The 1,153,433-nt window shown below is 37.8% G+C and overlaps 6 protein-coding genes, 1 long non-coding RNA gene and 4 other non-coding genes across 31 annotated transcripts; 4 read left to right on the plus strand and 7 right to left on the minus strand.

Annotated features, from left to right (window-relative positions):
- Positions 1-3,607: 3,607 nt before the first annotated feature.
- LOC110675897 (serine/arginine repetitive matrix protein 1-like) lies at positions 3,608-28,678 on the minus strand. Of its 11 annotated transcripts, none has more exons than XM_021841884.1 (3): positions 28,520-28,678; positions 25,786-26,001; positions 3,608-5,550 (listed from the first exon to the last, which is right to left on the minus strand). In XM_021841884.1, the coding sequence occupies exons 2-3, from the start codon at positions 25,933-25,935 to the stop codon at positions 4,285-4,287; spliced, it is 1,416 nt and encodes a 471-aa protein (XP_021697576.1). In that variant the 5' UTR covers positions 25,936-26,001; positions 28,520-28,678; the 3' UTR covers positions 3,608-4,284. The 11 variants fall into 11 exon arrangements, with proteins under 11 accessions (XP_021697576.1, XP_021697573.1, XP_021697574.1 ...); XM_021841881.1 differs by having other exon boundaries at positions 28,416-28,678; XM_021841882.1 differs by having other exon boundaries at positions 25,786-26,056; positions 28,520-28,677.
- A 14,402-nt stretch (positions 28,679-43,080) lies between these two features.
- LOC5565996 lies at positions 43,081-44,336 on the plus strand. Its single transcript, XM_001650314.2, has 6 exons — positions 43,081-43,310; positions 43,368-43,432; positions 43,494-43,616; positions 43,684-43,944; positions 44,012-44,044; positions 44,104-44,336. The coding sequence occupies exons 1-6, from the start codon at positions 43,190-43,192 to the stop codon at positions 44,224-44,226; spliced, it is 726 nt and encodes a 241-aa protein (XP_001650364.1). The 5' UTR covers positions 43,081-43,189; the 3' UTR covers positions 44,227-44,336.
- Positions 44,337-81,674: 37,338 nt separating this feature from the next.
- LOC5569422 (serine/threonine-protein phosphatase 4 regulatory subunit 1) lies at positions 81,675-756,300 on the minus strand. Of its 3 annotated transcripts, XM_021841889.1 has the most exons (13): positions 755,972-756,300; positions 755,626-755,746; positions 730,636-730,720; positions 245,346-245,455; positions 137,226-137,380; positions 124,073-124,228; positions 110,416-110,586; positions 110,170-110,349; positions 108,675-110,104; positions 90,949-91,396; positions 90,756-90,878; positions 90,556-90,691; positions 81,675-83,491 (listed from the first exon to the last, which is right to left on the minus strand). In XM_021841889.1, the coding sequence occupies exons 2-13, from the start codon at positions 755,633-755,635 to the stop codon at positions 83,103-83,105; spliced, it is 3,393 nt and encodes a 1,130-aa protein (XP_021697581.1). In that variant the 5' UTR covers positions 755,636-755,746; positions 755,972-756,300; the 3' UTR covers positions 81,675-83,102. The 3 variants fall into 3 exon arrangements, with proteins under 3 accessions (XP_021697581.1, XP_021697580.1, XP_021697579.1); XM_021841888.1 differs by having other exon boundaries at positions 755,626-756,300; XM_021841887.1 differs by lacking the exons at positions 730,636-730,720; positions 755,626-755,746; positions 755,972-756,300 and adding exons at positions 375,404-376,397; positions 390,489-390,801.
- On the minus strand, positions 732,208-732,281 carry Trnas-aga. The gene has a single exon. It is a non-coding gene; the product is annotated as a tRNA-Ser (tRNA).
- Positions 732,711-732,784, minus strand: Trnas-aga. Its single transcript has one exon. It is a non-coding gene; the product is annotated as a tRNA-Ser (tRNA).
- On the minus strand, positions 733,214-733,287 carry Trnas-aga. The gene has a single exon. It is a non-coding gene; the product is annotated as a tRNA-Ser (tRNA).
- An 8,579-nt stretch (positions 756,301-764,879) lies between the features above and the next one.
- Positions 764,880-765,510, plus strand: LOC110675264. The gene is made up of 2 exons (XR_002499315.1): positions 764,880-765,145; positions 765,222-765,510. It is a non-coding gene; the product is annotated as an uncharacterized LOC110675264 (long non-coding RNA).
- Positions 765,511-767,728: 2,218 nt separating this feature from the next.
- Positions 767,729-768,651, minus strand: LOC110675265. Its single transcript, XM_021839744.1, has 2 exons — positions 768,257-768,651; positions 767,729-768,192 (listed from the first exon to the last, which is right to left on the minus strand). The coding sequence occupies exons 1-2, from the start codon at positions 768,466-768,468 to the stop codon at positions 768,066-768,068; spliced, it is 339 nt and encodes a 112-aa protein (XP_021695436.1). The 5' UTR covers positions 768,469-768,651; the 3' UTR covers positions 767,729-768,065.
- Positions 768,652-792,381: 23,730 nt separating this feature from the next.
- Positions 792,382-912,955, plus strand: LOC5574062 (zinc transporter foi). 9 transcript variants are annotated; one of them, XM_021841892.1, is made up of 6 exons: positions 792,382-792,735; positions 792,872-792,985; positions 811,826-812,135; positions 880,312-881,024; positions 893,849-895,438; positions 911,595-912,955. In XM_021841892.1, the coding sequence occupies exons 4-6, from the start codon at positions 880,560-880,562 to the stop codon at positions 911,742-911,744; spliced, it is 2,205 nt and encodes a 734-aa protein (XP_021697584.1). In that variant the 5' UTR covers positions 792,382-792,735; positions 792,872-792,985; positions 811,826-812,135; positions 880,312-880,559; the 3' UTR covers positions 911,745-912,955. The 9 variants fall into 9 exon arrangements, with proteins under 9 accessions (XP_021697584.1, XP_021697590.1, XP_021697585.1 ...); XM_021841896.1 differs by lacking the exons at positions 792,382-792,735; positions 792,872-792,985 and adding exons at positions 793,192-793,211; positions 811,512-811,743; XM_021841894.1 differs by lacking the exons at positions 792,382-792,735; positions 792,872-792,985 and adding exons at positions 802,276-802,386; positions 811,509-811,743.
- Positions 912,956-939,482: 26,527 nt separating this feature from the next.
- On the plus strand, positions 939,483-982,869 carry LOC5574066 (protein ERGIC-53). Its single transcript, XM_021841900.1, has 5 exons — positions 939,483-939,759; positions 965,765-966,092; positions 966,359-967,243; positions 967,303-967,425; positions 982,006-982,869. The coding sequence occupies exons 1-5, from the start codon at positions 939,570-939,572 to the stop codon at positions 982,040-982,042; spliced, it is 1,563 nt and encodes a 520-aa protein (XP_021697592.1). The 5' UTR covers positions 939,483-939,569; the 3' UTR covers positions 982,043-982,869.
- Trnaa-ggc lies at positions 963,801-963,872 on the minus strand. The gene has a single exon. It is a non-coding gene; the product is annotated as a tRNA-Ala (tRNA).
- Positions 982,870-1,153,433: the final 170,564 nt, after the last annotated feature.

Consider the following 1,153,433-nt stretch of genomic DNA (forward strand, 5'->3'; position numbering starts at 1 on the left):
AAGCCATGATGTCAAAATCGTTATCGGAGATCTCAACGCTCAGGTTGGCCAGGAGGAGGAATTTAGACCGATTATAGGGAAGTTCAGCGCTCACCAGCTTACGAACGAAAACGGCCTTAGACTGATTGATTTCGCCGCCTCCAAAAACATGGCCATACGTAGTACCTACTTCCAGCACAGCCTCCCGTATCGGTACACCTGGAGATCACCCCAACAGACTGAATCACAAATCGACCACGTTTTGATTGATGGAAGGCACTTCTCGGACATTATCGACGTCAGAACCTATCGCGGCGCAAACATCGATTCGGACCACTACCTTGTGACGGTTAAAGTACGCCAACGACTCTCCGTTGTGAAACAACATTCGGTACCGACGCCCGCCCCGGTACAATCTGGAGCGACTCAAGCAACCCGAAGTCGCAACTGAATACGCGCAAAGCCTTGAGGCAGCGTTGCCGGAAGAGGGAGAGCTCACCGAAGCCCCTCTTGAGGACTGCTGGAGTAGTCTCAAAGCAGCCATAAACAACGCAGCGGAAGGTGCCATTGGGTTCGTGGAAGCAAATCGACGGAACGGTTGGTTCGACGAGGATTGTCAGACGGTTTTGGACGAGAAAAATGCAGCGCGGGCGATGATGCTGCAGCAAGGCTCCCGTCAAAACGTGGAACGATACAAACAGAAGCGAAGACAGCAAACCCATCTATTCCGGGATAAAAAGCGCCGCCTGGAAGAGTTGGAGTGCGAAGAGATGGAGCAGTTGTATCGTTCTCAAGAAACACGTAAGTTCTACTAGAAACTAAATGCATCCCGCAAAGGCTTTGTGCCGCGAGCCGAAATGTGCCGGAATAAGGATGGAGGTATCTTGACGGACGAACGTGAGGTGATTGAAAGGTGGAAGCAGCACTACGATGAACACCTAAACGGCGCAGAGGAGGAAGATCAAGACAGCAGGAGGAATGGCTTCATCAGTACGGCGGATGAGGGAGACGTGCCAACTCCCACAATAGATGAAGTTAAGGATGCTATCAAACAGCTCAAGAACAACAAAGCAGCTGAAAAGGATGGTATTGGAGCGGAACTTATTAAAATGGGCCCGGACAGGTTGGCCACTTGTCTGCACCGATTGATAGCCAGGATCTGGGATACAGAACAGCTACCGGAGGAGTGGAAGGAGGGAATAATATACCCAATATACAAAAAGGGTGACAAGTTAGAATGTGAGAACTATCGAGCGATCACCATTCTTAATGCAGCCTATAAAGTGCTTTCCCAGATCATCTTCCGCCGTCTATCGCCACTGGCAAGCAGATTTGTTGGAAGTTATCAAGCCGGATTTGTGGACGGGCGATCGACGACAGACCAAACCGTTATGTTGCGGCAGATCCTCCAAAAGTGTCGCGAATATCAAGTCCCTACGCACCACCTATTCATCGATTTCAAAGTGGCCTATGATACCATCGACCGCGAAGAGCTATGGAAGATTATGGACGAGAACGGTTTTCCCGGGAAACTAGACTGATCAAAGCAACGATGGATAGTGTACAGTGCTGTGTGAAGATATCGGGTGCTTTATCGGACCCGTTTGAAACACGCAAAGGACTTCGACAAGGCGATGGTCTTTCCTGCCTCCTGTTCAATATTGCGCTAGAAGGTGTTATGAAACGGGCGGGCTTCAACATGCGGGGCACGATCTTCAATGAATCCAGCCAGTTCATTTGTTTCGCTGACGACGTGGACATTGTCGGAAGAACGTTCCAGGTGGTTGCTGAACAGTATACCAGGCTGAAACGTGAAGCAGATCGGGTTGGATTGAAGGTAAATACGTCGAAGACGAAATATTTGCTGGCTGGAGGAACCGAGCGCGATAGAGCTCGCATAGGCAGACGCGTGACGATCGTGCTTACTATGGACTTCACAAGACCTTGCGGTCTGGTAAACTTCGTTTCCGTACTAAGTGTACCATGTACAAGACGCTAATAAGACCGGTAGTCCTCTACGGGCATGAGACGTGGACAATGCTCGAAGAGGACCTGCAAGCGCTAGTAGTTTTTGAACGACGTGTGCTTCGGACGATCTTCGGCGGAGTATGTGAAAACGGCGTATGGAGGAGAAGAATGAACCACGAGCTTGCGCAACTCTACGGTGAACCCAGTATCACGAAAGTCGCCAAAGCTGGAAGGGTACGATGGGCGGGACACGTTGTGAAAATGCCGGACAACAATCCCGCAAAAATGGTGTTCAACTCAAATCCGGCCGGTACAAGACGAAGGGGAGCGCAACGAGCTAGGTGGTTTGACCAAGTGGAGCAGGATCTTGGAAGTGTGGGGCGATCGAGTAATTGGAGGTTAGCAGCCATGGACCTAGTTAGTTGGCGTAACATTGTGACGCAGGTCATGTCTTGAAGGACGTAGAGCCAGCAAAAGTAAGTAAGTGAGGATTCTAATTTCTGTAACGACAAATAACAATTAAGATGTACATAATCTGACAAATATTGTTGTAATATGGGATTATCATATAAATGACATGACAGAGTACAACAACGACATTTAACAAAACTTAAATACACTTAGTTTCGATGAATAGTTACGCAATGATTGATTGACTGTTTTACTACTTGTTTCGCTACATAAGTTGATGTTTTTAATTTAACATCTCTCATGTTGCTGTTCTAAGTTTATTTTTCAAATTTATTAAATTTGATCAGTAGTTTTTTTATATTTTTATTCCAAATATTGTTTTTTCCTTACACATATATTTTTATATGTTAAAAAAAACTATTTCAATATTGAATCACTTTGCTCGTAGGCTCTAAAATAATCAATAGAATTGTTTTACCTACGGATTCATTACCGGGTACCCCCGTTGGTTTGACCACATTTAATCTGAACACTTTTTAATCTGTACCCCGCTAATTTGCACATCGTTCAGATTAAAAATGGTTCAAACGTCATTTAGCTAATGGTGCATTTTCGCACAAATTATTAGGTGGTACAGTCCTAGACCATTGTATGAGGGTTGCCTCCTTCCCGTCCGCCACCAAAGTCAGATATTTGGGACTAGCCTCTAACTCTTAGACAAGATTGATGCAATAATCGAGAGCTGTCCTGGCGACGTCCTTGTAAAAGCTAGGGAATGGGAAAGGATGATTGATTGAACACCTGGTGCAGAGAACTCTACGACCTCTCATAGGTGTTACGGGATGTTGTGGAATGTTGATGGAAAGGGTAGTTCCATAGGATACGTTCGGTAGACGTTAGTTGAAGCTAAATACATTTAGAATTAATTAAAATTGAAACAGGCATGTTTAAAATTACCAAGAGGAATACTTCAATTTGTACAAGAATCAAAATAAATATTTGATTTCTAGAATCAATAAGAATATCGTTAACCATAATAACTATTTTTAACTAACCAAATCTTTCAAAATCTATAATATTGTAATCATTTCAAACAGAAATCAAAAAAAATAAAGACAACAAGCATTATTGTTGTTTCAATGCGAACAGTTTTTCATCCGTGTAGAACCGTGTTAAAATGTTCATCTCAATTCTTGATAGCCCGGTTTAAGCATGGAATGTGTGATACCGAAGAAAAACAGTAGAACTATTTTATTTTTGATCGCACCTTTATTAACTCCAATAATTCAGGTATAATGGTGTACAAAACGGTACATAGCGTTGTTGCAGTATAAAATATACAGTAACAGTTCAAAAATATATAAACCGAGGAATAGAGTGACAATTCGACCTATCGAATAAATTAAATATCATTAGCTTGGGCATCGCTCTATCGGGCGACAGGTTGGTGGGTGGTATAATCTCTTCTTCAAGGGTGAAGCAAATAATCTGCATCTATGTATTGTTAACAGTGAGTGTTATTAAAACTTTCTGGTGCAAACAACATCTGTGTGTAAATTGTTGAGATGTTCTACATCTATACGCTTAATCGCTACGCTAAAATATCAACTCTGCTCCAAGGCACTAATTGAACTATCAAATCTGTGTTCGCCAGTTGCTTTCAGCAGCCTAAACTGCACGAATAAATAGATAGAGAACAGTACAGCCTAACTTTAAAATGATGTTGCACACCGACTTGTCAACATGCTACAAGAATTCTTTGACATAAAGAACTCGGGGAATCTACTTTACAATCCAATTGATATTTCCTTAATTCTATATCTTATATGTAACGTAACAGCATCTCCAAAATCGAAGTATTGAAATTTGTTCTGCATATCGGAGAATCTCGCCATCTTAACAGCAGGGTTCCCGTTTGATCCGCAATCAGGAAGCAATTTTGTCCTTGTCATGCGTCTTGGCCGTTGGCATCGCTGCGTCCTTGGTACCATTTTGCCGTTCCCGTTCCTCTCGCATTTTGTCCCTCAGGGAACGCAACTTGTTGGGACTGATGACAGCGGGTTTACGAGGGCTTTTCTTGTCGGGACTTTTCTGCTTGCGAGCGGTTTGCTCTCTTTTGACTCGCGTCCCGTTCAGCAACTGGGCAAAATCCAACGAGTGTCGTCGGACAATTTTCGGCATCGGGGGAGCTGGGGGAGTTTTGGGTTTGGGGGTCGATTTGGGAGTGGATTTGGGAGCTGGTTTGGGAGTTGGCTTGGAAATCGGCTTAGATGTCGGTTTTGGCGACGGGTTAGATTTAGTTTGCTGTTTGAGCTTGATCTGCTGGAGCTTCTTCCGAGGCTTGGTTCGCAGTTTTGACTGTGGAAATCTGGATTTGACCATGTTGATTCTCAGACTGGAAAGCAACTGCTTGAGACGTCTCTCTTGTGGAGACTCCGTATGATCATCTGTGTGTTTGTCCTTTTTCGGCTCGCTGGGTTTCGACTTTTCAGTATCGGTGTCGACCTTTTCTACAGATTTGCTCGCATTGGTAGACAAACTGCTGTTGGATCCCAAGATATTTTGCACATAATCCTCGTCGCCTTGTAGGCTAATGTTTCGACTGTCGACGACCACCATTGCACTGTCGCGGCCATCGGATGAACGGCTGTTTTTGCTTGAACTAGGTGACGATTCGACCACTATGTTCTCAGTGCTGCTGTTGGTTTTATCTGCCTCTGAAACCGGAACGGGGCCATTGTTGGTCGCAGTTATTGAACTTAATGGCGAAATTGTCGAGTTTGAAAGGAGATCCCCTGGCTCCGAGGACTGCTCTACCGTTTCCGGGGTTTCCACTTTGATTCGAATGGGGACCAATCGGGGCTCGAATGACCCTCCGTTACGGTTTAAGCCTGTGTGAGCTGTCGTCGTTTGTGGGACTTCGAATACCGACGAAGAAGAGGTCGAATTGATGCGTTGGTTTGTTCGAGTGGGTGCCGGAAGAAGCCGTCCCGGAACTGCGGTTTGAACTGCTGGTGCCCGAATCGCAGGCAACGCTCGGATGTCTTTCATTATGTCGATGCCGTTTTCGATCAGGTACTGTCGTAGCTTTGTGTCGGATTCCGTGGCCTGGCGCTTGAAGTTGTACGCTACGTTCAGCTGCACGATGCACAGATCGCAAATCATCGCTGGCAGATTTTCCATTTCGTCAATCTGGAAGGAGGGAAAATGAAAAATAATTAGTCAAAAATCTAGCACTCTATCGGATCAGTAGCTCACAGAAGTACAATGGTATTGGCGCGAATTTGAAGGGTAATAATGATTGAGTAGAATTTGAACTTAATATTCAACATGATATTATTTTGAATATGTCCGTGGAATGTCATCGGAAAATACATTTTCTTGTGATCATCTCTTAATTAATATCGGTTCGTCAAACAACCTTATACTGTAGAAACCATTGATAAGTGCTGTTCACTTTCCAATTTTTCCAAAATTCTGTTATTTGGCAGCACTGGTTTATAGTTTCATTATTTCACAATAAATTATCGTTGTTTCATTGATCATAGTTTGAACGATTGAAGATTGCATAATTCATAATTTCAGCGTTTGGATCTTTCATTGTCTCATTTCATCGTTTTTTCGTTGCATTAATTCATCGTTTCTGTTTCGTTGTTTTATTGTTTCATAATTTTATCTTTCAGTTTATCTTTTTTTTCGATTTATTGCTTCCGTTTTTTCGTTTCATTGTTTCGACGTTCATAGTTTCTTTGTTCATTCATTCATTTATTTAGTTAACATCTAAACAGATAACACTGAATCACAAATTAACTGGATCTATTGAAAAACGTACCCCGGCTCTTCGCATAACACCTTCTAGCGCAATATTAAACAACAGGCACCAAAGTCCATCACCTTGTCGTAGTCCCCGGTGGGATCCAAACGAACTGGAGTGTTCGCCTGAAACCTTCATACAATTTTGCACACCCTCCATCGTCGCTCTTATCAGTCTCGTGAGCTTCCAGGGGAAACTGTTCTCGTCCATGACTTTCCATAACTATACGCGGTCGATATCGTAGTATGCTGCCTTGAAATCGATGAGAAGGTGATGCGTTGAGACCTGGTATTCACGACATTTTTGGAGGATTTGCCGTACAGTAAAGATCTGGTCCGTTGTCGATCGGCCTTTAACGAAGCCTGCTTCCCACAAACTCGTTTATTACAGGTGACAGACGACTAAAGTTGATCTGGGATAATACTTTGTAGGCCGCATTTAGAATGATGATCGCTCGAAAGTTCTCACAATCTAACTTGTCGCCTTTCTTGTAAATGGAGCATGTTACCCCTTTCTTCCACTCCTCCGGTAGCTGTTCTGTTTCCCAGATTCCGCCTATTAGCCTGTGCAGACAAATGACCAACCTTTCCGGGCTTTATGACTTCAGCTTCGATACCATCCTTACCAGCAGCTTTATTGTTCATGACCTTAACCTCCCTCAAAGTGGAGGCTGGTTGGTTTTCCATCGTCCGCAGTACTGACATAGGCATTTCCTCCGTTGTCTCGACCTCATTGCCTGTGCTCTCAGCACCATTCAGGTGTTCGTCAAAATGCTGCTTCCACCTTTAGATCACCTCTAGCTCGCCCGTCAAGTTACTCCCATCCTTACACAACTCGACCCGCGGCACAAAGCCATTGCGGAATGCGTTGAGCTTCTGATAGAACTTACGTGTTTCTTGAGACCGGCACCACTGTTCCATCTCTTTGCACTCTGTCTCCTCCATTCGGCGTTTTTCTCTTGAAACCATCACCAGATAGTGGTCAGAGTCGATATTAGCGATCGGTCCTGACGTCGATAATGTTGAAGAAGTGTCGTACACCAATCAGAACGTGGTCGATTTGTGATCTGTCTGCTGTGGTGATCTCCAGGTGTATTGGTATGGAAGGCTGTGCTGGAAATAGGTTCTACGAATGGTTATCGTTCGTCAGCCGGTGAGCGCTGAACTTCCCAATAGTCAGTCTGAATTCATCCTCCTGGCCAACCTGAGCGTTTTGATCTCCTATGACGATTTTGACGTCGTGGCTTAGGCAGCTGTCGTACTCGCGTTCGAGCTGCGCGTAAAAACCGTCCATATCATCATCAGTGCTTCCGGAGTGAGGGCTGTGTACGTTTAGTATGCTCGGACGATGATCAGCCGCCCCCTGACATGGGGAACAAACACTGTTGTGTAATCGCGAGCTGAAAAAGGTTGCAACAATGTTGCGTCCTATGATTGTCATGACAATTTTGCTTTTGAATGTATCACAATGTTTTTCGTCTCCTTTGATGAAAATTTGATTCACTGAACCAGCGTAGTCTATATGGACACGTTGCCAAGTTTGGGTACACATTGGCCAGGATTCCAACGTGGTTGTCATTGGCACTTTCGCTGCTTGAGCACAGGATCTGCATTCACGAACAAATTGCTGAACATCCTCGTAAATTTTTGGCCAGTAAACGTAACTTCTGGCCAATGACTTCATTCTGTCCATTCCCGGGTGTCCCTCGTGGAGCTGACCAAGTACTTGCTTGTGATTTTTTCAGGAACTACTAAACGATCACCAAACATCAGGCAGCCGTCGAGTCTCTGCAATCCATCGGCGCGAGCATTGAATTTTTCAACATCGAGATCAGTAATCTTCTTACTATTCACGGACCAGCCTTCTTTCAGGAACTGCTTGACTTACTGAAGAACTTGATCTTTGTGAATCTCAGCAACGATCACCTTGAACGTCACAGGAAGTTTGCTTACTGTATCTGCGACAAGAGCATTGACTTCGTTTTTCACATGCAGGGTGGCCACCAAATTTGGATTTTGAAATTCCCGCTTTTTTCCCGGTTTTCCCGGTATATTTTACACAATTTTCCCGATTTTTAATCCATTCTTCCCAACGACTTTAATTAACTTTTTCTACACCAAAATCGTTTTTTTATGAAGAGTTCTGTTTGATCTTTCGACCTTGACACTTGCTTTTGCCGGGGCGAGCGACGAGGGCAGGATCAAACATGTCGCGCGTCGGTCTCGTAAGTGAAAAAGTGGCGTGATCGGTGAGTTCGGTTGGAGTAACTGAAAAAGTGCCGCGATCGGTTAGTTCTGTTTGATCCTTCGACCTTGACGCTTGCTCCTGGGCAGTGCGTCAAGAAAGCCCGAACAGTTTTTTTTTTTATTCTTTTGGGTCGCGCGCTTATTTTTTTTTTTCCTGAGTGCTTTTTTATAGCCGAGCAAACGAGTGAAGCCGAAAGTGGATTGTGGCTGCTCAGTCAAGGATAACGGATCAATTGGTGAGCTCGTTTCATGCTACTATTTCTAATCTATAAAATATGTATGACTGCACATTCAATCGTTACAATGGTGGGATGTAAATATGATTTTTCAACAAACTATGGATGGTTCGTCACTGTGAGTGTCGACACAAACTCTGATTCATGATTTATTTATGTTTAACATTTTTTTTTCAGAACACCTCTTATATACCTTTATTTTTGTAATTAAAAAAACTTTGAATGGTTCGACACTACAAGTGTAGACTTGCGAAAGGTTCACTTTATTCAACAAACTTTGGATGGTTCGCCACTGTAAGTGTCGGCATAAGAATAAGAGTGTTCTATGATGTCCCAACCAATCGAGTTTTTTGTTTCTTTTCAAATGAGTAAAATATAATAACACATGCTTTCGTCCTGACAGCTGTAGGAATGTTACATTTAGGTATTTGTTCAACAAACTTTGAATGGTTCGTCACCTCAAGTGTCGGCATAATTTCCTCTACATAGAAATTGTTCATAAGGTACCGTGGGGCAAGTGGGTAATGGAATTCGCATAGTTAAGATTCTTCAAATTCTAGAGACATTAAATTGAAACAAATGAGGTCGTGTATATTTTTTAGCTTGACTCCCACTAAATATAAGCAGCATGCTGAAATTAATTTTTATGAAAAATTAAAGAAAAAAATACAGAAGTTTTTGAAAAATGTCTCCTTACTTTTCACTTGCCCCAAAAGTGGGGCAAGTGAAAAGTTTACCGTTTTGAACAATAATTTCAAAAACAAACAGTTATATTCACGATTTCTATTAGCTTTAACATTTGTTAAGGCTTCCCAATGAACAATAACATAAGTAACATGTAAACAAAGAAAATGTTATTCTTTTCACTTGAATTTTCTTCTGTTCAGTTTTTTTAGTTGAAACGATTCGACAATATTATAACTGCAACATTTCCAATGTTAGTTCTTCCCTTTCCTTGGTTATGCGACCTTGCCGCGATGGGAGGGCATAATCCATTAGCCCATATGATGGAAACCAAAGGCGTAACCTGTAGTGGTGGTATCACATTTTGGCACTTTTTGCTTAAAGCCGCGTCATAATTCATATGGCATAGACGCAATAATATCTCGGATGTGATCCAACGGACATTCTGCGTCATTGATAGAATTGATGCCCATTTCAAATAATTAATCTATTCGAAGTGGACATTAATACTATTGGTGACGTTCAGTTTGCCTTTTGCTAACCAGAATGATCCGTAGCCACTCTTACTATTAGCTAGCTAGATACATCGTTATCATTTACGACGTAGGGAATACATAGGAACTCTTAGGAAAATGACTAGTAGATTCACTGAGTAGAAATAAGTGGCGACAATCTTATTTTAATATGGTTTTTACATTGCCATAATAAGAAATACCTCTTTTGTAACAGCGGTATAAATAATCTAATTCCAGCTTCATTTTCGCAAAATTTACAAGTAGAAAGTAGGCGTTGTGAAGCATTGCATTTGCCACCGAAAAGTGAATCATGTAGGAGACTGTAATAGAAGCCTAAGGTAACTTTACTTTTCAATATTCACTATAAAATGACTGTGGAAAGTAAGACTCTGAGATCGATCATTAGGGTACACTTGCTAGTTTCGAAAAATTGTTGAACAGACAAGGAAAGCGACTTTTTTCTTCAAGGATATATGAATGTAATGACCAATAAATACTTTTAACAACAACAAATTAAATTAACTAGAACTACTACTAAACAGCCTAATTTTGTTAAAACTTGACGACAATTGACTTTTAAGACTCTAATCTAACGTAAAAGACAGGAGTAATCAGAATAGCACTTGAATGACAAATTATTCAAAAACCATTTCGACTAAACAGTATTAGTAATGACACTACTACACTACTATTTCAAACAAATTCTGCTGGAGCTGCTGATTTTCACAATGCTTCCTTTTCTCAGAAGCAAGGGAATATGGGTACTTTTCAAAAACTACCACGTCACAATACTAATAAAAAACAGTGTTCATGTGGGCGCCATTGCCTAGTCAGTCTGAGTATTGGTCCTGGTAGAGGGGAAACTTGGCAAAAGCCAGACCGAGGGTTCAGCCTTGACAAGTTAAGCTGTCAGGCAGCTCCAACTGAATACCATACAAAAAAAAAAAAAAAAAAAAAAAAACATTTCCAATGTTAGTTCTTACATTATAGGACAGCTGCTCTGTAGAATTTCCACCGCTTGTTATTTGTTTTTGAGAAAGTCGAATATGACGTCGTTATCTTCGGGAGAAATCAAACGGAATCCTTCAATAACGTATTTAGAATCTTTTTTATGTGGATAGACCTATACCCCATTTTTATGTTTTGAACTAGCTTACATAGACGTTCCACGAGGTTTCCGTGTGTTCTCTAATATTGCAACTTTTCAGTCAACGTCTTCCTTTTAATTGGCTGCCCAAAGTAGACATATTAATATTGTAATGATTGACAACATCTTTTAGAGAAGTTCCATGATTTCCAATAGCTTTTAACGCTTGAGTATAGTGTTTCTTGAATTATCAGCACGTTATGTTTTTCTATGATAATTGCGAACCATTTTTACTTATGGCTACTTAAGTACGAAAACTCAAATTTAATCTCTAATGATAAACTTTTCACTTGCCCCACCTGATAAGAAAATTGACGGTGTTTAAATTTAGTTATTTTTAGGTCTGCGTCGAATTAATTCTAATACTTTTTTTATTGCAGTTTGAAACTGTCACAGAGGACAACTAAGAAGTGGTACAGGAAATTATTTTCCGCAACTTTTTTCCACTGAAAATATTAAAATAAGATTGTACGCCGCCAACTTGTTACGGAGTAACAGTTGACAGGTTAACAAATTTTTGGCTCTATTATGCAATAATTGCTGAACAATCTCAGAAATCTCTTACCTATCGTAATGTTCTGAATGTCCTCAAAGGTTTACGCATGAGTTTAAAACGTTAATTCACATATTCAGTAAAATATATCAATTGTTTTCACTTACCCCATTTACCCACTTACCCCGCGGGTACCTTATCAAATGAAAATATTATATTTACGTATAAGCATGTATATATCTCACAAATCATTGTTTATCATGGTCTAATCGCTTATCAAAGTGAATCCTATGACCCAACGATCCTCCCCATTAACAAACATCCCTCCCAGTAACCTTTGTGGAGATGCAGAGGCAAAACACGGTCTCCAAAAAGCAAAGGTTACACACTAACATTCCTTCCCCCAATCCCACCTGACTGCAAGGACGTGGCCGGCGCCGTTATTGACCCTGTATAAATAGAGGCACTGAATTATGCACACTGAAGAAGATTATGGCCAATCCCAGCCGAACTTCTAGTTGATTCTTTGTGCATTTTCACTGACTTCGGTCAATCACGGAATAGCAACCATTGATATGTGTAGTCAGTCTAAGCTAAGCTAAGCTAAGCCAAAAATCGTTTTTTTTATGAAAGCACTGCATCATTTTTTTTTTTTTTGAGTCGGTTTAAATGTTTTTAGTTGTTTTTCTATGGTAATTTGATTGATTATCAATAGTTTCACTATTGGAACAATAAGTTGACTATTATTGTCTGTTTCATTGACAACAAAACGCGCCGCCAACTTTCAAACAAACCGACTAAATCGTCGCCAGCAAACGAATCAAAGGAAGTGATTTGCCGTTGTGTTGGTAAGACTGGGTGAAACGTCAAATTCGCACCGACTGGTTGGCTGGCGACGATTTTGGCGACGGTTTCACTGGCGACGATTACAAATCGTCGCGTCCGATAAGGTGCAAAATTTACAATAGATTGTATCTAGATCTATAAAGAATCTTATTCGCGTTCGTCGAAAATCAATGAAGCTCTGGAGAGGGAGAGAGATGGTTAATTGTGCTAATGAAACAGATCCTACTCTTGACACGACAGGGGTTTAATTTGAATGCTATTTGAACCATATTTACCAACAATATGCCCTTTGAGCCAAACTTCGAATTTTCGAGTTCAAGTTTCAAGATCTAGAGAAGCTGACAACCGTTCGCATTGAAATTTGATGGATTGATTGCATTCTGATGATGATAACGATCAAAATTTCAGCTCAGATCTCTGTTTGGTTCTCTAGACTCGTGCTCTTGAAATTTTGAGGTATAGCTTTGGTTTATAATCATCTTTAGTGCATCTTAATGCTGAATTTCAGATAATTTGGCCGACAAAAGCCCCAGGTGCCTAAGTAAATTATCAAGCTGCCCAAGTAGTACTATTACAGAAGAGTGCTGAACCAATCTGCAATACGTAATTGAACATTGACTCGAAATGTCGAGTAAAACAAGTTAGAGAATCGTTCAAAAAATATTAGCCCTAACAGTGCGAGAACAAAAATTCAAAAAAATATTTCGAAACATTGCTAAGAAAAGAGTGAAACATTTTTAAGAAATATGGTGTAGCATAGTGTAGAAATTAAATCATTAACGTTCAACGCTCCGTCATCGTAATCATCGTCATCATCGAAACTTCAAAAGCAGTTTTTCTGTTCAAAACTAATAATTATTCGATGAAAATGTGTTCACTGTGTTTCGGTTGGAGAATAGAATACAGTGAACACATTTTTATGCAAATTTGCTTGACTCTGAACGAAAAATCTGCTTTTGAAAATTCAGAAATCAATGACGGATCCTGCCCCCTTAATTTTTGAAAGATATTTGTTCAAAATTGCGGATGCCTCATGGCAACATCATTACACATACACTACCCGTCATAAATACGGACTCACTAAAATAAGTATTGCAACACTCAGCTGAATATTGAATCACCCTGAAAAGTTTAGCATCACCTCAAAACAGGTAATTTCACATTGCTATATCTCGAGATCCTTACGACATGCAAAGAAGCGATCTTCAGCAAAGTTGTTCAGGGGATCCAATTTTTGTTATGTTTCATCCCTACACATCTAGAACATTTTCTCAGGGCAATTATTTCTGATAGAAAATAAAGAATATGTTCTTGGCTTTATTGACTAACTTGGGATTCGAATTCAAAAACTTTAGTAAAAATCCACTAAAGTATAGATCAGTAATTCCCAAAGTGGGCGAATCCACCCCACTGGGGCTATTTTCAGGCTCAATTGGGCGGAAAATTTGTAAAACAGAATTTGGGGGGCAATAAATCTAGAAAGGGGGCTAAAAAGCTAACACGGGAGCATTTGAAAATAATTACTCATAACCTTTGGAGAACACATATCTGATGGTTAATCAATTCCAAACTTAACTATTTCCAGGACTATTTTATCTTAAACCGTTATATCTCTAATCATGATCATTTTCAAATTATGATAGACAACACTTGATGATTGATGCATTCAGGTTTTTTAATATCATGAGTTTTTAAAACGGACAAAAAAATCTAATGTGCCCATGGTTCGGTTGCACTCTTTTTCATTAGTTATTATGGTACAAATAATTTTAGAAACAAATTTTGAAAAATTTAGCAAACAAAAATCGGGTTCTAACGATTTTAAAGACGTAATTTCTTCAAATGTATTTTTAAAAAGTGTTTTAAAAATACATTTGAAGAATTTTCAGAGATGCGTCAGATTTGAACTTTCAGAACTTCCGAAAAAAATCGAGTTTTCTTGGTGTTAGAAAAATTGCAGTGCAGTTGAAAAACATTCTGGATTTTCATATATGTTTCAGGGTATTTGGATTGGATAAAAATGCGTTCCCACATTTATTATTTACAATTTCTGAAAATTATTGCAGTAATTTTAGAAACGGCAGATGATGGAATGACTGATTCAGTAGCCTGTAATGCACGCAAGATATTGTTAAAATCGATATTATAAATTACAGTCCAATAAATCATTCATAGTAACTGTGGGTTATCGTTATTTAAGAAAATATTTTTAAATGTACATAAAAGTTATTGTATTATGATTCTATGGATATGCGAGTCAAGGAAATTTTCTGGCGTACAGCGCTTTAGGGGGCCTCAAGGGGGCGAAAGTTGAAAAAGTTTGGGAAGCACTGGTATAGATCGTGCTGGTTAAAACATTACTTGGTATGCAAAATTTTCCCGGTACTAATTGAAATTCCCGTATATTTCCCGGTTTTCTCCCGGTGATTCGAAATTCCCGGCTTTTTCCCGGTTTTCCCGATTTCCCGGTGCGCTGGTCACCCTGCCAACGTAGACCTTGCTGCAGTGAGGACAACTAACTCTGTAAACGCCAGCCTTGCCCAATGTGTTAACCGGATCCTTGTAGAGCCCAACAAAATCTTAAGTTGGTTGTCTCTGCTGGAAAGCACTAAAACGATTCCGAAATTCATTAGCTTTGGGTGGAGCTGATTGCTGATGTGTCGTCGTATGGGATGGAGACTCTCTTCATGGGTTCAGTGATAGGGATGAGTGTCATCAAAACATTCCGAATCTGCTGACTTTCCTTTTTGTCGATAATAGCTTTTATTGTCCTTTCCTTGTATCCGTTGATCCTTGCCGTTTTTTTTTATATATTCTAGTTCCTTAGTCTTTCCGTCTTTGCTAAGGGTAGTCTGCATCCTGTGGACCATGTGGTGTGTTGCGAAGCAGATCGAAGTAACCCATTGTTATGCGTAGCTTAATTTGACAAATAAATTTTGATCATTCTTGTTCCAACCTTAGTACGAGCTAGTCGACTATTTATTGCGTACTCAATAGGTTATGGGCCTATTGCGGAACAATTTTTTTTCCAATACAGCTAGATCCTCAAGCGCTGCGGGCAGTAGCATAGTCACTTCAAGCCTTCCTGGAATTGAACGACTGACCGGAAGAGACAACTGGGCCACCTGGAAGTTCGCCGTGCAAACTTTTCTGCAGCTCGAAGATCTCTGGTGCGTCGTGAAGCCGAAGATGAACCCAGACGGAACCTACGAAGCCGTAAACGCGGACAAGGATCGCAAGGCAAGAACGAAGATCATCCTGCTTCTTGACCCCATCAATAACGTTCATGTCAAGGAAGCGACGTCGGCGAGAGAAGTCTGGTCGAAGCTGAAGAAAGCCTTCAAAGACTCGGGTCTGACCAGGCGGGTCGGACTCCTCCACAAATTGATCAAGACGGACTTGGCGTCGTGCGAATCCATGGGCGATTACGTGAGCCAGATTGTCTCGACTGCTCATCAACTCAACGGGATCGGATTCGCGATAACCGAAGAGTGGGTCGGAACGCTGCTGCTGGCTGGCCTGCCCGACGATTACCGTCCAATGATTATGGCGTTGGAGAACTCGGGCATACCCATCAGTGGAGACATCATCAAAACAAAACTTCTTCAAGAGGCCCAGGCGATGTCCAACGATTCCGCGTTTGCAGCGAAGAAGCGAAGCGGAAATGCCGGTAAGCAAGTGAAGAAATCGGATCCCCAAGGGGCCGAAGTACCGGAAATGTACGAAGTACGGCCACATAGCGAAGGACTGCCGAAGCTCGAGGAAGGACAACGCATTCTGTACCGTGCTTTCTACTTTCGGATCGATGCCGGACTCGGAATGGTATTTCGACTCCGGAGCGAGCGTGCATATGACACGTGTTGCGTGTTGCAGCTTTCTGGAGAACATCAAACCGTCAAGTGGTACCGTGGTAGCAGCAAACGGAGGTAACATGAAGATTACTGCGACGGGTTCATCTGTACTGCAACCATCCTGCAACAACGATGACGTTAAGTTATTACCGGATCTGTCTGCGAACCTACTGTCGGTCAACCAGATCGTGAAGAGGGGCCATACCGTCGTCTTCAACAACGATGGGTGCAAGGTGATCGACCGGGACGGCGATGTAATCGCTACTGGAAGCCACCGCAACGATCTATTTAAACTTGAACAACAGAAACAAGGTAAGCAAACCGCTTTATCATGTTCATCAGCAGGAAGCTTGGAGATGTGGCACCAACGGATGAGGCACCTGAATGTCAACGGCGTGCGCAGCCTGGCCAACGGACTGGTGACTGGCGTCAATATCGTTGGAGGAAAAGGAAGCATGGCTGACTGTAAGGTGTGTCCGATGGGCAAGCATAGTAGACATCCGTTTCCTGAGCAAGGTTCTCGCGCGGAAGGAGTACTGGACGTGGTCCATTCCGATATCTGCGGGCCAATGGAGGTCAAGTCGCTTGGGAGAAGCCGTTATTTCATCGTTTTCGTGGACGACAAGTTGCGCAGAATGTGGACGTATTTCTTGAAAACGAAGTCGGAAGCTGAGGTCGTTAAAACTTTCCAGGATTTCCACGCTATGGCGGAACGGCAATCTGGACGAAAGCTGAAAGTACTCAGAACAGACAACGGAAGAGAATACGTCAACGCGTGCTTCAAGAAGTACTTGGAGCGACACGGAATCGTCCACCAAACAACGAATGCGTATATCCCGGAGCAAAATGGCATGGCGGCATGGCGAAGCTATCGAAAGGATTCTGGGCGGAGGCAGTGGCTGCTTCCGTGTACCTGCTGAATCGGTCGCCAACCAAAGGTCACGACGTCACCCCGGAAGAAGCGTGGTCTGGCAAGAAGCCGGATTTGTCCCATATACGGATTTTTGGAACTCGTGCCATGGTCTTCGTTCCGAAACAGAAGCGCAAGAAGTGGGACGCAAAATCCGAGGAATGCGTTCTTACGGGATTCGACGAGCAAACCAAGGGATACAGGCTATACAACCTGCAGTCGAAGATGATTGTCATCAGTCGGGAGGTCAACTTTATCAACGAAGGTGAGTCTGTTCCGGTTCAACCAACAAGTCCGGTCAAGAAGGTTATTCTCCTGGAGCATGAAGAGGTGGTGTCCCTATCACCGAACGATGTTGTCCAGGACAAGGTACCAAGCGAGGACGAGGAAGAGGATGAGGAATTCTACACCGATGTTAACGATGAAACCTCCGACGACAATGAAGCGACCTTGAGTGAATCTGACCGCGACAAAACTCATATCCACCTAGGTCAGAGGTGTCAAGGCGCAGCGGTCGGGAGCAAGCCCTTCCAGGCAAGTATAAAAATTTTGTAGTTCCAACACGAGGTCTTCCCAGTTCCATTCCTTCCCAGAAACAAAATGTAATGCCCCCGGGACCGAGGAACCAGAGTCAATCCGACGATGGTACAACATCCCAAAGCGAAGTCCGTAGTTCACGTGATGCCACCAGACCCGTCAATTCAGCGAGATCGTAACGTCCGAATTCGAGGCCAGGATTTCAACAACTGTTAAAGATCCGTACACCCATCAGGATGCACTGGCGACTCCGAGCGGTGGAAGGCGGCAATGTGTGAAGAATACCAGGCACTAATGGACAACAACACGTGGACGCTGACAGCCCTCCCGGAAGGAAGAAAGGCTATCAAGTGCAAGTGGATATTCAAGACCAAGCACGACGCAGCCGGGAACATCAATCGCTACAAGGCGCGGCTAGTCATCAAGGGGTACTCTCAGCGAAAGCGGGTGGACTACGACGAAACCTACTCGTCAGTGGTTCGTCACAGTTCGCTTCGGTTTCTGTTTGCGCTAGTTGCCAAGCATAATCTTCTCGTCGACCAGATGGACGCCATTACCGCTTTTCTCCAAGGCGATTTGGAGGAGGAGATATATATGGAACAACCCCCGTGTTTCGAGCAACCCGGAAAACGATCAATGGTGTGCCGTTTAAATAAAGCCCTATATGGACTGAAACAGTCAAGCCGCGTGTGGAACGCGAAACTGGATGCGGCGCTCAAGAAGCTTGGACTGAAGCCTTCGAGATACGATCCGTGTCTTTACTACATTGTTAGCGGCGGGAAAGTTCTGTTTGTCGCAATCTACGTAGACGACCTGATGCTATTCTCTAACGACGAAGATTTGAAGAACGAAATCAAGGCCAAGCTAAATAGCTTGTTCCGTATGAAGGATCTCGGACCCGCAAAGAGTTGCCTAGGGATCCGGATCACGCGCACGGAGGAGGGCATAGGACTTGATCAAAAAGCCTACATCGAATCGGTTTTGACCCGCTTCATGATGCAAGATTCAAAACCCACAGCGACACCGATGAACACCGCGGTCAAGCTGACGAAAGAAATGTCTCCGCAAACCGAAGAAGAAGCCAAACAAATGGCGGCGGTACCTTACCAAGAAGCGGTAGGGTGCCTAATGTACCTCGCTCAGTGCACCAGACCCGATATCCTGTTCGCCGTCAACCAACTGAGTAGGTACAACACCAACCCCGGACCAAGTCATTGGCAAGCCGTGAAGCACCTGATGCGATACCTGAGAGGAACATCGACGTTGAAGCTGCAGTACTCAAGAACTGGCAACGAGGACATCTGTGGTTTCTCCGACGCTGATTGGGCCGCTGATATGGACGACCGGAAGTCAACCAGCGGATACATGTTCCTGTTGCAAGGCGGAGCGGTATCCTGGAGCTGCAAGAGACAACCGATCGTTGCATTGTCCACCTGCGAGGCGGAGTACATGGCGTTGTCTGCAACGGTACAGGAGGCTTCCTGGTGGCATGGACTCGTGTTGCAGTTTGGCGGTAAACACCCAATAGATCTTTACTGTGACAACCAAAGCACCATTTGTATAGCAAAGAATGGCGGATACACCCCAAGGCCAAAGCATATAGATATTCGTCATCACTACATCCGAGACGCACTGGATCGGAAAATTGTGAAGATCAACTACATTAATACCGACGATCAAGTAGCTGACGGATTAACGAAACCACTCCAACGGATGAAGCTGGAGCGGAATCGACAAGCCATGGGAATCGCATAACTGGCTTAAGCAGGAGTGTTGCGAAGCAGATCGAAGTAACCCATTGTTATGCGTAGCTTAATATGACAAATAAATTTTGATCATTCTTGTTCCAACCTTAGTACGAGCTAGTCGACTATTTATTGCGTACTCAATATGGTGAAATTCTACCATCTTATGCTGGAACGAATGATTCGATGTGTATGGGATGACTCGCTGGGTATTTGTTCGCTTCCTATAGATTTCAAGTTGAACTATGAACTTTCTTGCCTGATGACAAGTAGATCCAAAAACGATCGTTTTCTCTCCTTCTCGTCCTCGTGGGTGAACTTGATATCCTTGTGTACGCTGTTGATTGTGTGTAGATCCTTCTGCTTGATAACGCTGATAATATCGTCGACGTAGCTCCGCCATTTATCCGGTAATACGGTAGTACAGAGGGTTTCTCGTTGGGGCTCCTTTCGTTTGATTGTAGAAGTTTCTTCGAAATATTGTAAACCTCATGTAAGACCTGACCTTGAGAGGGAGACACAGCTACTACACACGAAGTTGGATACAATTTTTTTCCAAATTGCAAGATAACTCAAGCTTGCCAACGACAATCAAAGCAGGCTTAGTGAAAATCGCTAGTTTTCATTTGTTGTGTCCATTCGATCTTTCTGGACAAACATTGAAAAAGGCCCAAGTTTTCTATGCGTTTAATTTTCAGTTTTAATGAAAACAGTAAAAAGAGCCTCATTCAAATACGTTCTATTCAATTAGAATAGACGGTGCTCTCGTGACGTTACTTTTAAATGTGCATGAATTGATTCTAATTCGATTTTTGCTACTTTTGATGAAGTGCAAAAATATGCTTTGGTTATTACGCGCTTTTTTAATGTTTGTCCATAGTTTAAGCCCGGGCTCACAGTGACAGTTCATGGCTGCTTGGGCACGTCAGGAGTTAATCATCAATATTAACCTCCTTTTCCCGAGCAGCCTAGATAGCCGCCGTAGTGTCGGTAGCGGTTGTTTCAACTGGCTAAGAATTAACACTACGGACTGCCTGTTCCGGTGGTAAAAGTCCACCTCACAGGTGACCCCTAATTTATGGTGTGATGCGTACCGTGCCTAAGAATGAATGGTTAGGGGGGTCTAAATAAAACCTAACCGCAAACGGAGCCTGTGGGGTACCAGGGCGCCCTCCACAGTATTGAGTCCTTCCTGTGCTACCCGGAGCAATGGTGCAGGTGACCTTGTGTTTCTCCGAGATAATCGGCTGCTCTTCTTCAGTCTCTATCCTGAGGCTTAATAAGGGTGGGATTATGAATATGTTGACATTTAATTTAAATTATCACCTATATGGATTCGCATTATGCGTTTTACACAGTGTATTCTGTGCTCTTTCGCCTTTGGCGACTTTAAATAGATACCGATCTGGTTTTTTCGTTGCTGGTCTTTTTCGTGCTGAGATTGCAAAAAGCTTAATCCTGCCTAGTTTGGGTAGTGGCTACGGTTAGGTTAGCTCAGATCAATCTTCAGCATAAAAGAACAGCAACGATCAATCTTTGCAGACTCATGCAAAATGGTGCAGCCCAAGTGGCGCTAGTTCAAGAACCCTACTTTCGTAGAGGGAACTTCTATCTAGGTAACCTTGTGGACCCAGTTTTTGCTACTTTTAGCAAACTTGAAATGGCAAACTCGCGCTCCATGCCCCGCGCATGCGTGCTCGTTAATAAAGCAATCGTTGCTACACTCATTTCTGAGTTAACTACCAGAGATGTATGTGCTGTCACAATCGATGTTTCTGTTGGTGACCTCAACAGGAAATACGTCTATTGTTCGGTATATTTACCACATGATGAACCATCCCCAACGGATGACTTCAAACGAGTTGTCGTACACTGCGTAACAAAAGGCCTTCCGCTGATTGTGGGCAGTGATGCCAATGCTCATCACATCATCTGGGGCAGCTCGGATATCAATTTGAGAGGCTCCAGTCTGATGGAATACTTAAGTAGTACAGACCTTGGATTACTTAACATAGGCAATCGCCCAACCTTCATGGTTTCTAATAGAGAAGAAGTGTTAGACATAACGCTCTGCTCGAATAGAATCAGTCACGAGTTGACGAATTGGCATGTATCAGATGAGGAATCATTATCTGATCATCGCTACATCTTCTTTGAACATTCAAATGTAACTGCGCAGACTTTGCGTTTTAGGAATCCCCGGTCAACAAACTGGGAACTCTACATTGAATTGGTTGCGACCAAATTTCATGGATATTCTCCGTCCATTGAAAATCCAAGTGATCTGGATGATGCCGTTGATACTACAACATCCTACATTATGGAAGCTTTTGAAGAAGCATGTCCTCTGCGGTCTGTAAAGACTACAAGAGGGACCCCATGGTGGAATTCCGATCTGACTAGACTCAGGAAACAATGTAGAAGGAGTTGGAACAGACGCCGTTCAGCTGGATCAGAGTCGTTCAAGTCAGCTCGCAAGGCTTACAAGAAGGCTCTTCGTTCTGCTGAACGATCCGGCTGGAAAAACCTTTGTACAAATGTTTCCAGTTTGAGTGAAGTCAGTCGGTTGAACAAAATTCTTGCAAAATCTAAGGATTTCCAAGTGAACGAAATTCGCTTACCTAATGGTGACTTTACTTCTTCCGATGAAGAAGTTTTAGAATGTTTATTCAATACACACTTCCCCGGATGTGTGGACATAGCATCTACGGATGAACCAAATGTCTTTTCATGTAGTTACGAGTCTCTGGCCTCGGCTCGCAGTATCGTAACTACTGAATCGATTCAATGGGCACTTAATAGTTTTGCTCCTTTCAAATCTCCAGGAGCGGATGGGATTTATCCTGTTCTGCTCCAAAAGGGATTTGAGTCTATCAAACATGTTTTGAAAAAGCTACTTGTAAGCAGTTTTGCTACCGGGTACATTCCCAAATCCTGGCGTGATATTACTGTAAAGTTTATCCCAAAAGGAGGACGTGCGTCGTATGAGGAAGCGAAGAGTTTTAGACCAATCAGTCTGACCTCTTTTCTTCTGAAATGTCTGGAACGCATTATCGATCATCATATCCGTGATGTTTATTTGGCAAACATGCCTCTTTATGTGAATCAACATGCTTACCAATCTGGAAAGTCCACTGTGACTCTTTTACACAAAGTTGTATACGATATCGAGAAAGCATTCGCTCAGAAGCAATCGTGCTTGGGTGTTTTCTTGGATATTGAGGGTGCCTTTGATAACGTGTCTTTCGATGCCATATTGGAAGCCGCACGAAACCATGGGCTACCTACAATGATTACCAATTGGATTCATCAAATGCTCAAAAACCGACATCTCTTCTCGACATTGCGTCAAGCAGCGATTCGAAAATTGAGTGTTTGCGGATGCCCCCAAGGGGGAGTCTTGTCACCACTTTTGTGGAATCTCGCAGCAGATACGCTATTGAGGCAACTCAATAATTGCGGTTTTCCAACTTATGGATTTGCCGACGACTATCTAGCTCTGATAGTTGGTATGTGCATAAGCACCCTATTCGACCTGATGCAAAGTGCTCTTCAGGTAGTCGAGAGTTGGTGTCGCCAATATGGCCTTTCGGTTAACCCGAATAAAACATCTATTGTTCTTTTTACGGAAAGACGAAACCGCGATGGAATTCGACCTTTACGTCTTTTTGGCACTGAGATTAATGTGACTGATCAAGTAAAGTATGTTGGAGTCATTCTAGATTCCAAACTTTCATGGACACCTCACATTGATTTCAGAGTCAAAAAAGCTTGCATGGCCTTCGGTCAATGCCGGCGAACCTTTGGTAAAACTTGGGGCCTCAAACCCAAATATATCAAATGGATTTACACAACAGTTGTTCGGCCAATATTGGCATATGGATGTCTTGTGTGGTGGCAAAAGGGCGAAGTGAGAACAATCCAATCAAAATTGGGCCATCTCCAAAGGATGTGCTTGATGGCGATGTCTGGTGCGTTCTCTACAACTCCCACAGCAGCGCTCGAGGCCCTTTTCGACGTTGCGCCACTACACATATATCTTAAACAAGAAGCACTTTCTTGCTCTTACCGTTTATGGGTACTGGATCTACTGGAGAAAAATCCAGTGAATCGTAGATCTACACACACTTCGTTGTTTCCACTTTTGGTGAATTGGGACAAAATTGTCCTTGCTCCAAGTGATCTCACAATTGCTTGTAACTTTCCTTACAGGACATTTACCACACAATTCCCTTCACGGGAAGAGTGGACGTCTGGCTATTTGGAAAGAAGTATATCAAGCAATATAGTATGTTACACTGATGGCTCCCTTCTTGAAGGTAGAGCTGGTGCAGGAGTATATTCTCGTGAGCTAAGGCTGAATCAGTTTTACTCACTTGGTAGAAACTGCACCGTTTTTCAGGCGGAAATATTTGCTCTTATGTGTGGAGTGCAATCAGCACTCCAACAGCGCGTAATGGGTAAAGTCATATACTTCTGTTCAGATAGTCAGGCTGCTATAAAAGATCTCGCTTCGGCCAACTCAAGGTCGAAGCTTGTTATCGCATGTCGAACTCAAATTGAGGAACTGAATTCAGTCAACTCTGTAAACCTTGTATGGGTACCTGGCCATTCTTCCATCGCTGGAAATGAATTGGCTGATGAGCTAGCTCGCGATGGAGCATCGCATGACTTCATTGGCCCTGAACCGGCTATTCCAATTTCGAAGTGCTGGGTGAAGCTTCAGATAAACTCTTGGGCGGCAACTCAGCACAAGCAATATTGGAATAGTTTGGAGTCGTGTCGTCAAACAAAATTGTATATTACTGAGCCATCTCCAAAGGTGGCGAAGTATTTAACAAATCTGTCAAAGCAGAATTGCAGTCTCTTGGTCAGAGCGTTGACAGGCCACTGCCGACTCAACTATCACATGGCAAATATTCAGCGTGCTGACTCATTTGTGTGTGATAGTTGTGACTCCGATTATGGAACTTCGTATCACCTGATATGTAACTGTCCAGTTTTTGCGCAAATGCGATTCCAATTACTTGGTAAACACTTATTAAGTGAAACTGAATTCAGAAGCCTGAATCTTCAGGACATTCTGTTATTCTTAACCCGCTGTGGTAATGAGCTATAGGCTCTCTTTACGCTCATGCGTTTTGCAGTGCCCTTTTTAGGGCGCTGTTCGAACCCATTGTGGTATGGAGCTACATGCTCTCATTTCGCTTATGCGATCTTCCCTCTTCAAGGTACCCCACTCCTATTTCCTCCCATCTTTCCCTTCCCTTTCCTCTCCCATCGGGTAGATGATGAAATAGGCTCAAATATGGCGATGGCACAAATCTCCCAACTGGTGGGGAACGTGCCTTTGGAGCCGGCCTTCTGATACCTGATACCTGATGCTTTGGTTATTACGCGCTTTTTTAATGTTTGTCCATAGTTTAAGCCCGGGCTCACAGTGACAGTTCGTGACAGCAAAATCTCGGCTCACTGTGACGTAGAGAAATTTTGTATTGGTTTCTCCCTCCCCGACCTGGCCTATTCTTTCCATGCTACACTGATAAAAATCCACACGCTCGATCTGTGTGTTTAAAATTATGGATCGATTCATGAACGTCCATATCGATTTGCTATGATTTTCTTGCAAACTTCGTGTGTGTTACACATTAAATTCCTGTGTTTTGCTTCATGGATTGATTCATCAACCGACAACAGGGATTCCATATTTTTTCCACATAAGTTCCCGAAGCTTTCTCTTCAGATTCGTATGTGTCAACCTATGGACGCATAGATCATCACTCCAACACGGATTCAGTGTGTTTTGCTTATGGTTATCTTGTGTCATAATCATCATGTTCAAGTTGGTCGATTCATTGATTTGCGGAATCCGTGTTGGAGTGATGATCTATGCGTCCATAGGTTGACACATACGAATCTGAAGAGAAAGCTTCGGGAACTTATGTGGAAAAAATATGGAATCCCTGTTGTCGGTTGATGAATCAATCCATGATGCAAAACACAGGAATTTAATGTGTAACACACACGAAGTTTGCAAGAAAATCATAGCAAATCGATATGGACGTTCATAAATCGATCCATAATTTTAAACACACAGATCGAGCGTGTGGGTTTTTATCAGTGAATGATACAGTACAAAATTCGGTTATTCATTGTGTAGATGCTTCGCAATATGGAACATCTCAATTTGATGTAAAATTTATGAACATGAAACATACATCAATACAAAATCTATTTTTCAGCATTTGTGAAAATTACTCACAATATTTTGGTCAAGAGCAAGATTTTGTATAACTTTTCAAAGAGAGCATGAGAACGAAAAAAAAAACAAACACTTCCGGCAGCACTGGCCGACCAACATTTTCTCCGCGTATTAAATTTTCCCGCAACTCTGGGTACTCACCTTGAGCAGCGTTACGTAGCGTAGCTTTTCCGAGATTCGATTCAACGACGAAACATTGTACAGCGCGTCGTTAGTGACGGTTTTCTGGAAGATGTGCCTCGAGCCCTCCGTCAAACATATTCGGCAGATCTTCGCTAGGTTTTCATTCATTTTCTGTCATTCACTCGTGTTCACTAAACAAATCGAAATTCAACTTCCACTGATTGATTCTGACCACTGCAAAAACTCTTCTTGGAAAACCGCTTCGGCAGGCTACTGCGACCGAAGTGCGCTTTCGATGCGAAGGAATGTGTAGATGTAACGAACGAAGCGAACAGAAACAAGAGCCTTGAAGAAGAATCGCGAGTTAATCCAGGGCTGGTAGCGGTCAAGCAGCAAAATGGTAGTGACTGACTAAGATTATCGAAATAATAGTTTTTTGTTGAAATTAGACCAGTGTCCGGGATTCATAGCACCGGAGTTTTCGGATCAACACGGTAAATTTTGAATATTAGTTGTAATTTATACTTTGTATCTCTCTATTAAGTCTCGCTTAACTTTTTTTCATTAAATGAGCTACACTCAAGGTTACCAATGGCTTTTGGGCGAGATCATAAGTTCAGCAAGACTATTATTTCGTCATTTTTCTATTTAAGAATGTAGAATATATTATAATTACGGATTCCAAGCGAATAAAAACTGGAAAGTAGTCCAAAAATATCGTGAAATAGTAAATGTCTGGCTTTTGAAGCACCCGGCAATTCGATGCAGTACGATATGCAAAAGCTTTGGAGTCAACGTAACATGTGATGCCTGTTAGAAATGGTCAACTTTACAAAAAGTGCATCGGAATATATAAATGCGGTCTAACTATTCATTAAAGAAAAAGTTCTACAATAAACAATAGCTGAGAATCATTAGAGTAGCATTCTTGAATTTACAATTGGACTCTCAAATTGTCTACCGTTGCTGTAATTTTAATCAGATAGTAGTATTCAACATTACGCAGTTCAGAAAGTTTCAACGATAAATCTGGGATTGCAGGGATTCTCCAAAGAGTCACATCACGTATAATTTTGTATGAAATTCATTTACAAATCAATAGAAGATAGTTTACGGTGAAAGGCAGTAATCTACAATCTAGAGACTCTGAAAGAATTGAACCAAATCGAACCACTTCAAACTTTCAGAGGATGCTATTTATCATAATAAAAGTCGTTCAAGCATAGGGGAGCCAGCCAAAATTTCCATCACTCCAATGGACAAATATAGATTTGTAATTTATTCATTCATTTAACGGAAGCCAGTAAGTCACAAAACTTTTGATCAGGTAGAATATAAAAAGGAAAATTTAAAAGGGAATCAGTACATTTACAAGTAAGATTATCATTTCATTGTAAGCCTGATTTGCTGCTGAACAGGAATCGCTAAAGAAATTTCTCGCCGATACCTTGCAGAAATTTTCTACAGCAACTCCCATTTGATCTAACATTTCTTTTCAACTGCGAACTGCGATCAAAAAAAAGCGCATTCTTGATCGATTCCTTGCAGAAATTTCCCATGCATCAAGATAGGCCGAGAAATTACTTGTCAGCAGCGAATCAGGCTTTAAGCTCCAAGTATGCTGTTCAAGTAAAAAATTCTGCTCAAGAAATGGTCTAGAAATTTTCTACAGTGAGCTCCATTTGAATTGACATTTCTTCTCAACTGCGTACTGCGGTCAAAGAAAAAATCTTTTTCGAGCATTTCTTTCAAGAAATTTTCCATGCATCGAGATAGTCGATTACTTTTCTGTTGAAGTGAATACTTCCCATTATTGCAAAATAAGTGACTTAATTGGCCAATTCTCGGAAAAAAATGACTTGTGACCTTTCAATGACCAGGCCGAGAATAATCTAAGATAAGATCGGACAACTGGCTTCTTTTAGTTGTTCTTTTTTTCATCCATGAGCCCAATTGTAAATTTTCCACCTTTGTGTGTTACGCTAAAACAGTGTTGCCATTTGTATGGAAGACGGTACACTATTTCATTCGCACTTTTGGCTCTTTCAATAAAAATGGTACGCTTCCGATGGTATTATGTATCCGGTAGAAATCAAGACCAACATTTATTTATAATTATTGTTTTCTCGGGCCCCATGCGTCGCAGCTAATATGTGAATAGTGCGCTGTATTCATAAAAATCGTAAGAATGCAGCGCCACACTAAAAAACTGATTTTAAAATCGCGCGAGTTGAGGCGCGTCGCGAGTCTCACTGGCGCGATCCGGTTTGGTGGCGGTGCGACAATATTTTTTCACACGCAGCCACACACTCGGAGGTATCAAAATCAACCAATCAGCGACTGGATCACAAACTGGATCAAATTTTATACCCAGTTTGTCCGATCTTTATCTTAGAGAATAATGACCTACACTACAAAGTGACTCGCTACCAGCCCTGTAAATCGAATCGAAGCTCGTTCAAAACTCAACACGATTTTCTCCCTGTTGAGTTTCTTCTTCACTCTTCGCCGCGGCGCGTCTCCCGTTATTTTTCACTCGATGTCGCGCTATTGCCTTCTCGCTCACTCTCCTCTGCCACGGGGTGTCTCTTTCTTTGCTTACGGAGGCAACACGAGAAAAATAAAGCAACCGAAAAAAAAAATCTCACTTCTCAGACTAGAAAATAGCGCGCTATTTCCACTGCCCACTTGCTGACGATTCTTCACGCAGCTTTTCCAATCACTTTCCGAAGCTAAAATCACCAAAACGTACCGTTTTGTTCTCGGGAAACAGGTTTTCCACAATTTTCCTTACACAATCGCGAACGCGTTGACCTTTTTCAGGCTTTTCAACCGAATAGAACTTGAGCACGTAAAAAGGCTGCTTTTGCACAAAACCACCTCCAAAGAACGTAATAAACTCACTGCCAAAAGAAGACAAAGCTGCGAAAAGGAAACAGCGCAAAAACGTGGATGTGTTGGTGAGAGCGCATGCTCGTGGACACTTGCTGTCTTGCTCCGACGTTGAAAATAAGCGAGCAGAGAGAAAGAGCACACGGTAGTTTCGGTCGGCCATCTGTTTCGATGTCACCAGCTGATGCGATGAGAAATGCCCAACGAGCTTTGACGCTGTCGATTAAATTAAATTGTCGAGAAATTTTCTCGCGGAACATTACTAAAGGACCTATGTACAAATGAGAGATTCTCTCCTCTCTCGTTCTCTTTCGATTATAACAGTGGAATACTAAAGATTTTGGGGAGTTCTTCACTATAGATCGAAAGTCAATTTCCTTGACTAGCGTTTCATACAAAAAACGCAACAGAAGAGGTTAATGTGACTCAGTTATTAATGAAAGAGAAAGTAAACAAAGAGAGCCTCTCAATGTTAGATAGGTCCTTTAGTAATGTTCCGCGAGATTTGATCTAGAACACAGAAACACTGTTAATGGCTGGTACGCTGATCATACACGGAGACGGAATTCAACTCAATTTTGGGTTGTTTCAACGCAATTCCGTAGTTGAGCCCAATAACTCAATTTTGGCTAAATTTCCAAGGTCCCCACTGGGTAGTTTGGCTTTAATTCCTATTAACATAGTAGCAATCGCCCTAACTCTAGGTGTTACTATCATAGCAACCGCCCTCTGTTATTTTTCCTAACAAGCTATTCCATCCCAATACTCCAACCAGTTAAGACGTGTTATCAATAAAGCTAGTTTGTTCGTTACGTTACGTGTTCGTGTCTTCACTACAAACGAGCCAAGACCCTCAATAGGTTATGGGCACCACGCAGAAGGATCTCGCTCATGGAATCCCGCAATTTCGCGGAAATATTGGAGGATACGAAAATTGGAGCTACCGTGTCAGGCTTTTCCTGGAAGCGGCCGGAGTCTCGGAGGTGCTAACGGAAGATGTGCCGGAACAAGCAGCCGAGAGGACGAAATTCGTTGAAAAGGATCGTAAGGGAAAAGCGCTGTTGGTTAGCTGCCTGGCGGACGACTGTCTGGAGGTAGTTCGCGAAAAGACGACAACTAAGCTGATGTGGGAAAGTTTGGAGGTAACATACGCTAAGAAGTCCGTTGCCAGCCAGACTCTCATCCGGAAGCAACTAGCGCGCCTCCGTATGAAGAACGGAATCGACATGAGAAGCCATTTTCTGGAGTTCGATGGATTGGTAAGAAAGCTGAAGACGGCCGGCGCGACTTTGGTGGAGACAGATCTGGTGTCGCAGCTTTTCTTAACGTTACCTGATACCTACGACCCACTTGTAACGGCTTTGGAGAACGTGGCTGAGAAAGAGTTAACGCTGGATTTCGTCAAGCAACGGTTATTAGCAGAAGAATCAAAACGGACTGATCGCCAGGAAGAATTCGAAGAGGTGAAACCGGCAGCGTTTACTGGCCATGGGCACAAGCAAAAGAAACAGCAAAAGTTCAACGGAAAGTGCCACGGATGCGGTAGGCGGGGTCATTACAAGAAAGATTGCCGTCTACAAAGCAAAAGTGAAGCAAATTCAGTTGTGAAGAATGCGGTGAGTTTCATGGCGGATGTGGACCCATGTAGACGCAAGAGAGCCGGAAGGATCGTTTTCAAATTAGATTCCGGATGCAGTGATCACTTGGTAAGTGAAAGCTCCGTATTTGCAAACCTGCGCAAGTTGGACGATCCGGTAGAAATTAAAGTTGCAAAGGAAGGCCAAGCAATGATAGCCAAGACGATCGGAGAAATCAACGCTGTTAGTAACCGAGGAGTGCCGTTTAACGTCAAGAATGTTCTACTCGTGCCAGACTTAAGGGAGAACTTAATGTTGGTCAAGAAAATGACGAAAGCTGGTATCGATGTGCTGTTCTCCGGAGATACGGCAGTTTTGAAGAAGAACGGAAGCGTGCTGGCAACTGGATACCTTAAAGGCAACTTGTTCGAGATAGAGCTGTTTCTACAGGATCGTTGTGCAAATATGTGTGACGTCGATACCGGAAAACTGTGGCATCGCAGATTAGGCCATATCAGCCAACAAGGACTTGAAACGATGGCCCGAAATGGTGAATTAAAAGGAATGAGGAAAGCACCCAAGATCGGCATCTGCGAAGCATGTATCCAAGGTAAGCAATGTAGGGAACCTTTTAATGGAACCAGAATCCGAGCAACTCGCCCCCTTGAGAGAATCCATTCGGATGTGTGTGGGCCTATCGACCCTGCAGCATGGGACGGGTCCCGATATTTTGTTAGCTTCATTGATGACTACAGCCACTTTGGAATGATCTATCCGATAAAAAGAAAATCCGAAGTTTTTGTGAAGTTCAAAGAATATGAAGCAGCAGTGACAGCGATGATTGGCAAGCCGATTTCGCGGATGACGGTGGATCAAGGACGGGAGTATTTTTCAACTGATCAGAAAAACTACTACAAGCAGAAAGGTATCCAAGTAGAACCCACGGTGGCGTACACGCCACAACAAAATGGTGTTGCGGAGCGGTTCAAACCGAACACTTGTAGAGAGAATCCGTTCAGTCCTCATCGATTCACTGGTACCGAAAAACTTATGGTCCGAAGCAGCCCTGGCGTGCGTCTATCTTTTGAATCGAAGCCCTACGTCAGCCTTGCCAAGTGGTGTATCTCCGGCGGAGCTGTGGTTCAACTCCAAACCAAATTTAGATAAATTACGGATCTTCGGATGCAAAAGTTTTGCATGGATACCGGCGCAGAATAGGAAGAAGCTGGATCCGAAAAGCCGCGAAATGGTGATGATTGGTTATGCCCCTAATGGCTACCGGCTATGGGACAAGAAATCGAGGAAGATAATCATTGCGAGGGACGTTAAGTTTGATGAGAATTCGTTTCCATACGCTGACATTGAGAACATGAAGCCTGAAATAGATGTGCCATTGCTAGTTCGGTTCCCTTCCGAGCAAGAGGGGGAAGGTGAAGTTGAAGTCGAGGCGGAAACGGAAAGCGAAGCCCAGAACGAAGATGTTGCTGTCCCTGATAATCATGAGCAAGTCGATGCTCGTGAAAGTGAACCGGAAGAAGAGTTCAGCGACGCGCTCCCTCTGCAAACAGAACGACCGCTACAAGAGTCGAGGCACAGCGGACGGGAGCGCAGGTTACCCGGTAAGTTGTTAGATTACTTAACTGGGTATAGAGCAACTTCTGCCAGTTTACTTCTACCAGATGCCCCCGAGACATTCGCTGAAATCAATGGCCGCCCCGATCGAAAAGTCTGGCTGAAAGCGGTGGAAGACGAGCTTCGTTCGATGGATGAGAATCACGTGTGGTACTTCACGAGCTGTCCGGCAGGTGTTAAACCGCTGAAGTCAAAATGGATTTTCCGAGTGAAGGAGGACGTGAACGGTCAGCCAGTACGATATAAAGCCCGACTGGTTGTTAAAGGTTTTCTTCAAAAACAAGGACTGGACTATGACGAAATATTTGCGCCCGTTGCAAAGTTAACCACAATTCGGATCATACTGTCAGCCGGCATCCATCAAGGTTTTCATTTCCATCAAATGGACGTGAAAACGGCTTTCCTGCATGGAGAATTGAAGGAAACGATTTTCATGGAAATTCCAGATGGCGTCGATGCACCACCAAACACTGTATGTCGATTAGTCAAGTCACTATACGGGTTGAAAACAATCCCCGCGTTGTTGGAACGAGAAGTTCAACCAGAAGCTGTTAGAACTAGGATTCAAACGATCAATGCACGACTATTGTTTATATAGAATACGTTTATCGCAAGTGTCAAATATTGAAAAGATGTTGAATCGTTTCCAAATGTCGGATTGCAATCCAGTTAAAACACCACTTGAAAAAGGATTTTTGCTGCACGAAGATGGAGAATCTACAAATGAACCGTATCGTGAACTGCTGGGTACCATAATGTATATAATGCTGTGTACCAGACCAGACCTGTGTTTTCCCGTTAGTTATCTGGGGCGTTTTCAACAGAAACCTTCATCATCTCACTGGAAAGGTTTGAAAAGAGTGGTACGCTACCTGAAGGGAAGGAAGTCAAGGCATTTGGAGTTTAAGCGAAACAATGATGCGGAAATTTTGATCGGTTATGCAGACGCTGACTGGGCATCGGATACTTTGGACAGGAAGTCGGTGAGCGGCTATGTGTTTGAGGTGTTTGGCAATCTGGTGTCTTGGTCAAGCAAGAAGCAGACTACAGTTGCTACTTCGTCCAGCGAAGCTGAATATGTAGCTTTGAGTTCCGCAGCGTCAGAAGGAATATGGATAGCAGGGGTACTTGAAGATCTACAACTGAAGCAAAAGGACGAAGCCTTCGTTATTTACGAAGATAATCAAGGATGTATCGGAATGGCCCGGAACTTTGAATCGAAACGATCGAAACACATCGACATAAAGCATCATTTCTTGCGTGATCATATTGCGAATGGACGTCTGAAGGTTGAACATGTTGCAACTCAGCATCAGCTAGCAGATATGTTTACGAAGCCAATGGATCAGAAACGACTAGATGAGCTATGCTGCCAAATTGAAATGGCCGATTGAGAGGGGGTATTAACATAGTAGCAATCGCCCTAACTCTAGGTGTTACTATCATAGCAACCGCCCTCTGTTATTTTTCCTAACAAGCTATTCCATCCCAATACTCCAACCAGTTAAGACGTGTTATCAATAAAGCTAGTTTGTTCGTTACGTTACGTGTTCGTGTCTTCACTACAAACGAGCCAAGACCCTCAATAATTCCATTAGAAAAATATACTCAATTTTGGGTTGATTTAACGCAAAATTGAGTTCTTTCGACCCAAACATAAGAAAAGTTGCATTTACCCAAATTTGGCTTATTGGGCCAAAGTACCCTCATTGGGTAGATGCAGCTCTCTCTATTTTTGACAACATTCGTGTGGGAGAAAGAGAAAACCGAGAGATTTTGGGTTGAAAATATAATCGATATACTTAATTTTGGGTAAAGTAAACTCAAAAATTAGGTAAAAATATTTCTCCGTGTAAGTACTGTGCGAAAGGATAGGGTAAATTATGTACTTTGGACAGGCTAAGGATATGTCTGGAAACAGCGATCGAATAACTGCCTTAGATACTAAAACTTTATTACGTTATGATACTTATATGCTTAATGTCTCATTGTATTTTGAGTTTCTGGGGAGAAAAAACTTACAAACTGTAGCATTAACTGTCAAAATAGTGTGTTTAGCAGCTCGTCTGTTATACATTTCGAACATCAAATATACATTTTGGACACCCTCATGTGAATATAATTTGAACAGGGGCGTTATCTCAATATCTATTCAATGGTTTCTTAAATAGGCAAGATATCATAATGTTTTAAGAGTTTACATGTGACTTATGCATTTTTTCACTTATCGGATGTGTATATTAGTGGTGATCATTAATTTAATTTAATGCAAGCAAACATCATCAGATCCACGAAATACGACTGCAAGTATGCATGCATGCGACATTCCAGTGCGTTTCATCAGATGGCCAAATTATATCAACTGAACGAAAACCGTAATCTATTTTGGACACCACCTGATTTATGCCTTCCCAAGTAACCAATAAGCCGTAAAAATTGGCACGATGTCCGTTCTATAGTCGAATAAAAGACTAGATTAACAGGGCTTATAGGAACTATATAGTGATTAAGGGCTGTTTAAAAGCCACTTTTGGCGAATTATTTGGCTGATATACTGCCTACTCGTACTGAGTCACTGAGCGAGAGATGTCAAAATTTTATAGCACGTTGGTCGAAGGAAAAAGAAAAGAAAAAAATTGTTTATCTTTTGTATTTTTTCTTTCTTTGATCTCATCCAAGTTGATTTTATTTGTGAGATGCTTTAAAGTTGAACTAATATTATCCAGGCTCATATTGGATGATTCGGTCACATTTCCCATCTGCTTCATCGACGCTCTTATGGTTTTGTATTGCTGAGTATCGTATAAAAAGCAGAAAATTATTGGAGGCTGCAAATGCCAATTATATGTATCTCAACACGACGGCAGCCAAAAAAAGTGAAAAGCAATAAGAGAGGAATGATAACTTAGAAGATCACCCAGAGGATCACCTAAATAATCAAGAATCGATTTCAATTTTTGTATGATCCGTAACATGACGAGGATACCCACCCACCCCTTTTAGCGTTATGAAATTTGTGAATGGGCCCAAACTTTCGCAAATCATGGCAAGATGATGCAGAAGACGACATGTTTTCTTCCCGTGACAATCTCACCTTTAAAAACTATTAGAACACAAGTGAAGAATATGTGCATTGACATTTTATTTTAGTATCTAGTAAGATTTATATGCGACACATAAAATCAAATTCGAAGCAAAAAATCAGCATCTATCTGGTTTCTGCACATAAAATATAATGGAGATTTGATTTCAGTGTATGCGGCTTATTTCAGTGCTCAAGGTCACAGTGCCTGAAAGCACTTGAAAATGTTATATGAAGCCTGTTGGCACTGAGAATCCGTTAAGCGGCTTATATAACGCTTATAACAGTGCTTAATGGTTACCTGGGTTATATACTCATGTTAAGATTTTAAATGAACTTAGCTTCAATTTTAGATATGTTTTATCATATTGCCACCTTTAAACTTTTTATGAATGACAATTCTATGCGTTTAATTTGTGTTCTTGAAATGTACATCCTCTTGCATTCGTAGGTTTCACAGATGTTCTGTTGATACAATTTACAATTTTGATATTTTTGAAGCAAATTTGTAATTGTTATGAAAATGGCCATCATTACTAAGTAGCATGGTGTATAAATAATGCAATACATGATTTTCCGTACATAAATTCCTCATCATCTCATTGTAAATTAGCATAGAACGTCCTGCCTGTCCAAATTATATGCATGTCCAATTTATATACGTTACCCTATATACTGCTTCGCGACTAAAAATGAGTGAACCAACGTGCGAAGTTTGATTTTTGACCAACTTCGCCGCGTGGCAACTCGATTCTCAATAGTGCGCATAATGCATATGGTGAAGGGCATAGATGCGCACTAAAGCGAAGTGACTCGCGACGCAGCGAAGTTGGTCAAAAATCAAACTTTGCACCTTGGTTCACACATTTTAAGTCGCAAAGCAGTTGATATGAGCTGTACTGCCGTTATACGCATAATTGTTCCATATTACTTTTTGTCATTTTTTAGTTTTTGTGCCAGCCCGGTGCTAGGCAGTCATGTTTTCGAGGTCAGCATCAAACTCAAGAACAACAACGTACATTGGCGTAATCATAATGGGAAAATTTTTCTCCGATACGCTAACCATGTCAACTCTAATTAACTTGCTGTACTGCAAACGAATAGTTTGCAACCGTTTGTTTGTGCTAATACAACTGTTCTTGTGGGAAAGGAATTTTTTCGGCAAAAAAGATTTCGCCTTCCTCAATTGTTAGTCCTTAAACGACTATTTTTTACAAACATTGAGTTGTCAGTGGGAACCAGAGATGTTTGCTCGTTATTTTCCAATGGCGTTGTATGGGTGGTGTCAAGAAGCTTGTTTTGTACTGTTTTTTTGGGAAAAAAATCAAAATAATAGGGTAAGCAATATATTTTGGACCCCTATATATTTTGGACCCCCTGGGACATTTTCCTGCAAATTTCCCAGTTTAAATTGAAAGACCAACTTAATTCGCATGCTATTTGGAAAGATAGGATTATTCCGCACTTGCTTCAACCGTTTGTACATAGTTTTTCGTATCCTACATGACTGTATGAACATTTTTATCTCGTACATTTTGGCATGTTCTTTGACTTGGTTACGCTGTGCAATTAATTAGAACAAAAAACTAAAATCACTTCCTTAGGGGGTCCAAAATACGATCGTTACCCTATACTTTGTTAAAAAGCTTACCAAGTCAATATGTCTCGCTACTGAATTTCTACGCATTATCTGTCCCACTATGTGTTTGCCAGTTTCAAATGAGTTGCTAAATGTATTGGATGCATTGAGTTGTTTTAAATCGTTTCATACCATTTTCTTACTTTGGCTTTACATCCCATGAGGAATATTGCCTTTTTCACACAATAGTGTTTAAGGACTACTATACAGAGGATAGACAAAATGTTTGAGTCAGCGAGGGGAATGACAGTGTCGGTTTTTTTACGAAATGCTCATCTAACCCATGCGGAACTTCTATTCTCGCTCGATATCCTTGCTAACTTTTTCTAACTTCAGCTAACCGTTTCTATCCGCTTCTAATCGTTTCTAAACACTCAGACTTTTTATGGTGTTCACAGATTTTTTCAACGTGAATGGACTAATGGAGATTAATCATTTCACACTGATTTTACTTTGTGTAAATAAACATTATTTTTGACCATCACAAAGATTTTTGCAAAACATCATCGTTCAAAGATTTTTGCAAACTGGCGAGTGGCATTCCCCTCGGATTTTTTTCAGATATGACTCATTTTGTGTGATTTTGTTTTCTATTTATTATTTTGTCGAAATCATAGATATATTTTTGAATATTTTGTGCGTTTTGGCTCGATTATGGCCTGAAATGAGGATAACGTGGAAATGTAGTCCCCCCAGATTTGGCCACAATATGCGTCGTACTAAACTGTCGTGAATCGCAAGTCAATCCCATTTGAATTTTCGTCAAAATTGAGTTGAGTTCAGTTTCCAACATCTCTTCCAATGCTCTTTCAGCTGCACTTATGAAATAATATGATTTGTTCGGAAAAATTAGGAAAAACAGCAAGTCAAATTGTCCCGTAATGAAAAGTAACCGCATATCAGTCCCGCTACAGACTTTCGCACCATGGAACACAAAAATGTAACTTGCTTTGATGAAGTTGTAAAAGTTTCATAAGGATTGGAACATGTTCCAATCTTCTAGAAATTTTTGAATATTCGTATGGAAAACATTTTTTTAATGCCTACTTTTTACAGATGGGACTCACTTGTGATTCACGGCAGTAAAACGCTTCTTATGGGAAGTATGCACTTCATCAGAAAAGTAATCGGCTATCTCGATGCGTGGGAAATTTCTTGCAAGAAATGGTCAAGAAAAACATTTTTCTTGGATCGCAGTACGTAGTTGAAAAGAAATGTCACTTCAAAAAGAGCTAACTGTGGAAAATTTATTGACCATTTCTTCTGCAGAAATTTTTACTTTTCTTGAGCAGAACAGCATACTTCTGGACAAACATTTGAAAAGGGCCCAAGAGGTCTTGAGCCTTTTTTTTAGAAACGTTGCTGTTGAGCACATCTTAGCCCGCCCACGCAAACTAACACCACTATCAGAAAGATTGGCGTTAGCTCTTCCTGATAGTGGTATTGGTGAGCGTGATCGAGTTGAATTGGGCTCAACAGCGTCTTGCAAAGCCAATGTTTACCAATGTCGATGTGCCCTTTTGAAATGTTTGTCCAGACTTAGCTTTAATATTGCAAACAATTCGGCCGAAAAAAAAAATTCCTCACGCCCAAGGCCTCATGGGTTGTTTAGTGAAGAAAATATCGCAGTTTTTTGTAGCTTCATCGAAAGAGCACATTTTTTATGTATAGCACGATTTTATTGGACTTAAATTTTTTAATGTTGATATAATAAATGATTAAAAAAGATTTGAAACCGTCGACTCAATGCTCCTAAACAAGCCAATAATGGAAGTGCCCAAGTAGCTATGCACCCCAGTGTTGGGAAACTCGTGCTCGCGAGTAAAAAAATACTCACTCCCGTACTCGTTTGCGTGTAATACTCACGCTGTGAGTCACTCATTCCTTACTCTAACTCACGCGAGAGTATGACGTCATAACTCACTGCGAGTATTACTCACGTAAAGAGTAATACTCGCAGTGAGTATGACGTCATTACTCTCGGTGAGTGAGCAAGTTACTCTTTGTGAGTATGGTGAGTAACCAATTTCCATAGCAAAATAAAATTGTACATTAGTATGTTCTATACTAGGTGGATGACTTTAAATGTAAATAATTCAAAGTGTTTACAGTAGACCTATTCATATTTTCAAAAATGTCGGAAAATCAACCAGTCAACCAATATTTAGATTTTTCATGTTAAAATGAACTTCTGGTCAAAATTTCAATCAATTTGGAGAAAAATTAGGTGTGCTTCAAATCAATGATGTATTTTTAGGATAATTTCAAGCTATAAAAAATCATAACTACCGAACGGAACACCAAAAATTATTGAAAATACCTCTACACAGTAGTTGATTTAATTCTATGAACTTTTGTCGAACATGGTTTTACGATTGGAGCAAGTTTTAACATAGTTTGGTTGAGGTTTGTGCTTCGAGGTTCTTGAAAACCACTATTTTTAGGAAGTGTACTCTCTAAAAAACATACCTGTATGAAAATTTAGGATTTTTATCTTCCAGAACATGATGACTACACATATCTATAACTCAATACCGTTGAAAGTTACAAGTTATCTTACGAAAATAAATTGTAAAAAATAGTAACTTAGGAAGCACATAGGTGAATCCGCTGTGGAGGAGCAAAGAGCACCATCGTGAGCTTTGTGGAATGTAAAAAATGAACACGTTAGCACTGCTTTTTCTCAGTCGATGATGATGATTGTTTTCAAATCGTTCTGAATCGTCAATGAAATGCGATCAAAACAATCATCAATCGGAAAGAAAAAGCAATACTAACTTGTTCAATTCATTCAATCGTCGGTACATGTGTCATGCGTGATTTAAGGCGAAGTAGGCCGTCATTGAAATTTGTACGCGTCGTTGATGATTGTTGCTAATTCATCTCACGATTTCGAATCAAAGATAGTCAGTTGGTTTTGCACTGGCACTGCTGAAAAAGTATCAGCATACTTTATGCATGTTAGCGCGTACAGTGATACTTTTTCAAGTCAATATAAACTATCACGACGGAAATGCAAGCTGAAAAGTCATCATTGTTACCAAAACGAATGACGGGCTACTTAGCCTTAACTATCATCAGGTTGTGATGCAGTGCTCGATCTTTGGGCATTTTTTGTAATATATTGCCTTAGGTAACATGTAAGCTGTTAATGGTTAATGAATTCATAGCTTTACAATGTTCTATTCCCATTGACTATGGTCTGAAAAAAAATGTCAATGTGTGGTTTTTGTACCATATATATTCAAAAAACTGTGATTTCAGGGTACTGCGGAAAACAAATCTCGATCAAACAATTTTAAAACTCAATTTGATCTTATTAGCGTGTTCGACAAACTTTAACAGAGTAGAATTAGCTATCAAGTAGTGGTAATAGCAAGTTGTTTTGATTTTCCAAATGCTAGTTATGATTTTTCAAACCTTGATATAAGCTCAAAAACACATTTTCAACTTGAAGCATATTGAAATCTTTATCAAATGAGCTGAAATTTTGACAACACATTGTTCTTGGCATGATAATTCGGAATACTGCTTGACCGGTAGATTTACAGACATTTTTTTCAAATATGAACAGGTCTAGTTTACAGCTGCTGTCGACTTCAGTGTGTATTGTGATATGCACTTTTAAAGTATGGTTGTTTAAACTTTACCGAATTCAGAGCCAGTTTTTCAAAATGGATAAACAAGTTATAATGGCGAAAGTCCAGTTGTGTTCAAATACTTTCCAGACCAATTTATTTCGTTTAGTGGCATAAAATAAATACTGTAACTTTTTATGAACGCGTTTATGTTATTGATATTCAAAGTTGAATTGAAATACAGTCATCTCTCCCTTACTCGATATTGAAGGGACCATAGAGCTAGGGAGGTATTGAGTTACAGAACACAAAACCAGTGCAACTGAGATCTAAGGGACCATCGAGTTAGCCATGAAAACCAACTTTTACTATGGTTCTCTAACTCGATATCGAGATACGGAATATCGAGTAAGGGAGAGTTAACTGTATTAGTAAAAATGGAATAAGGTACCGTGGGGCAAGTGGGTAATGGAAACCGTATAGTTGAGATTCTTCAAATTCTAAAGACCTAAAATTGAAATAAACGAGGTCGTCTTTATTTTATAACTTGACTCCCACCAAATATAAACAGTATGCTAAAATTGATCTTTATGTAAAAATGAAAAAAAATACAGAAAAAGTTTTTGCAAAATGTCACTTTTCACTTGCTCCACAAGTTTTTGAACAATAAATTGAAATTTAGTTATATTCACGATTTCTATTAACTTCAACATTAGTTAAGGCGTCCTGTTCCATAGGTAAGTAACATGTAAACAAAGAAAATTTTATTCTTGTCAATTCAATTTTCTTGTGTTCAGTTTCGGCTCTGTAAAATTTTCACCGGTCGTTATTTGTTTCTAAGAAAGTCGGATATGACATAAGATAACTCTTCAGGAGAAATTATTTTTTGGAACGGAATCCTTCAATAGTATTCGGATTCTTTTTTATGTGGATATACCCATACCCCATTTCTAAGTTTTGGACTAGCTTTACATTTACATTCCATGAGATTCCTGTGCGTGCTCTTATATTGCAACTTTTCAATCAACGTTTTCCTTTCCAACGTTCTTCTCTTTTAGAGAAGTTCCATGATTAGTAATAGCTTTTATCGCTTTGAGTATTGTGTTTCTTGAATTTGAAGCACGTTCCGATAATTGCGAACCTTGTTTACTAATAGCTACCTAAAAAAAAAACACAAATTCAATCTCTAATGAGATACTTTTTACTTGCCCCACGTGATTAGAAAATTGATGGTGTTCTAATTTATTTATTTTTATGTCTAGGTCGAATTAATCCCAAAACTTTTATTGTCAGTTTAAAACTGTCAGAGAGTACAACTTAGATGTGGTACAGAGAATTATTTTCTGCAACATTTTTCTGCTGAACATATCAATACAAGATTGCACGCCGCCAACTTGTAACGGAGTAATAGTTGACAGGTAGACAATCTTTCACTCTATCATGCAATAATGGTTGAAAAATCGCAGGACTCTCTTATCTTACGATAGATACGATGCTCTGAATGGCCTCAAAGGTTTACGCATGAGTTTGAAACGTGAATACATATATTCAGTAAAATATACAAATAATTTTCACTTACCCCATTTACCCACTTGCCCCGCGGTACCTCACATAAATTTGGTTTGCGATTGGCATCTTGCCCATTTCATACGTAATTTAGCTTTTAAATATTTTCAGCAAACCTTATGTAATTTGCAAGTTTGTTCTAGAAAACTTGTATGCAACGTTGCCGAATAAAGATTTCTGATCAGAAAATTGTTCGGAATTTATTATATTTTGCTTGGTTTCTATATAGATGCTGAATGATAAGTTTATCCTCATTAAACCATTATACGGGCCTCTGATTATTGTTTGGTCATTACTGTTATGTGGTAAAAGCATGTTTGCATAATTTTTCAATATAGAATTTTCAATAGCGCTGTTTAAGGAATAGACATTTGAAAATGTATCATTTTCAACGTTTAATCTAGTCCCAAAATGAATAAAAAATAAATTAAAAATAATTTTCTGAAATATTTTTTAACATCTTCTTCGATTTTATCTAAGACATGTGGCACCTGACTTATTGTTAGATTTTTGCTCCTCTTTTATGATCTATGTGTTGTCAGAAAACCGAAAAAAAATGAAAATTGAAAAGCTGGTGCTGAAGTTGTCGCACAAAATATTGCTGGCAATACTGTTTGGCAGACCAATCAGCGGCTTATTAGTTTTGGCACGAAACTCAGATACGTTTTGTCGAGTCTGTGTCTCAGGTTTTTATTATTGCAGTAGTGCTGCATATCGTAAAGTAGAGAATAAAAAACATAGTCAATTGGCAAATAAATAAAGCTCATAGTTGATTAATGTGTAAATGCTCATATCATAAGTACATTAAGCTAAAAAGCAGAATCTGGCCCAGTAGAGGTGTAACGTCAGAAGAAAAGAGCATTTACGATGCAACATGCGCAGCGAAACACCAAACATAAATTACAGCTTGTGTTAAGAATTCATATTATACTAACGTTTTGCGTGGATCAAATAGTTTTTAGAATAAAATTTCCATGTTATCATTTGAATAAGGTCACCCCAAGAATAGCCTTACTTATTACTTATTATTTATTTGAGCCATTCGCAAGCTTTTAGAATATTTACAATATTTAAAGTGAGTAAAATTACTCACGAGTGAGTAAATGTTAGTCGAAAACTCACTCACGAGTATGAGCTGTACAACTGAAACTCACGACTGAGTATACTCACGCGAGAGTTCAAGCTGTACAACTCATACTCGTGAGTGAGTTTGCAGTTTTCAGTGAGTACTCACGAGTTTCTCAACACTGATGCACCCTACCAAGCTTGAAACTTCATTCAATCGATCATTGCCCAACCGGTGGGCTCTCACGCGAAAACATCGCGCGATGCATAAACATCGTATGTTTCTACGACGTCACCGACTGAACTCACATGTCACTGTCCGTTATGATTTTAAATGGCTAGCAGTAGTTTATAAACATAATAAAAACATATGAATTTTTAAAGGCGTAGAATGTCCGCACATAAGTGGATCCACTGCAATATTTGTTACAATCTACTATCGAAGAAGGAACGTCGCTTCTTTTTGATGAGCTGCCAGCATACACTCTGCAAGGACTGCATGGCGAACTCGAGTGAGTATTGCCGGTTCCAAGTTGAATCCAAATCCAACTAACATAACAATTTTGCAGATCGAGGAACTTGCTGTCCAGTTTGTAAAAGGCAAGGCCTACAGTTTGTGGAAATCTGCAACACGGTAAGAAACTCAGCCATGACTCACGCTCTGAACATAACAAATCTCAACCGATTAATTTCAGATGGACAAGAAATTTAAGGCGCTGTTCGACCCGGATGTACCGAAAACCATCGAGCAGTCTTGTAAGATTATCAACTTTCAAACGAAACAGAAGCAGCATCTGATTGATTATATCATCTATATGGTACCAGACGGATAACCAACCCAATCGATAACAATGGAGATAACTAAACTTGATCCCAACTTTTCAGGACGAAAAAATACTTAAAGCCGAACAGATAGAACACCATCTGAAGAAGAAGGTCTACGAACTCCAACAGTGCTACCAGAAGACGCGCAACTATCGGCGGAACAAGCAGCAAGCTCTTCGGAAGCAGATGGGTCTGGCAGAAGCAGATGAAGGTGAAAGTCCTCCTACGGGTGCGAATCCCCCCACACGGAACGAGGGCGACTTCTTCGATGACCACACGAAAAGCTCCGGAAGTAATGGCAGCCGATTGTCCACCGATAGCGTAAGATTTCTTTGTTGCGTGATAGATACCTAAATGATGTTCTAATGTTTAATATCACACATTTCAGAGAGGCCGCAAGGATTCCTTCCTAAATTTGAAGGTTAGTGATAAGATGAGAGGATGAAGATCTTGGTCTCTTACTAAACATTTGCTTTGCAGGGTTCTTCGACATCCAGTGATTCCGTTCGTTCGGTGGACTTTGGGACCACTCCGTCCAGTGGCGATCGGTCGACCGGTAGGATCAATGAATCCTTCCACAGTATGCGGATTGATAGTGAGTGATGGCTATCAACAATAGGCAAAATAATGTAGGACTCTTAATTCATTGTAATTTCGAAGATGAATTGCATTTCTAGCACTTATAGGGACTAGTTTCTCAGCTTGAATTCTAACGAGCTGTTCATAAATGGTTACTTACTTGATGGCATTGGCGTAAATACGGGGGGCTAGGGAGGGGGTCTTAGCTCTCCCATAGAAAATCTCTGGAAAATTAGAACTCACAGGCAAGGTATACATCAAGCTTGAGGAATTTATTGATGGTCAGGGTTCCAAGCCCTCACTAGCATTAAGCTCAAGTTACGCTAATACTTTATGGGCCTCAATCTTCCGTCATAAGAGCAACGTGACCAGCCCAAAGCAGCCTTACGCTTGGTACCACGTGCTTTCAGACATGACCTGCGCCACAATGTTACGCTAAGAAACTCGATCTATTGCTACACTTGATCCAACCACAACGTGCCCCGCCCATCGTACCCTTCCAGTTTTTACGGCATTCTGAATATATACTGGGTTCACCGCAGTTTTGTCCCAAAGCTCGTTGTTCATTCTTGTCGTCCATACGCTGTAGGGAGCAGCAGGGACGAACATCCAGGGGCTTAACGGTTCCCCTTCCAGGACCGAGTTGGGTGTTCCCAGGATGTTGTGGGGTTCACACGAACCTTCATAAAAACCACAAAAAATCTGAGCAACTTTGTCAAAGCGACCGGTACCACTTAATGTACCAAAGGACTTTAGCGTTAGACTAAACTAACAGGATTAATGCTAGTAAGATATTGATTATGGCATACTTGTCGCGACACTAACGAACAAGGCATGGAACTACGAGTAGGAGTGCTTCGAACACACCGTCCCGTAAAACCGTGACAGGCCTTAGAGTACTTTCCAAATCCATCGCCTGGTTGTTCCAACTCGGCGGAAGTTGGCTCCAGGCTTGACAGAAACTCCTCGGCGATGCAGGCGATTTTGCCGTTTTTCTGAGGAGTAAAAATTGAACTCAAAATTTTCAACACAGATCCTCATGCGATTCGAGTGAGAGTGCAAAAAAAAAAAATGCTAGGAATTTTTCAGGTTCTCTCTCTCTCTCTCTTGTTGCGATGCTCACCTGTTAACGAATTAGTCCGTGAGTTTTTGAAACGACCGTCATGTCAAATATTTTAAGTAGTATTTAACAACCACTTGTAGCGACCAGTCGTATTTAGAACAATAAATCAGTTTCCTTAACCCACCGTCGGTCGCCCTAGTGTACTGAGTACACGCACTTTGCGAAAAGCCGAAAAACACGTTGAAAATCTCTTCATATTGATCCGGGTGTTGGTCCTATTCCAAGATCTACTCTTCTTTTTGCTTGTACAGAAGAAGTTTTCCAAAAAAATCAACGAAAAGTATTCGAAAACATCGTGTTTTTAACCTAAGTTTTTACGCGTGTACTCAGTACACCAGTGCGACCGCTCGTGTAACTTTTTTTTACCGGGCCCGTCACACGAGTGGTCGCATCGTGTACTGAGTACACGCGGAGCATTTTGATTATAAATCTAAAACTAGGCAAGATAGAGTATTGATGTCTTCGGCAAACTTCTTCAGTTCAACGGTACCAATTGGTCAGTGGACAAATGAAACTTTGGAAACATCCTCAACTTCCAGTGGCCATCGGATTGTTCCCCGGGGGAACCGATGAAGGGGACATTTTGCAATGCAACTTCTCGAACACAAATATCTCAGGATCTAGATTGTTTAGCACGATGGTGTCTTCGGCAAAGTTGTTCAGTAGGTCAAGGACTAACATGTGATAGGCCGCTTGTTTCGGAATTCTGCCACCAGTCAGCGCTAGTGAGCATGTAATTTTTCAAACACAGATATCTCAGGATCCCGACTACCTAGAAATATGCGGTCTTCGACAAAGTTGTTTAGTAGGTCATGCACTAACATATTATAAGCCATCTAACTTGAAATTCTGCTGTCAGATGGCGTTAGTGAGTACACAATATTTCAATCACGAATATCTCAGGATCCTGATTTTTTAGAAAGATGGTGTTTTCGGCAAAGTTGTTCAGTAGTTCAAGGACTAATATGTGATGATTTATTCATTCTGAATTCTTTCACCAGATGGCGCTAGTGTGCATGACATTTTTCGAACACATATATCTCAGGATCCCGATTATCTAGAAAATTGACGTCTTCAACAAAAGTATTTTTTTTTTGTTTATTAAAGACACTTTACACTCAAAGAGTGCATTCGTGTCGTAAATTGTATTTGTTCATTTCACATATCAACAGCGTCTTACAAATTAAGTACATCTTTTTTTCGATCGTGTATAGTGCACCTTCCATTAAGAATCGGGTTTCTGGTCGTCCTAATTACACGATCTCTTGGCAGTGTTGAGTGGGTGATAGGTCATGTGATAGGCCACCTAACTTGAAATTCTACTACCAGATGGCGCTAGTGAGCATGCTGTATTTTGATCGCGGCAATCTCAGGATAGCGATATTATAGCATGATGGTGTCTTCAGCAAAGCTGTTTAGTAGATTAAGGACTAAACATGTGCTGTGTCGTTTGATTAGAAATTCTTACAGAACACGGTTTATGTATTTTTTCGAAAGCATATATTTCAGGATCCTAATTAGGAAAATAAAAGATAAGAAAGATGATGTCTTTGATGAAGTTGTTGATCACGGGCCAACTTGTGAGGGGTAAAATATTCTTGAAATTCTTCCACATTCAATTTAAAATGCAGTGGGCGGCTAGATTTTAAATACTAACTCAGGCTACACTAGAGGTTCTGATTCAAAGTTTTCTAATACAGAATCTCGAGTTCCCGATTATTTTAAAACTTGACGTCTTCGTCAAAGTTATTAAGTAAGCAAAGTGCTGACATGTTATGGGCAATTATATTTGGAATTATGTAATTCGGCGCCAGTGAGCATTTTATTTTTTAAACATCTTATTATGCTGATATTTGGGCTATCAGTGCACGTTTTGTCAAACGCTATCAATGAATCAATAGGCAAGCACAACATAAAATGAGAGATATAAGGTTCATTCTCGAATTCTAGATTAAAATTCAACTTCTTTTTTACATTGAACGAACTTCTGATGAATATCTACGCGGTTTACAGGTAGAATCATCTCGGAAATTCTCATGATACGGTGAACCGAATATATGGAGATCCGTACACACTTACATTATGTCTCCGACCTCAGCGAAACATTTCGCCAAGAACCCAAGAGCTGAGAATTCGGTATTTTTTAAAATCGAATCTCGGAATATATTCTACCGAAATATCGGCAAACCGAATTTTTCACAACATAATTACTGTTCGGTTTTGGTAACATTGTTTTCGACCCCAATGCAATGGGTTTCCTAAATATGTTATAATATAGCATTAATTATGAACAATGTATATAACAAAATCAATGTTATAGGATGATTTACTATTTCAATATCTAAATAATTTGACTACAAAACTGAGTCACAAAAAGATCGTTTAATTTCGGCATGCTTCGGCGAGTTTTGCTGCACTGGTATATTTGCGTTAATTCTACGACTGGCGTGAGGTGACAATTGTCGATGTCGTATAGCGAGTTGACAATTCTCGACTCGAGTGAAGTGACTCTTCATTTGATTTGCACGGCGAGTCACGTCACTCGAGTCGAGAATTGTCACCTCGCTATACACGCTCGTTCAGATCTACTCAAAAGTGAGTAGATTTCGACTCACTTCGGAACAAAGTGGAACTGCTCAAAAGTGAGTAACACCATCGTTACTCACTTTAGAGTAACATTGTCAAATGTCAATATGGGAGTAACACTTACTCACTTCTTTCAATCTGAAATTTGCGAAAGTGAGTAGATGTCACTCACTTCAGGAAATAATATTATGAAATAAATGTATTATGTTATTCATAAAATCAGAAGGAATATACAAAGAGAATAACATTTATTCATTATCTCTTACATAACTACATGAATAATACATGATAACAAGTAAAAAAAAATGATATTTATGTAGAAATTTTCGCTGCTCTGGAACGGATCCCCGGATGCTATAAATCTCTGGGGGATTGATGAAAGTCATGGAGGATGTAGTTTGGCAGAGCCAGTAGCCTTCCCAGTTAGACTGTAAATAATTGATAATTAGTCCAATAGAAAAGTACGACGGTAAAACTTACTGTTTATATTTTTTTCTTGCGGTTGTGCGAACACAACCAGGACTTGGTCATTTTCACTCCGATCTCGCTTCACTTGATATCAGGATTATTGACTTCACAGCACTAATCTGGAATTTGCCGGTTGGACTTCCGAAGCGAAGTTTCAAGCAAACTAACTGTCATTGCTTTGCCGGCTCGGCTTTTGTCTCGACTGTTTTTGAAAACAGTCCGACATCACGTCGACAGAAGAAATTTCACCACAACGGAGGATTTGTCAGTTCGAGCGCGCGAAATTTTCACAAGTCTTTGACGCTTACAAAATGAGTCAAATATGTTTGTGTTTACTCAAAAGTGAGTAAGGTCGTTTTCTTTCATGGTTGAGTAAAAAGTTACTCACTTTGAAAAAATAAAGTTACTCACTTTTGACAGCTAACTTGAAACTTCAAAAGTGAGTCAAAGTTACTCTCTTTTGAGTAGATTTGAACGAGCGTGTACGACATCGACAATTGTCACCTCACGCCAGTCGTAGAATAGGCCTTTTCATGTGACAGATCCGTCTATGCATTTATTTACATCGGTGGAGGACCGGTGCTAGCACGGGCCTGTCATTTTCATAGAAGAACTGTCAAAGTGCTTCCCAATCAGCTGATTTGAGACGTCATGTGAATAGGCCCATAAACCCAATTGTGAAACCTCCATGAGTAAATTTTTCGCTACTCGATATCTACTCATGGAATCATACTAAAATTCAAATTTCATGTTTACTGTTATTATCCCCAACAACAGCTTTCCAAGTTACTGTACATAACGCGATATTACAATGAGTCGATGATCCCTTCAATGCACTGATAATCGTGGAGCGTTGACTATAATGATAAACCCAGAAAATATGATTATACTAGAGACACGGAGAAAAAAGAATTGTCCAGTCAATCATATTTGCTGGTAGATCAATCATATTTGAAATTGGATTTCAGTCAACCATACATTAACATTGATTCAACAATATCTATGCTAGGTTTAACTATTTGGTATGATTGGTTCAACTACACAAAATAATTGAATCAACCATAGATATGATTGACTCAATATTAATATACAATCATGACAATGGTATTATTGTTGATGTTGTGTTGTCAAATCCGGCACGAATCTTCTTTATCGACATTGCAAAAATGCGACAAAATGTAAATAAAAATGGGAACAAGAATTCCAACCACTATCTTGAGAGTGAGAGTGCATTAACTTACATCTACTCCAACATCGCTTGTTGGTAAACAGCGGTTTTTCGCGGTACAGCTCATAACGTTTCAAGGTAAAAATGTGCGGAAAGCTAATTCAACAATAATATAATTGAAATAATCATGTGATGGAAGACAGAAACAAACGCAAAATCGATTGGGCAAACCGTACTGTCAGTTTAGAAAAACCGAAAATATGCTTGTAACAATTGTATCTTGGCATGTTAAAGCAACTATCGGAAAAGTTATGTCAATCATGCAAGAATTCGATGCACTGAGAGCATTTTGAATTTATTTATAAACAACACAGGCAGTGACTATAGATCGTTGCACGCCTGACGTTACCTCGAAACTCCAAATAAAAAAATGTAAACAATTCCAGCAGTGGATGACAGAGATGGGGAATTTTTTGTGACCTCACCATGCACTCTTCTATCACATTCGAAGTGATTCGAAAAATGTTGTAGTGTGCGTGTCATCCCGTGAGTCGCCATAATAGACCGAGATAACCGGAGACGTCACTTTCATATCGCTTTGCACTAACAAACACCCATCTTCATTTTTGTGTAACAGCTTTCTGCCGCCCATTGGACAGGCCTTTTCATGAGACAGGTCCGTGTTTCCATTCGTTTACAGCGGTGTAGGACAGGTGCATTCAAGGGACTGTCATTTCTATTCAAGACTTCAAAGACCTTCCGAATCAGTTGATTTGAAACATCTCGTGAAAAGGCCTATTGCTCGATTGGAACAACGTTTGAAAGTTCTTTGATTCCTGTATTCACGCATCTCTATATAAACAAATTCTGTGGATAACCCTACTTTCTGGATAATCTTGAACTTCAAGTAGTATAGTAAAATACCTTAAGATGAATGAAAGATGACAGATTTGACAGATACGCGTATTTTAATCTCAATTGTAAGACCGTCTTCAGTGTCGTGTACTCGGAAAGCAATTCTATTAAAAAAACGATGTCAAAAATGAATATGAGAACGAATTTTATAAAAATTGCTGGTGCAGCTGATATAGGAAGGAAAATTCATATAATTCCCAACCAAAAACAGTTCAGCGAATATTTCTTAGGGTTTTTTGTAATAGGAGCCAGGAAGCTGTTAGTTTCGAGAAAAATCCAACACAGTTTGTAAAGAGAACAGAAGACGCCATATTTACAGTCAAACTTCCATGAGTCGATGTTCCATAGCTCGATATCGACTCATGAAACCATACTTAAAACAAAAACAAAAATCATGGTTACTATGATGCTCCCTTCAATCAGCTTTCCAAAGAATATCTGTTCCATGAGTCGATGATTCCATAAATATCGACTGGAAGTTTGACTGTAGTTAAGATTTTGAAGTATTTACTTATGGAATTTTCATGCTATATAGCGCCGTTTGGTGGGATAATTTCGAAACAAGCGGATTATTACAACATACTTTAGCCTTGAATAGAATAAACCTGATAGAGACTCGCGAAGAGGAAAAATATCAACGTCATATGCAGCCCAGATTTTTGCCCAACGGCACCTGAGCCTTTGAAATAAACGAGTTAAGTAAAAAATAAATAAATATGCAGCCCAGATTCCGCTGTCACGAAACGTCAAATGCAGCCCGTTGTTTATTGGGACCTTCCTTAGCCGAGGGGTTAGAGTCCGCGGCTACAAAGCAAAGCCATGCGGAAGGTGTCTGGGTTCAATTCCCGGTCGGTCCAGGATCTTTTCGTAATGGAAATATCCTTGACTTCCCTGGGCATAGAGTATCATCGTACCTGCCACACGATTTACGAATGCGAAAATGGCAACTTAGGCAAAGAAAGCTCTCAGTTAATAACTGTGGAAGTGCTCATAAGAACACTAAGCTGAGTAGCCGGCTCTGTCCCAGTGGGGACGGTAATGCCAAGAAGAAGAAAAAGAAGTTTTCATGACTGAAAAAGTGAAAAGTATTCAAAATAAACTATTATGAAAAATCTCAGTCAACGGAGCAATTTTTCCAAAGATGCTGATAATTCTAAACACAAGACTAATGTCTGCTACGTTTGCTGGCATGAAATTTCACTCAAAATCCCGTTTGTGCTTCGGTGTGATGCAAATGCAATAGTTTATGGCTGAGTTGGTCATGTGAGAGCTTGAACGGCTTGCGCAAGATTGAAACACTACACTGAAACAAGCGTTGAAGTAATGAGAACCATAATCATGTTTTTAAATTTACTATTCCAAACAAGATTGAGCTGCGACGAACGCTTTTTATCCAACCGCATCGATAGCCATGCGGTAAGCGTTCGCGCTTGGCAATCGAGAGATCGTCGGTTCGATTCTAGCTTGCTGCAAGTTTTTAACCATGATATAGTAATTTTTACTGTCGAAATGGTGCCATGGTAAAATTGAAAACACAAACTGTTTGAAATATATGCGAATTTAGTCTGCACAAATCAAGTTGCGTTGTGTATTTAATTTAACCCTCTGATATAGTATTTTCAACCCCAACGCTGTTCTCAGTGTAAGTGGAATAAGAAAAAACTCAGCAATCGCAGAAAAAGAAGACCGTCTCCGTGAGTTTCGTCTCAGAAATAAATAACTGAAGATATCATTTTCATGATTATGTAATCACGATCCTAGACATTTGGGTTGTAAATATAGCATACTCAGTAGCACCATCTAGTGGTAGAATTCCGAACCAAATGTAACCCATCACAAGTTTTTACTAGATTTACTGATCCATTTAGCTGAAAACTTCATCTTTCGATGTAATCGGGTTCCTCAGATATTAGCAATCATAAATCTGCATGCTCACTAGCGCCACCTATTGGATGAGTTTTAAAACTTGAGATCCTTCGCATTTAGGGCCTAAATTTTAGGCTTTCATCTTATGAACAACTTTGCTGCAGATGTTATATTTCTTAGTAATGAGGATATCTCAGGACATTTATTTAGGAATCAGGATCCAAAGATATCTGCGTTTTAAAAATTCCATGATCACTAGCACCGTTTTGTGGAAGAATTCCTAATCAAACGGCACATCATATGTTTAGTCCTTGATCTACTAAACAGCTTTGCCGAAGACACCATCTTGCTATAATATCGCTATTGAGATAGCCGCGATCAATATACAGCATGCTCCCTAGCGCCATCTGGTGGTAGAATTTCTAGTTGGGTGGCCTATCACATGCTAGACCTTGACCTACTCAACACTTTTGTCGAAGACGTCAACTTTCTAGCTAATCGGGATGCTGAGATATATGTGTTCAAAAAATGTCATGCTCACTAGCACCATCTGGTGAAAGAATTCCGAATTGAATAGATCATCACATATTAGTCCTTGAACTACTGAACAACTTTACCGAAAACACCATCTTTCTAAAAAATCAGGATCCTGAGATATTCGTGATTGAAATATTGTGTACTCACTAACGCCATCTGATAGCAGAATTTCAAGTTAGATGGCTTATAATATGTTAGTGCATGACCTACTAAACAACTTTGTCGAAGACCGCATATTTCTAGGTAGTCGGGATCCTGAGATATCTGTGTTTGAAAAATTACATGCTCACTAGCGCTGACTGGTGGCAGAATTCCGAAACAAGCGGCCTATCACATGTTAGTCCTTGACCTACTGAACAACTTTGCCGAAGACACCATCGTGCTAAACAATCTAGATCCTGAGATATTTGTGTTCGAGAAGTTGCATTGCAAAATGTCCCCTTCATCGGTTCCCCCGGGGAACAATCCGATGGCCACTGGAAGTTGGGGATGTTTCCAAAGTTTCATTTGTCCATTGACCAATTGGTACCGTTGAACTGAAGAAGTTTGCCGAAGACATCAATACTCTATCTTGCCTAGCATTAGATTGACAAGCAAAATTGCTCCGCGTGTACTCAGTACACGATGTGACCGCTGGTGTAACTTTTTTTTGAGCGACTGACGGAAGGTTAAGTATTGTTCATTCGGCGTTTTACTGCTTTTCCGTTTGCCGGTCGACCTATTTCTTTAGGTTATGGGCTCCACAGTAAAGGAAGACGCTGGAATTCCCCAGCTGGATGGAACTAATTTTGAAAATTGAAAGTTCAGAGTGAAGCTGTTTTTTGAAACTGCTGACGTTGCGGAAGTACTCGAAGCGGATGTTCCTGCCGAAGGCATTGCTGGAAGAGCAAGTTTCCTGAAGATGGACCGTAGAGCAAAATCCATACTGGTAGGATTCGTTGGTGACGAATGCCTAGGAGTCGTTCGGTACAAGAAAACCGCTAAGGGTATGTAGAACGCTTTGGAAATTTGTGGCAAGCCAGACTCTCTTGCGTAAACAACTAGCAAGGCTCCGTATGAAAGATGGAACGTCGATGAGATGTCATTTCACCGTTTTCGATGACCTGACGGCGGGAGCAAAGCTGGAGGAGAGTGACCTGATTCCGCAGCTGCTCCTTACACTTCCGCTCGTCCCGAACTCAACTTGGAAACAGTCAAACAACGGTTGCTAAGTAAAGAATCGAAGCGTGCTGATCGACCCGATGACTACTAAAATGACTGCACACGGCGTGTATATGGGAAAGGTTTATCACAAAAAAATAGGCATGGCTAAATCTTTCACCATTCGAATATATAGGTTTTTAGCTTCCATTTGACGTGTTCCCCAAAAAAATCCACCGAGGGATCCCGAACATTTTTTTTTATTGAAATTTTTTGTTCTTTAGAGCACATCATTTTTAAATGTAATCAATGTGAAAGACAGTTTCGTTGGTCTTAAGCTCGATGAAAGTTTAATTTCCATATACAAGTTTATAAAATAAAAAAACATACATGTATATCAGGTTTGATTTAGTAAAAAACAAAACTGTCCTATGTGAGTTTGAGGATTTAATGAGCTATAGGACACTTATTCAATTAGATATGTTGGAAGTTTGACTGTTCACTAATTCGTACTGTAGAAGTATGTCGAATCGAGCACTGTTGCCTTTCATGGTTAGAAAACCTTAATTTTTTCTTTTCTTCTTTCTGGAATTACACCTCTGCTGGGACATAGGCTGCTTCCCAGCTTAGAGTTCGTTGAGTACTTATTTATGTTATTTATGAATTGAGAATTTTATTTGCCAATCAACCGTAATCATTCTTCTTCTTCTTCTTCTTTCTGACGTTACGTCCCCACTGGGACAAAGCCTGCTTCGCAGCTTAGTGTTCTTATGAGCATTTCCACAGTTATTAACTAAGAGCTTACTATACCAATGAACATTTTTGCATGCGTATATCGTGTGGCAGGTACGAAGACACTCTATGCCCTGGGAAGTCGATAAAATTACCAACCCGAAAAGATCCTCGACCGGTGGGATTCGAACCCACGACCCTCAGCTTTGTCTTGCTGAATAGCTGCGCGTTTACGGCTACGGCTATCTGGGCCCCTAATCATTATGATTCATAAAAAGTAGAATGGATCAACATTACAACAGCCTACGAGAGTAAATGTAATATCCTTAAACGCCCTATACTCCAAGCCTTAGCAAAAAACTTTAAAATCCTCATTAAGCATATTATTGAGGCATCTGGTGTAAATGACAATCCAAAAACTTTTTGAATAGTATAGAAATAATTTGATGTTTTTAACATAGAATTCCAAAATTTAACAAAAATATAGTGGAAGATATTTCCTGTTAGATCAAGCCATAAAAATAATTCCACAGCAAAAGTGGTTTTATGACAAGCATAACAACAATAAAACAATTTTCACAATTACTGAAATAAAACACGTAAGCAGCTTTCAAACAAGAAAGTTTTACCATTTTATACTCCTTTTAGATTGATACCATATTCAAATAATCTTATATGTTTTCAACATGAAATATGTTTAATTATGTGATTAAAGCCTGTCCACGATAAATTTCGGACACGGATGGCGGGTGTACCACAGAAAGTTCGAGAATTTTACAGAAAGAAGGATTAACATCCTTGTCAACTGTTTATTTTGTAGATATAACTCTTTTATTCTGAAATAAACAATTGTTTTTGTTGAATTATGAGTAACTTTTTTTTGCTGCCATTATTTGGGTGTCCGAAATTTAACGTGGACAGGCTTTATTGGCAACGGTAAGTATTATGAGGTAGATTAACAAGTTAAATTTCATGTGCCCACTTGTTCCGCAGAGTTGAGTAACTGCAATTTACAGTAGATTTTTGAGACTTTCTTCTAAGGGTTTCAATATCTCGAAAAGATACCTTCCCATTCGTGCGCACATCAGCAAATACAGGGTGCGCCATCTTTTACGTCGGTCAATTTCTATATATGAGGTATTTTTATTTAATTTAAACTTTTGCAATTTATTTAGGCTAATACATGAAAACAACATCAATCAAGTGGCTGCATTTATTGGTCGTAGCAAATTGAGCTGCGTACAATGCATTTTACATTACCTTTTGGAGCTTTTGGGGGGATTTTGCGATGATATCAGCATAAGAATCTGCCTTGCGCTCGTCAATAGTTCAAGATTTTCTAGCATACACTTTGCTTATCAAGTAGCTTCATGAACTTAAGTCAGAAGGAGTCAAATTAGGTTCTCCAAAATCAAATCACATGTCCCTTTTTTATATCAGATGTCCATCCATTGCAGAGACATAATGAACAAACTTCCAAAGATATCGAATTCCATCGACTGTTTCGAACTGCTTGAAAAAAAAAATGACTCAATGATTCTTTTGGCGCGAATGCTGGTCCAACCTATTAGTACTTGGTCATGGAATGGCGTTTCTTGAATCTCGCATAGATTTTTTGTTCCTCAAATGTGGCATTTTTGCTTATTTATGAAGTCAGATGGTGCCTGTTCACCACGATATTTTCAAGGATATAACAGTGGACTTAACACAACTGCAAGACTATTTTCAATTATAAGAGTCACTATTTTGGCATGTTGTTTCTGTGTAGTTATTCATGGTTGAAAGTGTACCAAATTGACTTTTCCAAAACATGTCTAGCCAAATCAATCGATTAATAAATGTCAAAGTTATTCAATATTCACACAACAACATAGAAGATGGCGCATCCTGTATGCTATCACAAGGTTTCTGATCCACTAGATATTAAAAATATTTGGAATTGAAAATTGTATTGGAAAATGTACTGATATAAGCATGTTCCACTTGTCCCGTCCATCTACTAGCTCATCAACTGTCCTTCTACGCTTACTCGTACCATGTTCTATGTAAACCTAATAGACCGTGGGACAAATATGCGTAGAACGGCAGTCAACCATTATACTAAATAAAAACCACAGTTTTCAACTGACTGAAGGATTTATCTCCTCTCCCTTATTATCTCACTACCAAACTAGTAAATCAAGCATCTTTGCATTTCATATTAATTTTGAAAAAAGATGAGATATTAACACAGCAGCAAGTGTTATTGATTTGTGAAAATGGTTAAAGGGCCCATTCACAAATTTCATAACGCTGAAGGGGGTGGGTGGGTGTCCTCGTGCTGTTACGGCTCATACAAAACTTGTAAAATATTCATACAAAAAGCGTTACGAGGGGGTGGGTGGGTGTCGAAATTTGCCATTTTTGGCGTTATGAAATTTGTGAATAAACCCAAAACAGCTCTATTTCGTATCAATCGTTTTCCGAAGACCTCAGTTGAACTCAACTGAGTGTGTCCTTCACTGTACGAATATGTGTCCTATACATATTAAATCCACAAGATCACATAGGACAGTTATGTCCATTACAATATGTAATCTTATATATCTTTGTTATACCAACTTTCATTTAAAATTTGGGCTACCATCGAGCTTGTGAGAAAAAAAAAACTGCCTTTTATCATGATTATATTTGAAAATAATGTACTTCATGGAACAAAATTTTAAAATAAAAAAAATGTTCGGGATCCCTCGGTGGATTTTTTTTGGGAACAAGTCAAATGAAAGCTAAAAACCTATATATTCGAATGGTGAAAGATTTAGCGATGCCTATTTTTTGTGATAATATTGTTCTACCAGACACGCCGTGTGCAGCGTTCTTTGGAGGGTGGAAAAAATCAAGCAAATTTTCCGGCAAGCGTCACCAATATGGACAATCTGGACACATGAAAAAAGATTGCGATGTGAGCGATTCAATTGGGTTTATTCTACGACTGGCGTGAGGTGACAATTGTCGCTCTTGTATAGCGAGGTGACAATTCTCGACTCGAGTGAAGTGACTCGCCGTGTAAATCAAATGGAGGGTCACTTCACTCGAGTCGAGAATTGTCACCTCGCTATACGAGACCGACAATTGTCACCTCACGCCAGTCGTAGAATAAACCCAAGTGGACAGGAGCTGACTAAAAGTAGAAAAGCCTTTAAGGAAAACACATGTGTTTATTCCACGACTGGCGTGAGGGGAGAATAGTCGTCTCACTTAGAGTGAGCGATTCCGACAGTCGAATGCAGTGAGAATGGTCACTAGGAATGAACTCGAGTGAACTCTCGCTGTATTCCGAGAGTCGGTGTTTATCGACTGTGGTCGTTGTCTCGTGAGTTTTCCATCCCGACGAGAGTCGTAACCTCCTGGCCTATCGACTGACTAAGAAATGGATGTGAAAACGTAAGTTTTATTAAAACTATTTTAATTCAGGCATGTGCATTGCCAAGTAGGTAAATCTATTGGGATATTTGCCCAAAATTTCATGCGGCCTCCCACTGAGGGGACGACGCTTCGCACTTTTCTTCATCTTTATGGTGCTATGTCCCAACTGGGGCAGAGCCTGATTCTCAACTTGGTGTTCTTATGAACACTTCGACAGTTACTAACTGAGACCTTTCTTTTCCAATTGACAACTTTTTGCATGTGTATATCATATGGAAATGATGAAGATATGCTATGCCCTGGGAAGCTATCTGGGCCCCACATTTTTCTCACCCCGTTTGCTTGATTCGTATGCTGCCGTTATTTGTCCCGCGGTCCATAAGGTTTACATAGAACATGGGACAAGTAGGCGTATAAGGGCAGTATGAGAGAATAACATTGGGGATCATACGAAAATGCCGTCCAACATTTGGGTGGTGGTGGGGACGGTGGGTTGGGTGTTGGCGGATTTGATGGGGCGATTAGTTTACGAAAGTGTGACATGTGCGTGGATTCGGTATTGGAACAAAATGTGAAAGAGGGGGGAGGGGATTTTTAAATCCCTAAAAATGATGGACGTCATATTTGATTCATTCCTTGCTCAAGTGTGGCGCGTCATTCCCTCAGAGGAAAGCCTCGTAAAATTTTGTAAACGTGCCCTATGAGGAACAAATGAATCGCCGCGCGGCGCTTACTATTCAACACGTGTGACAATCGATACTTGCTATGAATGGTTTTTATTTGGATCTTCGTGAATGCAACTCAAGTTATTCGTTTGATTCTAGTTGTTTTACAATGTGCCATATCGTTTTATTTGTATCTTATGTTTTAAATACCGTAGTGTTCCTAAGGCGTTATTCTAGGATTACCTTTAACTAGTTGGACCAGGAATTTCCGGAACACGTCTTGAGACTTCCTCAAATTTTCATCAAGGAATGCGTTGAAATCATTCCTTTTCATAAAGGAATCCCAGATCATTCCGTGTGTTTCATCAGGAACTATTAAAAGTATGCTTACAATAACTCAACAAGAGTTATACGAGTGTTATTCAATGAATCAATTAATTTCTGGGGACGGGGTTGGTGGTCTAATGACTACCGCTTCTGCTTCATATGCAGAAGGTCATACATTCAATCACAGGCCCGTCCCTTTCCTCGTACTTTGTAATTGTATCTTTCACTCTTACAACACTCTTAATATATCTTTCACCACTCTTAATATATCACAGTTGATGTATCTATCACAGTTCATAGCATTTGCTAGAACCCGAGGCGAACAGAAATAAACCGTTCCCCTACGCTTCCATTCCACAGTGGTCCAGGAATCAGTTTTACGCGGAAAGATGCATTTTGAGCTTTAGAATGAAACATTAGACAAAAACGGTCTTCTACAAAGTTGTTTGTATTAGTTAAGCCCTTTGTTTGGTGTTATTGAAAATTAGGGTGGACCACATTTTCATAGAAATTGTGTAGCTAACTTTCTTATTTGTAGAAATTATATTATACATGCTTCAGCAAAGTTATAGACCATTCAATTTCAAGCAACTTTGCCAAAAAAAGTTTTTTTGTATCTCTTAAATTGACCGATTTAGAGCTTTTTTCCTGCAGTGACATAGGGTGGTCCGAACAAAACTGGTTTTCTGGCTCTAGAGTTTTCAATTCAAATTTCTCATCAAAGTAGTCTATGAAACACTTTTAGAGCTTTAAAAAATGCGTAATTTGGTGAGTGAAGAAGCTCGCTATCTCCTTCCGTTTAGTAGTTATTGTTGTTTTTCTCTCAAAAACATGCCTACTTTGATTGTGAATATCTCCGATTGGGGCAAACATAAAAAATATCTTTTGACGGCATTCAAAAGACAAAATAAAATTGTATATTATGTCAAAAAATTACAGATGTGTTATTTTTGTAACACTAATAAAATCTTTTGAAAAACAAAGGATTTTAATCAGAAAAACTTTAATAACTTTTGAACTAAAATAGATATCATCAATATTTTTGCATAAAAATTTGCGTTTTGTTAAGTTCTTAAAGTCGTTCATAGACCGCTTTGACGAGAAATCTGAAATAAGAAAGATAGGGCTCTAAAACTATTTTGAAGATTTTCATGGTATGTATTTCTTTATTATTTTGCATTTTGAGCATGAAAATGAAATTTTAGACAAAAATGATCTTCTACAAAATTGTTTTTAAAAATGTAAGCTTTCATACTGTGTCATTTGAAACTAGGGTGGTCCACAATAACACACATATCATAGAATAAACTTTTTTGTTTGCAAAAATACTGGTATATTCTCTTAGGCAAAGTGGTAGAACTTGAAATTTTGATCAACTTTGCCAAAAAAAGTTTTTCTGTAGCTCTAAATTTGACCAATCTAGAGCATTTTTTCCTAATCGTCGCAGGGTGGTCCAACAAAAATAAGTTTTTTAACTCTAGTTTTTTTAATATTATTTTCTCGTCAAAGTCGTCTATGAACGACTTTTAGAACTTAACAAAACGCAAAGTTTCATGCAAAAAGATTGATAATATCTATTTTAGTTCAAAAGTTATTAAAGTTTTTGTAAAAAAAAATGTTTGACTTTCAAGACGTTTTATTAGAGTTACAAAAATAACACATCTGTAATTTTTTGATATAATATACAATTTTGATTTGTCTTTTGAACGCCGTCAAAAGATATTTTTTATGTTTGCCCCAATCAGAGAAATTCACAATCAAAGTAGGCATGTTTTTGAGAGAAAAACAACAATAACTCCTAAACGGAAAGAGATAGCGAGTTTCTTCACTCACCAAATTACGCATTTTTTAAAGCTCTAAAAGTGTTTCATAGACTACTTTTATGAGAAATTTGAATTGAAAACTCTAGAGCCAGAAAACCAGTTTTGTTCGGACCACCCTATGTCACCGTAGGAAAAATGCTCTAAATCGGTCAATTTAAGAGATACAAAACATTTTTTTTTTGGCAATGTTGCTTGAAATTGAATGGTCTACAACTTCGCTGAAGCATGTATAATATAATTTCTACAAATAAGAAAGTTAGTTTTATCATTTCTATGAAAATGTGGTCCACCCTAATTTTCAATGAAACCAATCAAAGGGCTCAACTAATACAAACAACTTTGTAGAAGACCGTTTTTGTCTAATGTTTCATTCTAAAGCTCAAAATGCATCTTTCCGCATAAAACTGATTCCTGGACCATAGTGCATTCGTTCATCATTATAGAATGCCAGCAAGCTTCTCTGCCATAAAAAATACCCCACCCTTCCCGCATGAACTGGCGTTGACTCAATGGTATATACGGTCAACCGTGGGAGCCAGTTGAATGCATCATCAAGTCCTTCCCCTTGCCCTCATTGGTCTGCATTCTGACGTGGCAGGCACCATTGTTGCCTAAACATAGAAGATCACCAGCACTTATACACTGAGGGCGTCTGTTAATCCCAAGCGGTTGCTATGTTGCTCTTTTGTTGGCTTTTAGGATTAAGAAGGTCTATAATAGTCTTTGGTTTGAATGAGAAAACTTTTTCCGTCAAACAAGTATTTCTATAATTGAAAAGAAACAAACTAATTTGATCTTCCAAATCAAGTTCCATAACTTCTGGGTCAATCAAAAACTTTTTGAGGACTTCTTTAACAGTCCTAACTAACCTTTCCGCTTGTCCATTGCTGGCCGGATTATATGGAGGACTTTTAAGCACATTAATGCCTTGCTTTTCTAGAAATTTTACAAAAGCAAAGGAAAGGAGGACCTCCGTCCGACACTAAACAGTCTGGCAGCCCGAAACGTGCAAAAAAGCTTACTAATACCTTAACTACTTTTGGACAATCCGTCCCTCTCTTCATCCACTCTATCTCGATCCATTTAGAGAAGCTATCAACAATTAATAAAAAGGTATGATTTGAAAAGAAAAAAAAATCAATGTGTATCCTACTAAATGGTTTCGTAGTAGGTGTCCATTTAGACGTAATTTTTTGCTTTGGAACTATCGCCATAGAACTGCATGTTTCACACTGGGCTACAAATTTTTCTATGTCAGTATTTACGCCAAACCAATACACTGTACGTCGCGCTAACTGTTTCATTTTAACTACTCCGTTATGGTTTGAATGCAGCAACTTGAGAACGTATTTTTGCATATTTCTAGGTATAACTACTCGCTCTTGATACAATAGACAATTATCGAATACTTCTAAATCATGTTGATTAGCAAATACATTAACAAACTGCCTTTCAACGTGTTGTGGCCAACCATGTTGCATAAAAAGCATAATTTTTTGTAGAAAATCATCCATTCTTGTTTCAGCCGCAACTTTGCTATGATCCAAGGGTAATTCATTTGACAAGTTTGTATTTTTAATATATTCAACATCATATCCATTTGGTAGGTATATTCGGTAAAGAGGGAAAGAATTCTATAATTGCTACTCGTCTTCAGCGTTTTATTATGGAATGTTCAATCTACGATTTTGATATAGCATACAGACCTTGCTTGTGTAAGTGCAGCTGATCTGGCTATACTGGAGTAGCAACCACGGCGGCCAATCAAGCTCAAGCTCAAGCTCAAGCTCGATGAATCAATTAATTTCTGGATTTTTGCAGTTAATGACTACTGTAGCAATTTCTTTATGGTTTTCTCAGGTGATTCTACCAGGAAAGAAATAAATAATACGAATACATTTCAGAGATTCCTTGGGGGCTGCCCACCATGTCTTTATTCTATTGTCCACAAACAAAAAAAAACATTTTTTTCGACCATTTATTAAAAGAAGCTACTTGTCCCAAATTTTGTTGATAACATTTGAAATCTGAGATCGTACATCGGTTTTTCCTATATTTGGTGAGATACGTTTGACTTATTCAAACCCCCATCGACGAAATATCACATCTTCAGATATTCTCAAAGGATTGCACAAAGAAATACTCCAAAGGTTTTTTCTTGTATTTTTGTAGTTTTATGAAGAATTCCTCCAGATTTTTTTTAAGGAAAAGAATCTCCAGTAGATAATTTTTTTAAAGTTTCTGAGAGATATCCTGAACATATGCTAATGGATAAAAATTTTTTTTGAGTTATTCGTATTTCATGTAAATATATATATATATATATTATACCAGTAAATTTGTATGGTAACTTCTTTTTTTGTGAGTTTGTTTTTCTACAAAAAATCTGTTGGCTTCGTTTTAATCGTCAGGCTTCAAATGAAATTCAAATCATATTTACCAACATCGAAGCAATCTTTTCAAGCACTAGAATAAATACCAACTAGAGTCTTATGTTGAAAATTGTGACTGTTACATCCATGAAAACTTTATAAGCCCACTTAATTCATGAAAATGAATCCTTCAAAAAATCTTTTGTTTACTATAGCTTATAATCATTGTTAGAAAAAACATATCGTCAAAGTATATACTTTTTATCAACAACTATTTGATTTCGGAAAACAAACCAGCATTGAATTATAACTAGTTATCTAGTGAAGTTATTGCTTATAATGATCTTCTTCTTCTTGGCATTACATCCTCATTGGGACAGAGCCTGCTTTTTGGCTTAGTGTTCAATGAGCATTTCCACAGTTATTAAATGATAGCTTTCTTTTCCAAAGTTGCAATTTTCGCATTCGTATATCGTGTGGCAGGTACGATGAGTACGATGATATTTTCCATTACCAAAAGATCCTGGACCGATCGGGAATCGAACCCAGACACCTTCAGTATGGCTTTATTTTGTAACCGCGGGCTCTAACTCGGCTAACGAAGGTCCCTGGTTAGAATGATATGACAAGTAAATTGTTTGAAAATAGATGGTCAATCCTTTTTTTATGAAACTACCCGGGAAATACGGAAATCCCGGGAAACAGAATAACAATTCCCGGGAAATGTTCCCGGGATTGCAAACTCTAGTCCAGATATTAATTCAGAGTTTCTCCAGCAATTCATCTGGATTGTATCGAGCGATTCCTTTGGAGCTCTACTGAGTATTCCTTTATGAATTCATTCAGAGTTCCTCCGGGAATTTCTCCGGAGCCCCCCTTCGAATTTCCGTCGGCTTTTTCTACCGCTTTTCCGGGATTTTTCTCGGAGTTTTCCCAGGAGTTCGCTTGAAGCTCCACCAGATATTCATCAGGAGTTCTTGCTGGAATTCAATCGCAAATGACTCCGCAGTTCCTCCAGAAATTTAACGGAGTTCATCCGGAAGTTCCAAAAGAGTTAATACATAAATCTTTCCCAAAAGTATGTGTAGGCATTCTCCGGGAATTCCTACAGAAATTACTTCAGGAGCTCCTTCAAAAATTTCTCCAAGAATTACTGAGGACTCCCATTCCGAGAGTTCCTCCAAGAATTGCTTAAGTTTTCCTCCAAGTCCACTAATAATTTCTCCGGAGACCCATATAAGTTTCAGGAGTTCTGCGAGGCATTATTTCGGCAATCACTCCGGAAATTCCGCCAGGGGTTATTACAGAAGTTCTTTAAGTGATTTCTGCAAGAATTCTACCTGGGGTTCCTCTGGTGTGCCACCAGAAATTCCTTCAAAGATTTCTTCGCTGTTCCTCCAGAAATTTCTCCGATGTTGCTTAAATAATTCCTCCTGAGTTCCTGCAGCAATTGCATCGCATTTCCTTCAAGGGTTCCTTTAGATTTTACTACAGGATTTTCTTTAAGAGTTTCTCAAAGAATTACTCCGGGAGTTCCTCTAAGAATCCCCCGACAGTTCCTCCAAAAATTCCTTCATAAATTGCTCCATAACTTTTCCGGTTATTTCTTCGGAGCTGTGGTGGAAATACCTTCAGAGCTACTCGGGAAATTCCTTAGGATGTCCTTCATTTTTCGTCCAGAAGGGGTTGTGATAGTTTTCGTTTTCAGGTTGGCCAGTACACTGCAGAATCGAAACTCATTTTGTGGTGTACTTAGATGATTCCGTCTTGTCTAGCGTGCTTCGTGCAATTATCTTCTGGAATTCAATTCATTCAAGGATTACTTGATACCTAAATAAACTATGGAAAATTTTTTGTCTTGAACATGGAAGCCGAATCTGGTAAAACTTTGAAGATAACAAAAAAAATCTTTCAAACTTTAAATATCTCAAAAAAATTTCATTGTACTCCTGGAAATATTTTTGACAAATCGCTGGCTTCTCAACAACCTTACTTTAGTTAGATTTTGTAATAACCTTTTTAAAAGTTGGGGTGATGTTTGGTAGACTGCTAAGATACTTAGTGGATCCAGATTATCTTGGTAGGATTCTAGCATTATCTGTGGGTACAGACATTGGGTGTATGCCAAGAATATCTTTCCATTCATAATAAGATCATTGTAATTTTGCAAAACCCTTGATTTCATTCATTCATTTTTCGGGGGTCCGCGGAATGTTTGTAGAATTTTAAAGGAGGTCGCAGCTTCAAAAAGGTTGGGAACCACTGCTCTAGAATACGGTGGAAAATGTTCCCGGCGGAACGTTCATTCGTGGCGGCATTTAAGCAGAGCGCGTCCAGTGTTCAGACCGCAATTTTCTGGAATAATCAAATTATCACGTATGGCGAAATAGGGAACTTTTATGTCCATAACTGGTACACCTACCCTAGCTAAAACAAAAAAATAGCGTGTATACTCTGCTAATAATGGTCCGATGTATTTTCAGGGTGTCTACTCGTTTACCAAAATTAAATTCCCTGATATTTCCAGGTTTTACAAAAAAAATCCAGGTTCAAGAAATACTATATATTTATATATCCAAGGGCCGATTTCTTCACCCCTCACTTAGGTTAAAATTTAGTATAATCATATGGGTAAACGTGGTTTACGGCTTAAGCGAAGGTGAAGAAACGGCCCTAAAACAAACTAATGACAAATTTAGAAATGTTTTAAATTTAATGACTATTTATAAACTTCTGAACATTATTTAAAGCATGCTGAAGCTATTCCAATATCCAATATTACGCTATGAAGATGCTAAGTTTTATTCAAAAAAAGTGTATTTGTCAATGATGATGTCTTCTATTTCGTTTGCTCTGTGAACTGAACGGAACTCTCAAGTATATCAGTATGCTTCTTCTTGAAAGTATTTCCAGTACAGATTATGTACCATTCATTTCCATTGGTCATTTGAATAACTAAGACAGCTTCATGGGCGCAAAAGTAAAACTTTATTTAGATTTGTGGCAATATTTTACATTAAATACTAAGTTTATCGATGTATTAGCAAGTAAGCAAGTAATATTTAAGTAGACATATACCCATCTAAATTAATACAAATAATCCGTAAAACTTTTGGATCTCGATCCATTTTTTTTTTTCGGATAAGAGAAACACGAATTATCAAGCCCCTGGGTAATCGCGTTCGACTGTATAACATTTAACTGTGGCAATTTAAAAAAAAATGATGATTTGCATTTCCTTCGAAAAAGTTCTAAATTAAACATAAGTGTTACGAAGTTTTGAATTTAAAGTTGTTCAAATTCTAGGAAACTTACCGAAAATCGATTGTTTTGAAATTAAATATTTTCCAATAATTTAAAAAAATGTGCATGAAGCTGGTGGTGACTAAGTTTCTTGAAAATAGGAAATTTAGAAACTTCTTTCCAGAAAAAGAGACTAAAAAGTAATCAAAACGAGACGAAACAGTAATCAAAAAACAAAACGAAGCCTAACAGGAATCAGGATGAAATAGTTTGATCAGACCAGACATTTTTCTGAGAATTACTTAAACTTGTTTTTAAATTTCTCGTGACATTACGACGACATACCAACAAATCTGATATATGCCAGTAAAGGGCAAACATTCTTTGATGTATTATGACGACATTACGATAGGGATTGATGAATATCGTTATTTGAGATTTTCACTCTCCAAGAATTTCCTAAGGAATTCCTCCAAAAAAATTGTTTTGGATATCTCAAAATAGAATCAGGATTTTTTTCAAAAAATATCACCAACAATACTTCCATCAGAAATACCCATATATTATTTCAGATTTTTTTTTAAAAAGCCCTTACTCTTCTAAGATTTTATCCGGTGATTCTCCAATCAGTTTTTCTAGACCATCCTTCAAGACTCCCGTTTAAAACATGTTATAATATTCAACCTAAAACTTCTCCAGATGTCTCCAAGGATTTCTCAGGATTTTCTACAAAATTGTTCTTCAGATTTTTTTTTAGATTTTAACTGCACATTTCTATGAGGATACATTTAGAAACTACTCCAGAGATTGCTCCTAAGATTTCTTCGGAAATTACTCGATTAATTTTAAGAGATTTCTCAAGGAAATTTTCAAAACTTTTTTCTCGAGCATTCTTACAGTAGTTTGTTCAGAAAAATTCGTGAAATATTCCTAAAGCAAATTTAAGGGTACATTATGTTACAGTTACTTTTGTAATTTCTAAGGTCACCATTGATGAAAGAGGATTTTAAGCAAGACTCACTCTAGAAAAACTTTAAGAACTCTTGCTAAATTCTTGCTAAGATAATTGAAAAATATAAAAAAAAATCATATCTCGCAGGATATTGTGGAGGAACTCCTGGAAAAACAGGAAGAAATTAAAAAAAATGTGTAGGAATAAGTATTACTTCAATCGTAGGATCTCATAAAAAAATGCTGGTGTGCAACCTTATTGAACTTCACATTATTCCATGGGGATTTTTTGAGAAATTGATCGAAAAACGTATGCATGAACTTCAAAATTCCTTGGATGAAATTCCTAGAAAAAAATCTAAAGAAACTTAATAATGAAACACAGGTCGAATTTAAGAAATTATTTGTAATGTTCTTAATAGATTCACTCGAATAACCCCTCGAGGAACTTTTGGAGCTATTCTTTGGAATAACCGTAAATGAAATCGCGTTGAAATTCTTGTCGGGTTTTATTGATAGAAATCTGTGGGAAACTTTGGATATCTCTTAGATTAACGTCTGGGAAATTCGGGTGAAAAGTCAAATATCTGGAGGAAGTCCTAGGATAGACTTTGTTCAAAGTAATTCTGGAGGAATTCCGGTAAGCATCCTATGAAAAATTGCTGAAGGAATTGGTAGAGGAATTTCTTGAAGAATTCTTGATAAAATCTCTGGAGCAACCACAAGGGTAATTCCTGAAACTTTTCTCGAAGAATATGAGAAGAAATTTTTCATCTTAATTATCTGCAAGCAAGATAAGGGAAAAAAGACTTCAGAACTATTTTGATTAAAATAGAGACTTCAGAAACCTTTTATCAAAAAAAAAGGCTTTTCAGAGACTTGCATAAAAATTGTATCTAAAAAGAAACCTGCTACCAGCCCTCGATATGTTAATCCTTTACTAAATAAATATAAAGACATTAAAACATCAATCATGTTTTGGTAATCTGATGAATTTTGATACTTGAAAGGATCCTCACTGAACAGCTCATAAAGTGTTTTGAGAGCGATTTTTTTTAATGAAAAAAGTTTTCTGGCAAATTATGTTAGCTCTGGGTTATGACGCAAAAATCCCTTGTCGTAAACATATTCTATCATAAATTACTTCCTCAAAATAATTTCCCTGATTGTGATCGAAATTCCCTGAGAATTCCAGGTTTTTTTCAGATTGAATAAAATTCCATGATAATTCCAGGTTTTCCAGGTTTTTCCAGGTAGTAGACACCCTGATTTTAATCCTCCAATACCCAAATTTTTATTTTCAATTTAAATATAATTTTTAGTCATCTATGAATTTTGGTTTTTGATTTTTATAATTTTTAGTTTTGAACATCCCTTTCCTTTTTCATTTTTCTTGAAGGCTCATCTAGTTACTGATTTTTGGCAATAATATAAATTCAAGTTTTTACGGTACTTTTGAAAATATTAAATTATTAACATTTTTCTGCAAATAATTACATTTTCCATGTAATCAACGGAAAAACAGGTTTGAAATTATTTTAATACCACCAAGCTCTTCTTCAGTGATAGGTTGATAGTAGAAAAATATAAAAAGTACAATTTTTTATATTACACGTTAAATGAACCCCAGGCATTTGTAGGTTATATAAGAATACAATTTTTCAAACAATTTTCAAAAATACAAAAAAGTTTTGAAAGTCATAAAAAACTTTTCTTAAACGCGTGTTATGAGTCAAGGTTTAAGCCAAACATAAAATCATTTTGATTTCCGAGCTACGAAAAAATACACAAAATTCCAAAGTGTACTCCGTCTAAAGCCGGGGTTGGGTATTAGAGGGTTAAATGATAATTCTATAAATTGCTTAAAACTATTATTTTTTTGTTTTTTTTTGTGTCGTGCTTTAAAAGTTGTTTATACTAGCAGAGCATATTTCATGAAAATTCATGACAAGGAGTGAATAGACCAAATATGGTTTTAGTATGACTTTTATGCTATTTACCATATCATTTTTTAACCATGTACTTTGAGAATGCCTTTTTATAATTTATAAGAATTTTTCGAGAAATCATTTTTTCCCTTTCATCCTTGCAGCGAACCCTGGTTTTACATTTGAGAGATACTAGAGATACCATACTAATTTCAAACGTGTTTTAAAAATATTTCCAGGTCCCGAAAAATTGAGATACTTTAGATTCTTGTTTAATTTTTACCGTAAATCCAGAATATGTTAGAATCTAGATGGGGAAGAATGGAGGCTCTTCCATAAATTACCGAGAGCTCAACAATATTTATTTGAAGCTGAAATTTTGTACAGTTCATATCCCATATAGAGTGACTAGACAGAAAATAAATCTGATAGAATTTTCATTACTACACCATTATGTGGTCCATGTATAATTTTAATGTGACTGGTATGCGATTATATTTAGCAATGTGACAAAACAACTTGGTATATGTTTCAAATTTTCTAGAACAATCTCACAGATTTTTTGAAGTTGGTCGAAAGTACAGGTCGAACTCGATTATCCGGAATTTGGTTTTTGATATTCATGTTTTTCAGTTTTTATGCATAAATTTGAGATAATCTGGTATTGCAATACAATATGCATGGTTTTGCAGTTTTGGACGTAGAAAGGGGGCTTAATTTTTTTGTGTGTAGCTTTCTCTACCCCCTAATGTTCCTAGAAATAATTTCTGGCTACGCCACTGCATCATATAAATAAAACGATAAAAAATAATATTCAAGTTCTTTTATCGTAGATTTTTATATTTCTTCTAGTGCTCCGGATAATCGGGCCCGACCTGTGTTAACTCGAATTCGTCAAAAATTAGCCAAGTGGTTAGAATCTGCTACTACAAAGCAAAGCCATGCTGAAGGGTTCGATTCCCGGTCGGTCCAGGATCTTTTCGTAATGGAAAATTTCTTAATTTCCCTGGGCATAGGGTATCAATGCGAAAATGGCAACTTTGGCAAACAAACCACTTAGTTAATAACTGTGGAAGTGCTCAATGAACACTAAGCTGAGAGGCAGGCTTTGTCCCTGTGAGGACGTAATGCCAAATAGAAGAAGAAGAATCTAGATACCCCTAAACAAGCCAATTCCTCCAAGAGTTTTTGGAGATGTTTTTGGGGAAAACGTTGAAGAAATTGTAACATGTCTAAATTGAATTCCATCGTCTAATGTTCTTCCCAGAAATCCAACGCATTTCCTCCAAGGATTCCTATTATTCCTCCAGGAATTTCTTTGGGAGTTCGTCATGGAATTCCTCCAGGAGTTTATACGGAGGTTTCACCAAAAATGTATTCAATGGTACTGCCGGCAGTTCCCCAAAGAATTGATGGGATGTTCATCCAACAATTTTTCGGGAGTTCCTGAAAAAAATTCAATTCGTTAGAATTTTGTCGGAAATTGCAGGAATTTCTTAAAATGTTTTACCGAAAATTTCTCTTGTTCTATTAGAAACATACCGAAAAAAATCCGGAGGAGTTCCTGGAAAAAATACTTAGATGTTCTTGGAATTTCTGCTTTACTCCGGAATTTTTGGAGGTAATTTTTCGAAATTTTTGAAGGAAGGAGATATTCTTAAATGGACAGGAACTCCACAGATATTTTAAGAAATCCGTGTAACTCCCGATGAAATTCCTGGCGGAACTGCAATGAAGCTCCTGGAAGAACTCCGGTGGAATCACTAAATGAATTTTGGTGGACTTACCAGAAGTACTTCGGAGGAATGCCTGAAATTTTCTGGATTCCTGGAGCAACTCCGCAGGTTTACCTGTAGTAAACTATCGGAGGGAATACACGGAACATATGAAGCACCATCCGGCTGATTTCTTTCTTTTCCTCCGCAACTGCAGATAGTTAGATCTCATGGCCGTCGTCAGCACCGGATACTTTCCCAGGGGAATCGTCTCCGAAGCACAAGGAGAACCGCCAAGTCCGAAAAAACAGCTGATCAAACACCGGGGTCCAATCAGAACCGCGCTGGACTGCCGGATGTTGTCGTAGGCCGCTCCGGAAAACTGTTTAAACACATAGACGTGCTTTTTGGTGAGCTGATCCAGTAGAAGCATATATTTAGCATTATTTATACTGTGATCCTATGCCAAAGAATAAGTCACTTGCATTACTTCCGAGGCATCTTTGACCTGTTTGCCGTCTTTCAGAAAGAAACACAATTTCACCAGTTTTTAGCACAATTTCCGTATAAAACTTCGAACACCAAACGGTTTGTCTCCCGACCAGGTTTTTTTTCGATTTCAGTACGACTGCAAACTTGAAATATAAACATGCATAACATGCGATTAGGGCGAATTAGTTTTCATCTTCACCTACAACAAAACAACAATTCGGGTTTATACGGAACTGTTTTCGAAAAATATGTTGTGATTAGATTTGATTTGATAGGTATCAAATTACACAGTGATTAATCTCTGTAAAATATGAATGGTGTACAAGGCACCAAATTTTTAAGTTCAATGTTTACGAACTGGGCTTCGCCCTAATCGCAAATTATGGTAGCTTATCATGATTGACGTTTCTGTTAATGAACACATCTGAATGTGAGGTTCACTGTGTCGCTCGCATAGAAATGAACTTCTCACCTCATTCGAATCGACTCTCGGAATCGCAACAGAAAGTTCATTCGAGAGCGAAGTGATATTCTCGACTCCTCTCACCCCAGTCGTGGAATAAGCACAACAAGTAAAGATAATACGAGGCGGTACATTTGTGCTTATTCTGCGCGGCGTTTGAGTCGAGACGACTCGCTCTCACTGCGAGTGACGTGAGACGACTAATGTTAATCAAATGGGAGCGAGTCGACAATTGTCACCTCATTCGACTCGTGTCACCTCACACGCCGCGCAGAATAGGCACGATTGTTTTCTATGTCGATTCGGAATGCTGTGATCATTTTATGGGTTGCATGCATGACCTGATTCGCTACTCACCACATAGTAACGCACATGCGCTAGTGTCTATTGCGTAGTATGCATCTGAAACGTAATGCGCTCAAGTAAAATTTCTCTTTTTACCAAAGTTATTTTGACAGCCGATCCAGTGTGAGCAAAGTGTGACTTTTATTACTTGCGGAATAATTGAGCGGTACATTTTTCTGTACGGAAAAGTGACAGCTCTATTTGATTTGTACACCGACGTTATGAAATCAGCTCTACTTCTCAGCAGCGTAGGGTGATCAAAGTATTTTGGACAGACCGTTACGCGTATATAATTTGGCCATTTACGGAAAAATCAAATGGAAGTGGCCAAATTATATAAGCGTAACGCTCTGTCCAAAATACATAAAACACCCTACAGCTCAAGTAATTTCGGTAGCGGAATCATTCCTTGACCGTTTCTTGTCCTATCCTTTTGCACAGTACCGTAAAATGGGGCGAATAGAAACAAGTTTTGACATATGGGGATTTTTTTTTATTATCGTACAAATTGGGCCGAAGGGTCTCAGATTTTCATGAAACTTTTTCCACAGGCAGGGCTCATAGATATATGAATAAAAAAAAATTGAGAAAAATCCAGGGTCGCCTATTTTTCCGGAAAACTCAGGTGGAAAATTTTTATTTTTGACACTACTTACTTTGAAAAATCATAACTCAAGAACGAAGCATCGTAGAAACAAAGTTTTTATATGAAAATTTAAGCAAATTTTCTCAAAAATCCAAAAAAAAATATGAACTGGAAAAAGTTTTCCACAAAATTTTCCACCGTTGGGAAAATTCGTAAAGAAAAGCCGGAAAAACTATGCCCGAACTCGTGGAAAATTTAAAAAAAAATATTTTCGAGAAGGTAATTTTATAAGCTTTAATCACTGAAATTTTTGGAATGCACTTTTTTTTCGTTTTTGAGTTATGGCCAATTTTGTGAAAAATGTCCAGATGTGCCATATAAGACTTTTCTTTGAAAAATCATAACTCAAGAACGAAACATTGTAGAAACAAAGTTTTTATATGAAAATTTAAGCAAATTTTCTCAGAAATCCAAAAAAAAATATGAACTGGAAAAAGTTTTCCACAAAATTTTCCACCGTTAGAGAAATTCATAAAGAAAAGCTGGAAAATCTATGCCCGAACTCGCGGAAAATTTTTATTAAAATATTTTTGAGAAGGAAACTTTATAAACTTCAATTCTAGTAACTTTTAGGATGTACTTTTTTTTTGTTTCTGAGTTATGATCAATTTTGTGAAAAATGACCATATTAGCCTTTTCTTTGAAAACCCATATTTCAATCGAAGCATCAGAAAAACAAGGTTTTTTTTTATCAAAGCAATTGCAAATTTTCTAAAAGATCTGAAAGAAACGACATGGGATTGGTTTTAATGAAGTGTAAGTCGGATTGGATTATATTTTTCATGAAACATTACTCGCGTAACATTACTAAAGGACCTATGTACAAATGAGAGATTCTCTCCTCTCTCGTTCTCTTTTGATTATAACAGTGGAATACTAAAGATTTTGGGAAGTTTTTCATTATAGATCGAAAGTCAATTTCCTTGACTAGCGTTTCATACAAAAAAAGCAACAGAAGAGATTAATGTCACTCAGTTATTCATGAAAGAGAAAGTAAACAAAGAGAGCCTCTCAATGTTAGATAGATCCTTTACTGCCCATACTCGCAATACAGTCCCATTAGGAAAATCATGATGTCGAGAAAAACGCTTCTAAACATAAAACCCTCCATTTTCGTTTTTCCGCTGCTGTAAGTAGTAAATGCCGGTGGCATTGCTCAATATACTATCATTGCAATGTGCAAAAACCGTAAATAATTTAAATTTAGTAAAACTGGTTGTTTTTTCTCTCCAAATTAGGGTTATTGCAGATGGGACTCGTTATCCGAGTATTTTTCTCACTAAACGCTTGAATACCCGCATACCAGTCCCATTACTGAGGATTCGCTTACTTTGATATCGTGCACCTTGACACATTGTTGTTCAAGTTTACGATCGATTGCAATGCACTTTTCTTTTTGTAGCTTTCAGTCATCAACTATCTTTCAATAGTTGTAATGTCCCTTGAAGTTCTTAAGCTGTACAGTGGTGATAGTAAATGAGAAAATGGTGAAGATTTCCTGAATTCAAATTAACCGTTGCGATCGGCCATATGGAAGGCTTGCTGAAATCGCAGCACGTGACGGGTGAAGGATTTGAAAACTATCAAAGAAAGGTGAATAGAACATGTTTTGGTTCACTTGATGAAAGCGAATGGCGGTTCCCATGATATAGATAATCCTGATGAGAGTCAGGAACATTTCTGTTTCTCGGCATTTGGTGCTGCAAACACTTAGTTTGACTATGTAGATACTGGCGACGATGTGCGTAATCTTGCGGCGGCCAAAGAAGCATTTCACTTCTCGCTGTTGGACTTCAGCCTGCCAGAGATTCTGATAATGATTGGCCGCAGGAAGCAGTAGAATGAATGGAGCAGTAGAATATTCTCAGGAAAACTATTTTGCTTTATTTTAATTTACAGGCAACTAGCCTGATGTGGTGTTAGTATAAATCGAAGAACAGAAGAAGTCGTTATGGTAAAACCTTTTTTAAACAAAAATAAGTGTTTTTCTTGATAATAGTTGATTTGTACTTTCCTGATTTGTTTGATTGTTTCTATAACGATATGAGAATCGCAATGCAAGCTTACAGAAATGATCACAGGAATAGGTTTAGTTGAATTTCTTCATAATCTTCGAATGGGACTGTTTTGCGGGTACTTTTAATATGGGACGCACATGGTTTGGTATTTTTTTCACATTTTGTCCATACAAAGACACAATTTGGAGTTTTATTTTAGAAAGTACACTAAAAATGAATACTATTTATGGAGCTAACTGAAAAGTGGTAAAAAATCAAATGGGACTGTTATGCGAGTATGGGCAGTTTAGTAATGTTACGCGAGATTACACCTTTAAGCAAAGCTGAAAAAACTGTTTCTTTTCCATTCCAAGGGATTCTTTCTTTTCTATGGAACAAATAAGATTCTTTTTATATTTTTCTTTAATTTTATTTATTTAATTATTCAGTACATAACTTACATTTTATCTTAAAACTATCTATTTTTTCAACCGGGAAGATTGCCTTTGGTTGCTACCACCAGAAGATTTTCGTTTCTTTGTAGTATTAAGAACAAAGCATGCTGTATTTTCTTGGTTTTCATGTGCATCTGAGAATTCACTCGCAGAAATGCTTCGTTCGTCTTTTGGAATAAATGAATGATATTTTTTTGTTGCTCATCCTAGCAATATTTGATCATGTTTTAGGAACGAAAAATGAGCGTATTGTAAAATATTGTAGGATTGAATCTTATTGATCGCTCTTTTCAAATATACTTTGTTTGAAAGCTGGAATAGCTAATCGGGTTTTCATTATTTGTTTTCATAAACAGTAAAAAATGTCCTGGGAAACTGATTCCATTTCAAAAATTTCATATTTTTTAGATAATTTGAATCCGGTTCGACAAGTCATGATGAGTCTTGAGTCATGATTTTTAAACGAAAAGGCATGTATGGCAAATCTTTGCATTTTTTACAAAATTGACCATAGATCAGGAACTAAAGAAAAGTACATCCTAGAAGTTACCAGAATTGAAGTTTGTAAAGTTTCTTTCTTAAAAATATTTTATTAAAAAATTTCCGCGAGTTCGGGCATAGATTTTCCAGCTTTTCTTTATGAATTTCCCCTACGGTGGAAAATTTTGTGGAAAACTTTTTCCAGTTCATATTTTTTTTTTTTTTGATTTCTGAGAAAATTTACTTAAATTTTCATATAAAAACTTTGTTTCTACAATGTTTCGTTCTTGAGTTATGATTTTTCAAAGAAAAGTCTTATATGGAACATCTGGACATTTTTCACAAAATTGGCCATAACTCAAAAACGAAAAAAAAGTGCATTCCAAAAATTTCAGTGTTTAAAGCTTATAAAATTACCTTCTCGAAAATATTTTTTTGAAAATTTTCCACGAGTTCGGGCATAGTTTTTCCGGCTTTTCTTTACAAATTTTCCCAACGGTGGAAAATTTTGTGGAAAACTTTTTCCAGTTCATATTTTTTTTGGATTTTTGAGAAAATTTGCTTAAATTTTCTTATAAAAACTTTGTTTCTACGATGCTTCGTTCTTGAGTTATGATTTTTCAAAGTAAGTAGTGTCAAGGAAAAACAAAAAAAATCCACCTGAGTTTTCCGGAAAAATAGGCGACCCTGAATTTTTCTCAATTTTTTTTTATTCATATATCCATGAGCCCTGCCTGTGGAAAAAGTTTCATGAAAATCTGAGACCCTTCGGCCCAAACCCGTACGGTAATAAAAAAAAATCCCCATATATGTGAAAATACCAAGAGTATTATTGAATCGAAAAATAATGTGATTAGTCACAAGTATGGGTGGCAACGTCCTGCAACGTTGTTATAAAAGTTATTCAAAAACTTTGGCTAAATCCTCCATTTTTTAGTTAAAATATCAATGTTTCTATTCGCCCCACGATGGAGCGAATAGAAACATGGATCATTTTAATTAATTATTTTTCAAATTTTGATAAAAAATACCAATATTTATAAGCAAAACAAAACACTTCAATCAACTTTATTTATCGCAAAGATAACGAAGATTAAAAAACGTACAAATGTCCCATTGGGTCAATTTTTGTCATAGGAAAACTCCAAAACCGGGTATGTCCTTTCATCCTTCTCATCATTTGGTTGCATCGGTGTAACGTCGATGGTTTCTGACGGTTCAAAATCCTCCGAAACAACATTCGAAACCCCGGAAACACTTTGTCCAGGCAGAACTTGGATTTTTGAACGTTTTTCTTTGGTGGCAGACGTTTTTGTGGTGCCATATCGAGCATCACGTAGCAGAGAAATTCAACTTTCATCTAATTTCTCAGCGTCTCCCGGACTTGGCACTGCAGGTAACATACGTAGCACAGGTACTCTGTTTACAGGGATAATTCCACATTTCTTGACTCCTGCTCGAACATTTTTCGGTCCTTGAACTTTAATATCATCCATCAGTTGTTTCAACAGTTTGGGAAATCTATCCTTCGGCAGGGATGGCTCGTGTTAACCTTGAGTATACTTCCATTTTTCAGGTATATTACGCCAAGCTGTCTTGAGGGGGCGGAAAAATGCCACCTCCAGTGGTTGTGTCAGGTGAGTTGAATTGGCCGGAAGAAAGATCAAACTGACATCGTTGTCAGAGCACAACTCGATAACCTTCAGCGTTAAAAAGGGAAGCAATATTATCGCCAATCAAAACCCTTTTCCCGGTTTGCTTTTTCAGATAAGGAATCGCAATCGTACACAACCAGTCTTCGAAAGAGGAACTTTCAAACCATCCCGATTTCGATCGATTGTATCTAGCATGTTGTGGTCCACCTTCAGTCCAAGAACCATACAAATGAAGAGCTTTGTATACGACGTAAGGTGGTAGTATGGTTCCATCTCCGGCAGCGCTAAACATTACCGATACAGATGCCTTTGTGCTATTCATCACCCGCAACCACGTCGAGTAATAACCTTCTTTTTCCCCGGATCGTCGCACAAGTTGGTTTCATCGTAGTTTACGATGTTGGAAGCAGGAACATCTTGAAGCTCTTCGTACAACCTATCAAAGTAGTCGTTAATAATTTTGGGTGTCACTGCCGAGCGATTTCTTTTAATGTTCTGGCACATCCTGTACGACAAATCTTGCTTGTGTCTTTTCAGGAATGAATACACATAATCCGGTCCCGGTAGATTGTCCTTAAAGGTTAACATTTTCTTTCCTGTTCTATCCAAAAACTCTTTGACGATGCGGCGTAACATCCAAGTGTCGACTGGATAACCCCACTCAGAGCAAACTTTAAGCCTTTGCACCAACAAGTTTTCGTCATAATCGGATAAATATGTTTGCCCACCTTGGGATCTGATCAGGTTGCCTTTTTTGGCATGGCGATAAATCACGGAACAGCTGATGCCATATTGCTCAGCCGCTTGGCGCAGTGTTAATTTTTTAGCGGAAAAATCCTCGATAGCTTTTTTAAATTTTGCGGATCTGCTTTTTTCTGCCATTCCTATAAATAACAGAGTTAATTTTAAGAATTAAGCAAGTTTACTTATAAACTCAAAGATAAGATCAATGTTTCTATTCGTCCCATAAAAGTGCGAATGGGAACCAATTATTGATATTTTGACGATAACATCATAATTACCTCGAATTGATCCAAAATTTCACTGTGCAAATTAGGGAAACTTGATAAACTAACGAACACACTAGGTAGATAAGCTGAAAATCAAAACTAATGTATCTTTACTGACAAAGTTTTGGATGGTCACAAAAACCGCGTGTTTGCAATGTTTACTTACAGAAATTTTCAGAAAAATGACAGCTGTGTTGCCAGCTTAACAAACGCACGAAAGAGCTTGATCAGTATCAAGGTAATAAGGAAAAATATTTCCGTATGCTTATTTGAAACACTTCTAGCATAAAAGAAGTATTTTGATGAACAAGAAGTTTTGTTTCTATTCGCCCCATTGTTTCTATTCGCCCCATTTTACGGTACCGGCCATATGCACGAATAATCGCTAAAGGGTAACGCCAAAAATATTCGTATGGCGAAATTCATCTAACGAAATATTCCTTAAAATTGGAAACTTATTTCGAAAAATATTTGGTACCGGTTGTACATAATGATAATGACTATCACGCCTACCAAATATTTGTTTTCGATTCATGCTTTCATTTACGAGAAATTTAAAGTTAGACGTCTTTTCCCATACAACATAAAACGAGAAAACTTCTGCTGATGAACTGTGGACAAGTGCAAAGCAGGTAATCCATTAATGACTCGGCAGTTAGAAGATCCGTTCATAGTAGATATAGCCAAGGACGGGGTGTCACTAGAAGGAAAAATAGATAAGGTACCGCGGGACAAATGGGTAAATGGGGTAAGTGAAAATAATTGGTATATTTTACTGAATAAGTAAATTAACGTTTTGAACTCATGCGTAAACCTTTGAGGCCATTCAGAACATTACGATAGGTAAGAGATTTCTGAGATTTTTCAGCTATTATTGCATAATAGAGCGAAATATTGTTAACCTGTTAACTATAACTCCGTAACAAGTTGACGGCGTGCAATCTTATTTTAACATTTTCAGTGGAAAAGTTGCGGAAAATAATTTTCTGTACCACTACTAAGTTGTCCCCTCTGACAGTTTTAAACTGCAATAAAAAAGTTTTAGAATTAATTCGACGTAGACCAAAAAAATTACTAAATAAAGACACCGTCAATTTTCTAATCACGTGGGGCAAGTGAAAAGTTTCTTATTAGAGATTGAATTTGTGTTTTCTTTTTAGGTAGCTATTAGTATACAAGGTTCGCAATTATCATGAAATAACAGAACGTGCTGATAAGTCAAGAAACACTATATTAAAAGTGTTAAAAGCTATTATCATGGCCAAATCATGGAACTTCTCTAAAAAAATGGTTGCCAAATATTACGATATTAATATGTTTACTTCGGGCAGCCGATTAAAAGGAAGACGTTAATTTTGAAGTTCCAATATAAGAGAACGCACGGAAATCTCGTAAAATGTCTATGTAAAGCTAGTTCAAAACATAAAAATGGGGTATAGGTGTATCCACATAAAAAAGTTTCTAAATACTTTATTGAAGGATTCCGTTTGATTTCTCTTGAAGAGTTATCCGACGTCTTATCCGATTTTCTTAAAAACAAATAACGAGCGGTGGAAATTCTACAGAGAACAAATGCAATTGCTGTCCCATGATGTAGGAACTATCATTGGAAATGTTGCAGTTATAATGTCGATGAATCATTTCAACAAATATAACTGAACAGAAGAAAATTCAGGCAACAAGAAAAAAATTGTTGTTTGTTTTTGTTTACATGTTACTTATGTTATTGTTCATTGGGACGCCTTAACAAATGTTAAAGGTAATAGAAATCGTGAATGTAACTTTTAGTTTTTGAATTTATTATTCAAAACGATATACTTTTCACTTGCCCCACCTGTGGGCAAGTGAAAAGTAAGGAGACGTTTTTCAAAGACTTTTTCTGTACTTTTTTCTTCAATCTTCTATATTACCCACTTGCCCCACGGTACCTTAGTCAAATAACAGGACTGACGAAGCAAGGTACTCAATTTGAAAAGAAAGAACGTGATGTGAACGTTTAGAGGTAATCATACCATCTACTACTCACATGATGTTAGAATTGCAGCGGCTATGGCGCGCCGACCAAGAGTTGGCTGCAGAGGATTAGCCCTGCCTAGGCTGGTCCCTTGCAGTGATGCCACATACACAGATTTATCTTTAATTACACAGGTTGTTTCCTGATCTTGCCTACAGATATCTGTGATCACAGATCACAGATTTTATTTTTGATAAAAAAGATTTTTATGATTTTAGGATATTTTATAAGTTGAGGACAGTTTTGGAAGGTATAACGCAGAAATACCATTACTCAGATAAGTTTTTCAGAAAAACTTAAGTTTTTTTGTAAATTTTGAGAAACAATTATGAATTTTTAACTTACTTTTGGTAGAATTAATTCAAATTAATGACGGTTGACATGCCAAATACATCCATAATACGTTTACGAAGGCTCTTTCTGGCCTTAAAAAATCAATTTTGGATTTTTCAACAACACAGATTTTTACCAAGATTTTTGTAGGTTGACTTAAGATAAAAAAGATTTTTTCGGCCAAAAACACAGATGAGATTCGGAAAAAATGTGGCAACACTGGTCCCTTGTAACATTGTGTAAGTCGACTAGGAGAAGCAGTTACCTAGGCTACTTCTGCTACACGTGTTGTGCTATATGCACTGGTCCCTCCCCGAAGAAATACCGTAAGGTGGTTCCGGGGAGATAAGGATCTGAGGCCAAGGGTAATGTCGATGCACTGTACACTATTTGAGCAATTCAACAAGAATTGCTCAAGTACAGTGCATTGGGCTGGTTTTAGTGGGTCGTCGTTGGTGCGACATCAACGCACTCTCTGGTTACCTTCTCAGGGGAGCTTTTTGCAGATTTCCCCCATGTAAAAAACAAAAAAAAAAGAGGCAGAGACTTGCATTCCTATTCGCGATCCAAGGACATCTGTGATAACCACTATCGTGTAAGCTACAATTCACCGCCATATCTATTCTTCTATACTCGCATTTATTGTTCTACGATCTCTCCCGCTCTTTGTTTGGCGCGGGGTCTATTACTGAAGCACTGCGCGCGCGCCCACGTCTGCCTATAAAATGTACAAAAAGTTTTCACTTCCGACGACGGTAGCGCCTCTTCCTACTCGAGTGCTCGCATCGCTCCTTTTCAAACTCCTGAAGTTTGTCGAACTCTAGGATATCTCTTTTTGAACAATGTTCTCTCTTCTTTTCGCTAGTTTTTTTTTGTTATGTTAAGGGGTGGTAGAGTCTTGTCAATTGCGTCGCTTACATAGTCGCTCTACTGCCTATTTATATTATATAGCAATTGGATACTGTTTTTGTTGAATATAATTGAAGTCGAGTAACTGAACTTTTCTTGTAAATTAATTAACTATACTGTCTTTGTATTATTTGTGTAATTACTACTCTAACGGGCCGGCTTGATGGGATTTGCCCCTCTATCGGCAACATATTTTGTTTTTGCCTCAAGAAAATATTGAAATTGCTATAAGTTTTTTGTTTTTCGATATTTTTGCACAAGTTCTCAGAAACTCTTCTACTTTTTGAATGTGAGTCGATTTTGAACATTGGTCAACTTGAAGATTTTTGGAAGATATTCCTATGTTCCCCATTCAATGTTGCTGCTGATAGAGAGGTTGACTTTACTTCGTCAGCTAAAGAAGTTTATCACTAAAGCGATTCATGAACAACCTCATCAAACCAGCCGGCGATACTCATGTACGTACGACGTATGTGTGCTGTGTGTCTTTTGTATGAATGTTTGAATGTAATGAGTGGAAAAAGAAAGTCATTTCTATAGAGCAGTCTATTAAAATATGAAGCCTTGGTCGTAATGGGAGTGTAATTGGCCTATAGAACTTTATTCGTTGATGCTTCTATTGAACACCCCCTCTTCCTCCTCCTCCACCAACTCTTACGCCTTAGCTAATCTTCAAAGTTGTACTTTTGCTTATGGACATAAAGGGAAAACGAGTAAGCTTTATTTCTTTGAAACTTCGTGCCGGACAGTACCGTAATTATAAAATAGGATTTGTTACTTAATTTGCCCTCTTTACGAGCTAATAATAAAGGTGTCTCTCGTCTAATGGTCAATTATAAACTTTTCCAGGTTGTTGGCTCTATACAAAAATCTCTAAGTAGAAAGATACGATCGAGTTGATATATTGTTCTCGAACTCGACGTATCAAATCTCGGCCATCGGCCGGTCCAACGATCATGCCTTTGATCGTTACAAAATAAAAGAGGAAAACACTACAATTGCAACTAGGATAAAATAGCAAACGAATTTAGGTGGATGATGATAGCTGTTGTGTCCCTTTGCTAGCAAGTGCCGCAACAGCGGATAGCCGGCGACGCTTCGGCCACTTCCGCTACTGACACCCAGTGGAAGCCAAGCTCAAAACTCGTACTCTTTCAATTTCATTTCTTCCATGGTCAAGATGTGCTTGATCGCTACGCCCATGGCATCAAGATCGGATTGACTCGGAATAACGAATTCCTCTATTGAGTAGTTGTCGGAACCGTCGTGGGCCATAGGCGTCGTCGTCGCCGCCGTTGATGAAGGGGGTGGCGACAGGGAGGAGGTCGACGTAGTGGACGATGTCGAAGCGGTATCGATCGTGGAGGCATTGGCGGTCGTCTCTGGGGCACCGGCCGCTACGGAATCCTCCTCTGGATTGAGGTAGCCATCGGTATGGCCCCGGACGTCACGATCCGGATCGGCGCGTAACTTGGTCAGCGTCTGCTCGATGGCATCCGCGTCCGGGCTGGTCGGCGAGAAGCTCTCTGAAAATAGAAGAGATGATACAGGGGATCAGTACAAAACATGGATCTCGCATTACCGCGTAGTCTTGTATCGTGGACGTACCATATTTGACGCGGTTAAGAAAATTCTAAATTCAAACATTTGTCAAATCGTCAAAATCTGTCCGATTTTGTTGAAATTTGAACCTATGCTAGCTCAACTATTATGGAATTAGGGAAAATCAGTAAAAAAAATATTAAACGTGTTTTTCTTCATGTTTGATTGACTTTTTGTGGAACACATTAGGTTCCTTAACCCGTAGGCTACGGGGCTGACAACCAAAATTCAAATTGCTCGTATTTGAGCATAATTCCATATTTTTCAGTGAAATTTTAAGGATTGCTTCACTAATAGTTGTAGTTTCATGAGTGAGGGGAAAGTATAGATTCAGAGTATTGTGGACAAAGTTATTCCAGAACATCTCTGGGTCAGGTAGGGTAAAAATCACATAAACTTCCTTTTAGAACTCATTTATCATTTGGAAACGAAATGTTTTTATACAAAAAGTGAATAGACCCGTTATTTGTAATAAGTTACGATGCAGTAGGATATTAAGAAAAAATAAAATTAACCTAGAACAATGCTAAGGCCTCCAAAACATTTTGAAGTTTTGACCATAATCTACACAGGTTCATAAATTATTTTGAGCGAGTGATGTCCTCGTTTAGTGGTTTACAGCACTCATTTAGCCTTAACAGACGTGTTCACAAATTTTGACAAGATATTGGATATTGGAAGTCATCCAAATCAACCTGGAGTTCAGGTCATTTTGATCTATCAAATCTACTACAGTTTATACTCACCCAATTCCCGTGAAACTTTCTCGTTCCTATCCATAAAGCTTCATATGACTCGGACAGTGTACTGCTATGAATATTGATAATCTGAAGGTCTTCAGAACATACTGAAGTTATGGGCATCAATTTCTATATGCAGCTTGAATTATTATTCAAACAAAATGTTTTCAATACATCATACTTGATCGCAAATCTCCGTTAGAGTTAAAAAAATTGTTTCAGACGTGTTTGCAAATTTTGACAAGATATTGGATATTGGAAGTCATCCAAATCAACCTGGAGTTCAAGTCCTTTTGTTCTATCAAATCTACCACAGTTTATACTCACTCAATTCCCGTGAAACTTTCTCGTTCCTATCCATAAAGCTTCATATGACTCGGACAGTGTACTGCTATGAATATTGATAATCTGAAGGTCTTCAGAACATACTGAAGTTATGGGCATCAATTTCTATATGCAGCTTGACTTATTATTCAAACAAAATGTTTTCAATACATCCATACTTGATCGCAAATCTCCGTTAGAGTTAAAAAAAATTGTTTCAGACGTGTTTACAAATTTTGACAAGATATTGGACGCTTTATGTATCGTTCGTATACATCATTAACTGTAAATTATGTGGTTGAAGCAAGACGACTGTGTCAATTACGTATTTAATCAACGTATATTCAAGAAAGAATTTTTATTTTTTCTTCCGACGTATTTTTTACGAGACGTTTCGGAAAAGATGATCGCTCAGTTACCATAAGATGTTCAATATTCATAGCAGTACACTATCCGAGTCATATAAAGCTTTATGGATAGGAACGAGAAGGTTTCACGGGAATTCGGTGAGTATAAACTGTAGTAGATTTGATAGATCAAAAGGACTTGAACTCCAGGTTGATTTGGATGACTTCCAAAATCCAATATCTTGTCAAAATTTGTGAACACGTCTGAAACAATTGTTTTAACTCTAACGGAGATTTGCGATCAAGTATGGATGTATTGAAAACATTTTGTTTGAATAATAAGTCAAGCTGCATATAGAAATTGATGCTCATAACTACAGTATGTTCTGAAGGCCTTCAGATTATCAATATTCATAGCAGTACACTTTCCGAGTCATATGAAGCTTTATGGATAGGAACGAGAAAGTTTCACGGGAATTGGGTGAGTATAAACTGTAGTTGATTTGATAGATCAAAATGACCTGAACTCCAGGTTGATTTGGATGACTTCCAATATCCAATATCTTGTCAAAATTTGTGAACATGTCTGTTAAGGCTAAATGAGTGCTGTAAACCACTAAACGAGGACATCACTCGCTTAAAATAATTTATGAACTTGTGTAGATTATGGTCAAAACTTCAGAATGTTTTGGAGGCCTTAGCATTGTTCTAGGTTAATTTTATTTTTTCTTAATATCCTACTGCATCGTAACTTATTACAAATAACGGGTCTATTCACTTTTTGTATGAAAACATTTCGTTTCCAAATGATAAATGAGTTCTAAAAGGAAGTTTATGTGATTTTTACCCTACCTGACCCAGAGATGTTCTGGAATAACTTTGTCCACAATACTCTGAATCTATACGTTCCCTTCACTCATGAAACTACAACTATTAGTGAAGCAATCCTCAAAATTTCACTGAAAAATATGGAGTTATGCTCAAATACGAGCAATTTTAATTTTGGTTGTCAGCCCCGTAGCCTACGGGTTAATTGACGCATCAATTTTTCAATGTACCTAATTTGACGCACTATGTTCCTTATTTGACGCACTAAAAAATAATTGCTAAAGATTAAAATATACAAGTAAAGTATACAATAGTTCAATTAATTGAAAGAAAAAACGCTTTAGAGTGAATATAAAAGTTAGAACCTTTGGAAAAAATTTTGAATGACGTCATCCGGTAGTTCTTTTGGTATGCGTAGGGTACAGTATGGCCAATAAAAAAATGCGAAAATCGTCATATCATGTTTTATGGTAATTTTTACATAGAAAATGTGAATGAAACATATATATTATCATTACTTGTATTGTATAATCTATTTAGACTCTGTTTTTCGCTTTGAACATGATTTTTATCTGTTACTTTCACCTTACCAGAGAGGAATTGGAAGCATACCTTCAAATTTTATCATGCGGACGTCGAGTTCAATATCTGTGTGATGAAAGCTTCTATAACATCAACGATGACGTCAGCTTCTTCACAGGCCTTGTCTCCAGCATTCGCCCATATAAAATGATAGAATTGTTTCATACCTGGGTCATTGGAGACTTAAACATATTTTCGAAAAAACGGCTCATTTTGGAGAGCTTTGATAAGTTTTAGCCATTTTTAGACATTATGTAACGGATCAAGGCAAGAATACACTATTTGGTTTAGTTTCTTGCATGGGACGAAAGCCGGAACCTGATTCCGGAAGTACTTTCCGGGTAGGAGCCGAGGCCAAGTAACACTTGTAAATTTGACCCGAAGCAACATATGCGGCTACTTGAACGTAATGATATCAACTCAGAAAGCCAATATAAGACATCAACTCTCAATTTTGCCAATTTTACCTTATGGCCAAGGCTGGGTTGTTGGGTCACTTCCGGTGAACCAGGAGGCAAACATAAATAACAGGAAAAACTAGGCATGCGACTGCTCAAACTTCACGAAATAGCCTCAGCGTTGCTGTAAGAACATGCTTCTTTCCTATATGGACACTTCGACCAGATTTTCAAACGTTGTCGGGATTCTGAGGTCACTTCCAGTGAATCTGGAGACAAACATAAATAACAGGTAAAACTAGACATTGGACCGCTCAGACTTCATGAAATAACCCCAGCTTGACTGTCACTTCCGGTGAATCAGAAACAAACATGTAGGGTAAGTGTACCAGTTTTGGCCACCCTAAGGAAAAATATTGTTTATTTATAAATCAAAAGACATTTGGTTACTGTCTGGACATTAAACGAAAGCTTTCAATCCATGCTCAGCAGGGAAAATATAAAAACTAATCAGAAACTTTGTTTTTGTATTAAAAATGGTGGTGGCGAATACTGGACCACTTGCACCAGTATTCGCCACGATTTTAATTTCGGTTCCTGAATTCGCCACTTACGTTGATTTCTTATGGAGGGTGGCGAATTCAGGAACAGGTGGCGAAAAATAGGTGCAAAGGAGCAAAAAGTTTAAGGAAAATGATTTTTTTCTACTATTTTCTGAGAAAATTTTGCGGTTTCCAAGAATGTTTCCGTATCATCTCAAAGCAATTTAGCAAACACTAAACAATTGGCAACCATATATGAAGTAAAACGGTATAAAATCTGGGGTGGCGAATAACTGGTACATGGCGAATACCGGTACACCTTCCCTATAATTGGCAAAACTAGGCATGTGACCGCTCAAATTTCATGGAGTAAGCTCAGCGTTGCTATAAGAACGTGCTTTTGTTTGTATTGATACTTCGGCCTGATGAACAGACAATGTCCGGTTTCTTAGGTCCCTTCCGGTGATTCAGGGAACAAACATGAATGCTCGTACAGCAACGCTGAGGTTGTTTCATGAAGTCGCATTCCTAGTTTTACCTTTTATTCTATTCATGTTTGTTCCCTGAATCACTGGAAGTGACCTCAGAAACCGGCCATTGTCTGTTCATCTGACCGAAGCACTGAGGTTATTTCATGATGTTTGAGCGGTTTGTTCATGATTCACCGGAAGTGACCTTGAAATCCGGTCATTGTCTGGTCATCTGGCCGAAGTGTCTATACAGTCAAGCAGCATGGTCTTACAGCAATGCTGAGGTTTTTTTTCGTGAAGTTTGAGCAGTTGCATGCCTAGTCTTTCCTGTTATTTATGTTTGCCTCCTGGTTCACCGGAAGTGACCCTACAACCCAGCCTTGGCCATAAGGTAAAATTGGCAAAATTGAGAGTTGATGTCTTGTATTGGCTTTCTGAGTTGATTTCATTACGTTCAAGTAGTCGCATATGTTGCTTCGGATCAAATTTATATGTTTTCTTTGGCCTCGGCTCCTACCCGGAAAGTACTTCCGGAATCAGGAATCAGGCTCCTACCATATATTATTTAACCCTATGGATTCCCATCCTCTAAGAATCCCCTAAGGAACTCAAACGCAAAAAGTGCCACAAGACTAAGAAAGTTTTCCGTCTTTACAGGCTTATAGCGACTACGTACCTTAAAAATAAAATATTAACGACCTGATGCCTGAAAAAAGAGGCCTAAATGAATCAAAAAGAGATCAAACAAGAAGCTAGAAAACAAAATGAAACCCATTAGGAATCAGGAAATAAGAGTTTGATTCTTCATACCATCAGAGCAGATATTTCTCTAAGATCAAAGACCTTTTTGAGAATTCCTCGTGAAATTACCGCTCGTATTATCGTATGTGTCATTTTTTCATCAGAAATCATTGCAAGTATGTTCAGATATTACTTCGAATTGTTCTAAAATTGTACATCTATCAATTATTCCCCTAAGGTATTTCTCCAAAAATTTTGCTTAGGGTACTTTTAAAAATCAGCCTTGATTTTCTCAAATAGTACCATAGAAATGGAATTTCTCCAAAGATTATTTCGAAAAGCGTAAAAATTTCTCCAAAAATTCATTGAGATATTTTTCGGGAAAGTCATAATTTCTCCAAGATTTTATCCATAGATTTCTCTGGGGGATCCTTCAAGATTCATGGTCAGAACATCTTTTAGAATTCAATTTACAATTTCTTTGGAAATGCCTCCAAGAAGTTCTAGTAGGGATTTTATATGAAATTATATATCAGGATATAAATAAGATTCCAACTAGAAATTTATCTGAAGTTACCTTCAGCAATTGCTCAAGATATTTCTTCTAAGAATCCTACAGAAATTTCTCCACTATGAGATTTTCTAAAGTAAGCCTTGGAAGTTTTATTTTTAGAATTGCTTCCAGGAATTTCTCCTGAGAAATGCTAAGAATTTGTTTCTAAAAAGTTTAAAGCAATTAAGGATGAACTATCAAAGAACTCCTGGGCTTTCAAAGAAGTTTAGATTTCATAGATAATTTGCTGAGATAATCGAAAAAACAATCAATCGAATCTCGAGATAGTATTTCGCAGGGTTTTCTGAAGGAACTTCTCGAAAATATTGGACAGAATCTCGAAAGAAAATGTGCAGGAATGATTGGAAGAATTAATGGGAAAACTGCTGCAGTATTAACTGGTGTGAAAACTTAAATAGACTTTTCAAGGTTGCATGGGAATGTTTTGAAAAACATTTTATGAAATATTTGGAAAACTGCAGGGGTAATATTTGGATTGAATGCTGGTTTTTTAAAATGCTTTGTGACAAAAACTACATCATTTCATCAGTTTTATCTTATTTTGCTGACAAAAAAATAATTTGTGAAAATTGTATGAATATTCTGTAGGAATTTGTATATGTGCACGGTGAATGGAGGCCGCACGGTGACTGGTGACTTAACGGTACAGCAGATGGCTTCGCAGGCGATTGGAACTCCTGAACTCGAATGCATTAATGTTACTAAGGTAGTATCTAAATGGAAATCCCGCAATCTAGATTTCGTTTCATTTAAGATTGTGTTTGATTCAAAATTCAAAACTCGTGCATTGAATCCAATGATATGGCCACGAAGTATTAAATTTAGAGAATTTGTTCACAGAAATACTCAAACATGAAAGCCGAATGTGATAGAATAGTTTTCATTGCTATGTGTTTCTATGTTAGTATGATACTTATATGCAAATTGATGATGTTATTTAAACGATGCTGAGTTGTAATTATTAGTTTGATGTTTGTGTGTATCGATTGATTATGTTATTTGTATAATGTTGAGGTACGATGAAAGTGCTATGCGTTCTTCGAATTTGTTGTGGAATTTATAGTTTAAGATATTCAATAAGACTTGACAAAGTCAGTGTTGGATTACATTAATAAATCAATAAATCAATAATAAATCAATTATTAATATTTAGCACATTCACTAAGGAATGAAAAAAATGACGCACTTGTCGGATGCATTTTCAAAAAGTTTTTATTTTTTGTCTATTACTAATCAAAAATAAACTTTTTTTTTATTGAAATCTTTCAATAACATGTAAATAAGAATTAAGGAATAAATTTTCGAATGCTAGTCTGAACTAGAATTAATTAATAATAAAATTAATTAGAAAATGCGTCAAGTTTGGACCTGCGTCAAATATGGTACGTTCACGGTATGCTTGGGAAGTGTATGTAAATAAAGGTTTCCGGATAGGTACTTACCATGCAGCAGAATGACGTCCTTGAGGCACTTGGCTACTTGTATTCTCACGTTCGGCACCACGTCGTTGACCAGCATGAGGACGTTCTTGAGCACGTGTTTGCGGAATATTTCCACCTCGATGGTTTCCATTTCGAGCTGTTGAACAGAAAATTAATCAATGTCCGTTGGAGTACTGTCTCGTTAATCGAGTTGAGCTTACGATCTGTCCCGCCGCTAGAATGTACGTCTGGCGACGTCGCCAGTTTGAACTATGAGCAAAGTTTTCCGTAAAGAATTTGAACACAGAGTCGTTCTTTTGGAACTCCCGGGAGCACGCCACAAACTGAAATTAGTAAAAAAAACGCAGAATTTTAACAAGCCCACCCTCTTCTTCAATCTTATTCCAAACTAACCGCATGAACGCCGGCCTTCCGCACAAAGTCGTACTTGTCGATCATCAGTCGCATCGCGAGCCCGGTCAGGTACAGGAGGCAGTTCTCTTTCCGAATCTTGGTGTGCATCGGCACCAGGTGGATGATTTGGCGGGCAACGGCCTCGCGGAAGCGCCAGTTCATCATGTTCAGCGGCGGCTGCAGGCACAGACTCAGCTGATCCATGAGCGTCTCGTGTTCGCAGCCGTCGATGACCTTGAGAAACTCGGCCAACGTGTTCACCACCTCGATCTTGATCTCGTCCGAGTCCATCAGGAACTCGGTGTACGGGGCCACCAGATCGCGGGTTGCCTGTTCCCGGCCAATGATCAGCGCGATTTGGCTAATGGAGGCGGCCATTGTCCGGCGCACCGAGTTCTGGATGTCGTTGCACAGCGCGAAGAAGTGACTGCTCAGGATGGGCCAGAATCTGAGGGGAGAAAAAAATGGGAAAATGTTAGCTGGCTGCCACGGTGTATTTAAAACCGTTATCACGAATAAATGACCATCATTTCTACACCCAGCACTTGGAGGTTGTAACTGAAGCGTTTTAATAATGAATAGCTTGAGCTTGAGCTTGATTGGCCGCCCGTGGATGCACTCCAGTATTGCCAGATCAGCTGCACTTACACAAGGAACCAACCGAATGACTGCTTGGGACTAACAGGCATCCTCAGTGTATACACTCCCGTGCAAAAGTTTGGGTTCACCCCTTCAAAAACATTCAAAAGTGTTCTGTCCATATCTCTGTGATTACACGTCCAATTCAAACTCTTTAAGCCACATTCGAAAGGAAAAGAGTTATTCTTACTTCGTATGTATTTTTCCGAAAACATTTTTTTTAATTTTGTATACTAAATTTATACTTGAAGTTGTGACATTTTTCAAAAAACACGCTGGAAAATCATATCTAATTTCCTCAGCATTGGGTCGACCAAAATTTTAAATCAAAGTTTCATTAGAATCGTAATCTTATATTCTTTGATGAGACACCACGAAATTTTGGCGGAAAAATCTGGAAAGTATCCAAAATCAATGAAACAGTCAGTCAAGTCATCGTGCAAAAGTTTGGGTTCACCCCTCAGTATGATGCAAATCGTGCAAAAGTTTGGGTTCATCTGAGCCACACGCACATCATTTTTGTCAATATCTCTGCCATTTTTCAATCGATTTTAATAGTTTAAAGCTTTTTTGAGCGCAAATAATGGTGCGTACATGATTGGTTTGAGATTTCACAGATTTAAGTAAGTTCAGGTGAACCCAAACTTGTGCACGATACACCATACTGAAGGGTGAACCCAAACTTTTGCACGATGACTTGACTGACTGTTTCATTGATTTTGAATACTTTTCAGATTTTTCCGCCAAAATTTCATGATTGCTTTTCAAAGAATATAATATTGCGATTCTAAAGACACCTTGTTTTAAAATTTTGGTCGATCCAATGCTGAGGAAATTAGTAATGTTTTTTTCAGTGTGTTTTTTGAAAAATGTCACAATTTTGAGTACATATTTAGTACACAAAGGTCAAAGAATGTTTTTGGAAAAATACATACGAAGTAAGAATAACTCTTTGCCTTTGGAATGCGGCTTAAAGAGTTTGAATTGGACGTGTAATCACAGAGATATGGACTGAACACTTTTGCATGTTTTTCAGGGGGTGAACCCAAACTTATGCACGGGAGTGTAAGTGCTGGTGATCTTCTATTTTTAGGCAACAATGGCACCTGCCACGTCAGAATGCAGACCAATGAGGGGAAGGGGGAGGAATTGATGATGCATTGAACTGACTCCCACGTAGACCGTATATTCCACTGCATCCACGTCAGTTCATGCGGGAGTGTATGGATTGGGGGAAAGGCATGGCAGAGAGGTTTGCTTTTGTGGTTAGCAGACTGCCTATGTATCAGGCGTAAGAAAGGCGTGCGCGTGGAAGTAGGAAGCGTTAGGGAAACGGTTTCTTGTCCGTCTCTGGTTCTAGCGTTTGCTATGAACGAATAGTTTGAGTGTGATATATTTAGAATGGAAGATAGAAGCAAGTGAGAGATATACAACTACAAAGTACGAGGAAAGGGACGGGCCTGGGATTGAACCCATGACCTTCTGCATATGAAGCAGAAGCGGTAGCCATCAGACCACCAACCCCGTCATGAAGCGTTTTAATAAGCGTTTTAATAATGAATATTTTATTAACTGGCTGAATACCGGAGTTTACAATAAAGGCGACCAATCGATGTACGGCTCAAATCAACACTGATTGCATACTTCATCAAATCATAAACTTCAACTTTTGAAATTATTCGAGTTTAAGGGGACACGGGAGACCGTGTTATTTTCCCTATCTTTTTTTTCACTCTAACAATAATCATCAAAACTTTGTGGAAGCAAATCTCGAGTTTTAGTGAACCGATGAAGCTGAAAATTTATCGGGTTGTGCACTACATATATAGAATCATAGTGATACATTTTTGCATCGATATATGGAGTGGTTCTTGGGATTTGCTTCTTGAAATGGATAGGGTGATTATGATGACGTCCCGTGCGGCCTTAAGGCGAAGCTCCCATTTGATTAACATTAGTCGTCTCACGTCACTCGCGGTGAGAGCGACTCGTTTCGACTCACACGCCGCGCAGAATAAGCACAGCTGCCTTGAGGAACACCAGCTCTTACAGGAAGTCTTTCAGATCTGGAGTTCTGATAATTAACCTGAAGTGTACGATTTGACAGATAACTTTGAATTATTCTAACAATGTATGTTGGAAAATTAAAGTTTTTCAATTTTACAATCAAACCTTCATGCCAAACACTGTCGAATGCTTTTTCTATGTCTAAAAGAGCAAGACCAGTAGAGTAGCCTTCAAATTTGTTGGAACGGATCAAATTTGTTACACTTAAAAGTTGATGAGTGGTCGAATGTCCATGGCGGAATCCGAACTGTTCATTGGAAAAAAATGAATTTTGGTTGATGTGGGCCATCATTCTGTTCAAAATAACCTTTTCAAAAAGTTTACTGATGGAGGAAAGCAAACTGATTGGACGATAGCTAAAAGCATCTGCAGGATTTTTGTCTGGTTTTAAAATTGGAACAACCTTAGCATTTTTCCATTTGTCAGGAAAATATGCTAATTGAAAACATTTGTTAAATATATCAACTAAAAATGGTCGGCGTTAAGTCAGAGGGGACCAAGTGCAAAACTTAGGAAAATTGGATTATCCTCTCATTAGATGCGAAATTACCTTACCTCCCATTCACTTTGATCAGATTTCATGGATGCTGTAAACTGCGAGAGATATGCAATAAATTTACTTTAGATGATTAATAAAAACCGATAAAATTGTGCAGTCAGAGTGGACCAAGTGCTTATTACCATAACATCGAAAATGATCGGCGTGCGGAGGAATGCGAGGAAATGAAAAACATTTCAAGAGATTTGTCAGATTTTTCGACATCGAACGATTCTTCTACTTATCCATCAATAGAAATTTATAAATATTACCTGATTCGATGCATTTGATTTTGATTTTTGACTATTTACCATATTTGGAGGGGTGGTCAGAAATTGCAACAATTTCTGTGCAGACAGAGCGAACCAAGTGTTAAAAAGCAATAAACTGATTGATTATTGCATTTTTTGAGTCATTTTCAGAGTCCGGTAGAAGGTTATGATAGTTCTATGGTGTATGCATGGAATGTCCTAGGACCCGCTTATTGGACCAGTATATTTTGGTCGGTACTCACGATTTTCACTTGGTCCACTCTGACTGAACACATATTTGAATATTTATGGTCTTCAATGCCCTGACCCTGCAAAACCTTAATTTTCAAGCTATGATTTCGGTATTCACTATATGGATTATTGAAGAATTTACTATACTGGTGTCGAAGGGTCTTGATAATCTGTTTTTCTTAGAGATATGCACTCAGTATGACCATGCAAGCATTCAATGATTGTTATTTTCCTAGAAATGGTTCAGTCAGAGTGAACCAACTCACTGAACGGTGGTCTATAGTTCAGTCCGAATGGACTAAGTATACATAGTTCATCCAAAAATCGTTCTACCAGAGGTTTGAATTATGATTTTTCATGATAATCACTTCACATTATATTGTTTGAAAGTAACACAAAGAGGTGTAGAAATATTGAACCAAAATTTAAACGAGTTCAAAAATTACAGCGCGTAAGACTTTAACCCATTTTTCTCAAAATATGAAAAATGTCACTTAGTCCACTCTGACTTAACGCCGACCAAATGATAAGCTACATTCTGGAAGTTTCTTGATGAGGATGTAGAAAATTCCATCATCGCCAGGAGCTTTCATGTTTTTGAATTTTTTAATAATAGTTCTCACTTCTTCCAAATCAGTCTCCCAGGCATTTTCGAAAACGTTCTCTTGATTGAGAATATTTTCGAAGTCTTGAGTAACTTGATTTTCAAATGGACTAGTAAGAAAAAGAGTCGGTTAAGACCAAATCAATCGTAGATGGATTTCTAAAAGAGGAAAAACATGTATGGCTATCAGGGAATTGAAATGAGAAATATCCTGAAGAGCACTCATCAAATAAAATTCTGCCGTTGGAATTACTTTGAGAATTATTCCATGACCGATGTTTGGTTGAAGCATTGAAAAGGCAAATAGGCAGCTATGAAAGTATAACTACCAAAATGTGTTTCAACAGAAACACCTAAAGTTTCAAAAACTTTAATTTCAAATGATGAAAACAGTTGATGTTTTATACGCCTATGAATGATGATTGCAACTCCCCCACATGTCCCATCAAGTCGATAATTACGATAAACAAAAAAGTTAGGATCTCTTATGAGTTTAGATCCAGGTTTTAAATACGTTTCGGTAATAACTGCTATATGCACGTTATTAGCTGTAAGAAAATTAAACAGCTCGTCCTCTTTACCATTCAGAGAACGAGCATTCCAATTTAAAATATTTAAATTATTATTTGGATCCATTAGAAAAACGTAATCCAATAACAATTTGATTTGAAATTTTACACCTACTTGGACTGCTTCAGTCATAGTGGTGGCTTTGAACATGCATCAATCATTAGATTCAATTGTTCAGTTAGAAAATTAAAATCAGAGGCAGACATGTCATGTGATTTCCCATTGAAATTTCCGGTGGACGAAGAAGCGGAGTTACCTGTGGCGGTAGGGTTTTTTCCATTTGATTTGAAACAAGTAGAATGGGTACCCATTAGGGTGCGGCTTATTTTTCAAAAGTTCTCAAAACCAGAAATTCGTGTGCTCTATTGAATTCAAATCACATTAAAAGAGAAACCTCAAAATCTGTGCCAAAAATATTAACATTTAGAGGTGGCCCAGATAGCCGTAGCGGTAAACGCGCAGCTATTCAGCAAGACCAAGCTGAGGGTCGTGGGTTCGAATCCCACCAGTCGAGGATCTTTTCGGGTTGGAAATTTTCTCGACTTCCCAGGGCATAGAGTATCTTCGTACCTGCCACACGATATACGCACGCAAAAATGGTCATAGGCATAGTAAGCTCTCAGTTAATAACTGTGGAAGTGCTCATAAGAACACTAAGCTGAGAAGCAGGCTTTGTCCCAGTGGGGACGTAACGCCAGAAAGAAGAAGAAGGTGGCGCAAGCGTCTTGAAGTTGAATTTTCAGGTTATAAAAAATGACCTTCAGTGAAGTAGGGTCGATGTACCATGACCCCACAGTTATGGATCAAATAGTGTGGAGTCCAACCTATAAAATTCAATAAAACGACATAGAAAACGTAAAATTGTAATATAAAAGCACGAATCGAATCGTTTCAAATTGGAACTTCAATTAGTAAACTGTTTTGATTGTAATATTTACATAGGATTGCATAAAAATTAAAAATTGTATCGGTTCCTGAAAACCATTTTTTTTTTTTTTTTTTTTTTAAGGCACTCCGTGCTCGTGGCCACTACTGTGCCGGAATCAGGTGATCTGTAGCTTCTTTACCGATACAGATCTATTTTTAACTTATTTATATTTACATCAACTTTCACTCTCTCCTACTCTTTTACTCTCACACCGAGCAGGTAGGAGAGAGCTCTGTTCTTAGTGAGGCTAGCTGCCTGCGAAGAGGGTCAGTTTGTCTCAGTCACCTTCTGATACTGACGGAGGATGGATGTGCTCTCCAAAGTGCGGTCCTCCGTGAGGCGTCTTCTGGTAGCTGGACGGGTTTTTTTGTGGAGGGGCTGGGAATCTACCCATGACCTTCCGCTTATGAAGCGAAAGCGTAACCTCAAGGCTACAGACCCCCCTTCCTGAAAACCATATTATGGATCAATTTTCCTATTATGGATCAAAATGTGACATATTACGGATCAGTGCGCAAAAGCAAGAGATTTTCAACTCAATGCATCTGTATTGCACGGGATAGCGAAAGTTAACAATGTGTCATATATTACTGCAAAAAATAGCAGTGTTAGAGCTGGAAACAAGGGTAAAATGGCCTTTTTTTGTGATACTTCATTGTAGTAACTGAGACATGAACTGTTTTCGCTATACAGCAAGTTTACCACCCATTTTTGTCTGCTAAAAAATGAAATTTACAAACCTTGATGTTTTATTAGTTTTATCCTTAGTGCTATTGTCAGAAAATATCGAATCCAATGCACAAAATAGCAGAAATCTACATTCTTTGGAAGTGATCCATAACCGTGGTAAACGATCATTTCCTGGTCCATATTATGGATCAATAGTTAGAAGTGCTAATATTCGATATTTAGAATCAACAATCAAGAAAAATGTTTTCCAAAGATGAATTCATACTAAATCGAAGCGAACGAGCATAAAATATGTTATAACATTTGAATTTTACCACCTGTGGAAGCTTATGAATGCTGACGGCACTTCTTACAGAAAACGACCATATAATGATAGCTGTGTGGTACCAACTAAACATTTGTCAAATACACCGTTATTTAGCGGTCGAATGTTGTGCTTAACATTACAAATGGTAGAAGACAAATAGTATAACATGGGAAAAATATGTTTTACTTCAACGTTTATGTTTTGAGCGAGTTATCCGATGTTGAACGCCAAAGTGATCCGTCACTGTGGGTGATCCGTAACTGTGTGGGTATGGTACCAATAGCCGCATAGCTAAGAACAAATATTCGTATAAAATCTACACGCCCGCCAGACAGTTGAGGAATCGGAATTTGTTCACATCAAACAATCATCGAACTAATTATGCCAAATTCGGCCCAATAAATCAAATGATGTCTCTTTATAACCAGCATTACACAGAAATTGATTTGACCATGTCGCGAACGAAGCTTAGGCAATATTTTAATTCCCTGAGATATAATACAACATAGTATTAAGCAAACATATAGTCTACAATTGATTGACGAAATAAATAAATAAATCGAAAAATAACGCTAGCGTCATTATTTTTACATCATCTGAAAGCTTTTTATCTTGGTTTTGTGGGAAAAATATGAAAACTGCGAAAACTCATATGTTTGCATTTATTATCGCTTGTGGAATACATGTGCCTATAGTAGCACTATTTCTAATTTCTGTTCCTATAGTAGCACTAGCATCACGGCGTTGGCAAAATACTAATCAAAACCGTATTTTTACAAAGCTTTTATATTTTACCTTGAAAGTGTGGATCAAAAGCTTTCGTTTGATGTAAAAAAGTACTTAATTCATTAATTATTTCGTATAATAAAAAATAGTTTCTCTCAGTAGTGCTACTATAGGAACAATAGGTTAACTATAGGCGCAAGGGAGCTCAAATTTTAAGCAAAACTAATTACTTCGACCATTTTTTGAACAAAATCAAGCTGTGTATCAATGGTACTTAGATAAATAGCTCCTGACCTTCATGTCAAAAAATATTTTGAAAAGATTGTAATTGTAATTGTAATTGCTCAATCCACACCCTGGCAGACAATTATCCGCCCATCTAGACACGGGCTGGGTGAGGACCTACCAAGCCTCCCCCGTTAACATGTCCTATACCGTTTAGCACACCGGGATCTTCCACAAGCAGGCGCCGGAATTAAAGCGGTCCCACAAGCTTCAGATACATTAAATAGATATAGTCCCTCTGGCACTAAACCGAATGGCGCCCTCCGCTTCACCACTAGTACTGCTTCCCCACACGCCAAGCACAATATCGAAAGTAGTGCGTTGTATAGCAAATACAGTACACCACCTCCGACACTATGCCAAATGTACAGGAAAAACAGCACCAGTAAGAAAGCAGAAGGCGCACCACTCGGTTCAGTGCCAGAAGGACTATAAGTATAACGAAGAAGAAACGAAAAGATAGTAGAGTTGGTTCGGTTATTTGATTGCTGAAACGAAAAAAACAGAAAAAACAGAAACAAAGTGTTAACATTAAAACGGGGTTTTATAATTGATAAATGTATCGATAGTTTCTCATCTGTTACGTTTCCTTATCGTAGCGCTGTCGATTTTTTCCATCTCCAGGGTGTTCGTCTCCGCTCGAGCAATGAGGACCATGATGAAATGAGAATATAAAAATGTGAGCATTAGTGTTGATCTAGTAATAGATTAATTTAAACTGCTTTTCATGTGCTAAGTAACTTGTAAACTCCTACTCAATTATGTTTTGTTGGCCTACACGTTTTATTTAGATACAATTTTTATTTAGAAAACTATTTGGATCCGAGATTTTAGGTGCAGATTGAGCATGTTTGATAAAACAAGCATCCTGTTTTCAGTTGAAGAATGTTCAAGAAGTTGATGATTCTGTTATTTATACTGGCTACATACAAGAATTCACTATTGATGTAATATATGGATATTGAAAGTTCCAACGCGCGATTATAATACTTCAGTTTTCGTGCTGTTGTATTGGTGTAAGTAGTGGGAAACCAATCAGTTTGGTGATTCTAACGGTAACAAATAGCAAGACGAAAGGAAAGTTGATAATCTATCATCATTATGATTTCAGTCCTAATTTCATGATCCGTTTAATAAATTCCGCGTATGATTCGGCAATTTTAACAATTTATACATGTGTATTCGAATAAAACAGACTACGGGCATTTATTACCGGTTGCAAGGTTCCTAAGTGATCAGATATTTATCATTTCCTACAGCCTAATTTAATAATACCTACATTGGGTTGTAACAAAAATTTGATCTTGGGATGTTGATTTGCCTCCTAATCATAGTTTCGACAATAGTCACATGCTTACTATCCCTTATGGCAGTGTTGTTGATTCTATTGTCTATCGCTCATCAGTTTCGCGCCACCCGGCAGGGACTTGGTCCTATGTACCCAATACTCTGCTGTGTCTTAACTTCACGCAATACATTCTGTAGATGTGTGATACAGTTTGCGGAATATTATGATTTATCACTTCGTTCAGATGGAAAATTCTGTTATGGTACCATATTCACATATCAGATAACTCCCACCTGGAACGATGTAATACATCGGAGACATGTAGATTCAGATGTATGTAGACGATCTATGCCTAGTTCGGCTCTGATCGACAGGCAATCAGTGTATTCAGTTTTTCAACTAGCTTGAAGCGATGAACGTATCAAGACAAGCTCTCCACTATATCTGCTAGCAATCACCGGTCGTCGATAGACATTTCGGTTCTTTTCTGCTAAAGAAAGACCCGATTGTATGCCAAAGACTATGGCTCATGCTTTTCAATACAGCTGGAAAAACAAGAACTACACCCAGCACCAAATAGTACGTAACTATGAGGCGGACCGGGTAGCCGTAGCGGTAAACGCGCAGCTATTCAGCAAGACCAAGCTGAGGGTCGTGGGTTCGAATCCCACCGGTCGAGGAACTTTTCGGGTTGGAAATTTTCTCGACTCCCCAGGGCATAGAGTATCTTCGTACCTGCCACACGATATACACATGCAAAAATGGTCAATTGGCATAGAAAGCTCTTAGTTAATAACTGTGGAAGTGCTTATAAGAACACTAAGCTGAGAAGCATGCTTTGTCCCAGTTGGGACGTAACGCCAGAAAGAAGAAGAAGAATGAGGCGGACCGGAAGGTTTGATAAGCAATCCCCACCTCAAAAAATATTTTGAAAAGATTCATAACAAAACGGCCGAAATAAGCCACTAGTGCAACTATAGGGGACTGTCCACTAAGGGAACATTGACCCTACACATAACTTTGTTATTTTTCAACCGATTTTAAAACTTTTCACATCAATACCTTCAAAATTAAATTTATAAAAACTTTGTTGAACATCAAATTTGTCTAAAATCAAAACAAGTTTTAGTTAAAAGTAATTTATTCCAAATTTTTCCTCATTTTACTTAAAATTTCAACTTTGTTTGACCATAACTTCATGATTACTCAACCGATTCCAAATCTTTTTACATGCTTTTGAAGCTAATTTATTTGTTTTCAAACCTTCCATATATCACATTTCACTAAAAGAATGTCTTGTCCAAGTTATTCAACAAAAACTGCACAAAAACATTATTTTTAAACGAATGCCAGTTTTGTCAAATCTTTGGCAGTTAAATATTGTCTCTTAAGCTGAAACTGATTTTTCCAATTTGTTAAACCTTTGGGAAGGACTTTGCAACAATTTTTAAATAATTTTGAAACAAAATTATGTTTGCATACGTTAAAAAATATAGGCACTATTCAACTCGTAATTAAGGCAAGATGCTTTACATATTTAAGTTTTATAGAAAAAATGCTATTTTCGGCAAAAAACTTAAATAATCTGAAAAAAAATGATTTTTTCATTGAAAAATCATGTTTTGGGTAGTTTTTGTTAAATACCTAAGTCAAAAATATTTTTTAGAAAAAAATGTTGTATGTACAGTCTGAAAACAAATAAATTCGCTTCAAAAGTACAGTGAGAGGCAAAATAAAGTGCCCACCTTACCAGTTTTCGAATTTCTCTCATTGATTTGGTTCAAATTAAAGTTAACACACCTAAATCTTTTGTGATATTTTATTTTTGATGTTCTTTTAAAGTTGCACTTACGAAATTTTGATTAAAAAAAGAATTTTACTTAAAGAAAAAGAAAATCAATTTGTATTGAAAAAAAAGTAGTGACAAAAATAAGTGCCCACTTCCTTCTTGGCCCCAGAAAAGATGATTTAAGAAAAATAAAAAGCAATTTAATAGTTAATGTGTCCTCCTTTGGCCTTAAGGACTTGCTGGAGGCTCTTCGGCATGCTTTTCACCAGGTTTTGTAGGTGTTGTGGATCTAGTTCTTCCCAGGCGCGCTCCAAGGCTTCAAAATAATTATTTTTGTTGGTAACACCAGTTTTTTCAACCCTAGCATCGAGAATCGCCCACAAATTCTCGATGGGGTTGAGGTCTGGGCTTTGTGGAGGCCATTCCAGCGGTTTAATCCGACAAGACCGGAAGAAAGACTTGGTCTTCTTTCCAGTATGCTTCGGGTCGTTGTTCTAGAGAAATATGAATTTCTCTTCAAGGCCCGTCTGGATCAGCGAAACCTCCAGATTTTCCAGCAAGATGTTAATGTAGGAATCTGCCGTCATTATTCCGTCGATTTTCACGACGCTTCCTACTCCACTCCATGAAAAACACCCCCAGACCATCACATTTCATCACATCACACTTCCATGCGTCACCGTTCCTTGGATGTGGCGCTCCTGAAGCTCGAGCTGTCTAACCGAGAGCGGCGGGCTCGTGTGTGATGCAGAGCACCACATCCAAGGAACGGTGAAGCATGGAGGAGGAAATGTGATGGTCTGGGGGTGTTTTTCATGGAGTGGAGTAGAAAACCTCGTGAAAATCGACGGAATAATGATGGCAGATTCCTACATTAACATCTTGCTGGAAAATCTGGAGGTTTCGCTGATCCAGACGGGCCTTGAAGAGAAATTCATATTTCTCTAGAACAACGACCCGAAGCATACTGGAAAGAAGACCAAGTCTTTTTTCCGGTCTTGTCGGATTAAACCGCTGGAATGGCCTCCACAAAGCCCAGACCTCAACCCCATCGAGAATTTGTGGGCGATTCTCGATGCCAGGGTTGAAAAAACTGGTGTTACCAACAAAAATAATTATTTTGAAGCCTTGGAGCGCGCCTGGGAAGAACTAGATCCACAACACCTACAAAACCTGGTGAAAAGCATGCCGAAGAGCCTCCAGCAAGTCCTTAAGGCCAAAGGAGGACACATTAACTATTAAATTGCTTTTTATTTTTCTTAAATCATCTTTTCTGGGGCCAAGAAGGAAGTGGGCACTTATTTTTGTCACTACTTTTTTTTCAATACAAATTGATTTTCTTTTTCTTTAAGTAAAATTCTTTTTTTTATCAAAATTTCGTAAGTGCAACTTTAAAAGAACATCAAAAATAAAATATCACAAAAGATTTAGGTGTGTTAACTTTAATTTGAACCAAATCAATGAGAGAAATTCGAAAACTGGTAAGGTGGGCACTTTATTTTGCCTCTCACTGTATGTGAAAAGATTTGGAATCGATTGAGTTTTAATGAAGTTATGGTCGAACAAAAATGATTTTTTTTAGCAAAATGAGGAAAAATTTGGATAAAAGTATTTTTAACTAAGACAAGTTTTGATTTTAGACAAATTCGATGTTCTACAAAATTTTTATAAATTTATTTTGAAAGAAAATGGTGCTAAAAGTTTTGAAATCGGTTGAAAAATAACAAAGCTATGTTTACTTAACTGCAGGTCATTTTTAATAACTTGAAAATTCACCTTCAACACGCTTGCGCCACCTCTAAATGTTAATATTATTGGCTCAGATTTTGATGTTTCTCTTTTAATGTGATTTGAATTCAGTAGAGCACACGAATTTTTGGTTTTGAGAACTTTTGAAAAATAAGCCGCACCCTAGTACCCATGGATCGAACAGGGGACGACTTCGAACTTCCTGCTACGATATCGGCAAAGGATTTACCGTGGGTAGATACATTCGAAATTGAAAGATTCGAACGGCTACATCATTTTCCTTTCCTTTCCTCGTAACGGAGAAGATGGGCGTGGCCGGCAATGGAAATTATCATGTCTTTGCATCTCTGACTTCCGATTGGATAACTATTTGATCCAAAACAGTTTTCCATGAGCAATTGGAATAAGTGTTGTAAAGTTTCTAACATGACAGTTTTCAGTGTGCAATCTACGAAATACTCCGTTACCTCGCAACGCAAATATTGTAATATTTGTCCATACTGTCAACGTGAATTCTTTCTGGAAGGGATGCTAGTCCTTCAATGTCTACTTTTTTATCCACTTATTGATTTCAGAATATGTTTCCGGGTTGGACTAAAAAAAAAATCTTTGAAAAGTTCAAAGTTTTCCCACGCAATTCCAATAAAAACTCATCAATTCCGTTAAATCTTATACTGAGATATTTCTCTATGAATTCCTTCAAATAGTGTTCCCAAAAAAAATATTACTAATTCTTTCGCCAAGTTAATCAAAAGTCCTATAGAAATATTTCCAAAACACATCATTAATTGCGTCAGAAATTATTCTAAGTTTTTTTCTGGAAATTCTGCTTCCAATTCTCGAATTGTACATACAGAATCTGGAAATATTCCTTCGAATTTTCAGTGGAATTTCGGTCAAAAATCAGAGGAATGCTTTTGCTCCCGAAATAAGCATACCGGTATAGAAATCTGTTGAGGCATGTTTGGCAAAATTTCTGGGAAGGGGGAAGCGCTTTATTAGTATATTCAAAAAGAACTTAGCCTACTTATCGAGTGCTCAACACTGAAGAAGTCTGTAAGTCGCAGACGAAATAGGCCTATCTGTCCAGATAAGCAACATATTAGAGTTTGAAGGTATTTGCTCGGCCTTACTAGTAATTATTAGTGTTTTATTTTTTTCTTTTTGCAAAAGTGAAGTAAAGTGTTAAAGTTCAATTACAGGTATGTTCCGTTTTAATCACGTTCCGTTTTTGTCACGCTCCGATTTTGTCACGTTCCGATTTCGTCAACAAATTATTCCGTTTTTATCAACACACAACAATTTTTTTTTAATACTAAAAATTAAACTTAAAACTTGTTTTTAAGCAATTCAAATGTTTTTCAATAGTCTCAAGGTTGAATTTTCAACATTAGGATAAAGTTAAGCACCTACAATACGTGGTAGGAGGCAAGTCAAAAACGATTCAATTGAGTTTGACTTCATCCTGTCCGCTAATCAATATAGTTTTCAAACCTAGTATGGGCTGATAAGATTGACGCATCTCTCAACAGTCGAGAGTTGCTCTGGCCACGTCCTAGCAACAACTGGAATTTTTGATTAGTCGGATACGAACTTGAGAGGATTTCAGAGATCTCTCCTTTTGTGAGCTTCGTGGCCGAGCGGTTAGCAGCATTAGTCGTTTAGTCGTATTGTATCACGAACCGTGGGTTCAATTCCCGTTCCAGTCGGAGGAAACTTTTCATCAAACGTCAATTTCGTCAATTCTTCACTGGGCTACTGGGTGTTCCGTGTTGTCCGTTGCCTAAGGGATCATGCACAAATTACGTCACGCTCCAAGGGGGGAGGGGGTCGAGCCAAGCGTGACATGCCTTACAAAATTTTCGCAGGACTCATACAAAAAGTGTGACAAAGGGGGAGGGAGAGGGTCGAAAAAGTTGAAATTTAGCGTGACATAATTTGTGTACCATCCCTAATGTTAGTGATCGTTCAGTCTGTGAAGCCTTTCACTGAATACGATGTGAATCGTTGTGAATGGCACCATAGAACTTTCGATGTGAAAGTGATAGACATATATGTTCAGTTCTTTGTTACAAGGGATGTACCTGCGAATGAGTTCAAAAATGTTTGGGCAACGGCAAAGGACATGATCGAGTTTATTTTATTTTTTATAAGATTTTTAACCCCGTCATATTTTGTACATCATCTTTTATCTACTAAACTCAAATGCATTGCACAGATTCTAGCAATCAGTCATTGGTTAGGTCCTGTTCTAAGGATAGAGGAGGTGATCCAGTATAACTTAATAATCCATTAAAAATTTTGAAATCTCTATACAATAAGTTTGCATCGAGGAAAAGAGAAAAGGGCTGAAATGACTGACAATTTGATAAACTGTTGATACTGAACGTCACGCACGTTCCCATCCTAAATTTGCTCCTTCTCCACACAGATGGAAAGTTTAATTAAAAGTCTTATACCAACTGTCCTAAGCTTATTCATAAAACTTAACAAAAGAGTTTTCAACCAAAAAGTTCTAATTTATTTATGCTTGTTTTGGAGTTTATACAGTTTTGTATTTTTGATGAATTTATTAAATATTGTTCTACTAAACAAAAAACAAGAACACAAAGCTAAAAGGTGAAGGTGGCGCTTTTCCAGAATGGCGATTAATGCACCCTAGTCAAAGTTGGTTTGCAAAACTTTACATAACTCCACATTTAATCGTCAAAAATTCAAACTTTGGCAAAAAAAAGTTCTCAGATGATATCTGCGGAAATGTTTATTCTTATGTATACACTAAGCTGAAAAGAAGGCTTTTTCTCAGTTGGGATGTAATGCCATAAAGAAAAAGGAGCAAAAGGATAAGGATAAAGAGAAGAAAACGAATGTGTTGCTTGTTGAATGTTTCTTTGAAAAAACAATGATCAGCTTGACCCAATTCCTTGTTGTTATAGTTACAAATATGACTCATCTCATGAGGCAAAGCACATTTATGTGATTATCTTTTTAATATTCCATATTATATTTATTGAAATCAGTGTCGTAAAAATTCAGCCAAATGATACCCGAGATCAATGCGAGAACGAACAAAAACAAACTCCACTAGCGCGAAGCCAATCTGACGTCGAGAGCGAATGCGACGAGAAAGAGAGTGGGTACAACACACGCACACATTCAGTTTCACCCACTGTTGGTGTCATTTCAGTATTCAATTTCACCAAGAGGCTCTGAAATTGAAAATTGAATATAAAAAATTACAAATGAATTTTATATTACTGGTGTAAGAAAATGGCAATGTGATGCCTCCAGTAGATAAACCATGATTATCTTTTAATAAAAAATACAACTTTTGCAATTTGCGGATGTTTTTGTGGGTATTCTGGTGGAAATGAATTTCTTCACTTGCGAAATTGAATTTGCTGCCACCGAGTTTCAGTAGGTGGATGAGAATCAGTTTAGAAAAAGTAATTGAAAAACTGAATGCACGTTCTACTAGATTCGTGCAAAAAAAAAACATTCACACAAAGAAGAAATCAACGATGACGGATTCTACTGAGGGTCGGCGATTGAAATTCTAATCAAGAAAACCAAAACTATTAATTAGTTGTCGCAGTTATCATATTGATTGATTGGAGTTTTCAATCATATTTTTTCACGAACTTATAGAAATGAACAATCTAAATGCTCCTCACAGCTCCTAAACATCAATACTGTACATTTATGTGGTGAAAATGTGTTTTAGACTAACAAAATAGCAATTTTCTTTTAAAATTTGTAAAATGTTTTGTCTACGAAAATTATTCCGTTTTTATCACGGTTCCGTTTTTGTCAACTGAAAATTGCCGATCGTGTTGATATAAACGGAACATACCTGTAGTACTTTTTTCTTAAACGTACTCAAATAAACCTTCCATAAATTATAAAAAAGGGTAAATTTTTTTCCACAAAATATTTGAAAAAACTCATGAAGAACTGTAGGGGTAATCCTTGAATGAAATACTAGAGAAATTCCTGGAGACTTTTTGAGGAACTTTAAGAGGAATCCCTGAATAAAAATATTTAGAAATTCTTGGAAGAGTGGGATGCAGATGAATTCTTGTAAGAATTCATATGAAAATGCCTGGAAGGATCAATGGAAAAATTGGCGTAGGAATTCTAGAAAGAACTCCTGCATGAATCTTTGAAAGAAATTCTTTAATGAATATACTGTAAGAATGGATGAGAAAACTATTAAAAAAAAACATCTGGAGGTAATCCATTGATAGTCTCTGGAAAATTACTGTGGGTAGATTTTTTTAGTACCTTGAATCAAATTCTGAAGAAATTCCTCTAAGCATCCTATAAAACACCACTGGAAGAGTTTCTGGGAGAATCACTTGAGGAACCATTAGAGTAATTTCTGGAGTGATCTCTGGAGGATCCCCTGAAAGTAGGTATGCCAGAAATCTCTAAAGAAATCACTAGCAGAATTCTTGAAGCATTTCCTCGAAGAATCTGAGTAAAAATTTCTGAATAACCTCTGAAATAGTGAAGCAGCAGCCCCCGTAGGTTTCTCTGGAAACTACAATATTTGGAAGCAGTATGAACTGCAAGCAGAATCAGGAAAAATACTTTAGAGACCCTTTTAGTTCAAATAGAGACTACTTTCCGTTGAAAATAGACACATTTTGGAAATTTGCATAAACTAGAGACCTGCTATCTTCCCTGAAATAATGTTAAATACGCTCATCTTGTGATTAGCTCAACGAAATTTCTGCAATTTCTCATGGAAGATGCTTTAGATATCACATCTTTTGTATGTTGAAAGTGAAATTGATAGATATTTGATTCATTGGATTGGATATTCAAGCATTGGAATATCCCTTGAAATAGCTCAAAATCTTAATGTTAATATAACTTTCATTTCCCTCGATGAAACATTTACAAATTTACGAAAAGGATCCTAGGTATGATAAGGTATTCTTTCGAGTGGTGGGTACAGAATTGAAAAATAATTTTTAGTCAATAACGGTCCCAGACACACCGTGATTGCAAATGGTGCGCATTTCACGCCTTACTTACTTTTCCCCAAATGTTAAAACGATCGCCGGAAAACTGTACGCACACTCGAAGCACAGCTCCTTGTTGATGTTCTTCATGTGCACGAAGTCCTCCAGCAGGTTCCATTCCACTTCCTCGTTTTGCCACTTGATGATGTCCTTTAGCCGTTCGCCCTCCTTGCCAATGGCGTGAGCAGCCACCCCGGACGGTACATTGTCCAACTTGGGCTGCTGCTTGGATCGATTCAGCTCCGGACAGTACCGATCAATGTCCGTGTCGAGACGTTCCCGTTCCGGTTCCGAGTTGTTGTTGATGCTTCCGTAGGATGAATCGCTGTCGTTCTCCTGGGCGACAACGGCGGTAGTCGAGGTTTTCTGCGTCACCGAAAGACTGAGCTTGGAATTGTTGTTTTTGTTGTCTTCCAGTTCGGTCGTGGCGATAGGAGCGGCAGTGGTCGCAGCGGAGTTATTATTGCTTATGTCCGAACGTTTGGCACTGCTATCGGTGCCCTGGGGGGTGGTGCTGGCGGTGTCCTCGTCGATGAAGTCCAGCTCCAGTGGAAGCTCTGGGCTAATGTACCAGAATTGGTGTGAGTTGAAGCTCTGATCTACGGACTCGTCATCGGAAGTGGTCTCTTCGAAGTGACCCTGCTCAGAGGAAGACTTTTTCATATCATCATTTTCCGGTGCTGGAAGGTTACTGATGTCCTCGGCATTCTCGCCAGTGGCGATACCACTCCCTCCCCCTCCATCACCACCGGCATCTAATCCCTCGAGATCATTATTGAAGACCTTCATCTTCAAGGTCAGCGAAGAATAGTCGTCATCATCCGGACCCCAGCCTCCGTGGTAGTCGTCGGAATCGCTTCCTCTTCCGGCTCCACCACTTCCCTGCTTGGCGAACGCATCCGCAAAGTTGTTCTTCATGGGCGAACAGTATCGCAAAAAGCGGTTCAGCGGATTCTTCTCGTCGTAGTTTCGCGTTCCTCGGTGCAAGGGCACTGGCGGCGGTGAACACAGCGTAGTCGAAGAAAGCGACTTCCGCATGTAGTATTTGTAGGAAAAGTCCGCAATTTTAGAAATACCACCATCGTCCGAGTTTGAACCCGTCGACAGCCGCTGCGAACGACGATCGGTGTAGACGATCGAGTACAGGTACACCTCGACGTTGATCATGTCGTCACCTCGGGCCTTCCACGGTTCCTCGTTGGATTTGACCAGCGACAGCAGAGCGTACCGTTGGATCGAGTCCTTGAAGCGTTTCTCGTAGCACTCGAAGTTTTTCCGCAGCACATCGGCCGACGGTTGATTCCCGTACGTCACCCGCCGAGTGTCCAGCATTTGGAGCGACATACAATCGGCTGCATTGGTTAGCGTGAGGTCCAGGTTACTATTGTAGGCGAGCCCGAGGACGCGCAGCTGGGTGAAGGTGGTCAGGAACTGACCGAGGTTCTAGAAAACAGAGAGATCACCTTGAAGAACTTTCCTAGAGACGGCGACCTCAGTGACGGACTTACCTTTAACGCAGCTATGATCACCCACTGACTGGGATCGAACATGAACTTCTTCATCGCCGGGACCAACACCTTACGACGCTTTTCCAAGGTGCACAGCAGCGCCATGATGGGCATCACTTCGGCACAAGCTCTCCTCACCGTCCAGATCTCATCGTCGCACAGTCTCATGAACACGGGCAGCTGGAATTGTGAATGAGTAACATCAGCGGATCGCTCTTGATCTTCTAGCTACCACGATCTACTTACCATGGTCTTCTCAAACAGTTCGTTTCCGAGCACCTCGCACATAACCGGAAACGCGGAGGCACACTCCCGCCGAACGAAGTGCTCCTTACAGCGGCACATCTCCAGGAAGCGATCGTACACCAGCTCGTAGGTTTTGGCATATCCAACGATCGGCACGATCTTGACCATGAGCTGCGGGGAAATTGGAAACGGATCGGTTGGTGAGATGTAGGCAAAAATCTGTATCACGCGTTACAAAAAAGTTTTAAATTTAAACAAAATTTTTGATCGTTGAAAGGTTACCGTATCAGGATCACGCCAATTCTCGATCATATGTTCTCCTCCATCGACGTGCAGAGTTGATCACTTCGTTGAACGTGGTGCGCAGTCCAGCTCATCAAAGCTGGCTGTGATATGAGCAAAATCAAACCATTTCACAGCCACTTTGAGAGTCTAGAATACGCCCTTTTATGGCGAGCATCGATGTTTTTTCTTCTTTTTATCATATTCTTCACGTTTTTTCGTACTTTCATACTACGTTGTATCCATTTCTATTGCCAAGTTTGACTCAACTCTTCTTAGCTTAAATATAAAAACAAACTCTTAATAATTATTTGAAAGCCAAATTGTGTCAAATTTTTGGGTCGGAAAAATAACAAAAAGGGCTTCCAATTAAACAGGCCTTTGCGAAACAGCCTTTAGAATTCTGACTGAAATATATGAGCTTCCCAAACCTGAACCGATTTCAATTCGATTCCGATTTGATTTCAATTCGATTTCGATTCGATTTCGATTCGATTCGATTTCGATTCGATTTCGATTCGATTTCGATTCGATTTCGATTCGATTTCGATTCGATTTCGATTCGATTTCGATTCGATTTCGATTCGATTTCGATTCGATTTCGATTCGATTTCGATTCGATTTCGATTCGATTTCGATTCGATTTCGATTCGATTTCGATTCGATTTCGATTCGATTTCGATTCGATTTCGATTCGATTTCGATTCGATTTCGATTCGATTTCGATTCGATTTCGATTCGATTTCGATTCGATTTCGATTCGATTTCGATTCGATTTCGATTCGATTTCGATTCGATTTCGATTCGATTTCGATTCGATTTCGATTCGATTTCGATTCGATTTCGATTCGATTTCGATTCGATTTCGATTCGATTTCGATTCGATTTCGATTCGATTCGATTCGATTCGATTTCGATTCGATTTCGATTCGATTTCGATTCGATTTCGATTCGATTTCGATTCGATTTCGATTCGATTTCGATTCGATTTCGATTCGATTTCGATTCGATTTCGATTCGATTTCGATTCGATTTCGATTCGATTTCGATTCGATTTCGATTCGATTTCGATTCGATTTCGATTCGATTTCGATTCGATTTCGATTCGATTTCGATTCGATTTCGATTCGATTTCGATTCGATTTCGATTCGATTTCGATTCGATTTCGATTCGATTTCGATTCGATTTCGATTCGATTTCGATTCGATTTCGATTCGATTTCGATTCGATTTCGATTCGATTTCGATTCGATTTCGATTCGATTTCGATTCGATTTCGATTCGATTTCGATTCGATTTCGATTCGATTTCGATTCGATTTCGATTCGATTTCGATTCGATTTCGATTCGATTTCGATTCGATTTCGATTCGATTCGATTTCGATTCGATTTCGATTCGATTTCGATTCGATTTCGATTCGATTTCGATTCGATTTCGATTCGATTTCGATTCGATTTCGATTCGATTTGCTTCTGAACCACTCATAGATTCTTCATTTTACGAACAAGAAAAATTGATCGATTACAGTGTTGGAAGCGGTAAAACTTGAAACCGACGCATTTCCCCAGCACTCTAATGAGTGATCCATACCAATGAGTTACGGATATTCTAATTATCATGAAGAGCGATTTTTAAGGATATACTAAATACGGCGTCCTATGAATCACTGTTCAACTCCCTACTCGTAGCTGCGAGAAACCGTTTCGCTCTTCAAAGCTGGCTGTGATATGAGATCGTTCAAGAGTAACTCATTTCACAACCACTTTGAGAGTGGAAACAGTTCCCATATTTCATCGGGTGTTGATTGGTGAAGTAGCTGGACGACGAAGGCGACTATAACGATCCAGGATCGAACTCGTCAAAATGGCTGTGATATGAATTTCGAGCGTAACAACACAGCACAACCATTTTTACGATCCGATCACGACTGGACACAGGTTCTGCTTTACGATGGCGGTTCTCGAACACTGATGGGAATTCCTGCTGGTATTGACCACCCGACTGAGCTCATTAAAATGGCTGTGATATGATGGGGGACACGCTTCGAAACGGTGCGAAACGCTACGCAAGACACATAGCCACAACCAATTGATGAGCTCAGTCAAGCACCGAATTTCGATGCGGAGTGGCTTTCGATTTCCGATTTCCGGGGGTGGGTAACACTCATTTCGAAGCATTCGTGAGTATGAGTGGTGCGTTGCTCATCAAAGCTGGCTGTGATAGGGGTTTCAAAGAGGTCGTACTAAAACAACCAAATTTGATGCCAACGCATGCCACTCAGCAGCGTGAGTTCCCGGATGGGAACCGGGCGATGTCGACGCCTACTACTTCGCGTGTTCTACACTACTTCACTGCACACTGCAACCAACAACCAAAGGACCAAAGCCAAAACCGGATGCTGTCGTTTCTACTTCCGGTACGTGTGTCACTACTAAGTGGCAGCCTCTCTCGTGTCCGCTCCGCTTTCGCGCAAAATTGTGTATTCATCAGCATGAAAGACAAGGTAGTGAGATCCCAGTGCAATAGGGTGAAACTATCTCACTACCCATGTCTTTCTTGCCGCCAAATACCGAGCCGTGGGTGGGGTGGGTAGGAGCGGAACATCGGCGGGAGAAAGCTACCCATCACAAAACTATCCAACATCACACCAAAGTGCTAAAACTGCAACGGGAACACACATACACACACTGTCTCTCTCTATCTGTTACACTATTGGAAGGATGGGGAGGCGTTTCACTCATCTAAGGTACACTATGAGGCAAAAATTTACTTTGGTTGAATTTGATCTAGATCCATAAAAAAATACAGTCAGCTGTACATAACTCGATATTGAAGGGACCATCGAATTAGGGAGGTATCGAGTTTTAGAACACCAAAACCGTCAAAATAAAGCTCGATTCACCTAAAATAATTTGCCAAAGACATCAAAGCTCTAGCATTCCCAAAGCGCTAGAGTTTTTGGCCAAACAAAGAAGATATCTGCCCCATAGTGCGGTACGGCACACTGTCTACCTTGAACTACACCTACAATACCACCAACAGCCTGGGTGGTCGTCAGTCGGTCATCATATCATCCCGTGTCTTGTCACAAATTTTGAAATCCAGCCAGCAGCCCTTCAACACTCTTTTCTTCATTTACTTCCGTGGGCCTCTCTTCATCATCAGTTGAGTTTGCTTGCAGTGGATCGTATGTCATTCATCATTATCATACGTCTCCGTGCGCGCGTCATACAAGCCAGCCGGCCGGCCTTTCGTCGCATCATCGCAAGGCCGAGGCTGTGCAACAAACGCGGAGGCTTCAGGAAGCCCGGTATCGTTTAATGACGGTGACAGCTAGTAGCAGTGGTTCTCAATCTTGGTGTGGAGTGTGGAGTGATCGGAGATCAAACTCTGCTCTGCAGAGAGTTTCTTTAGGAGCTCTAATCGACAATTTCTTATGAATTAATGAAAAGCTTACGTAACCGTATACATCACTTAGCTCTAGAATTTCAAATATTTTCCCTCGATGAATAAATTGAATTGCGTCAAAAACAAAGAAATTAAGAATTTTGCAATTAGGTGGCGCCAGGGAGCAAACTTTATGCATTCTTCTGTTTCATGATGATAAAATTCTTGAAAAATAATGCTAACAGAAAGTAATTGTATGATTTTCGGTCAATTAGAGTATGTTACCATATACTTTATCATCGTCCAAGGCAGGGCTGTCCAATATACGGCACACGGACCGCATCCAGACCTCATCCATCCATCCTTATTTTCAAAAACTTATATTAAAAATTTGAGCTCGATAATTGGTTAACATTTTTTATTTTAACTTAGTTTATTGATTATTCAAAATTTTAAATTTGAAAAATTCAATAAAAATTTAGATTATTTCGAGAGTTAATAAAGTGTCAAATAATTCTACACATAAATCTAATTTGAGAAAATCAATTAGTGGTTCATTATAAAAAAAAAGAATATCAGATTACCTTTGTTAGGATAAAAACAATATGTTAACCATGTCCAAGTAACCGAATAGCACTTTAGTTCGCCTTGCGTGCTAATATAGGGATTTAATTGAGTTGAGTACTCCTAAATGGCTTGGTTGACTTCCTTCAATATTCGATCAATGATGCCTGAAGAAAAGTAATTCATGAAAAGACTAAATTTGATACACACTTAGATTTTTTTCACGAGCTCGGCTGTGCGAATCTCGGTTTTGCAAATTTAACTGAGACTCAGCTAACAAATTGTCCGGTTGCTTAGCAATGAAACACGGTTTACTGATACTCGGCTTTTATTTCCTGAGATCCCAGAAAATTTGTTTGCCGACTACTCGGCTGTGCGGATCTCGGTTAAAATTAGCTGAGATTCGGCATTCTAAATTAAGTGTGTAACATTATTTCACTGAATCTAATCTTCTCACAAATTCCTAGAAATGAAGTTTACCAATTTCTGGCAGTGATTAATGCAGATTTTTTGGCAGGTTTCCAAAAAATAGACTACTTATCACAAAATCTTGGAAAGGGGTTCTCAAAGAATTGTTTGCACGACTTTCACGAATAACATGGTCAGGATTCTTACAGAATCTTCAAAAGGATTCCATAGACTTATAGCCAGGATTTTCATCGAATTCAATGAGAACATCTCAAACACTCTGCACAAGGTTACAATATAATCTTAGGTAAGTTTTCTATAGAATATTGGGTGAGATTTTGAAGGAATTCTAGGCACAATTCTTGTAAAATCGTGGACATGATTCTCACTCAATTCTGATCATTTTTTTTTTTGCATATGCTTGATCAGGATTTTCACACATTGATAGGATTTCAAATAATACTAGGTGGAGTATAATTGTTATAGAATCCTGGACATTATTCTAACTAGATCTAAGAAAAGGGTAGATTGTTCGAAATATCTTTGGCATTCTATGTTTTTCGATTTCTCCAAAAGAAGTTTGCATCATTTACTAACTTTTATCAGATGTCATGAAAATTCATTTAATAACATTGCCCCTCCGCATGCCAACGCAGGCCAAGTTTCAGAAATAACATTGAGCCGACGGGCCAATTTTTTATGCGAAAATTGAATTTTTAAAATGTTGCTGTTATAAGGTTTTTGACGTTTTGATGTTTACATATACACGACGAAACACGTGTCAAATCTACAAATTGAAATTGAAACTGCGAAAAGAAACCACGTGAGAGTTGTGGGTTCGATTCTTAGGCGGGAATTGCCTATAACTTGACCATTAGTTAACTGTGCAATTTAAATATTTGCTAAATCTGATGAAAGTCAGTCAGCGACAAAAGTTTCTTCTGATGATAACTGCAGGAAATGCTTGATTTGAAAAACATCCTTTCCCTGTCCTGGATTTTGTTTAGAGTCGTTCTCAGGATTACGTGACCGTCTTGTCAGAAAAGGTACTGACCGAAAGGCCGAATGAGTTGAAAACTAAGGCTTCTGCCTTCTTCCTTCAATAATGTGATGTGGATCGATTTGAGACGTTTTTTGAATTGTCCGTTAGATCAAAATTGCAGGGAGGGTTCTAGTTTAAGACTTGTTAAAATAAGAATCTGATGTCAGTGTTTGGATACGAGAAAAAAATATATCTGCCAAAAGTCACCGTAACAATAAAAATTGAAAAAAAAATAGTATATGTTTGAAAAAAAAAGATAGATTTTTAATCAATATGAGCAATTTTGATGCGAAACATTATTTTTGAAAACAACAGTACTAGAAAGAACAGCCATATTTATATAATAATCATCAATTGGAATGTAAGTAAATGCTACACCTTTGACTATAAACGTATAGCCACAGATATTATCTGTGGCATAGCTCTAACGAATAGCCATCTTCTTTTACTGTGATTTTAGGTATTATTTCAAAACCGCTATTGCAGCAACTCCTGAAAGAAAAGTCTTAAAACAAGGTCTGGAGATAATTTCAGTCTGGGGACGGGCCTTATGGAGTAGTTAGAACTCACGCCACTCACGTCGAAAACTTTGGATTGAATCTCATCCCCGAGACAGTCACTTATAATCTAAAAGTTGTACTAATGACCCATTCGGCCTAACGTAGTTCGGCCTGATAGCCAATTCGTCCAAAAAAACTTCGGATTAACGTAATTCGGTCCAATGTACTTCGACCTAATGACTAATGACGGCCTAGATTTTAATCCTGCTGAAAATGATGTGCTAATCTTGAAAGTTTTCTGTTTAAATCTGGCCTAAATGTTGACCCAAAATTTTGTAAAAAATTCGTTCATTTTTCGTAAGAACACTGTCCAGGATTCTGCGTTAACTTTTGCCAGGATTGTGATTATTCTCAGAATTCTGTGAGAACTGTGAGAACCATGTCAAGCGTAGAGCAATTTCAACAATTATTCAAATTCAAATAGGATTCTCAAAATACCAGGGAATCAAGTATTTTTGTACTTTGAAATTCAATGATTTTGAACTATTGATGAAATTCAATCTTCGTTAATAAATTGCTCAATTATCGAAAAACACAGTGTTCAATCTGCACCCGGATTATGATAAGATACTACAAATAGTTTTTCTGATTGATTTTGCATTCTCAAGAAATTCGATTGTTTAATCACTGTAATTATTTTCAAAATTTAGATGCTGTTAGATGTTGTTTTGTTTAAGTTTTTACTGGTTACCTAGGGTATTATCAAAGTCTTCCCAAAACTGGAAAATGATTTGACGAGCAAAGCCATAAGCTATCTTAAAAATAAGCATTTGCTTGGATGCACTCAAATATTGCTTAAAATATGTCTAATTTATTGAAATTTAGCTTCAAATTTGCCCCCATTTTTTTAAATCTTGTTTTAATTGTTGAAATTTATTGTCTCCTCATTTTTAAGATACTTCTTCTTCTTCTTCTTCTTGGCATTAACGTCCCCACTGGAAGAGAGCCGGCTACTCAGCGTAGTGTTCTAAGAGCACTATCACAGTTATTAACTGAGAGCTTTCTTTGCCAACGTTGCCATTTTCGCATACGTATATCGTGTGGTAGGTACGATGATACTCTATGCCCAGGGAAGTCAACCTGGTCAACGATGATACTCTATGCGACCGGGAATCGAACCCAGACACCTTCAGCATGGTTTTGCTTTGTAGCTGCGGACTCTAACCACTCGACTAAGGAAGGCCCCCTAAGATACTGATTTACACTTCAGTCGTCGCGCTGTTGTATTTTGTACAACACTGATGAAAAACCTCGCTTTTCGTTCACAACAGCAGCGTGGTGGTTTTGACGGTGGCAAACCGCGCGACGACTGGAAGGTTAAAGTTTAATTGAGTTTCAATACGAAATAGGTTTAATTTTTTTTTTTATTAAAAATACATAACAGGAATAAAATATAGCTCGGACTAAATTCCAATATTGCTTCTAAGAATACCTGTTAATATTTTATCGAAATAATCTACAAATTCCTAAAACTTATTCAGCGCCTTAAATTTATTTTCAAATTGCATGAATCTAATGTCAAACTGCATTATAATTACAAAATTTATTATAGAATTGCAGTATATTTACTTGTGGCAACATCTGGCTTAAATTTAATGAATTTAAAACCTAAATCATGCAAGTTTTGTAAATATTATACCAACATTATGTCAACTTGCAAATTGAACACATTAAAAAACTGTAAACTATAGTGCGAATCATTTTTTTTATCTTAAGCACTAAAATACTGCTATTTATGTAATCTAGGAATGCTAGATTCATTGCCGTTTAAAAAAAACACAGTTTCACTGAATTATAGACTGAAATTTCTCTGAATCTCTCAGAATCCTGTAAAAAAATCCCAGCAACTCGCACGCTGAATCCTTGGCAGGATTATAAAACAAAGTTTTCACAAAATCTTGAATAAGACTTTTTAAGAATTCTGGACACGACTTTCATGGATAACAATGGCAAGATTCTAACAGAATTACTCATGTAAGATTTGGCAGAACCTTAAGCGAATTTATAAAAAAATTAGAGCAGGTTTCTTTTGAAAAAAAATTTAGCATTCTCAAAGATTTTAAGTTTATATTTCGAGATGATTATTGAGTGAGATTTGGAAGAATCGTGCCTAGGACTCCTTGGCACGATTCTTGCAAAATTTTAGATTCTTCAAAATATTATGGACAAGATTATTATATATTTTTGAAAGGGATTCTCACAATATCCAATAGGTTACTTAGCAATTATCTGTTTTTTTTTGATTCTTCAAATGAAATTTACTTCACTTTCATTGATTTTTGTCATAATATATGAACTTTGTTTACTGACTTTTGTCAAATTTCATGCGAATATTTGTGCGTTTAAAAATGTGGCCCGCGACACAAAATTGTTTCTGCGATTTGGTACGCGGTTCAAAAAGGTCGGGCAGGCCTGGCTTAACCCTTTCTTACCCACGACTTTGATCTACTATTTCTATACGAAAAAAGGGTTCTTATAAAAAGTGCTTGCACAAACAATTTTGTTAATGCTCTATTTTTTTTTGAAATCAGTTTTCTTTCTTTTCAATAGTGATTTTATTGTTTATCAATAGTTTTACTTTTGAAACAGTTACTTGACTGATGAGTATGGAATCATAGCTCAGTTAGTATTGCATACCTATTCACGAAAAAAGGAAGCATTACACGAATAACCAATAAACTCAGATTGCTTAAAATTGGTAGCATTGGTGAGTAAACATATTAAATAATTCTGCATCTTAGTGACAATATTCTCCAATTACCGTGAACCTGAGTAGCTTTGATAAGGAACATACAAATCTCGATGTAATTCTCATTGATCACAACTTTGATAAAATTTGATAAACTTTAATAAAATCTCCCCTAACAATAATTACGAAATCATGTATTGTTTGACAAATGCTAACTAGAACATTAAGAGTCCTGTTTTAAAATTTAACAGAAATGCGTATAAATTTCGGTCAGAATCCTACCTAGAATTAAATTCGAATCATGTGAAGGATTTAGGTAAATTACGTCCCGAATTAAACGTGGGAAGGCGTTAGTGGGATCATGCTGTAGAATCTCTAAGAATCATATTCCATGATAATCATGTCTGGACTTCCTCGACAATCCTGCCCAAGATTTTGTGAGAAGTCTGTCAATTTTTAACGTTAATTCTACCAAGATTTCTTCAAAAATCACTTCCAGAACTGTGTAATATTTATGGCTAAAATTCTGCAAGAATGTGTTGGAAAATTTAGCCTTTTCAGTTTGTATGTCAGTTCGTATAGCAAATGTTGGAAAAAATCATAAGAGAGAAATTTCATTTTCATTTTGCAGCGTTTGGTGGGGCAATGAGAGCGCAAGTCAGTCCAAAGCCGGGGGAAGGGATAGGTAATGGCCGTAATAGTCTATGCGGACCACTTGAACACCATCGGAAAGGATAAGAAGGGTTGGGGTAGGGTATAGGGAATGGAGAAGACTTGACACAGTAATGCGATTAATGCTGCAAAATGTAAATGTGCTGAGAGCAATTAAATTTGAGTTTTGAAGTTAGATTTGACTTATTAAAATTCCAAATAGATCGGCCATTGTACAAGTAAGAAAGAATATGCTGATCGCTTTCCAGAAATTGTATAAACAACAAAATAATAACAATATGAGGGCTGCTGATGGCACAATGCGACGCTTTAGGAGATTTTGATACTGATTGAACATTACTATACAGAGCGCAATTCAATCGATGGTGATAACTTTACAAACTTTATCTGTTTTTGCACTGATTGACGATACTGATTCAAATAAAAATATTTTAAAAATATTTGATATTATTAGTTCATTTGTTTGTGTGATCTAAGTGTTAATAATGGAAAAACATACATACCCTTAATAATAATACTTCCCTGATCAGAAATATTATATTTTGAGCGCCCTTTTCGAAGCTATTCTATCCAGGTATCCATGTACTGCTTTCAATCCTGAAATTATTCTTATTGTGCATGCTCATGCGTTATATTAGTGATGCTCATAATCATGCAACAGATAAGAAGGAGAGAAAAAGAGAATATAGAAACAGTGATTAGTAATGAGTTAATTATGTAGTTTTGTTAGAATTATAAACAATTAAACAGTAGTAATGAATAGCTTTTAAAATGACTTTGCAGCATAGCTGAGCCTTTCGGATCGTAAGACCGATGTATAAAAATAATTTGTTTCGAAATTGTCCGCGTGGTCTTCTAGTGCCCCTATTAGATAAGAATCAATCATAGACGTACATACCGAATGCTCGCCATGACCCTATGACCAACATTTGTATATGTATAGCCTTAGCTGATGTGGCTTTTCTAATAGGTAGTTCTTTCACTCATTGATTGTCTTCAAAACCTTGTCAAGTATAGAAAATTGATTTTATTTCATTTATTACTATATTGAAGCTACATTGTACTTATCAAGTATTAGGTATTATTTTATGTTTTTATCACTATTGTTATTATCAAGGCCAAAATTCCCAGTGAGTGAAGAATTTTATAGTACTAGAACACCATAGAAGATCGCTAAACATTACCTAATCATCGAACGGCTTTTTGTTCTATTATTTTAGGTAGATGCTATTGATCTCCCTTTGCTCCTATCCGCAACCCGGTGCACGCGCCCTGTTGGTTTTCGAAAACCTCGTAGAAGATTACAAACCGTCAATGGCATTCCCAATTACTACCCCACATTGCACATTCAAGGGTCTAATTGTGCTCCTAACCCACCCTCAGTTCGTAATCTTCTCGCCAGTTTGAAATTATATTTTCCCGAAGTGAAAGTAATTTTGATGAGTGATAGCCTAGTGCAGCCCAACTGCATAGTACAGTAGTTTAACCAGAATTTTAGGTCAGAAGATAAAATCTAAATTTTGTAATAAAAAGGTTGCCATTGCTTTGAAATTCACCCAACATCTAATCAAAACTACTAACAACAGCGATCAATTATCAAAATTCATCGCTCCCTGGAAAATATAATCCCAAGCCCAGGGAAAAAAAAAATCATAAGAGAGAAATTGTTATTATAATACTAATAAGAAAAATCTTATTAATTAAAAACCTGAACCTCAAAAAAATCTCATGTTGAATCCCTTATTCTTACTCTAAAGGAAAGTGCTTGAAATATAGCTGCAATATATTAAAAAATAGGAGTCCAGATGTTGAATAATTTATAGTATCAAGTGTTCAAACTTCAATTTAGAAGTAGAATCTTCACCGAGCCAGACATGAGAAGTATAAGCATAAACAAAGACATGATTGACCACCCGCAGTTCATAGTTGCATCCTCAGTGTCGCAAGTATTGAAGTTCCCGTTCTTTGTACTGAGCAATACCGGCGCCGGCTGCGTCCGAATGCAGGTCAATTTGTGATGGGGAGGAAATATTCAAGGAAGCCGTTGTGTCCTCTGTACTTCCACGAGAAAGCACTGGGAGTTTGGAAAATGGGAAAGGGTAGAATTATAGGATTCGTGTTGGTAAGCGACAGGCTTGTTTATAAGGGCTCTATAGATCATCCAGTAATAATGCATAATTTTCACGGGTTACACAAACCCCAAATATAATAAAGTCAATGACGATGCCTCAATTGTCAAAGTAATGAATCTATCGTACAATATATCGACACCTTTGATGCCGAATCTTTCAAACATATTGCATTATGCTAATCATACAATATCAATCCAAAATGTCATCTATAAGTATTTAAAGAAAAAGAGCCAGCACTTGTATTGTCGGGCCATTCAAGCGTCGTGAATTATTTTGAGAAAAATAAATAAAAAATATTACGTGTTACATTCAATACTATGCAAAACTATATCTATATCCACTTTTTTATGAACAAATACATGAGCGTAGTATCCTATTTGCTGTCTCGATATGTGTCGATGTGAATATTTGACTCATTCGAACCAAAAACATGGAACGAGCTCACCAGTTGATATTTCATCCTCGACTGTCCAACAAGAAGCTCCAAACCAAACGCGAAAATGAAACGAAACATTTAATCCGGTAAGGGTTCATTCACATATTTCATAACGCTGAAAATGAACATTTTTGACACCCACTCACCCCCTCGTAATGCATTTTATACGAAAGCTCTACAAATTTTGTATGAGCCGTAACATCATGAGAACGTTACCTCCTAGAGCGTAATGAAATTTATGAATAAGCCCTAATATGAAAATCCAAACCGCTTGCTTGGACTCTCAATGGTCGTGTCTTCGAACCGCAAAGAGTTCGCACAAAATGAAGTCAAACGTTGACCAATCTTGTTTTGAAGCCAGGTAAATTAATTTCTACATGTTGACATTGATTTCTGGTTCATTCAATCGTTTTCGGATGTGTAATTTCAACAATATCATTAGGATAACACAAACAATGAGAACATTGCATACATTTAAGCGTTAGGATGATGTATGAATGTATGAATATCTAATTTGAAACACTAAATTGGACAGAAAACGCAAATATCATTTTCGCTGTTTGGAGGCGTTTTTAAAGCGTTGAAATATTAGCATTTTCATTGGATTGAATGAAAAGCTCCAAATATCATTTATTCAAACGAAAATAGTTGGGTTGAGGTATGTCATACTACATTCAACTCTCTATAAAACAATATTACAAATCTTGATATTGAGTTACAGCAATGATCCTTTAAACCGCAATTGAACTGATTTTGTTTTTATGACTCGATATCTACCTATCTCGATGGAGATAGGAGTTGATTATAGTAGTGTTTACACATGAATTCCTTTAGCTTTTGGCTCTGATAAAAATTGATAAATTTTGATAAAATCTTGTATAATTTTTAAATTTTATTACGTTTTCTGTAAATTTCGTAATTTTCGAAATTTTGAATGTTGTATATGTTTAAATCGATTCAGTTCTTCATCACACTTAGATTGAGAAACACTGCTCTGAATCCTACAGACATCCCACACTACGCGAATATTTTTTCTCACCACTGTACTGGCACCGTCCATGGAAAGGCAATTTACTTCGTAAGTTGTCCGCAGAACCGGAAGGGAATTTCTTCCCTTCTTCTTCGTTTTCACTTCCCTTTTCCTCGCACACACAAAATGCACACTGCAACTCTCACCGGTACGGATATTAATGACATTTTAATTTCATCACATCTCGTGGATTGACGACGCCGATCATTTTTTCCCTTCAGTGACATCCAAGAATCTTGAGTGAAAACTTAATTCTTAATTATTGAAAAAAAAACACCGATAATTAGGCTTATTTTTCGGAGCCTGCACCACGAACGGGACGACGCCGGAGAAAAATTGATAATTAACTACCAAACTACCACACTCCGATCTAACCTACCGTAATCGTCGAAGACGACGACCGCAAAAAAAGACAATCTTCGTATGATCATTTTTTTCTGGATACGATACTCACATGGATGAAGATGGCGTACAGCTCCTCGTCGAACGTTTCCAACGGTTTGCGGCTGAGCTTTTCCACCACCGGGCAAACCACTTCCTCCGTGGTGGCTTTGTCCAGGAAGCCCCTCTCGATCAGGAAACTCAGCGTCTCGAACGCTCCACAGCGGACCTGTGTGGGAAAAAGTAAGTGATTTTTTATTAGTAAATGTAAAATTCAACAGAGAAATTGTTCGATTTCTTGTTCGAATTTTTTTTACGACGATTAAGGTTTTATTACGGTTTTGATGAATATGATGATGATTTTGCATAGTAGCAACTTTTTTTTATTTTAATGGAACGAATGCTTACAGTACCTTAGAGAATAGAAAGCAAAAGTTTCAAACAAGCTTTTAAATAGTCTCGAAAAGAATCAAGAGTATGTTAAGTAAAGGAAGTAAAGGTAAAAGACATTTTTTTAGGTTTATGACAGCTTTATGCTAGTTTTTGTACCTATTGATTAGAAGAACAATGTTAAAATATTTTTCTATGAAGCAGTATAATAAATTTTCACTATCGAGTTCATAATTCTACTAGTTCTTTGTGATATTTTTTGGCTTTAGGCAATTGGCGGCTTAAATAGCTTTTCGAAGCTAAATGCTCCTTATAATTGATTTTGACTGAAAACGACTAGTACCAATCCTTTTTTTAAATTCTACAGGTGCCAGTGGAACAAGTTCAGTGACATACAACGGCGCCTGCTGACTGTACCGTTCTACAAAACCTACATATACACAGCGGACCACGTTTGTCCACTAGTTTTCACTTGTTGAATTGTTTGCATTCTATTCGGCTCGTGTCACGTCCGTGCGTTCGTATGTCTCTGTGTGTCGGTGACCCGATATAGCATAGCATAGCATAGCATAGCATAGACTGACTGTACATGTCAATGGTTGCTACTCCGTGATTGATCGGAACTGGTAAGAATTGCACTACGATCCAAATGAATAAGGGATGGGAGTTTCCGCTTACTCTCGAAGTGCAATTTTAGCAGATCTAATATTATTGATCAATAACGGCGCCGGCCAAGTCCTTACAGTCAGTTGGGATGGGGAAGGAATGTTAGGGTGTAATGATTGTTGCTTCTAGAGACCGAGAATACCTCTGCATCTCCACAATCACCACGGGAAGGGTGTTTATTAGTGAGGGAGGAAAAGATCTGGGAGTCACCTCTGGTCGGTGATGCGATCCATGGACAAGGGGGAAGAATACGACTTGTATTTAAAGCTAGTTTTGTATTTTTGTCTCGAGAAGTTTTTGGAAAAATACGTCAACATCTATAATGTCGAACAATTCAAAAGACGTTTTTATTAATGACGAAAACTGAAAATTACATGTTTATATTTGAACTTATATGAAACAGGAATAATGCCGACACTTGTAGTGACGAACCATACATAGTTTGTTTGAAAATTACATATGAGTATTACTGTGCATTTTGTCTCGATATGGTAGAAGTTTTAGAAAATACGTCAACATTCACAATGTCGAACAATTCAAAAGATTTTTTTAATAAATAATTTTTAATAATGTCAAAAAGAGAAAAATATATGTATATTTAAATTGTATAAGAAAAAAGCATAATGCCGACACATATAGTGACGAACCATACAAAGTTTGTTTCAATATTACATAAAAGTTACGCTTTCAAGAAAATATGTGTTATCATAAGCATGAAACGAACTCACCAGTTGGTAATCCATTCTCGACTGAACACAAAACTGACACTGACAGCAAAACTTCTTGGCGTCCCGAAAATAAACCGTCTTGCTTGGGCCTTCCCAAATACGTACCCAGCAAGACGCTCCAAAACAGGTGAAAAAAAAAAAATCTCCGGCGACGAAAACACGCGCGAATCCGTCAGCAAAATCAATCGGACGACGCAAAACCGAACTGTCCTGCTTGGGCTTCACGAAGCACTACCCAGCAAGACGCTCCAAAACAGGGGGAAAAAACTCTCCGGCAACGAAAACGCGCGAATCCGTCAGCAAAATCAATCGGACGACGCAAAACCGAACTGTCCTGCTTGGGCTTCACGAAGCACTACCCAGCAAGACGCTCCAAAACAGGGGAAAAAAAATTCTCCGGCAACAAAAACGCGCGAATCCGTCACCAAAATCAATCGGACGACGCAAAACCGAACTGTCCCGCTTGGGCTTCACGAAGCACTACCCAGCAAGACGCTCCAAAACAGGGGGAAAAAAATTCTCCGGCAACAAAAACGCGCGAATCCGTCACCAAAATCAATCGGACGACGCAAAACCGAACTGTCCTGCTTGGGCTTCACGAAGCACTACCCAGCAAGACGCTCCAAAACAGGGGGAAAAAAAAAATTCTCCGGCAACAAAAACGCGCGAATCCGTCAGCAAAATCAATCGGACGACGCAAAACCGAACTGTCCCGCTTGGGCTTCACGAAGCACTACCCAGCAAGACGCTCCAAAACAGGGGAAAAAAAAAATTCTCCGGCAACAAAAACGCGCGAATCCGTCACCAAAATCAATCGGACGACGCAAAACCGAACTGTCCCGCTTGGGATTCACGAAGCACTACCCAGCAAGACGCTCCAAAACAGGGGGAAAAAAATTCTCCGGCAACAAAAACGCGCGAATCCGTCACCAAAATCAATCGGACGACGCAAAACCGAACTGTCCTGCTTGGGCTTCACGAAGCACTACCCAGCAAGGCGCTCCAAAACAGGGGGAAAAAAAATTCTCCGGCAACAAAAACGCGCGAATCCGTCACCAAAATCAATCGGACGACGCAAAACCGAACTGTCCTGCTTGGGCTTCACGAAGCACTACCCAGCAAGACGCTCCAAAACAGGGGGAAAAAACTCTCCGGCAACGAAAACGCGCGAATCCGTCAGCAAAATCAATCGGACGACGCAAAACCGAACTGTCCTGCTTGGGCTTCACGAAGCACTACCCAGCAAGACGCTCCAAAACAGGGGGAAAAAAACTCTCCGGCAACGAAAACGCGCGAATCCGTCAGCAAAATCAATCGGACGACGCAAAACCGAACTGTCCTGCTTGGGCTTCACGAAGCACTACCCAGCAAGACGCTCCAAAACAGGGGGAAAAAAACTCTCCGGCAACGAAAACGCGCGAATCCGTCAGCAAAATCAATCGGACGACGCAAAACCGAACTGTCCCGCTTGGGCTTCACGAAGCACTACCCAGCAAGACGCTCCAAAACAGGGGAAAAAAAAATTCTCCGGCAACAAAAACGCGCGAATCCGTCACCAAAATCAATCGGACGACGCAAAACCGAACTGTCCTGCTTGGGCTTCACGAAGCACTACCCAGCAAGACGCTCCAAAACAGGGGGAAAAAACTCTCCGGCAACGAAAACGCGCGAATCCGTCAGCAAAATCAATCGGACGACGCAAAACCGAACTGTCCTGCTTGGGCTTCACGAAGCACTACCCAGCAAGACGCTCCAAAACAGGGGGAAAAAAACTCTCCGGCAACGAAAACGCGCGAATCCGTCAGCAAAATCAATCGGACGACGCAAAACCGAACTGTCCCGCTTGGGCTTCACGAAGCACTACCCAGCAAGACGCTCCAAAACAGGGGAAAAAAAAATTCTCCGGCAACAAAAACGCGCGAATCCGTCACCAAAATCAATCGGACGACGCAAAACCGAACTGTCCCGCTTGGGATTCAGGAAGCACTACCCAGCAAGACGCTCCAAAACAGGGAGAAAAAAATTCTCCGGCAACAAAAACGCGCGAATCCGTCACCAAAATCAATCGGACGACGCAAAACCGAACTGTCCTGCTTGGGCTTCACGAAGCACTACCCAGCAAGACGCTCCAAAACAGGGGGAAAAAAAAATTCCCAAAAATTGTTTCCAAGCATTTATGCAAAAACTAATACACGTCAAAGCATCCTTATGATTCTCTGTGTGTCGGTGACCCGATATAAAGCCTAAAGCTCATCGTCATTTCGCATGCATGAGCTTCATCGGATTGGAACGACAAATGAGGAGCAGAACGAAGGGTGGCGTCATGTGCCAAATTTAAGGGATACTAGTAGGGATTTGTTCAATGTTTGACCATGACGAAGCAAGGGACATATGTTGAAATTTTGTGCAGTTGAGATTTTTCAGAGGTTCTCATCGGAAACCTTAAACAACTTCTAGCTCTCTTATCATTCAATGTACAAACAAGAAAGTGACATGAGACTTTCTCTTGAATATAAAAGATGATGAAACCTAAAAATAAACTCTCATCTAAGTATTGTCAAACTTTCATTATCGATTTCAATATTTTTGAAGAGATTTCCGAGACTGAACAAACAATTTCGCGTGTTTTTGCTGAACATCTCACCTCTCTATCTCTTAAAGTAAAAGAATTATCAGTCGAATTCGTTTCAATAAAGCTTATTTGTTTGATAGTAAAAACCCATGCAAAGACGCTTATAGACAAAAGTTTTTATCAAATGCCGAAAGGGGAGATATGGTACTTTCATGATTTGTAAGAGTTGTCTGCGCCATTTTGCGCCGAAGCCAGTTATAGAGGCCTAAACTACCCCTTGAAAAAAGAGTAATTCATGAATAACTTTGTTACTTCAAAAGAGAGAGTGATGATATGTTCAGTAAAAACGCGGGTTTTTTCATGACAAACAACTTTGTAGAGAACAAAAAATGTTAAAAATCTTGAAAAAATGTTATGATAAAGTATGACGTACGTACAACGGCGTATATCTCAAAAAGTATAAGAGATAGAAAAATCGTGTCTTCGACAAAGTTGTTTCAAATTGCCAATTCTACTACTTTGCCGAAGACACCATATGTCTATCTAAATGTTCTGGAAAAATAGTATTTCTTTCTCACTGCTAGGTGGATTGATCACAAAACTTTTTCGTCAAAAGTTGCGCTTCAATATACCAAGAAACTTCTCCGAACAAACTATATCGCTAAAATCAACGATTTGGGCGCTATTCAAAAAGCGTATGAAATCGAGAAAATAATACGCAGTGCACTGTTTGCAGACCTGTTCGAAGCGTTATAAAAATGTTTCCAATGAGTTTTTCACAATTCTGTCGGTGGAAACCTATAACGGAACGAAACTTCTGTAATTTTGCACGTGTTCAACTACATAGGGTGACTTGTTGTATTTTCGGCAGCTCTGTTCGCTTCGTCTTAGGGGGTTTCCTAAAACCTATTGGGGTCAAAGTTTGTTCCATGCATAAACATTTCGAATTCGGTGATGGTTCCAGATTTCAGGGCTGGTAGCGGCCACACAACAAAATAAAAGTAACATTAGTTACCAAAATAATTAAAATAGTTACTGAAAAGTGACTTCGAAACTACAAATATTAGTCATGAAAATGACAAGAAATTAAAGTATGTTCTATGTGTATATAAACAAATCTACATATTGGCTGGATTTAGAATGTAGAGAACTGCACCAATTTCAAAATTAAAATGTCTTATCAGTTGACTGCCTGGTTTAAGCCAGATTGCTATATTTATTTTTTCGATAAGAAACCTTGTAATCTTCTTCTTCTTTCTGGCGTTACGTCCCCACTAGGACAGAGCCTGCTTCTCAGCTTAGTGTTCTTATGAGTACTTCCACAGTTATTGACGAGAGCTTACTATGCCATGACCATTTTTGCATGCGTTTATCGTGTGGCAGGTACGAAGATACTCTATGCCCAGGAAAGTCGAGAAAATTTCCAACCCGAAAAGATCCTCGACCGGTGGGATTCGAACCCACGACCCTCAGCTTGCTCTTGCTGAATAGCTGCGCGTTTACCGCTACGGCTATCTGGGCCCCAACCTTGTAATCTACCAAATTCATAAATTTCAAAATACAAATTCGTTATTGAATTTAAAGCGAAATTCCTGTTCATGTGGAAATTACTGGTCAAAGTCATGGAAGATTTTGAAGTACAGGTACAAAACGAATTATTCGAACCATTTTTTTTTTCTTTAAATTTGGAATAATTCATGTGAAAATGCTTGGTTGTAAACAACATTGTGACGGATTTCTTGAAAAACTCGGGGATGAATTTCAGAAAACATCCTCTCAGTATCCAAAATTTTAGAAAAGCAAAATAAGGAAACAGGCTAAATTGGCGGTAGGATTTTTGCAAAATTAAACCCTTTCACATAAACAGTAACCCCAGAACACAATTGCTTTTTGGCCAACTCGAGACAAACCGAATGAGACGAATGTTGGGCATAATTAATATGAATATGAATGCAGAAATTCCTTAGGAAATTGCCTATCCTTAGGCGTATTCTGCAGTTCAAGGTGTTTTGCCGTTTTTCATACAAAATGGCTAAGTAGGGAAACTTGGACCTTCACTCCTAGGGCTCCGATTGATCAGAAATTTCTACCGCCACTCAGTGCCGTAGCGTGCGGTTGGCCAGGTTGGCACCCGCCAAGGGCGCCAGCCATTGGGGGGCGCCAAAATGCGTAAAATATATTGTTAATTTTGAAAGGCATTTATTAAATAAGGTCCTAAAACAAATTTCAACAACAAAATTTTTTTAACATAATAATGGAAAATTAGAACAATTCCTGAATCGTTTTCAAATACTTTTCAGTATTTTGGATGATTCCCATACATTTATTTCAAATTTTAACATGATGGTTACTTGCTTAATCTCTAATGGTTTTTAATAGCCATTAAAACTGGTTTGAGCAAAAATCAAGTTTGTGGTATTTATTTGGAGGTTCTATTGGAAATAAAAAAAATATTCAAATAAACTTGATAAGAATTAAACAGTTTTTTTGAAAGCCTAAAAGCATCTTGAACACGGTTCTCAGAGTACGGTAGATCATTATGACAGATAATCTTGAACAGGCCTTTCATTACAGCTCACAGTGATTTATCTCCATACAAATGGTATAGAAAGTCTTGAAATGGATTGTTCATGCCCAAATGAAGATCCCTTACTATGAATGACCAGATAATTGCCGTCTGAAACTATTTATCTTCATCGCATGATAGACTCTTCTTCGATCATATCATCATGATCATCATATCTGTCAAGTTATATGACGCATCAGCCAAGCAACAACAAAACATGATAAAAAGACGTTCAACTTATTTGCATTAGAATTTTTCAAATGATTTGTAAATGTTGTTTCAACATTTAAACAAGAATGTTCATTGGATCCATTTGAACATTTTGGCCATACAGATTTGTAGCACCTAAATTCTTCAACCAACCGAAAACCGAAAATTATAGTGTATAGTTTAAGCGGAGCATGTATTCGAGTGTGCGCTCACATTTGAAAATTTAGTCGAAGTTGATTATAATTCCCCATACATTTCACAAGGGAGCACAAACACAATAATTTTGATAACGTTCTTTGAGGAAATGTAAAAAAATCAGTTTTTATTTAAACTTCGAAAAATTGTGGGTTTGAATTTAGAAGAGAAATACAAAAATGCTTTCAGAATTGTTAGTGAAAGTTATTTTTAACTTTTCCCCGCCTTGACATCACTGTGCAGCTGGGCAGAATATTCAAAAATTTCTACACGTGGGAGGAACTCTTACAGAATTCTGAACAACATTTTCAGAGAATTTCGTGTCAGTGATAAGCAAACATGAGTTAAAAAGATTGAATTTATTTTTTCCCTAGTATGAACATATTCCACGCTAATTTTTTTTTTTTTAATTTTTGATTCGCTGGAGATGATTTAGCATTAATAAATTTTAAATCACATTAAATACCATTTCTGAAATTCAACCAAGAAAGGGAAATGTTGGAGATTCTAGAACAGTTGTAATTTTCTTTAAGTAAATTACTAACACGAGTATCGCAGAAACAAGGCTATTAAGTAAGGGATGCTTATAAATTCGTTGCAAATTCCATTAACTTTTAATTAACTAATAAAACAAATTCATATTTTTCCATTTTACTATTTAGGAATTAAATTTCTAAATGGTATAACGAAACACATATTATCTTATTATTTACTCTGATTCCACTAAAAAATTGATAAAAAGTTTTTTATTGCATTTTATTCTAAGAATTTGACGAATTTGCTTCCACTCATTGGAAGACTCTTGCGAAAACAACAAAAAAAATGTTTTCTTAAGGAGTTGTTAGGCAAAATCATTACAAAATATTCAGAAGCCTTTGCATTTTTTAACAAATGAAAATATAATTAACAATGTCAAGAAATAAAAAAAATGTATTTAAGAAATTAAAAATAAAAACTATTGATTTTAAGAATTGTTTCAATTGTTTCCGCAAAAGTGCCTCATGAACAGTAGATTTATTAAAAATTTCTTCAAAACATATTTTATAAAATCTTACACAGTTTTCAAGAAGAACTGTGTTGTACACGTTTCTTTGATATTTACTAATTATATTAATGGACTCTAAATTAGTGAATGCTTGAGTCGCAATTTAATATATGCATTCATTTAAGAGTTGTCCTAGTATTTTAAAAAGATCTTTATGGTAATTGTCTAGTATCCCAAGCAAAAACTGCAATATATGCATATAAACGGTATACGTTAAGCTAGTAATACTGTATAACTACAATTAAAGTTTATTTAAAGTGGAAAAGGGCCTCCTACAGGCATTTTTGTGTTATATTTTATAAAATTTACTCGACCTTTGTGAAGCCTTTTGTCACCTTAAAGTAGCTATACAGTAGCTACTAGTAAAGTATACCTGTTCAACGAAAACTTCAATCACATACAAAATTGCATCATAGGGGCGCCCAACGGGAGGTTTGCCAAGGGCGCTGTGAGGCCACGCTACGGCTCTGCCGCCACTAGGAAATAATTTGAAATTTGTGCAGTAAAAAAATCACATCATTTTGATCACACACTTTGAAGCCATCGCAATTGTCCCATATTAAAAGAAATGTCAAAATTTTGGTTTTGATATATTTTGAAAAGTGTGAATTTTACAGAAAAAAATTGTTCTACATACATGTTTCTCTTGCTAAATCAAACATTTTTGCCAAAGGGTGTATTGCTCTAAATCCTTTCGTTTCAAAAAGAGTTAAAAACAAAAATATAGCATTTTTTTTTTCAAAATGGGGCGTTTGCAATAACTTTAAAGCGGGTGATTAAAATGCTGTGAATTTTCCAATTTCATGTTATTTCTTAGCTGCGGTAAAAATTTCAGCCCAATCGGAGCTCTATGAGCCAAGATCCAAGTCAACAAACTTGGTTATTTTGTATGGAAAACGGTAAAGTGATCTGCTTTTCGCCGGGCACTGTACGTATGGATTAGTATTTTAATAAGTAACGATATTTTACCAAAAAACTTGTTGTCCCGGATTACGATAGCTAGCTTGTTTTAATTTCAAATGTAATTTCTGAAATGATTACTTGCAAAATTAGTTATACCTAAATAACCATTCCTGGCTTACCTTCCGGAAGAGTTTTGATGAGGTTCTTTCAGAACGCAAATTTAAGATTCCTTCATCAGCTGCAGAAATTTTACTAGTAATTTGTTCAGCAGGTCTGTCAGATATTCGACCTGGTTTTCGCCAAAACTCTCATTAGCATCAGATCACGAAAATGGTGACTTAAGTGACTATTTTTATTAAAAAAGTGACTTTAGTGACTTATTGTTGCAAAGTCACTGTTGCGAGTCACTTTTAGTGACCAAGTCAAAAAACAGGATTGCGTGAGTCGCTATTAGCCCTGAGATTTTGGTCTAAGCTTGTTGGGGACCGTAATATGCGGTGAATCAACTTTTGAACGGTTCTGTTCCATAAGTTCTGGTGGTTTTGCACATATTATCAACTAAACTTTTTCGATACATGAACTTCTATTAATGTGTACGATTTTTTTTATAAAAGGTTATAACAATACCAAAAACCAATTTATGATTGTGCTACTTTTCCCTGACTGTCGTTTTCCCGAATGTCATTTCCTCGAATGCCAGTTTCCCGAATGACCCATTTCCCCGAATGAACCGTTTCCCCGAAACAGTGACAGCATGTTGAACTAGAAAGCAATCAAAAGAAGGAGATATTTGACAATTTTCGACTAAATACATATTGTCAAAAATGCTGAGGACGGTGAAACTCGAAAGAACCGCCGATCAAACAAAGAAGGGCGCATATCCGATGATAGGTTCGCTCACCAGCTTGAAATGCAAAAGGTTATGAAAATTATGAGTACCAAAAGCTTTTCGGGGAACTGGGCTATTCGGAGAAACGGATTACTCGGGGAACTGACGTTCGGGGAAACGACATTCGGGGAACCGACATTCGAGGAAAAGTAGCAGAACCGATAAAACTATATGCTACTCACTCAGTTTCGGATCGTTGAATCTGAATTAGGTCTTAAAAAATCTTACAACCAGACTTACCAACCAGTGTCTTTAAATTTGAGAATTGAATTTTATGAATTACAGAGTAAACTATATTAAACGCCTAAAGGTAGACAATTTTATTTGTAAGTAGCAACATGTTTACGAAAACTAATTTTTTTTCTATGCAAAAGAATTTCCTATCCTTAATGCAAATTCAAAACTTTAGGAAACATAACTGGAATGTTTAAAATAGTTTATTGAAATCGTGTCTTCACATGGGTTCGGCAATAATGGATTGTGTGGAGAAGAAGAGTTCAACAGTTCATCAAACATTTCCAAAACTATTTATTTTTCCATGGTATGATTATCCTGAATGTCGAACCAAGTATAGGAATATTGATATTATAATCAAAATGTGTAGTTTCCCTCGACAGTTTGCACACGTGTCTAGCTAAAAAAAAAACAATGTAACCTTGATCTATTTGATAGAATGTATCACATGGTAGAGAGACATTTCCAGAATATCATGCACTTATACCTTTAGATGGCTCCAAATTTATGATTTTCCCAAAAATGAATAAAAAACCCAATGCCTTTCGGGTTATGGGCCAGTGCCAGAAGGGGCTACTAAGGGAACAAGTTTTTGCATAGTAAAAATTATTGGATATTTTTTTATATATTATTGATTGAGAATTTTCCCGCTAGGTGGCGCTAGCGACAAATTTTCTTCAATCGCCTTCAATCGTAATTATCATATAGGAGGTTGGTGTCTTCGGTGAAGCTGTTCAGCAGACCAAGGGCTATCTGGCGGTGAAGAGTCTGATTAGGAATTTATCCACTAGAGGGCCCTATTAAAAAGAAATCTCTAATCTTCTTAACCTCAAGATCCTTATCAGCTTGACAAGATCCTTATTCGTGGCTTAGGCAAAGATAATCAACAGATTGAGGGCTATCTGGATGTGAAAAATATTGGCACTAATGTATGGTCCATAAGGTATTTTTAACAATACGTTACTCAAACAGTTATGAAGTGTGCCACATATATAATAAAACACAAAATCAAGCATCTGCGCTTTAAAAGACTACAAGGGAAGTCATGAAAACCAACTTAATATGGTTCTGTAACTCAAAATAAAGATTATAAATACAAAGTTATAAAGAGACGACTGTACCGCCATCTATCAAAATATTTCTCAATTAAGTTCCACCGTTAGATACGATACCTTATTTTTACAGTTTAAGAAAAGTTGTTACTAGCGTTACCTAGCTGTTGAATGCTAAATCAGATTTTTCATGGCCAAATAGGCCTTGATCAGCTGATAAGGATCTTGAAATATAAAAGATTGAAGGAAATTTGTTGCTAGCACCACCTTATGGATGTGTTTCTAATCAGATTTTCCCTCACAAGAGCCCTTAATCTGTTGAACGGCTTGGCCGAAGACACCAACCTTCTAGCTGACAAGGATCTTGAGATAGAGAAGATTGAAAAGTTATTTTTACCAGCGCCACCTTTTTACTAGCCTGAATTTACAATCAAACTCCTTATTGCCAGAAAGCTGAAAATCTATTCCGAAGACTTTAAACTTCTAGCTGATAAGGATCTTGAGCAACAATACTGTTGCATACTGTTGCTGATTTGCTAATCAAACCCTTTACCGGCAGATAGCCGAAGACACCAACTTTCTAGCTGATAAGGGTCTTAAGATACAGATAATTGAAGAAAATTTGTTACTAGCGCCACCTAGCGGATAAGTTTTCAATTATAGGGTACCCCAGAAAGTATGGGCACGACTTCACCATACTGCCATTTCAAGACTAGTGAAGGTAAAAATGATTAGAGTAGATTGCGATTTTTTAATAAATAATTTAATTATTAAAGTGTTGATTACGTAACATTTCTTTGAAGCATCTGTTATCAGTCTTGCACAAATCGCGTTATTTTTGAACGACTTTGTCTCACAAAATTTGTTCTATGTCAGAAAGTGCATATAATAAAAATCTGAAAACATAGATTTTTCAGCGACGATATGATAATTGATCGGACTTATGCAAATTGAAATTTTGAACTTAAACATGTAAAATTTATATTAGAACTAAAAATCTTATTCCAGCCGTGGTCGATTTGAAAATGGTCAAAAAACAAATTCTTATATTGACGTAAAAAACATGAATAAATCAAAAATTTAAGTTGCCTGTCCAAGAGAAAAGGGATAAACCTTCGGTAGAACTGAAATGTATTATTTTTATTACTATTTAAAATACCTGAAGAGTTATAACTTCGTGATGCTGTCTTATGTGGAGAGAAAAATATATTTTTCGAATTTTACAATTTTTTCAAGTATTCTCCAACAAAGCCAAATAAAATTTCAAACAAAAATTTATGTGAACCATTTTTGATACAATGTACTTGAATTCACCACGGCGAAAAATTTCGATAAAAACATATTTTACTAGTTATTTTCCAACAAAAACAAAATGTAGGGTCTGTGCTGACCAGATAAAAATTGATTTCCTAAAATTAAAATTTTAATTTTTTTTAACAATTTTGAAAGTTTTAATTATTTTGAAAATTTTAATAATATTATAAATTTTAACAACTTTAAAAATTATGAAAATTTTCATAATTTCATAATTTTTAGAAAAAAATTAAATATTTAAACCATTTTGAAATTGAAATAATTTTCAAAATTTTATTATTTTGAAAATTTTAATAATTTTGAAATTTTCAAAGATTTATAAATAATCAAAAACAGAAAATTTTAAGTTTTTTTTTATAATAACTCAATTTTTGAAAATTCGATAATTTTGTTAAAATGAACAATTTTAATAAATTTGATAATTTTAAATTAAAAAAAAATGAGAAATGGTTTCCAACTTACCCCCGGTTCATCGGTCAGGTACCGCACGGTGATGCTCAGCACTTTTTCCACCACGCAGCGGCCGTAGTCGCTGTCGACGATGTTCTGTTCCTGGTCCAGGCATCGGGCGCATATCCGCTTCAACGATGACGAAAGGCTTGACCGGACCGATACCTCTGTAAGTAGATAAGGAGAGAGAAAAAAAATGAGGAAATGGTCACTAAACAGGAAATATCAAAGTCCATTGAAGATTGACTACTAAAGCGTTAGCGTTAGCGTAGTTACGGTATACTTCGTAGATTGGATACTAGCAATATTCATGTTTCTTTTTAATAATCTAATCTATAATAATAAATCATACACAAGAATACTAAAAGCATGAATATCGCTATTCCCGGCCACGCCCATCTTTACCGTAACTTGGGATAGGGGAAGGAAATGTTGATGTAGCACTTACTTAATGAGAGGTCACCGACTCAGCGACACCCTCATAAGTGCTACGGAGTTGGAGGTTGGGGAAGGTATATTGTCAGGATTCGCCTAGAAAGCTGTTGTTTAAGCGTTTTCAAATTAATCTTTTGAATGCCGGCAATCAAAAGAGAAAACAATAGCTTATTTATAGTATAAATAGTATTTCGCGAAATGCTTGTCGATTGTGCAGTAATATTTTTGCTCAATAACCAGTAAAAAGCAAAACCGATCCCTCCAGGGTCATCGGATTGTATAAAATAACGATACGCGTAAAAAAAAAAAAAATCACGCCTATTGAAAAACTGTACTGTGCCCATTGAAAAACTGTACTGGGTGGTACTGTATTTTTAGATAATCGAAAAACGAAAGGAAGCGCGATCCCTCCAGGGTCATCGAACGGTTAAAAAGCATCCACAATCGATTGTTAGTTGCGTAACACCCGCCCGGATAGAATGCGCAATCTGAACATAATTATCAAACTCCGAAAATAACATTTTCCGTTCAAGAAACGATCAGAAGTTCCACGACGCGGACAAAAACGATCCGGAAGGCTCACAAAAGAAAAAGTATCATACTGGAACAAACTCACCGGATTGATTCTCTAAATTTATGTGCTGCCTGTCACTTCCGGATGGTTCGGTGAACTTAGGGCAGCCAAAAACCAACAGTACTAAGGACACAAATCAAACAAATCACTTTTTCATTTTTCACTTTTCACTGTCCTGCTTGGGCTTCACGAAGCACTACCCAGCAAGACGCTCCAAAACAGAAAAAAAAATCTCCGGCGACGAAAACATGCGCGAAAGCGGGAGCCAAATCTATCGGACGACGCAAAACCGAACTGTCCTGCTTGGGCTTCACGAAGCACTACCCATTGAAGATTGACTACTAAACACTACCAAAAAAACTGATATTATACAATGAGACTTAAAGCAATATAACACATGATGTTAATTTCAGGTGAAGCAAAATACCAGATATAAATACTGAAATGACGAAAACTTGATAGTACATGCACTTAAAAATATGCCATTCTTGTAAAATTACGTCGCATGTGATTGAAAATTTGTGTGATCCGAACAATATTAAGGTCAATGTAATGGAAAATTACTTCTTAGATTTACGTCATTTTACATGCGTCAGATGTCGAACACACATGACGTAAATTTACATTATTTTTTCTAAGTGAGTACACATGACATAGTTATATGAAACTTTGAGAAAAATACTTAATGTCAAATAGGAAATGACACGAGTTTAATAAAATTCGAACTTAAAAATACATTATTCTTATAAAATTGCGTTCAATGTGACGGAAAAGTGTTCGAGGCCATATGACGTAAATTTACACGATTTTTCCTAAGTGTGTACGTAAAAATGGAGACGGTCGCAAGGATCGCAGGACCTGCGGCCTGACAAGACCCCCGAATGGGGTAATTTGTCAAGAGTAGATGCAACAGTAGTATGTAGTTTTTTCCCTGTCGCGATAGTTTCCGCTTTTATGTTGGTGTTATCATCGTCGTCGTCGTTTTCTCGGTCGTATTCAAAGCATCCGAACAACGTTGTTAACAATCCGATACGGCGCGAGTTGCGAAGCGTGCAAACGGTCGTTGTCGTTTGTGTCGGATCATAAAGCTTGGCTTAACATCTGATACGGCTGGAATACGCTGGATTACCTCTTCACAATCGGAAGAGAAGATTCAGAGGGAAGATGGGAAGTTTTTTTTACGTGGGAATCATGAGCAGTTTAAGGAGACAGCTGCATCTGCACTTTGGCACGGCCTTTGACAATTGTTTCCAAAAAACAATTTGGACTGTTTGGATATTTGAATAAATTTCATATCACTTTCTACTATTCTTCAAAGAAGCTTAAGCCAACCGAAAAGTACGATTTTTATGTAAATCTTTTCAAACAGTAGATTTTTCAGATTTTATCATGGTTTTATAACCTACTTGGTTGGTGAGATGTGTTTGAAATGCGTTGACAATGTGAGGAAGTTTGGTGAGACCGTTCCATGTTCAAATTTTTACGTGATAAATAAATTTATCTTTATACTAAGGCATTTCGCCTTTCAACTATGTCATAAAAACTTGTCAAATTCGATTCCAAACGTAAAACGTTTCCCTCCGTTTAAACACCGAAAGATCGCATTACTGCAAACAATAAACCTCCCACACAGCTCTTCACAATTGGAGGAAACACATGTAACCAATCCATACCAGCATCTTCCAACAAACTCCCACGTGATACTCAATCAATCAAGTTTGAAGCACTCATTAAACCACCACTAAACAAATTAATTTTCCCGAAAACGATTTGATCAAACAACTTTCCCAACAATCAGTCCTTCCCTTCTCCACCAACAAACCTCCGGGAGAGGTGGAAAGAGTCCATTCCCTTGGATATATTCCTCCGGCCAAAGCCATTATCGATTTTCCACCACATCATCAGAAACCGGTGAATACACACAATCGTCGTCATGATTTAACGAGCTTCAACCCCTTCCAGTCGGTGGAAAACAATCTCCCCACTCCCCTAGGGTAAGCAATTCCCCCACTGTGGAAGGTCCTCCTCAGTCAGTAGGTCAATTTCCATCGAAAGTGAATTAATTTCCTTTTTTTGGTGAAAACTCATTACATCGCTTTCGAAAGTGCACTTACGCACATTTGGGTGTGATCGATGCAGGTGTTCTTGGTAGAAACGAATTCTAGACAATACAACCAAAATTCCTGCTAGGGTCCACTATAGCCACACAGATACATACAAACAGATAGTTTATTAATTTAGCTTAGCTTAGCTTAGCTTAGCTTAGCTTAGCTTAGCTTAGACTGACTACACATATCAATGGTTGCTATTCCGTGATTGACCGAAGTCAGTGAAAATGCACAAAGAATCAACTAGAAGTTCGGCTGGGATTGGCCATAATCTTCTTCAGTGTGCATAATTCAGTGCCTCTATTTATACATGGTCAATAACGGCGCCGGCCACGTCCTTGCAGTCAGGTGGGATTGGGGGAAGGAATGTTAGTGTGTAACCTTTGCTATTTGGAGACCGTGTTTGCCTCTGCATCTCCACAAAGGTTACTGGGAGGGATGTTTTTTAATGGGAAGGATCATTGGGTCACAGGATTCACTTTGATAAGCGATTAGACCATAATAAATAATTATTTGTGAGATATAAACATGCTTATATGTAAATATAATATTTTCATTTGATATGAACAATATCTATGTAGAGAAAAATTATGCCGACACTTGAGGTGACGAACCTTTCAAAGTTTGTTGAATAAAGTGAACCTTTCCATAATAAATAATTATTTGTGAGATATAAACATGCTTATATGTAAATATAATATTTTCATTTGATATGAGCAATATCTATGTAGAGAAAAATTATGCCGACACTTGAAGGGTCGAACCATTCAAAGTTTTATTTTTGATTACAAAAATAAAGGTAAAAAGAAGAAGGTGTATTGAATAAAAAAAAATTAGACATAAACAATTAATGAATCAGAGTTTATGTCGACACTCACAGTGACGAACCATTCATATTTTTTTGAAACATCATATTTACATCTCACCGTTGTAACGATTAACGGTACAGTCATACATATTTTATAGAATAGGAACAGTAGCATAAAACGAGCTCACCAATTGATCCGTCATCATTGAGCAGCAACAATCCTCTTTCAGCTTCAGTCGTTTGCTGGGCTATATAAAAGCACTCAGAGAAAATAGGCGCGCGACCCGTGATGGAAAACAACTGACGACTACTCGGGCTTTCTTGAAGCACTGCCCAGGAGCAAGCGTCAATGTTGGAAGATCATAAAGAACTAATCGAAAGCGGCACTTTTTTACTTTACTCGATCGACGCGCGACATGTTTGATCCTGCCCTCATCGTCGGCCCCCGCAGGAGCAAGCGTCAAGGTCGGAAGATCAAACACAATTAAGCAATAGCGGTTTTTTTCACTTTTACTTGACCGACGCGCGACATGTTTGATCCTGCCTCCATCGCCGGCCCCCGCAGAAGCGAGCGTCAAGGTTGAAGGATCAAACACAACTAACGGATCACGCCACTTTTTCACTTTTACTTGACCGACGCGCGACATGTTTGATCCTGCCTTCATTGTCGGCCCCCGCAGGAGCAAGCGTCAAGGTCCACAAACAGATAGTTTATTAATTTGTTGAAAAAGTATGACAAAAATCGAAAGGACAAAAAGTCGAAACTTAGTTTTTGATTTGAAAGATTGTTGATTTTTAGTCGTTCAACATTTTGTCCCTAAACCTACATAAACCTAGATTCATATTGCAATAATTTAACAAAACAGAATCTTGATTCAGGCAGGCTATCAATCGAGCACGTACCTACTTGTAGGCATCTATACATGTCACATACATACGTACAACCAGACTTCCCCCTCTCCCCTCACATGTGTAAAACAACTCGAAAAGTACAATTCTAACGAAATTAATTTCACTAACTGGTGCCGAGGAAATTAAAAGCAAATAAAAGTTTTCCCCTTTTCCCTTCCTACTGGTTTCTGGGTCTGCAGGGCTTCTCCACAGGGGAGCTAGCCCGACCAATCATCATGGCATTGCCTCTCTGGTGATTCGATTCCTGAGCAGGAGGAGGAGGAGAAGGTGGGACAAGAATTGAGTTGATCATCAAATTTTGCCGGTGACACTTTGTTGTAACAGTTATTATTTCGAGGGAAGGACCTGATTGGAGTGCATTCGTGGTAATTTGGATCAAACTTTGAGATGATTCAGTTTTGAGCAAGACAGAATTTCATAAGTACTAGCCATGACAAGGGGTTTCATCGTAAAACATGTCAAATAAAGGTATCCTGATGGGATTCCCAACGGAAATCCTGACGGGATTCCCAAACAGAATCCTGACAGGATTTCCAAGCAGAACCTTCATGAGGTTCTCAATCAAATCCTGATGGGATTCTCAAATAAAATCCTGACGGGATTCCTAAGTGTAATCCTGACGAGATTCCCACACTTACGGGGTTCTCAATAAAATCCTGGAGGGATCTCTAACACGAATCCTGACTGTATTGTCAACTGTCCTGACTGGGTTCCCAATAGAAATCCTGACGGAATTCCCAAGTGAAATCCTGACGAGATTCCCAAATGAAATCCTGTCGGGTTTTCAACAGGAATCCTAACAGGATTCCCAACGGAAGTCCTGACGGAATTCCCAACGGAACTCCTGACGAAATCCCCAATAAAAATAGTGACGGGATTCCCAAGTGGAATCTTGACGACATCCTAAGTGGAATTCTAATGGGATTCCCAAGTGGAATCCTGACAGGATTCTCTAGTAGACTCCTAACGGGATTCCCGAGTGAAATCCTGACGGAATTCCCAATAGAGATCCTGACGGGAATCCCAAGTGGAATCCTGACGGGATTCCCAAATGGAGTCCTGAAGGGATTCTCAAGTAATATCTTGACGGGATTCCTAAGTGGAATTCTAATGGGATTTCCAAGTGGAATCCTGACAGGATTCTCTAGTAGACTCCTGACGGGATTCCCAAGTGAAATCTTGACGGAATTCCCAATAGAGATCCTGACGAGTATCCCAAGTGGAATTCTGACGGGATTCTCAAGTAATATCCTGACGGGATTCCTAAGTGGAATCCTGACGGGATTCCTAAGTAGAATCCTGACGGGATTCCCAAGTACAATCCTGACGGGATTTCCAAGTGAAATCCTGGCGTGATTTCCAACAGTAATCCCACCGGAAGTCCTGATGGAAATCCCAACGGAACTCCTGACGGAATTCTCAATAGAAATCCTGACAGGAATTCCAAGTGGAATCCTGACGGGATTTCCAAGTGGAATCCTGATTCGGTTCCCAAGTGAAATCCTGACGTGATTCCCAAAGGAAATCCTGATGGGATTCACAAGTGGAATCCTGACGGGATTCCCAAGCACAATCCTGGAGGGATTCTCAAGTGGGGTCCTGACGGGGTTCGCAAGTGGAATCTTGACGGCATCCTAAGTGGAATTCTAATGGGATTCCCAAGTGGAATCCTGACACACGCTATGACTGAACCAGACCATTATAAAAATCGAATGTACATCGGATTTTTTCTCGCTAGAGATCAGAATTAGGTCTATATTTTCATAATCGGAAAGCTTTAAAATATTCCATCGGTGAAATTTTGATTTTTTTCACTTTTTAGCCATTTCTCATACATAATCCCATGAAAATCACGTTTTCGACGCATTTCAGCCCATACAAAATGTATGGAAAAAAATTCACCGATAGAATATTTTAAAACTTTCAGATTATGAAAATATAGACCAAACACTGATCTCTAGCGAGAAAAAATCCGATGTACATTCGATTTTTATAATAGTCTGGTTCAGACATAGCGTGTGACAGGATTCTCTAGTAGACTCCTGACGGGATTCCCAAGTGAAATCTTGACGGAATTCCCAATAGAGATCCTGACGGGAATCCCAAGTGGAATCCTGACGGGATTCTCAAGTAATATCCTGACGGGATTCCTAAGTGGAATCCTGACGGGATTCCTAAGTAGAATCCTGACGGGATTCCCAAGTGGAATCCTGGCGGGATTTCCAAGTTAAATCCTGACGTGATTTCCAACAGGAATCCCACCGGAAGTCCTGATGGAAATCCCAACTCCTGACGGAATTCTCAATAGAAATCCTGACAGGAATTCCAAGTGGAATCCTGACGGGATTTCCAAGTGTAATCCTGACGGGGTTCCCAAGTGAAATCCTGACGTGATTCCCAACGGAAATCCTCATGGGATTCACAAGTGGAGTCCTGACGGGGTTCGCAAGTGGAATCCTGACGTGATTCCCAACGGAAATCCTGATGGGATTCACAAGTGGAGTCCTGACGGGGTTCGCAAGTGAAATCCTGACGTGATTCCCAACGGAAATCCTGATGGGATTCACAAGTGGAGTCCTGATGGGGTTCCCAAGTGGAATTCTGACGGGATTCTCAAGTGGAATCCTGATGAAATTCTCATGTGAAATCCTGACGGGATTCTCAAGTGGAATCCTGACTGGATTACCAAACAGAGTCCTGGCACGATTTCCAAACGGACTCCTAAAGAGGTTCTCAATAAAATCCTTACAGGTTTCCCAACAGAATCCTGATGGGATTCACAACGTAATCCTGAAGGGATACCCATCGTAATCCTCATGCAATTCTGACGGGATTCCCATCAGCATCCTGACGTGATTTTCAATTCTCAAGAAGTGTGGTTAGTGCTTGAAAGGTGGAAACAACACTACAAAGAACACTTGAATAGAACGGAATATGCAAGTTTAGATGGTCTGGAAAGCACGGGAAGTTACAGCGACATCAATCCAACGGATACTGAAAACCAATCTTCTGACGAGAAGATGCTAGAGAATTTCTGGATAAAACCCCGAATAAATTGAACGTTGTATTCGTTAAGAAATTCTTGAAGAAATAGCCAATATATTCTTTGAAGACATGGATAAAAGACACTACACGTTAATGCTTCCAGTGGGCTATTTGCCCTTTGAGGGAAGCACCACACTAGACAACGGACTAGCATGCAACGCCCGGTGGCACAGTCGGAAGACATTCCTGTCGAAAAGTTTTCCGGCCTGAGGCGGGAATCGAACCCACACTCCTTAGCACGATGCGGCTAAATGCCTCGGTGACACTAACCGCACGGCTACGAAGTCCACAAAGGACCTTTTTTATTGGTTACTGTAAAAATTGTTTAACGAATCCTCAAAAGAAAACATGGAAGAGATTTTAGAGAAAACCCTGTAGAAATTATGAATGAAATTTTAGACGATTTCTTGGAGCAAATTCGGTAGGAATCAATTAAAATACCCCAGAGATTAAAAGAACAGATCACTCAAACATTTGTAATAAAAAATCTCTGAAGAAATCTCTAGCAGAACTGAGTTGAGGAAACTCAACGCGATTTCAATAGAAGATAGTGTTGGAATTCCTGAAGGAATACATATTATCCAATATCGCACTCCAAATTTATCCGCAATCTCGAGAAAATTGAGATTAACTACGGGTGGGATTTCCGGAGGATAAACTGAGAAAAGAAGATTGAGAAGATTATTTGGGAGATTTTTGATAGAAAGCTAATGAAAAATTCCCAAAGGTGTGTTACGACTATTTTTGTTACAATAAATGTGAATTGTTGAATGTTTGTCCATTTGCGTTAAATCACTGAATAATGTGAGAAAGTCTCCAAGCCAATTAACTGGAACTTTACAAAGGTATAACAATTGAATGCTCCAAGAAACACATGGTCTGTGACGTGTTCAAATAGCCCGAAAAAGAGGCAAATTTAGGACTTGATTGAATTGTGCCAATACATGTTTATGCATTTTATTGCTTTCCGACCCCAGGCATCAACTTGTTAATGTCAAAGGGGTCGATTTAGTATAGGGGTGCTCTGTAGGAGTTGGAATCCTAGACAATAATTAAGCTGTGAAGACAGAATTTGTGCCTCTGTCGACTGAAAGTAATCAAGCTTAAGAAAATACAACCATTTGCGGGATTGACTAAAGGACCCTAACACTTCAATCGAAACCTCATCATCCCGTGCGGCTCGAAGAGTAACGTTCCCTACTCAAGGGGTACAGGGCACGTTACAAATGTAAAAATGTGTTATGTGAATTGTAACTCGTGTAATTGTCATTATTTATTTACTTATTGTAACAGGTGTTTGTATAAAAAACAATCTCCGAGAGTAATACTTAGAAGATTATTTAGAAGATTTTTTATAGAAATCCGAAGATGTTTGAATAAGAACCAGAAGAGAAATGTCTGAAATGATCTTTAGATAAATGTCTGGGGTAATTCATCGAAGTACTCTTGGGACCATTCCTGGAGTAATTTATATTGGAGTTTGTAGAAGTACCCTTGAAGATGTTGCTGGTGGAGTGCTTTGAATGTTTACAGGCAGTATCTTAAGAAGAATTTCAAGGATAAACGCTTGGGTAATTCTCTGAAAAATACTGGATGATTTTTCGAAGAAATTTTGGAAGACTACATAAGAAATATCGTAAAGAACGCCTTAATGAATCTGTAGAGGAATTTGAGAAACAGTTCCTGTAGCAGATACTATTCCAATCTCGTACTCCAATCTTATCGACAATCTTTCGAAAAATGAGAAAATCTTTGGTTAAGGTAAAACAGTTTGAAATCCAAATTCAAGAATGTACCAACCTTCAAAGGCACAAATCTCGCGAAAGAAGTTACGAACGACAGTGCCTAGCAGTGAGTTTAAAATAAGAAGATCAACTTCGTACGTTCATTATTTCTGCAGATTAGTGCCTTTTAATCGTGAGTAGAGGCGCAAGCCGACCATTGTGACAGCCATGTTTGGATTTCGACATGTTTCACCTTAAAAGACCGGAGAAATTCTGAAGAGTAATGTGAGGAAATGATTAAAAACGGTAATGAAGATATTTCTGAAAATATGACTAGGTTAGTATATGAAGGAGTCTTTGTGGACACGATGATAACCCCGTATGGCATATGGACGTTAGACAGAAAGCAGGTCTAGCACACTTATATTTCAGTATTAGGTTATGGTAATCGTGCTGAAGAAAACAACGTATTGCCTAGTTCACAGATAACCCCAAAGTTCAGCCCCTGAAAATCGTTCAATATTGGAAAACATTGTCAGAATCTCAGAACAATTGTTGAAACATGGAATGAAAATCTGTCAGGATTCCTACTATTCATGAAGTCTCATTTTAAAAGTTTTATTACGGTTTCAAAACCGATAGGGATCCAAAATTTAGCCTTCAAAACCGTAATAAAACCAACATTGCTAAACACTGGACTTCAATTATAAACTGTTAACGCTTGACCGCCGGATCTTAGAATCTTAGAAACAATATTTTAGTTTAGGTCAAACTTTTTTTAGTGCATAAGCAATTCCAAAATATTTGAAAATCGACAAAAAGTCATACAGTAAACTTTGTTTATTTTGAACAAACTGCTGAATGCTTGCTCACTATTGAAAATCTCCTTGAGAATATGATTGGATGATGTTCTTGTCCGAGATTTCGTGAGAATTTAGCTCATGATTGTTATACAATTTAGCTCAAAATTAGTTTAAAAGTACTGTCCTGTTCGCTGTGAGAATGGCATCCAACATTTTATAGGAATCCTACTCATAAAAAATGAAACAGGTCAGAAACTCATCCTTTATAGTTTGAAAATCTTGCCCAGGGTTCTGTAAGATTATACTTGGTATTTCGGATGGATTGCCGGTGAATTTTTGGAGAATAACCTAATGAAATTCTTTCAAAATGTAAATGAAGAATTTTTTAACATAATTTCTAGGTAAATATTTGAAGACAGCCTTGCAAAAACTATTATGCTCCGCTCAACATACAGACGATAGGCAGGGAGCAGGATTATGACACCTATCTCTCAGTTTACAGACAACTCTATAGCTCAGGCCCTGGAAGTCTGTCAATATTGGATAGTAATACCAGAATCTCAGTATAATTGTTGATGTATGGAATGGAATAAGATATTTTTTGCCACGATTACTGTTTCTGGATTCTCGTTTCAAAGATTTTATCATGGTTTCGAAACCGACTTGAACCCGAAATTTACGACATGCTGGACTTCAAAAAACTGTAAAGGCTTGCCTAACCCGACCGAATCTTGTAAACAATATTTTAGTTTGGGTGAAATTTGGTTTTAGCGCACAAGCAAATTAAACAATTAAAATTGAGGGAAATAAAAATAACTTTTAGTCAGTAAGTGCGTTTTGGACAAATTTCTAGAATGTTGCTCAAAACTCTTTCTCAGGCAACCATAATGTACGTGTAACCAAATTACCTTTTGCGTTATGCGATGCTTATATGTGCAAATTTTCTCGTATAAGATGTCGCGAGAAGGCCTTACACGTACAAAAATGGAGGCGCATGTATGTATGTTTTAAACGATGAAAATTAGCATGCAAGCGAGTGAGTAAATTTTATAGTGAGCTAATCTGTACTCTAGTGCGACTAAAATTATGATAAAAAATTGATTTGACAGCTGCTTTGATTTGATCCGATTTTCTCTGTAAGAGTATATTGGAGGAGGATACGTACATATGAACTCATAAAATAGAGTTTTACGCGAGAAAACTCATCGACCAAACGATTTCATCCACCTTTTAGTGCGAATGCAATGCAATTTGTATAAACAAACGACTTTGTTCGTAAACTGTTATGCTTCTGGTTGTCTGGGTTCAGAATCCCTTGACAATATGATGCTGTGATAGTTATGCCCAAGATTTTATGAGAATTTTGATCGTGATTGAGACAAAATCTAATCCAGAATGTGTTTAAAAAGAAGCTACAAAAGGTCGAAATAACAGAAGGTCGAAAGGGCAAAAGGTTGAAGAACAAAAAAGAAAGGACAAAAGGTCGAAAATCTTTTTTTAAAGAAGGAAAAAATTCCCACCAACAAATCACTTTCGACCTTTTGTTCATAAACCGTTTGAAAATCCCGTTTTGGTCTCTGTGAGATACCATTCAGAAATAAGAATAAGAATTCCATCTAGAATAAGAATGTCAGAATCCCATCTATACAAATTGAAAAAATAATTGAAATCTACGCTAGAGATGGGCGACTCACTCACGAATCATTCAAAAGAGACGACTCTCAAAATTAAGTGAACGAACCTCGGTTCTTTTGAAAAAAAAAGTCACGATTCACTCGCACCTCATTTTTTAAAAGATGATCCTAAAAATTTACCCTGGATTTTTTTTTCGATTTGAACTTTATATAGTCAAGTACTCCAGACATGTTAAAATAAGTTTTGTCAAAAATTATCTCGTTCAAAAATGGTTGTATATTGCATTTCTTATAAGAAAATCAAGATTTAGTTATGTTTTTAAATGAGTAATTGAATCGATTAGAAGAGGCGATTTACTTTTGTGAGTGACTCACCTACGAATCGCTCCCAAAATTTGACCATTTTTCCCATCTCTAATCTACGCCATATGTGGTGTTGGACATATTGAAGCAAGTAAAATGACGAAAATTTTAGTGGTGAAATACCATCATACTTACGTCATTGCGTTTTTAATATAGAGAATTTTGCCAACCATGGAATTTACGTCATATGTGATATTAGTTTTTTCTTAGTGTGTCAGGATTGTTTGAAAAATCCGTTCAGAGTTTTGTGAGACTCCGTCAGAATCTCGCACAAGATTCATTTTGATAACCTGCTCTGTAACTTGTGAGTCCAGGATTTTATAAGATAAATAATTCTGTAAGGAATTCATCTAGGATTACAAGAAAGCATCTTCCAGGAGTTAGTCCGATTGATATTTTGGATTTTATGGTAATCCTAGTTGGAATTCTGTGGAAACTGCTGAAGGATTTAGTGAACATCCTACCAAATATTCTGAGAGAATCTTGCCCAAGTGTTTCACTAGAAACGAGTCCAGAATTGTGTAAGAATCACACCCCCAAGAATTTGCGGTAATTTTCCCATTCACGTTCGTTTTTTCAACTTTCCCGGTGAATATCCTGGGTTTTTTATACACACAAACACGACGGAACCCTTGACGAACAAAACTGAGAAAGAATCATTCAAATCCGTTGACCCGTTCGTAAGCCATTTCGTGACATACAAACACCATTCAATTTTTATTTATATAGATAGATAGATAGATAGATGATTCAAATTTTGAACAAAATTGAGTAAATTCGAATGAACATGTTTTTCTAAATCATTAAACTATTTGAAATTGGAATCATTCCGTGCTATGTCTATGGTTTGGTCCTGCGAAGCATCCGTAGTACAAACACACACACACAAACTGACAGAAGGTTGAAGCGAATCCGGAAAATGCCAGGTATTTCCGTGGAAATCGTCTGCGAGTGATTGTTTGTTACTTTCAGATCCGAGACACGTTGGAATGTTGAGGCAAAGCTTCACTTCCTGACTGTCAAGCGTTTCTCGTGTTTTCCCCTTTCCGTCTTGACGAATCACCTTCCCCAACTATATTATTATAGCTAAGTGGGATTAGGGCGCATCAGGCGAAAACGGACCAAAGAATCGCGTAGTAGCGCTAACAATGCGAACCAGGTATACCGGGAAGCCACGTTCCCAAACTTGTTGATTATAATCCGGATCCCACGGGTAGATTGGTGGATGGGGGTTTGTTCTTCGTCGGGAGCATATTTGCGGAAGGACCTTCTCGGATCAAAACTTCAAATGGTCTGAAACCCATTGGAAATCTAAAAAAATGAAAGTTTCATAGAATTTGAACATCTAATAAAAAAAACAATAATTTTGAAAATTATTGAATTTTAAAATTGTTTTTTTTTTTCAAACTAAGTAAGTTTTCAAAAATTTATTAAAATTTAATGATTTTCGAAAACTTTTATTAACTAGGATGAACATTTCATGAAATTTAAAAAAAATCAACATATTGAATCACATTTTGAAAATTAGATAGATAGAAAGTTCTATAAATTTTATAAAATTAGCATTTCTTTGCATTTTTTTTAATTTGGTTACTTATGAGATATTCATCTATAGTTTCGTAAATTATTATATAGGTCCTAACTGTCTTCTTCTTCTTTTTCTTCTTTTCTGGCGTTACGTCCCCACTGGGACAGAGCCTGCTTCTCAGCTTAGTGTTCTTATGAGCACTTCCACAGTTATTAACTGAGAGCTTACTATGCCAATGACCATTTTTGCATGCGTATATCGTGTGGCAGGTACGAAGATACTCTATGCCCTGGGAAGTCGAGAAAATTTCCAACCCGAAAAGATCCTCGACCGGTGGGATTCGAACCCACGACCCTCAGCTTGGTCTTGCTGAATAGCTGCGCGTTTACCGCTACGGCTATCTGGGCCCCTATGTCCTAACTGTCTATTGTTCGCTAATTGTCTGGAAAATAAAAAAAAAATCTTTTTGTTTGTCTGATGTGTTGTCCCTTAGTATCTGTTATTTTTGAAACAGTTTTTATAACTTTTGAGATTTTTATCTAAACACTGTTCATGTTTTTAAATAAATAATTAAATATTTAGTATTTTAAAAGAAATTTAGATTCTCCGAAAAGTTCGAAGGACTCCCATCAATTCTGATCCATTGTCACCCGTTTCCCTCGAATTCCACCAAACTGGGGGTTTCACTTTCAAGCAACGGGGACGCCTGTCTCTCACCGACCGCACACGCATCGAAAAAAGTATTGATTTATTTGTGCGTCCGTCCGTCCGAGAATGGGTGGTGCTGCTGCTGGGTGGACGGACATTCAGTCAGTGTTTGCGTGAGTCGTCACTCACTCTGCAGCTTGTTTAGTGTGAGTGCGTACGTGCGTGCGTGCGTGCCTCCCCGCCCGCATGTGCCGTCGGAACCCCACCGAAACATTGTTGTTTTGTTTATCTTTTCGTTCGAATAACGACGCCGAATGACCTCCCTTCGCGTGACCTTCACCGCACTCGTGTCCTCTTGTTGTGGGGCACGAGTCGCGAAATGGGATTCATTTCACTGGGGAGCTCATTCCTAGTCGGGGACATGATGTATGAGAAATTTTATTACACTATTTAAGCTGAAATCTTACCTCAGGTTTTCCCGGAATTTCACATTTTTTTCATCGGTAAACCTTGGTAGCACACTCCGGTGGAGCTAAGCTCCATCACAGCCAATATTCTCCCATAGCAGAAGATGAGTTCTCACTCTCCTTCTCCCAATTGGGCGAGAGCGAAATCGTCGCTATCAGTAAATCCTCTTGGACTCTCCGCTCGCGCCTCGCGCCGTTGGTGGTTTGCAAAAATTGAGATGTTGTTGCGCATTTTCATCACGCCTTTCGCTTTTGCACACTACACCCTACTTTGAGGTTATGTCACAAATCAACTCGATTTGTATCCATATTTTTCCCAGCATCCACTACTTGAGATGTTTCGTGTTCTTTGGTGGCATTAATGGCAGCGGGTGGCACGATTGTCGATCAATGACACTAGGCACTTCTGATTGGTTCTTGATTAGTTTTGTGAACATTTTTAATTTTGATTCGAAAAATTTCTGTACAGTCTGCAATATCACAGCCTCGATCCTAACTGCGAGCAAATTAAAGCAAAATTTAATGATATTCCTCGAATAGAATATTGTCGAAAATCTCAATCACTGTAAATCCGACACTCATCTTTGGATTTCTTATCACTTCGTTATCCAATCCGACACAAATTCCTCGAAAACTTACAAAATTTCTCACCACTTTTCGAATAGCAATGGATAGTGGATTGCAGCCTGCAAACACTTTTTGATAGTAGCCAAACCAAACCAATCCAATCTCAAAAAGGCTCTTCTCGTGTTCTGCCTGCTATCTTCTCGCATACCAACCACACCAACCGATATCTACCTAGGGAGGATGCTCAACCGGAGAGTCGAATCGCCGACCGTCACAGCATCCATCATTACCAGCGCCTCGAAGTATGCCAGAAGAGAGCAGCCTTCGCGCTCACCGCGAGTAGCCCGAAACGCGGACGGTGGGAAACTCTCGCGAGAGGCCCAACCACCGCCCGGAATGCGCTCTCAGGATAGGAAAACTGCCTGCGGTTCCCATGGCGGATGGTTCACGGAGCAAGTTTTAAAAGAGTGTTGAAATAGAAACAAAATACTTCTTCTTGGCATTAACGTCCTCACTGGGACAGAACCTGCTTCCCAGCTTAGTGTTCTTATGAGCACTTCCACAGTTATTAACTAAAAGCTTTCTTTGCCAAAGTTGCCATTTTCGCATTCGTATATCGTAAGGCAGGTACGATGATACTCTATGCCAAGGGAGGTCAAGGAAATTTCCTTTACGAAAAGATCCTGGACCGACCGGGAATCGAATCCAGACACCTTCAGCATGGCTTTGCTTTGTAGCCGCGAACTCTAACCACTCGGCTAAGGAAGGCCCCAAACCAAATACCTACAATATCAAAAATTGATTCCTAAATCATGATATACAAGTCATGAAACCAAAAAATGGTTTAGGTCATGACAACAAATCATGATTGCATGTATCATAATCAAGATTATTCATAAGCGTAACATACAGATTAACAACACTAAGCGGCGAGCTTTGCATCAACTCATTCCCATCGATAACCCATCATTAGAGTGTCCATCCCGGCACTTCCCGAGACGAAAAATCATGGGATTTGAGACTCAAGCTTAATTCGATAAAATAGAAAAACATCATAAAAGAGAGTTAGTTATTACCAAACAAGTAAAACATATTTTCAATTGGCTAGTTGGAAAGGTTATTTATTACGCTTCTCTTAGGAAACCTAATCTGAGAGTACATCTATAAACCAGTCGATAATTTTTAAGTAATTAACTTTTAGCATGATCACTAAAATAACTTTGTTCATCAATGTTTAAAAGTCATTAATATTCAAATTGAAGCAAATTGTTTAAATATTCCAAATTCCTTATTGATTTTGATTTGGAAAGTTATTTTCTTTTTAAATTATATTGTAAAAATATTGTATAGTTGAAATTTTACTACTATTTCAACAAAATACTAGTTTTATTGAAAAGCACCCTGAAAAAATAGCTTTCTGATAGAATCTCGCTAGACTTATATTTATATCCTCCAAGACCACTATAAAAGAGAAGATCTTTTTTATAAGATTGCAAGATTTTTAAGAGATCATTATCTCAGCCAAGAGTACTATGAGTGAGATGTACGCTACTCTAGCGTAAGAAGTTCATAAAATAGACGGGTAAATTTAGAAAAGCATAGGCCACTTAGTGTAAACAGAAGAGTATAGTAAAAAACAATCAAATTAACTTATTGTTATAGCATCACGTTTGATTTTCAACTAAAGATGCTTGAATGTTACATGATCGTGTTAATTTAAAGTGCATTCGATTGTAAAATAAGCGATTTGTCGTTGACATTTCAGTTCATTTTGATACTCCAAATATGTGCATGAAAATAAACCTATTTTTAGCTGTGTAGACTTTTTCGCGAATGTGAAGCAAAGTCACATTCCAATACCTTTAAGAAGATTGGGAGAATAATTATTATCGCATGTCTTAATCTTTAGCTTTGGCAGTAGAATTGCTTTGATAGCCAAAAAAAAACTTAAGATGAAATACACTAAAACACAAGAAATACTTGTATTCACGAAAAGCGCAAAGAAGTCTCTATCTTTGGCCAAAGTTTTCACGGCTGAATTAATCCTTAAAATCCCGGGACAGTTCTTTTTTATCTTCAATCAACTGGTGCTCAGAAGCAAATAAGTTTAATGAAATGCGGTTTTCACTATAATCGATGGAATGAATTAGACTTCCTGCAACTGAGGTTTTCAAGCCAGAAGTTCAGGTCTGGACATGTTTTTCGACCAGAAATAAGTGTTCCCTTGTCATATTTTTTACAACTTTAGAACGAAACCAACATTTAACGATACTTTACCTTCACCCAGTGATACATTTTGAACTGAACGCGAGCTAAAAGTGAACGGATCCCGAGCCAAATTTGCACTTGAACGCAGTAGTCAATGAACTTACGAGCAAGAGCCTGCCGTTGCTCAAGAACGGCCCGTTCAGTTCGCAATTATGATTGGAGCTCCCACTTGTGCAATTAATGTATTAACTTTGACATAGGTGTTTGTCGTAAAGCAGCCAAAATTGATTAGGCTTCACCTTTACTTTAACTTCACCAGTAGAACTTTGTTAGAAGTTGACAGAACTTCCACAAAATACCTTTATCAATTTAATAAGAACATTTGTTGAACTTTTTGGTAATACCAATCAGGTCCCTAAGACATCATTAGATACATTTTCCGAAGAAGTCTAGAAAGCTTTGAAACTTCGATCGAAATCTGAAAAAAGGTGTGCATGAGTTCTATGTCAGAGAAGTTCACATATTTTTGACAACATTCTAGAGACAGGCTTGTGGAAAAGATGATTTATAACTGCGAGTATGTCTAACGGAAAATGCAAGGTACACAAAGTTGTAGAAAATCCATAGATCATTTGATAAAATAAGTTTTATGAGTGTTTTAGAGGGACCTATGACTATTGGGCCTTTTAATTTACAAAAACATAAGATAATCGAAAGCAATTTAAACGGTTTTTAGTTTTCTGGACTCAAGAATGCTCCAAAAACTCTGGACCAAGGCTGATTCTAAATCAGCTGATATAACGAATGAACCTAGCTACAATTTGCATCAGGTATTCGAGCTTCTGGCATAAGTACTGTGGATCTATCTGGACTATCACAAGATATTGGAATATATTTCTCGTGAACTTACGTTTTCGTCAAGTATTTATTCTACCGGTTCAAATTTTTCAAAGTTCCTGAAACAGTACAACCTGACCTGGATATCTAAAAAAAAATTTAGTAGTCAAGGCTTCCAAAGAAGCTTCGAGAACATTTGGGTGGAGGAAATCTTACAACTTTCGATATAAGTAAGAGTCTCCTAGGAAAATTTCTCAGGACCAAGGAGAATGAGAACATCTGTAACTTATCGGGAGAAATCGTAAATTCTTGGTTGTCGGCTATCTCAGTCTTAATCAGCGAACGTTTTAATTTATTTTGCCCGACGTTTCGGCCATTTGTTGTGGCCTTGCGAATATCTGTTATATATCGCTCCCTGTAACAATCAGAGGCACGTTCTTGTTGGAAACCATAGGTAGGACGAACGTTGGAAAAGTTAATCCTGTAGGTGAATTCCGGCGCGTATTTCTTGTTTGTAAGTGATGGAAGAAAATTTCTTCTCTTCGAAGAAACTGTTCACCGGAATTCACCTACTGGACTGAAGTTGAAAGTTACTATATTTGACGGGCTCAAACGCAAAGGGGTGCAAGTGACATTTTGGTCGGTTTTGAATTGAGTTGAAGAAATTCTACTGTTTTCAAGCGTTCTAACGATATTTTCAGTTGAACTCTCCGCTCGACGTAAAAAATGACTCCCATACAATTAGTATAGAATGAAAAATTACTGAAAAAACTAAAGTTTTCTTAAAACTAAGTTTTTGTCATTGACACCCAATTGTTTTTACCTCCCACAATTTCATGCCAACCAGTTAAGAGTAGCAACTGAAATAAGAAATAAGAGATCTCTTGCCAGAAAAAAAATACCACAAAGAGACCAAAGAGTTCAGCCTGAGTTTTCCCAAGGAAAACCACAGAAATAAAAAAAAAGCGTTGAGAAAATTTTCAAGAAAATCTTTACTCCTCCAAGATTTTATACAATTGATTCATCCATCGATTTCCCTGTGACATTCCTCAATAATTCTGGTCAAAACGTCTACTAAAATGCAATCAATAACTTCTCCAAAAATTTCTAGGGACTTCCTTTAAAATTGTTTTCAAGGATTTATATAAGATTACAACTAAGGATTTCTCTCAAGACACCTTCACCAATTGCTTCAGAGGTTCCTTAATAGATTTCTACAGATATTCATCCAGTAATTCTTTGAGCTTTTCTCATCTAATTCTTGTAAGTTTTCTTTTAAGGATTTTTTCAGGAATGTCTCAAGGGAAATGTCAAGGAAATTTTTCTGAAAAATGAATTCATGAGATATTTTTTAAGCAAATAGAGTAATCTCTGATAAAACGTATGTAAGTTTTAAGGTCATGTATGTAAGTTTTAATGACCAAAAAAAAAACTCTGAAATAACTTCTGGACAATGAGGAAGTTTTAATAGATTTCCTAGATAATTTGCTAAATAATCAAAAAAAAAATCAATCAAATCTAGGGATAGTATTCCGCAGGATTTTCTAGAGAAATTTCTCAAGAAACATTGGATAGCATCCCTATTGAAATTTGTGTAGGAATGACCGAAGGAATAATTGGAAAAATAGCTGTACTAGGATCTGGTGTGAAAGCTTAAATGAAATTTCAAAGATTGCATAGGAATTTTTTGAGAAACTTTTTAAGAAATGTTTAGTGATAGTGCAGAAGTAAATGGTGAAAAAAAAAATTAGAAATATTCCTAGAAAACAATAGATGTTTGGAAAAATGGAAATATTCCCACAAAAAAAATGTTCGAATTGTTCAAGGAATTTCAGATTTCTGGGAGGAAACATTGATAATTTTTGGAAGAAATCTACATGAGCATGCGGAGGAATTCTTGCAGTTTCTCATAAAAAACCCTTAAGCTTTTTTTTTCAAAAATTCTGAAATAAGCCTTTGTGGATTTCCTGGGGAGAAATTCTGTAGTAATCTATGGAAAATCTCCTAGAACAACAACTGGAGAATCCGAATGAAAGATCTGGAGGAAATTCTAGGTTAGTTTGGAAAAAAATCGAAGTAATACCTGAGAACATTACCGGAGGTAGTAGCTTTGGAATACCCAAGGATTTCCTGCAGCAAATTTTTGAGAAATTCTTCTAAGCAACCTTTGAAAAATCGATAGAAGGATTTCTGAAAGAATTGGTAGCAAAATCTCCAAAACAATTTCTGGAGAGATCCCTGTAGGAGTATTCTAAATAAAATCACTAAGGTAATTCTTGAAGCTTTTGCTTGGGGAATATGAGACGAAATTTTTGAATAGCCTGTTCAACCCGTTAAAGTCTCTGAAAGTTTCATCGGAACCTGTAAAATTTTTCATCAGGTTTCAATGCAAGCAGAATAAGGAACAAAGAAATTTTAAAGACCATTTTGGTTAAAATAGATATTTTAGAGATCTTCCATTTTAAATACTGACTTTTTAGAGGCTTGCATTAAAACTGAGACTAAGCCTCTAAAAAACATATTACTCTTGTTTTAGGGATCATTTAATGACTCAACTTTGTTATATTTCATATTAAAAAATATGAACATCCTTTGCATATATTTATATCTCTTTGAAAGAAAAAACTGAAAAAATGTGAATCTTGGCACCGAAGTGACCCGGCTAATCGCAAAAATTTTCAGAAGAAACTGGAGATGCTTTGACTGTCCACCCCAGGTGTTGGATCCCCGCGCCACAATCATGATCCACCGAACATTATGCGAATCTGTTTATTATCTTCTGCTACAGATCCGATTAAATTGAGAGGCTAACACTGCATGATAAAATCCTTCTAAACAAACAAAGGAGGAGGTCAGTTAAGCTAGAAGATATTCGGGGATTATTTAATAGTCAGTGACATAAGACATCAACCCAAAGACAGTAAATTAACGAGAAAAGTGGTTGTTATTATGGACCGATACAGATGTTATACTCAAATGTTAACGAATATTGCAATGCCTGCTCGTAGCAGCTCGAATCCCTACTGTCAAGGATCTCTTTGGGTTGGTAATTTTCTCAATTTTCCAGAAAATCTTCTTTCCACACGACAGGCAATGCAAAAAAATGATCAATTTTCAAACAAAGCTATAATTTTGTAACTGTGGAAGGGCTCAAAAGAACACTTAGCTAAGAAACAGTCTCTTTTCCAGTAGTGACGTAACGCCACAAATAAAAAGAGGATTTAGTTATTTATGGAATTCTAGCTCAATTGATATTACATTAAATTTCAATAATAAGAATTCGACAGCTTAGCCAAGAATGCTCTACATCACCCGTTCTGAAAACCCCTGATCCTCCCATTTCGATTCGCTCCGCTTCGCTCTCATTCTCTCATCTTTCTCTCTTTCCATTTTTTTATCATCATGCGAGTTATCAGCATCTCATCTCCCATCTCCCATCCATATCGGTTGTTGGACACTACCGCCCCAGCAGAGCTGATAGCGTTTTGCTCGTGGTTCGTTATCAGCTCCGACACAGCAAAAATGAGAGAAGCCGACACGAAAGTCGTCAACAATAACAACAATTAAAATAATCGACAACTCCCTTGCCGAACCCGATCCGACGACGACGCCCGCTTCGCGTTCTTCCTCTTATCCTGCGGTAGTAGGGTAATTTTGGGGCTATTCCTGGAGCACTCATCTTGCGTCCGGATTTATGTAGATTTGGGGGTGCCTTTTAGGCGTACGAGGGAGGTCAGTGAAGTGTTAATGGCTTTTCGATAGGTTCCTTGCCTATTTTTAGCCGATGGATCTAAATTTGGCTCACAGGGAGGTTAATCTAATCCTTCGAGTGAATGAGCAAAAAAGCCTGAACCAGATAAGGGCTCTCGAAAGGCGTGGAGAAACCAGGAGGATGGTGAGAGGCGAAAACGATTCGTAAATTATTAGATCCTTATGGCATGGGGCGTTAAATGGGCGCAACAGGTTTGTGTGCTCGTCGGTTCCGGGCTTTGATGTGTTTGATTAGCACAGGGGGAAGGAGTTTGGAGGAGGATTTGCTCTGATGTAATCTTTGCGGAGAATGCCGCCTGGTGAAAGCCACTAGGTATGCTTTCAATTAGCCTGCCGCTTGGAGCGTTATGAAATCTAGGGAGAGCAGAATGCTGTCGGAATGATTCCATAATTATTGTAGGAATCCTTTTTGGGAGCAATTTCTTGAAGGATGCTTGTTCGTTGGATGAATGTTTGTATGCAAATTTGAATAATCTTTCAACTATCATTACACGATTATGTCATATGAGTTATTTATCTGAATATACTGTGTGTAGAGGTCGAATATGTCCATGGGGGCCTTCCTTAGTCGAGAGGTTACAGTCCGCGGCTACAAAGCAAAGCCATGCTGAAGGTGTCTGAGTTCGAATCCCGGTCGGTCCAGGATATGTAAGATGTATGTTGAGTAATTTCTTACGATATAGATATTACAAGTACTCTGGGACGTTCTGGACTCGATTCCGGGACCCTGGAGAAGGACATCAATCCGATTATTGCAATCCATATCATGCGACACATCAATCTTCAATATTTTTCACTGTGAGTATAATATGATGCAAATTGAGTGATTTCTTCCAAATAGGGTTTGAAATCATCGCTTTGATCTCGATTGTATTGGTCCCGGAATCGGCTCCAGGATATCCCGGAGTACTTTTAAATGACCTATGAAATTACTTATAGTCCTGGCGAAAAATCTTATGTTATACTCCTGGCGAAATTACTCATATTATACTCCTTGCAAAAATCTTTAAGTTTGATATGTTTCAAGATAGCATTTGCAATAATCATATTAATGTCCTTCTCCAGGGTCCCGGAATCGGCTCCAGAACATCCCGGAGTACTTGCAAATGATTTTATGTTGCAAGAATTTACTCAATTTGCGTCTTATAATAATCCTGGCGAAAAATCTTGAATACTTGTGTGTCGCATGTTTGCATTCATTGGAGTGATGTCCTCTTCCAGGGTTCCGAAATCGGCTCAAGAATATTCCAGAAAAACTTGTAGATGACTTTATGTTGCATACAATTTCTCAACATGTATTGTATTATACAGTCAACTCTCCCTTACTCGATATTGAAGGGACCATCGAGATAGACATGCAAACCAAGTTTTACTATGGTTCTCTAACTCGATATCGAGATACGGAATATCGAGTAAGGGAGAGTTAACTGTACTTCTATTGCAAAATCTTGAAAATTGATGTGTCGCATGATATGGCTTGTGCTGACCAAATTTCGGTTCCCAACTGATGCCCCAGGTATCGGTTTCAAGGAATCCGGAACTGGTCAGAATGGTTCCTCTAAAGACCATCGGAACATCCTATAAATCCGTGACTGACCGTCCGACCGAGGTTCTAGTATACGAAACATGAAAAGTGTTTTGGTATTGTGCCAAAGTTTTATTGAAATCGTTTTAAAATCATGAAAATTAGAGTCAAAAGATCACGCAAATTTGATTGAAAGAATAGGTCAGGGACGCAATTGTTAAAAAATAGTTATTCAATAACTATTTAATATATCTTTCAAATATTGTTTGATTAATATTATTTTGTATTTTGTAGTGCGTGGGAACTTCAACAACAATTTCCGCAGAAGGAAAAGAATTTCATAGTGGTTGAGTGTTTGCATGCATGCAGACATGCATTTACGTTTCTAGTATCGCTAATTCAAAGAGTGGCTTCAGGAAAAGCGCAACATTACAACACGTACATTTCTGTAATCATAATTCTAACAGAGATTTCTGGTATAGCAAAACTTTGAATATCGATATAATTGTAGACTGTATCTTCCAACGATAACAGAAACAATACATAAACTGCTAGTAAAGGAATCCGTGCTTTAACGTTTCTAGTATCGCTTATTCGAAGAGATATTCTGGAGAAGCGCAATATAACAATATTTACATGTTGTGTAACCATAGATGAAATCTTCCAACGATTATGTAAACAATACAACAACTGTTTATTAAAAACATCGTGATGAATCTGGCCAATAATATATTGTGTATCGAAATTTTGATTATCGTCAATGGAAGTTTTCATCCACTGCTAGAAGCATCTATCATCTATCAACTACTTTTAAATAACTTCTGTTATTATAGACTGTATCTTCCAACGATTGCTGCAAAAATACATCACTAAATAATTAGTAAAGAAAGTTGTGCATTTACGTTTCTGATATCGCTGATTCTAACAGAGATTTCTGGTCAAACAAAACACTGAATGTCGATAAAATCCTTTGTTTATTGTTAATGAAATCTTTTTGGCTTTTTCGATTCACTTCGGCAGTGGTTTTTTTTTTGGAAACTACTGAGCACATATTTGGCCACAATGCAAAGTTTCAGACAATTCTACTGACAAAAACCCCTCATGCCAAAGTGAATCATGGAAGTGCCAAAGTAGCTCTGCACCCGTTTAGAAGCAACTATTACCTATTCAGAAAAATCCGTCTGTAATTTCATATGGTATCTTCCAACGATTTCGAAAAATCTTAACTTCATTGTAGACGGTATCTTCCAACGATTACTAGAATAATACATCACTTGTTCGTGAAGAAAGTAGTTGATTTCATTTACTAAAGTTGCTGACTCTAGCAATGATTTCTGATTAAAACAGACATTTTGAATGTCGACAACACCGTTCGATTACTTTTGAGAAAAATACTGCTGCAATTTTAGACGGTCTGTTCCAACGATTACTGCAATGAAATCTTTCAACAACTGACGAAAAATCCTTCTGTTTTTGTTGATCGCACCTTCCAAGTTTCGTACTTGGCAAAGAAAGTCGATCGTTTCCTTTTCTGAGACAGTTCACATTCCTAGAGTAATTATACGACAAAACAATAAATATCGACTGCACAATGTTCCGAATCGCCTATTTAGCAGGAAATAAGTGTTTTCTCAGTTGTCGTTGATTTTAGATGAATGACGTCTTCAGAAAAGTTGTTCGTAATTGAGTTTTGCATCTTATTAGGAAAAGTTAAATAGGTTGGTCGTTATTTAAATTTTGATACGGAACCGATTTTTTTTTTTTCATTTGAGGCAATTTGTGATTGCTTTCTTCGGCAAACTTTTGGAAAATATTATTATGAACAACTTTTCCGAAGACTCTGTTGCTCTTCAATTGAGCGTAGTAAATTGATTTTGGACGCTTTAACTTATGGTGGACCCAAAAAAATCAGTTTTTTTGTTCTAACTTTTTTGTTTTCAGTTTTAGGTAAATGTGCTTTTCAGAAGAGTTGTAGAGGAAGTAATGATACGCATTTGTTATGAACATAGTAAGTTTGTGATTCTTAGCATTTTGAAGTTATAAACAATGTTATGTGAAAAACTAAGGAATCTTCAGATGCCCACAACTCAGGGAGTTGGTTTAAAAAAAAAATTTTTTTGCTGCATTCGGGTTGGAAGGGTACTTTTAGAGTGAATTCTCTCAATTGTAAAAAAATATTTGAGATGTTCAGCAAACATATGTATCATTGCTTCCTTTACAACTCTTCTGAAGACCATATTCACAAAAAAAAAAACTTAAAACAAAAAATATTAGAACGAAATATCTGATTTTTTGGGTCCACCCTAAGTCCAAACCTTCAGAATAAATTAACCGTAGTAGATTGAAGAGAAGGATAAAAGTTGTCTTCGGCAAAAAATTGTTTATAATAAAATTTTCTAAAAGTTTGCTGAAGACCGCAATTGCAAATTTCCTCGAACAAAAAAGTTTGGCTCAAAATTAAAACCTAAATAAGGTCCACCCTTTTCAACTTTTTTTTCTAATAAGATGCAGAACTCAATTACGAATAACTTTTCTGGAGACATCATACGTCTAAAAATACGAGAACAAAAAAAAAACACTTTTTTCCTGCTAAATTGTCGATTCGGACTGTTTGCAGAATCAAGCGGTATCTTCCAATGAATAGTGGATCAATACATCGACGGTTAGTGAGCAAAGTCGGGTATTTCTTTTTCTAAGAGTACTGATTCTCATAGTGCTACTGGTGATGATATTTTCCAATCACTATAAGACTCATCTATCGATGTTTTCGAAAAAAGTCATCCGTAATTGTAGATTGTATTTTGCAACGATTATTGAAATGAAATATTTCAACTGCTGTTGGAATCATCTATCAACGATTCCGAAAAATTAATCTATTATTGTACACCCGATTCTGTTTTTGCACGGATTTTTTTTACACGGCTGTGCAAAAAAAAGTTTTCATACATTTTTTTTGCCAAAACCTTATTTTTGCATGTAACGTCGAGAAATGGTGTTACTTTTTTGCACGGTTTTTGAAATTTTGAACTGAAAACTTTTTCTGCACGGTACGCATTTCCCGTGCAAAAACAGAGTCGGTGTATACAGTATCGTCCAACGGTTACTGAAAAATCCAAAATTGTTGTCAAAAAAGGTGTGACCCGGATAAAAGTGTACCATTCAATGAATAGAATAAACCATTTATATACAGTATAAAGTATTGGATACAATACAGCTTACGGTAAATGAGTGTCGAAGCAACAGTTTTATTGTTTCTAGAAACAATTCAAAAACTATTTCATATTATGCAACAGAACACCGTATTGTTTTTATATGGTTTGAACCTTATAATTTTGGTCAAATTCGAATTTTCGTGTAAAACAACTGTGGTTTTTTGCTGTGTAGCTTTGCTGGCATTAGAAAGGAGAACCAGATCAGAAAGCGAGAAATATTGGGTGAAAAATATTTCAAATGTAAAAATAAGTAGTTTTGTAAAAACAAATTACGTTAACTGTGACTTAAAAAAGACGAATGGAACAATGCAATGTTACAGATCTTTACTTCTATAGGAGTTGAAGCTCTTTTGCTACTGTCGGCACGAATATCCGTTATGTTGGGGGACAATCCATACGAAATTTATACATATTCTGTTCTGTTTACCACCAATAGATATGCATTTCATACAATTGTTTGTGTATTGTACAACAACACACAAATTGCAATTCAAATCAATACGAAAACAATACATTGTATATTGTTTCTGTTTTTCAAAAACGATGTGTGACAAAATATCAATATTTGTATTGTTACGGTGCTTGACAACCCATCCCATACAGTGAATTGTTCAAAACAATATATTATACTGTAATTGTATTGTTATTTCACAATATACCGTATGGTTTTTTTAATGAAACTTTAACGATACGTTATATTGTTTTTTTTTGTATTGTATTTTTATACGGGGATCTCAGGTAAAACATCTTTTTTAATATCGATTAAATCATCTCAACTGTACATGGAATCTTCCAAACACTGTTAATTGAAAATAGAAGCCATAACTAGGAAAGCAAATATGTTTGCGCATAAACCGTCAATTTTAGATATATGGTGTCTTCGGGAAAGTTTCTTCATATTTATAAGACATTTTTTTCAGTGATAATAAATCTTCGAGCTGTTTAGTAGAATACCTATAATGAGATGAAAAAACCGAATTTAGTACTATACCATTTAATTCCACTAGAGTTTGTATCCTTTGACATATACGCGTATTTCGACCTCAACTGTAAGGCCGTCTTCAGTGTCGTGTACTAGACCAAGTTGAGGTCGAAATACGCGTATCTGTCAAAGGATACAAACTCTAGTGGAATTAAATGGTATAGTACTAAATTCGGTTTTTTCATCTCATTTTTTTCAGTGTTGAGTTTGAGCTTGAGCTTGATTGCACTTTTACTGGCCCACTGTAGACCGTGCAGTCCGACTGCATCTACGCCAGTTTATGCAGAAGTGTACGGATTTGGGGAAGGTTTGCTTTTGTGGTTAGCAGACTGCCTATGTATCAGGCGTAAGGAAAGGCATGCGCGTGGACGAATGGAAGCGTTAGGGAAACGGTTTCTCGTCCGTCTCTGGTTCTAGCGTTTGCTATGAACGAATAGTTTGAGTGTGATAGATTAAGAATGGACGATAGAAGCAAGTGAGAGATATACAATAAAGAAAAGGACGGGCCTGGGATTGAACCCATGACCTTCTGCTTATGGAGCAGAAGCGGCAGCCATTAGACTACCAACCCCGTTCCTTTTCCAACATTTTTTTCAGTGTTGTGCAATTGGGGTGGCTTGCATGGTTCAGGAGTTGATTTGAAGCAACTTTGCCGAAGGACCCAAATTTTTATAATTTCTCGCAAAAACTTTCTTCTGAGCACTTTTGGAACTTTTGATTTCGCATTTTTTTGTCGAAGGAACTACTGTTCTATCTATTATGGTTGCAGAAATATCAGAGATTTTCTTCGAAAAAAAAAAATATTTTCAAATGTCGATATCTCTGTAAGGCGTAAACAGATTTCTAATCATTTCACCCCATTAAAAAGATTATCTTTTTTTCTATTGATGATGAGAAAACTGTGAGAACGTTTTTTGTTTGAAGAGATTCATCGAATATTGATTCGAATATTCTTTGAACGAAAAACGTCCACAACATGACAAATAATCGAGACAGCTCTTTGGTGGCTTCAGCGCAAATATGCACAATTGAAAGTTCTAGGCGCAAACATTTTTGTCTATGGCTTTAGGATAAATGTGCACTCTATCACCGATTTCAAAAAATCATGCTGTGATTGTAATTTTTATCTTCCAACGATTCCTGGACTGAAATCGTTTAACTACTGATGGAAGCATCTTCAACGATTCCAAAGTATCCTTCTTTGATTGGACGCTTCCAAACAATGCCTGCAACAATAGAAAATTAGTGGGCAAAGAAAGTCGTTCATTTCTTTTTTTTTCTAGGGATTCTGATTCTAATTGTAAACACTGAATATCGATAAAATCGTTTGGTTCTGATAACAGTGGTGGGAAAGTTTCATCATCCCACCACTGTTATCAGATATTCTGAAAAAAAAACATCATGTAATTGTAGATCCCTAGTTGGTGAAAAAAAGTCGTTCATTTCCTTTACCGATATTGGTGATTCTCAGTGATGATATCAAAATTTGCTTATCCGATGAAACCGTTAAATTACTGTTCATCAAATCTTCCAATCATTGATGGAAACATCCATCAAAGGTTTTATTTTATTGAAGGAAATTGTTGAAATTTGTAACAGATGTTTTTTACTCAATATTTGATTATCCAATACAACCATTTATTTACTGTTGATCAAATCGTCCAATAAATGCTGGAAACATCTATCAAAGAAATTGTTAAAATTAATGACACAACTTTTTCTTCAATGTTTGCCTATCCAATAAAACTGTTTAATTAGTGTGATCATATCGTAAAATCAATGTTAAAAACATCCATCAAAGTAATGGTAATGGCTTAATTTAGTTTCAGAATTTCAGTTAGGGAAGGAAATTGTTAAAATTATGGAAAGAATTTTTGCTTCCATAGCTTAGGAGAAAGTATTCGCTGATAAAACCGTTCAATTGCTGTTTATCAAGTCTTCCAATCATTGTTGGAAACATCTATCAACGGTTTTATGTAATTGAAGGAAATTGTTAAAATTTATGACAGATTTTTTGACTCAATATTTGATTATCCGATACAACCGTTTATTTACTGTTGATCAAATCGTCCAATCAATGTTAAAAACCTCTGTCAAAGGTTGGTAATGACGAAAAAAATTGAACAAAATTGTAAAAATTATTGACAGAATTTTTGCTTCCATAGCTTAGTGGAGATATTCACAAATAAAACTGTTGATATTTTGTTGTTTATCAAATCTTCCAATCATCAATGGAAACATATGTCAAAGGTTGGGGATGGTTCAATTTAGTTTCAGAATTTCTGTCATTGAAGGAAATTGTAAAAAATATTGACAGATTTTCTGCTTCATTATCTTAGTAGGTATTCGCACTCATTTGTTCATTTGTTCCAAATTAGCAAAGCATTTTAAGCACTTACTTACAGTACAGCATTCGCAGAATTTAGGTTTATTTGACGAAAATTACCTGTAAAGAGAGAAAAATATAAAAGAATTTATTAAAACTGACAATAATGGTAGATTGACAAAAATAATAGAAACTATCAATCTGAGCAACATGTAATAAATGACGTCCTACACTGCCAAATTGACAATCATTCGCAAATGAAACACAACTTTTCAATCCCTGTCTTGGCCTCCGCCCAACGCTAAGTTCTCCAATGGCAACATAGCCGACGAAATATCCGCTCTACCAGCAAACTGATGTCGTCCAACAACGGTGCCATCAGAGAACCTTAAATCAGGGAAATGAAAATAGGAAGGAAATTCGTTCCTCTTCTTCCCTTCCACTATCTGGTACCCTGGGAGACACCGCCTCAAGGCTTGTTCGGAGGAACTGATTCCCACTTTCTCCCGGTTCCGGAATGGTGTTGGATTGCAATGTTGAGACAACATGTCATTCTCGGTATCTGAGAAAGACGGTGAATGGGAAGACATTCACCACACGGCAAAAATCTGGGCCGAAATGTGAGAATGGATTGGTGGATAAGTCGGGTGAAATTCTTGTTTTCAAGCAAGTATGAAGACGAGTCATTGATTTTTGAAAGAACGAGAAATACTTGTAGGCATTCAAATGTGGTTAATATGGTTATTACGTCATTTGTCAGTAAATTGTTGTAAATTTCACAAGAATTATAAATTTTTAACTAACATTTTCCTTTCAATAGAAACTCTATAATTTCAAAAATATGATTATTATTGAAAATTCTGTAAATTTTTCAAGTTTAAAAAACATAAAAAAATTAAGAATTTTTGAAATTTTGAGGTTTACAAAAAATATTGGAGGGATTTGGTATACTTTGGAATTGGGTGTGTGCATTTTGAGCATATACTTGCCATATATGGGTAGCTTTTAAAAAACCCTTGTGCCAAAGTGAGTGAAGAGAATCAATAATTAGATGCGTCTCCCTAAGGAAATTTCGCAATTTAAACAAAAAATATATTGTTTAGTCAGTGAATTATGTTTTTTTTTTCGATTTTTTTTATTTAAAAACAGTTGCAATTTTATAAACATTTTACAGAATAAGAATCAAATATTTTGAAAAGTCTAATAATTATAATAATTTAAATATTTTTAAAAACCAAAAATTTTGAAATTTCCAAAAAATTTTGTTTCTTCTCCTTGGAAACTGGATGTGGCGGAGAGTCTGGAAATTTGCAAACCTACGACGCTACTCAACAGAGACAACGGCAACGGCAATACATGGCTATTCAACTTGGTACCTACTAATCGTTCCCGTGATGTACCTTTCAGCATTTAAAGTTTCAACAAAAGAGGGATGGAATGTACCTAAAGCTCATAAATTTTAAGTTAAAAAATAATAATGGGTAGGGAAATACGTTTATACCTAGTGTTAATATATAATGTGTGCATACGATGGTTTTCTTCAAGTCGAGTCTAGTACACGACACTGAAGACGGCCTTACAGTTGAGGTCGAAATACGCGTATCTGTCAAAGGATACAAACTCTAGTGGAATTAAATGGTATAGTACTAAATTCGGTTTTTTCATCTACTCAAAAAATTTTGTTTTTAAACTGGCTTTAACAGATTTCGAACCATCTCTCACAGAATCCAATCCACCGTGTCCCGGAACGTGCACCCAAGAACGACTCCGAAAGGCGTTGTTGGGCCTCTGATAAGACATCCACCAGCAGTCCTCCAACGCAGCCGGCTCTCTCCCAGCGGTGGTCGAGAGCGACCCATTGTTTGAGTGTATTCGAGCGTCAACATGGGACTGCGTGTCGCGTTGCTTCGGCTGATAACATTCAAATATCGCAAACACTGCTGGCTGGAGGTGGGGGGTGGGGGTGGTTAAAAACAACAGAGCGAAGGACTTTGGGGCGGCTGGAGAGTGAAAAGGAGTTAGAGAGAGAGGCTTCTGTGTGGGTTTCGCCTTTTTGGACGGTCTTCTCCGAAAGGACATTATTTGATATTTGATACAGTGTTTGGTTAGGAGCACGGGTACCTACGGTAGGTGGAATCTCAGTGAAAAGGTTGAAGGAATGTCGGCGGCGGGCGAAAATTGCGAGCAAAATCGTGAATTATTGAACAACGTTGTAATTTTGGCGGTGGCCAAAGGGAATGAAAAGGTCACATTAATAAGGCTGATGCTGTACTAGCAAACGTGGGAAGAAGGTTTGACAAACAAAGCAATCACCATAACCATGAGAGAGACAACGATGAGGTCACAAGAGTGCAGTTGAAGTACAATTTGTTCAAACCAGAATGAATTTTACTTAGAAATTTTAAAGTAATTTGTAAACTCCAATTTTTTTGTAAGTCACCTGAGATATATCTTCCAGGCACCTCAAATATGTCCTCAAGCCATCTCTAAGATGTTTCAGGACAACTCAAAGATGGATGTCTTTTGGACATCTCTAAGATGGATGTCTTCTGGACATCTCAAAGATGTCTTCTGGACATCTCAGAGATGTCTTCTGGACATCTCAGAAAGATGTTTTCTGGACATCTCAGAGATGTCTTTTGGACATCTCAGAAATGTCTTTTGGACATCTCAGAAATGTCTTCTGGACATCTCAGAAATGTATTTTGGACATCTCAGAGATGTCTTTTCGACATCTCAGAGATGACCAGAAGACATCTCAGAGATGTCTTTTGGACATCTGAAAAATTTTCTCCGGACAACTGAGAGATATCTTCTGGACATCTGAGATTTCTTCTGGACATCTCAGAGATGTCTTCTGGACATCTCAGAGATGTATTCTGGACATCTCAGAAAGATGTTTTCTGGACATCTCAGAAATGTCTTTTGGACATCTCAGAAATGTCTTTTGGACATCTCAGAAATGTCTTTTGGACATCTCAGAGATGTCTTTTCGACATCTCAGAGATGACCAGAAGACATCTCAGAGATGTCTTTTGGACATCTGAAAAAATTTCTCCGGACAACTGAGAGATATCTTCTGGACATCTGAGATTTCTTCTGGACATCTCAGAGATGTCTTCTGGACATCTCAGAGATGTATTCTGGACATCTCAGAAAGATGTTTTCTGGACATCTCAGAGATGTCTTCTGGTCATCTCAAAAATGTCTTTTGGACATCTCAGAAATGTCTTTTGGACATCTCAGAGATGTCTTTTCGACATCTCAGAGATGTCTTTTCGACATCTCAGAGATGTCTTTTCGACATCTCAGAGATGTCTTTTGGACATCTGAAAAAATTTCTCCGGACAACTGAGAGATATCTTCTGGACATCTGAGATTTCTTCTGCACATCTCAGAGATGTCTTCTGGACATCTCAGAGATGTCTTCTGGACATCTCAGAGATGTCTTCTGGACATTTCAGAGATGTCTTCTGGACATATCAGAGATGTCTTCTGGACATCTGAAAAAAATCTCCGGACAACTGAGAGATATCTTCTGGACATCTGAGATTTCTTCTGCACATCTCAGAGATGTCTTCTGGACATCTCAGAGAAGTCTTCTGCACATCTCAGAGATGTCTTCTGGACATCTCAGAGATGTCTTCTGGACATCTCAGAGATGTATTCTGGACATCTCAGAAAGATGTTTTCTGGACATCTCAGAGATGTCTTCTGTTCATCTCAGAAATGTCTTTTGGACATCTCAGAGATGTCTTTTCTCTGGACAACTGAGAGATGCATTCTGGACATCTCAGAAAGATGTTTTCTGCACATCTCAGAGATGTCTTCTGGACATCTTAGAGATTTTTTCTGGACATATCAGAGATGTCTTCTGGTCATCTCAGACATGTCTTCTGGACATCTCAGAGATATCTTCTGGGCATCTCAGAGATGTCTTCTGGACATCTCAAAGATGTCTTCTGGACATCTCAGAGATGTCTTCTGGACATCTCAAAGATGTCTTCTGGACATCTCAAAGATGTCTTCTGGACATCTCAAAGATGTCTTCTGGACATCTCAAAGATGTCTTCTGGACATCTGAAAAAATTTCTCCGGACAACTGAGAGATACCTTCTGGACATCTGAGATTTCTTCTGCACATCTCAGAGATGTCTTCTGGACATATCAGAGATGTCTTCTGGACATCTCAGAGAAGTCTTCTGGACATCTCAGAGATGTATTCTGGACATCTCAGAGATGAATTCTGGACATCTCAGAAAGATGTTTTCTGGACATCTCAGACATGTCTTCTGGACATCTCAGAGATATCTTCTGGGCATCTCAGAGATGTCTTCTGGACATCTCAAAGATGTCTTCTGGACATCTCAAAGATGTCTTCTGGACATCTCAAAGATGTCTTCTGGACATCTGAAAAAATTTCTCCGGACAACTGAGAGATACCTTCTGGACATCTGAGATTTCTTCTGCACATCTCAGAGATGTCTTCTGGACATATCAGAGATGTCTTCTGGACATCTCAGAGAAGTCTTCTGGACATCTCAGAGATGTATTCTGGACATCTCAGAGAGATGTTTTCTGGACATCTCAGAGATGTCTTTTGGACATCTGAAAAATTTTCTCCGGACAACTGAGAGATGCATTCTGGACATCTCAGAAAGATGTTTTCTGCACATCTCAGAGATGTCTTCTGGACATTTTAGAGATTTCTTCTGGACATATCAGAAATGTCTTCTGGTCATCTCAGACATGTCTTCTGGACATCTCAGAGATGTCTTCTGGGCATCTCAGAGATGTCTTCTGGACATCTCAGAGATGTCTTCTGGACATATCAGAGATGTCTTCTGGACATCTCAAAGATGTCTTCTGGACATCTCAAAGATTTCTTCTGGACATCTGAAAAAATTTCTCCGGACAACTGAGAGATACTTTCTGGACATCTGATATTTCTTCTGCACATCTCAGATATGTCTTCTGGACATATCAGAGATGTCTTCTGGACATCTCAGAGAAGTCTTCTGGACATCTCAGAGATGTATTCTGGACATCTCAGAGAGATGTTTTCTGGACATCTCAGAGATGTCTTTTGGACATCTGAAAAAAAAATTTCGGACAACTGAGAGATATCTTCTGGACATCTGAGATTTCTTCTGCACATCTCAGAGATTTCTTCTGCACATCGCAGAGATGTCTTCTGGACATCTCAGAGATGTCTTCTGGACATCTCAGAGATGTTTTCTGGACATCTCTGAGAAGTCTTCTGGACATCTCAGAGATGTGTTCTGGACATCTCAGAGCGATGTTTTCTGGACATCTCAGAGATGTCTTTTGGACATCCGAAAAAAAAAATTCGAAAAACTGAGAGATATCTTCTGGACATCTGAGATTTCTTCTGCACATCTCAGGGATTTCTTCTGCACATCTCAGAGATGTTTTCTGGACATCTCTGAGAAGTCTTCTGGACATCTCAGAGATGTATTCTGGACATCTCAGAGCGATGTTTTCTGGACATCTCAGAGATGTCTTCTGTTCATCTCAAAAATGCCTTCTGGACATCTCAGAGATGTCTTCTGGACATCTCAGATATGTCTTCTGGACATATCAGAGATGTCTTCTGGACATCTCAGAGAAGTCTTCTGGACATCTCAGAGATGTCTTCTGGACATCTCAGAGATGTCTTCTGGACATCTCAGAGATGTCTTTTGGACATCCGAAAAAAAAAATTCGGACAACTGAGAGATATCTTCTGGACATCTGAGATTTCTTCTGCACATCTCAGAGATGTTTTCTGGACATCTCTGAGAAGTCTTCTGGACATCTCAGAGATGTATTCTGGACATCTCAGAGCGATGTTTTCTGGACATCTCAGAGATGTCTTCTGGACACCTCAGAAATGTCTTCTGGAAATCTCAGAGATGTCTTTTGGACATCTCAGAGATGTCTTCTGGACATTTAAAAGTTGTCTTCTGGACATTTTAAAGTTGTCTTTTGGACTCTCAAAGGTATCTTTTGGACTCTCAAAGGTATTTTCTGGGCATCTCAAAGAAGTCTTCTAGACATCTCAGAGATGTCTTTTGGACATCTGAAAGATGTTTTCCGGACAACTGAGAGATGTCTCCTGGACATCTGAGAGATGTCTTCTGGACAACTGAGAGATGTCTCCTGGACAACTGAGAGATGTCTCCTGGACATCTGAGTGATATCTTCTGGACATCTCAGAGATGTCTCTTGAACATCTCAGAGATGTCTTTTGGACATTTCAGATATGTCTTCTGGACATTTCAGAGATGTCTTCTGGACTCTCAAAGGTATCACCTGAACATCTCAAATGTATCTTCTGGACATCTCAAAGATGTCTTCTGGACATCTAAAAAATGTCTGCTGGACATCTCAAAGATGTCTTCTGGAGTCTTCTCAAAGATGTTTTCTGGACATCTCAAAGATGTCTTTTGGACATCTAATCAATGTTTCTGGACATCTTTTAGATGTCTTCTGGACATCTTGAATATGTCTTCTGTACATTTGGGATTTGTGTTCTGAGAAATCTATATCAATTTTTAAAGGTGCCCCTTTTTTGACTTTTCAGTCAAATGATTCAAAGCTGTCTTTAGTTCAAAAGCAAACGAAAGAAAGAAGCAGCATCCTTCCACGAAAGTCGCTCCATTCAATTCCGATCCTCGGTTAACACCTACGACATCAAGGCAAACTTCTTGTTTCTGAATGGCCAATTGCGTAAGGCTCCTTGTGTGTGTGTTTTGGGCTCCGCAGGAGCAAACCGAACCTCCCAAATTAGATTTCCTCGACACGTACTTGCGCAGCATTGCTGCGAGAATTGCTTGTTGACCAAACACCCCTCAACTGTCACAGTTCCGTAAAATGAAGATGGAATGAAGATGAATGCTCCGGGTGTTACGGCCAATTCCGGGTGGAGGCAAGCGAGTCAATTTGCTTCTGCTGCTCTGGCGAGCAGTTCGCGGGAACAGGATTTATGACACAATTACGAAGAAAAATGAGGCCTTTCCCAGTAAACCCGGAGCTGTCTTCTATGCGAGAGGGGGCGGGGACCGATGGAAGTGAGGTAAATAATAATTATTTGCGCCATCATTGTGTGCACTTGCTGTTCGTTATTATCACACATAATGTCTCGGAACCTGAGGGAAGGGCGGCGCGGCGGTTCAGGAAGTTAGCTCCATATCGCGCACATGAAGGACAAACTATCGGAGGAGTCGTTCCAGAAGCGAGAACGCGCGCCCGCCAAGGATATTGTTATTGATCGTAAAAATCTTCTTACATTATCTGGAATGGCAAAACAGGAAGACGGAGAAGAAGCAGCAGTAAAATTGGACGAGGACGACTACGGTGATGATGATGATGATGTTGATGGTGTTGGTGGTGATGGTAATGGTTACGAGAAGACATTACAATCCTTTTTGCTGGTAGGTGCCGTTTCTCTGCTCCTCCTGAACACTCCAGAGCAATACACAACACCACTATCATGTAACAGGACGAGGACGAGGGCGAAGACGACGGAAATGCCGGCAGCCACTTTTTGGGATGCTTTACCACTACTACACATGGAAAATGCGGGCTGCGCAGCAGCAGCACCATCAGCACGAGAAGAGCTTCAGGGCAAGGACTTTTTCCGTTTCCATAAGCGCACACACAAATATGATTTATGGTGTTGGTAAACTTGAACTGATAACAGACATAAACAGAACGCTTCCATCCGGACGACGACGGTGGTTGTTCCATGGCAAATGGGGACACTTTTTGAACTGGGTGTGACGGATCAGAAGACAAGAAGAAGGTCTAGAATCACAAAATTAAAAAAAAAATAAACAAATGCTTAAAATGATGGCCCATTTCATCATTGCAGAAACGGCTGATGTGACCAAAGATCCTTTTCAAGTTTTTAGAAGTCTTTTTATAAAAATATCACGAAGAAAAAGCTATCGCACGACATGTTTTAATGAGAAAATGCAACCGTCCCTCGATACAGTTTCTTGAGAGCATCTCGGTGCTCCCAAAAACTGCCAACGTAGCCAATAATACTTTTCAACTAATTTTAAAGTATTTTCATGAAAAAATATGAAAATAGCTGTAACCTGACTTGGTTTGGTGTAGTCTAGTCTAGTCTAGTCTACTAATACACCGCTAGTGAAATATGGTAGAATCGACAACTTCTACCACAGTCACAAGACCTGTTTTGGTGTAGAAACAAAAATGTCATCTGTCACAGGTTCCACATTGATAGTATCGCAATGAAAAATCATGCAAAAAACGATGTCGCACGACCTGTATTGGTGTGAAAATGCAATTGTTTGCTCGAAGCAGCTCCCTGAGGGCATCCCGGTGACCCACTCCAAAAAATTTTAAAACATTTTCATGGACAATAATGGAGAAAAAGCGGTCGCATTACATGTTTGAGGGTGGACCCAAAAATTTCCCTGTCACAGGTTCCCCGAGGGCACCCTAATGGTTCCAGTAACGGACAATGTTACAATGAACCATTTCAAATACATTGATAGTTCAGTATTCTAATGATAAATCATGCAGAAAAAGCTGTCGCACAACATTTTTTGGTGTGGAAATTCAATTGTTCCCTCGGAGCAGTCACCTGAAGGCATTCTGGTGGTTCCAGAAAAGACAAATATGGCACAATGATGACACTTTTCAAATAAATTTAAAACATTCTCATGGAAAAATATAAAAAAAAACTATCGCTTGACCTGACCTTACAGATATTGACGAAAATGACACATAAACAGGTCATAAATTAACAAAAAAATGACTAAAATGACCCGAAAGGCAAAATATGGCAAGTAATATGATAGAAATTATACAAAAAATGTTATGATTAATTGAAAAAATATAACACAAAAAGACCACTAAAATTATTGAAAACTAATAACAACATTGACAAATATTAGACAAAAATGTTTTGAACACTAAATGACAAACCAACTGATAGAAAACGGACAAACACTTCCCAACATATAATGGACATAATCTATCAAAAACGGTAAAGTAAGGACAAACAGTAAACTTGAGAAATAGTGGCTGTCGAATTTCGATGATACCCATAATTTCGGTAACATAGTGTTCGAAACGAACCGTGTCAAAATCGGACGGACACTGCAGATATTACATATTCAGATAACTTTTATGACAATTATGATTTTTTAAATATAATTTTGGTAGTTTTGTAAATTTTAAGCATAATATGAGTAAAATGCGCATTTTTCTGTAAATTTTGTGTTGATTTTGTGTTTTATCTGAGACCAAATTCGTGTAAAACATGTGTTTAATTTATTTCATATTTTTTGCAAAATTGGTGTAGAATCATTTTGTAAAATTCATGAAATTTTTGTGCAGAATGTGTATGGAAAGTATGTGAAATTTGTGAAAAATTTCTGTATAATTTATATGAAATTTGTAAAACATTGTGAAATACCTCCTTGTTTCAACAAAAAAATATATATATATGAAACAATGACATATTTTTAAATTGACTTTGTCTTGAAAATGAAATTTTCCAGTGTATGCCACAAATAAGGCAATTTTTATATAGAATTCTCGATAATTTAGGGTAAACTTATTGAACAAATTGTTTCGCTTATTGAGTTTCATTAAGTTCTGAGAAAATTATGACTTTTACTTCTCTTTTTTTTCTCAACTTTCACTTGTATAGTTTTGTTTGAAAATGAAACGCATAGAAATTTTTCTTAAGACAAGAAAATGTTTTGTTTAGAAAATATTGTTTTTTTTTACAATATTTCCCATCTCGCAATGTATGGACGGTTAACGGATGTTAACATAATTACCTATCACCTATCTGAGACATAATTTCATCAAATTAAAATATGAACATTTTTTTTAAATCGACTTTAAGTTTTGAAATATTTTTTTTTTCAGTGTAGGTCACAAATAGGCATTTTTTATATAAAATTCTCGATAATTTAAAGTAAACTAATTAAACCAAATTGCCTCGCTTATTCAGTTTCATCAAAATATGACTTTCACTTGTTTAGTTTTGTTTGAAAATGACACGCTAAGAAATTTTATTTGGAACAAGAAATTTTTTTGTTAGAAATACAGTTTCTTCCATCTCGCAATGTATGTACAGTCAACGGATGTTAACATAATTACCTATCACCTACCTGAGACAAAATTTCATCAAATTAAAAAAAAATCCTTTTTTAAATCGACTTTAAACTTTGAATATTATTTTTTTCAGCGTTGGTCACAAACCAAGTAATTTTTATATGAAGTTTTCGATAATTTCAATTGAACTGATTATACCAAATCGACTCGTTTATTAAGTTTTATTGAATTATGAGAAAAATTTCACGTGTTTAATTTTGGTTGAAAATCACACTAAAATTTTACTTAAGACAAGAAAAAGTTTTTGTTACAAAAACAGTTTCTTCCAGAAAAGTGCCCATCTCGCGATGTATGACCGGTTCACGGATATTAACATTATTACCTCTCTTGAAACAAAATTTCAACAAATTAAAATATTACCATTTTTTTTTCATTCGGCTTTAAATTTTGGAAATCAACGACCCACACTGAGGCCTCAAATGAGACTTTTTTCGGTGTTATTATTATTCAAAAACTAAGACAATAGTCTACTAGTCATCTAAACAAACCTTTTTTTGGGGTAGTTTCCATTTTTCGATTACATTATTTTGGAAAAAAAATCAGGTAAAAAAATTTGGCCTTTTACAAAAGATTGTCCAGATAAATTTCGGGAAAAACTAAGTAAGTATGCAAAAAGTGGCTTAGTTAGTCATGGTTTACACATCCAGAAAGTTTCATTAAAATCTGAGAGGTTGGTGCTGCTAGCTCGGACTACGATTTAGCTCGAAATGGATCTATGGGCAGGGTATATAATATAATAAATTCTGATAATTTTTATGACATATGTAAACTTTAAGAATTTTGGATTTTTTTGTAAAATTTGTACAAAATGTGAGTAAAAAGCGTTGTTTGTAGTGTGTCGAAATTAGTGTGTCAAATTATTTCGTAAAATTTGTTTAGAATTTGGGAAAACATATGTTCAGAATTCGTATAACATGAATAGGTTTGTGAGATTTGTGTAATAATTATGAAATTTTCATGTGAAAGTTGTAACTTGTTTCAACGCTGAGTAATGGATGCTGAAAAAAAATTGGTTTCGTTTTTACTCTTCCACATTTTTATGAAGTGAAAATTTTTTGCAAAGTTGCTTTTTAAGCTTGAACTTGGCTGCTTACAATCTTTTCCTTGCAATCCCGTCATGAGAGAGATTTGTTTAAATTTTAAGAATATTCGTGTTAAATTTGTGTAAAATTCAAAATTTTTATGTGTAAAATGCATGAAAACAACTGATGTTATTTGTAGGTAGAAATTGTGTCAAATATTCGTAGACATATTTTTTTAAATTTATGTTGAATATATCAAAAGATTTTGTGTTATGCCCAAATGTAATTTTTATTAATGTTTGAAATTTTTAAGGCAACCATAAATTTCGATAGTTTTTATTGTTTTGTAAAATTTGTGCAAAATATGAATATTTTTTTAATGTAAGTTTGTGTTAATTCTGTCTAATACTTGTGTCAAAATTAATGTTCAATTTGTATAATATTTCTGAAAAATATGTGTATTTTTTGTAAAATTTGTGAAACATATGTGCAAAATTTATATAAAAAATATGTGTAAAATTCGTTAACAATTTATATATGATACTTGATGAAACACATTTTTTGTGTTTGTTGAAACACAAAAAAAAAAATGTGAAAAACTTGTGTGGACTTTATGTGAAATACGTGTGAAATTTGTGTAAGAGTTATGAAAATTGGATGTGGATTTATGTAGAATTTTCGCATTATATGTAAGGTCCCAAATTCAAAAGGGTAAAACTACGCTTTGTTTAATACTAAGCTAAGTACGCCGAACAATTCTTCAAGTTTCAAGCTTCGTAACAGTATTTTTTGGTGTTTTTTTTCTGCAAATTGGAAAATGACAAAACTCGTAGTAAATAGGCAAACTTTTTGCTCTTTACACATTTTTATGAAATGAAAAAATGCTGCATAGTCATTTTGTGTAAATTGCTTGTAATTTGTTCAAAATTTGTGAAGAATGTGTATTAAAATTGTATGATGTTTGGGCATAATTTGATTTTTTTTTGTGGAAAATTTCTGTTAAATTTGTGTAATTTATAGATTGTTCAAATTCATATGAAATGTATATAAAATTCGTGTAATTTGAGTAAAACGGTTTAAAATTTGTGTAGAATGTGACAAAAAATGCAATTTTTTGTGATTTTTGGGCATAATTTTATTAATGTCTGTGAAAAATGCATGTGAAATATGTGGAATTTACAATTTGTTCAAAATCATGTGGAATTAATATAAAATTCGTCTATAATTTGTGTGAAGTTTGAGTAAAAAATGTAGAAAATTTGTGTAGAATGTGTTAAAAATATTTGCAATATTTTTGTGATATTTGGACAATGTTTGTGTAATTAACGTTTGCGTAAAATTCATGTGAAATATGTGTAATTTATAATTTGTTCAAATTCACGTGGAATTTATTTAAAAATCGAGTACAATTTGTGAGAAAATTGCTTACAACTCATGTAGGATGTGTCAAAAAAATTGTAATATTTTTGTGATATAGGTGCAAACTTTGAACAACGTTTATGGAAAATGCATAAAAAGGAATGATATACAATTTGTTAAAATTTATATATAATTCGTGTACAATTTGTGTGAAGTTTGTGTAACATAAGTGTAAAAAATGTGTAGAATGTGTTTTTTTGTTTATATTTTTGTGACATTTGGGCATAATTTTATTAATGATTGTGCAAAATGTCTGCAAAATATGTGTAATTTATAATTTGTTCAAATTCATGTGTAATTTATACAAAATTCGTATTCAATTTGTGAAAAGTTTGTGTTAAAGTTATTTAAAATCTACACAAATTTATTGTTAAGAAAAATTAGTAATATTTTTGCGATATTTGGGAATAATTTGATTAATGTTCGTGTAATTAACGTTTTTATTTAACTCATGTGAAATTTATATGCAATTCATGTATAATTCGTATAAAGTTTGTGTGCTGTGTAAACAAGATGTACATATGTTATGAAACCCAGGTAACCAATGAGCACTTGAAGCAGCATCCGTTCAGCATTATATATGCCTATACGGCAGTACATTTAATGCTCATTAACCGTATAGCTGCATGGCGTGCTATCTCAAAGCAGGTTTTGGCGAAATAACGGGCTGCTTCAGTGCTATACCTTCAGGAACGTTTCAAAACGTTCTGTCAAAAAAGCGTAACGCCTCCAAGAAGGCAAATCAAAACAAAAATATTTTCTACCTCCTCCCTCTCTCGCTTCCAGCAGTTGCCATTGATTTTTTTTATACTCTTCGATGGTGTGTTGCATGTTTTTTTGCTTATTTTATTGCTGATTGGGGCTCGAACTGATGATCCGGTGATTGCTGATGCTGAGTGAAGTGCCTTACGCTGCAGTGTACGCTACAGATGATGTAGTGATGATCATTGATTTTATGCATTAATTAAGATACTGTGTTCTGTTCAAAGGTTCATTCGTTGAGCTACAAGCAGATTACGAAAACCTTTGATGTTCGATATGCGAAGTAGGGATCATTGAATGTCCATGAGGGAGCAAGTTTCAAATATTTAAATCAAAGAAAATTTGTTGTATTGAAATCATATTCATTTACTAAGGCCAATCCAGCTAGCGACATAATTCATAGTGACACCAGCCAGCATACAGCTCCCAATGAAATAGGAAATGGCGTTCACGCTGGCTAATTTATGCCGCAATACTCCATCAAATGCCTACCATTAGGTACGGGTGCAAGCGAGATAGAATACAATGTCAAGCATGTAACATACAACCTGTGCTACTCTATCGTTGCATTTGGATAGCAACAAAATAGCATTTCCATTGCTGAATGCCAAAAATATCATTTGCAGTTGTAATGCCTATTAACAACTAAGAGATTGTAATTAGCAAAGCTTATGCTGATTCAAGGCAGCTAAGCAACCAAAGTGCTTGAATAGAACAGCAAGCAGATTAAATGCTGTTAGCAGTCTATTACGCGGCTAATTGCAATGCTTATTGGTTACCTGGGAATTTATGGTAAATCCGTGAACCTTGAAATTTTCCTGAATTATGTATAAAGTTTGGATTCTTCCATAAATTTTATATGAATGTTGTGTATGTGGAATTTGTTTGCAGTTTTATCACGCATATCTGGTTTATAGGGGCAAACAATTTATAGTTCTTCATGTTGTGAAGATATGTCAAATCAAAAATTGACAATTAGTAAACTGCACAGATCTGTAAACCTAGAATATTTTTTGAGCTCTTTCAAATTGAAAAATGCACTCGAATCTTTTAAAACTTCCTGAAATCTACTTAGCGAAACAATTTATGACGACATACTCGACGGTTTACTTTCAAGATCTCTAGCGAATCTCTCGAATTTTTGAGCGTTTTGGTGAATCACTGGCACGGTTTTTGTCGAACCTTGCCAGTCTTCTCATGAACACCTCGTTCCTGACTAATTTCCGATGCGAATCTTAGGCACATTTTTGGTGGATCCAGGAATCATTTGCGATTTTCTGATACGATATTTGATTGATTGCTTCTGTGGCACTTGGTAGATTTTTTCTTAAACTTTGGACAGTAACGAACTTAGGCACCTTAACGCCAAAGCACGAATTTTCGTGCTGAAAAGAACACTGAGTCTTCAAACAAAGCAGAATGATTGAGATCCCGGTGTTGTGTCCGTGCGTTTCAGCACTCTGAATTAGAAAACAAGCATAGCAATTTAAGGCCATAGATCATTTCAACGTACAGACACGAATATTCTTACTGCACTTGCTCGAAGGAATGGGGCATCGGAGCTGGTCCGTACGAACATTCGTGCGTTCTTGGACTCTTCAGGAGCAAATTTCCATATTTTTTTGTACATATGTGTTAGTTAATAAGCGAAGTAGCCTAAGGCACCCTGCCGTGCAAGCATGAATAATCGTGCTGAACTAGCACAGAAGTACTGATCAACCAAGAAGCTGTGGATCAATCAAGTTAGCTTAGATCCCAGATGTGTCCGGTGTTTCAAGATGTCTGTGTTAGGAAATAAGTATGAATGTGCTGACAGTTGCACAAAGGTATAGGTCAATCGAGCAGTAGTAACTTAAGGCCGTCCATCGCCCTAATGTGCAAGCACGAATATTCGTGCTGTATGTGCACGAAGCTATGGGTCAACCGAATAGGTCTCAATATGCAAGCACGAATGCTTGTGTTGTATGTCCACGGAGGTATGGAACTCAACAGGACTGATTTTTTTGTGCAAATTGACACGATTTTGGTAAAAAGTTGGGAGTAGAAGCACTAGATCATATGTCTTGCAAGCAAGTAAGGTCAAAAATAAAATATGAACTTCAATCAAGATGGTTTACGACTCAGTGAGTTATCAAAATTCTCAGAAGAATATCAAGAGAAATCAACTACAATGTTAGATGTGGTTTATAGAAAGACTGTAAATATTTTCGGTGAAGATACTAATAAGCAAAATATTTAAATTCATTCGAAGTTCTAATTACCAACAATCATAGCTACAGATTGTTCCGAAGCCTATTGTGATCCAGCAATTGACCTACAAAGCGATCTCTACAAAAGCTCAAAGCTGACCAACGTAGTAGCTTCTTGGAAGCATTTAAATCAGAGAGCAGCATCTAAGCCGAACAATCAATCATCGTGGTCCTGGCTCATTACGGTACTTTCTCCGTTCCGGGAATCCGACAATCTACCATGAGCCTAGGATTTCACTACTATTATGCCAACCAATGGGCAGAACGTACCGGCTAAACGATTGCGCCTCATGCACCAAGAGAGCTGCATTTATTGGATTCTCGGAATATGACGGAGATTTGCCCCAGTAAGCCATTTAAGAAGTGGCCGGAACGAATGGAAGAGTAGCAGTTTCTTCCCTGGAAGCTCTCTCGGTGGGTAACCGCGGTTACTTGCATCGAATTACACCGCGTGGAGCAATGTTGACTTCTCGAAAAAAAGAACTGGACCACCATTGACATTTATCGAGAATTTAGTTTGAAATCCGAGTCTTAAGACGCAATGGTCTGGTTTAGACAAAGTTTCGAACGATTTTTACTCTGATGATAATAAGCAAAATATGAAAAGAGCTCACCAAATTGATTTTTTTGAAATTTCAAGCATTTTACTTGACGATTTTTTCCCTACTGGAGGTTGTACTTACAAGATAAGTCGCATTATCACAACGCGGAGAGTGTATTACCTGTAAAGAAATAGAAATCAAGATGAGTATGAGTATCAACGGATGTTGAAAATGTGTAATGGCGAGACAGACTGATATAATAAGTAGAGCAAAGGGTTGAGAGTAGCAGCATATCAGGTAAGCCATATGTGCAATTACAATACAACTTCTTGTCAGAAATACACGATAAAAAGTATCTAAAACATATTTGATAAATTTTATGAAATTTATCATAATTTATCAAAATTTATCAACATTAATAGAAAAATTTTTTTTATCAAAATTGACCAAAAGTTGATCAAAATTTATCAAAATTGATCGAATTTCATTAAAAATTCATCAAAATTTATCAAAAATCATTCTAAATTTGTCAGATTATATCAAAATTTATCAAATTTTACAAAGGTATAAAATTTTTTTCGCGGAAATCTTACGCAAACTTTCTCCCACCAGCCTTCTTCATATTATCGAACAATAAACGCTGATTGACGAGAGCTTAAAGTGCGTTCGCAGTTCGACTTTCATCACATTTTTCTCGCATATTTTTTTTGTTGTTGTCTACAATTCCAATCCCTACTAGACGAAAAAAGGGGTCTACATTTGCAGCTTTGCAACATTGTAACAGCCCCTTTAAAGAAGATATTCGCACCGATCTCGCTCGGAATGTGGTGGAAACAACAACAGTGAAAACAGGTTCGTTCAGCGCTGCGACTGGCAGTGTTGCCAGTAATGTTCGAATATTTTGTACCGAAAAGTACACACATCTATTCTGGAAACTATTTTGGAAAAAAGTTTGCCGAGTGCTCAACAGTGGATATCTAAGTAATTATTTGTTGATAACCGGTAAAATTTTACCGAGCTCTCGGTAAATGTCTAGTGAATGTCGGTAACATTCTATGCGATCTCAATTCAAATCTGAATAGCTGGAAAACGCACACATGACAGAAAATTTCTGTTATTAAATAAGTCTGAATCTGAATCTTGCATTTCCGAGCATTTGTAGTGTTTTGAAAAAATCTCAGTAAAATAAGTGCAGATATTCAGTGAGGAAAATCAACGTGTTATCAATCAATTCTCGGTCATCTGTTTTGTAAGTGTCTGCGAAAAGACCCTTCAATTCAAATTAGACTAGTTTTTCAGTAAATAACCAAACAACTGGCAACCCTGTCACAAGTTCGCCTAGGTTCGTTGTAACGGCGCGGCGGAACAGACAGCGAGAGATGGCTAGTTTGAAAAATGCAGCTGCAAAAAATCGCAACAAAAGAAGAAGCCACTGCTGCCCCGGGAAGGGGGCTTTAAAGTTGGTCCAACCGGAATACACTTGATGGTTAGCACGGGAAGGAGGGAAGGGGTGCCGATTCCTCTCAATCCCTGCTCCGAAGACGGCACAGAGAGATAGAGTCTCTCTCCCTGTACGTAGGTACCTTCCCGTCTATTATGTGGCCTGCTGGTGAGCTGCACATCATTGTTGGCGGACCACACACCAGGGCACGTACGGTACGGATATCTAGGTAGCCCGAATAAAAATTTACTATTAATGTGATGGTTGAAAACTTTTCCAAACACTATACAATTTATGATGTATAAAAGAGTTTATAATTTATTTATTCGTCATCAAACGTTAACATCCCACCGCAAAATCGCTAGTGTTTGGAGGGGATTTTAACCTCCAAATTGCCAAATAACCTCCAAATCATCACCTCCAATTTAGTTCTAATACCCTCCGTTATATGAAATATGGTGGCGCGTCGATCGTCGCAAGTTTATCGTTAAACAGTCAATTGTTAAAATGTTTCAGCGAGCTTGAAACATTTATTGTTTTAACTAAAAATTCACAATTGTCTAAATATATTTTATTATTTATCTATTGTTTTCCAGAACATTGTATTGTTAAGTGGAGCTACAATCAAATTTCAATTTTATCTTGGTGGGAATGGTATCTTCAAAGGTTGTCTCATCTTTGACGGTCTTCTGAATTCCAAAACAAAATATCCAACTACTGAAAACAATAGTATAACTCTCTGAAAAATGCTAATAAAACTATTTGGTGAGCTCTTTCTATTTTTTGGTTACTATCATCAGTGTAAAAATCGTTCGAATTTTTGTCCAAATCAGACCGTTACATTTATGAAGGGCCAATGATCAAATTGAAAACAAATCTGGTTTTGATACCATTCGATAATATCTTCCAAACTTACCGTTGTGAACCCGATTTTCAAAACGTCCATTAAGCGCTTTTTTCCAAATTATTCGTAGGCCTCCTGCTCAAAACGGCCAATCTGTCTCCATCAAGAAAGCCCGCAATCGACCAAATTCGCAAATTGTCATTGGCCTTAGCATAGTGAGAGGCCAACGACACTCTCTTGCTAATTCAAAGTAAACATAAAGGTCCGAACCTTGGGCCAATGCACGCTAATAAAAATCAAGTTGGTCTATAAAACAGGCCATGGTCCAAGCAAAACTAATATTTTTTTCTGAATGTTTGGCAGTTTTTAGAGTGAAATCGATTATTAACTTAGACTTATAGTAAATCATCACTCAACGAGAAAGAAATCCCATTAATTAATTTGAATTCTGAGATACAAGAGCTGAAAATGCAGTGAACAATATTCACATCGAATTTTCGCAAAACTAACGATCTGAGGATCCTTTAGAATTGTTACGCGAGAACTGTTATAATTTCTACTAGTGACTACATGTGTTCAGAAAAGTAACAAGAAACCTCTTGCCTGAAAAAGGGATTGAAAAGAGAGAAGACAGAAATTAAAAAAAAACTAAAGGTAACTAGGAGATAAGAGTTTTATTCCTTAGAACATCTTTCCAGATATTTCTTTCAAGAATATTTTAAAGATATTTTTTGAGGATCCCTCATGACATTACCCAAGTACCCACTAGTCCGCTAATTCACCCTTTTGGCCTTATAGGGCTATTATACGGCTAATATAGGGCATATCAGCTGTTTTATAGCACTATATTGGCACGCAGGGCGAATTAAAAATCTATATGATTACTTGGGTACGACAAGCATCATTGCTCGCATTACTGTATGTATTTTTTATTATTTTACCAGAAATTGGTTAATCACAGTTTCTTGGAAATATTGCCGATTTCCGGATTAAATGTTTGATTTCTACTCCTGTGATACTTTGTTGATTTCTTCTCAATTTTCGCGGTTTCCCAGAGAATCAGTGATATATTCACGACAAGATCCCATGCAAATTTCTACTTGTTCGATTGGCGGTATTTTTAAACATCGATCACGAACTCTTATATACATACTTGATGATTGTCTTTGTGAGATCTTTTGAAGTATTTTGCAGATATCCATAACGCATTTTTAGTGATCTCCTATATCCTTCCAGGTAAAACTAAAACTTTTCTTCAAGCGCAAGTGTTATTATCTTCGTGCTAATTATCAACATTTCAGAATTTTCGAAATTTTGATCACGAAAATGATCGCGCTGACGAATATTCGTGCTGAATGTGCACGAATGAATGGGTCATTGGAGTAAATTCTCATGTTATAGCATCTACATCCCTACTAAGGCCACCTTTCGTGGAAGCACGAATATTCGTGCTGACTGAGGGCTGATGTATGGATCAACCAAGAAGGTTAGCTTAGATCCCGCTGTTTTGTCCGTCGTTTCAGGAATTCCACGCTACGAAAAGAGCACAGTAGATTAGGACCACTCATTTACCTTAACGTACAAGCACGTACGTGCTAATTGTTGCAGGAATATCGCCTTAATGTGCAAGCACGAATATTCGTGCTGTATGCACACGAAGGTATGGGTCAAGCATGGGGTCAACCGAGCAAGTTAGTATAGTTGCTTAAGGTCGCTCATTGTCTCAATAAGCAAGCACGAAAATTCGTGCTGTATGTGCACGGAGGTATGGGAGTCAACGTAATAATATTTTAAAGATTTTTTTGGGAATCTCTCATGACATGTCGACAAGTATTATTAATAGTATTACTGTATGTATTGTTTCATTGTTTTATCTAGAAATCAATTCCGGTATTTGCCCAAAGTTTGCTTCAAATAATACACCAAAGATTTCATCAGGAGCTGCGGTTTAGATACTTTCAAGAATTCAACCTGGATTTATTTCAAGGATAACCATAGAAGTTACCGCAGAGATTCTTTCGCAAATTACTGGAATAATTACTGTAGTATTCATCAATGAAAAACCTCAAATGAAGTTTTGAAGACGCCAAGGAGATTTCACTTGAGAAATTATCCGAGAAATTGTTTAGATGAACTGCTAAAGTAATCTTGGATTGAGATGATGGAGAAATTCTTAGAGAAATTTTTGAGCGAATTTCATGAGGGTACTTAGGTCGAGTTTTTTGTGGAGTTCCTGGACGAGATATTTTTACTCCAATAATTCCTTGACAAATTTTTGAAACAATTCTTGGAGCAATCCATATGAAAACTCCTGGAAGGATAACAGAAAAAAGGGCGTATGAATTCTTGCACCTAGACATGTCTAGACTTTGAGAAGGTGTTTGGGCAAATATTCACAGTAATCTTTGTGGAAATTACGTTAGATGGAAGCGTTAGAGTGCTTAGAGGAATTCCTTCAGGATTTTCTGAAGCAAATCCTTAACAAATTTTTCTAAGAATCCCTTGAAACACCGCTTCACAATGGTCCGAATCATACATACGGACTCATAAAAATAAGTATTGCAGCACTCAGCTGAATATTTTAATCACTCCCCAAAAGTTTAGCATCACCTCAAAACAGGTAAATTCACATTGCTGTATCTCGAGATCCTTACGACTTGCAAAGAAGCGATCTTCAGCAAAGTTGTTCAGGGGATCAAGGACATCCGGAAAGCAAATACCGGGTACCCCCGTTGGTTTGACCACATTTAATCTGAACACTTTTTAATCTGTACCCCGCTAATTTGCACATCGTTCAGATTAAAAATGGTTCAAACGTCATTTAGCTCATGGAACGGAGTAAAGTGAGAAGGAACGCTGTGGAACGGAACGCAGAATCAAAACAAAACAGTGAAAGAGGTAACCAGAAACACGTTTCCAGGGTGACTAGATGTTCAAATTAAAAATGAGCCCCGATGGTTTGCATGAGGTACCGTTGAAATTAGCGGGGGTGCACGGTAGTTTAGTTCGCGGTTTTGCCGCTGAGTGGCGCTAGTGAGCATGTAAAACTGAGCATTTTAAACAAGTTCTAGCTTGTGATCCACAAGAGATAGAAAGTTCTGATCTGCGGCAAAATTGTTCAGAATGTCAAGGACATCGGGAAAGCAAATAGTTTGGTTCGCGATTTTGCCGCTAGGTGGCGCTAGTGAGCATGAAAAACTGAGCCTTTCAAACTAGTTCTAGCTTGTGATCCATAAGAGATAGAAAGTTCGAGTCTTCGGCAAAGTTGTTCAAAAAGTCAAGGACATCCGAAAGACAAACAGTTTGGTTCGCAATTTTGCCACTAGGTGGTGCTAGTGAGCATGAAAAACTGAGCCTTTCAAACTAGTTCTAGCTTGTGATCCATAAGAGATAGAAAGTTCGAGTCTTCGGCAAAGTTGTTCAAAAAGTCAAGGACATCCGAAAGACAAACAGTTTGGTTCGCAATTTTGCCACTAGGTGGTGCTAGTGAGCATGAAAAACTGAGCCTTTCAAACTAGTTCTAGCTTGTGATCCATAAGAGATAGAAAGTTCGGGTCTTCGGCAAAGTTGTTCAGAAAGTGAAAGACATCTGAAAAGCAAACCGTTTGGATTCTAACTAGGTGGCACTAGCAAGCATATTTAATTAAATATATGAAACAAATTCTATCTTTTGAGCCAGATGAGATAGAAAGTTTGAGTCTTCGGCAAAATTGTTCGGAAAGTCAAGGACAACCGGGAAACAGTTTGAATTTTAATATTATACTAGCTATATCTCTTGGTTTTAATACGGTCCTAATAAGCCATGAAAACCAACTTTTACACTGGTTCTGGAGGGATGACTGTACCCCTAAACTTTATGATTTTGATAAGATAGAATCTCCAGAATGCTGTTCAGGAAGCCTTTTGCATTTGGAAGTTGAAGTGATTAGGGACGGAATCATATTGAATTAAAGTGATTCAGGTCTGATCAATTGTATTCGGATCTGATTCATATTTTAGTGATTCTGGTATAACTTACTCCATGTGCGAGTGATTCAGTCAGGACTCATATTCATCATATTCAAATTATTCAAGTCAGAATCTCTTCATATACAAATGGTTCAAATTTGATTGACTTCATATCCAAGTGATTGATGTCTGATTCTCTTTATATTTAAGTCTTTCGGGTTTTATTCACTCTAATTTTAAGTAATTCAGGTTTGACTTGAATATGAAGTCAAAAAAAATTATGTCAAATTCACGTCAGATTCACTTTATTATTAAGTGATTCAGAATTGATTCACTTCATATTCAAGAGATTCAGTTCGCTCCATATCCTAGTGATTCTTATCTGATACACTCATATTCGACTGTTTCAGGGTTGATTCACTTAATGTTTAAGGAATTCATGACGAATTCACTGCAAAGATAAGCTCGGAATAACTTCATATCCAAGTGACTCAGGCCTGTTTTTCCTTTAATTCATGGAATTCAGGACTGTTTTATTTTATATTCCAGTTAAGATTTGATTCACTTTATGGTCAAGTATCATCAAATGCTGGAACATAAACGAGTATTTACTATTTGGCCCAATGCGAAATCGGATGTGGAATTCAAAGTATGAACCTATGATGTTCTATATTTATTGATGCAAATGCGCATATTCAGAACACTCCTGGAATGCTGAATAGATAAAAAAAGGAAAGGAAGAGAGAGATTAAGAAGAACAATAGCACTATAGAAAGAGATAAAAGTGATAAATGGAAAACAACAGTGATGGTAAGAGTGAAGTGTGTGAGGAAAGGCCGGAAGTAAGAAAGCGCCATGAACTCGTTGTCCTTTGACGTTTGTTTTGTTCGAAAAAAAACCGTCGTTTTTCAATGGTTACATAACTTAACCGCCTATTTCATTGTAAACTGCCAATTTCCCATTTGACAAACTGTGAAAACCGTTTGAGTAATGGTTGATTTATTGTTTTTAATCAAGTTATACTGAATTATTCAGACACTATCGCAAATGGTTGTGAACGCGATGGGAAACAGTACTAGTATGGTACACGATTATGCGGATAATGATCCCCGTTTTTGTTGTAAAAAATCCATTTGAAATAAATTCAATAGTACAAAACAATAGAATAGATGATAAGTTAATTGAAAATAATACATATCGTTTCATGATAAACCTGTTGAAAGATATAATATTGTGTTACAATAAAACTTATTGTATTTCAGTAATATTTTCTATCGGGGATGCCACCCAACGAATGTGTGACCACTTCTTGTGGGTCGGAAATCGGACCAAACCTGCGGCGGAGCAGTAATAGGGGCGGCAGTGTACAGGGTAACTGCAGCAGCAAAGGCGGCGAATGTGTCTAGGGATTGTGTCTAGTGATCATCATCACAATCAACGCACAGTGGGTCAGATCGCAACATTAGGCGGGAAAAAATGGCTTTGGAAATGAACATGATGTTTTAGAACAGAAATGTCTTCAGTCATAGGTATTGTTATATGGACAACATTTTGGACATTAATCAATGTAGGGTGGTCCCAAACATTAAGGACATATTTTTTCGGAGGGGAAATAGCTTGTTTCCCAAGAGTGCAATTGACTCTGAACAGCTCCGAAAACGCTCACGAATCACTTAAGCTTCGTTCACTCACGAGCGCGACAGATGCGAGTATATCAGCACTCTAATGCTCACGAGCATTTTGTTTTGTTTTTGTTCCAGACATGTTCGCCACTTTCCATCACTACTCTAAATCAATGAAAATGCCGTAGCAAAGGCTACGATAGACTTACAAAGTTGGTGTTTTTGGCAAAGTTGTTCATAATGGAACAAAGAAAAACTTTCTAGAAAATTTCAAATCCCTAACTTAAAAAAGGTGGCAAAAATATCATAAAACTGTCTTTATTATATGTAACAATATTGCCGAGAACAGTTTTGTTAAAATAGTAGTAGTTTAATTATTTCTTTCCTCCTCATTTTGCGATCTCGCCCGATGTGAACATCCGAACTGGCCCACAACGCAGACATGCATACACCTTCGTGCACCACATGGGCATCGGTCTGGATGGCTGCACCACAGTTGCATTTGCCATGTGTGGATGTGGATGAGAGCGAAGAATGAGACTTGGCTTGGTCCGCTCGGAGGGATTGTACTGCGAGCTGCCGGGATGCAGGCAGTAGTCTCGTCAGGAGAATGACTAATGAATTTTCTTCTGTGATGGGGAAACGCGACTGTTGGTGGGGAAGTCCGGCGCACAAAGAAAGATTAATTGAAATTATTTCGAAAGTTTCTTGATAATTGAAACATTCTCAAATATGTGCAAATTGCGGGGATAACCATAAGTTCTACTGTAAATTTAAATCATGCTCATTATTGAGCTAGTTTTAATTTTTTGATTGAATAATTGCAACAAATGATTGATGCAATGTTCAAAACCGCAACTATGGCTGAAAAGGCCAAGTTTCCATGAAATTTACCTATGAAATTGTAATTGGGATACGTTTAATGAATATTGTAGTTATAACTATTAGAAACCTAGTCCCAAAATCAAAACTTTTTCAAACATCGCTGTGACCCACCCGGATGGAGCATGTGGTGGAGCTGTTAAACGTTAAAAAACAACGACGAAAAACATTCAAAACCAAATTTTTGAAACTCATCAACTTTTGCATGTAACGGATTTGATTCGTTCCAACAAATCTGAAGGCTTTTCAACTTGTCTGGCTCTTCTAGACATGGAAAAAGCATTCGACAGTGTTTGGCATAAAGATTTTATTGTAATTTAATAAAAAAAAAAAACCAAAAGCTTTAATTTGTCAGAAAATTAAACTCTTTTAATATTGAACATTGTAAAAATAATTTAAAGTAATCTTCAGGTTAACTATCAGAACTCCACGTCTGACAGACTTCCTCTAAGAGCTGATGTTTCTCAAGGCACAATTCTGGACAAATATTGTAAAATAATTCCACATCTGACTTACCTGAGTTAACTCAAGAATGTCGAAAATCTTTGCGGATGACACAGACCTTTCTGCCGTGTCATTTCATATAATGTTTCCAAGCTCAACTAACAATATTCCACATAAACCAAAAGCATTCGGAATCCTTCATACAAGGATCCGCATCGACACCCGGACGATCCGACCCCATTACTCACCATAATGCAATGGTTGTTCGTCCCGATTAGGAAATGGATCCGCTAATCTGGTGCTCTTAATCTTCATTTTCCCCCCGAAAGCAGAAAAAAACGACCCGGAGTCCCGAAAAATGCGAACTCTAATTGCTGCAGCAGTCGTCGTCATCATCGTGTTGTCGCCCGGAAATGGACGGTAATTATACATCCACCAGAGCACCGGAGGCCTGGCACGGGTTGCCGTTTTCGGTGCAGTCCTAAATTTCACGCCCGGTGAATAATGAAGATATCTCCTATATAGGCCACAGTGGTCCGGATTTGAAAACTATTGGCCAAAAATTTCGCATATCAGTATTTTACTGGTATTGTTCATTAAAAGTCATTATAGCACGCCTTTCCTTACGCCTGAAACATAGGCAATCTGTAAACCAAAAAACAATCCTTCCTGCTAAAAAGATGCCCATGAACTAATGTAGATGCAGAGGACTCCTCGGTCTACAGTGGACCAGTTACAAATGCAACATCAATTCCTCTTCATTTCTGACAGCTTTTTCCAAAAATTGGACCACTGTGCGCCCGGTGGCGCGATGGCCATCATGACTAACATATAGAACCTATATCTCTCCCGCGTTTCGGGTCTTTAGTTTTCAATTAGCGCCACAAGAAGAATCGGGCGAAACCCCGGACCACGGATGCATTATTATTACAGTCGATGGGCGGCGTGGCGCGATCGGGATGCACACGTGGATTAACTGGACCGAAGTGGCGTAATTGGCTTCCCGCTAATGGCATTCTTCTCGTATCAGCGCACGTAATGTAGGTACCTAGCTACTCTGTGTTGAGGTTTATGATTCTGATCTGATGGTGGTGAGAGAGGGGATGTTTTCATCGTAAAGAAGGGTCAGGGTTAGTTCAAGTCGCGGCGGGGATTTTTCCCGGTTGAGAAGCGCTGAAGATGCATTTGGATTGAATTCGAAGTAGGTTAAAACTTAGCAGCATGTTTTTGTTCAGAATTCAGAATAGGGTTTTATCAAAAGTTCAAGCTGTAGAATTGAAGTAATTAACTTTTCAATAAAGAATGATTCAAATAAAGTCTTGAGTATTACGTTTTACGTTACGAATATTAAGGACTGTTCATTTTATAAAGTGGACACTTTGGACATGCAATAACTTTTTAATTTATCAATGAAATCGAAATCGGTTTTCTGTACATCATTCGACTAATATTGTACAATGCTGTGGTAATAAAAAAGTTACCAAAATAATATGATTTCACACTAATAAGGCACAACGTTTAGAACGGTCGATTTTTGGAGGTTATCAAAATCAAGGATTATTAAAAATCGGCAGGAAAATTCGACAATTTATATTTTTTATTTTCAAAAAATGGTTGTACTTAGAAAGCATCATCAATTAGAAGCTTGCTAAAAAATATCAAGTTATTTTTGGAGAAGCAATTTTGCAGATATCATAAAATCATTTTTTATCATTTTTTTTAAAGAAAAATATCTTAAATTTAAATGGAACTGATATGAGTAGAATTTTAAGGTTTAAGTACGTCCAGACGGAAGTAATAATATAGTATTTATAATAAAAATAACTTACGCCTTCATAGAGTTGCTGATTTAGTCCCCACGTCATATTTTAAGCACAATAGAAAAACAAATAATTTATTTTCAGAAGACCACTCAAAGCACAATGACAATCATCAAGATTGGGAACACTGCTTGAATTAAATCAAATTTATTTTGCATGTATTATTTTCAGAATGTGTTATTCTGAGACTACCTATTAAAATATTTTGAGAAAAACGCTTACAGTTTGCTCTAGATCGATAAACATGCGTATATAATTTTAAAAGTATGGGATTTTTCAATAAAACGACCATAAAGAGTAAATTTGGTACCCAAGAATGCGGTTAAAACTCAAGATTTTGCTTTTTTTATACATATATAGTTTCTTTAGTAATCTAAACCAGTTTTGAACACGCTTATTACTTTACTTTTTTGCTGGTAGTAAAAAGATGGTGTATCAGCAAATTTGACCATAAGGAATAGATCACTAAAGTGACTCAGCGTCAGGAACTGATGGAATATTATTGATGTTTTACCTTAAGTTGAATAGTAAAGGATATCAACATACAATTTGTTCATTAAATTTAGGATTTTTTTCATGCGAAAAATAATGCTTAAACTTGACGAACAGTTTTTCTTAGGAGTTTTTGCAAATACTATTTAGTTCTTCAACCGAAAGCATTTTGTAAGTTTCTGTATTTTCATAACATTGTAGAATAATAGTTGAACGATACACAGAAAACCGTTTACGATTTCATCAATAAATAAAAAAGATATAGCATAAACAAGGTGTCCACTTTATAAAATGAACAGTCCTTAGTATTCAATCTAGTATTCATCAAAAAAATGTTCTTTGTCTCGATCTCTCCCTATCTCGATGGTCCCTTCGATATCGAGATGTGGAGAGGCGACTGTAGATTAAATTGCAGAAAGTTGTGAGGTTTACTAATTGCGAGCTAGATATTGTCCGTTGAATGTGTAATATGTTAAATATACAACACAAATATACTCCTCATCAATCAAAAATGGAAAAAAAAAACCTTTCCATTTCGTTAAAATCCGGATCGTTTTTTGCGGGTCTTCTCAGCCAAGAGGCTAATGCGGGAAAAATTCCGTCATCCATTAACCATCACCTATCCACAATCTGTGCTTTGCGTGCCCCCAAAGGAAAGGGTGGATGCTTTGGCGCGTGAAGGCATTCGTCTCCGCGGCTGCGTTTGCCCCTCTAATTGCCACGTGAGTCGAATCCCATTCCGCGGGCCATTATTTTCCTATTACTGTAACGGATTCTTGTCCCTTTCCCCCGGTGTGTGTGGTTTTTTTTTCGGGCGTTAATGTGGAGTTATGATGCAGATGAGCAGCAGCAGCGCGGAGGGATGCCTCATCATCGTCGTCGGTTCAACTCTTGAATGCGTAATCGAGTATCTCTGCCTAATGCGTGTCTCTTACCCCATCTCGGTGGAGGGAATGAGTGCGTGTGGTTTCGTACAAACACCCAAGCGTAATCCGAATCCCAGTTCCGTCCGGCACAACATTACACTCACTCACTTGCTACCGCAACAGAAACTGCGAATAAATTACCTCAACTCCGACCGTTCCACAACTGTGGGCCAGGAATTAAAATTTCACGAAAAAACCGAATTTAGTACTAAACCATTTACCAGCAGAGTTTGTATCCTTTTATAGATACGCATATGTCGGTCTCAATTGTAAGGCCGTCTTTAGTGTCGTGTACTAGAGTCTAAATGGTATAGTACTAAATTCGGTTTTTTCGTTTATTTATATAGATTAACTGTACATTTTTGAGAACATGTTTGATTGTATACCGACGATTTAATTCAATTATATAATAATTTCAAGGGACTTTATGGAGTTCAAACAAGTTACAACGGAAAAAACTTCATTGTCAGCATATTTTAGAAAATATGTCTGGAAAAGAAAATATGGTTTGCGGTCAAAAATGGCTACAATAAATGTCGTGTGTACAATTTTAGGTAGTGCTTAATGTATGTAACATATTCGAAAAAGAGTATAAACTGAATTTTAGATTAATTTTACAAGGTGTCATAATTAATTCAGATCACCAATTTTTGAACCAATACTGGTTGAACAATACATACGAATTTGGACTATTTTGTATTAAAATCCGAAAATTGGCAAAAAATACTTGTAGGTCGAAAACTAGAGCCTTTCCCCTAGTTCACCTTAAAAGTTCAAGTATTCTGACGTATTCGGCTTGCAACCTGTTTAAGGTCGCAGTCAGGGATTGAAACCTGAGAAAATTGAGAAAATCCCTCACTTATTGCTCTCTGTAATAATTAAGTTTATGATATACTCTACAGCTCAGATTAGATCGGAAGGAAAGAAGTGAATGATAAAACCCCTCTAAACAAGCTCCAAACTTGGGGACACTATTGCTATCGAATGTTCGAGGATTGTTAATCGTGCCAGTAAAATAAAACACCTACCCCCAATGGTAAACAAGCATGGGGCTCTTGTTCGTTGCTCATATTTATCAAACTTGTTACTACTTGCGATACATTACCAATCATGGATCGCTACAGATAGAATGTTTTTTTTTCGCTTGCTTTGACCGTGCTTCAAAATCATTTGAGAACGAATTCTGCAATGCCTGGTTGCAGCTTTTATTATGCTATTGGTTTTGAGCTAAATATTTGTTTTATAATTGTGCTGTTTAATTGTGCTAAATATTGATTTTAAAACAACGAAAACCATCCGTCTTCTACTACCTTTTAAGCAGAGGTCCGTCCATGAGCTAAGTGACATTTAGTAGTTCTAGGTTGGGTAAGTTTAAAAGTTACATAAAACTTTACTTTTCAAATTTAATGCGGGGCCAAGTTTCGTATTTGATGATAAGGCTATAACAAAAGAATCAGTTTGAGTTTATCATTTATTTATGGGCTCCGAGGCCGTGTGACTAGTGTCGTCAGGCAGTAAGCGCATCGTGTCATCTGTTGTGGATTCAATTCCCGCTTCAGCCATTGAAACTGTCCGTCAGAAATGTTTCTCGGCTGTGCCAGTGTGCATTGGAGCATGTTTGTCCATTGTTTAGTACTAGACACTACAGTTACAGTATGTGCAGCTAAATGGCTAAAGACGGTGTCCGTGTTAAAAAAAAACAACGATTAATGCGCAGTTTCTGGACAACTTTCTCGTAAAGATCACAGGTTTCTGAAGAAATATGATACGATTGGAACTTTTGTATACAAAACTTAATGGCGTCAATTTCGAAAAGGCATTCAGTAGTAATTTTCTAAGAAAAATGATATCAACCCTGCAGGTCGTTCTTTACAAGGTATAATTTATTACAAAAGTTTGAAAATCATTTAGAAAAATAGAAAACCTGCTCTTAGCAACTTTCTTAGGGTAAGTGGTTATGAAATGAACAGGTATGGTTAAATAAACATCTGGTTGAATACAGAGAAAAAATAAATTTTAGTTAATTTTTATCAAGTGAGGACGAAGAACAAACATATAGTGTATGTTGATGCGGAGCTTCAGTTGTACTGAAAAAATCAACGAAAAACAAAAAAATGGAGACTGCAAGCATATTGAAAAAGCCGGTTTAAACTAATTTTAATCGTGCAATTTCAATCAAAATACATCTAAAATGAAAGTTTAAGTCCTCTTTTGCATGCATGCATAAGATCACAAAAAAGTTTGAAAAAAATACTTCAAATTTGAGATAAACATCAATAAAATCAATGTTTTATACAAACTTGGCGACCTGTAGCTAAAAATTGTGACGTGCTGGGAAATTTCTTAGAACGGCATCAGATTCAGCAACCCCAAATCTACTAGAGACACATAATTTGATCCTTGAGACAAACAAAAATGTAATTTTTGTTGCGCTGTGTTATTACTGATGATCTAATTGTATGACGAAGTAGAGATAAAATCTTGTATACAATATTTAATAAACTAGTATATAAAAAATATTTTGAATGCCCTTTATACTGAAACTTTTTGAAATGTATATTTAGGTGAAAGGTTATTTAAGACGTAAACATAATGCTACCACCCACTCGAGCCACCATTTCGAAATGGGATCATAAGTTTCATAAGTGAGAGCTTTGAATTATTTAAGAGCCATCACTTGAAATATTTTTTCTAGCGATCGGTAGAAGAACTGCCCGGCTCTCGATGTTGGGTACAAGTTAATTGAAAGTAGGTCACATATTATAAAAACATGTAAATTTTTGAGCACGCCTCAATTAAAGGCAAACATTATTATGGATATTTTGGAAATATTTTCATTGATTGACTTATGAAATATAGTAATGAATTTGTTCACCAAAATCATAAGTAAAACTAAAAAATTTCAATAATTATCGTTGTGGCGCCAGATCATAATTATTCCTTAAGAAATTATTAAGTTTTTTTGCCTCAGTGTACATTCAAAATAGGTACAGTGAGATTCCGTTTTTGGCATGCTCCGACACTCCCGATTTTGGCAACAAAAGGGATCCGTTTTTGGCAATATCTTCAATTCATTAAAATTTGATTTTTTTGTAAATATTATTGTGTCGTTTGTTTTAGTCATTTGAAAAGCAAGCCAGCTTCACGCTTACCGCATTCCAAAGTTTATTTTTCGCCAAGTTCTAGGAGTACCGTATGCGCTTATTTAATTATAGATGGCCGTGTGGTCGCAACGTTTCATGAAGTCATTAATCTCTATGAGTATTTCAACAAGAGTCCCAACATCTTTTCTTAGGCATTCACGCTTTATAACCAGCCCACTTGAGTATGCCAGTAGACGATACAGTTATTTAAAGTAAGTTTTCTTCAGATTTAGAACAGCTCTTTTTAACAAAGCAGCATTGACACAAGAAGAACAAAAAGTCTAAAAATCTCACAGAGTTTCTATCTGCACGTTCATCTAGCCTCTTCAGTTCACTAGGCCTTTTATTGTAGAATTACTTGCATTGCATATGTAGAAACATACCATAGCAATAGAAGCGAACCAAACCAAAAGTCGTATCGTATCTTTTTATGGAATTTCATAGAGTTAGTTTCAGACGTGTCAAAATATAATCCATAACTTTGACAATACCTACAGAAATGAACGACGCACCAGCTTTTACTATGCCCCATTTATAGCGCCACAATGACAAATATGAACACAATCTAAATTCCACTGTATTCTCAATAAGTGGATTATAATTCTTTCTATATGACGATTGATTTTTTAGGCAGCGTCCATTTATTACGTAACGCTAAAATTGTAAATTGTTGACCCCCTCCCCCCACCGTAACGCTTTTTGTATGGAAAATTTCAAATTTTTGTATGAGCCGTAACGCTTGAGCCTACTCCCCCCTCCCCCTGGAGCGTTACGTAATTTGTGGATGCCACCTTAAGAAACGACCCTACATGATATTCTAGTATTGCTCATGCTAGAGTATACGGCGTTCCATACAAAGATTTTATTCATGTATGCCTGCCTCATGAAATTATCAAAATGTTCCTTGGTCTAGGAGCTCTCTAAATAGACTAGGAACAGGAACAACGTCTAAATAATATTTTTGAAATTAAATATATGGGTTCCCACGGTTCCGTTTTTGGCAACTGGAAATTTCGACTTTGTTGCCAAAAACGGAATCCCACTGTAATAGTAGCAAATTATTCCTTTTTCAACATAAAATGTATTTTTGTCCAAAATTACAAACGTTTGACACACGGTTAGCCATTTTATTTACAGTTTTCTTCTCTCTTCTCTCGTTTCTCACCAACGGAAAGAGTTGCCATCCGTAGGCATTTGAATTGTACGGACAATTTTTTTCTATATTAACGTATATATAAATTAGCAGTTAAATTGCATCTTATGGGGTTTTTCCTAAGCATCAAAACCTTTTGAAATATTAAGAAACATTGTACACTCCTCAAGAGTCTTTAAATTATAAATAAACAAGCGTATCAATATGAAAGCAATTAAAATTTCATATTTTAAACCTGATATCACTTCCAATCAGTGAGTGTTGCCTATTCCATTCATAAACAACATTATCTCAGTGAATTGGTGGTCCTACACTTCTAGAACGGGCACCGAAATGCCAACAAACAACAACACGGTACATGAAAAAGAAATAATTCGTTAGTGAGTAGTATTTTTGCGCACAAATCACAGAATTAACAACATGTTTGCATACAAAAACGAATGGATTGTGAAAAAATACATTATGAATTGCTTCCAGTTAAAACACCACCTTCTACGATAAATAAATACAATGGAAATTCACTATTTCGCTGAAGCCGCGATTTACGCAAAATTTGGCCTTTGACGCGAAATTCAGAAAATCCTGCGAAATATCGCGAAACTCGTTAAAGCTGGCCAATAAAATTTGGCAAAAAAAATGGGACCGCGACAAGACCTCTAAATTTGAAGAAATTCAAGAATTTTGCCGCGAATTTCAATTGTCCCTAACGATAAGGTTAGTTACTTCAAATAAACATTTTTTTGGAATCGCTCTTAAACACACTGTGAAATGTGGGGGAGAGGTGAACGGGAAGTGCAGAAAGAAGTGAGAGAGATTATTTTGGTACTCAAACAAATATCAAACTATTTTCAAAAGCTAAACCATTTATTGTATAAATAACAATCATTACAGATATATATTCAGAAATGCGGGAAAAATTTTCAAAATCTCTATTTTGGACGTGTGTTTTATTATCCTTAAGGTGCCCATTTTACAACCACTTCTTCTAATTCATATTAATTTATTACAATTTCGACAACGATTCCACGGCTTAGTAATAGTTTATGTACAGCATTTTCAATGCATTATAATGTTTTAATAGTGGCTTTGATGAATGAAATGCATCAAGTGGCCAATTTATTCCAAACAATTATGACTTTTCGGTTAAATATACAGTAAAACCTCCATGAGTCGATATCTGGAGAGACCATCGAGTCATAGAAATATCGAGTCATGGAACAGGAATGCTATAGAAAGCTGTTCGAGGGTACCATCAGAACAATCATAAGATTTTGGTTTTAGTATTGTTCCATGAGTCAATATCGAGTCATGGAACAACGACTCATGGAGGTTTCACTGTACCACAATTAAATTTTCTTTTTTTTTTGTTTTGCAGATATCTCAGGATCCTGACCATTTAGAAAGATGGCGTCTTCAGCAAAGTTGTTTAGTTAGCTTAGGACTATCATTATTTGAGCTAGCTGATTCGAAACTTTACCATCAGACGGCGATAGTGAGCAATTTTTGAATTGCAGATATCTCAGGTGCCTAAGTACATAGAAAGATGGCGTCGTCGGCAAAGTTTTTAGTAGCTCATGGGATATAATTATTCTAGTCAATCTCGAATTTAAAGGGTCAAATAAAGAAAGACTAGCTACTGAACAACTTTGCCGAAGACGCCATCATTCTATGTACTCAGGCTCCTGAGATATTTGCCAAACAAAAAAATCATTCACACTAGCGCCGCCTGCAGGACCACCACACGATCATTGATCTCCTAAACAACTTTTTTGGAGATGGTTTTGCTATATTTAATCTAGATCATAAGATATTTCATGTTAAACATGACAAACCAAGGGTGCTGTACAAAGTACAGCGCGCGAAAACCGGAAGGTCACTCCGAACACGACTTCTACTTTTCGATTTATTTATGTTCTTTTTGAAAGAACATGGCATTTCGATTTCACAGCGTAACAAAAAAGACAGTTTTGCGTGTCTCAAGAATCAAATTATGAGTCTCTAGTAGCTTCGAAGTTGCTGAATGTGATACCGTTCTCAGAAATGTTTCCAGCACGTCACAATTTTCAGCTACAGGTTACCAAAGTTGTACAAAACATGATATATACATGAAATTTAAGGTATGAATTATCGAAATTTTAAGTGATCTGATCCACGAAGCATGCAAAATAGAACTTCAATTTTCATTTAAGATATCCTAATTTGGTTGAAATTGAACGATTCAATTTGAGATTAAATCGATTTTTTCATGCTTGCGGTTTCCATACAAAATTCTTCGTTTCTCTTAAAAAATACAATACTTTTCTAAGGCATCACAAATAACGTTTGAAAATCGAAAATATGATGAACTTTGTTCATAACACACACATGGGGGCCTTCCTTAGTCGAGTGGTTAGAGTCTGCAGCTACCAAGCAAAGCCATGCTGAAGGTGTCTGGGTTCGATTCCCGGTTGGTCCAGGATCTCTTCGAAATGGAAATTTCCTTGACTTCCCTGGGCATAGAGTACCATCGTACCTGACACACGATGTACGAATGCAAAAATGGCAACTTTGGCAAAGAAAGCTCTCAGTTAATAACTGTGGAAGTGCTCGTTGAACACTAAGCTGAGAAGCGAAGAAATACCGTAAGGTGGTTCCGGGGAGATAAGGGTCTGAGGCCAAGGGTAATATCGATGCACTGTACACCACTTGAGCAATTTCAAAAGAAATGCTCAAGTACAGTGCATAGGCTGGTTTTAGCGGGTCGTCGTTGGTGCGTCATTCCCAAATTCCCTGTGTTACCTTCTCAGGGGATCTGTTTGCAGATTTTCCCTTTGTAAAAAAAAGCAATCTGAGAAGCAGGCTATGTCCCAGTGAGGTCTTTATACTAAGATGAAGAAGATACACGTATAAAATATGAATTCTGTAGCATAGCATAGCATAGCATAGACTGACTGTACATGTCAATGGTTGCTACTCCGTGATTGATCGGAACTGGTAAGAATTGCACTACGATCCAAATGAATAAGGGATGGGAGTTTCCGCTTACTCTCGAAGTGCAATTTTAGCAGATCTAATATTATTGATCAATAACGGCGCCGGCCAAGTCCTTACAGTCAGTTGGGATGGGGAAGGAATGTTAGGGTGTAATGATTGTTGCTTCTAGAGACCGAGAATACCTCTGCATCTCCACAATCACCACGGGAAGGGTGTTTATTAGTGAGGGAGGAAAAGATCTGGGAGTCACCTCTGGTCGGTGATGCGATCCATGGACAAGGGGGAAATATACGACTTGTATTTAAAGCTAGTTTTGTATTTTTGTCTCGAGAAGTTTTTGGAAAAAATACGTCAACATCAATAATGTCGAACAATTCAAAAGACGTTTTTATTAATGACGAAAACTGAAAATTGCATGTATATATTTTAACTTATATGAAACAGGAATAATGCCACCTATAGTGACAAACCATACAAAGCTTGTTTTTATATTACATAAAAGTTACGCTTTCAAGTAAGTATGTGTTATCATAAGCATGAAACGAACTCACCAGTTGGTAATCCATTCTCGACTGAACACAAAACTGACACTGACAGCAAAACTTCTTGGCGTCCCGAAAATAAACCGTCTTGCTTGGGCCTTCCCAAATACGTACCCAGCAAGACGCTCCAAAACAGGGGGAAAAAAATTCTCCGGCAACGAAAACGCGCGAATCCGTCAGCAAAATCAATCGGACGACGCAAAACCACAGGACTGACCGTATAAAATATGAATTCTGTAGGTGAAAAAAACGAATTTAGTACTATATTATTTAATTCCACTATAGTTCAAATTAGTTCTAGTGGAATTAAATGGTATAATGCTAAATTCGGTTTTTCATCTACTTATAGGTATTCCACTAAACAGCTCGAAGATTTATTATGAATTCTGTGGCAAATTAAGCCAATAAATTGTGCCATACAAGCTAGAAAATTTGCATGCAAGTTGGCTGAAATAGTTAAATTTTTCATTTTCAACAGCAAATATCTCAAAAACTAGACGTGCTATGATATTATTGAAAACAGCAATGGATTAAGCAACCCTTAATTGAGTAAATAGCGGTAAACTTGGTGCTTGAGACAAAAACGTATTTCGCAGTGTTTCTGGCCCATAGTGCATCCACGCGGTTCGGTGACCGATCTCAGCCGGGGAGGGGTGTGTCATCGGACGACGACTGGAGCTGGAGAGCTCTGCACCAGAAGCAGGATGTTCGGCGTCCGGGCGTGCTGCGGCAGATTCACCGATTCTACACTGGTGGGGGGCACGCAGCAGCATGGAAGCGCCCCGAAGAAGGAAGTATTAATTTACGACCTGTGCGCTCTCCCGCTTTGGCTCTGGGCAGTAGGTACCACCGATAGATACCATATAGGAGTTTCTTGCTCCAGTTCCGATCGCCGGATGGGAGAGATTGGAACGGTGGTGGATGGAATCCCGTGCCGTGCCGCATCACATTTCACGCGTGCTAATATTGGGATATGTATGCTTGCTAATGCAGGCCGGGGCTTGTGAACATTTTTTTTTTTCGCGAATTCAGTTTCACGCAGTGTCGTCATCGGTCTATGAGTGAAGTTGATGGGCAGTATTATCTTTTCCAGCCAACAAACATTTCACGTGAGGAAACACACTTAATTTGCGCATAATTGTTTTAATAAATCAAAATTAAATTGGTATAATTTTTAAGATGTTTTTAGAACTCACAGAAAAACTTTTCTGATTTATGATCTGAAGAATTTGGGAATATAGTCCCAGTGATTCCGAAGATTGACCCATTTTCACCCTTTCGACCATGACTTTGGGTCGCACTCCCCATCGATGGTATTTGATAAATTGAAAAATATGGTTTGGAAGATTCGAATAACTTTGTGAGGAAGTTGCAACGAAAAAAATGGTTCAAACACCCACTAGTGACCGCGTTTCTAACACCTTGGCGCACAAACAATTGAAAACAAGTCCGTCCATCCGTCCATTCGCCGACTGGACCGACCTCAAAAAAGTGAATGACATCGTCGCCTTCTTGGGCCGTGTCTCGACAAATTTCTTCCGCTGATGCCAAAATTTAACGACCGGCCGGCCTGCCGGTTCATCCGGAGATGCGTCCGGACGGGACGCCAGCATGGCAGAGAGCGGTTAACCGGCTAGACTAGTGGCGACGGTGGCAGAAGCAGCAGTCCATCGCTCGCCACAATCGCAACAATTTGATGTGACTTTTCTAAAAATATCGCGTGAATGCGAATGTTACTCACCCATTCGGGGACTCTAGGGTTACCAGGTGTTCCCCATTTTGAGGAGATTTTTGCAAACTACTACAGATGACACGCAGGCTTCGTGCTTTGACGGAAAGGCTTGTGTCATCCGCAAACAAAGATTTTTGGCATATTTGAGGTAGCTCAGGCAAGTCAGATGTGAAAATATTGTATTATATTGGTCCCAAAATGCTGCCTTGAGGAACACCAGCTTTTCCAGGAAGACTTTCAGATTGGAGTTCTAATAATCATCCTGAAGTGTACGATTTGAAAGATAACTTTGGATTATTCTAAAAATGTATGTTGATTTTTTTAATGCCAAACACTGTCGAATGCTTTTTCTATGTCTAGAATAGCAAGACCAGTAGAATAGCATTCATTTTTTTTTTTGACGAATTAAATTGGTAATTGGTTGAAATATCTTTCTGGTAAGAGCGAACATGGTAACCCTATCGGAGATGAAGATTGTAGCGGTTAAGAAGGGAAGCGCGCAACAGGACAGTTAACGCGCGAGGACATTTCCTCCACCGCCGGAGTAGACGCCCCCACTCGATGTCTCCCGTCCCCCTCCGCCCCAATCCTGTTGACCGAGTAATTAGAGGCGGTCGACCGGCAGAAGTGGCAACGTCTCGCCGTCGTAGTCTCCGTCTTCATCGACGGCTGCGGCCGGTGGTACTTCGAGTTTATGCTTTTTTCCCTTTTTATTTACGAATGGACAGAGAGACGGGACGTCTCTCCGTCCATGTGCCCCCAAGAAGTCAAGAAGTCGACGACTAGCAGCCCCGGATAAATTGGACAATAAAAAAGCGATAAACTCTTGGCTTGGGCGGAAAGCTTCGAAATTGTGTCACCAGAATGCAAACACGGAACGCATCCGTTGTTTTAGACTAGGGTTAGACTTGGTGCGAAAACGACGGAGTGGATGAATGAGGATTAACATTTTTGAAGCTATAAAGTTAGGCGTTGTGCCCTCTCATCTTTGCAAATCATTGTGAGGTGCTCAGAGAGCTGAGCAAAGCAATAAAGAGGGTTTTACTCAATGTTGTTCTACAACTCATTTAGATTTTCTTTATTGGATGTTTTATAATATCCAACGAATATGTTTAGTACATTCCGCAGTAGTTCTCAACTGGACTACACTGGATGCATACGGCAACCACAGTCTACACAAAATCTTCTGTTGAGTCTGTAGATCTTGAAGGTCCTATCTCAAGGATGCCTTGGACATATGATAATGTTGAAAAACAGATCCGGGAAATACATTGAGCAAAGTTTAACTACTCTTTGGACCTCCGCTACTGCAAACCATTTCAAAAAAATCTTTAAAAAGTCACTATTGAGTCTCCAGATCTTGACGATCCGATCTACTGACCAGTCTGAACATCCTACAATATCTCACTCCACATGACAACTGACTCCACAATTTATGCCTTAATTCTTCTACAGCTCAGTGAATGTCTTTCTGGATCACGAGTCTCGTAAGCTACCAATACTTGTCTAAGATATTGACGACCTAAGATTCCGTAATATCTGGAGCATATTTGAAATTTACCGTGACTCCAATATATTTTACGTGCAAGCCACGTACGAGTTTGTACTTTTTGGGCGTGGTGATCAAATCTCTATGATAATTTGGAATGTATTAAATATCTTCATAGAATACTTCATAGCATCGTAAGCAATGACGTCCTAGCATGAGTTTATCTAATACCTAAGCTTTTTATTTGAGCTGGATGATCTTTCATCAATGCCTTGGCATAAATACAACTCTATCCTAAGCAATTTGAGTTGGCATCTATAGTCCATAATAATTTGGAAAACGTCGTGAAAAATTCTCCAATAGTATAAGTTGAAATCTACCCAAACCCACTTGTTTCAGTTGGTAGTTCTTGGCATGGTGGTCGAATTTCTATAACAATTTAGGAACCCTTCAATATCCCAAGGGACTGCCCTAGGACATCGTAGAAAATGAGGCCCTAGCACAAGTAGAAGGCAATACTAAGCCACTTGTGCTGGTTGACCAATTTTGGCATGATGATTGAAATTCCTTAACAATTTGGAAAACCTTCAATATTCTAATAGAATGCTGAGGGACATCGTGATTAATAAAGTCTTAGCACTAGTTGACCTCTTTCCTAAGCCACTTGTTTCGTCAAATTTGGAAAATTTTCAGTATCGTAATAGAATGATTGACGGCATCGCAGGCAGAGTTGAACTACTTATAACAAGTTGAACTTTTTGGGTTAGAAGTTCCTAGCGTAGAGATATAATAATTCCATGATAATTAGGTATTCCTTCAATATCCCAATGGAATTGTAATAATAGCTAATGATGTCCTAGCACAAATTTAACTTTATCTACTGGTCTCAGTTGTCAGATTCTGACGTTTTCGATCAGTACGCCCATAATACTTTGATGAACCTTCAATGTCCTGATAGAACTCTCATGGACATCGTAGGCCAGTGATTCCCAAAGAGGGCGATTTTCAGGTCCAAGGGGGCGAAAATTTGTGAAATGGAATTTTGGGGGCGGAAGTGTGAGAAACTGAGAGTAACGATACTTAACAGAGTAGAAGACACCCAAGTCAATAGAGAATTATACTATATTAATAATGAAGATTAGTTCATTACCCATTTAACTTTTTTTTTTATTATTTATTTGTATCTCTTTTCATGCTCATTTTATAATCACGAGAAAAAAAAACTTCGACAAAAATTTTCTAAAACGAAATATGTTTATAAGAATTCTTTTTTTGTTGTTCACTTTGAATTATGAATAGGCTTCTCAATAATGTTCTCAAAAGATAACGTATTAAGATTTACGTTTTCCATTTGTAGACACAGATAATAATGAAATTGTTTTTGAAGTGATTATTAGAAACTTTTTAAATTGGTTCCAAAATGTAAAAGAAATTTTTTGATGTTCTATTCATAAAACAACTTTAGATTTGAACAGCTTATCTTACGATATTTGATATCCGGGCCCACAAAGGCAAAGTTTTCAATACAACTTGTTTTGATATTTTGTTACGATCAAAGATTAAAATCATTACTTATAAAAAACACTATTTTATGAACTAATTTCAGAAAAAAAGTGCCAACATTAAAGCCATCAATCAAAAGAGACGTAAATCATGTAACTAAAAAAAGGTTTGAAGAAATATCGGATTGAAACCTTGAAAGCTACAGTATGAAATCTGGATTATTTCAACAACAAAAAAACAACTTTCATGATTTTTCAATGTTTTTCCAAAGGTTTGGACATTTTGAAGTCATCAACAATTAATTACTCGATATTCGTTATCTCGATATCGAGTTGAAGAATCATAGTAAAAGTTGGTTGGCTTACTCGATGGTCTCTTGGATTGCAGTTACTCTGATTTTATGTCCTGTACGTCGATACCTCCCTAGGTCGATGGTCCCTTTAACCTTTCGCTCGTCGCGCGAATTTTTGTAACGCGAGTAGCCGCGCGTTGTACTTTGTACAACACCCTTGGTTTTGCAAATATCCCAGGAGTATGAACACTTAGAAAGATGACGTCTTCGGCAAAATTGTTCAGTATCTCAAGGGCTATCATTATTTGAGCCATGAAATTCGGGATTTTGCCGCTAGGCGGCGCTAGTGAGCATGAAACTTTTGTTTCGCAGATCTCAGGATCCTGACCACTTAGAAAGATGGCGTCATCGGCAAAGTTGTTCGGTAACTCAAGGACTATCATTTTTTGAGCTAATTGATTCAAAATTTCGCCACCAGGCAGCGCTAGTAGCATAGCATAGCATAGCATAGACTGACTGTACATGTCAATGGTTGCTACTCCGTGATTGATCGGAACTGGTAAGAATTGCACTACGATCCAAATGAATAAGGGATGGGAGTTTCCGCTTACTCTCGAAGTGAAATTTCAGCAGATCTAATATTATTTATCAATAACGGAGCCAGCCAAGTTCTTACAGTCAGTTGGGATGGGGAAGGAATGTTAGGGTGTAATGATTGTTGCTTCTAGGGACCGAGAATACCTCTGCATCTCCACAATCACCACGGGCAGGGTGTTTATTAGTGAGGGAGGAAAAGATCTGGGAGTCACCTCTGGTCGGTGATGCGATCCATGGACAAGGGGGAAATATACGACTTATATTTAAAGCTAGTTTTGTATTTTTGTCTCGAGAAGTTTTTGGTAGAAGCTTTAAAAAATACGCCAACATTTATAATGTCGAACAATTCAAAAGATGTTTTTATTAATGACGAAAACTGAAAATTACATGTACATATTTTAAATTATATGAAACAGGAATAATGCCCACACTTGTAGTGACGAACTATACATAGTTTGTTTGAAAATTACATATGAGTATTACTGTGCATTTTGTCTCGATATGATAAAATTTTAAAAAAATACGTCAACATTCACAATGTCGAACAATTCAAAAGATAATTTTTAATAATGGCAAAAAGAGAAAAATATATGTATATTGAAATTGTATAAGAAAAAAACATAATGCCGACACTTGTAGTGACGAACCATATAAAGTTTGTTTCAATATTACTTAAAAGTTACGCTTTCAAGAAAAAATGTGTTATCACAAGCATGAAACGAACTCACCAGTTGGTAATCCATCCTCGACTGAACACAAAACTGACACTGACAGCAAAACTTCTTGGCGTCCCGAAAACAAACCGTCTTGCTTGGGTCTTCCCAAATACCTACCCAGCAAGACGCTCCAAAACAGAAAAAAAAAATCTCCGGCGACGAAACCCCGCGCGAAACCGTGAGCAAAACCTATCTGACGATGCAAAATCTAACCGTCCTGCTTGGGCTTCACGAAGAACTATCTAGCAAGACGCTCCAAAACAGGAAAAGAAAAATTCTCCGACAACGAAAACACGCGCGAAACCGTGAGCAAAATCTATCGGACGACGCAAAAAAGAGCTGTCCTGCTTGGGCTTCACGAAGCACTCAATTTCGCCACAAGGCAGCGCTAGTGAGCATAAACTATTTGTTTCGCAAATATCTCAGGAGCCTGATCACTTAGAAAGATGGCGTCTTCGGCAGAGTTGTTCAGTAGTTCAAATTCTTTCTTTGTTTAATCCTTAACGTTCGAGATTTTGTAAAATAATGATAATCCCTGAGCTTCTGAACAACTTTGCCGAAGGTGCCTGTCTAAAAAGTCATAATCCTGCAGTATCCGTAAAACAAAAATTTCATGCTCACTAGCGCCGCCTGGTGGCAAAATATCCTATTTTTTGGTTCAAATAATGATAGCTCTTGAGTCACTGAACTACCTTGCCGAAGACACTATCTTTCTAAGTGGTCAGGTTCCTGAGATATCTGCAAACAAAAGTTTCATGCTCACAAGTGCCGCCTAGTGGTAACATTTTGAATTAACTAGTTTGAACAATGATAGTCCTTAACATACTAAACAACTTTGCCGAAGACACCATCTTTCTAAATGGACTGGCTCCTGAGATATCTGCAAAACAAAAGTAATACTTCCATGCCCTCTAGTGCCACCTAGCGGTCAAATTTCGAATTAAATGAGGTACCATCAGATAGCGATTAAACTTCAGAACAACTTTACTAAAGACCCCATGTTTCTATATTATCTGGATTATGAGATATAACGATTTGAAACCATGGTTTCCTTGAACCGTATATAGTGCGTTCATTATTATGCGACTTCCATGTACTTTTGTTGATTTTACCGTATTATAAAGGGCCATACTGTAAATAAAAACTGTCGAGTATTGTTTTTAAAAAGATTCTTGAGGAATACATTTTGGTTTGGTGTCGATAGATTTCTTTGTTGCAAAATGATAGCATATAAATCACAACTGTTGTACAAAGTACAACAGCGCGACAGCTCGAAGGTTAATATCGAGATATGGAGAGTTGACTTTAATTCAACATGTTGGCCTCAAGGGGGCAAAAGTCAAAAAAGTTTGGGAAACAGTGTCGTAGGCAATGATGCCCCACCAGAAGTTGAACTCTATCGCTAGTCATCCAGAATCTACGGTCATTTCGTCATCCTTCGACGTTAGATATTCGAACATCGAACGAAGTCATGTTTCTATTTTCAAACTGTTTCGAAATTTGAGTCCGAAAGCTGCCGGATAATCATGCATTTTCACCCTGATGCTCAACGTTATACTGTAAATGGCCTAGAATAAGTAGCACAAGTCCCAGTCATTCGTTTGAGTTGGAAGATCTTGCTGTAGTGATCGAAATTCTATAATAATTTGGAAAATCTTCAATATCCTAATAGGATGCTTAAGAACTTCGTGGGTAATAAAGGCTTAGCACAAGTTGATCTCTATACTTAACCACTTATTTTTTTATGTATCTCTTAAATTGATCGATGTAGAGCTTTTTTCCTGCAGTGACATAGGGTGGTCCGAACAAAACTGGTTTTCTGGCTCTAGAGTTTTCAATTCAAATTTCTCATCAAAGTAGTCTATGAAACACTTTTAGAGCTTTAAAAAATGCGTAATTTGGTGAGTGAAGAAACTCGCTATCTCTTTCCGTTTAGGAGTTATTGTTGTTTTTCTCTCAAAAACATGCCTACTTCGATTGTGAATAACTCTGATTGGGGCAAACATAAAAAATATCTTTTGACGGCATTCAAAAGACAAAATGAAATTGTATATTATATCAAAAAATTACAGATGTGTTATTTTCGTAACTCTAATAAAATGCCTTGAAAAACAAAGGATTTTAAGCAGAAAAACTTTAATAACTTTTGAGCTAAAATAGATATCATCAATATTTTTTCATGAAAATTTGCGTTTTGTTAAGTTCTCAAAGTCGTTCGTAGACTGCATTGACGAGAAATCTGAAATAAGAAATTTATTTTGAAATTGTTTATCGGCATATCGGTTGCTCGAAGTAAGAGGGAGCATGGAGAAGAAAGCAATGAATACTAGATGGATAGGTACCGTAAGGGAACGGCGAGAGAAATTGGATTAGATGTTGAAGAGATGTTCAAAATAAAATCATCACGGTCGATACCTTTGTATGTGAAATAAGAAAGATAGGGCTCTAAAACTATTTTGAAGATTTTCATAGTATGTATTTCTTTATTATTTTGCATTTTGAGCATGAAAATGAAATTTTAGACAAAAATGATCTTCTACAAAATTGTTTCTAAAAATGTAAGCTTTCATACTGTGTCATTTAAAACTAGGGTGGTCCACAGTATCACACATATCATATAATCAACTTTTTTATTTACAAAAATGCTGGTATATGCTCTTAGGCAAAGCGGTAGAACTTGAAATTTTGATCAACTTTGCCAAAAAAGTTTTTCTGTAGCTCAAAATTTGACCAATCTAGAGCATTTTTTCCTAATCATCGCAGGGTGGTCCAACTAAAATAAGTTTTTCAACTCTAGTTTTTTTAATATTATTTTCTCGTCAAAGCCGTCTATGAACGACTTTTAGAACTTAACAAAACGCAAATTTTCATGCAAAAAGATTGTTGATATCTATTTTAGTTCAAAAGTTATTAAAGTATTTGTGATAAAAAATATTTGACTTTCAAGACGTTTTATTAGAGTTACAAAAATAACACATCTGTAATTTTTTGACATAATATACAATTTTATTTTGTCTTTTGAACGCCGTCAAAAGATATTTTTTATGTTTGCCCCAATCAGAGATATTCACAATCAAAGTAGGCATGTTTTTGAGAGAAAAACAACAATAACTCCTAAACGGAAAGAGATAGCGAGTTTCTTCACTCACTAAATTACGCATTTTTTAAAACTCTAAAAGTGTTTCATAGACTACTTTGATGAGAAATTTGAATTAAAAACTCTAGAGCCAGAAAACCAGTTTTGTTCGGACCACCCTATGTCACTGCAGGAAAAAAGCTCTTAATGGGTCAATTTAAGAGATACAAAAAAACTTTTTTTAGCAAAGTTGCTTGAAATTGAATGATCTATAACTTTGCTGAAGCATGTATATTATAATTTCTACAAATAAGAAAGTTAGTTACACAATTTCAATGAAAATGTGGTCCACCCTAATTTTCAATAACACCAAACAAAGGGCTCAACTAATACAAACAACTTTGTAGAAGACCGTTTTTGTCTAATGTTTCATTCTAAAGCTCAAAATGCATCTTTCCGCGTAAAACTGATTCCTGGACCATAGTGCAATCTGTGGTCTACGGCAAAATCTTGATGACTTTAACGGAGACTTGAGTTTTCTGTCAAATCCGATGACTTTTCAACTATCTTCTATCATAGAGAAAATGTTTATTATGAATTTTCCAGAATTCTATAAATTACTGCTGAAATTTTGGACAAAATTTCGTAAGGATAAAAGGTCGAAAGATCGAAAGGACAAAACGTCGAAAATGATTTATTTGGTGGGAAATCTTTTCTCCTTTGAAAAAAGATTTTCGATCTTTTGACCCTTCTGTTATGTTCTTCGACCTGTTGTCTCTCGACGTTTTGACTTTCGACCTTTTGTCGTTTCGACTTTCAGTCGTTCTGAGCTTTTGCCATAGATTCACCGTTGGTACTTGACAACTTTGTCACACTTGGAGATCAAAGCAAGCGAAGAAAGATATCGCATCTGTATCGGTCCATGATCGGCAAGTTGTAACAAGCTTGATAAATAACGGCAGCGAACAAGAGAGTCCCAAAGAGAGGGCGATGACAAACTCCATTTTTCTCGCTTATTTCCAGCTGATAGCAACAGTTGTCCCCCAGGTTTGGAGCATGTTTAGATGGGTTTTATTATGCAATGTTATCCCCCCGACATAATCGGAGCTGTAGCAGTAGACGACGAACAGACTCTCATGATGCGTTGCGGATCGTGATTGTCACAGAGAGCGATAAGTGAGAGATACTGTCAATTTTTTCAGAAATCAACTCCTGGTTTCACCAATAATCCAGTTTTCGTGAAAATTCAGTGCTATCAGCATATTTTCCATCAAAAGCTTTTAATTTTCTACGGAAATTTTACAACCAAAATATTCATATAATCTTTTTTTTTCGAACGGAATCTTGATTTTATTGTAAAAATCGTGTAACTTTTCGGAACTGAACATTTCCATTCCGGGACGGAACAGTGACATTCTCGGACTTGATATTGGAATTTCGGGAGTAAAGCTACTTTGCAGTCAGAAACCTTCGTTTTTTTTTTGACAAATCTAGTAGTATTTGTCGAAACATTTAAATTGTCAACGAAGTATTTGAAAAATTACAGAAATATCGTAGCAGTTTAAAGAAATATTTATCAGAATCCTTTCCATATTTCTATGAGGCTCGAAGCTAAATGTCTTACCGGAATCATTTTTTTTCGGAACACAATGTTTTTTACGAAAAAAAATGCGTTTAAATTATCCGTAGCCTTGCAAATTTTGGTTAACTTAGATAGAATTTGATAACATTTGATAAATTTAGATGAATTGCGACAAAGTTCATCATGGATGCTTTAACAAGAATTAGACAAAGATCTTAAAACTTTGACAAATTTTAATAAACTTTCCTGAATGACATTTGGATGCTGAAATAGCATTTGGATGCTCAACGTCTTACACTAGTCCAACAATTTTCGTAAAAATCTGCATTTTTGTCTCGGTGAAATCCTCTCAGGATTCCTAGTAGAATCCTTTCAGGATTCTCAGTAGAATCCTCTCAGGATCAATGATAGAATCCTCTCTGTATTCTCGATAGAATTCTCTCAGGATGCTCGATAGAATCCTCTCAGGATTCGCGATTGCATCCACTTAAGATACGCTAGAGAATCCTCTTTGGATTGTGAGGATATGAGAGGAGTTCTTTCCAGTATTCTGAGTGGAATCATTCAACGGATCAGAATATAATCTTTTCTGAATTAAGAGCAGGATTTTTTCAAGATTCTGAGCGCAATTCCTTTCCGTAATCTGAGTGGAATCTTTAGGATTCAGAGTGGATTTTTTTTTCAGTAGTAAGAGTAGAGTCCTTTCAAGATGCAATGGACACCTTCCAATATTCAGAGTAGAATTCCTTCACTATTTAGAGTGGTATCCTTCCAGGATTCATATTGGAATCCGGCCAAGGTTAAAAGTGGAATCCTTCGAGGATTCAAAGTGGGAATTCAATACTGTCAGCACATTTTCCATGTAAAGCTTCAAATTTTCTAATGGAATTTTACAACAACTGCCGAAATATTCATTAACATCATTTTTATCCAGCGATATCATGAGATTTGTATCAAAATCTTATAACCTTTCTCTAACCTAAGATTGGCATTTCAGGACTATAGATACCTCCCAATCAGAAACCTTGGGTTTTATGGACAAACTAACTAACATTTGAATTCTCAACGAACGATTTGGGATATAACAAAATTGTCATAGCAGTCCAAATAAATGTCCATCAGAAACTCGAAAGTACATATTCAGTGGGCACGATGAAGTGGCATAATAGCAGCATTATATGAAGCATTAGGGTGACTTGTTGTATTTTCGGCAGCTTTGTTCTCTTCGTCTTGGGTGGTTTTCTAAAACATATTGGGCTCAAATTATGCACCAATACTTTCACCATATAAGTGCATCTTACTGCCGAATTTCAGAAGTTTTGGTCGATAAAAACCCCCTATGACGAAGAGAACAAATCGGTCGATAATACGTAAGTTCCCCTATATGAAGTTCAGAAAATTTAACGTTTATTGTCAAATTTTCAGCGATGTATGTTTCTTAGTTTTTGAGGTATAATTTTTTGAAAACAAAAAAAAAAACAATTATTTTTTATCGGTGGACACTGCGCATTAGATTTTTTATTTTAAAAAAATCATAACTTTTGAGCAGCTCAACTTCCCAAAAAAAAAAATATATATAACTCCGAAAAAACATTTTTTTACATGAATATATATAAACATTTCAAAAACTAGATATATAAACTAATATATAAACATTTCAAAAACTAGAAATCCTAGTAGAATGCCTAACGACATCGTGGGTAATGATGACCTAACAAAAGTTGAAATCTATCCTAAGACACTTGTTTGAGTTGGCAGATTAAGGTGTAGTTATAGAAAGGCCATGGTAATTTGGAATGCTTGAGAACATCGTGAAAATTGGTGGTAGGTCATTTGGCATAAAGTCGTTTGGCATAAAGCCGTTTGGCATATTGGTCATTTGGCATAAAGTCGTTTGATGATGATAATGAGTCTGAAATCAAGAATTTCTCAATTTTTCGTTTTTATGCTTCTATTGAATCTTTCTGATGACATCATGCTTGTTTTGGAGTCAATTGATACAAAATGACCTTTTATTCAACTCTTGAATAAATTTAAGCATATTAGGAAAGTTATTACCAATAGTATTTTATTATTTATCCAGAAATTACCCTTCTTTCAAATATTAATTCTTCTTTTGAGTTTCGCTTTTGGAACAAATTTTTGCACTGAAGATTTTCATATATTTTGCACAAATTTACCCTTATATATTTAGCACAAATTTACCCTACAATTAAAAGTTCTATTTTTTCTTAATATGGTGTAACCATAATTATAGGTATGAAAACCGTTGATTTAAAATTTCAATCAATTTCTCCTTCTTTTATGCATAGGCTGTTCTTTGGAGCTATATTTGTTAACTATTTTTTTGTTTCCAACTGACAAAAGTGCGGCAATCGATAACATTGGTTTGCTCAAATTATCAGTGAAAAAAGAAATCGAATACTGCAGTTACTTCAATGGGTTCTACTATCTTTCCCCGAATGATTCCAAGAACGCCAGTTCCCCGAATATCCCGTTTCTCCGACTAGCCTACTTTCCCAAAAGTTTTTAGCACTTATAATTGTCGTAACTGTATACATTTCAGGGTGGTGAACGAACTGATCATCTAATATGCACCCTTCTTAAATAATTGGCAGTTCTTTCGAGTATTACCGTCCTCATCATTTGTGCCAACATGTGTATAGCCGAATATTACATAATACTTCTTTCTTTGACTGTTTATCATTCTTTCTCGTCACCACTTCTCGGGGAAACCAGTAATTCGAGAAAATGGCATTCGGGGAAAAATAGCACAATCACTTCGTAGATTCTGAACGCACTTTTTATGTTTTTTCGTTTTATTATGCCGCAATAATTTTTGGCGTCCATTCTTTTATTGATTTAATTATAAATTTTGCCTTCTTTTAAAATTAGGCTGTTCTTTATATTTATACTGTTTTAAATTTTATTATTTAGTAAAGCTAAATGTTAACCATTTTTATATTTTGCTGTTTTATCAATTCTTGACAGATCTGTTGTTATAATGATAATTACTTTAGAACCTGCCAATATTCAACATATACTTTTTTCGGGGCAAATCTTCTTCTGAGATATGCTGGAAAAATATTATTTCAATCACAAATTTTCCCTTCTCTCGATTATAGACAATGTTTTTAATGTACACTTCCAAAATTAGAATTTATATTGAACCGTTGAAAAGTTTTGCCACAAATATGCTCTTTTAAAGGTGTGTTGTTCATTTGAGCTATGCTGTGAACAGATTTTTTTTGCGTTCGAGCCTTAAACATTTTAAACGAAAAATAATCTGCTATTCTTGCATTAATTCGAATTGATAGATCTTTGGATTAGAGCTTTTGATATTTTGCAAAAAAAAAATCCATTCTTTTATCAAGTAATTTTCATCGAGTTTTACGTCCAAACTGGGACAGAACTTGATCTGCAGTGAAATATTCTATGAGCGTTCTTTTGATGAATAACTACGAACTTTCTTTGCCAATTTACTGTTTTCAAATATGTAAATCGCAACAAGCTCAAAGGTACCCTATGTTCTGAGATGTAGAGACCCATCACGAGTTTTATTTGATAATGCTCTCTATTGTCACAACAATGTTTGAAATTCTTGGCACACCACGCTTGTTTAAAACAAACCATTTTTTTTTTGCTATGGGCTCGGTGGTGTTGATCTCGGTAAAAAATGCCGATATTTATTTGAAGTCAATCATTATGCCAAACGGCCATTATGCAAATGACCATTATGCCAAACGGTCATTATGCCAAACGACCATTATGCCAAATGACTTCATGGCAAACGGCTTTATGCCAAACGACCTTATGCCAAACGACTTTATGCTAAACGGGGTACAATCGTGAAAATTGATGCCCTACCACAAGTTGGACTTTAACCTGAATCACCATAGGGCAGAAATGGGTCGCGAGTTATCCAGAAACTGCGTTCATTTTGTTATATTTCGACGTAAAATATTTGAATAGCGAACGAAGCCATGGTTCAAGTTTCATACTGTTTCGATGTTTGAGTCGATAATCTGCCGGATAATCTTGGATTTTGAGCAAAAATTCCTGAGATTTTATCTTGATTTCTCATTCACTTACATTTATACATTGAATTTCTTATTGTTCTATTCTATTATTCTTCTATTTGTTCCGCTTACATCTTCGCGGAAAAGTTGGATTGTTGGCAAAAACTCATAAATTTCTTAAGAAAAGAAATCGTGGATGGATTTTTAATAAAATTTGAATCTTAATGTTTTAGAATCACGTTTGAGTACAGATATTGATAATCTAAACATAAGTGGCTACACCTCTGTTCCACTGCATAATTGCAGATTTTTCAACAATGACTGAACTTAAGCTAGTCCTCAATCCGGTATCCGCTCAAGCATTTTGCGTAGGGGTCCTACTGATCTTTACCGGAGGCGTTCACCCCATAACACAGCATAGTATCGATTCACAAAAGAAACCGCTACTCGAACGTATGTAGTTTTGCGGGCGTTGGACCATTCAACAGTTCTGAGGATGAAAGGTGTCAACATAAGTTCCACCACTGCCTCGATATGTTGTGCGTCACAATTGTCACACTCGTCAGCATAATTGATTACGGCGCGGAGTCTCGTCCCCCGAGAGATATGCCAGAAGAGCTGAAGGGGTTGAGGCTGTTGCTTATTCGCTCGCATTTGCCTGTTGCATCCGGCAAAGGTAGAGCTGCACAGTCGTCCCGATTTGAAGAATTGCGGCAGAAATTACGCGCATTGTTACTTTTACATTTTTTTTAAACAATATAATTATTTTTCGGTTTCTTATGAAACAGAATTTTAACACAATTGCTCTTCAAAAAATTAATGTTTGAACAAACTTAGACTAGACTTCTTCTCCAATTGTAGTTTTAGACTTAAAAAAACATTTGAACAAGATATATCCACGGGGAGCGGATTTAACCCTCTAATACCCAAATTTTTATTTTCGATTTAAGTATTATTTTTCGTTATCTAAAATCGTTCTAAACACGTTTTGGGCATTTATTTATTTTTATTCGCAAATTTTTAAATTTTGGTTTATGATTTTTATATTTTTTATTTTTGAACATCCCTAGCTTTTTTCATTTTTTATTGAAGCCTTTTCTAGTTGTTGGTTTTTCGGCAATAATAAAAATTTAAATTGTTAAGGTATTTTTAAAAATATTAAATTTTTATTTTTTTTTCGGAGCGTATTTTATTTTTCGTGTAATTAACGGAAAAACAGGTTTGAAATGATTTTAATACCACCAGGCTCTTCGTTTGTGATAGGTTAATCGTGGAAAAATATAAAAGGTACGATTTTTTATATTACACGTTAAATGAAGTCCAGGCATTTGTAGGTTATATAAGAATGCAATTTTTCAAACAATCTCTAAAAATACAAAAAAGTTTCATAAAAAACTTTTCTTATATGCGTGTTATGAGTCAAGGTATAAGCCATCAATAAAATCATTTTGATTTCCGAGCTACGAAAAAAATGCACAAAATTCCAAAGTGTACCCCGTCTAAAGGCGAGGTTGGGTATTAGAGGTTTAACGACATATGAAAATTAATTTGCATCCGGAAATGCTAATTCTAGGTAAAAATCAGCTACTCGCCAAAAAAAATTGTACTAAATACGAGTTCGAGAGAAGATAAAATAGTTGACGTTTAAAGGTATCTTTTTGGGAAAGAATTATTGAAGACTTTCTAGAAAACTGGACCACTGTGCGCTATTTCGCGGGAGTGCGTGTGTAGGTGTCGTTGTCGTCGTCGCTCTTTAATCGTTTACAGTCACAGTCGGTGCAGTTTTGCACGAAGCCGCAATGCGCGGCCGGAAATTGCGGTCGTCTAGCCAAATGAATGGCAACGACGACGACGACGGCGACGATGATGGCGGTAGAGCGTAGTAAAAAAGTTATGAATGAATGCCCCCTTTTTTGGAGCGAGCGTAAAACGGGTAGGGTGGAGGCACCATAGTTCGACCCATGAAATTGATGAATGAATAAAATATCCCAAAAATTGTACAAACAAAGCGGAATTGATATTTAAAATTTACTTTTTTTATTTGAAATAGAAGCATGAAACGAGCTCACCAATTGATAATCCTTCGGTGATAGGGCAGTTGCCAATCAGTTCCAATTTACAGTACAGCCCAAAAAAATGGACAGAGATGTTCCGAAATAAAAATTAGAACAATAAACAACCAAAATTTAATAAAAAAGACGACTAAACATTATATTTAAATCTAAAAGAAAAAAATGGATATTGAAAAGTATTTTAATAAAAAAACGCAAACAATATAAACAAAATCTAGTTCATTCCATGAATTTTATCATGTTGGTAAATCATAACTGTTTCAATGAATCCGTTCACAGTCTAAATTTAAATTTTTCCACCAATGGGTTGGAAATAGGATCCCTTACCCTACGTGGTTAGGAAGTGATGGGCGCGTCAAGCGCAGAGCTCCCACCAAACTAGAAACCGAGTGGCGGATCAAGCTTTTAATCGACACCAACGACGCGACGCCGGCCCATTGACAGATTAATTTTTGCTTCGAACCAAAACGACGGCCAATAAATGCTTAGAACGGATTTGCATCCGCCTTCGGTCTCCGCCGGAGGCCACCGCTAATGCAAGGCAATATGTCACTTGTCAAGAAACTCGCGGCAACAGCAAGATTCACACTTCCGCATCTTGGCGTTGGCGACTTTGTCTTTCTGGAGGAGTTGTGACACCGGCACTTCCGATTTCGCATTGTCTGGCCGGGTTTGATTGCCGATTTCGGAGCCGAGCGAGCGACCCGGCACCGGATGCAGACCCGGAAATTAACGAAAGGAATTTATTATTACTTCCTCCGACTGGCGGGACACACAGTTAGCACGGTAGGTTGCAGTCGTGTTCTTGTTGCAGTTCTAACGGTTCGGATATGAACCGGATCGTTCTCTTGATTATGGTCCATTTTGATAGATTTGAATCTAAATACACAGAAAGAAAAATCCATGTAAATTTAAGCGTAAAATCATGTACATGAAGGGAATGCCAGATATGTGTGTGTGTGTGTGTGTGTGTTTGTACAATCCATCGCCCACTGAACCGGCAGTGCTTTTATGGAAGAAACTTATTTCCAACTATTTATTGAATTTTATTCATAGTTGCAAATAAATTTAGCCCTGGAAATGGAAGGTTGATAGCTCTATTGTTCAAACAGCGACCCATTTCAAGGATGCCTGCTCATACACGTACATCCCGAGGTCGTTGTCGAATACAATAAGCCCCGCATTAAGGCATTCCAGATATCAAACGGATATCTGAAATGCGTTAATACTTCCTCAATCAAAGTTTGAAGCTTTGATCTTGGCACGTATTTAGTTTTATAGTCAACCATATTAAAATGGAAATCTCTCACCAATATTCTGCGGTCTTCAATTTTGAACCATGTACTCGTTCCGTCCATTGGGCCTTTGCCGTTTCTTGTTTGTTACAGTTTAAATTCATCCAAGGAGGCTACTGCGCTACTTTCACCATGGAAACAGCTCCCGGCTGCTTGTTGAAATTTTCTTATTCTCATTTTTCTTGTTTAATAATCGTCATCGAAAGACCACACATTAGATGCGTACACATTTTAACTGAATGTTTGATTCAATCACATTTTAAACAGAATAGTCTCCATTACATAGATTTACTTTTTCAATACACTTTCACAAGATTGGCGCATCATCCGCCAAATTGCTGCCGCTATCGCGAAAACTCAACCTTGGAAAAGGGGACACGCAACACAAAAACTGACTATCGGGTGTAATCGCAATTCCAACACTCAAATAATAAAATTTATACTAGAACATCCTCCCTCCACTATTATTTTTCACAGTAACTTTACTTAAAACACTTGCCGGGTGGCATAGCACCATCAGACTTTTCGTAGCTTCATCGGCTGAATCACATGAAGGGAATGCCAGATATGTCGCAATTTTACACGTCACTTCGTGTAAAATTACAATAACATCTTGTAAGTTTCCGCTATACATCGTGTAATCTAGCATGGACTCTAACCGATTACGCGACAATTGGCATAAATTTACATGATGTTGATGTAATTTTACACGATGTGTCATGTAAATTTTCGACAAATCTGGCATTCCCTTTATGTGCACGATTTTACGCTGAAATTTACATGGATATTTCTTTCTGTGTATTTATACGTGAAATATCTACAAAATTAATATTTTTTTAAATTAATTTTTTATCAATTTTAATTATAAAAAACGCAAAATTTTCAATACTTTGAAATCAAACATTTTTTTGGAAAAAAAAATACAACATTTAGATTTACTACTGCATGGCAGGGCTCATGAATCGCTATGCATAATGATTTACATGCAAAGAGGATGAAAAACTGAAGTGTTGATAGTTCTGAGTAAAACAAAATTGAGCGTAATTCTATTTATTGATCTTGAATAATACTAGGCTCCATTGCTGGAAGAATATTCGCAATCGCTTCAAAAACAACAGATACGCTTTTTTAAAGTAGAATTTCCAACTTTATTCGGGGGTTGGATGTGCATTAGGGTGCGACTTATTTTTAAAAAGTTCTCCAAACCAGAAATTCGTGTGCTTTTCTGAACTCAAATCACATAAAAAGGAAAACCTCAAATTTGGAACCAAAAACATTAAGATTCAGAGGTGGCGCATGCGACTTGAACGTGAATTTTCAAGTGATATAATATGAGCTTCAGTGAAGTCTTAATAACTTTGTTGTTTTCTAAAAAAATTGCAAGCTTAGCATAACTCTCTTCAAAATTTAATTTATGAAAAGTTTGTAGAATATTATTGTCTTAAATCCAAACTAGGCTTAGCTAAAAGTAGTTTTCCTCCTGTTTTCTTTTTACTAAAAAAATATCTTTTTATGTCCATAACTTCATAAACACTCATCCGATTCCAGAACTTCTTCCATGCCTTTGATGCTAATTTATTTCAAACTGTGTAAACAAAAAAAAATCAAAACTACTAAAAAACATGACTTTTTCATAAAAAAAAAACAATTATTGTTTTTTTTCGCCAGGAATTACATTTTTACTGTTTAACTGAAGTTTACAGTAAGGCCCATAAAAATGCGAAAATTGTTTGAACATGAATTATGCATTAACAAGCGTTATTTTGATTGTTTTTGTGAATGTATGTAATTTTTGATTAATGTAGTATATTCTGACAACTTCGCTATCTAGGACAATTTTTGTCATATTTTCTTACCATCCTAAATAATGTAATACAACAAAGAGGTTCAAAGGTTTTGTTCGCTCAAAGTTAGAAACAGCCTCTGAATGTCGTATGCTTGGGTGATAAATTTTCCAACTTCGAAAATCACACTTTATTGTTGAAGATATTGGATTGTTTGATATCACAGGATGGAGGAGTTTTTAGGGATAGGGATACCAGGTTCATAGTTTTGAGGGCATATGCGTCTTATGGGTTTGATATGCCTTTATTGTTTGTTTAAGTTTAATAAAAAATAAATATGGAAGTCTATAATTGTTTTTTAGGAAGAAATTTATACCTTCGGTTAGAGACAACTTATAGCAATAGTAACTCATAGATTTCGAGCAAAACAGAGCCGGTTATTACAGTTTTAATGAAGGTTAAACCACGGCTCTCCAAAATGACCCGTTTTTTTTCGAAAATATGTTCAATTCTACCATGATCCAGGTATAAATACATTCTATCATTTTATATGGGCGAATGTTGGAGACCAGCCATGTGAAGAATCTCACCCCATCGTTGATGTTTTAAAAGCTTTCATCACAAAGATATTGAACTCGATGACCGCATGATAAAATTTAAAGGTATGCTTTGAATTCATCTCTAGTGAGGTGAAAGTAACAGATAAAAATTATTTTCAAAACGAAAAACTGGGTCTGAACAGACTGAACAATACAACTAATGAATAACAATTTTGTTTTGTTCACATTTTCCTTATAAAAACTACTATAAAACATGATTTGACGATTTTCGCATTTTTTTATGGGCCATACTGTATAAAGCATTTTGTTATAACTACGAGTTATTATTTATTTTTATTTATTTGGTTTTACATTAATTAGCTTGATAAAACACTTAAAAACATTATAAAAATTTGCTTTTTGAAGGTTTAACAAATGAGAAAAACCAGTTTCAACTTAAGTAATAACGTTCAACTGACAAAAAATGGAAATATCATATTTTCCGTTAAAAAATCATGTTTTTGGGCAGTTTTTATTAAATAACTAAGCCAAAACTATTTTCAAAATTATCTGTTGCAACCACAGTTTAGAAACTACTAAATTTTCTTCAAAAGTATGTAACAATATTTGGAATCGGATGAGTTCATTAAGTTATGGTCAAACAAAAGTGATTTTTTTAGTAAAAAGAAGGAAAAAATCTGAGAAAACTACTATTAGCTCAGCCATTCCATGAAAAACCGATCTAGTGAGTCACCGAATTCCGTGAAAATTTGCTATTTTGTTCCGTATCCGAAATAAGGATACACTTGTTTTTGGATTTTTCGATTAGGGTGACCATTTCCGAAATAAGGTGCCCAGAAAAATCGCGATTTTGCTTAATGTTTATTTAAAAAAAAATCATAACTTTTGAACCGTTGGACCGATTTCCAATCTTTTTGAATGAAATGAAAGCCAATGATTTTAACTTTTCAGGAAAAATACAAAATTTCACAAAAAATGTTTTTTTACATGAAAAAAAAATCAATAAATTCCGTTTTTTTCGTGTTTTGAAGGCCTCGGGACCAAAGGGGCTATTGCTGTTCTCATTTTTTCTTGAAAGTTCAGCTAATTTTACGTTTACTGTCAAATTTTCAGCGATGTAGGTTTTGTATTTTTTTGAAAATAAAAAATCAGTCATTTTTCATCGGCACACACTTTAGCTCTCAGCGCATTAGATTTTTTATTTTTTTAAATATCATAACTTTTGATCAGCTCAACCGATTTCAAAACTTTTTTATGGAATAAAAGGTTAAGATTTAAACTTTTCAAGAAATACTGAAAACTCTAAAAAAAAAATTTTACTTGAAAATTTTTAAAATTTCTAGTTTTTTTAAAATCTTCATTTATTTTAATTCATATTTTTTCCTGAAAAGTTGAAATCTTAAGCTTTCATTCCATAGAAAAAGATTGGAACTCGGTTGAGCTGTTTAAAAGTTATGATTTTTTTAAAAATAAAAAATCTAATGCGCTGAAACCTACAGTGTCTGCCGATGAAAAATGACTGATTTATTATTTTCAAAAAAATGTATCAAAAAAACTAAAAAAACATACATCGCTGAAAATTTGACAGTAAACGTAGAATTTTTTTGAACTTTCAAGAAAAAATGAGAACAGTAATAGCCCCTTTGGTCCCGAGGCCTTCAAAACACAAAAAAACGGAAATTATTGATCGTTTTTTCATGTTAAAAACAATTTTTGTGGAATTTAATATTTTTCCTGAAAAATCAAAATGTTTAGCTCTCATTTCGTCCAAAAAGATTTAAAATCGGTCGAACTGTTCAAAAATTATATATTTTTTTTAAATAAAAATTTTGCAAAATCGCGATTTTTCTGGTTACCCTAATTCGGAAATGGTCACCCTAATCAAAAAATCCAAAAACAAGTGTATCCTTATTTCGGATAAGGAACGAAATAGCAAATTTTCACGGAATTCGGTGACCCACTAGATCGGTTTTTCATGGAATGGCTGAGCTAAGACTAGTTTTGATTTTAGACAACTTTGATGTTCCACAAACTTTTTATAAACTTAATTTTGAAGAAAATTATGTTAAAAGCTTAAAAACTGGTTAGGAAATAACAAAGTTATGAAGACTTCACTGTTCGTACCTCATAAATCAAATATTTTAGGCTCAAAATTTGAGGTTTCCCTTTTCGTGTGATTTGAATTCAGAAGAGCACACGAATTATTGGTCTTGAGAACAATCGAAAAATAAGCCGCACTCTAATGTGCATGTGTTAAGGTACATTTAATCATGATGTAGCACCACCTGGTGAGCGAATTTTGAAATATAATCCCCACTGAGTGGAAGATATCAGGTCTATGAACAAGTTCTCCAAACATAATATCAATATTTTGTGTTGTTTTCAAGTTATTCACGCAAAAAGCTAAGGACTGTTCATTTTATAAAGTGGACACTTTGTTTATACTATATCTTTTTTATTTATTGATAAAATTGAAATCGGTTTTCTGTGCATCGTTAATCTATTATTCTACAATGCTATGAAAATATAAGATCTTAGAAAATGCTCATGGTTGAAGAGCTAAAAAGTTTTTCCAAAAACTCCTAAGAAAAGCTGTTTGTCAAAGTTTAACATTATTTTTCGCAAAACAAAAATCCTAATTTTTATGAACAAATTGTATGTTTGTATTCTTTACTATTCTAGTGAAGGTATAGCTTTAAAAAAATCAATTATATTTCACCATTCTCTGACTTCAGGAAACTTTAGTGATTTACCCATTTATGGCTTAATTTGCTGATACACCATCCTTTCACTCCCAGCAAAAGAGAAAAGTATAAAACGTGTTCGAAACTGGTTTGGTTTACTAAAGAAACTATATTTGTACAAACGAGAGCTAAATCGTGCGTTTAAACCATAGTTTTAAGTACAAATTTTACTGTTTATGGTAGTTTTACTAAAAAGTCTCATACTTTTAAAATCGAGTACGCATATTTATCGATCTACAACAAATTGTAAATAAATTTCTCCGAATACTTCAATTGGTAATCTCAGAATAACATATTATGAAAATAATATGTGGAAAATAAAATCGATTTTATTACAGCACTGTTGCCAATTTTGATGATTGTCAATGTACTATAAAAGGTCTTTTAAAAATAAAGCAATTGTGTTTCTGTTGCGCTTTAAATGTGACGTGGGGATTTAATAAGTAACTCTATGAAGGCGTAAGTTATTTTTCCTATTAATACTATATTAGGACTTCCGTCCGGACGTACTTTTAACCAAAAAATTCTACTCATATCAGTTCCCTTCAAATTTAAAATAGTTTTCTCTAAAAAATATAGGAGAAAATGATTTTATTATATCTGTAAAACTGTTGTTCCAAAAATAACTGGATTTTTTTCATCAGGCTTCTGATTGATGATGCTTTTGAATAACAAGCCTTTTTTGAAAATAAAAAATATAAATTGTCGAATGTTCCAGCTAATTTCTAACAATCATTGACTTTGATTATCTCCAAAAATCGACCGTTCTAATCGTTGTTCCATATTCGTGTGAAATTTATTTAATTATTTTGGAGAATTTTTATCATCACAACAATATACAATACTAGTCGAACGATGTGTAGAAAATCGATTGAAATATCATTGATAAATTAATAAGATACAGCATGCACAAGGTGTCCACTTTATAAAATGAACAGTCCTTATCCTCAAATGAGGACGCTGGCCGTTAATATTTTAAGATAATGTTTAACAATGTTGTCATAGTTCCATCGCCATCAGTTACTATTGAGACGGATAGAATTCTTATACATAAAATACCTTAGATATATGAACACCACCATTGAAAACAGCCCATATTGGAAAACATACCTGGAAATAGAAAGAGAAAATAAAGATATTAGCAAATGATCCGAATCCATCCCAACAATTGTTGATAACAGTTTACAGTCTTAGGAATGAGAAACATTCAAGTACGGACATTCTTGTCAATCAGATAAGTAGATAGAAAGGCTGGATATCAAAGCCGTTCGAAATGCTCTTCAGGAACGTTCCAAAGTTACTAAATGACGGACACACAGTTTTTTTTCTTCAATAAAACCGTTCAAAAGTATTAAAGCACTGATGAAACCTTCTGGAAAAATTATACTATACATGATAGTGGATGATCCTTCCGCAAGAAGTTCTCACTATAACTTTCAAGTAAAACCGGCGAAAAAAAATCATTTGACCGTTTTCCATACAAAATGACCAAGTTTGGTGACTAGAATCTTAGCTCCTAGAGCTCCGATTGAAATTTTTACCGCAACTAGGAAATCACTTGAAATTTGTGCAGTGAAAAATTCACAGCATTTTGATCACCCACTTCAAAGTTATCCCAAATGCCCTATTTTGTAAAAATGCTAAATTTTTCATATTGAACTATTTTTGACAGGAAGAGTTTAGAGCAATATACCTTTTTGGTAAAAAGGTTTGATTTAACAGGAGAAACAAGTATGTAGAGCAAACCTTGAATTTTCTTTCAATATGGGACATTTGCGATAACTTCAAAGTATTTGATCAAAATGGTGTGAGTTTTTTACTACACAAATTTTAAGTTATTTCATAGTGGCGTTCAAACTTCCAAACTTTGCTATTTTGTATGAAAAACGGCAAAATGATCTTTTTTTTTTTCGCCGGTCACTGTAAGTGACAATCTCGGAGATGGGATTCGATCCAAGGTCCTCTGCGACAGAGGCGTGGGTTTTAACCACTACACTAGGCCCGTCCCCTCCCTTAAGAGCAAATCCCTAAAACCCAAAAAATAGCCGGCCTTGCTTAGGCACTTCCCATGCCTTTCCTAAGGGTAAATTACTATAAATTGCTAGAGTAACATAGTAGAAATCTCCAGGAACTATTCTCCTAGACTTGTCAGAAGCAACTGTTCAAGATACTTTTGGACCTTTTCTTAGGAAATCTTTATCCAGAATTCTGCTGAAGCTACTCTAGGAATCATTTGTAGCTACTAGCAAGGACTCTTCTGGCCTATTCTGGCGCTGCCATCAAGAACTTTGCTGCAGTTAGTCTAAAGGAATCTCTTGAACCAAATTTCTGAGGCTCTACGTCGCCTATCACGAGTTTGGTGGCCTAACAACTGGATCTCGAGTGTTATCTATCGTCGATGTCATCAGAAGCCAACATTAATAGAAATACCATAACGTAAGGGTAGGTGGGTCAACCCCACATCATAATATAAAGGAGACGAAATCAGTAAACAAGTGCTGGATTGGAATCCAGCAGGGCGTTGTTTTAGAAGTAAGTCCAGTGATTCGTAGCTATGGAGTTGTTTCTGAACAATCAAGCTGCTTTAAAACCCAGTAGATTGCTTAACGCACAAAACTATCGCAAGAATCCCATTATGAACTAATGATACAATGGTATTAAACATTTCATCGATGTTCACGGTTGACGTTTCGGCATCCGCGTGTAGGCTTCTTAAGGATCTTCAAAATCCCATTTTACGAAAATTCATTCCACAACAAGAAATCAATCCCAATTCCTCTCCATATGGTGCATTTCCTTGAAAATCCGCACTCTCCCCAAGACAACAAAGTTGCACCCAGGAAAACGACGCAAACAACCATTAATCGACGATGACACAGCCCACCGGGCGGGTTCAAAAAATCCGATGCACCAGAGAGTGAGAGAGATGCGACAATCCGGACTACTGGCACCGGATATTCCGTGTGGGGTTCCTCTCTTCCGTTGTGCGCCCAAGCGATCGAGGGTGAAGAGGAGCCAGCTATCGTGACAGCGAAAAACCGATGCAATTAGAAGGAAAAAAAATCGGATCGCAAACTCGGAGGGCGTCGTCGTCGTCGTCGTGTTGAGGCTGACTGTCAGCCAGCAGCAGCAGCTGTTATAATAAAATAAATCCGGTTTGATTGTTTTGTTTTTGGAGTTGTCTGCCTGTTGTGTGTGCTTCGCGGCTCCCAGCCAAGTAGGTACTGATTGGGCCGGCTTCCACATGGTGCTCCGAGAGGGTGTTGCACTGATGCAGCAGAGTGGCGCTTGGCAGGACAAAATCTCAAAAATTTAAGGTTTAAAATTGGATGTTAGCCTTCTTTTCAGATTTCCAAACTATTAAATGATGTTTTCTTAAAATTTTAGGATTGTTTTGATTCGGATTTTTGGTACCATCTTATATGAGAACAAGTCTTAGTATTATTTGAAACATCACATTCATTTTTTTATCTAGGTATTCAGTGTTAGGCAACACTATGATTCCAATTTGGTTAAATTCAATTAAGGTATAATTAACATTTCGTTAACAACATCATTTGGCGTAGCAGTTCAGAGATTTTACAGGTGAATTGAAATAACCTACTTATAAGAGACAAAAATCGCTTTTTAAATCCAATCAAAATAAGTGGAGCACTACTGTGGTAATAAATTATTGTCAAATAACTCGAGCTAAGTTACTAACAATGTTAAAATTTGTTTAAAATAGTCATCTGGACAAAATACACATAGGAATCGAAATTTCATGTTTTTTTAGTGTCCATAGGTTTTGTCCGACTTGTGTATGAAGCTGCGCCACTGTGCATCGCGGTTGCCGGTCGGTCGGTCGGAGTCGTCGTCGGTGAACGTGTGAGAACTGGAGGAATGCTACTTCCGATGGGAAATTGTTGAGCCGCTGCTGCTGGTTGGCCCGGCGTTCGCTGTTGCAACAGTTGTGGCGATATGCATTTGGCGCGTACGAATTAGGGTGCAATGGGGGTGAGGTAAGCAGCATGGGAAGACTTCCGACTTTTTTTTTTCGCTTCCATTTGTGTGAGACATTCTGAGTCATATGGCAGCTCCCCCTCCCCACCCACACTCTCCAGAGGGGAGGTGGGAATGGAGAAACGCGCGTGAAAGTAATGTCTTTATTCGCGCACAGGCTTTACGTCTCCCGGATGCAATTAATTTGGCGCTGTAATGACTATGTGGCGCTCTTCTAGCTACTGGCTCGACGACGACGACGACTGCGACGCATCAACGAATGGATAATAAGCAAAGGAGGACCAATTAATGAGATTAGAAATTTAACGAAGTCGTTACGTGCATGCACTGGAGAGCAGATGAATATTTACTGGAATCAGTTCGGGATACGAATTGGAGTCAAGTTTGGGAGCACAGGGGTTAACACCACGAATTGGGGTGATGGAAAATCTATCGTTCATAAGAAGTCTCAGAATTAGTTTTTTGTCTCACTCACTCTTGTAACCTGAACATCACGGCCAACGTGAAAGATGTCCATACAGGTCATCTACACACTTTAGAAGATCTGTCGACCTCCTGTTTTTCCTCATGAAGTTCTTTGACTCATGAAATTCTTTGATCTGTTTCGGGATGATTGAGAGCATTACAATATGACTTGCACAAGATTTTCTGGCTTAGAAGCCTTCTTCATGTCTTCGAACAGTTGTATACTTATTCGGTTTAGGATAACTATATAGTTGTCGCAAACAGTCGGATTCTCCTTCTTGGAGACCTTCACTAGGTGCACGCTGCATCCAATTAGTCCCGTAAAGGTCACAACAAAACAGTTGATGCAACATTAAAGTGTATAATATAAGGTCAACTTGGAGCATGAAGAAAATCTCCGGACAAATCTTGTGAAACTTCAGGAAAGTCCAGTAGAATTAGCCCCTGGAGAATGTTTTGAACAGTAGCTTCCATACTGTAATGGAGAGTTGCACATAAATCCTAAAGAATATGTAATGGGAAACACCTCCAGTAGGGATTTTCATAGTAACTCCTACAAATCCCTAGGTATAAAGTCAACACATTACTGTAGAATAACTATCGGCAGAGTTCTTTATATCATCTCTAGAATAGTGCTATTAGAGTCCTAGACAGAAGATGCGAGAGAGTCCAAGAGTTGCTTGCTGTCATTATCAACGTTTGAAATTTGCTGATTTGTACAGGCCAACTGCGATACAATTCGGTTCATTCTCTATCACATCAACATCATGCTGTCCACGGTGTGTATTCGGAAAAGGTTTATCACAAAAAAAATAGGCATCGCTAAATCTTTCACCATTCGAAAATATAGGGTTTTAGCCTTCAACACGTCAATTCCCTAAAAAAAATCCACCGAGGGATCCTGAACACGTTTTTTTTATTTCAAATTTTTGTTCCTTATAATACATTATTTTTAAATGTAATCAAAGTAAAAGACATTATTTTGTAATCAAATAAAAGCTTCAATTCCCAATAATATATAAGAAATAAAGCTATATTAGGTCTAATTTTGTAGAAGATAAAATTGTCCTATGTGATTTTCAGGGTTTAATGAGCCTTATTAGGACACTTATTCGATTTAATATGCTGGAAGTTCAACAGTTGGACACTTATTCGTAGATATACTTCTTGGTCCAAGTAACTAACTGTTTCTTTATATAGTTAGAATACCTTTTTTTTATTCTTCTGTGTGGCATTACAGCTCTGCTGGAATAGAGCTTGTTTCTCAGCTTAGAGTTTGTTGAGCACTTATGAATGCGATCGTCAGGTTCTTTTTTTTGCGTTGGAATCGATATCTGGATATCCGGCGATCGCACACATAACAATAATAAAAAATAGTCTTAGCAAAAAGGTTATGCATCAAATTATAGTGCCCTATACTAAGAAAAAACTCAATAAACATACTAAACATTGAGATACCCGGAGCACGTAACCATCTGGGGATTTGAACGCATAGCACATTTGTGGTCAAATTTTCAAGTGTCCTTCTAGAAAGTTGAAGTCATAAATACAAGGTTTATATGAGGCACATTGTTGTGTTCGTGTGTAACTTGTGAACATTGTAACAGTTGTCACTTCAATGTTATTTTCAACTTGCATTGCAAGTTGCGGCACGTTCAATATATTGTGTTGTTCAAAATGAAAAAGTTGTGTAAATAAACTGATTATAAACAGGAAGTTATGAGTATAATTAAAAACTGCTTACTATTATATAATCCATTGAAACAATCAATATTATCAAAGATTATTCACTCATCACTAAATTCGAACAAAAACATCAAAAGAAGCAATATATTTCATTTTTAATCAAACTTTAAAACCGTGAATGTGGTTTTCTGCCAAGCATGAAAAAAATGACGGGACATTCCCACAATTGCTGCAAGATTTTAAAGTTTTCAACTTTAAAAAAGATAGTTTGACCATTTTACACTCCACTTAACGGTTTCCATCAAGTATTTTCGAGTGATCTTGACTATGTTGAGACATTGCATACATTGTTAGATGTTGAAAATATTTGTAATTTGTTTGGATTGCCTATTTTTAGGGTCGACTTGTCCTGGCATATCTTGCACAAAATAGAGAACACAGTTTTCAGCAGACTGCAAAATTCAACTTCCTTTCTTATTTTCTAACAATCAAATTACCAAATCAAGCAGTTTTAATTGAGAAAAAGTTTATAAAGAAATGCAGTAGCAATGTTTTATTAATATTTTGGATTGGGCTGTAAGAGTTCTTTACGTTTCAATCGTTTTCAATTCTGAATTTATACGGAATTGAATACTGAAATATGTAGCTGAAGGAAAAGCTACATAGAAAATGTTATGGATTACTTCATTCATTCATATTGATTATTGTTTGATTTCACCAATCGAGAATATTTTAATGTTAATGAAGTTAATGAATAAGTGTCCAAATAACTGTGCAGAGAAGCAGGCTTTGTCCCAATAGGTGTGTAATGCCAGACAAAAAATGAAGAAAATTAATGTATTCTAAACATGAAAAGAAACAGTTATATGCTAAAACTGATATATTCCCACCAGGGATTGAATCCTGAGAAAATTGAGAGAATCTCTCACGTATCGCTCTCTGTAACTAACATAACATGCTGCACATTATGAGAGACTGTTTATCGTATCCTGCTACAACTTTGATCAGATTGGGGGGATAGTAGTGCATGATAAAACCCCTCTAAACATGCTCCAAGTCTGGGGGACACTATTGCTATTGGAAGTTCGTGGATTGTTTATCGTGCCAGTGAAGAAAAACACCTATCCCAACGGTAAACAAGCGAGAAAAATGGATGTTATCATCGCTCTCTCTTTGGGGGTCTCGCTCGCTGCTTCCATTTATCAGACTTGTTGCACCTTGCGATACAATGACGATCGTGGACCGCAACAGATGGAATGTTTTTCTTTGCTTGCTTTGATCGTGCTTCATACTCAAATGAGAGCGTATTCTGCAATGCCTGATTCCCACTGTACGAATAAGTGTCCTATGACTCATTGAATCCTGTAAATCACATAGGACAGTTTTGTCTATTACGCATGCAACCTAATATATTTTTGCTCTACCAACCTTCAGTTGAAATTTAAGCTGTCATCGATCTTGAATGAAATAAAAATGCCTTTTACCATGATTACATTTAAAAATAATGTAGGAACAAAAATTTAAAATAAGAAAAAATGTTCGGGATCCCTATGAAAGCTTAAACCATGTATTTTCGAATGATGAAAGATTTGGCGATATTTTTGACAGTGCTGCAATTTGAAATATAAAATAATGTAGGTTATTTTTTTTTAATACATCTTAGTAGATTTTTTATGTTTACAGATTAAATTCAATGTATTTTGGGGCTTATTCGTCGACAACAAATTTCGGTGGATGATTCTCTTCAGGTACCATAATTTAAATTATGCGTATTCTTTCAATGTTGTTGAACAGATTTATTTAACAGTTTTGAGTTGAAGAATTTGCTAAAGTGCTAGTAGCAGGTATTTTTCTAGAGACTCCCAACAAACATTTTCACGGAATAAGAGTTGAACCATCTACTCCCACATATTTCAGCTGAATAAACTGTTATTCAGCTACTAATGTTTGTTGGGTAGGTTTCTATTTTAATGAAAGTCTCTTAATAGTTTCTATTGTTAATGGAAGATCTCTAAGGTCTCTATTGTAATCAAAATGCTCTCTAGAGTCCCTCTTTCCCTCATTAGGATTGCAGTGAAAAATTCTACGGGCTCCAGATTAAACAATCAAAGACTTTAATGCGGCTTTTCAGCAAGTTCTTTAAGAATTTCCTCTCACATGTCTCGTGGAAAAACTTCAAGAAATATTCTTGTAATTTTCCCAGTGATTTCATCTGAAATACTTTCAGGGACTCATACCGGGATTCTTCTAGATTTTTTCCTACAGATTCCTCTACCAATACTCCCAGAAATTCTTCCAGCGAATTTGCACAGGATGCTTGGAGGACTTACTCCAATAAAACCTTGAGCACTTCAACAATTCACCTCCAGTCATTTCCTCAGGGATTACCCCGAGTTTTTTTTTTCCAAAGACTATACTAGGAGTTCCTCCAGATATTTTTCTCACTAATCCTTTAACCGAATACTACAGTTGTTACTAAAGAATTCGATGAAAGAATCACCTTATACAATTATGAAGGACTTAAGTTTTCCTTGAAAAATATCTAAAAGAATCTTTGGAGAAATTTCTGGGTAATTTCCGTAGTTCTTCTTCTCCTTCTTCTTCTTGGCATTAGCGTCCCCACTGGGACAGAGCCTGCTTCTCAGCTTAGTGTTCTTGTGAGCACTTCCACAGTTTTTAACTGAGAGCTTTCTTTGCCGATTGACCATTTTTGCATGTGTATATCGTGTGGCAGGTACGATGATACTCTATGCCCTGGGAATCGAGAAAATTTCCTTTACGAAAAGATCCTCGACCAGCGGGATTCGAACCCACGACCCTCAGCATGGCCATGCTGAATAGCTGCGCGTTTACCGCTACGGCTATCTGGGCCCTGTAATCTAAACTATCTGTAGTTATCTTTGTTTAAATGTTCTTGAGATATCCAAAAAAAAATTCTTGGAGAAATTCCATAGAAAAATTCTTTGAGGAATTCCACTGTATATAATAACTTAATCTTCGGAATTATCTCTGAATCTTTGTAAAACACCTGAATTCACAGGAAATTCCTAGAAAAAAAATATGAAAAAATACATACAGTAATACGAGCAGTAACATTGTCGTAATGTCGAAATGAAGAATTACAAAAAAAAATGAAATGTCTGGATTCGCTTTCCTTCTGGTTCATTTAAGGTTACATTTTGTTTTTCTTGTTCCCGTTTGACCCATTTTCGGTTTCTTTTTTATTCCTGTCTGGTCTATTTTTTCAAGTTAGCGTTCTCTAAAGTTCCTATATCCTGAGCATCCTATAAATAACTAAGTAATTAAGTCCTATTACTTGATCTGCACATATATAAATTGCATTCGAACCTAGTCTTAAACTTCGTTCAGAAAGCTTGCGTTGGAAAAGTCATGTTAGGAAATCGTTAAGAATTTAAACAAAAGGATGGTACTCCACTTGTTTATCCCAACTTTCTTGATATTCTTGTTTCTCTTAAAGTTATAAAAAAAAACATTCTAAATGTGTGAATATTTCGTTCTTGTAATTTTACATATTAGAGTTTATTTCCAAAAATCCCATTATTCTGGATAAAAAAAATGCATCTTACAAATCATATAATCCGATCCGGTTCCGAAAAGTATGTACTATTGCATTGATTCTAATCATTCGTGAAAGTTTAACTTCAAATATTTTCGTCGAGATTTGTGCGGGCCCCTAAAGTGTGGGGGTCCGGGGGCCATGGCTCCTCGACCCCCCCGTAAATGCGGCCCTGCTCTCAGATACCTTGAGTTTCCTAGCTACAGGAGTCGTAGAGGTAGATCTTGCAGATCACTTGACATCAGACTAGCTACCGGAGGATCCTTCCACTACAGGAGGTTCCTAGAAAGCAGCTCCAGAAGAGACCTGGAGAGTCGTGTCGAGTTATTAGAGTGGTTCTTCATTTAATTTGTGTAAGTTTATCTGCGAAAGAGTCCATGAGGAAAGTTTCACATTAGTTGTGGAGAGTATCTCCTGGCATGTTTCGTAGCGTGACTACAAAAAAGAATCGTACCTGTTTCAGAAGTTTGGAAGACCAAATTTCAGAGAGAAGGGACCAGAATGTCCCAAATAGTATTTCCGTGAGTAATCTAGAGCGATCAAGATAGTCATGGCAAGTAATTCCAAATGAATTCTAAAAGAGTGAATTTAGAAGAGACCTGCGATATCTTCAGCAGACTTTTTAATAAAAGCTTCAGGAGAGTCTTTGGGGGCAGCTCCAAATGAGTCTTGGAAGTTGAGTCTAGTACACGACACTAGAGACGGCCTTACAGTTGAGGTCGAAATACGGATATCTATCAAAGGATACAAACTCTAGTGGAATTAGATGACATAGCACTAACTTTCGGTTTTCATTTACTTCGTGGAAAGTAGTACGTCAAATTTTCAAGACTAGCTGTAAGAAAGCCCCGTTTCAGCAGTCTTGGAGAGTAGCTCCATAAATATGCAGGAGAGGCTTGCCTTCCGGAGAATGCTGGGCAGCAGCACAAATAGCCTTATGTCTTCTCAACAGAATTACTAACAAGTAATTTGAATTGTTCGATGGGAGGAGTTAGACTTCCTGCTAGTGGGTTTTTCGAACCGGAAGTTCAGGTCTGGACATGTTTTTCAACCGGAAGTAAGTGTTTCCTAGTGTCATTTTTTGCATATTCAACAACCAAGACTGGGTTGTAGGGTCACATCCGATGAACCAGAACATAAACATAGATCTAGCTCAAAACTTGACATGCGACTGCTGGAACATCATGAAAAATCTCAGTCAATACATGCAAAGAGCAAGTCCTTACTGCAACACTGAAGTTATTTCATGAAGTTTAAGCGGCCGCATGTCTAGTTTTGAAATTCATCCGTGTTTGGCTCTTGATTCACCGGAAGTGACCCTACAATCCAGCCTTGGTTACACATGGTAAAATTGATAATATTGAGAGTTGATGTCTTGCATTGGTTTTCTGAGATGATTCCATGGCGATCAAGTAGGATCGGGTAAAATTTACATTTGTTCCTTGATCTCGGCTCCTACCCGAAAAGTACTTCCGGTACCAGGTTCCGGCTTACGCCTTATTCAAGAAAATAATCCAAATAATGTATTCTTGTATTGGTCCGTTACTGAAAGTCTAAAAATGGCTAAAACCTATCGTTCGATATTGGTTTCCTTGCTTAAGCATTAAAAAAGTGACTAGGGAACACTTATTTCCTTTTGAAAAACATGATCAGACCTGAACTTCGGGATAGAAAACCACACTCGCAGGAAGTCTAACTCATCACATCGATCGTAATGAAAACCGCATCTGATTAAACTTATTTGTTTCTGAGCATCAATAGGTTGAAAATAAAAAGTTTGTCACAGGGCTTAGAAAGTTAAGTTCATACTCCAATTGTATTAGCAATAATTTAAAGAGCAAGGATTATTGAAACATTTCCCATTCATTCTAGTATACATGTTAAAACCAATTCCAACAAGATTTTCAGTACTCGACAAACTGATTTTTATCATTCTCCTAGTTCGAGATAAATCACCACGCTGGAACACGAAATTCACTCTTCATCATCATCACGAACCCATCTCACACTGATGAAGGTAGCTGTTGCTAGATTGGCGGTGCTGTAAGGCGGCTTGGGGCAACCACATCATCCTCACGCCGATTCCGGCCATTAAACCAACGACGACGACGACCCCCTGCAGAACAAACTCGGTGGCACATCGTCGCGGACCGAGTGTTCTATTTTTTCCCAACAGCAATGCAACAACTCCGGATCGGGTGATCGGGAAGTTACGGTGAGGAACTGACGGGGGAAGGTCTACAGCACGCGCGTGCAAATGCATCTCCCAAGCCGTCTCATCGCCTCAACCAACCTTCAACATCCGCCGAGGGACGAGAAGACGCCGACATATGCCGACGTGGCTTGGAATGTTAGAATCGGTCGGTTGGTTTGGATCTGTCTGGCTAGCTCGGTAGTAGTGCGCCAAGAGATGCGCTTTCGTTTTCAACGTCCGCCCGGTATCCATCACCAGAGAGTGCAGTCCCTGAGGGTGACGAGTGACGACGGCAAGGGAGATGACAGGGATGGTAGAGATTGAGTGTCTTAAGTGTAGGAAAATTTAGAGACTTCGAGCTTGCAAAACAAAAAAACCCTCCCCGTGGTGCTTGTGGAGATGCAGAGGTATACTTGGTCTCTAGAAGCAACAATTACTGCCCACTAACATTCCTTCCCATCCCAACTTACTGTAAGAAATTCACCGGCGCCGTTATTGATCAATAATATGAGATCTGCTAAAATGTGCACTTTGAGAGTATGCGGAAAGACCCATCCCTAATTCATTTGGATCGAAATGCAATTCTTACCAGTTCCGATCAATCATGGAGTAGCAACCATTGGCATGTACAGTCAGTCTATTCTATGCTATGCGAAATAGAGACCATGTCGCCAAAAAGAGACCTGCTACCAGCCCTGGAGATGGCGTACCTAACCTCTAAGGAGACAGGGGCTAAGAAGGGGGCACAGAATGTGAGCGCGAGCGAGCACTTCCTGCCCACTGCTGGATAATGGTTAGCTGGAGCGTGCTCTTTGGCAGTTACCGTACAGCATCTGACTCTCCTCCGAAGGAAAGTCACAAGGGATCATGAAGCGGGGCACGACGAACCCTCCTGCGATCTAAAGATAGACTTTTAATACCAAAAATGTAGAAGAAAAACAAATATGCGCGCCCTCACTGCTAGCCGGCTCAGACCGATTGGATGGTTGGCCGTGGTTTAACCATGACGCGAGGGCACGCACCGCTGCTTGCCGGCGGAAGAGGGTCTCAACGCCATCTCTCAGGGGTCCTCTCCACTCGGCCGCTGCCGACCGAGGTGAAGGTTTGTTTTCGGAAAATAAATCTTCGGGTGAATAATGTCAAACCGAAAACGAGTCACTTCTCGGCGATGATGATTGCTGCTACGAGGGTCGCGTCAAACTATAGGGGGACTTAAAAATAGAAGCCCCCTTTGGAAATAGCAGTTTGCGACCGTGGTGTCACTAGCTAGGAACACTTCGATATGATTGCGATTCAACTCTGATTCGATTTCGATTCGATTTCGATTCGATTTCGATTCGATTTCGATTCGATTTCAATTCGATTTCGATTCGATTTCTATTCGCATTTCATTGAATTTCATTGAATTTCATTGAATTGGTCCGATTGCATTTACCCATTGTCCAACGGTTCTCCGGATTCGAGCTCTGCAGTTAATCTCTGCAGTCTCGAACCAATCTTCCAGGAATAGCAGTACCAAATCACATCACCATCATACACTCGTTTGTTGAACCGGAAAATCTAAATGGAAACCCCACCGTCATCCCGCTAGCGAGAGAGAGAAGAAGGGTGACTATTTTTAGGCACACCTTTTCCCCTGATCTTTTTCCGTCCGGCCAGGCCATTGGAGTGTCAGAAGAATGTTTAAAGAAATCTGTAGGTGGGTTGAGACATAACTATGGAGGCACGCGCGTGGCAGCAAGTCACCACCAGCAGAGAGAACTCATGACGCTTAATTCTAGGGTAGAGTGCTTCATTCAGGGCAAATAGTCTTAAATTTATGCTAATGAGTTTTACAAAACATTCTGTGAGACAAGAAACGTAAATTTGTATGAAACTCCTCGAGAAGCTCAAGAATAGAGATAATGATTTACCATGCCAAAACATCGCCCTGCCTTATTTACAACAAATAAATTTTGAGCCGACTTGAGTTTAGTTTTGGAAAAGCCAGCCACGAAGACAACAGCGGTCAATGACGAGATTTAAAAATAGTTTCGCTTTTCCGCTATTTTCTTTTTCTGTAAAGGGGAACTTCTATGTGGTCTGAAACGGTAACAAAGTGTCGGTAAAAAACTATGGAAGTAGTACAGAAGAATGACAAAAACAGACAACTGACTGACAATTCAGGTCAAACGGTAGCCGAAAGTCTGTGCCTAGAGGAAGGTAGGGTGAAACTCGATAGCTATTTTCCGAGAAGTTGTTTGCCTATGAGGTTCAAAGTGAACTTTAATCGGAATCGATTAAATCGAATCGAAATCAAATCGAAATCAAATCGAAATCAAATCGAAATCGAATCGAAATCAAATCGAAATCGAATCGAAATCGAATCGAAATCGAATCGAAATCGAATCGAAATCGAATCGAAATCGATCGAAATCGAATCGAAATCGAATCGAAATCGAATCGAAATCGAATCGAAATCGAATCGAAATCGAATCGAAATCGAATCGAAATCGAATCGAAATCGAATCGAAATCGAATCGAAATCGAATCGAAATCGAATCGAAATCGAATCGAAATCGAATCGAAATCGAATCGAAATCGAATCGAAATCGAATCGAAATCGAATCGAATCGAATCGAATCGAATCGAATCGAATCGAAATCGAATCGAAATCGAATCGAAATCGAATCGAAATCGAATCGAAATCGAATCGAAATCGAATCGAAATCGAATCGAAATCGAATCGAAATCGAATCGAAATCGAATCGAAATCGAATCGAAATCGAATCGAAATCGAATCGAAATCGAATCGAAATCGAATCGAAATCGAATCGAAATCGAATCGAAATCGAATCGAAATCGAATCGAAATCGAATCGAAATCGAATCGAAATCGAATCGAAATCGAATCGAAATCGAATCGAAATCGAATCGAAATCGAATCGAAATCGAATCGAAATCGAATCGAAATCGAATCGAAATCGAATCGAAATCGAATCGAAATCGAATCGAAATCGAATCGAAATCGAATCGAAATCGAATCGAAATCGAATCGAAATCGAATCGAAATCGAATCGAAATCGAATCGAAATCGAATCGAAATCGAATCGAAATCGAATCGAAATCGAATCGAAATCGAATCGAAATCGAATCGAAATCGAATCGAAATCGAATCGAAATCGAATCGAAATCGAATCGAAATCGAATCGAAATCGAATCGAATCGAAATCGAATCGAAATCGAATCGAAATCGAATCGAAATCGAATCGAAATCGAATCGAAATCGAATCGAAATCGAATCGAAATCGAATCGAAATCGAATCGAAATCGAATCGAAATCGAATCGAAATCGAATCGAAATCGAATCGAAATCGAATCGAAATCGAATCGAAATCGAATCGAAATCGAATCGAAATCGAATCGAAATCGAATCGAAATCGAATCGAAATCGAATCGAAATCGAATCGAAATCGAATCGAAATCGAATCGAAATCGAATCGAAATCGAATCGAAATCGAATCGAAATCGAATCGAAATCGAATCGAAATCGAATCGAAATCGAATCGAAATCGAATCGAAATCGAATCGAAATCGAATCGAAATCGAATCGAAATCGAATCGAAATCGAATCGAAATCGAATCGAAATCGAATCGAAATCGAATCGAAATCGAATCGAAATCGAATCGAAATCGAATCGAAATCGAATCAAAATCGAATCGAAAGCGAATCAAAATCGAATCGAAATCGAATCAGAGCTCCTCACACTTTGGACAAAGAATGATCGAAACACACATCATCGGAACTTCGTCCAAGTTTCGTTACGAGGGGAACACCATAATGGGTCGAATTTCACTGCAGACCGTCCGGCAAACTTCTCCTCTGACTTCTCTACAAAACATGCATCCTGTTTGTATGGCCGCCGCGCATGGCACCGGAAATCGCTATAGCCAAAATATAAACTGATACCCCACCATAAATCAAAGCGCCACCATCGTCCAGCAATGTCTTCCACTCACAGGGCTGACTAAAGTGCCAGTGGTTCGCATTCAAAAGTCGGCGATATAATGAATGACGTCAACAGCACAAGTAATTTCTTTTCTGACTCCGTCAGAGACTTTCCGACGAAAGTCTCAGATCAAACATAGGAATCTCACGCGATTCGATTTTCGACTTTGCTTTTTTTGGTTTTCGATCTTTTATCCTATCGACCTTTTGTCATCAATTCGTCCCTCGATAAAAATTATTAGAAACGTCCTCATGCATAGGGCTGCCATATTTTGTCAAATTGATCGACTTTCTAACTGTATTGAAGTATATGAACATCCCCAGGGATTCCGAGCATCGATCATTAGTCTTCCACAAAATGTCCAATTTCCTTCGAATTGTTTCGCCGGAAAACCGAAAATTTACCCAACAAATCGAGCTCTTACGTAATCCTCTTCAAATCCCACCTTCCAATAGTGCTGCAAATCACATCGGGCGCATACAATGTTGTTAACTTGAATTTCATCGACCCGAATAAAAAAATGTAAACAAAAATGTGCGATCGCCTCTTCGCACAAGAGAAGAAAAAAAAACTTCGACGGCGGCGGCGGCTGTGACGATCAACACAAAACGGTCAAAACAGCACCGACCGCTTCGAGAAAGCAAAGTAGAAAGAGGGAGAGAGAGAGAGAGAAAGCAAAAAACAAAGAGGACAAAAAAATCAAGAAGACATAGAAAATTTGCGCGACTACGACGACGTCGATCGACACGCAGGGCGGCCGAGTTCAACGACCAGCAGCAGCAGTTTGGCAAATTCGGCCGTGGATCCTCTCTGGTTTTTTTTTCGGCGGCTGCCAAATTGCGAATTTACTTTCCTTGTGAGGTGATGAGGAAATGAGTTGGATTTTGAAACAATGTTTCATGTTTTGTTGAGTAAGAATCGTATTTTTACTCGCATCACCGATCAAAGGTGACTCCCAGACCTTTTTCCTCACTCACTAATAAACAGCCTTTCCGTGGTGACTGTGGAGATGCAGAGGTATTCTATGTCTCTAGATACAAATGTATCGCGCCCAAGCAGAATGTCGGAATCAATCGTGATAATTTTGAAAGCTGCTCCGAAATAAGCAAAAGCATAAACTTTTGAACACAGATTTGTAAAAATGTCATGAACAACTGCAAAAAATGTCATTAAGAAAGATACAATCACGCCGTAGATGAATCGATCACCCGTCGGATTCTCTTTTGCAAATTTCACCGTGCGACGTCCTCGCCGGCCCGAAAAAACCACCGCACCACCAATCAGCAGCAGCAGCAGCAGCCCGAGGGACGACCGGTCCGTTGTTTGTTATTGTTTGAATCGCGCCCGCCTTGGGATCTTCTTGGACTTCGTCTTCTTCGCGATCGCTGCGCCCCACGACGGCACCGTTTGACCTGTTTGCTACGCTTGTGGCCAAGTCGTGAACAAACTGCGTAGCGAATTTCGACTCGAGCCATCAATGAACGCGCGGTTGTTCGTCTCGAAAGTGGCGCAATACGTTCCCGTCTTTGGGCTTCTTCGCTTAGAAGTTGTCGTCGTACTCGTCGTCGTCATCTGAGTTCGAGGTTTCGAAATTGAAAAGCTGTACGAAAAAAAAAAACATCAGCCCAACGAAATGTCAATCCGACACCGTTAGTTCTTCTGCCGTCTTGGCAGCTTTGGCGCTAATCAGAACGTCGCCGCCCCCGGGCCTAAAACGGAGTCTAGATATGTCTATCGCCGTGACGACTATTACACTTTGTATTTGAACCCCAGAAAAGATTGGAGGTCGAAGGAATCTACGGCGAGCGGCTCAGATCAATGGCCGGGATGGGATTGATTGGTTTGGGATGACAACGACGACAAAGGGGTGTGAAAATGTCAAACTACTACTAACCTCTATCTTCGGCGACGACGTCTAGGGTGCTCAAGATCTCCTTGTAGTCCTGGCTCAGTACGTACGGCTGCGTATGGATGATGTGCTCCAGAACGCGCGGGTAGGTTTCTCTGTAGAAGGTGGAAAACAGGAAAATTGGAGGTTAATTAAGGATTCATAGGGTGGACATTGAATCTGTATAATGATGATGTATGAAATGATTCACGAAGTCTTCATAGACCCATTCTGTTAACTCCTCTAAAAAATCGAAAGAAGTACAGCTGCCCATAACTGCATAACAGTCACATTCGACATTTTTGACAATTTTGAGTTAATACCGGGGAGTGTCATCAAATGACAAATACTTTCGATCCACTTACTAAAATCTGTGAGATTGTTATAGAAAATTCGAAAAAAATACCAAGTTGTTTTGTCACATCGGCAATTGTAACCGCATAACAGTCACATTGAGATTATACATGAGCCTCATAATGCAGTGGCAACGAAATTTCTATCAGAATTTATTTCTGACTATTCACCCAATAAGCGATATGAGTTGTACAAAATTTCAGCCTCAAATAAGCACTTTTGAATTCTTAGTGATTTTTTGAAATATCAGTTCCCTCCCATACTGCAATAAAATGCAAACTTGGTACCCCATTTACTCAATGCCTACTTTTGTCGAATGTTACAAATATGCAGTTATGGGCAGTACAGTCCTTATAAATCTTTAGAGATATTTTTTCCAGGAATTTCTTCTCAAAACTAATTAAGATAATTGCTCAAAGTTTACATCAGGTAATACCGAAGATTTCTCCAGGTATTCGTTTATTGATTGTTTAACGGCCTTCATGAACTTCGTTCCAGATACTAAGGTACCGTCGTTGGGGGTGACAATGGGTTAAAAATGGATATGTGCGATTTATTTTTTGAATAACTATCGCAATTTAACTCCAATAAACTTCAAATTTGGTGTGTATGTACTTTGATGGTACATTAACAACTGTTCAAAAAATTAAAGACAAATTTTTATTCACAGCGGCACCACAAATGAATGAAAAATGACCCAATCTCACCCCATAGAGGGGGTGACATTGGGTCACTGTAATTGAAATAACTTGTTTTTGAGAATATGATTTCAAAACCATTCACAACTGAAAAATATTGATGAAAAAACGATGCAAACAAGACAAAAAGATATCTAAGATGTTTCACAAGTATGATAAACCCACTTAAAAGAAAGATTATACTGAAAATTGGAGAGCTATGAGAAAAAATATGTAAACCCAACATTTATCGTCAAGTTTACATAAATTTTCTTGGATTTTCCCTCAAATTGTCTTCAAAGTCTCATCCCATTGCTATAAAGCCCATTCAGTTTCCCCAAAGGTGTACTGAAATTGTGATTATTTTAAACCTTCGCAAATAGTTAAATTTCGGTGCGACATTCCACGATCAGTGAATTTCAGGCAGAAGTTGACGTCATAATCCCAGTATTTCAGCGATCCAACTCATTTGTACTTCCGTGAGATGTTTCTATAATATGAAAATACTGTTAAATAATCAAGTTCAGAAAAAAAAACACACTTTGGATAAAAATTTACGATATTGCTGCCCACGAAACACAGTTGCTGGTTTGAGAAGTTGTCAAAATGCGTTGTATTGTTATTCAATGCACGGAATACTCAAGTAGACTTGTTTGATGTTTCAGAGATGCTGTATTTAGAAAAAATAAACACATCTTAATGAAAAAAGAGAACACCTGGCACCGTAAAATGTCAAAAAAGTGGACTTGGAATTTCATTTACTATCGTTCTTGCTTGACCCAATCTCACCCCCATTTTCAATGTTTTAGACATCGTACCGAAAAAAATGATTTTTTTGTGGGAAAATCAAACAGATTCCGGAAAATACCTGTGATGTGTAATGAAAAGACTTTCAACATTCTACTAATACAACGATAGAGGCTAGAGTACATGCGTGATACTTTGTACAGGAGAAATTTAATGTTGTAAATTTTATCTAGTTTCAACATGCAAGTTTATTGATGTAGTAAACAAAAACTACTATTTCTAAAAATGCATATTGTTATGAATTATGTGTAATAATATGTTCCCTAACATATGAATTTTTAATTTTAGTAATATCAGCGTTATTAGCTGAAATATTTCACAAAACATATTTTTCCGTTTTGACCCAATCTCACCCCCTAGACCCATTGTCACCCCCATCGACGGTAGTAAGGATTTAATCTGGATTTTTTTTAAGTTCGACTCCAGAAATTACTTCAGAGTTTCCACCATAAACTATTTTCAGAAATTCATCTGAAGGCTCTTTAACAAATTTCTCAAGAAAATAATTAGTGTACCAGTAGCTCAATTTCGCCAGTATTTTGTCCAAGAATTCCGCTCATGACATCTTCATTAATTCAACTAGCAAATTCTGCAGTGATGCCTCCACTGATTTTTCAAGATTTCCTTCTATCATGATTTTTTTTTAAGATTTAGCCCAGATATTTCTCTCAGGATACTTCCAGAAATACCTCCGTAAACTCCTCTCAAAATACCTTCAGGAAGTCCTCCAGAAAATCTCTCAAAGCAGTTCTGAAAGAATTTATCCAGGATTATTTTTCAAAATTGTTGAGGAAATTGCCCTAAAAAATTCGGCATTTCAAAAACAAATCTAAACAAACTGAAAGCATTTCTTGAAAAAAAAAACTAATCCCATAAGAAACTTGTATAGGAATGATCGGAATAAATAAGTACTGATTGCTGGTGTGAAACTATCAATTAAATTTGGGAGAATTCCTAGAGATTTTATTTTTGAAAAATAACTCGAGAAATGATTGGACAAATTCCCAGAAAAAATCTGGAGGAAATTAATATAGAACCCCTTGTTGAATTTATTGAGGAATTCTAAGAAGGGCTCTTAACAATCCCTGGAATAATTTTGGATTAATTCTTGTGATACACCGTTGATTGATTCGTGAAGGAGTTATAGAAAGAATATTAAAAAAGCGGCGTATGAACTGCCGTGAATCGCAAGTCAGTCCCATCTGCATTTTCGTCAAAATTGAGTAGAGCTCAGTTTTTGACATATCGTCCAATGCTTTTTCAGCTGCACTAATGAGATTATATTATTTGTTCGAAAAAATTAGGAAAAAACAGCAAGTCAAATTGTCCCATAATGAAAAGTAACCGCATGTCAGTCCTTCTACAGATTTCCGCACCGTGTAACACAAAAACTGAACCGTATTGCGATCATCTTTAATTTTTTCTCGGAAAGATATCGTAGTAAAAAGCAAGTTGTGAAAGTTTCATTGAGATTGGAACATCTTCCAATCCTCTGGATTTTTTTGGATATTTGTATGGAAAACAAGTTTGGAAACTTCACAGCCCATTTTCTCAATGCCTACTTTTTATAGATGGGACTGACTTGCGATTCACGGCAGTGAACTCCTTGAGGAATACTTATTGATCTTCCTGAAAATATCTTCAAACGTTTTTTTTTTCAAAAACTCTAGAATGAATTTTCGAGGATATTCTTGTAGGAACTGTGAAAATCTTTGGTATATCTGCTAGAGTAACTACTGAACAAATCGGTGGAAGAATTGTTGGAAAACGCTGGAGGAAATCCTCGAAGAGTTTCTGGGAAAATTACCAAAGGAATGGAAATTACTGCAGGTAGTTGCGTTGGATTTCCTGAAGCAAATCCTGAAAAAATAATCCTTTAATAGCACCATTCGGGAATGCCTAGAAGACTTTGTGGATAATCTCAGAAGGAATTTCTGCCTTTCCGGAAGAAATCACTAAAAGGATTTATGAAGCATTGTCTTAAGGAATCAGAAAAGAAATCACGTAAGGATTTCTGAAGCTTCATCTTGAATTGTGCACCTGGATTTACTGCAAGGATAGAGAGGAAGAAAGTAACTTTAGATACCATTTTGGTTAAAAAAGAAGAGACTATAAAAACCTTCTATTAAAAATAAAGGCTTTACAGAGACTTGCATTGAAATAGAGGTTTCTAAAAATAGGTCTATTACCAGCCCAGATCATGCCTCTTCAACACTAACTTTTGCTTGGATAGCTGCTTATTTCTCAATAGTGTGCCATAAGTAATTAAAATAAGAATAATAGAGCACGAACACGTAACCAAGGTTATCCAAAATTTTATAAGGTTCAATAGACCATATGATATACATTTGCCATAATATTATTTATGCTAACAATAGTACCCTTTGTCATTCCGTTTAAGTTAATGTATGCATTACAGCTAAGCTAAGAACAGCTCCATAAATACTCTAGGAAATGATCAGAAAATTAATCAAGAAAACTCCTAAAGATAAATTGACGCTTATATTGAGCTGTCCGGTAATCCAATCCGCATGGTTGTTAAATTAATTAACTCATTACGCGTGGTACAGATGGACAAATTATGGGTGAAATTATGAAAAAAAAATCCACGTGCTCGGCTGGGATTTGAACCCAGGACTCTTGTATGCTAGACGAGCGCTTTACCAACTAAGCTACCGAACCACTTGGTGACCCAATAACTGAGTTGGTTACAAGTTTAGAATCTATCTGGAAGGTAGAATTCCTCTAAGGACATCATCAGAACTCTTTCGAAGCTTCGACCTGAATTTTTTCCATATTTTTTTTAAAACTTTTCAAACATATTTCGTTATTATTCCATGAAATTCTTTCAGAGGTTTCTTATGAATTCCTATTATAAATTTCCCAAGGGAATTCTCCAATTTCTCCTAGAGTATAGAATTCCCCAGATATTCAAAGGATTTTGATCGATGCGCAAAAAAAAAATTTTCCTAGGATACCTCTAAATATTCATTCTGGTCTTCTCTTCTTCATCTTGGCATTACGTCCTCACTGGGACAAAGCCAGCTTCTCAGCTTAGTGTTCTAATGAGCGCTTCCACAGTTATTAACTTGGAGCTTTCTTTACCAAAGTTGCCATTTTCGCATTCGTATATCGTATGACAGATACGAATACTATACCCAGGAAGGTCAAGGAAGCATTGTCTTAAGGAATCAGAAAAGAAATCACGTAAGGATTTCTGAAGGTTCATCTTGAATTGTGCTTCTGGATTTACTGCAAGGATAGAGAGGAAGAAAGTGACTTTAGATACCATTTTTTTCTAGCATCCATTATGAGAAGATCCTGGATCGACTGGGAATCGAACCCAGACACTTCAGCTAGGCTTTGCTTTGCAGCCGCGGACTCTAACCAATCGGCTCAGGAAGGCCTAACAATCGATTGATGCAATGCTCAAATTTCAAACTATGACTAAAGCAGCACAATTTGAGAGGAAACTTTTAAATATTAAAGAGATTTCTCACAAAATCTTGGGCATGATTATCACAAAATCATTGACATAAATTTCATGGAAACCTTGGGCAGGTTGCAGTGTTGAGCAAGATTCTTACAGAATCTTTAGCAGTATCCTTGATAGAACAAACATTGAATGTGGAAGATAATTCTAACAAAATCATGGGCTAAGCATTCACATAATCGTAGCTAAGATTCTGATAAAATTCGGACCATTTATTTATATCAAATACCAAACAGCAACTTCACAGACTCCTGGACAGGTTTGCAAAATAAGATTTGGGCAAAATTCTGACATAATTTCACAAAATTTTGATTCTCATTTAACTATAGGCAAAACTCTTACAAAACCTTGGACAATATTTTCACAAAATCAAGAACATGCTTTATTTTTGAATACTGGGCAGAATTATTAGGGGCAGGTGGGATTCTGACAAATTTCTTAGTAATTTTCTTATAACAGTTTGGATTCACATAAAATTGGAGGTAAGATTCTTAAAAAAAACTGGATTGGATGACATAATCCTGAGGACAGTTCTCACATAGTTCTCGGTTAGGTGCTCAGCAATAAGTATCGTGTTTCAATTACTAAAAAAAAATAGTTTTTTTATTTTTCCGCTACCAAATATTGTTGCTGAGATTTGGCCCGCGGTTCAAAAATGTTGGGCAGGCCTACTCTATAGCGTCAGCATCTTATATCTGCATGTTTTAAACTTCCGGATACTTTGGATGCTCGGTGTTTTGACTTCTCAAATCTTCAACACTGTTTCAACACTGAAATAAATTATATTACGCTTCGTTATTTCGTTGTTGTCGTTGTTCGGGTTGTTTTCAACAGTTCCGATTGAAACACTAATTTACGAAACCTCGCAAACAAATCTTTGTCTAGAAGACTTTCGGGACTTCGTAGTGTCATTGTAAACCCTTTCTTCGATCCATTAGGTATTATTTGCTAAATTATCAGAAGTTTGTCCACATAAAATTTGAATCCGAAGACGTCATTGAGTGGGTGGCCTCTCTTCAAGATGGTTCCACACCATCGTTATCCTTTTCTTATTTCTTAACTTAGTCGGCTAAGGAAGTCGTCATGTCTTTTCAACGCTAACACCCTAACCTTTGAAAAATTTCTGAAGAAATTGCTTTAGTTCTTTATTGATGAATTCTTGGAACAGCAGAATAAAACATCTTCTGTGACTTAAGAGCAACACTTTTGAATGAATAATTCATTGAATTGCTAGAATTTCTGGAAGAGATACTTAAATACCAGAACACAAGAAAAGTTTTTGTTAGATTCCTTGAGAATCTGTCTCTTGTTGAAACGCTGGAAAAGTTTCTTCTGGGGGTAATGCTAATTATTGGAGGAACCTTAAACATATAATTCATTACTAAAGAACTTAGGTCTTAACCTGTCCGGGAAGAAACCTTCAATCACGGCAAAAATTCATCGATTCTTCAAACTTTTCTTCAGGGAATATTCCCTAACATTGATTGGATTCATTGTCTAGCTGACAAATTGAGCTATGTTTCAAACTCCATTTTGCCCATTGTGAAAGAGGGTGAATGGTGAATGTCCTTCGATGTTTCGTAGAGAACGGAGGGTGTTGAAAAATTGCCTTTTTCGCATAAATTTGTGGATGAAATTTTTTGGGTCGATTCAAGTTGATTTAAAATAAAAGCAATGTGATAAAAAAATATCCAACATTGCAGCATTTTAAATGTTTGTCTTTTTGCAAGACAAAAACTGGTTAATTGTAAACCAGTTTAAAAGTTCAAGAATGGTTAGTTACATGTCGTAACATTGATATTGTAAAACAAATACAACCGTAGTTCTAATTTCCTGCGTTCCAGGACAGCATAATTGGCGTGGAATATCTCAAAAATTTTCAATTCCATCCGAGCTTCCAGATTAAGTGATTATGTTTGGTTGTTCTGGAAATTGTAGTGTATGAGGTTGTTGTACTAGTTACAGGTGATAGGCAAAATGATTGGGATAGCCAAAATTTTGCCTAATTTCAAATGCTTATAACTTTATGAAAAATTGATGGAACTAGATGCATCTGGAAGCAGTAGATGGAAAATTTGGTATAGTTTCATGAACTTGCTTGGCCATGCAAATTACCCGCCGGACACCGGAGATGTTCCTGATTTTCCGAGGTCATGTCCAAATAACATTTTTTCTGTCGCTTGTATTTTTGTTCGGTGTGAACTCGTATAGATGTTTAAAATTTTCCTAGCAACTATAACTAATAGAAAGTTGAATGCCGGCGGACACATTCGTAGAAAAACTTCAGAATTGTGACCATTTCCGTAAAACTGGTTACGGGAAACATGGTCAGTCATGTTTGTATTTCCAATCATGTAAATATAATCCGCATCATACTTCAAGATGATGCTTTTTGCAGTAATTTCTGAACCATTAAATGTATTGACCACTCTATACTGGGTTCCAGGTGTCCTTGGGGAATTGGAAAACTAGGAATACCTTACCAATATGGGTATCAAACTTCAAGATTCCGGAAGCATTTCCAGAACCAACGATTGCCATGACCACTGCATAGTGGCCAGGTACCCCGATGGAAGTTGCAAATATCACACATGTATGGAATCATATCAATATGGGTAACAAACTTCAATAATTTTAAAATTCATGCTTCCGGAAGCAGTTTTAGAATGAAAACTGAACAGAAGGTTTCATGTGCCTTGGAGGATGTGGAGCGTTTTTAGAACCACAGGATGTAGTAAGCACTCTATAGTAGATTGCAGGGGCCCCTAGATAAGTGGCCAATTCGGAACATTACCACATCCTACGGGGCACTTTAAACCTGCTATACAGTGGACTGGCAAACGGTGGTTCTGAAAATGCTCCCGGGAGAACCACTTTCGAAAATCTTGATATTTGATACTCTTACTGATATGGTTCCAGACATGCTCCCAATTGGCCACTTCTCCCGGAGCATCTGGAACCTACTATAGAGTTGTCATGGTAGCCAGTGGTTCTGCAAATGCTTCGTGAAGTATCATTTTTAAAAAATCTTGAAGTTTGATGCCTAAAAGAATATGTCAATTAATGAAGAATGGACTCGGTATCAACTAATAAAGTCACTCCTGAGACCGTGATACTGGTTCCGCCAAGGCCTCTTAGGGCACATTCCAGCTATATGTCCGAAACCTACCGTGCAACGTCACAATCTTCGTGAATTCGACCAACCATGTCAATAAATGAGTAATAAACTCTGAGGAACTTTGCGACATTTCCATTATATTGAGGAAAGAGTATGTCAATAAAAGAAGAATCAACTTGTTACCAACAGATCTGGACACTCCAGAGCACAAGGGACAGGTTGAGAATTCTAAAAAATATTCATGCAAATCGATGCACCTTTCTCAGGTACAGTCTCGGACAGGATTTCTTGGAACATATGTTTTCTACGATCTTCTTCAATACGTAAATAATCTTGCCAGGAATGCCAGTGCGACTAGATAAAACTTAGCAGAGAACTGAAAAGAAATCCAACTAAAAATACGCCTGAACTTTGTTAGGACCATCATCAGAAATCAAACAAGAATCTTGAAGAAAGTATAGCTAGAATGTTACCATGAATCCGTTGTGAGCTTTACAGAATTTATCAAGATCATCAAAATAAATTTGTTAAAAAACTTTAAAGGAATCCGCCATAAGCGGATGGAATACGAAAGATTCTCTGAAGATGAACAAGCTGCTAAGATTTGTAAAGTTTTCATTTTTAAATAAAAAAAATATTCAAAGAACATTCACCACATTCGAACACTTTAGCTGGCTAAAATAATCTACAAAAGAAGTATTCATCACACCAAATAATATTTGACAAAATGTAACAAATTTCTAACATTTTTAATTGGGCTGATAAAAATTCATCGATCAATCGAATAATATTAATCAAATTTTAAAGATTTAGTTGGCTAGAATAGTCTTTAAAAACCTATTCGGCTTGTTTCTAACAAATTTAAAACTTTATGTTTGAGGTTATGGCTTTCAGTCTTAAATAAAACTCAAAAACGGATTTTTGCTTACATCCGACGTTTCGGACACATGTATTGTGCCTTTTTCAAGGATTAGCTGTGTTCCGTTTTATCGTTTGCCCTCAGCAAAGGCAACATTTGTCCAACAGCATAAAACGAATTCCCCGTTCGGGTACTATACGGGAGTAGAAATCCGAAAACGATCCGGGTCGCAGAACTGAAAACGCAGTTGCCTGTTTTGGCGCCACTTTTACTCTTGAACTCTTTACTTTTAAAACTTTAACTTAACCTTTACGTTACCAGCCTCCGACAAGGCATTTTCAAACAGCTGCCATTTCGTCAATTTCCATTCGAGTTTTTTGAAACTACCCTCAGTTTACTTTAAAAAGGTTTCAGTTATTTGTCATAAATGAACAATTCTGTATTCGGAACCATGCCGGAGATATTCCGGATTGTACTGGGGCACAAGTGTGCCAAATTCAGGAAATGTGATTATTTTTTTGTTTATATCAGCTACAACACTGAAGTTTTTATGTAAAACTAGAGATTATGGTTGACTGTCATCATTTCAACATAATTTGAATAAGTGGACCGTTCCGGAACATCGTAGCCGGTTTCGCCAGGGCCAGTTTGGGGTCATTTCCGGTTCATGTCAAAATCATACCGTGCGACATCTCAATCTTCATGAATTCGGGAGAACATGACAATAAAGGAAGAATAAACTAAATTTCAATAGATGTGGCCACTCCAGAGCACGTGACACAAGTTCCGCCAGGGCCTCTTTGAGGACATTTCCGTTTTATTTCGGAAACATACCGTCCGACGTATGAATCTTCGTGAATTCGAGAGAACATGTCAATAAAAGAAGAAAACCCCTGGTACACACAGATGTGGCCACTCCAGATCCTGGCACAGGTTCCACGAGAGCCTCTTTGGGGACATTTCCGTTATATTTCCAAAACATACCGTGCGACGCCTCAATCTTCTTGAATTCAGAAGAACATGTCAATAAAGGAAGAATAAACTAAATATCCATAGATGTGGCCACTCCACAGCACCTGGCACAGGTTCCGCCAGGGCCTCTTTGAGAACATTTCCCTTTATTGTCGGAAACATACCGTGTGACGTATCAATCTTCGTGAATTCAAGAGAACTTGTCAATAAAAGAAGAAATAGCTTGGTACGAACAGATGTGGCCACTCCAGCTCTCCAGGCACAGGTTCCACGAGGGCTTCTTGGGGAACATTTCCATTTTATGTCCAAAAACATACCGTGCGACATCTCAATCTTAATGAATTTTAAATAACTTATCAATAAATGAAAAATTACACGGTTATAAAGGATTTGGCCACTCCAGAGCTTGTGGCACAGCTTCTTTGGGGATATTTCTGCTTTTGTCTCAATCTTTGAGAATTGTAAAAAAACATGTCAATAAAAGAAGAATCAACTTCTTAACATCTGATGTGGCCACTCTATCGCTCCAAGCACAGGTTCCACCAGGGCCTCCTTGGAGATATTTCTGTTTTATATCCATAACAAACCGAGTGACGTGTCAATCTTCGTGAATTCGAAAGAACATGTCAATTAATGAAATATGAACTAGGTATCAACAAATTAAGTCATTCCTAAGCACCTGGTACTGGTTCCGCCAAGGCCTCTTGTTTCCACTCCTGAGCATCACGTACAGGTTCCAGAAAGGCCTTTTTTATGACATTACCGTTACTTGAAGGAAAAACTATGTCAATAAATGAAGAATGACCTCGCTACCAACAGATCTGGCTACTCCAGAGCACAAGGAATAGGTTTCGCCGAAAACCTTTTTGAAAATTTTCCGTTATTTGAACAAAACATGATGTGCCACGTGTAAAGCATTATAAAAAAAATGAAAAGTTTTCAAATAAATCTACGATAAAATACATACAAATTAATTAATTAATTGACTCTTCATTATGGGGAAATTCAGCCCGAGGTTAGTTCATCCCCGGATACATACAAACTGATGTGGCTTCTCTTCACTGATGCAGTCTTAGACAGGATCTTTCTGAAGAGATGTTTTCCAAGATTTTTGAAAAATCTGTTATGCAGATCTTCATGAATACGTCAGGTGCAAATAGTTAAAACTGAGAAGAAAACAAACAAGGAATCCACCAGATCTTTGTTTCGAACATCATCAGAAATCCAACGAGAATCCTAAAAAGGTTTTGGCTAGAATGTTACCAAGAATCTATTGCAAACTTCGAAGAAAATTTTCTATTAATTACTCAGGGTTCTCAATAAATTTGTAGATAAAAACTTCAAAGGAATTCGCTTTGGAACTCCTCATGAATACACCATAAAAACCAGTCTTATGATTTATGAAATCCCTTTGGCTTACTGACCTTCGGCATATTTACTGCCAATAATTGTTTTAACAGTATAAAAAAACAACCTATTGCCCGTTTAGAGAAGAGTAAATTCGACCAAACTTCGGTTTCGTCAATTGTACCGCTTATTCATGAATGGAGGAATTTCACATGCAACAGAATAAAAATTTTGCTCAGAATATGTTAAGGATTTCATCATAAATTACACAATAATCTAGCTAGCAATTATTTAATTTGGAACCCATTCGAGATTTCATCTTTTACCCGCAAAGGGTTTTCCAACAGATTAGTGTTCGGTCCATCGATTGTAAATGTTTGGTCCATCGATTGTATTGCTTGCTCCAGCTGGAGCGAACGATGGGACCGGAAACATCCACTAACCCAATGTACTTTCCAAGACAATTGTGGAGATGCAGAGGTATATTCAGTCTTTGAACTCTCGATTGGTTCTCTTTGAGAATGGTTCGCTAATCCCAAGCCCGATTCATTAAATCTCTGTGCATCTTCGACTGCTCCGACTTCTTCATGATTTTTTTTTTATTATTTAAGTTTGAAACTTAATAAGCCAGTTCATTCGCTCCAATTCAAATTGTAATGCTCTGGAGTGGCAAAATCTTCGTTTTTGACAAGTTCCCTCGAATTCATGAAGATTGATACGTCGCACGGTATGTTTTCGACAATAAACGGATATGTCCTCAAAGCGGCCCTGGCAGAACCTGTGTCAGGTGCTCTGGAGTGGCCACAACTATGGATATTTAGCTTATTTTTCCTTTATTGACATGTTCTCTCGAATTGAAAAAGATTGAGACGTCGCACGGTACGTTTTGTACATAAAACGAAAATGTCCCCAAAGAGGCCCTCGTGGAACCTGTGCCAGGAGTTCTGGAGTGGCCACATCTGTTTGTACCGGGGTTTTTCTTCTTTTATTGACATGTTCTCCCGAATTCATGAAGATTGAGACGTCGCACGGTATGTTTTGGACATGAACCGGAGATGTCCCCAAACTGACCCTGGCGGAACCGGCTACCATGTTCCGGAACGGTTTACTTATTCGAATTATGTTGAAATGATGACAATAGACCATTATCTTATATTTTACCTAAAAACTTCAGTGTTGTGACTGCAATAAATAAATTTGGCACCCTCGTGACCCCAGTACAATACGGAATATCTCCGGCATGTTTCCGAATTCAGCATTCTCCATTTATGACAAATAACTGAAACCTTTTTAAAGTAAACTGACGGTGGTTTCAAAAAAATCGAATGGAAATTGACGAAATGGCAGCTATTTGAAAATGCCTTGTCTGAGGCCGGTAACGTAAAGGTTAATTGTATTTTTTTCAAAAATCGCTTTAAAAACTTTTTTTTTATAACTGATTTTGAATAATTTACTGGATGACCGGACTACTCTCCAGGAAATCCTTAAGATTCATATGGACATCAACAATACTCGAAGAATTTACAGCATATATCAAACGGTTAGTTTAATTAAGTTTGCAGAAATATTCTCCAATTACACCTGAGTTTTCATCGATTAACCAAATTTGAAAAATTTGACTGTCAATAATTAAAACTTTCGAAAAATTGAAAACTTTAGCCTGGTTTTAGACGCAACTTTTATCATATTTTTTTTCCATTAATGGGTCGCTTAAAAAATACTTGACGAGTAGGTGGGTCGTGCCTCGAATAAGTTTGAAAATCTATGATCTAGACTAGACTATCGAATATATAGAACGAACAACTTCAGTAGTATACCAAGCATTTCAAAAGAAAACTATTAATATTTATAGTTGAAAATACGAAAAGTGTATTGAAAACTCATTTTCAATTGTTCGACAATCCAGTAATTATTTTTTTGTTTTGATTGGGTAATATACTAATAAAATCAGTCGGATTTCATGTACGAACAACAGAATAACTCGCAAACATAGTTTACTTTTTAATACATAAATTGTGAATCTCAACTCTGCCTCAGATAATCGCAATTTATCATCACTGACTACAGTTAGCAGAGGTCTATTGAAACGCAGTGTATTTTGAAGAGACGTGTTATTCTACTAATCATCATTCAATTTTTTTTATTTTTTCAGAATATTTGTGACCTGACTAAATTTAACTATAATTATTTTGCTCAATGATTATCGTTATCTGTCATGTGACACAAAATTGACCTAAATAGAAGATTCAACAGTTGCAAGCATTGAAAAGGTATTCAATCCCAATCGAAAGCAATCGATCAAAATTCTCCACCAAATTCCTCAGCAGCACTAAACCACTCGGTGCATTCCTTTTCCCACATGGGTTTATCGCATGCTTCAAACAACTCCCGAAAGAAAGCCCCCATCTTCAAAGGCATAACGACGACTTCGAAAACTACCTACGAAGACCACGGCAGCATTCGGGATGGTGACTCGTCGATAAACACTTGTTACATTCCACGCGAGCGCGCTCACACAAATGCACAGACCAACTCGACTCGCATTCAATTCGGTTCGGTTTACAGTTAGCTTTTATGCATATTTCCAACTTACACTCGCGCAAACCGGTCCCCCGCCTTCGTGTAAGCAAGTGCAATGCTGGTTCCCCAGCTTGAGGAATTCCATTTCCATCCTCGTCGTGTCTCTTCGATCGTCGTCATCCAAGAAGCAGTGGTCAAGTGGTCAGTCGGCCAACAAAACACGGAAATCATCGGCGACTGCGACGACGACGACGATGAAGACCAAGGCAAGGACAACCGTTCAAGCTGAAGCTGCGTTTCCACCGATGTGAAATTCCTGTCCTAAACACTCGGCTTAACGGCGGACTTAAGGCTTTTGCGAGTTGACCTGCATTCCATTCACATACGGCGCAACACAGTGGTGCTGCCATAGGCCAAAAATCGAACAATAAATTGTTTTGCCGATATCTTCACACGACTTCACACAACTCCTTGTAGTAAAACCCTGAATGATAGAGCTGAGTTTCCTGTGGCCCTTCAATTTCTATGCATGCTCCTGTGGAGTGAGCGACGAAATCGAGATCAATCGTGTTCGGTTCGCGTTGTTCGAGTGCGAAGAGATAATCGTGTTCAGCCGAGGATGGGTTGCCAACTGGTGAGCTCGTTTTATGCTTATGATAACACATTTTTATCGTGGTGTGTGTCGACATAAATCCTTCTTCCTGTTTCATATAATTCTTATTAACACACATACAATTCTTTTTCGTCATTGCCGCTATGAAACAGCGTGGAATAGTAGCACTTATTTTTAAATATTTGGCCAGCATTTGCCCACTGTGCGACGAAGGCGCCTTCTTGCGTTTAAATGTCCCCCTTAAAACAAACGATCCCGCACACACACGTGGCAAAGTCAGGGATTTAAAAAGCCTCTCGGGCCTGATTGGAGGCAGAGGAAAGCAAATGGAATAGTGACCGGTGGTCCAATACGCACAATGTGCGTGCATTCTCGCGAGGAGAGCAGGAGCATGTTTACATCGTCGGCCGGACGCGACGCAATATCGGGGGGCATGGTTGTGTTGTGATTTGGATCAAGAGAAGCCACGCATCGATGAAGATATAGCTGGGCTACACACTTTTGAGGGAGAGGAACAGCAACAGAGCCTCCGACGGGTCTAGAGCTGGCGGCTTTTTGTTATGTACGCACATTTCCGTTATCTTTCCGGTTGTTGGTTTTCTGTGATTTTTCACTGTTCGGGGTTCGATTTCTGCGGCTAGTAGATGATGCGAGGAACATGTTTCTAATTGGGCAACGTGGCCAAGGTTTTTGATTTACGATGTGGGTCTTTAAAATTGATTTCCGTAGGAATAAATAATTTGAACGACTCCAATTCAATCGAAAACTGTTGAATTTAGCGTAGTTGCGGTATACTGCGTAGATTGGATACTAGTAACTGCTTTCAGGAACAATGCTGGGGAGTACACCATGTTATAATCATGAACAGGAATACTAAAAGCATGAATTACGCTATTCCCGGTCACATCCATTTTTGCCGTGATTTAGGATAGGGGAAGGATATATCAATCGAAAACAATTGAATTTCAACGAAAAGTACCACAATTCCTACTACGCGTATTTCACTGACAGGTCAGGTATCAATTAATCTACTGGTCTTCAGTGAAAATCGATCCAGCTTTTGGAATAATCAGTAACCTTCCACGGTTTATATTACTGATTTAAGCTGGCGGCACTCAACTTCGCTTTGGGGATGATCTCCACCCTAAACTTCTCTACGGATTCCATCAGGAGTTCTTCTAGCAATTCCATCAGAAATTTCTCGAGGGTTCCTTCAGAGATTCCACCTGGAATTCCTTCAGAAGATTCCATCAGGAATTCTTCTAGGAATTTCATCAGGAGATCTTCTAGGGACTACATAAGGAGTTCCTCCTATGGTTCCGTCTGGAGTCCCATCAAGAATATATTTAGAAATCCCTTCAAGGTTTCCATCAGGAGTCCCTCCAGGGATTCCATCAGGTATTCCAGGTAAGGCTGCAGGAATTTATTTAAAATTTCTACCAAACAAATACCTTCTTGAATTTCATTGGTAATTCTTTCATGATTTTACCAGGTGTTCTCTAGTAATTTAATCAAGATTTTGTCCAGTGAATTTCTGTAAGAATTCCTTTCGAAGGTTTTCCTGGAATTCCTCACGGGATTCCACCAGGAGAACTCAAAAGTTTCCATACGAATTAATAGTGAGGATTTCACCAGGAATTCCTTCAGAGATTCTACCACGAACTCCTTAAAAATCTGCTTCATCAAAATCGGACTTCCTGTAGGGATTCCATCGAAAGTTCATCTAGGGATTCCATCGACAGAAGTTCTTCTAGGGATTCCATGAGAAGTTCCGCTACGGATTCCATCAAGAGTTATCCTGGGGATTTTACCAGAAGTTCTTCTAGGGATTCCATCAGGAGTGTCTCTAGGGGTTTCATAAGAAGTTCCTTCGCGGATTCCACCTAGAACTTTTCTAGGGATCCCATCAGGAGTTCCTCTAGCAATTCCATCAGAAGTTTCTCAAGGATTCCATCAGAAGATCCTTCAGAGATTCCCCCTGGAATTTCTTCAGAGAATTCCGTCAAGAATTCCTCTAGGGATTTCATCAGGAGATCTTCTAAGGACTACATAAGGAGTTCCTCCAATGGTTCCATCAGGAGTTCCATCAAGAATTTAGGAATTCCTCCAAGGTTTCTATCAGGAGTTCCTCCAGGGATTCCATCAGGAGTTCCTATAAAAATTAGAGTTTTTTTTGTGGATTTCATTGGGAATTCCTACAGAGATTTCACCAGGAATTTGTTCAGGGGTTTTTTCAGGAGCTCCTCCAGGGATTCCATCAGGAGTTCCTGTAGGAGTTTTATCAGCAGCGTTTTTCCACAATATTAATTCTATTTTTTTAGTAAATCCACCAGTATTACCTGTGATTACTTCAAAAGTTCAACAAGGAATTCCTCCAGAGATTATGCCAGGAATTCCATCAGGAATTTGCTTTAGGATTTGTACCAAAATTCCTTCATGAATTCCATTGGTTGTTCTTTCATGATTCTTTCATGATTCGGGTGTTCTCTATGAATTTAATCAAGATTTTTTCCGGTGATTCAACTAGGAATTTCTGTAAGAATTCGTATCAAAAGTTCACCTGGAATTCCTCAGGGGATTCCATCAGGAGTTCCTCTTGGGATTCCATCAAGAGTTCCTTCAGAGATTGCACCTGGAATTCCTTCAGAATTATATCAGGAGTTGCTCCAGAGATCACATCAGGAATTCCTCAAGAATTCCATCAGGATTTCTTCAAGGCATACCATAAGGTGTTCCTCCAGGAATTCTATCACGAGTTCCATCAGGAATATTATTAGGAATTCCACTAGGGATTTCATCAGGAGTTCCTATAGAGATTACATAATGACATTCTCTATAGATTCCACCAGAAGTTCCTTCAGAAATTTAACCTGGAGCTCCTCCAGGGATTACATCTGAAGTTCTTCTAGGGATTCCATCAGAAGTTCCTTCAGAGATTCTACCTGGAATTCCTTCTGGGATTCTATAAGAAGTTCCTCTAGGAATTCCATCAGGAGGTTTTCTAGGGAGTACATAAGAAGTTCCTCCAATGATTCCATCAGAATATATTCAGGAACTCCTCAAAGGATTCCATCAGCAGTTTCTCCAGGGATTCCATAAGGGGTTGCTATAGGAATTTGGTCAGGAATACCTGTACGGCTTCCATCCAGTTCTTCTGGGGATTTCATTAGGAAATCCTTCAGGGAATCCATCAAGAGTTCCTTCAAAGATTCTACCTGGTATTCCTCCAGAGATTATACCAGGAGTTGCTCCAGAGATCACATCAGGAATACCACAAGGAATTCCATCATAATTTCTTCAAGGGATATCATAGAGATTCTATCAAGAATCGGGAATTTCTCCAGGAATTTCATCGGCAGTTCCTATAGAGATAACATCAGAAGATTCTTTGGAGATTCCATCAGAAGCTCCTTCTGAGATTAAACCTGAAACTTTTCCAACACCAAAAGTTCTTCGGGGGATTTCATCAGGAGTTCCTTCAGAGATTCCACCTGGAATTCCTCCGTGGATTTTGTCAGGAGTTCCTCTAGGGATTCCAGAAGGAGGTTTTTAGGGGTCCTTCAATGAATTCCTTCAAGGTTTGTACTTGGGATTTTATAAAGAGTTCCTTCAGGCATATTGCCAGGAATTCAGGGATTTCATCAGGAGTTCATATAGAGATTCTATCAGGAGTACCTGTAGGGCTTCCATCAGTTTTTCTGGGGATTTCATCAGGAATTCCTCCAGAGATTCCAGCAGAATTCTTCCAGGAATTTTATCAGGAGTTCCTTTAGGAATTCCATCAGGAGATTTTCTAGGCATTACATAAGGAGTTCCTCCAAGGATTCCACTAACAGTTCCATCAAGAATACATTTAGGATTTTTTCCAAAGATTCCATTAGAAGTTCCAGTAGGAATTCTATCAGGAGTACCTGTAGGGCTTCCATTAGAGTTCTTCTGGGGATTTCATCAGAAGTTCCTCCAGGAATTCCACCTGGAATTCCTCCAGGGATTTTATCAGGAATTGCTGTAGGGATTCCATAAGGAGATTTTGAGAAATCCCTGAAGGAATTCCATCAGAATTTCTTCTTAGGGATTTTATAAGGAGTATCGCCAGGTATATTATCAGGAATCCAGGGACTCGATCAGGAATTCCCATAGGGATCAGGAGAAAAAAAAATTTCTCCAGGGATTCGTGTGGGTTATCGGAAAATCCTCCAAGGATTTTACCAGAAATTTCTCCTAACGATTTTACCAGTAATTAGGAAATCTACCAGTACATCCTCCAGTGACTCTATCAAGAGTTCCTCCTGGAATTTAAATAAAGAATTCCTTTATGATTCCTCTAAAAATTCTTTCAGTAATCAGAAGTTTTTCCATTAGGAATACTTATAAGATTTCATTATGAAATGCTCCTGTGATTCAATCATGAACACCTTCTGGGATTCTATCAGAAGTTCTTCTCTAAAGAACTCTTCGAGAGATTCCTCCAGCAAATCTTCAAGGGAGTCCTCCCGGAGTTCCTCATCGGATTTCTCTCGGAATTAATCAAGGGATGCCTCCCGAAATTCCTCAAGGAATTAATCTCGAAATTCTTTAAGGGATTCATCTTGGGATTCCTCCCATAATATCTCCAATGGTTATTGAATATTCCTCCTGGAATTTTACCAAACATTTCATCTTTTGTGTCTTTTTAATGTATTCGAATCCTCTGAGCAGAATCTCAATAGACTAAGAAGTAAATTAAAGTACGTTTTATCTTTTAAATCCGCTCTAAAAATATCATATAAGGATTCCACAACTGGAAATTTTAAGGGATCCCTCGCGGGATTATTCAAGGAACTTTACCAGAAATTCATCATAACAATTTTACCAGTAATTAGGGGACTTTTACCAGTAATTATGGAATCCTTCAGTGACTCTATCAAGAGGAATCAAAAAATGAATTCCTTTAGGGATTTCTCTAAGAATTCCTTCAGTAATTTCACCAGAAATTCCTTCAAAACTTCCGCAAGTATTTTCTCTAAAATCCTTAGAAATCCAACTAAAAATCTCCTACATAAGTCCTCCAAGGATTATTCTAAGGATTCCATCAGAAGTTCCCCCATGGATTTCATCTGGAACTCGCCCAGGTACTTAATTCTCCTGGATTTCCATAAGGATAACCTCCAAGAATTTCAGCTGAAATTCTTATAGGGATTCCACTAGAAATTTAACAACATTCTGGAAAACCCAGATGTTCTCCAAGAATCCCATTACGAATTTCTCACGGGATTTGACCAAAATTCCCCATAAAGATTTCACCAGTAGTTCCTTCAGATACTTCACCAGTTTCTATAATTACGGCACCAGTAATTTTTCGAAAGAGAAGAGTTAGAGAATTTTCTCAGGAGTTCTTCCAGGTTGAAATTGGGAATTTCCATCAGAAAAATCTTCCGGAGTTTCGCCGGAGGTTCTACCAGAAAAAGGTTCAAAGGTTTTACTAGGATTTCTCTTCCTAGAGTTTATTCAGGGTTATCAGAAATTCCTCCAAGGAATTAACCAAAAAATTTCCAAAGAGCCCACCAGATTTTTTTTTTCTGAAAAACCACTAATATTTCTGCGAGAGAATTTCCAGGATTTTCATTAGGATAACCTCCAAAGATTTCAGTTGAAATTCTGATAGGGATACCACAAGAAATTCTTTTAGAACCTCCGCCGAAATTTTTCAGTGGTTTTACCGGGGATTCGAAAAAAAACTTCACCTGAGGTTCTTCCAAAACTTTCTGAAAAAAAATCCTCCACAGATTCCTCCAAAATAGTCACCAAGGATCCCATTACGAATTTCTCAAGGGATTCGACAAAAATTCCCCATAAATATTTCACCAGTAGTTCCCTCAGAGACTGCACCAGTTTCTCTAATTATTTCACCAGTATTTTTTCGAGAGAAGAGTTTTTTAAGGAACTTCCTCAGGAGCTCGTCCAGGTTTAACATTGAGAAACTAGAGTTTCGCCGGAATTTTTACCAGGAAAATCTTTCAGAGTTTCGTCAGAGGTTCTACCATAAAATACATCGAAGATTTCACTAGGATTTCTCTTCTTAGAGCTTATGTAAGGTTATCAGAAATTCTCCCAGATTTCGATTCGATTTCGATTCGATTTCGATTTCGATTCGATTTCGATTCCATTTCGATTCCATTTTGATTCTATTTCGATTCCATTTGGATTCCATTTCGATTCGATTTCGATTCGATTTCGATTTCGATTCGATTTCGATTCGATTTCGATTCGATTTCGATTCGATTTCGATTCGATTTCGATTCGATTTCGATTCGATTTCGATTCGATTTCGATTCGATTTCGATTCGATTTCGATTTCGATTCGATTTCGATTCGATTTCGATTCGATTTCGATTCGATTTCGATTCGATTTCGATTCGATTTCGATTCGATTTCGATTCGATTTCGATTCGATTTCGATTCGATTTCGATTCGATTTCGATTCGATTTCGATTCGATTTCGATTCGATTTCGATTCGATTTCGATTCGATTTCGATTCGATTCGATTTCGATTCGATTTCGATTTCGATTCGATTTCGATTCGATTTCGATTCGATTTCGATTCGATTTCGATTCGATTTCGATTCGATTTCGATTCGATTTCGATTCGATTTCGATTCGATTTCGATTCGATTTCGATTCGATTTCGATTCGATTTCGATTCGATTTCGATTCGATTTCGATTCGATTTCGATTCGATTTCGATTCGATTTCGATTTCGATTCGATTTCGATTCGATTTCGATTCGATTTCGATTCGATTTCGATTCGATTTCGATTCGATTTCGATTCGATTTCGATTCGATTTCGATTCGATTTCGATTCGATTTCGATTCGATTTCGATTCGATTTCGATTCGATTTCGATTCGATTTCGATTCGATTCGATTCGATTTCGATTCGATTTCGATTCGATTTCGATTCGATTTCGATTCGATTTCGATTCGATTTCGATTCGATTTCGATTCGATTTCGATTCGATTTCGATTCGATTTCGATTCGATTTCGATTCGATTTCGATTCGATTTCGATTCGATTTCGATTCGATTTCGATTCGATTTCGATTCGATTTCGATTCGATTTCGATTCGATTTCGATTCGATTTCGATTCGATTTCGATTCGATTTCGATTCGATTTCGATTCGATTCGATTCGATTTCGATTCGATTTCGATTCGATTTCGATTCGATTTCGATTCGATTTCGATTCGATTTCGATTCGATTTCGATTCGATTTCGATTCGATTTCGATTCGATTTCGATTCGATTTCGATTCGATTTCGATTCGATTTCGATTCGATTTCGATTCGATTTCGATTCGATTTCGATTCGATTTCGATTCGATTTCGATTCGATTTCGATTCGATTTCGATTCGATTTCGATTCGATTTCGATTCGATTTCGATTCGATTTCGATTCGATTTCGATTCGATTTCGATTCGATTTCGATTCGATTTCGATTCGATTTCGATTCGATTTCGATTCGATTTCGATTCGATTTCGATTCGATTTCGATTCGATTTCGATTCGATTTCGATTCGATTTCGATTCGATTTCGATTCGATTTCGATTCGATTTCGATTCGATTTCGATTCGATTTCGATTCGATTTCGATTCGATTTCGATTCGATTTCGATTCGATTTCGATTCGATTTCGATTCGATTTCGATTCGATTTCGATTCGATTTCGATTCGATTTCGATTCGATTTCGATTCGATTTCGATTCGATTTCGATTCGATTTCGATTCGATTTCGATTCGATTTCGATTCGATTTCGATTCGATTTCGATTCGATTTCGATTCGATTTCGATTCGATTTCGATTCGATTTCGATTCGATTCCGAGGGTTATCAGAAATTCCTCCAGGGAATTAACCAAAAAATATCTATCGAGTCCCCAAGATTTTTTTTCTGAAAAAACACCAAAATTTTCGCGAGAGAATCTACCAGGAATTCCGCGAAAAATAGAAATTATTTATTTACATACTACGGCTTCTACAAAATTCTAAAAATATATATTCATCCAGGGATCACAATGATATTTACTCAGAGGATTGCACAAAGCATTTCTCTGAATGCCTCCAGGTTGAATCCCTGAAGTAACCTGAAAGATTTTTTTGGAAAATTTCTGGAACAATCTTTGGAGGAATCACTAAAGAAATCACTTGAGAATTTCCCAGAGAATTCTCTGGTGAAATTCGTGAATATATCTCTCGAAGAACTTTTGAAGCAATCCCCGAAAGAGTTCCCGAAGGATTCTCTATGGTGATTCTCGGTGGATTCTTTGGAAAAAGTCCTGCAAGAAATACTAGAAGGAATTGATGGCTAAATATCTTTAGAAATCCTCGGCAGAATTGTCGGTAATTGTTGAAGTAATTCCGGAATAATTCCTGGGACGAATGCCTTGTAGGGTCCCTTCAGGGGAACACTGGAGAAATTTATAAAACAATTTATTGAAGATTCCCTAGAAGAATCCCCGGCTTGAAGAACTTGGGCAAAAGTTTCAAAAAATTACGAGCGAAATCTCTAAAGAAACTCCTGATGAAATCCCGTGGAGGAAGTTTTGGTGAATTATTTTGCAGTATTTTTTGTGGAATCCCTGAAGGCTTTCTGGTGGAATCTTTGAAGAAATTCCTGGTAGAATCCTTGGAGGAATTCCTTGACAAGTTGTTGGAGAGGATTTAGGTAGCATCACTGTAAGAATTCCTCGAGTAAATCTCTACATGTTTTTCAGTAGGAAATTTTGAAGGAATTTTCAGAGAAAATTGTGTAGGAATACCTGAAGTAATTCCTGAAAGAATGTTTGGATTAATCGCTGAAGGATTTTCTGAAGGAAACTATGAACGAATCCATAGGGAAAACACTAGAAGAATCACTGGAAAATGTTTGATGGAAGGCATTAGTGGTAGAATTTTTGATGGAATCCTTGTAGTAATTTCTTGGGAGATTCCTTGAGCAATCACTTTGAAAATTTCTAGAGGAATCCTTGGTGGAATAGCAGGAAAATAATCCTGAAAGAATCTGTTTAGGGATTCCTGAAGCTTCGCTGGAGAAATTCTCAAATGAATCTATGGAGGATATTTTGGTGGAATTCTACAAGGAAGCAGTGGTATTTTTTAGAGAAATTATTGATAAAGTTCCTGGTAAATACCAAGCAGAATTTCTGGTGAAATCCCTAGTACAACCATGGTTTCCTAAAAAAAACTATAACTAGAGAAAACTAATAATAGATTCTGTATCTGAATATCGAGTAAGGGAGAGTTGACTGAAGCTTCTTTTGATCATACAAAGCCTGTTAAAGGGTTGAATTGCAGCTTTCCAACACAGGAAACGGCAAACAACTGCAAGTGGTCAATGAACAACGATCACTCGGAACAAGTTGAGCTCTTCTCCGTATCCCGCGAGAAATTCCGTTGAACACACCACACCTATCCATCTAGCAATAGCTGCGCCCTTTCTCTGGATTAAAATCCCGTTTCATTCATAGCCGATTCGGAACACTGCGATGGTCTCAGAAGATCTTGATCAGTTCAGATCAACGTTTCACATCGAACAATGTCGAACCGCCGAAATGAATCAATCGGCTCCCGACTTTCGATCGGATATTCGTTTTTGGAGTGATCGTATTCCCTTTCGGTCCATCATGCCATACTCGCGTATGGAGACTCAAACAGATGCCGATCACGATCACGAAGATGATGATCATGATGAGGCAGCAGCAGCAGGGAACCGAACGCGCACACTGCATTGAACTGTACTTTCTTTTGTTTTGTACACGAACTTCTCTCTTTGGCAGCGCCGATCGGGTGCTTCTTTTGTGCGGTTCAAATTGCTGCCGAACAGCAACCTGCTTTAAAGGTGATGGCGATTTAAAACGATTCCCGATGGACGGGTGGCGATCATCAAGGAAGGAAGAGGGGGGTGAACTGACCGAAATTGCCTGGAAAGCCGCGAATGGGAAGAAATTTGCGCACTTTTACGCCGGTCAATGGGAATGGTGGCGTCCAACAGCAGGTTGAAGACGATCAATAACTGCGCGATCCCGGAGTATTCGGGAGTTTGTTTCGCCTTCTTCGGCAAATTGTTTTTCGCGCATTTTTTGTGCTTTGAATTGAAAATGATCATTGACCTCGCGGAGATCGCCCCAGAAGCGGTACAATTTTGGTAGGCATCGATCGCCACATGGCGTGATCGAGACTTTTGGGGTAAACCGAGATCAAGACTTGAACCGCTTGAACTGGAGCTGAACCGAACAATTATCACGTTCTGTTGACGCCAGCATGACCTAGATGCGTGGAGTTTTTCAGGCCCGGTAGAATACCAGCGTCAACTACAACCATATGGTCCCGTTGTGTAAAGTTCAAATTCCACAGCCAGACGATCGTTCAACCAACCAATCCTTGGCACTAGCTTCATTCATCGTACACATAACCACTGGCCTAACGTTTCGTGCCATAAAAAGCAGGACCGCTTATATCAACAGCAACAACAACAGCAAATACGTGCATTCCAGACCACCCGGTTTATTAATGACCGCGATCTTCGTCGACTCCAAAACAACCTCAACTCGCCGGCCGCACTTTCCCTGCCGAGAAACGCGAGCTTTCGCGCACACATACTCTCTCACGGACACGAATCGATCGCGGTGTTTTCGTGGCGCAGCAAAAAAAAAGCTTCAACACGAGTGAACGGTACATTCTCTCCATCGCGCCGCCCGTGTGCTTTCCCCCGATCCATCTCCCGTAAGACCGCGAAGTCGGACCGAGGAACCGGTTCCACGATCGTACTCTTCCCAGGAGGATTCGTGTGAATTCCAAACAACCGTAGACCTCTTTGCCCCTCCGAACCGAAACGGTCCCCGCGAGCTTTCCGGGGGGAGTCGGAATTCTTCACACGACCACAGACGATCGCGATAGTCTTTCGTCGTCCATTTCTGCGCCCCGCTCGCAAAGGAATTCGGTTCCCCATTCACCGTTTCGTGCGATCCAACGAACTCTCTTCACGACACCGGAGAAATGGAAAACGGACCTCAGCGAATACAAAAAAACAACATCGATTCGGAGGAGATCGCAGAGCCGACAGGTTTTCGAGAGGTCCAAAATCATCGTTTGCGCCGCAGCGATCGCCTTCGTTCGTGGTCGTGTTCGTTATCAGCGAACGAAGCGACGTGCAATCTGTCATTTGGCCCGATCGGGGGACGATCGACAAGAGATGAAAAGACGACATGAAGAAAGCGATGGCAAATAATTGCGAAACGATTGTCGCGATCGTGAGCTTTCTTTCGCCCTTCTCTCTCACTCGACGCTGGAATGTTGGTGTTTTTTGTCTCTCTACAAACCATCAGATTAACAAAAATATATGTAATGTTTGCGACTAGTAATGTCACAACTTTTCAATTAGTTGATAAGATCGATTGATCGATCATTTTTGTTTCAATGAATATTTCGAATCGATATAGAATCAAAATCGAATCGAAATCGAATTTAAATCGAATCAGAATCGAATTGAAATCGAATCAAAATTGAATCGCATCGAAATCGAATAGAATCAAAATCGAATCGAGATTGAATCGTATCGGAATCGAATCGAATCGAATTAGAGGCGAAATCGAATCGAAATCGAAACGAAATCGAATCGAACTCAGAATCAAAATCGAATCGAAATCGAATCAAAATCGAATCGAAATCGAATCGAAATCGAATCGAAGTCGAATCGAAATCAAATTAAAATCGAAATCGAATCGAAATCAAATCGAAATCGAATTGAAATCGAGACGAAATAGAATTGAAATCAAATCGAAATTGAATCGAACTCAGAATCGAAATCAAATCGAAGTCGAATAATTTCGAATCGAAATCGAATCAAAATCCAATCATAATCAAATCTAAATCGAATCAAAATCCAATCGAATCGAAATCGAATCGAGCTAGGGCTGAAAATCTCCTTAATAAAGCTATAATAATAATCGAATCGAAATCGAATCTAAATCAAATCGAAATCGAAATCGAATTGAAATTGAATCGAATTAGATCAAAATTGGATCGAAATAGGATCGAAATCGAATCGAAATCGAATCGAAATTGAATCGATATCAGATCGAAATAGAATCGAATCGAAATCGAATAGAAATCAAATCGAAATCGAATCGAAATCTAATCGAAATCGAATCGAAATTGAATCGAAATCGAATCGAAATCGAATTGAAATCCAATCGAAATCGAATCAAGATCGAATCGAAATCGATTCGAAATCGAATCGAAATCGATTCGAAATCGATTCGAAATCGAATCGAAATCGAATCGAAATCGAATCGAAATCGAATCGAAATCGAATCGAAATCGATTCGAAATCGAATCGAAATCGATTCGAAATCGAATCGAAATCGAATCGAAATTGAGTCGAAATCGAATCGAAATCGAATCGAATCGAAATCGAAATCGAATCGAATCGAATCGAAAAGAATCGAAATCGAATCGAATTTCAATCAAAATTGAATCGAAATTGAGTCGAAATCGAGTCGAAATCGAATCGAAATCGAATCGAAATCGAAATCGAATCGAAATCGAAATCGAATCGAAATCGAATCGAAATCGAATCGAAATCGAATCGAAATCGAATCGAATTCGAATCGAAATCGAATCGAAATCAAATCGAAATCAAATCGAAATCGAATCGAAATCGAATCGAAATCGAATCGAAATCGAATCGAAATCGAATCGAAATCGAATCGAAATCGAATCGAAATCGAATCGAAATCGAATCGAAATCGAATCGAAATCGAATCGAAATCGAATCGAAATCGAATCGAAATCGAATCGAAATCGAATCGAAATCGAATCGAAATCGAATCGAAATCGAATCGAAATCGAATCGAAATCGAATCGAAATCGAATCGAAATCGAATCGAAATCGAATCGAAATCGAATCGAAATCGAATCGAAATCGAATCGAAATCGAATCGAAATCGAATCGAAATCGAATCGAAATCGAATCGAAATCGAATCGAAATCGAATCGAAATCGAATCGAAATCGAATCGAAATCGAATCGAAATCGAATCGAAATCGAATCGAAATCGAATCGAAATCGAATCGAAATCGAATCGAAATCGAATCGAAATCGAATCGAAATCGAATCGAAATCGAATCGAAATCGAATCGAAATCGAATCGAAATCGAATCGAAATCGAATCGAAATCGAATCGAAATCGAATCGAAATCGAATCGAAATCGAATCGAAATCGAATCGAAATCGAATCGAAATCGAATCGAAATCGAATCGAAATCGAATCGAAATCGAATCGAAATCGAATCGAAATCGAATCGAAATCGAATCGAAATCGAATCGAAATCGAATCGAAATCGAATCGAAATCGAATCGAAATCGAATCGAAATCGAATCGAAATCGAATCGAAATCGAATCGAAATCGAATCGAAATCGAATCGAATCGAATCGAATCGAAATCGAATCGAAATCGAATCGAAATCGAATCGAAATCGAATCGAAATCGAATCGAAATCGAATCGAAATCGAATCGAAATCGAATCGAAATCGAATCGAAATCGAATCGAAATCGAATCGAAATCGAATCGAAATCGAATCGAAATCGAATCGAAATCGAATCGAAATCGAATCGAAATCGAATCGAAATCGAATCGAAATCGAATCGAAATCGAATCGAAATCGAATCGAAATCGAATCGAAATCGAATCGAAATCGAATCGAAATCGAATCGAAATCGAATCGAAATCGAATCGAAATCGAATCGAAATCGAATCGAAATCGAATCGAATCGAAATCGAATCGAAATCGAATCGAAATCGAATCGAAATCGAATCGAAATCGAATCGAAATCGAATCGAAATCGAATCGAAATCGAATCGAAATCGAATCGAAATCGAATCGAAATCGAATCGAAATCGAATCGAAATCGAATCGAAATCGAATCGAAATCGAATCGAAATGAAATCGAATCGAAATCGAATCGAAATCGAATCGAAATCGAATCGAAATCGAATCGAAATCGAATCGAAATCGAATCGAAATCGAATCGAAATCGAATCGAAATCGAATCGAAATCGAATCGAAATCGAATCGAAATCGAATCGAAATCGAATCGAAATCGAATCGAAATCGAATCGAAATCGAATCGAAATCGAATCGAAATCGAATCGAAATCGAATCGAAATCGAATCGAAATCGAAATCGAATCGAAATCGAATCGAAATCGAATCGAAATCGAATCGAAATCGAATCGAAATCGAATCGAAATCGAATCGAAATCGAATCGAAATCGAATCGAAATCGAATCGAAATCGAATCGAAATCGAATCGAAATCGAATCGAAATCGAATCGAAATCGAATCGAAATCGAATCGAAATCGAATCGAAATCGAATCGAAATCGAATCGAAATCGAAATCGAATCGAAATCGAATCGAATCGAAATCGAATCGAAATCGAATCGAAATCGAATCGAAATCGAATCGAAATCGAATCGAAATCGAATCGAAATCAATCGAATCAATCGAAATCGAATCGAAATCGAATCGAAATCGAATCGAAATCGAATCGAAATCGAATCGAAATCGAATCGAAATCGAATCGAAATCGAATCGAAATCGAATCGAAATCGAATCGAAATCGAAATCGAATCGAAATCGAATCGAAATCGAATCGAAATCGAATCGAAATCGAATCGAAATCGAATCGAAATCGAATCGAAATCGAATCGAAATCGAATCGAAATCGAATCGAAATCGAATCAAATGTTCAAAAGGTCGCATCAGAGCAAAATTGTTTGCTTATTTATCCATTTGAAGGCTCAAGCGCCAACAGGCATAACGGAGCCGAACCAGAGATCTGGATTTATTTGACGAATCTCTCTTATGTAGGTGACAATGATAGTTCATACCAACCATTAGGGTTCTAAGATGAATTGGAACACATACCTGCAAAAAAAGAGAAAAAAGTTGAAGTTAGAATTCGTGTTTATCAATTTCGTACAATATTGAAACAGCCCCGAAATGGCGCCAAAATTTCCAACTTCGAGACCCCAAACTATCACCAAAACCGGTGTATAAAAAGCAAACATAACACCACCCAGGAACGAATCAACAACTTGGAATGAAAAAACCAACACAACAACAAGAGTTTATTGCAGTCAGCTAAAAATTGAGCCCAGCCAGTCCCTGAAGAAGGGTCGGCCATAACAAAAAGGCAGAAGCGCATTGGAATGTGCAGTACAAACATCATCGCCATCATCGTCATCGCCATCATTGACGGCCGTTATTATGGTGTTGCTGCTGTCGAGAAGTTCGAAACATTCCCGCGTCCGAGACCGAAGCGAGCTGCATGCAGCAGCACTCCAAGCAGCGAAAAACGCTATAGTCTATGTTTTCGAATCGATCATTGCCCTTCTGCTGGTTGCTTTTCTGGCTTTTGGCTGTTGTGGCTTCTTCGTCCGTCCGTTCCGTCAGTCGGCCACACCACATACTCTACAAACAACTCTCCACACACGCATTAGGACCGAGTCGAGCTCGTCGCGTGTATGTTTTCTCGTATACGTGTGTGATGAAGGTGAACCCTACACTGAATATCCATAGTTGTTTTTGAATGTCGTCGCCTAGCCCTACGCGTGAAACCCTAATCACGACCAATTCTTGCTCCAAATCGTTATTTTATTCATCCAAATCGAGCACGCGTGCTGTGAATGGGAAATCAATCGAAGTAACCCCATTTGGTTTTACCGGAAGATTTGAAACGCAGTAGCCGTAGAAGTTTGAAGATTTGACTCATCCATGCGGGCGAAAATTTTAACCATCGGATATTTTTGCCACAAGGTGGCGTCGATAACATCCAATCATGACTAAACTTTGGAATTTTGAAGATAATTTCATATTCAACAAGTTTGTCTGATATTGAAAATTGATCTGTTTGGATTTGACAAAGTTATAAGGATTTTACTGAAATACGCCCGATCTTTGTAAGTGTCATTTCGACTGGTGACTCACCAGTACAAATGACACCGTTGAACAGACATCACTTCCGTAAGAACGATCCAGCACTTTGGGATCAACTCGGATCGTCTTCCGATTTTCGACAAAGTTGTTGAGCACACTACAGTTTACAATAATCTCGTAATTTGCATTGCCATTTAGTAGAAAAAGGTACTGTGTACGCCACAATCTGATCTTTTTGGCCCACCCTACCCCATTTGCCGAACGCCGACCGTTTGGCGCAAAATTCCTAGGATTGCAAATTGATTCGAATCGGCAAAATTCCACGGGGTGCTACCAACAATCGGCTGACTGATTGCAAAAGTCGCCGAAGGTATCGGCTCTGCAGCTGGAACTGACCTTGTTCTCGGAAGCACAACCCTTTCAGCCGCGCTGGTGAAATTTGAGATCCTGGAATTGGCAATTCGTTCGCTAAAGTCCAAGCTTGTTACTACCCGGAATTCCATCGCGGGCTTTAGGTACGTGTTTGGTTGGCGAACGATGGCTAACAGGCGGATTTTGCACTCCGGTCACGTCCATCCGGGTCTCGGCGGTTGTTTGGTTGGTTTGGTGTCTCCGTCTCGTCAAGTCCCTCGGGAGAAATTTTTGCCGGGTGCGTGAATGTGGTGTCACCGTTGCTCTTTTGGGGACGATGACATTGTTGTCATTGTCTTTGACGGGAATGTTTGGATTGCAGGAGGGGGCAGGTCAACGACCTATCGGAGTTTAGTGGGGAATATAGGCAATAAATTTGCCATTTTGGACTACATTGCTGGATTTGACAATCCAACGAAGGGGAATGTGAAATATGAAACATTGTCTATACATTTGAACTGATTTATATGGAATGAAGCAAGTACTACTCAAAATAGCCATAGCAGAAAACGCGCAGCCAGATCATACTGAGGATGGCGAGTTCAAATTCCATACAGTTTACAGTACTTGTCGCACAATATACATATGCAAAAATGTTCTATTGGCAAAAAAAAACTCTCAGTTAATAACTGTGGAAGTGCTTATAAACTTAGCTGAGAAGCAGTCTTTGTCCATGTTGAGACGTTAAAAGGGAAAAATTTAAATAAAGTAATTCCTGACTAATGTTCATGTCACTTCGACTGTTGGTGAACCAGTCGAAATGACACACATCGAGATAAGGTATTATTTCAATTATATGATGTAAACTCACTTCGATTGCCTCAGAACATACCATCCCTTAATGCTACGACTAGATGACTCGAACTTTCGATTTTTAGAGTTCAATTTGTCGAAAAATAACTCTTAGATATTCACAGATCATAGGCGTGTGATTCAAAGTAAACAAGTCAAAGATAACGTTTCAATCATATTATCTGTGATTATCTCTCACCTTGTGAAACGTCAAACTTTCAATGTTGAATAGTTCGAAGTTTGGATTCTCGAGTTATCTAGTTGTAGCATCTAGAGGACGATATTATGATTTGATTGAATACTGGAGGTTCAGAGGAATATTGCAGGAGCAATGACCGCCTCATTTTGATGTTATTTCGACTGGGTCCTAATGAGACGTACCCAAAAAGACATCGCATCAACGAACTAAAACAGATCGTCTTCAGCTTTTCAAAAAAATCTGTAAGATAAGAATTCAAATAATATAGTCCTTGTCGATACGAGGTTTGCCTCGTTCTCTAAAACAGAGATTTTCGTTTAATCTCTGACAATTGGATAATATTAAAGCATTCCTCAAAAATCGTGAGCTGCCCTGGTTGTATCGCTGCGACTACATGGGTTGTAACTCGATGACAAGTTGAACACCTACTGAGTGTCTACATAATATCAAAGACAATCGTAGTAAATTCTGAGCCACAGTTAAAGTTGATGTTTGCAGATCTTACGAATAACTCACAGGTATTGGCTAGATCTTACAAAAGCTAAATATGATATGCTAATAGTATTCTAGAAGCAAAATTTCGATATAATTATCAGGTCTTTTATCTCTTATATCTGTCAAGTTAATATCACTTCTAGATTACCATTGAACTTTGCTATTACTAAGCTTTGTTTCGTCGGGAGAAAACAAAAAAAAACCTTCAAAGAAGTTTTCGTAAGTTTTTTGAGGATTTTGTCAGGAAATCATATAAAAGTTCCACCTAAAATTCTAAGAGATTTCCTCGAGAATTTGGCTAGGATTTCCAAAAAAATAGAATTGTCCAGAAAATACCTTTTTATCCAGAAAATATTGAAAACTCTAAAAAAATAAGGTTTTTTATTCAAAAATACTTTCAGGATCTACTTTGGAAATCTTCTAACATTTTATACAGAAATTCTTTCGGTATTTTACACATTTTTTCAGATCTTTCGTAAAATCTTTTAAAAAGTTTTACCGAAATTTTTCGATATTTTTTTTTTTTCGAAAACCTGAAAATATTATTTTTAGCATTTTTCCTACAAATGTTTTGCGATTTTCTGCCGAAAAAGTTTCAAAAGCATTTGAAAAAATAAGGCTTTTTCGAAGATCGTTTGAATTTGATTCATTGGAGTTTTTTTTTTGCAAATCTCAAAATTATTACTTTTTCTTTGAAGATTGCATAAGAAAATCTTTGAGGATTGTCGCAAATTTCATATAAATTTTGAATCCTATGAGGATTTTCCGAAAATCTTCTGGGAATTTCTCAAAATATACTTAAGGGTTTAAGTTAGAATCGAGCTTTTTTCAAAACTGAAAAACTAGATTTCCCGAAATTCCTTTGAGAATATTCAAGAAAATTTTGAGTACTTTCGCAAAAATCCCCAAGAAGGGCTTTCTCCAATATCTTTTGAAAATTTTCTCGAAAAAGATTTTTCCGTGATGGATTCTTCTCGAATGTCCTTTGAGAATTTCACAGGATTTTAAGAAAAATCCTCACCGGATTTTTGGAAATATCCTTACAGGATTTTCAGAAAAAATCGACTAAAATTTTCAGGAAAATCAACACAGTATTTTCTGGAAAATCGTCCTGGGATTTTCTGGAAAATCGTCACAAGATTTTCAGAAAAATCTTCACAGAATTTTCGGAAAAATCTTCACATGAGATACTGAAAAATTTTCACAGGATTTACAAGAAAATCCTCGCAGGATTCTCGGAAATTTCGTTACAGAATTTTCAGAAAAATTCCAACAAAATTTTCTGGAAAATCCTCACAGAATTTTCAGAAACATCCTCACAGAAGTTCTGTAAAATCCTCACCGGATTTTCAGGAAAATCCTTACAAGATCTTCAGGAAAATCTTCACTGATTTTACAGGAAAATCCTCACAAGATTTATAGAAAATCCGAACAGAATTATCGGAAAAATCCTCACAGGTTTTCAGGAAATTCTTCACATTATTTTCAGGAAAATCCTCAAAAGATTCTCAGGAAAATCTTCAAAGAATTTTTGAAAAATCTTCAAAGAATTTTCAGAAAGATCCTCACAGGAAATACACTTAACTTAAACCCTTCACAGGTTTTTCGGAAATATCCTAACAGGATTTTCAGAAAAAAATCCAACAAAATTTTCAGAAAAATCCTCACGAAATTTTCAGGAAATTCCTCACCAGATTTTCAGGAAAATCATATGAGGATTTTCAGGAAAATCCTTACAGGATTTCCAGGAAAATCCTTACAGGATTTTCAGGAAAATCCTTACAGGATTTTCAGGAAAATCCTTACAGGATTTTCAGGAAAATCCTTACAGGATTTTCAGGCAAATCCTTACAGGATTTTCAGGAAAATCCTCACAGGATTTTCAGGAAAATCCTCACAGGATTTTCAGGAAAATCCTCACAGGATTTTCAGGAAAATCCTCACAGGATTTTCAGGAAAATCCTCACAGGATTATCAGGAAAATCCTCACAGGATTTTCAGGAAAATCCTCACAGGATTTTCAGGAAAATCCTCACAGGATTTTCAGGAAAACCCTCAAAAGATTTTCAGGAAAATCCTCACAGGATTTTCAGGAAAATCTTCACAGGATTTTCAGGAAAATCCTCACAGGATTTTCAGGAAACCGTCACAAGATTTTCGGGAAAATCTACTCAGAATTTTCTGGGAAATCCTCGCAAGATTTTCAGGAAAATCCTCATAGAATTGACAGTAAATCCAAACAGGATTCTCATAGGATTTTTAGTAAAAATCCTCATAGAATTTTCAAGAAAATCTTCATTGGAAAACGTTACAGGATTTTCAGGAACATCCTCAAAGGATTTTCAGGAAAATCCTAATAGGATTTTCAGGCAAAACCAAACAGGATTTTCAAGATTATCCCAACAGGATTTTCAAGAGAATCCCAACTGGATGTTCAAGAAAATCCCACAGAATGTTCAAGAAAATCCCACAGGATTTTCAGGAAAATAATAAGATTTTCAGGAAACTCCTCATAAAATTTTCAGAAAACTCCTCACAGGATTTTCAGGAAAATCCTCACAGGATTTCGAAAAAAAACCCTCATAGGATTTCGAGGAAATTCCCCAAAGGATTTTGAGGCAAATCCTCATAGAATTTCGAGGAAAATCCTCACAGGATTACGAGAAAAATCCTCAAAGGATTTCGAGGAAAATCCTTCAAGGATTTTCAGGAAAATCCTCGAAGGATTTCAGGAAAATCCTCAAAGGATTTACAGCAAAATCCTCGCAGGATTTACAGGAAATTTCTCGCAGAATTTTCAGGAAAATCCTCACAGAATTTCCAGGAAAATCCTCACTGGATTTCCAGGAAAATTATCACAGGATTTTCAGGAAAATCCTCAAAGAATTTTCACTTAAATCCTCACAGGATTTTCTGGAAAATCCTCACAGGATTTTCAGGAAAATCCGCACGAAATTCACAGGAAAATCCTAACAGGGCTTTCGGAAAAATCTTCACAGGATTTTCAGGAAAATCTTCACAGAATTTACTGGAAAAGTCATACAGAATATTCAGGAAATTCCTCATAGAATTTTCAGGAAAATCTTCATAGGATTTTCAAGAAAATCCTCATAGAATTTTCAGGAAGCCCTCACAGGAAGCTTACAACCCTTACAAGATTTACAGGTGGGTTTCACAGGATTTACGGGAAATCTTCACAGCATTGACGGGAAAATCATCACAGGATTTCTGCTAGAATCTTGGGACTTGTAGGTAAATCTTACAAATTGTTCAGGAAAATCGTCATAGGATTTCAAGAAAATCCTCATAACATTTTCAGAAAAATCCTCATAACATTTTCAGGAAAATTCTCATAGGATTTTCAGCAAACCCAAGTTTAAAAAAAAACTTAGGAAAATCCTTATATGATTTTCAGGAAAATCCTAACAGGATTTGAAATTCAATTTTCACTTGTTCAAAAGTTTCTATAAAAAAGAGAGGGATATTTCTTCAAATTACTCCCAGTTAACTAGTAATATTTTCATAGTGTCCACTTTCCATTTTTTTCATAAAATTCTTAACGAAAAATCCTCCAATCACCCTAAATACCCTTTTTGCACAATCAAATTCATACACAGTCAAATTTTTCTCCAAACCAACCTAACAGATCCACATGGAAGCAAAAGCATCTTCATCTAGTGGCTCAACTTAAGCTCTCTTATTTTTCCTACTCCTATTGTATTTGTTTGTCCCCAAAAAAACGGGGTATTACGCAATTTCCTGTGCTCAAATTCTTCGTCGCTTCGCCCCACAAGTCATTCACAAAAAAGAGTCATTCATATTTTTCAGACCACTTCGTCGCTCCTCTTCCACCACCCTTCTGTTCGGAGGCACAACTGAACTAACTAATCACAGACTTTGCGCGTTTTTTTTTTCGCTTCTGCTTCAGTCTGTATGAGTATACTTAAAAAAAACGCAATGTGGAGGGCTGCCATAACGTTCCTTCGTCGACACCATTCAAATACCTTTCCACGGGTACTCTCTACTCGCGAGACAGTGCAATGTAGACACTTTTTAGTATTTATAAAGTGCAGACTCCCTTGCCCTTCTGGACCAAATCCTAGCCTTGCCTTCTCGCAAGCATCGCGCACCACAATCAGTCAAACTTTCTTGCTTTCTACTCCATCCAGGGGGGATTGTAAGGTAGTGGACCTAATCGATTCAATCGTCTTAAATTCCATTTTGTTCATAAATGATAGTTCATAATTCTTCCAAATCAGTCGCCCGGATTTTTCGTAAACGAACATTTTTGTTTCTCAATTGAGTGAAGCGTTTTTCAATTTCTTTCTACAGATCCTGCCATAGAGTTTTTATAGCAGGATCGCGAGTGCGTTGAAATAACCTTCTTCTCTTTCTTCAACTTGCGAATTATTCCAAGAGTGATGTTAATGTCACCAATGACAATTTTTTTTTTTTTGACTTGTTGCGTGTCAATTTCCGCAAGTCAGTTTGAAGTAAATTAATGTGCTGTCCAGTGCATTGAAAAGACAAATAGGCAACTATGAAAGTTAATTTACCAAGCTGTGTTTCATCAGGAACATTCAAAGTTTCATACAGTGGTTCATACGCCCATTGATCAAACAAAAAAGTTTGGATTCAAGTTTCAAATAAGCTTCAATAATATCTGCTATATGTATGTTATTAGCTGTTCCTCTTAATTATTCAAAAAACATCCTCTTATTTTTCAAAATATTTGAAAAATATTGGGATCCATTAGAAAAAGTAATTTAAAAACAATTTTAATAGTTGAGTCCCGTAAATCGATTTAATCCCTATGTCGACATTCGGGTGAACACCTTAACCCTTTTAAGTGTGCACACGATTAGTACCAGTAGCAGCACACTACGGTAGTTGAGGAGACCCCATTGATGCCGATTTTTTTTTTTCGACGACTTACTCATGCCTACCATACAGTTATTCAGTGCTAGTAGCAGTTATTACTTGTGCTGTTGTTGCTGATATTGCTGCTGCTGCTGCTGCTGCTGCTGCTGCTACTGCTTCGAAATTCATTCATATTTTTCTCCCGAAGCGATACCCAGGCATCGGTACATGGTGTTGTGGTGTTTACTGATACAGCTGCAGCGCCTGGTTTGAGTACACACTCAATGGCACAACACATGTGCTCCGACTGTGTTTTTTTTTTTGTCGGAATCGGAACTGATGTACCAAAGCAGCAGCAATATGGGGAACTGAACTGAACCGAAAAACGAAAGTCACATCATCACACGGCCAGGCGAGAAGCATAATCTGAATGGCACATTTTTGGCTGTTTACTCGTGTCTTCGGCTCGAAACTGCGCTGATTGCGCGCTTATGTTGAGGACGTGAGTTGCCCCGTTTCGTGGAAGAAAGTGATAATGGAGCCAAATGTGTTGTTACGGCTTTGCAAATTCTTCCCACGGGATCTATTTGGGGCGATTTTCGGGAAAAGTTCCTGCAAACGATTATGGCTCCGTAATGCTCGATGACACATGAGCCTTACAAAAAAAAAACGATTCAAACAAATTGCTTTTGTTTTTGTTTCAACCTACAGAACGATGAAAAAATTGAAATTGATAAATTCACATCGATATAGCAATTCTAGGTGAATTCTTCTGTAAAACTTTCGAAGATTTTCCTGTTAATTCTCCGAAGATTTTCGTTTGAGAATGTTCCTTTCAAGAAGATTCGCAGAAGTTTCACTGAAAATGTCTGGAAGTTTCACTGAAAACTCGTTGAAAATTTCTCTGAAAATACTGAATACTGAATTTCATTTAAAATCTTTTGAAAATTTCATCGAAAATCCTTCGAGGATGCTTCTGAAATTCCTTTGAGGATCAGTACTGTAAGGATTTTCCTGTAAATCCTGTGAGGATGTTCCTGAAAATCCTGTGAGGATTTTCCTGAAAATCATGTGAGAGTATTTTCATGAAAATTATGTGAGGATATGCTTGGAAAAACTGTGAGGATGATCCTAAAAATCCTATGAGAATTTTCCTGAAAATCCTATGAGGATTTTTCTGAAAATCCTATGGAGATTTTCCAGAAAATCCTATGAAGATTTTCGTGAAAATCCTGTGAGAATTTTCCTGCAAATCCTGTAAAGATTTTCCTGTAAATCCTATGAGGATTTTCCTGAAAATCATATGAGGATTATCCTGAAAATTCTATGAGGATTTTCATGAAAATCCTATGAGGATTTTACCTGTAAATCCTTTGAGAATTTTGAGGAATGTCCTGTGAATCCTGTGAGGATGTTCCTGAAAATCCTGTGCGGACTTTCCTGAAAATCATGTGAGAGTATTTTCATGAAAATTATGTGAGGATATGCTTGGAAAAACTGTGAGGATGATCCTAAAAATCCTATGAGAATTTTCCTGAGAATCCTATGAGGATTTTCATTAAAATTTTGTAAGGATGTTCCTGAAAATCCTATGAGGATTATCCTAAGAATCCTATGAAGATTTTCCTGTAAATCCTTTGAGGATTTACCTGGAAATGCTATAAGGATTTTCCTGAAAATCCTGTGAGGATATTCTTGGAAATCCTGTGAGGATTTTCCTGTAAATCCTGTAAATCCTGTAAATATTTTCCTGTAAATCCTGTAAAGATTTTCCTGTAAATCCTATAAGGATTTTCCTGAAAATCCTATGAGGATTCCTGGAAAGATTTTTTTTGGAATTTCTGTGAGTATTTTCTTGTAAATCCTGTGAGGAATGTCCTGTAAATCATATAAAGATATCCTGTAAATCCTATGAGGATTTTCCTGAAAATCCTGTGAGAATTTTCCTGCAATTCCAGAGAGGATTTTCCTGAAAATCCTGAGAGGATTTTCTTGAAAATCCTACGAGGTTTTTCCTGAAAAATCCTGTGAGGATTTTCCTGAAAATCCTGTGAGGATTTTCCTGTAAATCCTGTAAAGATTTTCCTGTAAATCCTATGAGGATTTTCCTGAAAATCCTACGAGGATTCCTGGAAAGATTTTTTTGTAATTCCTGTGAGGATTTTCTTGTAAATCCTGTGAGGAATGTCCTGTAAATCATATAAAGATTTTCCTGTAAATCCTGTGAGGATTTTCCTGAAAATCCTGTGAGAATTTTCCTGTAATTCCAGAGAGGATTTTCCTGAAAATCCTGAGAGGATTTTGCTGAAAATTGTACGAGGATTTTCCTGAAAATATTATAAGAATTTTCCAGAAAACCATGTGAGGATTTTCCTGAAAATCCTAAGAGGACTTTCCTGAAAATCCTACGAGGACTTTCTGAAAATCCTGAGAGGATTTTCATGAAAATCCTACGAGGACTTTCCTGAAAATCCTGAGAGGATTTTCTTGAAAATCCTACGAGGTTTTTCCTGAAAAATCCTGTGAGGATTTTCCTGAAAATCCTATGAGGATTTTCCTGAAAATCCTACGAGGATTCCTGGAAAGATTTTTTTGTAATTCCTGTGAGGATTTTCTTGTAAATCCTGTGAGGAATGTCCTGTAAATCATATAAAGATTTTCCTGTAAATCCTGTGAGGATTTTCCTGAAAATCCTGTGAGAATTTTCCTGCAATTCCAGAGAGGATTTTCCTGAAAATCCTATAAGGATTTTGCTGAAAATTGTACGAGGATTTTCCTGAAAATATTATAAGGATTTTCCAGAGAACCATGTTAGGATTTTCCTGAAAATCCTGTGAGGACTTTCCTGAAAATCCTACGAGGACTTTCTGAAAATCCTGAGAGGATTTTCATGAAAATCCTACGAGGACTTTCCTGAAAATTCTGAGAGGATTTTCTTGAAAATCCTACGAGGTTTTTCCTGAAAAATCCTGTGAGGATTTTCCTGAAAATCCTGAGAGGATGTTCCTGTAAATCCTGTAAATCCTATGAGGATTTTCCTGAAAATCCTATGAGGATTCCTGGAAAGATTTTTTTGTAATTCCTGTGAGGATTTTCTTGTAAATCCTGTGAGGAATGTCCTGTAAATCATATAAAGATTTTCCTGTAAATCCTGTGAGGATTTTCCTGAAAATCCTGTGAGAATTTTCCTGCAATTCCAGAGAGGATTTTCCTGAAAATCCTGAGAGGATTTTGCTGAAAATTGTACGAGGATTTTCCTGAAAATATTATAAGGATTTTCCAGAGAACCATGTTAGGATTTTCCTGAAAATCCTGTGAGGACTTTCCTGAAAATCCTACGAGGACTTTCTGAAAATCCTGAGAGGATTTTCATGAAAATCCTACGAGGACTTTCCTGAAAATCCTGAGAAGATTTTCCTGAAAATCCTACGAGGTTTTTCCTGAAAAATCCTGTGAGGATTTTCCTGAAAATCCTGTGAGGATTTTCCTGAAAATCATGTGAGGATTTTCCTTAAAATCCTGTTTGGATTTTCTCGAAATGTGAAGATGTTTGTGTGAGGATGATCTTGAAAATCATGTGATTTTCCTGAAAACCTGGTAGGATTTTCTCGAAAATTCTGGTAGAACTTTCTTGCAAATTTAGAGAGGTTTGAAAATCCAGCGACGGTTTTCCGAAAATATCGTGAGGATTTTCTCAAAAATCTCATGAGATTTTCCTGATTTGCTGGAACTCTCGTGAGGATTTTCCTGAACTCTCGTAAGGATTTTCCTGAATATTCCAAAAGGATTTTACAGAGAACCATATGATAATTTTTCTAGAAATAACGTTAGGATTTTCCTGAAAATTCCATGTTGATTTTACTGAGAATCCTTGGAAAATATTCAAGAAATTTATTGATGAGAATTTTGATGAAAATGTTGGAATTTGTAATCTGAAATCTCGTGAGGATTTTCCTGAAATTCCTTGAGGATTTTACGGAAAATTCCGAAGATATTTTCCCGAAAAAATTCAAAAGGATTATCCAGAGAATCTCGTGAAATTTTTTCCTAAAAATAACGTGAGTATTTGCCTGAATCCCATGATGATTTTCCTGAAAATTCTAGGAAATTACTCCAGAAAGTCCTAGGAGGATTCTGCTAAAAATGCTAGATATGTTTTTCTGAACACTCTAAATAGGTTTTTCTGAACATCGTAGATAGTTTTTATCATTGAAAATCCTTTGAGGGTTTGTTATTAAAATCTTGAGATTATTTTCCTGAAAATGCTTTGAGAATTTTCCTCAATATCCATTGAGGATTTTCCTGAATATCTACTAAAGATTTTTTTTTTTTTTGGAAATCTTGTGCGAATTTTCCTGAAAATCCTTAACAGAATATTCAAAATCCTGGGATGATTTTCTTGAATATCTATTGATTCTACCCCTTGACGATTGTGAGGATTTTTCTGCAAATCTCATGACGACTTTTCTGAAAACCCTGTGAGATTGTTTCAAAAAATTCAAAAATTTCTCTTGAATTAGAATTGTTCTTGGCATTCAAGAGTTAAAAGAATTTAATTGTAAAATCCTGTCTGAAGGATTTGGTGAGATCTTTCTATTTTTCTCTTATTCATTTTCATAATAATTAATTTTACCAATGCTCATTAGTTATCCTCGGCTGATGCATTAAATTCAAATTAATTTGGGGTCAGAACCCATGGTTTATCGTCATGTTTTGCTACCAAAGTTCATTATTATTTATCTCTCCAGCTCGACCGCAAAGAGTCTAGGACTTCACTTCTAAAAGCACCGGCCACAGGTCATCGACCCCCATCGGCTCGAAATTCTTGCCCAACATCTCATATCTCATGCTGTGTGGCGTCAAAATTCCTGGAAATCTTCATCCCAGACCCCAGAAGCGCTCCTTCCTATGAATATTAATTTCTCCACGCTAGGAAATTTGAATAATTCACCTCACTTTTTGTTTGGCCGCCGCGGAGAGATCTCCCGAAGCATCATCAACAAAAAACGACAACCGTTAACGAAACGCTCATAGCCGTCTTCTTCGTCAGGGGAAGAGATCACTTTTGGTTCGAGGTCGAAGCGGTTTCTTCCCCCCGAATCTTGACGACGCACGACGATCACGCTCATCTACGCCGCAACACTCTAATAGAGACGCTTCCCAGCATCTTAGCACCAGCGCTGGTAGCCCTTAATGCGAGACGGCTTCGATCGCACCACGTTGGCTAGATGGTTGGTTGGCTGGTTATCAATGGATTTAAAAATTTCATTCATTAATGATTTTCACAAGCCCCACTGCCCAGCCCTCTCGTTAGCGATCGTTGCGCCTCTTGCTCATTGGCTTTGATAGTATTGGTTGAAGACGTCGTACACAGCAAAAATAAATCATATCGGTTGACGTAATTATTGGCTATTTGTCAATTTATCGTACGTAAGTGAATTCAATCAAATTCCACAAAAATATTCCGTTCAAAATCTAATCAGATTCGATCGACGAAAATGTCAAGAATTCCATTTCGAGTAGTAATACTTGCAGTATACTATACTAACTTCGCAATACTTGCAGTAAACTACACTCACTTCACTAAGCGTGGTGAGATGGCCCGAAAAGTATCGGACGCGACTCTCACTCCCTAGACCAGTGTTCAAATCCTGGTTAGAATTTTACATCTTTTCAGGTAACTTTTCAAACCGGTTCTTTCGATTTCTATATCCTGACTTTGAGCAGTCGCCGGCAGGTTTTGTACGTTGAAAAGATGTATTGTACAGCATATTTGCGACACGGATAGAAATCAGAATAACATGATTCCAGCGTGTTTTCATCTTATGAAAACACGCCATAATTTGGACTCATGATTCAGACTCCCGTAACGCAACACATGCGTTATGGTTTTGAAGCTGATTGTTCGGAATCATGAATCAAATGCATAAAATCATGATCACATGATCATGGTCGACGACACGCATCCGGTCATGATCGACAAATCGAAAAAAAAAATACCAGGGCAGGATTCGAACCAAGAGCCTTTCAATTAAGAGCCACGTACTTTACCACACAACCACCTCGTCGCAATGGATCGTGGGTGATCGATACGAATTAGTTGTTACATAACGTACCGCTTAGTATTGTCACTCAGGACGCTTATGAACAATCATGATTATAACTCCAGAAATCATGATTGACCGTCGTGATATCATGACCTAAGCAATTTATGAAAACTTCACGACCTGGAAATCATGATTTTAGAATTAGATTTTTATCCGTATTAATAGTTATTTTTTGCTGTGTTGTCGTAGCTCTGTCGCTCCGAATGGATGATAGTTACGTCTGTACATTGGACTCCCCAAACGTTTCGTGACTGGAGCAGAGCGAACGCCTCGAGTGTTCGTTCCAGTTTAATCACGAATCGTTTACTCTCAGATGGGGCGGTCGATCCGGGACCCGGTCGTTAATTATGAGGTACTGGGTATAGAGCGTTTCCGTTCGTCCCGTTGAAAGCTGCAATGTCTCTAGCAAAGATTAGCTTATTAGAGAATGTCCTCAAGTTACGACTTGTTAAAGCCAATTACTTCAACCGTCTTTATATCTACTTGGTATTTTGTTTTCATATTTTCAAAACTTGGCGGTTTACTTTTGATATTTTGGTTTTGGAACGGTCTCCTTTGGTCTTAAAAACGGATTGTGGGTAACATCAGGAAATAATGAAAATCCACAACGGATTTAAGGAGAAGTCTAGCAAGAATTTTCCCACATAATGTTTGAAAAATCCTCCTTGATTTTTGATAACACCCTCAGAGGATTTTCGAGACATTTTCGTAAATGCTTTACGTGAAAACCTTATGGAGGTTTTGAGGGAATTCTAAACAAAATCGGAAAAACTCTCATAAGAACTTTTTTTCTGGGATTTCTCCATCAATAGTTGTATTCATATTTCACGGATTTACTAAAAATGTTCTTCAACATTTTGATCCTTCTATAGCAGGAATGTTCCTTGAGATACCAAAAATTATTTCAAAGATTCCTCCAGGGCTGCTTTCAGAGATCCGTATAGAAATTGTTCCAGAAACTTCTCAAGAAATTCCTCTAGTGTGATGCATCTGGGGTCTCTATAGTCTTTGAGACTTCAGTAAGAGGAAACTCTTCAGAAATTATTGAATTATTATTATTCAAAGAGTTTGATTTGTAAACATTCCTTGACATTATTGAAGCATGCAAGCATTCGACCAAGCATTCCTCTAGAGATACCTTCTGCAATTACTTCAGAGACTCTCCCAGATCCAAAATCACTTTCATAGATTTCTCCAGATTTTCCAAAGAAGTCCTCAATAATTTTTTTACGGTGATTCTGCTTTCGGTTTTCGTAGGATTTGCTTCAAAATTATTGTTCTTCTTCAAGTATTCAACACGTATTTTGCAAGACTTGCTCTTTTTGCCATTCGCTTTAGAGTGCCACCAATAGCGTCACAGGGGCCTTTGCCGTGGGATGTGGCAAAAAAGTGCCACTCTGCTTCCAATCCATGTATTTTCTTGAAATTACATAAGCTATTTTTTTTCTCATAATGAGCTGCAGCTCACTTTTGATTTGTTTAACAAAATTTATCAATTTTGAAATAAATAGCTGAACTGCTACTGTGTCATGGGTCTGAGATTATAATAAAACTAACTTTTTCCAATTTATTATCTTTTTATGGTAAATCTAGAATTGGTGTATCGTTGCTTGGGAATTATTCCAGTGATATCCTCGAGCAGCGTTATAATTTTCAGAAAAGTCGCTAATTACCAGTTATGAGTTATGAGCTTATCAACTTTATTTAGGTAGATAACAATACAAACATATTCATTATTTCTTATTCATCTGGCGTTTAACGCAGGTACGTTTAGTAAGTTTTTTTTTCACAAAACTTTTTCTAGAAGAGAATTTAATGGGGTATGGATAAGGTTGCTACTTTTCAATGTTTGAAATACTGTTGTGATACCTTTCAAAATAAAAATCCGTCGGATTGTTAGACGGAGTTGATTTTCTCATAGGCAGAGGCAAAGTCCATTGATTGCCTGCATTTAAAAAACATAATCACTGTATAGTTCCGTTTTTTTAACTATTCTCAATAAAAACTACAGTCTATTTTCTGATTCAAACTCATTTATCACTTGAAAACACAATCATATTTGACGGTTTAAAACAAAATCTTTGAAATAATAAATTTCAGTTTGGGACTTAAAAAAATTGAAGTTAGAAAAACTGTTTTCCCTAAAATATGCCCAATTTGCAATGTATGGACGACTTTTAGTAAATTTAATTACGAAACTTTTTGCTTAAAGATGATCAAAATTTAAAATGGCCGTTTTTTTTAAATCGACTTCAAAGTTTTGAGTATTTTTTTTTCAGTGTAGAAAATGTGTTTTTATTTTTTCAATATTTTTTCTAAAATTTCAGAAAATTTCACGACAGTCCCCCATACATCACTTTTTTGTAGGTCATACCGTTTTCGAGTTATACGGGTTTATAAAAAAAGTAAAAAAAATAACTTTGAGACTTAAAAAATTCGATGTTAGAAAAACCTTTTTCCCTAAAATATGCCCAATTTGCAGTGTATGGACGACTTTCAGTAAATTTAATTACGAAACTTTTTGCTTAAGGATGATCAAAATCTGAAATGGCCGTTTTTTTAAATCGACTTTAAAGTTTTGATTTTTTTTTTCAGTGTAGAAAATGTGTTTTTATTTTTTCATTTTTTTTTCTCTAAAACGTCAGGAAATTTCACGACAGTCCCCCATACAACACTTTTTGTAGGTCTTGTACTTTTTGAGTTATACGGGTTTATAAAAAAAGTAAAAAAAAACTTCGACCCTTTCCGAATGTTAGTCTAGATTGATTTTGAAAAAACAAAGTATGTAAAGTATCTTAGTTTCACATAATCTTCACACGCAGAAAGTTTCATTGAATTCTGAAGAGGTACTGCCAAACCCTTTGTCGAGTTGGCGTGAAATCCGTCATTTTTAATACAAAGTTTCTGAATGGTTTTTGTATTTTCCCTGCTGAGCATAAATTAAAAGCTTTCTTTTAATGTATTGACAGTAACCAAAGGTCTTTTAATTTATGTATAAATGTAGGAAAAATATTTTTCTTAGGGTGGCCAAAACTGGTACGCCTCCCCTATATGTCCAGGTTCAAACAATTTATCCTTCGCGGGCTTTCTTAGGATGGGGAAATGTTCGTTCAACATTACTTCAGTGGGGGTCGTGACGAACTTTGGTTTCAGGTTGGCCGATTGCGCTGCAGAATCGTTACCCGTTCTGTGGCGTAGTTGGTTAACGCGCCCAGTCTAGCGTATTGGGAGTCGTGGGATCGAAGCCCACCAGAACGATTCTATTATTTTTCACAATCTTACATCTCAATTTGTCCAAATTGACTTTTGTGTGTACGACCTTCAGGTATTTTCAAAACACCGTCGACTGGTTAAGCCGTAATTGACATAACAACCCTAGTTGAGTATTACTTCAGTATTTCAACCAGAAATTTCTGTAAGGATACCTCCTGGAGTTACTCCAGAAACAGGGTGTCCATTCAAAATCAGTTTTCCTATTCCCGTATTTTTCCCAGATACCCAAGAAATAAAAATAAAAGGATGACAAAATTAACCTACGAATGGAAATTTATGATTTTTTCTCATACTATATGGACAAATTTGGAGGACTTTATCTAAATTATTTATGATTTATTTTTAATTAAATTTATCAAACACTGTGAGCTCAAAACGTTTGAAAAAACTCTTTTTAAAGTTTTGGACAAAAAGGTAATACATTTTTGTTCAAATATCCAGAAGATCGTCCACCCATTAGAATTCTGAGGAAGTTCATAAATTTTGGGATTATACAGACAAATTTCTGCCTGTGTATCTGAACTTCTAAGAACGCCTCTGGAGTTATGTGTTAGACTCAACCCATGGCTTGTTCCTGGAAAAAGTTTTTATCTGTTGAAACTTATGTTGTATTTAAGCAAAAAACTTTTTAACAGAAACGGTATTTCCAAATAAATTTTGTTGTTCTTCTATGAAACTAACTATGATTTTTGATATAAATCCAATATAACATCTTCCAAGTATTCTTCCAAAGGTTCGATCAAGAAATTCGTCAGGCCAGAAATATCTGTAGGATCTTGCTATTTATTCATAATAGAACTAGTCATGAAATTTGTTGAGGATTGGAAGACTTCGCTGTGATTCTGTAAAAATCCATACAAAATCTTGTCAGGGAACCTCATAATAACGTTGTCATAGAACAAAGACTAGTCAAAATAGTAATCCAGACCAGGCTTCATCAAGAATCAGTATCATCAACAACTCCAGAAATCCGCCGAATGGAACTCTTATGGTGGTAAGCTCCATCGAAGTTAATACGCGATTGGCGTATTAACTTCGATGGAGCTTACCACCATTAATGGACCTGTCCAGGATTTCAGTAGATCTCCCAAGACTTATGCCAAACCAATTTTAAATATTTATTTTTTGGCTTAGCTTGCTGCCAACCTCTACGAATCTACTAAGAAGTTTAAGCAATTCTAGAATTCGCTAAAAATCTTGTTGGCAATCTACTAATGACCATTTCAGTAGTCTCTCAGAAAAAGCTTTCAAGAAAGTGTCAACTATTGATTCGATTCCCGTTAGGATTCCAGCTCATTAAAAATTTAGCTTAAATCTAACAAGCATCTCACCAAAACCCTTGCCGGAAATCTCTAAATACCTTTCGAGGAATTTTACAAAGATCTGAATTGTTAACTATCTCTATACCAACTCACCAAAAGTTAGTCATGATGCGAAATACGAGTGATAGGCATTCGGGAACCTCCTGGGATATTTTTTTTTAGTTTCACCTTTCGTGCTTCGAAATTTAAACGATCCGATTGTTTTATGTTTGAAATGCATATTTTTCCGGGGTGTTTTACAAATTCCCTGACATTTCCCGTATTTTCCCCGATCATTTGTAATTCCCGGGTTCTTACAGCTTTTCCAGGATTTCCCGGATGAATGGACACCCTGCAAAGACTAATCCAGGGCTTCTTTCGGGGATTCTTCCTTAAATTTCCGTAGGAATTCGTTGGGAAATTTATCCTAGAATTCTTCCAGTTATTTATCCTAAGAAGTATCAAGGAAATTGTCTTGGAATTATCATAAGAATTTCTGGCAGAAAATCTGACATTAAAATTAAAATCAACACAAACATCTTGAGTAAAGTAATTCGTAAGGTAATTTACCCTAGAATTCATACAATAATTTCTCGCAGAAAGCTTCAGGAATTATTACACAGATTGAATTGCTTCAGAGATCAAGGATTCCTCCAAATACTATTAGAAGGAAGACCTCAATGAACTTCTCCAAGAACTTATTCAGTGATCCTTCCATGGGTTTTATTGAATTTTCTTCAAACGAGACTTAAAAGCCATATGAACATCAACGAGAATCTACAATCAAAGCATCAAAGACAAATGTAACTTGAATAATCGGAGAAAGTACTCCTTTTTGTATGACTTACTGGAAAAAAAACAAATATGTTGTCCCAAAACGAATTTGTTCAAAATCCTATGGTTTTGATAAAAACACTATTTATCGATTAGGAAGCTGTCAAATTGTTTTTTTTTTTTTTTTGTGAAATTTGAAGATAACATTTTTGCCAACTTTAGCAAACATCAGCAGACAATACTCTATCAAGGAAAATATCAAAAATGACACCATGACTTTATAGTTCTTTTGCTTAAAAACAGACTTAAATGATCTTTCATTAAAATATACACTTTTTAAAGAATTGCATTGAAATTTCTCGGTAAACCTCTTAGAAACACGTCAAACGTGATCTATAGCCGGAGATAGCAATTCCTACAGAACAGTAGATTAGTTGGCTCAATTACCATGAGAAATCTTGGACAATTTTCTTAATAAACTTCTCGAATATTTGTGAAGGAAAACCAGCAGACCTGAGAAGAATCCGGAAATAGAAAAGGGAGTAATCCATCAAAGCGTAAAGAGGGATTTCTGGAAGTTTTTGTCGAACAAATCCTACAGAGCTTCAAAACTTCTTTTGAATTTCTTGGCTGCATTACCATTAAAATGGTGGAAGTATTCTTGCATTACTCCAGATATTTAACTGATTTAAACAAACGCCCGTCGATATTTTGTGGCGTGGTTCATAGAGATGATTTTTGATTAGTTGAACGTCAAAAAATGTTTGAAAGTTGTTGATGAATTTCCAGCAATTCCAAAGAAACACTACATAATTTTACATAATTTTTAAGGTTATTTCTTGGCTTGTTATTCTCACATTATCTAATCGATCTCCAGAATTAAATTGTTTCTTTTGAAAACGCATGTGATTCTTGGAAACAACCATCATTGGAAGAAGTAACTTTAGTGGAGCATTTTACAGAGAAAGGTTCAAATATTCATAAAAACACCAAAATTTTCGATTCAATTCTTCCAGGATTTGCAAGCATCGTCAATTTTTCAATAGAATCTTTTTTATTTGATTTATAAGAGAAACTATTTTAAGTATTCAATGGAATCCTTGTTAGATTTTCAACGGATTAAATAATGAATCATTCTTTTAGGAACCCATTGGTTGTTCCATCAAATATTAGAAAAAAAAAACTTGACGAGCAAACCAAAAAAGGTCGTTAAAAATTCTCAAAGCAATCACAATAGAACTTTCTTATGTTCCCAATATAATAATCCTTGGAATTATTTCTAGACTTGTAAATTAATCCTCCTCAGATTCTAAATCGTGATATTGAAGGATTCGAACAGCTCTACATAATTTTTAAGTGGGATCCTTCCCCTCCCCCCTTAGTAAGATTTTTGTATGAAAATTAAAATAATTTGTATGGCGCGTAAAAAATCTGAAACCCTCCTCCCTCCATGAACCCTTAAGTGATTAATTAACAACTTTTTTTGGCATCAAATATTAGCAACTTTGACAATTTGATCAAAATTGATATTGTATGATGACTTTCTTAATTTAATTACGATGAATTAAGTTGGAAAAATGCTATTGGATTTTGGGAAGGTTCGGTTTTGGCAACTTTTTTGGTTACTGAAACATTCTACGGATTCCCAATAGATTTCTAATTCAATAAATCTTGGAAGCTCTGTAGCAATCCAACTGGTATCACCACAAATACCCAATATTCTTAAGAGGTGATTCAAGGCAAAGCGACTTCCAATTCCCTCAAAGTGACAAAATCGAACGCATCTCAATAAAAAAAAAATCTGTGACACCGTCGTGAACCACACCGAGGCAGAACTTTCCTGAACCACATGTGTTTGTTCGTTCGTTCATACAGTTTTTTTTTTCTTCCTAAACACAAAACACTCGCTTCCGGTCTGGGTCTCTGCGCGCACTTTTTGCCTTTCTCGTTTTTTCTTCTTTTTTCCTTTCGTTCGCGCCGACTTTCTTCGGGTTTAGGTTTGGAGGCTTCTTTACAGTTGTTGCCTTCGGTGCTCTGAGTTCTTCTTCAACGTGTCTGATGTGATTGCGTTTCTTTTTGGGTCTTTTATTCGGAGTTCTTTTTCGTTGGAAGAGAGGCAGATTATCCAAATTTGGGTTTGTTTTGAAAGGTTTTCCCTCCAAAAATATTTGTTCCCATGTTTGATTCTGATATCAATATAGACAATAATATTGGTACATCTTCCCAAAATCGAGACATGAATTTATGCCTCGCAACGTTTAGCATAATGTTTTTCTGATTTCAGCTAGCAATTTAACGCTTTTCAATTAATTACCCTGATAAGAATCGTAAAAAACTAATAAAATATTACCATGCCATGCAAACGCACGTAGCGGAGCGGAGCGAGAGAGAGAGAGCACTCAATGGCTTCCCAGAGAACGCCATCCTCGAAAAGAGTAAGAGAAAGACAAAAAAAAAATCTACAAACGAACCTCGTCGTAACCAGCCATCATTGAAAACGCTGGTCCAAGAAGGCACCGCATCGGAGAGCACTCAACACTCAACGACAACGAGACGGGCGCCATCAAAATATATCAGCTCTGTGCAAGTGAGTGACTGCAGCTGCTCGGGCACTGACGGACGCGACATGGCTGCAGTCAGTGTTGTTTACACTCAGCACTCTAGCAGCGGTACAGCGAACCGGGCGCTGATTGGCTCGCGATTTCGAACGGGACTGTGTTGCTCTCGCTCTCGCGCCCATCGGCGCGGGTGCTCGCTCTATCTCCCGTTCTCTCCGATGGACGACATCGCGGCGCAAGAGCGTCGCGCGGTAGTTGTGTGCGAGGAACTCACCGGAGAATTGTGAGTGGATTTGGGTATGAAGATACTGGCACACGAAGCAATGTGTGAATGGGCAGCGATTTAGAGTAGCAGTACAGTTGTAAAGCGATGACACCCAGAAAAAAAGTACGGAGATAAAGGAGAGATGTGGCCAGAGCCAAATCCAGGGTGGTGATTTTGGTAATGGTAATAAAGTTTGCAATATGAAAAGCTTTGAGAATAGTTGCTTCACGATAATTTCTTCTTCTTCTTCTTCTTCTTCTTCATGGCATTACGTGCCCACTAAGACAGAACACGCTATGTCTGAACCAGAGGATTATAAAAATTGAATGTACATCGGGTTTTTTCTCGCTGGAGTTCAATATTTGGGCTTTATTTTCATGATCGGAAGGTTTTAAAATATTCCACCGGTGAAATTTTTGTTTTCCACTTTTTAGATATTTTCCATACAAACCTTCCGATTATGAAAATATAGACCAAATACTGATCTCTGACAAGAAAAAAATCCGATGTATATTCGATTTTTATAATCGTCTGGTTCAGACATACCGTGCAGAACCTCCTGAACATCCAAAAAATCTTAACCGCTTAACATCTATGAAAATCACATTCTCAAGTTTAATGCAAAAAAAAATCTTTACAGATTTCATTCCAACTCCTTGTGACCACCAAAAAGGATTACGGAATAGTTGTTTTGAATAGCTATATTCATTAATGCCATAAACTATGACATCTAATGTTAATTCGAAAGATATTCTTATTAATGTCTCGAAGATCTTCAAAAAAGTAATCACCATGATTAATTACAATCAAACTCCTGAACATGAAAAAAACAGAAATTTTCTCTGTATGTGAAATGTGTTTGTCAATGTAATGATCAAATCAAGAAATTTATAAGCCCTCTAGCAATGATTTCAAGTCAAAAATTGAAAGATTCGCAAGAAAAATTTTAAAATTGAACACATTCTCAAAATTACCTAATTTGAAGGCGTATACGCTAATATCTCTTCAGAGCATCAATATTCTGGAGGAAACATCCAAAGTATTCTATATTTCGAATTCTGACCAACTATTAAGAGTTCTTTGCGGCAGAAAATTCTTAGGTTCGCAAAATGGATTTTGTTGAGATGACGAAATTCAAGATATCCTTCGTCACCTTTAAGGTTCTACAAGACACTCCACACTTTCAGAGTGTCGGAAATTCTTCTGTGCTTCGGTAAAATTTTAGAAGAGTTTCATAGATATTCTCGACCTTCCGCCGTAAAACATCGGCAGAATCTCAATCTTAATCATCGAAACCGAAGTTTTTACGCAGAATTTAGCGAGATTAAAGTACTATTATATTCCGACACAACTTCATTATAATTGAAGCCAAAATCCCAAAAAGAACTTTTTAAGATTACAAAACATCGTTTTAAGATTCTAATGGCTTCAACACTTCAACAGTTCATCAGGATGTCTATTGTATTTGATCGGTTCTGGCAAATGCTTTAGGTAGTAGGAAGTATTTTAACAAAATTCCATAAGAATTTTGAACACATGTTGTTAGAAATGCTCTGTGAGAGTTCTACTCAGAATTACGTAAACGTTTTGCCAAAAATGCTGTGAAATTCCTACTCAAAAGATGTATTGTGAATCATGCCTAGAATTCACAGACCTCTTGTTCAGAATTCTGTGAACTTTCTTCGAGTATCATTGAAAAACGTAACACATTTCTGTTGGATCAAAATTTGGTCAGAATCCTGCCCTAGAATTTGTTGAATCTTTTTAAAGATACTGTATCATGCTCAAGATTTTTAAGAATTCTGTTGAATATTTTGAGATTATAGTTGCCAATATTGCACGAGAATTCTATTTTTTTTCTGTTAGAATCATACGCAAGATTTGGCGAAAATTTAGCAAAGGATTCCTTGAGAATTATGTCTTATTGTCAATGAGATTCCTTGCCAGGTTTATGTGAGAATATTGCTAACTTTTTCGGTGGGAAACAGCACAAATCCGGCGTTTAGTATCCTACAGGAGTATCTGCAGTGATCGTTTTCTCTTCATCGATTTTATTTTTGGATTAGTACACAAAATTCCATCAATTTTCATAAAATTTTACGATGCTGCATTATAAAGGATGATGAGTAATTTCTAATGAATCAAAAATGGCAGTCACAAACAATCGCCCGGCCAAGTTACTACTTAAAGAGAAAATCGATCATTTCAGTTACGCCCTTATGATATGAGTTGTATAGATATTTTGTACCATTGGCCGTAATACATCGACAGAATCTTAATTTTTGGTACGAAACCACAATTTTTACGCAGAATTTACTGAGATTAAAGTAAAACTTTTGTATTCCTACCCAACTTCAGTGTAAGGTACTTCTGAAGATCCACTAAAGTCAAAACCCCCAAAAAGAACTTTTAAAGATTTCTAGATATCGCTCTGAGAATCTAATGGAAACTCAAGCTTCGACATTTCAACAGTTTTGGAACTACAGTCGACTCTCCACATCTCGATGTTCTACATCTCGATATCTCTCCCTGTGTCGATGATTTCTTCGGTCCCTTTGTTCTGCATACATTTTCACTCTCTATATCTCGATATCCTCCTTATCTCGATATCTCCCTATCTCGATGTGATTCTCGTTCCCAATTTTCTCTCCATATGTCGATATGCCTATTATCAAAGGTAACTAGACTAGATTCTAGAGATTCAAAACAATTTGCGAAGACGAAATGACATCTGTTTGTTTTTAATTTACCTGATAGCGGAGTGATTTTCAATCTAGTATTCATTAAACATATGTTCTATGTCTCGATCTCTCCATATCTCGGTGGTCCCTTCGCTATCGAGATGTGGAGAGGCGACTGTATTATCAGGATGTCTATGGTGTTTGATCGATTCTGGCGAATACTTCAGGTTTAAGGAAATTCCAACAAATTATTAGAGAATCTTGAACAAATTTTGTTAGAATGGTGCATAATATTCTGTGAGTTCTACTCAGAATTATGTGGAAGTCTTGCTAAAGATGTTGTGAAATCCCTACTCATGAATTATTGAGAATCATGCCTAGAATTCAAGGATATCTTGTTTAGGATTCTGTGAGCTTTCTTCAAGTAAAAAATTTCTCTTGAACCAAAATTCGGTAAGAATCATGCCCTGGACTTCGTTGGATCTTCTTGAAGATACTGTGAGTCATCATGCTCAAGATTTTTTGAGAATCCTGCTAACTATTTTGAGATTATTTTTGCCAAGAGTGTATGAGAATTCTATATTTCTTCGTTATAATCATGAGCAAAAATTTGTGAGAATTTAAATAAAGATTTCATGAGAATTATATCTCATTTTCAATGAGATTCCTTCCCAGGTTTATGTGAGAATGTTGCTAAGCCTTTCGGTACAAAGCAGCACAAAATGTGCAGGACATAATATTTTGTAACGGTTAATTCAGGACCGAACTCACGTGTAATTTCTATCCGTCTTTAATTCTCCATAATCAAGGAGTTACATTAATACGTCATGAAGAGTACAATTCTTTTTGGAGCGTTATCGCTTAGCAAGTGAAATTTGGTCATAAAGGCGAAAAATTGTCCTTCTTGAAAGGGCTAAAGATACTGAACTAACAGATTGCTGTCCATGACTCGGCGAACATCTTGTCCAGGATTCTACGAGAACCCTAACAAGTTTTCCATGAGAATCCAGACAAAATGTGAAATTTTTACCGAAGTTTTTGTATGATTCATGCTTTATTGTACGAGATTCCTACGCAAGATTATGTAAGAATCTTGCTAAGAATGTCGTAAGCTAAATGCCTAGAGAAATTTGTAGAAATCCTGCTTTGTGTAATCTTGTTAGGGAATACACCGCGAAAGATTTGTTTCGTGAATCTGGCTCATAATGCGTGACAATCTTGCCCAGAATTCTATGAGAATTAAAATAAAAATCTAGTAAGAAATTTGAACAAAATTTTGTTAGTAAATTGACTAAAATATTGTAAAATTGTATCCTAAGATTCTAGCTAGGAGTGCTTTTTATGTTTTTTGTGAGAGTCCGACTCATACATTATGAGAATCCTTTAATGATTTTAAAGATTCTATGAAAATCCTAACAAATTTTTCATGAAAATTCTCAGAAAAAGTTTTGAGAGTATCTATCGAAGATTATGTTATAATATTACTGAAGGTGCTTTGAGAATAAATTTATAGTATATTGAGCGATGACTTTTGAAGGATAATGCAAAGTATAAAGAATACTCAAGATTTTATAAGAATTTTGTTAAAGATACTGCGAGAATGCTGTTTTGTGAGAATCATGTCGACGATTCTATGAGAATCTTACCCAATTTTCTTTGTAAATCCTATCCAGGATAGTAGAAGAATTTTGCGTTTATATCGTCAATATCTTCAGGTTTTCGGTTTAATAACCTCAACAAACGGATGAAAACTTTCGCAGTAAGCCAAAAGCACTCGGGTATAGAAAAAGCATCATAATCGCGGTGGGGAATTTCAAGTTTCATTACATGCTATAGCATCCCTTCAGAATTTGGAAAAAAAACATCTCGATTCCAATATAGTTTAATCCATTCGCAGAGGTACTTTAGCTAACTGGGGTGAAATCCTGCAAATCTACGTGATTTTTGAAGTTCATGAAGGGTTTTTATTTATTCTGAAACTTAAGGATTCGGATTTCAAATTTCAGAAGGAAATTCCAGTCGCATAGAAGAAAAACTGGAATTCTGACCGAATGTTTTAACTTTCATGATTCTACAAGAGATGTGTTGATCGCATTCATTCAGAACTTCAATGTTTAAAAAAAAATATTGAAATACAAACTTTACAGTTCTGAACTGGACAAAATCGTTTAATGCGTTTGCAATTCCAGAAGTTATGAATAAAACTTGCTAGAATTCTGCCTAACTGTAAGCACGGTGCTCCCCTGACCGTTATTATCAGAAAAAAATCTCCATAAAAACTGTGCTCACCAGTCGATTTCTATAGCTAAGCTGCATGTCTGGGCAAAATTTCAAAAAAATCGTAGGGCCCGTTTTGCGGTTACGCCCTTTTTATTGTATAAGTCTACTAATTCAAAGGAAATCTGAGATATTCGAATGGATTTTCATTGGCCGTGATTACCAGAAGAAATATACCATCAAAATTTGGTTCAAAGATGGTTTGTTTAGTTATTTGTCAACTATTGGTGGAGTATTGAATGAGAAAATAGGTGAAATTGGAAGTTACGCCCTTTTTGAGGTGTAACCATTGAAAACACCAATTTTTAAAAGAATAATTAGGCATTCTAATACTGTTGAGCATGTTCAAATGTTTTCAATGGCATATTGCAACTAAATGTCGCCAAAGTATTTCACAATTGATCAATCAATAGATTTTGCACGAATCTACAATATTTCCTTTGGGTTTCCCGGTCTTTTCGATTACACAAACCGATAAGAGCCCAGGATAAATACAATAGTGAAAGAGATGTATACATCAATTTACTCGCGAAGAGAAAGCATCAATACTTGAAATACGCTTAAGAGAAGTAAGAAACATGCGTTATTATTTGGTTTCATTGATTTCAAAATCATAACACTTGCAGAGCTTAATGTTACATATCTTCCTTACGTATCAAAACTCTCTTTAGAATATTCTAAACATTAACCCCGAGTTTCATTTCTCGGAATTTATTTATCCTTGAACTATATTATCCCGTGATAATGAAATTCGAAGTAATGATATTCTTGGAACTGGAACTCACGGTGAAGGTCTTCAGGTATTTGATATGATTTAATATGATAAACATATAGTTGTTCATGGATTCTACGTAAATTCCAGTTTTGGTTACCGGGAAATTGTAAATTGTTCTGTGGCCCTGTTGATTACCTGCGGGTCTACCTACCATAATATGGTTTGAATCCTACACAAACTGAAGATTTATATGTAAACTTTATTTTTTTGATTGCTAGCTGGGCTTGTGAAGTAAATACACACCAGCTGCTATGACCCTTTACAAACGAAAAAAATCATATTTTGGAAACTACACAAAGTTTTTCAAACTGACAAAGACAAACAGTCAATCTGTAAATGCTACGATTTTGAAATCAATCAAACAAAATAATAACGGGTGTTCTAAACTTTGCATTACATTCTTCCATTTTAAATCACTGCTTTCTGCAAAGTTGATTTTAGTCCATACACTGCTACCCATTACGAAAAACTTAACTCTTTAAGTACTTCTTGACGTATGCTTCGAATTTGATATACAACAGGTAGCAATCAGTAGAATTTAAAATAATCTGAATCGTGAGTACATTGGTTCACCAACCAATCCAGAATATTGTGCTACAAGAACTAATTTGGTTACATGATGAAATCAGCTCCGTAATGCCTTAAAGCACTTGAGCCTATGGAAAATCAGTTGATAGTGAAAGACTTTTGTGGCATGTGAGTGCAATGTGTCATTGAAAACATTTGAACATGCTCAACAGTATTAGAATGCCAAATTATTATTTTTAAAATTAGTGTTTTCAATGGTTACACCTTAAAAAGGGCGTAACTTCCAATTTCGCCTATTTTCTCATTCAATACTCCACCAAGAGGTTACAAATAACTAAACAAACCAAATTTTGATGGTACATATATTTCTTCTGGTAATCACGGCCAATGAAAATCCATTCAAATATCTCAGATTTCCTTTAAATTAGTAGACTTATACAATAAAAAGGGCGTAACTGCAAAACGGGCCCTACAATTTTTTTGGAATTTTGCTCAGACATGCAGCTTAGCTATAGAAATCGACTGGTGAGCACAGATTTGATGGAGATTTTTTTCTGGTAATAACGGTCAGGGGAGCACCGTGGTAAGGGTTTCTGGGTAACTGTAAGTTTTTAAACGAGAGACTTTGTGAGAAATCGGATTGTGAGTATCGTGCACAACAGTAAGACTTTGGTCGAGGATTTTGTGAGGATCATGTCCATGCGAGCTATTTACTCAGAATACTGTGAAAATCCTGCCCATAACTCGTGGGGGGAGGTATTACGGTTTTATTCAGGGTTCCTCGTCCAGGGGTCTGAGTGTAACAAATTTAATGAGAATCCTGCCGATGTTTTTGCGAAAAGCATAAGCTTTTATAATCATACTCAGGATTATTGAAAAATCTAGCTGAACCTACTATGGGATTCTGCGATTATTTTGCCCAGTGTTCGATGAGAATCCTTACAAATATTTGATGAGATTCATTGCCAAAATTTTGATGAGGATTTGACTGATGATTTTGGAAGATTTTGCTAAATTTTGTGTAGGAATCTTGCAAAGGATGTTATGAGATTTTGCCCCAAAATTTTGAAATCATATGAGAAAAATATTTTATGAGACTTCTGCCAAGGGATTTGTAAGTCATTTCTATTTTTTTAGGTATCCTACTCAGGATAATTCTAGCAAAGAAGAGATTCGTGCCCAAGATTCTATGGGAACTTAATAAACTTTTCGCGAGAATCCTTAACAAAATTGAGAGTCCTACACAGAATTATTTATGAACTACTAAGCAAGCTGTGAGAATCTTCCCAAGATTCTAAGAGAAAGCTGGCATGGATTCTGCGAAAATCATGACCGATTTTCAGTGAGAATCGCACTCCAAATCATGTCAAAATTCTGCTGGTTTCTGTGAGAATCATTGCAAGAATTTGAGAGAATCTTTTCCAGGATTCTGTAAGTATCTTGCCCAGGACTCTATAAAATCCCTATCAAAATTCTCGTAAGAATCCTGATAGAAGTTTTGTATGAATCTTGCCTATTATTTCGTAAAATCTAGAACCCTGCGCAAGATTTTTTGAAAATCTGGCACAGGGTACTATGAATGTTCTCCGATGGACGACATCCCGGCAACAGCATTTGTGAGAAGTCGGATTGTGAGTATGGTGCCTTAAAACATGTAAGAATCTTGCACAAATTTTTTAAGAATCTTGTCCAGTATTCTGCGAGTATATTTCCTATACTTAAGAGAGTCCAAACGAATCTCGTCCAAAATTTTTGGTGGGACATCGGCCGAGGATTTTTTAAGGATCATGTACAATTTTCTGCGAGCTCTTCACTCAGAATTGTGAAACAGTCTTGCTAAGGATGTTGTGAGAATCCAGCCCATAATTCGTGAGGGGTACCAGGGTTTTGCCCAAGGTTTCTCGTCCAGGGTTCTGGGTGTAATAAATTTAATGTGGGTTGTGCCGATGTTTCTGCGAAAAGCATGACTGTTTTTCTGTCATAATCATACTGAGGATTGTGGACAAATCTAGCTAAAGATACTGAAGAATCATGTCCCGAATTTGTGTGAATCTTGTTTAGGATTCAGGGCTTATAGTACTATGAAAATCCTTATAAATGTTCAATGAGATTCGTGAACAAAATTTGGTAAGAATATGACTGACGTTTTAATAAAAATTGTGCTCAATTTCCTGTGGGAATCTTACTAAGAATGCTATTACATTTTCATTCAATATTTTGAGTGAATCATATGATTATAGTATTTTATGAGAACTCTGGCACGGGCTTCGTGAGTCATGACTATTTTTCTGTGAATCCTACTAAGGATTGAAGGAGAATCTAGCTAGTAATACTACAAAAATCCTGCCTGAGAGTCCTTATTAAAATTCGGAGTACTCAATCGAGCATTAGATGAGAATCATGCCTAAATATCTATAAGAATCCTTCTCAGAGTTATGTTAAATTTATTACACATACTGTGAGAATCTTACCCAAGACTTCGAGAAAAAGTTTCCAAGAATTCTGTGAACATCATGATCGAGTTTCAGTGAGAATCGTATTCCGAATTATGTAAAAATTCTGCTAAAGATGCTGCGAGATTCATTCCTAGAGTTTGTGGGAATATTTTCCAGGATTCTGTGAGTATCTTGCCCAGGATTCCGGATTCCATGAAATCCTTAAAAAAAATCTCATAAGAATTATGTACGAATCCTGCCAGATATTTTGTGAAATCTAGTTAGGGATAATATAAGTATGCTAAGCAACCTTTTTCAATCAAGTGCAGAATTTTCGGGAATCTTGTTCAGCATTCTTTGAGAATACAAAAGTTCTGTGAATATTCTGCCCAAGATTTTGTAAGAGTCTTGTTATTTTGTGTGAATTCTGCCGACGATTCAATATGGATCATACTTTTTCTATTCGAGAACCCTACCCAGGATGTTATGAGAATCCTTCTGCAGTTTTTGAGCGAGTGCTGAAGAGAATTATGTGAAAATTTTTCCTAAGTTTTGTGAGAATTTTGCTCAGCATTATGTGTTAATTCTTAAACACGGCTATGATCAAGCCTACGAGTTTGTATCATTATTAGTTATTTATCAGTTATTAGTCTAAAACCGAAGTTAGGCAATATCTTTAAACCGTAGTATACATTGAAGGGTTTATCCAGAATCCAGAGAATTTTTATCCAAAAGTGAATGATTTTTGCAAGCATTTGAAATTGTCGATAGTACTAAGCCACTAAACTATTTTCACCAAGAGCTATGGGCCCCATATTACATCAATTCCACCGGGCACAGAAACCCCCGCCTGGTCCAAGTTCAAGTTTGCTCCAAGCTCCACCTTTGAGAAGCCAGCTCACATTCCACAGACAAACCAGCAGAAGCAGCTTGAGGAACAGCATTCCCCCGAAAAAAAAAACAAGCTTCATCGCACTTTCCCGCTATTTTCCATCAACCCATCACAAACAAGTTCCATCCCCGGGCAACGACAGCAACTCAAACGACACAAGACGAAGCTTCTGCTGTTGGCTGCTGAAATGTTTTCTGAATGGCTAGAGACCAGCCAGCACCATTTCAGTCCACTACTGGTCGGACGACGACGACGGATTGCGCTTTCCTCTCAGCACACAGTGTCGAGCTCTCCTCGGCGGCAGCTATCTTATCCGCAACGCACTCCCAGGTTCACCGGAGATCCATCGTCTTCGTTGTCGTCCGACCAGGGCTGGGAGCGACTCGCTTTTTAGGGACTACTTTAGATCAGGTCACAAAAAATTGACTCTTTGCAACAAAAAGTCACTAATGCTAAGTTTTTGTTACATGGATCATTTAAAAAAGTTACGCTAGATTTTGACATTTTTTGTCCCTAATGTCACTATTATTTAGCTTTCTGGCCTCTACCAGCCCTGTCGTCCAAAGGCTCTCATCCGCCTGTGTGTCCCTTGCGGTACGGGTTGTTTGCCTGCTTGCATGTGTGGCCACCTCAACACCATCTTGCAAGAGTTCAGCATTCTGCAGCCAGCAGCCAGAAGCGCGGGAGGAGCACTCTGTACCTCTCTCTCTCTCTCGCTCTGCCAAACTCCATAGCCTGCTGATGGTCCTGGTGGACTCACGCGGGAGAACCTGTGCGCGGCTCTTCCTCTTCTGTGTGCGTGTTGGTCGCTGGCTGGAACCGAGGACAACCAAGACGACGACCAGCGAGATTCCATTCGAGGCTTGGAGCGCTCCCCAGCCTCTCCCAACCGGAGTGTGTCAACCGATGCCGCTGCCGGGCCCAGAAGGGAACAACCGAAGCCTTGAGACGTCTCAAACTCGACAAACCCAAATCGGGCGAGCTTTCAGGCCAAAAACGATGCGATGTCTAGGCACAGTGGTCCGAAACTGGGCGAAGGTGAAAAAAGTTAAATTTGTAAATCCATTTACGAAAATTTGTCACTTGTTTTTAAGGCCCAAGTAAAAATGGTACACATGTCAATCCTGAAAAAGCAGTTTTCTCCTTTTAAATCAAAAATCGAAGAAAATAAAAACACACAGCTTTTTTTTGGGAAATAAACGAGCTGTATGTTTTTAGTTTCTTTGATTAATCTGAAACTGATTTTTCAGTTTTGACTTTTGCATCATTTTTACTTGGGCCTTAATTTCCAAAGCTTTAGATTGATAGGAGAGCATTTCGATTTTTGGCATAATGTGAGTTGTAGAGATGTCAATTAAAATTCATTCTCTAAATTTCAAAATTTTTTCAAAACTTTTGTTTCTGTACAAAATATTAATCAAATCTAGCTCAACCGGTCTTATTAAAAAAATAGACCATTTATTTTTGTTTTGATAATGTTTCGAAACATTTTTAAATGTATTTCTGGCAAAAGTAAGCAATAAAATTGCAAAAATACCGCTAAAAAACGCCTAAATGAACAATTTTGAAAGGAATATAGGTAAAAGGGGAACGTAGGTTAAGAGGACCCCTCAGAATCATCCAGCCTTCCCCCAAAATTCTAGATAACAAATAGGGAGACTTACGGCTTCGGAACCATGCGACTATTATCGGCAACCAAATTTCAAACGCCAAATGCCCAGTATTTTTCTATCAAAACACACCAATGAAAACATTCAGATGCTTCTTTGTTCTGTCAGCTTTCCGCTGACGAGATTTTCGAGACGACACAAACAATTTCGCCAGAGATGTCATCAAATCAAATAAACACGCCTCAAAATGCAACTGATTTGGAGCTGCCGAACAGATTCGCCAGCAGCGCTTATGGAAAAGTTGCCGAAGAGAATGAGGCTGCCGACAATAGTCACACTGACAAGAGATGTTCGCAGCGTTGCAGAAACGTTTCCAGAAAGATTTTAACAAGTCTGTCGGTGTGAATCGATAGAGGATTGAGAAGCGCATAAATGTAAACAAACAAATACGTAATTTGTATGCTGATGTACGAGAAAATTACAAAAGAAGTGCGGCATCGGCTTAGACTGCCGAGAATACGTAAGTTCACCTATAAGAGTGAAGAGTGGCTTCAGAACTTTTGTTTCAAATCTCTTAAAAATTAGTCAAATAATTTTGTGAGATTTGGCCATACATTTAATGTGAATTCCTAACAACGACTCCTAACATGATTGCTTTTTATCCGCAAATTCATAACTCCGCGGAAAATTCAACTAAAAAAAAATAACCCTTCAAAATTTCAAATTTTTTCCTCGTAATGGAGGAATTACGAACTAAAAACTGTTGATTTTGTCAAATCTTATACTGAAGTATTTTGCTGAAAGTTCTACTGGAAATTCCTTCAAATAGTTTCCCAAAACAAATTATTTCGCAAAGTTCATCAAAACGTCTTCAGAAATATTTTCAAAATGCATCACAAATTGCGTCAGGTATATTTTTTCCTGTAAATACTGCTTCAAATGGCCGAATTATACAAGAATTATCTACGAAAGTGTTTTTGGAATGTTTTTTGCTTTCGAATCTTCAGAGGAAATTTGTTGAAAAAAAGCCTGGAATACTTTTGCTTCCAAAATTAGCACAGCAGTGAAGAAATCTGTGGAGAACAAATTAGCAATAAGCAATTAGCAATCTGGGAAGCATAGCATAGCATAGCATAGCATAGCATAGACTGACTGTACATGTCAATGGTTGCTACTCCGTGATTGATCGGAACTGGTAAGAATTGCACTACGATCCAAATGAATAAGGGATGGGAGTTTCCGCTTACTCTCGAAGTGCAATTTTAGCAGATCTAATATTATTGATCAATAACGGCGCCGGCCAAGTCCTTACAGTCAGTTGGGATGGGGAAGGAATGTTAGGGTGTAATGATTGTTGCTTCTAGAGACCGAGAATACCTCTGCATCTCCACAATCACCACGGGAAGGGTGTTTATTAGTGAGGGAGGAAAAGATCTGGGAGTCACCTCTGGTCGGTGATGCGATCCATGGACAAGGGGGAAATATACGACTTATATTTAAAGCTAGTTTTGTATTTTTGTCTCGAGAAGTTTTTGGTTTTTGGAAACTTTAAAAAATACGTCAACATCTATAATGTCGAACAATTCAAAAGACGTTTTTATTAATGACGAAAACTGAAAATTACATGTATATATTTTAAATTATATGAAACAGGAATAATGCCGACACTTGTAGTGACGAACCATACATAGTTTGTTTGAAAATGACATATGAGTATTACTGTGCATTTTGTCTCGATATGGTAGAAGTTTTAAAAAATACGTCAACATTCACAATGTCGAACAATTCAAAAGATAATTTTCAATAATGTCAAAAAGAGAAAAATATACGTATATTGAAATTGTATAAGAAAATAGCATAATGCCGACACTTATAGTGACGAACCATACAAAGTTTGTTTTAATATTACATAAAAGTTACGCTTTCAAGAAAAAATGTGTTATCATAAGCATGAAACGAACTCACCAGTTGGTAATCCATTCTCGACTGAACGCAAAACTGACACTGTTAGCAAAACTTCTTGGCGTTCCGAAAACAAACCGTCTTGCTTGGGCCTTCCCAAATACCTAGCCAGCAAGACGCTCCAAAACAGGGAAAGAAAAAAAAAAAATCCGGCGACGAAAACGCGCGAAATTGTGAGCAAAATCGATCGGACGACGCAAAACCGAACTGTCCTGCTTGGGCCTCACGAAGCACTACCCAGCAAGACGCTCCAAACAGGGAAAAAAAAAAATTCTCTGGCGACGAAAACGCGCGAAATCGTGAGCAAAATATATCGGACGACGCAAAACCGAACTGTCCTGCTTGGGCCTCACGAAGCACTACCCAGCAAGACGCTCCAAAACAGGGAAAAAAAAATCCGGCGACGAAAACGCGCGAAATTGTGAGCAAAATCGATCGGACGACGCAAAACCGAACTGTCCTGCTTGGGCCTCACGAAGCACTACCCAGCAAGACGCTCCAAACAGGGGAAAAAAAAAAATCTCCGGCGACGAAAACACGCGAAATCGTGAGCAAAATCGAACTGTCCTGCTTGGGCCTCACGAAGCACTACCCAGCAAGACGCTCCAAACAGGAAAAAAAAATCCGGCGACGAAAACGCGCGAAATTGTGAGCAAAATCGATCGGACGACGCAAAACCGAACTGTCCTGCTTGGGCCTCACGAAGCACTACCCAGCAAGACGCTCCAAACAGGGAAAAAAAATTCTCTGGCGACGAAAACGCGCGAAATCGTGAGCAAAATATATCGGACGATGCAAAACCGAACTGTCCTGCTTGGGCCTCACGAAGCACTACCCAGCAAGACGCTCCAAACAGGGAAAAAAAAAAAAATCCGGCGACGAAAACGCGCGAAATTGTGAGCAAAATCGATCGGACGACGCAAAACCGAACTGTCCTGCTTGGGCCTCACGAAGCACTACCCAGCAAGACGCTCCAAAACAGGGAAAAAAAAAAATCCGGCGACGAAAACGCGCGAAATTGTGAGCAAAATCGATCGGACGACGCAAAACCGAACTGTCCTGCTTGGGCCTCACGAAGCACTACCCAGCAAGACGCTCCAAACAGGGAAAAAAAAAAATCCGGCGACGAAAACGCGCGAAATTGTGAGCAAAATCGATCGGACGACGCAAAACCGAACTGTCCTGCTTGGGCCTCACGAAGCACTACCCAGCAAGACGCTCCAAAACAGGGAAAAAAAAAAATTCTCTGGCGACGAAAACGCGCGAAATCGTGAGCAAAATATATCGGACGACGCAAAACCGAACTGTCCTGCTTGGGCCTCACGAAGCACTACCCAGCAAGACGCTCCAAAACAGGGAAAAAAAAATTCTCCGGTGACGAAAACGCGCGAAATCGTGAGCAAAATCTAACGGACGACGCAAAACCGAACTGTCTTGCTTGGGCCTCACGAAGCACTACCCAGCAAGACGCTCCAAACAGGGAAAAAAAAAAATCTCTGGCGACGAAAACGCGCGAAATCGTGAGCAAAATATATCGGACGACGCAAAACCGAACTGTCCTGCTTGGGCCTCACGAAGCACTACCCAGCAAGACGCTCCAAATAGGGAAAAAAAAAAATCTCCGGCGACGAAAACGCGCGAAATCGTGAGCAAAATCGAACTGTCCTGCTTGGGCCTCACGAAGCACTACCCAGCAAGACGCTCCAAACAGGAAAAAAAAAATCCGGCGACGAAAACGCGCGAAATTGTGAGCAAAATCGATCGGACGACGCAAAACCGAACTGTCCTGCTTGGGCCTCACGAAGCACTACCCAGCAAGACGCTCCAAACAGGGAAAAAAAAATTCTCTGGCGACGAAAACGCGCGAAATCGTGAGCAAAATATATCGGACGACGCAAAACCGAACTGTCCTGCTTGGGCCTCACGAAGCACTACCCAGCAAGACGCTCCAAATAGGGAAAAAAAAAATCTCCGGTGACGAAAACGCGCGAAATCGTGAGCAAAATCGAACTGTCCTGCTTGGGCCTCACGAAGCACTACCCAGCAAGACGCTCCAAACAGGAAAAAAAAAATCCGGCGACGAAAACGCGCGAAATTGTGAGCAAAATCGATCGGACGACGCAAAACCGAACTGTCCTGCTTGGGCCTCACGAAGCACTCAATAAGCAATTAGCAATCTGGGAAGAGGAGATTTAATAAAATATTCATTGAAAGAAATATTTTATTAAAAATAGACAGAATCCTGGGATTGAATTCTTGTGCAATTCCAAGTCGAATTAGGGTCCTAAAACTTTTGATAATACCTCGTTTTTATTGAATAACACAATAGAGGTGTTATTGAACAACAAAATACACCCCAAATTTGAGTTTAAACAGGGCTGTGACAAATTCTCAAAAACCGGAAACAAGTGTTGTTTGGACTTAAACCAAAGAACAACGTTTAAAAATTGAATATATGTGTGTTTCTCACCCAAACTAAGCGTTGGGTACTGAAATTTAGACAGAGCTTTAGCACTCAATTCAGAGGAATCTAAAAGTCAAGGAAGCAATTCTAATAGTTTTCAAGGCTAATTTCTAAAGCTGGGACTTCTTGAGATGTTTGCTATTTTTAATTCATTAGAGAGGTTTTATTATCCTGTAACCATTCACATATAAATAACCACCTATTTTTCGTCATTCCGTTGTTCAACTCTAGAACAAGCCTGTCCAACCACAAATCACACAAACAATTTCGTATCGCGGGCCACATTTATGCGAATACGCAAAAAATCTGACAAGACTAAATAAATGAAGTTTATAAATTTCATTTGAATAAATCGAAAAACAAATAATTCATGAAAATCATTTTGCAGGATATTGTGAGAATTTCTTTCAAATCTATATAATAATCTCTTGCAGAATATTTTGAAGAATCTACCCCAAAAATTTGATTCTGTGCGAATTATGCCCAGGATTTTATAAAAATCATACTACGGATTCTGTCAGGATCCGACCCGAAATGTGCTAAAGCTCTGATCAAGCTTTTACGAAAATCTTGGTCAGAATGTCCAGGGTTTTACAAGAATCGTACCTAGTATTCTTTTATCTTTGAGAGTGCTAAAAAGTATTTCAAAAGAAAGCTGTTCAAAATTGTATTAAAAATTCGCTTTAGGTTCTAGCATAATGTTATATAGTGGTATATTGTAATCTTGCTTAGGGTTTCAGACAATTATGTATTTAATTCGTTGAAAAGCCAGGCTAGAAGTCTATGTAACTCTTGTAAAAATTTTGTAAGAATCTTGCCAATGTTATCCGTGAAAGTCGTGTCCAGAATTTTGAAATAAATCCTGTTCAAGATTTTTTTTTTAAATCCTGCCTTTTTATAAGGGGCTGTCCATTAACCACGTGGTTATTTTTTTTTTTTGAATTTTCAGAACCCCCTCCCCATCGTGGTAATTCGTCCGTACAAAAAAAAAATTGTATGGATCATGGTCATTGTCTACACCCCCCTTCCCCCCATAAATGTCCACGTGGTTTAGGAACGACCCCTAATCCTATCAAGAAATCTGAGTGAATAACGCCCAGGTGTTGGTAGAATTTATTTTCAGGATTCTGTTAGAACAACCTATTGTCCATAAGTTTTGTTCAGGCTGCATTTTTTGTAGTCATGGTAGAAACATCAACAGAATTTGAGATTAAGAATTTGAATCATTCGTAAAATTAAGTAGCTAAGAAGATTTAAAGGAAACAAAACAATTTAAATAAAAATTAGGTTGAAATTTAATTGGGAATTTAATAGTTTCTATCTTTGGGTTGGTAGGATAGTGAACGGGCCGAATACGAGAAGAATCTTTGAACCTTCCCCAGTTTTAGCACAACAATTGAAACATGTAGATACCTCCAAAAGCGTTTGTTTGGATTTTTTGCAGGTAGGAAAAAATGGTTTCTACGTCAGTCTTTTCGCCATTGTATCATGACAGGTTCGGAGTTCATGGAAAACATTTTCTAAGATGTTAGATACAAATACCTTCTGTAAAAATTTCACCCGTTTTAACGCCAATCAATTGATAATGGACAAGTGGAAGAAAAAGGAACAAGAATAATCACTTAAGGTGAAACATCTTGGAATCCAAAGATGGCCGTCACACTGGCCGACTTGTGTCACGTTTTCAAAGGCACTAAACTGGAGAAATAGTTGGCAAAAGATCTTCTTATTTTAAGCTTTCTGCTGGTGCACAAAGCCAAAATAAAAAGTGCACTGTTGTTTGGTGGTTTCTTCGCGAGATTAGTAAGTACCATTTAAATTTTAGTGCAATCTTAGAAGTTTGATTCCAGATGGTTTCACCTTAAGTTTTTTTTTTGTGAAATATAACGTCAAAAATTTCGTCCAAAAGTTTAATAAATTAATTGAATACTTGAAGTTTCCGATAAAAATTGAGTACATTTACCGAGTTCTTTTTAAGCTGAAATTATCCACCAAATTGATTTAAAAGCTCATGTTGAGGTTTTCCTGGAGTAGTTTTGTACTGACAATGGAGAATGGACATAGTTCTAGTAGTTTTTTTTTTTTTGTAAGAATTTCTAGATCAACGTTAGGAAGAATTCAATTTTCAGTAGGTACTGGAACCTGAAAATACCTCATGGTATTTCTGATTTTTTTTTATTTTAATGCAAGAATGAATTGCAAATTCTATAGTAAAATTTCTTTAACAGTTCCCCAGAAGAATCGCTAGTGCTCCGAAAAATAATTGGATGTTTTTTTTTTTTTTTTTTTTTTTTTTTTTTTTTTTTTTTTTTTTTTTTTTTTTTTTTTTTTTTTTTTTTTTTTTTTGAAAGAATTCTAGAAGGACATTCCAGGGGATATAATAATACAAATTTTCTTAGAAGAGATTTTGAGATAACAGTTCAGCCAGAAACTTTGTTTTGATGATTTTTTTTAAATTTTCTTTTGCATTTTTGAAGAAATTGTAACATATTATTTCTGAAACAGTTTTGCAGGAATGCGAGGAGCAACATCAAATTGATTATTGGAGAATCAAAGAATTTTCTTTGAAAAAAAAAAAGAAGATGAATCTGCGAAGTACATATCTCTCTGAGAAATCATCAAAAACATTTTCCCAATCGAGTCCTGTTTAATTGCTTGTGAAAATGTTGTGGAATATTAGGAGGAATCCTCAAAGTAACACCCGGAATACTTAGAGTCGCTGGAAAACTGCAAATTTATAATAGACTACAAATTCGAAGTGGCCTATACAGTGATTACACTATTATGGGTCACCTTGTCACGATTATTAGTCACTTTGTTCTGCATGCAATGGAAATGACCCATAATAGTGGATGACCCATGATAGTGTGACCACTGCACATTCCAAAGAGAAAAAGACTTACAGTCGACTCTCCACATCTCGATGTTCTACATCTCGATATCTCTCCCTATGTCGATGATTTCATAAGTCCCTTCAGTCTGCATACATTTTCACTCTCCATATATCGATATCCTCCGTATCTCGATATCTCCATATCTCGATGCGTTTCTGTTGATTTTTTTTTCTCGATTTTCTCTCCATATGTCGATATGACCAATATCAAAGATTACTAGACCAAAGTTTTGGGATTCAAAACAAATTAGAAGCGCGAGATGACGTCTGTGTGTGTATTACTTTCTTGGCAACGGAGTGTTTTTCAATCTGGTATTCATCACAAATTTGTTCTTTGTCTCGATCTCTCCCTATCTCGATGGTCCCTTCGATATCGAGATGTGGAGAGGCGACTTTATTAAAGCAATATGTTCTACTAAGAAGCCTACTAAGAAAAAGAACAACAATTTTGAATACCGCCCAATAGAATCCCAAAACAAACACTTAAAAAAGATGCGGATAAACTGCCTAATAACTCACGCAAAATGACCAAAAGAAGCATAAAATTCATACAAGAAAACCCCCATCGCTTCTGCAATTTTGAGTAAAACTTTTATCAAAGGCAAGCCCTCGGAAAACAAACTGGGAATTATTTTGATCTCGGCTAAAAGATCAAAAGGAATCCATTTGTCACGTTAAATTCACGTTTGGAGCTAGAAAAGGCAGCTGACTGCTTAACTGTCTCCATCATTAATGCTTACAATAAAAGCTGTACACCTAAGGAGCAATCTACTTGCAGAGATGTCCCTTGGTGGAACCACAGGTTAGGGAAGCTTTGCAAAAATGCTCGAAAGCAATTCAATCGGGCGAAATTAACACGCAATTGGTCTCTGCACCAAAAAAGGCTTTAACCAATTGCAATAGAGAAATAAGAAGATCAAGCTTTCTTCTGGGATATCTTCCAACTAAATAGAAGCAAGTCCGGGTAGTGTTTATACCGAAGTATAATAAAGAAATAAAGCTGCGCCAAAATCCTTTAGGCCAATAAGTCTTACATCAATCTTTTTAAAAATGATGGAAAAGCTTTTATACGAGTATATTAAATCAAATATACTTAAACATAAGCCATTCCGTAGAGCTCAATTCACCACTTTCTGCTCTTCATTCGCTGGTTTCAAAAATCGAAAAAAACTTTTGACACTAAGGAGATACTACTAGCTGCTTTTCTCGATGTCGAAGGCGCGTATGACAACGCTAATTTCACATCGATGAAAAACGCCATGGGAAATCGAAGCTTCACTGAAAAAAAAAAATTGAGTGGATAGAAGAGATGGTATCTAAGTAGAAGGGAAATATCAGCATATCTAGGAGATTCAGTTGTAAAGGTAACAGCTGTTTAAGGCTGTCCTCAAGGGAGAGCTCTCTCTCCTCTTCTCTGGTACTTATAAACAGAGTTGCTTGCTGTCACTATCAACGCTTGAAATTTGCTGATTTGTACAGGCCGACTGCGATACAATTCGGATCATTCCATATCACATCAACATCATGCTCTCTACTCCATCACCAGTGCATTGATGGCGATAGACTATGGATATCACTGATGGGTCAAGTTTAGCCTTAAATTAAGCAAATAAAATGGAACTTTATCAGCACGATATTCTTGATAGTGCTGCAGACGGATTAAAACTGTGTGTTGGTCACTGAAAAACATTAATAGCGTGGGTAATTACCACGTGATCACTCATTCTGCAGTGATTGTGATCTAGAGTGCGATGTCGCATCACCGCTGTTGGTTTTCAGATCCAAGTGTTATTGATAGTTCACAACTGATATTGATAGTTTTAGTCCATCAGCCATCAGCTGATATGATCGATATTGTGCAACCCTGCTTATAAAGTCAAAGCATCAAGGATTGTAATAATTGTAATATTCCTTGTTCATGTAGCAAGATATAGTAATTTTTCATCCTATAGTACGAAAACGTGCGACGAAAAGTGAATTAGTTTTCTGCAATAATTCTTTGCATTATTATGCAGCGTTGAATACAGATAATCTCTTTAGAAAAATCAATGTTGTATTGTTCTATGAACTAAGTGTACGAATGATGCTTGTTCTAAACCCAATCTGCCAAATTAACCAGAAATGTCAAATTTTTGTTTAAGCATTGACTTCAATTAAATTACTCCCGAGAATCAAGTTTTAACGGTGAACTAAGGTTTTAAACGATTTGAGCAAGAATTGCACTTTTCGGCAAACTTTTGCATGGAGCGCGACCACTGTGCGACGAGACGAGAGTCGCTGGTGATGGTGAAGGCGCTGCTGCAAGGCAAAGTGTTCCCGTCTTCTCTCGGTGTTGTTCGGGGACTTGGCCCGACCAGGGAGGGATTGCGGCGGGGGTGGTGGCGGAGGCGGGCAGTATGTTATAAGAAAAATATCTTTGTTAGGGCGTTTCTTTCCCACGCTACTTTCTCCGTCGTCATCATCGTCTTGGTCTTTGCGAGCGGAGACGACGGCGGCGGCGGCGGTGAGGTCTCTTGGCTGACCTGGGTCGAGTGTACTGGCTGCGACGAGGTGCTCCCGGTTTTGTCAACTCCTGTGGAGTGTTTGGACCAAAGAGGGCAAAGAGTCGAAGAGGGGGGCTCGAAAGAGGAGCTTGGATTTTAATGGAATTTTTCCGCCATCCTCGCATTTATATTAATGATCGATTTTTAAAGAGATTGGGTGACTGGTTTGCGAGGTCGGAAAGTGTCGGTGGGTTTGCCGATATGTAGGACTTGGACTTGGATTATTTGCACTTGGTTCTAGAAGTGATCCGTTAAATTCTTGACTGAAAGGTGATAAGTTCCTTCAAAATCAGGATATTTTACAGATAAATTTCGATTTGATTTCGATTCAATTTCAATTCGATTTCAATTTCGATTCGATTTCGATTCGATTTCAATTCGATTTCAATTCGATTTCGATTCGATTTCAATTCGATTTCGATTCCATTTCGATTCCATTTCGATTCGATTTCAATTCGATTTCGATTCGATTTCGATTCGATTTCGATTCGATTTCGATTCGATTTCGATTCGATTTCGATTCGATTTCGATTCGATTTCGATTCGATTTCGATTCGATTTCGATTCGATTTCGATTCGATTTCGATTCGATTTCGATTCGATTTCGATTCGATTTCGATTCGATTTCGATTCGATTTCGATTCGATTTCGATTCGATTTCGATTCGATTTCGATTCGATTTTGATTCGATTTTGATTCGATTTTGATTCGATTTTGATTCGATTTTGATTCGATTTCGATTCGATTTCGATTTCGATTCGATTTCGATTCGATTTCGATTCGATTTCGATTCGATTTCGATTCGATTTCGATTCGATTTCGATTCGATTTCGATTCGATTTCGATTCGATCGATTCGATTCGATTTCGATTCGATTTCGATTCGATTTCGATTCGATTTCGATTCGATTTCGATTCGATTTCGATTCGATTTCGATTCGATTTCGATTCGATTTCGATTCGATTTCGATTCGATTTCGATTCGATTTCGATTCGATTTCGATTCGATTTCGATTCGATTTCGATTCGATTTCGATTCGATTTCGATTCGATTTCGATTCGATTTCGATTCGATTTCGATTCGATTTCGATTCGATTTCGATTCGATTTCGATTCGATTTCGATTCGATTTTGATTCGATTTTGATTCGATTTTGATTCGATTTTGATTCGATTTTGATTCGATTTCGATTCGATTTCGATTCGATTTCGATTCGATTTCGATTCGATTTCGATTCGATTTCGATTCGATTTCGATTCGATTTCGATTCGATTTCGATTCGATTTCGATTCGATTTCGATTCGATTTCGATTCGATTTCGATTCGATTTCGATTCGATTTCGATTTCGATTCGATTTCGATTCGATTTCGATTCGATTTCGATTCGATTTCGATTCGATTTCGATTCGATTTCGATTCGATTTCGATTCGATTTCGATTCGATTTCGATTCGATTTCGATTCGATTTCGATTCGATTTCGATTCGATTTCGATTCGATTTCGATTCGATTTCGATTCGATTTCGATTCGATTTCGATTCGATTTCGATTTAATTTCGATTCGATTTCGATTCGATTCCGATTCGAATTTCCTAGATAACTTTAAATAGGAAGTTGTCTAATATCAAATCACATCAACTTTTTCTGCAAGAATGTTTGAGCATGACTCCCAAAATCATGCAAAATCACTAACCGAAGGTATTTATTCAAGCCCTGAAGTTTCCCACTTAACTGTAGAGTCAAAAACAGCTGATATGTTTCTTCAGGTCCATATTAAGGATAATAACAATTCTACCCAAGTAACCACATACTTAGATTTTTTCACGTGCTCGGTTGTGCGAATCTCGGCTTTTAACCGAGATTCAGCTAACAAATTAATCGGAGTTTAATTTACTGATACTCGACTTTTATTTCCTGAGATTCCAGTAATTTAGTATGTCAACAGACGGGTAGTGCGATTCTCGGTTAAAATTTACCGAGATTCGGCATTCTAAATGAAGTGTGCACCAATAACTTAACGCACCCATGCTAGTGCGGGGCTTATAAGCCATTCAATAGTTTTAGGTTAGCACTATATGCTCGATATGGCGAAATATAGGATTCCACATGTTTATTGATTACCCGAGTAGTTTGCAAAATTTTCTACAATTCTGAAATAATATTCAGATATGCGGAATTTTCTTTGTAATTCATACATTGATGATCTTTGCCTCGGAAATACTCCCAAGTTTATCTGAGATCATGAGTTGTTCAGATCAACGGAGCTTCTTAAGAAAAAAAAAAGAACTTCAAAAAGCTTGCACTTCGTTTCGAAAATCGTCGTTTTTGCCTTTCACGATTTGATTATGAGAGTATATTGCGACAATTAAAGTTTCACAAATTGTATGAACTAGGTAGGCTTGAAAAATCAGACCAATGACAGTTAAATGGCTAGATGAGTATTATTCTTTTTTGTACATGTATTGGATCATCCACAAGCTTAAGTTTCTGTTATTCATGGTTGATGTTTTCAATTTGTTCCTCACAAGCTCTTTCGCCTCCTTACTTGGTTTTCTCTCCCTAAAATATCATCTTCGCACATTGGGGAATGAAAAAAAATTAGAATTTTAGAAGCAAACGGGTGAAAGTGACGAAATTGTGTGTTTTGTGAAAAACAACCTTGAATTTTTTGGGGGATTTTTCCAAACAAACTTCTTTTTCGAATTTTTGTTATTTTGTATATTTGAAGAATAGCTTTTCAGTATACAATTTTCAAATGTAATGAATAAATATAAACAAAGGCTCAACATTACTACACGAACATCTCAAGAAAAGATGCACTCTCTAACTTGGGAACCGACCTCATTGGATAGATTCGGGACATCAAACAGTATAACTTGAAACGGTCTTCCTTCTGACTAACGAACGTCCTCTGAGAACGATTTGGCGAATATTTCGAATAACACTACCAATAAGGCCTTTATACTGTTTGGCGAGTAAGCAAGTTCTCTCGATCGGTGGCTTATATTTGGGAAATCCTTACACAGTCGTGGATGGTTTGTCCAACTATATCTCATTAAACTTTAAAAGATTAAACTCGTTCAGATCTCAGTAGAATTTTTAGATAGTGGACCTCTCGGTGAGCCGGACTTTCGTGCCATTTGTAGGTTCTTTACACCTTACTAGTAATATTGGAGCTATTTTATGACGATTATCAAGAGTTATCATGAGAAGAATTTTGCACGATCTTAAAGAAGGCCATTCGAACACATCTGATTTGCTCCATTTTTTTTTCTCAATATGAGACATTCTATCTTGCAGTTTTTTGTCCTAAGTTTCGCTCTGATCTTAGGTTATGAATCCAGCAAGAATGTAAATATGTATTTCGCTTTCTTCTCTTCGTAGTTGTGGGCTGACACTTCAAAACAGTGCTATCGATCGATTTTCATGGCACAACACGAATTCGTATTTCCTGTTTTTGCTCTTCGTTATCAGACTGCTCATCACCTTGTCGGACCATCAGAAAGTCCGCTGATCTCCGCAAGGTGGATAGATCCGGAGTTCTGGGTGGCCTTTCCTTCGCAGGATGCGTTGTGTGTGCGTGTAAACAATCATTGAAATTAGTGTCTGTCATTGGCACCGTAGCGCCACCGTCGTCTTCGTCGCACCAAGGTTGAACTTCGTGCGTAACGCAATGTGTACACACAACATCTAGCCGAATCGGTGGTGCCGAATTTTGTTTTTTCCTTCTTTCGGTGCGTAAGTATGCGTCGACCTAAATAATCGTCCGAGGAATGAAAGACGAAAAGAAGTATGGGAAAAAATATGCTGAAGCGCAGGAGAACTTCTGGGCCGGTCGGTCTCTGTTTATGATCTGTTATCAGTGTGCGTGTACATGCGACACAAATTCGTTCCTATTCCCGGAAGTGAAAGACACACAGAACGCGGCCAGAATGCGAACAGGCATTATTGTCCTTTTTCTCTATTTCTATCGGAGCTGGGCTCCGCACCTCCTGTCTGTCCCCGCAGTCGTCCTAGAAGTGTTTTTTTTTTCCTTTTTGATCCAATTTGGGCGTGTAGACATTCCCGCGTTTTTTCGGTCGATCCGTCCCGAGGCATTATTACGCACTAAATTTATTACTGTTTTCGTATCGATTTATTTGCTCGGCTTCTCCTCCGTGTGGGAACGATATTCGAATTTCACTCTGGCAAGCATCGAGTCTTTGGTGCTTTATTTTCGCCTCGCAGGCGGTCGACAACGATTCGAATCGTGAATCGTTCGAGGACAGATGCCATCTTCGGAGGAATTTGATTCACAGCAACTCAAATGGGAAACCGTAATTGATTTAACACATGGCGTTCATCTCCAGAAGCTCCCGATACGATCCTCTTCAGCACTCCTTCATGTCCAATGTAATTCGATCTCACCCCTTCCACCTTTCAATGGTGGAGGTTGCATTGATAAGAACTCCCACTCAAAGGCGCGAAAAGGAGTGACTCTCCATCATCCCTCAAGCTCATCTCTCCACACCTTGGCTCCCTCGAGCAGAGGCAGAAGCCTGAAGCGAAGATTTCCCATTGGTGGAGCAATCTCCCACCTCCACCATCGCCATCCGCACTGTGTCGCCTAGAGCATTATTTGTCCCTCTAGTCTTCTTTTGGGGGATGAAATCGAGAAGAAAACGACATTAGCTCTCGCACAGCCAAGCAGCCGTCGCCGTCGTTGTCGACGACGAAGAGCAGCAGCAGCAGCACCAGTCTCGGACTCTCTGATTTGAACAAAATGGCGGCTCGCCGTGTAAACAACTACTATCTCACACCCAAAAAATATCAATTTTTCTCGACATACACTTGACTCGAGTTCTCCGTTCCGATCCAAGAACGGCCAACCTAGGAGCGGACCTTGCGGTTCAGCGAACAACCCTTCGACGGACCGGGGCCATTCCATGAGGGTCGGTACGAGAACTAATCCCTTCATCATCTTGCAATGCTCTCTGGTCCACTCGACAGGACAACAGCCAAAGCACCCGTAGAAATATTTTTAAATCACCATCCGAGCGCGCTTTCTTCCGAGGTCATCATTCCAGAGCACACGCGTTCAATTCAACGCACACCGCACGCAGCCCCCTTTCTCGTTCTGCGGAGCCAAGAACGTATCCCCCTTGCAGTATATTCACCACAGTTTTTGGAACACCGATGAATGCGAGCGCGCGCACACACAGGCCCCAACCATCCCCAAGCAGCAGAAGTCCCAGAAATATAGATTCTCTCCAATCACTGCCTGCACACAGAGTGCTGTTCAGAGTATGGTAAAATAAATCAATCTACTAACCGAAGAGCTCGGCGGACCACCGTCACTATCAATTCATCTTCTCAGCCAGTCGGCCAATCAGCCAAAGTGCACATCATCTCAATCTCCAGGATCACTATTGCGCGCGAACTTCTCCATCTCCATCTCCAACCATCGTCTTACATCTTCCTTCATTTCTGTTCACTTGTCTAATCCTTAGCTATATGCTTGCGTTTCACAGGACTTCCTCCTCAGCGAACTCACTTTCCCGGAGGGAGACAAAAATCACAGAACTTCTAGCACTAATTCGGCCACCGCCAGGCCACACTCTCACAATTTGTTAGGTTCCTTTCCAGGAACTGGGACTATCCCCGGGGTTGGTTCAGCTTCGCGGCACTTTACGGCACCACTTCCGGTCTCGGTCACTTGTCCGCCACTCGGCCGAACTTCTCCGAGCCTCACGGTCACTCACGGCTCTTGATCGATCGGTTCACCGCATCCGGGTCGGGTTGACAACCCAGTTTCCGTAATCCGAAACCGCCGAAAAAAGGCAATTGTTATTGATTCGACACCATTTTCGCGCAATTATCAATTACAACATATCCGAAACAGTACCTCCGTTACTAACGCATCTAGACAAACTGCGAAGCGTGTGTCTGTGCAAAGCTGGCCACACATCGGCGGGCCCTCCCTTGGCTGTGTTGGTGCCCTTCCCGGAGCGCACTCATTCATGGCTGCGCACGGTCCCACCAACACGGCCGTCCGCGTTCCGCCTATACCAACGGTGGCCACTCGGACCGCGCTGGTGTGCGTTCCGAGCCGTTCCGAGAATACCGCACCACGAAGGGTGGAAGACAAAACCGAAATTCCTTGCATTTCCAGACGGACCGGCAGGTCCGCCTCCATTCATCAACCCCCCAAAAATTCCCCATTACGAGTTTTTCTCAACCGAGCAAGCACATCTTAATACCCCTCATAAAAAATCATTCAATCCCTAAAAACCTCCCAACCCTTCATTCCCCCAATCGCCCTGAATGCGGCCCTGACCGTCACTGAAGCGCGCACTCGTCGTCGGTCTCTCGTTCGGGCTTTCGCCATTCGGGCGCACTTCGGTCGAACTCGTTCAAACTTCGTGTCACATCCCGAGCGGAGGCGATTCATCACCGTTTCAAAGGCGAGCGCGTGTGTGTGAATCGCGCGTACGCGCTCACTCAGCGCACCGTTACGTCGAGACGTCGTCGTCGTCGTCATCTTCGTTTTCGTCGTCGTACGTAGTAGTAGTAGATTTTACTACAAACACCGCGTCGTCGTCGTCGTCGTTGTCGAAGAAGCAAGACGACGGCAGGGACGCGCAAGTTTGATTCATATATTCCAGGTTGGGCAGCAGCAGTGCTCAGCACAGCCAGAGCACAGAACCACATTATTGATGATGGCTGCTTGTTCGCTCGGTTCGGATGGGTTTGCTCACTGCATGCAGAGAGAGGGTAGCAGGATGACAGTGTTGCCACCTGTGTTGAATCATTGCGGATTATCTTGAATGTGAATTTGGTATCCAAACACACTTAAATTTGGAAATCGATCTAGATACAGTGACTCAATTGCATTTTCGTACGGGGCACTGTTTCCATATCAAGTTGGTAAAAAACTATTAAATGGTGCATGGACTTCGGTATACTCTATCAATAACGAAGGTCATAGGTGTCATCTATTGTTTGGCAATTACAAACTGTATTCATTTGCTTAAATCTTTGAAATAATGGAAAAGTATTGAGTTGTGTCTATAATTGACCCAATTCCATATTCGTACACCTAACAAAAAAGATATGTACAACATTCAAAACAAAATTTTCATGGAATAGATGATTGATTAAGTTCTTCGTTGTGTTGTTTAGATGTTGTTGAGTACATTTGGAAAATTTATAAGCGGACATATTTGTAAAGTAAATTTATGAAAAAATCCACTTTTCTCATGTTTTTTGCTAAAATATTAGGTAAGTCTATTGTTCGACTTACATTTTTTTCAACATCACGTCCTTAAGAATAATTACTGCGAATTTTACACAAGTTTCAAAAACTTGTAATTAGTTTTAGAGTAGATAGGAGTGGATATCGACAACTTATACCTTTGAATCTCAGGTAATATAAAATTTATAACAAATCCAAAACCATAAATTTAAGTCAATTTCTCTCATTTTGGCTCGTAAATGGATATACATAATCCACAGTTAATGTTCCTATCAAAACATTTGCGTATTTATTATTTGTAATATTCATTTTACTACCAAACATGATTACTGAGATTTATAGAATAAATATTATTGCCGTAACCGCAACATAAACGCTTTTTAAAATGATGAAAACAGCTGAATATATTCTAATAAAAAGTATATCAATGCTCTCTGCTCATTCAAGTTATTTTTCTTACAAAACCAATAAATAGCAAAATAGGATGCTATTTTGAATATAATTTGAATATTGATTCTAAGATAATTGAATATTACGATAACATCAATTATGTGGAGGTTTGTACAGCGTTGTTTAGGGTACTTTATTGTAAAATGAAGTTCGTAGTTTAAATTCTTTTTACGGACAATTTCGAAATTAACCTTTTCCTGTATGAGTGAGTGCTGAGAGTAAGGCAGCTTATAGTTGGCTATAGAAGCTCTTAGTTTTCTAAAAAAATATATTTCTAAAAGTGATCCCTTTATGGGCAAAGTTATCGGGAAAGTTAGATGAAGTGCCATAGAGCGTTGTGGAGCAAGTGGAAGACAGCAAGATAGTGCAGTGTATCGTTTGAAAATCAACGCGAAAAAGTGCAATTCTTGCTGGCATTATCCTGCACTGGGGGAAGTGAAGTGAAGGGTTACAAGTAGTGTAGAAGGGGGATACAACCCAACAGCAACGGGCGGCATTGTTCGTTGAGTGCCAGTAGTGACAGTAGTGCACATATAGAAAGGTCGTGTAGGTGCTATCGAGTCACCAGAATCTCTCAAAACAGTGCGCGGTGGTCAGAAGGATTATGGAGTCGAAGGAAGAATCCATGGATACTGTACCTACCGAAATCATGGAAGTGGACGAAGGAAAGAAAGAAGATGATCTTCTACAAAGTGTCTCAGCGGATGAACTTGAGGGAGCGGGATCCGTCTCGTCCTCCATTCTGAACTCCGATGATGAGGACGACGGGGTGAATGTTACCATCATAGCTACACGCACTGATATGCAGGAATATCAGCAAAATGAGCAAAGAGAAATTCTAAAGCCAAAATTGAGTGGGGCAAAAAAGAAGCAATTTAAAAAACTGTTGATAAGTGGTCATGGGCGGGATGAAGCACTTTCGATAGTCCTTGCACCATCAAAAGTGTCGACACCAAAAAAACCACGAAACATCAACAGTGATGGAAAACCTATTCCCAAAAAACAGAAGGGACTGCTCATTCATCACTCCGTCAATAAACGGATGGAGAATATTAGGCAGGATCAGCCGACAACAATGAGTGGAGTTCAACAACCAACATACAGTGATGTGGCTAAATAGGTACGGGTAGGAATACTTCCAACGGACTACCCACAAACCCAACTGACGACGGAATAGATGGATATCGTACAGGGGGCCATTCTACAAAAAGTTACACAGCAAAGAAAAGAGTCCTTCAAGCTGAAGTTTTCCAACTGTTGGCAAAGAACTGGGCATTTGGTAATTAACTGTCAAGACAAAGATACGGCAGATTGGTTATATTCGGTGGTTCCTGCGCTACTCGCTACTAAACGACGACAATGACACTATCCGAATTTTCATTGAAAGTCCAAACGATGGCTTAAATACCGAAAAATGGAGAATCATTCAACGCAACGTTCTCTACGAGAAACATGTTGAATGGTTCTTCACTGTTGACGAGGCATCCATGCAGCATTTCAAAGCATGTTATTTTCTCATCAACTACAATTTCGGGCAAACAACTCTTCGAAAAAAAGGTATGTACAAATCCGGTTCAGATGGAATGGCTAAATCGAGTGACGATCCCAAAGGGCAAGAGCAGGTAAGTAGCGTATGTTCTGGGAATCTTCATGTCCCGGCGACATGCGCGACAGATGGCAAGTTGTCGGAGTTAAAGTCCTCTAAATACCATCAACAGACCAATAAAAATTCTGGACTTCCTAAGGACCAAATTCCTCAAGGGATCCCAAAAGCCCAGAACCATCCAGGGACCTCGAAATCCTCGAGTTATTTGGGGCATCCAGTGACTGGGAAGTGCTCTGGGCAATCAAAAGACCAGCAGTACTCCAGAACACATACGCACCCAAATTCCTCAGAGGGTTCAAAGGACCGGAATACTCCTGAGCTAGCGACGGACAAAAATGAAACTAAAGAACCAGAACTGTCCTGGGACTTCAAAGTACCATAACGTCTCTGAGCCTTCAAGGGATCGGAACTTCTCTGGGTCAAAAAAGGACCGGAATATAGCTGGCCTTTCGATGGATCGGACTATTTCTGAGCCGCCAAAGGACCGGAATGTGTCTGAGCTTTCGAAGGAATTGTTCTGGGCAATCAAAGGACCGGAATTCAGCAAAATCTAAAAAGAATCAGAACCATCTGGATCATTAAAAGACCAGATTCATAGACGTTTTTAAAATTGAATATATCTAATAAAAGTAAAAACAAAATGAATAGTAACATCAAATTTATTCAAATAAACCTTCACCATGCCAAAGGAGCAACCGGAGTCCTTTGTCAAAGATTCAAGAAAGAAAACTTTAGCGTGGCATTGATACAAGAGCCCTGGGCTCATAAAAGCCGAGTTCTTGGAATCAATAGTCTGATAGGAAAACTAATTTATGACGAAAATAGTTCAAAACCGCGAACAGCAATTTTAATAAAAGGGGGAATCAAATTAGTACCTATAACACAATTCATTACCAAAGATATAGTTGTGATTCGGTTGGAGATTCCTACATCCCGGGGGAAAACAGAAGTCTATATAGCTTCTGCTTATTTCCTTGGAGATGGGGATACAGTACCTCCACCCGAACTGGCAGATTTCGTAAATTATTGTAAAATGCACAATAAATACTTCATAACTGGATGCGATGCGAATTCCCATCACCAGGGATTGAATCCTGAGAAAATTGAGAGAATTGCTCACGTATCGCTCTCTGTAACTATCATAACATGCTTCACATTATGAGAGACTATTTATCGTATATTGCTACAACTTTGATCAGATTGGGGGGATAGTAGTGTATGATAAAACCCCTCTAAACATGATCCAAGCCTGGGGGACACTATTGCTATTGGAAATTCGTGGATTGTTTATCGTGCCAGTAAAGAAAAACACATATCCCCAACGGTAAACAAGCGAGTAAAATGGGTTTTATCATCGCTCTCTCTTTGGGGCTCTCGCTCGCTGCTTCCATTTATCAGACTTGTTACACCTTGCGATACAATGACGATCGTGGACCGCAACAGATGGGATGTTTTTCTTTGCTTGCTTTGATCGTGCTTCATACTCAAATGAGAGCGAATTCTGCAAAGCCTGCCCATCACACAATATGGGGAAGCACCAACATTAACAAAAGAGGTGAAGACCTTTTTGACTACATATCTTCAAATAATATGGATTTATGTATTTTTTTTGCTTTATTTAACAACGCAGCTATAGAAGTTACATAATTAACTGTGTCCAGCCACTCGAAAAGTAAAATATTTCGAGGGAGCAAGCTTATAATCTAACAATGTTTCTTATTTACTTTTTTTTTAGTTTCTTTATTAGTATCATTCCAAACATTACATTCATTTCTTATATCTAGGTGTTCTGTGTTATTAGACAACACTATCATCCTAATTTGGTAAAACAAATTTAAGATTTAATTAACATTTTGTTAACAACATACAGTCGCCTCTCCACATCTCGATATCGAAGGGACCATCGAGATAGGGAGAGATCGAGACATAGAACACATTTTTAATGAATACTAGATTGAAAATCACTCCGTTACCAGGTAAATTAAAAACAAACTGATGTCATTTCGTCTTTGCAAATTGTTTTGAATCTCTGAAATCAAGTCTAGTAACCTTTGATAATGGACATATCGACATATGGAGAGAAAATTGGGAACGAAAATCACATCGAGATAGGGAGGTATCGAGATAAGGAGGATATCGAGATATGGAGAGTGAAAATGTATGCAGAATGAAGGGACCGGGAAAATCATCGACATAGGGAGAGATATCGATATGTAGAACATCGAGATGTAGAGAGTCGACTGTATTACATTTCAGTTGCCGTAGCAGTTCAGTTTTTTTACAGGTGAGTTGATTTCACCTGCTTATAAGAGAAAAAAAACGTTTTTAATATACTTAACCTAAGTTAACCTAAACATATAACGCATTAATCGTGGCAATAGAAGATTGTAACGATTTTTGCCTGAAATTATTTATTATTTTATTTGACATTTGTTCCAATGTTTCAACATTGGATATTCTATGTAACTCATTGGTACTATACCAGGGAGGAAGCCTCAGAATCATTTTCAAAATTTTATTTTGAATTCTCTGCAGAGCTTTCTTCCTGGTATTACAACAGCTAGTCCATATTGGTACAGCATACAACATGGCTGGCCTGAAAATTTGTTTGAATATCAACAGCTTGTTCTTAAGACAAAGTTTTGATTTTCTATTAATAAGGGGATAGAGACATTTTACATATTTATTACATTTGGCTTGAATGCCCTCAATGTGATTTTTGAAAGTTAAATTCTTATCTAGCATGAGCCCTAGATACTTAACTTCATCTGACCAATTTATTGGAACCCCTCTCATCGTGACAACATGTCTACTTGAAGGTTTCAAATAAAGAGCTTTTGGTTTATGTGGGAATATTATTAGTTGAGTTTTGGAAGCATTAGGAGAAATCTTCCATTTTTGCAAGTATGAAGAAAAAATATCCAAACTTTTTTGCAATCGACTACAGATGACACGCAGGCTTCGTCCTTTGGCGGAGAGGCCTGTGTCATCCGCAAATAAAGATTTTTGACATCCCTGAGGTAACTCAGGTAAGTCAGATGTGAAAATATTGTATAATATTGGTCCCAAAATGCTGCCTTGAGGAACACCAGCTCTTACAGGAAGTCTTTCAGATCTGGAGTTCTGATAATTAACCTGAAGTGTACGATTTGACAGATAACTTTGAATTATTCTAACAATGTATGTTGGAAAATTAAAGTTTTTCAATTTTACAATCAAACCTTCATGCCAAACACTGTCGAATGCTTTTTCTATGTCTAGAAGAGCAAGACCAGTAGAATAGCCTTCAGATTTGTTGGAACGGATCAAATTTGTTACACGTGAAAGTTGATGAGTGGTCGAATGTCCATGGCGGAATCCGAACTGTTCATTGGCAAAAATTGAATTTTCGTTGATGTGGGCCATCATTCTGTTCAAAATAACCTTTTCAAAAAGTTTACTGATGGAGGAAAGCAAACTGATTGGACGATAGCTAGAAGCTTCTGCAGGATTTTTGTCTGGTTTTAAAATTGGAACAACCTTAGCATTTTTCCATTTGTCAGGAAAATATGCTAATTGAAAACATTTGTTAAATATATCAACTAAAAATGATAAGCTACTTTCTGGAAGTTTCTTGATGAGGATGTAGAAAATTCCATCATCGTCAAGAGCTTTCATGTTTTTGAATTTTTTAATAATAGTTCTCACTTCTTCCAAATCAGTCTCCCAGGCATTTTCGAAAACGTTCTCTTGATTGAGAATATTTTCGAACTCCTGAGTAACTTCATTTTCAATTGGACTAGTAAGTCCTAAATTAAAATTGTGCGCACTTTCAAACTGCATAGCTAGTTTTTGAGCTTTTTCGCAATTAGTTAGTAATAATTTGTTTTCCTCTTTCAATGCCGGTATTGGCTTCTGAGGTTTTTTCAAGATTTTAGATAATTTCCAAAAGGGCTTAGAGCCAGGGTCCAATTGAGAAATTTTATTTTCAAAATTTTTGTTTCTTAATTGAGCAAAACGTTTCTTGATTTCTTTCTGCAAATCCTGCCATATAATTTTCATAGCAGGATCGCGAGTGCGTTGAAATTGCCTTCTTCTCACGTTTTTAAGACGGATCAAGAGTTTAAGATCATCGTCTATAATCACGGATTCAAATTTTACTTCACATTTTGGAATTGCAATGCTCCGGGCTTCAACAATGGATTTTGTTAAAGTTTCAAGAGCAATGTCAATATCAAATTTAGTTTCTAAAGAAATGTTAACATCAAGATTAGAGTCAACATACGTTTCATATATATTCCAGTCGGCTCGTAAATAATTGAAAGTGGAGCTGATAGGATTGAGAATCGCTTCTTGGGATATTTGAAATGTAGCAGGGACATGATCAGAATCAAAATCAGCATGAGTAATCAGTTGGCTACAAAGGTGACTAGAGTCGGTTAAGACCAAATCAATCGTAGATGGATTTCTAGAAGAGGAAAAACATGTGGGGCTATCAGGGTGTTGAATTGAGAAATATCCTGAAGAGCACTCATCAAATAAAATTCTGCCGTTGGAATTACTTTGAGAATTATTCCATGACCGATGTTTGGCATTAAAGTCACCAATGACAAAAAATTTTGACTTATTGCGAGTCAATTTACGCAAGTCAGTTTGGAGCAAATTAACTTGCTGTCCAGAGCATTGAAAAGGCAAATAGGCAGCTATGAAAGTATATTTACCAAACTGTGTTTCAACAGAAACACCTAAAGTTTCAAAAACTTTAGTTTCGAATGATGAAAACAGTTGATGTTTTATACGCCTATGAATGATGATTGCAACTCCCCCACATGCCCCATCAAGTCGATCGTTACGATAAACAAAAAAGTTAGGATCTCTTTTGAGTTTAGATCCAGGTTTTAAATACGTTTCGATAATAACTGCTTATTAACCGTAAGAAAATTAAACAGCCATTACATTACCATTCAGAGAACGAGCATTCCAATTTAAAATATTTAAATTATTATTTGGATACATTAGAAAAACGTAATCCAATAACAATTTGGTTTGTAAATTTTACACCTACTTGGACTGCTTCAGTCATAGTGGTGGCTTTGAACATTGCATCAATCATTAGATTCAATTGTTCAGTTAGAAAATTAAAATCAGAGGCAGACATGTCATGTGATTTCCCATTAGAATTTCCGGTAGACGAAGAAGCGGAGTTACCTGTGGCGGTAGGGTTTTTTCCATTTGATTTGAAACAAGTAGAATGGGTACCCATTGATCGAACAGGGGAGGAGTTCAAATTTCCTGCTACGATATCGGCAAAGGATTTACCGTGGGTAGATACATTCGAAATTGAAAGATTCGAACGGCTACCCGACGGATTAAAATTAGTTTGTGAATGAGCATGATTATGATCTTCCTGATGGGTATGATTCATGATCAAGCGATCGTTAACTGAAAAATGAGCATTGTTCGATATTCTACCAGGCAAATTCCGGAAACGACCGTTATCGTAACGGATATTATCTTTCATCTGCCTGGCACGAGCCTCAATGACCCTTTTGCGTGAAGGACAATTCCAAAAATTGGACTTATGGTTAGCCCCGCAATTACAGCATATGAATTTGGTGGTATCTTCCTTCACTGGACAGACGTCCTTAGCGTGAGAAGAACCTCCGCAAATCATGCATTTAGCATCCATGCGACAATTTTTTGTACCATGACCCCACTTTTGGCACCGACGGCACTGAGTGGGGTTCTGGTAATTTCCTCTAGGTTTCTGGAAATGTTCCCATGTCACACGGACATCAAACAAAAGTTTTGCTTTTTCTAAAGCTTTAATATTATTTAGTTCTTTTTTGTTAAAGTGAACTAAATAAAATTCTTGAGAAAGCCCTTTCCGAACAATGCCAGATTGGGTTCTCTTTTTCATAATGATTACTTGGACTGGGGAAAATCCAAGTATATCATTTATTCCATTTTTGATCTCTTCAGGTGATTTATAGTCACTTGAGAGACCTTTCAAGACAACTTTGAACAAACGTTCAGTTTTGTCGTCATAAGTAAAAAAATTGTGCTTCTTCTCTTCAAGATGTTTGAGAAGAAGTTCACGATCTTTAAGAGTTTCCGGCAATACGCGACAGTCTCCTTTCTTTGCGATTTGGAAGGAAACCTTGATTCCCCTAATGGAGTTCAAGATCTCCTGCCTAAATCCCGCAAATTCGGAACAACTGACCACGATAGGCGGCACTCTTTGCTTCCTCACTTGAATCAAAGAGCCTGGGCTAGAGGCTGCTTCGATTTGGTGTTCGGAAAATTTGTCTAGAGCATCGAACTGATTGCTCATTTCGATACAATTATTCATTTCACCCTTGGAAGAAAGTTCGCATTCCGGGGAAACGTCCTTTCTTCCATTCTTGCCACGTGTAGTGACAGTTTTAAAACCCACTTTTTTGGAAGGAAGTAGTGAATTCAGAGATTCACCCTTCCTTTTGTTTGTTGTTGATACCATGTTTAGTTAATAAACGAAAGAAGACGTGACCTTCGAGAGGTTTTTTCCCTAGACGGTGTCCAAGAAGGATTACCACCGCTAGCTTTCGCCAACGGGTCCAACGAAAAATCGAAGGCACGGGTCCAAACAAGGATCGTAAAGGGATCAATAGTAGAAAAAATAGTACTGAAAAGTACTGTTATAGTAGCACTGAAAACTACTGTTGTATTGCTTTAGGTAGTTTTTAAGAAAACTTCCAAGAGCAGAGAGAATTCGTGTACGCACAGCACGAAGGTACGATGCGCACTGATTTCTTATTTACTACTTAATACTAACATTAATTCATTACATTTCAAAAATTCAATATGGATATCTCAATTATTCTCAAATAGATACTTTTTCAATTTCTTTTTATAAGATGATAAATTTAATTCTAATTTTAAATGATTAGGAAGCGCATTAAACTGAGTTATTCCGGAGTAGAAAAAATGTTTAAGAGCTAATTCTGTACGTGGCCTTGAAACATAAAAGTTTTATCTTGCTCTTGTGCTATGAGAACACAAATCATGAAATTCAATAAGACGAATTTTCGATTCTACCAATTTATATTTGATTTTAAACACCAGAATTAAACAATTGTATTTGTGCAGCAAATTTAAAGGCAAAACTTCTGGTGAGTATAAACTTGCACTTGGAAAGAGAAGTGGAAGCTTTCGAATTGTTTTAATAACCCTGTTTTGTAGAACTTTCAAAACGTTTAAGTGACTTGCTGCAGCTGATCCCCAAACTGTATTCATATAAGACAAGTGAGGTAATATGAATGCATTATACAATTGCCAGCAACTCTTTGTGCTTAGACAACCTCTAACCCTTCTTAGAGCAAATATAAAAGGAGTTATTTTATTCTTTACTAATGTTATGTGACTTTTCCAGTTCAAATTCTTGTCAATTGCCAAACCTAAATAGTCTACCTGAGACAGACGCTCATTATTAATATACAAGGTCAATTCGTTTTTTTATTGTTAATTTGCATTTTATTTGCCGAGAACCAGCTGGGAAGTAACTGAAGATCGTGTTGCATCATACTTTGTAACGTTTCTAAATCTTTTAGAGTATAGAGTTAAGAACAGCGTCGTCCGCATAACACTGTAATTTTCCTTTTAATGGTATATTGAATAAATCGTTAATGAAAATGTTAAATAGTATGGGTCCTATGAAAGGAGATCAACCGACATTTGTAACAAAAGTAAGACAAGAAGTATTGGACTTAACAATGTGTAGTCCTGTACTTTCAACAAACATAAAAAACTGGCATGTTTCAGATGACGAATCATTATCTGACCATAAACACATTGTTTTTGAGTACATTGCTGGTGCATTAATCAAAATAGCTTTTAAGAATCCTAGGAATACCAACTGGGAGCGATATGCGTCAAAAGTGCAATTTGAAAATATAACCTCGGATAACGTAATATTATTACAGGCATATGATGCAAGCTGTCCAGTGAAAGAAGAACTAACAAGCAGGGATGTTCCTTGGTGGAATAAAACCTTAAACAATCTCGGCAACTTTTTAACCATGCGAAAGTTTCTGGGCAATGGGATCAATACAAGAAGGTCCTTACGATGTACAATACGAAAATCAAAAAGGCGAACCTGGAGGTCTTACTGTGAAAACATGGAGAAAACTCCAGATGTAGCGAAACTGCAAAAAGTGCTTTCTAAAGACCATTCAAATGGTTTGGGAACTGTACGGAAAACAAACGGTAAATTCACTGTTGATACACAGGAAACTCTTGAAATAATGATGGAGACGCATTTCCCAGGATCATATTTAGCGTCAAGTGTAGATGCTCATATTGATGAGAGTTGTAGGCCAACCGGGACTATAAGCAATTCATCCATACCCAATACCATCTTCACGCGATCTAATGTTGAATGGGCAATAAACTCCTTTGAACCGTTCAAATCGCCTGGGAAGGACGGCATTTTTCCTGCACTTCGACAGAAGGGTGGAGAAGCACTGATTGATTATCTAACAAATATTTTCAAAGCTAGTTTAACGTTTGGTCATATACCAAAGATATGGACTCAAGTTCGTGTTGTCTTTATTCCTAAGGCCGGAAAAAAAGGACAAAACAAATCCAAAATCTTTTAGACCGATAAGTCTTACATCTACCATGCTTAAAATCATGGAAAAGATTATAGATGAATATATTAAATCAGAATATTTGCGCACAATTCCTCTTAATAGGTTTCAATTTGCTTATCAACCATATAAATCTACTGTCACAGCTTTACACAATCTAGTTACAAAAATAGAAAGTACTCTTGACAAAAAAGAAATTGCTCTCGTTGCATTTCTTGATGTGGAAGGTGCTTTTGATAATACGACTTACAAATCTATAAAAAAATCAATGGGAAAAAGAAATTTTGACCCCAGCGTTAGAGTTTGGATAATGAAAATGCTGAAAAGTTGAGAAGTGTCTTCCGAATTGGGGGAATCATCGATAACAATAAGGACTACTAAGGGTTGTCCTCAAGGAGGTGTATTGTCGCCTTTATTATGGTCCCTTGTTGTTGATGATATTCTCAATAAACTAGTAGAAAGAGGCTTCGAAGTTATAGGATTTGCTGATGATATATTCATAATAGTACGTGGAAAGTTTGATAATATCATCACAGATAGAATGCAATCTGCACTAAACTGCACTGTTGAGTGGTGCCAAAACGAAGGGCTAAATATAAACCCATCAAAAACAGTTTTAGTTCCATTTACTCGTAAAAGGAAAATTACACTCAACAGCTTGATAATTAATGGATTCATTTTACAATATTCATCCAGTGTAAAGTATCTAGGGGTCATTCTAGATGATAAACTTAACTGGAGCTTACACTTAGAGCAGGTCATAAGTAAAGCCACGAATGCTCTCTGGGTGAGTAAGAAAACATTTGGTAAAAAATGGGGACTCAAACCTAAAATGATTCATTGGATTTACACAGTTATTGTAAGACCCAGAATTGTTTATGCCTCATTTGTTTGGTGGCCTAAAATAAATCAAATTACATCCCAACAAAAGTTAGCGAAATTTCAACGTTTGGTCTGTATGGCTATAACAGGAGCAATGCACAGTACACCATCAAAAGCCTTAGAGGCAGTTCTTTATAAGCTTCCATTACATCAATACGTGCAAATGGAAGCTGAAAGGAGTGCGCTAAGGCTGCGAAGAACTACCATTTTTCTAGAAGGCAATTTTTCTGGGCATCTTAGAATACTGAAAGATTTTCGTATTGATAAATCATACCATATGAAGTGATTAATACGAATCGCCAAATATGGAAATCAGGAGGGCCTATTATTTCACCAGGATCGATTATTTTTTACACAGATGGTTCCAAAATGAATGATTGTGCCGGAGCTGGTATTATAGGCCCGGGGATTCATGTTTCAACACCTATGGGAAGATGGACAACCGTCTTCTTTGCAGAAGTATACGCCATCTTAGAATGTGCATATATATGTTTGAAAAGAAACTACAGACATGCAAGGATTTGCATATTTTCAGATAGTCAGGCGGCTCTGAACGCATTAAAATGTTTCACATGCCAATCAAAATTGGTTTGGGAATGTATAGCAATTCTGAAGCAATTGGCTATGAAAAACCAGGTCCATCTGTACTGGGTTCCAGGCCATTGTGGGATTGAAGGAAACGAGAAACATCTGTGGAACATCTAAATGTGTAACACAATTGGAATTAAAGCAATGGAAAGACAATATGATTCAGTTGAATTGGAAAGCTATATAAAATTTAAGGCAATCGAAACTCTTCATAACTCCAAACAAACAAATAACGGAAAAATTCTTGAATTTAAATAAAAAATCACTAAGAATATTTATTGGGCTGCTTACGGGACACTGTCCGGCAAGATATCATTTGAAAAAGATAAGTCGAAGTCAAATTGATGTCTGTCGGGTTTGTGGCTGTGAAAAAGAGACCTCTCAACATCTGCTTTGTGACTGTCCAGCATTATTTGCAAGTAGGAAAAAATATTTCAACAAGGGCATTCTAAATCCTTCTGAAATTTGGTTACAGAACCCTAACCTAGTAGTTAAATTTATTTTAAAGGTCATTCCGGATTGGGATACCTCGCATCATCAGATAACGGCAGTTATCCTGAATGGTAACTCTCCGTACTGAGCACGTTGCGATAGTAAACAGGGGTATACCACAATAGATCAATTAATGGTCGCAAATGGTCGTAGTTCAAATCCCAATAAAAAAAAACCTTTACCTGTTGTTTAGAATGAAAATTTGGTTTACATTGATTAAAAATATCATTTTAGAAGAGTTTTGAAGTTATGACACAACAATTTTCTGAACTTAAAAGGGATAGAAACTGTTTATGATTACTATTAAACTGTATATATTTCAACTAAATTTCTATCAGAGCTCACGAATATAATTAATAGTTTCGATCCACTTCATTATTGTCGAACGTTATTGTTCGAATTATTGATTTTTTTTTTTTGCAAAATTTATTGGAAAACTGGAATTTCTCATAATTTTACCTAAAGTCCGCTAATCAATTGTCCAAATGTACTTCACTAAATCTAAACATCATAATAAAGCACTTCAGCAATCAAATAGAGCTTTTAAATTTAGTTTTGAATGTTGTACGTTTGAATTTTGGTAGGTGTACGAATATGGAATTGGGTGAATTTTAGACATGAATTCAATACTTTTCCATTAATCTAAAGATAAATTGCCAAATAATAGATAACACCTATTACCTTCAATGTGCATAAAGTATTTTAAATTCAATACATCATTTTATAGTTTTTTACTAACTCGATGTGAGAACAGTATCCTGTACGAATATGAAATTGGGCCACTGTAAACGGATGGTTGAGATTTCGGTAAACTTTTACCGAATCTCGATCACAAAAATATTAATTGCCGACATCGCAGTCAAAGATGTATCAAGGTTCGGTATTGAAAATTATATATTAATATATTATTATTAAGTGTTATCTGGGAGATTGTAGTAGAATTGGGAAATAAATAGATATTAAAAGTTGCCAACAAACAAGCCTGGACCTTTATGGGCAGCGACTAATTATAGCATAGCATAGACTGACTGTTTGGAAGATATTTCGAACCATACTTGACATGCTTACCATTTGAGAATGTCAAGAAGTGTATAACATTCTTCTTCTTTCTGGCGTTATGTCCCCACTGGGACAGAGCCTGCTTCTCAGCTTAGTGGCGTATATCGTGTGGCAGGTACGAAGATACTCTATGCCCTGGGAAGTCGAGAAAATTTCCAGCCCGAAAAGACCCTCGACCGGTGGGATTCGAACCCACGACCCTCAGCTTGGTCTTGCTGAATAGCTGCGCGTTTACCGCTACGGCTATCTGGGGCCCCTAAGTGTATAACATAAAGCTCCCTAAAAAATAAAGCGTTTTTTTCAAAGGTAGTGCGAGATATCTGAGAAACGCTCTTAAATGATCATTTACCCCTTAATGTGTGGCAAATATTCCATAGTATTCGATGTACTATGGCTTCACTTGCGCTTTTTAATTTTATGGTCATAATTCACGGGCAAATTTTGAGAGATGAGTATCTTGGATTAAACTTACGCTTCAAATAATTTTACAAAATTTTGCATGACCAAAAGTCAACTTTGTTTATCAACACACACTTTGTACAAATGTTATGGAAAAGATGTGTGATAATATATTTTGTTATCAACCTGTTATCAATAATGTCTGTCACGGATACATTGATAACCAATTTTGTTATCATTCGGTTATCATTGATAACAGAATATCAAATTGATAACAGTGATCATGAAAGTTGTTATCATTTTGATATCATCCAGTTATCCGCCTCTGCTCGGGTAGTGTAATTCTCAATTTATCAAAAGACGGGAAATTGTAAGTGAAAAAATGTGAAACTTTTGGCATTTTTCTGCAATATTACCAAAAGTGATCAAATTTCAAATATATGTTCCCATAAAGCAAAGGACATTCGGTGGTGCATTAACATTTACTTCTAATTGTTGTTAAGGCTAAGTTTATAATTTGGTGTACAGTTTAAAGTTGTTCAGAAGGTATTTAGGCCCTATTTATTGTTTTTAAAATTTTATTTCAGACTAAGGGAATAACTTGAAACTCTTTCATTAAAAAAAAATCTTCAAATGTCTTTACTATTGACGAATTAATAGTACTTACAGAATTTACCAGATCTACCGTTTGACTTAAACAGAGTTGGTTGATTATCAAGAAGTTTTTGTTTTGCGTTTCTTACGAAACGATTCCATTTTAGTACCGCCTAAATGGAGCTGAATCGAAAAGCATGAATTAAGTTGCAAATTTACCTTTAAGTCTTAACAGTACGTTTGATTGATGGTTCCGAAACTTACCTGAAAAAGGAGAAGGAAAATATCAATTAGCATTAGATAGAGTTAAACAATTTCGTAAAAATCCATGTTAAAAAAGTGGACTCGATAAATTTAACTTTTGAATGACAAAGAAATGGATTCTTTTTGATTCCCTTAAAGGGTTGCTTCTGGTTTTCTTAGAAGGAATCTCTCTAAATTCTTTGCAAGAAATCATTCTGGATCTCTCGGAAATAATTCTTCAGAATTTCCTGGAAAGATTTCTTCTGGATTTCATGGAAAGAATCCATCTGAACTACTTGAAAGGAATCCTTATAGATTTCCTGAAGAAGATTTCTTTTGGATTCCCTAGAAGAATAATTTTGGATTCCCTGGAAAGAATTCTACTGAATTCCTGGAAGAAATCCCTCCCTGAATTCCCGAAAGGAAACATCCTGGGTTTCTCGGAAGGATTCCTTCTGGTTTCCATGCAAAAAATCCTTCTGGATTCCCTCAAAGGAATATTTCCAGGGCTCTCTTAAGGGGGTAGGATCCGTCATCAATTTAAGAATTTTCAAAAGCAGTTTTTACGTTCAAATTCATGAAAGTTCACATGAAAACGTGTTTACTAAATTTTATTCTCCAACCGAAACACAGTGAACACATTTTCGTTTAAAAAATTTCAGTTTTGAACAGAAAAACTACTGTTGAAGTTTCGATGATGATGATGATTGCGATGACGGAGCGTTGAACGTTAAAGGATCCATTTGGATTTCCTGATAGCAGGGCTGGTAGCGGCTCAATATATTGAAAATAGTTACCTTAGAGACCTCTGACCTGAAAAAAGAGACTAAAACGAGACCAAACGAGGAAATGAGGAAAAAATCATGGAAAACTTGTGAAATTGTCGCGTAATAGTTTTCTATGTTTTCTCTAGAGCCTAAAGCATTTTACATCAGAATTCTCTGCAAGCAATGTAAGGAAAAAAGCCACGTTAAAAGCCGTTAAAGTTAAAATATAGGCTTTATAGAGCTTCCAGTAAAGCAATACTGTTTAGAGACTTGCATTAAAATAGTGACCAAATCTATTAAAAGAGACTTAATATCACCCCTGTGGAATGGAATCCTTCTGGATTCGCGGAAAGCAATTCTTTAGGATTTCCTTATGGAAATTCTTGCTGATTTCATGAACGGAACTCTTACGGATGACCTGTTTTTTAATCACTTTACCGAAATGTAGGCTAAATTTATTCGAAGATCTGATGTTCTGCGTTTGTTGACGATCGATAGGTCGAAAGAACAGTTGTACCTGCAAGCTTGCTAGCTTATCAAGTCGGAAAAAGTTTCATCTCTGAAGGGCTTGAACCGCCACTTCGGAATCAACTATCAACTCCAACAAACTGTCCACAGGTCACGTTTTGGGAAACTTCCATTACAAAGAGACCGAGACCAGAGACCAAAACTACCGCCGCCCGGTCGGTGGGGGCTAAGTGATGATCACTAACCTCTTGCAATTAACACCCATCGCGCAAGGCGCGCATCGACAGATCTCTTCATCGTCGTCGTGACCAACAATCCGCCTGACCGAGAAATCGATAGACCGACCGACTCACTGTGCTATTCCACCACAGCACGGTAGTGAGCGGCCCGCACAATCCGATGACCCAGTCCAGTGTCGTCAGCAGGGCTGGTTGCAGGTCTCTTGGCAGGAGACTTGGTCAGTATTTTAATGAAAGTTTCTTAAAAGGCTCTATTTTTATTGAAGGTCTCTAAAGGGGATTTTTTCTATTTCCGTACGGGTTTGGGCCGAAAGGTCTCAGATTTTCATGAAACTTTTTCCACAGGCAGGGCTCATCAATATATGAATAAAAAAAAATTGAGAAAAATTTAGGGTCGCCTATTTTCCCGGAAAACTCAGTTGGATTTTTTTTTTCCCCTGACACTACTTACTTTGAAAAATCATAACTCAAGAACGAATCATCATAGAAACAAAGTTTTTTTTTATGAAATTTGAAGCCTAATTTTCTCAGGAATAAAAAAAATAACTGGAAAAAGTTTTCCACAAAATTTTTCACCGTTGAGAAAATTCGTAAAGAAAAGCCGGAAAAACTATGCTCATACTCGTGGAAAATTTTCAAAAAAATATTTTTGAGAAGGTAATTTTATAAGCTTTAATCGCTGAAATTTTTGAAATGGTATTTTTTTTCGTTTTAGAGTTATGACCAATTTTGTAAAAAATGTGCAAATGTGCCATTTTGAGCCTTTTCTTTGAAAAATCATAGCTCAAGAAAGAAGCATCGTAGAAACAAAGTTTTTTTTTTATGAAAATGAAAGCAAATTTTCTAAGGAATAGAAAAAAATGTTGACTGGAAAAAGTTTTCCACAAAATTTTCCACCGTTGAGAAAATTCGTAAAGAAAAGCCGGGAAAACTATATTCCAACTCGTGTATGATTTTCAAAGAAATAGTTTTGAGAACAGAATTTTATAAATTTCAATCACTGAATTTTTTAAAGATGTATGTATGGTCATAGTTTTGTAAAAAATGCCCAAATTACTCGTACAAGTCTTTTCGTTCGAAAATCATAACTGAAGATAAAAGCGTCACAGAAACATTTTTTTTTGTCAAATCGGAATCAGTAGTATTAAGATGAAAATGTAAGTTATATACTGAATAATTGAATAAATAAAATTAAAATAATAATAATAATAATCTTATTTGTTCCATAGAAAAGAAAGAATCCCTTTTCAGTGTAATGAAAAATTGAGGCAATGTAATGTAATTTTTCATGAAAAATATCATCCAATCCGACTTATAATTCATTAAAACCAATCCCATATCTTATATTAAGATGTTTTAGAAAATTTGCAATTGCTTTGATAAAAAATCTTTGTTTTTCCGATGCTTCGATTGAAATATGGGTTTTCAAAGAAAAGGCTTATATGGTCATTTTCCACAAAATTGGCCATAACTCAAAAACGAAAAAAAAGTACATTTCAAAAATTTCAGCGATTAAAGCTTATGAAATTACCTTCTCAAAAATATATTTTTGAAAGTTTTCCACTAATTGGAACATAGTTTTTCCGGCTTTTCTTTACGAATTTTCCCAACAATGGAAAATTTTGTGAAAAACTGTTTCCAGTAATTTTTTTTTCATTCCTGAGAAAATTTGCTTTCATTTTCATAAAAAAAACTTCGTTTCTACGATGCTTCTTTCTTGAGTTATGATTTTTCAAAGAAAAGGCTCAAAATGGCACATTTGCACATTTTTTACAAAATTGGCCATAACTCAAAAACGAAAAAAATACCATTTTAAAAATTTCAGCGATTAAAACTTATGAAGCTTATAGAGACTGGTTCTAATTTTGAAGAAAATCCTAAGACATCGCTATGGAGGTAACTTCTGGAAAATTAGTGCTTGAATTCTTGAAGACTAATCGAAAATCTTGGACCAAATCCTAGCGAAATCTAAGAAGGAATCAATGAATGAACTTTTGAAAGGAGTTAAAACGTATTGTGAAATATTTGAAAGATTTTCTGGATGAATTACTAAACAAATTCATGGTGAAATGTCAGCAGTTATTTCTGGGTTTAGCTTAAAAAAAAACAACTTGAATTCTGAAATCTTGAGGGAAATTAGTGGAGGAAATCTCTTAGCAGGCCGTTGAAGAAACAATAAATGAACACCTGGAGAAGTATGCAAAGTAATACCTGACAGAAACATTGGTCATTGTAGTATTTCAATTAGTTTCTGGTAAAACTCTTGGAAAAATCTTGCAAACAAATGGATACGGTAATATGAGTCGTAATGTCACGAGTAATACTTCTCACTATTCTAAAAATAAATGCTTGGAATGGATTCCTTAAAAAACCCTTAAGAAGAATTTTTCCTAATAATCCTTGTATGGTCTCGTTTTGTTCTGTTTTTGGGTCCTGTTCGGTTTCTTTCCGGTCTCGTTTTTCAAGCATAAGGTCCCTAAAGTTTCTATTCTTGACACACTCAGTCCCTACCAGCCCTGAATGTGTGGTGTACTGGAATGGCTCTCGGCTCGGCTTGGCGGCGAAAAGTGCCGTTAATAGCCGTTCTTCTTCACCAGTCCCGTCAGAGTCAACGGTTCCGGTCGTGTCAGAGCAATTTGATTTAAGATGTAGTTTAGCAAAAGATGCGAAAGATATCAACGACGTCTGAATCGGCGGGTGAATCCGAATCACTTCTGGAGGGGGGGGACTAGTGGGGAAGAGGTTGTGTAAAGACAAACAGACAAAGATCTTAAGAAATTGCGCACAGAGGACCTGACTGGGAAGACGTCAGACGTAAGTGAGCGATGTGATGAGATGAAATCGATAATTAGTGGCCACCACAAGAGACAGAGTCAGAGAAAGGGAGAGAGTAGTGGGACGTGATGAAGCGGGAATGAAACCTGCTAATAATCGCCAATCTTTTTATCTTGGCTGCGTTTCGCCGCGCATATCTCAAGCAAACTGGAATGGAGGACAGCGGCTGTGATTTGAGCTGAGCTGACCGACTCAGGGCTACCCGTTGTAGACCACTCGGTGCCATTTGTCCGTTGTTTTACACGGCAGCGATTTAGCATTGTCGTCCACGCCGGATAGTGGGTACCGCTCATAGGACAAACATCGGAAAAAAATTGTCTTGTTTTTCACTTTCTTGCCTTTCCATGATCTCCAGAATGTAGAAACATATTTTTTACAAGTAGCCGCTGGTAATTTCATTTTCTCCTCTTTATCAACGGAAATCCTCAACAGAAAATGTACAATTCCGTGCATAAGTTTGGGTTCACCCCCTCAAAAACATACAAAAGTGTTCTGTCCATATCTATCTGATAACAAGCCCAATTGAAACTCTCTAAGACGCATTCGAAAGGCAAAGAGTTATTCTTACTTCGTATGTATTTTAACAAAAACATTGTTTGAATTTTGTATACTTAATATTTACTTATTTGAAACCAGGATTCAAATTCAAAAGAGATACAAACTTTTTTGTTTATCGTAATGATCGACTAGATGGAGTGAGTTCTGTTTGATCCTTCGACCTTGACGCTTGCTCCTGGGCAGTGCGTCAAGAAAGCCCGAACAGTTTTTTTTTTATTCTTTTTGGGTCGCGCGCTTATTTTTTTTTTCCTGAGTGCTTTTTTATAGCCGAGCAAACGAGTGAAGCCGAAAGTGGATTGTGGCTGCTCAGTCAAGGATAACGGATCAATTGGTGAGCTCGTTTCATGCTACTATTTCTAATCTATATAATATGTATGATTGCACATTCAATCGTTACAATGGTGGGATGTAAATATGATTTTTCAACAAACTATGGATGGTTCGTCACTGTGAGTGTCGACACAAACTCTGATTCATGATTTATTTATGTTTAACATTTTTTTTTCAGAACACTTCTTATATACCTTTATTTTTGTAATTAAAAAAACTTTGAATGGTTCGACACTACAAGTGTAGACTTGCGAAAGGTTCACTTTATTCAACAAACTTTGGATGGTTCGCCACTGTAAGTGTCGGCATAAGAATAAGAGTGTTCTATGATGTCCCAACCAATCGAGTTTTTTGTTTCTTTTCAAATGAGTAAAATATAATAACCCATGCTTTCGTCCTGACAGCTGTAGGAATGTTACATTTAGGTATTTGTTCAACAAACTTTGAATGGTTCGTCACCTCAAGTGTCGGCATAATTTTCCTCTACATAGAAATTGTTCATATCAAATGAAAATATTATATTTACGTATAAGCATGTAAAATCATTGTTTATCATGGTCTAATCGCTTATCAAAGTGAATCCTATGACCCAACGATCCTCCCCATTAACAAACATCCCTCCCAATAACCTTTGTGGAGATGCAGAGGCAAACACGGTCTCCAAAAAGCAAAGGATACACACTAACATTCCTTCCCCCAATCCCACCTGACTGCAAGGACGTGGCCGGCGCCGTTATTGACCCTGTATAAATAGAGGCACTGAATTATGCACACTGAAGAAGATTATGGCCAATCCCAGCCGAACTTCTAGTTGATTCTTTGTGCATTTTCACTGACTTCGGTCAATCACGGAATAGCAACCATTGATATGTGTAGTCAGTCTAAGCTAAGCTAAGCTATCGTAATGATCGACTAGATGGAGCATGTGGTGAAATTGCTATCATTATTCATAGACGAATAAAACATCCATTTTTTTCGTCGTTTGAAACTTTGGTTGTTTCTGTTGAAACACAGCTTGCTAAATATACTTTCATAGCTGCCTAATTCCCTTTTCAATGCACTGGGCAGCAAGTTAATTTGCTCCAAACTGACTTGCGAAATTGACTCACATTCAGTCTATTTCCTTGTCATTGATGACTTTAATGCAAAACATCGCTCATGGAATAATTCGTAATGCAATTCCAACGGCAGAGTTTTGTTTGATGAGTGTTCTTCAGAATATTTCTCAATTCAATCTTTTATTTCGTTTGTAGAGGCTCTGTTCAACATCCCGAACTGAACTGTACTTTTGAGTGCATCAATATGCTTCTTCTTGAATGTTTTTTTTTTGTACTGCGTTCTCGTGCAATAAAAAAAATATGCACCATTCATTTCCATGGGTCATTTAAATACCTAAGACAGCTTCATGGACGTAAGAGTTTATTTTTTTCTGAATTTGTGACAATATGTTAAAATAAAAACTAAGTTTACCGATGTTTTTGTAAGTAATTATACATTTCTGACCTACAAAAACAAAAAGAGCCAAATTCTTTGAAATATCTTAAATTGATTAAATCGTGTTAATGGTTGTTACAAAAGTCATCTGCTACATATTTGAAAAAGTATATTCCAATCTGAATTAATACAAATAATCCGTTAAACGTTTGGATCCCCGGATCCATTTTTTCGGTTCATCTCGTCCGATTTGTATAACATTTGAATGTGGTAATTAAGATAAATGATGAATTGTTACATTTTATTCGAAAATGTTCAAGAGTTCTGAATTAACCTTCTCTTTCCCATGGTAGCTTCAGAGCTCCATTGATATACGACAAACATAAAACAAACTGCCTTCCTTAGCCGAGTGGTTAGAGTCCGCGGCTACAAAGCAAAGCCATGCTGAAGGTCTTTCATAATGGAAATTTTCTTGCCTTCCCTGGTTATAGAGTATCATCGTACCTCCCACACGATATACGAATGCGAGAATGACAACTTTGGCAAAGAAAGCTCTCAGTTAATAACTGTCTTAAAAATAGGAAATTAAAAAAAAACCCTTCCCTGAAAAAAGTAACCAGGAACCAAAAAGAGACCGAACAGAGATCAAACGGTAATAATAATAAACAAAAAAAAACCTAATAGTAACCAGGAGGAAAGAGTATCAAACGTCCAGTCCAGAGATTTCTAAAACTTGTTTTGAGCCAAGGTGAATTTTCAAGTTATGAAATATACCCTTCAGTGAAGTCTTCATAACTTTGTTGTTTTATAACCAATTTTGAATCTCTAACAATAAGCATTATTCTCGTCAAAATTAAATTTATGAAAAGTTTGTATAACATCAAATTTGTTTTAAATCTAAACTAGTCTTAGTTAAAAGTAGTTTTCTTCAAATTTTTTTTCTCTTTATTCAAAACGTTATATTTGTTTGACCATAATTTCATGAACACTTAACCGATTTCAGATCTTTTTACATGCTTTTGACGCGTTTTCAGTAGTCTTCAAACTGTGGGTACAACAAATTAATTTAATAGCATAGCATAGCATAGCATAGACTGACTGTACATGTCAATGGTTGCTACTCCGTGATTGATCGGAACTGGTAAGAATTGCACTACGATCCAAATGAATAAGGGATGGGAGTTTCCGCTTACTCTCGAAGTGCAATTTTAGCAGATCTAATATTATTGATCAATAACGGCGCCGGTCAAGTCCTTACAGTCAGTTGGGATGGGGAAGGAATGTTAGGGTGTAATGATTCTTGCTTCTAGAGACCGAGAATACCTCTGCATCTCCACAATCACCACGGGAAAGGTGTTTATTAGTGAGGGAGGAAAAGATCTGGGAGTCACCTCTGGTCGGTGATGCGATCCATGGACAAGGGGGAAATATACGACTTATATTTAAAGCTAGTTTTGTATTTTTGTCTAGAGAAGTTTTTGGTAGATGATTTCATCTCAGATTTTCATGAAACTTTTTCCACAGGCAGGGCTCATCAATATATGAATAAAAAAAAATGAGAAAAATTCAGGGTCGCCTATTTTCCCGGAAAACTCAGTTGGAAATTTTTTGTTTTCCCCTGACACTACTTACTTTGAAAAACAAAGAAATAAAGTTTTTTTTATGAAAATGGAAGCGAATTTTCTCAGGAATAAAAAATAATATTAACTGGAAAAAGTTTTCCACAAAATTTTCCACCGTTGAGAAAATTCGTAAAGAAAAGCCGGAAAAACTCGTGGAAAATTTACAAAAAAAAATTTTTTTGGGAAGATAATTTCATAAGCTTTAATCGCTGAAATTTTTGAAATGTACTTTTTTTTCGTTTTTGAGTTATGGCCAATTTTGTAAAAAATGTGCAAATGTGCCATTTTGAGCATTTTCTTTGAAAAATCATATCTCAAGAAAGAAGCATCGTAGATACAAAGTTTTTTAATGAAAATAAAAGCAAATTTTCTCAAGAATAAAAAAAATATTAACTGGAAACAGTTTTAAACAAAATTTACCACCGTTGAGAAAATTCGTAAAGAAAAGCCGGAAAAATGTTGCCACCGATACCATCACAAGGACCTTTTCCATGTGAGGTTGGGAAAAGGTGCCATTCTGCTTTACTTTTAAAATCATTTTCATGGTTGCATACATTTTTGAAATTTGACATTAAGCGAATGGCTGGAGATGCTAGTATTAGAAAGTCAGCAGAAATTAATAACGCCAAACAATATTTCGACTGGGCTGTGTCTCAAAAGGTGAAAGACCAATTTAAAAAAGATTGGGAATTTATCTATGCAACTGAAAATGATTATTCAGAGGTTGAAAAATTTCTTCAGGAAAGATTTTCTAACCTTGTTCCGATTCCTGGAACAAAAAAAAATATCATTCATTTTTACCAAAAGACGAACGAAGCATTTTTGCTAGTGAATTCTCAGATGCACATGAAAACCAAGAAAATACAGCATGCTTTGTTCCTAATAATACAAAGAAACGAAAATCTTCTGGTGTTAGCAACCAAAGACAATCTTCCCGGTTGAAAAAATAGATAGTATTAGGATGAAAATATAAGTTATATACTGAATAATTGAATAAAAAAAAAATAATAATAATCTTATTTGTTCCATAGAAAAGAAAGAATCCCTTTCCAGTGTAATGAAAAATTGAGGCAGAAACAGTTATTTTCAGTTTTTCTTAGCGGTGTAATTTTTCATGAAAAATATCATCCATTCCGACTTATTCTTCATTAAAACCAATCCCATATCTTATTTTCAGATGTTTTAGAAAATTTGCAATTGCTTTGATAAAAAATCTTTGTTTTTCCGATGCTTCGATTGAAATATGGGTTTTTAAAGAAAAGGCTTATATGGTCATTTTCCACAAAATTTGCCATAACTCAAAAACGAAAAAAAGTACATTTTCAAAATTTCAGCGAATAAAGCTTATGAAATAACCTTCTCAAAAATATATTTTTGAAAGTTTTCCACTAATTGGAACATAGTTTTTCCGGCATTTTTTTTCCGAATTTTCTCAACGGTGGAAAATTTTGTTTAAAACTGTTTCTAGTTAATATTCGAAAATTCGCTTTCATTTGCATAAAAAAAAATTTTGTTTCTACGGTTTTCGTTCTTGAGTTATGATTTTTCAAAGTAAGTAGTGTCAGAGGAAAACAAAAAAATTCCAACTGAGTTTTCCGGGAAAATAAGCGACCTTTTTTTTTAATTTTTTTTTATTCATTTATTGATGAGCCCTGCCTGTGGAAAAAGTTTCATGAAAATCTGAGACCCTTCGGCCCACTTTGTACGGAAATAAAAAAATCCCCTTCTGTATAAAATTGTGTATGTTCTTAAGTCAACCTTGAATAATGATTTCTAGAATAACTCCCTCTTGAGGAAATTCTACAAGATTCTCTAAATTATTGCTAAGATAATTGAAAAAAAAAGAAAAAATAATCATTGCATCTCTGGATTTTGTGGAGGAACTCTTCGAACAACATAGGACGAAACCCCTAAAATAATAGGAATGATCGGAGGAATTCTTGAAAAACGGTAGTGTGAACTGGTGTGGAACCTAAAATGTATATTTCATGGGGATTTTTGTAGTATTTCATTGAAAAATGTTTGGATGAATTCCAGTAACCCTTGGTTGAGATGCTGGAGAAAATTCTAGATTTTTTTTAGGAAAACTCAATAATGAAACCCAGGTCGAATCAAAGGAATTGTTTAAAATGTTCTTAAGAGATTCACTCTAAAAAACATTCGAAGAATTTTTGGAGCAATGCTTTAGAATAACCGTAGATGAAATGGCATATAAATTCTTATCGGGATATTCTTGAAAAAAAAAATTGTAACAAATTTTAACAAAAACTCTGGAATTTACCTTTGCGGGTTTTCTTGGCAAATTCAGTAGAAATCTTTGGAAGATCTCTTAGAATAACGACTGGAGGACTCGTTAATTAGTCCTAGGATAGTCTTTTGAAAATTGTTAAAAGTAAAAGCGAAATCATTATAGATAGTAACGTTGAGTGCTCCTGGATTTCCTGCAGTAAATTCTGGAGTAATACCTTCAAGCATCTTTTGAAAAATTACTCAAAGAGTTGGTAGAGGAAATTTTTGAACAATTCCTGGAGAGAACCCTGTTTCAGTTCCTGATAGTATTTTAGATGAAATCCCTGGAGAGACCACTAGGATAAATCCTGAACCTGTTTTTGAGAAATAGAAGAAGAAATTTCGCATCATAATTATCGGTAAGCAAGACAAGGAAAAAAGATACTTCAGAGACCATTTTGGTGAAAATGGAGTTCAGAGACCATTCATCAAAAATGGAAACTATGCAGAGACTTGCATTAAAATAAAGACTAATAATCTGAAAAAAAAAAAAATATTGAAAACATCAAACATGTTTTGGTAAGTTGATAAAATTCCAAACTCGAATGAAAATTGGCATTTTTTTTCGATTGAAGAGAATTTTCTTGCAAATAATGATTGCTTTGCGTTCGGACGCAAAAATCCTTTGTTCTGAACATATTATATTATAAATTACTGTCTCAAAACTATTTCTCTGTTTGTAATCGAAATTCCCTTAGAATTCTAGATTTTTTTCAGGTTGAATGAAATTCCCTGATAATTCCAGGTTTTCCAGGGTTTTTTTTTTCAGGTAGTAGACACCCTGACAAAGCTCTATTGAAATGCATTGTGGAAACAAGGGGCATTGCAAAACCAAAATGTGAAGTAAAAGAGAATACAATTTCAACGCGCTCGCGATCCTGCTATAAAATCTATATGTCATGATGAGCTTGAGCTTGAGCTTAATTGGCCGCCCGTGGTTGCTACTCCAGTATCGCTAAATCAGCTGCACTTACACAAGGAACCAACCAGATGACTGCTTGGGATTAACAGACACCCTCAGTGTATAAGTGCTGGTGATCTTCTATTTTTAGGCGATAATGGTGCCTGCCACGTCAGAATGCAGACCAATGAGGGGAAGGGGAAGGAGTTGACAACTGGCTTCCACGGTAGACCGTATATACCACTGCGTCTACGCCAGTTCACGTGGGAAGGATGAAGGGGTGGCCTATTTATCAGTCGTAAGGAAAGGCGTGCTATAATAATGAAAGAATGGAAGCGTACCCGAGGAGGAAAGAACAACTCGCAATAACTTATGCATACCATGTTTTGGTATCATACCATAATTAGATATTGTTCAGTTGTCAATACCTCAACTTAGTATTATAAAAATATTTGAAAAAAAAAAATGTTTAAAACAATTAAAAATACTTCATTTTGGTATTCGATAGCTACTGAGTACTATTGAAAATTTTCTCTTTTATATGAAAATCCATCACGTATTATTTAGGTATTACAACACCTGATGTAATTATTCAGTAGTTATTTTCTTCTGCTCGGGTAGGGAAACGGTTTATTTGTGTCCGTTTTGGGTTCTAGCAAATGCTATGAACTGTGATAGATCAATTGATATATATTAAGAGTGGTATACAGAAGCAAGTGATACACTACAAAGTACAAGGAAAGGGACGGGCCAGGGATTGAACCCATGACCTTCTGCTTACGATAATTTAATATTTAATTTTCAAAAATCGCTTTTAAATTAATCCTAATTGAGTTATTTAGTCAATTAGGAGTAGAACTGGACATAAGAAACCCATTAAGGGCCGAAAATAATTTTGGTCATTATTGATCCAAAATAAACCACTGTGCATCGGTAGCCATCTCGTAGTGGCGGCGGCACAGTTGAGAAACTCGTTTGGTCGGGAAATACCTAGCTAGCTGGCCAACGGAGCCAATTCCAATCCGCGCCGATGTCGATCGGCTTCAGGTTGTGGGAACAGGAATATGCAGATATTTAGTTTTGGAACGGTTTTTGGTGTTTGTTACGAAAAAGGTTCATTTGAATCGCGCGAAAAGGTCAGCGGCAATATTTTTTCCCCTCTCAGTAGGTTTTGTTTGGCTGGAAATCGTCACATAAAAATATGGAACTAAAAATAGTGCAGATTACGTTTGAATTTATAGCCGAATCGGAATCGCAGACGAAATTAAGAATCAACTTTCGAATTTAGGACTGATATTAAAGTTTTTTTCACATATTTAGACTGGTCGCTTTTAGGTCAAAGCCGAACTATTTTGAACTTTTGTTTTGGGCAATAGAATTTTATGACAAAAACCAGCCATGCATAATGATGGCACGCTCGAGAGATCGAAAAGTCGGTCAAGTCAATACCGCCGATAGTTCATAGTTACCAACATTCCACAGCAAATCTTCCGAAGCCACTTAGCTGCTAAGCCAGCCCATCGAAACAGGGGCCGCCCTTTCTCGTACTTATATGCATTCCTGTACGTCGACAGTACCAACGAAAATGAACGTGACCGGCACGTAATTAGATCGCAATGGGGTTGTGGCTGGGATGGATAATCACTGCCGCGAGATGGAGCAACGAACTTCAAGGTATTTACCAATCGGTGAACTAGAGTCGAGTGGAATACAGTGCTTGATCGGGTTTCTTGCTGCAAATGGTAATCACAATGGAATACGTTTTTAGCAGCGAATTAAAAAACTAAGCAATTGTAATACTGTCGCAATAATGAGCTGAGATGCGTTGAAACTACAATACTAAGTAAATCAAGCCAGATACTAAAAACAAAAACAAATAGATGTATCTTTTTTAGTTTCGAAACTATTATATTTTACTGATTTCACAGATTAGCAATATATACCTATTCTTTATATTCCATTTATGTTTTTACCTCAAAGTTATCCTAAGGCTTGCGATACTTGTAAGTTTGTATCTCAAAACCTGAGAAGACGACAAACAATTTATTAAGGGGGAATTTTGATAAAAGATTTCGTGCTGTTGAAAGACCCTCAAAAATAACTAGACTGAAATATATTTTGGATATTCTAGCCATCGAAACCCCGCTGAAGATGTGGCCTTCACGATCTACATGCTCTTCCGTAACTTCTATTCACTCTACGCACGGGGTAGACATTCGTTCATACCCATTAGACCTGTTGATGTGCAAGGTACCCTTGCAACATCAAATTTCGAACTTATTTATCATAACAAATTATCTGTCCAAAAATGAGCCAATTTGGTACAGTTTTAGAGGTTATCAAATCGATTTTGTGTTTTTTTGATTCTATGACACTACCCCGAACGCCACTACCCCGAATGCCACTACCCCGAACGCCATTACCCCGAAAGCCATTACCCCGAATGGGTCATTACCCCGAACGCCATTACCCCGAATGGATAACATTTTGAGACATATTCTAGTTAGAGAGTGGGGAGATAATTGTACGATTCCTTTTGAGTATTTCACGAGTTTGGCTCAAAAATGTATTTTTCAAATATTAGAAGATAAAAAAGCAGCTAGTTGTTCAGCAAATACTTTTTACACACTAAGTTTTGTCCTCTAATTTTGGGAAGATTCACACAGCCACATTGCAATGCTCTGAAGAACAGCCTATTTCGAAAAGAAGGGTGAATTTATTATGAGAAGGATAGCTATAATATGTACAAAATTAGGATGTAGTAAAGTCTCTTATTGGACGTCGGTAGCCACTTCTTTTACTCATTTTTAAAGGTGTCGGGCATTAAGATTAAGATCTTCTTAAAGATTTTGTTTCGTAAACGATGGTAATGGAAGCTCACCCTGAGATAGTCGCTGCAAAAGTTGTTCTATGGAACCCGCCTAAAAACCAACCTAATATACGACCGTTCCGCTATCGCACTTGTACACTTGTACATCGGCGGCCTCTGATTGACGCTACAGTAAGAACTTTTGTTGATTTGTGGGATCATTAATTTGAATTTCTGTGAGATAACCACAAAAGAAAATATTTTTTTGATTCAAGATAATGAAGAAATGATGATGGCAGAAAAGTGGTGAGTAAATCCATAAGAGACCTGTCTGTTATAATACAAGAAGATAAAAGAAAGGGAAAATTTCCGATTAGAATTATAGCAGGAATCACTTTAGTGAATGCCTTCAAGATATATTCCTTTATAAAAAGCTGTTCTATATGGAAATATTAGTGACTAGATTATCCAACAAAAAGAAAGAACAGCCTATTTAAAAAAGAAGGGCAAATTTCTGATGAAATTTTTGCAGCTATGATGTGAATGATCACTGTAACAACGTGATGCTATGACACAACCTATATTCATAAGAAAGAAAAATATTTGTTCAAAAACAAAATTGAAATATGAACACCAGCAACAAGTCCAAATACCGGTGATTACGCATCTGTTAAGCAACACCATATTGAGGGTTATGGATTCGAATTCCTTTCAGTCAATAAAAGGCTTATTTTATTAAAGCCCATTCACAAATTTCGTAACGCTGAAGGGAGCAAAAAGTTTGTGGGTGGTTGTCCTCAAAATGTTACAGCCCATTCACAATATGTAGAATTTCCATACAAAAAAAAGTACGAGGGGGTGGGTAGGTGTTAAAAATGGCAATTGTTGGCGAAATGAAATTCGTGAATGAACCCTTGAATTGCGAAGGTACCCACTGAGCTGATAAACAGGCACTGTCTCAGAAAGAATGAGAAGAATATAGTTGCCATCAAGATATTTCGAAAAAAATAGCTGGCATATAAAAGAAGGGAATATATATGATGAATATTTTACCGACGAATTTTACGTCCCATTAATTACCTGCCTTCATTAGAGACGCATTTTTGCACGCAAAACAAGATACTGTACTGTATCTCATACTATTCGGGGTAATGGCTCATTCGGGGTAGTGGCGTTCGGGTAATGACCCATTCGGGGTAATGGCTTTCGGGGTAGTGACCCATTCGGGGTAGTGGCGTTCGGGGTAGTGGCGTTCGGGGTAATGGCGTTCGGGGTAATGGGATGGAGCCGTTTTTTTTAGACCTTTCCATCGAAATTCATTGAAAACCTTACCATAAACTCTATTTTGAGCCGATGATGGCGAACTGCATGGTTCAAAGATATGACGTCTAAGTCATAGGTAACTGTGGTTTTCATAGAGTGCATTCGTGTTGGCAAATCTATGAGATTTTAGGATATAGTGTGATACACTTTCAATTTTTTCGCAGTGAAAATTAATTCCCACATTACCCCCGTTGTAATCCACAGTGTCTCGTAATATCACGAGAAACTATTTACTGTATTAGTAGAACATATAAAAGTGCTCGAAGAACTTTTAGAGTAAAATGGGACAGAAGCTTATTTTTTTTAAGATTTCATGCCAAATTTAAAGCAAACATTATATAAGTCATGGTGGTTTCAAGTAAGAGACTATTACTCCAAATATTATAGATATCGATAAAGGTTTAGAAAAGTTATAACTATTTGTTTTTAGACGTGAACATTATAATTATCAATCGAACTTCCGTTACTTGGAACAAAATAAAAATAAAATCTCATTCGATTTTTTTATGTAAGGGTATTTCTAGACCTATTATAAGGATGCTTTGAGGTGTATTAGTTTTTGCATGAGTGCTTGGAAAATATTGTTGGTCCATAGGGGGCCGATATGAATGCTGTACCACTTAGAATTTGGTAGCACAAAATGAGCGATTCCTCCTAGAGGAAAAAACAACAAAAATCTTAGCACATCATTTTGTAGCATTTTATTTGAAGCTTAAAAGCAATAAAAAATATCTCAGCTTTTCAAACTTTTTGCCGAATTCTACCCAAAAATTCTTGCACAGTGCCGTTGACTACCTTATCTGCATTTTTCTCAAGAAAATGTCAAACCCAGACACACGGTGCCTAATTTGCTGTTATTATCAAACGAAAATAGCAATCAAAAACAGTTTAAAAAAATCCTTGAACGAAATTTCGAGTTACGCCCTTTTAAAGACGTAACTGTCAAAACTGTTCATTTTCAAATCATTAACAATTTATTTCAATACTGGGAGCCGGTTTGAAATGTTTTCAACTAAATAAAACCATTTAACTTAGAGGAACTTTTCAACATTAACTGATCATGTGCAGGCTCAAGTATTATAAGGCATTACGGAGCCGATTTAATTTTGCAATACCCTACAGACTCCATTTTTCAACATAACAATCTTAATAAATTGAAGATACATTAGAAAACGTATGTCATTTTCAAAGAATTCCTACAGGGCTACATTTAACGTAGGGGTGAACGACTTCTTGGAAACCATCATGGGGGTTAGAATAGGTATAGGAACCATCTGCCGTTTAAAGTTTTGATGGCTTTTTTTGTTTATTAAAAACGGTAAATGAAGCACCGTGAGACGGTGGTTATATTATTTTGACTTATTGCTTAGTTTTATGCTTGAATATTACCCACAATTTTCAGATTTGTTGGATACATAGACAAATTGCTGGACTGATACATTTTCACTAAAATCGAAATTATTGTGCTAATACGCTTATACCATACCATAGGCATACCGTACTATATCATTCTATAAAGTCAGATCTGTAATGTCAGCGGGCTAAGTCGGGTTAGAACTTTTCAGTTATGTTTTTTTATTCATATAACCGTAGTTAGCTTGCCAATTCATCAACTTGCAAAAGAATTTATTCGCAAAACTTATATGAACTGAACCGGTACTTACTGCACTGTAAAATTATTGATACGGAATTTCAAAATTTGAGAATTTTTTCGATCATATCTCCTGACTAGGTTGGGTTTCCAACGTATTTTTGCAAAATTGTCTCTCGTCTTTCGCTTTCCAAATTCGATATCTTTTACAAATATGTATGAATCTTCATGAAATTTTTATCTCTGGATAAACACTCATTTCGGATCAAGAGGATGTGATAAGTTTCTGGCTATGCTCTTGATGTCATAGTGATTAAAGAGAAGTGGCCAAATACTAAGCGGAGCAGGCTTAATCGTTTCGCAGAAAAAATGTAAATTGCCTAAAATTCAAATAATATCTTTAAATTTAGTAAAATTTGACTAATCGTATAAACAAATTCACGTTTTTACTTTGTTTTACGAAAAACTTCTTTGGGGTGTATTATTGACCCTGTTTTGAGAAATATTTTGATAAAAGTTTAGTCTGTATTTTTCTGCTAACATAAGTTTTTGGCTGGCATAAAAGTATCGATATTTTGTGTTTCGGCCACAAAACTTTTGCTCCATACTAACAATGGGTAAATCATGTTAAACATTCACTGTGTGGCATTGATTTATATTCAACTGTTGTAATTTTTCTGAAAGTGTTGATTATTCTACTAAGGTCAAACTTTTGCCTCATCTCATTCTAGTAAGTAAATCAACCTAGAGACATGCGTTTTAGGAAATCATGAGAGCTCCCTGTCAATCAAGAAACCCATAAGGATTCCTTCCATCTGTGAGAATTATTTTCAGGAAATCCATAAAAATTCCATTCAGTAAATCCGTAAGTATTTCTTTCAGGGAATCCAATAAAATTTCTTACAGGAAATCTAGAAGGATTTCTTTCAGGAATCTGTGAGTGTAAGTGAATCCAAAGAAATAGCTGGAATTTTGAATCTAGTTTATTATCTCGTTAGTAAATGCAGGAAAAAAGGTTTAATTTCATACAAATATCCCAAATTGTCAATAATATTTTTTATATTTGATCTTTATACATGATCTTTATGATTATATTTGATGATTCAAGATTTGTAGCGTTAGCGGTTCTGCCGTTTCATGTAAGGTATCTGGGGCAAATGAGAACTGAAATAATGGAAGTTCAGACAAATTGTTCAGTATAATTTTCAAATGTTTCAAACATTTTTTAATACAACGGTTTAATTATCTTACGGCAGCATATTTACTAATGTTTGTCCCAACTGGAATGATGCTTATGAAATATTCAAAACTTTAGAAAAAGCTCTAAAAAATTAGTTACCCCGTTCCGTGGGGCAAGTGTGATCCACAATTATTTAAATTATCTGCAAAATATTGATGAAAATTTTTATAAATATTTCTTCAATATCTCTCTTAAAATAAAAAATTTTACACCAAAATTTAAAGGGGGAGGAAACAAAAAATCAAGGTTAACTTTTTATCGGCCTAATTAGGTATTTTTCAGTATTGCAGCTATTGAAGACTGCTTGAGGTATTAAACTGCTGTTGAAAAAAAAAAATCATTCTATATGCAAAAAATAATCATATGCTATTTTGGTATTGAAATACCCGATCCAACTATCAGTTAAATGATTGTATAATATGTATGAGATATTTTTGGAGTTACATCTCATGCAAGGCTCTTTTATTAATACCTTATTAAGACGGTAGGTATTGAGAATTATCTGGACAATTATCGAGCTGAAGAAAATTGCTGCAGAATACCAAACTAAGGTACAGGTCGGACTCGATTATCCGGAGACTCGATTATCCGGGGACTCGATTATCCGGGATTCGATTATCCGGAATTTTAGACTCGATTATCCGGAATTTGTTTTTTGATGTTCTTGTTTTTCAATTTTTATGCATAGATCTAAGATAATTTAGTATTGCAATATACAATATGAATGTTTTTGCAGTTTTGAACGTATTTAAGAAAAGGGGGATTTGAAAAAGTATTTTTTTGTGTATGCTGATTAAATTTTTGTTTTTCTTGTAAAGACCCCTACTGTTCCTAGAAATAATTTCTGGCAACGCCACCGCATCATGTAGTCAAAACAACGAAAACAGATAATATTTAAGTTGGTTTTTCAAAGATTTCAATATTTTTCTTAGTGATTCGATTATCCGGAGGATTCGATTATCCGGAGAGAAAAAAAAATCGATACTCCGGATAATCGAGTCCGACCTGTATTACATAAACTGATAATTTTCAACGCTTACCACCTGAATACCTCAGCTAACATCTCATGCATTTTCTACAAACAACGTCAACAATGGAGGCGATACGTTTATATTGATGAACAGTGTCAGAGAGTGACATAAGTGGAGAAGTAAGCTAGTGACCGGCAGCCGACTATTTTATACACTGGATATTGGTGAAATACATAATTAACTTGAAAAGTATGGCGTTTGGGGGTCTTCTAAACATTTGCTTGTATGATCAAGGTACGTTATATGCAAGAGTGTCCCAACCGCCAAACTGAAAAATTTGCGAAATTCGATCTGAAACTTTTTTATTTCAAAAGAACGTGTTTTCAGTATAAAACATTCTCATGTAATATTAGTAGCTGAGTAACAGCTTAGTCAGCTGAAATGAGGGCACTTTACCTGAATAAACTGTTATACAACTGACAATGTTACTTGAGTTGAAATGTTCTACAATGTTTAGGGTTACCATCCGTCCTGATTTAGCAGGACATGTCCTTATTTTGAGATTCTTTTGAGGTGTCCTGATTTATTTTTTATATTCCATGCTTTGATCGAAGAATCCTGTCGTTTTATAAATTAAGTTCTTTTTGTGGAAAAATTGCTTTGCCAGATGTCACTCAAAAACTTTTGGTTAATTTTTAAAAGGGTAAGTGATCCATTAGTTGTGGGTGTTCCTATAGTTGCGGTAGTGCCATTTACACTGATTTGTTGATTTATTGACACACGAAATAGCTGAAAACAGCATTCAAATTGCTTCAAAATTGCTGAAATACCATCAAAACTGCTTAGACTTTAATAACTTGTACCAATAGTTGCGGTAAAGTATTCCTACAATGGAGGATCCCATAAGAAAACGACGAATACCGAATAGGCACACAAGTTAAAAACTTACCTCAACTAAAGGAACAGTGTACTAATAGTAGAGGTATTATTTTTCACTGACATTTCGATGGTTCCTGCGATGAAATTAATTTTAAATGTGACCATTTACTCCGAGTGGCCACGAGTACCCTGGCTTCATGCCATACTTATTTTGGTACAGAAAAGTGAATGTATTGTAAAAAATACAAAAATTGACTTTCGGCTCCGTAAAGCGTCAAACGCTTTTGAGCTTCATATAAATCAGTATTTCCCAAACTTTTTTGACTTTCGCCCCCTTGAGACCAATATTTTTTGGAATCGACCCCCCCCCCCCCCCCTGGTATGAAATTTAAACATTTCAGCATAGTTTTTTCATAAGGGCATATCTGTGGGGGACGGACCTGGTGTAGTGGTTATAACACACGCCTCTCACGCCGAGAACCTGGGATCGAATCTAATCCCCGAGATAGTCACTAAAAATTTCAGTGACGACTTCCTTCGAAGGGAAGTAAAGCCGTTGGTCCCGAGATGAACTAGCCCAGGGCTAAAAATCTCGTTGATAAAGATAGAAAAAAAAGGGCTTATCTGCAATCGTAGATTTCTGTTCATCGTTGCTCTCTTGGCATTTTTGCAGAAAACAGATGCTTTATTCGTAACATATTTTTGTGCTGAAGAATTAAGAATCACTATATTTTACTTCATTAACAATGAATATTACAGATTTATCAAATTTTGCGCAATTATCAGTGAAAGAGAGGATCGATGAAGAGAAATCGCTCATGTCAGTTAGGCCCTTCTAAAGTAACTGTGTAAATTTGTATTACGCGTTAAATTTACGTTGCAGTATGGATCAATATCAGAAGTTTTCGGTATACTTCTACCGATTGGTCAAATTGAAACGGTGTAGCACTCAATCATAATGCTTCAATAAAAATACCCCAAAACAAGTGTATTTTATTTGTATATCCATAAATGGGGCCCAGATAGCCGTAGCGGAAAACGCGCAGCTATTCAGCAAGACCAAGCTGAAGGTCGTGGGTTCGAATCCCACCGGTCGAGGATGTTTTCGGGTTGGAAATGTTCTCGACTTCCCAGGGCATAGAGTATCATCGTACCTGCCGCACGATATACACATGCAAAAATGGTTATTGGCAAAGTAAGCTCTCAGTTAATAACTGTGGAAGTGCTCATAAGAACACTGAGAAGCAGGCTCTGTCCCAGTGTGGACGTAACGCCAGAAAGAAGAAGATCCATAAAAGAGTCATACAATATCTATCATATGCATCAATTGTGTTTGTTTCAACAAATCTTTTATCCTAGCTAATCTGCTATCACCGAAAAAGCTCACATTCTGCGTTTTTGTCTTCTTTTTTAATATTTTTTAAGTTGTTGAAATAAAATTTACGAAATTTTAGGTAATACATATTCGACTGTTCTGGAAATAGCCCAATCTACATACAAAATATAAAAAATATCAGTAAACACACATTTTTCAACTCTACATTCACTGAAATACAACGTTCAATTTAAATTTTTCTGAAGCTTTGATCCAAAACATCAAAATGAGTAGTATAACAAATGCGTGAGAAATAATAGAAACTTAAGCTGCCTTATTCTTAAGATTCCATAAGAAAAAGCCACCAAACTTTACTTTGGACTTAGAAATAAATTTCAAGCATCGCCAAATGTTCCATTGTCAGTCTTATGCTATTCCTTAGTACAGAGGCGCGTCCACGTTCGAAACCATGGGTAGGACAAACGCAAGCATTTTTTTGTGCACAGTCAAGCTAAGAAAAATCTTAAACCTGGGATGGAAATTGAAAGTTACTATATTTTGGGCGCTCAAATGCAAAGCAGTGTAAGTGACATTTTGGTCGTTTTGAGTTGAGTTGAGGAAATTCTACTGTTTTCAAGCATTATAACGATATTTTCAAATGACTTTTCCGCTCAACCAATTAAAATAACAAAGTTCTTGGAAGACTGGTTTGTTTTTTGGCTCCCATACAACTTTTATGGAATGAAAAATAGCTGAAAAACTTCAAAGTAGGTTATCTAAAAAGAAGGTTTTTGTCTCCAACACCTCTATACTTTTAACCCGTCATTTTCGTCGTTGTCCGCAGGGTTTTCTGAAAGAATTTCTGGAACAACATTGGACAGAAACTCTATAGACATTTGTGGAATCATCGGAGGAATTATTGTAGAAATTGCTGTAGTATAAACTTGTGTGAAAACCTAAATAAACTTTTGAAGATTGCATGCGATTTTTTTGAGAAACATTTAAAGAAATATTTAGTATAACTGTAGGAGTAATACTGGGATAAAAAGCTGGAATAAATCCTAGAAGAACAAACAAAATATATTTGTTCGAAGAACATTTCAAGTTATTTTGGATTTTAGGGAAGATATGTGGATGAATCCTTGAAGTAGGTGGAAAAATTCTTGCAGGATTTTTTAAAAAAAGAACCCTTAGGCTATACCAGATACTCTGAAATGATCCTTTTTGGATTTCCTCGGAGGAAATTCTGTAGAAATCTTTGGAATATCTTATAGAGTAACAAGTGGAGAATTTGGTAGAAGGATTAGTGACAAAATATCTGGAGGAATTTCTAGGATAGTTTTGGAAAAAAAATCAAAGTTATACCTGAGGAAATTACTGAAGGAACCGGGTTGCTTTGACGTTCTCAAGAATTTCCATGAGAAAATTTTGGAGGAGTTCTTCTAATCTTTTGAAAATCGTTAATAGTAGAGACATCTCTAGAAAAAAAATATTAAAAGAACCCTGCGGAAGACGCTGAAAGAATTCTAAATAATATTACTATGTTCATTCCTGGAGCTTGAATAGCATATTGATTCCTTTGTAGTCTATGAAAGTTTCTTTGGAACTTATACAATTTTGCATCAGAATTCAATGCAAGCAAAAAAAAGGGAGACTTCGGAGACAATTTTGGTTAAAATAATTACTCTAAAGATCTTACATTAAGAGTAGAGACTTTTTAGAGACTTGAATAAAAATAGAGATCAATTGTATAAAAACAAATTTAAAACCAGTCCTGCCTTTAGGATCATTCAGTAGAACCACTTTTTTATTATTCATATTAAAAAATATGAATATCTTTTACATTTGTATCCCTTTCAAATCAATTTGATTGAACAAATTTGATAAACATAGACCAAGCTGCTTGCCTTAAGTGAGGTTGTTCTGATTTTCTCATTTAATTCTAGATAACAACTGGATGAACAGCAAACATTCGGTGGATTTGTGTCGTTTTTTTCATTTGCACCGTAGTGATCCAGCCAATCGTGAAAGTTTTAAGGAGAAACTGAAGATGTTTGAAAATATTTTGCTGCAATTTCTTGAACAATTCAGAAAAACAAATCTTTCGAAAAAAAACATTTTATTCTGCTCTAAATATTTTTATTGATGATGCCACAAAATATCAGTGGGAATTTGATCAAATAATGTTTGAAGAAAAAACTAAGAGTTACTTCCAGAAATTTCTATGGTAATTCTGAATCAATCAAGAACTTATTTTTCTAATGGTTGAAGAAGTTTCTTGAAGCAATTATTACAGTTAGTTTCACACGATTTTCATTATGGATATTCTCAATCGTTCTTCTCACGAGCCGGAACTTTTGCGTCATGTACAAACATACCATACTTTACTAGGCATGAGAATACAATAAAAACCTTTTCATGTTTCTATCCTCCATAAGAATAAGTACGACGTTGATCCAGTTTCTGCTGATCTAGTGTTTTTGTTTTATTGAATCGTGGGTAGGCAATCCTTTGACTGTCCTACCCAGGTGTTTTCGTGTGTAGTACATGTCCTACCTGTCCTACCCACTTCCCGCGCCTTAGTAAGTCTAAAAGATGGTGGTAACCTGAGACGAGACTCGCGAAGTCGGTCTTCTTTTTCTGTGATTGCTGAGTTTTTTCCTTATTCCATTTTGTGTTTATACCAATTATGCGCATGCTGTTCAAATCCTCACATGAACCTCTCAGCAAAAAATGTTTGAGTTTGCATCACATCGAATCGTTTGAGTGAAATTTCATGCCAGCAAACGTAGCAGACATTAGAAATAATTAATCTTCTGCTTAAATTTATCAGCAACTCATGAAAAAACTGCTCCGCCGACTGAGGTTTTTAAAATCAGTTTACTTTGAACACAATACTTTTCACTTTTTCAGCCATAAGAACGGTGGGCTGCATTTGACGTTTCGTGAGAGGGGAATCTGGGCTGCATATGATGTTGATATTTTTCCTCTTCGCGAGTCTCTCTCAGGTGGTAACATACTCTTTCAATCAGGTCAACTTTTCAGCGGAGTTTAGTTAAAAATACATATCTGTGGAAAACGTGCGTGCCAGGTGTTGGAAATTGCCAACCGGGGGAATGGTTTCCAAAATAATAATCTCAGAATTAAACGACCGTTGAACGGAATTTACAGATGAAAGGATTATTATTTTCCTGCAAAGCATATCAATTCATTTTGTACATAATATGTGATTAAACTATTTATATAATTAAGGTGCAATGATTGCTTGGGTTATCATATAGTCATAGGTCATTGTCAGTTTTAACTTACGTTTAGTCCCTTTTCTGTCCTGAGTCTAGTCAATGTCTAGTTTGTGGGTCAGTCTGATGTAGATCACTGAGATTCGCTAGTAATCGTGGTTCACCTGTACTTCTAAGCCGTACTGTAACGTTTAAGTTAGATTTAAGCATTTGTTTACGTTTTAGTTATTGCGTTTTACCACTTTAGATCGTAAGTTCAGTAAACAATTCAGGTTAGGGAACTGCAGTTATTCAGTCGACAATTTTCTAAGAATTCACATTATATATTAGGATGATAATTCACTTCTTTAACGTGTATACTACCCATACTACCTTAGAATATTTCAAATTGTATTTATAAAAAGGCTATAAGCAAGCAAGGCTATAAGCAGATGTAAGCAATGATCCACTTTAATTTCAACTTTCACTTCAAGGAATCTACTCAATTTTGCATGATCATGATTTTATGCTTCTCTCTATTCTCATGAGATGACTCACCGCTATGACAGTGCGAATCTGTCATTCCTGTGCTTACCGTCCGTACCTTACCTAACGAGGAGTAGTCTATCGGTCGTCTGTAGACACCGATACAATAGAGGCGCGCTGGCGTAGATTCGCCAACACCAGGTGTAATGCCTTTAAAACAACACATATGACTACAAACTAAGGTAAATTAAAAAAGACATAACCTTTTCTTTGTTTAAACAAACGTTATAGATGTACAAAAGTGGATGTACACTGGAAATGAAAATCTACGATCATTTACTTTACTGACAGGAAATAGTAATCACCCTGTATGTGTTATCACTAAAATTGGTTTGTCTCTTACAAACTTTGAATCTATTCTATATTCCAACTTTCGCCCCCTTTTCAGTATTTTCAGTATTCTCTGTCCCAGTGGGGACGTAACGCCAGAAAAGAAGAAGAAATTTTCGCCCCCCTGGACCTGAAAATCGTCCCCAGGGGGGCGAATTCGCCCACTTTAAGAATCACTGATATAAATGAACAAGTAAAACAAATTATACTAAAAATATTGAAACTTTCTAGTAGATCTTTTCATCTAATCTAAATCAAAACGAAATTGAATCTGAATCGAATCGTTATTGAATCGAAACTGAATTGAAGAGAGAACCTTCCATGATGTTCTAGTATTTTAAACATGCTTTTGTCACAAATGAAAAGCATCAAAATCCTTACCCAGATCCGATCAAGCTTAACTACTGCACCAAGATTCTTACACATATCTCTAGGTAGCTTGGTCGATGGCCAATCACCATATATGGTATAGGTGATTCAACAGCGCCCTCACCGATGATGGTCCGTCTCCAAATCCGCCTCTATTGTTACGAGATTCATTCAAGAAAAATACATCAACATTGTTGCATGGTAATCATCAGAAAAGTCATGGCACACGGCCTACCTCCTCTCTCTGCATTCCACGAAACTCCCTTCCTTCACGCAAATTAGCGGACCAACCGAAAATCAAATCGCCCAAACGGCTGTCGGTTCCCGACTAGCTGAATGTAACAGATTTTTAACTTGATGAGTTATTTAGTTACAATATTTTTTTTCTATCATCTTCTTCTTAGCATTACGTCCTTACTGGGACAAAGCAAGCTTCTCAGCTTAGTATTCAATGAGCACTTCCACGGTTATTAACTGAGAGCTTTCTTTGCCAAAGTTGCCATTTTCGCATTCGTGTATATCGTTTGGCAGGTACGATGATACTTTATGCCCAGGGAAGTCAAGGAAATTTCCATTACGAAAAGATCCTGGACCAACCGGGAATCGAACCCAGACACCTGCAGCATGGCTTTGCTTTGTAGCCGCAGATTCTATCCACTGGACTAAGGAAGGCGATCGTTAGAAATCTAATTATTGCAGGATAATTAAAAAAACTAAAAAAAATGCACTACAGCATATCAAAATTGTAACATGATATTTTATAAAATTAATTGTAACATATTCTTATAAATAAACTTTGCCATATCTCAATTATAACAACAATTGATAATTGTTTCTCATACGTTTCTTGTTTCTGATACGTTTATGATAAAATACTGATATAATTTGCTAGTCGGGTTGGTGGCGGCTTCGAAAACAACCGATCAACGCAGGGAAAGGTATTCAAATTGGGCTATTTAGCATATCATAACACGGCGTCTCTCCACTGTTGGGGCTCTATGATGGACCAAAGGAATTATGAGGGGAGGATCGGGAGTATGGCTGAGAGGTGAACAACAACAAACCACACCGCAAACACCAAATCATATTCCGAACCATGCTCGAGAAAAGAAAGTTTTGCGCCGTTTCCAAGAAATGCCCCCGGTCCGGGGCAAATAGTTGGAATTTTTGGAATATTTCGGAGCCAAAACTGGTGGCCAACATCGATCGGGGAGCACCAGCTCTTGCCCGGCTCATTGTTATGTGATTGAAGGAATGCCTGATTTTTGTTTTATGAGCTTTCGGTTATGCTGCCTCCAAACCGGAGATCGTTTGATTGGTTGATGACGGGTATCGGCGAGGAATACAAATGTTTCGGTAGGTTAGCACTGATTTTAGAGTAAGGAACTGTTAGAGATAACAATTTAAGCTTCGAAACAAAATTAAATTAACTTCTTTAAATCGATTCAATTTTAATTTCGGTTCTATTTCGATTTAATTTCGATTCAATTTCGATTAGATTTTGATTCGATTTCGATTTGGAAAAGTTACAAATTAACGATTATAGATTCACATGTAAATAAAATACAGCTATTTTATTTTTGGTTGAAACTAATCTCTGAATTACTGCCCAATAATTTTAACTTTCTTTGTACTCAAACTTTTCTGTAGCGGTGATCAGTCTATTAATGACCAACAAGAGCTGTTGGTCAATAATTTTCAGCCGTCGCGATAGCAGAGAAGCTCCGTATATTGGTAGAGGCAAGGTGCCGGGAAAGAATTTTCCCACGAATATAAAGTTGGTAATATATTAACATTTGCAGCGCCTTCTTCTCGGAGCCACTTTTTATACGTGGTCATATGAATAATTTTGGGCTCTTGCCGACTCGAAACCGTGGCAGCGCCGCCGCCTTTTGCTTCTCGCTGTTGGATGCCTTATGGGTTTTTACGGCTTTGTCGCCTTTTTATCGCATTTTATCGTCGTGTTTCTTCGGGGTTTGGGCTTGTAAATTTCTCTGATTCAGACCGGAGAACGCGTTTGATCATTTAAAGATTAATTATGACTTCAAAACACCGGTAGGGAAATCCGTGCTTAATTTAATAAAATTATTTTCATCCGCTGGTATATCAAAAGTTCTTCTGAACGCATAATCGAGTCAGTCAGTAATCTCCACAGCTGTTCATTGGGACTCTTAGGTTATCCAAAAGATTTCTAAAAGATTGGAATCCAAGAAAGATCTCAAAAATTAGGGTTTCCTAATCAAATTTAGGTTTTATAACGCCCATAATAGGTTTAACGATAGTTTTGGGCCTATCCCATATTTAATATTACATGAACTTTGAATTTAAACTATCTGTCAATTTATCAACTGACCTTTACTATCATAGTGCAATGGAATCCTTATTTGCTTATCCAGCTAAGAAAAAACTGCACCCTTTCCTGTTTCAATCCGGTCTCAATCTAGAGCCTATTGCTCGCCCCCAATGCCTCGAGTAACTCGTCCAGGTCGGCCTCGGCTTCCAAAACGGATGTAATCATCCGTTGGGAAAATTGGCTGTTAATGGAAAACAACGCCCCCGAGGCACTATTTTCATTTATGCGCAATTTCTGCGAATCCTTGCATTTTCATTTTTCCACGCCGGGGCCTTAGGTTTTACCTTCAGCGTAACGCTGAAAAGGATGCGAAGGTTGCAAACATTGAAAACAAGGAGTGGATGGAGGCTCGGAACTACTCTAGTGGGTAAATTAGCGCAACAACTTGTTGCTTCTCTCAACGTCGACGATAGAGACGGCGACAACGATTGGAAGTTCAACCACCTTCGTCTGTTCGAAGGAACTGATGCAACGATGAAAGTGGGAGACATGAAGGCGGCGACAACGAGAAGCATCTCATTATCCTGTCAAGGATTATCAAAACTTCACTGAAATCGAATCGAAATCGAATCGAAATCGAATCGGAATCGAATCGAAATCGAATCGAAATCGAATCGAAATCGAATCGAAATCGAATCGAAATCGAATCGAAATCGAATCGAAATCGAATCGAAATCGAATCGAAATCGAATCGAAATCGAATCGAATCGAAATCGAATCGAAATCGAATCGAAATCGAATCGAATCGAATCGAATCGAAATCGAATCGAAATCGAATCGAAATCGAATCGAAATCGAATCGAAATCGAATCGAAATTGAATCGAAATCGAATCGAAATCGAATCGAAATCGAATCGAAATCGAATCGAAATCGAATCGAAATCGAATCGAAATCGAATCGAAATCGAATCGAAATCGAATCGAAATCGAATCGAAATCGAATCGAAATCGAATCGAAATTGAATCGAAATCGAATCGAAATCGAATCGAAATCGAATCGAAATCGAATCGAAATCGAATCGAAATCGAATCGAAATCGAATCGAAATCGAATCGAATCGAATCGAATCGAAATCGAATCGAAATCGAATCGAAATCGAATCGAAATCGAATCGAAATCGAATCGAAATCGAATCGAAATCGAATCGAAATCGAATCGAATCGAAATCGAATCGAAATCGAATCGAAATCGAATCGAAATCGAATCGAAATCGAATCGAAATCGAATCGAAATCGAATCGAAATCGAATCGAAATCGAAATCGAATCGAATCGAATCGAAATCGAATCGAAATCGAATCGAAATCGAATCGAAATCGAATCGAAATCGAATCGAAATCGAATCGAAATCGAATCGAAATCGAATCGAAATCGAATCGAAATCGAATCGAAATCGAATCGAAATCGAATCGAAATCGAATCGAAATCGAATCGAAATCGAATCGAAATCGAATCGAAATCGAATCGAAATCGAATCGAAATCGAATCGAAATCGAATCGAAATCGAATCGAAATCGAATCGAAATCGAATCGAAATCGAATCGAAATCGAATCGAAATCGAATCGAAATCGAATCGAAATCGAATCGAAATCGAATCGAAATCGAATCGAAATCGAATCGAAATCGAATCGAAATCGAATCGAAATCGAATCGAAATCGAATCGAAATCGAATCGAAATCGAATCGAAATCGAATCGAAATCGAATCGAAATCGAATCGAAATCGAATCGAAATCGAATCGAAATCGAATCGAAATCGAATCGAAATCGAATCGAAATCGAATCGAAATCGAATCGAAATCGAATCGAAATCGAATCGAAATCGAATCGAAATCGAATCGAATCGAATCGAAATCGAATCGAAATCGAATCGAAATCGAATCGAAATCGAATCGAAATCGAATCGAAATCGAATCGAATCGAAATCGAATCGAAATCGAATCGAAATCGAATCGAAATCGAATCGAAATCGAATCGAAATCGAATCGAAATCGAATCGAAATCGAATCGAAATCGAATCGAAATCGAATCGAAATCGAATCGAAATCGAATCGAAATCGAATCGAAATCGAATCGAAATCGAATCGAAATCGAATCGAAATCGAATCGAAATCGAATCGAAATCGAATCGAAATCGAATCGAAATCGAATCGAAATCGAATCGAAATCGAATCGAAATCGAATCGAAATCGAATCGAAATCGAATCGAAATCGAATCGAAATCGAATCGAAATCGAATCGAAATCGAATCGAATCGAATCGAAATCGAATCGAAATCGAATCGAAATCGAATCGAAATCGAATCGAAATTGAATCGAAATCGAATCGAAATCGAATCGAAATCGAATCGAAATCGAATCGAAATCGAAATCGAATCGAAATCGAAATCGAATCGAAATCGAATCGAAATCGAATCGAAATCGAATCGAAATCGAATCGAAATCGAATCGAAATCGAATCGAAATCGAATCGAAATCGAATCGAAATCGAATCGAAATCGAATCGAATCGAATCGAATCGAAATCGAATCGAAATCGAATCGAAATCGAATCGAAATCGAATCGAAATCGAATCGAAATCGAATCGAAATCGAATCGAAATCGAATCGAAATCGAATCGAATCGAATCGAAATCGAATCGAAATCGAATCGAAATCGAATCGAAATGAATCGAAATCGAATCGAAATCGAATCGAAATTGAATCGAAATTGAATCGAAATCGAATCGAAATCGAATCGAAATCGAATCGAAATCGAATCGAAATCGAATCGAAATTGAATCGAAATTGAATCGAAATTGAATCGAAATCGAATCGAAATCGAATCGAAATCGAATCGAAATCGAATCGAAATCGAATCGAAATCGAATCGAAATCGAATCGAAATCGAATCGAAATCGAATCGAAATCGAATCGAAATCGAATCGAAATCGAATCGAAATCGAATCGAAATCGAATCGAAATCGAATCGAAATTGAATCGAAATTGAATCGAAATTGAATCGAAATCGAATCGAAATCGAATCGAAATTGAATCGAAATCGAATCGAAATCGAATCGAAATCGAATCGAAATCGAATCGAAATCGAATCGAAATCGAATCGAAATCGAATCGAAATCGAATCGAAATCGAATCGAAATCGAATCGAAATCGAATCGAAATCGAATCGAAATCGAATCGAAATCGAAATCGAATCGAAATCGAATCGAAATCGAATCGAAATCGAATCGAAATCGAATCGAAATCGAATCGAAATCGAATCGAAATCGAATCGAAATCGAATCGAAATCGAATCGAAATCGAATCGAATCGAATCGAAATCGAAATCGAATCGAAATCGAATCGAAATCGAATCGAAATCGAATCGAAATCGAATCGAAATCGAATCGAAATCGAATCGAAATCGAATCGAAATCGAATCGAAATCGAATCGAAATCGAATCGAAATCGAATCGAAATCGAATCGAAATCGAATCGAATCGAATCGAAATCGAATCGAAATCGAATCGAAATCGAATCGAAATCGAATCGAAATCGAATCGAAATCGAATCGAAATCGAATCGAAATCGAATCGAAATCGAATCGAAATCGAATCGAAATCGAATCGAAATCGAATCGAAATCGAATCGAAATCGAATCGAAATCGAAATCGAATCGAAATCGAATCGAAATCGAATCGAAATCGAATCGAAATCGAATCGAAATCGAATCGAATCGAAATCGAATCGATATCGAATCGAAATTGAATCGAAATCGAAATCGAATCGAAATCGAATCGAAATCGAATCGAAATCGAATCGAAATCGAATCGAAATCGAATCGAAATCGAATCGAAATCGAATCGAAATCGAATCGAAATCGAATCGAATCGAATCGAATCGAAATCGAATCGAAATCGAATCGAAATCGAATCGAAATCGAATCGAAATCGAATCGAAATCGAATCGAAATCGAATCGAAATCGAATCGAAATCGAATCGAAATCGAATCGAAATCGAATCGAAATCGAATCGAAATCGAATCGAAATCGAATCGAAATCGAATCGAAATCGAATCGAAATCGAATCGAAATCGAATCGAAATCGAATCGAATCGAAATCGAATCGAAATCGAATCGAAATCGAATCGAAATCGAATCGAAATCGAATCGAAATCGAATCGAAATCGAATCGAAATCGAATCGAAATCGAATCGAAATCGAATCGAAATCGAATCGAAATCGAATCGAAATCGAATCGAAATCGAATCGAAATCGAAATCGAATCGAAATCGAATCGAAATCGAATCGAAATCGAATCGAAATCGAATCGAAATCGAATCGAAATCGAATCGAAATCGAATCGAAATCGAATCGAATCGAAATCGAATCGAATCGAATCGAAATCGAATCGAAATCGAATCGAAATCGAATCGAAATCGAATCGAAATCGAATCGAAATCGAATCGAAATCGAATCGAAATCGAATCGAAATCGAATCGAAATCGAATCGAAATCGAATCGAAATCGAATCGAAATCGAATCGAAATCGAATCGAAATCGAATCGAAATCGAATCGAAATCGAATCGAAATCGAATCGAAATCGAATCGAAATCGAATCGAAATCGAATCGAAATCGAATCGAAATCGAATCGAAATCGAATCGAAATCGAATCGAAATCGAATCGAAATCGAATCGAAATCGAATCGAAATCGAATCGAAATCGAATCGAATCGAATCGAAATCGAATCGAAATCGAATCGAAATCGAATCGAAATCGAATCGAAATCGAATCGAAATCGAATCGAAATCGAATCGAAATCGAATCGAAATCGAATCGAAATCGAATCGAAATTGAATCGAAATTGAATCGAATCGAATCGAATCGAATCGAATCGAAATCGAATCGAAATCGAATCGAAATTGAATCGAAATTGAATCGAAATTGAATCGAAATCGAATCGAAATCGAATCGAAATCGAATCGAAATCGAATCGAAATCGAATCGAAATCGAATCGAAATCGAATCGAAATCGAATCGAAATCGAATCGAAATCGAATCGAAATCGAATCGAAATCGAATCGAAATCGAATCGAAATCGAATCGAAATTGAATCGAAATTGAATCGAAATTGAATCGAAATCGAATCGAAATCGAATCGAATATCGAAATCGAATCGAAATCGAATCGAAATCGAATCGAAATCGAATCGAAATCGAATCGAAATCGAATCGAAATCGAATCGAAATCGAATCGAAATCGAATCGAAATCGAATCGAAATCGAATCGAAATCGAATCGAAATCGAATCGAAATCGAATCGAAATCGAATCGAAATCGAATCGAAATCGAATCGAAATCGAATCGAAATCGAATCGAAATCGAATCGAAATCGAATCGAAATCGAAATCGAATCGAAATCGAATCGAAATCGAATCGAAATCGAATCGAAATCGAATCGAAATCGAATCGAAATCGAATCGAAATCGAATCGAAATCGAATCGAAATCGAATCGAATCGAAATCGAATCGAAATCGAATCGAAATCGAATCGAAATCGAATCGAAATCGAATCGAAATCGAATCGAAATCGAATCGAAATCGAATCGAAATCGAATCGAAATCGAATCGAAATCGAATCGAAATCGAATCGAAATCGAATCGAAATCGAATCGAAATCGAATCGAAATCGAATCGAAATCGAATCGAATCGAATCGAAATCGAATCGAAATCGAATCGAAATCGAATCGAAATCGAATCGAAATCGAATCGAAATCGAATCGAAATCGAATCGAAATCGAATCGAAATCGAATCGAAATCGAATCGAAATCGAATCGAAATCGAATCGAATCGAAATCGAATCGAAATCGAATCGAAATCGAATCGAAATCGAATCGAAATCGAATCGAAATCGAATCGAAATCGAATCGAAATCGAATCGAAATCGAATCGAAATCGAATCGAAATCGAATCGAAATCGAATCGAAATCGAATCGAAATCGAATCGAAATCGAATCGAAATCGAATCGAAATCGAATCGAAATCGAATCGAAATCGAATCGAAATCGAATCGAAATCGAATCGAAATCGAATCGAAATCGAATCGAAATCGAATCGAAATCGAATCGAAATCGAATCGAAATTGAATCGAAATCGAATCGAAATTGAATCGAAATCGAATCGAAATCGAATCGAAATCGAATCGAAATCGAATCGAAATTGAATCGAAATCGAATCGAAATCGAATCGAAATCGAAATCGAATCGAAATCGAATCGAAATCGAATCGAAATCGAATCGAAATCGAATCGAAATCGAATCGAAATCGAATCGAAATCGAATCGAAATCGAATCGAAATCGAATCGAAATCGAATCGAAATCGAATCGAAATCGAATCGAAATCGAATCGAAATCGAATCGAAATCGAATCGAAATCGAATCGAAATCGAATCGAAATCGAATCGAAATCGAATCGAAATCGAATCGAAATCGAATCGAAATCGAATCGAAATTGAATCGAAATTGAATCGAATCGAAATTGAATCGAAATTGAATCGAAATCGAATCGAAATCGAATCGAAATCGAATCGAAATCGAATCGAATCGAAATCGAATCGAAATCGAATCGAAATCGAAATTGAAGACATGTTAAGAATTATATCAAAATTCAATCACTATTCAACAACAAGAAAACAATTTTATATGAAAGGTCATACTTATTGCTTTTCATTTTCCCGTCGTCCATCAGCAGCAAGTCCACGGTGCTGGTCACCAGCTCCGGTCGATGGTCGTTCGACCTTTTCACGTAGATCTGTCCATTGACAGTAAAAACATTTTTCAGCTTCCCGTTCCGCTTCATCTTCATCGCTTCCTGCTTCAGCCCTAAATTCGAGCGAGTCAGGTTTTCATTCACAAAAATCCTCGATCCACTCTCCATCCCGATGTCCCTCAAACACAGCGCCTTATGGTCCAGATACCGTCGGTAGAACTCGTACCGGGCATTCCTGAACACGAACTGTACCATGATGATCGACTCGTTGGGAGTTTTCTGCGCCGGGTGGATCGGAGGTTTGGATCGTACCTTCAAATTGTCCAGAATGGCTTGGCTGTAGTGAGGCACTCGAAGTTTCGCTCCACCGCTGGAACCCGTTGGGTTGTTCAGAATCCGCCGGATGTAGACCAGGGGGATCTCGTGATCGCCGAAGCCTAGCGTTCGACTGATCTTCACGAAGTAATCTCGGAGATTCTCTCCTCGACGATAGGGAATCCCCATGAAAACCAATTCGCAGGTTTTAGCCGTTCGCTTTTCGTAGTCCTGACTGATCTGGAACAGGCGGTTCGTCTGCTTCATCTTCCGGTTGATGACGTCGATCTTCTCCTCGATGGCGCTCCTCAGATCACTGACTTCGGAGATCAGGCGATCGAACTTGCAGTCCAGGGTTTTGTTGGTATTGACGCGATTCAGCTTCTGGCAGCGATCGATTTCCGAAGCTCGCCGAGTCGAAGCCAGGATTGCGGACATGATCTGCGCGTAGGCATTGTCGTTCAGGTCCGGTCCCAAAGGTTCGTCGTCTTCGTTTCGGGTGTTGTCTTCCAGCAATAGCTGGAGTTGTCTGTCTGCCGTTGCTTGCTGACTGTGAGTGCTGGACATTCTTATTGGGTAAGGTATCACACTTGTTACACTTATAATCAGTCTCTTTTGAGATTGTGCTAAAGAAAATTTGAGATTCAACGTTTTGATTTTGTTGCTTGCCACGACGCAAGCTCGCTGACCGCTGAACTGATCAGCGAGCTTGCGTCCCAATGGTCGTACAGAAATAATCAAACAGAATAAAGTTAAAGGAAATCATGTCGAAAACGAAATTAAAATTGCCCAAATTCACAACATTCCCCGAGCCAAATCGTCAAAAAGCATCCTGAAACCTGCATCCCAACATCGAAAGACATCTGCCAGCAAGGGAAGTCAAACCCAATTTGAAATTGTGTCAGAATCGCTCGGCTGTTCAGCTCAACAGTAAAGCATCAGACTCTCAGGAAAGTTTTGGATGGGAAACTTTCCACCCGTTACTGATGAACTGAAGTGCGCTTGTCCCCTCTGGGTAGCAAATGAAAAATACTCTCCTTCGCAGAAAAAAACTGAGAAAATTCTTGCACACAAAAATTGCCGTCGAGTCCGACGACCATAAAAGGGTTTGTAGCTCTCCGCTCCAGTCAGTGAGAGCGAAAGCAAGAGAGAACCTCTATCATTCCAGTAGTGGCTGGTAGGGGTTAACAAACGGAAAATTATCGATCCTGGATCCGATTTCGGTGGGTTTTGCGATGGTGTGCAGCAATAGCGATGTGACAGAATGTAGTACAGCCACGCGCGATAGTACAAACTGTACTGTAGAAGCATTTGCGAAATGGATTTGCCAAAGAGACGGTCGAAGGGTATGCGTTCATTTGAGTTTGGATGACAAGAGGTCCTTCTCGTGGAAGGGATGCCAAATACGTATATAAGTGTAACATTCATTTCCAATAATTCTAGGCTATAGCAGTGCTAAGATCTAACATAAAAAAAAAAAATTCAATAGATAGGGTCGATGTACCAATAGCCGCATAGCTAAGAACAAAAAATCGTATAAAATCGAAAAATAACGCTAGCGTCATTATTTTTACATCATCTGAAAGCTTTTTATCTTGGTTTTGCGGGAAAAATATGAAAACTACGAAAACTCAAATGTATGTATTTATTATCGCGTGTGCCACTATAGGAATACATGTGCCTATAGTAGCACTATTTCTAATTCCTGTTCCTATAGTAGCACTAGCATCACGGCGTTGGCAAAATACTTATCAAAATCGTATTTTTACAAAACTTTTATATTTTTCCTACACAGTGTGGATCAAAAGCTTTCGTTTGATGTAAAAAAAGTTGTTATTTCATCAAGTATTTTGTATAATAAAAAATAGTTTCTCTCAGTAGTGCTACTATAGGAACAATAGGTTAACTATAGGCGCAAGGGAGCTCAAATTTTAAGCAAAACTAAATATTTCGATCATTTTTTGAACAAAATTAAGCTGTGTATCAATGGTACTTAGATTAATAGCTCCTGCCCTTCATGTCAAAAAATATTTTGAAAAGATTTATAGCTAAACGGCCGTAAAAAGCCACTAGAGCGACTATAGGGGACTGTCCACTAAGGGAACACCGACCCTATCACAACATATAAAATTAAATCAAAATTTACCTTTTTTTAATTGATGCTGGGAGAATCCGTTCAAAATTCTCGATATAATGTTCTCAGGATTCTCAATGGAATCCTTTTAGGGTTTTCAGCAGAATCCTCTCAAAATTTTTTGGCAGAATCCTCTCAGGATTCTCAGAAGAATCCTCCCAGGATTCTCAGAAGAAACTTCTCAGGATTCCAGAAGAACTCTCTCAGGGTTGTCAGAAGAATCATCTCAGGATTCTCAGAAGAATTCTCTCAGGATTCTCAGAAGAAGCCTCTCAGGATTCTCGGAAGAATCGTCTCAGGATTCTCGGAAGAATCCTCTCAGGATTCACGGAAGAATCCTCTCAGGATTCGCAGAAGAAACCTCTCAGGATTCTCAGAAGAATCCTCTCAGATTTCTCAGAAGAATCCTATCGGGATTCTCGGAAGAGTCCGCTCAGGATTATCAGAAGAATCCTTTCAGAATTCTCAGAAGAATTCTCTCAGGTATCTTGGAATAATCCTCTCAACATTCTCGGAACAATCCTCTCAGGATTCTCGGAAGAATCCTCTCCGGATTTTTGTAAGTATCCTTTCCGGATTCTTGGAAGAATCCTCTCAGGAATCCTATCAGGATTCTCGGTAGAATCCGCACAGGATTATCAGAAAAAACCTCTCAGAATTCTCAGAAGAATTCTTTCAGGATTCTCGGAATAATCCTCTCATCATACTCGGAAGAATCCTGTCAGGATTCTCAGAAGAATCCTCTCCGGATTCTCGGAAGAATCTTTTCCGGATTCTCGGAAGAATCCTCTCAGGATTTTCAAAATAATCCTTTCAGGATTCTCAGAAGAATCCTCTAAGAATTCTCAGAAGAGTCCTCTCAGGATTCTCGGAAGAATCTTGTCAGGATTCTCGGAAGAATTCTCTCAGGATTCTTCCGAGATTCTCAGGATTCTCGGAAGAATCCTCTCAGGATTTTCAAAAGAATCCTTTCAGGATTCTCAGAAGAATCCTCTAAGAATTCTCAGAAGAGTCCTCTCAGGATTCTCAGTAGAATCCTCTCAAAATTCACAAAAAAATCCTCTCAGGATTCTTGGAAGAATCCTCTCAGGATTCTCGAAAAAAATCCTCTCAGCATTCTCAGGATTCTCGGAAGAATCGTCTCAGGATTCTCGGAAGAAGAAGAAAAGAGGACTCAGGATCCTCTCAGGATTCTCCGGAAGAATCCTCTCAGGATTCACGGAAGAATCCTCTCAGGATTCACAGAAGAATCCTCTCAGGATTCACGGAAGAATCCTCTCAGGATTCACGGAAGAATTCTTTCAGGATTCTTGGAAGAATCCTCTCAGGATTCTCGGAAGAATCCTCTCAGGATGCCCGGAAGAATCCTCTCAGGATTGTTCTCAGAAGAATCCTCTCAGGATTCTCGGAAAAATCCTCTCAGAACTTTCGGAAGAATCCTCTCAGGATTCTCGGAAGAATCCTCTCAGGATTTTTGTAAGTATCCTTTCCGGATTCTTGGAAGAATCCTCTCAGGAATCCTATCAGGATTCTCGGTAGAATCCGCACAGGATTATCAGAAAAAACCTCTCAGAATTCTCAGAAGAATTCTTTCAGGATTCTCGGAATAATCCTCTTATCATACTCGGAAGAATCCTCTCAGGATTTTCAAAATAATCCTTTCAGGATTCTCAGAAGAATCCTCTAAGAATTCTCAGAAGAGTCCTCTCAGGATTCTCGGAAGAATCTTGTCAGGATTCTCGGAAGAATTCTCTCAGGATTCTTCCGAGATTCTCAGGATTCTCGGAAGAATCCTCTCAGGATTTTCAAAAGAATCCTTTCAGGATTCTCAGAAGAATCCTCTAAGAATTCTCAGAAGAGTCCTCTCAGGATTCTCAGTAGAATCCTCTCAAAATTCACAAAAAAATCCTCTCAGGATTCTTGGAAGAATCCTCTCAGGATTCTCGAAAAAAATCCTCTCAGCATTCTCAGGATTCTCGGAAGAATCGTCTCAGGATTCTCGGAAGAAGAAGAAAAGAGGACTCAGGATCCTCTCAGGATTCTCCGGAAGAATCCTCTCAGGATTCACGGAAGAATCCTCTCAGGATTCACAGAAGAATCCTCTCAGGATTCACGGAAGAATCCTCTCAGGATTCACGGAAGAATTCTTTCAGGATTCTTGGAAGAATCCTCTCAGGATTCTCGGAAGAATCCTCTCAGGATGCCCGGAAGAATCCTCTCAGGATTGTTCTCAGAAGAATCCTCTCAGGATTCTCGGAAAAATCCTCTCAGAACTTTCGGAAGAATCCTCTCAGGATTCTCGGAAGAATCCTCTCAGGATTTTTGTAAGTATCCTTTCCGGATTCTTGGAAGAATCCTCTCAGGAATCCTATCAGGATTCTCGGTAGAATCCGCACAGGATTATCAGAAAAAACCTCTCAGAATTCTCAGAAGAATTCTTTCAGGATTCTCGGAATAATCCTCTTATCATACTCGGAAGAATCCTCTCAGGATTCTCAGAATAATCCTCTCAGGATTCTCGGAAGAATCTTTTCAGGATTCTCGGAAGAATCCTCTCAGGATTTTCAAAAGAATCCTTTCAGGATTCTCACAAGAATCCTCTAAGAATTCTCAGAAGAGTCCTCTCAGGATTCTCGGAAGAATCTTGTCAGGATTCTCGGAAGAATTCTCTCAGGATTCTTCCGAGATTCTCAGGATTCTCGGAAGAATCCTCTCAGGATTTTCAAAAGAATCCTTTCAGGATTCTCAGAAGAATCCTCTAAGAATTCTCAGAAGAGTCCTCTCAGGATTCTCAGTAGAATCCTCTCAAAATTCACAAAAAAATCCTCTCAGGATTCTTGGAAGAATCCTCTCAGGATTCTCGAAAAAAATCCTCTCAGCATTCTCAGGATTCTCGGAAGAATCGTCTCAGGATTCTCGGAAGAAGAAGAAAAGAGGACTCAGGATCCTCTCAGGATTCTCCGGAAGAATCCTCTCAGGATTCACGGAAGAATCCTCTCAGGATTCACAGAAGAATCCTCTCAGGATTCACGGAAGAATCCTCTCAGGATTCACGGAAGAATTCTTTCAGGATTCTTGGAAGAATCCTCTCAGGATTCTCGGAAGAATCCTCTCAGGATGCCCGGAAGAATCCTCTCAGGATTGTTCTCAGAAGAATCCTCTCAGGATTCTCGGAAAAATCCTCTCAGAACTTTCGGAAGAATCCTCTCAGGATTCTCGGAAGAATCCTCTCAGGATTTTTGTAAGTATCCTTTCCGGATTCTTGGAAGAATCCTCTCAGGAATCCTATCAGGATTCTCGGTAGAATCCGCACAGGATTATCAGAAAAAACCTCTCAGAATTCTCAGAAGAATTCTTTCAGGATTCTCGGAATAATCCTCTTATCATACTCGGAAGAATCCTCTCAGGATTCTCAGAATAATCCTCTCAGGATTCTCGGAAGAATCTTTTCAGGATTCTCGGAAGAATCCTCTCAGGATTTTCAAAAGAATCCTTTCAGGATTCTCACAAGAATCCTCTAAGAATTCTCAGAAGAGTCCTCTCAGGATTCTCGGAAGAATCTTGTCAGGATTCTCGGAAGAATTCTCTCAGGATTCTTCCGAGATTCTCAGGATTCTCGGAAGAATCCTCTCAGGATTTTCAAAAGAATCCTTTCAGGATTCTCAGAAGAATCCTCTAAGAATTCTCAGAAGAGTCCTCTCAGGATTCTCAGAAGAATCCTCTCAAAATTCACAAAAAAATCCTCTCAGGATTCTTGGAAGAATCCTCTCAGGATTCTCGAAAAAATCCTCTCAGCATTCTCAGGATTCTCGGAAGAATCGTCTCAGGATTCTCGGAAGAAGAAGAAAAGAGGACTCAGGATCCTCTCAGGATTCTCCGGAAGAATCCTCTCAGGATTCACGGAAGAATCCTCTCAGGATTCACAGAAGAATCCTCTCAGGATTCACGGAAGAATCCTCTCAGGATTCACGGAAGAATTCTTTCAGGATTCTTGGAAGAATCCTCTCAGGATTCTCGGAAGAATCCTCTCAGGATGCCCGGAAGAATCCTCTCAGGATTGTTCTCAGAAGAATCCTCTCAGGATTCTCGGAAAAATCCTCTCAGAACTTTCGGAAGAATCCTCTCAGGATTCTCGGAAGAATCCTCTCAGGATTTTTGTAAGTATCCTTTCCGGATTCTTGGAAGAATCCTCTCAGGAATCCTATCAGGATTCTCGGTAGAATCCGCACAGGATTATCAGAAAAAACCTCTCAGAATTCTCAGAAGAATTCTTTCAGGATTCTCGGAATAATCCTCTTATCATACTCGGAAGAATCCTCTCAGGATTCTCAGAATAATCCTCTCAGGATTCTCGGAAGAATCTTTTCAGGATTCTCGGAAGAATCCTCTCAGGATTTTCAAAAGAATCCTTTCAGGATTCTCACAAGAATCCTCTAAGAATTCTCAGAAGAGTCCTCTCAGGATTCTCGGAAGAATCTTCTCAGGATTCTCGGAAGAATTCTCTCAGGATTTTCAAAAGAATCCTTTCAGGATTCTCAGAAAAATCCTCTAAGAATTCTCAGAAGAGTCCTCTCAGGATTCTCGGAAGAATCTTCTCAGGATTCTCGGAAGAATCCTCTCAGGATTTTCAAAAGAATCCTTTCAGGATTCTCAGAAAAATCCTCTAAGAATTCTCAGAAGAGTCCTCTCAGGATTCTTAGTAGAATCCTCTCAAAATTCACAAAAAAATCCTCTCAGGATTCTTGGAAGAATCCTCTCAGGATTCTCGGAAGAATCCTCTCAGGATGCCCGGAAGAATCCTCTCAGGATTGTTCTCAGAAGAATCCTCTCAGGATTCTCGGAAAAATCCTCTCAGAACTTTCGGAAGAATCCTCTCAGGATTCTCGGAAGAATCCTCTCAGGATTTTTGTAAGTATCCTTTCCGGATTCTTGGAAGAATCCTCTCAGGAATCCTATCAGGATTCTCGGTAGAATCCGCACAGGATTATCAGAAAAAACCTCTCAGAATTCTCAGAAGAATTCTTTCAGGATTCTCGGAATAATCCTCTTATCATACTCGGAAGAATCCTCTCAGGATTCTCAGAATAATCCTCTCAGGATTCTCGGAAGAATCTTTTCAGGATTCTCGGAAGAATCCTCTCAGGATTTTCAAAAGAATCCTTTCAGGATTCTCACAAGAATCCTCTAAGAATTCTCAGAAGAGTCCTCTCAGGATTCTCGGAAGAATCTTGTCAGGATTCTCGGAAGAATTCTCTCAGGATTCTTCCGAGATTCTCAGGATTCTCGGAAGAATCCTCTCAGGATTTTCAAAAGAATCCTTTCAGGATTCTCAGAAGAATCCTCTAAGAATTCTCAGAAGAGTCCTCTCAGGATTCTCAGTAGAATCCTCTCAAAATTCACAAAAAAATCCTCTCAGGATTCTTGGAAGAATCCTCTCAGGATTCTCGAAAAAAATCCTCTCAGCATTCTCAGGATTCTCGGAAGAATCGTCTCAGGATTCTCGGAAGAAGAAGAAAAGAGGACTCAGGATCCTCTCAGGATTCTCCGGAAGAATCCTCTCAGGATTCACGGAAGAATCCTCTCAGGATTCACAGAAGAATCCTCTCAGGATTCACGGAAGAATCCTCTCAGGATTCACGGAAGAATTCTTTCAGGATTCTTGGAAGAATCCTCTCAGGATTCTCGGAAGAATCCTCTCAGGATGCCCGGAAGAATCCTCTCAGGATTGTTCTCAGAAGAATCCTCTCAGGATTCTCGGAAAAATCCTCTCAGAACTTTCGGAAGAATCCTCTCAGGATTCTCGGAAGAATCCTCTCAGGATTTTTGTAAGTATCCTTTCCGGATTCTTGGAAGAATCCTCTCAGGAATCCTATCAGGATTCTCGGTAGAATCCGCACAGGATTATCAGAAAAAACCTCTCAGAATTCTCAGAAGAATTCTTTCAGGATTCTCGGAATAATCCTCTTATCATACTCGGAAGAATCCTCTCAGGATTCTCAGAATAATCCTCTCAGGATTCTCGGAAGAATCTTTTCAGGATTCTCGGAAGAATCCTCTCAGGATTTTCAAAAGAATCCTTTCAGGATTCTCACAAGAATCCTCTAAGAATTCTCAGAAGAGTCCTCTCAGGATTCTCGGAAGAATCTTGTCAGGATTCTCGGAAGAATTCTCTCAGGATTCTTCCGAGATTCTCAGGATTCTCGGAAGAATCCTCTCAGGATTTTCAAAAGAATCCTTTCAGGATTCTCAGAAGAATCCTCTAAGAATTCTCAGAAGAGTCCTCTCAGGATTCTCAGAAGAATCCTCTCAAAATTCACAAAAAAATCCTCTCAGGATTCTTGGAAGAATCCTCTCAGGATTCTCGAAAAAAATCCTCTCAGCATTCTCAGGATTCTCGGAAGAATCGTCTCAGGATTCTCGGAAGAAGAAGAAAAGAGGACTCAGGATCCTCTCAGGATTCTCCGGAAGAATCCTCTCAGGATTCACGGAAGAATCCTCTCAGGATTCACAGAAGAATCCTCTCAGGATTCACGGAAGAATCCTCTCAGGATTCACGGAAGAATTCTTTCAGGATTCTTGGAAGAATCCTCTCAGGATTCTCGGAAGAATCCTCTCAGGATGCCCGGAAGAATCCTCTCAGGATTGTTCTCAGAAGAATCCTCTCAGGATTCTCGGAAAAATCCTCTCAGAACTTTCGGAAGAATCCTCTCAGGATTCTCGGAAGAATCCTCTCAGGATTTTTGTAAGTATCCTTTCCGGATTCTTGGAAGAATCCTCTCAGGAATCCTATCAGGATTCTCGGTAGAATCCGCACAGGATTATCAGAAAAAACCTCTCAGAATTCTCAGAAGAATTCTTTCAGGATTCTCGGAATAATCCTCTTATCATACTCGGAAGAATCCTCTCAGGATTCTCAGAATAATCCTCTCAGGATTCTCGGAAGAATCTTTTCAGGATTCTCGGAAGAATCCTCTCAGGATTTTCAAAAGAATCCTTTCAGGATTCTCACAAGAATCCTCTAAGAATTCTCAGAAGAGTCCTCTCAGGATTCTCGGAAGAATCTTCTCAGGATTCTCGGAAGAATTCTCTCAGGATTTTCAAAAGAATCCTTTCAGGATTCTCAGAAAAATCCTCTAAGAATTCTCAGAAGAGTCCTCTCAGGATTCTCGGAAGAATCTTCTCAGGATTCTCGGAAGAATCCTCTCAGGATTTTCAAAAGAATCCTTTCAGGATTCTCAGAAAAATCCTCTAAGAATTCTCAGAAGAGTCCTCTCAGGATTCTTAGTAGAATCCTCTCAAAATTCACAAAAAAATCCTCTCAGGATTCTTGGAAGAATCCTCTCAGGATTCTTGGAAGAAACCTCTCAGGATTCTCGAAAAAAATCCTCTCAGCATTCTCGGAAGAATCCTCTCAGGATTCTCGGAAGAATCCTCTCAGGATTCTTGGAAGAATCCTCTCAGGATTCACGGAAGAATCCTATCAGGATTTTCGGAAGAATCCTCTCAGGATTCTCGGAAGAATCCTGTCAGGATTCTCGGATGAATCCTGTCAGGATTCTCGGAAGAATCCTGTCAGGATTCTCGGAAGAATCCTGTCAGGATTCTCGGAAGAATCGTCTCAGGATTCTCGGAAGAATCGTCTCAGGATTCTCGGAAGAATCCTCCCAGAATTCTCGGAAGAATCCTCTCAGGATTCTCGGAAAAATCCTCTCAGAACTTTTGGAAGAATTCTCTCAGGATTCATGGAAGAATGCTCTCAGAATTCTTGGAAGAATCCTCTCAGGATTCTCAGAAAAATCCTCTCAGGTTTCTCAGAAAAATCCTCTCAGGATTCTCGGAAGAATCCTCTCTGGATTCTCGGAAGAATCCTCTCAGGTTTTCGGAAGAATCCTCTCAGGATTCTCGAAAGAATCCTCTCAGGATTCTCGGAAGAATCCTCTCAGGATTCTCGGAAGAATCTTCTCAGGATTCTCAAAAGAATCCTCTCAGGATTCTCAGAAGAACCCTCTCAGGATTCTCAGTAGAATACTCTAAGGATTCTCAGAAAAAGCTTCCCAGGGTTCTCGGAAGAATCCTCTCAGGATTCTCGGAAGAATCCTCTCAGGATTCTCGGAAGAATCCTCTCAGGATTCTCAGAAAAATCCTTTCAGAATTCTCAGAAGAATCCTCTCAGATTTCTCAGAAGAATCCTATCAGGATTCTCGGTAGAATCCGTAAAGGATTATCAAAAAAACCTCTCAGAATTGTTAAAAGAATTCTCTCAGGATTCTCGGAATAATCCTCTCATCATACTCGGAAGAATCCTCTCAGGATTCTCAGAAGAATCCTCTCAGGATTCTCAGAAGAATCCTCTCAGGATCCTTGGAAGAATCCTCTCAGGATTCTCGGAGGAATCCTCACAGGATTTTCAAAAGAATCCTTTCAGGATTCTCAGAAGAATCCTCTAAGAATTCTCAGAAGAGTCCTCTCAGGATTCTCAGAAGAATCCTCTCAAAATTCACAGAAAAATCCTCTCAGGATTCTTGGAAGAATCCTCTCAGGATACTCGAAAAAAATCCTCTCAGGATTCTCGGAAGAATCGTCTCAGGATTCTCGGAAGAATCCTCTCAGGATCCTCTCAGGATTCTCCGGAAGAATGCTCTCAGAATTCTTGGAAGAATCCTCTCAGGATTCTCAGAAAAATCCTCTCAGGTTTCTTAGAAAAATCCTTTCAGAATTCTCAGAAGAATCCTCTCAGATTTCTCGGAAGAATCCTCTCAGGATTTTCGGAAGAATCCTCTCAGGATTCTCGGAAGAATCGTCTCAGGATTCTCGGAAGAATCCTCCCAGAATTCTGGGAAGAATCCTCTCAGGATTCTCGGAAAAATCCTCTCAGAACTTTTGGAAGAATCCTCTCAGGATTCTCGGAAGAATGCTCTCAGAATTCTTGGAAGAATCCTCTCAGGATTCTCAGAAAAATCCTCTCAGGTTTCTTAGAAAAATCCTCTCAGGATTCTCAGAAGAATCCTCTCAGGACTCTCAGAAGAATCCTCTCAGGATTCTCGGAAGAATCCTCTCAGGATTCACGGAAGAATCCTCTCTGGATTCACGGAAGAATCCTATCAGGATTTTCGGAAGAATCCTATCAGGATTTTCGGAAGAATCCTCTCAGGATTCTCGGAAGAATCGTCTCAGGATTCTCGGAAGAATCGTCTCAGGATTCTCGGAAGAATCCTCCCAGAATTCTCGGAAGAATCCTCTCAGGATTCTCGGAAAAATCCTCTCAGAACTTTTGGAAGAATCTTCTCAGGATTCTCGGAAGAATGCTCTCAGAATTCTTGGAAGAATCCTCTCAGGTTTCTCAGAAAAATCCTCTCAGGATTCTCAAAAGAATCCTCTCAGGATTCTCAGAAGAACCCTCTCAGGATTCTCAGTAGAGTACTCTAAGGATTCTCAGAAAAAGCTTCCCAGGGTTCTCGGAAGAATCCTCTCAGGATTCTCGGAAGAATCCTCTCAGGATTCTCAGAAAAATCCTTTCAGAATTCTCAGAAGAATCCTCTCAGATTTCTCAGAAGAATCCTCTCAGGATTCTCAGAAGAATCCTCTCAGGATTCTCAGAAGAATCCTCTCAGGATCCTTGGAAGAATCCTCTCAGGATTCTCGGAGGAATCCTCTCAGGATTTTCAAAAGAATCCTTTCAGGATTCTCAGAAGAATCCTCTAAGAATTCTCAGAAGAGTCCTCTCAGGATTCTCAGAAGAATCCTCTCAAAATTCACAGAAAAATCCTCTCAGGATTCTTGGAAGAATCCTCTCAGGATACTCGAAAAAAATCCTCTCAGGATTCTCGGAAGAATCGTCTCAGGATTCTCGGAAGAATCCTCTCAGGATCCTCTCAGGATTCTCCGGAAGAATGCTCTCAGAATTCTTGGAAGAATCCTCTCAGGATTCTCAGAAAAATCCTCTCAGGTTTCTTAGAAAAATCCTTTCAGAATTCTCAGAAGAATCCTCTCAGATTTCTCGGAAGAATCCTCTCAGGATTTTCGGAAGAATCCTCTCAGGATTCTCGGAAGAATCGTCTCAGGATTCTCGGAAGAATCCTCCCAGAATTCTGGGAAGAATCCTCTCAGGATTCTCGGAAAAATCCTCTCAGAACTTTTGGAAGAATCCTCTCAGGATTCTCGGAAGAATGCTCTCAGAATTCTTGGAAGAATCCTCTCAGGATTCTCAGAAAAATCCTCTCAGGTTTCTTAGAAAAATCCTCTCAGGATTCTCAGAAGAATCCTCTCAGGACTCTCAGAAGAATCCTCTCAGGATTCTCGGAAGAATCCTCTCAGGATTCACGGAAGAATCCTCTCTGGATTCACGGAAGAATCCTATCAGGATTTTCGGAAGAATCCTATCAGGATTTTCGGAAGAATCCTCTCAGGATTCTCGGAAGAATCGTCTCAGGATTCTCGGAAGAATCGTCTCAGGATTCTCGGAAGAATCCTCCCAGAATTCTCGGAAGAATCCTCTCAGGATTCTCGGAAAAATCCTCTCAGAACTTTTGGAAGAATCTTCTCAGGATTCTCGGAAGAATGCTCTCAGAATTCTTGGAAGAATCCTCTCAGGTTTCTCAGAAAAATCCTCTCAGGATTCTCAAAAGAATCCTCTCAGGATTCTCAGAAGAACCCTCTCAGGATTCTCAGTAGAGTACTCTAAGGATTCTCAGAAAAAGCTTCCCAGGGTTCTCGGAAGAATCCTCTCAGGATTCTCGGAAGAATCCTCTCAGGATTCTCAGAAAAATCCTTTCAGAATTCTCAGAAGAATCCTCTCAGATTTCTCAGAAGAATCCTATCAGGATTCTCGGTAGAATCCGTAAAGGATTATCAAAAAAACCTCTCAGAATTGTTAAAAGAATTCTCTCAGGATTCTCGGAATAATCCTCTCATCATACTCGGAAGAATCCTCTCAGGATTCTCAGAAGAATCCTCTCAGGATTCTCGGAGGAATCCTCTCAGGATTTTCAAAAGAATCCTTTCAGGATTCTCAGAAGTATCCTCTAAGAATTCTCAGAAGAGTCCTCTCAGGATTCTCAGAAGAATCCTCTCAAAATTCACAGAAAAATCCTCTCAGGATTCTTGGAAGAATCCTCTCAGGATTCTCGAAAAAAATCCTCTCAATATTCTCGGAAGAATCGTCTCAGGTTACTCGGATGTATCCTCTCAGGATTCCCGGAAGAATTCTCTCAGGATTCTCGGAAGAATCCTCTCAGGATTCTCGGAAGAATCGTCTCAGGATTCTCGGAAGAATCCTCTCAGAATTCTCGGAAGAATTCTGAAGATTCTCAGTAAAATCTTCCCAGGATCTAGATGGAATCCTCTCAGGATTCACGATATATTTCCTTGAAGATTTTTGATAGAATCCTCTCAGAATTCAGATCTGAATGTCATCTTACCAGAATTCAAACTGCAACTCTTTCAAGATTCAGAGTAGAGTCCTTCCAAAATGCAATGGAAACTTTCCAGGATTCAGAGTGGAATCCTACAAGGATTCAGAGTTGAATCATCCCAGAATTTAGAAATTGGAATCTATCCAGGATTTAGAGCGAAATCCTTTCAGGATTCAGAGTAGATACTTCCAGGAATCAGAGAGAAATCCTTTTAGGATTCAGAGTGGAATCCTTTCCAGAATTCGGATAGAACCCTTCCAGAATTTAGATTGGAATCTTTCCTGGATTCAGAATGGAATACTTCAAGGATTCAACGAGGAATTCAGAGCAGAATCCTTCCAGGATTTAGAGTGGGAATTCATCAGGATTTAGAGTGGAATCCTTCTGGGATTCAGAGTGGGCATGCTTCCAGTATTCAGAGTGGAATCTTCCAGGATCGAAAATAGAATCCTTTCAGTATTCAGGGTGGAATCCTTCCAGAATTCAGAGAGGAATCGTTTAGGATTCAGAGTAGAGTCCTTTCTTTAAGGGTTTAAAAGAAGTTCTGCCGGGATTCAGCGTACAATAAAAAAACAGGGTTCAGAGTGGAATCCTTCCAGGATTCAGAACGGAATTCTTCCAGGGTTTAAAATGAAATTCTTCTAAGATTCAGAGTGGAATCCTTTCAGCGTTATGGATGGTATTCTGTGAAAACAATTAATACAATTCTTCATGGATTTTAAGTAGAACTCTGAGGTTTGAACAAAATCCTCTTCTTAGTAGAATTCTTCCAAGATTTATTTTAGGACTCTTAGGGAAATCCTTCCTAGACCCAATGAAGTTCTTTTATAATGCAATCCTCGATTAACATCGATGTTAACAAACATCCACGTAAAACTGGCAACACTGCCAAGTGCACTCCCATTACTGGGTGCAGCCATCGCAGCAAAAACGCACACCAACTCTCCCCCACACAGGATGTACACTGTTTCGGAATGGAACCATCCAAAATGTACCCACCCAAACACAGCCAGACTCGCAGAATGCAAAGGAAAAGCTAGGAAGGAGCTTTTCTGGAAATGCTTCGAATGAGCGACCGAGACTGGGAACAATCGGAAATGTTGGGCCAACCAAAAACAAATCAAAATCGGCAAATCAAGTGGGAAAGGCGAAACTCAGGTAGAGAAACTTACTCCAGTGATTAAGAAATGATTCGAATGATATGAATTCCTAGTGGCACAGATCTCGACGAAGTTTCTTCGTCAAAATATCACACATTTTCAACACACAAATGGAACCCAGGAAAGTTGGCAGTGGCTTCTATCACACATATTGCTTCTTCACGCGCAGGATATTCACAATCTTCGGTGCAACCCAGTCAACACTAAACTTTCACATTTCAAAACCGCACCGAAAAACCACAAACTATTATTACCATTCAGAATTTGGCGATTTTCTTTTCCCGAAAAAAAGAGCTGGGAATCGCACCGAACCGAACGCCCGGAAAATGGTCGGTATAGACAACAGAATCCTGACAGTTTTACGACCGTCTTCGACGAGCAGAGGAAAACGCCGCCACCGCCGTCGCCGTCGCAAATTTGTAATGGTGTGTGTGTGGAAACGCACACGCAGAGAAACGAGCTTTTCCAACCATCGAACGACTGGGACGACGCTCCCCATTGAGGTGGGCTGCTTTCAGGGGGTGGTTTGAGGATAATTTTTGTTATGTTTGGCGAAATGGCGAGTGGAGAACAGAATAGACTGACTATGTTTAGAGAGAAGGATGAAGTGAGAATATCTCTGAGAAAATATTTGTGTGAGCTTTATATAGAGCGAGAAGTATGCTGAGACAAGAGCTTTCAAATGAAACTACTCCTTAAGTTCGAACGAAAAAAAAAAAATATTGAAAATTTGTTGAAAATGGAATCCTAATATATCTAACTTTTTAGGATGGAAGACTCATTTTGAAGATCAGCTCCTTACCAGAGGTCCATTGGAAGTCCTTGTCAACATTTTTGTAGGGCATCCTTTTAAGGATTTCTCTTTTCAGGATTTCGGTTGGGGTTCTTTTTCAGGGTTTATCGTTAAAAATCCTTATCAGAATTTTTCGTTGGGAACCCTTGTCAGGATTTCCGATTTGAATTCATATCAGGATAGCCACTGGAACTCCTTGTCTGGATTTCTGGTGAGTATCCTTGTCAAGATTTCCGTTGGAAATCCTTGCCCGGTTTTCCGTAGGGAATCCTAGTTAGAATTTCCGTTCGAAATCCTTGACAGATTTTTTTTCAGAATCCTGATAACAGGATTTCTTTCAGGACTCTGAGGATTCTGAGAAAAATCCCTTCAGGATTCTGAGAGCAATCCTTGTCAGGATTCTAAGAAAAATCCTTATCAGGATTTTGAGAAAAATCCTTATCAGGATTTTAAGAGGAATCCTTGTCAGGATTCTGAGAGTAATCCTGGTCAGGATTCTGAGAGGAATCTTTGTCAGGATTTTGAGAGGAATCCTTTTAGGATTCTTAGAGTAATCCTTGTCAGATTTCTGAGAGGAATCTTTCCAGGATTCTGCGAGGAATCCTTTCAGGATTATAGGAGCAATCAGGATTCTGAGAGGAATCCTTGTCAGGATTCTGAGAGGAATCCTTGTCAGGATTCTGAGAAAAATCCTTATCAGGATTTTGAGAAAAATCCTTATCAGGATTTTAAGAGGAATCCTTGTCAGGATTCTGAGAGTAATCCTGGTCAGGATTCTGAGAGGAATCTTTGTCAGGATTTTGAGAGGAATCCTTTTAGGATTCTTAGAGTAATCCTTGTAAGATTTCTGAGAGGAATCTTTCCAGGATTCTGCGAGGAATCCTTTCAGGATTATAGGAGCAATCAGGATTCTGAGAGGAATCCTTGTCAGGATTCTAAGAAGAATCTTTGTCAGGATTTTGAGAGGAATCCTTTTAGGATTCTTAGAGTAATCCTTGTCAGGTTTCTTAGAGGAATCTTTTCAGGATTCTGAGAGGAATCCTTCCAGGATTCTGAGATGAATCTTTCCAGGATTCTGAGAGGAATCCTTTCAGGATTATAGGAGCAATCAGGATTCTGAGAGGAATCCTTGTCAGGATTCTTAGATGAATCCTTGTCAGGATTCTGAGATGAATCTTTTCAGGATTCTGAGAGGAATTCGTCCAGGATTCTAGGAGGAATCTTTTCAGGATTCTGGGAGGAATCCATCCAGGATTCTGGGAGGAATCCTTTCAGGATTCTATGAGAAATCCTTCCAGGATTCTGAGAGGAATCCTTCCAGGATTCTGAGATGAATCTTTCCAGGATTCTGCGAGGAATCCTTTCAGGATTATAGGAGCAATCAGGATTCTGAGAGGAATCCCTGTCAGGATTCTTAGATGAATCCTTGTCAGGATTCTGAGATGAATCTTTTCAGGATTCTGAGAGGAATTCGTCCAGGATTCTAGGAGGAATCTTTTCAGGATTCTGAGAGGAATCCATCCAGGATTCTGGGAGGAATCCTTTCAGGATTCTATGAGAAATCCTTCCAGGATTCTGAGAGGAATCCTTCCAGGATTCTGAGAGAAATCCTTGTCAGGATTCTGAGAGTAATCCTGGTCAGGATTATAAGAAGAATCTTTGTCAGGATTTTTAAGAGGAATCCTTTTAGGATTCTTAGAGTAATCCTTGTCAGGTTTCTTAGAGGAATCTTTTCAGGATTCTGAGAGGAATCTTTTCAGGATTCTGAGAGGAATCCTTCCAGGATTCTGAGAGGAATCTTTCCAGGATTCTGAGAGGAATCCTTGTCAGGATTCTGAAAGCAATCCTGTCAGGATTTTGAGAGGAATCCTGTCAGGATTTTGAGAGGAATCCTGTCAGGATTTTGAGAGGAATCCTTGTCAGGATTTTGAGAGGAATCCTTGTCAGGAATTTGAGAGGAATCCTTTTAGGATTCTTAGAGTAATCCTTGTCAGGTTTCTTAGAGGAATCTTTTCAGGATTCTGAGAGCAATCCTTTCAGGATTCTGAGAGCAAACCTTCCAGGATTCTGAGAGCAATCCTTCCAGGATTCTGAGAGGAATCCTTCCAGGATTCTGAGAGGAATCCTTCCAGGATTCTGAGAGGAATCTTTCCAGGATTCTGAGAGGAATCCTTCCAGGATTCTGAGAGGTATACTTAACGAATTATGAGAGGAATCCTTCCAGGATTCTGAGAGGAATCCTTGTCAGGATTCTGAAAGCAATCCTGTCAGGATTTTGAGAGGAATCCTGTCAGGATTTTGAGAGGAATCCTTGTCAGGATTTTGAGAGGAATCCTTGTCAGGATTTTGAGAGGAATCCTTGTCAGGAATTTGAGAGGAATCCTTTTAGGATTCTTAGAGTAATCCTTGTCAGGTTTCTTAGAGGAATCTTTTCAGGATTCTGAGAGCAATCCTTTCAGGATTCTGAGAGCAAACCTTCCAGGATTCTGAGAGCAATCCTTCCAGGATTCTGAGAGGAATCCTTCCAGGATTCTGAGAGGAATCCTTCCAGGATTCTGAGAGGAATCTTTCCAGGATTCTGAGAGGAATCCTTCCAGGATTCTGAGAGGTATACTTAACGAATTATGAGAGGAATCCTTCCAGGATTCTGAGAGGAATCCTTGTCAGGATTCTGAAAGCAATCCTGTCAGGATTTTGAGAGGAATCCTGTCAGGATTTTGAGAGGAATCCTTGTCAGGATTTTGAGAGGAATCCTTGTCAGGATTTTGAGAGGAATCCTTGTCAGGAATTTGAGAGGAATCCTTTTAGGATTCTTAGAGTAATCCTTGTCAGGTTTCTTAGAGGAATCTTTTCAGGATTCTGAGAGCAATCCTTTCAGGATTCTGAGAGCAAACCTTCCAGGATTCTGAGAGGAATCCTTGCAGGATTCTGAGAGGGATCCTTGCAGGATTCTGAGAGGAATCCTTGCAGGATTCTGAGAGGAATCCTTCCAGGATTCTGAGAGGAATCCTTCCAGGATTCTGAGAAGAATCCTTGTCAGGATTCTGAGAGTAATCCTGGTCAGGATTCAAAGAAGAATCTTTGTCAGGATTTTGAGAGGAATCCTTTTAGGATTGTTAGAGTAATCCTTGTCAGGTTTCTTAGAGGAATCTTTTCAGGATTCTGAGAGGAATCCTTCCAGGATTCTGAGAGGAATCTTTCCAGGATTCTGAGAGGAATCCTTCCAGGATTCTGAGAGGTATACTTAACGAATTATGAGAGGAATCCTTCCAGGATTCTGAGAGGAATCCTTGTCAGGATTCTGAAAGCAATCCTGTCAGGATTTTGAGAGGAATCCTGTCAGGATTTTGAGAGGAATCCTTGTCAGGATTTTGAGAGGAATCCTTGTCAGGATTTTGAGAGGAATCCTTGTCAGGAATTTGAGAGGAATCCTTTTAGGATTCTTAGAGTAATCCTTGTCAGGTTTCTTAGAGGAATCTTTTCAGGATTCTGAGAGCAATCCTTTCAGGATTCTGAGAGCAAACCTTCCAGGATTCTGAGAGCAATCCTTCCAGGATTCTGAGAGGAATCCTTCCAGGATTCTGAGAGGAATCCTTCCAGGATTCTGAGAGGAATCTTTCCAGGATTCTGAGAGGAATCCTTCCAGGATTCTGAGAGGTATACTTAACGAATTATGAGAGGAATCCTTCCAGGATTCTGAGAGGAATCCTTGTCAGGATTCTGAAAGCAATCCTGTCAGGATTTTGAGAGGAATCCTGTCAGGATTTTGAGAGGAATCCTTGTCAGGATTTTGAGAGGAATCCTTGTCAGGATTTTGAGAGGAATCCTTGTCAGGAATTTGAGAGGAATCCTTTTAGGATTCTTAGAGTAATCCTTGTCAGGTTTCTTAGAGGAATCTTTTCAGGATTCTGAGAGCAATCCTTTCAGGATTCTGAGAGCAAACCTTCCAGGATTCTGAGAGGAATCCTTGCAGGATTCTGAGAGGAATCCTTCCAGGATTCTGAGAGGAATCCTTCCAGGATTCTGAGAAGAATCCTTGTCAGGATTCTGAGAGTAATCCTGGTCAGGATTCAAAGAAGAATCTTTGTCAGGATTTTGAGAGGAATCCTTTTAGGATTGTTAGAGTAATCCTTGTCAGGTTTCTTAGAGGAATCTTTTCAGGATTCTGAGAGGAATCCTTCCAGGATTCTGAGAGGAATCTTTCCAGGATTCTGAGAGGAATCCTTCCAGGATTCTGAGAGGAATACTTAACGAATTATGAGAGGAATCCTTCCAGGATTCTGAGAGGAATCCTTGTCAGGATTCTGAAAGCAATCCTGTCAGGATTTTGAGAGGAATCCTTGTCAGGATTTTGAAAGGAATCCTTGTCAGGATTTTGAGAGGAATCCTGGTCAGGATTTTGAGAGGAATCCTTTTAGGATTCTTAGAGTTATCCTTGTCAGGTTTCTTAGAGGAATCTTTTCAGGATTCTGAGAGCAATCCTTTCAGGATTCTTAGAGCAAACCTTCCAGGATTCTGAGAGGAACCCTTGCAGGATTCTGAGAGGAATCCTTGCAGGATTCTGAGAGGAATCCTTGCAGGATTCTGAGAGGAATCCTTGCAGGATTCTGAGAGGAATCCTTGCAGGATTCTGAGAGGAATCCTTGCAGGATTCTGAGAGGAATCCTTGCAGGATTCTGAGAGGAATCCTTGCAGGATTCTGAGAGGAATCCTTGCAGGATTCTGAGAGGAATCCTTGCAGGATTCTGAGAGGAATCCTTGCAGGATTCTGAGAGGAATCCTTGCAGGATTCTGAGAGGAATCCTTGCAGGATTCTGAGAGGAATCCTTGCAGGATTCTGAGAGGAATCCTTGCAGGATTCTGAGGGAATCCTTGCAGGATTCTGAGAGGAATCCTTGCAGGATTCTGAGAGGAATCCTTGCAGGATTCTGAGAGGAATCCTTCCAGGATTCTGAGAGAATTCCTTCCAGGATTCTGAGAAGAATCCTTCCAGGATTCTGAGAGGAATCTTTCCAGGATTCTGAGAGGAATCTTTCCAGGATTCTGTGAGGAATCCTTGTCAGGATTCTGAGAGGAATCCTTGTCAGGATTCTGAGAGGAATCCTTGTCAGCATTCTGAGAGGAATCCTTGTCAAGATTCTGAGAAAAATCCTTGTCAGGATTTTGAGAGGAATCCTTGTCAGGATTATGAGAGGTATCCTTGTCAGGATTCTGAGAAGTATCCTTGTCATAATTCTGAGAGCAATCCTGGTCAGGATTCTTAGAGGAATCTTTGTCAGGATTCTGAAATGAATCTTTGACAGGATTCTGAGAGAAATCCTTGTCAGGATTCTGAGAGGAATCCTTGTCAGGATTCTGAGAGGAATCCTTGTCAGGATTCTGAGAGGAATCCTTGTCAGGATTCTGAGAGGAATCCTTGTCAGGATTCTGAGAGGAATCCTTGTAAGGATTCTGAGAGGAATCCTTGTCAGGATTCTGAGAGGAATCCTTGTCAGGATTCTGAGAGGAATCCTTGTCAGGATTCTGAGAGGAATCCTTGTCAGGATTATGAGAGGAATCCTTGTCAGGATTCTGAGAGCAATCCTGTCAGGATTCTGAGAGGAATCCTTGTCAGGATTCTGAAAGCTGGAAGGAATCCTTTCAGGATTCTGAGGGGAATCCTTTCAGGATTCTGAGAGAAATCCTTGTCAATATTCTGAGAGAAATCCTTGTCAATATTCTGAGAGGAACCTTTTCAGGATTCTGAGAGGAATCCTTGTCAGGATTCTGAGAGGAATCCTTCCCATATTCTGAGAGGAATCCTTTCCGAATTCTGAGAGGAATCCTTCCGGGATTTTGAGAGGAACCTTGTCAGGATTCTGAGAGGAATCCTACCACGATTCTGAGAGGAGTCCTTCCAGGATTCTGAAAGGAATGCTTCCAGGATTCTGAGAGGAATCTTTCCAGGAAAAATCTTTCCAAGGTTCCGAGAGAATTGTTTCCAGGAATTTAAGAGGAATGCTTCCAGGATTCCGAGAGAAATCTTTGCAGGTTTCTGAGAAGAATCCTACCGGGATTCTGAGAGGAGTCCACTCAGGATTCTGAAAGGAATGCTTCCAGGATTCTGAGAGGAATACTTAACGAATTTTGAGAGGAATCCTTCCAGGAGAAATCTTTCCAAGGTTCCAGGTTCCAGGAGAATTGTTTCCAGGAATTGAAGAGGTATCCTTCCAGGATTCCGAGAGAAATCTTTCCAGGATTCCGAGAGAAAACCTTTCCGGATTCTGAAAGGAATTCTTTCCGAAGTCTGAGAGGAGCTCTAAGAGTAACTCTTTCCAGGATTCTCAGAGGAATCCTTTCAGGATTCTGATAGGAATCCTTCCAGGATTCTGAGTTGCATTTTTCAGGATTATGAGAGGAATCCTCCCAGCATTTTGAGGCGAATCCTTTCCGGATTCTGTGAGGAATCCTTCCCGGATTCTGAGAGGAATCCTTCCAGGATTCTGAGTGGAATTCTTCCAGGATCCTGAGAGGAATCCTGGTCAGGAGAAATATTTCCAGGATTCCGAGAGAATTCCTTCCAGGAATATGAGAGGAATGTTTCCTGGATTTCACGAGAAATCTTTCCAGGATTCCGAGAGAAATCCTTCCCGGATTCTGAGAGGAATCCTTTTCGAATTCTTAGAGGAACTCTGAGAGGAATCGTTTCAGGATTCTGAGAAGAATCCTTCGAGGATGCTTCGAGGAATCCTCCGAGGATTCTAAGAGGAATTTTTCGAGGATTCTGAGAGGAATCTTTCGAGGATTCTGAGAGAAATCCTTTCAAGATTTCGAGAGGAATCCTTCCAGGACTGTGAGAGTAATTCTTCCAGGATTCTGAAAATCTACCAGGAGTCTGGGAGGAACCCTCTCCTGATTTTGAGAGGAATACTTCCAAAAGTTTTAGAGAAATCCTTCCAGGACTTTGAGAGGAAACCTTCCACGATTCTGAGAAAAATCTTTCCAGATTTCTGAGAGGAATCCTTTCAGGATTCTAGGAAGAATCCTTTCAGGATTCTAGGAAGAATCCTTCCAGAATTCTGAGAGGATTTTTTTTATGATTCTGAGAGAAATCCTTGCCGGATTCTGAGAAGAACTCTTTCCAGAATTCGGAGAGTAATCCTTCCCGGATTCTGAGGAGAATTCTTCCTGGATTCTGAGAGGAATCCTTTCAGGATTTCTGATTCCCGGATTTTAAGAAGAATCCTTCCTGTATTCTGAGACGAATCCTTCCTTAATTTTCAGAGGAATCCTTTTTGGATTCTGAGAGGAATTCCTCCTGGATTCTGCACGGAATCCTTTTCGGATTCTGAGCGGAATCCTTCCAGGATTCTGGGTAGAATCCTTCTCAGATTCTGAAAAAAATCCGTTTAAAATTTTGCTCTTGTCAGGAAAATCTTCTTCAGGCTGCTCAGTGGAATACAAAATATCCAGTCTATTTCGATCCTATCAAAATGTTTTAAATTAGCTGTACCAAAACCGAATCAAACCCATCACCAACCATTATCACTGAGAAAAAAGGACCGCCACCGTTTCAAGTTGTGATCTCCATCCAGAACGGAAAACTTTTCCCCGTAATCACCCCATATTACCTTCCACAAGTGGCATTTATTAAATGGGCAACTAGGCCACAACCGAAACGAACCGAAGTAATATCGAACCCATTCGACGAACCATCGGAGGCAAAATTGGCAAAACCCTTTTGGTAGCACAAGAAAAAAAAATACCCCCCATCCAGTTCAATGAAGCTTGACTCGAAACTTTTCAAATTAAAGTACTCGAGACTCTATTAAAACAATCTTCAGCTCGTAGTAGTGGAGCGTAGTGCTAGTGGTGCACACACAGTTGGAGGGTTCCATCGAGAGGTGCGGGTACCTCGTCGACTCCTCTCGAAATCACTTTCAAGATTCATATTCCCAGAGTTTGTCTCTCGTGTACCAGGGTACACTAGACTGGAAACGCGCGGGTAGACGGGCAGACGACGAAGGCTGCCTGACAGGAGAGAAAAAGTCATAAATGCGCATGTTCCGGAAAAATTATCATCTCTGTCGGGGTTGGAGCCTGTGCCAGGGGGAAACCCCCCTCGTACGTGTGTGCGAAAAACCTAAAGTAGAACGCAGACAAGTGGACCTTTAACTTTTCGTGGAAATTCCGAAGCAAATCTAGCCCAGGGTCCTCGATTCAAGTGAGGAAACAAAGAGTGCCGCCTATCGTGGTCAGTTGTTCCGAATTTGGAGGATTTAGGCAGGAGATCTTGAACTCCATCAGGGGAATCAACGTTTTGGAAACTCTTACGTTGTCGGAAACTCTTATAGATCGTGAACTTCTTCTCAAACATCTTGAAGAAAAGAAGCACACTTTTTTACTTATGACGACAAAACTGAACGTTTGTTCAAAGTCGTCTTGAAAGGTCTCTCAAGTGACTGTAAGTCACCTGAAGAGATCAAAAATGGAATAAATGATTTACTTCGTTTTGCCCCAGTCCAAGTAATCATAATGAAAAAGAGAACCCAATCTGGCATTTGTCGGAAGGGCTTTCTCAAGAATATTATTTAGTTCACTTTAACAAAAAATGATCTAAATAATATTTAAGCTTTAGAAAAAGCAAAACATATGGTCGATATCCGTGCGACATGGGAACATTTTCAGAAACCTGGAGAAAATTTTCAGAATCCCACTCAATACCGTTGGTGTCAAAAAGGGAGTCATGGTACCAAACATTACCACATGGATGTCTAATGCATGATTTGCGGAGGTTCTTCTCACGCTAAGGACGTTTGTTCTGTGAAGAAAGATACCAAAAAATGTGTATGCGCAAATTGCGGGGGCAACGATAAGTCTAACTTTTTGGATTGCCCTTGGCGCAAACGAATCGTTGAGGCTCGTACCAGGCAGATGAACGGTGACGCTTTTCGTAGCCGGAATTCACAAAGAAGATTCTTCAACGGTTCTAATTTTCCAGTTAACGATCGCTTGCTTAATAATCATACCCATCAGGTACATTATAATCATGCTCCACAATATTCTAATTTTCTTCCGACGGGTAATCATTTGAATCTTTTCAATTCGAATGAAAATACCCAAGGAAGTTTCTATGCAAATTTTGGTAAATTTAGCGATTTTTTTCATCATTTGCAACCAAAGCTTTTGAAACATCTATACTTATCTGTGATGCCACCCTCCAGCTCACCTTGCCAACCAGGGACAAGTGGGTAAGGGTGGCCCCACGTGTGTACACGTACCTTCGCACTCTATGTATCGAGGACACCCGACAAAAAAAAAGCGAAGCATTCGGAGCTTCTTTTTCCCCATCATTACCTTCGCAAACCTACACGGCGGCAGCAGGCGGCAATACGAGATGTTGAAAGTTCACGTGCAGCTACTCACGGTGCTCTTTTGCCGCCTTTCGATTGAGGGGAGCTGGGAAAGTTTTTAATTGTCCTTAAGGCGACCTCTTCATTTGGCTCGTATTCCCGACGAGAGTCATATAACACGTTAATATCATTAGCAGTTGAAAATAACAAAAGTTGAAATAGTTTTGTTCTCAAGATGGGTTTGTTCCAACTAATTTTTTATATCTAATTTATCACAACATTTGTTACAGAAGCACATTCTGTAACAATTTTGTTGTTTCATAACAACTAGTGATATCGAAAAAAACCCATCAAAGAACCACATTCCGTTATAATTTTGTTCCATCCCATCTGGTCGGGTACCGATTGCGACAAGGACGAAGACGTCGACGAAAACGGTGACGAGACTGGTACCGCTCGCTCGCGCTCGCTTTTCACGACCTAATGGGGCGCTATTCAGTTGTTTTAATTATGTCATAGAAAAGCGCGTAGAAAGGAGTCTTAACTTTTTGCTGAACGAAGGCGGTTTGTTCTTAATAATACACAGAGGGAATGACACTGCTGCTGCTGCTGAATGGAAGTCGGTGCCATGCTTCGGTTATTATAACTTTCTTGAAGGGAACATTATGGCGCGGAATTGGTTCATTGTATTGCGATTGTTGAATAAATCAGGTGATGGGAAGGTTCGTATTCGTAGGTGACGAGTATCCCTTTATGTTTTTTGACGAATATTGATTATATTGGGAAATTTCAATGGAATCATTTGGGTAATTTTTTTGGACATCTTGACAAGTTTTCCGTTAGAAGAACTAGAGGGAAACCTAACAAAAACTCCACTTAAAACCCAATAAGTATGTCATTGAGAATCCTGTCTAGAATTCATTTGGGAATCCTGAATAAAATTCTAATGAGAATCTTGCGCATTATGACGAGGATTCCGATGAGAGTTCTGTAGAGGATTCCAATGGGAATACCGTCGAAGAATACTCACATTTAGAATCTTAATGAGCATAGTGCTGTACAAACTGATAAGGAGCTCATTAGAATATCAGGCGTGGATTATATTGGGAATCCAAACCAGCATGTTATTATTGAGACCCTAAAGAGGTTTCTGGTGATAATTTGTCCATTGGGGATCCTGACGAGGATTCTATTGGAAATCGTGATGAGATTTACGCTAGGAATCCTGACGAGGATTCCATTTAGAATCGAGCGTTCTACTGGAAACCCTAAAGAGCCTTCCATTGGGAATCCTAACGCGTATTACATTGAGAATCCGGACGAGGTTTCTGTTAGGAATCCTGACGAGATTTTTTTGAGGATCCTTTCGAAAGTTCTATAGTAAATTCTAATGAGCAATCCATTGAGAACACTGGTAAGGCAGTAATTTAGAATCGTGACGACAATTCTGTGGGATAACCTGTTGTACATTTTACTGAGAATCCTGACGAGGATTCCGCTTGTAATCCTGACCAAGAATTCGATTTTAATCCTGACACGGATTCAACTGCGAATGCTTATGAAGTTCTGATGAGGATTCCGTTGAAAATCTTGCGTCTGCTTAGAATCCTTACGTACGTTGAGAGTTCTGTCCAGAATTTCATTGAAGATCCTGTCGAGAATTACTTTAAGAATCCCAACGAGCATTCTATTGTAAACCCCGAAATCTTGACGAGGATTCCATTAAAGGTCCTAACGATTGTATTGGGAGCCCTGACGAGAATTCTTTTGAGAATTCTGGAAAAGTATTCCATTAATAATCCTGTGTAGTAATCCAATGGAAATATTGACGTGTATTCTATCGTTAGGTGTTCTGAATTCCATTGCAGGAATCATGACAAAAATTCCACTGGGAACCCCAATGTGCACTCCATTGCGAATTCCAACAAGAATTCAATTGGGAATCCTAACGAGTATTCTATTGGGAATCTTAACGAGATTTCTATTGGGAATCCTGATGAGAATTTTATTTGGAATATTGTCCAAGATTACATTGAGAATCCCAACAAACATTTCACTAGGAATCTTGACCTGAATTGGATTGGAAACCCTAACCAGCAATCTATTTAGAATTCTGACGAGGATTCTTCTGATAATCCGGCTATCGAGGATCCTTATTACATTGGGAATCCTGACAAGAATTACATTAATTATCCTGATAATGTTTACGTTGAGGATCCTAACAAGGAATGTATTCAAAATCCTAACGAAGTTTCTATAGAATTGTTGACGAACATTCCATTGGAGATCCTGACGTGTATTCTCCATTCATAATCCTGATGATTATTCTATTTAAAATCTTGACAAGTGCTTTATTGAGGGTCCTATCAAAAAATCCATCGGGAATCTTGTCCATATCATTTGGTTACATTGATATTCCTAATTAGCAGACTACTGTTAACCTTGACGAGCCTTCTATTAAGAATTCTGACGAGGAATTGTGCTAGGATTCCTGACAAGAATTCCATCGGGAACGTAATACTCGTCTACGTTGGGAATCTTTACGAGGATTCCATTGAAAATCCTGACAAGGGTTTTTCAGGGAGGTCTGTCCAGGATTGCATTGGAAATCCAGACGATGATTACATTGAGAATCCTCCCGAGCATTCAAATCCGATGAGGATATTTTGAATCATGACAAGGATTGCATCGATAATCCTGACGAGGAATAAATTAATCGTGATAAGGATTATGCGGGATATCCTCAAAAACATTCAATTGAGAATTCTGACAAGGATCCTTAACGAGCATTCCATTGGGAATCATGAAGATCGTTCATTAGGAAACAATTGGGAATCCTAACGAGTATTCTATAGAGAATCTTGACGAGATTTATATTAGGAATCCCAATGAGGATTATATTACTGTCGAGGATTACACTGGGAATCTTAACGAGCATTTCACTAGTAATCTTGACAATCGTTCCATTGGGAATCCTGACGTGAATTGGATTGGAAACCCTGATCAGCTTTCCATTGAGAATCCTGACGAAGATTTTTCTGATAATCCGACTATTGAGGATCATGATAAGAATTACGTCTGACGAGAATAACATTTAATATTCTGACAATATTTACGTTAAGAATCGTAGCAAGGACTTTATTCAAAATCCTAACGAAGATCTTTTCGAATTGATGACGAACATTCCATTGGGGATCCTGACGTTTATCCCATTAATAGTCCTAATAGTATTGTATTGAAAATCTTGGTAAGTATTTTATCGAGAGAACTATCGAAAAATAAATTGAGAACCTTGTCGAGATCATTTGGTATTACATTGGTATTCTTAATGAGCATACTACTTTCTACCTTGACGAGCATTCCTATGGGAATCCTGAGGGGAATCTTGACGGGAAATCCATTAGGATTTAGGAATTCTATTGGAATTCCTTACGAGTATTGCGTTGGGAATCTTTACGGGGATCCATTGAGAATCCTGTCGAAGAAGTGAATTGAATCCTGACAAGGATTCCACCGTGAGTTCTTTCGAGGATTACATTGAGAAAAATCTATGACAAAAGGACGGAAGACAAAAGGTCGATAGGACAAAAGGGCGAACAACAAAAAAGAAGGGACAAAAGGTCGATTTTTTTTTTTCAAAAGAAGGAAAACTTTCCCTAGCAAATCATGTTCGACCTTTTGTCCTTTCGACCTTTTGGCTTTTCGACCTTTTGTCCATATACCCATTGAGAACCCTCACGAGAAATCAAATCCGACAAGGTTAATATGAATCATCAATCGTGATAAGGATTATGTGGGGAATCCTGACAAGCATTAAGTTGAGAATTCTGACGACAATTCGGTTTGGAATCCTAAACGAGCATTCCATATGGAATTTTGACGATTATTGATTTTAAATCGTGACAAGTATTTCATTGGGAGTCTTACTGAGAATTTCATTGAGATCCCTGTCGAAGCTTACATAGCATGATATGTCTAAACTAGCAGATTATAAAAACAAAATGCACATCTGATTTTTCTCGCTAGAGATCAGTATTTGGAATATGTTTTCATTATCGAAAGGTTGTTTAGTTTGTTTATGGACAGTTCTGAGGCACTATCATTGATGAAGCGTATACTTCCTTCTTCCTGGCGCTACGTCCTGGCAGGGACAGAGCTTTCTGTGTCAATGATTATTTTCCTTTTATTTGAGCACTGCTGATCAGAGGATAAGAGATTGAAGATATCTCTCGCACTATTTTCGGTGCTTTTTTTGGCAAAATCTCGCAAAAATTTCTTTCAGGGTCCTTTACCTTAGAAAATGTTCCATTTATTACGTCACGCAAATCGGGAGAATGTTCATACTTTCTTTTCCTCCTCACACTTTTCCTATGTTAAAAGCCGTGCTAGTCAAGAGACGGGGTTGGTGGTCCAATGGCTATCGCTTCTGCTTCATATGCAGAAGGTCATGGGTTCAATACCAGGCCCGTCCCTTTCCTCGTACTTTGTAGTTGTATCTTTCACTTGCTTCTATCTACCACTCTTAATATATCACAGTTGATCTATCACAGTTCATAGCATTTGCTAGAACCCGAGACGGACAAAAAAACCGTTTCCCTACGCTTCCATTCTTCCATCACTATAGCGCCTTTAGCGCCTTTCCTTACGCCTGATACAGAGGCAATCTGCTAACCAAACCAGCAAGCCTCTCTGCTATAAAAAATACCTCACACCTTCACCCTTCCCGCATGAACTGGCATAGATGCAGTGGTATATACGGTCTACCGTGGGAGCCAGTGAATGCATCATCAACTCCTTCCCCTTACCCTCATTGGTCTGCATTCTGACGTGGCAGGCACCATTGTTGCCTAAAAAATAGAAGATCACCAGCACTTATACACTGAGGATGCCTGTTAGTCCCTAGCAGTCATTCGGTTGGTTCCTTGTGTAAGTGCAGCTGATCTGGCGATACTGGAGTAGCAACCACGGGCGGCCAATCAAGCTTAAGCTCAAGCTCAAGTTAAAAGCCGTGCTAGTCAAGTTTTTGAAAACTACCCTTACCCTAGAACCAACCTTTTTCAACCCCGGGCCAAATCGCAGAAATAATTTTGTATGGCGGGCCATATTATTGAATGTACAGATATGACTGTGGCCCACATTTTTGAATGCATGACGTCTGACAGAAGTTAGTAAATGAAGTTTATGGAATCTGACAAAAAAACAGTGAATGAAACAATTTTCATTTGTGGAAATCGAAAAACAGATAATAGCTGATAAGGATTCTGGAGAATAGTGTGAGAGTCCTTTTCAAAATTATGTAATATTCTAGTCCAGAGACCAGAATATTTTGAAGAATCTATCCAAGAAATTTTGCACTCTGTGGGAAAAAGGCCAGAGATTTTATAAAAATCATGCTCCAAATGCTGTCAGAGTATTATTAGAATGAGTTGGTATATGTCAAAACCCTTATCTTGTCTATAATCATTTCAAAATACTACTTTAGAATCTTTGAGAATGCTAACCAGTATTTAAAAAGAAACTAGCTCAGAATTCTATTATAAATTTGCTCAAGATTTTGTAAAAATTTAACATAACTTTGATAACTTTTAGAAAATTAGTGTTAGGAATTTTTCAAAAATCTGGTTCATGGTTTTATGAAAAGCCTGTCGTTTCCATAATCCTGCCTAGGATTCTGTGTGAATCACGCTCAGGTGTTGGTAAAATTGTTTCCAGGATTCTGTGAGAGTATTCGCCCAGTGCAATTATGATTGAAAACTTAGTTTTTTGGCAATGGGCTTTGTTCAGGGTTAATTTATTGAATGTTGAGACTAAAACCGTTAGTCTGGGTAAGTTCTAACTGGGTTGGTATGATAGTCAACGGGCCAAATATGAGAAGAATCTTCGAACCTTCCGCGGGCCGCACAAAATGAGGTGAAGGGCCGGATGCGGCCCTAGAAGTACGAAATGCTTCCGAGCTTTTAAGCACATGTCTTACAAGGTTTTCCGCGTATTTCTAAATCAAGATCTTGGGGAGATTCTTGGCGAGACATTGATGGATTCCCAAGTGCAGTTCTGGAGAAAAAGTTGTCAAAAACCTTGATCTGAAGGTGTAAATGGAATCTCTGGTAGATTCATATTTGTAGAAATTAAAGAGCTTGTTGGCAACTTCGTGGGAAGCTACTTGTAATTCTCTTTAGAGTCTGAGGATTCTTATCAAGATCTTTAATAGATTGTTAAAGCAGACCTGTTTCAAGGTCTACACATACAACTTTTATTGATGATTTTTAGTCCAAATTTTGATTTCGCTTCGATGATAGATTTCCTTCGAGATAATTTCTGATCAAATGAAAAAAGAATGTCAACAACAATCAAATACCACAATAAGCTATAATTTCTAGGCTTGCATTCACTTGCTTTTATATAGATAGGTATGGAGACCTTCACGCAATGAGTTTAGAGGTACTTGCAGGAGTACAACCCATAACAACTCGTTTCACGGAGTTAACACTCAGGTTCCTTATCCGTTGTGAGGTTTTCAATCCATTGGTTATTGAAAACTTCGAAAAGCTGCTTGAACATAATCCTCAAACTCGTTTCATGAGTGTGTATATGACGTTGGAGGTCAGCCCAGCTTTGGTTAACACCAATAGTGACAACATCTTAGACTTCGACTGTTCCTCTGTAGTATTTGTTTTGTCCATGAAGCGAGATATCCATCGTAGGTTTATGGACAAAAGGTCGAAAGACGAAACGTCGTAAGGACAAAAGGTCGAAAGACAAAAGGTCGAAAATGGTTTGTATGGTGGAAAATTTTTCCTTCTTTGAAAATAGATTTTCGACCTTTTGTCCCTTCTTTTTTGTTCTTCGACCTTCTGTCCTTTCGACCTTTTGTCAAAGATTCTTCTTCACTTAAGGGGCAAAAAATGATGATATCACTGGTTTCGGTGTTTACAACGTTTTTCAAAGCGCCTCATTCATGCTTCATAAGCCATGTTCTGTATAAGTTGCTAAGCTAGCAGCTATACATTACACCTTAGAGTTTTCTTCCACCCGAGTACTTCTTCATTTCTTCCGTCAGTCTAAGTTCTCTAGAGGCTGTTCGGTCAACGAAACCGATGAAGCACTCAGTGTACTTCCTGAATGGTCAAGCATTGAGTGCTTAGTCAAATCGCTCTTACACTTGGGTCCCCTCTCATTGCTTCATTCCGGGCAATGAGAAAGCGGACTCTCTGGCTAAGGTAGGCGCTAAAGAAGGCGATGTTTACGAGCGTCAAATGATTTTTTCGCATTGGCCCGACGGGAGACCTTGATCAGCTGGCAACAGAAATGGAGAGACGGAGCAATGGGTAGATGAGTGCACTCCATATTTCCACAGGTGTCGAAAAAACCATGGTTTAAGGGGTTGGGCATGAGCCGTGGTTTCATTCGTGTCATGTGTCGGCTTATGTCCAATCACTATTCGTTAAACGCGCATACCCACCGTAGTGGGCTCTCAGAAAGCAATCTCTGTGTTTTCAACGGGGCTTACCAGGATATCAAACATGTCGTATGGGGATGCGGTGAGCATCGTGGCATCAGATCTGAACTGACTGAAATTCTCCGGATCCGAGGAAAACAGCAGAAACCTATTAGGGAAGTGTTGGCGGGCCTTGATTTGGAATATATGAATTTGATCTACCTGTGTTTGAAGCGTATCAATATTCGAGTTTGATTGTCGTTCGTTCCCTGTCTTTAACATAGTTTTTAAAATAAATACAAATTATAAAATGTAAATAATGTGAAGAAAGAAAAGATTACGGTCATCCAAATATGACGTCCATCATTTTGGGGAGGGGGGAGGTTGTCTATGAAAGTGTGACAGTGCATGTATTAGGTATTGGGAAAAGCGTGACACAGGGGGGAAGGGGGTGTCTAGAAATCCCGAAAAACGATGGACGACATATTTGAATCTTCCCTAAGTATAGAAACCTGATGAAGACCATATTATGCTATCATAAATAAATCAGCTGCATATAAGCAATTCTTTTGGATTTTTTGGGATATAATATTTGAATATTTGCCAAGCTGGTTTGTTAATCAATACTACTTCAATGACATGGTTTGCTATTCACCTGTTATTCAATACTTACTAATTGACTTATCGAGCTCTTAAAAGCGTATTATAACTTTTTGCTATGCATTCAGTATTGAAATACTTTTTTTTTAATTTGTCAGCACTTGGCCACTACTATGCCGATTATCATACACTCCAACCTCTTTTTACTACCGTTATCGGGGGTCGTAAAAAAATCAGGGTTTAAATTATGTTTTTGAAAAATGCAGAAATACTGATTCGAGATATTCGGCAAAGTTGAAGCATGGGTTTAGAACTTTCCAAAATGGTCGTTCAAGTTTTCATATTTTGGTAATAGATGGCAACACTGCTCGATTGTTATCAAAATAGCCAATTTTATGAGGGTGTGATGTGTAAATACCAAAAAAAATAAGGATAACGATACCGAATGTTCACCAAACTTGAAGGAAGTGTTGCGTGCCATACAGTCGGCCGAATCACAAATGTGTATGTGGCTGGCAACACTGTTTACGAAGAATAAAGAAAAGATCAAAACCATAAAACTTTAGCGGAACAGAAAAATAGAATGCTTAGCAATATAGCAATACTCTTCAACTGTAATCCAGTTTTTCATTAAGGGTTCAAAAAAGTTTTGTCTTGCGGATATCTCAGGATCTTGACTACATAGACATGGCGTCTTGGTCAAAGTTAAGCTACTCAACAAATTTACCGAAGACGCCATCTTTCTTAGTGATCAAGATCCTGAGATAACCGCAAAATAAAAGTTCCATGCTCACTAGTGCCACCTGGTGGCAAAGTTTAAAATCTCATGGCTTTTATAATGATAGTCCTTGAGCTAATGAGAAACTTTGCCGAAGACGTCATCTTTCTATGTGGCCAGGATCCTAAGATAACCGCAAAACAAAATTTCGAAGCTCACTAGCGCCACCTGGTGGAAAATTTTTGAATATCATAGCTTTTATATTGATAGCGCTTGAGCTACTGAACAACTTTGCCGAAGACGCCATCTTTCTAAGTGGTCAGCATCCTGAGATATCCGCAACCTGGTGACATAATTTTGAATCTCATATCTTTTATTATGATAGCGCTTGAGCTTCCGAATAACTTTGCCGAAGGCGCCATCTTTAAAAGTAGTTAGGATGCCGAGCTATCCGCAAAAAAATTAACCCCTATACCGGCAGTTTAATTTTATACCGTCAAGAATATATTCGCGATAACTTTTTTGTTTCTCGATATTTTTGCACCATTTTTTCACAAGTCCTCAAAAAACTCTTCTAGTTTTAGAATCTTTGTCGATATAAATATTGTTTATCTAGATCCAGAGATGTTCAGAAATTCCTTGGGGGACCGACGCGTAGCCATAACCCACGTAAATATCTCAGGCTACAGATTTTTTATCGTATTCGGATATTCATTCTTCGAAACAGTAAATTAATGAGAGTATGCTGTGAGAAACTGAAACACTGGCCAAATAAAGATCTTGAAAACTTCAAAAAACATCGTATCGTAATATTAAGATAACTTCAATAATACTTTACCGATTTGAATGATTTTTTCAGAGTAGCTCCTTAATAACTAGTATTATATAACCCATATTTTATTTTTTGTGATAAATTGACGTAAAACAAAATGGCCGCCAAAGACATTTTATATGGAGAATGTCGGTCCCCAAAGGCACATCTGAAAATCTTCAAAACCAGATCACTAATGATCAATATCGACACGGATTCTTAAACTCGAAGAGTTTTTTGAGAACTTGTAAAAAATGGAGGAAAAATATCGAGAAACAAAATAGTTATCGCGATTTGAATTTTTTTTTACGGTAAAAAATGAAGCTGCCGAGAGAGGGTTTAATGCAAGATGTTTTATTTGTTAATTAGTTTAGCATTATTAGGTTTGAAGAGTAATTTACCTTCCTTTGAATTTTTCAACTACTTTGGGCAAACAAAATCTTATTGAATTAAAGGTTTTATTCTCTCAAAACCATAGACATTAGATTCACAGAACTTCGGAAAAGATTTATACAAAAATAAGAGCGTGATTATCTAAAAATAGAAATATTTCTTACAAAATTATGTACAGCAATTTCTTCGAATCATTGACATGAAATTTTTGTAATGTTTGGGCATAAATCTAGCAGTTCTTTTTAGCACAGTCCTAGACAAGACGTCGATTAAATCTGTAATAAAATTCTTTGCAAGGCATCCGCATAACCATAGGTACGATTCTGACATATCTGTGAGCAAGATTCATGTAAAATCCTGGACAACAATTCAACAGATTCTATCTGTTCAAAATAAATCATTGGCAAAATCCTAACAGAATCCTCATCAAAATTTTCACCGAATCCTGCACATGATCCTCTTTTGTTCCTAGGCAGGTTTCTCATAGCCTCTTTTAGGGACTCTCAAGGGCAAGTGGGAATCTGACAGAATCCTATGCGAATTTCTCAGCAGGTTTCTTATAAAATCATGAAATCCATTCTCGTATGTTCAAGTTAAAAAAATGCTGGACTATACATACAACGCATTCTTAATCGCAATTTCTGCAAAATCTCAGATGGTTTGCTCAGCGACAAGTGTCTTTTTTCAATTTCCTACGCCAAATACTGTTTCTGGCATTTGGGTCGCGTTTCAAAAAGGTTGGATAGGCCTGGTTTGTCACCACTCTTTAAGAACAAGAATCTGTGAAAAAACTTCTGGACTTTGAACTTTTGGAAGACTTCTTAGATAAATTGCTGAAATAATTGGACACAAAAATCAATCGAGTCTCTGTAAAATATCCTGCAGGATTTTCTAGAGGAACTCCTTGAAGAACATTGGACGGATTCTCTACACACTCAATCTGTTCGGAAAAAATTACTGGGTTTTTGCACTACCGAAAAAGTCAGTGAACTAAGAAAATTTGTTAAAAATCGAAGAACAGGAATTTTTATTTGAAATTTTGCGGTGGGCTATATTTTAATACCAATTACCAATGAAAAATAAAACCTGGCGATATTTGCCATTCAATCATACATGACGACAATTTACATTTTACTGACTTTTTCGGTAGTTCAAAAACCCAGTAAAATATTACCGACCCCAGTAATCTAATCTGAGTGTGTAAGGAAATATGTGTGGGAATGATCGGAGTAATTACTAGAAAAAATGTTTGTACTGCTGTGAAATATTAAATAAATAAAAACGGAATGGTGTTTGTATGTCACAAAATGGCTTGCGAACGGGTTAACGGATTTGAATGATTATACCTCCGTTTTGTTCGTCAAGGGTTCCGACGTGTTTGTGTGTATAAAATCCCAGGATATTCGCCGGGAAAGCCGGAAAAATGATATTGGACGGAACTGCCATTTTGTATGGGACGATCCATAGCGTATTCAACAGCCTACTTTATGGCAAGACGAAGTTTGCCGGGACCACTAGTATTAAATAAACTTTTGAAGATTCCATGGAGATTTATTGAGAAATTCCTTGAGATATATTTGGAAGAATTTCCAATTTTTTTCAAAAGTTCTGGAATAAACCTTTGCGATTTTTCTAGGATGAAATTTTATGAAAATCTTCCTGCAGAATTTTGCGTAAAGATTCACTGTAAGCAGGAAAATAAAAGTCTCTTATATTGGTTGAAACAGAAACTTTAGAGACTTTTTATTAAAAATAGAGATTTGCATTAAAATAGAGACCAAAAATAGGGACCTGCTATTAGCTCTGTAATAGAAAAGTAAAGTATCATTTGGATTATTATTTAAGTGGACTTTTTGTTTTGAGTAAAATGGGAGTTCAAGTGTAGATGAAAAAATATAATCAAGTGCAAAATTTGGATGGATTTTATTGATTTATTCAGATTAATCGATTTCTCTTCAGGATTTAAAGTTGAAATTGTTGCGTTTTGACTTTAAGAAAGAATTTATTTGTTAACAAAAGGAACAAATGATATTTTTACTTTCCTCCTTAGTTTCAGTAAATACTTTTGGTAATAATCTTTTGTTGGTTCTGTAAAAATACATCAATTTCTTTCGAAGTTCTTTCGGATGTCTCATTGAGTTATATTCTTAGTATTGCCCCAAAAAAGACGGAGAACTCAACCATCTCGCAAAATACTTCCAAATAACTGTGATTGTCTGCTGCTGCTTCTGCAGTGCAGCAACAGCAGCAGTGTCGCGCCATCATCGTCTGAATTAGATCAGTGTGGTTTGAGCACGATTTCCTAACCTCATTTCCTAAGCTCAAGGGCGAACGTTTGCCTTTCCTCCCGAATCAAAGAAAAAAAAGTCCACACAGAAGAACGAAAAGCGCGACACCGAACCCCACAGTCAAAGCAAAGCAGACGCCACCACGACTTAGTGTGTGGACCGGGTCCGAGTTTCTGTGTTTGATTGTCGTCGCCGACGATTATTAGACGTCGTCGCTGTGTAGTATTTCTCTTTTTCGCGGTACCGACTACAAAAAAGAAGGACTACTAACACACTCAGTCAGTCAGTAATAGTCATGTGTGAATTCGGGGGGTTTGGTATTATTTGTGTTTCGTCTTTGGATTCACTTTTTTTTCTGTATATTCTACTTCGGACGGAGCCAGACAAGGCTATTCAGCCGAAAATGCGCATTAGCTGCAAAAGTTGCGTTTGTTTGTTCTCTGTGCTGCACGACGATCTTTCTGTGGCGATGGGAAAGTACAGAAAGGTATTCGTTTGAAGACATTAGGAACACTTTGTTCGAAGATTGGAAGATTTTGAAAAGGATAACAATAATTGATGGGAATCTTCAAAGCTCGAATAATTAAATGAACTGGATGACAGTTTTTAGCTTCCACGAAAACAGTCTTTTGGAATCATTCAAGCTGTATATTAACCTTAATTAAATTGTGTACTATCAATACTATCAATAATTAATTATCAGAACTCCAAGTCTGAAAAACTTCATGTAAGAGCTGGTGTTGCTCAAAGCAGCACCTTGGGGTCAATATAATAAAATTTGTTTGTACATTGTTTGCGGATGACACAGGACTCTCCGCCAAAGGACGAAGCCTGCGTGTCATCTGTAGTAGATCACAAAAAAGTTTGGATATTTTTCTTCATACTTGCAAAAATAGAAGATTTATCCTGTTGCTTCTAAAACTCAACTTATAATATTCCCACATAAACCAAAACCTTCAAGCAGACATGTTGTCACGATGAGAAGGGTTCCAATAAATAGGTCAGATGAACACTCTTAAAAATAATGGAAATTACTGTGGATGTAATTCATAGCATGACTGAATGTAAATGATGTAAATGATAAAATAATGAATGTAAATGATGTAAATGATAAAACGACACAAAAATGTGCCCTTGAAGATGTATTGAACAAAATATGTAATTTTACACGTTAAAGGACACGAAAACGATGTTACTATGATCGGCATTTTCCGAATCAGACACTATGGTATTTTAAATGTGACATAAATTCACGTTATATGGCTCGCTTCTTTTATGTGCATCCAAAAGACGTAAAATCACATGATTTTTTCGGGGTGTGAAGTTAAGTATCTAGGGCTGATGCTAGATAAAAAATAACTTTAAAAAATCCAAATGTAACAAATTTATAAAATGTTTGTATTCAATTATGAGCAGAAAATCTGGACTTTGTCTTAAAAACAAGCTTTTGATCTTTAAACAAATTTGCTGGCCTGAAAATGTTGTATGCTGTACCAATATGCACTAGCTGTTACCAGGAAGAAAGCTCTGCAGAGGATTCAAAATAAAATTTTGAAAATGATTCCGAAGCTCCCTCCATGGTATAGTACCAATGAGTTACATAGAATATCCGATGTTGAAACATTGGCACATATGTCGAATAAAATTATTAATAATTTTAGACAAGAAATCCTTGCAATCTTCTATTGGATAAATGGATAAATGCGTTATATATCTAGGTTAAGTTAGGTTAAGTTGTTTGAAAGCGTTATTTTTCTCTTAAAAACAGGTGAAATCAACTCACCTGTCAATCTTTTAAACTGCTACGGCAAAGGATATGTATGTTGTTAACAAAATGTTAATAAAAGCTTAATTTAGTTTTACCAAATGAGGGTGATACTGTTCTCTAACACAGAACACCTAGATGTAATAAATGGATGTAATGTTTGGAATGATACTATTAAAAAATTCAAAACATGAAGATATCAAGAAATGGACACGAACCAGTCAATGGCTGAAAGTATCGATAATAAAGATAATAAAAAAATTAATCAAGAAGGAAATTATTTAAAAACCCACAATTTTAAGCATCAATATCGAAACGATCAAACTACTACAGCCACAAGCGTCTGTTCTAAACACCCGCCTGTGCAACTTGTGGCGTGACACCATTACTGAGCGTCACACAATTTGCTAATCATCTTTTGCGAATACATTCGCGAAAAAACAAGAAATCATTGAACCGCCGAATTAAAATTCTCTCACCGACCGCTCGTGCGATGTCCGCCAGCTACTTAGGGCACTCAATCGCTCGTTACATGCGTGCGTGTGTGTGCGCGACGCGAATTAGCAGAAACGCGACGTCGTCGTTGGTCACTCTCGCTTTGTTGTTGTTGGTAAGCGGGATAGATGCCGCTGAGAGGTAACGCGAGTGACTTTGCGTGCGAAAAAAAACAAAATGAAAGATCGGGGCCCGCGTGTAGGATTTGGCTGGTATGACCGACCGCCCTCGTGGTGAAACGTTGAGGGTGGTTTTGGAAGTTTGGTTTTCAGCTAGATTAGGCTATCTAATATTAATTTTAGTAAGTCCAACTTTAAATTGCAAAGTTTAAAGTTTCATAAAACAATTCTTAGCTTTTTCATTATATAAATAGAGTAGCTTTTGAGGGATTTATGAATGTCTTTTAAATTAAATTTCATTTTAAAACAAATTTCTTCAAAATTATCTTTGAAAAATGAGTACAACCAAGTAATCCATGGTGCTCAAACAGCAATTTATGTTTAGGATCAGTTTTTCGTTTTGGACATGATTTTTATCTGTCCATTCCTCCTAACGAAAGAGGTTTTGGTGACATACCTTCTGAATTTGTCATGTATTCATCGAATATAATAAATTTGCGATAAAAAACTGTCAACGATCTGGTGAAATTTTTCAAAAACCTTGTCTTTAGCATTCGAACTTGGGGGTGGTACACAAATTATGTCACGCTAAATTTAAACTTTTTTGAACCCCTCCCTCCCTTGTCACGTTTTTTGTATGAGTCCTCCGAAATTTTTGTAAGGCTTGTCACGCTTGGCTCGACCCCCTCCACCCCCTTGGAGCGTGACGTAATTTGTGCATGACCCCTTGTCAAATGACAGAAAGTGTTTATATCTGAAGCGCCGGAGACTTGAGTATATTTCAGTTCAAAGTGTGTGTTCTGAAGAACCATTATTTGAGCTGTATTTAAGTAAAATAATCTGCTCTGTATTGCTGTAGAACTATGACCCGGTGTTGATCCAAGTAGTCTTTAACCAAAGGAACAAATTTCTTTTTCAAAAGGTTCGTATCGGCTCTGTATATATGTTTTATTAAACTTTCAAAATAATAACGTCACATCCCATGAGATTCATTGCTTCCAATACCATGACTCTATCAACATATTTTATAATGATCATGAAAAACAAGGTCTCTAAGACTTCTTCCATTCTCTGAGACCGAACAAATTTTAATTTTCAACACTTAAATGCGATTAGTTAAAGTGTAAAGTTAATCACCAGAGTATGCGCCAATCAAAGGCTTAATAACTCTTGAAGAACATAACCTTGTACATTTTTTCGCTTTAGTACATTAAATATTACAAAAATAGTCCTACATGGCGAAATTTTGCTAGAATGTGCAGTACTCAACATTTACATTCTCCTACGAAAGGAATAAAAATAACGCTTGTGAGTGCTAAATTTACGATCATAAAAAATCGCGTTTCGGGCCATACTGGAAATGTATATAAAGCTAGAATTACTGTATAACTACAACTAAACTGGATTTACAGTGGGAACGGGCTCCACAAATTTCGAGTAAATGTAATTAACTATAACTTCAATAAGAACGTTCAGAAATTTATCTTCAAATTTAGTAAAGATTCCACCAAAATTTCTGCATGATTTACCCTCAAACTCTTTCAAGAATTTCTCAAGAAATGCGTCAATCATTTTTTTAATTCGTTTCATAGTTCTATTGCATATGGACAAGATTCAAATAATTTTGACGAATAAGTACATTATGAATGACAAATAATTTTGCCATACATTCTTTCACGAATAGATTCTTAGCTAGTTGATGAATTTTCAAATTATAGAAGCTCTTCTTCACTGATTGGAATGCGAGATTTAAAATTGTAGTATATGCCTTTTATTCGCCCCTTTCCTTCGGACGCTTCGAATCCCGGCCACTAACCTTAATTCGCACAAAAAATAATATTTCGAAAACTTTTACACATGGAGAGTGTCAAAGGCGTTGCAATTATCGATCGGATTTTAGTGCAAAATAACCGAAAAATAAGTCTCTGTCCGGCTTTCGAAGCATCCGGCAATTCGAAGTAGCACAGTTATTCGATGAAATTATTTGTATGCGTCCAAAGCCAACTGTTTAGTAAAATTTTAATTTTAAAACAGTTAATTTCATTTTTAATACTACATGATGTGAAGGTTTTTTTTAATCCTGATTATAACGGTTATGTTTTCGTTTTTTAATATATATATATTTTGGACTAATATTTGTAGTTATGAGGTCACTTTTTAGTAACTATTTTGATAATTTTAGTCACTAAATTCACTATTATTTTGCTGTCTGACCGTTACAAGCCCTGCAATATGGATCTAGTGACCCTTTCCCACATAAAAATCAACTTCAATTGCAGTAAAACTGTAAAACTAACGTTATATATATCGTTGTCATTTTACGTAGGGTGGTTTACGGCTTCGGCAACATTAGACCATTATTTTCGGCAACTAAAATTGAAACGCAAATTCACAATAATTTGCTATCATATCACTTCAATGCATTCAGAAAAGTAAAGGAAAGCCGAATTTAGGGTCTCCGTAAATTATCCGAACAACAAAATATGGGATAAGAATATTTCTCATTGAAAGCAATAGAGAATCAATGTCCATGTACTTTTTTAGATACATCTATATGTTAACAAAATATAGAATTTCAAAATGATTGCTTCGTAGTGAGATGTTTATATTGAAATTTTTCAAAGACGTTATTCTTGATGGCTGCAAGCCATTTTAAGGGGGCAAGATCCGTCATTGATTTCGGAATTTTCAAAAGCAGTTTTTTCGTTCAAAATCAACAAAATTTACAGGAAAATGTGTTCACTGCATTCTATTCTCCAACCGAAACACAGTGAACACATTTTCATCGAATAATTTTTAGTTTGGAACAGAAAAACTGCTTTTGAAGTTTCGATGATGACGATGATTACGATGACGGAGCGTTGAGCGTTAAAGATTTTTTTCCCGGAAATTCAAAAGTCCGATTATTGTTGGAGGTAATCTATAGGATTTTGTTTTAGAGATAGGCTGGAAGTAGAAAATTATTCGGTTCGAATCCTGTTTGTTCGAAGGACGTTTCTCTTTAGTCATAAAGCTTGAAAACGGCGTTCGCTTAGCCCGGTAAACATATTTGGCTTGGTTTTACAAACGAAGATGATTTTGAATTGCCGGTAATAGAAAAACAGAAAAACCATCAGTTCTCATAGGGAGGCTGCCGAAGAAAATGTCCCATTCGTTTTAAAAAGGGTTCGAAACAGTTTCTTAACGTAGACATCATTGCACCGTTTCGAGTATGAATTAAATATGAATCCTCTTAGGGTCTCAACTTGAGGTAAAGCTTGTCAATACCAAAATAGTATACTTACTAATCAACAATCTTGAAGATCAGGGAGATAAACATATACAGATAACGTACCTGGAAAGAGACAAAACAATTCAGTATTAGACTCTATGTTTATAAAAATTAAGTTTCCTATTATTCAAATGAAATGTATTGAATGGAATCACGAATATGGTTTGATCTACACTGAAGCTCAAAATATTGGAGTCACCCGTTAAAACATGAAAATGTTTTTCGTTTATATTTCATATAATTAGGTCTCATTTTGAAGATAGTGAATAATATAAATTTTGTATTCTATACAGAAAGTGTAAGGTTACAACACAAAAAAGGAAGGTTTAAATACAAAAAATCTTTAAGAACCTTATAATTATTGTATTTGTAAAGATATCGTTTTGTCCCAAATTCCGAAGATGAATCATATTCTGAACAGTGACGATTGCAAGTTTCACAACTTGTGAATGCAGAAAACTAAAATTATAGACAAATTGGTCATCCTGTAAAGAAATTGAGGTGGTTTCCTGTTGTTCGGAATATGAGCCATGTTCGGAATTTGAAAAAAAAAAACGGTAAAATTTTTACAAGAATTCAATGCAGTATTGTATTGAAATATGACATCTGCTTTTCATGGCGTAAAATTGTGAAATTTCAAGGAAAACTAACTAACACGATTGTCCTCGTCTCCGTTAAATCGATTCGGCTTGCGTTATTGTAAACTGACAAGAGCAAGAAAAAAAATCTACGGTACTTATTGGTATGTGTTACAACTATAACAAACGCTTAAGTTCCAATCTTATTAAATTGGTCGAACTGTGTCTTGTGGAAAAACAGTCTTAATTCTAGAAGAATTTAAAATTTGGTGTAAACAATAGATAAAAATGGAAGTCACTAGAGTATTCGTTTGATAACAAATTTGACAAGAATAAATCGGTGAGTTCGTTCCGACACTCTTCTAATATGGGTGTGTGTTTTCCATCGAAATTTTTCATTATTTTCTTAAATTATTGCATATTGGGATGGTATTTATCTCTTTCCAGAGAGCGAGGAAAGGCACTAAAGCCTATAGGCCCTTGAGCCAGAGCACAAGGAAGAAGACCACGATGAAATTGCCACACTATGAAATTTCTCTAACTTTTTAACCGTTGGGTAGAATTTAATGAAATTTTAGGTGGATTTAGTTCATAGTGCAAGTTTTAAAGTCCTGTGATCAAAACTCGCAGAAATGGAGTCGAAAGAACAGCTCGTGCGTAATAAAATCTTGCGCATTCATCACGAGAACAAGGATCTCTCGTATCGTTCCATCGCTAAAACGTTGGGAATCGCGAATTCCACGGTGTCCCGAGTGATTAAGCGGTTCGAGAAACGATTGACCACCGATCGAGAGCCCAGAAGTGAAGGAAAAAGTATTGTGTGGGAAACGGAGTGCACCTTTCGTGACCCAGGACACGATGAACGGACAGGTGTATATGAAAGAGTGCCTCCAGAAGCGGCTGCTTCCTCTCCTGAAGGCCCAAAACGTCCCAACAATCTTCTGGCCGGATTTGGCCTCATGCCTCTACTCCAAGGACGTGCTGAAGTGGTATGCGGACAATAAGGTCAATTTCGTGCCGAACATTTAGTTTTGTTCTACATTTGTGAACATATTTTTTCTTTATCTTTGTGGTATTTTCGCTTCCACTGGAATCAAACCTGCTACTCACTTTAGTTTTCTAAGAAAACATTAATGATTTTTGATTTAGACTTTGAATTCAATAACACCAGATCAAACTCAGATTTGACTTATGTGTCGCCGGACCACGCTGCCATCGTCGATCCATTTAACGTATATTTGATAAAAATTCTTTTTCTTAAAATACATAAGGAAATATTTAGGTATAGATTTAAAAATTTCTACAAATATTCTTCAAATTACTTCTCAAAGAATTTGATGTTTCTCCTGGAATTTATACACGAATTTCAACTAGAATCATTCCAGAGATTCGTCCAATAATTTCTCCATACTCATCTTGAACCCTCCTGATATTTATGTTTAAATCTTAAAACATATTCCTCAAATGATTCCGACAGGGTTCCCAGAAAATTCACTTTTTAATCCTCCTATTCATGTATAAAAACTTCTCGAGATTTTCTCCAGAGATTTTCTCCAGAGATGTTTCCAGGGATTCCACCAGAGTTTTTTTTTTTTTCAAAGTGATTTCAGTGATTTGAGTGCTTCGGAAGGCCCAAGCAAGACGCTTCGTTTTCGGGACGCCGTGAGTTTGGTTTTCGTTTCGCGTGTTTTGCTGGGCAGTGCTTCGGAAAGTCCAAGCAAGACAGTTCGTTTTCGGGGCACCGAGAAGTTTTGCTGTTCGCGCTGTGTGAGTGCGAAAAATATTCGTGTTCAATCGAGGATGGATTACCAACTGGTGAGCTCGTTTAATGCTTATGATAACACATTTTTTCATGAAAGCGTTAGTTTTATGTAATATTCAATCAAACTTTGTATGGTTCGTCACTACAAGTGTCGGCATTATGCTTGTTTTATACAATTCTAATATACATATAAAATTAAGATACTTTTTTGAATTATTCGACATTATGAATGTTGACGTATTTTTTAAAACTTCTACCAAAGACTTTTCTTCTTGAGACAAAAATGCACAGCAATACACTTATGTAATTTTCAAACAAACTATGTATTGTTCGTTACTACAAGTTTCTGTTTCGTATAATTTATAATATATGGATATATTTTTCTCTTTTCGCCATTAATAAAAACTTCTTTTGAATGGTTTGACATTATAGATGTTGACGTTTATTTTAAAACTTTTACCAAAAGCTTTTCGAGACAAAAATAAAAACTAGCTTTAAGTATAAGTCGTATTATTTCTCCTTATCCGTGGATCGCATCACCGACCAAAGGTGACTTCCAGATCTTTTCCTGTTCCACTAATAAACACCCTTCCACGATGATTGTGGAGATGCAGAGGTATTCTCGGTATCTAGAAGCAAAAATCATTAGATCTGCTAAAATTGCACCCCGAGAGTAAGCGGAAACTCCCATCCCTAATTCATTTGGATCGCAGTGCAATTATTACCAGTTCCGAACAATCACGGAGTAGCAACCATTGACATGTACAGTCAGTCTATGCTATGCTTTTTCAAAGTGATTTCAGTGATTCGTCCAAGAGTTACTAGGAACATTTGATCATTATTGAATTAACGGATTCCTGTCTTGAGTATTCCTCTTGGAAATTTATCTGAAAATTTTTATTCAGTTCCACCTAGAAATGGTTTAAATATCTATAAATTCAACTGTGCCTTTGATTAGGAAATTCACAAAGTAATTTCTCCAGAATATAAAGTGAATCTTGCTATGAAGTCTTCAAACCACTCAGTCAACTGTACCTTCAATACCCGGAGTTTCTACAGGTGATTCTATCCAGAAATTGATAAATTGTTCCAGAGATTGATAAATTTTTCATGAATTCTTCCAGCGATTATTTTTAAGAACAATCCAGTAATAATTTGTAGAATGCTTAAGAATTAGTTCTAAAAAAATCGTTTATGCATCTACGAGTATTTGCTCAAGAACCACTCTATGTACTTCTTAAATTTATTCAAGTATTATTTGTGAAAAGAAATCCTTCCTGATGTTATATAAAAAAATTCTTAACAAAGTTCTCTCTGTTTTTTTTTTACAATGAGTTATCCAAGTAATTTATCAAGTATTCGTATAAAACTGAACAATTTCCCTAGATCCCCCAGAGAATTTTCCTAAAATACCGCTGATAATCGCCACATGTATTCGTTCAGAAACTTTCTCTTGGAAAATCTCTCAAGGATAGTTCTGCTTCAGGATAAAGTTTTATAGCAATTTCTCCATGAATCCTCTTACTCATTGCATAATTCGTGGAAATTTTATTCTAAATCTCTTCTTCGAAATCAAAAAGAATTTGTTTCAAGGATTTTACCATGAATTTCTCATAATAAATCTCTTGAAATTCCAAAATTGCCTGCTACAAATGTTCTATGAATTCCTTTTGGTGTTTCTCCGAGTGTTCAAGAATTCAATCAAAGATTTTTCCGGAGTACATTTCTTAACCTTCCAGTCGTCGCGCGGTTAGCCACCGTCAGAACCACCCCGCTGCTGTTGTGAACGAAAAGCGAGCTTTTTTCACTAGTGATGTACAAAATACAACAGCGCGACGACTGAAGTGTTAAAAGGATTACTCCAATAGAAACGTAAAAATAAAAAATGAAAATAAAAGTAATACGAAAAAATAGGGAAAAAAATATGTAAGAACAGTGTTGTTAGACTCACACTCAAAATCTCAATCAATACACTCTCCCGTGAGAGCAAACTCATTAGAGATCTGCTTCGCAAATCTCACGCTTGAGATTTTGACGCAAAATCAACTCAATCAACTCAATCCGTAAAATATGATTCAGTCGCAAAACCCGGCTAAAACTCGTGAAACCCGAAGTCGTTGTTTACGTTTGAAAGGATTAACATAATTTTACCAGACTAACAAGAAATAATTGCCGTGTGTGAGTAAACTGTGAAAATACGAGACAATGAGTTAAAAAGGTGAGCCAACTCATCCATGATTTTTTGACTGCTGAGTTGCATGATTGACAACTCACGCATGAAAAATCTCAAGCGTGAGTTGTGAGAAATTGAATCCACTGCTTCGCTTATATAACCTGTGGCAGGCACTGCAGAATTCGTACTCAATTAATGTCAAAGCAAGCGAAGAAAAACATCGCCTGTATCGGTCCATGATCGGCAATAATTCGCAAGTTGTAACAAGCTTGATTAATAGCAACATTGAAGGAGAGTCCCGAAAAGAGAGAGCGATGATAAAAACCCCTTATATAACGCTTATTTACCATTGGGGGTAGGTGTTTTAATTTACTGGCATGATAAACAATCCCCGAACATCCTAAAGCATTAGTGCCTCCCAGGATTGGAGCTAGGTTTGATGGGTTTTATCATGTAGAGTAAAGTGGGGCAAAAGTTCGAGTGGGGTAAGAGTTTCTTTTTAAGATTCCTAGCTCAATTCAAAACAAATCTTATAAATGTCATTGTGGTTCGAATGCTATTCAAGTAAGAGACTTATCAAAATAAATATCATAAAAATCGATTGTGATTTGGAAAAGTTATGGCTATTTGATGTTTTTCAACGTGAATATTATAATTTTTGGTCAAACTTTCGTTGCATGGAACCAATTGAAGATAAAATCTTTTTCAATATTTTATGTAAGGGCGTTTCTATGCCTATCATGAGGTTGCTTTGAGGTGTATTAGTTTTTGCATAAATGCTTGAAAACAATTTTTGGACCATAGTGGGGCAAAAGTTCGAATCAGCGGGGCAAAAGTTCGACCCATGTATAAAATCACGGAAAAATTTGCAAATTGCCTAAAATCCACATATTATCTTCAAATTTAGTTAAATTTGTCTGATCGTGTGAAAATTGTCACCAAAATTTTACATTTCCACTTAGTTTCGCGAAAAACGGCTATTTTTGAGTATATTACAATTAACTCGGTTTTGGGCAATTTTTTGATGAAAATTTAATGTGTATTTTTCGTCAAACTTAAGTTTACGGCTGGTGTAAAGTATGCCTGTCATAAAAGAATCGATATTTGGTGTTTCAGCCAGCGAACTTTTGCCCCACACTAGATTCGAACTCTTGCCCCACCGGTGGGGCAAAAGTTCGAATAAGACAATCAATTTTGAAACTGTTATAACTAAAAACGGGTAAATATTTTGAAACAAGTTTGTTCAGCAAAATTATAGCCAACATGTTGAAGGTTCACTGTATGGTATTTGTTTTGTTTCAACTGCTATTGTTTTTCTGTAAACTTTGATTATACCACTAAGGTCGAACTTTTGCCCCACCTTACTCTACAGTTATCCTCCTGATACAATACTCCGACTCTCACCTTGGTATTGCTGGAATGCTGCGCGTTTCTTCTTCTTCTTCTTGAAATTACGTCCTTATTGGGACAGAGCCTGATACTCAGCTTAGTGTTCTTATGAGCACTTCCACAGTTATTTACTGAGAGCTTGATTTGCCAAATCTGCCTTTTTCCGCATTCGTATATCGTGTGGCAAGTACGATAATACTCCATGCCCAGGGAAGTCAAGAAAATTTCCATTACGAAAAGATCATGCACCGACTGGGAATCGAACCCTTACACCTTCAGCATGGTTTTGCTTTGTAGCCGCGGACTCTATCCATTCGGCTAAGGAAGGCCCGTTCTGTACTACGGCTTTATTGGTCCCCTTACTAACGTTGCATTGTTTTAAAATTGACGATCTGATTTATTAAACTAAACCGAAATACAAAGTTGCAAGAATAATAGCCCACGCAAGCCCACGTGCCATCGTGTCGTCCACAAATTTTCCCCGTAAATATGTTGATGTCCCGCCACCGTTACTCCGTGGTGTATGCCTAAATATGGCAAAACCATCCTACCAGATGGATCAGTCAGTCGTCAGTCGGAAAACAGCGGAAGATCATCTCTCCCCCTTGACAAAACGACGACTCGTCCAAAAAGACATTTAACGAAGAAAAAAAACATCCCAGCCGGAAAACACGCATTTGTGCATCCATATGGATGACGATGGGGTCGTATATTGAAGTTTTGTGCACTTTTTCGGCTACCGTTTACCTACTTGCACCCTCGGCTTTTCCCCCGCGGTCGTTGTCTTATTTTTACCTTCCCTTGTCACTTCGTATGCCACGTACGGTTTTCCGCAGGCAACAACGACACAAATTCCATTTCGGAGCGGAATGCGTTTTTGAAAAACTTCTTAACATTAGGCGGGTACATGTCGTTGTTTTTTTTTTAATTCTTTATTAGTATCATTCCAAACATTACATTAATTTCTTATATCTAGGTGTTCTGTGATAGAAAACACTATCATCCTTATTTGGTAAAACTAAATTAAGCGTTTATTAACATTTTCTTAACAACATAATACATATTATTTGCCGTAGCAGTTCAGAAATTATTTAAGGTGAGTTGGTTTTACCTGCTAATAAGAGAAAAAAAAACTTAACCTAACTTAGCCTAAATATATAACGCATTAATCGTGGCAACAGAAGATTTTTGTCTAAAATTATTAAAAAAATTACGACATTCGTTCCAATGTTTTAACATTGGTAATTCTATGTAATTAATTAGTATATACCAGGAAGAGAGCTTCAAAATCATTTTCAAAATTTTATCTTGAATCCTCTGCAGAGTTTTCTTCCTGATATTACAACAACTAGTCCATATTGGTACAGCATACAGCATGGCTGGACTGAAAAATTGTTTGAAGATCAAAAACTCAGTCCTTTCTTCCATTTTTGCCCCGTTTAGTGACAGTTTTAAAACCTATTTTTCGGAAGGAAGGTTGTGAATATCCACATCGGAAAAAAAATCCCTGAAAACCCCTCGAACCAGTCTAAAGGCGCATCACCCAGCACGCATCCGCATCCGACGTGGCGCAAAAACCTCGTGGGGGAGTTGAAAGAATTTTCCGTTTTCTGCAGCATCTTGGCGTTTACTGCTCCAGACACGAGAGTTCCCACTTTAGAATTCGAGGGGGACCATCGTTCTTGTGCATCACGATTTTCCCCCTGCCCCATCTCGCCACGTCACCACCACCCCTGGAATGCAGTTTCCCGGGCGCGAAGGAAGAAGGGGAAAAACGCATCACCCAACAGGGAGCTCTGTTACCTACCGTATGCAGCCTGAGGCTGGAAATTGCATTTTCAACTTTTACTGCCAGCCAGTCACCTCAGCATGTTACGATAGGGTGGTTCAAAGAACGAAAAATGTTTGAAAACCTCATCTCCCATATCTTTTTTACAATCTTTATGATGAAAATAGGATTCTGTTAAGTTTTCCATGAGGAGTTAAGAGTGACCATAAGAAGTTAATCGTTTATATGAAAATTTATATGGAATAATAATAACCATCATACCCAACATGCAATGGGACCTTTCTTAGTCGAGTGGTTAGAATCCGCGGCTACAAAGCAAAGCCATGCTGAAGGTGTCTAGGTTCGAATCCCGGTCGGTCCAGGATCTTTTCGTAATGGAAATTTCCTTGACTTCCCTGGGCATAGAGTATCGTCCGTATCTGTCACACGATATACGAATGCGAAAATTGCAACTTTTTCAAAGAAAGCTCTCACTTAAACTGTGGAAGCGCAGTGTCGTGTACTCTAGTGGAATTAAATGGTATAGTATAAAATTCGGTTTTTTCATCTACTTTTAAGAGATGTGACTTTGAATCCGATTTTGAAATCAGAACCACCCTAATGCTACTCGGCTTTTAGTGCGCCCGGTGATCAATTGTGTTGTGTTGTGTTGTGTTGCGCACTCGGGGCACGCGTGATGATCCCACTGTTGGAAAATTGCTGCTACATACTCATTTTGGACAGGGGGATTTGCTTCGAAGCGGGAAGGTGCCGAGAGTGCGTGGAAAATGCGTTTCGATGTTTTTGTTTTCACGGAAAACCACGGAAACGGTGTCGTTGAATTATGGTGATAATTTGACGGAATGTTTTCAATTATCGATTCGTGGGTGCGCTTTCGGGTACCTATTTGAGTTTTGTTTTCTACTAGGGGAGTGAATGCAAAATTCTTGGCTTCCTTAATGGTAAGTAGTGCGGTTGAAATGGGTGTCTTCGGGATGTTTTTCGGGTTCCCCTTAAGTTGGAAATGTGGCTTATTTGTCAACGTGAGTTATTGAAGGGACAGAAATAGAAACATAGTTTGTCGCCTTTGTCTGATGTGGTCCATATTGTAGACAATGTGACAGACCATACAAATCATGGTTATTCAAAAAATGTACTAAACTTTAGTTCAATATTGGCAAAGTTTAGCAGTTCATATTTTGGAATCAATAAATGACGTAGATCGTATGGCGTTAATCATAATTCCAGTTTTCGGTTGCATATCCACTCACATGTAACAATTCTGGGGCCTTCCTTAGCCGAGTTGTTAGAGTTCGCGGCTACAAAGCAAAGTCATACTGAAGGTGTCTGGGTTCGATTCCCGGTCGGTCCAGGATCTTTTCGTAATGGAAATTTCCTTGACTTCCCTGGGCATGAAGTATCATCGTACCTGCCACACGATATACGAATGCAAAATGGCAACTTCGGCAAAGAAAGCTCTCAGTTAATAATTGTGGAAGTGCTCATAAGAACACTAAGCTGAGAAGTATCTATTCGCATTAAAAATCGCGTTTGTTAAAATATGGACTATTTTAAGAACCAATTTTGGCCACACGTTTAACTTTGTTTTCCAAATTCATCAATCACATTGATTTCTTATGAGAGTGGCCAAATAAGGTGTAAGGTGTCTTTCCTCCAGGGAATTTTCTAGACAATCTTCCAAGATAATCTCTGCCGTTAACCAGCGATTCCACTAGGACTTTTTCCAGTAATTCCTCCAGGAAGAACTATTGTTCGCCATGAGATATTTTAGACCGGTTCTGATAGGACTCCAGGAATACCTTCAGTAATTCCTCCAAGAACTTAACAAGGGGTTCCTCCCATGATTCCTGCAGTAAAATTCCTACAGGAATTCCTTAGGAGATTCCGCAAAGAGTTCCTGCAGGAATGTATTCATCGATTCCTCCAATAAAATATTCACTGGATTTTTTTTCAGGGTAGTTCTCCAAGGATTCCTCCAGGATCTACTTCAGGAATGCTATCAGGATTATACCGGAATTTCTCCGAAGATATCTCCGAGGAGTTTCAAAGCGAGATATTCGTCTAGAAAATCTTGCAGAGATTTCTGCAAAGATTCCTCCTGGAAAATCTCTACAAGGATTCTTGCAAAGGTATCTTCTAGGTTTTCACCAGCAATTCCTCCTGGAGTTACACTAGGTTAATCTCCTCAAGGATTATTCAAGATATTTCTCTAGTGATTTCTGCAGAATTTCCTCCAAAGATTCCTCTACAAGTACATGTAAGGATATCTCCAAATAGTCCTTTCTAGATTCGTCCAGGAATTATTCCGGAGATTTCTTTCGGGAAGCCTACACGGATCGCTTCAGGGATTCAACCTGGAATTTGTCCTGAGATTCCATCAGGAATTTCTCCAGGTCTTTTACAACTTACGAACTCCTCAATGCATTCCACAAGATTTTCTCCCAGAATTGCACCAGGAGAATCGCTACGTGACTTACCTTTGTCCAGAAAAACCTTAAGGGATTCCCCAGGAATTTCTCCAGGGATTCGTTCTGGGCCTCCTTGAATTTCTCCGGGGAATTTTCCAAGAGTTTCTCCTAAAGAAGAATTTCTCCAGGGATTAAATTAGGAAAATCTCCACAAAAATAATAAAAACTACATTAATTGTTTTAGAATAAACACTTCATGAATTCCTCCATAGATTTTTTTTTTTTCAAAAATTTCTCCATGGATTATTCCAGAGATTTCTAAAGAAAATCCGGGGTTTCTCTAGGGATTCTACCAGCAAATCTCTATAGTGATTCTTCTGGGATACTTCGAAGGATTCCTCCAGGAATTCCTCGAGACATCGTCTCTAGGAGTCCTTCAGTAATTAGCTTAGATAATCTTTCAGAGAATTCTACAAGAGTTTCTCAAGAGACCCCTCCAGGCATTTAACTATGAAAATCTGGCATTCCTGCAGAGACCTTTCCAGTTTTTTCTTCAGGAATTTCTGCAGGAATTGCTCCAGAAATATCTTTACATAATTTCCTCTTGAAATTGTTCCATGGATGAAATGGTAGAGAATCGACTACGTTTTTTGTCTAAGCGTTTTGTGTTTGGAATACGCTTTTTACCTACACGTTCTTTATTTAAAAAATAGTCGTTAAAAAATAATGACTGCATAGCCGAAAAGAATATTTGTACCACAGTGTACCACCTATTCCAGGGAATTCTTCAGGAAATCCTCCAGAGATTTCCACGGAAATCCCTCCATAGGATCCTTCTAGAATTGCTCCAGGCATTCTTCCAGGAATTCAACCGGAAATTTCCTTAGGCCGCCATCGGTACCCATCGTTAGAATTCCAATTTTATATTACTGATCGCTAGTTTTTAGATGAAAAAGGTAAAAACTCATTGTACTACTTAAAACCAAGATGGCGTCAAAATCCAAGATGGCTGCCAGATTTTTTCACTCAAAATAATACTTCTATTCTTCATCTGACTCGAATAATACACCAACGATTGAAAACTTGCTTCTTTGTTGTACAAAAAACGATGTTTGCATTGATTGCACTCGCCATATACGTCAAAATCGTAGAACATGATTTCGAAAATCGCATATATAACAATACGTCTGTAACTTATTCGAATTTCCTGTGATACGGTTAGAATGAATGTGGTCTACTACACTCGATAAAACATGAATTTCAACACATATTTTTGAGTACTTCATGAGTTATTAAGATCGAACAGTATACTCATTATTATTTTAAGACCATATTTTGTTAGTGTTATAATTTATAAAAATGAAGATTAAGCTTCAGCAAACTTGTGCTTATCGACGAATTTGAAAAATTTGTGAATTCTTAGTCCAATATTGTATGCTTTATATTTATTGCAAAAAAAAAACCTTCCAGTACCGGTATTTTACTGGTACTACCAGTACCGAGTGTTACAGTACCGTAGAACCGGTACTCGTGAAAAGGGGTCGGTACTAAGAACCCTATTGAACATTAATTTAGCGGTAAAAAATGGAACTGCCGGTAGAGGGGTTAATGATCTCGGATTGAAAATCCATATGAGACAATTATGCTTTTATGAGTAGCATTGTACTGGTGAATAACATAAAATATTCACTGTTGAAACAGAGGAGGCTTATGTCCATCACTTACATCATGTGTCATTCAGTCATAACAAGATTTACGTCCATAGTATTTTATTTTTTTTAGTATCATTCCAAACATTACATTCATTATTTCTTATATCTAGGTGTTCTGTGTTATTAGACAACACTATCATCCTAATTTGGTAACACATATCTAAGATTTTATTAACATTTTGTTAACAACATATTACATTTCATTTGCCGTAGTAGTTCAGTTTTTTTACAGGTGAGTTGATTTCACCTGCTTATAAGAGAAAAAAAAACGCTTTGAATATACTTAACCTAACTTAACCTAAACATATAACGCATTAATCGTGGCAATAGAAGATTGTTACGACTTTTGCCTGAAATTATTGATTATTTTATTTGACATTTGTTCCAATGTTTCAACATTAGATATTCTATGTAATTCATTGGTACTATACCAGGGATGAAGCTTCAGAATCATTTTCAAAATTTTATTTTGAATTCTCTGCAGAGCTTTCTTCCTGGTATTACAACAGCTAGTCTATATTGGTACAGCATACAACATGGGTGGCCTGAAAATTTGTTTGAATATCAAAAGCTTGTTCTTAAGACAAAGTTTTGATTTTCTATCAATAAGTGGATACAGACATTTTACATATTTATTACATTTGGCTTGAATGCCCTCAATGTGATTTTTAAAGTTAAATTTTTATCTAGCATGAGCCCTAGATACTTAACTTCATCTGACCAATTTATTGGAACCCCTCTCATCGTGACAACATGTCTACTTGAAGGTTTCAAATAAAGAGCTTTTGGTTTATGTGGGAATATTATTAGTTGAGTTTTGGAAGCATTAGGAGAAATCTTCCATTTTTGCAAGTATGAAGAAAAAATATCCAAACTTTTTTGCAATCGACTACAGATGACACGCAAGCTTCGTCAGTTGGCGAAGAGGCCTGTGTCATCCGCAAACAAGAATTTTTGCCATCCCTGAGGTAGCTCAGGTAAGTCAGATGTGAAAATATTGTATAATATTGGTCCCAAAATGCTGCCTTGAGGAACACCAGCTCTTACAGGAAGTCTTTCAGATCTGGAGTTCTGATAATTAACCTGAAGTGTACGATTTGACAGATAACTTTGAATTATTCTAACAATCAGGGTGGCCACCAAATATCCATTTTAAAATTCCCCCTTTTTTCCCGGTTTTCCCGGTATAATTTTCAAAATTTTCCCGGTTTTTCATTGAGGGGCCCAAACGCAAAATGGGGACAATTTGGTCGGTTTTTAAATCAAATATACTAAAAATTCTTGTTCAAGCTTTTCGACGGAATTTCCAGGTAATTTGTCGAAACGGAAAAATAATATTATTTTATAGAAGATTGGCTTGTTTTTTTTTTGGTTCTTGTACAATTAGTATGAAATGAAAAAAAAAAAATGAAAAAAACTTCAAAGCCGATTATTTCAAAACTAGGTTTCTGCCACATACACTTCTTTGCTTCTATTCCCGTTACCCATTTTCTCAACTTTCTCGGAGGATTTTCAAATATCTTATTCCACATAAACACGTTGAAGCCCTTGAGAAAAAAATTGACCTGCTCTCAAGCTAACTCGCGACATACTAACACCATTCCATTTTAATTTATATAGATATGCCCAATTTTTACATCTTACAAGAAAATTAGTGTAGCAAAACAGACTATTTGTACAAGAAATAAAATCATTAATGTTTAAATATTATTTGTTCAAGATTTCAGATGCCTAATGGCAATACTATCAACCATATCAACTTTCTACAACTTATTTTTGGTGGTTTGTAGATTAGGAGCTTGAAGATATTCGTTCAGAATGATTTTCCCGGTGACCATCTCAAATTCCCGGTTTTCCCCGTCTTTTTCCCGGTTGATTCAAATTCCCGTCTTTTTCCCACTTTTTCCGTTTTTCCCGGTTCGGTGGCCACCCTGAACAATGTATGTTGGAAAATCAAAGTTTTTTAATTTTACAATCAAACCTTCATGCCAAACACTGTCGAATGCTTTTTCTATGTCTAGAAGAGCAAGACCAGTAGAATAGCCTTCAGATTTGTTGGAACGGATCAAATTTGTTACACGTAAAAGTTGATGAGTGGTCGAATGTCCATGGCGGAATCCGAACTGTTCATTGGCAAAAATTGAATTTTCGTTGATGTGGGCCATCATTCTGTTCAAAATAACCTTTTTAAAAAGTTTACTGATGGAGAAAAGCAAACTGATTGGACGATAGCTAGAAGCTTTTGCAGGATTTTTGTCTGGTTTTAAAATTGGAACAACCTTAGCATTTTTCCATTTGTCAGGAAAATGTGCTAATTGGAAACATTTGTTAAATATATCAACTAAAAATGATAAGCTACTTTCTGGAAGTTTCTTGATGAGGATGTAGAAATTTCCATCATCGCCAGGAGCTTTCATGTTTTTGAATTTTTTAATAATAGTTCTCACTTCTTCCAAATCAATCTCCCAGGCATTTTCGAAAACGTTCTCTTGATTGAGAATATTTTCGAACTCCTGAGTAACTTCATTTTCAATTGGACTAGTAAGTCCTAAATTAAAATTGTGCGCACTTTCTAACTGCATAGCAAGTTTTTGAGCTTTTTCGCAATTAATAATTTGTTTTCCTCTTTCAATGCCGGTATTGGCTTCTGAGGTTTTTTCAAGATTTTAGATAATTTCCAAAAGGGCTTAGAGCCAGGGTCCAATTGAGAAATTTTATTTTCAAAATTTGTGTTTCTTAATTGAGCAAAACGTTTCTTGATTTTTTTGTGCAAATTCTGCCATATAATTTTCATAGCAGGATCGCGAGTGCGTTGAAATTGCCTTCTCCTCACGTTTTTAAGACGGATCAAGAGTTTAAGATCATCGTCTATAATCACGGATTCAAATTTTACTTCACATTTTGGAATTGCAATGCTCCTGGCTTCAACAATGGAATTTGTTAAAGTTTCAAGAGCATTGTCAATATCAAGTTTAGTTTATAAGGAAATGATAACATCAAGATTAGAGTCAACATACGTTTCATAAATATTCCAGTCGGCTCGTAAATAATTAAAAGTGGAGCTGATAAGATTGAGAATCGCTTCATGGGATATTTGAAATGTAACAGGGACATGATCAGAATCAAAATCAGCATGAGTAACTAATTGGCTACAAAGATGACTAGAGTCGGTTAAGACCAAGTCCATCGTAGATGGATTTCTAGAAGAGGAAAAACATGTAGGGCTATCAGGGTATTGAATTGAGAAATATCCTGAAGAGCACTCATCAAATAAAATTCTGCCGTTGGAATTACTTTGAGAATTATTCCATGACCGATGTTTGGCATTAAAGTCACCAATGACAAAATTTTTGACTTATTGCGAGTCAATTTTCGCAAGTCAGTTTGGAACAAATTAACTTGCTGTCCAGAGCATTGAAAAGGCAAATAGGTAGCTATGAAAGTATATTTACCAAACTGTGTTTCAACAGAAACACCTAAAGTTTCAAAAACTTTAGTTTCAAATGATGAAAACAGTTGATGTTTTATACGCCTATGAATGATGATTGCAACTCCCCCACATGCCCCATCAAGTCGATCATTTCGATAAACAAAAAAGTTAGGATCTCTTTTGAGTTTAGATCCAGGTTTTAAATACGTTTCGGTTATAACTGCTATATGCACGTTATTAACCGTAAGAAAATTAAACAGCTCGTCCTCTTTACCATTCAGAGAACGAGCATTCCAATTTAAAATATTTAAATTATTATTTGGATTCATTGAAAAAACGTAATCCAATAACAATTTGATTTGTAAATTTTACACCTACTTGGACTGCTTCATAGTGGTGGCTTTGAACATTGCATCAACCATTAGATTCAATTGTTCAGTTGGAAAATTAAAATCTGAGCAAGACAAATCACTTGAAAAGGGTACATCTGATGATTGCCCATTAGGGCATTAGGGCGTGAAGGGCAATTCCAAAAATTTGAATTATGATTAGTCCCGCAATTAGAGCATATGAACTTGGTGGTATCTTCTTTCACTGGACAGACGTCCTTAGCGTGGAAAGAACCTCCGCAAATCATGCATTTAGCATCCATGCGACAATTTTTGTACCATGACCCCACTTTTGGCACCGACGGCACTGAGTGGGGTTCTGGTAATTTCCTCCAGGTTTCTGGAAATGTTCCCATGTCACACGGACATCGGACATAAGTTTTGCTTTTTCTAAAGCTTTAATATTATTTAGTTCTTTTTTGTTAAAGTGAACTAAATAATATTCTTAAGAAAGCCCTTTCCGAACAATGCCAGATTGGGTTCTCTTTTTCATAATGATTACTTGGACTGGAGAAAATCCAAGTAAATCATTTATTCCATATTTGATCTCTTCAGGTGACTTATAGTCACTTGAGAGACCTTCCAAGACAACTTTGAACAAACGTTCAATTTTGTCGTCATAAGTAAAAACATTGTGCTTCTTCTCTTCAAGATGTCTGAGAAGAAGTTCGCGATCTTTAAGAGCTTCCGGCAAAACGCGACAGTCTCCTTTCTTTGCGATTTGGAAGGAAACCTTGATTCCCCTAATGGAGTTCAAGATCTCCTGCCTAAATCCCCCAAATTCGGATCAACTGACCACGATAGGCGGCACTCTTTGCTTCCTCACTTGAATCAAAGAGCCTGGGCTAGAGGCAGATTCGATTTGGTGTTCGGAAAATTTGTCTTGAGCATCGAACTGATTGCTCATTTTGATACAATTATCAACATTATTCATTTCACCCTTGGAAGAAAGTTTGCATTTCGGGGAAACGTCCTTTCTTCCATTCTGCCACGTTTAGTGACAGTTTTAAGTCCCACTTTTTTGGAAGGAAGTTTTGAATTTAGAGATTCAATAGTAGAAAAAATAGTACTGAAAAGTACTGTTTCTGTTTTAGTAGCACTGAAATGTACCGTTTTGAATTTTAGCACTGAAAAGTACTGTTTTATTGCTTTAGGTAGTTTTTAAGAAAACTTCCAAGAGCAGAGAGAATTCGTGTACGCACAGCACGAAGGTACGAAGCGCACTGTATATAGTTATTTTCATTATTTTTAAGAGTGTAGGTTGAGTTAGTTTAAGTTAACTGAAAAGTTTTTTTTTTATCTATAAACAATATAGTTAAATTCAACGGTAAAATTTCTGAACTGCTACCGCAATTGTTGGTAATAATATGTTGATAATAGCTTAATTTCTTCTTCTTCATGGCATTAACATCCCCACTGGGACAGAGCCGGCTTCTCAGCTTAGTGTTCAATGAGCAGTTCCACAGTTATTAACTGAGAGCTTTTTTTTTGTCAAAGTTGCTATTTTGCATTCGTATATCGTGTGGCTCTCTATGCCCAGGAAAGTCAAGGAAATTTCCATTTCGAAAAGATCCTGGACCGACCGGGATTCGAATCCAGACACCTTCAGCATGGCTTTGCTTTGAAGCTGCGGAATCTAACCACTCGGCTAAGGAAGGCCCCTAACCTAACCTTATTTTATTTTTATGAAAAAGGATGATAATATTGACTAACACAAAACAATAATAAATTGTTACGATTTTTTTGTTATGTTTTTTTTTCAATCGAAAGGTTTATTAAAGGTTAAATTCTTAAATAATCAAATATTGTGAATTCGTATGACAATATGTAATTAGTATTGATATATAATGTTCATTAAACAAAATAATTAGTAATTAACAATTTAATTAAATTTTGAATCAGTCACTTGAATGGAAAACTTCACAATATTTCGTATTCAATCAATTTTAAGTGTTGTCTCCACGCGTCTTCTTCTAATGGCGCTTCAGAGCCGCAAGTCTACACAACTGTTGGCACTTTTGTACGCTCATCCGAAGAGTAATGACCACCTAGTTGTAAACACGTGTACGATAATTAGTTAACAAACCCCCAAAACAAGCTCCACCATCTTTTCCCCAAAATCAATTCGGAAAGATAGGAATCCACCACAAGCAACAACCACATGGTCCGGCCCCTTCTTCGGTTTCACCATATCATCAATCCACATGGCCGCCAACCACGAAGACGACGACGACGTCCACCATGCCAGTAAGTCAGGAAGGCAACGCAACGGGCAGCAAGAAGAATGTTCGATTCCTCTCAGCGGCCGGCGCGTTTTTCGCACCGAGAAAGCAAAATGGCCGCCAGCGCGTGATATCACACATAGTAATGGCTTAGCTCCTTCCCCGCCCACCTTCCCCGCGGCACCCCACCGCTTGCCACGGCGATCTAGTAGAAGAGATCTCGCGAGCGCAAACTGCGCATCTAATACGCTAGGCTCCCGGATCGCGGTGCGGTGAAATGGGAGATCGCCAGGCGTCGCGACGCCACAAAAGGCACGTTTTTTTTGCGCGATTCGCTTCTGCCAATTTCTTCGCAATCCATCAATCGACGATTCGCGATGGTGAGTGCCCCGATCTTCGGCGTTCGGAACTCAACTCTGCACACACACGATAGCGATTCGCAAAAAAAAAAAGGAGAAAAAATAACACTGGGGTGTGAGGGTGATAATATTGGGCGAGAGCTAGCGATCAGTATCAGTGCGCTTGTGTTTGATAAGGTCGTCGTCGTCATCGTCGCAATATGCGAAGCGGGGTCGGGGCACTATGGGCGATCAGGTCGTCAAAAATCGAAAAAAAAAGGTTTGTGCTGATAGATTTTTCTTGTTCATCATTCCATAGTAAACACTTATATTGTGATATTTCCCACATAAACCAAAAGTTCTATATTTGAAACCTTGAAGTAGACATGTAGCTTATTATTAACACTTTATGGATTCTTCGGTGTTGAGGAAAAGAAAAGTCCGAAGTAAAATAAACACAGTAAAATGTTACTGGAGTCGGAAATCAAAACTTGCAGTGTATGCAGTGCTCTTCAATTATTATATAAAACAAATACTAGAATTTTATTTGTATTTTGTTCCAAGCAATGGAAGTCCGATCAAAAACTACAATTATTACGTCTAAAATCAACAAATGGCCATAACTTCCCCATATATCAATCATTTTCTATAAAATTTGGAGTAAAAGTCTCATACTAAAATAGCATTTGAAACACCATGACATTTGTTTTGAATTGAGTTAGAAATCTGAAAAAGTAACCTTTATTCCACTTGAATTTTTGCCACTTTTAACTCTAACAAAACTCTCTTATATCACTTTTATAGCCCCCATTGAAAGCTTGCCTAGAATTTTTTGTGTAAAAAAACAAAAACATTTTTGGCTACCATACTATATTCGTAGTGCCCATAGTGTGGGTTAGCATCATTCACGAAAGGATCGCGTCTCCGCGTTTGCGACCGATATTGAATTGGACGAGGTTAGGTTTGAACCACATTGGGTTGTCTCGTCGCGTCGTCTTAGCTTCTACTGGTGTTGAGTCGCCCCCCGATGTGCAAATTTCATTTTAGGGAGGGCGAGATTATAGTAGATGGGGGTGTACGTGTATATGTGTGGGGGGTGGTGAAGGCATATCAGGAAGAAGACAGCGACGACGCCGGCAAACGACCGAGACGACAAGCAAATTAATGTATTGTACAAGGTTAGAGCTTATTACGCAGCTCCAAATATTCTTTTTTTTTTCGCGAACATTCATAACGAAGCGCTAGTGCGAAATTATTCAAGGCTGAAGGCGAATGATTTGCAAATTAAACAGATGGCCGAGTCATGGTTGGTGGCGCGTGTGCGTAATCGGCGCCATTTTGAAAAGTTAACTGACTTCCGCAAGTTGGAATCGTATGGATTTTTGCGCTTTGAAATAAAATTTTGAATTATGGAGCCTAGCAAATTTATGATTCTAAACTAAACCAAAGTTAATCCAGTTTATTGAATCAAAGTAACAATTTGGAGCAGATAATGTGTTTTAAAACTTACACTTCTTTTCAATGCATTCACCATTTTTACAGTTTGCAGAATACATTCAGAGATTCTTCCCTTCCCAATAAGTAATTCATAGAGAATATCTCCCAAATAATACTTCAGCAATTTATCCAGGGAATTGTCATAACAATTTTTTCAAAGTAATTAATAGCGTTTCTAAAAAAAAACACGTTGCAAATTGCAAAAGGTGCAAATCAAATTATAATCTCTGATTAAATTCTTTGATAAATACTTCATGAACTTCTACAAGGATCTCTGGAGGAGCTTTTGGACCCTTCAGAGAGGCTTTGAAAAATTCTCTCGTAATTTGCTGTTATAATTACTGGAAAAGGTACCAAAACGTTGGACAATAATTTAAAGGATTTTCTAGAGGAATCTTTTAGAAATTTCAACATTCCGGAGGAAATTATTAGTGAAACCTTGAAGACATATAGGTGCAATCTTTGTAGAAATTACCGGGAGAAATGGGTTACTGCAGGATTTCCTAAGGGAAATTCTTGAGAAGTTCCTTTACACACCTTTTAAGAAGAATCCTGATGGGATCTCTAGTAGGTTTACTGAATTAATTCCTGGGAGCATCGCAATAGGAAGAATTCCTGAAGTTTTTCCTCAAATAATCTTTAAAGGATTTTTTTTGCGTTATATGTGAAAAAGATACGTAGGATTCTCTGCTAGAAATCTTGCTCAAATTCTTGCATGAATTACCTAAGGGAAGTCACAGGCAGCAAATCCTATCATGATATTTTGAGAAATTTTGCAAAAACCAACTCCTGCAGGGTTTATTTTAGGTACCTTTTCTATAAAAAAATATTTCAATGGTATTGACTCTTCGTACTATGAGACCAAAATTAGCTTTCCCAATGCAGAACATCCAGCCGAAAACCGTTTATCACCTAATTGCGGACGTCTATTCGATTCTACGGTCCTGCCCCGATAAACACACACAAGATCGGAACAGATGCCTCCTAGGAACGTGCATACAAACTTCCTCTCACGATTACAATCACCAACAACGAATACTCCGTTCCTCCGGTTCTTTGAAAATGCAACTCGGATTACGAAAAGGTTCTTAGCAGAACTCCCGGAGTTGTGCATTCTGGAGACGGATAAGGGAAAGAAAATGGGGATTATCGCAGATTACGACACGAAAACACTGGAACTATTCAATGATTCAACAATCCTGGATGAAACTGAATAACATGACCAAACGACTAGCAGACCTGCAACTCATTGACAAGCGTACGCTATACCAACTTCAATGCCGAACAGCTACATGCCCACGTATCTATGGGCAACCCAAAGCCCATAAATCCCTCCCCCCGTTATGCCCTATTGTTCTTAGCATTGCAGCTTATACATATCAGATGTCAAAGTTCATAGCCAATACTCTACAAACGACTTTCAACAGCAGATACAACATAGGAGACAGCTACACATTTGTGAAATACGTCAAGTCAATCACGATACCTCCAGCCCATGTGATGGTTTCGTTTGATGTGGTGTCCCTATTCATCAGCATACCCAAGGATACAATCATCCGCAGTATGGGTCGATGGACGGACATCAAACAAGGGGCAAAGATCAACTTGGACAAGCTTTTTTTGGAAATACTGGAGATGTGAGTAAACAACAGCTACTTCCGCTACAAATACTATCAGCAGACATTCGAAACTACCATGGGAAGTCCATTATCACGAACACTAGCAGATTAGGTCATGGAAGATCTTCGGGATAGTTGAACTTCACCATATGAATCTGAAAGAAGTATGTCGATGACCCTGTCCCTTGTAAAACCAGAAGCAGAGGTCTAAAATACGCTGACAATGTTCAACAGCTACGGTGAAAACCTCCAATTCACCATAGAAACACAACGACGTTGGAACCGTGAGTACAAAATAGTATTAGCTTTTCTGGGCGTTTATTGATTCCTTCCAATGTAGCCAAATGTAGCCAAAAACCTCATTAACCCGTAGGCTGCGCCAGAAAAGAGGGGAAGCATCCGAATCACATTTCCAAAGCTTTGAAGATGCCCTTAGAGATTCTGCGATATCAGATGTTGAAAACAAGTAAGATACAGTACCAGTAAGATACCAGTACTAGTAGATATTGTAAATATTGTCATCAGAATAATTTAAAATTCATAGTACAACCAATTAGCTAGGAAACAATTATTTTCTACTATAACGGAGGATTGTGATCAAGTATGGATATGTAAAAACATTTTATTTGCATAATAAGTAAAGTTGCGTATAGAAATTGATGCCCACAACTTCAGTATGTTCTGAAGACCTTGAGATTAGCAATCTTCATAGCAGTACACTTTTTGAGCCATATGAAGCTTTATGGATAGGAACGAGAAAGTTTCAACAGAATTGGGTTAGTATAGACTGTAGTAGATTTGGTAGATCATAGGACCTGAATTCCAGCACGGTTTGGATGACTTCCAATATCCAATTTCTTGTCAAAATTCATGGACACGTCTGTCAAAGCTTAGTGAGTGCTGTAAACCAACAAACGTAGACATCAGTCGCTAAAAAATAACTTATGAACCCGTGTTGATTATGGCAAAATTCCAGAATATTCTGGAGAACTTAGTCTTACTTTAGGTTATTTATAAATTTTAAAAATATCCTGAGCCTTCGTTACTGATTACAAATAACGGGTCTGTTCACATTTTGTATGAAAACATTTCGTTTCCAAATGATAAATGAGTTCTAAAAGGAAGTTTATGTGACTTTTACCGTACCTGACCCAGAGATGTTCTGGAATAACTTTGTACACAAGACTCCGGAGCTAAACCTTCCCATCACTTATGAAACTACAACTAATAGTGAAGCAATCCTCAAAATTTCAATAAAAGATATGGAGTTATGCTCAAATAAGAGCAATTTGAATTTTGTATGTCAGCCCCGTAGCTTACGGGTTGAACGAGCTACATACCTAACCACCGAGTAACTAATAGAGCAACTTTGACACACTATCCTTCGTCGTTAATCAATAGATTAACAAGCCGCATCAAACAGCAGACAGCAGACACTATAATTTCCTACTCATGCCACACCGCAGAAGCATCAAGTCTTATGCAGTCCATCTCACATAAAACAGTTTCAGCCTCTACCTTTTGAAATAGCCAGCCAACAACTTGTAATACGACCTTTAGATTCATGCCAAACCTTTCAATTTTTAGCCATTTCATATAATCAATTGCCAATAGATGGAGTTGCTGTTCCGTTCTCAAGAAACACGGAAGTTCTTTCAGAAGCTCAACGCATCCCGCAAAGGCTTCGTGCCGCGAGCTGAAATGTGCAGGGATAAGGATGGGAATATTTTGACGGACGGACGCGAGGTGATCGAAAGGTGAAGGCGCAGAGAACACAGGCGCAGAAGGACAGCAGAGCGAAGATGATGGCTACGTCAGCACTGCGGACAGTGGAAACCAGACAGCTTCCACGATGGGGGAAGTTAAGGATGCCATTCAACAGCTCAAGAACATGTTGCACTCATCTACATGGGCCCGGAGTGAATACCATGTCATTATATTTTCATCGCTTTCAAAGCGGCATAGATCTCTGGCGAACACTCCAGTACCCAGAAGGTGGCCAAAGCTGAAAGGATACGCTGGGCAGGGCATGATGCAAGAATGCCGGACTACAGCCCTGTAAAGAAAAGTTCTAAATCCTTTCCCATATCATTATTAAAAAAAAAAGTTATGTCAAATTTCAAAACATTTTATTAACAAATTAAAGGCAGCTTTGAAGATTTTCTATAATGGATTGTTAGCTTTAGTATTTTATATTTATATACAAATTCATATGAATTGACATTAGAGACTGATGATAAATGATGAATATTTTTGTATTTCTCTTTAAACATATCCATATCTGTGAACGATAGAAATGCCTGTTTTTAAAATGATACAGCTATTGCAAATGTTGTCCTGTATTCGCTTATCTGAAATAATCTCTGAAAAAAAATCGTATAATACTCTTTGACAATCCCCAAATGTATTTTTCTGAAACTACAAATAGAATCTATTTTTATCTCCAAATAAAAAAGCCTTCGCGAAGTAAACCCTAAAAGAATAGTTGGAGAAGTTGCTGATAAAATGCCTGCTAGAATTTTTAAAGAAGTTTTCATGGAAGGAACTTGTGGAGATAAATATTTAAAAAAAAATCCGTGGTCAGAAAACCTTTTGGAGAGTATTCCTGAAGATTACTTTGGAGATTAATGTAAGAATTTCTTAAACTAATATTCCTCCTAAGACAGATAATAGTCATAGGAGGAATATTAGTTTGAGAAATTCTTGCATTAATCTTTGGTGGAACTTTTGACAAAATTGTTGTGGGTCCTATAATAATGTCTGGATAAAGCCCAATTTTTTTCCTGACAAGATACATGGAAGAATATGAAAAGATCTTCAAAGGAACCCGTGAATTATATACTTAAATCATTGGAGAAATTTTTGCAAAAAGTCCTTGAGGAATTTTTGTACGAATGTTTGAAAAAAAAGATATGGATGGTGCCCCTGAAGTAGTTCAAGAAAACCTTTAAAAACCCTAGTAGGAGTATATGAAAAAATCACCTAAATACTACCTAGAAAGAACTTGTGAAGAAGTCATCCGCGGAATCCCTGGAAAACTAATGTGTTGAAATATCCCTAGATAAATGCATAGAGGAATTAATTCTGTAATTCCTGAAGTGACTCTTGAACGAATCTCTTGAAAAATCCAAGAAAGATTCTTTGGCAGGATTCCTTAGGAAATAACTTAGCGATAAACCGTTTTGTCTCAAATTCTGAACACTCGGTTTTGGTATGGCGATATGGTTGAAATATTTCACTGAAATATGTCATCCTTTTGCCCGGAAATAGCAGTCATCTGGAATTCAATTCTTATGTCTTTTAATCTATTTTATACTTTGGGAGTTGTAATGATTCTCTAGTGCGAGGCTAGCAAAACTAGATCTGATAAATTTATATCCAAAATTATTCATTTGACTGCGATTTTTTCGTGCTGTTCGGAATTTGAATCAAGGTCTTCGGAATGTGAGACATAATGAACACAGTGTTTGGCATTTGAATCAAAATGTTGTTACATACTTTTACGTAAAAACAATAGGGGGAGATCCCCCAGTACCGGACACTTAAGCCACTAAATTCATAATTCGAAAAAAAAAATGATTTTATGGGCTCGTGTTACCCATTTATGATAAATATTTTCATTTTTATAGTGTACAAAAATAAATTTGAAAATATAAATACAAATTTTGACACTGCATTTTGATGATGAATTTTAGTACCAAATTGATCGATCTTGAAAGGTGGCACCCAATACCGGACACGATCTGGAAAAGCCTCGAATTCTGTAAATTTGAACATCATTGAATGAGTACACTATAGGAATAGTTTATAATTACCAATTCAATGCATTTGCAACATTTACAAGAATAATTTGAGTTTTTCTTAGTTTACAAGATGCCTTTTTTTTTTTTTTTTTTTTTTTTTTTTTTTTTTGTATGATGAAAAATAGCACATTTTACGATGTTATTCTGAATGTTCATTCTTTTTAATTTTATTGCATGTTTGATACCATGATCGACGGAACCCATGAAAAATGAAAGTATTTTGAGACACTGATGCAATAATTACAGAGATATCATATAACAAATCAAGATGTCCGAAACTGAGGGACAGGAGGTGCTTAACCAAAATTGTAATTTGTCCACATTTAGTTCAATTATGGTACAAAACACATTCATACTATCAAATTAGGATTATGTTCGATCATGCTTGCGGGATCCAAAATATTTTTTCATATTCAAAATATTTACTAAATAGGCTCAAAATTAAGAGAATACGTGAATTTTTTAAAGATTTTCAAACTTATCTACTTGGGTGCTGTCCGACACTGGGGGATCTCCCCCTACTAAAACAAATTAAATCAACATTATTTTAGCCACATGCAACAGCTTACAGTTAAGTTTTGCGAATAAATTGAAAATATCACACATATCATTTAAATCATTCCTATTAGATGCATTTAAAGTTTCTGTTGGCCTTAAGGTGAAGATGAATCGAAGCCAAAGTTCAAATTTTCAAGAGCACGGATTTGGAGAACCAAACATCCGTTTAAGCTGAAAACTTAATCGATTGGTCGCTATCTGGTGGTGACCAATCGATTAGGTTTTCATCTCAAATGGATGTTTGGATCTCCAGATCCGTGCTCTTGAAAATTTGAACTTTGGCTTCGATTCATCTTCACCTTAAGTGTTCGGAATATGAGTCAAAACGGTAAGAGATGAGATCTTTCAGATATTTTTGGTAAAATCAATATGTAGTAATTTATGAACCATCCTAGTTTATTGTGGTCATTGTTGGGCAATATTACATATGCTAGGGAGAAGGGTCCTCTTATTGGCCATTTTGATTCAAGGGGTATTTTCGAGCTGAGCTGAGCTCACATTTAGCTACAATATGCGTTACATTGAAGTGCTTCATATTGCATTCAGACAATTCGTCCGAGAGAAAAACCCTAATCCAATGTTCTTTACGCTAACTCAAATACTCAAACGACATTATCTCACGCATTTGGTAGATAAAACGGATCTTTGAAAAAAAAAATCTTCAGGAATCGTAAAAACAGTTCTTACAAAAATGTTAGAAAAGTTCTTCAAAAAATCTTGAAGGAATGCCTGAAGAAATTACGAGAGGAATTCTAAAAATATCTTCAAGACCATTTACAAAGAAATCACTAGAGTAATCCGATCAAAAATTCTGGAATCATCTTTGAACGACTTAACATGTAAAAAAGTGAATAAATGATTGTAGTCGTTAAGAAATTGAAAAAAAAAAAAACGATGGAGAACTATTGGCAGAGTCACTGAAGCGATCCCTTTGAGTATTCCTTGAAGGTGAAGCAGTTTCGAATCCAACTTCCAAGATTGTACTAAAACTTCAAAGGCACTAATCTCCAAAGGGAAGCATCCTACAACAGTATACTTTTTTACTTTGGCTTTGTGCACTAGCAGCATGCTTAAAATAAGGAGATCAGAAACGTTTGCCTACTATTTCTCCAGTTTAGTGCCTTTGAAAACGTGAGTAGGGGCACAAGTCGGCCATTGTGACGGCTAATTTTAGATTCCGAGTTGTTTCGCCTTAAGTGATTGCTAGATGAATCACTAGATTTACGTATAGAGTAGTTTTTTGTGAAGCTCTGGGAGTGAATTGCATGCAGTAATCTAATACTGGTCAATTGCATGCAGAATATTCTAAAGATATATCTGAACAAATCTTAGGATAGTTTTTGGACGAATTCTTACGAATATTTTTTTATATACATGGGGAAAAACATGGGCAAATTCCAGAAATAATGTTTGGAATGTTTTTGAAAGCTTTGATTAATAAATATCAAAAATAATCCTTGAAGAAGAGCCGCACAAAAAATGGTTGAAATGTGAAGCAATCCTACTAAGAGTTCCTCTAAGAATTCACATTGGAATTCTTCAAAATCTCGAATTCCTGGAAGAACCTGGAAGACATATTTTATTAAATTCATGAAGAAGTCACTGAAGTAATCAATAATAATAAATAATAAAAACATATCGAAGAAATCCTTGAGAAGATTTTTTGGAAAAAGATCGTATTCTAGTACAAAAGTTGGCATACAGAAAACGGACGTTGTCGTATATGAGCTATTCTCGCTGAAACCAGGCCGCCATCGTTGATTATGCCAGTTCCTCGAACGACCCGTTTCCCCGAATGTCACTTCTCGAATAATTCGTTTCCCCGAGAAGGGGAGCAGTTCAAATAGGCGCTATAATAGTTTTCAATGGCAGGATGGTGAATTAGTAAGAACGATAAGCAATCAAAACAAGGAGTTATTTTGTCATTCTCGGCTATACACATGTTGCCAAAAATGCAGAGGACGGTGAAACTTGTAAGAACCTCTAATCGAATAAAGAAGGGTGCATATCAGATGACCAGTACGTTCACCACCCTGAAATGTACAAAAATATGACAATTATGAGTTCCAACAAATTTTCGAACTGACGTTCGGGGAAACGACATTCGGGGAAAAGTAGCACAACCCCCATCGTTAGAGTTCCAATTTTATGTCACTGATCACTAGTATATGCTAAAATTAGAGGGTAGCCCTTTGGTTTCCTCAAATTGGTGGACCCCTCGTACGCCAGCTAGCCTAACAGTTTGCGAAAAAGCCAATTTTTTGATAAATATAAGATATTGTTTCAAGCGATATGTCTCATATTTCCCTTGGAATACAAAGAAAACTTAGTGGCATCGAATAGAGTAAGGATTTAGCTTTCATTTGAAGCTTAAAAAATGACAACCATTTTGAATTTGGCCGCTATTTAGAATTTTGTTAGTGAACACATTTTTTCACCATTAGGGCACCGCTGTGAATTCTGAGATCACCATCATAACGCTGAGCAAGATAGGCTACAAAAAATAGGTGAGCAATGGTATTTTACTCTATAAATACGATTTTAATCATATTCTGCGATTTTGACGTATTTGGCGAGTGCAATCAATGCAAACATGATTTTTCGTATAACAAAGGAACAAGTTTTCAATCGTTGGTTCTTTCTTGGAGTCTAGTGAAGAATAGGAATGTTATTTTGGGTAATAAAAAACTGACGGCCATCTTGAATTTTGACGCTATCTTGATTTTAAGTATTTAGTAGAATAAGTTTTTCACCTTGTCAGCATTCAACTCGTTGTATTTTGAGGCTACCAATAAAACAGGTTACGCATGCTCTACTTCTTATTATTATTCATCTTTTGCCTGGTATTACATCCCTACTGCTACTGATCCTGCTTCAGGTTATTAAATAGGTATTTTCTTTTATAATGTTCATTTGGTACCAGAATGAATCTTCCGCATATTTTCAAGATCAGGAATAGTATTCATTCTTTCATTTATTCGATCTAAAACCATTGATTCAAATAAACAATTAATTGAACAACTAAAATAAGATAAGAGCGGAACAATCTGACTGCTTTTTTTTCAACGAAGACCGCATAATTCATCATGATGAGCGCTAAGATGGTAGACAATTCATTCAACTGCTTAAAACCAAGATGGCCACCAGATTTTTCAACCTCAAAATGATACTCCTAGGTATAGTCATTACTTCCTCATTGGGACAAATGCTGGTTTTCAGCTGTTCAACTTCGCTATTTTTCACATGTGTGTTGGGCGGCAGGTTAAACAAAATTTTATGGCTCAGAAAATCAAGAAATTTTTTAGCTCAAGAACATGAGGTTTCCACTATAAGTAAATGCACTTTTGACAATGTTTTACATTGAAACTACAGACGGATACTAACTAATGAACAACAATGCATATGGTGAAAGAAATGTTTGTTTATTTAAATCAATTATTTTAGACGCATTTCATTTATTCCTGATTTCAGAGATATATCGAAGAATCATTATGCATTATAAACGGCAATTCCTATTTAATAACCTGTTTTTATAACTAATTAAGCAGAGATGTAGGCTCGATTCCAGTAGGGATGTAATTCCAGGAAAAGAAATAAGAAAAAAAATATGCATAACCGGTTTTAGTGGTAGCCTCAAAATTCAACGAGTTGAATGCTAACAAGGTGAATTTTTTTTCTGCTACGAAAAATCAAGATGGCGTCAAAATCCAAGATGGCCGCCGGTTGTTTTTCACTCAAAATAATATTCCAATTAACTATTGAAAACTTGTTCCTTTGTTATACGAAAAATAATGTTTGCATTAATACCATTACTCAAGATTTTTAGTTTATGTTACCGTGTGGGACCGAAATCCGTACAGCACCGAAATCCATACACTTGATTGAATTTTCATTATCTTAATATTAAAATGAATAAATATACAGTTTTTAAATTACACATCTAATTACAATAAGTAGTAAGTTGTTGTTCATGCAAATTTGATACAAGTAGGCTATAATTTGAAAATTGTAAAAATCAAAATGTGACCGCTCATCATTGTGATGATTGGTTTGTGTACCTTCTTAGTGATTTGCTAAGAATAGTGAGAATAGTTTCCAACATATCAATAGTCCAATTCGCACTCTTTTTCTGAACCAACTGTTGATCAACTTTTACTATGGTTCTCTAAATCGATATCGAGATACCGAATATCGAGTGAGGGAGAGTTAACTGTAGTATGAAGCTGAAATCTAACGCTGATGATTTAAGAAAAAATAGGTGATAGGTATTTTGAAAACCACCGTCAAAGATGCCGTAATACAGGGGTTAGGCAAAATGATTGACATAGGCAAAATTTTGACTTAACTCAAATGCATCCAGAAGCATTTGAGCATTCGACGGAAAATTTGGTCTATTTTCAGGAACTTGCTTGGCAATTTGCATGGCCTTCGGACACCAGGGATTTTCCGAATATTCCGAGATCATGTCCAAATGGCATTTTTTTTTCTGTCGCTTGTATTTTTGTGCGATGTGTAGTTGTATAGATGTTTACAATTTTTCTTGATACTAGAACTAATTGGAAGCTGAATGCTGGTGAACGAATTAAGATTCGTTAGCAATCCTCAAATATATGACTATTTCCGTTAATGGTCAGTCATGTTTGTATTTCCAATCATATTATCCGGAGCTATATCCAAGTGGGCATCAAACTTAAAAATTATGCTTTCGGTAGCACCATGAGATGCACGGACTACTGTATAGTAGGTTCCAGGTGCCCTGGGGGAAGTGGCCAATTAGGAGCATGTCTGGAACCATATCAATATGGGTGTCAAACAAGATTACATCTTGTAGTTCTGAAAATGCCCCACGTCCTCCAAGCCAATTAGAACCTACTGTCCATGGTAGACGATGATTTCAAAACTACTTCCTCAAAAAGTATTAAATAGTGGTCATGACAGCCGGTGGTTCTGAAAGTGCTTTCGGAAGCATCACCTTCGAAAATCTCAAAATTTGATACCTAAATTGACGTAACTACGGACATGTTTTGAATTGGCCATATCCCCCGGAGCACCTGGAACCTACTATAGAGTGGTCAGTGCATAGAAAGGTTTTACATATGCTGCTAGAAGCATCATTCTGAAGTTTGATGCTCACTTGGAATACAAAGACTAAGATAAAGTTGACGTCTTTGGCATTTAAATTTTGAATTTTGAGCAGCTGTACGGATTTTGATTCAACCTTATTAGAGTGTACGGATTTCGATCCATTCCTGTTATTTGAAGGTTTCTACTCAACTTCAGGCTCATTTTGGGATTAATTATGTCTTAAAAGATGCGAAAGTCATAGAAAAAGAGTGATCAATTGCCTTCTACAAATCCAAATATTTTTAACAGGGGTTACTATTTGGCTTAGTGCTTAGGTGTACGGATTTTGGTCCTACACGGTACTTAGTTTTCACTCAGGTTTCTGATGGTGAAGAATTCACAACGAGCGCTACACAAATGATGAAACAACGGGTTTTCCTAACAACATTCAAAATGGCGGCCAAAATTTTTAAGCGTCAAATAGAAGCTACATCCTTCCTCTATACAATGCCACTAAGTTTGATACAAGGGAAATATGATATATATCGCGTTAATAAACACCTAAAATTTATAAAAAATGGGAGCTTTTTCGCAAACTGTTTGGCTAGCTGGCATACGAGGACTCCATCAAGAAAACCGAAAGGACCACTCTCTAGTTTTAGAATAACCTAGCGATAAGTGACATAAAATTGTAATTCTAACGATGGGTGCCATTTGGCGGCTTGGTTTCAGCGAGAATTGCTTATATGCAAAACCTTACATTAACTACAATTGACTGAAAGTTAACAAAAATGTGCATTAATAAACTCATTATGCGTGGTAAAGATGGATAAATTATGGGACAAATTTTGAAAAAAAAATCCACATGGTGGGATTCGACCCCACGACTCTTGTATGCTAGACGAGTGATCTAACAACTAAGCTACCGAGCCACTTGGTGACCCAATAACTCAAAAGGTTACAAGTTTTGAGTTTAAATCCTGGTCTGTGGGGACCATTCTAATAACCCATATCTATCCATCTATGTGTCAATAAAAAATAAGCATATTTTGGCATAATATGTGCACTGGAGTGGTTCAAAAAATCGTTTTTGCAACACACAGCTCATTCAATTCTAGATAAAATTCTGAGTGTTCTCTGAAAATTTGAGCTCATTCGGATGAAAACTGACACTACACAAGCCCTTCAAAGTTTGTATGGAAATTACTATGGGAAAAGGAAGCAATTCATTCGGTCTAACTCGGAGTTCCATAACTAATTACTGAGACGTCTCAAATTTTGGGAGGACACTCAGAATTTTATCTAGAATCGAATGAGCGGTGTGGAGCAAAAACGACTTTTTGAACCACTCTAATGTGCACAGTAGCTTTCAAAATAACATTTCAATAGATAATAAATCTTCGAGCTGTTTAGTGTAATACCTATACTGCCCATAACTGCATATTTTTCACATTCGACATTTTTGACAATTTCGAGTTAATACCGGGGAGAGTCAGGAAATGATAAATACTTTCGATCAACTTACTGAAATCTGTGAGATTGTTCTAGAAAATTCGAAAAAAATACCAAGTTGTTTTGTCACACTAGTAATTGTAATGTAACCCCATAACAGTCACATTGAGATTATACTTGAGCCTCGAAATGTAATAGGAATGAAATTTTGTCTCAGCATTATTTTCTGACTATTTACCCAGTATGCGATATGAGTTGTACACAATTTCAGCCTCAAATAAACACTTTTGAGTTCTTGGTAATTTTTAGAAGTTTTAGCTACCTCCCATACTGCCACAAAATGCACACTTGGTACTCCATTTACTCAATGTCTACTTTTGTCGAATGTTACAAATATGCAGTTATGGGCAGTATAAGTAAAAGAATAAACCGAATTTAGTACTATACCATTTAATTCCACTAGAGTTTTTATGCTTTGACAAATACGCGCATTTCGACCTCAACTGTAAGTCCGTCTTCAGTGTCGTGTGCTAGACTCGAGGAAGTCGAGTCTAGTACATGGCACTGAAAACTGCCTTACAGTTGAGGTTGAAATACGCCTATCTGCCAAAAGATACAAACTCTAGTGGAATCAAATGGTATATTACTAAATTAGTTTTTTTCATCTACTTTTAATAGAGGTGAATCAAAACTACTAAGTATAGGATCCTACTATTTAGGGGAAGGGGTGGTAAAATGAACACCTTAAGGAAATCATCTTGTTTCTGATAGAAAATCGAAAACAGGGATGTTATCTATAGCAGCAACACGAATTCAAACTAAAATAGCTGAATTTTCACATATTTTTGTCGCTAGCAAAAAACGATGTAAATGTTCATTTTACCTGCAGTATGTGGGTAAAATGAACAGCTGTTGGTGGTAAAATCGAAAACATCAAAATATTTCTGAAAATTTGTATTGCTTTACCGTAAATATATCCATTAATGATTGTAACCCATTCAAAGAGTTAGAATTCAGTTGGATTAGATTTCAGATTTGACCTAATATCATAACGATATTCACCTCACTGAAAAACCTCAAGTCTTCCGAGCTAAAAGTTACGTCTTCTTTCTAATTTTCAAACGTGGTTTTCTTAAATCTTAGTTTTCGTCGATATTTTCACTTCTTGAATACGAATATTTTCATATCTTGAATACGAATATTTGACAATACGTAGAAGATTAGGAAAAACGAAGCCTAAAAAATGGGAGGAGAAGTAGTAAGAAGACAATTAGATTATATCCGTGGTATGAAACGTCTAATAATTGCAAGTTGGCCCTAATATAAGTCGTTATCATCCGTGTTGAAGTGAATTGAGTCAAAGATTTGACCATCACAGTACTATTTTTGCTGAATCTCTCGGGAATCCATTCCAAAATTCCTGGTTGCATCTTATTCATGCTCTGTTTAAGTGTTATCAGTCTCATCGTCCCATCTACTTTAGAGGTCAAAATGGTCAAAATGCTAACAAAAATTGACGCAAGACCTCCAGCTCATTGCATGTTGAATCTCTTAGAATCACGCCAAGTGACTTGACAGACCGAAATTTTCAATCAGCTTTAAAGAAAATAGCGCTGCTAACTCGATTCTTTTTTACCGGCCAACAATCGAACAAGGATCCAATCCTGGGATTGAATCCTCTCATACACGTGGCAAGATTAATTGAATGCCTGGATTTGAACAACACAAATCCTGCTCTGATGATTTTGAATCTCAGCAGCTCTTGGAGTGGGATTTTTTGAAGACTGTATTTTACATAATTTTCCCGGTTTTTAATCCATTTTTTCTAACGACTTCAATTGACTTTTTCTATATCAAAAATCGTTTCTATGAAAAGCACTGCAACATTTTTTTAATTGGTTTAAAATTTGTCAGTTGTTATTTTTTTCAAAGTAATTTGATTGTTTGTCAATAGTTTCACTATTGGAACAATAAGTTGACTATTAGATTGTTCTAATCTATATGGAATCTTATTCTGAAAACTATGGCTATAGTATTCATATGAATCGATTTGTCTCGCGTTCGTCGAAAATCAATGGAGCTCTGGAGCTATCTATCATGGGAAAGAGATGATTAATTGTGCTAATAAAACAGATCCTACTCTTGACACGACAGGGATTTAATTTTAATGCTATTTGAACCATATTTATCAACAATATGCCCTTTAAGCCAAACTTCGAATTGACAAGTTCAAGTTTTAAGATCTACAGAATCTGACAACCGTTCACGGCGAAGATTTGATGGATTGGTTGCATTCTGGTAATGATAAAACGATTACAATTTTCAGCTCAGAGCTCTGTTTGGTTCTCAAGACTCGTGCTCTTGAAATTTCGAGGCTTGGCTTTGGCTTATAATCATCTTAAGTGCATCTCAATGCTGAATATTAGATATTTGGCCGACAAAAGCCCCAGGTGCCTAAGTAAATCATCAAGATACCCAAGTAGTTCTTTACCGCCATTGAAATTATTTCAATTCTAAATCCTCTGAATTTTCTTCATAAAAATAAAGAGTTCTCTAAAGCAAATAAGTTCAAGGTATGGATGAAACAAGGCCACACGTGTAGAAGCACTTACTTGGGGCTTACTCACAATTTTAATAACCCCGAAAATTATCATTTTTGACATCCACACACTCTCTCGTAATGCTTTTTGTAATGAATATTCTACACATTTTATACGAGCTGTAACATCGTATTAAAATCGTAAATAAGCCCTTATTCCAAACTTTGTCGATTAGATCACAAGTGACATATTAAAATCATTTATAAATAGGCTTGTTTTCCAGATAAGTTGTGGTATTGAGCAATTACAAAAGAATGCTAAACCAATCTGCAATAAGTAATTGAACTTCGAATCAAAACGTGAGTAAAAAAGTTAGAGAAAAGTTCAAAAAATATTAGCCCTGACAAAAATTAAATAAAAATGTTTCGAAACATTGCTGAAAAGGAAAGGGTTAAACATTTTTTAAAAATATGGTGTAGCTTAGTAGAAATTAAATCATTAATGTTTGAAAGCAATTGGTTCAAAATTGCGGATGCCTCATGGAAATATAATTAAACATAACTACGTTCTATAACTTATTTTGGAGGTAGGTTTGTGGATTACAACTTGAAAATGTGCGTTCAAAACGATTTTCCCGATGATCGTCTCAAATTCCCGGTTTTTCCCGTCTTTTTCCCGGTGGATTCAAATTCCCGTCGTTTTCCCGCTTTTCCCGTTTTCCCGGTTCGGTGGCCACCTTGGTATCAACTCGAACACTCTGATTTATGCTCTAAATCGTCCGTGCGTGATAAAAATTTATCTAAATTTGTTTTTTCTCGATAAAAGGCAAGGGGTTCATTTTACCACCACTTCCCCTATATTCCCAAGCTATCATACAAAATGCCGATCATCTGACGTGTCACTCCTTGGCAACAAACACTGATTGTGATTTGTTTCCCGAAGCTATTTTGACCAAACGGATGCTGATCAACCGAGCCAAATTCAGTACTTTTATGATCATCCATTTTTTCCCAGAACCTATCTTGCATATTAAAAATTCCATCCGGTATGATTCACATCCTCGTAAAATCCACTCAGCAGAAACGTCATTCCGAGGCGCCCACCCAGTCAATCGTCATCGTATAGTATAGTAACAGTTGCCTCTAGTAGTGAGTAAACCTTCGTCACAGCAAAATTTACACATCACTTCGCCTAGAAACAGTTCTCGCCACCCTTAATCACCCTCCCTTATTCGCAGCTATAGGCTACTATAGCTAAATAGTGAGTGGTTCCTTCATAATACCAATCAAGAACTAACGGCCAAGTTGGTAAACAAGCGACGACGCGCGACTGGCGTCGTCTGACGAACGTCCGCGGATTGGGACGCCATACAAACAGCAGTTATAGTAACTACAGGATGGCCCATAAACAAATGAGAGAATCGTCATATCATGTTTTATGATAGTTTCCACATGGAAATTAAAAACGAATTATTACTTTTTTATATTAGTTGATTATTTCAATCTATCCAGCCCAGACTATGTTTTATGATTTTTATATGATACTTTTCTTTTAAGACAAAGAAATGGAAACGAACTCGACGTATCTTTGTGATGAAAGGGTTAAAAACGCTGAAGCGCTGGAGACCCAATTATATTTTAGCTTTTACTTTGTATTCTGATGAACAGTGATTGAGGTTAAATCTTAAGGTGACATGCGGCTCTGTCTGGCTGAAAAACTGTGAGCCGGTGTTGATCTAAGATATCTCTAACCCAAGGAACTTTTTTCTAATCAAATCGTATGCACCAAAGTATTTTGACTAATAATGAAGGTATATTGAACCAATATACTTTACATGGCAAGATCATCTTTTAGTAAAAACTACAATAACCAGTAAATACACCACTTACAAAAAAAAATCAATGAAAACAACACTTCTGTGTTCTAAGTTCAAGTTCGAACTATTTTCGCATATTTTTATGGGCCATACTGTAGGAGGGTGAGGGTGCAATTAGTAACTGTAGTAGGCCGACGTTCGTACACTATTGGCAGCGCCTACTGTTGCAGCAACTAGTGGCAGAGAGTGCAGTCAAAGCTGCACGATTCACGTGCTTTTCCCACGTTAATAAGTGGAGCTTTGGTGGTGTGGTTCGGGTTGGACCGCGCAATGGGGTGGCTTTGATCTCTGAACTCACAACTTCGTGCCTTTTGAAAATTTCATCGAAATGTTCGATGCTTTGGACAAATTTTCCGAGCAGCAAATCGAAGCATAGTATGCATTAAAGAATTACACATAATAGCCAATGTTGAAACATTGGATCACATGTCGAATAAAATTATTAAGAATTTTGGACAAAAATCCTGGGGTATGATTCCCGGACGGTCCACAATCTTGTCACTATGAAAACTCCATTGACTTCCTTGGGTATACCGTATGATCATACCCGCCATACGATATGCGCATGCAAAAATGGTAACTTTGACAAAGAAAGCTCTCAGTTAATGACTGTGCTAGCGTTCATAGAACTGTTAGTTGAGCATCAAGTTATGTCCTTATGGTGACGTAATGTGAAAAGTAAAAAGAAGGCTCTTCTGAATCAAAAAAAGTTTGTGTAACAAACTGTTTTTGTTTTCGATTCGATCACTGGCTCGTTTTTACAATAGAAAGCAGCTAGAAGACGATTGGTGAGCTCGTTTTATTGTATTTTTTCATTAGCGACAAAAATGCCCAAACTTGTTTGAACGCACCCTGTTATCCTTACACATAAACTTTTCTTTAAGAAAATTTGATTTGACTTTGACCAGAACTACCCCCATTCCACGGTTACAACGGTCTCTAGGTGATGGTGGTGACGCAAGCTTGAACCGTCAATCAATTGCGTGTAGTGCCTATAACCGGCTGATTTGATAGGTTTTCCGAAAGCCATATGCCACCATATTGAAAGAGGAGAAAAAGGAAAACAATAACAGAGCACTTTATTGCGGCGGTGACTCAGTGGAAGAGACGACTCGACAGTACCTACATCTATATGACCTAGTAGCCTGCAATACGGCATGCCAAAATCCACGTGAAAGTGCAATATGACGCTGCAGCGCGTGGGTGTCCAGCAGGCACTGGGGCACTGTGTGAATCAATAACAATACCGTTTTTCGCATGAGTTGGCGGCTTTTTTTGCTAATCGGCTTCTACGGTCGAATGGGGTTTAATGGGTACCACGAATTGGATGGTTTTAGTGATTCTTGTTTCTGTGAAACAACAGAGAATGAATGTGTCATAGAGTTTTCGCTACGAGTAATAGTTCTAGAGAATTTGCAGCGTTTTAAAACCTCTAGATGCGTTCTTTGTTCAAAATTTAAGGATTGTTCAAAACATATTTTTCTCCACATGGCTTAATGGATTCTCGATCACATTCTGAATTTGAGTTCATTTGGATAAAACTTGGACATGAGCTTCAATCCTCAAAACAAAACCTAATACATCCTCTGTACATTTTCAGTCCTTACACTATAAAAGTATGGAATCGCTTCTCTGAGTATGGTGGTACATATGGGAATCCTTAGTTTATTGAGCAACTGGCCCTAGATTTTGCCTATTTATTCTTGAGGATTTATACTAACAGAAATATCTGTCATCCACGACTTTGTCGAAGACCATTTTCAAATCTCATGCCTCAGTAAAATGCTTTGATTAATAATTCTAAAAAAAATCTTTTCCTCCGAATGATAATTGAGCCAACAGCTGGATTTTTATATGATAAATTAATAGCAGAACTGTATGCGGAAAGTAAGCTTTATATACATTTGAATCACACTTTAAATTACAAATACAATTCTAGATCAAAACAGATTGAATTAAGGGCGAAGTAAATTTTTAATTATTACATTTTTAACGTCAATATAAGGACTTGTCCTGGATCATTTTCAAATTGACCATAGCTGGAAATTGAATTTTGTTTCTGTTTAATTTTTTTAACACTTAAGTTCAATACATAATTTAAAATTAAATAAGTTATATTTTGATCAATAATCGTATCGGCATTGATAATTTTTTTTTTCAAATTTTAATTGAAACTCTGGTTAAGTACCAGAGACTAAACAGACACCGAAAAAGACTAAACAAGAACCAAGAAACTTTATTCCAGGAGATCAAAAATTGCATAAGGTTTCCAGAAATAATCCGATCAGACATTTTCTTAACAATTTTTCTGATAGTTTTCTAGAGTTCTTCATCACATTTCGACAAGAGTGCTCTTATTTTAGCATGATATTCTCCAAAAATTTCATTAGAAATAATTTCAGGTATTTGTCAAAAGTTGTCTTCAAATATTATTCAAGAGTTCATATAGTGATCCAAAGGGGTGTACATGAAATTTCCGAAATCGATTTTTTTGTTGATGCCAGATGTCTTAGAAATGCATGAAACGTCGAGATCTAGTGTTATTTGAAAAAAAAAAAAAAATTTGAAAAAATCGACCTTTTGGGACTTTGTAAATTTTGAGTTGGGGGAGTGAATTGAATTTGAAATGAACGATTTGAATTCAATTGCTGAGAAATTCAAGGCAATAGTATTGAAACATATCCTATATCATTGTTGGCCACTGAAAGCATATTATATGCGATATTTCATTAGGGTGGTTCATTTACTTTCCATTAGGGTGGTCCTTTTTGTTAAAAAATAAAAAATAGAATTTTAATTGAATATTGAAGACAATAGTATTGAAACATCTCTCTGTTAAATGTAGAAACATGTGGTATTTTATTAGGGTGGTTCACTTATTTTCCATTAGGGTGGGCCTTTCTTTCGAAAAATCATAATTTGAATGGGATATTAAAAACAATAGTATTTTATCACCTCTTTCATCATCGTAGGGCCTTTCCTTCATTAGATTCGTGATATTTTATTAGGGTGGCTCACTTATTTTCCATTGGTGTTTGCCGAAAATTAAAAAAAATCAAGAAATTTTAAATTCGATTCTTTTTTTTAGCACAATAGTATTTGAACACCTCTTTTATAATCGAACACCGCTTTTATTTCGAAGAAAATTTTAGGGGAAATACGGAAGGAAATTCCAAAGGAAATTCCGAAGGAAATTCCAGAGGAAATTCCGAAGGAAATTCCAGAGGAAATTCCGAAGGAAATTCCAGAGGAAATTCCGGAGGAAATTCAAGAGCAAATTCCGGAGGAAATTCCAGAGGAAATTCCGGAGGAAATTCCAGAGGAAATTCCGGAGGAAATTCCAGAGGAAATTCCGGAGGAAATTCCAGAGGAAATTCCGGAGGAAATTCCAGAGGAAATTCCGGAGGAAATTCCAGAGGAAATTCCGAAGGAAATTCCAGAGGAAATTCCGAAGGAAATTCCAGAGGAAATTCCGAAGGAAATTCCAGAGGAAATTCCGAAGGAAATTCCAGAGGAAATTCCGAAGGAAATTCCAGAGGAAATTCCGAAGGAAATTCCAGAGGATATTCCGAAGGAAATACCAGAGAAAATTCCGAAGGAAATTCCAGAGGAAACGAAAATTATAGAGGAACTTCCGAAGAAAATTCCAAAGGAAACGCCGAAGAAAATTCCGTAGAAAACTGCAATGATAAATTATAATAGAAACTCTGCTCAAAATTCCGAAGGAAATTCCATATGAAATTAAGAAGGAAATTCCATAGGAAACTCAGAAGGAAATTCCTCAGAAAATTCCAAAGGAAATTCCATATAAAATTCCGAATTTAATCCTAAGGGAAATTCCGAAGGGAAATTCCATAGAAAATTCCGAATGAAATTTCAAAGGCAATTCCGAAGGATTACAAAGGAAAGTCCAAGTGGGATTAAAAAAATTCCGTAAGGAATTCCAAAGAAATGCCGAAGGAAAATCCAAGACAAATTTCGAAGGAAATTTTCAAAATAATTCTGTAGGTATTCCGAACAAAATTTCAAAGGAAATTCCGAAATAATTTTCAAATCCAGAAGAATTTCCGATTCCAGAGAAAATTCCGCAGGAAATTCCAGAGGAAATTCCGAAGGAAATTCCAGAGGAAATTCGGAAGGAAATTCCAGAGGAAACGAAAATTATAGAGGAACTTCCGAAAAAAATCCAAAGGAAACGCCGAAAAAAATTCCGTAGAAAACTGCAATTATAAATTATATTAGAAACTTTGCACAAAATTCAGAAGGAAATTCCATATAAAATTGGAAGGAAATTCCTCAGAAAATTTCAAAGAAAATTCCAAATTAAATTCCGAATTTAATCCTTAGGAAAATTACGAGGGGGCTGCAAAAGAAATTCCAAAGCAAACTCCAAAGTAATTCCAAAGGATAATCCGAAGGAAACTTGGAAGGACATTTTGGAAGAAATTCCAAAATCAATTCCTATGAAAATTTCAAAAGAAATTCCGAAGGAAGTTCCTAAAGAAATTCCATAGAAATTTCCGAATGAAATTCCAAAGTCAATTCCAAAGGAAACTCAAAAAGAAAGTCCAAGAGGGATTAAAAAAAAAATTCAAGATAATGCTGTAGATATGCCGAAGAAAATTCCAAAGAAAATTCCGAAATAATTTCAAAGCTTCAAAAGAAATTCCAAATGAAATACCGAATCAAATTTAGCATGAAGCTCCAAAAGGAATTCCAAAGGAAACTCCAGAAGAAATTCCGAAGCAAATTGCAAAGTAAATTTCGACGAAAATAACGTAGAAAATTCCAAATCAAATCCTGAAGGTAGCTCCAAAATAAATTCCAAAGCAAATCCCGAAAGAAATTCCAAAGCAAATTCAAAAGGAAATTCCATAAAAATAAATCCGAATGGATTTTTGAAGGATATTTCGAAGCAAATTCCAAAGAAAACTAGGACAAAAATTGCGCAGAAATTTACAAATGAAATTCCGAAGCCAGCTCTAAAACAAATTGCAAAGGAAATTCCATAAGAAATTTCAAAGGAACTTCCGAAGCGAATTCCAAAGGAAATTCCAAAGGAAACGCCGAAGAAAATTTTGAAGAACTGAAAAAGGAAATTCCGAAAGTAATTCCAAAGAAATCCAAAATAACTTCCTGAAGCAACTTACTGAAAGAAATTCCAAAGGAAATTCTGAAATAAATGAGATATGAAATTCCGAAGAATACAAAGGAATTTTAAAGGATACTCCTAAGAAAATTCCGAAAAAACAATTCGAAGGAAATTCCAAAGTAAATTCCGAGAAAATTCAACGGAAATTCCAATGAAAATTACGTAAAACAGTCCAAAAGAAAATTCCGTAAAAAATTCCAATCAAAACTTCTAAATAAAATTCCGAAATCTCCATAGGAAATTCCAAAGGTTATTCCAAAGGAAATTCCGAGGAAACTCTATAACAAATTTGGAAGTAAACTTCAAACGAAATTCCGAAAGAAATTTCAAAGAGAATTTTGAAGGAAGTAATAAATAAATTCCAAAGGAAATTGTGAAGAAAATTTGATAAGTAGCCTCAAAGAAAACTACAAAGGAATTTTAAAGGATACTCCTAAGGAAATTTCGACGGACACTCCAAAGATAATTCCGAAGGAAACTAAAAAAAAAATCCAACGGAATTTCCGAAGCAAATTTCAGAGGAAATTCTGACGAGAATTGCGTAGAAAATTCCTAAAAAAATCCACAGGAAATTCCGAAGAAAATTCCGTGGAAAATTCCAATGAAAATTCCGAAGGAAAATCCAAAAAACCCTTAGGAAATTCCATAAAAAAATTCAAAGCAAATTCCGAATGAAATCCAAAAAAGAATTTCTAAGGAAATTTCGAAGAAAAAATCACAGCTCCAAAATAAATTCCAAAGGAAACTTCGATGAAAACTTTCAAAATATAAGGGAAATCCAAAAAAAAAAAACTGAATAAAATTCTAAAAGAAAATCTGAAGCACATTCCAAAGAACATTCCCACGACAATTCTGAAAAATATCCAAAGCATATTCAAAAGCGAAGTTCTTAGAAAATTCCAAAGAAAATTCCAAAGCAAATCCCGAAGCAAATTCCAATGAAAAAAGGAAGTTAAAAGGAAATTTCATAGAAAATTTTCTATGGAATATCCAAAGCAAATTTGTAAGGAAATTCTCAAAAAAAAAAACTCTGTAGAAATTCCAAAGAAAATTGTAAATGAAATTTCTAGGAATATTCCGAATTTAATTTCAAAGGTCCAAAAGAAATCCCTAATGAAATATGTTAACAGTGTCCTACGATGATGTCGCATATCAAATGGAACTAGAGGTGCATGAATTCAGAGGAATTTAAAGCCTCTCTAAACAAAATTGAAGACAATGGCCTACGATTATAAAAGAGGTGTTAAAATACTATTGTTTTTAATATCCTATTCAAATTATGATTTTTCGACAGAAAGGCCCGCCCTAATGGAAAATAAGTGAAACACCCTAGTAAAATACCACATATTAAATGTAGAAAATGGCTTACGATAATGTGAGAGATGTTCCAATACTATTGGCTTCAATATTCAATTAAAATTCTATTTTTATTTTATTTTTTTTAAACAAAAAGGACCACCCTAATGGAAAGTAAACGAACCACCCTAATGAAATATCACATATAATATGCTTTCAGTGGCCAACAATGATTTAGGATATGTTTCAATACTATTGCCTTGAATTTCTCAGCAATTGAATTCAAATCGTTCATTTCAAATTCAATTCACTCCCCCAACTCAAAAATTCGAATTCCCAAAGGTCGATTTTTTCAAAAAAATTTTTTTCCAAATAACACCAGATCTCGACGTTTCATGCATTTCTAAGACATCTGGCATAAAAAAAAAAATTTCGATTTCGGAAATTTCATGTAACCCCCCCTTTGGAGATTTTTCATGGGTCAAAAAAGCCAAACTTTGACCGCTTTGGGGGTCCACTTAATGAAGTCCGATTGAGCTTAAATTTTGCATGGGGACTTTTTTCGAGGAGACAAAACTTTTGAGCACTACCATTTTTTGAAATTCGATGACAAAATTTTTCCCATACATTCCATTGGCACCCTAATACCGTCAAGCTACCATTCACCGTGCATTTATGAAAAATTTGCACTTCAAAAAATTATATAACTTTTCTAAATAATTTGAAGCGTATTAGAATACCACTACGTAGCGTACAATTATATAATAATTTAGGGAAAAATCTAAAACTAGTGATGCATGACTAAAAATTACTCAAAAATTATGTTTGAAAATCTCATGCTAAGGTCGCCTCGTACCGTTCTATGCCACCATTTACCGTGCACACTAGTGCACCATTCACCGTGCGTATAGATTTCGCCATGATTTAATTTTGTTTCTTGAAGAAACGTTGTTGATGGAGAAACTATGTTGCTAATAGTGAGCGCACTAATTTTTAAGACTGTTCATATCTTCATTTACAATAAAATCCATAAAAAGTTTAAAAATTGGCTAAATAATCAACTTTTCATTAAAATCGTTATAGGAGGTTTGACTGTATTGTCCAAATCATTCCATATTCACTCAAACACTAAATATGAAGTAGTTTAATGACGATATAACAATAAATCTAATATTACCGAATAATTTCATGCCTTTTACACTAATGCACGGTTATAGGAACCATACATACTGAGAGGGATCCATTCCGTGCATTTGTCTTTCGACTGAAATACAATATAAAATTCTAATTTGCATAAAATCTCATTGCTCATACGATGGAATACATCTTACTAATAGTATCCACAATGAAAACTTGTTGAAATTTTGAAAAAAATCATACTCTATCGTTAAAATGAAAAATGTGAATTTTTGGTGTTTGGTGTTTCTTCTAGTGTTGAAAAATCTTATTATCAAACAGAATTCACATGATTTTTACTACATAAACTAGGTTTTTCAAAATGCTTTGTGACAAAAACTACTTCATTTCATCAGTTTTATCTTATTTTGCTGACAAAAAAAATAATTTGTGAAAATTGTATGAATATTCTGTTGGAATTTGTACATGTGCACGGTGAATGGAGGCCGCACGGAGACTGGTGACTTAACGGTATGTATGTTTATATTTTTATCATAAACTATTCAAAATAGAGTGTTTTGAAACAGTTTTCTGGACGATTTTGTCATGTGAATACTTAAGACAGGGCTGCCCAACGTACGGCCCGCGGGCCGCATTCGGCCCGCGACCTCATTTTGTGCGGCCCGCGGAAGGTTCGAAGATTCTTCCCGTTGGCCCGTTGAATATTCTACCAACCCGAAACTAGAACATACTAAACCTTATTAATTTTTAATTTAGTTTCAACCTAATATTTTGGTATAGTAATTATTTATATTGTTTTGTTTATAAACCTTCTTAGATACTAAATTTATTCAAATTCTAAATCTAAAATTATGAGTGTTAAACAATGTTTCTACCATGGCTTCTTTCGACATTCATTCATTTGTCCTTGAACATTTGATCCTTGACGGGATTATAAGAAAGGCAGGATTTTTTTTTCAAAATCTTGAACAGGATTTTTTAAGAATTCCAGACACGACTTTCACGGATATCATTGACAGGATTCTCATAGAATGTTTACCAGGATTCCATAACCAGAATTTTCAACGAATTTAATACATAGGTTTGTAAAATCCTGGGCAAGATTGCAACATAACGTTATGTAACATTTTGCCAGAAAACTAAACGAATTTATAATAAAATTATGAGCAGGTTAATTTTGAAATAATTTTAGGCATTTTCAAATATTTATAGATAGCATTTCAAAATGATTATTGAGTAAGATTCTGAAGGAAATCAAGGCACGAAAGTTTTAAAATCTTGGACATTTTGTTCAAAAATTTCGTAAAAGCTTGGTCGGAATTATAGCACACTTCTGGGACTCTCACAATGTCCAGCAGCAATTATCTTTTTATCGATTTTTTCAAATGAAATGTAATCCATTCACTGAATTTCCTTGGGTTTGATGAACTTCATTCACTAACTTTCGTCAGATCGCATAGGAATATTTGTGCGTTTGAAAATGTGGCCCGCGACATAAACTTATTCTTGCGATTTGGCCCGCGGTTTAAAAAAGGTTGGGCAGGCATGACTTAAGACATGCGAAGATAGGAAATAAAGGTATACCTATATGCGTTGGCAAATAACTCACTTTAGTTGAGATGCCGGCTGGACACCAAAGTCAGATCTTATTTTCCTACTCAAGTGTGCTTACAATATGATTGTAGAAACCCTACAAAAGCTTGGCTTAGATCGCTGAGCATTCATGAGGCGTACCACGACCTAACGCAGCCAATATTATCGGTTAACACGTATCGAGAAATTCAACATAAATAACCAAAATCGGGTTTCGGACGAAATGAATTTTGCCTGGTTATGATAAAACTGCGTTTAAAACCCCCTGCCATTAAAAACGAACAATACCGACGCCTGCCTCGGTATGGGCTTCAGCAATTGAAGCAGACCGATATCACTATAGTATACGCCCCGAATCTTGAGCAAACGTTGCTAGAAAAGATTTTGCTTGCTGAAACCCCTCTTGACGTCAGTTGGAATACAGTAATAACAACCATCAACATCGCAGGCGGGAACATTGTACGTTGAACGAAGACTACGGAACGAATGATTAAAGCAAGGATTATTCTGGAGTAGAAGAACGCGGAGCATCAGCAGTGGAAGCAGCAGAAAATAGAAATGGAACTGCTATTCCATATCTGAGAAACGCGAGTACACAAAAACTCAAAGCATCCAACAAGCCTTCATGTCGCGAGCCGAAATATGCAAGTATAAAGATGGGAGCATTTCTTCGGACGAAGACATGGCGATTGAAAGGTGGAAGCAACACTATGACGTACAATTTAATGGCGATGAGGGCACAGGTACGGAGTTCCAAGACAGCGGTGGAAATGACTACGTTGGAATGTTGGACAACAGCAATCAACCAGCTTCCACTTTGAGGGAAGGATGCCGTTCAACAGTTCAAGAATAACAAGACCGTTGTAAAAGATGGTACATGAGCAGAACTCATCAAGATGGGCCTGGTCACTTGTCTGCATCAGCTGATAGTCAGAATCTGAGACATAACCTGTGCCAGAGACGTGGAGCCAAGGATTCATATACCATACTAATAGTGTCTATATACCATTCCTCTCTCTACAATGCTTGCATAGAAGATATCAAGGGCTTGCAGACAAGTTACTGAAGGGTGACAAAAGGAAAGAAATAAAAAGGAAATAATACAAGACGAGCACTAATTCGAAAAAATGCTATTTAACGCCACGGCGCTCGCATACCGACTTGTAAAATGATACAAGTGTCGGATTGTTTCGCAGTCTTCGGCAATATTCTTCATCGTAGAAATACCTATCGAAGTCTGAGTTCAGCATTTTTATAGAGGTCAATGAGCGACCTCTGGCGATTTTTCTTTGGAAAAGTTAGTTCCCGGACATAAAATTTGAACGGCTGGCGCGTAAATATAGTTTCACCGATCGAGCTGAAATTTTGCACAGTTGTTATGGGACCTAAATGGAATCCAAAACGTGGACTGGAGCGGGAATCTAAATTTTGTCCCACACTACTGGGCACAGCTTTTATCGTGATGGGCGAAATGCAGAGGAACGTGATTGGGTGGTGGCCAATCCACAACAGCATGTGCAAGTTGAGGATCAAAGACCGTTTCTTCAATATCAGCATAATCAACGTGTACAGCCCTCACCTAGCAAGTGACGATTACAATAAGGACGCTTTCTACGCGCAGCTGGAAGGTGAATACGACAGTTGCCCAAGCCATGATGTCAAAATCGTTATCGGAGATCTCAACGCTCAGGTTGCCCAGGAGGAGGACTTCAGACCGATTATAGGGATTTTCAGCACTCATCAGCTTACGAACGAAAACGGCCTTAGACTGATTGAATTCGCCGCCTCCAAGAAACATAACCATATCTCCAGCAAACCTGGAGATCACCCCAACAGACTGAATCCTAAATCGATCACGTTTTGGTTGACGGAAGACATTTCTCAGACATTATCGACGTCAGAACCTATCGCTGATTAGGACCACTACCTTGTGATGGTTGAGCTTGAGCTTGAGCTTGATTGGCCGCCCGTGGATGCACTCCAGTATCGCCAGATCAGCTGCACTTACACAAGGAACCAACCAAATGACTGCTTGGGACTAACAGGCATACTCAGTGTATAAGTGCTGGTGATCTTCTATTTTTAGGCAACAATGGCACCTGCCACGTCAGAATGCAGACCAATGAGGGGAAGGGGGAGGAATTGATGATGCATTGAACTGGCTCCCACGTAGACCGTATATTCCACTGCATCCACGCCAGTTCATGCGGGAGTGTATGGCTTGGGGAAAAGGCATGGCATGGCAGAGAGGTTTGCTTTTGTGGTTAGCAGACTGCCTATGTATCAGGGGTAAGAGAGGCGTGCGCGTGGAATTAGGAAGCGTTAGGGAAACGGTTTCTTGTCCGTCTCTGGTTCTAGCGTTTGCTATGAACGAATAGTTTGAGTGTGATATATTTAGAATGGAAGATAGAAGCAAGTGAGAGATATACAACTACAAAGTACGAGGAAAGGGACGGACCTGGGATTGAACCCATGACCTTCTGCATATGAAGCAGAAGCGGTAGCCATCAGACCACCAACCCCGTCTCTACCTTGTGATGGTTAAAGTGCGACAAATATTTTCCGTTGTGAACAACATTTGGTACCAACGCCTGCCACGGTACAATCTGGAACGACTCAAGCTACCCGAAGTCACAACTTATTACGCACAAAACCTTGAAGCAGCATTGCCGGGTGAGGAAGAGTTCACTGAAGCCCCTCTTGAGGACTGCTGGAGTAGTGTCAAAGCAGCCATTAACAACGCAGTGGAAGATGCCATTGGGTTCGTGGAAGAGAATCGACGGAACGGTTGGTTCGACGAGGAGTGCCAGACAGTTTTGGACGAAAAGAATGCAGCTCGGGCGATTATGCTGCAGCAAGGCACCTGTCAAAACAAGGAACGATACAAATAGAGGCGAAGACAGCAAACCCATCTATTCCGGGATAAAAAGCGCCGCCTGGAAGAGTTGGAGTGCCAAGAGATGGAGCAGCTGTATCGTTCTCAAGAAACGCGCAAGTTTTACAAGAAACTCACTGCATCCCGCAAAGGCTTTGTGCCGCGAGCCGAAATGTGCCGGGATAATGATGGATGATCTTGACGGACGAACGCGAGGTGATTGAAAGGTGGAAGCTGCACTATGATGAACACCTGAATGGCGCAGAGGAGGAAGACCAAGGCATCAGGAGGAATGGCTTCATTACCCAAGTAACCACTAGCCCACTAATTCGCCTTTTTGGGCTTATAGGGCTGTTTTACGGCTAATATAGGGCATGTCAGTTCTATTAAAGCCCTATATTAGCACGGAGGGCGAATTAAAGTGCTATTTGATTACTTGGGTAGTACGGTGGATGAGGGAGACGTGCCAACTCCCACCATAATTGAAGTTAAGGATACTACCCAACAGCTCAAGACGAAGCAGCTGGGAAGGATGGTATTGAAGCGGAACTTAATAAAATGGGCCCAGACAGGTTGGCTCCTTGTCTGCAGCGATTTATAGCCAAGTTCTGGGATATAGAACAGCTACCGGAGGAGTGGAAGGAAGGAGTAGTATCCCCTATGTACAAAAAGGATGACAAGTTAGAATGTGAGAACTATCGAGCGATCACCATTCTTAACGCAGCCTTTAAAGTGCTTTCCCAGATCATCTTCCGCAGCCTATCACCGCTCGCAAGCTGATTTGTGGGAAGTTGGTTTCGTGGACGGGCGATCGACAACAGACCAAATCTTCATATTGCGGCAGATCCTCCAAAAGTGTCATCGATTTCAAAGCGGCCTACCATCGACCGTGAAGATCTATGGAAAATTATAGCCGAGAATGGTTCTTTCGGGAAACTTACTTGACTGATCAAAGCAACTATGGATAGTGTGCAGTGTTGTGTGAAAATGTTGGATGCATTATCGGACACGTTTGAAACACGAAACGGACTTCGACAAGGCGATGGTCTTTCCTGCCTCATGTGCAATATTGCGCTAGAACGTATTATGAAACGGGCGGGCTTCAACATGCGGGGCACGATCTTCAATAGATTTAGCCAGTTCATCTGTCTCGTTGATAACGTGGGTATTGTCGGACGAACGTTCTAGCTGGTTGTTGAGCCTGGTATACTGGCTGGAACTTGAAACAGAACATGTTGGATTGAAGGTAACGTCGAAGACGAAATATCTGCTGGCTGGAGGAACCGAGCCCGATATAGCTCGCATTGACAGACACGTGATGATCGATGGATTCTTGGGGACGGACCTGGTGTAGGGGTTAGAACACTCGCCTCTCACGCCGAGGACCTGGGATCGAATCCCATCCCCGACATAGTCACTTATGACGTAAAAAGTTATAGTGACGACTTCCTTCGGAAGAGAAGTAAAGCCGTTGGTCCCGAGATGAACTAGCCTAGGGCTAAAAATCTCGTTAATAAAGTCAAACCAACCAACCATGATCGATGGAGATGAGTTCGAGGTGGCAAAGAAATTTGTCTACCTTGGATCATTGGTAACGTCGGATAATAACTGCAGCAGAGATTTTCGAAGACTTATCATTGCCGGACGTCATGCTTAGTACGGACTCCACAAGACCTTGCGGTCACGGTAAACTTCACCTTCGTACTTAGTGAACCTTGTACAAGACGCTGATAAGACCGGTAGTCCTCTACGGGCATGAGACGTTGACTATGCTCGAAGAGGACCTGCAAGCGCTAGGAGTTTTTGAACGACATGTGCTTAGGACGATCTTTGGCGGAGTATGTGAGAACGGTGTATAGAAGAGAAAAATGAACCACGAGCTTTCGCAACTCTACGGTGAACCCAGTATCCCGAAAGTCGCCAAAGCTGGAAGGATACGCCAGAGCTGGAAGGTGCAAGACGAAGAGGAGCGCAACGAGCTAGGTGGTTTGATCAAGTGGAGCAGGATCTTGGAAGTGTGGGGCGATCGAGAAACTGGAGGCTAGCAGCCATGGACCGAGTTTGTTGGCGTAACATTGTGGCGCAGGTCATGTCTTGATACGCCCTTCAAGACATGACCTGTGCCACAATGTTACGCCAACAAACTCGTTCCTGGCGCCGAAAGTAAAGTAAGTAATTAAAAACGGAGACTTTCTAGACAATTGCCTTGAAATAGTGTCCAAGTCTCTAAAAAGAGACTTGCTACCACCATTAATTAGATTTTATAATTTAACATTTAACATTATTGTCCTATAACTATAGATCTCGATCATGGTGAATTTTCATACCCCTTGTTTTGAATCCAGCTCAGTCCTAATATCCACAAATATGCAAATATGAGATAATTGTGTAAAGCATTTCGGGTTTTAGTTATAACACAGTAGTGTTGTTACCATTTTTATTTCAAATTTGAAACCGTCTAAAACTTCATGAAAATGTTAAAGTCGAACAGAAATTAAAAATTCACGTTATTTTTAGTTTTCCACCAAAATTTCATGTCATTCGGATCATTATTCACAGTTCAACAGGTCTGTAGCCATGACCATTTTGTATGAAAATCAGATTTTCACTGTATATTGTTGAAACAGATGTGACTTACGTTTCTTCAGAAAATTTTCAGATATATTACTAACTATGACTAATTTCTCAATGACAAATAGGAAAAGTGCGATGATATGTAGGAATAACTTAAATGATTGAAATGGTGAGAGATCTGCTCTTGAAGAAAAAAATCCATCGGACATACAGAAATGCAATAATGGATTCACATTCACCATTTACCAGATTGGTATGGAGGACCACTGCTTACAGGTTTGCGCATTGGCTTTTCATCAAGAGGCATTATTTAAATACAATTGATCTGGCTGAGACAATAATTTACCAGTTTGTTTCATCTTTTGCCGATAACTAAAAAATATTTTTTGCTTTCAAGCAAGAAAATGTATAAACGTAGTGTTGATTATTTGTAAGGCTTTTTCCTTATAAAAATGCTTAAATTTGATAGACGTTCAGTATTTATTATGAAAAATGTTATCAAGTATTCGTAATAACCTTAATGATTCAATAACGGATTTCAAACCTCCTAATCATTGTTCAGTTGGCAAAGTTAGATGGCTGTGAAGAACTTGCAAATACCTGAAAAGAAAACAGAATAAAAACATATTAGCATGGAAAATAAGAGGAAACAAAAGACAGTTATTAGTTTAGAAAACAATTGTTGACACAAATGATATGGGAAAATATACGATCATAAAGTCCAACATGAGGAATGAGAACGGATGTGTAAGTATCATTTCCGGATATTTAAGTATCTCTTCCAGTAGTAAATTCGTTCTATTTCCAGAAATTATTTGAACCCTTACATAGATATTACAGTTCCAACATAAAGTAGTTGCACGACTATCATACCTGATCCGAATATCTAGGGAAGGTTCAATAATCTCTCCGGAATTTCCCGACCCCCAATATATGCATTCATGGCGCGTATCCAACTCGACGAAAGAAAGACACACTCACACAGGATTCCAGAAGTCAGCCATCGACAAAACCAACGAAAAAAATAGAAAAACACAAATGCTAACAAGCGACGATAAAAGCGCTGGGGCTCAATGAGGTCTCGTTGTACGCGCGCTGTATTACACACATCGTCTCCATCTCCGGGGTCCCTCTACCTCTACGACGTAAGGTAGGTACCTATCGGGGAAAAGATGCAAACAACATCACCGCCGCTGCCGCCGCCGCCGCTGCCATCCGAGAATATGACGAAATTCCTGTTGGCGATGCTGTTTGGAATCATGTTTGGCGCGAAGACCGGAGAAGACGCGCGATGCGCATCCTACACAACAGCATTTCTTCGGGAGAAAAGTTTTTGCGACTAGAATAAAATGAAAATGCTCTATGGAAAATCAAAAAGAGGTCCATGGTAAATTAAGCCATTTACCATTACAGTTCATTGCATGTTCCATAACTAATCGGAATTGAAAATACCGAGCACCTAAGTGACAAAACTCATAATTCTGAAAATCGTGTATCAAAAATTGAAACAAAAGACCGAACAATAGTACAAAGAGATACGAATTTTAAATCCATGAAATTAAGTATTTACAAGAACATGATCGCATCAATAAGGCTCTACATTGCTGCAGCTTTTCCATATTATAGTGAATTTGGAGCAGTTTATAAATTTGTAAAGGGCATTTTAATTTTTTTTATTGATGCATTCTATTTGCTGCCCATTTCTTCGGATGGGCAGCGCCTTACCACAAAGGGTCTTCAGTAGGATGATGACGATCATCATCATCATCATCGTCAACGCCACAAACTCCAACGCCACGCTATAAAGAGAGCGAGGAAAATGAAATTTTTCAAATCGATTAAATCCGATGTTGACGAGACTGTCGCTTCCCGTCGCGCCGTCTTGTGTCCACCGCAGAGAGCAGGGCTGGTACCGACTAAGCGTCTTAAAAATAGGAACTTTAGAGACCTCATGCATGCAGAAAGAAACTTAAAAGAGACCTAATTGGGAATAGAAAGAGATCAAACAAGAACAAAAAAAATATGACCAATGGTCATTAACCAAGCAAAGAATCAAGGAAAGCAATGCTTTCTAAGAAACTTCTACAATAATTTCATCCAAGATACTTCCATGAATTCAATCAGGATTATTCAGAGATTTCAACAGGAATTCCTTTAAAGATTGTTTTCATACATTTCTCAAGAAAGTTTTAAGTTTTCTAGAAATTTATACAGTGATTATTTCATCCATTTTTCTAGGATTTCCACTAAAATATTCGTTGAGTATATCTTAAACAATTCAATCGATGATTTCTGCAGGGAAACCTCTATGGGTTTCTTAGGATTTTCTCCTACATTTTTGGATCAGGTTTATTTTTTATGCTTTCGACTAGGATTTTTTCTCATAATACAAGGATTTTTCTCAGGATACATTCAGTAATTATTTAGAAGAAAATCCTGAACAAATTCGAGAGTTTTTGTTTCTAAAAGAAATTCTAAAGTAATCTCTAATAAAACTTCAGCAGACATTCCAGATGAACTCCTGCAAGGACACTTTTGCAGAAATCTCAAAAGGTTTTATAGAAAAATTGCAAAGATAGGGTGCAGAATCATTTGGGCACTTCCATGATTCACTTTGGCATGGGGGGTTTTCCTCGGCCGAATTGTCTGAAACTTTGCAGTAAGAAGCGCTCCAGTACAACGCATATTGTGGCCAAATATGAGCTCTGTAGCTTTCAAAAACCCTCACTGGCGAAGTGAATCAAAAGAGCTATAAGAAAAAAAAAATGATGAAGGAATAGTCGGAAATATGATTGGAATAGTTGCTGTAGCACTGGTGTGAAACTTTGTGAAGGATCAATGAAGGTTTTACTAGAGAAGATCTGCAGGATCAACTCTTGGATAACATGTTGAAGAAATACCTACAGAATTCTTTGAGCAATCCATTCAAAACTTTAAATAAATAACTGAAAAAATCCAAGTAGAAATTTCTGGACATTTTCTTGAAGGGTTTCCAGGAAAATCTATAAACAAATTCCTTCAAAATCTATGGATCTTAGTGTTTTGTTGGACTCTTGTACGAATCTTTGGAAACCAGTAACAACTTCAGAAAGCGGTAGAACAATTAGTGAAAATGCTTTGGTGGAAATTCTGGGATAATCCATGGACAAAAAAACTCTATGGATATTACTGGAGGTAAGAGGGTTGAAGTGCTCAAAGAATCGGTGAAGGGATTTCTATAGGAATGCTGAATGGAATGATTTTTGTGGAGTTCTTGAAAGCATTTCATAAAAAAAAATCGCTGGTGAAATCACTCAAAGAATTCCAGAGGCTTTTCGACGACGAATCTGTGAAGATATTCCGGAAGAATCTGTGGATTGTCCCGTAAGAGCCTCTGAAGGTTTCTCAGGAGACTCTATGGTTTTGCACCAGGATATATTACAAGCTAAAAATGGGAAAAATGGCTTTAGAGACCATTTGAGTCTAGAAAGATGCTTTAGATAGACTATCCAATGAAAAGCAGACTTCAATTAATATAGTGGTCAAGTCTCTAAGAAGCGACTTGCTACCAGCCCTGTCAGACACTGTTTTTGTCGACGGACAACACCGAGGGCAATAATAAGGTAATGCGCTTGCGAGAAGGGTTCACCGTTCAATCCCTTGGTTTGTAGAATGCGCCACTACAGGGCGAGACCGGTTGTTGTGGTTGGTGTTGGCTTCTACTGCTGGAAAGGTCGATATTTATGCAGCTTGTTTGAAGTGACCGACGATGACGCCAAATCCGAGAACCGCTCTCAGCAGGTTCGAAGATATTGAAGGATGTAGTCAAGGTCAGGTCAGGTGGAAAATCGGTGTTGATCAGAGCTGGAAGATGTTCGGGTCCAATCGATGGATTCAGTGAATGGGTTAGAGGGCTTTTCCAGGAATTTAACTCTAAATGCCTTGCGAAAACTTTTTTTTTAGAATATCCTCCACAAGACAATAATTGATGGAAATCGTACAAATGAATCATAAACGAATATGAAGCCAAGTAGCTCAACGTACACATAATATCATAAAATATGCGTAATAAAAACGAAGTTTAAGGAGTAGTAAACGGAAGTTGGTAAATATTTTGTAGTGCTTTCTCCTCAGATGAGATCGAGCCACAGCCCTATACAAGGTTCGAAATCAAGCTTTGAGCTAGATGGCTCATCAAACGAGATATCAAGAAAGACATGCAATACACATACACTATCCAGTAGAATTCCCATCCCTGGGGAATTTTTTTCTCGATTTAGGTTACAGCAGATGAAAATCTTTATCCTTGTTGAGCTTGAGCTTGAGCTTGATTGGCCGCCTGTGGATGCTACTCCAGTATAGCCAGATCAGCTGCACTTACACAAGGAACCAACCGAATGACTGTATGGGATTAACAGACACCCTTAGTGTATAAGTGCTGGTGATTTTCTATTTTTAGGCTATAATGGCGCCTGCTACGTCAGAATGCAGACCAATGTGGGGAAGGGGGAGGAGATGATGTTGCACTTATACTAGTTCACTGACTGTAGACCGTGGAGTCCGACTGCATCTTCGCCAGTTCATGCGGAGTGTATGGATTGGGGGAAAGGCATGGCAGAGAGGTTTGCTTTTGTGGTTAGCAGACTGCTTGTGTATCAGGCGTAAAGAAAGGCATGCACATGGAAGAATGGAAGCGTTAGAGAAACGGTTTCTTGTGCGTCTCTGGTTCTAGCGTTTGCTATGAACGAATAGTTTTAGTGTGATAGATTTAGAATGGAAGATCGTAGCAAGTGAGAGATATATACAACTACAAAGTACGAGGTAAGGGACGGGCCTGGGATTGAACCCATGACCTTCTGCTCGTAAAGCAAAAGCGGTAGACATCAGACCACCAACCGCGTCGTTGAAAATCTTTATCCTTGTTGATTACAAACCAGCTGTAAACCGAAGAGTTCCACTGGATTTTTCGAAAGGCTATTCTTGTCAAGCTTTCCATAGGATGATTTGTTAGAAAAGCGTGTAAAGTTCGTTACAAAATTTTAGGAATTACTACCAATAAAAGAGGAATAAGAAGAAATTACCGATAATTCCTCTGAGCACACATGCTAGGGTTTTTTTTTAACAATTTCTCATTTTTTTCTGGAACTAATTCCAGAAATAACTTAAACAAATTTCCGTATGGTTTTACAATTCTATCCGGAATTCATTCCAAGAATTCTTTCAGGCATTTCTCCAATAATTGCTGAGATAGTTCTTCAAGAAACTCTTATTAAAAAAAATACTTCTTTTCTCCAAATCTTATAAAAGATTGTTAAATAATCCTCAGTGAATTCACTCTTGAAATATATTTAAATCCTTTGCGATTTTATTTATTTATTTATTCACAGTTTTCTGATGAATTACACCAAAAGATGTCAAGGATTGGATTTTTGCGAGAGTTCACCCAACGTTTTCTTTAGGGCGTCTGTACCAGTGAGAGAGGCAAAAGTAACGGGCTGAGGAATAAAAAATCGACAAAAAACAACGGAAGGTCGTATTTCATATCTGAATACGCCATTTCTATTCTATTTGACGTAAGAGATAATCTTAGAATGATAAAATCAATGAATCTTCTAAAAAATCATTTCCTCCATTACTGGAACATGTTCCAGTAATAGTGGTATTTGCTAACTTGTGTTCCTATAATAGTGGTTTACATTGATTTCCCATTGAGACTTACTATTATAGGAACGACCCACTATCACTGGTGCACCTTCATTGATATCTCTTATAGGGAAAGTGTACCAGTTATGGCTATAGTGGTTCCCTATTTCGCCATATGTGTTTTCTCGAAAACTTCCAAATTTTGAATCTTTTTGAATGTTTCAACATCAAGATATATTTGATATCATACTAATTAAACACACAGAATCATTAAAAATTTGAAGATAATAATATTATCATGTATGGCGAAATAGGGAACCACTATGTCCATAACTGGTACACCTACCCTAATACCCTATGAACATTTGAAACTGGTAATATCAGAATTTTTGAAAGATTTACTAAAGAACATCTCACATAACCAAATGATATTATTTCTTGGATTTCTCCAGGAAGGAACTGAAGAAACTTCTCCAGGCGCTTTTCAAAGGAAACCTGTGAAAATTCTTGGGATTATTTCAACACTATTTTTTATTTAATTGAGATTTTACCAGGAAGATTTTCAAGGATGTTCCACGGTTTTCTTTTTCAACACTAACGCCTTTAAGGTGCAGATAAATCGAAGCCAAACCTAAAATTTTCAAGTGCACAAATCTGGAGCACCAGACAGCAGCTGGTGATGACCAATCGATTCAGTTTTCAGCTCAAACGGATGTTCGGTTCTCCAGATTTGTGCTCTTGAAAATTTGAGTTTTGGCTTCGATTAATCTTCACCTTAAGCATTACTATACGAATTTCCCATGATTTGTTACAGAAATTGTTTTGACCCCCAAATCACTCCCCCCCCTGGTTGCGCCACTGTATCAAGACGAATTCCATGTCAAATCGGTCAGTCTCAGAACTCTACCATCTTCGATTTGCAATAAATTTTGCACATGTTTTGGTATGATACAATAATGGTGGTAAGCTCCATCGAAGTTACGACGCCAATCGCGTATTATCCTCGATTTTACTATAGTAAAATCGAGTATAATACGCGATTGGCGTATTAACTTCGATGGAGCTTACCACTATAAGTGTTTTTCATAGACAAATTGATCATTTTGACTTGAGAATAACTTATGAAAATGGCCTATACATTTTTGCATGCAACCTATATGAGAAATTCTAACTCCGAAACTGTTGATTTTGGAGAAAAATGTTCTATGAAGAAGTTGTAGTGAACCGATCGGCCTACAAGAAAATATTTTATTTATTTTCACGAAAAAATCAAAAATTAAACTTAAATTTTAAATTACACAAAAACCCAATTTTTTATTATTTTTTAAATTTTTACCATAGAATCTTGATAGTAAACAGATGTTTGGGACAATGTTTCATGATGGAGAAATTATTAATAACAAAGTTTTTCTAATATAAACAAAACAACACAAAATATACAAATAAATATAAATATAAAATATACAAATGAACAACGTCGAGTGCTTCGTGAAGCCCAAGCAGAACAGTTCGGTTTTGCGTCGTCCGATAGATTTTGCTCACGGTTTCGCGCGTGGTTTCGTCGCCGAATTTTTTTTCCTGTTTTGGAGCGTCTTGCTGGGTAGGTATTTGGGAAGGCCCAAGAAAGACGGTTTGTTTTCGGGACGCCAAGAAGTTTTGCTGTAAGTGTCAGTTTTGTCTTCAGTCGAGGATGGATTACCAACTGGTGAGTTCGTTCCATGCTTATGATAACACATTTTTTCTTTGAAGCGTAACTTATATGTAATATTAAAACAAACTTTGTATGGTTCGTCACTATTAGTGCATTATACATATATTTTTCTTTTTTGACATTATTAAAAATTATCTTTTGAATTGTTCGACATTGTGAATGTTGACGTATTTTTCAAAACTTCTACCATATCAAGACAAAATGCACAGTAATACTCATATGTAATTTTCAAACAAACTATGTATGGTTCGTTACTACAAGTGTCGGCATTTTTCCTGTTTCATATAATTTAAAATATATACATGTAATTTTCAGTTTTAATCATTAATAAAAACATTTTTTGAATTGTTCGACATTATAGATGTTGAGGTATTTTTTAAAGCTTCTACCAAAAACTTCTCGAGACAAAAATACAAAACTAGCTTTAAATATAAGGCGTATATTTCCCCCTTGTCCATGGATCGCATCACCGACCAGAGGTGACTCCCAGATCTTTTCCTCCCTCACTAATAAACACCCTTCCCGTGGTGATTGTGGAGATGCAGAGGTATTCTCGCAACAATCATTACACCCTAACATTCCTTCCCCATCCCAACTGACTGTAAGGACTTGGCCGGCGCCGTTATTCATCAATAATATTAGATCTGCTAAAATTGCACTTCGAGAGTAAGCGGAAACTTCCATCCCTTATTCTTTTGGATCGTAGTGCAATTCTTACCAGTTCCGATCAATCACGGAGTAGCAACCATTGACATGTACAGTCAGTCTATGGTATGCTATGCTATATAAAATATACAAATGAACAACGTCAATTTTCATTGGTCAATTCTTAATTGGTCATTTCATTTCAACATTGGTCGATTTTCAAAATGTTGGTTCTTTGTCAAAATAAATAGGTTCTGATGATACAATAAGAATCTTGAAATGATTCTGAACCATAATGATTACATGAATAATTTCTCTAGAATTACTTATTTTCGAATTATATCGAGTTTAATGCAAAAAATATTATCTAAATATCAAAATAAGTAACTTTCATTAGTTATACGAGGTTCTCCATCAAGAAAAATAAGTAAGTGGAAAGAAATAAGGTCTTTACTCTCGAAAACGTATCAATATTCTGGATGTAATTCGTCACAAATCTATCGTCCTTTTGCCCTTGTGAAATTTAATCAGAGAAGTATTCATTTTTCTTTTCAAGAATGCCTCCTAACAGATTCTTAATGATTTCCTTCAAATTTGTTTCCATTCCCGATTTCTCCAGAAGATATGCCCAATTCGCCAATCATATATTTCATACCAAATTTGGAAGGATCTGCTCTAACTTTAATTAAAATACTGGTAGCCTAAAATGGTTTGAATTGAAAAAAAAAAAATATCCAACGATTTGTTGAAATATCTAAAAAAAACATGTACATGGGGATTTTTTTTATTTCCGTACAAAGTGGGCCGAAGGGTCTCAGATTTTCATGAAACTTTTGCCACAGGCAGGGTTCATCAATATATGAATAAAAAAAATGAGAAAAATTCAGGGTTGCTTATTTTCCCGGAAAACTCAGTTGGATTTTTTTTGTTTTTCTCTGACACTACGTACTCATAACTCAAGAACGAAGCATCGTAGAAACAAAGTTTTTTTTTATGAAAAGGAAAGCAAATTTTCTCAGGAATAAAAAAAAATAACTGGAAAAAGTTTTCCACAAAATTTTCCACCGTTGAGAAAATTCGTAAAGAAAAGCCAGAAAAACTATGCTCCAACTCGTGGAAAATTTTCAAAAAAATATTTTTGAGAAGATAATTTCATAAGCTTTAATCGCTGAAAATTTTGAAATGTACTTTTTTTTCGTTTTTGAGTTATGGCCAATTTTGTAAAAAATTGTGCAAATGTGCCATTTTGAGCCTTTTCTTTGAAAAATCATAACTCAAGAAAGAAGCATCATAGAAACGAAGTTTTTTTCTGAAAATGAAAGCAAATTTTCTCAGGAATAAAAAAAAATATTCACTGGAAACAGTTTTCCACAAAATTTTCCACCGTTGAGAAAATTCGTAAAGAAAAGCCAGAAAAACTATATTCCAATTAGTGGAAAACTTTCAAAAATATATTTTTGAGAAGGTAATTTCATAAGCTTTAATCCTGAAATTTTTAGAAAGTACTTTTTTTTCGTTTTTGAGTTATGGCCAATTTTGTGGAAAATTACCACATAAGCCTTTTCTTTGAAAACCCATATTTCAATCGGAAAAACAAAGATTTTTTATCAAAGCAATTGCAAATTTTCTAAAACATCTGAAAAAAAGATATGGGATTGGTTTTAATGAAGTAAAGTCGGAATGGATGATATTTTTCATGAAAAATTACACCGCTAAGAAAAACTAAAAAAAAAACTGTTTCTGCCTCAATTTTTCATTACACTGAAAAGGGATTCTTTCTTTTCTATGAAACAAATAAGATTATTATTATTATTGTTATTAATTTTATTTATTCAATTATTCAGTATATAACTATTATTTTCATCTTAATACTATCTATTTTGTAAACCGGGAAGATTGTCTTTTTCAATGAAAAGGCTCAAAATGGCACATTTGCACATTTTTTACAAAATTGGTCATAACTCAAAAACGAAAAAAAGTACATTTCAAAAATTTCAGCAATTAAAGCTTATGAAATTATCTTCTCAAAAATATTTTTTTGAAAATTTTCCACGAGTTGGAACATAGTTTTTTTCCGGCTTTTCTTTACGAATTTTCTCAACGGTGAAAAATTTTGAGGAAAACTTTTTCCAGTTAATATTTTTTTTTTGTTCCTGAGCAAATTTGCTTTCATTTTCATAAAAAAACTTTGTTTCTATGATGCTTCGTTCTTGAGTTATGATTTTTCAAAGTAAGTAGTGTCAGGGGAGAACAAAAAATTTCCAACTGAGTTTTCCGGGAAAATAGGCGACCCTGAATTTTTCTCAATTTTATTATTCATATATTGATGAGCCCTGCCTGTGAAAAAAATTTCATGAAAATCTGAGACCTTTCGGCCCAAACCCGTACGGACATAAAAAAGAAATCCCCATTAGCTTCATTATTACCTTCTTATGCCAAAAGAAAGGAAACAGTGTACAAGATGATCTAACGTGTATGGGGGGAGGGGTGCTAGGTTCAAGCGTTCCAGAGCCGTTTACGATATATTGCAGAGGAGCATGTAGAATTGCAATATGACGTCAATTCGAGTTGAGGTTTCCAGGTTGCCAGGTATAATATGCCGTCTACATTATGTTTGCTATCTTTCATCAGGACAGAACTATATAACATACTGTGATTTCACGAGCACAGTGTTGCCAGCCAACTTGTACGCCGTTGACAAGAGTTTGTTTAGGTGTGCCTCCAGGATTTTCTCCAGATGTTTCGTTTTCCAGGAAAAGGATTCCAGGATTCCTAAAAAGATTCCTTTTAAAAACTTTTCCAGGAATCTCTCCACAAATTTAAGTTTCAAAGTTTCTTGTATTTCCAATTTTTTTGAATCTTTTTTCAATAATTTCTCTTCAGGCGATCTTTTTTATTACGTTCATTGAATATTTTTGACAGGAATCCTTCGTGAAAGTCGTTTATGGATTTTTTCAGTAATTTCTCTAGAGTTTCCATCGAAAATCTACGATATTTCTTTAGAGATTACTCAACGAGTTAGTCCAAAAATGTTTCAAAAAATTTTCCAGAATTTCTCCACAAATACCAGCAAACATCTCTATTCACTGATCCAGGACATCCTCAGGGAATCAATCCCGCAATTTCTCCATAGAATATATCCATGCAGAGATTGCTCTAGCAATTTTTCAAGAGAAACTTCTATGAATTCTGACAATGGTTCTGAAATTTGTGCAGGAATTCTTCCACGGATTTATAAAGGAACATTTTCTTAATTATATTTTTTTCCATTCATCCCACTGAGACTTTCTTTAAGGATTACTTCAAGGCATCTTGCTTTCGTTAGGAATTTTTCTTAGAGCTTAAACAGCAATTTTCCAAAATCTGTTAATTGATTCTTCAGAGAATTGTTACATCAATTCTCAGGGGTTTTCCCAAAGTTTGAGCTATTCCACAGCTATTAGCTGAGATTTCTGGGTAGTCGAAACAATTTCCATTGAGAAAAGATCCCTTAGCGGCAGGATTTGAACCCACGACCCTCAGCTGCGCGTTTACCACTACGACTATATGGGCCCCAATTATTTTCAGCCATGAAATTAAAGTGGACGCACTTTTTGCATCTACTCGGAGATAAATAGAGTAAGGCCGATACAAATTTGACCTTGACTTTTTGTCTCCTACATACAGTCCCCATTATATAACACTATAGTGAAGTGACTATCGAATTAGGGAGGTATCGATATAAAGAATACAAAATCAGCGAACAGCAATTCAAGGGATCATCGATGTAGCCATCGACATCAAGAAACAGAATATGAAGTTATGGAGAGCTGACTGTACTTCGAAATTTCTGAAGTTTGGATTCTCATGAACCATTGTGGAATCTTAGAAGTTTTGCTGGCTAACCAAAGTTTGATTAAAATTACATTACAATAATTTTGAGAATCAGAACCGTAATTTTCTGAAAATTTCGTTGAACATTTTCACAGAATCTTGTGATAGGGATAATAAGCTGTTCGACTCTGATTTGTCGCAGCTTCAACCCTGCTTTGCCGAAATTGGTTCAACTCACGCGTGAGGGTCCCACCGAAAAGGACCGAAAAAAAGTTACCGCCAAATCCAGCAGTGCAGCCGAAAAAAGTAAGACAAAAATACTCCCAAGTACAAGGCAGGGAACGTGAGGTTTCCGGAGTCTGGGCTTGTTCGCGCCATGAGCTGCCGCGTTGCTCCACTCTGTTGAATGAATGTGTGAAACAACACGCGGATGTCTACCGTCGATCACCCTCTCCCTTCGCCCCTCGTGACCATTATCGAACAACGAACACCCTGACTGAAAGCCTGATGACGCGGCTCGCAGCAGCCGAGCTGCAGCAGCAATGGACCATGCAGAAGAGAGTAGCGAGGAGAAAAAAAAACAACAAGGAACAAATTTCCAAGAAATTGGGAATTGAAAACAGAAACTCAAAAACAACATCCAATACCTACCATCCAATCTACACACGGGTCTTCAAAGCGAAAAGGATCGAGAGGTGGCGAGACACATACCACAAGAAGAAGGAGGACAGAGAGAGAGAGAGCTGGGGAGGAAGACAGGCGCAGACATACAGTGTTGGGCAATACGGTTGCAACTTTAGCGATGTTGAGCATGACCATAATAAATTCTTAATATTATAAAGTCAATATTTGCGCCGACCACGTCCTTACGGTCATCGGGGAAGGGAAGGAATGTTAGTTTGACATCCATGGTTACTAAATACCGAGTATACCTCTGCATCTTTATGGTTGTCACGGGAAGGAACTTTTGCTAGCGGGAAGAATTCAGAAGCTACACAATCTGGATTCACCTCGAAGATAATTTTTGTGTGAGGCTTCCATATTTAGAGATAAAGCAATAATAATTACTAAAAATATATGATGAGACACAAGTTATGTCTGACATGCAGTGAAAGTTTGTTCAAAACGGTCCAAAAATTATCGAAATCTAGCCAATCAAAATTGACAATTTTGTATCAGTCAGTATACAAATGTTTTGTCCAATACTGTTAAGCAGAAGAATCGGTCGGTTGTTGCAGCAGCCAGCGCCTTTTTTCCCACAAATTCCTAAACTGGTGTTCCTTTTCGGAGGCTGCTGCGTTGTTGTCTCGGTTGATCTCGGCTTCGGCTTTCGGGGGAATTGCATTCTCTCGATCGACGACGGTGGTGGTGGTGGTCGTCGTTGACTATGTGAGTGCGTGAGCTGCTTCTTTCTTCTGTGCCAGTGTGAGGGTGAGTTGGGATGTCTGGTTGAATTGAATCCCTCTGGATGGATGCAATACTGGGAGGGAACATATGCAGGATTGGATGATTGCAATTTTGATGGTTTCATCAAATGCTACTAATTACTGGCAACGGTTCATTGACACTGGAGAGGAACAGGATTCACAGGATTCCTATAGGCCCAAGAAGCTGCCATCGAATCAACCAGAATTAGGATCAGCAATACTTTATGTTAAGAATATGCATAAAAAAATACAGAATTATTTAGCAGGATAAGGGTTTATCCTTCGGCTTGCGTCATTTCTAATACTTGTGGCTTTATATCTCAAATGGATCAGCCTGATGATCAACTTTCAACAATTATATGAACACTTCAACAGTTGTTTACTAAAAAAAAATGACAATCAACCGAACTGAGATTCTAACCCATCATGATCTTGATATATTGCACATTTGCCAACTTGGATATGAACATTGTATAAAGATGGACTTTTTAGTTTATTTCGAATGAAAATGAAATTAGAAGAGTGTTGGCAAAAATCTGAATTCTGGGGAATAGTTTTCCATCTTGAAGTAACAATGGCTACCCGACCAGATGGGAGAAACAAGATTATAACAGAATGAGTTTCTCTGATATGTTTTTTTGTATTCTAATGTATACCGATTTGTTTTTCAATCTGTTACAAACGAGTAACGAGTTTAGAACAAAGCCATCTTGATAAAACCTTATATCAACTATGTGATTATGGACGGGAATAAATAAAATCCATCAACAGTGTTATACTAATCTACTGTGAATGATAAACTTTTGTATTAAAATGCAACAATTGTACTAAAAGAAACGATCTCTGGTAATACTTAGTCGAGCCATCCGATATTACCGAGGTCCAAATCAAGTGTTTTCTTCATCTATTGAGTAAACATTGAAGCATTGCTCACGTTCAAACCAATTAAGAAAAGTAATTACTCCCATCAAGAGATTGAAGGGTCTCAAAGTATGCATAAACTGAGCAACACGTTTTAAAATTTCATATTCCCAGCGCCAAATTGGACCCCTAACTCCTGAATGTCTCGCCGCCAGGCGTCAATCGTTTTGACAACCGCCTCAAAATCCCAACGGATAACTACTGATCAATCAACGTTCGATTTTGAGGCCGAAAATTAACAAGCCCTCGATAATCATCACCATTATCATCATCGGTCGTCGTCGTCGTCTTGGTCCTCTTCTTCGCCGTCCGTCGTCAAGATCTTCCGTCAAGATTTGACCCGGGCAGCATTCCAAAGCACGCCTTAGAGTGTGGTCCAGCCGAGCCGCCTTGATCGACGCTTCGAATTTCCCCTTTCCTCTTCCCGCCAATATTGGAGCTGTCGTTGACCGATCGGGAGGTGCATCATACGGAGAGTTGTTGCACTCAAAGCGGAGTCCATTCTGTAGAATGAATGGAAAGCAGTGCTGCCAGAATTGCTGTATTGGACTACACAGCGTAACAAAAATTACAATTTTGAGTGCCTTAACCCGTAGGCTACGGGGCTGACATGCAAAATTCAGATTGCTCGTATTTGAGCATAACTTAATATTTTTCCTCAAAATTTTGAGGATTGCTAAACTATTAGTTGTAGTTCTATGAGTAATAGGAAAACATGCATTCGGAGTATTGTTGACAAAGTTATTCCAGAACATCTCTGGGTCAGGTAGGGTAAAAATCACATAAACTTCCTTTTAGAACTCATTTATAATTTGGAAACGAAATGTTTTCATATAAAAAGTGTACAGACTAGCTATTTGTAGTAAGTTACGATGTACCAAGCGATTTAGAAATGTATAATTAACCTAGAACAATGCTAAGGCCTCCAGAACATTCTTAAGTTTTGTCCATAAAAAAAAGGTTCATAAATTATTTTAGGCGAGTGATGTCTACGTTTTGTGGTTTACAGCACTCATTAAGCCTTAACAGACGTGTTCACGAATTTTGACAAGATATTGGATATTGGAAGTCATCCAAATTGTCCTGGAGTTCAGCTCCCTCTGATCTACCAATTCTACTACAGTCTATACTTACCCAATTCTCGTGAAACATTCTTATTCCTATCCATATAGCTTCATATGACCCGGAAAATTTACTGCTGTTATACGCATAATTGTCCCATATTCCAAATTATGCAACCAAGTAAAACGTGTTAGCACATTTATATGTCGTGCCAGGTTTGTGATAAATCTAAATGAAATTGTTGCAAAAGTATGAAGTATAGCGTGTACACTAGAATCAAGAGTTTGTGTTATGGGAAAAAGTAAATTTTGCTACGAAATTCTACGTACGACTGTTATGCCAAGAAATACGGGGCCTCGAGTAAATTTCTTCGCCTAACAGTCCCCCTGATATTACTGATCTATTATGTGCTAAGCGTATTGATAACTGTTTTTGCGTATATATGGTGACAAATATTGAATATTTATTTCCACAACACTATGTTGAGGCACTTAATGAAGGCTCAAGTGATATAAGCAAAACGGGGCCACATGTGGAGAAGTAAGGAAGTATGATTTTATACATTAAGATGGAAAGCAACATTTCCTGTATGTGAGACATTGAGATAATGTATGAGTTAGGGAAAGAAAGAGTAGATGAGTAAGTTAGAGAGTTAACATTAGCTAGAAAAGGTACTGTAGGTTAGTTAGTAGAGAAACAGCACCAGCAGATTCATTAGATTTTGTAAATCTTGTCATCAGAGTAATTTAAAATTCATAATACAATTAAAAAGCTCGTAAACATTTGTATTTGCCTAAAACGGAGTTTTATGATGGAGTATGGATATATTAAGGTGAAGGTTCATTGAGCACGTAAACATAATGTTGCCACCCACTCGAGCCACCCGCTAAAGCACCCTCTCAAGCCACCCAACAAGGCGGAGCACAATGTTATGTGCGTCGGCCAAAAATAAATCATCATGTTCCATATATACCTCCACCCACAGAATTATGTAGGCAGTATCACTTGCACTCGTTTCATACAAAGGTATTATTGTCGAAATGAATTCATCAACAACTTCATAAAAGCTCAAAATCACAATTTATTTCATTTGGTAGTGAAAACATGTTTTTTGACCAAAATTATGAGCATTTTTCACACCATGCGTGTGTTGTTTACTTTTTTTTGGCAGTTTTCTCCTCTCGTCTCTCGCTTCTCAAGGACGTAGAAAGTTGCCATCAGTATGCATTTGCATTCTACAGTCAATTGTACTTTCTAATATCTAATATTCATTTTTGCTGTTAAATGGTGTCGTACATTGTTTTTTCTCACGCATAAAAATGTTTTGCAACACTTGTGACATTGTACACCTTTTGAGTGTTATGAAATTGTAAAATACGTAGTTGTAGCAAGTGTATGAATATCCAAACAATTTTAATTCCAAACATAAAAACTGACATCACTTCCAATCAGTGAGAGCGGCGCGTCCGATGTTGGCTCAGTGAATTCGCGTTCCGGTGCTGTTTTCGAGCACAAATTGACGAATATAAGTAATTTATTGCTCCCAAGAGCATTGTGCGTGAAAAATCAAAGTGTTTCAAGCATCGCATTAGATTTTTGAATTGCTGCGGTGAGTAGAAATACGATTAAAAGTGAGTTTAAGAACGGGCACCGGAAAGCCAACAAACAATATCTCGGTGCGTGAAGAAGAAGTGATTCGGTAGTGCGTGGTATTTTACAACACAAATCACAGCAATAACTACGTGTTTGCATTCAAAAAGTGGTAATTTGTGAAAAACACATTATGGAATGCCTTCAGTTAAGAAAACACCCCTCTACAATAAGGTTAGTACCTTCAAATAATCATTTTTTTGTGATCGCTCTCCAAAACACTGTGAGAAGCGTGGGAGGAGGGAGCGGAAAGTGAAGGGGGAAGTAAGGTGCCATATTAGAGACCATTTTGGTACTCATGGGGATATGTCCTTAAAAACATATTGTTTGAATAATAAGTCAAGCTGTATACCAAAATTGATGCCCAGTACTTCAGTGCGTTCTGAAGACCTTAAGAATACCAATATTCACTTTTCGAGCCATATGATGCTTTATGGATAAAAATAAGAATGTTTCACGAGTATTGAGTGAGTAGAGACTGTAGTAGATTTTGTAGATCATAAGGACCTGAATGGTGGGAACCAGGGTGGTTTGGATGCCTTCCAGTATCCAATATCTTGTCAAAATTTGTGGACATGTCTGTTAAGGCTTAATGAGTGCTGTAAAGCACTAAACGTAGACATCACACGCTTAATTTTTTTTTTTTGAAGCTGTGTAGATAATGGCCAAAATCTCAGAATGTTCTGGTGGCCTTAGCATTGTTCTAGGTTGATTGTACATTTGTAAATCCCCTGGTGCATCGTAACTTATTTCAAATAAGTGTTCTATACACTTTTTGTATGAAAACATTCAGTTTACAAATAATAAATGAGTTCTAAAAGGAAGTTTATGTGATTTTACCCTACCTGACCCAGAGATGTTCTGGGATAACTTTGTCAACAATACTCCAAATGTGTACTTTCCCATTACTCATGAAACTACAACCAATAGTGTAGCAATCCACAAAATTTCATGAAAAAATATTGAGTTATGCTCAAACACGAGCAATTTGAATTTTGTGTGTCAGCCGTTCTCTGATGCCGTTTTCAGAGTTATTACATCACGTCATAATTTTTAGCTACATGTCGCCAAAGTTTTATAAAATACTGATTTCATTGATATTTACATGAAAATAAAATAAATTTCCATACAAGTTGGCATATTTGTCTTCATATTAACAACTAACTATTTATTTCTGTTTGTGTTTGAAAAACTAATCCAGTCATAAATTCCATTAAGGTGAAGATGAATCGAAGCCAAACCTCAAATTTTCAAGGGCACAAATCTGGAGAACCGAACATTCGTTTCAGCTAAAAACTCAATCGATTGGTCACCACCAGCAGGTATAAACATTCAAATCCTTCAATTTGTTAAATAACGTCAATTATAATAAATCTTCAGAAAATTCACATTAGTAAAACCGTTATTGCTTTTAAACTCGTGATTGGAAAAAATATTGAATGTTTATGTTAAAATTCAAGTTATTTCTGAAGCACTGTAGAACTTTCAGTCAAATCGGTCTATGAATGACTCAGATCTAACCCACTAAAGTTGACCATTTTGTATGAAAAATCGAAAAAGGTGCAAATGTTTTGTCCAATACTGTATAAGTTGTGTTTTTTACAGTAGGCTCATAAAAAAACCATTAGGTACCTTTGTAAAAATCCTGGAAAAATTGCTCAGAAAACTCTGAATTAAGCCCAGAACAAAAGTAAGTAGAATTTGGGGCGGAATCTTTAGAAGCCTTTTTGAAGGATATCTCAGGTGTATTTGTTGATAATATATGTTACTAATTATCTTTAGAAGGAGGAATTCATGAAGCCATTTAGAGCAGAATCCTTGAAGAAACAGCAGAAGCTATTCAAATAAATATACAGAAGACTTACTCAAGACATCGTAGGAAGAGAATAGATGTATTTTTTAAGGAAGTTTTGATAGCTACAGTCGACTCTCCACTACTCAATAATCTATACTGCCGATCTACGCATTTTTGTCCCGTGGTTTATAAGGTTAACATAGAACAGGGGACAAGTAGGCATAGAAGAGCAGTACAACTCGATAGATTTTTCGGTCCCTTCAAATTTCCATACACCGCACAATGGTCGAAAAAAAAATGAAGTTCGGCCAAAACTAGTTTTATCGCCTTAATCGATGAAATATGTAATGTGAACATGTTATGGCGTTTTTATTGTTTCAGAAGGGATTATTCACATATTACGTAAGTTTTATTTTTATTTTTTTATTAGAAATGCGATCAAACTTGGCTGTAAACATAAATTTTGTTTGTATTTGACCGAGTTTGAGATGTGTATGAACAGTGGATAGATATGTTTTAAGTAAACTTTGCATGACAAATATCGTCAAAATATATGTACAATATTGAATTATTCAAATAGCTGTAACCAGTGAATCTCTGCAAAAAAAAAAAAAAATTAAACGGCTTTTTCAAGATGTAAGGATGCTTTTTGATGTGCAATATTCGAAATGGCGGCGACATGACGTGACAAGAGTTGTTTTTCATGTTCAAAATCATCAAAATTACTAAAAAGTAATATTAAATAGAAGGGGAACATGGTCCGAACCTAGTCACAGTTTTTTGATCATATCTTTCAGTACGATGAATGGCATGAAAAGTTGTATATTTTCGTGAAGGCCTGATTTAGCACGCACAATTTTCTGTAAGAGTTTTGTGATATCTCCTACCAGTGCACTTGGAAATTCTAAGTTTGGCTTCGTTTTATAAACACCTTAAGCGCAGGCATAAAAACTAAACTCAATGCGTGACCAATTTTATTTTAATTCGAGTTAGAACTATCTCAAGTAAAATATGAATTTATTTAAAAAAAATCGTAAGCAAGATCCAAAACTGGTTCAAAATTGAAATCTCTGAATTTGAACGGGAAACTGACACAGGCAGCATCGAGTCACGGGACATCAAGTTGGAGAAGTATCGACTTACATTTTAGGGTCAGAGTACGCTATATTAACCTTCTTCAGTCCCTAAGAAAAAGATACAAATTGTGACTTAGGGTCGTTTTCGACCAGAAAATTCGAACAGCTCGCAAAAATTAGTGTGTTGACCGAATTAAATTCTGTTGGGCTTAAATGAAAGGCACAATTGTCTAGCTTCAGAAACCCTTCTGGAGATGCGGATTTGGTCGTTGTGCAATACGGATATCTCCGGTGGTCATTCCTGAGTTATTTCGGTGGTCACAATTAGCCGGAGTGGTCATTCATCAATAATTGAACTAAGAGAGTCACAGGTATTCAAAATTATGAAGATTGAGCCGTCACTTGCCTAATTTTGGTGCTTAAACTCATTGGTCCCATATTACGGGTTTCCCGGTGGCCATTCCGATGCTTCAAAAGGTCCAGCATAACCATCCATTTATCCTTTTGACAAAATACATCAAAATATAAAAAATCGTAAAGATATGGACACAATTCAATTGGTTTTGGGGTTTAAATCCAAGCAATTTCATCGAATTATCCAGATTGGCCACCTTCCGGGACTCCAGAAACCGGTTCCACACGGACCATACTGGACCGAATTTTTCAGGGGATGTGCGCCGGTAATTGGTTCCTTATTACAGAAAAATTTTAGGCCAAAATATCCATCAACCAAATAGTACCGATGTGAATTATGTATAACAACTGCGATGGAAACTGACTTTACGGATGCTCCGGGTTTCTGGAACCGGTTATGAATAACTAAATGATTTAAGAATCTTTATTCACTGTCCACGTAAATACCTATTCAACTATATAAGGACGGTTCAGATTACTTGTTTAGTTACGAAACTACAGATTGTCAAAGTAAGGGACTTTTTTCAGATATAGCAGGTTCCCGGTAGCCACAGTGACCAAATCCGGATCTCCGGGAGGGTTTCCGAAACTTGATATGTATGCCTTTCATTAAAGCCCAACAGAACTAAATTCGATCAACACACTGATTTTTGCGAGCTGTTTGAATTTTCGAAAACGACTTTAAGTCACAATTTGTAACATTTTGTATTTTTTTTATGGAAGCTCCTCTAGGGGTCATTCAAAACTTTTATTTCCGTAAAAATTAAATGTTACACAAAAAATAACTGTCAGAAAATTTGAAATTGCTAGGTTAATTCTATCAAAAGTTACACTGATTTGAATTTTGAAATGGGTCGAAAAAGACCCAAGGTCGAAGGAAATAAAACATAAAATTTTCAATTTTAAAATACATGAGGTAAGGGAAAGTTAAGTGTATTAGTCTCATCACTCGTAAATATATATTTTTTGTATCGTAGCGATACGATGTATCCAAAATAGGCTGTGATTTATGAAGACGCTTTTTATGTAGCTGATTTATTGATTCTTTTATTTCTTGGTGGTCTACCGAAGTTCTTAGATTTTTTCCGAAGACTTTTTCTTGACCGCAATAGAAATTAAGGCACCATCGGTCAATATTACAACTTCTGTGATTTTCTACCAAGTCGAGAAGACTTTCACGGGTGGAAATCTTGAAATAGACTAAGTGCTCGTTGAAAATCAAGAGATCCGTATTGAACCATATCGAAAGGTCCGGATTAGACTAACAAACATTTTGTGATTTTCAAACTAGTTGAGTGCAAACAGTGCATTGACATATCAAAACCATATGGTTAGATGAAAGCTTTGACTTGAGGGATTCGCTTATAAAATAACACAGAAAGATTGGAGAATTATTGTCGCTTGGAAATAATGCTAACCGACAGTACACTAGAGCATAAGCATAAGCATAAGCATAAGCATTGATGACCGTACAATTCGTAGTTGCTACTCCGTGATTGACCAGAATAATCGATGTTGCACAAGGAACCAAGAGATGTAGCTTGAGAGCAGCTTTCCATCTTCAATGTACACTTTCGAGAACTCCAGACATTAAAAAGTCAATAACGGCGCCGGCCACGTCCTTACGGTAACCGACAGTACACTAGAGCACTTCAAAACAACAAAACTAATATAAAAATCAAACTAGTTAACTGGAAGGCGTCAAATTTCAAGCCAGACGGTGCACAGTATTTCGATCGGCCGAAATCGTGAACTTAATTCTGTAGCACCTTTAAACGTGATTTTTTCGGAATGGTGTCTTCGGACGAAAATTTTCTAAAAATATAGCGCATATATTGACGGTAAATGTTAGTTCGCAACTTTTCCACGGGCGGCGCTGCAAAAATATTTTTTTTGAAATGACGATCTTTAAATATGATGTCTTCGGCAAAGTTGTAGATAATTCAAATACAAACAACTTTGCCAAAGACACCTAGTGTGTATTCAGCCGCATTTCCAAAATACGGGAATATTTAATGAACGACCCCCTAAAACTAGTTTTTCTCGTATATTTTGAAAATGTGAAGTTTCCGGTAGCAACAATGTTCTACAAAATTATGTAAACAGTCAAAATGAATCATTCTCTAGAAGACACTAGGTTTCTAAAGACCGAGGAAAAGCAGTTATAACCGTTTAAGTGCAAAAATCAGTCATTTTTGGGGTCCGTGTATTTATTCAGGTGGCAGCTGGTGGCAGATGAAACCTAGTAGGGTTAAAAATACACCATTAGTAGTTGTAAATATCGATAGTGTCATTAGTATCCACGAGTATCCCTTTTACTTAGAGGAAGTTTCATCAATGACTCTTATTACCCTGAAGTACTTAGTTATGTGATGGGTAGAGGGTATGTGACTCCAAACTTCTTCTTTTTCTTCTCCTTGACACATTTTTAATCTTTATACACACACTCAATAGGTTCCAAATACTTTTATGAAGAAAGTTCTCAATTAGTCTTTACAAAATGACTCGCCATACAACTATTTTTCGCTTGCAGTTTTAGCTATTTTTCGTACATAGACACTATAGTAAGTGCAAGCTATGCAAATTTGGTGAAATATTCTGTTGAAAAAAGAATACCGTGGTGCATCAATACCCGGACGCTTAAGGTGCCATAAATGTCCTAACTTCAATATGAGCGTGTTGTTTTCGAAAATCCTCAATGTAATATTGCTTCATAGATTGTGTCAAGCCAGATCTTCACGGAAGTGATGAAATTTGTGGTAAAGATCATGATTTTAACACAAAAATTAAAGAAATATTGAAGCATGTCTTGTCTATAAATCCGGACACCTTAGACAAATGATGTTTTTAATTCCGGACACTTTTGGATCAAAATCCGGACAACGGTGAATAGCATTGAATATCCGTTAAATTTTAATGAAAATAATATCAACACGCTATTGAATAACAATCTTAAATAAACGTGATGTCCACTTTTGTCCTACAATGGTAAAAAGAATAACACGTTTGTAATAATAGTGGCTTGATTACCTGAGCTGAAGCACACGTAGCTTGAACTTCATTCGATGCGGCTCGAACAGCTATTATTGAAGATAAAAACAATTTATCCAATAATCAATTACATTCTGAATACTCACAACACTTTCCATAGTTGTTTTTCAAGTTTTCACTTATTTTTTCTTTCGAGAATCTCACTTACACTAGTAAAAAGGGAGTCTTTTACGCGATGTCCGGATCTGAAAACACTGGCTCATAATCCCGGACAGTCTTTTTACACACCGATAAATGTATATTTTAAACATATTGAATGATAGTGGAGTCACCGAACTTCTAAAATATCTCTTTTTAAACAGTTTTGGATAAAACATTCTATGAAGATATATTTCACTAACTTTTACTTCAAACAAACGTTGTTCGCGCGCTCATCGATCGTTCAACTCGAGTTGAAGTTAAATGGAGGACGAAATGAGGTCCAACATAAACAAACTATTTGTTTTTATTTTTATTAATTATTTGCCAGTGGTTACTAGATTATAAATGAATGTAAAATGAGCAGCATTGTTCATTAAAATGGAGGTGAATAAGAACCAAACATGTCAGCACTTAATTTTAACTGTAATTAATTATTATAATTAAAGTGTCCGGATATTGGTACCGTCCGGATTTTGATTCACCACGGTAAATCATTGAATCACTATTCTGTGAATAAAATCAGTGTTTAAATGTTAACGCAGTTCTTATGGCTGCGACACTCATTTACAAAATGATCTGATATTGAGGCACTTGCCTGATTTTGGATTTGAATTTGATACATCACTTAATTTGCTACTCACCGCATCGTTCTTGCACGTGTCATGTAGTAAACACTAGCCTGCTAGTTTATCTTTTGGTCTTTTAGTGCTATTATTCGACCAATTAAGCGTGTCAGCTGTATAATGCTAGCACGCAGAGCGAAATAAAGTGCTATTTGGTTACTTGGGATGTACGAAAAAACGCAAAAATCTCAAGTGAAAAATAGTTGTAGGGCGAGTCGTTTCGTAAAGCGTCTTTTCAGGAGATTGAGAACATTCTTCAAAAATGTATTCGGAACCTATTGGTTGTGCGTAATGATGAAAAATGTGTCAAAAAGAAGAAAAAGAAGAAGTATGGAGCCACATAGCCCTATACCCATCATATAACTAAGTACTACAGGGTAATTAGAGTCATTGACGAAACTTTCTCTAAGTAAAAAAATCACGTTTAAAAGAGCTACAGAATTAAGTTCACGATTTCGGCCGATCGAAATACTGTGCGGTGGGTACAAAAACGATACTTACGATCTTCATAGTCACTACTGTATTGATAAATGATTGATGGTCCGAATTTGAACAGGGTGCGAATTGGACCAGATTTCCCTACTAAAACTTCAACCAAATATTTTTTTCCATCTTCATGCTGGACAAAAGTGTTGAGCCATAAGCTTTCGAATAGTGCGTAACTTTGGGGGAATATAGCATTCCTAAAATATGAATTTTGTTCTTTATTTTAAAATAACATTCTGAAATTTTTTGACTTAAGCCAATTTGACGATTTTAGTTCAATTTTAATCAAGGACCATAATAATATGAGGTTTATTTTAAAATGATAAAAATAATAAAAATCTCAAAATAGTGTTTGGTAGTTTTGGCCCCCCTTAAAATGGAACCCGACTATTGTGCATCGTACTCTCCAATTCTCTAATTCTTGTTAGGATGCGAATAATTACTTGCAAGTTGTTATGTAAGTGGAAAAGCATGAAAATAAAATCTGGATCGTTAGTAAAAATAAAATGATTTTTCGAGCACATTGAAACAAAGTTTTCAAATAAAAGTTTTCAAAACATTATACAAAATAATAATGCTTTACACAGAAGTAATCAAAGTATTGAAAAAAGAGAAATTTGTTCCTTTGATTTTAGGATTTTGTGTGTCGATATACTCTATAACTCGATAATTCTATAAGTCGATGGTCCCTTGAATATCGAGTTATAGAGAGTCGACTGTATCTTGAAGTGATATCTTGAAACACCTTAACTCCGAATTCCTTGAGGAAGAATGCCTGAAGAAATTTCCTGAACTATAAATGAAGAATTACCCAGAGTTGCCATCAGTAGAATTCCTATATAAGTACATGGAAGAATCCTAAAAAAATCTCAACTGGAACTTGGAATTAACGAAGTTTTATCAAAAAATAATTTTAAAAAAGTAATACATCAATAGCCTGGTGTTTTTGAAGAAAACATTTTCCAAAATGATTTCTTTTTTTGTAAAAGCTGTCAGCAGTGATGCGTTTTGAACTGAACGCGAACCAAAAGTGAACTGAACGCGTTCTAATTTTGCACGATAACCTAGTAAGCATTGAACTCTCGTGCAAGATTCTGCACCTGCTCAAGAACGGCCCGTTCGCTTCAAAATGCACAATGAAGCTGAAAACACGAAAAACACTACATCATAGTATATAGAATTCCAAGCGTTACAAATATATGGCACCTTAAATGTTTCCTAACATCTTTGCAAAACTTTGCAACATTGAAATAAGTCGTGTGTCTGCCATGACGACAGTTTTCATTCCGCGTTCAATTTTCAGCTCGCATGGGTTCAAATTTTTGAACTGCTCAATATTCAAGCCTACTTGATCCCCCGTACAAAAGTTTGAACTGGAACGCAAACTGAACGCGTTCAAATGAAACACTGGCTGTCAGAGTAATTCATGGGACATTATCTGAAAGAATTCTTATAGGATCCCTTGAGAAAATATATGGAGGAATCGCAGAGGACTCTCTGAAGAAAGTCGTAATAATTCTTAAAACAAGGTCAGGCTTATTGCCGGAGAAATTGTGACAAAAAAATCGGTAAAATATTTGGAAAAATTAGAGAAAAAAAACGCTTTGAGAAATTACTTAGAGAAATCCATCGTCTGTCGTTCCTGAGTGAAATGATATTAAAACAACTAGAAGTAGATGGCAAAATGTATGGTAGGATCCAGTTGAAGTTTAGAATAATAATGTAAGCAAGATCCGTTGCGGATTCTTCACGAAATCTTTGAATGATTCCATGTAAGATCCTTGGAAAAAGCCTGTTTTCGCTTAGTATTTAAGAATACTACCATGGCAAAGAAAGCTCTCAGTTAATAACTGTGGAAGTGCGCTCATTGAACACTCTGGGAAGCAGGCTCTGTCCCAGTGAGGACGTAATGCCAAGAAGAAGAATCATCACGCAGTATTGCACGAATATGAATACTGGAAAATTGTAATACATATCAACCTTTCTAGCAAACCAGCTGATTTTGGGTCGGCCAGGAGAGGGGGAGAGCTAACGGTCCTTTCCGCTCCTCCCCCTTATCCAACTTGTACTGCCTCAACCATAGTTGCGGTTTTGAACATTGATTAAACGTGTTTTCAGATAACAAATCAAAATCAGAATTTGTTAATTTTGAACCAGTCTAGTGCCCAGTCCATCCACACCGAGAGTCCAATCCAGCCGGTCCGGAATGTAACTCCGGTGCATCATCATCATCATGATCGTCATCAGCATCGTCCCCCAAACGCCTCGCACTCCTCTCCTCGCCAGGATTATACACACTCCCCGCTAGTGCGCTTATATTACTGCTTGACCGTTGCTGCTGCTTACTCTTGCTCCGACTCCCGACGCCCGGGTTCCAGTCCAGTCCAGTCCGCGCCACCAGAGGCCGTGGCGGTGATTTCTTTCTCCTTCGTTCTTTTTTTCGGACCGAATTCTCATCGCACAAGTAGCGCGCCTTCCAGGAATTGATTCATTTCTCCCCTCGTCTTCCTTCGTCCGCGCCCCGATCGACGAAACCGACGACGGACGACCGGATTGTCCACATGTGAGGGCCCCGACGATGCGATTGCAGCAGCCTGGCCAGACCGACCAGCCGAGCCCGATGACGACGACGACGACGCTTTTGTGTTGCGTTGCATTTGTTATTCATTTTCATTTTGATCCTTCGGCTCTTTGGGTTTTGTTGTTTTGTGTTGCTTTGTTGGGTTGGACGAAATTCCTGGCTCTTCTTGGAGATTTGCGTTCGGAGAGACGAGTATAATACCGTCGGGGCCGCCGCCGCCGCCGTCGTCGTTCGCTGGCTGTTATTAACTAGTCTGTTGTTTGTTGCAATTTTGCAACGCTGGAAGATGCATTTTTGAATCTCGGCTTGCATGGGCGTAGCCAGGTTTTCTGTTCTGAACGAGTTTTGGAGTTATTTCACATAGGGCCAGATCCTATTCTTGGCACTTTTGATTCAATTCGGCAGGAGAGGTTTTCGAAAGCTGAATTCATATTTGGTCAAAATGTGCATCAAATTGAAAAGCTTCTTATTGCAAAGTTTTAGGAAACCGGCCGAGGAACACCCCCGGTGCGAATCTTGAAAGTGAAAACCCTATTTATGCCTGGATTATGCTACCACTCAATGGTTTTGACCATTCTCGATTATATGGTTGTTTATTAAGCGTTGCGACGATGTATGAGAATATCATAAATTCTACACGGGTAGAAATCAGAATCCCAAAATTATGATTGTGCACCCTGATATCATGATTCCAGGGTGTTTTTATCTCATGAAAATACACCATGATTCGGACTCATGATATCATGAGTTGGTTTGCCGTAACGCAACACAAGCGTCATGTTTTTGTTGCTGATTACTCGATATCATGATTATGGCTCCTGGAACTATGATTTGTCTTTCTGATATCATATCGAAGTAGAGTGTCCATTTCCCGGCCATTTTGCTCGTCCCGGGATTCGGGACAAAAATCTAAGCTTGTCCCGGGAAATCCCGGGATCCAGGAATTTCTCAAATTTTAGTATTTTGGTTGAAAAATATTCAAATTTAACAATACAATTTTTTTCAATGAAATAAAACTTTCCAAGATATAATTAACATATAACAAATCGTAAATATTATGCTAATTATAACCAATCACATTTCATATATGACTTTCTTATTCTGATGAAGTAACTTTACAGAAATCAATAATTAGCTTGAATTACGTTTGCTACAGATTATTTTTCTATTCTCTATAATACTTATGAATGGAAGTATGGTAAAAATAAGTTTAAATGTCATCAAAACTTTAAAACAAAATAAACGATTAAAGATCATTAAAGATATTATAGAACATCATACTAAAAGTTGATTACTGAAAACTATTGATTGATGTTTAGGTGTACTTTCATACATGCTTTCTTAGCCTAGGCTTATAAAAACGGCTTATGTAATAAAAATATGTGTTTCTTACTTGGAACATTGATCTTTGCATTAAAATAATTACTCGTTTATTTTCTTTTCCATGATGCTTTTCTATTTTATCAAATAAGGCTTTATAGTGAGAAAAAATTTCATTGTTTTTCATTGAAATTTAGTGGTTTTCATCAAATTCTACGTACATTTCGGGAATCCCGAGATTCCCAGGATGTCAGAGCAAATATCCCGGGAAACGGAATATCTCGAAATTGGTCGAATCCCATAAATTTTGTCCCGAGATGTCCCGGATGGACACTCTATATCGAAGCCAATTTATGAATTTCATGGCTTGTAAATCATGATTTGGGAATCAGATTTTATCCATGTACAAGTATACACCGAAGAGTGTCTCCAGAGAAAACTTAACGTTTTCTAGACATTTCTCAAGAAGATTATTGAGAAATCACGCAAGGATAAATTTGAGCAATGATTTTATCTGGATGCCGCTGTGGACAGTGATGGAACGTGGCGGACATATCTGTTGAACCAGAACAAAACCAAAACAAAATGTTCGCGAGCATCAGAGTTCAGATTAACTCACATCTGTCGTGCTCGCGAGTATACGAAGCTAAAGTGATTGGTGATCGTATTCGAAGCTGTTCAGAGTCGCATTTTGAGAAAAATGCTACTTCCCTTCCGAGATTTCTGGTTTTCAAGGGGTATTTTTTACTATAAACTGGTAAATTACTGTGGATCTGATGGATGTACAATTAATTTGTTTGTCAAAGCCAAAATGAATCACATCTTGTTTGGTTACTCGCGAGCAAATGTTCGCGAACTTTTTGCTATTTCTTTAGTATGTCCTCACGAGCAGGAGGGTGCGAACTTACTCACACCAAACCTGCTCGCGAGTCTGTAATGTTCGTTTTGCGTTGGTTTACACTCGTGAGGTGCTTCGTGATCCATCACGGAATTAATTCATAAATTCCTGCAGATGCTTCTTCATTTTTTAACAAGACAATTTTCTACTAATTTCCCAAGTCTGTTGTTTTCTTCACACTTACGAAGAATTACGAAATTCTACAAAAAATCTTCCACTTTCAAATATTTCACAATGGACTTCAACGACTATGTATCAAAGAACTTCACTATTAATACATTTATGAATTTATCTAATCAAATGAATACTCTTCATGAAATTCCTACGGACATACCGTATTTAGTTCCTCCTGGAATTAAACCCACTATTCATGTAAGTAATACTTCGGGTGCACAGTTCGAGAATTATCAAGAAAATGCATTCAGGGATTCCTACACAAATTTGTCCATATATATAGTATCGTAAATCATTCAGATTAATCATTATTTTACAACACGAAGAGAAGTGAGTACCAATACACTTGTATCTGAGAGGCACGCGTGAACGCATTTAGCATTCATTCGCCGAATGCATTCTGCTGAATGAACGGATTTCCCTTTCACTGAATCATTTCGCGGTGTATATTGCAAATCAAAGAACGCTCATAAGCACTCAAGACCGAATGCTTCTTCTTCTTCTTTTTGGTATTACGTCCCAACTGGGACAAAGCCTGCTTCTCAGATTAGTGTTCTTATGAGCACTCCCACAGTTATTAACTGAGAGCTTTCTTTGCCGATTGATCATTTTTGCATGTCGGAATCGAGAAAATTTCCTTTACGAAAAGATCCTCGACCAGCGGGATTCGAACCCACGACCCTCAGCATGGTCATGCTGAATAGCTGCGCGTTTACCGCTACGGCTATCTGGGCCCAAAGTGAATGATACTCAACAGATTAGAATGTAAACAATCATTTGGCATTGCATTCGGCTTTCAGAATCGGTAGCGAATCTATCTGTTGCCATTTTTTGTTTCACTTAGTGCTCGCCGAAGAAGTTGAATGGGCACTTGAAATTGAAACGTTCAGAAGAAACGGCAGCCGACTGTGCGTGGAAGCGAGTGAGGGAAACGCAATGACTGAGTAAGTATTTCCCGTGCATGATAGTGATACTTTTTTGAATCAATGTCCACTATGAGGACTGAGTGTCAAAATTGTGAGCTGCAAAGTCAACATGGCCTAAGCCTAACCCGCCTTAATCTTCGTCTGTCCGAGTATAAAATTGTTTATTTTTGAAAAAATGTGCTTATTTCAAAGAAGCGTATAATGAAGATTTTCAAAGTTGACTTTACCAATACCAATTAAATGACACAATTTACTAATTATAGGAGTTTCGACATATTTTTTTTTTCAGATTCAAAGACGCAAATCCAGAGGATTTTTTTAAACTTTTAAACATGTTTTCCGGGCCAATTTCTTTCCCGAGTGTGCTATTTTAAATATTTGATTTTTATAATATTTATGTTCATTTGTTCAATGTTGTTGTAAATCAACTACGTAGTTGAAAGAGTTTACAGGAGTACTGATGTTGCCTATATTAGTTTGACAATATCTGCAATCACAGGATAACAGAAACACGGTAGTTCAAAAACACTGATCAATTTATACCTGAATTACGGTACTTTATTGATCTCCAACCAGTATGCGTTATTGATTTGATTCTACCCCATCACCCCGAATGTCATTATCCCGAATGCCATTAATCAGGATGCCATTACCTCGAATTCCAAATCCCCGAAAGACCTATAACCCCGCATGACATTGCCCCGAATTCAAATATTAACTTTCCCGAAAGCCACTACCCCGAATGCCATTACCCCGAACGCCATGGGTCATTTCTTCAAACGCATAACATCAGAACATCAAATATTAAAAGATAAAAAAGGAGCTAGCTTTTCAGAAAAAAATATTTTTACCTGTTAAGTTTTGCTTGGATTTGTCCTTTAATTTTGGTGAGATTCACACAGTCACATTCCAATGCTCTGAAGAACAGCCTATTTCGATAAGTAGGGTGAATTTATTATGAAAAGGGCCGAATGGACGCTGGTACCCACTTCATGCACTCAATTTTTAGATGTCACTAGCATTAAGATCCTCTGAAAGATTTTGTTTCGGAAGATCACCCTGATGTTATGGCTGCAAGTGCTGTTCTATGGAAACCGCTTAAAGACCAATCTGATAGACAATCGTTCTGCTTTGATAAGATAGGCACAAAAAATAGTTGTGTTTGATTCAAGACAATGAAGAAAAAACAATTAAAGTGGGGAACAGTTACATAAGAGACCTGACTGTTTTAATACAAGAAGATAAAAAAAGAAAAAAAAAATCCGAATATAATTATCTTCAATGAATGCTTTAAGGATACCCTGCTTTTAAAAATGCTATTCTACCAGAAAATATTAGTGAAAAGCTTTTTTTAACAAAAACTTCAAACAATTCCCTGTTTAAGAAAGAAGGTTGAATTTCTGGTGAAATGCTTGCAGCTTTGACGTGAATAATTACTGTAACAACGTGATCTCAACCTATAGTCATAAGAAAGGACGAACTAAAACTAAATTGAAATAAGAACACCACCAAGAAGTCCAAATACCGGTGAGCACGCAGCAGTTCAAAAAGACCAAATTGAAGGTAATAGTTTCGAATTTCTCCGGTGACGGATCTTATTGCATAGAAAATTTCCTCGACATCCCTGGGCACAGAGGCACATGTACATGAGTGGTAAATTGACAAAGAAAGCTTATTTCATAACGCTGAAAGTGGCAAAAAATGTTGTGGGTGGTTGTCCTCAAAATTTTACAGTCCGTACACAATTAGTAGAATTTCCTTACAAAAAGTGTAACGGGGTGGGTTTCAAAAATAGCAATTTTTGGCGTCATGAAATTTGTGAATGAACCCTTGAACTAAGCTGAGAAACAAATACTGTCTCAGGAAGAAGAAAAAGAAGAAGATAGTTGCCGACAAGATATTTCAAAAGAATAGCTGACATATGAAAGAAGGAAAAATGTATGATGAACATTTTATCTACGAATTTTACGCACCTTTAATTACCAGTGATTGGTCAATCCTTTTCTTGAAAAAAAAACTTGCACGGAAGTCAAAATATGTTTCTGGAATTCTACAGAAATTCCCAAAATTAGTGTATTATTATGTTGAGAAATACAGTACTGGACAGAATAAAGTACGCATTGGCCGTTTTTCCATACAAAATGATCAAGTTTGGAGTCTTATATCTCGGTTTCTAGTTGTCCGATTGACCTGAAATTTTCACCGCAGCTTGAAAGTAACCTCAAATTTGCTAGGCTAGAAATTCATAGTTTTTCATTAACGAACTTTTAAGTTATCGCAAATCTCAAATTTTGATAAAAATGACAAAATTTTAAAGTAAAAATAATTTTTATATGAAAATATTTAGAGCAATATATCCTTCTGCAAACATGTACAATTTGATAAGACACACAAACTTGCAGAACATCATTTTTCGGTAAAACTGATTGTTTTCAAAATATTTTCAAAACTAAATTTTGCAATTTTTTGCAAATTGAGAGATTTTCAATAATTTAAAAGATTGTGTTTCAAATGCAGTGATATTTTAATTGAGTAAAATCTATGTTATATCTAGGCTGTGGTGGAAATTTCAGATCAATCGGAACACTAAAAGCTGAGATTCAGATCTCCAAACTTGACCATTTTGTATGGGAAAACGGCCAATGCGTACTTTATTCTGTCCAGTACTGTTCCTTGTAATGTTCATAAAATAACTCATGCAAGAACATTAACAGGAATTATCGGAAAAAAACTGTAGAATCGCTAAGGATTTCCTAAATAGATTGCTGCATTCATTGCGGTATGCTTAAAACAATCAAATTAATTTTTGGAAGAATCCTTGAAATTGTTCGTAAATGAATCAAATTAAAAGGATATTCCTTGAATTGCTTTCTTGGGGTACAATTAAAAATTCCTCAAAAACAATCCTTCAATATTTGTTACAAAAAAAATGTTGTGGTGCTGCACCGGAGGAAATTGTCTAGAAATTCTTCAAGTAGGCGCTGCAACAAGTTTCCTGGAGTAGTTGATTGGGTCAGTGCCGGATTTAGTCTTCAAAGGCCCGGGTTTGATGTCTTGAAGGGGCACTGGATACAAAATGTGCCGGAAACATTAAGCGTGACAAAATTTTATGTTGAAAATTTAATGGAACTTTTATTGCTTTTTAGATCAGTTTCAGCAGAGACAAATTCGGTACAATATACAGTGCTGTTCGGAATAAAATCAACGCATGTACATTTTCATACAAAATGATCAATTTCGGCATGCCTATGTTTTATTCCTATCCTTGCAATATTGCTTATTTTTTTTTCAACAAAACTGAATTTATGTTCAGGTTTGTACCTTCAAAATGTAATATTTAGGCCCCTATCGAAAAGTGAAATAGTAATTGAAATGGTCCGAGAAAATAACAGTTTTTGATTTCATGGTTTATGTTCTACAACTACATATCTCAATTCATTTTGTTCTGATTTTACGTTTTTTAATTTGGTTGCTCAAATAGTGAGTGATATAAAATTAAACGTCATGCAGAAACTATAATTTTGAAAACTTCTTTTTGAGAAACTTTACGACAGGGGTTCAGAAAAAAAATGAATTTATTTGGTTACAAAATTGGTTTGTATTTGTAGTTCTGTGGAAAAAATTTCAGGTCGATTGCTAGTGAGGAAACAAAACTAGATCATGCCATAAATGAACATTTTGTGTAAAAAAACTACATAAGCTTCTTTTTTTTTTACCAAAAATGAAACTGTAAATACTGAAACTTATTCGAAACCTGGATTCAATCTCAAAAGAGATTAAAACTTTTTTGTTTATCGTAATAATCGACTGGCTGAAGTATGTGGTGGAGTTGCTATCATCATTCATAGGCGTATAAAACATCATTTTATTTCATCATTGGAAATCAAAGTTTTTGAAACATTGAGTATTTCTGTTGAAACGCAGCTTGATTAATATACTTTCATAGCTGCATATTTGCATTTTCAAAGCGATGGGCAGCAACTTAATTTGTCTCCCAATAAGTCAAAAAATTTTATCATCGGCTCTTCAGGATATTCTCTATTCAATATCCTGATAGCCCTACTTGTTTTTTCTCTTCTAGAAACCCTTCTACGATTGGTTTGGTCTTAACCGATTCTGGTCAGCTTTGTAGCCAACTCTGATCACTCTGTCACGCTGATTTTGATTCTGATCATGTCCCTGTTACATTTCAAATAGCCCATGAAGCGATTCTAAATCCTATACGCTGCACTTTCAATTATTTACGGTCCGACTGGAGTACATATGAACCATAACATTCACATTTTGTTAATGGAAATGTTATTTGCAAACAAAACTTGATATTGAAAATGCTCTCAAAACTTTAACAAATTCCCCTTGCTTCAAGGGCATTGCAATACCAAAATGTCAAGTATAATTGGACCCGTGATTCTAACGATGATATTAGCCTTTTGATCCGTCTTAAAAACGTAAGGAGAAGGCAATTTCAACGCACTCGAGATTCTGCTGTGAAAATTATATGGCAGGATCTGTAAAAATTAAAAAAAAAAAACATTATGACAATAAATTTTCTTTTTCTCTTAGACCCGGGCTCTCAGTCTACTTGCAAATTATCTAAAATATAAATTAAAAAAAAAAAAAAAAAACAGAAGCCAATTCCAACATTGAAAGAGGAAAACAAATTTTTACTAACATTGCAAAGAAGGTCTAAGCCTTGCTATGCAGTTTGAAAACGCGCTTACTAGTCCATATAGTGAAAATCAAGTTACTTAGCATTTTAAAAGCATCCTCAATTCTCGACCAAAAGTGCAAACTATTGTAAAAAATAATCAAAATATGACAGCTCTTGGCGATTATGGAATTTTTTCCATCCTCCTCAAGAAATTTCCTGAGAGAAGCTTATCATTATTATTTAACAAATGCTTTCAGTTGGCATATTTTCCTGACACATGGAAAAATGCCAAGGTTATCTTCTTCTTTCTGGCGTTACGTCCCAACTGGGACAGAGCCTGCGTCTCAGCTTAGTGTTCTTATGAGCACTTCCACAGTTATTAACTGAGAGCTTACTATGCCAATGACCATTTTTTGCATGTGTATATCGTGTCGCAGGTATAAAGATACTCTATTCCTTGGGAAGTCGAGAAAATTTCCAACCCGAAAAGATCCTCGACCGGTGGAATTCGAACCCACGACCCTCAGCTTGGTCTTGCTGAAAAGCTGCGCGTTTACCGCTACGGCTATCTGGGCCTCAAGGTTATACTAATTTTGAAACCAGACGTAAATCCTGCAGAAGCTTCCAGTTTTGCCAATGAACAGTTCGGATTCCGACATGGACTTTCGATCACTCATCAATTTTTACGTGCAACAAATTTTATTTGTTCCAACGAATCTGAAGGCTAATAATGATCAATTGGTAAAAAAAGCTAGCTGTGGAAGTGCTCATAAAACCACTAAGCTGAGAATCATGCTCTGTCCCAGTTGGGATGTAACTACAGGGTTCCGAGTCATTTGGCCGAATGACGTTTGGCTGAACGCCATTTGGCCGAAAGGGTCATTTGGCCGAATGCCATTTGGCCGAATGCCGTTTGGCCGAAATAGGAAATAATAATGAATTACAGTTAGCATGTTATTCGAGGCTGTATTTCAAAGAACTTATTCAACTTATTTTTAAAGAAGGTTAATCATCATTGATATACACATAATTGGCTCTTTGATGTTAGTTCAACAAACAGTCAGTGCTGAAAGAATAACATCCTAAATGTAAGCAAATATTCACTTTTCTGATAGCGGTAATAGCTGCCAGCAGAAGTTTTTTCATTGTGTTTGTAGTCAGCTTTTGACAGTAACTAAAACGGATCACGACTTATTAGTCCTGCTGCCGAACTGGATTGCTTCGATCCCTCGAATCGTATTAAGTAGATTATTTCATAATTCTAGCAATAGCAAATTTTGGCTTCTTCTTTTCACAACGGAGAAACTGTGAGCATTTTCCACGTAATTGTTCACCGAGTCAATTGATTTACTGCTATACGCAAGCAACGGTGCAGAGCTCTGTTCACACGTTGCAATCCTAATATTGGTAGAGAAACAGAAAGAACAGCATATGATCAAAAGAAGGAAAAATCTCTTATAAAAATTTAAGCATGTGCGATGCAAACAATTTTTGTATTAGTATAACAACAAAGAACTGCCGATGATTTAAAGAAGGTAAAATTTCCAATTGAAATATAAGCTGAATTATTGCCAATAGAAACGAAGCCATTATAACTCAAAAGGATAGCCTATGCTTAAAAGAAGGAAAAACTTCTAATGAAATCATTAAAAAACTGCAACCCTATCATACCGTTGGTAGCCCTAGATGAAACAACCATGAGCTTTGAGTATTGATGCAATGAGTAGACAACATGTCCTAAATTGAGGGTTAATTTTATCATTCTCTTGGAGCACTTATATAGTGCCAAACACGACGTCTCATCACATCATTAAAGTCAATTAATTAACTGATTCATTATTGGGTAACACCTAAAAATCTTACACATAAGTGTTGTAGTAATTTGATGATTTTTTTGTTCGTAATTCGGCCAAACAGCATTCGGCCAAACGACCCCTTCGGCCAAATGGCATTCGACCAAACGGCATTCGGCCAAACGGCGTTCGGTCAAATGGCCGGACACCAACTACAGTAAGTAGAAGAAATGCTAGGAGCATAATATTTGTTTTCCTTCAGCCAGAGAGAGGGGTCAAGGGCCCCTCTCTGGACACGTGAATGTCGTCTTGGCGGCGGAGGATTTTTCCTTCCAAATCAGGGGGAATGCGGACCCCAGCGAGGGCTGAGGTTGTTTTTCGCTTGGATTGCGTTGCGCGGCGCGAGTGTATGTGATTACTGTATTCGGCGATTGATGACGACTCCTCGGGTCCTTTCCACCGCTGATCAGTGGTAGGCTCTCCTCCTCCTTATTTTTCGGCTTCATTGACCATAACAACTAGGTAGACCGGACCAAGAACTAATATGCAATGTGTGTATTGTGGCGGAATGTCTACCATTTGAAGAGGACGACGACGACGACGACGCGCGCGCGGAAAAGATCGGATCGGAGCAAGATGAAGGTATGCATGTCTGTCCTCTACTCTTCTCCGCCTCGCCTCGACACGCCGCTTGCCGGAGGGAAAGATAAAGACTTGGACAACGGCAAAATACAAAAAGAATTCGCGACGTCTGCGCGTTCAATGACCGCTGGAATGTCTACCGAAGGGGTCCGTGGCGGGAAGATTGCGTTGGGCAGGATTGCTACTCTGTCGCTTGCTGGGTTGCTAATGAATGCACGATGTTTTTTGCGTATGAGATGGATATGAGAAAAAATATATCAAATTTCATTTAAGGGAAATCGATGATAAAGTACGTAATTTTAGGAAATAATTTATTTGAATTTGTAGTTGCTGAGATGTTAATAAGTGTAACAGTAAGAAAGTAGAAACATTACAACAGAAAAATTAAAAACAGAGGCCAAACAGAACTAGCCCTGAACATATCATGGATCGCATCACAAGAGGTATACTCGGTCTCTAGTAACAATGGTTATCTAATTAACATTCCTTATCTTCTCCGAAGATTGTAAGGACGTGCCGGCGCCGTTATTAACTTTTAAATTTCGAGCTCTCGATTTGTGCACATTGGTAATGGTAGGCTAATCCTAAGCCCCATGAATTGAATATCTGTGCAACTTCGATTGTTCTATTCTCATGCTCATGCTATTTTTTTGTTCTTGTTTAGTCAATATATATGTACCTAAATGTTAGGTGAGTAAAAACATATTGTGAGTATTGCATATTTGTTCAGAGAAAATTGGAATTTTAATAGGTTGACCCATTTTGTCCCTGGATTTAAAAATATAGTCTAATCATACGTTATGAAAAACGCTCGTCAAAAGGTGGGAATCCAACTTCAATTACTTACTAGTGTGGTTTCGAAAATAAAAAACAGCAAATCGATTTGTATATGGGAGGATATGGTGGTCCTTTTCTTAAGTGTTCCATCTTGCCCACATTTTAATCAAAAATTATTAAGTAGGTCTCGCGAAAAATCTCTATAATTCTTAATGCCAAATCTTTTTAAACTCCTCGTGAGACTTTTTGTTCATCGATAGCTTGAAATCCTTTGCCTGGACCGTCAGCAGCACATCATATGATGAAAAATGCAGACATTCGAATGAAATGGTCGGAATTTTCCGCCATCAATCTCTGTCCAATTTCAAACCACCCCGATTTTTTTACTCTCCCGTCGGCATTCGACAGGGCAGTACAATTGAATTCGGTCAATAGCAGTGCCGTAGCTTTCGAGGGGTTTCAATTCGTGATGGATCAACATTTTTGGACAATGCCCAGACGAAAGAAATGCCTTGCTACGATTGTGCTACATTTAGCCGAATGAAATTTCCCCGAAATGCATTAAGTCAAACAATTGTCAATAAGAAAAAATTCGGGGAAATGGGCTATTCGTAGAGACGAGGTATTCGGGGAAGTTACATTAGTGTAACTGGAAACGACATCCAGGAAAAAAAGTAGCACAACCCCTTCCTACATCACTGTTGGCAGTCACCGCCAACGATCCTCAGCTACCGAATCCATTTTTGGAATAATGCAGTTTTTTTGTAGCAATTCGTGCAATCCAACCATGCATCGCCTCTCAAGTGCATCAGCGGAAGCTTCGATCCGAACCAACCAACCGAAGGAATGCGGAGAATTGCATTTAAAATTTGAAAAATCATCCCGCGAAGCAACACGTGCAGGTATTTTCTTGCTGGATGGAGAGCAAGTGGCAATCGGAATCGACTCGAGGACGAGATTGAAGCCGAAATTTCAACAGAGCTGGTTTTATTGAATAGTTGACTACTTTTAACAATTTTCTGAATTTTGAACGATTTTTTGTCTATAGTCTAAATACACTCTGTTCTGCATTTTTTTCCTAATGCATTCTGAGTGAAATTCGTTCATCTTTTCGAAACAATCCTGTACCAATTTCGCACCGGATTTCAAGTGAAGTTTGAAACTAATTTTTAGCGAATTTGATTCTGCTCACAAAATTAGAGTTGCTTCTTATACTTCTTCTTCTTCTTCTTCTTTTTTCTGGCATTACTTTCCAACTGGGAAAAAGCCTGCTTCTCAGATTAGTGTTCTTATGAACACTTCCACAGTTATTAACTGAGAGCTTTCTTTGCAGATTGACCATTTTTGCATATGTATTAGAGTGGTTCAAAAAATCGTTTTTGCTCCACACCGCTCATTCGATTCTAGATCAAATTCTGAGTGTCCACCCAAAATTTGAGCTCATTTGGATGAAAATTGAGACTGCACAAGCCCTTCAAAGTTTATATGGGAATTACTATGGGAAAAGCAAGCAATTCATTCAATCGGTCATAGTGTTTTCCCATGTGCTCTTGGGGATTAGAGCTACGTTGATACTGTGAGATACATTCATCAGCTACAACTTTGCCGAAGACCGTTTTTAAATCGGACGCCTCAGTAATTAGTTATTGATGTATATCCAGTCACAAATTCTTCGGCAGTGCTTATTTAACTTCTAAACAGGCAACATTGCTGCACTTGGCGCGAAAGATAGCACGCACAAATCATGGCTACTATGTTTTACTGCATATATCCAGTGATGCCTGCAGAACAGCCCAATAATTATAGCCAAAGTTTTACTACTCATTCAAAAATCAGTAACTAATTACCGGGGCGTCCGATTTAAAAACGGTCTTCGGCAAAGTTGTAGCTGATGAATGTATCTCACAGTATCAACGTAGCTCTAATCCCCAAGAGCACATGGGAAAACACTATGACCAATTGAATGAATTGCTTGCTTTTCCCATAGTAATTCCCATATAAACTTTAAAGGACTTGTGCAGTCTCAGTTTTCATCCAAATGAGCTCAAATTTTGGGAGGACACTCAGAATTTGATCTAGAATTGAATGAGCGGTGTGGAGCAAAAACGATTTTTTGAACCACTCTAATATGTATATCGTGTCGCAGGTACGAAGATACTCTATGCCCTGGGAATCGAGAAAATTTCCTTTACGAAAAGATCCTCGACCAGCGGGATTCGAACCAACGACCCTCAGCATGGTCAAATTCTGTCCAACATTCTAAGCGAACTCTGCTCAATATGTTGAAATTTGAATAACTTTCCATGCCAATTTCCAGTAGGATTGTGCGCCGAATATTGTTAGAAAATTTTTGTCTGAATTTTTGACAAATTCCACTTAACACTAAATACCACTTCTTTTCTTCATTTTTTAACGAAATTTTTAGATCCTCGGCGTGGGAGGCGTGTGTTCATACCACTACATCAGGTCCGTCCCCTAAATAGAGCATTCCGTCCCTAAAATGACTTAAACTTTTCGCAAATTGATCAAATTGTTTGATTCATTGAAAGCGATTTAGCTAGTAACATTGGACGCTGAGAACAACCACTTCTCTGAACTCTGAATCACTAACCGCTATTGATGATGTTCCCGCAGATACCAACCGGTAGGGAATAAATTACGAAGAGAGAATTGTACGTTCTAATTCAAGGTTCATTTCTAACTGATTTTCTACTTCTAACAATATCCTATTCATATTGTTATAGCACAGAGGTTCCCAACCTTTTGGAAGCCTGCCACACGGTGCTTACCGTTATTATTAAACAAAATTGCCATTAAAACTTTAAACGTCAGGGTATATACACCTTTGGGTAGATTTTTTTTTAAAGTAGTCGAATTTTTGAGTTACATCGTTTTTAAAGCGTACCTGTCAAAATCGTTATATAATACATTAACGAAGTAGTTCAAGTTGTTTTTTTTATTAATACATAAAATCCCTCAATACTACGAAAAATTAACATAATTAACTGTTTTTATACAGGCTCAAGAGCTAAGAGGCATAACGGAGACGATTTCATTTTTTAATTACTTACAAACTCCATTTATCGACAGGACAATCTTAGTAGTTTAAAGATCATAGGGTGCAGAACCACTTGGGCACTTCCATAATTCACTTTGGCATGGGGGGTTTTCTCGACCGAATCGTCTGAAATTTTGCTATAAGGAGTACTTCAGTACGACGCATATTATGGCCAAAAATTAATTCTGTAGCATAGCATATCATAGGATAGCATAGACTGACTGTACATGTCAATGATTGCTACTCCGTGATTGATCGGAACTGGTAAGAATTGCACTACGATCCAAATGAATAAGGGATGGGAGTTTCCGCTTACTCTCGAAGTGCAATTTTAGCAGATCTAATATTATTGATCAATAACGGCGCCGGCCAAGTCCTTACAGTCAGTTGGGATAGGGAAAGAATGTTAGGGTGTAATGATTGTTGCTTCTAGAGACCGAGAATACCGCTGCATCTCCACAATCACCACGGGAAGGGTTTTTATTAGTGAGGGAGGAAAAGATCTGGGAGTCACCTCTGGTCGATGATGCGATCCATGGACAAGGGGGAAATATACGACTTATATTTAAAGCTTGTTTTGTATTTTTGTCTCGAGAAGTTTTTGGTAGAAGCTTTAAAAAATGCGTCAATAATGTCGAACAATTCAAAAGATGTTTTTATTAATGACGAAAACTGTAAATAACATGTATATATTTTAAATTATATGAAACAGGAATAATGCCGATACTTGTAGTGACGAACTATACATAGTTTGTTTGAAAATTACATATGAGTATTACTGTGCATTTTGTCTCGATATGGTAGAAGTTTTAAAAAATACGTCAACATTCAAAGGATGATTTTTAATAATGTCAAAAAGAGAAAAATATATGTATATTGAAATTGTATAAGAAAAAAGCATAATGCCGACACTTATAGTGACGAACCATACAAAGTTTGTTTTAATATTACTTAAAAGTTACGCTTTCAAGAAAAATTATGTTATCACAAGCATGAAACGAACTCACCAGTTGGTAATCCATCCTCGACTGAACACAAAACTTCTTGGCGTCCCGAAAAAAAACTGTCTTGCTTGTGCCTTCCCTAATACCTACCCAGGAAGACGCTCCAAAACAGAAAAAAAATTCTTCGGCGACGAAACCACGCGCGAAACCGTGAGCAAAACCTATCTGACGACGCAAAATCGAACCGTCTTGCTTGGGCTTCACGAAGCACTACCCTTCGCGGACAACATGAATATTATTGGGCTTATGGCCAAAAATTAATTCTGTAGCTTTCAAAAAACCCCACTGCCGAAGTGAATCAAAAGTGCCAAGAATAGGATAAGGCTCCCTACATTCTGGTGTTCGAAACATAATTCTCATATGCACTTACTTAATGTATGTTGTATTACATCCATGACCCATTTCGCATGATCTATTTTCGGTCCAGCTACGTATGATTATCTACATGCTAAGATGGTGCTCACTTCGGCTATTGGTATGGACGGTAGCTGACTTATATTGGTAAATCTTAGAATGATTTGTTTAGCACTTGGAAAACGCACCATAAAACACGTTCGTAATCCACTACAGATAATTTAAGGATTCTGTTATGATTCTTTGGATATACTTCGAGATTTTAGTAAGGAATCTATCGAAAATATTTTCAATCGCCCTATGAAAAACTTTCTAAAAAAATTGGGAAATACAACAAATAATCATGCGGGATAAACAGGTTAAATAACTGCTTAGGCACCTCCAGAGGCGCGTCCACGTTTGCAACCATGGGTAGGACACACGTTGACTATTTTGTGCACAGTGAAGCTAAGAAAATTTTCAACCCTATGGAATCCTTGACTGTAAATTGAAAGTGACTATATTTGGGCACCAAACGCAAAGGGGTGTAAGTGACATTTTAGTCGGTTTTGAGTTGAGTATACTATTTTTTTTTACAGTTTCCAAGCTTTTTTCTGTGGTATTTTAGCTGATTTTTGCGTCTATAAGAAAAACATACATAATTCTTAGAACTTTAGATTGTTTTTTTATCCCTTACAATTTTTGTGGAATGAAAAAGATAAAAAAAAACTGGGATCGTTTTGTTTCTAACTCTCTCAATTTTTTGATGACAATTTTTTGCTTGAATAAAACTTAAAATTGCTGAAAAAATTCAAAGTAAACTTTTACAAAACTAGTTTTTTGCCACTGATACCCGTCTGTTTTTATCCCCTCATTTTCATGTCAGTCATTACCACAAGACTTAAGTTAGGTTAAGTAAATTGAAAACGTGTATTTTTTCTCATATAAGCAGGTGAAATCAACTCACCTGTAAAAAATCTGATCTGCTACGATAAATGAAATGTAATATGTTGTTAAAAAAATGTTAGCAAAATCTTAAACAAATTAAGATGATAGTGTTGTCTAACACAGAACAGCTAGATATAAGAAATTAATGTAATGTTTGGAATGATACTAATAAAGAAATTAGAAAAAAAAATACAACAAGATTAAGAAAGCTTTTGTGTTTAGGGTCATTCATTCATGTTTATATCCTTTTAATATCAGTTTTATTGAACAAATTTGACAGAAAAGACAGAAGTATTTATGGCTAGATAGCAAATGAATAAACAGTAGGAAATCTGTGAATCACAAAAGTTTTCAGAAGGAACTGAAGATTCTTAAAAACTTTTCATCGCACAAAATCTCCTTAAAATATTTTGCTGGAATCTCTTGTACAATTCTGCAACAAAATCTTTAAGAAAATCTCCTTAATCTACTATAAATACGTTTATGAATGATGTCACAAAATATCAGTGGAAATTTATTCGAATCATTTCTTCAGGAACTGCTATTCGTAGTAATGTAGTAATTCGTCGATTGTATACAGAGAGCTTTTATGTACTTGTTTTCACAGTATTATTCCGATTACTTGTAGAGGGCTATTTTGGAGTGAATGGCCGTCCGATCAGAATACAGAGTTGAGAAGATATAAAAGCTTCCATTTCCGGCCACGCTCAAATTCTACGTTACTGGAATTGGGCCCTCATATATATCTAGAATTTGGGTGGGTGCAAAGGTGATAGTCTATTGTTCTGGCTCTTATTATAGCCTAGGCTTAAGCGCTACTACATGCTCGTTGATTTCCTATATACATGAGACTGTTATGCGAATATGGGCAGTAAAGCCCAGTCCTAACGTCCTAACCAAACGTTTAAGTTTAGGTTTAAGCTCAAAAGCATTTTTTTCTGGTTTTTAAGATTTTTCGAAAACTTATTCAAACAGATTCAAGTCAGAAAAGTGAACAAACTTACTTTATCAATACTACGTGTTTCACAGACGAAATTCTACACATTCCGCTCTAAACCAACTCGATTTTTCACTTTTGGAACGTTTAATTTCAAAATTCACAAAACAGCGTAAGTAAGATTTTAAACTTTCGCAACTTGACCATTACTTTCGCCGCTCCGTTGTATGGAGAGACAAAGTGACATAACAACGAATCACTAACACTACTTGATTTTACACTGGTACAAATACAGCGGGGATTCGCTGGTTGGAACACGACTGCCTTCCATCTAGCGAATCCGACCCGTTAGTTGGAATGACTGACAGCTGGTGAAAATGCTCCAGACTAACATATCTGGAGTGCAAATCGTCACGAAACGCACATATACAATGCGACGGTACTCAGACGTCAAAGTCAGTTTGACATCTTCTCTTGACATTCGAGTGCTTTTTAGTTGGAACTTTTTCCAACCAGCGAACATCCAACCATCGAGTCATTCCATGTAGCGGACCCCCAACGAGCGAATCCCCTCTGTACATCGTAAGTAATTGAATCCAACGGCGTATCATTTTGTCATACAATTTTTGTGGGAAACGATAGAAGCAACCTAGTATTTGAGCGCGAGCTGATTGCATGCAACATTTAAGCGATGTACACGGTGAAAAAATGTTGAAAAAGGGTATTCATTTCAAAACCGGTTATGATTCTTCTTAATTGATTTTCTAAAAAGCGTCTGAAAGTTACTTACGTCGCACAGTGGGAAAAAAGGTAACAAACCGACGAAGAATTCTGTATCTTCTGAACGCAACGAGTAATCCTTGAGAAAATACCTGTATGTTATGTAAAAATGTCTAAGGAATCAAATGAAACGGTCCTATAACACTTCCCCGAATACCATTACCCCGAAAACCATCTCCCCGAAAACCAGTACCCCGAAAACCATTACCCCGAATGCAACGTTATCCCGAATGACACATTACCCCGAAAACCATTACCCCGAATGGTAAATTACCCCGAAAACCAGTTCCCCTAATACGACACTTCCCCGAAAATCAGTGATGCACTTGAAGAAATTCTTCAAGGAAGCTCGCGAATTTGAGCCTGAAAGTTTTCGGCTTAGTAACTACTACTATTCCTATTAGTGATTTTTTATTTTTTCAATCATCGGCTGTTCTTTCGAGGTTGTATAATGGCAGTGTAAAAATTTTAATCAATGATTTTCTCTTCATTGAGTTATAGGCTGTTCCTTCGAGTTGTACCGTTTGAGTTGAAGTTTGAGCGATAGCGGTAAAAGAAATCGACTGACAAAATTGTCTTGAGCGAAATTCAAAGTTGACAGTGACTTCAAAAAATAAATGAAAATAAGCCCCTGCATTACTTGTCTGTATTACATCTTGTCAGTATTACAATTTCCAACAAGAGATTTGTCCTTTTTTTAGTTATCGGCTATTCTTTCGGAAGTTGCACTAGCAAAGTGATTGTTGGCATCATAATTATTGACGCTTTCAACAGTGATTTTTCTTCTTTTATCATAGGCTGTTCTTTAGCGATGTACTTTTGAAATAGTGGTCAGTTTAATATTAGTTAACATTTTCATCTGATATTTTTCAAACCATAGTCTAATGACATTTTAGAATATGTTGAACTCGCATTGCCTCCAGCAATATAAAAATATAATTATGCATCACCAAATAATATAACGCTTTTGAAAGAGGGCGGAAAAGGTCTCTAATATAAACATGTCAGCATCATCACCAGTTCGAAAAATGATTTATTGCTGTGAACACAATCATTCTCACAAAATCAAGTACACGCCTGTGAGTAAAATTTGGGTTCTCACTTGGCTCATGAAGAATAGCTGTTGATTAAAAGAATAATAAATCTTTGATAACATGAAGAACATGAATTCAAATGAAAATCAAAATTCTATGAAATAGGTATATGGGATTCATTTATTGGATCTTCAATTTTTCGTGCCAAGAAAATTCGGGGTTATGGTCCATTCGGAGAAATGGTATTCGGCGTAACGGACTATTCGGGTTAATGGTTTTCGGGATACTTGACCATTCGGGGTATTGACTTTCGGGGTGATGGTTTTCGGGGTAATGGTATTCGGGGAAATGTTGTAGAATCTTATATTATATGTATGGAAACTTTTTATGAGCTGTTCAAATTACGTTTGTTAGATGAAAGGAATGTAAAGATGCGAGTACATGAGTTGGACCTGACCTCGCGAATAGTTATCATGCCCATTTTACCCAAATTCTTCAAGTGATCAAGTGATATGATTGATATTAAGCGACTCTGATGCCTATATTTTTATCCAAATCCCCCATTTTATCAGGTTTTGGTAATATTTCTCATATCATGAGCAAGAAAATTTATTGTTAACGTCTTATAGGCAATTATAGTCGAAAGAAATGAGTGCTGGAATTAAAAGTTATCACAAGCGTCACAAATTCTCCATATATATCTGATTCTTGATTGGACTTCTTTTAAGATATGCAAAAAAAAATCTCTAAACCGGTAACAACAGTCAAAAAAGTGAGTGCAGTAATTCAAACTGAGCGAACGGATTGCTGAAATGCTTATTCTACCCACATTTTCTATTTTAATCGCAATTGTAAAGCTATCGAAATAACGATTTGTAAGTGTCAAGAGCCTAAGCAAATGAGTGTAGGAATCAAAACTGATCGCAAGGTTCGTTATTATGCTCAATTTATCTATTGGGAGCCGTTTCTTCGGATTCGAATAAAATCCTATCGACAGCAGTGTTCATAGTACACATCTTGAAAGCTAAAATTTATTGGAAAAATTACATAATTCTTTCACTTTAGAATACATTTAAAATAACTTACATTCTAGTTTTACTTCAAATTTCCCTGAGGAACAAACTCGCCACCATTTCTTACTCTATTCCAATTCACAACTAATCCACTTCAATACAGTTTTATATATCTACATACAACAAGGTAAGTGTTGCCAGTTTCACCAAAAATCTATCGCAACATTACCCATATATCTCCATTTTCCATAGAAAAATTGATCATTATGACTCAGGAATAACTTTTCAAAATGGCTTATAATTTTTAGCATGCAACTTAAAATTCTAACTACGAAACTGTTGATTTAATGGAAAAATGTTCTATGAAGAAGTTGTAGTTTGGCCTACAAGAAAAAAATATACACTGAAAAAATATTTTTTCACTTAGAAAAAGGAATTTCAACTTTTTATAAAGTTTAACTGTTTATATAAGAGTGAATATTAGTAGTCTTCGCAGAAGCCTGATCATATGGGGAATTAGGGTAAATTGAGCATGATGCCCATCCTGACCACACAGTTTAAATTCCTGCACTCACTTTCTTAGACTGTTGTCACGTATAAAACACGTTATTTCAGCAGCTCATTATCAGCTTCCCAACATGTAATAACAGAAGTCCTTAAAAAAGGCAATTTGCGTAAAATGAGTATGACAATGATCCGTGCGATCAGTTCTAAAATCAGCACTCATTTGCTCAGGCTCTTGGCACTTAGGAATCATTATTTCAATAGCACATAATAAGTTTTCTTGGACATGACACGAATAATACTTGAGGGGTCGTCCATAAATGACGTAGCTTTTTAGGGGGGAGGGGGGTAAATAAGGTAAATAAGGTAAACTTTATGAAAAAAAACTCATAAAAATGGGGAATTTAGGTGAAATTGGCATGTTGACGATCCGTGCGGTCAGTTTCAACACCTGCTTTTACATGCTCAGACTGTTATCGCTTAGAAAATATTGTTCCAATAGCTCACAAACAGTTTTTCTGCTTAAAATATGAAAAATCTTATCAAAAACCTGATAAATTGGGGAATTCGGGTAAAACGAGCTTGACACTGATCCGTGCGGTCAGTTTTAATTCATGCACTTTCTTCTCTAGGCTATTACCGCTTAGAAAACGTTATGTCAATAGCTAATAAACGGTTTTACTGCGTATAATGTGATAAATCGCATGGAAAAAGCTGATAAAATGGGGAATTTGGGTGAAATGAGCATGATAACGATCCGTGCGATCAGCATAGACTCATGCACTCACCTAATCAGACTGTTATCGCTTTAAAATGTTATTTCAATAGCTCATTAACAGTTTCCCCCCATATAGTATGAGAAATCCTATCAAAAACCTGATAAATGGGGGAATTCGGGTAAAATGAGCTTGGTACCAATCCGTGCGGTCAATTTAATTCATGCACTCGCTTTTCTTGGCTATTACCGCTTAGAAAACGTTATGTCAATAGCTAATAAACGGTTTACCTGCGTATAATATGATAAATTATATGAAATAGTTGATAAAATGGGGAAATTGGGTGAAATGGGCATGATAACTATCCGTGCGGTCAGGTCAAACTTCTGCATCCACATCTTCATATCCCTATCGCTCATACACAGTTTCCCTGCATATAATGTGAGAAATCCTATCGAATACCTAATAAAAATGGGGAATACGGGTAAAATGGGCATGATAACGATCCGTGCGGCCATCAGAACCAGTTTCATTCCATTCCTTAGACATTTTTACATAAGATACAGGTATTTTCTCAAGGATTACTCGTTGCGTTCAGAAGATACAGAATTCTTCGTCGGTTTGTTACCTTTTTTCCCACTGTGCGTTGGTTTGAAAAAGTAATCTTGAATTTTGTCACACCCTTGGTTTAAGCTCAAATTTTGGGTATATTTTGTTTTCCATGTTCCTTCCGATATGTCACATAGGATCAACCCCAGTGTTAAAAAGTTGAATCCTCGTGGCGTTTTTGACGACTACGTGAACGTCAAACATGATCAAAAGTGTCATAGTTCAAATTTGGCCCCATTTTTTTAATTAAAGTTAAAGCGTTTTTTAAATTAAAGTTAAAGTAATAGCAAGAATTGCTATAATTTGATATTTATTTATCATTGAAATATTCGATATAATATTTTGTTTTTGTTTTGTTATCATTTTATTTTTTGTTGTTGTTTTTTGTTGGGGGAGGCGTTAGTCATGCGTCATGGTTAAAAAAAAGGTTGCTGCGCAAAGCACTTTTATACAGAAAATTGAAATAAAAAACACGGACCAATTAGGCTTCTTAGCGGTCAGTTCGACCGTGGGAAAATTTTGTTGATAATTTCACCAAGAACTCTTCGAAAAATCCGTAAATAAACTTCACAGTAATCTACCGTTTTGATTCATATTACGGACATTGAAAGCCTCAGTGAAATACAACTCATCAAAAAGTATATGAAACAAATCATTTTGCGTGATTTTTCCGCGTTATCAAGCCTTCAAAACACTAAACTTTTGGATGATAAGTGAAGATTTTGATTCCTCAACAGGAATAATTTTAAATAGAGAGAAATGTAACGGCTCTTCATGATTTTTATTCCGAACACTTTTTTACTTTTGCCTCATATTCCGGACGCTTTTTTAACTTTTGCCTCATATTCCGGACGCTTTGATTCGAATTCCGGACAGATCAAGCAAATCATAAATAGAAGAGTTAAATCATCAATTGAAATAGGCAAACCACTAGAGAGACGTCTAAGGCAGTTAGGCATTAAAAATTTTCATCAATTCTTATTGAAAATGTTGATGAGGCGTCGAAAGTAAGAAGTTTTGAAAAGCAAAACTTGAAACATTTCATGTGAAATCTTTCCCATACGAAGTAGAGTGTCCGGTATTCGAAGCTGTCCGTAATATGAATCAGAACAGTACCCGATCATTATGAAATATTATACACACTCTTTTCAACAGGTGGTCTGTAAACTATGGCACCCTTTTTGCAGAAAAAAATAATTTCTGCCAACAGAAATTGAGGTCACAGTTTAATCAACTCTGACCACCGCATTTCTCGTGGCAGAGTAGTTCCAGGCATTCCTACTCAGCGCCCCGAGAGAGCTGCGATGGGAAAATCGAACCCAGACCAATAACAGTTGAATGCAAACGACAAAACCTCTATCCGTGCACCGCCCCTCCAACCACCCTTCGCAACCACCCTATTGGGAGGTATTCAGGAGAAAAGAGGAATAATCATCGTCGTCGTCGTCGTCTTCATGATCACTATTACCCGCCATACCGCCCATTGTTTGCAGACAGCGAAAGCAAACAGAACATAAAAATATTTCATTCAGAAAGGCACATTAACTTGCGGTTTGTAGGTAGGTTGCACCCATCTCCAAGTCCACTGCCTATTGCCCACTCTCCTCCCTGGAATGCACGAAGCTTGCCTTCGGTGGGCAGGAGTTACTCATCATAGCACAGATCAATAACCGACTAACCACACATCAACTCAAGTATTTCCATCTGAACTCTTTCCCTATTTCGAAGAGCTATGCCAGGCTGAATAGGACAATTTTTAAACTCATGAGTTTGAATCGAAATCGAATCGAAATCGAATCGAAATCGAAACGAAATCGAATCGAAATCGAATCGAAATCGAATCGAAATCGAATCGAAATCGAATCGAAATCGAATCGAAATCGAATCGAAATCGAATCGAAATCGAATCGAAATCGAATCGAAATCGAATCGAAATCGAATCGAAATCGAATCGAAATCGAATCGAAATCGAATCGAAATCGAATCGAAATCGAATCGAAATCGAATCAAAATCGAATCGAAATCGAATCGAAATCGAATCGAAATCGAATCGAAATCGAATCGAAATCGAATCGAAATCGAAATCGAATCGAAATCGAATCGAAATCGAATCGAAATCGAATCGAAATCGAATCGAAATCGAATCGAAATCGAATCGAAATCGAATCGAAATCGAATCGAAATCGAATCGAAATCGAATCGAAATCGAATCGAAATCGAATCGAAATCGAATCGAAATCGAATCGAAATCGAATCGAAATCGAATCGAAATCGAATCGAAATCGAATCGAAATCGAATCGAAATCGAATCGAAATCGAATCGAAATCGAATCGAAATCGAATCGAAATCGAATCGAAATCGAATCGAAATCGAATCGAAATCGAATCGAAATCGAATCGAAATCGAATCGAAATCGAATCGAAATCGAATCGAAATCGAATCGAAATCGAATCGAAATCGAATCGAAATCGAATCGAAATCGAATCGAAATCGAATCGAAATCGAATCGAAATCGAAATCGAAATCGAAATCGAATCGAAATCGAATCGAAATCGAATCGAAATCGAAATCGAATCGAAATCGAATCGAAATCGAATCGAAATCGAATCGAAATCGAATCGAAATCGAATCGAAATCGAATCGAAATCGAATCGAAATCGAATCGAAATCGAATCGAAATCGAATCGAAATCGAATCGAAATCGAATCGAAATCGAAATCGAATCGAAATCGAATCGAAATCGAATCGAAATCGAATCGAAATCGAATCGAAATCGAATCGAAATCGAATCGAAATCGAATCGAAATCGAATCGAAATCGAATCGAAATCGAATCGAAATCGAATCGAAAAATCGAATCGAAATCGAATCGAAATCGAATCGAAATCGAATCGAAATCGAATCGAAATCGAATCGAAATCGAATCGAAATCGAATCGAAATCGAATCGAAATCGAATCGAAATCGAAATCGAATCGAAATCGAATCGAATCGAAATCGAATCGAAATCGAATCGAAATCGAAATCGAATCGAAATCGAATCGAAATCGAATCGAAATCGAATCGAAAATCGAATCGAAATCGAATCGAAATCGAATCGAAATCGAATCGAAATCGAATCGAAATCGAATCGAAATCGAATCGAATCGAAATCGAAATCGAATCGAAATCGAATCGAAATCGAATCGAATCGAAATCGAATCGAAATCGAATCGAAATCGAATCGAAATCGAATCGAAATCGAATCGAAATCGAATCGAAATCGAATCGAAATCGAATCGAAATCGAATCGAAATCGAATCGAAATCGAATCGAAATCGAATCGAAATCGAATCGAAATCGAATCGAATCGAATCGAAATCGAATCGAAATCGAATCGAAATCGAATCGAAATCGAATCGAAATCGAATCGAAATCGAATCGAAATCGAATCGAAATCGAATCGAAATCGAATCGAAATCGAATCGAAATCGAATCGAAATCGAATCGAAATCGAATCGAAATCGAATCGAAATCGAATCGAAATCGAATCGAAATCGAATCGAAATCGAATCGAAATCGAATCGAAATCGAATCGAAATCGAATCGAATCGAAATCGAATCGAAATCGAATCGAAATCGAATCGAAATCGAATCGAAATCGAATCGAAATCGAATCGAAATCGAATCGAAATCGAATCGAAATCGAATCGAAATCGAATCGAAATCGAATCGAAATCGAATCGAAATCGAATCGAAATCGAATCGAAATCGAATCGAAATCGAATCGAAATCGAATCGAAATCGAATCGAAATCGAATCGAAATCGAATCGAAATCGAATCGAAATCGAATCGAAATCGAATCGAAATCGAATCGAAATCGAATCGAATCGAATCGAAATCGAATCGAAATCGAATCGAAATCGAATCGAAATCGAATCGAAATCGAATCGAAATCGAATCGAAATCGAATCGAAATCGAATCGAAATCGAATCGAAATCGAATCGAAATCGAATCGAAATCGAATCGAAATCGAATCGAAATCGAATCGAAATCGAATCGAAATCGAATCGAATCGAATCGAATCGAAATCGAATCGAAATCGAATCGAAATCGAATCGAAATCGAATCGAAATCGAATCGAAATCGAATCGAAATCGAATCGAAATCGAATCGAAATCGAATCGAAATCGAATCGAAATCGAATCGAATCGAATCGAAATCGAATCGAAATCGAATCGAAATCGAATCGAAATCGAATCGAAATCGAATCGAAATCGAATCGAATCGAATCGAAATCGAATCGAAATCGAATCGAAATCGAATCGAAATCGAATCGAAATCGAATCGAAAATCGAATCGAAATCGAATCGAAATCGAATCGAAATCGAATCGAAATCGAATCGAAATCGAATCGAAATCGAAATCGAATCGAAATCGAATCGAAATCGAATCGAAATCGAATCGAAATCGAATCGAAATCGAATCGAAATCGAATCGAAATCGAATCGAAATCGAATCGAAATCGAATCGAAATCGAATCGAAATCGAATCGAAATCGAATCGAAATCGAATCGAAATCGAATCGAAATCGAATCGAAATCGAATCGAAATCGAATCGAAATCGAATCGAAATCGAATCGAATCGAAATCGAATCGAAATCGAATCGAAATCGAATCGAAATCGAATCGAAATCGAATCGAAATCGAATCGAAATCGAATCGAAATCGAATCGAAATCGAATCGAAATCGAATCGAAATCGAATCGAAATCGAATCGAAATCGAATCGAAATCGAATCGAAATCGAATCGAAATCGAATCGAAATCGAATCGAAATCGAATCGAAATCGAATCGAATCGAAATCGAATCGAAAATCGAATCGAAATCGAATCGAAATCGAATCGAAATCGAATCGAAATCGAATCGAAATCGAATCGAAATCGAATCGAAATCGAATCGAAATCGAATCGAAATCGAATCGAAATCGAATCGAAATCGAATCGAAATCGAATCGAAATCGAATCGAAATCGAATCGAAATCGAATCGAAATCGAATCGAAATCGAATCGAAATCGAATCGAAATCGAATCGAAATCGAATCGAAATCGAATCGAAATCGAATCGAAATCGAATCGAAATCGAATCGAAATCGAATCGAAATCGAATCGAAATCGAATCGAAATCGAATCGAAATCGAATCGAAATCGAATCGAAATCGAATCGAAATCGAATCGAAATCGAATCGAAATCGAATCGAAATCGAATCGAAATCGAATCGAAATCGAATCGAAATCGAATCGAAATCGAATCGAAATCGAATCGAAATCGAATCGAAATCGAATCGAATCGAATCGAAATCGAATCGAAATCGAATCGAAATCGAATCGAAATCGAATCGAAATCGAATCGAAATCGAATCGAAATCGAATCGAAATCGAAACGAAATCGAAACGAAATCGAATCGAAATCGAATCGAAATCGAATCGAAATCGAATCGAAATCGAATCGAAATCAAATCGAAATCGAATCGAATCGAATCGAATCGAAATCGAATCGAAATCGAATCGAAATCGAATCGAAATCGAATCGAAATCGAATCGAAATCGAATCGAAATCGAATCGAAATCGAATCGAAATCGAATCGAAATCGAATCGAAATCGAATCGAAATTGAATCGAAATCGAATCGAAATCGAATCGAAATCGAATCGAAATCGAATCGAAATCGAATCGAAATCGAATCGAAATCGAATCGAAATCGACATCAAATCGAAATCAAATCGAAATCGAATCGACATCGAATCAAAATCGAATCGAAATCAAATCGAAATCGAATCGAAATCGAAATTTACCGATATCTCATGGAATTACTCTTTTGACATTACAGAAAATCAAAGATGCGATAGTGGATTCAGACATTCATGACACAGTCATATTGTAATAAACCGAAAGTCTCGACAACTAATCAACTAGCAACTGTAGGTGAAGACGATGATGGCGGGCGGTGACGACAGGAGCGTGACATTCGTCATAAAATTGCATTCGTTGGCCTCGTTCACGTTCGTCATTAAAATTTTTTGCACCCGGGTCCCCGCCCCCCGATCGTCGTATCTCGTCAAGTGCAAATTTTTGCATCCTCCGCTGTCTGAATCTCTGCAGTGTGCACTAAGGGGTAATTGAACAATTTAGCTTGTCAGAAGTTTTTGCTTTTATTTTTTTATGTTATTATCATTATGATTTTTATTACTTTCCAATTTATCCTATTTTTTATAATTTTGATTTTTTAATAATTATTCTTATTTCTTAAAAATCAGTAGATCAGTAATTATAGAAGGGTTTTTAGAAGATGAAAAACATGTAGGGCTATCAGGGTATTTACAAATATTATTTTCAATTTTTTTATTCGTTGATTCAGAAAAAAGTTCTCTTCTTTTAAAATAATGGAAAACCGAGTATAAGGCAATATTCTATAACTGTTTATATGTCATATGTAGAACATTAGCTAAAAATCGGAGCTTAAAACAATTAATTAATTAAAAATGACTTTTGACAAGCTATATTTGCCAAACATCCCTTAGTGCGGCGCTTGTTCTCGGTTGTGGTAGCTTTTTAAGGCACCGTCCTCAGTGTGATGGCGACTGCGTCGAACAGCGTCAGCCAGCGGGCTGAACACAGCAGACACAGCCAATAAGTCATAAAGTCAGCGTCGAGCCATCATTCAATCTCGCGCGCGCGAAACGGTGACGAATACGACGACCATATATCCCACAATAACTAGCATCCCCCTGCGCCGCGAGATGCACTCACTACCTAAGGTTTGAAGCGACAAAGGGGTGGGAAGGGTGCTCCGCACCATTGGCTGCAGGTTTTAACTGTCGACGATTTTCATGAATGAAAATCCTCCGCATACGTGCGCGCTCGACGACGACGCGAGATGCGCCGAGATAATCTTTTATGATTGTAATGTTTACTATTGAACTTCCGTTGGCGTTTGGTGGATGGCTGGGCGCGGGTGAAATCACATTCACATACACATTTAAAGGTGAGTGCGGTATGCATTCACGAACACTTTTTTTCTACTTATTTTTACGATTTAAAATAAGGGAAAGGCAGTCGAGAGGTTTCAGTTATGCGTCACAACGATTCTGTGGAAATTTACTAATATTCAATTTCAAATTTAAAAATACAACTTTTTTTTTCAAAAACAACTAATATCTTTTTTGAAATTTATTCGACACGCCAGTGTAACGGATCATACCAGGAATCAAACCAACACAATTAAATTATTTTAAAAGAATCCGTGAATTTCATCATAATCTCAACAGCTGAAAAGTTCGGTGAAATAAACGGTAAATTTAACGAAGTACGATAACAGGGTGTCTACTCACTTGCAGAATTGAAATTCCCTGAGATTACCAGGTTTTCCAGGTTTTAAAAAATAATTACAGGTTAAAGAAATGATTGAAATTTTTTTTATGAAATGTATCTTTGAAAATAAATTCATCAAATAATAAATTTCAATTTTTTTTTTCACTTTAATAAAAACAATTACCTTTTTTGTTCTTTGAACGTGTAAACATAGGGAAAAAAATGACAAATTTTATGATTTTTATGTAATTGCCACGAAAATCAAGGATGCTTATCAAATGATCTGAATGTGCTTTTAGTTATCAAAGTCAAATGTGAAAAAATAGACTTTCCGATCCTTATAAAATAATATCCTTTCCCTCAAAATGGGATTCAGATGTATGGACATCAGCGACGTAGGTACAAGATTTTTCTGGAGAGCGTTTTAATTTTTTTTTTTTGGGAAATCAGGTATGATCGTATTATAAATAATAACTAAGTTTTTAAGTATAATTCTAAGGCCCTTTTTGGATTTGTTCATGCTATTGGGGATTTTTTTCTATTTCCGTACAGGTTTGTGCCAAAAGGTCTCAGATTTTCATGAAACTTTTTCCACAGGCAGGGCTCATCAATATTTGAATAAAAAAAATTGAGAAAAATTCAGGCTCGCCTATTTTTCCGGAAAACTCAGTTGGAAACAACTACCGAAAAGCTAAAGATTACATATAATTTGCAATTGGATTAAATGGACAAGTTGATGTGAAGTTTTGCGAAAAAGTTACACAACTTCTCAGTGAGAATCGAACTCACGACTCCCTGATCTCTTGTTAGGGCGCGTTACCCCTACGCCATGAGAGGACTCATGGACACAGAAGTTAACCTGAATTCGATTTCAGCTCAATAATCACATGGTCCTTTTTCGCAAAGTTCACCTCTTTCGGAAGAATTAGAAATCTAAATACAACGCTTTCTATATATATCCTGGGCATTGGAGCCCGAGAGCTTAATGTTGCCACCGATACCGACCTTTTCCATGTGAGGTTGGGAAAAAGTGCCATTCTGCTTTAATTTTATAATCATGTTCATGGTTGCTTACATTTTTGAAATTTGACATTACGCGAATGGCTAGAGATGTATTAGAAAGTCAGCAGAAATTAATAACGCCAAACAATTTTTCAACTGGGCTGTGTCGCAAAAGGTGAAAGACCATATTAAAAAAGATTGGGAATTTATCTATGCGACTGAAAATGACTATTCAGAGGCTGAAAAATTTCTTCAGGAAAGATTTTCTAACCTTGTTCCAATTCCTGGAACAAAAAAATATCATTCATTTATACCAAAAGACGAACGAAGCATTTTTGCTAGTGAATTCTCAGATGCACATGAAAACCAAGAAAATACAGCATGCTTTGTTCTTAATAATACAAAGAAACGAAAATCTTCTGGTGTTAGCAACCAAAGACAATCTTCCCGGTTGAAAAAATTGATAGTATTAGGATGAAAATGTAAGTTATATACTGAATAATTGAATAAAAAAATTTAAAAAAATAATAATAATCTTATTTGTTCCATAGAAAAGAAAGAATCCCTTTTCAGTGTAATGAAAAATTGAGGCAGAAACAATTTTTTTCAGTTTTTCTTAGCGGTGTAATTTTTCATGAAAAATATCATCCATTCCGACTTATTCTTCATTAAAACCAATCCCATATCTTTTTTTCAGATGTTTTAGAAAATTTGCAATTGCTTTGATAAAAAATTTTTGTTTTTCCGATGCTTCGATTGAAATATGGGTTTTTAAAGAAAAGGCTTATATGGTCATTTTCCACAAAATTTGCCATAACTCAAAAACGAAAAAAAAAGTACATTTTAAAAATTTCAGCGATTAAAGCTTATGAAATAACCTTCTCAAAAATATATTTTTGAAAGTTTTCCACTAATTGGAACATAGTTTTTCCGGCTTTTTTTACGAATTTTCTCAACGGTGGAAAATTTTGAGGAAAACTTTTTCCAGTTAATATTTTTTTTTTATTCCTGAGAAAATTTGCTTTCATTTTCATAAAAAAAAACTTTGTTTCTATGATGCTTCGTTCTTGAGTTAGGATTTTTCAAAGTAAGTAGTGTCAGGGGAAAACAAAAAAATTCCAACTGAGTTTTCCGGGAAAATAGGCGTCCCTGATTTTTTCTCATTTTTTTTTATTCATATATTGATGAGCCCTGCCTGTGGAAAAAGTTTCATGAAAATCTGAGACCTTTCGGCCCGAACCCGTAGGAAATAAAAAAATCCCCAATAGTCACATCAGAGGTTAGATTTTAAGGTTTTCAAAAATACAAATTACCATTTTGCTCAAAAACCTGTACAAATCTGTATAATTTTGACCAAATTCTGTATACAGAATCTGTATATCTACTTTTTTGAAAAAAAGTCTGTAATCTGTATATACAGATTCTTGGTAGAAGGACTGAACATGTCAACTAGAGTTTTGATAGAGGCGCAGCCGGAAATTAATTTGATTGAGGAGATATTTTGTCACAAAAACGGCATAGGGGAAGACGGGGTAAGCAATTTAATTCATATGTCAAAATCAAGAATCAATAAATTCTTTTTCGATGCAGCATGTCGTTTTTTGAAGCCTTGGGCATGATCAAAAAATATCGCAGGTGTTGTATTTGTGAAAATTTATTTATTTCTTAAAGGTTGAAAAAGTGATTTCTTATCACGATTTTTTTTAGCGACGGGGTAGAACCGCCCACCCACGGGGTAAAAGCGACCACCTCGATTTTCGTTCACAATTTTGCGAAAAAATATATCAGTTCCCTGTTATTCTAAAAAGTATATTTTTTATGAATTCTACATTGATTAGTGTGGATTTTGAATCATTTTTAGGGTTAATTAGTTCAAAAAACTTAGATATATACTTATCATTACCTTAAGACACCCATATTTTTCAAAAATATGCGAATTTAGTTTGTGTTTTTAACAACATTGATTTTATTTTTCTTGAATAGTAATGTACAACGTAGTTAAAACTTCTAAAATGGTTTAGACGCTATATTTGGTATAAATTAGGGGTGACAGTCTTTGTGCAATTTTCACAAGCAGAGCCTTATTTCAAAGCTAAATATTTACAATTAATATTTCACTTCACTGAAGCATATTTCACATTTATGTTAAAGCATGGACGGGTAATTTGTTATGTTTTGACAAAAAAAATCCCTTCCGAAATCCTTAAGTGAGCATCTGTTAAAATTAGATCAAATTCAGTATCTATGAGCAAAAACTTTGTTTTTGATATTTGTTATGACAAAAATAATGTTGGTACCACCCTAAATGCTTTGGAATGTCCAAAATCTTGTGTTTATGCAAAGTGCTTGGTGAACTTTCAAGAAAACCGCCATTTTCATGCCAAACTGAAGGTGGTTCGTCTTACCCCGGCAGGCGCTCTTACCCCGTCTTCCCCTATTCTACCATTTATTACTGATCGGTTCCACAGAAAATGATAACTTTTTTTCCCAAATTTCATTTTTATATTTTTTGATTTGGATGAAATTTTGCACATGCTTTCTTTATGCCCAAAAATGACTTTTTGTATCATCGGTTCGCCATTTTGACTCTAGCCTTACTTTTGAGAAGGGCCCAAGAAAAAATTCCTTAATAATTTTCAAAATTTTATTACTTAGAAACGGTTTGTCCGATCAGTTTGGTGTCTTCCGCAAAGTTTTAGGTTATTGTTGGGACTATCTGGAAAAAAATATACACTGTAAAAAACTGTTACAATTTTTTATATTTCGAAAATAAAGCTTAAAAATCAATTTTCTCTATTTTTGATTTTTTTTATATGTTAAAGTAGACAAAACATGGAGTCTTTTGCACAGTGGGTCAAGATAGAGAAATCATGGACAAAAAAGTTATGATTTTTGTAAAAAAGGTGAATTTTTGAAAATGGTCATAATAAACTTTTTAAATGTTTTTCAACTCGATTTTATGAAAGTACGCAAAATTTACAACAAAAAAGGTATACGGGAAAACCAGGCTAACTTTTACCGTTTTTAAGATACAGCGATTTTAATACAAAATTATGATATAATTTTCAATTTTAGGTCATTTTCGAATGTTTTTCGAGGCTCATAAGCCTAGAAATTTGTTCATTGTCTGAAAGAGCAGGTAATTTTTTACTGAAATGTTTGAAAAAAATATTGATTTGTTAATTTTTTATGGTATGAGGCAAAATAAAAATGTGCCCTGTAAAAATGATTTATTTTTTTTTTAACGAAACACAACTTCAACATTCAACAATGTGATATTTTGATATGTAATCATCAAGAAAATATGGAACAAAATGTTAATAGTTAAAAAATAACAAAATAACGAATATAAAGCAATCAATACGTGAAATGCATTTATATCGATTTAAGATAATGAAATATTTCCATTCGAAAACAAAAGCTTTATGAGTAGAGGAGTAACGTGCCCAGTTGTCTCACATAAATATACCTGATGTTTTCTTAAAGTACAGCACGTTGGTATATTTTTGTGGTCGGACAGAAACATACCTAATAGTTGATTCAAGTACCCATGTTGGTATAAAAAAGAGCTGATGCAGCAAAGACACAAGCAAGTGATAATCAAGTGAAAAGTAAAAGATAGCTTAGAACAATGAAGTATAAAATGAACACCATTAACAAAGGTTGTTTAAACGTGTTTTCAAAAAAGTGTTCAAAAAGTTACCGAAACCTCACGGAAAGTAATATTGCCAAATTAGTTGAACTAGGATTTGCAGATGAAAATAAGCTTAATAAACAATAAACGAAAACAATAACTATTCAGGGAACACAAAAATACCATTCATTTATTCCAGTTTCCGTAGATAAAATAGAAGTTAGGCAATTTTCAAACTGTGATGATAGTAAAAAAATTGTGAACAGTATGAAAAAGTTAGAAATCTGTATCAAAATAGGACGCTCCATCATTGTATAAGACCATGAAATAAAATGCTTTCAGAAAAAAATATTCTATATTTTATTCTATTCTTTATTCTATAACTCGAAAAACATCCGACACAACCAAAAGTTGTGAATTTTCAGTAAATTCAATTTAAAAATCGCTGTATCTCGGAAACGGTAGATATTAGCAAAATTTTCTTATTTACCTTTTTTGTTGCAAATTTTGCGTACTTTCATAAAATCGGGTCGAAAATCATTCAAAAAGTTTATTTCGACCATATTGAAAAATCAACTTTTTTTTTAAATCAAAAATTGTTTGTCCATCTTGACCCACTGTGCAAATGACTCCATTTTTTGTCTACTTTAAAATATAAAAAAAAAATAAAAAATAAACGCCTTTTGAGAAAATGGCTTTTAAGCTTTATTTTCGAAATAAAAAAATTACAACATTTTTTTTACAGTGTATATTTTTTCCAGAAAGTTTCAACAATAACCTAAAACTTTGGGGAAGACACCAAACCGATCAGACAAATAGTTTCTGAGTTTTATTTTTTTGAAAATTGTTAAGGTTTTTTTCTTAGGCCCTTCTCAAAAGAACCTTAGGTAAAAAATGGCGAACCGATGATGCAAATAGGCATTTTTGGGTATAAAGAAAGCATATGCTGAATTTCAGCCAAATCAAAAAATACAAAAGTAAACCGACATTCGAATTCAAATGGAACCGCTCTACTGTTTCAAAATAATTTCCCTGGGTGTAGCCGAAATTCCATGAGGATTCCAGGTTTTTTCCAGGTTGGATAAAATTCAATGATATTTCAGGTTTTACAGTTTTTTTTCAGGTAGCAGATACCCTGGATAATTTTTTACAGTTTTCGGTAAAATTTCACCGGAATCCGTTGGAGTTCTACGGAATCAGGGTGTTTTATTTTAACGAACTGTTCAGCTGTTGAGATTACGGTGAAAATCACGATTTGCGGTAAAATAATTTAAGTGTGTATGTGTAATAAAATAAGTGCCTACCATTTTATAACTTCATAGATGGGTATATATATAAGAAGATATGCGTACCTGAAAAGAAAAAAAACATAATTAGTTTCGATTATATTTTTTTGTATTTGAACCAAACCCCAATATCATCGATAAAAATGGGATTGGAAACTCTGAATGTACTAACTCTTCTAAGATGTGTCAATGATGGTTATCACCGCACATGCAGGAATCCTTATTATTATTATTTTTGTAAAACTCATGTTAGATCCAAGGAGAGATCTGTTTAACAGAAACGATATCTCGTCAAAAAGCATTTCACTGTTCCCATATGAAACTATATACAATTTTTGACAAATATTTGAAAAAGTATCTTCCAAAAAGTTTGCCCCAGAATCCAGTCAAGAACTCAAAAAAAATCTACGCAAGAATACCTAAAGGACCTCGCTATTTGTTTACCCATCAAAGATCTTTGAAATTTGTAGAGGATGACTATAGAATTCACTGTAATTTGGAAGACATCCATACAAAATCTTATTAAAGGGCTCATAACAAGTCTGTCATAGAATAAAGACTTTACAAACTAGTAATGCAGACAAGGCTTCATCGGTAAATGCAGAAACCATTGAACGAAATTCTCAATAAATTTGCCCAAAATTTCAATAGATTTCTTAAGAATTTCGACAGTGTTTTTGGCTCAGCTTTTCGCCAACCGCTATGAATCTAATAAGAATTTGATAAAATCAGCTAAGGATCTTTTTAAGAATCCACTATAAACCTTATAAACAATCTACCAAGTACTTCTTTCGTCTCTCAAAAATACTTTACAGAAACTGGCCAGTCATTGCCTCGGTTCCTGTGGAGATTCCTTCAAAGATCTTATTAAAAAATTGCCATGCATCTAAAAGGAAATCTATCAAGTATCTCACCAAGAACATTGCCAGAATCTCTTAAACACCCTCCTAAGAATGTTGATGTTCTATAAAATCTCTTTTAAATTTGTTCAATATCTTTCCGCAATGAATGGACAAATCATTTTATAAGTGTTCGTAAAGAATTGTTAGAATAATCTTCTTCTTCTTCTCTACGCATTACATCCTCACCGAGACAGAGCCTGCTTCTCAGCTTAGTGTTCTTATGAGCACTTTCACAGTTATTAACTGAGAGCTTTCTTTGCCAAAGTTGCTGTTTTCGCATTCGTATATCGTGTGGCAGGTACGATGATACTCTATGTCCAGGGAAGTCAAGGAAATTTCCATTACGAAAAGATCCTGGACCGACCGGGAATCGAACCCAGACACCTTCAGCATGGCTTTGCTTTGTAGCCGCGGACTCTAACCACTCGGCTAAGGAAGGCCCCTATCAATGGGACGTGCAATGATCCAATCTTCAGACTATCTTTCAATTCGCTAACTAGAATTGAAATTGCTTAACAATTCATCGAATTTTCTGCTGAAAGTGTTGTCTAGATTTATAGATTTATGTATATGGTAAAATTTTGTATGGAACGAGCTCAAAAACATTTCAATCAAAAGGCCTGCAACATTCGATACTCATTTAAAATCGAATAGGTTTTGCAATGCCTTGAAACTGTAAAACAACTAACCTCCCCGCACAATGTTTTTCTTCTAGGAAATTTCTCCCAACTAGCCCAAGCAGCTAGTTGCATGACAAGTGCAAAGTTTCTCTCCCTGCTGCACATACATTCAACGAATTGAAGAGCTATACGCAATGTAGGTCACCACCGCCATATTGCGCTTCCTTAATGATGACCACCGCGTCGCAACGTCTGGCTCTGGAGCAGATGCGTGTTCAATACGTGTGTGGTGCAACATTGTATGATTGTTTGAATACCAGGGCTGGCAGCGACTGAGTGCTGTTGCCTTCCTTAGTCGAGTGATAAGAGTCCGCGGCTACAAAGCAAAGCCATGCTGAAGGGGTCTGGGTTCGATTCCCGGTCAGTCCAGGATCTTTTCGTAATGGAAATTTCCTTGACTTTCCTGGACCTAAATACTGTACCTGCCACACGATATACGGATGCGAAAATGGTAACTTTGTCAAAGGAAGCTCTCAGCTAATAAATGTGGAAGTTTTAATGAGAACACAAAGCTGAGAAGCATACTCTGTCCTAGTGAGGACGTAATGTCAGACAGAAGAAGAATTGTGGAGAAATTCCTCTAAGCATTTGTTGAGAAATCGCTGAACGAATCATTGAGAGCATTTACGAAGAAATTCCAAGAAGTATTGCTGAAGAAATGCCTGGAGGAGTCCCCGGAACAAGAAATTTCTGAAAAGCCTGTTGTATGATGGCATAAGAATCTCTGAAGGGAGCTCTGCAGCCTCTATAATTCTTTACTAGATGCAAAAGAAAGTATGCACAAGGAAAGTAAAGGAAAAAAGGGACTTTAGAGACCATTTTGGAGAAAAAATAGATTTTAGAGCCCTTCCCTAAAAAATATGGACTTTTTAGAGACTTGTATTAAAATATACCCCATTTCTGCACCAGCCCTGAAATATTGAGGAAAAAAAGCGAATCAAAGGTATGAACAGTCGGTCATCGTGAATGGACTACACCGACGAACTCCGTGGAGGAGGCACTATGAGACGACATGTGTTAGAGAGGGCGGGACGAGATTGGTCATCACACGACGACGCGCTGTTGCTGCGGCTGGCTGCGAGAAAACATGAATGAAATTGCTTCATTCATTGAGCTCATTCAAAGCCCCGTCCGTCCGTGTACAATGTTTCACCCTTCCCCAGCAGCTGTGGGCCCTCGCATTGACACGTCCACTATATTTACTAGTAGCACTCCTACCGGCAGCAGCGCAACGCAACACTGCTCTCTATACACTAGACTTGGGAAAATGTGTGCCATGGGAGGAGCCAGGGTTTTCATCGAGGGGGGCAAACTGCTTTCAGTGCTTTTTTTCATATAGAGCCCATGAAAATCACGTTTTCTAACGCATTTCAGCCCATACAAAATGTATGGCAAAAAAATTTACTGATAGAATATTTTAAAACCTTTCGATTATGAAATTATAGACCAAATACTGATCTCTAGCGGGAAAAAATCCGAAGTACATTCGATCTTCATAATCTGCTGGTTTAGACATAGCGTGTGAGAAGGGGTTTTTTTTTATTTCCGTACGGGTTTGGGCCGAAAGGTCTTAGATTTTCATGAAACTTTTTTCACAAGCAGGGCTCATCAATCTATATAAATAAAAATGGAATGGTGTTTGTATGTCACGAAATGGCTAGAGAACGGGCTATCTGATTTTGGCAATTCTTCCATAGAGCATATTAGGAACAGTGTTCCGACGTGTTTCTGTGTTTAAAAAAACACAGGATATTGAACGGGATAGTCGAAAAACAAAGGGTAAACGGGTCTGTCATTTTGTATGGGACGTTTCATGGCGTTTTTCAACAGCCTACTTGATGGCAAGACAAAGTTTGCCGGGACCACTAGTATATGAATAAAAAAAATTGAGAAAAATTCACGGTCGCCTATTTTCCCGGAAAACTCAGTTGGAATTTTTTTGTTTTCCCCTGACACTACTTACTTTGAAAAATCATAACTCAAGAACGAAGCATCATAGAAACAAAGTTTTATTTTATGAAAATGAAAGCAAATTTTCTCAGGAATAAAAAAAAAAAATATTAACTGGCAAAAGTTACCCACAACATTTTCCACCGTTGAGAAAATTTGTAAAGAAAAGCCGGAAAAAACTATGCTATGATGATGAAAAAGATTGAAGATGAAAACCAAGAAAATAAGGTACAGTGGGGGAAGTGTATCAGTGGGGTAAGTGGATCATTTGTCAATATAAAGCATAAATACTTGAATATGTTGAATGTTTTCGCACCATTGTTTCGTTTTAGGTTATGTTTCTATGCCCACACTGATACTATTACAAAACTGGTACTACACGTACACTAACACAAGCAAACTTGTTAGCTGCAAAAAGTAATTAATTTGAAAATTGTTTTCCATCAATCAAAAATCCATTGTATCTCTGTCTAAAAACGAATTCTATTATTTTTTTCGACACATGGTGAGCATTTCAGTTCTAATTAAATGAATCACAATGTAAAATATGTCATTTTTACAAATAAATAGAAATATATTGGACATGGTACACTTACCCCTACTTTTTAATGGGGTGGGGTAAGTGGATCAAGAATAATTATCATTTATTGGCAGACTGCTTACCAGAATTTTAATAAGCTTTAATATCCGCAAATGTTGTTTTCTTTTATTTTGTTCCATTCCCAGCTTGAATTTATCAAATTGACCATAGAAAATTTGAATTAATCCACCTAAACGTTTTTTTAACCTTTCTGGTTTAAGAAAATATATAAAGAATAATAATTTCAAAATTCACACGAAACTTTTCATGGTTTATCTAAGTTGAGTTGTAAAAGAGCAAAATATTCTAATTTTTCAATCGAAAGCAAAGTATCGTACCTTATTTGACCATATATATTGATACAGATGATGAGACAGATGATACACATATATTCATAAATAAAATAGAACGATTTCAGTTTATTATTCAAAAGTAAATGTAACTAATATTTTTAAACCAAGAGTGTTTTTCGTAAATATCGTTAGGAATTATCTTACAATACTTCTGTATAACTTATGCGTATAAATGGATGAATTTTCTCCAAATTTTTCTACTTACAATGATTTTTTTTTTTCAAATTAGTATGAGCTTATATATACATACTTTTTATTATATTTTGATTAAATAAAGATACTTTTTAATTTTAAAGCATTAAAATGTAACATTACTAGCACTAATAACAAAAACGAGGGTTATATGATTCTTATTAAATATAATCACACTACATTTGTTTCGAGAACAGATTTTTTTTAATGGTGATCCACTTACCCCACCATGGTGGGACAAGTGGATCATTTGGCGCAAATTTTTAAGTCACTCATACTCAATACATAACAATCAGAAAAAATCGGAATAAATGACGATTTGAAGTATAATAGTCCCTTATTTGTTATCCACAGAAAAAAGTTTGAGTTACATTATTCACGTTAGCTGTACATAACAATGAAGCTAACTATTGATTTTTCTGTATCCACTTACCCCACGGTACCTTACAGCATGCTTTGTTCTTAACCCGTATAGGCCTGAGTGAATGAAAAATTACTAAAACTTTCACCGCTCAGCGAATACTTAACGGATTTCAATTATTTTTTGTCAGTATACTGGTACACATATCTAGTTTCTAAAAGTGGTCATAGGATCTCGAGAATGTTCCTGTGGTCGGAGTTATTACGGTGGATCACTGGGTCAGGTCGGATGACAAGAGTTCTGTGCTTCTGTGCTCCTGGAGGTAGGCAAATTTCAAGTCACAGATAATTTCCAGAATCGGCTATAATGTGGCCACTGTATCAAGGAGTTTTAAGAAAAACGCATCAACGTAAACTTTCTGATAATCGATTAAATTGAATAATTATGTCAACTTCACTTGAATGATCCTACAAATGACCATTTCTGGGTGCCCGGGATGCGTCAAATTTAGGATAAAATGCACAACTTGTATCTCAACATCTGTGACAAGCTTATGGGAACGCATTTTAGTGAACTATTATGTTCGATCTATACTTTTAGAGATTTGAAACAATTTAGTACCTAACAAATCTAGAGCCGGTTCTTTAGGGCATTAAATCTGAGTGGCCACATCCAGAACATTCTAAATGGTTCAATACTCTTTATTTTTAATGTTGAATATAAGATCTTAATGATTTATGCAAATTAAAATTATTGCCATTAGAAATAAATTAAGATAACTTTGCATGTCCCAAAAAACGCCTTTTTCTACCCGACTTGACCCAGTGACCCACCGCAATAACTCCGGCTACAGGAATATCCTCGAGTTACTCCTACCACTTCTAGAAACTACACACTTAAATTAGAATGCCGAATCTCGGCTAATTTTAACCGAGATCCGCACAGCTGAGAAGTCGGCAAACAAATTTCCTGGGATCTCAGTAAATAAAAGCCAAGTATCAGTAAACCGTGCTTCGTTGCTAAGCAACCGGACAAATTGTTAGCTGAGTCTCGGTTAAAATCAGGAAACCGAGATTTGCACAGCAGAGCTCGTGAAAGAAATCTAAGTGTGTAGATATGTGGGCCAGTATACTGACAAAAAATTATTTGAATCCGTTAAGTATTTGTTGAGGGGTAAGAGTTTAGGATTTTTGCTTTCACTCAGGCCTATACGGGTTAATAATACAAAGAAACGAAAATCTTCTGGTGTTAGCAACCAAAGACAATCTTTCCAGTTGAAAAAATAGATAGTAGAGGGATTCCACGGAGGCATGCAAGTCGATTCTGATCGACCATTTCAAAAATATCTGAAACTTTGCACAGTTTTTCAGTTCCATCTAAATCGTCATTTTCCGATATCAAATCTTCAAGTTGAGTCACGACTAACTTTTCAAAAGGGTGTATGTGAAAATGGTTCAAAAATATTCAAAAAGCTGCACAGCAAAAACGGTTCGTTCGATTGTTAGACAACTAAAGAAACAAAGTTAGACAACTAAATAAAGATTCCAAAAAAAATATACACAGTAAAAAAAAAATTTTTGCATTAAAAAACATCATTTTTGTCACAAAAACTCAAATATCTCAAAACCCTATCGGAATACCAACGTAATTTTTTGAGGGAAAACGGTCCATTATATTAGCTATCTACCATAAAAATTTGGTGATGGTAAGCCAATAAACAAAAAAGTTATGACATTTCAAATATTTCACAAATTTGACACTTAGTGAAAAAATTTTTTTTTCATTGTTAATTTTTTTTAGGACCGCAGTTTGTTGCTGAATTTTTTGTTGAGTGTTGAAACCTTTTGATAAAAGAAACCTATAAGAAATCTAATATTGAAGACAAAAGCTACAAAAAAAGTTTTCTATACAGGTATACGACTAGTTTACCTGCAAAAAGTTTACCTCGTAGAGAACAAGGCGGGTCTATACCCAGGTGATCTAGTATACGTAAAGCAGGTCGGTTTTCTCGGCGCTGGTTTTCTCCACAAAGTTAAAATCTGATTACACCTGGGTATAGACCCGCCTTGGTAGAGAATAGACTTTGTTAATCATATTTGGGAGAAAGCGAGTAACTTCAACAACATCAAAAACATGATAGGTACATACCATGAACATACTCACGAAAAAGCTAAAAATATACTACCACTATGGTTATAAAAGATTTAATTGTAAAATTTTTCTTCAGTCAAGCGAACGACACCAAACTAGTCAGTAAAAACTTAAAAGTGATTTTGTTTATTAAAATCTAACGAGCAACATGAGTAGTCGCTTTCTCAACTGTTGCAGGCCGTTTGCAGAAAAAAAGTGTTCGAAAGAGCTACGAAATCTCACCGAAAGCACCATAGATAAACTGAAAGCGGCTGGTTATGCTCCAATGTCTACATTGAATACAAATTTACGCATTTGTACGTCCTGCCGTTTAAACGTTGACAAACGGGCAATCTGTACATCATCGGTGGATCAGGTTGCAGGAAGTTCGAAAACAACAACAACTGAGGAATTACTAGATGCACCGACAACAACTGAGGAGTTACCAGAAGTACCAAGTGCAGATAGTCTTGCCACGGTACCATCAGCGACATCTGTTTCAACAAATCAATCAGAAGATGAGTGCATCCAGAAGGTCGAACGCTTCAACGAAGGGATAGCTGGAATAAAAGTGACTCCGATTAAATGGACGAAGATGGGTTACGTCAATTATCCCGAGAAAAAATACCGTGAAATCAACGAAGCTGTACGAAGAAACCTATTCAAATTAGGACCTGAGGATTTGGAAAATACAGACTACGATGAGGTAATTATGAATAGAGTAAGGTGGGGCAAAAGTTCGACCTTAGTGGTATAATCAAAATTTCCAGGAAAACAATAGCAGTTAAAATATAACAAATACCATACAGTGAGCCTCCAACATATTGACTATAATTTTGCTGAACAAACTTGTGTCAAAATATTTACCCATTTTTAGTTATAACAGTTTCAAAATTGATTGTCTTATTCGAACTTTTGCCCCACCGGTGGGGCAAGAGTTCGAATCTAGTGTGGGGCAAAAGTTCGCTGGCTAAAACACAAAATATCGATCCTTTTATGACAGGCATACTTTACACCAGCCGTAAACTTGAGTTTGACCAAAAAAACACACTAAATTTTCATCAAAAAATTGCCCAAAACCGGGTTAATTGTAATATACTCAAAAATACAAGTTTTTCACAAAACTAAGTGGAAATGTAAAATTTTGGTGACAAATTTCACACGATCAGACAAATTTAACCAAATTTGAAGATAATATGTGGATTTTAGGCAATTTGCAAATTTTTCCGTGATTTTATACATGGGTCGAACTTTTGCCCCGCTGATTCGAACTTTTGCCCCACTATGGGCCAAAAATTGTTTTCAAGCATTTATGCAAAAACTAATACACCTCAAAGCAACCTTGTGATAGGTTTAGAAAAGCCCTCACATAAAATATTGAAAAAGATTTTATCTTCAATTGGTTCCATGGAACGAAAGTTTGACCTAAAATTACAATATTCACGTCGAAAAACAACAAATAGCCATAACTTTTTCAAATCTCAATCGATTTTTATGATATTTAGATTGAAAGTCTCTTACTTGAATAGCATTCGAACCACCATGACATTTATAAGAGTTGTTTTGAATTAAGCTGGAAATCCTAAAAAGAAACTTTTACCCCACTCGAACTTTTGCCCCACTTTACTCTATGAAGGAAAGGTTCTCGAATCTAGCCACGGCAAGGAAAGAAAAATTATTGATTTTGTCGATGCTGCCAAGCTCGTGGTCTATTCAAGACGCCATTGATGAGTTCAAAACCAATAGAAATACAGCAAAAGAGGCAAAACAATTCAAAAATAACTGTCTTGCAACCAAAAATGCTAGGTCGAGTACTTCATTAACAGATGAGACAAAAGAAAAAATAATTCAATATTTTGAAGACGATGAAGTAAGTAGAGCTATGCCTGGCCAAAAAGATTATGTATCTGTAAAAAAAGATGGAAAGCGTCAAGCAATCCAAAAACGATTAATGATGACTACTTTGAAAGAAGCGTATACACGCTTCAAGGAAATTAACGAAAATATTAAGGTAGGTTTTTCCTCATTTGCAAGCCTTCGTCCAAGGCAATGCAAGCTTCTATCCAATTCAGGAACACATAATGTTTGTGTGTGCACAACACACGAAAATATTAACCTAATCTTACATAGTTTGAAAAGAATCAGTTTATCAAAGGATATTAAAATGTTAACTGGTAGTCTTTTGTGTGAAAATACAACATCAAATTGCTATCTACGATCTTGTTCGGATTGTCCAGATTCTTCATCATTGGAAAATACTTTATTCGCTGAGTTTGAAGAAAATTATATTGATCAGTTATCATTTGAGCAATGGGTGACCACGGATAGGTGTGACCTAGAAACTATTGTAAAACCTGTAGATGAGTTTGTGTCATTTTTTTGCTTGAAATTAGAAAGTTTAATTCCTCACGACTTTATTAAAACAGAGCAAACCCGCTTTTTAAAAAATACGAAAAATACATTACAAGATGGTGAATTTTTAGTCATTTGTGATTTTTCTGAAAACTATAGCTTTGTATTGCAAGATGAAGTGCAGTCCCATCACTGGAACGTACAACAAGCTACAATTCATCCATTCGTTATTTATTTCAATGGAAGTACGCAAATTGAACATTTTAGTTTTATTGTAATTTCCGAAGATTTAAGACACGACTCAGTATCTGTAAATTTGTTCATTACCAAAATGATTAACTTTTTACGCGTTGATAAGGATAAAGAAATCAGAAAGATATATTTCATGTCTGATGGAGCAGCATCGCAGTACAAAAACCGTAAGAATTTTTCGAGCCTATGTCAATTTAAATCAAAGTACGGAATTGATGCAGAATGGCATTTCTTTGCTACGTCACATGGCAAAGGTCCTTGTGATGCTATTGGAGGAACCATAAAGCGCATGGCCACAAGAGCAAGTTTAGCCAAAGAACGTGAGCATCCAATTAAAACTGCAACAGAACTATTTGATTGGGCGAATCGCAGAAAAGAAGAAGATTTAACAAAATTATCATTTTGTTTTACTACTACTGAAGAGTACGAATTAACGGCATCAGAGCTCAGCGACCAATATAATAACGCGAAAACGATCCAAGGAACCCAAAAATTTCACTGTTTCATTCCATTGTCAGAAAATAAAATTAAAGCAAAACTATACTCGAACTGTACTGATAATGATGCAAAAGTGTTCGATATTGTAAAAAAATTGAATAACAATAAATAAATAAATAAGTATTAATAAAATGTTTTCATGATCTCATAACGCATACCCACATCCAAAACTTTTAAAGTTTATATATAACATTTAGAAACTCATCGATCATACTCTAAAAAAAATATACTGGTAAAAAAAAATTATTTTCGTGTAATCTGTTAATTCATTTTAATTTATACATATATACATATACGTATAATATTTATACATATACATAATATTTATACATATAATATACATAATACTAATGAATACATGAAAACGACTTGTTTAATTCACGCAAGGCCCTTAACAATAAAATCAGCAACAAACTGCGGTTCCCGTAATAATTTACACCGAAAAAAAAATTTTTTTTTTCTACTAAATGTGAAAATTGTGACATGTTTGAAATGTCATAACTTTTTTGTTTATTGGTTTACCATCACCAAATTTTTATGGTAGATAGCTAATATAATGGACCGTTTTCCCTCAAAAAATTATGTTGGTATTCCGATAGGGTTTTGAGATATTTGAGTTTTTGTGTCAAAAATTATGTTTTTTAATGCAAAAAAAAATTTTTTTTTACTGTGTATATTTTTTTGGAATCTTTATTTAGTTGTCTAACTTTGTTTCTTTAGCTGTCTAACAATCGAACGAACCGTTTTTGCTGTGCAGCTTTTTGAATATTTTTGAACCATTTTCACATACACCCTTTTGAAAAGTTAGTCGTGACTCAACTTGAAGATTTGATATCGGAAAATGACGATTTAGATGGAACTGGAAAACTGTGCAAAGTTTCAGCTCAATAGAAAAAAATGAATTAAAAAATTTACCAAATTTTGGTGCTGTTGCTTGGAATCACTCAGTATTAAGATGAAAATGTAAGTTATATACTGAATAATTGAATAAATAAAATTAAAAATAATAATAATCTTATTTGTTGCATAGACAAAAAAAGAATCCCTTTTCAGTGTAATGAAAAATTGAGGCAGAAACAGTTTTTTTCAGTTTTTCTTAGCGGTGTAATTTTTCATGAAAAATATCATCCATTCCGACTTATACTTCATTATAACCAATCCCATATATTTTTTTCAGATGTTTTAAAAAATTTGCAATTGCTTTGATAAAAAATCTTTGTTTTTCCGATGCTTCGATTGAAATATGGGTTTTCAAAGAAAAGGCTTATATGGTCATTTTTCACAAAATTGGCCATAACTCAAAAACGAAAAAAAAGTACATTTCAAAAATTTCAGCGATTAAAGCTTATGAAATTACTTGGAATTATTTACTACTAATTACTACTTGGAAAACTGTTTCCAGTTAATTTTTTTTTTTTTTTGTATTCCTGAGACAATTTGCTTTCATTTTCAAAAACTTTGTTTCTACGATGCTTCTTTCTTGAGTTATGATTTTTCAAAGAAAAGGCTCAACATGGCACATTTGCACATTTTTTACAAAATTGGCCATAACTCAAAAACGAAAAAAAGTACATTTCAAAAATTTCAGCGATTGAAGCTTCTAAAATTATCTTCTCAAAAATGTTTTTTTTGAAAATTTTCCACGAGTTTGAGCATAGTTTTTTCGGCATTCCTCAACGGTGGTAAATTTAGTGGAAAACTTTTTCCAGTTAATATCTTTTTTTATTCCTGAGAAAATTTGCTTTCATTTTCATAAAAAAAACTTTGTTTCTACGATGCTTCGTTCTTGAGTTATGATTTTTCAAAGTAAGTAGTGTCAGAGGAAAACAAAAAAAAAATCCAACTGAGTTTTCCGGGAAAATAAGCGACCCTGAATTTTTTTCAATTTTTTTCTATTCATATATTGATAAGCCCTGCCTGTGGAAAAAGTTTCATGAAAATCTGAGACCCTTCGGCCCACTTTGTACGGAAATAAAAAAAATCCCCAGAACTCTGGCTACGCCTATGCATGTGTGTCTCTCGCTCGACGTGTCGACGACACGACCGGCCATAGGCCCTTTTGATCGGCTCATGCTCCGCTGGGTTGAGATACTACAGACCGTAGTGGTGTGTGGGATTTTTTTCTACATTATAGTAAGCAACACTGTATGGTTTAGTAGCTGAACGTTAACGCTCGTCTAGTGTCCGGGGGAGATCCATTCAAGATATTGAACGGAAGGGCGCGACGAGGAAGGGACGGACCATCACTTGGCCTAATTGACTCGGGGAATATGCGTTAGGCTTGACTAGCGAGAAACGTAGAAAGTCCACAAATAGGTCCGAGGTGAGAGCTGGGGGAGGAGGCAGGTGATAAGACACTCTCTATGTTGCCTGTCGTCGTCGTCGTCGTCGGTAAACATGGTTCATTATCAATTGAACGGGTTGACACTGCCTGCGGTATGCCTGAATTATGTGGTGCATTCCCTCTCTCGTGTGGTGGTGGTGGTGAGGAGGCGGGAGGGGTTGGTCGAATGAGGAGGTGGTGCTGCGATGTGCGATAAGCAGACAGGATGTGAGGATTGGAATTTAATTCGGAGGTCGTTGACTGTTACGTGTGCGGCGGCGTGTGTGCATTGCATTGACTGTTTGGTTGCTGCATGATTGCGGGAAGTTGAACCGAACTTGATAGGCCAAGCTTGTTTATCGACGGTGAAGTGGATTGTTGCAAGAGTTTTTTTTCTTTGTGGAAAGTTTTATGTTGAATGCAACCTTTAGATTGTATGCAAGGCGGCTATCATTGCGGCATCTCCCCATATTTATCAAATATGTAAATCGAATACTAAAATAGCATACTAAAACTCTTATAGACCTCTGTATTTATTCTTTTATAAAACTTTAACAAAAGGCACATCAAACCCGTAAGATGCAAATGCTTCTAAGACCATGATCCTGGCAAAATAGTTTTTTCTGGTCATCAAAAACTACGTTTTTCTGAAATCTAATCTATCTTCTGATTCCAAACAAACTAATATTTCCAACAAGTAAGTTTGATCTTCGAAACTAATAATAACAATAAAATAAGATAACGCTTGTGTATGCTTCATTCACATTCCAATTTTGTTGTGGTCCATACTGTAATTAACATTGATTTACCTTGATTGATTTGAATAGGTCATAGATTCACGAACGATGTCAAGGATGCAGTGAATCTAATGAGAGAGTATGTGGAAAACCCAATCTCAACCTTTTTCCCTAGAAATCCAAAAACGAGCAAGGAAGTTTACTTTTCACACCAAACGAAGCCCTAAGTGGAACACGACGGGGGTAACTGAACCGATTTAATTAACATTCCATCGAGCCGCGGCGGCCGATCCCACCGCCGTCGATCGGATCTGGCGGTGCAAAATAATGGTTTCCTTGCGGCATCGTCGTCTCAAAACAGACCGGCATCCTTTATTTCTGCTACTTCTCCTCGAAGATGCAGATATGATACATTTTTGGGCGGTTAACATGCTGCTGACACGCAGCCGATTACCACCACGCGGTTCGCAGGCACGACTTTCTGATCGGCCGTCTGCTGGAACAGGCTGCAAACAGGAAGTTTAGACTGGACCGGGCTAAGGAAGCCGAGAGATAAGATACAATGCAACCTGCATGGAGGTTTGAGCGGTTAAAACATAATTAGCTTGTTAATTAAAATGTAGTTCTCGGATAATTGTGGGCCCAAAAAGCCATAATGTTAAACGACCTTTTCGAATTGGAAATTTTCTCGAATTTTCAGGGCATTAGAGTATCTTTCTACTTGCCATACGATATACAAATGCAAAAATGTCAATTGACAAAGAAAGCTCTCAGTTGATAACTAAGGCAGCGTCCATTTATTACGTAACGCTAAAATTGGAAATTTTTGACCCCCTCCCCCCCCCTCCGTAACGCTTTTTGTATGAAAATTTTCAAATTTTTGTATGAGCCGTAACGCTTGAGCCTACTCCCCCCCTCCCCCTAGAGCGTTACGTAATTTGTGGATGCCGCCTAAGATGCTCTTGCTGGGAAACTCTAAGCTGAAAAGGGGGCGGTTGGCTGCAAGTGACCTCAAAAGAGAATACATATTGATATTTCCAAGCTTCAAAAATAATTCCAGGTTCTAGAAATTCTCCAAAATACTTGAATGATTGACGAATACTTTATTTTTGATGCCTAAAAAACTATGTTCAAAGATAGGTAGGGTAGGTGTACCAGTTATGGACATAGTGGTTCCCTATTTCGCCATACGTGATTACTTAATGTCTGCTAATTTTGAAAAGTTGCGTTTGTTGTAGTAGGGTAAATGATGGCTTCGGCACCCTGAGGGTATTTTCGGCAGCACTAACTTATCGTCCTTGTTTAAATTTATCTGCGGAACAAGAGTTAACTTCAATGTACTCAACATATTCCTTGAACTTTAATCTTCCATGTAAATCACATCTTTCACAAATATATTATATAACATGGGTTTTATCATTAAATGAAATAAATGCTTACGAAATTATCGTCATTCGTGAGCTGCCGAATAAAACAACACAAGAACAGCTTACAAAAACTCACCACTTTAAAAGGTGCAATTCTCCGCTCCAATGCCTATTTTTTCACAAAAACTACGCACCGATCACTTATGCACAATTGAACTTTTGATTTGTATATAAAGTACTCGAAAATACTTATTTTTTATGCTTTAAACCACAAATTGAAATTAATGCACCTTGTTTTCATCGGCAATCACTTTTTATTACTGGACTAGGTTGCCAGAAAACCATATTCAATTGCGGTGTATTTATTATTCACGATTTAAATTCACCGAAAAAATCGAACACAACTAAATAATTTATTGGAATTAGGCAACAAAGCATACATTGGTAACAATTGAGCCTTTTAATACTTTCTTATTAGAAGATTGTAGTGCATAATCTTCAATATACTGAGAAACCTATAAAATATACGTCTTTTAATGGTTGAACTATTTTGGCAACACTCCTGTTGTTCTACAGGCAATCAGAGGATGATGTTTTTGTGTCAAGTCATAAGTGATTGTCATTGTCATTGATTTGCAAAGGGCCTATTCTGATTTTCTCATACACTGAGAAGAATAGGAACGCAAATAAATTTTACTGGCAAAGTTTGGATTTTGATCCGAATGAGCCGATCGAACAATATTCATAAACCAAAAAATAAAAATCGCAATCGGAAATTTTTTTCTAATGTTACCATTTATTCTCTCGGTAATAACTTGATGATGAGCGTTCAAGAGCAGCAACCTTTACAGACCACAACCATATCGAGCCATTCAGCGTGTCAGCGAATAATTCAATTCACGGTGAAATTAGTTACCTTTCAAATTTAAAGAAATTTGAAAACAAATGTGCAAGTACCGTCGCTGGGGGTGAGATTTGGCCAAAAATGTGTAAGTCCTCATTTATTTTTGAGCAAATTTCGCAATTTAACTTGATGTGTTCGGCTAAAAAAAAATAATATATATTCTCATTGCAAACTCTGAGCAAATAATTGAAATTTGATTATTTTTCTTTAAATTGGACACGTAAAATTTGCCCAAATTAAACATAGGAAACCCTTATGAAAACTCACTACAAGAAAAAGGATTGAAATTCATAAATTTACGTTATAAAACTAAATTTGAAAATAAAAATACATTTCACGGCAACCTCGAGCAGGCATCAAAATTTACAGATAGACGATGATACTATCATCTATCTGATAGACAACTGATACTACCAGTTCAGCCAGATGATACTATCATTTCTTGTCTATCCTGATAGTATCACTGAGAGAATGGTTTCTATCTGGGAGGGAGAAACCAATACGAAATTTCTGTACGTCATAGTGAGCCGGGATTCCGCTGTCACAAACTGTCACTGTGAGCCCAGATCTTAAACATTGGACTAACATGGAAAAAGCGCGTAACTGATTAAAACACATTTTCGCATTTCATCAAAAGTGACAAAAATTGAATGAAAATCAATTCATGCACATAATGCAAGTAATGTCACGTGAGCACCTTTCAACTGATTGAATATGAAGCATTGAAAAACGCATCGTTTTACTTTTTCCAATGAAAATTAATATTTGGTGCAAAGAAAACTGTGGCCCTTTTCCCATGTTTGTCAGGAAAGATCGAAAGTACACAACAAAAGAAAACTAGCGGTTTTCCCCAAGCCTTCCTTGATTGTTGTTGGCAAGCTGGAGTTATCTTGCAGTTCAAACAAACGTTGGTCTATATTTCGTGTGTAGTATCGGTGCCTCCCTTCCAGGTTTCTATCATAGATAGAGGATAGAGTGATAGTATCCCTATCCCAAAAAAATCTTAAGATGATACTATCAGTACAACATCTCTCAAATAACAATGATAGACACACTTAAATTATTTTACGGATTCCTGTAAAATCTCAACAGCTGAACAGTTCGGTATAAATTAACGGAGTACGGTAAATTTTTACAGTATTCCGTGAAAAATCACCGGAATCCGTAAAATTTCGACGGAATTACGGTGTTTTATTTCACCGAACTGTTCAGCTGTTGAGATTACGGTGAAATTCACCGTATGAACTTAGTGTGGAGGTACTATCTATATCAATTGATAATATTATAGAATAAAAATTGTTGGACGATGGTTATAGAAAATTAACTAAATTCCATATTTAGCAATCCAAGGTGGCGGCTTCGGGAGTGTAAGAATTGCTGGAAACCCATGCAATATGGGTATTTTTGGAACGGGCACGATGAGGATATGACGAAAATCGACATCCGACGCCATTTTGAAATCCAATATGGCGGCCTCCGGAGTAGTAAAATGCAATATGGGCATTTTCGTAACGGGCGCGACGATGGGATGATGAACATCGATATCCGACGCCATTTTGAAATCCAAGATGGCGGCATCTGGCCAAGGAAAATTGTTTTGAAGTCCAAGATGGCGGCCTCCGGTTTGGTAGAATCATTGAAAACCAAAATGAGTATTTTCGGAACGGGCGCGACAAAGGGATGACGAAAATCGATGTCCGACGCCATTTTGAAATCCAAGATGGCGGCCTCTGGTTTGGTAAAATCATTTAAAACTCATGCAATACAGGTATGTTCCGTTTTTGTCACGTTCCGATTTCTTTCGCAATTTATTCCTTTTTTATCAACACAAATATATTTTAAAAAATAATATGGAATGTTTAGAAAGTAAACTAAAGACTTATTTTGAAGCAAGCCATATGTTTTTCAAATGCCTCTGGGTTGAATTTTCGACATTATGGTAGTATTTATCACTTGTAACGTAGGTATTAATTCCTATACAGGTCGGACTCGATTATCCGGAGTGTCGATTTTTTTTCACTCCGGATAATCGAATCACTAAAAGAAAAATTCAAACTCGCGATAAAAGAACTTAAAGATTTTCTTTTTTCGTTATTATATTTATATGATGCAGTGGCGTATCCAGAAATTATTTTTAAGGAACATTAGGGCTCCTGATAAGATTTTTTTTTATTAGCATACACAGAAAACTATTTTTTTAAGCCCCCTATTCCAACCTACGTCAAAAACTGTCAAACCATTCATATTGTATATTGCGATAATAAATTATCTCAAATTTATGCATAAAAACTGAAAAATTAGAATATCAAAAAACTAATTCCGGACGAGTCTAAAATTCCGGATAATCGAGTCCGACCTGTACCATTCAATGAGGGGTGCCTTCTTCTTGTCTGCTATCCAAACAGTCCCAGAATGTTCAAGCTTGACTAGGGCTGCTAGACAAGATCGATACATCTTTCTACAGTCGAGACTTGTTCTGGCCATATCCTAGCAACAGCTGCGATTGTAATTACAGTCATACCTCGATATAACGTAACCTCTTTATAATGTACCGTCGATGGGGGTGACAATGGGTCTAGGGGGTGAGATTGGGTCAAAACGGAAAAATATGTTTTGTGAAATATTTCAGCTAATAACGCTGATATCATTAAAATTAATAATTCATATGATAGGGAACATATTATTGCACATAAATAATAACAATATACATTTTTAGAAATAGTAGTTTTTGTTTACTACATCAATAAACTTGCATGTTGAAACTAGATAAAATTTACAACATAAAATTTCTCCTGTACAAAGTATCACGCATGTACTCTAGCCTGTATCGTTGTATTAGTAGAATGTTGAAAGTCTTTTCATTACACATCATAGGTATTTTCCGGAATCTGTTTGATTTTCCCACAAAAAAATCATTTTTTTCGGTACGATGTCTAAAACATTGAAAATGGGGGTGAGATTGGGTCAAGCAAGAACGATAGCAAATGAAATTCCAAGTCCACTTTTTTGACATTTTACGGTGCCGGGTGCTCTCTTTTTTCATTAAGATGTGTTATTCTTTCTATATACAGCATCTCTGAAACATCAAACAAGTCTACTTGAGTATTCCGTGCATTGAATAACAATATAACGCATTTTGACAACTTCTCAAACCAGCAACTGTGTTTCGTGCGCAGCAACATCGTAAATTTTTATCAAAAGGGTGTTTTTTCCTAAATTTGATTATTTATCAGTGTTTTCATATTATAAAAACATCTCACGGAAGTACAAATGAGTTGGATCGCTGAAATACTGGGATTATGACGTCAACTTCTGCCTGAAATTTATTGATCGTGGAATGTCGCACCGAAATTTAACTATTTGCGAAGGTTTAAAATAATCACTGTTTCAGAACACCTTTGGGGAAACTGAATGGGCTTTATAGCAATGGGGATGAGACTTTGAAGACAATTTGAGGGAAAAACCAAGAAAATTTATATAAACTTGACGATAAATGTTGGGTTTACATATTTTTTCTCATAGCTCTTCAATTTTCTGTATAATCTTTCTCTTAAGTGGGTTTATCATACTTGTGAAACATCTTAGATATTTGTTTGTCTTGTTTGCATCGTTTTTCATCAATATTTTTCAGTTGTGAATGGTTTTGAAATCATATTCTCAAAAACAAGTTATTTTAATTACAGTGACCCAATGTCACCCCCTCTATGGGGTGAGATTGGGTCATTTTTCATTCACTTGTGGTGCCGCTGTGAATAAATATTTGTCTTCAATTTTTTGAACAGTTGTTAATGTACCATCAAAGTACATACACGCCAAATTTGAAGTTTATTGGAGTTAAATTGCGATAGTTATTCAAAAAATAATTCGCACATATCCCTTTTTGACCCATTGTCACCCCCAACGACGGTAACTCAATATAACATGAACAAAAACATGATTTATGAATGATTTATGATTTCCGTCATCTCCTCATCGTGCCCGTTCCGGAAATAACCATATTGCATGGGTTTCAATGATTTTACCAAACCAGAGGCCGCCATCTTGGATTTCAAAATGGCGTCGGACATCGATTTCTGTCATCCTCTCGTCGCATCCGTTTCAAAAATACCCGTATTGCATAGGTTTTCAACGATTTTCCCTAACCGGAGGCCGTAATCATAAATTTCAAAATGGCGTCGGACATCGATTTCCGTTATCCCTTCATCGTGCCCGTTCCGAAAATATCCATATTGCATGGGTTTTCAATGATTTTACTAAACCAGAGGCCGCCATTTTGGTTTTCAAAATGGCGTCGGACATCGATTGCCGTCATTCCCTCGTCGTGCCCGTTCCGAAAATATCCATGAGAACATACCTTGAGTTATTTTTATTGGCTTTTGCCTATTATGCGCAAGATACATAAAGCTTTCGTATTGCAATAATCGTTCCATCTTTCTTAAGGCAAAATGTATGAATTTATATAGTCCAGATCGCCGCGTGTAGAATTGATACGCAATAAGAACAAATCAAGAGAATCGTGTTCGACCATTCCCCCCTCCGCAACGGTCTTTGTATGAAAAAAATAAATTTTGTGTTTGAGCCGCAACGTTTGAGCTTACTCCCCCTCCCCCTAGAGCGTTACGTAATTTGTGGACGGCGCCTTAGTCTGCACAAATTTAGTGGCGTTGTGTATTCAATATTAGGGGCCCAGATAGCCGTAGCGGTAAACGCGCAGCTATTCAGCATGACCATGCTGAGGGTCGTGGGTTGGAATCCCGCTGGTCGAGGATCTTTTCGTAAAGGAAATTTTTTCAATTCCCAATTTGCCCAATTCGTACCTGCCACACGATATACACATTAGACTGATGCAAATTTTGAAGTTTTTGCTCCCCTATGCTTAAACAGTGTCAATTATGATGAAAATCATTCTCCCAAAATTTGAAGTGATTTGGAAGAAATTTGGTTATGCACAGGCCATTTGAAGTTTCTATGGAAATTACTATGGAAAAGACAAACCTTTCGTGTTCAATCCTCTAACTGCTCGTAATAATTTATGGAAAAATGAACAAACTCTACTCATGTGAAATCTTCCCAGCTACAACTTTGCCAAAGACCACATTTTGATGGGACGTAAGGATAATTTGTTATTAGTGATAACAAAGTCTAAATCATGCTGAGATGATCATTTAATTACTTTCAGAGCAACACTGCTTTTTGCTGTAGAACATAGTAGCCTGGATTCCTTTGATCTATTCTACCCGCCAGGAGCACCACTGTTGCCTGCCGAGCAGATGGTTAAGCATGCAAAATGCAAACCCAGTTTATGATTAAGAATAGCAATTTATCCTTAAGTCCTATCAAAATGTGGAATTCAGCAAAGTTGTAGCTGAAAGGATTTCACATGAGCAGAGGTTGTTTACTTTTCCATTAAATATTATGTCGAAGAGATAGAGGCCTGGATACAAAAAGTTGGCGTTTTCCATAGTAATCTCCATATAAACTTTAAATGGCTTGTGCACAGTCAAATTTCTTCCGAATCATTTCAAACTTTGGGAAGATGCTATTTACCATAATATAAATCGTTTAAGCATAGGGGAGCAAAAATTTCAAAATTTGCATCACTCTAATACACATGCAAAAATGGTCAATCGGCAAAGAAAGCTCTCAATTAATAACCGTGGAAGTGCTCATAAAAACACTAATTTGAGAAGCAGGCTTTGTCTCAGTTGGGACGTAACGCCAGAAAGAAGAAGTGTATTCAATATGACTCTCAGCTGTTCTATTTATAACTGCAATGCTGTTCTCAGTGTAGTCTGTATTTTTCTGCATTGGCCCTTTCAACGAGTAGAACATAATGAGTGACATTCAATTTCAGGCATTGTCAACAAATACGAAAAGCTACCAATACATAACCTAGTTTTTGTACAATTTTGGATTGCCGAAGAGAACAATTTTGTTGCCGACAATAGTAATTGCATTGCCGATAAAAGAACAAGTGTCTCGTGACTTTGGTGAGGAAAAACAGATGATTTAGAAATTAAAATAGTGTTTTGTGTATAATAACTAGTGAATAAAGTGTGCTCAAGTGTATTTCAGGTGTATCCTCCTAATTATTGTGCTTAATTATTGTGTGTAATTACCTTTTTAAAAACCCAGCTGCTAAGACTGCCGAGAATACGTAAGTTCCCCTAGTTAGATTTAAGATATATCTTGATGTTAAAACATTCAAAGAGAACCACTATGGCCATAAGTGGTACACTTTCCCTAGTTCGGTTTCAAATCACTTACACAAAAAAGAGATAAATTTCATTTTTCACTTTAATAGAAAAATATTTTATTATCTGTATGTTATTTGATTTCCACAAAAGAAAACAATTGTTCTTATCAAATGATCTGAAAGTGCTTTGATCATCAACATCAAATATGAAGAAATAGTCTATTCGACCGTAAAGGAAAAAAACCCTCTCCCTAAAATAAGGATTGAGAATTATGGACATCAGCGTTACACCCACGAAATTTCTCTGAAGGTCGTTTTGTATTTTTTCCCCTAGTGATATCTTGGGGAAATTAGGTCTGGTAGCGTTTGATCGCCTTGGAAATAAGAATTTTAGATAACTCTTTCCTGAAATAAACAAGCATTAATTAAATTAGAGACCAAAGATGATTATGAATACAAAATGAAACGCAACATGACAGTTTGCTTCCTCATTTGAACAGACATTTCTCAAGAATGATTCTAAGACTTTTTTCGAATCCCTTATGACATTAGGACAAGTACACTGCTCATACTATTATGGGTCACCTTATCCGTAACGCGAGATTTGGGAGGAGGAAGTATTACCGTGTGTCCCACCTACAAAAAGGGCGACAAGTTGGATTGCGCCAATTATCGTGCGATCACAATTTTGAGCACCGCCTACAAGGTACTCCTCCAAATTTTATGCCGCCGTCTACCACCAATTGCTAGAGAATTCGTTGGACAATATCAGGCAGGATTTATGGGCGAACCGGCAACATCCGCCAGGTGTTGCAGAAATGCCGCGAATACAATGTACCCACACATCATTTGTTCATTGATTTTATATCGGCCTATGATACAATCGATCGAGAATAGCTATGGCAGATTATGCACGAATACGGTTTCCCGGACAAACTGATAAGATTTATCAAGGCGACGGTGGAGCGAGTGATGTGCATAGTCCGAGACACTCTCAAGTCCCTTCGAATCTCGCAGATGGTTACGGCAAGGTGATGGCCTTTCGTGTTTACTGTTCAACATTGCGCTAAAGGGTGTGATGAGAAGAGCGGAGATAGACACGAGTGGTACAATCTTCAGGAAGTCCGTTCTGCTACTTGGTTTCGCCGACGACATTAATATTGTTGCACGCAACTTTGAGACGATGACGGATATGTATATCCGACTAAGGGCTGCAGCTAGACGAATCGGTCTGAACATCAATGTGTCGAAGACGAAGAACATGATAGCGAGGGGCTCAAGAGAAGACACGGCACGCCCCCCACCTCGAGCTCATATTGACAGTAATGAAATCGAGGTTGTCGAAGAATTCGCGTACTTGGGCTCACTGGTGACCGTCGACAACGACACCAGCAGTAAGGCTAAGAAATCTAGCGACGCATCGTTGCTGGAAATCGTGCCTACTTCGGACTCCGCAGAACGCTTCGATCGAGCAAATTTCGCCATCGCACGAAGTTAACCATTTACAAGACGCTGATTAGACCGGTACTCCTCTATGGGCACGAAACATGGACCCTACGTACAGAGGATCAACGTGCCCTTGGTGTTTTCGAACGGAGGGTGTTGCGGACCATTTGTAGCGGAGTGCAGATGGAAGTCGGAACGTGGAGAAGGCGGATGAACCATGAATTGCACCAGCTGCTGGGAGAACCAACTATCGTCCACCTCGCAAAAAATTGGGAGGTTGCGGTGGGCCGGGCATTTCACCAGAATAACGGATAACAACCCGGTGAAAATGGTTCTTGAAAACAATCCGACCGGCACATGACGACGTGGTGCGCAGCGAGCAAGATGGGTCGATCAAGTTGAGGACGATCTGCGGACCCTTCGCAGAATGCGTGGCTGGCGACGGGCAGCCATGGAGACATCTCCTACGTACAGCAGAGACCACCCAGGTCTTAGCCTTACTGGTAAGGTGAGTAACCCGTAATGCGGGTTGATCACCTTTTCGTGGTGCATTACGGGGTAAGATCTACCAGTTTGAACCCTAATGTAATCTTGTTTGTTGGGCAAGGGTAATATGTTCTGGTAATTCAAGGATTTACGGTACAAAGTCCTTGCTACTGGCAACAGGTTTTGAATTTGAACATATTTTACCTAGCAGAAGGTTTGGGGCCTTCTTTAGCCATGTGGTTAGAGTCCGCGGCTATAAAGCACAGCCATGCTGAAGGTGTCTGGGTTCGATTCCGGGTCGGTCCAGGACCTTTTCGTAATGGAAATTTCCTTGACTTTCCTGGGCACAGAGTATCATCTCACCTGCCATACGATATACGAATGCGAAAATGGAAACTTTGGCAAAGAAAGCTCTCAGTTAATAACTATGGAAGTGCTCATAAGAACACTAAGCTGAGAAGCATGCTCTGTCCCAGTGAGAGGAGGTTATGCCAAGAAGGAGAAGAATTGTTAAAGACTCGGAGTGCGCCAGTCACGAGACTACACTAAATAGAAGCCAGGATAACAATCCGGAGTTTTTGAACGACGTTTGCTTAGGACGATCTTTGGCGGAGTATGTGAGGACGGCGTATGGAGGAGACGAATGAACCACGAGCTCGCTCAACTCTACGGTGAACCCAGTATCCAGAAAGTCGCCAAAGCTGAAAGGGCACGATGGGCGGGACACGTTGTGAGAATGCCGGACAACAATCCCGATCAGGAATCCCTTCAAAGGAATTCCCATGCTCTCAAGAAATTTATCCATTAATTACCCTTTCTCCTCCCCGTTTAGAGCATCTTCAAAAATTCAAAAATCATTCAAAAATCCTTGTTTTTTTATTTTTTTGAAAAATTCCCCAAAGAAATCTAAAAAAAATCTAGTTATTTATCCATAGATCTAGCGAAATGTCAAGATATTTTTTCAGGATTTTTTGGTGATAATTAAAAAAAATCGCGTAGAATTAGGAAATAAAATTCTTGAGTTAGTTCCACATAGTTCCTACTAGGATCTATGAAAAAGCTCCTGGATTCATGATGAAATTCTTCCTAGGATTTTCTTGATGAAATACTGAGATAACTGAAAAGAAAACCCTCAAATCTCTAAATAATGTCCTACAAGACTTTTTGAAGAAATTCGGAGAGAAGCCATGTTTTAATTTAGGTATAAATAGTTGGAAAAAAATCCTGTAAAAATAAGGCCTTCCTTAGCCGAGTGTTTAGATTCCGCAACTACAATGCAAAGCCATGTTGTCTTGGTTCGATTCCCGGTCGGTCCAGGATCTTTTCGTAGTGGAAATTTCCTTGACTTTCCTGGGCATAGAGTATCATCGTACCTGCCACACGATACACGATTGCAAAAAATGACAACTTTGGCAAAGAAAGCTCTCAGTTAATAACTGTGGAAGTGCTTATTGAACACTAAGCTGAGGAGCAGGCTTTGTCCCAGTGAGAACATAATGCCAAGAAGAAGCAGAAGAACTCCTGTAAAAATTGCTGTAGTAATTAACAGAATGATACCTTGCATACAGTTTTGAAGAATCCATGGAGATTTGAAAAAACTATTTGAAAAATAATTAAAGAAAAGTTTGAACCACAGTAGTATATTTTGATGAAATAGTGGAGAAACTCCAACTTGAGGATTTCCAGATGGTTTTATTGAGGAATTCTTGGAAAAGTTTATGAAAGATTTCATCGAATAATGCCTGAACAAATTTTTGGAGCAATTTCGGAAAGTAATCGTGGATGATTTTTTGAAGAATCCTTATGAAAAATGAAAAAAATCGGAGTAAAAATTATGTAGGGTTTCATGAAAAATTTAAAAACTATGGAACAAACCTATGAATAAACCTATATACACTGGTCCCACAGTTATGAATCATTTAAAGCTCAGCCTTAATTTGAAAAATTATAGAGAGCAAAATAAACAATATTATTTGATGAAATCAATGCCAAATGGTAAAGTGGGGTATACAGTACTGGACAGAATAAAGTACGCATTGGCCGTTTTTCCATACAAAATGGTCAAGTTTGGAGAATGACGGGGTTGGTGGTCTGATGGCTACCGCTTCTGCTTCATATGCAGAAGGTCATGGGTTCAATCCCAGGCCCGTCCCTTTCCTCGTACTTTGTAGTTGTATATCTCTCACTTGCTTCTATCTTCCATTCTAAATATATCACACTCAAACTATTCGTTCATAGCAAACGCTAGAACCAGAGACGGACAAGAAACCGTTTCCCTAACGCTTCCTACTTCCACGCGCACGCCTTTCTTACGCCTGATACATAGGCAGTCTGCTAACCACAAAAGCAAACCTCTCTGCCATGCCTTTCCCCCAATCCATACACTCCCGCATGAACTGACGTGGATGCAGTGGAATATACGGTCTACGTGGGAGTCAGTTCAATGCATCATCAATTCCTCCCCCTTCCCCTCATTGGTCTGCATTCTGACGTGGCAGGTGCCATTGTTGCCTAAAAATAGAAGATCACCAGCACTTATACACTGAGGATGCCTGTTAGTCCCAAGCAGTCATTCGGTTGGTTCCTTGTGTAAGTGCAGCTGATCTGGCGATACTGGAGAGCATCCACGGGCGGCCAATCAAGCTCAAGCTCACAAAATGGTCAAGTTTGGAGATCTGAATCTCAGCTTTTAGTGGTCTGATTGATCTGAAATTTTCACCACAGCCTAGATATAACATAGATTTTACTCAATTAAAATATCACTGCATTTGAAACACAATCTTTTAAATTATTAAAAATCTCTCAATTTGCAAAAAATTGCAAAATTTTATTTTGAAAATATTTTGAAAACAATCAGTTTTACCGAAAAATGATGTTCTGCAAACTTGTGTGTCTTATCAAATTGTACATTTTTGCAAAAGGACATATTGCTCTAAATATTTTCATTTAAAAATTATTTTTACTTTAAAATTTTGTCATTTTTCTCGAAATTTGAGATTTGCGATAACTTAAAAGTTCGTTAATGAAAAACTATGAATTTCTAGCCTAGCAAATTTGAGGTTACTTTCAAGCTGCGGTGAAAATTTCAGGTCAATCGGACAACTAGAAATCGAGACATGAGACTCCAAACTTGATCATTTTGTATGGAAAAACGGCCAATGCGTACTTTATTCTGTCCAGTACTGTATACCTGCAGTTCATGCACAATGTTGTCATTAAAATTGTTGAAAACATTTGAAATTTTCACTTATTTGAACATCGTCTTAAACCACAATTTATGAATCGGCAAAAAAATTGTCCACAAATATGAATCAATGTGAACACGATTTATGAATCAGTTATTTACTTTCAATTATTTTGCAATTAAATGCTATATAGTTCATATGTTTATTAGAACACTGCCTCGAACGACGTTAATTTTATCGGAACCAAGTATTTCAAGAATCTGCATGATTTTTAATGTTTCTACTGAGCGGGCTGAACTAGTGAACATTGAATTTGTGGATTTATATGCTTCTGGAGCATGTTTATTTGGAGGATGGTGGCAGGTAGTGTAATTAGACAATCATTAGATCTAGATTGCAGAACTCGTAAATGCTAGACTCTTCGACTGCCTTTACTGCAGTGATAAAAATTCACACGTTAAATTTGTGTGTTTAAAATTATGGATCGATTCATAAACGTCCATATCGAATTGCTGTGATGTTCTTACAAACTTTGTGTGTGTTACACATTAAATTCCTTTGTTTTGGTTCATGGATTGATTCATCAACCGATTACAGGGATTCCAATTTTTTTCAAAATAAATTCCCGAAGCTTTCCCTTCAGATTTGTATGCATCAACCTTGGACGCATAGATCATCATCCAACACGGATTCAGTGTGTTTTGCTTATGGTTAGCTTGTGTCATGATCATTATGTTCAAGTTTGTCAATTAATAGAATTGCGCAATGAGTTTGTTATGTTGAAAGCGATGAGTTTTGCTATCGATTTCCATGTTCAAAACTTCTAAATTGTTTGTGATCAACCCATAGCGAACTAAATTGCGGTTCGACCTCGTGTCGAACAACAGTCATCATCATTCTTCCAAAAAGAAGAAGCAAATTTTGAAGCTGAATGTGCTATATGAAAATTTGAGAATTCGATTTTTCTTTTATTAGTAAAGTTGTCCGATGTTTTTATTTTTTAAAAGTGTGAATATCTTTTACTTCTCCATGTGTCTGATAAAAGAGCCAACAGTTTAGCCTGGGAGTTAATCTAAAAAAACTTACGTGCAACAAAAGTGATCGTAAAAATGACAAACAATTGGTACTGATATTAATCAGAGAGAATGCAAACCAGTATAGAATGCATACAAGATGGGAACAACTTTATGGAAAGAATACATAGCTTTAACATATATTACAATACTTTAATAACAACTTAAAACACACATATTGGATTTTGAACATTCAATTAAATTTCTATGGGAATCAACGTTAAAAAATTACGTGTACCGCTATGACCTACTGATTCGAACAGGTATTCTTATTTTGTTAAATTAATAATTTAAATTTAATCTCTTTTCAAGAGTAATTTTCTAGGGGTTGCGGAATGTGTGTAGGATATCAAAGGGCCACATCTTTAAAAAGGTTGGGAACAAGTGTGGTTAGGGTAATAGGGGGCCAGATAACGTTAGCGGTAAACGCACTGCTATTCAAACTGAGGATCGTGGGTTCGAATCCCACCGATCGAGGATCATTTCGGGTTGGAAATTTAATCGACCTCCCAGGAACTTCGTACCTGTCACACGGTATACACATGCAAAAATGGTAAATCGGCAAAGAAAGCTCTCAGATAATAACTGTGGAAGTGCTCATTAGAACACTTATCTTAGAAAAAGGCTCTGTCCCAGTTGGGACATAACGCCAGAAGGAAGAAGACTTAGGGGAATAATTGAAATGGGCTTCTTGTGAAATGGATGGATTGTTTATTGAAGTGGAGAACTTTAGAAGGAATTCATGGGATAAATATTGAAAAAAATTCTGGTAAACTTTTTCGAAGTAATGCCAGGAGTAATTCCTGAAAGAGCTCGAAAATAAATTCTTGGAAAAATGTACAGTAGAAATGCTATTGCCAATTCCTGCATAAATGCCTAGGGTATAAGCTGAAAACTAGCTTAACCGCAATACTGGAGTAATTGTTACAGAAATTTAAAAATTAAAAACTTGGAAAGCTATTCTTATTGTTGTGTAAAAACAATGCCTTCATAAGCCCTCATTTAAATGTCTAATCGAAAACTTGACATTTTTTTATGATTCCTGAGGATATCTTTTGTTACACTTGGAATTGCTGCTGGAACTATAAAATTGATTTCTGGAATCGTTGTAAAATGTTCACTCAAATTGTTTAGACAAATTGAAAGGTTGTCTATAGAATAGCTGCTAGAATCTGTATGCTTGTTTTGCCCTAGGAGAAATCACCCACTGAAATTCTTGAACAATTTTTCAGGTAATATCGTAAAAAAGTAATGGAATTGCTCAGAAAACCTAAAAAAATCCAGCTAGTTTAATTATCGTAAGAATCCAGAGCAAAGCCATGCTGAAAGTGTCTGGGTTCGATTCCCGGTCGGTCCAGGATCTTTTCGTAATGGAAATTTCCTTGACTTCCATAGGCATAGAGTATCATCGTACTTGTCACACGAAATACAAAAGCCCAAATGGCAACTTTGGCAAAGAAAGCTCTCAGTTAAAAACTGTGGAGGTGCTCATAAGAACATTTAGCTGAGAATCAGACTTTGTCCCAGTGAGGACGTAAAGCCAAAAAAATGTAAGAAATTTCTAAAATAATTGGTGAGCTCATCTAGTATGATATCTAGTATATAGTATTTTTGCAGTACTAAAAACTTTTCGACCAGTCTAATCCGATTCACCAGCTTGCAATTTCGAGGAACCGCACAACAAACGGAAAGCGGCGCAAAACATCCCCACTAATAATAATGGGTCCATTTCTCGCCGCGGCTTGTTTTCGCGCACTTCGACTCTGGGCTGGGACCCTGATTTGAACGTTACCTGAAAGCCTTTGGTTGCCGAAAGGTCGCGAAAGACGTATGGAGAAAGAAGTAAAAGGTGGTTATGGTAGAAAAGCAAAAGAATGACTACAAATTATATCGCCGGTTTTTTTTTTTGGCTGTGTGCCAGGAATGCAACACCTTTCCGCTGGCGCCAAGCCATTGATGAATTCTCGGAATTGCGGTGGCCGAAAAGGATCAGACGGGAATTGGACTGCGGATGCTGTGGATGTCTACAAGGGAGGAGGATGTCTGCTTAACACGTCGAAATTGGACTGCTGGACGCTGGTTGCGGTCCGATGGTCATTAGGGAAGCTACTTAAGGCTTATAAGAAATCGTTTGGTAACGAGGTGATTAGCATCATCGCATGATTAAGCCAAGTTTTGAAAAGTGAATTCAAATTTGTACGGATTATGGGGTTCAGAAAAATTGCTCTTTTGAACGCTTTTAGAGCGGCCAAAATAGTCGTAACGCGCAGCTATTCAGCAAGGCAAGATCATGCTGAGGGTCGTGGGTCGTAGGACTTGCAAATTATAATTATAATTTAGACGCAGCAACTCCCACCGTGCATCTGAAAACGAGACATTCAAGCGATACGATTGCGATAGTTGTGTTGTGGAGTTTACGCTTCCTCGCCTTGAAGTAACCGCACGTTAGTTAATAGGAGGACGTAGCCGTTGTTGCTTCGTGACCCATCCACGGTGCTCCCCAGACCGTTGTTATCAGAAAAAAAAATCTCGTTCAGATTTGAGTTCACCAGTCGTTTTCACTTAAGTTAAACGCACAAAAATACAGCTGCAGAAACAAAAGTGATTTGGACTTAACCTCGAAAAACCTAAAAAAACTCAGGTGTCCGATGACCAAATTACTGAAATATGACCGAATATGCCATCAACTGCTTCCAGATGCATCCAATTTCATCGAAATTTTCGAAAAATTGTAAGCATTTCAATAAAGACAAAAAAGCCCTTCCCAATTTTTCCTAATACCTGTTCCTCCAAAAAGGCATAACTTCAAAACGAGCGCTTAGATTTTTATTGAAATTGTCTGATAAGCTCAGATTTGAAGCAGATTTTTTTTTCCTGATAATGACGGTCTGTGGAGCAGCGTGCCATCGAATCAAAAAGAAGGGTGCTGCCTGGGGAGGAAACGGGAGCAGCGGCAACAGCTCCACCAGTGACCGAACGGCGGCGGGCCCCCATCATTGCTGATCGATAGATTCCTTCCCGCGCGATGATGGTGCGTGATTTGGTTCAAAAATGTGTGGAATGTTAAAAGTGTTTCCGGTTGTCATAAAACCAGAGGCGCTATTTGTTGTGTTTTGTTTACTTCACGCGCATTTCTTCATCGCCATCGCATCGTGCCCCGTTTTGTGGGGGCCCTTTTGCTGGTCGAGAAGCGCGTGTTTAAAGGCTTGGCGGTTCGCTGTGGTGGCAAAGATGGGCGACACGGTCGCCATCCATAGTGACTTGTTTGTGACTGATCCATGATTTTTTTTTTGTATGAGGAATGGACAGTGGCGTCGATTTGAATCGAAGAGAGAAGGTGTGCTCAGTTTTTTTAGGGGGCATATAAAATAACGCCATTCTCAAACATGTGAAGGCACGAAGTGGTATTGCTCTATATTCTAAAAACTAAACTATACTTTTGTTTGTACTATGCTAAAGGTTACACTTGTATTACAAAATTTCTCCGATAAGTTTGGTTCGTGGTAAAGACAACTCTCAGGTAATAACTGTGGAAGTGTTCATAAAGACACTAAGCTGAAAAGCACGCTCTGTCCCAGTAGGGACGTAACACCAGAAATAAGAAGAAGAAGAAGCTCTACAGCAATCTCGTCCTTCTAAGCATTACTGTTTTTCAGCTCACATGTAGCTTTTCTAGCTTCTCATTTTGTTAATGGGTTCTCAATTCAATCAAATCAGCAATGTTACAAGGGACCCGCCTCGGCAGGGCTAATCCTCTGCAGCCAACTCTAGCTCAACGAGCCATAAGCGCTGCAATTCTAGCACAATGTGAGTGAAAGCCGTAGCTACTGCATTCCAGCACTAGGTATCCGCACTCATTCTCTCTACTATATTGTCGGGGGACGTGTCCCCTCCGCATGCATGCGACCTCTCACAACAATGAAACGGGGGCAATCGAACACGACATGCTCCGTTGTTTCCTACACACCAGCACAATCGCTGGAGATTCTGAGTGCCCGAACCTATGTAGGTACTGTCTATAGCATCCATGTTTTGACAGAAACTACGTCAGATGAAAGTTCACTTCCCCATGTTTTCATCCATACCAATCTGACACATTTGGTATTAGCCGATGGGTCCATCTACCCATTCCAAACTCTGCAAGTTGTCTCTTTATACGCGTTGCGGAGTCGTCTGGTACTTCTTTGCTTGAATCATTGAGCATCTTCCTTGATGAAGATGGCCATACGTAGTACCTACTTCCAGCACAGCCTCCCGTATCGGTACACCTGGAGATCACCCCAACAGACTGAATCGCAAATCGACCACGTTTTGATTGATGGAAGACACTTCTCGGACACTATCGACGTCAGAACCTATCGCGGCGCAAACATCGATTCGGACCACTACCTTGTGACGGTGAAAGTGCGCCAACGACTCTCCGTTGTGAACAACATTCGGTACCGACGCCCGCCACGGTACAACCTGGAACGACTCAAGCTACCCGAAGTCGCAACTGATTACGCGCAAAGCCTTGAAGCTGCGTTGCCGGAAGAGGGAGAGCTCACCGAAGCCCTTCTTGAGGACTGGTGGAGTAGTCTCAAAGCAGCCATTAACAACGCAGCGGAAGGTGCCGTTGAGTTCGTGGAAGGAAATCGACGGAACGGTTGGTTCGACGAGGAGTGTCGGACGGTTTTGGACGAGAAGAATGCAGCGCGGGCGATGATGCTGCAGCAAGGCACCCGTCAAAACGTGGAACGATACAAACAGAAGCGAAGACAGCCTACCCATCTATTTCGGGATAAAAAGCGCCGTCTGGAAGAGTTGGAGTGCGAAGAGATGGAGCAGCTGTATCGTTCTCAAGACACGTGTAAGTTCAACAAGAAACTCAATGCATCCCGCAAAGGCTTTGTCCGCGAGCCGAAATGTGCCGGGATAAGGATGGAGGTATCTTGACGGATGAACGTGAGGTGATTGAAAGGTGGGCGCAGCACTACGATGAACACCTAAACGGCGCAGAGGAGGAAGATCAAGATACCAGGAGGAATGGCTTCATAAGTACGGCGGATGAAGGAGACGTGCCAACTCCCATAATAGGTGAAGTTAAGGATGCTATCAAACAGCTCAAGAACAACAAAGCAGCTGGAAAGGATGGTATTGGAGCGGATCTTATTGAAATGGGCCCGGACAGGTTGGCCACTTGTCTGCACCGATTGATAGCCAGGATCTGGGATACAGAACAGCTACCGGAGGAGTGGAAGGAGGGAATAATATACCCAATATACAAAAAGGGTGACAAGTTAGAATGTGAGAACTATCGAGCGATCACCATTCTTAACGCAGCCTATAAAGTGCTTTCCCAGATCATCTTCCGCCGTCTATCGCCACTGGCAAGCAGATTTGTGGTAAGTTATCAAGCCGGTTTTGTGGACGGGCGATCGACGACAGACCAAATCTTTATGTTGCGGCAGATCCTCCAAAAGTGTCGCGAATATCAAGTCCCTACGCACCACCTATTCATCGATTTCAAAGCGGCCTATGATACCATCGACCGCGAAGAGCTATGGAAGATTATGGACGAGAATGGTTTTCCCGGGAAACTGACTAGACTGATCAAAGCAACGATGGATAGTGTACAGTGCTGTGTGAAGATATCGGGTGCATTATCGGACCCGTTTGAAACACGTAAAGGACTTCGACAAGGCGATGGTCTTTCCTGCCTCCTGTTCAATATTGCGCTAGAAGGTGTTATGAAACGGGCGGGCTTCAACATGCGAGGCACGATCTTCAATAAATGCAGCCAGTTCATCTGCTTTGCTGACGACGTGGACATTGTCGAAAGAACGTTCCAGGTGGTTTCTGAACAGTATACCAGGCTGAAACGTGAAGCAGATCGGGTTGAAGGTAAATACGTCGAAGACGAAATATCTGCTGGCTGGAGGAACCGAGCGCGATAGAGCTCGCATTGGCAGATGCATGATGATCGACGGGGATGAGTTCGAGGTGGTGGACGAATTTGTCTACCTCGGATCATTGATAACGTCGGATAACAACTGCAGCAGAGAAATTCGAAGACGTATCATTGCCGGAAGTCGTGCTTACTACGGACTCCACAAGACCTTGCGGTCTGGTAAACTTCACTTCCGTACTAAGTGTACCATGTACAAGACGCTAAGACCGGTAGTCCTCTACGGCATAAGACGTGGACAATGCTCGAAGAGGACCTGCAAGCGCTAGGAGTTTTTGAACGACGTGTGCTTAGGACGATCTTCGGCGGAGTATGTGAGAACGGCGTATGGAGGAGAAGGATGAACTACGAGCTTGCGCAACTCTACGGTGAACCCAGTATCCAGAAGGTCGCCAAAGCTGGAAGGCTACGATGGGCGGGGCATGTTGTGAGAATGCCGGACAACAATCCCACAAAAATGGTGTTCAACTCAAATCCGGCCGGTACAAGACGAAGGGGAGCGCAACGAGCTAGGTGGTTTGACCAAGTGGAGCAGGATCTTGGAAGTGTGGAGCGATCGAGAAACTGGAGGTTAGCAGCCATGGACCGAGTTAGTTGGCGTAACATTGTGGCGCAGGTCATGTCTTGAAGGACGTAGGGCCAGCAAAAGTAAGTAAGTTCATTATTAGTTGTAGTTTCATAAGTGATGGGAGGGTATAGCTCCCGAGTATTGAGCTTGAGCTTGAGCTTGATTGGCCGCCCGTGGATGCACTCCAGTATCGCCAGATCAGCTGCACTTACACAAGGAACCAACCGAATGACTGCTTGGGACTAACAGGCATCCTCAGTGTATAAGTGCTGGTGATCTTCTATTTTTTAGGCAACAATGGCACCTGCCACGTCAGAATGCAGACCAATGAGGGGAAGGGGGAGGAATTGATGATGCATTGAACTGACTCCCACGTAGACCGTATATTCCGCTGCATCCACGTCAGTTCATGCGGGAGTGTATGGATTGGGGGAAAGGCATGGCAGAAAGGTTTGCTTTTGTGGTTAGCAGACTGCCTATATATCAGGCGTAAGAAAGGCGTGCGCGTGGAAGTAGGAAGCGTTAGGGAAACGGTTTCTTGTCCGTCTCTGGTTCTAGCGTTTGCTATGAACGAATAGTTTTGAGTGTGATATATTTAGAATGGAAGATAGAAGCAAGTGAGAGATATACAACTACAAAGTACGAGGAAAGGGACGGGCCTGGGATTGAACCCATGACCTTCTGCATATGAAGCAGAAGCGGTAGCCATCAGACCACCAACCCCGTCTGGAGGGTATAGCTCCCGAGTATTGTGGACAAAGTTATTCCAGAACATCTCTGGGTCAGGTAGGGTAAAAATCACATAAACTTCCTTTTAGAACTCATTTATCATTTGGAAACGAAATGTTTTCATATAAAATGTGAACAGACCCGTTATTTGTAATAAGTTACGAAGAATCAGGATATTTTTAAAATAAATAATCAACCAGAACCATAATTAACCAGAATATTCTAGAATTTCGCCATAATCAACACAGGTTCAAAAGTTATTTTTTAGCGATTGATGTCTACGGGGCCCAGATAGCCGTAGCGGTAAACGCGCAGCTATTCAGCATGACCAAGCTGAGGGTCGTGGGTTCGAATTCCACTGGTCGAGAATCTTTTCGTAAAGGAAATTTTCTCGATTCCCAGGGCATAGAGTATCTTCGTACCTGCCACACGATATACACATGCAAAAATGGTCAATCGGCCAAGAAAGCTCTCAGTTAATAACTGTGGAAGTGCTCATAAGAACACTAATCTGAGAAGCAGGTTTTGTCCCAGGACGTAACGCCAGAAAGAAGAAGAAGTCTACGTTTGTTGGTTTACAGCACTCACTAAGCGTTAACAGACGTGTCCATAAATTTTGACAAGAAATTGTATATTGGAAGTCATCCAAATCGTTCTGGAATTCGGGTCCTTATGATTTACTAAATCTACTACAGTCTATACTAATCCAATTCTCTTGAAACTTTCGCGTTCCTATCCATAAAGCTTCACATGACTCAAAGAGTGTACTGCTTTGAATATGGGTAGTCTCAAGGTCTTCAGAACATACTGAAGTTGTGGGCATCAATTTCTATATGCAACTTAGTTTATTATTCAAATCAAAAGTTCTAAAAGCTATTTTATGTATTTTTTACCCTACCTGACCCAGAGATGTTCTGGAACAACTTTGTCCACAATACTCCGGAGCTATACCCCCAACTTATGAATCTACAACTAATAGTGAAGCAATCCTCGAAATTTCATTAAAAAATGTGGTGTTATGCCCGCATACGACCAATTTTAATTTTGTCAGTCCCGTAGCCTACGGGTTAATTATGAAGTAAGAGATTAAATTTTTGAAGACCTAGAATCGCAGTTCATTGACTTGGATAATTTTACAAACATATTCACTTTTTGTATCAACTATTACTGAATCGTAGTGGCAAATGGCAGTAATGTAAGTGACCTTGAAAGAAAAAAAAATTGACAATGAACTGAAATCCTTTGCTTTCTTTAATTAATCATAAATAACTCTCAACGCTATTCCAAAGAACATTCAACAAAATAACATTCGGAGACGTATGTGAAAAATATAGGTAGGGTCAGCACTTTTCTCACGACAAGAGCAGATTCACGACCCCCCTTGGTATCGCGACCCACAGTTTGGAAAACTACGGATTAGACCAAATTGACTCGCTTATTGAGCTTCATAGAATTCTGAGATAATTATGGCCTTCACTTGTTTAGTGTTGTTTGAAAATTATTCGCTTTTTTTGTATTTGAGACATACAAAAATGATTGTTAGAAAAACTTGTTTCCTTAAAAGTGCCCATCTTGTGATGTATGAACCGTTGGTAGAGACAAACTTCTATTAAAATATAAAATGATATTTTTTTAAATCGACTTTAGGTTTTGAAACTCATTTTTTTTGTCAGTGCAAGCCACAAATGTGATTTTGTTTAGCATTTTTATTTCAAAATTTAGACAACTGTCTACAAGTCATCCACTAAACACGTTTTTTTGTAGGACTTGTCAATTTTCGATCACATTATTTTGAAATAAAACATCGGGTGTAAAAGTTTGACCCTTCTAAAATGATAGTCCAGATAAATTTTGGAAGAACTAAAATGGCTTACTTAGTCAAAGGGGTCTATTTTATGGGTCGAGTCGATCAAAATGACTTGACTGGAGTCACTGTCGATCGAAAAATTCGCTCGACTCAGCTCTGTCACTCGAGTTTTTCGACAGTTGTCACTCTTTGTGACTGGATTACTATGGGAGTCGATGAGAGACATCTGAAATATGCATGCTTGCTTTGATCGACAATGAATACAGACGAGTCACAAGAATCTGCTCGATTTACAAAATAGGCCCCAAAGTCTACACATCCAGAAAGTTTCATTGAACGGCGAGTTGGCGCGAAATACGCCTAAGCTTCCTTTTTGATTCAAGACAACTGCTAAATTTTAAGAACCTAAGCGTCTTAACATTTCCGTAGCTAGGGTGATTTACGGCTTCGGCACCATTCGACTATGAAGGAGCTGCCAAAACGAATTTGCCTGCAAGTATAAAATTTGCCACTATAGAGTGATCTGGCTTTAATCAATCTTATAATGCTCTCTGAGCGTATGCCTTCTTTTATTTGTGATAATGCTGTAGTTCGGTTTTTGACCGTGGCTTGGATGTCACAATTTTGTCGCAACTGGAAACGCAGTTATATGAAACCGTTTAGCTTAATCTCTAAAAATGTTGTTTTTTTTTTTATTTCTGAGGGCGTAGGAACCAAATATAAAGAACTGCCAATGTTCTAAAGAAGGACAATCTCAAAAGAGATGCTTTGCTTAAATGCTACAAAATTCAGAAGGGCAGTTAAACTATCGTTGAACGGCTGAAAATCTCGCCTATTCTTTAACAGTACATGTATTCCTAATGTGTTCTACAACTAGCGAGCCTATAGGCATTCACCAATTGGCGAATTACTCTATTAGAAATTATACCTTCTTTCAAACATAAACGGTTCTTTTTAGTTTGCAGCGTAACAAATCATAGGCACGCCAAGATCGAAGTTTATTACATTGGATTGCCTTGGATTGCCTACATCGGACGCTTCCAATCTAGGACACCGGCCTTAATTCACAAAAAAAAATTTTTTTTTTTGGCTGCTTCTATGCTTGAGCTTTGAGCTTGAGCTTGATTGGCCTCCCGTGGTTGCTACTCCAGTATCGCCAGATCAGCTGCACTTCCACAAGAAACCAACCGAATGACTGCTTGGGACTAACAGACACCCTCAGTGTATAAGTGCTGGTGATCTTCTATTTTTAGGCAACAATGGCGCCTGCCACGTCAGAATGCAGACCAATGAGGAAAAGGGGGAGGAATTGATGATGCATTAAACTGACCTCCACGTAAACCATATATACCACTGCGTTCACGCCAGTTCATGCGGGAGTGTATGGGTTGGGAAGGCATGGTAGAGAGGTTGGCTCTTTGGTTAGCAGACTGCCTATGTATCAGGCGTAGGGAAACGGTTTCTTATCCGTCTCTGGTTCTAGCGTTTGCTATGAACGAGTAGGGTGTGAGTGTGGATAGATAGAGAGTTGAAGATAGAAGCAAGTGAAAGGTGCAAGTACAAAGTACGAGGAAAGAGATGGGCCTGGGATTGAACCCATGACCTTCTGCATATGAAGCAGAAGCGGTAGCCATTAAACCACCAACCCCGTCTTTTTTTTTGGCTACTTCTATGCAGCTGCAGTCATGGAGTTTAGGCAAAAAAACGATTGTTTAATGCCGGCTGGGTCTAGAATCGAGCCTCTAAAATTCCGACGTCCAGAGAAACACTCACACACACCTGGGACCCTACATATCAAACTCATCAGCAAACAGGCTGGGACCAAGGAATTTTTTTCCCTTCCAAAAAAGGACGCGATCAGGGAGTTAATGTCTCAGAAAATCCCAACGGCGTCGATGATAATTGATACCCGACCGATTGGGGTGAGAAGCAATCACGCTTACCACTACACTATCGACACCGCTACGAGAAAGTTGGAATTAGGTCCAAAAACAACTAGAAACAAGCCACTGCACAGTGGTTCGATCTAGAAAAAATGTCGGACAAAACCTCACACAAGCTGAAATCATATATGTGACATATTTTATGCCATACTGAACTATTATGGAATTTTTTTTTTCGATTTTTTCTTGTTTTGGACTGATAATTAGAATATTCAGGTTTGGACGATACATTTTCAACTTTTCCAATCTTCCTTACAAAATGGTCAACTTAGGCAGGCTGGTTCGCAGTTGTTTATTGACGGATTGAAATGAAATTTTCACAGCATGCTAGGCATTACTTGAATTTCAACATATATTTTTGAGTAATTTTTCCATGCACTACTCCAATAGTAAAAACAACTAGACTAATGCGCAATTTTTGACAAAAATGTTAATTATTCATCCAAATATATGGAAGCTCTACACAAAAACCATCACAAGTAAATATGTTCATCTCGTCTTAATGATCACCTTATTAATTAAATGCGCTAATTTTTCAAATTTGTGAAAAAAAAACTACGATGAACTCGTGATTGGAAAAACCAAACCAATCAAAAATATATGTTGAAATTCATGTGAAGTCTGAAATAAAATGTGAAAATTTCATGAAATATCTCAGATCTAACCCTGTCTTTATGCAAGTATCATCTATTTAATCAGTTTCAGCATGATTGTCATGTCTTTAGCTTCAGTCTGTTATCATACTTGTTTTAACAGCTAAAGTAAGTCCACGTAGGGAATTTTTTTTTTTCAATTTGTTTCATTTTATCTGGAGGCTGCATGTCGAAGGAAATAGTTTCGTTCAACCATCTTAATAAGCCGAGATAATTTGTTTTATTTTATTTAGTGACAGCTCAAATTTGAATTCAAGGTAGTTCAATATCCTAAAAATATCAAATAAAGGTATAGACAATATTTATTTAAGGTATAACACCAAAATATTGCATATATAAGGGCCCAGAGAGTCCTAGCGGTAAACGCGCAGCTATTCAGCTAGACTAACCTCAGAATCGTGGGTTTGAATCTCACCAGTCGAGGGTCTTTTGGTAAAGTAAATTTTCTCGACTTGCCAGAGCATAAAGTATCATCGTACCTGCCATACAATATACACATGCAAAAATGGTCAATCGGCAAAGAAAGTCCTTAGTTAATAACTGCGGAAGTGGTTATAAGAACGTCTGCCAGCTTAAAAGCAGGCTTTGTCCCAGTTGGGACGTAACGCCAGAAATAAAAAGAAGAAGAAGAAGATTGGAGCGAGTTTTTCGTTACTTCTCGGGAAGAGATGCAATTCATGGCTGCTGCGATTGCAATTACTAGCGTATTACAGAATTATTATTACTTAATTAGAATTGCACTTTGTACACCTTCAAACGCGTTGAAAGTGGTCTATCGCAAGTTTTCGCAAAATAATGTGTACCCTACTCGAAAGCTCTTGTTTTTAGCCTTCGAATGAACTTATTCTCATCGCGGGCATTCGCGGGCTACTAATGTCTTAGGGTACTTTTATTAAAAAATAATATGGTTTTTGAACAATTTTAACTTTAATTCACTTTGTATGAATATAATGAAAATTTTTATTCAACCCAGGTATGCTATATGTATATACAAACAACTTCACTGAAGATACACTTGCGGCTTGAGCTCTCTTAAAATTCATAAATAGCTTGTGAAAAATGGATCGTAAATATTAATTTTCTTGAAAAATCATGTCCACGGTCCACTCGAGGAGCTGTATAAAATTCAAACTCCAATGAATCTGCTTCAAACCTTGGATTTGAACAACAGAAGTGTTGAGGAAGTCAGGAAAAATATTACTGTTCGGATACAACAACTTTGATTTTTGAGGTTTTGGCCGCCCTCGGACCATTGTGCACTGCCCGGCTTTCAAAGCGGCTATCAATTCGAAGCAGCACGGTATAAAAGTTAAGATTAGCTCAAATGCAAACTCAAAAGAACAGCTCATGTTTGGAGGAAGATTAAATTTACTAATCTATATGAATTTCTCTGCACCACCACGCAATTTTCATTTCTGTAAAATTAAAACAATTGACTGCACTATTTTGCAGGTTCTGCTACTTTAACTTCTTCTCTAGATATATAACGTATACATGGAATTCAAAGAGTTCAAGTGAGCCACACATGGAATTTCATAACTTATGAGAGTCAAGTCAATTCTTTTATTTTGTCAAACTATACACAACGATTCGGTTCGGTGTTTGTGTTTCAACACACTCAAACTTGAAACCTTTCTCAGGATGCTGTAATGAAATTAATTATCCCATATGCTTGGATCTCCATCTACACGATATGCTTAATCGCAGATGAGACTTTACATTGCTGATGTTTTTATCATAAGCAGTGCTGTTAAATGTCATGAATATCACGTCACTTTGACATTTGAATATTGCCATTATCATCGTTCCCTGTGGAAAATGTCATCGGAAAATGTTTTTCCCGGTGACCTTTTCCGAATGACTATCGGTTGGCTATATTCGCTGATTCGATATTTCGCATGGAAGGGTGCTATAAGCATTTCAATTTTTCCAAAATGTTGACATTTAACAGCACTGGTCATAAGCCTCAAATGCACATTTTGAGACAACGAGTATTTCTTAATGTGTTTCCTTGTACTTCATATTACTTTCTTACTTCTGAAATGTGAGAGAAAAAAATATTCCGCTCAATTATGGCAAATAGCCGTTATGCCAAATGGCATTATGCCAAACGGCATTATGCCAAATGGCTTTATGCCAAATGGGGTAGAGCCGCGCAGCATCGGCTTAGACTGCCGAGAATACGTAAATTCCCCTATATTTTGTACAATACAGGTGAAAAAAGGGTTTTCACACACGGGATCAGTGCGGTGCTTCTGGTGTTGGTGAACCGCACAACGACCGAAAGGTTAAACTGATGAGAACATGTTCCTCTGCTTATAATAAATAACAGTATTTTTTTGATAATTACTACGAATTATTAGATTCATCATGAAGCCACAGCCGAGGTAACAACAATAACGTCTAAAAGTGCTTAGATTTTTACGTCAATTCAAATGCACCCTACACATATTCATGATATAAGACTCAAAAAGTCATGATGTAAGACTTGAGAATTCCTTTGATTTTTTTCAAACTTTTACAATCCAAAACTCTTGTTGACACTTTTTTAATTTGAGATCAGAACTGCTCAAAACACTACTTCATTTAAAACATCGTAGTACTTTGATGAATTTTTTTATGGTTTTTGAGCAGCTGACCCAATGGTGTTGAATCCACACAGTGTTGCAAGGGTATTCTGTTGTGTGAGCCGAAATAGACTTATGGCGAAATTTTGCCCTGAATGACTTTACTGTATTAGTTCAAACACAGTTTGAAGCTTCGTTACATTTTAGAGGCCATGATCATGATACCTTCGTGGATAACTGGGACATTTTGTTTCCTGGAAGAAGAAAACCTTTATAATAGTTTTGCTTGAAGAAAAAGGCTCTCTCTAAAACTTGATGGATGGTTTTGTGTAGAAACCAGTGAATCAAATTGTCATCAAGAGAGACGAAAAACAAACAACAAAGCAAGCTTGCTCACAACCGTTTGTCGCAACTGTTGCACATAAGGACACAATTAAAAGCAAAATTGTCATGACAATCACTGAGCGCAACATTGTTGCAACCTTTTCAACTCGCGATTAATCAGTTATTTTAAACTCAAAACCAAATTTGTTTTATGGATGCTGTTTGATAATGTGCCAATGTTTACCAACACGGAGAAAGTTCTCGAAAATTGCAATGCGAAGCCCAGAAATTAGCTGCGCACGTGATGATCGATCTTTGTCATATTCTGTTCAAGTGATGATAAACGCATGTTGCGGAATAAAATTGTTGCAACAAGAATAGGATGTGACAATGTCTTTGTTGCTGCGTGTTGGGTGACAATTGATTCACTGGTAGAAACACATATCAATTTCCCAAATTAAAATCTTAAAAAAAAAAAAAAAACTTAATTTCGATCCCTACCCTATCAGGAACGAATCACTCGTACCTACCTATGCATGTCATATTTTGGCTTTGAACCTCATTGAGATGTTTGAAAGCTATTAAGGAATTGAACTACCATTGAAAAATCCCACTTATGTATGAAAATTCATCATGTACTATTGACGTATTACATTACCTCCTCCAATTATCAGTTTGGTGTTTGTAGAATGTGCATGAGGTATTTATGAAGAATTCTTTGATTCTTTATTCAGCTGGTATTGGAAATTATCTGGTATGGAATACCTTAGTTTGGTATTCTGCAGCAATATTCTTCTGCCAGGGTACCTAGTACCCACTTTTCTCGCTTGGCTCTTTCAACGACGCCCATGCCCAATCCGCCGCACAAAACATGAATGGAGGATTTGGTCGCCGCTGTCGGCGATTACTTGAAACCATCGATCTTGGTCTCGGTCAGGCCCGAGGTTGAGATGATTCTGCGTCTTATCGCCATTAGTGCTCGTCGTGGTTAACGTTTAAACGTTTGACGTCATCCCATTCGTTTTCCAGCAGCAGTAGTAGTTGGGAGAGTGGGGGTCAAGCCAGCCAGTCTGATTATGAATGAATGGTACCGTCGTCGTCTTCGTCGTCGTCGCGTCGTTGCTGTCTACTAACGAGCCTTTCGCGTGTGAACGAACTGATACTACGCCATTCGGCTTCCGAAAACAAAGAGATGAACTTTGGATCCTCATTAAGCTGCCACACGATCGGTTGGATTACCACCACCACCGTGGTGCTTCAAACTTATCGGTAGCACTTCCGGGGTTGTCCTGGGGAATGCTGATGTAAAATCACACACGACCAGCGTCATTCGAGTGCCGTGGCCAAAGCCACTTGTTGTTGCGAACAAGTTTGTACAGTTGTTGATGTTATTAGCAAATGAGACAATTACTGCGCCGTGCAAAACCTGTTCGAGTGGTTGGGAATTGGAAGCGCACTTCGCTAATCAACTTATGGTTAAATATACTTCAAGTGTCTAGTTGATAGAGAGTATGTGTCATCACAAAATCTTAAATCAGATAAAAAATCACATCTGAAAGCGCATTTTTTGAAGTAACTTAAAAACTGTAATAAATACATTTTGAGGGCGTCGTGAAGCTCACATACGCCAATTTGATAAAATTTCCACATAGAAAAGAAAGAAGAATTGAAGTCTACTACGAAGTAAGATTAACTTATTGGCATTGCCTTTTGAATGAGCAATAGAAATTTCCAATTAGATATATAATTCCAGAGATATAGATAAATCTTTTTACTTTTTCTGGAGGGTGACTCCAAACTTTTGCACGGGAGTGTATATTTCAACTTCAAGAATACTTTTCTCAAAAACTGTACATGTAGCGACTTCGAAACAGTGGATCAAAATCTGTGTCTGTGGCAAATTCAAAGTGTGAGAAAAATATTACGATTTTGTCGAGTAATGTTACCAATCTCTAATTGAAGAACAAGTTGAATTTCCAGTATTTTATACCTGTAAAGAAAAAACAGAAGAAAAAATGATTAGTAATAAATTGAAGATACTTATAACTGTATGTGAATACAATTCTTGACAACGACAACGTTGAAGAAGCACCAAAATTCTCACTGTAACTCTAGGAATGTCCACTTCCTCTTTTTCCCCTCCTCAGAAACCTTCCGAAGGGCTTCAAAACAAACCCGTGTCCATCCAAACCCACTAACTTTGTGAGGAGCGGCGTCGAAATCTGCTACACAGCCATCGGAACACGAACTCCGCACGTTTGTGTGCCGATCAAATATTGATACTTGCGTAAACAATTCTTCGGTCGCCCTTCCTTTCCCTAGAGCACCGCTGGCTGGTATGCTGTTGCATATCCCTTGCTGAAGGCGTCTCTCCCCTGGGGGTCCATTTCAGCCTGCGTCGCCGCATCGCACCCTTTCGCAACTGCTCCCCACATGTAGGAAAACCATCCCAAACAACCCGATCATCGATGCAGCAGTAGGATGGCCCATAATGATCAAACTTCACCTTACTCTTTGTATTTGTTAGTCCTAAATAGTCATATAGTTGGAAACTTTTGTAAGTAGCTTCTGAAGGTTAAATGATCTTGAAATTTGGGATATAACTTAAGATTTTTATGAGTTGACGGATTCAACTCTATGAACTTATAATTTTTACAAGTCCATTTAAAAATGGGCCACCTCAACACAGCAGTCCGTCAGTACTGGTACGTCTGCGTATGCCTTCAGTGACCGTTCAATGTGTGTAGTACATCCGCCTTTCTCGCGCATAATTCACACAGATCTGTCGCCGCCCGTCCAGTCCATGGCGTCGAGCGGTAGCCCTTTTTTCCCACTAGTATAAATTGTTGCGGACAGAGGGAGAGCCATTTGACCTAGTTTTGCTAGTTGCTCCACGGGGGGACGCCGCCATCATCTATCGGTGGCACTCACTTTGCTTCTTCCTCAGAGGGGAGAGCTAACCGACCGGGAGGAACTCAAACCGGCAGCTCAGTACATCTATCTCTCATCAACAGGTTCGGTTGCGGGAAATCGAGACACGGTAAAGAGGGATGGTTGGTAGAGAGAGGCCAGGGAATGACCGAAGACTTTCTAAGCGCATAGATCACATATTTCTTCTAACTGCTCTGCGGTTTAGCGAATACCGCCATCAACACATTTTTTTATCGATTGTTTACTTTTAGAAAGAGTTAAGCTTTTTTGCTTGTCTTTTTTGCCGTGGTGGTACAGTAAAATGTACTAAAATGCTATATACAAAAACTTCAACTTAATAAAAAAGGACTATATAAATAGCTAAAACGTCGTAACTGAGGACATTGCACATTGGTCCCAAAGCCATAACTAGGAAGACAAAAATGATTGCGCCTAAACCGTCAATTTTAGAAATATGATGTCGGCAAAGCTTTTCCATATTTTTCAGACATTTTTTCAGTAATGAGAAATTAGGGTGGCCCGCATGGTTTACGAGATCAGCATATAAACATTTTTGCGAACGCATTTAGACCTATACAATGTTCTACAATGTTTTAGAACAACCGATTTGAAGCAACTTCGCCGAAGAACCCAAATTTCTATCTCTTATGGTTCGCGAGTTATGATTTTTTTAAACAAATGAGTTAGGGTGATATTGAAAAATCTGTTTTTTCTTGATAACTTTTTATATAATAATTTCTCGCAAAATCTTTGTTCCGAGTATTTTTAGAACTTTTGATTGCGCAAATTTTTGCCGAAGAAATTACTGTTCTATCTCTTTTGGTTACAGAGTTATCGAAGATTTTCTACGAAAACAATGGCTGTTTTCAAATGCATTGTCAGGTAAGTATTTAGAACGGGGTCTATAAAACAATTATTGAGGAAAAGAGCACAACAATGGCAGTAATACTGCAGCTTCCATTTGATAACTATGGAATATGAAATAATCCAGAGAGCAATTTTTGAAAATTTCGATGTATAGTTTGGTTTTGCTTCCCGTGTAGTGAAAATTCACATTTACACATCCCTGAAGAAGATTGAATTTGGCGTCTATTGTAGTCGGTTAAAAGCTTTTTAACTGTAATCGATTTACGTATCGTTGCGGCTTCGTAAAATAAACAGAAGTGTGGAGGGATACAGATGAAGACAATTCGTCACAACAACGTGAGGTGTTCGAAAGATAGAAGCAGCACCAAGACAAACATCTGAACGGTGCTGATGACACATGCACGAAGATTCAGCTCAGCGACAATAATTACTACGTCAGTAGGACGAACAATAGTAATCAAATGGTTCAAAAACAACAATTAAGAATGCTGCATAGTTCAACAACTGGGGTACTATTTTTAGAAAATCCAGTCAATTTGTATGCTTTGCTGTTGACATGGATATTATTGACAGAAAGTTTCAAACAGACAGTGCAGATATACAAACCTGTAGCTCAATACAAAGGACAAACCGGAAAGTAGAACCGATCATAACAGCGATCAGCGAATTAAAACAAATTGCAACTCAATTATATAATATGTGTGCCGTACAAGTGAATAGGTGAATAAATTGGGCATGTGGAAAAGATTAATGGGTTTGATGTTTTTTTTTTACAAAATTTCTATAAAGATTCCAGGAAAAAAAATCCCCAAATCGTTTGAATTCTTGTTCTTTTTGCAAATAAAAGAGATATTTGAGCCCATTCACTATTTTCATAACGCTTAAGGGGTTAGGTGGGTGTCCAAGAAACGTTATAGCTCATACAAATATATCAGAATATTCATACAAACAGCGTTACGAGGGGGTGGGTGGGTGTCAAAAATGGTCATTATTGGCTTAATGAAATCTTTCCAAAAAAATCAATTTCTTATGGATTTTTAGTGAAACTACTGTGAGAATTTTTTAATAAAATTTGCTCTTTGAATCAAGCGAAATATTGAATAAATATCCGAAGACTTTTAAAACAGATTTTCTTACAAACGATTTAGTACAACTTAAGTATATTTCGTTCATGAGATTTTTCTTGCGAAATCCTTAAAAACACAACCTCTGAAAGTTCTTGAATATTTTCCTGAATATATTTTTTGGAACAAGCCAAAATATATTTTTCTGTTTTCATTGTAATTCAATCAAGATCTGATGTTAAGCATTATAAATGAAAGCTTTGGACCGTTTACAATGTACGGCATGTGGCCACTCGAACTCAATGCCCGGAAGAACCACCTATAGAACTGTTGAATACTGAATCCCATTTCAATTCTCGAAAAGAAGATACCAAACAAAATAGTTCGCAAAAATGCGTTCAAATAAGCTTGGTACAGGTGTTAAGATACAAATTGGTCACTTATAGTAAATTTGAGGTGTCCTGGAGAACCAAAAATTAATCATTTGTAGGATCAATCAAACGCAGGAAACATGATTATCCAATTGAAGCGTTTCTCAAAAAAAATCACAGTGATGCATTTTTCTTCATAAAATTCCTTGTTTTAGTGGCTACATTATAGTCGATTTCCGGAAAACATACGTGACTTGAAATTACCTACCTCCAGGGTCACAAAAGCACAGCACCCTTTTCACCCGACCTGATTCTGTGGCCCACAGGAATAACTACATCCACTTTAGCCACTTTCAAAAACAAGATACATGTATCAGCATACTAACAAAAATATTGAAATCCGTTAAGTATTCGCTGAGCGGCGAGAGTTGTAGTTATTTTTTTCTTTCACTGAAGCCCATACGGGTTAATCTTCTAGGGATATCCCCAGAAAATACTCAAGAGATTTCATCAGGAATTCTTGCAAATTTTCTTTACAAAATGTTTCAAGAAAGTTCGAAGTTGTTCATGAATTAATCCACTGATTCTTTCCATCCCTAGGGTTTCTCAAGATTTTCTCCAAAATTTTAGTTAACCCGTGTCCGATCGGGTTAAGATATTTTTTCTAATTGTTATTGTGAACGTTCAATACCTACACCTGATTTAGATGCAGTTTTCATTACACACAATCCAAATGCTTCTAGTGTTATATGCTGGCATAAGTGGATCAATTTATCCCCTATGACCGGAGTTATTCCGATGGCCTCCTGGATCAGGTCGGGTAAAAATTCGATCAACTTCCTTTTCTGAACAATTCAATCATAGTAAACGGTGTTTTAACACCTCATATTTTACAGAAACCGGAAATTATGTGTCCTTGGGTGATACTGTGATACCAGCCGGGGGCTGAAAATCTCCCTAATAAAGATAATAATAATAATAACAATCGTTTCCTCGGTATGATTCCTGGTCCTCCGGAAGATCCGTAACATCTGAAAAAGTGGACATATCCTGAAAATTGATCTGGAGAGCTGGATTTTTTTCAAACGCTTTAAATAAATATGCCATCGTTGCTTCTGAATGATCTCGAATTGCCATGTCTTGTACCTCCGGAAGATCCAGAACATCCGTAAACAGAGCTGCAATTTCTTCCGAGCGGATTTTTCTGATATCCAGGAGGCCATTCAAAACCAGACTACGGTGAAGACATTGGTACGATTCGGAAATCACGAATACAATATGTTTGAAGAAATTGCAGGTCTCTAGGATAACTTCCAGGAAATGTTCAAGATGTTTCAATGATGATCCGGATCTTCCGAAGGATTATGGCCATTCGAGATCATACTAATTTAAAGCTCATCACAACCTAAATCACTAGGTCAACTTTCAGAATATGTCTACTTTTATGGATGTTCCAGATCTTCCGGAGGACCATAAAGTGACCTTGACTGCAATCGGTTATGCTACGATATCACAATATGACCAGAGAATACATAATTTCCGTTTTCCCAGTTGTTCCGTTCCGTTTTTTGGCCAGTGATGTCTTCAAGGAATTTTCAAGGGAATTTTTCGGAATATTTTAAAGAAATTCATTTGCACAAATCTGAGAGGTATGTGTAAAAGAAATCAAAAGTATATCCTCCGTAGAAATGCCTCATGACCTTCTTCAAGCTGTCTAAACGCATTTCTGGACTCTTAAGGAAGTCTTGGAGGATTTTTTAGTTTAATTGCTATTGGAACATAAATTAATCGAATCTTTGTATAATATCCTGCAGGTAGGAATTTCCGAAAAAAATAACCACAAAATATCGGGCGGAATTGGTAACTCCTGAAGAAATTTCAATCACTGGAGTCAAGCCTTAAAAAAAACTTCAGAACAATCAATTGAGATTTTACTTGAGAAATTGCTTGAGAAATTCGAAGACAAAAGGAATTATTTCTTGGAAGAATTGTGGTATCCAAAGATTTTAACAAATCTCGGAGTAATTCCTGGGAGAAGCTGTTCATGAATTCTAAAGACATCTATACGAAAATGCAGGGCTGGTAGTGGCCGTACAGCAAAATAAGAGTGATTTTAATGACTAAAATAACAAAATAGTGACTAAAAAGTGAATCCAAAACTACAAACATTAGTCAAAAAATATGGTATAAAACTAAAATAGACTCCTTATAATCATGTCTGCATACAAAACTGTGTATCATTCTTCTTCTTTCTGGCGTTACGTCCCCACTGGGACAGAGCCTTCTTCTCAGCTTAGTGTTCTTACGGGCACTTCCACAGTTATTAACTGAGAGCTTACTATGCCAATGACCATTTTTGCATGCGTATATCGTGTGGCAGGTACGATGATACTTTATGCCCTGGGAAGTCGAGAAAGTTTCCAACCCGAAAAGATCCTCGACCGGTGGGAATCGAACCCACGACCCTTGGTCTTGCTTGGTCTTGCTGAATAGCTGCGCGTTTACCGCTACGGCTATCTGGGCCCCTTAAACTGTATATCATATCAAGCATAAAACATAGTTCACAACAGCAAATAAGTTGAAGGTAGGGATGAAACAAAGCCACACATGTTGAAGTATGTAGGGAAAGTGTACCAGTTATGGCCATAGTGGTTCCCTATTTGGCCATATGCAAAATTTGGATAACTTTTACATTTTTAATCTTTTTGAATGTTTGAACATCAAGATTTAGCCTTTATTTCACTGCTAAAACACAAAAGATTTTTCAAAATATGAAGGCGTTCAAGATATCACGTATGGCGAAATAGGGAACCACTATGGCCATAACTGGTACACCTACCCTATCTCACCTTACTTATTCAATCCTAGTCGATTGCCTTCAAGAAAATTATGATTTATTTATTAATTATTCAGCACCTAACTAAAGAAAATTTTATGTTCAATATGTTTGGGTGTTTAAACCTTCTGCAAAAAGTTTTGAAACTCTGGTTCAAAACTTCGAGTCGGATAAGCTAGAGAAAAATTCAAGCCATGATAGTAAGAGAAAAATAAATCAAATATATCGGACCGTTGTTAACCAATAAATTAGATGTGAATAAAAGTTTATAAGAAGAATAGTGTAGCAAAGTAGACTATTTCTACAGGAAATTAATAATTAATGTTTGAAAGTTATTTCTTTTTGATTACAGATGCTTAATGACAATATCATCAACCATAACAACTTTCTACCACAGTCAACTCTCTATAACTTGATATGATAGGGACCATCGAGCTAGAGAACCAGTACAACTGCGATCAAAGGGACTATCGAGAAAGCCATAAAAACCAACTTTTACTGTGGTTCTCTAACTCGATATCGAGATATGGATCTTGGAGTGAGGGAGAGTTGACTGTACAACTCATGTTTGGTGGTTTGTTGATTCAGAGTTTGAAGATGTTCGTTCAAAATGATTTTCGCGGTGCCCATCTCAATTTCTCGGTTTTTCTCGTGTTTTTCTCATTTTTAAAATGTAGTAGAAGTACAAATCAATTTTCTGGAATATATTCTATTAGAGTCTTGAGACGAGCTCTTGAGATGCAGTTTGACATATTTTTTATTGAAATTATGGAAGAGTTTTTGGCAGAATGTCCAGCAATTTCGAGGGAAATTCTATTATTTTTTGTCCAATCTCTGGCAGAATCCAGAGTTAAAATAAAATAACAGGAAAAGAATCTCAAGAGGTATTAATTGGAACAGTTTTTGGCAGAATTTTCGATACAAGTGTTAGCAATTGTAAACAATAGACCAGACCAGACCACCTTGATATTACCAGTAATTTTGTTAAAAATCCTTTTCTTTCTTGACAATTTCATCTTGAGATAAAACATAATGTGTGTCATTCTTGTGTTTCATCTACGCGGATTTGATAAATAATTATGTCTTGCTATTTTTGTTTGAATAGCTTATCCGTTTTTATCACCATTGCCCGAAATTAGAGACTTTAGTAATCATTGTCTTAAAAAAATAACGTTACCAGCCCTAAAAATGGCTGTATAATACTGTAAATATCGGTGTTAGAACTCCTGGAGAAATTCTTATAGAGGTTCTTGCAAAAATCCATGTGGAATTTCTTATAAGTACTTCTGTAAGAATCTGCGGATTATCTCCCAGAGAGTAACAACACGACAAGTCGGTGAAAGAATTAGTTGAAAAATGGAGGAAATCATTGGAATCGTTGTGTAAATTACTGGATGAAGTGGCGTTGGAGTGCAACAAGATTTCCTGGACCAAATTTTGTGGAAATTACTCTAAGAATCCTTTGAAATGAAACATCGATGGAGGAACATTTGGACAAGTTCCTGTAAGAATTGATGAATCTCTAGAAGGATCACTGGAGCAATCTCTGGAGAAATCATTAGAATAACTTCAAACGATTTCTCGAGTAATCTGAGAAACAAATTTCGGATGAACTGTGAAATAGTCACGTAAGACGTTCTAAGTTATTTAAGGATTTTTTGAAAGTAACGGCACTCCTTGAGAAATCTAAAAAGAAGCTTATGATAGAGGTTTTACAGAATTTACACAAAGTTCTGTTAGTCGGTCCGATAGAGGATCTCTCAAAGAAATTCATGGCAAAATTCCTGACATAATTCTTGCTGCAGCTTTTCAATTCCACTGTTCAAGTATATAAACTACATAAAAGGTATTCATAAAGCTATGACGCGTAATCAAAAGTTGAAGTTTCAAACACGAATTCCACGAATCAATTTGTGCAGTAGTGCAGACATGTTTCAACGAATAGCGCTTCAACAGCTAGCTAGCTCGGCTGCTTGTATCAGGAATGCATGACAGATTATCCGTTATTAGTGGGGACAAGTGATGGGCCACTATTGCCCCACCGATTCGAAGGGAACGAGTCAATCAATGGACATCAGCCACCTCTAAGGCGGCCACTGATGAGCATTAGGCGCATTTGAATGCATTCCAGCTTCGAGCGAGAGTCCCTCCTGGTGGGAAAGAGTTGTGCCGCTACCTGAAACGGGATCCCATAGAGCTGTTCTTCTGCTGTATGGGGTGCGAGGGGATGACAAGGGAGACGAAGGCGCGATACATAAATTCGATTTTATTGGTTATAATTCCCGGAATTGTGAGTACGCTGCTGTTGTTGGCGGCGGCATCATTGCTATGCTGAGAAGACTGCAGCCTTCCCCGTCGCTTGCTTGCCCGAGATGGCATTCCAGAGTGCACAGTAAAAAATAAATTGTAATATTAAGTCATTTTGATTGCACATTAGTTGCGTTAAAAAGACGATGTAAAATTGCATGTTTTAAATTTATAAAATCTGCGCGTGATGGTTGAAAAGCGGGGACTAACAATCGATAGAATCATGGACGTAACCAGGAGTTCCTTCAGGGGGTGGTGGGGAAGCGAGTGCTACTCCAGTATCGCCAGATCAGCTGCACTTACACAAGGAATCAACCAGATAACCAGATGACTGCTTGGGACTAACAGACACCCTCAGTGCAAAAGTACTGTTGATCTTTTATTATTAGGCAACAATGGCGCCTGCCACGTTAGAATGCTGACTAATGAGGGAAAGGGGTAGGGAACTTATGATGCATTTGAAACTAGCCCATAGTAAACCGGATGTACCCCTGCATCTACGCCAGTTTATGCGAGAAGGTGTAGGGGTAAAATAATTATATGGCGAAGAGAGTTGCTGTTAGTTAGCAGAATTCTTATGTATCAGGCGTAAGAAAAGGCATGCTATGATGATGGAAGAATGGAAGCGTAAGAAACGGAGGAAAGTTATAGGCCTGGGATTGGAAGTGATGGGAGGTGATGGGTTCACCTTCTGCTTATGAAGCGGACGCGGTAGCCATTAGACCTCCAACCCCGTCTTTGAAGTAGCCCTTGGTGAACAAGGATCTTCGAAAGAACTCTTGGGGTTTTGCGGAAGATTTAGCATCGATTTAATAAAATTATTAACCGTGCTTGCAGCCTTCATACAAAATATGTTGTTTTTTTTTTCAACAAAAAAAAAAACGGATTTCTGTAGCAAATCAATCATACAAAACAACATACAAGCTGGTAAACTTGCATGCAAGTTAATTTAAATCATATTCCACATATCAAATCTCAAAATCCATACGTGCTGTGATATTTTTTAAAATGGCATTAGGATGTGGTGCTTGGAACAAAAACTTGTACCGTTGATGCATAGTCAAAATTTAAGTCGGTCATAACGTCATTTATTTTTTACTGTTCTGTCGTGATGGCCATGTCCGTCCATGTTTGCGCAACTGGGCTTCCCAATGGTCGTCGTCTCTCCAGTCCGGTCATACCCATTTTTATGCCGTTGGTTTTATTTTTTCTCGTTTGCACCCTTTCTAGGCGAGGGAATGACCGTGGATGCCAAAGGAACGCAACGACGGCGGAGGAGACGAGTTTACGATTTAGCCAGTAGTGGCTGTGCATAGCAAAGATGCTCTCTATTATGAAATTCCTTTCTGACACGTTACAATGTTGCACATTGTAAATGGTGGCCCTTGGATGTATGTAGGAACTGCTCCAGTCAGTTACCAGTGCGATTTTCCGCTGCTCCAATTCCGGAATCGATTAACTACCGAAGCGACTTGAGCACTGTTGGATTCGTTTTGTTTCGTTTTATTGGAATGTTTTGCAAGATGATCCGGAATTTAGAGTTAAAAAAGGAACCTCAAGTGCATTCTAATGGAAATCAGATGATTTTTTTAGAAAACGAAGTAACACCAAAAATCAACTTTGCAATTTTGACTTTGTTCTGCGACAATACCGACGCCAGCAACGATAACGTGGTCTAATATTGATGATGAAGTCAAATAATTTTGAAAATTTCATCAAAAAGAGTTCGATGCTTTAGTCAAATTTTACGAACATCAAACCGAAGCAGCCTCTAGCCCAGGCTCTTTGCTTCAAGTGAGGAAGCAAAGAGTGTCACCAATCGTGGACAGTTGTTCCGAATTCGGTGGATTTAGGCAGGAGATCTTCAACTTCATTAGGGGAATCAAGGTTCGTCTTGAGAGGTCTCTCAAGTGACTTTAAGTCACCTTAAGAGATCAAAAGTGAAAAAAATTACACAGCGTAACAAAAATGACATTTTTGCGTGTCTCAAGGATCAAAATATGTGTCTCGAGTAGATTTGGGGTTGCTGAATCTGATGCCATTTTCAGAAATGTTCCAGCACGTCACAATTTTTAGCTACAGGTCGCCAAAGTTGTATAGAACATTGATTTTATTGATGTTTACATGAAATTTAAAGTATAATTTATCATTTTTTTTGTGGTCTAATCCACTAAGCATGCTACTTTGCACTTAAACTTTCATATTGGATTAAATTTGGTTGAAATTGCGCGATTGAATTTGGAATAAACCGATTTTTTCGAAATGTTTGCTGTCTCCATTCAAAATTTTTCGTTTCTCTTATATGGGAAAATACAATACTTTTTAAACAATTAAAAAACAACTTTTCCGCATCGAAAATATTATAAACTTTGCCAATAAGTATTGTTATACACATAAAGTTTGAATTCTGTGGCAAATTAAGCTAATAAATTGCCATACAAGCTGACAAACTTGCATGCAAGTTGACTAAAATAGTCAATTTTTGGATTTTCAACAGCCAATATGTCAAAAACTAGACGTGCTATGATATTTTTGAAAACGGCAATGGATTCAGCAACCCTTAATTGAGTGAATAGCGGTATTTTGGTGCTTGAGACAAAAACGTGTTCCGCAGTGTTATTTACTTGGATTTTCCCCATCATTATGAAAAAGAGAAGTTAATCTGGCATTGTTCGGAAAGAGCTTTTGTTCGATGTCCGTATGACATGGGAACATTTCCAGAAAACTGGAGGAAATTACCAGAACCCTACTCAGTGCCGTCGGTACGATGCTAAATGTATGATTTGCGGAGGTTCTTCTCACGCTAAGGACGTCTGTCCAGTGAAGGAAGATACTATCAAGTTCATATGCTTTAATTGCGGGGGCAATCGTAAGTCAAATTTTTGGGCTTGCCCTTCGCGTAGGCGAGTCGTCGAGGCTCGTGCCAGGCAAATGCACAGTAATATCCGTTACTATAACGGCCGTTTCCGGAATTTGCCTGGTAGAGTATCGAATAATGCACATTTTTCAGTTAAGGATCGCTTGATTAGGAATCATACCCATCATACTCATTCACAAACTAATTTTAATCCGTCGGGTAGCCGTTCGAATCAATTAATTTCGAATGTATCTACCCACGGAAAATCCTTTGCCGATATCGTAGCAGGTAATTTCAACTTCTACCCTGTTCGTACTACAAGTACCCATTCTACTTGTTTCAAATCAAATGGAAAAAAACATACCGCCACAGGTAGCATCTACTCCGCCTCTTCGTCTACCGAAAATTCTAATGGGAATCCATCAGATAATGCACCCACTTCAAGTGATATGTCTGCTTCTGATTTTAATTTTCTAACTGAACAATTGAATCTAATGATTGATGTAATGTTCGAAGCCACCACTATGACTAAAGCAGTTTAAGTAGGTGTAAAATTTACAAATTAAATTGTTATTGGATTACGTTTTTCTAATGGATCCAAATAATAATTTAAATATTTGAAATTGGAATGCTCGTTCTCTGAATACCAGAGGACGAGCTGTTTAATTTTCTTACCGCTAATAACGTGCATATAGCAGTTATTACTGAAACGTATTTGAAACCTAGATATAAACTCAAAAGAGATCCTAACTTTTTTGTTTATCGTAATGATCGACTTGATGGGGCATGTGGGGGAGTTGCAATCATCATTCATAGGCGTATAAAACATCAAATGTTTTCGTCATTTGAAACTAAAGTTTTTGAAACTTTAGGTGTTTCAGTTTAAACACATCTTGGTAAATATACTTTCATAGCTGCCTATTTGCCTTTTCAATGCTCTGGACCGCAAGTTAATTTGCTCCAAACTGACTTGCGAAAATTGACTCGCAATAAGTCAAAATTTTTTGTCATTGGTGACTTTAATGCCAAACATCGGTCATGGAATAATTCTCAAAGTAATTCCAACGGCAGAATTTTATTTGATGAGTGCTCTTCAGGATATTTCTCAATTCAATACCCTGATAGCCCTACATGTTTTTCCTCTTCTAGAAATCCATCTACGATGGATTTGGTCTTAACCGACTCTAGTCATCTTTGTAGCCAATTAGTTACTCATGCTGATTTTGATTCTGATCATGTCCCTGTTACATTTCAAATGTCCCATGAAGCGATTCTCAATCCTATCAGCTCCACTTTCAATTATTTACGAGCCGACTGGCATATATATGAAACGTATGATGACTCTAATCTTGATGTTAACATTTCTTTAGAAACTAAACTTGATATTGCCAGTGCTCTTGAAACTTTAACAAATTCCATTGTTGAAGCCAGGAGCATTGCAATTCCAAAATATGAAGTAAAATTTGAATCCGTGATTATAGACGATGATGATCTTAAACTCTTGATCCATTTTAAAAACGTGAGGAGACGGCAATTTCAACGCACTCGCGATCCTGCTACGAAAATTATATGGCAGGATTTGCAGAAAGAAATCTAGAAACGTTTTGCACAATTAAGAAACAAAAATTTTGAAAAAGCCTCAGAAGCTAATACCGACATTAAAAGAGGAAAACAAATTATTACTAACTAATTGCGAAGAAGCTCAAAAACTTGCTATGCAGTTTGAATGTGCGCACAATTTTAATTTAGGACTTACTAGTCCAATTGAAAATCAAGTTACTCAGGACTTCGAAAATATTCTCCATCAAGAGAACGTTTTCGAAAATGCCTGTGAGACTGATTTGGAAGAAGTGAGAACTATTATTTAAAAAAATCAAAAATATGAAGGCACCTGGCGATTATGGAATTTTCTACATCCTCATCAAGAAACTTCCAGAAAGTACCTTATTATCCTTAGTTGATATATTTAACAAATGTTTTCAATTAGCATATTTTCCTGACAAATGGAAACATGCTAAGGTTGTTCCAATTTTAAAACCAGACAAAAATCCTGCAGAAGCCTCAAGCTATCGTCCAATCAGTTTGCTTTCCTCCATCAGTAAACTTTTTGAAAAGGTTATTTTGAACAGAATGATGGCCCACATCAACGAAAATTCAATTTTTGCCAATGAACAGTTCGGATTCCGCCATGAACATTCGATCACTCATCAACTTTTACGTGTAACAAATTCGATCCGTTCCAACAAATCTGAAGGCTATTCTACTGGTCTTGCTCTTCTAGACATAGAAAAAGCATTCGACAGTGTTTGGCATGAAGGTTTGATTGTAAAATGAAAAAACTTTCATTTTCCAACATACATTGTTAGAATAATTCAAAGTTATCTGTCAAATCGTACACTTCAGGTTAATTATCAGAACTCCAGATCTGAAAGACTTCCTGTAAGAGCTGGTGTTCCTCAAGGCAGCATTTTGGGACCAATATTATACAATATTTTCACATCTGACTACCTGAGTTACCTCAGGGATGGCAAAAATCCTTGTTTGCGGATGACACAGGCCTCTCCGCCAAAAGACGAAGTCTGCGTGTCATCTGTAGTCGATTGCAAAAAAAGTTTGGATATTTTTTCTTCATATTTGCAAAAATTGAAGATGTCTCCCAATGCTTCCAATACTCAACTAATAATATTCCCAAATAAACCAAAAACTCTTTATTTGAAACCTTCAAGTAGACATGTTGTCACGATTAGAGGGGTTCCAATAAATTGGTTAGATAAAGTTAAGTATCTAGGACTCATGCTAGTTGAAAATTTAACCTTCGAAACCTTTGGTTTAAGCTTCCTAACGATTCTAATAAAACAGTAAAGGAAAACGTTGAAATTCGAAAAACAATTAGCCAATGAAAATTCAACTCAACCGCTCTGTGTAACCCAATGCCCGGTGTCTGTATCCGCTCAATTTGTCTTCAATAGCTGCTGCTACTGCTGCCTGGAAGATTTCACGCCTCGGGATATGATTAATGATTGCTTCACTGACTGGTGTCTTCATCCTCCATCGGGCGCCTAATGAGTTCAATATTCAATGGTGGAAACTCGGGAAAGGAACAGGAAGATTTCCGACAGGCCGTTCTCTAATGAGGAAATGCGTTTCCCTCCCGTTTTTTCCAAAAATAGAACACGACGAAGACGACAACGACAACAAACGGAACATTCTTCCCCCTTTAGGCAGCAATTTTCTTCCTGTCAACAGCGGGTAGTTGGACGAGGCGAAAAAAGTATGTGATGGCATGCGACAGCTTCTTCCTTGAAATTTCTTCTTCTACTTGGCATTACATTCCCACTGAGATAGTGTCTGAGTGCTCTATGAGCACTTCCACGGTTATTAACTGAGAGCTTTCTTTGCTAAAGTTGCCATTTTCTCATTCGTAAATTGTTTGTCAGGAACAATGATACTCTAATGCCCAGGGAAGTCAAGGAAATTTCCATTACGAAAAATTCCTAGACCGACTGGGATTCGAACCTAGACACCTTTAGCATGGCTTTGCATTGTAGTCGCGGACGCTACCACTAGGCTAAGGGAGGACCCTGAAAGCTGCTGTCTGCTTTTCGGAGTAGGGGTGATTTGGTTGGGCGTTGGTTGCCTTTCGGAGCGATGCGGAGATGTCCCTCCAGATTGGATGCTTTAAAATTATTCAAAACATTTCAAAACGGGAGACATCAGAGCCACTTACTCTCGTTGGGTTGATGTTTCACGGGGGGATTGAGGTGACGTCGCTGGCGGAGTTGGAATTTATCCATCTGTAGACGGATCCTAGCCGTCTTTAGGAATGCAGGATTTGATCTAAGCAGACAAATCATGAAAACTCAATCAAACTACTCTTTGAGTGCTGAATACTGAACGATGGATTGTATAATATTTCTATAAATATATTGGATTCCTACAGACTTCCACAGTCTTGTTAGATGCCTTTAGAGTATTATGCTCTCAAAGTTTTTCTTTTTGGCAGAACATCTCCAATGGGGCAAAGGCTTGCTTCCGAGCAATGAATTCTAAGAATATTTCCACATTTAAACATTTTCGAGGACGCCAAACTTAGTAATGTCAATAACGACACCAGCCTCATCCTTACGGTCATCGAGAAAGGTTGTTGGAGTTAGTGTTAGTGTAACGTCTATTGTTACTAGAAATCGAGATCACCTCTGCATCTCTATGGTTCTTACAGGAAGAAGTTTTGTTATTGGGAGGATTCAAAAGCTACATGATCAGGATTCACCTTCTTAAGTGATGGGATTCATGTAGCCTCAATTCGAAAAGTTTGTTTTTTAGTAATTGCGACAAATATTTTTTTTAACAGGAATAACGGTTTATACCGACACAAATAGTGACGAACCATCCATAGTTTGTTTAACGATTAAATAAATGTAACATTGCCACGATACAAATTTGTGTTATCACAAGCATGGAACGAGCTCACCAGTTGGCAATCCATGACAACAAAGCGACTACTGAAAGGTTAATAATTGTTTTTTTTTTTTTGCCAAGGCTGATATGTTTTTATATTCACTCAAGTTTTGCAAGTAATTTACACTACCTACCATATGTATGGCATCGCATCATATGATATTGCAACATCTTAGTTGAATACTGCAGCATCCCGAAGAGTTTAGCATCACCATTTATGACGAAATTTATCGGAATTCTTATTTTCTAAAAAGTTGGGTCTTCAGCAAAGTTATTTAGCCTTATTGCGTTCATTAGGTGGTGTGCTTGAAATTCGGTCATATTCTAGCAGGTTCTAGCCCTAGAAAGTTCGTGACTTCAGCAAAGTTGTTCAGAATCTTAAAGGAATTTTAGATAGCGCTATTTGATTAGAAATTTTGTCGCTACGTGACCACCTAGAAAGTTCATGTCTCCACCAATGTTGTTCAGAAGCTTTCAAGCAATTTGAATCAGCACTATCAGCGTTACGTCCTTACTTAGGCTTAGAGTTCTTACGAGCACTTCTACAGTTATTAGCTGAGAGCTTATTGCCCAATTGTTCATTCGTATATTGTGTGGCAGATACGAAGCTACTCTATTTGTACCATGGGAAATCGAGAAATATCCATTACAGCCGATGGGATTCGAACCCACGACCTTTAGCTTGGTCTGGCTGGATAGCTGCACGTTTACCACTAAAGCTATCTGGGTCCTTCGTCGATGCTCTCTTCCACTAATATTGCTGTTTGCGTTTGACGTGCAAATCCAGTCTAACTGAGCTTCAAATGCGGTAACACAAAGTAACCAAGGATACTTAGCAACCTTGATGCATATCACCGCCAACCTAGCAAAGAAAATTAAATTTTAACTTCGCCTTCCTTGTTGAAAATCTTACCGCATTTGGTGTTCCCGCATTTGATATTTTCATTTCAAATGCACACAGCAATACCTAACATAGCCAAATTAGAAGCTTATGTAATGAATTTTGCTACTGAAAATAGATTTTGCGATACTTCATCGTACAATACAAAGAAATGCGTCGAAAGTGAACCAATCCTTAGTAATAACGAGAAAAGAGCAGCAATCAGCAAATTAGTCCAAATGAAAAGAATATATGTCGAGATTTGAGAAGTCACCCGTCGGCTAACATCACATAGAGTGAGAACTGTCAAAAACTTAAGTAATAGAGTCGTTTTTACGACTTTACTGGTAGTCGACAGTGGCTCCAGTAAAGTTGTATAAAATATACCCCTGAATGAAATAATTACTGAAGGAATTCCCAGTAAAGTCCTTGAATGAATTGCATAATTTGAACTTTACAAAAATGTGTGGACGATGTTTTGAATCGTTTCCTGAAGTACCAGCTTAAGGAACTCCCAGAGAAATTCTTAAAAAAAACTCTCTTGAGAATTTCTGAAAGAAATGGCTTGAGGAATCCCTAATGAAAACACTGGACAAAATTCTGAGCAAATCTGTGTAATAATTCCGGGAGATAGCACAGGGCGAATTTCCATAGGAATAATTAAAAGAATTTCTCAGACTTTTTCAGGAGAAATTCTGGAGTAGTATTGAGAGTTCCTGAAACAAAGGCTACATGAACTTCAGTATAACTTCAGGAACTTCTCTTCTCCCACTGCACTCTCAATTTGATTGAACTTGAAATAAATTTTGAATTTAAATACTGTAAAAAATCGAAAATTTTTATTCTAGCAAATTCTTAAAACTTGAAAACGTTGATTAAAATTCGTTGACCACAACAGTTGAATTGCTGAAGTAATAGCTTGAGGAATTCTAGGAAAAAAAATATGAAAAGAAACAAAAGCAAATTCCTGGAAAAAGCCCCAACTAAATCCTATAGCGAGTTCCATTACCCCGAATGACCCTTAACCCTAAATCACCACTATCATGTGATTGGAAGTAATTATTAGATTTTTTCACGAGAGGTTAATGTTCATAGAAGAAAAAATTGAAAAATCGCTGATAGAAAAGCAACTACAATCGTAATAAATAATTTAGTTTTTAACAACCAAAAAACGGAAAAGCTTTATTCCCAACACATTTCATGGCACAATTAGTAATAACAGCCAATGTTTCAGAAGAGGTCATAATCCTGAACAAGATGTTAACAGCTGTAAAACTTATAGCTTATAGTAACATAATATTCCAAAAAATACAGGGCTACAATTTAAAGAAAGAAAAATCCTTAGCAACTCTACTTAACAAAAATGAATAATTTTGCAACATGGAAAGAGAGCACAGAATTTATTTTTTGAGAAGGTAATATTCCAAATAAAATATTGACAGATTTAATGACAATGAGCCTAATATTTATATTGAGAAAAGTGAAGAATGGAACATCCATCCTAGCACATCGATATCAATAGAAATAGTACACATGCAGCTGAAAAAACGGTTGTTTTCAATCAGAGATGGCAGCATGATCATTCGGGATAATGGGTCATTCAAAGAAATGGAATTCAGGATAATGGGTTATTCGAGGAAATGTCCCATAGCTAGACTAGAATAACTCATGGAGGAATCTTCGTTAGAAAATCCCAGACGAATTCCTAAAGTCCTTTGAGATATTTTTAAAGGTCCCTGTGTACAATTCCTAGAGAACTGGAAAAATTCACATATAAATCACTCAAGGAAATGCAGGAGAAATTCATGGAGTAAACCAGGAGAAGCCTCTTGAAGAATTCCAGGAGAAATTCTCATAAAATGGTTGAGAAATTTCTGCAAGTGCTTCTGAAGCAATCCCTAGTTAAATCTCTAGAGGAAATGCTGGAAATAATCCTTCAAAAAATTTCTAAAAGAGCGTTTGATTTTTATAGTTAGTCTAGAATTATACCTGAAGAAATACTTGGCGGAAATTCTGATGGAGTTATAATGAATTGCAAATCTGGGAGGAATCATTGAGGAAATTAATAAACCCTTTTGGAAGAATTTCTGGAAGAGGAATCCTCACTGAATTTCGAAAAACTGCTAAAAAAATCATAGGAGAAATTTTGGGAACAAATTTTTGGAGAAACTGTAGGATAAATTACTGAGCGAATCTAAAGAGATTTATGGAGGATAGTCTGCACAACACCCTGGACGAAATACCTAACTTATACTTGAGAAACTCCTGAAGGAATATGTGGAGAAGTTTCTGGAGGACTCACATGGAAGCATGCACCTGGAGATGCCTTCATAGGAATGTTTGAAGTTATCTTTTGCATGAATTCTTGAGAAATATTCAGAGCATTATTTGATGAAACTCAAGGAGGGTTAGTTACTTACTTGGTGGATAAATCATTTAAATAATTTCGGATTAAGTATCTGTAGATATTTTAGTAGAAATTCTAATATACATTGCCCTGAAAGGTCTTCCGGATAAAGAATCCTTCGAAGAATTCCTGGAGAATTTCCTGGAATAAAGGACATCCCAGAATGAATTCTTGGCGGAAACTGGCGGTAGTGCAGATTTTATTGGACGAATAGTTGGAACAATATAGGAGGATAGGCGAATAGGAGGAAAAATCTCTAGAGGAATTCCTGGAAGCATTTGAGGAGAAATTTATATTAAAATCTTTGTTTAAACTGAAAGAATTTCTTGGTTCTTGATTTTCCTGAAAAAAAAAGAAAAACTCCGGAGAAATATTATTAGGAATACCTCGAGAGAATTCTGCACAATTCCTTGGAAAAATTCATTGCGAATCAAATTTGGGACAGCTTCAAACTCCGGTCACTCTACTTTGTATCGGAAACAACTACCACAGACGTCTGTCCATGATAGTGGTATGATTTGACATTTCCAATCCAATTTTATTCGAATATGAGGCAAAAGTGAAGAAGCGTCCGGACTAAGATTCATAAAAAGGCTACACATTTCTATTTATTTAAAACAATTCAAGTTGCGGAAGCTAAATCTTTGCTCACTATCCGTTGATGGTCTTAATAGCTTGATAACGATGAGGAATAGTAAGGAATGATTTATTATATATGCTCTTTGATGTGTTATTCTTTACAGAGGCCTAAATGTCTGTAATAGTATATATCAAAACGATAGAGCAATTTCAAAACATTTTAGATTATCAAAACAATCTTTTGACGAATTCCTTAAGGAATTTATTAGGAATTTCATGATATGATTGGAACATTTCTCAATAAAATCTTAGAAGAATTGCTGGATGAAAACATTGAGATATTTTTGAAGAGACTCTGAGAATTGCTTGAATTACTACAGATATCACTGAATAAATCCTTTAAAAATCATGGCTGAAACTTGGTACAAATACTTACTTTCTTGCTGAATGAATCCTTAGATGAGCTTCTATCCCTTAAGAAGTTTTCAGACAAAATCCTGGAAAAATTCTAAAATAATGTCTCTGGAGTAATTTCAAAGATATTTATACAATAAAATCCTAAAGAATTCATTGAAATAACCATAAAAATGCCCAAAAAACGCTGTAGGAGCTCCTGAGAGATGCTATGAGATAACTCTTGCAGGAATGCCTGGAGAAAATCCAAGAGAAATCTCTAGAAGAAGTTCTGGAGAAATGTTTGGAGGCATCACAGTACGAAATCATAACGAAGCAAATGAAAGAATTTCTCAGATTTCCGCGATTACTATCCATCGCCAAAAGAGGCATTAAGGATTCACCATCAATCGCAACGCTTTTCTTCGGTGTAACACGCAAGAAAAAAATCAAACAAACGTAGCAAGACACACAGTTTATTCACTTGGCCGCACGCATGAGGTGAAACGAAAACACAACAAGATAAGTCGACGCGGAGAGCTACGCACGACACAGTAGAAAGATATAGGTAAGGAAATGATGCTCGCTCGAAAATGTTCAATGACTGCCAAAATAAGCTATTATTTATCTTTCTCCTTAATTCGAGCGTATCCTTCAAGCGACATCGACAGCACACGCACACACACACATTCATGTGTGTTCACATGTAAAGCGTAGCATCTGCTAGACGTTAAACCTCTTAAAGTTTGGATGCTTCAAAACAGCAAATTTGGTGACTTGGGTTTTCGGAACCTTCACGCACGGAAATATGATTAGGTACTGATTATTATCAGATCGCAGGCGGTGGATAAAACCCAGCCGGGAAGGCATCATGTTCACCAGAGAAGAAGTTCAGAGACACGGACCAATTGTCTCATGATTATCCCTCAACAATAAACGAGCGAATGCGTATAATTTCAATTGCATTTGTTTTTTTTTTATGTAAACATTCGACCAATTTTCAAATATAAACAGTTTTGACGTTAATTCTGCTTAGACCTGTACTAGCAAAACCCTATTTGGGTTTTGAAAAATTCATTCATAATTTGGAGTTACACCCTTTTCAATATTTCAGCTTGATTATCCCTCAATACGGATATATATCAAAAAATATTGTGATTTTTTTCAATGCAACCTTCGAATGAAATGTTCTGTTTTGTGTGTTGCACTGTAGTATTCGATTTGTGGAACTTTCGAGTTTCACCATCTTCAGATTTTTGGCAACATGTGAATAGTCTAGAAGGACCAAATACCTCCTTCTTTTGATTGCTCATCGTTCTGTCTAAAGCAATATCCTGTTACTGGAGACTATTATAGCAAAAGGGGAGAGGGAGGATCGTTTAATAAGTTTAAATGAAATCTAATGAAATACTACCGTTTTGATTCATATTACGGACACTTAAGGCCTGAGTGTGGTATAACCGATCGAAAAGCATATAAATTGAAACATAATATATGATACCTCGGCGTTATCATGCTTTCAACACACTAAGCTTTCAAATGGCGGCCGAAGATTCGGATTTTACAGCTTGAATTACCTCAAATAAATAGAAATTAGTGAACTTTCCATGATTCTTATTCCGGACGCAATCTCACTTTTGTTTCATATTGCGGACACTTTGTTTCGAATTTCGGTCAGCTCACGAAAAGCAAAACTAAAATGGTTAAATTATAAATTAAACTTTCTCACCCGTTAGAGCAACGTCAAAACTAATCACGCATTATAATATTTCATGGATTGCTATGGTAAATTCATATTAAAACGTGCCTGAATATTGTGAACTTTTGAACGGGAAATTTTGAAACATTTCAAGTGAAACCTTTCCCATACAAAGTAGAGTGTCCGGAATTTGAATCAAAACGGTATAAAGCTTTATTTCTGTTTAACCCTTTTACGTAATTTCAGCAAGGATATAAACATTAAAATGAAGTGGCTGATTTCCTTGAGGAATTCTTCGAAAAATAGCAACATGGCATCCATGAGGAATTTTAAGTATAATCATTGAAGGAGCTACAGGATATTCCATTTTTGCTAGCAATGGAATAATTTTGAAGAAATGTGTAGCAAATTTTTTGGAGAAAAAACTAAATATAATTCAGCCAGAACCTTATGAGACATTTATGGTACGATTCCATGAAAAAAAAACTGAAGAAGCCCTAGAAAGAATTTTTGGATTAGTTGAAGAATTCTTGTACGGTAAGACGCCAACTGCGCAATGCACATTGGTCCACGGAACGAAATTAAATGGAATTAATTAATAACTTAAAAAATATAAGAGATAGGGTTTTGGAGTCTTCTGAACATTTGTTTGTCTGGTCAAGGCGCGTTATATGCAAGAGTGTCCTAAGCGCCAAATTTCATAGCTTTCGAAATTCGCTCTCAAACTTTTTTTATTTTAAAAGATAGCGAAACAAAATGTTCTACAATATTGAAGATTATAGAAAATATGAAAACTTTGTAGAACATAATTTTTTTCTATATCTGATAGGTCACTTTAGAAGGGGCCTTCCTTAGCCGAGTGGTTAGAGTCCGCGGCTACAAAGCAAAGCCATGCTGAAAGTGTCTGGGTTCGATTCCCGGTCGGTCCAGGATCTTTTCGTAATAGAAATTTCCTTGACTTCCCTGGGCATAGAGTATAATCGTACCTGCCTCACGATATACGAATGCGAAAATGGCAAGTTTGGCAAAGAAAGCTCTCAGGTAATAAATGTGGAAATGCTCATAAGAACACTAAGCTGAGAAGCAGGCTCTGTCCCAGTGAGGACGTTAGTGCAAAGAAGAAGAAGAAGGTCACTTTAGAACATTATGGTCAAAAATCGTTTTTTCCTCAATACTAACGAAAATATCAATTTTCAGGCCTACTATTACCAATATTTATAAAAAATTGCATGATAAAAATCTACAATCTTCTTGTTCGCGCTAAGCATAATTCATTATTTATGAATATATTATAAAATATTCGACTGTAATTGCATAAGTATCTCCAGAAGTCGGGAGAAATGTTTTCTAAGTAAAATTGAGGAATAACTCAAAACGCATTTATTAGAAAAAATAAAAAATACTATCACCAAAGTTTCTTAAAATACACTTTAAGATATGCTTTTTCAAGTAACGGGAAAAGTTTTCAATTTCACTTGCGCCATTTTGAAATGTTACGCTTGGAAAAGTGGGTGAAAAAACTACAAAAAAGGCTTATATCTTTTCATACGAAAATTTTATATTTTCGTGAGTATTGAGGAAAAACCGATTTTTGAGCATAAAGTTCTAAAGTGACTTTTATCTCTAAAACTATCAGATATAGAAAAAAATGATGTTCTACAACGTTTTCATATTTTCTATAATCTTCAATGTTGTAGAACATTTTGATGCGCTATCTTTTAAAATAAAAAAGTTTGAGAGCGAATTTCGATAGCTATGAAATTTGGCGCTTAGGACACTGTTGCATATAACGCGCCTTGACCAGACAAACAAATGTTCAGAAGACACCAAAACACTATCTCTTATACTTTTGATGTTATTAATTTATTCCACTTAATTTCGTTCCATTTTGGACCAATGTGCAATGATATAATTTCTCGCCAAAAATTGCACTCGTGTTTTGCTTATGGGATGTTCAACATTAGGCGAGGAGTTAGATCGTTCAACATTAAGTGACTAACCCTAAAAGAATTTCTGGAGGACTATATGAAATGTTTAGATAAATTCCTAAAGGTATTTTCCGAATGACTTCAGAGACGACTTCATAGAAATTTCATGAGGGAACCTGCAAAATCCTTGCAGGCATATCACTAGGAATTGTCATAGTAATCTGTTGGGGATTTCCTGGAAAAATGTAAAGCAAATCTTGGAAAAGTCTATGGAGCAACTTCTGGATGAATTGAAAAGAACATCTTTGGAGAATTTCTCGGTAGAATTCATCAAGAAATTTGCCCAGGAAGCTGGGAAAATTTTAGAAAAGGTAGAAGGGAAAATCCTTACAAGATTGTTAATGTTTTGTACTATGTATTTTTGGTGAGTTGTATGATATTTGAATCGAATTTATATGATGTCAATTTTGTGTTGTGGGTTTTGTTATTTCTAGTAGGTTATGAACAAACTAGATTTTAAGCATCAGTCTGCGCAGTATTTTACTGAAAATATAGCTAATAATCAAATAAATTAATTTATAAGAGTCATTGAATAGCTATTTGCATTACTTATTCTTAGCAAAATTTATAGAAGAATCTTTCCTTGAGAAACTTTAACAGCAACCCTCGTAAGGATCCCAAAAACAGTAACAAAATTTCATAAGAAATCTTTTAGGAAAATTTTGATGAAATCCTCGGAATGATTATTAAGGAATCTCAAGGAATAATTTTCAAAAAAAAAAAAACCCAATAGGAACACATAAAAGAATCTCTGCAGGAAAGTCAGTTTTCAGTGAATTTCTTCAAAAATCTATTATGGAATATTTGGTGGAGATGCATCAAGATCAACAGGAAGAATCATTGGCAAGATTCTGCGAAAAAGCTCCAGACGGATATTTTAGAGCATTGTAGAAATCGTTGAAAGAATTCCAGTGCGAATCACTACAGCAATTTTAGTAGGAATTTCTGTTTAAATAATGCATATAAAATTTCTTCCATAATCTCTGGACAGAATTTAGAAATAGTTCCTGGATGAAACCATGGCAAATTGTGGAAGTACCTGAAGAAATCTTAGAGGAATTTTTGAAGAAATTCTTCAATGAATCTGTGCACGGTTAACTGGAGAAATTATTTAAGAAATAACCAGCGGAAACATTGAGGAAATTTGTGCACGACTTATAAAATAAATTCCTGAAAGAATTCTTATAGGAATTCACGACGGCACCCCTCAAGAGATTTATGGAGAACCTGTAAATAGTTTGATACAATTAAATGGGGAAATCTCCCTGAGACTCCCTGGTAGAATCATTGGAGAGATCTTTGAACCCTGAGAACGTAACATTTTTTGAAGGAATCAACAACATTTGAAGGAACATTTGAAAGACATTTTGAAGGAACCAGAGGAAACATTTATAAACCTTGTCAGGTGATCCCTTGAGAAATCCGTAAAGAAACTACTAAAAAATCCTTGCTTGCAGAAAAATATCTGGAGAAATTCATAGATGCAGGAATGCAGGAATGTTTGGAAAATTTCTAGTGGAATACTTGAAATAATTTATGAAGGAATTGTCAGGTAACAACATCTTCATTTTTTACCACAAGTAATAGTCAAATCACAATAATTTTTATCACAAGTTTTCAAAAAAAAAACTCTTTTATTTTCAAAATTTGTGTCGATATTGATCAGGTAAATCCGTTGACTCATTCTCAAGCCATTTCGTGACATACAAACACCATTTCATGTTTATTTATATACAAGATGATAGATGATGTGTTTTTAAGATCCTAATGCGGCCAAAGGGTTAATGAACAAAAAGTCAAAAGACTAAAGGTCGAAAAGACCAAAGATGGGAAGATACAAGGTCGAAAATGATATGCTTTTACCAAGCATTTTTTTTACTTATTTGAAAAAAGATTTCTGAACTTTTGTCCCTTTCTTTTTTTCTTTGACCTCCTATCCTTTCGACATTAGATTTCGGCTAGAGTATTACCACAAACGTAAATGCTCATTTATCAAGAACGGTTGCATACAATCGCTTCATTTCTTTACAACAGACTCTCAGCAAAGTATTGTTTCGAGAATTGAATAACCTACGTGATAAAAAAAAGTGTAGCCTAGGATTTTTAGTTGGGTTATGGCTACGTTTTGGACCCCCAAGGGATTTCGGAATATCTCCAGATACACAGATGACCTATGATCAAAATCGACAAAGATAAAAAAAAAGTAGATTTTTTTGAGAACTTGTGACAAAAAGAGGGAAATATATATAAAAACAAAAGAACAAGTTATTGCGATTTAAATATTTTTTGTTGTAAAAATAAATGAAGCAGCTAGTAGAAGTGTTAATAGAGGAATATTTCCCCGAAGCGTGCTATTTTTGAAGTTCTGGCCTAACTGACGATATGAAAAGTTTCTCCAAATTTTAGAAATGTATGTAGATTCTAATCTACAAATAAAATCTGCATTATTCTGACCAAGAAGTTCTTCAGAGGAGTATTCTGAAGAGCTTCATGAACCCATCTCTGTGTTCACATCAAATTTATGTTATATGCAAATTATATGTAATGTTTAGCTTTTCGGTAGTTAGCCGTAAAACCACGATTCATAATTAAAAACAAGTATTTATCGAGCAACGGACTCATGTTCCGTAACCGGTCGTTTGAGAACGTCGCGACCCATTGGAAGCCCACACAATAGAAACCTCAGCCAGCGCAGTTGCTGGCTAGTATAGTGTGCTATTCCTATACCTAAAAAACAATGCGCTCTCGGGCTAGGCATTGGATATATATAGAAAGCGTTGTGTTTGGATGGGCATCTAATTCTTCCGAAAGAGGTGCACTTTGCGAAAAAGGACCACGTGATTATTGAGCTGAAATCGAATTCAGGTTAACTTCTGCGTTCATGAGTCCTCTCATGGCGTAGTGGTAACGCGCCCCAACTAGAGATCGGGGAGTCGTGAGTTCGATTCTCTAACTTTTTCGCAAATCTTCACATCAATTTGTCCATCTAATCCAATTGCAAATTATATGTAATGTTTAGCTTTTCGGTAGTTGTTACATCAAAGATGATTTTTTGTAAATCCATAATTATGCTTATGGCTAACTCTATTTATCTAAAATACTAAGGTGACCCACATATTCAGTCAGGATGAGGACCATTGTACTTAGAACTATTAGTAAAGCAATTGATTGAGGAACTACATGTTACAACCGTGATGCAAATCGTGGTTAAATTCCTCAAATAACCAATGAGCAAGTTCGAGTTCAGGTCTACTTGAGATAAAATTCACACCAAGATCTAGGATCATTTTCGTTAGTATGATTGATAGCTAGTAGTGTTGTCGAAGCAAGTTTGACAAACTAAAAACTCTTATAAAACTAGATACTATAAGTCCTATCCTGCTCAAGACTTGAAATATTTAGGTCTATGTAGTATCCATTAAATCAATTTTGTTGTTATGATAGTGTAGTTATGATAGTCGATTCATGGAAGATATTTCTACATGAGGCCAATTGAATTGGAATGTTTTTGTTGTCTAAGGGATTATTCAAAAATGTCGTCCATCGTCAGGGGGAGAGGGGGTCTATGAAAGTGTGACAGTACATGTATAAGGTATTGGAAAAAGCGTGACAGAGGGGGGAGGGGGGGGGGGGGTCTAGAAATACCAAATGGACGCCATATTTGAATCGTCCCTAATCCTAAAACTCAAACAATACATAGTTTATTAGATGACTTGGTTTTCCGACAATTCATCTCATTTTGCAAGCAATATTTTATTGTTACTCAAAGCTGATTCAAACATTTAAAAGATTAACTGCTAAATGGATTACAACCGTCTTTTCTCATTGTATGCGAAAAAGAACTTTCACACTTTGAAACACATTCCATTTGGCCATTCTGCAGATGAAACGAAACTGTAGGTACGGCTCCTGCCAGGGCAATAACAACGTACAACAGAACGATAAGCAGCAAATGCCTAAATTCACAAAGTTTCTCGAAAACGAATGTGCGGCAACCAAAACATATAAATTAATCTAATTTACACCTATTATTATTGCGGGACTGTGCCGATGCCATTCGGAGTTTGCTTCCGGGATCCGGGAGATTGTTCTCGTTTTTCGCCCAAAGTGGAGGATTGCTAGAATAATATTTTTGCCCTGCCCTTGCCTGCCTCTCTCCCAGTCCCATCGAATTGGCCCGAATTTAAGACGAGAATAAAAAAAAACTCCCTCCGGCTTCCAGCACCCTAATCAATATTTATGCGAATGCCCTCTCTTTAAGATTGCATCACAGCTCTGTGAGTGGAAGATTTTCGCAACTAAAGCAAATCGGATTCCCTTACCTTGTGCAGCGTCTCAAGGGAAAATGATTCGAAATGCACTCATGAATTAAAATGGATCAAGTTACACCTTAATGAAATAAATATTATTTACAGTACTTCAAGGATAAAAAATACTTAAAAACACTTCATTGCAATGCATTGACACTATAATATCATTCCTAGAAAAAAGCTTTGCAGAGGATTCAAAATAAAATTTAGAAAATGATTCAGAAGCTCAGTCTTTGGTATAGTACTAATGTGTCACATAGAAAATCTACTTTTGAAACATTGGAACAAATGTCCAGTAAAAAATGCGATTGAGCTTAGGTTGACAGTTTGAACCATCTTCCCCTACCTAGCAGTGATGGAACGGTGTGGCTAATGGTGCTGGTGTATCACACGCCTTTCACGCTTCTTTAGGACTTCCCAAGAAAGGCTTTCTCCTTCCCCCTGCCACCAAAGCAGGTATAGGTCCCGATACACACCGGGGAAAGGTAATTCCCATGATCTTCTTTCCGATTGAGAGCAAGCCGAAAACCCCGAGATTAGAACCCGGAGATACGCCGGCGATTCCGGCGATGACGAACCGGGAGTGAATGTGCGAAAACTGGGATTTTATTTCGAACGACGTTTGACGAACGAGCCGAGCCGGCTTTCACTTTGACAAATATTATGTTTGAGGCACAATCGAAATAATTAACTGAGGCTAGGATTTTTTTTTCTTATGCTCGGATGTTACTCTCCTTGTGTGCGATTGTGGGAATTTCGTCATCAGCTCTAGCAGATTATTTTCCCATCGAAGAGGCTCGCAATGAGAATAAATCAGCTTCTAATAGAGGAATAATGTACTCTGTCAGGATTCATGGGAAAATATGAACTCGAGATGCTATCAAAATATGGGAGATTTCATCATTTGACGGTGTGTCATATGATCCCAATAAGCCCCTTAAATACCTATCGATGATTTGCTACATTAGTGCTTTTAAAATTCCATCTTGTAGCAATTTCATTTTACACATTTCGTCAATTTGTACACGGTCTTTGTTTCTTGAATAGCATTCAAGTGTTCACAGCAGGAATGTTTCTACCTTTCAATCAAGTCAAAACGACCATTCTGCATACACTTATTGTATTGAAGGCAAGAAGATCCATGATATCCAAGGAATTTATGTTTGTTAGTGAACTTCTGATATACTTCGTCGAGTTTGCGAAGTGCAAAGCCCCCTGCTTTACATACTTTACAAGCTTAAATGACAATATCTTATTATGTATGGAGAACGTATCTATATGACTGAAAATAGAATGGTGTTTGTGTGTCACGAGTTGACTTGAGAACGGGTCAACAGATTTAAATAATTCTCTCACTGTATCATACGTCGAGGATTCTGAACAAAGTTATGGTAGTCATATTTGTATAATAAGCAAAGTAGAACGATATTTCATCATATGCTATTGGTTAAGCATGAGAATGTGTAAATGGCAGCATTGATTTAGCGAGAATAAATCTACAAGTGAATCTGTTCGTCACTGTAAAATATACGTAAAGTGGAGCCCAGAATGATATTTACCAAATTTTAATTGAGTATCCAAAATATCATTGAGCCATCCGTACATGTTTTCAAACAGTTGGGCCATCTCATTACCTCTCCCAAAAACCAATTCTCATCACCAACCACCTGGTGTTCGTCTTGTGCCGTGTCGCCTTGCAGCTTGCTTGTCTTCCTGACAGAAAAAAAATCATTCCCAAACAGGACGAAGTTTCTTTAAGGCTGCACGTTCCAACAACAATCGACTGACAGCTTTTTGACGACTCCAACAACCACCTTCTCAAACGTATATTAAAAAACCTAATGCACCTCTCGTGTGCATCAATAATAATAAAACTGGAACTGATGCACATGCTCAACAACTGTGCCCAACAAAAAAAAGCCAAAAAGAACACAATAAAACCTCAGAAACTGTATACGATACGATGTCACGATTTCTCGTTGCACCACACACTCAATAAACCGTCGTCAACGAAAAGCATGCAGCAGGAAGCTTCCTTTCCGTTGCCGGTGCATCCTTCCCAGTGGATTGTTTTTTTTTTACCATCGATGTGACGTTTTTTTTCGCTTCTTCCGCCCATCGAATCATGTCACTCGCCGTGTGTTTTGCCGGGCGACTCGGTTCGATTTCTTCATAATTCGACACTAATTTTACATCGCTTCTTGTGTCGTTACTAAAGCATCGCACAATGGGAACGCTTCAGAATAAGCGACCATAATCTCTAAGGCGTATTAGATGCACTTCAGAAGAATATGTTCAGAATGTTCTTCTACATTTTTACATCGCAAATTGATAACTATTCAACTTTTTTCTTTTATTGTGTTTAGAAAATTTAATTTTGTTAAAAATATTACGTAACTATTTCTTTATGAAACAACATCTAACATTTTATAATACTTGCTTTGAATATTCAAAATTAAAAATTACGTTTTGGGACCATTGCATAACATAACCGCGCTTCTGTTGTAATTTTCTGGGACATCAGCAGACAAATTACGTTTTAATCTGCTTACATTTATGCGCTGCTCAATCCTCTATCAATTCACACCGACAGACTTGTTAGAAGCTTTTAGAAAACGTTTTTACAACGCTTCGAACATATCTTGTCAGTGTGACTATTGTCGGCAGCCTCATTCTCTTAGGCAGCTCTCCCATAAGAACTGCAGGCAAATCTCTTCGGCAGTTCCAAATCAGTCGCATTTTAAGGCGTGATCATTTGAACAGATGACATCTCTGGCAAAATTGTTTGTTCAGTCTCGAAAATCTTGTCAGCGGGAAGCTGATCGAACAAAGAATGGCCTGAATGTTTTCATTGGTGTGTTTTGATAAAAAAAATACTGTGAATTTGGCGTTTGAAATTCGGTTGCCGATAATAGGCGAATGGTGCCGAAGCTGTAAATTACCTTATTTAGTAAAATAAATATCCTTATCCACTAAATTTGGGTCCCCTGAATTAGAAAATGTGACTCTACCTCATTTTGCATAAATTCATTTGGCATTATACAGTTTGGAATAACGGCCATTTGGTATAATAACCATAAGAGCCATGTTGCATAACGGCCATTTGGCACAATTTATGACAAAATGTATTATATGTCATTCAAATTTCGAAACATTCATTTCAGCGCTTGAAATTAGAATCATGTTTATCTAAAATACGTAAAATTTACTCGAGGAAGGTGCAAATATTGGCCATGGTTCTTAGTACAATAAAATTAATGTGGAGAACAAGGAAACACTTTAAGAGAGGCTCATTGCTTTTTTAAGTATGTTACAGGGAAATAGTTCAGATAGGGGACGGAGTTTGTGATCTAATGGCTATCGCTTCTGCTTCATAAGCAGTAGGTCATGGGTTCAATCCCAAGCCCGTACTTTGTAGTTGAATCTTTCATTTGCTTCTATCTACCAGTCTTTATATATCAGTTTATCTATCACAGTTCATAGCATTTGCTAGAACCCAAGACGGACAGAAATAAACCGTTACCCTACACTTCCATTTTTTCATTATTATAGCACGCCTTTTCTTACGCCTGATACATAGGCAGTCTTCTAGCCAAACCAGCAAGACCCTTAAAAAATACCACCCCTTCACCCTTCCTGCATGAACTGGCGTAGACGCAGTGGTATATAAAGATCTACCGTGGGAGCCAGTTGAATGCATCATCAACTCCTTCCCCTTCCCCTCATTGGTCTACATTCTGACGTGACAGGCGTCATTGTTGCCTAAAAATAGAAGATCATCAGCATATATGCACTGAGAGTGTCTGTTAGTCCCAAGCAGTCATCTGGTTGGTTCTTTGTGCAAGTGCAGCTGATCTGGCGATAGCAACCACGGACTGCCAATCAAGCTCAAGGGGAATAGTTTAGATAGGCTCGTGGAAAAAACGCGCAGCGGGTATGTTCCTTGGAAGCTGATGGTAAAAATTTTATAACATCTTAGGTTGAGCATATAGCGATACGGATGAGTACTTACAACTACAAGCGTAACTTGCACACTTAAACGGAATCGCCGAGAACCCAACAGCTGATATCTCGGCTATAATTTGATGATTATCGGTGAAACTTTTACCGAGATTTCGTTAAACATTTACCGAATGTCGGTAACGTTCGCCGAGATTCCGCAAAAAATTTGGATTGCCGAAATCTCGGTAAAATAAGTACTGAGAATCGACATTAAAAATTACCGAATTCTCAGCTGTTGCCATCTCGGCGAAACGTTTTACTGAGGTCGGTGAATTAATTTAAGTATGTGGAAGGCACCGGTAATTTAATTCATTCATCTAGAGTCGAAGATGACAAACATTTTATTTGAGCAGATAATTACCGAGTCCAAAGTTGAAAAAAAATATGTGGGAATGTATTCAACAAATTATGCCAAACGGCCAGTTCCCGCGGATACTACCATGTTGAGAATAATTAATTACGAGAGAGATACTTTCACTTTCACTATTTATTTCATAATGATTTTCTACATCTAACGGTGTCCTATTTATATTGCACTCTACCGTATAGTACTTGCATAGAATAATCTCGAAGTGTTTTGTTGTATACAATAATGTGTTGTATCCAAACTGTTATACAATTGACTGATTGAATATTCTCGAACTGTCAGACAATGACACAATGCAAGAAACGTAAACAATAACTATGTTGCGATCAGGAATGATCTCGATGGTGAGTAAATGTTTCAATTGAATGATAGGTTTATGATTTGTTTTGTTTCAGGTATGTTCTATGCGTGAAGAGCTTGGTATGATGTGCAGGTGTGTAGAGTGTTGCCAGTTTGGGACAAATTTGTGAAATATTTTTGGCCCAAAGCTTGAGGCATTGTTCATCCGCTGGTGTGGTGCGGTATGATGCACCCCGGTGGCCTGTTTTTGGCCACAACACGGCCGTTATACCACGGACAATAGACCATTATGCCAAACGGCGTTATGCCAAATGGCATTATGCGAAATTGGGTAGAGCCAGAAAATGTCATCAACATTCTTACAAATCGTGTATTTCACAATTAAATCAAACATTTTTTTTATAGACAGCATTATACGCCTTAACTTAAGTCAATTTTCTTTGATAGCAACTCGTTTTCGAGAATAATTATTCTATGATTGAAATAATATGATTATAATACTGTATGAGTTGAGTAGTTCGAACTCAAGCTTGCGCAACATTCTTTGAACACTCTAAGCTTGCATGTAGACATCGCTCCAACGGACCTTCAAATATTTGTGAATATCCGAAACTAACCTTTTGAAAAATAAATAATTAAGAATTGTCATCAACAAAATAGAAGAAATGGAATATCTGTGAGGATAATGAAACATTTAGCATCCTTGAAATGATTGCTATAGAGTAAGATGGGGCACAATGTCAACCTTAGGGAAATAATCAATCTATCCAGAAAAATTATTACAGGTGAAAATGATTAAATCCACCACGGAGGACTTTCATCATATTCACTACAATTGTGCTGAACAAACTTGCTTAAAAATACAAACGCAATCGAGCTTTTGCTTCGCCACGAAATTATGTATGACTATAAATTTTGGCCGGGTATTCGATCTTTTTCTCAATTTTGGGCAAAAAATGGGCGTCAAACATTTAAAAATTAATACACCTAAAAGCATCCTTACAGCATGCCGCACTACACCCTAGCATAAAAGATTGCGAAAGATCATGTCTATCATGACTTAAATCAACCGCCGGTGTTTTGAAAAAAAAAGAAAAACCTGAAGCTCGTAAACACAATAGTCATTTTGGACAAATTGAGATGTAAAATTGTGAAAAATAATGGAATCATAATGATGGGCTTCGATCCCACGACTCTCGATACGCTATACTGGGCGCGTTAACCAACTACGCCACAGAACTTGTTGTTGTCAACAAGTAGTTATAATTTTACAAAAATGTCAATCCAAAAATATTTGGAGTGAAATTCTCTGTCTTAAATAGGATTTGAACCACCATACCGTTTATGATATTTGTTTGGAGTTTCACTAAAAATCTTGAGAAGAAATTTTTGCCCAACCCTACTCTATGGTTTCGACTCTTTTAAATTCATCCCTGTGATCTATTTGGCCCCGGATTACAGTTTCCAAATTATTTTGAAGTTAACCAGAACAAAAATATGTATTCGGCATTTTTTTTTAAAGGATTAGTATTTTTAGCAAAGTTGTAGAATATAAAATTTGACAACTTTGCTTAAGATACGTGTACTATGTTATATGATTAGACTTCGTTTTCAAGGGGAAATTGTAGTAGTTTTGTAAATTAATTTCAAAATCAGATTGTTTTGAATTCTCAATGTTTGAATCGCTAAATATCAAAAAGGTGTATTCTGCAAACTTGTTGATGTTCCTAAAATACACATTTTTGTTGAATAAACCAGCTTTGTAATAGCGAGAACGACCTAAAAATATATATACACTATTTTCAGTATTTGGCAACTTTTTAATACGCACTATTCAGCACCTGAGTTTTCAACATTTCGATGCTTTATTATGTCCAGTGTAAGAGCCTCCCAGGTTCACACAAATTATGAGTAAACAATTTATAAATGAACTTCCAAACCAAAATTTCAAGGTATTCAAAAAAATAAATATATTTGAAACAATATGCGAAAATTACACACACACTCAAATAAAATATTCAAAAATGTTCGTGAAATGGCTTTATTGGCTTAAATCGACTTCTTCAATTAAAACAAATAGATTAAATCCACATGTACAATTATTCTAATATAAAAACATGAATATAATATTTTATAACTTAAATAAAGGAATCAACTAGGAGGAAATCATCGAATCAATGTTATCGATAAAACATCCCAAGTAAAATTCTATGTGCCAATGAATCATGCATTTATTTTCTTCGACAAATAAAGTGATTTGCCAAATTGTCCGTACGTTTCGGTCATTTTACTGGCGTACGACCATCTTCTGCAAAATAATTTTCTACAAATTTAAATTCTACAGTATTAAAAAGTAAAAAGACCTCCACAAGACTGTGCCTCCATCCCTCCCATTTTCGGAAAAAAAATATCGGGTCTACTGTAGTTTAAAATTATTTGATACTTACAAAAAGAAAAACATTCAACATAATAGCCCTACAAGTCCAAAAAGAGCGAATTGCCGGACTAATGGTAAAGGATATTGGGGTATAAAACGTTAGAAAATACATCGTTCGTTCAAATCGAGGGTGGTGCATTTTACCCCGACTACACATCTTACACCTACAGGGGATAGGCAAAATGATTGAGATAGGCAAAATTTTACCTAAATTCAAATGCTTATAACTTTGCGAAAAATTTATGAAATTGGATGCATCCGGAAGCAGTCGACGGCAAATTTGGCCTCATTTCAGGAACTTGCTTGGTCATGCATATTGGCCGCTGGACACCGGAGATGTTCCGGATTTTCCGAGGTCATGCCCAAATGTCATTTTTTCTGTCGCTTGTATTTTTGTGCGGTGTAAGGTTGGATAGATGTTTACAATTTTCCTAGAAACTAGAACTAATAGGAAGTTCAATGCCGCCGGACGCATTCAGATTAGTTGGAAATCTTCAGAAATATGACCATTTCCGTAAAACTGGTTCCGGAAAACATGGTCAGTCATGTTCGTATTTCCTATCATGTAAGGTTCCAGATGCCCTGGGGGAAGTGGCCAATTAGGAACATATCTGGAACTATATCAATAAGGGCATCAAACTTCATGATTTTCAAAGGTTATGCTTTCCGAAGCCTTTCAAGCACCACCGGCTACCATGACCACTTTATAGTAGGTTCTAGGTGCCCCGGGGGATGTGGCCAATTTAGAAAATGTCCGTTCACCTGTTTAGAATAACCTTCTACCAAGAATAGTAGGATCCATATGATTTGGAGGATGTATAGCATTTTCAGAATCACAAGATGTAATAACCACTGTATAGTAGATTCCAGGGGTTCCTAGAGATGTGGCCAATTCGGAACCTGACCACATCCCCAAGGGCCCATGGAACCTACTATACAGTGGTCATATAAATAAGCTGCTCTGTAAATGCTCCTAGTAGCATCACCTTCAAAAATCTTGATGTTTATACCCATAGTGATGAGTTTTCGGGCATGTTTCGAATTTGCCACATTCTCGGGGGCACCTAGAACCTACTATAAAGTCATCATGGTAGCCGGTGGTGCTTAAAATGCTTCGAAAAGCATAACCTTTTGAAAATCATGAAGTTTGATGCCCATATTGATATGGTTCCAGATATGTTCCTAGTTGGCCACTTCCCCCAGGGCATCTGGAACCTACTATAGAGTGGTCTGTGCATGTAATGGTTTCGAATATGCTGCAAGGAACTTGATTTTGAAGGTTGATGCCCACTTGGATATAGCTCCGGATAATATTTACATGATTGGAAATACAAACATGACTGACCATGTTTTCCGGAACCAGTTTTACGGAAATGGTCATATTTCTGAAGATTTCCAACCAATCTTAATGCGTCCAGCGGTATTGAACTTCCTATTAGTTCTAGTTTCTAGGAGAATTGTAAACATCTATCCAACCTTACACCGCACACAAATACAAGCGACAGAAAAAATGACATTTGGACATGACCTCGGAAAATCCGGAACATCTCCGGTGTCCAGCGGCCAATATGCATGACCAAGCAAGTTCCTGAAATGAGACCAAATTTGCCGTCGACTGCTTCCGGATGCATCCCATGTTATCAATTTTTCATAAAGTTATAAGCATTTGAATTTAGACAAAATTTTGCCTATCTCAATCATTTTGCCTATCCCCTGTAGTTCCCCTACTTGGGCATAACGCTCCTTAGAGCAGTCCTGCTTAACGTTTTCGTCTCATTTTCGACATAAATAGCTGGTGCATCCGCAATAATAATCCAATATGAGAAATTTTTACCTCAATTGAAAGCTCTGTTGTATATCTATCTAGCCAAGGGTTTCCCAATCGGTGGTCCGCGGACCCCTAAAGGACCGCAATAACTTAACAGGGGGTCCGCGAAGCCATGACAAGACAAACGCTTCCTGTTATCTATAAGAAATGCCTGAATTATTGTCGACTAAATCATTCATAGGACCACCCAGTTCCATGCGAGCTCCTTCGACGAACTGTTGGCGGGACTAACAATTCACTGTTTCCACTTAAAGAATGTGTGTTTTACTCTTAAATAAACCAGCAGAATTTTTGGTAATATGTTCAACTAATTCGATTTTTGCGATGTTTATCCAGGAATTAGATATTTTCAGAGAGTTTAAGGGGTGTTTTCCACTGGCTTCGGTGTCTTCAATGAAAACTCTTTCACCTTCTGAAAACTTCAGAAACCTTGCACGGTTTATGTTTCTGAGCTGTCAGCAATCAACTTCGCTTTGGGGATGATCTCAAACATGCCCGCAGACCACTTCTTCATCTTCTCGGATAGTCTCAGTTCTATTGAGGCACTCCGATCGATGAAACCTGTTGAGCATGCATCTTACTTTCTTACAAAAATATAAGAGCAGATGTGTGCACTGGTCGAAAGATCATATAAGATTACCTTTGTATGGGTCCCCTCATATTGCTTAATTTATGGCAATGAGAACTCTCTCGCAAAGGTGGGCGCATAGGAAGGTGAGATTTATGATAGACGAATTTCACACGATGATTTTTTTCATTTAGTACGTCAAAGTTCTCTTCACGGTTGGCAAAGCGATTGCACTGTGTTTTATTTTCTTGTTTTCATGCGCTTTTTGAATAGTGCCTTAACCGTTGATTTTAGCGATATAGTTTGTTCGGAGAAGTTTCTTGGTATATTAAAGCGCAACTTTTGACGAAAAAAGTTTTGTGATCAATCCACCTAGCAGTGAGATAGAAAAACTATTTTTTCAAAACATTTAGATAGACATATGGTGTCTTCGGCAAAGTTGTAGAATTGACAATTTGAAACAACTTTGTCGAAGACACAATTTTTCTATCTCTTATACTTTTTGAGATACATGCCGTTGTATGTGAATGACCCCTGAAAATCATATTTTTTATCATAACTTTTTTCCAAGATTTTTAACATTTTTTGTGTTTTCTACAAACTTGTTTGTCATAGAAAAACCCGTGTTTTTGCTGAACATATCATCACCCTATCTTTTGAAGCAACAAAGTTATTCATGAATTACTCTTTTTTCAAGGGGTAGTTTAGGCCTCTATAACTGGCTTCGGCGCAAAATGGCGCAGACAACTCTTACAAATCATGAAAATACTATATCTCCCCTTTCGGCAGTTGATAAAAACTTTTGTCTATAAGCGTCTTTGCATGGGTTTTTACTATCAAACAAATAAGCCTTATTAAATCGAATTCGACTGATAATTCTTTTACTTTAAGAGATAGAGAGGTGCAATGTTCAGCAAAAAACACGCGTTTTAAGATGTTTAACAACTTTGTAGAAGACATGAAAAATGTTAAAAATCTTGTAAAAGAGTTACGAATTTTTTAACTTAAAGTACACAAATTTGTATGAAAAAATCGTTTAAAATCACTTTCGATTATAACTTTTTACTTAAATTTTTAAAATTTTTCATGTCTTCTACAAAGTTGTTAAACATCTTAAAACGCGTGTTTTTGCTGAACATTGCACCTCTCTATCTTTTAAAGTAAAAGAATTATCAGTCGAATTTGATTTAATAAGGCTTATTTGTTTGATAGTAAAAACCCATGCAAAGACGCTTATAGACAAAAGTTTTTATCAACTGCCGAAAGGGGAGATATGGTACTTTCGTGATTTGTAAGAGTTGTCTGCGCCATTTTGCGCCGAAGCCAGTTATAGAGGCCTAAACTACCCCTTGAAAAAAGAGTAATTCATGAATAACTTTGTTACTTCAAAAGATAGGGTGATGATATGTTCAGCAAAAACACGGGTTTTTCTATGACAAACAAGTTTGTAGAAAACACAAAAAATGTTAAAAATCTTGGAAAAAAGTTATGATAAAAAATATGATTTTCAGGGGTCATTCACATACAACGGCATGTATCTCAAAAAGTATAAGAGATAGAAAAATTGTGTCTTCGACAAAGTTGTTTCAAATTGTCAATTCTACAACTTTGCCGAAGACACCATATGTCTATCTAAATGTTTTGAAAAAATAGTTTTTCTATCTCACTGCTAGGTGGATTGATCACAAAACTTTTTTCGTCAAAAGTTGCGCTTTAATATACCAAGAAACTTCTCCGAACAAACTATATCGCTAAAATCAACGGTTTGGGCACTATTCAAAAAGCGCATGAAAACGAGAAAATAAAACACAGTGATTGGCTGAATGACCAACTGGGACGGTGGTTACATTCCATAATACCTAGAGTTTCTTTGCGAGCCTAGTGGAAAGGTTTGGACGTAGGCCAAGATTTCATTCGCGTGATGTCAAGAATTATGTCTAACCATTACTCGCTAGATGCACATCTGCACAGGATTAACATCGCGCTGAGCAATATTTGTAATAGGTGTGGTTCCGGTTATGATGACATCGATCACGTAGTTTGGCAGTGCCCGGATATAGACGCCTCCAGAGCGCAACTTTTGGATACCCTTGCGGCCCGAGGTAGACAATCCTATGTTCCAGTTAGAGATGTGTTGGGCCCCCACGATCTCATTTATATGGTCGCAATTTACGATTTTCTTCACTTGTCTTGTATAAAAGTTTAATTCTCTTGTGTTTTTTTTTCTCCAGTTTTTTTTGTGTGTTGTCCCCTTTGTGTTGGATTGAGGATCCTGGCCATCCGGCAGACGAATACCGACAAGAAATTGGTACCAACGCCATGATACGATAATCGAGCTACCACGTCATACCTCCCGGATGAGCTGCAGAGAACCCTATACCCAATCCTTACCATATCCTTCCTTCCAAAAATTGTGACCATTAACCTCGAGTTGCCACGAGTACCCTGGCTCCATCCCGTACTAACTTTGAAACTGAAAAAGTCAATACATTGTATATAATACAAAACATGAATTTCGGCTCCGTGAAGCATTAAACGCAATTGAGCCTCACATAAACGAACTAGTTAAAAAAAAGAATGAATCGTTCTCAAACAAATGTTCCAGTTGAAATCAAGACTATATGATTCATCGAGACTTAGATAAAAATAGCAAAGATTATATCAAAGTTTTTCAATTATGCTGCAGATATTTCTATTTAATGAACTTGAACTACAGTGGGTATTAAAGCACTAAGCAAATCGATTAACCATTTTATTTTATTGTGGAGACATTTTATGGTTTCTACCTTTATTGTTACATAAAAATATTCGATCACTACAGGATTAAACAATATGCTTCTGAATACTCAGTTTGATTTTCGTGACGGTAAAGGAACAAACGATTGTCTAGCGTTGCTTTAATCAGATAGTCAACTAGTCTTTGCGGACAAAGAGCAATTGCTTTCAGAAAAGCACATGAGCTTCACTTTCGGTCAACGAACAACTTCCAGAATCAGCTATATGAACCTTCCCAAGACTCATGTCTTAACCCCTTGCTTTATAATTTTAATGTTCCAATCATTTACAACAGTTTGGAAGAACTGCTTAGACAACTTGAAGATGATGCTGAAGTCTCTGTAAATAACCCTCGAGCGGAAATCATGCAAAATTCATGAAAAACATAGTTGTATTCAAATTCTGTAGATTCAGATCAAAACTATGGTGAGTTCTAAGCTAATAGTAAAAATGGCAATGTTTAAAAAACCATGAATATATTATTATAAAATTATAGAAATCTGGTACAAATGGAATAGTAAAATCAAGAAAATGAATGTATTACAAATTTTGTTTTCGTTTCTAGGAGCTGGGTCGGTGATCAACACATAAACAAATCAAGTGAATTGTAGTTCGGTCGAGCCTGAACCGAGTTGGGATTGAAACTGTGATTCAGAACGGATTTCGTCAGTTCCAACCTAGGTTCAAAAACGAATTCGACAAAAGTATCTTTGTCTTTTCAAGAAAATTTTATGACATAGTGTACTGTAATTTTGACTGTATCTTTACAGGAAGCTGTGATAGTTTGATGTATATCAACCCAACAAAAGTTTCAACGTTTTCGATATAAAGATTTTCGTATACCTTTGTAAGAAATCGTATCGGATTTGTATCTTGAATTTAAAATAATTGTTGTAAAAATATATTTAAAACTATTTAAAACTTTCAGAAACATGACCTACAGGATTTTTGTTGCATATCGGCAAGATTTTTTTTTTTTTTTTTTTTTTTTTTTTTTTTTTTTTTTTTTTTTTTTTTTTTTTTTTTTTTTTCAATTGCTTTATTAGTATCATTCCAAACATTACATTCATTATTTCTTATATCTAGGTGTTCTGTGTTATTAGACAACACTATCATCCTAATTTGGTAAAACAAATCTAAGATTTTATTAACATTTTGTTAACAACATATTACATTTCATTTGCCGTAGCAGTTCAGATTTTTTACAGGTGAGTTGATTTCACCTGCTTATAAGAGAAAAAAAAAAAAGTTTTTAATATATTTAACCTAACTTAACCTAAACATATAACGCATTAATCGTGGCAATAGAAGATTGTAACGATTTTTGCCTGAAATTATTGATTATTTTATTTGACATATGTTCCAAAGTTTCAACATTGGATATCCTATGTAACTCATTGGTACTATACCAGGGAGGAAGCCTCAGAATCATTTTCAAAATTTTATTTTGAATTCTCTGCAGAGCTTTCTTCCTGGTATTACAACAGCTAGTCCATATTGGTACAGCATACAACATGGCTGCCCTGAAAATTTGTTTGAATATCAAAAGCTTGTTCTTAAGACAAAGTTTTGATTTTCTATTAATAAGGGGATAGAGACATTTTACATATTTGTTACATTTGGCTTGAATGCCCTCTATGTGATTTTTGAAAGTTAAATTCTTATCTAGCATGAGTCCTAGATACTTAACTTCATCTGACCAATTTATTGGAACCCCTCTCATCGTGACAACATGTCTACTTGAAGGTTTCAAATAAAGAGCTTTTGGTTTATGTGGGAATATTATTAGTTGAGTTTTGGAAGCATTAGGAGAAATCTTCCATTTTTGCAAGTATGAAGAAAAAATATCCAAACTTTTTTGCAATCGACTACAGATGACACGCAGGCTTCGTCCTTTGGCGGAGAGGCCTGTGTCATCCGCAAACAAAGATTTTTGACATCCCTGAGGTAACTCAGGTAAGTCAGATGTGAAAATATTGTATAATATTGGTCCCAAAATGCTGCCTTGGGGAACACCAGCTCTTACAGGAAGTCTTTCAGATCTGGAGTTCTGATAATTAACCTGAAGTGTACGATTTGACAGATAACTTTGAATTATTCTAACAATGTATGTTGGAAAATTAAAATTTTTCAATTTTACAATCAAACCTTCATGCCAAACACTGTCGAATGCTTTTTCTATGTCTAGAAGAGCAAGACCAGTAGAGTAGCCTTCAGATTTGTTGGAACGGATCAAATTTGTTACACGTAAAAGTTGATGAGTGGTCGAATGTCCATGGCGGAATCCGAACTGTTCATTGGCAAAAATTGAATTCTCGTTGATGTGGGCCATCATTCTGTTCAAAATAACCTTTTCAAAAAGTTTACTGATGGAGGAAAGCAAACTGATTGGACGATAGCTAGAAGCTTCTGCAGGATTTTTGTCTGGTTTTAAAATTGGAACAACCTTAGCATTTTTCCATTTGTCAGGAAAATATGTTAATTGAAAACATTTGTTAAATATATCAACTAAAAATGATAAGCTACTTTCTGGAAGTTTCTTGATGAGGATGTAGAAAATTCCATCATCGCCAGGAGCTTTCATATTTTTGAATTTTTTAATAATAGTTCTCACTTCTTCCAAATCAGTCTCCCAGGCATTTTCGAAAACGTTCTCTTGATTGAGAATATTTTCGAACTCCTGAGTAACTTCATTTTCAATTGGACTAGTAAGTCCTAAATTAAAATTGTGCGCACTTTCAAACTGCATAGCAAGTTTTTGAGCTTTTTCGCAATTAGTTAGTAATAATTTGTTTTCCTCTTTCAATGCCGGTATAGGCTTCTGAGGTTTTTTCAAGATTTTAGATAGTTTCCAAAAGGGCTTAGAGCCGGGGTCCAATTGAGAAATTTTATTTTCAAAATTTTTGTTTCTTAAATCTGCAAAACGTTTCTTGATTTCTTTCTGCAAATCCTGCCATATAATTTTCATAGCAGGATCACGAGTGCGTTGAAATTGCCTTCTCCTCACGTTTTTAAGACGGATCAAGAGTTTAAGATCATCGTCTATAATAACGGATTCAAATTTTACTTCACATTTTGGAATTGCAATGTTTCTGGCTTCAACAATGGAATTTGTTAAAGTTTCAAGAGCATTGTCAATATCAATTTTAGTTTCTAAAGAAATGTTAACATCAAGATTAGAGTCAACATACGTTTCATATATATTCCAGTCGGCTCGTAAATAATTGAAAGTGGAGCTGATAGGATTGAGAATCGCTTCATGCGATATTTGAAATGTAACAGGGACATGATCAGAATCAAAATCAGCATGAGTAACTAATTGGCTACAAAGATGACTAGAGTCGGTTAAGACCAAGTCAATCGTAGATGGATTTCTAGAAGAGGAAAAACATGTAGGGCTATCAGGGTATTGAATTGAGAAATATCCTGAAGAGCACTCATCAAATAAAATTCTGCCGTTGGAATTACTTTGAGAATTATTCCATGACCGATGTTTGGCATTAAAGTCACCAATGACAAAAAAATTTGACTTATTGCGAGTTAATTTTCGCAAGTCAGTTTGAAGCCAATTAACTTGCTGTCCAGAGCATTGAAAAGGCAAATAGGCAGCTATGAAAGTATATTTACCAAACTGTGTTTCAACAGAAACACCTAAAGTTTCAAAAACTTTAGTTTCAAATGACGAAAACAGTTGATGTTTTATACGCCTATGAATGATGATTGCAACTCCCCCACATGCCCCATCAAGTCGATCATTACGATAAACAAAAAAGTTAGGATCTTTTTTAAATTTGGATCCAGGTTTTAAATAAGTTTCGGTAATAACTGCTATATGCACGTTATTAGCTGTAAGAAAATTAAACAGCTCGTCCTCTTTACCATTCAGAGAACGAGCATTCCAATTTAAAATATTTAAATTATTATTTGGATCCATTAGAAAAACGTAATCCAATAACAATTTTATTTGTAAATTTTACACCTACTTGGACTGCTTCAGTCATAGTGGTGGCTTTGAACATTGCATCAATCATTAGATTCAATTGTTCAGTTAGAAAATTAAAATCAGAGGCAGACATATCATCTGATGATTTCCCATTGGAATTTTCGGTAGACGAAGAAGCGGGGTAGGAGTTACCTGTGGCGGTAGGGGTTTTTCCATTTGATTTGAAACAAGTAGAATGGGTACTCATGGAACGAACAGGGGAAGAGTTCAAATTACCTGCTACGATATCGGCAAAGGATTTACCGTGGGTAGATACATTCGAAATTGAAAGATTCGAACGGCTACCCGACGGATTAAAATTTGTTTGTGAATGAGCATGATTATGATCTTCCTGGTGGGTATGATTCCTAATCAAGCGATCGTTAACTGAAAAATGAGCATTGTTCGATACTCTACCAGGCAAATTCCGGAAACGACCGTTATCGTAACGGATATTATCCTTCATCTGCTTGGCACGAGCCTCAACGACTCTTTTGCGTGAAATGCATTCCCAAAAGTTAGCTTTGTGAGGGCCCTTGCAATTGGCGCATTGAAATTTTCTGGTATCTTCTTTCACAGGACAGTCGTCCTTAGCGTGAGAAGAACCTCCGCAAATCATGCATTTAGCATCCATGCGACAATTTTTTGTACCATGACCCCACTTTTGGCACCGACGGCACTGAGTGGGGTTCTGGTAATTTCCTCCAGGTTTCTGGAAATGTTCCCACGTCACACGGACATCGAACATAACTTTAGCTTTTTCTAAAGCTTTAATATTATTTAGTTCTTTTTTGTTAAAGTGAACTAAATAATATTCTTGAGAAAGCCCTTTCCGAACAATGCCAGATTGGGTTCTCTTTTTCATAATGATTACTTGGACTGGGGAAAATCCAAGTAAATCATTTATTCCATTTTTGATCTCTTCAGGTGACTTATAGTCACTTGAGAGACCTTTCAAGACGACTTTGAACAAACGTTCAGTTTTGTCGTCATAAGTAAAAAATTTGTGCTTCTTCTCTTCAAGATATCTGAGAAGAAGTTCGCGATCTTTAAGAGTTTCCGGCAAAACGCGACAGTCTCCTTTCTTTGCGATTTGGAAGGAAACCTTGATTCCCCTAATGGAGTTCAAGATCTCCTGCCTAAATCCCCCAAATTCGGAACAACTGACCACGATAGGCGGCACTCTTTGCTTCCTCACTTGAATCAAAGAGCCTGGGCTAGAGGCTGCTTCGATTTGGTGTTCGGAAAATTTGTCTAGAGCATCGAACTGATTGCTCATTTCAATACAATTATTCATTTCACCCTTGGAAGAAACTTCGCATTCCGGGGAAGCGTCCTTTCTTCCATTCTTGCCACGGGTAGTGACAGTTTTAAAACCCACTTTTTTGGAAGGAAGTAGTGAATTCAGAGATTCACCCTTCCTTTTGTTAGTTGTTGATACCATGTTTAGTTAATAAACGAGAAAGACGTGACCTTCGAGAGGTTTTTTCCCTAGACGGTGTCCAAGAAGGATTACCACCGCTAGCTTTCGCCAACGGGTCCAACGAAAAATCGAAGGCACGGGTCCAAACAAGGATCGTAAAGGGATCAATAGTAGAAAAAATAGTACTGAAAAGTACTGTTTAAGTAGCACTGAAAAGTACCGTTTTTAATTTTAGCACTGAAAAGTACTGTTTGTGTAGCACTGAAAAGTACTGTTTTATTGCTTTAGGTAGTTTTTAAGAAAACTTCCAAGAGCAGAGAGAATTCGTGTACGCACAGCACGAAGGTACGATGCGCACTGATATATCGGCAAGATTATTTTTGGAAGTACATAATATGACTTTCGTATAGATACATGGTAGACGACTGGCTGAACTTTTAGTGTACTTCTCTCAAAAATTATAGCAGAATGCAAAAAAGAGACGCAAATCTTAAGTAATGAAAAAAACCGAATTTAGTACTATACCATTTAATTCCACTAGAGTTTGTATCTTTTGACAGATACGCGTATTTCGACCTCAACTGTAAGGCTGTCTTCAGTGTCGTGTACTAGACTCGACTTTCGAGTCGCACCAACCATTTATGTCAAAAAGAGCCAAAAAGGATGAGCAGGCCTGCCTTAGAGGTTTGTAATTGATTTTTTTTCTAAAATAATCCCATTGTGCAACGTCGGCTCCATTCGAACTTGATGAGCATGTCGTCAAAGACGACGATGGCGACCATGACGACGAGATGTTCGGACGACAATGGAGAGATCACAACACTCGGCCACAGGACGACAAGGACAGCAGACTTGAGCGACTCACGTGTTACATGTTGTGCTTTGTGTTGTTTGGGTTCCCGTGTTGGCGCTTCGCTCTTCCACGTACTCCAGAACTGTACAAATTGTGCAATTAGCACTTGTTCCCACATGGCGTTCGGAAGCGATGGGATGCATGTTCAAAGAGGTCATCATCGTTGTGTTGAGCACCACGGTATTGCCCATACGATGCACTTTTTTGTTTGGTTTTTGGTACATCCTTTCCCGACGCGGGAAGCCTTAGAAGTTCGATGCACTTTTGAAGCGATGCACAAGGTGGCAAGATAGCAGCGAATAATCATGTAAAATTTTGGATTAGGGTCGTTAGTCATTTTTTCCGGATTCGGGAGAAGCCGTACAAATGGCAGGATACTGAATTATCGGGAAAAGTAAGTTTGAAACCTTGAATAGATTATAATTTTGAGCTTGGATTCTACATTGAAACAGTTTTTCTTTTGTTTATTGAGGACTTTGTAGCCGTGCTTGGATTTCCACTACAGCCCGTAAAACTTTTCATAAGAAAAGTATTTCGAATGTGTATTACAACAGAATTGTACAAGAGTTTGTTACTCCTTTTTTTCCTTAAAAAATATGTTATAATTTTGGCTGTTAGTAGTTGAAATAATATCTCATTGGTGTTATTGTAACAACATTTCATCTACATTAAACAAAATATGTTAAAAAAAACTAAAATTGATCTACTAATTCTGTTCTCAATTGAAACAAATTTAAAACAGCCTTCGATAATAGTATTTTTTTTTTTTAATTGTGGTATAGGTATTTCTCCGCCAACTTCGAGTGGAACAAATTTCCAACTCGAAAAGATCCTCGACCGCTGGGAATCGTACTCTCAACTCTCAGCTGGGTCTTACTTAACAGCGCCGCGTTTACCCATTGAGACCCGGATATTGAAGTCATGATCTTTCAAACAATTTAAACAATAATCAATTTCGTTAAAACTGTTGGCTTTTTTGGGCAAATCTAGAGCATTAAAAATGTTGAATATTGATAGCGTTGATTCTGAATGCCTGTTGATATGACCTTAGATATAGCTTATCCTTGGCTACTCGATAAACTATTCGATACTTTCTGGTCGCATATAGGCAAAAAAAAAACTTCAATTTCCATCAAATACACTCAGTTTCGGTATTGGGATTGCGTAAATGCCGCGCCAAAGGGGGTCCAGCGATAAACTAGTTTTCTAAACCCAGTTTTCCTGTTTTTGCGGCTTTAAAATTGTCCGACAATCTCGTTAACCAAGAATTTTCCTTTGTGTTGGTTTTGCGTCGTTGTATTCTGTACGCGAATAGAGTATGGTGCCAATATTCGCCACCCCAGATCACATACCGTTCTACGGTGCAAATAGGCATAAATAGTTTAGGCTTAATTAAACATTCAAAATTTAAAATTTTAAATTATGCGGCAATATTTTCAGAAACCTTAAAACATGCTACAGAAATAATGGGAACAAAACATTTTCCCTAAAAATCTTAGCTCTTTTGCACCTTATTTCGCAACGGTGTTTTTGAATTCGTCACCTTTCATAAGAAATCAACGTAGGTGGCGAATTCCTTAGAACGAAATTAAAAACATGGCTAAAACTGGTGCTAATGATCCAATATTCGCCACCCCTTTTTTTAATTCAAACCCAAAGTTTGCGACCAGTTTTTATATTTTATTCTACTAAGCAAGGATTGCACTATGGACGGACCTGGTGTAGTGGTTAGAACACTCGCCTTTCACACCGAGGACCTGGGATCGAATCTCATCCCCGAGATCGTCACCTATGACGTAAAAGTTATAGTGGCGACTTCTTTTGGAAGGGCAATAAAGCTGTTGGTCCCGAGATAAACTAGCCCAAGGCTGAAAATCTCGTTAATAAAGATAAAAAAATGGATTGAAATATGTTTTCCTTAAAATGACGAATACTGGTGCACCTACCCTCAAAAATTTGGATGCGTCTATTTCCGGGTTCAATTCTGCTGTGATGTACCATCGAAAGGGGTGTTCAGTGAAAGCGTGTCTCGCAGGATGACCGATGGAAAACAGAAATTAACAATATTGGACAATTAAAATCTAATTTTCGATAACCTCACTTCAGTTAGCAGCTTGACTAGGTCGACAAAAGGACGACGATGACGACTACGGCGTGGCAAATTCCGGTTGGACGATCGCTGGCGGGATTCGTTGGCCGAGGTCGTAACACAATACGAACGGAGAGGAACTAGTTTTGTTCGAAAATTTTGACTAAAAAGGGGGAAATCCTTTCGACGGCGACGGCGTAGAATATAAATTTCAATAGAGCGCTAAACCCGTACCACCCGTTTTCCGCGCTCTTCCCGTCTGAAGTAGGAATTACTTTATAATCACCGCACTATTATGCTCCTCGGCGAAGGGTTGTCTACCCCGAAGTGCGTTCGTCTGCACATAAATTTGGCTATAATTGTGTTTAAATGGAGAGTACTCTGCGATAGGGGAGAAGACGGCGGCGGGGATAAGAAATTTGAGATCTCGACCGATGCAGATTCGGGTTCGGTCGCGCAGCATCCGCGCGCTAGAAATACGATCATGTCTGGTGGCCACACACCAGTGCACGGTGCCTCATTTATCGTTATTTTATAAAAAAAAATACACCAAGATGCCAAAATCGTTGAATTTTTGTACTTTTATTACATTAAATAATACAATATCATAAAGGCTTACGGAGCCATTTTTATTTGAAAATACTATCCTAAAACAAAAATTTCACCAATGGCCCAAAGTTTGGTTTGGTCCCCAACAGCCTTTTCAATGAATGCCGCCATTAAATTTATTCAGAACAACATGGAGAAATCAACCTGTTTTTTTAATGCTAATCCAAGAAATTATTTCAAGAAAATCTTAAATCTTTTAGGATATATTCAATACTTCAAGCAGTCATTTCTGTAAGGATGCCCTACTGAATGCTGAGGATTTTCTCAAAAAATGTTGTCCATTATTTCTTAAAGATTTGAACAAATTGCTTACAGCATTTGTTCAAATCTGTACAGAAATTACTGCTTAAAGTATTCAATATATCCTGAAAGATTTAAGATTTGCTCTGGATATTTTGGGAAATTACTCCAGATATACCTCCCAAGAGTTCTACAGGAATTCGTCCAGAAATTCAAGAAATATTCTTTTGGCAAATTATGGAGAGATTCCTGAAAAAAGGGAATTTTTAGAAAATCCCTTAATATTCCCTGATGAAGTTTCTGTAGAAATTTGTGGAAATCTTGGTTGATTTTCTAGATAAATTGCTAAGACGATTGCTGAAAAAGAAAAGAACTGAATCCCTGAGTAATGGTGTACCTAGTACGCACTTGGAAAAAAAGTTATTTCATCGTCAATTTTGATTCATCTGATCAATTCTGCGAAAGTAATTTTTTACTATTTGTTCCGAACAGCATACTTAAAACGGTAGCAGCCAGGTTTGTACCACGTTTTGCATAAAGTCATTTGGCATAAGGCCGTTTGGCATAAGGTCATTTGACATAAATTCGTTTGAAATAATGGTCGTTTGGCATAATGAGTGATTTAAAATGCAAACACAATATATTATATATAATAAGTGATTTTTTCTGCACCTTTGAAAATTTACAAACTTTTTTTTCCTTGAACATCGGCATTCGAAGCTTTCTACCGAAATTGGTATCACCAAGTACATAGCAAAAATTTGTGATTAGTTCTCAGCAAAATAAAATCAAACAGCAGGCTGGTGGTTTCAGTTAAGTTACTAGTTAAGCCAAGACCAAGGATAAGGATACCTGATTAGTAAGGAATAGTGTCACTAGGTGGCATGTAGGGGAAGGGGTGGTAAAATGAACACCTTAACGAAATCCTCTTGTTTCTGATAGAAAAACGATGGACTTGTATACTATCGCACGGTTCCGGGTCATTTGGCCGAATGCCATTTGGCCAAATGACCCTTTCGGCCAAATGGCGTTCGACCAAACGGCATTCGAATGCCATTTGGCCGAATACCGTTTGGCCGAAAATTGAAACAATAGGTAACGGTAACAGTTAGCATGTAATTGAAATGAATTTCAAAGATTAATTTCGGAGATCAGCTTATTTCTGAAGAAGAATAAATCGTCATTATGAATCCAAGCAACAGTCAGAGCTGAAAGAAGAACATCCTTAATGTAAGCAACTATTCACTTCTCTACTAGCCGCAACAGCTGCCAGTTGTGGTTTTTCTCATTACGTTTGTAATCAACTTTTGGCAATGACTAAAACGGTTTACGACTTACTCGTCCTTCTGCAGGATCGGTTTGCTTAGATTCCCCAAGAATCGTACTTAGAAAATTATTTTGTGCTTCTAGCAATCCAACAGTTAGCTTCTTAGCCGTGAGTCATGTGATTTACGGCTTCAAGCAAACAACGGTGCTTGAACAAGAGTTCAGTTCAAACGTTGCAATCTTAATTTTGGAAGAGAATAACATCTCTAATAATCCTGGTGCTGTTTTGAATAAGTCTCTAAGAACATTTATAATACGTTCTTAACGCCTTAATTCCAATAATTATGAAAGAACAGCCTTTGGTAAAAAGAAGGAAAAATTTCATATGAAAATATAAGCAACGGTAATGCAAATAACTATTATATAATAACTATTACAACTACGAAGAATTGATTTAAAGAACAATAGCTCTTGAAAGAACAGCCTTTTGTCAAACGAATAAAAAAATCTATGAAAGCATTAACAAATGTATTGCAAATGATCGTTAGATCAGTAAAACCACAAAGAACTGCCGATGATTTAAAGAAGGTACAATTCCCAATCAAAATATAAGCGAAATATTTGCCAATAGTAATGAAACCAGTAGAACTCGAAAGAATAGCCTATGTTTAAAAGAAGTAAAAATTTCGGATGAAATAATTGGAAATTATCTTGAACTTCAGAATCGTACACATCAGTGTTGATGCAATTGAATTATTTTTTGTTAGTAATTCGGCCCAACGGCATTCGGCCAAATGACCCGTTCGGCCAGATGGCATTCGGCCAAATGGCGTTCGGCCAAACGGCATTCGGACAAACGGCGTTCGGCCAAATGGCCAGACACCCTATCGCACAACATCAAAAATAGGGATGTAATCTATAGCAGCGACATGAATTCAGACTAAAGTAAATTAATTTTCATATATTTTCATCGCTATCGAAAAACAATACAAATTGTCTTTTTACCTGCACCATGTGGGTAAAATGAACAGCTGTTGGTGGTAAAATGAACATCATGCAAAAAACGTGAGCAAAACACATATTTCTGAAATTTTTCATTGCCTTTCCGATAATACATCCATTAATCAGTGTAACCCATTCTAAAAGAATTCTAAAAGTATCAGATTTGACATCATAGGTATCATAGCGATATTCACCTCACTGAAAAACATCAAGTCTTCCGAGCTAAAAGTGACGTCAGATAAATTTTCAAGCGGGGTTTTCTAAAATCTTAATTTTCATTGATATTGTCACTTCAATTGACCTACGTATCAACTCGAACCCTCCGATTTATGTTCTAAGTCGTCTGTGGATGATAAAAAGTCATCGAAATTTAATAAATCTTCGAGCTGTTTAGTAGAATACCTATAAGTAGATGAAAAAAACGAATTTAGTACTATACCATTTAATTCCACTAGAGTTTGTATCCTTTGACAGATACGCGTAGTTCGACCTCAACTGTAAGGCCGTCTTCAGTGTCGTGTACTAGACTCGACAAGTCGAGTGCAGCTTTCAAGGTTTCAATCCGATATTTCTTCAAACCTTTTTTTAGTTACATGATTTACGTCTTTGGTAATTGATGACTTTAATGTTGGCACTTAATTATCGCTGGTCAAATTTTCTGAAAGAAAGTGTGTACTAATTATTAAAATGATCGTAACAAAATATCAAAACAAATTGTGTTGAAAACTTTGCCTTTGTAGAAACGGATATCAAATAGCGTAAAATAAGCTGTCCAAATCTAAAGCTTTTTTTATAAATAGAACATCAAAAGCAATCAAAATGAGCATGAAAAGAGGTACAAACAAATATGTATAGGGAAAAAGTAAAATGGATAATCAACTAATATTTACATTATTAGAGTATAATCCTCTATTGACTTGGGTGTCTTCTACTCTGTTAAGTATCGTTACTCTCAGTCTCTCACACTTTCGCCCCCCAAATTCCATTTTACAAATTTTCGCCCCTTTGACCTGAAAATCGTCCCCAGGGGGACGAATTCGCCCACTTTGGGAATCACTGATTTAAACTAATAACACATTTTTAAGAGTAAATATTTCTAGCAAAATTTTCAAACGATCCAATATAAATTTTAATTTTGGAAGTGTTGATCAAAAGAACCGAAAGTTGTTTTTTAAAGAAGGGAAAATTTGTAATTGAAATAATCATTTTTCGAGCATATCTCGAAACAATATTCATAGTTTGTATAAAAAATAATGTGTCTTGATATATTAACAGCATTCAAAGCAATGATTATTCTAACAACAAGGCTTGAAATAATGAATCAAAAAATATAATGTCTTATAACAGTTTAACTCTAAAGAATAGTCTAAAAGTTTGTCTAAGTCTGTTTTGTATTAATTAATTCCAAAATAAGCCTGATGTCACCTTAAGATATCCTTGGTTTCAGACTTATTATGCCAAACGACTGTTATGCCAAATGACCTTTATGAGAAATGACCGTTATACTAAATGACTTTATACCAAATGACCAATAGGCCAATCCACCTTATTGCAAACGGCTGAATGCCAAATGACCTACCACCAGCGGCAAGACAGCAAAATAATGGTGACGTTAGTGACTAAAAATTACAGAATAGTGACTAAAAAGGGACTTCACATGGAAATTAGTCAAAACGAATGCCCAGAGACAAAAATATGCTTCTTACAGTCATAGATATCAAAAAACTAGGTCTACCCCGTTTGGCATTAAGTCATTTGGCACAACAGTTGTTTGACATAATAGTCATTTGACATAATGGTCGCTTGGCATAATTTTAATAGGAAGATACTGCAGTGATACAGTAATATCTGGGACTATAATAAACGTCATAAAATATCGCGTTGCCACATTTTTCAAAATAACATGGCATATCTTAGGCGTTGGACACATTTTTGTTAAAATTGTAATACAACATCCCGGACATACTACCGATATAATATCCCGGACATATTACATAGTTTACCGAAAATGTGTTTTATTCTCTCGAAATCCCTGCGAGATACCCAACATCGGAAAAAAGGCGCATTAGAGCAAATGCGAATGTGAATCGAATGCACCACTGCCAAAGTTAGGTATTTCGCATAGATTCCGAGAAAAATCCAACTTCGGATGGAACCAGTTTCTAACTTTCTTTTGCAATGGGCCCGGATTTGATGTATGATGCAATTCCACAGGAGCTTTATTGGATATTGGTTTCCTGGAAAAATCAATAATCAATCAAAAATCTTACCAATGACTGATAACGGAATGTACGATCGAGAGCAATTCATCAACACCACTTTGCCTAATAGAAGGAATTTGATCAAATTCAACGTTTTTTCACAATTATACCGAACTGTTATTATGCCAAATGAAGTAAACAGGTAGATGGTGGTGTAGGATTTGCTCTATAGCATGAACCGCTGAGGATGACCGAATCCATAAGTAGGTCGAAACGTTCGGTAAATGCTAAATTTTAACTTTAATTTCACCGAAAAAAGCCGATGAAAACATCTACAAAAAAAAATTACCTTGAAACGTCATGAGTTGATCCACAAATAACCAGTTATTACCAACAATCGAATTTGGAGTAGATTTAAGTCAATAGGCTCTCACTCCCAAGAATGTAGTGTATAATCGTACTCCCATGTTTATTTACATATTTTTTTTATTTTTCCTGTATGGGACCGTCCATAAATGACGTAGCATTTTTTTAACCAATTTTTGACACCCCCTTCCCCATCGTAGCCTATTTTCCCATACCTAATACATGGTGAGTAGCAAAGTCGTAGACTCCCCCCTTCCTCTAAAATGCTACGTCATTTATGGACAGTCCCTATCGAGAAAGAATATCCGTACTGGCTTTGATAACAAAACATCTACAATAACACCGTTGTTTGGATTGTATTTTAATACTAATCATATCAATAGTTGGTTCAACTATTTTGCATATATTTTAATCAACCAATCAAAAACTTGAACCATCCTTACATATGGTTGAACCAATGTATCCGACAGCCGTAGGAATACTTTGAAACAAAAATGCGCATTTTAATAGAACATGCAGATTTGCTTTATCAAACGTTTGAACTTATGATTTGAAATTTTTTGATATGTTTATGTTAAAAACGATATTTGCATATACACTCCCGTGACTACACTTCCAATTGAAACTCTTTAAGCCGCATTCGAAAGGCAGAGTTATTCTTACTTCGTATGTATTTTTCAAAAAACATTTTTTGAATTTTGTATACTAATTTTTTTACTTAAAGTTGTGGCATTTTTCAAAAAACACACTGAAAAATCATATTGAATTTCCTCAGCATTGGGTCGACCAAAATTTTAAATCAAAGTGTCATTAGAATCGTAATCTTATATTCTTTGAAGAGACCCCACGCAATTTTGGCGGAAAAATCTGGAAAGTATTCAAAATCAATGGAACAGTCAGTCAAGTCATCGTGCAAAAGTTTGGGTTCACCCCTCAGTATGATGCAAATCGTGCAAAAGTTTGGGTTCACCTGAGCCGCACGCACATCATTTTTGTCAATATGTCTGCCATTTTTCAACCGATTCTAATAGCTTTTTTGAGCGCAAATAATGGCGTTTGAGATTTCACAGATTTAAGTAAGTTTAGGTGAACCCAAACTTTTGCACGATGACTTGACTGACTGTTTCATTGATTTTGAATACTTTTCAGATTTTTCCGCCAAAATTTCGTGGCGTTTCTTTAAAGAATATAAGTTTACGATTCTAATGACACTTTGATTTAAAATTTTGGTTGACCCAATCCTGAGGAAATTAAATATGATTTTGCAGTGTGTTTTTTGAAAAATGTCACAACTCTAAGTAAAAATTTAGTATACAAAGTTTAAAGAATGTTTTTGAAAAAATACATACGAAGTAAGAATAACTCTTTGCCTTTCGAATGCGACTTAGAGAGTTTCAATTGGACGTGTTATCACAGAGATATGGACAGAACACTTTTGCAAGTTTTTTAGGGGGTGAACCCAAACTTATGCACGGGAGTGTAATTATTAAAGAATATCGGCTCCGTAATGCCTCATTGTGCCTGAGCCCATTAAATAAACGATTTATTATAATTATCCTTCACGAGATTGAACTACTTTATGCAATTAAAAACATTCAGAGACGATTTTCGGAATTGGAATACAACATTGAAGCGCTAAAACCAACGGTTTTAACATTGGCGCTTTCAAAAGAGCGTGACAGACAATTTCGTCTAACAATTTAAATTGATTTCCAAATTTTGACAACTGTTTTTTTGACGATAACGGCAAATGAAACACCGTGCTGACGCTAGTCAGTAGACAGGACCCAATAATAGCGCCGGTACAAAAAGTGTGTACATTGAGAATCGTGTTTTAAAGTCATGTAAGTTGCAACAGTCAGTCAGAACGACATGGAGAGAGTGGTAGGTAGGGGAATTCGGGGTAAAACCGACACCCTAAGTTTATTGATAAAATTTGTGTACTTTCGCTTGTTAAACGAACCTAAAACTGTTGTAGAATCACATATTGGTTATAAATCTTTCAATCCTTGCGATCGCTGGATGATATATTAAGGTTATATAGTGATTTAAATCAAATTGATATTTAATCATTTTTAGGTGAGACAATTGAGAGTGCGGGTAAGATCGACACCCTGTTGGGGTAAAACCGACACATGCACTTTGAGTAGAATTTATACGTTGTGAACATCATCATCACATTGCATATTTAAAAGAATCCTTTAAACATGACTTTCGACATTTATGACCCCTTCCTCCAAAGGATTATTCACATATTACGTAAATTATTGAGGAGAGACCAAAGACCCACTAAATACATGTGAAAATTTCAAATGTTCAAATGTTCAAAGTTGGGGTGAATACACATGGATATTATTCATTAGTGTTCATGGAAGCTTACAAAGATGAAGTTGTAGCGAATGATTGGTAGTGAAAATAAATACTGTTTTATTTAAACAAAGAAGAGAAAAGTGTAATTATTTTTAGATAATAAAAACTGTCGAACATCATTGTTTATAAATAAACAATAAGATTAATTTATGTGAAACTATTTCAAATTCTATTATTTCTGCAATTTTAAACGAGAAAAATTTCTTCAAGCTTCATCAAATAAGTTGAAACGTGATAACATAGAAATATATTTTTTAATACTTAATGATAGCTTGCGGCAAGTCATATAGCGTCATATTTTACATGTTAACAAGTTACCCATCCATGAACTCCACTGGAATTCGAAAAAAAAGACTCACATAAACTACAGAGATAATCTTCCGGTTAGAAAGATTCCCTGAAGTTAAATTATGAATCAAAGAAAGGTGTCGATTTTACCCCAAATGAAAGTGTCGATCTTACCCCAAGATGGCATTTATTTTTCAATAGCGTTTTCAGCTGTCAAAAAACCAAAAATTAATTTCTCCTTCATGTTGTATCAACGTAATAATAGTAAATGATGATGTAGATGCAGAACAAAGAATGACATTTTAAAAATTTTACATGCGAAATAGTTAAAGAATAAAAGCGAAATATTGCAACTGCTGTTGCTTCTATGTTATCCAATATGATTTTGTTGTTTATTTTGACAGTTTATTGGTAGCGTCAGTTGTAATGTCATTTGAAACACAACATTTCACTAGTTAAGATAGAGCGTGGTGGAAACTGCATGAAAATCTGCTCAAAACATGAAAAATCAAAGGGTGTCGAGCTTACCCACAGTGTCGGTTTTACCCTGATTTCCCCTACAAGTTTTAGCACGTCGCGCGAAAAGGACGTTGAAGTAGGTCGGGATTTGGCGGACTAAGTGCTGCTATAAATGTTCACGCCGCTAGCAAACAGACACCAAAACTGGCACTATACTAGAATGGTGGTTTTTCGATTCGCTTGACTACGACGACAGTGCCATTGCATTTTCGGTACGCCAGACGATATAATGATGATGACGGGGGATATATATAGGACATGTCTCTGTTACTGACACCGATCTCATCGCAATGGGCAACTTGAAGGGATTTGCAGTGAAGATGCAGAGAAATTATCGGGAAAGTTGTAGGGAAGAGGTGTCTATGTTGGGCAAAGTTTTGATTTAAGTATAAGCCTTAGATATTTAACTTTACCGGACCAATTTATCGTCGTGACACCAAGTCTACTTGAAGTAGGAGAAATCTTCCATTTTTGCAAGTATGAAGAAAAAGTATCCAAACATTTTTGCAATCGACTACAGATGACACGCAGACTTCGTCCTTTGGCGGAGAGGCCTATGTCATCCGCAAACAAGGATTTTTGACATCCCTGAGGTAACTCAAGTAAGTCAGATATGAAGATATTGTATAATATTGGTCCCAAAGTGCTGCTTTGAGGAACACCAGTGCTTACAGGAAGCCTTTCAGATTTGGAGTTCTGATAATTAACCTGAAGTGTATGATTTGATAACATCCGATTATTCTAACAATGTATGTTGTAAAGCTTTGTAATTTTATCATCACGCCTTCATGCCAACACTGTCGAATTATTTTTCAATGTCTAGAAGATCAAGACCAGTAGAATAGCCTTCAGATTTGTTGGAAAGAATCACATTTGTTACATGTAACAGTTGATGAGTGGTCGAATGTAAATGTCGGAATCTGAACTGTTGGTCCATTAATAACTGAGAACTAACTCGCTCTATGTCGGTTTTTAATATATTCGAAACCTCTGAGCAAAATCTCAATAGAGAATCAAAAAAAGAAGATTTGAGTACCTTGTACCTTTAAATTCCGCCCTAATTGTTCGTCTTTGACAGATACGCGTATTTCGGCTACCAGTTGTAGTCTTCTTAAGCCGTTGTTACAAAGCAAAGTCATGCTGAAAGTTTATGGGTTCGATTCCCGGCCGGTTAGAGATCTTATCTTTTAGTAATGGAAATATCATTGATGAATGCGAAAATGGCAGCTTTGGCAAGGAAAGCTCTCAGTTAATAATTGTGGAAGTGCTCATTGAACATTAAGCTGAGAAGCAGGTAGCAATTGTAACTTGCAGGCCGTGTTACTCCCAGCCTAGATGAGACCCCCGTCTCCAAGCCTCAGGGTCGGCGCTACGCTCGTGACACTCCGCGAAAGAAAACACTTATAGATGGCTCCAGTAAAACTCCCTCTATTTCGTGGTCTCGTGTACACTTTTATTTCCACTTCCTTGACGTCCTACTTCTTCTACTCCCCACTCTCTCCTAATCTTTCCTTCTCTTTACTTGCGTCCGTCCTCAACACCGGACGACGCCTCCCACTTTCTTACAAATACTCCTACCTTACACTTTCGTATCTTCTTCGGGGCCCCGCGCACTGCAGCACCTTCTCCACTCCTCTGTCGACCGCTTAAACTTCTCCTTCTCTCCTGGCCAGGGGGCGGATGAATGGTACTTCACTACTCTCCTACTTCCGCTGCAGCCTCTCGAGGACCTCCTGCCTGTCCCGTGCGCCCCTCGAGTGTGGTGATGGACTCGAGGCTTCAGTGATCCGTAGATTCACTGGGAAACCTGGTTTTTGTGGCGCACTTGAAGGTCGAACTCGGTTCAGGGCTTTAGGGACACACTACTGGCGAGTAGGTTTTTCAGTGGCAAAAACCGCGATGGCGATTTCAAATAAAAACCGCGAGGTCCTGGATGTCCAGTATCACTTCACTTCTTTTCTCCTCTTCAAAATATCTAGTCTCTAAAACTTCTCCAAACTTTCTCTTATAGCTTTTTAACTTTAACTTTTTGGAAAGCACTACTGCTATCTTCAACGATCACCAGGCTTATGAAGTGTCGTTCTGGTGATCATTGACCCCGAACCTTTGGTCGTTGACCCATCTTCGTCCATCTACGTCATCGATGATCCGCCTCATCATGGCCACCCATTTCGCCACCCCCATGGCCGCCCATTCGTGTGGTTTAGCGCCGCCCTGGTGGTGACTAGCGGCACTGCCGTCGTCCTGATATAGGGTGGAGCAATATTGGCTACGTTCGTGGGATCTTTTAGGGACATCTTACTCATACCTTTCTACAAGCGTTTTCTTTTTATTATACATATTATCTACGACACTACACATGACAAATCTCATCAACACTAGACATCACACTGACACTGGTTACACAATAGACGAAGCCTAGCATACAGATTTATCCGAAAGAACGTCATAATCCTTAGTTGAATTACTCGCCTTCTTCAGCCCAAGTTTCTATTCTGAAACGAAAGCATAATGAATGTCCCGGCAATAAATCTCCCATTCCTGCGCAATAACTCAAATTTCCTTTGAAAACTCGGCTCAGCCTACATCCATTTAGCGAATCTAATTCACAACGATGATGAATCCTACATGCAGCGCAATTCTTTTATTTTCTCCTGGAACCACCCAGCCAAAGTAGAAGCAGTGCTAATTTCCTTTTCGCATCCAATTTAGCACGCACCAAATAGCTACATTCGGCAAGAAAGGTGGCCGGCCACCTTTTCCTTCCCGAATGAAGGCGCATCTGCCGGCCGAGTGCGCAAGCAAAGATCACAATCGGAATTGAAAGTAATACCCGAGCTGACTGGCTGGCTGGGTGCGCCTAATGCTCCCGGGGCCAAGGTGCATCTGCATCGGGACGAAGAAATCTGTGAGCCCACGGGGAAGGAATATCGATTGGTGGCTGTTGCATAGAGGTTCAATTTTTCAAAAAGCTGAAAAAACTGTAATTGTTGGGTTTTGAGTTGGAAAATGAAAATCAATGCTTTCTGCTTCTTTTTATTGGCATTAACGTCCTCACTAAGACAGAGCCTGTTTCTCAGCTTAGTGTTCTTATGAGCACTTCCACAGTTATTAAGAAAGCTCTCAGTTCTTTGCCAAAGTTTCCATTTTCGCATTCGTATATCGTGTGGCAGATACAATGATGCCAGGAAAGTCAAGAAAATTTCCATTACGAAAAGATTCTGGACCGACCGGGAATCGAACCCAGATACCTTCAGCATGGACTTGCTTTTGTAGCCGCAGAATTCAACCACTCAGAAGGTCTCAGGAGACCTAATAGGAAACAAAAACACAAATTGGAATCAGAAGATAAAAATTAAATTTCATATAGAATCAGACCAGACATCTCTTTAAGAATATTTCTAAGACTTTGTTTGGGTATTCCTTGTGGCATTACGAAAAATATCACTGCTCGTAATACTATATGAATTTCTCATGATTGTCTACAGGAATATACTCAGAAATTATTTGAGTCATTAAACCACTATTTAAAGAAAAACAAATATAACAATATATAAAAAATATCTCAAGAATACAACCTGCATTTTTCAACGATAACCACAGCATTCAAGAAATCCTCCAAATATTACTTTAGAAATTCAAGGATTTTATCGATTGATTCTTCCTCCGATTTCCCTTGGACATCAACCAAGATTTCCGTTTGAAAAATCTTCAAAGATTCAACTTGTAACTTCTTCAGAGATGCTCAAAGGTATTTCTTAGGATTTCTTGCTAAATTATGTCTCACGATTTCTTTATAAATTCAACTAGGAATTTCATTAAGGATTCGTTCTGGAATTACTCTAGAAATCCTTCACAAATTATTCCAGAGACTCCTCCTTTGATTTCTTCGGTAATTCTTCCAGTAATTCTTTGAGATATATCGTAAGGAATTTCAGGAATTCTACTAAGAGCTCTCCCAACTTTCAAGAATGTCCCCAGAAAAGTGACAAGAGTGATTCAGAGAGTATAAGTAAATAAAAAAACGTAACACAACGTAACACAGGTCGAATTTATTTAGCAATTTCTGGATCTGTTTTTAATAAATCTCCTCGAATAACCCCTCGAAGAATTTTTGGAGAAATTTCTGGGAATTACAGTGCGATGAATTCTTGAACGAATCCACTTAGCAAAACGTAGATATGCATGTAAGGTTCTCTGAAAAAAAAAATCCTTAAGAATTACTTCAACATAAATTCAAGGATGTTTCGTATAAGGACGTTTGGCATAATGGAAGTTTCGCATAAAACAGTTTCATATAAGAACAGGTTGCATTTTGAAGAAGGCATAGAATTCTCATTATTACAAATGTCCATTATGCGAAACGTCTTTATGCGAAATGTCCCACCCCCAAATATATGAAATAAACATTTGTGGATTTTCTTGGAAGAATTTCTTTACAAATCATTAGAAGATCCCTCAAAGAGAATCCCCTGGGGAAATCAGTTGAAGGATTAGGTAGTGCAAAAAAAAACTGTCTAGGTAGTGTAAGAAAAAGATAGTGCAAAAACGTCTTAGGATTGCCTTGGAAAATTGTTTTAAGTAGTCCACGAGGAAATTACTAACAATTGTACACTAGGGTGCGGCTTATTATTCGAAAGTTCTCAAAGCCGAACATTCGTGTGCTCCTCTAGATTTTAATAACATTAAGTTTCGAATTCAAACCCCCACACGAAACTTGTAACCGTCTCAGTTATTGGGTCGTCAAGTGGCTCGGTAGCTTAGTTTGTAAAGCGCTCATCTAGCATACAAGAATCCTGGGCTCAAATCCAAGCCGAGCACGTGGATTTTTTCATAATTTTACCCATAATTTATCCATCTTTACCACGCATAATGAGTTAATTAATTTAATAACCATGCGGATTGGATTACCGAAAAAGCTCAATATAAAGCCATGTAAAAATATTTGGAATGGGTTAAGTATTCATGATGTCAAGCAAAGTTAAATTTGTTTAACAAAATAAGGAAAAATTTGGAACAAAAAACTACTTTAACCCCTCTACCGGCAGCTTCATTTTTGACCGCAAAAAAAAATTTCGAATCGCGATAACTTTTTTATTTCTCGGTATTTTTGTACCATTTTTTTACAAGTTCTCAAAAAACTCTTCTAGTTTTTGAACAACATTGATAAGTGGACTTCTGGATCCAGAGATATTCCGAAATTCCTTGGGGACCGACGCGTAATCATAACCCACGCATATGACTCAAGCTAAAGAATTTTTATCGTATTCGGATATTCACTCTTCGGAATAATACATTAATGTATGTTGTGAAAAAATGAAGCAATTTGGTGCAGCCGTCTTTGAGTTATGAGCATTTATGTTGCTAGTACAACGCTGGCCAAATAAAGATCTTGATAACTTCAAAAAACTGCATATAGTAATTTTCATATTTCTCTAAGAAAACTAAACCAATTTGTATGATTTTTTTAGAGTAGCTCCTTATTACATGGCATTGTATAGCCCACATTTTATTTTTTCAAAAAATTGACGTAAAACAAAATGGCCGCCAAAGACATTTTATATGGAAAATATCGGTCCCCCAAGGAACATCGGAATATCTTCAAAACCAGATCACCAATCATCAATATCGACACGGATGCTTAAACTAGAAGAGTTTTTTTGAAAACTTGTGAAAAAATGGTGCAAAAATATCGAGAAACAAAAAAGTTATCGCGATTTGAATTTTTTTCTGGCGGTAAAAAATGAAGCTGCCGGTAGAAGGGTTAAACTAAGATTAGTTTTAATTTAAGACAAATTTGATTTTTTACAAACTTTTCTCAAATTAAATTGAAGAAAATTATGCTGAAAGTTTCAATTTTTTTTTTTCATAACTTGAAAATTCACTTTCAAGTCACTTGCATTCATTTCATTTATTTAGTTAACATCTACACAGATAACACTGAATCAACAATTTCACGCCACAATACTCGATTCGTGGCCGCATCTCTCCATCCTCGGTTCTGCCCCACGCTCGCCAAATCGATTCGCACTTGATCCGCCCACCTAGCTCGCTGCGCTCCACGCCTTCTTGTACCAACCGGATCCGAAGCGAATACCATCTTTGCAGGGTTGCTGTCCGGCATTCTTGCAACATGCCCTGCCCATCGTATCCTTCCAGCTTTGGCCACCTTCTGGATACTGGGTTCGCCGTAGAGTTGAGCGAGCTCGTGATTCATCCTTCGCCGCCACACACCGTTTTCCTGTACTCCGCCAAAGATCGTCCTAAGCACCCTTCGTTCGAACACTCCAAGTGCTTGCAGGTCCTCCTCGAGTATCGTCCACGTTTCATGCCCGTAGAGGACGACCGGCCTTATGAGCGTTTTGTACATGGTACATTCGGTGAGGGCGTGAATCTATTTTGACCGCAGCTTCTTCTGGAGGCCATAGTAGGCCCGAATTCCTCTGATGATGCGCCTCCGTATTTCACGGCTAACGTTGTTGTCAGCCGTCAGCAAGGATCCAAGGTAGACGAACTCGTCGACCACCTCGAACGTATCCCCGTCTATCGTAACACTGCTACCTAGGCGAGCACTGTCGCGCTCGGCCCCACCAGCTAGCATGTACTTTGTCTTGGCCGCATTCACCACCAGTCCAACTTTTGCTGCCTCGCGTTTCAGGCGGGTGTACAGGTCTGCCACCTTTTCAAATGTTCGGCCGACGATGTCCATATCATCCGCGAAGCAAACAAATTGACTGGATCTCGTAAAAATCGTTCCCCGGCTGTTAAGCCCGGCTCTCCGCATAACACCTTCTAGCGCAATATTGAACAACAGGCACGAAAGTCCATCACCTTGTCGTAGTCCACGGTGGGATCCAAACGAACTGGAGTGTTCGCCTGAAACCTTCACACAATTTTGCACACCTTCCATCGTCGCTCTTATCAGTCCCGTGAGCTTCCCGGGAAAGCTGTTCTCGTCCATGATTTTCCATAGCTCTACGCGGTCGATACTGTCGTATGCCGCCTTGAAATCGATGAAAAGGTGATGCGTTGGGACCTGGTATTCACGGCATTTTTGGAGGATTTGCCGTACAGTAAAGATCTGGTCCGTTGTCGATCGGCCGTCAACGAAGCCGGCTTGATAACTTCCCACGAACTTGTTTACTACAGGTGACAGACGACGGAAAATGGATCTGGGATAATACTTCAAGTCACTTGCGCCGCCTCTAAATTTTTTATACTTCGGACTCAAACTTTGAGGTTTCTCTTTTTATGTGAATTATGTCACCCCAGATAGCCGTAGCGGTGAACGCGCAGCTATTCAGCAAGACCAAGCTGAGGGTCGTAGGTTCGAATCCCACCGGTCGAGGATCTTTTCGGGTTGGAAATTTTCTCGACTCCCAGGGCATAGAGTATCATCGTACCTGCCACACGATATACAAATGCAAAAATGGTCAATTGGCAAAGAAAGCTCTCAGTTAATAACTTTGGAAGTGCTCATAAGAACACTAAGCTGAGAAGCAGGCTTTGTCCCAGTTGGGATTTAACGCCATAGGTTTTCTAACAGGAAACGTAAGATTTCAATGCAAATACTGAGTAAAAATCTTAGAACTTCTACAACGATATTACACAACATTTATAAGGTTTTCAGAAAGAATTGTATTAAAATCTTGCCGTCACTGGTTGGGTGTAGCGGTAAATTATTTTCTAAGCATCCTTTGAAATATACTGAACGAATTTCTGGGAGAGTTGGTAGAGGAATCTCTAGGAAAATTTCCGGAAAGAACCCGCAAGGAGTCCAGATGAAATCTCTGGAGAAATCACTAGAACAATTGTTGCAGATTTCCCACAAGAACCCGCAAGGAGTCCAGATGAAATCTCTGGAGAAATCACTAGGACAATTGTTGCAGATTTCCCACGAGGTATCTGAGAAGAAATTTTTGAAGAACCTGTTGATAATTCCGAAGTCATCAGAAAATTATTTAATTTTTTTGCGCAACATTTCCATGACGTATTTGAAGAATTTTTAAGACTTTATACATTGATTTTTTTACAGCAATCCAAAGGAATTTTTTCTTGAATTTTCGTTCAATAAACCTTCAAGAATTCAACCTGGATTTTTTCTAACGATAATCTATGAAATTTCTCTAAATTAATCCATGAACTTCTTCAGGAATTCCTCTTAGCAGTGTTGTGAAAAACTCATATTCTCATAATTCACGCTTGAGCTTCTTCATGCGTGAGATATCAATCGCGCAACTCAGGCTGAGTTACTCAGCAGTCAAAAGCAGTATTTACTCACCAAAGCAATGGTTTCTTGTTAGTCTGGTAGAATTAAAGTAATCCTTTCTGACATAGAAAACAACAGTAAGTTTTCACAAGTTTTGGCGGGTTTTATCGCTCAATTATTTATGATGACTTATGTGTGATTGCGTGATTTTGCAAGCATGAAAGTTTCAAAGCAAATCTCTAAAGAGTTTCCTCTCAAGAGTGGACGCATCGATTTAGGTGTGAGTTTGAGTCTGTCAACACTGCTCCACAGATTCCTCAACAAATTTCCTAAGAAAATCATAGCTCCTCCAGGAGTTCATCCAGTAATTCTATCATCGATATCGCTGGGGTTTCGTACAAAATTTACATCTTCAAGAAAATTATATCTTTCATGAATCATTGGAGAAATTTCTGCAAAAAAAAACTAAGGTGGAATTGTAAAAAAAACTTCTATGGAAATTCTTGATGAATTGCGGTAAAGATTTCTAAAAAACACTTCGGACTTCTGAGGAAATCTTGGTGAATTTTCTCTATCATCGATAATCTATCTAGTCCCTGTATAACGTCCTTTAAAATTTTCTGCAGGAATTCCTTCAAAAACTTCCAATGGAAACCTTGAATAAATTATTGTAGAAATGATCGGCAGAATCATTGCTGTAGCGTTTGCTGGTGAGAAACTTTAATTATTTTTTGAAGAATTTAAGGAGATTTTACTTCAGGAATTTCTGTAGAGTTATTCGGAAGCATTTCAGAAGTTATTCCTGGATGAAATTCTTACAAAAAAATGGAGGTACCCAATGAAAAAATCCGTGGTGAAATATATTGAGGAATTTCTGAAAAAGTTATTTATTATTTTCCTGGTGTAATCCCTGGGAGGAATTGGAGCATTTCCTGAGACAAATCGGGGATGAATTTGTGTAAGAATCCATATAGAAATGGAGTGGATAATCCTAGAGGAAATCTTTACGGTTCCCGAGAAAAAATAACGAACTTCTCCAAAAACGCTGGAATAAACCTGTGAAGATTTTCTTGGAAGAATTCCTGTGGGAATGTTTGGAAGATCTACCAGGGTAACTATTTCAGATTTCTATTTGATGGAAGAGTTTGTGGTAAATCTTTTACTCCATCTGTGTATCTGTAGAATAATCATCTGAATCTAAGCCTGAGCCTGCGAATTTTGAACCAGGATTCACTGCAGGGAGAAAATGGAGTGGCATTAGATACCATTTTAGTTCGGTTTGATCTCCTGATTGTAGAGACCTTTATTAAAAACTTTTTGGAGACTTCCATTGATACAGTGACAAAGTATTTAGAAAAATACTTGGTATAATCAAATTAGAGCCTGCATTCCTCAATCATGTTCAGAAATACTTTGTATGGCCATAAATAGGAAAATATTGAAAATGCGTATTTTCTTTGAACCTGGACCACTGTGCATCGCCATCATCATCGTCGTCAATGTGTCTTTTGTTGGTTTTGCTGAAGCCTTCGTTTTCGGGTGGGCCTGCGATTTGCTTGTTCGCAAAAAGAAAAAAAAATGTGTGCACCAGGAATCAAACGCACCTTTTGTGCCCGGAGTTTGCTCGGGCATTGCCATGGAAAGCTGCAACCGGATCATCACTGATTTGGCCAAGAGAAGAGGACGGTTTTGCGAATCGCTCACTCATTAATTCATGTATTGTTGGGTCGGTTGTCGGAAAGCCATGTGGCCATGAGGATCTTTTTTTTTTGGTTCCTTCTTCGGGAAAGATGTGCATCTATTCGAAGGAAACGCTATCAATCAAATGCAGCACGACATTGTTGAATGACCATTTGTTTGTTCTAGCAGACGGCGGTGGTGGGCACACATGGTTTGGTTGACAGGAGTTTATTCCTTTCAGGTATCCGTTCTTCTTTCTGGTATCATATCCCTACTAGAACTTCTCCAAAAATACGTTTTGAGAACTGTGAAATTTTAGCTCTTAAACACTAATTAATTGATTGAAGCTAACAAACTACACCAAATGGTGAGATCGTTCTATGTTTTTAATACTTCACGTTTTTTGTCATTTAAAGGCTATGTATGAACTCTGAATAGTATGAATAGATGACTTCCATTATGTTGGAGTAATCAGTTAAGCTTTTAAACCCAGAGACGGTCACAGCGAATGCGCTTACTAGTGATGCAAAAAACCTTCAGTGGTTGTTCTGAATCAGTACAACTTCCTACAATTCCTTCGAGCGCCACCGTCAAACTTGTCATTACCTGAAAAGGAAAGAAAAGACACAAAATTAATAAACGTCACTTTTCACCAAGGTATTCAAATAAGCGACCCGTCCCCTAAATTGACTGTTGTCACCCGAAGTATGTTAACACCGATCTTGATAAATACAATCCAAAAAAACGTAATTGAAAAATGACGTCCCCGTCCCGTCCACCAGCCGTCTCGCGAGACTCAAATGACAGTTTTATTCATTCGATTCTATCGTTTGGACCATTCCCCAAAAAACCCAAAGTAAAACAAACAATAATCATTTTAATTAAAATCGGCGATACCGATCATTGTGCTTAAAGGGAGTGAAACAGGAAGAAAAAAAATCCGACTGCCCGCCGTCGGCACACGGTGTTACATAAAACAAAGTAGCTAAAGGGATGAACCCGTTTTCGAAATCGAAACAGGATCAGGAAAGTCGCTGGCTGAAGAGGAGTCGTCGGCCATTCGAACTCACCCCAATCTTATCTCTGCGACTCCTTTGGAAAGAAAGCAGCAGCAACGACACAAGACAAACCGTTTCGATCGATTCACCTATGGTGGAGGCGAATTGTTTTTTTAATGTTCGCTGTTTGATGAAGTTCAATTCAAGCCTAAGAAAAACATTTTCGGTTAAAATTCCCTAGTGGGTTCTAAGTTTTATGATGGTTTTATTACATCAACGAGGATGCTGAAAGTTTTTAATACAGTATTACAAAACGCAATCAATCGGAAGTCATCAGGCATTGTAAAATTCGTCCTCATTTGATTTAGAAGCACGATCAAAGCAAGCGAAGAAAAACGTCCATGATCGGCAATGTACCGCAAGTTGTAACAAGCTTGATGAGTAAGAGCAGCGAACGAGATCCATAAGGAGAGAGCGATGATAAAATCCTTTTTTCTCTCTTATTTATAATTGCGGATAGGTAGATGTTTTATTTTACTTGCACAATAAACAATTTTCTCAGGATTCAATTCCCGGAAGTCATAAATTCAAAATTTCTAATCTCTACGTAAAAGATTGCCAGTCTTAACATGTTTATTATGGAAATGATTTGGTTTTATAACTGGCCTAAGACGGTTATAGATCTAGAGCTTTTGCTAATCATCATGTGTAATTCTCCACTAGCGTTCCAGTCGAAGCCTAATGTTTTATAGTTACATTTTTCTTGTAAAATGTTGTAATTAGTCAGCAGCATTTATACATAAGCAGCTTAGAAAGCATCTCTAAAAATGTCATGGAAATCTTTGTTCAGATTTTTTTCTTCAAAACCTTTTTTTCTCTAGAAGCTTGTACATTATTTTGGTTGAATTTTCACAGATTTCCTGGACAGCATTTTGAGAGATTCCGAGGAAGAAAACCGACGAAATTCTAGTTATATTTTAATGAGAATGTTGAACAGATTTTAATAAAACACTGACCACCCTATTCGAATTTGTATAACTATTTTTTTTTTTACCAAAACTCAATTAAGAGAATCTGGGGTAATATGCACCCTTGAGTCAAAACGACCCATCGTGCTATTTTAGCGTATTTGCGAACTAATTGTGAATAATTTTCCTCCAGGAGCTGATAACCGAAATAATATACGAAAAATGTTTCATTTTTCCTAAAAGTCGTTTTGCCCCGGGAGTGCATATTAACCCAGAACATTTAAACAAACAAGAAAAAAGAAACAAAAATATATGCATTTTCAAGAGGGATTCCTGGAGCTATAACTGGAGCGATTACTTCAAGAAATTCTGAAAAGATTTCTGTAATAGCTCCTTTGGCGAATTTCTGAAGAACTTCCAGGGTGTCTTCTGGAGACATTCATCTAAGTCCAAAAGAGACATGGATTCGCGAAAAGAGACGTGTTAATAGTTAGTACTTTGGCTTTCTATTCCGCAGAATTCTAAGGTGTTCTGTAGCTTAGTTGGTTAAAGCGCCGGTCTAGCGTACACGGAGTCGTGAGTTCGAGTCTCACTAGAACGCGTATTTTTTTTCGCAAATCCATGTGTCAATTTGTCAAACAAACACACTGTGTCTTCTGATTACAAATTCCCAAAACTATTGGAAGCCATGCTTTTAAAAATATGTTAAAAATTAAGTTCAGTATTAAAATTTTACTTTGCGCTTATCGCAAGAAAAATGTGTAAAATGTAGGTGGGTTTTTAAAGATCATCCAAAAGGTGAACAAATCTAATATCATTTGTCCGGACATAATTCATCTAAATGACATTACCCAAAAATTTAAAAGAAAAAATGAGTCGATAAATTTGTTTGGGATGCATCTTACAGATTAGCACACCGTTTCGAGGCTTTTATTCGATCATAACTTCCATATTAGTAGTTTGTGTCCCATAAAACATAAGCGAATGTTCTGGGATTTTTGTTGTTGCTTGTTATCATTTTTTTAAATAACGCTTCTATAAAACATAGGTTATTCTTCCTTATTTTATTGCTCTAATAATCATTAACTTAAAATAGTTGATAATTTTAAAGCTAGGCTTTCCTTCTTTCAATCGTAGGCAGTTCTTTGAAACTTTGCTGTGTTAGAATTGTTCTGTTTACAGCTGCTACTAATTTCAACAGGAATTTTCCCATCTTTTATTAGAAGGCTGTTTTTATAGATAAATAGATCAATAAAAATTAACAGAGCTACTGAAACTTCTAACAGATTGTTTTCTGGTTATTATATGCTATTCCTTTATTTTATTTTATTGTAAATGCAAATATTAAGGATTCTAATATTTTGATTCAACATTTTCAATGCTTTCGAGCTACTCTTGATAAGGATTTTTCATTGAAATGGCTTTTTTTCTATTCAAGTAGTAAGTAGATTATTGGCGTTTTGGGTATTCTTTATTAACATGCCCACTTTATTTGATATCTTCGGCTGTTAGTTTTAGGTCATTTTCGGTAAAATTGTTTCTGATTAAAAAAAAAATATCTTAAAAACTGATATTGATTGTCATAAAATTAAAAAAGAAGCATGGTGTTGCGTCTTTTGCAAAGTATCTAGAAGTAATACTCGATGTTTAATATGTAGGGCAAGATATAATAGATTCTTCCATTAACCTACCGTACTAAAGCTTGGCTTATTGTAGTTACAGTCCTGTATGTCACGCTAAGTATTATGAAATAAGAATCGTTTGACTTAATGGGCATATGGCATAAGAACGTTTGGCCGAATAAAGTATCTTTGCGAAATATTGCGAAACAATTTGAAAGAACAGCCTATCATTAAAATATGATGCAAATTAAAATGGAAATATTATCAGCTGAGTACCAATTATTATTGGAACAGTATAAATCTGAACAACAGCTCATAATTCCAAAAAGGCAAAACTCAGCCAAACGTCCATTCGCCCAAATGTCCATAAGCCAAAGAGCAATAGGCCAAACATACCGCTTACAATAAAACTACCTACATGAACAATTTTTAAGTTTTTTTGTGTTTAATACACGCGGCACATCATTTTGAACACTAGTTACTTAAAATACATGGATTTTATAACAAATGTAACAAATTTTGATCTAATCTTATATCAGCTAGCACGTTGAACACCTTTTCACAGAAGGATTATGAATAAATTTTAATATGTAGCTTACATTGAGATTTTTTTTCAGAGAAAGCAGTTTTCGGGGAAGTGGTTCGTTCAGGAAGACGTCATTCGGGGAAATGGTTTTCAGGGAAATGTCAGACATACTAATTTTTGAGGTCCTTTAAATAGTGATCAGTCGAATTCCGAATGAAAGCATTGGAGGATTTGTTAGAACACTTAAAAAATATTATTGAAGGTATTCATCTGAAGAGTTTCATAACACCTGATGAAATACCTGAACTTATTTTGATGGGGTGAAAGAATATCTGACTTTCCTGTAGTTTTTTTATAAAATATAATGGAAGAATCTTCGTAGTAATTCCTGAGTGAATCTACATAAGTTTCTGCTAAGAGTTCCTGAAAGCTTTTTAGAAAATCAGCTAGAAAAATTGATGAGCGGCTTTTCGGAAGATTTGTTTTAATTGATTCTTGGAGACATTCGTTGAACAGCTTCTCAAGGGAATTCGTAAAGAACATCTTGGAGAGATTTCATACAAAATTCCTGGAAATATTTCCGAAGGGCTTCTTGTTGACGGGCTTGCAGAATACCTGAAGGTATTCAAGCACTGATTATTCTAGGTTTTTAGAGGTATTTCTTGAAGAAGGTAAGAAGAGAATAATATCTGGACGATACGCTGGATAAATCAGAATAAATGTTTCTTGACAACTATTAATAATAAATAAATTCTTGGGGCATTTCTGGAGTATTCCTGTATAATTAGATGAAGGAATCCATGTTAAAATTCCTAAAGGAATTCATGGATAAATTTGAAGATGTTACTGTAGGAATTTTAATAGGGTTTCAGAGAGTAATTCTTGTAGACATTCCTTTTGGGGTTATGAAATAATTTCGGAAAGAGCTTCAGAATAGATTTCAATGAAAATTTCAGAAGAAAATCCACTCCAAGATTTTCTTCTGAAATTTGTTAGAAAATTAAAAAAAAAATTCTGGAAGAATTCCTGAAAAGTTTCCTGAATAGGTGGAAGCGAATTTCTTAGAAGAGTTTCCTGGATAAATTTATGAGCTAATCTGAATCCTATAAGAAATCCATGAGAACCTGTTTTATGGCCAAATCATTGTAAATTATGGGATCTATGTAGTAATTCCTGAAGAAGCTGAAAGGATTTCTGTTGGATTTCCTGAAGGATATTTCGAAATTTCTGCAAATACTGTCAAAAAACTACCTGACGAATTCTCTGAATATCTGGAGAGATGATCAAAATCATTTCTTAAATGATTCTCGATCAAGAGAACGTTTTTGACAGTGCTTTCGGGACTGATTTGAACATATCTTGCAGATATTACTGGAAAGATTACTAAAAGAATTTCTATTAGAAATTCGGATGAGATATCTGCGAAGCATCTACAGGAACTTCTGGAGAAATTCCTGGACAGTGCCATTTATGGTAGATTATTGATGTATTCATTCTGGGTGTATTCCTGAAAGAGCTTCAGAAGAAATTGTTTTTGGGATTCCTGATAGTTTCTATCTTGAATAAATTTGTTTTTGATTTCTTAATAGAGTAAAAACAAGTATTCCTGTGATTTTGTTAGAGGAATTCCTTAGAAAAAAAAATGGAAGAGTATCAGGAATTATGGAAAATTTGTCTATTCAAGAAACTTGCAAACCCTTTGGAGAATTTCCTGGGAGATTTCCTGCAGTATTTAATACAGCAACCGAGGTAATACTCTCATTTATGAATTCATGAAAATATTCTTCAGGAAGAAGTTCTGAAGACACTTCTAAAGGGAGAAATTACTGGAGATATTACTGATGGAATTTTGGAAGGGTGCTGTAGACTTAACTGGGCTATTCCAGAAAAGACTTTTTTAAGCATTTCTGAAGAGCTTCCTGAAAGAATTCTTGAATGTGATTTCTGATGAGTTCCTAGATGGATTCTGATTGTTAATTGTTAGGAAATTCCTAAAATTATTATTGAATGTATTGCTTCGAAGATCTAATTCTAGAACTGATTCTGATGGGATTTTAAGATAACCTGTTTCTCCTGAACAATATCTCGAAAAACAAATCATGGAAATGTATCTGGATGATATCACAAGGAAAATCCCTTGAGAACCTGCAGAAGAAATTGTAGGAAATTCAGAATTTCTCCGAGAATACTTACTTTTACTTTATTTGGCTTTACATCAATTATCTTGATAAAGCCTCGCCAACAATGTTTCGCCAATTCACTCGGTTCAGGGCCGCTTCTCTCCATCCTCGACTGTGACCCACGCTCTCCAGGTCCTGGTGCACCTGGTCAATCCACCTGGCTCGCTGCGCTCCATGCCTTCTTGTTCCGACCGGATTCGTAGCGAACACCATCTTTACAGGATTGTTGTCCGAAATTCTTGCAACATGCCCTGCCCAGCGTATCCTTCCAGCTTTAGCTACCTTCACGATACTGGGTTCGCCGTAGAGTTGAGCGAGCTCGTGGTTCATCCTTCGCCGCCACACGCCGTTCTCATGTACGTCGCCGAAGATCGTCCTTAGCACTCGGCGTTCGAAAACCCCAAGAGCTTGCAAGTCCTCCTCGAGCATAGTCCACGCCTCATGCCCATAGAGGACTACCGGTCTTATGAGCGTTTTGTACATCGTGCATTTGGTGCGGGGGTGAATCTTTCTTGACCGCAGTTTCTTCTGGAGCCCATAGTAGGCACGACTTCTGCTGATGATGCGCCTTCGTATTTCCCGATTAACATTGTTGTCATCCGTCAACAAGGATCCGAGGTAGACGAACTCGTCCACCACCTCGAAGGTATCTCCGTCTATCGTAACACTACTTCCTAGGCGGGTCCTATCGCGCTCAGTTCCGCCAACCAGCATGTACTTTGTTTTCGACGCATTCACCATTAGCCCGACTCTTGTTGCTTCGCGTTTTAGGCGGGTGAACAAATCTGCCACCGTTTCAAATTTTCTCCCAATAATATCCATGTCGTCCGCGAAGCAAACAAATTGTCCGGATCTCGTGAAAATCGTGCCTCGACTGTTAAGTCCGGCTCTCCGCATAACACCTTCAAACGCAATATTGAACAATAGGCACGAAAGTCCATCGCCCTGTCGTAGTCCCCGCCGAGACTCGAACGAACTGAAGTGTTCACCCGAAATCTTCACGCAGTTTTGCACACCGTTCATCGTTGCTCTGATCAATCTTGTAAGCTTCCCGGGAAAGCTGTTCTCGTCCATGATTTTCCATAGCTCTACGCGGTCGATACTATCGTATGCCGCCTTGAAATCGATGAACAAATGGTGTGTAGGGACCTGGTACTCACGGCATTTCAAGAGGATTTGCCACACAGAAAAGATCTGATCCGTTGTCGACCGGCCGTCGATGAAACCTGCTTGATAACTTCCCACGAACTCGTTTGCTATAGATGATAGACGACGGAAGAGAATCTGGCATAGCACTTTGTAGGCGGCGTTTAGGATGGTGATTGCACGATAATTTTCACACTCCAGTTTGTCGCCCTTTTTGTAGATAGGGCATATAACGCCTTGCTTCCACTCCTCCGGTAGTTGTTCCGTTTCCCAGATTCTGACTATCAGCCGATGCAGACAAGCGACCAACCTGTCCGGGCCCATCTTGATGAGTTCGGCTCCGATACCATCCTTGCCAGCGGCCTTGATGTTCTTGAGCTGTTGAATGTCATCCTTAACTTCCCCCATAGTGGGAGCTGGTTGGTTTCCGCTGTCCGCTGTGCTGACGTAGCCATCGCCTTCGTTGTCCTGACCTTCTGTGCCTGTGTTCTCTGCGCCATTCAGGTGTTTATCATAGTGCTGCTTCCACCTTTCGATCACCTCGCGTCCGTCCGTCAAGAAGCTCCCATCCTTATCCCGGCACATCTCAGCTCGCGGCACGAAGCCTTTGCGGGATGTGTTGAGCTTCTGATAGAACTTCCGCGTTTCTTGAGAACGGTACAGCAACTCCATCTCTTGGCATTCCACCTCTTCCAGGCGGCGCTTTTTGTCCCGGAATAGGCGGGTTTGCTGTTTCCGCTTCAGTTTGTATCGTTCCACGTTTTGCTGCGTACCATGCTGCAGCATTGCAGCCCGCGCTGCATTCTTCTCCTCTAAAACCTCCTGGCACTCCTCGTCGAACCAATCGTTTCTTGAGCTCCGTTCCACATATCCGACAACGCTTTCGGCAGCGTCGTTAATGGCTGCTTTGACTGTCCTCCAGCAGTCCTCAAGAGGGGCCCTATCGAGCTCGCCCTCATCCGGCAACGCTGCCTCAAGATGCTGCGCGTACGCATTGGCGACATCCGGCCACCACCCGATCACGCGCCTTTGCATATCACCCATCACTATGAAAGCTGTTCCCAGCTCGCGTGTGTTGCCGCAGCTCTGGTAGATGGTATGATTACCTCTAAACGTTCGCACCAATGCTCCTGTCCAGCACACCTCCTGCAGCGCTACGATGTCGAAACCGCGGGTCTTCAGTACATCGGAGAGTATGCGAGTACTTCCAATGAAGTTGAGAGATTTGCAGTTCCACGTACCGAGTTTCCAATCGCTAGTCCTTTTTCGTCGCTGTGGTGTTTGCCGATTGTTCCGGTCCGCATTCTCTCGTTGACGTTCCTGTGCTGATGTGTTTTTACGGTTGGCTTGCAGGGCCTGACAAGGGTTATGCTTATAATTAGTGAATGTTTTCTTAAACAGTTCTGAACGGTTGCCCGGAGGACATTCGTAAAGAAGCTTGTCAAGAGCTGCATAAGATATATCTTGGAAAGACTTCTTAGAAAATTCCTGGAAATGCTCTTGAAGGGATTCCTGACGGGTTTCCTGCGTACCTGGAGATATTCCAGCCCATATGTTTGAAGTATTTTAGAAGAATTTCCTTGAAAAGTATTTGGAAAAATATATAGGCGATGACCTAAGGAAAATCCTTTATTTATATCTAAAGGGATTCCTGAACTAACCACCAATCACTTAACGCTCCAAATCCACGATATAGTGCTATTTCATGGCTAGTTAGTCATTCGCGGAATAGGAATCCGCGTACTTATTGGTTAACTGGGATCCTTGGAACAAATTCTAGTCAAATCTTTCAAAGACCCTTCAATTTATGTATCCTTTTTTGATTCAGTTCAGAATCCTTTGGCAAACCCTGGAGGAAATATTGAATAACAATCAGGAATTGTAATCAAATTCCTGGGAAAATTTAGAAGAATTTTTAGAGTAATCCTTGGTGTTCCTGTAAGGTGATTCTGTAAGGAATAAATTTGGAAATGTTTGCATGAGCCTCTGGAGAGCTTGGAGTGATGCCGAAAAGGAATGCCTTGGAAATTTTTAGGATGGGTTTGGAGCCGGCCTCCTGATTTTACGATTTCCGGTTTTTCTTAGTAATATATTGAATATATTTCATCAAGAATCCATTCTGCATTTGCGCGAAGTTACGCAGATTGCATAGATGTCAGAGGTAACTGGTTTATGGCACAGGTTCTTTTTGGTGAGCGGGTTGTCAATGTATCAGACGTAAGAAAAGGGGGGAAAAATATGATGAAAGATTGAAGGCAAGGGAAACGGTTTCTGGTGTGAACTTATGTGTGATGTAGATGATTTAACGTACGAGTATAAAGAAAGGACAAGTAAGTACAAAGATAGGACTAAGTTCCTTGATCTTCCGCTCAGTAAGTAGAAGCGATAGTCAATAGGCTATGCTCAACATGGTCCTCCTAAAAAATAATGAAGAGTTTATCCTTAATTATTCTCTATAATCATATAACAATATAACTCACGATATATATAAATTCATAGTATCTTTATGGTGGAGCTACTCTGACATCATAAATATTAAAAATCGCAGGAATTTTTAAAATAAAAGGATTTTAATACCCTTCCAAGTTGAAACCAACTAAAGTAAATGTAGAGCACCTGTCCTTTGAATACATTTTTTTTATATTACACATAACCACCGACGAAGACCCACAGCTCGAACGGGAGCAAGGTGCATTTGTTCCTCGAGAGCGGATGATGACGCTGAATCGATTCCGGCACGGCAAGGCACGAGCCAAGATAATTTATTTCATGATTAAAATTTCCTGCTCCCCTCGCGCGAATGGGACGACGATTTTTCGAAATTTGCCAACATGCCAGCCAGCCGGTCAGCCAGCAGCAGCAACAGGGCTGGTAGCGTCTTCAAAATATAGGAACTTTAAGAGATCTCTTGCCTGAAAAAAAGAGATCAAACAAGGACTAACAAGAACCAAGGTAAAACAGGAAATGAGATTTTGATTCTTTATAGAATCAGATGAGACATTTTTCATAGAATATTTCTAAGAAAGAAATTCTTTAATTGCATCAGGATTTACTGCAAGCATAATTTGGAAAAAAGTGACTTCAGAGACAATTAAAATTAAAGCAAAGACTTCAGAGACCTTCCATTAAAAATATAGACTTTTTAAAGACTGCAAAATAGATACCAATTCTCTAAAAAGACCTGCTACCAGCCCTGCATCAGGAGCAGCAAGCACAATAAGGAGACCGTCGTCGCGTGCCATCGATTCCAAGCCTTGCCCCCCTTCAGTCAGTCAGTTACACAAAACGTTGACCCCATATCCAAGCACATGTGGACTCTTTCGTTTGTGGCCCTCAACCGGTCAATGTTTGGTCGCTTTCTCTCTCCTTGCCCCGAATCATCTCCCCATCAGATAACTCTCAAAGGCCATAAACCGACCGAACTTTGCAGCCTTTACAGCTGACCTCAGCGCGGCTGGCATCAGAAATGTAAGTGAGTAAAATTTTATACCCGGCACTTTTGACTGACCCCTCGCGGGGAACCCCCCCATCTAGGACCCGGAATACGAGTCAATAAATGGGTAATTTCTGTTTTCGGAGAATCGGGATTATAATTTATAAAGGGACGTGCAAAGCGCCAGACGCAAATCGCACATAACAGCCGTGCCGCTTTATCGTAGTGTTTTCCATGGGCGTATGCTGGGTAGCAGGGGGCGGGGCGTTACTGATAAAATTGGTTGAAGTCAACATCAGACTACCGAAAATTATTGTTATGGAATTCACCAGAATTATGCCAAGGATTCGTCATGAAACTTCTCAAAGTATTCTTTTGGGGGGGTTCCTTCAAATGATTTCTTATGAGGATTACTCCAGGTATTTTTCCTGATGCTGTTCAGGTAATATGTTGAATTTCTTTAGAAAATTTTCAGCGTTTCCAGGATGGAAATCCTGACTACGCCCATGGTTTTCCACATTTTCGGGTTCAGCCTTCCACCCGGGTGGTGGAAAAGCGCGAAGAGGAAGCATCTCGTTCCAAGTCTCGAAAGAAAACCACCAAGACTTGTGCCACGCGTCCAATACTCAACGAAACCGATCCGATCCGAATGCGATTGCGAGATCCTTGCGTGAGCTGCGGACAGTACCTATAAAGGGAAAGCGAACACAACGTGCAGGATTCAGGATTTGCAGCTGCCATTGCTCTGAGTGAGGCCGCCGGTGAAGCTTATTCCTTGCAATAATCGCATCGTTACATCGGCGATATGTTACCGCTGCGAAGAGGAAGGATGCGATTCGGAATCGTACTTACGAAGGAAACTGGAAGTGTTCTTCCCTCCCTGTCCCTCTCTCTGCCTCAGCCTTTGTGTATCTCAACTTTTGGTCGACATCTTGGACATGGACCGAACCGGCAGCTGGTCTTGAATGGTTGTTGATTAGTTTTTATAATAGCAATGGACAGTGTGCAATTTTGACGAATTGCATCGAGATAATGTCGATTTATCTTTTGCAAATCAGAACGTGCCGGGAATATCGTCAGCTGCAACTTTTGCTTATATTATTCTTTCATTACTGACTGTGTGTGGCCAGAGCAGAATAAGAGGTATCCAAAGGGCATGGTTTATTGAGGTGAATAATTTTTGTGTTAAAAACATCTAACTGTAAGAATCCAATTGAGGGGCCTAATCGCAAAGGGGTGTACAGTAGGGCGATTCAAAATTTGAAAATGTTTGAAAATCCAGTCTTGCATAAGGAACATACCATAAACATAAACATAGAGTTCTGTGAAATTTTCAGCTTTTTCGGTGGTGATCTGAAGGTGGCCCAAAGAGAATGTAAGTTTAAAAGAAATTACTAAGTATTGAAAGAGTTTGAGAAATGTTCCAAACACACTAGTTTTGTAAAGTAAGTACAAACATATCATCGCATAGTAAAAACACATTCTTAAAACCTTAATGAAGATGTTGCTGAAGAAACAAGAAACCCTTTTGAGCTTATTATGATTGAGATTTTTGTAGATGTTTGCTGGGCTATAATCCCATATTAAGCCAAATAATAGCAAACAACCTTATGAAAATCTATTCTGCTATCCGTAGGATTGAATTTCTCTCATCTGCAAATTTCTTTATTGTGGCTAGAACACGGTGCTCCAATTACCGTTATTATCAAATAAAATATACCATCCAAACGGCAGTCGGCAGTTGATTCCTGATGTTGTTCTGCACCTCTGGGCCGATTATGAAAAAAATCCTTAGTCAAAATTTTGAGTTACGCCCTTTTGAAGTTCATATGATAGAAATCACATGAAGAATGTCACTTTAACTTGTTTAAACAAACAGATCATATTAAAATTTTGCAGTTTTATATTTTTTATCTTGTTTTAAATAATAAAAAATACATTTCTCTAATATTTTTCTAGACCAACATTTGAAAAGGGCCAATGCTTTGTTTAGTTATTACTAATCATCAAATACACGAAAAATGATATCTACCAATCTAACGCTTGATAGTGATTTTAGGCAACTGTCCAAAGCATTCAAATATGTATGAATAATTCTTGAACAGGACATACAGATACGTCCTTTTGAAATGTATGGAAAGAATATTGCTTGGTGAATTCCGTTCCATCTATAATCAACTGTTAGGTGCATACATAATCATTACACCTTTGCGGTTGTTATTTAGTCATTCAACTGGGCAAGTTGTATAAAAGGGATGATTCAAATATTACGTAAGGCAGAATTTACCAATTTGCGACCCTCTCCCTCCCCCACGTAACAGCTTTTGTATGGAAAATTTCAAAATTTTGTATGAACCGTAACATTACCGAAGAACCTCCCCCCCTATTGCGTTACGATCCGTTATATTTGAACGATCCAAAATTTACACGTACACATATTGTCTAGACTGACATTAGAAAAGGGCCAAAGTATAATTGAATTATATACAAATCAATATACAGTCGAAGCTCGTTATAGCGACATCGCAAGGGACCGTCGGTATACGGAGATGTCGCTATAACATCGTCGTTATAAAGAAGTTGAATGTCGTTATGAAGCATGGAGGAGTAAAACGATCATAATATGTACTAAAAGAGCTAAACGAATGTCGTTATATTGAGTGACTATTGAATATAACACTAATGTCGCAATAGAGAACGGTCGAAACAGAGAAATGTCGCTGTAAAAGTTGAAATTAGTATGGGAATTTGAAGGGACCATCGGAAATGTCGTTATAGAGAGATTTGTCGCAATAAAAGTTGTCGTTATAACGAGCTTCGACTGTAGCTGAACAATGACTGTATCAACCCAAGTAACCATAAGCACTAATAATAAGCCCTTAATCATCATCATTGATGCGTACATGCTTTATAATAGCACCACAAATGCCTACACACCTTATAACAGCACTTCCGCAGCATAGAAACCCTATTACAGCATCATTAATGCTTCTAAGCCCGATGCATACAGGCATTAAATAAGCACTATATTGGCTTTATATTCGAATACAAAGCATGTTTAAATGCCATCCAGTGTTTTGACAGATATACCACGTGCTTTGTGTTTGCATATAGTGGTAAGAGGGAGTCAAACATAAATCTTCTCACTACTACAATTGCAGGTTTTATGACGGGGAAAAGTGATGGTTTAAATTGGTCACTTTTCTTTCCAACACTATTCATCTTATGTGGGCGTAGGAGCAAAGGAGCAGGACAACAACTCAACAATACGGGTGTCGCAGGTTCGAGACGCAAAATGAGGAATTTCATCATCATAAAACGAGGATCAAAATGTGGCAATTGCAAGTCCTCAAAAGGATGAAAACTACCAAAACGAATATGTTTGATACGGAGAAGTACTATCTGTATCATTTTATTACATTTTTTGCATACTATTAGAGGTTTCCGTTTTCATTCATTCATATATTTACCTCGTGTACCAGTTGCTTGGCCGCATACGCAAAAGCTCTCTGGCTGCGTACGCGAAAGCACAAAATATTCGCCCTAAAAACCTGGCGAAAACAACTGACGTTTCTCACATGGTCTTATATCAGCATTAGTGGTGCAGAGAAGCACGGTTATATCTTGGCACTATAATGGCACGCTATTTCGCCTTTTCTGGCATTATAATAGCATTATATGCGTGTATAAAACTGACATGCATCAAATGATTACCCTATATGCAAATTTAATGCTGTTACCGTGCCGCATTATCGTGCTTATTGGTTACTTGGGAAACTTGATAGAAACACTCGAACATCACATATCAGTATCTATATTATATCTACATGTATTCTATCCAATTCTATTTAATTCTTTTCTATTCTAGTCTGTTCTATTCTATTCAATTCTACTCTACTTCAATTTATTCCATTCTGATCCACCTTACTTGTCTTATACATATTTTTTTTACCAATGGAAACTTTATTAAATAACAACTGCGCGCAAAAGATTTGAACTTTTGATGTTTGTACGGCTTTGTAGTGCTCCCATGTCTGTGAAAAATTGCTATGCACATACTCTGACTCCTAATCCGCGCTTTTCATATGCTCCAAGAAAATGAAGATTTGAATGGGTATTTCACTGTAAGTTCAAATAAGGGTTTTAACTTTTATGTTATTTTTTATGTATTTCAAGGACTTGAAGCATTTTTTAATGAATGCTTTTCATTCGAGCTGGATCCCAGTTTTGAAAGTAATTTGAACAAGTTTGTCGAGAGCTGAGAAGAGCAGAGTCTGTCGAAATCTTCGAAAAATCATATCACCAAGTTTTATGTAAAAGACTTCTGCAATGCAACTGGTCGAGGACTAGACTGACATAATGAGCAGGCGTCGGTGTCTGTGCAAAGCGCTGTTTCGCAGACCTGTCCTCAGCGTGATCCACGGAGCTCTGAGCATAATTTCAACAACAATGGGCGAGATTCTCACAAAATCAAGGTCAGGATTCTATGCAGAGCTCTTGCTTTATCTTGACCGGTCATTCACATTATTATAGGTGTGATTCTGACAGAATGTTGTGTATTTTTTGAAAACTTTGACCATTTTTTCAAACTATTTTATAATAAAACTTTTAGAGAATATCTTGACTAAACCTACGCGAAATTTCTGGAAAATATCCCTAAAAATCTTAAAGAATTTTCTTTGATTTCTCTATGAATTTCCTGAAAAATTAAATGAAAGAATTTAAACCATCCTATCCTATATCAGAACTGTCCTATCCTGTCTTTGTAAAACATTCTTAATTTTGTAAGAAGTTGCTATGACTTTCGGATCCTATTTCAGGAAAAAACGCTCCTAAATTCTTTCCAGTTCTTCAGGGCAAAATTTTTTAAAATTCTGCCTGAAAACAAATGGTTGTGTAGGAGAATTTCTTTGAAAAAATGTGTTTCAGCAAAATTTGCAACGAAAAACTTTGTTTGAAACATCTAGTAGGTTCAGTAGATTTGTTTCTGGTAATATTACTTGTAAATTTCTTCAGAATTTTTTAAAGCATCTTCCAGATAAAATTTAAAAGTTCTCAGATAATTTTCATAAAAAAAAGAATATACATGTTTTCTAACAGAAGTTTAGTCAGTAATTTAATGTGTTCTAAAGTTAAGAAAGTGTTTCATTTATTTATGATACTTTTGATAATTTTCATATAAATTCTTGTAGCTCAAAATAAAAAAATAACTAAATTTTTATGATATGTTACGATAAGCTTTGACTGAGAGGCGCTGAAATGGAGGGGGCCATGAGGCCACGCTATGGCTCTGAGAACAGCCACCCACCCCCTTCAGCGTTATGAAATTTGTGAATGAGCCCTATGATCGAAATTGGAAGGAATTCAACCAATGACTGCCTGCCCAAGAATACCCAAAAGACCTCGCTATTTAATTATCCATAAAAAAAAACATGCCATGAATCCACGAATAATTTTACACGAAATGTTTTGGGATTTCCAACTTGGTAATGATTGGAAGAATTTACTGTAAATCTGCAGAAATCGACATAAATCTTATCAGGGACCTCATAAGAACTTTGTCATAGATCTAGGACTAGTCAAACTAGTAATCCTGAAGAGGCTTCACCATGAATCAGTATCATCAGTATAAGTCCAGAAATACTGCCAAACGGAATTTTCGATGAATTAGTCCAGGAATCTAGTAAATATTCCAAGAAATTTGCTATATATGTGTTAAGAATTTCATATAAGAATTTCAAGAAAATATCAGCCAAGGGTCTTTTCTAGAATTTACTAGAATGGTGAACTCGCCTTGGGCGAAAATACACTTAAATATAGATAAGTAATAATGATATAATCCACTAGAAACTTTATTGGCAATCCTCTTATAACATGTTCAGTTATCTTTCGAAGAAATTGGTCAATTATCGCCTTTATTCCCGTTAAGATTCCTGCAAAGATCTCATAACAAAATTGTCATGAATCTAAATGGAAATCTATCAAGCATCTCACCAAGAATCTTGAAAGGAACCCCTATATAACCCTTCTAGAGACGTTTCAAGGATCTTATTGATGTTCCATAAAATCTTCTTTGATTTTTTGTTTTTCAATAATTGGCCGCCAAAAATCTACAAAACATTTCACAAGAAATAGGTAAAAAATGTTAGAAAAATGTACACAACAACTACCCAGGAAATCAACAATTATTTTAAAGGATTTTGGTACAAAAAACACTAGAAATCGTCAACTATTTCTCTACCAAATCATTCCAACTAGTCATTATAGAAAGTACCAGTTGACGGGCAGCCTTTTGAAAGCCCCCTGTCAAAATTTTCTTCCATTATTTGGAATTGAAGCAAACCGGTATTCTTATGTTCAAAACACATAATTTCCCGGTGTCTTCTCCAAATTCACGGGTATTTCCCGTATTTTTCCCGACCATTTGTAATTCCCGGGGTTTTCCGGATTTCCCGGATGGATGGACACCCTGCATTTGGAATGCTCGTTCTATAAATGGTAAAGACGACGAGCTATTTGTTTTATTTTATGGATTATAACATACATATGGCATTAATTAATCGTCAAGTTACTGTGAGAAAAAAAACGTAGACAACAGTGACCCCAAAACAGCGTTACACGGACTTTTCAAAAAATTATAACTGCACAAATATTTATCCAGATGCTTAAAGTTTTTCACTAACGAAAACATTGTGGTCAAACGTCCGTAAGGGGCTGAGCAAAGATGGTCAATCTCAGAAAAAAACAGCGTTACAATGGTACAGAGCTCATATCTTAGCCATCAGATAAAAATATTATAATTTTATTTCATCGATGGAAACATTCAAGACCAGCATTGTAGCGAAAAATATCAAACAGAGTCGTAGCAGGTCATATGAAGAATGGGGCCTCTCATTTGGAATGTTTACCAAAACTATAAAAAATATATTTCGGTACCGCTATGCAATCAATTTTTAATTTTGTTTCACGATTCGACACTTCTAGAGTAGATCTTCAATAGAAAAATACTAAACATGGTCGTAGCTAGGAAAACCAGAAGTAAGGGGCTTCCATTAAAATATTGCTCAAAATCATAAAAATATCAAAACTTTATGATGAACAAACCGATTTTCTTTAATTTAACCATTTGAATGCTTAAAGTTATGTTTTTCAGAAAAAAATATTGTTGCACATAGTCATAGTAAGTAAGATATAAAGTTTTCAAGGGGTATGCCATTTTTCTTGGTCAAGTATGCCTGTGAATCAAAATTCAAAGTGATGACTTGTAGTTTTTTCTCCATAAAATTGATTGTAGATATATACATTTTTGAAAACCCCCATAATTTATTTTACCTAAACACTGCGGATTACACTCAAAATTCATTTCACCTAAGAAATTGCTAAAAACTCTATTTCATGAGTCTGTTTGTGTGTAAATCAAAATCCAAAGCAAAGACAAACAGTTATTTTGGATTGAGTTTGCTTATAGAAGTTAACTGAACACGTTTGAGAAGAAATATAAATTTTCTTGTAATGCTTTAGATTTATTTAACCTAAGAAACTACGAAAAACCCGATTTCATAAGCTTGTTTGCCTGTAAATCTAAATTCAAAGCGATGGCACGTAGATTTTTTGGAGTAAATTTACTTGTTGGAGTTAAATGAACATATTGAAGTGGAAATAAAAGTTTCTAATTACACTCAAAATTTATTTTACCCTATAAACTACGTAAAACCCTGATTAATGAAAGTATGACCAATATAAATAAAAAATAAATAAATCGATGATATGTAATTTTTACAACATAAAATTGATTGTAGAAGACAAGTTAACATGTTTGAGAAATAATGCTAATTTTTGAATACTATCAAAATTTATTTTACACGAAAAACTAGGTGAAATCCAATAGACATTTATGCTTGTAAAGAAATAATCAAAGCAATAATATTTTGTTTTGTTTTTTAACTTCAACTTATGGTTTGTTTGAAAAGTGATTCAAATTTTTGAATACACTCGAAATTTATTCCACATGAGAAAATCATAATTCAAAGCGATGACATTTATTTTTTTCGTAATAAATTTACTTATAGAACATATATTGACATGTTTGGGTTAAATATATAATTTTTCTTTGCACTCAAAATATATTTTACTTAAAAACTAATTAAATCCAATTTTGAAAATTGTATTCCTCTAAATCAAAATCTAAGGCATCTAAGGCTATGTAGTTTTCTTTTTGACATCAATATGATTGCAGAAATCAAGTGAACATATTGAGTAAGAAAAGACATTTGTAATTACAGTCAGAATTTATATTCCCTAGAAATAGCAAGTTTGTTTGCCTGTAATTTTAAGCAATTAAAAGTAGTTTTTTCTGTATAAATTACTTATATAAGTTAAATGAACATGTGTGAGAAGTAAATATATATTACTTGATTAACACTTCAAATTGATTCAATCTACGAGAAACTATATCTCATGAGCTAGGTTACCTGTAAATCTAAATTCAAAGCGATGACACGTAGCTATTCTGGGATAAATTTACTTATAGAAGTATGGTGAACATGTTAAAGTAGTTATAGAGATTTCTGATTACACTCAAAATTTAGCGTAGCTAATAGACTAGGTAAAACCCTTTTTAATAAACATATATGCTTGTAAAAAAAATTCAAATCGATGGAATGTCATTCTTTCAACATAAAATTGATTGTTGAAGTCAATTGAAGATGTTTAAGAAGTAATGGATAAATATTACACCCAAAATAATTTCATATAAGAAACTATGAAAAACCCTCTATCATGAGCCTGTTTTTTTGTATTATTATTCTTGTATTATATATTCAAAGCGACAAAATTATTATTTTGTTTTTATAGATTTACTATACCCCTTCTAGCACTAAACCGAATAGCGCCTGTACGTTAGACATAATGTCGGAAGTAGGGCGCTGTATAGATCATCAGATGATCTATATAGCGCACTACTTCCGACATTAGGTTTAACGTACATGGAAGGCTGCGCTAGTAAAAAGCGGAAGGCGCTATTCGGTTTAGTGCTAGAAGAGGTATAATAGAAGTAATGTTAACATATTTGAGTTTAGAATATAATTTTTGTTTGCCCTCAAAATTTATTGTATTTAAAAAAACTTTGAAAAACCCCACTCTTTTCAAATTTTCTAATGGATCCAATGTTTTTGTTTATCGAATTGATCGCCGGGATGAAGCATGTGGTAGAGTTGCTATCAACACTTTTTTCGCCATTTGACTTTTTTTTAAACTTAAGGTGGTTCTCTAGAAACACAGTATAGTGAATTTATTATTATTCATTATTTAGTTGCTTATTCGCTTATTCAATGCACTGAACAGCAAGTTTATGTGCTTCAAACTGATTTACGGGAATTAACTCGCAGAGTCATTAATATTTTATAAGTGGGTACTTTCATATCAAAAATTAATCCTCCAATAATTCTCAAAGTTATTCAAATAACAGGCTTTTATTTGAAGAGTGCTCTTTAGATTAGTTCTCAATTCAACATATTTCTACGATTGATTTGATCTTTACCGACTCTAGTCAGCCAACTAGTAACTCATAATTACTTTAATTTTGATCATATCCCTGCTACATTTCAAATTACCCGTGATCAGAGTAGACAATCGTCACCGCCAAATGGAAAAAGTCGGCGACGAAACTAAAAGAATCATCGCCATCGTCACTCAACCAGCGTCGGATGACGATTTGCCGCAGAGATCCGATCACATAGGCTCGGCGTCATGACGAACAAATACGATTCCTTCGTCACGGCGAATCTTCGTTCGGGAAAACTGAGCCGACTAAAAATATGAATCGTATCTTCGACAGATTAAGAGCATGTTTTGCAAAAAAAAAATTAAACAAAAACAAAACAAACGTTCGGAATTGAACAAACGATATCTGAATCGTCAACTCAACGCGCTTACCAACAAAGCTATTATAGAATCATTAGGAGAGCGGGTTCATTTGCCAATACAAGCAATCATGTGATGGCATTCGTTTGGTTGGTGAAAAGTAAGCGAATATACAGTAAACGCCTTCTTCTTGTGAGTAAGGGTAGTAAGCGGAATGAAGAAAAATTAGCTCGTTGACGATTTTGAATTGAAATTAGTCGTGCATTCTTTCGTCGATGATAAGACGACGACCTGCCAGAGTTATGAAACTGGATAACGATGTCTTTTTTTGTTTCGTCACCACACGGTGACGAATCTGACGATTGTCTGCCCTGCCAGTGATGTGCCCGTGATGTGATTATGAGCCGTAGGAAGAATTCTTCTGAAATTTCACTACGAATTATCTGAAATCTTTATCAAATATGCTTATAAAATATTCGTTAAAATCTGATATTAGTCGAAAATGTCACAAAAAGTAGTATGATAATAGATTTGAAAGGGTCCGCGAATCTTCCAAGGATTGAGCCGCAAATATGTCAGAAACTAGATACTGATTGGACTGATGGAGGTTTGACTGTATTGTCATATTTTTGAATTTTTCGATAATAATTTGAAATACAGTAATGTCTCGATTTTGTCAGCCCCATGCTGCATTTAGGGTTGACAAAGTCAGGAAAAAGCTAAAATCGAGAAAAAAAAACTTCGACTGATTTCAAGTCTTATTTTAACTTAAGAACTTAGTTTTATGATTTTGTTAATATAAACATTAATTTTTACTTCAATTTTCTATGTGCCGCAATCCAAGGACACATTGATAAGTTTCTTGGATAATCATAAAGAATTTCAAATTTCAAAATTCGGCACGTCATAATTGACTTTATGCACCCAATATTGCCAGTAAAGATGTGTTTAGCGTTTTTAAAATAAATATAAAATTCAGGGTGACAAAATTGGGTAAAAAAGGATGTTGAAATCGGGGGTAGACGAAATTGGGTCAAAAAGGGTGCTAAAATCGGGGGTAGATGAAATCAGGGGCTGACGAAATCGGGCCATTACTGTACTCCCATTCAATTGAAAATTTAAGAACATAACAATACTTGATTTTTTTGGATACTCATCAAGAAACTCCTAGAAAGTCACTTATCGTTTCTACTGAATGTATTTAACAAATATTTTCAGTTGTAATATTCTCCTAAAAACGGAAGAAAAAATCCAAGGTTGTAATTTTAAATTCGGACAGAAAAAGCTATCGTCTAATCAGAATGCTTTTCTTTATCACTAAAGTTTTTGGAAAACTCATTTAGAACAGAAAAAGGTTTCATTTCAATGAAAGTTCAATTCTCCCCAATGAACAGTTTGGATTCCAACATGGACATCCGACCACTCATAAAATTTTATGTGTAACGAATGTGATTCGTTCCATCAATCTGAGAGCTATTCAGCATTATTGGGCATACAAACAGGATTTTCTAAGTTAAAACATTCAATTTTCCATCAAAGTTATCTGTTAAATTGTACATTGCTAAATGCAACTGGCCAGACATGAAAATACTGAGGCAAAAATACTCTCCATTTTCAGAAGAAATAATTATAATTTGGGGCCACAATGATACTTGTTGAAACTTGTAAGTTTGGCTTAACATTTTGTTGGAGAATAGTGATACTCGATTTCAAAAGCCATTCTATGAATTTCTCAATTTAATTTAAATGTTAAATTTGGTTGAGAATGTGCGCATTACAGACAAGTACAAAATTGACATGGTCTGATAACATGTGATCATAATTCTCTGATCTTGTACTCATGTTCGACAACGGAGCAGTTGTTTTAGTGATCCCTATTTTTTCAGAACGTTCTTCTTATGTTATCAATAAATCTCTCTTATTAAACATATGATTTTATTTCCGAAATGATTAAGTGTTCAATGAAACCATAATTTGACTGGTTCATATGGTTCATATTTTCGGCTCAGTGATGATTTCTTGGACCAGAACTTGGTGTTCCTCAAGAAAATCGGAATGGCTTCTGAATCACGTAGCCTTCACGTATCTTGAATAAATGAGTGACTTTTAGTAGTTAAAAATACGATGGTTATTTTTGGGTTTTATAGATATATGCACGAAAATTATACTAAAATATTAATATTAGAACGTTACGTGATATATTCCGTGAAGCAATAGCACTGCTCACATATGATGAGATCTTCTATGTTAAGTTAGGCGAAATTCAAAGTTTATGGCACTGATCCTCGCGGCAGCTGTCGGTTGTCCTCCCGAGCGTTTCTGGAACTATCGATTGCAGAGTTGCACTCCAGCCATCTCCAGCCAGTAACTCGTACGCATCCCTAGACTTCCCTCCGGTGTGTCCAAACCAAGCCAAGCCAGCTCAAATTACTCCGGGGCAATAAAACAGAAAAATTAAAACTGAAATCCTCTCGCGCCCCCTCTCCACGCTTGCCACATACACCCCTTCCAGAAGAGACACGTCAGTATCGTGTCAAAATTCGAGCAATTAGAAGACACACCCCACACAACTGGCGGCACTGAGCACTAAGGGGTATTTGGACAATCTAGCTGGCCAAAAGTATTACGAGACATTTTCAGAATTATGTTTGCTCAGTTAGTTCCAACGTTCTCCATGTACGGTACATACACTTAAATGAGGAAAAACTGAGTTTGTGTCTTATATGGAAAATTATTTCAATATCAGAGCAAATTTTAAAAACGACTTTTGGGTAGCTAGATTCACCAAATTCCCCATAGTGCGACGCACTATGCTGAGCTGGTTCCAATCCAAGCTGCTGCCTACACCAGAGCTCTCTAGATGCTAACCAAAAATGTTCCTCCACGATGTCCCAACCGAACCGACCCATCATCCATCCATAATCCAATCCAAACGCGCTGAACTGCCTCAAGGCTCAAGGGGTCCCAAATAGACGCGCGCTGAGATGCAGCTGTCGTCGGCGTCTTCCTCGTCGTCGTCGTCCTAACCCAAGAAGGTACAGTCTGTTGTGCACGCGGGACGATGTGGAAATGCGTCTTCTTCTCCAACTCGACTTGGCATATGAACGGCCTACGAAATCTTACCAACTGAACTGTACCTCCGCCATAAGATTCCGGTAGCAAAGACGGCAAAAGAGCGAGATGCGGAACAAAGGAAGGTGGCTGCCATGGCACGAGACCACGTGGTGGATTAATGCTCTATGAAGGAGGGTAGATTTATTGTTTTATTTTTCGGGAAACGAAATGCTTTCAGCTTCAGCTTGATGCAGTCCAGACTTGCACGTTTTCAGTCCATTGGCAATTTTCGGAGGTGGACTTTGGTTACGGGGTAGCGGCTTTCTCGAGGGATGAAGTCGCCTAACGGTGACGGCTAGAGTTTTCATTCCCGGGAACATTTCCCGGGAATTGAGATTTCCCGGGATTCCCGTTTCCCGGGAAATGATTTTCTGTTTCCCGGGATTCCCGAATTTCCCGGGATTTTCTTATTTCCCGGGTAGCTTCATAAAAAAAGGAATTACTATATATTTTCAAACAAAAACCATCATATAATTCTAAACAAAAAACTCACTACATCACTAGTTATCTTACGATGCTGATTTTTATTTTATTGTAATGAAAAAGTTTTTCATAAAATAGATATCGTTTTTGACGAATTTTGCTATATAAAATAAAGGAATTTTCAAGGGATGTTTTTTATGAATTCAGTAGGCTTATAAAGTTTTCATGGATGTAACAGTCACAATTTTCAATATAAAGACTCTGGTTGGATCAAGAATGAATTCCACGAGGACTTTTGCTTAATGCTATAAACTTTGTTGTTCTGAAGCCTAGCGTTTGTAATGAAGCTAACATTTCTTTAGAGACACATGAATAGATTGCTCACAAAGAAGAGAAGTAACCAACAAATTTACTGGTATAAAATACATAAAGGGTCGATGAAGCCGCATGACTGAGAACAAATTTTCGAATAAAATCGGAAAATAAGCCTGTGGCATTGTTTTTACGTCTGAGAGCTTTTTATCGCGATTTTGTGAAAAAAAAAATACGAAACCATTTTTTTTTTGGATTTATTGTCGCTTGTGCTACTATAGCCTATAATACAAAGCAAAATACAAATCAAAACCGTGTTTTTAGCAAAACTTTTACATTTTTGCTTTAAAAAGTGGATCAAAAGCTTTTGATTGATATAAAAAGTTCTAATTTAAATAATTATTATGTTTTATGAAAAATAATTTTTCTTAGTAGTGCTACTATAGGAACAATAGGTTTGTTATAGATGCAAGGGAACTTAAATTACAAGCAAAACTATATTTCGATCATTTTTGTTTTTAACAAAATCGAGTTGTGTATCAATGGTTCTTAGGTAAATGGTTCCTGAGCTTCATGTTAAAAATATTTTGCAACAATTTGTAGCAAAACGGCCGTAAAAACTACAATAGGGGACTGTCTACTAAGAAAACACCGACCCTACACGAAACACGAATAATTTGAAAAATAAAATTCCACCAAATTTGCTTTATTTTCACGTTTTTATGAATTTCCCGGGATCCCGGGATTTCCCGGGAAATGGTAATTTTATTTCCCGTTTCCCGGGAAATCAAAGCCCGGGAAATTTGAAAACTCTAGTGACGGCGCATTCAAATGAAGGATTTGATTGGTAGTGCATCTGCATCTGCATCAAGGTGTTTCTTTCCGGAATGGTCAAGAAGCATCAATTCAAATTTATTACAGGAAAATAGCTTTGGAAGCAAAGGTTGTCTTGACTTACAGTGAAAATGAATCGAAGCCAAACCTAAAATTTTCAAGCGCACAAATCTGGAGAACCAAAAATTCGTTTAAGCTGAAAACGGGTGTTCGGTTCTCCAGATTTGTGCTCTTGAAAATTTGAAGTTTGGCTTCATTTCATCTTCACCTTAATCATGTAAAACTCATGAAATAATTTGAGTATTATCATTTCGAATGCTTTTCTATTTCAAGAAGAGAAAAACTAGTTGAATAGTCTTCATATTTGGTGGAACGTTTGTTGGAATTAAATTCGTTACACGTAAAATTTGATGTGTGATCGAATGGCCATAGGCGGTATCCACAAATCCACGTAACGCTCTAGGGGGAGGGGGGTGGTAGTAGGCTTAAGCGTTACGGCTCATACAAAATAAATAAAACAAATCATACAAAAAGCGTTACGGACGGTGGGGGAGGGGGTCAAAAATTTCCAATTTTAGCGTTACGTAATAAATGGACGCTGCCATATCGAAATCAAACTATTTATGTGTGTGAACTATCATTCTGTCCAATATATCTTTTTTAAAAAGTTTACTGATAGAGAAGAGCAAGATAATTGGACGATAACTATAGAATGATTTAAGATTAGAAACTGAAATGTTCGCTTTTCAAATTTTTATAGCGTCAAAAATGAAAACATATTAATCAAGAACTACGAGCTACTTTTTGGAAGTTTCTTGATGAGGATGTAGAAACATTCTATCATCGCCAGAGGCATTCATATTTTTGACTTTCCTGACAATTGACTTCTCTTCTTCCTCAAATCAGCCCCCAGAATTTTCGAAAACACTTTCATGATTGAGAATGCTTTCTAAATCCTGAACAATCTGATTGATTACACCAGATATCTCTTCTATATTCTGCAAAGAATTTGTTTAAGGATTTGGAATAATATCTCCCACTTCAAATTTTACGAGAATATACGAGAAGAAAATTCTAAGTACTACTTACCCATTGATTCCCAACAAACTATTATGTGAAATCAGCAATACTCACACGATGAAGGCAGTTAGGGTAACTGTTCCCTTAGTTGTGGGTATTCCTATAGTTGCGATAGTGCCGTTTTCACTGATTTTATTACATTTGCCAATCGACGTATTGGCTTGTTGATACACGGAACAGTTGAAAAGAGCGTTCAAATTGCTTTAAAACTGATAAAATATCACTAAAATTGCTAAAACTTTTCTTACTTGTACCAATAGTTGCGGTAGAGTGTTCCTATAGTGGAGGATCCTATAAGAAAACAACTGATATTGCAACTATAGGAACACAAATTAAAAATATACTGCAACTAAAGGAACAGTGTACCAATAGGGGAGGTATTATTTTTCACTGACATGCCGTGGATTACTGCGATGTAATCATTTTTTTCATTAAGTTAATGGCCGTTACTTCCCGTTACAAAATTAACAAGTACATTAATTGTGTTGGCGAAACCACAGGGCAGTTCTCGCACTCGAATGAGTGAGTCCCGACTACGCCCTTTTTGTTTGAACGATCCGTTGACTTGACGTCAATCCATTGACAGCTACGTCAACTGTAATCGGGAGTTTGACGTTTTGTTTCACCTTTTTTGCCTATCATTCTTCCAATTTATTAACGAGAAGTTAGAAGTCAAAAACTAAAGCTAAACCTAAAATAGTACGGATTTATAAATATTGATTGGATTGTATACAGGTTGAATTCGAAGGGTAACTATTGAAAATATTCGTTAAAAACATGATTATTCTAAATGTAAAACTAATATCACAGGTTGAAATAACAGGGAAACGCTGTAAGGACAAAATCATAACCTAAAAGCTAAAAAGAACACCAAAATGTAAGTAATGCACTTAAAACTACCGTTTTGATTCATATTACGGACACTTAAGGCCTCAGTGAAGTTTAACTCACAAAAAAGCATGTAAAATAAATCATTCTGTATGATTCCTCCGCGTTATCGAACCTTCAAACCCCTTAACTTTCTAATGGTGAGTGAAGATTTCGATTCCGAAACATGAATAATTTTAAATAAATAGAAATGTGTGGACTTTACATGATTCTTATTCCGGACGCTTCCTAACTTTCGCTTCATAATCCGGACACTTCGATTCGAATTCCGGACAGGTTAAACAAATCATAAATAGAAAAGTCAAATCATCAAATGAAATTGTAAAACCACTAGAGAGACGCCTAAGCAAGTTGGGCATTATAAATTTTCATAGATATCTATGGAAAATGCTTGTTAAAACAAGCCTTGAAAGTGGGAACTTTTGAACGGCAAAAAATGAAACATTTCGTGTGAAATGTTTCCCATACAAAGTAGAGTGTCCGGAATTAAAAGCTGTCCGTAATATGAATCAAAACGGTATGTGAATTGAACTTAATCTAACATGCAATAAATTAAACTTTTAGCTTTGAAGCTGTGTCAAAGGACCTGCTACCAAGGAGTGTTCAATTATAGTCCGAACTGCGATTTTTCCCAACAAAAATCTTCAAAGATTTTGACGTGGATTCCATGCGCACGTGGTTAACATCCGGACAGGAATGGATCCGTCAGAGAGCCATTGTATGCTCTGCGATCGGCCGAACCACGTCGACAATTTAGTTCAGTGCGACCGATGTGACGGGTATTTGCACTATTCCTGTGCCGAAGTGGGGGACTCGATAGCCGATCCCGATCGGAGTTTCACCAGCAAGAGGTGCATCGAGAGCGACGAAGTCGTCACGGTATCCTCCCATAGCTCCCGCAGGACTTCAAACAGTAGCCGCAGTGCGGCCCGAGCAGCACTACGTCTCCAGCAGCTGGAGAAAGAGAGACAGATCCGCCTCAGAGAGCTTGAGGACGCGGAAAAGTTTCAGCGAATGCGGCGCCAGGTCGAACTTGAGTTCGAGAAGGAACAGTTTGCCATCCTGGAGCAACAACTCCAAGAAGAGAACGAAGATGGTAGCACCAGTACGAGCAGAGTAAGCTCTAGAAGGATCCGCGACAACACCAGGAAGTGGGTCAGAGCAGCGAGTCAGACCGGTGGAGTGAAAAGTCCAATAGCTACCACATCGACTCAAATTGGTTCCACAATTCCCACTGGGACCTCGCAGAATCCAGCTATCGCTCCCGAAGGTAGCACTGAAGCTACCCTAGCAGTTCCGTTTTCCAGTGGCATAACCAGTCGAGTGCCGGCACCTGTCATGGCGAAGAGGGTCATCGGCAATTCTGGGGAACAGCATTCCAACCATCCTACGGAAGTTCGTACCACCACGACAACCAACAGCGACCAAGGAATGATCACGCGAGCTGAAATCGTTCCTCCGGCAAATCTGCAGATTGACCAACAACTTCCGGGCAGAATGCAGCAGATAGCAGGAGCAGCTCGGACGACGACCGATTGCAACATGTCATCGGGCACCGGCGGTGAGCGAGTAGGAGCACCAATAAGCGTAGGTTTGTCCACAGACCAGGTGAGAACTAGCATTAGCACTTTACACGTCAGATTACAGCCGATAGACGAGGCTGCTCAAACTAGTACTCCGAAACAGGCACCTGTAGTACAAACAAGCGTAGGAAATCAGTCAGGGCCTAGAGAAAAACCAAATTATCTAGCCAAATCAGACAATACGATAGGAGCAGTTCAGGGTCAGCTGCCACACTCTACTCTCTTGAACATCTTGCCAGGGGAACCTCCTCCGGGTCCAAAGGGGATTGGTCCACTACCACCCTTTAAATCAACCTTGTTAACTAATCCAAATCCATCGATTAGTCAACAACCGAACAGTCAAACGATCGGTCGAAAAACGTCGGTAGTTTCGTCTTTATTGGAACGTGGACAGTGCGGTCAATCAAATCCATCACTTGTTTTGCCAGTGTCGGGACGTCAGCAGTTCAGTGTGTCGAATCCCCAAGAATCTCAACCACCGTTGGGACGAGAACAGTGCATGGTGTTTAGTGAACGAAACCAATCAGTGATCCAGCCCCCACCGGGATACGAAAAATTTGTGAGGAATTCCGAGACAGCACCAGCCGGTTCCTGGAACACGTCTTATCCAACGCTCGCGAATCCTGGTTCAGCAAACTTTTTCCGGACATCAGGTTCGTATCAGCAGACACGCCGCCTCCCAGACCATGCGTTGAATTCGACGGAATATCCACCGGCGTTTGGTCATCAGCAATGCCAATTACCGAGTTCGACGATATTGGGAGCCCAACCAGGATGTCAAGCATTTCCGGCACCTGAACCGGATCAATCGGGACCACAAACGGGACGAACTCATCAGTATGTGCCAGATCAGTCAGCTCGCGTGCAGTGGAACCATACCAGTGATTCTCAACCGCGACGTGGGACAAGGCCCACAGCCGAACAAATGGCTGCTCGACAAGTCATCGGAAAGGAATTGCTAATCTTTGCGGGAGATCCAAAAGATTGGCCACTTTTTCTTAGTTCCTTCAACAACTCGACCGAAACCTGTGGGTACAACGATGCCGAAAACCTGGCGCGTTTGCAGCGGTGCTTACGTGGACATGCTCTGGATAGCGTAAAAAGTCGGTTGCTGATTCCGGAGTCAGTTCCTGTTGTATTGGAGACACTCGAGCGACTATATGGAAGACCAGAGGTGGTTATCCATGCTCTTTTGAAGCAGATGAGAGAGATTTCCTCCCCTCGGGGCGACGACCTCAAAACGTTGATCCAGTTTGGAATGGGCGTCGGAAACATGGTGGAACACATGATCCTGGCGCAACAATATCAGCATATTAGCAATCCTATGCTACTGCAGGAATTGGTGGATAGGCTTCCACCGAATCTAAAACTGCAGTGGGCCTGCTTCAAGCGCAACTACAACCCAGTCAACCTGGCCACGTTTAACGATTTTATGAAAGACCTTGTTGCGATGGCCAGTGACGTCACTCTTTTTGCTGCGGACTGCAAACGATCAAGAAACAAGAAAAAGGAAAGCGAGAGAGACCCACGAAGGAGAATCTTTTTGTTCATCAATTGTCATCAACGGCGGCTGGGACGTCTACCCCTGAGAGTCTACCGGCAAAACCCTGTATCCACTGCGGTCAAACGGGCCATCGAATCGCCGACTGTACGGCATTCCGGCGATTGAATGTGGACGAGCGATGGAAGGTGCTACGGCAGAAAGGATTGTGTAGGATATGCTTAATACCTCATCGATCTTGGCCCTGCCGATCAAAACTGGAATGTGGAGTAGGAGACTGTCGAATGCGTCATCATGGTTTGCTACACGTTAGGAAGGAGGAGTCTGGAGTACCATCGTCATCTATGTTGGAGAAGAACGTTGTTCAGCAACTTCTAGTGCACTGTTGCGCTATCTTCCTGTGACGTTGCACTTCAATGGAAAAAGCGTGGATGTTTTCGCATTTCTTGACGACGGATCTTCCTCGACCATGGTGGAAGCAGAAGTAGCGGATCAGCTGGGCGCTGTAGGACCTGGCGAACCGCTCCATCTCGGTTGGACGGGAGATATTACAAGGACCGAGAAAGAATCCCAGCACATCCAAATCGTCATCTCCGGACTCAACATGGAAAATGAATTTCCATTGAAGGCTAGAACTGTGAGCAGCTTGAAGTTACCGAGTCAAACGGTGGATTACGACGCGCTCTGTTCAGACCATCCTTATTTGAGGAAGCTGCCACTGCGTAGCTACAACAATGCTTCACCTCGTCTCATCATCGGGGTTGATAACGCAAAGCTGATAAGGGCACTGAAAAGCCGGGAAAGTAACACAGGGGAACTAGTGGCGGTTAAGACTCGGTTAGGATGGTGTCTTTTCGGAAAAAGCTCTAGCGGGAGCAGTCCTGAAGAACACGTTAACATTCATGCTGAGCTGCCAGAGGAAGACGCCGAGATGACCAATCTGTTCAGGCAGTTTCTTGCAGTCGATGAAGCGAGCGTCAAGCGAAGTCCACAATCGAAGGAAGATCAACGAGCGCTGGACATCCTACACAACACCACCAGAAGAGTTGCTGGTAGATGGGAAACTGGGTTGCTGTGGCGAAGTGATGAACCGTCGCTCCCAAATAATTACAATATGGCCGTGCGAAGAATGGAAGCATTGGAGCGCAAGCTAGCGAAGGATGAGGAACTGCGGAAGAAAGTTCAAGGGATGATTGAGGAGTACCTTGCTAAAGGATATGCCCATCGAATAACTGCTGCGGAGTTGGAGTATTCTATGCCTGGTCGGGTATGGTATTTGCCACTTGGGGTGGTAAGGAACCCACGTAAGCCAGCAAAGGTGCGTCTGATATGGGACGCCGCAGCCCGAACAGAAGGAGTTTCCTTCAACGACATGATGTTGAAAGGACCGGACATGTTAACAGCACTTCCGGTCGTCCTTCTGCGCTTCCGGCAGAATCGCATTGCTTTTAGTGGAGACATTAAAGAAATGTTCCACCAATTTCGCATACGACAAGAGGACAGGCAGGCGCAAAGATTCTTTTACCGGGAACATCCAGAAGCGCAAGCGCAAATATTTGTGATGGATGTAGCAACCTTTGGAGCTGCATGCTCACCATGTATTGCGCAATATTTGAAAAACAAAAATGCCGAGGAATACAAGGAGCAGTTTCCAGAAGCAGCGCAAGCAATAGTCGACAAACACTATGTTGATGACTACCTGGATAGTGTTGAAACGTTGGAAGAAGCGGCGAAGCTAATAGAGGATGTAAAGCACGTTCACGCTATGGCTGGAATGGAGATTCGGAACTTCGCTTCGAATAGTACGGAACTTCTCCAGCGCATTGGAGAAGCACGCAAAACTGAGCAGAAGTCTATGAGCCTGGAAACCAGCGCAGAGAGAGTGCTCGGTATGATGTGGAAACCGTTGGAAGACATCTTCACGTTCCAGTTGGATCTGAAGGAGGAAGTGCGAAACATCGTGACGAACAAGATTGTGCCGACGAAGCGCCAAGTCCTGCGGACGATAATGTCTGTTTTTGATCCGTTAGGTCTGGTAGCGCATTTTGTTGTGCACGGAAAGCTGATTATGCAACGAATCTGGAGGGCTGGCCTAAACTGGGACGAGCAGATCGACGGAGAAATCTTGGAGGACTGGCGTAAGTGGAGCGGTTTGCTGACGACAATAGCTGAAGTGAGCGTCCCAAGATGCCTTCTTCCCGACAGTGGAGATACTACACAAGAACCACAACTTCATGTTCTGGTGGACGCTAGTGAGAACGCCTACGCTTGCGTAGCATACCTCAGAACTTCGTGCAATGGACTCCCGCGATGCACGTTGATAGCAGCGAAGACAAAGGTAGCGCCACTAAAACCTCTGTCAATTCCACGACTGGAGTTGCAAGCAGCGCTAATCGGTAGCCGTCTGGTGGACACTATCACCAAGGCTCTAACGATTCCAATATCAGCTCGATACCTATGGACGGATTCTTCAACGGTCTTAGCTTGGCTGAGATCGGAGACCCGGCAGTATCATCAGTTCGTCGGTTTCCGAGTTGGAGAAATCTTAAGCACGACTACAGTTAATGAGTGGCGAAAGGTTCCATCTAAGCTGAACGTGGCGGATCAAGCAACGAAGTGGAAAGACGGGCCTAGTTTCGACCCAAAGGACTGGTGGTATGCTGGACCAAGCTACCTATCCGACCCGGAAGAAAAACGGTTAGAAGATTCGGCGGAAAAGTTCACTACAACGGTAGATATGCGAGCGTCGTTTCTACTTCATCAAAACCAAGGTCAAGCTTCAATGGTTGCCGTGGAACGATTCTCAAAGTGGGTGAGACTGCTGCACACCACCACCTACGTCGTTCGGGCGGCCAAGCGATTCCTAGGACTGAAAGCGACCGGCCAGCTGATGCAGGAAGAGATGCAGACAGCTGAAACACTTCTGTGGCGGCAGGCGCAAATGGAGGCATACCCTGACGAATACGCGACACTCAAGTACAACAAGGAACATTCGAGCGAGGAGCCGAAGCAGTTAGCAAAATCGAGTTCGCTGTTCAAGATGTCACCGATGATGGACGACGACGGAGTGCTAAGGATGAACAGTCGCATATCCGCGGCGCCAGTAGTTTCCACCGATCTCAAATACCCCATTTTTCTTCCAAAAGAGCATCTAGTAACTATCCTGCTCGTTGAAAGCTACCACATCCGCTTTCTGCATGGAAACAATGAGACGGTACTTAACGATGTAAGGCAACGCTTCCAAGTTCCGCAGCTCCGTTCGGTCATTGCAAAGGTGGCCAAGCAGTGTCAACATTGTCGAGTGCAGAAAGCAGTTCCACAAGCCCCAATGATGGCACCACTTCCTAAAATCAGGCTAACGCCGTTCATCCGGCCCTTTACCCACACCGGAGTGGACTATTTCGGGCCCATTCTTGTCAAGCAAGGGCGCAGCACAGTGAAAAGATGGATCGCCCTTTTTACGTGTCTGTCTATAAGGGCAGTGCACCTAGAAGTCGTGCACAGCTTATCGACACAATCCTGTGTTATGGCCATCCGGAGATTCGTGGCTCGCAGAGGTTCACCTGCTACCTTTTGCTCGGATAACGGAACCAACTTCATCGGAGCGAACAATTTGCTGAAGGAACAACTCCGGACGATCAGCAAGGACTGTGCGACGACATTTACGAACTCGGCTACGAAGTGGCTCTTCAATCCTCCGCTTGCACTCCATATGGGAGGTCCATGGGAGCGCATGGTCAGGTCCGTGAAGGTGGCCATGGCGACGATTGCGGACCATCCACGTCATCCCAATGATGAAGTCCTTGAAACCGTGCTGCTGGAAGCAGAATCAGTCGTCAATTCAAGGCCACTCACTTATATTCCGTTGGACCATGCAACGCAGGAAGCTTTATCCCCAAACCACTTTCTGCTATACGGAACACAAGGCATCAACCAACCTAGTCGGAACTTCGTGCACGAGCACTCGACACTGAGAGACAGTTGGAGACTAGCGAACTACCTTGTCGACACCTTCTGGACACGTTGGCTACGGGAGTACCTCCCTACGTTGACGCGCCGCACCAAATGGTTCCAGCCGGTACGACCACTAGAACCTGGAGATCTGGTCATTGTTGTCGAAGAGGGGAAGCGTAACGGATGGATTCGTGGGAGAATTACGGAAGTTCTCCCAGGGAAGGATGGACAAGTACGAAGAGCGGTAGTACAAACGGCACGTGGACTGATGAACCGACCAGCCACCAAGTTAGCACTGTTGGAAGTTCGAAGTTCGGAAGTCAAAGGATCGCCAGCCCGTATTGGCGTACCGGAACTACACGGGCGGGGGGATGTTGGCGAAACCACAGGGCAGTTCTCGCACTCGAATGAGTGAGTCCCGACTACGCCCTTTTTGTTTGAACGATCCGTTGACTTGACGTCAATCCATTGACAGCTACGTCAACTGTAATCGGGAGTTTGACGTTTTGTTTCACCTTTTTTGCCTATCATTCTTCCAATTTATTAACGAGAAGTTAGAAGTCAAAAACTAAAGCTAAACCTAAAATAGTACGGATTTATAAATATTGATTGGATTGTATACAGGTTGAATTCGAAGGGTAACTATTGAAAATATTCGTTAAAAACATGATTATTCTAAATGTAAAACTAATATCACAGGTTGAAATAACAGGGAAACGCTGTAAGGACAAAATCATAACCTAAAAGCTAAAAAGAACACCAAAATGTAAGTAATGCACTTAAAACTATGTGAATTGAACTTAATCTAACATGCAATAAATTAAACTTTTAGCTTTGAAGCTGTGTCAAAGGACCTGCTACCAAGGAGTGTTCAATTATAGTCCGAACTGCGATTTTTCCCAACAAATTGCGCTTTTTGAATTTAAACGGTTAAATGAAATTCAATCGTGCTTAGCACCTCCACTATTGGTACATCTACCCTACCAGTTTTGAAATTCATCTAAGAAAATCTTCTTAAAACTCATGAAAGCTTATCTTCAGAAGTTTGAAAGCTTTTGTTAGGAACTCAGAAGCTCGGAAACTTCTCTGCAGATACTTGAAAAGTTCTCTCCCTAAGCTTGGAAGGTACTCTGCAGAATCTTAGAAGCTTCTCTCCAGAAGCTTAGAAACTTTTCTCCAGAAGCTTGGAAGCTTTTCTCCAGAAGCTTGGAAGCTTCTCTTCAGAAGCTTGGAAGCTTCTCTCCAGAAGCTTGGAAGCTTCTCTCCAGAAGCTTGGAAGCTTCTCTCCAGAAGCTTGGAAGCTTCTCTCCAGAAGCTTGGAAGCTTCTCTCCAGAAGCTTGGAAGCTTCTCTCCAGAAGCTTGGAAGCTTCTCTCCAGAAGCTTGGAAGCTTCTCTCCAGAAGCTTGGAAGCTTCTCTCCAGAAGCTTGGAAGCTTCTCTCCAGAAGCTTGGAAGCTTCTCTCCAGAAGCTTGGAAGCTTCTCTCCAGAAGCTTGGAAGCTTCTCTCCAGAAGCTTGGAAGCTTCTCTCCAGAAGCTTGGAAGCTTCTCTCCAGAAGCTTGGAAGCTTCTCTCCAGAAGCTTGGAAGCTTCTCTCCAGAAGCTTGGAAGCTTCTCTCCAGAAGCTTGGAAGCTTCTCTCCAGAAGCTTGGAAGCTTCTCTCCAGAAGCTTGGAAGCTTCTCTCCAGAAGCTCGGACGCTTCTCTCCAGAAGCTCAGAAGCTTCTCTCCAGTAGCTCGGACGCTTCTCTCCAGTAGCTCGGACGCTTCTCTCCAGAAGCTTGGAAGCTTCTCTCCAGAAGCTTGGAAGCTTCTCTCCAGAAGCTTGGAAGCTTCTCTCCAGAAGCTTGGAAGCTTCTCTCCAGAAGCTTGGAAGCTTCTCTCCAGAAGCTTGGAAGCTTCTCTCCAGAAGCTTGGAAGCTTCTCTCCAGAAGCTTGGAAGCTTCTCTCCAGAAGCTTGGAAGCTTCTCTCCAGAAGCTTGGAAGCTTCTCTCCAGAAGCTTGGAAGCTTCTCTCCAGAAGCTTGGAAGCTTCTCTCCAGAAGCTTGGAAGCTTCTCTCCAGAAGCTTGGAAGCTTCTCTCCAGAAGCTTGGAAGCTTCTCTCCAGAAGCTTGGAAGCTTCTCTCCAGAAGCTTGGAAGCTTCTCTCCAGAAGCATGGAAGCTTCTCTCCAGAAGCTTGGAAGCTTCTCTCCAGAAGCCTGGAAGCTTCTCTCCAGAAGCTTGGAAGCTTCTCTCCAGAAGCTTGGAAGCTTCTCTCCAGAAGCTTGGAGGCTTCTCTCCAGAAGCTTGGAAGCTTCTCTCCAGAATCTCGTACGCTTCTCTCCAGAATCTCGGACGCTTCTCTCCAGAAGCTTGGACGCTTCTCTCCAGAAGCTTGGACGCCTCTCTCCAGAAGCTCGGACGTTTCTCTCCAGAAGCTCAGACGCTTCTCTCCAGAAGCTCGGACGCTTCTCTCCAGAAGCTCGGACGCTTCTTTCCAGAAGCTCAGAAGCTTCTCTCCAGAAGCTCGGGCGCTTCTCTCCAGAAGCTCGGGCGCTTCTCTCCAGAAGCTTGGAAGCTTCTCTCCAGAAGCTTGGAAGCTTATCTCCAGAAGCTTGGAAGCTTCTCTCCAGAAGCTTGGAAGCTTCTCTCCAGAAGCTTGGAAGCTTCTCTCCAGAAGCTTGGAAGCTTTTCTCCAGAATCTTGGAAGGTTTTCTCCACAAGCTTGGAAGCTTCTCTCCCGAAGCTTCTCTCCAGAATCTTGGAAGCTACTCATCAGAACCTTGGAAGCTTAGATCAAGAAGCTTGAAAGCTTTGTAAGTTTGAAGTTTGGAAGCTTCACTTGACAAGCTTGGAAGATTCTCTACAGAAGTTTGAAAACTTTCCTCCAGAAGCTTGGAAGCTTCTATCAAAAAGCTTGAAAGCCTTTTTCAAGAAACTAAAAACAAAAGGCTTCACTGCAGAAGCTTAGCTTCTCTTTAGAAGTTTGGAACCTTCTCTTCAGAAGCTTGGGAGATTCTCTTCACAAGCTTGAAAGCTTCTCTCCAGAAGCTTGAAAGCTTCTCTCCAGAACCATGCTTGAAAGCTTCTCTCTAGAAGCTTGAAAGCTTCTCTCTAGAAGCTTGGAAGCTTCTCCCTTGGCAGCTTATCTCCGGAAGTTCATTAGTTTCTCTCGAGACGCTTGAAAGCTGTTCTCCAGAAGCTTCTTTCTAGCAGCTTGGAAACTTCTCCCTAGAAGCTTGGAAGCTTCTCTCCAGATGCTTGGAAACTTCTCTTCAGAATTTTGGCAGCTTCTCTCCAGACGCTTGGAAGCTTCCTTCTAGTAGCTTGAAAACTTTTCTCTAGAAGCTTCTCTCTAGAAGCTTGGAACCTTCTATTCAGAAGCTTGGAAGCTTTTCTCCAGAAGCTTGAAAGCTTCTCTCCAGAAGCTCGGACACTTCCCTCCAGAAGCTCGGACACTTCCCTCCAGAAGCTTGGACGCCTCGCTCCAGAAGCTTGGACGCCTCTCTCCAGAAGTTTGGACGCCTCTCTCCAGAAGCTCAGACGCTTCTCTCCAGAAGCTCAGACGCTTCTCTCCAGAAGCTCAGACGCTTCTCTCCAGAAGCTCGGACGCTTCTCTCCAGAAGCTCGGAAGCTGCTCTCTAGAAGCTCAGAAGCTTCTCTCCAGAAGCTCAGAAGCTTCTCTTCAGAAGCTCAGAAGCTTCTCTCCAGAAGCTCAGAAGCTTCTCTCCAGAAGCTCGGACGCTTCTCTCCAGAAGCTTGGAAGCTTCTCTCCAGAAGCTTGGAAGCTTCTCTCCAAAAGCTTGGAAGCTTTTCTCTAGAAGCTTGGAAGCTTCTCTCCAGAATCTTGGAAGCTACTCTTCAGAAGCTTGGAAGCGTATATCAAGAAGCTTGAAAGCTTTGGAAGATTGAAGTTTGGAAGCTTCACTTGACAAGCTTGGAAGCTTCTCTCCAGAAGTTTGAAAGCTTTTCTCTTCTGTCGAAAAGCTTGAAAGCTTTTTTCGAGAAACTAAAAAGCTTCACTGCAGAAGCTTAGCTTCTTTTTAGAAGTTTGGAACCTTCTCTTCAGAAGCTTGGGAGATTCTCTTCTCAAGCTTGAAAGCTTCTTTACTGAAACTTTGACTTCTTTTAAAAAATCTAGGAAGCTTCTATCCAAAAGCTTGGAAGTTTCTCTCTAGAATCTTGGAAGCTTTTCTCCAGACGCTTGGGAACTTCTCTCTAGAAGCTTTGAAGCTTCTCTTCATAATTTCTGGTATGCAGCGCAAATTGCTGGATTGAATGCTTTTATCTCTGAAGTAATTGCTTTCTACGCAGCTGCTCAATCCAAAGTACAATTAGTCCCTTAGATTCACATAACAAGACAATCTTGAGTCCTTACCCATCATCCATGTTCTCGATTTCCAATTCAGTCCAGCCGTACAAAAAGCAACACAGTCTGACTCTTTTGGGGTAGGCACACGCCACACAAAACAGCGCGCCGCCATGCCATGTGATCATCGCCATCATGGTTAAGGCAGCACGAGCCCGAACAAACAGCTGAACAACTGTTACCAATATTTCCTCTGCGACTGCGAGGACGAAGACGTGTCTGCCTGTGCTCCTCTTCTTGACAGCCGACAGGTGCTAATTTCGGTTTTCACATTTCTTGCTTGGGCTCGCTCGCTCGCTCATCTGCTCCGGTCTCGTCATCCCTTCCACACACTTTGTAAGCCTGGAGAGAGTCTTTGGAGGCAACGCACCCCCGTCCCGTCTCCTTGTAGGACTCTGCATTAGGGTGCGGCTTATTTTTCAAAATTATCCAGGGTCTTTCAACATTAATTTTACAAAATTCTTCAAAACTTCCTCAAGAGTTCAGGAGCTCATCAAGATTTTTTAAAGAAGTTTAATAATAGATTTCTTCCACCTGGATTTTCCAGGAATTTCTCCAGTAATTTAAGAAAATAAATAATTGAAAGAATTTCTGGTCATCCCTCTGAGAACTTGCTTAGAAAAATTTTCAAAGAATTCCTAGAAGAATGCTAGGAGGAATCGCTGCAGTAACTTGCGAATGAATTCTACAAACATAGTTTTGACATAAATTTAATTTTGAAGAGAATGATGCTAAAAGTTTTAAAATTGACTAAAAAACAATAAAGTTATATATACTTCACTAATTGTCATATGTATATCATTACTTAAAAATTCTCCTTCAAGTCGCTTGCACCAAAATCTCAATATTTTTGGCTCAAACTTTGAGCTTTATCTATTTATGTGATTCCAATTTAGAACAGCACACGAATTTTTCGTTTCGAAAATTAAGTCGCACCCTACTCCGCATCCATCCCGAACAACAACGGAACAAAAGAGGTCCCAAGCTGATGCCCAGAAGGGCACATTCAGAGAATCGTCAAATTTAGTCGCTTGTCGCGATGCCGCCGACCGACCAAGTTGATTTGTGTTTTATAGTCACTGAATTAAGTATTAAATATATTAAGTTCTATGGCTTTCGGTCCTGTTCTTTTCTTTTTTGGCAAAGGGCCCCCTTCCTTCGTCTTCAGACCTCTTCCGAAGTCTGGGCACATGTGGTGTGGTGGACGAGAATTAAATTAGATTCGTTTGACAACTGCTGCCTTTGGTGGTCGGCCATCGACTTTTCGTTGTTTTCCAACTTCGGCTGCCACAAGTAGTTGCGTTATTTTCCGTTTATTTTCATTTTATTACCTTCAGCCAGTTGTTGTGGTGCAATGGCTCTGCACTTATGCAGAACAGAAGAGTGAAATAAAGGGGATTTTTAAGAAGCGAGGAACCCATACAGCAGATCAAAGGAATTAATATTAATTTCAAATAAGCTCCTCGTTATTGCGTTTTATATGTTTGTTGTTTCACCATTACCCGCACATCATAATTCGATTTGGGTTTTGAGTTTTTTTTTACATTCGTTTCAACAACAGCCGAACGGATGGGTTGAAATTTATTTTTGATCTGGAAGTACAACCCAACCAGCAAAGAGCCTGTTCTTGACTCTAAATTTTAGGTTAACTTCAACCTCAGTTCTAATGCTGCAGCAAACATTATTTCGTGTTTTTAAAAGGATGTAGTTCTATAAAACAACATAATGGAATAAAATCAGAAAAAAAGGTTAGTTATCTTCAAATCTTTAAGATATACACAGCTTGAAGCTTCCTTAGTCGAGCGGTTAGAGTCCGCGGCTATTGATGCGGCAAAGCCATGCTGAAGGTGTCTGGGTACGAATCCCGGTCGGTCCAGGATCTTTTCGTAATTGGAATTTCCTTGACTTCCCTAGGTATACAGTATCATCGTACCTGCCACACGATATGTGCATGCAAAAATGGCAACTTTGGCAAAGAAAGTTCCCAGTTAATAACTGTGGAAGTGCTCATTGAATACTAAACTTATTTTTTTATTTTATCAGAAAGTTCTGAAATTTGTTAAAATGTTGACACATTATGTTGAAGTTATTCAGTTAAAGCTAAACGATTTATACCTATTTGCATCATAAAAATGTATATAAAATACGCACTGTCACCCCGGAATAAATGTCTGCCTGCTACACGCATAAGTGCATTAGTGCAATAAATAGACAATTAAAGCGCTTCCCAATGAGGGGGTTGTGGCATTGGGGAGAGCTGCTTCCTGGTGCAAACCTCCTAACCGCCAATGTATGTGACCCTAAATCTGGCGTAAATCCGCTCGAATGGGGGTAAACTGTCGCAAAATTTGCGGAGACCAGCAAGCAACCACCCAATTCAATCTCCAATAAAACGGGGCAATAGGTTCAGCTCTACTGGTCGGATTGGTTTCACGACTAATTTCCATAAATTATGAAATTATTAGGAATAAATTTCATGCACGGGTTGGCGCAATTTTATGTGGGGTGCCGTGTGTCGGTTAAATGCCGATGTGAAATCTCTAGTGGTTGTACACTCCGAGGGCACCGGGGCAAATTTCCATGGGAAGCTTTAAGCTAATTGATGTACAATGTATCGAATACAATTTCGAGACTTTCATCATTTTCAGTTATTTCATCGAAATGCAGCAGATCCGATTGTGAGCCCCTATTTTTTCCGAAGGAAAATAAAAATGATGAATCACCTTCGCCACCTACAGACCTCTTCCGATTGACTTGTTAATCCCCGAAATAAACGAAATTGTTCTACTCGCAGAACGTGTAAAAATGCCTTTAGCCGCCAATCAGTCAACAGCCGCCAGCAAGCGCAACAGAGCCATCAGATATCTGCTGTGCTGACAGGCATTTGCTGCAAGCATGCAAATACCCCGACGAAATGGCAACAAAAAATGGGCCTTCACAAGAGAGGGAAAGGACCGGAAATTCGAAACATGCTGCGATTTCAGCAACTGCTGCCACTACTCAATCAAAATAGTGTGAAATTCGATCCAGCCTCGATGCGCGCTTTTGTGCATCATCGCAAGGGGTCCATCCTGAGGCGTTTGCTTTTCTGTCATACCCAATTGTGGATGTAACAGTTAGTGAAATGGGATGGATAAATTTTTGTGAGGAAAATGGGTGGTTCGTGGCAATAAAATTTAAAAATAATAAAAGCCCTGTTCGAACTACATATATATTTCGGAAATATGTATCAATCATTCATCACAATATTGATAATTGACCTGCCTCTGTTTTTGCCGGCAACCATGTGCTATGTTTTTTCAAAGTTGGCCATGCTTATTCTGGCTGTTTCACTACGAAAGATCTATTACAGGACGTGACAGCTCAACTAAGACTGCCCTGTTGTTTTCCGTCGATAACCTTGACGATACAAAAGCCAGTGTATCCTTTTTATGTAAATCTTGTGAACAAATTCAAATATCAAGGCTCTTAATCTAATTGTTTCTTGCACGCTTTATTCATTCAGCGTAATATAGGATGCTATATGTTCAAACAATTAGGTTGAAATTTAAAACCGGTGATGTTTTAGAGAAAATTGACACAATTTCCACTATTTTGGTCTCAATTAGGTATTTTTCATTTATTTTAGCATTGTAGGAGTACATGCCTTGAACATAACATCGAATATAAATAGATTTTAAGCGAAAAGATTTCAAGAAAAATTTTCAAACTTTTGATGAAAACTCTAATTTACACGGTGCTCCCCTGACCGTTATTATCAGAAAAAAATCTCCATCAAATCTGTGCTCACCAGTCGTTTTCTATAGCTAAGCTGCATGTCTGGGCAAAATTTCAAAAAAATCGTAGGGCCCGTTTTGAAGACACGCCCTTTAGATTGTATAAGTCCACTAATTCAGAGGAAATTTGAGATATTTATATATCATCAAATTTTGGTTCAAACTCATTCTACTACTTAAAACCAAGATGGCGCCAAAATCCAAAATGACCGCCAGATTTTTTCACTCAAATTAATACTCCTATTCTTCATCTGTCTCAAATAATACACCAACGATTGAAAACTTGTTTCTTTGTTGTACAAATAATGATGTTTGCATCGATTCCACTCGCCATATACGTCAAAATAGTAGAACATTATCATAGTGAAAATATCTTTGCTTACCTAGTTTTTGTAGCCTATCTTACGCAATTTTTTCTCAGCTTTCTGATGGTGATCTCAGAATTCAAAACTAGCGGTGCGCTAATGGTTAAAAATCGATTTTTCTAACAAAATTCAAAATGGCGGCCAAATTCAAAATGGCCGCCAAATTTTTTTCAAGTTTAAATGAAAGCTATATCCTTTCTCTATACGATGCCACTAAGTTTGCTATGTGTTCCAAGCGAAATATGAGACATATCCCGTGAAGAAATACCCAAGATTTATCAAAAAATGGGCTTTTTCGCAAACTGTTCAGCTAGCTGGCGTACGAGGGGTCCACCAATTTGAGAAAACAGAAAGGACCACCCTTAAGTTTTATCGAAAACTAGTGATCAGTGACATAAAATTGTAATTCTAACGATGGGTGCCGATGGCGGCCTGGTTTCAGCGAGAATTGCTCAATTAGAGTTTTTCTCAGTTTGCAAGATGTTCTTCAAATTCTTCTTTCTTATACAATGAAAAATAACACATTTTACGATGTTGTTCTGAATGTTCGTTCTTTTTAATTCCATTGCATTTTCGACAGAATCTATGAAAAATGGATGTATTTTGAGACACTGGTGCAAAAATTACAAAGGTATCATGCAACAAATCAAGCTGTCCGAAACTGGGGGACAGGAGATGCTTGACCAAAATTGTAGTTTGTCCACATTTAGTTTTAATAATATGGTACAATATTCATACTTTCAAATTACTATCATTAGAAAAATTGCTGAAATTATCTACTAGATATTTCTAAAGGAATCTTTGAAGAAATTCCTTGAGAAAAGCATGATGAGTTCTTGCAGGATAGAGTTCCATCAATAATCTTTGACGTAACTTCTAGACTCTTGAGAAAGTCTTGGAGTATAATTATACTAGAAAAATCGCCAAACTATACTCCAATATACGCTTCAACCCATAATGTTTTGGAGGAATCCATTTTACAGCACATATGAGTATCGAAAAATAGGCGATATTGTTGGAATCATTAGTAATTAATGATTATTAATGATTCATACTGGAGGAACTTCACGAGGAAACCTAGAATGATATATGTTGACACACTTTAGGAATTTTTGTAAGCATCCCTGAAATATCCCCTGAGTAATTACTGCTGAAAATTTTCTGGAATGGTCTAGAGGGTTCCTCGAAATAATCCCTGCAGAAATTCCTTGAGCAGTTATGGTCCAAAATCAGCGTAGGAACTCCTGCAGGATTTTTTACGATTTCTTTGAGATAAAAATTGGAGGAAATCCTGGGTTAAGTCTTGAAGGAATTTTCGTAACAATGCATGTGGAAATTACTAGAAATATCAGCATTATACTGCTAATGGATTTCCTGAAGGAAATTCTTCGTATCGTTGGTAGTTCGACTGTAGTTCCTGTAGTTTCAGTCTTGACAAAATTAAAAACTGTTATTTTATGTCGAACAAAATACAAATAACAATTTTTAATTTTGTCAAGACTGAAAAGCCAATATATCACCAACAAGGAAATTCTTCGTGCATTCCATGTGAAATTGCTGTATTTCTTCAGTAATCGAGGAATCTATAAAGAAATTCTAATCGAGGAATCTATAAAGAAATTCCTTACAGAGACTGTGTAAGAGTCGCGAAGGTCAGGTCAAGGTCAGGAAATAATCTTTGAGAATTCCTCGAATAAAATATGGTGGTGTGACCTATGGATTAACCTGTTAACGCCCAGCGTCCTCAATTGAGGACAGTGATTTGCGCTAATAACTTGAAAACGATACAAAATATTTTGATATTATGTTTGGAAATGGAAATTATACTTCAGAATTCACTCCCCAGGTGGCGCTACAGTATGATCAAATGTACCTTACACCTGCACATACAACGTCCTGAAAAAGTCGGAATGCAATGCATATCTGTATCGTTTACGAAGCGATTTCGAAAATTCTACCAGTACTGGAACTTCGAATCATTCAAGATCAACTTCCATTTTAATTGGCTCTAAATTTATCTCGCATAATCTGTGATCTCGCCCTGAAAGCCATTGGTAATTGAGTGTGTAACTTGTTGTTACCGAGCAAACGAATGGATTTATACGTATTTGATAAAAAAAGAGTTTTACTCAAAGAAAAAGAAAATCAATTTGTATCGAAAAAAAATAGTAACAAAAAAAAGTGCCGACTTCCTTCTTGGTCCCAGAAAAGATGATTTAAGAAAAATAAAAAGCAATTCAATATTTAATGACGACCCGAAGCATACTGCCAAGAAGACCAAGTCTTTCTTCCGGTCTTGTCGGATTAAACCACTGGAATGGCCTCCACAAAGCCCAGACCTCAACCCCATCGAGAATTTGTGGGCGATTCTCGATGCCAGGGTTGGCAAAACTGGTGTTACCAACAAAAATAATTATTTTGAAGCCTTGCAGCGCGCCTGGGAAGAACTAGATCCACAACACCTACAAAACCTGGTGAAAAGCATGCCGAAGCGCCTCCAGCAAGTCCTTAAGGTCAAAGGAGGACACATTAACTATTAAATTTCTTTTCATTTTTCTTTTCTGGGGCCAAGAAGGAAGTGGGCACCGTATTCTGTCACTATTTTTTTTTCAATACAAATTAATTTTCTTTTTCTTTGGGTAAAACTCTTTTTTATATCAAATTTTCGTAAGTGCAACTTTAAAAGAATATCAAAAATAAAATATCAAAAAAGGTTTAAGTGTGTTAACTTTAATTTGAACCAAATCAATAAGAGAAATTCGAAAACTGGTAAGGTGGGCACTTTATTTTGCCTTTCAGTGTACAACCATAAAACAAAATTCAAAACACATACAGTTTTTCCGACATGGGAGTTATTGTTGAAGTGCAGTCACAATGTTTCAGCAGAAGTAGAGTTTTTTGATTATACTCAAAATTGATATTACTAGAAAAATATTTATAAATCCCTATATTTTAAATTCTTTGCTTACAAAACAAAATTCAAAGCGATGACATGTAGTTTCATTGACATCAATTTGACTGAACTAGCCCAGTGGACATTTTTGGGTAGCAATATAAATTATTGATTACACTCAAAATTTGTTTACTCAAAAAACTACGAGACAGATTGGAAACCTACAATCTGTTTGCATGTAAATCAAAATTCATAGCGATGATATCTAGCTTTTCAGTATAAATTTGCTTGTACATGTCCAACGAACATATTTAATCAGACATAATTATTTTGGATTACACATAAAACATTTTTTACCAAAAAAATTACGAGAAACCCTAGATTTTAAACCTCTTTGCTTTAAAAACAATACATGGAGCAATGGGATATTTTTTTTTTGGCATGAACTTATTTGTAAGAATTCAGAGACCATCTTTGGGAAGAAATAGTAGATTATGAGAACACTCAAATTTTATTTTACAAAAATAACAATTTTAAAAACTTGTTTTGTATAACTATATGACCATAAATCGAGTTGTAAAGCAATGACATGTAGTTCTTAGTAATAAATTTGATTGTTCAAGAACAGTGATTATTTTCTATTACATTCAAAATTTATTTTGCCTAAAAAACTACAAGAAGCTCAAGTTTTGAACTGATTAGCCTATAAATTGAAATTCGAATCAGTCAATTTTTTTTGTATTTATTTGCTTATAGAAGTTTGGTTAACATGTTTGGGGTAAAATGAAAATTTCAAATTACACTCAAAATTTATTTTGCTGAAAAAATAAGAAACCCTTCATTGTTTAACCTCTCTACCGGCAGCGGTAGAGGGGTAAAACACTCTTTTTAAACTAGAAGAGTTTTTTGAGAACTTGTATAAAATGATGCAAAAATGCCAAGAAACAAAAAAGTTATCGCGATTTGAATACTGTTTTTGCGATAAAAAAAATCATTATAGAAGTCTAGAAAATATGTTAGAGCAGAAATATAAATTTCGAAAAACACTACAAATTTCTTTAACCTAAAAACTAATTAAAATCTTGTTTTGTTTTATAAACTGTTTGCCTTAAATCAAAATACATGGTAATTACATGTATTTTTTCGACAATGCATTGTTTGATTGATTGCAACGCGTTAGAGCAGAAATAAAGCTTTTTTATGTATTTGATTAGTTTGACAATAATTATCAGTTACAAACTAAAACACAATACTGGGCAAAATACAAACACAATTTCATTATTCACACAGAAATAAAAAAAATAACAGGTATCAGCTTTCACCGTTTGTCGGGGAGCGTAGGAAGTCAAAAAAAATGTTTTTAATTTTTGATTTGCAGGCAAAAAGTTAAAAAAGGGCTTTTCGTAGTTTTTGAAATAAAATAAATTTTGAATACGCTTAAACTTTTTTGGTTTCTGACCAAACATGTTCACCAGACTTCTATAGTATAATTTAGAGCGACAAAACAAGACGTCATCGCATTCAATTTTAATTTATTGACAAATAGTATAAAACTATCAGATTTTCGCATTTTCGAAATTAAAATCAATTTAGAGTGTAATCAAAAACCATATTTCTGCACAAATATATTCAATGGTCTCAGCAGTCATGTTTCAGTTGAGAAATCCACCAGTTATTGCTTTGAAAAGCCCCTTTTAGGCAAACAGTGATAAAAATTAAATTTTTCATTGTTTTTTAATTAAAAGTTTTTTTGAGTAATAATTTCTTTTTAAAAATGTTTGCTGGGCTTCTACAATTAAATTCATATAGAAAAAACTACATGTCACCGGGTCAAATTTTGGATTGCCGGGAAAAAAGGTATTAAAATAGGGTTTTTGGAGATTTCTTGAGAAAAACAAATTTTGAGTGTAATCACAAAAAAATATTTCAACCCAAGCATGATGGTTGTGGTTCCGGAACTTATTTTTTACCAGGAAAACCTTAAATATTGTTACATTGTTTAATTTGTTCCACAATGAAGTATCTTTTGTTTGGGTATTCTATCTTTTCAAATTAATTTTAATTGATTGTTGATTATTGCTCTCGAATATTGTCTAATTCCATTGCTGCAAAAAAAATCGAAAATCGCTTAGAAAACGACGGAGATATGCATTGTCAAAGTTGGACTTCTAAATTTTTCTGGACCCTGTGTTGTAAGCTTAAGTTTTCTCTCCCGTGGCAGTAAAAGAGTTGAACGTTTCGCACCGAAAATATTTTTTTTTACAACGCTTACTGTTTCTAAAGGATCAAAGCAATAATACTATCTATATATCAGATCAGATGACGACACACTTTCATGATTTTGCTTTGGATCCTAACCATAGACTTTGTTTTTTTTTTGCTGCAACAGTGTTTATTTTATGGGAACGTAACTACTGGTGACCAGAACCTCAAATTTGTCCATGGCATTATAGCTATGATGTTCAGGATAAAACATCATGAATTTTGAGCCGTCGCACGATATGAGTCAGTAGGACTACACAAATGTCCCACTGAGGTCCTGCCGGAACCGATCCCGGCAAAAACCGGAACCGACCCTTGGCAAAAAATGGGAATAATTCGCTTAATTCGCTGAACATTACTAAACGACCCAAGTAACAATGAGAGATTCTCTTATCACTCGTTTTCTTTTGAGTATGACAGTACAATACTGAAGCTTTTGGAAAGGTTTTCACTAGAGATTGGAATACCTTATCCTTTGCTAGCGATTCGTAGATAAAGCGCGCATCGGGAGATGTAAATGCGGCTTAGATATTGATGAAAGAGGCTCCAAATTTTCAGCGAATTATCGCTGTAAATGTACTATATCTTTTTAGGGGCATCATGTGGACTTTGACATAGATCAAGGACTAGCGAAACTAGTAATCTAGGCAAGGCTTCTCCAATAATCAATATCATCAGTTAGAATTCGTGAAACGGAATTCCAAATAATCTGTCCTAGATTTCAGTAGGAAATCATCTAAATCTTCCATGAAATGTGTCAAATATTTTTTTAGGATCAGCTTTTTGCTTTGAAAGATGCTTCCATTAATTCTTCCATCAGTCGGCATCAACAAATTACGTAACGCTCTAGGGGGAGGGGGAGTAAACTCAAGCGTAACGACTCTTACAAAAATTTGAAATTGTTTATACCAAAAACGTTACGGAGGGGGGGGGGTTCAAAATTTCCAAATTTATCGTTACGTAATAAATGGACGTTGCCTCAAAGCGCTTTTATGAATGTATAGAGGATTTCACGAGTAATTCGCAGAGACCGGCTGGAAGAATTTACTGTGAATCTACAGAAATCCATGTAAAATCTCGTCTGAGATCTCATAAGAATTTTTTTCTAGCTCACGGATTTGTCAAGTTAGTAATCCAAGCATAGCTTCTTCGAGTAGTAGTATCCGTATCTCAAGGAATCCGCTAAATAAGAATGTTTAATGAATTTGACCAGAATTTTATATTGCATTAGGAAAGCACTTAGATCTCCTAAGAAATTTCCCGAAAAGCCTATAATAAGCTTTTATCAATCGCTAGGAGTTTGCTTGGCGTTTAAAAAAAATCATCCAAAGATCTCTGATAGAATACACTAAAAATCTTAGAAATCTACTAATTACTTAGCTAATTTCCTTTACGTTGATTACATATAGAGATTCCAAGTAATTGGTCAATTTTTGTTCAGAACTTCGTTGGGGTTCCTTCAAAGATCTCATCGAGAATTTGACATGAATATTAATAAAAACCTGTCAGGCATCTTATCAAGAATATTGGCAGGAATCTTTAAGTACACTTACGATTAGCAACTAATGGCGGCAAATCAAGCTCAAGTTCAAGTCGTGTTTGCCCTTGCTAAAGTTTCACCAATAGTGCTTTTCCCAGTGTGTTCTACAGTTTCCTGGGTATTTCACGTTTTTCCCTGATGGATGGACATTCTTCGATATACATCGAGCATTATTAAGCGTCAGCCGTAACTTGTTTGGTATTGGAACGTAGATGCGACAAGCTCTAGAAACTAAGGAAGGGATGCTTTTTATATCGTGTGCCAAACCGTAATGTGAGCTCGTTTGGAAGAAAACTAGAACTGCCCTCCAAAAATCCATAACTAATTACTAAGACTTCAGATTTGGAAACGGTTTTGGTCTAAGTTGTAAATAATAAATGTATCTAACAGTATCCGCATATAACTAACTCTCGAGTGCATATGGGGAAACACTATAGGGTCGATGTACCGATAGCCGCATAGCTAAGAACAAATAATCGTATAAAATCGAAAAATAACGCTAGCGTAATTATTTGTACATCATCTGAAAGCTTTTTATCTTGATTTAGTGGTAAGAATATTAAAACTACGAAAACTCATATGTTTGTATTTAATATCGCTTGTGCCACTATAGGAATACATGTGCCTATAGTAGCACTATTTCTAGGGGTCTATTTTGTAATTCGAGCGAATTCACGTGACTCGTCTGTAACACTGCGGAACACGTTTTTGTCTCCAGCATCAAAATACCTCTATTTACTTAATAAAGGGTTGCTGAATCCATTGCCGTTTGCAGAAATATCATAGCATGTCTAGTTTTTGAGATATTGATTGTAGAAAATGCAAAAATTGACTATTTCACACAACTTGCGTGCAAGTTTTCCAGCTTGTAAGGCAATTTATTTACTTAATTTTCCACAGAATTCAAACTTTATGTGTATAACAATACTTATCATCAAAGTTTGTAATACTTTTGACCCGGAAAAGATATTTTTTGATGGTTTAGAAAAGTATTGTATTTTGCCATATAAGAGAAACGAAGAATTTATTATGGAGACTACAAGTATATTGAAAAAAATTGGTTTAATCTAAATTTAATCGTGCATTTTCAATCGTAATACATCTTAAATTAAAGTTTAAGTCCTCTATTACATGCTAGATGGATAAGATGACAAAAAAGTTTGATAAAATATACTTTAAATTTTAGGTAAACATCGATAAAATCAATGTTTTATACAACTTTGGCGACCTGTAGCTAAAAATTGTGACGTGCTGGGAAATTTCTGAGAACGGCATCAGATTCAGCAACCCCAAATCTACTAGAGACGCATAATTTGATCCTTGGGACACGCAAAAATGTCATTTTTGTTGCGCTGTGTAATCATTGTCGATCAAAGTAAGCATGCATATTTCAGATGTCACCCGTCGACTCCCATAGTAATCCAGTCACATAGAGTGACAACTATCGATAAACTCGAGTGACAGAGCCAAGTCGAGCGAAATTTTTGGCCGACAGTGACTCCAGTCGAGTCGTTTTTGGTCGACTCGACTTATAAAATAGGGCCCCTAATTTCTGTTCCTATAGTAGCACTAGCATCACGGCGTTGGCAAAATACTAATCAAAAACGTATTTTACAAAACTTTTATATTTTTTTTCCAAGTGTGGATCAAAAGCTTTCGTTTGGTGTAAAAAAGTTCTTAGGGGTCTATTTTATAAGTCGAGTCGATCAAAATGACTCGACTGGAGTCACTGTCGACCGAAAAATTTGCTCGACTCAGCTCTGTCACTTGAGTTTTTCGACAGTTGTCACTCTATGTGACTGGATTACTATGGGAGTCGACGGGTGACATCTGAAATATGCATGCTTGCTTTGATCGACAATGAATACAGACGAGTCACATGAAACTGCTCGATTTACAAAATTGGCCCCTTAATTCAACAATTATTTCGTATAATAAAAAATACTTTCTCTCAGTAGTGCTACAATAGGAACAATAGGTTAACTATAGGCGCAAGGGAGCCCAAATTTTAAGCAAAACTAATTATTTCGATCATTTTTTGAACAAAAACAAGCTGTGTATCAATGGTACTTAGATAAATAGCTCCTGACCTTCATGTCAAAAAATATTTTGAAAAGATTTATAGCAAAACGACCGTAAAAAGCCACTAGTGCGACTATAGGGGTCTGTCCACTAAGGGAACACCGACCCTAGTAGAATTTAACCTAAATTCTCCTATTTTCTGGCTTAACGTCCAAACCTGCTTCTCAGCTCTGATGAGCAGTTCCACAGTTATTAAATTAGAGATTCCTTTGAAAATTTACCCTTTTTGCATGTTCTATGCCCTGGGAAGTCGAGGAAGTTCCTTCTGCGACCTCTGCGGACCCCATTAGAAATCGAACTTATCGCCTCCTGATTGGTAAGCCAAGACTGTTCACTGTGTTGAAATTGAATGTCTTTCCTCAGTTTTAGTCATGGATAGCGTATCGATGCACGACCCTTTGAACCTAGGCTAGACAATTCATCGAGATAAACTATTGATAATAACCTTCTAGTCATCTGAAATATTCTAAATTCCAGGATGATTTGACGATCTACATTGTTTCTTCACTGCAGCACGAAAGGCAACATCCGCTCGGTTCTAATATCGGGCACCCATTCAATCATTTTTCACATTTAATTTATTCTTTGTACGACCTGCCTGTCTGCGATGGCATTCGCCCGATTTCCTCCGTCCCAGACATGTGGGCAATGTCCCATCCCCAACCGTATCTGAACACCGAAGGTAACATACATTGTAGCCAAATTGTACCCAACACAGTTAACGTTACGAGTTCTACAAAACTCGAACCCCACACGGCTGTGCAAAACGACGACGATGAAGACGATGAGGTCTACTTTGGCGGCGAGAGATAGCTGTTTCTCGTCATAGAGACAGTCTGTCGAGAGGGATGCTGAGGAGTGCGATTCACACACTTCGTTTGGTACCGAGGACTAGCTGGACGTCTGGTCTGGTGCACATTTCTTGCGTAGCAGGTTATGCTAATACCGACACCGACCGAGTTGGATCTTTTCAGAAGTTGATTTTCTGCATCTTGAAGGGAGAGAGAATGCACTTTTTGCACGGACACGACGCACAGAGGAGTAACTAGAAAAAAATCGTGGCCGTAATTTCAAATTTGAAAAATTGGTATTCCCGTTAATAAATTTTAACATAGGTTATTTTAATAGTATGCCACATGGTGTGGTTACAATGAGGAGACGTCAAATAATATTGAATATTGAATATTGAATATATAATATTTCCTACTTTATTTTATATTTTATAGTTATAAATGTTGTTTTTCTGTGACCAATTTTGTAAAATTGATAAAACTTGTTTTGTTACACTTCTTTCATCAAGACAATAATAGCCTTGCAATTTTTTTTCAAAATTTTTGTCAAATTTTCGGCACATGGAAAGTGTACCAGTTATGGCTATAGTGATTCCCTATTTGGCCATACGTGATAATATGATTATCTTCAAACTAGTACACCTACCCTATTATGAATAATTACATTTTTGTCATTTTTGAACAATTTCAAAAATGAAAATGTTGCTTTGTACGGCAATAGCTGGAAAATTTTCAGATGCAGTATGAATATTGAAGATTTTATCTATCATTTACATCTATCATCTACCGCATTGTTCGGTACCTAGAAATTGAAACATTTAATTATTTTTTCTAAAATTGTTGCTTCTTAAGTGTGTTTTTCAATATCCTTGAATTTTCGATCATGGTAATATTTTTAATCTGTTTATTGCATGAGATGTTTCAGAAATTAATTTTCAAATAGTATTTCTATTGTTTGCATAACTGAGCTATGTAAAATCGATAATTTGATAAATGGTGTATATCACAGTTTCGAAAAATCAACTTTCTTCCTCATTTTTCAAATAAACTGATATGCTTTGTATGAGACACACCAGTACCATGGTCATGATTGATCCAAGTTACCCCTGTGTGCGACGATCGTTTTCGCACAGACAGCAGCGCACACGTCACATAGCCGATACCTTCTCCCCTGCGGCGGACATCATCAGTCAAGAAGCTCATAAGCAGTGCCGCGAGAATGCGAAAGTTATTTTCAAACTAATTCACGACTGGCTAGACGGTCTGGCTATGGCTGGGGGTCGGTCAACTGCTGCTGGCTGACTGCTGCGATCCGGGGATTGATGGTGCAGTACAGATTCGGTACAACAACTGACGGAACGGAGACGAAACGTTTACGCGACTGGTATCCAGAACGCGAAGGGAGCGAAATTACGCACGTCCAGACTAGTCCAGCCAGACCAGATTGTGGCGCTCCATTCGATGCGGAGATATACGTGAGTTCATGTCGGTCGCGTTGCTCCAGCTATTTGGAAAGCAAGATGCTTCACTGTAGAAATAATTGATTTGAAACAATTAGAACGTGTACTCATAGTATGAATAGGGGAGGAGGTCAAATTTCCAGCTACGATATCGGAAAAAAATTAAAAGATTCGAACGGCTGCCCGACGGATTAATCTTAGTTTGTGAATGAGCATGATTATGATCTACCTGATGGGTATGTTTCTTAATCAAGCGATCGTTAACTGAAAAATGAGCATTATTCGATACTCTACCATTCGACTCTCGCCTACGCGAAGGGCAAGCCCAAAGATTTGACTTATGGTGTCCGGCCATTTGGCCGAAAGCCGTTTGGCCGAATGCCGTTTGGCCGAATTACGAACAAACAAATTGTCATATTTGTCACTATATAAGTGCTCCAAGAGAATGATAAAATTGACCCGTTCATTTAGGACTAAGTTGTGAACTCCGCTCATTGCACCAAGACTCAAAGCTCATGGTTGTTTCATCTAAATCTATGACAAAAGGTCGAATGGACAAAAGGTCGAAGGGACAAAAGGTCAAATGGACAAAAAGTCGAATGACAAAAAAGGTCGAATGGCCAAAAGGTCGATTGGACAAAAGGTCGAATGATAAAAAAGGTCGAATGGACAACAATTTAGGAAGAACAAAAGGCAAGTTATCACAAGCACTACAGCTAAAATAGACGCGAAGAAAACGCGAATATTTTCAGAAAGACCATACTGAGGGAGGTTCAGGTTCAGCTGGTCAACGATCTTTTCGGGGTGAAATTTTGAAATGTTCAAGGCGGCTAGGAGAAGCAGTTTGCCTAGGTTTTTTCTGCTGCATATGTTAAAGTGCTATATGGAATAGCCTCTCCTCGTAGTAAACCCATCAGGTGGTTCGGAAGAGAAATGAGTCTGAGTCCAAGAGTAATGTATGTGTTTTCTATAAACCTCCATTCAGAGCATGGGTAGATTTCAGATCGTCAGTGGTGCGACATCACACCTGCATTCCTTGAATTATCTTCTAACGGTTCGGGTTACAGATCATCTCCTAATAAAAAGCATGATGCACAAATGCAAAATATGATCAAATTATCAGAAAAGCTCTCAGTAAATGCTAGTGTTGCTGAGAAGCAGACTCTACCCTAGTTAGGACCTGATTCCAGAAAAAGGATGATTATTTTTCTCTGATGCTAATTTGAAACAGAAAAACTTCAAAAGAAGGAAAATCCTTTGTAAGAAATGCAATTGAAATGCTCATAAACACTGTAAAGCACAAGAACGGCCGATATTTATAAGAAGGCATTCAATTGAAAAAAAAAAAATACAAGCAAGATGTAAAAGTGAAATCTATGAAGAACAGTCGATGTATAAAAGAAGGAATAATCGTCGATACAAGTGTCTACATCAGTATAAAATCACTATAGTGTATATCTCCAAAAGAACAACCAATGTTTCAAAGAAGGACAAATCTCTATTGATAATGTATCAAATAAAAAGCTAATAATAATTAATGTATGCTTTGGAGTATCAAAATAATAACAACCGACATTCAGAAAATGAATCTTTTGTTTGGAAAATAATAGCATTGATCCAATTATTGCTTCAAACGATAGTTCTGAAGAACAGCTATCATTTAAAAGATGGAAAAACTTCAGATGAGAAGGGAGGAAAATGTTTGATTTTAATGAAAATGATTAAAATGTTAGCAACTGAGTGTACGATAATCCTTTCAACGGTACAATTTGGACCTTTCGTCTATTCGACCTTTTGTCCATTTGAACTTTTGTCCATTCCACCTTTTGTCCATTCGACCTTTTGTCCATTCGACCTTTTGCCATTCGACATTTTTTTTCCATTCGACCTTTTGTCCAATCGACCTTTTGTCCCTTCAACCTTTTGTCCATTCGACCTTTTGTCCATTCGACCTTTTGTCATTCGACCTTATGTCATTCAACCTTCTGTCCTTCGACCTTTTGTCCTACAACCGTTTCATCTGGGGCTACCAGCTGTATGATAGGGTTCCAGTTTTTTAATGATTTAATTACAAATTTTTAAATCTTCTAAGCATACGCTATTCGTTCGAGTTATAGTGGTTTCGTTACTATTGGCAATTATTCAGCTTATACAGGGTGTCTACTCGTTTACAGAAAAGAAATTCCCTGATATTTCTGGGTTTTTCACGGCCTTGAAAAATAATTCCAGGTTCAAAAAATTCTCCAAAATACATAAACGATTGACGAATAGTTTATTTTACATGACTAAAAATATATTTTCAAAGATTGGTATCCTAGAAAAAGAAATTATGTAACGATGAATTTCTAAGTGTTTTTTCCTTCTAAAACTATCTGTTTTGTTCTAAACGTGTAAGTAATATAGAAAAAAATAATCGAACATACCTATTGCTGATTTTAACTGGAATCACGACATGAGAGTTAGATTCAAGTTGTACAGACATTTTTATAAAATAATTTCTAAGACTCTTTTGGAATTCCTCGTGACATTACAAGTATTAGTGCTCGTTTTACTGTAGATTTTCTTCACATATTACTCCGGAGTATGTTTTGAGATTTTTCAATTTCTAAATTATTCTTCCAAAAAAAATCGCTTTAAATACCTTTGAAAATTCAATCTGGAATTTTTCACAGAAATTACTTCGGAGATTCCGTGAAGAATCCATACAAATATTGTTTCAGACATTTTTCAATGAAGCATTAAATTCTCCAAAGAAATAGTCCATTGATTTTCCTAAGTCTAAGGTCGAAGACTTCCTCCAACATATTCGATTAGAACACATTTAAGAACTCAAAACTCTTACATAAATTCATCCATTTTTTAAGATTACTACAGGTAGTCACGATTTTTTCCAGTCATTCATACAGGAATGTCTCCATAGAAATGTCAAGCAAATTTTTCAGATTGTTCTCTAGAAAACTGTTAGAAATATTCATGATTCATGAGTCATGAAATATTCATGATGAATTTCGAAAGAAAATCCTAGAATAACCTCTGTTGAAACTTGTGTGAGTTCTAAGTGTGCCTTGATGAATTTTTACAAGCATCTCTGAAAGAACTTCTCAATTTTTGATAAAATTATTCTTAGATTTTTTTTTGATAAATTGCTAAGATAATTGAAAACAATTATAATCTCTGAGTAATGTCCTACAAGACGAAATTCTTTGATGCAATTCGGACTGTATCATCGAGAAAAACAATCTATGAATGATCGGAGCAATAACTGTAATAATAACTGCAGTTATTATGGTGTGGAATCTTGAATAAAGTGTTGAAAGATCCATGGGGATTTGGAAATTTTAATTGAAAATTTTGTAGATAAATCTTTGAACCGCAGCAATAATATTTTGATGAAATGCTGCGAGAAAGTTCTGGAAGAACTTTATGAGGAATCCCAGGTCAATTTTATCGGGGAATTCTTGGAAAATTTTATAATAGATTTTATCGAACAATGACTGAATGATTTTTGGAGTAATTGCTGAGAGTAATCGTGGATAATTTTTAAAAAGAATCCAAATAGAAATGCCTTAATTAAATGAAAATTGTCGAAACATTCTTTTTAACACTGGAATAAAAAAGTAATCTGAAGGATCTGTGGGGAATCTTCTAGAAGTAACAACAGGTGATGTCAGTAAAAAAAAATGAGTGGAAAAGTATCTGAAGGAAATCCTGGGATAATCGCTAGGATTTTTTCAGGGATATCTCTGTGAAAATTACTGCAGGTTTATTTAAACTCTGGAATGAACGTTCGTGGAAGCGTTGGAGTGCTCTAGGATTTTCTGAACCAAGTTCTGAAAAAAAATCTTCTGAGCATTAATTGAAAAATTGCTTGTAGCATTGCAGGAAGTATTCCAGAAGAATTTGGAAGAAAATTTGGAATGTTTACGCCTATGTTTCATATGTTCATGAACGCTACTTCCTTGGCTAAACATGTATAACTGAATAAATAAAAATCGTCAAAAGGACCAAACATGTCAACTAGCGTTTTGATAGCGACGCAGCCGAAAATTTTTCGATTGAAAAGATATCACAAAAACGACATTTTCTACCATATTCTACCATGTACTGCTTCAAAATAAATTCCCTGAGTGTAGTCGAAATTCCCTGAGAATTCCAGGTTTTTTCCAGGTTGAATAAAATTCCCTGATAATTCCAGGTTTTCCAGGTTTTTCCAGGTAGTAGACACCCTGTTATATTTTGATTGAAAATTTTACCTTCTTTAGATCATCGGCAGTTCTTTGTAATTATACTAATGTAAAAATTGTTTGCATCGCATTTGCTTAAATTTTCATAAGAGATTTTTCCTTCTTTTGATCATAGGCTGTTCTTTCTGTTTCTCCTCCAATATTAGGATTGCAACGTGTGAACAGAGCTCTGCACCGTTGCTTGCCAATAGCAGTAAACCGATTAACTCGGTGAACAACGTGGAAAAAGCTCACAGTTTCTCCGTTGTGAAAAGAAGAAGCCAAAATTTGCGGTTACTAGAAATATATACATTATACGATTCGAGGGATCGAAGCAATCCAGTCCTGCAGCAGGACTAATAAGTCGTGAACCGTTACTGTAAAAAGCTGACTACAAACACAATGCAAAAACTTCTGCTGGCAGCTATTACCGCTAGCAGAAAAGTGAATATTTGCTTACCTTTAGGATATTCTTCTTTCAGCACTGACTGTTTGTTGAACTAACATCAAAGAACCTATTATTGTATATCAATGATCATTAACCTTCTTCAAAAATAAGTTGAATAAGTTGTTTGGAATTCAGCTTCGAAACTCACTATAATAACATGCCAACTGTAATTCACTATTATTTACTATTTCGGCCAAACGGCATTCGGCCAAATGACCCTTTCAGCCAAATGGCGTTCGGCCAAATGACCCAGAACCTGACTTATGATTGCCACCGCAATTGGCGCATATGAACTTATCAGTATCTTCCTTCACTGGACAGACGTCCTTAAAAGAACCTCCGCAAATCATGCATTTAGCATCCATGCGGCAATTTTTTGTACCATGGCATCGACGGCACTGAGTGGGGTTCTGAAAATTTCATCCAGCTTTCTGGAAATGTTCCCATGTCACACGGACATCAAACATAAGTCTAGCTTTTTCCAAAGCTTTAATATTATTTCTTTTTTGTTAAAGTAAACTAAATAATAGTCTTGAGAAAGCCCTTTCCGAACAATGCCAGATTGGGTACTCTTTTTCATAATGATTACTTGGACTGGGGAAAATTCAAGTAAATCATTTATTCCATTTTTGATCTCTTTAGGTGGTATCAGGTATCAGGTATCAGAAGGCCGGCTTCAGCGGCACGTTCCCCGCCATTTGGGAGATTTGTGCCATCGCCATATTTGAGCCTATTTCATTATCTACCCGATGGGAGAGGAAAGGGAAGGGAAAGATGGGAGGACATAGGCGTGGGGTCCCTTGAAGGGGGAAAAAACGCATAAGCGTCTCAATTCGCTTATAGCTCCATACCATAATGGGTTCGAACAGCGCCCTATAAAGGACACTGCAAAACGCATGAGCGCAAGCATGGGAAAATTCACTCACTCACCCGAACGCTACCGATAAAATATCTGCAAAGTATCTGCTGCCACCGAATGTTCAGTGACTGCCGAACGCTACTAGGGTGAACGCAATCCCGACGAATCGCAAACGATTGCGATAAACCGAAAATGAAAAGATATGCGGAGCGGAGAGAATAGGTGTCCCGCTCTTAAATGGGAGACACGAAAGAACGCGTTTGCCATTCAATCACTGAATGCTTCTTGCGAAATGTACAGATTTTGCGTTCACTGAATCATTTCGCCTTGTGTATTCCCAGTCGGTGAACGCTCTTCAGCTCTCAAACACGAATGCCACTCGTGCGGAATCGGAATGTAAGGAATCATTCGCTACAGCAATCGGATGCCTTCGGCACAAGGAGTCGGTAACGAATCATTCTGTTGCCGTTTTTGTCTTTTCTTGTCGCTCGGCGAACAAGAAGAAAGCGCATTGGAAATTGAAACACTCAGCTTGGTTGGAGAAACGGCAATCTCGCTCTTGACCGCCTGTGGAAGTGAGCGAGAGAAACGCAATATTCGAGTGAATGTTTCCTATGCTTGCATGAGCGTAAAGAGAGCCTACAGCTATTACCACAGCGGGTTAAGAATAACAGAATGTCCTAAAGATTCAGGTTTCTGAAATCAGTTTCACATAATAAGTGTTAACCAAGTAATTGGAATCGCAATTACGCGAAGATTGGATAGTTACATATCAGGTGATAAGAAGTTCCATAATCGGAATCACAACTATCACAAACAAATGTATCAACAATTGTTTGACAACATGACTCAAAATTATTCCAATATTGCTGGTGCTGAGTTGCCGCCCAAGAATTTCTGAAGCTTCACTCAGCACTTCGACATTGGAATAGCTGCCTGAGAGCCAATGAAGTCATGTGATGCTCCATTGCGAGCTAATTCATAAGCCAATTCATTCCCAGCAATGGAAGAATAGCAAGGACCCTTATAAGTTTAACAGAGTTCACTGAATTCAGTTCCTCAAATTGAGTTGTGAGGAACAAAGTGACAAGCAATTGTGGGATTCACTCGAAGCAAGAACAATTGTGTCCCAAATCACCGGAAGTGGAAACATCCAAATCACTAGGATTTCCAATGGACAGAGAGAATTCATAGAATTTGGTCACAACCAATTCCCAGTTTGTGGAGTATAACAAATGCAAAGTCTGCGAATTTAAATTCATATGTTCATACAGAGATGTAGCGATGATCAGATAATGATTCATCATCTGATACATGCCAATTCGTCAACTCGTGACCGATTCTGTTCAAGCAGAGCATTATGTCTAACACTTCTTCTCTAGCAGATACCATGAAGGTTGGGTGATTCCATGAAATAAGGCGCCGTCCACAAATTACGTAACGCTCTAGGGGGAGGGGGGGAGTAGGATCAAGCGTTACAATTCATACAATAATTTAAAAGCGTTACGGAGGGGGGAGGGGGTAAAAAATTTTCAATTTTAGCGTTACGTAATAAATGGATGCCGCCTAAGTAATCCAAGATTTGAACTACTACCACTCCATCCGACTGGAGCTTCTCAAATTGATATCTGAGCTGCTCCAGATGATGTGATGAGTATCAGCATCACTGCCCACAATCAGCAGACGGCCTTTTCATAGGCAGTGAACGACAACTCGTTTGAAATCATCCATTGGGAATGGTTCATCATGTGGTAAATCCACCACAAAACGAAAGACGTATTTCCTATTCAGATCACCAACAGAAATATCAATTGTGACAGCACATACATCTCTGGTTGTTAACTCAGAAATGAGTGTAGCAACGTCAGCGCTATTTACGAGCACGCATGCACGAGGTATGGCACGCGAAATTGCCATTTCATGTTTCTGAAAGTAACAAAAACTGGGTCCACAAGGTTACCTACATAAAAGTTCACAAAAGTAAGGTTTTTGCGCCATTTGAACTGTACCATTTGCATGAGTACAAAGATTGATCGTTGCTGATATTCTATGCTGAAGATTGGTCTAACTAAGCTATCCTAACCGTAGTCACTACCCAAACTAGGCAGGATTAAGATTTTCGCAATCTCAGAACGAAAAAAAACAGCAGCGAAAAAACCAGATCGGTATCTCTTAAAAGTCGCCAAAGGCGAAAAACACAGACTACACTGTGTAATACGCAGAATGCGAAACCATAGAGGTGAAATTTAAACCAAATTACAACGTATTAATAATCCTACCCTTATTTAGCGTCAGGCATGAGACTGAAGAAGAACAGCCGATTATCTCGCAGAAACACAAGGTCACCTGCACCATTGCTCCGACTAGCACAGGAAGGGCATAATACTGTAGAGGGCGCCTTGGTACTCCACAGGCTCCGTTTGCGGTTAGGTTTTATTTAGACCCCCTAACCATTCATTCTTAGACACGGTAAGCTTGAAGCTGCATGAATTAGGGGTCACCTGTTAGGTGGACTTTTACCACCGGAACAGGCAGTCCGTAGTGTTAATTCTTAGCCAATGGAAACAACCGCTACCGACACTACACGGCTATCTTGGCTGATCGGGAAAAGGAAGTTAACATTGATGATTAACTCCTGACGTGCCCAAACAGCCCCAAACTGGAACCCACGGCACTGAGTGGGGTTCTGGTAATTTCCTCCAGGTTTCTGGAAATGTTCCCATGTTACACGGACATCAAACATAAGTCAAGCTTTTTCCAAAGCTTTAATATTATTTCTTTTTTGTTAAAGTCAATCAAATATTAGTCTTGAGAAAGCCCTTTCCGAACAATGCCAGATTGGGTTCTCTTTTTCATGATTACTTGGACTGGGAAAAATTCAAGTAAATCATTTATTCCATTTTTGATCTCTTTAGGTGACTTATAGTCACTTAAGAGACCTTTCAAGGCGACTTTGAACAAACGTTCAGTTTTGTCATCATAAGTAAAAAAAATTTGCTTCTTCTCTTCAAGATGTTTGAGAAGAAGTTCGCGATCTTTAAGAGTTTCCGGCAAAACGCGACAGTCTCCTTTCTTTGCGATTTGGAAGGAAACCTTGATTCCCCTAATGGAGTTCAAGATTTCCTGCCTAAATCCCCCAAATTCGGAACAACTGACCACGATAGGCGGCACTCTTTGCTTCCTCACTTGAATCAAAGAGCCTGGGCTAGAAGCTGCTTCGATTTGGTGTTCGGAAAATTTGTCCAGAGTATCGAACTGATTGCTGATTTCGATGCAATTTTCAACATTATCCATTTTACGCTTGGAAGAAAGTTCGCATTCCGGAGAAACGTCCTTGCCACGTTTGGTGAAAGTTTTGAATCCCACTTTTTTGGAAGGAAGTAGTGAATTCAGAAATTCACCCTTCCTTTTGTTTGTAGTTGCAACCGTGTTTAGTGAATAAACGAAAGAAGACGAGACCTCCTAAGAGATTTTTTCCCAAGACGGTGTCCAAGAAGGATTACCACCGCTAGCTTTCGTCAACGGGTCCAACGAAAAATCGAAGGCACGGGTCCAAACAAGTATCGTGAAGGGACCAATAGTGGAAAAAATAGTACTGAAAAGTACTGTTTTAGTAGCACTGGAAAGTACCGATTTTTATTTTAGCACTGAAATGTACTGATGCTGTATGCACTGAGAAGAACTGTTTTATTGCTTTAGGTAGTTTTAAAAAAACTTCCAAGAGCAGAGAGAATTTGTGTACGCACAGTACGAAGGTACGATGCGCACTGTGTCCCGTGGACTTCATTTAGAAGACCTGCCGAAAACAATCGGAAGCCTTGTAGACTTTGTTCAGAAGCTCTGCGAATACACACAAAACTGGTGGACTTCGTTCAGAAGCCTGTCGATTTCATTCGGAAGCTCTGAGGACTTCGTTCGCCTTATGATTTTTAGTTAGAAGTCCTGTGGACTTTACCTAAGAGCTCTGTTCACTGGATTCAGATGCCCAACGGACTTCACTCGGTAATTTAGTCACACAAAAACGATATTTTATCGACAAAATCTGACTTTGTCACCGACGAGTCAACGACAATGAATCTCATTCCCTGTCTGATGACAGGATACTGCACTGCAAACACCTCCGCCATCCCACCCTTCGAGCCCATCGTCCCGCCGTAAGAGAGCACGCCTCACCGCAGATGATCGCAGCGTTCGTTTATTGATGAAATATTTTCGACATCTGTTACAGTTAAACTGTGATCAATTTTCTATTTATCTTCCTGAGCGTCGGGATGTGGCGATGGTGGTGGTGGTGCTTTCTTCCCTCGTCTGTCTGGCCCTCCCGTTCGGGTTTCGGTTTCTGTTGGCACGCTCTCACTTTCGACCTTCGCAGGCCAGGGTCGTCGTCTCGGTTGTCGATTTCCCGCCCCGAACGACGTGCATTTAGAGCGAGAGAGGACATCATCGCCCTGTCGGTCTCTCTCCTGTCATGTTCTGTGTCTCTCTGCCTGGAATATGGCTGCGAAGGAGGGTGCGGGGAGTGTGAAAATTAATGGATCTAAAACACGACGACCAGGGCGCGTAGACGCATCATCAGCGCAGCAGTCAGTACAACAAACACTGCCAAAATACAGGGCTGGTAGCGAGTCACTTTTTAGTGACGCTCACATTTTTAAACATAAAAAACATAGCTACACATAGTGAAAAAAAACCTCGTTCCTCGTACACAGCATCAGCGCGATGTTTACCTCGATGGTCAATCAAGCGACGACTGGAAGGTTAAATTTGATCGCCAAAATAACTATTACTGGCACCACTTTTCGCTACCAGCCCTGAAAATGGGAAAAGGGGGAGTGAGTGAGTGAAGGCAGGCCGAGTCCAAGGGGGAGGTGGTGGCAATGAGGTTATCATATTTCCGAAACGGTTATCAAACAAAAACGTGCTACGCATGAACATTTTCTCGTTGGTCATCCGTCGAGACTCGTCACTCAATGCTGCCGTGACGGGGCTGTAATGGACTTGGCTTCTGCTTCTGCTGCTGCTGCTGGTGGTCTGGCCTGGTCTGGAAGATGGGTAGTTTAGATGAGTAGGTAAATTGGAGACAGAGAGAGCAGAGGACCGGGGTGTTAATTGAGACGTTTTCCAAATGATGGCACGAGCTTGCACTTTATGTGTAGAGCTATTTCGAAAGGTCTCGGCGAGAGGAAATGGGAATGATCCTTCATGCTTTCGATGCTCAGAAAATTTTAATAATTTCAGGACTTGTGAAGCTTTGGAATTTTCTACACCATTTTTGCATTTGTAACGATTCCGGCTGGTATTTTGATGAGTAATTTCCTATACGAATGAACAATCTAAATGCTCCTGACTGCTCCTAAACATCAATACTGTACATTTATATGATGAAAATATTTTTTTTTTTTATCCTGACAAAACTGAAATTTTGTGTTGAAACTTGTAAAATATATTGTCAAAAAAAAATAATTCCGTTTTTGTCAACTGAAAATTGCCGATCGTGTCGATAAAAACGGAACATACCTGTATTTTGATGAATCACCGACGAGTTTCAGCGATTCCTTCAAAAATTTTCCCAAGAAGTTCTAAAAAATACTTCCACAAAATTCATTAAAATTCATTCAAAGTTTAGTTAAAGAATAATTACAAGAATTTTTCATAAATTACTTCAATTACTTCTTTCAGAATCTACACAAGCAACTACTCTAGGACTACCGTTGTCTGATAGAGTAATATAAATTCCATTGATAATTTTGGCATTTTTAGACATATTTTTGAAGCGTTCCAAGTCGACCTGAATGTACAGAGACGTGTCACCTCGGGGTTGAAAGTATATTTAAAGACCACATAAAGTTTTGTAAATTATGGCATATTTGATATAGTTGGTTTGAAATGAATAATTTTAATAATACTACAATCCACAGCATTCTCTGCAGAATAGTGTGGTGGTTCATAAACATCCTTTCGACTATACTGTGTAGCTTTTCCTATATTACTTACTTTTGATGGTGCTATGTCCTTCAGGACATGACCTGCGCCACAATGTTACGCCAACTAACTCGGTCCATGGCTGCTAACCTCCAATTTTTCCATCGCTCCACACTTCCAAGATCATTCTCCACTTGATCAAACCTAGCTCGTTGCGCTACTCTTCGTCTTGCACAAGCCGGATTCGAGATGAATACCATTTTTGCGGGATTGTTGCCCAGCATTCTCACAACGTGCCCCGCCCATCGTATCCTTCTATATAGAGTGTCTATCGCGGGACATTCCGGGACAAAACATTCCGGGATTTGAGCAATTTCGAGACTTCTCGTTTCCCGGGATATAAATTATGCCATCCTGGGAATTCCGGGTTTTCCTAGATTGATGTAATATTTGATTAAAACCGTATTTTTTTTCTAAGACTCAAACTTTATTCGATGAAATAGAAAATAGACTGAGAAAGCCAATTTGAAAGTACACCTTAATTCCTAGTTTACAATAATTAACATTTAGTATGATCCACAACAGTACATTCAATGATTTTAAAACAATTATCTTGTACCGTAAAACGGGGTAACATTTATCAGAGGCAAACATTGAAAGAAATGACCCTCCTCGTAAAAAACTCAAATTAACATTTATCGATGAATTATGTTCAATACATGTTAATTAGCTAATACAAATTCAGGTTTTAGGGAAAATTGAGTCCTGTGTATGTGTAAATTGCTACACTTTTCGAGACAATAATTTCCATGATGACACTACTGAAAATTAATGTCTCACATGAGTTTTGCAAAAAAAAAAACAATAGCATCGCAGAAAACGATTCCGTTATTAAACCTTCCATATAAGCATATTAAATTCTGCATAATTAACGAATAACTATAAAAAAACTGAATTACCTTTGGAAATTGCCTATCTTTGAGGTTTCAGGTGTTTTTGATTTAAAATAACGCAAAAAGTTAACGGCTTGTAAGAGTTTGGACTTTATTTTCGGCTTCATGGGCCTTGATTTAAGTAAGAAACCATTTTTTTTTTAATTTAAGAATTTAATTTAATTTTTACATGGGTAACATATGTTACAACAAAACAGCTAAATCAGAAAATCGCCTATTTTTTAACATGCTCAAATCTTTCAGAAAACAAAACACACTATATAGTCACGAGCGATAAGTTCCAGTACTAAATAGTAGTAAATTTGCACTTTCAAATGAATTTTGTGAGAAATACCCTAAAAACTGATTAATTTTACCCAAGATTACGGTACTTAGATTTTAAATTTTTTTGGATCAAATTGTTTTAATATTATGTCTTAAATGTATATCATTCTTTCATTAATTCTGACCTTCCTCAACATACCCGTCGTTTGGCTTGATTTTTTTTGTTTAGCAACTTCATTAGAATAAATTCTTTGAAATTACTTTTTTATTTCAACTGTTTATCTGGATAAAAGTCATATTTAAAAAAAATATTCGTAAAAACTTTGTAAAGTTAAAATTTTACTTCCATTTTGACGAAAATACATATTTTATACAAAATCTTAGAAATTCTGGGATCCCGGGACAAGCATCAATTTTTATCCCGAATCCCGGGACAAGCAATATGGCCGGGAAATGGACATTCTAATTCTGCTCCAATACCATCCTTCCCAGCTGCTTTGTTGTTCTTGAGCGATAGCATCCTTCTTAACATCACCTATTGTGGGAGTTGACACGTCTCCCTCAACCACCATGCAGATGAAGCCATTCCCCCTGCTGCCTTAATCTTCTTCCTTTTGCGCCATTTAGGTGTTCATCGTAGTGCTGCTTCCACCTTTCAATCACCTCACGTTCATCCGTTAAGATATCTCCATCATTATCCGGCTCATTTCGGTTCGCGGCACAAAGCCGTTCCTATATATCATAGCTAGGGAGGGGTTCTGGCCAAAAAAATGTAAAGGATTGACCACCACAAGGATGGAAAAACCCATTTTTGTTTTCGATTTAAGTATTATTTTTCGTTTTCTAAAATCGTTCTAAACACGTTTTGGGCAATTATTTATTTTTATTCGCAAATTTTTAAATTTTGGTTTTTGATTTTTAAAATTTTTATTTTTGAACATCCCTAGCTTTTTTCATTTTTTCTTGAAGCCTTTTCTAGTGGTTGATTTTTGGCAATAATAAAAATTTAAATTTTTACGGCACTTTAAAAACATTAATTTTTTTATTTTTTTTCGGCGCGAATTTTATGTTCCGTGTAACTAACGGAACAACAGGTTTGAAAATATATTAATACCACCAGGCTCTTCTTTTGTGATAGGTTGATCGTAGAAAAATATACAAGGTTCGATTTTTTATATTACACGTCAAATGAACCCCAGGCATTAGTAGGTTATATAAGAATGCAATTTTTCAAACATTTTCTAAAAATACAAAAAAGTTTCAAAAGTCATAAAAATAATTCTAATATGCCTGTTATGAGTCAAAGTATAAGCCAAAAATAAAAACATTTTGATTTCCGAGCTACGAAAAATTGTGCAAAATTCCAAAGTGTACCCCGTTTAAAGGCGGGGTTGGGTATTAGAGGGATAAGAAGGACCCCTCACAGGCCATTATATTTCTTGTTTACTATTCTGAATTTAAGATCAAACAGGTCTACGGACTTTGCACCGATTTCTAATCAAAGAACATCTAAGGACTGTTCATTTTATAAAGTGGACACCTTGTGCATGCTGTATCTTTCTTATTAATCAATGAAATTTCAATCGGTTGTGATAATAAAAATTCTCCAAAATAATTAAATTTCACAAGAATATGGAACAACGATTAGATCGGTCGATTTTTTGAGGTTATCAAAATCAATGATTGTAAGAAATTGACTGGAAAATTCGATAATTTATATTTTCTATTTTCAAAAAAGGCTTGTTCTTCGAAAGCATCATCAATCAGAAGCCTGATGGAAAAAATCAAGGTATTTTTGGAGCAACAATTTTACAGATATAATAAAATCAATTTTCCCGTACATTTTTAAAGAATTTTTTTTATAATTTGATGGGAATTGATATGAGTAGAATTTTTTGTGTAAAAGTACGTCCTGACGGAAGTCCTAATATAGTATTAATATGAAAAATAACTTACGCCTTCATAGAGTTACTTAGTAAGTCCCTACGTCACATTCAAAGCACAACAGAAACACAATTGTTTTATTCTTAGAAGACCTATCAAAGTACATTGACAATCATCAAAATTGGCAACACTGCTGTAATAAAATCGATTTTATTTTCCACATATTATTTTCATAATATGTTATTCTAAGATTACCAATTGAAAAATTCGGAGAAAACTGTTTACAATTTGCTGTAGATCGATAAATATGCGTACATGATTTTAAAAGTATGAGACTTTTTAGTAAAACTACCATAAACAGTAAAATTTATAATTAAGACTGTAGTTTAATCTCACGATTTAGCTTTCGTTTATACTAATATAGTTTCTTTAGTACCGTCGTTGGGGGTGACAATGGGTCAAAAAGGAATGTGTACAAATTATTTATTGAATAACTATCGCAATTTAACTCCAATAAACTTCAAATTTGGTGTGTATGTACTTTGATGGTACATTAACAACTGTTCAAAACATTAAAGAAAAATATTTATTCACAGCGGCACCACAAGTGAATGAAAAATGACCCAATCTCACCCCATAGAGGGGGTGACATTGGGTCACTGTAATTTAAATAACTTGTTTTTGATAATATGGTTGCAAAACCATTCACAGCTGAAGAATATTGATGAAATACGATGCAAACAAGATGAAAAGATATCTAAGATGTTTCACAAGTATGATAAACCCACTTAAAAGAACGATTATACCAAAAAATTGAAGAGCTATGAGAAAAAATATGTAAACACAACATTCATCGTCAAGTTTACATAAATTTTCTATTTTTTCCCTCAAATTGTCTTCAAAGTCTCATCCCCATTGCCATGAAGCCTATTCAGTTTCACCAAAGGTGTACTGAAACAGTGATTATTTTAATTCTTCGCAAATAGTTAAATTTCGGAGCGACATTCCACGATCAATACATTTCAGGCAGATGTTGACGTCATAATCACGATATTTCAGTGTTCCAACTCATTTGTACTTCCAGGAGATGTTTCTATAATATGAAAACACTGATAAATAATTAAATTAAAAAAAAAAACAATCCATTTGATAAAATTTTACGATGTTGCTTCGCACGTAACACAGTTGCTGGATTGAGGTTATTCAATGTACGGAATCCTCACGTAGACTAGTTCGATGTTTCAGAGATGCTGTATTTAGAAAGAATAAACACATCTTAATGAGAAAGAGAACTACCGGCACCGTAAAATGTCAAAAAAGTGGACTTGCAATTTCATTCACTGTCGTTCCTGCTTGACCCAATCTCACCCCCATTTTTGATGTTTTAGACACCGTACCGAAAAAAATAAAATTTTTGTTGAAAAATCAAATAGATTCCGGAAAATACGTGTGAAGTGTAATGAAAAGACTTTAAACCTTCTACTAATATAACGGTAGGGGTTAAAGAACATGCGTGATACTTTGCACAGGAGAAATTTAATGTTGTAAATTTTATCTAATTTCAACATACAAGTTTATTGATATAGTAAACAAAAACTACTATTTCTAAAAATGTATATTGTGATGAATTATGTGTAATAATATGCTCCCTAACATATGAATTATTAATTTTAGTAATGTCACCGTTATTAGCTGAAATATTTCATAAATCATATTTTTCCGTTTTGACCCAATCTCACCCCCCAGACCCATTGTCACCCCCATCGACGGTAATCCAAACTAGTTTTGAACACGCTTTTTACTTTACTCTTTTGCTGGTAGTGAAAGGATGGTGTATCAGCAAATTTGGCCATAAATGGGTAAATCACTAAAGTTACCTAATGTCATAGAATGGTGGAATATAATTGATATTTTTAAAGCTTTACCTTTAGTAGAATAGTAAACATACAATTTGTTCATAAAAATAAGGATTTTTGTTTTGCGAAAAATAATGTTAAACTTTGACGGACAGCTTTTTTTAAGAGTTTTTGGAAAAACTATTTAGCTCTTCAACCAAAAGCATTTTCAAAGATTTTATATTTTCATAGCATTTTAGAATAATAGGTCAACGATACACAGAAAACCGATTACGATTTTATCAATAAATAAAAAAAGATATAGCATAAACAAAGTGTTGGGGACGGACCTGGTGTAGTGGTTAGAACACTCGCCTCTCACGCCGAGGACCTGGGATCGAATCCCATCCCCGACATAGTCACTTATGACGTAAAAAGTTATAGTGACGACTTCCTTCGGAAGGGAAGTAAAGCCGTTGGTCCCGAGATGAACTAGCCCAGGGCTAAAAATCTCGTTAATAAAGTCAAACCAACAAAGTGTCCAATTTATAAAATGAACAGTCCTTAGCAGCTATTATAGATAATACCTTCAACCTGCAAATGGAAAGCTGTTTATTACTTCGTATAACTTGTGAAAAGTGTTATCGCATTTGGTGTTACTGCATTCGATATTGGCGTTTCAATAGCAATATAGTCACCATAAAAGCATAGAACAAATTCGTTACTAGTGCGAAGTAGTAACACTACTACTCACTTTACAATGTACGATGATTTCTTCAGGAACTGATCCATATCGTGTTTTCATATCGATGCTTTTGGGTAGTACTTTCAAGATATCTTTAAAGAATTATCGCGCAGGGGTTTAACAGGGCTTCTGAGCCTACGTGTCTTCTGAATGTAATATCTAGGGCTTCTTAACGGATTCTACAGAGTTTCTAAATGACCCAATAGGTCATCTGAATGCCATAAGATGCTGGGTTTTTATAATCCACGGACCTACAAGCATAGTCCATAAGAGGACGAGAAAAGTCATAAAATCTTGGAGAAATCAAGGAAAACATTTTAAACTAAAACCATGATACGTTCTGGTAGAATTCCGAACAAACTGATTGTTAGAACGATTCAGGCGGGTTATCTATATATTTGGAAATAATTCCCAAGGAAAATCTACATATGGGCTCTGAAAGCTTCCAAGTGATTTTAAACAAAATTCTCAAGCTACTAAATGGAATCCGAAGTGTTCATGAACAACAAAATGTTCATCAACAGCACTTTCCGGTATAGTCTAAACATCTTCTGAGGTACGACTTAAAAGTTCTCAATAAACTCCACAAGACTTCTGCAGAAAATCCATGGAAGTTTTGAACGAAATCTGAATAGTCCGAGAATGAAATCCAAAGAGTTTATTGAATGAATTCTACAAGGTTTTCTAGTTCAGTACATAGAGATTTCCAATCGAGGTCTTCCTTACTCTAGTGATATCGTCCTCGGCTAGAAAACAAAGCCATGCTGAACATGTCTGGTTTCATATAGAGGTTTCTTACGCGCAATACAATTATTTTTTAATTTTAATACAAAAAAATCTTATCATGGGGGAGGAGAGGTTTAAAAATCCCAAAACTTGCCTTACTTAGTAAATGGATCACCCCTAATGATACGCGAGGAAGAACGAACCATAGGGCCAATAGATAAAGAGATTGAGACAAGCAGTCCAAATGAATTATCAAAAACACCACATGAATCAAGGAGCCCAAACGACCGTATGAACCAGAAACATTAGGTATTTTTTATTATGGCGAATAAATCTATGGAGCCGGATCCTTTTCTTGACACTTTTGATTCACTTTGGCTGTGTTTTTTTAAGCTATTGGTTACAATATGCTTCGGGGCCTTCCTTAGCCTAGTGGTTAGAGTCTGCGGCTACAAACACAGCTGAGAAGCAGGTTCTGTCCCAGTGAGGACGTAATGCCAAGAAGAAGAAGAAGAAGAAAAAGAAGAAGAAGAAGAGAAGAATGCTGCGCATTGAAGTGCTTCTTATTGCATTTCGAACGAGACAAACCGCCTAATGCAAAGTGAATCATGGAAGTACCCAAGTAGCTCTGCACCCTAGGGTTCATTCAAATATTACGTAACGCAATATTTTCCAATTTCAGACCCCCTCCCTCCCCCACGTAACAGCTTTTGTATGGAAAATTTTAAATTTTTATATGGACTGTAACACTATGTCAGATCCCCTCCCTCCCCCTGTTGCGTTACGTAATATTTGAACGATCCCCTATATGAATTTTAGATGGAATTGCACACAATTCACAGAGGAAGGTGCAAAAAAAATCTTCGCAGATCGGATTTATGGGAATTCTACATGAATTTAAATGAGATTTTAGCTGAATTTCATATGGGGTTCGACACAAATCTAATACAACATAACTCAATTCCAAATCAGTAGCAGATAATTTCATGCTATGGTCACCATCACGATCATGATCATCATTTATCTCAGTGAATTAACCTCACTTCTTTCATCGTCGCCATTCGACGTGCAACTTTACCCACTTTTCCACGGCACTCCGTCAGTCAGTCAGAAGACAGTCAAGTCAGTTCTAATCGCGTGGCAGAGTTATATCTATGTAGATATATAGTTTGGCGAAAGTGCCTCTAAATTTAGCACAGTCTAGACGACTCGATCGACGACCAAATCTGCGTATTCGTCGTTTTGGGTGTCTATTTTCATTGGTCCGGTTTGCCGGTCGGCTACTACAGACCCCTCCCATGCTTCCTTCCTAAGTGTTGCCCGGATTGAGACGCGTCCGATCGGGAGAATTTTCCTCATTGCAACCAGTCGAGACTTGCATCGAGGAAAAGGGTTTTAGTTAGGCGTTCTTTCACTTTCATCCGCTGGCAAATTCTTCTGCCAGTAGGTAAAGTGTGATCTATTTAGCGATGATGGGGAACACACAGGAAGTTGTTGCAGACGATTTCGACGAGGGGGCGAGAAGGGAGGCAGGAAATGGCGCGAAACATTGATTGGATTCGTTTGCTTGGCTTTTTCCATGTGTAGGGGAGACTGGGAATATTCCCCCAATTAAAAAATAGTATTTGTTATAAAACTTTGGCCAATATCATATTTCTGAACAGGCCCCTAAAATTTAGTGTAAAGGCGTAAGTAACATGAACAATTTCTCTTAATCGACTGTGTGTCTTAAAAATATAAACTTTAGAGACTAATACCTGAAAAAAGAAACCAGACAGGAACAAAAAGACGAATTCCATGTCAAATCAGTCAATCACAGAATTCGACCATCTTCGATTTGCAGTAAATTAAATTGGTACAATAAGTGTTTTTCATAGAAAAAACGATCATTTTGACTCGAGAATAACTTTTGAAAATGGCCTACAGTTTTTTGCACACAACTTATTTGAAAAAATCTTTTTCCGAAACGATTGATTTTGAAGAAAAATTCTGTGCAGAAGTTGTAGTGAACCATGTGGACTACAAGAAAAAAATATACACTGAAGAATATTTTATGTTTTGTCATGAAAAATTAAAAACAAAAGACTTAAATTTTTAATTACACAGAAACCACCCTATTCATATTTTTTAATGGAAAAATAAAAAATAACACTTAAATTTAAACCCCATTTTTAATATTTTTAATTTTTTTACCATAGAATCTTGATAGTAAACAGATGTTTGGGACTAGAGTGTCCATCCCGGAACAAAAAATCCCGGGATTTGAGAAAATTCGGGATTTCCCATAACCCGGGATTTTATTTTGGAAATCCTGAAAATCCCGGGATTCCCGGGATGAATAAAAAATTAATTGAAAACCAATGCATTTCAATACTAAACAATATATTTTTTTTTTGCAAAGATCAATCCTTATTCAATAATGGGAATAATATAGAGTTAATAAGATATTTTTTGCGGTGCAATAACGGCCATGGTTTTTATTAATAGTGGTAAGCTCCATCGAAGTTAACACGCCAATCGCGTATTATCCTCGATTTTACTATAGTAATACTGTAAGTAATAAGTAATACTGAAGCTGTCTGGAATGAACAGCATAATATATCAAGGATTAATATTTGGATAAGAAAGTTGTCATAAATCTAATGACACTGTAGTATTGAAATCTCTATTACCAATTTTAAGCTCGGTCCTCCAAAGTACTTTAATATGACTTCTCTCAATAAATCTCTCTGTTTTCATTATCTTTAGACTGAGAAAGCAAAAAATAAATGTATTAGAACATGAAACAAATAATTTTGTTTTTACCACAACATTCACTTATATTAAGACAAGTAAAAAAAACTTATTTGTAGTACACATCGAGATAAATTATGATTTATATTTAACTAAGGAAAAATTAAGTCTTGTCACGAATATAAGATAGCGAAATGTAGTTATAATTAATTAGCTCCGAATGACATACAGAACATGAAAATCTCTTCAAACTCAATTGAAGGGCAAATCGGTGTAAGTGACAACAACCTACTTATGAGCCAAACGGCTTCGAAGTTTCCCAGCAATTTTTTACTCCAAACAATATACGGGCACAAAAAATTGGCTTGGAAGATTGGCTTTTCCACAAATTACGATATTTTTTCTGTTGGATGGAAAAATCAGCTTAAAATGATTGTTAGAAAGCTTGATTACAGTAGAATATTCAAATACACTTCACCTAAACTGACCAACATATCACTTACACCCTTTTGTGTTAAGGCCCCTTATTGTAAAAAAAAGTTTTAATTTTTTAATAGTAAATTTAATTTTACTTCCATTCCACTTAACACGCGATTTCTATAGAAAATCCCGAGATCCCGGGATTTCCCGGGACAAGCACCAAATTTTATCCCGAATCCCGGGATGACGAAAATGATCGGGAAATGGACACTCTATTTGGGACAAAGTTTCATGATGGAGAAATATTTATTATTTTTGTTTCTAAGAACAACTTTTGGTCGATTTTGTTTTTTTTTGTCAGAATAAATACGTTCTGATGTATGTATGTATGTAGGTAGCCACCATCCTTGCTTGAGTCTTGCTCTGCTTGCGGTTCCACTCAACAGTGAAGTCAAATTTCATTACCAACCTGATTTCAACATACTGCTGTATGAAGGGCCAAAAAGGGGGTGGCGGACCCGTAAGCAGAGACACTTACGCGAAACCCGCGGGAAGTAGAGAATCTCCTTCCAACAGTATGATCCAACAGATTGAGTATTGGAATTTGCAGTACTTATCAAGCTTTCCACGGGATGGTTTGTTAGAAGAAGGGCGCGTCAAATCGATTACAACTGTTGGAGAGAAAAGTATTAATCGCGAGCGACTAACACTTTTCCTCCTGACTCCGATTGGCATTCCACTTCATTGTCCAGTTGTAAGTTCAATGATGCCCTGATGCTCCCTCCGGTCCCAATATATTGACATGTTATATAATATAGTATGTAATATAATATATAGTTTAATATGTAATAAAATGTAATGTAATACAATGACACATAATATAATGTAATATAATATTGTATTTATAAACTCTCGACTCAGGCTAACGAGGTAAATTACGCTGTGCATGGCATATAGCAAAAATTCCATGTAACAATCCTGTAAAAAAAAAAGTTCACGTCACGTTCAGGAACTCCACTTCCAGTTGCACCTTCAATGATGCTATGATGTTCCGTCCCATATATATTGTCCAATATATTACATGCAATATAGTACATATAATATATGGTATATAGTATTAAAATATGAAATAATTTAATACAATTGAATGTAATATGATACTTATACTTGATACTTGATGGGCTACAATTCGCTACGATGAATCTGCGCCGAATGGATGAGTCTTCTCCACTGGGCTCGGTCCTGGGCCAATCGCTTCCAGTCGCCCTGAACGTTAAGTGCCCTTAAGTTCTCCTCAACCGCAAAAAGCCATCGTGTGCGCGGCCTACCACGAAGTCGGCGGCCTCGTCCGGGTTCTCTGTTGAATATTATCTTTGCTTGTCGTTCTTCCGGCATACGGGCAACGTGACCAGCCCAACGCAGCCTGCCGTGTTTTATGCGCTTGACAATATCCACCTCTTTATACACTTGGTACAACTCGTGATTCATGCGACGCCGCCAGATGCCGTTTTCTAGTTTACCGCCGAGTATTGTTCGCAGCACTTTACGTTCAAACACCCCGAAAGCTCTCCGGTCGACTTCCTTCAATGTCCATGATTCATGGTCATATAGGACAACCGGAAGGATCAGTGTCTTGTATAACGCGAGTTTTGTTTTCGTTTGCAGGCTACGGGACTTCAGCTGGTTACGGAGCCCGTAGAAAGCCCGACTCGCAGCTGCAATACGTCTTTTCACCTCGCGGGTAACATCATTATCGCATGTCACTAGTGTTCCAAGATACACAAATTCTTCCACCACTTCAAACTAATCACCACCTAGCACCATTTCGCTACCACTAACACGTCCGGACCCACGTTGACCACCAGCTATCATGTACTTCGTTTTTGTGGTGTTGATCGTGAGCCCGATTCTCGCTGTCTCCCTCTTGAAAGGCACGAACACCTCTTCCACTGCCCGACGGTCAATCCCGATGATGTCGATATCGTCCGCGAAGCCAAGGAGCATATGCGAACGTGTGATAATGGTACCGCTTCTCTGCACACCGGCTCTCCTGATAGCACCTTCGAGCGCTATGTTAAACAGCAAGTTAGAAAGAGCGTCACCCTGTTTCAATCCATCTAAGGTAATATGATATAGAACACATAATATAATAGTATACAATACACCAATCCTAGCATCTTGAAAATTATAAAAGCTATAAGTGTACGCTAGACAGGGCCGATAGTAATAATTCCAAATAACAATCGCTTCTCGTTCAGGAACTCCCTTGATGCTCCTTCTTTTCCCAGTATTTTGTCAATATAGTCATTATGCTATGTAGTATATGGTATAATACGAAATAATGTAAAACAATATAATATAATATAATATAATATAATATAATATAATATAATATAATATAATATAATATAATATAATATAATATAATATAATATAATATAATATAATATAATATAATATAATATAATATAATATAATATAATATAATATAATATAATATAATATAATATAATATAATATAAGATGGATATATGTAATGAAATAAAATATAACATTACGTTATATAATATGCCGACTTTGGTATACTTAAAATGACTAAATTTAGAAGCGTACGCTGTACAGGGCATATAGCAAGAATTTAAAATAACAATGACGTAAAAACGACTTTCTCGTCAAGTTATGTGGGTATTCCTATACTGTATGTATGTATGTATGTAGGTAGCCACCATCCTAGCTTGAGTCTTGCTCTGCATGCGGTTCCACTTAACAGTACAGTCAATTTTCATTATCAATCTGAATTCAACATACCATTGTATTAAGGGCCAAATGGGATGTGGCTTCAACCCTTGACTCCGGCTGGCACTCCACTCCATTGTCCAGCTGTAACTTCAATGATGCCCTGATGCACCCTCCCAATATCACCAGTGTTATATGATTCAATTATATGATAATTATGTAATAATATTAAATACAATAATTTAAAATATAAGAAATCATGTAATAACTCGATGATTTGACCTAGAATCCCTGAATGAAAGATGAATAATATTACGTACATAATAACAGAATGTTCCAACAAGACTGAAAAAAAAACACAATGACAATGTTTAAACTAAATGTTTACGACGGCTTCCTGCAGTTATATTTTGCTTATATATCCTGAAAAAAAACATGAATCAAAAATAACTTTTACAGGTCCTTCTCGATGATCAGCGGAGATGTTGTAGAAAATCTGTAATCAATTTTTGAATTAATGGTTAAAATTAGCAATTGAATGTGCAAATCAATATGCAATCGAACTATAATATTTAGTAAAGTGTTAACTAGATTTTGACAGCTCGGCTTGTTTATTTTATTTTTAATAAATAATGCAAAATGTTTGATATTTATTTGAAATTATGCCGAAATAATAAATTAGTGAACTCGTGCATCGGTTCATTCAAATGTCCCGTTCAATACTGCTTCACTCGACGCCTCCCCTGTAAACTCTGTATACCTATGTATATAAAGAACGGGCAATCAAGAAGATATTTCTCACTATCACACCAAAAGATTATCTAAATCGTGCCGCTCAGTAGAACAGCGTGTGATAGATTTCCGTGTTTAGCCGAGAGTTGGCAATATGATATAATAAATAATATGCAGTTGATATATCATTAACAAACAAATGGCACCAACGTTGTACTGCTGTGGAAATATTGAAATATTCTGTCAATGAAGTATCCACAAATTACGATTTGATGATGATTTGTCAGATGAACGGAATGTGTTTAAATCTAGCTTTCATTGAAGCTTTGTTAATGTGCAAATACAATAATTATGATGTCCTTCAATGCGTCCTGAGAAAGTATGTATGACTAGATTTTAGCTCTAAATAAGTAGCCCTTGTATGAAAATAAAAAGAACGGTGTATATGATATGCCGGTATGAAATTTGTGAATGAACCCCTCATCCTCACTTCACCGTGAATCCCTTTCACTATCACTTCAACTGGGTTCAAGCCAATACCTATTACGGTGCGGCCATAGTAACGCGTCCGCGTCCGCGAACGCGATGCGATCAAAGGATTTCCTGTTGTTGATATTCTGCTTTGCTCGCACACGCGCACGCATCGCTCGACGCGTTTACTATGGCAGCGCCCTTATGGATTTCACTCAGCTGGCGCAGACCACTGACGCATGTCTCCAGCTCTCCCTCCCACCCCCGCTGCTTCTATGCAACGCAAATAGAGACGTAACTATTTGCTCTACACAAGAATAGCGGGAGAGTAAAAGAGAGAACCAGTGACACGCATCAATGGTCCGCGCCACCCGAGTAAAATCCATAACCAACGACCAATGTATCTCTAAGCACACATACAGCACAAAAAATAAACGGCATTTGTCACAACCTCACCCCACATCGATTTGAATGAAAATAGCAATGCTTCACGCACACCACTACATTCCCGCGTATGTACTGCTGTGTAGATTTAGTAATGCCGATGAAGATGATGACGCTAATGATGGTGGTGATGGGAAGCACACCAAGAATGCCAAAAAGTTTTTTTTTTTTGTGCTGTTTCTCGTCCGAGTTGCCTAGATTATTCAAATATTAAACCACCGAGCAATGAAACAATTTGAAATTTACTATTGATACAGGAAGAAGTTTACATCGAAATCACAAAAACGCAAATATTAACATCAAATTGAAATAAACATGGAATAAACTTAATGGCAAATGGTTATTGCTTGCGGTAATTACTGCTATAAATCACAATAAATTAATATTTTAAATAATAAAAAAAAACACACATAAAATATAGGAAAATAATTTGACAATTTTATCTGTGAGAAAGGTTATTAAAAATAAAACATCTAAGATTATACTTAGCTTCTTGCCCTTGTTATAAATACGTTCTGATGACACAATAAGAATCTTGAAATGATTCTACACCATAATGAGTATCTGGATAACTTCTCTAGAAGCAGCCATTTTCGAATTATATCATGTTAAATACAAAGAAAAATATTTAAATATTTAAATAGGACATTTTCATTGATTATTCGCGAATCTCCATCAATAATAATACGTTTTTGGGAGTAAAGACCATATTTCTTTCCACTTACTTATTTTTCTTGATGAAGACTAACTAATGAAAATGGCCTATATTATCATTTAATTTATATTTTGTTGCATTAAACTTTAAATATTTCGGAAATGGCTACTTCGAGAGAAGTAATCAAGATAATCATTATGGTTTAGAATCATTTCAAGATTCTTATTGTATCATAAGAACGTATTTATTTTGACAAAATAAAAAAAAAACGACCAAAAGTTGTTCTCAGAAAAACGTTTTCATTCAAAAACTCTCCATCATGAAACTTTGTTCCAAACATCTGTTTTCTATCAAGATTCTATTGTAAAAAAATTAAAAATATTAAAAATGGGGTTTAAATGTTAGTGTTATTTTTGAATTTTTAATGAAAAAACATAAAATATATTTTCGGCGTATATTTTTTTCTTATATTTTATTACAACTACATATACTACAACTTCTTCAAAGAACATTTTTCTCTAAAATCAACAGTTTCGGAGTTAGAATTTTTCAAATAAGTTGCATGCAAACAATTATAGGCCATTTTCAAAAGTTATTCTTGAGCCAAAATGATTAATTTTTCTACGGAAGACTTATTCTACCATACCAAAAACATGTGCAAAATTCAATCCAAATCGAAGATTATCGTGCACGGTTTTTATTTTTTTTTTCGATTCATTCTGGATGGAATTCGTCAGAAGAGACCGAAAAGAGCCAGGGATCTTTAAAATTTTTATTATTATTTTTTTAGCTGAGAATAAATAAGGAACAAAAATAGTTAATTCAACAAGTTTAATTAATTGTTTAATTAAAAAGATGAGATGAAGAATTAAGACCTTTTTAGGTCGTATTCTGAATAGTTGTTTCTCTGGGTTTTTGACACTTACAATACTTCAAATACCTGCTAGGTTTCGAAAAATTAATTATTTTTTCCTGCCAATGTTTTAAACTTTTGAAAAACATCCTGAGTGTCACCTAACTTTTCTGAAGGCATCGTAAGACATGTCATTCAGGGCTGGTAGCGACTATATGTCTTACAAATAGAAACTTAAGAGACCACATGCTTGTAAAAAAGACCAAAACCAGACCGAGTTGGAACCAAGAAGAAACCAAACAGGAACCAGAAGATGAAAGTGTTTAACAGATTTTTTCAGATGGATATTATTATTTTCTACGACAAGTATTACTGTACGCATTTTTTTTTTCAAGATCTGTTTCCCAGGAATTTCATCAGAAATTAATTCCAGTTAGCGGGATTTGGGGCAAGTGTGCCACCTTAAGCAAATTGTTCTCTAACTTTGTCTAAAGCTTAAAAAACCCATCAATTCAGCCTCATGATGTTAGTTTCACTGTGACTGTGACATTTAAAAAGAAAATAATCTCAAAAAGTATTAGTTTTGGAGCTCCTCAAATATCATCCAAAATAACCTGATTTTCAACACTATGGGGCAAGTGTGCCACCCTTATGGGGCAAGACGGCCACCGAATGAACATCCATGTAATTCTACTTGTAATTAAATTTTCTTTATTTCCTGTTAACATTGTTAACAAAGCAGAGCCTTTTTGATAATTTTAAAAATATTTTTAAGTTTACCGTCAAGAGGAGATGCTTTATAACAAGGTTCATCACATGCGGAACTCTCTACTAGTCAGTACGAATAACTAAAATCGTTATTTTTGTCTTTATTCAATACGATATATGAATTAATCTTTCATTACGGGGGATTTGTATAATATTACACTAGATCAGCACTAAATAATAGTAAAATATAGATGAAAACAAGTAAAAAATTTCTTAAAACGCCTATAACCATGTTATTATCGAATATTTAGGGAAAAAATCACTGTGGGAGCAAAAATGTTCGCTATTCCCCTCCAACATTTAAAAAATCACTACTGGTGCCTCATTTTGGTTCACTATTATGATTTTGTTGATGATGTTTATATTTTAATGGATTTCACTCCAACCATTTTTGTTTACCAAATAGGTGGCATACTTGCCCCAAAAAGTATAGATTTCAACCAAAATGGATTTCGTATGTAAAACTAAATATTTTTTTCGTTCAAATGCCACAATAACTTACACATTTGTATAGCTTCACGATGTACAGTACGTTTGAAAAATTTGTTATTAATTCACCTCTCACCATGCTATTTAGAAACAACGAAATCTTATAAAAAATCACTGAAATTTTATGGTTTTCACAAAATTCGATGTAAATACATGAAAAATACAGCAATTTTCGTCATATTTTGACCATTGTATTATGAACTATAAGGAAACATATTGTTAAGCTCAAATAAAAAATATAGTTTGTAGTTTTTATAAAAATGAGGGGTGGCACACTTGCCCCTATGGCACACTTGCCCCAAATTCCGCTACCTTGAAGAATTCAACATGGAATATTTTTAAGTTTACCTCCAGAAATTACTTTAAGGATTCAACTTTCTTTTTTTCAGGAATTCTTTCTAAGGTTTTTTTCACAAATTTCTCAAGGAAATCCTAAGCCTTCCAGAAGTTCATTAAGTGATTTTTCTATAAATTTCGTCAGGGGTTTGTCCAAGAACATTGTTTGGAACATCAACGAGTGATTTCTCCAGCGATACCTCTACTGATACCTTATAATTTCATCCAAAATTATCGTTAAGGTTTTCTCCAAGATTCGTCAGGATACCTTCAAAAATTACCCCAAGGGGTCGTCCATAAATGACGTAGCATTTTAGGGGGGAGGGGGCCTTCACGGATTCGTGACGATGTGTGACGAGGGGGAGGGAGGGGTCCCAACTAGTGGACGTAGCATTTTGAATAATTTTGGTAAAAAAAGTAGCACTGACAAAACTGACAAGGGGCGATCCATTAATTACGTAAGACAATTTTCGGGATTTTTCAACCCCCCCTCCCCCCATGGTAAGATTTTTTATATGAAAATTGAAAATAAATTGTATGGCTCGTAAGAAATCTCAGACCCCCCCTCCCCCATAAACCCTTACGTAATTAATGGACAGCCCCCAAACAGTTTTTTTCTATCAATCTTCTTTGTCTGACTTATCAGACTTGGGTTATGAAATGATGATTTAACTTCAAAACAGGTTGAAAACTTCTAAGAAATTTCAAATTTTATCAAAATTGTCCTATCGTTCAGATTTATAAATCACTCGATAATTCAATTCAATGAAAGAGCATTTTTATTATACTGCTTCGCGACTAAAAATAGATGAACCAACGTGCAAAGTTCGATTTTTGACCAACTTCGCTGCATCACGAGTCACTTCGCTATAGTGCGCATCTATGCCCTCCGCCGTGTGCATTATGCGCAGTATTGAGAATCGAGTTGCGACGCGACGAAGTTGGTCGAAAATCAAACTTCGCACCTTGGTGAACCCATTTTCTAACACGAAGTAGTATATTTCATTGTTTCGTTATGAGTTGAGTAAGAATATTTCAGTATGGGGAACGATGATGAATTTTGGCTGAACCATTAACAATGGTGGTTGCATAAAAATCGCTAATTTTTGAAACATGGCAAATATTACAATTGTTATTTTTTCTCTATCTGCTCACTGTTTCCTGAATTGATTTGAATTTAGAGAATAATGACGAAGATCCATTCCAAATTAAATTATTTTGTTGATCATGTTCACTGAAATCTACTTCTCCACCACGACCAATTCAAAAAATGCCTATTATGTAACAAAATTTCTGTTCAATATATTATGAAAATCCATGAACCATAACTGAGTGCTGTTAGCTTTTTCAAGATTTTCAGCTATTTTTTCTACATTTTCAGCTGTAAATTGTTTAAGTTTTAACAACAGCAAAATTAAATTACTGGGAAACCAAATTATGTTATGTTATGCTTGTTTAAACTATTTTCCAAAGAATTTTTAAACATTACGGTATGTATATCAAACTATCATTCGTCAGATTATCCTGATGTTTCAGAGTACAATATCAATTAATCTCTATATTTGTGTAGAAATTTCCGGATTTTAATGTTTCATTTTTGCACAATCGCTGAGGAAATGAAATTAAAAATAAGGGGGGGGGTGCTTGATATGCTGCGTATTTTCCAAGGGGGGGTATCATCATTTGTGACTAAATGCTACGAGGGGGGAGGGGGTGTAAAAAATCAGTGGAAAAAATGCTACGCCATTTATGGACGGCCCCCAAAGGCTTATCTCACGTTTCCTTCAGGAAGTCTTCCAGAAAACCTTCCACAACTATCTCCAGGGAATTTAAGATTATTTCCAAAAAAAATTGGATACTCTTCTTAAAAAATCCGGGAGGCATTTTTAAACAAAACTCTTGATCAAATTGGGTCTCTAAAAGAACATTCTAATTCATCGAGAAGTCATGTTGGGCTATCGAGAGAACAATCAATCCAGTCCCCGGATAATATCATGTAAGATTCTCCGAAAAAAAATCTAAAAAAACAACGCACGCGATCCCAAAAAAAAATGTAAGCATCTGAAGGAACTTCATAAGGAATCCCTATTCTCTGGTCGAATTTATCGAGGAATTCCCAGAAGGGTTCTTGACAGATTCCTGAAATAATCCCTGTATTAATTTCGGAGCAATTCCTCAGACAAACCATCGATGAATACGTGACGAAATCCATATGAAAATAACTGGAAGAAGAACTGAAAAAATCGGCGTAAGAACTCCTCGAGAAATTCTCATAAGCTTTCCAGTGATTCGATTTACCGAATAACCCAGTACCGAAAGACAACATAAATCAAAAATGATTAGTGAACTTCAGTAATTTAAAACAAAAAAGCTGAATTTCCAGTATTTTTTTTTTGCGATTTACTGTTCATACCCAGTTGAGAAAACCGTTTGCCACCGAGCTATTTTATGGAAGTTGAGAGTGTAGAGCTATTTTTGAATGGTTTCCCTTAACTATTCCTTAAAAAATCTTCGAATTATTTTTTACGAATTCTTAGAAGATTTTATGGGAAATCTCTAAAATAATTTCTGGAGGGATGACTAGTAATTTCAGAAGAAATTTCTGGAGAAATGCAAGGAGAAAGAGGAAAATATGTAGTGACCTATTTTCCTTTTTTTGCATTTCAATGAATCTTGATTTAAATTCTTGAAGATGTTAACCCTCATTTTTGCATATGGCGGATTAAAGTTACACAAGAATTATTCTAGTGATTCATTTAAAGCTTTCTTCAGGAATATACACATAGAAGCCCTCCAGAAATTGTTATAAAGATTCCTCAAGCAATTATCCCAGCAATTATTAGATTAAAGCCTTCTAGCCCAGCATTTATTGGATTAAAGCCTTCATAGCCTTCCTTTTTCTTCAGATATATTTTCAGTCGAACCAATTCTTCAACAATTAACCCAGGATAATCCTGGAAGTCTCTCCATGATTTATTTCATGGAGTATTCCTTCTATTAGGAATTTTTCCACGAATTTCACAATTAGTTCAAACGGGGTATCCTTATAAGTTTCTTCTAAAATTTCGAGTTCTTTCGAATTATTCCGAAGATTTCTTGAATTATTTCTGAAGTAAATTCTCCAAGGATTCGTCAATTTAGAAATTCATTTATAGTTCAAACCCACAAAATCCTACTGATACTATTCCTGAGAGGGTTCCATACAAGATTCCAGGGATTTCCTCTAGAAAATCCTGCAGGGTTTCATTTGGTAAATTTTCCTATAATCATTTTAGAAGATCCGGAGAACTTTGAAAAACTTCTCTCTTGTAGAAAAGTATCATGTATTTCAGTGATATCTTTAAGATTTCGTTTAGGAATCCCCAAAGAAACTTTCAGATTTTGTCGGATTCTCTGAGCCTTCCTTATTGAAACGAGGAACCACGTTTCAGTCTATTTTGAGATATCTGAAGTTCCAATTTTAAGACACTTATCCGCTATCAGCCCCGAACTCGTACCGCCTATATTACTCATCATTACCTGACATTTTGGTTATTGAATAAAAATCTAAAAACGACTTCAACAATAGATGAACCCAAGGTTCATTACTTTCTTTCACAAATCTTAATGTTTGTTGAAAGCATGTTATCCGAAAATCCTGGTACACCACTGCTTTGTTCAAAAATGTGATGGAAAAATATGAAGTAGATGCAGTCCCATATTGGAAAATCAAGGCATATCAGTCTCTATATGAACATTCATACCCCACGGCAACTGTAAAACGTAAATTATTCTCAAGTTTATATTTTTTTGATGATCTATACAGAAACAAAATAAGATATCTGTGCATTTGCGTTAAATGGTTATGGTCTGAAAATTATGAACATTTGTATGAATGAAACTTTCAGCGCTATTTTCTCCATGCTTTCTTTTTCCATATGGGGCAGTTATGATTTTATGGGCGGTACAGCCGCATTAAGAAAAGAGGATCAAGTGTACCCAGTCTCCCCTATAGACTACCGAAGCACGCGTCTCTTGCCAGCGAAAGACTGGCACTTGATTAGGTGCGATGATGCGATTAGGTGTCGTCGTCTTGAGACGAGTTCTTATTTCCTCGTTTGCTACGGCGGTGCAAAGCAGTACTTACGAGCTCCACAATTTGAATGAAGCGAAATTAGCGCCAAGGCGCGAGGATGTATGATTCGATTATAGTCCCTATACCCACGTTGAGAAGTTTCATTAGGAGAGCTCCCATATACTCACTCACCTTTCTATTAACTTCGCGGCCGCAAAGTTGTGGAGCGTCTGGACCGGTTCATTTTTATTGAACAGATACCCGAACGATTCGTATACTGAAAATATGGTGAAGGAAAAAGGGAAAATCATAGAATTAGAAACTTGAATGGAGGAAAACGTGAAGCGTAGGCACGCAGTTTGAATGTTTCCAAGTTGAGACAACAACCATAATCCATGATGGCGAGTTGTCCGTTCTCGCCGCTGCTGGTGGAAGAGCGCTGCGCTGTTCGTTGTTTGTTGGGTTCGATTGAAGTGATAAGTATGACGGTGGCTGGAATCGGAACCTGCTGTGAGGAAGTTGGTGTCCAAACTGAGACTATCGAAAAGAGTTCATAATAAATTAAAACATAGAAAACATATGATAGAGGAGGTGTACCAGTATTCGTCACTCTAAGAAAAAATATCTTTTACAAATAAATCGGAAGACCTTTGATTACCGTCATTACCTTAAAAGAAAGCATTCCTAGTACCCTAGTAAAGAGTTGACCCAGTTTGAGGAGTGCGGAAGGGTTATCGAAACCTTTCTCTTTATCTGAGTCTTTTAAATTGGAAATTGACTGTTTAACGATAAACTTGCGACGATCGACCGTTTATAATTGGTGGGAGTCCATCTATAAAGTATACACGACCACATTAATTTACATTTAGAGTTTTTATGATTCAAAGAACCTCTACTAAACAGTTTCCGTTACCCACTTGCCCCGCTGTACCTTACATAGTGGAAAAACTGTTTTTTTTCTCTCATCCGTATAGGGGTAGTCGGGGCGGTTTGGCCAATGGGGTGGAATGAGCACCCCTTGAAAACTTGAAAATTCCTCAAATTGCATCTGAAATAACATGCAACCCCAAAGCTTATGAGGAAATGAAGCAAGGGGCATGTTATAAGTCAGTGTTCAAAACTCAAAGAAAAATAAATAAATGATGTTCGAAAAAACTGCCCCATATTGCCCCGAATGGCTCTTTTAAATTTAATCATTTCAGAATGATGAAGTTTGACTGTTAGAATGTTCTTAAAAAATATATCTTTTTGCACGGAGTGTTTATAAATACTAATAACTTTTAAGTTTAGTAACAATATAATTGAATTTTTAGATTATATGAGATTATTTTGCAGTCAAAAATGGGGTGATATGACCCCATCAGTACAAAATCGATTCGAAAAATGACAAATTTTGGAAAATCAATCATTCATCCGTGTACTTTATAAGACAAAGGAAATCATGCGGATCTAGTGTATTCATCTAAAAATTGTTGGAAATCATGCAAACATTCGAAAAATTCATAATATTTTCAGCATTTTTATCCACTTTTCCTTAAGGTGGCCAAGCTGCCCCACTTTCCCCTAATAGTTACCCTCTCTTACTTCAACCGTTTACATTGAAAAATAAACAATAAACCTTTACTTGTTTTAATTATGAATCGTGGTTTACGGCCAACCAGCCGAGTGGAAGTTTAACAACTACCGAAAAGCTAAACATTACATATAATTTGCAATTGGATTAGATGGACAAATTGATGTGAAGATTTGCGAAAAAGTTACACGTCTTCTCAGTGAGAATCGAACTCACGACTCCCCGATCTCTAGTTGGGGCGCGTTAACCACTCCGCCATGAGAGGACTCATGAACGCAGAAGTTAACCTGAATTCGATTTCAGCTCAATAATCACGTGGTCCTCTTTCGCAAAGTGCACCTCTTTCGGAAGAATTAGATGCCCATCCAAACACAACGCTTTCTATATATATCCAATGCCTAGCCCGAGAGCGCATTGTTTTTTAGATATAGGAATAGCACACTACACTAGCCAGCAACTGCGCTGGCTGAGGTTTCTATTGTGTGGGCTTCCAATGGGTCGCGACGTTCTCAAACGACCGGTTACGGAACATGAGTCCGTTGCTCGATAAATACTTGTTTTAATTATGAATCGTGGTTTACGGCCAACCAGCCGAGTGGAAGTTTAACAACTACCGAAAAGCTAAACATTACATATAATTTGCAATTGGATTAGATGGACAAATTGATGTGAAGATTTGCGAAAAAGTTACACGTCTTCTCAGTGAGAATCGAACTCACGACTCCCCGATCTCTAGTTGGGGCGCGTTAACCACTCCGCCATGAGAGGACTCATGAACGCAGAAGTTAACCTGAATTCGATTTCAGCTCAATAATCACGTGGTCCTCTTTCGCAAAGTGCACCTCTTTCGGAAGAATTAGATGCCCATCCAAACACAACGCTTTCTATATATATCCAATGCCTAGCCCGAGAGCGCATTGTTTTTTAGATATAGGAATAGCACACTACACTAGCCAGCAACTGCGCTGGCTGAGGTTTCTATTGTGTGGGCTTCCAATGGGTCGCGACGTTCTCAAACGACCGGTTACGGAACATGAGTCCGTTGCTCGATAAATACTTGTTTTAATTATGAATCGTGGTTTACGGCCAACCAGCCGAGTGGAAGTTTAACAACTACCGAAAAGCTAAACATTACATATAATTTGCAATTGGATTAGATGGACAAATTGATGTGAAGATTTGCGAAAAAGTTACACGTCTTCTCAGTGAGAATCGAACTCACGACTCCCCGATCTCTAGTTGGGGCGCGTTAACCACTCCGCCATGAGAGGACTCATGAACGCAGAAGTTAACCTAATAAACCTTTATTTTTTAGTATTTGTGCATATTTTTTACAATGAAATTTTCTGCCTTTTGTAGGGGACAGAGAATTCGAAGAAATGGGAACTTTGGAACCGAACATGAACCGAGAATAAACCAGGAATAAAGAAATACTCCAAGAGTTTCTATGAACATCCCTAACCAAACTAAGATTATTTTTTAGAATCTCCTTCGATGCTCTGAAGACTACGCCAAGTATTACTAAAATGTAATTTTCCATAAATTTCATCAAACACTAGTTCAGGCATTTTCCCAGTTTCCATCAAGCAGTCTTCCATTTATTCTGTTAAGGATTTTTTTCAAGATTGTCTCTTAGATTATCTCCATTGATTACTTTAACGATTCCTCCAGGTGTTTTTTTAGAGATTTCATGAGATTTTTTATATCTTCTTTTAGATCTTCTATGATTTTCTCCTTTATTTAATCCGGTGATTACTCCAGAGATTATTTCAGATGTTTATAGAGGTATTTCTTCTTGAAAGGGAGAGCTGTCGTAGATCGCAAACAAGTAATGAGACTTGTTACCAGCTTGGTGGTCAAATAACGAATGCATAAATTTAATTTTTTTTTTAATTAAATTCATATTTATTTTACTCTTTTTGTTTTGCATGGAAAATGATTTACAATTTAAGAGGTCGACCAAAGTGGTCCTTCAGCTTTGATTCTTTCATTTGTTTTGTTGCCTAGTTTTTAGTTCGGTTTTAGCCTGGTAATTAATTTGGCCTTATAGGCTCTGGTAGTTTTAAAAGAAAAAAATGGTAACCTAACTAATGAATACATTTATTTGCTACGCCTATATTTATACTAAATTGATGACAGCTCTGTGATGGTTTCTCGCCTACTCGATAGTGCTCCTCCAGTCTAGCCTACTTGATTAATCTTCAACACTCCTCCTCGAGGAACGAATCCCAGCAGCTTGTCGGAAACGCGATAACTTGATGTTCTGCAAAGGCTTGGTCATCATATCAGCTATCATCTCTTCAGTCGGAAGGTATTGGCGATCTATTACTCCATCTTGCTTTAGTTGTCGTACAAAATGATGTTTGGTTTCCACGTGTTTCGATTTTCGATTAACGCTGGCTGCACCGATTTGCTTTATGCAGCTTTGGTTATCCTCGTGTATTTTGATGGGTAGTTTTGTAGGGATTTCAAGGTCATCGAAGAGTCACAGGATCCAGTTGAACTCCTTACAGCTTTCTGCCAAGGCCACATACTCTGCTTCGGTGCTACTGAGAGTCACGTCTGTAGTTACTTGGAAGCCGTTTTCTTAAAAACGTCTTTGCGAGTTAAGATTAGACCAATAACTGACAGTATGTTTGTTTCTTGGGTTCCATGCAGGCATTTTTCTAAGCCTACTTATCATACTATGTTGCCTGAATGGATAATTCAATAACACTTCATTACTTCCTCACATTACTCCCTCTTTCTACTATTTTTTTTAAATTAAGTTCAGTATTGAATCTGTTTTGTTCATAGATTCACATTTTTTTTAGCATCTTGATTCCAAATTCATCAAAATAGGTATACGAAGACACATATTTTCTTCCTATTTCAAAATTCATTCAATTCGCAGTTTTTCTTTTAATGTGCCATTGTCACTATGAACGATTAATGGATATTCACATATCTTAAATATTCGCCGAGGACGAAAAGAAACTAAACATTAGGTAATGTTTGTGATAACATAAACTTTTGACTTATAGCGAACTTTGCTGTATTGGTTCAGTAGAAGATTTTTTACGACATATATAAAATATTAGGAAGGAATTATTTGGAAGAATAATTGACGGAACTTTACGCAAAGCAGTGCTCCACAGAAAGTGTTTTCATATGAATCTTCGAATAACATCATAACCTTGGGTAGTTGACCTTAGACTCATTTCTCCGTAATCCAAAGCATTTCCTATTTGTTGATTTTTTTTATTGTACATTGGTAGTAAATTCTCCCAATAAATTTTCTACACAACATTTGTAGGTGGTATTCACTTCGACACCTCCGAAAGAAATGCGTTCTCGAAAAACTTCATCTGCGTAGCTCAAACCTTGCGTTACCATAAAATTATCCAAGATGTTTCCATCCTGAGTTTGTTGAGCACAATTATTTTTTAACACATTTTAAGATGAGCTTATACTCTGATTAAATACCATAAAATAGACAACTAGTTTTGACGATCTTCGTTTGGATTGAATTGCATTCATGTTGTGCTTTTCAATGTCGCTATATCCAAGTGAGGTAAAAAGTTGTAATACGCCCCCCCTTAAGGAAAAACTGCTCTATTGCAGTAGCAAATGCATAACTTCTAAAGTTATCTATGTCAATGTGTTACTTATTTAGTTGGCCATGCTCTGCACGCAACTTACTCTTTCCAGGTTGCTTCAAAAAAGTGTACAAGATGTTTTTTTGTAAACGGTTCCAATGTTTACATTTCAAAACAACCCGGGCAATATGCCCCTCTCATAGAAAAAAAAGTCCACAGCGTTGTAGAAATATTTCCAAGGAGAATTCCACCACCTGTTAATCTTAAAGAGGTCCATTAGCAATCGTCTTCCGGTAAAAGTTTTTGTGATAAGTACAATTGTAAAGAATGGTCTTCATTCAGCCTGAGGCTTGCTTATCAAAAGCAAAATTTTGAACCAAAAACCTGATTTTCGATATTTTTAGAATTTCTATTGATTGTTTATACTTTTCAAAGAACATATATGCGCAACATCATTTTTTCGCGAATATTTAAGATATGTAATCATATTTACGTGTGAAAGAAGCCTCAATCCCGTGAAAATGAAGAGGGGCGTATTACACCGAGTTACCCTACGTCTATATGTTTTTCAATATTCTAGTGCACCAACCGTACTGTAAGTGAAATTCGTAAAATTTCTATCTTCTTTTCACTAGTGTACTCAAGCAATTTGGGAACGACGCTGATAAGACGCGCGAGCTTTATGTTTCTCTATTGCTATTTTAATCCAATTCCTTTATTGTGTCACAAGGTATATTCTTAATCCATCATAGTGTATACTACCAACGGCGTTCGAGTAATGCAATGCAATGACCATCCATCAGGCATATCGTGTTTTAAACTTCCGTTCAAGATTTCCAACAGATCTACTCTAGCCTTAATTGTATGAATTCTCGTCTTCAACCAAATATTTGAATTTACGTAACAGTCAAAGTCAGTCTAAGCCGATGTCGTTCTTCTTTTTTAATTTTCTCGGACATACGCACATAAATTACGTGTCTGTTTGTTAACATTTATGCATTGCTCAATCACTTCGACAAATTTGATAAAAACTTTAAGGAAATGTTCTTACAACGCTTCAAACAATTCATGTCAGTGTGGCTATGGTTGGCAGCCTCGTTCTCTTCGGCAGCCTTTCACATAAGTACTTCTGATAAATCTGTTCGGCAACTCCAAATCAGCCGCATTTTGAGGCGTATTTATTTCAACTAATGACTTCTCTGGCGAATTTGTTTTCAGTCAGTCTCAAAAATCTCGTCAGAACAAGGAATCATCTAAATGTTATCGTTAGTGAGTTTAAGAAAAAACCTAAAATTTGTCGTTTCAATATTAATTGCCGATAATAGTCGAATGGTGCTGAAGCCGTAAATTACCCATATGCCTTGTTGATTAGGTTCAGCGATACCCTAAAATTTTCTTTCAATGTAGGTATGCTTACTTATCGAAATTCAAGCTCCCTTTTAAAAGGATTGCACTCCGCAACGTTCGAAATACTCATAAAGTTCTATACCAAGTTAACTCTGCTGTTCAAAAACCCAGTAAAAAACTACCGACTCCGGTAATCAAAACTAAGTGTGTACATAGTGGTAATCATTAGCGATTCACATGTAATTCAGCTGTTCGTCATCTGACAATGATCATCAGATTTCGACATCAAAGACGCAATGAGTTTCAAGTTTTGACCAATTTCATGTTGTTCTCTGATAGTTAAATTGTTTGGCCCTCTATGCCTGCAGCTCTATCTTTTACGCTATTCTTTTCAACAACCTCAGCTGCTTTTTTGCTCGAAGTTACATGTATTTCTTTCATCGTCCAGAACAATACGAATAACTTTTAGAACAATAATCGCCGATATTCCTATTGCATACTTAGATCAACTCAGTATTCATGAGAGACCAGTTTTGTTCTTGAATTCTGCCCATTTCCGTCAGAATCCATTTTACGGTTCTCTGTCTTTATCCACCAGAGACCATTTTTTCTTGGTTTTCTGTCTATTTCCACCAGAAACCGTTTGCCTTTCATCTCCGGCCATGTCCGTCGGAGACTACTAGGTATTTCATTTTATTAATATTACATTATATTTCTCTTTTACTCCTGTTCGATAATTTCAAATTATCTCGTCTCTATCAACTACGCCATTGTAGTTACTTGGAAGCCGTTTTCTTAAAAACGTCTTTGCGAGCTAAGATTAGACCAATAACTGACAGTATGTTTGTTTCTTGGGTTCCATGCAGGCATTTTTCTAAGCCTACTTATCATACTATGTTGCCTGAATGGATAATTCAATAACACTTCATTACTTCCTCACAACGTCGTCCTGTTTCCTCGAGCACCACGAAACCATTCCTCCAGCGTATTGGAACAGGTACCCTGTGGTTGATTTTCTGTCCTTGGCATCGCCTGCCCAGTCAGCATCCACGAAGACCTCTAATGGGGATGAGTTCACGCCAAGATGTAGTTCATAATACATTGTTCCTTTTAGATAACGTAAAATCCTCTTTGCTTCAACCCAATCGGACTGCGTTGGACAACTGGTTTTTCTTCCTAGGATCGAAACAGCCACTGCGACATCAGGAAGAGTATTGACGGCCACGTACAGCAATCCTCCAATCAGGCTGGCATACTGGTAGTTAGTCGGCAGCACTGGTTCCTCCTCCTTTGGTAGTAGGTGGCCGGGATCGAGTGGGATTTTTGACTGTTTAGCTTCATCCATGCCAAATCGTGTGAGTAACTTCTGAATATATGCTTTTTGATTGAGAGCAACGCCTTCGGTCGAACGAGTTACCTGGATTCCAAGGAAGTACTTCATGTTGCCCAGCGATATTATCTGGAAGCTTCGATTCAGAGCATCGATGATTTTTTGATATTCTGCTTCAGTATGACATACAGCAACAAAATCGTCCACGTATACGGCCAAATATGCAGTCCTTCCTTTTTCGTTCCGAACATATAAGCAAGGATCATTGACGGATGGTTTGAAGTTCATACTGGCAAGTACTTTGTCTAGCGTTTTGCTCCAAATTCTTGCAGATTGTTTCAGGCCGTATAATCCCTTGCGGAGTTGACAAACGTAATGTTGGTCGCCAATCTCACAGTCGGCTGGCTGACGCATATACACCAGCTCTTCTGATTCTCCATTTAGATATGCTGTAATGACATCTGCATGTTTGATGAGCATGTTCCGTTGTACCGCTACAGACAGGAGGGTTCTGAAGGTTACCATTTTGACAACGGGCGCGTAGACTTCACCATAATCGGTTCCAAATTTTTGGGTAAAACCTTGGGCAACTAGTCTTGCTTTGTATCGGGTCACATGTCCGTTCTCGTCCAACTTTCGTTTAAAAATCCATTTGCATCCGACGGTTTTTCGACCAAGTGGGAGTGGCACTAGTTCCCAAGTTTTGTTCTCCTGGTGTGATTTCAGCTCCTCCTTGATTGCGGCTTTCCAAAGTACGCTTTCTGGACCTTCCACAGCTTCCTTGAAAGAACGAGGGTCAGGAATTTGATTTTTCGCCATGCCAACCAGAAACCGATTCGGGGCTACTCCTTTCGTGCTTCTCTCGGATCTTCTTGGAACTATATTCTCCACCGGATCGTCCTCGCTTTCTGCGCTGGAACTCGAGTCACCTTCGCTGGCATCCACGAAGGAATCTTCATCGTCGAACATTGTTTCAGCATCGTCATCGCGGTTCTCCTCTAATGTGGTCAATTCGATTTCAATGTTTCCAGAACGTTCTGCTGGAGGGTTCTGGTTTTGCGTTCCGCCATTCCATTCTGTTGGGGACTGTATGCTGCTGTGTACTGCGGGGTAATTCCTTTACTTCGGTAGTAGCGACCAAGATTCTTCGATTTGTACTCTCCTCCTGAGTCCGAGCGGATGATGGCCGGAGGTCTCCCAAAACGTGTTTCCGCCATTTGAACGAATTCTGGGATCTTCCCGGGAACTTCATCCTTACGCTTCAAAAAATATACCTTTGTGTACCTCGTGTAATCATCTGTCATGGTCATAAAGTAGCGAACTCCTCCGGGAGTGACCGTCTTTATGGGTCCGCATACATCCGTATGAACCAAATCGACCATCTGCATGGACTGTTCTCCGGTTTGCTTGGGGAATGGTAATCTGGCTAGTTTTCCTTCAAGGCAACATTCACAATCGTCATCTATGGTGCATTTTCGGATTTGAATTCCGGTTGCTAGGTCCTCTCGCACGAGTTTCTGCATTGCTTGCGGATCCCTATGGCCAAGCTTCTTATGCCAAACGTGAATGCAGTTTTTCGGGTGTTTCATATTGGCCTTCATTGATTTGTTTCTCCGGAGATTCAAACAGTACAAACCTTCGCTTTTGTCTGCAGTAGCAATGACCTTGTCGTTTTTCATAATCTTGCAAGTGTTTTGAGTGAACAGGACGTCTGCACCCTTTTCCGTCAATCTTCCTACTGACACCAAGTGGGCATCCAAACTAGGTACGTGTAATACTTCGGTGAGCTTTACTTCATGCTGATTGCGGATCTCATCCAGGCACATCAACGTGCCACTGCCTTTTCCAGAAACTGCTGCTTCATTGCCATCGGCCAACGTAACGGTCATTCCGGAAAGATCCTCGTACTTTTCGAAAAAATCTAGTTCTCCACACATATGACAGCTGGCTCCGGAATCGACGACCCACAGGTTTGTGGACTTGAAGATCCCAACCCCAAGTTCCGACCGGCTATCTTGAATGATTCTCCAAGACTGTTTAGCTGATCCAAAGGCCCATAACCTTTAATTTATTTTAAAAACATTTCTTAAAGGAAAGAAAATAGTTGGAATAACTGTCAAAAACAAAATCCGCGTACGAACTTCTGGAGATTTTTAAGGATTTTTAGAAAAAAAAATCTTGTACAAACTTTTCTAAAATCCCTGGAATAAATCTTTTCACCTGGAGGGATTCCTTTAGGAGACTCGGAAGATTTCTTGGAGAAATAACTAGGAGAATTTTTAGACCAATACTTGTGGGAATTACTGGAGATATTACATTGTTCCACTGAAGGATTCCGGAAGAATTCCTTGGAGCATACCTCAGTGAAATCGGTAATTAATTTATTTCTACAAGAATTTTTCAGAAAATGTAATCAAACGTTATTTTATAATTTTTATTTGTTAATTAAAAGCTAAACTCTATGCATTTAAAACAAAAAATCAGTAATTTCATCAGAAGGTTAAGGGGGCCCAGATAGCCGTAGCGGTAAACGCACAGCTATTCAGCATGACCAAGCTGGAGGCGTGGGTTCGAATCCCATCGGTCGAGGATCTTTTCGGGTTGGAAATTTTCTCGACTTCCCAGGGCATAGAGTATCTTCGTACCTGCCACACGATAAACACATGCAAAAATGGTCATTGGCATAGTAAGCTCTGAGGGAATAACTGTGGAAATGCTCATAAGATCACTAAGCTGAGAAGCAGGCTCTGTCCCAGTCGGGACGTAACGCCAGAAAGAAGAAGAAGAAGATTCAGAAGGTTATGCTGGTATTTGCCCAAAGAATTCATTTGTTGATTCTTCAAGGAATTTCTCCATGAAATTTGTGCAAGATATCTTCAATAATTCAATTTGTTTATGGATGGCCACAGAATTTACTGCAGAGACTCTACCATGAAATTCTTCAGCAATCCCTCCAAAGAATCTTTCACAAATTTTCAATAAAAGAGCTGGAGTTCATCCAGTGATTTTTCAATCGATTCACGTTGAGGGCATTTTCAACAACTCAAGCAATAAATTCGCCAGAGATGTCTACAATGATTTTTTGGGATTTTCTCTAGAATGTTCGTTCAGTTTTGCAAATATTTAAACCAAGAATTTCTCTAGAATTCTTTAGAGATTCCTCTCAGTATTTCTGCAGAAAGTATGATAGAAATTCTTTGATATATTTTCTACGTTCTCATAAAAATTACTCAGGATTTTTCTCAGGGCATCTTCAAGAACATTTTTAAGACGTTATTGGAGAATCACTGAAAGAATCTAGAAAGTATCGCTATATCAAATCCTATAGTAACTGATGAAACTTTTATAGACATTCCATAAAAAAACATTTAACAGAATCCTTCAAGAAACTTGTGTAAAAATGGTCGGAACAATTGCTGGTGGTGTTTATAATACATCAAAAAAATATTGAAGGATCCAAGGAGGTTTTACTTAGAAACTATCTGGAAGGACTGCAGAAGTAAATAGTTTTTTTTTTCTGGAGGAACTTAAGGTGAAACAGCTAAAAATTTCAAAATATACATCACTCTTATGACCCATTCTTCAATTCGTTTGGGCACCTCTGTCACTATTCAACACTGTACTAATTGCTTAGTCAAACAAAGTGTCAAGAAGCCCCTGTCTCCATTCCATACATTCACATTCGCCTTCGAACTTTCCCGACGATACCCCTCTCGGATTGATCAGACATCGAACAAAAAAAAACTGCTCGTCATCATTCTGCCCCATTTCCATTAGCTGGGATTGTTATCACCGCTGCTAATCAGACGATGTGATATGATAGTGGAATTCTTCGCTTATCATCGCTCTACCCATTTGTTCGTCTGTCCGGCTTGGTTACGTAGTTTTCAGCAGTAAAAGTTTTAGCGTACTATGAAGCAGGGGTTCGCAATCAACTACTATCTCACATGTTCAATGAATCGAGAATTCTTAAAGATTTAAAAAGTATCTTAAAACGCTGATTCTGAGATCTTAAGTGTTATTCCTTTTCAAATTCCAAATGAATCTATCAGACAATTGTTCTTTCCTAAATTTTATGGGACTTCTACCAGAACTCCATTAGAATTATTTCAAACTTCATTGAAGTTCCACACTCATAGCTGGAAACTGTCAAAATCCTGTACAGGATTCAGCTAGGTATCCTGTCGGAATCTTGAACAGCATTTTTTCGTAATCCAGAGCGAGTATCTGTCCGAATTTACAACGGGATTAAGTCGGAATCCTTTACAGGAATATTCCGTCCCAATCCTGGAATTGTAGCCCAATTTGGTCAGAAACCAGGAGAGGATTCTGTATCAATCCTTGGAAGAATTCGTTGTCATAATCCTGGATAGTATTCTCTCAGATCCTGAGTCTGTCACTGTCGGAATCCTGGGCAAGATTTTGTGGAATCTTTTCAGAATTCTGAGAAAAAAAAACTTTTAAAATCTATAGCAGGATTCTGCCAGGATTGTGTCACAGTCCTGAACAGAATTCTGTTGGAAACACGAACAATAGAAAGATTGATTCGGAATCATTCGAAGAACACTATCGTCCTAGGTAGGAATTGATAGTTAGAAGTTCTATTCAACTAAAGTCCAATTTCAACTAAAATCATGAGCAGCATTCTATCGGAATCCTAAATGAGATTCGATCAGAATTATGAGCAGGAATCAGTCAGAATCTCAAGTTATAATTGGTCGGTATACATAACAAGATTCAATTGGAATTCAGAAACGAATTCTGTCGGAATACTGAATTGGATTATTGAACAGAATGCTGTCAAAATAACTGGATTTTGTCGATGACCTGAGCAGGATCTACTGAAATAAAAAAAGGATTCTGACAGAATCCAAAACAATATTCTTTCAGAATCAGAAACAACATTCTGTAGGAATTCGAAACAGTATTATATCCGAATCCGAAACAGGATTCTGTCAGAACCCGAACAAGATTCTGTCGAAAATCTAAACAATATTCTTTCGGAATCCTGAGCAGGATATGGCCGGAATTTCTGGTGCAATACAAAACAGAAATCTGTAGATCCAAAACAGGTCCTATCGAGATCTTCAACAGCATTCGGTCGGGACCCTGAACAGGATACTATCGGAACACTGAGCAGAATCATTTAGAAATTTTGAGCAGACTTCTGTCGGAAACCTGAGCAGGATTGTGCATGCATTTTAAGTAAATTTCTATCACAATCCTGAGTAGAAGCTTGTTGAAATCCTGAAACTAGTTTCTAAAAGTGGTCAGAGGAACTCGGGAACATTCATGTAGCTCGAGTTATTCCGGTGGGTCCCTGGGTCAGGTCGGGTATAAAAGGACTATTTTTTGGGACATGCCAATTTTTCTTTACTTATTTGCAACGGCAATAATTTTAATTTGTTTAAATGATTAAGATGTGATAATAAACATTATAAAAGAAGAGCTTGGCATCAATTAGAATGTACCGGAGGTTGCCACTCGGACTCAATGCGCTGAAAACATTGTTATCCATATAGACACATATATTGAGATGTTCGGTAATCCAATTCGCATGGTTATTAAATTAATTAACTCATTACGCGTGGTAAATATGGATAAATTAAGGATGAAATTATGAAAAAATCCACGTGCTCGGCTGGGATTCGAACCCAGGACTCTTGTATGCTAGACGAGCGCTTTACCGACTACAGGGCTGGTAGCAGTCAGACAGCAAAATAATAGTGACTTTAGTGACCAAAATGATCAAAAAAGTGACCAAAAAGTGACTTGAAAACTACAAGTGTTAGTCATAAAAATGCCTACAAAATAAAATACATTCTACGTGTATATTCACCACTCTACTAGCACCATCAATTTCTTCCAACAAAAAGGTTTTCATATTGCGATAAGTGTTTTGTTTTTTTTTTTGGGCACCATTTTTTTACAAGTTTAAAGAAAACATTTCTATTTTTGGAATAAGTGTCGATTTTATTGATTGGTTGTCTGGATCCAGTGATATTCCTAAATTCCTTGGGGGACCGCGTAGCAATAGCCCACGGTAATATCTCAGGCTACAGATTTTTTTTCTCGTGTTCGGTTGTTCATTTATTGAAACAATTTATGATAATGTCTTAAGAAATGAAACGATTTGGTGCAACCGTTTTTGAGATATGAGCATTTATGTTTGTGATACCACTCTGGCCAAAGGAGGATCTTGAAAATTTCAAAACACACCATATTCTAATCTTAAGATTGCTTGGAGAAGAATCAACCGATTTGTATGATTTTTTTTGCAAAGAACCTCCTCATTATCTAACATTGTACAGCTCATATTTTTTTTTATAAATTGGCCAAAACAAAATGGTGGCCAAAGAAATTTTATATGGGGAATGTCGGTCCCCCAAGGAACATCAGAGTCAAAAGAGTGGCGAAAATCGTGAATGATTTTCAGAACATTCTGTAAGAAATCCTGACAGAATTCAAAGTTCAAAACCAAACGAAAAATAGAAACTCATGCTAAATTTGTGACATAATTTCTGTAAATTTAAATCATTTCTCACAAATAAACATTTAGATGAATGTTGCGCATAAAGAATTAGAATATGATTCCATGCGTACTTCAAATATCTATATTTCAATGGAACGTTTCAATAAATGAATTACTGAAAATATTCATCACTCAGTGGCGTCTCGTAACCTCACGTGTTATTTTATCTACGACCCTGAACATTACTAATGTTTCATGCTTAGATTACAAAGCAAACAGTAACCGATGGAAATCGCATATTTGTGGCTGAAATCAATGAACAGGTGGATTTGACGTTAGGTAATCGCCACTAATCTCACTATGAGGTAATTTTTATCTTCCAACGATGTTCAAAAGTTTATCATAGGAACGTGTTTTTTATAGAAATAATTGAAGAAAGTTGTGGAAAAAAGCAATGTCAAGAGTAAATCAATGGAAAATGTATTGTTTATTCGTTGGAATTCAGAATGTAATTTCTGAAATGATTTCCAGAAAAATAATTACTGGCTGTTTAAGTCCTGGACGAGTTTCTGACAAACTCAGATTTTTTTGGATGTAATTCCTAGCCGTCTCTGGCTTATCTTCCGGAGCAGTTTTGATGATGCTTTATGAGAAAGCTAGTCTAGGATTTCTTCTAAAGCCGTAGATTACTCAGATCAGATATTGGTCTTGGTTTTTGTCAAAATTTTATAAAATATTTCGGACAAAAAATTCATCCCAGGGTTGCTTTCTAAGTTTTGCCAGAATCTTCTCCAAAACTTTTCCCAGGAAATTTTTACATTTTCCGTTGGAAATGTCTACGGAATATTGACTTGAACTCTTCCAGAAAGTTAGCCAAGAGTATATATTTTTACTTGATTCAAGAATCTTGACGCTTTGATTTCCCAACTCACTATATGTAATTGTCTTTATAATAACAAATATCTATTTCTTTCTGTTTGTGTTTGAAAAGCTAACCCAGCCAAAAATATTAAATTTCATTATCATCAGATCACGGAAAAAGTGACTTTAGTGACCATTTTCCTGAAAAAAGTGACTTTAGTGACTTTTTGTTGGAAATAGTGACTTTTTAGTGACCAGGTCGAAAAAAGTGACCAAGTCACTAAAAAGTGACTTGCTACCAGCCCTGCGACTAGGCAACCGAGCCACTTGGTGACCCTATAACTCAGTTACTAATTTAAAAGTCACGAAACGACGCAATAATCTTTTAAATTAAAACAGAAAAAAGTAGAAACAGCCAAACAAATTAAGAGAGGCAAAACAAAATAAAAAATCAAATGGTTTAGTCGCTACAAAATGATTCATTTTAAACTCCTTATAGTTGCTTTTCCTAATTCGCCATTATCTGACTGATATATCACTCGAAGCATCGATCCTTACCAGCTGTCGACATTGTGTCGGCATCCTGAACAGGTTCCTGTCGAAATCCTTAACAGGATTATGTAGGAATTCTGAACCAAGTCCAGGACAACATTCGGTAGCCTTCCTAAAAAGATTGTGTCGGATTTCCAAAAAGATTTTGATCAGAACCTTGAATATAATTTTGTAGATATCCTGTGCCAGATTATGTCGGAATTTTGAAAAGAGTTCTGTCAGTATATTGAACTGGATTCTGAAGGTATTTTGAACAGGGTACTGTCGAAATCTTTTGAAGGATATTATATTACAATGACGATTTTATTGACGGAATCTACAGGGCAGGCAGCAACCAGGGTGTCCACTCAAAATCAGTTCTCCAGTTCCCGAATTTTTCGCAAATTTTAAAACTAACGGATACCAAAGTGATCCTGCGGCTTGATATTGATTGTTTTACAAAATGGTCAGATTTTTAATGAATTAAAAATTTTTGATTGAAAGGAGCCGTCTAGAAATGACGTAGCATTTTTTCACTGATTTTTTCCTCCCTCCCCCTCATCACACATTGTCACAAATTCGTGAAGACCCTCCTCCCCCTAAAATGCTACGTCGTTTAAGGACGACCCCAAATTTCAAAAGAGTTTTGGGCAAAAAGATCTCCAATTCATTGAAATATCTACACAGTAAAATTTATGAAAAAGTTTAGAGAGATTTTGGAATTATATGAACAGGTTTCTGCTCTGTGTATCTAAATGTAGACTACAGTTTCACAAAAGGGCAAAGTTCAATAGCCAATCCATCAAATTCTAGGAATACCTTCGGATCAGAGTTGGGAAAAGTCATGAGATGCACACTACAATAGCCAAGCGAAGCCAGCAACTTGCGCTTTCTGCTGCTGTAGAAAAAATGCCTTGAATGTAGCAAAACACCCGTTTCTAAGGTCAACATAAAATTAGTGTAGGCACTTCTCGCATTAACAGTCTGCGATAACACTACTAGTTTAGAAAATGCAATTTTAGAATTTAGAACTAAACCATTTGCCGTTTTGTATTTTTTCCTAGATGATATCATGGGGAAATCAAGGCTGGTAGCGGCTGATAGTTTTAGAAATAAGAACTTAAGAGAACTCTTGCCTAAAAAAAAAACATTTGGTTCATGTTTGTTAACAATAAACCATCTTGGCTTTACGTCCTAACTGGGACAGAGCCTGCTTCTCAGCTTATTGTTCTTATGAGCACTTCCACAGTTATTAACTGATAGCTTTCTTTGCCATTTTCGCCTTCGTATATCGTGTGGCACAAGTTCTCTGGAAGTTTATCTATTGATTAGTTCATTGATTTCCTTAGGACTCACTCTTTTTTTTACTCCCAAGAAAGTCTTCAAAGAATTTTTCCAGTTATTCATCCTGCGTTGTCTTCAGGGGAATGTCAAGAAAGAATTTCAGATTTTTTATAAATTTTGAAAAATACACGAGGAATTCCTAAAGAAAACCCTAGTGTAATTTTTTTTTTATGAAACTTGTGTGAGTTATAATGATAAATTCCCATGAGGGTCTCAAAAAGAACTCCTGGATTATTGATGATTGTTTTTTTTTTTCAAGATTTTCTTGATGAATAGCTAACATGAAAAAATCGAAGCTCTAAGTAATATCCTACAAGGCTTTTTGAACAAATTCGAACAGAATCCAGCAATAACTGTAATAATTGCTGTAGTATTAAACTTGACTGAAGTATTGAAGAATCCATGGAGATTTTTAAATAGTTAGTGAAGGGTTTGAAGCGCATCAATAATATTTTGATAAAATGCTGGAGAAATTTCTAGATGAACCTAATGAGGAATCCCAGGTGCAATTTATCGAGGAATTTTTGGAAAAGTTTATATTATATTTCATCGAATAATGCCTTAAGGAAGTTTTGAGCAATTTCGGAGAGTTGTTGTGGATGAATTTTTGAAAGAGAAGGAAATACTGAGATTTTTTCTTCAGAGTAACCTCTGGTAAAATTACTGGAAGCAGTAGCGTAGGAGTGCTCTAGAATTTTCTGGACCAAATTCTGAAGTAATTCCTTAAAGCATAAATTGAAAGATTGCTGGTGGCATCCCTGATGAAGTTCTTGAAAGAATTCCAGAAGGAATCTCTGAAGAAATAGTTATGTAAAATACTCTGAAGGTTTCTAGAATTTGTTTCAACAAACAAAATTAAAAGGGAAAACAACCTAATGTTTGAAAATTGGCAAGAATTTTCTTTCTAGGCAAAACATGATGCATGCAATGAAAAATAATGTGATCTATATCTTGATAAGACTCGCCACAGTCACATAAATTAGAATATACAATATTAATGCTATATAAATGACTATTTCAAATATAATGATTAGGAATAAGTCTGGAAAAAAAAGCAAATAAAATTTCTACCAACAAATAAATACTCAAACCAGCGATTTTAGAATGACACCAAAGTTCATTGAGTGATAAGGACCAAATATGCTGAAGACACCGAAATGATACGACGCATAGTTTGTCTGCTACATCACTTTGTGTCTTGGTGCATTTTTTATGTCAAAATTCAACCTATCTGTAACTTTTGAATCAATAGTTTTCACACAACTTTTTCAAAAGTTTTCAAAAATTGAGATAATTTGTAGTTCGTCACAGAAAAAATGAAAAGAATCGGTTGAGGAACGGCGAAGATCTCTGAAGTTGACCATTTTGTATGGGAAAACGGCTTTGGTGCATTTTATATGTCCGATACTGTAGTGTTTATTGAATTATCAGCACATTCTGTTTTTCTATGATACAGTGGGATTCCGTTTTTGGCAACAAAGTCGAAATTTTCAGTTGCCAAAACGAAACCGTACCAAAATCGGAACCCATATTTTAAATTTTATTTTTCTTATGTTATTTGTTCCATATGTTATTACATGATCCTTATGGAATCATATGGCATCGAGACTTCGGAACAATTCACTTCGAAGCAGTTTTCCGTGGGGTATAGTACAGCTATGAATCTATAGCACCGTAATATTAATTGTGGCAAACGTTTTGCATACCTTTTTCGCCTAAAAATCTCCAATGATTTTTTGGAAGCTTTTGGTACAATATTTGTATGAGTGGGCCTCGCAAAATCAATAATCGCATAAGTGACCTTTATTCAAGAACTTGACATTTTTTAACTGTGTAAGAATACGCAAACAAATAAAAAGCATTACTGCGTTCTTACAAAACCTATTTACAAAACAGAAGCACTGAGTATTGCATAACGGCATATCTTTTTTTTTTTTTTAATTTGATTAACATAAAAATGCAGTAAAACTTTTTGACTTTAGCGGAAAATTTGACAAAATGCAGTAGATAAGTTTAGAATTGCTCCTTTAATCTATGTTTCTGTTAAAGCAAAGCATTTAATAATGAATGATTGACTGCAGTCAAAAGGGCAAACATAAACAAACATAAACATGAGATGATCCATTAATGCGACTTGTAATTTTGTAGAATATAATTTTCACTTGATATGAGTTATAATTGATCCATAGAAATTCATTATGAAACCTCAAGAGCCTGATAGAAAATTCAGGTGCTCGTAAGGAATCTACGCTAGGGCTCTGAAGCATCTTGCTATGAATCCGTAGGATCTCGCCTATAATTCTCGGGATCCGCGCTGCAATATTGCTGAAAATTCACAAGTCTTCAATGCAGGGCTGGTAGCAGTCAGACAGCAAATAATAGTGACTTTAGTGACCAAAATGGGTTGGGTGACAAAACGTCGAAAGACAAAATGTCGAAAGCTAAAATGTCGGAAGGACAAAACGTTGAATGCCACAACGTCGAAAAGAACAAAAGTACCCGAATGTCTGACCCGAATGTCTTAGAAATTTTACTAAATCTCAGGCTACAGATTTTTTTCCAGTTCGGTTATTCGCTTTTTGAAACTATAAATTTGATGGAAGTCTGTTATGGAAAAATAGTAAAAAGTAATAATTTATTTTTTTTAAGATATCTTGAAGACACCTCAACCGATTTGTATGATTTATTTAGAGAAGCTCTTGGTATTGTATAGCCCACATTTCATTTTTTTATATTGACTAAAACAAAATGTCGTCAAAAGAAATTTTATATAGGGAATATAAATCCCCCGGAAAAATCGGATCAGTGCAAATACATTGTTTTCCAAAGATATCTACGGGATACCATAATTTATAGCTGGTCTTAGACAGGAAAGTAAAAAGAAATAAATAGCCAAGTCTTGTCAGAATTGTTTTAGTATTTTTTTTTTTCAATTTTTGAAACGATAAAACAATTCTCGAAAACTTATTCAAACAGACTCAAGTCAAAAAAGTATACAAACTTACTTTATCGATTCTACCACGTGTTTCGCAGACGAAATTCTACACATTTTGCTCTGAACCAACTCGATTTTTCACTTTTAGAACGTTTAATTTCCTCATTTGCAAAACGACGATAGTAAGATTTTCAACTTTCGCAACCTAACAACTACTTTCGCCGCTCCGCTGTATGGAGAGACAAAGTGACTTAACCACGAATCAAAACAAAACACTACTTGAGCCGATTTTACACTGGTACAAAAACGTCGAAAGTAACTGAATGAAACGGCTTATCATTTTGTCATATTTTTTGTTTGTGGAAAATAATAGAAACTATCTAGTTTTTGAACGCAAGCTCATTGTATGCAAAATTTAAGCAATGTACACGGCGGAAAAATGTTAAAAAGGTGATTCATTTTAAAATAGTTTTAGAAGACAGGTTGTGATTCTTCTGAATTAATTTTCTCAAAACCGTATGGAAGCTACTTACGACGATTTGAAAAAGTAATCGAGAATTATTGGTGTCTCTGATTAAAGTGCTCATTTTGAGATTCTCTATACAAAAAACATCAATGCACAGAAGTCATTTGAAAGTTCATATAAAAATGTGCTGGATATCCTGATGAAATATATCTATTTCCGAAAAGCAAATCAATAAATCGATTCAATTGTACTTATCCGACAAAAGAATGAGTATTTTTTTGAAGAATAAAAAAATCACTAAATGTCGAAAATCCAGTAAACTTTATGAAATTAATGTTACTGATTTGTTGAAAGAAGAGCGAGTCATAAGGTGCGGCGAAAGAAAGCTTATCATCTTGAACCTCCTTGAACATATCTTCATATTTTTTTTTAATTTCTTTATCAGTATCATTCCAAACATTACATTCATTATTTCTTAAATCTAGGTGTTCTGTGTTATTAGACAACACTATCATCCTAACTTGGTAAAACAAATCCAAGATTTTATTAACATTTTGTTAACAATACATTACATTTCATTTGCCGTAGCAGTTCAGATTTTTTACAGGTGAGTTGATTTCACCTGCTTATAAGAGAAAAAAAAAACGTTTTCAATACACTTAACCTAACTTAACCTAAACATATAACGCATTAATCGTGGCAATAGAAGATGGTAACGATTTTTGCCTGAAATTATTGATTATTTTATTTGACATTTGTTCCAATGTTTCAACATTGGATATTCTATGTAACTCATTGGTACTATACCAGGGAGGAAGCCTCAGAATCATTTTCAAAATTTATATTATTTATTTTGAATTCTCTGCAGAGCTTTCTTCCTGGTATTACAACAGCTAGTCCATATTGGTACAGCATACAACATGGCTGGCCTGAAAATTTGCTTGAATATCAAAAGCTTGTTCTTAAGACAAAGTTTTGATTTTCTTTTAATAAGTGGATAGAGACATTTTACATATTTGTTACATTTGGCTTGAATGCCCTCAATGTGATTTTTGAAAGTTAAATTCTTATCTAGCCTGAGCCCTAGATACTTAACTTCATCTGACCAGTTTATTGGAACCCCTCTCATCGTGACAACATGTCTACTTGAAGGTTTCAAATAAAGAATATTATTAGTTGAGTTTTGGAAGCATTAGGAGAAATCTTCCATTTTTGCAAGTATGAAGAAAAAAATATCCAAACTTTTTTGCAATCGACTACAGATGACACGCAGGCTTCGTCCTTTGGCGGAGAGGCCTGTGTCATCCGCAAACAAAGATTTTTGACATCCCTGAGGTAACTCAGGTAAGTCAGATGTGAAAATATTGTATAATATTGGTCCCAAAATGCTGCCTTGGGGAACACCAGCTCTTACACTGCCCATACTCGCATAACAGTCCCATTTCAATTTTCGACACATTTGAGTTAGCTCCATGAATAGTGTTTATTTTTAGTGTACTTTTCGGTACCATTCTTAAAATTGTGTTTTTGTATGGACAAAATGCGAAAAAAATACCAAACCATGTGCGTCCCATATTGAATATACCCGCATAACAGTCCCATTAGTAAATTACGATGAAATTCAACCAAAAGTATTACTACACGCAAAAAAATTGTGCGGTAAGAACTACCATTTTAGGGGGTTAACTTAAGCGCTCGCACCGGCAATTTTCAGCAGACCAGAAATGCGCTTGATTTTACCATGTCTGTAGTCGGGTTGTAAATTATTTCTGTCAAATGTACCAGTACTGCGGTGGGGTGTATCGTAAACATAGTAAATTGGTCTGAATTTTCATGGTAGTTTTAAGAATGGGCGTAGTCAGCTAAAATAGTTATTTTTACCACAGAATATTTTCCCGTGTATAATTACTGTAAGGATCTCTGCAATCTTACATCCTAGTTTTGATCACATTAAAAGTAGATATAATACAAATTACAGAGGTTCAAATCAGTTTTATTCAAGAAAGATGGTTGTTTTTGTTCGACTTGAAAATATTCCCAGTAAGCCTTTTTACGGGATAAGTTATAGAACCACATCTTGCCGTGTATCCTGGAGACGAAAGCTTCCCGTAGAGTCCATGTCGGTCATTACTATCATGATCCGGTTATAACAACGAAATCTCTTGTAGATTTATCATCCGAAGTCATGAAGGGGAAAGCTTTTGATACCAGCGTAGAAATGCGCACATAGCCATTGGCACATGCAGTCGACAAGGTAGGTCAAACTGAGTGTGACATCGAATGCCGGAAAATAAGAAGGTCCTGGACACTTAGTATGATTATCTATATCTATTGAATTTCCAACTGCTTCGCTGACATCAGGCCTCTAGAACTTCAACAGCAAGTGGATCCAGAAAATTGTTCGTGTTGATCGGTCGCACCGGCCCAACCAATCTAGGGTAATCTTCAGCACTACAATTACGTTTACGATTAAAAAATGCGAGTCCTAAAAGTTTCAAAAGGAACGGTGTCTTGGAATGTCTTGTAAAATTGAAAATAAATATGTCATCGTCCGCGATAACAAAGTAAGCGAGTCCCAAGTAATGGGACTGGTATGCGGGTATACTTGCATTTTGCGAGAAAAATACTCGGATAACGAGTCCCATTTGCTCTTATCTTGGATTTGCACGTAAAAAACAATCGCATCAACTAAATTTTAGTTATTGAACAAATTCTTATACATCAATGATAATGTGTTGAGTAATGCCACCAGAATTTTCGACTGCCAGCAGCGGCGTAACGAAAACTTCAACATTTATGTTTAGATGTGTTTTTCTCGATATGATGGTTTTCCTAATGGGACTGTATTGCGAGTATGGGCAGTACAGGAAGTCTTTCACATCTGGAGTTCTAATAATTAACCTGAAGTGTACGATTTGACAGATAACTTGAATTATTCTACCAAAGTATGTTGGAAAATTAAAGTTTTTTAATTTTACGATCAAGCCTTCATGCCAAACACTGTCGAATGCCTTTTCTATGTCTAGAAGAGCAAGACCAGTAGAATAGCCGTTAGATTGGTTGAAACGAATCAAATTTGCTACACGTAAAAGTTGATGAGTGGTCGGAATCCGAACTGTTCATTGGCAAAAAATGAATTTTCGTTGATGTGGGCCATCATTCTGTTCAAAATTACCTTTTCAAAAAGTTTACTGATGGAGGAAAGCAAACTGATTGGACGATAACTAGAAGCTTCTGCAGGATTTTTGTCTGGTTTTAAAATTGGAACAACCGTAGCATTTTTCCATTTGTCAGGAAAATATGCTAATTGAAAACATTTGTTAAATATATCAATTAAAAATGATAAACTACTTTCTGGAAGTTTCTTGATGAGGATGTAGAAAATTCCATCATCGCCAGGAGTTTTCATATTTTTGATTTTTTTAATAATAGTTCTCACTTCTTCCAAATCAGTCTCCCAGGCATTTTCGAAAACGTTCTCTTGATGGAGAATATTTTCGAAGTCCTGAGTAACTTGATTTTCAATTGGACTAGTAAGTCCTAAATTAAAATTGTGCTCGCTTTCAAACAGCATAGCAAGTTTTTGAGCTTTTTCGCAATTAGTTAGTAACAATTTGTTTTCCTCTTTCAATGCCGGTATTGGTTTCTGAGGCTTTTTTCAAAATTTAAGATAATTTCCAAAAGGGCTTAGAGCCAGGGTCCAATTGAGAAATCTTATTTTAAAATTTTTTGTTTCCTAATTGAGAAAAACGTTTCTTGATTTCTTTCTGCAAATCCTGCCATAAAATTTTCATAGCAGGATCGCGAGTGCGTTGAAATTGCCTTCTTCTCACGTTTTTAAGGCGGATCAAGAGTTTAAGATCATCATCTATAATCACGGATTCAAATTTTGGAACTGGCTTCAACAATGGAATTTGGTAAAGTTTCAAGAGCATTGTCAATATCAAGTTTTGTTTGTAAAGAAATGTTAACATCAAGAGCAAAACTTTTTCAGTATCTTGAGCATAATTCTGTCCGAATTCTGAGAAGGATTCTGACGGAATCCTGAAGTTATGAATTCATTTGAAATCCTGTTAAGAATCCTGAAAAAGATTCTGTAGGAACAATGACCAGGATTCTGTCTGAATTCTGAGAAGAGTTTTATTATGATACAAACCTGAGTGAGATTCTTTCAAAATTCCGATCAGGATTCTGTCTGAATCATTTGGATTCTGATGGAATCTTGAGCAGAATCGTGTCAGGATTCTTTCGCAGTCCTCAATAGAAACCTGTCGGAAATTTCTACAGGAGTCAATAAAAAATCTACACAGTATGCGACCGAAAATCTGAACAGGATTTGTTTAGAATCCTGAACGGAATATCGGAATTTATTAGAAGTAAAAATCATTTACTTTGAAAGTATGAGAAGAAACTATCGTTTGGGAACCGCTGCTGCAGCAAATACTAATTTAAAAGCCACGAACGACGCAACAAACTTTTCAATTAAAACAGAGAAAAGAAAGTAACGCCAAACAAAATATCAAAAGACGCAAAAGAAAAGGAAAATCGAAGGCCAAATATCCGAAATTCCGAAGGGCTTATCCGCTAATACTTATCTTTCGCTGCAAAATGATTCATCTCTTAACTCTCTATCAGTGCTTTTCCTCATCAGATTGAAACATCCTTTGAAGCAGATTCCGATTTCCAGCCAGCGAAGGACACTCCCTAAAAGTAAACAATCATAGACAGCTTCCCCCTCAACTTACCATTGAGCATCTTGGTGTCCTTTCTAGCGCTTCCAGTGTCCAGAAATCAATGTCCCACTCTTAAAAATCCTTCTCTCATCGGATGGTTCCTGAATTCCTGCTTCCAGCTCACAGTCACTTCCTGCGCAAAACTCACACCACAAATCCGGTATTAAGACACAAACAAAACCACACTTCCGACGGAACAATAGGCGGATCCCGAGAGCGGAGGTTCCAAAGGTTACACAAAATAAAAAAAATCGGATCTCCCAGAAGCAAAAAGAAGAAACACCTCCCTTTGCTGCTTCTCGCCAATTTAATTTACGCGATACAACCAAAATACAGCACAAAAAACGAGCACACACACCCGAACCCGAATTTGGGGACGATTCCGCCCGACGGCACTCCGGACACTTTCTTCCCCGGGACTTCCGGATTCACGCTCCCCGATCTCGAGAGGATTTACAAAACTGCGTAATCGCGATTGAAGTTCTTTTCGGGATTTGCGATTAGTTTTCTATACAGTATTATTTCACCACGCACTGCACCACCAAAAGGGAAAAAGATCCGCCAGGTTAATGGTCGCACTGCACGCACACCGAAAGGGAACAACACCGCGACGTTTTTTGGGTTCGTCGTATTTTTTTATCTTTCTTCGACACAAGTCGGCCATCAGCCATCAAAGGGAAAACGAAGAAACAAAAGCAAAACGCTTGAAAGGATGCGGTTGTGTGAGTGTTGCGTGCTGTCAAAAAGATGACAGACGAGGAACAAAGTTTTTGTCAGAAGAAGGTAAAATAATTTTGATTGTTAAATACAGTTGCCTCTCCACATCTCGATATCGAAGGGACCATCGAGATAGGGAGAGATTGAGACATAGAACAAATTTTTAACGAATACTAGATTGAAAATCACCCCGTTGCCAGGAAAATCAAAAACAAACAGATGTCATTTCGTCTTCGCAAATTGTTTTGAATCTCTAAAATCTAGTTTAGTAACCTTTGATAATGGGCATATCGACATACTGGGCCGTATGAATAAAATGTAGTAAAGTTGAGTTTACCACATTCTCGGTAGTAAACGCTATATGTGGAACATGAGTGGAACATGTTTGTGTCATTTTCCTTTCTACACCTTTCGAACATACTACAAACAACGCATTGCTATGAATAAAGGTAGCATTTACTACAAAGCTACTGGTAGTTAGCTTCAGAGGTTGCTACACATGCTTTGAAATTGCAGAATTGAATGGAATAATTTACTTTTGAGTAAAAATCATAAGAAAACGATATGAGTTTTGATATTTTGGAAGGTATTTTGAGTTTTGTTTAGGAATTCTGAGGTTACGAAAACATTCGCCCCGCCAATGCTGAGATTCCGAAAAGATTACCGGCAGTAGCAATTTGTAATATCCGTGTGAATTCTGGCATTACGATAATTATGTTATATTCTATGAATTTTAGGATGTCGGTAGGAATTCAGATATTTATAATGTAATTCTGAATTTTACGTGTAAATTCTGACATCTCAGATTTCCTTTGGAATTCCGAAATTCCTGTAGGAACTTTGGGATTCCGATTGGGATGTCGGATTTTTTATGGTAATTCTGAAAGTTTAAATACCATTCTAGGAATATTGCGGAAATATTAGGTATCTGGCAAAAACTCTAGAATTGGGGTGGGAATGGGATTCCGAATATTAATCTCTTGGAATTCTGTGGGTATCTTTGAGACGGTATTGCTGTAAGAATCTATGAGATTGCGGTGGGATTCCTGCGAATTATTGTGTGAATATTTGTAATTCTGAAAACCAATCTTCGTAATTATTGTAAAAACCTTTAAGATTCCGTTGATCTCCAGTTCCGTTGGAATTTCAAAGCAAAGCTTTAATATAAACGATTTGAATGTCGGTAAATATTTAATAGATTTCAATGGGATTTTTTGTGAAATCGACAAGAATTTTGATAATTTCAAAGGGAACCATGGTGTTTTAGGGGAGATCCTCATAGAATTCTAACGACTGCCAATGGAATCACTACAATTCCCATAAAAATCTCGACATTCTAAGTTCTAGACATTCCAAGGATACTATCAGAAACCCCACCAAAATAGCGAGAATATCGCAGAAACACTTAGAACTTCCGGAATTCAACATGCTGTTAAGAAAACACACGGGGAGCATCAAAATTCTACCGGAATTTCACCAGAATCTCAGTACTGGTGCTAGAAAATATGTGGTTCCAAATTTGATAGCTGTAATCTCAAGATCTCTTCATAGATGTTAAGCTAGTATTTAAAAAATCATCAATCACTGGCGTTGGCGAAGGCCGAAAACCACCCAGAAAATTCTTTGATGTACCATCATTATAAAATCATAGACATAAAGAGAATACCAGACTAATCGCAAAATTACACTACAAATTTTGTCAAATAACAGCACCTTCATGATTTGTGCAAATTGTCGCGTAATCGATTAGATTCCATGCATTTTCTTCATATGCATGATTGTATTAATTTTAGGCGTCACTCTGAATAGATTGTTCTTTACGTGCAGAATCACTCTGCACTCTGAATGGAAATTTCTTAACGTGCAGCTTCAGTCACTGCTCATGTTCGAAAGTAGTATTTAAGTACTACATCAATACAGAGTCAGAATTAGGGCGAATGTGAACACTAATACATTGTCAGTAAAATCGGTTTGAAGTTCAGCGGATATAATTTCAATTCTATATTATGTTTCCGATCGAATTAATCGCATGATGCATTTTTGTATGATCCATTACAATATTGACTTCGCAGCACTAAACCGTATTCGCACCTGCTCACGCGATGCGAAGTTTTCTGGATGCGAAGCTAATGTCAAAGTCGAAACAATGGGACGGCGGCTGTGACGACTCCAGGCGGCTTTGACAGATGTAAATAAGCGGCTAAACTGACCTTTTACACACTAAGTCATTATTGACGAACTTCAATGAAATTTTATACAGCTGGTGAAATTAATATTTCTGACGTCGAAATTTCACTGAAAACTGTTTTATTTTTATCAATTATGATGTGTGTTACTCTAATTTGGCAAGTAATATGGATAATCTTTGTGAAGTCTTATTTATTTTGATGCATGTGGTGTAAGAAATCAAGAGAGTTTTTATACTTTGTTCTGAGCAATTTTCTCTAACTGTGTAAATAAGTTCGCAGCTCTAAACAGAACTGCGATCGCATTCTGGATTTTACCAAAAAATACAATATTACTTTTGTAACAAACCATTTGATTTATTTTCATATTATGAACAACATGTTAAAATAAATAAAAAAGCATCATGCGCCATTCATCAAAATTGAGGATTGTTGCGCCCCTCGGTTTTTCGTCTCCTTCAGTTTGACAGCAGCGATTGCGCCTTTCTACCTCATCCTTCTGGTTTGACTATCATCAGCTTCGCCGTTTTGCTACGCTCTTTCACACGAACCTTCTTCACTATCGACCTTCTGCACACTCAGTTTTAAATGCGCCCTGCTGCCACATTCAATCGCAAATGCGCCCGGTTACCGCAGGGGGGGAAGGTGGGCGAAATTGACATCAGAGTTCGTATCGAAAGAGAATATCAAATGCGCCTTTATGTTTTTCTCACTTATTTCGTGAAAAACGTTATTTTTAAGAAACAGTTGTGCAGTATATGATTGTAGTTTATCAAATAAACTGCTAGGTGAATAAAACTCAATTTGTTTACATTTGTCAGTTAGGCCGTTGTTCTGGTACTGTATTGACATGTTCGAAAAGTTTTTTATTCATACCAAAAGTGTAGTAAACTTTGTGGATTTTGTTTTTGAGTAGATGCTACATGTAGTAAAGTTCAAAGTTTTTTATTCATACCACCCACTGAAAGAAAATTGGGAACGAAAATCACATCGAGATATGGAGAAAACGAGATAAGGAGGATATCGAGATATGGAGAGTGAAAATGTATGCAGAGTGAAGGGACCGAAAAAATCATCGACATAGGGAGAGATATCGAGATGTAGAACATCGAGATGTGGAGAGTCGACTGTATTTTGGGTCCCAATACAACAATTCGTCCGGTGGGGTGTGCTGCTGTCGTCATGATGATGGTTGACGAGAGCAATGTCAAACTCATTCATAATTTCAAAACATTCGGAACAATATATTTATTTTCACCGCTTACTTCACTTATGTATGAAATTGAATGAGATCCAATGGTAGAGAATTCATGTATCTACCCAATGGTATTTTTAGGGGCAGCGGAGAATGTCCCGAAGCGTGTTTTATTCAAGCGCAAAAATCGCTCTGGCGAAAGTTCCAATGAAACTAACCTCACATATCCTGGTTTTCCAACCTCAAACTAGTGCTCCTACTAGCTGGATCTCAATTTTTATGAAAGTAGCCCAAGAAACAATTTTGGCCTGAATGTTAATTAACATTTGCTCACTAGTTTCTTTTGTATCGTAGATTTGAAGCATTTGTATAGTTCATCACTAAAGGCCCAAACGTAATGATAGCGGAACGGCAATGGAATGCGGAACCGGTTCGCCAGCTAGAATCACACCATTTCGACTGAGCTGTCCATGGATGAAAGTGAACCAACACTGAATCGACAAGCAAATTATAGTTCATTCTGGCGAACCAGTACCGCTTTCCGCTGCCGTTCCGCTATCATTGCGATTGGGCCTTAAGAGACCCGGTTAAAACGTACTATTCAGTGAATGGAATTAACCAATAATGTACAATATAGGGCTCATTCACAAATTTCATAACGCTATATGGTGGGTGGGTGTCCCAACGATGTTACGGCCCATACAAAAATTGAATAATATTCATACAAAAAGCGTTTCAAGGGGGTGGGTGGGTGTCTGAAAAAGCCAATTTCAGCGTTATGAAATAAATGAATGAGCCCATAACGTATTAGATACAATACAGCGTATTGTAATTGAATGTCGAAGCAACATTATTCTTCTTAGAATATACAGTTCAAAAACAATATAATATATTGTAACAGAACAATGTATTGTTTTTTTATTGGTTTTATACCTTACAATTTTGGTCAAATTCCTATTTTCGCGTAAAACAACTTTGGCTTTTTTCTGTGTAGCTTGACTAAGATAAGTAAACAAAATAAGTTCAGAGAGCAAGCAATGTTGGGTGAAAAATATTCAAAAAGTAAAAATAAGTCGTTTTGTAGAAGTCACTTGACATTAGCTGTGACGACGAATGCAACCATGATAAATACCGTAATTTCGGGTGAAATTGATCATTTTTCACGTTTTTTCTAGCCTGTTTTCTATAATGTTACCAAAGCAAAACAACTAAATGCAGGAAAATAAGTACGATGGTGAACCTCATCGACTCATGTACCGAAATTTTCTAACAAATGTCATTTTAGTGTTAAAAAATATATCTAAAATAAAAAATCAGGGGATCTCATTTCGGGGTGAAATTGATCACTTGTCAATGCCATTATTGTTAGTTTTCAAAACAACTCTACATGATAAATTTAAGCTCCCTGAATCCGAATATGCTTGTCAAATTCTTAACAATGCAATATTTATATGAATAACGAATAGTTAAATTTCAAGAATAACGCGGAAAACGCCTGAATGTATGCAATTTCCTAAGGAATTCAATGATATCTAACAGATATTCAATTATTTCTACCATTTGAGCTAATTGGTACGAGTTTTGGTGATGAAATCTGGTTTGGGGATATATCTCAAGCATCCTCACAAACTTTCAGGTTTATACCATGTTCAAATCCTTGCTTAGAAATAGAAGTTCATAGGTGTTTGCCAATACTTCACCGAGTTTGAAATTTTACATTATTTTCATAGTAATAAACATTCTCTAACGCAAAAAACTTCACAACACACAATTCGACAATAGTAACGACAAACAACGTTCACTTACTGCAGCTTACATTGATATTTGTGCTCCATTACGAATAAATAAAATCGTGTGATTCGATGATCAATTACACCCTTATGATCAATTACACCCGATTTTACGGTATCTTTACTTCTATTGGAGTTAAAATTCTGTTGCTACTGTTGGTACGAATATCCGATAAGTTGGCGGACAATCCATACAAAATACAAATTCTATACTCTTCACCACCAATTGAAATACAGTTCGTTGAATTGTTTTTGTATTGTACAACAATACACAAATTGCTAATCAAGACAATACATGAACAATACATCGTATTGTATTTTCAAAATGTATGTATGAGAAAATATCTATATTTGTATTGTTACGATACTCAACAACCCATACATTATATTGGAAAAATCGCATATACCATACAGTGAACTGTTCAAAACAATATATTGTACTGTAATTGTATTGTCATGTTACAATATACTGTATTGTATTTCCAATGCTTTGAATGGTACCATGGTACCAGGTCCGTCACACTCGGGCTCAGATTGTGTACCACTTCTAGTACTGCATTTGGTCCCTCGGTAGTACAAAAGGTACCCAAGTTTGACAGATCGCAGTACACTTTTCACGGCATTCTAGATTACCTTATGGGCCATAAAATTTTGGGCAACTGCAAGGGACATCGAGGTCTTTAATTTGTCTTTGATGGTACTGTTACAATACGTTATATGGGTTTTGTGGTAGTTATGTATATAGCTGAGTAGGCCATGCTATACAGAAATGATCATTATCATTCAATCTGTCAAGTGCACAACTACCACAGGTTTATTCACAAATTTCATAACGCCAAAATGGCCAATTTCAACACCCACCCAGCCCCTCATAACGCATTTTGTAAGAATATTTTCTAAGTTTTGTATGACCTGTAACATCTTGAAGACACCCACCCACCTCCTTCAGCGTTACGAAATATGTGAATAGGCCCTATTGTTTTCGTATTGTATTTTTTATCCGGAGATGCATCCATGAATATATGAGGGAAATCTTAAAATGGTTGTTTCGTTTGACATTTGTAAAAACAACCAATGTTTTAGTTTGTTTTAGCCAGCAATATCAGTTTGAAGTTAACAATCTGTAGTGTTGTGATGACCCTGAAATTTTTAATGAAATCTTGTTTTTATTTAATAACACGAAAGAGTATGTTACTTCAACTACTTAAGCAATTTTTCCCGCTCGAATTTTAAAATTGGGTCCATAAATGAACCTTGACACTTTTGATCATGTTTGACGTTCGCTCATGAACTAATTTACAATGACGTCACGCTTCTTCTTCCATCGGGAAGAACACCTTTTACTGCGGGCCGTGTTTACACAAAATGAACGATTTCGTTGTGCATCCATCCAAGTCATGTTCATCCGGTGAACATTCGTCGTCCGGATGTTGGTCCGGATGTCATTTTATGTAAACATTGCCCGCATTTAGAGCAGAAAAGAAAAAGAAAGTCGAGGATAAAAGAAGACCGTGGATAAGTCCATTCGACAAAAACACCATATATGGTATATTTTTTACCTATATATAGGTATATTTTGTCCCAAAACTTGAGTTTAAGCCAAGGGGTGTGAAATCTAAACAAACGTGAAAAAATGTTTTTTGGACTTAAACCAACGGAAAACATCAACAAATTGTGTACCCGACTAAGGGTACATAACAAAATTAAATCAGCATATGTTATTATGTTATAATTTTTTTTCAAACATAGGTTGTTACAAACTTGATGCAGGATGGTGTTAAAATAACTAAAATTAGAACAAAAAGTGTATGAATAGTATATAAACATAACAAAATGTGTTTTAGTTGTATCAAATATATATCAAACCAAGTTATAATGTTTGATACAAAGTATCAAAATTATAATACTGTTCGATATACGATAATATTGTATATTATTGAAATGCATAACTATCTATTAATTTTGTTACAAAGTTGTTAAAAATGATCAAAAAAATATCTTAGAGGCAAATAAAACACATTATGTTATATTACTGTTTTATTCTGTTCTATGGATAACGGAGCCTAACAAATATGCATATCATATTCTGATAAAATTTTATTTAATTTTTGTTACAAGCCTCTAGTCCGGTAGACATGTATTTTTAGCCAAAACTTAAGCGTTTGGCACTAAGATTGGGATAGTGCTTTAGGACCATATTATTTAACAAAGCATAAACCAACACAGAAACATCGGTCTCAACATTGACAAACCGTTGCGCTGTCAAACATTTGTTTGGGTCTGTATCAATAGGATCCTAAAGCTCTGTCCCAATTTTATTGCCAAACGCTTAAGTTTGGACCAAAAACACATGTTTACTGAATTTTTTAATGTCTCTTTCGAATGTCAGATAGGAACAACCCCAGTGTTAAAATTATAACCCCTGTGGTATTTTTTCGACTAAGCGAACGTCAAACATGATTAAAAGTGTCAAGGTTCATTAATGGACCCAATTTTGAAATCAAAGTTCAAATATGATATAGCCGTTATTTGAGCGGGAAAAATTGCTAAAGTAGTTGCTGTAATATCATAGACTTAAAAAGTGGTGGCAATGGGGTCCTAAAATGTTTGACAAAATCTTGTTTTTATTCAACAACACGAAAGGGCATGTTACTTCAACTACTTTAGCATTTTTTCCCGCTCAAATAACGGCTATATCATGTTTAAACATTAATTTTAAAATTGGGTCCATAAATGAACCTTGACACTTGAGATCATGTTTGACGTTCGCTTAGTCGACAAAAACACCACAGGGGTTTAAGTTTTAACACTGGGTTTGTTCCTATCTGACATTTCGAAAGGGACACGGAAAACAAAATTCACCCAAAATTTGAGTTTAAGCCAAGGGGTGTGACAAAATCTAAAAAAAAACATAAAAAAAATATTTTTTTGGACATAAACCAACGGAAAACATTGGAAAATTGAGTAAACATGTGTTTTTGGTCTTAATTTAAGGTTTGGCACTAAAATCGGGACAGGGCTTTAGGACCCTATATGCTCTATCGTGCTATTAAATAAAAACAAGATCCCGCATAGAAAAACACAATTTGCCACATTGTTCAAACAACACGTTTACTGTTTTGTATATGTCCACTGTTTGTGTTATTGTTCGTTTATGGATTTACTGTAATCAGTTTTCGTTTCAAAACCATATATCACAGTAACCTTACATTACCAGTTTATGTTAATGTACGGGATAACATCCTTGAAAAGTTCCTTACTATCCACAATTGAAAATTTTCAATAATCAAACAATTTGGCATACATTGCAATTACAGTTACTTGTTGTAGACGGCTACGAAGAGATACCACAAACACACTGAAAACATATATAGTATTACAGTAAATGTACAATAAGTGTTACAGTTTAACAAAATATGTGTGTGTTGGCGATTGCATAGTTGCTTTTTATTACACAACTGTCATTTTTCACTCCGTGAATCAGATAATTTTGCTGAAAGCTTTTTTTATTAGAACTCGGAAAGATTGCATTAGATAAACATTTTATGTTTTACTTATCCAGTGCGCGTATCGCTTCAAAAATAGGCAGGTAAAAGTTTCTTCCGGAAGTGTGGTATAGCGTGAATTTACGATTTCACCGGCAGGTAAATATGATCGATCGGATTGTTGTGTGTGCTTTATTTATTATAATTTGTAAATTGTCTCTTACATTTGTTCTAGGCTGTGTGGTGTGATGAATTACAAGGAGTCTAGGAAACCGGCAAAACCTCCGAAAGGCGCTCAAGGAAGGGAAAAGATGAAGCAGATATTGGCCGAAGCTGAATTCAATTTTTTGATTAATTCTATGCTATTTCAAGCGGGACTTATTTTATCCTTGCCCAGAAGTGAAAAAACAGAAACTACAGTGTAATACACTCATGCGTCCTTGATTATAACAATATATGTTCGGTTCGATGACAACATTTTTTTAACGATGTGCATATTTATTTCTATAAAAACGGAGAAATGACATTATTATTTTTTGAGCCAGATAACTAAAAACACCGAAAAAATCAGCTAATTGTTTAACTATGGTGAATAAATTCAATGGATCACGTGAAACATGAAAATTCGGGTTTAGCATCTCACTTTTTTTTCTTGGTTGAGTTATAGAACCAAGAAAAAATGAGTGAGATGCTCAACGCGAATTTTCTTGTTTCACGTGATCCATTGAATTTATACACCATAGTTAATCATATGGCTTAAATATATCAGAACAAAACCAGATACTGTCAAAAAACAATAAAGCACTATTAATCAACTAAACCACATACATTATTCGTATTTAAGCGAAATTTATGGTAAAACTGTTTTTGTACTGTTCGCCTTACTGTGGGCTGAACAAAAAGAGGATAGTATATCTACAACTTGACAAACTGTAAGCGAAAAATTTTGTTCGAGAAAATCGTCGTTTTTAAATGGTGACATAACTTAACCGCCTATTCCCCATATTGTTATTTTCCCGATTACTGTTCATCAAATTGTGAAAACCGTTCGCGGTAGTGTGGATTTATTGTTATTTTAGAAATTGTACGGAATTATTAATGTATTGTTGTAAATAGTAGTGCACACTACGGGATACAGTACGAATATAGTTCTTGATTATGCGGGATGTCACCAAACATTTTAGGACCCTATTCAGGCTGCTGGAACATATTGTAAGTTCGGGCAATCGTTAGAAAATGCATTTCGCCGAAGTAGGATTTTTCTCGGAATCCATGCAAGATACCCTACTTCGAAAGTAGGGCGCATTCGAGCGCATCCAGATGCGAATCGAATGCACCACTTCCGAAGTTAGGTATCTCCCATAGGTTCTGAGAAAAATACAACCTCTGCGAGGAACCATTTCTAATTTTTTACCGCGCCGACAATAGTAATAAATTACTGAAATTAAGTAATTTTGTGACTATCTGTGTTTTTGAGTGCAGGCAATCCATTTTGAGCGATTACGATATTGACCTTCGCACGAATTTTTAGATTCTAATGAAATTTTTCTTGTGCTACTATACATGACGTTGCAAATAAATTCAAAGCAGTCAAATAGATTGGGTGAAAACTTCGTTATGGTTATGTGTGTTTGAAAGCAACCAGCATTGATGCAAAAAGTCTCCACCGTATTGCCAGCTGCACCCCACTAAGAGAATTCTTTTACATTGTTCCTTTTACAGGGTACTTGGAAGTGCGAACAGCAAACAATAGGCAGTTGCCGAAAGGCTCATTGGAAAGTTTTTCCTTTAGGAAGCTATTTTTTGCTGGATCTAAAATGCTAGAACAATCTAAATCGTCTGGAGAATCAGATATGTTTCCCACAGATTCAGAGTATAATCGATTAGCGAATCGGCATCCTGACGGAAGATCTTTCACAAAACTTGATCTTATCGTTGTCTAACGGTTCACTCAAAGAGGTGTAAATTCTCTACTGCGCACTGTAGCATTCTTTCGGTGGCGTTTCTTAAATTTTCACAAATTTAATAACGCAGAAGAGGTAGGATGAGGGTCTTTCGGATGTTGCAGCTTATACAAGATTTGTGAAATGTTCATAAAAAAGCGTTATATGGTGGTGCGTGGACGTCATTCTTGGCCTTCTTGGCGCACAAAATCAAAACAAAGACGTAAAAAGTTAGTATTTATCGAAGCATGCTGTTAAACTGATGTGTGAGGTGTGCTAATATTCACTGTGCAAATATTTTCTGCACAGTAGTCTAATAAGGAGCAAAATGCTCAATATCAACTGTTATATACAGTCGCCTCTCCACATCTCGATATCGAAGGGACCATCGAGATAGGGAGAGATCGAGACGAAGAATAAATTTTTGATGAATACTAGATTGAAAAACACTCCGTTGCCAAGAAAGTAATACACAAATAGACGTCATTTTGCACTCCTAATTTGTTTTGAATCCCGAAAATTTGGTCTAGTAACCTGTCGATATGACCAATATCGAAGGACGGAGAGAAAATTGAGAACGAAACATCAACAGAAACACATCGAGATATGGAGATATCGAGATAAGGAGGATATCGAGATATGGAGAGTGAAAATGTATGCAGACTGAAGGGGCTTTTGAAATCATCGACATAGGGAGAGATATCGAGATGTAGAACATCGAGATGTGGAGAGTCGACTGTAATTCTATTGAGATATGTGCTATCGGGTTATGGAAAGTTGATTGTACTAGAGAAACACATTTTTTTTTAAATGTATAGTTTGATACACAAATATTAAATATTAAAGACACAATTAGTTATTATATCAATAAATGTACATTCGAACACATTTCCTCAGGCATTTTTGGGTTTCAATTTCATTACGCTGTAGGGGTGGGTGGGTGTCCTCGTGTTGGTACGGCTCATACAAAATTGGTATAGTATTCATACAAAAAGCGTTACGAGTGGGTGGGTGGGTTTTGAACTTTGCCACTTTTGGCGTTATGAAATATGTGCATGAACCCTTTATAGCTGTCGTTGAACTCAGTCTCCAATGATGTGATTCAGATACGCAACCAACGTATGGCTCCCGAACTGTCAGGAAACCATTCCAGGTGGACCACAGGTAACCATGCAGTTTTTCACTTCATCCAAACCAATGCCCTTCGTTTCACAGAGCCGTTCCAAAAACAGTTTATATTCTTCGAAATCCAATGAAGATTTGCTGTAATGGTTCAATAGGGGTGTCAATCGTATAACTCGCATCGAACGCAAAAGCAATAACCTACCCAAACGTGAAAAAAGTAACCCCCGTATCGGTCAGTGTGAAGAACCGCTTCTCCCCGATAAGCCGGGCTTGTTGCATCCAGGCGTCGCTTTGGGACAGCAACATGCGCTTGCCGTCCCCTTGGAAGGTATTTGATGTCGGCCGGTACTTGGCGTACGAGGTGAACATAGCCTCAAGCGTGGGCTTTTCAAGGGGAGCAATTTTAGAGGACATTCTTCACGTGCAATTTTCTGTAATATTACGATTAATTTCTTTACGCTGAAGATTTTGAATTCAAGGTCGAAAACTAAATTCCTTCACTCCAATGCAACACAACTTCAACAGCCAAACAATGCTGTTGAACTTTGATTTGATAACAGTTGTGGTACGTTGCCATGGCCCCATGCGCCTAATTAATACAGTTAAACAAAAGGGGAAATGCTGGAATTTCATGGATGACTGCGCATGCAATGCTGGGAAGTGCACAACGTGGAAGGAGTAACGTGGTACGTATCGGATAGTGTTTTCATATACTTGTAAAGGACGTTTCGCATGAAGGCTTTTCACCTCACTTTTCATATATTTCATATACATAGATTGAAATAATTAACACAGAGAAACAGACGTAACACTTAGAACAAATCGCGATCAAAATCATAGTCACGAAAACATGTACGCCCAATGCTAAAAACACTGTTGGTGACAAGGGTGGAGGGCGGCTGTCAACTGGGAGTAAAATTGAAAAGCCGCCAACATAAGTCCAGAACCAGTTTTAAGGCTTAACGCGGAAAAGTAAAAATCATTCTTCGCAAAATTACAGGTAATCAATGCGCTTGAAAGAAATTGTTTGCAAGCAGTTATTTGCTACGTGCTACTGCAGTGCGCTGTTGGCAATTTAATCAGAAAATTCTGCTAAATTCCCAAAAAAGATGTTTGCGAGAAAATTGATTACGCCGTCACCATTGTTTGGTCGTTATTTTGTATGGTTGTTTACATTTTAGAACCAGCGACACGTCGGGGTAGCAATAAAGAGCCGCCAGTTCCACCCTTGGTTGGTGACCGATGGACCAACAGGTGGCGGTAGTGTGTAAACGTCAAACACGAACAAAAACGACGCGAGCGCTGCGGGTGGTCGATTGACCACCTACCATGTATTCGAATCGATCGTTAAAAAGTTGGTCGATGGATAGCAGTGAGAGTGTGACGTCTGCTTGTCTGTGTAATTAATATGCTTGAAAACCCGTTCTGATTTCTTTTGGCATTCCGTAGAAAATCCTTTGGGAATTCTTTGGGATTCTGTTAAGTATTCGTTGTGAATCCGTTGTTATTACGTTGGAAATCCATTGAGAATTCGTTGTGAATTATTTGAGAATTCATTGGGATTTCTTTGTGATTCTTTTGTGATTCCTTTAAGCGCCCTTTGGGATTCCCTCAGTAATACGTTAAGATTCCATCGGGGATTGTTGGATCCTGGAAGGATCTTGGAAGGATTCTGGAAGCATCTTGGAACGATCCTGGAAGGATCTTGGAACGATCCTGGAAGGATGTTGGAACTATCTTGGAAGGATGTTGGAACTATCTTGGAAGGATCTTGGAATTATTCTGGAAGGATCTTGGAACGATCCTGCAAGGATCTTGGAACGAACCTAGAAGGATCTTGGAACGATCCTGGGAGGATGTTGGAACGATCTTGGAAGGATATTGGACAGCCTGCAAGGATCTTGGATAGAGCCTGCAAGGATCTTGGAAGGATCCTGCAAGGATCCTGCAAGGATCCTGCAAGAATCTTGCAAGGATCCAGCGAAATCTTGGAAGGATTCAGCAAGGATCTTGGAAGGATTCATCAAGGATCTTGGAAGGATCCAGCAAGGATCTGGAAACGATCCTGCAAGGATCTTGAAACGATCCTGCAAGGATCTTGGAAGGAACCTGGAAGGATCTTGGAAGGATCCTGGAAGGATCTCGGAAGGATCCTGCAAGGATCCTGCAAGGATCTTGAAGGATATTGAAGAAGCGAGTGTCCAAGTTGATGTGTAAAGTTATCACGTTAGAAACTAACACCCTTTATAGACAGTCACAGTTATAGTGATCCTCATTCTAATCGCTATTGGCCAATTCTAGTGACCCTTAATTCTGGAGACCCTGAAAGCTAGTACAGTCGAATGCGAATTTAGTCTGCACAAATCAAGTGGCGTTGTGTATTCAATTTAACCCTCTGATATAGTATTTTCAACCGCAACGCTGTTCTCAGTGTACACAAATTCCTATCAAGAATATTTCCCACTGACAGTACCCTATCAAACAGTCAGTGTTTGATAGGGTGCTATCATTGCCAATCATCAATCATGAAACACCGGATAATTTCCCGCCAAAACGCTCGCTCTTTATTCTTCATGCCGAAGCATCCGTATTGACTTGAAAACAATATTTACCAATGCTAAAATCATATGTAAACGCTCTCTGCATTATTTTTCGATAAACGACCAAATCATATTTCTAGGTCATTCGTTTTGCTCCTTCCCGGACGTTGTAGCATGCTTCAAATAATTTTCAAACACGCTAAAATTTGCTCATTATGTTTTGTTACTGTCCGTTTTTTGCTTCATGTTTACTACCAAACTTTTATCTACTACAATGTTCCGCTCCTCTACTCCCTTGAAAGTCTTCCGTTCATGTAAGTCGAAAAAGATATGTTCTTGTGATTTTATATTTTGCTACTAAACATTTTCCAGATGGCGGATAACCACTGATCCCATGAAAGTTTTTTTTCTTTTATATTTTACCAATCAAAAACAAATTTAAAAAATGTCCATTTGATCCCATTTCAAATACGCATTATATCTTAATACAATATAAATTCAATGGATCATTGAAGGTAGTTTTTGCCAGTGCTCACCGCATCAAAACAAAGGCATCACTGTATATGGGATTTAACATTGTGACACCATTGCTGTTCTGTCAAACACACAAGGTTACGGTGGCGCTATCTATGCTTTCCATAGCGGCCGTTTTGGTTATTTTAATGATCCATTCGAATTCAATTAAAACCAATCCAAGTCCAATCCCAAATCCCAATCCAAATCCAATCCAAATCCAAAATCCAATCAAAATCCAATCAATCCCCAAATCCAAATCCAATCCAAATCCAATCCAAACCATATCCAATCCAATCAAATCCAATCCAATCCAATCCAATCCAAATCCAATCCAATCCAAATCCAATCAAATCCAATCCAAATCCAAATCCAATCAATCAATCCAAATCCAATCCAAATCCAATCCAAATCCAATCCAAATCCAAATCCAAATCCAATCCAAATCCAATCCAAATCCAATCCAAATCCAATCCAAATCCAATCCAAATCCAATCCAAATCCAATCCAATCCAAATCCAAATCCAAATCCAATCAAATCCAATCCAAATCCAATCCAAATCCAATCCAAATCCAATCCAAATCCAATCCAAATCCAATCCAAATCCAATCCAAATCCAATCCAAATCCAAATCCAAAATCCAAATCCAATCAAATCCAATCCAAATCCAATCCAAATCCAATCCAAATCCATCCAAATCCAATCCAAATCCAATCCAAATCCATCCAAATCCAATCCAAATCCAATCCAATCCAATCCAAATCCAATCCAAATCCAATCCAAATCCAATCCAAATCCAATCCAAATCCAATCCAAATCCAATCCAAATCCAATCCAAATCCAATCCAAATCCAATCCAAATCCAATCCAAATCCAATCCAAATCCAATCCAAATCCAATCCAAATCCAATCCAAATCCAATCCAAATCCAATCCAAATCCAATCCAAATCCAATCCAAATCCAATCCAAATCCAATCCAAATCCAATCCAAATCCAATCCAAATCCAATCCAAATCCAATCCAAATCCAATCCAAATCCAATCCAAATCCAATCCAAATCCAATCCAATCAATCCAAATCCAAATCCAATCCAAATCCAATCCAAATCCAATCCAAATCCAATCCAAATCCAATCCAAATCCAATCCAAATCCAATCCAATCCAAATCCAATCCAATCCAATCCAATCCAAATCCAATCCAAATCCAATCCAAATCCAATCCAAATCCAATCCAAATCCAATCCAAATCCAATCCAAATCCAATCCAAATCCAATCCAAATCCAAATCCAATCCAAATCCAATCCAAATCCAATCCAAATCCAATCCAAATCCAATCCAAATCCAATCCAAATCCAATCCAAATCCAATCCAAATCCAATCCAAATCCAATCCAAATCCAATCCAAATCCAATCCAATCCAATCCAAATCCAATCCAAATCCAATCCAAATCCAATCCAAAATCCAATCCAATCCAATCCAAATCCAATCCAAATCCAATCCAAATCCAAATCCAAATCCAATCCAAATCCAATCCAATCCAATCCAATCCAAATCCATCCAAATCCAATCCAAATCCAATCCAAATCCAATCCAATCCATCCAATCCAAATCCAATCCAAATCCAAATCCCAATCCAATCAATCAAATCCAATCCAAATCCAATCCAAATCCAATCCAATCCAATCCAAATCCAATCAAATCCAATCCAATCCAATCCAAATCCAATCCAAAATCCAATCCAAATCCAATCCAAATCCAATCCAAATCCAATCCAAATCCAATCCAAATCCAATCCAAATCCAATCCAAATCCAATCAAATCCAATCCAAATCCAATCCAATCCAATCCAATCCAATCCAAATCAATCCAAATCCCAACAATCCAAATCCAATCCAAATCCAATCAAATCCAATCCAAATCCAATCCAAATCCAATCCAAATCCAATCCAAAATCCAATCCAAATCCAATCCAAATCCAATCCAAATCCAATCCAAATCCAATCCAAATCCAATCCAAATCCAATCCAAATCCAATCCAAATCCAATCCAAATCCAATCCAAATCCAATCCAAATCCAATCCAAATCCAATCCAAATCCAATCCAAATCCAATCCAAATCCAATCCAAATCCAATCCAAATCCAATCCAAATCCAATCCAATATCCAATCCAAATCCAATCCAAATCCAATCCAAATCCAATCCAAATCCAATCCAAATCAATCCAAATCCAATCCAAATCCAATCCAAATCCAAATCCAAATCCAATCCAAATCCAATCCAAATCCAATCCAAATATCCCAATCCAAATCCAATCCAAATCAATCCAAATCCAATCCAAATCCAATCCAAATCCAATCCAAATCCAATCCAAATCCAATCCAAATCCAATCCAAATCATCCAATCCAATCCAAATCCAATCCAAATCCAATCCAAATCCAATCCAAATCCAATCCAAATCCAATCCAAATCCAATCCAAATCCAATTCCAAATCCAATCCAAATCCAATCCAATCCAATCCAAATCCAATCCAATCCAATCCAAATCCAATCCAAATCCAATCCAAATCCAATCCAAATCCAATCCAAATCCAATCCAAATCCAATCCAATCCAATCCAAATCCAATCCAAATCCAATCCAAATCCAATCCAAATCCAATCCAAATCCAATCCAAATCCAATCCAAATCCAATCCAAATCCAATCCAAATCCAATCCAAATCCAATCCAAATCCAATCCAAATCCATCCAAATCCAATCCAAATCCAATCCAAATCCAATCCAAATCCAATCCAAATCCAATCCAAATCCAATCAAATCCAATCCAAATCCAATTCCAAATCCAATCCAATCCAAATCCAATCCAAATCCAATCCAAATCCAATCCAAATCCAATCCAAATCCAATCCAAATCCAATCCAAATCCAATCCAAATCCAATCCAAATCCAATCCAAAATCCAATCCAAATCCAATCCAAATCCAATCCAAATCCAATCCAAATCCAATCCAAATCCAATCCAAATCCAATCCAAATCCAATCCAAATCCAATCCAAATCCAATCCAATCCAATCCAAATCCATCAAATCCAATCCAAATCCAATCCAAATCCAATCCAAATCCAATCCAAATCCAATCCCAAATCCAATCCAAATCCAATCCAAATCCAATCCAAATCCAATCCAAATCCAATCCAAATCCAATCCAAATCCAATCCAAATCCAATCCAAAATCCAATCAAATCAATCCAAATCCAAATCCAATCCAAATCCAATCCAAATCCAATCCAAATCCAATCCAAATCCAATCCAAACCATCCAAACCAATCCAAATCCAATCCAAATCCAATCCAAATCCAATCCAAATCCAATCCAAATCCAATCCAAATCCAATCCAAAATCCAATCCAAATCCAATCCAAATCAATCAAATCAATCCAAATCCAATCCAAATCCAATCCAAATCCAATCAAATCCAATCCAAATCCAATCCAAATCCAATCCAAATCCAAATCCAAATCCAATCCAAATCCAATCCAAATCCAATCCCAAATCCAATCCAAATCCAATCCAAATCCAATCCAAATCCAATCCAAATCCAATCCAAATCCAATCCAAATCCAATCCAAAATTCCAAATCCAATCCAATCCAAAATCCAATCCAAATCCAATCCAAATCCAATCCAAATCCAATCCAAATCCAATCCAAATCCAATCCAAATCCAATCCAAATCCAATCCAAATTCCAATCCAATCCAAATCCAATCCAAACCAATCCAATCCAATCCAAATCCAATCCAAATCCAATCCAAATCCAATCCAATCCAATCCAAATCCAATCCAAATCCAATCCAAATCCAATCCAAATCCAAATCCAAATCCAATCCAAATCCAATCCAAATCCAATCCAAAATCCAATCCAAATCCAATCCAAATCCAATCCAAATCCAATCCAAATCCAATCCAAATCCAATCCAAATCCAATCCAAATCCAATCCAAATCCAATCCAAATCCAATCCAAATCCAATCCAAATCCAATCCAAATCCAATCCAAATCCAATCCAAATCCAATCCAAATCCAATCCAAATCCAATCCAAATCCAATCCAAATCCAATCCAAATCCAATCCAAATCCAATCCAAATCCAATCCAATCCAAATCCAATCCAAATCCAATCCAAATCCAATCCAAATCCAATCCAAATCCAAATCCAATCCAAATCCAAATCCAATCCAAATCCAATCCAAATCCAATCCAAATCCAATCCAAATCCAATCCAAATCCAATCCAAATCCAATCCAAATCCAATCCAAATCCAATCCAAATCCAATCCAAATCCAATCCAAATCCAATCCAAATCCAATCCAAATCCAATCCAAATCCAATCCAAATCCAATCCAAATCCAATCCAAATCCAATCCAAATCCAATCCAATCCAAATCCAATCCAAATCCAATCCAAATCCAATCCAAATCCAATCCAAATCCAATCCAAATCCAATCCAAATCCAATCCAAATCCAATCCAAATCCAATCCAAATCCAATCCAAATCCAATCCAAATCCAATCCAAATCCAATCCAAATCCAATCCAAATCCAATCCAATCCAATCCAAAATCCAATCCAAAATCCAATTCCAAATCCAATCCAAATCCAATCCAAATCCAATCCAAATCCAATCCAAATCCAATCCAAATCCAATCCAAATCCAATCCAAATCCAATCCAAATCCAATCCAAATCCAATCCAAAAATCCAAATCCAATCCAAATCCAATCCAAATCCAATCCAAATCCAATCCAAATCCAATCCAAATCCAATCCAAATCCAATCCCAATCCAATCCAATCCAAATCCAATCCAAATCCAATCCAAATCCAATCCAAATCCAATCCAAATCCAATCCAAATCCAATCCAAATCCAATCCAAATCCAATCCAAATCCAATCCAAATCCAATCCAAATCCAATCCAAATCCAATCCAAATCCAATCCAAATCCAATCCAAATCCAATCCAAATCCAATCCAAATCCAATCCAAATCCAATCCAAATCCAATCCAAATCCAATCCAAATCCAATCCAAATCCAATCCAAATCCAATCCAAATCCAATCCAAATCCAATCCAAAATCCAATCCAAATCCAATCCAAAATCCAATCCAAATCCAATCCAAATCCAATCCAAATCCAATCCAAATCCAATCCAAATCCAATCCAAATCCAATCCAAATCCAATCCAAATCCAATCCAAATCCAATCCAAATCCAATCCAAATCCAATCCAAATCCAATCCAAATCCAATCCAAATCCAATCCAAATCCAATCCAAATCCAATCCAAATCCAATCCAAATCCAATCCAAATCCAATCCAAATCCAATCCAAATCCAATCCAAATCCAAATCCAATCCAATCCAATCCAAATCCAATCCAAATCCAATCCAAATCCAATCCAAATCCAATCCAAATCCAATCCAAATCCAATCCAAATCCAATCCAAATCCAATCCAAATCCAATCCAAATCCAATCCAAATCCAATCCAAATCCAATCCAAATCCAATCCAAATCCAATCCAAATCCAATCCAAATCCAATCCAAATCCAATCCAATCATCCAATCCAAATCCAATCCAAATCCAATCCAAATCCAATCCAAATCCAATCCAAATCCAATCCAAATCCAATCCAAATCCAATCCAATCCAATCCAAATCCAATCCAAATCCAATCCAAATCCAATCCAAATCCAATCCAAATCCAATCCAAATCCAATCCAAATCCAATCCAAATCCAATCCAAATCCAATCCAATCCAATCCAAATCCAATCCAAATCCAATCCAAATCCAATCCAAATCCAATCCAAATCCAATCCAAATCCAATCCAAATCCAATCCAAATCCAATCCAAATCCAATCCAAATCCAATCCAAATCCAATCCAAATCCAATCCAAATCCAATCCAAATCCAATCCAAATCCAATCCAAATCCAATCCAAATCCAATCCAAATCCAATCCAAATCCAAATCCAAATCCAATCCAAATCCAATCCAAATCCAATCCAAATCCAATCCAAATCCAATCCAAATCCAATCCAAATCCAATCCAAATCCAATCCAAATCCAATCCAAATCCAATCCAAATCCAATCCAAATCCAATCCAAATCCAATCCAAATCCAATCCAAATCCAATCCAAATCCAATCCAAATCCAATCCAAATCCAATCCAAATCCATCCAAATCCAATCAAATCCAATCCAAATCCAATCCAAATCCAATCCAATCCAATCCAAATCCAATCCAAATCCAATCCAAATCCAATCCAAATCCAATCCAAATCCAATCCAAATCCAATCCAAATCCAATCCAAATCCAATCCAAATCCAATCCAAATCCAATCCAAATCCAATCAAATCCAATCCAAATCCAATCCAATCCAATCCAAATCCAATCCAAATCCAATCAATCCAATCCAAATCCAATCCAAATCCAATCCAAATCCAATCCAAATCCAATCCAAATCCAATCCAAATCCAATCCAAATCCAATCCAAATCCAATCCAAATCCAATCCAAATCCAATCCAAATCCAATCCAAATCCAATCCAAATCCAATCCAAATCCAATCCAAATCCAATCCAAATCCAATCCAAATCCAATCCAAATCCAATCCAAATCCAATCCAAATCCAATCCAAATCCAATCCAAATCCAATCCAAATCCAATCCAAATCCAATCCAATCCAATCCAAATCCAATCCAAATCCAATCCAAATCCAATCCAAATCCAATCCAAATCCAATCCAAATCCAATCCAAATCCAATCCAAATCCAATCCAAATCCAATCCAAATCCAATCCAAATCCAATCCAAATCCAATCCAAATCCAATCCAAATCCAATCCAAATCCAATCCAATCCAAATCCAATCCAAATCCAATCCAAATCCAATCCAAATCCAATCCAAATTCCATCAAATCCAATCCAAATCCAATCCAAATCCAATCCAAATCCAATTCCAAATCCAATCCAATCCAATCCAAATCCAATCCAACCATCCAAATCCAATCCAAATCCATCCAAATCCAATCCAAATCCAATCCAAATCCAATCCAAATCCAATCCAAATCCAATCCAAATCCAATCCAAATCCAATCCAAATCCAATCCAAATCCAATCCAAATCCAATCCAAAATCCAATCCAAATCCAATCCAAATCCAATCCAAATCCAATCCAAATCCAATCCAAATCCAATCCAAATCCAATCCAAATCCAATCCAAATCCAATCCAAATCCAATCCAAATCCAATCCAAATCCAATCCAAATCCAATCCAAATCCAATCCAAATCCAATCCAAATCCAATCCAAATCCAATCCAAATCCAATCCAAATCCAATCCAAATCCAATCCAAATCCAATCCAAATCCAATCCAAATCCAATCCAAATCCAATCCAAATCCATCCAAATCCAAATCCAATCCAAATCCAATCCAAATCCAATCCAAATCCAATCCAAATCCAATCCAAATCCAATCCAAATCCAATCCAAATCCAATCCAAATCCAATCCAAATCCAATCCAAATCCAATCCAAATCCAATCCAAATCCAATCCAAATCCAATCCAAATCCAATCCAAATCCAATCCAAATCCAATCCAAATCCAATCCAAATCCAATCCAAATCCACCAATCCAATCCAAATCCAATCCAAATCCAATCCAAATCCAATCCAAATCCAATCCAAATCCAATCCAAATCCAATCCAAATCCAATCCAAATCCAATCCAAAATCCAATCCAAATCCAATCCAAATCCAATCCAATCCAATCCAAATCCAATCCAAATCCAATCCAAATCCAATCCAATATCCAATCCCAAATCCAATCCAAATCCAATCCAAATCCAATCCAAATCCAATCCAAATCCAATCCAAATCCAATCCAAATCCAATCCAAATCCAATCCAAATCCAATCCAAATCCAATCCAAATCCAATCCAATCCAATCCAAATCCAATCCAAATCCAATCCAAATCCAATCCAAATCCAATCCAAATCCAATCCAAATCCAATCCAAATCCAATCCAAATCCAATCCAAATCCAATCCAAAATCCATCCAATCCAATCAATCCAATCCAAATCCAATCCAAATCCAATCCAAATCCAATCCAAATCCAATCCAAATCCAATCCAAATCCAATCCAAATCCAATCCAAATCCAATCCAAATCCAATCCAAATCCAATCCAAATCCAATCCAAATCCAATCCAAATCCAATCCAAATCCAATCCAAATCCAATCCAAATCCAATCCAAATCCAATCCAAATCCAATCCAAATCCAATCCAAATCCAATCCAAATCCAATCCAAATCCAATCCAAATCCAATCCAAATCCAATCCAAATCCAATCCAAATCCAATCCAAATCCAATCCAAATCCAATCCAAATCCAATCCAAATCCAATCCAAATCCAATCCAAATCCAATCCAAATCCAATCCAAATCCAATCCAAATCCAATCCAAATCCAATCCAAATCCAATCCAAATCCAATCCAAATCCAATCCAAATCCAATCCAAATCCAATCCAAATCCAATCCATATCCAATCCAAATCCAATCCAAATCCAATCCAAATCCAATCCAAATCCAATCCAAATCCAATCCAAATCCAATCCAAATCCAATCCAAATCCAATCCAAATCCAATCCAAATCCAATCCATACGATTAGTAACTTTGCCGAAGATGATCGATTCCACTTTCCGTTATTATTACAGTGGCCCAATTTCATATTCGTACAGGATACTGTTTTCATATCAAGTTAGTAAGAAACTATTAAATGATGTATTGAGTTTAAAATTCTTTATCCACATTGAAGGTAATAGGTGTCATCTATTATTTGCCAATCACAAAATGTTTCCATTTACATTCATCTTTGGATTAATGTTAAAGTATTGAATTTATGTCTAAAATTCACCCAATTCCATATTCGTACACCTACCAAAATTCAAACGTACAACATTCAAAACTAAATTTAAAAGCTCTATTTGATTGCTGAAGTGCTTTGTTATGGTGTTTAGATGTAGTGAAATACACTTGAACAATTTATTAGCGGACATATATGAAATTTTGGTAAAATTATGAGAAATGCCAGTTTTACAATGATTTTTGCTATAAAATCCAATGATTTGAACAATAACGTTCATTTTTGTCATTGAATCCAATCTATTAATTATATTCGTGAGCTCTGATAGAAATTTAGTTGGAATGTATACAGTTTACAGAAATCATAAATAGTTTTTATCTCTTTTGAGTTCAGAAAATTGTTGTACCATAGTTTCAAAACTCTTCTAAAATGATATTTTTAATCAATGTAAACCAAATTTTCATTCTAAACAACAGGTAAAGGTCAATTTTGAAATTGTCTGTAAAAAGAATTTGAATCACGAACTTCGTTTTACAATAAAGTACCCTAAACTACGCTCAACATAATTGATATTATCGCAATATACAGTTATATTTGAATAAATATTCAAATTATATTCAAAATAGCACCCTATTTTGCTATTTATTGATTTTATTAGAAAAATACAAAATAACTCGAATGATACACTTTTTACTAGAATATATCCTGTCGTTTTCATCATTTTAAAATACGTTTATGTTGCGGTTACGGCCACAATATTTATTCTATAAATCTCTATAATCATGTTTGGTAGTAAAATGTAAATTAAAAATAATAATAACGAAATGTTTCGATAGGAACATTAACTATGGATTATGTATATCCATTTAGGAGTAAAACTTAGAGAAATTGACTACCATTTTTGGTTTTGGATTTGTTATAAATGTTATATTACCTAAGATCCAAAAGAATAAGTTGTCGATATCCACTCCTAGCTACTCTGAAACTGATTATAATTTTTTGAAAACTTGTGCAATATTCGCAGCAATCATTCTTGAGAAGGCGATATTGAATAATATGTAAGTTATTGTTTGACTTACCGAATATTTTAGCAAACCACATGGGACAAGTGGTATTTTTCATAAATTTACTTACAGGGGATAGGCAAAATGATTGAGATAGGCAAAATTTTGCCCAAATTCAAATGCTTATAACTTTATGAAAAATGAATGAAATTGGATGCATCTGGAAGCAGTCGACGGCAAATTTGGTCCAGTTTTAGGAACATCCTTGGCCATGCATATAGAAGGTTCCAGGTGCCCTGGGGGAAGTGGTCAATAGACCATTTCCGTCAGATCTAACCCCCAGTTTTTGTATTTTTCTTCGAAAGACAATCATTTTTAATGGATATTAACGCTCTCAGATTTTGTTTATATGCACTCCTGATTTTCTTGCAAATTTTTGAAAACATGGATACTCACCACATTTTGAAAAATAATTCGAGATGCGGCACAGTTTGTTCAACCCTATGGGTATCAGCGTGGTGATTTTGCAACAGTTTTTCGATTCCACCCCTGCATTGGGATGCTTGTTTACATTTGCAAACGTCAAATCAGGTGCGCGCTCAAACTGACCGTGATTCCGGTCAGGGCGCCCCAAACAGGAGCGCCACCGAAACTACTCAAACAAACGTTTTTAAACCAGGTTGGAACTGGCGCAACCCGCTCTGAATCACAGTTCCAACTCCAACCCGATTCAAGTCTTCCTTTAGGAAAATATATTTTCCTCCACAGATTCAAAATTCAAAACCACCCCCTAACTGTTGAACAAAGCGAACAGGAGCGCAGCGGAACCACGTACGAACTCGGAAAAACTACCGGGAAATTCGGAAAAATATCACGGGAGGGAAAACTCGAACGTGCCGAACACAGACGTATATTGTTGTAAACTAATCAAATAAATAAACATAATCCTTCTTGTTATTCTTACATAAAACATAAATGTCAAACTCGCCAGTGATGCCGGCTTAACTAATTGGCAAAGGGGTTCGGCAAACTGTTCATAATAGGGGTAACCGTTGTTTTCTGCCAACACTCCTCCTCAACGGTTTGCCCTTAGCCCTTAACAAACCCTAGTAGTTCGGTGAAGCGGTCGTGCTTTATATTTCCAAGTGCCTTCGTTAAAATGTCTGCCTTCATTTCATCTGTGGGACAGTACTGAAGTTTCACTATGCCACGATCGCATAGATCCTTGATGAAACTCTCCTTCGTCTCGATATGCTTGGTCCTCTTGCTTGTCCGCTCAGACCTGACGAAACACAGGCAACCCTGGTTGTCTTCGTGCACCGTAGTAGCACACTCCTGGTTCTCGCCGATGTCACTCAGCAATCGTCGCAACCATAGCACATCTTGACAAGTCTCACCCAGTGCTACATACTCGGCCTCCATGGACGATAGACTCACGCAATCTTGGCGTCTACTAGCCCACGACACAGCTCCTCCTGCGTAGAATATTACGAAGCCCGTCGTAGACTTGCGTGTGTCCGGGTCACCTGCCCAGTCAGAGTCCGAATATGCTTCCAACAGCTTGCCGCCTTCGCAACCCAACTTCAACTTCCAATCCTTTGTTGCCTTGAGGTAGCGCACTACACGCTTTGCTGTAGTCCAGTCGATTTCTGTTGGAGCACTGAACTTCCTTCCTAATATGGAGGCCGCTGCGGCAATATCAGGACGTGCTGTAACCGCTATGTACATCACAGCACCAACCACGCTCCGGTACTGGGATACATCCTTTAGATTCTCGCTTGCTGTCTTGTCCTTCACATACCCTTGATCCATCGGCGTCCTTGCAACCTTCGCATCTTGCAATCCTAGCTTTCCGATCAGTTTCTCTATATATGCCTTGACACTCATGCTGTAGAATCCGTCGTCTTCCTTTTGCAGCTCCAACCCAAGAAAATACTTCGCATCACCTAGCCAACAAATTTCAAACTCTTTGCGAAGTTCCTCGTACACTTTAGCTACCTCCTCCTCAGACGAGCATCCAACAAGCAGATCATCAACATAAACGATCAGAAATACCTTCCTGCCATTCCTCGATGCAACATACATACACGGATCAGCATTACACGCGACGAAGCCAAATTTTAGTAGGACGTCCGATAATTTCCGGTTCCAGCACCTTGCCGATTGTTTCAGGCCGTATATGCTGCGCCTCAAACGACAAACCTTCTCCTCTTGTCCGCGAACTTCATAACCAACCGGCTGACGCATGTACACCTCCTCTTCAATACTACCGTAAAGATAGGCAGTTTTGACGTCCAGATGCTTCAAACACAAACGATCTTTGCCCGCCAGCACAAGCAATACTCTCAAGGTTGCATACTTGGTGACAGGGGCGAACACTTCGTCAAAATCGACTCCGTATCGCTGCGCGTATCCTTGCGCCACCAGTCGAGCCTTGAATCGAACAACTGCTCCTGTTTCGTCCTGCTTGATCTTGTAAACCCATCGGCTACCAATGACGCGCTTTCCAGCCGGAGGATTCACAAGCTCCCACGTACCATTCCGCAAATGCGACTGAAATTCTTCATCCATCGCTTTTCGCCAAGCATCGCTATTGCTGCTTTTTACTGCCTCATCGAAGGTAACTGGCTCTTTCGCTTGCTGCGTTGCTACGCCTACGACGTAGTCCGAAAAACGATCCGGTAACTTCCCACGATTCCTACGGGGCAGCTTGCCTGTAGCTTGTTCACGTGGATCTGGTTCCGCTTCTTCACTATCAAGTGGCTCGTCTTTCACTGCTAACGGATCCTCCAAAGATGAAGAACTAATGTCGAAAAACTGCTCATGTTCACTATGCACTTCGTCGTCATCCTGAAGATCACCCAAACGCTCACACCGATCAGGTTCCACCGTTTCTTTCACAGGCGCTTCCACCAAAAATTGCTTACTTGTGCTTGGTACGTTACACGGAACAAATTCCGTATAATTCTCATCAGGAGCCTGGAGCACAGTAACCTCCTCTTGTCGTTGAGCTTCATCCATTTCCAGGAACCTGGCATCCCTGCTGATGGTAACCTTTTCCGTAGCCAAATCAACAAAACGGTATGCTTTGTGCTGTTCGGAGTAGCCGATGAAGGTCAGCTTTCGTGCCTTGCTGTCGAATTTGCCTCGCTTGACATCAGGTATATGTACCCACGCCTTGCAGCCATACACTCGCAAATGTTCCAGGTTTGGCTTCCTACCGTACCACAACTCGAACGGAGTAACGTCAACAGCCCTGGAAGGCAGTCGATTTTGGAGGTACGCTGCCGTAACGACTGCTTCACCCCAGTACTTCTTCTCGAGCTTTGCATCCAGCAGCATCGTTGTCGCCATCTCTTGCAGGTAGCGATTTCGTCTTTCAGCGACACCATTCTGCTGGGGCGTGTAGGCTGTAGTGTACTGGCACTTTATTCCCTCACTTTTGAAGAAATTCTGCAGTCGTTCATTGACGTATTCGCCGCCACCGTCCGAGCGTACCATACGAGGTTTACGATTAAATAATGTCTCCACATACCTGACGTATTCAATCAAACGATCAACAGCTTCCGACTTCTTCTGCAGCAAGTAGACTACAGTGTACCGACTAAAATCATCAATCACCGTCATTAGGTACCTGCTCCCACTCGGTGTAGGCGTTTTCGTCGGACCACAAAGGTCTGTGTGTACCAGGTCGAGCACTTGGGTTGACTTCCGCTCAGCCTGGTGTGGAATCGGAGCACGAGATAACTTTCCTTCCATACAGGTCTCGCAAGCAATCCGAATTCCGCAATCCTTCACTACCACTCCTTCAGCAAGCTTCTTCGAGCACAGTTGGCCCACAACTGCCGGGTCTCTGTGGCCAAGTTTACGGTGCCACTGATGTTGACAGGATTCGTTATGATGCATCTTCTCTACCTTCAGCGCTTCTTCGGCCATTCTCAGCTGATACAAACTGCCACAGCGATCGCCCTTAGCTACTACCTTGCCGGAGGCATCCGTGATATCGCAATCATCCTCACGGAACACGACCAGAAATCCCTTCGACGTCAGCTTTGTCACAGACAACAACCCACTGTTTAGCGATGGAACGTACAAAACCTTCTCCAGGATTACATCGACCGCACCACCGAAGCCGTTCACTCCAGACATCTTCACAGTTCCACATCCGACTGACTTAACGGACCTTCCATCAGCCAGAATCACGTCATGCACATCTGTTTCATCAATCGACTCGAAAAATCGCTTGTCGTTTGACATGTGAACGCTTGCACCACTGTCTATAATCCAACCACTAGACCGAATTCCATTCACAAGGAACAACACAGCACTTTTGTTCTCGGTCACAGCCTGCTTAGCGGCCGATGGCTCATTCTTCTTCTTCTTCCTTTCACTTTTACGCTTCTGCTGCTCCTGCAGCACTGCACAGTCATTTCTCAAGTGTCCCTTCTGTTTACAAAAGAAGCACACACGATCCGAAACGGACATATTCCGCTTGCCGAAACTTTTCAGCGCCTTCAATTCACCAGAACGTCCACTGGAACCAGGTACAGAACGCTCCTTTCGACGTTCGAATTCGTCGAGAAGCTTGGACTTAACTAACACTACCGTTAGATCTGCATCCGGTCTGCTTTCGAGCGCAGTAACAAGTCCGGAATAAGAATCCGGCAGGCTTCGCAATATCATTGCAACTTTGAGAGAATCATTCAGCTCCTGCCCAGCTTGCGTCAATCTATCGAAAAGATCCTCTATCTCGAACAGATGGCTCTCGAGATCGCCACCTTCCAGCAGATTTAGGCTACACAACCTCTTCAGTAAGGACACTCTGGAAGTAACTGTAACCTTTTCGTGGTACGCCTTGAGGTTATTCCAAAACTGTGTAGCAGTCGCAGCCGATTTTATCAAACCGTATTGGTTCTCCTCTATACAGAGTCCCATAGTCGCTCGGGCCTTCTTATCGTCCTTCTCCCACTGGATAGCATTTTCGTCCGGCTTCGGAGTTTCCACGACGTACCATAAATCCTCTCTCGTAAGGAGCATCTCCATACGGAACTTCCAAGTTTGCCAGTTGTGGTTATTCAACCGGACAAACTTATTGAGTGCCTCCATTGTTGCTCTAATCTGCTGGGACAAAACAACACACGCGACGGCACTTTATCAACCGATTTTCCGACTCTATCCACTATTTTTCACGACACATCGACTGGGCCGATAACCTGTTGAACAAAGCGAACAGGAGCGCAGCGGAACCACGTACGAACTCGGAAAAACTACCGGGAAATTCGGAAAAATATCACGGGAGGGAAAACTCGAACGTGCCGAACACAGACGTATATTGTTGTAAACTAATCAAATAAATAAACATAATCCTTCTTGTTATTCTTACATAAAACATAAATGTCAAACTCGCCAGTGATGCCGGCTTAACTAATTGGCAAAGGGGTTCGGCAAACTGTTCATAATAGGGGTAACCGTTGTTTTCTGCCAACACTAACAACAAATCTCTCACCCACCCAGCAGTTACGGTACCGCTAGATCTATTAGAGGCTATTTTTTACTATTCATGCCGACAAATGCCTTAATCTATCTGTTGGCTGTTGATCCGGAAGAATTCCGCCTTGAGGCAGCAACAGCCGCGCAAGGAAATTTTGAGCGGCTGTTGCTGCCTCTAGGTGGGAATCTTCCGGCATATTCAATCCCTTCAATCCTCGTCGGCACAAAGCAAAGAGTTCAGGCACAGACAAACAGACGTAACACTGACGAAATTTCCATCGACCACTCATTTAACAATAATTTCAAATTCGCTATGTTACAATTCCAAGGGTGGAACTGGCGGCTCTTTATTGCTACCCCGACGTGTCGCTGGTTCTAAAATGTAAACAACCATACAAAATAACGACCAAACAATGGTGATGGCGTAATCAATTTTCTCGCAAACATCTCTTTTGGGAATTTAGCAGAATTTTCTGATTAAATTTCCAACAGCGCACTGCAGTAGCACGTAGCAAATAGCTGCTTGCAAACAATTTCTTTCGAGCGCATTGATTATCTGTAATTTTGCGAAGAATGATTTTTACTTTTCCGCGTTAAGCCTTAAAACTGGTTCTGGACTTAGGTTGGCGGCTTTTCAATTTTACTCCCAGTTGACAGCCGCCCTCCACCCTTGTACAATTCTCACACCCAGAGGCGCGCGCATCGTTTTTCTTCGCGTTTGACGTTTCACACTACCGCCATCTGCCGGTCTTGTTGCACGAAACACCTTTTCGTGTAACATGCTCACCAGATGATGATGGTGTAAACTGGGCGATGGAATTTGAAGAAATTTCTTCTAACTGTTACGTCTGTTTGTCTGTGGTTCAGGCATCTGTCGACTACAATCCTTGCGTTACAGAACCGTGTAGTGTTCGCCGGGAGCGGTCATAACCGGCCGGCGCGGTGATTACGGAGACTTCAGGAGCCGTGAAGGAAGGAGGCAGCGAAACTGCAACGGAGCCCATTATGATGAATGAAAACATAAACAAAAATCATCTGGTCATGCCAGCTGATCGTAAATTCACCACAACGTGGTGGCAAAACCATAGGGGAAAAAGGGGTCTGCTTTTTTTCGAGGTGAAACAAATTGTAGGGGACCGAGGGGTGAACTAACGTGCCGCAAGTTTTTCATTGTTTTCTAACAGTTAAAGGCTCCAAAACATATCGGTTCCTTAGGAAAGTTTGTTCAGTAAATTGACAGAAAGCATATAAGCCATTAAACATTTTTCACGGAAATGGTCTATTAGGAACATATCTGGAACCATATCAATATGGGCATCAAACTTCATGATTTTCAAAGGTTATGCTTTCCGAAGCATTTCCAGCACCACCGGCTGCCATCCCAAGGAACAATTGGTAGCTTTTAAGATACTTACGTGCTTAATACAAGCTGCATAGCAGCAACCATTGCTGAACAAATTTTTAGTTGAATCATTAATAGAATAATATTAATTTCCGCTTATAAAAAAGCTGTTATTCCACTTGCAGTTTGTGTTTTGAATAAGAGCTGGATAAACCTCCAAAAATGCAAATATAGTAGCTTTTGTTCTACAACACATAAGAAGTTTAACATTTGACTGATTAAAAGCTTCTATAGGTTGTAGCCATCATTTTAGTAGAATATTGAACATTTGATTAACAACAAATCATACAAAAGTTTCAGTGTCTAATACTTAAAATGTTGACCAGCATGATTAGTAAAACTTATAAACAATGTGAATAACAGTATATGAGTATGCTCTTATTCAAGCAAATTGTATTATGTCTTTTTATGTTATTTTCAAATGTTTCAAATGTTTTCCAAATCAAATCCAAGACGTGTATGCGATGGATGGATTAACGTAATGGACGTAATGACGACGTAATTGATCAACGAGGGTAAAGCTCGAATCACATTGGATTAAAAATATCAAAATTTATTTTTTTCCAAATGTAGTGATCATTATCTGCGACGTTATTGATATCGGAAAAAGTTACTAATCATAACATTTTTAATGATAATCGAAATATAAATAATAATTTAACAATAGTTACATGAAAGTGGTTACCCAACTTACAGTCCAGTGTCACAAATAAACATATACATAGTAAATTATTGTTAAATAATGGTGACAGCTGAAAAAATGCCCTACAAAGAGCTGAGAAGATGGTATTTAGATCCAAATTTAAGTCAATGTTCAACATTTTTCATTGGAATGAATAATAGTAGAATCAACACTTATTAAACTTCTCCAAAGAATCTCTGCCGACTTGTCAAGATTGTTTCACTAATGAGTTGAACAAGTCATTTTTCCTTCTATTAAAGAGCCAATATTCCACCAAACAAATATAATTGTGTAAACAGATGTACAGGAGACGAACTAACGTTTTGGTTGCTTCATACTTCAGCTGTTTCCATGTTTAACATGAACATGATTAAAAGCTGAATAGGTATTTTATAAAATCCTAATACAACAAAGATATATCATCCGAGCAGGTCATCCAAAGAAGTCCAAAATAACGATTACTAAACACATTGTTCAGCAACAAAGAAGCCTTACAAAATAGGTCACACCATAGCCAAATTTTTGAAAAATGGACAAAATATCTAAAAATTGCGTTGTATTCCTAATGTATTGCAATGTTCAACTTACTAATATTATTATTATTTATCTTTATTTGAGTGGCTTTTCGCCCTTGGCGAATTCGTCACTAACTTACTAATATATAAAAACATGTTGGATAAAATAATAACTGATGCTTTCTCAATACAATATTCAAATATGTTTAGAAAATATTTTGAATCAGTCTTCTGACATAGGATTATTGATTGAAATATATTTTATATTTGTATAATGTTTAATAGATGGAAAAAGTACGACAAAAACTTAAAATATTAATCTAGTAGAAATATTATACATTTAATAAATGAATTTTAGTAAAGTTAGATGAACAATTCAATTAAAGTTTTAACAAGTTAAAACTTATTATGAAATTCGATTAATCATTTCAGACTGTTTTTACTTTGTGAATAAACTTTATTTTTGACCAGCTTTGAAATAAATTTTCTCACTGTGCGCTATAAATAGCCCTCTGAGTTCAACTCGCATCGGTACTGAACAGCAGCAGAAGTAATGCGCTTATTCAGTTGTTGATCAGCATAGCACGTGTTGATTAGTTATTGTTGAATAGAAGCTCAAGCATGATCAATAATCATCTACAAGAGGTTTATATTGGGCACTGGAAGACTGATATATGAATTCAAGGATGGCGCAGATGGCAAGGTATACCGCTGACGATGGGAAGGTCTCGAGTTTGAATCCAGTATTCAGGTAATTATTAAAAGTGTGGTTATTAATTTATGGTAAAGGTATACACTGCATTTGATGTATACAGTGTTAGCTATTTTTAGTCATTTATTTGTTTTCAATCAATTTTGTGACAGTTTAATAAAAGCTGAGATGAATGCTTATAAAGCGATTTTGAAGTTGTAGAATAAAGTCAATATACAACGACACGCTTTATAACTTCTCCAAATTTGTGTGAACAACGCCTGAACAAAGGCTTCACTTGGAAATAATTAAAATGCTGTTAAACATGATGCTGAATTAAACTGCAATAATGTAGTTTGTTAAACTAGCGTTGTTAAATCATCAATCCTTATTAAGCTAAGTGAAACCTGAATAAACATCATTACAATATATGATTACAGTCACTAAATGATAAGAAGCTTAATAATTTCGCCAGATTTGCTTGAACAATGTGTGCGTAGCAGCTGCAAAGTAATATAATAAAGCAACTATTCAGTATGTAGTTGTGAAAAATTGCTTAATAAATGATTATAAAATAGGCAAATGTTTCTTGGGATGACCACTTTATAGTAGATTCCAGGTGCCCCGGGGATGTGGCCAATTCAAAACATGTCCGAAAACACATCAATATGGGTAAAAACATCAAGATTTTTGAAGGTGATGCTAATAGAAGTATTTACAGCGCAACTTATTTATATGACCACTGTATAGTAGGTTCCATGGGCCCTGGGGGATGAGGTCATGTTTTGAGTTGGCCAAATCTCTAGGAGCACCTGGAATATACTATAGAGTGATCATTATATATTTTAGTTCTGAAAATGCTCGCCATTTTCCAAGTCACATGGATCTTACTGTTTATGCTAGAATGTGATTCTAAACAGATGAACGGACATGTTCCGAATTGGCCACATCCCCCGGGGCACCTGGAACCTACTATAAAGTGGTTATGGCAGCCGGTGATGCTGGAAATGCTTCGGAAAGCATAACCTTTGAAAATCATGAAGTTTGATGCCCATATTGATATGGTTCCGGATATGTTCCTAATTGATCACTTCCCCCAGGGCACCTGGAACGTTCTATAGAGTGGTCAGTGCATCTAATGGTTCTGAATACGCTGCAGGAAACATCATTTTTAAGGTTGATGTCCGCTTGGATATAGCTCCGGATAATATTTACATGATTGGAAGTACAAACATGACTGACCATGCTTTCCGGAACCAGTTTTACGGAAATGGTCATATTTCTGAAGATTTCCAACCAATCTTAATGCGTCCGGTGGCATTCAACTTCCTATTAGTTCTAGTTTCTAGGAAAATTGCAAACATCTATCTAACTTTACACCGCACAAAAATACAAGCGACAGAAAAAATGACATTTGGACATGACCTCAGAAAATCCGGAACATCTCCGGTGTCCAGTGGCCAATATGCATGGCCAAGGAAGTTCCTAAAACTGGACCAAATTTGCCGTCGACTGCTTCCAGATGCATCCAATTTCATTCATTTTTCATAAAGTTATAAGCACAGACAAACAGACGTAACAGTTAGAAGAAATTTCTTCAAATTCCATCGCCCAGTTTACACCATCATCATCTGGTGAGCATGTTACACGAAAAGGTGTTTCGTGCAACAAGACCGGCAGATGGCGGTAGTGTGAAACGTCAAACGCGATGAAAAACGATGCGCGCGCCTCTGGGTGTGAGAATTGTAACATAGCGAATTTGAAATTATTGTTAAATGAGTGGTCGATGGAAATTTCGTCAGTGTTACGTCTGTTTGTCTGTGTTATAAGCATTTGAATTTGGGCAAAATTTTGCCTATCCCCTGTAAGTTTCAAATATGTCTGCTTGTAAATTTTCCAAATGTACTCTACTACATCAGAACAACACAACGAAGAACTTAAGCAATCATCTAGTCCATCACACATGAGTTTTGAATGTTGTATGTTTCTTTTTTGTTAGGTGTACTAATATGGAATTGGGTCAATTATAGACACAAACTCAGTACTTTTCCATTATTCCAAATTTTTAAGCAAGTAAATAGGCAAAAAGCTAGTGTTGGTGGTTATTCGACTATTGTGCGACGCCGCTTAAATTTCCATCGAGTTCCCGAGTTCCCATTATCAATCTGAACCACTGTGCTGAGAGATAATATTTGAACCGTTTGTTCACTCTCGCGGAAAAATGAAACGGTTGAAAACATCGCACAAACAAAAAAGGAGAACGCACCACCACGCACACAAGCACGTGTCGAGCGAGCACACAGCTGTCACAAAGTTCGACCACTTTTTCATCATGGCGTTTCCCTTTGATTGTGCTTAAGATGATTCTGATCCGGAATTTTCAAAAATCAATGTCCTTTACACGACCCAAGGGGATGTTTGATATCGTGTTCAAATTTGAAACTTTGCACTGCAAATAATAAATATTCTACTTCATGTTTTTATTTAATAATTGCAAATTTGTAAAACCGGTTTGGAAAAATACTTCACCACTTGTACATAATTACGCCACATTGAAACAGTACCCCCTGTTTCGCGAACTGCTTTTGGGCATTCATGCTTTACTGCGTGGTGTGCGGTTCGGTTTTGTAGCCTCGCGAATAAAGTGTTAATTTCGCCGCGATATTGCCCCGATATTACGGGAATTTCCCTCTGGATCGGTAGTGAAATCTGTTGTTTTGCAGTTACTGAGTGGGAGCAGTTGTGGATTCTAGCATAATAAAAGTGAAATGTTGAAGAAAAACGTGCGCCGGATGGAGAAGTGAAAAGTCTGCCGAAGCGAAGAAAATCGTCGATCGATCGAAGTTCCGCGCACGGTGCATCAAAGCAACCAGTGGAAATACGCTTGCACGGAAATCTGAAGCTGGAAGTGCAAGAAGGGAGACTCAAGTGAGATAAATAGGGTAGAAGCACTAGATTTCGCCCCCCTAAACCATGTAATCGCAGGAATAATAAATTTCTGACTCTATTAATCAATATCAAATAATGTTATTGGGTTTATTCAACTATTCATCTATTATTTTAGGATATATATATAGTTTTTTTTTGTTTTATCACGTGCACGGGTTTATGATAAAGTAGTGAAACAGTTCAGAAGTGAAGGAACAACGGTCAACATTGATTAGGCGGTTCGTTTATGGTGAGCACGGGAAATATAATAACATTGGTAAAAGTGGCTGCGCGCCTTATCAGGGATCCAAGCCCTCAATCAATCATTAATTGGCTTGGTACAGGTGTAATACCTACCTACGTGTTGGATTCTTTTTTGTCCAGCTGGAGCTAAACGTAAGAACCGTTACGAAGAGTTCGTTACATATCGAATGTGATAACAGAACAGGACATGGTTGGATGACGCAGTGATGGAGGTGAGAATTGACCTTAAAGCTTCTCCATCAGAAGTTTGGAAGTTTTTTTTATCAGAAGCCTTGAAGCTTTTCTAGCAGTAGCTTGGAAGTTTTATCAGAATCTCGGAGTCTTGGAATCCTCTCCATTCACCAAAAGCTTGAAAGTTTCTCTATCAGAACCATGGTAGCTTCTCTATTAGAGGCTTGTAAGCTTTTCTATCAGAAGCTTGAAAGCTCCGTCAGAAGCTTCACTTTGTTTTGGGTGTAACTCTTTATCGTGTGGGTAAAAATTAATGAAATTTTGGGTGATACTAGTTAATAGTGTTATGTTTATGTGTGCAACATTTTATCGCGATCTGTCAAGTAATTTTCAAGATGCATTCGAAACAAGAAGAGCTACGCCAGCAAATCTTGTGGGCGGTGATCGATAATCCTGGTCAGTCGCACAGATGGATCGGCAAAAGGCTTGTAATCCACCATTCCACCGTGTCCCGCTTTGTGTAAATGTTGCAGGAGACGAAGACTATCGAGCGGCCGAACACCGAAAACGGAATACCCAGAGAAGGTGCGGAAGATAAGGTAGTACTTTAAGAATAACCCGAACCTTTCCACCCGAGACGTGACCAAAAAGTCAATTCGTCGAAGTGGTTCGTCTAGCAGACCATGAAGCGAGCTGGGCTAGGTGATCCTACGGTTAAGATGGCGCTAAACCGGACTGACAAGCAAAACACGGTTGCCAAATTTCGTGCTTGGAAGCTGTACCGTGAGTGGCTGGTCATGCCAGGCTGTCTCGTCATGGACGACAACATATACATCAAGGCGGACACCAAACAAATCCCCGGCCTCGAGTTTTTTGTCGGTACGTCCCGCATGGAGGTTCCGGACAAGTTCCAGAACAGAAAGATGGATAAAATCGCGAAGAAGTACCTGTTGTGGCAGGCGATCAGCGAGTGCGGACGGTACAGCAAGCCGTTCGTTACAACCAGCACCATAAACGGGCAGATTTCTCGAGAAGCAAGCATGGTAGAATTCGCTCTCATTTGATATTGAAGCACGATCAGAGCAAGCGAAAAAAAACATTCTATCTGTTGCGGTCCACGATCGACGATCTATCGCAAGTTGTAACAAGTCTGATAAATAGAAGCAGCGAACGAGAGTGCCAAAGAGAGAGAGGATGGTAAAATTCATTTTTCTCGCTCGTTTACCGTTGGGGCATGATAAACAATCCCCGAACTTTCGATTGCAATACTGTCCCCCAGGTTTGGAGGTTGTTTAAAGGGGTTTTATCATGCACTATTATCCCCCCAATCTGATCAAAGTTGTAGCAGTGTACGATAAACAGTCTCTCAGCGAGCGATAAGTGAGCGATTCTCTCAATTTCTCAGGATTCAATCCCTGTCGAGAAGAATGCTTGCAGAAGCGCTTGCTGCCCTTCCCTGCTCTCATCGTGGCGTTAATGTGGTCCCGAAGGAGGCGAACCCGTCAAATACACCAGAACTTCGTCCGATCGAAAAGTTTTGGGCGATAATGAAAGAAAAGTTGAAGAAAAGCGAAAACCCATTAAATAAAAAAAAACGATAGAGCTTTGAAATTTTACTATCAGGAGCTTGGAAGCTTCTCTATAGAACTTGGAAGCCTCTCCATCAGAAACTTGAAAGCTTCTCTTTCAAAAGCTTATATCCTTTTCTATAAAAAGTTTGGAAGCTCTTCTATCTGAAGTTAGGTATCTTGTCTATCTATCTATTAGTTCCGAGACTACTCTAGTAGAAGCTTGGAAGCTTTTCTATCAGAAGCTTGGAAGTAAATCATCTTAATCTCGGAAGTATCCAATTCTATATATGGATCTCGTAGATATTAATTTACTTTCACTGGGTGATTCAGGGTGTCTACTATATGGAAGAACCTGGCAAACATGGAATTATCAGGGAATTTGATTCAACTTGGAATTCTCAGGTAATTTCGGCCACAATCAGGGAAATTATTTTGATATTACTATTTTATTAGTAGAATATGTCCTCTTTTCGACAAAAAAAACTATCATTCATTTATTTTTTGACTGCGCCCCTACTTGTACTTCTTAAAATTTTAGTCATTTTTATTAATTCAGTATAAAACATGTTGAGCCAATGAAGCATAATTTAAGATTATGGACAAGTACAGTTCTCAGTTCCACTTGGGTGTCGTTCATGAGCGTATTAAACATGATTGAATATTTCAATTAGTTTTTCGTTTGTTTTACAAAAATATTTAATTTGAAGAGCAAAGCTGGTACGAAAAATAGTACATTTTTCAGGTAAGCAGGTCTTTTTTCAGAATCTTGGTCACTATTTTAATCAAAACGGTATCTAAAGTCACTTTTTTTTTGTTAATTTCTGCTTTGAATCCTGGTGCAAAATTCTAGAGGTTTCAGAGACTATTACCTGACTTCCCACAAGTTCTTAATGATATTGCTTTTCAGATTTCGAGGAATGCTTCAGAAATTCAGAATTTGGTCCAGAAAATCCTATAGCACACCAACGCTACTACCTCCAGTAATTTTCATAGAGATTACTGTGAAGAAATCCAAGCTGAAATCCTCCAGATGTTTTTTACTAGTTCTTTCAGCGATTTTTCCAATTGTTACTTCTGGAAGATTTCCCACAGATGCTACAGTTCTCCCACAAAGATTTATACTACAGTATTTGAAAAAAAAACATCGTTTCGACATATTTTCAAGAAATTAGGCATTTACATAAGAATTATTTAAAAAATAAATCTACAATTACCCTCAAAAATTGTTCCAATGATTCATTCAGGCATTATTCGATGAAATTTGCAAATTTTCCAAGAATTCCCATTAAGTTTCTCCAGATATTTTTTTCTTGGTATTTCTCCAGCATTTCATCAAAATATTATTGCAGCGGTTCAAACATTTCTCGAAAATTAAGGATAAATAAATAAGATTCCCAAATCTCCATGGAATCCTCATAACTTCATTCAAAGTTCCACACCGGTTATTACTACAGAAAATATCATAGTTATTGTTCCAATAATTCACACATTTTTCAAGGAATTTTTTAAAAAAGTCTTTTTGGACATTATTCAGAGATATGAATTTTTAAGTTATCTTGGCAATCAATTAAAAAAAAAAATCAAGAAATAATTTCATCAAGAAACCAGGAGTTTCAGAGTTAGAACTCAACAAGTTTCATCATGGATTACTCTAAAGTTTTTTTATACAAATTCCTCGCGGTTTTTTTTTTTCAAAAAAATCTGAAAACTTCCCTTGGAGACATCTATTGATGAATGTAAGGAAAAATTATGTGTAGACTTCCCTGGGAAACTATCAAAAACGGAGGAATTTATAAAAGAATTTTAAATAATTGAAGATGTATGAAATGCTGCAGAAAGTCATAGGGGAATCAATGGATAAATTTCTGGCGAACTTGAAACTTCCTTGAACAATGGAACAATCTTAGAAAGAATTCCTTACCCTTCGAACTCTTGAAGAGATCATTGAAGCAATATGTGAAAAAACTACAGCAAACCGAGCAGTTATGCTTGTTGTAATGTTACGAGGAATTCCATATAAAAGTCTTAAACATATTCTTTAAAAAACGTCTGTTCAAATGAGGAATTAAACGTTCATGTCGTGATTCCTGGTAGCTATCTTTTTGTTTGCTGTTTTTTTCAGGTAAGAGATCTATAAATTGTTGTTTTTAAGACGCTCAGTCACTAAAAGTGAAAAATACTTCAAAATTATCATTAATTTTTTTAAGTGTTTCAAAGCCGAACGCTTATCTTTATAGTCATATCTAAAATAAAATAAAAATCATCATCATTTTTATTTAATTTTATTTAGGGGCCTTCCTTAACCTAGTGGTTAGAGTCCGCGGCTACCAAACAAAGCCATGCTGAAGGTGCTGGGTTCGAATCCCGGTCGGTCCAGGATCTTCTCCTAATGGAAATTTCCTTGGCTTCCCTGGGCATAGAGTATAATCGTACCTGCCACACGATATACGAATGCAAAAATGGCAACTTTGGCAAAGAAAGCTCTCAGTTAATAACTGTGGAAGTGCTCATAAGAACACTAAGCTGAGAAGCAGGCTCTGTCCCAATGTGGACGTAATGCCAAGAAGATATTTGGATAAATTTTTTGAACCTTGATTTTTTTATGACCTGGAAATTTCTGCAGTATCTATTACTCCAGGGATTCTTCAAATCCCTTAGGAATAACTTTCAATCACAACCGTATTTTCAAGACTTGTTTCGATAAAGCACTATTCCATTGCTTCAGGGACTTCTTTAGAGAGTTCTTCTAGAGACTCCTCCGGCGATTCCTCCATAAAAAAAATCAAAGATTTTTCCAGGTATTTCTCTATAAATTTAGTAATTGCTCCAAAAATTATTCCAAGATATTTTTCATAGACAAAAATTCCTCCAGCATGTTGAGATTTGGCTTCCATAAATTTCTCCAAGGATACTCCAGGAATTTTCTCCAGAGATTTCTCCAAAGATGAATCTAGATATGTCTACAAGGATTTTTTCAGCAATTTACCCAGGTAATCCTTCTGAGATTTTCCCAACAATTTCTTCAGGCATTTCTCTAGAGATTGCTCCAGAAAACCCATTTTATGGCTCCTCCAAACGTTGTTCTACGGATTTTTTACAGGAATTCCTCGAACGATTTTCCGGGCTATTCTCACAAAAACTCCGGCAAGAATTTCTCCAGGGATGATTTCCGAGATTTAACCAGAGATTCCTCCGGGAATTCTCCCAGAAGTTCCTCTAGGGATTTCGCCATAAAATCCTGCATATATTCCTTAATTGTTTTTTTTTCCTACAGATTCCTCTTGGGTTCACTCCTGGAATCCTTCCAAGTATTTCTCCAGGAATTTATCTTCGGATTTCTCCAAAAATCTCTTCATGGAAGGCGTTTCTGGAAAAATTCTTGAAGGAATCCTTGGAAAAAATCGTTAAGGAATTCTTATTTCTGATGAAATACCTGGAGGAATTCATGATGGAATCTCTGGAAGAGTTTCTAGAAGAACTCTTGGAAAGATCTCCAGATGATCCAGATTTTTCGTGGAGATGAACCAGCCACGGGTTGAAAATTTCCCTAATAAAGCTAACAATAATAATGTTCTAGATATTTCTTTCCCTAAATCCCTATAGGATTTGTAAAAATAGTTGTGTAGATTCAAAACTACTTTCCTGTGCTTCCTGTAGCGATTACGCTAAAGCTACCTCAAAAAGAATTACTGAAGAAAACTCTTTAGGAATTCGTGAGGCTATTATTTGTAGAATCCCAGGAGAAATTCCTGGTGGAATCTCTACAAGAATTCCTGGTAGAATCTCTGGTGCAATCCGTTGAGAATCCCTGAAGAAATCTCCGGAATAATTCCTGTAGGAATTTCGAAATGACTACCTGTGGAAAACACTGAATGAATCGCTTGAAAAATACCTGTAATAATCTCTGGACCAATCCTTGAAAACGTTCAGGGAGGAATTCTCGGAGATAATCCTGAAGGAATCTTATAAATCTAAGGATAAATCACTGGCGGTATTCTCGTTACAACTCTAAGAAACTAGTTGCGAAATCTTTAGATGAATCCCTGTAGAGATTTTACTGGACGAATCCCTGGAATAGTCCTTGGAAAAAACCCTGGAAGAAGTTACAGGCAGAATTTCTGGAGGAACTGCTGGAGGTGCTCCTAGAGCCCTATCTGATCCGGTCTTATAAAATCTGGTTGCGATCAAAACTTCTTTGTAAAGGAATCTCTGTCGAAATCGTTGTATCACTGTATCACTTGTATCACTTGTATGCATTCAGTGAACTTCACGCATGTCGTTAGGAAAAATGTCTTGAAAGCAGTAAAACACCGGATTCTTACTGTGGCTATGGCAGGCAAGTAGCATTTTTCGCTTCGCTATAATAGAACCAATGTTGAACTTACGTTTTCCGCCTTAAACAGCATGAAATTATTTTTACCAGACAATATAGAAAATTAAATTACACGAATTCTACTCTTGACATAATCCGTGTTATTGTCTTAATACATTTTGGTTACTTTTGTTGCAGAAATGTGTTCGGTTTATAAAAAATAATGTCATGAGCGGTGAATGGCGTCCTTACGAAGAGCTTCAGAAGAGAAGCTTTCCAGCTTCCGGAGATAAGTTTCCCAGCTTTTGGAGAGAAGCATCTGTTTTTCAGAAGTTTCTTCACTTCCAGAAAAAAAACCTTTGAAGCTTCAGAGGAGAAGTTCCCGAGCGAATGCGAAGTACTGACGATCAAAACGTGATATTGATTTGATTGACATAAGACAGATCTCTAAAGATAAAATCACTATTTTATATCTGGAACTTCTGATCCATATCCAAATTTTATGTTTGCAGATCTAATAAACAAATCGCTACTTTTGAAATAAGAATAGAAGCTTCCAAGCTTCAGAAAAGAAGCTTCCAAACTTCAGAATAGAAGCTTCCAAGCTTCAGAACAGAAGCTTACAAGCTTCAGAACAGAAGCTTCAAAGCTTCAGAATAGAAAGTTTCAGAATAGAAGCTTCCAAGCTTCAGAATAGAAGCTTCTTAACTTGAGAATAGAAACATCCAAGCTTCACAATAGAAGCTTCCAAGCTTCAGAATGCAAGCTTCCAAGCTTCAGAATAGAAAGTTTCTGAATAGAAGCTTCAAAGCTTCAGAATAGAAGCTTCCAAGCTTCAGAATAGAAGCTTCCAAGCTTCAGAACAGAAGCTTCCATGCTTCAGAATAGAAGCTTCCAAGCTTCAGAATGCAAGCTTCCAAGCTTCAGAATAGAAAGTTTCAGAATAGAAGCTTCCAAGCTTCAGAATAGAAGCTTCTTAACCTCAGAATAGAAACTTCCAAGCTTCACCCGGTCAACCAGTCAGTGATTTTCGATAGCGATCGATATAGATTCGTTTTGAATCGTTAGCGATCGCCATCGATGGTTAAAGATCTATAAAGAATTATGAAGACTGGTTGGTCGGGCAGAATGCAAACTTCCAAGCTTCAGAATAGAAAGTTTCAGAATAGAAGCTTCTTAACTTCAGAATAGAAACTTCCAAGCTTCAGAATGCAAGCTTCCAAGCTTCAGAATAGAAAGTTTCAGAACAGAAGCTTCCAAGCTTCAGAATAGAATCTCCCAAGCTTCAGAATAGAAGCTTCAAAGCTTCAGGATGCAAGCTTCCAAGCTTCAAAATAGAAAGTTTCAGAATAGAAGCTTCCAAGCTTCAGAAAAGATGCTGCTAAACTGCAGAACAGAAGCTTCCAAGCTTCAGAATAGAAGCTTCCAAGCTTCAGAATAGAAGCTTCCAAGCTTCAGAATAAAAGCTTCCAAGCATCAGAATAGAAGCTTCCAAGCTTCAGAATGCAAGCTTCCAAGCCTCAGAATAGAAAGTTTCAGAATAGAAACTTCCAAGCTTCAGAAAAGAAGCTTCCAAACTTCAGAACAGAAGCTTCCAAGCTTTAGAATAGAAGCTTCCAGCTTCAGAGAAGAAGCTTCCAAGCTTCAGAATAGAAGCTTCAAAGCATCAGAATGCAAGCTTCCAAGCTTCAGAATAGAAGCTTCTAAACTTCAGAACAGAAGCTTCCAAGCTTCAGAATAGAAGCTTCCAAGCTTCAGAATAGAAGCTTCCAAGCTTCAGAATAGAAGCTTCCAAGCTTCAGAATAGAAGCTTCCAAGCTTCAGAAAAGAAGCTTCCAAGCTTCAGAATAGAGCTTCCAAGCTTCAGAATAGAAAGTTTCAGAATAGAAGCTTCAAAGCTTCAGAAAAGAAGCTTCCAAACTTCAGAACAGAGGCTTCCAAGCTTCAGAATAGAAGCTTCCAAACTTCAGAATAGAAGCTTCCAAGCTTCAGAATAGAAGCTTCCAAGATTCAGAATAGAAGTTTCTTAAATTCAGAATAGAAACTTCCAAGCTTCACAATAGAAGCTTCCAAGCTTCAGAATGCAAGCTTCCAAACTTCAGAATAGAAAGTTTCAGAATAGAAGCATCCAAGCTTCAGAACAGAAGCTTCCAAGTTTGAGAATAGAAGATTTCAAGCTTCTGAATAGAAGCTTCCAAGCTTGAGAATAGAAGCTTCCAAGCTTGAGAATATAAGCTTCCAACCTTTAAAATAGAAGCCTCGATGCTTCAGAACGGATGCTTCCAAGCTTCTGAACAGAAGCTTCAGAGTAGAAGCTAAAAGCAACCTTTTATCCTTAGAACTTCACAATAGAAGCTTTCAAGTTTCAGAATAGAAACTTACTTTTATGCTTCAGACTAGAATCTTATGAACTTCAGTATAGAAGCTTCCAAGCTCCAAAATAGAAAATTTCAAGTTTCAGAACAGAGACTTTCAAGTTTCAAAATAGAAGTATCCAAACTTTTGAATAGAATCATCCAAACTTCAGGATGGAAAGCTATACCTTATAAGAATTTAAGTTTCGAAGCTGCAGAATGAAAGCTTGCTTTCAAGCTTCAGATTAAAGTTTGCTTTCAAGCTTCAGAATAGAATTAAAAGCTTCTATTCTGAAGCTAGAAAGCAAGCTTTTATTTTTAGAGCTTCAGAATAGAAACTTCCAAGCTTCATTGTAGAAGCTTCAAAACTTCAGAATAGAAGCTTACAAGCTATAACTTATGAGAATATAAGTGTCTAAGCTTCAGAATAGATGTTTTCAAGCTTCACAATAGATACGCAATACGCGGTTAAAGAAGAAATGTCATTTCAAGTGGTCGAAAATCGTTTTAACCATAAACCTTCTTAGCTTTATAAAAAGCATTCAATGTTAGACATTTAATTTTGCTTTGCATTTTGTAAATTTACCAAACGGGCATTCCTATTTGCAGCTCTCTGGAAACCCACGCACCACACTAGGTATGATGCGAATGAAAAAAGTATCGTGTATTTTGGCACAATCTTCCTGCTCTCCCACACTCTGCCACTTGGTCGCACGGTAACTAATCCGTTCATTCATTGCTAATGCTCCCATTTCTCTCCGATTCCTCGGTGACCACTACCACCCCATGGCCCGAGCTCGCTCATCACCTCTCGCCGTCATCCAAACCCGGACCGGACCCATCACAGGCAGTTTGGGTTGGCAATCGAAGACCGCATAGTCAGTAGTGGTTCATCCTCTCCCTCGAACGGTTCACGGTTTCGCGAAGCTCACTCTCGGTTTGCTGTGCTGTGACGATCCAGTTCCGTTTAAAACCGAAGGTAATGGGAAGACTTGTGCCATTATGCCTAAACAATCATTCAAAAACTGAGATGGAAAAGTGATTGAGTTTGTGAAGTGCATTGACAAAGACTTTGCAGTATGCTTTTGTGATATCGGTGTCGGCGTGTCTGGATTTTCCTGTCCATCTCACTACTCAGTACTGACTGTCTGTTCAGCATCACGAATTATCGCCTTTCTCCCGCTCTTGTACCGGTTTATGTTTGACCGGCATCATCGCACAATAGAATGAACCAAAATTACCCGAGTAACTACTAAGCATTAAAGGCTTTAAATTGTATTGCCATTACAGGGCTAACTCGTCATTAACTAGTTTTGTATTAGCCCTATGTGGCCGATTTAAAAAATATATATATAACTAAACGCTTATTATTAACTGTGGGTATGCTTGTAACTGGCTATTATAAGCCTAGTACAAAAAGAGCCTTATTTGAAGAGATAGTCGCGTAATCGCACCCAAATTTCGAAACGTTCTCCACAAAGACTCTCAATTCACGTGCGTGGATCACCCTAATCCCAAAATACGCATCCCACTCTTCGAGTCAGAATTGGAACAGAAATCCTCTTCTCACGCCGAAACTTTATTTTTAATCCATCGTCGTCGTCGTCGTCGTCGTCGTCGCTATGTTCTGAAAACCTGTCGCTGTAAGGTCGAGCTGTAGTTTACTTTCAGTGATGCACTTTTGTGCATCCAAAATTACCACTCTTGCACCAAACGAAATGCAAGACTGCTCGTTTGGGCGGGATAAAGCTCTACACCTAGTGGGACGAGGTCGACCACTTTCTGTGTGCAGTCAGTCAGTCAGGGCCCGAAGCGAAGAAGATTCCATGGAGTCCACGGCTCATTGCTCAACACCGGAGCAATTGCAGTTGCATGCAATTCACCCACGACGACGACGGTCCTAAATGGTGAGAGAGAGTTGCATAAATATTACGATGGCAGCCCCTTTTGCTTTCTCACCCAACCACCCACCAGTATCGTCGTATCGCAGCGACCGGTGTGTGCGAAGAGTTGAGCAGAGAGAATCTGCGGTCTCCGGTTGCCATAGTTGGCTCTCCATGGTGGAGTGGAAGTGATGCCAGAATTACGGTCAGATGGTCCTTGCAGATATTTTGAAAACGACCAGTAGTTTCCTCACGGAAGATATTCTACGGCATTATTTAGATATAATGAGCTCATCATACGGCTTAGTCCTGAGACTTTTGCAGAATAATCGATAAATTACTCGTCCCTATTAATTTCTGAAGCTAGTTAAATCCGTTGAACCTCTAGTTATATATGCAGCGTAAAATATGTGTAAAGTTTCAGAATAGAAGCTTCCAAGCTTCTGAAAAGAAGCTTTCAGGCCTTAGAATAGAATCTTCCAAACTTCAGAATAGAAGATTCCAAATTTCAGAATAGAAGCTTCCGAACTTCAGAATAGAAGTCTCCAAGCTCCAGAAAAGAAGATTCCATATTTCAGAATAGAAGCTTCCGAACTTCAGAATATAAGCCTCCAAATTTCAGAATTGAAGTTTCCAAACTTCAGAATATAAGCTTACAATCTTCAGAATAAACGCTTCCAATCTTCACAATAGAAGTTTCCAAGCTCCAGAAAAGAAGCTTCCAAATTTCAGAATAGAAGCATCCATGCTTCAGAATTTACGCTTACAAGCTTCATAATAGAAGCTTCCGAGCTTCAGAATAGAAGCTTCCAGGATCCAGAATATATGTATCCAAGCTTCAGAATAGTAGCTTCCAAACTTCAGAATAGAAGCTTCCAAGCTTCGGAATAGAAGCTGCCAAGCTCCAGAATAGAAGTTTCCAAGCTTCAGATTAGAAGCTTTAGAATAGAAGCTTTTAAGCTTCAGAATAGTAGCTTCCAAACTTCAGAAGAGAAGCTTTCAAGCTTCAGAATAGAAGCTTCCAAGCTTTAAGCTCAAATATATTCAAGATCAAGTATGTGCCATAAGGTGTTCCAAGCGATTCATTCAACAGCGGCCTAGCGCATTATTTCCAGCTATTATTTTGAACATTACATGCTGTCCTGACTCGCTTTTATAATGTGAGTTCATATGTTGCATATAAGAGACATGAAGTTTTTCACAAATCCTTCTAGAGTTCAAATTAATTGCGTATCTTTAGAGGGTTAAAGGGCGAACATGAAATTATTGCGACACCGAAAATGTCATGCCAATTTTCTTATAATGTTTAGAATCAAACCAAAATTTTAGGGTAGTTTTATACATATATTTACTTCAAAAATCAAAAGAAAAGTTAATCGCTGGAGCCATGAGTGTAAAATTGAAGGCATTTTCGCTTGATGCCCTCCATAAAATTACAGTGTCATCCGGTACCAATTTCTCAGTTTTTTTTTCTATTTTCTTAACTTGTCCTTCTCATTTTTGACTGTCTTCTTGCTCTTCCGAAGTTCCCGCTTCATTATTGCCCAGTACTGCTCCACTCCACTCCAGGACACTTTTAGAATAGTAGCATGGTGCCAAATCTAGCTAAAATAGCGGAGCTTCGTCGTGCTGCTGCAAGAACGGCAAAAAGCGCTTCTCGAGGCACTCAGATTTGTAGATCTCGCCATTTACTGTGCCCTTTGTCACGAAAGGCTCACTCCTCAGTTTGCAAGAGCAGATGGCCTCCCAAATGAGATATTTGTAGGCGAACTTCGACATTTTCTTCTTCTTAAATTTGTCGTCCACATAGAACTTGCTCTTGCCGGTGAAAAACTCCAACACCGGAATTTGCTTAAAATCGGCTTTTATATACGTTTCGTCGTCCATCCAGTTTTAGCCGTCGATTGTTGACGCCTATCGCGGTTTGGGAAGTTCTGTACCTTGTATGTATGTAGTTCAGCTCTCTTCTTTGCATTCTGGACGTAGCTCTGTGACATGCCGATCTTTTTAGCCAAATCACGGCTTGAAACGTTGGAATTTGCTTTAATCATCCGCTTCACCTTTCCCTCCGTCTTTTTGTTCTCTGGTCCCGGTTTTCTTCCAGCTCCTTTGCCGTGGTCCAACGTCAACCGCTCCTGGAACCGCTTCAACACTCTGGAGACAATTAAATGGTGAATGTTCAACATTTTTCCCAGGACAGGTTCGACAGGTCAGGAAATTTCAGGTGTTTGGAAAGAATTTCTTCTCGCGACTCACGTTGGTTCACCTCCATTTTCGTTGAATAGAAAAACACGACTTCGAGTTTGACAGCATGTAAACAATACACATCAATGAGAAAGTGTGCAAAATTTGGTTGATTTTTACCCAATGGTAGAAAAGTTATGCCCTGTTGAATGTGTCGCAATACTTTCGTGTTCGCCCATGATAATTGATGTAATGTCCTGAGAGCACGAATTCTCTATAGAAAGGTCGAATTTCATTGCAATAATTTTTTTTCGGGATTGATTGGGTTATTATAGAAGAAAATCCGAAGTTTAACCACAAGCTTCGTCGAAAAAAGCTGCAGAAAAAAACATTCCAAACTTCAGCTGACAAGTTTTGGCGAAATTGATTTCAAGATTTAAATTTCTTGAGAGAAGCTCGCAAAAATCATTAGAGATACTACCAAATTGATAAGAACTGCTTTCTTTTATAGGAAAAGATTCTATGTTTCAACAGAGAAACTGTAATTTTTCAGATGAGAAGCTTCAGAAAAGCTTATCTTTTGAAGATAATCTTTACTATTTCAGAAGCAATCCTAGTTTTCAACCTTCTTGTCTAAGCTTTCAAGTTTTAAAATAAACGTTTTGTTAGAGAAGCCTCAGAAGAGATCCTTCCATGTGTCGGCCAATCTCCAGACGAGAACCTTTCAAACTTCAGGTGAAATAACATACAAAGTTATAGAGCAAAAGCTACCAAGGTAAGGAAACAATCTTCCAGACTTCGGAAATCAAGCTGCCACGCAACGTTTCTCAATTTTACCAGATAAGTTTCCTAGATCCAGAAGAAGCTTCCAACCTTGCATGTTTCTAAAGAGAAACTTCAATAACAAATTTCCAAAGAAAAAAATATCATAAAATTTAAAAAATCTTTCGAATTTCTGAAAAAAAAAAATCATGAAACAGATCCTGGTTACGAAGCTACAGAAAAAATATATATTCCGAGCTCAGAAAATAAGCCTTCACCGCAATTTCTCAGCTATTATTCAATTGATTCAAGTGATATTTTTTAGGATAATCAGTTCATATTATGCGTCAGTCACAAACAAAAAATCAGCTTCAACCGATTATAAACAAATGATAAACTGCAGTGGGAGAAAAGTGTGTAGTAGAGTCTAATAGGAGACCTGGCTGTATGTCTCAGAGAACCTGTTATTTTTCAAATTAAGAACTTCAGAAAAGCTCTCAAAGAAAAACTTCCAAGACGAAATCTTTTCTTTTAGCGATAATCTTTAGTTCTTCAGAAGAAATCCTTGTTTCCAATCGATTTTCCCAAGCTTTCGAGCTTCAGAAGAAACGTTTTTAGAGAAGCCTCAGAAGAGAGTCTTATAATCACCTAAGAAGTTGTGTAACTTCCATATGCTGCTAAGAAACTTCCTAGCTTCTGTGGAGAAGCTTTCAATCTTCCAGGGAGACTCTTCCATGCTTCTAGGGAAAGCTTCTAGGTAAAACCTTCCAATCTACTAGAGGGAACCATTCAAGCTTCCAGCGTCAAGCTTCCTAACTTCTAGAAAGAAGTTTCTTGGAAGAAGCTTCCAACTTTCCAGGAAAAGTTTCCAAGCTTCTAGAAATAACTTTTCAAGTTTCTAGCCTCCAGGAAGAAGCTTCCAAGCTTCCATGAAGAGCTTCCAAGCTTCTAGGGAGAAGCTTCCTAGCTTATAGGGAGTATCAAAACAGAAATATCTTATTTCAGAAAGCTTATCGTCTGTCTCTGATTCAGCTTCATAACAGAAACACCAAATGAAAAATTTTCCAGTTTCTTAAATCAAAAGCTGTTCTTAATGTTTATGTTATGAAGTTGAATCTGAAGCAGAAGAGAACATTTTTAAATTTGATGTTTCTCTATCTGCTCAAACAGCTTTAAAAAAAAGTTTTAAGAAAAAGCTTTTTGGTTTCTAAAACAAATTCCAAGCTTCTGAAAAAGTAAAAAAAATCTCTTATTGAAGAAACTTCCAAGTTTAAAGAATGAAACTTTTAGATCTCAAGATGTTTAAACTTCAGAATAGAAGCTTCCATGATTAGCAGTTTCCATGTTTATAAGAATAAGCTATCAAGCATCAGGATGGAAGCTTTTAGGCTTCAGAAAAGTAACTTCTAAGTTTAAAAAAAGAATAAGAAGAATAGAAGCTTCCAAGCTTCAAAACAGGAGCCCAAACCCAAGCTGTAGAAAATGAAACCTCCCATCTTAAGAAAAAAGCTCCAAAGCTTCAGAATAAAGTTTCAAAGATTCAAAATAGAAGCTCTCAAGAAAAATAGAATTCAAGCTTAAGAAACATAAAAGTTTTAAAATCTCAGAAAATAAGCTTACAGGCTTCAAAAAAGAAGCTCCTGAGAAGAATTTCCCTAGCTTCTGAGGCGAAACTTCCCAGGTTTTGAGAAGGAATTTCCAGCTTCTCGCGAACAGCTTCTAAGCTTCTGAAGAAAAACAGTTTCTAAGTTTCTGAAAGTATGAAAATTAATATTTTTTACCCTATAATGCTTGGTAGGGGTAGTTACTCCTTCATTGGCCAGAACAACTAATATTACCCATTGTGTTAATAGAAGGAGCGATACTAGTACTAGTCACGTTCGTATGGTCATCGGTGAATGGATTGAAATGTTAGTTTTCATATATTGATACTAGAGACTGAGTGAACTTTTCCATCTGAGCATGAAAAAAGCTTCACATTAGCTTTTAAGTTTCCTATGAGATTACTTATGCATGACAAAATAATATTCCAAGGTACTAAAGAGTTGTTTCTAATTTTCTCTAGAGAAGCTTCTGGAAAGTTAAGGATTTAAGCGTCTGAAGAGAAAAAAACTATCATGCTTCTAAAGAGAGAAATTTTCAAGCTTCTGATCCCAAAAAAAGGAAGATTTCCTAAGAAAACTTGGTCAGATTTCTCACTTTTTTTTGACATATTTTTCACAGAAAACTTGGGCAAAATTCCCACAGGATGTAGGATAGGATTCCAATGTATTACCATCAGTATTATTATTGAATTTAGGACCAATTTGTTTAAACTAGCATATGTTGGTAAAAAATCTGGTTCATATAGAACTTGAACATATTTTTCTTGTACCAGCATTCTCACAGTTTCCAGGACAGGTTTTCAAAAAGATTCTTGGGTGAATTTAAGAGCTCCAAGACCATCAGATAATCCGTAGCAGGATTCCATCAGAATTTGGGATATAATTTTCACCAAATTCTGAGATGGATTTTCAAATAGTACATGGTGTGATTTTGATAGAATCCAATACGGATGTCTGACAGAATTTCCAGCAGGATTCTTAATATCCTGAAAATCGTGTTCATCAGCAATAATATTTACCAAATTCTGCAAAAAAAAAATCTGTTCAACTTAAGTTAAGTTCTTTTGTTAAGTTCTACAAAAATGTTGAAATTGCTATTGCCTCAAAAAGTCTTGGCCCGTATCACATTTTGTTTCCTGAGATTTTTCCCGCGGTTCAGAACACCAGAGCTTAAAGATATTCGACTAGGTATATGTAACTATTCCCAAAGAATTGATGAACATCGTTGAAGACCTGTTGCATAATGTTCATCTTTAAATCCAAGCTTCCGGAAAAAAGCTTCCCAGCTTCTGGAGAGTAGTTTCCAAGCTTCTGGAGGGAAGCTTTCAAGATTCTGGAGAGAAGCTTCCAATTTTCTGGAGAGAAGCTTCCAAGCTTCTGGAGAGAAGCTTCCAAGCTTCTGGAGAGAAGCTTCCAAGCTTCTGGAGAGAAGCTTCCAAGCTTCTGGAGAGAAGCTTCCAAGCTTCTGGAGAGAAGCTTCCAAGCTTCTGGAGAGAAGCTTCCAAGCTTCTGGAGAGAAGCTTCCAAGCTTCTGGAGAGAAGCTTCCAAGCCAAGCTTCTGGAGAGAAGCTTCCAAGCTTCTGGAGAGAAGCTTCCAAGCTTCTGGAGAGAAGCTTCCAAGCTTCTGGAGAGAAGCTTCCAAGCTTCTGGAGAGAAGCTTCCAAGCTTCTGGAGAGAAGCTTCCAAGCTTCTGGAGAGAAGCTTCCAAGCTTCTGGAGAGAAGCTTCCAAGCTTCTGGAGAGAAGCTTCCAAGCTTCTGGAAAGAAGCTTCCGTGCTTCTAGAGGGATGCTTCCGAGGTTCTGGAGAGAAGCTTCCGAGCTTCTGGAGAGAAGCTTCCGAGCTTCTGGAGAGAAGCTTCCGAGCTTCTGGAGAGAAGCTTCCGAGCTTCTGGAGAGAAGCTTCCGAGCTTCTGGAGAGAAGCTTCCGAGCTTCTGGAGAGAAGCTTCCGAGCTTCTGGAGAGAAGCTTCCGAGCTTCTGGAGAGAAGCTTCCGAGCTTCTGGAGAGAAGCTTCCGAGCTTCTGGAGAGAAGCTTCCGAGCTTCTGGAGAGAAGCTTCCGTGCTTCTGGAGAGAAGCTTCCGAGCTTCTGGAGAGAAGCTTCCGAGCTTCTGGAGAGAAGCTTCCGAGCTTCTGGAGAGAAGCTTCCGAGCTTCTGGAGAGAAGCTTCCGAGCTTCTGGAGAGAAGCTTCCGAGCTTCTGGAGAGAAGCTTCCGAGCTTCTGGAGAGAAGCTTCCGAGCTTCTGGAGAGAAGCTTCCGAGCTTCTGGAGAGAAGCTTCCGAGCTTCTGGAGAGAAGCTTCCGAGCTTCTGGAGAGAAGCTTCCGAGCTTCTGGAGAGAAGCTTCCGAGCTTCTGGAGAGAAGCTTCCGAGCTTCTGGAGAGAAGCTTCCGAGCTTCTGGAGAGAAGCTTCCGAGCTTCTGGAGAGAAGCTTCCGAGCTTCTGGAGAGAAGCTTCCGAGTTCTGGAGAGAAGTTTCCGAGCTTCTGGAGAGAAGCTTCCGAGCTTCTGGAGAGAAGCTTCCGAGCTTCTGGAGAGAAGCTTCCGAGCTTCTGGAGAGAAGCTTCCGAGCTTCTGGAGAGAAGCTTCCGAGCTTCTGGAGAGGAGAGAAGCTTCCGAGCTTCTGGAGAGAAGCTTCCGAGCTTCTGGAGAGAAGCTTCCGAGCTTCTGGAGAGAAGCTTCCGAGCTTCTGGAGAGAAGCTTCCGAGCTTCTGGAGAGAAGCTTCCGAGCTTCTGGAGAGAAGCTTCCGAGCTTCTGGAGAGAAGCTTCCGAGCTTCTGGAGAGAAGCTTCCGAGCTCTGGAGAGAAGCTTCCGAGCTTCTGGAGAGAAGCTTCCGAGCTTCTGGAGAGAAGCTTCCGAGCTTCTGGAGAGAAGCTTCCGAGCTTCTGGAGAGAAGCTTCCGAGCTTCTGGAGAGAAGCTTCCGAGCTTCTGGAGAGAAGTTTCCGAGCTTCTGGAGAGAAGCTTCCGAGCTTCTGGAGAGAAGCTTCCGAGCTTCTGGAGAGAAGCTTCCGAGCTTCTGGAGAGAAGCTTCCGAGCTTCTGGAGAGAAGCTTCCGAGCTTCTGGAGAGAAGCTTCCGAGCTTCTGGAGAGAAGCTTCCGAGCTTCTGGAGAGAAGTTTCCAAGCTTCTGGAGGGAAGCTTTCAAGATTCTGGAGAGAAGCTTCCAATTTTCTGGAGAGAAGCTTCCGAGCTTCTGGAGAGAAGCTTCCGAGCTTCTGGAGAGAAGCTTTCGAGCTTCTGAAGAGAAGTTTCCAAGCACTCGAGAGAAATTCCAACCTTCTGGAGAGAACTATTCAAGCTCCCAGAGAGTAATTTCTATGCTTTTGAAGTGAAAGTTCAAAGCTTCTGGAGTAAAGCATGCAACCGGAGCGGGGAAAAGCTTCCTAAGGGAGGCTTTTTTCTGGCGTTTTTCTTAACGTATGCCTCCAAGTTTCTAAAGAGAGAAAATTGTATATATTTTAACAGAAAATCTTGCATGTTACTGACAAAAATATGTCTGAAGAGATTTGAAATTCGTAAAAAAAAATCCTATAATTGGATTATGATTATGACCATAAAGAATTATGATCATTATTTTCTCAGATTATTTTACTACTAGATTCCTAACTACAAACAATATTGTGATTACTAAATGAACAATATTTCAAACAAACTGTCTGAATCCAATTCTAGCAGCACTGCCCATGGCAACAGCATATCTACCACCCAACCCACCAACATCGCGTGCGTCGTTCATCTCCACATTACGCATGCATATGGAGTGCGTGGATTGTCGTCGTCATCGGCGGACCTTTGCTTGCTCTACCGCCGTCTCTATCCCACCATCGAATAGAGACTTGTGTCGTCACACAGTCAGTTGTGCAAAGAGAAGGACTTGGTGAACATCTTCGGCTCTTACCTTAGCAGAGTGCGTGTGATAGTCGTCTTCAAGTTTTGCAACCTTCAAGTGTATGTTGTGCTGATTTTGCTATCTTTTTCGTCATTCTTAGGGTTTTGGTCACAGAGTAGTGCAAGAAATCGCCTCAGTCAAGTGTTCGGCGAGTGCAACAGCTGGAAACGGAATTACGCGACGAAAAGAATCGGCAAAGTGAGTCGTCTCGTCGTTCCCGCCCGGCAGATTGTGAAAATATTTAAAACACACTGCACCATAAACCAAGAAACCGAGAAACAAAGTGCAAACAGAGTGAGTGTGAATCCGGTTTCCGGACCCGAGGGGAGATAAATCAGCGGAGACCTCTGAGAAGGAAAAGATTTGCTGAACGCAGATAGTGGCGTGCAGAAACCAGGCAAAAACAGCAGGTAAGTGGAGACCTGAAGGGTTCGGTTTAAGATTTTGTACCTCTCGAAGGTTCGGGCCATACTCTGCAGCCGCGTGGAGCGGTCGAAGGAATTTTTCCCTAAATTGGAAGTTGCCATTTGCCATATCCATCCTCATTGGGAAACGAAAGGAGGAAAAAAAACTATGATCGAGAAGAGAGCTAACCGGTGAGATGCAGCAATCATGGAAAATAATACCACGGATGAAAGCATCCAGCTCACTTTGGCGAGATCTGGCCAGTGAGATGACGATGGTGAGTTTACTCTGCCGCCAGAATATCTAGTCTCGGAGTGAGACTGTGATATGAATGAATGTGCATTTTGCTCTCTGAATTCGGGGGGAAATTCAGTGAGAAGTTCAGTGCTCGATGTGCGTTTGCCGGCTTTGTGCACGATGTGTACTCGTGCACCGAATGGAATGAGATGCGTTGTAATTGACCGGTCTTCGGAGAAGTAGTTTTGGAAGCCACTTCAACAGTGTATTTGGAAATTTTAAACCTAGACATCTTGAAACTGATTATGGAGGTTTGCTAGAAAAATATTTAAAATTCAATAAAAATGTGTAACATTGAGCGTTATTTCAGTTAAAAATGTACAATACACGCAGCGAACTGGACTATCGAATTTCATACATTTTGCCTTATGAAAGGTGGAACGATTATTGCAATACAAACGCTTTATGTATCGTTTTAGCATCACTCCACATCAAGGCGTCGATAGGCGCGTGGTGTACGCTCCGGTCTATCGATCGCAAGGTTCTTGGATCGATTCCAGGTTGCCGCGAAAACGTTTTTTGTTTTCAAACTCTGGTTTCATAAGGCAAATTTATGAATTTCAATCCGATTTCTTGTGGCGAATTTTCATAAGGAGTTCCTATGTTTATCGATAGTTCATTTGCCTGAGTGTAAAGATAATTAGAAGGTCGGTTTAAGCGGTCGTGGTCTATTCTAAATAGTGACTGTTAAGGGACGATCCATTAATTACGTAAGACAATTTTGGCGGTTTTTAGACCCCCCTCCCCCCATAGTAAGATTTTTTGTATGAAAATTAAAAATAATTTGTATGGCGCGTAAGAAATCTCAAACCCCCCCCATAAACCCTTACCCAATTAATGGACGACCCCTAAATAGACCAAACCAAAATTTCGCATCTCCACCGGGGCGTTCTAAATTTTGTTTCCCAAAAGTAAACTGTCATACAGTTTTGTTTCATTATGCGCAACATTTGGAACGGCAACCAGCCCGTTCTAAATTATGTGAACACTACAAAAGCAAAGTTTGCTCTGTTTACTGTTTGGCGTCGTTTGTGTTGATTATGTGATTCTGAGGTTCATTTAAGAATCGATTAACTTTGCTACCACAGTACATTTTGCCCCAATAGTTCCTCCTCCGTCGTTGTTGAATACACTGTAGAAATTACTGTAGGATTCCACAAAGTTCTCCAGGAGGGATCTCCAGAGTAATAACTCAAGGAATCAATAGAAAAATCCTGGGAGGGATTTCCTAGAATGGTTCTTGAAATAATTTCTGAATAGACTCTTTGGGAGGGTTTTCGAAGGTTTTTCTGTGGTTTGGCCCAAAGGATAACAGTAAAAATCGACATAGCAAATTCTGGAGGAACTCTTGTAGGATTTGAATGAATCATTGTGAGTTTTCCTGTCAGAACTGCTGTTGGAATCTTGTGAAAGCCTTCTACAGTAACTATGGCAGAAAACGGTGGAAGAATTGCTGGTAGAATGTCTGGAGAAAATTCATTAAGCTTTCCTCGAACAAAATACTGGAGGAGTTCCTGATCAAATCCCTGCAAGAGTGGGCAGGAATTTTCAGCGGAATCCTTGGATGTGTAGTCCTGAAGAAATCTTGAACGAATAACTGCAAACGTTTGTGAAGCTTTTCCTCGAAAAGTTTAGAAAGAATTCCTGAAGAACCTGTGGAGAAGTCAGTAAGAATCTAAAGAAAACTCAGGAGTCCTTTTGAATTTGTTCCAAGCTTCTCCACGAATTCTTGCAGAATTCTTCATCTTTGTCAAGGAAATACCGATAAATTTCCAAAGAAATCTCTTATACAAATTCTTCGGAATTTCAATTAGCATTTTACTTGTGCTTATTTTAAAAGTTTATCGAATAGAATCTCGCTAGAATTTATTTGAAATACACTGTTATTTTTTTCAAAAATATTTCAATGACATATTTCCTTATCATTTTTTAATAAAACACTCAATTTACCTTTCCTTCTTTGTCGCCAATCAATACGGTAAAGAAGCTAAAAAAACGAGATGGAGATCTGAAATTTCCTGACTTCCGGAATCGAACACGTCTGTGCTAAAAGAAATTTTCAGCGACCTTAAGGACGTTACAAAAAAGTTACACATAGTGTTGCCATAACTTTAAAGCGCTTTAAAAAAATCATTTTTGGACCGATTATTATGTTTTTAGCTAAACATTTCCGAAGAATTGCCTAGAGGAATTAATGTGGGAATTTTAAAAGTATCCTCGGATCCGGGGATTCATCAGGAGCTCAGAAACTTCTAAAGAATCATAGAAGTAACAACTTGAAGATTTCCTGGCAGAATCTCCTAAGTATAACATCTGGTAAGAATCGGGTTCTAAACGGTATTTTAAGATCAATAGCCGAGACTGTGTTATGGTAAAAATATACGAGATAAAACGGTCTGCAGTCTGTAGTTTAAGAACTTTTTAATGAAATCCCGATGGATTGACTACTAGGAACTGGACGGATTCCTGAAAAAAAAAATCCAATGAGAAATAACTTGAGATGTTCTTGGAAGAACACGTGAAACGTTTTCTGAATGAATCTACAATTTCTGGATAAATTTTTAGAGAAATCTTTGCTGTAAACCCTGATTGAATCCATTGAATATTTCATGGAGAAAAATCTCTTGACGTTCTAATGTAGGAATTCCTGACTGGAATTCAGATAGACGTTCTGAAGGAATTAAGAAGTATTACAGAAGGAATTCGTGGAGAGGTTCCTGTGAAAAATCCTGGAGGATCCGAAGACAAATTTCTGAAAAAGACCATAGAAAATATCCAGGAGCAAAAAAAAAAGAGATAAGAATTACTGAGATAATTCAATAATTCAAGCTTAACAACATCTAACATTAAAACCTCCTAGCTTCTTTTAGAGTAGTTTCTAATTTTCGCTTGCTAAAGCTTTCCAGCATCTGTTAAAAAAAGCTTCCAATCGTCTGTTAAATACGTTGCCAAGTTTTGGTGAGATGTTTTCAATATTCTGGTAGTGGAGCTCCAAAACTTGTGATGGGAAAACTTCTACACATCTGACGAAGTAGCTCCCAAGCTTCTGACGGAGAAACTTATGGCAACTTCTAAAAAGCTTTCAAGCTCTTGGGGAGAAAGTTGAGAGCGTATAAGGAGATGTATCAAAGCTAAACCTTCCAAATTTTCTTTTGAGCAGCTTACACACTTCCATTGGAAAAGTTTTTCTGCTCATGTGGGAGTGTTTTTCAAGTTTATGTTCTAAAAGCTTTCGAGCATTTGTTTTAGAAACTCCCAAACTTCTGTTGGAGAATCTATGAGTTAGAAGTTACCATTACCAAGCCTCCAAGCTTTGATTGTAGAAGCTGCTATGTTTTTAAAGAGAAGCTTACACAGACGGAGAAACCTCCAAGCTTCTTTCAGAGAAGCTTTTAGTTTCCAAGCTTTTTGGATAAAGCTTTCAAACTTCTAATGGAGAAGATTCCAAGCTTTCGACAAAGACGCTCCCGAGTTTATTACGGATAATCTTGTTTCTTTCTGATTTTCCAACAAACTTCCGAGCTTTTGATAGGGGTACCTGCCTCTAAACTTCTGGGAGAATCTTCTAAGCTTCTGTAGAGAAGTTTTTATATATCTGAGAAAAAAATACAAGCTTCTTAAAAGAGAAAGTTTCATTCTGATGGAGATAAGCCTCTAAACTCATGAAACTGTTTTTGCCTGGGAACTTTTAGAATTCTGATGACACCGTTGTGTTTTCGGCGAAATATTGCACAGCAATATTAGGATCCAAACTGAACCAATGCTCAAACCTTCTTACTGGGATGCTCGTGTTTTCATCGAAATCCAAAAATTTCAAACCGAAATTACAAAATTCTCATTATTTTCTCTAAAAATTCAAAATACCTACAGATATTCGATAGTATGGAAAAAATCCTTATTTTTTACGGAAATAAATGAACACCAATTGTAACCTTGAATTTTTATAGAAATTCCATCAAAATTCTTACCGGAATCTAAGGATTCCGATTGCATCTCCAGGTTTATCCAAATCCAAAAAGTTCTGCTTAGAATCCGCAAAAACATGCTGAACTTCCACGGAGATCCTATCGCGAACTTAGAGTTTCTTCTTCAATTCTAGAAATTTTACAGAAATAACAGGCGTCTTATCATAAAATCAGTAGTCTTAAGCTAGGGTGTCCCAGAATGTTTATTAGAATTCCAAAGTTTTTTTACTGGATACTAAAACTTCCACCTTGATCTCCAGCTCCACGAAAATGTCAGAACAACTACCGAAGTCCCAGAGTTCGGAAATTAAGATTGCCTATAACAACTTCATAGTGCTAATCGAAATCCCAGTACTGTTATTGAAATCTTATGATTTATACCGCAATCATGAAACTGTCAAGTTACTCATATTGTGGAAAACAGCTTCTTGGAAGATGCTTTCAAGTTTTCAGGCTTCCAAGCCTCTGTTGTACAAGAATCACCCAAGCTTCTGACGAAGAAGCTTCCAGGCTTTTTTTCATACCTTTAACTGTGCTGCTTTCAGTATCCAAGATTTTGAGGAAGAAACTAAGCTATGATGGCGAAGCTTTCATGCTCCGGGAAGAAGCTTCTAAGCTTCTGGGGAGAAGTATCCAAACTTCCGGGAAAACATTCCAAGCTTCTAAGGAGACATATTCAAACTTCCGGGAAAAACCTTCCAAACTTCTAGGAAGAAGTTACCAAGCTTCTGAGGAAAAGTTTTCAAGCTTCTGGGGAGAAGTTTACAAGCTTCTGAAGAGAAGCTTCCAAATTTCTGGGGAAAAAGTTTACAAGCTTTTGGGGAGAAGCTTCCAAGCTAATCCAAACTTCCGGGAAAAACATTCGAAACCTTCTGAGGAGAAGTATCCAAACTTCCGGGAAGAAGCTTCCAAACTTCTGAGGAGAACCTTCACAACTTCTGGGAGGAAGCTTCCAAGCTTCTGAGGAGAAGCTTCCAAGCTTCTGAGGAGAACCTTCCAAACATCTAGGGAGAAGTTTCCAAGCTTCTGAGGAAAAGTTGTCAAGCTTCTGGGAAGAACCTTTTAAACTTCTGGGGAGAGCCTTCAAAACATTTGAGAGGAAGCTTCCAAGCTTCTGGGGAGAAATATCCAAACTTCCGGGAAAAACATGCCAAGCATCTGAGAGGAAGCTTCCAAAGTTCTGAGGAAAACCTTCCAAACATCTAGGGAGAAGTTTCCAAGCTTCTGAGGAAAAGTTTTCGAGCTTCTGGGAAGAACCTTTCAAACTTCTGAGGAGAACCTTCAAAACTTCTGAGAGGAAGCTTCCAAACTGCTGTGGAGAAGCATCCAAGCTTCTGGGGAGAAGCTTCCAAGCTTATGGGAAGAAGCTTCCAAGCTTCTGGAGAGAAGCTTCCAAGCTTCTGGAGAGAAGCTTCCAAGCTTCTGGGGAGAAGCTTCCAAGCTTCTGGGGAGAAGCTTCCAAGCTTCTGGGGAGAAGCTTCCAAGCTTCTGAGGAGAACCTTCAAAACTTCTGAGAGGAAGCTTCCAAACTGCTGTGGAGAAGCATCCAAGCTTCTGGGGAGAAGCTTCCAAGCTTATGGGAAGAAGCTTCCAAGCTTCTGGAGAGAAGCTTCCAAGCTTCTGGAGAGAAGCTTCCAAGCTTCTGGGGAGAAGCTTCCAAGCTTCTGGGGAGAAGCTTCCAAGCTTCTGGGGAGAAGCTTCCAAGCTTCTGGAGAGAAGCTTCCAAGCTTCTGGAGAGAAGCTTCCAAGCTTCTGGAGAGAAGCTTCCAAGCTTCTGGAGAGAAGCTTCCAAGTTTCTGGAGAGAAGCTTCCAAGCTTCTGGAGAGAAGCTTCCAAGCTTCTGGAGAGAAGCTTCCAAGCTTCTGGAGAGAAGCTTCCAAGCTTCTGGAGAGAAGCTTCCAAGCTTCTGGAGAGAAGCTTCCAAGCTTCTGGAGAGAAGCTTCCAAGCTTCTGGAGAGAAGCTTCCAAGCTTCTGGAGAGAAGCTTCCAAGCTTCTGGAGAGAAGCTTCCAAGCTTCTGGAGAGAAGCTTCCAAGCTTCTGGAGAGAAGCTTCCAAGCTTCTGGAGAGAAGCTTCCAAGCTTCTGGAGAGAAGCTTCCAAGCTTATGGGAAGAAGCTTCCAAGCTTCTGGAGAGAAGCTTCCAAGCTTCTGGAGAGAAGCTTCCAAGCTTCTGGGAGAAGCTTCCAAGCTTCTGGGGAGAAGCTTCCAAGCTTCTGGGGAGAAGCTTCCAAGCTTCTGGGGAGAAGCTTCCAAGCTTCTGGGGAGAAGCTTCCGAGCTTCTGGGGAGAAGCTTCCGAGCTTCTGGGGAGAAGCTTCCAAGCTTCTGGAGAGAAGCTTCCAAGCTTCTGGAGAGAAGCTTCCAAGCTTCTGGAGAGAAGCTTCCAAGCTTCTGGAGAGAAGCTTCCAAGCTTCTGGAGAGAAGCTTCCAAGCTTCTGGAGAGAAGCTTCCAAGCTTCTGGAGAGAAGCTTCCAAGCTTCTGGAGAGAAGCTTCCAAGCTTCTGGAGAGAAGCTTCCAAGCTTCTGGGGAGAAGCTTCCAAGCTTCTGGGGAGAAGCTTCCAAGCTTCTGGGGAGAAGCTTCCAAGCTTCTGGGGAGAAGCTTCCAAGCTTCTGGGGAGAAGCTTCCAAGCTTCTGGGGAGAAGCTTCCAAGCTTCTGGGGAGAAGCTTCCAAGCTTCTGGGGAGAAGCTTCCAAGCTTCTGGGGAGAAGCTTCCAAGCTTCTGGGGAGAAGCTTCCAAGCTTCTGGGGAGAAGCTTCCAAGCTTCTGGAGAGAAGCTTCCAAGCTTCTGGAGAGAAGCTTCCAAGCTTCTGGAGAGAAGCTTCCAAGCTTCTGGAGAGAAGCTTCCAAGCTTCTGGAGAGAAGCTTCCAAGCTTCTGGAGAGAAGCTTCCAAGCTTCTGGGGAGAAGCTTCCAAGCTTCTGGGGAGAAGCTTCCAAGCTTCTGGAGAGAATCTTCCAAGCTTCTGGAGAGAAGCTTCCAAGCTTCTGGGAAGAAGCTTCCAAGCTTCTGGGGAGAAGCTTCCAAGCTTCAGGGGAGAAGCTTCCAAGCTTCAGGGTAGAAGCTTCCAAGCTTCTGGGGAGAAGCTTCCAAGCTTCTGGGGAAAAGCTTCCAAGCTTCTGGGGAGAAGCTTCCAAGCTTCTGGGGAGAAGCTTCCAAGCTTCTGGGGAGAAGCTTCCAAGCTTCTGGGGAGAAGCTTCCAAGCTTCTGGAGAGAAGCTTTCAAGCTTCAGGAGAGAAGCTTTCAAGCTTCTGGAGAGAATCTTCCAAGCTTCTGGAGAGAAGCTTCCAAGCTTCTGGAGAGAAGCTTCCAAGCTTCTGGAGAGAAGCTTCCAAGCTTCTGGAGAGAAGCTTCCAAGCTTCTGGAGAGAAGCTTCCAAGCTTCTGGAGAGAAGCTTCCAAGCTTCTGGAGAGAAGCTTCCAAGCTTCTGGAGAGAAGCTTCCAAGCTTCTGGGGAGAAGCTTCCAAGCTTCTGGAGAGAAGCTTCCAAGCTTCTGGGGAGAAGCGTCTAAGATTCTGGAAAATGCTTCCAAGCTTTTGGAAAAAAGCTCCCACGTTTCAGTTGGAGAAGCTAGCTTCTGAGGAGAGATGCTTAAGCTTCTAAATAGAAGCTTTCTACCTTCTGATGATAATATTTTAAGCCTTTTCAGAGAAGCTCTTTAGTTTTGATGGAAAACTTCCATTTGAAAAGAAGGTTCCATACTTCCCGTGGAAAAAAATTTCCAAGCTTTTCGGAAGAAGCTTCTATGATTCTTCGGAAAAGCTTGAAAGCTTACTATGTAATCTGATGTATTTCCATTCTAAAGCTTGAAAGCCTTCCCTTTGAAACTCAAAAGCTCCAAAAGACTTAAATGTTTCATCATTGGCAGAGAAGGGATCGCACTAAGCTATGTGAGTTATGCAATATCACTTAGTGTCCTATGAACCTCCCCTTCGCATATAAGCACGCCATCTCCCTCCATGAGTCCGTTCGTATTCCTTATTGCATTCTTCAACCTTAACACAACCGGTGCAGTGCGTACTTCTCTTGGACGAAATACGCGCCTTGCATACGAAAGAAAAAAATCCGTTTAATTGGCCAAACCGTAACGCTCGCGCGTACGCTTTTTTTCGCTCTTCCATCAAGCGCGTCATTCAATTCAATTGTTCACAGACTCTTGCACAATGTATAGGTATATGATGTCGCTTTAAACGGCACGTCGCTTTCTGTTGTTTCGTGGTTTAAATGGAAGCTGATTGGGCGACCGACATCGGAAAGTTCTGATAGGCGAATTAAAGCTTTTACTCGATAGCGAGACGATCCCTCCGGAGTTTGACCTGTCCTCGACTAAGTGCTATTCAGAGTTCTTAATTGAAGTCTTCCCATGCCTATAAAACGACAGAATTCGGCCAGATACTAGTGCCTTGGCTAGACATGTCCACTTAGGCTTCACAATGGACCAACGAGAGGACGCCGAGTCGCAAGTCTAGTGCAATCTCATAAAAGGACTCCGATCGTTGTCGGGTCAATTGCGTCCAAATTAATCGTACTCGATTGAACAATCCCGCCATTGTCGTGTCCCATGTGGGAACCGATAGAAGACGAATCCTGGCCGACGCCGCCCCACTGGAACACAGTCAAATTCGATATTATTATTATTGGTTCGGGTTCGAGGCCGGGCCAGCATTTAATTGACAATTGATTAGGTAAGCGAATAGCGAAGATTTGCGGCGTCGAATGTCGCATAGAGAAATTTGAGTAAGGCGATTCTTACTTGTTTGGGCGCCAGACTGTTGTCAAGCTGCAATTTAGTACGAATCGTCTGTGAATTTAGTGTGAGGTGAATATGTCACGATTTTTCGCACATACCCAGACTCGTAAAGAAACACTTTTGCAATTGAACTTTTCCTGTGGAAAGTTGAAGTTTTACCACCCTTTTAATTCTCCGGCGAAAAAGTTAACAGCGTTTCATTAGATTAGTCGTTTAGATAGAACCGAACTAAACCCGATGGAAACAGGTTTTGGAACGTAGAAGTTTTGTGCCCTGTGAAACTGTTGAAAAATGGCGTTACTGGAAAAACAATCGTTCATCGGTCTGTGCCAGTGAGTTGAACTTTCAGTAACTGTTGAAACAGCGCAAAAAACTCAAAATTAAAAGTTTAAAGTTCTCGTTTTTTCATCCCTCGATACAAATAATCAAAACAACACCTCTGCGTGATATTGAATGAAACTCGACTACAGTCCCACGTCCAGATACCATTTTCTGAGGCGTAGAAGACCTTTATCACGCCAGAATTGATTTATATTCAGATCAAACAGTGTACACACAATCGCCTCCGCAAGTTGACGGCGGACCGATACGCTTCCAATTACGTACATGTAGTCAATCATTACTACTCGAGGAGAAGCATTACCCTATTAGTCGCGGTTTGGTATGTCAACAATTTTCAAAGCGCTCAATGACCGACGAGACAACAACAGGTAGAAAGAATTGATAGCCATTGACAGAGAGTGGTGGTGTTCGTGGGATGCACTTGACATCAACGGCGGAGGTGTTTCAAAAATCTACTTCAAATGGGAAACTGAGTGGGAATACTTCAAATAGGAAACTCAAATATCTGGTAAAGCTATTACTAATAATGAATTTTGAGATTGTAATGACAGTTCTACGTTTCTACACCTCAATCAAGTACAGTCGCTTCTCGATTTTGGTGGCAATCCTTATTCCATTCTCGATGGTTTATTTAATATCGAGATGTGCAGAGTCCATTATAAGATCAAAACCAAACATGTCATACTAATCAGATTCAATTTTAGTTACAGTTGTGTTCAGAACAATAGTAGTGGAAGCTGATTTTCATACAAAATGCTCAACTTTGGCATGCTGTAGCTTTGTTTCCCTATAAGCAATCGGCATGAAATTTTGGCAGAGAACTAGTAGATGTATTTAGTAGATGATCCCTCTGAAGTATCTTTTTTGAACATAATGGTCTCTAAAGTCATTTTATTCTTTTTTCTGTCTGCCAGTGAATCTTTATGCAATAGTCTATTGGCCCCAGCGAATCCTCTAGACTATTCCATAGGTTTTTCTGGAAAATATTTTCGGATTATTCGAGAAAAAAATCAAGAATTCTTGGATCGATTTCTCCAGATTTGATTACTGTCAACTCTCCATAACACGATATTAGAAGGACCATCAATTTAGGAAGGTATCGAGTTATAAACCACAAAACCAGTTCAAATGCAATACAAGGGATCATCGAGGTAGACTTGAAAATCAACTTTTACTATGGTTCTCTAACCTGACATCGAGATACGGAATATCGAGTAAGAGAGAGTTGACTGTATTATTATTATTTTTACTAACGAGACTGAAGCTGAATCATCTCAGATTTCTTCTGAAATACTTTCAAAGACTTATCCGGGAATCACCAACCTTCACAAATTCTTCCATGTATACGTACATTAGTTTCTCCAGCGACGTTTGAAGGGTTCTTAGATAAATATTAGCAGAATTTACTGCAGAAAATTCTTGAAGATTTTAACGCTACTACCTCCAGTAATTTCCACATTAATTATTCTAAAAAAAATCCCATTCTCACAACTTTATTTGAAGATTTTGCCACTAACTATTCCACGTATTTCTCCAGTTGTTACTCCAGGAAATCTTTCAAAGATTCTTACAGGAGTTAAAAAAAATGTATAAATGATTATTTCACAAGTTTTTGAAAAGATTTGTTTATATGTTTTTCTTGGAAATCACACAAAAATTCTTTTTGTAGGAAGAAAAGGCTTCATACAAAAAAAAAAAAAAACTCCAGTCATTATAACAGTTGTTCATAAAATATTTTTATTATCAGATTCTGCCATGTGCGTGATTTTTGGTCAACTGATTGGGAAACCGCGTTGTGGTAATGATCCAAGGCCTCAGGTCATACAATTTTTCTCATAATTGATAACTAGTTCTTCGAAAAAGGGCTTATTCATTGCATCTTAAGTGACTAAAGTCTGATTCACTGCCTCCAATTGTAAGGATCTGATTTACTTCATATTCTAGAAAGGCCTGGTAGCTAGTCACTTTTTAGTGACTTGGTCACTAAAATGTCACAATTTGCAACAAAAAGTCACTATTTCCAGCAAAGTTACTCCCGAAGACAAAAGACACAAGATTGTAATGGGTTCCCCTGATATGATTTTTTTACATCACCAGTTGTTATAAAACATGTACCGTTAGTAGTTAAAATAACAAAAATTCTAACAAAATTTGCACTAAATTAAACTAAAATATAACAAAACACGTTATAATTATAACAAAACAATTACATAATGTGTTGCAAGGATGTTACAAAATAACAAAATTATTGCAAACTATGTTACTGTCTATGACATCGGATGTTATATGCAACACACTTATAAATGCGATGTCAAAAATATAACAAATGTTGTTATAAATATGTTACTAACAATATAACAAGTTGAGAATAAAGCCATCTTGATAACAAAATTATAATAAAATAACAACACAATAAAATTATTGTGGGCTTCGTGGCCGTGCGGTTAGTGTCGTCAGGCAATGAGCGTATCGTGTCATGGGGTGTGGGTTCGATTCCCGCTACAACCATTGAAACTTTTCGTGAGGAATGTTTCTCGGTTGTACCATTGGAGCATGCTTGTCCGTTGTCTAGTGTTAAGTTACAGTCTGTGCAGCTAAATGGCTGAAGACGGTGTCCGTGTCTTTATATCAACTTCTGTTATTTTTAACTGCTGCTGATAGGGATGTGTTATAATCATGTTATGTGGTTCTGGTCGGGTAAAGTCACTATTTTGGTGAAGATAATGGGAAAAATCTGGTGTAGCTTTTCAAAATAAAAATTACAAGAAACAAAGGTATTCTTGTTGAATTTTCTGGTGAATGCTGTTCAGAAATCTTTAGTAGAATGCATAAAATTGTGTTGTTGAGATTTTAGGATTGACCTACAAAATTTAACAAAATGCTTTAGAATACATGTCAGTAATTTCATTGGAGTAACAAGCAATCAACTCGTTTGAAACCCCTCCAGGAGTTTCTCTCTCTTTCTCTAGTTATCTAGAAACTCACTAATAAACTCGTTCAAAGATTTAGATATGACAAATTTTAGGAATCCAGATAGAAATTCCAACAAACACGCAAAACAAGAAATCTGCCAGAAAATCCACTCATTTTTTTTTTAAATTTTGTATTCAAGAAACAATATTCGGAGGAATTAACTTTGATATTTTGAAAGGTTATTTAAAAACTAATAAGCTTCGTCGTCAAAGGCTTGTAAGATTGAATGCATTCGTTCATCTCTCCAGAAACTTGAAAGCTTTTTTTCTCTGCCAGAAGCTTGGAAGCTTCTCCATCTGAAGCTTGGAAGCTTCTCTCTAGAAGTTTGAAATTTTCTCTCGAAGCTTGGAAGCTTCTCTCCAGATGCTTGGAAGCTTCTCTCCAAAAGTTTGGAAGCTTCTCTCCAGAAGCTGTGAAGCTTCTCTCCAGAAGCTTGGAAGGGTTTTCCCAGAAGCTTGGAAGCTTCTCTCCAGAAGCTTGGAAGCTTCTCTCCAGAAGCTTGGAAGCTTCTCTCCAGAAGCTTGGAAGCTTCTCTCCAGAAGCTTGGAAGCTTCTCTCCAGAAGCTTGGAAGCTTCTCTCCAGAAGTTTGGAAGCTTCTCTCCAGAAGCTTGGAAGCTTCTCTCCAGAAGCTTGGAAGCTTCTCTCCAGAAGCTTGGAAGCTTCTCTCCAGAAGCATGGAAGCTTCTCTCCAGAAGCTTGGAAGTTTCTCTCTAGAAGCTGGGAAGCTTCTCTCTAGAAGCTGGGAAGCTTCTCTCTAGAAGCTGGGAAGCTTCTCTCCAGAAGCTTGGAAGCTTCTCTCCAGAAACTTGGAAGCTTCTCTCCAGAAGCTTGGAAGCTTCTCTCCAGAAGCTTGGAAGCTTCTCTCCAGAAGCTTGGAAGCTTCTCTCCAGAAGCTTGGAAGCTTCTCTCCAGAAGCTTGGAAGCTTCTCCAGAAGCTTGGAAGCTTCTCTCCAGAAGCTTGGAAGCTTCTCTCCAGAAGCTTGGAAGCTTCTCTCCAGAAGCTTGGAAGCTTCTCTCCAGAAGCTTGGAAGCTTCTCTCCAGAAGCTTGGAAGCTTCTCTCCAGAAGCTTGGAAGCTTCTCTCCAGAAGCTTGGAAGCTTCTCTCCAGAAGCTTGGAAGCTTCTCTCCAGAAGCTTGGAAGCTTCTCTCCAGAAGCTTGGAAGCTTCTCTCCAGAAGCTTGGAAGCTTCTCTCCAGAAGCTTGGAAGCTTCTCTCCAGAAGCTTGGAAGCTTCTCTCCAGAAGCTTGGAAGCTTCTCTCCAGAAGCTTGGAAGCTTCTCTCCAGAAGCTTGGAAGCTTCTCTCCAGAAGCTTGGAAGCTTCTCTCCAGAAGCTTGGAAGCTTCTCTCCAGAAGCTTGGAAGCTTCTCTCCAGAAGCTTGGAAGCTTCTCTCCAGAAGCTTGGAAGCTTCTCTCCAGAAGCTTGGAAGCTTCTCTCCAGAAGCTTGGAAGCTTCTCTCCAGAAGCTTGGAAGCTTCTCTCCAGAAGCTTGGAAGCTTCTCTCCAGAACTGGCCCAAGCTTGGAAGCTTCTCTCCAGAAGCTTGGAAGCTTCTCTCCAGAAGCTTGGAAGCTTCTCTCCAGAAGCTTGGAAGCTTCTCTCCAGAAGCTTGGAAGCTTCTCTCCAGAAGCTTGGAAGCTTCTCTCCAGAAGCTTGGAAGCTTCTCTCCAGAAGCTTGGAAGCTTCTCTCCAGAAGCTTGGAAGCTTCTCTCCAGAAGCTTGGAAGCTTCTCTCCAGAAGCTTGGAAGCTTCTCTCCAGAAGCTTGGAAGCTTCTCTCCAGAAGCTTGGAAGCTTCTCTCCAGAAGCTTGGAAGCTTCTCTCCAGAAGCTTGGAAGCTTCTCTCCAGAAGCTTGGAAGCTTCTCTCCAGAAGCTTGGAAGCTTCTCTCCAGAAGCTTGGAAGCTTCTCTCCAGAAGCTTGGAAGCTTCTCTCCAGAAGCTTGGAAGCTTCTCTCCAGAAGCTTGGAAGCTTCTCTCCAGAAGCTTGGAAGCTTCTCTCCAGAAGCTTGGAAGCTTCTCTCCAGAAGCTTGGAAGCTTCTCTCCAGAAGCTTGGAAGCTTCTCTCCAGAAGCTTGGAAGCTTCTCTCCAGAAGCTTGGAAGCTTCTCTCCAGAAGCTTGGAAGCTTCTCTCCAGAAGCTTGGAAGCTTCTCTCCAGAAGCTTGGAAGCTTCTCTCCAGAAGCTTGGAAGCTTCTCTCCAGAAGCTTGGAAGCTTCTCTCCAGAAGCTTGGAAGCTTCTCTCCAGAAGCTTGGAAGCTTCTCTCCAGAAGCTTGGAAGCTTCTCTCCAGAAGCTTGGAAGCTTCTCTCCAGAAGCTTGGAAGCTTCTCTCCAGAAGCTTGGAAGCTTCTCTCCAGAAGCTTGGAAGCTTCTCTCCAGAAGCTTGGAAGCTTCTCTCCAGAAGCTTGGAAGCTTCTCTCCAGAAGCTTGGAAGCTTCTCTCCAGAAGCTTGGAAGCTTCTCTCCAGAAGCTTGGAAGCTTCTCTCCAGAAGCTTGGAAGCTTCTCTCCAGAAGCTTGGAAGCTTCTCTCCAGAAGCTTGGAAGCTTCTCTCCAGAAGCTTGGAAGCTTCTCTCCAGAAGCTTGGAAGCTTCTCTCCAGAAGCTTGGAAGCTTCTCTCCAGAAGCTTGGAAGCTTCTCTCCAGAAGCTTGGAAGCTTCTCTCCAGAAGCTTGGAAGCTTCTCTCCAGAAGCTTGGAAGCTTCTCTCCAGAAGCTTGGAAGCTTCTCTCCAGAAGCTTGGAAGCTTCTCTCCAGAAGCTTGGAAGCTTCTCTCCAGAAGCTTGGAAGCTTCTCTCCAGAAGCTTGGAAGCTTCTCTCCAGAAGCTTGGAAGCTTCTCTCCAGAAGCTTGGAAGCTTCTCTCCAGAAGCTTGGAAGCTTCTCTCCAGAAGCTTGGAAGCTTCTCTCCAGAAGCTTGGAAGCTTCTCTCCAGAAGCTTGGAAGCTTCTCTCCAGAAGCTTGGAAGCTTCTCTCCAGAAGCTTGGAAGCTTCTCTCCAGAAGCTTGGAAGCTTCTCTCCAGAAGCTTGGAAGCTTCTCTCCAGAAGCTTGGAAGCTTCTCTCCAGAAGCTTGGAAGCTTCTCTCCAGAAGCTTGGAAGCTTCTCTCCAGAAGCTTGGAAGCTTCTCTCCAGAAGCTTGGAAGCTTCTCTCCAGAAGCTTGGAAGCTTCTCTCCAGAAGCTTGGAAGCTTCTCTCCAGAAGCTTGGAAGCTTCTCTCCAGAAGCTTGGAAGCTTCTCTCCAGAAGCTTGGAAGCTTCTCTCCAACTGGAAGCTTCCAGAAGCTTGGAAGCTTCTCTCCAGAAGCTTGGAAGCTTCTCTCCAGAAGCTTGGAAGCTTCTCTCCAGAAGCTTGGAAGCTTCTCTCCAGAAGCTTGGAAGCTTCTCTCCAGAAGCTTGGAAGCTTCTCTCCAGAAGCTTGGAAGCTTCTCTCCAGAAGCTTGGAAGCTTCTCTCCAGAAGCTTGGAAGCTTCTCTCCAGAAGCTCTCCAGAAGCTTGGAAGCTTCTCTCCAGAAGCTTGGAAGCTTCTCTCCAGAAGCTTGGAAGCTTCTCTCCAGAAGCTTGGAAGCTTCTCTCCAGAAGCTTGGAAGCTTCTCTCCAGAAGCTTGGAAGCTTCTCTCCAGAAGCTTGGAAGCTTCTCTCCAGAAGCTTGGAAGCTTCTCTCCAGAAGCTTGGAAGCTTCTCTCCAGAAGCTTGGAAGCTTCTCTCCAGAAGCTTGGAAGCTTCTCTCCAGAAGCTTGGAAGCTTCTCTCCAGAAGCTTGGAAGCTTCTCTCCAGAAGCTTGGAAGCTTCTCTCCAGAAGCTTGGAAGCTTCTTCTCCAGAAGCTTGGAAGCTTCTCTCCAGAAGCTTGGAAGCTTCTCTCCAGAAGCTTGGAAGCTTCTCTCCAGAAGCTTGGAAGCTTCTCTCCAGAAGCTTGGAAGCTTCTCTCCAGAAGCTTGGAAGCTTCTCTCCAGAAGCTTGGAAGCTTCTCTCCAGAAGCTTGGAAGCTTCTCTCCAGAAGCTTGGAAGCTTCTCTCCAGAAGCTTGGAAGCTTCTCTCCAGAAGCTTGGAAGCTTCTCTCCAGAAGCTTGGAAGCTTCTCTCCAGAAGCTTGGAAGCTTCTCTCCAGAAGCTTGGAAGCTTCTCTCCAGAAGCTTGGAAGCTTCTCTCCAAAAGCTTGGAAGCTTCTTTATCAGGAGCTTGGAAGCTTCTCTATCAGAAGCATGGAAGCTTCTCAATCAGAAGCTTGGAAGCTTCTCAATCAGAAGCTTGGAAGCTTCTCAATCAGAAGGTTGGAAGCTTCTTTCCAGAAGCTTCGAAACTTCGCTCCAGTAGCTTGGAAGCTTCTCTACAGATTCTTGAAAGATTCTCTCCAGAAGCATGGAAGCTATTCTCCAGAAGCTTGGAGGCTTCTCTCCAGCAGCTTGGAAGCTTTTCTCCAGAAGCTTGGAAGCTTCTCTCCAGAAGCTTGGAAGCTTCTCTCCAGAAGCTTGGAAGCTTCTCTCCAGAAGCTTGGAAGCTTCTCTCCAGAAGCTTGGAAGCTTCTCTCCAGAAGCTTGGAAGCTTCTCTCCAGAAGCTTGGAAGCTTCTCTCCAGAAGCTTGGAAGCTTCTCTCCAGAAGCTTGGAAGCTTCTCTCCAGAAGCTTGGAAGCTTCTCTCCAGAAGCTTGGAAGCTTCTCTCCAAAAGCTTGGAAGCTTCTTTATCAGGAGCTTGGAAGCTTCTCTATCAGAAGCATGGAAGCTTCTCAATCAGAAGCTTGGAGGCTTCTCAATCAGAAGCTTGGAAGCTTCTTTCCAGAAGCTTCGAAACTTCGCTCCAGTAGCTTGGAAGCTTCTCTACAGATTCTTGAAAGATTCTCTCCAGAAGCATGGAAGCTATTCTCCAGAAGCTTGGAGGCTTCTCTCCAGCAGCTTGGAAGCTTTTCTCCAGAAGCTTGGAAGCTTCTCTACCTGAATCTTGGAAGCTTCTCTATCAGAAGCTTGGAAGCTTCTCCCCGAAGCATGAAAATTTCGAAATTACCTTCCAGAAGTTTGGAAGCATTTTCCTGAAAGTTTGGAATCTCATGCCCTTACAAACAGTTTTGGGCATTTATTCGTTAAAATATAAAATATAAATTCGCTACGTCCTTTCAATACTTAGTCCTAAAAATCCACTATATAATTATTAGAAATGTAGCGACCTCGCGATCTGCATGTGGAGTTGAAAGTGTTTTCCAGAGGAATCATTAAAAAAAAATTCTAGGAGAAATTGCTGAAGAATACTAGATAACCCTAGAGCAACCCTGATAACCGTGGAGATTCACAGGTGTTTCCGGTTACGGATACCAATGCTTGTCCCATGTTTTCTCCTACAAGTCACCATCTTTTCAAGTGAACATCTATCGTAGCACCCAACCAAAACCCACCCGCCATTGATCGCTCACCACTGCTCTTCATGACATCAGCTTTGATTGAGCTCTGTCCATTAGATACTGCCGCAGTTGATTTCAATTAGTTCCGATTGACTACTGGCTAAACTAGCCAGTAGCGGAATTCGCTGCCAAACAATACCCTACCATTGTTGATCGAAAGCTGTCAAGCTCTGCTTCCCACAGCAGCAGCGGCACCCGATCTCGAAATCAATTAATGAATTATTTTTGATTCGGGATGCTGGTTGACGCGTTTAGATGGATGTCAAACACGACACTTCAGGAAGACCCCGGTATGGTTCATGTCCCGGTGTAGGTGTTGTGAACAACACCTCGGCAGTGCACGCCATAAATCTATTAGTTTTAATGGATAAATAAAAAGGTAGCAAACAAAATGCCGGCTTTCGGCTGCAGATTTTTGAAATTGAGGTTGACGCTCACAATGCTAGTAACAGGTGCGCGAGGTTTCACTATTTACTAATGTGACGGTAATGATCCGATTGCGTGCTAAGCTATAGCTATAGTGGGCTGCCGAGTAGAGTGACAAATCACAGTTCTCAGTTATTTTTAACCCATTATTTTAGGAGCATGACAAAGCTTATAGTTTGTTCAAATTTTGAAAAAAGGACCGTTCATCAATACTGAAGGAATTATTTTTTTCATTTTCAGTTCGACAAGTGATAATTAACCTAAAACTTAGGTTAATCGAAGCCAAGTCTTTGATAGAAGCCTGTACATGCAAATGGTTGCTAGTCCGTGATTGAACGTAACTGGTAGGAATTAGGGGCCCAGATAGCCGTAGCGGTAAACGCGCAGCTATTCAGCATGACCAAGCTGAGGGTCGTGGGTTCGAATCCCACCGGTCGAGGATCTTTTCGGGTTGGAAATTTTCTCGACTTCCCAGGGCATAGAGTATCTTCGTACCTGCCACACGATATACACATGCAAAAATGGTCATTGGCATAGTAAGCTCTCAGTGAATAACTGTGGAAGTGCTCATAAGAACAAGCTGAGAAGCAGGCTCTGTCCCAGTGGGGACGTAACGCCAGAAAGAAGAAGTACTGGTAGGAATTGCACTTCGATCCAAATGGTAAAGGGATGGTACTTTCTGCTTATTCTCGAATTGAACATTTTATATCTCATATTATTGATCAATAACGGCGCTGGCCAGATCCTTACAGTCAGTTGGGATGGGAAAGGAATGTTAGGGTGTAATGATTGTTGCTTCTAGAGACCGAGAATACCTCTGCATCTTCACAATCACCACGGGAAGAGTGTATTTTAGTAAAAAAGGCAAAATATCTGGGAGTTACCTTTGATCGATGAATAAGGAGAAAACATGACTTACTTAAAACTAGTTTTGCCTTTCTGTCTCGAGAGTTTTTGGTAGAAGATTTATAAAATACGAAAAAAATGTGTTATCGTAAGCATGGAACGAGCTCACCAATTGGTAACCCATCCTCGACTGAACATGAATATCTTTTCACGCTCGCACAAGTGAACCGTAAAGCTTCTCGGCTTCCGAAGCAAATTTCAAGTAAGGGAGTAAAGAATGTTAAATCATTTTAGCTGGTTTTACTAAACTCGAACTACAGAATCACTACAACTTCCAATTTACAGCTTTGACGACATTTATAAAATCCAGTTGCAGTTGGCCGCAATTTCTTGGAAAATTGACGGCATATTTCATTTGAATATTTCCTCCGAATCGCTAAACAAAATTTGAGTGTTCGGAATATGAGTCTGTTCGGAATTTGAGACAATACGCTTTTGTGTATATTCATAAAATTACTATTTCGAGTGTACGTTGGTTGTCAGTCACGAGGAGACGTGTTGCGGTTTGTCGGAATCAATTTGGCTTGTTATCCCAAGTGTTTTATCGAAGAAATGTGCTTGTTCATACGTGCAGGATCAGGTGTGAAGTTACATATTGTAGAAAAGAAAGCAATTTAAAAGTGATTCAAGAAAAACGATTAGGAATTGGGAAAAAAATTGTGTGACGCCGCGATTTGTGTGGCTACGATGTGATGAAAAAAAAATCTTAGGTGTGGTAGTGCGATGAACGAAGGCAAAAGTGATCCGAAATACATACACGCATACGTACGATACAAGAAGAAGAAGGGTGGAAAGTGAGAAGTCACTAGCGGGTTCATTCAATAATGATGATGATCAATGGAAAGGCATATAGAAAATACTGATTTGTGTTTATGCGGCTTAGCGTTATGATGAAAAGTTATTGAATTGTTGGTACATTTTGATAGTGTTGATTCCCCCTATTTGGTAAAGTGCAACTGGCTTCTGGCAACAATTACGAATTGATGAAACATGCCTGTGATGCTATATGTGCGTGTGTGTAATTTTCTTTAGTAGTGGAGTCAGTGCTGGCGGATGAAATGAGCGACCGTTGCAACGCGTTGGATCGTTCGAGTGCATGGCTGAGAAGGCGGGGGGGCATGCCGGTTACACACACGAACCTGTTATGTGTGTTACAGGTTCACGAGAATATGATGCCAGAGATGCCAGTGTCATTCTATAAAAAGCTAAGTATTTGTTTGTTTTTCTTTTCCTATTTGAATTGTATTATTTCAAAGAAGCGACTTATTTTTATTGCGCATGCATTTTAACATCTTATCTGATTAGTATGCAAATACGACAAGCAAGAAAAGCCATTATTAAGAAGATAATTAATAATAATATAATTTTCTACGGAATCCCAGTCGTTGAGTAAATGGATCGAAAATTTTAATCAAAATCATTCCTGTTCAATCGAGTAACTCTGTAATCGCATTTACGTTTTTCTTATCAAACTTTCACAGCATTCCACCATGAAGTAATATCTTCGCTTTTTGTAGTTAACAGAAGTCGTCGTTATGATGATTTCAACATATATTTGTTCCCATGTTTTATATGGTCTGTGTTATGTTTATATGGGTAAATATTGCCATTTATATTTATATGGTTAAATATTGTTATGTTTTATATGGCTAAATATAGCAAAACGAGTGACTGGATACCAGAACATCGTTATTTATTCCTTTCGGGACAAACGGTTTCTCATTTTTATGATCAAATTTCTTTCAGCAAAAATCAAGCAAGGATGATGGTGAATACACACATAACGTAGGCTTTTGTCTATTTAATTGAAATTTTATACTCTTGGAACGTAAAATATTCCCTTCTATTTAGTCTATTATACTGTGTACATTTTCAGTCTTCTGCGTAGATAGCATATGAACTTGTTTTTTTTTATGAAAAGGTACACTTCTAAACACAACTAACAAAATAATATCAGTATCATTGTTTGTTCCGCATCAAGGTGAAATTTATCCAAAATTATCAACAATTCATCAATAATAATCAATAATTCCTTGCATTTTCAATACTAATTTTTATATTATATATTATATTTCAATTCAACGGAAGAACAGGATATTTATACTATTATATATAGCCCTGGGCTTGGGATTATATTTTCCAGGGAGCGATGAGTTTTGATAATTGATCGCTGTTGTTAGTAGCTTTGATAAGATGTTGGGTGAATTTCAAAGCAATGGCAACCTTTTTATTACAAAATTTAGATTTTGTCTTCTGACCTAAAGATTCTGGTTAAACTACTGCATAGTACGGCTATCACTCATCAAAATTACTTTCACTTCGGGAAAATATAATTTCAATCTGGCGAGAAGATTACAAACTGAGGGTGGGTTAGGAGCACAGTCAGACCCTTGAATGTGCAATGTGGGGTAGTAATTGGGAATGCCATTGACGGTTTGTAATCTTCTACGAGGTTTTCGAAAACCAACAGGGCGCGTGCACCGGGTTGCGGATAGGAGCAAAGGGAGATCAATAGCATCTACTTAAAATAATAGAGCAAAAAGCCGTTCCATGATTAGGTAATGTTTAGCGATCTTCTATGGTGTTCTAGTACTATAAAATTCTTCACTCACTGGGAATTCTGGCCTTGATAATATCAATAGTGCTAAACATAAAATAATACCTAATAGTCAACAAGTACAATGTAGTTTCAATGTAGTAATAAATGAAATAAAATCAATTTTCTATACTTGAAAAGGTTTTGAAGACAATCAATGAGTGAAAGAACTACCTATTAGAAAAGCCACATCAGCTAAGGCTATACATATACAAATGTTGGTCATAGGGTCATGGCGAGCATTCGGTATGTATGTCTATGACTGATTCTGATCTAATAGGGGCACTAGAAGACCACGCGGACAATTTCGAAACAAATTATTTTTATACATCGGTCTTATGATCCGAAAGGCTCAGCTATGCTGTAATGTCATTTTTTAAGCTATTCATTAGTGCTGTTTAATTGTTTATTATTCTAACAAAACTACATAATTATTCATAACTAATCACTGTTCCTAATTCTCTTTTTCTCACCTTCTTATCTGTTGCATGATTATGATCATTACTAATATAATGCATGAGCATGCACAATAAGAATAATTTCAGAATTGTAAGCAGTCAATGGATAACTGGATAGAATAGCTTCGAAAAGGATGCTCAAAACAGAAAAAATCTGGTCAGGGAAGTATGACCATCATGAGTAAGTAACACATTTCATTTTAATAATATCAAATATTTTTATATAAATCAGCACCGCCAATCAGTGAACTGAATTATAATTTTATATCTGTACATGATAAAAACAGATAAAGTTTGTAAAGTTGTCACCATCGATTGAATTGCGTTCTTTATAGTAATGTTCAATCATTATCAAAAGCTCCTAAAGCGTCGCATCGTGCCATCAGCAGTTTTTAGCATCACTCTCATATTGTTATTACTTTGTTGTTTATTAAATTTATATAAAGCGATCAGTTCATTCTTTCTTACTAGTACAATTGTTTGAAATTTTAATCAAACAAACCAAACTTCAAAACTTAAATTAAATTGCTCTCAGCACATTTACATTTTGCAGCATTAATCGCATTACTGTGTCAAGTCTTCTCCAATTTCCTATACCCTACCCCAACCCTTCCTATCATTTCCGATGGTGTTCAAGTGGTCCGCATAGACTATTACGGCCATTACCTATCCCTGCCCCCGGCTTTGGACTGACTTGCGCTCTCATTGCCCCACCAAACGCTGCAAAATGAAAATGAAAATGAAAATGAAATATATTATATTTCAATTCAACGGAAGAACAGGATATTTATACTATTTGATTTACAATGATATTCTCAAATATTCTTAATTTCAGCATTCATACTATAGGATCACCACGTTGGAAGGAGTTTGTATAAATGTCTTTAATAAAACCGAATGTTGGATTTTAAATAGCTGTTGAAACTTACGTGTTGTGTGGACATATTGGACGTGATTGACATAATATTGATATAATATTTACTGTTATTTATTTTTGGTTAATTTGATAATTTATTATTAATTAGTTTTTTTTTTAATTTATTATTGCTTAAGTTCTGCACCATTATCTATATGAAACTTCGTACACGATATTTAGCCAATTTACTTGAATCATGACTGCCATCCTTATCTTTGGCCACATAGCACATTCTTCAGATCCTGTTGCGCCTTGATAATCTTCTTATTCCACTGTGTTCCATGGCTTTTATAATTAACAGTACCCGATTCTGTTTTCGCACGGATTTTTTTTTACACGGCCGTGAAAAAAAAAGTTTCCATATATATATATATATATATATATATATATATATATATATATATATATATATATATATATATATATATATATATATATATATATATATATATATATATATATATATATATATATATATATATATATATTTTTTTTTTTTTTTTTTGACAAAACCTTTATTGTTCATGAAAGGTCGAGAAATTATGTTACTTTGTTTTGCACGGTTTCCAAAATTTTGAACTGAATTTTTTTTTTTTTTTTTTGTTGCAAGATGCACATCACCCGTGCAAGAACAGAATCGGGTGTACTGTGATTCGCGTATATTATTTTAAAATGTTATATTATATTTCATTATATTATTGTTATACATATGTATTATAGTGACAATAAACTGGGAACGGAAGGAGAATCAGGGCAAGATTAAAGATGCAACTCACAACAATGAATTGGAGTTCTTGAATAAGACGCGAATTTCGTTTTTACAGGATTCTTATTTGGAATTATTACTATCGGCCCTGTCTAGCGTACACTTCAAGCATTAGTCATTTTAAGGATACTTAGATACAGTTGGCGTATTTTATAATATTATATTATGTTTTATTATAATATATTATAATTTATATATCATATTACATTAGATTGTATTGAGTTATTTCATATTTTAATACTATTTACTATATAACAATATAATGGAAGGGACGGAGCACCAAAGCAACATTCAAGTTGCAACAGGACAAGGAAGTGGAGGTACTGATCGTGACGCGAACCTTGGTTTTACACTTTTTTATATGGAATTATTACTATATGCCCTGTTCGGCGTACACTTATGGCATTAATCAATTTCAGGATACTGGGTTGGCGGATTATAAATACTATATTGGATTATATTATGTTTCATTGTATTATATTATGCTTTGTTATATAATATTATGTTTTTCATATACTATATTATATTTACATCACATTATTATACTATATAACATTGACAATCTACTGGGAAGGGAGGGGGCATCAGGGCATCATTGAATTTACAACTGGACAATGAAGTGGAGTGCCAATCGGAGTCAGGAGGAAAAGTGTTAGTCGTTCGCTTCTAGTACTTTTCTCTCCAACAGTTGTAACAGATTTGACGCGCCCTTCTTTTAACAAACCTTTCCGTGGAAAGCTCGACAAGTATTGCAAATTCTAATACTCAATCGGTTGGATCATATGGCTGGAAGGAGATTCTCTATTTCCCGCGGGTTTCGCGTAAGTGTTTCTACTTACGGGTCCGCCACCCCCCTTTTGGCCCTTCATACAGCGATATGTTGAATGCAGATTGGTAATAAAAATTGACCTTACTGTTGAGTGGAGCCGCATGCAGAGCAAGACTCAAGCAAGGATTGGTGGCTACCTACATACATACATACTACATACATACATACATAAAATTACTATTTTTTTGTATTTTAACTCATCATTTTTTTTTCTTATTTCTCATTGTAGGTATGGAATCAAATTTCAACACTTCAAAGGCCCAAATCTTATAAAAAAGGTACAAGCAACAATATAATATATGTTTTGGCTTCGTCTTCAGCCATTTTTAAAATTATGAATTACAATGATTAGAAACAATAAGTAAGGGGCCCTGATAGCCGCAGCGGTAAACGCGCAGCTATTCGTCAATACCAAACTAATGATCGTGGGTTCGAATCCTAAAGGACGAAGATTTATTCGTAATGAAAGTTTTCTCGAAAATTGATGAAGAAGAAGAAGCAAATAAAACACTAACTCGGAATCAAGTCATGTTCCAGTGACATCGTAGTGCAATATGGTAATAGTACCTCATTGCTGGAATCGCACTTTCCTATTCGCATATCTCTTACGTAAATTGTGCTGACTATTAAATCAACAAAAGCAAACTCCTGCCCTATCACATTACAATCCAATCAGCAGCCAGCCCCAAGCTTTCGCACGAACAATTATCCAAGCTTTTCCACGGAGCTTTGGGTGGTGGTTTGTTGTTGAGTCTTCGATTAAACAAATCCTTGCCCTCTAGCGATACGTATGTACAGTATAAGGCATCAGCATGACCTACGGTTAGCTATTCGCGGCATATTCCGCATGTAGGTATAGTACAACATGGTTTACATTATCCCGGGCGCGCGTGTTTCATTCATCAGTGTTGGCGCGCGCGGTAACAGGCTAGAATTACAATAAACAAACGGCCTTGCGATAAGTTGGACTGCTGCAGGCAACTCCCACCTCTAGAGAAAATCAAAATCCAGGCAATAAAAATCACTTACCGTATAACGGGGTAACTTTGATAGTGCGGAACCCACAACGTATCCAATGAAATTATACACTTTTTTGTTAATCAGTTCAGCAAAACGAATCCAAAAGTAACGACTCTTAGTATGCCGCTTCACGTCCGAGATATTTTCGTTGGAATCATGAACATTTGAGCTTTAATATTCAAATATCAAAAATTGATGGGATTTTATTATTTTTTAAACACTTAAAAAGTATCTGTTCTATGAAGTTTTGAAATGCTCGTTGCATATTCTTGACAGCCTAATTGAATTCATTCTCAAATCTCTTAGCGTAAAACCTTTTTTGACAAATTGGAGAAATTGTTGTAAATCATAGTCGGAAACGCCTAGAGGTGAGCAATTCTCACTGAAACCAGGCCGCCATCGGATCCCATCGTTAGAATTCCAATTTTATGTCACTGATTCGCTTGTTTTCGATAAAACTTAAGGGCGGTCCTTTCGGTTTTCTCAAATTGGAGGACCAATCGTAAGCCAGCTAGCTAAACAGTTTGCGAAAAAACCCATTTTTTGATAAATATAGGGTATTTCTTCACGTGATATGTCTCATAATTTTGCTTGGAACACATAGCAAACATAGTGGCATCGTTTAGAGAAAGGATATAGCTTCCGTGTAAAGTTGAAAACATTTTGGCGGCCATTTTAAATTTGACCGCCATCTTGAATTTTGTTAGAAAAATCGTTTTTTCACCATTAGCGCACCGCTCATTTCGAATTCTGAAATCCACATCAGAAAGCTGAGGAAAAATTGCGTAAGATAGGCTACAGAAAATAGGTGAACAATGGTGTTTACCCTACGAAATGAAAGATTTTCTAAATCATGTTCTACGATTTTGACGTATATGGCGAGTGCAATCAATGCAAACATTATGTTTGAACAACAAAGAAACAAGTTTTCAATCGTTGGTGTTTTATTCGTGTCGAGTGAAGAATAAGAGTATTATTTTGAGTGATAAAATCTGGGGGCCATCTTGGATTTTGGCGCCATCTTGGTTTTAAGCAGTAGAATGAGTTTTCACCTTGTTAGCACTCAACATGTTGAATTTTAATGCTACCGTTTCACTTACTCTTCTTCTTGTTATTCTTCCTGACATTACGTCCCTACTGGAACAGAACCAGCCCCTCAGCTTAACTAGCTTCAAAAACAAATTATCAAGTAGGATTTTTAACGCTCATTTGCTATCTGAATGATTGTTCTGCATATCTTCGATTTGAAAAATAGTATTAATTCTTTCCTTTATTTGGTCTTAAACCAAAGATAGAAATGAACAATCAGTTGAACAGCTGAAATAAGATTAGAAATAAAGAATCTGATTGTTTTTTAATGGAGGCCTTATAGTTCAATTAATTGAGATGGTAAAAACCATTCAAATGCTAAAAACTAAGATGGCGTCTAAATCCAAGATGGCCACCATATTTTCCAACCTTAAGATGATAACCTGTGTTTCGAAATTACGTCCACATTAGTACGAAGCCTGCTTCTCATCTTTCAATTTCGCTATTTTTCACATGCATGTTGGGCGGTAGTAAAAACGATACTTTATGGTTCAGAAAATCAAGGATTTTTTTTTTGCTTAAAAATTTAGGATTTCCATTCTTAATTAATGCACTTTTGGCGTACGTTAAATCTACAGATATTACCACAAAACTTACTAATGTCCCAACGCGCATTTTATAAACTTCATTCAATGACAAAAATGCATATGGTAAAACAATGTTTGTTTATTTCAATCAATATTTTTGGATGGTTTTTATTCAATAAATTTATTAATTCATTATTACTGATAGATATGACGAAGAATTATTCTGTTGTTAAAAATCACATTATAAAAGAAAATTCCTATTTGATAACCTGTATTTATGACTAATAAAGCTGAGTATCAGGCTCGGTTCCGGTAGGGACGTAACGTCAGGAAAATAAAGAGTAATAATAAGACGAGTATACGTAAACTTGTTTTTATTGGTAGCCTCTGAATTCGACATGCTAAGTGCTATCAAGGTGAAAAATTCATTCTCATTATTAAAATCAAGATAGCGTCAAAATCCAAGATGGCCGCCATATTTTATCACTCAAAATAATACTCTTATTCTTCACTCGACTCGAATGAAACACCAACGATTGAAAACTTGTTTCTTTGTTGTACAAAAAATAATGTTTGCATTGATTGCACTATACGTCATAATCGTAGAACATGATTTAGAAAATCGTTCATTTCATAGGGTAAATACCATTGCTCACCTAGTTTCTGTAGCAATTTTTCCTCAGCTTTCTGATGGTGATCCCAGAATTCAAAACGAGCTAATGGTGAAAAAACGATTTTTCTAACAAAATTCAAGATGGCGGCCAAATTTAAAATGGCCGCCAATTTTTTTTTTAATTTTAAATGGAAGCTATATCCTTTCTCTATACGATGCCACTATGTTTGCTATGTGTTCCAAGTGAAATATGAGACATATCACGTGAAGAAATACCCTATATACCGTCAAGCTCCCATTCACCGTGCATTTAAGAAAACTTTGCACTTCATAAAATTATATAACTTTCCCAAATAATTTGAAACGAACTAGAATACCACTACCTAGCGTGCAATTATATAATAATTCAGGGAAAAATCTAAAACTAGTGATGCATAACAAAAATTACTCAAAAATTATGTTTGAACATGTCATGTTAAGGTCGCCTCGTACCGTTCTATGTCACCATTTACGGTGCACGCTGGTGCACCATTCACCGTGCGTATAGTTTTCGTCATGATTTAATTTTGTATCTTGAAAAAACGTTGTTGATGGAGCAACTTTGTTGCTAGTAGTGTGCGCACTAATTTTTAAGAGTATTCATATCTTCGTTTACAATAAAAAGTTTAAAAATTGGCTAAATAATTTTTTTCATTAAAATCGTTATAAGAGGTTTGACTGTATTGTCCAAACCATTCCATGCTCGCTCAAAAACTAAATATTAAGTAGTTCAATGACCACATAACAACAAATTTAATATTATCGAATGATTTCATTCATTTTACACTAATGCACGGTAATAGGAACCATATATATTGAAAAGGATCCATTCGACTGAAAAACAATAAAAAATTCTAATTTGCATAAAATGTCATTGCTCATACGATGAAATACATCTTACTAATAGAATCCACAATGAAAACTAGCTGAAATTTTGAAAAATTTCATACTCTATCGTTAAAATGAAAAATGTGAATTTTTGGCGTTTCTACTAGGAGTGTTGATAAATCTCATTATCAAACAGAATTCACATGATTTTGACTACATAAACTAAGTTTTTCAAAATGCTTTGTTACAAGAACTACTTCGTTTCATCAGTTTTATCTTATTTTGCTGACAAAAGAATAATTTGTGAAAATTCTATGAATATTCTGTAGGATTTTGTATATGTGCACGGTGAATGGAGGCCGCACGGTGACTGGTGACTTAACGGTATATAAAAAAAGAGCTTTTTTTGAAAACTGCAAGCGTACCAATTTGAGAAAACAGAAAGGACCACCCTTAGGTTTTATCGAAAACTAGCGATCAGTGACACAAAATTTGAATTCTAACGATGACGGCCTAGATTCAGCGAGAATTGCTCAGGTATGCATTGGACTACGCAATTATGCATGCAATGCAACTGTAAACTTCACGCAGTTCATTCGTTTCAATTCGAAATATACTTATTACGATTATAAAAGCATCATTCTCCAATCCCGTTCCACAGAGTAATTTGATTGTGAATCTCCATTATGCACGTTTCCCCAAAATCTGAAATCAACTTTTTATTATATGAAAAGTTGTAGGAGTATTCAAAATGAATCGTCATGCATTCTTTCAACGGAAATCGATAACTAAGATACCAGAATTTGTTCCGAAAAAAAAAACTATCGAAGTTACCCTATTTTACGGTACTCGCTTTTCGCCCGTATCCCAATAGCGCCGTCATTCCGGTAAGTTTGCTAATTTGCACAACACCGCCATTGCGTCAGCGATTTTCGACTGCGACTGGCTTCCACAGATTTACGGATGACGCATTTTGTCGAGAAAATAGTTGAACACAAGTTGCACGCAACATTGTATAAAACTTGCACATGCCACAGACTTCCGTTGCGACTTGGATGAAACTTACCTATCGCTCAGAACTTGTCCGTTTGTCTGTGAGTGCACCATCATCAATCAGCAGTAGCAGAATCAATTAATAAGTAGTAAAATGAACTAGAACATCGTTGGTTCCACCGCAGTTGCAATACGTTGACACAGCTAAAAAAAAATCGTATCAGTAAAGTCATTCACGATAAATGTTCATCGTAGTAAAGTAGTAGTAGGCTTTGGAGTAGTACCATTTAGGGGCAGGCGATATTATTTTCGTCATTTTTGTTTACCCGGTGTATTGACGATAAGCACTATCAGCGTCTTGGTTATAGCTAGTTTAAGTGGAAAATAACCATAATAATTTTACATTTTTTCGAAACCAATGCGATCTTTGATTTCTGAAATTAAAATTTTAAATAAATTTCCAAATTAAAAAAAAGCGTTTAAAATATTAATAATTAAAAATGATTTATCACTTGAAAACAGTGCTATAGTTATAGTGACAAATTTGATAGTATCGTCACCATAACGGACCCTGTAGAGTGTGGTTGTAATGTATTAAAATGTTCCTGAAATTCTAAAACCGACTACCTGCTCATCTAGTTCATTCGTCATTGTGACTATGATGATTTCACAATGAACGGAACTGAATCATCATCATCATTCATCCAGTCAGCTCATGCTTATCTTTGAAAATGACAATGACAAAGGGAATGTTGATGACGATTAACTAATATTAGTTCCGTTGACTAACGAAAGCATGAATTGTACATATACATGGCAGATAGGGATAGGGACTCTCCCTATAGGGGGGGCTTTGACTTCGAATGCGCGCGCCTGAGCGTGAGAGCTGTGTATGCTGTGAGTGTTACTCATTGGATGATAATCGGAGGTATTTAAGCGACACACTGATGGTATGAGTGCATCAGTTACAGTTGTGGTGAGTGTGGTTGTTGCAGAATTTATTGTTCTTGTAGATATTGCGCGTAAAATTTTTGTGGTAACGGACTGATCTTTATTCGATGTTCCTAATATTTTTACGAGTGGATTTTCAGTGAGTGTTGCAATAAAACAAATGAACAAGCTTAGCATAGCATTCAGGAAGTCGGCTCAGGTGGCACGTTCCACTACCAAATGGGAGAATTTCGGCTGGGATTGGCCATGAACTACTTCAGTGCATCTATTTATACAGGGTCAATAACGGCGCGCGCCACGTCCTTGCAGATAGGTGGGATTGGGGGAAGGAATTTTAATGAGTAACCTTTGCTATTTGAAGACCGTGTTTACCCCTGCATATCCACAAAGGTTACTGGAAGGGAGTTTTGTTAATGAGGAGGATCGTTGGGTCCCAGGATTCACTTTGATAAGTAATTAGACCATAGTTTCCCAAACTGTGGGTCGTGACCCCCTGGGGGGTCGTGAGCCAGTCTTTGGTGGGTCGCGAAAAAAATCTAAAATATCAATATATTTCCAAAGTTTTTTTTTTTAGCAGTGGCTAAAGTTTCCTAAAACTTTAGCCACTGCTTGGAATTTATTAATCATATTCTTACTTAATCACTTAAACAGTTTCTTTCAGGGATCAGCCATAGGGTCATTTGGCATTACCAATACTATTGTGCAGCTTAGATCTAAGTCTAATATCTTAGGCTAAAACATTTGAATAATTATTAAAGCAAGGGTCGTCAAAAATCTCAGGACACCAATAGAACCACTAACAGCCTTCTTTGGTTGGTCTTTCTAAATAAACCATACTTATTGTACAGTAAAACTTCCATGAGTCGAATGGATTATCGGCCCATGGAAATATCGAGTAATGGAACAAGTATTTTTGTTTTCAGCTGTTTGTGAGGAACATCATAGTACTCATAAATTTTTAAATTTTTAGTATGGTTCACGGTGTCAAAATCTCAATTTTTTATCGAACCTCGATACTCCTCCGATATTTCTATGAACGCGTTAATTTTTTGCGCTGAGATTTTGTGGTTGGAAGGATACACAATATTCTGTCGGAGAAAGCTTCAGCTGCAAAATTGACTTTTCTTAAATTAAGTGTTTAAAATAAGCCTTAAATTTGAAAATTTATAAATTTCTCCGACAGAACATTTTCAAACTTTCAGGGTGTGAAAGAAACCTTCAGGGTGAAAAAAATAAAAATCTGAGGTGCATGCAACTTCGATTAGAATCCAAATATTTATCCCGTGAGTCAATATTGAGAAATGGAACATCGACTCATGGAGGTTTGACTTAATCAAGAAGTTTTGCGAGAATAGACTCAGTTCGAGACATTCAAACAATTTCTAGTGTTGTTATAAGAGTTTTCTATGTAAATAATAAAGCATAGTGCATGTCAATATCAATTACGTCTTTTGAACGAATCCATTTCCCAATAAAGTCAGAAGTGACCTCAGCAGTTTCAGTACAAAACTGTTTCTGAACAATTTCACACTGGTGGGTCGCAAGGAATACGGTTGTTTGCTAGGTGGGTCGCGCAACCAAAAAGTTTGGGAACCTATGAATTAGACCATGATAAATAATCATTTATGGAACATAGTAATAAATATAATATTGTTGTTATCATGTTTTACTCATTAAAAAAAGGCATTGAACGAGCTCACCAATCGCTAATCCATCCTTGACTGAGCAACCACAAACAAATCTCAACTCCGTCAACAAAAACGCACAAGCTGATGTACATATTATATCACTTACAAGACGCACGCTGAACGAACTCGATTTGCTTGGACGGAATGATAGGTAATAAAAATTTCCTTGACTTCCATAGACATATGAATATCAACTTCCCTGCCACACGATATACGAATGCGAAAACGACAGTTTATAACTGCCGATGTGTTCTTAAAGCATTAACGCACTTGACTATCCCAGTGTGGACCAAGAAAAAGAATTTATAGAAAGTGACTCTATGAAATACGCAAAATATTTCTTCAGGAATCACTCCAAAAATTCCTTCATATAAATTCAAAATTTCTTATATGTACACGTTACATGGTAAAACAAAAGCCCGCAGATGGTAGTTTTTAATGTCCAAAACTTGTTGAAGAAAACGTGCAGAAGTTGCACGTCTGTCGAGTTTGTGGAGGAACCGCTTTCAATTTTATTTTTGTCGTGGATTCTTCTGAGGATAGCTTCAGAAATTTCTTCAAAAATTCCGGTTTAAAATTATTGAAAATTATTTAAATAAGAGTTCCGGGAAGAATGATTGTCGTGTTTGTTTATTAAATTAATTTAAGAATTCTTCCAGAAATTCTTCTGAGAACATCTTCGAAATGAGCATTCCTCCTACAATTCTTTTGGAATTCTTTCCTAATTTTCACCAGCTTCTCCAGGAATTGGTCCAGAGGTTCACACTGGATTTTCTGCATTGAGTTTCTGAGCAGTTCAGGAATACTTCGAGAGGTTTTCAACGAGTGCTTCCATTGATTCCTGGATTTTCCTAAACATTCCACCAGAGATCCTTCTTTTATTTATCCATGAATGTTTCATGCATTCAATCAGAGATTCCACTATGATATCTCTTATTTATTGCTCATCGGATTCCCAGAGAATATACTGAAGAATTGTTTCTCTTGAATTCATCCAGCAAAATATCCAAAAAAGTAACCACGAAGTTTTTAAGGATTTATAATTCAGTACGAACTGTAATGATTTCTTTATGATTTTTTCTTCTAGGGCCTACGAAGTTTTTAAGGATTCATCAGATATTATGAACCGCAATGGTTTCTTCAGTAACTCTTCTAGGCACTTACACCACGATTTCTTCCAGGGCCTGCTCTGAGAGTTACTCCACCGATTATTGTAGAAATTTCTCTAAAGATCCATTTGTGAACAACTTTTTTATTTAATTTAATTTCTAAAATCACTTCAAAAACTTCTTCAAGAGTTCCTCAACTTATTTTCTTATGTATTAACCTTGTTTTTATAAAAATCATTGGAATTTAAAATAACACCCATCAATATTTTTCAAAATTCTGATCTTGAATTAAAAAAAAAATGCTGTTAAAAGATATGTCGTTATAATTTCCTTTATGGATACATTCAGGATTTTCAAAGTATTTATTTGAGCTTTATTCTGTACAGGGCATTTTTTAAGTATTTTGATATTTTTGAAACTATTATGTACCTTTAACTTACTTCAAGAAAAATAAGTTCAAATCAAAAATTGTTGACATGCCAAAAACAGTCATATGTAATACGTTTGCAAAAATTCTTTTTGATCTAAAAATAAAATTTTTCGATATTTATGCGACACAGATTTTTACCAATATTACCATTATCAATTACCAATTCTTATTATTTTAAGCTTTCTGGTAGTGCACCAGACTATAATACAAAGAACACTATACAGTGACTCAACCTCATTTTCGTACAGGGCACTGTTTCCACATCAAGTAGGTTTAAAACTATCAAATTATTTACGGACTTCGATATACTTTATCAATTACGAAGGTCGTAGGTGTCATCTATTGCTCGGCAATAACAAACTCTATTCATTCGCTAAAATCTTTGGAATAATGGAAAAAGTATTGAATTTGTGTCTAAAATTGAGCCAAACCCATATTCGTACACCTAACAAAAATCAAACGTACAACATTCAAAACTATTTTTTTATGTGCAAGATGATTGCTCAATATCTTCATTGCGTTGTTCAGATGTAGTAGAGTACATTTGGAAAACATATAAGCAGACATATTTGAAACTTAAGTAAATTTAAGAAAAATACAACTTTTTCAATGTTTTTTGCTAAAAATAATCTAGCAAATCGAACAATAACGTAATTTTTTCAAGTTCACTTCATTAATAATGATTAATACTAATACTGAACGAGTTTCAAAAACTTATAATTAGTTTAAGAGGACTTACGAGTGGATATCGGTATCCCATATTTCACAATCTTATATAATACACGTTAATATAACGGATGTACATAATCCGTTAATATAAATGGATGTACATAATCCAAAGTTAATGTTCCTATCTAAGAATTGCGCAATCATTTTTTTTTTTCATTTTTAACTACCAAACATTATCATAGAGATTGATAGAATAAATATTATTGCCGTAATCCCAACACATGCGTTGTTTGAAATGATGAAAACAACAGGTCATATTCTAGTAAAAATTCAATCAATACTCTCCGCTCACTCAGAATATTTTGTATTTTATTATAAAATAAATGAACCGCATAATAAAGTCCTTTTTTGAGTATAATTTGAATATGAATTAAAAAATTATTGAATATTGAGATTACATCAATTATGTGAAGGTATGTACAGCATAGTATAGGGTACGTTGTTGTAAAATGAAGTTCTTATTTAAGATTCTTTCTACAGTCAAGTTTGAAATTAACCTTTTACTGTTGTTTAGAACGAAAACTTGGTTTACATTGATTGGAAATAGCATTTTAGAAGAGCTTTGAAGTTATGACATAACAATTTTCTAAACTCAAGGGGATAAAACACTTTTTATGATTTCTCTAATCTGAATATATTTTAACCAAAACTCTTTCAGTGCTCACGAATATATATTTTAGATTGAATCCTACAACAAAAATAAACGCTATTGCTAGAATTATTGGATTTAATAGCAAAAATCATTGAAAAACTGGTATTTCTAATAATTTTACAACGTACAACGTACAACTCTACAACGTAAGAACAACATAATATAGCACTTGAGCAATCAACTAGAGCATTAAAATTCAGTTTTGAATGTAGTATGTTTCATAAGTTTGATAAGTGTACGAATATGAGATTGGGTGAATTTTAGGCATAAAATCAATACTTTTCCATTAATCCAAAGATGAATGTAAATGGAAACATTTTATGACTGTTAAATAATAAATGACACCTATGGCCATCAATATAGATAAAGCATTTCAAATTCAATATATCATTTAATAGTTTTTTACTTACTTGATGTGACGCCAGTGTCCTGTACTATTATGAAATTGGACCACTGTAGTTCGATGGATCGTTTGTGACATTTATTCCTTTAAAATTTTGGTACAAAATAGAATCCGGATTCCAAGCTGTTTCACCTTAAGCCCGCTTCTTGTATGGGGTAAATTCCATCCTCGAACCATTCCGGTGCGGTGAATCGAATTTGAGAACCATTCCGTTTCGCTTTGTCTGTACGAGATTCTAAGAAATTTCCGCTGTGCTCTCACAAGGGGACGACACGGACCCTTTTTGTTGCTGGCTCAAGAACGTCCGCACAGTGGGTATGATCTTAGCATAAAATGGTTAAAATCTTCCCAAGGAAATCCAGAAATTTTATTTCGAACTTGATATTGCAAAAAACACTCAAAAATTAAGTGAAAATTCATGTTATGTCTGAAGAATTATGAAAATTTTATTTAAATCGTTCCATAATTAACCCAGATCCAACCCTTTAAAATTGATCATTGTGTAGAGAAAATCAAAAAAAGTTGTATATGTATGGTTGTGTATATTAAACTAAGACTAAGAACTTTTGACCTTTTTTTCCTCAAACCTTCCGCACTGTGTATGGCAGTCAGTCAGACGAGGGTACCGTCCACCGTAGGGGTAAACTCGCGAATAAAGCATAAAATCCGTCAAACGGCGGCCGTTTTCGGTGTTCGGTGCGCCGTTTCTGCAAACCTTTGCATAATTATTCCCTTCATTTTGTTCGCCATCGGGAGCCCGTACACAGTGCACATTGGGCCAGATCGCAAAATTAGGAGGTAAAAATTATTTTGTCTATGAAGATGATTTTTAGAGCTAAAGTGTCTTCGGCAAAATTGTTATATATAAAAAAAATAACAATATTAGATATTAGGGTGGTCTCATACCAATATTGGGAATATTTTACAAACTTTTTTACTTTTTAAGGTAGCGAACATTAATGAAAGGTGTTTGTTTTTAGAAATTTTGATCAACTTCGTCAAAGGCACCATCATCCTTTGTTTTACTAGTATCATTCCAAACATTACATTCAATTCTTATATCTAGGTGTTCTGTGTTAGACAACACTATCATCCTAATTTGGTATAACAAAATTAAGCTTTTATCAACATTGTATATTGAAGTACCGTTTTGACTCATATTCCGAACACTTAAGGCCAACAGGGACTTCAAATGCATCAGATTGGCATAAATTGGCTGATATTTGTGTAAATTTTAATTTCTTCGCAAAGTCTAACGGTTAACTGTTGGATGTACCAATAATAATGTTGATTTTATTAGTTTTAGTATTGTTTTTACGTTAAAGTATGAAACAACATTTTGATTCAAATGCCGAACACTGTGTTCATTCTGTCTCATATTCCGAACACCTTGATTCAAATTCCGAACAGCACGAATAAATCGTATTCAAATGAATAATTTGGCAAATAAATTAATCTCAGCTTGTTCTACTTATCTCAAACTAGTGAATCATCTTTACTCCCGCGGTATAAATTATATTGGAGCCCTTAAAACTGAATTACAATTGACTGCCATTTTCTTGTTATTTGGTGACATATTTCAGCGAAACATTTCAACCACATCGCCATACAAAAACCGAGTGTTCGGAATATGAGTCTGTTCGGAATTTGAGACAAAACGGTACTTAGCTTTTCGAAAGATTTAGGGTAGGGTGGTACATGAAATAGTGATACTGTGCCCATAACTTTTTTGTTTTGAATTCTACTAAAGTTACGTTTTCTACGATGTTTTATAACTAGTTGATACACGCCTGTTGGTGAAAAAGGTAATAGATTCCATCCATTCATTTTAGCTACTTTCATAGGATCTGAAAGGTGCAATTTAGTGGTTTATATGGTGAACCGTATTTCTAGAGTAGAGTACGGTAGTCAATGCTTATGCTCATATCGTATTTGTAGAGAATAGTGGAGTATTGTATAAACATTTCTTCTACTGAAAATTGATGATATTATTCGAAATATCAAGGTTTAGGGGCTGTGTAGAGCATTGTAAATTTTCTTCCGAAGACATTTTTTCCCTAAAAAAATCTTCTTTTTAATCAAAATAATTTGTTCCTCCTAATTTTGCGATCTGGCCCAATGTGCAGTGTAGCCGTCATGCTGATGAAGCCGGTCGGTCGCTGCCAAGGGTTTGGGGTTCTGCCCGCGTTGCAAACTATAGGAAGGTACCTTGTAGGTTTGGACTTCTTATTTTTCGGTGTCGGATATTATTTGCCATTGCTTAATTTCGCGGCAAAGGAATTTTTCTTAATAACCAACACTACATACGTCATAAGTGGTGAATATAAGCATAAAAAACGAGAACCACTGCGTCCGTTTTGTTTGCTGATGATGATTTAAGGTAGCGTCTTCGTCGTTGCGGGAACGTAACATTCAGAAAGCCGTTCGTTAAACGGCTCGCCGTATAAAGGAGAACCGTAGTTAACGCCGGGTTTCATTGTGGTTCGGCGTTTCGTGTGAGTGGTAGATGTAAGTAGGAACGGTTGTCGTTATCGTGGAATTCAGCCGTTGTTTTTTTTTCTTTTGCTTCTGTGAGTTGGAGAAGTGCAATTATAGTGGATAGCACTCGAGAGGCTGAAATTGAGTGAGTACTTCAGTACTTCAACAATCGCGTTTTTATGCTTGTGGATGTCGAGTAGTGTAGTTAGTGTAATTAATTCGTTTTGTGTTTTACTGCATGTTGAATTATATTTTTACATGTTAATGTACAGAAAACGCTTTCTTATTGAATGCTATCTGATTGTTATATATTTCGTTATCTTGATTCAAATCTTACCTTTTGTTGGTTATTTGCTCAGAATAATTAACCTTTGTTAATTCTAGTTCTTCTGTTCTGCATAGTATTCGTATGATTATTAACTGAGAGCTGTCTTTCAACTATTTTTCATTCTGTACATTGTGTGATAACCACGAAGCTACTTTATGCCCCGCGAAGTCTAGAAAAACTCCAACAAACAGGACAAGGAAGTGTTTATTTTAATACACATGTTCTTACGAAAACTATTGATAACTCTTTCATGTTCTATGAGTCGAATCACTTACGAAATTGCATCTGTATAATGTAAAGCTTAAACTAGCATTTTCCAGTGACCATCATGGAGATGCAGAGGTATACTCGGTTTCTATAATGGATATCATACCAACATTCTTTCCTTTACCCAACTACTATAACACATGCCGTTATAGTTAGCTCAAAATGAAAAAATGCATTGTAATATGTCCTTTTTTGTATTTACTTCTTCTTCTTCTTCTTCTTCTTTGTGGCGTTACGTCCCAACTGGGACAGAGCCTGTTTCTCATCTTATAAGCACTTCCACAGTTATTGACTGAGAACTTTATTTGCCAATTGACTATTTTTGCGTGTGTATATCGTGCAGCTGGTACGGATATTTTTAATGCTCAGAAAATCGAACCAACGTTATCATAAAGTCCTAATTCGAGTCCTCATCCTGACCTTACACTTTTCATCAATATTCTCCTCCAAACAACCAACGATCAAACAGACATCTATCCATCACCCACGACACCGATTGCGATCTGCTCCGGTGGTGATGTAGGTCTTTGGACCATTGCAGTCACAAATTATTCCGTCACGTCGGCCCTATTGACAATTCCAATCACACACAATTTTCCATTTGAATACCTGAACATATACAAATAAGTGCGCACGATTATCGGCGGCTGCTGCTGCTGCTGCTGCTGCTGAGGAACGCAATAATTTTTGAAACTCGAGTGCCGTGTAAATGATCCACCGGGGTATCCGTTGGTTGGTCCGTTCACTAGGATGGTTCTAAATGCAAAAAGTTCGACAATCCAATCTCCCATATCATCCTTGTAGTCCTTACGATAATACTAGTGTTCTGAAAATTTTTCAGCGATGTCGGTTGTGATTTAAAGGTAATTTAAAGACAATTTTGGGTTATTCGGAAATTACTATTGAAAAATGTTCGAATCACATTACACTCGATTCTGTTTTTGCACGGGGGATGCGTACCGTGCAAAAAAAAGTTTTCAGTTCAAAATTTCAAAAACCGTGCAAACAAGTTACACTATTTCTCTACGTTTCATGCAAAAATAAGGTTTTGGCGGAAAAAAATGTATGGAAACTTTTTTGCACGGCCGTGTAAAAAAAAATCCGTGCAAAAACAGAATCGGGTGTACTTTTGAAATATAAGTAGAATGTTTTCATCTCAAAGTGAAAACTAATTCAGAGCATAATGAAGGAATTTGCTGAAGAGAGCAAATCAATCCAAGGAGCTATTTGGATCTATAGTCCAGTAAACTTTTGCGAAAATCCCAAACAAAATGAACACTATAAGATTTTTTTTCTTAAGCAACATGAAGGAAGTTGCTTAAGAAAAAAAATCTGAAAAATCTGAAAAATGATTCATACTAGCATACATTCATACTAGATGGGGCCGGTCCAGAATCTTTTCGTAAAGGAGATTTCCTTGACTTCCCTGGGCATAGAGTATCATCGTACATGCTCCACGATATACAAATGCGCAACTTTGCAAAGAAAACTCTCAGTTTATAACTGTGGAAGTGCTCATAAGAACACTAAGCTGAGTAGCAGGCCCTGTTCCCGTGAGGACGTAATGCCAAGAAGAAGAAGAAAATGTTATTCATACAACTCTACGTCATATCATATATGATTCATATAACTCTATCGCCTTAAGGAATATTTTTCATATAACTAATCTCCACAAGGAAGACATGTGAGAGAGAATTTTGAAACATCTTCAGTATTTTGAACCGCCCTAGTCCCTCACCTGATAGGATTTATGGTGCAATTTAGCACTCGTCGGTGATTGGTGGGTGTGCGTGTATCGCAATGGCCTAGCCTCCCTTCCCGCCAAAAGCCGACACCCAATTCGTCGTTTTTGGTTTCGATTTCTGAATGTTCGATTCGGGCACGCAAACCATCGAATAGCGATTACCACCATCATCGCCATGGATAAGGGCGGCATTGGTGGAAAACGGAATTTTCGCCGGGCACAAGTTTGTTTATCGACCTTGACCGTAAACCGTTGTTAGTTGGGAAGTGGTGGGAAAGAGCAAAACCTTCAACCCTGCTGGAAGGGCGAAAGTCGATTTGGAAATGTAACTACCGACAGCGGACACAGGTGGCACTAGCGAATGTTTTAAGGGATCAGTTCAGTAAGCATGAAGCATGAAGATGTTCCACAAGAATTATTGTTTAAAATTCTATTTGGCTTTGCTAGAACACATTTGACAAAATGGTAAAATTATAAAAAATCGCTACTTTTTCTCTCCACGTATAATAATATATATAAAAATAAATAAATAAAAATAATTCATTTTCAATTTACTTATGCCAAATATTTTTACTTTTGGATAGACAACAACAATTTTAGATTTTTTTCATAGCCACTGAGGAACCGTTTCGCGAAGTGAACTTAAAATATTCAATTTCTCTGCGATAAATGTTCTATTTAATGTATATTTTTTGTTCATTCTGCTGGTCTTGAAGTGAAGATTACCAAAATTGTAAAGTTCATGTAAAAAGGAATGTTTTAAAAAAATATATAGACTGAATTAGAGTTGTGGTGTACGGTGAAAAAATGTGCAAAATAATTTCAAATGGTGTCCGAAGAATCGAAGAAAATGTTGAAAAATGTGTTGGTGTGCGGAGCAGTATGTGTCAGTGTAGTGGTGAAAAGGAAAAAAAATCTCATTTGCTGATTGAAGATGGATTAGCAAAGGGATTTCCATGCTTCAGAACGGCATCAATAGATTCGGTGAGAATGTTTCATGTTGCGACGTAAATCAACTAAAATCAGATTTGGTTTATTCTGCGTCCTCTGATATTCATTTAAATTGATTATGTTGATGTTTAAATTGTCCTCCATGTAGAGTTAAAAGAATTAAAACCAATCGCAACTGGCGCCGCTGGAAAACAGTTTTCATCTTTCATTCCGTCATGCTTTAAACCTCTGTTTCCCACCACCAGATACCTCTAGCAGCGTATAGCTGAAAAGCTTATAACCATATTCGTCGGTTTTTTGCACGCCAATAAATTTCTACCTGGGGCCTGAATTATATCTACTCTTTCAAAATTTAATATCTAGTTCTTAATTATGTTTTCTTGAGGACTGTATAAAAATATTTTTTCTCGTTTTCAGCTGACAAACAGTCAAGGAGTGAAGTGTAGTATCATATGGAGATCTACTTAGTAGGAGCTGGGTTACACTCTGTGTAGAACTTTATGAAAGTGTGACTTTTTCTTTGAAAGTTCGACAATATGTGCCTTTTTTCTTTGATTCTCGTTAGTATTAGATATTCGTTGAAGCCTGGAACGCAAGGAACATACACGCTCAGAACTCCAGACTTTTCGATGTAGGGATGTGCAAATATAATTTCCATTGTTTGATTAACAGCTTCATAAGGACTTCAGAAAAAATCTTCAGCATTCGTGATTTCAGGAGAAATTACCTAATGGATAAACTTGTATCGTAAATGCGTTTGATCTACACTCGACTGTCTTATTTCTATATGATTTTATACTATTGTCCTCATATCTTAAATGAACGAAAGAAATGTTCAACAATTTAATTCAATAATTTTAAGCAGATAAAGCCATTTAAGTTAATCATCTGCAGAAAATCCTAATCAATTATGAAAATTAAAGTCTCATCGTTTGAATAAGTTTGCTTATAATTTAAACCATTATTACCATTATTTCGATTGTTTTCCAGATTTAAACACAGTTCGGCTGACCGCCGGAAGTGAGCTGCAATTTATATTCATACATCTCTAATCAATTTAGTTTTCAGGATATGTCAGTAAGAGAAACACATGGTTTTAAAATCAAAATCGCCGAAAATAAATATTTTCATGACTGTTGAATTCTATTGTTAAGTCAAGTATGAAAGTAATTTTTTTAGGGATTCTAGGACAAACTTTCAAGTTGCTGCATAATTTCTTATTTATGGATACTATTATATTTTGGATTTTTGTTCCTTTATACAACGATATTATGAATTCAAATTAATAATGAAAATTAAATCCTATCTATCCTATACTATCCAGTGGTACCGCATGCAGAGCAAGACTCAAGCTAGGATGGTGGCTCTCTACATACATACATACATTGTCTTTGTATTTTTTAGGCTTGTTGGAACAATCTGTTATTATGTATTTAATATTAATCATCTTTAATTCATCGATTCTAGGTCAAACCGTCGAGTTATACCATGATATCATATATTTTTTATATATTAAATTATTGTATTAAATTTATTACATAACGAATCATATAACATGGGTAATATTGGGAGGGTGCATCAGGGCATCATTGAAGTTACAGCTGGACAATGGAGTGGAGTGCCAGCCGGAGTCAAGGGTTGAAGTAACCGTAACATCCTTGTAGATGGGTTCTTCTATCCCAACAGTTGTAATGGATTTGACGCGCCCTTCTTATAACAAACCATCCCGTGGATAACTTGACAGGTATTGCAAATTTCATTATACTTTCCGTTGGATCATATTATTGGAAGGAGATTCTCTATTTCCCGCGGGTTTCGCGTAAGTGTCTCTGCTTACGGGTCCGCCACACCCCATTTTGGCCCTTCATACAATGGTATGTTGAATTCAGATTGATAATGAAAATTGACAGTACTGTTAAGTGGAACCGCATGCAGAGCAAGACTCAAGCTAGGATGGTGGCTACCTACATACATACATACATACAACAACAATTTTAGATTTCTACATGTTTTATCGGATATACAAGGACTTGGTTTGACCCTTTTGAAAATAAACCATAGCTGAAACCGGATTTTTCGTTTTTCTTTAAATTGTGTATACCTAACTTTAAAATTTTCATTAAAATAAGTGATAGTCTGATCATTTATCGGATCGGTAAGTATAAATGGTTTGACCCTGCAGCATTTCAGCCCGCGCTGCATTCTTCTCCTCTAAAACCTCCTGGCACTGCTCGTCGAACCAACCGTTTCTTGAGCTCCGTTTCACATATCCGACAATGCTTTCGGCAGCGTCGTTAATGGCTGCTTAGACTGTCCTCCAGCAGTCCTCAAGAGGGGCCCTATCGAGCTCGCCCTCATCCGCAAGTTGTGCAAAACTAATAAGAGGAGCTTCCAGAAATGTTACACCATCAACAAACAGGCAGCGAAAAAACCGCTCATAATTCACAATCTGCTCTTGATAAATGCAAGAATGAAATGTGTGAAAATCAGATTTTTATCTGCATTAGTCTTTGAATGGCAGTATGGTAAAGTCGTGCTCATATTTTCTGGGACACCCTATTTAAGTGCAGCTGATCTGGCGATACTGGAGTAGCAACCATGGGCGACCAATCAAACTCAAGCTCAATGTTCAGGTTATTGTGGTTATCTGGACTGAATATGTTCATGTCCAATTACGTTATAGAAACATTCCGAAAAATGATCCAGCTAATATCCGACAAATTTTCAAAGAAAGTTCAGGATTTTTTGTAACATTTCTTCTAGTTTGGCAGCATGAAAATCTTCACAAACACATTGAAATTATTTCAAAAATTCTAGAAGCTATTCTCAGCATAATTCCTGATCGAATGTTGTTGGAAGAATTTCAAGAAATATTTGTAATCTTTTAATGAATGCCTAAACAGAACTCTGGAAAATTTATATTATCATCAAGTTATTCAACTAATATGGTTCTAAAGCTCTGCCTCAATTGTTGTACCAAACGCTTAAGTTCATGCCATAAACACATGTTCACTCAATTTTTGAATGTCTTTTGTTGGTTTAAAAACATTTTTTTAAGATTTTTGCACAACCCTTGGTTTAAACTTAAATTTTGATTGGATTTTGTTTTCCGTGCACTTTTCGATATGTCAGATAGGAACAACCCCAGCGTTAAAAAGTAAAACCCTTGTGGCGTTTCTGTTGGTTCATGAACGTCAAACACGATCGAAGGTATCAAGGTTGCAAATTCTGATTGTTCAGGTTTGTGCTCTTGAAAATTTCAGGTTGGGCTTCGATTCTTGACCTTAAGTGTTCCGTTTTTCCAACAACAATCATTCCATCAATTTACCTAAAAAATATTCCAAAACTTCCTCGAAGATCCAAAACTTCCTGAAGATATTTCTGTGGATGTTTGAAAAATTACTGGTTTAATTCTTTGAAACGTCGCGAACGAAAATCTTCGAGGAATTTGTGTGAAAATGAGAGTTATTGGTTCGATTCTTGAAGGAGTCCTTAACTAAAAATTTCCAAAATAATCCTGGAAGAATCCATAAAAGAATCATTCATGTATTCCTGTGAAAAAATCTCGACGAACTTTACTAAAGAACCTATATAACAATGACTGATCTCTCCTCTCTCACTCTCTTTCGATTATAACAGTGCAATACTAAAGCTTTTGAGAAGTTTATCACTATGGATCGATAGACAATGTCCTTGGCTAGGGTTTCATATAAAAACGTTTATTGATTAAAGAGAAAGTAAACAAAAGGAGCCTCTCAATGTTAGATAGATCCATTTGAAAAGTTACGCAAGAAATTATTGAAGAATTTAAGAAAATCTGGGAAATTTCGGGAGTAATGTCTGAAGCTACTCTCAGAGGAAATTCCTTAATCGTTCATTTGCACATTGACATCATAATTTCAAATTTTTAACTTTACCTACCATTGTTAGGGTGAGATTGGGCCGAGTAAGACTTTTCATGAAACTCAACCTTATTTTCAAAAATTTATCACAAGTTGAAGGTTAACCAGGGTGTCGACTACCTGGAAAAAGCTAGAAAATCGGGGAATTTCACTTAAAGTCAGGGAAAGAAAGTAATACTACAACATCTAACGAGTTGATTGTCTGCAAAGTTATCGAGTAGGCTAAGTCAGCAAGTGAGTGGATACGAGTAACCGACACTGAAGAAGACTGCAAGTGGTAGTCGAAATACGCGTATCTGTCAAAGATAAGCATTTAGGAGCGGAATTAAAAGGTACACGGTACTCCATCTACTTTTAAGTTTCTCCCCCTGCAATGTTTTCTATATTTGTGCTCTTGATGGTGGTACATTTTTTTGCTTGCATGTTTTGGGCAGTTTCACTCTTGTTATATTTGATGTGTAATTGCAGCATGAGAAAATAAATGAAAAATCTAAAATTTTGTCGAAAATACGAGTATATAATTTGATGAATCCGAGAAAATGCTCGGACAGGACATTTCCTGATATTTATTTAGGTTCTTTCTGAAAACAATTTATTTAGATAGTACCGCCTTACTTCACATTTTTTTTATCAGGAGCTTTCTTATTGATAAGTTTTTTTTTTCTAAGAATATACACAGGAAATTTTACATAAGTTCTGAGGATGCGTCTCGAAATTCCTCAATTTTTTAAAAATCCAGGATATCATTGAAAAGCAGAATTGCTGGAGGCATGACAATTTCAAAAGGAACATCACTTAACTTATTATTAGCGTACGTTTCAATCCCTGAATGCATTCTGTTAAGAATATATAGTTTATTTCCTTGGGAAAAACCCTAGACGTAATTCATATCGGAATCATAAAATGTTAATTGTAAAGAATTAATAAGAAAAAAAAAACATTTATGGAAAACAATCTATGTGATTCCTGATGAATATTTTTAGAAGTATTCCTGAAATAATCCTAGGGTTTCCAAATGGTATTCTTGAAGAAATTACAGACTGGAAGAAATTCGTTTTTTATAGAATTCTGGAGATAAGAAGCTTCTAGGGGAAATCTTAGAAGAGTTCATGGAGAAGTATTGAAATCTGGAAAAATATGTTTAAGAATTTCAAGCGGAACGTCTGAGAAATCTATGTGAAATTCCTTTAAGCAATTCACCAAAAAAAGTCTTTGGGAATGGTTAGAATTTAACTTGGAAAAGAAATAGCCAAGTTTCAGGAAAGCCTTCCACTAAAAAAGGATGGTGGATAATCATAATAGTGTTGCGTCTTATAAAAAAAGTTATAATCTGATATCAACAGGAAGGTGTCCAAAAATACCGCTTATGAAATTTGTGAAGTAATATTTGAGCTAGTTCAGTAGCCGAGTACATCTTTGTTCGTAAGGATTTTCAAGTTTGAATAATAAATAGGTATTCAGTTCCTTATATCAACTTCAATAAACGCTTAGAAATGTAATCTGACAGGTATATTTCAATCTCAGTAAAGTAAAAGCTTTTGCTCATGTAAACCGTTGGATATGTAACTCATTCAATGGTCTGGATTTTTTCTAGAAAACGACTGGAAGGTCAGAGAAAGTGTGGGAATTTTAGGGACGATCCATTAATTACGTAAGACAATTTTCAAGGTTTTTCAACCCCCCCTCCCCCCATGGTATTTTGTATGAAAATTAAAAATAAATTCTATGACGCATAAGAAATCTCTCTTCGCTAAAATCTTACAAGGATTACAAGGAACAAGGATATCACAGATGTAAGTTGAATACCTTATCAAAAATCTTGCTGTTTCGATAAGATTTCGTCAATGGTTTGAGTGGAAAGAGTGCATAATTTTGAATGAAGAAATAAAAAAAATGTGAGATGATGAAATTAAAAAAAAAAGCCTAAAATATACCTGGATTTTTTTATTGATTTCTCTAGGAACGATAATAGTTTCATTTCAAAATTCGAACTGTAAACAAAAATTTATGCAAACCCAGTGAGATAAAATTTAGCTTGTTATCTCTTTGTGACAGTATGACTCGCAACTATTTTATTAGTGATTGCGTGGATAAAAAAAACAAAACAAAAAGAATCAAGCATTCAAAATATATACAATAATAATATATAATAGTAATATGATATGCATCCTGAAAAAATCCTCACATTTATTCATTAATCAAGGAAAACAGCACATATTCACAATGGCTTCGCGGACCCCCTGAGAAGTGGCCCTCTAGGGTACAATTTGTTTTTCATGTCCCTACCGAAATGTCAGATAGGAACATCCCATATGTTAAGGTGAAAAATCTCGGAATCTAAAGATGGCCTCCACAATGGTTGACTTGTGCCCCTACTCACGTTTTCAAAGGCACTAAACTGGAGAAATAATTGACAAAAGTTTCTGATCTTCATATTTTAAGCTTTCTGCTAATGCACAAAGCCAAAATAAAAAGTGCACTGTTGTTGGATGCTTTTTTCGCGAGATTTGTGCCGTTGAAGTTTTAGTGCAATCTTTGAAGTTGATTCCAAACTGTTTCACCTTAAAGAGTCAAGGTTCGAATTTGAAACCATTTTTAGAATTGAAGTTTAAATATGATATAACCGTTATTTGAACGGGAAAATTTGCCAACGTAGTAGCAAAAACGTAATGGAGCGTACGTTATTGAAAAAAAAAAACGATTTTATTAAACAATTATTAAACATTATTGTTGCTAATCTACGAGGTATGGTACAACTACGTTAACGCTAATGTTTTTGATAAATTTCTACATGGATTTTCATAAAAATTCTTTTAATCAAATTTTCTTAAGAATACTTTCTTGCAGTGTAAAGAGAAGAATCTTCAGCGAAATCTTCAAAAAATTCTTTCAAGGAGTTTCCTGAAAGACTCCTTTGACAAATTTTTGGTATATATTTCGTTGCAAGTGTCCTGGATGAATTACATAAGAAATCCCATTATTATTTTTTACGATCAAAACATTTTTGGCTATATTTTCTTACGATTTTTCCTATTATTTTGTTCACTAGAACTACTCGTGTCAACTGAATACTTCATTCCACTTCAGCCTACACTGTCATACCAAGTTATCGATATCCGATAGGTATACTTCAACGTAACGTAACCTGTAAACGTTGTAACGGAAATCATTTCTGTTTGCATAATCCTCATATTTCATGATATCTTTTCACTTCGTCCTTATGATAACCCAACAACTTTGGCAACACTGCTTGCTGTCTACATCGGTCAGATAAAGCTGTACATTTCCGTTGAATTTGACTGTGAATTATTATTCATATAACTTTGTTTATGTTATCAGCCTTTTATTTTCGTGTCGTGTTATTCATACATTGTGAAAGTTTAACGTTGTATCGAGTGTATCGTCAGTTTTCGTCGCGTAAATTTTTTCGATTGAAGTGTTGAATTGACTGCTTTTATCTCCCGCTACAAGTAAACTCCACGCGCATTTTTTCTCTCGAAGCGCCATCTACCAGGAATAGTTGCAAGCTTCAACACTTGTACACAAGCCGTGGCTCAACTGTTGCCTACTTTCTGGCTGTTTTTCAATCGGGTGATATACTCACCACTTTCCATCGAACAAGATCACCATGTCCTGCAAATGCTGCCAAAAAGTTGTTCAGGATCAAGAAGGCATTCTCTGCAGAGGTTTTTGCGGCGAGTTATTTCACGCAATTTGTGCCAAAATTGATTTCCCACTTGATCAACTTCGTCAGCATGAAAAAAACATTTATTGGATGTGCGACAACTGCTCCGAACTCTTTTCCAATGGGCACTTCCGAAACATCGTCAGCCGATATGAAACGGATGGCGGTTCCTTACCCGCTGCTATCAAAGCTATCCAAGACGACATCTCTAAACTGAACTTAACTGTTGCAACCTTGTCTGCTAGAATAGAATCCAATCCTGTAACACCGCAGCCAACTACTTCCAAAGGATTCAAATGGGGTGACCACATCACACCTACAAGCTCCAAACGACGACGTGGAAACAACGGTGATTTGCTGGCTCCAGTGCCACAACCCAAGCAATGCAGTGGTACGAAGGAAATTTGTGCCTCTGTTAGGACGGTTAGCTTACAGAGCAACTTATTCTGGCTTCATCTTTCGGCCTTCCACCCAACTACCACCGAAGATGATATTAGCAGCCTGGTTCGCGAATGTTTGACCATCGGCGAAAATCAACAAATGAAAGTCATTAAACTCGTCCCGAAAGGCCGTGACCCATCGACCCTAAACTTTGTGTCATTCAAAGTCGGTCTGGAGGAACAATTAAAGAACGATGCCCTCTCACGTGAATCTTGGCCTCAAAATGTGCTGTTTCGTGAATTTGAAGACCTCCGTTCAAAAAACATGCCAGCCATTGTCAGAATTTCCCCAAAACCAGCTTTAAATCCGGCAACGAGCGACTCAGCAACCAACGCTTCATTTCCTACGACAACGAGTTAGAATCGTCTACTGCGGAAGCGGAATGCATAACACGAAGCCTTTTGGAAGCCCCTTCTAACTCAAACACAGTCGTGCCAGCAACCGACGACGTTCTCCGTTGTAATTCGTTCACACATCAACAATGTTCCAGCCATCCAAGTCATTCCGCTCCTGTGTTTGGGTATATAGAAGGGGTCTTCCAGACCGCTCTCCCAGGCAAGTATCCATATCGTAGAACCTCTTCGCTTCCTGACGTTGGCTCATGTTTCAGCTCCCAACGTCAAGTTCGGCTGCCTCGATCACGCAGCCTACATTCAACAGCCGAATTCGTCGACTCTGCAACACTAGGCGGACTACAACCGAGACGCACTCTGGAAAGCCTGATGGAAGCCCCCAATCTCTTCAACCCAGTCCGGCCGTATGCAGTCTCCGTTCATCATAGCCGTCTCGGTCCTGTGGTTGCATGTAGAGAGGGGGTCTTCCAACAAGCTTGCACAGGCAAGTACCAATTTCGTAACTGTTCTTCGTTGTGTGATTCTGTTCCCCTCACGCAGCCTACTGTACGAACGGCTGGGCGTGACGTTACTCCTGAAAACAATTTTCTATACAACCGATCGAATCTTCAGCCAGGACGCACCGTAGAAAGCTTTTTGGAAGCCCCTAGTTCCTCTAACACAGTCGTGCATAATCCTGCCAGCGCTCATCACAGCCGTCCTGGCCCTGTTGTTAGTAGGTGTTCGGGGGTCTTCCAGTCTGCTTTGACAGGCAAGTACGACTATCAGAACGAACTTCCGCTGTCTCATATCAACTCACTTTTCAGTGCTGTGACTGATGGGACACTCGGTAATATGATGAGCACAACGGAATGCAACCAAGCCGAAGCGCCACGCTTAGAACAAATTCCAACGTTGAACCTTGGGACTCGGAGTAATTGTAAGTCTATGATGAACCAACATCGTGCTGACAATGTAGTCATATACTACCAAAATGTCGGTGGTATGAATAGCTTGTTGGAGGATTACCGCTTATCTGTTTCTGACAATTGCTACGACATAATTGCTCTAACCGAAACCTGGCTCGATTGTCGCACCTCATCCCACTCAGTTTTCGGTTCCAACTATGAAATTTTTCGCTGCGACCGCAATCGAAGGAACAGTCGGAAGTCATCAGGAGGTGGCGTCCTGCTAGCCGTAAGCCGAAAATTAACAGCTTATCCAATCGAAAACGATTCATGGACCTGCTTGGAACAAGTTTGGATATCCATAAAATTAGCAGACCGCACGCTGTTTCTATGTGTTGTATACATACCACCAGATCGCGTACGTGACAATGATCTCATCGAGACTCATTGTCGATCAGTTCTGGAGGTTGCAGAAAACGCTTCTGCTAACGACGAGGTCATCGTGTTGGGTGATTTCAACATGTCTGGCATTTCTTGGCGGTCATCCGGGAATGGTTTTCTATATCCAGATCCCCAGCGTTCAACCCTGCATCCGGCTGCAACAACTCTCATCGACGGTTATAGTACAGCTACTCTTACTCAAATCAACAGTGTAACCAACGAAAACAATCGGATTTTAGATCTTTGCTTTGTCAGTTCGATCGAAGTGGCTCCACCGATTTATCGTGCCCTCGCCCCGTTAGTGAAGTCAACCATCCACCATACCCCTCTTGTTATTTCCGTCGAAAACCAATTGAATTGCGAGTTTACTATCGCTCCCAAGGCTGTTCACTATGAGTTCTCAAAAGCCGATTACCACGGTATTGCTAATCTGCTTTCTAGCCTGGATTGGGACACTATTCTTGACGCCGAAGATGTGGATGCAGCAGTGGAAACCTTCTCGAATGTGCTCTCCTACGTTATCGATCGACATGTTCCGAAACAGGTTTTTCAGGACAAAACGCGTATCCCTTGGATGACCAATGAGCTTCGGCGACTAAAAACTTCAAAACGAGGCGCCTTACGACAATACACCAAGCATCGCACTCCTCAGCTAAAATGCCGGTACCTCAGATTGAACAAGGAGTATAAGCGCGTGAGTCAACGCTCCTACTCACTTTATCAACGTGGAATTCAACGAAAACTGAGAGCTAATCCGAAGGCTTTTTGGAATTTTGTGAATGAGCAGCGGAAAGAGTCTGGCTTGCCCTCATCAATGGTATACAACGGCCGATTGGGATCATCAACTTCAGAGATTTGTCAACTCTTCGGTGCCAAATTCGCCGAAGTGTTCTCCACCGAAACGTTGGATGCGGACCAAGTCAACCTTGCCGTCAATGGGCTGCCTATATTTAGTCTATCGCTAAGCACCTTCCATATTGATGAATCGATGATAGCCGATGCTGCTTCCCAACTTAAAACATCATTCAATCCAGGACCTGACGGTGTACCTCCAGCTTTTCTTAAGACAAATATCGATCACTTACTGCACCCTCTTTGTCGGCTGTTCCGATTGTCATTATCATGCGGAACTTTCCCTTCGCTCTGGAAGAAAGCACATATGTTCCCGGTCCATAAGAAAGGATGTAAACGAGATGTAAATAATTATCGTGGAATAACATCGCTGAGTGCAGTTTCGAAGTTATTCGAACTAGTAGTCATGGGACCACTACTTTCCCACTGCAAACAGTATTTGAGCGATGATCAGCACGGGTTCATCGCTGGTCGCTCTACAACCACCAACTTGTTGTGTCTCACTTCATACGCAACTGAAAGTATGACCCAAAGAGCGCAGACAGATGTGATTTATACTGATTTGTCCGCGGCCTTTGACAAGCTAAACCATGCCATAGCGATCGCAAAATTAGAAAGGCTTGGAATTAACGGGAATCTTTTACAATGGTTTCTTAGCTATTTGACAGACCGCCATCTACTTGTTGCCATAGGAGACTGTCACTCCGACACTTTCTCTGCATCATCGGGTATCCCTCAAGGAAGCCACCTGGGCCCCCTGATATTTCTCCTGTATTTCAACGATGTGAATTTGGCGCTTAAAGGACCACGATTGTCTTACGCGGACGATCTCAAAATATTTCTCCGCATACGCTCCATCGACGATTGCCGTTTTCTGCAACAGCAACTTGACGCCTTTGCCAACTGGTGCAGTGTGAATCGTATGGTAGTCAACCCTGACAAGTGCTCTGTGATAACCTTCTCAAGGAAAAAGCAACCGTTTGTCTACCAATACACTTTGCGTGGAACGGACATAGAACGAGTAGAGCATGTTAAGGATCTGGGAGTAATTTTGGATTCCCAACTCACGTACAAACAGCACATTTCGTACGTAGTAAACAAGGCATCTAGAACGCTTGGGTTTATTTTTCGCTGTGCCAAAAACTTCACCGACGTTCATTGTCTGAAGGCACTTTACTCTTCCTTAGTCCGTTCCTCGCTAGAATACTGCTCAACTGTATGGAGCCCATCCTACAGCAACGGCGCAGAAAGAATAGAATCCATTCAACGGCGTTTCCTTCGATATGCCCTTCGAAGACTACCCTGGAATAATCCTTTTCGTCTGCCCAGCTATGAGAGCCGATGTCAACTGATTCGTTTGGAGCCACTTTCATCCAGACGGGATACTGCTAAGGCTCTTCTGATTGCTGATGCACTGGGTAACCGGATTGACAGCCCATATATATTGGAACAGATTAACGTCAACGTTCAACCTCGGGCTTTGCGTAACAGTGCAATGCTGCGACTGCCCTATCGTAGCACAAACTACGCAATGCATGGAGCTATCAATGGACTCCAACGAACCTTCAATCGCGTTTCGTCACTCTTTGACTACCACTTGTCTCGCGAAGTACTCCGTAGAAGATTCTCAGAATATTTTAGAAGATAGTTGTATTTAAATGTCTGTTTTTGCTTTAATTTGTTTGTAAATTTTGTTCGCTTTTATTGTTTGATTAGTGACGTTTCATGTACTTATTTTTTTTTATCATCATTTGGGCAACTCAGCCTGTTGATGAATACCAATAAACATAAACATAAACATAAACATAAACATAAACCCTAGTAACAGCAATGGGGGCGTACTAAGCTTCGCCGGAACTATCGAATTCAGCCAAACGGTTCGTCCGACACGCAATCGTGCAATTTCGCTTGTTTGATCAAAATGTGATAGCCTCCCGTATAGAGCCGGAGCACGCGTTCGTTGATTTGCATACACATTGGTTGGTGAGCTTTTGGTAAGGAAGTTCGAGGACCTAACAGAGGTCCACCGTATTGTTGTTGCATGACGCTTTGCCATGATGTTTGTTGCTGATCCCTGACATTGATGGCTTCGAGTCGGGCGTACAATGAGCTCACACTGCTCAATGTCAAAAGCGTGCCATGTTAAAACGTGTTAAGATTGATGACGAGTTTGAAAGCTTTCTGTGTGTCAAGTCGTTATATCCTCTTATGACGTTATATTGGAGAGTGTTATGCTAAACCTTTGACCCTTTTAGGATGAATTCAGTAAATAAATAAAAAAACGAATTGAGTACTATACCATTCAACTCCGCTAGAGTTTTTTTTTCCTTTGACAGATACGCGCATCTGTCAATGGATACAAACTCTAGTGACATTAAATGGTATAGTACTAAATTCGTTTTTTTTTTCATTTAGTTATAGGTATTCCACTAAACAGTGCCAATTCAGTGCCAATTCAGTGCCAATCCCGTTGTCCTATAATACTATTAACAAGCAGTGAATAATAATAAAATAGTTCTGGATGGGTTTTTTTTTGTTGGGGATTGAAACTACTGCGTCCATTATTTAGAACTATTGTAGTATGTCCCAGTTTACTGTACATGTCACGCTAGCCGAACACCATTGATTAGACGATCAGCTGCTTACCATGACACGTTCCCAATCAGGTATGATATGGTTTATGAAACCAATCACCTTTCTCGGATCAGCAGACCAGATCTCACTGGGCTGTAAACAGCCGCTATCGAGAAACTTTGATCTGCGCCTGTATAATGTACCACAAGTGCAAAGCAGATGTTCCGAGGTTTCACTTTCAATATTACAAAAGCGACAAATATCATTCTGAACCTGGCCAATGTTCTTCAAATGATATTTGCTCGGACAGTGCCTTACTAGGCCAGTGTATGTACAAAGAGCCCTCTTGTTGAGCTCTAAAATCTTTTTAGTTTTATTTGCGTTTGGAGTTATTAATCTTTTAGACTGGGTACACTTTTTACATCCATCCAGTTGGTCATCACCTTTTGTTCTTCCCAGCACTTAAGTTCCATTTTTACTGCACAGTTTAGTATACCACAGAATGGTACCGGGCCAACAAACTGTGAATTTGAGCCCCGTTTTGCAAGATCATCTGCCTTTTCATTCCCTTCAATGCCACAGTGTCCTGGAACCCAGTACAAATTTACCGAGTTTGATTCACACAACTGTCGCAACGAGAGAATACATTCCCAGACGAGTTTTGATGTACATTTATATGCACTTAATGCGTTTAGAGCTGATTGACTATCAAAGAAAATACATATATTTGCATATCTGTATTTTCTTTTCAGACAGACATTCACACATTCAAGTATTGCAAAAATCTCAGCTTGAAACACTGTTGGCCAGTGTCCCATTGCAACTGAAATATTTACTCCGGGTCCAAAGATCCCAGAACCTGTATTTGTTCCAATTTGTGAGCCGTCAATAAAGAATATGATTGAGCCTTCACGAACCGTGGGACTTCCGACATCCCAACTTGTACGCGTCATTTCGCTTACCTTGTAGAGAAAATCATAGTTGTCCTCAGGTCTCATCCAGTCTCCGTTCATACTCATCACCGGTCCTCTTTTAAAGTGTTGCAAAATGCTCAAGTGACCAATAAGATCACCTGGCAAAACATTTTTAGACCTCTTAAGCCGTAGAGCACTTCTTTCCGCTTCTAATTGCACATATTCGTACAAAGGCAGCAGATTGAGAATAGCATCTAACGCTTACGATGGAGTGCTGCGCATTGCTCCCGTTATAGCAATGCACGCAAATCTTTGAAGCTTAGCTAGTTTTATTCCTGCAGTACCCTCCCTGGTTTTAGGCCACCACACTAATGATGCGTAGGTAATATTTGGTCGTATAATAGATGTGTAAATCCACATAATCATTTTTGGCCTCAAGCCCCACTTCCTCCCGACAGTTTTTACACCATGATTGGGTATACTTTAGGGCTTGCTGCATTCTTTCCGATACTATGTTGTCAAACTTTCCTCTTACTACGATGACTATATCATCCGCAAAGCCTACAACCTCGAAACCTTTAGCTTCTAAGCTTCTGAGAAGGTCGTCTACAACCAAAGACCAAAAAAGTGGCGAAAGTACTCCACCTTGCGGACATTCTTTCGTCGCTCTTATGGTTACAGACGAACCACCCAGTTCTGAAGTGATTTTTCTTTTTGCAAGCATAGTATGAATCCAGTCGACAATGCATGTGTTGAAATTTCGTTTTTTTATGGCATTTACTATTGAAGAATATGAAGTGTTGTCAAAAGCACCTTCAATGTCCAAGAAAGAACAGAGTGCGATTTCCTTCACTGAAAGAGATCTTTCGACTGTATATACCAGCGTATGAAGCGCTGTGACTGTCGACTTTCCAGCTTGATACGCATACTGATATTTAGACAATGGATATGTCTGCATGTAAGTTGAGTTTACGTAATTCTCAATACTTTTTCCATAGTTTTCAACAGAACTGATGACAAACTAATGGGTCTAAAAGATTTTGGGTTCGTTTTATCTCGTTTCCCAGGTTTAGGTATGAATATGACTCTTACCAACCTCCATTTTGATGGAATATAGTTCAACTTGCCTTGAAAATCTTCATAAGGGACGGAATCAGAACCGCTTCTCCGTTTTGAAGTAGTGCTGGAAATATTCCGTCCACACCTGCAAATTTATAAAGCTGGAAGGATCTCACTGCATTTTACACTCTTGCAAACGTGAAGATTTTATCAGCTTTATCTGGTGTTGGATTTTCTATACTGCAGACCTCCAGTATGGTCTGCATAGAGCATCCTTGCACTCCAGTATACTGTATATCCTCACCTGAAGCCGCTCCTGGAAAATGAGTATCCATCATCAAATCAAGTGTCTCATTACAAGTTTTAGTATACACCCCATCTTGGCGTTTAAGGTTGCCAAGTTCAGAAGTATGGTTTTTAGCAAGAGTTTTCTGTAATCTAGCAACAATTGTTGTATTATCTATACTCTCGCACATATGAATCCAAGTTCTTCTCTTTGATTTCCTTAATTCGTTATTGTATTCAGTTAGAGCTCTTCTATACTGAGCCCAATCTGAGGTTCGTTTTGCTTTATTAAACCATTTCCGAGATGTTTTTCTAAGGTTTTCCAATTTTGAGTTCCGCCATGGTACGTCCCTACTAGAGGACGATTGCCTGATAGGACAGCTATTATTATACGCTTTTAGAATCACTTCGTTTACTTCTTGCGAAAATGATTCAAGTTGTTGTATTGTCTTAATACTAATTTCATTTGTAAAAGTGTCAGATTTCAAATGATTAGCATAATGACCCCAGTTCGTTTTTCTAGGATTACGATATGCTGTTGGTGATAAGTCGCCTCCACCCCACTCAAAAACAATGTGTTTATGATCCGATAATGAAGTCTCATCTGAGACATGCCAATTCCGAATTTTCTCAGAAATTGCAGAGTTACACAACGTCAAATCTAAAACCTCTTCTCTGATTGCATTTAGAAATGTTGGTTTATTACCCTTGTTGCATATATCAATACCATTCGATGATAGGAATTCTAATAGACACTCACCTCGACCGTTGATGTCGGTGCTACCCCACACAGTGTGATGAGCGTTGGTATCGCAGCCGATGATGAACGACTTGTTGACTTCCCGGCAGTATCGAATGAAAGATGAAATTTCAGGAGAAGGTACCTCAGGAACATCGCCAGGGAAATACGCTGAAGCCACGATGATCTCCGTCTTTCCCCTGGAGGTTGGTACCTCAACAACAACCGCCACTATGTCACGTTTGATGAACTCTGTAATAGGGTAGCATTTCATTGTATTATTAACAAGAATCGCAGTTCTCGGTGAACTCTGATTCTCGTCATAAAACAACTTACATTTTTGCATTTGAATTCCAAGAATTTTTCCTTTGTTGGACCATGGCTCTTGTAGTAGGGCCATGTCCAGTCCCTCCTCACGGTGTCTTTGTGGAGTAACTTTATTACAAAAAAAATAGGTAAGTCTGAAATTTCGAACTAAAAACAATTAGACTTTGCTCTTTCATTTGCGACCAAAATCAAAATAATCGGTCGGGGGGTCCAGAACATTTTATTTATTTTGTGTGAATCCATGAATACTGGATATGTGTTTTTGTACCGACACACATTGCGTTGAACATAGATACGGGACAAACTGCAAGATCAAACCATTTGAACACCTTGGCTTGGAAGGTAAAGTTGTTCTTGCTCAAAAGAGCTGTAATAAGCATATATGACATATGATATACGCATAATTGCAAAACTGTCTCAAACGTCACTTTAGTTATTGTCCACGAAAAACCTTGAAAATCGTACTTAAATTGATCATAATGATGTAAGAAGTTATTAGGAAATATTTTTAATAGGTGAAGATGCATCGATATCAAACCTCGAATTTTCAAGAGCTTGTTTGTAGATTTGTATCTTGAGAACCTGACAACCTTTTGCGTTGAACATTTTATTGATTAGTCGCCACTCGCTGGACCAGTGAGTTACCGGTTGTCTGCTTCTCTAGACTTGTGCTTTTGAAAATTCGAGGTTTGGCTTCTATGTATATTCACTGTTAAAACCATTGATAACCGAGTGTGTAGCTCGTTGTTATTGAGCAGATAAACGGACCAAAATAAAAAATGTCACCGCTGGGAGACAGAGGAGGATCTTCTCTTCGTCGTAGCATTGTGAAATAAAGTGTAAATCCATTCGTTTGCTCAGTAATAACAAGCTATGGCTTTTAGGACGAAAACATAAATTATGCGAGATTGCTCTTTTTACTCGTAGGGGATGGTACACAAATTATGTCACGCTAAATTTCAATTTTTTCGACCCCCTCCACCCCTTTGTCACACTTTCTGTATGAGTCCTCCGATAATTTTGTAAGGCTTATCACGCATGGCTTAACCCCCTCCCTCCCTTGGAGCGTGACGTAATTTGTGCATGACCCCTAGATACAAAAGTGACTTATCCGCCTTTCAAACAACACAATTTCAGTTATTCGAATTAACTAGTAGAGGGCTTCGCATGTGATAAGCCTTGTTATGAGGCATGTTATATACTTGTCCCATGGTACTTATACGCTAATTTGGATGGTATTTGAGAAGTTTTGAATCTTATATTTTTTATGTTATTTTCTTAATGACACAGTGCTTATGAAAAGATCAGAAATTGACATCATGAGGCTAAAATGGGTTTGGGATATTTGTACTTATTTGCAGTACTATAACCCTATATTAATCCCTCTACCGGCAGCTTCATTTTTTCAAAATACTCAAATCGCGATAACTTTTTTGTTTCTCAATATTTTTGAAAAAAAAAAATTCCACAACTTCCCAAAAACCTCTCTTATTTTCAGAATCTGTATCGGTTTTGAGCATTTATCATCTATATTCGGAGATATTCCAAAATTCCTTGGGGAACCGACGCATAGCCATAACTCTCGTAATTATTTCTGGCTACAGATTTTTTCTCATATTCGGTTATTCGCTTTTCAAAACTAAACTTTGATGAAAGTCTATTGTGAAGAAATTAAACAAATCGATGTAACTGTTTTTGAGCAATGAGTTTTTATGTTTTTGGTACCACTCTAGCCGTAACGAGGTCTTGAAAACTTCTTAAAACATCATATTGAATTTTTACATGGGAAGAGTCGGTCCCCCAAGGAACACCGAAATATTTTTAAAACCAGTTGACCAATGGTCAATACCGACATAGATTCCAAAAGTAGAAGAGTTTTTTGAAAAGTTGTGAAAAAATGGTGGAAAAATATAGAGAAACAAAAAAAGTTATCGTGATTCAAATATATTTTTGTGCTGAAAAAATAAAGCTGCCGGTAGAGGGGTTAAGCTAAATAATAGCAAACAAACTCATGAATATCTCTTCTGCTATCTGTCGAATTGAATTTCTCTCTTCAGCAAATTTCTTTATTATGGTTTGAAGAATGAGCTTTTACAATGGGATAATAAGTTTGTACTTACATTACAGTACAAGCGTGTTTGGAACATACCTCAAAATTTCTTCATAGTAATTTCCACATAAACCTACATTGTCTTTGGGCCACCTTAAATCACCACATAGAAAGTTGCGAATTTCACAGAACACTATTTTTATAGTAAGGATAGTAAGGAACATATGTGAGATTGAACTCGCCCTAATGTACATAAACACATAGATAGGCAAATTCAAACATATGTGCAAGTCTCTCGAAATCAAACAAAAAAAAATTACTCTGGACCCCCCGACCGATTATTTTGGTTTAAGCAGCAAATGAACGCGAGAAACCTAGACTTTATTGTGGAGAAGTTTCAGACTTACCTATTTTTTGTAATAAACTTGTTCTACGAAACACACCGTGTCCTTTTTGAACTTCCGGCTTAATACGGCAGAAGCGCCTTTAGCATGATGGAGGTTCACTTGCAGGAACTTAATTAGCCTCATTTTTCCCAGTTATACGCTCCTGTTTTCCTTTTGGGGGAGTGATAGGCCTATCGTGTACTTCCAGTTGGGATCTTTTGTAGTTTACCGCTTCAGTTAAGGCCTCCATTTTGGCTCCACTTGTTTCTGTTTTCGAGTCGTTGGGCGTTGTTTCCGCTAACGTTCTTAGCGATTCTTCATCCAAGTACAACTTCCATTCTGCATGTTTGTTCGCATTTGTTCGATTAAGAATATTCCAGCCATTTGTATTAATTCCATCGTTCTGGCTCTCTATGAGCCCTTTCAGCCTTTCATCACTGAAGTTCGCACTCACGGGAAAAAAAATGCATGGAACAGCTCCGGGCGAGGAATATCCTTCTCATCCAAAGCAAGTAGCTCCGCATTTTCCCAGGGAGTGAGTGACCGAGTAACATCTTTAAGCCACAACACCGTTGCTTGATCCTTGCAAGCAAGGATCAAATGCCCTTGTTTGTAGCTACATTTTGTAAACTTCGGTTTCACTGTTGCGTGTCTTTGCTCTTCAATTTTTAGAAGCAGAGCGTCTTGTACAGCATCGAGTTGAGCTGTCGACATTTGCCTGCTAGGGAACCCGTTCAAGATTATCCCAACTTTAACCAGGCTCGCCACGTCCCTGAAAGAGTGACCTCTTGAGTTCGAGTCAGCCTTTGAACTTCTAGGACGTTCATTAACACACCGAGGACGAAGCCTCAAAATCAGTTGGAACGCTAAATTCAACCCACTATATCTCAGCTGTCCTAAGTCCGATTTGTAAAATTTTGGCACTTACAGTAATGTATGGGCTTCTAGATTCATGTCAGATTTTTTAAATATTTTTGGGAACTACTGTTCGATTTGTAGTACTTAAAACACCGGAGCAAGTCCTAAAAAAAATTCTAACCGGCAGTAATTTGTAGATAACTTAGAATTTATCGCGATAACCTATAGCTTTTTTTAATGTATGATGATCGTATTAATGTAACCAAACAATTGGCATTGAATTTTTGATTGTTAGCCGTTCAAAGAACTACAATATATTCTCAAAACTACGAAGAATACAGAAAAAATGCATTTTCAACTATAACTTGAAATTTATCGCGATGACCCAAACATTTTATGATCTTAAAATAGACCCATATTTAAAGCCATCAAATTTGCAGAACACTGATAATGAATTTCTGTCGGAAAAACTACAATATTTTCACAAAATAGTGAAAAAATCAGGAAAATACAGGTTTTCTACAATAATTTCTTATTTATCGCAATGACTCATCAGTTTTATAATTTTAAACTCTTTGTATGTTCATGAGAAACAAATTTCCTGAACATCGTTGATCGCTGTTTGTTCAAAGAACTACAATACTTTCACAAAATCTTGTATAATACAGACAATTATGAAATTTCTTCTGCAATTTATTGATTGTCTCTAGACCATATCAATTTAAAGACAATGCTTCAGATGTTAGATATAAAAATTAACATATTTTAAAACATTTTTTATGTTTTTCAAAGAACTACAACATTTTCCCAAAACTGTGAATAATACAGGAGAAATACGATCCTAACAACAGTTTGATTTTTTTTTTTGCAATGATCCATGGATTTTGTGATTTTAAAATATTCTCATATTTAGGGTTGTCAAGCTTGCACAACATGATCGATGAAATTTTATTGAAAGAACTACAATATTTTCACAAATTACCGTATAATACAAAAATATTCTGTTTCTACCGAAGTTTGAACATTTTATCATCTGTATAATTTTCTAAATTGTTGTAAGTTTTCAAGAAAAATAAGTGTGCTCGAAAATCATGTATAATACAGAAACATTTAAAATTTCTCCTGTAATTTTGAAATTGCCGCATTGGCTTATAATCTCCACAGTTTAAAGTTTTTCAGATTCACATATAAATTGACAGCACGTATCAAAACACAACAAACGTTGAATGACAAAACGTCGAAAGGAATAACACATCGAAAAGAAAAAAATATCGAATTATTTATTCTTTCGGAAGAGAATAATCCCCATTAAACATTTGACAGTTTAACAGCCAACTAAATTGGTTGAAAAATCGGCCGATTGTTGCACCGACGCTTATGGAAGTTTAACATAGCGATCAACTGACTAAACGCTAGATTAAATCGGGTGACCGAGGAAATCTGATGTTTAGTAGGTCAACTTGCTAGGATTTTATTTAAAATACCGATTTATCCACCTATTTAGTAGGATTGCGTCGGTCCACCCTATCAAATCGGGTGATATTCGGTTGATCCCAGTGTTAATCTTCCATAAGCGTCGGTGCAACAATCGACCGATTTTTTAACCAATTTGGTCGGCTGTTGAACTGTCAACTGTTGAATGGGGATTCTTCCAAGATCATTTCGTTCTTTTCCAATTCCCACCTTTCAACGTTTTGTCAGCCAACTGCAAATCACTGATTGCCTCCAGACCATATCATTTTAAGGGTTTGGAGCATACTCTTATATAAAAGTAAATATATCTACAGAACATTTTTGGAGATTTCTAAAGAACTAAAACATCTACACAAATCTACACAAATACCAGAAAAGTTAGATCGTAATAACAGCCTGCAATTGACCACAATGTTCCATTGATTTTATTATTTGAAAATGTTAAATAAAATGTTATCATTTGAAGTTGGCAAGCTTGTGTAAATTAACCGATGAAGTTTCGTTAGAAAACTTCAATATTTTCACAAAATACCATGTAATACAAGAATATAGTATTTCTGCTCTTGTTGCATATTTATCAAGATGACTAATTGATTTTATTTTTCAAAACCGTTATTAAGTTTAAAAAAAAAAAACAAACTTTCTCAACAATTATAATAGCTGTTTGCTCTAAGAACTACAATATTTTCACAAAATCACGAATAATACAGAACAGTCTCTGACTATGGTTGCGTTTTCATAGTAGTTGTGTTTACGATTTGAAATTTTCTCAACGTAATATATATAAAAAATAGAGCAGTTATAAATTCTGTTTCAAAGCACGACAAGCAGTTTACAAAATTGGTAAGATAACCATTTCTATTTATTGATAATATTTGCACAAATCATATCTAATTATTATTATTTATTATAATAGAAATATATCAGATTTCCGTTGCAGTATAATAATTGTGACAAAGAGTTATCATGTTCATGATTTTATTATATTTTTTCATATCATTAACCATAAATTAACTGAGCAAATTTTATAGTTTCTCCAAAGCACTAAACCATTCTCAAAAAATTGTAAATAATACAGAAAAAATACCTTCAACAATCTTACTTCATATTTACACAACGACCCATAGATTTTGTGGTTTTAAACTATTCTCATATTTGAGACTTACAACTACAAGTTGTAGCTAATCCATTATTGTTGCAATGACATCATTTTTTAATTTACTAGTAATAACGCAATTAATGATATTTTACTTACATGGATGACGGTGTTAAAAAAAAGTGGATCGCTTCAACCCTAGTTTGTCCTTATTTGTAGATTCATGTGCGGTTATAGAAATGTGCTTGGAATCTATGGTTTGATTTGTAGTACTACAAACACTGGAGCTAGTCTAAAAAAAATTAGCGTTTGTTTGTACATAACTTGAAACTTATCTAACAATGAAGTTCATATTTATATTACCAAACATTTTTCATTGTAATTTGTACATTTAACGAATCACAACATATATAATAAACTGCGTAGCATATGGCAGAAAAAAATAGTTTGAGCTATAGTTTAAAATAATCGCTATTACCCAAAAATTTTACAATTTATAAATTTTCTCATATCTAGTGTAGTTTTAAAAATCACTCTGTAGGTGCCAAAATTTTGTAAATCAGACTTACATTTATAATGTTTAATCACCGCATGACTTTAATATTATGAATATTTATTGGCTTTTCTCGGTGAATGCAATACTGTACTCAGAGTGAGAGGGAGTAACGAAAGTAATGAAATGACAAGATGGATAGAATCGCAAGCGAGCGACGAGAGAAATGAATAGAAGTTGAAAATTTGTTTTTAACAGAGGGCCATATGTGTGAACAACACAATCGAAACGACAAATTGTTGCCTAGCGTCCTGGTCTCGAACGGCTAGATGTTGTAGTGTTGGTCACTACTAACACTAGACAGGCAAAAATTTGTCGCCTCGACCTGTTAACTATATTGTTCGGCATATATAACAGTTCTATCGAGAAAAGCCAATAAATATTCATAATATTAAAGTCATGCGGTGATTAAACCTTATAAATGTAGAATCAATTTGGCAAAGAAATTTAACTTCAGTTCGAATAGGATCACTTGGGCAAATTAGGGGTATGCGAGATTAGACGCGAAAAATCCAATAAGTAACGTCAATTTCGTATCAATCTCCGAAAATATGCCAACGATCGATAGAACTGTTATATATGCCGAACAATATAGTTAACAGGTCGAGGCGACAAATTTTTGCCTGTCTAGTGTTAGTAGTGACCAACACTACAACATCTAGCCGTTCGAGACCAGGACGTTAGGCAACGATTTGTCGTTTCGATTGTGTTGTTCACACATATGGCCCTCTGTTAAAAACAAATTTTCAACTTCTATTCATTTCTCTAGTCGCTCGCTTGCGATTCTATCCATCTTGTCATTTCATTACTTTCGTTACTCCCTCTCACTCTGAGTACAGTATTGCATTCACCGAGAAAAGCCAATAAATATTCATAATATTAAATCGGACTTAGGACAGCCGAGATATAGTGGGTTGAATTTAGCGTTCCAACTGATTTTGAAGCTTCGTCGTCCGTGTAAGTGACGAATATTTTAGGCGGACAAGTGTTAATGAGACTTCGTCCTTTTTGCCTCAGGCTTTTCGCCACTACCACCTTGATCGCCATCTCTTGATCGTTTACCAACATTTGGAGCCTCGGGAGCATCTTTTGAAAGTACATTCATCCGAGCTTCCTCCATGGATAGCCCAGATTTGAGTAGTTTCTTTATTTTGTTCCGTTGACCATTAGTCAGATTTTTTTGCCATTTAATTTTAACGTCTTCTTCATTTTCCAATGATTCACTATCTATCTTATCTGCTATTGCAGGCCTGATAGCGACATTTATATCGTCATCACTTTCACTATCGATTTGATCGACACGTTTAGGGGTATCGAGAATGGAAGAGGAACACGATTGGTCCTCTGAGCCAGATTCTCTCAACAATTGATTCTCCATTAATTCCTCAACACCTAGGACACATTCCGTTTCCATCTCTTCCGGTTGAGAACAGTTGGAACCCTTGACATTCATAATGAAGCTCATGCTGATTCCGGAAGATTGCTATTGCGGATAAATTAGCTGAGTGTAACGTATGTATGTAACTGAAACCGAAAATTCCAAAGTAACCAAAATTGTTAAAGTATAAGCACAGACAAACAGACGTCACACTCTCACCATTGTCCATCGACCACCTTTTTAACGGTCGATTCAAAAATATGTTAGGTGGCCAATCCGCCACCCGCAGCGCTTGCATCGTTTTTGTTCGTGTTTGACGTTTACACACTACCGCCATCTGTTGGCCCGTCGGCCAAACACACCGATTTTAGCATTGGGCGCACATGTCCTCGTGACTATGATTTTGATCGAGATTTGTTCTAAGTGTTACGTCTGTTTGTCTGTGGTATAAGACTGTCGTTAATGTTTACTTTATTCGTCTATTTGATGATTTACTAATTTAACTAAACTTAATGGGTATTGCGAATTGCATAGATATTTAAGTAGGGAAGATAAAAATAATAATAATAAATAATAGTAATAATAATAATACATAATAACGCAGAACAATATTTTGCCTTTCTCCCACATTGCGTTTCAATCACTGATCACTGATCCGATACAAGTTTAACCAAACCTGCATCTGCAAGTTTACATACAATATTGCATACAAGAAATGCAAGCTTTTAAAAGCTCACCCCAACAAGACTACTCTTGCAGCTGAAGCTTATCGTGTTTGGCGTTTCTTTTATTGTTTAATTTTCTCCATTGCATCGCACACACAATTCACGGAGGAAAATATCACAATTCACTACTGTTTCTCAGGGGTCATGCACAAATTACGTCACGCTCCGAGGGGGGGTGCCAAGCGTGACAAGCCTTACACAAAATTCGGAGGACTCATACAAAAAAACGTGACAAAGGGGGGGGGGGGAGGGGGTCAAAAAAGTTGAAATTTAGCGTGACATAATTTGTGTACCATCCCTCACCTGTACAACTACTTTTCCTTCACCGGCAGTTATTAACTAAATAACGCACTATGGGATGGGTTTTGATCTTCAAACAAATTTTCAGGCCAGCCAAGTCAAAATAAAATTTTGAAAATGATACTGAAGCTCCCTCCCTGGTATAGTACTAATGAGTTACATAGAATATCCAATGTTGAAACATTGGAACAAATGACGAATAAAATTACTATTAATTTTAGACAAGAATCCTTGCAATTTTCTATAACCACGATTAATGCGTTATATATCCAGGTTAATTTAAGTGAAAGCGTTTTTTCTCGTATAAGCAGGTGAAATCAACTCGAAAAAATCGTAAACTTACATTATTTGTATTACATTTTGTGCTATTTGTAAACCACCATCCTGAGAAAAATCGACCACTTGCTTACCGGAGAATCACTGCGAAGTGGAAGTGAACGAAGAACAGTGTACAAAAAATGTCAACAACCCCACAATAAACACCTGTTGCGGTGATTGCCGTTTCCATTGTGGGTCAGGTGGACGAACGGGTTGAATAATCGATAGAGCCTATGAGGGGTGGTAGAACAGGCAGAAGGGTTACAAGACGAGTATTTTGGCGTCACTTCATCGGCATTATTGTGATATTGGGGATGTTGCCGGTTGGCGCTGACATGGCAAATTCGCCGCACCCGGCGATTCTTGCTGACGGTGGCCTCGTCGGTGTAATTATTATTGCACTGCACGTGGATAAGGTATTATCAGCAGTGTGGAAAACCAGGGCGTGGAAGAAGTAGAACAACTGTGTCGCATTGGTATGGATGGTGGTTGGTTAGATATGGTTTTTGGTTTGGTGAGTAGACCTTGCAACATAGGCATGATTGCAGTACGGTTCGAGAGGGCAAGGTTTTGTTGTTTGCGCTGTAATCGAGATATGCCCGTTGTTCACTCGAGGACAACTGAGTACGGTCTATACATTTCAGTTTTTCAACATGGTTTTTGAATCTTATCTATGGCAATATAAATGGTTACCACTTTAGTATCTTATCATAGTTATGCTGTTTCCATGATAGCAAATAAGATTCATATAGATACAACCAGAGCAAGAGTGTACATTGAATCATCCTTCAGTTGTGGATCATTTTTCTTCGTGTCAAGTTATAAGCACTTAAGATACACAGCAAAAAATATATTGTAATATCGTGTCGTGTAAAATTGCGCTTGAATCATTTTGATAACGTGTATGAACCAATCTGAAATTCTCCAAATATTCGATTTTTTACTGTTTCCATGAAAAACTTCGAATTATTCAAACTTCGCAAAATTTCTTCTTACCTGGAAGTTTGGCTTTAAACTATTGCTGTAATAACAAAACCTATAGCATGCCGGTATCTTAGAATCGCTGTTGAAACTTCGGCCAACATTCTAACAGAACCTATCTCAATACGTGGTTATCAAAGCTTATGTGATCTTTATCTTTCCATTTTGCAGATTTCTTCCGCGACGGCCGGCCTTTCTAGCTCAATGGAAACATCAACCCACTCTCCGGGAGAGTAGAGTTGGTAGGAGTCTTCACTGATCGGGTGCATCCAGCAGTCGACACCCGGCTTCCGACAGAGCAGCTTCCAGTTGCTTCCGTAACTCTTAAGCACTAAGAAGAAAAGTAAAAAATCGTCCTTCTGCCAAGTGGGTCAGCCCCACCACTCGTCAGCCTGGCTCGATTCGAAGGCGGCCACAAAATGGCACGGCACATCATGGCGGTGTGCGTCGTGTGCTTACTGTGTGCCGATCATTTACCCTGCAAGCAACACGACGCCACCCTGGACTCCGGCACGGATCCTCGGTTAGCGATGAATTCCATTTTGGCGGTAAACAAAGTGCCCACGGTGAAACGGCACACCCACGGGCACGACCATGATCACGATCACAGTCACGGGCACGATTACGGCCACGCGGATGAGGATCAGCACGATCACGGTCGGGAAGCAGTGATTCGGGAAAAGTTGGACACTTTTATGGTGTCCATTTTCAAGGAGTTTGGCGATTCCACCTCCATGACGATGGATGTGGCCGGTTTCGAGAACATGATGAAACGGTTGAATATGTATAGACTGGTGACGGAACGGCTAGGTGGAAGTAGTAGTAGTAGCAGTAGCACAGCTTCAGCGTCAATTCACGATCCGGACGCGGACAGTGACGAATCGGTAAGTTCTGTTATGAGTAATCCTCGCTGAAACCGGGCCCGATCGGCACATCGTTTAAATTCAATTTTTTTGTCGCTGTTCGCTAGAATATGCTAAAGTCAGCAGAGAAGCATGTTCGTTAATTCAAATTGGTGTCCTCCTCGTAAGCCAGCAAGCTAAATAGTTTAATAGTCTTCAAAAAAGCCCATTTTTGATAAATCGTAAGTTTTTTTTTCACGTGAAATGTTTCATAGTTCATTTGGAACATATAGGTAATTTAATGGCCTTGTATGGAGGAACGATGTAACCAGTGCCGTAGCGTGTGGTTGACCAAGCTTGGTTCCACCAAGGGCGCCAAAATACATGCCAAACTTCATAACGTTTTCCAGAGATTTTTTCGGGAATACTTTCAGGGAGTCCTTCCCCAATTCTTCCAGCATTCTTGCAATGGAACCTAAGAGAAAGTTCTCCAGAGGTTGCTCTAGGAAATCCTACAACACTTAAATAGTAGCATTTTGTACATAATTTCTACAGAGATTACTCTGATAATTTTCATTCAAAGTACCACAGGATTTCCTCCAGATATTCCTGTACTTATTCTTCCATCGGTTTCTCTAGGAAATCTTCCAACGATTCCTACGATTTCTTCCAAGAAAATCCAAATCGTTTCGTTACGGAGTTTTAAAAGAAATTTGTTGAGGATTTTTCAAAGAAACTTGACGAAAAGGCATACGCTGATTTCTCTAGTTCTTTTTTTTGTGCATTTTCACATGGTGTCCTTCAAGAATTCATTCACGGTTACTCCCTGGAATTTCTTCAAAAATTATTATGAAATTGTTCACCTTTAGGCATTATTCTAGGAACTTCTCCAACATTTCATCCAACGATTACTCCTGCGGGTCTTCTAAACATTCCTCGAGTAGAAATGTTCCAAATACGTCAGTACTGTAATCTAAGTGCAAACTAATCATCTCATAGTGAAAACTTGTTCTCCAAAGCATAGTGAAGGCAGTCGTTGAGGATAGTAATTCAATACGACGAATGGGAGAAGGGCTTTTCGTTAACTTTGTTTGCTACTATTCAATTTCATATTGGATTTTTGCCCAGCAAACTCCTGCAAAACACGCAAAAAAAAACTAGCTCAAAAAAAAAACTGTTTCTTCAGTAAATTTCTTTATTAGGGTTTGAATAATGGACCATCACTATGAGATAATAAGTTTGTACGTACATTATACTGCCCGTATTTTCATATCAGGAAATCGCATAGAACATGGGACTGTTATGCGAATATGGGCAGTGCAGTTCGTACTTGTTTGGAATATTTTTCAAAATGTCTTCGTACTAATTTCCATATAAACCTACACCGTCTACGAAGTGTTTGTTCCATCAATAGGTCATTTTTGAATGGTTAAGCGATCCTCCATATAATTTTCATCAGAGGTTGCTTGAGTATTTTATTTAGAAATGTATTGAGGTGAATTTTAGCACATCAAATTTGGCTAGAAGGAATGTTTACTAAAAAATATCCAATAATTTTTCAAAGATTTGGGGCCTTCCTTAGCCGAGTGGTTAGAGTCCGCGACTTCAAAGCAAAGCCATGCTGAAAGTGTCTGGGTTCGACTCCCGGTCGGCCCAGGATCTTTTCGTAAATAAAATTTTCTCGACTTCCCTGGGCATAGAGTATCATCGTACCTGCCACACGATATACGAATGCGAAAATGGCAACTTTGGCAAAGAAAGCTCTCAGAAAATAACTGTGGAAGTGTTCATAAGAACACTACGCTAGGAAGCAGGCTCTGTCCCAGTGGGGACGTTAATGCCAAGAAGAAGAACCTAGCCCGAGAGCGTATTATTTATTATGTATTGAAATACCACACACTGCTCACCAACGACGTGCTGGCTGAGATTTCTATAGTGCGAGCTTCCAATGGGTCGCGACGTTCTCAAACGACCGGTTCTGTTTGGATGGGCATCTAATTCTTCCGAAAGAGGTGCGCTTTGCGAAAGAGGACCACGTGATAATTAAGCTGAAATCGAATTCAGGGTAATTTCTGCATCCATGAGTCCTCTCACCGAGAAGACGTGCATCTTTTTCGCAAATTTATCATCAATTTGTCCATGTAATCCAATTGCAAAGTATGTGTAATGTTTAGTTTTTCGGTAGTTGTTATCCATTTGATGGATATGGTGGTATTTTTTAAAAGCATTAGCTAGAAGAATCTATCCACATAGGAAAGATTTCGACTACAGCGAGACGTTTGCTCCAGTAACGAGAATACAATACGGCAAACGACTCGTTTTTTGTCGAAATCTTTCCTTTGTGAGTAGCCGTTCGCTACTGAATGAGCCTCATAACGATCGATGTTTCCATTCTCATCACGCTTGATTCGATATATCAATTTACAGTCCACAATGTTCCTATTAGTCGGCCGTGGGACCATCTTCCATGTTTCAGACTTCAGTAAAGATTTCATTTCATCGTCCATCGCCTTTTCCCAAAACTTTTTGTCATTACAATTTGCAAAACCATCAACGTTTCTTGGTAGATCTTCCACAAAAGGCTTAGCGCTTAAATCTATCTCTGTTTCAGCTTACAACGATATTTGGTAATCCTTATGCCAAGAGGGTATTGAGAAAGCACGCTTCATCGGGATGGTCTAATGTTGTTTCGAGTTCATCTTCCAACGCCACTGGTTCTATTACATTTACTAGTTCGAGAACAGTTATGGACACATCGTCTCTTGCTTCATAATCAAATATACGTTCTTCATTGTTTCATCCATAATCCAATATCCGGTCTTGAGCCTTAGGAAACCAGAAACAAGTTTGGGAACATTTTATTATAAGCTGCTGAACCAAGCCGAAAAGCTAAAATGAATATTTGAACACAATGTTTTATACATTCTTGAAAGATATCAAAGTATATGTCTATCGATCAGTATCTAAAGTTCCTTTTTCTTTTTTTTTGCATTGCGATAAATATTGATGTAAATTTTGGAGGCTCCAGAGATTACTACGCGAATACTCCATAAGTTCATAGACCTCCAAGAAGTCTTCCAGAGATTTATTTAGAACTTTTTTCAGGAGTATGTACGAAAACTTTTCCGGGGATCCCTTCAGAAATTGTTATAAAAATGTATCTAGTAATTCTCCCATGAATTCGTCTTGATTTTCCTTAAACGATTTCTTAAGATATACTAAGTGGAATTTCTTTAAAATTTGCTCCAGAAAACCATTTAGCAAACCAATAACGGAAATACAACGAAAATTCTTCCTTAAATTCTTACAGGATTCCCTAGAAAGATTCCTTTAGAAATTATTGTACAGATTTCTCACTAAGCTATCTAGAATATATCCCAGGCAAATAACAAAAGTTTATTCTAGCATTTAAGAAATTCGTGTACAATTGATTTCGGTGGTAATCTTTCTGATGGTAATTCTTCAGAAATCACCTCACAGTTTATCCCAGGAATTGCTCCATAAATTCTTTCAGAGATTATTCCACAAAAAAATTATAAGATTTTTTTTCCTAAAAATTTCACAAATTATTAAACCAGGGATTCCTCATTTATTTCTCCTGAAATTTGAAGTTCTTTCAAAGATTTCTAGAATTATTTTGAAAGTACATTCTACAGTTAGTATTTAGAACCACAAAATGCTACATCAATTATTCCTGTAGCTCCTCTCGTTCCTTTCCTCTAAAAAAATTGGTGTAGTAAATTTTGAAATAACTATTATATTAGTTTTTCTGGAAACTTTTCCAACACTTTCTCAGGAATCCAGAAGTGATCTGAAGATTTCTGAAAGGCTTCTCTCTTGTATGAATTTATCACGTATTTCGTCAGTGATATCTTTAATTTTTTTTTCTGGAATGACCCTAATAGGGTGCCGGTACCAATGGTAGTAATGTACCAGTAGATTGGACTATGAAAAAAAACGTACATTTTTAGAAAAAAATGACATCTGTTATTTTTGGTGGATAGATCCTAAACTAGAGGTTAGTCGATTTGCCAAATTTCGGCTTTTTATTCTTTCAAAAAGTCAAAATAATAGGGTTTACGCAAAAAATTAGCTCCCTTGCACCAATAGTTGCCGTTGTGTTCCAGTAGTGGATCAACGGATGGAAGCAGTTTTTAAAATGTATGTATAAAAATGAAGAAAAGTCCCAGACATGATCTTTATACCTCATTCGGAAGATATTAGTTGCTGTTCCGAGGGAAAAATGTTAAACCTGTGTAAAAATTTACCATTCTGTTCAAAAATCCTTGTATCATTCCCGAACGTCGTCTACTGGAGCACTAGCACAACTACTGGAACACGTGTACCGATAGTGGCTCAAGCGATTTTATGTTTAAAAAAATAGTTTTTTCCTTTTTTTTATTTTTTCCTTATAGTAGAAGTTAAAATCTTTCTGTTGACGCTGAAAGATCTCTATTAAGACTTTTCGTTATTTTGTTATGTTTTTTATAGCTTCGGTAGTCTACTAATGGCACCGGCCCTCTAATTTCTTAAAAAATTCTTAGCATCTTCTTGGAAAAATTACTGGAGAAATTTTGTAGGAACTCTTTGAGGACATCTTTGGGAAATTTTCTAAGGGTTCAAAAAAAATCTGGTTCAATTCCTCAAGGTACCATTCAAGGAAAATGAGAGAAAATCCTGAATGAATTCCTTGGGAAATCTGTGAAGCAAATCCTCAATGTGCTCATAAAGAAATCTTCTAATTAATAGCTGATTCGAGCAAATACTGTAGGAAGGAATTGAAGCGTTCAATCTCGTTTTCGTCTCATTTTTCAGGCATGAGGTATCTCAAGATACTTAGCCGCTATCAGCCCTGAAGTGCTCGTATCGGCATATTACTGTTCATTAATTGACATTTAAATTACTAAATGAAAAGAGAAACATGACTTCAACAAAATAGATAATCAAGGCCCATTATTTTATTCACAAATATTCATGTTGATTAATAGTACATTAATATTTTTATTAATTGACTGATGGTCAACTGGATCACACCCCTGATACGGTCTCTTTTTAATCCATTTTCTTGTTCTTGTTCGTGCTTAGTCTTCTTTCGGCTTTTTTTTTCAGGCATTATGTCTCTAAAGATCCTTTGGGCATTTGGACACTTAGTCGCTACTAGCCTTAATAAATAGAGGAGTGAGTAGTGTTTGGTCCATCAATTGTGTTGCTTGCCCTTGTGGAGATGAGCGATGCAATGAAGGTAAGAATCAGTCGGGTCAGTGTTTGATCTGTCAATAATTGTGTTGTGGCCACCGAACCGGGAAAAACGGGAATTTTAATCCACCGGGAAAAAGACGGGAAAACCGGGAATTTGAAAAGATCACCGGGAATATCGTAGTTATGTTTAATGATATTGGCATGAGGCATCCGCAATTCCGTTTTGAATCAAAGTTTAATTACTTATTGCAGATTGGTTTAGCACTAGTAATATGTCACTAGTTATCTAATCGACGATCTAATCTAATCTAATTTTGAATAAGGGCTCATTTACGATTTTAATAACGATCAAGTTGTTACAGCTCTTATAAAATGTGTAGAATATCCATACAAAAAGCATTACGAGAAGGTGGGTGGATGTCAAAAATGATAATTTTCGGTGTTATTAAAATTGTGAGTGAGCCCTAAGTAAGTGCTTCTACATGACCATGGAACAAGGCCACATTGTTTCATCCATACCTTGAACTTAGAGAACTCTTTTTTTTTTTAAGACAATTCATAGCATTAAGAATTGAAATAACTTAAATTACGGTAAAGAACTACTAGGGCATCTTGATTATTTACCTAGGCATCTGGGGCTTTTGTCGGCCAAATTATCAGAGATTCAGCATTAAGATGTACCTAAGATGATTATAAACCAAAGCCAAACCTCGAAATTTTAAGAGCACGAGTCTAGAGAAACAAACAGAGCTCTGAACTGAAATTTTAATCGTTTTGTCATCACCAGAATGCAACCAATCCATCAAATTTTCAACGCGAACGGTTGTCAGGTTCTCTAGATCGTAAAACTTGAACATGAAAATTCGGAGTTTGGCTGAAAGGGCATATTGTTGGTAAGTATGGTTCAAACAGCATTCACATTAAACCCTTGTCGTGTCATGAGTAGGATCTGTTTTACTAGCACAATTAACCATCTCTTTCCCATGGTAGATAGCTCCAGAGCTCCATTGATTTTCGACGAACGCGAAACAAATCGATTCAGATGCCATGCTGTAGTTTTCAAAATAAGATTCTATATAGATTAGAACAATCTAATAGTCAACTTATTGTTCCGATAGTGAAACTAAGTATTTATAAATAATCAAATTACTATGAAAAAACAGCTAAAAAAATTTAAACCGGTTTAAAAAAATGTGGCGGTACTTTTCAGAGAAACGATTTTGATATAGTTAGACAGAATGGATTAAAAACCAGGAAAATTATGTAAAATATACCGGGTAAAGTGGTGTGATCCAGGGTGTCCATCCATCCGGGAAATCCGGGATAAGCGGGAAAAACACGGGAATTCCAATTGACCGGGAAAAATACGGGAAATACCCGGGAAATTGTAAAACGTACCGGGAAAACCTATATGGGCGAAAGAAGACAATTTGCAATTCACGTCATTATTAATTATTGATATTTTTTTCCTGAAGAGATCTTTGGCAGGGTTTTTGTGCATAAGATGCTTTGTGAATTTTTGGATAAAAATATCAATTAGATTGATCAGATGATCAGATCATCAGGATCCTATTTTTTTAATTGGGTACTTAGGGACACCGGACATGGTTCTTGATGAGACGATTGATGAATTTCTATTGAGATTCATGCCATATTATTGATGAGATCTCGGAGGAATCTTATTGGGAATCAAGGCGATAATTATCCAGGTATTAGACTAGGTAGTTAGTTCTTCGAAAAAAAAAACACTGAAAAGGTAATGGGCGGATTGCTAAGCATATTTTGATTGGGTTCTATCAAAGATACTTTGCTGATTTTTCTCAAGATTCTTTGTAATTCCTAGCGGTTGGTAAAACGTTAAGCTTAAAGATTTTTTTAGATATTTTGTGGGTTATCTGAGTGGTTGATGATAAATAAGGACAGATTAATTGAGAATTCATTTTTGGCAGATTCCTGGGTACGCTGATACTAATTCCTGAAGAAGCCATTTTTGGATTACTAATTTGACTAGTTCGTGATGTATGGTGAAGTCTTTGTGAGATTTAAGGCGAGATTTTGTATACGTCACTGCAAGTTTACAGCGAATTTTTCAACCAATTCTTCGCGAATTTCTTGTGAGATCCTTAATTTTTTTTTAGTTTTCAGTACATTCGTGGCAAAATCTTTGAAGGATTCCTAGGAGATGCTTGTTATTTTTTATTCCATTTTTTGAGCAAGGGAGCAATCACGTGTTTTCGGCAATATAGTGTCATAAAGATCTCTCCTTGGGTCCAATGAGATCAAGATTTTTCCAGAAATCAGCCATGGATCACATCTAATGCAGAACTTTGAAAGCGCTTTTGAGAAGCAAATGGATCGGCAATTTTTGTTAGAAATTGCCGTTTTTAGCAACCATTGTTTCAATTCAAATACACAGTTTCAATTTAAATACACAGAGTTTTTTTTATATATAATTCCAAAATCTCAGAATTTCATTAAAATGAAATAGTGTTCCGCACCGGGCCCCAACGGTGCGGAGTTCGATTAAGAGGCCCTCAAAATTAAGGTGAATGCCGTCTAAATGCACGATGCTAATGTTGAAATACACATTGAACAAATAGCTTAGCGGACTTTGAGGCAAGTGTGCCACCCCTGCTTTTTATAAAAACTACAGTATATATTTTCTGTTTGAGCTTAACAATACGTTCCCTTATAGTTCACAATACGATGAAAATTGCTCTATTTTTCACGTATTCACATCGACTTGTGCAAAGACAACCAAATTTGAGAGGATTTTTATAAGATTTCCTTGTTTCTAAATAGCATGGTGAAAGGTAAATTATTAACAGAATTTTCTAACGTACTGTACATCGTGAAACTATTCCAATGTGTAAGTTCTTGTGGCATTTGAAAGAAAAATGTATTTAGTTTTACATACGAAATCCAGTTTGGTTGAAATGTATACTTATTGGGGCAAGTGTGCCACTATTTGGTAAACAAAAATTGTTCGAGTGAAATTTATAAAAATGTAAACATCATCAACAAAATCATCATAATAAACCAAAATAAGGCACTAGTAGTAGTTTCTGAAGTATAGTAGGGGAATAACTGACATGTTTGCCCCCCAAAGTGATTTTTTCTCAAAATATTGAATAATGACATGTTTTTCGGCTTATTAAGTATCGTTTTACATATCTACATCAATATTTTACCGTTAATTAGTGCTGATCTAGTTTAATATTTTACATTTTCGCCGTAATATAAGGGTAATACATATATTGTATTGAATGGAGACAAAAATAACCATTTTAGTTATTCGAATTGAGTAATAAGGAGTTACGCATGGTTTGAGCCTTGTTTTAAAGCAACCCCTTATTACGGTAAACTTGAAATTATTTTTTAAATTATCGATTAACGTCTACTTTGTAAATAATATTAATAGGAAATAGAGAAAATTTCATTAAAAGTAAAATTACATGCGATGTTCATTCGGTGGCCGTCTTGCCCCATATGGGTGGCACACTTGCCCCATAGTGTCGAAAAATAGGTTATTTTGGATGAAATTTGAGAAGCTCCAAAACTAATACTTTTTGAAATTATTTTCTTTTTAAATGGCACAGTGGTTATGAAAAGATGTGAAACTAACATCATGAGACTAAATTAGTGGATTTTATAAGCTTTAGGCAAAGTTAGAGAACAATTTGCTTAAGGTGGCACACTTGCCCCAAATTCCGCTATGTAGAATTATGACTAAAGAGTTGGAACTTATGTTGATATGTTTCTACTACAAAACATTATTAGAAAAATTCCAATTGAAGACTCTACAGTTCTTCTTTGTTTAATTTATTATCGAGAGGAGTTGCAGTGAATTGACATGGAAGTGGAAATATTAGCTGGCGAAGTAGCGCTAGAGAGCAATGATTCATTACAGCTTTAATTAGATATTCAAAGAAAAGTTTGGATATTTTCTCAATGTTGTGTTTTTGAGTCGGGATTTATTTTGAAGCTCTCGATGAAAGAAATGCCTTTAAGTTCGACAAATTTGCAAGGTTTGCTTAAAATAAATTACCAAATGAACTCCAATGATTTCTTCAGGAGTTCATTTTAGATTTTCAAAAATTCAACGTAGAATTTTTTAAGGGTAGCCATAGAAATGACTTCAGAGATTCCATCATGAATTTCTTCAAAGATTCTTTCCGAATATTTTTAAGTAAATCATAATTGCGCAAGGAATGCATCCAATGATTTTACCATCTGATGATTGGAGGAACTGGCATAGGAATTCTCGTAGATCTTCCTGAAAAAATCCACAAATGCGTTTATTTTTTATAAGATAACTCTTGTAGGAAACTTTGGAAGGTCTTCTATTGTTACAACTGGGGAAATCAAAATAGTAAGAAAAGTAGTGCAAATGGATTTCCTGGAGCAAATTACGAAGAATACCCTTTAACCATCCCTTGAAACAAAGGAACTGGTAGATTTTTTGGGAGGTGGTGGAATCAATGGAGATATTTCTTAAGGGATCATGCACAACTTACGTCACGCTCCGAGGGGGGGAGGGGGTCAAGCCAAGCGTGACAAGCCTTACAAAAATTTCGGAGGACTCATACAAAAACGTGACAAAGGGGGGGGGGGGGTCAAAAAACTTGAAATTTAGCGTGACATAATTTGTGTACCATCCCTAAGGAGATTCCAAAAATATACCTGAAGACATCTTTGAATAAATCACTCGAAGAATACCTTATTTTTTTCCACAAGGAATCTGAAAAGAAATTTCTGAAGTAGGTACCAGTGAAAAAATCGCGTAATAGTTTCCGAAGGTAACTCTGAAACCTCTTGAAGCAAGATTCACTGTATGCAGAATTAAGAAAAAAATGTGAGTTTAAAGACAATTTTGCCTAAAATAGAGACTAGACTTCTGAAATGAAATCTACTACTAGTCTTGAATATGTACAACACATGTCCCAAAAATGGTAACTGATTTATTTGTTCAACTATGATTGCAATGAAAATCGGCTACTTTAAGATAGAACATACCTCCAAATCAGTGGCGACTCGTAACCTCACTTTCTACCTGTTCTACGACTCTAAAAATGACTATTTCGGCAAATTTAGATTATAAAACAAAACAGTTAATTATTGAAATCGTCCTTTCTAACAAATCTCTATTCATTACATGCAAATTTGTTGATGAAATTCAAGTATTTCTATTCGTGGAACAAGTAGATTAAAGGTTAGGAAATCGCAACTGCTCCAAATCAGTTCTAGATACACACCGCATAGGCCCCGCACATTTAGGTAGATCCGTCTGAATTACAAAATCAAACCAACCTATCTAGAATAAATTTAGAATAGGTATTTAGGCTACTCTAATCACTAATAACATTGATCATGAGGTCCCTGCCAAGTTCCATTCAAGGTCACCTTCAAACTAAATTTTTATCTGCTTGTTTACGTGTTAGTTTTCTAGAAATCAATATCATATTATTAAATGAAATTTTTACCACAATTTGGGGGCCCCTATGAACTCGGGGCCCATTTCGGACCGCACCCTCCGCATCCCCCTAGCTACTATGCTACTGCTTAAACTTGAAAAATAATATTTTTAAAGTCAAATCAAATATCAAAAAGCATCTGGAAACTATGGAGTCGTAGAGCTATTTTGCTGTCTAATTTTAAATGTTTACGCACCCGGGAAATTACCGGGATTTGGAAAACTGATTTTGAATAGACACCCTGCTGTGATCAAGTCAGTAGTGTTTGGTCCATCATTTGTGTCCCTTGCTTCTGCAGGAGCAAGTGATTGGGCCGGAAGCACACTCGTTTGGCATGCAATGCGTATTTGAGTAATCCGGTTGGGCGTGATTTTATCATGAAGATGTAGAGGCAGTGGCGATTTCCTAAACTCACCCTCCGAATTGACTCCGTACCGGGTCCCGAAAACCCCAGCTACCGCACTGCTTTCGGCGACTCCATTTTGTTATGGATTGTAAGTAACAGTATATTCCAATAAAATTCTTTTCTTACGAAAAAATGTGTAAAAATTAGAACTGCTGTATACTTTTCTGTTATTCCAGAGCATTTACAGTGCTATTCTGTATAATTGCAGCCGATTTTCATACAAACTGCTTAACTTTGGCATGTCACAGTTTTGTTCCCTTTCAAGCAATCGAGATGAAATTTACCTTGGCTTCATATTCAATAAAATATTTCAGCACCTTGTCTTTTGATTGCAGTTGATAGACCAGTGTGAAATGTGTGTACACTGTAACTCTGAAGTACCCATTAAATGGGTTCCAAATACTCCAGTACTGAGTTGTCAGAAAAAAAGGTATTTTTTAAATGTCACGAAAAGGGTAGTTATTCCCCATGAAGAAGTTTCTATTTGTTTTACAATGAGTCAATAATACGCGAGATGGTTTGACGAGTAGCACCTCAATTTTGAAATTGCTTTTGCAGCCATGTTTTCTTCGGTGATATTAAAATCTATTTTCGATGCCGGAACTATTTGTTATAGCTTATAAATGCTGCTGGAAATCATATTAAATCATAGAACCCGGATATTGTTGCGGCACAACAGTTTGCGGAGCCGATATGTCCAAGTTGGAAAACCGACAAAGAGTATTTGGAGTATCGGATCCACCAAATTGAAAATAAAAAAAAAATCAGAGGGGGTTGTGTACAAGACACGGCCGCATCACGTTAACTACGCCAACCTTCCTTTAATTATAATTTAGAATGAAATGGTTTATGCGTTCGTAGAAGTGCCCCAGTCATCGATATCGTCATCGCCACCGTAAATTTCAATTTGCCGTATTGTCAATTATTCTTGGAAAGGGCCGATTTAACTATTAGATTCTAGAAACACCCAATTTTCAACAGTTTATCTTCAAAAATCAATAGTATTCTCCATATGAGTAAAATGTTGTATATATTTCCGACCGATTGGTGGGAAAATATTGAAAATCTATCGATAAATGGCTGAGTTATTAGCGTTCAAAACCTAACATAATTTCGTGACGTCAAAAAATCAAATTGTTTGTGATTATGTGTGAACACAAGAAATGAAATAAAAAATATGTAATTCATTTATATCGTACTGAGATTTGTTTTTCGACTTGATTTTCCAATGTCTCAATTCTTAACCTGAATCTAGAGCGAAAAAAAACCATGTTTTGAAGTTCGTGTCAAAGTAGCCCGTCATTGAAATTTGTATGCGTCACAATTTTGAGTTAAAGAAAATCGGTTGGTATTGCACTGACGCAACTGAAAAAGTATCAGCACACTCTTGGTACGTCAGCGCATATAATAATACTTTTCCGGATCATTATGACCTATGTGGACTGAGTTTTATCACTTTGAAATTACGAGCTGCAATCTCAACATGGCTGCCAAAACGAATGACGGGCTACTTAGCCTTAATTGGTAAGTCGATGTTGTACAAAGTACAACAGGGCGACAGCCCGAAGGTTAAGATTTATCAAAAAATAGGGTCTTTCGTAAACTGTTCAGCTTGTTGACTTGAGGGGTCCACCCTTGGGTCCACCTGTTTGAACCATAACGCTTATCCACTAGTTTTAGCATATCCTAGCAAATAGCGACAAAAAACTTGAATTCTAACGATATGTGCTGATTAGAGATTGTAAGGTACAAGGGAAGTAAACAGATTTTTTTTTTTGCAATTTCAGTGCATCAATAGTGTTGATTTTGTGAACCGGATAGCGATTCCCAAGCCGGTGGCAATGGCCACGTTGCGCCCCGAAAAGCTCTCTCAACTTACTTACGATAGTGCAGCTAGCAACAGCACCAGTAGCGATAAGTCCAATGCCACCGTCGGAACTGACGGTGGAACCAGTAGTAATACACTTAGCAATAGTAATAGGACCTCCGGAGGGAAATCCAACGGTACCAACAGCGGTAACATCACGAGCGAACTAGATCGATTGAAAGCTTCGATCCGCCTGGAACGGGACGATCTGTTCAACATATGCCCGATTCTGTTGGCGCAGTTGGCATCGAAAACGTCCCGACAGCGTGCCGGGTGCATCGATCCGAATGTGGTTCCAGATCTGGCCAACTGGACAGGTGCAACGGCGCTGTATCCTTCGAAGGAGCACGTTGGGGAACACGGAGATGACACGATCGAGATGGCGGTCTGGATCTACTCCACGTTGGCCGTGTTGGGTGTCAGTTTGTGTGGTTTATTGGGCGTGGCTGTGATACCTTGTATGGATAAGCACTTCTACCAGCATGCACTGCAGTTTCTGGTGGCACTGGCCGTGGGGACACTTTGCGGGGATGCTCTGCTTCATTTGCTTCCGCACGCCATGATGGCAACGACGATGAAGAATTCACACGACGAAATGATGTACAAAGGTTTGGCCGCCGTTGGGGGCATCGTATTCTTCTACTTTATGGAGCGGATTCTGACGGTGGTGGCCGAGTGGTACAAACACCAGGCGAAGAAGGACAAACCTTCCTCGCGGGTCAGGGTTATGCGAGAACCCGAATCCAGTTCCTTGCAGCATGCCGGAAGTGGCGAGAAGCAGTGCAAGCACAAGTACAGTTCCTATCCCTATTGCTACGATGAGATCGCAACGGAAACCAAGGATGATCACCACGAGCACAACCACATGGAGAATCACCACCACAACAATCATAACAATACGACGGCCAAGTGCGCCAACAACCATGGCGGAGAACACGGAGGGGAACATGCTGGAGATTACGTCGGTCTTCATCACATCAGTTCCAAGGACGATTCCACCATTCAGGACAACAATACCGTTTCGACGAATTTGGATGACGCGTCGATCGAGAGCGAACCCTCCAAGCCGAAACTGCAACCCGAGAGCTATACCATCATCCTGCGGGAACACGAAACGAAGCACCACGGACACACCCACATGCACGGTCACGTCCACTCGCCACCGGGATCGCTGTCAGCGGTCGCCTGGATGGTCATCATGGGCGATGGGCTACACAACTTCACCGATGGAATGACGATCGGGGCTGCGTTTGCGAACAACATCGCCGGTGGATTCTCCACGGCCATTGCCGTGTTCTGTCACGAACTTCCGCACGAGCTAGGGGACTTTGCGGTGCTGCTGAAGGCGGGAATGTCCGCCCGGGATGCCGTGTACTACAATCTGCTGTCGTCCATTCTGAGCTTCATCGGCGTGATGATCGGCATTGTGATTGGGCACCAGCCGGAGGCGTCGGCATGGGTGTTCTCGGTGGCCGCCGGACTGTTCCTGTACATTGCGCTGGTCGATATGGTGAGTAGTTGAATGATGACGTTATCGCTTTTTGAAATCACTTGAGCTTAACAGAATAGAACTGAAAAAAACTAATCCGAATTGAATAGAAGTGAGCAGAGCTAAATGGAACAAAACAGAAATAAACAGCAGAACTGAATGAACTGAACAGAACTGAACAGAACTGAACAGAACTGAACAGAACTGAACAGAACTGAACAGAACTGAACAGAACTGAGCAGAACTGAACAGAACTGAATACCTAACTGAACACAACTGGACAAGAACTGAACGGTACAAAACAGACAATGAGCATAGAATTGAACACAGAACTGAACATAAATGAACAAAGCTAAACACAAAACAGAACCGAACTGGATACAGAACTGAATAGAACAGAACTGAGCTGAAGCTACAGTACTGGACAGAGTAATGTACGCATTGGCCGTTTTCCCATACAAAATGGTCAAGTTTGGAAATCTGAATCTCAGCTTCTAGTGGCCTGATTGATCTGAAATTTTCACCACAGCCTAGATATAACATAGATTTTACTCAATTGAAATATCACTGTATTTGAAACACAATCTTTTGAACTATTGAAAATCTCTCAATTTGTGAAAAATCGCATAATTTTGTTTTGAAATTCCCTGGGCTTGGGATTATATTTTCCAGGGAGCGATGAGTTTTGATAATTGATCGCTGTTGTTAGTAGATTGATTAGATGTTAGGTGAATTTCAAAGCAATGGCAAACTTTTTATTACAAAATTTAGATTTTGTCTTCAGACCTAAAGATTCTGGTTAAACTACTGCAGAGTACGGCTATCACTCATCAAAATTACTTTCACTTCGGGAAAATATAATTTCAATCTGGCGAGAAGATTACAAACTGAGGGTGGGTTAGGAGCACAGTCAGACCCTTGAATGTGCAATGTGGGGTAGTAATTGGGAATGCCATTGACGGTTTGTAATCTTCTACGAGGTTTTCGAAAACCAACAGGGCGCGTGCACCGGGTTGCGGATAGGAGCAAAGGGAGATCAATAGCATCTACTTAAAATAATAGAGCAAAAAGCCGTTCCATGATTAGGTAATGTTTAGCGATCTTCTATGGTGTTCTAGTACTATAAAATTCTTCACTCAATGGGAATTCTGGCCTTGATAATATCAATAGTGATAAAAACATAAAATAATACCTAATACTCAATAAGTACAGTGTAGCTTCAATGTAGTCATAAATGAAATAAAATCAATTTTCTATACTTGACAAGGTTTTGAAGACAATCAATGAGTGAAAGAACTACCTATTAGAAAAGCCACATCAGCTAAGGCTATACATATACAAATGTTGGTCATAGGGTCATGGCGAGCATTCGGTATGTATGTCTATGACTGATTCTAATCTAATAGGGGCACTAGAAGACCACGCGGACAATTTCGAAACAAATTATTTTTATACATCGGTCTTATGATCCGAAAGGCTCAGCTATGCTGTAATGTCATTTTTTAAGCTATTCATTAGTGCTGTTTAATTGTTTATTATTATAACAAAATTACATAATTACTCATTACTAATCACTGTTCCTATATTCTCTCTTTCTCACCTTCTTAACTGTTGCATGATTATGATCATTACTAATATAATGCATGAGCATGCACAATAAGAATAATTTCAGAACTGTAAGCAGTCCATGGATAACTGGATAGAATAGCTTCGAAAAGAATGCTCAAAACAGAATAATTCTGGTCAGGGAAGTATGAACCACATGAGTAAGTAATACATTTCATTTTAATAATATCAAATATTTTTAAATAAATCAGCACCGCCAATCAGTAAACTGAATTATAATTTTATATCTGTACATAATAAAAACAGATAAAGTTTGTAAAGTTGTCACCATCGATTGAATTGCGTTCTTTATAGTAATGTTCAATCATTATCAAAAGCTCCTAAAGCGTCGCATCGTGCCATCAGCAAGCATCACTCTCATATTGTTATTACTTTGTTGTTTATTAAATTTCTATAAAGCGATCAGCTCATTCTTTCTTACTTGTACAATTGTTTGAAATTTAATTAAATTAAACCAAACTTCAAAACTCAAATTAAATTGCTCTCAGCACATTTACATTTTGCAGCATTAATCGCATTACTGTGTCAAGTCTTCTCCAATTTCCTATACCCTACCCCAACCCTTCCTATCATTTCCGATGGTGTTCAAGTGGTCCGCATAGACTATTACGGCCATTACCTATCCCTGCCCCCGGCTTTGGACTGACTTGCGCTCTCATTGCCCCACCAAACGCTGCAAAATGAAAATGAAAATGAAAATGAAATTTTGTTTTGAAATTATTTTGCAAACAATCAGTTTTTCCGAAAAAATGATGTTCTGCAAACTTGTTTGTCTTATCAAATTGCAAATTTTTGCAGAAGGACAAATTGCTCTAAATATTTACATTTAACCATCATTTCTATTTCAAAATTTTGTCATTTTCATCAAAATTCAAGATTTGCGATAACTCAAAAGTTTCTTAATGAAAAACTATGAATTTCTAGCCTAGCAAATTAGAGGTTACTTTCAAGCTGCGGTGAAAATTTCAGGTCAATCGGACATCTAGAAACCGAGATATAAGCCTCCAAACTTGACCATTTTGTATGGAAAAACGGCCAATGCGTACTTTATTCTGTCCAGTACTGTATATCTTAACATAACTAGAAAAACTGAACTAAATTTAAACTGTCCTGAATTGAAGTGAAAACTAAACTTGAAACTTAACTGGACACTAAACTGGAATATTTTCAAGGAATACTTCAGGAATCATCCAGAAATCTTCAAAAGATTCACCAAATTCTCCAATTCTATCAGCGATTTCTCAAGAGATTGTTAAAGGAGTTTCTCCATGATGCTCCAAGAAATCCGTAAGCACTCCAGCATAGTTCATTGGATTTCTTCCAGAGATTTGTCTAAAGACTGCTCTACCGATTTCTCCAGTTGTTGCTTTAGGAAATCTAAAAAATACTAAAGAGTTCTGTTGATTGCGCCACGTCAAATAACCCATCTAACTCTTCATGCCCCATAGCGATTGACGTTGAACATCAAACACGGCGTTGTCATTTATCTACCAAAGACAACATTCAGCAGAATGACACAATGAAGGAGAGACAATAGCCATACAGCCACGTGACGACTTCTAATCTAAAGCGTTGTGAAATTACCTCTTAAATGCACCTTTAATTTGCTTTATTTAAAGTTAATATTCCGTCCACTTAGGGAATTTTATAAAATAGTATACAGATAATCGTAAATTTATGATTAAATGTGAGATATAATGGATTATGAAATGAACTAAATGCTCACGTAACTATGTTTGCTATTACAGAGTAAGACAAACATGCTCCATTGAACTAATATCGATAGATTTAATCGCTCTTAGCTTGCGGGGTAAGTTTGCTGAGATAATGGTCTTGTAAATGCTGATTTCTGAATTTTAATTTAGCATGAGCCTTAGCGACTGAAATTATCGGTGTATTACGATTGACAAGTCTAGGGTCGAATCATACATTTAGTATAGGTAAGGAACTCTATCAATGACTTTGTTGAACCTTACGACATCTTTCACTATTGACAGACCAGACAAGACAGTGACCATAAAGTTGGATTCGACGAACCGTATTGTATAGTTGAGGGGTAGCAAACACCATAGTAAGATGTTGAATTAAATAATTTAGTATCAAAACTCACTGTTCCTTTATTCTGCAGGAATTTTGTAATTATATCTGAGCCGAACAATAAATTGACAAAATCTACTACCCGCTACCGCCCAACAAGTTCTACCAAAAAAATCCACGAAGGTTCATTCCAGAGCTTTTGAAGAAAAACTTGATTTTGTAGTGCTTACGAGAATCCGTCCAGGAGTTCCTATGCTGTTTTAGGTAGTCTTCCAGCCATGTTTATATTGATTCCTTCTACATCACAGGAATTGATCCGAACATTATTCCATAACTCTTCCAGGATTTCCTCCATTCATTCAGGGATTACTCCTGCAGTTCATCCAAACATTTCTGGAGTTATTTCTTGAATGGAGCTGTATGGTTTCTTCTGTTCGTTTAAGGTTTCGCACCAGCAAATTCCGACCTATATGTTTCCAGATATTTTTTCAGAAATCTGCTAGATATTAGACAATTTCTTAGAAATTTATCTAGAAAATCCTCCAAGACTTTCTCAAAAGTACAGTAGATCCGTGCAGGAGTTCATCAGAAATTTCCACACAAGTTTCATCAGGGATTACTTTAGGATTTCTACAATCATTTTCGAAACTTTGTATTGGCGATTTCCAGAAGATGTATCTGAAAGAACTTTTGGACTTTCTTTGACTTTCTTTGAAAATATCTCAAAAAAGTTCTGGAAGAATTCTTGAGCAATCTTAGGAGGAATCTCCAGAGTAATTTCTGATTTAAAAAATAAAATTTAACGACAATTCTGTAGAATATCCTTCAGAATATAGATTTATGAAAGCTTCTGAAGCAAATCCCAGGAAATCTTGGAAACATTCCTAGGGAAATTGTTGGTATACTGGATAATTTCTTGGTGGAGTTTATTGAGAAATGTGGAAAAGTTTTTGAGGAAACTGCAGGTTGAATCTTTGGAGTAATTTCTGGGGATTGGATAATCTCGAAATTGGTCTTATGCAGCCCACAGACGCTCAGACGGTTTGACCAACATTGACTCCGCCCCCCAAGTTAGTCAAACCGATGGAGAATATTTTCGAGATAGAAATTGCGTCTGATATCCACCGGACAAAAAAAAAATAAATGAATAAATGATACCACGTTCCAGAGTCGAAAAAATATTTATGAAGCATCAAGACAAACTAATCAAAAATGTTATTAGCACGAAATTTTAGCTAATCATCGTGCATTGATATTTGTCTAATGGCAACATATGTACCAGGATTCAAATTTGATTAAGGAATTTACAGGTAGAGGAGAGAGATTTCTACAGAATATCCTGCAACAAATCAAATTGAAATTTCACGAAGTTTCTTTTTATTAGTACTCTCATAATAAATTTATATGGGGCCCAGATAGCCGTAGCGGTAAACGCGCAGCTATTCAGCAAGACCAAGCTGAGGGTCGTGGGTTCGAATCCCACCGGTCGAGGATCTTTTCGGGTTGGAAATTTTCTCGACTTCCCAGGGCATAGAGTATCTTCGTACCTGCCACACGAAATACGCATGCAAAAATGGTCATTGGCATAGTAAGCTCTCAGTTAATAACTGTGGAAGTGCTCATAAGAACACTAAGCTGAGAAGCAGGCTCGGTCCCAGTGGGGACATAACGCCAGAAAGAAGAAGAAGATAATAAATTTATACAGTAATTTTCTATGTACATACATTAAGATTTTGAATAACGCCAATATATCATGACCAAAGATTAAAATTCAGAATTTTCCCGACATTCATCCAGGAAATCATTCAATAATATTCAAAAAAAACTTACGACCTTCGATTTTGCTTACAATTTATCCAAGGTCCATGATCCATAACTTATGGTGAAGTGTTAATCCAGGTGTTTTTTCACAAATTCTTCAAGCAATGTTTCCAGTAATTCTTCAGTTTCTGCAAACATTTCTCCAGATTCCATCAAGAAACCCTTCTTAGATTCTAGAAATCCTTCCAATAATTTGAAAATTCTCATGAAATTTATCCAGATATATACCTGAAATTCCTTTCCGAAATTCTCCAACGATATTTCTACAAAGTTTCTTCTAGGAATTTCACCTAGAATCCTTTCAGATGTTTTTCCAGGAGTCCCTACAAAACAAAATACAGGTAATTCTACAAGAATTCCTATCGATAGTGTTCTTTTAGTTTCATCAAGGATTCCCAAAAAAATCTTCTGTCATTCCTCCAGGAACTACTTCATAGGTGAAACCATGATTTTTTCCTAGAGATTCACTAATTAACCTAGGTATTCTTTCATAAATTGCATCATGCTTTTCTCAACCACATTTTCAAGAAATTCTCCAAAAAGTTTACCGGTATTTATTAAACAAAATCTCCGGATAATTCATCGCAAATTCCTCCACTATTTCCATTAAAATTTCTCCAGGGATTTAAAGGATTCCTTCAAAAGTATATTCAGGAATTCTTCGAGGAATGCATCCAATGATTCATCCAGGAATTCCTGTAGGTATGTGTGTAAGAAATCATCCAAGGGTTTTATATGGGATTCATCCAGAGATTCCATAAGCAATTCCACCAGGAGTTTATCCAGCGATACCTTCAAGAATTCTTCTAAAGGTTCCCCAAGGCATTTTTCCAGGGATTAAACTAGAAGTTTGTGTTAGATTTTTTTCGGGGATTTCTCCAAGTATTCCATTAGGAATCCTTGAGAGTTTTCATCAAGAATTTATTTAGTGACTCATCCATATATTTTTAGAAATTCCTCCAGGATTTTTTCCACGAAATTTTCCAGAAATTCTCCAAGAAGTTTCTCCCGGAATTTCTACAGGATCCACTATTTTCTATGCAGCTTTACCATTATTTCTATGGAATTCTATTCAACAGTCTCTTTAGGGATTCATCCAGGGTTGTTTCCAAGGGTTCTTCCAGGCATTCTTCCAGGAATTCCTTAAGAGATTCTTCAGTAGTTTATCCAGAGGCGACTCGTAACCTCACTTTTTACCTGTTCTACGAAACTAAAAATGATTATTTCGGTAAATTTAGATTATAAAACAAACAGTAAATTATTGGAAACGTCCTTTCTAACAAATCTCTTCTCAATAGATGCAAATTTGTTGCTGAAATTCAAGAATTTATATTCGTGGAACAGGTAGATTTGAGGTTAGGGAATCGCCACTGAGTTTATCCCTACATTCCACTAGGAGTTCTGTCACCAATTTTCCAGGGATTACTTCAACATTACTCTGAGAATCCCTTCAAAAATTCCCCTTGTGATATTACCGGCAAATAGTGAACATTTCATTTAAAGCTTTGTCAATAATTCCTACATGACGGAATTCATCTTCTAGGAATTCTTTCAAGAAACTTCCCCAGAGGTATTCCGGGGATTTCACCATGGATTCTCCAGTTAGCCTACCTGAAATTCCTCCTTGGATTCCAGCAGCAATTCTTAAGGGATTCCTCCAGGAAGCCTTATGAGATTCAACTAAGAATTCCACTAGAAGCGGCCTTAGAAATTCCACCAGGAATTTGTCTAGCGATCATACCAGAAAACTAAATCAAACCAAAACTGATAAATAAAACCAAAACGTTGAAGAAATCATCGGAAGTATTCCAGAAGAAGAATTCTTGAAGGAATTACTGAACAAAATTCTTGAGGAATCCTCGAAAGAGTTCTACGAGTATATTCTGGTAGAAATCGTGATAAAATTTCTACATGAGTTATATATGAAATCTCTGTAGGAGTTTCACATTTCCCTCTATTACTCTTGAAATCCCTGAGATTATTCTTCGTGGAAAATCTGGAGAAATTTCAGTAAAATTTCGTAGAAGAAATATGAAAGAAACCCCTGGAGGAATTTGTGGTGAAATCATTGGTGGAATTTCACAAGGAATTTCTGAAGTAATGTTTGAAAAAAAAATATTGAAATACTTTTCGGAATTCTTGCGTGAAATTATTGCAGGAATTCCAGGTTGTTTCCCTGAAGAAATTCCTGGTGGAATCCTTAGAGGAACTTCTGGTCACATTACTGGGAGAATTTCTTGTTAAATCCCAGAGAGAATCAATGGAAATACTTCTGGCGGAATTTCTGGAATTTCTAGTGGAATCCCTGGTGAATGCTCTGGAAGAAATCTTGATGCAAATCCTAAAGAAAGTCCTTGTGGGAATTCGTGGTAAAAATTTCTGGAGAAACTCCAGGTTGCCCTGTAGAAAATTTCTGATCGATTTATATCAGGATTCCCAGGAAGAATTCTTGCTTGAATACCTGGAATAATTTCTGGTATAATCCGTAAAGAAAATACCGTAGAAAGGATTACGGTGAAATCGCGATGGAAGAATTTCTGGTGGAATCCCTAGTCAAAATTCTGAAGAAATTCCTGAAACTAGTTCTGGTGTAATCCCTGTTTTTTTTTAGCAATATTTTCGAAATTACAGGCGGTGGAATTCCATAATAAATCCCTGAATAATAGTTTTTTTTTTATCAAATATCTTGATGAACTCCTGGTGGGAACGTTGAAAAATTTCCTGGAAGAAATTATCGGAGTTTTCCTGGTGTAATATCTAGCAAAACTTCTACTTGAATTACTAGAGCAATTCTTCGTGAAATTCCTTGTGAAATCTTTAGAAGAATTCATTTCAAAACCCCAAAAAATCATGATTGAATCCATGTCGGTATTCCTGAAGAAATCACTGGAGCTGAAATTTCTGAAAAAAAAATCCGTTGGAAATACTGGACAGTTCTGGTTATACATCTGTAAAAAATCTGATAGATTTTCAAATGAAATTGTTCGATGATGGATATATTCGGACAAAATCGTTGGTGGAATAACAAAATTAACTCAAAAGCGCACGTTCTCTACATTCCCACGGCGACAACGCTGCATAAATTTACGCAATGTGAATTATCACCCATGCGCATCGGTAGTTGATAAGGCGCCAATTTGACTAGCTGACACTGGTGTTCGTATAACTGCCCCACAGACAGTACAATCAGTTCGTCAAACACTTGGATCCGCCCATCAGCGGTTTGTCAAAGTTTGTTGCGGCAACACTATATTTCTTCGCATGTTTTGAATGATCTCGGCAAGTCTAGTAAAGGCTGTGGGGGAAATATTTTTACGATTTTTGATCAATAATCGTTATGAGAAAGAGCAGAACTTTGAATTGATATTTCGGCAAAACTCTAACATTATTAGGGTTCTCTGTCGGGGATTATTCTGAACAGTCATCGATATCTATCTAGAATCTTCCTCTAGTTATTATACTTTGAAGTTTTTCCAGGAATCCAGTTTATACTAGGAATTCCACCAGAAATTCTTCCTGGGATTCTACCAGGAATTTTATCAATAATTTCTCTCGAAATTTATCCACAGATTCAATCAGAAAATCCTTCAGGCATACCTTCAAGTGGCATTCTTCCAGAGATTCCTTCAAAGGCTCCTCCACTAATTATCCAGCATTTCCTCCACTGATTCCTTCAAATATCAACCAAAAAAAATGCTTAAAATGATTTCTTCAGTAATTTTTCAGAGCTTACTCCAAGGTTGATTCCAAGAATTCCTACAAAGATTGCTTCACCAATTTCTTCAAAGATTCCTTCTGGAATTCTAGTTCCAAGGATTCCATCTTGTATTATTCAGTAATCATATCACGAACTCTTTCAGATACTTCTCAAAAAAATCACCAGAAATTCCACCAAGGATTTCACCAGGACTTTTGTCAGGGCTTCCTCCTAGGACTCCTCCTTGAATTCCACCAGAAGTTGCTTCAGAAATTCCCAGGATAATCTCCGGGGATTCTTCTCTAAGGAATCTTCAATGAATTCTTTCATGATATTTCTCCAGTGTTTCCTTCAAAGATTCTTCCTTGTGACCCTGAAGGGACTCTACGAGACTTCAAGAATCTACCAGAAATGTTCTCCAAGGATTCCTAATGGAATTTATCCATCAATTTCTTGAAGGATTTTTCCCAAGGAATCCTTTAGGGATTGCTTTAAAAGTTCTTCCAGAGATATATGAAGGAATTTCTCCTGTGATGTCTTTGGTGATTACTCCAAGGATTACACAATAAATAGTTCCATAAATTTTTCCAGAAAATCCTTCCAGGGATTCAACTTGAAGACATTCAGAGAAATGCTTTGTTTAAACTTCTGAGTGAATATCAGTTGAATCCCTGGAGGAATAATCATTTCAAAATTGCGTAGATGCCTTCCTGATGTATACCTAGAGTAGAGAAAGGAAGAATTGCTAGTTCAATCCTTCGCGGAATTCCTCTCTTTCGCGGAAATATTGGTTGTTTTTCAGAAAAAAAATCTGGTGAATTGTTTTGATTAATTCCCTGGAGGGATTACTGATACCCTGAAAATGGGATGGTACTAGCTAAGAAGGGAAATCCTAGTAAAACCATTGAAGTATTTTCTGGTAGAGCTTCTGGCGAAACTCTGGTAGATTTATCTGGTGGAAATTCTAGCGAAACTTTGGTGATATTCTAGTGTTAATCCCGGGTAGAACTCTTAGTGAAATTCCCTAAAAAACTCCTCTCGCGAAATCATGGAGAATTACCTGGGTGAATTCCAGATGCAAGCTATGGAGGAACCTCTGGTGGAATCCTTAGAGGAGCACCTGGTGGATTTTTAGTTGGAGTCCTTAGAGGAGATTCTAGTGGCATTTTCGAAGAATTCCTGGTGGAATTATTGAAGGAATTCTCAGAGGCATCCCTGAAGGAATTCTTTTTCGAGTTCATGGAGGAACTGCTCATAGAGTTACAGGAGAATTATTCCCAGATTACTTGTTAAATCCTTAAAATATTTTTTTGGTAAAATTGCTGGAGAAATTCCTGAAAATCCCGAAAATCCCTGGAGATATTGCGCAAGAAATTCCGGAAGGAATTTCTTGAGTTATTCCGGTGATAAGTTTCTGGTAAAATCCCAGGAGGAATTTCTGGTTTCCCTTGAGGATCATTGGAGATATTAATTCCTTGAAGAATCTCGGGAGACATCACTTGATTATTTCCGGGTGATCTCCCTCGAAGAATTCCTGGAGAAATCCCTCAAAAAGTTCCCTAAAAAAACCCTCGAAGAAAATTATGGTAAAATTCCTTAATGAATTCAGGTAGTAAATAGTAAGATGAAACCCAGAATAACTCTCAAGGAATTTCTGAAGAAACCTTTAGAAGAGTTCCTGATAGAATCCCTGACAGACCTTCTCATGGAATCCCAGAAGGTGTTCATGATGGAGTTCCAAAAGGATTTTATAATACAATCTTAGAAGTGTTTCAAAAAGAAATCCATGGAAGAACTTCCGATGGAATTCCTGCAGAAATTTCTAATGAAATCTATTGAAAGACTCCTGATGAAATCCCCAGAGAAACTTTTGATGGAGTCCTTGGAGGAACTTCTGATGGAATCCCTGGAAGAATTTCTGATGGAATTCGTAGAGTAAATCTTGATAGAATTCCTGCAGGAATTCCAGTTAGAATCTCTGAAGGAACTCCTAATTCAATTCCTACAGAAACTTTTGATATTCTTGAAGGAACTCCTGATGGAATCCTTAGAGGAACTCCTGATCAAATCCCTAGAAGGACTCCTAATGAAGTAATCTCTGGAAGAATTCCTAATGGAATCTCTAAAGATACGGCTGATGGGATCCTTATAGAAACTCCTGATGAAATTCCTGGAGGGATTTCTGACAATATGCCTGGCGGAACTCCTCATACAACCCCAAGAAGAAATCCTGATGGACTTCCTTGAGGAATCCCTGGTATATTCTCTAGAGAAATTGCAGGTGCAATCTACGAAGAAGCTCCTGATGGAATCCCTAGAGAGACTTCTGAAAGAATCCCTGTAGGAATTCCAGGTGGAATCTCTGAAGGAACTCCTGATAGAATTCCTACATAAACTTTTGATAGAATCGCTGGAGGAATTCTAAATGGAATATCTAAAGGAACTGCAAATGAAATCCTTGAAGGAACTCCTGATGAGATCCCTGGAGGAACTCCTGATAAGATTCCTGATGGAACTCCTGATAGAATCCCTAGATCCTGATATAATCTCTGGAGGAGTTCATGATAGAATCTCTTTAAGAATTCCAGGTGGAATCTCTGAGAGAACTATGGATGGAATCCCCTGGAGATAATCCCCAGAAGAATTCTTATGAAAGTCCCAAAGGTACTCTTGATAGAATCCCAATTTTCCCCTGGAAGAACTCCTGATGGAATCCTTGGAAGTATACCTAGAGATATTATTCAAGAAACTTAAGATGAAATCATTGGAAGAACTCCTGATGAAATCCCTTGAAGAGCTCCTGATGGAATCCCTATGGAAACTCTTGATGAAATTCCTAGAGGAATTTCTGATAGAATTCCTAGAGGAATTCCTGATGATAGAAAAAAATCCTGATAGAATTCTTTGGGGATCTCCTGATATGATCTCTGGAGGAGCTCCTGCTCCTGCTGGAATCACTAGAGGAAGTCCAGGTGGAGTTTCTATTGGAACATTTGATGGAATCCCTGGCGGAACTTCTGATGAAATCCTCAGGGGTACTCCTGATAGAATACCTATAGGAACTCCTGATGGAATCCTTGGAGGAATTCCTGACGATATCCTTGAAGGAAGCTTCTGATGAAATCCCTGGAGCAATTCTTATAAGACTCCTGGTGGAACTCTTGATGAAATCTTTCGAGGAACTCCTTGTGATATATCTAGAAGACATAGTAATTAAATTCCTCGAGGAACTTCTGCTACAATATCTAGAGGAACTCCTAATAGAATCTGACAAGGAATTCCAGATGAAATCTTAGAAGGAACTCTTAATAGAATCTCTAGAGGAACTCCTGATGATATCCCCAAATGAACTCTGATGGAAGCCCTAAAGGTACTCTTGATAAAATCCCAATTTCATCTCCTGATAGAATCCCTGGAAGAACTCCTGATGGAATCCTTGGAAGAATTCCTAAGGATATTATTGAAGGAACTCCAGATGGAATCATTGAAGGAACTCCTGATGGAATCCCTATGGAAACTCTTGATAAAATCCCTGGAGGAACTCCTGATAAGATTCCTGATGGAACTTCTGATAGAATTCCTAGAGGAATTAATTATGACATGCTTAGAAAAAATCCTGATAGATTTCTTCGAGGAACTCCTGATATAATCTCTGGAGAAACTCCTGATGGAATCACTGGAGGAAGTCTAGGTGGAGTCTCTAAAGGAACTTTTGATGGAATCCCTGGCGGAACTCCTGATAAAATCCTCAGAGGCTCTCCTGATAGAATCCCTATAGGAACTTCTTACGAAATCATTGGAGGAATTCCTGAAGATATTCTTGAAGGAACTCCTGATGGAATCATTGGAGGAACTACTAATGAACACTCTAGATAAACTCCTGAAAGAATTCCTATAGGAACTCCTGATGAAATCCCTGGAGGAATTCTTATAATGTTATTTGCGGAACTCATGATAGAATCCCTGGAGGAACTCCGAATCCTGACGAAATTCTTCGAGGAATCACTGATATAATCTCTAGAGGAACTCCTGATCGAATCTGTTGAGGAATTCCAGGTGAAATCTCAGTAGGAACTCTTGATGGAATCTCTGGATGAACTCCTGATATAAAGATATTCTTGAAGGAACTCCTGATGAAATCCCTAGAAGAACTCGTGATGGAGGAATTCCAGATGGAATCTCTGACAGAACTCCTGGTGGAATCCCTGGAATAATTTCTTATACATTTGCTACTTCCAATGAAATCCCTAGTGGAACTTCCAATGGAATCCTTAGTGGAAATTTTGATAGAATCCATAAAGGAACTTCCGATGGAATCTCTAAAGAAACTCCTAATGGAAACCTGATGGAATTCCTGGTGGAAATTTTGATGGAGTACCTGGTGTAACTCTTACAGTAATCGGACTAACTCGAGATAGGACTAATCCGAAATTGGTCTAACTTGAGATTGATCTAAATCGAGAAAGCTCTACTTCAAGATTGGTCAAATTCGGGATTGATCGTCAATATAACAATGAATTCGAGTTACTCAAGATTATAATCTTAACTGAGATAGATTTAACTCGAGATTGATCTAACTCGGGATCGGTATTACTCGAAAGTGAATTTACCTGAAGTTGGTCTATCTCTAGATTAGATCTAGAGCAGACTAAATCGAGTTTGACTAATCCGGGATTGGTCTAAACCGAGAAAGATCTAACTCGACATTGATGAACTTGGGGTTGGTATTACACGAAAGTGTATTTATTTGAGATTGAACTAACTTGAGAAAGACCTATCTCTAAATTAGATCAAAACCAGACCAATTCGTCAGTTGATTATTTCGAGTCTGGATGATCTCAAGATTAAACTAACTCGAAAAAATGAAAATTGATCTTACTCGGGATTAGACGATCTCGAAATTGATCTTACTAGAGATTGGTCTGACTTGAAATTGGTCTACCTTAAGATTGGTCTTACTCGAGATGATTGGACAATATCGGGACGGGACTAACTCAAGATTGGACCAACCCGAAATTGGTCTAACTTGAGAGTGGTCTAAACCGAAGTAGATCTAACTCGACATTGATCTAACTCGGGATTGGTATTACACGAAAGTGTATTCTAATTTCTATCTCTAATTTAGATCAAAATCAGACTAATTCGAGAGTGGCCTATTTCGAGTTTGGATGATCTCAAGATTGGACTATCTCGAAAAATTGAAAATTGATGCTACTTGGGATTAGACAGTCTCGATGTTGGTCTTACTAGAGATTGGTCTGACTTGATATTGGTCTACCTTAAGATTGGACTAACTCGAGATTAGTCTAACTTGAGATTGGACAATATCGGAACGGGGCTAACTAAGGATTGGACTATCTCGAGATCAGACTAACTCGAGATTGCACTAACCCGAAATAGGTCTAACTTGAGATTGATATAAATCGAGATAGCTCAAATTCAAGATTGGTCTAACTCGGGATTGATCTTCAATATAACAATGAATTCTACTTACTCAAGATTGGTCTTAACCGAGACAGATTTAACTCGAGATTGATCTAACTCGGGATGGGTATTACTCGAAAGTGTAAGTGAAGTTGGTCTATCTATAGGTTGAATCTAGAGCAGACTAGCTCGAGATTGTACTTTCTCGAATTTAGACGAACTCTAACTCGAGATTGGACTAACCCGGGATTGGTCTAGCCCGGGATTGATCTAACTCGATATTGGTCTAACTCGAGATTGTTCTAAACCGAAATAGATCTAACTCGACATTGATCTAATTCGGGATTGGTATTACACGAAAGACCAAGACCAGACTGATTGGAGTATTTCGAGTTTGGATGAACTCGAGATTGGTCGAACTCAAGATTGAACTAACTTGATATTGGACTAACTGAAGATTAGACCAACTAGAAATTGGTCTAACTCAAGTTTAGACTAACTCGAAACTGGATTTAGTCGAGATCTAATTGAAAATTAAACGAGCTTGAGATTGAACTGTTTTGGGGTTGAACGAACATGGAATTGAACAATCTTGGAATTGAACGAACTTGGAATTGAACGAACTTGCGATTGAACTAAATTGGGATTTAACGAACTTGAGATTAAACGAACTTGAGATTGAACTGTCTTGGGATTGAACGTTCTTGGGTGATTTGAACGGATTTCAGGTTGAACGAACTTGAGCTTGAGATTGAACTGTCTTGGGATTGAACGAATTTGGGATTGAACGAACATAAGATTGAACGAACTTGGGATTGAACGAATTTGGGATTGAACGAACATAAGATTGAACGAACTTGGGATTGAACGAACATGAGATTGAACGAACTTGGGATTGAACGAATTTGAGATTAAACGAACTTGATATTGAACGATCTTTGGATATAACGAACTTGAAATTGAACAAACTTAGAATTGAACGAATTTGAGATTGAGACTGAACGAGCTTGAGATTAAACGAACTTGGGATTGGGATTGAACGAATTTGAGATTATACGTTTATTAGATTGGGACTGAAAAGACTTGGAATTTAACGAAATTGGCTTTGGAATTGAAAAAACTTCAGAACGGATTTCAGGTTGAACGAACATGGGATTGAACGAACTGGAGAATCGACTAGCTAGAGACTAGTCTTGGGATTGAACGTACTTTGAGTTGGGACTGAACGAACTTGAGTTGAAACGAACTTGAGATTGAACGAACTTGGGATTGAACGAACTTGAAATTGAACGAACTTGGTATTGAACAAACTTAGCATTGAACGAATTTGGAATTGAGCCTGAACGAGCTTGAGATTAAACGAACTTGAGATTGGGATTAAACAAACCTGAGATTAAAGGGACTTGGGATTGAACAAACTTGGGATTGAAAGAACTTGAAATTTAACGAATTGGATTGAACGAACTGTGTATATCTACAGTCTATATAGATAAGGCTTAAATCGCTTTGCCAGCGTCGGTATCGCCAGTGTTAGTATAAACCCCATTCTCACTCGCCTCCCCCTCCTTCCAGATTCCCGAGCTGACGTCCGCTCACGGTGCGGAGGACCGCTGCAAAACGTCCGAGTTCCTGCTACAATTCTTCGGCATGACTTCCGGCTTCGGCATCATGCTTCTGATTGCGATGTACGAACATGATCTCAAAGAAATGTTCGTCGATTAGATTTAAAACTGAGCTGTCGACAGAAAAAAAAATAGGATAAACCACAACTCACAATACAATAGAACTTCACTACTATTAGGATGTGTCTCAAATGATTGGCCACTACCGGAACCGGGCCAGAGCAGGTAACTCGAGTTTGTAAAGAGAGAGAGAGAGAGAGAGATCGAGAGTGTGACCTGTAGAAGTGATTGACAAGAACCATTGTGCATCGGTCGGGGAACTATAGATTTAAGCGTGTTTGACTTCGGTAACACTTTTGAGAATTGCGAGGCGGCCCTCCCTCCAAGAAGGGAAGATGAGATAAACTTCCAACCGGAACTAGTGTACATAGATCGAATACGTGTGTAACGAATTTCAGTTTTGACTTGAAAGTTAGTAAGCTAAAAGTATTAGTCGCGGCTTTTCATCTTGCTCAGATTTTATTTTTTTTAATGACCAAAAAACATCAATTTCTACTGATAAGGAATTTTCCACTATAATTTTTTGCTATTATAATTTCTTATAATTATTTTAATTAATACAGTCTAAATTTTACACTTTTGTACAAAACCAATAACACATTTTTAACTACGAAAAGGACAGTTCACTATGCCATTCACGACATTCTCGCTAAACCTAGAGTTTCGTACCGACAATTATGTGACTTAACGGGGAGCTGCTTGAGCTCCCCCCCGGTATTTACAGATTCACTGTTTAATCAAGTTCACTTGCCAATAATGTTCCATCTGATGGACGCGACACTGGTGGTAAACATCCCTCCCCTCCCATTGTGCACTGTTAAATAGCCGTTAGAGAGATACTTACATAGAAACTACAAGCATTTACTAATTGAAGAAAGTTTTCTTTCTTTGTGATTCTAATTTCGATTCTGAACAACAGCGTCACTGCTGTTCATCTTTTATCTACGCAAATCTTTTGTTTCTAGCTCCTAAGTAGGTACGTAACAAATTTTAGTGACCTCTTTTTTCTGCAGAATGTGCTAACTTTGATCAGAGTATTAGGATTGTAAGTTGGTTGCAAGAATAGGTTAGGCAACAGGGAGTGGTGACGAATGGTGATGAAATATCGTCAATTTTCGATGAAATGAATTTGTCTTTTTCTAGACCACACACACGCACTTTACAGAACCGTGTATTCATCAGCTTCTGAATGATGGTTTACTTAAGTAAGATTACAGCCGTAATAAATACACACTCTTTAAGTAGGATCAAGTTTCGGCGTGTGGATTTAGTTATCCGAAATTTCTTGAGGGGGACATCATCTCTGTATCTTTGCTCAAATGAGGAAGTACAGTAACGACCGTCTGATCCACATATTGTCAACGATAAACGACAAACTTCCATAGCCGCTTCTGAGAGCTTCCTTCCTGAGAAAACTTATTAGGTGTAAAGTGACCAACACACTCGTTGTCGAAAACTTCAAAATGCTCAAACTGAACGCATGCATCTTATATGGAACCCCTCGCATTGCTTAATAGATGACGCTCCACGCTTTTTTGTACCAAATGAATCCGGAGCAAACACCATCTTTGTAGGGTTGCTCTCCGGAATTCTTGCAACTTGCTCTACCCATCGTGTCCTTCTAGCTTTGGCCACATGCTGGATACTGGGTTCACCGTCCAGTTGGGCGAGCTCCCGGTTTATCATTCGCTGCCACACACCGTTCACTGCACGCTGCTACCTATGGCTAAAAGAAATCCGCGTTCGTAAACCACCAATGGAGCTTTTGTTTCTGCAGGAAGATGATCTGAGAAGCACTCTATAGGCCGAGTTATAGGCTGAGTTTTAGACATTTCAACTCTTTTTATATATTAAGTATATTACTCCCTCTTTCCTCCGGTAGCTGCTCTGTATCCCAGATCCTGGCTATCAAGCGGTACAGACAAGTTGTCAACCTTTCCGGGTCCATTTCAACAAATTCCGCTTCAATACCATTCTTCCCAGCTATTTTGTAGCTCTTGAGCTTTTGCTAGCATTCTAACTTCACTTATTGTGGAAGTTGGCACATCTCCCTCATTCGCCTTACAGATAAAGCCATTCCTCCTAATGCCTTGGTCTTCCGCCTCTGCACCATTCAGGTGTTCAGCGTAGTGCTGCTTCCACCGTTCAATCAAATCACGTTCATCCGTCAAGATACCTCCATCATTATCCCGGTATATTTTGGCGCCTCGCGGCATAAAGCCTTTACATTAAGTTTCTAGTAAAACTTACGCGTTTCCAGCTCTACGACTCCAATTCTTCCATGCGTCGCTTGGAGGTCTCTGAAGCCGCTATTTTAAATCGATATACCCGTCTAAGGGCGAAAGCCTCTATAATTAGGAAAATCAATTATCATCAACGCTCTAATCTGCTTGCAGTGTATCCTGGTGATAAATTGTAAAGTCTCAAGTGAAGCTTTCACTTGAGTATTTACTTTCAAGAACTCATCCAGGGGTAGGGTAATCAATGTATTTTGGACCCCTATACTGCCGTGAATCGCAAGTCAGTCCCATCTGCATTTTCCTTAAAATTGAGTTTAGTACACTTTTCAACATATCTTCCAATGCTCTTTCAGCTGCTCTAATGAAATAATGATATTTGTTCGGAAACAAGTAGGAAAAACAGCAAGTCAAATTGTCCCATAATGAAAAGTAGCCGCATATCAGTCCTACTACAGATTTCCGCACCGTGTAACACAAAAATGAACAGTGTTTTGATTTTCCTTATGTTTTTCTCATAAAGATACCATAGTAAACAGAAAATTGTGAAAGTTTCATTAAGATTTGAATATGTTCCAATCCTCTGGAATTTTTTAAACATTCATATGGAAAACGATTTTGGAAACTTCAAACCCCATTTTCTCAATGCCTAATTTTTACAGATAGGACTGACTTGCGATTCACGGCAGTATATATTTTGGACCTCTGGGCCATTTTCCTGCAAATTTCCCAGTATAAATCGAAAGACCAACTCAATTCGCATGTCATTTGGAAATATAGGACTATTTCACACTTGCTCAAACGTTTGTACAAAGAACATGTAATAATTTTACCTGAAATTAATTTATTTCAATCAGTTCATCCATTCAACCGTTACAACACGTTACGCATAGAAAATGAAACCGTCAGAAATTTTTCAAATGTAAACGAAAACTTTTTTCAAATTTCTGAACTAAAAGCGTAGAATTTCTTCGGTTTTCCATTGTTTTTTTTTTGTTTTTTTTTTTCTTCGGTTTTCCATTGTTTTTTTTTGTTTGTTTTTCTTCGGATGGCCTACCACATACCCATACACATCTTTTGTAGTATGGAAGGTTTACGAGCAGATATCTTTCGATAATGTTTTCCACCAGCTTATGAGAGATCCCTGAATCTGACTCCACTTCCGTGTATGTCCATCCATTTCTCTCTGTCGTTTATTCTATTGATCTCTGTTTTACAAATATTGAGCAGAGGCTTTTGAAGTCCCGCAGATTGTTGGTTCGCTTAGCATCTTCTGGTAGTTGGTTAAACAAACTATAGCTCTTATAGAACAGCGAATTTTGCGTGCATGTTTTCCTGCAGTTCAACAATATGAGCTCTCCTACATGCCTTGTTTCATATCGATGCACATCTGTTCCATATCTTACAGTACACGTCAAATATTGAGGAGCCATCCCCTTGACTACACGGAATATGAAAACCAAGGTGTTAAGTTCTATTCATTGCCGAACGGACATCTATTGAAGGCAGTTCAACATTGCAGCTCGGGGTGTCAGACGATTGCATTTCAGAATTAAACGCAGAACTTTGTTTTGCAGAATCTGCATTCGCTTCAATTGTGTTTTCGAAGCCAGGAAGAGTATCGATGCACAGTAGTCGAAATGGGGCGCGATTATCGATTTGTACAATGTGACCTTTGAATCCATCGGAAGATAACGGCTCACTCTACACAAAATTCCAAATTTTTGAGCAACCTTCCTAATCGAGTAGTTGATGTGATCACAAAAATTCAATTTTTCATCCAGTATTACTCCTAGATATTTCATTGAGAGTAGTGTTTGATCCTTTGCTCGCGTCCCTTGCTCCTGCGGGGGCGGGTGATGTGAACAGGATCAATCGTGTCGCGCGTCGCTCGCGTGGCATGATTTATTAGTTGCGCGGTTCGCGAAGCAGGTTAGTAGTGTTTGATCCTTAGCTCGCGTCAAATAATTTATCATGGTCTAATCGCTTATCAAAGTGAATCCTGTGACCCAACGATCCTCCCCATTAACAAACATCCCTCCCAGTAACCTTTGTGGAGATACAGAGGTAAACACGGTCTCCATATAGCAAAGGTTACACACTAACATTCCTTCCTCCAATCCCACCTGACTGCAAGGACGTGGCCGGCGCCGTTATTGACGCTGTATAAATAGAAGCACTGAATTATGCACACTGAAGAAGATTATGGCCAATCCCAGCCGAACTTCTAGTTGATTCTTTGTGCATTTTCACTGACTTCGGTCAATCACGGAATAGCAACCATTGATATGTGTAGTCAGTCTAAGCTAAGCTAAGCTAAGCTAAGTATTACTCCTAGATATTTCATTGATTTCACTCGTTCCACAATTTCGCCATCAATGCGCACTTCGCCAGCACAATTTATTTGAGATGCGTCCTAATTACCATATATTTGGTTTTGGTAATATTTAGTTTTAACTTCTTCCATTTCAACCATTCCGAGAAGTACTTTAATTCTTCGTTCATTATTTGAAAACACTCGTTGTAGATACTTCCTTGGACAAACAAAACTGTGTCATCAGCGAAAAGGTTCACATCCGCTTTTCGAAGCACTCGTTTTATATCGTTTATGTACAGAATAAACAAAAGAGGCCCTAGAACACTGCCTTGTGGCACACCAAGTTCTACGACTGTTTTTGGTGATACCAAGTCGTTGTACATCGTGACTTGACTGCGGTTCTCCAAATAACTACCAAACCACTTCAATGCAATCCCTTGGATCCCGTATCGCTTTAACACTTTTTTCAACTTCGACCGGTCGATGGTTTCGAACGCTCGCTTCAGATCAACAAATACTGCCATGACTATCTTCCCTCGTTCAATTGATTGCTTCCATTTCAACAACAGCAAGTTCAGCGCAGTTTCGCATGAATGGTGCTTTCTGAATCCCGATTGCTCTTCAAGTATTATCCCATTATCATTTACATACTCCATTACCTGCTCCTTCGCCAATGTTTCCAATATCTTCTCATATAATGGTAGCATATTTATCGGTCTGTAGTCTTCAGGACTCACTGATTTGGGTACTTTTGGAATTGGAATCACCAATGACCTTTTCCACGTCTTAGGAAAAACACCACTTTGTAGAGATCTATTAATAACTTCTAGCAAATGGATATCAATCACATCAAAAGCATCCAGCAATACACGTTTTGTCACGTTTTCCATTCCTGCACAATCCTTCAGTGCGATCACTGTTTCCTGCAGTTTAGTCATTGTAACTGGCCTAAACGAACAAAATCTTGCATCAGAGTCAAAATTCTCTTCAACTAATTCGTTTGCTGGAGCTGCGATACTATTATGTATTTCTTGAACACTTGCCACAAAGTACTCGTTAAGGCTCCTTGCGGTCTCTTCTTCTGATCGTGATCCATTTATTTTTATATGAGTCGACGATCGTCCACTTGGCGAGATGAGAGATTTCAAACATTTCCACATTCTCTTTGAATCTCCTTGACAATCTCTTATTTCTCGGGCTGCCGAATTATTTTTCGCCATCCGCAGCTCATGCACATAGCAGTTTCTCAGCAATTTGTACCTCTCCCAGTCATCTCCGCTTCTGCTTTCTTTAAATTTTCGGTAAGCACGATCTCTGTCATATTTAAGATTCCTTAAGCACGGACCATACCAGGATTGGGTTCTAGTTTGGCTCTTATTACAAACGTCTATCAACTGGTTCACCGCAGACACAAGCGCCGTGCTAAGGCGTTCGGCGGCTTCGTCAATGGATCCGCTGGTTTCTCTCAGCGTGGGATCATTTGGATGTTTGCAGGATGTTTTGCAATCGATGTTTAGAATATCGTCTGCATGAGATTCTTGCCGTTCTTTTTTCTGGCACAGAGATTCGAATTGACTCCCCAACGCTAATGCAAATAGTTTCATGGTCCGAAATTTTCATCTCCCCCACAACGGTCGCTACACAAGACTGAGTTAGTAAACACCAAATCGATCAACGTACTACTACTAGGGCCAGTACGCGTAGCTTCTTCGACTTTCTGAACTAATCCAGCTGCGTCAGTCACATTCTTTAACTCCGCTGCACAACCACTTTCATTCCACTTAGGGCCCATTCACAAATTTCATAACGCTGAAGGGGGTGGGTGGGTGTCTTCATGATGTTACGGCTCATACAAAATTTGTAGAATATTCATACAAAAAGCGTTACGAGGGGGTGGGTGGGTGTCAAAAATGGCCATTTTCGGCGTTATGAAATAAATGAATGAACCCTTAATGTTAAAGTCGCCCACTATTACATTTGTCTTTTCATCTATCAACATACTATTCAGCCAGGTCACAAAATAACTAACGAACTGAACGTCACTGTACTGGGAGAATGATACACGCCTCCATAAAGTCCAGATAATGCTCCACTTTTCACCTCGACAGCCAAGAACCAGTTGTCTCGCATTACAGTGTTCGAAATATCAGAGTACTCTAATTGTCGATCTACGTATATCCAAATTCCGCCAGTATGGGCCGATCGTGATAGGCATACTTCATTTGAGTACCGTAATCCGGGGTATCATTGATCAGCGGGGTAACATTGATCGGAATGACCCATCTCATAAAAAGCTCGCATTATCATTTATTGATGGAACATTTCCATATCATGAATGGTGCTTCTCTTTCTTATATTCATCAGCTGATAAAAGTGAAGATTTTTGCGAAAATTGCGTTTACCTTATGCGTAAATTTGGCAACTTTTCGAAACAATGATTTCAATGGTTAGGGTTGACACTACCAAACATTCATGTCTCACATAAGTTCTGTAAATGATATGAGCAAGGAAAATGCGGTTCTTACTAAAAACGGCATCACCGAAAACGATTCCGCTGTCAAAACTTTCACAAGTATGTTCAATTAGGCAACATTACCGAATTACTGTTAAGAATGTAACTTTCCCTTAGGAAATTGCCTACCTTTAGGCGTATTCCGTAGTTCAAGATGTTTTTAATTTTAAAATAACTCAAAAAGTAAATGAATTTTAAGCATTTGGCCTTCATATTCGGCTTCAGGGGTCATTATTTTAGTAGGTAACGACATTTTCAATATTACCGAACGTTGTTCACATAGGTGATCAATGTTACCCCATATCAGCTAAATAAAAAAATCACTTAAAACATTTTTTTTAACATGCTTAAACCTTTCAAAAAACAAAATGAAGTATGTAGTCACGAGCTATGAGTAGCAGTACTTGTTTTGAAAATATATAATTTGCCGCTATTGCATTTTTGAACCAAATATTTAAGAAAAATGATCAATGTTACCCCGGATTACGGTAATTCGGAATATTAAATTCTTCCACACAATGATAGGGCGTCACGTGAGTTTCACTCAAAATTACAATTTTCGGTTTCACTTCTTCTATTAGCAGTTTCAATTCGTCAAAATGAGATCGCATTCCAGCTATATTCAAATACACTACATCACACTGTTCTTCATGATTAGGCCGTGATTGCTACTTCGAATAGTCGACTAAGCTTTTCCGTTGCTCGAAATGTCTCTGATACACTGGGACTGGGCATATTTCACTCCATGCAGCATGATTCATGTCATGCTTCAAATTCCGTTCAGCGTTCATTTTTTTACAGTTTACACACTGTTTCGAACTGGATTTGCATTCTTGCACCTGATGATTCTCACTACACACAGGACACGTCGGTGTTTCAGCCTTGCAATCTTTGCTTTTGTGATTGAAAGCACAACACCTATAACACCGCGTGACTTGCAGACCATCAACCACTCGACAGCGATCCCACCCACAAAAGGCCTTTTCATGTGACAGATCCGTCTATGCATTTGTTTATATCGGTGGAGGACCGGTGCTAACACGGGCCTGTCATTTTCATAGAAGAACTGTCAAAGTGCTCCCCGATCAGCTGATTTGATACGTCATGTGAATAGGCCTATTTAGCTTTTCTTCCTGCATCACTTTACTGAAGGTTTCAGCATCTAGTTCAACAATTGCACACACCAAATTTTCGCTTCATGTTTCAGCAATTCGATTTACTGGAAGCATATCAGCAATGCGCTGTTTACAGCATTACCTTCGCTGTTTAACTGGCATTCAGCATAATGATTTGCTGGATTGGATCCAGTATTTTTTTTTTTGCTGCTAACCAGCATTTGATTTGGCAATCAGCAATCAACATGCTATTTTGCCGTGAACCAGCAAAGTAAATTGCTGAACACTTATCAGCAATTCATTTTTTGCTGAGCAACAGCAAACCACTCTGCCTGTCAAGCAGAAATGTCAAATCAAAATCTTTCAGTACCGCGTCAAGTCGACCGTGTTTTGCTCGTGGTGGAAAAAGTTTGAACGGAATAAAAGGTATTAAAAATGGAATCCGATCTCCAAAATATTCTGGAAGAGCTGAAAAACAAAGAGGCTCTTGATTTGGATTTGGAGCACTACTATTTCAACATCAAATTTGATCCATCCTTGTCCAATTTTTATGCATTTTTTAGTCCATTGTTTTCAAGGCAACAAAGCCGTCGACCACGGTCAATGGTTTCTTGTTGCAACTCAAATAAACGTGACCATTTGAGTATTACAAGAGTTAAAATGAGTAACCAAAACACGCATCGATACATAAAATAAAAGAAAATATGTAAAAATAATAATCAACTTTGTATTCAATGGAAGAAAAATACCTTCAATTACTGTTATTTCAGCAAACACACTCAAAGTGCTGAAAAAACCAGCAATCTTTGTTATTATCAATTTGCTGATTAACCAGCAAATATAAAGAGCTGTCAAATCGGTTTACAATCCAATTACTGAATAACCAGCAAATTCAAATTTATTATACTGGTTATCCAGCAAAACAATTGTCATCTCATGTCAATGCTTTGCTGGATGTTTCAGTAAATTTTGTCTTGCTGGAAGAATTGCTGATTAACCAGCACAAAAAAAAAAATCAACAAAATTTTGCTTTCCAGCAATAAAAATTTGGTGTGTTATTGTACCGCAGTTTCCGATTGCAGTAAGTCTTGCACAATTTGAAATGCCCAAGATTACTGAAAGCTTCGTTTTGATCGACCAATGTTTCCTTAAGATCTTCCTCATCCGTTGCTTCGCTCATGCCGATCAGTTCAATTGTCGGTTTAAGATTTTTCCGAACGCTCACTTCATACCGACCACCCATGTTCTCTTTAACTTTCTCTTTCAACGAATCGACACTTTCCTCATCTTTCAGTGCAATCACTACTTCACCATTTTTACCGCTAGAGACCCGTGCTACATTCAAATTTCGGGCATCCACTTTTTTTCGTAGTTCGGATCGGACGTCTTCAACCTGTACACCTGTCTTAGGTCTAACGATGACTACTGGGTTAGGCTTCTGAGTTGGCTCATCTTTCTTTGGATCATTATACCACACTTTTCTCAACACGCTTTTTCAGCACCTCAGCAAAAGTCGACTTTGGCGTACTGTCAACTTCAACACAATTTTCCGACTCATCAGTTTTCCTGCGTTTGGCCGAAGACCGAGTAAGCATTCGTCGAGGAGGAAGTTCGTTTTTCTCACATTTGGAAACAACATCCCGCTTATTTGCCCGCGCTAATTCTTCACACACAACTCTTCGCACAACCTGATCGAAATTTTTAAGCATTTCCGTTACTTTCGCAAGATCGTTTAGTTTATTCGAAATTTCATCTAATCTTTTTTCACTGTGTCCATCGTCGAACTCAGCCAGACTCAAGCACGCATCGCATACAAACACAGCATTTTTTATCTTCTGCAACAGTTCTATCTCCGCATTTGTCGCACCAGGTAAACAGTGGACATGAGCTGTGATGTTAAAGTCACCAAAATAGCTTTGGTGAGCGAATTTGACGGATAGCGCTGACAATTTTTGTCGCATAGGATTCATCGAATGTAGCGCGGTTGTTGCACCATGGCCAGATTCATTTCCCGAGCGCGTGCACGGAAAGAAATAACAATTGTGATTTAAAAAAAAACAGTAGCGGAAAATCAACTGATGATCATTGTCGTTCTACTATTATCAAACATTTTAATAAATATAAAATGCTTTTAGAAGTGCGCAGCAATCTGATGTATTCTGCGCAGTTCATATGTATTTTCCACACGTTATCCTATAATTGTTTTTAATCCACTTCGATACCGTCAATCCGCCCCCAAACTGGATGGCGTACACTGAGCTTAAGGTGATTATAAAACGAAGCCAAACAAGGGCACAAGACTGGAGAATCTGACAACAGTTTGCGTTGAAAACCAATCAATCTGCTTGCTTGCTGGTGGTGACTAATGGGATAAATTTTCAACGGTGAGAGCTGTTCGGTTCTCAAGTCTTGTGCTTTTGAAAATTAGAGGTGTGGCTTTGTTCTATAATCACCTTAACGCAATTTATAATTAAGTATTGAGTTGTAAATATTAGTATATATTAGTTGTGTTGCTAGAGGACATCTTGAAAATTCACTGAGATTCTTTCAGAAACCCTTCTGAAATTATTATATGTAGTTATTTCTTTGATCGCTCTGATTTTTCCAATAACCTCCTTGGGACTTCCTATTGGACTATCCCAGAAACCCATCTTGGGTTATTATGGAAATCCTTTCAGGATTCTGCTGTAAAATTCTGGAATTCTGCCGAAAATGATTTAATGATTGCTTTCCAGTGTAATGGACTCTATTTTAAAAATCTGGGTTCGGGGATTCTCACAAAATTTCTCGGGATTTCTTCTGGAAATCCAATCGAAATTATTATTTAAATTCTGATATTTTCCTCGTAATTCTTCAGTATTTCTTCCGTGAAACTCTTTGAAAGTTCTTCAAAATCCCTTTGAGATTCTTTCCGAAAAATGTCTTAGATTATACCTATTATTCTAGAATACTCTCGGAAAGACGCCTGAGACTATAATCAAAAAAAATCTATTATTTCACTTCACTTTCTTCCGTGCAAATTCTTGGGATTCTTTCGGAAATTCCTCTGGAATTCTTTTTTAAATCCCAATGGAATTCTCCCAGAAATCCATGTGGAATACTTCCGAAAATCCTGCTAAGAATCTTCCAGATGACGGAGATTTTTTTAAATCTTTATTTATGGAAATCATCCGAAAATTCCTCTGTAATTGTTTGTAAATCCTCCTTATATTCTTACAGAAATCCTTCTTATATTCTTACAGATTTATTGCTATTGATTTTATTGTTTCTGCCTGAGATAATTTTGTATATCCAGAATTATTCCGAAAATTCCTTCGTGATTCTTTAGAATTTTTTTCTAAGATTTTTTGAGAAAAAAAAACTCTGTGATTCTTCTGGAAATTCATAAGGAAGTGTTTTTGATTTTTTTCGTGATTTATCATTGATTTTCCTTGAAAATGTTCTTAAATCCTTGGCAGAATTTTCTGAAAATCCCTCTTGAGTTCAAATGGAAATCCTCCAAGAAAACTACCGGACAGTCAGTGGGACTTTAAAAAAATATCTATGAGATTCTTTGATTACTGATTTCTTTTTCTGAGCATCTTTTGAAAGTGACTTTTAAATGGTTCTGGAAATTCCATTTTTTGAAATTATTCCGTAAATCTTTCTGGGGCTCTTCTGGACATCGTAATTATTCTGGAAAATATTCATGAAATCGTCTGGATGTCTGTGACTTTTCATTGAATCTTCAGGGGTTCTTGCGAAATAACTTCTGGGATTCTTTTGGATATCACTGTAAACAAACATTCAAAATCCATTCGAAATTCTCCTGAGATTTTTTCAGGAATTTACGAGAATCCTTAAAATAATTCCTTTAGAAATCTCCCTGATAATATTTTAGTGATTTCTCTGTGGTTCTTCTGTAAATCGACCTGGGATTCTTCCGGAAATCCTCCTTTAATTCCAAAGCAATTTCCAGAAGAATTTTCAGAAGGATATTTTTAAGAATCCTGTATATTTTTCCCTAAGAATCTCAATGTATTTAAACAAAATACCAGGACAATTTACGGTTGAATCCCACAAAAACTTCCGGTGGAATTCTTGAATGCTTATCATGCAAGCAGAATTCCAGTCGTATTTCCGGATGAATTTCGGCAGGTTTTACGGAAGAATCCCAGCAGAATTTCTTGAAAAATTCCACTAAAATTTCTGGAAGAATCTTTGAAAGATGTTTTGAAGTCCTCCAGCAGGATAACAAAAAGAAATCTGGGGATATTGTAGAAGAATTTCCGAAAGAATCCTAGAGAGATAGTCGAAATAATAACAGTTTTCTTGAAAAATTCAGAAAACTCCCAGAGTCTAGAGGTAATTCGGGAAGAATTTCTGCAAGAATCCTTAACAGAAGGATTTGAAGGATCCTCAGAAAGATTTTCGAAAGTATCCCAGAAGGCTTCCCGAAAGAATGCTAGAAAGATATCTGGAAGATTTCCTACAGGATTTTTGGAAGAGTCCCAGACAAATTTCAAGAATATGGACGTAAAAATCTCAGTGGCATTTCTAGAATAATTTCAGAAAGATTTTCGGAAGCATCCTCGAAAGTATTCTAAAGGGATTCCGAAAGCATCTCAGGTGATTTCCGGATGAATACCAGAGGTATTCTCATAATAATCCCAGAAATATTTCCGGAAAAAGGCCAGAGTTATTTTCGGAGGAATTCTCGACGAATTTGTAGTAGAGTCGTAGTACATTTTTTGGCAAAATCCTCTAAAAATATCCAGAAGAATTGCATCAGGATTTTTGTTAGAATCTTCCATTGAATTTCCGAAAGAATCTTCGAGAATTTCGATTCGAATTTGATTTCCAGGATTTCAAAAGTAATCCTTAAGGAGATAAACGCAAACTCACATACAGATTTATGCAAATATTCCAATAAGATGTCCAGAAGAATCACAAAGGATATCCGAAAGAATCTCAGATATAGTACCGGAATGCTAACGATGTTTTTTAGATGAGTTCAAAAGCGATATCTGTAAGTATTCTGTGATTTCCAGAAGAACTTAGAGAAAAATCAGAAATAATCTTTAGATTTCCAGAACAATCCCAGAGAGGTTTTGAAGGATTCATAAGTGATTTAAGGAAGAATCCCAGGAGGGAAATTCCATAGAATTCTGGAGTAATTTCTGGACCAATGTCTTTTTATATGCTGTATCAATATTTACAAGTAATTATAATAAACAAGTATTTATGGAACAATAACAATTTTAATTTATCGCCATAATTGAACGACAAATTTAATTAGAATGTGCATCCACGACATCATCCCTCTCAGAAGGATTGTGATTTTAAATATTTTTTTTTGCGGTGATTCAGAATTGTAATCACATACTAGTTTAATTGTATGTGGTGTCATTCAATATTTAAAATAAGATTCGTTAAGCCGAACATGTTGATCCTTCAACATGAACCAACGAGCATTGCTTGAAATAATGAGATTTTTTCGATTACTTTGATTACTGATTTCTTTTTCTGAGGATCTTCTAAAAGTTACTTTCAAATGATTCCGAAAATCCCGTTTGAAATTATTCCAAGAATCTTTCTGCAGTTCATCTGGACATCGGAATTATTCTGGAAAATATTCATGAAATCTTCTGGATGTCTGTGAATATCCTTTAAATCTTTCAGGGATTCTGGCGAAATAACTTCTGGGATTCTTTTGAATATCACTGTAATTTGGATTTAGAATTCTCATGGGATATTTCAGATATTAACGATAATCCTACATACAGAAGTGATGTTTCTGTGAATCGCCTTGGAATTCTTCTGGAAATCCTTCTATAATCCCAAAACAATTCTCAGAAAATTTTTCAGAAGGATATTTTTAAGAATCTCAATGGAATTTCTGAAAAATACCAGAACGATTTACGGTTGAATCTCACGAAAACTTCCGGTGGAATTCTTGAATGATATCCGGAAGAATGACAGTCGTATTTTTGGATGAATCTTAGCAGGTTTTACAGCACAATCCCAGCAAAATTTATTGAAAAATTTAGAATAGAAAGAAATCCGAAAAAAAAACTCCAACAGGATTTTTGTAAGAGTCCCAGGAGTATTTCAAAGATATTGGCGTAAAAATCTCAGTGGAATTTCTTGAAGAATTTCAGAAAGATTTCCGAAAGCATCTCAAGTCATTTTTGGAAGAATACCAGAGGCATTCTCATAAGAATACCAGAAGAAATCTAGAGTTATTTTCGGAGGAATTCTCGAAGAATTTCTAGTAGAGTCGTACATTTTTTGATAAAATCCTCTTTAAATATCCAAATGGATTGCATCAGGATTTATGGTAAAATCTTCCATAGTATTTCGAAAACAATTTTCAAGAATTTCAAAGAATTTAATTTCCTGGATTTCAAAAGTAATCCTTAAGGAGATACACGCAAAATCACATACAGAGTTCTGCAAAAAAATCCAAAAAGATGTCCAGAATAATGGCAATGGGATATCCGAAAGAATCTCAGAAGTAATACCGGAATGGTAACGTTTTTTTTGGATGAATCCCAAAGCGATATCTGGAAGAAAATTCAGAAATAATCTCAAGATTTTCAGCAGAACAATATCAGAGAGGATTTGAAGGATTCATGAATGATTTAAGGAAGAATCCCGGGAGACGCTCCCAAAGAATTCTAGAGTACTTTCTGGAACATTTTTTTTTCATATGATTTATATATAAAAATACTTTGATTCAAATATATTTCTTGTGTAGCATTAAGTTTAACTACATACATAGCTCGTAACATCAATAATAAATTAAATTTATAAATCTTTTAAACACATCCAAATTAAATAACAGTTCAAAGAGTAAAATACCATTCTCATGAGTTTTTGAGAATCATATGGTCGGTGTTTAGACAGACCAGACTAGATGAATTTTGGAGCTCTAAGGATACGTAAAGAACTCCATCTATTTTAAATCTTCCATGTTATTTTGATACAAATGTATCATCAAATAGATAAGTTCCATTATTACAGTAAATATCTATAATATTGTGCATCCCGAAAAAATTCAGAAAAAGAACTTCGCTCATTTTCCTCTTCTTTATCAACGAACTTAAGGTAACACACGATAGACTCATCGTGGCATCCATGAACAATCTATGTTCAAACTATCGTTGAAAAGAAAATATTTCTGGTGTATATCATATCGATCATTCGGTGATCTATCCGGATCATATGCTTGCTAACAACAGGCATGTTCATACACTTTCAGTTCATCTATGTCCGGTAGAACCGATATCACATCCCCAAAACTACAAAATCGATCATCATTTATGGATAGCAAACAGTTGCACCTTAAGCACCGCCAACACATTTTCAATCGGAAGGATTTTGGCGCGCTCGAACTGACAAATCCTCCGTTGTGGTGAAACTTCTTCCGTCGACGTGATGTTGGACAGTTTTCTAAAACAGTCGAGATAAAAGCCGAGCCGACAGAGCAATGACAGTTAGTTCGTTCAAAACTTCGCTTCGGAAGTCCAACCGGCGAACTCCAGATTGGTGCTGCGAAGTCAATATTTTGATGTTTCACATGTTTGGGGTACATTTTTCTTACTCGATTGAAAAAAACACTTGGTTCAGTCTGTCTGAACACCGACCCCATATCCCCATAATTGAACGACAATATTATTTAGAATGAACCTCCCCCACATCATCCCTCTCAGGAGAATTTTGATTCCCAATATTTTTTTTTTGGGGTGGTTCAGAATTGAAGATATCAAAAGTCTATTGTAATCACATCCTTTTTGTTCAATTGCATGTGGTGTTATTCGATATTTAAAATAAGATTCGTTAAGCCGAACATGTTGATCCTTCCACAAGAACCAACAACAAGCATTGCTTATGTTAAGAGATTTTATCGTAATGCACAACCAGCCTAAACGTTCTTCCCCTTTTGTATATGTACTAATTATAATTTCAAATTATTTTAATTAAATTAGTTTTGTTGTCTACTATTGTACACGGCAATATGTTTCAAAATAAGTGGAGCTGCTTTTAAAACAAACTTTAACATCGATCAACCAAACCATAGAATATCCAATAGCGAAAAAATAATAATAATAACCGATCATTGCAAATCGAGCCGAACTGGCGCTCTTTCCGTGCGCACGCGCTCTGTCCGTGCGCACGCGCTTTCTGCAGAGCTGTCAAACAGACTTTTGTGCCTTCCTTCTTTCGCTCTCCTTCAACTCAACAACTCAGCACGATCCACCTCGCGGTGGATTGGTGAGCTGTCTGGTTGTTGCAGATGAACACTTCTAGCGTAACATTTGAAAAGGGCCTAACTGCAAAATGTAAACAAACTTGATTATTCATTATTCGTATCATTTTTTACGTAAATTACTCCTACATACTCTTACGGGCATGCAAAATGCATTATTAATGGTAATTTTATTCAAATTTAAAAGGGCCTATCTGAAAATGATAAAACTAAGAGGGCCTAACTGGTCATAAAAGGGCCTAACTGAAAATTTCGATCAAAATCAGATTGGCCCTTCCGTGCATTTTTAATTTTTCTTCATATTTTTCAATATTTAGCCCTTGTATAGTGATCAGCATAACGTGAAAATTGAGAAATGCTCGATTGAAGATTCTGTAACATATTAATTGTTACTATTTTAAACTCATTGCTATCTAATAGTTTTAAACTTTTGTTCGACACTCATAGTCTATTACTGGGCCACGTAACGTTTTAAATCTAACATAACATAAAAACTAGTAAAAAATGTTGAATTCAAACATCACCGGCAGATAGGCCCTTTTACGAGTCTTCAAACCAGTTAGGCCCTTTCAATTAGGTCCTTTAATTGAACATGGTTTCAGTTAGGCCCCTCCAGTTAGGCCCTTTTATTTAACATAGTTCCAGTTAGGCCCTTTTGGAATTTGTTAATTTTATTGATTATTGAATAGATTTTCAAAGTTTTAGAACAAAATCAATCGATTATGTGAGAAAATCAACATTGAATATTGAAAATTCTTTATTGAAGATTCAGTACTATATTGATTATTCATATTTCAAACCCTTTCTCCTATTTACTAGTTTTATACATGTGTTCGACACTCATGATAGTCTACTAGGTGGCCCATAACGTTTTAAATCCTAATGCGTAGTATGCACCTGAAACGTAAAGCGCTCAAGTAAAATTTCTCTTTTTTACCAAAGTAATTTTGACAGCTGATCCAGTATCAGCGAAGTGTCACTTTTACTTGCGGAATAATTGAGCGGCACATTTTTCCGTAAGGAAAAGTGACAGCTCCATTTGATTTGTACAGCAGGCGTTACCAACGTTATGAAATCAGCTCTACTTCTCAGCAGCGTACAGCTCAAGTAATTTCGGTAGCGGAATCATTCCTTGACCGTTTCTTGTCCTATCCTTATGTACAGTACTTATGATCAGCGTACCGGCCATAAATAACAAAACAACTCGTGAAAATGGTTGAATTCCAACATCATCGGCAGATAGGCCCTTTTACGAGTCTGCAAACCAGTTAGGCCCTTTCAGTTAGGCCCTTTGATTGAACATGGTTTCAGCTAGGCCCCTCCAGTTAGGCCTTTTTATTGAACTTAGTTCCAGTTAGGCCCTTTTGTAATTTATTAATTTTATTGATTATTGAAGTGATTTTCAAAGTTTTAGATCAAAATCAATCGATTAGGTATGTGAGAAAATCAACATTGATTATTAAAAATTCTTTATTGAAGATTCAGTACTATATTGATTCCTATTTCAAGCCCATTCTCTTTTTTACTAGTTTTATCATAATCTTAATGCGAAGTTAGTTGAAAAACTGATTTTTTATCCTGAAAAAAAATCAATTTCATTCAAAATTTTGAATAATTTTTATTTGTTAATTTTTATTTGTTAATTTTTATTTGTTGCCTCTAGTTGTGGATCGATTTCCAAAAGTCGCAATTTTCACAAAAACAAATTCGTTTGTTTTTGTAACAGCCCTGCAAGAATTCTTCTTATACTTCTTCTTGGCATTACGTCCTCACTGGGACAGAGCCTGCTTCTAAGCTTTGTGTTCAATGAGTACTTCCAAGTTATAAACTGAGAGCTTTCTTTGACAAGTTGCCATTTTCGCATTCATATATCGTGTGACAAGTACGAAGGTACTCTATATTTAGGAAAGTAAAGGAAATTTCCATTACGAAAAAAACCTGGACCGACCGGGAATGGAACTCAGATACCTTCAGAATGGCTTTGCTTTGTAGCCGCGGACTTAAACTGCTCGGCTAAGGAAGGCCCTCAAGTATAAAACAAGTAAAAAAGTGAATGGGTTTGAAATAGATATAATCAATAAGGTACTGAACCTTCAACCGAGAATATCCAACATTTAACTATTACATTGTTTTTCTCTCGCTTTATTTTATTTAAAAACTATGAAAATCACTTGCTTATTGAAATAAAATCAACAAATTCCAAAAGGGCCTAACTGGAACTATGTTTAATAAAAGGGCCTAACTGGAGGGGCCTAACTGAAACCATGTCCAATCGGAGGGCCTAACTGAAAGGGCCTAACTGGTTTGAAGATTCATTGAAGGGCCTAACTGCTGATGATATTTGAATGCAACCATTTTCACGAGTCGTTATGCTATTTGAGATTACTAACGTTCTGGGCCACGTAATAAACCATAATGAGTGTCTAACACAAGTATAAAACTAGTTAAAAAAGTTAATGGGTTTAAAAAATCAATAATCAATATGTTGCTGATTTTGTATAGAATAGTTTCCAATATTTAGCTTGTATGATATTGTGTTGTTTCCTCACATAATCATCAAATGTTGTCGAAGAATTATGCAAATCACTTCAATAATCAATAAAATTAGCAAATTCAAAAAGGGCCTAACTGGTTTGAAAATTCGTTAAGGGGCCTATCTGCGGATGATGTTTGAATTGAACTATTTTTACAAGTTGTTGTGCTAATTCAAATTCAAATCGTTGTGAGCCACGTAATAAACCATAATGAGTGTCTAACACAAGTATAAAACTAGTAAAAAAAGTTAATGGGTTTAAAAAATCAATAATCAATATGTTGCTGATTTTGTATAGAATAGTTTCCAATATTTAGCTTGTATGATATTGTGTTGTTTCCTCACATAATCATGAAATGTTGTCGAAGAATTATGCAAATCACTTCAATAATCAATAAAATTAGCAAATTCAAAAAGGGCCTAACTGGTTTGAAAATTCGTTAAGGGGCCTATCTGCGGATGATGTTTGAATTGAACTATTTTTACAAGTTGTTGTGCTATTTCAAATTCAAATCGTTGTGAGCCACGTAATAAACCATAATGAGTGTCTAACACAAGTATAAAACTAGTAAAAAAGTTAATAGGTTTAAAAAATCAATAATCAATATGTTGCTGATTTTGTATAGAATAGTTTCCAATATTTAGCTTGTATGATATTGTGTTGTTTCCTCACATAATCATCAAATGTTGTCGAAGAATTATGCAAATCACTTCAATAATCAATAAAATTAGCAAATTCAAGAAGGGCCTAACTGGTTTGAAAATTCGTTAAGGGGCCTATCTGCGGATGATGTTTGAATTGAACTATTTTTACAAGTTGTTGTGCTATTTCAAATTCAAATCGTTGTGAGCCACGTAATAAACCATAATGAGTGTCTAACACAAGTATAAAACTAGTAAAAAAAGTTAATGGGTTTAAAAAATCAATAATCAATATGTTGCTGATTTTGTATAGAATAGTTTCCAATATTTAGCTTGTATGATATTGTGTTGTTTCCTCACATAATCATCAAATGTTGTCGAAGAATTATGCAAATCACTTCAATAATCAATAAAATTAGCAAATTCAAAAAGGGCCTAACTGGTTTGAAAATTCGTTAAGGGGCCTATCTGCGGATGATGTTTGAATTGAACTATTTTTACAAGTTGTTGTGCTATTTCAAATTCAAATCGTTGTGAGCCACGTAATAGACCATTATAAGTGTCGAACACAAGGGGTTATCCGAAAATGACGTCCATCAATTGGGGCCTCCCCCAATGGGGGGATGTACGAAAATGTGACAGTGCATGGATTGGGTATTAGAAAAAGCGTGACAGAGGTGGTAGAAGGGTTCTAGAAATCCCGAAAAACGATGGACGTCATTTTTGGATCTTCCCCAAGTATGAAACTAGTAAAAATCGAATGGGTTTGAAATAGGAATAATCAATATGGTACTGAATCTTCAACCGAAAATTTCCAATATTTAGCTATTATATAGTGTTTATTCACATAATCGCTAAATTTTGTTCAAGATTTATGCAAACCAATTCAAAAATCAATAAAATTAGAAAATTATTAAAGGGCCTAACTGAAACCATGTTCAATCAAAGGGCCTAACTGAAAGGGCCTAACTGGTTTGAAGATTCATAATAGGGCCTATCTGCCGATGATGTTTGAATTCAACAATTTTTACGAGTTGTTGTGTTATTTGAGATTAGAAACATAATGGGCCACGCAACAGACTTTAATGGGTGTCGAACACAGGTATGAAACTAGTAAAAATGCGAATGGGTTTAAAATAGGAATTTTAAATATGGTACGGAATCTTCAATTGAGAATTTCTCAATGTTTACGTTTTGCAGATAGGCCCTTTTCAAATGTTACGCTTTATCGTGTAGCGTGACATCATCATTGACAGTAAGCGTGCAACTCACCAGACAAACGATAGGTGTAATTAACAACTGGACTATGGATAGCCAAATTGCATCGACCGAAGCATTCAACACAAGTGTTTCGATCTTCAATAGGCAGAGCACATTGAGCACATGGTTGTTGGCTATAGAAGCTGTGCTCTCTCTCTTCACCATCTATCTCCGCGGGCATTTCGCCTGGGTGGTTGCAAACGATATATTGAGGACTTCGGTGCAGTAATGCTAACAAATTATCACTGGAATACCACAGTTACTCGGCACGTACTAACTGAACTTAACTTTTACCAGTTTCGCACAATGTTCAAAGGACTCATTGACAAGGTTTGATTAAAACGGCGGAAAGTTTACACACATAAAACATATATTTAGTGTTCCGTCATAAAATCATTAAACTTATCACAGCGTCAGCACAGTAAAATCTATTGATTAAACTATGGGCAATAGGCCGTGTCGATTTTGGCAAATTTTTGAAATCGAAAAACCGCATGATCACAGGTGGTAGCAAATGGGCTTAAACGAAGCCCTGCAAAATTAGAAAATTCCAAAAAACCGTTTAGCTGCTCGGCAACGACTTGAAGTTTAGTATGGGAAAATGATTCTGTATGGGGAAACGGACCTTTTCAAAAATAAATCGAAAAAGGTACTTTAAGGACGTACTAAAACTTCTCTCCCTATCTGATAATTTAGCGCATGAAACAGTGAACATTTCTTTGGAACACAACTTTCTAGTAGCTCTTCAAATAAACGAGTTATAAAATTTTGAAGCATCGAAAATGTTATACGCATGATTTGTCATTTTGTAATCTGGCATCACGGTGCTTTTTATGCCAGGAAAGTTGGTGGCAAAGCCGTCTTCCGCATCACCGCCCGCTGGATGGAGATGCCAATTAGTTGTTGAAACTAGTTTTACTTCAATGTTAAATATTTTTGTGATTTTCACTAGAAAGAAGAACGGTGTCTTCAGCTAAGTTGTTACCTAGTTCAAGGACTACTCCTTGGTGAGCCTCACTAGCATACAAACTATGCACAAACTCTACAGATATATGCTGATATCTCAAGATCCTGATCATTTAGAAGGATGATTTCTTCGACAAGTTTGTCCAGGTTGAAAATTGCTGTCAATTAAACATTTTGGAATCCAAGATGGCGGCCTAGAAAAAAAAATGGCAACTTCCTGTCCATGAAAATCATTGTATCTCAAAATCCTGATCATTTAGAAAGAAGATATCTTCGACAAGTTTGTTCAGGTTGGAAATTAGTCAATTTAATTTTTTGGAATCCAAAGTGACGACCTAAAAAACAAGATGGCGACTTCCGGTCCATGAAAAACATTGTATCATAAGATCATGATCATTTAGAAGCATGATTTTTCTACAAGTTTATTCAGGTTAAAAATTGCTTTAAATTAAACATTTGGTATCCAATATGGTGGCCTTCAAAATGACAAAACCTTATAACAGCAAGATTCCTTAGGTGGGAATTTCCTATAACTTGACCATTAATTAACTGTGCAATGTCCTCAAAACAAAAGTTTTATGAACACTTACGCCATCAAGTTGAGAAATTTTGAATCTCAGGACTAGTATGAAGGTATCCTTTCAGCTACGGAACAACTATATCAAAGACGCAATCAGTTCTTGATCTCCTTCTGGGTTTACAAAAAAAGGAAAACAAATAAATTACACCGTTACGAAGTAGTCTGTACTCTTGTGCGACTTAATTTATGATAACAAAGCTGATTTGACAGCTACTATGAATTGGTCTGATTTACTTTGTACGAGTATAAGGGACGAAACGAAATGTACATATGAACTCATAAAATGGAGTTTTTTTGCGAGAAATCTAATCTATCAAACAATTTCATCCGATAAGTAGTGCGGGTGTGGTGCAATTTATATATATAAACGACTTTGTTCGTAAACTCTTATGTGACATCTGGTTGTCTGCGCTACAACATATGGTTGGGAGCGTAACAGGAAAGTAACAAATCCATTTTCTACATCTAATTAACGAGCCCAGTATGAACATACGCATCATGCATAGGTTTCCAACGATGTTTATGGACCGGAAGTCGCCATATTGTTTTGTAGGCCACCATCTTGGATTCCAAAAACTTAAATTGACAGCAATTTTCAACCTGAATAAACTTGTCGAAGAAATCTTTCTTCTAAATGATCAGGATTTTGAGATACGATGATTTTCATGAACCGGAAGTCACCATATTGTTTTCTAGGCCGCCATCTTTGAATCCAAAAAGATCAATGTGAATCATATTTAAACCTGGACAAAGTTGTAGAAAAAATCATGCTTCTAAATGATCAGGATCTTGAGATACAGTGATTTTCATGAACCGGAAGTCGTCATATTGTTTTCTAGTCCGTCATCTTGGATTCCAAAAATTTAAATTGACAGCAATTTTCAACTTAAACAAACTTGTCGAAGAAATCGTCCTTCTATATGATGAGGATCTTGAGATACCAGCATATATCTGTAGAGTTTGTATGCTCACTTGCGCCACCTAGCGGTTCAATTTCTGAAAAATAGGCTCACCAAAGAGTAGTCCTTGAACTAGGTAACAACTTTGCTCAAGACACCGTTCTTCTATCTAGTGAAAATCACAAGAATGTTTAACATTGAAGTAAAACTAGTTTCAACAACTACTTGGCACCTCCATCCAGCGGATGGTGATGCAGAAGACGGCTTTGTCACCCCTTTCCTACATTGAAAGCACCGTGATGCCAGATTATAAAATAACAAATTAGGGCAAACGCTCCCTTAGTGGAGGTAGCTCCAATAGTGGAGGTAGTGTGTTTTGGCATGTTCCGCACTAATAAATGATTATGTGATATTTTTCAATGATGCACGATGCGAAAATGATACAAATAATCGAATAATATTCATGAATTTTAGCCGTAAAACTATTTAAAACAATTATTTTGCTTAATTTTTTTGCTCCCTTGCACCTATAGTGGTGCATCAGTACCCATAGTGGAGGGTCCCATAAGGAATCAATGGTTTGCGCCACTAAGGGAACCATTCTTAAAACATACCTCCACTAAAGGAACAGTGTTCCTATTATTGGTGCAAGGCTTTTTGCAGGGAAATTTCAAATGAATCGTGATTTTTATACATTTGAGTGATAGAAGGATTTGAGATCTATCGAATGATACATTAAAATCATATATTTCATGGTTTTATCACCATGTTTTAGCAGTTTTCCCTTAGGTGCACCACTAATGGTACACTTGCCCTATGCGTTTAAAATTTTCGGTGCTTCAAAATTTTATAACTCGTTCATTTGAAGAGCTATTAGAAAGTTGTGTTCTAACGAAATGTTCACTGTTTCATGCGCTAAATTATCAGATAGGGAGACAATTTTTAGTACGTCCTTGAAGTACCTTTTTCTATTTATTTTTGAAAGGGTCTGTTTCCCCATACAAAATAAATCATTTTCCCATACTAAACTTCCAGTCGCTTGCCGAGTAGCTAAACGATTTTTTAATATTTTTAAATTTTGCAAGGTTTTATTTGGGTTTATTTGCTACCATCTGTGACTATGCGGGTTTTCGATTTCGAAAATTTGCCAAAATCGATACAGCCTAATGGGCAAGCATATTATACAACCAGTGTCGTGGACTTTGTCCACAGAGAACAGACATGGAGGCTCGAACAAAATTTCATCTGAACCATGTGTAAAGGTTCGAATCAAACATCAGCGCCGCCAACGCAGACAGCCCGACATACAAACTCGTTTCGACAACACGATGTCACTAGTGAACATCAAAATGCATTAGCACACAAAGCAACGCTAGCGACAAGTGGCAATTTTTGTTATCGACACTACCGCCAAAGTGTAAAAAGCGGCAAATTTGTAGCGTTCTTAATTTGACGACAGCGCCGCGTAACAGGAGCATAACGACTTACTTTGAAATGACCAGCACAATGCTTTACACACGCTGCACAATGGTCGGGCTCCATATAAAGGGGCGGCCAAAACTACCAAAAACTTTTTTGAGATTTTTGATTTTTTTAATTTTAAAGTATACCTCATGTGTTATATTATTATGATCCTTAATTGAAATTGAACTTAAATTTAAATTTCTATGATTTTTATGACGGCAAACAGGCTGAAGTCAAAAAATTGAAAAATGTAACAATAAAATAAAGCAAAAAATTTATAATTTAGGAATGCAATATTTCCCCAAAGTTACCCACTATCTGAAAGCTTATGGTTCAACACTTTTATCGAGCATAAGGATGGAAAAAATATTTGGTTTAAGTTTCAATACTATTCAATATTACATTTTAGTAATTTTGGTGATTTTGAATATGAAAAACAACTCTTGTCGCGTCATGTCGCCGCCATTTCAAATATTGCACATCAAAAAGCATCCTTAGATCTCACAAAAAACCTTTAAAATTTTTGCAGAAATTTGCTGATTTGCAAGATAGAGCTATTTGAATAATTCAATATTTTACATATATTTTGACGATATTCTTCATACAAAGTTTATTTAAAATTTATTTAACCACTATTCATACACATTTTGATCAAACTCAATCAAATATAAACAAAATTTGTGCTTTCAGCCCGGTTTGATAACAATTTTAAATTAAAAAAAATATTTTTTCAAAGTTACGTAATTTGTGAATAATCCCTTCTGAAACAACAAAAACGCCAAATAACATATTCAGATTACATATTTCATCGATTAAGGCGATAAAAATAGTTTTGGCCAAACTTCACTTTTTTCCGACCATTGTGCGCTGACGAGAAAAGATAAACGTCTGTTCTCTGTGCTTTGTCACCAAACGATAAAAATGCCGGGTGTCCAAATCATATACTCTGAGGATCCAAAATGTATTGATGTGTCCAAGACAATGAAAAACAGTGCTTCAGTTTGGTTCTTGGCGAAGCAAGTGCTGTCAAAATGTGACAAGTATCTTTGTCAAATAGTTCTGTGCAAAGACGAATAACTGTTGTGTCCGAAGACGTTAAAATTTAAATCTCGGAGGAAATCAAACAGTCCCCTTTTATTCACAATCCAACTGGATGAATCTACTGATGTAAGCTCATGTGCGCAGCTTTTGGTGTTCGTAAAATACGTCCACCTTGATAATTTGAAGGAAGAGTTTCTTTTTTGCAGTGATTTGGAAACTACTACTACTAAAAGTGATGACATTATGGCTAAAGTAAAAACCTTTTTCAATTCCAATGGTTTTCAGTGAGAGAAACTTTGCGGAGTTTGTACTGATGGTGCTCCAGCTATGCTTGGATCTGAATCAGAAAAATAACCGATGTGCCCTTGCCAGCAAGACACTGCCCGAGGATTTGCAAAAAGTGCTGCATTCCGTAATAAAAATCGTAAACTATATCAAGTCTGAAGCATTGAACACTCGTTTATTTAAGAACTCTGTAAAGAAACTCTACTTTTCCATACTGCTGTTCGATGGTTGTCGAAAGGCAATGTTCTTAGTCGTGTTTTCAAATTAAAACACGAGCACAGACAAACAGACATCACACTCTCATCGCTGTCCATCGACCAACTTTTTAACGATCGATTCGAATATCTGGTAGGTGGTGGTGGTCGAAACCACCCGCAGCGCTCGCGTCGTTTTTGTTCGTGTTTGACGTTTACACACTACCGTCACCTGTTGGTCAATAATGAACAGCATGCATGGAAGACCATTCCATTGTCAAAGTCCTCGGCGGAAAACTAGAATGTTCGCCTGAAATCTTCAAACCTCGGAAAAGCTGTTTCGTCCATGATTTTTTATAGCTCCACGCGGTTGATATTGTCCGTTCTGAAATCGTTGGAAAAGTCATGCATTGGGACAGAGCGCAGCACTAGGGCGCATAATCATAGCACTCCATGCTTCAATCTGTCATTCATCATTTTGTACCAAATCTCGCGCGATCAGAAAGCAGTTTTCGAAGTTTCGGTCCAAATCATGCCATTTGGCCCAATAGCCCGTAGGACAGTACCGATTACCTGTACTCTGCTCCGTGGAGGCCAGCGCTTCTCTTTTGGAACCAGTGCAAGACCGCTAATGCCGCCGACGCCTCCAGCCGAAAAGAAATGGTTCTACAAAGAAGTCTGGGCAGCTCTGCAGCCTAGTGTGGATAAGCTAACGCCCCGAAGGATGTCCCATGGAAGTTCCAATCCGAATTCGGATTTGCCTGAAGCAGCTGCCAAGCTGTCATCTTCCGTCGGTTCTTGGACCCAACGCATCACAAGCGTTCGCGATCAGGGACTGGACATGGCCCAACGATACGGACTTCGAGAAAAATTGGACCAAGCGTTCCAGCAATACTGCTGGTTGGTCACTGCGGTTAAGGAGTTTTTCTACCAGAAACGCTACCAACAAATGGGAAGTTTGATGACCGATGGGCTCAAGAGTTTGGAGGACAGGGTTCGTAGCGTGCGTGAAGGACGCCCCTTGGGACGCGATATCGGCAATGGGACCGCTGGGGGAAAGATTGACGGAAGTTGCGCCAAAGCCGTGGAATCGAAGGCGACGAAAGACGAGGAAAAAATTGTCGTTAAGTTAACCCCCAAGCCGGAGGAAAAGGCTTGATTTGTGGTTAGATTGATTGCAAAGAATCATGAATACAGATTCAAATAAATAACAATATAACGTAGAGTAATCCGGAATTTGAATCAATATGTAAAACAGTGTTGAGAAATTCTAAATCTTCGGATTTTACCATATCCTATATAGTCCCCAATGGTTAATATTTCAAAGTGTCCCCCGTTCCTGAAATTTCGACCATATACCATTCGACCGTCGGCACCAATCCCCTCCGCGGAATGTCAACAAATGCCCGTCAAAAACTCAACCGAATCTGTCAAACCATCCGCAGTTTTCCTTCCTGCTCCTCCTCCGCTGACCCTCACATTCTCATCTGCTTTTGTGGCAAGCTTCCAGCTCAGTCAGTCACTTCTCTCCGTTTTCGTAGTGTGCAGCGGTTCCATTAGTTCGTAAAAATGGCTGTCACCGGGTTGACGTGTTTGTCAACCTTTCTCCTGCTCGCTGCGATTCTGCTGCTCTCCGCCGGAACGACCGTCAACGGAAATACCCACCTGGTGCACCGGCGATTCGAGTACAAGTATTCCTTCAAGCCCCCGTACCTGGCGCAGAAGGATGGAACCGTCCCGTTCTGGGAATACGGTGGCAGTAAGTACCCTTCCATCTGAGGGGGGGATTTGTTATTTTCCGCAGGGGTCGAAGGTGGAGGGGCTAAAAGCGAGAGTTACACGTCAGAAGGTTTTTCGTGTCTAGCCGAAAATTGGTGTTTTTTTTATCGGGTGCCGGATTTGGTTCAGGTCCGGTGAATGATCCTGGACTGAATCCATGAAATTGTTGGCACCTGATGGCCAATTGAATGCTCCTGATTCGCATAATCATTAGCTTTTCGTCTCTATTCTAGATCGCATAATCGAGGTGACAAAAATTGAACACGCGTCTGGTTTTCGGTTTGCATGCTCTAGCTAGAGGATGAGGCCTCTGAAATTGATGGGAAACCAGTTCTGCGTGCGGCCAGAAGGGAAAGAAAGCGAAAGCAGGTTTTTGGGGGGTCTGCATGCTAAATTGCAATTTATGTAACTGCAGCCGATAAAGGTCGAATATCGGATGGATAGTCTTTCAGAGTAAGAAGCGATTAGCAATCGTTATCGTCATAGCTCTGATTATAAGGTCTCAGATTATGAGCTGTAGCGAAACGTAGTTAAATACACCATTAGAATTGTTGATTTGGGTGCCAGTATGTTTTAGGAACCAATTCGGCCATGCTAATTGATAAAATGTGTGCTTTGTTGTAAAATGCGCAAATAAATTCTTAAGAAATTGTATTTAGTTTAGGGGAATGGTATTCAATATCGGTACATATTGAATACCTTTCGCCAAAAAGTATAAATAGCTGACTAAAAGTCGTAATAAAACAAAGTTTTATTTATTGTTAGTATTTGTGTACTATAACATGCTGTTTAAACAATAGAGATAAGAATCTTTTTATCTCTATTGTTTAAACACATTTTTGATGTAGCCAAGTAAAAAAATGTTTTGAGATTGGATTACAGTGGATAAGCTTATAATCTGTTGATTTATTTTAAAGTATAATTCGTTAGTTTTAAGTTTTTATCAAACCAAGTTTGGATTTAATTCATTCCAGTGCATTTATGGCCTAACTACCATTCCCACACACATTGGCGTAGGAACATCAAAGTTCATCAAAAATCCTTCAGAAATATTTGTAAAATACATCGTAAATTGCGTCACAAATTCTCCTTTGTTTTTTTCTGTAAATTCTAATTCAAATTCCCGGATTATACAGGAATTATCCACGAAAAGTATTTTTGGAATGTCTTTTGGTTTTGAATCTTCGGAGGAAATTTATTGAAAAACCCTAGGCGTACTTTTACTTCCGAAATAAGCATACCGGTAAAGGAATCTGTGGAAAAACATTTAGCAAAATAGCTAAGCAGGGATTTATTAGGAAATTCATAAAAAAATTTGTTAAGATCTTTGTTAAAACATCTCATCAGAAATAGTTGTATAATTCTCTTTATTGAATGTTCGAATCCTCTGAGCAGAATCTCAAATAGAGAAACTTAAATGTAGATGGAGTACCGTGTACCTTTTAATTCCGCTCCTAAATGCTTATCTTTGACAGACGACTACCGTGAAGCCCCCATACTCTGCGCACTTAAGGCTTTTCAAATTTAAAACAGCTGTAATTAATTGAAAACAAAACACAATACTCTGGAATTTTTGTAGCAAAAACTTATTGATATTATGTATAAGGAAAAAATATAAAAGCTTCACTAAGTTATGATTTTTATTGCAAATTTTTAATTTTTATCAAATGTGTCTGTGTTCCTAACTCTGCTCACTCATTTTTGCAATGTTCCTTATTCTGCGGATATAGGTTCCTAACTCTGCGCACTCGATAAATTCTTTATAACTATTTAAGTATATTACCAAAAGCATTACTAGCATATTTAAACTCTGAATTAATCTTCATTTTCTTGCTCTATACGGCTTTACGTCCCCAATGGGGCGTGGAATGTCTCTAACATAGAAGTTTACTAAGTGAAGTAAATTTGATCTATAATTCAATCCATGATTATAGGTACTGTAAAAATCGACAGAGAGTTTTGGGGACGGAGTGTCTTTTTTAATCTTTCATTACTATGGTGATCCTCTCAAACAATTTTCCAAAGTATTCCATATCTCGATGGTGTCGACAAGTCGATGGTTCTCTACCCAGACAACCAAAAGGTACGTATAAAGAAATCACCTGGAGGAAAATTTTAGCATCTCTCTACCTTAAATACTAACACCAGATAAGTACCTACCTAATCAATCTACCTAGGAAAAATTTCGACAGGACCTGTCATGTCTTGGTCAAAAATCTTGTCAAAAATTGAAAAGGGGATAATAATAACTATACAAATCCCTAGCTATCTACCTATATATTCAAGCTCGTTTATATTTCTTAGGTACAAACTTAAACAGCCTTGACTGTCCGTTTCCTTGATCCCTATTAAGAAGTAGTGAAGGCTTTTGTTTGTAATTTTCTAAACTTTCAGCGACGTCTAGTTTCCAAGATGAAGATACGCTTCGTACGATGTCTATGTTATCGCCTGTCATTTGATGTCCATCCTGGAAAACATGTTCAGCCACTTTTGATTTAAAATCATACGCTAATTCCTTGCCCGCTTTTTTTTACCTCAGCCAAGGATGGAAAAAAAATCGCCTCTAGCGACTAACAACATAGTATTTGAATGGTCTAAGAGGACCGTTGCTCTTGCAGAAGCATAATTCGAACAGCTCATCACGCGTGCATAGTAAGGATAAATGGAGCATCTGATGCGCTGTTTGTCGCGGGAGAAACCGTTTGTCGGATGTTGTTACAAGTCGCGATTAACATGAATCAGAACGCGTTCACGGCATAATTTTTCACTCAGACCTTACCCGATTGACATTAGAATCTTAAATGACATACCACAAGGTAGATCGCGGAATAAAAACGCAAAAATCCCCCAAAAGTTATGACTTTGGTTTGCGAACAATTGATCGTTAGCACACATGCCGAGCGATTCATTTTTCGCAGAGCGGAGTTTGTTGTTAGGACTTGACGACTAATGGTTAATCGTTGTTGCTATGATCGCACGATAAAGAACAACCGCGATGCATCATTTATTTTGTCATGATCACTAGATTTCCATCCTTGACCTCAGCAATATGTTCTTTGAATCTTATTTCTAGAGTTCGTTTTGTTTGTCCTATATAGATTTTATTACAATGGGGGCATGAAATTTTATATACTTCTGCTCTATTTAGTTTATTAATTTTATCCTTTGTTGATCCTAATCTAGATTTAAGCTGACTACTCCTACTGTTGAAAACCAAATCTACTTCAAATTTTCGAAATTTCTTAGCCAAAGGCTGTGTAATCTTGGTATCAAAATTCACCGCTACTCTTTTTAAATCCTTTTTATCGGCAGTAAGTGTTGTCATACTTTTCCTATATTTATCCCTTGCCCTCTTATCTACTACTGCTTGTATTGTACTATTCCTATATCCGTTAAGCCTAGCCGACTCAAAAATATAATCCAGTTCTTTTGATTTTCCAGTTTCACTTAAAGGAAGGGTTTGCATTCTATGTATCATATGATGAAAAGCCTACTCGGAATAACTCGCATAGTATTAGTTGATTTCCGGTAAATTTCAAATTCAAAGTGAGACGTCCCTAGTAATTAGCAAATCCAAAAAAGGTAGTTTAGGGTAAAGTATGTATTTTGGACAGGCTAAGGATATGTCTGCGAACGGCGATTGATTAACTCCATTAGATAATAATATTTTATTACCTAATGTTACTTATATGCTTAATGTCCCATTGTACATTGTCCCATTCTAGGGAGCAAAAGCTTACAAACTGTAGTATTAGCTACCAAAATAGCATTTTTTGGCGGCCTGTCTGTTATACATTTCGGACACCAAATATACATTTTGGACACACTCACGTGAATATAATTTGGACAGGTACGTTATCTCAATATCCATGCAATGATTTCTTAAAAAGACGATCATATCATAAAATTTTAAGAGTTTACATGTGACTTATGCATTTTTTCGCTTAACGGATGTGTATTTTAGTGATAATCAATAATTTCATTTAATGCAAGCAAATATCATCAGATCCCCGAAAAACGCCTGCAAGTATGCATGTATGCGACATTCCAGTGTGTTTCATCAGATGGCTTAATTATATCAACAGAACTAAAACCATAATCTATTTTGGACATCATCTGATTTATGTCTTATATATTTATGTTAAGATTTTAGATGAACTTTTATCATGTTGCCACTTTTGAACTTTTTATGAATGCCAATTCTGAGTGCTATTATTGCATTAAATGTATGTTCCTGAAATGCACATCCTCTTGCATTCGTAGGTTTCACAGATGTTCTGTTGATACAATTTACAATTAAGATATTTTTGAAGCCAATTTGTGATTGTTATGAAAAAGGTCATCTTTAATAAGCAGCATAGTGAATTATTAATGCAATACATGATTTCCCGTACATATATTCCTCACCATCTCTTTGGAAATGGGCATAGAACGACTAGCCTGTCCAAATTATATGCATGTCCAAGTTATATACGTTACCCTATTATCCTTTTCCTCTTCATGAGTAAATTTTATATCTTTTTGGATACTGTTAATTGCTTCTAAAATTTTTGGCGAATAATCCTTTTTGATAATGCTAAACACATCAACTACATATCTCCACCACCGCTGTGGTAACTACTCTTTCTTTTTCAAAATGCTTTCAAAATTGGCCATAAACAACTCGCTCAAAACGGAGACAATGGATTACCCATAGGTGCACCTTTTGTCTGTTTATAAAAATTACCACGGAAGCTAAAATAGTTCTCTTCCATACAAAGTCGGGTTAATTTGATGTAATACCGAACTTTGTTTTTCCAACTTGACTCATTGTGTTGGTTAAGTAGCCATTCTTCCAAAAGGTTTATGGCTTCTTTAACTGGCACACTAGGAAATAATGCTTTAACATCAAATGAAACCATAATTTCATCATCTTGAATATACCCAGAAGCCTGAAGTTGGCTTGCAAACTCCTGAGTATTGTTAACTGAACGGCTTTCAAAAGGTTTGGACATGGATTGGAATTCCTTAACCAGCCACTTTGCAAGTTTGTGTGTAGGAGACCCTTCTGCTGATATAATTTCTCTCACTTCATTGCCAGGTTTGTGAATTTTTGGCAATCCTTTAATTCTTGGTAGAACTGGATTAGAAACTTTGAGGCGGCTAGTGTTATCTCCAAGAAGCGGCTAACATTCTTTTAAAGTTTTTTCTACATGTCTCACCATTGTGGGAAGTGGATCGACTCTAAAATGCCTATAGGGACCAGTGGTTATTTTTTCGTTCATTTGATTATCATAATCGTCTTTATCCAAAATAACCACTGCATTGCCCTTGTCCGCTTTTACATAGTATACCGACTTATCCCGAAGTTCACTCAAAACTTTATCCTCATCACTATTTTGACCTCTTAATTGAAATTTGTTTTCTTTTAATGACTCTTCAGTGTCATTTCTAGCTGATTCTTGCAACTCTATTGGTATTGTGTGTGTAATGGCGGTTTCAACATCGATTATTGTCTGTTCAATATCTGGTTTTGTGGCAACCACATATGCTAATCCCTTATTGAGAAGTGTCAATTGTTCTTCTGAGAACTGCTGCGTCGAGCGATTGACCACAAAACCTTCAATAGAATGGACTTTCGGCAATGCTGTTACCACTTTATTGTGCTGCTTATTCTTTAAAATTGCAATTTTTTTGAGTGAATATCTTTCTTTCTACGTGCTTCGCACTCCTCTGCTTGTATCACCTTGGTAAGGAAAAGTGGAAATTCCCAAGGGTATTGTTTGGCGAATTTCAAATGTAAACTATAGCACTTCAATGTTCGTGAGTTCAGTTTTGAGTGCAACTTCTTGATACTGGATCGTAAATATTCTGATTCCATTTTCTTAATAATTTAATGGGGGACCTGACCTCTAACCTTAATTTTATGACTCTTTGGTGTGAGATTAAGCTTACGACACTCACTTAAAAATGCTATATCCTTTTTTAACCCTGCGATCGACTTCTTCAGCTTGATAAAAGTATTTGATTCGGAAAGCGTGGAAGCCATTACAACTCTTTAATGAATGTTTGAATCCTCTTAGCAGAATCTCAAATAGAGAAACTTAAAAGTAGATGGAGTACCGTGTACCTTTTAATTCCGCTCCTAAATGCTTATCTTTGACAGATACGCGTATTTCGACTACCACTTGCAGTCTTCTTCAGTGTCAGTTACTCGTATAATTCTGCAAAAAGAAAACATATTCTGGAATTGAATTCTTGTCCAATTCCAAGGCAGGATTCCTAAAGGGTTTTTGGCGGAATTGTTGGGAATCCAGAAGTCAAAGAAGGAATTCTGCTAGATTTCAATAATAATTTCTAAAAAAGGTTCTGATGGAGCTTCTCGAGAAATTTGTGTTTTTTCTTAATTTGAGAGATTTTAATTATCCTGTAGTTATTTACCTCTAGAAAAAATATTATAAATAATCATTTATCTATGGTTGTTTCGTTTTCCATCTGTTGTTTCGATCTGCTTGTTTTTTCTCTTTCTTCCGCATTACGCTTTCTTTAGCAAATTCGTATAAAAAATCATACTCCAAAAAGCAACATGTTAATGAATCTAAGGAAAAAAATATAAATTCTAGGAGTTTTGAATAATTTTAGGATTCTTATACGTATGGTTCTTGATTTCTGAAAGTCCATAAGGAGTTCCTCAACGAATTGTCAAAGTAATGCAAGTTTCCTCCAAGCTTTAAATTATTAATTTAACCATAAGACATCTTAGGCAATTTTCTTTCAAAATACGGCCAATATTTTCACGTTAAATTTCTACAGTTCTACCACAATGGTTAAAATATTCCCTCCAAAAGAGTTTGTTTGGAACTACTGCATGTAGGAACAAATAGTTTTTAGATTAATCTGTTCGCCATACTATCATGAAGCTGATTCTAAGATGTTAGATACAAACACCTTCATTTAAAATTCCATTCATTTTAACATAAATCATTGTCTATTATAAAATACGATGAAAATGAACAGGATTTTTTCAGTTAATTCTCCGAAACTCCGAAGCTTTTTCTGTGAGGTACATTGTCAGGTCGTCAAAAAGTTTCCAAAATTATACGGTGAATTCCTGACAAGAATTGCTTGTTTTTTAACAAATTAAATTTAAACTTAAATAAAAAAATAGAAGTCAATGTGTAATTAGTAAAGATGTCTGTAATTTTTAGAACCTGAAAGAATACCTGATGGATTTTATGCAGAATATTTCTTGAGAAAAACTGTTGAACAATTTCTTTTAAAAAATTCTTATAAGAGTCGAGAAAGTTGTTTAAACTAAAGTAGAAAATCTCTGGAAAATGCTTGGGTGGATCTTTGGTGTTTTTTTTTTTTTCAATGATCCTAGGACGACATCCCAGGGGAAACAACAATATAAGAAAAAAGAAATCGCTGAACAAATTTCTCGGGAAAACTTTGAGTATTTTCACGGAAGAGTTTATGAAAGAAGATCTGAACGTGTTCCGCCTAAAACTTTGGAATGATTGGAAAAAACTTTGGAAGAAATTTCAAAATAATATAGGTGAGAGAGAATTCGGGGATCAATATCAAATTGATTATTAGAGAAAACTTAAGAAACACTTGGAAAATTTTCTGTGAAAAAAACTGCAGATAGATTTGTGGAAAACTACTCTGAGAAATCGCTAAGAACATTTTCCCAATTAAATTTTGTTTAATTATTTATGAAAATCTTCCCTGGCCACGATCACAGGGTTTGACGGTGCCAAAGTAGAAGGTGCACCATAATAATACCCGTCTGTGAAACATATCACCTTCCCAATACTTTGGCACACCTCCAACGGTTCATGATTTATCATGAAACGGCTGCATTCAGGCGGAGGATCTGTTAATATGTTTCGGCATATTATCAGGTCCTCTTCGAACGGAGGGACCGCCAGGGCTCATTAGTTACTTATAAACCAGTGCTGGTTGTTTGATGTTTCAATTCGTTTACACGAGCTGTAGCATCCTTTGTACTAATCAGCAATGGTGGTTAAGTTTCGAAGCCAACGTGTGATCAATCGTTTTATAATGCAACATAAGAATGGGTGTTTGGTGGAACTGTGCGTTACACTCGTCGTTATTAAATTTAGTGATTGTGAAGGTGCTAATAGTGATTTTATAATTAAATCTATAGTGATGAAAATTTGAAAATTAAGGTGAAGTGATTCTGATAGTTTTGTTAAAAATATAATAATAATGATGTGAACTCTACTAATTTAATAATGGCCATAATACATTGTGCAATCATTTTTCTGAATATAAACTTAATTGCCTAGTTCTTCAAACGTGCATGATAAAAATATTAATACATAATGACAGCGAGTGCAGAAGAATGGATCGAATTGATTTTTTTTAATGTAACTTTCTTGATCATAGTGCTAAATCGTAGTTTGAATTGTAATGACTCTACAGCAACAAAAATAATGATACATTTAAATTGAATATTTTTAAATTACTTAGTAATGCTAACAGATGGTAATGCTAACAGATTTATATAAAAATGGTGTGATGTGAAAAGTGATATAATAGAAAGTATATCTGAAGTGTATTACGAAAGTTGATGAGTGATAATCGGTGATATACGTGATAGTGTCGAAAATAAAAGTGACGATAGTGAGTGATGAAATGAAATGGGGAATGAGGACCTTTTAATTAAACTATTTCGTTCTTCACTTTAACCACTCTAGTAGCATTTCAGGCCTTATCATAGTTTGATAGTATTTTGAACTACTAGACTGCAAAACTACGGCAAGGGCTGATTGCTGCTAGCGTACACAGTGACCATTTGAGCAACATTGCTTAGGAACGTCTGTGTGATGAACGCAATAGAGGCTTATAAAAGCAAATGCTGGGAAGGAGCTTAGGGCAGATTAAGAGTGCCAGTACTACCCCTATCGCTACCGACAAAAAAAAAAAATTATATATGAAAATCTTGTGGAATATTAGGAGAAATCTTGAAAGAATCAAAAATTTTAGCTGTGAATTTTTCAAGCAATCCTTTAAGAATTTCTGAGAGAATTTCTGAATTATTTGGTGAAGGAATCTAGAGGAAATCTGAAGAATTTGTGGAAAGAACCTATTCTTGGTGATTTTGAAGACAATTTTGGTAGTATTTCTTTTTCTTTTTCTTGAAATAATTCCCAGTTATTCCAAAAAATCCTCAACAAATTATTGATGAACAACTGGATGATATTTTCAAAAATTCATCGCTGGGCTACTGGGTGTTTCGTGTTGTCCGTTGCCTAACGTTAGTGATCGTTCAGTCTGTGCAGCTTATGTGCTGAAGACGGTGTAAATTGTCTTTTACAATGTATGTGTAATAAGTACGTAGTTTACCTTTATGGAGAAATATTTAAAATTCCGAATTCTTCAAGAGATTCTTTTGAACTATTGAATTTTCCGTGGGAACTTCCCAACAGGAACTCAGTGAAAACTGGCTTTCCTGGAGAATATACTGGAAAAGTACGGACATAGTTCATGAAGAGATCCCCGAAACCTGAAAAGTTCGTGCAAGAACTACAAAGGGATATTCCTCGTGAGTTCTTTGGAAGAATTCTTGAAGGATTTTTTAAATGGATTAGACAAAGAAGAAATACTTTTCGTGATAAAAATTGAAATTTACTAGTGTCACTGATATGCAGATATACGAGACAAAATCACAAACAGATAAAATCAACGCAGATTTGTGCAAATTACGAAATTACGATTTATTCCTAATTCATTTCTCTACTGGCCATAAAAGGACGTTTACCCTTGTTTTCAGCCTCAACACTGCTTTTTTGCAATAATATGTGACGCATTGGTAACTCTTGCAGGCCTGGTAGCGAGTCAATTTTTAGTGACTTGGTCACTTTTTTTTGACTTGGTCATTAAAAAGTCACTATTTTCAACAAAAGTCACTTTTTTCGTGATCTATTACGATAATCTGGAACAACTTCTTTAACTGAAACATCAGGACAGTAATGTTTTTTCTGTTTTTTATTTCTACGGATCAGCATATTAAAGTGTCTTGAAAGCAAGAGCTAACTTTCTGGAAGAATTAAGGTGAATAATTGTTTTTTTTTGTTGGATTTTGTGATAAAAGTTCTGGAATAATTTTGAAATCCGACATTTTTGAAATATCGACATAATTACTGACAGATCTGTTGAGTTTATTTAGAGGAAATTTCTGAGGAAATCATCGGAGAATAGCCTGAAGGGATCTTTGATCTACCGTTTGAAGGAAGCTCAATAAAGCAAAAAAGCTGAAAATTATTAAAAATTTAAACCAAAAAATATTTTTTGAATTTTCCAGAAATTTGTTCAGGAACTAGGCCTCAATAGTTCAGAAATTTATTAAGAAATGCATTCACCCACAATTTCGATCGGCTTTTTCTATTGCTTGAGCGAATATGAGATACTTCGAGTACTGAGTAATATCTATATTATTGTATTTCGTAAAAAATCATTCTGTAATTATCATGGCACAATAATCTCCTCCTTCAGCTCTTCTCCAACCTCGAGTTCATCGAGAATAGATAATGCTTTGGAAAGTAAGTTCAAAATTTTATAATAATTCTAACTGGTATTTATTCCTCTTTTATTTACGAGGAGTTTCACAAGAGCCTCTTGAAATTTATCTACATTTTTTAAGGATTTCGCTAAACAATCTTATTTTACCATTGTAAATTTACTCTCGAGCTCTTCCTGAAATTTCCCCAGAAATGCATAAAGCATTTTTTTTCAGAAATTCTTAACTTTGAATAAGCTTTTATGAGTTTTGGCAATAAGTTCGGCATTAATGACAAAGAATTTTGCATAATTTATTTTTTGACGTTGGATAACGTCTTACGGCAACATATGGGGGTACAATTCAGAAAAACGAAAAATTGAGCATGTAACGAAAAATGGTCAGGTTTTGACCGCTAATAACTCAGTCATTTATCGATAGATTTTCAATATTTATCCATGAATCGATTGGAAATTTATCTACGCGTCGATTCAAATGGAGGACACTATTGATTATTACAGGGTGGCCACCGAACCGGGAAAAACGGGAAAAGCGGGAAAAAGACTGGAATTTGAATCCATCGGGAAAAAGACGGGAAAAACCGGGAATTTGCGGTGGTCACCGGGAAAATCATTCTAAATGAACATCTTCAAGCTCTAAATCTACAAACCATCAAAAATAAGTTGTAGAAAGTTGATATGGTTGCTCATATTGCCATCTGTTATTTTCGGCCAAACGGGAGGCCGAATGCCGTTAGGCCGAAATAACATTTGATCATTTACTACTAATGCCTATGCCTAACGGCATTCGGCCTAACGACCTGCACCCGGTCTCTTGGATAAATAGGTTTTAAACATGATTTTCTTGAAGAAATAGTCTAGTTTGCTACACTACAGTTGGTTGGTAATGTTTCGAAATATTTAATGATTTTTTTCTCTTACTAACGGGGCTTGATTTTTACTTTCACACATCTGACTCAGAGTTTTGAATCTTTTTACAGAAGGTTTAAGCAATCAAACATATTTGATTCATAGTTTTATTTAATTATTTTAGTATTTTAGTTCAGAGCGGCTTTATTCCATCCTCATCATAAACTTATTTACTTTAGTGAACTCTTCATATTTATGAAGAAATAAAAGAACAGACATTAAAAATTGAAATACTTTCAATAGGATAATAGGATGCACAAAAGGGAAATATCTAGGTATTTAAAATAAAAATGGAATGGTGTTTGTATGTCACGAGTTGGCTGATTTGAATATTTTTTTCACTTTTCTTTTCCTTAAGGGTTCCGACGTGTTTGAGTGGAAGAACATTTTTCAAAATTGAGTAAACGGGAAATGCGAATTTGACATAAAATTTGGGATTTTTTTCAAAGCCTCTACGGCTTACTGGGCAAAAAGACGTTTGCCGGGACATCTAAATGTTTAAGTGAATCAAATGTGCCAAGAATAGCAGCAATAGGGTGTGAGTGATAGAATCCCACTTTTGAAAAAAATCGATTTTAAAGTTTTTTCAACAATTTTTCATTCCATACTAATTGTACGACAGCCAAACACCACAAGACAATCTTCTACGAATATGATTTGTTTCTTATTGGACGGAAAAATCACCTAAAATACCGTTTAAAAGCTTGAAGTACAATTTTTTGGTATATTCAAATAAAAAACCGATTAATGGGTTACTTTTTTTTTGCGTTTGGGCCCCTCAATAAAAAACCGGGAAAATTCTGAAAATTATACCGGGAAAACCGGGAAAAAAGCGGGAATTTCAAAACGGATTTTTGGTGGCCACCCTGTTATTAGCAACAAACTATTGAAATATCGTAAAACGTTGACCCCTTTCTTATCTAACCAATCACGTTCAAGCACATTTTTCGGTTCCGCTTCCCACTATAAAAGCGCACCGCACCCTGCTTCTTCCCTCATTCTTCTTTTTGCCGTCAGACTGTGAACACGGTCGGCGAGCAAATTTCGAGAGTCATTCGCGTCCTCAGTTCAGTTTTCAATAGGACGCGAATACAACACGCATTAGAACCGAAGAACCACGCATTTCGGAGCCGCAGCAACTGAAGCCGCTCATTTGAGTGCACCAGCCAGCATAATCGTTTTCGGCCAGAAATCGTCGCTACCAGCCAGTGCTCCGCTGTCATTGCCATGCGGGAGGCTAGCGCGGTCATTCTGGTTCATTAGATCGAGCGGCACAGCCGTCACCGTCCGTGTAATATTCCCTAATTTGTACGAGATGGCTGAAGAAAATCGACCAAAGCCGCTTGTTGAAGCGCACATCGTCATCCGCACCGCAAATCTCATCGGGCGAGGAGGATTGCAACCAGTGCGCCGTCAAAGTGTGTCTGTGTTACGCAAATTCAACAATTCTCGATTACTTTTTCAAATCGACGTAAGTAACTTTTATACGGTTTTGAGAAAATTAATTAGGAAAAATCACAATCTATCTTCTAAAACTGTTTTAAAATGAATCATTTTTTTAACATTTTTTTGCCGTGTACTTCGCTCAAATTTTGCATACACTCAACTCACGTTCAAAAACTAGGTAGTTTCTATTATTTCCCACAAAAATAATTATAAGAAAATGATAAGCCGTTTCATTCAGTTACTTTCGACGTTTTTCTACCAGTGTAAAATCGGCTCAAGTAAGGTACAGTGGGGGAAGTGTATCAGTGGGGTAAGTGGATCATTTGTCAATATAAAGCATAAATGCTTGACTATGTTGAATGTTTTCGCACCATTGCTTCGTTTTAGGTTATATTCTTATGCCCACACTGATACTATTGCAAAACTGGTACTACACGTACACTAACACAAGCAAACTTGTTAGCTGCAAAAAGTAATTACTTTCAAAATTGTTTTCCATCAATCAAAAATCCATTGTATCTCTGTCTTAAATCGAATTCTATAATTTTTTTCGACACATGGTGAGCACTTCAGTTCTAATTGAATGAATCACAATGAAAAATATGTGATTTTTATAAATAAATACAAATATATTGGACATGGTACACTTACCCCTACTTTTTAATGGGGTGGGGTAAGTGGATCAAGAATTATTATCATTTATTGGCAGACTGCTTACGAGAATTTTATTAAGCTTTAATATCCGCAAATGTTGTTATCCTTTATTTTCTTCCATTCCCAGCTTGAATTTGTCAAATTGACCATAGAAAATTTGAATTATTCCACCTAAAAGTTTTTTTTAACCTTTCTGGCATAAAAAAATGTAAAAGAATAATAATTTCAAAATGTAAACGAAACTTTTCGTTTTTTATCTAAGTTGAGCTGTAAAAGAACAAAATATACTAATTTTCCAATTGAACGCATAGTATCGTACCTTATTTGACCATATAAATTGTTCTAGACAGATGATACACATATGTTCATAAATAAAATAGAAGTATTTCAGTTTGTTATTCCAAAGTAAAAGTAACTAATATTTTAAAACTAAGAGTGTTTTTCGAAAATGTCGTTAGGAATAATCCAACAATACTTCTGTATAACTTATGCGTATAAATGGATGAATTTTCTCCAAATTTTTCTAGAGTCAATGTTTTTTTTTGTTAGATTTAGTATGAACTAATATATACATACTTTTTATTATATTTTGATTAAATAAAGGAACTTTTTTAATTTTAAAGTATTATAATGTAACATTACTAGCACTAATAACAAGAACGAGAGTAATATCATTTTTATTATAAATAATCACACCACATTTGTTTCGAGAACAGATTTTTTTTAATTGGTGATCCACTTACCCCACCATGGTGGGACAAGTGGATCATTTGGCGCAAATTTTTAAGTCTCTCATACTCAATACATAACAATCAGAAAAATAAAAATAAATGACGATTTGAAGTATAATAGTCCCTCATTTGTTATCCACAGAAAAAAGTTTGAATTACATTATTCACGTTAGCTGTACATAACAATGAAGTTAATTATTAATTTTTCTGTATCCACTTACCCCACGGTACCTTAGTGTTTTGTTTTGATTCGTGGTTAAGTCACTTTGTCTCTCCATACAGCGGGGCGGCGAAAGTAGTGGTTAGGTTGCGAAAGTTGAAAATGTTACTTTCGTCGTTTTGTAAATCCGGAAATCAAACGTTCTAAAAGTGAAAAGTTGAGTTGGTACAGAGCGGTACGTGTAGAATTCCGCCTGCTTAACACGTAGGATCGATAAAGTAAGTATGTATACTTTTTTGACTTGAGTCTGTATGAATAAGTTTTCGAGAATTCAATCGGCCCTTTCCGGAGCCAACAAATGTGTTTTAAAGAGTTGATTGTGTAATATTCCCTAATGTGTTTACCACATACTTGCTATAATTTCTTAATTCATCTCATAGCAGCATACAATAATTGATTAATTACGAATAATTGACAATACGGCAATTTGGAGCTGTTTCCAAGGATGCTGCTGCAGTGCCGTCGGGTTGCAATAACAGCATAATGCTAATCTGTACATCCCTTACCCAGACATCAGTTTCATATAGCGTATTTCCCAGATAAGAAAACGAAGAATATGAAAGGAGGAGCATCATCTGCTATTCTAAGGGTATAAAGCATCCCTCCTTCGTTGAATCTGGTTTCATTCTGTTTTCGCTTTCGAGCTGGTAAGAGCTTCTCCAAACCTGCTCAGCTCCTCGCTACCAGAGGCAAGCTGTTGTACGAGATGGCTGAAGAAAATCGACCAAAGCCGCTTGTTGAAGCGCACATCGTCATGCGCATCGCAAATCTCATCGGGCGAGGATGATTGAAACCAGTGCGCCGTCAAAATGTGTCCGTTTTACGCAAATTCAACAATTCAATCGGCCCTTTTCAGAGCCAACAAATGTGTTTTAAAGAGTTATTTGTATAATATTCCCTAATGTGTTTACCACATACTTGCTATAATCTCTTAATTCATCTCATTCCATCATACAATAATTGATTAATTACGAATAATTGACAATACGGCAATTTGAGGCTGTTTCCGAGGACGCAGCGTAGTTAACGTCATGCAATCGGGTCTTTTACACAGCCCCCTTTGATTTTTGTATAGAAATAAAAATAAATTAAAATATAAATTGTATGGCGCGTGAGAAATCTGAAACCCCCTCCCCCCATGAACCTTTATGTAATAAATGGATGGCCCCTAAGGATATGATTTCCATCTATTAAATGTAAGGACTAAAGAATATGATTATCTCTGGGATTATTCATAAGGAACGGTCGCATTTCCCAAGTGATCTATTTCATTCATAATGATCATGATCATTGATTATTTGCGAGTTTGGTGATGCATTCCCTATTACGGACATCATTTTCATACTACAAACAGATCACCCAAAACTCTTTCTCTGTTTATTTGGAGAGCAAAAGTTACCGCCCATGCTTCTTCTTCCATCGACCGGTTCTATCGATGTTGAAGTGTTAACCGAACCAACCAAATAATAACACTCAATATCCATAATAGATCAGAATTGACATGCAACAAATAGTTTGAAAATTGATTAGATTTTTAGATTTCTAGGTAAATCTTTCATAAGTTCGTGACGGTCCTAAATCAGGAAATAGAAGAAGCTAACGTTATCCAACGTCAACTTGGCGGTCGTATCTCGGAAACAACCTCTTACTTTTTTAGAGTTGATGAATTTCTAGGAGCTTCACTAACCTGACTGGGATTCGAGATTTTAAGTTGTAGCATACGCTAGTAGAGAGGTTCAAAAATGTGTTTGATCCACACCGTGAATTCGATTCTAGATCAAATTGTGAGTGTCTTCCCAAAATTTGAGCTCATTTTGATGAAAACTGATACTACACAATCATTAACAAAGTCTGTATGGGAACACCTGTTAGAAAAGCAAGCAATTTATTCAATCGGCCATAGTGTGTACCTACAGGGGATAGGCAAAATGATTGAGATAGGCAAAATTTTGCCCAAATTCAAATGCTTATAACATTATGAAAAATGAATGAAATTGGATGCATCTGGAAGCAGTCGACGGCAAATTTGGTCCAGTTTTAGGAACTTCCTTGGCCATGCATATTGGCCACTGGACACCGGAGATGTTCCGGATTTTCTGAGGTCATGTCCAAATGTCATGTTTTCTGTCGCTTGTATTTTTGTGCGGTGTAAAGTTAGATAGATGTTTGCAATTTTCCTAGAAACTAGAACTAATAGGAAGTTGAATGCCACCGGACGCATTAAGATTGGTTGGAAATCTTCAGAAATATGACCATTTCCGTAAAACTGGTTCCGGAAAGCATGGTCAGTCATGTTTGTATTTCCAATCATGTAAATATTATCCGGAGCTATATCCAAGTGGACATCAACCTTAAAAATGATGTTTCCTGCAGCGTATTCAGAACCATTAGATGCACAGACCACTCTATAGAACGTTCCAGGTGCCCTGGGGGAAGTGGTCAATTATGAACATATCTGGAACCATATCAATATGGGCATCAAACTTCATGATTTTCAAAGGTTATGCTTTCCAAAGCATTTCCAGCACCACCGGCTGCCATGACCACTTTATAGTAGATTCCAGGTGCCCCGGGGATGTGGCCAATTCAAAACATGTCCGAAAACACATCAATATGGGTAAAAACATCAAGATTTTTGAAGGTGTTGCTAATAGAAGTATTTACAGCGCAACTTATTTATATGACCACTGTATAGTAGGTTCCATGGGCCCTGGGGGATGAGGTCATGTTTCGAGTTGGCCACATCTCTAGGAGCCCCTGGAATATACTATAGAGTGATTATTATATCTTGTGGTTCTGAAAATGCTCGCCATTTTCCAAGTCACATGGATCGTACTGTTTATGGTAGAATGTGATTCTAAACAGATGAACGGACATGTTCCGAATTGGCCACATCCCCCGGGGCACCTGGAACCTACTATAAAGTGGTTATGGCAGCCGGTGATGCTGGAAATGCTTCGGAAAGCATAACCTTTGAAAATAATGAAGTTTGATGCCCATATTGATATGGTTCCGGATATGTTCCTAACTGACCACTTCCCCCAGGGCACCTGGAACGTTCTATAGAGTGGTCTGTGCATCTAATGGTTCTGAATACGCTGCAGGAAACATCATTTTTAAGGTTGGTGTCCGCTTGGATATAGCTCCGGATAATATTTACATGATTGGAAATACAAACATGACTGACCATGCTTTCCGGAACCAGTTTTACGGAAATGGTCATATTTCTGAAGATTTCCAACCAATCTTAATGCGTCCGGTGGCATTCATCTTCCTATTAGTTCTAGTTTCTAGGAAAATTGCAAACATCTATCTAACTTTACACCATACAAAAATACAAGCGACAGAAAAAATGACATTTGGACATGACCTCAGAAAATCCGGAACATCTCCGGTGCCCAGTGGCCAATATGCATGGCCAAGGAAGTTCCTAAAACTGGACCAAATTTGCCGTCGACTGCTTCCAGATGCATCCAATTTCATTCATTTTTCATAAAGTTATAAGCATTTGAATTTGGGCAAAATTTTGCCTATCTCAATCATTTTGCCTATCCCCTGTATGTACTCTTGAAGGTTAGAAGAGCTATGATACTGTTGGATGTATTTGTCAGCTACAACTTGGCCGAAGACTATTCTCAAATCGAAGATGTATTCTGACAGTATCAGCGTAGATCTAACCCTCAAGATCACATGGGCGAACATTATGACCGATTGAATGAATTACTTGCTTTCCCCTTAGTAATTCCCATACATACCCTTTGTGCAGTCTCAGTTTTCATCCAAATTAGCTCAAATTTTGAGAGGGCACTCAGAAGTTGATCTAGAATTGAATGAACTTTTATTTTAGAATAATATTTGTAGGTCACTCTTTAGTCACTGTTTGGTCACTATTATTTTGCTGCCTGATCGCTACCAGCCCTGCTCTTGCCAAATCACTGCAATACACTGAGAACAGCGTTGCAGTTGAAATTACTATATTAGAGGGTTAAATTAAATACACAACGCCACTTGATTTGTGCAGACTAAATTTGCATTTATTTCAAATATTTTCTGCATTCGATTTTACCATGCCACCATTTCTACAGTAAAAAATACTATATCATGGTTAAAAATTTGCAGCAGGCCAGAATCGAACCGAGGATCTTGCGATTGTCAAGCGCGAACGCTTACCGCTCGGCTATCGATGCGGTTGGATAAAGAGAGAACAAAACACAAATAAGAAGCGTTCTTGATAGCTCAATCGTGATTGGAATAGTAAATTTAAAAACTTGTTCATGGTTCTCATTACTTCAATGCTTGTTTCAGTGTACTAATGCATTTAGTTGAAAATCTCTTGATTTTGAGCACTAATACGTAATATGTCATAATTTGATCGATACCTTGAAAATTGATACATAATATGGTTTTCAGAAATTGATAGAATTTTTATTTTTTTAAGCAATCCAGAGTAAATATTACACTCAAAAGAGTTTACTAACCGAAGGTCCAATTCGAAACAATTCGATTCGTTTGTTTATATTAAAATTTTATGTTTTCTAGGGAGTCGATGCCGGTTATGGACCCTTTGCGTATTTTGGACCCCCTACAGAAAAACATAAAATTAACACTCAAAGCAACTTTATTCCTATGAAAATTCACCGGGAGAACTTCGATTACATTGTTAGTCAGCAGTTTCAGGCAAAATATTTGGTTTGAGACGCATAAATACAGATATTTGAACAGTTTTGTAAATGAAACCACACAAGAGGGTCCATAATACGCATTTCCAGGTGGGTCCATAATAGGCACGTCGGCAGCGAGCCGGATTACATGGGAATCAAATGGAGGGTCCATAATACGCAACGTCAAATTTGTAAAAAATCCTATTATGGACCCCGGGAGGGTCCATAATAGGCATTCGGACAACAGTTTTTCAAATGCATATTTCGCTGGAAAAATTGAATGATTTTGTATGTTTCATGAGATATCATTGCGGAAAAGCGTCTAGAATGAATTTCAGCTACTAAGGGGTCCATTACTAGCATTGAAACCCTATGTTGTTTTATCGACTTTTTTCTATATTTATTCACGAAATTTTTAGCCCTGTGCTAGTTCATCTCGATACCAACAGCTTCACTTCCCTTCCGAAGGAAGTCGTCGGGGATGGGATTCGATCCCAGGACCTCAGCCTGAGAGACGTGTGTTCTAACCACTACACCACTGATCCATAACTGTTCAAAAATCCACAACGCTCATTCGATTCTAGAGCAAATTATGTCCTCCCAAAGTTATGTCCCGCTCAATGGATCATTGAATGTAGTTTTTGTCAGTGCTCACCGCATCCAAACAAAGCCGTCACTGCACGGGAAAAAATTCTGTGGTAAAAATAACTATTTTAGCTGACTACGCCCATTCTTAAAACTACCATGGAAATTCAGACCAATTTACTATGTTTACGGTACACCCCACCGTATTATTGGTATATTTGACAGAAGTAATTTACAACAATCTGATTCCAACTACAGACATGGTAAAATCAAGCGCATTTCTGGTCTGCTGAAAATTGCCGGTGCGGGCGCTTAAGTTAACCCCCTAAAATGGTAGTTTTTACCGCACAATTTTTTTGCGTGTGTATATGGAAATTACACGGGCCCTCCAAGCATGTCAACCACATATATATGAACCGTGGCCAACATGATTCTGACATTTTGGACATTTTTGGGAATCTGGCACTTTTGGGAAATCTGACAGTTTTGGGTTGTTCACGTTAACTTATAACTACACGGAGAAAAATCATCCTAGTTTGAAACAACCAAAATGTTTGTTGAATTTCAAACTATCAGTTTTGTTATTTTTAAACCAAAATTTGTTGTTGTAAGCTTAAGAGTTTGTTTAAAACAAGCTTGCTTTATAGGTTGTTTCAACGTAGTACCTGTATGTGCTTTTAAGGTGTACAGCTAATGCTCGATAACTGGGTGCTATTTAACTGGGCTGCTTTTTAACTGGGTGCTCGCTAACTGGGCTGTAGCCCAGTTAAAAAACAGTTAAACGTCAAAAACTTTCACCATCCCGTAACTGACGAGGGGCGTGCAAATGCAAAATAAGGTTTCGGCATTATTTTTTTCATTGTAAATTTGTCTTTTTTCATTTAGATTTTAAATTTTTTTTTCAATTCAATGTGCAATATGACTCGTGCGATCCACCTCCTTTTTCGAAATCGTCGATAATTTTAACTTTTTCCACCAACGTAAGGGTTTTTTGTTTCCGTTTGCGGTTGGTGCCCGGTGGGATGTCCATTGCAGGAACGAAAACTGTTTAATTCACCTCAAAATTTACAAGACGGTACGATTAAAACGCGAATTCAATGACGGAATGACACGAACACGACGCGATTCCATAACCGAATGACGCCAACCAAAACTTTGCATCTAAGTCCCCCTTGATTTTTATTTGAATGTGTGTGTGCGTTGGAATGGCAGTCCAGTTATCGAGCACTGCTCGCTAACTGGAAGGTTCTCTCAGCCCAGTTATCGAGCATAAGCTGTATTATGGTTACTCCAAACTAAATTTTTAGTTAATTTTTACAAACAGCAGGTTTGATTCTACCAAAAATTAGATTGTTTGTGTTTCTGATTTGTTTTTAGTTTCAAAATAAAATAATAGAATGTTTCGACAATGATAATATGTTGAAACAAACTAAGATTTTGTTTGAATCAAAATCAACCAAAAATTTAGTTTGAAATAAATCAACTTCATGAGTTATTTCTGTGCTTGCTCTTGGACAAACACGCAGTTAGCCATCTTTGTACAAATTTTTAATTGGAATTTGGAGATCATGGAAGGATCCCGTTTTTCACCAGGGAATAGTATTTCAAATGTTTGCACATTTGTCTCTGAGGTAATTTGATTAATTTTATGTTTTATTTTTATCTTATTCATGCTACCGTGCTCTTATTTTTCAGGTTCGCAGCAAAAACCAGCCATCTAAAAGCATTGAAAAATGATAGAGCTGCTTCTCGATTCAGCTTCGGATTGCTCAGAAACGGTAGAATAGCTTTTCGCAAACTTTTTTGGATGTGCTGATCCTGGATCCAAAAATATTTCATTTTTTTCTAGAATGAACTCTGCATGGAGAATGTGCGCATTATGGTCCGAACTTCCCATTCCAAAGGAAGCATTATCGACAGCATACAAATTTTGTTTGATCGTAGAAGTTTGGGGAATTGATTTCTATAATTGTCATGGATACAATATTTTCAATCATAATTTATAAAAAATATAAATAGACAAGAAAGCATAAAAGTTTTTTTTATCAAAAATAATAAAGAAAATTAAATAAATAAGTATAAGGCTATAACCACCCCAAAAACCTGGTTGAATCAACTAGTAAATTTGTTTATTTTAATGTGATTCCTGGTTATTTCAAACCATTATTTTAGCTTGAATCAACCTACTTTTTTGGTTGTTTTAAGATTTGTCAAATCCAGCAACAAATTTCATGGTAGTTTCAAACTAAGATTTGTTGAATTTATCTAGAAAATCGTGATAAAAACGACATAGAGTTTTAGTTTGTTTTGAACGATGCATTTTATTGATTTAAACCATAATTTTGTTTGTGCAAATTTCAACCCAAAAAACTGTTTGAAATTAACTAAGAAATGGTTGAATTTAACAAATGTTTTTCTCCGTGTATTCATTAACGTGGGTTTAAGCCCACGGCCCAGATAGCCGTAGCGGTAAACGCGCAGCTATTCAGCAAGACCAAGCTGAGGGTCGTGGGTTCGAATCCCACCGGTCGAGGATCTTTTCGGGTTGGAAATTTTCTCGACATCCCAGGGCATAGAGTATCTTCGTACCTGCCACACGATATACGCATGCAAAAATGGTCATTGGCATAGTAAGTTCTCAGTTAATAACTGTGGTAGTGCTCAGAAGAACACTAAGCTGAGAAGCAGGCTCTGTCCCAGTGGGGACGTAACGCCAGAAAAGAAGAAGAAGGGTTTAAGCTGGGTAAGGTGCATAATGACGGAATTGATTTTAGTGTGTTTTTGCTCAAACATTACACGATTGCTAGAAATACGCAAGTAAATGAGTAGACAATTGTGTAAACCACTAAATAGAAGGAGAAACTATCTTCAACGTGTTTTTTTTTTTTGTGAGCTACAGGGAAATCGTCTTTTGATGCCCCCATGGGAAATTAACATTGTGACAGCATTGCTGTTCTGTCAAACACACAAGGCTACGGTGGCGCTATCTATGCTTTCCATAGCGGTCGTTTTGGTTATTTTAATGATCCATTGGATGGCAACTGAGACTGCTCAAGCCCTTAGATGTGTTTATGGGGATTATAGAGGAATCCTGTATGCCTGGACAGATTTATAATTCAAGAAGTATATAATTAATGGCATTTATTTTGTTATTACAGTCGACTCTCCACAACTCTATATTCTATAACTCGATGTCTCCACTAGTCGATGTCACGTGTGAGGTAAATTTCTCTCCGTAACTCGATGGGTGTTTCTTGCTTGGAAGTGAATAAAGACTTCCAAGTTGAAAAAATGAAAATAAAAATATTGGTGTTTCAGTAAAAAAAACCTGATTTTTGAGCGGCAAGACAAATACTGAAATTTGATCCTTTGATTTTAGGATTTTATGTGTCGGTATATTCTATAACTCGATAATTATATTAGTCGATGGTCCCTTGAATATCGAAATATAGAGAGTCGACTGTAATTGAAAAGTTTTTTTTTTTCTCTGTTCGGATGCGCCACTGCGACCAGTATTTAGATCTATTGTGGCATTATCCGTATCCTTAGTGTATAGTGCATGTCGCATTACTCCATTTCCATTGATAGGTAATGAAGCATCGATTTCTGTACAGTTCTTGTTTTGATTCCTCAGATATTGATAAAAATCGACTATAATGGAATGGTCCCGCTATTTACACCCTTCATAGAAATTTACATCTCAGCGAAGGCGCGCCCCTTAGCAAACATAATCGATTAAATTTTTGAGGAACCAAATCGGTACTACTGATATTTGACCATGCAACGGAACTCTAGTCACATCTTTGTTTCGCTTTTAGTTTAGTCCCAGAAAAATACTAGAAAAAAAGGGGCTTTATGCTAGCAGCAAAACCGAATCAAGCTAGAAAATTTGTTTAGTAATCAGAATTCACGTAAGTCCTTGAATTAGCAAAGCTTAACAGTTCTTGTTGAGTTAATACTCATGATTGTTATCCTGGCTTCAAGTGTAGTCTCGGGACTGACCAACTCCGAGTCTTTAACCATCTGCTAGGTAAAATAGATTAATTTTCAGAAACTGTTGCCAGTAACAAGGACTTTGTACCGTGAATCCTTGGAATTACCAGAACATATTACCCTAGCCCGACAAACAAGATGAGACTAGGGTTCAAATTGGTAGATCTTACCCCATAACGCACCACGAAAAGGTGATCTATCCGCGTTACGGGTAAATTGAAAAGTTTAGAATAGAACAAGTGAAGCGTGGCAACGATGGATAAATTATGGGAAAAATTATGAAAAAAAAATCCACCTGCTCAGCTGGGATTCGAACCCAGGACTGTCGTATGCCAGACAAGTGCTTTACCAATTAAGCTACCGAGCCACTTGGTGAACCAATAACGCCGGAGGTTACAAGTTTCGAATTCAAATCCTCACCGATCAAACAGACACTTCTCATAACCCATATCCATCCATCTGTTCAAACATGTCGGAGAATGTTTCTACTCATCAAGAAAATAATCGAAAATCATGGTATTCAATATAATTGCCCGGCCCATAGAGAACATGTCTCTAACTCTATGATCAGTAACCACAGAAACGTCATATTTTGTGTAAACTAATAACGGCTTTATAGGTATTGTATTAAAGTGTTTAACTTTTAAAATTACTCTTGGTTTCCGAAAAACGTTAAGTGTCCTGTAGGTGAATTCCGGCGCACATTTTCTTCGGAGAGAAGACATTTTCTTCCATAAATCACCAGCAAGAAAGTTTTCTTTTCTTCGAAGAAAATACGCGCCGGAATTCGCCTACTGGTATAGAGACTGTCGGGCCATACAGGACTCTCCCCTGACTATTTCTAAAAGTGTGTATTTTGAATATTGCGGGGAAATTTAAAAATTTGGATTGTTTCGCGGAAATAACCCGCAGCGAGCAATCCCCGCACAGAGGAAATCAACCACAGTAAGCATTGCAGTTTTAAGCATGATCCGACTCGTTGACAGTCTACAGCAAAACAGATGGTGAAGTGTAGAAAGCTGTTAGACCAAAATTCTGCAAAATTCGAACTTATGATGGAGACGAATGGTTCGTAGATACTTGGATCTCGGGAATTACGGACCTCTATTTATTCGGATTAACCACGTTCGAGATCAATTCAGTTCGAAACCGCACTTTACATGGGGGATTGTCACTGATGCCTATTAAAAACGATTCCCAACAGTTCCCTCTACGAACAGAATTTCTATTCACGCGTCCATCCAGATATTTCACATGTAGGTAGTTGCATTCAGGAATTAGACATTTCTTAAAAAGACAGACAACAACTAAAATTTTGATTAAGCTGCATTTAACAGCATATGAGCTGCACTGCGTAGTGATGCAGTTCATTCATCAGTACTGAAGCTGCGGCATTTGCATGGCTTAGTATTTTCGAATAAGGTTCATATGAAAACCGATGGATTCAACCAAATCCGTCAAATTCACTGAATACACGGTGATATTGGCTACAAAATAAACAGCAATAATTAGCTTCGAAAGTCATTGGTGACTATGATAATTTTGGTGGGAAATTTTAGAGATCAGTAGCTCTGGATTTTCCAGGTATCAAAATTTTTCTTGCAACGCGTAATAATGATGTGTAGTAATACGTACCCTTGCGTATGAAATATTAATTTTAGTAATATCAACGTTATTGGCTAAAATATTTCATAAATCATATTTTTTCCGTTTTGACCCAATCTCAACCCCTAGACCCATTGTCACCCCCATCGACGGTACCGCATTCTCAGCTGTTGGGTTCTCTGCGTTTCATTTAGTTGAGATCGTTGAAATTATTTAATAATTCAATTCGACGTTTTTATTAAATGTTCCATAGGAAATTTATATCTTTGATGACATGATTTAGTTCATGGCTTTGGTTGATTGAAGTTTAAAAGTGATGCAAGTTACCCCGAAAATTGTGTTATATTTCTAACGTTCTACTTTGTCGTAAGTGCGTTTGTTCCGCTATGTAATCTGTCGAATAGCAGATTTGAATATTGGAGGATTAAATTTAGATATTTTCTGGAATAGAGTCATGAAGATAAAACAGATCAATTTGGTTCATATTCAGGAAGTTACGGGGGTTCACTTCTTGGGTTGCCCATTTCGCCCCGGGTTACTCTGAGTCATACATAGATAAATATCCGTGATCAAGAACTTACAAAGCCGGTACATCCTCGGTGCACTATTCAAATTTAGTTAACCTTCATGCTGAATAACACGTTTTCTTCGCAGATGCCATTGCTAGTTCGGAGAACGTCCGGATAGCGCCGTCGCTCCGCAGTCAGAAGGGTGCCATCTGGACCAAGCAGCGCACCAATTTCGACTGGTGGGAGGTCGACATTGTGTTCCGAGTGTCCGGCCGGGGTCGCATCGGTGCCGACGGTCTGGCCTTCTGGTACACCACCGAGAAGGGCGACTACACCGGCGAAGTGTTCGGCTCGTCGGACCGCTGGGTCGGATTGGGTATCTTCTTCGATTCGTTCGATAACGACAACAAGCACAACAACCCGTACATCTCGGCCGTGCTGAACGACGGTACGAAGAAGTTCGATCACACCAAGTGAGTATTACGGGTTTGTGAGGATGTAGGCTTCATTTTCGTACTTTTCAATTATGATTCGTGGTTTACGGCTAACCAGCCGAGTGGAAGTTTAAAAACTATCGAAAAACTAAACATTATTTTTTTTGTGAATCTTAATCTTTTTGGCTCAAACTGATTTTAATTGAGGAAAGCACACAAACTTTTAGTTTTGAGAACATTCGAAATATGAGCCACATCCTAATGTAGATGGATAATTCCTAAAATTGATCGACCTTTCCTTCCAGCGACGGTTCCACTCAGTTGCTGTCCGGTTGCTTGCGCGATTTCCGTAACAAGCCATTCCCGACGCGTGCCAAGATCGAGTACTACAACAACATCCTGACGGTGCTGTTCCACAACGGAATGACCAACAACGATCAGGATTACGAGATGTGCTTCCGAGCGGAGAATGTGGTGCTGCCGAAGACCGGTTACTTCGGAGTGTCCGCTGCGACCGGTGGATTGGCGGACGATCACGATGTGTTCCACTTCCTGACCACGTCGCTGCATGTGCCCGGACAGATCAAGGAGGAAGTCCCCCATGATCAGGATCAGGCCAAGCTGACCCAGGAGTACCAGGATTACCAGAAGAAGCTGGAACAGCAGAAGGAAGACTACCAGAAGGAGCACCCCGAGCTGCAGAAGGATGATTTGGAGAACTGGTTCGAAGATTACAATGCCCGGGAACTGCGGCAGATTTGGGAAGCGCAGACGGCCACTCATGACCAGCTGCGGACACTCAATACCAAGTTGGATGAGGTGATTGGTCGCCAGGAACGAACCCTAGGATTGCTGTCGGTGCAGGGCGGAGGTGGCGCTCCCCCGCCACATATTTCCCAGCAGCAGCCACCACAGGCGGGAGGCGCTCCGCAGATTGCTGCCGGTAGTGTCATCCAGCGTCACGAAGTCGATGCTCTGCTGCGCAATCAGAACTTGATGGTCCAAACGGTTACCGAGATCCGGTCGATCATTGGGGAAGTGCACGCCCGGGCGGATTCCATCCTGAACAATCAGGCACGAGCTCCGACCGCTCAGATTCAGGGCGGTGGCTACGACATGCAGAGTTTGATCCACGAGATGCGGGACGGTATGAACCAGGTCAAGCAGGGCATGGCCGGGGTTTCGCAGCGGTAAGTTTGAAAGATTGGAGATTGAAGATCTTTTTTCTGACCGGTGTTTTTCTTTGCAGACTTCAGCAACCGAACGCGCAAGCCAATGTGCAATGCCCAACGCAGAATTGCGTCGGAATGACTGCCTTCCTGGTGACGATAGTTGTCCACCTGTTAGTGATAGTAGGATACAACATGTACAGGTAAGGTTTGAATCATAAGATAAACTTAACCATATCCATATATAACCATATATTCCATAAGATCGGCTTAAAATCTATGAAACCAAGAAATCGATACCTACCAGAAGAAGCTTGAATCCGTTGAAGCTTTTCAACTGTTCAAGAATGTGCAATCAAGTTATGAATTATTCTGAACGGTTAAATAAATCCAATTTGAATAACTTAAATAGTTAGAGATTTCAACTGGTGGTATATTATTTGGTGCTGCCGCTGCATTTGTTCATTATCTAAATAAACGTGCAGAATAAAATAGGGCGTCAGTTAATCAACAAGCATTTAAAAAACCACATGTTTGTCTATCGCATACATGTTTCTGATCAGAGGAGCGTCCACGTTCGGAACCATGAGTAGGACAAATGTTGGCAAATATTTTGTGCTTGACAGGTACTTGTACTGTTTTCAAATTTCTCGAAGGAAGGAAGGAAGGAGAGCGATTTTCTGATGACGACACCGTGCAATGGGCAATTGAAAGTTTCTGCAGCTCAAACACAAAGGCTCATTTCCTAGGGAATTTGTTCAAGAATTTTTTTTAGAATACCTGAAGAATTGAGCTAGGATATTCTCAAGGAGAACCACATACATGAAATTTCTCCAAAGAATATTTCAGAAATCATCTGAGTTCCTTCAAAAAATCTTTCAAAATTTTTCAGAATAGTCCCAACTCCTCCAAGATTTTATCCAATCGATGGATGACGATTTCTCTGGAAAATCCTCCAAGATTCCCGATTAAAGTGTCTTCTAAGAATCAATAACTTCTCCAGAAATCGCTAGGGATTTCCTTTAATTTTTTTTTTCAGGTTTTTATAAGATTTCAACCAGGGATTAGAAAATTAGAAGATAATCGAAAAATCAATCGAATCTCGAGATAGTATAAATATTGGACAGAATAGGTTTCAATGCTTGTAACGGACCCCTAAGACGATGCCCACCGCAGCGTGAATAAACACAAATTGCTAACGACCATCATAACGCGACATTGCCCCGGTCGTTGCTAAACACGTATGGGAAACAGCAACCCACCCTGTCGGTTAGAAATGCGTTTGTATATTTGGAAATGCTATCCAACCGATCCAACCGTTGCTATTCTGCAAAACAAAGTGACGTGCAGTCTTTCAGGCATTCATCCGGGGATTTGCTGCAAGAATTTCTCCGGGGACTCGCTCCAGGTATCCCGTCGGGTATATATTTTCTTCAAAAATTTATCCGTGGATTTCGTCCAGAAATTCCTCTTGGGATTTTCTCAAGAAATTTCTTCGATGATTTGTTACACGATTTTTTCTGGGGGTTTCGTCCAGGAATTCCGCCGGGGATTTTCTCCAGATATACCTCCGGAGATTTTTCCAAGGTGATTTGGGTCAGGATTTTTTCTAGGATGAGAATTTCAGAGAATTTTTACGGAGATTGCCTCCGAGAATTTCTCTTGGGATTTAAACCAGGAATTCATTCGAGAATTCTCTCCATGATTTTTTGTCTAGAATTTCTCCAGGGGTTTCGAGGATTCCTTCAGCAATTTCCCCAGAACCTCCTCCGGGAGTTTTCTCCAGGAATTTCTCCGAGAATTGCAAGGTTTCTCTTTGGGGGTATTCCTAGACCTTCTTTGAGATTTTTTCCAGGAATTCAACAGGGGATTTCTATAGCAATTCCTCCGGGGATTTCGTCTAGGATTTTCTTCAAAAAATCTGTCGCGGATTTTTTTTCAGAGACATTTTCCGGAGGTTTCCTTTATGAATTTCTCTTGGGATTTGAATTAGGAATTTCTTTTGGGATTTCAACCAGGAATTTCTCCGGGGATTTCAAGGATTACTCCGGCAATATCCCCCAAAACTCCTCTGAGAATTTTCGCCAGGAATTTCTCAGGGGATTTACAATAGCAATTCGTCCGATTTCTGGGATTTTTTCAGAGAATTTTTTCATCTCGAAACTTCTCCTGGGATATCCTCCAGGAAATCTTCTGGGAATTTCATCCAGAAATTCCTCCAGAGATTTCGTCCAGGAATTCCTCCAGAAACTTCTTTGACGATATGCTCCAGGCATTCCTTCCGGAGAATTCCCCCAAGAACTCCTCCGGGGATTTTCTTCAAAAATTCTTCAGGAGATCTCCAATAGCAATTCCTTCGGGTATTTGCACCAGAAATTTTTCTGAGGATTTTCTTAAAAACTTCCTCCGGAGATTGTTTTATAGAATTCCTCTGGGGATTTACTCCAGGATCTTTTCCGAGAATATCAAATAGAAATTCCTTCGGGGATATTCGTCAAGACCTCTATTGATAATTTTCTCCAGGAATTCCCCAAGGGACTTCTAATAACAATTCATACAGGGATTTCGTCCAGAAATTCTTTTGTGCTTTCCTCCAGGTATTGCTTCGGGAATTTCCTCCAGAAGCACCTCCGGAGATTGGTCCTGGAATTCCCCTGAGCATTTCCTCCCGAAAATTCCCTGGCGATTTGCTCTAGGAATTACCAAGGGGATTTCCAATAGCAATTTCTCAGGGGATTTCGTCCAGAATTTCCTCTGGGTATTTCACCCAAAAAAATCATAAGGAAATTTCTCCGGGGATTTTCTTCAGGAATTATTTCGGAGATTTTTTTCAGAGAATTTTTCTGGAAATTTTCTCCAGGTAGTTCTTGGAAAATTTGCAACAGGATTTTTTCCGAAGATTTTTTCCAGGAATTTCTTAGAGCCCCCGGGGAATTCTTCCAAGAACTTTTCCAAGAATTCCCTCCAAGAAATAATCCGGGGATTTTTTCCGAAGATTTTTTCCAGGAATTTCTTAGAGGATTTCCTTCAGGAATGCCCCCGGGGATTTCTTCCAAGAACTTTTCCGAGAATTCCCTCCAAGAAATAATCCGGGGATTTCCTTTGGAGATATTCTCCAAAAATTCCTCCGGGAATTCTTTTGGAGCTCCACCAGGCAAGCATGGGAAAATTCACTCACTCACGCGAACGCTACCGATAAAATATCTGCAAAGTATCTGCTGCCACTGAATGTTCAATGACTGCCGAACGCTACTAGGGTGAGCGCAATCCCGACGAATCGTAAATGGTTGAGATAAACCGAAAATGAAAAGATATACGGAGCGGAGAGAGCACCTATCCTCTCTTAAATTGGAGACACGAAAGAACGCGCTCGTCATTCGATCACTGAAAGCTTCCTGCGAAATGTACAGATTTTGCGTTCACTGAAACATTGCGCCTTGTGTATTACCAGTCAATGAACGCTCTTCAGCTCTCAAATACGAATGCCACTCGTACGGAATCGGAATGTAAAGAATCATTCGCTACAGCAATCGGATGCCTTCGGCACAAGGAGTCGGTAGTGAATCATTCTGTTGCCGTTTTTGTCTAACTTGTCGCTCGGCGAACAAGAAGAAAGCGCATTGGAAATTGAAACACTCAGCTTGGTCGGAGCAACGGCAATCTCGCTCTTGACCGCTTGTGGATGTGAGCGAGAGAAATGCAATATTCGAGTGAATGTTTCCCATGCTTGCCACCAGGAATTCCTTCGAATTTCCTTCTTAGTTTCTCCAGGAATATCTCTAGAGTTCGTCAAGCAATTACCCCGGAGTTTCTCTAGAAACGCCTCCAGAGTTGTTACTGGAGGAAGTCCGGAAGCGTTTCTAGAGAAACACCGGAGTAATTGCTTGACGAACTCCGAAGAAATTCCTGGAGAAACTAAGGAGAAAATTAAAATTCCCACAGTTGGAAAGAAACTCCGGAGGAACTTTCTAGAAATCCGAATGAATCGCTGGAGGAATTTCTGGAAGAAATCTAGAAGAATTGCCGGTGGAATCCGGAGAACGTTCCAAGGAATTGCTGGATAATATCCAGAAGAATTGCCGATGGAAACCCGGAATAATTTTTAGAGGAATTCCCAGAAGAAGTCTAGAGAAATTCCCGGAGAAACTCTTGAGAAATTTTCTGAGGAACTCTGGACAAACTCCCGGAGGGAATGTAGTGAATTATTCGAAGCAACTCCAGAAGAATTCCATTTCATGTTTACTATGATGATCCTCTCAATCAACCTTGTGGAAAAAACCAAAGGAATTCATTAGCGATACTTTTTGTCTAAACGTCCAAACAATGCGGAACAAACACTTCACGTTATGTCGTGCAAACACTGTAGCTGTCAATAATGATAAACAAGAAGCAAGAATAGGCATATTCACATGACGTCTCAAATCAGCTGATCGGGAAGCACTTTGACAGTGTTCTTCTATGAAAAATGACAGGTCCGTGTTAGCACCGGTCCTCCACCGATGTAAACAAATGCATAGACGGATCTGTCACATGAAAAGGCCTATACTCCACTGCACTGTGACGTCACGCATCAATTTTGACAGGTACTGGTCCTGTTGTTTACAGTTTGGACTTAGTACTTTTTTCGAATCATTCTTAATTTCGTGAAAGTTTGCTGCGAGGAGAGGTCAAATCCACTGCAGATACCCACGGATCGTATTATTCTATCTTCCCACCGTGGAAAATCGTCACCATCAGCATTCTGGCGATAGAAATGCGAAGATTAAAAAATGATGGAAAAAACTACTAAGTCCGAAACGTAAACAACAGGACCAGCAGCTGTCAAATAAGTGAGGTTAGGCTCGTCATATGCAGCGCTCTATAGCAACTACCGGTGCGGAAACAGGGTCGTACTCTACCAACCTTGATATCAACGATTGGTGCAGAAATGAAAGAATAGGGGACGGACCTGGTGTAGTGGTTAGAACACACGCCTCTCACGCCGAGGACCTGGGATCGAATCCCATCCCCGAGATAGTCACTAAAAATTTCAGTGACGACTTCCTTCGGAAGGGAAGTAAAGCCGTTGGTCCCGAGATGAACTAGCCCAGGTCTAAAAATCTCGTTAATAAAGATAGAAAAAAAAAATGAAAGAATAGCTAAAATAGAACCGCTTTGCGTATTCATTTTATGCACGCATCTGTGAACGCACTGGTCTTAGTAGCCAAAATTCAATCTCGACGATTTTCTGCAATGATATCTCAGACGGATATACGTTTTGTGGAGTCACTGGAGTCTAACAACAACTTCAATGTTTTTCCAGCGAAATATGCATTTGGGGTCCCGGGATCCATAATAGGAATGTTTACAAATTGACGTTTCCTATTATGGACCCTCCATTTGATTTCCATGTAATCCGGCTCGCTGCCGACGTGCCTATTATGGACCCAACTGAAAATGCGTATTATGGACCTTCTTCCGTGGTTTTATTTACAAAACTGTTCAAATATCTGTATTTATGCATCTCAAACCAAATATTTTGCTTGAAACTGCTGACTAACAATGCAATCGAAGTTCCCCCGGTGGATTTCCATGCCTTTAGTGTTAATTTTATGCTTTTCTGTAGGGGGTCCATAATACGCAAATGGTCCATAACCGGCATCGAATCCCCATCTATAAGCATTTATGCATTTTTTTTAGTTTTATTAGAGACGACAATATTTATGTAGGAGTGATAGAAGAAAGCATTGTACAAAAAATTGCTGTAGTATATATTGGTGTGAAAACTTAAATTTTGAAGATTGTATGGGGTTTTTTTTTGAGAAACTTCTTAAGAAATGTTTGGTAAAACAGCAGGAGTATATGCTGATATGCTGGAAAAATTCTTATTGAAAAATATATATTTGTCCAAAGAACCCCTCAATTTTTGATTTCTGAGAGGAAGCGTGGATAAATTCTTGAAGCAATCCAGACGAACAGATGAAATAATTCTTGCAGGGTTTCTTTAAAAAAAAAAAAACCAACACCCAGTGTTCAAGGAAGTGGAAGATCTCCTAAGGAAACAACTGGAGAATTCTGCTGGAGGATTTGTGAAAAATATGTGAAGGAAATTCTAGGATAGTTTTGGAAAAAAAATCAATACCTAAGGAAATTACTGGAGATAGTAGCTTTCGAGTTCTCAAGGATTTTCAGAAGCAAATTCTATAGAAATTCTTCTAAGCATCATTTGAAGAATCCTGGAAATTTTTTTTGGAGAATTGGTAGCGAAATCTCTAGAAGAATTTCTGGAGAGATCGCTGTAGGAACCCTGAAAGTATTCTTAATGAAATAACTATTATAATTCTTGGAGCTTTTCCTCGGGAAGTGTGAGACGAAATTCTTGAAGAGCCTGTTGAACCCGTTATAGTCTCTGAAGGCTTCTTGGGAGCCTGGGCAATTTTGCATCAGGATTTAATTCAAGATTAATAAGGAAAAAAGAGACTTAAGAGATCATTTTGGTTAAAAGTGATATTTTAGAGATCTTTTATCAAAAATGAGACTTTTCATTGAAATAAAGACCATATTCTATAAGAATTGCTCTGAAAATCTTCAAGTGATTAAGCAATGCATTGATAGATCATATCAATAGTGATCACACGTTCAGAAATCGTCAGCACCATTACACTTGTGCTGTGTATAACAAGATGGGCCGAATAATAATATTTCAACTATTCGGTATTCGGCCGAAAGCCTACCTTATAATTAAAAACAAAAATAAACGCGGATGGTTTGTAAGGGATTTTGTTCAAATAATTGTTGGTTTACAGTACACGGTTTGGAAATCGAATGTACATCGATTTTTTTTCTCGCCAGAGATCAGTATTCTCTCTTTTTTAACAGTTCAGTCGTCGCGCTGTTGTATTTTGTACAACAGTGGTGAAAAAACCTCGCATGTCGTACACAGCATCAGCGTACTGGTTCTGACGGTGGCAAACAGCGCGACGACTGAAGGGTTAATAATCGGAAGGTTTTAAAATATTCTATCGGTGACATTTTTTCCATGCATTTTGTATGGACTGAAATGCATCGAAATACGTGGTTTTCATGAGTTTTAGTATAAAAAATAGCTTCAAAGTGGAAAAAGGAGGGCGAGCGACGGAATCCGGATCAAGTGTTTTCAGTTCGCGGTTTCGGAAGAAAAAAAAAACGAAATCAAAGTATGCGGGTGACAAAAAAGATCGACGCGTCAGTAGTTTTTGGTCCGTTGAATCTGTTGCATGCTCCTTTGTGGGCGAGCGACGGAATTCGGATCGTGTCCGGTCGCATAGTAACCGCACTATCGGTATCGATCATCCGTGTTCACGTATTCATTTAAAATTATATCTTTATCGTTTACCAACACGATAAAGATATAATCCTTTTCCATATCCAAACTTCCAATGTTTTCTTGTGAAAGTGCAGAGGACTCCTCGGCTTCCATAAAGCAAGTAACACGTCAACATTTCCCTCCCATTCCCAAATTGACCTGCATTCGGACGCAGCCGGCGCCGGTATTGTTTGGTATGATAATGAAACCTCAGTACTTACTACTGATCCTGAGTAGCATCTGTTGGTTCCCTGTGTAAGTACAGCTGTTCTTGCAATAACGGAGTAGCAACTGCGGGCATGCTCATGCTCAAAAAATAGCTTTAAAGTCGAAAACATAAAAATATTACTGATGGAATATTTTAAAACCTTCCGATTTTTTAAAATGTAATCTAAATACTGGACTCCAGCGAAAAAAAAATCCGATGTACATTCGATTTTTATGATCGTCTGGTTCAGACATAGAGTGCGGTACCATTGAATATCTGTATGACATTTCTAATACAACAGTCTAATGCAACAATACAACAGTCTAATGCAACAATACAACAGTCTAATGCAACAGTTAGAAAATGCAGTTCGCCGAAAATGGGTTTTTCTCGGTATCCATGCAATCCATCCCTTCGGAAGAAGGGCGCATTAGAGCGCATCCTGATATAGATCGAATACACCACTTCCGAAGTTAGGTATCTCGCATAGATTCTGAAAAAAATCCAACTTCACCAGTCTTGCATCTGGATCGCACATCAAATATAGAATCAGATGCTATGGCAGAATACACTGGGATATTTGGCTGACGCCTTCAAAACAGTATTGAAAAGTGCTACTTTTCAGCATCGAATCCAGTGCTAAAAAGTAACACTTTTCAGCATTGTTTTTTTTTTCAGTAGGAAAAGTAGGCCATTATGTTGTGCATCTTATAGCTTGATTTGCTGCTAAACAGGAATCGTTAAAGAAATTTCTCGCCGATTCCTTGCAGAAATTATCTACAGCGACTCCCGTTTGAACTGACATTTCTTTTCAACTGCGTACTGCGATCAGAAAAATGACTTTCCTTCATCGATTCCTTTCAGGAATTTCCCATGCATCAAGATAGGCCAAAAAATTACTTGTCAGCAGCGAATCAGGCTTATCAATGAAAAGTTTACTGATTTGCAACGGAATCGCAAAAACAATTTTTCGGCACTCAACGAAATTTTATTACTTATCAAGTCTGGATATATTAAAAACATCTTGTTCGAACAATAAGACAAGCTGTATACCGAAATTGATTCCCACTACTTCAGTGTGTTCTGAAGACCTTAAGATTAACAATATTCATTGCGGTACACTTTCCACACCATATGAAGCTTTATGGGTAGGAATGAAAATGTTTCACGAAAATTGGGTAAGTATAGACTGTGGTAGATTTTGTAGATCATAAGGACCTGAACTTCCAAAATCCAATATCTTGTCAAAATTTGTGGACATGTCTGTAAACGCTTAATGAGTGCTTAATGAGAAAAAAACTTTTACTTGGTCTTATTGATGTGTGAATTTTTCAGAACTTTGGTGAAATATATGTTTACTCGCATACGGTCAAAAACTATCTGATTCAGCTGATTTATTAGACTTATTGCCTGTATCAAACTGCTGAAGCTTTGTGTGAAGTATTTTAAATGTGTATTTTGAAAATGGTCTCCTGCGAGACATGCACACAAACAACGGTTAGCACTGGTAGAAAACAATGTGTTTAAATTGAACCACCAAGTTGTTGGAGACCGCACCCCTCAGGTTAGCACTCGTGGAAAAGATTATGTTCAATTTGAAAGAAAGAAAGAAAAGAAGAAAACTACCATAAATGGATGGTTTGTGCAAACTAAAAACTCAAAACATTATGCCAGGATATTCTAACGATACCATAGTTCATTTCACGATGACATTCTCTCTAATTCGCTCTTCTATGGACCAGTGCACGAGTTCACTAATTTGACGTTTGATCTGTGCCATATTCACTCGTTGCCATAGTCACGTAACCCCAGCAGCACATATGTTATAATTGAGTATTATCAACTGATATATAACCAAAATTAGTCGTATATATGTTGATAATACTCAATATCAACATATGTGTTGCTCGGGAAATAACACGGCACCGCTCAAACGTCAAGTCAGTCCCATCTGTAAAAAGTAGGCATTGAGAAAATGGGCTGTGAAGTTTCCAAACTCATTTTGCATACGAATATTCAAAAAATTCCAGAAGATTTGAACATGTTCAAATCCTTATGAAACTTTCACAATTTACTTTTCACTACGATACCTTTTTTAGAAAAAATATATAGATGATCAAAACATGGTTCATTTTTGTGTTACAATGTGTAGAAATCTATAGTGGGACTGATATGCGCTTACTTTTTATTACGGGACAATTTGACTTGCTGTTTTTTCCTACTTTTTCCGAACAAAACTTTTTATTTCATTGGGGCAGCTGAAAGAGCATTAGAACATGTGTTGAAAACTGAACTCAACTCAATTTTAGCAAAAATGCAGATGGGACTGACTTGCGATTCACGGCAGTATAAAACTTGAAAACAACGGTACCACTTCCTGTCAACTTTGACAGGTATTGGCACTGTTTTCAGATTTTCAAAAGGAGAGAAAGAGAGTGATTTTCTGATGACGTCACCGTGCAATAGGCAATAATGAATAGGGGGACACGGGGCAGTATGGACACCCTAAGGAATTTTCCTATTTTGACTGTGAGGACATGAATATTATACTGTTTTTTATGTGCAGTATGCTTTTTAGAGTTCTTAAGCATTTGTTAAACATGGTTGCATAATTGGGAAAAAAATATTTTGTTTACAAAAATAGGTTTAAAAAAAGCTTATGGTGGGGATTGCTCATCAAACCTTCCGGTCCGCCTCATAGTTACGTACTATTTGGTGCTGGGTGTAGTTCTTGTTTTTCCAGCTGTATTGAAAAGCATGAGCCATAGTCTTTGGCATACAATCGGATCTATCTTTAGCAGAAAAGAACCGAAATGTCTATCGACGACCGGTGATTGCTAGCAGATATAGTGGAGAGCTTGTCTTGAAACGTTCATCGCTTCAAGCTAGTTGAAAAACTGAATACACTGATTGCCTGTCGATCAGAGCCGAACTAGGCATAGATCGTATACATACATCTGAATCTACATGTCTCCGATGTATTACATCGTTCCAGGTGGGAGTTATCTGATATGTGAATATGGTACCATAACAGAATTTTCCATCTGAACGAAGTGATAAATCATAATATTCCGCAAACTGTATCACACATCTACAGAATGTATTGCGTGAAGTTAAGACACAGCAGAGTATTGGGTACATAGGACCAAGTCCCTGCCGGGTGGCGCGAATCTGATGAGCGATAGACAATAGAATCAACAACACTGCCATAAGGGATAGTAAGCATGTGACTATTGTCGAAACTATGATTAGGAGGCAAATCAACATACCAAGATCAAATTTTTGTTACAACCCAATGTAGGTATTATTAAATTAGGCTGTAGAAAATGATAAATATCTGATCACTTAGGAATGTGTTGCAAGGTAATAAATGCTCGTAGTCTGTTTTCTTCGAATACACATGTATAAATTGTTAAAATTGCCGAATCATACGCGGAATTTATAAAACGGATCATGAAATTAGGAATGAAATCATAATGATGATAGATTATCAACTTTCCTTTCGTCTTGCTATTTGTTACCGTTAGAATCACCAAACTGATTGGTTTCCCACTACTTACACCAATACAACAGCACGAAAACTGAAGTATTATAATCGCGCGTTGGAACTTTCAATATCCATATATTACATCAATAGTGAATTCTTGTATGTAGCCAGTATAAATAACAGAATCATCAACTTCTTGAACATTCTTTAACTGAAAACAGGATGCTTGTTTTATCAAACATGCTCAATCTGCACCTAAAATCTCGGATCCAAATAGTTTTCTAAATAAAAATTGTGTCTAAATAAAACGTGTAGGCCAACAAAACATAATTGAGTAGGAGTTTACAAGTTACTTAGCACATGAAAAGCAGTTTAAATTAATCTATTACTAGATCAACACTAATGCTCACATTTTTATATTCTCATTTCATCATGGTCCTCATTGCTCGAGCGGAGACGAACACCCTGGAGATGGAAAAAATCGACAGCGCTACGATAAGGAAACGTAACAGATGAGAAACTATCGATACATTTATCAATTATAAAACCCCGTTTTAATGTTAACACTTTGTTTCTGTTTTTTCTGTTTTTTTTTTCGTTTCAGCAATCAAATAACCGAACCAACTCTACTATCTTTTCATTTCTTCTTCGTTATACTGGCACTGGCACTGAACCGAGTGGTGCGCCTTCCGCTTTCTTACTGGTGCTGTTTTTCCTGTACATTTGGCATAGTGTCGGAGGTGGTGTACTGTATTTGCTATACAACGCGCTACTTTCGATATTGTGCTTGGCGTGTGGGGAAGCAGTACTAGTGGTGAAGCGGAGGGCGCCATTCGGTTTAGTGCCAGAGGGACTATATCTATTTAATGTATCTGAAGCTTGTGGGGCCGCTTTAATTCCGGCGCCTGCTTGTGGAAGATCCCGGTGTGCTAAACGGTATAGGACATGTTAACGGGGGAGGCTTGGTAGGTCCTCACCCAGCCCGTGTCTAGATGGGCGGATAATTGTCTGCCAGGGTGTGGATTGAGCAATTACAATTACAATTACATTACAAAAATAGGTTTAAAAAAAGCTTATATTTGGTAGTCGCCATCAAGCTAGCGGGGCAAAGTGGACACCCCCATGGGGCAGTATGGACACCCTAATGTTTATAGGAAAATTGTCCCGCGATTGTTCTCAAAACCTCGAAAAATTAAGTTCCTATTCAGGAAACCATTGTGACAGGTCACTGTGCCACTGGAAAAATGATAAAAACCAATTTACGACATATTTCGTAGAGATGCTTTCAATATTGCCTCCAAGTTAGTTTTAATCAAGAATTGACGATTTTCAACTGATTCGTGGTTCCGCTTCATAATCATTGCATTGAATGCTAAATATTTTTGGATAATTTTGTATTTGAAGTTATATTTTTTTCTCTTTGAAGTGTCAGCTCTACTTTGTCACCCGGTGTCCATATTGCCCCAACAGTATAAGTAATTTTTATATAAGTTTTTCAATGTCTTAAAGTACCAGAAAAAAATCTACGCTAGTTTTGAATATAGCATAAATAATTGAAGATTCAATCAAGAGCTACATTATCGGTCAACTTGCAGTCATTTGCCTCTGAAACCTTATTTGGTGAGGTGTGAATGTTATAATTTTCGAACCAAATAAAAACATGCTCAATTTTTCTATTTAAAATTAACGTTTTGAACATTTTTTCTGAAATTTTAGTGGATAATTTACTCCTCCGACAGGCAACTGAAATATTGTTTGCATTTAAAGTGTAAAAATATTCGCTTATGATGTTTTCAGCTGCATTGTGGGGTCCTCCATTAATTACGTAAGGGTTTATATGGGAAGAGAAGGTTTGAAATTTATACAAAAAAATCTTAATACGAGGGAGGGTGGTTGGTGTCTAAAAACCGCCAAAATAGTCTTACGTAATAAATGGACAGCCCCTTACAGTGTATGAATGTACAACTTTGTCAAAGAAAGCACATCATGAATAACTGTAGAGTAGGTCATAGGTCACTAGCCGAAAAAGAGTCTGTGTCCCTATTGGAACGTAATGCCAATATTATCTTCTTGTTGTTCCGTAGTCAGGGAAAGTAGATGAGTGTGCAGTGCATTTGCGTCCATTATAGGGTAAAAGTTCGCATTTGACTTGTAATAGGAGAAGAGGCAGAAAATGAACAGGGGTGGTAAAATGAAGACCGTGCTTATTACGGACCAAACACACACTTCAATAATTTTCTATCACTCACAGACGATTTAGAACATACATTAGAGTGTTCTTGTTGCAACGGAGATCTATTGAAGTGTAAATATTAACGAAAACCAAGATTTTAGAAAAACAACATTAAAAAATAGAACTAATGTAATTTTAATCTTGGAGGTCGAACCATTTAAATTCATCGTTTTTTCATTAGAAACAAGATGATATTCCCATGGCGTTCGTTTTACCACCACTTCCCTCACTAAATGTTACATTTTTTAAATATTCATGTTACTTTAAAAACATGTATTCATACGATTTAAGGTAATACGTTAAGATATAATTTTCATGACAAGCCGGATCTCAAATACTTTTTATTCAATAGATATCTTCCACGAAAAGTTAGTTTCGATCCTTGCCCCGCAATACTCTAATGTTTCCACAATTACACTTAATGTTGACTATGTATAGCATATCTGTATCTGACGATATTGATTGCTTTTCCATGTAAGGTAAAATATCTCGATATGAACGTATGAACTGTAACGATACACGGGTTATAACTACACACTTAAATGATTTTACCGTAATCCGTGAATTTCACTGTAATCTCAACAGCTGAACAATTCGGTAAAATAAAATACCGTAATTCCGTCGAAACGGATTCCGGTGAAATTTTACCGAAAACTGCAAAAAAATACCTTACTCCATTAATTTATTTCACCGAACTTTTCAGCTGTTGAGATTACGGTGAAATTCACGGATTACGGTAAAATCTTTTAAGTGTGTATGAAGAGGTGTTTCCTGTTAGTTTTTAAAACACAAGTTTACTCAGTTGATTGCAAGAACTTTCTGATTCATTTCCTCAAACGGAGACATCATTATACATCATAAATTCTAGACCATTTAGCTCAACCTTTCTAATAGATAGTTTTCTATTTTACCGAATGTAAAACAGATAATCTCAAACATGTCATAAGACGGAACATAAAAAAGATAAAAAATCATTTAGAAAACGTCTCACCCATTATTAAATGTTGGTTTTGTAGTTTTTCGCTTTAAGTTTCTAAGCCCAGGGGGGTCTGTAGCCTTGAGGTTATGCTTTCGCTTCATAAGCGGAAGGTCATGGGTTCGATTCCCAGCCCCTCCCCAAAAATCCGTCCAGCCACCAGAAGACGCCTCACAGAGGACCGTGCTTTGGGGAGCACATCCATCCTCCGTCAGTATCAGATGGTGACTGAGACAAACTGACCCTCTTCGCAGGCAGCTAGCCTCACTAATAGCACAGCTCTCTCCTAGAGTAAAAGAGTAGGAGAGAGTGAAACTAGATGTAAATATAGATAAGTTGAAAATAGATCTGTATCGATAAAGAAGCTACAGATCAACTGAGTCCGGCACAGTAGTGGCCACGAGCACGGAGTGCCTATATATATATATAAAAAAAAAAGTTTCTAAGCCTATTATTCATGGTAATGGCACACAAATTGCGTACTAGCAAGTAGATATTAAAAAAATGAACGAGTTTGCAATAATTCATGTTTCAATCATATTTCTGCCTCTACAGAGACAGCAGGGACGCCCAAGCGAAAAAGTTCTACTAGAAGAGGCTGCTATGAGAGGGCCGCCATCGGTCAAGTCCTGCTGGTAGTCAATGCAAGTTGCTGTAGAATGTACGTGAGCGAGAGCGAGAGGGAGAGAGATTATCCATCCAACCATCCAGCAAAAAACAAAACCAGCAAAATCAACCAACCAGCCGTACACTAGCGTCAGTATGATGTAAAATTTAGGCTAAACAATTAAAGAATTATAATTAGTGTGGAGAAGCAAACCTGATAATGCGCGAGTAGCTGCATTTGTATTGAATACGGACCCGAAACAGAAACGCAAATCGATTCAGTAGAGTCAGTCAACTATATTAGTGTTAGAGAGCCAGATTAGCGTGGTACAATTTGTCAGATGAAGAACGTTAGAAAAGGGCTATGATTTCCGATAGAATTTTGATCGAGAGGGGCGAACTGGAATGCATGCATTACTTAAATCCGTGACAAACCGACTCCCGTTTGAGTGGAGTTTGATTTATGGAGATCTTAAAGCTACTAATTTTCCCTTTAGAATTCGTGTCTATTTCTGTTACGTGATATGTATCAGTAGAAGTAAATGTTTTAAGTTCAGTTTCGAGTCAAACGTGGGACGAAATAATTTCTTGCATTTGCTGGGCTCGCATAACTGCCTCCACTGATTTTAGTTTTTGCCTCATTCACACTCCACTCCGCATTCTGGAGTTTCAAACGGGAATATATGTTTTTTTTTTCTTTTCAAGAACTGCTGAAAACTATCGTCGTTGTAAATGTGTATTATGTTTGTGCAACTGTTTCAACCGTGCGAGAATTATTTAAAGTAAAATAAACAAAGTTTATTACAAAACTGATACCCATGTCGTGTCTATTTTTTTCCGAACGTATCACTTCAGCAGTAGAGTAAGGTGGGGCAAAAGTTCGACCTTAGTGGTATAATCAAAGTTTCCAGGAAAACAATACCATACAAAACAAATACCATACAGTGAACCTTCAACATATTGGCTATAACTTTGCTGAACAAACTTGTGTCAAAATATTTACTCATTTTTAGTTATAACAGTTTCAAAATTGTTTGTCTTATTCGAACTTTTGCCCCACCGGTGAGGCAAGAGTTCGAATCTAGTGTGGGGCAAAAGTTCGCTGGCCAAAACACAAAATATCGATCTTTTTATGACAGACATACTTTACACCAGCCGTAAACTTAAGTTTGCCGAAATATACACACTAAATTTTCATCGAAAAATTGACCAAAACCGGGTTTATTGTAATATACTCAAAAATAGCAGTTTTCGCAAAACTAAGTGGAAATGTAAAATTTTGGTGACAGTTTGCACACGATCAGACAAATTTAAATAAATTTGAAGATAATACGTGGATTTTAAGTAATTTGCAAATTTATCCATTGATTTTATACATGGGTCGAACTTTTGCCCCGCTGATTCGAACTTTTGCCCCACTATGGGCCAAAAATTGTTTTCAAGCATTTATGCAAAAACTAATACACCTCAAAGCAACCTTATGATAGGCCTAGAAACGCCCTTACATAAAATATTGAAAAAGATTTTATCTACAATTGGTTCCATGCTACGAAAGTTTGACCAAAAATTACAACATTCACGTCAAAAAACAACAAATAGCCATAACTTTTCCAAATATCAATCGATTTTTATGATATTTGGAGTAAAAGTCTCTTACTTGAATAGCATTCGAACCACCATGACATTTATAAGATTTGTTTTGAATTGAGCTAGAAATCTTATAAAGAAACTCTTACCCCACTCGAACTTTTGCCCCACTTTACTCTAATGATTATGATTAATGATTAAATTTCAATTTTAGATGATTAATGATTAAACTCAGTATGATTAGTGATTAAACTCAGTATGATTAGTGATTATGATTAATGATTATGATTAATCCTTACGTGAATGATGTTAAAACTGATCGAAATTTTCAATTTCAAAATAATACTTGAAAAATAATTACTTAATAATAACACAAACTACTCTCTTAGGTATTCAACAGTAGAAACCGTAGTGTCCATGAGTCCTCTCGTGATGTAGGGGTAACGCGCCCTATCTAGTGAACAGGGAGTCGTGAGTTCGATTCGCACCTAGAAGACGTCTATCTTTATCGCAAATTTCATATCAATTATTCCCATTTAATCCTATTTAAGGAAGTAATGTTTAGTTTTACGATAGTTGTTCAAAATTATGTTTTTCATTCGTCTTCTAACGAAATTCCGTAAATATCAGGATTGCTGTTTGGCTTCAGAACTGCGTGTATCGATTCGAAAATTACGATGATTCTGGATTAAATTGCGTGGAGTACTGGAGTAGCCTCCCTAAGATTCAATAGCCACTTTCATATCGAGTCCTAAAAGTTATTACGATTTTATCAAGCTTCATTGTTTTGCAGACCGAATGTAAAGAAGGATGGTTCAATAGCAGAGCGATAAGAGTATACTGGTTCGCATTAGAAAATGGGTTAACCAACATGCGAAGTTTGATTTTAATTCAAAAGTTTGCGCATAATTCACACGGCGAAGGGCATAGATGCGCACTATAGCGAAGTGACTTGCGACGCGGCGAAGTTAATTAAAAATAGAACTTCGCACGTTGGTTCATCCATTTTTAGTCGCGAAGCAGTATATCATGATTGGAAAGTATATGATTGAACGAAAAATCATGCTGAGAACTATTTGATTCAGACTATTCTTAATCATAAGTGTACCAATAAATTTTCAAGAGTGTGATGCATTCGTTGCATACCTAGAGGTGTTCAGTAGGGTGCGGCTTATTTTTCAAAAGTTCTCAAAACCAAAAATTCGTGTTTTCTACTGAATTCAAATCACATTAAAAGAGAAACCTCAAAATCTGAGCCAAAAATACTATTATTTAGAGGTGGCGCAAGCGTCATGAAGGTGAATTTTCAAGTTATAAAAAATGACCTTCAGTAAAGTACTTATAACTTTGTTATTTTTCAACCGATTTTAAAACTTCTAGCATCAATACCTTCAAAATTAAATTTGTAAAAACTTTGTAGAACACAAAATTTGTCTAAACCAAAACAAGTTTTAGTAAAAAGTAATTAATTCAAAATTTTCCCTCATTTTACTAAAAATTTCAACTTTGTTTGACCATAACTTCATGATTACTCAACCGATTCCAAATCTTTTTGCATGCTTTTGAAGCTAACTCAAACCTCTCATACATCACATTTCACTAAAAAAAATATCTTGACCAAGTTATTCAGCAAAAACTGCACTGAAACATGATTTTTTAACGAAAAATGCCAGTGTTTTCAAATTTTTGCCAGTTAAATATTATCTCTAAAGCTTGGTTTTTCTTATTTGTTAATCCTTTGGGAAGGACTTTGTAACAATGTTTAAATAATTTGGAAACAAAAATATGTTTGCATATGTTCAAATATGTATGCACTATTCAACTCGTAATTAAGGCAAGATGCTTTATAAATTCAAGTTTTATAGAAAAAAATATATTTCCGGCAAAAAAAACTTAAATAATCCAAAGAAATTTGATTTTTTCATTAAAAAATCATGTTTTTGGGTAGTTTTTGTTAAATACCTAAGTCAAAATATTTTTTAGAAAAATATGTTGTATGAACAGTTTGAAAACAAATAAATTTTCTTCGAAAACCTGTAAAAAGATTCGGAATCGATTGAGTATTAATGAAGTTATGGTCAAACAAAAATTATGTTTCTAGTAAAATGAAGAAAAATTTGGATAAAAGTATTTTTAACTAATACATGTTTTCATTTTATACAAGTTTGATTTTCTAAAGTTTTCATAAATTTAATTAGAAAGAAAATGATGCTGAAAGTTTTAAAATCGGTTGAAAAATAACAAAGTTATGTTTATTTCACTGAAGGTCATTTTTATAACTTGAAAATTCACCTTCATGACGCTTGCGCCACCTTTAAATGTTAATATTTTTGGCTCAGATTTTGAGGTTTCTCTTTAAGTGTGATTTGAATTCAGTAGAGCACACGAATTTTTGGTTTTGAGAACTTTTGAAAAATAAGTCACACCCTAGTGTTCAGGGCATCTCATGTCATTTAATTATTGTTTTTATGATTAATCTTCGATTAATCATTAATCATCCATTAACTAATGATTAAATGCCCGAAAAGATGCACTAAACGACTTAAAGTATGCAACCATGGAGTTGTACACTACGACTAGATAATGATGATGATGCCCATCCAACGCCCATCCAAACACGCGCTGGGCTATGTCATTACCTAAAAAAAAATGCGCTCTCGGGCTAGGCATTGGATATAAATAGAAAGCGTTGTGTTTGGATGGGCATCTAATTCTTCCGAAAGAGGTGCACTTTGCGAAAAAGGACCACGTAATTATTGAGCTGAAATCGAATTCAGGTTAACTTCTGCGTTCACGAGTCCTCTCATGGCGTAGTGGTAACGTGTCCCAACTAGAGATCGGGGAGTCGTAAGTTCGATTCTCACTGAGAAGACGTGTAACTTTTTCGCAAATCTTCACATCAATTTGTCTATCTAATCCAATTGCAAATTATATGTGATGTTTAGCTTTTCGGTAGTTGTTAAACTTCCACTCGGCTGGTTAGCCGTAAACCACGATTCATAATTAAAAACAAGCGTTTTTAATTGCTCTGATTCAAGAACCAGTATCCTGGAGAAAGTGGCCAATATATTGGCCTTTTGAAACGTAGCTGAGACACATTCATGAATAATCAAGTTATAAGTGGACGTTAAGCCCCAAGCACAATGTGAGCGGCAGCGCGGTACAGCGGCAAAACGGCAAGCCCATCTTGAGCTACACTCTACTTGTCAAGTCAATGTTGAAAAGGATTTAGTCAACATGGGATTGATAAGTGAAGTGTAGATCAAGATGGGCATGCCATTTTGCCGCTGTACGGCGTTGCCGTTCACATTGTGCTTGGGGCTTTATTGACGCACTTGAACATATGCCGTGGTGTTAAGGTTTGTTGATTTCTGGGGAAAGTATTCAAAATATTGGTAAAAAACTAGTCGGATTTCAACACTTATGATTAATCTTCGATGAACTTTATAAAAAAAAGAAGAGTGTAGTAAAATCTCCGGTAAACTCTAATAAGCTGTTTATTTTGTGATTATTATATTATTATAATAAGTTAAATGGTATTTGCTTGCCTTTTTAGTGATTTTTAGTTTATTTTTTGTTTTGTAAAGTGAAGTGTTAAAATTCAATTAGTTGTTTGTTCATACTCCAATAATTCCTCCGAAGTGAAAGTGAAGCATTATATTGGTAGTTCTGAAACCTAGCTTTCCATCTTAAACTTCATGAATTTTGGAAACGTAGCCATTGATTTCATTTTAAAGAAAATTTGGCCGGAACAAATTTGAAATTTTACTTTTGTCACACCCGTCCCCCATCAATTTTTTTACAAATTCAGAGGGGGGAAATAAATAATATGTCTTATTTTCAGTGTTGGTTTTCATTGTTTTTGTGTTTTTAGCTAGTTTTGTAATTCGTCCTTACGATATTATATGAGATAACAGGTGTTATTGGATTATAAGTCTTAAATCTGTTAGTTTATGCTAATAGGTGTGGGATTTTTGTTAAACGTTTTTTCTTTTAGAATCAAGTTTATTTTTATTGTAACAGTGTAGCCTTTCAGAATATAATATTGTAGTACTTTCCATGAACTTTCAATGAACAATCAATATATGAAATTCATTCGAATACATGTTTTTCTAGTAGATTTTCTTTCTTCTGAATGTATAAATATTGAAAGCGTGATCATCATCCACAGGCTCCATTGCCACTCTGGTAATAAACTTATTATCTTGATCTATTAAATACAAATTACAATTATCACTGAGTTAACACATTTACAATGTATTAACACATTTAAAATGTATTAAATGTGTTAACACTGAGAATATATACTATAGTGCAAAATTTAACCAAAAGTATGGGGCCACGACAAAGCTGTTTCATCACCTTCGTCACCCGAGAAATTTCAAGAATTTTTCCTTTTTTTTTTTTTCAAATTTATGCAAATCTAGTGGAATAGTTTTGCAAACAAAATGTTACAAATATGTTAAATCGAATCAATATAATCTAAATTCAATTTAAAGTAGCATCCAAGTGCAACATTTCTGCAATGTTCCTTAAATTGTGATTAGCTTAAACACAATTTAAATGTTTAATATTTTCTCTCACCAAAACTCCAAAAAAGACGGCAAAAAACTGAAATTGTTGTTATGAAAAATCAAATTATAAAAAAAGTTATAGATTAATGTTATGCAAAACAAACAAATTGACACGATTATTGTTCAAAACATTTTAGTTTGACGGCAATGTGGCAAAAACATGTTTTTGCAGCATTTAAGTATAAAATAATGGTAAATTCACCTGAATTTCATTTTATTATCCCCCCCCCTCGACACATTTTGATGAAATGTGACAAAAGAAGATTTTAAGATTTGTTCCGACCTTATTGAAGTATAAGATATCAGATTTTTCGGAAGAATTTTAGGGGTATCCAGTTGTTTATATTTTCTGCATCTACGTTAGAGTTTGAACCAGAACCCAAAGTTTCATAATTATCCGAGCCCTGGAACTATTTCAATGACACGTATGAAAATCTCTTTTGAATCAACCCCCTTCCCCACCAAAATTTAACTTCAAGGCGATTTAATAATTTATAATATCAATCTTAAGAAATTTAATGCAATTGTGATATACGTAGAAAAATGTGATCTTTCGAACAAGCTACAAAACACTGCAAATATTTCATTACTAAACAATCCCATTCTTGGCGAAATGTTGAGCGAAATCAGTTTGTACATTTGATTGATTTTTTAAGGAGAAAACTGCTTTTCCAGTTTTGAATTTTGTGGCATGTTTACTTGAGCCTTAAACATGGTTTTTCGTTTATAATCATCAAATTTTAAATCAAGATTAACTTCACGCTCTGCTACATTCACTTGATACCTTCAGGCGATGTAGGATTGCAAACATCAAACGTGAACAAAAACAACAAGGAGCTATTGACAGAAATACCACCTACTAGGGCAAAAGGACTAATTTTCGATCTCGAAAATTTTGTGCTAATTTTCGGATTTTCATACAAAGTACACCGTTTTGTCTCAAATTCCGAACAGACTCATATTCCGAACACTCGGTTTATGTATGGCGATTTGCTTGAAATATTTCGCTGAAATATGTCATCAAACTACTTGAAAATGGCAGTCGATTGTAATTCAATTTAACGTCTACCAATTCAATTTAAACCTTGGGAGTAGTGTTGATTCTCTAGTTCGAGGTCAGTTAAACTAGCTCAGATAAATTTGTTTGCGAAATTATTCATTTGAATACGATATATTCGTCCTGTTCGGAATTTGAGTCAAGGTATGCGGAATATGAGACAGAATGAACGTAGTGTTCGGCATTTGAATCAAAAGGTTGTTTCATATTTTTACGTAAAAACAATACTAAACAAGTTTAAGTAAACATTTTTATTGGCACACCCAACAGCTAACAGATAGACTTTGCGAAGAAATTAAAATTTTCACAAATATCAGCTAATTTATGACTGTTAGATGAATGTGAAGTCACCGTTGGCCTTAAGTGTTCGGAATATGAGTCAAAACGGTACACACATCTTATCAACGGCTAGAAAACTAGTGCTTGGTCGAAATTTGTTGATCTGCGCCTATACATAAGCAACAATTCTTCATGTAGAATAGTACCACTCACAAGCGTCCAACCAGGTCTTCGGATTTGGATCAAATACAACTGAGAAAATGCACCGTCTTACATGAAGGAAATATTTAAGGGTCATTTTTAGTCTTATGGTAACGTCCGCGGATATAAAGCAAAGCCATGCTGTACTTGGTTAAATTTGAAACTTCCTTGGGCATAAGCTATCATTGTTCTTGTCACACGATATGAGAAATGCAAAATTTATTTATACATTAGAAGACAATGTTATAAAATTTGACGAATTTTGTTCAATGATTGATTGATGATTGATTAAATGTTTGATTTATGATTAAGATTATGATTACTGAATAAAATTGGCGATCTTTATGATTATGATTAATGATTAATGATTAAAACACAATATTGCAATGATTATGATTAGTGATTGATGATTAAAGGCCCAAACGCAATGATAGCGGAACGGCAACGGAATGCGGAACCGGTTCGCCAGCATGAACTATAATCAGCTTGTCGACTCAGTGTTGATCCAATTTCATTCGTTGTCAACTCAGTCGAGATGTTGTGATTCATGCTGGCGAACCGGTTCCGCATTCCGTTGCCGTTCCGCTATCATTGCGTTTGGGCCTTAACTCTTGATTTTTTGTGATTAAATATTAACATTTTTGATTAATCATAATCATTAATTAATCATGATTAAATTTTTGATTAATCATTAACGCTCTGGATAGCGCCACCGTAGCCTTGTGTGTTTGACAGAACAGCAATGCTGTCACAATGTTAAATCCCATATACAGTGGCGCGTTTGTTTTGATGCGGTGAGCGCTTGCAAAAACTACCTTCAACAATCCATTCTCACCTAATGCCACTCGAAAAATAAACCCAAAATACACTTATTTGTCTAAGTAAAAACTACGGGTTTAATATTCTTGAATAATGATCCGACTCACAAAATTTAAACAGAATCGAAGCATTTATTAAAAATTACCTTTTTTTGCTGAGCTGCCCGTTTCCCTTTGACAAAATGGAAGTGGAAGTGCTCATAGAATACTAAGCTGAGAAGCAGGCTTTGTCTCTGTGGGGACGTAGTGCCAAGAATAATAAGAAAAAGCATATTGTTACTCCCTAAAAATCTATCAAACAAGCACTTGCTCGAGAGTTATGAGATCAGTCTGACATTGGAAATGAGCCGAGTAGAAAACTTGTATTCAACACATTTTCAAATTCGGTGAAACCATTATTAGGTCTTATGAAATTTCATGCAATAACTCCAGTGCGAAATATGAACGATCAATGCTTTCAAATAGATTTTTCAAAAACCTGTTAAAATGATAGAAATTCAAGCGTGTGCTAGAATAAAATGCTAGTACCTCCAACCTCTTTTTACGACCGTTTTTTACCGACGGTTCGATTTACGACCACTTTTTTACAACCGAAATTCAGATTAACGACCGTTTTTATAAATGATCAATATCTTAAAAAGTATTCAAAATAGAGGATCAAGATTCAACAGTTCAGCAAAATTGTTCAGTAGTTTAAGGGCTAACATATGGTGGTCATTGAATTGCGGAATTCTGCCACTAGGTGGCGCTAGTGAGCATAGGAATTTTGTTTTGCGAATATCTCAGGATCCTGACCACTTAGAAAGATGGCGTCTTCGGCAAAGTTGTTTGGTAGCTCAAGCGCTATCATTATAAAAGCTATGAGATTCAAAATTTTGCCACCAGGCGGCGCTAGTGAGCATGAAACTTTTGTTTTGCGGTTGTCTCAGGATCCTGACCGTTAAGAAAGATGGCGTCTTCGGTAAATTTGTTGAGTAGCCCAACTTTGCCCAATACGCCATGTCTATGTAATCAGGATCCTGAGATATTCGCAATACAAAAGTTTCATGTTCACTAGTGCCACCTGGTGGCAAAATCTCGAATAGTAATCTATCAGTATCTAAAAGAAAAGCCGACGCTTATAGTATCCAATAATTCTAGGAACTAAACAAAATATAAGGCTTGTTGTATTTATATATTTTGCAAAACATGAAACAAGGTTAATTTCTACAATAAACTTCTACTAACTGTTATTTGAACAAACGCATATATAAACGTATCCCCTTCATGTCATGAATAAAATGTGAACCATCATATTTAACTTATTTAAAACATTAGCATAAAACTATCTCACTAGTTGATAATCCAACTGAGCAACATGGTGCCACTTTCAAATTGTTCAGGTTCACCTAAATGCTTATTTGCGCCATAACGAAACACTGCCCAGCAAAACGTGCAGAAATGAAACAAAATTCACAAAAACGATCCCATTTGCTTGTGATTCAACGGAACACTGCATTTCTTCAATGTAAGATATAACTTGAATGCAAATCTGTTTAGTTAATTTGTGTCGAAATTATCAAATGCGTGTTGCGAACATTGAAAAAAAATCTTAATGACTCCAAAACTTCAAAGTACTCTAGTTATGTTGTCTTTTGATAAAATAATCTCAAACTAACTGCAAAGATAATTGACTACTATATCTTTTAAATGCCTAGGGTCAGTCCTATAGACATTTTTATTTGTAAATAACGTACACTTTCGTAACAAAGGCGTATAAATCAGCCCTAATTTAAACTTCACAGAAATAATCATAAAAATACAAATCACTGTAACTTCAGATTTTCTCGACGTAATGATTTCAAATTTACAGGGAAGAAAAGACACTACACGTTAATGCTTCCAGTGGGCTATTTGCCCTTTGAAGGAAGCACCACACTAGGCAACGGACTAGCATGCAACGCCCAGTGGCACAGTCGGAAAACATTCCTTTCGAAAAGTTTTTCGGCCTGAGACGGGAATCGAACCCACACTCCTTAGCACGATGTGGCTAAATGCCTCGGTGACACTAACCACACGGCTACGGAGCCCTTGGATGCTTGGATATCACATGTTCTGAATGCTTAATGCAAAGCTGATGGTTACTTGTCTTTTTTACAAGTTTATAATGATGCACCGTTGAGGAATATTTATAAGCATGTGAATATCCCATGCACAATAGCTTCAAATTCACGGAGAAGATGCTTGAATACTATGTCTTTCGAATGGTAGGTGCCAGGGATTGAATCCTGAGAAAATTGAGAGAATCTCTCACGTATCGCTCTCTGTAACTATCATAACATGCTGCACATTATGAGAGACTGTTTATCGTATACTGCTACAACTTTGATCAGATTGGGGGAATAGTAGTGCATGATAAAACCCCTCTAAACATGCTCCAAGCCTGGGGGACACTATTGCTATTGGAAGTTCGTGGATTGTTTATAGTGCCAGTAAAGAAAAACACCTATCCCAACGGTAAACAAGCGAGAAAAATGGATTTTATCATCGCTCTCTCTTTGGGGCTCTCGCTCGCTGCTTCCATTTATCAGACTTGTTACACTTTGCGATACAGACGATCGTGGACCGCAACAGATCGGATGTTTTTCTTTGTTTGCTTTGATCGTACTTCATACTCAAATGAGAGCGAATTCTGCAATGCCTGGTAGGTGCCGAATTCATGGACATTTTTTTTGTTCATAACGGTTTCTGGCATACCGTGGTCAGGCTACTGAGCTATCCGCAAAACAAAAATTCTTTGCTGACTAGCGCCGCCAGGTGGCAAAATCTCGAATCTCATAGCTTTTATAATGATAGTCCTTGAGCTACTGAACAACTTTGCCAAAGACGCCATCTTTCTAAGTGGTCAGGATCCAAAGCTATCCGCAAAACAAAATTCTTTGCTGACTAGCACCGCCTGGTGGCAAAATCTCGAATCTCTTGACTAGAATAATGATAGTCCTTGTGCTACTGAACATCTTTGCCGAAGACGCCATCTTTCTAAGTGGTCAGGATCCTAAGCTATTCGCAAAACAAAAATTCTATGCTCACTAGTGCCGCCTGGTGGCAAAATCTCGAATCTCTTGGCTACAATAAGGATGGCGAAATCTCGAATCTCTTGGCTAGAATAATGATAGTCCTTGAGCTATTGAACAACTCTGCCGAAGACGCCATCTTTCTAAGTGGTCAGGATCCAAAACTATCCGCAAAACGAAAATTCTATTCTCACTAGCACCGCCTAGTGGCAAAATTTTGAATCTCTTGGCTAGAATAATAATAGTCCTTGAGCTACTGAACAACTTTGCCGAAGACGCCATCTTTCTAAGTGGTCAGGATCCTGAGATATCCACAAAACAAAAGTTGCATGCACAATTGTACTGCCTGGTGGCGCAATTTCACTTAAGCAGTGTTGCCAGCTACGACAAAATTTTGAACCCTTCATGAAAAACTAGATTACAGTTGAAGAAAATTGCTATGTTGCTAAGCATTCTATTTTTCTGTTCCGCTCAAGTTTTATGGTTTAGATCTTTTCTTTGTTCTTCTTGAACAGTGCTGCCAGCCACATGAACATTTGTGATTCGGCCGACTGTATGGCAAGCAACACTTCCTTCAACTTTGGTGAACATTCGGTATTGTTATCCTTAAATTTTTTTGTTATTTGCATATCACACCCCCATAAAATTGGCTCTTTTGATAACAATCGAGCATCTATTACCAAAATATGCAAAATTGGACGGCCATTTTGGAAAGTTCTCAACCCACGCTTCAACTTTGCCGGATATCTCGAATCAGTATTTCCTAGACGTTGCATTTTTCAAAAACATAATTATAACCCTGATTTTTTTACGACCGATTTTTTTCACGACCCCCCGATAACGGTCGTAAAAAGAGGTTGGGGTGTATAGGGCAAATTGAGAACAATGACATATGTAGGAGACACTCATTTTGATGAAAGATTAAATTCTTATGCAATGGATTACCTGCTTTGCTCCTGTTCACAGTTGATCAGCAGAAGTTTTCTCATTTTATTTTGTATGGGGAAAGACATCTAATTTCAAATTTCTCGTACATGAAAGCGTTAATCGAAAAAATATTTGTTAGGCGTGTTACTCACTATCATCACGTACAACTGGTACCAAATATGTTTTTGAAAATAGTTCCCAATTTTGAGAAATAATTAGTTAGATGCATTTCACATTACAAATATTTTTTGCGTTATCTTTTAGAGATTTTTCGCACATAGACACTAGCACATGTGCGTAGCGAATCAGGGCATTTATGTAACCCATTGAAGAACTTTTAATTCAATTTTTTTGTTTATACCCCAAAGAATTCCATTTTTAAATCATGTAAGGCAAAACTTGACGATAGTCAAAAACAGAATGGTTGTGTAATGTAGAGTAAGGTGGGGCAAAAGTTTGACCTTAGTGGTATAATCAAAGTTTCCAGGAAAACAATAGCAGGTAAAACAAAACAAATACCATACAGTCAACTTTCAACATATTGGCTATAATTTTGCTGAACAAACTTGTGTCAAAATATTTACCCATTTTTAGTTATAACAGTTTCAAAATTGTCTTATTCGAACTTTTGCCCCATCTGTGGGGCAAGAGTTCGAATCTAGTGTGGGGTAAAACTTCACTGGCTAAAACACAAAAAAATCGATCCTTTAATGACAGGCATACTTTACACCAGCCGTAAACTTAAGTTTGACGAAAAATACACACTAAATTTTCATCAAAAATTTGCCCAAAACCGGGTTAATTGTAATATACTCAAAAATAGCAGTTTTTCACAAAACTAAGAGGAAATGTGAAATTTTGGTGACAATTACCACACGATCAGAAAAATTTAACTAAATTTGAAAATAATATGTGGATTTGAGGCAATTTGCCAATTTTTCCGTGATTTTATACATGGGTCGAACTTTTGCCCCGCTGATTCGAACTTTTGCCCCACTATGGGCCAAAAATGGTTTTCAAGCATTTATGCAAAAACTAATACACCTCAAAGCAACCTTATGATAGGCCTAGAAACGCCCTTACATAAAATATTGAAAAAGATTTTATCTTCAATTGGTTCCATGCAACGAAAGTTTGACCAAATATTACAATATTCACGTCGAAAAACAACAAATAGCCATAACTATTCCAAATCTCAATCGATTTTTATGATATTTGGATTGAAAGTCTCTTACTTGAATAGCATTCGAACCACCATGACATTTATAAGATTTGTTTTTAATTGAGCTGGAAATCTTAAAAAGAAACTCTTACCCCACTCGAACTTTTGCCCCACTTTACTCTATTCAGTTTTTAGTGTATCTTATGTGAGTTATAAAACATGTCACGGATATTGTTCAAAATAAAAACAGTAAGCGAAATAAAAACAAATATTTCAAAATCTTATGCAGCATATGCATTTTTTATTGGTATTCGTTTTTTCACGAACAATTTTATTGACAATATTTATTTCGGTATTTCTGAAGGAAGGAAAAAACTGAGTTTCTCCTGAGTTGTTGAAATATCATCATTTTGAGTTATTTTGCAGTGAAATAGAAGTGGTAAAAAATTCTGGATGTTCATTATACAATTGCCAATCAGTTGATCATTTAGCTAATTATCAATTATCGCTATTTGAAGAGATATGTCGGAAAGCTTAAAGATGATTGAAAATAATAAAATCAATAAATTTGCTGATACTGGGCAGCTAATGAGGCAGATTTTTTTACGTATCTAGACCAGACCAAGTGTTGCTTAGCGATTTTAGGAAAACGTGCTCTAAGTTTTCATAGCAACAAGATACTATTTCGTGTTTCCTATGTTTTATATGAACTTTGCTATTTGGTAAGACTTTTGTATCAAATAAGCATCAACATTTATGAAGTTCTTGACATATTTTTACAAAACCATAATATCTGCTAGTTCAGTCTGCCTGAACACAGACAGAAAGTTGATAGCTTGATAAATTTTTGGACCACTAATGATAAGATGTATGATTTTATCAAACCGGAGGCCGCCATCTTGGATTTCAAAATGGCGTCGGACATCGATTTCCGTCATTCCCTCGTTGTGTCCGTTCCAAAAATATCCATGAGAACATACCTTGAGTTATTTCTATTAGCTTTTTCCCATTATGCGCAAGATTTTGGTTTCGGTTTTTGTATCAATGATAGGATATATATGGATAGCTATAGAATTTTGCAGATAGTATATTTTTCCCCATAGATAGATCATAAGGATAGCTTGATCCATCAGTGATGGAAAAATGCTGATAGTATCTCCATCCGTCTATCAATTGATAGAGATAATATAGTCTATCTTCTATTCATCATTTTTCAAGAAGTGATAGTATCCCTATCACTACCCATAGTGATAGTATCATTTGAGGGTATCAAAAGATAGACGTGATAATGGTAAATACGAGAGATAAATTTGAAGCCTGTCCAGGTTGCCGTGAAATATATTTTTGTTTTCAAATTTGGTTTTATTGTCTTGAATAGCAGAGTTAATGAAAAGTCGAACTGCTTCTTGTGACGGTATAATTGTAAGTGATCTTTATTTATTCTAATTACAGACATGATTGCTATGATTGAATATTTAACTAAAGCTACTACGATTGGTTTGCTCAGTCTTGACATTTATAACGTAAATTTATGAATTTCAAATTTTCACAAGGGTTTCCTATGTTTATCGATAGTTCAATTTCCTGAGTGTAGTTTGTTTGGCCCTATGTCATCCTCTCGAAGGGGTGATACCTTGATACCTTGATGGCTACAGCGTAGCGTCACGCCATTGCCGGGCGTATTGTAGAGCTCCATCTTCGTCGGTCTCGGGCGAAACTTCTCCAGTTGCCCCGAACGTTTAGGGTCGCCAGGTCCTCTTCCGCTGCGTACAGCCAGCGTATTTGTGGTCTTCCCCGAAGCCGCCGACCTTTACCTGGTTCCCTGCTGAATATTATTTTCGCAATCCTTTCCTCTGACATTCACACTAAGTGACCAGCCCACTGAAGTCTGCCGTATTTTACACGCTTAATAATATTCGCATCTTTGTACACTTGATACAACTCGTGATTCATGCGTCTGCGCCACACACCATTTTCGAGTTTCCCATCGAGTATTGTCCGCAGCACTTTACGCTCAAAAACACCGAGAGCTTTCCGGTCTGACTCTTTCAACGTCCACGCTTCGTGCCCGTAGAGAGCCACCGGAAGAATCAATGTTTTAAACAGGGCGAATTTTGTTTCGGTTTGTAAGCTGCGGGACCTAAGCTGGTTACGTAGTTCGTAAAAGGCCCTATTCGCAGCCGCAACACGTCTTTTCACTTCGCGGGAAACGTCGTTGTCACATGTCACGAGTGTTCCAAGATAAACAAATTCTTCAACAACTTCAAACACATCCCCATCAAACACTACCTCTGCACCTACACCACCATGCCTGACTCTATCTCTACCTGTAATCATGTACTTCGTTTAGGTAGAATTAATAGTCAGGCCTATCCTCGCTGTCTCCCTCTTCAGAGGCACGAAAGCCTCTTCCACTGACCTGCGATCGATTCCAATCAGGTCTATATCGTCCGCAAAGCCAAGGAGCATGTGCGACCTTATGATAATAGTGCCATTTCTCTGCACGCCAGATCTCCTAATAGCACCCTCCAGTGCAATGTTGAACAGTAAATTCGAAAGCGAGTCTCCCTGCTTCAATCCGTCTAACGTCACGAACGAGGTTGACACCTCGTCTGCGAACACTTGATTTCGAACCATCCAGCGTAGCACGTATCAGCCTAATTAGTTTCGCTGGAAAACCATTTTCAGACATTATCCGCCAAAGCTCATTTCTTTTCACTGAGTCGTACGCCGCCTTGAAATCAATAAACAGATGGTGAGTCTGCAAGTTATACTCCCGGAATTTGTCTAGGATCATTCGCAAGCTAAACATCTGGTCTGTTGTCGAACGGCCCTCACGAAAACCAGCTTGGTATTCGCCGACGAAGGACTCCTCGAGCGGTCGCAGTCTGTTAAACAGGATGCGCGACAGAATTTTGTACGCCGAATTCAGCAGGGTAATTCCTCTGTAATTGGCACACTCCAGTCTGTGCCCTTTCTTGTAGATAGGGTGGATGAGGCCATCCAACCAGCCGGCCGGCAATTCTTCGTCCTCCCATACCTTCAGAAGTACTCGGTGGATCGACTGGTAAAGCTGCTCGCTTCCGTGCTTGAAAAGCTCGACCGGGATCTCGTCCTTCCCAGCAGCCTTACAGTTCTTCAGCTCGCTGATAGCCTTTTTAACCTCTCCTATGGTCGGTGGGTCCACAGCTTGATCGTCGTCATCTATGTTCATCCTGTTCCTCGCTACATTTCCATTCTCATCGTTCAACAATTGCTGAAAGGCTCCTTCCACCTTGCAGCCACCGCCGTTTTATCGGTCAGCAAATTCCCTTCTCGATCATTGCACATGGCGGGCACTGGTACGGTATTGTGCCGCGCACCATTGACCGTTGCATAGAATCTCCGCATATCATTCTGGTTCATGCTTTCTTGAGCGTCAGCTACCACACTTTCTTTGTGCTGCCTTTTCTTTCTGTGGTGGATTCGCTTTTCGTCGGCTCTCGCTACCCTGTACCGCTCTCTGTTCTGTCGGGTACCGGCCACAAGCATACGGCTTCTGGCGACATTCTTCATGTCTGTCACTCTCTGGCACTCTTCATCGAACCAGTGGTTTCGTCTTCGTCGTTGACCAGTGCCGATCACTTCCCGCGTCGTTGTTGTCACAGCTTCGTGGATAGGGTCCCACAGGCTGTCGACGTCTCCAGCAACGTTGATTCTTCCCAACTGCTCGTCTAGTTGCTGACGGTATTGCGCAGCTACCCCATCAGTCGACAAGCGTTGCATATTGAAGCGCAGCGTTCTGTTTGTCGTGGAATTCGTGACGCTGGATAACCGCGCCTGAATTTTAGCTACAACGAGATAATGATCCGAGTCGATATTAGGGCCTCGGAAGGTCCTGACATCCATGACATCTGAAAAATGTCGCCCATCAACCAGCACGTGGTCTATTTGGGAGCAGGCATCGCCACTCGGGTGTCGCCAGGTGTGTTTGCGAAGGGGTGAATTTGGGCCAATTTCACGTCTCCAATTTAAAGGAAAATAATCAAATTTCAATTATTTGTTCAGAATTTGCAATGTATTCTCATATTTAGCCAAACACATCAAGTCAAATTGCGAAATTTAGCTTAGCTTAGCTTAGCTTAGCTTAGACAGACTACACATATCAATGGTTGCTATTCCGTGATTGACCGAAGTCAGTGAAAATGCACAAAGAATCAACTAGAAGTTCGGCTGGGATTGGCCATAATCTTCTTCAGTTTGCATAATTCAGTGCCTCTATTTATACATGGTCAATAACGGCGCCGGCCACGTCCTTGCAGTCAGGTGGGATTGGGGGAAGGAATGTTAGTGTGTAACCTTTGCTATTTGGAGACCGTGTTTGCCTCTGCATCTCCACAAAGGTTACTGGGAGGGATGTTTGTTAATGGGGAGGATCGTTGGGTCACAGGATTCACTTTGATAAGCGATTAAACCATGATAAATAATTATTTGTGAGATATAAACATGCTTATATGTAAAGTATAATATTTTCATCTGATATGAACAATATCTATGTAGAGAAAAATTATGCTGACACTTGAGGTGACGAACCTTTCAAAGTTTGTTGAATAAAGTGAACCTTTCGCAAGTCTACATTGTAGTGTCGAACCATTCATAGTTTTTTTTTTATTACAAAAATGAAGATAAAAAAAAGAGTTTTGAAAAAAAAAATAAACGTACATAATTTATGAATCAGAGTTTATGTCGACACTCACAGTGACGAACCTTTCAAAGTTTGTTGAAAAATCATATTTACGTCTCACCTTTGCAACGATTAAATGTGCAGTCATACATATTTTATAGATAAGAGACGAACCAGCCTACGGCTGAAAGTCTCTATAATAGAGCAAATCATCATTTTATAGATTAGAAATAGTAGCATGAAACGAGCTCACCAATTGATCCGTCATCCTTGAGCAGCAACAATCCACTTTCAGCTTCACTCGTTTGCTCGGCTATATAAAAGCACTCAGAGAAAAAATGGAGGCTTTTCCGTTGGGATTAACATAGCCAGCTTTCAAATTCAAATTTTCTTGGTAGTAATGAGCTCATCCATGTACCGCTATGGGGAGTATTGTAATCGCGTGTAATTCAAATAACGGCATGTATAAGAATGCCATAATCGAGTGGACATTAACAAAACAATTACTCAAGGAACTGAAGTAAGTTATTTCAGTTCCTTGAGTAATTGTTTTGTTAATTTAGGGTGAACGACCTTGGTGGCCTGTCACAGTGGGGCAAAATCCCACATTTTTCAGTCAATTTCTCTATAGTCATAGATATGAGCACAGACAAACAGACGTCACACTCTCATCATTGTCCATCGACCACCTTTTTAACGGTCGATTCAAAAATATGGTAGATGGCCAATCTGCCACCCGCAGCGCTCGCATCGTTTTTGTTCGTGTTTGACGTTTACACACTACCGCCATCTGTTGGCCTGTCGGCCAAACGCACCGATTTTAGCATTGGGCGTACATGTCCTCGTGACTATGATTTTGATCGAGATTTGTTCTAAGTGTTACGTCTGTTTGTCTGTGATATGAGTTTTTGAGAATTGTTACCATACCATATTTTTGATTCGACCGTTAAAAAGGTGATCGATGGACATTGATGAGAGTGTGACGTCTGTTTGTCTGTGATTATAGTTCAAGGAATATGACTACACTGAAGGTAACTCTTGTTCCGTAGATAAATTTTAACAAGGACTAACTAACTAACTTATCGTGCTGCCGAAAATACTCTCAGGGTGCCGAAGCCATCATTTACCCTATATATACAATCTCAAAACTTTCGGCTCAAATAATGTTAGTCCTTGTGATACTGACCAACTTTGCCGAAGACGCCATCTTTCTAAGTGGTTAGGCTACTGAGCTATGCGCAAAACAAAAATTCTTTGCTCACTAGCGTCGCCTGGTGGCGTAATTCCGTATCAGAATGACCACCATGATGTCAGCCCTTGAGCTACTGAACAACTCCTTCGAAGACACCAACCTTCCAAAACAGCAGGATCTAGAGATATCATATGTTACAAAATTTTGCATTCTTATCCCTCATGGTTCATATCCAGTTATCCGCGAGCGGGAATGGCGTCTTGTGGGTGCTGCTTGATAGTGGGTGAGATTCAAAATTTGACGTTTGTTGGACGTCGTCAAAGCAACTGCACCTACCGGAGACAGCAGTCTTGCCACCCGACCCAGAGAAGAAGAAAAAAAGCAGAGAATTTCGATGCTGTGGATTTGGAATTTCAGCTGTTTCAAATTGAAATATCGAACAAAAATGAATGTAAATATAATTCAAATGGCGTTCCGGGCACAGCATCGTTCCACAAATTTCCATCCTGCCCCAGTTCTGAGGAAAATGATCAACACTGATTACTAGGATAGGAGCTGTTTCACGCAAAGTTGGTAAAACACTAGAAATTGCGAAAGTGAAATTACCAAGCGAATGTTGTTTGAAAAAGAATGTACTTCTCGAGCTATTTGAATGCTACGATCCTGCGGAACCATTTTTTTTTTGAGGATTTTGATAGAGTAGGTTCCGGAGAGTGTTACGTGTTACGGGAGGTACTTGATGGGAAAGTTGTTGTTACAGCTTCCGAAAGCTTGATTTCTTCTGAATTGTTGGCTTGGTTGGGCCAACAGAAAGATAAAGAAATAAATTGTTGGGCAGCGTGCTCATTCTAGCAAATTGAATTTCATCAGCTTTTCTGAGGTGAAATTCGAGTTAAACTTCCATACAAACGTGCCGGTTTTCCATATTGATATTTTGTAAACATCAATCATAGCGTAGCGACGACAAAATTCTTACTGGTAGGTGCATTTGCTTTGACGACCTCCAACAAACGTCAAACTTTGAATCCCACCCACCATCAAGCAGCACCCACAAGACGCCATTCCCGCTCGCGGATAACTGGATAGTGCAAATCAGAAAAAGCGCCCCTACCGGCCAAGTTCTCAACAAAAAGGATGATTCTCAACTCCTAAAGGTAGATCGTACTTAGCACTGAAACTTCGCCGATGACAGTACTGTGCTATCTCTTTTGGCATACGAGATATTCAGCAACACCCCCAAAGTGAAGAAATCCCACAAGCCCTGGGTCTCCTATAACGTTCTGATGTGTCTTATAGGAGTGCGCGTAATAGGAGTGCACGTTATAGGAATGCGTTTAATAGGAGACCCGACTGTATCGTATTTTAGGATAAAAAAATATATATTTTAAATTTAAACTACTTCCGTAAAATTCATAAAATAATAAATTTTTAATGGAGACCACCTTACAATTGCAAAATTAAACATATATAGGGTAGGTGTACCAGTTATGGTCATAGTGGTTCCCTCTTTCGCCATACGTGATATTTTGAATGCCTTCATATTTTGAAAAGTTTTTTGCGTGTTAGCAGTAAAATATAGGATATATCTTGATGTTAAAACATTCAAAAAGAATTAAAATGTAAAAGTTCTCCAAATTTTGCATATGGCCAAATAGGGAACCACTATGGCCATAACTGGTACACTTTCCCTATTCCCAATTCCAACAGCATAGAGGAGTGCACTGACTGACTCCCATCCTGACAACCAGATAACGTCCATGTATACAATACATGTTGCGCCCTGCATATCTTGATGTCCTTTCGCAAAATTGACATCGTTAATCTTCTCTTTGTGCTGCACGTTTTTGTTGGTGGACATAAAACCCAGAGTTTATATACACAGAGTTGCGCGGAGAGACTTCTTTGAATGCTTGTTCTTCTTTGTCTTCGAAAACAGCCCCTATCTGTTTTGCTGGGCTGCTCGATAGGTAGACGGTTTGACAGTTCGATAGGTAGATTTGGTTTCACTCTTCGCGCAACTCTCCATTCATAGACTCTGATAAAACCTAGTTCCCTCCCGTTGTTGGTTACTGCTTTGCGATCAGTTGTTGATTCTAGAGATTTTCCTCTTCCGATAGATTCAGTCGAGAAGATGTATCCATTCTTTTCAGATATGCATTCAGTATGTACCATTGTAAGAAATTTTCCATTCGCGTAACGTCGTACTAATTGAAAAATGTTTACACACTCATCCAGGACCGGACGGAGGCCTCCGTAATCAGCAATGATCATTCCATGAACCATTGAGAGCGAAGTGGTTGTTGGGTTTATAAAACAGCCATTAGCCCTGTGCTGCGATGAAAACATTCCACACGAAGAATATGATAGCGACAACGCAGCAACGTAAGCCAGCTCGAGAATCGAGAAGCGCATTAAGATAAATCCGCCTTTTGGTCATTAATCCAACATGATACATTACTTTCCCTGACGACCCTGGTTGGGCCCACGAAGAAGGAACAGAAGCTCAGCCTCCGCCGCCAAGTCTCTATCTTCTACTTATGCACACATACGCTTTTGAATACCGGTCGGTACTACTGCGGGCGATACACACAGGAGTATTTCGAGTCAATTATGGCCAAAATTATGTTCTATCCGTTCCTCCGCTAGCATAATCTATTTCAACCAAAACTTCTATTTTTGGAGTTTTTGTCGATTTTGATCATTAGTCTCCTGATTTTAAAGATATTCTGATATTTATTAGGGGACTGACACTCCGTATGTATAACTTCTCTTACCGCCATTTTGTTTTTAGTAAATGAAAAAAAAAAACTAATCGCAAAAAACTAAAATATTTTTTTCCAAGCATCACTCTGGCCGTAGGAGGATCTTGAAAACTTCAACAAACATCATATCGTAATCGTAAGATTTCTTGGAGACAACTTAGCCGGTTGGTTTGATTCTTTCAGAGAAGCTCCTTATTACCTTATTAACATTGTAGAGCCCATATTTTATTTATTTATCGATAAATTGACTAAACACAAAATGGCGGCTAAAGCACTTTTATATGGGGAATGTCGATGCCCCAAGGAACATCGGAATATTTTCAAAACCAGTTGACCAATGATCAATATAAACGCAGATTCTTAAAATAGAAGGAGAAAAAATTGTGCAAAAGTATCGAGATACAAAATAGTTATACTTAGCGATTTGAATTTTTGCTTATGATGAAAAAATTAAAGCTACTGGTAGCGGGGTTAGGGAGCTTCTCCAAAAACAACCAATCCGGCTGAGTTGTCTCCAAGAAATCAGAGTGATGTTTTTTGAAATTCTCAAGATTTTTACGGCCAGATTGATTTGTGTTTAGTAGATCGCATTCGAAAGCCGGAAGGGTGCGCTGGGCAGGGCATGTTGCAAGACTACCGGACAACAATCCTGCAAAGATGGTGTTCGCGTTGAATCCGGTTGGCACAAGAAGGCGAGGAGCACAGCGAGCGAGGTGGCTTGACCAGGTGCAACAAGATCTGGAGAACGTGGACCAAAATCGAAGTTGGAGAGACACAGCCATGGACCGAGTAAATTGGCGTAACATCGTTAACAAGGTTTTATCAAATTATTTGATGTAACACCAACTAAATAAATAAGATCGCATTCACATGATAGAGATACATTCATTTACTCGTTCTAATTGATCCAAAACAGATGAAAAACAATCCATTTTCCTTATAATTTTACATCCCATACATCTAATTTAACCAGGGTACTCCTACTTTGGCCACTCTCATAAAAAATCGAAGTTTTATTTACAATTGCTCAATTGCCAAAACCGTTGCTTATACCCTACTAAAAACGGTTGCACCAATATGCTTCATTTTTTCACAACAAACTCTCATCAAAGTATTGTTTTGAAAAGCGAATCACCGAACATAGCATAGCATAGACTGACTGAACATGTCAATGGTTGCTACTCCGTGATTGATCGGAACTGCACTTCGATCCAAATAAGGGATGGGAGTTCCCGCTTACTCTCGAAGCGCAATTTTAGCAGGTCTCATATTATTGATCAATATCGTCGCCGGCTAAGTCCTTACAGTCAGTTGGGATAGGAAGTAATGTTAGGGTGTAATGATTGCTGATCTGGGAATACCTCTGCATCTCCACAATCACCACAGCACAATGGACCGAATCGACAATATAGCCGGAAAAAAGTGTTATCTCTGTTCTAGTAGATTTTAGACGTTCGATGTCTTCAGATAAGTTATTCGTAATTGAGTTTTGCATCTTTTAAGGAAAAAGTTGAATAGGGTGGCCCATATTTAAGCTAAAATTTTGACTCAAACTTTTTTGTTTGATAAAATTTGTGGCTGCGCTCTTCTGCAAACTTTTAGAAAATGTTGTTTTGAATAACTTTGTCGAAGACACTTTTGATGTAACTCTTCATTTGAGCTAAGTAAATTGATTTTGAAAGTTTCAACTTAGTGTGGACCCAAAAAATCAGTTATTTTGATCTAACATTTTTATTTTCAGATTTACGTGAATGTGGTCTTCAGAAGAGTTGTAGAAGAAGTAAAGATACACATTTTTGCTGAACATCGCAAGTTTGTAATTTTTGTGATTTTGAAGTTATAAGCAAATTTAAGTGAAAAATTATGAAATCTTAAGAGGCCCATAACTCATGGAGTTGGTTCGATATTTTTTTTTCTTTTAGTGGCATTCGAAAAGCCATACAATAGGCAACTTTTGCTGCAAAAACTGTGAGAACGTATTTTTTATACAGTCATCTCTCCCTTACTCGATATTGAAGGGACCATCGAGTTAGGGAGGTATCGAGTTACAGAACACAAAACCAATACAACTGCGATCCAAGGGACCATCGAGTTAGCCATGAAAACCAACTTTTACTATGGTTCTCTAACTCGATATCGAGATACGGAATATCGAGTAAGGGAGAGTTAACTGTAAATTGAGAAAATTCACTTCACTTATATTATAATGACCGAAAATTGAAAATTATATCATAATTTTGTATTAAAATCGCTGTATCTTTAAAACGGTAAAAGTTAGCCTGATTTTTCCGTATACCGTCGATGGGGGTGACAATGGGTCTGGGGGGTGAGATTGGGTCAAAACGGAAAAATATGATTTATGAAATATTTCAGCTAATAACGGTGATATTACTAAAATTAAGAATTCATATGTTAGGGAACATATTATTACACATAATTCATCACAATATACATTTTTAGAAATAGTAGTTTTTGTTTACTATATCAATAAACTTGTATGTTGAAATTAGATAAAATTTACAACATTAAATTTCTCCTGTGCAAAGTATCACGCATATACTTTAACCTCTACCGTTATATTAGTAGAAGGTTTAAAGTCTTTTCATTACACTTCACACGTATTTTCCGGAATCTATTTGATTTTTCAACAAAAATTTTATTTTTTTCGGTACGGTGTCTAAAACATCAAAAATGGGGGTGAGATTGGGTCAAGCAAGAACGACAGTAAATGAAATTGCAAGTCCACTTTTTTGACATTTTACGGTGCTGGTAGTTCTCTTTTTCATTAAGATGTGTTTATTCTTTCTAAATACAGCATCTCTGAAACATCAAACTAGTCTACTTGAGGATTCCGTACATTGAATAACAATGCATCGCATTTTGACAACTTCTCAATCCAGCAACTGTGTTTCGTGCGCAGCAACATCGTAAAATTTTATCAAATGATTTGTTTTTTTAAATTTAATTATTTATCAGTGTTTTCATATTATAGAAACATCTCCTGGAAGTACAAATGAGTTGAAACACTGAAGTATCGTGATTATGACGTCAACATCTGCCTGAAATGTATTGATCGTGGAATGTTGCTCCGAAATTTAACTATTTGCGAAGGTTTAAAATAATCACTGTTCCAGTACACCATTGGGGAAACTGAATAGGCTTCATGGCAATGGGGATGAGACTTTGAAGACAATTCGAGGGAAAAAAAATAGAAAATTTATATAAACTTGACGATGAATGTTGTGTTTACATATTTTTTCTCATAGCTCTTCATTTTTTTGGTATAATCGTTCTTTTAAGTGGGTTTATCATACTTGTGAAACATCTTAGATATCTTTTCATCTTTTTTGCATCGTATTTCATCAATATTCTTCAGCTGTGAATGGTATTGCAACCATATTATCAAAAACAAATTATTTCAATTACAGTGACCCAATGTCACCCCCTCTATGGGGTGAGATTGGGTCATTTTTCATTCACTTGTGGTGCCGCTGTGAATAAATATTTTTCTTTAATGTTTTGAACAGTTGTTAATGTACCATCAAGGTACATACACACCAAATTTGAAGTTTATTGGAGTTAAATTGCGATAGTTATTCAATAAATAATTCGTACACATCCCTTTTTGACCCATTGTCACCCCCAACGACGGTACCTTTTTTGTTGTAAATTTTGCGTACTTTCAAAATCGAGTTTAAAAATATTTAAAAAGTTTATTATGACCATTTTCAAAATTTCACCTATTTTCAAAATATCATAACTTTTTTGTCCATGATTTTTCCATCTTGACCCACTGTGCAAAAGACTTCATTTTTTGTCTACTTTAACATATAAAAAAATAAAAAAAAAAAAAAATCAAAAATACGATTTTTGAGAAAATTTATTTTTAAGCTTTATTTTCGATATATAAAAAATTACAACATGTTTTTTACAGTGTATATTTTTTCCAGATAGTCCCAACAAAACCTAAAACTTTGCGGAAGGCACTAAACTGATCGGACAAACCGTTTCTAAGTTATAATTTTTTGAAAATTATTAAGGATTTTTTTCTTAGGCCCTTCTCAAAAGTAAGGCTAGAGTCAAAATGGCGAGCCGATAATGCAAAAAGGCATTTTTGGGCATAAAGAAAGCATGTGCAAAATTTCATCCAAATCAAAAAATATAAAAATGAAATTTGGGAAAAAAGTCGTCATTTTCTGTGGAACCGCTCATTTTTAGCAATAAGAAGGAAGCTATTTATAATGAAATTATATTCAATTAGAATAAGGGTTTATGCCGACACTTGAAGTGATGAACCATCCATAGTTTGTTTGAAAATACAAAAACGGTAATAATAGAAGTTTGAAAAAAAAAAACTAAGTTAAAAACACTATTGAATCTTCTTAATTGAATGCAGTTCGATATAAATAGGTGAAATAATCATAAAAAATTATTTGAAAAAAACCTGTAAGGGATCTGTAAGAAAACGTAGCCTGTAGTACGTCGACATTCTTAATGTCGAACTATTCAAAGGTTATTCTTAGTAATGGCTCAAAGTGAAAAGTATACGTATATTATTATTTTAAAAAAGAAGGAGTGTTTACCCGTGTGAAGCTTGATATCATATTGAAAACTAATTTTGATGTTGTGATGTCGTAGATTTGGACAACTCAGTTTGTTGTCATTTTGGTCGATTTAACGGTTAAAATATCAAAACTGAGAGCAGAAAAATGTTCCCATGAAATCACATTGAAAACTATTGTTGCTGTCAGTGAAAGTGGTCGAAGTTATCTGTCAAACCGTAAACTTCAGGTCTGGAAGACTTCCTGTATGAGCTAGTGTTCCGCAAGGCAGCATTTTGGGATTGATTGGTGTTATACAATATTTTCACATCTGATTTACCTGAGTTACCTCAGGGATGTCAAAAATCCTTGTTTGCGGATGACACAGGCCTCTCCGCCAAAGGACGAAGTCTGCGTGTCATCTGTAGTCGATTGCAAAAAAGTTTGGATATTTTTTTTCATACTTGCAAAAATGGAAGATTTCTCCTAATGCTTCAAAAACTCAACTAATTATATTCCCACATAAACCAAAAGCTCTTTATTTGAAACCTTCAAGTAGACATGTTGTCAAGCTGAGAGGGGTTCCAATAAATTGGTCAGATGATGTTAAGTATCTAGGGCTAATGCTAGATAAGAATTTACCTTTCAAAAATCACATTGAGGGCATTCAAGCCAAATGTAACAAATATGTAAAATGTCTCTATCCACTTATTAATAGAAAATCAAAACTTTGTCTTAAGAACAAGCTTTTGATATTCAAACAAATTTTCAGGCCAGCCATGTTGTATGCTGTACCAATATGGGCTAGCTGTTGTAATACCAGGAAGAAAGCTCTGTAGAGGATTCAAAATAAAATTTTGAAAATGATTCTGAAGCTTCCTTCTTGGTATAGTACCAATGAGTTACATAGAATATCCAATATTGAAACATTGGAACAAATGTCAAATAAAATTATCAATAATTTCAGGCGAAAATCGTTACAATCTTCTATTGACACGATTAATGCGTTATATGTTTAGGTTAAGTTAGGTTAAGCAGATTGAAAACGTTTTTTTTTGTCTTATAAGCAGGTGAAATCAACTCACCTGTAAAAATATCTGAACTGCTACGGAAAATCAAATGTAATATGTTGTTAACAAAATGATAGTAAAATCTTAAATTTGTTTTACCAAATTAGGATGATAGTGTTGTCTAATTACACAGAACACCTAGATATAAGAAATGAATGTAATGTTTGAAATGATACTAATAAATAAATAAAAAAAATCAAGGTAATATTTCAGAACGTTCATTCCCATAATCTTTTTTTTGGTTCTGGAGCAAAATTATACTTTTTAATCATCAAGATAGGTAGGTAGGTCGATACTGTATGTAATAGCGGAATCAAAATAATTATATTTCTTTAAATTTTAAATTACAGCCGCGAAATCGTTCCAGTTACTCCTCTGTGTGATGATGAAAGATATGCTGGCTCTGTTGTCGTCTTCAGCATCCCGCGCGATCGGTTTGGCTAAACTTGTTGGGCTCGTTTCGTTGTTCGAGCAAAGATGGGATCAATGTTAGCTCTGGACCACAGACAGCCCAGAACCAGCAGCAACAGCAAAGGGGATTATCACCTTCAAGGACATCAACCAACGCTAAAGCCGTAGACTAGTGGGTACTTGGCTAGATAGCTACTCGTGCTGGCTGCACGACGGAGAGGACCATGGGCTTCTTATGCGATCTTGTCCGTTACATACCATCATGAAGCTATCAAATACCCTCGATGCACAAATCGTGAGGAAGCTGACACTGAGCCTACAAATGGTGAAGCATTTAATTCTCGCCCAGTGGTGCGAATAAAACTCTGGAATAAAACGCATTGCCATCGGAACGGTTGTGGCGACATGCGGCGTAAAGCGATTCTCGCTTATTATACCTGTTCAATAAAATTGCAATTCGTTAGAACGCGTGGTCATAGTCATTCTCACATAGTTTCTAGTAATTAAATCAAATAAGCCTTAACCAATTCCTTGTGGCATTGCGAACGGCAATCGCGGTAGGTGGAGGCTTATTCCGCTCGACTGTTTCAGCGTTCGATTAGTACTCATTAGCACTGATCGCCGATCATCGGACAAGTCCTTCCCTGGCTATACTACCTATCTCTGCAATCAGTGCAAGAGCGGTCCTATTGCGCTTTTGCTCTGAAATGATGGTCGATATTCGATTGATTGGGTTTTTACGACATTTTTGAATGAGGTTGTATGTTGCTGGCAGGAATAGTTATCAAGATCAACTGAGGAAGGTAGTTCTACTATTTAGAACGTTGAAAAATGTGTTTCCAATTTTACTGTTGGGTGTTAGCAGTTGTAATATGGTAGGGAAAATAAATATATTTAACAACAAAATGCAAATTCGGTCGAAATTTATATTTTATAAATAGTTTTTTTTTTATAAAAATTGATGTAGAATCACTCAGGAAATTCTTTGAGTAACATCTGAATGCATCACTATAGGATGTTTAGAAGATTCTGAAGATTTGGAAGTACACAGTTAAAAATAATTAAGATTACACGTTATGGTTTTAAAGGAGACACGACCGTATGACGTTAACTACGCCATGTGATTTGCTGCATATGAATTTATGTCAATTGTCATAATTGCAACCTTCAGTTTATAATTCAGAACTTTGCAACCTTTTATTATAACTCAGAATGTAATGGTTTGTGAATTAAGGAACAGTGAGGAGCTCTCCGTTCGGAGAATTGCCCCAGTAATTGTCAATACTTCTTCTTCTTGGCATAACGTTCTCACTGGGACAGAGCCTGCTTCTCATCTTAGTGTTCAATGAGCACTTCCACAGTTATTAACTGCGAGCTTTATTTGCCAAAGTTGCCATTTTTTGCATTCGTACATCGTGTGGCAGGTACCATGAGACTTTATGCCTAGGGAAGTCCAATTACAAAAAGATCCTGGACCAACCGGGAATCGAACTCAGACACTTTCAGCATGGCTTTGCTTTTTAGCCGTGGACTCTAACCACTCGGCTAAGGAAGGCCCCAATTGGCAATTGTGAATTGTTCATAATCAATGAGATATTGTGTGATGCTACGAGATGAATCAAGAGATTATAGCAAGTATGTTGTATACACATTAAGAAATATAACACAAATAACTCTTTAGTACACATTTGTTGGCCCTGGAAAGGGCCGATTGAACGGTGAGATTCGAGTAATACGGACACACATTTTGAAGACGCACATGTTGGAATACTCCTCGTCTGTTGAGGTTTACGGTGGCGATGACGATGGGCACTTCTACGAGCGGTTTTGGCTGATTTTCTTTGGTCATCTCGTACAAATATTGCGTTGGCGCACCGATTCCTGCAGCCAATTCTGGAAGCACGAGTTAAAATCTTGAGCAATTTCACAAACCGGACGCTAGATTTGCAGCAGCTTGATGATCAAAAGCTCAGTGGCACAGGTAGCGAGGAGCTGAACAGGTTCGGCGGACCTCTTCCCAGCTCGAAAGCGAAAATAGAATGAAACCGAGTTCAACGAAGGAGGTATGCTTTATACCCTTAGAATAGCAGATGATGCTCATCCTTTTCGTATTCTTCGCTTTCTGATCTGGGAAATAGGCTATATGAAATTGATCTCTTGGCAAGGGATGTACAAGATGATGTATTGCCAACTATTCCTAATAAATCAGATATTGTATGATGCTACGAGATAAATTAAGAGATTATAGCAAGTATGTGGTAAACACATTAGGAAATATTTCACAAATAACTCCTTAGAACATATTTGTTGGCCCTGAAAAGGGTCGATTGAATTGTTGAATTCGAGTAACACGGACACATCTTGACGGCGAAATCCTCCTCGCCCGATGAGGTTTGTTGATTCTCGGATGCCAGCCACAGTCACAGTTTCCCGGGATTTTACTTCACTCTTGCCAATCTTGCCGATATCGCAGTTGTAGTTTCCGCCGCTGTATGCCGGGAGGACTCGTTCCGTTCGTTTAGGGCTGCGATGGCGGCCATAACCATCTTATTCTCCTGTGGACTGCTTCCTCTACTTCTTCTTGGCGGCGGCAGCGGTGATGGCTTTATCTTCGGACGGCATCTTGTCTCCAAGGGTGGAGGGCGGCTGTCAAATGGGAGTAAAATTGAAAAGCCGCCAACCTAAGTCCAGAACCAGTTTTAAGGCTTAACTCGGAATATTTGTAAAAAAAATATTCGCAAAATTACTGGTAATAAATGCGCTTGAAGGAGATTGTTTGCAAGCAATTATTTTCTACGTGCTAGTACAGTGCGCTGTTGGAAATTTAATCAGAAAATTCTGCTGTATTCCCAAAATGGATGTTTTCGACAAAATTGATTATGCCTTCACCATTGTTTGGTCGTAATTCTGTATGGTTGTTTACATTTTAGAACCAGCTGCACGTTGGGGTAGCGATAAAGAGCCGCCAGTACCACCCTTGCTTGTCTCGGTCGGTCGACGGTCAGTTCGATTTGAGCAAAGCAAAACAAACGGGGAGGTCGATGTCTGTGCCTGAGAAGCACGCCCGGTCAGAGCAAGCCGACATGTTGCCTGCTGAGATGTGATCCAAGGGGAGAGTGAAAAGCAAATGACAGCAACTTTTCTCTAGCACCCCTATTCATAGATTTGCTTGAAATCAGTTTTCTTTTAAAACAGTTATTAAGAGCCCTATTTTATAAGTCGAGTCGATCAAAAACGATTCGACTGGAGTTACTGTCAACCAAAAATTTCGCTCGGCTCGGCTCTGTCACTCGAGTTTATCGACAGTTGTCACTCTATGTGACTAGATTAGTATGGGAGTCGACGGGTGACATCTGAAATATGCATGGTTACTTTGATCGACAATGACTACAGATGAGTCACATGGACCCGCTCGATTTACAAAATAGACCCCTAAACTATTTGGACAGGTATGTCGGATTCAGTTAGTAAACGAAGTGAAGCTTTGATGCCTTGGCTTTCGATTGAGGTGCTAATCAAGGAATTTCGTTAAGCCAGCAAAAAGTTATGAATTTTTAAAATATTTCATGCCCGCGCTTGGTTATGAAATTCCAATTTCACTCCTATATAGAGAAGAACGGCGTAGTCCTACGTCAAAAACGATGCATTTAATCATATAATTTTGAAGCTTCAGCCAATAACAAGGAGTACTAGTAAAAATACTTGATACTTGATGGGCTACACTTCGCTACGATGAATCTACGCCAAATGGATGAGTCTTCTCCACTAGGCTCGGTTCTGGACCAATCGCTTCCAGTCGCCCTGAACGAAGTATCCTTAAGTCATCCTCAACTGCAAAAAGCCATCGTATGCGCAGCCTACCACGAAGTTGACGGCCTCGTCCGGGTTCTCTGTTAAATATTATCTTTGCTTGTCATTCTTCTTGTATACGGGCAATGCGACCAGCCCAACGCAGGCCTATCTGTCAAGATAAGCAACACATATTAGAGTTTAAAGGTATTTGCTCGCCTTACTAGTGATTTCAGTATTTCATTTTTTGCAAAAAGTGAAGTGTTAAAGTTCAATTAGTAGTTTTAAACATACTCTAATAATTCCTCCTCTATATTTAATATAAAAAAAGTGCAAATACGAACTGCGGTGCTTTAAGGTTGACCACTTCCATAAAATTTTGCACAGTGATCTCATCGACCTTATTGGCCGCTAAACGCCAATTTGATTTAAACTGCTGCGTTAGCCATGGATTTACTGGTTGTTTTGAAATTCCTTCTGACAGAGGCCCAATACCGTTCGACAGGGCGAAATTCTGAGCTGGTTGTGGTATTTGGGTTCCAAAACCACGTTTTTCGCATAGTACCCCTTGATTGCCTTTTTCCTATAGTGACTGCTCGCCAAGTCTGGCCAGAACACCACAGGTCTATTGTGTTGGTTCAGGAATGGTAGTAGCCGCTTTTCGAGGCCCTCCTAGACGTAGATCTTATGATTGATGGTTCCCGTAGACCACACGAGTATATGAGTAGAAGCATTAACCTAAGAATGCTAATGTCGCTACTGTTCGTGTTACCAACATCTAGTTTGCCACGCGCTGACAGCTTGAGTACCGGTCCTCAAAATGTCAAATAAATTTAAAAAACATCCACTACAACATGGCATCGAACAAACAATGAAAAGATACAGTTAAAGGTGATAATAAACTAATTCAGTTTTGTGAGAACAGCGCCATTAGCGTTCTACTACTAATATTTCTATTAGTATATGGCATGCCGGACGAGGTATTGTTTCGGGAATTTCGATAGTTTGATGATTTTGAAAATTTCGGCCACCTTCCCTTTTTCTAATGCGGTAAAAAACTCCTATCCAGGAAGCTGCTCAAAATCCGCATTCACATAAGTTTCGTCCAAGAACGTCGAATTTGCCGTGCGAGCAAAATTTTGACACGCTGTTCCTCTTGCTTGGACGTCAGTTTGAAAACTGGAGAGTAAAAGGTGAAAACTCACAATAGCAACCATTGTATACATTCATGTTTCAAATGCAGCATTGCAGATTTTTTCAATAGAAACACATCAATTAGAAGTTGACGCTGTTTTTCTCCGCACACCATTGACAGATTCGTTGAACCGTCGCATGTCGTTCTGATCCGTAGATTCATGCGCCTGAGCAATTACTACCTCTTCATGCTCCTTTTTCTTTCTGCGATGATGGAACCGTTTTTCAGTTGCCCTTGCTTCCTTGTACCGCTCTCTGCTCGGACAGATACCAGATACCAATATCCGCCTTCTATCCATTCTGTCATTCTCTAGCACTCCTCGTCGAACCAATTGTGCTCACCGTTCCGTGGACTGACTCCCACAGATTGCGATGTTCTCGTTGATTTCGCTAATCCGCTCGTCGAGCTTCTGATTGTAGTCCGCTACAACACCATCTGCTGATAGGCGTTGGATATTGAAACGCAACGATTTCCGATTTCTAGAACTCGAAACGGTTGATAACTGCACTCGTCTCCGAGTGTCGGGGTCTCTCAAGAGGCTCCGCAGCTTGTACGTAGCTTGAAGTACCCATCTAGCGAATAGGGTTCGATCCCCACCGGAACACGTGGTTTCTTTTCGCAGATTCAATTTGTACATTTGACACGTGTTCGTCGTGTACATGTAAACTAATAGTCAATCATTTTTATTTGCGTTTTAATGCTCAGTTTTCTTTTTCTTTTGTAAACATTTTTCTTCGTTCCAGATAAAAATAACCGTTGCCTATGTACCGTTTTGAATCATATTACGGACAGCTTCAAATTCCGGACACTCTACTTTGTATGGGAAAGATTTCACACGAAATGTTTCAATTTTTGCCGTTAAAAACTTCTCATTTTCGAGGCTCCTTTTAATAAGCTTTTTCCATAAAAATCTATGCAAACTTATAATGTCCAACTGCCTTAGACGTCTCTTTCGTGGCTTGACGGCTTCAATTGATGATTTGACTTTTCTATTGATGATTTCCATGAGCTGTCCGGAATTCGAATCTAAGTGTCCGGAATATGAGGCAAAAGTGAGGAAGCGTCCGGGATAAGAATCATAGAAAGGCCACACATTTCGATTTATTTAAAATTATTCAAGTTGCGGAGGCGTATTTTTTTACCAACCATTTGGAAGTTAAGGGTTTCCGACGCTCGATAACGCTGAAAAATCATACAGATTGATTTGTTTTGTCTGCTCTATGTTGAGTTATACTTCATTGAAGCCTTAAGTGTCCGTAATATGAATCAAAACGGTATGGCAAACACAATTACTTCGGTTTGAATATTAGTTTTTTTCAGTTTATGGACAAAACTCGTCGAAAGCACAAGTGGTCGAAAGACAAAAAATCGAAAATAAGATCTTCGATATTTTGTCCTTTCGGCCTTTTGTAATAGATAACGGAAATCAGAACCTCCTTCTCCATATTGTAACGGAAGCCTAAGCTAATTAGCCCCCCTTTCCCTCTTTATGCGTTACGTATTTTATGTACGATGCCTTATCGAATATTTTGAGTTTACGATTGAAATAATTTCTATAAGCATCAATGCTTAGATGGAATGAACATTAAGAAGACCCTTAACCCTAGCTGTATAAATGCACACGACCCCAGTAAAAACTGTCCGCAGCCGTTCGAACGGTTTACGGATTTGAGAAATTTATTACATCATCGGTCCGAAATATGACCGAGGTCGTAATTGTCAAACAGGAAAGAGCAGTTTCTCCGTAATAATCAAGAAATCGAAGAAAAACAAAACACTTTATTTGATAAACTAAACTCGAACTTGTGATTGTAAAACCCACTAAAAATATATATGGTCCAGAAATAACTCAGATCTAACCTTTCAACCGTTGACCATTTTGTATGGAAAATCGAAAAAGCTGCAAATGTATTGTCCTTACAGTATTGGTGATTTCCTAGAATATTTTATCTCTGGTCATTGATTATTATGTGGGAGTTATACAGGCAACTATCCATACTCGATATTGAAGGGACCATCGAGTACGGAATATCCAGCAAGGAAGAGTTGACTGCAATTTAAAAATGTATCGTCCGCGATCAACCACTACATGGTTAGATCGTAACGTTGAATATTTTCAATTATTTTTTTGTGCTTACAACATAAAACCTAAAACCATATGAAAGACAGTTTCATAGACGTAAAATATTTGACCTCTACACACGAAGATTAATCATAAGCATCTTTGGGCTTAACATTTTTACCGACTTTCGAAACACTCCTTGCTCACAAAATTTATTCCAACCTTTTGAAACAAACGTTGAACTTTGACTGGAGTGCCCTTAGAGTTCCCTCATGCTAAGCATAAGAGGGGAGCAAAAATGCAAACAATAAATAAAAACCACAGGGAAATGATGTTTTTTTCAATCAGACACACATGCCAAGCACTTCTCACCCGTTGCAGATCATTTGAATACCTTTCTTTCGGTCGATCCCCAATGCGAGAGGCAGGAATATGACAGGCGGCAGCATCCAATGGCACTCTCCTCTACGGAGCCCATTTGGCCTTTGCATCAAGAAGAGGCCCTGCAAAGCGTTCTTCGGTGGGTGATGGAATGCTCCAATCCCTTGCCGGTCACATCAGGTAACAGTCACCCAGCAGTGTATGCCTACAGCTATTCCTCGATGTAGGACGGTGATTGGTACCGCGTAAATAAAGACCCATAAGTTATGGGCACTGCATGTTTGTAACATGCAACAAAAGCAGGCATTGAGTAAATGGAGCACCAAGTACGCAGTTTTTGTCAGTATGGAAAGAAACTAATATTTCAAAGAATAGTCAAGAGCTCAAGAGCTAATCACTATGTGCAATAGAAATGAAAAAAAAAAGTAAGTCGATTTGTCATATTGCAAAACATAACCGCATAACAGTCACATTTGTTATTAGGTTATGTTTAGCAATATGACAAATAAACCTGTTTTTTTTCGAAATTCTAGGACAATGTCACAGATTTTATCAAGTTGATCAAAAGTGTTTATGATTTGATGGCGTTCCATACATTTTTTTCGCCTAAACCTTGTGTTATGTTTTATTACATGGAACGTCGAGAAATGGTGTTACTTTTTACACGGTTTTTTTAAATTTTGAACTGAAAACCTATTTTTGCACGGTACGCATCTTCCGCGCAAAAACAGTATCGGGTGTATTGTCTGTTTTATTGATAACAAAACACGCCGCTAACTTCCAAACAGAGCAAGAAAAACGTCACTAGCAGGATTCCAAGCACCAATCTTCGGAGTATGATCGGCAAACCACTGAGCTACGGTTCTCGATCTACGCGGTTACGTTCTACATGAAAACCGCGCAGTAGTTCGAGGAACAGCTGTATAAATGCACACGACCCCAGTAAAAACTGTCCGCAGCCGTTCGAACGGTTTACGGATTTGAGAAATTTATTACATCATCGGTCCGAAATATGACCGAGGTCGTAAAAAAATAAAAGATCTTTCCCATCCAGACAACGACGGCGACAGCGTCGATGACAACCAACGATGAATATTAGGACGCCATCAGCAGAGCAGCAGCACCAGCGCATTCTGGTGATTGTGTTCCCAATCTTGCGGGAGAAACCGGCTTCGGAATGTTCTATTAAACCGTTTAATGACATAGAAAATTCCGGTTTCTTTCTTTTCCCCCAGCCCAGCCAGCAGCAGCGGGCAAACAAATCTCGCCAAAATCGGTTCCATAAAATTAAATATTTATATTCAAATTTGGTGTGCCGGCGTGGTCACAGGATGGGAGAAGGCGTGCGCGCACAAGAACGAGCGCCGTCATTAGGGTGAGACAAATTTGCACTTTATCGAAAAAACTTGGGGGTTCACCTCCAAATGACAAATAAGTAACAAACTTTTGAATAAGGAGAAATCAGAGAAATGACGTTGAGAGGGTGTCCTGTTGAGATTTACTAATGTAATAGTAGCTTACGTAACAAGATGCAGAAAGATGATTTTTACAGTACGAGTCGTACGTTTATTCAACGAGGCTTGCCGAGTTGGATAATTATGACGAGTGCTGTAAAAATCAAGTTCTGCAACGAGTTGCGTACAACTTTTTTTCCAATTTCGTAATAAACCACTTGAGGATATCGATTATCCGGGGACTCGATTATCCGGGATTTAATTATCCGGAATTTTAGACTCGATTATCCGGAATTTTATTATTGATGTTCTTGTTTTTCAATTTTTATGCATAAATCTGAAATAATTTGGTATTGCAATATACAATATGAATAGTTTTGCCAATTTTGAACGTATTTAAGAAAAGGGGGATTTGAAAAAGTGGTTTTTGTGTATATTGGTCAAAAAAATGTTTTTTTTTGTAAAGACCACTACTGTTCCTAGAAATAATTTCTGGCTACGCCACCATATCATATCAATCAAACAACAAAAATAGATAATAATTAAGTTCTTTTATCGAAGATTTCAATTTTTTCTTAGTGGTTCGATTATCCGGAGTGAAAATAAAATCGAGTCCAACCTGTATTATACATTTTCTGAAAATTGTTGTGCAATGATGCATTACAAAACTGAAATCAGATGCGTAATTAATATTACGACACTGCATAATTCAGTGCAGGAAAGTAGGCCGTTTGATGATAGATTGATGTGATGAAAAACAGCCTATTACGATGAGAAATCGCAAAAATATTTTTTTTTGCAATTCCGTTACAAATCAATCAACTTTTCATTGAGAAGTTTATCAACATAACGGCCTACTTTTCGTACCAAAAGAAACAGAGCTGAAAACTGCTACTTTTCAGCACTCTTTTCGGTGCTGAAAAGTAGCACTTTTCAGTACTGTTTTCGTCAACCGTATATCCCAGTGTCCCAGTCTCTTCATGCCATGCTTATTCTGGGCGGCGTGTGAGTCGAGACGAGTCGTTCTCACCTCGGGTGACGTGAGGCGACTAATGTAAATCAAATGGAAACGAGTCGACACCTCACCGACTAGTCTTGCCACATGCCACATAGAATTAGCACAATAGATCATTGAATGTACTTTTTGTCAGTGCTCACCGCATCAAAACAAAGGCGCCACTGTATATGGAAATTAACATTGTGACAGCATTGCTGTTCTGTCAAACACACAAGGCTACGGTGGCGCTATCTATGCTTTCCATAGCGGCCGTTTTGGTTATTTTAATGATCCATTGCATCTGATTCTTGAGTTTATTCTACATCTGGCGTGAGGTGAGGATTGTCGGTGTCCTACAGCGAGGTGAAAATTCTCGACTCGAGCGAAATGACTTTCCATTTGGTTTACACGGCGATTCACTTCACTAAAGTCTACATCCGTTGTGCGATCAGGTTCCGGCACAGCTTGGCGATTCTGATGTGGGATCGGATCGTCCAGCATTTTCTTACCTGTTCATTCCTCTAATAGGGAAGATCTGCATGAAACCCATGGAAGCCAGAAAATTTGTGACATTCATGGGTACTACTGTTACTGCCTACGTGATTGGAAAATACTGAATTGAAACTACTCATGGCTGTATGCCTATGTGGGTTCTCTTGAAATGTTTGCTTGTGCTTTTAGAGTTCATCCAGTTGAAACGGCATTTTTCGAAATAGCAAAAAATGTTGTATGCAACTCGTTGCAAAACTCGATTTTTTCAGCACTCGTTGTATTTATCCAACTCGGAGAGTCTCGTTGGATAAATGTACAACCCATGCTGAAAAAATCATCATTTTACAACTTGTTGCATAAATAACTATTTTCTAGACACGAAAAATTTATAAATTTACGATAAATTGACTTAATATCAATTTACCACAACATTTCTGGGAAATGTTAATAGCAATCACTTCATTACTTATTAGCGTTGCATTATGAATCACACTTAATGGCATTTGAGTTTATTTCTTGTAAATAACCGATATGCCATAATTGGTTCACTTTAAGGGCGAATGCTAGGAACAGCATTGCCATAATTAGTTCAAAGACAACGATTTTGGAAACCAATGTTTTGATGCTTTAAATCAATTTAATATTGCTGTTTGCGTTTGACGTGCAAATCTTGATCAAATGCGTTCCAAACGCGGTAACACAAACTAATCAAAGGACACAGAGCAACCGTGGTTCATATCACCGCCAACCTAGCAAAGAAAAGCTAACTTTGACTTCGCTTTCCTAATGAAAAATCTTACCGCATTTGGTGTTCCCGCATTCGATACTTGCATTTCAAACGCACACAGCAATACTGAAGCTGTTTATTTAATCTTTTTCACAAAATTCGAATTTTATTATAAAACTCAACGGGATAACCTCTAAATGTGATTTCCCAGAGTTCCTTATAACAAAAGATTGTTTGCGATATCCTTATCTACTATTTGGAGGCTGGACTCCCAAATTGTCTAACAAAGTGTAACTTTGGAACACCCTAGCCATGTTGCTCGATCCACCTACGCGCGATCTGCCGACGAAAGCGCACACATCGTGCCGTGAATGACAGCGCACAGCGATGGATGGTAAAGATGGCGATTGGTTTGGGGAAACAAAATGATTGAGGATAAAAGTTGAAAACTTGTGACTAGAAGCTAAATGACGACGAACTTGCCATCCCACGCATTTAATGTCTAACCGGGGCAAGCGGAGAGAGCGTTCTTGGCTGTTCGGGTGCGATCGTGGTCATGAATACAAAAGAGGCTTTGTGTCAGCGCGGTGGAGAAACTATATCAAATCGGACGATTTGTGTCGTTTGACAGTTTTTTTTTTTACTTATCTCGTTTATTTGGCAGGCTCAGGCGCCGTAGGGCATAACAGAGCCGAAATCTTTTCTTTTTTTACATTATTTACATTTTGAAATTTGAACTTATTTTAAAAACTATGTTAGTTTGCGGAAGTTTTAAGGTTAGTGGATACATTTGAAACAGGGAAGGAAAGGATTTTTTGGAATTTCTTAAGCTACTTAGACTACTAAGCTGATGAAGCTTGAAGGGACAGGATGTCCAGAATGTGAATGAAATGTGAATGTGTGATGTGTGAATGAAACTAAACAGAAACGGTTTGTGGGAGACACGACGAGAAGAGGACAATTTGAATGGGAAAAAGAAAGACAGGGAACGAACACAATCAAACCCGGATATTGATACGCTTCAAAAACAGATGGATTAAATTCATATATTCTAAATCAAGGCCCGCCAACACTTCCCTGACAGGTTTCTGCTGTTTTCCTCGGATCCGGAGAGTTTCAGTCAGCTCAGATCTGACGCCACGATGCTCAACGCATCCCCACACAACATGTTCGATATCCTGGTAAGCCACGCCGCAAACACAGAGATTGCTTTCTGAGAGCCCAATACGGTGGGTATGCGCGCTTAACGAATAGTGATTGGACATAAGCCGACACATGACACGAATGAAATCACGGCTCATGCCCAACCCCTTAAACCATGGCTTTTTCGACACCTGTGGAAATATGGAATGCAGCCATCTACCCATTTCTCCGTCTCTCCATTTCTGTTGCCAGCTGATCAAGGTCTCCCGACGGGCTAATGCAAAAAATTCTTCGAAGGCGATTTGACGCTCGTAAACATCGCCTTCTTTAGCGCCTACCTTAGCCAGAGAGTCCGCTTTCTCATTGCCAGGAATGGAGCAATGCGAAGGGACCCAAGCTAGGGTAATAGTGTAAGAGCGAATTGACAAAGCACTCAATGCCTGGCGTATTCTATTCAGGAAGTACGCTGAGTGCTTCACCGGCTTCATTGACCGAACAGCCTCCAGAGAACTTAAACTGTCGGAAAAAATGAAGAAGTGCTCGGGTGGGAGAGAACTGATGTACTCTAAGGTGTAATGTATAGCTGCTAGTTCAGCAACATATACAGAACATGGTTTTTGAAGCATGAAGGAGGCGCTATGAGAAACGTTGTAAACACCGAAACCAGTGATATCATCCATTTTTGACCCATCAGTGAAGAACTGTCGGCTCTCGCTGACATGCCCGAATTTACTTGCAAACATGGGAGGGATAAACTTTGAACGAAAGTGATCTGGTATACCATGGATATCTTGCTTCATGGACAAATCAAATACTACAGAGGAACAGTCGAATTCTAGGAAGTTATCACGATTGGTGTTAACCGAAGATGGGCTAACCTCCAGCGTCATGTACCAGTAGTACACACTCATGAAACGAGTTTGAGGGTTATGTTCAAGCAGCTTTTCGTAGTTTTCAATAACCAATGGATTGAGAACCTCACAACGGATGAGGAACCTGAGTGTTAACTCCGCGAAACGATCTGTCAGGGGCTGTACTCCTGCAAGTACCTCTAAACTCATTGTGTGAGTCGAGTTCATGCAGCCTAGCGCGATGCGAAGACAGCGGTACTGAATCCGCTGTATCTTCAGCATATGTGTTTTTGCCGCGGATTGAAAGCAAAAGCTACCGTACTCTAAGACCGACAAGATGGTTGTTTGGTACAGCTTGATCAGATCTTCCGGATGGGCTCCCCACCATGTTCCGGTTATAGTTCGCATGAAGTTGATTCGTTTTTGGCATTTCTGTGTCAGATACACAATGTGTTTCCCCCAGGTGCATTTGGCGTCGAACCAGACCCCGAGATATTTAGAAGACAAGCTATGAGTGATTGTCTTACCCATGAGTGTAAGCGGAAACTTGGCAGGTTTGTGTTTCTTTGAAAAGACAACCATCTCAGTTTTCTCCGCAGAGAATTCGATACCCAGCTTTAAGGCCCAAGTAGACAAATTGTCCAGAGTATCTTGTAAGGGTCCTTGTAGTTCGGCTGCTGTTGGTCCTGTGACAGAAACAACACAGTCGTCTGCAAGCTGTCTTAACGAGCAATTTTCCATGAGACAGTCATCAATGTCTCTCACATAAAAATTATAAAGAAGGGGACTCAGACATGATCCCTGGGGGAGACCCATGTAGCTAATTCGTGAAACTGACATGTTGCCATGAGTAAAACTCATATGCTTCTCGGACAACAAATTGTACAAAAAATTGTTCAAAACTGATGAAAGGCCACTTGCGTGGAGTTTGTCTGAAAGGACATCAACACAAACTGAGTCAAAAGCACCCTTAATATCCAAAAACACTGAACCCATCTGTTCCTTTTGGGCAAAGGCAAGTTGAATTTCTGAAGAAAGCAGCGCAAGACAGTCGTTCGTTCCTTTGGCTCTGCGAAAACCAAACTGTGTATCTGACAGCATGCCATTCGATTCAACCCATTTATCCAGCCGAAAGAGAATCATCTTCTCTAACAACTTGCGAATACACGACAACATCGCAATTGGGCGGTACGAATTATAGTTCGACGCGGGTTTCCCGGGTTTTTGGATGGCTATTACTCTCACCTGCCTCCAGTCATCCGGAACAATGTTACACTCCAGAAAGTGATTAAACAAGTTCAATAGGCGCCTCTTTGCGACGTCAGGTAGGCCCTTAAGTAAATTGAACTTGATTCGATCCATTCCTGGAGCAGAATTGTTACATGAAAGGAGAGCAAGTGAGAATTCAACCATCGAAAAAGGTCTATCCATGGCGTCCCTATCCACCGGAATATCTCGTCGCACGCGATCAACAGGAACGGAATCCGGACAAACTTTCTTAGCGAAATCGATAATCCACCGAGGAGAGCTCTCTCGATCTTCATCAATCGACGATGTATTACGCATTCTTCTTCCGACGGTCCAAAGCGTTCTCAACGAGGTCTCACGTGATAATCCTTCCACAAAATGACGCCAATAACCGCTTTTCTTCGCTTTGACCAAACTTTTAAACTTGCGTTCAAGGGAAGAATAGCGCTCATAGTTGTCAATTGAACCACGTTTCCGGAAGTCTTTAAACGCGGCGGATTTCTCGCGATAGAGTGCCTTACACTCTTCATCCCAGCACGGATTGGGAGGCTTCTTGCGAACCGACGGACCAGGCACAGGACGGCGTTGGGCTTGAAGAGCACTGTTGAGAATCAACTCGGATAAAAAGCGATACTCTTCCAACGGAGGAAGTACTTCTACCGCTTGTTCTCCATCAATGATCGTTTCCGCGTACTTTCCCCAGTCTATGTGCTTTGTGAGGTCGTAGGCGAGATCGATGGATGAAGACTGTTGTGTTCCATTGGAAATTGAAACTACGATCGGCAAGTGATCGCTACCATGGGGATCCTGGATTACCCTCCATGAACAATCCAGCGATAACGAGCTTGAACATATTGAGAGGTCTAAACGGCTATCCCTAGGACTTCCATCTTGAGCTGGAGGTGCCACTCGTGTAACTTCCCCAGTGTTGAGAATTGTCATATTGAAGTCGTCGCAGAGGTCATATATCAACGTTGATCGGTGGTCGTCATACAGTTCCCCCCAGCCTGTTCCGTGGGAGTTGAAATCCCCAATGAACAACCGTGGTTCAGGCATAACAGAGCAGATGTGAGCGAGATCTCTGCGAGATATCGCCGATCTCGGAGGATGATATATGGAGGCGACACTGAGGCTTTTGCCTCGGATATTCACCTGACATGCAACGACTTCAATGCCTGACATCGGCGGCAGATCGACTCTGTAGAACGAGTGATGCTTTTTGATCCCCAAAAGCACTCCTCCATATGAGTCGGATCGATCCAGGCGAATAATATTAAAATCATGGAAAGGAAGGGTCACATCAGGTGTTAGCCATGTTTCTGATAACGCAAAAACATCGCACTGTAAATTACTAACTAAAAATTTAAAACTATCTATTTAGGCATAATACTACGACAGTTCCAGTGTAGAACAGAAATCATATCTTCGACCTCTGTGGATAATTTATCCATCAAAAGATATGATCGTTGCTAGGAGGGGCATTCTAGAAGCCAGTTGCTTCAAAAGAGGAGTCACACATGGAAGCAATCCTTTGACAATGTTCTTCACTGGGTCAGAAGCATTGAAGAAATTAAGGATGATATCTACAATGCCAGAAAGCGTAAACATTGGAACGCCCTGAGGTTGCCCTAGGGGCTCCGAATGCGAACTTTCTTTTGGCTGAGCAGTTTGAAATTTTGGAATATTTGGGATTTTAGATTTTCCCGGTAGTGGCGGAAAGTCTCTTTCCTCTTGGAGTTTAAATCCAGGAGGTGAAAGCTTTGAGACTTTCGCGACAGGCTTAGTATTTTTCATGGCTGGTGGGTCATCACTGCTAGACAGATTCCGAGGCTTTTTTGTGGGTCTCTGGAGTCTCACACGCTTCCTCGATGAACCCTTGAAAACGAAGGAAATTCCTTCACCAACCTCAGAGTCGGAGCCCTGATCATCAAGAGACAGAGAAGAGTAGATATTTTGGGATTCAGCAGACGGAGCAGCCTTTTTCAACATCTCGGCAAAACTACGCCGAGAGCGCTGCTCTAATGATCGTCGCTGATGTTGCTGCCGGCGTACGTACGTCGGGCAGTTTTCGAGGGCATGTGGTGGACTTTCGTTGCAATAAACGCATTTTGGCGGTATACTACATGCACCATCCACATGTCTCTCCCCGCAAGAAGCACAGCGAGGTTTATTGCAGCAATACTGGGCAGTATGGCCCAGCTGCTTGCAATTTGTGCAATTCATTACCTTCGGTACGTACAGCCGCACAGGTAAACGAAGTTTGCCGATTACAAGAAAATTCGGCAAAGCAGATCCGGAAAAGGTCACGCAGAAGGATTCAGAGTGTGAATAGATCTTCTTTTCTCCCACCAGGGATACGGAATGCAATTGCTTGCATTCCAGTATGGGGACAGATGGGAGAGAAGGGTTTTTGAAGCGACCACAACCCTGCATCAATTCTTCGCAGGTCATACTGCCTTCGGTGACCACTCCCGCAATCTCAACCCGATGGCTTGGCAGATAAGTTTGGTACTCACGAGTAAAGAGCTCACAGGCCACAATCTCATTGGCCTGTTTACGGTCACTGACTGTGACGCGCAGCTTACCAGAACCCACTGTGTCAATGGTGACAACGGAAGAGAATCGCTTAGTCAGATCCTTACTGATCTGAATAGTGTTCAACCGTTTGCCTTTGGATCGAAAGAACACAACAATAGGCCCACCAGAGTCGGGCGGGTAGGCCTTGAGGCGAGGGGACGTCGGAGATGGTAGAATATTGGTGTCCATTTGAGACACATCAGATTGAGGGGACACACATGGATTGGGCATAGAGGTGTTTGTGTTTTGTTGGTTCAACACATTCGAAGACTCAGGGCGATGACATATTGCAGGAGTAGAGAAGGGATAAAAGGAGAGAAGAGAAAAGAGTCAAAGCTCTCTCAATGCAAACTATATGGAAAACGCGCTTACCTGGTATACTGAAGGCGAAGTGAAGAGGTTCAAAGAGATGTGTGGAAATCATTTGCTGCTTCGACGCGCAAGAACGCTAGTGAACGCTAGAGGAATATGATATGACTGCGCTCGTTCTTGGCGTAAATGGAGCACGGATCAGAACGTTTGCTAGTAAATTAAATCCACAAATAGGGAATTTTATAATTAAATGAATGACCTTTGGTAACTTATCATAATTACAACTGATTTATTGATAAACTGTTACCGTGATGAATCAAAATCCGGACAGGACCAATATCCGGACACTCTGGTGAATTCAATCATTTCAATGTTAAATATCCTTCCTAGTGTGAGAATATTATTCCTACTATTAATGTTAACTATTGTTGACCATTGTAACATGAATCGACATCAAGTTAGTCTTGTAAATCATTAACAAAGACAAAAACAAAAGTCGGTTCCGCTAGGACGCGTTTGCTTTCAAAATTAACGGTAACCAATGAAATTCTACTCAATGCGCCATCGCGTTTCGGCGATTCATCACGCGTTTGTTACGTGCTTATCAGATGTGATTCATGTTCTGTAGTGATTTGTTTGTATTTTGTTCTCGGTAAAGTCAATAGTTTCGAAGAAATTAATGAAATGCATGTAATTCTGTGCTAGAAAAAGACTGTCCGGATACTTATATGTGTGGTTTCGAATCCTGACACAGTGTGTTAGCATACAATTTTTCAAAGTTCAAAAAGAAATACAACATCATAATTGTTCGAAAATCTGGAAAACTCGTTGAATGTTGTACCGTTGTGATTTTAAATAGTATTAACTGAAAATGTTTGTAAATTATGTGTAGTTATTGGGGGAACGATGCACATATCACAAGTATCTTTTAAAGACTTCAAAACCTACGTTTTATGATGTTTCTGTATAATCCAACAGAGGAACAACATTATTTTTACAAATCCATGAATCTTTGTATCGTGATATCAAGGTATGTTTAATGGTTTTTATTTTTTTTTAAGAACGACTGCGATTTTTTGAATGTCCGTATTTTGATTCATGTGTCCGGATTTATGGACACGACATGATACAGAATTAACTCAATTTTCATTAAATTCATTATAAATTTGGTGAAAATTATCAAGTTCTAACCTAAAAGCTATCATCCCAAAGTAATACATAATAAAATAACGATTAACCAATCGTATGCAAGCATTTGAATATGTGTATCATCTTAGGTGTCCGGGTTTTGATGCATCACAGTAATCAGTATTTTTGTTTTCTATATTATTTCATTGCTTTCTCCAGTTGATAACTACTTCAGAACATCTTTTATCATTAAATGTGGTGGAAGAATCCCTACTTGGTATTGTTGGCGAAAATGAAAAACTGTTTTCGATCGAACTGGCAGTTGAATATAAACAAGAACAGGGGTGAATAATATTTTGCTTGTTCAGCACTAATCTCTCTTTTAAATATCTATATTTTTCAACATTTTTATTACAATCATGAATAATTATAATTCGTCAATCATATATTACTTATTTCTATTTGTCTTGTTTCCTGTATACATTTTCCTCATAAATCGAGATAAAAAGATGTCGAAGAATATGATCAGTTGATCATGTAAGCTCAGGCTTTGATTTAAACTTTCATCAGTTTGAATATTCACTCTTGTATAATTTCCAGAGTACTCTTGGCTTTATGTGACTCCATTTTGCTGATTTGAAGAGCAGATTGTTCACTGTTTGATGATTTGACAGCAAATAAACAGAAATACAGAATGATAATACTGACATCTAAATTAGAAAAAAAATCAGATGGATTTTCCATCGAAAATTGAAATTCAAGGTAAAAGCAATATTCTCCGTCCCAACCTCACCTATCTAAAATAATCTATCCAGCCCAATGTGAAACAAAACCAAAACAACGCCATTATGGGTTCCGGGCAATTTGATCGGATAAACCTTAAGTAACTGTTTGTAAAACGCCTCTAAAAACAGGAACTCTTCCTAGAGTTTTTGATTACGATTCAATATCAAGGACCAGTTCAATAAAATTTTGTGAAATATTGTGTGTAACACTATCATCCAAAGAATTGCTGTTCCATTACTCGATATTTCCATGAGTCGATGGTCCCTTCAATATCGACTCATGGAGGTTTCACTGTATCTAGATATTTTGTGCAACACTATGGCTTACGTAAAACAAACTTGCTCCTTGTGGATCACTTGTCAATGCGGTATATAAAAAATCGACAAGGCATGTTTGATAAAATCTCAAACCATATTACTTAGTACAGACAGAAAGCGAGGATGTGAAAGAGGAGCATACGCGTTGAAGGTCTCTCCATGCATGTTGTATGAAAATCGCGCTTACCTGGCATACTGAAGCGATGCGAAGAGGGATGGAAAGTGTGGTCAAGCGTGAAAGCAGTTCGTGTGGTGCTTCGACGCGCGAAAACGCTTGAAGATAATTTGAACTATTATTGGCAGCACTAATATTGTGCGTAAATTTCGAACTGATGAAAACAGTTGGGAGTAAACTAAATTAACAAACACAAAAGAAAAGTTCTTTTTTATATTTGAAAAAAAAATGTGTGCTTTGTACCACTGAACTGATCTTATACATTACATTCCCCAAAGCAAAATTATCACTCGGCCGTTCCGTAGAAAAAAAAAGGAAAACCACAATGTTCCATGACTTATAAATAAGAGAGTCGATTTGTTATCAATCATTAAAACCATAGCTTTTACTTCAATAAAACGGGAAATTGCTCTCAAATTTGATCGATTATTACCCGTTCGGAAAATCAATATTTACTTAAAAATTAACTGCAATTGGAACCATTCGTGATCTTGTTTATAATATCGATGATTCAAGTTTAGAAAAGATTCTCATAAACCATTTAAAGTACTCCTAGAAAAGGTATGCAATTAACATACTATTTCATTCCATAGATACAAACATGATATTATATCTATAACTAGTGTATTGTTTAAACTTCCAGTCGTCGCGCGGTTCACCACCGTCAAAACCACCACACTGCTGTTGTGGACGAAAAGCGAGTTTTTTTTCAAAAGTGTTGTACAATATACAACAGCGCGACGACTGAAGTGTTAAGTGAATTTAAAGAAATTTTTCGTTCATAACAGCAGAAGTTTAATAATTTAATTTTGATTGGAAAAAGGCATTCAATTTCAAAATTCTCGAAAATTATAACTTTTTTTGAAAAAAATATTCGGTAGGCTTGATAGATATCATTTTTTTAATTTCTTTATTAGTATCATTTCAAACATTCATTTCTTCTGTGTGTTCTGTGTTATTAGACAACACTATCATCCTAATTCGGTAAAACAAATTTAAGATTTTATTAACAACATATTACATTTTATTTGCCGTAGCAGTTCAGATTTTTTACAAGTGAGTTATTATTATTATTATCTTTATTAGAGAGACTTTCAGCCCTACAAGTGAGTTGATTTCACCTGCTTATAAGAGAAAAAACACGTTTTCAATTTACTTAACTTAACCTAAAAATATAACGCATTAATCGTGGCAATAGAAGATTGTAACGTTTTTGCCTGAAATTATCGATTATTTTATCTGACATTTGTTCCAATGTTTCAACATTGGATATTTTATGTAACACATTAGTACTATACAAGGGAGGAAGCTTCAGAATCATTTTCAAAATTTTATTTTGAATTCTCTGAAGAGCTTTTTTTCCTGGTTACAATCACAACAGCTAGTCCATATTGGTACAGCATACAACATGGTTGGCCTGAAAATTTGTTTGCATATCAAAAGCTTGTTCTTAAGACAAAGTTTTGATTTTCTATTAATAATGGGATAGAGACATTTTACATATTTGTTACATTTGACTTGAATGACCTCAATGTGATTTTTGAAAGTTAAATTCTTATCTTGCATGAGCCCTAGATACTTACCTTCATCTGACAAATTTATTGGAACCCCTCTCATCGTGACAACATGTCTACTTGAAGGTTTCAAATAAAGAGCTTTTGGTTTACGTGGGAATATTATTAGTTGAGTTTTGGAAGCATAAGGAGAAATCTTCCATTTTTGCAAGTATGAAGAAAACATATCCAAACTTTTTTGCAATCGACTACAGATGACACGCAGGCTTCGTCTTTTGGCGGAGAGGCCTGTGTCATCCGCAAACAAAGATTTTTGACATCCCTGATTCTGGTAAGTCAGATGTGAAAATATTGTATAATATTGGTCCCAAAATGCTGCCTTGGGGAACACCAGCTCTTACAGGAAGTCTTTCAGACCTGAAGTTCTGATAATTAACTTTAAATGTACGGTTTGACAGATAACTTTGAATTATTCTAACAATGTATGTTGGAAAATTAAAGTTTTTTAATTTTACGATCAAGCCTTCAGTGCCAAACACTGTCGAATGCTTTTTCTATATCTAGATAAGCAAGACCAGTAGAATAGCCTTCAGATTTGTTGGAACGAATCAAATTTGTTGCACGTAAAAGTTGATGAGTGGTCGAATGTCCATGGCGGAATCCGAACTGTTTATTGGCAAAAAATGAATGTTCGTTGATGTGGGCCATCATTCTGTTCAAAATGACTTTTTCAAAAAGTTTACTGATGGAGAAAAGCAAACTGATTGGACGATAGCTAGAAGCTTCTGCAGGATTTGTGTCTGGTTTCAAAATTGGTACAACCCTAGCATTTTTTCATTTGTCAGGAAAATATGCTAATTGAAAACATTTGTTAAAAATATCAACTAAGAATGATAAGCTACTTTCGGGAAGTTTCTTGATGAGGATGTAAAAAATTCCATCATCGCCAGGAGCTTTCACATTTTTGAATTTTTTAATAATAGTTCTCATTTCTTCCAAATTAGTATCCCAGGAATTTTCGAAAACGTTCTCTTGATTGAGAATATTTTCGAAGTCCTGAGTAACTTGATTTTCTATTGGACTAGTAAGTCTTTAATTGAAATTGTGCGCGCTTTCAAACTGCATAGCAGTTTTCTTCTTCCAATGCCGGTATTGGCTTCTAAGGTTTTTTTTTTTAATTTTAGATAATTTCCAAAAATGCTTAGAGCCAAGGTACAATTGAGAAATTTTATTTTCAAAATTTTTTTGTTTCTTAATTGAGAAAAACGTTTCTAGATTTCTTATTTATTCTGTTATATATATCTCCAATTTTTATGTTGTTCCGCCCACGCAGTTACGGATCACCTACAGTGACGGATCACTTTGGCGTTCAACATCGAATAACTTGCCCAAAACATAAACGTTTACGTTAAACATATTTTTCCCATGTTATACTATTTGTCTTCTACCATTTGTAATGTTCAACCGCTAAATAACGGTGTATTTGACAAATGTTTAGTTGGTACCACACAGCTATCATTATATGGTCGTTTTCTGTAAGAAGTGCCGTCAGCATTCATAAGCTCCCACAAGTGGTAAAATTCAAATGTTATAGCATAAAACATGCTCGTTCGCTTCGATTCAGTATGAATTCATCATTGGAAAACATTTTTCTTGATTGTTGATTCTAAATATAAATATTAGCACTTCTAACTAGTGATCCATAATATGGACCAGGAAATGATTGTTTACTACGGTTATGGATCACATCCAAAGAATGTAGATTTCTTCGCACGCCATCGAGAAGCAGTCTTTCTGCTTGATGAGAAATGATTTTAACAAACTTGATACATTCTACAGAGTCGCCTTTACAGGCCTCTGTTGATGCGAATGGGACATGGGAAAGGAGAAGAAACCGAATAGAGCAGCCGTGCGCGCTCTCTCTCCGGTCTCAGGCAGCATGCTGTTGTCGAAGCACAAAATCAATGAAAACACGGAGCGCATTGAAACTCTTTCGAAACCTCTTCCAATATGCCATACCATTTTTACCTCTTCTCTTCTCTTTTCGCCAACACTTCACTTCACTTCTCTTCTCTTTCGGTATGTCATCAGCCTCAGTGAGTTGATACGACGTTCCCCCGCCATCATCATCTACACCCATTGCGGTAGCTTAACACCGCAAAGGGCGCACGAATAACTCAAACTAACACTATTCACAGAAATGGAAATTGAATCAAACTGAAAAAAAAACACATACAAAGGGGAAAGGGAAGAGGGAAAACTTTCACACGCAGTAAAAACTAATCAAAAAAGACGTGAAGAGAAGAAGAACAACGAGAGGTACTTATCTTTTACTCTATCCACGCTGGCGTCGTCGATGCTGTAACCGATGGGCGTCTACGCTTGGGGAGAGGTAGCAAGTAACGTACGACCATTCGCTGAGACGCGTAGATGTGTGGTTGATCTCCGCTGTCCACGCTATACGCACACAACAGACGATGATCGCACTGATGAACTCTGCACTGCACACAGGTAGCACACGGGACGGGGTGCGAGCTGCCTTCGATGATACACGTGATCAAAAAAGGACGGTCTGGTTCCTGGTTCGCTGGTACGGTGTATGTGTGGTTGGTCTCTCACTGCCTGCCACCAACCAACACAGGCGTCCATAACGATGGTGACCACTGTCGGTGTGGAGAGCGCACCGCTGTGCACGCTATATGCACACCACAAACGATGATCACTCAGGTAGCACACGGGACGAGGTGCAAGCTGTCTTCTACGATACACGTGATCGGAAAATAACCACGCAATGGCGAAAACGTTCAATACTTTTGCGCAAAACTCGATTAAACGGCAACACAATGGCTTCGCCAAAAGTGTTCCGCTTCCAAGCCGAACTAAGGCTCTTCACTGCACTAAAAGCACTTTGCAATAGGCGTCGAAATACCAAAGATTTGGAAAAACGGGGGTGAACCCGGACACACGAGAACTATCGACTGTCTCGCACGGTAGCTCAACAAGGAATGATGTCGTTTGACAGTTGGTAGAATTATTTATTGACGAAAACAAAGAATTTTGTTTTGAGGCGTTAGTCTCTTGTTTTGGTTTAATACTAGGGGTGGAACAGCTTTTGCTCTTGAGCAAGCTCTTGAGTGAGATTTTGAGCAACTCTGAGTAACTCTGGTTGCTTGATTCCATATGATCATAGCAACCCGTACCCGTAATAGCTCGTTACCTGGGAGGGAGAAACCAATACAAAATTTATGTCATAGTGAGCCGGGATTCCGCTGTCACGAACTGTCACTGTGAGCCCAGATCTCAAACATATGACTAACATGGAAAAAGCGCGTAACTGATTGAAACACAATTTCGCGTTTCATCAAAAGTGACAAAAATTGAATGAAAATCAATTCATGCACATAATGCAAGTAATGTCACGTGAGCACCTTTCAACTGATTGAATATGAAGCATTGAAAAACGCATCGTTTTACTTTTTCCAATGAAAATTAATATTTAGTGCATAGAAAACTGTGGCCCTTTTTCCATGTTTGTCAGGAAAGATCGAAAGTACACAACAAAAGAAAACTAGCGATTTTCTCCAAGCCTGCCTTGATTGTTGTTGACAAGCTGGAGTTATCTTGCAGTTCAAACAAACGTTGTTCTATATTTCGTGTGTAGTATCGGTGCCTCCCTCCCAGCTCGTTACTATTTGAAAACTGATGGCGTCAATGACGCGCGTTCATGATAACAAAAAAATCTTCCTTCTAATTTACGGACAGATGTTGGTCAGAAAACCTTGGAAAACGTGGAACAGTGCTTGTAACCTTGAACTTTCTAGAATCCGAGATACTTAAAAATGTCTGTTCCGAAAATGTTTGATTTCTATTCTGAATAGTTCTAGAAGCTGTAGTGTGGAATTAAAATGTTTTATGAAAGTGGTGCATCCGTTATTCAATTCCTGAAGCGGGGTTCCGTTTGGCTACAGATTGAATCTAAGTTTATCTAAGCACATTTCCCGAAGAACATTTTCTGCCTCAATAAGCGTTGCAACTGTTATCCATGAGCTCTCTATTACAACACGGTGTTACGTATATTTTTAACTTTCAGTGATTATTTTTAATTTCCCATAAAAATGAATTAAAATTCGTTCACCATTAATCATTTTATTACCACGATTAGATCGTCATATTCTTAAGCATATGAATGCGCTATGTTATATTTTAACGAAAGTTTTTCACTTGTAGACCCATGGGAAACGTTATGTACCGTGTTGATTCGAAATGTCCGGATGCCTCACCGGGAAACGGCCTTAAAAAACTCAAAAATTCGCTACTCCGTGATTGACTAGAGCAATTGAAGTTGAACAGACATTTAATAAATGGGGCTTGGGATGAGTATTTCATTCGTCAATGTGAGTAGAAAACATCTTAATCATGGATTCATTCCAAACGAAAAAGTAGCAATTTGGTTTACAACCACCTTGAAAAAGGCCAGTGTCCGGCTTTCAAAGCGTCCGGCAATTCGATGCAGCACGATATAGTAGAAATGTGACCCACCGCAAAACTTCAATCTTATAATCTGAAATGCATAATAAGCTAAAATAGCTGCAACAGAAAAAAAAATACATGTTTAGTACTGTGTTGTGCACTCTTGGCGTCAGGTACTATTCAGATCCAAGTAATCGTTATTAGTTGTGAGCAAAAAGTGAGTAACTCAAGCTTGCTCGGTGTTCAAAATGTTGCTCTGAGTAAAGCTGTCCCGCCCCTAGGTTTAATAATACAAGTATGTTCCGTTTTTATCACGTTCCGATTTTGTCACGCTCCGCTTTTGTCACGTTCCGATTTCGTCAACAAATTATTCCGTTTTTATCAACACACAAAAATCGTTTTTTTAATTTTCAAAATGTTTTGAATTTAAACTAAATACTTATTTTGAAGCAATTGAAATGCTTTTTAATAGCCTCAGAGTTGAATTTTCGACATTTTGTTAATATTGAGCATTTACGATGCATGGTACATCAAGCCATATACGATTGAATAAGGTTTGACTCCTTTTTATGCAATTATTCAATTGGAGTTTTCTAACTTAGCAAGGTCTGTTGGATAAGATTGGCCCATCCTTCAACAATCGAGAGTTGCTCTGGCCACGTACTAGCAACAACTGGAATTCGTGTTTAGTAGAATACGTACTTAAGACAGTTGCAGAGAGGAGAGGTCTCTCTTATATAACATGAAATAAAAGAATTTTCTATGTAAATTTGATAGACATATATACCCCCCTCCCCCTATGGTATGATTTTGTGTATGAAAATAAAAAATAATTTGTATGGAACTTGGGATATCTCAAATCGCCCTGTCTCCCCCCATAACCGCTTACATGATTAATGGACGATCCCATATATGTTCAGTTCTTTTTGATAAGGGATGCATTTGGGAATGAACTCAAGAATATTTGGGCAACGACAAGAGACATGATCAAGTTTATTTTATTCTTGATAAGACTGTCGACCTTGTTATATTTTGGACATTATCTTCTATCTCTCAAACTCGAAAGCATTGCACAAATTATAGCAAACAGCAATTGATTAGATCCTGTTCCAAGAAGATCCTGTTTGTAGAAGATTTTGTTGCCATTCCAAATTTGCTGGAATCTTGATCTTTGAGCAGACTATTAACCCCTTCCCCACATGAAGACTGAAAGGTTAATTAAGAGCAGAGTTGGGAAAAGTTCTGAGATTCACACTACAGTAGGCAAGCTTAGCGAATCACAGTCACCGGAGCCAGTGAAACTCACGCGTATCGCTGCTGTAGGCAAAATGCCTTGAAAATAGCGAAACACCCGTTGCTAAGGGCAACCCAAAACTACTGTAGAAAAATGTTCTATTTCCCGTTGCATTTCCCGCATTTGCAGCCTTCAATGATACTCCTGATTTAGGAAATTCATGTACCCAACATAGGCTACTTGATGAGATTCACAATTTTGAACTACTGTATTAGGAGAGCCACGTGATTTTCGCAAAAACTCAAGCCTACTACTATTACCATTCCCAGCACTGATTAGGAGTCTTATACCAACAGCCATTCGCTTATTCAGAAAACTTTACAAAAAAGTTTCTTACCAAAATGTTCTTATTTGATAATACTTGTTCTAGAGTTTGTACACTTTTGTGTTTTTGATGAACGGCCCATAACTGCGTATTTGTCACATTCGACATTTTTGACAATTTCGAATTAATACCGGGGAGAGTCATCAAGTGATACCGTGGTGAATCAAAATCCGGACGGTACCAATATCCGGACACTCTGGTTATATTAGTCAATTAGAGTTACATTAAATGGCAATGTGTTTGGTTTTAATTCACTCCATTAATTATTAACGGTGCTTATTACTTTACATTTATTTTCAATCTAGTATCCAGCGTCAAATAATTATTAAAAATAAAAACAAAAAATGTGTTCGTATTGAACGTCATTTCGCCGCGGTCTGACTCCAACTCAAGTTTTTACGGTCGATGACCGCGCGAACATCGTTTGATTGAAAGAAAAGTGAACTATATTTTATAGCAAGTTTTAACCATAAGTGTTTAAGAAAAGACATTTCAAAAATTTGGCGACTCCTTTGTGTGTGAATAAGTTAGAAATACATATTTATCGGTACTTCTAGACTGTCCGGGATTACGAGCCAGTATTTTAAGATCCGTACATCTTCTAAAAGACCCTGGTTTAATTAGTGTGAGTGAGTTTTGTGCAAGAAAAATAAGAGAAAACTTAAAAAATAGCTATTTGAAGCTTTGTGAGTATTCAAAATTTAACTCGATGTGAAATAAATAGTGTTAACTTTCATGATAACTGTTCGAGCCGCACCGACTGCAGTTCAAGCCACACGCTCCTCGGCTCAGGTAATCAAACCACTAATATTACAAACGTGGTATTTTTTTTGACATTATAGGGCAAACGCAGACATCTAGGTTTTTAAATATCTATATTTTATTGTGTATTGATATGATGTTCATTACAATTAAACGAATATTATGTACTATTACACAGATGTCCGGATTTTGATTCATAAGTGTCCGGATTTAAAGTCATCGTTTGCATCAGTTGTCCGGATTTATGGACAAGACATGCTGAAGTATTTGAATGGTTTTCATGTTTAAATCATGATTTTTACCAACAAGTTCATCAGAAGCGTGAAGATCTTGAGTGAAACATGGTTTGAAACAATGTTACATTAAAGGTATTCTAAAACAACACCTTGATATAAGCATTTGAACATTTGTGTCGACTTAAGCGTCCGGGTATTGATGCACCACGGTAAATACTTTCGATCAACTTACTGAAATCTGTGAGATTTTTCTAGAAAATTTGAAAAAATACCAAGTTGTTTTATCACATTGGTAATTGTGACCGCATAACAGTCACATTGAGATTATACATCAGCCTCGTAATGCAGTAGCAACGAAATTTCTATCAGAATTATTTTCTGACTATTCACCCAATATGCGATATGAGTTGTACACAATTTCAGCCTCAAATAAGCACTTTTAAATCCTCAGTGATTTTTTTAAATTCTAGTTCCCTCCCATACTGCAATAAAATGCAAATTTGGTTTTCCATTTACTCAATGCCTACTCTGCCCATAACTGCATAACAGTCACATTCGACATTTTTGACAAATTGGAGTTAATACCATGGAGAGTCATCAAATGATAAATACTTTCGATGAACTTACTGAAATCTGTGAGATTGTTCTAGAAAATTCGAAAAAAATACCAAGTTGTTTTGTCACATTGGTAATTATAACCGCATAACAGTCACACTGAGATTAAAAATGAGCCTCATAATGTAATAGCAATGAAATTTCTATCAGAATTATTTTCTGAAAATTCACCTAGTATGCGATATGAGTTGTACAAAATATCAGCCTCGAAAAAGCACTTTTGAGTTTCTGGTAATTTTTAGAAATTTTAGTTTCCTCCCATACTGCCAAAAAATGCACACTTCTTATTCCATTTACTTAATGCCTACTTTTGTCGAATGTTACAAATATGCAGTTATGGGCAGTGAACTTCTATGTAAATAAAAATTGAACGTCACGAAATGTCTTAAGAACGGTCTGATAGACTTCCATGATTATTTCACTATTGCATTGGTCAAGTGTTCTGACGTGTTCAAGTGAAGGAAACGATTTGGAAAATTATCGGGAATAACTGGAAAACACCTGGGAACTAATCTGTCGTTTTGTATGGGAGATTGCATGTAATTTTCAGCAGCTTACTTGATGGCAAAACAAAGCTTGACGGGACCACTAGTATTTAATATCATTTTTACTCAACAAAAACCTAGAACTTTAGATCATTATATAACGAAGCCACAGCTCTAATTTTCAAGAGCACAAGACTTGAGAATCAAACACTCCTCCGAGTTGAAAATTTATCAGACTGAACACCACCAGCAAGCAAGCAAGTTGATCGATTTTCAACGCAAACGATTTCTCCAGACTTCTGCATTTTAAAATTCAAAGTTTGGCTTCGTTTTATAATCACCTTACGGTTAGTTATTGCCAGTCTATTAGCGATCTAACGTAAAGCTAAAAGGCGATGGTGGTGCTGTCCTAGATTGGCGATTAGTGCATCCTTATCGAAATTGGTAGTAATATCTTTAGAAGCAAGATCACCACAATCATTTTACTGTTAAATTTGGCAATTCAAAGCACAGGAAACCGTAAGTATTCATTTCAATTTGCAAAACTTTCGCAACATAACTCCACATTTAATCATCAATCGGATGTGACCAAAAATGCAAAAAATGTACCTTGGCAAAAAAGCTCTCAATTGATAACTGCGAAAGTGTTCATAAGAAGATGAGAAGAAGGCTCTGTCTCAGTTGGGATGTATTGCCATAAAGAAGAAGAAGAAGAAGAAGAATAAGCAGAGTATGAGGATGAACAGTAGGGGCCCAGATAGCCGTAGCGGTAAACGCGCAGCTATTCAGCAAGACCAAGCTGAGGGTCGTGGGTTCGAATCCCACCGGTCGAGGATCTTTTCGGGTTGGAAATTTTCTCGACTTCCCAGGGCATAGAGTATCTTCGTACCTGCCACACGATATACACATGCAAAAATGGTCATTGGCATAGTAAGCTCTCAGTTAATAACTGTGGAAGTGCTCATAAGAACACTAAGCTGAGAAGCAAGCTCTGTCCCAGAAGAGGATGAACAGTAGAAAAAGAAGTTGTTTCTTGTTTTATATAAAACAATATATGTATGTATGTATAACAATACATATATGTTTCTTATAAAAAAACAATGATCTTGCCCCACTTCCATGTAGTTATTTTTACAAATATGGCGTACCTTATGATGCAAAGGACGTTTATGTGATTATCGTTTCAATATTCTATATTACATTTATTGAAATTCAAACTAGGAAAACTAAAACTATTAATGATTTATTACAAAATCATATTGATTGATAGGAGTCTGCAATCAACTTTCAATACGAATCTATAAGAATGAACAATCTAAATGCTCCTCACAGATCCTCAACATCAATACTGTGCATTTATATGATGAAAATGTATATTATTTTGACATAACCGCAATTTTCATTTCAAATTTGCCAAAACTTTTGTCTAAGAAAATTATTCCTTTTTTGTCACGGTTCCGTTTTTGTCAACTGAAAATCGCTGATCGTGTTGATAAAAACGGAACATACCTGTACTAATATTTTTTGTAGATATATCCGGGATAGTGAAAATTGGTAAATCTTATAGCATCAATACGATAATTATTATTTTTTAACTATCGAACATGATTGGTGATTGGATTCAATCAATAGAAAATATATTTAAAGAAACTTTCCTTAACCTTCTTCGATTGACTCGTTGGTATTTCATAACTGCATGGCATTTACCAGTTAGTTCACTTGAGACCTTAAGGTGAAGATGAATCGAAGTCAAACTTTAAATTTTCAAGAGCACGAATCTGGAGAACCAAATATCGGTTTAAGATGAAAACTCAATCGATTGGTCATCACCAGCTAAACGGATGTTTGGATCTCCAGATTCGTGCTCTTGAAAATTTGAAGTTTGGCTTCGATTCATCTTCACCTTAAGTATTGTGTCTAATCGTTCCAAGTAGCCGTCATACATTACCATCGTCATAATCGTCATCACTACTGCCTTCATCATCATTACCGTCATATATCATTATCTTGGTCTTCCAAGATTTACCGATATATGAGTACATCATGGAAAGTTGCTTGAGGGCATTTTCCTACTTAAGCTCCAGTCTAGGACAGACAAATAGATACACAGAGATAACACTTGATTTTTAGTTGTATTTAATAGCGGATCCTTCCACGCGCTTAAATATTGTGACACTTAGATACTATGCGTTGAAGTTACATAGTTTTCATTTTCACACATATTTTTTCACTCATTTTCGTATTCTACCAAAGTTACCAGTAAGCACGATAATGCGGCACGGTAACAGCATTATATGCGCATATAGGGTAATCATTTGATGCATGCCAGTTTCATATGCGCATATAATGCTATTATAATGCCAGAAAAGGCGAAATAGCGTGCCATTATAGTGCCAAGATATTACCGTTAGTTGTTTTCGCCAGGTTTTTAGGGAGAATATTTTGTGCTTTCGCGTACGCAGCCAGAGAGCTTTCGCGTATGCGGCCAAGCAACTGGTACACGAGGTAAATAAATGAATGATTGAAAACGGAAACTTCTAATAGTATGCAAATAATGTAATAAAATGATACAGATAGTACTTCTCCGTATCAGACATATTCGTTTTGGTAGTTTTCATCCTTTTGAGGACTTGCATTTGCCACATTTTGATCCTTGTTATATTATGATGAAATTCCTCATTTTGCGTCTCGAACCTGCGACACTCGTATTGTTGAGTTGTTGTCCTGCTCCTTTGCCTCTACGGCCACATAAGATGAATAGTTTTGGAAAGAAAAGTGACCAATTTAAACCATCACTTTTCCCCGTCATAAAACCTGCAATTGCAGTAGTGAGAAGATTTATGTTTGACTCCCTCTTACCACTATATGCAAACACATAGCACGTGGTATATCTGTCAAAACACTGGATGGCATTTAAACATGCCCTGTATTCGAATATAAAGCCAATATAGTGCTTATTTAATACCTGTAAGCATTTGTGGTGCTATTATAATGCAGGTACGTATCTATGATGCTGATTAAGGGCGTATTATTAGTGCTTATGGTTACTTGGGATGGTTACTTGGGTAGTGGACCACCAATAGGGTAATAAGGGGGGTCAGGGAGCCAGACAATTCAGTGCCATTTTGAAGCTATATGATATATTTTTTGGTGTTATGAATAATTTTATCAGCTATGACAAACGCGTTCCTACTTCATGGCTACGTATTAATTCTATCAATTTTTACGTTTCATACTCGATAAATGAATTATGTTAGAATATACTACAGTAATTTACAAAAGCAATGGAAAGTAAGACTTGTAAATGCTAAATTCGAATTTGTACAATTTTCCCTTTTTTTATTGGTTATACAGTATCGAATCATCGAGGTTTTACTACACTTGTTAAGTCTGATAGCCTGTGTCGAAATGTTTCGTGTATTTGCCAAACGGTAAGCATTAACTACGGCTAAACGCCTACACCACCATCCCGATCGGGGTGACTCACCGTAAGAAGAGTAGGTAGGTAATTAGAAAGAAACCCATCACTATCTCTTTGGACGCATGACGGTTAAGTGCAACGTCGGTTGAGCAGCATCACGAAAAGCAACCATTTCCCGGAGCTGTCCGCCGATATTTCATCCTGAGCAGCGCATATGCACTCTCAGTGTTCGAAAGACTTTAACGAGCGCATAAATCTACAAGCGACGAACCCCCCTAAGCCCATCTCGTACCAAGAAACGCGAACGTCCGAAACGGCAGTGCAACGAATGTCGAATTTTAAGTTTTTCCCGAAACACGACAGGACAACGAATTTTCTTATCTTGTGGCGGTTTCCTTCTCCACCACCGTCGTCGCACCGATTGCTGACCATATTTGGCGAAAATTTAATTCTGATTCCCGATACTCCTAAATTGATTTTCATGTTCCCGATTTTTTTTTGCTTCGCTGTTGCTGTTCGTGTTCCTGATTCTGCTCTGCCGTTGTTTCGACGAATCGTATCGTACTTACCTGATCCAACGAATGCAATAGTTCCAAATTGTGTTATTACATATATACATTTATAATTTTCCTCCGGCTCCGGCCAATCCGCGACGACGGGATGCTGGTTTTGCAGAGAAATCATTCCGCACGAGGACGGGGAAGAAGAACGAAGAGCAAGAATAATGGTTTTTTAACCAAGATCACGATTGTTCGGTATCTGCGGAATTGAAGCTCGGTAATTGAATTTTGGTAATAAATTGAGTTTGATTTCGATTTGGAAAATCGCTTCAAATGCACAAGCCGTGCGGAAAGAAATTATCAGCTCAAATAACTGGTTTGGTTCTCTCGTTTAGATGTCAATGGAATGACTTTTAATGCGAAAGTATTTTAATTCATTCAATACATTGAATATCAGAATAATGTCACGAAAATGATCACTTGTTGGCAGCTGTCCATAAATGCATTGATGGCACAATTCAAGTAAAAGGTTTTCAATAACGTCACATCAAAAGCAAATATTGTCGAAATACAACTAGTGACATTTGTAAATTGCAATGCAATATTATGCTATATTTGTGCATCATGAACTGCTTTGTTGTGAAGAATATTGAATGTTAAATTTTTGTAAGGATTGTCTCCGCGATTGACCTACAGTAAAGTAGCGATATGAATTTTTTTTTTTCATTTAACTCCTTGCTCAAAAATCAAACTTATGAGAAGATCTAATCAACTTCCAACTCTAGCATCTGATTCTTGAAAAGATATTATCTTTTGGCTCGTGGAGCAGTTTTCAGAAATAAATTCTTACGTGGAATATCTGTTTATCAATTTGAACTTGGCGGGTTCGATAAGAACACGGTTCACTTTACTCAGTAGTTGAAAGAAATTTGTTGTTAGTTTTACTACTTTTTATCTTCTTCTTCTTTCTGGCGTTACGTCCTCACTGGGACAGAGCCTGCTTCTCAGCTTAGTGTTCTTATGAGCACTTCCACAGTTATTAACTGAGAGCTTACTATGCCAATGACCATTTTTTGCATGTGTATATCGTGTGGCAGATACGATTATACTCTATGCCCTGGGAGGTCGAGAAAATTTCCAACCCGAAAAGATTCTCGACTGGTAGGATTCGAACCCACGACCCTCAGCTTGGTCTTGCTGAATAGCTGCGCGTTTACCGCTACGGCTATCTGGGCCCCTACTTTTTATCATAGAATGTTTATTGAAATTGAGTCAGTATTTAGTCAGACTATAGGAAATCAGTCAGTATTTAGTCAGACTGAACCAAGTGCTTTAAATGATTTCAGGAAAACGTCCTCCAAGTATTCGGAATAACAAAATTTGCACATAATTGGTCGTAATATTGGAAGTTCTTCTATTTTATCAGAAGCTCAACGCATCCCACAACGGCTTCGTGCCGTGTGCCGAGTTATGTAGGGATAAGGATGAAAGCATCTTTACGGACGAGCGTAAGGTGATCGCAAGGTGGAAGCAGCACTTCAACGAACATCTGAATGACGCTGAGAGCAAAGGCAATGAAGGTCGAGACAACGGAGGAAATGCCTTCGTCAATACTGCGCACGATGGATACCAACCAGCTCCCACTTTGAGGGAGGGTAAGAATGCCTCGGAGAATGGTATCGGAGTTGAACTCATAAAGATGGTCCCGGAGGGATTGGCCATTTGTCTGCATCGGCTGATAGGCTGATCAGGGAAACAGAACAGCTACCGGAGTAAGGAAGGGGTGTAAGGAAGGGGTAATATGTCCCATTAGAGTGGTTCAAAAAATCGTTTTTGCTCCACACCGCTCATTCGATTCTAGATCAAATTCTGAGTGCCCTCCCAAAATTTGAGCTCATTTGGATGAAAAATGAGACTGCACAAGCCCTTTAAAGTTTATATGGGAATTACTATGGAAAAAGCAACCAATTCATTCAATTGGTCATAGTGTTTGCCCATGTGCTCTTGGGGATTAGAGCTACGATGATACTGTGAGATACATTCATCAGCCACAACTTTGCCGAAGACCGTTTTCAAATCGGACGCCTCAGTAATTAGTTATTGATTTATATCCAGTCTCAAATTCTTCAGCAGTGCTCATTCAACTTCTGAACAGGCAACATTGCTGCGCCTGGCGCGAAAGATAGCAGACACAAATCATGGCTACTATGTTTTACTGCATGTATCCAGTGATGCCTGCAGAACAGCCCAATAATGATAGCCAAAGTTTTACAAATCATTCAAAAATCAATAAATAATTACTGGGGCGTCCGATTTGAAAACGGTATTCGGCAAAGTTGTAGCTGATTATTGTATCTCACAGTATCAAAATAGTTCTATTCCCCAAGAGCACATGGGCAATCACTATGACCGATTGAAAGAATTGGTTGCTTTTCTCATAGTAATTCCCATATAAACTTCAAAGGGCTTGTGCAGTCTCATTTTTCATCCAAATGAGCTCAAATTTTGGGAGGGCACTCAGAATTTGATCTAAAATCGAATAAGCGGTGTGGAGCAGAAACGATTTTTTGAACCACTCTAATGCCCCATCTACTAGAACGGCGACAATTTAGATTTTGAGAAATTTCGAGCGATCACCATTCTAAATATGGCCTACAAAGTATTACGCGTTGCAAGAAAAATTTAGATTCCTGGAAAATCCAGGGTAACCTATTGGAAAATTTTCCACCATATCTATCATAGACACCCGTGATTTCAAAAGTTGAAATATGTTGCATGCTGTCAACGGATTGTTTTGACTTCCGGTACCGGTTGATTTTTTCTGATAATTATGATTAGAGATACTGTAATCCGGGGTAACATTGATCATTTTTTTGAGTTTTTCTTAAATTTTTCATTTCACAATACAAATGTTACAAGTTTCATATTTTTAAAACAAGTACTGGCACCCACCGCTCATAACTATGTACTTTATTTTGTTTTTCGAATGATTTAAACATGTTTAAATAAATGTTTTAAGTGATTTTTTGATTTAGCTGATATGGGGTAACATTGATCACCCAAGTAAACAACATTCGCTAATATTGGAAATGTCGTTACTTACTAAAATCAGGGCCCCTGAATCCGAATAAGAAGACCAAACTCTTACAAGTCATTTACTTTTTGAGTTATTTCAAAATTAAAAACACCTTGAACCGCGGAATACGCCTAAAAGTAGGAAATTTCCTCAGGAAATTCTACATTCGTAATAGTAATTAGTTAATGTTGCCTAATTGAATAAACTTATGAAAGATTTGACAACGGAATCGTTTTCGGCGATGCCATTTTTAGTAACACCCGCATTTTCCTTGATCATATCGTCTGAAGAACTCATGTGAGACATGAATTTTCGGTAGTGTCAGTGAAAATGATAGAAATCATTGTTTCAAAAAGTTGACAAATTTGCGCATGAGCTAAACGCAATTTTGGCAAAAACCTTAATTATCATTAGCTTATGAATATACGAAAGAGAGGCACCATTCATGGTTCGAAAATGTTTCATCAATAAATCTTTATTTGAACGTTTAACAAGATGAGTCATCCCGATCAATGTTACCCCGCTGATCAAAGTTACCCCGGATTACGGTAACCAGAAATTCAGGTTAGAGAACTTTTGTATTCATGTTCTCTAATTCGGGTCATTTGAATAAATCAAATGGCTTAAAGAATGAAAGATGAGATGAGGTAAGGAGAGTAGTAAAAAGTCATTTTTAGGCAAAAGAAAGTAAGGGAGAACAAGCAACTTATTTCTTTATGAGTCATAGGAGAAATTGCTGAATGAGTTATTAGTTTCTGCATAACAAAACTGACCGGGTCGCTTATTCACTTAAACGATTTTTCAATTGAACGATTCAGAACTACATCTCCAGATTGCAATATTTTCTTTCTAAACCTAGTGAAAAGGCATGAACTGATTAGGATCATCAACTCCTATCCCGGTTAGAAACGGTAACTCAAACGAATGAAAAGGATTTATATTTTCACGCATCGGCTCCCGAGGAGAAGTTGTAGCAAATTGGACTTTAGTTTGGCTGCTTATTTACTGACATTGAATTCAATCTAGGCAGAATCTCCAGAATTGCAATGCTTGCTGTGGTTTCTGCGGGGATCGCTCACTGCGCGTTATAATATTTCATGATCTGTCACCAGGCCCGGATTTGTGGGTGTGCCAAGGGGGCAAATGCTCAGGCCCCTTCGATTAAGGGGGCCCCCGAGTAACCAAAATTGAGAACAAAAAAAATTAGAATATCTTCTAATATTTTCTCTTCAGACATTTGAACATATAATTCAAACGTTTGAGTCAACTTTCCAATATTTGAGTAAATTTTTTTCTTCACCTAATATCTGTTTGGTCAATGATAATCCTTCTATATATTACAAGAAAACATGAATTGTTAAGCCAAAATTGTAAACATTCTTCTCTATTTAGTTTTAAAAAATATTGGAATTAAAATACGCTTAACGTTTTTGCAGGATCTTAAAAAATACGGCGAAACCTGTAAAGCATTGCTCATTTTAAGTGTAAGGGAAATTCTTACAAAAAAAGGCTGAATTTTATACAAAATGTTTAAGTTTAGGGAACTGTATGACAGCTCCTTACAAACTGATTGACCTGAAACTTGAATTACATTTCATAAATAACTTGAAATTTGATTTAAGAGAAATTAATCAAATTCCATTAAAAAGTTTGGAAGGTATTAAAAAATATTAGTTTAAAAAAATGACGAAAATTTTAAATTGGAGTATTTTTGAAATGCAAATATTCAGAAGCAAGCATGTTTCTGGCATGAGCAAATTTCACTTTGATTAAATGCAAAACTTTGAAGAAGATTACACTTATCGTAAATTATTTGTTTTCAAAATATCTTAATATCAAAATTTGAACATGTTTGTCAAAATGGGCGAATTTTAAGAAATTAGACACTTTTGCATAGAATTCGATGATCAATTCACATATCTAATTCTGTTAATATTCGACACATTGTTATTTTTTTCCCATTGGATGGAATAATAATCTAAAAATACAATTGAACGGTTAGAAAACAGGTGAATTTTGCAATGTATATAGCTCACAACCGGAAATGTAACTTGCACCACTATGCATTTGGGCCTCTCATATCCTTGTACCGACCATCTCTTTCAAAATTTAAATTCAATACGTTGGTTTGTGGAATCCCAAAATGTGCTGTAAAATGGACCCCTTTATGAGATCTGACCCGGGCCCCCCGAAGCCCAAATCCGGCACTGTCTGTCACCTGTAGTAAACGAGCTCGTGGGAAGTTCCGGCTTGATAACTTCGTTGACGGCCGACCGACAACGGACCAGATCTTTACTTTACGGCAAATCTTTCAAAAATGTCGAGAATATCAGGTCCCAACGCTTCACCTTTCCATCGACCGCGTAGAGCTATGGAAAATGATGGACAAGAACAGCTTTCCCGAAAAGCTGACGAGACTGATGAAGAGCGATGGTGTGCAAAATTGTGTGAAAGTTTCAGGCGAACATTCCTGTTCGTTTAGATCCCACCGGGGACTACGACAAAATTATGTACTTTCGTGCCTGTTGTTCAATATTGCCCTAGAAGATGTTGTGCGGAGAGCCGTGCTTAACAACCGGGGTAAGATTTTACGAGATCCAATCAATTTGTTTGCTTCGCGGATGATATGAACATTGTCGGCCGATCATTTGAAAATGTGGCAGACCTGTATACCAGTATCTAGAAGGTGGCCAATGCTGGAAGCATACGATGGGCAGGGCGTGTTGCAGGAATGCTGGACAGCAACCCCGAAAAGATGGTGTTCGCTTCGGTTCGACTATTGTGGCGTGAAATTGTTGATTCAGTGTTAGATGTTAACTAAAAAAATAACATCGACTTTATGCCAAACGGGTTTTTTGTCAAACGACTTTATGTCAAATGAACTACCACCATGGGAAATATTTCATACGAAATGTTTCAATTTTTGTCGTTCAAAAGTTCTCACTTTCGAGGCTCGTTTCAATGAACATTTTTGAAAAAAAATATAATGCCCTACTGCCTCAGACGTCTATTTAGTGGTTTCAATTGATTGAATCAAAGTGCTCATGAAGCGTCCGGAAGAAGAATCAGGAAAAATCCACACATTCCTATTTATTTAAAATGATTCATGTTGCGGAATCAAAATCATCACCTCCCATTCGAAAGTTAAGTGTTTGATTATGCTCGATAACGCGGAGGAATCATACAGAATGATTTATTTTGTATGCTCTCTGAAGAGTTATACTTCACTGAGACCTTAAGTTTCAGTAATATGAATCGAAACGGTAGAAAGATGGTATCTTCGGCAAAGTTGTTCAATAAGCCAAGGGCTATCATTATTTAAGCCACGATTTTCGAGATTTTGTGGCGCTATGAAGCATTAAACTTTTAATGCTCAATGGCGTCACCTGGTGACAAAATTTAGAATCAACCATTTCCCTTAGGTTATTAACGACCTTTGCCGAAAATCCCATCTTTATAAGTGGTATTCTTCTTCTTGGCATTAACGTCCTCACTGGTACAGAGCTTGCTTCTCAGCTTATTGTTCTTATGATCACTTCCACAGTTATTAACTGAGAGCTTTCTTTGCCAAAGTTACCATTTACGCATTCGTATATCGTGTAGCAGGTACGATTATACTCTATGGCCAGGGAAGTCAAGGAAATTTCAATTTCGACCGCGAATCGGACCCAGACACCTTCAGCATTGCTTTGCTTTGTAGCCGCGGACTCTAACCACTCGGCTAAGGAAGGCCCCAAGTGGCTAAGGAAGTCCCTAAGTGGTCAGGATTCTGAGATAATAAATAAGTCAAATAATGGGGATAAGATAGATAAAGGTACACCCTATTCTGTATTGGCACGAACTTTTTTTACACGGCCGTGCAAAAAAAGTTTCCATACATTTTTTTTTCGCCAAAACTTTTTTTTTGCAGGATACGTCGAGAAATGGTGTTACTTTTTTGCAAGGTTTTTGAAATTTTAAACTAGAAAACTTATTTTGCACGGTACGCATCCCCCGTGCAAAAACAGAATCAGGTGTACCGTTTTGTCTCAAATTCCGAACAGACTCATATTCCGAACACTCGGATTTTGTATGGCGATTTGGGTGAAATGTATCGCTGAAATATGTCATCAAATTACCTGAAAATGGCAGTCGATTGCAATTTAATTTTACGTCTTCCAATTTATTTTATATCTAGTTGTGTTCATTCTCTAGCTCGAGGTCGATAAAACTGGCTCAGATAAATTTGTTTGCGAAGTTATTCATTCAAATACGATTTATTCGTACTGTACGGAATTTGAATTAAGGTGTTCGGAACATGAGACAGAATGAACGCAGTGTTCGGCATTTGAATCAAAATGTTGTTGCATACTTTTACGTAAAATCAATACTAATTAATTTCAAACAAACATTTTTATCATCATACCCAACATCTAACAGTTAGAATTTGCGTATAATTTAAAATTGTCAATAATGTCAGCCAATTAATGACTATCAGATGCATTTGAAGTCACTGTTGACCTTAAGTTTTCGGAATATGAGTCAGAACGACACTGTGCAAGAATTTAAAAGTAGAATCAACTGAAAAGCTGAGAAAAAACCCTGGAAAAATACCTAGGAAACTTTTGTAAGAATTTTTGAAAGAACTACTGCAAAAATCTTAGAAGAAGTTTCTAGATGAATTTATGAATGATTCACTGGAGAGTTCGCTAGAAGTATTTTTGAAGAAAAATACTGTATGAGAATTTCTGAAGGTTTTTTTTAGAATAAGCATTTGAAAAAGCGAAAAAGACAGTTTGCTTCCGATTGGACAACAAACCATGAAAAATAAGAACGTATAGCTATAGAGAATCTATAATAAACAGTTGAGAACTAGTGTGATGTGCTAATACCCATCTATTAAACTTTTATCAGTGAGAACCTGCAATTTTCTTAGTATTGCAGTGAATGATGTTGATACAAACCGATGCCAAACTGTTGTGAAGTACTATTCTGATAAAACTTGATCGTTCATTGGAAGTAATGCAATTAAATTATTATTTACCGTTGCCTACATTTTGGCGTATCCATTTTCATATTGGTCGTAATCAGTTTTGATTCGTCTTAAAACTAACGGCCTACTGTGATATAGCGAGTGGTCGAAATACACTACTTCAAAGTTATAATAAAATGTTCAACTAGATTATTAAGTTCTTTGGGTACTCCTTGCCATTCCCACAGCATGACAAGATATAGGGATTTCTCTTAAAATACATTGGCGCTGTCAAAATAGAGCCAAATTACTTTTGACCGAACTAATTCATGACGGCTTACAGTGCAGCCAGATGCGTCCCACTCGGTTTCAGATTGGGTACCACTTCTAGTACTGCATTTGGTCCCTTGGTACTGCAAAAGGAACCCAAGTTTGACAGATCGCAGTACACTTTTCACCGAATTTTAGATTTTGATCTATTACCTCATGTGTCATTAAATTTTGGACAACTGCAGCGGACATAGAGGATTTTATTTTGTCTTTAGTGCTGCGAAAACAATCACAATCATAGGAATCGTTTTCTACGTCGAACACCATGCACTTAAGGCCATTCAAAATTTAAAAAGTTTGAAAGTCCTATCTCCCATATCTTCCTTATCATCTTTACCATAAAAGTAGCGTTCTGTGAAATTTTTAACTTTCTAGTTGGTGATTGACCTTTAAGGCCCAAAGACAATTTAGGTTTTTATGGGAATTACTATGGAGAAATTTTGAAAAATGTTCCAAACACGGTAGTACTGTAATGTAAGTACAAGTTTATCATCCTGTTGTGAAAACTCATTCTTCAAACAATAATAAAGAAATTTGCTGAAGAGAGCAATACAATTTAGTTTTATATAGGAATGGGATTATATCCCTGCAAACATCTACAAAAATGCCAAACAAAATTAGCTCAAAAGGGATTTTCATACAAAGTAGGCCAAAATTGTATGAATGGATCGAAAGCTAGTGCATGGTCGAATATTGGTGCTTCTTCCCTACACACTTAAAATAAATCGCAGTATCCTGTGAAATAAATCACCGATATTGAACTGTAAACAACAAAATTACAGATTTTCCTGTGAAATCTACTATTTTACCGACAAAATCCGTGAAATTAACTATTTTACCGGAAAAAATCCGTGAAATCTATTATTTTACCGGAAAAAATCCGTGAAACAAACAATTTTACTGTAACCCTGTGAAATACTAAGGAACAGTTCGGTAACAGCATTATTTTCACCGAACTTCTGTGAAATCGTGTGACAGTCGCTCTGGCAGGCATGAGCTTACTTTTGTTGCAGTTTTTGCACACCACTAACAAGCAGTGTAAGCTGGGTTAGTGGTAGCAAGCCTACTTCCTGAGCGGTAGGTCGGGAGTTCGTTTCCCGGTCTGAGCTATTTTCTTATTTTTCTTTATGATCTCGTTCAAAGATTTTACAGATTGTTCGGTGATTTTTCACCGAAGCTTCAGCTGTTGAGATTACGGTGAAATTTCACCATTTTTTAAGTGTGTACTTCTTCATCCATGCGATTTCGGGAAAAAAGTGCAAAGTGGATAATTGAACTGAAGTTATTTATCGAAATGCAGTAGTTTTACTGCATTTTTCGTGTACAAGTGAACGAACCGTAACAGCTTTCACAAGATTACACTTGGAAAAATAATTTATATTGTGGGAAAGTTCGAACAACCGCCGTAGTGGAACATTTCAAGTTTGATATGACGAATAATACCGCTGAACGAACCTTCTGAATCAATCACTGTATGAATTTCTAAAGCAATCCCAGTAGGGATTACTTGCAAGATTCCTTAATTGTCTTAACGAAAATTTCCTGAATGAATTTTTAGGGTAATCCTAGGATAACTACGAAAAGATGGTGAAATCTTTGAAGAAATGTCTAATGCGAATATCTAGGGAAATTAGTTAAGAAAGCCCTCTAAGAAAGTCCTAGAAAAAAATCTGGGTTTTCAAGAACGTCTCTGGAAATCTTCTGAATAGTCCTTTAAATACATCCTTGCAGGAATTATAGGAACAATGCCTCGGGAAATTCCTTGTGGAATCCCTGAATTAACCACTGAATAGTGAGAAGAATTCCTAGAAAAATCCTTAAAATCAAAAAATCCTCAGAATTATTACAGAAATTGCTAGGGAAATCAGCTTAGGTATATCTGGAAAACAATTTGGGGAAGAACAACTTATTGGGAGAGTTTCTGAAAGGATTCTTAAAAAAAAAAACTGTAAGAGATTTATGAGGAATGGAATTACAACAAGAATATTTACACAAGAAATTAAGAACAAACTTGCTGAATTTATCTCTGTATGAATTTTTGTTGGAATTCCTAGGCATATTTTTGCCGAAATATGTAGAGGAATAACCGAGAAATACAATGGCATAACTTCTTATAGCTAAACTTGTACGCAGGGTTCGCATTCTGAGAAAAATGAGAGTATATCTCACTTTTCGCTCTCTGTAACTATCATGATTCGCAACACATCATGAGAGCCTGTTTATCGTCTTTTGCTACAGCTCTGACTTTATCGGGGGAACAGTGCATGATAAAGCCCATTTAAACAGGCTCCAAACCTTTAGGACACTATTGCTATTGGATGTTCTGAGGTCGTTTATCGTCCCAGTAAAATAAAACACAGGGGGCTCTCTTTTTTTGTGAGGCTCTTGTTCAATGCAGTTATTTATCACGCTTGTTATAACTTGTGAAACATTGCCGACCATGGACCGACACAGATGGGATGTTTTTTCTTAGCCTGCTTTGATCATGCTTCAAAATCAAATGAGAACGAGAGGAGTTTTGATAAAATACCTGGACGTACATTTTTATAAATTCTTTGAAAACCGTTTTGGATTTTCCAGAAAAAAAATCTGCAGGAACCCTGAAGCTATTTTAAACTAGCTGTGTGGAGCTGTAAATCTTGCAGAGCGTTCAAGAATATGACCATTCTAGGACAGCATCTATCGTGGAGTCAACTTCGATTATGAAACTGTGCCTAAAACTTACCGTGGCTATCAGCGTACAGTCCCGACGCCCGCACCTGTTGATCTCAAGTGACTGAAGGGAGTACGATTTTGTCATGATTGATACAGTTTAAGCAACAAGGAAGTAAAAACTTACAAATTTTCATAAGTCTACAGGGTATACAGTATCGTCGTGCTAGTCGTTTAATTTACGATTGTGAAAATAGTAACTATGATAAAGATCTTAGCTAATACCTGTGGAAGTGCTTCTAGAACACGAATCAGGCTTTTTATCAATGGAGGGGGCGCAATACCAAGTAGAAGAAGAATCTTATTGGTTTAATATGATGAAGCAATCATTTCTTGCGAAACACCAACGAATTTGGGAATCGCTGTTCTGCGAACATCTTCACCCCTATATAGAAAATATAGCAGAGCTCGTGAAAGACAAAATGCGACCATAACCGTCTCTTCCTATGGCATCCAGACCCAGGATGGCCCCGCAAGTAGTTTTAAGCAAAGGGTTTGGCGCGCATCTCGCTGTCTTATGTTTTCGGGGTGTACATAAGACAGATGAAAGAGGAAAAATAATAAACAGAACAAAAATACACAAACGAACTCTTAAGAGATGAAGAGAAAATTATAAGTGGATGATGTTATGATTTCGTTCGTTCGTTCGCCTGTTCCTTGTGGGTTCGTGAGGTGATTCGTTTGCGCGCATTGGTTATTTTTAAAAGTGGTTCTGACTCTTGAGGCTTTTTCCAGTCAAAGTCCCTGGATACACACAGCAACAGCATCCCGCGAGAAGAGAACGTGCTTCTTTTCTTTTTATTTGCTTGATTTCGGGTGGTGGTGTTCTTCATCAACGGTTTTGAGCTCCGCTGTGGTGACGATGTGAAGGGGGCAGCAAGAAATCTTACCGTTCTTGGAGGTGACTTGGTTATTCTGGAAGATTATTTGGAAACACAGATGAATTATTACTATTACTTTTAGCCATTACCTTAGAACCGCTCTACCTTGGTCTTCTTGGCATTGCGTCCCCAATGGGACAGACCCTGATTCTCAGCTTAAACCGTGTAGCAGGTACAATGATACTGTATGCCCAGGGAAGTCAAGGAAATTTCTATTACGGAAAGATCCTGAACCGACCGGAAATCGAACGCAGACAGTTTCAGTATGGCTCTGCATTGTAGCCGTGGATTTGCAGCGCTGCACACCTCCTTGCCCAAAACGGATTCGACGCAAACATTAATTTTGTAGAGTTTTTATCCAGTACTTTTGCAACATGCCCTACCCAGCGCACACTTGAGGCTTTCACCACCTTCTGGACACAGAGTTCATTTTCCACCGCCACTCACCGTTCTCCTGAATATCACCAAACATTATCCTAAGAACTGGGGCCCAGATAGCCGTAGCGGTAAACGCGCAGCTATTCAGCAAGACCAAGCTGAGGGTCGTGGGTTCGAATCCCTGCGGTCGAGGATCTTTTCGGGTTGGAAATTTTCTCGACTTCCCAGGGCATAGAGTATCTTCGTACCTGCCACACGATTTACGCATGCAAAAATGGTCATTGGCATAGTAAGCTCTCAGTTAATAACTGTGGAAGTGCTCATAAGAACACTAAGCTGAGAAGCAGGCTCTGTCCCAGTGGGAACGTAACGCCAAAAAGAAGAAGAAGAAGATTATCCTAAGAATCCATCATATTGGCGTAGGAGCAGGGGTGGCCAGAGGTTAGGCAACCCCCTTCAAAAATGCTTCAAGCCCCCTAGAAATTTCGTATGAAATTGTATTGAAATAATAGCCATAATTCAATATAAACAATACTATCTTTTTCATAACGCAGGATCTTCAGGAAGTTCTTTTGGAAATTGTCCCAGGAATACCCCAGGAAACTTCCGTCAGCAATTACTTCAGTAGGTTAACAATTGCTTATATTTAATTTTTACCGGACTTTGGTCAGAAATGAGCATCTAGTTCCCATAAAAATGTTTCAATTTCTCTAGAAGTTCATTGAATTTTGTATATAAGGGATAGAAAAATCTCCAAGATTTAATTATGGAAATCGATCAAATATTTCTTCAAAATGCTATCAGATTACCTTCCAAGAAATCCTATCAAAGTTTTCTAATAATAATTATTTTATAAAATCAATAAAATTACATAACATAATTTTAATGAATTCTCCTGGAAAATGCTTCGTCAAATATACATAAGTATTTCAGTCAAGTAACCTTCAAAAATCCATCATACAATGCTCCATAAAACATTTACTAATTTTTCAGTATGTAAATCCATTTTAAGTTTGTTAATAGAATTATGTTAGGAATTCTTAGTTCAGAGTTGGAGTCTCAGTTAGAGATTTTAGATAAAATTGTTTAATTACGTCAAATGCAAAAATATTTGAAGTTTCTGCCTAAAGCAAAGTATGTTGTTGTTGGACAAAAATTGAACTAATATGTGAATATTTTTTTGTAAGATATAATAGATTCCCTCGGAATCATTTGTTGAAATTTATCATAATATGCCTAAAAAACAATTAGAGACGAATTCCCGCTGGAATTCCGAATTGAATTTATGATCATTTGAAATGTCTTTTCGAGACATTTTGTAGAAATTATTTCGACATTTTGTTTTTTGAATCTTTGTCGACATTTTGCAAGTCTTATTCTGCAATTCTACAAGTTTATTTTCAAGTACATCATCGTTTGGAACTGAAAAGTCTGCTAAAAGATCGCTCTGAAATTCTATAACATCAATTACATTGGCACTTGGATTTCCATAAGAGGACCAACAATTCCTGCTACTCTATATTTCCATAATTTATTTCTGAATTTTTTTTCAGATATGTTCCTAAATCCCACTATCACAACTTATCAGTTGTTATAGAAGTCTATTTACAGTTGAAATTTTACTATGCATACTGCTAAGTTTTCTCAAAGCCACTGGAAAAATCTCTATTAGTATATGTACTAAGAAATTCTTCAGAGGATTCCACGAGACATTCAAACAGAAATTGACAAACAGTTTTTTTTTATCAAACTTCTTTGTCTGAATTTTTAAACTTAAGTTAAAAATTCAAACATTCAAAACATCAATATTATAAAATCCAAAAATTTCTAAGAGATTTTTAATTTTCCTGACAATTAAACAGATTTTATGAGGCTCTTAACAGTTTTGTTCATTATATTGTTTTTGTTTCGAAACTTTTTTATTAATACATTAATACAAATTGAAAGTTTAATAAGTTGAGTAAAAATCAATATTTTCCTCAATTGAAAAAAACAATGTTCTTCCATTTATTAACAAGACATAGAATTAACTGTTTACTTTAATTCACATTTTTTACTTACTTACTTACTTATTTGGCTTTACATCAATTATCTTGATAAAGCCTCGCCAACAATATTTCGCCAATTCCCTCGGTTCATGGCCGCTTCTCTCCATCCTCGACTGTGACCCACGCTCTCCAGGTCCTGGTGTACCTGGTCAATCCACCTAGCTCGCTGCGCCCCACGCCTTCTTGTTCCGACCGGATTCGTGGCGAATCCATCTTTACAGGGTTGTTGTCCGGTATTCTTGCAACATGCCCTGCCCAGCGTATCCTTCCAGCTTTAGCTACCTTCACGATACTGGGTTCGCCGTAGAGTTGAGCGAGCTCGTGGTTCATCCTTCGCCGCCACACGCCGTTCTCCTGCACGCCGCCGAAGATCGTCCTTAGCACTCGGCGTTTGAAAACCCCAAGAGCTTGCAAGTCCTCCTCGAGCATAGTCCACGCCTCATGCCCATAGAGGACTACCGGTCTTATGAGCGTTTTGTACATCGTGCATTTGGTGCGGGGGTGAATCTTTCTTGACCGCAGTTTCTTCTGGAGCCCATAGTAAGCACGACTTCCGCTGATGATGCGCCTTCGTATTTCCCGACTAACATTGTTATCAGCCGTCAGCAAGGATCCGAGGTAGACGAACTCGTCCACCACCTCGAAGGTATCCCCGTCTATCGTAACACTGCTTCCTAGGCGGGCCCTGTCGCGCTCAGTTCCGCCAACCAGCATGTACTTTGTTTTCGACGCATTCACCATTAGCCCGACTCTTGTTGCTTCGCGTTTCAGGCGGGTGAACAAATCTGCCACCGTTTCAAATTTTCTCCCAATAATATCCATGTCGTCCGCGAAGCAAACAAATTGTCCGGATCTCGTGAAAATCGTGCCTCGACTGTTAAGTCCGGCTCTCCGCATGACACCTTCTAGCGCAATATTGAACAACAGGCACGAAAGTCCGTCACCCTGTCGTAGTCCCCGCCGAGACTCGAACGAACTGGAGTGTTCGCCCGAGATCTTCACGCAGTTTTGCACACCGTCCATCGTTGCTCTGATCAATCTTGTGAGCTTCCCGGGAAAGCTGTTCTCGTCCATGATTTTCCATAGCTCTACGCGTTCGATACTATCGTATGCCGCCTTGAAATCGATGAATAAATGGTGCGTAGGGACCTGGTACTCACGGCATTTCTCGAGGATTTGCCGCACGGAAAAGATCTGGTCCGTTGTCGAGCGGCCGTCGATGAAACCTGCTTGATAACTTCCCACGAACTCGTTTGCTATAGGTGATAGACGACGGAAGAGAATCTGGGATAGCACTTTGTAGGCGGCGTTTAGGATGGTGATTGCACGATAATTTTCACACTCCAGTTTGTCGCCCTTTTTGTAGATAGGGCATATAACGCCTTGCTTCCACTCCTCCGGTAGCTGTTCCGTTTCCCAGATTCTGACTATCAGCCGATGCAGACAAGCGGCCAACCTGTCCGGGCCCATCTTGATGAGTTCGGCTCCGATACCATCCTTGCCAGCGACTTTGTTGTTCTTGAGCTGTTTAATGGCATCCTTAACTTCCCCCATCGTGGGAGCTGGTTGATTTCCGCTGTCCGCTGTGCTGACGTAGCCGTCGCCTTCGCTGTCCTGACCTTCTGTGCCTGTGTTCTCTGCGCCATTCAGGTGTTCATCGTAGTGCTGCTTCCACCTTTCGATCACCTCGCGTCCGTCCGTCAAGATGCACCCATCCTTATCCCGGCACATCTCAGCTCGCGGCACGAAGCCTTTGCGGGATGTGTTGAGCTTCTGATAGAACTTCCGCGTTTCTTGAGAACGGTACAGCAACTCCATCTCTTGGCATTCCACCTCTTCCAGGCGGCGCTTTTTGTCCCGGAATAGGCGGGTTTGCTGTTTCCGCTTCAGTCTGTATCGTTCCACGTTTTGCCGCGTACCATGCTGCAGCATTGCAGCCCGCGCTGCATTCTTCTCGTCTAAAACCTCCCGGCACTCCTCGTCGAACCAATCGTTTCTTGAGCTCCGTTCCACATATCCGACAGTGCTTTCGGCAGCGTCGTTAATGGCTGCTTTGACTGTCCTCCAGCAGTCCTCAAGAGGGGCCCTATCGAGCTCGCCCTCATCCGGCAACGCTGCCTCAAGATGCTGCGCGTACGCATTGGCGACATCCGGTTGTTTCAGCCGCTCGAGATTGTACCGGGGCGGGCGTCGGTACCGTACATTGTTGATGACGGATAGTTTTGGGCGCAGTTTCACCATCACCAGGTAGTGGTCGGAGTCAATGTTGGCGCCACGATAGGTTCTGAAGTCGGTTATGTCGGAGAAGAACGTGGTCGATTTGCGATTCTGTCTGCTGAGGTGATGTCCGGGAGGCTGTGCTGGAAATAGGTGCTACGAATGGCCATGTTCTTGGAGGCGGCAAAATCTATCAGTCGTAGGCCGTTCTCGTTCGTCAGCCGGTGGACGCTGAACTTTCCAATCGTCGGTCTGAACTTCTCCTCCTGGCCAACCTGAGCGTTCAAATCTCCTATGATGATCTTGACGTCGTGGCTTGGGCTACGGTCGTACTCGCGTTCGAGCTGCGCGTAAAATGCGTCCTTGTCATCATCAGTGCTTCCAGAGTGTGGGCTATGCACGTTGATTATGCTGAAGTTAAAGAATCGGCCTTTGATTCTTAACTTGCACATTCGTTCATTGATCGGCCACCACCCGATCACGCGCCTTTGCATATCACCCATCACTATGAAAGCTGTTCCCAGCTCGCGTGTGTTGCCGCAGCTCTGGTAGATGGTATGATTACCTCTGAACGTTCGCACCAATGCTCCTGTCCAGCATATCTCCTGCAGCGCTACGATGTCGAAACCGCGGGTCTTCAGTACATCGGAGAGTATGCGAGTACTTCCAATGTAGTTGAGAGATTTGCAGTTCCACGTACCGAGTTTCCAATCGCTAGTCCATTTTTGTCGCTGTGGTCTTTGCCGATTGTTCCGGTCCGTATTCTCTTGTTGACGTTCCTGTGCTGATGTGTTTTTACGGTTGGCTTGCAGGGCCTGACACCAACCCCCTAGATTTCCGGAGGACCATTCCCCCTAAATGTTCGGAGGGCCATAGTGCACAGTTTAGCTTAGAGTCCTTCTCCGGCACTCGGACGATGATCAGCCGCCCCTGACATGGGGAACAGACGCTCTTGTGAGCCGCTCCTAACGTGGAGTACAGACGCTCCAGGTTTGCAAAAGCAAACCCCCCTTCCCTGTCAGCATACGACCAAAGTTCCCACCGGGGGTTGGTTACCCGATCTTCCCCAAGGTTACTCGTACCCCGGCCAGTACCACGAGGAGGTAGGGATAGGAGTTGCTGGGCAAGAGGCTAAGGACCACACAAAGGGGTCTATTTTATTCCTGCAGGTACGCGAGGTACCAATGGTACGCCATGCCCAGCCATTTACCGCGCCAATTCACATGTTTTGTTGGAGCTTTATTTCCTTAAAAGAATATAATATGTTCATTTAGGTAAATATTAACGTTATTATAGTAAAACAAGATATTTAAGGTGAAGATGTATCGAAGCCAAAGTTAAAATTTTCAAGAGCACGGATCTGGAGAACCAAACATCCGGTTAAGCTGAAAACTTAATCGATTGATCACCAGCTGGTGGTGACTAATCGATTAAGTTTTCAGCTCAAACGGATGTTTGGTTCTCCAGATCCGTGCTCTTGAAAATTTTAACTTTGGCTTCGATATATCTTCACCTTAAGTGTTACAGGAGATCTTAACTCAGTAAACTCAACAATTCATTTTGATATATCAATGATCTTGATGGAACAGTCTGGATAATAATATGATAATTCCCAGGACTACCAGAATTATCTTTTGCCATTATTTGTCAGGATTGTTGTGCATTTTATTTTCTTTTAGGTTGTTCATTACAAATTTGTTCCAGTATTTCTTTACAAATTCTCCCAATAAAGATGGTGTACTTGAACTCATTTGTCTTCAATTTGTGTAAGAATATTTCAGTATAGGTGGCGATGGTCAAGTTTAGTTGAAGTACTAATAAAGTTGATTGTATAAAAGTCGCTAGTTTCAAATATTACAATTGTTATTTTTTCTCTATCTAGTTTGCTGAATGGATTTGAATTTAGCGAATAATTACAGAGATCCTTAACAAATTAAGGTATTTTGTTGATCATATTCATTGAAATCTGCTTCTCAACCACCAAAAATTAAAAAAAAAACCTCTAATATAACAATAATTCTGTTCAATATATTTATAATTTTGAACCCTTACTTATTGCTGTTAGATTTATCAATCCGAACTTGTGTTAAAATATAAATGTTGTTAAAATATCAAAGTACTACAAACCAAATTTAACCTAAATGTAATCAAATTAAATTTGAACTGCGAACCAAAATGATGTAATTTAAACAGGAAATTAGTTAGTTTAATCTATTTTCCAGATGATTTTCGAGCGCAACAGTACATCAAACTATCATTCGTCAGATTATCCTGACGTTTCAGTCAGTAATTAATATCAACATTTGAATTTCTGGATTTCAATGTTTCGTTGTAGGCCAATCGCTGAGGAAAAAAAATTAAAAAAATAAGGGTGGGGGGTGCTTGATATGCTATGTATTTCTTAAGGGGGGGGGTGTATCGACATTTGTGACGAAATGCTACGAGGGGGAGGGGGTGTAAAAAATCAGTGGAAAAATGCTACGTCATTTGTGGACGGCCCCTAACTAACTACAGCTACTTAAGTCAACATTTTTTTTATTCAGCGGCTAGTAGTCCCAGATGGAGAAGTCTAGACTTTTTACATTAATATTGTTCAGCCATGATGACAGAGGAGACGAAACCAGCAAAAAAAAGATCATTCGATTCTGTTGATTTGTTTCCGAATTAAGACATAAAGTAATCAATGAATTTTCTTTATAGATATGTCCAAATTCACACACACTGACAGTACCGTGCAGTGTCATTAACAAGAAGCAAGCACAATTTCAATGATAACAAATCTTCGAGCTGATAATAAATCTTCGAGCTGTTTAGTTTTAGTAGAATACCTATAAGTAGATGAAAAACCGAATTTAGTACTATACCATTTAATTCCACTAGAGTTTGTATCCTTTGACAGATACGCGTATTTCGACCTCAACTGTAAGGCCGTCTTCAGTGTCGTGTACTAGACTCGACTTCAATGCTCGAAAATTATGTGGCATGGGAAGTGTATTGAATGTAATAGAATATATGTATTTTGGTATACCGCAATAATTGGACAAAGGAAGAGCTTCAAAATTAACTTTTTTATTTCGCTATACTGCAACTAATTAACTGAACCGGGCAATCTCTCAGTAACAAGAGACCCCTCGAACTGGGTCTCAGGGTCGGCTTGCTACTGGGTAAGCTGAGGGGCTACGCGACCAAAGTTGTGCAGCGTACCGTCACCTGACTAGGACTATTGTAGTGTGTGAATTGAAAGAACTCTATGTTGGTGGGAATCTCTAGGGTTTTATTGGGCAAACTGAACTATGTGGATTTTAGGGTTATCTGGTACTGGTTTATTGCAAGCTACTAGTTTTTGTGAGTAGTTATCAAAATGTTCACGTACCGGTACGACTTACTGCTTCTGGTTGCTGCCGACGATCTCCTGATGTCCAGCGAGCGCTCGCTGTTGCTGCCGACGAAGTTGTTGCTTGACGGACAGGTGGTAACGTTGACGGCATTGTAGACGTAGTGCCGTAAAGGGTTGGCTAAATAAGGCGTCGTCCCTCTTTGACGGCAATCGACACGGCCCAGGACGGTACCGGAGAGACCGTGCCGAGAGGGGGAAGCTCTTTTACGGTTAGGGGTGAGTACCCCGAGCTGTGGACCTCCTTAACGGTTATGCCCGAAATGGCCAGAGGTCAGCGATGGTCCTTGACGGGTTAGGCTTAGCAGACTTCCGTCTACTAGGCCGAAACGTGTGCTGCTGGTAGGCCACGCCACACCAGCCAAGATGGCGAAATTTTAACGGTAAGATAAAAAAGGTCCTGTGAGGATAATGGGAGGAATTATCTAGCCGTACTAACTTTCTAGCCATTAGTTATAGGCATTAGATTATGATAGATTTAAGGTCCAATCATACCTGAAGAAATACACTTTCACTCCCAGTTTAAACGGTTACCACTCACTCTTAAAACTTTGAGGACACTTTCAAAACTGATCTTAAGCATACGAACGCCTTTTACAAAGTGAAGCGATGGCGATTCTTAAATTTGGCCTAGCCCTCTTGTCAAGTTTTTCCTCTCCTCCCCAATTTCCTCAATAATGGGTTGGGGGTTGTTACCACCTGTTGCGTGTAATACGCCTGCTGGCCCACTTATCGTTTATGTTGTACCCACAGCTTGCATGCAATTTTTCCATGTTTGTAATTCAAATTTAATTATTCTACTAATCTACTAACCATCATATTTTATTCATTTTGACAATCTACTAACATTGATAACATTTACTAACCCTTTATCTACTAACCCTGTACTAATCCAACACCACTGAACACTAGAAACGTGACAATATACAAATAAAAAAATAGCATGAATTAAAAAGGGACTAACAATTTGTAACAAACGGTTACAATACTCCAGATGAAGGATAGTTTCATCACTTCACATTGCAAAATAATGTTCAAATTTATGAAATTTATTAAGATTTGGAGGATATTTCGAACTTTTCATAAAAAAATTTGAGGAAACTTTGCGTTAGAGAGGTACCCTAATCTGGAGGAAAATTTATCACTATTTTACAACTTTTTGTTGTGTAATCCTTGGGGATTCAAATATTGTCAATTAAATTTCGAAGAAATCAGTACTTCATTGATCTTTATCAGTTTATGTTATCGACTTTTCATAAAATAACATTTAACATATCATAAAAATAGTTTCAATATCAAAAAATTATAGTTACACACTGGGGCAAAATTGATCACCATATAACCCAGACAACCAGAATGTACGTATAACCAAATCACGTTTTGCGTTATGCGATGCTTATATGTGCAAAGTTTCACGTATAAGATGTTGCGAAAAGGCCTTATACGTACAAAAGTGGAGGCGATATACGTGCATATTTTATATGATGAAACATAACATGCAATGCGAGTGTGTAGATTTTCTTGCAAATTAGTCTGTACTCTTATGCGACTTAATTTATGATAACAAAGATCATTTGACAGCTGCTACGGATTGGTCCGACTTACTTTGTACATATGTGCATATGGACTCATAAAATAGCGTTTTATGCGAGGAAACTCATCGATCAAACGATTGCACCCACCATGTAGTGCGGGAGTGATGCAGTTTGTACAAATGAACGACTTTGTTCGTATACTGTTATGCGACTTCTGGTTGTCTGGGAACAAAGCAGGTTTAAGAATAAAAAATATCCCTATCTACTAAATTTGGGTCTCCTGAATCTGAAAATTATGTCAAAATTTTTATAACTCAAATATTTGATTTGATATAATTGCATTATTAAACTTTGAAAATCTGCCGAATACGCCTAAATGTAGCCAATTTCCCTAGAAATAAGCACATTATTTGAGAATAAGCGATTTTTTGAGCAAAACACAATACAGTCGAAGCTCGTTATAACGACAACTTTTATAACGACAAAAGCTCTCTATAGCGACATTTTTCGGTCCCATGAAAAACATTTCGATGTCATAACTATTCCCTATAACGACTTTTCTCTTGCGACGGTCCCTTGCGATGTCATTATAACGCGCTTCGACTGTACTTGCTATGCTGAATGATAACAAAAATGAGTTCAGTAGTTCATACTTAAGGCGAAGTAGGCTGTTATTGAAATTTGTACCCGTCGTTGATGATTGTTGCTAATTCATCTAACGATTTCGAATCAAAAAAAATCAGTTGGTTTTGCACTGACACAGCTGAAAAAGTATCAGCATACTTTATGCATGTTAGCGCGTACAGTGATACTTTATCAAGTCAATATAAACTATCAAGACTGAGTTCTATCACTTTGAAAAGCAAGCTGAAAAGTCATCATTGCCAAAACGAATGACGGGCTACTGAGCCTTAAGATTACACCCCATTTTAAAGACCTCAAATTGAAATTTAGGCATAGCACTAGTGGATTGTTTAGCACCGACATTTCCAACTGTTTTGCTTACACCTTCAAAAAGTGTGAATATTTCGAAGCAAAAAATGAAATACTTCGAAATCATCATTAGACATCTATAAACGAGAATAGTCATTCCATACTGTGGTGCCAACAAAACCTTCAACATCTTTAGGAATAAATGTGTTTTGGTATCGACCTGATCAAATTCACCCCAGTGATCAATTTGCCCCCGGATTACGGTACCCACTTACAGAAGGATTAGAGTTAACTTGAGGGGATCGCGCATTTCAAAGAGCTAAGGAAAATATCTAAGGCAGGATTAACTGAAAGTTTTGCAAATACTCACGTGTACATCTCAGCACCATCGACCGGTATCAGCCGAAGCCCGCAGTACCCTCCCGATCCTTGTGGGCAAGCGAGATGAAACATCCACAGAGATAATGACGGCGAGAGGGTTGCGTGGATGCTGGGCCGGGAGTCTGGGGGCACCTGCCCCTTGCGCCGTCCATTCTGCTCGCGGCGTGCCATATATAAGGCACATGTGTGTGGCGCAGAGGGTGAGGTGCCCGAGCACGGTGTTTGTGGTGGATCCCGGCGAGCAAGAAGTACCTATCGGACTCGTAAAGTGGAATGAGCCAAAAGCGATGCGATGCGCGGTGGTTGTGGGACGCTTATTATACCAAGAACGTTGAATTTGATAAAACCTGTTTTTTTGTGTGTAAGGTTTTCTCATTTTGGTCCCTTCTTCTCTTGTATTATGCGGCGCTCCTTCTCCCCGGCGAAAAACCAGTCAATTTATGTACATGAATATAGATTTCTGTTACGTTCTGATTCATTTCTGCTTTTTTTTGGGACTCATATTAAAAATCCTAGGCTTGGCTGTTGGGCGATTGCTGTGGACGATGAAATTGCTTAATTGGTCATAAATGCAGTACCGTTTGGTGATTTGACTTTATTGCCGTCATAATTTCGGACTTAATACTGCTTTATTGGAAATGATTTCCATTTGGTAGTTTAGGAACCAAGGGGTGAAATACAATATTTTGCTTAACCTTCATCCATCGAATGTTGTTTCACATGCTGAAAACTACACTAAAATGTTCATATTTTTTTTGTTTGTCAATGGATTTTGTTTAAATTCTCAGAACTTAATGAAAAACTTCTAGTTTATGGTTCGAAAAACTTGGGAATATGATCCAAATGTTTCCGGAGTTATTCCGGATTATCTTGAGATACTAAACATGTGAATAAATGGTGCAGAAATACTGGGGAACAAAAAAGATATCGTTTTGCATATTTGTTTGTGGTTAGGGGTTAATGTGGCTAGACTGCTAAGGTGTACCTGATTCTGATCAAATGGATTCAAAATGTGTCCGAGAGATTGCGTTGGTAAGAATTTTGCTATCTTATGCTACCGGCTACGGTAATGTCCACAGTGAAGCAAAATAATTTAAATTGTTTTATTTTGTATATGGAAAACCGTTTCGCAACAAACTTCTCGAATACGAAAGCTATAAAAAAAGAATTTTTTAAGAAAGACGTTTCTTTCTTCATTATGTTCAACCGATACTGAATTCTTTTTTGAGAATGTTTTAAAATGTCACGCAATAGTAGATTAGACGAATTTCGCCATAAAGAAAGGTTTCATATTACTTTAGCGATACATATGCATATAAGAAGCACTACACGTTGAGTATCGAATTGAACGATATAGGAAACTCATTGCGTTTCCATTCATTTCAAGCTAACATCTAAACAGATAACACTAAATCAACAATTTCACGCCAAATTACTCGGTTCGTGGCCGCATCTCTCCATCCTCGGGTTTGCCCCACGCTTGCCAAATCGATACGCACTTGATCCACCCACCTAGCTCGCTGCGCTCCACGCCTTCTTGTACCAACCGGATCTGACGTGAACACCATCTTCCTTAGCCGAGTGGTTAGAGTCCGCGGCTACAAAGCAAAGCCATGCTAAAGGTGTCTGGGTTCGAATCTCAGTCGATCCAGGATCTTTTCGTAATGGAAGATTCCTTGACTTCCCTGGGCATAGAGTATCATCGTACCTGTCACACGATAAAGAATGCGAAAATGGCAATTTTGGCAAAGAAAGCTATCAGTTAATAACTGTGGAAGTGCTCATAAGAACACTAAGCTGAGAAGCAGGCTCTGTCCCTGTGAGGACGTTAATGCAAAGAAGAAGAAGAACCATCTTTTTAGGGTTGCTGTCCGGCATTCTTGCAACATGCCTTGCCCATCGTATCCTTCCAGCTTTGGCTACCTTCTGGATACTGGGTTCGCCGTAGAGTTGGGCGAGCTCGTGGTTAATTCTTCGCCGCCACACAGCGTTTTTCTGCACACCGCCAAAGATCGTCGTAAGCACCCGACATTCAAAGACTCCAAGTGTTTGCAGGTCCTCCTCGAGCATTGTCCACGTTCCATGCCCGTAGAGGACTACCGGCGTTTTGTACATGGTACATTTGGTGCGGTTGTGAATCTTTGTTTGACCGCAGCTTCTTGTGGAGGCCATAGTAGGTCCGACTTCCACTGATGATGCATGATCCCCGCACGCTATGTCTGAACCAGACGATTATAAAAATCGAATGTACATCGGATTTTTTCTCGCTAGAGATCAGTATTTGATCCATATTTTCATAATCGGAAGGTTTTAAAATATTCTATCGGTGAAATTGTGATTTTTTAAACTTTTCAGCTATTTTTCATACTAAAACCCATGAAAACCTCGTTTTTCGGCGCATTTCAGCCCATACAAAATGTATGGAAAAAATTTCACAGATAGAATATTTTAAAACCTTCCGATTATGAAAATATGGATCAAATACTGATCGCTAGCGAGAAAAAATCCGATGTACACTCGATCTTTATAATCGTCTGGTTCAGACATAGCGTGCCCCGTGTATCGTAACACTGCTACCAAGACGAGCCCTGTCGCGCTCGGCCCCACCAGCTACCATGTACTTTGTCTTGGTCGCATTCACCACCAGTCCAACTTTTGCTGCCTCGCGTTTCAGGCGGGTGTACAAGTCTGCCTCCCTTTCAAATGTTCGGCCGACAATGTCCATCCCAGACAACCAGAAATCGCATGAAAATTCATGTTACAACTCGTTTATTCATACTAATTACATCAAACTCGCAAAACACCGTTGATAAACTCGTCAGATTGATGAGCTTCCTCGCATAAAACATTTCTTTTCTGAGTTCATTTGTATATTTTGTTTCGTGCCGTACACTCGTACAAAGTAAGTCGAATCAATCCGTAGCAGCTGTCAAATCGACATTTGTTATCATAAGTAAAGTCCCATAAGATCACAGGTTAGTTCGGTGGAATATTTATACACTCGCATTGTATGTTATCATTAATCACATAATATATGCACGCATATCGCCTCCACTTTTGTACGTAGAAGGCCTTTTCGCGACATCTTTTAAGTGAAATGTTGCACATACAAAGCCTCCAGGTGATTTCATTATACGTACATTTTGGTTGTCTGGGATATCATCTGCGAAGCAAACAAATTGTCCGGATCTCGTAAAAATCGTACCCAGGTTGTTGAGCAGGCTCTCCGCATAACACCTTCTAGCGCAATATTGAACAACAGGCACGAAAGTCCATCACCTTGTCGTAGTCCTCGGTGGGAATTTTGCACACCTTCCATCGTCGCTCTTATCAGTCTCGTGAGCTTCCCGGGAAAGCTGTTCTCGTCCATGATTTTCCATAGGTCTACGTGGTCGATACTGTCGTATGCCGCCTTCAAATCGATGAAAAGGTGATGCGTTAGGACCTGGTATTCACGATATTTTTGGAGGGTTTGCCGTACTGTAAAAATCTGGTCCGTTGTCGATCGGCTGTCAACGAAGCCGGCTTGATAAATTCCCACGAACTCGTTTACTTCAGGTGACAGACGACGGAAGACGATCTGGGATAATACTTTATACGCCGCTGAATGGTGATCGCTTGAAAGTTCTCACAATCTAACTTGTTACCTTTCTTGTAGATGGATATTACCCTTTTCTTGTAAATGCATATTACCCCTTGCTTCCGCTCCTCCGGTAGCTGTTCTGTTTCCCAGATTATGCCTATCAGCCGGTGCAGACAAATGGCAAGCCTCTCCGGGCCCATCTTTATGAGTTCAGCTCCAATACCATCCTTACCAGCAGTTTTATTGTTGTGTGTGTTTTATTGCTGGTGAATGGCATGCTTAAGCTCCCTCAAAGTGAGGGCTGGTTGATTTCCATCCTCCGCAGTACTGATGGAGGCATTTCCTCCATTGTACCGTCCTTCATTATCTGTGCTCTCAGCGTCATTCAGGTGCTCGTCGAAGTGCTGCTTCCACCTTTAGATCACCTCACGCTCGTCCGGAAAGATGCTCCCATCCTTATCCCTGCACATCCCGGCTCGCGGCACGAAGCCTTTGCGGGATGCGTTGAGCTTCTGATAAAGCTTACTTGTTTCTTGAGACCGGCATAGCTGTTCCATCTCCTCCAGGCGGCGTTTTTTCTACCGAGGCGGGTCTGCTGTTACCGGCTCCGTTTATAACACTCCACGTTCTGCCGGGTCCCTTGCTGCAGCATGACTACCCGCGCTGCATTCTTCTCCTCCAGAATCTGCCTACATTCCTCGTCGAACCAATCGTTCCGTCAACTCCGTCCCACGTACCCGACGTTGCTCTCAGTTGCATTGGTGATGGCTGCTTTCACTGTTCTCCAGCAGTCCTCAAGAGCGGCTTCATCCAGCTCACCCTCTTCCGGTAATGCAGCCTCGAGATGCTGCGCGTACGCATTGGCGACATCCGGTTGCTTAAGCCGCTCTAGGTCATATCGGGGCGGCCGTCGGTACCGTACGTTGTTGACGGCGGAGAGTTTTGGGCGTAGTTTAACCATCACCAGATAGTGGTCAGAGTCGATGTTGGCGCCACGATTGGTCTTGACTTCGATAATGTTGGAGAAGTGCCGTCCATCAATCAGAACGTGGTCGATTTGTGATTCTGTCTGCTGTGGTCGGTCTGAACTCCTCCTCCTGGCCAACCTGAGCGTTTAGATCTCCTATGATGATTTTGACGTCGTGGCTTGGGCAGCTGTCGTACTCGCGTTCGAGCTGCGCGTAAAAAGCGTCTTTGTCAACATCAGTGCTTCCTGAGTGAGGACTGTGCACGTTTATTATGCTGAAGTTGAAGAACCGGCCTTTGAGCCTCAACTTGCACATTCTCTCATTGATCGGCCACCACCCAATCACGCGCCTCTGCATATCACCCATCACCATAAAAGCTGTTCCCAGCTCGTGTGTGTTGCCGCAGTTCTGGTACACACTTCCTGCAATGTTACGATGCCGAATCCACGGTTCTTCAGCTCGTCGGCGAGTATGCGTGTTTACAGTTCCACGTACCGAGATTTCAATCGTTAGTCCCTTTACGTCACTGTGGTCTTCGCAGATTGTCCCGGTTCGTATTCTCTCGTTGATTATTCGTTGCTTTATTTTTTTCTACGACAGGCTTGCAGAGCCTGACACCAACCCCTTACATTTCCGGAAGACCATTCCCCCTAAATGTTCGGAGGGCCATAGTGCACAGTTTAGCTTAGAGTCCTTCTCCGGCACTCGGACGATGATCAGCCGCCCCTTACATGGGTAACAGACGCAGTTATGAGCCGCTCCTAACATGGATTACAGACGCCCCAGGTCTGTAGAAGCAAAAGCAAACCCACCCTTTCCTGTCAGCATACGACCAAAGTTCCCATCGAGGTTGGTTATCCGATCTTCCCAAAGGTGACTCGTACCCCGGCCAGTACCATTAGGAGGTAGGGATAGAAGTTGGGCAAGAGGCTAAGGACCACACAAAGGGGTCTTTTTTATTCCTGTAGGTACGCGAGATACCAATGGTACGCCATGCTCAGTAGCCTGGGACACAGCTATATAAAAAAAATAGATTCTCGCTCCAGTCCACTTTTTGGATTTCATTTGGGTCCCATAACAACTGTGCAAAATTTCAGCTCGATCGGTGAAACTATATTTTAGCGCCAGCCGTTCAAAGTTTGTATGGGATTTACTATGGGAAAACTTACTTCTGCAATGAAAAATCGCCAGAGGTTGTCAATTGACCTCTATAAAAATTCTGAACACATATCTCGATAGGTATTTTGACGATGAACAACATTGTCGAAGACTGCAAAGCAATAGGATGCTTGTGAAAAAAAGTAATTAAGCCAAAGCCCGATTCCTGGTTCTCCAGGTCACCGGGTAGAGAACCGGCCAACCAGCCATTCTCATCAGCGCATCAGTGCCGAAAAACCTAAAGTTCACCAAAATGTTGAAAAATCCTCACTTAATGATATGCTCCTGCGTGGGCGAATAAAATGATAGTATTATAAGATGAAATTTTGGTAGTTGGCCTTTTTTAAGAACGCAAGCCCTACATTATACACCCATTTATTTTCGGATCGTTTTCCGTGCCCAGAAAGGGGTATCCAGGCCTCGATCTGACTAGTCCGCTGTAAGACCTTTACCTTGCAAAAGTTGACTGGGTGAGACTTTTGTCATCTGCAAACGCATACGTCGTTTTATCCGTCTAATCGATAGGTTTGATGTACGATTATATGGATGAATTGACGTAAACACCAGATCACTGTCGTAGCAACCTGGTTTATATGCTTAACTATCCGAATAAACAATTTGCAAACCAGGTGTTTTTTCGAATAAATTGGTGTATGTGTGCATGTGTGCATGGCAATCCGTTTTCCTTTATACAGTATGGCCCATAAAAAAATGCGAAAATTGTTTGAGTTCCAAGGTTTTGTTCGCCCAAAGCTAGAAACAGCGTCTGATTGTCGTATACTCTGGTGATAAACTTTCCAGCTTCAAAAATCACACTTTATTGATGAAAATTTTAGTTTGTTTGGTATCAGAGGATGGAAGAGTTCTTAGAGAACGTGTTTTTCAAGATCGTAATAAAATATTTTGCCAGGGTAAGTTTAATCGTTTTGAGGGCATTTGCGTCTTATAGGTTTGATATGCCTTTATTTTTTGTTAAGCTTGAATAAAAAATAAATATGAAGGCCTATAAGAGATTTTTGAAGAGGAAATTTGTTCCTTCGGTTAGAGACAACTCATAATAATACTAGCTAATAGGTTTTGAGCAAAGCGGAGCCGTTTATCACACTTATATGAAGGTTCAATCAAAGCTCTCCAGAATTAGCCGTTTTTTTCGAAAATATGTTCAGGTCTCCAATTACCCAGGTATGAACCAATTCTATTATTTGATATGGGCGTATGCTGGAGACAAGGCCTGTGAAAAATCCCATGCCATCGTTGATGTTTTAGAAGCTTTCATCACACAGATATTGAACTCGACGTCCGCATGATAAAATTTGAAGGTGTGCTTTCAATTCCTCTCTGATAAGCCGAAAGTAACAGATAAAAATCATGTCCAAAGCGAAAAACTGAGTCTAAATAGATTAAACAATACAAATAATGAATAATATTTATGTTTCATTCACATTATCTATGTAAAAACTACCATAAAACATGTTATGACGATTTTTGCATTTTTTATAGGCAATACTGTAGTTCAAATATTTCAGAACAAATAAGCGCTGTTCGCATGTCCAACCATTGTATTATTAGTTAAAGAATGCATATCAACGAAAAAATACAGTTTGGTCATATTTGCGCTTACGTCGACTATGTGAATATGGGCAGTGTAAAGCACGATGTATGGATATTTGAAGAGACCGGAAAATCCATCGAGTCACAGGAAATATAGAGTTACACAATATCGCAGAATTATTTCGGTGACCAAAGAGATCCAGAGTGGTCAATCATCTATAACTGGATTACAAGGAAAAGTCACGGGTATTTAAAATCATTAAGATTGAGCTATCGCATGCCTAGCTTTGGTGCTAACACCTAATGATCTCGTATGGGTTTTCCGGTGCCCAAGAAGAACTAGAATACACGGAAAGGAATCTTAGCGTTAGCGTTAGCGTAGTTATGGTATACTTCATAGATTGGGTACTACCGACATTCAAGGGGGGTCTTCCTTAGTCGAGTGGTTAGAGTCCGCGGCTACAAAGGTTCGATTCCCGGTCGGTCCAGTACCTTTTCGTAATGGAAATTTCCTTGACTTCCCTGGTCATAGTGTATCATCGTACCTGCCACACTTTATACGAATGCAAAAATGGCAATTTGGTAAAGAAAGCTCTCAGTTAATAACTGTGGAAGTGCTCATAAGAACACTAAGCTGAGAAGCAGGCTCTGGCCCTGTGAGGACGTTAATACCAAGAAGAAGAAGCAGAAGACATTCATGTTTCTCTTGGTAATCTAATCCAGATTGCTATCAAGAACAAGGCTGGGGAGTAAACTTTGACCTAATATTGAACAAGAATACCAACGGCATGAGCATCGCTACTCCCGGCCACGTTACTTGGAATAGGGAAAGGAAATGTTTATGTAGCACTTACTTAATGAGAGGCCACCGACTCAACGAAGCCCTCAAAAGCACTACGGAGTTGGGGTTTGGTTGGGGTATAATGTCAGGATTCCCTGAAAAGCTGACGATAGACCCGGGGCATTTGCTGTTAAGGTGCTGTGATTTAATCTCTTGAATGCCGGAATTAAAAAGAGAAGATATTTGTTTATTCACTGTTTTAATAATCATGTTTCGCAAATTACTGATAGAGCAACCATCGTTTTCTGCTCAATCATCTAAACTCATCTGTTTCTTCTAAAACTATAGTATTAGAAAAAAAAATTAAATGAAAAAAAACAAAAGAAAACCGCAATTAAACTTCTGGTTGTCGCACGGTTGACCACCGCCAGAAGCACCGCGCTGATGCTGCATACAAAACGCGAGGTTGTTTCACCAGTGTTGTACAAAATAAAATCGCGCGGGTTTTGAAGTGTTAAACCAAACCAAAATGGTTGCAAATTGAAATGATTTTTTTTTGTTCTTTTGTAAATTGGATTGGTAAGATACAGCGGTGAAGACAAAAAAATCCATCCCGTTGTTAAGTTATTACAATTTTCGTATCATGTAAAACTAAATTCATATAACAATTATTAAATAATATGGAATAAACTCACCGGATCACCGAATAGGTTATCAGTTGATGAAGGTGACCGTTCTATTTCTAGCATTACCGCAAACAGAAACAGAAACAGCTTGGCAAGGGTAGCAAACATTTAAACTTGTACGCTGTACTAGAGCCATCCAATAAACTCAGCAGCTTTCAGCCTATATAGGTGTTTAATTACAAGATCGTCGGAACATTCGACTAATGCAACACGTTTTTCTTCAGCAATTGCCGTACCTCACTTTTTCTTCAATCATTAATAAATGAGCAAAAACAGAATCGACCGGAAAAACTGTAGCTATTGAACATTTTTCCGTTGCTGCAAAACTTATATAAATCTTCACATGAAACATCCTCCAAGAATAATTCTTGGAATAATCAGTCATCACAGTTTTTAAACTTGAAAAAACTAACCGGGTGGCGTAGCACCGGCCGAATCACCCACGAAATGGAAAAAATGACGCGTAGAACGCGAAAAACAACAGGACGAGCAACTTCAAACACGACCGTCCGCGGCAAGGCCTACTGCAATCTCAATCCAGAATAGGCCTATTCACATGACGTTCCAAAACAGCTGATCGGGAAGCTCTTTGACAGTTCTTCTATGAAAATGACGTGTATGCACCGGTCCTCCACCGATGTAAACAAATGCATAGACGGACCTATCACATGAAAAGGCCTATACTCGGAAAGGAATCTTATACAGGTTTGCATTTTTATCAACACGATCGGCATTTTTCAGTTGACAAAAACGGAACCGTGACAAAAACGGAATAATTTTCTTAGACAAAATATTTCACAAATTTTAAAATAAAATTGCAGTTTTGCCTGGATAATACACAATTTCATCATATAAATGCACAGTATTAATAATTAGAAGCTGTGATTAGCTTTGAAATGGTTCATTCGTATAAGCTTGAAAATAAGGTTGTTTGCAGACTTTAATTAATCAATATGATTAATTAATGCAATAAATTTTAATTTCAATGTATGAAATTTGGAATGTTAAAATGATAATCACATAAATGTACTTTGCATCATGAGAATGGCCTATCTCATTTGTAAAAATAACTACAAGAAAATGGGTCAAGCTGACCATTGTTTTTTTTTGTTTCAAGAAAGATTTAACAAGAAACAACTTTTGTTTATCCTCTTCATCCTCATACTTCTGCTTCTTCTTCTTTGTGGTATTACATCCCAACTGAGGAAGAGCCTTTTTTACAGCTTATTGTTCTTATGAGCACTTCCGTAGTTATCAACTGAGAGTTTTTTTTTTGCGAAGGTACATTTTTCAATTTTTGCCGCCCGATTGGCGATCAAATGTGGGGTTTTGTTGCAAAAGTTTTGCAAGGTGAAATTAATGTTTAGGGTTATCTGTGTTTGAATTGTCAAAATCTATTCTGTAAGATGATTATGGTGATTTTTCTTCTAAAGATATCACTACCAACTTTGAATGGAATGCACTAATCGTCATTCTAGAACAGCGCTACCTTCACCTTCTAGCTCTGCATTCGATCACGAATAGGCTAACACTAAACTTAACTAAAGTTCTACAGTTTTGTTAAGTAAAAAAATATTGAATAGGTTTATCAAAAACACAAATTAGAACTAGAACGTGAAGAAGAGGTGCGTATCTGCTCAAAGATCAAGATCCCAACAAATTTGAGATAGGAACGTGCGTGTCGTGGGACCATCCAGTATTAACAGATTCTCAAATTGTCACCCATTTCAGTCCTTTTTCCTCTACCTTGATGCAAACTTATTATATGGAGATTTCAAATATTTCAATAGATTGTTAAGACCTAATCAATGGCTGTTGCTATAATCTGCGCACTGTTATCGAGTTTGATAGATTAAAGATAATGTACAGAATATAACGGGGTCGACAGTCTTTAAAAAATAAATTGAACTCGATTGCCATTGCTAAAACATTATTGAGTTCATTCTCAGGTACATCCCTGAAAAAACTGAACATTCTCATTGATATATGTCTATCACATACACATAGAAAATTCTATGATGCCATGTTATATTAGAAACAGTAGAGGTCTCTGCAACTATCCTAAGTACGTATTCAAGTAATCACAAATTCCAGTTGTTGCTAGCATGTTTGATAATACTCCTCAACTTCATCAGAGTTCGGGGACTTACTCTAGAACAGCTTGCTGCTTTTGCCTCTTTGCGAGGGAGCAAAAAAATATAAGCAGAGAGACAACGAGGAATATGCAGAACAGAGCAAAAATACATAAAAAAGAGTGCCATCAGCACTCCGCGAGGGCTGTTTTGTTCGGGGTAGACACTCAAGAGATCTTTTGAAGTGAGAGTAAATGTGAGAGAGAGAAAGAGTACCAGAAGTTCGAATCGTTTGAGGATCTGTGCTGCATCATAAAGATCTGTATTAAAACATCAAAATCGTCTAATTTTCTGTATCGCAAAGGAGTTCTGTCAAGCCTGATTACTAGGAAGTGGCGAGTGCAACCCTCGACTGTTGAAATATGCGTCAATATTGTTCAACAGCCCATGCTAAGTTTGAAAACTCTAATTGAATAGCGGATAGGAAGGAGTCAAACCATATTAAATCGTATATAACTTAACACCTACCATGTATCGTAGGTGATCAACACTAACAGAATGTCGAAAATTGAACCCTGAGGCTGTTGAAAAACATTTAAGGGCCAATTTCTTCACCTTCGCTTAAGCCGTAAACCACGTTTACCCATACGATTAAACCAGGTTTAAGGCTTAAGCGGTGGTGAAGAAACCGCTTATAAATAGCTTCGAAATAAGTTTTTAGTTTACATTTCAAGCATTTAAAAAATAAAAATAAAACTTATTTTTGTGTTGATAAAAACGGAATAATTTGTTGACGAAATCGGAACGTGATAAAAAAAAGAACATACCTGTACACAAATCATGATTAACAAGTCATAACAAATCATAAATTGTTCATAATCTTGTTTTTGGATTCTGATTTCCACCCGTGTAACTATTAATTTATCCCTTTGACGATCAATCATAAGAATCATAAGAATGATGTCATATATTTGATTTTGGGGCACAAATCCAAGGAATCTTAGCAAATTGTCAAAATTAGGCACCTTTCGGGATCCCATTACGCATTGACAGCTCTGTATCTAAATTTTCAGGGAACGTTCTTTGATAATATATTTTCTGTGTCAGATAATGCTCGTTAAAAAAACAACCTTCTTTCGAATAGTATTGACATGATTGATATTTCGCTTTATAGTTAGGAACCAAAAGAATTGAAAGCTAAATTTAATCAGTGCGGTAAATTGTTATGCAAAACACAGTTGAATACTCATTGGAAATAGCGTCAACCGTCAATTACCTACCGCTGACTAAACGCATGTAATTTGCTAGACCCCAAAGATTGTATTCTAGCTAAGGATCGTTCCCACCAGCCCCAGGCTGCAATTCGATTAATTTTTGAACGAATAACATGGGTTTAACTCGAAATACGACGCACCAACAGATTAATAGCCGCTGTTCGTCCCATTTGCCGCACATTTTGCTGGCGCTGCATACCGGCGAAATTAAAAATTTACGACCGCAAAGAGTTTTAATTGCACGCAGCGTCGCGCAGCCGTAAAACATCTCATCGCCCATCTGCAGCCGCGTGATCAACCCAGCCGTGTTCCAGGTCGAGATCCGGTGAGCTGCCCCGAAAGGTGGATGCAGAAGCCGAGAGTTGTCTTATAAAGCCCTCCCGATCGTTTTTAGGACCTTCGTGCTGTGCAATGTCTGTCCCCCCACTTCATGGACACAAAACGTTTATTGCCAACGGGGCTCTCCATGGGCGTTACCATAGGGGAGGGGGTGGACTAATTTCCTCATGATCGATGGAAGTTGAAATACAATAACAATGTTTTGATACTAATGCGTCATTATACATTTCTTAAGATCATTCCAGCAGAATCCCTAGTTATATCAAAATAAATCAATTTTGTAAGGAAGGACAATGGTCCATGAAAGGAATCCTTTTCAAATGTTGAGGAAATTTCCCACGAATTAATCCAGGATTTTTTTGTTATCATACATTTTGAGTTTGAGATCGGTAGCCCCCCTCTTTTCTGATTAAAATCCTTGCGACGCCCATGGGGCTCTCTCCTACATTTTCCACCGTTGCCCACCTCCCCAACAATGCCAAGCAGTTGTTGGTGGACTCCCGACCTGGAGCATAAAACATACGGCGGCCGAGGGAAATTGGCCTCGAGGGATACACAACCTACATTCCGTGTTTATGTTTTCGCCTGGGACATTGTTAAATGGGCCGCAAAATCGGACCACGCAGATGAGGTGGGACACCCTGCATGAAGACGCTTTGTGGAGCCTGCGATCATCAATGGTGGTTTGTGATGCTGCTTGTATTCTGTAGTTATCTCATTAAGTTTTTGCTTTTATGAGTTTAGGTACGAGACGAGATGCACTGCGGGAGATTACTTCAACCCGAGGCGCCTTGGTTTTATCTGCTCAGATAAATGAATTCAGTGTCGTTGGATAGTCCTGTCGTAAAGCAGATTAAGTGGAAAGTTTTGGTTTTTACAACATACGCGATTTTTAGCAGACTTTTAAGAGTTGTCTTCCTTTCATCAGAAAAATTTCACTGTAGGGCAAGTGTACCATTAGTGGTGCACCTAAGGGAAAACTGCTAAAACACGGTGTTAAGATCATGAAATATATGATTTTAACGTATCATTCGATAGATCTCAAATCCTTCTATCATTCAAATGTATAAAAATCACGATTCATTTGAAATTTCCCTGCAAAAAGCCTTGCACCAATAATAGGAACACTGTTCCTTTAGTGGAGGTATATTTTAAGGATGGTTCCTTTAGTGGCGCAAACCATTGATTTCTTATGGGACCCTCCACTATGGGTACTGATGCACCACTATAGGTGCAAAGAAGCAAAAATGTTAAGCAAAATAATTGTTTTAAATAGTTTTATGGTTAAATTTCATGAATATTATTCGATTACTTCTATCATTTTCGCATCGTACATAATACAAAAATATCACATAATCATTTATTAGCGCGAAACATGCCAAAACACACTACCTCCACTATTGGAGCTACCTCCACTAAGGGAGCGCTTGCCCTAATGCTAGTGTGAATAACAAGTACACAATAGAGTGAAAACGATAACTAATTTAAAAGGAATGTGATTTATTTTTCACTCCTCCCATAATGGTTTTGAAGATTGTGAAGATTTATATGCCAAGTATGTATTGTGTTTTTCTGTGTAAATTATTTGAAAGTTTTGAATACGATTTCATTGTCGAAGTCTATCTTTTTCAACTTTCACACACAAACAAAGCCTGCTTCTTAGTGTAATGTTTTTAAGAGCCCAGACAACCAGAATGTACATATAACGAAAGCACCTTATGCGTTATGCGATGCTTATATGAGCAAAGTTTCACGTATTATGATGTACATGATGAAAAATAACATGCAATGCGAGTATGTAAATTGTATTGCGGAGTAGTGTGTACTCTTATGCGACTTAATTTGTGATAACAAAGTTGATTTGACAGCTGCTACGGATTGATCCGACTTACCATGTACGAGAATACGGGACGATACGAAATGTACATATGAATTCATAAAATAGCGTTTTATGCGAGGAAACTCATCGAACAAACGATGTCATCCACCATGTAGTGCGGGTGTGATGAAATTTGTGTAAATGAACGACTTAATTCGTAAACTGTTATGTGACTTCTGGTTGTCTGGGAGTATTGCCATAGTTTTCAAGTGTACAAAGCTAACACTACCCTTACACCTCTACTGGAATTTGGTGCGATTTTGTATGAAAATACCTCAAACGGCACAGGAAATCTGTTTGTGAACCCCTAAAACCCTTAGAACCGTAGAGTAATTTACATCATCCAACTTCTCGCGGCAACCAAATATCAAATTCACAGTATTCTTCTATGATTGAAATTCTATCAAAACACATCAATAAATACATTCAGATGATTTTTTTAGTCTTTCAGCTTTCCCCTGAATAGTTTAGTCGGTGGCTGCTTGGGCACTTCAGGAGTTAATCATCAATATTAACCTCCTTTTCCCGAGCAGCCTAGATAGCCGCGTAGTGTCGGTAGCGGTTGTTTCAACTGGCTAAGAATTAACACTACGGACTGCCTGTTCCGGTGGTGAAAGTCCACCTCACAGGTGACCCCTAATTTATGGTGTGATGCGTACCGTGCCTAGGAATGAATGGTTAGGGGGGTCTAAATAAAACCTAACCGCTAACGGAGCCTGTGGGATACCAGGGCGCCCTCCACAGTATTGAGTCCTTCCTGTGCTACCCGGAGCAATGGTGCAAGTGACCTTGTGTTTCTCCGAGATAATCGGCTGCCCTTGTTCAGTCTCTATCCTGAGGCTTAATAAGGGTGGGATTATGAATATGTTGACATTTAATTTAAATTATCACCTATATGGATTCGCATTATGCGTTTTACACAGTGTATTCCGTGCTCTTTCGCCTTTGGCGACTTTGAATAGATACCGATCTGGTTTTTTCGTTGCTGATCTCTTTCGTGCTGAGATTGCAAAAAGCTTAATCCTGCCTAGTTTGGGTAGTGGCTACGGTTAGGTTAGCTCAGATCAATCTTCAGCATAAAAGAACAGCAACGATCAATCTTTGCAGACTCATGCAAAATGGTGCAGCCCAAGTGGCGCTAGTTCAAGAACCCTACTTTCGTAGAGGAAACTTCTATCTAGGTAACCTTGTGGACCCAGTTTTTGCTACTTTCAGCAAACTTGAAATGGAAAACTCGCGCTCCATGCCCCGCGCATGCGTGCTCGTAAATAAAGCAATCGTTGCTACACTCATTTCTGAGTTGACGACCAGAGATGTATGTGCAGTCACAATTGATGTTTCTGTTGGTGACCTCAACAGGAAATACGTCTATTGTTCGGTATATTTACCACATGATGAACCATCTCCAACGGATGACTTCAAACGAGTTGTCGTACACTGCGTAACAAAAGGAATCATTATCTGATCATCGCTACATCTTCTTTGAACATTCAAATGTAACTGCGCAGACTTTGCGTTTTAGGAATCCCCGGTCAACAAACTGGGAACTCTATATTGAATTGGTTGCGACCAAATTTCATGGATATTCTCCGTCCATTGAAAATCCAAGTGATCTGGATGATGCAGTTGATACTACAACATCCTACATTATGGAAGCTTTTGAAGAAGCATGTCCTCTGCGGTCTGTAAAGACTACAAGAGGGACCCCATGGTGGAATTCCGATCTGACTAGACTCAGGAAACAATGTAGAAGGAGTTGGAACAGACGCCGTTCAGCTGGATCAGAGTCATTCAAGTCGGCTCGCAAGGCTTACAAGAAGGCTCTTCGTTCTGCTGAACGATCCGGCTGGAAAAACCTTTGTACAAATGTTTCCAGTTTGAGTGAAGTCAGTCGGTTGAACAAAATCCTTGCAAAATCTAAGGATTTCCAAGTGAACGAAATTCGCTTACCTAATGGTGACTTTACTTCTTCCGATGAAGAAGTTTTAGAATGTTTATTCAATACACGCTTCCCCGGATGTGTGGACATAGCATCTACGGATGAACAAAATGTCTTTTCATGTAGTTACGAGTCTCTGGCCTCGGCTCGCAGTATCGTAGCTACTGAATCGATTCAATGGGCACTTAATAGTTTTGCTCCTTTCAAATCTCCAGGAGCGGATGGGATTTATCCTGTTCTGTTCCAAAAGGGGTTTGAATTTATCAAACATGTTTTGAAAAAGCTACTTGTAAGCAGTTTTGCTACCGGGTATATTCCCAGATCCTGGCGTGATATTACTGTAAAGTTTATCCCGAAAGGTGGACGTGCGTCGTATGAAGAAGCGAAGAGTTTTAGACCAATCAGTCTGACCTCTTTTCTTCTGAAATGTCTGGAACGCATTATCGATCATCACATCCGTGATGTTTATTTGGCAAACATGCCTCTTCATGTGAATCAACATGCTTACCAATCTGGAAAGTCCACTGTGACTCTTTTACACAAAGTTGTATACGATATCGAGAAAGCATTCGCTCAGAAGCAATTCTGCTTGGGTGTTTTCTTGGATATTGAGGGTGCCTTTGATAACGTGTCTTTCGATGCCATATTGGAAGCAGCACGAAACCATGGGCTACCTACAATGATTACCAATTGGATTCATCAAATGCTCAAAAACCGACATCTCTTCTCGACATTGCGTCAAGCAGCGATTCGAAAATTGAGTGTTTGCGGATGCCCCCAAGAGGGAGTCTTGTCACCACTTTTGTGGAATCTCGTAGCAGATACGCTATTGAGGCAACTCAATAATAGCGGTTTTCCAACATATGGATTTGCCGACGACTATCTAGCTCTGATAGTTGGTATGTGCATAAGCACCCTATTCGACCTGATGCAAAGTGCTCTTCAGGTAGTCGAGAGTTGGTGTCGCCAGTATGGCCTTTCGGTTAACCCGAATAAAACATCTATTGTTCTTTTTAAGGAAAGACGAAACCGCGATGGAATTCGACCTTTACGTCTTTTTGGCACTGAGATATATGTGACTGATCAAGTAAAGTATGTCGGAGTCATTCTAGATTCCAAACTTTCATGGACAGCTCACATTGATTTCAGAGTCAAAAAAGCTTGCATGGCCTTCGGTCAATGCCGGCGAACCTTTGGTAAAACTTAGGACCTCAAACCCAAATATATCAAATGGATTTACACAACAGTTGTTCGTACAATATTGGCATATGGATGTCTTGTGTGGTGGCAAAAGGGCGAAGTGAGAACAATCCAATCAAAATTGGGCCATCTCGAAAGGATGTGCTTGATGGCGATGTCTGGTGCGTTCTCTACAACTCCCACAGCAGCGCTCGAGGCCCTTTTCGACGTTGCGCCACTACACATATATCTTAAACAAGAAGCACTTTCTTGCTCTTACCGTTTATGGGTACTGGATCTACTGGAGAAAAATCCAGTGAATCGTAGATCTACACACACTTCGTTGTTTCCACTTTTGGTGAATTGGGACAAAATTGTCCTTGCTCCAAGTGATCTCACAATTGCTTGTAACTTTCCTTACAGGACATTTACCACACAATTCCCTTCACGGGAAGAGTGGACGTCTGGCTATTTGGAAAGAAGTATATCAAACAATATAGTATGTTACACTGATGGCTCCCTTCTTGAAGGTAGAGTTGGTGCAGGAGTATATTCTCGTGAGCTAAGGCTGAATTAGTTTTACTCACTGGGTAGAAACTGCACCGTTTTTCAGGCGGAAATATTTGCTCTTATGTGTGGAGTGCAATCAGCACTTCAACAGCGCGTAATGGGTAAAGTCATATACTTCTGTTCAGATAGTCAGGCTGCTATAAAAGCTCTCGCTTCGGCCAACTTAAGGTCGAAGCTTGTTATCGCATGTCGAACTCAAATTGAGGAACTGAATTCAGTCAACTCTGTAAACCTTGTATGGGTACCTGGCCATTCTTCCATCGCTGGAAATGAATTGGCTGATGAGCTAGCTCGCGATGGAGCATCGCATGACTTCATTGGCCCTGAGCCGGCTATTCCAATTTCGAAGTGCTGGGTGAAGCTTCAGATAAACTCTTGGGCGGCAACTCAGCACAAGCAATATTGGAATAGTTTGGAGTCGTGTCGTCAAACAAAATTGTACATTACTGAGCCATCTCCAAAGGTGGCGAAGTATTTAACAAATCTGTCAAAGCAGAATTGCAGTCCCTTGGTCAGAGCGTTGACAGGCCACTGCCGACTCAACTATCACATGGCAAATATTCAGCGTGCTGACTCATTTGTGTGTGATAGTTGTGACTCCGATTATGGAACTTCGTATCACCTGATATGTAACTGTCCAGTTTTTTCGCAAATGCGATTCCAATTACTTGGTAAACACTTATTGAGTGAAACTGAATTCAGAAGCCTAAATCTTCAGGACATTCTGTTATTCTTAACCCGCTGTGGTAATGAGCTATAGGCTCTCTTTACGCTCATGCGTTTTGCAGTGTCCTTTTTAGGGCGCTGTTCGAACCCATTGTGGTATGGAGCTACATGCTCGCATTTCGCTTATGCGATTTTCCCTCTTCAAGGGACCCCACTCCTATTTCCTCCCATCTTTCCCTTCCCTTTCCTCTCCCATCGAGATGATGAAATAGGCTCAAATATGGCGATGGCACAAATCTCCCAACTGTTGGGGAACGTGCCTTTGGAGCCGGCCTTCTAATACCTGATACCTGATCATCCAACTTCTCGCGGCAACCAAATATCAAATTCACAGTATTCTTCTATGATAGAAGTTCTATCAAAACACATCAATAAATACATTCAGATGATTTTTTTGGTCTTTCAGCTTCCCCCTGAATAGTTTAGTCAAAGTTACCATTAATTAAAATAAATATAACTCAAAATGCGGTTGATGTCGAGTTGCATACAATAGCACAACTGGTTAACCTGCAATTTTTATGTCAAAGGCTGCTGACAACTGTCCCACTGACATGAGCAGTTCGAAGCGTTATGAAAACATTTCCAAAAAGTGTTTGGCAATTCTGTTGGTGTGAACCTAGAGGATTAGGCAGTGCATAAATGCAAACGTCACTGAATCAAATTTCTCGCCCGTAATTGAATGTTTATTATTGCGCATGGCTGCAGATCTTCATATTCCTTATTTTGAATGATTCTGAAAGAATATAATGCATCTATTGCTTATGGAACTTAATACATCCAATTCTCGGATGACTTCCAACGTACATAAGTTGATCATTGAATTCTGTCAACAAAATTTTCTTTTGCTTTTGGCACAGGCACCCTATTAGAAAAATGAAGCTATTTTGGAGAGTAATTGTTGCGTCGACTCCTTGGAATACGCACGTTTTTTTTTTGGAAAAATAATAAAAAAGATAGTGGGCTACGTGGCCGAGCGGCTAGCGGCGTCAGTCGTTTAGGTGTATTGTGTCACGAAGCGTGAGTTCGATTCCCGCTTCAGTTGGAGGAAACTTTTCGTAAAACGAAAAATTCTTCACTGGGCTACTGGGTGCTCCGTGTTGTCCGTTGTCTAATGTTAGTGATTGTTCAGTCTGTGCAGCCTTTGGCTGAAGATGGTGTAAATTGTCTTAAAAAAAAGAAAGATAAAAAGATGACGTATCGCCTTAAATTTGAACATATTCAATAATGATTTTTAATATGGAAAAATATTGTGGATCTCGCATGCATAATGAAAAAACCATCGTTATTAGTTAGTGTGTGTTTTGCACCACATTCGAATTAAATATGGTCAAACTACAATTTTGACTTAGCTACCCCTGTCTGACGCCCCAGAAGCGGATGGTTTGACGAGGAGTGCCAGAGGGTGACGGATGAGAAGAACGTGGCCAGACGTCGGATGTTAGTGTCTGGTACCAGGCTGAACAGAGAGCGGTACAGAGAAGCAAGATCAGCCGAAAAGCGAATCTATCGCAGGAAGTAAAAAGAGTTTGAGAAGAACGTGATAGCCGAGGCGCAAAACTGTATGGAACAGAACGATATGCGACGATTCTATGAAACTGTCAATGGCGTGCGGAGAAAGTCAGCGCCGTTTCCCGTCATGTGCAACGACCGTGAAGGTAATTTGCTGACAGATAAAACGATGGTGGCTGCCAGGTGGAAAGAGCACTTCGAAACGTTACTGAATGGAGGGAACGATAGAGCATCGGAGAACAGAATGAATATCGACAACGACGGTCAAGCTGTGGAGCCTTCATCTCTAGATGAGGTCAAGAAGGCGATTAAAGAGCAGAAGAACAACAAGGCTGCTGGGAAGGATGAGCTCCCGGCCGAACTGCTCAAGCACGGTAGTGAGCAGCTGCATAGAATAATTCACCATATACTACTAAGGATATACGCGAGGAAGAAGAACTGCCTGCTAGCTGGATGGATGGCCTCATTTGCCCTCTCTTCAAAAAAGGGCATAGATTGGAGTGCGCCATTTACCGAGGAATAACACTCCTCAATTCGGCGTACAAAATAATGTCACGTATTCTGTTCAACAGATTGAGACCGCTTGAAGAGTCCTTCGTCGGTGAATACCAAGCTGGTTTTCGTGAGGGCCGATCGACGTCGGATCAAATGTTTACCCTGCGACAGATCCTCGATAAATTCCGGGAGTACAACTTGCAGACTCATCATCTGTTAATTGATTACAAGGTGGCGTACGATTCAGTTAAAAGAAACGAGTTGTGGGAAATAATGATGGAACATGGCTTTCCGACGAAGCTGATTAGACTGATTCGTGCAACGTTGGAAGGATCGAAATCAAGTATACGTGTTGCGGATGAGATTTTCACATCCTTCGTAACCTTAGACGGATTGAAGCAGGGCGATGCACTTTCAAACCTATTGTTCAACATAGCGTTAGAAGGAGCAATAAGGAGAGCTTGCGTGCATAGGAATGGCACTATTATCACACGTTCGTATATGCTCCTTGGTTTTGCGGACGATATCGACATAATCGGGATTGATCGCCGAGCCGTGGAAGAGGCATACGTGCCTTTTAAAAGGGAGACAACGCGAATTGGGCTCATTATCAATACCACGAAGACAAAGTACATGGTCGCTGGTAGACATCGTGGGCCCATAGGTGATGTTGGTAGTGAGGTGGTGATAGGTGGTGATATATTTGAAGTAGTTGAAGAATTTGTGTACCTTGGAACTCTAGTGACTTGCGATAATGATGTTACCCGCGAGGTTAAAAGGCGTATTGCAACTGCGAGTCGGGCTTTTTACGGACTTCGTAACCAGCTAAAGTCCCGCAGCTTACAGACGAACACCAAACTCGCGTTGTACAAGACTCTAATTCTTCCGGTAGCTCTGTACGGCCACGAATCTTGGACGTTGAAAGAGGTCGACCGGAGAGCTTTTGGGGTCTTTGAACGTAAAGTGCTGCGAACAATACTCGGCGGTAAATTGGACAATGGCATCTGGCGGCGTCGTATGAATCACGAGTTATACCAAGTCTATCATGAAATGGATATTGTTAAGCGTATAAAACACGGCAGGCTGCGGTGGGCTGGGCATGTAGCTCGCATGTCGGAGGAACGTCAAGCTAAACAAATATTCAGCAGGGAACCAGGGAGAGGCCGTCGCCTCCGTGGAAGGCCGCGCACCAGATGGCTTTTTGCAGTTGAGGAGGATTTAAGGTCGCTTAACGTTCAGGGCGGCTGGAAGCGATTGGCCCAGGACCGGGTCCAATGGAGAAGGCTTCTTCATTCGGCGTAGATTCAACGCAATAGCAAGGAATTGTTGCCCATCAAGTAAGTAAGTAAGTACCCCTGTCCACATGTTTCGGAAAGCTTGATTTGTCCCATGATATTTTTGTGATTTTTGCACCAGTGTCTCCAAATACATGAATTTTTCATGATTTTTATAGATCATGGTATCGAAGACGCAATAAAAATAAGAAGAATGAAAATTCAGAACAACACAGAAAATTTGTTGTTTTTCATTATATAAGAACGAAGTTTTCTGATGGACGATTTGCAGATTGAGGGCCCTATTTTATAAATCGAGTCGATCAAAAATGTCACTCGACTTGGCTCTGTCACTCGAGTTTATCGACAGTTGTCACTCTATGTGACTGGATTACTATGGGAGTCGACGGGTGACATCTGAAATATGCATGCTTACTTTGATCGACAATGACTATAGACGAGTCATGTGAATGCGCTCGAATTACAAAATTGACCCCTAAGTAAAAATCCTCATTACTCTTGTTAATGTTAAAATGCCTTGAATTGGCTATGAAATACTATTCCTAGAATAAAAACATTCAATGATGTACATTTATATAATTCGAGGCATTTCATGGTTCCTGGTACAGGTATACCTCGATATAGTGGACCATCGATTTTATGTACATTTTACCTCGATTTTATGGACATCCATATTTCATGTTGTATTTTCTATTGTGTAACCAATTTTTAACTTTAGAGTTTGCTATACTTATTCGTGATCTAACGCAAAGTTCAAATGCGTAGAGGGCGCTCTTCTAGAACAGTTAATGATACATCCCAATCGAAGTTACTGGTGGTAACTTTGGTAGAAAAAACATCTTATTTTTTTCTGTTACGTTATTTAGAGCACAGGAAACCGCAAACATTCATTTAAATTCACAAAACATCCGTAACTTTAAGTAGATGAAAAAACCGAATTCAGTTCTGTACTATTTAATTCCACTAGAGTTTGTATCCTTTGACAGATACGCGTATTTCGACCTCAACTGTAAGGCCGTCTTCAGTGTCGTGTGCTAGACTCGACTTTACGTAACATTTTTTACATTACCTTACATTTGATTGCCAATAGAGTGGTAATGGTTTTGCCACAGCAAATACAACAATATCGTTACAAGATGAGAGGGGTTTGAAAATGCTCAAATTTTCCATACCCTATGCCCAGGAAGAAAACTACAATTATGAAAAGATCCTGGACCGACCGAGAATCGAACCCAAACATATACAGTACGCCTTTGTTATGTAGCCGCGGACCTTACGTAGTCGTACGGAGGGCCATAATTAGGAATTGTATAATAAAATTCATGATATTCAAATAACTAGCTTCATCAAAAACGTTTAGTTAAAATTTTGCCACAAGAAATGTGTTTTGTTTTACATGCTTTATTCTCATGCAAAACATTTCATAAGACATCTTACGAAAACCTTAGCCAAGAATCAGGTCCGTCCCACTCGGGCTCAGATTGGGTACCACTTCTAGTACTGCATTTGGTCCCTCGGTAGTGCAAAAGGTACCCAAGTTTGACAGATCGCAGTAAACTTTTCACGGCATTCTAGATTACCTTATGAGCCATAAAATTTTGGGCAACGGCAAGGGACATGGTGGTCTTTAATTTGTCTTTTGGTATATTTATATATAGGGACCACCATGTCCCTTGCAGTTGCCCAAAATTTTATGGCTCATAAGGTAATCTAGAATGCCGTGAAAAGTTTACTGCGATCTGTCAAACTTGGGTACCTTTTGCACTACCGAGGGACCAAATGCAGTACTAGAAGTGGTACCCAATCTGAGCCCGAGTGGGACGGACCTGATTCTTGGCTAAGGTTTTCGTAAGATGTCTTATGAAATGTTTTGCATGAGAATAAAGCATGTAAAACAAAACACATTTCTTGTGGCAAAATTTTAACTAAACGTTTTTGATGAAGCTAGTTATTTGAATATCATGAATTTTATTATACAATTCCTAATTATGGCCCTCCGTACGACTACGTAAGGTCCGCGGCTACATAACAAAGGCGTACTGTATATGTTTGGGTTCGATTCTCGGTCGGTCCAGGATCTTTTCATAATTGTAGTTTTCTTCCTGGGCATAGGGTATGGAAAATTTGAGCATTTTCAAACCCCTCTCATCTTGTAACGATATTGTTGTATTTGCTGTGGCAAAACCATTACCACTCTATTGGCAATCAAATGTAAGGTAATGTAAAAAATGTTACGTAAAGTCGAGTCTAGCACACGACACTGAAGACGGCCTTACAGTTGAGGTCGAAATACGCGTATCTGTCAAAGGATACAAACTCTAGTGGAATTAAATAGTACAGAACTGAATTCGGTTTTTTCATCTACTTAAAGTTACGGATGTTTTGTGAATTTAAATGAATGTTTGCGGTTTCCTGTGCTCTAAATAACGTAACAGAAAAAAATAAGATGTTTTTTCTACCAAAGTTACCACCAGTAACTTCGATTGGGATGTATCATTAACTGTTCTAGAAGAGCGCCCTCTACGCATTTGAACTTTGCGTTAGATCACGAATAAGTATAGCAAACTCTAAAGTTAAAAATTGGTTACACAATAGAAAATACAACATGAAATATGGATGTCCATAAAATCGAGGTAAAATGTACATAAAATCGATGGTCCACTATATCGAGGTATACCTGTACCAGGAACCATGAAATGCCTCGAATTATATAAATGTACATCATTGAATGTTTTTATTCTAGGAATAGTATTTCATAGCCAATTCAAGGCATTTTAACATTAACAAGAGTAATGAGGATTTTTACTTAGGGGTCAATTTTGTAATTCGAGCGCATTCACATGACTCGTCTATAGTCATTGTCGATCAAAGTAAGCATGCATATTTCAGATGTCACCCGTCGACTCCCATAGTAATCCAGTCACATAGAGTGACAACTGTCGATAAACTCGAGTGACAGAGCCAAGTCGAGTGACATTTTTGATCGACTCGATTTATAAAATAGGGCCCTCAATCTGCAAATCGTCCATCAGAAAACTTCGTTCTTATATAATGAAAAACAACAAATTTTCTGTGTTGTTCTGAATTTTCATTCTTCTTATTTTTATTGCGTCTTCGATACCATGATCTATAAAAATCATGAAAAATTCATGTATTTGGAGACACTGGTGCAAAAATCACAAAAATATCATGGGACAAATCAAGCTTTCCGAAACATGTGGACAGGGGTACTTACTTACTTACTTGATGGGCAACAATTCCTTGCTATTGCGTTGAATCTACGCCGAATGAAGAAGCCTTCTCCATTGGACCCGGTCCTGGGCCAATCGCTTCCAGCCGCCCTGAACGTTAAGCGACCTTAAATCCTCCTCAACTGCAAAAAGCCATCTGGTGCGCGGCCTTCCACGGAGGCGACGGCCTCTCCCTGGTTCCCTGCTGAATATTTGTTTAGCTTGACGTTCCTCCGACATGCGAGCTACATGCCCAGCCCACCGCAGCCTGCCGTGTTTTATACGCTTAACAATATCCATTTCATGATAGACTTGGTATAACTCGTGATTCATACGACGCCGCCAGATGCCATTGTCCAATTTACCGCCGAGTATTGTTCGCAGCACTTTACGTTCAAAGACCCCAAAAGCTCTCCGGTCGACCTCTTTCAACGTCCAAGATTCGTGGCCGTACAGAGCTACCGGAAGAATTAGAGTCTTGTACAACGCGAGTTTGGTGTTCGTCTGTAAGCTGCGGGACTTTAGCTGGTTACGAAGTCCGTAAAAAGCCCGACTCGCAGTTGCAATACGCCTTTTAACCTCGCGGGTAACATCATTATCGCAAGTCACTAGAGTTCCAAGGTACACAAATTCTTCAACTACTTCAAATATATCACCACCTATCACCACCTCACTACCAACATCACCTATGGGCCCACGATGTCTACCAGCGACCATGTACTTTGTCTTCGTGGTATTGATAATGAGCCCAATTCGCGTTGTCTCCCTTTTAAAAGGCACGTATGCCTCTTCCACGGCTCGGCGATCAATCCCGATTATGTCGATATCGTCCGCAAAACCAAGGAGCATATACGAACGTGTGATAATAGTGCCATTCCTATGCACGCAAGCTCTCCTTATTGCTCCTTCTAACGCTATGTTGAACAATAGGTTTGAAAGTGCATCGCCCTGCTTCAATCCGTCTAAGGTTACGAAGGATGTGAAAATCTCATCCGCAACACGTATACTTGATTTCGATCCTTCCAACGTTGCACGAATCAGTCTAATCAGCTTCGTCGGAAAGCCATGTTCCATCATTATTTCCCACAACTCGTTTCTTTTAACTGAATCGTACGCCACCTTGTAATCAATTAACAGATGATGAGTCTGCAAGTTGTACTCCCGGAATTTATCGAGGATCTGTCGCAGGGTAAACATTTGATCCGACGTCGATCGGCCCTCACGAAAACCAGCTTGGTATTCACCGACGAAGGACTCTTCAAGCGGTCTCAATCTGTTGAACAGAATACGTGACATTATTTTGTACGCCGAATTGAGGAGTGTTATTCCTCGGTAAATGGCGCACTCCAATCTATGCCCTTTTTTGAAGAGAGGGCAAATGAGGCCATCCATCCAGCTAGCAGGCAGTTCTTCTTCCTCGCGTATATCCTTAGTAGTATATGGTGAATTATTCTATGCAGCTGCTCACTACCGTGCTTGAGCAGTTCGGCCGGGAGCTCATCCTTCCCAGCAGCCTTGTTGTTCTTCTGCTCTTTAATCGCCTTCTTGACCTCATCTAGAGATGAAGGCTCCACAGCTTGACCGTCGTTGTCGATATTCATTCTGTTCTCCGATGCTCTATCGTTCCCTCCATTCAGTAACGTTTCGAAGTGCTCTTTCCACCTGGCAGCCACCATCGTTTTATCTGTCAGCAAATTACCTTCACGGTCGTTGCACATGACGGGAAACGGCGCTGACTTTCTCCGCACGCCATTGACAGTTTCATAGAATCGTCGCATATCGTTCTGTTCCATACAGTTTTGCGCCTCGGCTATCACGTTCTTCTCAAACTCTTTTTACTTCCTGCGATAGATTCGCTTTTCGGCTGATCTTGCTTCTCTGTACCGCTCTCTGTTCAGCCTGGTACCAGACACTAACATCCGACGTCTGGCCACGTTCTTCTCATCCGTCACCCTCTGGCACTCCTCGTCAAACCATCCGCTTCTGGGGCGTCAGACAGGGGTAGCTAAGTCAAAATTGTAGTTTGACCATATTTAATTCGAATGTGGTGCAAAACACACACTAACTAATAACGATGGTTTTTTCATTATGCATGCGAGATCCACAATATTTTTCCATATTAAAAATCATTATTGAATATGTTCAAATTTAAGGCGATACGTCATCTTTTTATCTTTCTTTTTTTTAAGACAATTTACACCATCTTCAGCCAAAGGCTGCACAGACTGAACAATCACTAACATTAGACAACGGACAACACGGAGCACCCAGTAGCCCAGTGAAGAATTTTTCGTTTTACGAAAAGTTTCCTCCAACTGAAGCGGGAATCGAACTCACGCTTCGTGACACAATACACCTAAACGACTGACGCCGCTAGCCGCTCGGCCACGTAGCCCACTATCTTTTTTATTATTTTTCCAAAAAAAAAACGTGCGTATTCCAAGGAGTCGACGCAACAATTACTCTCCAAAATAGCTTCATTTTTCTAATAGGGTGCCTGTGCCAAAAGCAAAAGAAAATTTTGTTGACAGAATTCAATGATCAACTTATGTACGTTGGAAGTCATCCGAGAATTGGATGTATTAAGTTCAACTGCAAGGGACATGGTGGTCTTTAATTTGTCTTTTGGTATATTTATATATAAATATATATATATATATGTTTTTAATAGAAGGCGAAATTTATAATTAAACCAATAGAAGAATGAACGCCAAAAATTATTACGGCATAATGAAACGAAAAAGTGCGTTCAGAATCATCGAAGTGATAGTGCTATTTTTCCCCGAATGCCATTTCCCTGAATGACTGGTTACCTCAAACGTGGTGACGATAAAGAACGATAAACAGTCAAAAGAAAAAAGTATTCTGTCATTCTCGGCTATACACATGTTGGCAAAAATGCTGAGGAGGAAACTCGATAGAACCGCCAATTAAATAAAGAAGGGTACATATTAGATGGTCAGTTCGTTCACCACCCTGAAATGAATAAAGTTACGACAATTATGAGTGCTGAAAACTTTTCGAGGAATTGGTCTTGTCGGGGAAACGGGATATTCGGGGAACTGACATTCGGGGAACTGGCGTTCGGAGAAACGATATTCGGGGAACCGACATTCGGGGAAAAGTATCACAATCCATCGAAGGAACTGCAGTAATCGATTTCTCTTTTCGCTGATGTTTTGAGCAGATCAATGTTGTCGATTGCCGCCGTTTTTTAATCAACAGTTTTCATCCCTATAAATATGGTTATATCATATTTAGAAGTAAAAAAATTGAACAATTAAAAGAAGGTTAAATTTGTGTTAAATACCGTGGTGAATCAAAATCCGGACGGTACCAATATCCGGACACTCTCGTAATTTTCATCGATTAATGGTGAAATTTAATGAACATACGTTACTAACGTACGTAACGTTAGTTTTTGTTTATATTTTCTACTATGAACATAACTGATCAATCTAGTTATCATTTTTAAATAGTCAATAATAACGAAAACAGAAAATTGTTTCAGTCAAATGCCTTTTCTCTGCTGTGTAAGTAATTTTGAAGGTAGCGTCGACGAACGAACCACAACATTTAGTAAGCGATAATATATAAGAATTTTACTAATAATGTTAGTGTTTTTCAACATGTTTTGTTCACGAAGTGATAGTTAAACAGTTCCGTGGTATCATATTACTGAAATATGCAGTAAATATCTATTAAAATTGAAGAAAAGTGTCTGTCCGGTTTTGGAGCCAAGTGGATTTAAATCCGGACATTGAATATAAACCGTATATTTTAATGGTGTAAGAACATTATCTACAATAAAAAAGAAAACATAAAAAAACTATCAATATTTACGGAGTATGTGTCCAGACAAATGCGATGTTCCGTTTCGTTTAGAAAAATTGTAGAAATCAGTGATGGTTGTAACTCAAATCACAGGCGTTTCCGGTCAGGTAACGAAATCATAACTTATTCCTACATTCCAATAGCTTTAATTAGTACTGGATAAATGCATTTCATAAATTTTAATACACAATTAAACTTCAAGAAATTACGTGAATAATTTTAATAATTCCATGTTAATATGCAGCTGTCCGAATTCCGATTCTAAAGTGTCCGGATGTATAGACATAATTTGCTACACGTGTCCGAATTTAGGGACAAGACAACCCTAATTGTTTTAACTATGTTCATGATAAAATCTCAACATTTATCGAAAATGTTATCAATTATGCTTAGATCTGGCATAAAATCGTTCGCTGGATACAAAGATTTTGATTTAATATGAAAATCACTTAGAAAAAACGGAGGTTGAAGATTTGTGCCTTCTTAAGCGTCCAGATATTGATGCACCACGGTGTATAAAAATCTTCAGTGCAAAAATTTGTTCCAATAGTGAAACTCAAAAGAAGAATGAATATTTAAAAGAGCGGTAATTTCTGGATACAAAATTGAATACTATTGGAAATAACTTTCCTAATATGCTAAAATAAAAGTAAAAACGAAAAATTGAGAAATTCTTGGTTTCAGGCTCATTATGCCAATCGATTATTATGCCAAACAACCATTATGCCAAACGACCATTATGCCAAAGGCTTTATGCCAAACGACTTTATGCCAAATGACCTACCACCATGAAATTTTATGCCTTGGGAAGTCAAGGAAATTTCTATTACGAAAAGATCCTGGACCGACCGGGAATCGAACCCAGCCACCTTCAGCATGACTTTGCTTTGTAGCCGCGGACCGACCGGGAATCGAACCCAGCCACCTTCAGCATGACTTTGCTTTGTAGCCGCGGACACTAACCTCTCGGCTAGAGAAGAAAATGTGTATGGTGCAATATTATAAGGTAGGAATTGACTAGTAAATTCATCACCATTTACAATGGTTGCATGCAGTAAAAATCACCTAAGAACAATGGAAATTCGGGTAAACTGGAGATGTGTTTTTCAGTTTTTAATAACTTTGTTTTTTTCGGTTCAATTTATTTTTTAATTTCTGATTTCAAAATATGTTTTTGTCTGACGTGAGCCTAATTGAGTAGGTACTTTTTTGTTTAACTGCCAAAAAACTTTTTAGTGTGTAGCATACTTATTTTGCCCTAGTTTAGATGTAATGTGATGTAAAATAAGAAAACGTAGAAAATAGGGGAAGGGGTGGTAAAATGAACACCTTAAGGAAATCATCTTGTTTCTGATATAAAAACGAGGAATTTGTTTAGTTCTATCGCACAACATCAAAAATAGGGATGTAATCTATAGCAGCGACATGGATTCAGACTGAAATAGCTAAATTTTCACATATTTTCACCGCTATAAAAAAGCGATGCAAATGTTCATTTTACCTGCACTATGTGGGTAAAATGAACAGGGGTTGGTGGTAAAATGAACACCATGCAAAACACGCGAGCAAAACAAATATTTCTGAAAATTTTCATTGCCCCACCGAAACTACATCTATCATTGTAACCCATTCAAAAAGAATTCGAAAGGTATCAGATTTGACATCAAATCATAACGATATTAACCTCACTGAAAAACCTCAAGTCTTCCGAGCCAAAAGTTACGTCAGTTCTAATTTTCAAACGTGGTTTTCTAAAATCTTAGTTTTCGTTGATATTTTCACTTCAATTGACCTACGTATCAACTCGAACACTCAGATTTATGCTTTAAAACGTCCGTGCGTGATAAAAGTTTATCGAAATTTGTTTGTTCTCGGTAAAAGGCACGGTGTTCATTTTACCACCCCTGTTCATTTTACCACCACTTCCCCTAATCTAAAAGCAACAGAAAGGTCAAAGCTAATTCGAAGGCTCGTCTGCACATCAAAGTTCCCTTCCATCATGAGAGGAAATGAATGAGCCACATATATGGACCTTGGATGAGGTTTTGAGCTGCCCTGGCTGAAATAAGCCTTCAGCTTAAGTCAATTCATTTTTATTCGCAACATTCACGCTCCATTAGAGCGGCTGTCAGCCTGATGGGCAGAAGGAAGGGGCTACGGGAGGAAACCCATGACGTCCCCAAGCCCAACCCGAGAAGAAGCAAAAATTTAAAGCATCCATTAGAAAACCGGCTTTTCACCGGTCAGTCGTTACGATGATGGTCGTTAGAGTTGAGATTCGAAGAAGATCAAGGGGGAAAGAGTTCCACAATGTGATGCTGCAAGCGCTCAAGGCTTGGATATGTCTGCAAGAAAGATCAAGTTCATGGAACGAAGTGTGGGTGAACAATAACAGAAAAGTCTCGCGGACTATAGGATTTTTTATATATTTGGTAGACTGCCGGGAATTTTAACTAAGGCGGGCGAAAATTGTATAAAATTCGAGGTAGCAGCTTAAAATAATCAAAGTTATAAACGAGTGATTCTGAATACCAAGCCTGGTTTATGATAACAAGATACATCAAACTTATGAAAGTTTATAGCACTTGAAGCATAACCGGAATTTTATAAGCTCGCTATCAAAGTCCGTACCAATATGGCTGCCTCTGTATTGCTAACCTAAATGAAAACACATTCGGTTTATCGAAAATATGATACAAGATAAAATATAATAAATAACATACATCAACCTGTATCCGGTTTCACGAAACTGACATTTAAAAATTGCTCATTCTTCTCTTCGATTCTGCGTTTTCTCCCTCCTCATCCTGCCGCAGAATCAGTAGCATAGCTAGGCATTGCGGTGGGTGCAGTCCGCACCGGGCCACGAGTTTTCAGGGGCCCCAAAATCATAGTAATAATTTTTCATAGTATGTAGTATAAAATCAGTTTCTAACATACACACTAGGGTGCCAATGGAATGTATGCGAAAAATTTTGCCATCTAATTTCAAAAAATGGTAGTGCTCAAAAGTTTTGTCTCCTCGAAAAAAGTCCCCATGCAAAATTTGAGCTCAATCGGACTTCATTAAGTGGACCCAAAGCGGTCAAAGTTTGGCTTTTTTGACCCATGAAAAATCTCCAAAGGGGGGGGGGGGGGGTACATGAAATTTCCGAAATCGAAATCTTTTTTAATGCCAGACGTCTTAGAAATGCATGAAACGTCGAGATCTGGTGTTATTTGGAAAATTTTTTTTTTTGAAAAAATCGACCTTTTGGGACTTATTATATGTGATATTTCATTAGGGTGGTTCATTTACTTTCCATTAGGGTGGTCCTTTTTGTTAAAAAATAAAAAAATGAATTTTAATTGAATATTGAAGGCAATAGTATTGGAACATCTCTCACATTATCGTAAGTCATTTTCTACATTTAATATGTGGTATTTTATTAGGGTGGTTTACTTATTTTCCATTACGGTGGGCCTTTCTGTCGAAAAATCATAATTTGAATGGGATATTAAAAATAATAGTATTTTATCCCCTCTTTCATCATCGTAGGCCATTTCCTTCATTAGATTCGTGATATTTCATTGGGAAGGCTCACTTATATTCCATTACGGTGGTCCTATAAAAAAATGAGAATTTGAATGGAATAATAAATACAAGAGTAATTAAACATCTCCTATGTCATCATAGGCCACTGTTAACATATAATAAGTGATATTTCATTGGGGCTATTGTCCTCAGTTTTGCTTAAAGGTGATCATTTAATTTGTAAATTAAAAAAAAATATTCTCAACAGATCTAACAAATCAACTTTGTTTGTATAGTTTTGAATCATGATTCTTCATTGGCATGCAACTCTTTGTTAAGATATTTTCATTAAGGTTTTTTTTTTGAATAGTCAAAATAAAACGTTCCAATAACAATAATCAGTGAATTCAGTGAAGCACAACTCTAACTGCCATAATCAAAATACACATAAAAAAGGAATGAAATAATTTTTGACGTATTCAAATTATGACAATAGCTTGATGGGCGACGATGAAGGGCAACAAAAGTGTTTAGTTAATATTTTCAAAAGAGATTCTCAGCCTTGGGCTCCTTCATTCCCGAAACAAAAGTACGTTGCCTTCTGCTTGCTATAGTACACGCGATTCGGTTGTGACAACGTAGGCAATTCCAGTTTTAACAATCAGTTCTCGTTTATTCTTCAAAGATGTAACAAAGTTCCTTATAGGAATTTCGTCGGAATTTCATATGGATTTTTTCGTTGGAGTTTTTAACGGAATTTACTTTGGAGTTTAGTTTGGAATTTTAATCGGCATTTCCTTCAAAATTCCTTTTAAAATTTTGTATTGGACTTTTCTACGAAATTTCCTTTGAAATTTTCTATGGAATTTTCATCAAAATTGGAAATTTATCCTGAATTTGCTTCGGAATATCCTGTGGAATTTTCTTCGGTATTTTTAGAAGTGCCCTTTTGAATTTTCTGTGGTATTTCCTTCGAAATTTCCTATGAAGTGTCCTTCGGAATTTCATTCTGAACTTTTCATTGGAATTTTCTTCGAAATTTACTTCAGAGTTTCTTATTGAGTTTCCTTCGAAATTTGCTTTGGAATTTTCTTTGGAGTTTTCTTCCGAATTTCTTCTAAAGTTTGTTTCGGAATTTCCTGTGTAATTATCTTTGGAGCTTCCTTCAGAATTGTATTCGAAATATTATTTGGAATTTCTTTCGAAGCATTGGAATTTACTTTGAAATTTCCTTCGAAATTTTCCTTGGAGCTTTCTTCGGAATTTCATTTGGGATTTCTTTTGGGCCTTTGAAATTTAGTGCAGAATATTCTTAGAAATTTCCTTTACAATTTTCTTTGGAATTTCTACAGAGTTTTCTTGAGAATTTCCTTACAAATTTGCTTTGGATATTTCATAGAAAATTCCTTAAAAATTTTCTACGAAATTTCCTTTTGAATTCCTTTTTTCATTGCAATTTGATTTAGGATTTGCTTTGGAATTTTCTTTGGAATTTCCTTAGAAATTCCCTTTGAATATGCTTTGAATATTTTTCAGAATTGTCGTCGGAATGTCCTTTGGAATGTGCTTCAGAATTTCTTTTAGAATTTTATTCAGTTTTTTTTTAATTTTTTTTTTTCGGGATTTCCCTTATATTTTGAAAGTATCCATTGAAGTTTCCTTTGGAATTTCTTTTGGAGCTGTGATTTTTTCTTCGAAATTTCCTTAGAAATTCCTTTTTGAATTTCATTCGGAATTTGCTTTGATTTTTTATATGGAATTTCCTATGAAGTTTTTGGAATTTCCTTTGGAATTTTCTACAGATTTTTTTTTTCGGAATTTCCTTTGGATTTTTTTTTCGAAATTTCCTTTGGAACGCAATTTTCGTCAGAATTTCCTCTGAAATTTGCTTCGGAAATTCCGTTAGATTTTTTATTAGTTTACTTCGGAATTAACTTTGGAATTTCCGTCGAAATTTCCTTAGGAGTATCCTTTAAAGTTCCTTTGCAGTTTTCTTTGAGGCTACTTATCAAATTTTCTTCAGAATTTCCTTTGGAATTCCTTTATTACTTTCTTCAAATTTCTCTTTGAAATTTCTTTCGGAATTTCGTTTGAAGTTTACTTCCAAATTTGTTATAGAGTTTTCTCGGAATGTCCTTTGGAATAACCTTTGGAATTTCCTATGGAGATTTCGGAATTTTATTTAGATGTTTTGATTCGATTTTTTTACGGAATTTTCCTTTGGACTGTTTTACGTAATTTTCATCAGAATTTCCGTTGAATTTTCTCTCTTTTTTTTTTCAGTAAGTTGCTTTAGGAAGTTATTTTGGATTTCTTTGGAATTACTTTCGGAATTTCCTTCTTCAGTTCTTCAAAATTGTCTTTGGCGTTTCCTTTGGAATTTCTTTTGGAATTTCTTCTGGAATTGCCTTCGGAATTTTCTTTGGAATTCGCTTCGGAAGTTCCTTTGAAATTTCTTATGGAATTTCCTTTGCAATTTTTTTTAGAGTTGGCTTCGGAATTTCATTTGGAATTTTGTGCGCAATTTTCGTCCGATTTTTCTTTGGAATTTGCTTCGGAACATCCTTCAAAAATCCATTCGGATTTATTTTTATGGAATTTCGTTTTGAATTTGCTTTGGAATTTTTTTCGGGTTTTGTTTTGGAATTTCGTTTGGAATTTCTTTTGGAGCTACTTTCGGGATTTGATTTGGAATTTTCTATGTTATTTTCGTCGAAATTTACTTTGCAATTTGCTTCGGAATTTCTTCTGGAGTTTCCTTCGGAATTCCTTTTGAAGCTTCATGCTAAATTTGATTCGGAATTTCATTTGGAATTTCTTTTGAAGCTTTGAAATTATTTCGGAATTATCTTCGGAAGTACCTCTATAATTTCCGTTTCCTCTGGAACTTCCTTCGAAATTTTCTCTGGAATTTCCTTCGGAATTACCTCTAGAATTTCCTCCGGAATATCCTCTGGAATTTCCTTCGAAATTTCCTCTGGAATTTCCTTCGAAATTTCCTCTGGAATTTCCTTCGGAATTCCCTCTGGAATTTCCTCTGGAATTTCCTTCGGAATTTCCTCTGGAATTTCCTTCGGAATTTCCTCTGGAATTTCCTCTGGAATTTCCTTCGGAATTTCCTCTGGAATTTCCTTCGGAATTTTCTCTGGAATTTCATTCGGAATTTCCTTTGGAATTTCCTTCCGTATTTCCCCTAGAATTTTCTTCGAAATTATCCCTTTGGAATTTCCTCTTGAATTTCTTTCGGGATTTTCTCTGGAATTTCCTTCCGAATTTTCTCTGGAATTTCCTTCGGAATTTCCTGCGAAATTTCCTCTGGAATTTTCTGATAAATTTCGTCTGGAATTTCCTTCGGAATTTTCTCTGGAATTTCTTTTGGAATTTCCACTGGAATTTCCTTCAGAGTTTACACTGGAATTTCCTTCGTAATTCCCTCTGGAATTTCCTTTGGAATTTCCTTCGCTATTTCCTTCAGAATTTTCTCTGAAATTTCCTTCGGAATTTGCAAAACTAAATTGGAAAGGTCACTGAGGCTCAATGCTTGATCTCTGAGATGAATGCATCTGAAACCACGAAGTGGATTTTGTATGAGACGAGGACTCCGAACTGGTTCAGCTTAGTGAATTGTTGCATTCCGAATGAAAATCACACAAAACTTTTCAATAGGACCTTTCTTACAATGAGAGGCTTTCTAGAAAAATCTTTTGTTGTTAACTAAGTTACCTTTACATTTTTCGTCGAACATTACGCAAATATTATGTGCTAGTCCACACCATAATCTTTCGGTCTGTAGATATTAAGGTTGAAATTTTTACAATGACACCATAATTAAGGAAAGTGGACGAGACTTTTTCGAGAAATCATGGTTTCAAACTGTACGAAAAATGATGCACCCTAATGGAAAATGAGAGAAACTTCCTAATGAAATATGTTAACAGTGTCCTACGATGATGTCGCATATCAAATGGAACTAGAGGCGCATGAATTCAGAGGAATTTAAAGCCTCTCTAAACAAAAATGAAGACAATGGCCTACGATTATAAAAGAGGTGTTAAAATACTAAAAGGATCAAATTCAAAGTTTCTTGATTTTTTTTTAATTTTCGGCAAACACCAATGAAAAATAAGTGAGCCACCCTAATAAAATATCACGAATCTAATGAAGGAAATGCCCTACGATGATGAAAGAGGTGATAAAATACTATTGCTTTTAATATCCCATTCAAATTATGATTTTTCGACAGAAAGGCCCACCCTAATGGAAAATAAGTGAACCACCCTAATAAAATACCACATATCAAATGTAGAAAATGGCTTACGATAATGTGAGAAATGTTCCAATACTATTTATTTATTTGTCGTCAATCAATAGTAGACCGTTTCATTACACACTAATTTTACATGTTTTTCTTATTTCTAACAGGAATTATAAAGGAACATTTAATGCTGCAATGTTTTATAAACGAGTTTACAATCATCGAACTAAATTGAAATATCGCTTCAATTTGGTTTTTGTCGTTGTGAAGTCAATACTAGCGCAATGTTTATTATATGTTGCCATCATCTGATTAAGAGGCCCATATTTGGCATAGTTAGTACGATGATGGCACGTAAGGAATATATTCCGGTTTCGCAGTTGTCGGAAGGGTGCATAAAAATTTAGTTTTGCTAAGAGTTCTGCGGAGTCAATACGATGTGAAACAATATCATTTACGAAGGACACCATTGCGAATTCACGACGCACTTTTAGAGTTTGTATGTTGATAAGCATGCAGCGTGCTTTATAAGAAGGTAGAGGAAATCTTGTCCAACCTAATTTACGTAGGGCAAACAGTAGGAATTGTTTTTGTACTGATTCTATCTGTTCTTCATGTGTTATTGAAAAAGGAGACCAAACTACACTACAATATTCAATTATTGACCTTACATATGCAGTATATAACGTTTTAATTGTGTACGGGTCATGGAAGCTATAACTAAACCGTTTTATGAATCCAAGCATGTTATTTGCTCTGTTGATGATTGTATTATAATGATCAATGAATGTTAGTTTTGAATCTAAGATGACACCTAAGTCTCTGACTCTGTCACATTTTACCACTGGCTGATTTCCTAGGGTGATTGTAACGTTTGGTGTGTCTCGTTTTCTACTAAAAGCTATTAAGTTACATTTTTTTACATTCAATTGCAGCAGGGATTTATTACACCAGGTGTAGAAGACTTTTATTTCATTTTGGAATATATTTATGTCCTCTTTATTAATAATTTCTAAATAAAGTTTCATATCATCAGCGTAAATCAGAACTTTTATGTGTTTAAGGATCAAAGAGATGTCGTTGACAAACAGTATGAAGAGAAGAGGGCCCAAATGGGAACCTTGAGAGACTCCAGAGGTGACTTGAATGGGATTCGATTTACTTCCTTTGAATCTAACTATTTGTTGACGGTTGGTTAAGTAGGACTCAATCCATTTCAGAAGATTAGACTCTATTCCTAGTTTTTGTAATTTGAATAGTAGCATAGGTATATCAACGCGGTCAAATGCTTTACTGAAGTCAGTATAAAGTGCCTCTACATGGTGACCATTATCCATTGCAGTGAGTGTGTAATTGACAAATTCTATTAGATTTGTATTTGTTGAACGTCCTTTAAAGAATCCATGTTGAGCATTTGTTATTCTGCTTTTAATTTGATTGAATAGTTTTTCATTAATGATTGCTTTGAATAGTTTAGGAATACAAGAAATAATGGCAATACCACGATAATTCCTTATGTCCGATTTTTTTCCATTTTTAAAGATGGGTACCAGGTATGAGCTTTTCCATGATTTTGGAAAAGTACCAGACTCTAATGACATGTTAAAAAGCCAAAACAATGGAGTTATAAGTTCTACAGCTAAGCTCTTCATGAATAATGGTGGAATTCCATCTGGTCCAGACCCTTTTGAAACATCTAACTTATTCAAGCCTTCCATGACGTCCTTTACGTTGATATGATTGATTTCAATGTCTCTAGTATATTCTGGTAAGAAATCAAAGTAATTGCAATCGCGGTCTTCATCATCAAAAGTAGTATAGATTTCTTGAAAGAAAAATGCAAAAAGATTGCAAATTTTCTCGGAGCTATCACCAACGTTTTTGTCTTCAATATTCAATTAAAATTCAATTTTTATTTTTTTTATTTATTAACAAAAAGGACCACTCTAATGGAAAGTAAATGAACCACCCTAATGAAATATCACATATAATATGCTTTCAGTGGCCAACAATGATATAGGATATGTTTCAATACTATTGCCTTGAATTTCTCAGCAATTGAATTCAAATCGTTCATTCAATTCACTCCCCCAACTCAAAAATTTACTAAGTCCCAAAAGGTCTATTATTCAAAAAAAAAATAAATCCAAATAACACCAGATCTCGACGTTTCATGCATTTCTAAGACATCTGGCATAAAAAAAATCGATTTCGGAAAATTTGGAGATTTTTCATGGGTCAAAAAAGCCAAACTTTGACCGCTTTGGGGGTCCACTTAATGAAGTCCGATTGAGCTCAAATTTTGCATGGGGACTTTTTTCGAGGAGACGGGGAAACGGGGAATAGTAACGCAATCGAAAAGCCTAACTACGACACTGCGTAGTATGGACCTCTCCAGTGGAGGCTGTCAGAAGAAAACGCAACCAAGAGAAAGAGTGTCCCCTCACGATACCACAGCATGCATCGGTTCGGTCGATTGGGTCGTGTCCACCGACCGCACTCCCCATCTCTATGTTGCTCTGGGTCTGAAACGATTTTATCAGATATTTTCAAAATGCACTCTTCTTTGCACCCTGCCATCAACGGCAAGATCCCCCCCTCCAAGTCCCTCCTGATACATTCTCGAGGAGGAGAATCATAAACGACGACGAATGCGTGGATACAACAACCTGGAGTCGAGGTGCCCCGCCAAAGGCAAGAACAGCATCAGAGCGCACGAACTTTTAAATTTTATTAGTTTAATAATATTGATTCCAAAATGTGGCGAGGTGAGAGCGGGACACCATCAGCGCGAATAAATATAATGTTCAGAACGCGATCGTGGTTGAGAGTTTTTTTTCTTCTCGCTGTCTTCGTTTGGAAACGGTATGCGGATTGTAGATTTTATTTAGAGAAATGTTTTCTTATGCGTCTCCATGAAATTCTTTAAAAAATAACATATATTTACGTGCTAAAAGAAATTTTTTGCAATTCCGTTGCAAATCAATCAACTTTTCATTGAGAAGTTGATCAACATAACGGCCTACTTTTCCTATCGAAAGAAGCAGTGCTGAAAAGTGCTACTTTTCAGAACTCTTTTCGGTGCTGAAAAGTAGCACTTTTCAGTACTGTTTTGATGGGCGTCAACCGAATAACCCAGTCTCTTCATGCCATTTGTGTTTATTCTGCACGGTGTGTGAGTCGAGATGAGTCGTTCTCACCTCGGGTGGCATGAGGCGACTAATGTTAATCAAATGGGAGCGAGTCGACAATTTTTACTTCATTCTATTCGTCTCGCCTTACACGCCGCACAGTATAAGCAGAATTGCATCTTAATCTTGAGTTTATTTTACGTCTGGCATCAAATGCTGGAAGATCCGATCCCACATCAGAATCGCCAGCCTGTGTCGGAACCAGATCGAACAACGGATATAGATGATTTTATTCTACGAACGGCTAGAGGTCAGAATTGTCGGTCTCGTATAGCTAGGTGACAATTCTCGACTCGAGTGACTTTCCATTTGGTTTACACGGCGAGTCACTTCACTCGAGTCGAGAATTGTCACTTCGCTATACGAGACCGACAATTTTGACCACAAGCCGTTCGTAGAATAAACCCATCTATATCCGTTGTGCGATATCTGGTTCCGACACAGGCTGGCGTTTCTGATGAGGAATCGGAACGTTAGCATTTGTAGTCCGCTACTGATGGGAACGAGAAAATTTGTGACATTCATGGGTACTACTGTATCACAGCCTACGTGATTGAAAAATACTGAATTGCAACTACGGATGACTGTATGACCATGTGGGTTCTCTTGAAATGTTTGTTTGTGCTTTTAAAGTTCATCCAGTTGAAACGGCATTTTTCGAAATGGCAAAAAATGTTGTATGCAACTCGTTGCAAAACTCGATTTTTTCAGCACTCGTTGTATTTATCCAACGAGGCTCGCCGAGTACAACTCGTGCTGAAAAAATCATCATTTTGCAACTTGTTGCATAAATAACTATTTAGCGCCCTTAAGAGGCGGCTCTAGAAAAAAGTTGCATCAAAATACGGCTATCTACTTAATTTAGGGTTGCTGAATTCAATGTCGTTTTCAAAAATTTTATGGCACGTTAAGTTGAGATATTTGCTTTTGGAAAAACAGATTACCAATACGTTGTTTTCATACAAGTTTACCAGCTTGTATGGCAATTTATTCTCTTGATTGCAACAGAATTCAAACTTTATGAATTGAAAAATACATTTTTGCTATTTCTCATCGTAATAGGCTGATTTTCATCACGTCAATCTGTCATGAAACGGCCTACTTTCCTGCACTGAAGTATGCAGTGCGGGAATAGTCATTACGTAACTGAAACCAGTGCTGTAATGATTAATTACGCAACGCTTTCTCATTACGCAACTGTTTTGAGTTGCGTAATGAATCATTACACAACAAATTTTCAGAAATTGTAAAATAATGGTGAATGCATTCCGATGATACCCTCAAGTGGTCTTCAACGAAATTGCAAAAAATGTTGTACATAACTCGTAGCAGAACTCGATTTTTACAGCACTCGTCGTAATTATCCTACTCGGCAAGCCTCGTAGGATAAATTTACGACTCGTGCTGAAAAAATCATCATTCTGCAACTTGTTCCGTAAACTACTATTTAACAAAGTTCATAAAACATTCGATGCTCAACAGTTTTTTTTTTTCGATGATTTATTAAAGGGTTGTATTTTTCCATATAAAAGAAGCTAAAACCTCTTATGGAGATTGCAAACATGTCGAAAATATTCAATTTATTCTATATGTGATCGTGCAATTCAAACCAAATTATAAACTACATGAATGTCATATAAACATTACAGAACCATTGTTTTATGAAACTTTGTTGACCAGTAGCTTGTGACATGTTGGAACATTTTGAAAAGTGATATCAAATTCAGCAAACCCAAATGTATAGGACACATGTGATTTGACGCTTGACATGCGCAAAAATTTCGCTGTCTAATGCATAAAAGGCCGAAAATGGACAATGATTTTGGAGCGCTCTTAAAAAAACATTTTAATCAGTTTTCATTCTCCTAGTTTCAAACGTAAGATATGAGACCCTAGAATGAAATACTGTCCATTTCTTGTAAATTTTGTCATTCTGAAACCTACTTTAGAAGGATTTGTATATCAACCGTATTTAGCAATTTATAAGCTTGTTTGGCAAAACGGCTTAATTGTCATAATATTTTATTCCGATTGAATCAGAACAATTTGATAATGTAAGCCATAGCTATAGGCAACACTCAACTGATCAAAATTGAAAACCATCGGCCAGTGGCAATTTTTTATTACTACCCGATCCTGAGAATTGATTCAAATAGGCCTCCATGAGTTCCTCCAGAGGATCTTAAATACGTCGTGGATTTTTTCGTAAGATTTTACCTGGATTTTTCACATATTATTCCAAAAACTACTACGGGAATTTCTTAAAAAAGTTTTCTAGAAATATGAGGGTGCCTTCCTTAGCCTAGCGATAACGCCTACGGCTACAGAGCAATGTCATGCTGGGTTTAATTCACGGTCGGTCGTAATGTAAACTTCCTTGACTACTCTGGGCATATAGTAGCGATTGTGGTTGCCACAATGCGAAACTACGGCATCGGCAAAAAAGGTCTCAGTTAATAACTGTGAAAGTGCAGAACTTAGAACCTTAACCTTAGAAGTAGACTCTATCCCAGAGGAGACGTCATGCCAAGTAGAAGACTAGGGATTCTTCGAGAAGTTCCAGCATGAGTTGCTTTCATTTTTTCTTTCAGCAATTCCTCCAGAAACTCCTTCATAAATTCCTACAAGATTTTCTTTAATCATACTTATAGGAATTGTGTCGAAGGAATATCTACAATTTTTTCGCGAATGTTTCTAGAGAGCTCTACATAACTAATTAAAGCGCTTCACTAGGAACATCATCGGAGATTTCAACAAAAGAACTTAAGCTAAGAATTTTTCCAGAGATTCATTCAGTGTTTTATCCAACAACTCCAGTGTTTGGATTTTGATCCGAATAAGCCGATCGAACTATATTCAGAGAGTGCATATCGCAATCGGAGAGCCCTATGAATGTAAATATTCACTCTCTCGCTGTGTACGTGGCGCGAAAGCGATCAAGAGCAACAACTCTCACAGACTACAACATTAACAAGCCATTTGGGTGATTTATGTTTTGCATCAAATTGGTAATAACTTTCACATTTCTTGGTAATGCCGCCCTTAACAATGAAAATCATTTTATTTATGTATTTATTTATTTATTTATTTATTGCCTCTGTTTCTTGATCGGAATGAGAGTGTGTCAACGAATGTTACAAGTGGTGACACACAGTAATTGGCATCACACAGTGGGTGGTGTGTGTCTGTCTTATTTTCGTTCATGGCTCGCTATCTTCCTTGAGCGATGAATGTCATGCGTGTTGTATAAATGCAGGCGGATGAAGAGGATGAAATTGGGCGGTATGAATAAAAAGCGTTGAACTTTACTACATGTAGCATCTACTCAAAAATAAAATCCACAAAGTTTACTACACTTTTGGTATGAATAAAAACCTTTCGAACATGTAGTACCTACTACTTTCGAACATGAGCAGTGACTGATGCTGCATGTTAAGAAGATTCCATTCAGAGTGCAGAGTGATGCTGCACGTTAAGCAAATTCAGTTCAGAGTGACACTTAAAATCAATAAAATCATGCATATATGCCAAATAGGTAGGTAAATGGCTGGGCATGGTGTACCATTGGTACCTCGCATACCTGAAGGAATAAAATAGACCCATCTGTGCGGTCCTTAGCCTCTTACCCAGCAACTCCTATCCCTACCTCCTCGCGGTACTGGTCAGAGTACGAGTAACCTTAGGGAAGATCGGGTAACCAACCAAGGTGGGAACTTTGGTCGTATGCTGACAGGGAAGGGGGGGTTTGCTTTCGCTTTTGCCTCTGCAAACCTTGAGCGTCTGTACTCGATATTAGGAGCGGCTCACAACAGCGTCTGTTCCCCATGTCAGTGGCGGCTGATCATCGTCCGAGTGCCAGAGAAGGACTCTAAGCTAAACTGTGTATTATGGTCCTCCGAACATTTAGGGGGAATGGTCCTCCGGAAACCTAGGGGGTTGTTTAGAGGTAACCATACCATCTACCGGAGCTGTGGCAATACACATGAGCTGGGAACAGCTTTTATAGTGATGGGTGATATGCAGAGGCGCGTGATCTGGTGGTGGCCGATCAATAAGAGAATGTGCAAGTTGAGGATCAAAGGCCGGTTCTTCAACTTCAGCATAATAAACGTGCACAGCCCTCACTCCGGCACTGATGATGATAAAGACGCTTTTTGTGCGCAGTTCGAACAAGAGTACGACAGCTGCCCAAGCCACGACGTCAAAATCATCATAGGAGATCTAAACGCTCAGGTTGGCCAGGAGGAGGAATTCAGATCGACGATTGGAAAGTTCAGCGCCCACCGGCTGACGAACGAAAACGGCCTACGACTAATTGATTTAGCCGCCTCCAAGAATATGGCCATTCTTAGCACCTAATTCCAGCACAGCCTTCCATACCGATACACCTGGATATCACCACAGCAGACAGAATCGCAAATCGACCACGTTCTGATTGATGGTCGGCACTTCTCCGACATTATCGACGTCAGGACGATAGGCGCTAACATCGACTCTGAGCACTATCTGGTGATGGTCAAACTGCGCCCAAAACTCTCCGTCGTTAACAACGTACGGTACCGACGGCCGCCCCGGTATGACCTTGAGCGGCTCAAGCAACCGGATGTCGCAGCGGCATACGCGCAGCACCTCGAGGCTGCATTACCGGAAGAGGGTGAGCTGGACGAAGCCCCTCTTGAGGACTGCTGGAGTACAGTGAAAGCAGCCATCAACGATGCAACTGAGAGCAGCGTCGGGTACGTGGGACGGAGTCGACGGAACAATTGGTTCGACGAGGAGTGCCATGAGGTTTGGGAGGAGAAGAATGCAGCACGGGCGCTCATGCTGCAGCAAGGGACCCGGCAGAACGTGGAACGCTATAAAGGGAAACGGCAACAGCAGACCCGCCTCTTTCGGGAGAAAAAATGCCGCCTGGAGAAGACGGAGTGCGAGGAGATGGAACAGCTGTGCCGGTCTCAAGAAACGCGTAAGTTCTATCAAAAGCTCAACGCATCCCGCAACGGCTTCGTGCCGCGAGCCGAGATGTGCAGGGATAAGGATGGGAGCATTCTGACGGACGAGCGTGAGGTGATCGAAAGGTGGAAGCAGTACTTCGATGAGCACCTGAATGGCGCTGAGAGCATAGGTAATGAAGGATGGGACAACGGAGGAAATGCCTTCGTCAGTACTGCGGAAGATGGAAACCAACCAGCCCCCACTTTGAGGGAGATTAAGGATGCCATTCACCAGCTCAAGAACAATAAAGCTGCTGGTAAGGATGGTATCGGAGCTGAACTCATAAAGATGGGTTCGGAGAGGCTGGCCATTTGTTTACACCGGCTGATAGGCACAATCTGGGAAACAGAACAGCTACCGGAGGAGTGGAAGGAAGGGGTAATCTGCCCCATCTACAAGAAAGGCGACAAATTAGATTGTGAGAACTTTCGAGCGATCACCATTCTAAATGCGGCCTACAAAGTATTATCCCAGATCATCTTCCGTCGTCTGTCACCTGTAGTAAACGAGTTCGTGGGAAGTTATCAAGCCGGCTTCGTTGACGGCCGATCGACAACGGATCGGATCTTTACTGTACGGCAAATCCTCCAAAAATGTCGTGAATACCAGGTCCCAACGCATCACCTCTTCATCGATTTTAAAGCGGCATACGACAGTATCGACCGCGTAGAGCTATGAAAAATCATGGACGAGAACAGTTTTCCCGGGAAGCTCACGAGACTGATAAGAGCGACGATGGAAGGTGTGCAAAATTGTGTGAAGGTTTCAGGCGAACACTCCAGTTCGTTTCGATCCCACCGGGGACTACGACAAGGTGATGGACTTTCGTGCCTGTTGTTCAATATTGCGCTAGAAGGTGTTATGCGGAGAGCCGGGCTTAACAGCCTAGTTTAGTATCAGAGGATGGAGGAGTTCTTAGAGAATGTGTTTTACATGATCACAATAAAATATTTTGCCAGGGTCATAGTTTTGAGGGCATTTGCGTCTTATAGGTTTGATATGCCTTTAGTTTTTGTTAAAGTTGAATAAAAAATGAATACGGAGGCCTATAACCGATTTTTGAGGATAAAATTTGTTCCTTCGGTTAGAGACAACTTAAATCAATACTAGCTCATAGGTTTTGAGCAAAGCGGAGCCGCTTATCACACTTATGTAAAGGTTCAATCAAAGCTCTCCAAAATGAGCCGTTTTTCTTCGAAAATATGTTTAAGTCCCCGATTACCCAGGAACGAACCAATTCTATCATTTGATATGGGCGTATGCTGGAGACAAGGCCTCACAGACAGAATCTCACGACATCGTTGATTTTAGAAGCTTTCATCACACAGATATTGAACTCGACGACCGCATGATAAAATTTGAAGGTATGCTTCCAATTCCTCTCTGATAAGGTGAAAGTAACAGATAAAAATCATGTCCAAAGCAAAAAACTGAGTCTAAATATATTAAACAATAAAAGTAATGAATATTATTTATGTTTCATTCACATTTTCTAAGTAAAAACTACCATAAAACATGATATTACGATTTTCGCATTTTTTTATGGGCCATACTGTAGTATGTTCGAAAGATGTAGAAAGAGAAATGACACAAACATGTTCCACTCGTATTCCACATATAGCGTTTAATTTTAAGGGGCGATCCATTAATTACGTAAGACAATTTTCGGGGTTTTTCAACCCCCCCTCCCTCCATGGTAAGATATTTTGTATGAAAATTAAAAATAAATTGTATGACGCGTAAGAAATCTCAAAACCTCCCTCCCCCCATAAACCCTTACATAATTAATTATTTATGTTATTATAACAAACCCCTTAGGAATTCCAAGACGAATCTGGACCGAAAAAAACAATACCAATAAAAATGATTGCAGCCATCCCTGAAAGAATTTAAAAAGGAAGCCCACGTAGAATCTGTAGAAGTACTTCGTTAGGATTTTAAAAAGAAACAGTTGGAGAATTTCTTGGAATCCTTGCAGAATAAAAGATATACTTTTATGAGAATTCTTAGATGAATCGCAAAAAGAATTCCTTGAGAAATCCAATCAACAAATTCTAGAGGATGAGAGGAGAAGAAGCATGAAGAAATACTACACGTCCTAACAAATTTATAAATTCATGACTTGAAAATCATGATGGGAAAATCAAATTTTTATCCTCGCATGATAAACAATTCCCTGTGCGGTCCTATGAAAAATTCTTAGAGTAATGTCTTGAGGATTCTTTAGAGAATTTTTTATAGGGATCCCGGAGGAATATTGTAACCTCGTCCATTTTTGAAAATTATAATTGAATACGATGAAAATCCTGGCTAGAAGTCTATGGAATCCTATTGAAGATTTTGTGAGAATTGTCCAAGATTTTGTAATAGGTCGTATAGTTTTTATAATCCAAAAAATCTGTATAAATCACTTCCTGAATATGGTAAGCTCCACTTCTAGGAATTTGTGAGAATATTAGCATATGAGTCAATGGAACTATGTTAGTAAATTAAGCCATCTGGTAATTCCTTTTGTTCAAGCACCATTTATAGAATATTGAAGGAAGTCAACCAAGCCCGCATTTCCGCCATTTTGTACTTGCCAGCTCAATAATTGCCCTGTATGAGCACACAGGACGATTAAAAGTTCTATTCGGTTGCCTAAAAAATGTTGTTATAATCCTCACAAGGTTAATCCTAGAAACATGTTTTTTCCATGATGAACATCAAATCAATCTTTATTAATTAGATTTATGTGTAGAACAGTTTTATCTGTTAATAAAACTCAAAAGGATCTATTTTCTTTTTATTTAAAATTAAGATTTGTAATAGTTTATAAATTAAATGTTCAAGTAAATTCGAAAAAATAATTTCAACATTCATCGAGCTAAAATATAAGCTTGAAACTAAATTTAAAATTGAAATAGTTAACGGTTTATTTTAATTTCAAGTTGGTAGAATAGTCAGTAAGCCAAACATGCTTTACTCCCTCCGCGGGCCACACAATAAGGTGTCGCTGGTTGGATGCGTACGTTGGACATGGGATGGGATAATTTCCCATAGAATTTCCGTTGTAATTTCTGGTGGAACATCTGAATGAATCTTCGGGGGAACCGCTCAAAACATCCGAGGTAGAATTCCTGGAAGAATTTGAAAATTCCTAGAGGAAGTCCTAGAGGAATCCAAGGTGAAATATAAAGGTTTTAATGGTAGAATTACTGAATAAATGCCTGGTAGAATTCCTTTCGAAATCCCTGGTCGAATTCTCAGAATCTCAAAAGAAACACCCAAAGAAATCTCAGGTATTATTCCTGGTAAAAAAAGTTCTAGTAGAATTGCAGGAGATATCCCTTTTGGAATGTTTGAAGGAATCCTAGGTGAAATTCCAGAATAAAGGAGAAAAGAATTCCTGGAGGAGCATCTGGTAGATTATCTAAATAAATTCCTGGTGAAGATTTTGTATTGAGCCAGAATGAAATATTTGGCCGAATAAAACATGTTCTTGCTATTTTGAAACCAAGCGTCTCCAACTGGTTGAAGGTATTTTTTTGTTTTTTTTAGCAGTTAGAGAGTTTGTAGTCTTTATATTGATTAAAACATGGGTGCAAATATATAGAATCTTTAATAAGCAATACTACTATTAGCTAGGAAAAAATTCACGCATTTTAAAAATTTTCAAATATTTTGTACGTTATTTGTATTTTTCCCTATAAATGAAATGCCGCTCGTATAGATACAGCAGAGATTGTTAACAATTATGCTCCTTTTCTGTGCTCGCTTGCAAAAACATTTGGTGCATTTGCACCAAAACAGATCCAATTATCGGAAGTGGCAATACTCTTTTTTAAATTCCAATAATAAGCTTATTAGGATAAAACATTTTATGTAATCAGAATACTATTAGCACCAAATGAGTATAAAATAAATATTCAACGCTTTACATTTAGATATTTAAGGGATCTTCGATTTTTTAGAAATATCAGTCTGAATACCACGAACATAATAAATGTGTGCTTGTAAGTACCATCCTTTGAAAGTCCTGCCAACTACTTCCCCTCTGTTGCAGAACCCAAACAAGCTGAATCGCGAAAATCCCATAATACCGGTTTTATTCGGTCGTGATGGGAGCTCTGGGACCGTGAACACCAGTTTTGATGGTACAAATTTCCCTGACATAAATTTGATGATGGTTTCCTTTTCTCATATCACCCATGAGAGGCGATATAAAATAAAGACGATTAATTCCGTATGCACAGTCATGGGAATATTTCGATCACTGGTCGAGGAAATTCGGTGAACAACACTCTGGCGAAACGATTATAGCACTTTCACGATGAACCGAGAGCGTAACCTGGAAGCTCGTTTAAGTCTCCGATTTTTATTACATCATTAGCCGTTAAGCCTCCGAACATGAGGAAACTGCTTGTCCACGGTCCAGCTTTTCCAAACTGCCTAATTTGAATTTATAAATATGAGCGAAATAACAGCCGATGAGGTCCTTATCCGTTTCACCTCGCACATAAAAGTTTTAAAGCGTCTTAGGGGTTTGTCTCGAAATTATATTGGCGATTTTGTTACGGATAGTGTTTCTCAAACGTTAAATGCTACGTGAATTATACGAGTAATCACTTTAAAGTTTTGAAGAGTTTCCAGAAGCCCATAGAAGATTTCTGTAAAAAAAACTTAAAAGATTCCTTGCAGCTCCTTCCTTGGTCTTGATCAGCCTAAATGTTATTTTTTTTTTTCAAACTATATGGAAGACTCTTTATGTACCATAAACACGTTGAATGAAAGCCTTCAATCTAGATAATGTATGAAAAATATCAAAACTGGGCAAAAACTTTTTTTTCGCATTGAGAAACGCGATAGTCAGTATAGGCCACCAGAACTAGTTTCAGTCACAACTGTCCTGTAAAATAATCAGTAATGAGCACAGCTTATGAGACGCGAGTATCTCGTTTGAGAAACATCCAACCGGAGAAAAAAACCTGACATTCAAAAGTTATAAACCAAACCAGCTCAGCAGGAAATGGGCTCCTAGTTTGAATCCGGTTGGCCGAGCGGTGGCCATACTATAGGTGATTGGTTTTGCTGAATTCAAGCCACGGGCGTACAAATTGGGCGCCAAATTTTGACAGCCCGAAATTGACGACCATTAAATCTTACAGTCCGGCACATACCTACACCATAAAGAGATTTCAACATAATAGCTCACGCATTTGCCCTCGGGCCATCGTTCACCTTCTCTGATAGTTGATTCGTCGTACATATAGCCAGGTCCTGGGGCAAAGGCATGCGAGGAGGTCCGCCATAGTGAAATTGCTCAATTTGGACCGATTCCACAACCACGCTTAAGCTAAATTGCTAATTCATAATCCGACAATGCACTTCACACAGAAATTTCGTAAAAATATCCCATCTGGCTCCGATTGTCGTCCTCCGTACCTGTACCCCATGCATGCCTTTGGTACCCGGTTTTGGTTAGCGATTATGATTGATTGATCACATGCCGAGTCAATCATTTACGATCGCGTTTTGAAAGATGCCCTGGTTGGTTCAATCGTGTGTGCACCATATCGTCGATCGACGGCCAACCTTTTTCACTATGGACCAGAAATCCAAATTTCGCTTTCAAAAAACTTTTTTGGTAAAATGATATGAGACAATTTTTTATTATTTAAAATATTCGATTTTGTGCAATATTCCACTTAATGAAGTTAAGCTTTGTTCATATGGCTACAAAGCAAAACCACACTGAAGGTGCTTGGGTTCGATTTCCGATCGGTCCAGAATCTTTTCGTAATTTTTAAGACACTACACCACACGTTAATGCTTTCAGTGGGCTATTTGCCCTTTGATGGAATCACCACACTAGGCAACGGGCTAGCATGCAATGCCCAGTGGCACAGTCGGTAAACATTCCTCTCGAAAAGTTTTTCAGCCTGAGGTGGAAATCGAACCCACACTCCGTAGCACCGCATGGTTACGAAGCCCACAAATTTATCTATAAAATCGCAATCGGTTTTCTCTAGATCGTTCTATATCAGTGGTCCTGGTTATTAGCTTGTGCGGGCCACCTAAGTGCTTTAAAAAAAACGCGGGCCGGGATCAACACGGAGATATGTTTTGTGGTTTTTCGAGACTTTCTTGCGGATCAAGATGTTGATCAAACAATTCAGAAAGTAATGTTATCAAGAATATCAGAGTCCAAACAAATAAGCGTTAGAGATATGTTTGGACTCCTTGAAATCTCATACAAGTCTCATATACACTACCCGTTATAAATACGTACTCACTAAAATAAGTATTGCAACACTCAGCTCAATATCGAATCACCCTGAGAAGCTTAGCATCACCTCAACACAGGTAAATTCACATTGCTATATCTCAAGATCCTTTACAAGTCGAAAGAAGTGATTTTCAGCAAAGTTGTTCAGAGGATCAAGGACATCCGGAAAGCAAATAGCAAAATAGCAAAAGCAAACATTCTAACGATTCAGGTATGACCTACTCCATGTGCGAGTGATTCAGTCAGGATCAGTGTATCAAATTATCATCAAAATAGACGAAAAACAAACAACAAAGCAAGCTCGCTCACAACCGTTTGTCGCAACTGTTGCAGATAAGGACACAATCAAAAGCAAAATTATCATGACAATCACAGAGCGCAACACTGTTGAAACCTTTTTAACTCGCGATTAATCAGTTACTTTAAACACAGAACCAAATTTATTTTATGGATGCTGTTTGATAATGTGTCAATGTTTACCAACACGGAGAAAGTTCTCGAAAATTATAATGCGAAGCCCAGAAAATCGCTGCGCCTGTGGTGATCGATCTTTGTCATATTCTGTTCAAGTGTTGATAAACTCATGTTGCGGAATAAAATTGTTGCAACAAAAATTGGAAGTGACAATGTCTTTGTTGTGGGTGTCAATTGATTCACTGGTCAGGATTCATATTCATAATATTCAAATCATTGGAGTCAGAATCTCTTCATATACAAGTGGTTCAAGTTTGATTGTTTCAGTTTTGATTAGCTCCATATTCAAGTGACTCATGTCCAATTCACTTCATATTCAAGTGTTTCAGGTGAGATTCACTCCATGTGATTTATGTCAGATTCACTTCATAGTCAAGTGTTTCTTTTTTTTTATTATTATAAAGGTTTTAAACCTTATGGTTTATTCGCCTCTTAAGTGTTTCATGTGAGATTCACTTCATATACAAGTACTGCAATTTTAGGGAAAACTTTCCGTTTTACGGTTCAATGAAAAGCTACCGCAGCTGTCACAGTACTGATTCCCACTGGTCGGAAGATCGCATAAGCGAAATGAGAGCATGTAGCTCCATACCACAATGCACAGTGGTCCAGCAATCAGTTTTACGCGGAAAGATGCATTTTGAGCTTTAGAATGAAACATTAGACGAAAACGGTCTTCTACAAAGTTGTTTGTATTAGTAAGGTCCTTTGTTTGGTGTTATTGAAAATTAGGGTGGACCACATTTTCATAGAAATTGTGTAACTAACTTTCTTATTTGTAGAAATTATATTATACATGCTTCAGCAAAGTTGTAGATCATTCAATTTCAAGCAACCTTGCCAAAAAAAGTTTTTTTTTGTATCTCTTAAATTGATCGATCTAGAGCTTTTTTCCTACGGTGACATAGGGTGGTCCGAACAAAACTGTAAAAGAAAGTTAGTTACACGATAATAATTCGTCATCTGATACATGCCAATTCGTCAACTCGTGACTGATTCTGTTCAAGCAGAGCATTATGTCTAACACTTCTTCTCTAGCAGATACCATGAAGGTTGGGTGATTCCCTAAAATAAGTAATGCAAGATTTGAACTACTTAAGCATTCCATCAGACTGGAGCTTCACAAATTGATATCTGAGCTGCTCCAGATGATGTGATGAGTATCAGCATCACTGTCTACAATCAGCAGAAGGCCTTTTCATAGGCAGTGAACGACAACTCGTTTGAAATCATCCATTGGAGATGGTTCATCATGTGGTAAATACACCACAAAACGAAAGACGTATTTCCAATTGAGGTCACCAACAGAAATATCAATTGTGGCAGCTCATACATCTCTGGTTGTTAACTCAGAAATAAGTGTAGCAACGTCAGCGCTATTTACGAGCAGGCATGCACGAGGTATGGCACGCGAGTTTGCCATTTCATGTTTCTGAAAGTAACAAAAACTGGGTCCACAAGGTTTCCTAGATAAAAGTTCACAAAAGTAAGTTTTTTGCGCCATTTGAACTGTACCATTTGCATGAGTCTACAAAGATTGATCGTTGCTGATATTTTATGCTGAAGATTGGTCTAACTAAGCTATCCTAACCGTAGGCACTACCCAAACTAGGCAGAATTAAGCTTTCCGCAATCTCAGAACGAAAAAGACCAGCAGCGAAAAAAACAGATCGGTATCTCTTAAAAGTCGCCAAAGGCGAAAAGCACTTTGTAATACGTATAATGCGAAACCATAGAGGTGAAAATTCAAACTAAATTACCACGTATTAATAATTCCACCCTTATTTAGCCTCAGGCTTGAGACTGAAGAAGGGCAGCCGATTATCTCGGAGAAACACAAGGTCACCTGCACCATTGCTCCGGGTAGCACAGGAAAGGCATAATACTGTAGATGGCGCCCTGGTACTCCACAGGCTCCGTTTGCGATTAGGTAATATTTAAACCCACCTAACCATTCATTCTTAGGCATGGTAAGCTTAAAGCCGCATGAATTAGGGGTCACTTTTACCACCGAAACAGGCAGTCCGTAGTGCTAATTCTTAGCCAATTGAAACAATCGCTACCGACACTACACGGCTATCTAGGCTGATCGGGAAAAGGAAGTTAACATTAACTTCCACAAGAGCTTGTTCTTCAAAAGCATCATCAATAAGAAGCTCCCTGAAAAAAATCATTTTATTTCATGAAGCAAAAATGTTGCAGATATCATAAAATACAATTTTCGCCGATTTATTAAGAGATACCGTTTTGTCTCAAATTCCGAACAGATTCATATTCCGAACATTCGGTTTTTGTATGGCGATTTGGTTGAAATGTTTCGCTGAAAAATGTCACCAAATAACAAGGAAATGACAGTCAATTGCAATTCAATTTTAACGCCTCCAATATAATTTATACCACGGGAGTAGTGGTGATTATCTAGTTTGAGACCAGTAGAGCAAGCTCAGATACATTTTGTTGTGAATTTATTGAATTGAATACGATTTATTTGTGCTGTTCGGAATTTGAATCAAGGTGTTCGTAATATGAGACGGAATAAACACAGTGTTCGGCATTTGAATCAAAATGTTGTTTCATACTTTTACGTTAAAACAATACTATAGCTAATAAAATCACCATTATTATTGGTACATCCAACAGCTAACAGTTAGACTTTGCGTGAAAATAAAAATGTATTTAAATATCAGCCAATTTATGCCAATCAGATGCATTTGAAGTCACTGTTGGCCTTAAGTGTTCGGAATATGAGTCAAAACGGTACATATTTTAAATTCAAAGGTGACTGATATGAGTAGAATTTTTAGATTTAAAGATCGTTATGACGGAAGTGAAGGGTGTATGGAATCACTTTTAAATTGCTGTAACTTTTTAACCGTTGGGTATTTTCTATTGAAATTTTGGGTACACTTTGTTTACGCTGTGTAAGTTTCACTAGGGGCAGTCCATTAATTACGTAAGGGTTTATGGGGAGAGGGGGGGTCTGAGATTTCTTACGTGCTATATAATTTATTTTTAATTTTCACACAAAAAATCTTAGCATGGGGGGAGGGGGTTGAAAAACCCCGAAAAATGTCTTACGTAATAAATGGACAGCCCCCTAGCAGATGTGCAATTGTTGTGAAGATGGAGTCGGAAGAACAGCAGCGGCGCAAAGAACTTTTGTGCACCTACCTCGAAAATCTGGATTTATCTTATCGTACCATCAGCAGAAAGCTGGGATCGGTACATTTTATGGTGTCTCGTGTTTTAAGGACATTATTGCTGTGTGCGTTTGAAATGCAAATATCAAATGCGGGAACACCAAATGCGGTAAGATTTTTCAAAAGAAATGCGATGTCAAAGATAGATTTTTCTTTCTAGGACGGCGGTGATTTCTTCAATCGTTGCTAGGTATCCTTTGATTGTTTTGCATCTCAAATGCAAACAGCAATATAAAAGGAAGCCACATAAAAACTGCACATGTGTTTGTAGAACAGACACGTTTCCATGCAACAATAAAATTTCATGGTTACTATGATGGTCCCCTCAAACGGCTTTCCAAGGGATTTGATTCCACGACTCGATATTTCCATGAGTCGATGGTCCCTTGAGATATCGACTCATGGAGGTTTGACTGTATTTGGTAATATTTTGTTGCTTCTTAATATGTTTTATTCTCCCAATTTTATATTTTAAGCGCTGTATATATAGATGCTGGAATGTCGTTGAATATCTTGTTTTGATACTCAAAATAAATACAAGAACAATTTCATGTCGTTCCTCCCACACTTTGGGAAGTCATGTCATAAATATTAGAATGGCTGTTGTACCAATACTAATTTAATATGATTTTATTATCTCAGCGTCCTCACTTAAACTACTTGTTAAATCAATATACAATGCTACAAGTGCATTCATATCGATTTAAAATATGAGTAGTGAAAATTTCATTATTTTGTATATTTATGCCAGTTGGCTACAAATATACTGGTATGTAATAAATTCTATGAATATTTTTATCATTGCCTCTATTGATAAAAATTTACAACTTTGAAGGCACGCTGCTAACTTATTTGCAAGTATTTGCAGCTAGAACCTTCACAGGTTCATTTTCCTACTCAAACATGATCATTTGGTGGCAGAAGTTTGATTAAATGTGTTAAATGTGATTAAGAACATATTCAAAAACGTATTTTAAATAAGGTGATGTAGTTACGAAGTGAGTATGTTTATATCCTCATTACTCACATCAATACTGAATTCTAGATGTCAAATAACACTCTAAAACGTATCGAAAGTGATCGATATACATCTGTACTAATGTTCTGTAATCTAAACTGATTAAAAAAACATTTGATTCTGGTTTGCGAAGACAATAAACTAAGTGCTGAAATCGCTTAATTTTTAACGTATTTTTAACAAATGAAAAATACACTCAACCATGCATATCCCTACTATGCATATCATACAGGCACGTCTATAATGTTTGTGTTTTTACATTCTTGAGATCATAATTGATCCATGGAAAGGTAAAGGGATGACAACCAAGATATTTTGTTTTTCGATTTATGACCTATTGGCGGTACCACTATGCAGTGCTGCGGATGTTTCAGATAGAATATTACAAATATTTCAAATATCACTCAACCCAGCGATTTTCACCCTTAATGCAAAAACATATTATTCGACATGAAGTTTTTTCTCATTTCGATGAATAAATAAATTCATATAACTCTAAAATATGAATAAAATTTGATGATTTGCATAAAATAATCGAAGCATTTCTGGCACCATTGCTGCAAATGCTACCGATACCACTTGACAACACGATCGCAAATAGCCGCCGTAGCAAATGTTTACGTTTTGGGAAAATGGAATTGGAAGCAAAACTTTTTCTGCAGTTCGACACGAATTCCATCGTTTTTAAGTGATTTTATCGATGTTGATAGAAAATGGAGTGATCAACAATTATTGTGATTAGTTTTTGATCTATGTCTACTACGCCAGGCAGTGTACAATTGCAGTGGAAACTAAGTTACCAAAAAGGTCTAAAAAGATCGAAAGAAGAAGCTGGAAGAATTTGTTTTTTCACCTCGGGTAATAAAAATGCACTAGTTCAATTTGAAAATTGAAATTGAGGCGGAAACAGTGTTTCAGTGAGAAGAATGTTGATGTACGAGCAAGCAGTAGCAGTTTTGAATCACAATGTAAAGGTAAGAGTGGTTAAAATCTGTCAAAACTGGTTGCTCATTTTGTCTGAGCTAATTGCGTGGTGAGGGGAGTGGAAGTGGGAGGAGGTGTACTAGGCGCCATAACAGAAGCCATAACAGAAGCCATCTTTGGCTTCGTTTTATAATGTCCTTTAATCGGTACTACGAACGTTTGACCATAGATCGGAAAGAGAAAATTGGCAAAAATAGATCTCCGTATAGTGTTAAGCATTACAGACGGTAGCTCAAACTTTCAAGAGGAATCACAACAGTTCAGTTCGAGATGTGGCTATGAAACTGAATCTGTCTAAAACTTCCGTGCAAGATGCGAAAAAACGTGAATCACTACGTACAAAGTCCAAAAAGCGCCTAATCGTGATGAATGGCTGAATACATTAGGTAAAACATGTGCACGGAAGCTCTAAACCTCTAAATCGGAGGAAGATATGAAGAAAATATAACCTGCCACGCAAAAAAAATGGTCCATGGGACATATCTCGAGGCACAATAAAAATCATGGAAACTGGCAACACTACTGTAATGCATTCGAATTTATTTATTTATTTATTTTCCATAATATATTTTTCAGAGATTTTCCATCAAAACATTTGAATAAAAAAGTTGATAAATTTCTGTAGATTTAGTACATTTTTCAAGAAATATGATATTTTCCAATAAAACGACCATAAAGAGTGAAATGAAAAATATATTCTTTCAATTTGAAGGTGTTCGCAAATTTTCCGTACGAACTTTGAAGCCATGCATCTATGTCACTAAGGGCCGATTTCTTCACCTTCGCTTAAGTCGTAAACCACGTTTACCCATACGATTAAACCAGGTTTAAGGTCTAAGCGGTGGTGAAGAAACCGCTTATAAGTAGAGAGTTTGATGCATTTCTGAAATCAAATATTTGTTAAACTAAGCCATATATATTGAGCGGTCTTAGCGAACACTGTTTACATTGACTGTTTTATAGAATTTCGCATTTGTTTTTCATTGTAGACTCTCCTTCTTTTAAGCTTTATCAATTTGTCAGGATTATTTCTTATTGATACTGACAATTTGTTTTTGAATAATTTTAAACATTGGCACTTTATTCAGGTTAAGGTGTTGAAAAGATATTTGACAATTCAACAGTGAGCATTTATATAGGAAATACAGTACTGACTCGATTTTGTCAGCCCCCAATTTTGTCTGCCCCCGATTTTGTCTACCCCCGAATTTATCAGCTTTTTGACCAGATTTTGTCAGCCTATTTTGAATATATCACAAAATTGTCTTTACCACGTTTACATTAATACTGATGATGATGTTTGATGTAATGCACGCATGGGCGTAGCCAGTTGATCAGTTGGTTCCTGACGCTCAAGTTGGTCAGGAAGATGAATTCAGACCATAGATAGTTCAGACATAGGGAACTTCAGCGCTCACCAGCTTATGAATGAAAACGGTCTATACTCATTGATTTCGAAAAGCACATAGTCTGGTAGTAGGTACTACGCACAGTCTCCCGTATCAGAGATCACCCCAACATACCGAATCACAAATCGCCAATGTTTGATGGAAGACATTTCTCGGATATTATCGACATCAGAACCTATCGCGGCGCAAACATTGATTCGGACTGTGATGGTTAAAGCGCGCCACAGACTCTCCGTTGTGAATAGCATTCAGTACCTACGCATTGTATGATCCATCAGTTGATCGTTGATCGTTAGTCCGTTTCCGATGCCTGGGCCTATTGTTCCGGTGCATATTTACGGTTCTTCTACTAATAGTTTTTGCGGCTGACTTGTAAGCCCCAACCCCGTATCTCGCCGGCGCCATAGGACCATCGTGCACAGCACTGTTTAGAGTCCCACTCTGGCATTAGAACGATGATCAGCCGCTCCTAACATGGACTATAAACACCATTTGGAGCCGCCCCTAACATGGGTAATAGACGCTCTGATGAGCTACATCCTCTGAAAAGAGGAGCCCCCCTTCCCTTTCAGTATACGACCAAAGTACCGCCGAGATTGATTACCTGATCTTTCCTTTGGTTACTCGTACTCCAGGGCAACGCGGGGTGGTAGGGATATGAGTTGCTGGACAAGAGGATAAGGACCACGTTTTTATACCTGCAGTTACGCGAAGTACCAATGGTACGCAATGTCCAGTCATTTTCTAATAGATCATTATTGAATTAAGTACCAACAACGATTTCTTATGTTGCAATACCATCAAAATATAGAATAAAATATTAGAAGACGGTATTGTATACATAGGAAGCATCAGAGGGCTAGAATAGAGACAAAATGTCCAAATCCATTCTAAATGCTTAATTCTGACAATTCAATTCGGGATGCGTCTAAACTACTCCAAATGCGACTTTTGTAGGTATGTTTGAGTTTCTATCAATTCAAAATTGATTTTGTTCATTGTAAAACTGATTGGAATTTTGTAGCGAATTTTTTATTTCTGGTCCATAGTGCTTTCTTGCAACAATGTATGAGGAGTCCACTTAACGACCACCGCACCGAAGTCCTTTGCTTAATCTTGAGCTCTCAAACCGAAGATTGACCGCAGGATGATTTCTTCCCTCGAGCCGGCCACCCTCGTGTGGTATGTGTTATTGTTGGGACTAAAGACGAAGGTATTTTTATCTTTCGATTGTTGAGTTATGAATGCGCGCGCACATCAGGAATATGAAATATCTGATGGGCGATTGTTAAAAGCTTTGCGATCCTGGTCGGTTTGGTGTGTGCCCGCCCGATTGCAATGAGACGGATAAAGGTTAATGAAGCAGAGTATCAATCACGCCATTTGGCATAAAGCTTGAAAAATAATCATGAGCCCGTGCTGTGATTGGCATGCATTGTGAAAGCGGTTCAGTTGGTGGCCAATTTGTGACCGGTTAATCTTACGCTGCGCTGGTTCCGGTCAACAGGAGTTATATTGGTAGCTATATGATATTTATCCGTTTACGACGGGGTTGAACTCAGTTGACCTGAAACTTTCGAAAGGTCCACTGAATGTGTACGTATCCATACTAGGGATCATTACTTTTGACAGGGCTTTTAATATTACGATGAAATATTTGAAACCTGGATCCGAACTCAAAAGAGATACAAACTTATTTATTTATCGTGGTGATCGACTGGATGGAGCATTAGGGTGGGGCTTATTTCCAAAAATCTTCCGTAGTCAGGATTTACAACGTGGAAAATGATCATCGGTCCCAAAATAACATCCTGTGAAAAAATGAGAATTTTTGGTGAAGGTTTAGAGGTGGCGCAAAGGGCGTAAGTGCAGTTTTCCCATTCTAGTGAACTCTGAAAAATTTTGGTATGCTTTTCAGCTTTTTTTGGTGATTTTAAGACCCTTAATTTCGATATCTCCACTCCTTTAGATGATATTTGACGAAATATATTGTATGCATGCGATTTTTAGCCCTTGAATAGGTTACGCTGACTGATTACTATGAACCCGAATAAGCATATGAATAGCTGGGAAGAATTTCTATGCTAGTAGAATGGAACAAAAAGCAAAGAAGAATGAGAGAAAGAACTCTTTAGCTGTGGGCTAGTTCATCTCGGGACCAACGGGTTTACTTCCCTTCCGATGGATGTCGCCACTGAAATTTTTAGTGACTATCTCGGGGATGGGATTCGATCCCAGATCCTCAGCGTGAGAGGTATGTGTTCTAACCACTACACCAGGTCCGACCCCTTGATTTCTATTTAATATTACCTACTTCAGAAATATTTCGATCAATTTTTCTTCAAGTAGGGGAAGAGCACCAATTTTTTAACCATCTCTAGTTTTCGACCCATGTATACGATTTTAGATTACTCTTTATGGAAAAATGGCATTAACGGCTAAAATGTCCTTCATTCCATGCGAAGTTTCATCATTATTCTCCTGGTAGATATATGCACGTCACTTTACTGCTTTAGTTTAACAATCTTTTGGTTGTTTTTTTTTTTCTGAATGATGATAGCAATTTATCGGAAGGGACCGTTGCAAAATTTACATCCTGGAAATTCAGTCTCAAGCAGTATCTTTTAAATTCATAACTAATTTATATAATTATTTATATTTACATAGGACATCCTGTGAAAATTCCTTCATGTAGTTCTGTCCTAAAATATATGTTTCAGAACTGTGACGACTTAATTTTGGTTTTATTTGAGAGGTTTTCAACCTGAAGTGCTTTATCTCTTGCACCCTATAGAAGCTCGTGCACTTATTTGAATTTTGACTACCGATTTGTTTTCCTTCTGCTGTTGTTTATACACATCGAATTCAAATACAGATGTAGAACGATGTATTGAACTTCATCTGCATTTTCGTTTGTCCGAATTTATGTTGAAGGTGTTGTGGCGAAAGTGAAGTATTGGAAGCCCAAACGCAATTAATTGCTGAAATGGCATCAAAGTCCAGAAATTCTGTGGAAATTCTAACAAGAACTGTTATTGCTGGGAAGCAAAAATCGTTTATGGATTTACCTAATAAGGATATATCGTGTGGGCTCAAAATCCGAACACCTAAGAAATGAATCTAAACCCTTCAACTTCATATGAAACTCCTTCTATTTGTATGAAGCAATTGCTGGAGTTTTTTCAAACGGACATTCTAAAATACTAAATGAGTGTTAAACTTGCATATAATCACATTTCATACATCCAACCGAAATATTTTCACGGCTCCGTAGTTGATTCTAATATAATATCATCAGTTACACCCTCCCCCCTGTTTAATCCACCCCACCTTACATTCTTCTGTGTTCTTTGTGCTTTCTATCATTCTTCTTTGCTCTTTGTTCCATTCTACAAGCATAGGAATCCTCCCCACCTATTCTTATTCGGGTTCATACAGTGAAATCTCCATGAGTCGATATTGAAGGGACCATCGACTCATGGAAATATCGAGTCATGGAACAGCAATCCTTTGGATAGCTTCTTGTAGGGACCATCATAGTAATCATGAAATTTTGTTTTAGTATGGTTCCATGAGTCGATATCGAGTCATGGAACATCGACTCATGGAGGTATCACTGTAGTAATCATCATTGTAACCTATTCAAGGGCCAAAAATCGCGTGCATAAAATATATTTCGTCAAATATCATCTAAAGGAGTGGAGATATCACAATTTTGAGGTGATTTTTTGCCCTTAAGGGTCCTAAAATTACCAAAACAAGCTGAAAAGCATACCAAAATTTTTCAGAGTTCATTAAAATGGGAAAACTAAACATACGCCCTTTGCGCCACCTCTTAACCTTCACCAAAAATTCTCATTTTTTCACAGGATGTTATTTTGGGACCGATGATTATTTTCCACATTGTAAATCCTGACTACGGAAGATTTTTGGAAATAAGCCCCACCTTAATGGAGCATGTGGTGGAGTTGCGATCATTATTCATTCGTAATTTAAAACTAAAGTTATAGAAATTATGGGTGTATTTATTGAAAAATAGCTTGGTAAATATACTTTCATAGCTGTCTATTTGGCTTTCCAATGCACTGGGCAGCAAGCTATTTTTATTCAAATTAACTTGCGGGAATTGACCAAATAAGCCAAAAAACAATGTAATTGATTACTTTAATGCAAAACATCGCTCATGGAATAATTCGTAAAGCAATTCCAACGGCAGAGTTTTATTTGATGGTGGCTCTACTGGGTTTTCCTCTTCTAGAAACCTTTCTACGACTGATTTGGTCTTAACCAACTCTAGTCGCCTTTGTAGCCAACTAGTTACTCACGCTGATTTTGATTCTGATCATGTCTTTGTTGCATTTCAAAAATCCCATGAACGGTTCTGAATCCTAGGGGCCCAGATAGCCGTAGCGGTAAACGCGCAGTTATTCAGCAAGACCAAGCTGAGGGTCGTGGGTTCGAATCCCACCGGTCGAGGATCTTTTCGGATTGGAAATTTTCTCGACTTCCCAGGGCATAGAGTATCTTCGTACCTGCCACACGATATACACATGCAAAAATGGTCAATTGGCATAGAAAGCTCTCAGTTAACAACTGTGGAAGTGCTCATAAGAACACTAAGCTGAGAAGCAGGCTTTGTCCCAGTTGGGACGTAACGCCAGAAAGAAGAAGAAGAAGAAGAAGGTTCTGAATCCTATCAGCTCCACTTTCGATTATTTACGAGCCGACTGGAATACATTATTTATTTATTTATTTATTTGGTTTTACATCAACTAGGTTGATGGCCGCTTTTCTCCATCCTCGACTTCGATCCACGCTCTCCAGGTCCTCGTGCACCTGGTATATCCACCTAGCTCGCTGTGCCGCACGCCTTCTTGTTCCGACCGGATTTGTGGCGAACACCATCTTTACAGGGCTGTCCGGCATTCTTGCAACATGCCCTGCCCAGCGTATCCTTCCAGCTTTAGCTACCTTCACGATACTGGGTTCGCCGTAGAGTTAAGCGAGCTCGTGGTTCATTCTTCGCCGCCACACACCATTCTCTTGCACGCCGCCGAAAATCGTCCAAAGCACTCGGCATTCGAAAACCCCAAGAGCTTGCAATTCCACCTCGAGCATGCCCGTTAAGCACTACCGGTTTTATGAGCGTTTTGTACATCGTGCATTTGGTGCGGGTGTAAATCTTTTTTGACCGCAGCTTCTTCTGGAGCTCATAGTAAGCACGACTTACACTAATGATGTGCCTTCGTATTTCCCGACTAACACTGTTGTCAGTAGTCAGCAAGGATCGACTGGAATACATATGAAACATATATCGATAAGAATCTTGACGTCAACATTTCTTTGCAAACAAAACTTGATATTGACAATGCTCTTACAAACTAACAAACTTTTACAAATTCCAATTTCCAATAAATTCAACATCCTTGCTTATACAGGGGATAGGCAAAATGATTGAGATAGGCAAAATTTTGTCTAATTTCAAATGCTTATAACTTTATGAAATATTAATTATGTAAATTGGATGCATCTGCAAGCAGTGGACGGCAAATCGCTTGGCCATGTATATTGGCCACCGGACACCGGAGATGTTCCGGATCTCCGAGGTCATGTTTCATTTTCATTTATTTAGTTAACATCTACACAGATAACACTGAATCAACAATTTCACGCCACAATACTCGGTTCGTGGCCGCATCTCATCCTCGGTTCTGCCCCACGCTCGCCAAATCGATACGCACTTGATCCGCCCACCTAGCTCGCTGCGCTCCACGCCTTCTTGTGCCAACCGGATCCGAAGCGAACACCATCTTTGCAGGGTTGCTGTCCGGCATTCTTGCAACATGCCCTGCCCATCGTATCTTTCCAGCTTTCGCCACCTTCTGGATACTGGGTTCGCCGTAGAGTTGGGCGAGCTCGTGGTTCATCCTTCGCCGCCACACACCGTTTTCCTGCACACCGCCGAAAATCGTCCTAATCACCCGACGTTCGAAGACTCCAAGTGCTTGCAGGTCCTCCTCGAGCATCGTCCACGTTTCATGCCCGTAGAGGACTACCGGCCTTATGAGTGTTTTGTACATTTGATGCGGGCGTTTGGTACATTTGATGAGGGCGTGAATCTTTTTTGACTGCAGCTTCTACTGGAGGCCATAGTAGGCCTGACTTCCACTGATAATGCGCCTCCGTATTTCACGGCTAACGTTATTGTCAGCCGTCAGCAAGAATCCAAGGTAGACGAACTCGTCGACCACCTCGAACGTATCCCCGTCTATCGTAACACTGCTACCTAGGCGAGCCCTGTCGCGCTCGGCCCCACCAGCTAGCATGTACTTTGTCTTGGCCGCATTCACAACCAGTCCAACTTTTGCTGCTTCGCGTTTCAGGCGGGTGTACAGGTCTGCCACCTTTTCAAATGTTCGGCCGACGATGTCCATATCATCCGCGAAGCAGACACATTGACTGAATCTCGTTAAAATCGTACCCCGGCTGTTAAGCCAGGCTCTCCGCATAACAACTTCTAGCGCAATATTGAACAATAGGTACGAAAGTCCATCACCTTGTCGTAGTCCTCGGTGGGAATTTTGCACACCTTCCATCGTCGCTCTTATCAGTCTCGTGAGCTTCCCGGGAAGGCTGTTCTCGTCCATGTTTTTCCATAGCTCCACGCGGTCGATACTGTCATATGCCGCCTTGAAATCGATGAAAAGTTGATGCGTTGGGACCTGGTATTCACGACATTTTTGGAGGATTTGCTGTACAGTAAAGATCTGGTCCGTTGTCGATCGGCCGTCAACGAAGCCGACTTGATAACTTCCCACGAACTCGTTTACTACAGGTGACAGACGATGGAAGATGATCTGGGATAATACTTCGTAGGCCGCATTTAGAATGGTGATCGCTCGAAAGTTCTCACAATCTAACTTGTCGCCTTTCTTGTAGATAGGGCAGATTACCCCTTCCTTCCACTCCTCCGGTAGCTGTTCTGTTTCCCAGATTGTGCCTATCAGCCGGTGCAAACAAATGACCAGCCTCTCCGGACCCATCTTTATGAGTTCAGCTCTGATACCATCCTTACTAGCAGCTTTATTGTTCTTGAGCTGGTGAATGGCATTCTTAACCTCCCTCAAAGTGGGGGCTGGATGGTTTCCATCTTCCGCCGTACTGACGAAGGCATTTCCTCCGTTGTCCCGTCCTTCATTGCCTGTGCTATCAGCGCCATTCAGGTGCTCGTCGAAGTGCTGCTTCCACCTTTCGATCACCTCACGCTCGTCCGTCAGAATGCTCCCATCCTTATCCCTGCATATCTCGGCTTGCGGCACGAAGCCGTTGCGGGATGCGTTGAGCTTCTGATAGAACTTACGCGATTCTTGAGACCGACACAGCTGTTCCATCTCCTCGCACTCCGTCTCCTCCAGGCGGCGTTTTTTCTCCCGAAAGAGGCGCGTCTGCTGTTGCCGTTTCCGTTTATAGCGTTCCACGTTCTGCCGGGTCCCTTGCTGCAGCATGGCCGCCCACGCTGCATTCTTCTCCTCCAAAACCTCCTGGCACTCCTCGTCGAACCAATTGTTCCGCCCACCGGCTGACGAACGAAAACGGCCTACGACTAATTGATTTTGCCGCCTCCAAGAATATGGCCATTCGTAGCACCTACTTCCAGCACAGCCTTCCATACCGATACACATGGAGATCACCACAGCAGACAGAATCGCAAATCGACCACGTTCTGATTGATGGTCGGCACTTCTCCGACATTATCGACGTCGGACCTATCGTGGCGCTAACATCGACTCTGACCACTATCTTGTGATGGTCAAACTGCGCCCAAAACTCTCCGTCGTTAACAACGTACGGTACCGACGGCCGCCCCGGTATGACCTAGAGCGGCTCAAGCAACCGGATGTCGCAGCGGCATACGTGCAGTACCTCGAGGCTGCATTACCGGAAGAGGGTGAGCTGGATGAAGCCCCTTTTGAGGACTGCTGGAGAACAGTAAAAGCAGCCATCAACGATGCAGCTGAGAGCAACGTCGGGTACGTGGGACGGAGTCGACGGAACGATTGGTTCGACGAGGAGGTTTTGAAGGAGCAGCGAGTGGGACGGACCTGGAATTATCTCAGATCATCTTCCGTCGTCTGTCACCTGTAGTAAACGAGTTCGTGGGAAGTTATCAAGCCGGCTTCGTTGAAGGCTGATCGACAACGGACCAGATCTTTACTGTACGGCAAATCCTCCAATAATGTCGTGAATACCAGGTCCCAACGCATCAACTTTTCATCGATTTCAAGGCGGTATACGACAGTATCGACCGCGTAGAGCTATGGAAAATCATGGACGAGAACAGCTTTCCCGGGAAGCTCACGAGACTGATAAGAGCGACGATGGAAGGTGTGCAAAATTCCCACCGAGGACTACGACAAGGTGATGGACTTTCGTGCCTGTTGTTCAATATTGCGCTAGAAGTTGTTATGCGGAGAGCCTGGCTTAACAGCCGGGGTACGATTTTAACGAGATCTAGTCAATGTGTTTGCTTCGCGGATGATATGGACATCGTCGGCCGAACATTTGAAAAGGTGGCAGACCTGTACACCCGCCTGAAACGCGAAGCAGCAAAAGTTGGACTGGTTGTGAATGCGGCCAAGACAAAGTACATGCTAGCTGGTGGGGCCGAGCGCGACAGGGCTCGCCTAGGTAGCAGTGTTACGATAGACGGGGATACGTTCGAGGTGGTCGACGAGTTCGTCTACCTTGAATCCTTGCTGACGGCTGACAATAACGTTAGCCGTGAAATACGGAGGCGCATCATCAGTGGAAGTCGGGCCTACTATGGCCTCCAGAAGAAGCTGCGGTCAAAAAAGATTCACGCCCGCACCAAATGTACCATGTACAAAACACTCATAAGGCCGGTAGTCCTCTACGGACATGAAACGTGGACGATGCTCGAGGAGGACTTGCAAGCACTTGGAGTCTTCGATCGTCGGGTGCTTATGACGATCTTCGGCGGTGTGCAGGAAAACGATGTGTGGCGGCGAACGATGAACCACGAGCTCGCCCAACTCTACGGCGAACCCAGTATCCAGAAGGTGGCCAAAGCTGGAAGGATACGATGGGCAGGGCATGTTGCAAGAATGCCGGACAGCAACCCTGCGAAGATGGTGTTCGCTTCGGATCCGGTTGGTACAAGAAGGTGTGGAGCGCAGCGAGCTAGGTGGGCGGATCAAGTGCGTATCGATTTGGCGAGCGTGGGGCAGAACCGAGGATGAGATGTGGCCACGAACCGAGTATTGTGGCGTGAAATTGTTGATTCAGTGTTATCTGTGTAGATGTTAACTAAATAAATGAAAAAGAAACTGCAAAATTTGAATTGAATTAAAGTATATATTTTTTGCTGATCAATAGAAGCAAGATAAGTAATCTATGAGGTATTTCAATGAGAATGTGGCATGTAGAAATGTACTAGAAAATTATGAACTTTTGTATGAAAAGACGAATTTTAAACTTTGAGCACTATTTTCTCAATGCCTACTTTTTCCATATGGGACAGTTATGCCTTTATGGGCAGTTAAGTGATCACCTTATAATAGGATTCGAATTTTCCCGAAGGATCTGGCCATTTTGGATTGAAGGGTTCCGTCGAAATTTTTAGTTACGCCCTTTTAGAAATGTAACTATTAAAATCACCAATTTCAAATAGATTAATTAGGCATTCTACTACCGGTAAGCATGTTCAAATGTTTCCAATGACACATTGCACTCACATGCCGTCAAAATCTTTTACAATTGATCGATTATTCATAGGCTCAAGCGATATAAGGCATTACGGAGCCAATTTTATATTGTTATTATTAGTCATAAAATATTGTTATAACCCAACTAGCTGCCCCGGCTGTTCTGGCTAACTTTGTACTGCCCCTGAACCTAAACCTCAATTGCTGAGTAATGCACTATTGGCCAATACTTTTGTAATCATTTGTAGCATACATTACAACATTTAGATTTTTTACAGATCTTTTACAAAAAGAAGAAATATTCGGTATTGTTTGGATTCATGGATTTTGAAATCATTACGCTTGCAGAGCTTAACTTCATATGTCCCCGTGAATGTCAATACTCAAATCAAACCTCTTTTGAAAAGATTCCATCCCATAACCCCGTGTTCCATTTATAAGAATGTCATTAATCCGAGAGTCATCACCATAAACATCTACATCGTTAATTTCATTTAATTCCATACCCTGCTACTCATAACCGAAAACTCAAGTCCTAAAGTATTCTTTGACGTTACCCGTAACGCGGGTAGATCACCTTTTCGTGGTGCGTTACGGGGTAAGATCTACCAATTTGAACCTTAGTCTCATCTTGTTTGTCGGGCTAGGGTAATATGTTCTGGTAATTGAAGGATTCGCGGTACAAAGTCCTTGTTACTGGCAACAGTTTCTGAAAATAATTCTATTTTACCTAGCAGATGGTTAAAGACTCGGAGTTGGTCAGTCCCGAGACTACACTTGAAGCCAGGATATCAATCATGAGTATTAACTCAACAAGGACTCTAAGTACTGGTAATTCAAGGACTCACGTGAATTCTGATTACTAAACAAATTTTCTAGCTTGATTCGGTTTTGCTGCTAGCATAAAGCCCCTTTTTTTCTAGTATTTTTCTGGGACTAAACTAAAAGCGAAACAAGGATGGGACTAGAGTTCCAATGCATGGTCAAATATCAGTAGTACCGATTTGGTTTCTCAGAAAGTTAATCGATTATGTTTGCTAAGGGGCACGCCTTCGCTGAGATGTAAATGTCTATGAAGGGTGTAAATAGCGGGACCTTTTCATCATAGTCGATTCGTATCAATATCTAAGGAATCAAAACAAGAACTGTACAGAAATCGATGCTTCATTACCAATCAATGGAAATGGAGTAATGCGACATGCACTATACACTAAGGATACGGGTAATGCCACAATAGATCTAAATACTGGTCGCAGTGGCGCATCCGAACAGAGAAAAAAAAATCTTTGAAGTCAAATTGCGCTTCGATATACAACTTGAATTACATGTTAAATAATCTGAATCGTGGGTTCGATGCTTCAACTATCCAGAATATTGTTGAATAAAAACTAATTTGGGTACATGATAAAATTGGCTCCGTAATGCCTTATATCGCTTGAGCCTATGAAAAATCAGTCCATTGTGAAAGAGATTGATGCCAAGTAAGTGCAATGTGTCATTGAGAACATTTGGACATGCTTACCGGTATTAGAATGCCTAATTAATCTATTTAAAATTGATATTTTTATAGTTACACTTCAAAAAGGGCGTAACTCAAAATTTCGACGATTTTCTCATTCATAACTTCACCCAGAGGTTACAAATAGGGGGCTGGGGGCAAGAAGGACACCTTAAGATATATAGGTTCAAATCATGGTTGATAAGCACAATTTTTGAAGATTATTCCAGTGTAGGGGCAAGCTCAGCTCTTGTTCTAAATGATGTTATCGATAGATTTCAAAAATATAAGAAACACATGATGATTTGAGATTTTTGAAAATGTCCCTTCTTATGAGGTTTTTTAACGAGGCACGGGGCAAGAGTGCCACTCGTATGGGGCAAGAAGACCACAAGAGCAAAATGCCACAAATTTTGTATATTATTATTTCCCCGCCTAAAGGATAAATTGTAGAGTAATTAAAGATAAAAACTGAGGGAAAAAAGTTGACTCATAGTTAATAAGTTATTTTACGAAATTAATTTAGTTTTCATCTTATTTGACTGTAACAATAATAGTAAACATTTTCAGAAACCTTTTTAATGTCCAAGATGGTTTATTTTGATTTTATTTAGTAGGAAACATTGATTGAATGCAATATTAAACAAGAAAAATAAAAGTTCATTTGATTTTATATGAGAAAATTGCGGTGTCCCTCTTGCCCCATAAGACATAATGTTATTATATATGTAAAATTTAATGTCAAAAGGACTTTTTCGAAAAAAATCCTCACAGCTATATTAAACAATTGAAAATCATCAATACTGTGCGGAAAAATCAATATGTTTTGTATTCATTGGGAGTCAAACCTTGTTTTCTAGTCTTACTTTCTTATAATATTTCGCATATTTTGCGTTGGTGAGTTAAAGACATTTTTCTCATTTTTTGTACTAAACATTTTTAACTGTAATATTTACACAACCCTCAATTAGTACTCAATTTATACTTATCCTGCGTTAAACATCAAAAAATTGATTTGAACTACGTGAAATTAGAGGTGGCACTCTTGCCCCGGGTGTCCTTCTTGCCCCATGTCCCCCTAACTTACAGCTTAGCTATAGAAAACGACTGGTGAGCACAGATTTGATGGAGATTTTTTTCTGATAATAACGGTCAGGGGAGCACCGTGGTGGCAGAACTTGACTTTTACTGCACGCATTACATCATACGACCAAATTTATAAGTTGTTGCATATGTTACAATAATTTCATTTAGAAACCTACATAAATATACTAACTTTAGATCAGGATTAGTTTGAGCACGATCGCTGCGCCATTTTTTTTTAATTTCTTTATTAGTGTCATTCCAAACATTACACTCATTATTTCTTATATCTAGGTGTTCTGTGTTATTAGACAACACTATCATCCTAATTTGGTAAAACAAATCTAAGATTTTATTAACATTTTGTTAATAACATATTACATTTCATTTGCCGTAGCAGTTCAGATTTTTTACAGGTGAGTTGATTTCACCTGCTTATAAGAGAAAAAAAAGGCTTTGAATATACTTAACCTAACTTAACCTAAACATATAACGCATTAATCGTGGCAATAGAAGATTGTAACGATTTTTGCCCGAAATTATTGATTATTTTATTTGACATTTGATCCAATGTTTCAACATTGGATATTCTATGTAACTCATTGGTACTGTACCAGGGAGGAAGCCTCAGAATCATTTTCAAAATTTTATTTTGAATTGTCTGCAGAGCTTTCTGAGCTTTCTTCCTGGTATTACAACAGCTAGTCCATATTGGTACAGCATACAACATGGCTGGCCTGAAAATTTGTTTGAATATCGAAAGCTTGTTTTTAAGACAAAGTTTTGATTTTCTATTAATAAGGGGATAGAGACATTTTACATATTTATTACATTTTGCTTGAATGCTCTCAATGTGATTTTTGAAAGTTAAATTCTTATCTAGCGTGAGCCCTAGATACTTAATTCATCTGACCAATTTATTGGAACCCCTCTCATCGTGACAACATGTCTACTTGAGGGTTTCAAATAAAGAGCTTTTGGTTTATGTGGGAACATTATTAGTTGAGTTTTGGAAGCATTAGGAGAAATCTTCCATTTATGCAAGTATCAAGAAAAAATATCCAAACTTTTTTGCAATTGACTACAGATGACACGCAGGCTTCGTCCTTTGGCGGAGAGGCCTGTGTCATCCGCAAACAAAGATTTTTGACATCCCTGAGGTAACTCAGGTAAGTCAGATGTGAAAAGATTGTATAATATTGGTCCCAAAAAGCTCCCTTGAGGAACACCAGCTCTTACAGGAAGTCTTTCAGATCTGGAGTTCTGATAATTAACCTGAAGTGTACGGTTTGACAGATAACTTTGAATTATTCTAACAATGTATGTTGAAAAATTAAAGTTTTTCAATTTTACAATCAAACCTTCATGCCAAACACTGTCGAATGCTTTTTCTATGTCTAGAAGAGCAAGACCAGTAGAGTAGCCTTCAGATTTGTTGGAATGGATCAAATTTGTTACACGTAAAAGTTGATGAGTAGTCGAATGTCCATGGCGGAATCCGAACTGTTCATTGGCAAAAATTGAATTTTCGTTGATGTGGGCCATCATTCTGTTCAAAATAACCTTTTCAAAAAGTTTACTAATGGAGGAAAGTAAACTGATTGGACGATAGCTAGAAGCTTCTGCAGGATTTTTGTCTGGTTTTAAAATTGGAACAACCTTAGCATTTTTCCATTTGTCAGGAAAACATACTAATTGAAAACATTTGTTAAATATATCAACTAAAAATGATAAGCTACTTTCTGGAAGTTTCTTGATGAGGATGTAGAAAATTCCATCATCGCCAGGAGCTTTCATATTTTTGAATTTTTTAATAATAGTTCTCACTTCTTCCAAATCAGTCTCCCAGGCATTTTCGAAAACGTTCTCTTGATTGAGAATATTTTCGAACTCCTGAGTAACTTGATTTTCAATTGGACTAGTAAGTCCTAAATTAAAATGTGCGCACTTTCAAACTGCATAGCAAGTTTTTGAGCTTTTTCGCAATTAGTTAGTAATAATTTGTTTTCCTCTTTCAATGCCGGTATTGGCTTCTGAGGTTTTTTCAAGATTTTAGATAATTTCCAAAAGGGCTTAGAGCCAGGGTCCAATTGAGAAATTTTATTTTCAAAATTTTTGTTTCTTAAATCTGCAAAACGTTTCTTGATTTCTTTCTGCAAATCCTGCCATATAATTTTCAGAGCAGGATCACGAGTGCGCTGAAATTGCCTTCTCCTCACGTTTTTAAGACGGATCAAGAGTTTAAGATCATCGTCTATAATCACGGATTCAAATTTTACTTCACATTTTGGAATTGCAATGTTCCTGGCTTCAACAATGGAATTTGTTAAAGTTTCAAGAGCATTGTCAATATCAATTTTAGTTTCTAAAGAAATGTTAACATCAAGATTAGAGTCAACATACGTTTCATATATATTCCAGTCGGCTCGTAAATAATTGAAAGTGGAGCTGATAGGATTGAGAATCGCTTCATGCGATATTTGAAATGTAACAGGGTCATGATCAGAATCAAAATCAGCATGAGTAACTAATTGGCTACAAAGATTGAACTATGATTCATGTAACACCATCGCCAGCCCAACCAGTCAGTGATATTGGTTTATGTTCTCGATACACCACCCATCAAGGCAGGCAACATACGTAGCGAACCAGACAGTTGGGCAAGGTGATAAACGCGCGATATTTCTGCCCACAGACAGATAGACAGACAGACAAACGATTCTACAATCTCACCCGGCCTCAGCCATCGATACGGATGCAACTCTTACCCGATCAGAAGGAAATATGAAATATGCAATCATAAGGATAACTGACGGGGACCAATCGATCGAATTTTTAAAGAGATAAAAGATTATCATACTCCAGATTTGTGCTCTATCAATATTTAGAGTTGGCTATGATTTATCTTCGCCTTAAACACCACTTTAATTATGTAAGTATGTAATGTCATGAAAACTTTAGTCTGTTATTTGCAGGTATTATTCAAAGTAGGCTAGATGTACTAGTTTTGGCCACCCTAAAGAAAAATATTGTTTATACATAAATCAAACAACCTTTGTCAATACATTAAACGAAGGCTTTCAATCCATGCTCAGCAGGGAAAATATAAAAACTAATCAGAAACTTTGTTTTTCTATTAAAGCTGGTGGTGGCGAATACTGAACCACTTGCACCAGTATTCGCCATGATTTTAATTTCGGTTCCTGAATTCGCCACCTACGTTGATTTCTCATGGAGGGTGGCGAATCAGGAACACCATGGCGAAAAAAAGGTGCGAAGTAGCAAAAATTTTAAGGAAAATGATTTTTTTCTATTATTTTTTGAGAAAATTTTGCGGTTTCCAAGAATGTTTCCGTACCATCTTAAAGCAGTTAAGCGAACACTAAACAATTGGCAACCATATATGTCGTAAAACGGTATATAATCCGGGGTGGCGAATAACTGAAACATGGCGAATACCGGTACACCTTCACTATTGATTTTTGTTATTTTGTATCTTTTTTCTCCCTCATGAAAAGCATACTATGGTATACCATGGTATTCGTTAGCCATGTTTTCCTGCTCGGGTACCGCAGTGCTTCCAGGGATCTTCCGTGTGCGCCTGCGTGATCGAGTCTATCGCCTCCAGCCTTATTCCCGCTTGGAAGGACGAAGGGGGTGCTATAAATAGTGCACACCGTATGCGCAACTGCCATCTAGGGACGGCAAACAATGATGCATTATATTTCCATCCCGAGAGTGAAGTTTACATACAATAATTATTTGTAGGATTTTCTGCTTTCGGGTTGCACTAAGGGCTGGTTGCCGTCATCGTTTTCACGGTACAACACAACCGCCCACCCGCATTCGAGTTCAAGACTTGACTCGGGACCTTGAAGCCCGGTGCCTCGATACCTACTATACCTAGATGCCGTTGTCATGTCATGACCATCATGGCGACGAGTTTCTAGTTCTCCTATGTAAATGGGTTCCATACCCGAGAAGACGAACGACAGCGAAGAACGAATATAATCGTACACATAATGAACAAATCGTTAACCTTTTCATCAACGCCTACATCCCATTTGGCTGGGTTTTGCGTCTAGCTAAAAACCCTCTAGAGCTAGACCAACGATGGTACGCGTCGTTCCACCTCACCGTGTGGTTCAATAGAATTACGAGTGGTTCTCGAGAGAGCCACTTCATCGTTTACGGAACTTCAGCGCTAGTTTGGTTTCCATTCTGGCTACGATCTGGTTTGAAAGAATTTGGACATGTGAACTTTCATTGTAATTTAATGTGTTATTTTTATTAACGTATGCACACAGCAAAACCCGTGAGTTTTTTTTAGCTAAATCTGTTCTATTTGTCATAATGCAGTTAAAACCAATACCAGTTACGAAAGGTCCTTGGGGATGGTACACAAATTATGTCACGCTACATTTCAACTTTTTCGACCCCTCCCCCCCCTTTGTCACGTTTTTTGTATGAGCCCTTCGAAATTTTTGTAAGGCTTGTCACGCTTAGCTTGACCCCCTCCCCCCTCGGAGCTTGACGTAATTTGTGCATGACCCCAAATACCAGAACACTGAATTTTTACATGTTCATGCATAACATCCCAAGTAGGGTAACTCGGTGTAATACGCCCCAACGGGGTAATACGCCCCTTTCCATTTTCACGGGATTGAGGCTTCTTTTAAACGTAAATATGATTACATATCTTAAATATTCGCGAAAAAATGATGTTGCGCACATATGTTCTTTGAAAAGTATAAACAATCAATAGAAATTCTAAAAATATCGAAAATCAGGTTTTTGATTTAAAATTTAGCTTTTGATAAGCAAGCCTCAGGGTGAATGAAGCCCATTCTTTACTATTGTACTTAATACAAAAACTTTTACCGGAAGACGACTGCTAATGGACCCTTTTAAGATTGGCAGGTGGTGGAATTCTCCTTGGAAACATTTATAGAACGCTGTGGACCTTTTTTCTATGAGAGGGGCCTATTGCCCGGGTTTTTTTGAAACGTAAACATTGGGACCGTTTACAAAAAAACATCTTGTACACTTTTTTGAAGCAATCTGGAAATAGAAAGTTGCGTGTAGAGCATGGCCAACTTAATAAGCAACACATTGACATAGAAATCTTTAGAAGTGATGCATTTGCTACTGCGATAGAGCAGTTTTTCCTTAAGGGGGGCGTATTACACCTTTTTACCTTAATAATTTTAGTTTTATGAATTACTTCCAGTGTGCTATAAATAAACGCCCATAAAACCATGGTCAAGGTATTTTTGCCGTCATCGCATCCCCCAACACCTCTTGTAGACTAGAATGTGACTAGTTGGCTCACTCTAAAAGAGGCTATGAAGTGTATATTTATGTCACACAAATAAAGCAAAATAGCATTAATGGTAACTATTTTGAGGCCGCCTGTTCTAGAAGTCGCTTCATCTTGAAAATGATTTTATCATAACTTCGATCTTGCCGGATTTATTCCAAAGTAAACAAAACAAAATAAGATTGAAAACACGTCTGTGATAATTTATTTCGTAGTGCTTATTATTTGACGTGATTTATTTAGATATAGTCAGCCCTGTCGTCGTAAAATTTGAGCTTCTTAGTCGTCTTTTTTTGAGGGGGGCGTTACTATAGCCCAGAAGGCGCTTCTATTCCCAGGTGTTAAGGATGTCTTCTCATAAAAAATAGCACAACTTTTTTAATGTATAGGGATCAACTATTTCGTTTCCACGAACGTTGCTGTGGGTTTTCGACTTTCAGTCTATACACGTCATAAACGGAAATCCAAAAACCAACATTTTAAAAATTACTAATATCACAAATACTTCAATACACATGCGTAACAAACGAAAACCAGTATGCTTTTGCACATATTTAGTTTGTGCTCCATTTCAATTAAAATATGGAGGTAATTACCGGTGGTAGGTCATTTGGCATAAAGTCGTTTGGCATAAAGCCGTTTGGCATAAAGTCGTTTGGCATAATGGTCATTTGGCATAAAGTCGTTTGGCATAATGGTCGTTTGGCATAATAGTCGTTTGGCATAATAGTCGTTTGGCATAATGAGTCTGAAATCAAGAATTTCTTAAGATAACATTTGTTTTACGTTTTTATAGAATCTTTCTGATGATATCACGCTTGTTTTTGGAGTAATGATAAAAATTGATACTTTATTCAACAATCATATGCTCTTGATTAAACTAAAGCATATTAGGAAATTTATTGTCAATAATATTTTATTATATACCCAGAAATTACCCTTCTTTCAAATATTAATTCTTCGTTTAAGTTTTGCTATTGGAATAAATGTTTGCACTAAAGATTTTGATAGCACAAATTCACCCTTCTTTCAAACGTTCTAGGTTTTTTTTTCTAAATGTGATGAAACTATAATTATAGGTATAAAAACCGTTGATTCAAAATTAAAGTAAATTTCACCTTCTTTTATACGTAGGTTGTTCTTTTTTAAATATTTTATTGTTTCCAAGTGACAGAAGGGTGGCATTCGATAACATTGATGTAATCAAGTTATCAGCGAATGGAGACATCGTTTACTGCAGTTTCTTCGATGGGTTGTGCTACTTTTCCCCGAATGTCGTTTCCCTGAACGCCAGTTCCCCGAATATCCAGTTTCCCGAAAAGTTTTTTAAAGTTGTCGTAACTTTATACATTTCAGGGTGGTGAATGAACTGGCCATCTAATATGCACCCTTCTTAATTTAATTGGCGGTTCTTTCGCATTTTACCGTCTTCAGCATTTTTTCCAACATGTGTATAACAGAGAATGACAGAATACCTCCTTCTTTTGATTGCTGATCCCATCGTTCTTTCTCGTTTACTATCCAGCCACAGAAAACTATTATAGCACCTATTTAAACTGCACCACTTTTCGGGGAAACCGCTCATTCGGGGAAATGACATTCAGAGTAAAGGGTCATTTGATGAACAGGCATTCCGGGAATCGACATTTGGAGAAACCACATTCGGGGAAAAGTAGCACAAACACTTCGATGATTCTGAACGCAATTGATGATGTCTTTTCCAATCTTCTATTGATTTTATTTTAAATTTTGCCTTCTTTTAAAAATATGTTGTTCTCTATATTTATACTGTTTTAAATTTTATTATATAGTAAAGCTAAATATTAACCATTTTTATATTTTGCTGGTCTATCAATTTTTGCAAGACGTGCTGTTGTAATGATAATTACTTTAGAACTTGCCAATATTCAATTTTCTTTTTTGCAAACGCATGATCTCCTTTCGAAATATGCTGGAAAAATATTATCTCAATCACAAAATTTCCCCTTTTTTCGATAAAAGACGGTGTTTTTGATGTACACTTCAAAAATTTATAAATTTATATTGAATGGCTGAAAAGTTTTGCTACAAATGTTTTCTTTTAAATATGTGTTGTTCATTGGAGTTATGCTGTGAGAAGATTTTTTTTGCGTTAGAGCCTTAAACATAGGCTATTTTTTCATTATGCTGCAGTAATAGATCTTTGCATCTAGAATGCAAAGACAAGTTTTAGAGTTGAACTTAAGAAAAAATTAAACTTAAGATTCGATGTTTTAAATTTTAGATTATGTTTGAACGTATGAAGCATACATATAGAAATATATGATATTTTTCCTTTAAAAAAATGAATCAAAATCTAAAGTTTACAAAGATTTTTTTGAGTTTTCTAAAAGCAAGACATCTAGAACGTTTGATCTTTTTTTTTCTTAAAGAAGAGGTGTTCGATTTTCAGTCAAATATATGGCATAAGGTGAAGATGTCGAAGCCAAAGTTCAAATTTTCAAGAGTACGGATCTGGAGAACCAAACATCCGTTTGAACTGAAAACCTAATCAATTGGTCACCACCATCTAGTGATCAATCGATTAAGTTTTCAGCTTAAAAGGATGCTTGGTTCTTAAGATCCGTGTTCTTGAAAATTTGAAGTTTGGTTTCGATTCATCTTCAACTTAAATTAAAAATAAAATATCGCACTTGAGACGATATCAAATTGAAAAAGTCAACAATTGCTGTGGATTTCAATATATTTCGCTATGGTTTTATCTTTTGTAGTTTTGCGTTAGATATATTAGTGAATCTTGGAATTGTCAAGTATCAATTATAGAAGGGTTTCAAACTAATTTCATCAAATTTACAAACATGAAAATGCTGCTCTTTGTGCATACAGTCAAAGCTCGTCATAACGACAACTTCTATTGCGACAAATCTCTCTATAACGACATTTTCAATGGTCCATTCGAATTTCCCTTTTAGCTTTTATAGCGACATTTTTCTGTTGCTTTTATAGCGACATTTTTCTGTTTCGACCGTTCTCTATTACGACTTTCAAGTCATATTTGGTAATCACTTAGTATAACCACATTTTTTGTGTTCGTTGAATTATTTAAGTACATATTACGACCGTTTTCTTCCTCCATCCAAACGACATCCAAATTCTTTATAACGATGTCATTTATAGCGACATCTCCTTGTAACGACGGTCCCTTGCGATGTCGCTATAACGACCTTCGACTGTACTTGATTATGAAAGTTTATCACTATCACATGAAAATTATTAGTCCAAAATAAACAAGGGTATGAACTAACTGTCTTAAGAACATTTAAGTTAAAGGTTTTTTCAGCTTTAAACTTTGACATATTTTATCAAACTTCGAGAGTGGTCTTGGGCTCCTTAATGATCACGTGCTTTTATCGAAGGATCTCTCGAGGTAATTTAATTAACAATTTATGTAATAATACCGAAAATATTAGGGATCAAGCGCATATAGCCCTGTAGGCAAATGCTTTTATATCGTAATATGCATTTAATTAAGGGATTGTGCTACTTTGCCCTAAACATTGATTACAAGATGATGAATCTGTCCCAAACGCCCAAATGTCGTTACCTCGAACGTCGTCAGTCCCTTGAATGTCTGTTCTCCGAATAACCCGTTTCATAATTTACTACATTTCAGAGTAGTGAACGGACCAGTCATCTGGTACGCACCCTGTCACTGAGAACTATTCTTGCACCTTCATGAACTGCATCACTTCTCAAAGAGACAGGTCATAGGTCATTCCGAAAAATGGGATTCGAGGAAAAGGGTTATTCGGGAAACTGTAATTCGCGGAAACGACGATGAAAAGTAGCACAATCGGTTGATAAATAGTATGGAAAAATAATATGAGGCAAAACATAGATATTATTAACAAAATTTAAAACGGAAAGAACTCACCAATATAATAAATAAATTGCTCGGCATACCCAATACGCTTATCAACATTGATTCGGATTGGATCGCTCAGATAACGCAAGAGCAGATAACGCAACCAAAGGACCAAATACTACTCTTCACTTGATATAAGTACGTTAGTTAAGGTCATAAAGCAAACAAAATTTAATTGATTTTCGACAGGGCGTTAAGATACACCTGATCTACGTGAAACAAGGCATAATACCTTCAGAGCGTTAATACAGATCTAAAAATTTGATTGATTTTTACAGGGCGTTACGATTTAATTCATTAATGTGGACTAAGGTAGAATTACTGCAGGATGTTGGTAGAGCTTGAAATTTTCAAATAATGTCCTACAGGACGTTGAGATGTACCTGATGTTCATAGGATAAGGTCAAATTACTCCTGGGTGTTGATATTTCTCAGAATGCATGCTCATTTTAACATGCAATTGAAGTACTACAAAGCATTAATATGATCTACATGAGACAAGATCAATTACTATACAGCTTGACAATTTCGATTGATGCCATACAGGGCATTAAGATGCACCTGATCAATGTGGAAAAAATTAAAATTACTCCAGCGCATTTATACAGCTTGGAATTTTTGATTCATGCCCTACATATCGTTAAGTTGCACCTGATTTACATAGATTAAGATCAAATTACTCCAGGGCGGTAATACAGTTTGGAATATTCAATTAATGTCCTAAAGGGCGTTAAGATGCACCTGACCTACATAAAATAAGCTTTAATTATCACAGGGCGTTGAACAGGCTAGATTTTGAAATTGGTGTCCTAGAGGACGTTTATATGTACCTAATATATCCAGGGCGTTAATATATTTTGAAAATTTTGATGACATCAATCAGAGCGTTAAGATGCATATAATCTTTTAAAGATAAAATCAAATTACTCCAGCGCGTTGATACTATATTGAAATAATATTGAAATTTATATTGGTTTTCAACAGTGCGTAAATATGCACCAGATCTTGCAAAGATCAATATGTACAAAAGTAAAATTACTTCAGACCGTTGATGTAGCTTGATCGATTGATGTTATACAAAGCGTTAAGATGTTGTTGAACTACGTGCAATAAGGCCAAATTACTTCAGGGCGTTGCTAAAGCTTAGAATTTTGATTGATGTCCTTCTTCTTTCTGGCGTTACTTCCCCACTGGGACAGAGCCTGCTTCTTAGCTTAGTGTTCTTATGAGCACTTCCACAGTTATTAACTGAGAGCTTACTATGCCAATGACCATGTTTGCATGTGTATATCGTGTGGCAGGTACGAAGATACTCTATGACCTGGGAAGTCGAGAAAATTCGAACCCATGACCCTCAGCTTGGTCTTGCTGAATAGCTGCGCGTTTACCGCTACGGCTATCTGGGCTCCTTAATTGGTGTCCTACAGGGCGTTGAGATATACCTGATTTACATGGAATGAGGTCAAATTATTCCAGGGCGTTGATACAGCTTGAAATTTTCAATGAATACAGGGCATTAAGTTGCACCTGATCTACGAAAATGAAGGTCGTAATACAAGGAAAATAGATATCGAATACAGTTAACTCTCCCTTACTCGATATTCCGTATCTCGGTATCGAGTTAGAGAACCATAGTAAAATTTGGTTTTCATGGCTAACTCGATGGTCCCTTGGACTACAGATGCACTGGTTTTGTGTTCTGTAAGTCGATACCTCCCTAACTCGATGGTCCCTTCAATATCGAGTAAGGGAGAGATGACTGTAATATGAAATTGATTTACATGACACGAGTCCAAATTACTCCATGACATTGATACAGCTTGGAATTTTCAATTGATGTGTTGCAGGCGTTAATATGTACCTGATCTAAGATTTACGTGAGAAAAGGTCAAATTACCCCAAGGCGTCAATACAGATTGTAATTGTCAATCGATACAGACTCAATGCCCTGTGCACTTGATCTACGTAAGACAAGGTCAAATTAGTGGAGGGCGTCTAAACAACTTGACATTTGTCCCACAGGTTTTTAGAAACAGCTTATTTACTTGAAACAAGGTCAAATCACTTCAGGGCGATATCAAATCTTGGAATATTCAATTGATGTCCTACAGGGCGTAAAGATGCACTAGGTCTACGTAAAATAAGGTCACATCACTCCAGGATGCTGATAAAGCTTGAATTTTCTATTGATGTCCTATAGGACGTTGAGATGTACTTGAACGATATAGGATTAGGTCAAATTACTCCAGGGTGTTGATAGAGCTTGGAGTTTCTATGCTATACAGGGCGTCAAGATGCACTTGATTTACATGGGATGATGTCAAATTAATCCAGGGCATTTATACAGCTTAACATTTTAAAATAATGTCCTACAGGGCGTTAAGATGCAGCTGATCTATATGAAACAAGTTCAAATTATTCTAGGGCGTCGATACAAAATGGAGTTTACAATCGATGCAGGGCATTGAGGGTCACCTGATCTACGCATGACAAGGTCAAATCAGTCAAGGGCGTTTATACATCTTGACATTTGTCGCACAGGGCGTTTAGATGCAGCTGATTTACATGGCACGAGTCCAAATTACTCCAGGGCGTTGATAATCTAGGAATATTCAAGTAATGTGGGGCGTAAAGATGGACGTAAAGTTGCACTTGATCTACATAAGGGAGGTCAAGTTACTCCTTGACGTTGAAAAATCTTGATTTTTTTTTAATTGATGTCATTATGGGCGTTAGGATGCTACGGATCTGTATAGGATAGAGTAAAGTTACTCCTGGGCGTTGATACAGCTTGGAGTTTTCAATTTTGATCTACGTGGAATAAGGTCAAATTACCCTAGAGCGTTGATAAAGCATGGAATTATTAATCGATGTTCTACAGGCCGATAGAAATGGTGAAATTACTCTAGGGCGTTGATACAGCTCGTAAATTCCGATTGTTTTTCTACAGGGCGGTAGTATGCTCCTGTTCTATATATGAAGTTTTATATGGAATGGGAAAAAATTACCCCAGAGCGTTGGTAGGTATAGGTAGGAAATTTCGATTGATGTATTATGGGGCGTTAGATTGTTGTTGATTTCGCACATTATTTTATATGATTTCGGATGAAAAATTCCTAAAAAAATATCTTAGTCTTAGTCGTCGACTAAGCGCGACTAAGCAGCACGACAGGGCTGGAGTGCTCCAATCTTTAGTGCCGAGTGAGATTTATTGTGAAATGTGATAAGAAAGAAGCAAAATTATGCGTGCCCTTTCTGAAAGTGGTATATTTTTAGTAATTCAGCATTTGCTTATAAAATCCGCCAGGTGATGAATAAACATATTCAGCCGTTCTTGGTTTGTTTGGGCAGTAAATATGATTTTGATCATATTTAGTCAGTTTAACCATCACACCATAACATTTTATGTGCGGATTAATGAAGTGAATTTGAGTTGGAAATAGTGAAATTGTTGCAACCTTAGTGAATATGGCGGTACCATAATTGATAGACAAATGCTGTTTTGTCATCATAAATACACAAATAAGGGCACACTGTTATGATTCGGAATTTGTGGTTGTAAACTTGTTTTAATAAAGGCTGATTGAAGATGATTCAGCTTTTTTTTTTCGCTTTTTATGGTAACCCAGCAGCATTCAACCAAGTTTGACAGGTTGGCCGTGCTGTTACGAAAAACATACCTAAAAAAAATGAAAACGGGTATTAGTTTCGTATTTTCTCATTAGGAATAAACGTTGTGCAGCAATTTAGATGGTGTGCTGAATAATAAATTTGCAATCCTAATGATGTTATCGAAACTTAGGAGCACAAAAATAGATTTAAGATGTGTAAATAAGGTAAGTTATCAGAAGACAAGTGTAAGTCAATAAGTTTAAAAGCACCTGTTATGACGACAAGGTGTATTATATGAGACTTTTATCATAGCCGTAACAAATAAGAGTCATTCAGCCACGATAAGGAATTTCATTAAGGTATTGTATGCTGCAATAAAAATGGATTTGTAGCCACAAAATTGTGACTTTACGTTTTGCCTTTAAATGGTTCTGAAAACAGCCAAGAGTCGATTTACAAAATTTCATCTTTTGGCAACGTTAAATGTTGCCTTAAACTATTCCAGCATTCACGTAACTGTCATAAAACATCAATAAATCCACACGAAAGCCAAATTGCTGTTGAATTGTTACTTGGGATGTAAAAATTCAGTGTTCTGGTATTTGACCGTTGTTTTAAAAATATTTAATTTCATGCAACGGTCAATGGTGCGCGGCACAATACCGTACCAGTGCCCGCCATGTGCAATGACCGAGAAGGGAATTTGCTGACCGATAAAACGGTGGTGGCTGCCAGGTGGAAGGAGCACTTTCAGCAATTGTTGAACGGTGAGAATGGAAATGTAGCGAGGAACAGGATGAACATAGATGACGACGATCAAGCTGTGGACCCACCGACCATAGGAGAGGTTAAAAAGGCTATCGGCGAGCTAAAAAACTGTAAGGCTGCTGGGAAGGACGAGATCCCGGTCGAGCTTCTCAAGCACGGAAGCGAGCAGCTTTACCAGTCGATCCACCGAGTACTTCTGAAGGTATGGGAGGACGAAGAATTGCCCACCGGCTGGTTGGATGGCCTCATCCGCCCTATCTACAAGAAAGGGCACAGACTGGAGTGTGCCAATTACAGAGGAATTACCCTGCTGAATTCGGCGTATAAAATTCTGTCGCGCATCCTGTTTAACAGACTGCGACCGCTCGAGGAGTCCTTCGTCGGCCAATACCAAGCTGGTTTTCGTGAGGGCCGTTCGACAACGGACCAGATGTTTAGCTTGCGGATGATCCTAGACAAATTCCGGCAGTATAACTTGCAGACTCACCATCTGTTTATTGATTTCAAGGCGGCGTACGACTCAGTGAAAAGAAATGAGCTTTGGCAAATAATGTCTGAAAATGGTTTTCCGGCGAAACTAATTAGGCTGATACGTGCTACGCTGGATGGCTCGAAATCAAGTGTTCGGATCGCAGACGAGGTGTCAACCTCGTTCGTGACGTTAGACGGATTGAAGCAGGGAGACGCACTTTCGAATTTACTGTTCAACATTGCACTTGAGGGTGCTATTAGGAGATCTGGCGTGCAAAGAAATGGCACTATTATCACAAGGTCGCACATGCTCCTTGGCTTTGCGGACGATATAGACCTGATTGGAATCGATCGCAGATCAGTGGAAGAGGCCTTCGTGCCTCTGAAGAGGGAGACAGCGAGGATAGGCCTGACCATCAATTCTACCAAGACGAAGTACATGGTTGCAGGTAGAGATAGAGTCAGGCATGGTGATGTAAGTGCTGAGGTACACAGAAAAAAATATTTAATTTTCAATGTGATGTAAACTGAAGTCTACTGTAAAAATAAATCAAATTCGTGTGTTATTACAGTATCATGTAAATTTAAATTATTATACAATAATGGATGGTCGTTGAAATTTACGTTTATTTTGATGCTCCAAATATGTGCATGAAAATAAACTTAAATTTACAACATATTTTTAGCTGTGTAGTGTTTGATGGGGATGTGTTTGAAGTTGTTGAAGAATTTGTTTACCTTGGAACACTTGTGACATGTGACAACGACGTTTCCCGCGAAGTGAAAAGACGTGTTGCGGCTGCGAATAGGGCCTTTTACGGACTGCGTAACCAGCTTAGGTCCCGCAGCTTGCAAACCGAAACAAAATTCGCCCTATATAAAACATTGATTCTTCCGGTGGCTCTCTACGGGCACGAAGCGTGGACGTTGAAAGAGTCAGACCGGAAAGCTCTCGGTGTTTTCGAGCGTAAAGTGCTGCGGACAATACTCGGTGGGAAACTCGAAAATGGTGTGTGGCGCAGACGCATGAATCACGAGTTGTATCAAGTGTACAAAGATGCGAATATTATCAATCGTGTAAAATACGGCAGACTTCAGTGGGCTGGTTACTTAGTGCGAATGTCGGAAGAAAGAATTGCGAAAATAATATTCAGCAGGGAACCAGGTAGAGGTCGGCGGCTTCGGGGAAGACCACGAATACGCTGGCTGTACGCAGTGGAAGAGGACCTGGCGACCCTAAACGTTCGGGGCAACTGTAGAAGTTTCGCCCAAGACCGACGAAGATGGAGCTCTACGATACGCCCGGCAATGGCGTGATGCTACGCTGTAGCCATCAAGGTATCAAGGTAGGTTTAAAAATATTTAGCGTCGGAAGTACAACATGTGCATGAAAGATGTTTGCATAAAACGTGTATAATCCATCCAGGTAACATCGTGCCATGGCAAAGTCACTTAGAATTCCTCGTTCTCCAGTACCTAGCATTTGGAAATGCTTCCAGGATAGACTGAAGGTAGATCGGAAATCTGAATTCCGTGGGAAGCAGAACGATATCTTCGAATTGTAGTAGAATGCAGTGCTTAGGATAATTGAACAAAATTCAAAACTGTTCTATCCAAACTGTAGCTAAGATGTCAAAATGTCGTTTTCTTACTCTAAAAAGTTATGAATGCAGCAAGGTGCAAGGTATAAGTCGTTCTAGATGATAAAGCTCCGAACAGAAACGAATGCAGAAAGCAACTGCAACAACGCAAGTACGTAATATAAACAAAATTTTAACTGCGTAGTTATGTTTGACGAAACAAACGTTATAGCAGACTTCAAACAGCTTTCTGGTCTTGCATTTTGTACTGCATTTCAACGAGGCAAGATTGACGATTATTTCAAGGCCAAACATTGCTAAAATATACTTGGTTTGGCAAGCAATATTTAGCTGTAGCATGATTTTCATAACCACTGTTACAATCACTTAGAGTACGTCAAAAAGTTCCTTCCAGGAAACTCAATGCACTCATTAGAATATTTCAAGAATTCTCAAAAGTGAGCTTCGTAGCTGCGTGGTTAGTGTCACAAAGACATTTAGACGTATTGTGCGTAAGTTCATTCCCCGCCTTAGGCCTAAAAATTTTTCGAGAGGAATGTTTTCCGACTGTGCCACTGGGCGTTGGATGCTAGTCCGTTGTCTGGTGTGATGTTCCCTTCAAAGAGAAAATTGAGCCCACTGGAAGCATAG

Source organism: Aedes aegypti, chromosome 2, assembly GCF_002204515.2.
Source record: "Aedes aegypti strain LVP_AGWG chromosome 2, AaegL5.0 Primary Assembly, whole genome shotgun sequence".
Lineage (NCBI taxonomy): Eukaryota > Metazoa > Arthropoda > Insecta > Diptera > Culicidae > Aedes > Aedes aegypti.

Coding starts and splice junctions, on each gene's coding strand:
- LOC110675265 (XM_021839744.1), bottom strand. CDS start 768,468: ATGTCCTCTAAAATTGCTCCCCTTGAAAAGCCCACGCTTGAGGCTATG. Junction 768,193..768,256: donor GTTACTTTTTTCACGTTTGG/GTAGGTTATTGC, acceptor GAACCATTACAG/CAAATCTTCATTGGATTTCG.
- LOC110675897 (XM_021841884.1), bottom strand. CDS start 25,935: ATGAATGAAAACCTAGCGAAGATCTGCCGAATATGTTTGACGGAGGGC. Junction 5,551..25,785: donor GCTACGTAACGCTGCTCAAG/GTGAGTACCCAG, acceptor CCCTCCTTCCAG/ATTGACGAAATGGAAAATCT.
- LOC5569422 (XM_021841887.1), bottom strand. CDS start 376,338: ATGTCCAGCACTCACAGTCAGCAAGCAACGGCAGACAGACAACTCCAG. Junction 137,381..245,345: donor CGTCGTCGCCGAAGATAGAG/GTTAGTAGTAGT, acceptor ATCTACTTACAG/AGGTATCGGTCCGGTCAAGC. Junction 124,229..137,225: donor ACCTGACCGATGAACCGGGG/GTAAGTTGGAAA, acceptor TTTCCCACACAG/GTCCGCTGTGGAGCGTTCGA.
- LOC5574062 (XM_021841892.1), top strand. CDS start 880,560: ATGGCACGGCACATCATGGCGGTGTGCGTCGTGTGCTTACTGTGTGCC. Junction 881,025..893,848: donor ACGCGGACAGTGACGAATCG/GTAAGTTCTGTT, acceptor TTGCAATTTCAG/TGCATCAATAGTGTTGATTT. Junction 895,439..911,594: donor ACATTGCGCTGGTCGATATG/GTGAGTAGTTGA, acceptor CCCTCCTTCCAG/ATTCCCGAGCTGACGTCCGC.
- LOC5574066 (XM_021841900.1), top strand. CDS start 939,570: ATGGCTGTCACCGGGTTGACGTGTTTGTCAACCTTTCTCCTGCTCGCT. Junction 939,760..965,764: donor GTTCTGGGAATACGGTGGCA/GTAAGTACCCTT, acceptor TTTTCTTCGCAG/ATGCCATTGCTAGTTCGGAG. Junction 967,426..982,005: donor GTAGGATACAACATGTACAG/GTAAGGTTTGAA, acceptor CTGCCTCTACAG/AGACAGCAGGGACGCCCAAG.
- LOC5565996 (XM_001650314.2), top strand. CDS start 43,190: ATGTCCGCACATAAGTGGATCCACTGCAATATTTGTTACAATCTACTA. Junction 43,311..43,367: donor GGACTGCATGGCGAACTCGA/GTGAGTATTGCC, acceptor ACAATTTTGCAG/ATCGAGGAACTTGCTGTCCA. Junction 43,433..43,493: donor TTGTGGAAATCTGCAACACG/GTAAGAAACTCA, acceptor GATTAATTTCAG/ATGGACAAGAAATTTAAGGC.